At 36.7% G+C, this 1,017,500-nt stretch overlaps 42 protein-coding genes and 4 long non-coding RNA genes across 77 annotated transcripts in view; 21 read left to right on the forward strand and 25 right to left on the reverse strand.

Annotated features, from left to right (window-relative positions):
- Window positions 1–12,597, forward strand: part of nim1ka (NIM1 serine/threonine protein kinase a) — a 13,479-nt gene extending 882 nt beyond the window's left edge. Inside the window, exons 1-5 of one of the 3 annotated variants that reach the window (XM_048209589.1) lie at window positions 1,673–1,905; window positions 5,740–6,304; window positions 7,546–7,897; window positions 9,722–9,990; window positions 11,599–12,597. In XM_048209589.1, the coding sequence (XP_048065546.1) occupies window positions 7,606–7,897; window positions 9,722–9,990; window positions 11,599–12,354 (1,317 nt within the window). In that variant the 5' untranslated portion in view covers window positions 1,673–1,905; window positions 5,740–6,304; window positions 7,546–7,605 and the 3' untranslated portion in view covers window positions 12,355–12,597. Of the gene's footprint in view, window positions 1–1,672; window positions 1,906–5,739; window positions 6,305–7,545; window positions 7,898–9,721; window positions 9,991–11,598 lie in introns of those variants that run through there. The other 2 variants (XM_048209588.1, XM_048209587.1) reach the window with 2 other exon arrangements.
- Window positions 12,598–13,839: 1,242 nt separating this feature from the next.
- creb3l3l (cAMP responsive element binding protein 3-like 3 like) lies at window positions 13,840–19,714 on the forward strand. Its single transcript, XM_048209590.1, has 10 exons — window positions 13,840–13,996; window positions 14,682–14,813; window positions 14,977–15,316; window positions 15,425–15,522; window positions 15,721–15,813; window positions 15,909–16,015; window positions 16,402–16,470; window positions 16,576–16,660; window positions 16,821–16,911; window positions 18,490–19,714. Exons 1-10 carry the CDS (start codon window positions 13,871–13,873, stop codon window positions 18,864–18,866), a joined length of 1,518 nt encoding a protein of 505 aa, XP_048065547.1. The 5' UTR covers window positions 13,840–13,870; the 3' UTR covers window positions 18,867–19,714.
- A 3,875-nt stretch (window positions 19,715–23,589) lies between these two features.
- Window positions 23,590–25,231, forward strand: gadd45ga (growth arrest and DNA-damage-inducible, gamma a). The gene is made up of 4 exons (XM_048209591.1): window positions 23,590–23,744; window positions 23,846–23,947; window positions 24,181–24,391; window positions 24,502–25,231. The coding sequence occupies exons 1-4, from the start codon at window positions 23,692–23,694 to the stop codon at window positions 24,613–24,615; spliced, it is 480 nt and encodes a 159-aa protein (XP_048065548.1). The 5' UTR covers window positions 23,590–23,691; the 3' UTR covers window positions 24,616–25,231.
- A 31,070-nt stretch (window positions 25,232–56,301) lies between these two features.
- Window positions 56,302–67,148, reverse strand: LOC125280653. Its single transcript, XR_007187681.1, has 4 exons — window positions 66,906–67,148; window positions 65,454–65,580; window positions 61,497–61,540; window positions 56,302–56,473 (listed from the first exon to the last, which is right to left on the reverse strand). It is a non-coding gene; the product is annotated as an uncharacterized LOC125280653 (long non-coding RNA).
- Window positions 67,149–83,158: 16,010 nt separating this feature from the next.
- unm_hu7912 (un-named hu7912) lies at window positions 83,159–93,010 on the reverse strand. Of its 2 annotated transcripts, none has more exons than XM_048210441.1 (2): window positions 92,772–93,010; window positions 83,159–87,949 (listed from the first exon to the last, which is right to left on the reverse strand). In XM_048210441.1, the coding sequence occupies exons 1-2, from the start codon at window positions 92,778–92,780 to the stop codon at window positions 84,698–84,700; spliced, it is 3,261 nt and encodes a 1,086-aa protein (XP_048066398.1). In that variant the 5' UTR covers window positions 92,781–93,010; the 3' UTR covers window positions 83,159–84,697. The 2 variants fall into 2 exon arrangements, with proteins under 2 accessions (XP_048066398.1, XP_048066397.1); XM_048210440.1 differs by lacking the exon at window positions 92,772–93,010 and adding an exon at window positions 92,385–92,738.
- Window positions 93,011–106,630: 13,620 nt separating this feature from the next.
- On the forward strand, window positions 106,631–108,326 carry LOC125280050 (beta-1,4-galactosyltransferase galt-1-like). The gene has a single exon (XM_048210356.1). It carries the CDS (start codon window positions 106,837–106,839, stop codon window positions 108,133–108,135), a length of 1,299 nt encoding a protein of 432 aa, XP_048066313.1. The 5' UTR covers window positions 106,631–106,836; the 3' UTR covers window positions 108,136–108,326.
- Window positions 108,327–108,440: 114 nt separating this feature from the next.
- On the forward strand, window positions 108,441–131,382 carry LOC125280156 (beta-1,4-galactosyltransferase galt-1-like). The gene is made up of 3 exons (XM_048210493.1): window positions 108,441–108,667; window positions 110,547–110,746; window positions 130,048–131,382. Exons 2-3 carry the CDS (start codon window positions 110,561–110,563, stop codon window positions 131,173–131,175), a joined length of 1,314 nt encoding a protein of 437 aa, XP_048066450.1. The 5' UTR covers window positions 108,441–108,667; window positions 110,547–110,560; the 3' UTR covers window positions 131,176–131,382.
- A 7,403-nt stretch (window positions 131,383–138,785) lies between these two features.
- On the reverse strand, window positions 138,786–166,164 carry syn1 (synapsin I). 2 transcript variants are annotated; one of them, XM_048209601.1, is made up of 14 exons: window positions 165,770–166,164; window positions 165,150–165,672; window positions 163,754–163,811; window positions 162,180–162,271; window positions 161,425–161,581; window positions 160,719–160,808; window positions 159,660–159,722; window positions 159,326–159,468; window positions 159,154–159,228; window positions 156,991–157,093; window positions 156,769–156,900; window positions 147,223–147,295; window positions 144,096–144,690; window positions 138,786–141,592 (listed from the first exon to the last, which is right to left on the reverse strand). In XM_048209601.1, the coding sequence occupies exons 2-14, from the start codon at window positions 165,455–165,457 to the stop codon at window positions 141,451–141,453; spliced, it is 2,031 nt and encodes a 676-aa protein (XP_048065558.1). In that variant the 5' UTR covers window positions 165,458–165,672; window positions 165,770–166,164; the 3' UTR covers window positions 138,786–141,450. The 2 variants fall into 2 exon arrangements, with proteins under 2 accessions (XP_048065558.1, XP_048065557.1); XM_048209600.1 differs by lacking the exons at window positions 156,769–156,900; window positions 156,991–157,093; window positions 159,154–159,228; ... (6 more) ...; window positions 165,150–165,672; window positions 165,770–166,164 and adding exons at window positions 146,527–146,595; window positions 148,415–148,546; window positions 148,637–148,739; ... (2 more) ...; window positions 151,306–151,368; window positions 152,365–152,869.
- A 6,846-nt stretch (window positions 166,165–173,010) lies between these two features.
- vgll4l (vestigial like 4 like) lies at window positions 173,011–178,438 on the forward strand. The gene is made up of 5 exons (XM_048211228.1): window positions 173,011–173,232; window positions 175,358–175,481; window positions 175,585–175,822; window positions 177,364–177,439; window positions 177,541–178,438. Exons 1-5 carry the CDS (start codon window positions 173,166–173,168, stop codon window positions 177,846–177,848), a joined length of 813 nt encoding a protein of 270 aa, XP_048067185.1. The 5' UTR covers window positions 173,011–173,165; the 3' UTR covers window positions 177,849–178,438.
- Window positions 178,439–199,156: 20,718 nt separating this feature from the next.
- On the forward strand, window positions 199,157–209,172 carry slc20a1a (solute carrier family 20 member 1a). Its single transcript, XM_048209704.1, has 11 exons — window positions 199,157–199,313; window positions 200,557–201,190; window positions 201,533–201,673; window positions 202,072–202,157; window positions 202,292–202,388; window positions 203,488–203,607; window positions 205,014–205,229; window positions 205,368–205,857; window positions 207,581–207,766; window positions 208,122–208,206; window positions 208,308–209,172. Exons 2-11 carry the CDS (start codon window positions 200,842–200,844, stop codon window positions 208,470–208,472), a joined length of 1,935 nt encoding a protein of 644 aa, XP_048065661.1. The 5' UTR covers window positions 199,157–199,313; window positions 200,557–200,841; the 3' UTR covers window positions 208,473–209,172.
- Window positions 209,173–211,866: 2,694 nt separating this feature from the next.
- snrnp200 (small nuclear ribonucleoprotein 200 (U5)) lies at window positions 211,867–231,912 on the forward strand. The gene is made up of 45 exons (XM_048209622.1): window positions 211,867–212,217; window positions 212,528–212,691; window positions 212,778–212,949; window positions 214,542–214,734; window positions 214,820–214,875; window positions 214,963–215,058; window positions 215,193–215,345; window positions 215,439–215,538; window positions 216,351–216,487; window positions 216,596–216,673; window positions 216,764–216,937; window positions 217,441–217,578; window positions 217,754–217,909; window positions 218,098–218,268; window positions 218,348–218,541; window positions 218,635–218,758; window positions 218,862–219,011; window positions 220,109–220,219; window positions 220,311–220,442; window positions 220,533–220,721; window positions 221,372–221,569; window positions 221,762–221,914; window positions 222,042–222,122; window positions 222,209–222,292; window positions 222,395–222,501; window positions 222,592–222,710; window positions 222,806–222,960; window positions 223,090–223,279; window positions 223,520–223,690; window positions 223,776–223,936; window positions 224,063–224,290; window positions 224,411–224,602; window positions 224,714–224,892; window positions 225,007–225,158; window positions 226,436–226,544; window positions 226,646–226,754; window positions 226,878–227,067; window positions 227,264–227,428; window positions 227,678–227,799; window positions 227,901–228,044; window positions 229,744–229,920; window positions 230,013–230,173; window positions 230,304–230,385; window positions 231,427–231,519; window positions 231,633–231,912. The coding sequence occupies exons 1-45, from the start codon at window positions 212,173–212,175 to the stop codon at window positions 231,780–231,782; spliced, it is 6,405 nt and encodes a 2,134-aa protein (XP_048065579.1). The 5' UTR covers window positions 211,867–212,172; the 3' UTR covers window positions 231,783–231,912.
- A 3-nt stretch (window positions 231,913–231,915) lies between these two features.
- Window positions 231,916–242,436, reverse strand: odf2b (outer dense fiber of sperm tails 2b). 2 transcript variants are annotated; one of them, XM_048209624.1, is made up of 19 exons: window positions 242,343–242,436; window positions 241,955–242,122; window positions 241,768–241,866; window positions 240,411–240,581; window positions 240,130–240,323; window positions 238,422–238,551; window positions 238,201–238,332; window positions 238,014–238,088; window positions 237,400–237,471; window positions 237,093–237,209; window positions 236,817–237,002; window positions 236,475–236,584; window positions 235,162–235,297; window positions 234,962–235,072; window positions 234,616–234,879; window positions 234,407–234,507; window positions 233,348–233,510; window positions 233,133–233,258; window positions 231,916–232,185 (listed from the first exon to the last, which is right to left on the reverse strand). In XM_048209624.1, exons 2-19 carry the CDS (start codon window positions 242,048–242,050, stop codon window positions 232,021–232,023), a joined length of 2,448 nt encoding a protein of 815 aa, XP_048065581.1. In that variant the 5' UTR covers window positions 242,051–242,122; window positions 242,343–242,436; the 3' UTR covers window positions 231,916–232,020. The 2 variants fall into 2 exon arrangements, with proteins under 2 accessions (XP_048065581.1, XP_048065580.1); XM_048209623.1 differs by having other exon boundaries at window positions 241,768–241,869.
- A 337-nt stretch (window positions 242,437–242,773) lies between these two features.
- On the reverse strand, window positions 242,774–246,344 carry ptgesl (prostaglandin E synthase 2-like). Its single transcript, XM_048209625.1, has 7 exons — window positions 245,989–246,344; window positions 245,669–245,863; window positions 245,523–245,578; window positions 245,041–245,193; window positions 244,724–244,924; window positions 244,513–244,630; window positions 242,774–243,835 (listed from the first exon to the last, which is right to left on the reverse strand). The coding sequence occupies exons 1-7, from the start codon at window positions 246,280–246,282 to the stop codon at window positions 243,716–243,718; spliced, it is 1,137 nt and encodes a 378-aa protein (XP_048065582.1). The 5' UTR covers window positions 246,283–246,344; the 3' UTR covers window positions 242,774–243,715.
- Window positions 246,345–251,819: 5,475 nt separating this feature from the next.
- On the forward strand, window positions 251,820–283,041 carry ralgds (ral guanine nucleotide dissociation stimulator). 3 transcript variants are annotated; one of them, XM_048209628.1, is made up of 17 exons: window positions 251,820–251,999; window positions 271,313–271,617; window positions 271,704–271,778; window positions 271,891–272,084; window positions 272,167–272,291; window positions 272,658–272,873; window positions 273,525–273,628; window positions 273,914–273,998; window positions 276,414–276,491; window positions 276,678–276,764; window positions 276,874–276,906; window positions 278,226–278,347; window positions 278,461–278,731; window positions 279,005–279,079; window positions 279,172–279,450; window positions 279,549–279,663; window positions 281,232–283,041. In XM_048209628.1, the coding sequence occupies exons 1-17, from the start codon at window positions 251,820–251,822 to the stop codon at window positions 281,405–281,407; spliced, it is 2,520 nt and encodes an 839-aa protein (XP_048065585.1). In that variant the 3' UTR covers window positions 281,408–283,041. The 3 variants fall into 3 exon arrangements, with proteins under 3 accessions (XP_048065585.1, XP_048065583.1, XP_048065584.1); XM_048209626.1 differs by lacking the exon at window positions 251,820–251,999 and adding an exon at window positions 256,278–256,762; XM_048209627.1 differs by lacking the exon at window positions 251,820–251,999 and adding an exon at window positions 260,862–261,556.
- Window positions 283,042–284,902: 1,861 nt separating this feature from the next.
- Window positions 284,903–290,658, forward strand: smarcb1a (SWI/SNF related, matrix associated, actin dependent regulator of chromatin, subfamily b, member 1a). Of its 2 annotated transcripts, none has more exons than XM_048209763.1 (9): window positions 284,903–285,076; window positions 285,423–285,534; window positions 285,648–285,777; window positions 286,618–286,755; window positions 286,995–287,122; window positions 287,241–287,407; window positions 288,345–288,535; window positions 289,705–289,836; window positions 290,070–290,658. In XM_048209763.1, exons 1-9 carry the CDS (start codon window positions 284,951–284,953, stop codon window positions 290,107–290,109), a joined length of 1,164 nt encoding a protein of 387 aa, XP_048065720.1. In that variant the 5' UTR covers window positions 284,903–284,950; the 3' UTR covers window positions 290,110–290,658. The 2 variants fall into 2 exon arrangements, with proteins under 2 accessions (XP_048065720.1, XP_048065724.1); XM_048209767.1 differs by having other exon boundaries at window positions 285,669–285,777.
- On the reverse strand, window positions 290,569–295,101 carry derl3 (derlin 3). Its single transcript, XM_048209768.1, has 7 exons — window positions 294,666–295,101; window positions 294,109–294,174; window positions 293,938–294,011; window positions 293,665–293,758; window positions 292,067–292,262; window positions 291,602–291,692; window positions 290,569–291,499 (listed from the first exon to the last, which is right to left on the reverse strand). The coding sequence occupies exons 1-7, from the start codon at window positions 294,753–294,755 to the stop codon at window positions 291,355–291,357; spliced, it is 756 nt and encodes a 251-aa protein (XP_048065725.1). The 5' UTR covers window positions 294,756–295,101; the 3' UTR covers window positions 290,569–291,354.
- A 2,537-nt stretch (window positions 295,102–297,638) lies between these two features.
- Window positions 297,639–321,286, reverse strand: mmp11a (matrix metallopeptidase 11a). Its single transcript, XM_048210561.1, has 8 exons — window positions 321,004–321,286; window positions 310,361–310,620; window positions 307,088–307,231; window positions 304,484–304,617; window positions 303,633–303,850; window positions 302,769–302,973; window positions 301,338–301,601; window positions 297,639–298,617 (listed from the first exon to the last, which is right to left on the reverse strand). Exons 1-8 carry the CDS (start codon window positions 321,112–321,114, stop codon window positions 298,499–298,501), a joined length of 1,455 nt encoding a protein of 484 aa, XP_048066518.1. The 5' UTR covers window positions 321,115–321,286; the 3' UTR covers window positions 297,639–298,498.
- A 3,662-nt stretch (window positions 321,287–324,948) lies between these two features.
- LOC125279240 lies at window positions 324,949–332,006 on the reverse strand. Its single transcript, XR_007187358.1, has 4 exons — window positions 331,597–332,006; window positions 331,462–331,503; window positions 329,790–329,836; window positions 324,949–329,615 (listed from the first exon to the last, which is right to left on the reverse strand). It is a non-coding gene; the product is annotated as an uncharacterized LOC125279240 (long non-coding RNA).
- Window positions 332,007–333,042: 1,036 nt separating this feature from the next.
- On the forward strand, window positions 333,043–334,767 carry gstt1a (glutathione S-transferase theta 1a). The gene is made up of 5 exons (XM_048211254.1): window positions 333,043–333,202; window positions 333,453–333,540; window positions 333,853–334,003; window positions 334,206–334,382; window positions 334,459–334,767. Exons 1-5 carry the CDS (start codon window positions 333,091–333,093, stop codon window positions 334,657–334,659), a joined length of 729 nt encoding a protein of 242 aa, XP_048067211.1. The 5' UTR covers window positions 333,043–333,090; the 3' UTR covers window positions 334,660–334,767.
- A 576-nt stretch (window positions 334,768–335,343) lies between these two features.
- Window positions 335,344–336,782, reverse strand: LOC125280601 (taste receptor type 2 member 40-like). The gene has a single exon (XM_048211253.1). The coding sequence runs from the start codon at window positions 336,746–336,748 to the stop codon at window positions 335,783–335,785; it is 966 nt and encodes a 321-aa protein (XP_048067210.1). The 5' UTR covers window positions 336,749–336,782; the 3' UTR covers window positions 335,344–335,782.
- A 1,316-nt stretch (window positions 336,783–338,098) lies between these two features.
- Window positions 338,099–344,586, forward strand: p2rx7 (purinergic receptor P2X, ligand-gated ion channel, 7). The gene is made up of 13 exons (XM_048209630.1): window positions 338,099–338,300; window positions 338,485–338,632; window positions 338,773–338,844; window positions 339,009–339,081; window positions 339,291–339,384; window positions 339,614–339,694; window positions 339,853–339,994; window positions 340,474–340,610; window positions 340,696–340,786; window positions 340,872–340,937; window positions 341,019–341,123; window positions 341,240–341,347; window positions 343,710–344,586. The coding sequence occupies exons 1-13, from the start codon at window positions 338,182–338,184 to the stop codon at window positions 344,262–344,264; spliced, it is 1,791 nt and encodes a 596-aa protein (XP_048065587.1). The 5' UTR covers window positions 338,099–338,181; the 3' UTR covers window positions 344,265–344,586.
- Window positions 344,587–345,017: 431 nt separating this feature from the next.
- On the reverse strand, window positions 345,018–351,012 carry p2rx4b (purinergic receptor P2X, ligand-gated ion channel, 4b). The gene is made up of 12 exons (XM_048209632.1): window positions 349,349–351,012; window positions 348,412–348,559; window positions 348,243–348,314; window positions 347,298–347,370; window positions 347,118–347,214; window positions 346,951–347,031; window positions 346,632–346,773; window positions 345,781–345,917; window positions 345,596–345,689; window positions 345,435–345,500; window positions 345,244–345,351; window positions 345,018–345,167 (listed from the first exon to the last, which is right to left on the reverse strand). The coding sequence occupies exons 1-12, from the start codon at window positions 349,486–349,488 to the stop codon at window positions 345,132–345,134; spliced, it is 1,194 nt and encodes a 397-aa protein (XP_048065589.1). The 5' UTR covers window positions 349,489–351,012; the 3' UTR covers window positions 345,018–345,131.
- Window positions 351,013–351,159: 147 nt separating this feature from the next.
- snrpd3 (small nuclear ribonucleoprotein D3 polypeptide) lies at window positions 351,160–352,431 on the reverse strand. Of its 2 annotated transcripts, none has more exons than XM_048209635.1 (4): window positions 352,325–352,431; window positions 351,904–352,049; window positions 351,453–351,645; window positions 351,160–351,331 (listed from the first exon to the last, which is right to left on the reverse strand). In XM_048209635.1, exons 2-4 carry the CDS (start codon window positions 352,027–352,029, stop codon window positions 351,267–351,269), a joined length of 384 nt encoding a protein of 127 aa, XP_048065592.1. In that variant the 5' UTR covers window positions 352,030–352,049; window positions 352,325–352,431; the 3' UTR covers window positions 351,160–351,266. The 2 variants fall into 2 exon arrangements, with proteins under 2 accessions (XP_048065592.1, XP_048065593.1); XM_048209636.1 differs by having other exon boundaries at window positions 352,264–352,366.
- A 514-nt stretch (window positions 352,432–352,945) lies between these two features.
- Window positions 352,946–359,228, forward strand: gucd1 (guanylyl cyclase domain containing 1). Its single transcript, XM_048209634.1, has 6 exons — window positions 352,946–353,264; window positions 353,642–353,723; window positions 353,806–353,971; window positions 354,201–354,292; window positions 355,076–355,317; window positions 357,847–359,228. The coding sequence occupies exons 1-6, from the start codon at window positions 353,258–353,260 to the stop codon at window positions 357,936–357,938; spliced, it is 681 nt and encodes a 226-aa protein (XP_048065591.1). The 5' UTR covers window positions 352,946–353,257; the 3' UTR covers window positions 357,939–359,228.
- upb1 (ureidopropionase, beta) lies at window positions 359,147–382,218 on the reverse strand. Its single transcript, XM_048209633.1, has 10 exons — window positions 381,777–382,218; window positions 379,266–379,437; window positions 379,013–379,100; window positions 375,882–375,976; window positions 373,582–373,743; window positions 363,793–363,962; window positions 363,629–363,710; window positions 363,029–363,071; window positions 359,700–359,854; window positions 359,147–359,499 (listed from the first exon to the last, which is right to left on the reverse strand). Exons 1-10 carry the CDS (start codon window positions 381,878–381,880, stop codon window positions 359,416–359,418), a joined length of 1,155 nt encoding a protein of 384 aa, XP_048065590.1. The 5' UTR covers window positions 381,881–382,218; the 3' UTR covers window positions 359,147–359,415.
- Window positions 382,219–385,484: 3,266 nt separating this feature from the next.
- Window positions 385,485–388,527, reverse strand: LOC125280010 (uncharacterized protein C22orf15). The gene is made up of 5 exons (XM_048210308.1): window positions 387,536–388,527; window positions 386,958–387,044; window positions 386,256–386,378; window positions 386,093–386,164; window positions 385,485–385,831 (listed from the first exon to the last, which is right to left on the reverse strand). The coding sequence occupies exons 1-5, from the start codon at window positions 387,558–387,560 to the stop codon at window positions 385,695–385,697; spliced, it is 444 nt and encodes a 147-aa protein (XP_048066265.1). The 5' UTR covers window positions 387,561–388,527; the 3' UTR covers window positions 385,485–385,694.
- Window positions 388,528–393,562: 5,035 nt separating this feature from the next.
- On the reverse strand, window positions 393,563–398,252 carry adora2aa (adenosine A2a receptor a). The gene is made up of 2 exons (XM_048209641.1): window positions 397,701–398,252; window positions 393,563–394,778 (listed from the first exon to the last, which is right to left on the reverse strand). Exons 1-2 carry the CDS (start codon window positions 398,027–398,029, stop codon window positions 393,794–393,796), a joined length of 1,314 nt encoding a protein of 437 aa, XP_048065598.1. The 5' UTR covers window positions 398,030–398,252; the 3' UTR covers window positions 393,563–393,793.
- A 4,917-nt stretch (window positions 398,253–403,169) lies between these two features.
- specc1la (sperm antigen with calponin homology and coiled-coil domains 1-like a) lies at window positions 403,170–449,172 on the reverse strand. 4 transcript variants are annotated; one of them, XM_048209639.1, is made up of 18 exons: window positions 448,920–449,172; window positions 425,798–425,963; window positions 425,524–425,677; window positions 424,679–425,010; window positions 422,405–423,703; window positions 422,109–422,316; window positions 420,827–420,844; window positions 420,301–420,374; window positions 419,699–419,874; window positions 418,160–418,323; window positions 417,921–418,060; window positions 413,703–413,793; window positions 411,890–411,979; window positions 410,912–411,074; window positions 410,592–410,694; window positions 408,370–408,486; window positions 408,085–408,144; window positions 403,170–405,181 (listed from the first exon to the last, which is right to left on the reverse strand). In XM_048209639.1, the coding sequence occupies exons 2-18, from the start codon at window positions 425,924–425,926 to the stop codon at window positions 405,092–405,094; spliced, it is 3,408 nt and encodes a 1,135-aa protein (XP_048065596.1). In that variant the 5' UTR covers window positions 425,927–425,963; window positions 448,920–449,172; the 3' UTR covers window positions 403,170–405,091. The 4 variants fall into 4 exon arrangements, with proteins under 4 accessions (XP_048065596.1, XP_048065595.1, XP_048065594.1 ...); XM_048209638.1 differs by lacking the exon at window positions 420,827–420,844 and adding an exon at window positions 447,520–447,588 and having other exon boundaries at window positions 420,301–420,413; XM_048209637.1 differs by lacking the exon at window positions 420,827–420,844 and having other exon boundaries at window positions 420,301–420,413.
- Window positions 449,173–452,205: 3,033 nt separating this feature from the next.
- si:dkey-91m11.5 (PH_BCR_vertebrate and RhoGAP_Bcr domain-containing protein) lies at window positions 452,206–506,848 on the reverse strand. Of its 4 annotated transcripts, none has more exons than XM_048209645.1 (24): window positions 506,685–506,848; window positions 504,919–506,594; window positions 481,235–481,413; window positions 479,958–480,062; window positions 479,606–479,791; window positions 471,897–472,004; window positions 471,738–471,798; window positions 471,588–471,640; window positions 470,751–470,891; window positions 467,758–467,879; window positions 467,465–467,630; window positions 467,240–467,359; window positions 466,891–466,966; window positions 466,620–466,724; window positions 466,450–466,524; window positions 465,006–465,103; window positions 464,698–464,817; window positions 460,382–460,441; window positions 459,302–459,411; window positions 457,332–457,471; window positions 457,039–457,173; window positions 456,839–456,944; window positions 454,394–454,556; window positions 452,206–454,250 (listed from the first exon to the last, which is right to left on the reverse strand). In XM_048209645.1, the coding sequence occupies exons 2-24, from the start codon at window positions 506,279–506,281 to the stop codon at window positions 454,161–454,163; spliced, it is 3,882 nt and encodes a 1,293-aa protein (XP_048065602.1). In that variant the 5' UTR covers window positions 506,282–506,594; window positions 506,685–506,848; the 3' UTR covers window positions 452,206–454,160. The 4 variants fall into 4 exon arrangements, with proteins under 4 accessions (XP_048065602.1, XP_048065603.1, XP_048065599.1 ...); XM_048209646.1 differs by having other exon boundaries at window positions 504,919–506,301; window positions 506,685–506,844; XM_048209642.1 differs by having other exon boundaries at window positions 504,919–506,301; window positions 506,456–506,844.
- A 3,383-nt stretch (window positions 506,849–510,231) lies between these two features.
- Window positions 510,232–537,577, reverse strand: pgm5 (phosphoglucomutase 5). Its single transcript, XM_048209648.1, has 11 exons — window positions 537,003–537,577; window positions 534,370–534,532; window positions 533,046–533,192; window positions 532,816–532,941; window positions 532,550–532,740; window positions 531,559–531,713; window positions 522,561–522,676; window positions 518,026–518,161; window positions 517,462–517,645; window positions 513,400–513,537; window positions 510,232–512,379 (listed from the first exon to the last, which is right to left on the reverse strand). Exons 1-11 carry the CDS (start codon window positions 537,258–537,260, stop codon window positions 512,290–512,292), a joined length of 1,704 nt encoding a protein of 567 aa, XP_048065605.1. The 5' UTR covers window positions 537,261–537,577; the 3' UTR covers window positions 510,232–512,289.
- Window positions 514,232–522,567, forward strand: LOC125279697. 2 transcript variants are annotated; one of them, XR_007187432.1, is made up of 3 exons: window positions 514,232–514,291; window positions 515,543–515,749; window positions 522,415–522,567. It is a non-coding gene; the product is annotated as an uncharacterized LOC125279697 (long non-coding RNA). The 2 variants fall into 2 exon arrangements; XR_007187431.1 differs by having other exon boundaries at window positions 514,236–514,291; window positions 515,513–515,749.
- Window positions 537,578–538,873: 1,296 nt separating the features above from the next.
- Window positions 538,874–543,066, reverse strand: foxd5 (forkhead box D5). The gene has a single exon (XM_048209649.1). It carries the CDS (start codon window positions 540,718–540,720, stop codon window positions 539,755–539,757), a length of 966 nt encoding a protein of 321 aa, XP_048065606.1. The 5' UTR covers window positions 540,721–543,066; the 3' UTR covers window positions 538,874–539,754.
- Window positions 543,067–543,153: 87 nt separating this feature from the next.
- Window positions 543,154–564,023, reverse strand: cbwd (COBW domain containing). Of its 2 annotated transcripts, none has more exons than XM_048209659.1 (16): window positions 563,891–564,023; window positions 560,869–560,996; window positions 560,561–560,647; window positions 560,167–560,263; window positions 558,702–558,793; window positions 557,514–557,573; window positions 557,386–557,423; window positions 553,083–553,129; window positions 550,062–550,148; window positions 547,365–547,409; window positions 546,478–546,534; window positions 545,730–545,781; window positions 544,152–544,220; window positions 543,970–544,035; window positions 543,691–543,820; window positions 543,154–543,594 (listed from the first exon to the last, which is right to left on the reverse strand). In XM_048209659.1, exons 2-16 carry the CDS (start codon window positions 560,966–560,968, stop codon window positions 543,521–543,523), a joined length of 1,101 nt encoding a protein of 366 aa, XP_048065616.1. In that variant the 5' UTR covers window positions 560,969–560,996; window positions 563,891–564,023; the 3' UTR covers window positions 543,154–543,520. The 2 variants fall into 2 exon arrangements, with proteins under 2 accessions (XP_048065616.1, XP_048065615.1); XM_048209658.1 differs by lacking the exon at window positions 563,891–564,023 and adding an exon at window positions 561,279–561,437 and having other exon boundaries at window positions 543,155–543,594.
- Window positions 563,035–617,417, forward strand: dock8 (dedicator of cytokinesis 8). Of its 3 annotated transcripts, XM_048209650.1 has the most exons (48): window positions 563,035–563,208; window positions 575,418–575,523; window positions 578,964–579,139; window positions 579,871–579,942; window positions 580,100–580,205; window positions 583,057–583,269; window positions 583,413–583,498; window positions 583,730–583,796; window positions 584,771–584,920; window positions 585,522–585,599; window positions 585,996–586,152; window positions 586,255–586,379; window positions 586,836–586,926; window positions 587,020–587,182; window positions 587,811–587,928; window positions 589,467–589,537; window positions 589,628–589,772; window positions 591,048–591,149; window positions 591,312–591,407; window positions 593,336–593,570; window positions 593,758–593,922; window positions 594,070–594,242; window positions 595,548–595,637; window positions 595,731–595,826; window positions 595,967–596,116; window positions 596,268–596,381; window positions 597,306–597,461; window positions 597,579–597,715; window positions 597,833–597,996; window positions 598,162–598,313; window positions 598,940–599,122; window positions 599,273–599,399; window positions 600,637–600,724; window positions 600,894–600,990; window positions 601,071–601,205; window positions 603,047–603,199; window positions 607,128–607,286; window positions 607,410–607,510; window positions 607,797–607,989; window positions 608,152–608,295; window positions 609,444–609,575; window positions 610,014–610,148; window positions 610,352–610,441; window positions 610,669–610,905; window positions 611,019–611,162; window positions 613,278–613,384; window positions 614,199–614,369; window positions 616,304–617,417. In XM_048209650.1, exons 1-48 carry the CDS (start codon window positions 563,156–563,158, stop codon window positions 616,353–616,355), a joined length of 6,255 nt encoding a protein of 2,084 aa, XP_048065607.1. In that variant the 5' UTR covers window positions 563,035–563,155; the 3' UTR covers window positions 616,356–617,417. The 3 variants fall into 3 exon arrangements, with proteins under 3 accessions (XP_048065607.1, XP_048065608.1, XP_048065609.1); XM_048209651.1 differs by lacking the exons at window positions 563,035–563,208; window positions 575,418–575,523 and adding an exon at window positions 576,885–577,012; XM_048209652.1 differs by lacking the exons at window positions 563,035–563,208; window positions 575,418–575,523; window positions 578,964–579,139; ... (5 more) ...; window positions 584,771–584,920; window positions 585,522–585,599 and adding an exon at window positions 585,729–585,868.
- LOC125279703 lies at window positions 567,179–576,821 on the reverse strand. The gene is made up of 3 exons (XR_007187433.1): window positions 576,687–576,821; window positions 575,312–576,290; window positions 567,179–567,723 (listed from the first exon to the last, which is right to left on the reverse strand). It is a non-coding gene; the product is annotated as an uncharacterized LOC125279703 (long non-coding RNA).
- Window positions 617,418–617,575: 158 nt separating the features above from the next.
- On the forward strand, window positions 617,576–718,062 carry LOC125279700 (aminopeptidase O (putative)). 3 transcript variants are annotated; one of them, XM_048209654.1, is made up of 17 exons: window positions 617,576–617,657; window positions 620,088–620,987; window positions 623,415–623,581; window positions 623,681–623,825; window positions 624,326–624,592; window positions 643,367–643,556; window positions 644,452–644,558; window positions 652,459–652,561; window positions 652,657–652,764; window positions 654,561–654,604; window positions 659,033–659,093; window positions 666,585–666,647; window positions 667,192–667,275; window positions 694,653–694,769; window positions 708,085–708,171; window positions 709,260–709,415; window positions 709,887–710,754. In XM_048209654.1, exons 2-16 carry the CDS (start codon window positions 620,248–620,250, stop codon window positions 709,398–709,400), a joined length of 2,424 nt encoding a protein of 807 aa, XP_048065611.1. In that variant the 5' UTR covers window positions 617,576–617,657; window positions 620,088–620,247; the 3' UTR covers window positions 709,401–709,415; window positions 709,887–710,754. The 3 variants fall into 3 exon arrangements, with proteins under 3 accessions (XP_048065611.1, XP_048065612.1, XP_048065610.1); XM_048209653.1 differs by lacking the exon at window positions 709,887–710,754 and adding an exon at window positions 717,845–718,062 and having other exon boundaries at window positions 617,577–617,657; XM_048209655.1 differs by lacking the exons at window positions 666,585–666,647; window positions 667,192–667,275; window positions 709,887–710,754 and adding an exon at window positions 717,845–718,062.
- Window positions 718,063–718,946: 884 nt separating this feature from the next.
- Window positions 718,947–747,085, reverse strand: fancc (FA complementation group C). Its single transcript, XM_048209657.1, has 15 exons — window positions 746,810–747,085; window positions 744,156–744,321; window positions 738,868–738,955; window positions 738,109–738,203; window positions 734,070–734,177; window positions 733,287–733,351; window positions 732,958–733,122; window positions 732,484–732,640; window positions 728,199–728,254; window positions 727,290–727,389; window positions 726,938–727,013; window positions 722,101–722,194; window positions 721,146–721,320; window positions 720,822–721,028; window positions 718,947–719,325 (listed from the first exon to the last, which is right to left on the reverse strand). The coding sequence occupies exons 2-15, from the start codon at window positions 744,309–744,311 to the stop codon at window positions 719,185–719,187; spliced, it is 1,683 nt and encodes a 560-aa protein (XP_048065614.1). The 5' UTR covers window positions 744,312–744,321; window positions 746,810–747,085; the 3' UTR covers window positions 718,947–719,184.
- Window positions 747,086–775,002: 27,917 nt separating this feature from the next.
- ptch1 (patched 1) lies at window positions 775,003–841,079 on the reverse strand. Of its 2 annotated transcripts, XM_048209663.1 has the most exons (24): window positions 840,176–841,071; window positions 838,242–838,434; window positions 823,406–823,595; window positions 823,105–823,174; window positions 822,901–822,992; window positions 819,793–819,991; window positions 819,523–819,644; window positions 818,112–818,259; window positions 814,264–814,395; window positions 812,868–813,023; window positions 812,489–812,587; window positions 809,481–809,606; window positions 803,949–804,067; window positions 800,830–801,313; window positions 800,272–800,581; window positions 798,357–798,499; window positions 795,055–795,238; window positions 792,447–792,727; window positions 789,481–789,618; window positions 789,189–789,331; window positions 781,753–781,852; window positions 780,518–780,811; window positions 779,887–780,442; window positions 775,003–778,064 (listed from the first exon to the last, which is right to left on the reverse strand). In XM_048209663.1, the coding sequence occupies exons 1-23, from the start codon at window positions 840,341–840,343 to the stop codon at window positions 779,888–779,890; spliced, it is 4,446 nt and encodes a 1,481-aa protein (XP_048065620.1). In that variant the 5' UTR covers window positions 840,344–841,071; the 3' UTR covers window positions 775,003–778,064; window position 779,887. The 2 variants fall into 2 exon arrangements, with proteins under 2 accessions (XP_048065620.1, XP_048065619.1); XM_048209662.1 differs by having other exon boundaries at window positions 779,887–780,811; window positions 840,176–841,079.
- A 19,793-nt stretch (window positions 841,080–860,872) lies between these two features.
- ercc6l2 (excision repair cross-complementation group 6-like 2) lies at window positions 860,873–878,669 on the forward strand. 2 transcript variants are annotated; one of them, XM_048209837.1, is made up of 18 exons: window positions 860,873–861,076; window positions 861,547–861,955; window positions 862,047–862,157; window positions 862,275–862,468; window positions 864,593–864,754; window positions 864,871–865,078; window positions 865,190–865,447; window positions 865,943–866,062; window positions 866,878–866,949; window positions 868,418–868,563; window positions 868,686–868,781; window positions 869,456–869,555; window positions 869,768–869,920; window positions 871,007–871,078; window positions 873,276–874,002; window positions 874,629–874,783; window positions 875,629–875,801; window positions 876,648–877,378. In XM_048209837.1, exons 2-18 carry the CDS (start codon window positions 861,677–861,679, stop codon window positions 876,649–876,651), a joined length of 3,030 nt encoding a protein of 1,009 aa, XP_048065794.1. In that variant the 5' UTR covers window positions 860,873–861,076; window positions 861,547–861,676; the 3' UTR covers window positions 876,652–877,378. The 2 variants fall into 2 exon arrangements, with proteins under 2 accessions (XP_048065794.1, XP_048065793.1); XM_048209836.1 differs by lacking the exon at window positions 876,648–877,378 and adding an exon at window positions 877,404–878,669 and having other exon boundaries at window positions 860,874–861,076.
- Window positions 878,670–889,157: 10,488 nt separating this feature from the next.
- Window positions 889,158–908,259, reverse strand: hsd17b3 (hydroxysteroid (17-beta) dehydrogenase 3). Of its 3 annotated transcripts, none has more exons than XM_048210819.1 (11): window positions 907,596–908,258; window positions 903,040–903,086; window positions 897,557–897,569; window positions 897,296–897,403; window positions 897,139–897,206; window positions 896,756–896,800; window positions 895,180–895,214; window positions 894,790–894,871; window positions 894,498–894,563; window positions 894,223–894,372; window positions 889,158–891,309 (listed from the first exon to the last, which is right to left on the reverse strand). In XM_048210819.1, the coding sequence occupies exons 1-11, from the start codon at window positions 907,744–907,746 to the stop codon at window positions 891,133–891,135; spliced, it is 942 nt and encodes a 313-aa protein (XP_048066776.1). In that variant the 5' UTR covers window positions 907,747–908,258; the 3' UTR covers window positions 889,158–891,132. The 3 variants fall into 3 exon arrangements, with proteins under 3 accessions (XP_048066776.1, XP_048066775.1, XP_048066777.1); XM_048210818.1 differs by having other exon boundaries at window positions 897,494–897,569; window positions 907,596–908,256; XM_048210820.1 differs by lacking the exon at window positions 889,158–891,309 and adding an exon at window positions 893,644–893,697 and having other exon boundaries at window positions 894,275–894,372; window positions 897,494–897,569; window positions 907,596–908,259.
- Window positions 908,260–910,671: 2,412 nt separating this feature from the next.
- Window positions 910,672–954,636, forward strand: slc20a2 (solute carrier family 20 member 2). 5 transcript variants are annotated; one of them, XM_048209675.1, is made up of 11 exons: window positions 910,672–911,041; window positions 927,900–928,453; window positions 928,892–929,032; window positions 929,866–929,951; window positions 932,746–932,842; window positions 933,073–933,192; window positions 935,126–935,335; window positions 935,440–936,049; window positions 937,841–938,026; window positions 945,449–945,533; window positions 951,816–954,636. In XM_048209675.1, the coding sequence occupies exons 2-11, from the start codon at window positions 928,162–928,164 to the stop codon at window positions 951,978–951,980; spliced, it is 1,992 nt and encodes a 663-aa protein (XP_048065632.1). In that variant the 5' UTR covers window positions 910,672–911,041; window positions 927,900–928,161; the 3' UTR covers window positions 951,981–954,636. The 5 variants fall into 5 exon arrangements, with proteins under 5 accessions (XP_048065632.1, XP_048065635.1, XP_048065631.1 ...); XM_048209674.1 differs by lacking the exon at window positions 945,449–945,533 and adding an exon at window positions 942,784–942,868 and having other exon boundaries at window positions 910,683–911,041; XM_048209677.1 differs by lacking the exons at window positions 910,672–911,041; window positions 945,449–945,533 and adding exons at window positions 922,093–922,385; window positions 942,784–942,868.
- A 2,520-nt stretch (window positions 954,637–957,156) lies between these two features.
- Window positions 957,157–976,452, reverse strand: mapk4 (mitogen-activated protein kinase 4). 2 transcript variants are annotated; one of them, XM_048209673.1, is made up of 7 exons: window positions 976,147–976,452; window positions 973,735–973,807; window positions 972,778–973,358; window positions 965,144–965,288; window positions 963,862–964,023; window positions 963,582–963,783; window positions 957,157–958,854 (listed from the first exon to the last, which is right to left on the reverse strand). In XM_048209673.1, the coding sequence occupies exons 3-7, from the start codon at window positions 973,318–973,320 to the stop codon at window positions 957,873–957,875; spliced, it is 2,034 nt and encodes a 677-aa protein (XP_048065630.1). In that variant the 5' UTR covers window positions 973,321–973,358; window positions 973,735–973,807; window positions 976,147–976,452; the 3' UTR covers window positions 957,157–957,872. The 2 variants fall into 2 exon arrangements, with proteins under 2 accessions (XP_048065630.1, XP_048065629.1); XM_048209672.1 differs by lacking the exon at window positions 976,147–976,452 and adding an exon at window positions 975,992–976,140 and having other exon boundaries at window positions 973,735–973,808.
- A 1,291-nt stretch (window positions 976,453–977,743) lies between these two features.
- Window positions 977,744–984,191, reverse strand: tspan36 (tetraspanin 36). The gene is made up of 7 exons (XM_048209679.1): window positions 983,839–984,191; window positions 980,659–980,850; window positions 980,379–980,453; window positions 980,198–980,293; window positions 979,875–980,024; window positions 978,739–978,822; window positions 977,744–978,637 (listed from the first exon to the last, which is right to left on the reverse strand). Exons 1-7 carry the CDS (start codon window positions 983,896–983,898, stop codon window positions 978,563–978,565), a joined length of 732 nt encoding a protein of 243 aa, XP_048065636.1. The 5' UTR covers window positions 983,899–984,191; the 3' UTR covers window positions 977,744–978,562.
- A 5,832-nt stretch (window positions 984,192–990,023) lies between these two features.
- LOC125280686 (histone H1.3-like) lies at window positions 990,024–990,674 on the forward strand. Its single transcript, XM_048211401.1, has one exon. It carries the CDS (start codon window positions 990,094–990,096, stop codon window positions 990,586–990,588), a length of 495 nt encoding a protein of 164 aa, XP_048067358.1. The 5' UTR covers window positions 990,024–990,093; the 3' UTR covers window positions 990,589–990,674.
- A 4,205-nt stretch (window positions 990,675–994,879) lies between these two features.
- On the forward strand, window positions 994,880–997,740 carry LOC125279997 (macrophage-expressed gene 1 protein-like). The gene is made up of 2 exons (XM_048210292.1): window positions 994,880–995,387; window positions 995,672–997,740. The coding sequence occupies exons 1-2, from the start codon at window positions 994,935–994,937 to the stop codon at window positions 997,388–997,390; spliced, it is 2,172 nt and encodes a 723-aa protein (XP_048066249.1). The 5' UTR covers window positions 994,880–994,934; the 3' UTR covers window positions 997,391–997,740.
- Window positions 997,741–1,000,782: 3,042 nt separating this feature from the next.
- On the forward strand, window positions 1,000,783–1,006,341 carry prf1.5 (perforin 1.5). Of its 2 annotated transcripts, none has more exons than XM_048211282.1 (3): window positions 1,000,783–1,001,293; window positions 1,001,513–1,002,050; window positions 1,004,881–1,006,341. In XM_048211282.1, exons 2-3 carry the CDS (start codon window positions 1,001,521–1,001,523, stop codon window positions 1,005,902–1,005,904), a joined length of 1,554 nt encoding a protein of 517 aa, XP_048067239.1. In that variant the 5' UTR covers window positions 1,000,783–1,001,293; window positions 1,001,513–1,001,520; the 3' UTR covers window positions 1,005,905–1,006,341. The 2 variants fall into 2 exon arrangements, with proteins under 2 accessions (XP_048067239.1, XP_048067238.1); XM_048211281.1 differs by having other exon boundaries at window positions 1,000,783–1,001,288.
- The last annotated feature ends 11,159 nt before the right edge of the window (window positions 1,006,342–1,017,500 follow it).

A 1,017,500-nucleotide genomic window follows, 5' to 3' on the forward strand; every position in this document is an offset into this window, starting at 1 on the left:
TATATTTATTATTATTTGAATAAAAATATGTAATTGTATTTTACATTTTTACCAACGCTTATGACTGAACATTTACAAAGCTTGACAAACAGGTTTAAAATCCTCTAATCAAATTTGATTAACATGATTTTAGTCTTGCTTTTGGGAATTTGTGAGGGTCTACAGAGGGTCTCAGGTGTTAATATTAAAGCCACATTAGTGTTTGAACAGTACAGGTGTGTGAATCCCCAGGCCTGAATGAACAAAGCTGTTCCCATATAGCTACTGAATAGAAGTATTAATTTACTGAGAATATTGTAATTTATGATATCGAATGATCCTTTCTAGTTTCTCACGGATTGATGTCAACTTTTGTTCAGGCTCCTTTGATGACTCCTTAGTTGGATGACATGAAACATGGTTTTAGGTCTGAGATTAAAGCTGCTTTGATGGCTTGGGAATATATTAACAGGGCACAATGAAACGGAAACAGCCTTGTGGTTTCATCGCATAATCTGCATGTTTTTTCCCTCAAAGGTCTAAACATCAATTGAACTCCTTAATTATGTTCCTTATTTAAGGACTCATTAAAATGGACATATTCAGACATGTATCAAAATCTGAATACATGTTCTTAAAGCATGTGTGATGCTTGTGGTTACAATTAATAGCATTATTTAGAAATGGACGTAACCAGTTCATGTAGTGCATTCTCGAAATATGTTGTTTATAACATTTTATGAATATCATCCACAAACATTTTGTGGCTGATCTTATGTTTTATTTTTATTATTTTTAAAATGTCTTTATAAATTAAGTTTTTGCTGCTGTGACGCCTAGGTAAAGGCCCGTTCACACCAAGGATGATAACTATAACGATGGCACAGAGAAACAATATTGTTGGTATCACTTTTAGAACGTGTTTTTTTCTTTTTTTTTTTCAGCTGATGAAAGATAAAAACATTGACAGCCAATCAGAATTCATCCTGCTTTAAAGAGCTTGAGTATTTAAAATGGCAGAGGACAAACCTGCATCGCACACTTAAACAGAATAAACAGAAAAATATTGTCCGCTGGTGTGTGTATATATATATATATATATATCTCATTATAGTTACATTTATAGTTATTGTTCCTGGTGTGAATGTGCCTTAAATGCCCTCTTCACATGTGAAATGACATACAGTGCTTGGTTTGATGTTAGGTCCAATATAGCTTTGGAGTGCTTCGTTTCTCAATAAATGATTTGACATTTGGTAGTTAGCTACGTGATGGAAATTCCAGATTTCCACCTCTGGCCCCCTATTGTTCCTGTTCTTTTCACTACTGAGCTCTTTTTTTTCCCCTCTCTGGCCATGTGTCTCAATCAAAACACACACAGGGGAGCTTTGTGTAGCAGTGCCTATGAGTGTGTGTACACAGAAGCTGCTAATGAAATTGCATACTGAGTAGGTACTACATTTGATTTGGAACTTCATGACTGTTTAAAAAAGGGTTTTCTGTAGTATGAAATGTACTATGTTTGCTATGTTGTCAATGTCATGTAAATTGCGGTGTCAGTTGCATCGCTTCACTGCCATTCCCAAATCCTCCCCCATGAGCTCGTAGGATAGTAAAGTATCTAACGGATGTGCAATTCAGAATCAACATTTTTAATCGACAAATAGACTTCTTCTATTTTATGAATACTATGAATTTGCACATACTACATGTTTAACATAATGTTACTTTCTGTAGAATGAGTGCCTGCATTTGAGCCAAAGATTTTTCTAGCTGAGCCCTGTACATGCAACAAGGCTCAGGGGACACTGATATCCCATGTGGGGAGTGTTTATCTTATGTGTAGATCAGGGTCGGATCGGTAGAAATGGCCCCTGTGGACAGTGCTTCACGCTTAGTCAGTGCAAAGGGAGTCACACAGTTGATGTAAGTACCACATTCTAAATCCTACCTGTGAGACTCATGCTAATGGTGCCATGTTCCAGAGAGGAGCTAAATGATGAGCTTTTTTCTGTTTTTGATGAATTGATATAAAACCTGGTTTTATTCTAGGGGTCAGATAGAGGGTGGATAAGGGTGAGAGAGAGAGATCATAATGCAGACACATGCACATCCATGGACTTTAAAGGATTGTTTTAGAATTCCTGCTTGCTTTAGACTTTAAAAGAGAATTCTGTCAGCAGTTCAATCATGCAGCCCCTTCAGCAGCAGCAGCACACACACACACACATACAGGAAGGTGTTTGAAGCCTGAGGATTTGAGTATTCATTAGAAACATCATTTTGATTTTTGTGTGCTGTGCCTTGGTAAAGAGTGTGTGAAGTAGGGCTATCAGAATGATATAAAATTTTACAGCCCTCTGTTTGGCTATACATGCTACCATCCCATTGTTTATTTAATGATCAGTTTATCAGTCAGTATTGAGGTACACTACTGTTCAAAAGTTTGGGATATACACTTTTCATTCACAAAGATTAAACCTTAAATGCATGCCACGGGTCTTTAGTGACCCAGGATGTCATTCACTACCTCCTCTTCATTCATTTTTAAAGTTAGACATCAACCTTCTTAGTATTCCTCAATCAATTCATTATAAACAAAATAACAAAAAAAAAAAAAAAAAAAAATATAAAAAAAAAAAAAATATATATATATATAAAAATGCCTGTTTTCACATTCGTTTTTTGTAAAAAAAAAAATTGTATAGGGTTGCTAACGACCCAAGGTGTGTAACAGTGTAAGTAGATTTTTTTCTGCACAACAATAATTGAATCTTTGATGACTGAATAAGTGCAATTCACCTTTACTCCATAAGGTTGCAATGTCTGATACACAATGATGAAGTGACGTTTCACTCATAGTTACCGCAGGCAGAAAACAAACAAATAGGAAGTATCATCAGCAAAACTTGAAATGGCTCAGCGATTTACTGCACAGCACATATGGAATGCAATCAAATATTACTCACTGTCACTTGATGGTGGATCTGGTGACAAAGCTGTCAGTGATCAAAATGTTGAAAATTATAGTTTTGAGAATATGTTTGAGATCACGAATATGAGCCAGATGCTGAATATACTGGGAAATGAGCTCTGATGAGGACAGTGATGATGGTATAAAACATTTGCTCAAACTGAACCCTTCCAAGATCCAAAAGGTAACAAAATATGCTTTATTTTATTCTTTTGTAATTGTTACTCTAATATCAGGAGAGTTTTATATTATCGCGACAGGTAAAGATCCATCTGTGTTAGATATAGATCCGGGTTGCTAAAGACCCGAATAAGTAATAATGATTGGTGAAACATTCATTCATTTAGAGGTTAAAGGCATTTACACTGTTACAATATATATATATATATATATATATATATATATATATATATATATATATATATATATATATATATATATATATATTATTATTATTTTTATTTTTATTTTTATTATTTTTTTTTATTATTATTTTTTTTAATATTTATAAATGCTGTTCTTATGAACTTTCTATTCATCATAGAATCCTGAAAAAAATATCACGGTTTACATAAAAAATATTAAGCATCATAACGGTTTTCAACATTGATAATAATAAGAAATGTTTCTTGAGCAGCAAATCAGCACATCAGAATGATTTATGAAGGATCATGTGACACTGAAGACTGGAGCAATGATGATGAAAATTCAGCTTTGCCATCACAGGAATACATTACATTTTAAAATATATTAAAATAGAAAAAGTTTTAATAATATTTCACAAGATTACTATTTTTACTATATTTTGATCAAATAAATGTAGCCTTAGCGAGCATAAGATACATTTTTTAAAAACGTAATTCTCAACAACCTCAAACTTTCAAACAGTAGTGTATTTCTCGCTCAGGGTAGTTGAAGTAAACAAAATGTTGTTGTGCGAATGAACCTGTGGTCTTATTCTTTAAATGCTCAGTGCTGATGCCAGTAGAATTAATCTGTTTTGAGTGCGTGAATGAAGGGGGATTACTCTACTTCTCAGAAAGACCTGCTGGTTGCGTATAAGACTGTTTGGGTTCTTATTTGATTGTCAAATCACCGATCATTAATGGCAGTAACACAAACAAGTACGTAGACAGATATACAATATACACACACACAAAGATACATGACTAACACCTGATCAGCTTCAAAGCACTTTCTGCAGATCTGGTTGGTTTAGCTATAATTCCAAGATGCTGATGCTCAGGGAGTTAGAACAAAAGAAAACAGTTTGGGTCTATTACGTCAAAGAGCCCTGTTAAAAACCAAGCTCAGCAGCTTATATCAGCATCACCTCTTGTCTCCACCTGCAAAGAACACATTATCACACCTAAAGGTGTCTGTGCAGGTGCAATGCTCAATAGTCCTGTGAGGAGAAACAACACACCTGGTGTTCTTTGATCAAAGAGCATGTGCAAAACATGTCTCCATAAGTATTATGTTATGAACTATAATTGTACACTTTCTTAAAATTGATAGATATGGTCCCTTGAACATTTATCAAGTGAAAATAATCCATTCAATCTCATATCAGTCAACATTCTGAATGATTCAATACTTAAATGGTTTACCCAAAAATGAAATTTCTGTCATTATTTACTCACCCTCATGCCGTTCCACACATGTAAGACCTTCGTTCATCTTCGGAACAAAAATTAAGATATTTTTGATGAAATCTGAGAGCTCTCTGACCCCTCCGTAGACAATTAAATTACCACTTTCAAGGCTCAGAAAGGTAGTAAAAACATCGTTAAAATAGTCCATGTGACTACAGAGGTTCAACGTTAATGTTATGAAGCGACGAGAATACTTTTTGTGAGCAAAAACAAAGCAGAAACACTGTTCACGTAGTAAACAATGTGCAGCACTTCCAGGTTCTATGTCAGAACGGCGGCTGCGTCAGCATCACACGCATGCATCATGCTGCTCACGTGAACATCGTCGGCCATCGGCTTGAGCCCCTGCCCCTTTGATTGTGAAAGTGAAACTGCCCTTTGTGGTCACATTTCTCCCCCCAGAATGCGATTTCGCCCAAGGGAGAAACCCACAAACCGCCAACCACTTATTTTGATCAATTTTGAACAGTTGTGCTTCTTAAAATTTTTGTGGAAACCGTGATAGATTTTTTTTTCAAGATTCTTTGATGAATAGAAAGTTCAAAAGAACAGCATTTATTTAAAATATAAATGTTTTGTATCATTATAAATGACTTTGCTGTCATTTTTTATCAGTTTAATGCATCCTTGCTGAATGAAAAGTATTAATTTATTTTTAAAAATTTACTTCTGTAACTATTTTGCTGTCACTGCAATCAGATTAAGTGTAATCTGAATTGATATACTGTTATTGCCTCATACACCATAATATTTGTGGCATAATGGGTGTGTAGGGCTTGTTTTATGTGTGCTGTTAGTGTTCAGTGGCTCTAGGGCACTCTGTGTACTTATATTTTGCTCTTTAGGGACGTTGTTAAAGGAACCACATCAGCAAACTCATCCTAATTGCATCCTGAACCACACAAAATGCACACACTGATTTCAGTCACATTTGTAGTAAGACATTTAATTTATTTCAAATTTATCACACTGGTTTATTTCATAAAATCACACTGGTTTAGACAAACTAAATAAACGAAATAAAATAATTAATAAGCTAAGGGTTTAGCTAAAGGAAAGGTGAGTTAAGGACAGGGTAAAGGCCATGTCTTGGTCTTAATGTTTTCTTTGTCTCTCTCTCTTTCTTCCTAGGTAAACAGGAATTCTTTAGTCCCTACAGTTTACATTGGAGATTTAAGGACCACTAAAAAAGGCACGGATTAGGATCTCTGAGCACGCTAATCCCAGAAAGAAGACTGTAGAGTGAGTCAGAAGCACAGAAAAAAACACATGAGATGAACAAATGAGAGGGAGTGGCTGTTTTCCATGTGGTGCCCCCATTTCTGAATAACCAACCAGCCAAAGATGTTAAATGTGAGGAAGAGCCATACAAGAAACCAGGGCCACCGAGAGCAGTGTGGAGCCTTGTTATAGCAGCCAGGCAACAATCACAGCCCTCATCGTTCTCAACGCTGATCCCCAGTCTATTTTTATCTTTGAAACAACGCAACCAATTAAATCGGGTATATCTGATGAGGTTCGGGGAAACGCAGGACTGAGGGGAAGGAACAGCATTGTACACCTGGCTGCTTGGGTGAAGCAGACGACCCTAAATCTTCTCCTTTATACTTGGATATGTGTATAACCTTGAGCTGAGATGTAGCGATAATGAGCTAATTTTGGAAATTGAGACAGACATTCAGGACAACATGTGAAGGTAAGAAAGAACCATTCATTAATGTGCAGTGATGCTTTGTAATGAAAAAAAAAATCCTTAAATTGTTAATTTATTTTATTAAAATGTATTTATATACTTATATTATTAGTGTGTGTACATTTTTAATTCATTATGTATTACATTAATATATTTTATATATTTATTATTGTTATACATAATATTATATATATTTGTGAGCACTTAAGAATGTATGAATACACACATATATGTATATATGTATGTGTGTGTATATAGAAGTGATGTCTGGAATAGGAAAATTGATATCTTCACCCTTTATTTAAATTGTTAAAAATGTGTTAATGATTGCATGAAGCATATTGCATAGCTGCGCTTGGAGTCTGTTGTTTTATTTGTGATAACGCAATTTTTTTTTGGCGAGGCTGTCATACAAAGAAATTATGAACATGCAAAAACAAGACTAAAAAGAACTAAATATTACTCATGTTCAAAAGAACAGCATTTTATGTGAAATAGCAATTTTTTATAACAATGTAAAAGTTTTTACTTTCACTTTTCATGAATTTAATGCTAAATAAAACTAAATTTAGAAAATGTATAATTAAAATAATTTTAAAAAATCTTACTGACTGGCCCAAAGATTTTGATCAGCAGTGTATTCATAGTATTATTAGGCTAAGATGAATTAGATATAATGTTTTTTTTAATATTTTAATATTTTTTTTCATTTTAAGCATTAAATTTGTTTTTCTTCAAATTAATAATCATGCCAGAAACATGCCAGATTGTGCTCGCATAATTTTTGGCGAGGCTGTCATACAGAAAGAAAGAAATTATGAACATGCAGAAACAAGAGAGAACCATCTAAATATTAACTGCTTATGTTGATTTTGTTTTTCTATGTTTTTTTGCATAGTAGAATGAAATGTGTAGCTGTAGTTTACCCGTTTTACCAAATAATTTTGTCAGATAAATACCTTAACCAAGTTGAGCATTTTATTCTTCCCTATTTAAAATAAAAATAAATCCTTATATTTTAATGGTTTAATTGAACTTGTAGGGTCATTAAAAACAAATCCAAATATCAATTCAAAATCAAATATGTACATACTACAATAATGTTTAAAATATTTAAATAATGATTATCATACATTATATTATGTTGTTTGCTCCTTGATGAGCTCCTTGAGTTTATAGGTAGAGTAAATAAGCAAATTTCTCCTCCTCCTTGTTCCTCCTTGTGTGTCATTTCATACATTCAGGTGGTGCTTTAGTTCCAGGTCTCCTGCCATGAGCTAAGCCCCCCAGTGGCCTGTGGCAGGATGACTGCCGTCTATCCGTCTGGGGGGGGCTCCCTCGGGGTCTCAGCCGTGGGTCCCCAGCGTTATGCACGATGGAGTCGGCAAGACAGCTCCGACATCTGCACGGACGACGAGGGGACCCAGCCGCGCCGCCTCACCCCGCTGGAGAAGCTCAACCTGGACATGTGCCAAGATGAGAAGATGGTGCGAGAGCTCACCGTGGGCCGCCGCATCGGCTTCTACAAGATACGTGGCGAGATCGGCTGCGGAAACTTCTCTCACGTCAAGCTCGGCATCCACGCACTTACGAAAGGTAAGCAATTGTGTGTAATGGTACATATGCTTTGGCTTTCTTGAGAAGTTTTCCAGCAAGCTACAGTTGATGGTTGAAATATCGATATGTTCATTTTAGAACAGCCCACCGACACTGAAATTTCATGTAAAATGCCTGGAAATGTATATTTAGAGCCCTGTTTGTAGTTACATTGACCTCTTTAAAAATCTTTATCTCAGAACAGCTGTTTTACATTATAAAGGCTTATTAGGTTATGTTGATTTAGATATTTAGTCTTTTTGAATACTAAAATGTTCTTTTTTTAAGTACTAAATATTTTTAATATAATTAATATTAGAATAATTAATATTAATTTACTTTTTTTAATGTTGCTTGCAACATCACTAAACATATTAAGAATTGTGATAAAATGATATATATATTACAAGTCAAATATTCATTTAGAAGATAGCTACACCACTGTTCAAAAGTTTAGGGTCAGTAAAATGTTTAAATGTTTTTGAAAGAAGTGTCTTCTGCTCACCAAACTGCATATATTTGGTCAAAAATACAGTAAAAACTGTAATATTGGGAAATATTATTACAATTATTAATTATTGTTATTATTATTAATAATAATAATAATAGTATTTTATAATTAATTGTTCATTATTAATTATTAATTAAATAGGAAAAAAATAATCATTTATAATTTCTATTTTAATTAATAAAAAAGAATATTAATAACTATTCAAATGTATTTCTGTGATGGCAAAGCTGAATTTTCATCAGAGTTCAAAAGAACAGCATTTTTTTGTGAAATAGTAATTTTTTTATAACAATGTAAAAGTTTTTACTTTCACTTTTCATCAATTTAATGCGTCCTTGCTAAATAAAACAAAATTTTAAAAAATTAATAATAAAAATAATTTAAAAAATCTTACTGGCTGACTCCAAGCTTTTGATCAGCAGTATTATTAGGCTGAGATGAATTAGATGTTTTTTTATATATATTTTGAATAATAAAATGTTCATTTTTTAAGTATTAAATTTATTTATTATATTATATTATAATTAATTATTATTTATTTACTTGTTGCGTGTTGCAACATGTTGAAAATTGTGAAAAAAATATATATATATATATATATATATATATATATATGTTGTATGACTCAAATATTTAATAAAACATTATAAATATTATATATAAATATTATATATGGTATTAATATAAATATTTATATAATACAATATATATACATTCAAATAACATTTTCCTACCAAACTTATTGCTGTGATACAGTGCTGTTATATGCAGTTATAATCCATATTTAGTGAAAAATATGTATTATTTATTTATTAAGTGTTTTTGCTGTGTGCTTTATGGTAAGTGTTATTGTATGGATGAAAATGTGTCCTGACAGTCAAGTTTACATTGATAATGTGGGAAGCATGCCCTCGGTCAAAGTCAAGCTGAGACAAGTTGTGTGGTTCAGACAGAGATGGGTCGATTTGAGGTGTCACATTTCTGTCGAGACCTTTAGAATTGCTGTAGGCCTCATCAAAGATTGGTGTGTGTAAGGGATAGGAGGTCATGGTGTGCCGTTACAAAGCTATGTGAATTACATGCGCAGTGTATTTGTCGTGTCGCAGCAGATCTTGAAGAGAGGGTGTAGAATGACATTCCATATCGCATGGCACACCATATCTGATATCAAAACTGCTCAAAGGTTTTTCCTTTATTACAGTGGACATTTACTGCTGTTTTGACTAAACATTTCATTCTGTATATACCAAAGTACCAAAGACAAAAGAATATGAATATTTTCTGTAGCTGAAACTTTATGTTGTCATCCACAGACAAAGTAGCCATCAAGATCTTGGACAAGACCAAGCTTGATCAAAAGACCCAAAGGCTGCTCTCCCGGGAGATATCAAGCATGGAAAAGCTGCACCATCCAAATATCATCCGTCTGTACGAGGTGGTGGAGACACTGACCCGCCTGCACCTGGTCATGGAGTACGCAAGCGGAGGAGAGCTATACACCAAGATCAGCACAGAAGGAAAGCTCTCCGACATTGACAGCAAGATTGTCTTCTCTCAAGTTCTCTCAGCCGTGAAGCATATGGTGAGATGTACATGAAGCAAAGGAATAGAATTCAAGGAGGCAATTCATGATAATTGTGGGCTGAATGTTTAAATGGTGATGCTCTTTTGCTAGCTTCATGTTCTCAGTGCAGCTCCTTTTTTTTGTTTTTCCTGGCCTACATACATAGTTTGAGGGTCAGTGATGCCCATTTTATTTATTCAAAAATACAATACATTAAAAATGCAATTCATACACATTCATGACTTGAATAAACCTCTTCTATGATAAACCTGTTTTTAATGCCTGAATTTAAATTCATTTTAATATATTCATAGTATTGATCCCTGGTAATTAGATCCCTGGTTTGTAGTTGCATTGGCCTCTGTAAAAGTCTACCCAGTAAATTAGATAAAGTAAACTTTATCTTAGAACATCTGCATTATTAAAGTTATTAAAGTTTATTATATATTATATAAATATATAAAATATTTGAACATTATTATAATTATATTAATTATATTAATTATTATTAATTTTAAAGTAGTAAATATTTTGAACATAATTATTATTATGTTTACTTTTTTATATTACAACTAAACTATGTATATTACAAGTCAACATTTTAAGTTTTAATAGACTTGAATTTTGAATTTTAAAATATAAAATTTTAGAAGTATTATTTAAAAATATATAATTAATATAATAATAATAATAATAATAATAATAATTATTATTATTATTATTTACTCTTTAATATTTGTTTTGGATCAAATGTAGCAATCATCTAAATAAAATTAAAAATATAATTAATAAAATATTTAAAAAATAATAAAATATGAAGTATTTCTAATATTAAATATATATATATATATATATATATATATATATATATATATATATATATATATATATATATATATATATAATATTATAATAATTATTATTATTATTATTTATTTACTTTTTAATATTGCAACATTACTAAACATGTTAAAAATTGTGGGGGGAAAATATATATATTTTTTTTAAATATATAAAAAAAAAATTCTCTACAATTTTCAACATGTTTAGTGATGTTGCAGTATTAAAAAGTAAATAAATAATAATTGTTATTATATTAATTATATATTTTTATTTTTAATATTACAATATTTAATATATATATTTTCTAAAATATTTTATTAATTATATATTTTTATGTTTATTTAGATGATTGCTACATTTGATCCAAAACAGCTAGAAATGGTGTAGGTCATATATAAATAAAAATTAATACATAAAATGACAATAAATACATCTTTTCTAGATAAACATGTTTTTCATTTTTAGCATTTTATCAAATTTGAACATTTTTATATTTTTGGGGGGGCGGAGACGTACAAAGACGTAAAATGGCTGCTTAAACTGTTCTGATATCATAATGAAGAAAAAGCCATTAATCGAATTAAATTCTTGAAAAGAAAACTTTATTGAATAGTTTGGCACAATGATAATACTAATATTATTATATTAAACAAATAAATACACCCACATATGTACACCTAATACCCAGTTAATACCCAGTTACATCAATTTATCAACATTGTTATTCAAAAAAATATCTATATATTTAGTAGTTAATAGCAGTTTCTCTTTGTCATTTTGCAGCATGACAATAACATCATTCACAGAGACCTGAAAGCAGAGAATGTTTTTTACACGTGTAGCACCTGTGTTAAAGTGGGAGACTTTGGCTTCAGCACCGTCAGCCGTCGCGACGAGACCCTCAACACCTTCTGTGGTTCTCCCCCTTATGCCGCCCCTGAGCTCTTCAGAGACGAACACTACATAGGTGTTTGCGTGGACATCTGGGCACTCGGGGTCATGCTCTTCTTCATGGTGACCGGCACCATGCCCTTCCGTGCCGAAACGGTGGCCAAGCTGAAGCGCTACATCCTGGATGGGGCGTACACAGTGCCTACCTGGGTGCCTGAACCTTGCCAGAAACTGATCCGGGGCATCCTGCAACCCCAGCCGTCTGACCGCTACAGTGTAGAACAGATGATGGGCTGTGAGTGGCTGCTGCCGGTGGAGTTTCCCAAGGCCATGGAGCCCTTTAAACTGGACCCGCTCCATCTGGCAGAGTCTAAGCCAGGGGAGCTTGAAGAGCATGAGATAGAGGTGAGAAACGCCCTGGAGGCTCTCGGCATCTCCGCAGACCACATTCGTAACAACCAGGGCAAAGACTGCAGGAGCTCAATCACTGGAGTCTATCGAATCCTCTTACACCGCTCACATAAACGACAAGCAGTGGAGAGCATGCCAGTAGTTACTCATGTAGTGAATGGAACCGATGCTAAAAAGGAGCGTCTGAAGACATACAGGAGCCTGAGGCATACGTCCAAACTCTGCATCATTCTGTGATGCTCAGAAAACTTGTATAGAAATGATGGACAGCTCTCGGGAACTATAGTACAGCTAGTTATATTTGATATACCTCTTTTGCTATCTTTTTTCATTGAACGTGAGATCAGTGAATGCCTCTAATAAAGTAGTCTATATGAATGAATGGAAATTATGAGTGTTTGCAGGTGAGTGAAGCAAGACCTTTGTCTTAATGTCATGGATGTCACATGTCATAAATGTAATAAAGTGCTTTAGACTGCATTGTTTCGAACATTTCCTTTGCGATATGGAAAAACAGATATACAGTGCTGCTTGAAAGTTTGTGAACCCCTTGCAGAATCTGTGAAAATGTGAACAATTTTAACAAAATAACATACAATATGGATGTTATTTTTTATTTAGTACTGTCCTAAGACATTTTACATAAAAAATGTTTTCGTATGGTCCACAAGACAAAAAAATAGATGAATTTTTGTTTTGTTTGAAATTTTGTTAAATTATTCACATTTTCACAGATTCTGCAAGTGGTTCGCAAACTTTCAAGCAGCACTGTATTTTAGAGACAATATTTTACCACAAATGTTAGAAAACATTTTATTGTTGTGTAAATGAATGCGTACCAATGAATCATTTATATTTTAATATTATACCTCATGTTCTAGACCATCGGAGTGAGGACAGAGAGAGTAAAGTGAGGACATTTTGGCCTGTCCTCACTTTCTGAGACTCCTATTTGAGGGTCAAGACTTAGTTTTAGGGATAAGGTTGTAATAACGTTAAGTGTAGGTTTAGGCTAAGGGTTTGGGTTAGGCAGTTAGTTGTAATTAGTAGGGTAAGGAGCTAGAGACTGCATTGTGTCAATGAATTTCCTCACAAAGATCAATGTACAAGAATTGTGTGTGTGTGTGTGTGTGTGTGTGTGTGTGTGTGCGTGTGTGTGTGTGTGCGTGTGTGTGTGTGTGTGTGTGTGGGGTCCAGGTTTTCCCTATGGTCTGGGGACCAAATGTCCACGCAAGGATAGGTAAACCTGGAATTTATGTGGCATGACAAAAACAGCTTATAAATAATACTAAATTATTTATTTATTTATTTTATTTATTTTTAAAAATGCAGAATGTTCCTTGTAAATGTTAGTTTTAGCTAATACAATGTAAATTTATTTTGAACAGTATAAAAATCATGTCAGTTCAGAGTCCTCAAAAAAAAAACATAAAATACATGTATACAAAAAAAAAACGTGATTTATAAATATGCAATATATACACGATATGCATAGGCAGTATGCATAGTAGACTAGAATGGACACTAGAGGTGTTTTTGCACATTTAAGTTTCTATTTAACTTTTGTTTTTATAATCAAATAATTTTTCAAATGAAGTTTTTCTCAATTTAAACTTACAATAACATTTTCACATGTAAAGTTTTACAAAAGTACACAATCATAAATGGCTTATTAGAGGCATGATTTATTTACACTACAACTCCCAAGAAGCCTTTCAAGGAAGACGTGCACGTGCTGACGCGCTTTTACGTGATGACGCAATTTTTGCCTCGTTGGAGGGTGATTTCATCAGGAACAGCGTTTCAACACAAAGAGAGAAGGCACTTCCTATTTGTTGTATATGTCAACCTATCTTGTTACGGTACAACATCAACTGAGGTAAGAGTTTATTTTACAGCATTTTTAGATGGATGTGTCATGTCGACTTTGCCTTCCTCAGCAAAATTCAGATTTCCTCACAATTCAGTTATGGTAAAGCTGTCAAACGTCAGACCTACCAAATGCTTTATCAGATACTGTATTTGCGTGATATAATGTATTCCATTTATCCTAACATTTTTCACAATGGATTCTATTGTTCTATTCTATGATATTCTGTTCTATTATTATTAATTAATACATTTGAAAAATAAATGTAAAAATAAATATTTCGTCACATATTGTGTTGAACATATAGAAAATGATGTCATACAACCAAATCAGATTCAAATAATATCTGTCGTGGCACTAGTAACTAATTATTATTAGTTATTATCTGCACCAAGAGCTGTCATCGTGTTACAGTAGCATTTCCTGCAGGCTTTAACTGGGCTTAAAACTGTGTATCACACACACAACCGTTTTATGTTTGCACTTGTGACTTATGCGCTGGACTATCAATGCTGTGAAGTTGTTATGTTAGCTGTCATTTGTGTTGTTCCGTTTAAGACGGTATTTCCAGTCACATGATGAGTGGGCGGGGTCTGAACTTGATCGAGCTGCCTGTCACTGCGCAGTGTCACTGCGGACCTACCCTGTTTTTATATAGTCTCATTTGATTTCTACCTCTCTAAATCTCTTTTAGATGTCAGTAAGCGAGGATATGGAGAATGCAGACCTTCTTGGTCTAATATTCCCAGATGAAGACCCAGGATCCGGTGATCTGTTCCTCACAGAGGGGAATAACTTGCTGGATGATTTGCTTTCAGGGCATGATGTACGTAACCTTCATGTCATTGATCTAAACCTAAAAACAATTTCTATTTTCATGTTTTTCTCATGCAGAAGCTATAATATAAGCAATCATAGAGCTAGTCTGATGTGAAACTCATTGTATTTGATAGATAGATAGTTTTATTGCTTATCTTTTATTGTTGCAGATGCTGGATGGAATGGATACAGAGGACTTCCTCAGCAGTCTTCTGGGTGAGGGAGAGGATGGTCTGTCTGTCAACTACTTGTCTCAGTCTCCTCATGGCAGTGACAGTGGCATCTCTGAGGACACCACCCCCCCACACTGCCAAAGTCCACATGATGGCAGTGAGACAGACACCATCCCCAGTCCAGGCCTCGAACCCCTGCTTTATTCCGAGTGTGTGACGGAGAGCTACGAGGCGCAGGTGGTGCAGACAGACCACTGTTACACCCTCCCACAGGACACAAACGCCCTGCTGAGTGTCCGCTCAGAGAATCCCGAGTCCGATGTCTTAATAGATGTTGGTAAGATAATGCTCTGGTGGTGTGTAGGGGTGCATGAAATATTCTTGTTTTGTTTATTTGTTCAAATGGCTTAAGTGTCCCATCTTAAGTTTATTTTCTTCCCGTCAGATGATTTTGATGTCAGTATGGAAGACGACTTCTCCCCTGAGCCACCCTGCTCATATATGATTGAAGAATCCACACAGAATAGCAAACCAGACCACCAGGTACAATCCAAATGATCAGATTCCAGATGATTCAGACTGTCAGTCCAAATGTGATTTTTTTGTGTATTCGATTTAGATTTGTAAAAATTGTTTTTTGTTTTGTTTTTTTGCTGTACATACTTGTTAAAGATGATCGTATTGGATATACGCAAAAATCAGTCTGAACGAGTCTATAATGTGCATATATTTTGTCTCCAGTTCCAATTCAAGGAGATTGTTTTGACCGATGAGGAGAGGAGACTTCTGGCGAAAGAAGGTTCAACCATTCCAACTCACATGCCTCTTACAAAGGTAAGAGAAATGGTTTCTGATTTATGATGATTTTATATTGAAGTTTATATGAAATATAATATGATGGTGTTAGTTAAAATGCTGTGTTTCTTTAGGCAGAGGAACGGACCTTGAAGAGGGTGAGGAGAAAGATCCGGAACAAGCAGTCTGCTCAGGAGAGTCGCAAGAAGAAGAAAGTTTATGTTGATGGTCTAGAAAACAGGTTAGTGTGAAGATTTAATTGTTATCATGATCTATAATTAATTCCATTAATAAGGTTTCAGGAATGAATGATATATTTTGTGCATTTAAAACATTTGATTACAATTATTACTTATGCTCACCAAGGCTGAAAAAATAGTAATATTACAATTTAAAATAACTGTTTTCTATTTTAACATATTTTAAAATATAACTTATTCTTGTAAGGGGAAAACTGCATTTTCAGCAGCTAGTCTTCAGTGTCACATGATCCTTCAGAAATCATTCTAATATTCTGATTTGTTGCTCAAGGATTCTGTAATAAATAGAAAGTTCAAAAGATCAAATATTAATAATAAATAACTTTTTTGTTTAAGTAATTGAAATAAATGTTTTGTATGTCCATAGGGTGGCGATCTGCACTGCTCACAACCAGGAATTACAAAAGAAAGTTGAGATGCTGCAGAAACAAAACATGTACGTGTTCATCATATCAGAAAAACATTATTTTCTATTTAATTAATCTTAGTGAAGGTTATAATAATATCTAAATGCTATTAACTAGAATTTTTGTATCTTTAGGTCCCTCATTGAACAGCTAAGAAAACTGCAAGCTATGGTGAAAATGTCCACAATGAAAACCACCACGACCAGCACTTGTATTATGGTGAGTATTCACCACTGTGGCATTTGGATTGGTCTTAAAAGAAATATGACGTATGAGTGTAAACTTTCACCAGCATGTAATCTGAGCGTTCTGTCTTACATGAATACAATGGCAGTGTGATGCATTTCTTGACCTTCTCTCTCTGTCTTGACTTTTCTAGGTGTTCCTGCTTTCTTTTTGTCTGATCATCTTCCCCTCAGTCAATCCTTTTGGCAGCAGCAATCAGAAAGAGCTCTATACGTCATCTAAATGTGAGCACAATGTTTGTCATTGTTCCTGTAGGGTAGTGAGGAATGTTGTCCTGCTTGTTGTTCTGCTATGTTTTGGTCTACTTATAGAATATTGCCATTTCAGTAATCAGTGGTGTACCAGTGAAGTTTCACAATTCTCAATGCCAATTTCAACACTACAGCAATAACACATTTATTTAAAGTCGGCATGAAACAGAAGATAGCCTTTTCTTCCTTATTGTAACATATATCAGAGTGAAACAGCTTCTCAAACAAGAAAAAATGTCCTTAGGGAATTAATTGAATGGTTGTGTTTTGCTGTTGCTGTGATGTCATATTAGTGACAGGTTGTCCCGCCCTCACGCCAGTAAACACGTCATCAGAGAAGAGATGTCGCTGCAAGAGGGAGATAAAGTTATTTTGATTAAAGATTATGAAGGACATTAAGAAAATAAAAAAAAAATATGCATGAATAAATCATTTATTATAAATACTGCAATATTCCATAAAAATAAGAATTACCGTATTGTTCCGAATATAAGAAATACATCTGAAAAAAAAAAACCCAGGTTTGTCTTATATTCAGGGTCTAGACTTTTACGTCATTAATACATCCCCAACAATAGGTGGCGCCAAATACGTGTAAAACACGTGTGTCAGAGTGTAATGTTAATTAACTACATGTACTTACTATAGGGCTAGGCTAGGTTTAGGATTAGATGTAATTATGCATAATTTTTAGTTATTACTATAGTAAATACATGTAACATGTGTAACAAGGACACTGTAAAATAAAATGTTACCAAAGTCAGCCTTAAAAACTCTAAGTCAAAGAAAAGCTTACCATCTAAAAGAGTCGAGTGACTGTCATGTTTGCGTGCCTCGCTGACGGGACCAAATTTCTCCATACGCGATTTTAAAATGTAAGAAGTTACCCAGATTTCAAAACTACAATAAGATTTCACTTCTACCGTTAATTAAATTTTGGTAGGCTACGTGATTTTCACTATGAGATGGATAGCTTTATTTTTATGGTATGCCAAAAAAGTGTTTATTTTTAAATGCTGGTACATTTTACCAGTATTTACCATACTTTCAATACAAAAATTAAAATATGAAAAATATGCAATATTAAAATTATTTTTGAATAAAAGCATTTTCTTTATGAAAATTTTCTTTATAAAATACAAAAGGGGGGGGGGGGTCTTATATTCGGAACAATATGGTATCAATTTTGATTTCATGTTGACTTTATTTTTTTTTTTTAATTAATTTAAAAATATAATATAAATATTAACAAATTGCATAAGAATTAATAGCATACACCCAAAAAAAATAAACACTGATTAAAAGTTTTAAAAATAAATATTCTATTAATTCTGAATAATAAAATAAATATGCAAATTAATTACACAGCTTCATGTTTCTTAGCTATCTAGGAGCAAAATAAGGTTAAAAAATCAAAATAAAGAAATATAAAGCTATTTACATTACTATATTATAAGAAGAGCAGAAAGGGATTGGTGTTAAAATATTTTTATTTTAGCGTCAATTTTGCAACTAAGTAATTTAATAATTCGGGTTTCCTCTGCTTTCTAGCAATGTCCCGATCCCTGCGGTCTTTCCCAGCTATCATGAAAGAGGACTATGCTAAAGAGGTGCCGGATCAGGATGTCCTTCTACTGCCTGCTATAGAGAATAACCAGGTGCTGCAGTCCGGCGGTCAGAACCACACACCTGACTACCAGCGGGTGGAGCAGTCTGACTCTGAGTCTGGTGTCAACAGCAACTCCTCCTCGGACTTCCCCACCACTGCCCAGTCAGATCTCAAAGCGGACGGAGCTCTCTCAGAGTCTCACAGGAACTCCGCAGCGTCTCCGGTGATCTACGACGGGCAGAGCAAAACCAAGGAGAGCTGGATGGAGCAGAAACCCACGTCGGTTATAATACAACAGCACCGGTCAGATGAAATGTAGGAAAGCATCTAAAACGAACCTTGCTTTGTTTTAGATAAAAGATTCAGTCTAGCCATTTCTCTTCATTGTAGCATCACAGTCTGACCATTTTTTAATTTTTTTTAAAATTTTTTTACATGGATCTACTGTCATGCTATAATAGCACTTTTTCGATATCCAGCCATTATTGTTTATTTTCATCTGCACCAATGATGTTTCTTTTTCAATGGAAACGTGAAGGAGTTATATTGTATTGAACTCTGCATTGCGTCCCCATTGAGTTTTAGTACATTTAGGGAATGTATTCATTTGTCTGTATTACTTGAGACGTTTTAGGACATTTGGGCATCTAGTAAAATATTATTTTCCCTTTTTTAGTAAGGGAACCACATGCTTAAAGAGATTCCACTACTGAAAAATGATCAGTCATAGTGACATGGGAGTGTATTTAGAAAAGGGAAAAGAAATTTTTGATGTAAAGGTTGTTTTCTGCTTGTGCATTATTTGTGGCTTAGAACCCCTTCCGTTAAACCGCTGTAAATTTAGCTTTAAATGTACCTTTTAGAGGGGGTATAGTGTTGCACATATCCACACAATAATAATAAAGTGTTTATGTCTATATATGTATATACATATGAAACAAATGTCATGATCTGCTGTGTCAGAGAAGCATTTTTACGTCATTTTTGATGTTTATATTTTGTTTCGTCTCTTGAAAGACTTATTTTATTGCAGTCTTTTTTATTGATTTCTTTCAATCTTTGGTCATATGATGCACTGATGTGTCTATAAACTTGGAATGTTCATAAACTGTTTATTTCTGTCTTGATCATGTTATTATTAATTAAAAATGATCAGTTTACTATAAAGATGTGCATTTTTGTCATTCTTCACAATGAAATTTGATACAAAGAAATGACAACTAAAACAATAAAGACTTGTTTATAATTCTAGAAATGATGCATCCTCGGGGTGTGGAAACAGTATTAATTATTATTATAATAATAATGATAATTATTATTTTACTCTAATAGTAAAAAACTGTAAGACAATTACTATCTAAATATACCATTTTACATATCGGGCAGAAATCTTGTATCTCCATATTTTGTCTTTTTTTTTTTTCCATTAATAATCATTATTATTGTTCACCTTTTGTCTGTCTGGGTTTTACAAGAGCTTGTGACTAAACCTCGTAACTCCATTGGATCCTTACACGGTCGGTCTCATAACTCCACTCGCCTGTGCTTCACGCAGTTTGGATTTCTGCTTGTTTGCAATGCAAGTGTAAATAGAAAACTGGTTTGAATAAGTACAGCGTTTTATTTACTCAAGAAACACTTATAAGCCTATATAAAGGCTAATATTCTATGTATTTGAGGAGATGAGTATCTTAGTCTAGCATTTGTGCTAAGCTCTTCATCTTTTATAACATGCAATTTTGGCCAAATGCCAAGGAAAAAATGAGTGCCCACATAGCTACAATAAACTTTATAGCCTGTAAATTGATAAAAAAAAAAAAGTATAATATTGATGTACTTACTGCCTCAGATAGGGCCGTGACGTTCTTTTGCGTGTCACAATATTAAGTAAAAATCCGGCCCTGCATTAATTTCAAAACACCACAGAGATTCTTAGAAAGTGATCTACAAAAGTCTTACATTGAAACTAGGTCAATCTTCTGTACATGTCCCAGCATGTTATTACAACCAGATGTGTCCTCTTTTGGCTGCTAGAAGGAAATGCAAATTAACAAAAATTAACCACAGTTATCCTGTCTGACTTTAATGCAAATGCACTAACCAAAACTGAGATGCAAATCTGTACATAGTATATATATATATATATATATATATATATATATATATTTTACCGTCTCCAGCATACACAAAGTCATAACCTTAAAGGATTAGTCCACTTTCAAATTAAAATTCCCTGATAATTTACTCACCCCCATGTCATCCAAGATGTTCATGTCTTTCTTTCTTCAGTCGAAAAGAAATTAAGGTTTTTGATGAAAACATTCCAGGATTATTCTCCATATATTGAACTTCAATGGCCTCCAAATGGTTGAAGGTCAAAATTACAGTTTACAGCGATCCCAGACGAGGAATAAGGGTCTTATCTAGAGAAACCATTGCTCATTTTCTAAAAAAAATAAAAATTTTATATATTTTAACCATAAATGCTCATCATGAACTAGCTCTCTTCTTCTTATTCTCTATTAGAATTCCGGCAGTGTAGACACTGCTAAGTGTAGTACTGCCCTCCACAGGTCAAAGTTTGAACTAAATTGTCATATACACTAGGGCTGCACGATATATCGCATGAGATTGTCACGCGCATTTCGCCAGTAAAGCCAGTTCCCTGATTACCGCTAAATCGCCATCACCTGCTTTCAAATGGAGCGGCATTTAATAGACAGAACCGTAGTTCACTGACAAGCCACGCAATATCGCGTTCATTATCGAAGGCGATTCATCTGCGATATAAACGCGATATTGCGTGGCTTGTCAGTGATCTACGGCTTTACTGACGAAATGCGCGTGACAATCTCATGCGATATATCGTGCAGCCCTAATATACACTATGCTAGTGCAAGTATAAAACAATTAGTTCAAACTTTAACCTGTGGAGGGCAGTAATACACTTAGCAGTGTCTACACTGCCGGAATTCCAATAGAGAAGAAGAAGAAGAGAGCTAGTTCAAGATGAGCATTTATTGTTAAAATGTATATAATTTTTTTTATTTTTTAGAAAATGAGTGATGGTTTCTCTAGATAAGACCCTTATTCCTTGTCTGGTAAGTTATCATTTAAAGCTCTTCGAAGCTGCACTGAAACTAATTGTGATCTTCAACCATTTGGAGGCCATTGAAGTCCACTATATGGAGAAAAATCCTGTAATGTTTTCATCAAAAACCTTAATTTCTTTTCGACTGAAGAAAGTAGGACATGGACATCTTGGACGACATGGGGGTGAGTAAATTATCAGGAAATTGTAATTTGAAAGTGAACTAATCCTTTAAAAGAAGTACAAAATGTCATTGTTTACAATCTAAAATATGAGAACGCTCAAATATCCATGAGCAAGAATAAATTAGAAGATTTTAAGGGAAATTGAAATATCTTTGGAACGTTGATAAATCGGTGATGTAACTTCCTTGCTGTACCTGCAGATGGCGCCAGAACATCTCGCATCACTGCGCTATCATTGGTTCTGCAGAGAAGTAACAATAAATCTATTGACGTTATTCCACGTTCGATCATCATTTGTACAGCTTTACCGAGGTATCATGTATCAATACCCTGCAAGTTTCATTTCAGATGCATGAATTCATGTTGCGTTTAAAATGAGCAAATACTCATCCCTGCTATTTGAGCTGATGATAAGCAAATGTGTCTCTTTCATCTGTATAGCGTGACTCACTATAGGCCACACTGCGTGAAAGGTCGCGCTATATGCACAGCTCAACCGCTAGATGACGCCCTACACACACTTGGTTCAAATCTGCAAGACATACCACACATAACATAAGCCCCAAATCTTAATGGTTTAATGAGAGGTATACTAGTAATTACAGCGTTTGGTATATTAGGAGAGACGTCTTTAAAAGTTGCAAACAGACATAGATCAAGTCGTGCTCTTCCCTGCAGCAGTTTAAATCTGCAAAAAAGCTGGTATAATGGTCTTAGTTGTTCTCAGAAGATGGTCTTCAACAAGTCTACAATCCTGACTATCTCAAAAGTGCCTAAAACCCCTATAAAACCAGCTGAGACCAGTTAAAACCAGCAAACCAGCTTAGACTGGTCAGCAGGGTACTGCATAGAGCATTACAAAGAGCTTTCAATAGTCTTGATGTTGTAGTCTGATATGTGCAAGTGATGCTGTATCAAGATGGTGCTGAATAATTAATTAATTGTTAGTCTAATAACATTGCTCACCGTTTTACATGTGGTATTAAGAGCTAATGCGGGTTAAGGGTGGAGTGCTATTTTTATTTATGTATGCATTAAACTGACTCACTTCCAAAATGTAGGAACAAAAGTTTTGGCTCTTGATCTCACTGGGCACACTTTCTGCAGGGTGTAACAAAGCCAGGGGCAGGTGGGACATGGGGCTATTATTCCTGCTTTATGGCAAGCCAAGCAGGCACACGACAAAGACACATAAATTAGGATGACTCCTTTACAAATGCAAAAGAGTGGCGTGTGCCTCACTCACCAGTCTTTGTGTGCGTGTGTGTGTGTGTGTGTGTGTGTGGGTCTTGGGGGGTGGGGGTCATGTTTTGCTTACATTGTGGGTGGGGGGAAACGTCCCCACAAGGACAGTAACCCTGCTGAATACATAGCTAGCTGGTTTAAACTGGAGCAACAACAACAATCTGACACAACACCTGAATTCACCTACTTTGTAAAGACCCCTACAAGAAAAAAAAAAAAAATGCCAAATAAAGTCTTAATGAAAAACTAAATATGTTTGCAGTGAGTGTTATGATATATATATTCCGTCTTCTGAGATGGAAGATTAAAGAAAATGAACTCAACAAATTCACACAGTTTGTACTCAGAAAGAGCACGAGCCGTGCTTGCTTTGTGTTGTTGATGGAGTGATATTTGAACACCCACGTGGGCTGTTTACAGGCAAAGGCACTTGCATCAGAGTGATTTCCATACACCCGTGCCGCGAGCCAATCAGAACCGAGGATGAGCGGAATGTCCGCCCACTGCCGAGAAATTCAGCTGATCCCGTATAAAACACAGCGAGCGCTTAATACGGCATCACAAACTCACAGCTCACAGCAGAGAAAAGACACGCGAAACGCGACTTAACGTGGATTAAAACAATGACTTTTGAAGAATTTAGTGGACAAGATAACGCAGCTACTACTGGCGATAGGTGAGTGTCTTGTTCAGTTTACGCTGTTATCGTTATTTTGCGTTTTATCTATCAAATGCTACGTAAAGTACATGTACTAACAAGCCGGTTGTATTCTCCAGAATGCAGAGTGCAGGAACAGCATTAGAGGAGCTCCTGGTCTCCGCTAAAAAGCAGGACTGTCTTACCGTTGGGGTTTATGAGTCTGCACAAGTCATGAATGTGTAAGTATCTGGTTTTTATTACAGAAAATCTTTTTTTTTCTAAGTTAAAATGCTATTTGTAGTATTCATTAGGTCCTAACTAACTACTATATAGAATATCTATATGCCATATAGAAATGGCTTTTTCAATTAGTCCTCCCAATATGAATAGCAGGTTGCATCCTTATGCATATATGCAAGCAGAACATGTTGAACCGTTCCCTAATCAATATTTATCCTTTGTGCAACCTTAGTGACCCAGACAGCGTGGCTTTCTGCGTCCTGGCTACGGATGAGGAGTACGAATGTGACATCGCCTTGCAGATCCACTTCACTCTCATTCAAGCCTTCTGCTTTGACAACGACATCAACATTGTTCGTGTGAATGACATTGAACGTCTTGCTGACATCGTGGGTAGCGATCAGGATGAGGAACCTAAGGACGCACACTGCATACTTGTAACGGTGAGTAGACCACCTCCTTTCCATTGCATCTACACCTACAATTTATCAACACCTACATTTGCACGACATCTGCATGTGATATTAATATTGCTTCTTTTTTCCTTCCAAAGAGCCCCAATTCTGATTCTTGGAAAGATTCTGCTCTTGAGAAATTGGGCTTGTTCTGTGAGGAGAGCCGCAATGTCTACGAATGGGTGCCTACTATTACTCTGCCGGAACGTTGATGGGAGGTGCCTTTGGCATGTTCATGTGAATGAAACCAGAAACAAGTCGAATACATCCATCCTGAAGGGTACACCGGTGCAAAGCTAAAAAGCTTTGAGATATTGTCTGGATTACCCACAAAACGGGAAGATAAGTGGACTGACCCAGCGTACGGTTGGCCGTCCTGGAAAAGCTGAGGTTCAGATTTTTTTTTTGGGACGAGCATTGGAAAGTCAAGGCTCCTGTGCCACTCAAGTCTATTGTGGTGGTATCATGGAGACAATAGAAGAGAAAAGGACAGGTGGACTGTGAGAACACGTTTATGAAATTGACGGAGGTGGTGAGCCATGGAATTGGTGTGATGTGGATTTTAAAAGAGGAACTAAGTTTAAGTGATATTTTGAAGAATTTGAAGAATGGACACTTGGGATGTTATCTGAAAAATATTACATGGACACTAGTGTAACTTGTCTTTTGTGATATCCTGGGGGGAAAAAAGCTGGATTTCCCTACAGTATTTGGTGGTATTTAGAAATTGTGCTTTATTTTGTCAAATATTCACAATGCAATGTCAAATTGTGGCAAAGCCACCTTTTTTTGCAATAAATTTTTGAAATAAATACCTTAAAAATGCAATTATGGTATGTTTCTTTTCAAAGCTGTTGGCTTGCAGCAATGTGTTTTATTTTCACCCAGTAACATCAGAGTTCATGGCAGTTCAGTCTACATGAGGGAAAGAGAGGTTGCAATTGCACTAGAGAAACTGGCATCTCTCCAAGCGCTGCCTGACCTTTCACCACCCATGCACCAGCTGCTTTCTTTAAACCGCTTGCTCAACTGAAGGGCCCCCTTTGAAATGGGGGACTGACTTCTGTCATGTGTAGGTTTTGCACCATCCATTTGGAGCAGAGGCAGTGTACAGCCAGATCTGTTAGATGACTAATTGAGCTGAACTCACCAAACACAACAATAGAAATTCATCTGTTTTTACAGTAAAGGTCATAAATAAAGACAGTGTCAGTATTTAAAATGGAAACAACGGATTTTAAATCTAACATGCTCTGGTTTTTGCATTAAAAATTACAAAATATAAAACTAATTAAATGTAAAAATATTTAGCAAAAATGATAGTACATTAGTACCAAAAAGTTAATGGAAATCCTATTCCTTTTGCAGACTCTCTTTATTCACTCAATTTCAACACAATGATTTTGTACGTATGGTTTGTGGTTTTACAAGAGAAAGGGTGCTAAACTACCAGTAAGACAGATACTCATTTGTGGTTTGTTTGATCTAGATACGCTGTCCAGTTAGTTTTGCATCTCACAGACTCAAAAGTTACATCACTGGAAATTTTCTGAAAAGAACTGCATGTGTTTAACAGCAAATACTTGCACCAGGTGTTGTGTACCAATGGCCAAAGCGAAGTGTAAAAAAGCATTTCAGGTAGTCGCTGAAAAGTCTTTGTGCACTTGAAAGTCAACTGACAATGTATGCACAAAGCAACACACACCTGCTTTTGAAAACAAAGAACGGCAGAGAGCCGCTTCCCAAAAAGATTCATACACTCCCTCAGATAGTAATTGATCTTTGCAGTTAACTTAATTCAGCTAAGGCATTGAAGTCAAGAAACTGGGTCAATTACAATGGAGGTACCATGGAGATCCCCTTAAGGTCATTCTAGTAACAAACACCCACGGCCATTTTCTTTGAAAGGAGTATTCACACATGCCCAAAACAACTTTAGATATCACAGTTGTGACAAATGAGAATTTTAAATATGAGTTGGCATTCATTCTCAGTTCACTGTGTGTATATTTACATAAACCAGAGAGCAATTAAAAACCAATTAGACAGGCAGACAGACACTCTACAAGCAGAACACAAGGACAAGACAAAGACAACGGCTTGCTGTCTTTTTATCACAGCTGTCTAGGTCTTTGCGGAAAGAGACAACCATTTCAAGAAAACAATGTCTATAAAGGTGCAGTTAGCACTTTTTCAGAACTGCTTTTATAGTTAGGGAAGGGGACAGTGTCTAATCTACAGATTTCACACTTCTTTTTTTTTTTTTTTTAAATAAATGTTGTAATATGTCTGCCCTCCACTGTCTGGTCATTTTTTTTCCCCACGGTGAGATTGCATTCGCTGAATGACTTGAGCAACTCACACATCTGTCACCTGCTCAATGGAGAGTGCACTGCATGTGACTTGCGACGGGCCCTCACATGCTCTCAATACAAAACACAGTTCTCATCATATTTCCGCACGATGCGTAGTTTTTTTCTCAGAGACCAAAAGGCCTTCTGTGAATTGAATTTCCACAGAGTACTATTCAGGAAACGTGACTAAAAAGGTCACCAAACTTCCCTGTGCACTTCGTTGCATTTCACAGTTTCAGCATGAGACTACTCACCATAAACTGCACTGACTTGTTACTCCCCTCCGATTAAAACATTATGTGTCTTTTCATTTGTGTTCACAGGTGCACAAGGCTTCAAAACACCAAGGAAAAAAAAAAAACATTTTACCCTGAAAACCACTTTGCAGCTGGCGTGATGTCTGCATTGCACACATGTGCCCCTCCTTTGTAAGCCCTGCAGCTAGTGACTCAACTCAGACAGTAGTACTGGCATCTGTTAGCACTAATGCTCGCTCTGATCACAAGCCACAGAGTTCACAGTGTTCTCTGGGTCTAATGCAGGGGTGTCCAATCCTACCCCTGGAGGGCCACTGTCCTGCAGAGTTCAGCTCCAACCCCAATTAAACACACCTGAACTAGCTAATCAAGCTCTTACATACTAGAAACTTCCAGGCAGGTGTGTAGATATATATATATATATATATACAGTACAGTCCAAAAGTTTGGAACCACTAAGATTTTTAATGTTTTTAAAAGAAGTTTCGTCTGCTCACCAAGGCTACATTTATTTAATTAAAAATACAGTAAAAAACAGTAATATTGTGAAATATTATTACAATTTAAAATAACTGTGTACTATTTAAATATATTTGACAAAGTAATTTATTCCTGTGATGGCAAAGCTGAATTTTCAGCATCGTTACTCCAGTCTTCAGTGTCACATGATCCTTCAGAAATCATTCTAATATGCTGATCTGCTGCTCAAGAAACATTTAATGTGTACAATTGTACAAAATATTTGTGTACAATATTTTTTTTCAGGATTATTTGATGAATAGAAAGTTCAAAAGAACAGTGTTTATCTGAAATCTAATCTTTTGTAACATTATAAATGTCTTTACTGCCACTTTTGATTGATTTAATGCATCCTTGCTGAATAAAAGTATTCATTTCTTTAATTTCTTTTCAAAAAAATAAAAATAAAAATTCTTACTGACCCCAAACTTTTGAACGGTAGTGTATAATGCTACAGAAGCTTTGTATTTCAGATAAATGCTGTTCTTTTGAACTTTCTATTCATCAAGGAATCCTGAAAAAAAAAGTACACAACTGTTTTCAACATTGAAAATAATCATAAATGTTTATTGAGCAGCAAATCAGCATATTAGAATGATTTCTGAAGGATCATGTGACACTGAAGACTGGAGTAACGATGCTGAAAATTCAGCTTTGCATCACAGGAATAAATTACTTTGTCAAATATATTTAAATAGTACACAGTTATTTTAAATTGTAATAATATTTCACAATATTACTGTTTTTTACTGTATTTTTAATTAAATAAATGTAGCCTTGGTGAGCAGACGAAACTTCTTTTAAAAACATTAAAAATCTTAGTGGTTCCAAACTTTTGGACCGTACTGTATATATAGCTCCAATTATTAATATAAACCAATGTTGTAATGTAGAGTTCAATAGGGTGATGGTTGATGGGAAGAAGCTGGCCCTAAGCTTGCTAGTTCTAGTGCGGATGCTCATGTACCTCTTCCCAGACAGGAGCAATTTAAACAGTTTATGGTTGGGATGAGAGGATTCTCTTATGATTTTATTGAGGGTTGAGGCAAGTTGGAGCTAAACTCTGTAGGAGAGTTTGGACATCCCTGGTCTAATGACTCAGGAACAATGAGATGTGCAGATATGGGAGTTTGACATCAGCTTTTTCTGAAAGTGCTGTTTTAAACTACTTGGACTGTATAAAGATGTTCTTCAATGTTATATTTTCACACATATTATGATGGAAGACTAAATGTGCAGTCATGGCAAAATTTTGTGGGCAAAAACGTCAGTTGTCTATTATCAATAGTGTAGATCAGGGGTCTCCAAACTTGGCCCTGGAGGACCACTGTCCTGCAGAGTTTTACTCCAACCAGCTCCAACTCACCTGCTTGAAAGTTTCTTGTATGCGAGACATTGGTTAGCTGGTTCAGGTGTGTTTAATTGGGGTTGGAGCTAAACTTTGCAGGACAGCGGCACTACAGGACAGAGTTTGGAGACCTCTGGTGTAGATGTATGAAGCAGAGCTCACACATATATTCGCTTAGCAACAGTAAATATGATGGCACCTTAATGCCATGAATTCAATGCTTGTGCCCTTCCTATCAAAGCATGCTACACAACTCCTGGTCAAAGCTCTTGTGGACTGCTGTAATTCTCTCTTGGCAGGCCTTCCAGCATGCACTGTCAAACCTCTGCAAATGATCCAGAATGCAGCGAAAGTAGTCTTTAATGATCCGAAGAGAGCACATGTTGCATCTTTTTTCATCAATTTGCACTGGTTGCCAATTGCCACTTACATTAAATTCAAGGCAATGATGTTGAACAACCATTGGATCTGCACCCCTGTACCTAAACTCTCTACTTCAGACTTAGGTACCCCCCAGAAGCTTGCATTCTGCAAGTGAAGGGCGCCTTGTGGTGCCATCCCAAAGTTGTTCCCTGCTGGTGGAATGACCTGACTAACTCAACCCAAGCAGCCAAGTCTTTAGCCATTTTTAAGAAAGCGTTCCATTCTATTATTCTATTCTATATTTTAATTACTATCTATATGTACTGTGCTAGAATAACTGGGACTTGCCAGAGTACTTAGATATTGTTTCCCTATTGTTGATTTGATTGCCTCTATTGTCTTCCTCATTTTTAAGTCGCTTTGGATAAAAGTGTCTCCTAAATGATAAAATGTAAATGTAAATACTTCCAGATATAAAGTTGATAGTAATGATTAGAGCTCATCTTGGCTGTGCAAATCAGTCAAATCATGAAGCAAATAATGCATGCTTAAACAGTATCATGGAACAGATAAACAAACTCAATGTACTTGTAGAATAGGCAGTACCTTTTTCATTTCAAAGAAGTCTGTGATCTCCTGGATTACGATAGGCTGCTCTTTATGTAACCCGTTCTGATCTTAGAGTACATGAACTAACAGTCCCAGAATAGCATTGTAGTGCCTGGGTACAGACATTACATTCAGGTCAGAACTGTGTGGTATGAGTGCAGTGCAGCTCTAGGATCTTCATGGGTCACATGCTGCTCAGATTGTTCTGCATTCCTTTGCATTGATCTACTATTAAGGCAGTACTGCAGGGTGGAAGACAACGTCAGCATTCCTGACATTTTTAGGTTATCTTTTGTAGTCATGTGTCTATGCAATGCTGTCATTGTGGGAAAAGCATGGTGACAAATTTGGCAGCTCTGCTAATGTTTGAATATGATGCCTAAATATGTCGGTATAAGCATGTATGTGAGTTATTTCAGAATGCAGAGCCGACATTCATGAAATATCAGTATCAAATGCGGAACTGTACAGACACGATTTGTCCGTACAGACATGAAATGCAGTAGGTATGTTGCGATGTCGGCACTATGTGCCTCTCCACATGCCTGAGATATCTGAAAGTCTGTGGCAGATGCCGCTGCAGGTACAGCAGATTGCCAAATGTGAGCTACATATGGAGTAATGAAAAGAACTCTCACAAAGCTTTCATACAGAAATGCAAGAAATGTCTTCAGGATAATTGGGAGGCCAAGAAAGAGAAGTATGAGGTGAATTTCTTAAGGTATTATTAGAGGCAGAAACTGATTTCACCAAAAGCAACTTGTTCCTGGATCAACATTGTTGTTGATCCTGGAACAACATTCCGAACAACCAATCAGATTTGAGGGACAAACTTACAGTTTATGTCAGGTAACCAGGGTTAGGTGTTTCTACATCAGTGTTACTCACCTATCATTTCCCACTGATTTCAGGGATAACTTATGGGTAGAGTTATGTTTAGGGGTAGGGATACAGTTATAGGATTACATTTTCAGACAGGAATGTTGTTCCAGGATCAACAAAATATGTTGACACAGGAATGCGTCTAACTCTGCAAAATCAGGATGTGCGTTATTATAGTGACTAAAAAATTCTGACTGGCTTCTGGCACAATGTTTTTGTATAATCAATAATGGTGCAATCACATTAGCGATAATTGGGTGAAAGGCCATTGTCCATTGTAAATAGTGTAGCAAAGTATGAAGCACAGCTCAGACAGATGTTACTTTTAAACTAAGCAACTTTCTGTTGGTCAGTGCACCAAATTCGTGTGACCAACTTAACTTGCATAGGGAACTTTTTCACTTTCATGCGAAACTCCAGAATGTGCAGATTCCCATTTAAAGTCGCCATTTTCTTCCCTATTGTGACGTATACATGTATATGAGTGAAGCGTCAGTTTAGCGTTTAAAAACATGTTGTGTTTGAAAGTGTCTCTCATGGCTGAGCTGCTTTTTCACCGTCATCACTTTTATCCACAGTGTCAAGGGACTTATAGTTAAAGGTAGGGTAGGTGATTTGCCTCAAAAGCATTTTTTGTTATGCTGGTTGAAAGTCTCTTCACATCCCGATAGCAATCACTAAGTAATGTGGTCTAAATGTATTTATATGTATTTATATCATCTGTGGAAGGCGGAGCGGTTCGTGACTCGAATAGCGCTTCAATGGCAACACTATCAACGCCGAAATGAATCTGCAGCAGTCAGGTGGTACAGGTCAGTGCTCTTTGACTTGTTTACATTCATTGTTTTTGTAATGTTATGTGCTTTGAGACATGAGGTAGTTCAACGCCATCTCTCGTGACATAATTTTTGGATATTTGAGTCACATTTTTCACAGTGATAGCATCTCCATCCAGGCTGAAGCACTGTATTCTGATCGTTCCACTGTTCTAAGACAAAATTGTCGGCACACAGGAACAAGCCCAGTTTGTTTGATAAAGGGAATGTTTAAAGTGAACAATATTATAGTATCACTAACTGATTTCTAGTCTGCTTGATTCAGAGAAACAGATTAAAGGGCCTCTCCAATTCACTAGGGATAGTTCCCTAATCCAAAAGGATAAGATAGAACTGTCTCAGTACAAGAACCCCTAGAGTTTAACAGGATTACACAAGGGTATCAAAGGAGTCTAGAAGCCTCACTGACTCCAGAGATCTTTATGATGGTCTAAGCTCCATAAATGCACCTGCTTGTCATCAAAGACATTTGCTACATAACAAAGAAACAATAGAAAGACAAACACAGAGAAACCTTTTAACAGCTAGGCCATTACGGTGTGATCAACCAAATGACATGATTAATAGATCAAAAGAAAAAGACTTACAGGTGAGTTACATTCTCTTGATTTTATTCTGTACCTTTCGCACACAGGCAGGTGTACAGAGTAAAAGGCAAACAAATGAACTAAAATAGGTTGCAGAGAAAATATAAAGGGAAAATGACATTTTGAAGCTGCTCAGTGTGGGATGAAAAAAGTTTTGTCTTTCTGACAGATGGATCTGAAAGGTCAGGGTCACCAACTGATGCCCTTGACATGTCCAAACAAGCAATAGTAAACAGCAAGACACTCAAAGCATGTTCTCTCTCACTCAAATGCCTTCCCAACAACATCAGTCTGATATTGACATTGATCTAGTGTGGAGAGATTCCCCTCCCTTTAGTTAGTAGGTTATATTTGACATCCTTTGACTAGGGTCATATTTAATAACGTTATAAAATATTAATATTATAGAGAGATTATATGCTGTACAACAGGTAATGTTAAACAACTTGCAAGGCTATATGCTCACAACTATTAGCACTATTAATATTTTAATGTAACATTTTGCCATGGCCATTTTGATGAGCAATTCCCAGTTTGTCCAAAAACATTTAAATAAATAAATAAATAAATAAAATGCATTTAAATAATAAAATGAACAAGTAATACATTTTAAAAGTAATATCTTACAGGTTTAAAGATAACACACAAAATTATAAGGCTATGCACACAACTTACACAAATGAATAGCAATTTATTAAGATTTTAATGTAACTTTAAAAAAAAAAAAAATTAGCATTTTACCATGGCCATTTTGATTAGCTGTACCCAGCTGGTCTAAAATAATATGAATAAATAAAATAAAAATGTATTTAAATATTTAAAAAAATAATAATAATATTTGTTTACATATAAAATATAATACAATACATTAAAAATATATAAAGAATATATATATAAATATATATATATATATATATATTCTGTTAAAATAAGCTTTAAGCATTAAGAGCATTAAGAAAGTATATTCATTATATATTGCACCATCAAGTGCACAGGATGAAATTTGTTGGAATATTCACACAATTTACACAGATTTTATATGCACTTGCAGCCAGATACTTTTTCTAGTATGTTTGAATCATAATGTAGGCTATCTGATGCAACACCCTGCCTTCAGTAGTACATATTATATTTCACCCGATCTCATCATTCCTGCTTCCTCAAAGAACGCTGTAACCCTGGCAACAAGGATTCTCCCTATTACTTTCCTCTTCCCTTTATACAAGAATCTCATTCCACCAAATAGCAAAACACAGCCCACTGTTTATAAGAAGCTATGCTACTGCAGGAAAACAAAACTAAGCTTGCCTTGTTTTGATGATGTTGCTTAATCTGTGTGGATGTGAAAGAGTAGAGGGAGGGGCCACCAGCTGAGGCTCGTGGAGTTTTGACCAATCAGAAGCCTGGATCCATTGCCTTGCTGTTGTAGGGGTTGTTGCTGGTGGTAACAGAGCTCTAATTGGTTGTTGGAGGATTGCTCAACTGTGTCAAAGAGAAGGAGTTTTGAACAGAGTTATTATTGTTTTGATCAAAGAGGTGTTTTGATTAAGCTTGTTTTTTATTTGGCTCAAAATGGGTGAGCAGGGTTTACAACCCCTGTGATGATGTCACTTGTGTTTATCATCTACCTTTTGCATCCCAGTGATCAGGTCTACTTCCCACGTCAGATGAATCGCCTTTGATATCCTGGACAAACAGGGTCGTGTGCCACAGGTCAAACTGCGATATTGATTTTGGATATCTTTCTCATTCTCAGTCTTCAAAGGTGTCTCTACAATTCTCACTTCAAAAATATTTAACTTAGATTAATGTGTAACTGATTGTGTCTTTAGGGCACAAAAACGTACAGATGACAACAGTCCTGTCAGGGTTCAACATAGTTTCTTTGGCTGCCAAAGTTCAAGGCCGTTCAGTATATAAACTTAGTCTTGTTTTTTCTGAGGCGATGCACACTGAAGATGCTTGAATGGGATGTCTTTGTCCTGAGACACTGTTGCTTTGGAGACAGGCTAAGCTGTTAGCCAATCAGAGATTGACTGTAGGACTGTTGCAACTTTTATTGTACCCCTCTGAGAACAGATCCTGCAGTACTGTAGTAAACATATTTATCAGTGTTCTAAAAAAAAACACACAAATGCAGAGATAAGTAGAGGAAATTATACAGTAAACTGTACATTCTACTAATTTTTATCTTTTTTTCTGATATATATATATATATATATATATATATATATATATATATATATATATATATACACAAATTGTAAAATGTACAAAACATATACATTTTATTCTATTTATTCTAAATATATTGATATATAAATATACAATATTGTATATATATAATATATAGTATATATTAGTATTTTGTATATATAAAAGTATATTTATAGTCAATATAATTAATTAATTATTTATATATACACATACAATTTTTATTGTAAAATGTATAAAACATACATTTTATTCTATTCTATATAAAATCATACATATTTTTTATATATATATATATATATATATATATATATATATATATATATATATATAAATTATTGATGTAGAATTTTGATAATGATATTTATATCAATTGATATATCAAGAAATTATATATATATATATATATATATATATAATCAATATAATTTATTGATTATAAATATATATAGATTTTTATATAAATATAAAATATTGTAAATGTATATATATACATATATATAGTATATAAAGTATATATTAATATTTTGTATATAGAAATGTATATATATAATCAATATAATTTGTATATATATACACACACACACAAATGTATGAAACATATACATTCTATATTGAATACATACATATTTAATGTATGTATATATACTGTATATATATATATATATATATATATATATATATATATATATATATATAATATCAATATAATTTATTGATATATAAATAGATTTATATATATATGCATGTATATAGCAAATTATATATTTCTAATTTCTACCTATAACTATATATTATATATATATATATATATATATATATATATATATATATATATATCTTTCTAATTTCTAATTGGAACTTTTTTGTTGTTGTTGTTGGCATCTGCTATATTAGCTTCAGCTTAGAAGCATGTTTACAAAGTGGCATTATGAAAGCCTTACAGCAAAAGTGCCATGTGACTCACAGTCTGGAGTCCACAAGTGGGAAATCATTTTATAACTTTCCTTACACTTACACTTAGATAATGTACTTGACACTGAGTAAACTACAGGCTGTCATAATAATAATAATGCCAACAACAACAACACAGAAGTTGCAAAAAATATAATATTCCTTCAGTATATGTCAAGAATACACAACAGTGTTGTAAACATCCTACTGCTGCTCTGCAGTGCATGATGCTGTGCAGGCGCAGGTGCTGCCATGTGTGTGTGAACGGAGATGTGTGGCCACACATGCTGCCTGTGTAAACAGCGACGAGATGGCTAAAAGCACCAGGCTTTCAGACACACAGGATGCAGCTGGTAAAACTTGTGCAACACCGTGCAACTTAAAGCAACAGAAAGAGACAAAAGAGAGTAAATACAGACAGAATGCGAAAAAAAAAATGTTTAAGAGGAAGTGAAAAGGTGAACGAGCTGCACTGTGGTAATGAGATAGCCATCCGGGTTGCCGGGTAGAACTGAAAGTGTTTCATCAGCACACAGCTTGTAGTGGGGGGATATGCTCTTGAAGCAGAGATGGGTGGGTCAGGCTTCCCCTAGTCCTTCCTCCAAACCTAATGGAAGGAGCACAAAGGCTTTGCCTGTGCCTGAGGGTCTGCAGTGGGCTGTAATGTCTTCCAAATTAAAGAGCCTCTAGTGCCTCTGTGATGGAGGGGTGGGCTGAGAGGAATCCTCGGACTGTATTAGAGGACCGTTAATGTTTGTGGACGTGTCTGTAGACCGCAGTCTCTCATTTTGTGCAGAGGCTCTATCAGCTGGAATTGAACAAAAACAAAAGTCAGTTTTGTTACTGTTATCTCTTCATTATTCATACTATTTGAAACCGCAGAAATGTTTAAACTGCCTTCCCACAACATATTCTTGTATGATGACATTTTGCATAACCAGAAGGGCCTATACAGTATCGTTATAGTATTCAGTGATATGCACCCATTATTCTGATAATGTTTATATATATATATATATATATATATATATATATATATATATAAAATATTTTTTATATGCAGCCATAATGCACTCATATCTTCTGTTCTGCACAACTCTATTCATCTCAGGCTTAAAGGACCCTCCTCCCTTTGCACTCATTCACCTTCATCCCTTCCCTCCCTCTCTCCCTCCCTTCATGACATTTGGGGGTCCCTGGGAGAAGCAGATGGGAATGCGGTTCCACTAACGTTAGTCTGGAGCCCGGGGGAGAGAATCCCCATTCAGACCCACACAGACAGAGTCCACTGAACAAGGGCTCTTCAAAACAAAAAGAAAAAAACCTAACATAGCTTTTTGTTCTCCAGGAGGCACATCCAAAGCAAAGCATATCTCTATATCTCTACCCACTTACATTTCACCTGTTTTCACCCTAAACACACACACTTGAAAGCTGTGCTGAATTTGATGTGTTTTGACTGTTAGGTGCATGAATGAGATCAAGACATGCACAATGACTGATTTTATACCTCAATACACATGATTTACACTGCAACGAAACATGACTTTTAATGAGTATTTAATTGAATTGTTTTCTTATCTAGTAAAATATTTAAAACTTGGCAGTAGCACTGCATAAAATGTTGTCAAGATATTTACTTAAACTTTTCATTGTATCTTGAATATAAGTCTACTTTATCTTACTGCAATAGTAGTATTTTTTCGCTTATTTTAAGCAATTCTGCCAATGCAGTAATACAAAATACACTTGTATTAAAGATACATTGTCTGACAACAAGGATCTTATGCAGTGTTGCAAAAACATTCATCTTGTTTCATGGATTTCTTATTTAAACCATAAAATAAGATATAAATATATATATTTTTTTATCGTGTAGACCTCTAAATGAGGACAAACTGTGCACTTCTATTGTTTTAATATAAAGCTTATTATAATAGCTATCGACTAACCTAACCCAAACATTTTTTCACAAATAAGGACATCCCTCAATTCCCCAAAAAACGTTTTTTTTTCCAGATTCTGTTGTTCATTTAGACAATTTTGTCCCCAAACTATAGTTTAGTACAGATGCTTCAGTGCCAATGCTTGTTTCACATTGCTGATAAAGTCCACCCAGTCAGACATCTTTATGTTATCTTATACATCTTTTATCTCCCTTGACAGTCGAGACATGTTCAGTCTTTCTTTTTTGTGATTGCTGTAATGATATCCAGCTGGAGGCTACGGAAGCTTGTTTCTGCCACTAAATAAAAAAATAAGGTCCCACTTTATATTAAGTGGCCTTAACTACTATGTACTTACATCAAAAAATAAGTACAATGACCTTATTGGGTTCATATTGAATTGCAAAACACTTTTGCTGCTATTGAGGTGGGATACGGGTAAGGTTAGGAGAAGCTTTGGTGGTATGGGTAGGTTTAAGGGTAGGGGTAAGGTGTAAGGGTTGGGTCAACAGTGTAATTATAAATGTAATTACAGAAATTAATTACAGATCTAATTACATGCAGGTGTTTTTAAAATATAAGTACAATGTAAAAACATTATGTACACAATAAGTGCATTGTATCAAATGATTAATTTAAATGTAAGTACATAGTAGTTAAGGCCACTTAATATAAAGTGGGACCAAAAATAAAAAATGAAATTTTATCAGAATTGCGAGATTTAAACTCGTAATTGTGAGTTATATAGTCAGAATTGCATGTTAAAAACTTGCACTTGCAAGAAAAAAGTCTGAATTGACTTTATAACTCGCAATTCTGACTTTATATCTTGCAATTGTTAAAATCTCACAATTTTTTCTTGCAATTGCGAATTTGCATCACAATTCTGACTTTTCTCAGAATTGCGTGTTATAAAGTCTATTCTGACTTTTTTCTTGCAATTGCTAGTTTATAACACGCAATTCTGACTTTATTCTCAGAATTGTGAGATAAACTCAATTGCGATTGTTGTAAAGTCAGAACTGTGAGATATAAACTTGCAATTTTATTCTTTTTTCCTCATAATTAGACATTATAACACAATTGAAAGTTTATATCTCACAATTCTGAGAAAAAAAGTCAGAATTGCATGATATAAACTCGCAATTGCAAGAAAAAATTGAGAATTGTGAGTTTATATCTCGCAATTCTGACTTTTTCTGACTCGCAATTGCGAGAAAAAAAGTCAGAATTGTGTCACAATTAACTTTTTAATTATTATTTCATGTCAGAAACAAGCTTCCATAGGAGGCACTACCTCAGCAAAAGTTTAAAAGATAAAACATTTAAAATCAATTATGAAAACACTTGCACATAGTTGTCATGCAACAGATAATCATTGCAGTTATTGCTATAGCAAGTTGATCTTGTGCAGAAGGGACAATCTAGTGTCATACAATAGCATCATTACATGGATAAAGTACACCAATTTCCAAACCACGCGCTCCACCGTGCTCTTTAACCCAGCAGTGGTATAACAATATGTGTGGTTGGGTCTATCAGTGGCCTGCTTGATGGATGCATTTGAAGGTGTCATGTATCGCTGTAATGTGTGCTGCAAACTGTTGCTGAAAAAGTGGACATTAAAGTGAATTTGGGTCCAGTAAGGGGCCTCTTGAACCTTCAGCTCTTTTGTTCCAAATGAGTGGCAGATTGATGAAACTGACAGCTGTGCTCATTCTCTCTCTCTCTCTGATTCCCTCCTCCTCTCTCCTTTTCCTCGACAGCTGCCCTTGCCTCAGGCCTCGGTGGGTTTGGCTCAGAAAGATTACAGAGATGTTAGCACGCGTGCAGTGGCTCCAGAGACAATGCATAACCCCCCCTTCTTAATATTCATTCTTCAGAATGAGAGTTTTAATGTAAACTAATAAACTTAATTTGATGCACATTAGTCAGTCATACATAAATGAAACAGGTAAGATTTCTGTCACAGGTTCATGTATTTATCATCAATAAATCCAATTAGATTCAATCTGAAATAAATATGATTATTTAATTGAAATCAAATAATTATGCAAATAGCTAATAATAAACTATGGCATGATTTTTGTTGAGTGCTTTCAAAATATGACAAATATGCATCACATTATGTTTATTAGTTTGTTAAAACGGCATAATTCATATGGATGGAATTTTATATGCAATTCAAATACACACAACTTAAATTTAGGCCTTTTTTTTTTTTTTTTGAGCTCACCAGAGCAACAAAGATGTGCAGCCAGGCTTGTCCAGAGCAATTCTCCAGCCAGATACACATAAGAGGAAGGACAAAAGGAGCAAAAGCAGCAGCAGTCAGGGACGTTCAGAGAGAGAGATGTATCAAGCCTCTCTGTACGTGTACTGAAAGCTCTGGTGTGTGGCACAGTGGCAGCTGCTGCTCCTGCACAGGAAATCTGACTCTGCTTTCTTTCACTAACACATGGCTGGCCGGAGGAACAGGAGTGGATACAGTGGTTGAGGAGGGGGAGAGAAGTGTGCGTGGGTCTGCACCAGGAAAAAAGGGCACACTTTGGCCCAAATAGCTGCTTTGCAAATGAATAGAATGAGCTGGAGCACAGAATGAGACACTTTCACCCCTCAAAGAGAGGGGGGGGGAAACAATCATGTGACATCCATCTCCATTGACACTACACAAAAGAGGCTCAGTTGAGGGGTCTGCATCTGACATATTGATGTGACTTACAGTTTATAGTTGTGCTGATTTACCATAACAGGACAAATACAAAGCATAATTCACATTTAATGTACAGCCAGCTGGTCATTTTATATATATGTTTTACCGGCAATGTGTGCCACAAATATATATATTACATATATATAATATATATATTTGTGACATTATGTACGAAACTCTGCATAGTTTGTTGGGGTTAATATACTGCAGTTAGTAAACTGTACAGTAAAATGACAATCTATTTGTTGGCTTAATTTGATCTGACTATTAAAAGTAAATTTGCAATAACTGCCACATGCAGTGCTTGACTCTGTTCACTCGGTCGCTTTCTGCTTTGTGTAGTAATTAGAGGAGTTTACATTGTCAGACTGTGCAGTGATTAAATTACAATCACACCCTCTGTGGGGGCGTGTGCTGGGGCAGATGGTTTTGCATGACCCAGAATGATGGGGCCGTTGTGTGAGCTTCTGGGTCAGCCGTCATCTCAACAAAAGATTCATTTGGATGAAAACGAACATTCATCAGTCTTGCAAAATGTTGCCTATTATACGCTCTTTTGTTACAAAGTGTGTCCATTTTCACTGGGTGCTTATTGTAACACCGCAATGAGTGAAGGCCAAGTGTGATTAAACAGTTATTAAGAATGGTTTTTGAAACAAATCTATGCATCGGGTCATTTTGATTGTACTGGTTTTGTGCTGTTTTATTAGTTATTGCTAATTGTTTCTTATGTCAATAACTCAAATAAAATGTGTCTTAATTTTCAGAATTTTTCTTTGCTCTGAATGGTACCAAGTCCTTTTACTCTGAGGCATAATGCTGGTGTAAGTCCAGTCATGATGAGATCACTGCCTAACCCACAGTGACACAATCTGTCAGTCTGCCACATTTACAATTAATGACTCACTGCCACTGTTAAATGCTCCAGTAACTCAGCTGACAGTTGATTGTGGACTCCTGAAAAGCTTTCTTACAATATTCAGTCAAGAGTAATTAGAGGGAAAGGGTTAATTTGAATGTTTTAATGTCATTTTTAATATTCATTGAATTTCTTCAGCATTACAGTGCAATTTTGAGGCAATGCTTTACAAAACAAAGTGATGATGCTTCTAGTATACAGCTTTATTACACAGCTTTCTGGCATACTTGATTTTGATTGGTCAATAATTGCATTCTGTGGCCAAATATATAATTATTAAAATAATTGTCATAACCAGTGTTGGGGAAAATTACTTTTAAATGCATTACAATATTGTGTTACTCCTTAAAAAGTAACTAATCATGTTACTTGGGTACTTTTCATGGGAAGTAATGCGTTACGTTACTTTTGTATTACTTTTTCTCACCAGGGCTGGGCTTGCTTGTTTGTTTTTTAACAAAGTTCTATTTTTGTCAAATGTAAAGGCCCCTTCACACCAAAAGTGAAGTAAATAAGCCTCAGGCTGAAGGAAACACATATTTACACCTGTACAGTAGAGGGCGCAGCTCAAACAAACCTTTCAGCTGTGCTGCCAGGCACCCTAAACGCTCTTCCAGTCCCCACTTTCATGACGTAACGTCGTTTTGACTGTCGGGAGACTGGCTGAATCCCAAAATGGCACACTTCTATGCACTTTCGGTCTTGTGGACTTACAATGGCTGCCACGTGCACGTGTCTGTTAAGACCGTTGGGTGTCCCATTCATCATTTTAGGTTTCAGAAGGGTGCTCGCGAGCACCCCCTTTGCGGCTGCTATGCACCCTCAATGCACACTTCAGCAGAGCACGCAAGTCTGCGTGCTACGCAGAGGACTTTACCCGGCAGTCAAAGCTCCATTACGTCACGAAAGTGCAGACTTGTAGGAAGACCGCGAGTGTTTAGGGTGCCATTTGGGATTCAGCCGAAGTCTGCTGTGGAGCTCACTTCAATGCAGGCTCAGCAAAAGTGCACATCGAGGGCACATATTGACCAAAATACCCTTCTGAAACCTAAAATGAAAAATGGGATATCCTACGGTCTCATGGACTTAACGGACACGCAGCAGCCATTGTAAGTCCATAAGTGCATATGAAGTGTGCCAATAAAGACGGAAAAAAAGGAAACAAATGTGATGTCAGAAGCAAAGTCATTGGTTAATAAAGTGAGATTAAATACATAAAGTATATTTGTGTTATTTAACCACAAAACCAGTCATAAGTCGCACGGGTATATTTGCAGCAATAGCCAACAATACATTGTATGGGTCAAAATTATCGATTTTTCTTTTATACCACGAATCATTAGGATATTAAGTAAAGATCATGTTCCATGAAGATATTTTGTAAATTTCCTACCGTAAATATATCAAAACTTTATTTTTGTGAGTGGATATGCGTTGCTAAGGACTTTATTTGGACAACTTTAAAGGTGATTTTCTCAATATTTCGATTTTTTTTTTTTTTTTTGCACTCTCAGATTCCAGATTTTCAAATAGTTGTATCTCGGCCAAATATTGTCCTATTGACTTGCTTTGTGGTCCAGGGTCACATATTTAATTATTGCAGGTTTGTGTAATATAACTAATAATTGTGTAATTGTTCCAGATAATTTATTTTCTCCAATTAAATCAACACTTATTTATTCATTATTCACAATTTATTCATTTGGAAAGGAGCCACATAATTAGTGCATAGTCAGCTGTTCATTATCACAAAATAATGACTGGGTGACTGTACACTATTCATTACATCTTAATACCTAATAACTTTTTTGCTCACCAGCTGTGGCTAGTGGTTTTCCAAAGTTACTAACTACTCAGCATTTTCACTGGCCACAATTTTACATCGATACCATGGGGAAAAACTGCCCTATAGATATTTTTAATATTATCTCATAATTTGGCAGCAGCTATATTAGACCACTGTCAGTTTAAGATCTGATGCACGGATCCATTATACTGTTAACACATGCGTTTTCGTTCTCAACTGTTTACTTTCACTGTTTACGTGAATACCTGCCAAGACTGGCATTTTGACATTATTGTGTATTTGACTGTTTAAGCGTAATAGACAGTGAAAAAGAACTCCGTTTAGTACTGAGAGGCAGCTTTATGTGCGCACACTTTGACAAAATCTGCGGGAATGAGTAGAATTATGTGCAATACACGCAATCCCACACTGAAATTCAAGCCCTGTAACACCAACAAATATTCATCCAGAGAAAATGAAATGAGTGGTGAGGGGAGGTGGGTTTGAGTGTTAACTCGCTGTCAGAGAGATGGGAGAGCGAGAAAGCGCAGCTGGTATCGTGTATCTATTGGAAGTAAAAGTATTGGAAGCGTTTATGATATTTCAGTGCGACAAAAAAGACTACAACTGAAAAACGTATAAAAACAGTATGTATGTAAAATGTATATATTATATATAAAATGAAACCTGCCAAAGTAGCTAGTAGGAGTGACTGCTTTACGCGTCGCTGCTTAAATCTACCCGCGTTTGGCGAGTAGGCGGTTGTTAATGTCAAGCCCTGATCCCATATACTTTTTATATTTAGCTCAGTAGGAGTACAAAACCCTATGAACCCTATGACTCAAACCTGAAAAGCGAATAGATCCAATCTCCATGTTGACATAAGCTCATTTCAATTAATAAGGGGAACTCTCTCAAGTTCCTCAAGAAGGATATCAAAGCACGAATTAGAGAAGTTAAGCTTATAGGAAATATTCAAGTGTTTGATGTTACAGTTAATCCAGAGTTTGAAGCTCCCTCAAGTAACATAAGTGGTAATTTCCTTCTTGCTGTTCAGAGAAAACCTGTTTACTTTTACGCCCAGCACCTGCATGGGGCTGTACAGAGCTCAAGCAGCCTGCGGTTACTCACTGAGAGAGGGACTTCACTGCCAAGTTTCAACAGAAACAGTCATGTATTCGCTACACCTGTGGAAACACCTCTAAACTGTGTCATAAAACGCTGAGATCTTCAGAAAAAATCTGCAGGCTGCAGCAGTAACAAACAGGGGTTGTTTGGTGAATACTATCACTGGGAATTTCTGCTATCAAATCAGAGATAAGCAAGTCTAGTTTCTGCTCATCAGTGAGCGGCTGAGTGTAAATGATTACATCATCTTTTGTGTCTCTCTTTAGCTGGAATGTGGCTAAAGGTCCTCAGCCGACCCTAAGATAATCAAGATGGGATGGGATTCAGATAGTAATACTAAAGGACCGCTCACTTACTGCTATGTTCCTTATCCAGGATTGTTAATTTAATCAATTTGTAATTTAGCCAAAAAAAAAAAAAAAAAAAAGTATAACGTAAGAACAATTAGTCAAATGCTCACAAAAGAGTTTTTTTTTTCTTCTTAAAATATAAAAATATTAATAGTAATAATAGTAATATAGTAATAGTGAATAATAGGTCAAGGACAAGGTCACTCACTTTGAAAGACTTACGCCGACTTAGACCAGCAAGACTTTACATGCTGGTGGACCAGCATAGCTGTGCTTTTCACCAACAAAAAGGTCAACCGGTAGTCTATTTGTTGAAACTGGTTTAGCAAGAAGGCCTTGTTTGTTAAACTAGTTAAAAACCCTGGTTAGTTCACCAGCATCCAAGCACGGGATAGTGTTATTGTACTGGTGTTGTGTTATGCTGGTTTGTTCAATCAAGCATGCATGTGAACATGCACTTAACAGCACCGCTCATTCTACATCAGGACAGTTTGTCCTCTAGCAGCTGTCAGAGATGGAGATAAGTACAGCTGGACTGTGACCTGTCACAAAAACATCAAGGTGTTTCATTGCCCTCCTTGTGCAGCAACCTGCTGTTTACCTGTGACACATGCTGCAGATTTTTATCAGTGTTCCATGACAGATGCATTAAGCTGGTGACAAAGGGCACACTTCTGACATCCCAAACAAAGACAATTTGTTGAACGGAGTGACTGTTGATTGTCTGCTCTGTTTATACTCATAACAGCAAACAGCACTCTATGATTGATTGGGATCAGAACGAGTATCTACGTGCCTGTATATCTGATGAAGTCTGGAAGGCTACCGCTTTCATTTGGCACATTGAAAGCACAATGGTGCTGTGTGTGCATATACACTGAAAAACATGCAGGGACTGCGTAAAAAATGTTCTGTCCCACCCAATTTGTGTTGAAGATGGCGATCAGAACAAACATTTTAAAAGTGTGTCTGTAATAAACAGCAAAAAAAAAAAAAAAATTGAAATAAATATATTTTATATTTAATATATATTTAAACTTTAAATTTAAATACAAAATTGTGACATGGGGATAATAGTAAAAATATAAATCTATCTTCTCAATATTTATTTATTTATTATGTTGTTTATTATCAATGTTTAGTACAATTAAAGGTGGGATCAGTAGATTTTGATATACGCTGTTGTGCATTGTTACAATGCATTGAAATCAACCCAAACAAACCCACCCCTCTCTTCATTGCTCTGCCTCCAAAAGTCACACTCCAATCCTAACCACCCTGAACCCCGGCCCATCCGCTGCAGGCATGCGAGGTGAATGCACTATCAATGACACTAAACACTGCATTCTCTAGCGGCCGTCAGTGTGCAGTGGATTACCTGCACAACTCGAGAGTGGATGTCTGTTTATCACAGCTGACGCGCAACAAAATGCTTCACGAAAAAGAAAGCGCAGCTGATGAACGAATGACAAGGAAGCACAAAAAATGAATGCACAGTACACAAGAGTAAATACAATGTTTTCATTGTTAGTCGCCAACAGCACAGCAGCTCCAGGCAATCAAAACCCAGTGTTACTCACAAGTGAAGGAATCAAAGCAGCCTCCACGTCTGTTTTCAGGCCTTCCGGCGCTGGAAAGCTTTTCTAATATTAACGTGGGTCCTAAAGCGCTTGCCCAGTCATAAACCTTCATTCCAGTGATAGTCTTTTGAGCTCTTTTGTATTGTGTCCCATCTCTCGGTCTGCATTTTTTTTTCTTCTTTTTTTCAAATCCCCCTCTTGCTCGTTCTGTCTCCTCATATGCCCCCTAATGCTGATTGGTTAGACGTTTGTTATTGGTGTCAGCCCGACTAACGTCCAAACAGTGTTTTTCGAAATCTACTGAGTCTCCCTTTAACTGGTTCAATCAACCCGATCTCACGGCAATTCGTACGTATTTTACGAGGTGGTTAATTCGTACGAATTCGTACCACCTCACTTGTATGAATTTTTACGTTTTTTGCTAAATCGTATGTATTTTATGAATTGCCAAACCCCGCCTCTAAACATACCTGTCACTGGGGTTTAGACAAATCGTATGAATTCTGCGAGTAAGGTCGTACGTATTCGTACAAATTAGCCACCTCGTAAAATTCGTACAAATTGGTCGTGAGATAGCGTTGGTTCAATTAATTTTATGGTTTCTTCAAATGTATATATATATATATATATATATATATATATATATATATATATTACATCTGATAATGGTGCTTGCATTGTCAGAAGATATATATATAAAAATGAATAAAACAATTTTAAAAATAATTTTGAAGTAAAACAAATGATCAATTAATTAACTTAAAAAATGGTCATACCATACAGCATCAGAAGATATACCACATGAGACTACTTTTTTCTTTTTGAGCTTGACAGTCCACAGAAGATAAAAAATCAATAGGTTAACAAAAAAGATGGGTTAATAAATGATGACAATTCCATTTAAGCGGGGTAATTTTGGTAATCCAAACATTAAAGGAGTCAATGACCATTGAGCCAAAGTAACCTGTTCTATTTACTGTCTTTCATCTGCGTTCCTTGACAGCAACCTGTGATTAATGTTTCAAACAATATCTACTTTTCTCATACAGTTATTAGGTCATCCAGAGAGACTTATCATCTCTTCTGTCAGCATGCACCCTCAGATTGTGTCATTCCTGAATATTTAGCTCTAAAAGTGCAGGTCGACCTTCTTTCCACATCTACCCGCTCGCAAGTGCACGTGAAAGACAGTGAGACCACGGTGTGGCATAATCTCTCAGTGGGCTGATAACACACGCACCTCTCCGTCCAATGTTTGGACTGCTCAGCATGGCACGAGGTGAATTCAGAGAGAGGTGCGAGGCACAGCGAGTCGGGGACAGAGAAAATTTGCCCCTGTGTGTCAACAGTGAACTGCAGGTGACGGTTAATGAGTGATAGACGCTTGACGGGAAGTGCTGCCTGTTTCTGCACAGCGCTCGAGTATCACAGCAGTGTTAGGAAAGTCCAGCGCTCTTAAAGGGAGCTGACTCACCATGCTGTCATAGCATTACACAAAGAGAGAGAGTGAGCGAGATAAAGAGAGGGAAAGAAAAGAGAAAGAAAGGATGATGGTGGGCAGAAACATAAAAAGAGCAGAAACTAAGCATGAATGAGGCTACTATTAGTCTGTCTTTAGTGTTTGTCTACAGCGTTGAATGTCTATACATCAGTCCTTTATTTTCAGACAGAACCGTTGTAAGACATCGCTCTTTGAAGTCTTTGGAGAAGAAAAGACAACTTAACATCCACCAAAATCTCTTTGATCGCAGTTTTGAAGAACTTTTCTTTGTGATGAGATGATTGAGGTGCTTGAACCACCGATCCAATGTAATTATTGTCAATGGTACAGCTTTGTTTAAAAGCTCTTGTGGCTGTAATCTCTAGCGCGCACGAGTGTCAGTTTCAAACGCAACGAGCCTCTTTTTGATATCAGTGGCAATATGACTCAATACGCAGATTATTAAGACAGTCTTGACTCATATGAAGATCACATAAACATTTACACACAAAATACTATTATATAATATTATATATCTTGTGTGTGTTGAATAAAAAAGTAGATTAAAAATTGGTTACCGTTAATTGGTTTGCTGTTTTTTACTATATACAGTATAAAATATTCAGTAATTATCTGTAAAATAAATAATTGATTAAATATTTGAGAATAAATAGAAAAAAAAAACATGTGTTATCTTATTTACTATTACTATTTACATTCTTTTTACAGGCAATGTGTATACTTATATGGTAAAATGTTGTTAAAATTATGCTTTTAAGCAAAAGGTATAAAGTTCAAACTGTTTATATATTATATTATTCATCATTTATTCATATATACAGTTAGGAACTGTAAAACAATAACCAAAATGCCATTGCATAAAGCCTTAAAATTCTCACCATATTTACAAGACCGCATTTTCCACATGAATAATAATAAAGTAATTAAAATTATGAAATAATGTAAATGGAAGAGGCCTACATGAATTAGTAGCCAAAAATGTTAACAAAAAGCCAAGACTAATATTTTAGCTTCTTTAAAGCCATCCTTCTTCTAATTCATTAAAAAAAAGTCATCATTGTTTTGTTTTTGTTAAAAAATCCATATGTACAGTAGGCATAATTTATAACTATTTCAATCAGCTAAATATAGCTAATTTCAATCATTTAAGCATAAGCATATTAACTTCATGAAACACATAAATTCAGTCAAGTGTGCTCATATTTTGGCTGGTAGAGTATTTATGATTAAAAATCTGACCTCTCTCTGCAGACATGTTGTGGCATGTTATCGGACCACTGACCCACTGTAAGCGTCAGCACCTCTGTCGTTCCTCAGCCAGCTTGACGTGATTAGACATATGTTAACCATCCCAGAGGACTGTTAGTGTGGCTGATGACCGTTTCTTACAGTCTGCCCTTGCCCGTATCTTTTGCTTTAAGAGCCCTGGCAGCTGCCTTGTGTGCATGAAATTTGAAATGGACAGGTAGCGCCACATGTTTGGGACTGGAGTCAGCTCTCCTGTTACCAGCTGCACGCGACAGCTGCTGTAAAAGTGCTCCAGTTTCATGTGGGTTTATCACAGTTTATGATGAACGTGCTGGACTCCACACTTGGCCCCTGTTCTGGGTATTTACGAAAGACAATTAAAATGCCAACCACCAAGGCCGCAGGACAGAACAGTGACTGTTGAGCATTTTCTGGTTTATGTAAAAAAAAAATTAAAAAAAAAATTGATCAACTCAAAGTTAAGAAACGTAACAGTAAACAAAACACAAAGACTCTTTTACTCTTTGAAGGGTCAGACTTGACTAGGGTTTGTTGTACGTAAAGATAGACATCTTATCAAATGCTTAAATATCTTATCAGATGCTATAAGGATGTTTTGAGGAATTTATATACAGTGGTTTATTCATTCACGTTAAACAGTACAACCGGTAGAGCCTGAAGACTGGAGACAATGAATAAAGCACAGTTGTTACATACTGTACAGCCAAACAACAGACTCCATACATAAACCAAGATCTAGCCGATATGGTAAACTGCTTATATCTACAATACTTTCACCTAACACTGCCTTTTCTGAATGTATAACTGAAAATATACACTTCTGTTCATACATTTGGGGTCAGTAAGATTTTTTTTTTAATTTACAATAGTACTGTCTTTGCAAAATATTAATATTGTAATAATATTATTACTATATATTTAAAATAACTATTTTCAATTTAAAAATATTTTAAAATACGTTTTATTCCTATGCAAAGCTGATTATTTTAGTATTTTTAGACCATTCAGTCTTCAGTGTCACATGATCCATCAGAAATCATTCTAATATGCAGTTTTGGTGCTCAAGCAACATTTCTTCTTAATATTAATGTTGTTGTGCTGCTTAATATGTTTGCTGAAACCATGATACATCTTTTCAGGAATTCTTGGATGAATGGAAAGTTCAAAAGAGCAGCATTTCATTAAAATAGAAATCTTTTGTAACATTATAAATGTTTTTACTGTCACTTTTGATCAATTTAACCCTGGTGCTGTTCGTGTGTTGGTCAAAAATGACTGATTTTTTAAAAAATTATTATTTCAATTAAATGATTGTACTATATTTTAGTTCGATAATGTTTTTTTATTTAATATTTTGTATTTTTAGGGGATTTTGTTGTACTAAATTATATTGATGCAGTAGTTATAATCCATTTATTAACTTTTTGAGCATGGACCTGAAAATGACATTTCCAACTTAAAGGTGCCCTAGAACTTCTTTTTTAAAGATGTAATATAAGTCTAAGGTGTCCCCTGAATGTGTCTGTGAAGTTTCAGCTCAAAATACCCCATTGATTTTTTTAATTCATTTTTTTAACTGCCTATTTTGGGGCATCATTAACTATGCACCGATATATAGGTAGCGGCCCCTTTAATTCTCGTGCTCCCCTCCCCCGGAGCTCGCGCTTGCCTTGAACAGCATAAACACAGTTTAAACAGCTAATATAACCCTCAAAATGGATCTTTACAAGATGTTCATCATGCATGCTGCATGCATACATCGGATCATGTGAGTATAGTATTTATTTGGATGTATTACATTTGATTCTGAATGAGTTTGAGGCTATGCTGCGTGGCTAAAGCTAACATTAAACACTGTTGGAGAGTTTATAAAGAATGAAGTTGTGTTTATGAATTATACAGACTGCAAGTGTTTAAAAATGAAAATAGCGACGGCTCTCTTGTCTCCGTGAATACATTAAGAAACGATGGTAACTTTAACCACATTTAACAGTACATTAGCAACATGCTAACGAAACATTTAGAAAGACAATTCACAAATATCACTAAAAATATCATGTTATCATGGATCATGTCAGTTATTATTGCCATCTGCCATTTTTCGCTATTGTTCTTGCTTGCTTACCTAGTCTGATGATTCTGCTGTGCACAGATCCAGACGTCCTGCCCTTGTGTAATGGCTTGATCATGGGCTGGCATATGCAAATAATGGGGGCGTACACCCCGACTGTTACGTAACAGTCGGTATTATGTTGAGATTCGCCTGTTCTTTGTAGGTCTTTTAAACAAATGAGATTTATATAAGAAGGAGGAAACAATGGAGTTTGAAACTCAGTGTATGTCTTTTCCATGTACTGAACTCTTGTTATTCAACTATGCCAATATAAACTCAATATTTAATTCTAGGGCACCTTTAAACTGTCATAAATCTTAAGTTTTGGAGCACAGACTTAAGTTTAGTCTCTTTTTAAAGACGACACAATTATTGCTTGAAGGATTAGTTCACTTTCAAATGAAAATTACCCCAAGCTTTACTCACCTTCAAGCCATCCTAGATGTATATAACTTTCTTATTTCTGACAAAGACAATCGGAGAAATATTAATAAATATCCTGATGCATCCGAGCATTATAATGGCTGTATGCGTTACCAAACGAGTATGAGTTAAAGAAAGTGTCTCTACATCCACATCCATCCATCATAAAACATATTCCACACAGCTCTGGAGGGTTAATAAATGTCTTCTGAAGTGAAGCAATGTGTTTGTGTAAAAAAATATCCATATTTAACAAGTTATAAAATAAAATATGTAGCTTTCGCCAGACTGCCTTCCGTATTCAAATTACGGAAAAAATGGAACTGGTGTCACGTTAGTTCCATAAGTTGAATAGGAAAGCCGTAGGATGAACAGCGTAAGCAATACGGAAGGCGGTCTGGCAGAAGCTAGATACTTTACTTCATAACTTGTATAAATATGGATTTTTTTTTTACACAAACGCATCGCTTCAGAACGACCTCACTTCGCTTTATTAACCCTCCAGAGCCTAAAAATGCATAAAAATGGAATTTTAAATGAGATATATTTATATTATAACACTTTTTACTCTAAAACTGTAAGAAAATCAAAGGCATAAATATAAACAAGCTGTGTTCCAAATTTGAGGTTGATATCTCAAAAAATTAGCTTTCAGTAAGAATTTTACTACCAGTACCAACGTTAGTACCAAACGTTTCCAATAGATGAAATTCATCTCTCATTCATTTCCAATGTGGTCATTTTTGAACATATTTTTTAGGACCATTTAACCTTTTTGAATCATGTCCATGATTTTTATTTATTTATTTTTGTAATCACACAGCAAGTGCCAAAACCTACCAAGTTTTGTACCATTCCAATTAAGTAAAAAAAGAAAAAGAAAAAAGGAAAAAAATTTGGTAAAAAATGGCTGAATTGCACCAGAGGGCTAATGTGCCCTTGCTGTGTAAAAGTATATATATATTTTTTTTTTCTGACCTCAAAGCTTTGACTGGTAGTGTAGGAATGAAAGAAATGAAAAACAATGAACACATCTCTCAATTTTTTTTTTTTTTTTTTTTAAATATTCCAAATGGTTTAGCCTCTCAATATCATTTTATATAGCAAAATATGTCCACTACACTATATGAACAACAATGGAAATAATATAACAGTGTCCCACTTCACCAAGTGTCCTAGTTGTATGCACCTATAATGGTGCACTAAACATCTTTTAGGGGCTTTGAAAGTCTACTTACTTTCCACCCCCTCAGCGTCTTTCATGTCATGACCTCTGGTCTCTCCCCACCTGACGGCCATCTGAAGTCATGTTGTATAAGCAGAGTTACAAAAGTGGTGCAGGCAGCAGTTCCTGAAAAGGTCCTCTGCCACTTCGCTCAGCCGGAAATATGATCCAGTACATGTTGTTTACACTTGAGAACGTTAAAAGGAGAATGATGGTAAAGGAAGATGTAATTATTGATGACTAATAATGAATCCTCCATAACAAGCTCAGCCTTTTAAGCAGAAGAATGAGTATAATCTCCAGTATACGCCAAAGTACAACAATGTTTTATAGATCCTGTTACAGTTTTAGATTTATTACTTATATTATTAGTATTTTTTTTTTTACGTCATATGGCCATGCAGAAGTATCCATGGCTTCCACAGTATACTTTTTTCCCTATATTTGAAAGCTGAGTGCCTTAGTCATGAATATCAATATGTATTTATCTCATTTATCAACTAGGATAAACAATCCCACTCTATACCTCTAACATTACCTCACACCATCAGTTAATCATGTATCAAGCACCATGGTTGAATCATGTATCAAGCTATTTTTATCTGCTCATAAAGTGCCTTGGCCTTGCTCTGGTTATGGTTAAATTAGAGAAGGTTTTAGCAAAATAGAGCCGTGGGAAGCAAACTATTTCAAGATTTCAATAAATATATTACCTTGGTTATGGGAACTATTATTCTTTGGAACCTGTTGATAGGAAAAAGAAAGATGACAGTAAGTAGGGAACAGCACAGTCTTTATTTTTAGGAAGGAAAATGAGTTTTCGTAATTCTACGTAAATGTCCAATTTACTTCTCAATTATGATTTAATGTTCTATCAGCGAGCACTTTAAACAGAAAAAAGTCACAGAGGCTTCATAATTATATGGGTGGTAGAGAGTGCATCTACTTTTAGATTCGCACTCACAGTTACATGGAGTTCAAAAAGATTCAGCTCAACAACAGAGAACATGTTCAAAGATTTCACAAAATGTAACTCTAAAAGCCAATTTGCCTGTTCCCAATTCAGCATGTTAAACATAAGTGGAATTTGAACAGAGTGAACTTTCTGAATAATATATACGTATCTGACATTCAGTCTTTGAATTAAAAATGTCTTCATTTAGTATTCATTCGGAAGTATCTTTTAATTCAGTAAAATATATCTAAACATATATGGCCCTAAAGTGACGTTTGCAGGGAAAAAAGTGAAACATTGGCTGCATCCGAAAACTTAGGCACCTGACTTGTTGCCTCACTGCCCTATCAGGCAATGACTTTGTAGGGAGCATTTGTGCACTAAGGTACCTAATGAAACTGATTTTTGGACAAACTTCTGAGCCAATGTAATGGTTTAATGATCTACAGCAAAAAAAGAGCAAGCTTTGGTGAGAACTAAGCAAATATTTAATGACCACAATAGTAAATTCTTGCTAGAAATGATATCAGAAGTGAAAGACATTGGTGAAATTGTACATTTAAACACAAACTAACCACCAACTTTCAGACGCCATCTTTGTTTTTTAGCTCAACTGTCACAGAATGGAAAGCATTCTCCCTCTTCTCCTGTACACCAACGACTGCACCTCTAAAGACCCCTCTGTCAAGCTCCTGAAGTTTGCGGATGACACCACACTGATCGGCCTCATCCAGGTGGCTGTCTGGTGCAGTCTTAACAACCTGGAGCTCAACACGCTCAAGACAGGAGATGACCGTGGACTTCAGGAGAAACCCCCCTGCTCTCCCCCCACTCACCATCATGAACAGCACTGTGGCAGCAGTGGAGTCATTCAGGTTCCTGGGCACCACAATCTCCCAGGACCTGAAGTGGGACAACAACATCGAGTCCATTGTGAAAAAGGCCCAGCAGAGGTTGTACTTCCTTCGCCAGCTGAGGAAGTTCAACCTACCACAGGAGCTGCTGAAACAGTTTTACTCTGCCATCATCGAATCCATCCTTTGCACTTCAATTACCGTCTGGTTCAGCTCAGCTACCAAATCTGACCTCAGAAGACTACAGAGGGTAGTCCGGTCTGCTGAGCGAATCATTGGTACAACCCTCCCCACTCTCCAAGAACTGTACTTAGCCAGAGTGAGAAAAAGGGCAAAGAAGATCACTCTGGACCCCTCACATCCAGCACACTCCCTCTTTGAACTGTTGCCATCTGGTCGACGCTACAGAGCCCTGAGCACCAGAACGACCAGACACAGGAACAGTTTCTTCCCTCAAGCAATCATGAACACTTGACAAACACAGAACACACAACACTATTACACATTATTTACTTAAAACACTTATTTATATCTCAATTTGCACACATAACTGTACATACAATTGTCTATATTATATATTGTTTTTTGCTTTTTTTGCACTTTGTCTATCTTGTAAATTTGTATATTATTATTTTATTCTTTTTATTATGCGTCTTGTCTTGTCGCTGTCACTCTGTTGCACTGTGGAGCTTCTGTCACTAAAACAATAAACTTGTAATAATAAACTCAATAAAGCTCTTTCTGATTCTGATTCTGAAGCACAGGGTTCAAAAATTGATCAGATTTTTTTATTTATTTATTTTTTCTGCAAATGTCACTTTAGAGGTTTAGAGGCAAATGTTTTCCAGTGGGCATGGAGAAATGTTGTCATTCGCATGTGCAGTTTTCATCTTGTGCACATAGAAGTTTATCATGCGTGGGTTAAATTTTTCAAAAGTCTCTGAGTTTCTTCTGCAAATATCAGTTGAGGGAGTCTCGAATTATGATTCTTGCATAAAACATGTTTTAAGATCTTAAATTTAATTTGTTTTCCTTACCCCATTGGCATTTTTTCCCTTCTTTTAAGCATAAATTTGAACAAATGTAGTTATTATACTTTAAATAAGACAATTTGCCAGTGAGGTAAGAAAAATAAACTCAATTCAAGATACATCAAAATAAGTCTTAACACATTAGTATCTTACCACTTGTTATACAAATGTTCAGATATTTTACTTGGAAAACAAGACAAAAAATTTATTTTGAAAAGAAAAAAAAAGAATTTCTGCAATGTGTACAGTGTTTGTATGAGTGAGAGCAAGAAAGCATAATCAAACACTTATTTGTCAGAGAAAAGAATCTGCTACAGGGCCATGAAACAAATATTCCTCTGTTTCAGCCTCATGCCTCATTCATTGAGAAGCCCAAATAGCATCTTCACTGTTTGTGCTGCAGGCTCTCTTGACGTAAAAAAGTCAGTATTAATGAAGCAGAGTGGGCTATGAGTGGACCTTTTCATGTCCACTGGGTATTCTTCTGTAGACGCATTCAGGGGGTGCAATTTTTGTTATGTGTGGAAATGAGAGGCATTTCGGATAACCTCGTTCTCATGTACGCAAAAGAGCCAACAGTGACGGAGATGTGCCCACACACAGATACACACTCATGTAGAGAAGGGAACCCTTTAGCTGTGTGACTACCTTGCTTGGATAATTCATGTTATTGATTTTTGTTTTTCAATAACACAATGACTTGTTTTTTGCGTTCTCTTTGCCTGATGTCACTACTACCACTACCATTACTACTAATCACCTCGAAGGGGAACATACGCTTACGTTTGTTTTCCTACCATTGTGGAGACTTTCCATTAACACTTATTTGTTTTAATACTGAACTAATGATATTTTCAATCTATAATCCAAAATGAAATCCTTTTAGATTTTTATGAACACATTATTTAGTATATTTATTTAGCCATTTGTTCTCCACAATGTCTGACCAACATCAGAGAAACCTGTTAAGTTGAACTAGTCTTCTAGGTGTATATGACTAGAAAAAACAAAGCTAAATGCAAAACATAAAACTCAACTATTCAATCAACACAGACCCTATTGGTACAGTGTTTGGTACAGAAAGACCTCAGGATGTTTTTCCCGATCCTCCATCAGCAACCTCAAGGATTCCATGAGGATTATTTGCATTAAGCATCCCCATTATGTTGTTGCCAAGGAGAATCTGTCATAATCCTAAACTACCCTCCTATAGTGAGAGCCATCCATAAAGCTGGCTATCACAAGCTGCCACAAATTAAATAACATAAGTAGGACTTGCCTGTTTTGATTCTCTCTCTCGCTTTCTGACCGGGTTACCCCCTGCCCCATCCAGGTGGATGATAGTAGCATCCAGCTGTGGAGATTAAATCACAGAACACTGCATCAACAGCTGCTAATCTGTCATCTGGATTATGAGTTACAATCTGGAAAGGTTAACAAACACAAAACACAAAGAAAAGACAAAGGTTTTCTGCCCTTCTCCCCTCAATCCAACCCAGCAAAATCAGGAGACAATTAACGTGCCCTGAAATGAATCAAATCACTTTGTCATTTAAATAATATACACATCTTCTCGCAATAAAAGTAGTATTCTCACCTGATGTGTACACAAACTAACATTGTAATAATGATATTACTGATAATACAAATGTTACTGACATTTTACAAGAAAATTGACTTTTTTGTTATAAAGTATGTTCTCTACACACTCTAACTAAAGTGATTTAACTCTAGATAAAAGGTTCACAAAATCTGTGTTAGCAAGTGACAAACCATTTGAAAGGATTTTGTGTTTGGCTTTGTCCTGTGTTTGGAGCCCCTCTGGTTACTGTAATTGTTATAAGTGGACTGTTGATTTAAAAACTGATTGTGTGTTTCCGACAATGCTCTGTTGGTGAATGAAAACATGAATTATTGATTTAGAACTTAATATGTAATTAAATGGATGATGTGTATTCAATGTGAAAGATCTAGACCCTCAGGGAAACAGTGTTTGGTCTCCTGTGATGTTTGATTGCTCTCATTAGATACAGATCAGGCTTGTTGTAACACAGGATAATAAAGACTGAAGGAGCATAAAGTGGACTTATGAAATTTAAATGATCTAGCATAACGTTTGAGGCAAAGTAGTATGAGAGTGTCCAACTTTCCACTGACCCCATCACAAAAAATTCTAAATTTTTATTTTTATTATTATTTATACTGATTTTTATATACTGATGTTTTAGAACGTCTCTTATGCTCACCAGGGCTGCATTTATTTAATGAAAAATACAGTAAAAATGCTATGAAATATTACAATTTAAAATAGCTCTTTTCTGTTTTAATATACTACTCCAACCTTACTGACCCCAAACTTTTGAATGTTTGTAGTATATAGATATACTACAAAGACTGAAGTATAAATGTATATATGGTTCCATCAGCTGGCCCTGGGCTATTAGGCCATCCTTATTGTTGAGTCCTGGACTAGTTCAAATCAATCTCACACACACTAAAAGCCTCAATCCTCAGGATTTAAAGTTCAAGATCAAGAACAATGGAGCTCTGTTCATGTTGTGGTACAGGATGCTCAGAATATGTTTTTCAGCCTAGAGACAAAACAAGAGAGCAGTAAATTCCCTGATGTAAACAAATGATGATGCTCATACATAAACTCTTCCATTTATAAATTACAACATTCAATAATGAAAAGAAATTAATACTAATGTGTAGAAGTGAGGAAGGCAAATTTGTTATAAAATTTTTTTTTATAAAATCTGAACAGCTGTGGTGAAAACGTTGATTCATTGTGGATTTTTTTCTTTGATCCAGTTTTGAAACATTAATAGTTTTGGTGGCAGAGAGATGGGTAAAGCCCACAGGGTATTCCCCTGGCCCGGTCAGTTCCAGTGTCGGTGCTGCTCAGTTAGGAGGCATGAGAGGAATGCTTTCCGATCCCTGAGCCGGAGGCTGAGGGCCTACTTAAATTCCAGCATGGAGCTGTCAGAATGCTGAACATCAATGATGGAACAAATAAAGCATGCTGCTTATTAATGCTGCCTGCTGTGTCATATATCATCACTTTGAACTAGTTCTGGAATATTATACCTGGCTTTTATGAGCTAGTCTTACTACTGACTGTTAGGATGGACTAGAAACTGACAACGCAGGGATTTTATCTCTCTCTCATCTCCTACTCCATGTATTAACAAGGGCGTTGGCCCAACACAAAGCCTGCATCTTTCTGAGGGATTTACATATCAGGTGGAATCGAACACAACAAGTTAACAAATGAAACAGAGGTTTTAAAATTGCAGTTAATCCTTTTCAATGAAAACAACTGTGAAGGGATTAACAGCTTACAGCAAATCAAAAACAGATAAAGCTATTTGCTAATCTTGACAACGAACGCTTTCTCCCAAAAAAAAAAGTCTCAAAGACTCAAAGTCTTTTCCAAGCTTGTCACTGCACACTCTTAGAAGAAAGGGTTCTGTATTGAACCTTAAAAGGTTCTGTCAGGCGCTTCATATATAGAACCTTTTAGGGGGAACATTGTATGGATTTAGTTCTACACTGTAAAAAATGACCGTGATTTTAACAGTAAAAGACTGTAAAAATGCTGCGGTGAAAAACTGTCACTTGGTTTACAGAAAGTTTCCGTACTATATACGGTGAATAACCGTAATAGATCTAACAGTACATTTAATGTAATTTTACGGTAAAATACCGTTAAATTCACAGTTTTTGGAAGTGAAAAATAACAATTCATTGTAAAATTTACAGTGAAAAACCGTAAATTGACATTCCCACAATTCCCTGCATGACACTTCACATTTGATATATTTTCGTTGAAATAACTCTGTTTCTTCTTAGTTTTTCTCATTTTTTTCTAATCAATCATTAGGGTTTTATGTTACATCTAATGTTGTTAAATTAATGTTTATTGCATTTTTAAAATTTCATGCATGTTACCATGATGGTGTTTAGTGTGTGTGTGAATGACACTGTGTGCACCTTCTATATATTATTATTGTCCTCCTCAGCTTGTGGAAAAGCTGCTTGTGATGAACTTTGATTAATCATGTGACTCTCATCACCACTGTGTTTGGTGACTGTTAGTGTATTATAAAGGTACAAAACAGATATTAGTACTTCATTAGGTTGGTAAATTAACATTATATCAGTTAATGAAATACATTATTTTACCGTAAATTTAACAGATTTTTTTTTTACGTTGATACTGTATTTTTTACTGTAAAGTTCTGGCAACCACAGCTGCCATTTTTTTACCGTAAATTTTACTGGGATTTTTTTTACAGTGTATATTCTAAGAGTGATGTGCAAAACAAAGGGAGCAAAAGGGGGCACATGTCAGATTTACTGTATTTAAGTGTCCAGAGCTGAATACTGTTTTACTACACTCCTGTTTGCACAAATGTACACTATCTTCGTAAAGAGCTATGAAAGCAGTGCCCCCGTTACACACTCAATGGGAAGAGTGATTACAGAACACACATGAACACATACACTAGGATAAATAGAGGGAGCAGCTGTGCTTTCACCTGTTCTATAGGCCTAGATAAGGTGATCTCTAATGTTTTAAACAGAAGGCTACTCTGGTGGTCTCCAGTGTGACACACTGACCTACATTCAGACTGCATCCAAATATTGAGAGCAAAAATGGGAAAATAAAATAAATAAATAAAAAAAACCTTATGTTTGCCATATATTTGGTGAGGATCAAAAACATAAACTGAAAAATCAGCAAAAATAGCTATATAAATATAATGGAGAGCAGAGAAAGTGAGTGAAACAATTAACTGGTATACAAAAGACGCATATCCTACTGTCAAGAAGAAGAAAAAAAAACATCTAAAACCAGCACTTGTTGAATTTTCAAAAATCACTGATGATTTTCATATTCATATTGGCCTACCAAAAGGCAATACACGGTCTGTCCAAAAACTCACAGTACTGTAGCTTGTAGAGATATGATTATTTTGTTTGAAAAAAAAAAAAAGCCTTTACCCAAGCGATTTACATTTAGCTGTAAATGCAGGTGTTAATCTTAAGAAAGATCCTTTTCGTCTCTAGCAAATGTTAGTTTTCAAATGACTATAGGCAAACATTAGAAGATTCGTGAAGCCGTGTTTTGAATTCGCCCATCACTAGATATTGTTGAATAAAGTCGTTATTTGTTTTTAGGTGCACAAAAAGTATTCTCATCGCTTTATAACATTAAGGTTGAACGACTGTAGCACATGAACTGTTTTAAATATGTCTTTAGTAGCTTTCTGGGCATTGAAAGTGTTAATTGTCTTGCTGGCGATGCAGGCCTCACTGAGCCATCGGATTTTATCAAAAATATCTTAATTTGTGTTCCGAAGATGAACGAAGATCTTACGGGTGTGGAACGACATGAGGGTGAGTAATTAATGACAGAATTTTCATTTTTGGCTGAACTAACCCTTTAACTTAGAACTAATATGCCACGGCGGCATTTTATAAGGGACCATGTAATGACATGATTACAATGTAACATAAAAGCATGTCTTAAAGTTGTCTATTCACATTAAGCTGAGTTTCAAGTATTTTAAAAATGGGGGGAAAAAAATAAAAAATTTGAGCTGCATTCTTATTTGATAAAGCCAGAGATATCAAACAACAACAAAAATATAAGAAAATCAAAGCAATTGTTGTGTTTTCAGTTTCATTTTGGATTGTCAAAGCAGTTGTGCTGATTGTTAAAGATCTGTTTGTACTTTACACTGAACTGTCTCTTTCTATTTCTCTCATTCTGGTGCCACAGCTGTCTGGTTACCCACCATCTCACACCCTACTATTTCCAGGCAGGGTCTCTTCTGCGTGGTGTATCTTCGTTGTCTGCGATGTGTTTGCTGTGTAAGCAGTGTGCAGAGGCCTGAGGCCATTCAACAGCATATGGGAGACAGAGTGGGAGGAGATGTGAAAGGGCAGATGTGAGGGGGAGAGAGTTTAATGCGTTTAGCTGGGAGGACTGAAACACAGACAGCGTGTATCACCTGGTCTGTTTGAAGTGGTTGACGTATAGACCAAAGAACAATATTTCTTTAAAGTTTCAACAAGCCACAAAAGACAGGGAGGACACCGCCAAAGAAACTTGATGCACCGAATAGGGGTGGGGAGTGAAAGATAGGACTTCCTTCTTTATGTGATAGACAGACTGTCTTAGTTTTTATTTACAGCTGCAGGACTTTTTAAAGCTAAAAAAGGAATCAGTGACAGTGTTTCTCTTTCCTTGCTGGCCTTTTTAGACTAGCACAAAAGAGATGTACAACACCCCTCCTACAACACCTTTACATAGTTATGGGGTTAATTAATGAGCCCTAACATTCATCTACTGTCATTTAGAGTACCTTTAGAGCTGCAAATCCAGGAAGCCTTGGTAAACAAGTCCCACCTAGACAAAGATAGAAAAGGATTGTGCAAATATGTTAATGGCTCTAAATTGGCTTGTGACAAGATCTCCACCTTTTGCAAATGTTAGTTCATCAGAAACTCGTAATGTGTTTTAAGCTCAAGTTGATTGGATATAAATATAATGGTTCATGGAACGCAATCATTTGTTCTAAATTAAGCAATTAAAGTGGAACAATCAATGCATGCCAGAACTGCGAGCACATCAAGAATCTAATCGTGAATTGCCTTTTTCATCTCGGTTCAGACAAGTTGTTTTCCAGGCTATTTGCATGCAAATATCAATAATAATGTAATGTAAAGGAGCCCTAGGCATATAGACACAAATGAGACACATGCATTAGATTCAATTAGAGAGGGGTTTGATGCCAGAAAATGCAGAGAATAAAGTGGACAGAATAAAAAGGAAAAGAAATCTGTGATCTACTTTTGTGTTTGCTGAGGATTTCAGCACAGAGCATCTACGCTGCTCTCTGCACATTCACAGTGACGAAGGGGAATTTGTCACGTAAGCTAAATTATCCAAAGCAGGCCAAATGTAGGTGAATGAGTATTTATACCAAGAGGATATTTTAGCCAGCTCTGCTTTATTTTTAGACAAAGCCATCTGAGCAACAATCACATGCCGTTGACACAGTCACACATATTGTTTAGAAACACAAGCATTTTGTAGAAATGACGTCGACGTTGCCTTAAAAGGGAGGTTTCCAGATTTAGAGCTCAATCTGCTCAACAACTTTAGGTGTGAATTGAATTTTAATGCTTGATGAATAATGCTGAAAATGTTGTGGAACACATTGTTCTTGCACTGCATTATTATACTATCAGAACCAGCATTAATTTCAGCATTCATGGTCTGTTGGATCGGACCACACGGGCCGAAAATGCACCAGCCATAAATATTTCATACCAGCCATGAAACTGTAGATTACATTATTAGATTTAGAAAATTTTCCTTAAAGGTGATGTTGTTCTTCATATTTTCTTTTTGGTGGCTTAATTTTGGGTCACCTTAAACTAATGGAGAGGAAACAAAATTGACATGAGATAAACATCTGATGCTACTTTGGAGGTAAAAGTTGTTAGAATTGTTTACGTCACTTACATATGGAAGTGTTATCAGACTGTCATCCTTACTATATTCTAGGGTCAAATGATCATTTTTAGTATTATGTTGCAGTCGCCAGCTAACTGGCAAATAACCAAAGTCCCTATTAAGGCTAGTCATTCCACTTGGCGGTCATCTGGTAACACACTTGAGAAACTATTTCCAGTCGTAGTAGCTTGAATAGGAATCAATCAAAATCTTGTCTCTTTTCATCAAGATTATGTCAACACATAACATGTTTAAAATCAGAATAAAATTTGACATAAATTCTATAATATTGTGCTTCTTTCAGTGTTATTTTAGTATTATATACCATTATAGTATCTCTTTTCATCTTTTATTTTGTGGTTTTGTCATAAAAAAAAAATCTACTTCTAATTTATTTTTAATATAAACTTTAACATAAACTTATTTCAGTTAATTGCCATGACAGCATATCTTTTTTTTTTTTTTTTTTTTTTTTTTTTTTACATTTATACATTTTTCATCTAATATTCACATTTTAATTTATTTCAGCTTTATTTCAATTACCGAAATGATTTATAATAATTTTAGTTTAGTTTTAGTTTTAGTTAACAATACAGTATAACCAGTAAAATAAAAATGATTTTTCAAACAGGTAATTGGCTGGACTTTCTAACATCCGTCTGTGCATATCGCTTCCTCAAGCAAACTATACTTACTACATATACTATATTTAGCATTACGAAACAGTATACGAATAAATGTACATGAGTGACCGATCTTCTCCCCTCATAGTGTCTCTGCATGTAACACAGCACTTATTTACTTGTCAAAGCCAATAAAATCTCATATTTGGCACTAGTGAGGTTATTGGATGCTCGTCAGAACTTGAGTGATAAGTTTTACTCTGTCTGAGTAGCTTTAACTTTTGCACATTGTGCAGTTTTATATATACATGATGGAAATCGGTGAAAGTTTATTGTAAGTGGATTAGGAAAGCCCATGGATGTGTTTCAACATATTCTCTCTCTCTCTCTCTGAACGCACAGATGAGATTAAACTGTGCTTTAGAGTTACTGGAAGGAGCTGAACATGGATTTGCACATCATGTTCCCTTTTTAAAACTTGTTCAGAAGAGCTTGTGTTGCAACCTACTGTGTTGGATAATCATTCACACATTGATTTTTTTCTGCTCTTTTTGTCAATTTAATTTCAAATTTAGAAACCAAAGTCCATATCATAGACAGTTCAACCGTCCTTCGTTTAGTCTTGCAGCACAGCAATCACAACAGATGAGTATAAAGTTGAATTAATATCAGGTCAAATTTCTTCTGAAATACTTCCACTTAATGAAGTCTTCCCATTGCAAACACGTGCAGACAATGAGCATGAAAAGCCAATCCATGTCACTAGGCCACAGTTAAGATCTTGCAAAGAAGACAGGTTTGTGAATTAGCTCATATCTGTTGTATCCTTACGTTGCAAAACTGCAGAGCTTACATGCACTCTGCAACATTGATCATTGGAGATAATTAGATATTTAATTGTGCATGCTCATTTCCACCATTTTTACATTTAGATGATCTACACCACCATTCAAAAATTAAAAATTAATATGTTTATGCAGGGATGCATTAAATTGGTCAAAAGTGACAGTAAAGGCATTTATAATGTTACAAAGGATTTATGCTTCAAATAAATGCAGTTCTATTGAACGTTCTATTCATCAAAGAATCCTGAATAAAATGTCAGTATCAGTTTATAGTTGGGAATTTGTTGAGTTGCGTCACGCTACATCCAGTGTAGATAGCATCGCAATCTTTAACTGTACATTATAATGTTGTGATTCCTAAATTCACTCGTAAACACTTAAAACAATTGTTTACAACTAGTTTAGAATTAATATCAGAGATTTGGTTATAGGTCATAATTATCATCTTATTGGTATCGGCAATGCAGAAATGTATTATCGGTGCATTCATTACCAGTGTTGGGGAAAATTACTTTTAAAAGTAATGCATTACAATATTGCGTTACTCCCTAATAAAGTAACTAATTGAGTTACTTAGTTACTTTTTATGGAAAGTAATGTGTTACATTACTTTTGCATGAATTTTTCTCACCTGGGCTGGGCTTGCTTGTTTGTTTTTTAATAACAGTGAAAATGAATTTTATTTTTGGTAAATGTTAAGGCTCTTTCACACCAAAAGTGAAATGAATAAGCCTCAGGCTGATCATAAATGTGATGTTTTCTTATTAGTATGGTTGAATTGGATCATCCAAGGTCAGCAGCAAAGACATTGATTAAAAAAATGAGATTAAATACATAAAGTATATTTGTTTAATGTATTTAATTATTGCAGGTTTGTGCAATAGTCTGATATTGCATTTCACTGTTTTTATTCATTTTGAGGAATACTGACTATTTGTGCAAGTGAGAAGAGTAAATGTTCACATTTAGTCTACAACTAGATTAACCGTCATCTTCACACAGTGCACACAGCGCCTCTGCACTTACGATTTTTCTCAACATGGGGACAGGAGAGGTGTCAGTCAATACATGGGAAAGCAAATTAACTTGCGTTACTTCTTTGAAAAAGTAACTCAGGTATTTTGTTGTAAATTTAAAAGTAATGCGTTACTTTACTAGTTACTTGAAAAAAGCAATCTGATTACGTACTTGTAATGCTTTATCCCCAACACTATTCATTACACAAACATAAATCCTATGATTTATTTCTGCTAAATCCATGTACTGTCTGTTTACTGTTCCAACTACACACAATAGGGCACAAAACTGCACAAAAAAACATCTTGAAGTTACCTTAGGCACCTGGATTTCACAATTTAGGTTAGAGATGTGTTGTTTTGCTGTACACAGCAAACTGAGGCTGAATGAAAAAGTGACGGGCCCACATTCATCAGAGGATGCTCCCATTTTTGTTGTGTCCCTTGAGATGACAAAAGAACAGATAGAAAAGATAGAATAGGTTATGTAAGTGGGTCAACACATAGCCGTTGCAATGCATAACCTGGTACCAATAACCTCTTTCAATGTTATGCTGCGTAAGAAGTGTCCCACTTTTAGGGACACTAGAGCGTGCTTGTCACATGTTGAGAAGACTAGGTTATTAAGACCAGAGACAAAGAAAGAATGAAGGGTGGAAGATTATGTTCACATCCACATCTTTATTATTTTTGCTTTTTTAATATAAAAAGACCCTATAAAAAGAGCATATTTAGTAACTGTTTTTAATGACTTGAAACATGTCTGTCATCAATGTCGTTCCAATCCCAAATGACTTTCGTTCATCTTCGGAGCACAAATAAATCTGAGAGATATCTGTCCCTCTATTGAAAGTCTATTTCTAATCCAAGTCTTCTGAAAAGACATTATCATTTTATATATATTGCTTTAAATAGATTTAATTTGGGCTTTTATTCACATATAAACAGTAACCAGTGAACATACATGCAAATATGGTAAACGGAAGCTCAACCGTTCTTGCATGATGTGCAAGAACAAACCTCACTGGTTCTTGCAGTAGCTCAAACGTGCCACGTAAAATGCGAGAATGAACCTCATTGGTTCTCATGCATCAAGCAAACATGTTTGAGCTTCCGTTTATGTTCGCTAATCAATGTAACATTTGAACTCAGAGTTTTGGGTGAATGCAATTTGTGCTCTGAAGATGAATGAAAGTCTTTTGGGTGAACTAACCCTTTAAGAAGTGTTTTCCATGACTTTTTAATTAATTCTGTAATTTTAATTATCATGGCCACAATACATATCTATAGGAAATGAAAGGTCAAGTTGAGCACATTGCATTATGGAATAAACTATTCCAGTCATTGCTCATTCACACTGTCTGAAAATGCTTAAATTATCTTACTGTGCATGCTTAAAACAACATAAAAGCTCATAAGATGATACCAAGAGAGTAGACATAATAAAGTATTATTTTTCTGGCACGATCATTTTATTATAGGCCTAGCAAAATATCCCACCACTTACTGTTGCGTCCAGGTTGCACTTAAAATTGTGTGCATGGTCTAAAACGCAACTGTCAGCATGTTTTGCCACATGACAGCAATTGTGAGTAAAATTTCTGTCATTTTTGCAGGAATGCAATATAAATATTCTACACAGGAACATTTCTCTTTAGCAACGCTATGAAAGTAAATAGCAGGCACAACTATGCCAGTATAACCGAACTCTGTGGGCAGCCTACAATTTGTGTCACATGACTAAACATGCGTTATCGTTTTTGAATACCTCCATTTTCACAGTCCACAATACAAAGCGAATTTATCCACTTGGGAGAGCGTTTTCAAAAAGCTCCGTCTTCATTGACATAAATGCCGTCTCAGTGTGGACGGAAGGTCAAAATAGAGAGAAAAATATGCATTTTCAAAGGAAAACGTCTTAGTGTGGGCAAGGCCTCGGTAAACTCTGTTATGCTCAGGGACGTGCACAGGGGGGTTGCTCAGGTACGTTGCCCGGGCAACTGCCCATATGCCCTTCTCGACTCACGTTGCCCTTCCGAGGTGGAAAAAAATAAATAAAAAATCGTACAATGGATGCAGAATTTCACGTAGGCCTACATAAAATAAAATAAAAAATCGCAAAGCCTCATTCACTTCCATATTCGGGCACCCGTCCGAAAGTGAAAGTCAGTAGGGGAAGGGCAAACTCTGTTTACTTGGCTGCAGCCAAAGGCGATTCATCTGCGATAATGAACGCGATATTGCGTGGCTCGTCAGTGATCTACGGCTCTGTCTATTAAATGCCGCTCCATTTGAAAGCAGGTGATGGCGATTTAGCGGTAATCAGGGAACCGGCTTTACTGGCGAAATGCGCGTGACAATCGCATGCGATATAGCGCCCAGCCCTAGTGAGAAGTATTAGACAAAAGTCTCTATTTTCTCTCCATTTAATCTCATTGCTGTCTAGGTGAAGTTGAGATCTCATTTGTGACTTTCTTTTCTATAGAGATTAGCTCTGATTTTGAATTAAGAAGACGATTCGTACTACAACTTAGCTGAAAATTTCCACTGAAAACGAATGAATGAAATAAGTGAGATGACGTAGATAAATACATTTTTTTCACAGTGGCATAAAATGATAAAAATGGTCAATACTTTTTATTTTTAATACTATAGAAATAATTTAATGGTAAAATTAGCAAGTTAAAAATGGCTGGTTTTATCTACTTGAAACTAGATTTTTTTTTTATGCTGGTATGAAATTAATCAGCCCCTTTTCACAAACTGAACAGAGCTTAAATATTGCCCCCTGAGGAGAAGTGTGGCCTATTTTGCCAGTTTGAATGATAGAAATACAGAAAAAAATAGAAATAAAGTGTTTCTCTGGTTACTGCATAAAATAACTTTTCCATGACCTTGCTTAACATACTCAAAGAAGATGCCAAAGCAAGAATTCTTGTTTTCAAAGTGTGCTCTTGCAGTTGCTAGGCATCTATTGAACTGAGTTTGGCTGGGATCTGAGAGAACAGGTGTAGGCCTCATCTCTGCTATGAGTTGCTGCCTTATTGAAGCAACTGCCTGAACCACAGAAACACACTCCTACTGCCCGTCAAGAAGATGAAATCAAACGTCTACTATTTCAAAGGATTAAAGTGCTCAAAAGGCACACTTACTCACACAAAAGGGACTACGGGGAATTCTGGGGCATTATTTTAAAGATGACTCTTTAATGAGCACAGCTGTCTCTGTCTACTCCTGATAAACCAGTGGAAGACATTTGTGAGGGGCATTATGTCCTCGTCACAGCTGTGCAGCTGCAGCATGGAGCACGATAGGCATTCCAGGAATGGTTGGAATATTTAGTGGTTTTATTCTGGAGCCTTGAGTCAATCTCAGTGACTTTGTCATTGGCTCGAAAACATTTGTTATAATTCATCACTGCGTGAGCTGCAGAACATGACGTCATGCGAGCTTGTATGCAGCTATTTATCTGACATGTGATGAACCCTTTCAAACACTGTTAAAATTAGCTGTTATGTTACATTTTAAAGGCCATTATACAGTATAATTATTTGGGCTATGCCAGTGGTAGTGAGATTAACGCGTGCTTGATGAAGCCAAGCTACAATCGCATTATCTGGATCTGTTAGTCCTTTGACTTAAGACCTTTGGTTCTTAAAATGTTCTCTTTACCGCAATCATTACTTTCAAAGATGTTTTTAAGTATATTTTGCAAGGCAAAAAGTTTTTTTATTTGAAATCATGAATTGTTAATTCACAAATATAATGACATTTTTGGGGAGTTGAGAGACTTATTGACTATCTGTCCGTGATATCACTGTTTTGTCCTGTTTTTGCATGTTGGTTGGACCAAACGACTTTTATTTGGTGGATAAATGTTTTTCAAATATTAATAAGCAGTGTAGCAGCTTGATTTTTTTATAAGAATTAATAATAAAAATTATTTCAAACTCCTTAATAAGGTTTTCATTTCAAGATTTCAAGGGATCAGTACAGTTTTATCACCCTGTCATTTTTTACTTTATAAATTAATGTATGTATTCAAATCATTTATGTCTGAATTGCATTGCATTTTAAATAAATTAATAAATAGCACAAAAAATAAGCATCATGTCTGACGTTTAAATTGCATGTAAAGATATTTTCAGTAAAGCATAGTATTATTAAATGCAGTAACTGTCCACTTTAAATATAACCACTTAGTATCACTGGGATGCCCCATTTCTAAAAATACACTGAATAAAAGTAAACTGTATTTTGGTCCCGTCATGTGGTCAGTAGCGTTCTGGAATGGACCATTGAAGGCTGATGAGGATTATGGGAGTTTCCTACCACTCTGATCACTACCTTTTCACATGCAGGTTACAGACAGGTTTAGTATAATGAGATAAAGGGCTATTTTTAGTACCCTTATATCTGTTTAAAGGACAGACTGCACTATTTTTAGTAAATCTTTATCTTGTGATTTCTATTTTTAACTCGTTCAGTTTCCAAATGCAGGAACATTCCAGCCTGAAATATTTGTTCATGTCCCAAGTGTACACACCACAGTGTTTATTTTAGCATCAAAGTGAGAAACAACCATATGGTCAGTGTTCATAAGCTGCCCTGAGGAAAACCGTCTTTTAGAAGCAGCTTGCATGTTTTTCTGCACATTTCCTGTGTAGAAGGAAGTATTTTTGTATCATCTTCATGTTTTATTTGTTTGTCTGGTGCAATCGATAATTCAATAATTCTGAATTGCAAAATAAAACTGTGAAAATACATATCACAGCAACTAAAAATTTGATATTTCACAAAGATTCCCATTCTCTGTGAGTTTTGCAGCACTAGCTGCATTTTGCAAATCTGACTGAGAGGAAGCTCTGCATGAGCTACAGAAAACGGTTCAGCTCTGCTGAAGGTGGTGCTGTGGTTTGGATGAGTTTGAAGGGGAAGCACATCATACTAATAGCAGCCACAGCTGAAGCTGTGTCATATCACACTCTTGATGCTGACAATCACAAATGTCAGCTGAACTACTTTCAATATATGAGCAATATCCACAAACCTCACAAACCCTGATATAAACCAAGAAGGAGCACTGCATGTAAATAACTACTCAGTGCTCAGCAATAAAGTGTACCAAATGGTGCAGATAAGTGATAAAAGAATTAGATATCTGCCATTTTGACAAGCGGTGCAAGTCATGCATGGTTTGAGGTCAGGTTGAGGACAGGGAAGTTTAACAGCGAAGGATCTAGGTTGCAAAAGTTGCAGGCTAAATCCCACATAGCACTTAACCTCAAATTACTTCAGGAGGCTGTCCATGCTATCAGTGTCAATCACTTGGGATAAAAGCTCAGAAACAGTTGCTAATTTAGCAAATGGACACTTAAATAACTAAACTTAAATGTTTTATTGCTAAAACAGCTAACTTGTTTATTTCATTGACAATAAGTCCAGAGTTTTTTGTATATGTACAAATAAACTGGTTAGCCTATAATTTATTATAAAGTCTTAAAATGAATCTTAATGAGCAAATTTAAGGTCTCAGGGAAAAGATAAATCATTTTCACTATTAGCAGTGACACTACATGCCCTAATTGAAAGGGTTGGGTGAGGTGAAATTGGGAGAGGATTGAGTGGCCTTGTTGTCAAACTACAAGGACCTTATGGCTCAGACAGGCTCCTACTTAGTAAAAAGTAAGGCCTTTGCTCTTATTAACAAAGATTTAATTTCATTAAGTGCAGCAGATGCCTAGATGGCAGTGTCATCAACAAACTCCTTTGAAAAGTTCCGCTGTGACCGACAGATGTCAGTGCCCGCAGCATTGCAAATAGGTCATATGTCCCGATGGGTCATCAAAGGGGACTTGTTTGCTTTGTTTTGCTGGCACATAATTCTCACTTTTATTTTATTTTTACAATATTTTATTCAACAGCAAATTATGTGTGGTGTAAAAAGAAAAAACCCTGCTTGAATGTACATAAAATAAAGCATAAGTTTAGATGCTGCATCCTTCCAGATTTTAGTAAAGTTGGGTATACCTCACCACAGAAATGTTAGTAAACAAACTTCTCTTGTACAAGGTGACATTTACAGGACAAATGTTAGAGTTTGCTGAAGTTTAGCACATCAGCCTGAGAGATAATATCTAACCACTCTTGACATACAATCTTGGGGTCAGGTAGTTTTTTGTTTTTTTTTTCTAATGATTTTATTCAGCATCAAATATGACAGTAAAGGCATTTATAATTTTATAGGTTTTTTATGTTTTATGTCTTTTATGTTTCTTTTGAACTTTCTATTCTTAAAAGAATCCTAAAAAAAAATCAGTCTGTACAAAAATATTAACTGTTTTCACCATTGATAATAATAAGAAATGTTCCAAATTAGCATATTAGAATGGTTTCTGAAGGATCATGTGACACTAAAGACTGAAGTAATGGCTGCTGAAAATGCATGAATAAATTGCAGTGAGTTTTAAGATCGCTGCAGTATTCACTTGCAGACATTTGTGATTAGGCCTATTTCTCATTTCACAATGGGCATATACTTTATCTTTTACATTAAGAGTTAGATCATCACATTTCTTTGACATAGTTCTGTGATGAATTTTCATGTATTAATCACTTTTTTATTGTTTATGTGTAAACAACTTGTATAGAAAAACTAAAAAATTGCACCTTCCCCAACTATTAAATTTAAAAAAAAAAAAAAAAAACATAAATGCCTAATAGCATTTGTTATTACTTTTGATGATAATGAAAAGAAAATGCTTCTTGCTTCAAGAAAAGTGAATGTTGTAATGTTACTATACATGCACAACTGACTGTTTTGATCTTGCTCCAGGTACAAAGGAAATATGTAGCTGATTTAGTATTGTACAAACCCGATTCCAAAAAAGTTGGGACACTGTACAAATTGTGAATAAAAAAGGAATGCAATAATTTACAAATCTCATAAACTTATATTTTATTCACAATAGAATATAGATAACATATCAAATGTTGAAAGTGAGACATTTTGAAATGTCATGCCAAATATTGGCTCATTTTGGATTTCTTGAGAGCTACACATTCCAAAAAAGTTGGGACAGGTAGCAATAAGAGGCCAGAAAAGTTAAATGTACATATAAGGAACAGCCGGAGGACCAATTTGCAACTTATTAGGTTAATTGGCAACATGATTGGGTATAAAAAGAGCCTCTCAGAGTGGCAGTGTCTCTCAGAAGTCAAGATGGGCAGAGGATTGCTCCAATAGTGGAGCAATATCAGAAAGGAGTTTCTCAGAGAAAAATTGCAAAGAGTTTGAAGTTTTCATCATCTACAGTGCATAATATCATCCAAAGATTCAGAGAATCTGGAACAATCTCTGTGCGTAAGGGTCAAGGCCGGAAAACCATACTGGATGCCCGTGATCTGCGGCCCTTAGACGGCACTGCATCACATACAGGAATACTTCCAGAAAACATTGTCGGTGAACACAATCCACCGTGCCATTTGCCGTTGCCAGCTTAAACTCTATAGGTCAAAAAAGAAGCCATATCTAAACATGATCCAGAAGCGCAGGTGTTTTCTCTGGGCCAAGGCTCATTTAAAATGGACTGTGGCAAAGTGGAAAACTGTTCTGTGGTCAGACGAATCAAAATTTGAAGTTCTTTTTGGAAAACTGGGACACCATGTCATCCGGACTAAAGAGGACAAGGACAACCCAAGTTGTTATCAGCGCTCAGTTCAGAAGCCTGCATCTCTGATGGTATGGGGTTGCATGAGTGCGTGTGGCATGGGCAGCTTACACATCTGGAAAGGCACCATCAATGCTGAAAGGTATATCCAAGTTCTAGAACAACATATGCTCCCATCCAGACGTCGTCTCTTTCACGGAAGACCTTGCATTTTCCAACATGACAATGCCAGACCACATACTGCATCAATTACAACATCATGGCTGCGTAGAAGAAGGATCCGGGTACTGAAATGGCCAGCCTGCAGTCCAGATCTTTCACCCATAGAAAACATTTGGCGCATCATAAAGAGTAAGATGCGACAAAGAAGACTTAAGACAGTTGAGCAACTAGAAGCCTGTATTAGACAAGAATGGGACAACATTCCTATTCCTAAACTTGTCTCCTCAGTCCCCAGACATTTGCAGACTGTTATAAAAAGAAGAGGGGATGCCACACAGTGGTAAACATGGCCTTGTCCCAACTTTTCTGAGATGTGTTGATGCCATGAAATTTAAAATCAACTTATTTTTCCCTTAAAATGATACATTTTCTCAGTTTAAACATTTGATATTTTTCGGAATTAAAATTAAATTTGAAACTTCCACATCATTGCATTCTGTTTTTATTCACAATTTGTACAGTGTCCCAACTTTTTTGGAATCAGGTTTGTAATTTTATTTGACATTTTATGTATTTAAATTAAATGCAACTAGGATGTTTCCACAGATGCTTCTTTAGTTGTGAAGGTCATGAGTCAATAAATGCCATCTACTGTACAAATTTGATTTCTATACTTAGACCACAAGTCTGTGCGGTCTAACCAAAACCTTTATACATCAGTGAATCATCAGACATGACAGTATGTATGATATTAATGGTTAAAGTCTGCCACCTGCACCACCACCCACGGTCATGTACAGTATGAGAGTATACAGGTACAAGTATACAGCATGCAGACACTCATTTTTTGTGCTATGTGAAAGTTGGAGGGATGTTTAGGTGTATCAATTACAGTGCACCTATTTTGGTCAAATGCACAACTGCTGTACTGAAAAGGCTGGACATTCTTCAGATACTGTTGTGCATCAATAATAGTGCATAGTACTCTCTGACATTTGCAAAAGCGAAGGCAGATCAGTTGGCGGCACCTGGGAGAATGTACTTTCGGGACTATAATGACTCATCATAGTAAGATGAGTTAGCAGTAAGAGCAACACAAGACCTGATCATATTACCTTGTTCAAACAGTAATGGCAGTGCAGCAACTGTAATGACACAGAGTGCTGTATCATAGCTGGACTGATCAAGAGATGAGTATAGAGATTCAGTTTATCAAATTCAAAGTTTTGTGATTCAATTTTGCTGAAATACCACTCTTCGGCCCATCTCTTTCTTTGATGAACTTAATACATATGACTACATATGTTATGTACAATGTTAGTGTGGAATTACCCAATGAAAACATACAAAAAATTAAAAGAAAAAGGCTAGATATTGTTCCTCCCAAAGATACTTCCTAATTTTGATCTAATTTTTATTTTTTTATTTTAAACAGAATCTTTAATATGACAAATGAAATGAATATCAAATGAATTTTAATATGATCAAAATTTGACATTGCTTTTGAGCCAAGCAGGTGTATTAACCAAATTTCTTTGATGTGTACACTTCACATGTAGAACATTTATTTTGCATTTAGCAGATGCCATTTAGATATCCAAGATGATCTATTAAAACGATCTATTATGATTTAACTTTTTTAACTTAGTGTGTAATGTTGCTGTTTTGAGCATAAACAACAGCGCTCAAAGTTCAGTGCAAAGGGAGATGTTTTCTTTTAAAGAATTCTGCTTAAGGACTACAACAAACAGCTAGTAGGGACTACAACGAGCTTCTTCCCAGGTTAGTGACATCACTAACCCTAAAATTTACATAAACCCTGCCCCCGAGAACACACAACAAAAGGTGCGAGGCCATGTTGGGCTGATTTAGAGAAGAGGAAGAGTTGTTGTTGTAGAGTGTTGTTGCCATGCCGTCATTTTACGCCGGACTGCTTCACAAACGAGGGTCAATTCAATGCTGAATTTGCACAAAAGATTAACATGGTGGCACATGCTAGTCTATGAGTTGAATCAACTCCACAGCAACTACATAAATTTACCCACTAACCATTCAGAAATGTCCAGATGCATTCTAAAAGTTGTAATTTCTTCCTGAGTCTCTCCATCAGTGTCCGACTCTGGTTTGAACAATGTAAGGCTGAACACTGTTACATTTTGGCTGTCTGAGATTTTCCAGCTTTGTTGTTGTTGAGCAACTGAAGCGCCGGCTGTTAAAACTCCGCCCTCTTCTGGAGCAGCAGCTGATTTGCATTTAAAGGGACACACACAAAAACGCTGTGTTTTTGCTCACACCCAAATAGGGGCAAATTTGACAAGCTATAATAAATGATCTGTGGAGTATTTTGAGCTGAAACTTCACAGACACATTCTGGGGACACCAGAGACTTAAAAGGAGCATTATAGGATCTCTTTAAAGGGATAGTTCACCCAAAAATTAAAATTCTGTCATAAGTTACTGTATTTGCATTAATTTAAAAGAAGATATTTTAAAAAATGTCAGTAACCAAACAGTTGTTGGGCCCCACTGACTTCTATTTTTTTTTTTTTTTTTTTTTTCCGTACTATGGAAGTCAATTGGGTTGTCCATCAACTGTTTGGAATAAAGAACCTTAATTTTTCAATAGTGTAGGCATTCTTTCACCATTGTCCAGAACGCATCAGGATGGATCAGTATTTACACAATTCATTTTAATGTGTTTTTAATTATACCTCAAATATGGTTTGAGTGATATGATCACAAAAGACACTTGTGTATGCCTAGATATAGTGCTGTCCACTAGGGGCATTACACACAGTAATTGTTCCACATATATGTGTTGCACATATAACCAAGGTGCTTTCATCTAGTTAGTGACCTGTGCTAGTAAGTAACACAATGGACTTTTTCAAGAGCAGCTAATAGGCCCTTCATGACATGGCACATGCTGGCCTGCCATAAGAGCTGACAGATCAGTGGTCAAAGTCAGTGGAGGGTTAATGAGTAGGTTGAGGTTAAGTTTAGGGTTGATCTAAGGATTTGGTCAATCTGCCCCTTGAACACCTCATGCCATAAAGAGCTAATGCATCTATTAGCCCTTTGCCCAAGGGTTATTTGACCTGACCTTGTAGATGTCTAAGAATAAGCCTGAAGGGGGTAAAAAAGTCATTTTTGCAGTGATCACAGAATGACATAAAATAACATTTACAAAAAATATATTTCAACTGAAAAGTAGAACATGACAGAATGACTCAGAGATGCTAAGCCTGTATGTTAATGAGAGAGTGTGTATGTTGAGGAAGGGGTCTTTTCTGTGTCAGGGTTCCCCTTATCATCATGGTTTCCTGTGTGTGCTGAAATCAAGCAGCTTTCTATACCACATAGTATGTTTTCCAGGAAAACACAAACCTGTTAAATTCTCGTTTCTCACTGTGATCAGAAATGGCCCTGAGCTGAGAAATGAATCCACTACAGCCTGGGAAACCATACAGCGATCAATATCTATTAGGGAATGGAAAAGTACAGACATTATCATCCCATTTGCCTGTAACAGTAAACGGCTGTAGGACATGTTTTGGAATCACAATACAAGAGTGAGATTAATGCAGTCATTATCACTTGTTAGATATTTTCTAATTTGCTGAATGCACATAAATGCATTCACATGATCCGGTCTAATGATCTTAGCATACATGAAAACATAAAAATATCATGAAAGAGGCTTAAAATGTAGCAAAATATATTTATATCACTGGTTAAATTTATATTACAAGCTGAATGTGAACAAGAAACAAAAAGCAGACACTTTTGTCAAAAAATCAATAAAAATGTTGGTAAGTAGACAATAATTATGATAATTATAAAAAGGTGATGTTTTACTCTCAGAACGCAATGTCTTTATGTGCTTCTCAGAAACAAACAAAACATGTTCTTTTTATTTTTACACTTATTGAAATATTATCAATTTGGGTATCTGCACAACAGGAAGGACACGATGCGCTTTTACAGTCTGCTTTCATTCTATATGTGTTTTGCAGGTGGATTACCGTTGTTTAGATGTACAGAACTAATGCACTGGTTATGGTCAAATGACATTACAGCATACTTCCCTTAGGTCATTGCCACCATTATCTGTGGTAAATATAAGGGATTACTGATGCTAATGTAATGATGTTTACCACTGATCATGAGGTTTCTTTATGGACAATACAATGCACTCTTCCGGCTCCATGGTAACAAAACCCAACACCGGCACAAGGGTTCCTCAGATTAACTCATTCTCAAATGACCATGCGCATGTTTTCGGAGAGCAAAGTCACACTGCACTCTTTTTGTCCCTTTCATGGTGACTCATCAGACAGTCAGCAGACTATTGGGATGTTTTAAAAGAACAATAACGTTACAACATGCAGTTGTCATATGCACCACATTTTGTTTGAATGCATTATTGGTTGTAGTGATAAAGTCTATGCATAATGCAGCTGTAGCAACAACACTGTCCTCTTCTAAACAGAATTCAGTAAACAAAGGACGGCGTGGTTGACTCTGAGTCATCCTTACTCCTACACAGGATGGAGGGTGGGGAAAGTACCCATCTTAGGGGATTCAAATGTCTATAACTTGTTGACCAAGCAGGGATCCAGCTGACATCTTTTGATTTACTCATGCAGAACTAAATCTGTATAAGGCCAGGGACTTCAAACTTTTTTTAGGCCAGTGACCCTTGGTGGACACAGAATAAAGCCCTTAGTCACATACTATGTCAAATTTAGTGTTGCAATTTAAGCCTATAATGTGTATAATTCCATATTGCTGTAATGTTTACAGAATTTATGATGCCTCCATTGCAAAACACTACTCAAACTTGCATCAATATGAAATTGTATTAGCTAACACCTGAGGAAGGTATAGCTACTGACCAAAACGTTGCAAACAGAATTTCATACTGATGCAAGTGTGAGGGATTTACACATTTTTTTCCAACTTAATTCAATAGGAAAATTAGCTGAACTTAGGATAATATTTGTTTTTGCTTAATGCATATTTTAATTTTGTCACCAGCAGGACTTTCAAAACCCCTGTTGAAGGCAAATGGCACAAAGTATTAAATGTCATAGCATGAGAGACCCCCATGCTAAAGGGAACATATTTGCATGTATATTTAGAAGCATATTTAAACTATTCTACTGGTATATTTGTGCATTACTGGCCCACATTAGCCCAACCTCCCACAAGCTGTCCCAGAGGAGCTGCTTTACAGCAACACTGCCCAGCATTTTCAACAATTTATGTAAGCTGTCTCTGCTACAGAGAGAAGGAAATTATCGACTTAGACATTAAGAGGAAGCGTGTGAATTGCTGGAAAGGATATCGGCTTCATGAAATGACACTATGATATGCACAAAACGTGTCATTTAATGGTAGTTGTGCAGCAAAAAAAGCTTATTACACTTTCCAGAATACAAGTGATTATGGATTTCAAATGGTTCTCAAAAACTTTTGTCAGTTTCTATGTAATGCATATATTGTAGGTATTTGAAGGTGACAAAACAGGAAACATTAACAGAGCCGTTTTTTTCCGACATATAGGCATACGATTAAGAGTGATTGTGAATAGCATTTGCAAATGAGTTCAAATGCATTAGTTTACAAAAAAATCTAGTTCTTTTACTATTTTTCTTTCTGTTTCTTCAGTGTCCTGCATGGTACAGCAGGTTGATCTTGGTATTTTTCCCTATCACATATTTTAGCAATCATTATTGCATTCCATTGACATTTCTTTACAATGGAAACAGTACTTTAAAACCTTTTAGCAGGTGCAATTTTTGTGATATCAACTTCAAATTTGGAACACAACTTTGATTTTTTTTTTTTTTTTTTGTAAAATATATATTTTTTTGTATAGAATATTTATTTATTGCATTAACTTCTGCAATCCTTTCTTAAAAATAAAAAGAAAGAGAAAAAAAATTCTAGGCATGGTTTTTTAATTTATTTTTTTCTTCAGTGTTTGATTTTGCAATGTATAAATGACAAAATATGTTCCCCTCACTAAAATAACTGAAGAGTGACAAAGCATATATCTATGATATAATCTTGCATTGCAAGTAAATTATGTTATAGGGCAGTGTAAAATCCAGAACTTCATAAATGACTACTGTAGCACTGATATGGTTATCTTTTGTCACCAAAGTTGTGGGATGACTTGTGCTCAGCTTTGGCCATGCTTACAGCACCTGGTGATCATGTGGGCTGGGATGTGTTTGGGCATGTGGTGCTTACAAAGACAACAGCAGCTCATCTCCCCCTTACAGCAGATGAATCATTTATGACTCATTCTGACTCATACCAAGAGTGTCTGTCTACCACCCTCTACTGGGGGTAATGAGAACCAGCATATGGGCTGATAACAAATGAAGCTCAGACATTTGAAAGTATTTTTCTCTCTTATCATCAACTTATGATGCTGTTCTCTCTCTCCCTCACTTTTTATAAACTTAAAATATAGTATGCTGTGGATTGTCTTGAAAGGTAAATGCATTCACTCTGCACTGACTGCATGAAACATGGGAATGTGGTGCCATCTAGTGAAATAACTGTCATGTGATGCAACTCTGCAAACTATGACATGATATAAATTATTGATGAATATGGTTTTTATGTGAGCATGTTTTCAAGGACATTAAGATTTTCAGCCATGCCAAATAATTTCACTGGAAAGCAATTGCTGTTCAGATAAAGATGAAGCATTCCCGTTTATGTGGAGTTCTTCCTGAAGGCTGGCGTATCATTTCACCATTCACATGCTTTCCCAGCAGCCCCCATTTATCACCCTGCCCACAGTCTGAAGTGCCTGGATGTTCACTTAGCTTCCTGTTTCCCGGCAACAAGCATCTCAGTTCTGAGCCTCCACCTTTCTGCCTCCAGGAATGTTTCTTCTTTTTTTCTCAAACACAGAGCATATTACATAATGAAATATGCTGATTTACTAATTTATATGCCTCAAGTGCCTTATGCATTACTGCTTGCCTTACTAACAGGACTTTTATTGGATCATGTCATGATTAAGACATTTAACAGATTAGTCCAAAACTATGGAGAAAAAAAACATCAACAAAACCCTTAAAGGTGCCCTAGAATGTTTTTTCACAAGATGTGATATAAGTCTAAGGTGTCCCCTGAATGTGTCTGTGAAGTTTCAGCTCAAAATACCCCATAGATTTTTTTAATTAATTTTTTTAACTGCCTATTTTGGGGCATCATTAACTATGCACCGATTCAGGCTGCGGCCTCTTTAAATCTCGCGCTCCCTGCCCCCCGAGCTCTCGATTATAATACAGTGCATAAACAAAGTTCACACAGCTAATATAACTCTCAAATGGATCTTTATAAGATGTTCATCATGCATACTGCATGCATTCTTCGGATCATGTGAGTATAGTATTTATTTGGATGTTTACTTTTGATTCTGAATAAGTTTGATAGTGCTCCGTGGCTAAAGCTAACATTACACACTGTTGGAGAGATTTATAAAGAATGAAGTTGTGTTTATGAATTATACAGACTGCAAGTGTTTAAAAATGAAAATAGTGACGGCTCTCTTGTCTCTGTGAGCACAGTAAGAAACGATGGTAACTTTAACCACATTTAACAGTACATTAGCAACATGCTAACGAAACATTTAGAAAGACAAGTTACAAATATCACTAAAAATATCATGATATCATGAATCATGTCAGTTATTATCGCTCCATCTGCCATTTTTCACGGATGTCCTTGCTTGCTTACCTAGTCTGATGATTCAGCTGTGATCCAGACGTTAATACTGGCTTGTGTAATACCTTGAACATGGGCTGGCATATGCAAATATTGGGGGCGTACATATTAATGATCCCGACTGTTACGTAACAGTTGGTGTTATGTTGAGATTCACCTGTTCTTCGGAGGTCTTTTAAACAAATGAGATTTACATAAGAAGGAGGAAGCAAAAAATGCTGGGTTAAATATGGACAATCCCAGGGTTTGGGTTGTTTTCACCCAGACATATTTTCAACCAATTTTGGATTTATTTTTTTAGCCAGCAATATAGTAATATAGTAAAAGGCATGTTTATGCTCACCCCCAAATAGGGGCAAATTTGTGGGGTATTTTAAGATGAAACTTGACCAGACCAGAGACTTATATTACATCTTGTGAAAGAGGGCATAATAGGTGCCCTTTAACCCAACCTGCTGGGTTTGTCCATATTTAACCCAACCTGGGTTGTTTTTAACCCAGCATTTTTTAGAGTGAATGGAGTTTGAAACTCAATGTATGTGTTTTCCATGTACTGAATATGTGGCCATGAAGAAATCTATTAATGCATTTTTGTGATAAAAAAAAAAATAATAATAATAAAAATAAAAGTAAAAAACCTCAATGAAACCCAATCCTTACCCAAGCAAAATGCATGCAATTCATAACTTGGTGAGGGAAACAGGGGGAATATGTGATGCCCTGCATAACATGTAGCCTATTTAAGGGGCAATGGAAAAAAACTTTTAATGCATATTTTACAGTCTAGAAAGGTTCTGCTTCAATATCCAATGGGATAATAGAAACATTTTTGCTTGCTTTCACATGAACACAATAGATTTCGAGATCCACGAGATCACGTTGGAAGTGTAGCATAAAAAGGAAGACAATCGTCTATGTTTTGAGAAAAGACTCTTTTGATAGTCCCTCGTATCGAGCGCATTCAACGGCATTTGTCAGTTTAAATAGCCTATACATGTTATAACTAATCTGCTTATTTTTTCTTGAAATAAATATCTTTGAATTTAATGTAAAATACATACACAGTGTTCCGAATTGTGGGCCTATAGCCCTACTGCTAGTAGCTAAACACCACGTCATTTTCAGTCACGCATTAAATGTAATGTTTCTGCTACTATCAGTAGCCTACGTTTTGCACTCACATGGGCATGAGTCGTTTTTCTACTATCACGTTACTGGTGATTACACAAAAATGCGTCAATAACTGAAAATGACGTCTAATGATCGTGCACGCCTTAGTATCATGTGCTAAGTTATATTAACCAGCAGATGTCGCTGCAGTAATATTTGTTGGGATAGGCCATAGACTAAAAAAAAAGTCCTATTCTTTTCATGCCATGTAGGAATTTATTAGAGGCATTTATTCTATAGGCTAACACTTTTCCAGCTGTTAGATAGGTCTCCATGTTTAGTGTTACCCTTAAAGGATTAGTTCACTTCAGAATTAATATTTCCTGATAATTTACTCACCCCCATGTTATCCAAGATGTTCATGTCTTTCTAGGATTTTTCTCCATATAGTGGACTTTAAGAGTTACCAACAGTCTAAATTGCAGTTTAAATGCAGCTTCAAAGGGCTCTATGCGATCCCAGCAAAGAAGTAGGCCTAAGGGTCTTATCTAGTGAAACGATCAGTCATTTTCTAAAAAAAAATATACAAATTTATATACACAGTTTCACTTAAAAGTCTTTAAAAGTCCATTTTATCATGCTTATTGCCTACCTTTGCATAATTTTCATGCTTGGTAAAGGCAGCAGTCAGCCATACTAAACAAAATCATTAAGAAGATCATCACTGAAAAAAATAACTGCTCGGTCTATATTTTAAAAAACAAAATGCAATTTTTTTTTTTTACGTCTTTTTTTTTTTTTGTACAAGCATGCCCTTGAATTACCAAAACTACAAAATACAAATAACATGATGCCTGTGTTATCATTTTTCAGTCATGACAACTCTCAGGATAGTTTGTAAAACATTTTATTAATGTAAATAGAATGTACATAGGTTTGGTCTTGGCAGACCAGATCTGCTATGCTGCTGCTGAAGTTATGCTTGCCGCTACAGCTGCAAAGCAAGTATACTTGCTTCTGTTAAATGCTCGGAACATAAAATTAAAGTAAACATGTTGCTGCTACTAGAGAGAGGGAGACCCGTTACAGATCTAGGCAGGTGGTGTTGGGGAGGCGTAGGGCTAGAATGATCATTTGCATAGTGTGCAGAGATGTGCATTTGTTTGGATGCCATGTGGTTATATAGGGAAATGGTTATGGATACGTGAAATTGATTGGCTGGGAACATTACATTGAAGAAACCAATCAGAACGCTAATAGAGTTTCATGGCTGAACTATTCATGTATTATTTATTATTATGAGTCAAATGCATGAGACATTAAGTACTTTTGGGTGTTTCATTTATTGACCATAATACAGGAATAAAGCAGCACTCATCAACAGAACACAACAGGTAATGAGCAGTGTAAATAAATAAATAATGCATGGCTTAAAATGGCAACAGAAATAAACACCGTAACACTATTTTTAAATTACTGTAAGGTTTGTTGTGTGCATGCTGTTGATTACATTATCTAAATGGTCTGTTTATAAATATTTTGTACCCTCAGCAGTTTATTAAAGTGCTAAATCTAACAATCTTGCATACAATGGTGTTATACACCGTTGCTTAAATCTTTTTCAAATTTTAAATTTTCTATTGAAATATTAAATTTCAAATATAGGCATCTAAGTTTTGTCAGTCATTATAAATGATTAAAATACGAATATCATATTTTATATACATGTTTAAATTTTTCACACAGCAATATTTCAATGGATGTTTCAATAGAAACATCATTTCAGAACTTCACAATACCATGAAAAATGTAAAACAGAATATAATTAATAATCTTTCATGTCAGATGAATAAATTAGCAATAAATAAATAAGTAATCTTATTTTTATAAAAATGGAAATGTGGATAACTCAAAGATAAATGTTTTCCTGTCATGTAAAGTTAGAGGTTGTTAACAATTTAAGCTGATTTAACCATGTGAATAGATATAGTACTCCATAAATACAATACAGAAAGCAGTTGCCATGTACAATACAGTGAAATCTTCCAAGCAGTTTATTTGAAAAAATGTACCTGACATATGTTCTTGTCTGCCATATTGATCATCTGTGAGTGTAATTTATTTTAAAGAAATTATAAATCATCACAAAATGTAAAGTGAATTTGCATTTTCCTTGCCAGCATGCAGTCTCCATGCAAGTGCATTTTTATCCTCTCAAGGGGCGAAAGACAATGGTTTTTAGACACTATTGTATTGCAAGAGAAAAAGAAACTTTCTCCAGAGGTTCTCCAATGAAATCCTAGTTGTTATATCCTCACTGCAACATACTAGCACAAGAAATACAATCATAAGCAGGCCCACAAATAATCCACAGAAATTCAACAATTTCCACAGAATTGGAACTACTAGTGCACATCCCCCCAACCATTGTGTGTTTATTAAATATTTAGACTAATTTGAGCTTTGCTTATGAGAGTATACAAACTCTAAGCTCTATTTAACAGATTTAAATCTATTCTGCAGAAAAATTTTGCCCCAAATATACGTGCAGAAAATGCAAAAAAAAAAAAAAAAAGATTAAAATTAATTAATAAAAAAACCTTCTGATTCTGTTTGGGCCAATGAAATATATAGTAGTTGCTAAAAGGAAACATATTTTAAGACAAAACATATGCTCATATATCTTCTAATAAATACTGTACATAGCTTTTTATCCCATAAGCAACTTGTATTAATTCTAGTTTTTAGTGCCATACACAAAAACAGCAAATATAGTCTCACTATTAAAATACATATCTAAAAACATTAGTCATTTAAGTCTTATTTTATACAGCAAAAGCTTCATAATACTGGATGCATAGGATTATATAATGTCATCTAGAAGGTGTGGTGCACCAACCCAATCAAGCATCCTTGGTTCAGACGCTGCCATGATCATACACATGAACTGCTTTCCGGTTCTCTTATCAATGGGATAAATTGTGGTGGGGGTGAACCTTTTGTTGCTCTCCACAAACTCACAAAGCTGGTTGTATATTTGTGGGAACTCGTGGCGAAGGAATACACCTCTGGTACGAAGCTCCCTTTGGATGTTAATGAAACAAATCTCTCTTGCTTTTCTGCCCTCTTGGCCATCCTTGTCGATGTCAGATGTCCCAGGAGGAGGGGTGAGAATCAGAGTCTCCATTTCACATTCTTTCTTAAAGATTTTCTTATCTGGGCTTGAGGAGGCCAATGAGACCTTGGCATACTTGCGAACTGTTGGTGTTTGTAATTTGGGTGAAGGAAGTTTAGGCACTAGGTCTCCAACAGCAATGGATACATTCAGGAGGAAACATTCAGTGGGGTCATATTCCTTGCCTGCATTCTGCAACTCTTTGCAGTATTGCCCAAGGTTGTCTTTGAAACTGTCTAACTCTCGAAGGGACAGATATGTTGGAGAGATTGTAAGGCTGTCAAGACCAACTTGAAGAAAGTTATCTGCACACCCGGGGTTTGGAAAACCCAGGAACAGAACTCCTCTCCCGCGGGACAGGTACCCTACCCTAGCAATGCGTGAAAAAGCTTTATGAATGTCAGAGTTCTCTCTACAGTGTTTTAGTATGTGCCTACAAACACTACTAATACGGCCATAAAGACAGTTCTCTTTATGCGTGTCCCAGTCTTCTCGCCTACAGTTTCTTGAACAGTAGTAGGTATAACAACTGTGGCAGGACTTGAAGTACAAGCAAGCATTGAATGTAGTGTCTTTGCGTAAGCATTTCCTGTTGGAGCACACCATAGTGTCATCTTCGGCTGCAATTTGGTTCAAAGCAATGTCCTCAACACTCCGCTGAAAACCCTCACAACCACTGTCATGGTCTTTAAATGTGTCTGGGCTGGTCTTTGAAGAGTCTGATTGTGTGTTCAAAAGTCCTGAATCCTCTTGATCTATATCCCTCTTCCCTTCTTTGGTCCCGTCATCTTGAATCAATTGTTTGAGTTGGTCTATCAGATCCTTGCTTGGTCTCCTGCTATTTTGAGGTTTGTAATCAATGACTAGGTCGGCTAGCAGCTCATCAAGCTGTTCAAGGCTTTGCTGCAAGGAGTAATTATTGTTCTTCCTCTCTGTGGATTCTGGTGGGTTTGCTGGTCTCTGTAAATTATGCATGTTTGCCGTTTGACATCGGCCTGTATTTTGGGTATTCCAGCTGCTAGTTCCCCCATCTCTATTGTTGCTCTTTGCTGCACGGATGTCATTGTCAGTAATTGTAATCTCTGGAGTTACAAACCATTGCCCCCTTGCACTGTTTTGTCTGTCACCAGCACACTTTTCTAGACAGTTTTCAGAGAGAGACAAGGCAGCATAACGTCTCGGCGAACTAGAAAGGTTTACAATAACCGGTTGTTGGCTATTATTCGAAGGAACTCCTGGTCTTCCTTGATGGAGAAGGTTCTCGTAACTCCTGCCTCTTGAAACGCCATGTTCTCTGTCCATATGAGGGATTAGAATGTTGTCCCAGGATTTTGAGTAATTTCGGACATCTGCTCCTAAACGACTTGGCTCTGTAAAGTCATTGGGATACCACGGGCTTATCGATGGCACTCGCTGAGGAGTGGCCTGTGAGGATGCGTACTGACTGGAATATGTAGCAATGCTTGACCGGTGCCAGTCATCTGAAAAGACCTGGGACATACGTGGCCGCCGTCGTCCCTCTGTATGATATCCTCTCATAGGAATGTTTAATTCTGCTGGGTAATGGCAAGGCCGTGTATAGAACATCTTTGAGGGATCAGAGGGAAATGCATATGCTCTTGGATCCTCCTGAAAGTATGTTTCACTCTGAGGAGTAGATATGAAGTATGGCCCTGGCTCACTCACTGAATATGGTCTACCATAAAATGGATCCAAGGGTTCACGATGGGAATCTGCATAGTACGAACGCACAGGCAAAGTATGAACCCAGCGAGTCCTTGGGTCAAGTACATACTGACTACTAACAGAGGGATTTTGGCTGTTGCTGCTGTTAATACTGTATTGGTCATCCTGATAATATGTCCTACTTGGTGGGTGAACTGGATACCTGCAGGGATCGTCCGTGTAGAAGAACTTGGTTGGGATGTTAGGATTAGACAAGGTCCTGTACTCCCTTGGGTCTCTAGGAGAAGTCCTTCCGAAAGGGATCTCTCCAGACTGAATGTAACTACCGGACAAGCTGTTGGGATATTGATATGCTTGCCTATATTCCATGTTGTAACACTCACTGGGAGTAGGTGTTCTAGAGGTGGATGTCTGACTTGGAAAAGAGACGTTCCTGATCCCTGATGTTGAGGAAAGCTGCCAGGGAACATTACTTCTGTGAGTAGGCATTTTCCGTGCAGTGTGCTGGAGAACTGAGGCATCTGGCTTAATATCAACACGACACCTTACGTGGGGAGTGTTAGTTTGTTTCTCCTGTCTGCTCTCCTCAAAGCAATCAGAAACATAGAGGGGTGCATGGGGTTGTAACTTGATTGGATGAACTTCATTAACTAAAGCCCTGTTTAAATGAGAGGCTTCTCGATTTGGCAAACCTTCAGATCTCTTCTGGGGGTCCACTGGAGACCGACGCCTCATGGTTGCAGGTGGCGAGACTGTGATGGGTACAGGGGTCAGGGTGGCTCGAACTCTCGGAGCACTTTTTGAGCGAGGCTTACCATGAACACTAGTCTTTGCTGCCTCATTGCTTTTGTCTGTGCTGATTTGTTGATGGGAGAGTCTCGAGTTGAACAGATCTGGTGAGGAAAAACGTAAGTGTCCCTGCTGTCCAATGCCATTCCAGACTGCATCCTTACTTACTGTCTGCTGATCAGATCTGTAAGGATACTCCATGGACGAGGAAAAGTCCTTTGGGTCATCCAGTGACTCAATGAAGTCAAAGCTACGGCAATGTCTCTTGTTAATAGTTTCGAAGTTTTGATCCAGTGGGCCAACCATTTGGGAATCACATTGCTTAGAAGATCCAGAATACTTTGAGAGCCCAGAGTTAGGGCCAATATTTATGTCTTGATACAAAGTTGATGTTAATATGTCAGGGGGATCCGTACGTGTCATCTTAAATGGACCCCCGTTATTTCTCCCCTCAGTTGATGTCTCCTAAAGAGAATCAAAAACAGTCTTATTAGATACACATTTTCTTTAATTCAACCATTTAAATATCTAAATAATATGGATAACGGATCCCATTTGAAGTCAGATCTCTGAAAATGACCTACTTATGCTTAGAAAAGAACATAATACATTAAAAAGAAGATGAAAGAGAGAATTTCATGACTTATCTTTGGATTTGCAAGATACCTCACAAGGCATTCATTTAAAAATGATCTTGCTTCACAACACATACATTGGACCACTATTATGTACTATTATGTACAAATGCCTGCACAGTAAGTTATAGGCATCATTCACATATTTGCCAAATTAAATGAAAAAAAAAGAATGAATATGAAATGTAATATGAATTAAAAGAATTTAAAACTATTCAAATGATTTCTTATTCAGATGCCTTTTTTACAACAACAAAATAACATATACAGTTTTACCACATCCTACTGCAACAGCCCTACTCCTGCCCATTAATAATAGTGCCACTCTGGTCTTTGGGGAAATAAAAATGAATAGAGTGGAAATAAGGTTAAAAAAGGAGAGCATATAAACTGGTAAATATCAGATGGTAGTTTTACATAGATGGTAGATATGTTGCACATTGCTCATTTAAAATGCAGAAGATCAGTTCTGATCCCAGAATTCAGTTCCAGCTGCACATAGAAACACACAAGAACCATGAAAGTGATGCACACATCTGTGCACATGGTCTATATTTATGTTTGCTCTGATTTTCACTGTTCCTCATGACTTTGCTTTCTTGAGACTATCTTCTTTTGTCCTATTAAATATTTGCATTTCAAAACAAAGGGTCGTTTTGTTTGTGCTTGTCTCTACACCCTGCCTCTGTGTGTGTGACAATTATGGGTTTTTTTTGTTTTTTTTTACTGAATGTTGAACTTAAATAAGAATAAGATTTTATTTATCTACTATAAATGTTATTGTATTTGGTTGCTTTTTTATCCTGGGATACAGCAGAATGGCTGTGTGGCATTTACAAAAGGATTAGGAGCTAATTTCGAGGTTATTTACAATGTTTGGCTTTTCAGGGATTTTTTAAATGACAGTAGGAGCTACGGAGCCCCACTTACTGGCTACCTCCTTTCAGCCAAGCCTGAAAACCATCTGTTCATCCTGCTGAGAAAGGACCGATGAGCAGTCTACACACACATACACACACACTCACACCTTCACTCTTTCACTGGATTCATCTAAAACAGTACTAGAATTTCAGCTTTTCAACATATTATTACATTGTGAATGTTTTTTTGCACTAACAGTACTAAAACAAATTCTTCATACATTGCAGGCCAAAGTGAAAGCACAGTATCATGAAAATGTTTTTTTATTTAATATCAAATGATATCTAGATGGTCTCCAAAAATAAATAACATAAACTGACATGAGTATTTTTGTGCATCCTAAGGGATGGACTAACAGACACATTGTCAGTGGCAACTCCTCATTAAAAAAAACTCAGGTTGACATTATCACTTGGACATAAAGAGTAATAAAACTCCACCTGGGCTAAGATCAGATCTGATGCGGTTCTGTGATTGATGCAGCTGGGACTGGATGACTTCCATGACTAGTGTATTACATGTCTGCTGGGAACAATTTTCGGCACAAACAAAAATTGCACTTTAAAGTGCACTAAGCACTTCATCTACTTTTAGAAGCATTTGCTCTAGTGTCTCTGCAGCCAGAGGTCTCACGTGATTAGCGGATAACCCATAACTATTTTGTGTCTAAAAATGTTGAATGCCGTCTGGGCCTCTCCAAATTGTTAAAGAGAGCTGAATCGCACATTTTAAAAGCTATTTATAAAACAGTGTCACTCATGGTAAATGCTTACGAATCAGGTTACTTTGGGCTGCCATTTTCACTGGTTCTGATTCTAGCTGACTAAGGGTATAAATGTCCTCTTGGTGGGCTAATATCATCTCGCATTGCCCGTCTCCTTCGCTCTTAACACTGTAGGTCACAAAAAGATGGAGAAGTAACATAAAAGCTGAGAAAAGCATGCAAATTATATTCACATATCACATAATTAAATAAAATATTACTGTATCACCCCGAGTTGATCCACCTCTGCGTACAGTATTAGATTACACTGAAACACTGAGAATAAAAATACATTTTCCTTTGGTCAGCTAATGCTTTTTGCCCATCTAACCAGCATTTAGCAATAATTTAGAAGGATGCAATTATTTAAAAGGAAAGTTCCACAAATAGAAATATAATGAGGACAAAAAAATAGAGCATGACAGAGAGTTTTTGAGGGCATTGTCATTAATCTTTTTTTGGATTAAAACATTAAAAAGCAAAACGTCCATCTTGGGCAAAGTAGATGTTAATAATTCCCTTCTTCCTTTCTGCAAGGTGGCTGATCAGCATGCATTTTCACAGCTAGCAGAGCCAGTACTTGTGACTGAGACCTGACTGCCCTCACAGAGTAAATCACCACCTGTCTGACACTTCCATCACAGTCTGCCAAAACTAGCTTCCTTTCACTTCTTAACCATCATTCATTCTTGAAAACAACCACTTTTAGGAAGTACAAAGTATGCACGTACACTTGCAGGAGAAGGCATGTGAGTTCACCGGGATTTCTGAATAAACTGGTCATAAAATATGACAATCGTCAGCTAAGTCCCAAAAGAATCAGTTCTGGAGTGAATCGTTCGTCATCATGGGTTCACTGAACGAGTCAGTTACAGACATTGTGAGTAATGAAAAATTCCTTTAAGCTACAGTCTTGACTCCAAGAAACCATGACAGCAGAAAGTGTTAGCAGCAGCAGTTAATCTCACATGATGCCTATCTCCTTAAATACACAACCCATTCCTCAAACGAGCTTGCAGAGTGGGTTTTTTTTTTTTTTGGCCGGATATGAGGCAAAGAGTCTATATTTGGACACAATGGATAATGGGAAAGATGCATCTGAGTCTCTCAGTGAAAGCAGCCCAGCTGGATAATTCTGTAGAGATTCTGTAGATTTGGAGGTGAAATTTCTTTTCTTTTCCAACAAGAAAGCTCAAAGGATTTTTAGTGGAACTGAAAGTCCAAACGATTATACCAACCTATGAATCTCAAATATCTTTAGTCTATAAGTCTCACAAAAGTCTTTAGTTTATAAGGTTATGATAGAAACAAGTGGAAACTTCAGTTTCTTTGTTTTCCCAGCTTTCTTTTCAACTGCAAACATAATGTCTTTATTCAGCACATTTATGTTCTTCTTAAACTGCACATTTCGTTTCCTCTTCAATTGCACAACAAAACTAGATCACTGCCATTACAATCAAAGCTGCATTGCATTTTTGCCACTAGCTAATTCAGTAGTTTATGAGAAGAAATTAATTATAGATAAAACATAAAAAAGACAATATTAAAGGGATAGTTCACCCAAAAATGAAAATTGTGTCATAATTTACTCAGATCTCACCCCCCATTGACTACCATATATTTTTCCCCCTACTATGGTAGAGATCTGCTTGGTTACAATCATTCTTCCAAATGTCTTCCTTTGTGTTCAGCAGAACAAATTTAATATCTCCACCATTTAATATCTACTGTTCTAGGTCGTAAGAGACTGTTTTACTTTGTTCATGTACTAATTGATTTAGACAATAGCACTCAATAAGAATAAGACTCAATAACACTTTTTGCATAAAAGTGGTCAAAGTGGTACAATAATATTGTAAAATCTTTTTTTTCTTCATCTTGTTTTCCAAGCAATTGCATGTATTCAGAACAACAGGTGCAACATACCCTATTACGACTGCTGCATTGCACAAACTGTCTTTTTAATGGGTTTCAGTATTTATGGCCTGTTAAAATAAATATAGCAAAAACAAGATAAGCATTTCTCTCTCTCTCTCTCTCTCTCTCTCTCTCCCTCCCTCTTTCTAACCCTCTCTTTGATTCCAAGCAGAGTATAATTTTAATAGTAAAGTCTTGTATTGTTGATTATCCATTGAAACATCTGTGCGCATGCTCACGGTCCTTTTTTTCAAAATATTAGGTAAAAGGCGAAAGTTAAAGTGCCATTTCTTTTATGTTTTTTACTTTTGTAATCACAAGCTCATTTAAAATGGTATTAAAGCACACACAAAAATACATATGGCTTCTCAATTAATATGAGATGATAAAATGGTAGGTTGCCTAACAATTATAACATTAGAAATAGTTTTAAATGAAATATAACATGTGAAACCTCAGCACTTGTCAACTTCCCAAAAGTATTTATGTCAAATGTCCTACTGTTAAATGTAGGCTATGTCACATTTATCCATACATTGTACTAAACTTACTCCTCCCTAAACCTTCTCTGGACAAACACATACTGTACCACATGTTCTGTCGCCTGGATACCTAGCAAAACCACAAAGTCCACTATGTACAATTTACTGACTTGCAAACCAACCTGATTTACAAGGTCGCCATAAAGCGTAGCGTATATCAACATCCTCCGTCCTCAGTCTTTGATAAGGCTTGTTAATGAATCTGACGAAGCTGATTAACATGTCGTGGTTTTACAGTCCTTCGAAAGTGCATTGCGAAAATGAAACCTTTGCCCATCGCACCAAAATGTAACACAAAAGCACACTTTGTTCTCATTTATTGCTGCGGCATGAGCCCCGCACTATCGAGCATCTCTCGTAAAATGACCTAATGTCTTTCGGCGCAAAACACATCAGTGATACCCAAAACCACTGCAACCTTATCGGTCTTACTAAGATAATTCTTGAAGTCATAAGTTTTGTTTTTCCAGTGTATTTCAAGCTTTTAGTAGTGTACGCATTTATCTTACCGTCTTCATCCATAGTTAAGCTCCTGAAGGTGCAGATAATCTGTGGATTTATGTATCAGTCACGGATCATTTAGAGATTATGTAGTCTCCATATCATATTAGATGCTGTAGGGTGGGCTGCATCAAACTCCTTAAGTATTGTTGTTCGCCCACGGGTCTCGGGGGCGTACTGAGACAAGACGAGGGGGTGTGACCGCATCCCTCATGCGTTGCGTTTCTTGTTTGAGATGCGCAGTGACTGCGCATGCGTGCGACGTTGGATGCGCGCTTGAACCCTGCCTGCGCGCGTGCGTGTGTGTGTGTGTGTGTGTAATGCACACGAATCTCATGCTGGATAGACATATGCGATGGCACAGCTTTGAGACATGATTTTAATTATGAAGGTGTCATATCTTGCTGATAGGCTGATTGCTGATTCAAGAACAAAGATGAATTTTAATATTTTTATTTATGAATTCCAAGTATCTATCTATCTATCTATCTATCTATCTATCTATCTATCTATCTATCTATCTATCTATCTATCTATCTATCTATCTATCTATCTATCTATCTATCTATCTATCTATCTGTCTGTCTGTCTGTCTGTCTGTCTGTCTGTCTATCTGTCTGTCTGTCTATATGTCTGTCTGTCTGTCTGTCTGTCTATTCCTTCAGGTTAAGCATATGTGCAAATAATAATAATAATAATAATTCATATAAAGCATGTTTGATAGAATGGTTGTTAGTTTAGAAAAATAAAATAGCAGACCAATATTGGGAAAAAAAAGTTGTGGCAAGGTTCAAAGTTCAAACCTGATTTTCCACTGCATTAAAAAAAATTATGAATTTATTTTAATATTTTTTTACTCAGTCAAATGTGTCATTGGTGTTATATTGTTTAATATTTATTTGAAAACAAAATAAAGATTTAATCATATAACGTCTTGGTTTTAATCAGATCAGTGGTGTGTTTTGAAATGCTATTGATGTTAAATTCATGTTTAATAAGAATTTGTGATATGTACTAATAATGTTTTTATGTATGAAAACTGAACTGAAAAATTTTACATTTAAATCTGCATTTTTTTTTTTTTTTTTTTTTTTTTTTAAATGATCCATCTGGAAATGATTTTATTGGGCAACCATAACCTTAGCATTTCCTGCCTTTCTAATAATAGAACTTTATTGTACTGTTGCACCTGCCTGTTTATTCAAATAGCTGAAAACGGCTGATTTTGTGGGCTATTTAATCAAACATGACAAAAAAAGTGTCTGTACCCTATAGCACACTGAATACAGACACCATCTTATAGAATCATGAGTAAAATGCACATGTATTTGCAGTTTGAGCCATGGGAGCTGCCCATACAAGACCAGGCTTGTTGGTCAATTGAATAGCATTATTGTAGCTGTAATCCAGCCGCTTGTTTCCCTCTGAGTGAAACTTTTATTGCTTTATATCTTGCTTTTGTGCATCCTACAACTTTAAAGTAACTGGCAGACTTGTAATTTAGTGAACTATCCCACTGGAGCCATTGCATTCCTTCTTAATGCAGTGAAAAAGAACAACAATGTTTTTGATAAACACTATTTTCCCAGTCTGTCATAGCCATTACAGTGCAAAACACCGCTGGCAGCTGACATTTGATTGTTTTGTTTCTTATTATCTATTTTCTTCCTGCTCTCTATAGGGCTTGTGTGCTGAGGTGTGACTCAGCTTCTATTCTGTCTCAAGGCAGCTTTCTTCTATTTCTTTGCTTTTGTCATACTAAAAGACAGCTCTGGTTTAAAGGGTTAGTTCAACCAAAAATGAAATTACTGTCATTAATTACTCACCTTCATTTCGTTCCACACCTGTAAGACATTCGTTCATCTTCTGAACACAAATTAAGATATTTTTCATGAAATCCGAGAGGTATATGACTCGTCCATAGACAGCAATATAATCAACACTTTGAAGGTCCAGAAAGGTACTAAAGACATTGTTAAAACCGTTGACGTTACTGCAGTGGCTCAACCTTCATTTTATGAAGCGACGAGAATACTTTTTGAGCACAAAAACTAAACAAAAATAATGACTTTATTCAACCATCTCTTCTCTTCTGTGTCATTCTCATGTTGTTTACGTCCAGTGCTTCTACATCAAAATGGTGACTCATTATTGGGACGCTCCTGCGTCAGCATCACATTCATGCATCGAAGCCTTCACTGTGCTTACTGTGTCAAATACGTAAGGATAATCATGTCGACTGTTTTAACAATGTCTTTAATACCTTTCTGAACCCTGAAAGTGGTGATTATATTGCTGTCTATGTCTATATACCTCTCGGATTTCATCAAAAATATCTTAATTTGTGTTCTGAAGATGAATGAAGGTCTTACCGGTGTGGAACGACATGAGGGTGAGTAATTAATGACAGAATTTTCATTTTTGGGTGAACTAACCCTTTAATCTATCTTTCCATACACAGTATAAAAATATTCAAGATAATGCATATCTGTAAAATATTGTAGAACATGTTTTTCAGAAGTAAAAATTATAAATTATTTTGATGGAATTTGTTTTTCTTCAAGGCTATACATTTAATTCTATTTTTTATAACTAAGAATTGCCTTATAATTTATAAAGAGAGGGCAATTCCCTGTGTAAACCTTCTCTTTTGTTTAGAATTTATTTTAGAAATATTTTCTTCTTTTTTAAGTTTTAAAACTTTTTTGTTGAGTTTTATGTTGTGTTAATAAGTTAGTGTTCATATACATTATTTTAGTGTCATGAGTGTGTCTGAGTGTTTTGTGTTTGTGTGCGGTTACACATCGCAGATTGGCTTGTATCTTTCCACAGTGTAATTCAGACTTCTGCAAAGAGGCTGTCTTTGAAGGATAGGGCAATTATAAACTATATTTGCAACCTGTAAATAATGACACAACAACTGGGAATAAGATCACACAGGTTCTGCTTATCAGTCCTGCCAGGAAACAAGGCCATGTTAACAAGGTACCAAGTAGATATAATAAGCTAATCACTGGATTTTCCAGGATTTGCAAGATTAACGGCATCAAATCTTTGAAAGAGTTTTGCTGAGGCACTTAGATAGATTTTGCACAGCTATGACCTAATATCACAATGTCTGTTTTCTGTGTCCTGCAGCGTATATAGAAAAGCTTGTCCTTGTGTTTTTCAGTTTTGCTTGTTCATTTCTTCTCCAGTCTGCAGGGCCATAACTGAGTGAGATATATAACTCATAATATCGCTGCTTCAGTCATCTGAATGATAACACTCTTAGCTGATGACCCCTCAGCTGTTCTGAGAATAATCAAGGCCATAACTACACCTGATCCCCCCTCTCTCTCTGCCTTATCTCTCTGTCTGGCCTGAATTTATGGTTCTGCCCTGCTGATAGCAAACTCATTACAGTGTCACCAGTAAGATCACACGGCAGTGTCTGTGGTAGAGGTATCTTTAGAGAAGCACAGGGGAAATGAATTAGCAGAGACAAGACTGCTGAGCTAAGGGCTGCCATTGTTCATCATATCTTATAGCCTGAAAGATAGTCGAAAAGGGCACAGAGGATATAAGGGCTTTTAGTAGTCTGAAGGTGACTATGACAAGTTTATCAGGATATAGTCGATTTAAGCAATATGCCTGTGTTTTACAGGCTTATAGGTAAGTGGTGTTCTTAAGCACAACGCAAGCAAAATCCAGAGACCACAGTGTTACCAGCTTAGTTCAAATGGTTTACTGTCCACATAATATTGAACAGCAGACTATTTTTATTTGAGTTAAAATCCCTAAAGATGATTCATTTTTAGTGATAACATATCGATTGTTAAGCATTGATAGATAGTTCTGTAGAAGACTGATAGGTGAATTCCTGCTGAAGAACTACACTACCCATAATTCTGCATTAGAAGTCGGCATTTCTATGCAAAAGAAAAAGATGGAGAAAAGAACTTCCATAAATCCGCACGTTTGATATAACTGAATGAATTTCCTCAAACTACTTATATATTTGTTTACAATAGTTAGTCATGATCCTCGAATTTGATTGGTCGAGTGGTCGACTTTTCACTGTTTGTTTCTTTTATCACTCCTTGTCCATGTTTGAGCTTTCAGTCATTGCATTTGTGTTGAGAATTTGGCGACAATGATATACTCTTTGTATGTAACATTGTTATGCCAGTAGGTGGTGGCAAGTTTTTTGAGTGAGTCAGAGTGATTCACTTAATTCATATGTTCAAACAAATTGATTCATTCAGGAACGAAACGAGTGACCATTGCTGAATTCAGATCCGCATACTATACTACTCATACTTCTTTTACCACATTTTCTATGGCAGAAATAGTAAGAGTAGTATGCGGTTCATAATTCAGCACATCTTTATGAGTGAACCATTGAATCATTCACATGGATTCATCAACCAATTCGAAAGCACTCACTGAGACATTCACATTTGTACTTACATGAAATCATGTTCACTGACACATTCAGGAACGAAATACGTTGATGAATATTTTACAATAAACTGAAAGTATGCTGTTTTATGCTTACAATAAATGATTATAGACCTATGTCAGTAGTATCGTACCATTATTTGAATTAGGTTACGTAATTCCTGCTGCTTTATGGCGTATTTCTTTTTCCTTTTTCAAATACTTTTTTGCCTCAAATGAAAGTTTGTAATATTGTGTTCATCTTGGTTTAAAGGTGCTACAGAGGATCTTTTCGTCGACTGAGAAACCAAAGACTGTTAGTGAGTTTTTTAAATGAGCGCATGCGTAAGAACAACCCCCCTCCTTCACAGCTCATTTCGAGGGAACGCCTCCCAAAACTAGTATTGGAACACGAGTGTTTACCACCGGCATTCGCTGTGTTGTGTTAGTGGATTCATTATGTCGGACTCACCGCAGGTAACTCATAACCTGCAGTTGTTACTCCTGTCTTCTGACAAAAAACATTGCATGCGGCGCCTGTGGAGTGTGGAAAGTTACTGGAGCGCGCAGCCGCACACGTCTCTCACAAGGAAAGTCATGGCAGTGATTGACAAGCCAGAGGGCCAATCGTTAACGCGATGATCGCGTAAACGATTGGCTGATGTTTTTAAGGCCCTACCTTGTGCACAGATGATGTATATTAATATTATTCCTTTCAGTGCACCTAATAAATAGTCTTTTATCAGTTAGTAAAGACAGTTTCAAGTAATATTGCAAAAATGTATAAAACAAAACATCCTCTTTAGCACCTTTAATGCTCAGAGCTCTTACTGAATATTTTTAAAAACCCTTATGAAGAAGGAAAATGAAGGAAAAATATTTACTGAGGCTAGCCGCTGAGTAAGTGGGCGGCAGCAGTTGCACTCTTAACACAAATTCTTCACATTTTACATGCAGTAATAAAATACAATATTCATACTGTAGGCTACTGTGCCTCTGTCCTTCTCTGTTAGTGAGAACTCATCACTGTTATTGGCATGGCAACCCAGCTTCCCGTTGGTTTAGCCTGCCCACCATCTGTCTGCTCCCATATGGGTTTGAAATGATGCAGCATGACAGGAGCCGTTCCCACAATGCAAAGGTGTGAGGACCCAGGGCCCTGCCACAGATCCATGAAGAGAAGCTCAGCTACAGGCTTTGATCTTTCAAGGCATGAATGATGCAACTCCTTCCAAGGAGCACGCAGGCATTAGAGGCCGTCCATCAGCTGCATGCTAGCAGGTGTCTCAGCTGCTCCAGAGACTCTTAGGAGGAAGAGGAAGATCAATGTCCTGGCTGCAAATCCTGCTCTTGTTGATAAGAGGCCTGTACTACAGAGGATCAATCAGGTTTACACCATTAGAGTGTTCAAAACAAAGTCTACGGCTGTTTGAACAGCTCCTAACTGACTGATGCATAATCCTTATGTGTTATCAAGATATCTTATGGTAGCATGATTCATTCAAACACGGCAAATGAGGCATACCAATTTGGTAGCTGGTCCATTTATTTTAATCAAAAATATATTAAAAATGTAATTCATACCTTTAATGATTTTAACACACCGCTTCTATGATTAACCTATTTAAAATTGGATTGATAATTTATTCGTATACATCATTATTTGTTTAAAATTCATATCCTCTTTTAACCTTTAATCAAAATAACTTCCCCTCCCTCTTGCAGCGACATCTCTTCTCTGATGACATATTTACTGGTGCGAGGGCGGGACAACCTGTCACTCGCATGACATCACAGCAACAGCAAAACACCACCATCCAAAGGACAAAATCAAGTCCCGTCCTACATTTTTTTCTTCTTGTTTGAGAAGCTGTTTCACTCGGACATGTCACAAAGAAAAGACTTTCGCAACTTCTGTTTCATGCCAACTTTAAAAGGTACAAAAAGAACATTTCGATTTTTTAACTGATGATAAAGATGTGTACACTAAATCGTTCTCAAAAACAAAATTGATATGATTTATGTTTTTTTTTTTAATGTGGACACTCTTACATCTCGTTGAACCTGGGGCTTTTTGATTACGATGCTATTTTATATAGCCTATACATAAGTATGAATGCAAGTTAAGTAGTGTTCAGTCATATTTACTCCCACGTTTGAGCAACCTTAACGTGATTTAATAACAAAGGATCCACATTCCATACACAGTAATTTAATAATCAGACTGCAACTCCGTCCTTCTGACAAGAACAGTAATTACTGCCATTTACTCATTTCACAAGCAGTCACTTAATCACCTTACAGCTGTACAAGCAAAATCAAAACTAAGATCAGATGATCTGGAATTATAATGTACTGCTAGTGAAGAACAGCCAGTGATGCCTTGAGGGGGTTTGGCATATATTGATTTTTCATCCTCCTCATGCTGAGTCATGTTGTTCAAGCTTGTTGATCTGTTCATCTGATTATGAAGTACACTTAAACCAGATTCCCACCTGTTGAGGTCACTAACCTTTCTCAGTAACACTTTAGAGTAGGCTAGGCCTAATGGTCTGTCATTAATAAGTAACTATGCAAGGAAGTAATGCAGGACAAATGAGTAGTATTACATTAACACTTCAGCTAACAAAAGCCGGGTGCACATTGTGTGATTTATAATAGTCCTTTACGATTGTTGCTTGTCAGACTGTACGAACATGATCCTCATGTCACACTGTGGGATCTCAGCTGTCCTATACGTCAGACTGTATGACAGTCAAAATGCGTTAAAAACGGACCCGTGTTCGAAAACTTTCCGGAGTTTAACATCATCAATCCACACACATTTGTGACCTGATCCAGCAAAATGAGTCACAGTGACCCAAATTTCAAAATTGAGATTTTGGTATCAATGGAAAGATGAGAAAATAAGCTTTAAAATGATATCCTAGTCAAAGTCATACCTTGAATGGTTTTAAAGATATACCCATTTGAATTATGGTCGTCTGCCCTCTTTTTCCAATTGAAAACCTGAGAAAATCGCTTTTAAAGTTCTTTGCCTGTTTTTTTGTTGATATCTTTCAAAATCCATTGCATTTAAAGGGATAAACTATTTATTTTACAGCTTAATTTCACCAAAGACATTTTTTTATATATAAATGCTATTAAACCAGGCTGAAGCTCAAATGATTTATTTGAACTAATATTTTATAAGGCACTTTTACAAAGATTTACTAAAATCAGAAAGATTGAACAGAAAGATTGTGTGTGTGTGTGTGTGTGTGTGTGTGTGTGTGTGAGAGAGAGAGAGAGAGAGAGAGAGAGAGAGAGAGAGAGAGAGAGAGAGAGAGAAAGTGAGAGAGGCAGAGAGACAAGCAAAGAGAGAACAAATAATGCTAGCCTATGCAATCATAACTTTGTGTAGGCTAGTTGACAATAACAGTGTAACAAATTCATAACGGAGATACCAACAGTTAAATATTGGGTTAAAATAAATCAGAACTAACTTACACACAGTATACTACACTATACTATACAGTACTGAACTTGAATCTTTCTGAGGAGATCTGCTAGCTTGTTTACACAGAGCGCGCGCTAGTCTGACAGGAGGATGGCTGGACCAATCGCGTGCCTGTCAGTCGAAACGGGGCTTTCCATTGATAAAAATCAGCGTTTATGTCAGTGTGTTTACATTTCTAAGCTTTTTGATTGGTTCTATACAACGTGTAACACCATATTTGGAGAGCAGAGATAGTGACGTTTCAGGGGATACCGGGAAATGCTCATAAGTGAGGAGAGGAGTTGAGAAGTTCATTTCCAGCGAATTTAGTAAAACCATGTCAAATTAATAGCCATTTAAATACCTTTAATCAATTATCTGAACTACGAAACTTTGGGAGATTATTTTTTAAAGTCTGTTCTTTGAAATTAGCTTAAAAAAATAGATTTTTTTCATTGTTTTTCCACATTATCGGCCCATATCTTAAAATAGAACATTGCGACTTCCGACTCATTTCGCCAGAGCGAGTCACATTTACACGCGGGACTGAAATGGTGGCTAACAAATAAATCTCTACCGTTCATTTTGATCACAACTTATCTTGAAAAACTAAGACAATTTGACGTTTGTCGAAGGAGAAGTTCAAATTTGATCGCAACGGTCATTAAAGGTGATAGAGAGGATTTTTTCGTCGACTGAGAATCCAAAGACTGTTACTGAGTTTTTCAAATGAGCATGCGTAAGAACAGCCCCCCTCCTTCACAGCTCACTTCAAAGGAACGCCTCCCAAAACTCGTGCACGAGTATTGGAACACGAGTGTTTACCACCGGCATTCACTGTGTCGTGTTTTTTGGATTCATTATGTCGGACTCACCGCAGGTAACTCATAATCTGCAGTTGTTACTCCTGTCTCCTGACAAAAACATAGCATGCGGCGCCTGTGGAGTGTGGAAAGTTACTGGAGCGCGCAGCCGCGCTCGTCTCTCACAAGGAACGTCACGGCAGTGATTGACAAGCCAGAGGGCCAATCGTTAACGTGATGATCGCGTAAACGATTGGCTGATGTTTTTAAGGCCCTACCTCGTGCACAGATTATGTATATTAATATTATTCCTTTCAGTGCACCTAATAAATAGTCTTTTATCCGTTAGTAAAGACAGTTTCAAGTAATATTGCAAAAATGTATAAAACAAAACATCCTCTTTAGCACCTTTAATCGGCTGTCGATGAACATGTCAAACTAACGATCAAAGACTACACATTTTATAACAGGAATCTTTTAGGATTCTCAAAATTTGTCTCAGATGACCAAAATGTGGCACAGTGTGAACCCGCCTTAAGATAGAAACAAGCTTAACTAATCAGTAATCAAATTTAGGACTAAAGGCGGGTGCACACTGTGTGATTTTGTCCAGTGTGCACCCGGCTTAAGATAGTTCCTTACTGATCAATAATTACTGAATGAGATTGGCATCAATAAAAACTAATAGGTAACTATGACAAATTATAAAGAATTACTAATTAATTACTAATCACAACATTAACGTGTCTGAGAAATGTTCACTTCCAAAGGATGAGGCCGTGAAGAATCAGTGGTTAAAGATGGGACAGTACCCACTTTATTACCCACTTTTTTATTGCACCGCAATAAATTAAAAATATAGGCTACACATTGGTTTGTTGATGGACATACACTTGTTAATGCAGATGTATAGAGCTATTGCAGTTGCAACATCTCATATTGTATGTCAAACTGAGTAGCGCATCATCACTGAGAAACGTCCAGCTCAAGTCGTCCTTGTGATGGAGGTTCGGGTTGAATAAGTAGTTCTTCCAATATTTCATCATCGGACTCACGCTCAGATATGGTAAAATCAATCCCATCGATTCTGTCTTTACAGTGTGTACAATCACTGAGCTTTAGGAAGCCTCTGGAGCTGAATCAGGGTAATGTGAGTTTGTTTCCGAATTTCGCTGTAAGCGGTAGACCAATCACAACAGACTGGGCCGTCTGGCCAATCAGAGCAGAGTAGGCTGTTGGAAAGGAGGGATTTAGAGAGACTCATTCATCTGACGAGTCGTTTGAGAATCATTGAAAAATTGGTGATGTGCAATGTATATTAGAAGAAAATGAAAGTGTTTTTTGACCTTTGCTGCATGTAAACCTGTTGTAGGAGACCTCCTAAACAGAATTAGGAACCTTTCGAATAGCATAACAGGGGCACTTTAAGAGGAGCTCTTGCTTGGTGCAGACATCACAAGGGCATTTGCTAATGACTACCTTGTGTAAAAGCAAGGTGCATTAAGGTAGTAAAAAAAGACTAGAGCTGACAAGTTTCCACTTTTTTTTTTAGCTGATGGTTTTCTGCATGACATCTTATATGAGATTATATTACACACCAATATAATGTTATAAAACTGTGCATAATAACCTAATTGACTATTCGTGCTGAATGAGAACAGCATGCTGTATATACATGTTTTATTTAAATTTGATACTTTTTTCTATCCACAGCTGCAACACCATTATGGAAGAGAAGGAACAGCGAAAGTGCATTAGAGTGGGATAACAGAAAGCAGAATGTGTTTGAGTAAAGGTTAGGTACTGCGCTAAAATGAAGGGACCCACTGGGGATGCAGCATTTCATTAGCATATACTGTATTTTTACACTCTTCTTGGCAACCTTTGCACAGCAAGTTAAATAAAGTAAAAATGTAATTAAAAATAATCAAAGCATGTTCGTCACTGTTTGAACACAAAGAAGAATCATATTTGTTGAGTTTACCAAATGACCACAAAGATTAATTGTATTTAATTACTCCTTTTTACACCAATATATCAGTATACATAATAATAAAAAAAACAATATTTAGTGATTTTTTTTATTAAAACATTTGAATACATTAAAAATACTGTACTGTGAACATCGATAAGTGGTCATTTTGAATCAGTTCATTGCAATGGACAGTCTAACATTGAAGCTCTTTTTCTTTTTGTTGTTGTCAGGAAATTTAGTTAATCAGTGAGCCTTTGCTAAAAGCATAAAGACTTACTGAAGCCTCAAACTTAGAATATGCAGCAGTAATGAAAGCAACCTCTGTCCATGGTGATGCATGGTGATGTCTGGTGAAATATCTTGCCAGGATGACTTGGCACATGGACAGAGGGTGGGATTGTGTTTCCTATTCCTTCTTCCTTTTACCCAAATGTCAGTGATGGTGAGAGTCCTTCTCTTGGTCATGTGTTTTTGGCATCTTGCTCTTACTAGAGTCAGAAATGCAGATGGTGAAGGGAACGCTAAAATTCAATTAAGCTTTTCCTCAACCATGTCTAAATGATCTTTAAGTGTAAGGAACATTCAAATGAATGTATGAAATCCAGACAAAGCACAATCGAACAGAAATCTCCTACCTTTTGATGAAAAATGGCCATAGTATCCATGGTTACCTCGACTACGCAAAAGCCAAAAATTGCAATGTAGATAGGGTTTTTTCCAAGGCTGAGAAATGGCATGCTGAGGGCAGCTCTCCATGGAGACCGAGTAAACTGACGTTATGAACTTAAGATGAATGGAAGGTGGTGGTAGCTTGACAGTACAGAGAGTTCTGTGTTCATTTAAATCCATGGAAATGCTGTCAGACCCCTCTGCCTGTCAGAGAGAGAAGAATCTCCATCTATCTCCTCCACTCACACTCTCTCCCACACTTCAAATCATGGAGGGCAAAATGAGGCTGGCTGGCACTAACTGGATTTATGAACCTAAGTAATGTTGCTGAAAGTAATAGAGAACTGCAAAAATCACTGTGAACCCCTGCATTGTAAACCACCCACTTCACCTGTAATGTGCAGGCACACTAATAAGAAATCCAGGAGAGATGGATCTAAATGAAGGTTTATGTTAATAATGAAGGTAACAACCAAGGAACACAAGGATACATGGAGATGAAACTGAAAACTACTACACACGAGATCCACAGAAGGACAACAACCGACAATGAAACATAGGAAACCGTAACTGTAGTGGTTGCCGCCACCTTGGAAGAGGCAGGGGATCAGTAAACACAAGATTGCGGTTGCCATCACGGAAAGCATAGCCGATGGTGAAAGGACCTCTGAGAGTACTGGACTTTGGACCACTGGACTTGGGACCGCCGGGCTTGAGGGCACTGGGACCAACATCAGTGGAGGATCCGCCACACTGGATGCCAGTCTCATCCGCCATGAGATGGATTCAGTGGCTGAGATGGTGCTGGCCAATGAATCCAGTGGTGAACAAAATAACTAACACTAATATATTAAACTTGTACATTCAAAATACAGCTCTTCAAAGGTAATGAATAAATAAATACATAAACAAAATTACTCACTTGTATATGAACGCACTCTGTAACAACGACAACAGCGGGATGTTAGCAAAGTCTTTATCTGTGCATTTTGAACTGTGTACTGTTAATACTGAATGTTAATACTAGTGTCTTAAAGGGATAGTTCATACAAAAATTAAAATTCTGTCATCATTTACTCCCCCTCGAGTTGTTTCAAACATAAATTTCTTTGTTCTGTTGAACACAAAGGAAGATATTTGGAAGAATGTTTGCAGATCTCGCCCCACATTGACTACCATAGTATTATTTTTTCCTACTATGGTAGTCAGGTGGGGGCGAGATCTGCAACTCATACAGGTTTGGAACAACTTGAGGGGGAGTAAATGATGACAGAATTTTCATTTTTGGGTGAACTATCCCTTTAAGACACATTAGTATTAATATTCTGTATTAACAGTATGCAGTTCAGTGCTCACGGATAAAGACTTTGCTAACGTCCCGCTGTTGTTGTTACAGAGTGCATTCATATACAAGTGAGTAACGTTGTGTATGTTTTATTCATTACTTTTGAAGAGCTGTATTTTGAATGTACAAGTTTGATGTATTAGTGTTAGTTACTTTGTTTACCACTGGATTCACTGGCCAGCACTATCTCAGCCACTGGGGCTAATGTCTCTATATATGTATAGCGGGCCTTTTGCAGAGTAAATGATTTACATTTTACAACAGTTCATCTGAGGAGCATGAGTGATATGATTATGGTTTTACATAATTGTGGGTGTGGGTGTAGGTGTGCTTCAGAAAACACCCTTCCAGATTCTTTCTATGGAGGTCAAAGAATTACATGCCATATTCCGTTCCTGCTACCACAGGTATCCTTCTGTTTTCGATCTGTTTTTTTCTTTTTTAATTTTCCAGATAAAATTATATATACCTGTCCTGTCAGCCAATGATTTTGATTATATTGTGACAAAAGGTATGTATCTATTTATTATCTTATTTTACAGTGGTGGATAATAATAAAAGCAACCATAATCTCTTATAGCTCTTTGGGATTTCTTAAATGTGCTAAATTGTCAGGAGTGCCATGAACAGCTGTTGAGTCCAACGTCTAATTGTTCTGTTCTGTCGGTTTCATGCCGGCCATATGTCACTATTGCTAAATCACTAACATATTTCAACTGACTTCTTTGGTGTAAACCAAACAGTAAGTTACATTTTTTGGATAATATGCAGTTGTGTCTGTAAGCATAAATGGCCATAAAAGGAACAAGGTAAGAACTGACGCCGTTCCACATTCAAAAACTGGTTTATGATTAACCCATGTTACACATTTATATAGAAATGACTAAGATGATGCCAGTGAACAAGTTAAAGGAATATTCTAATTTCAATTCAACTTAAAATAACAGCATCTGTGGTAATCAATCAGACTACCAGATGTGTTCACGGCATGGTGGTTTAGAACTGAATCATTTAGAACTGAATTTAAAAGCCTTTTTATATTCCATATCAATTCCAGAATTGGAATTGAGGTAGCAGAAAGTATGCAGAATTACAATTAGAATTTGAATGTAAATAAGTATAATCAAAATGGACTGTAGTTGAAAATATATAAGTTCATATAACTGTAATTTTAATTTGAAAAGTCAAACTGTCAAGGAAACTTTGAATATTGGCTTCACAAAGCCTGGTTTGAAAGTTTTAAAGAAAAGTTTAAATTGCTTTTTAAAAGCCTCAAATTTGAAGGTTTATATGCCTTATAGACAGAATTCATAGACGGAACAGCAGTTTGCACATTTTCTGACATTCATCTTTTTTTTACTCTACAGGAACTAAAGGGCAGATGGATAAAAGAACATTTAAAACATTTTTTGCTCTATCATGTACTATCACTATTATTTTCACACTGATTTTGACATATACAAGCAATTATTCTCTTTCCCAATATGTGGTTCCATTCTATAATGTGCCAAAAATCTCAGAGGCTTTCAATTCAATAACGCCCATCAAAGACTCGGAGCATTTCATGGTGTCTGCGTTTATTGACCACAGACTGGACGGGGTCATTCGAATCATTAGCATAATCAAGAGAAACAATCTTCAGCCACTTTACTGTGTTTACTGCATCACTGTACATGACTGCAAAACTGTTCAGGCAGATGTCCAGATACACAGTGACCATTTTGGCTTCCCATTTCATGTCTCAGATGTGATTTGTAAAGGCAAGCACATGGAAAATGCAACACACGTCCTCATATCAACTAAAGATTCAGACAACAATAATACGGAGTATCTGCCAATAAAAAATCGTGTCAGTACAAATACTTTCAAGTTTAACTTCACCGTTTGCATCTCCAGCCTTTTTGGCGAATACAACAATGTACTGCAGTTTGCTCAAACTATGGAGATGTACAAGCTTCTGGGTGTACAGCACGTGGTCATCTATAAAACTAGTTGTGGACCAGACCTGGAAAAGCTCTTAAAACATTATGAAACAGAGGGGATACTGGAGATTGTTTCTTGGCCTATCGACAAGTTTCTGAACCCATCCCCGGGCTGGAACTTCCAGGAACACAAGGGCGATCTCCATTATTACGGTCAGTTAGTAACACTCAACGAGTGCATTTACAGACACATGTATCAATCCAGGTACGTTCTCCTGAATGATATTGACGAGATCATCATGCCGTACAAACACACCAATTTATTATCTCTTTTGGAGGATCTCCAGTCTGCTCATCCCAGTGTAAATGTATTCATTTTTGAGAGCCACATATTCCCCACAACACAGTTTGAGGACAGTGGGAAGTTCAAACGAGCAGAGTGGAATAATATTCCTGGTGTCAATATCATGGAGCACATTTACAGAGAACCTGATCGAAAATATGTTTTCAATCCTGCAAAGATGATTGTCAACCCAAGGAAAGTGAAGCAAACATCAGTACATTCCTCCTTGAAATACTATGGAGATATTTATCATGTTAAATTTGATGTGTCTAGGATGGTACATGTGAGAGAACCAATGCAGGCGAATCTTACAAAAGACCAACTGTTTGTAGACAAAAGAGTCTGGGACTTTGAGCAAAAACTGATACAGAATGTTGACCAAGCGCTGAAACTTTCAGGTTTGCTGCAAATGTGAGAAATTTAAAATCTGAATTTTTGCTTAGAAAAAATAGGATGCCTTTTGAGAACTATTTTCTCAGCTAAAGTTATGGCAAAATTGATTTATACCAAGGTCAAGTTAAAAAGGTAAAGAGTTTTGTACAAAACATACTGATGAAGTTTTCGTTACTTATTTTTCTTTTAATACAACAAAGCGGTTTTTTTCTCTTAACATGCATTGATTATGTACAATAAAATAACAACATGTAGAGACTATTAATATAATAAATAGGTTCAAGTTTAATTTAGTGCCATCTTTAAAATACTTTGTTTTAATTTTTTTCTTCTGGTGCTCTGAGTCTGATAAACTTCCTGTCTTACTCCTCACGGGACCGGAAGTTTACTGTTTCCTTTAACGTCACAGTTTCTGAGCGAAGGCTAATAGCACAACCCTCGCAAGATGAAACAGCAAACTTGATTACAACAAGAATTATAAATACATACATGTTTAATTAAGAAAAGTTCAACTTATGCTTTGGAATTGGCTGTTCCTGTTATTGTTACCAAAGGTAGTGTTTTCGATCTGTTTTCTTCTTTTTTCATTTTCCAGATAGATTCCAATGATGTTTATATTGTGACAAAAGGTACTGTATATATTTTCATGGTAACACTTTGGTATAGGGAGCACATATTCACTATTAACTATAACTTTTGCCTCAATAAACTCTTAATTTACAGCATATTAATAGTTAGTAAGGTAGTTCCTGTAGCGTTTAAGTTTAGGGACGTAGAATATGGTCATGCATAATAAGGCATTAATATGTGCTTTATAAGTAAAAAACAGCCAATATGCAAGCAAATAAGCCTCTAGTTAAAAGTGAGAATTGTTCCCCATACTATTGTTACAATTTTCATCTTATCTTACAATTTTCTGTTTGGGGAATCATAAAAGCAACCATAATCTCTTATGGCTCTTTGTTGAATTAGTTGTTTATGTGGAAAGTGTAGGATTATATATATATCAGTGGTGAGTAGCTGTTGTACACATGCATGTTCTGTGATCATCTGACTAAATAGACCGGGTAAATTATGTGCTGGCCCTATAATAATATATCTACATACTTCAGTTAAAACTAATAACCAATGTAGCACTTGTTCGTGTAACTTTTGCAGTATACAAACTCAATGAACTAGTAACAAGTTACTTGTTACTGGCAGCACAGTTATAGCTCATTGAGAGCAACTTACAACATAGTTTCACTTCATTTCCTGTAGTCACCCGCAGCGTGATGCAAAGCTCTCTTCAGCACAATAGTATAGCCACAAAAATGTCAAACATAAATTTCAAACATAACTGAACAATAAACGTTAACAGGTCTTTCCATTTACTAAAAAACAAAACATACACACACACACACACACACACACACACACACTCACACACATTAAATAGCACTTCAACATGACGGGCCTGTCCTAATAACCACATTTGCAGTTTTTGCACTTGAGTCTACTTGCATAATGTATTTCCGGAGTTCAGCCAAAGAGTTCAAGTATAGGATTGAAAACTGCAAGTGTTTTAAGATTTTTGTTTACTCAATGAGTCTCACTGAGTGCTTCATTATCAAATGTTTTACAAAATCTTTGCAGTCTCTGCACCAATAAAATGTGCAACACTTTATATTTTTATGCAACATCTAATTAATTTGATTAGCACAGTAAAGTTTTCCTAGACATGACGCAAAATCGGGGCATGTAAGTTCCTGAATGCAATGAATGACTGCGCTTTGGCATTTTTCAGACTGCAGAGACAGTGCACATGCTCTCAAGTGGCCAAGTCTGTATGTGTGGGTATTTGGACAGGGCCTTACTCTCCTGATCCAGCCTTATGCAAAGCATGCTGGGAAGTAGAAATCTACTCCACTGTTTCAATCAATGCAACAAAGATGATTCACATAATCTTAACACAAATGGATTAAGTTAACTTAACATTTTACAAATTTCATTTGACATAATAAAATTGAGTACAAATAAGTAAAACAATTCAAGTTTTGTGTTACTTTTGTTTGTTTTAGCTCATTTTAATTAGGTAAACTGAGTAAACAGCTGAAATCTTTAGCTAGATTCTTTTTTTCTTTTTTTTTTTTTTGAGTAAAGCCTTTTTAAATTTCAAATCAATTCCAGAAACTGAACTGAGGTAGCAGAATGCAGAATTACAATTTGAATTGGAATGTAAATAAATATTATTAAAATGATTTGTATATAATTCAATATAATTCATAAAACTGTAATTTTAACTAGAATAGCAAAACTGTCAAGGTAACATTGAATACTGGTTTCTCAAAGTCTGGTTTTAAAAGCCTCAAGTTTGAACATTTAAAGGCCTTATGTACAGAGAGTACAACAACAGTTTGCACATTTTCTGACATTCTTTTTTTTACTCTACAGGAACTAAAGGGCAGATGGATAAAAGCACATTTAAAAAGTTTATTGCTCTGTCATGTACTATCACTATTATTTTCACACTGATTTTGGCATACACAAGCAATTATTCTCTTTCCCAATATATGGCTCCAGTCTATAATGTACCAAAAATCCCAGAGGCTTTAAATTCAATAAAGCCCATCAAAGACTCGGAGCATTTCATGGTGTCTGCGTTTATCGACCACAGACTGGACGGGGTCATTCGAGTCATTAGCATAATCAAGAGAAACAATCTTCAGCCACTTTACTGTGTTTACTGCATCACTGTACATGACTGCAAAACTGTTCAGGCAGATGTCCAGATACACAGTGACCATTTTGGCTTCCCATTTCATGTCTCAGATGTGATTTGTAAAGGCAAGCACATGGAAAATTCAGCACACGTCCTCATATCAACTAAAGATTCAGTCAACAATAATACGGAGTATCTGCCAATAAAAAATCGTGTCAGTACAAATACTTTCAAGTTTGACTTCACCATTTGCATCTCCAGCCTTTTTGGCAAATACAACAATGTACTGCAGTTTGCTCAAACTATGGAGATGTACAAGCTTCTGGGTGTACAGCACGTGGTCATCTATAACACTAGTTGTGGACCAGACCTGGAAAAGCTCTTAAAACATTATGAAACAGAGGGGATACTGGAGATTGTTTCTTGGCCTATCAACAAGTTTCTGAACCCATCCCCGGGCTGGAACTTCCAGGAACACAAGGGCGATCTCCATTATTACGGTCAGTTAGTAACACTCAACGAGTGCATTTACAGACACATGTATCAATCCAGGTACGTTCTCCTGAATGATATTGATGAGATCATCATGCCATACAAACACAGCAATTTACCATCTCTTATGGAGGATCTCCAGTCTGCTCATCCTAGTGTAGGGGTGTTCCGCATAGGGAACCATATATTCCCCAAAACACAGTTTGAGGACAGTGGGAAGTTCAAACGAGCAGAGTGGAATAATATTCCTGGTGTCAATATCATGGAGCACATTTACAGAGAACCTGATCAAAAATATGTTTACAATCCTGCAAAGATGATTGTCAACCCAAGGATGGTGGAGCAAACATCAGTGCATTCCATTTTAAAAGAATTTGGAGGTTCTTACAATGTACCGTTTGATGTATGTAGGATTGTACATGTGAGAGATCCACTGCAGGGGCATCTTACCAAAGACCAACTGTTTTTAGACAAAAGAGTCTGGGACTTTGAGCAAGAACTGATCCCGAATGTGAACCAGACATTGATTTTTTCAGGTTTGTTAAGGCCTTAGAGTTGATAACAATTATGCAAATGTGATAAATTTAAAATCTGAAATTTTGCTATAAATGCCTTTTGAGAAATACAATCTCAGCCAACTGATATAGAGCAAGTTAAAGTCAAAAAGGTAAATCTTTTTGTACTTAAATACTGCACTGTACAGCTAATGTGCTGATTGTCTTGCATATGTCTTTGGCCCTTTCATTTTCTGAATTCATTTGAACCCAGTGAATAAATTTCCTGTTAACTGCCTCTTTCCTTTTGGCCTCTTTGTTCCCAATCAGAAAAGGTATATTTTTGTTAAGATAAGATTACTGTAAATTTATCATTGCATTTATAAATACATTGTTTTATATACATTTTGCATTATTTTATGTACTTGATATTAATTTACATGCAATATGTGTCAATTACCATTTGTGTACCATTTAGTTCATTACCTTTGTTCAGTTTCCATTTTCCTTTGTTACTCATTGATTTATTGATTAGTCCCACCTGTTCCTTTTTATCCCTCATTCATCATGTGGATTTATTCACTCTGTTTAGATAAGTTCTTTGCCTGTTCTCATCTATGTAAAGTTTGGTTTGCTGCATTCCCATGGTCAAGAGAGGTTTTGGTTTGTGTAGCGTTGTCCGCTGGACTGTTAATGTATGCCAGTACAATTTTGCTATCAGTGTAGTATTTCACTGAATTTAGATCAATGTCCATTTCACTGGTTATCAATTCTGCAAACTCAACTGCTAAAACAGCTGCACATAAATCCAAACAATGGCACCGTATGGGCTGATTTTGGAGCCAGTTTTGATTTGCCCATAATAAAGCTTACATGACACTGGCCATTATTCTCTACAGTCTTGAGGTATGCTACAGTAGCTATTGCCACAGTAGAAGCATCAGAAAACATACATACCTTTCTGAACAGTAGAAGTCAGTGACACTGATATGTAAGGTCTGGTAACACTAAATGTTTCAAGATGAAGTAAATCATCAGTCCACACTCTCTACTGAATTTCTCTGTGTGCTGAGAGTGGTGTGTCCCAATCACATTGGTCTACAGAAATGTATCGCTCTAATGCCTTACCTTGTATGGTTATGGGGGCTGTGAATCCTAGCGGATCATACAGACCGTAAGATTCCTCTTCGTGTGAATGGCTTCACTTCTTTTGACACCTGAATTGTGAACAGTAGATTCCAGCTTACACCTAGACTGTGTTGAAGAGGTAAAGGATCAACACTTAGTACTAGATCCTTGTACTAATGCCTCCATAACTGAACTTCTGTTTAATGCCAGTTTATGCAGTCTCAGGTTTGATTCTGCTAACATTTCTCTAGTTCTTTGCAAGAGACGGTCTGCTTCAGCTTCAGAAGACACTGAGGTGAGTCCATTGTCCACGTAAAAGTTTCTCATGATAAACTGTTTTGCATACTCTTTCTCTCCTTGATCAGCTGTTTGTTTTAGGCCAGAGATAGCTATTGCTCGAGACGGACTGTTTCCGAAAATAGGTACTTTCATTCTGAACTCTGCAATGTGCTTACTGGCAGGGCCCTGAGCTGATTTTCAAAAGGGGCCTCCACTACCTACAGTTTCACCTAACCAGCACCCCAGAGTATAGTTCCTAGCCATATTGGCCTAGAAAATCACAACTTTTCATTTTACGTCGGCCTTAGTACACGATGCAACTACAGAAGAGTCAAGTTTTAAATAGGAAACTTTTTGGTCATTTTTGAGTGAGATGCTAACGGTCTAATCAGATTCAATAAACTATGCTAAGCTATGCTAAAAGTGGTACCGCCAGACCCGGAGATCAGCTGAATGGATTCGAAAACGGTAAAACTGTTTAACTCTAGGGGAGTTGGAAAATGAGCCTATTTTCAAAAAAGTGGAGTGTTCCTTTAACCTCGCGCATGAGCAGATCCATTTCTTCACTAGAGAAGCGTTCAGTTTTTCCACTTGCAAATTTTGCCATGTAAATAGTGAATCTGCCATGGCGCGATTGCAACTGGTTCTAAAGGGAATGGGAGATGAGACGTTTACTGCACGTTACGGCAAAAACACCCATTACTCATTAATAGAATAGGGACAACCTTTTTAGACCATGCGCCGACAATTTTTCCTGTCGTTAAACTAGCGATAGTGGATTCAGACACGCCCTAAGTGCACCTGCATCGCGCGCTTTAGACCGTGCGCTTAGATCGTTAAAATAGGGCCCATAGAGTGTAAGAAGTTCTACCTGAGTTTTCCCATAGATGGATTGAACTGTGAAGCCAGATGCTCTGCGTCCTATTATCTCCATAGTACCCAAGTATGTTTTTAGGGTATATAAGAATGACTCTCCTGTGATGCCAAAAACATCAAAGAACTTTGATTTGGCTAATGATCGATTACTTTGATCATAAATACTGCATACATCCTCACAGCACTGTCAGGTTTGTTACAAGGATATGCTGTCACCAAGCAGATTTTAGAACACAATCTGGGCTTTGTCATGTTCCCACAGATTTCTAAACACTTGGATACAATGCTCCCCACCCTGCGGGCTCTCTCCCGCAGGCGATTCTGTAAGCCAGGGAGCTGAACCCGGATGTAGTGCTGTGGTGGGCTTCTCAATGTTACACTCTTTACACTTTATAGTATGTTGACTTTACAGTCCTTAGCAACATGCAGATAAGATGTACAACATCTAAAACAAATGTTGTTTTCTTTCAGATACCTTTTGCGATCATCTGTGTCTACATCTGAACTCACAACACTTTGCCAATGGATGAGGTTTATTTTGGATTGGACACTGACTGTGTGGTTTAATCAATTTCTTTTCAGAGCTTTTCACTTGAAGGGGTGTATGCACAGTTGACATGCCTCTTACTGACTAATACAAATGATCGGCTGCTGTAATTTGCTACAGACAGAAGTCTGGTTACTGGTCGTTGAGAATGTGAAACTTGGATCATTCTTGATCTTCGCTTGATTATCAATGAATCTTGCGAAACTGAATGGTGGAAAGGAAACACGGAAATCTTCCTTGTTCTTGGAGCCTTTTGAGCAATCCACTTATCTGGAGCCTTGTGCAATCCACTTTTGTTGCAAACTGTATGGCAGCTTTTTGATGATTGATTTAACTCCATGGGCGTTGTCTAGATAAGCTAGTCCTGGTAAGTGGCCTCCTAACTTTGCTGCATCAATTTCTAACACAAGGTCTCCAAGCTTTCTCAACTTTACCTTGTCTTTATTAGAAATTTTAGGGAAATTCTTCAATTTCTTTAACAGTGTTACGGTATACAGGAGACAGACACAGATATCACAGGTAATGGATGTTTATTTGACCACAGTAGAGCAGGTGAACACACACAGGTGAGTGAAATCGAGTGCAGCGTTAGTTCAGGAAGGCCACGTAGGCATAGTGCTGCGACCAGCTGACGCGGTCAGCTGTCAAATCGCTCCAATCATTACCATTCTCCTATTAGACACGGGACATATATACGTGGCATTGCTGCTCGGTAAGTATGCTCAAACTGCTCGCAAGCTTTGCGGTACCTGCCGCTTCCACCGGGGTGCCTTTTTTTGCCCCCAGCAGCTGCTATTTCTCCCCAACTGCGCGCTCAAATCCTGTCAGGTAATGACATTAAACTGTTTAAAATATTGCTATGCGCAGAACTAACGAAAGAGGTTGTGGGGACATTTCTGTCATTCTTTAAGATAACGATCCAAGGCTCACCAGAAGTTTAACCATGGCAGAATTTAACGTTGCTTTCACCGTGTTTAGAGACATTATCCATGAAGTGTATCCAGACAGGAGAAAGGATTTAGATACCTATCTACCATTATTTCGGATCTCGCAATGTCTTACGGAGGTACTCTTTTCTACAAATACCACAAATCATTTTCATCTAAAGCAGCAATGTACTTTCAACTATTTTTGCTGCGCTGCTAACGCTCAATTAAGTGAAAGTACACCTTTAATGTACAAATAAATATGATTTCACACAAAAGTGCTCAAAATGCACAGATAAGCATATCTAGTGTGTTTTAACAAGAATTGAAGCATGTCATGAAAGAAAATCAATATTAAATATTTATATAGATTTACTCATTTAAACTTGTGTTTAATTATTCAGTTTGGGCTAAAGTATGGTATATTATAGAAAACTCAACTAAACTAGCCAGAAAATATGATATATTAACATTATTTTCGTTATTACACAGACAGCAATATAGGCTTTTGCATACCCAAATCAAACCCGAGTTTGCTGTCTTTTTCGCCGAGTTTGCAGTGTTGTAAACATGTCATGCGTCAGATGATGTAAAACACAAAGCTTACCTCATTCGTGTGCAGCAATGGATGACACGAGGCTTTTATTTATTTATTTTTATTTAGGCTTATGTTTATATGTGAGTGTTGTACACCTTGCATGTTAACAACTTCCATGCCTATCAAGTTTAACAATGACCAACTATAAAAACAAATTTATAGCTGTCTTTGTAAAGAAATGCTCACTTTATATGTAGCTTCGAGCCGCTGCTGTGACGCTGTACAAACGCTTCCAGTGTGAATACTCGCGCGTCTCTGCAGCTGCAGTTCACGCTCACGCGCTGCTTCCGCTCTGCTGCCGCTTGCGGCGTAAACCCGGCGTAACGCGCTGCTTCCGCTCTGCTGCCGCTTGCGGTGTAAACCCGGCGTAACGCGCTGCTTCCGCTCTGCTGCCGCTCGCGGTGTAAACCCGGTGTAACGTACTGCTTCCGCTCTGCTGCCGCTTGCGGTGTAAACCCGGCGTAACTTACTGCTTCCGCTCTGCTGCCGCTTGCGGTGTAAACCTGGCGTAACGCGCTGCTTCCACTCTGCTGCCGCTTGCGGTGTAAACCTGGCGTAACGCGCTGCTTCCACTCTGCTGCCGCTTGCGGTGTAAACCTGGCGTAACGCGCTGCTTCCACTCTGCTGCCGCTTGCGGTGTAAACCTGGCGTAACGCACTGCTTCCGCTCTGCTGCCGCTTGCGGTGTAAACCCGGCGTAACGCGCTGCTTCCGCTCTGCTGCCGCTTGCGGTGTGAACCCAGCGTAACGCGCTGCTTCCGCTCTGCAAAAACCCCTCTTGCCATAATTCAACGAGAATGTTTGTACTCCTAATAACTAAATATTTTCATGCTTGCAGCTATTGCGGGAACAATCACCCTAAGTTTTCTTGTCCACACTGCTCAAAATCAATGTTCGCATGCTGCTCTCCTACCCCTCATGCCAGTCTCAGGGGGACATGCTGCTTTGTGCTTCTCCCGCTGGAGAGTCACCACTGCTGTATATTGGGGCCAGCAGCAGCCAGTACTGCTGAAAAAAAAAAAAAAAAAAAAAAGGGACTGCTGTCCTTTTGCTGCTATATTTGAAGGGGTCTGCTGTTCATCCCTCAGCGAGGGAAGAACACCTCTCGCAAAAAAAAAAAAAAAAGGGGACTGCTGTTTTCTCCCGCTGGAGAGAACACCCTTTGCTGCTGTAACTGCAGGGGCCTGCTGTTCATTCCCCAGCAGGGGATGAACACCCCTCGCTACTTAAATTAAAAGAGGGGCCTGCTATTCTCTCCCTCCTTTTAGAGGGGAGAATACCCCTCTGATAGTCAGTAGGCTACATTAAGGATATCTTAATAACATTGTCTTTCTCTTTTGCAGGAATGGAACAAGTATGGTTTTGGGGGGTTCTACTTCGGGCAAGTAATCCTTCTCATTATGTTTGGGGGGGTTAATGTTAAAGCTCTTGTATGTTCAATTAATTTTGGAGCAAGAACCCCCATAAGGAACCATACCGCCAAAGATAATTGTGTTCAATAAACTCAAGTAACTTGCCAAAGTGGTCCTGTCTGAAATCGAGTGCAGCATTAGTTCAGGAAGGCCACGTAGGCATAGTGCTGCGACCAGCTGACGCGGTCAGCTGTCAAATCGCTCCAATCATTACCATTCTCCTATTAGACACGGGACATATATACGTGGCATTGCTGCTCGGTAAGTATGCTCAAACTGCTCGCAACCCTCCCTCCCTCCCCATTATAAGCATGAGCATATTACTGTGCACCTTCTGGTTGTCATCATCTTTTGTTTCAGATCACTACCTTTAAAGTCCATAAGGCTTCAAGTCCCGGCTGGCATGGACCTCACTGCTGAGAGACACTCATCCTCATAACCAAGCTACAGTATAGACGGCCCACATATCTACACGATACCACGTTCGCTCTTAAAGACATTACTAGTGTCTTAATTGTCTCTGTATTTCCAAGCTGATGGTTCCAGGGGGTTAATGTTAAAGCTCTTGTATGTTCAATTAATTTTGGAGCAAGAACCCCCATAAGGAACCATACCGCCAAAGATAATTGTGTTCAATAAACTCAAGTAACTTGCCAAAGTGGTCCTGTCTGAACTGGTTATATTGGAGTTTAAGCAGGTGGTATGAGGAATAGTTACTGTCCTTTCTCTTTGCAGGTTGATGTAAGTTGGAGCTTGGTGATCGCTGGAGCACAGAGGAGATCGCTGGAGAACTGAGGAGCTGACGGAAACACACCCACACAGCAGACGAGGCACACAGAGGGGAGGAGACACGCTGGAGACAGGTGAGTATTCGAAGAGGAGTCCTTGAGGTAAGCATAACATGGGTATATGCGAACGAGACCGGACATGGAGTGCTGTGTGCGTGTGGGTTAAATAGTGCTGGTGAAGAGTGCGATGGTGAGGTGCAGGTGGCGGTGATCAGTATTCTGGTGATGGCGTGAGTTGTGATTGGAGGTTGGAACCTGACGTGTCTGTGACAGTACCCCCCCCCTCCACGGCCCGCTCCAGAGGGCCGAGGACCCCGACGCCGTGGTGGTCGTCCTCTTCCCCGCGGTGCCGGTCTTTCAGGGTGACTGTCGTGGAATGTTTGGAGTAAGTTGGGGTCTAAGATGACGTTCCTTGGGACCCAGGAGCGTTCCTCGGGGCCATATCCTTCCCAATCCACAAGGTATTCTAGCTGACCACCACGATGTCGGGAGTCCAAGATTTCCCGAACCTCATATGCAGCTCCGTCCTCCAGGATGAGTGGAAGGGGGGTTCGGCAGGAGCCATGTCAGGTCCTGTGGGAAGAACAGAAGGGTGGTGAGCTTTCAGGAGTGACACGTGGAAAGTGGGGTGTATACGATACCCTTGTGGAAGACGGAGTTGATAGGTGACCGGGTTGACCTGCTCCTGCGTCTGCACAGGGCTCGTTGCAGTTGATGGTGTGCTGAGTCCCAGACCCTCTCGCTCTCTCGGAACCAGTAATCCACTGCCGGAACGTTGGAAGATTCCCCATCCCAGGGAAACAGTGGGGGTTGGTAGCCGAGTACGCACTGGAAGGGTGTGAGTCCTGTTGTAGACTGTCGGAGGGAGTTTTGGGCGTACTCGGCCCAACCCAGGAACTGGTTCCAAGAGTCCTGGTGGTTATGACAGAAGGTATGGAGGAAGCGGCCGATCTCCTGCACCTTCCTTTCTGTCTGCCCGTTCGATTGCGGGTGGTATCCAGATGTCAGGCTAACGGCCACACCTAGGAGGGAGTTGAACGATTTCCATACCCTGGATATGAATTGGGGCCCTCGGTCGGAGACAATGTCCTCGGGTATTCCAAAGTATCTGAAGACTTGGTTGAAGAGGATCTCGGCTGTTTCCATGGCAGTGGGTAATCCAGGAAGTGGGATTAGGCGGCATGGTTTGGAGAAGCGGTCCACAACAACTAGGATGGTGGTATTTCCGTCAGAGACAGGGAGATCTGTAATGAAATCCACTCCTAGGTGTGACCATGGGCGATCTGGAACGGGCAGCGGAAGGAGTTTCCCAGCTGGCAGATGACGAGGAGATTTGGAGATGGCACACTCCCTACAGCCCTGCACGTACCTTCTGACATCCGATGCCATCCCTGGCCACCAGAAGCGTTCTTTTAGCAACGAGAGGGTTTCATTGACCCCCGGGTGACCAGTGCCAAGTGACGTGTGAGCTGAGTGGATGGTGGGAGTGCGTCGTGCCCGTGGAATGTAGAGCAAGCCGGGTGGACAGCCCAGCGGAGGGTTCGTGGAGGCATTGGAGGAGGGTATGGTCTCTTCTGACCAGGTAATAGGACTTACGATGAGAGAGCTCGGGATGATGGGTTCTGGTTCCTCGGTTTGTTCGTCAGGAGCATGAAGACGGGAGAGAGCGTCGGCTTTTACATTCTTGGTGCCTGGGCGGTATGAGATGGTATAATTGAAGCGGGAGAAAAACATTGCCCAACGGGCTTGCCTGGGTCTCTTAGCTGATCGAAGGTATTCAAGATTTTTATGGTCAGTCAGCACCAGGAACGCGTGTTTGGCTCCCTCCAGCCAATGCCTCCACTCTTCCAAGGCAAGCTTAACAGCAAGAAGTTCCCTGTCACCGATGGAGTAGTTGACTTCCGCCGGGCTGAGCTTGCGGGAGAAGAAGGCGCATGGATGGAGTCTACTTGGCGTCCCCTGCTGCTGCGACAACACCGCTCCCACTCCAGTTGTTGAGGCGTCCACTTCTACGACGAACTGTTTCTCTGGGTCTGGATGTACGAGTACGGGAGCGGTGGTGAAGGCTTCTTTGAGCTGGTTGAAGGCGTTGGTGGCTGCCGGGGTCCAGGACAGAGACTTGGGCTGATGACGGAGCAGGCTGGTGAGTGGATGGGCTATGGTACTGTAATCTTTGATGAAACGTCTGTAGAAATTGGAGAATCCGAGGAAGCGCTGGAGTTCTTTTATGGTGGTGGGTTCTGGCCAGTTGGTAATGGATTCCACCTTCCTCTCGTCCATCCGGATGCCACTGTGGTCGATGTTGTAGCCCAGAAATGAGACGGAAGGTTGGTGAAATGAACATTTCTCTGCCTTGAGGAACAGGTTGTACTGGCGAAGCTTGGTGAGGACCTCCGCAACGTGTCGGCGATGTTCGGCCTGGCTCCGGGAGTATATGAGTATGTCGTCGATGTAGACTAGGACAAAGCGGTGGAGAAACTCCCGGAGCACCTCATGAATGAAATCCTGGAATACGGAGGGGGCGTTGACCAGTCCATACGGCATTACAAGGTACTCGTAGTGGCCAGTAGGGGTGATGAAGGCGGTCTTCCACTCGTCCCCCTCACGTATCCGGATGAGGTTGTACGCGCTGCGGAGGTCCAGCTTTGTAAACACAGTGGCACCACGGAGATGTTCCAGGGCTGCTGGGACGAGAGGAAGGGGATACCGGAATTTGACAGTTATTTTGTTGAGGGAGTGATAATCAATGCAGGGCCGCAAGCCTCCGTCCTTTTTAGCCACAAACAAGAAACTGGAAGCAGCAGGGGAAGTAGACGGCCTGATGTAACCTTGGGCGAGGGCCTCCTTGATGTAATCCTCCATGGCCTTCTCCTCCGGGATGGAAAGTGGGTATATCTTACCCTTTGGCACTGGTTCACCCGGAAGCAGGTCGATGGCACAGTCCCATGGCCGGTGTGGAGGCAGCTTGGAAGCCCGCTGCGGGCAGAAGACATCGCTGAAGGGGGCGTAACACTTGGGGATGTCGACGGAGCGTTGTTCGACTGGACTTTCGATGGATGTGGCGCAGAGAGCGAGGTCAGGCGAGGAAGATGGTGGAACAGGAAGTTCAGTCAGGCAGTGAGAGAAGCAAGTGTCGCCCCACTTCAGGATTTCGCCCGTTTTCCAGGAGATGATAGGATTATGCTGCTCCAACCATGGGTGCCCCAGAACCACGTCAGCAGTTGAGTCCTCCAGAACCAGCATGTGAGCCTCTTCCCGGTGTAGTAAACCAACTTGAATGGTCACTGGTCCAGCCACGGTGCGGACGCGCTTATGACTCAGGGGTCTGCCGGTTAGTGAGTTGAGCGTGAAGATGGTAGGAGACGGAGTGGTCTTGATACGAAGGAGGCTGACCCCGAGTCGATGAGCGCGACCACTGTAAGGGAGACATTGGCGGCAGTAAGATTGACGACAGTAGTGAGTGGTTTCAACTTATGAGTAGCAGGAATAATGGCACTCACCAGGGGTCGCGGCGGTCATGTGGGGCATGCAGCAATAGCGTGCCCGGGTTCACCACAATAGAGGCAGAGACGGAGGGTCAGCCGGCGGCGGCGTTCTTCAGAAGACAGACAAGAGTGTTCAACATCTATAGGTGTTTGGGCTGGTTCTGGGGTGCTGACGGGTTCGGACCGGCAGAGGAGCACGTTGGAGAGGGACTGGTCCTGGTGCTCTTGGATGCACGCTTGCATGCGAGTGGCGCAGCGAATGGAGAGCTGGATGAACTTTTCGAGGCCGATGGAGTCCTCACATGCAGCGAGATGCAGCCGCACCCGAGGTTCCAAACCTTGGCGATACGTTGTTATTAGAGCTCGTTCATTCCATCCGCTGAGTGCTGCAAGCGTTCTGAATTGCAAAGCATAGTCGTAAACAGACAGAGATCCTTGTTTCAAATTATAAAGTTTCTCACCAGCTGAAGAGTCCGTGATCGGTTTCCCGAACACTTCCCGGAAGTGGGAAATAAACGCCGAGTAGGATTGGGTTACAGCGCCCCGCTGGGACCAGATGGAGTCGGCCCACTTTAATGCTTTGCCACTGAGCTGAGATATGATGAACGCTATTTTGGAGGTGTCACTCGGGTACAGGTGCGGCTGCATCTCCAGGACCAGTGTGCATTGCAGCAGGAAGCCGCTGCAATCCTCCGCCGATCCTGAGTAGGGCGCCGGTTTGGCCATGGGACTGGCGTACGGCGGCAGTGAAGAAGGAGTGTTGACATGGCTGGTGGTGTTCGCTGGTGCAGGTGAAGGGACAGTAACTGGAGATGGCGGTGGATGATGAGTGGATAACGTGCGCTGAAGCGCATCCACGAGTTCCTGGAACGGATCTGGCTGGCTCATACTGGGTCTGCAGTATTGGTCCGGTCTTCTGTTACGGTATACAGGAGACAGACACAGATATCACAGGTAATGGATGTTTATTTGACCACAGTAGAGCAGGTGAACACACACAGGTGAGTGAACTGGTTATATTGGAGTTTAAGCAGGTGGTATGAGGAATAGTTACTGTCCTTTCTCTTTGCAGGTTGATGTAAGTTGGAGCTTGGTGATCGCTGGAGCACAGAGGAGATCGCTGGAGAACTGAGGAGCTGACGGAAACACACCCACACAGCAGACGAGGCACACAGAGGGGAGGAGACACACTGGAGACAGGTGAGTATTCGAAGAGGAGTCCTTGAGGTAAGCATAACATGGGTATATGCGAACGAGACTGGACGTGGAGTGCTGTGTGCGTGTGGGTTAAATAGTGCTGGTGAAGAGTGCGATGATGAGGTGCAGGTGGCGGTGATCAGTATTCTGGTGATGGCGTGCGTTGTGATTGGAGGTTGGAACCTGACGTGTCTGTGACAAACAGAGCATCCTCAGTGCTTCCATAGATTTCTTCTAATCTCTGTCATGCCATTTGAACACCTAGTGCTGCATTATGGACATGTACTGACCTTATGTACTGATGATTCTGGCCTGAGCCACTTAACGAGCAGGTCTAACTCCTCTCTGGCAGTTAAATTGAGATCTCTTATATCACACTCTGAAATTATGTCCTCCACGCCCAATAATTTTCTGGGCAGCCATCAAATGTCATTAACCTAGTAGGCTACTCACTAACTGTCGTTGTGTCAGATGTTAGGTCAGTAGTCTCTAAAGGTCTCAATGGATAGTCTCTGAGAGAGGATTCATGGGAGTTTGCATAGCATGTGGGATGCTGTGGAGCACTGTAGCCTCCACTGTTCTCTTATTCTCTGACTCTTGAGTCAGAGAATGATTCTCCACATACTCACTGGTGCTTTGTGCTGAATCTTGAATAGCTAATTCTGTGAAGCGGATCTTCCGGTTCTACTGTGGCTTCATAAACTGCTGCCCTCTGATTTTGTTGCACATGTAAATTTCTAATTCTGCTTTGCATCTCGCCGCTTTTGCTTCCAATTCTGCTTTCTCTTTCATAATTTTGCCTCTTTTTCAGAATAAAAAACCTTTGAGCATGCTGCTTCGGCTTTTGCTCTAGCACAAATTGCTGAACTTGCGGATGATCTACTCGAGCGTGAAAAAAAAAATCTGGAGCCAGATTCTTGAGATCACCTCTCTAAAGCTTGCTGCCGTTTCAGCAGGCAGTCAGTTTCATTTATTGTTACAGAACTTCTTGAGATCACGATGAAATAATATGAATGGGATTTTTTTGTGATTATAAAGGGAGCTCTCTAAGATATCGGCATCTGCAAAAAAAAAACAATGGGTCGACCACTAAAACACACACAAAGCAGTTTATCCTTTCCAGAATGTTTACTTCTGTGATCCTTTTTTTTTGTAAAATCTGAAATATAACATAGAAGAAATTAAATTACAAATTGTACATTAATTTCTTGTGCGCTGCAATCTGCACATGCGTACCATGTAGAACTTTATTACATCATATTATAGCCTATCAATCACACACTTTGCTTTCAAGAAGTAATTTTGTTACCACATAACACTCTTAAAGATCGCTTACAAATAGCAAATAAACCTACAGGCGTTTCTTTTTCCAAGGCAAAGGCTGTTTGCGCACTGAATTGAAACTGATGCTACACGTTGACTGTTGGTTAGTATTGCTTATGTAGGCCTACGGAAGAATAACAAACTGCAATACTGAAAATGGCCACTAGGAGTTTATATACATGACCAGATAATGGGCAGAACACCCAAAACACAACTAGCCTAAATAAAATGCTTAATTCAAAATACAAAACACCTTTGAAAATCAATATGGAATATTTCTATACAGTGGGCTCTATTTTTACAGTCTTTCCTTTACTTTGCTATGTATGTGCGTCGATCAATGTTCTGGATGCATCGTTCTTGCTTAAGACTCTGGCTCGAAGGACCATTTGTGGGGGAGACTAGTGTGGGTGCTGGTGGATATTGAGCAGACATAAGTCGTCCGTTGAGAGACAAAGTACACTTTAATGGCTTGAGGCTTGTAGAAGCATTTACAGTCGTAGTATTTGGTTGAGTGAACAAATGTAGTACAAGTAGCATGGGGTATGGCAGAGTAGTTTAGAATGTGCCACTGTATGAATAGTTCTAAACAAAAATAAATAACAATACTCAGTAAATAAACAGGAAAAACAAAAATGAACTCAATCTGTCACTTATGCACAAAAATCAATCGATTCATATGTAGGAACGAGATTAGTCATGTATAACATGAACAATCTCACTTATACAGTAAATGACTCACAATTTACAATATTATACACAAATATCACTATTTAACAGTCTTTCATATGCTTTCATCTGCACTGTATATGCATGACACAGTACACAATGCACATAGCGCACATACACAATTAGCAATTTGCTGATACATCAAACTTACACATTCAAAATACAGCTCTTCAAAGGTAATGAATAAAAACGAAGTCACTCACTTGTATACAGTGGTAGTAACTGATTACATGTAATCTGGATTACATAATGAGATTCCAAAAATTAAGTACTTATAATTAGATTATATTACAAACTCATAATCTGCCTACTACAGTTACTTTTTTATTGATTACATTACATGTTATTCTCACAATGGCAATAAATTATTCATAATTCATTCTTTGTTATATTTTACATTTTCCGTTTTATAAAAGTCTACTGCTTATATACATTCAGAAGATTTTCCAGGTTTGTGGAATTGCACACACTGACCAGCCACTAGTCATGTGCCTATTACTGAAAACTCAGTCCCAAAGCATTTGATCACTTTTTTTGGTTTATAGAAATCAGTTCACTTTTTAAAAAAAAGTATTTACTTATTGCAGCATTGCATATTGCAACAAACACTCTATTATTTGTATTATTACTCAGTGAGTCATTTAACCTTGTATCACTGTCTCTGGAAGGCATTTGTCTTTCAAACACATTAAAGGGGTGGTACATTATGATTTCATTTTTTAACTTTAGTTAGTGTGTAATGTTGCTGTTAGAGCACAAACTACATCTGCAAAGTTACGACGCTCAAAGTTCAAAGCAAAGGGAGATAATTTCTTTTAAAGAATTCACCGTTTAAGGACTACAACAAACGGCTGGTAGGGACTACAACAAGCTTCTTCCCGGGTTGGTGACATCAATAACCCTACAATTTACATGAACCCTGCCGCCGAGAACACACAACAAAGGGGTGAGGCCATGTTATCGTAATACAGTACGTAACACAAATGCAATGGCATGTCATAAAAGCAAGATGCCAACATAAGTTATAACCATAATTAAACTAAAGTATACCTGTTCTATCTTCATACAGCATATATTCTCTGGCTCTGTAGGCATCTTACAACAGTTCCCACACAAGCGATTTATAGAATATCATGACAGAATATGCTAATCAATGACTTTAAGATATCCCACATCAGCTACATAAGTTAAGCAACTAACCATTCAGAAACGTCCTGTTGCATTCTACATGTTGTCTCTTCTTCTTGAGTCTCTCCATCATTGTCCGACTTCGGTTTAAACAAAAAAGGCTGAACAGTTTCTGATATTTTCAGTGAGTCTTTATGAGGTAGCCTAATTGGCGCTGCTAACACTATGTGCTAACATGAGCTCTTGAATCCCCGCCCTCTGCTTAGGAGCAGCAGATCATTTGCATTTAAAGGGACACACACAAAAACGAAGCGTTTTTGCCCCAAAATTTAACATGCTATAATAAATTATCTGTGGGGTATTTTGAGCTAAAACTTCACATACACACTTTGGGGACATCAGAGACTTATTTTACATCTTGTAAAAATGGCATTATACCACCCCTTTAAAATGTCTCATTATTTACATGCAATGCATGGATTCATCAAACTTTTTTGTCAGCTGAAGCTCTTTGCCCATATGTTTACTTGATGTAAGCCCTTAGATTTACATTAATAAGTTAGGTCAATAATAAAATTAAGCCAATAATAATAATAAATAAATAAATAATAATAAATTGAAGTTCACAGTACTCTGATGTCGGTCAATGGTCACGTGACATGCAGGTAAATGTTTTTTTTAAAAATCTTTTTAGTAAATGTTTTATTTTTATTTTGCTTTTATTTTTAAATTATTTATTTTCATTTTATGATTTAATTACTTAATAGCTTTTCATTACCCCAGTCTTTAGAAACCCTGATGTAATGATGCACTTCATGTTGTTGATAACAAGAATGGAATATATATTTTTTTCTCTTTGTATTTTTATATCAATATCGTACAAGATTATCCTATTCAAAATCAATGTGATAAACGAGTAAGATCAAAAGTAATCTAAAAAGTAGCCTAGTCGTAATACATTACCTAGAATGAGTAATCATTACATTACTAACGACAATTTTTGTCATGTAATCTGAAACTAGTAACTGACAATTTGTAAATTATGGCGCCTACCCAGAATTGCTTGTATATGAACGCACTCTGTAACAACAACAACAGCGGGACGTTAATCGTGCGCTCTGAACTGCGTCCTGTTAGCATTTCCCTATACGCTTCGGTAAGCTGAGTAGCGTAATGTGCCTTAAAGTCACAAGGGGGCGCTAATGTCTCTCTCTCTATATATTCATAGCGGGCCTTTTCTACAGTAAATGATTAACAGTTCACCTGAGGAGCATGAGTGATATGATAATGGTTAGTTGAGAGTGTGGGTGTGCCTAAGACAGCACCCTTCCAAATCGTTTCTTTTGAGGTCAAAGAATTACATGGCCTATCTATCCAGTTCTTGCTACCACCGATTCTTCAATCTCTCTCTCTCTCTCTCTCTCTCTCTCTCTCTTTTCTTTCTTTTTTAATTTTCCAGATAGAATTAGGCCTATATACATGTCCTGTAAGGCAATGATGTTGATTATATTGTGACAAAAGGTACGTATCTATTTTAATCTTGTTTTACAATTTTTATTTGAAGATAATTATAAAAGCAACCATAATCTCTTATTGCTCTTTGTTGAATTAGCTGCTTTTGTGGCAAGAATAGGATTTCTTTAATGTGCTAAATCGTCAGGAGCTCCATGGGAACAGCTGTTGAATCCAGTGTTTAATTGCTCTGTTGTGATGATTCTGACTTTAACAGTGATCATATTTAAATTTTGATTTATATTTTCATGTCAGTTTCATGCCGGCCATATGTCACTATTGCTAAATCACTAACATATTTCAACAAAAGCTTCATTAGAGCAGCACAACTAACTAACTGTCTTCTTGGGTGTAAACCATACATTAAGTACGATTTTTTTTTTGTTTTGGTTATTGTGATAATGTTGTGTACATTCGATAATTCCTGTAAGCATAAATGGCCATAAAAAGAACAAGGAATTAACTGACGCCCTTCCACATTCAAAAACTGGTTTATGATTAACCCATGTTAGACATTTAAAATGCACATGGACTAAGATGATGTAAGTGAACAAGTTAAAGGAATATTCTAATTTCAATTCAACTTAAAATAACAGCATCTGTGGTAACCAGTCAGACTACCAGAAGTGTTCACAGCATGGTGGTTTAGAACTGGATTTAAAAGCCTGTTTATATTCCATATCAATTCTAGAATTTGAATTGAGGTAGCAGTAAGTATGCAGAATTACAATTTGAATTTTTATGTAAAAAAAAACCAAAAAGTATAATTAAAATGGACAGTAGTTCAGAGAAATTCAGAAACTGTTATTTTAAATAAAAGTCAAACTGTCAAGGCAACTTTGAATATTGGCTTTACAAAGCCTGGTTTTAAAGTTTTAAAAGTATAAGTATACAAGTATATTTATGTGTGCACGTATATATATATATATATATATATATATATATATATATATATAATGTATGTCTGTGAGCAAAAGCACATGTATGTACAGTACAGTCCAAAGGTTTGGAACCACTAAGATTTTTAATGTTTTTAAAAGAAGTTTCGTCTGCTCACCAAGGCTACATTTATTTAATTAAAAATACAGTAAAAAACAGTAATATTGTGAAATATTATTCAATTTAAAATAACTGTGTACTATTTAAATATATTTGACAAAGTAATTTATTCCTGTGATGCAAAGCTGAATTTTCAGCATCGTTACTCCAGTCTTCAGTGTCACATGATCCTTCAGAAATCATTCTAATATGCTGATTTGCTGCTCAATAAACATTTATGATTATTTTCAATGTTGAAAACAGTTGTGTACTTTTTTTTTCAGGATTCCTTGATGAATAGAAAGTTCAAAAGAACAGCATTTATCTGAAATACAAAGCTTCTGTAGCATTATACACTACCGTTCAAAAGTTTGGGGTCAGTAAGAATTTTTATTTTTATTTTTTTGAAAAGAAATTAAAGAAATGAATACTTTTATTCAGCAAGGATGCATTAAATCAATCAAAAGTGGCAGTAAAGACATTTATAATGTTATATACAAAAGATTAGTTTTCAGATAAACACTGTTCTTTTGAACTTTCTATTCATCAAATAATCCTGAAAAAAAATATTGTACACAAATATTTTGTACAATTGTACACATTAAATGTTTCTTGAGCAGCAGATCAGCATATTAGAATGATTTCTGAAGGATCATGTGACACTGAAGACTGGAGTAACGATGCTGAAAATTCAGCTTTGCCATCACAGGAATAAATTACTTTGTGAAATATATTCAAATAGAAAATAGTTATTTTAAATTGTAATAATATTTCACAATATTACTGTTTTTACTGTATTTTTAATTAAATAAATTTAGCCTTGGTGAGCAAACGAAACTTCTTTTAAAAACATTAAAAATCTTAGTGGTTCCAAACTTTTGGACTGTACTGTATGTATGTATGTATGTTTTTCCTAACTTTGAAAATAATTAAAATAATTAAAAGCCTCAAGCTTATAGGCCTTACGGACAGAGAGAATTCATAGACAGAACAACAGTTTGCACATTTTCTGAAATTCATCTTTTTTTTTTACTCTACAGGAACTAAAGAGCAGATGGATAAAAGCACATTAAAAAAGCTTCTTGCTCTATCATGTACTATCACTATTATTTTCACAATGATTTTGGCATACACAAGCAATTATTCTCTTTCCCAATATATGGCTCCTTTCTATAATATGCAAAAAACCGTAGAGGCTTCGATGCAAAAAGTCACAGAGGCTTCGATGCAAGAAGTCAAAGAGGCTTCAATAACGCCCATCAAAGACTCGGAGCATTTCATGGTGTCTGCGTTTATCGACCACAGACTGGACGGGGTCATTCGAGTCATTAGCATAATCAAGAGAAACAATCTTCAGCCACTTTACTGTGTTTACTGCATCACTGTACATGACTGCAAAACTGTTCAGGCAGATGTCCAGATACACAGTGACCATTTTGGCTTCCCATTTCATGTCTCAGATGTGATTTGTAAAGGCAAGCACATGGAAAATGCAAAACAAGTCCTCATATCAACTAAAGATTCAGACAACAATAATACAGAGTATCTGCCAATAAAAAATCATGTCAGTACAAATACTTTCAAGTTTGACTTCACCATTTGCATCTCCAGCCTTTTTGGCAAATACAACAATGTACTGCAGTTTGCTCAAACTATGGAGATGTACAAGCTTCTGGGTGTACAGCACGTGGTCATCTATAACACTAGTTGTGGACCAGACCTGGAAAAGCTCTTAAAACATTATGAAACAGAGGGGATACTGGAGATTGTTTCTTGGCCTATCGACAAGTTTCTGAACCCATCCCCGGGCTGGAACTTCCAGGAACACAAGGGCGATCTCCATTATTACGGTCAGTTAGTAACACTCAACGAGTGCATTTACAGACACATGTATCAATCCAGGTACGTTCTCCTGAATGATATTGATGAGATCATCATGCCATACAAACACAGCAATTTACCATCTCTTATGGAGGATCTCCAGTCTGCTCATCCTAGTGTAGGGGTGTTCCGCATAGAGAACCATATATTCCCCAAAACACAGTTTGAGGACAGTGGGAAGTTCAAACGAGCAGAGTGGAATAATATTCCTGGTGTCAATATCATGGAGCACATTTACAGAGAACCTGATCGAAAAAATGTTTACAATCCTGCAAAGATGATTGTCAACCCAAGGATGGTGGAGCAAACATCAGTGCATTCCATTTTAAAAGAGTTCGGAGGTTCTTACAATGTACCGTTTGATGTATGTAGGATTGTACATGTGAGAGACCCACTGCAGGGGCATCTTACCAAAGACCAACTGTTTGTAGACAAAAGAGTCTGGGACTTTGAGCAAGAACTGATCCCATATGTGAACCAGACATTGATTTCTTCAGGTTTTTTAAAGCCTTGCAATGTGAGAAATTAAGCAAATGTGAGAAATTTGAATTTTTGCTTAAAAAAATTATGCCAATTGTGAAATACAATCTCAGCCAACTGATGTAGACCAAGTTAAAGTTAAAAAGATGAAGCTTTTTGTACTGTAGTGTACAGCTGATGTGCTGATTGTCTTTGGCCCTTTCATTTTATGACTTCATTTGCACCCAGTTGTTCCAATCAGAAAATGTATATTTTCATTAAGCTAAAATTACTGTCAATTTATCTTTGCAGTTATAAATATTTTTTATTAATTTTGCATTATTTTATGTACTTGATATTAATTACAAAATTGTTTTAATACTTTAGAGTTGTATTTCCATTACATGCAATATGTGCCAATTATCATTTATGTATTGTGTATCATTCGAATGTGTACATATAATTAGGCATAAAGTTTCTACAATAATGGTGCTTTAAAATTTCACAAATATGCAACTCCGTAAGGTTAAACAGTTGAATATAGGAGATTTGTGTGAGCGTGTGCTAAAGGAGTGCATCCAATTCTCTCTTCCTCCTCCTCTTCTATTGGCAGGTTTAAATCTGCTTCAGTAGTCTGGTCTGAATAAATGACAGTCACATATTGCATGTTACATAAAGGCAGTCACAAGTAGCTACTTATGATCTATGAACACACCAACTGTCTCTCAATATGGAATAATTCACTGTGCAGAATCTGCAGATGCAATCCGATTCTGATCTACCAAAGCAATCAGCCCCTCATAATAATCTACATCACAACCGCAATCACACTGCATGTGTTAATCTTCGGCATTAACATTTAATATGTCTTAGAAATCCAAATTATGTCCTTTTTTCAGGCATTTTTAATAACTTTCAGCAACTTGACAAGATATAATTTCAATTTCTATGTTTGCTGGTTGTGGCAAGCAGGGAGAGACCGAGAGCAAATAAAAACAGATAATGACTTTATTCAACAATATCTAATGATGGGCGATTTCAAAACACTAGCTTCAAAGCTTTATGAATCTTTTGTTTCGAATCAGTGGTTTGGAGCCTGTATCAAACTGCCAAAGTCACGTGATTTCAGTAAATGAAGCTTTGTTAAATCATAAGTGTTTCGAAATTTCAATGGTTCACCCACTGATTCTAAACAAAAGATTTGTTAAGCTTTGAAGCTTCATGAAATCGCCCATCAATAAAGTCGTTATTTGATTTTTTTGCACACAAAAAGTATTCTCATCGCTTTATAACATTAAGGTTGAACCTATAGTCACATGAACTGTTTTAAATATGTCTTTAGTAGCATTGAAAGTGTTAATTGTCTTGCTGGCAATGCAGACCTCACTAATCTATTTTATCTAATCTCTTAATTTGAGTTCCGAAGATGAATGACATGAGGATGAGTAATAATTGACAAAAATGTTCATTTTTTGGTGAATTAACCCTTTAAATCTTTTCATCATATAAAGTAGTCTTCAGAAGACTTGGATTGATCATGTCATATTAATTCACTGATTTATGTAAACTATGTACATTTTAAAGGTGCGCTAGAATTAAATATTGAATTCAACTTGGCATAGTTGAATAACAAGAGTTCAGTACATTCACTGAATTTCAAACTCCATTGTTTCCTCCTTCTTATGTAAATCTCATTTGTTTAAAAGACGCCCCCAATATTTGCATATGCCAGCTCATGTTCAAGCCATTAGACAAGGGCAGAACGTCTGGATCTGCACAGCAGAATCATCAGACTAGGTAAGCAAGTAAGAACAATAGCGAAAAATGGCAGACGGAGCGATAATAACTGACATGATCCATGATAACATGATATTTTTAGTGATATTTGTAAATTGTCTTTCTAAATGTTTCGTCATCGTTTCTTACTGTATTCACGGAGACAAGAACCGTCGCTATTTTCATAATTAAACACTCGCAGTCTGTATAATTCATAAACATAACTTCATTCTTTATAAATCTCTCCAACAGTGTGTAATGTTAGCTTTAGCACTATCAAACTCATTCAGAATCAAACGTAAACATCCAAATAAATACAATACTTATGCGATTAGACATGCTGCATGACGAACACTTCGTAAAGATCCGTTTTGAGGGTTATATTAGCAGTGTGAACTGTGTTTATGCTGTTCAAGGCAAGCGCGAGCTCCGGGGGCGGGGGAGCACGAGAATTAAAGGGGCCGCAGCCTATATATCGGTGCATAGTTAAAGGTCCTCTAAGCGATGTCACGTGTTTTTAGGCCAAAACATTTTTTGTCACATACAGCAAACATCAACTCACTAGGGAGGGTCTAGCTAGGCTCTGTTTTGTTTGACAACACTTCAAACGTCAACAGGAAGTTTCTCCACCCAGGATCGCTTAGAGGACCTTTAATGATGTCCCAAAATAGGCAGTTAAAAAAATGAATTTAAAAAAAAAAATCTATGGGGTATTTTGAGCTGAAACTTCACAGACACATTCAGGGGACACCTTAGACTTATATTACATCTTTTAAAAAGACGTTCTAGGGCAGCTTTAAATAAAAATATAAACACATGAGCCTAATATTTTGATATGTTGTATAAAAAAAGAACATTTTTAAATGTCAGTGGAAGAATTCTGCAACAGCCATAACTAAAGGTCATTTTGGACACTAGACTTTCTCTAATATGGCATCATTGCAACCAGTCAAATGAAATTTGCTTTGGTGCATTCTTCCAGTCTTTTTTATTTAGCACCAAGAGTTTTTAAAAACACTTTTTTTTATTACACAGTGGGGAAAAAAACATATCATGAAACAAGGAAAAGGGGCTAATCGAACAGCAGTGAGATTTCTAGCAGGAGCTCTGATAGTAGCTTTCAACACTAATATAAGCAGCTTTATCATAATTATAGCAGAAAAACTTTGGGAATATACACAAACGTGCAGAGAGCCACTGCTCTACAGCTCCAGAGATAAGGAAATGGCCTTATCTCATCGTATAACATTAACCTCCTGCTTTAAGAAAATTGAGGGACAAAGTCTGCAATATGACTTTTAAAAGGTTTAATTCATAGTCTAGATGAATGGAAAGGGAAACAGAAACAAAAATTGATCTGCCTTCTAATTAAAATCGACCTCTTCCACCTCCCACTTCCAGGAGCACAGTTAGTTTTCTTGTCATTTATGAGACTCAGAATTGAGCAAGACTATTGGCTGTTTGGGATTTACAATAATAGCTGGGCTGCTTTCTGACTTGCTGTTGTGAACAACAGTTTCTTTTAATTGGAGTTTGAGAGGTAGTCATTTGTTTAAGTGAAATACATGAGAACAGATACCACTGATGTTTACCGTAGTCAAGGAAGGTTGTGACCTTTGGCTTTGAGGAATGTAATTTTGAGCTCATAGCTCACTGCAGTGAGTGTGACAGTACTCCTGTGGTGCTCAGTTTCCTATTTTCAAAGGAGACGGTGCCTGTGAGACAACAGCACAGATGTGCTACCAGCACTGTTTGCAGGGTCTAGTAAAGCCTTGCATGCTAAAAACACAGTATCACACAGTTGAAATACTCTTATCTTCTTTTATCACTGCAAATTATTATGCATAACATCAATATCTCCCTTGTCGGAGGCGTATTCTGATAGCACGAACAGTACTGTATGTGACAGTTGCATGCATAATGGCGTTTGGTAGTCCAGAATGGGAGAGATGTCTCTGCTTGATTGCATTACATGATTTGTGCTTAAATATATAAAGAGACTTCCAGCAATAAAGATTGAGCTGTAGTTCAATATGAATTAACAAATGTCACAGACCAATAAAAATAATTATATGACACCAAAGCCCAATCAATGCCTTGTTTATGAGAAGATTGTATAAGAGAAAACAAAAGAATTGCAGCTTGCTGAGTAGAAGCTTTGTTAGAACCTGGGGGGGGGGGGGGGGACTGAGAACTGGGGGCAGGGTAAAAATGGCTTTTAAATCATGAATGGTTCTTAATAAATGTAGCTATATCATGTTTTGACATCAGTGTTGTACTGAAAGCTCCTCTGTTCTATAGATGCATTCACCAACATAAGCAGAGCTCCCTCTTCTTTTGGAGACTGACATTTATAACACAATAAATTATATAAACTGTCACGAACCACCAAACCGAAATGTACCTCATTGGTGCACAAGAATCGCATGTTTGTTTACATTTATGCTAAAATATGAAGTTAGGACTGCAAATTATTCATCTGTTGTTTATTAATACAGCATTGTGCAGTTAGACAGCAGGGGCCTGTACCATGAAGCTGGATTAGCTGGCTAGCCAGGTGAGTTTTAGATTAGTTTGCGCCAATCCTGGGTTTTAGGTACCATGAAAGTAACTTGGCTTTTAGTGGTGTTCATCGCCATAGTAACTTACGCTCCATGGCTAACCTGCTCCGGGGCAGGTTATGTTCTGGGTTAGAGATTTCAAACTGAAATTGGACCAGTCAGATGTAAGCTAAGTGACACTGACACACTCAACACAATAAAGTCACACCCCCAGTTTCTCTTCCTCCAAATTAATGGTCATTATATAGTAAAAACAAATATTTAACAATGAAATTGTCTGGTTTTAATGATAATATAATTTAGATGATTTGTATAATTATATGATCTATATTTTTATTAATCCATTACACACACGCAAGTTTAGTGTAACTAAATAAGGAGTAAATATACTCTTTAAAAATTACTACATGTGACCTTGTATGTTTAAGTCTCTATCGCTATATATTATCAACTATATAAACTAACTTCACAACTTTCACTTGCACTGATAGAGAAAGATCATTTCTTTTATTTGTCCTCTTTCACAGACAAGTATTTTCCATTAGTGTAAATGCATTTCAATTCTTCATTTTCAGCGAAAGAGTTTTGAACGCTGGCTCTCTCGCGAGAAGTGAATCACAGTTTATTTCTGTTGCAAGGCATGTGATTGGCTGTTTGCCACTGATGTTACGGATTCATGTGCACACGCTCCACAAACTCAGGATCAAAGCCTGAGTTGATAGAGAAAGTTGATGATCAGCATCATGGTACCAACCAGGGGCGATTCTAGGGTCAGAGCTTTAGGGGTGCTGAGCACCCAATGAGCCCCACTTCCACCACCCACCCTCTTTTCACACAAAAACAAAAAATATGTCTATTGAAAAACAACTTTATCATTTTAACATTGATTCAACTAACTCCAAAATCCAGTTTTTGTTTTTTCTTTTTTCTTTTTTTGAGACCATTTCAGAACACCAGCTTAATTGTGAGAGTTCACACAGACAGCCCCCTGTAACAAACACAAAACCTTCTTCACTCAGCTGGTTTTCCTGACCGTTAACTCCATGTGCCTCCTTTTGTATCAACAGTCATCAGATTGGTTAGATTAGATTCAACTTTATTGTCATTGAACAAAGTAACTGCATGCGTTTTGCGGAAGAACATTGTAACCGGCGCTACTTCTCTCCGTTTATGACTATGGACGAGTCACCCAGGTCCTGTGCTACTCCACAGCGGCGGCGACCCGCTGGACTAAAATAGTCCGAAAATAAACACTTATTCTAGGCAGGGTGCGATTTGTGAAAAAAAAAAAAAAAACAGAGGGGGGGATGTTTTGAAAAGTTTTTTTTTTTTTTTTTTTTTTTTAATTTGTTAAAAACCACAGCGGAGCTATATACTATTTTTGGCAGCTGTTAGCCTACATAAACATTTTTACAAAAAATCTTCTGATTTAACCTTGAGATTTGAAGTATTAGATAGCTTGATATTTGCGCCACTACAATGACACTAATCATTCTTAATTAAAAGATTTATATTTTTGGTATTTTATATGCTCTGTTGGTGGTTTGAGGAGTAGCATCACCCAGGGGGGATATTTTTTTATACTGACTCCAGTACTCACCGATATGGTTTCGGAATCGGAACAACTCTAGGTAAAAGGAAATAAGTGTGAGACACAGCTTTGGAGCAACTAAGTTGATTCACAACACGGGTTCTCACTCTTCGTGTGTTTCGCGCTGGATGACGGTCGTGCTGAGCGGTGCAGGTACAGAGGAGGATGACACCATTTGCTAAGAGGGGGATGTTTTCATTTTCATCCTTAACACATAGGCCTACATTTTAAACCACAAACTACGGAGTATGTTTTGGACATTATTTAACCTTTTAAAAGACGAACAAAAATTTTAGAATAACAACATTTCTTACTCCAAGTTTTAGGGGTGCCTAAAAAGGGGCTAGCCTCGCCCATGGTACCAACAAAGCCGGACTGGAGTGGTTTGGTTTTGTCAACTCGAAACTAATCCTATAACCCTGAGTTTGTTCATCTACCATCATGGTACAGGCCCCAGGTCTCATTGCTTTAAAATAGATTACAAATGAAGCTCAAAAATGTTGTCGGCTTGTGCCACACTGTGGTCATAGCGAGTAAAGGCTTCTCGTGCTCTTGCAAGTGCTTGAGACAGGGCTGGTTAGATCGATCGGATGTTACTGGATTGAGTATATAGACCTACTCTGTTGTACTTTGCGATGTGATTATAATTGAAATCTACATTTCTCGAACTGGATTCGGAGCAAAATAGCCTACCGATAAACACTTGTGTCAATGTAGTAGATAGGCTAATATACGAGGCTTACCTTGAAGACACGACAGACGGTACTGGTTCAGCTCGGTTCAGCTCCGCACTCTTGTCATTGCTGCGCGACTCCATTACAGCAGTGTCGTGAGAATTTATCATAAAGTATCATATAACTTAACAACTAACAAAAATATGTTCTAGGAATGTTTTGCTAACGTTTTTTTCTTGGTGCCATTTTTATATTGGTCTTTTGGGTCGATTTTGGCACCTTTGGATCTGTCAAGTGACAAATTGCTGGGAACAACTGGGAAACATTGCTTCACCATAAAAAATGTAACCTTTTATTAATAGTAGGACCTAATGAAACATTATTTTCAAATGTTTTACGTTTTACGAGAAAAAAAACTTTCATGAATGAAGTATAAATAATGTTTTAGTGCAAATGTGAGCTTCCGGAAGTGGTTTGATCTCGTGCGTCATTCAGGGCTCGGTTGCGTGTCTTCCCGCTCAATTCATATGGATTAGTTTTACCATCTCTTATGAACTTTTTCGATTTGTCAAAGTTCAAGTTGTGAAGGTAGTATATGGAGGGACAGAATGCTGTCAGATTTAATAAAAAAATATCTTAATTTGTGTTCCAAAGATGAACAAAAGTCTTACAGGTTTGTAATGACATGGGGGTGAGTAATGCCTTCACGTGCTCTCGGAATTATCCTAAATACGAGTTTCCTTGGTAAAAATCTGCACATGAATGCCCTCCCATTTCGAAACTTGAATGCGATGAGCTCAAAATCATGACTAAATTAGTTGGAATTAGCATATTTTCCATATAGCACACAAAGGCAGCATTAATGACAGAATTTTCATTTTTAGGTAAACTAACCCTTTAATATTATCATTAATATCTTATCAAATATTTTATCAAAATACTCACTGGTGTATTTTGTTGCTTTAATGGAACTCAACAAGTATGTTACCCTTTAAAATCAGTTTAATGCACTGCCTGCATCACTTATTGCTTTATGATTATTTTTCAAAACAGCTGCCAACAGGGAAATGGATGCATATTTATTTGATAGACTTTATTGATTATGTGCACATTTTAGCATAGTAATTTGACACCATTATTAAGCTACATTGAAGATCACATCAAAGTTGCATCTGTTTGTGTAATACTACACAATGTTTAACAATATTTCTCATTTTAATAGTATTTAAGACTATAATTCTATGTATTTGTGACTTTAATTTTATATCTTCCTTTCTTTATACAATTGGCAGGCATGAATAGACAATAAAATTCACTAAGATTCAAACAGTCAGAACAGGATAAACCTATTTAGAAATTATGATCCATTTGAATACATTTTCTGTAAAATGAGATAATTCCTCTGTATATATATATAAAAGAAAGTACACAAAAGTAAATATGCCAAAAAAACAAAAACCAACTTGTGAAGTACAAACCTCAGGCATGGGTTCCGTAAGTACTGCAACATTTAAATAAATTACTGAAATTCCATTTGCCTCCAAACTTGATTGCATCAGTGATACAGTTATGCATTCAGTAAAGCCATCATATAACATACTTATCTATCCTAATTTGTAAAAACATGAACCACATAGAAGAGCACTGAAAGTTTGCCTGAGCCACAATAATATCATGGTGGACCATCTAGATTACCACATATGTGAACAAATCAAGTCACTTACAATCATATCAATGGGCACACTGAAGATGGCTTTTAACAACTGCAACTGTAACAAAATGGGTAAAATAAAGAACACACACCTGTTAGGTTTAGTTAATAGAGGAAATATTGCACAACCTAAATCACATCTGATTGAAGTAAAATCCTGTCATACACAAGACCCACAACGATGACCTTTTGAGGATCAAATCAAATACAGGACGTTTGCATCGATTGTTGAGTTTAAGATCTGTACAACACTTCTATTTGGTTTAGACAGTTTACGGTACAACATTACATTATACATATATATACACATTAACGCACCATTTGTCACAAAAGGATCACTATGAATACACAACAGGCTGGTGAGCGGGAAGCAGGGGAGGTTTCGGGATGGGTCAGGACTCCTGGAATGGCCTTGACTGAATATATTGCCTAAAACACACCAGTTCTGGGATGTTTTATCCTCACTTGTGGAAGACGCTGCCGGTTCAGCTCTAAACTCCTCGGGTATTGTGAGAAGTTTCAGGAGTAGTTGGTTTAAGGATCCACATTGTGTAGCTGGGATCACACTGGGACATACTATATGCATTTTAGTCTAAAACCCAACATGAGACGAGTATCTCCTCTAAAGATGATCTTTTTGTGAAGACATTTGCTGCTGATGGCATCCTTGGCTTTTGTATTTTGGCTTTGTGTTTTCATAGGGCCCAAGTGTGATGAACAAGTAGCTCCCAACACCTACATGCTCTCCTTTGCTCATCCAGGCATGCAAAAATACCTTCTCTTAATGCAACAAACCTTCCTGAGCTTTCACTCACCTCATATGTTCTCAAGTGTTACAGTATTAGTGTGCAAACATGTTTATGTAGCAAACAAATACATTCGACAGATTCCTCCCTTTACTGGCCTTCGCAATCAGTAACTCTCTACAGTAATGGGCTGGAAGACCTGATCAATGACGCTAGGTCATTGCGTCTTTCTCTTCAGGACATCCCTGAGACATGTGATTGCACAAAACCAGTCTCTTTACTTATTCCTATCTGGCTAAGGCATATTAAACATATTGAAGGGTGTGCCATTGTGCGTGTGTGTGTGTGCGTGTGTGTGTGTTTTGTTTTGTTTTTTTTTTGTCAGGAAGAGGGACGTAGGGGAAGCAGCGACAGCTTGCTCACGAAAATGAAACAACGTTTTCACTACAACTACCTTATCTAGGTGCAACGACACAACACAAAGCAAGACCACCCACATTGTGCGACTACGTTCTCCTTAAGTGACATGCAGTTTCAAAGAAGCGCTAACAGCTGCGGGGGTTAGTTTCGACGATGGAAGCCTGTGCAAAATTTTAACAACATCACAATGGGCATCATTGCAAAATCCAAATCTTGCTCAAGCGTGTAAATTACATAACGACTAACCATTCGGTTACATTACAATGTGGCGCACAGGTTAAAATCATTAAATGGTGCCCCTTATTGTAACCGAACATGCTTCAGACAATTAGCAGACATGTTTCAGATATCATATATCTGAGATAGAGTGGTAGTAGATGATTTTGCAACAAAATGTCCACCAAAATTTTCATTTTCAAAAAGAATCGATTGATTATCAGTGATAAGTTAATCATAGGAGACTGGAATGAATAGGCAAGTATTAGCACATGTAGGTCCAGTCACTGTGTAGGTAGTGTAAAAGGGTGTGTGCGAGTGTTTCTGTGTGTGTTGTTTTCACACCTCCCTCCATCAGTTGGACTCAAAAAAACTGGGAATGTGTCTTAAGAATTCAGTTGTGTTATAAGATTTAACTGCAATAATGCTGTGTTATCTCACTTCATATTGCAATCTTTAGCAGTGCAGGCAGTGTTTTATCAATGTCGCATTGCAAATTGACGTGCACAGATCTGATGTGCACTGCAAAGTGCGATATAATTGGTCCTTTCTGTTTATATTTGACGAGAGTGTCTGTGTTTGTGTGTTTTTCAGAAAGACTTTGTAACCTCTCTGTCTGTGTATGTGTTTGTGTGTCTGTGTGTGTGTGTTTATTCCACGGAGAAGAGGCTTGCAAAGGATTTCCGAAGGTTGCGGATGGTCTCAGCCTTGGCTTCGTCCTGACTAGGACTTTGGTGCTGGGCGGCCGGCGTTTCTGGAATGTTGAATGTATTGGTAAGAGACTGGGATTTGCTACAAAGAGAAGAAGTGGCAATAAAGGAGAGGAAGAGGCTATTAAAGTCATGCAGCAAACCCATGGAGATGGCTTTAAAGAGGTATGGCAGAGAAAAATAAAAAAGCTGTGAGAGAAATAGAGAGAATGAAATTCGTGTGCTTTCATTTGTGTCATTCATTTAAGCAATCATGACTTCAGTGCAATGTTTACATCAGCCCTTGGATTTATGGGAAATGGCATCTCTGGATGTAGAGACATGCACTTTATTCTGCGTCATTGTTTATTCTGGGCCACTATTCCTAAACGAAGAACCAGGTGCAGAGGCACGTCTCAGTAACATAACATTTTGGAAGAACCTGCATTATATCGTATATTAGTCACCTTAGAACTTAATTGAGGAATAGTGGGGAAAAGATGATCACATTCATACTTGCTGACAACTGCTTGACAGTGAAAATAGATCAAATGCACATTTCCATTCAGAGAAATGCAATTTTCACAATCAAGTGCATGAATGGTTTGGGTGTAAGACTGAAGAAAGCCATCTTTTTTGGCATGCAAAATACCAGATCATCTAGAGTGCATACTTCTGTATCTCCATTGTTTTAATTATGCGTCTGCCTATATGTATAAGCCACATCATTATTGTCAAATGTCATTTTCATTATCATCACCAAAATTTGAATATTTTAAGTCATCATAGTATGCTTTGCAGAATCTGTTCAGGAGCTTTTGGACGTGTTTATCCATTCATTTAATGCGCATCTGGGTTGCAGCCTTGATAGTAGCCGCACACCCATGATTATTAGGGAGTTTTTGAAAAACAATTGCTTTGGCTAAATAAATAAAGCTAATTATATAATTCATTTCAGAGTATTTTTAATTTTGCATTTTGGCTGTGTGAATTAGTTTAATCTACAAGGGGTATAATGGCATTGTAAATGGCAGGCAAGTCAAGGAAGGACCTATCAGATCAATAATCTCCACCCAGTCTCTTATATAAAGAATAAACGCAGATAAATAACATATAGAATTCAAGGGTAGATCTGTGAGATCACTGTGTAAAAATATTGTTTTCTAATTAATAGCACGCTTCATTTGAGCAATCCCAATACCGCATGAAAATCTACTTGTACAGTGCTTCCTGTCCTGCAGGTGACGCTGTGTTCTAACTAATGCACTTAGCTGCATATTTTGGGCCTTGCTTTTTTAAAAATGAATATGTTCATACATACACTGCAACCAGTATAGCCTGATACATGTACAAATGTCTTATTTTTAATGAATAGTTCAGTAATTATCGAAATAGACACCTTGTGAGTCTAAGTCTGTTTTCATACCCAATCTAGATATTTACTGTTTTTTCTTTGAAAAACCAGAGATCCTTATTTTAAAAGTGAGAGTTACTAAAATTGTAAAATAAAACCATCTCGAGATTAAAGTTGTTAAATTTTGAGAAAAAACTTGTTACATTTTGAGAAAAAAGTCGAAATAAAAAGTTGAGAATTAACTCATTAAATTACGAGAAAAAATTCGTAATTTAACGAATTTGTTCTCGTAATTTAATGATTTTTTTTCTCAGAATTTAATGAGTTTATTCTCAACATTTTATCTCGACTTTTTTCTCGAAATTTAATGACATTTTTCTCATAATTTAACGAATTTGTTCTCATAATTTAACAACTTTTTTCTCGTAATTTAATGACTTTATTCTCAACATTTTATCTCAACTTTTTTCTCGAAATTTAACGAGTTTTTTTCTCGTAATTTAACAAGTTTATTCTCAACATTTTATCTCGACTTTTTTCTAGAAATTTACCGAGTTTTTTCTCGTAATTTAATGTTTATTCTCAACATTTTATCTCGACCTTTTTCTCGAAATTTAACAAGTTTTTTCTCGTAATTTAACAAGTTTATTCTCAACATTTTATCTCGACCTTTTTCTCGAAATTTAACAAGTTTTTTCTCGTAATTTAACGAGTTTATTCTCAACATTTTATTTCGACTTTTTTCTCGAAATTTGACGAGTTTTTTCTCGAAATTTAACAACTTTAATCTCGAGATGGTTTTATTTTTTTATTATTGCTTGGCCCTAATCCTCTTCCGTAGTAAAACCCAATGGGCATCTTTGAAAAGAATATACAATTCTCTAGTAATACCAAGCTTTAAAATATTTTATTGGGTAGAAATTTAATTATATTTTTTGGGGAGGGGGCATTATTGTATATTGTTGTGGACAATGGGGGACCAAAAAGGTTGAGAACAACTGCTTTACCCTAATTCACACAGTCGTTGTCAATCATGCCATCAGTACCATCAACTTGTCATGTGATTTGTGAATCTTATGACGTAGGAAAAGAGAATGCCACCATCTGGTGTAGTCACTTGCATGGGGGATGAAACATCATCAATAAATGGATAAACATGTCCAGATGCTTATGAATAATCAAAACCTTCACATCCAGTCAAATGAACTTAGAATTTTCAAGCAAATATGACAGAGGACAAAAAACATCTTACTTAAGCTGCGGCGATCCACTCAGGGCCGGGTGATCAGGACTCGGTTTCTGTGGAGGTTGGGGTTTCTGCTGCAAGGGAGGTCGTGCACCTCCTGGGCCTCCCTGGCCCTGTGCAGTAGGCCGTGGTTGCTGAGTGGTAGGAGGGCGAGGACCGCCCTGCTGTTGCGGGGCTGGTTGTGGGGCGTCCTGGGTTGGCTGTGGGCCACCCTGGGTGGGCTGCCTGGTTGGCTGGCCTTGTCTTGGCTGCTGTGGCCTCTGTTGGGTCTGACCAGCTGGCTTGGGACCCTGGCTACCAGTTTGAGGCCTCTGCGGCTGCTGTTGGGGACCACCTTCCTTGGTCCTCTGTGACTGAGGAGAGCCACCCGGGCCACGTTGGGCTGGACCCTGCGCAGGCCTCTGCTGACCTGCAGACCCTTGACTTGCTTGTCGCTGTGGGGGCTGATTGGGCCGGGTTTGTTGAGCAGGGGGGTTCTGAGCATTAGGGCTGGTCACAGACTGGGTTTGGGCAGGGGGCTGGCCCTGGGGAGAGGGCCGCTGCTGCGGCGGAGCTCCTTGACGGGCAGGAGTAGTGCTAGCAGCTGCTTGTTGTGGACCTCCTAAAAACAAAGCTCATTTTTTACATTGTAAACATGTTTGGAATATCTAGCTTATTTTGCAATGCGGAAATAAGCATACATTTTCTTTGAATGTGCGAACCTTCTGATTCAAGACATTTATAATGTTACAAAAGATTTCTGTTTCAAATCAATATTCAAATATAGAATATATATTTAAATATATTATATTCAAATATAAATATTGATATTCTGATTCATTAGTCACTATAGGTAAATAACTAGAAGAATAGTAAAGTGCAGTAAACAGTAAAACTATGTGCTAGAAACTAATGTGTTTATGATTATGATAATGAATTTAAGTAATACGATAACAAATACCAGTTTGCAGTTTTTCTGTTTTTGTATAGGTAAAATAATTGGAAGCGGCTGACAGCGGAAGCCTTGCACATTGAAGTTACCAATGGCTGTACAAACTTTATGTTGTGTAGGTGAATAACCACATACTATTAAAATATACAATTATCAGATATCTTTTGATATTCAGAAATATCTGTCTTCTTTTATTCACCCTGTCATCCCAAACCTGTATGACCTTATTCTGTAGGCTGAATGTCTGAAATGTTTGTCTCGTATACAAAGTAATAAGTAATTTGTGATTTGTACAATAAAGGCCTGTTCACACTAAGAAGGAAGCTAACATTTTAATTTGAACCAGTGGCTGTCAATGCATCTGTTCAGACCGACACAAACATTTGCATGCCATCAGTGTGACCATTTTGTTAATAGAAAGGTGTTCTAATCTATAAGTCTAATGCACTACAAAGAAAATTGGCCAAACTATTTCATGCTTTTGGTCACATGCTCAGAGCCAATTGTGGTACATAAAACTATGCTTTTTGGAGTATTTTGCTGAGTAGCTAATAATGAATAGTAGAGATGGATATTGAGCAGCTCTCGTCTTTTGGTGTTGCTTGATAAATGAAATGAAATACAAAAATAGGATTAAGTTTGTATGTAATGAAAATTACCTATAAAAAAACCCTATTTACTTTATTGCTGCACATTACTTGTCTTGTGGTGAACAATTAATTAATTTAAGGGTGCGTTCACACTTGTAGTTCGGTTCGTTTGGTTCATTTGGTCCGGACCAAAGAAGAAAAAAAACCATTTAGTCCTGGTCCGGTTAGCGTTCACATTGGCAATTTTATCACCGAACCAAAAGATACCGAACTTTAAGGCATAGGGATACATTCACAACGTGACTGGTCGGATTTTATGACGTACTGCCTATTTTGAGACGGAACTTACCGAACATCAAAAACAGTGCTGTTTGCTGAGGTAAATGCGCTCGTTGTGTGTGCGTAGCCTGCATGTGATGGTATTTTGGCCAGCTGGGAACTCGTGAAGAGCTTATAAAATGTGTAAAGTAGTCAAAACACCGGCGGGAATCCATCCGTCACACACACAAACGATCTGCTTGGAGACGCGCGTCTGACGCCTGTGATGGGCAAACTATGACGAGAAAAAACGACATGCGTGAGGATTCTGTCCTTTTTAGGGTCTCGTCTTCCTGTTTTTGGTTCGGTTACATGTCTTTGGTCCGTGTTGCGTTCATATGTCATTCGAACCGCACCAGAGTTCGTTTGGAAGCGGACCGAGACCCATCTTTTCAGCGGTCTCGGTCCGCTTGTTTGGTGCGCACCAGGGTTCGGATGGCAGCGTTCACATATGTTCAAATGAACCGCACTAACCGAGCAATCGCACCAGGGTTCGTTTTAATCGAACCAAACATGACAAGTGTGAACGCACCCTAAGTTTATCTTCATAATCTTTGGAAAAAAACTGAAAATTTGCTTTCCCTCTGGAATGGTGTACCTTCTCTGATGACGTCAGTTTGAACATCCTTAACCATTTCCCTCCAACCGTCAGTCTGCTGTTCGCCCTCTATTCAATATTCCATTGTACACAGAAATGGAAGTTAGCCACAACTTCTTGTTCACACAGACTTTAAATAGGTTAAACAGTTATCAGAGAGTGAAACTGAGTTCTCATTTGGCCCATCTGCCATTTTTTTCCACATTGTTCTGAACAGAAAAGTTGCATGTGAATATGTTTACAAATTTTTGTGTTTAACAGGCCCTAAAACATTTTTAAAAGTACCATAAGTTGTCCATTTCATGAACAGATCAAATTTAAGTCCTTATTCATTGAAAATGTTCCCCACTGAGATCAGGTACCAATTATATCTGGCATCGAACCTGTTGCGATGTGTCAAATTCTTCATTTGAAAATGCAAATGTGATTATGAGTTGAATGTACTACATATATAAGTTATGGTGCACTTATGACCTTTTTAGAGTTTAGAAGTAAATAAATCACTGTCCACATTCATATTATGTAAAACTGCAGCTTAAACATTCTTTAGAATTTCGTCTTATGTGTTTAATGCAAGAAAGAAAGTCATACAGGTTTGGAATGACACAAAGGCAAGTAAATAATGTCTGAATATTCATTTTTGATAAACTATCTTTGTAAGGTTGGCTTCATTATTGCAATATTGTAATCCCTTACCCTGTGGAGGAGGGCGCTGTTGTGCCTGTGGGACTTTAGGCTGAGAGATGGGTTGAGGTGAAACAGCTGGGGCCTAGAATATAAAACAGACATAGGAAGGGAGATAGAAGAGCATCAGATATTACCATTCAAAACACACAGAAACAGAATTCTGGCCCCCACAAGTTTTCAGTGCACGTTTTAGTATTTTTAGGAACACTTTTAGCTACTTTCATTAAAAAAATGTGAAGGTTCTGTCTCAAATAAGACCTTTAAACAGCTGTAACTTTAAACATCATGCACTCTTGAAACATAAAAAAATGGCTGATGCCAACAAAACATACAGTCATTAATCTTCAGGCAGTCAGTTTAGCACAAATGTGGAGGGAATTAAACCAAGCGATTTGATGCAGAGCGGTGATGAGAGATGTTGTTTGAGTCCCTAGCTTATGCATTAAAGCCATTTCTCACTCTTATTCTCTCCCATCTGTGTGGCTATGAATCATTACAATCACAGCTTCGGGAATAATGGAGAAAAGCAGTCTCTGCACTGCAATCAAAAAGAATCTCAAACTCATGCTGTGACTACAAGTTTTGCATCCATATTTATATATCTAAATTGACAATAATACTGACCGGTGTGTGGAAACTACACCGTTTTAATGTATTATTCAGCAGAATTGCACTGCTTTATGCTGCATAACCAAAAACGTACGTTTTTGTATGCATGTTTTAGGTCAGATTTATGCTATTAAGCAATAGCAATATTTAGAGCCACCAACTGAACCAACCACATTAAAATTTAGAGTTTGGTTTTGCATGGAGCAGAGCCTTTTCAAAATCTCACATGAGAATATACTAGTTTTATTCCTTTTTACACAAATGATGATTATAGGGGCAGATTTTTCATTAATAAATGCTTATTTTTTCGAAGTTACTTGCATAATAATATGTTGTGAAATAAAAACACTTTTACTATAGTGCCTTTTTTGTAAACTAATACAACTTGATGTTTTTATCACATAACTAGCTCCATATGTATGGCTAACCTAGTATAGCATTGCAGTTGTGGAACGTGGGTCTGCAAGTCCTTTGAAACATGAGTCACGATAAAAGAGCTGAAAGACTTGTTGAAGAAAGCTAAAATAGCATGGTTGCTGGAGCAAACACTTTTTGAGAATATATGAGGATGCTTTGAAGCGAATGTGTTAACCTGAGAACGGACTGGAGTGGGAGATGAAGTGCGTGGCATGGTCTGGTTCATTTTAGCCAAAACAAGATCAGCCATCAGAGCCCGGTCCTCATCCTGCTGGTCTCCTATGAGAGGCATTGAGCAGCCCACCACCTGATAGACACACACAGAGATCGTTTTCCCAGGATACTAAGGATATTTTATAAATTTATTTTGAAAGCTGCCTGTTTTTACAGATGTTACCTCTATGATGTAATCTCGACCATCTTTACCATGCAATGCTTCTACAGCACATATATCAAGACCCCCGAAAACCTCAGAGCATACGTCCACCCACATACGGTACCTGCAGGGGAAAAAGTGCAAATGATGACCTTGTGCATTCCATTAAAAGCATCCACCCACACTGACAACACACTGCCCAGAGTAAACAAGGGATTCAGGATTACTGCAGTGCAAGACATTAATATTTGGCTTGGTATCATCAACTGTTTTGATTGAAAAGGCTCTTACAGCAAATTAAACTCTGATTTTTGTTTTTTTTAAAAGTCAGTTTCAAAAAATTGTGTGATACTTGTTCAGTGTAAGCTTTTGAAAAAGAAATATGAATCCCTCATAATTTGTGTATGTAAATGACTTTTACATCACTATGATAATTAGGGCTGGATGATTAATTGAAATAAAGCGAAATCGTGATATGACTTGAATGATTATCAACTCACAAAGGCGCAGCCTTTAATTTAATTTTTAATTAAATAAATATATGAGCTGCATGTTTCAGAGTGAAGCACAGCACTGTGTTCTTTTACACTCAAGCATCTCATGATCTGGTGATTTCAGTGTCTCAGAGAGGCTTGGTTTGCAGTAAATGCTGCCCCACACGAACACATCTCTGCATTTGTCCTGCAGAGTTTAGCTCAAACCCTCCCTGTAGCCTTAGCAAAGCCACTTGAAGGCAAGCCTGCAACCTTAGCCAAAAAAGCGTAATGCCTGCTAATGCTGCAGTACACAGGGAGCAGATATGATTCAGTTCTCATTCATTTCTGTGTGATTGACTGTTGCAGAACTCTGTAAAGTCAATGACGTCAAGGCTGTAATGTGATTGGCTATCAAGGCACACATGATCCAAGTTAGCAGTTATGCTTTCTCCAATAGAGCCACGGACCCTCGTATCTCCCAAAAATTATACCATGGCAACTTCCTGTCTCATGAGATGCCTTCATCTAAACGATTTTTTAAAGGCAGCATAGATATATCCTTTGCTGCCTTTGATATCCCACAATCCTGTGCTTTCCATTCTGTGACAGTTGAAAGGTGCATCTGAAAGTTGCAGCTGGTGGTGAGTTTGTGTGTAAATGTACATTTTTGATCATTGTTTTCCACTTTTGATGTCATTTCTAGCGAGAAATTACTATTGTAATACTTAAATATTTGCTTAGTTGTCACCAAAGCTCGCGCTATTTTGCTGAAGATCATTAAACAATTACGCTGCCTCAGAAGTCTGTCCAAAATCAGTTTCGTGAGTTGCCTTCATGCGCAAACGCTGCCTGCAAAGCCATTGCCTGATAGGACAGCAAGGCAACAAGTAAGTCAGCTTCCTAGGTTTTCGGATGCAGCCCATCTCTGGCCTTAGTAATCCTGAAGACATTAATTAGCTTGTTCAGGTGTGTTTGATTAGGGTTGGAGCTAAACTCTGCAGGACAGCAGCACTTCTGATTTTTCTTTTTTTTTTTTGCAGTGAAATATTATCATTTTGTTTAATATTTTTATATAATAATAATAATCATAAAAAATATATAGTCATATTTATATACAATCCCAAGTTTTGGCCAAATTGTGCATCCCTGCAAACAAGGAGATTTTTTTTATTATTATTTTTGCATTTTAAATCGCTATAATTTTTTTTTCCCCCAAATCGTGCAGCATGGACTGTTGCCTTCTGCATCCTAACTAAATGGACAATCATTAGTGGCTTATTTGGAACACTTTACATAGGAAGCATCTAGTGTTAAAAGCACAGGAGACATCGATGTACAATTGATTTCAATAAAGGCAATGTAATTTTCAGTAATGAATGAAATATTAATGAATTCATGAGTATATTATTATTATATTCAACATTTCTCTTGCTTCATTCGCCGTCTTGAATGAAAATGCAATGCTGCCTAAAATGAGGTATCTTACCATTTAATGTCTCATAATGTTATCTAGGGAGGCAGCTGAATGGGTTTTGGAGAAGAGCTATTAGCATATGATATGCATAATACATAATATGTTAAATTATGCAAAATATGTCATTTTTAGACAAGCAAACATCTAATAAGGTTATCTGATGTCATGTTATAAGAGAGCTGTATAATATGCCAAATATCACGGCAGAAAAAACATCCTGTAAGAATTGCGTACCTGTCAGACATGGCCACTTGCTCTAACATGGCTGATCCTGTGTTGGTCTTCCAGTTGCCAGATATAGATGTCCTCCTGTCCAATTACACAACAGCAGGTATGATACAGTGTTTTAAAATCAGTTCCTATGATACTGACGCTGAGAACAAATACTGTGTTTGTAATCTCTTACATGTAGGCCTTGTAATTGTCACCGATTTTCTGGATTCGGACATCGTACTTGGCATCGATAAAAGGTTCAGATGTGGCATATGTCTTTGTCAAAGCTACAACACTAGCAATGTCTTGGAAATCATATTGATTGTCCACTTTGACCTGTACAGAGAATTTTAATTGCACTGATACAGCTGTAACCACAAAAAGACCAAACAAGCCATACAATAATATAGATAGTTTAGGTTTTCTAAGTAATTAAAGTACAAATACAATTGAATGAATTACATTTTTATCATATATTTAAAAAATAGCAAATGACAGGAATGTCTAAGAAAGGGTTTCAGTCATACCTTTCCCATACCAGAGTGAGCATGACCCATCTTCACTACCACAGGAAAGCCAGGTGTAGTGATCTAATGACAAGAGAGATATATGAAGATTCATTTAAAGAAAATAATACTTGTATTCTTTGAAGATGCATTAAAGGTGCTCTAAGTGATCCTGGGTGGATGTAACTTCCTGTTGACGTTCGAAGTGTTGTCAAACAAAACAGAGACTAACTAGACCCTCCCTCCTCCTCCTCCTCCCCTCCCCTCCGTGCTTCCTGAAACAGTCATGAACGCGCATTTAAAATCATTCTTGTCGGTTATTGGCTGGAGCATGTTTATTATGTTTTGTGGTCCAGGCTGCACCAGTTTGTTTTTATTGCCGTTTTCGAAGCTTGTGGCGACTACAGAGACTACAGTGTGTTCAGGGGACAGGCAGCTAGCGGATAGCGGTGAGGAGATGTTTGCTGTATGTGACAAAAAATGTTTTGGCCTAAAAATGCGTGACATCACTTAGAGCACCTTTAATAGAAGAACATGTTGTATTTGCAGTCTCAGTGGTGCTTGATAGGCGTCTTCTTTATACTGCTGCAGAAATGCAAGAGCAAAATCTTCCTGCTCAGGCACAAAAAAAGCCCACAAAATTGTCTAAGTCTGCTGTGCTTTATCTTAGAAAAAGGCCAGTGAGAGAGGAAAACATTCTGGCAGAGATTGTGTCTGGGATCATTTGTGTGTAAAGATGCCTGCAGTGCAGGAATAGGAGGAGGTGGTGGCACTGCAGCAAGCCTCCCTCTCCTATTAAAACCTGAACTACGTCTATAAGAACCATGATGTACCACACATTTATACTAGTCTGAGGTTTATGAAATTTCCAGTCTAGACGGGGCTAAGTTGAGTGGAGCAATGCTGAACTGGGGCACTGAATATGCATGAGCTCTGTATATTTTACTGTTTACTGCATCCAGGCACCGCTGTCCCTGCCACAGATGGGAGCTTTGTACTGGGTCCAGTGGGACTGTCTAGAGGCCTATAGCTCAAGGTTTACTGGTGAGAAGGGACAGGGACAGATGGTTAAACACTCACCATCTCCTTGTGGTTGGGGTAATAAACCTGGTCGATCAGTGGGAACTCCTCTGGACCCAACTGCTTGTACAATCTGGACAACTGAGCGAACTGATAGATGCATGGCGACCCGCATACAGACATACATACATACACATGGAGACAAATATTATGCAGCAATAGATAAGGACATTCAATAGTAAAATTATACGAATGCCATTTTGATAATGCTCTATTTCTAACTGAAAACATGAAGGATATTTATCTGCAGGGTTCCTATACTTTTTGACCAATGATTTTTCCATGACCTTTTCAGTTGTTAAAAATTAACTTGATTGATTGTTAAAAATCAATTTGATTCTATCCGATTAGTGAACCAGCTTGGCCCAATTCATTGTAAATAACTAAATAAAGAAAATGATTTATATATTTTTCACTAAACAAGAGAGGTATAAAGCCAATTAACTTTTTAGAGCAGAGCATCTACTCAAGAGAAATGTATATTCACTATATACATTTCCAGGACTTTAAACATTTTATTCATTTCCATGACTCTTCTAAGTCTGGAAAACATTATTTTGCAAGACCATGAGAATTCCATATCTGAAAATGTTTAATTTTCTAATGAATGGCATTATCGTGGATATACTGGTACATCTTTGCCTGTTGGACAAATTGCATCTTATCGCAGCGTTCTTAATCATGGGAAGGCGATTCCAACTGTTACATCGAAAAATATGATAAAATACAAATCATCAAAACTATTGAGGAAATTTTCTGGATACTTGCTTGTTACGCTGTTGCTTGCGGGGGATGTGCATCTGAATCCCGGGCCATGTGCGGATGAGGTGGGTCTGGAATCCCGGGCCATGCATCCCGGGCCATGTGCGGATGAGATGGGCCTAAATCGGTACCATCTAACGGCATTTGCGGGGAATGTGTGTCAGCGTTCGTCTTCAGAGGACACTACTTTGGTATGTAGTCATTCTATTGACGGCGATTCGCTTACTGTGGATGCTGGCCAACTGGGTGAGTCTTTCATTGATTCGATGCCAGTGACTACATTTCAGACTGTTCCATCGGTTACATCGAATCATGTGCAGAGGGCTACTTTAACGTCACTGAATAAATCAACGCACAAGATAAATTCGGCGATTGTAAAGCATCGGAGTTTTAAACTTTTTAGAACAGTAAATCATGCTCGCATACTCTGGGATCTTCAATCGAAACCAAGTGGAATACTAGGTGGACATCTAAATATTCGAAGTGTCATTCCTAAAAATGATCAAATACAACATCTTTTATATGAGTCAAATTTAGACTTTTTATGTTTATCAGAAACATGGTTGCATGAAAATTCCCCTGTTGATATGTTAAATGTGTGTGGTTATAAAATGTATAGACGAGATAGAATTGATGGTAGGGGTGGAGGTGTGTTATTTTATGTTAAGGACAGTATAAGATGTGAGCAAATTCAGTGGTCATGTATAAATGAGTTAGAATGTATTTGTCTTAAACTAATATTGTCTGAGCAAATGTCATTTACTGTAATTGGAATCTATAGACCACCATCTGCTAAGGCTGTATTTTATGAAAAATTGGATGCTCTTATCAAAGAATGTGATACAAACAAGGAGATTATCTTATTAGGAGATTTTAACATAAATTGGAATGATGAAGTACAAAGGAAGAAGTTACAAATTACAACTGGGCATTATGATTTTAGACAGATTATTGAAGGGCCAACTAGGTTAACTAGGTCCTCAGAAACGTGTATTGATCTGGCTTTTACTAATAGACCAGAAAGGATAAAGAAGTGTTATAATCTGGTAACTGGACTATCTGATCACAATATGATCTTGATAGTAAGAAAGCTCACTAAAAGCAGATTTAATCTAACACCTGATAAGAAGGTAGAAAAATATAAAATACCTAAAAGTCAGTTGGATAATTTAAAAAAAACATTAAATGAAATAGACTGGGATGATTATTTGACATCTGAGAGTGTAGACCAAAACTGTAATTTTTTTATGACTGAAATTCAAAAAATTATAAACTGTCATATAAGGAAAGTGAAACCTAAACCAGGAAAAAAAGAATATTTACCTTGGCTAAATGAAACAATTCGATTACTTATGAAACAAAGGGATCATGCTCTTAAGTTAGCACTTAAGTCTAAAACAGAACATGATAGGCGTCTATTTGTTATATTAAGAAATAAGGTTGTAAAGGAACTTAGAAAAGCAAAAGCTACTTTTTTTATTAAGGTTATTAGTGAAGCTAAAGGAAATACTAAAGAAATATGGCAGAACTTAAAGAAATTAACTGGAACATATAAGATACATAAATCAATAGAATTAAATACAGATGGGAACATGATTAATGACTCAAGAAAGGTTGCAGAAGTATTTAATGATTATTTTATAGATTCTACAAAAACATTGATTAAAAATGACACTGGTTCAGGTGATTTAGTTTTATCTATGAATTGTAATGCTCCAATTTTGAATTTTAAAGAATTGACAAATACCAAAGTACACACAATTATTTCTTCTCTTAATAGTTCAAGGGCAAAGGATGTGTATGGAATGGACACAATATTTTTAAAAACTTATAAAGAGGCACTTATTATTCCAATTTTAAAAATTATTAATTGGTCTATAAAAGAAGGAGTGTTTCCGAATACTTGGAAAACTGCAGTAATTACACCAGTGTTTAAATCTGGTGATAATATGTTAGTTAGTAATTATAGACCCATTAGTATTCTCCCAGTAGTTTCAAAAATTGCAGAAAAATGGATCTCCGAGCAGATAGTATCACATTTGAATAATACTCCATTCTCATTGCATCCGATGCAGTTTGGTTTCCGAAAGTATCATTCAACAGAAACTGCGAATTGTCTTCTTTTAGAAAATATTAAATTAAAATTGGATAAAGGTGGTGTGGTGGGAGCTGTTTTTCTGGATTTAAGTAAAGCATTTGACACAGTAAATCATGAGATTTTAATTAATAAATTATTAAATTATAATTTTTCAATAAAAGTAATTAAATGGATAAGATCATATTTAACCGATAGACAACAGTGTGTTCGAGTAGATAATACAATTTCACAATTGCTTACTAATTCAGTTGGTGTACCTCAAGGTTCCATATTAGGTCCTTTGCTATTCAGTTTGTACATTAATGACTTGCCTGATGTTTGTTCACCTACTGTAAACTGCCAGATGTATGCTGATGATACAATCATATATTTGCATGCTAAAAGTAAGAAGCAAGCTGCAGAAGAATTATCAGCAGAAATGGATAAAATTACTAAATGGTTAAATAACTCTTGTTTACATCTAAATGTTAGTAAAACTGTATGTATGTTTTTTTCGAAGTCTGCAAATAGAGATCCGGACCCTGATGTTACAGTAGCAGGTAGAAGGTTATCAGTGGTTCATGAGTATAAATATTTAGGTATAGTACTTGATTCACAACTCACATTTAAAAAACAAGTTAAAAAAGTTGGAAATAGAATTAAATTCAATTTGGTAAATTTTAGACATATTAGGAATAATTTAACCACTGAGGCTTCAAAGTTATATATTAATGTTATGATTTTATCACACATGAATTACTGTTTGACCAGTTGGACACAAACAAGTGGGACTACTCTGCAATCATTAGAAAGACTCTATAAGCAGGCTTTGAAAATATTGGACAAAAGGTCTAATTCATATCACCATTGTAAAATTTTAACTAAATATGGGTTTTTAAGTTGGGAAAATATGATTAAATTTGCAGATATCCTACTTGTGTATAAAATTTTGCATGGTATGGCCCCACCTCCACTTAATGAATTTATTAAACAAAATTTTAACTTATCTACTAGAGCCACTACTAGAGGGGACTGTATAATACCTCATAGAAGAAGTGCTTTTGGGCAGTCAGTATTTTCTTATAGAGCAGTACATACTTGGAATACTATACCCATAGAACTAAGAAATATTACATATCTTTCTTCTTTCTCTAAAATGATAAAAGGGTGGTTATTGGATAATCAAATATGTATTCATAAATAGTGGTTCTTTGTTTGTTTTTTGGTCTTGTATGTATTTTTTTGCTTTTGTGTGTGTGTTTACCATCAACCTGCCAGGGACTGCAGATGAAAATTAGCCAGAATGGCTAAATCTGGCACATTTACATAAGAGACTTGTTTCTTGTGTTAATTAATGTGCATTGTCCTCTTTTAAAAATAAATAAATAAAAAATAAAAAAAAAAATATAGCATTGCAGTTGTGGAACGTGGGTCTGCAAGTCCTTTGAAACATGAGTCACGATAAAAGAGCTGAAAGACTTGTTGAAGAAAGCTAAAATAGCATGGTTGCTGGAGCAAACACTTTTTGAGAATATATGAGGATGCTTTGAAGCGAATGTGTTAACCTGAGAACGGACTGGAGTGGGAGATGAAGTGCGTGGCATGGTCTGGTTCATTTTAGCCAAAACAAGATCAGCCATCAGAGCCCGGTCCTCATCCTGCTGGTCTCCTATGAGAGGCATTGAGCAGCCCACCACCTGATAGACACACACAGAGATCGTTTTCCCAGGATACTAAGGATATTTTATAAATTTATTTTGAAAGCTGCCTGTTTTTACAGATGTTACCTCTATGATGTAATCTCGACCATCTTTACCATGCAATGCTTCTACAGCACATATATCAAGACCCCCGAAAACCTCAGAGCATACGTCCACCCACATACGGTACCTGCAGGGGAAAAAGTGCAAATGATGACCTTGTGCATTCCATTAAAAGCATCCACCCACACTGACAACACACTGCCCAGAGTAAACAAGGGATTCAGGATTACTGCAGTGCAAGACATTAATATTTGGCTTGGTATCATCAACTGTTTTGATTGAAAAGGCTCTTACAGCAAATTAAACTCTGATTTTTGTTTTTTTTAAAAGTCAGTTTCAAAAAATTGTGTGATACTTGTTCAGTGTAAGCTTTTGAAAAAGAAATATGAATCCCTCATAATTTGTGTATGTAAATGACTTTTACATCACTATGATAATTAGGGCTGGATGATTAATTGAAATAAAGCGAAATCGTGATATGACTTGAATGATTATCAACTCACAAAGGCGCAGCCTTTAATTTAATTTTTAATTAAATAAATATATGAGCTGCATGTTTCAGAGTGAAGCACAGCACTGTGTTCTTTTACACTCAAGCATCTCATGATCTGGTGATTTCAGTGTCTCAGAGAGGCTTGGTTTGCAGTAAATGCTGCCCCACACGAACACATCTCTGCATTTGTCCTGCAGAGTTTAGCTCAAACCCTCCCTGTAGCCTTAGCAAAGCCACTTGAAGGCAAGCCTGCAACCTTAGCCAAAAAAGCGTAATGCCTGCTAATGCTGCAGTACACAGGGAGCAGATATGATTCAGTTCTCATTCATTTCTGTGTGATTGACTGTTGCAGAACTCTGTAAAGTCAATGACGTCAAGGCTGTAATGTGATTGGCTATCAAGGCACACATGATCCAAGTTAGCAGTTATGCTTTCTCCAATAGAGCCACGGACCCTCGTATCTCCCAAAAATTATACCATGGCAACTTCCTGTCTCATGAGATGCCTTCATCTAAACGATTTTTTAAAGGCAGCATAGATATATCCTTTGCTGCCTTTGATATCCCACAATCCTGTGCTTTCCATTCTGTGACAGTTGAAAGGTGCATCTGAAAGTTGCAGCTGGTGGTGAGTTTGTGTGTAAATGTACATTTTTGATCATTGTTTTCCACTTTTGATGTCATTTCTAGCGAGAAATTACTATTGTAATACTTAAATATTTGCTTAGTTGTCACCAAAGCTCGCGCTATTTTGCTGAAGATCATTAAACAATTACGCTGCCTCAGAAGTCTGTCCAAAATCAGTTTCGTGAGTTGCCTTCATGCGCAAACGCTGCCTGCAAAGCCATTGCCTGATAGGACAGCAAGGCAACAAGTAAGTCAGCTTCCTAGGTTTTCGGATGCAGCCCATCTCTGGCCTTAGTAATCCTGAAGACATTAATTAGCTTGTTCAGGTGTGTTTGATTAGGGTTGGAGCTAAACTCTGCAGGACAGCAGCACTTCTGATTTTTCTTTTTTTTTTTTGCAGTGAAATATTATCATTTTGTTTAATATTTTTATATAATAATAATAATCATAAAAAATATATAGTCATATTTATATACAATCCCAAGTTTTGGCCAAATTGTGCATCCCTGCAAACAAGGAGATTTTTTTTATTATTATTTTTGCATTTTAAATCGCTATAATTTTTTTTTCCCCCAAATCGTGCAGCATGGACTGTTGCCTTCTGCATCCTAACTAAATGGACAATCATTAGTGGCTTATTTGGAACACTTTACATAGGAAGCATCTAGTGTTAAAAGCACAGGAGACATCGATGTACAATTGATTTCAATAAAGGCAATGTAATTTTCAGTAATGAATGAAATATTAATGAATTCATGAGTATATTATTATTATATTCAACATTTCTCTTGCTTCATTCGCCGTCTTGAATGAAAATGCAATGCTGCCTAAAATGAGGTATCTTACCATTTAATGTCTCATAATGTTATCTAGGGAGGCAGCTGAATGGGTTTTGGAGAAGAGCTATTAGCATATGATATGCATAATACATAATATGTTAAATTATGCAAAATATGTCATTTTTAGACAAGCAAACATCTAATAAGGTTATCTGATGTCATGTTATAAGAGAGCTGTATAATATGCCAAATATCACGGCAGAAAAAACATCCTGTAAGAATTGCGTACCTGTCAGACATGGCCACTTGCTCTAACATGGCTGATCCTGTGTTGGTCTTCCAGTTGCCAGATATAGATGTCCTCCTGTCCAATTACACAACAGCAGGTATGATACAGTGTTTTAAAATCAGTTCCTATGATACTGACGCTGAGAACAAATACTGTGTTTGTAATCTCTTACATGTAGGCCTTGTAATTGTCACCGATTTTCTGGATTCGGACATCGTACTTGGCATCGATAAAAGGTTCAGATGTGGCATATGTCTTTGTCAAAGCTACAACACTAGCAATGTCTTGGAAATCATATTGATTGTCCACTTTGACCTGTACAGAGAATTTTAATTGCACTGATACAGCTGTAACCACAAAAAGACCAAACAAGCCATACAATAATATAGATAGTTTAGGTTTTCTAAGTAATTAAAGTACAAATACAATTGAATGAATTACATTTTTATCATATATTTAAAAAATAGCAAATGACAGGAATGTCTAAGAAAGGGTTTCAGTCATACCTTTCCCATACCAGAGTGAGCATGACCCATCTTCACTACCACAGGAAAGCCAGGTGTAGTGATCTAATGACAAGAGAGATATATGAAGATTCATTTAAAGAAAATAATACTTGTATTCTTTGAAGATGCATTAAAGGTGCTCTAAGTGATCCTGGGTGGATGTAACTTCCTGTTGACGTTCGAAGTGTTGTCAAACAAAACAGAGACTAACTAGACCCTCCCTCCTCCTCCTCCTCCCCTCCCCTCCGTGCTTCCTGAAACAGTCATGAACGCGCATTTAAAATCATTCTTGTCGGTTATTGGCTGGAGCATGTTTATTATGTTTTGTGGTCCAGGCTGCACCAGTTTGTTTTTATTGCCGTTTTCGAAGCTTGTGGCGACTACAGAGACTACAGTGTGTTCAGGGGACAGGCAGCTAGCGGATAGCGGTGAGGAGATGTTTGCTGTATGTGACAAAAAATGTTTTGGCCTAAAAATGCGTGACATCACTTAGAGCACCTTTAATAGAAGAACATGTTGTATTTGCAGTCTCAGTGGTGCTTGATAGGCGTCTTCTTTATACTGCTGCAGAAATGCAAGAGCAAAATCTTCCTGCTCAGGCACAAAAAAAGCCCACAAAATTGTCTAAGTCTGCTGTGCTTTATCTTAGAAAAAGGCCAGTGAGAGAGGAAAACATTCTGGCAGAGATTGTGTCTGGGATCATTTGTGTGTAAAGATGCCTGCAGTGCAGGAATAGGAGGAGGTGGTGGCACTGCAGCAAGCCTCCCTCTCCTATTAAAACCTGAACTACGTCTATAAGAACCATGATGTACCACACATTTATACTAGTCTGAGGTTTATGAAATTTCCAGTCTAGACGGGGCTAAGTTGAGTGGAGCAATGCTGAACTGGGGCACTGAATATGCATGAGCTCTGTATATTTTACTGTTTACTGCATCCAGGCACCGCTGTCCCTGCCACAGATGGGAGCTTTGTACTGGGTCCAGTGGGACTGTCTAGAGGCCTATAGCTCAAGGTTTACTGGTGAGAAGGGACAGGGACAGATGGTTAAACACTCACCATCTCCTTGTGGTTGGGGTAATAAACCTGGTCGATCAGTGGGAACTCCTCTGGACCCAACTGCTTGTACAATCTGGACAACTGAGCGAACTGATAGATGCATGGCGACCCGCATACAGACATACATACATACACATGGAGACAAATATTATGCAGCAATAGATAAGGACATTCAATAGTAAAATTATACGAATGCCATTTTGATAATGCTCTATTTCTAACTGAAAACATGAAGGATATTTATCTGCAGGGTTCCTATACTTTTTGACCAATGATTTTTCCATGACCTTTTCAGTTGTTAAAAATTAACTTGATTGATTGTTAAAAATCAATTTGATTCTATCCGATTAGTGAACCAGCTTGGCCCAATTCATTGTAAATAACTAAATAAAGAAAATGATTTATATATTTTTCACTAAACAAGAGAGGTATAAAGCCAATTAACTTTTTAGAGCAGAGCATCTACTCAAGAGAAATGTATATTCACTATATACATTTCCAGGACTTTAAACATTTTATTCATTTCCATGACTCTTCTAAGTCTGGAAAACATTATTTTGCAAGACCATGAGAATTCCATATCTGAAAATGTTTAATTTTCTAATGAATGGCAACCTTTTCAAAACACATGAATATATCCCATTTTGGATACATAAGATCATCTTTAATTGGCTGATCAGTATGGACTGATGTGTGTAGTGCTCACCACCCATGGTTTGTCACAGAAGTTGTAGACAGAGTGAAGGGAATTGACACTGGGCAGACCAGCATACTGAAGTCCAATCACAATGTTCCTGTGGTCACCATTCTTGGCCATGCTGAAAGCATGCTGTCGCACCAGCACAAAATCTGGCTTGAAACACCTAAATGACCACAGAAATGTTGGTAATTTTTATCAGTCAATTACTATGTTTAAAGGGATAGTTCAAGCAAAAATGAAAATTCATCATCATCATTTACTGACCCTCAAGTAGATCCAAACCTGTATGAACTTCTTTGTTCTGCTGAACACAAAGGAAGATATCTGTAACAATGTCAGTAACCAAACAGATTCAACCCCCCATTTACTACAACAGTAGGAAAAATAAATACTATGGTAGTCAATGCGGGGGGGAGTTCTTTGTTCAGCAGAACAAAGAAATTCATACAGGTTTGGAACAACTTGAGGGGGAGTAAATAATGACAGAAATTTCATTTTTGGGTGAACTATCCCTTTAATCTAACTATACAGTAATATGTAAAGAAAATATAGGCCTAGTTTCTTCAACTAATCATCTTGATTGCTGCTCCAAATATTCCTAACATACATTAATTATTCTCATACATTTTCTATAATTGTATGCAAACTGAATTAGACAAAGTAAAATCCACTGAATTACATGGCTTTCAATGCAATAAAGAAAACTTTCTGGAATTTTTTTCTGGAATTCCCATTCTGGAAAAGCTCTAAAACAAACCTACTTTGTGATTTTGTTGCCATTGCGGATGGCCTCAATGTCCACGCTATAGCTTCCCGTTGCGTGAGCCACCAGATTAACCTCAGAGAATTCAGCCTTGAAAATCAATGGAAATCACCAGATGGAATAAATGGATCAATGCATGTCATCAGTAAAGTGATGTTGTCAAAGCTTATACACTAAAACAGCACCTGAGGCCTGTGATGGGTTGCCAGTGTGGTTATTTTAAAACTAGAAAAAGGGCTTTTTAAAGCATACCATGCATATTTCTTTATAACACAAGGTTTTTGACTGATATATCATTAAAAAATCAAAACACAAATGTGGAATTGTTAAAAAGGCGTTTTGTATTTCTGTGTCTGGTATTTCAGAATGTTGTCAAAGTCTTAAATAAATCCCTAGATTATTGTGTACTAATTAATAGTATTACATATAAAAATCTAATCAAACATAAATGCAAGCAGTTGTTCAATAAAAAAAATGTTTCTTCTGGTAGAAATTACTTTTGGCTTATTCTAAAGCTGCTACCAAATCTGTCTCGTCCATGACTAATTATTTTAAAGGATATTCATTGACAGAAAGATTAATTTTCTTTTATCCTCCTCTAATAGATTAGATCTTGGATTTCATTAGGGACTGATTTGATATTGTCACATGTTTGTTCTGTTTTGGCTAAGGGGTCGTTTACAAGACACCATTTTTAACTAAAAATGGAAATTTTATGCGTTTTGGCCTTTTTATTTACACGACAATGGCGCTTTGGGGGCATGAAAATGCAAACTTTTGAAAAAAGGGTTTCAAAGTGCACGTTTTTGAAAACTATACTTTTATCATGTCCGTGTAAACTACAAAAATGCGAATTTGTGAAAACAGTGACGTCATGCACTTGCATTTTATGTGTACAGTCTATAGGCGTGTAGTATTTCTTTACAAAGTGACATCGCCAACTACTGGCCTGGCAGTACAATACAACGTTTTTAATTGTTTTCATGGATGTGTAAATGGGGATCGTTTTGACAACCTTGTTGTCTGTTCACGAAAATTGTAAAGGGAAACGTTTTCGATTTAGTACATATTTGTTGTGTAAACGTACCCTTAGTTCTAGTTCTTTGCATCAGTTTCCTTTGTTCCCATTTTCCCACCACTAGTTAGTTTCCTTGGTTACTGATTAGTTCTTAGTCCTGTTCTCTGTTCTGTTAATTACTTCACTCTGTGTATTTAAGCTCTTTGTGTTTCTCAGTTCTTTGTTCCTTCTCATTTCTGTTATATTGGTTGTGAGTGTTTTCCTAGATTGTCTCCTGCGTGTTCCCTTTGGATTGTTTTTATAAGACAATTTTGAATTCTCCATGGCCGTGCACTTCATTACAGCCACTCAGCTGTGATAGATTTATTCTCCTGTCCCATTTCAAAAACACAAACAAATGTCACTGAAGAAAGATAAAGGCCCTGTATTGCAATTCAGACTGATAATAATCTAAATCCAGTTAATGTGTTTTGGCAACATCTAATTCATTACACAAGCACACTGTTGAGTTGTACAGCTCTGGTGATTTGGAAGAATTAAAAAAAACTCCCCACCTGTTCTACTTTGATGTCAAATTCTCCATGCACCTTCTTGCCTCTGAATACCTTTGCCCTGAAGGAAGAAAGATCAAAAAAGAAAGAACATGTTTATACTATTGTGAGTCATAGTTAACAAAAACACTTAAACTGTGTCCAAACTAAATTATGCAACAGTGAAATGGTGTGAAAATCGTGTATTTCAAACATTCAACAAGCATGAATTCTTTAAAGAAGGGGAGGCTGGGGAGTTTTGTTTCAATGTCAGTAACTATGTGATTTTGTGTTGTGTGTCTCGAACTGTCGTAACATTCCTATATTTATATGCTAATTGTATATTTTTTCTTAGGTTAAAATGATTATTGTCCTGTAAATCCTGTATGTTTTTACACCGAGACATACAATTTCACATCAGTGTAGTGGTGGTCATAAGAAATAACACATTTTTAATTAAAATAATTACCCTGTGTTAAAATATTTCATGCAGCATTGTTTTCAGTCACTAAATAAACAGATGGATGGATGGATGGATGGATGGATGGATGGAAATGTTGGTTCCACTAAAACGTTTCTAAAATGCATATGAAATTAAGTTTTGGATTATGTTGGTTTTAATATTCTAGTAAATGAGTCACTAGCCCTCATAGGAAAACAGTGAGAGAAACATCAATCTCATTAAATTTGTAAAGATACTTTCAGCACCACGTGGGGTTCCTTAGATTGCCATACGAGAAGAAACCTCTCGAGAACCTCCAGGCATCCTTGCAAAAAAGGACAGTTCTCTGAGGAACCCATAAGTTCTTACAAGAACTCTAAAGACTGTCAATCCATTAACCCCAATATAAAGGAAAGGCTGGCACTTGACATATATATATTTCTTGAAATAGATTTAGTTCCTTGAGTATAAAATAAAACATTTGATCCACCCTGACAAGGGTTCCTAGAAGTTCTCCAGTTGGTTTAATATGTGAAAACTCCAAAAGTGCCTCAATTACCTTGTTATTTTCAAAGACTTTGTGTTAACATTACTTTTTTTTCCCCAAGCAGAGCCAGTCTACTCTGAAAACCAACAACACAGGACCTTTTAATCTAGACTCAACAGCTAATGTAATTTACTCTACCGTAAGGTCTCGCTTCTTCTCCATTAACCGGCCCAGACTGAATAGTGAAATGCGCACAAACACACGCGCGGGCACACCCACAACTACACGGTCGCTCGTGCCAAAAAGGCCCATAGACTAATGAGTCACGACATTTGGATAGTGACTCCTTTTGGCCTGTATTAGCACGAGCTACACCTCAGGTGCGAGTATGAATCACACACCTCTGATACTCTCAAATAATCCGTTCATAAACTCCAAGCCATTACGTTGTTTACAAAACGCTGAGATTTCCTTAGAATCACGCGTCTTACCAGTCTGTCTGCTGGTCATCAATGACCAGGAGGATCTTAGCGTTGCTCGAGCCGATTCCTCTCTCGGTGGCCTCGTTAAAGGTGGCAGCGGCGGCGGCGGTGGTCTGTTTGACGGCGTTGGAAAGGGAGGAAAAGAAGCCGGCGCCTGTAGCCTGGCTGGGGGGTTGACGCCTCTCTTGAGAGCCGGGCGAGAGCACCGGGGCTGGGCTCTGCTGCGGCGGATCGGGCCGCTGTAAATCGCCCATATAGCCATTGGGCAAGTTGGACATAAAATTACTGTCCGAGAGTCGACGTCGCAGGTAATTCATAGTGAAGATGAAAAGGGATGCGACGGTAAATTATCCCCCTGTAGGTTCTGCACGGCAAAAAAAATCCAAGACGAATAGAAAACCGATTAACTATCTGATATCTAGGATGCAACCGAGTGTTTCAGTTTAAAACGAGACGTGAAAATGAGTCGATACGCAATTCTCCAGGGTGCACCTCAAAGCAAAGGTCGTGCTTCACAACAGGCAAGGCTGCACTGCAACAAATGAAAGAAACCAAATCAACGCTTTAGTGAGATCACGATTAAATATGCATAAATAAATGCTTGTAATAATTGTGGTTGATTGACTTACATCACTGAGAAGCTAGTTCAACAATTGGCATTACGATATCAAGCTCCTTCCATTTATGTTGATGATGTTTAGGTCCTAATCCACGGGCGTGGAGAAAAACAATCCTAACGAAGAGGCACTTGTTAAAAGTGTGCTGCTCGCTCGGTGAAGGTAGTAATTGTCATAAATGAAACTCGGGAGAGGCAAAATCTCCGGTCAGATTCTCAGTGATCCGTTTGGGGCTTCGGAGGATGCAGGGATTGCATCACTCGTGCCATCCAATCCTTGTAATCCGCCCAGTGTTTTCCCCCTCGTCACTTTTTCTGACCCATCATCGGTTTCTCCCGTTGCGCACGTTCTTTACGCACGGGACAGGTCCGGGATGTAATTGTTTAGATGCGAATAGTGATGAATGGGAAGGAAAGACGGTTTTGTCATGTGCTTGTGTTCATTTTAAGGAAGCGAGAGATATCGATTGAACATCATTGGCAGTGGGTGGTGCTGCCTAGTGATTAAACAGCTTGTAACAAAAGGGTTGTATGTTCAAACTCTGCAGGTGAAGATCCTTGAACTGTCACCATGGTGCCCTTGAGCAACACACCTAAACCCAGGTTGTTCCCTCAGGACTGTCCTTGTACATTATAGGGCTGCTGTATAAGTGGCTTTGAAAAAATCCTCAGATAATTGACAATTAATTAAAGGACTGTTTGTCTTGAATTTATTTTACAGACATTTACTTATGCAAAATAATGTAGTTAAAGGATGATCTTGGAGCAGTGTCAGAAATTAACTTTTTTATTAAAGGGCTCTTTTTGCACCTTGAAATTGATTTTAAGGGACACTTGGGAATATAATATAATATGTAAAAGATGACATAAAACAACTGAGGAATTCACTTCAGGTCATTTTGTGTCTATTCTGTACAGCTGCATTTTTTGCTTCTTTTTTTGCTCCGAACCCTGCATGGTTAATTTGTGACCCTGATGCCAACTTATTATTTAATATCTGGAGACTCAATGAAAACTTGTAAAATCATGAAAGTATAAATTGTTATTTTAAGGTATATAACTAGGTATATTTTTAATATACTAATTGTACACTCTAAAAAATGCTGGGTTAAAAACAACCCATGTTGGGTTGAAAATGGACAAACCCAGCGATTGGGCCAGTGGTTGGGTTAAATGTTTGTGCAATGTGCTGGGCAGTTTTTATTTAAGTTTTATCGCTGGCTTAAAATGAATTCAAAATATGTTGGAAATTAACAATCAGACACATAATTACTAGAGGCAACAATAAAAATCAAATGGTGAACATTTATTAATAATCTATTTAAAAAGGTGTATTGTTCAATTATTATTCATTACACTTATTAATAAATGTTCATTTAGTAAACATATTAATAAATGTTCATTTCCAACATACTTTAGTTTCATTTTAAACAAGCAATACAGTCATTTTTAAACAATCGTTGAATTAAATAAAACTACCCAGCAGGTTGGGCAAACATTTAACCCAACTGCTGGGTTAAAACAACCCAATTTGCTGGGTTTGTCCATTTTCAACCCAACTTTGGTTGTTTTTAACCCAGTATTTTTTTAGTGTTTGGTATAGTTTTGCATATGATTATTTTTTATTTTACTGTAGACTTTTCTAAAGGAATTTTCATCTTTGAAAAGAAGGATGGGTTTTCAGTACTCTGGACAGTTCCTGTGGAAATACTCCTCCCCGTCTGTGATTTCAGCACCACGGACAGTGAATCTATATGTTGCTGTTAATGAGGCCGGGGCTAGTTGTCACACTTTTTGCTACAGGGAATATTTCATTTTGAAAGTCAGTTTATGTATAGTCACATACTTAAAAGTCAGTATGAAGTGAAATTTAATTTCTTTTGCAGTCTGTGTGACTGACTTTCGAATGCAGAAACATAATGTTTACAGGCTCCACCCATTGCAACACAATATAGTTACAACACATTACTGGCATGTTATAAATCTTAATGTTTAATTTTTTATGTTTAATCAATGTCAACTTGATTTCTGGTGACATATGCCGGACTTCTCTGCATAAACTCTGCCCCTTTTTTACAATTGACTGCCAGCAGCTTGCATTCAGATCTGCCTTCAGCCAATCATTAACTGATGGACAGAACCATGTTCCCACCCTACTTTTCTCTTTTTTTCTTTTTTGATAAACCCTTACACATGAATGAATGTCAAAATAAGGGAAAAAAGGTCTCTTGCTACTTGTTTCATCACAACTTTAAAATAAGTTTTTTTTAAACTATTACATTTTTCCACTGTCATTGACAAGAAAGGAAATGTATTTAACTAACTGTTCTGTAGCAACATGCACCAAAAGTGAAATTAAGTGAAATTAAAACAGTAACATTTATGAAGAACTAAACATTTAATGCAAGAGCAAAACTCCAGAATATAAAAAAAAAAACATTTATGATTATTATTAATAAATGAAATTAATATTGTACTAGGATAGTCACAAACATTATTTTTAGACTGTGTTGAACTAAGCGTTTGAAACAAACATGCAATATCACTTCCAGCAAAAACAATCATTTATGTAAATAATTGGATGTTTGACGCAAAAGTTACTGAAATACAGTCTGTCACACATAGACTGACTTTCAAATGGAGAAACATAATGTTTAGAGGCCCCACCCTTTGCAACAAAATACATTAAGAACACATTTACTGCCTTTGTGTTCATGTGATTCTAAAGGTGTGTGTTCTCCATTTTAATTTCTACCATTTCGTATTCAGACACTTTGTTGCTTGACCGGGTTCTTAAACGTAACCTTCCTGATTTCTATGGCCATGTCTGTTTGATAATGCAATAGGACCTTGCATAGACAGACAGTCCCTATCAATAAACAAAGCATCGTTTACATGCTTTACTTGAGTGGTGAATCAGTTACACCCACATTAGCACAAAATGGTGGTGTGGGCAGCAGCAGACACCTTCAGGCACACAATGCAATCTGAGATGTGAGTTTACGAGAGCTATTTTACACCAGAGCTTTACAGGAGAACTGCAGCCTTAATGCCTAGGTCTTTCTCCTCCCATCTGATCAAGATCTATGTCTGGAATGAAGGAAAATTGTTTTCTTTTTTTCCCACACATTAAAGGCATAATGCAAACTATATGTAAGTAATAGAAGCTTCCTGAAGCAGTGTTTTGAAATCGGCCATCACTATACAAGTCGTTATTTTGTTTTTTGGCACACCAAAAATATTCTCGTCGCTTTATGATATTAATATTGAACCACTGTACTCACATGAAGTGATTTAAATATGTTTTTAGTACCTTTATGGATCTTGAGAGAGAGGAAATGTCATTGCTGGCTATGTCTTATATATATAATATCTTAATTTGTGTTCCGAGGATGAACGAAGGTCTTACAGGTGTGGAACGGCATGAGGGTGAGTAATTAATGACATTATTTTCATTTTGGGTGAACTAACCCTTTAATGCATCCTTGCTGAATAAAAGTATTATTTTCTTTGAAAAAAATGTACTATTTTATTATTGTTGCAGCTCATTGTGCTAGATGTAGAACATTTGGTATGTACATTGTGGTTGGATTATTTATTGTTGCTTTTCTCAGACTAGTTCCCAGTTCATTGTAGCACTATAAGCACACACAAAATGAGTACACACTGCAGTGGAATACAGTAATGCTCAATTATTCTACACCACATCCTTGTTAAAACCCCTTGTTAGTGGATTCACAAAGAGTTGTTTTACAGAAAAAAGGGACCCTTTCCCTTGAGAAAATAGTTGTTATCCTCCATTTGGAACCAGTTGCTCAAGTCTGTCCATACAGTGCACAGTATGCATGAAATGAATTGAAGTGAATTGTCACTTCTGGTGTTGACCCTAATTCTGAGCCATTACATTAACAAAGGAAGCTTATACCCACCTTCACAAAGCTGTTCCATTAATGAATGAGCAAAAGTATTCATAAACAACACATGAATGGTTCAGACAGTCTGTGCCATTCAAAACAACAGACGCCATTTACACCTATACACATGGAAAACAGCCATCAAGCAGCAAGTATTTGACTATTTGTTGAAACAATGCATTTTTTGTAAAGGCTGTGTGGGTTTATGTAAATATGAGAATGTATTTAAAAGAATAACCTAAAAGTAAAAAAAAAAAAAATAACTATACACAAAATTAACTAAAAAAAATAATAATATCCCTGCAGAATGAAAAAGACAGTTTCTTGAAAATATAACAAAGTGTTAGATTAATAGTAGGCCTAATTTGAATACTCTGACTGAAATACACGATGAAAGTCTGAAATCATGCTGCAATTCAAACAAATGCATAGGCCTAATTGAAAAATGATAATAATGTGGTATAGTTATATATGAGAATAGATATTTGCTGTTAAATAAATATCGTTGGATGTAATGTAACTTTGCAACTGCTAAGAACAATCAAATTTCATTGTGACTTCACCTCAAACAGCCAAGTCAACCGACAGTAGGTCTACTTGCTTCACTTTTTACTCTGCGATGAAACGACACCAATCTCAAGCCAAAATTACAAATAAAAAAAAAAGCTTGAGTAAATTACCCGTTCTGTTGGCATTTCTTCTTTTCTCTTTAGTTCATCCAAAGGAGCATAAAAACAAAAACTGAAACAATGTTGTGTATATCTAGTTTAGACCGTTTAGACAGGATGAATTCAGAGTCGTTTGTTTCCCTGTATTCTCGCGGTAACACAAGAATGCCTGAATTATTGCTATTTTTGATTTCTACCGCAAGAGGTCGCTGCTTCCCACGTGATGCGCCACGAGGCAACAGATTAAATAGTGCTGGGTAAAGATTGTCAAAAGTATAACCTTGGTCTGACTGACACTATAGGCCCATTTTCAGAAATATACACAACCTTCCATAAACAGCTAAACAATGATCTGTTTAACCAACCTGGAATTTTCAGCGCTTGAATGATTGTGAGAAATTTTTCTCACTGGTCTCTAGAGAATAGAGATGCATATCTGTGTGTGGCATCCTGGGAAAATCAGTTATAAAATAGATGGCAATCCAATAATGATAGGGAGTAAGTAGAGTAAATATTTATAGTAGTTCAATGCAGTGTTAATTTGCAGGTAGCATACTGTGAGAGGCAATCAATCACAGTACAGTCACAGGGAATGTTACAAAATAAACGACATATGAGTAAGAGTTTTGAGAAAGCATTGCACTGTTCAAATGGTTTTCTTTCGGGAAGTAAATTACCTGTATAACCTCTTTTATTTATTTAATAAAAAAAAAAAAAAAAAAAAACAACGAAAAAAAAACAGATATGTTTAAAGGCTGACCTTATGGAGAGCAACAGCACTATGGTGGTTTGATTGTAATGCAAATGGGGTTAACTCTGTGTCCAGAGGGAGTGTGTTTCAGTCATGTATGTAAGCATTTGTGGCTTTAGCATGCTCAGGCAGGATCTCGCTGTACAAAGCTCTCTTCAGCACTCTGAAGTCTTTGTCTTTCTGCCAAAAAAGAAATAGGAGAAACAGATCTGTGGAAAGAAAAGGCCCAGTGCATAAAGGTTGGGAACTCACAACATAACTGCATGTATGGGCAAGATGGTGGAATGACTGCAGCTCAGGTGGGCTAAACACTCTGAAAAATGCAGTCGGGTGAGATTTTAGATTAGGGCAGGGGAGGGACTGTCGACAGGTGCTGACTCCTAGAGAGGAAACAAAAGACAGAGCAAGACTTGTTTGTGGATTCTAAAAGGATCCAGGGAAGGAAAAGTGGGATGGTGAAGTTCCAAAAGGATTTACAGTTGGGTTCAAAAGTCTAGCGATTTTGAATTTAGTTTGTTTGCATTTTTATTAGTGTTTTTATTCTTCATTGCTTATGATATTACCAGCATAATAATTTGAGTGAAAATGTTGAATTTGAAAAATAGTTGTATGCTTTAATGATCACAGCATTTGAGCTCTGTAAGTTTGTGTAAAACCTGATGATCATGTTCTCCAGCATCTTAAAATTCGATGGAAACAAATTTGCTTTCATTTTGATTTCATTAGGTCAATTTTTAAATGTTTCTGTTTCTCTTGTGTTACACCATTTAAAATATTTTCAAAATCCTAAAACTTTATGAAATTTCAGATCAGAAACCCATACCAAAATATATACTATACTTTTATATAATATACTTTTCCCCCCCCAAATACTCTTATTCAGCAAATAAGGATGCATTACAGTAATTACATTTATAATGTTACAAAACATTTCTATTTCAAATAAACGCTGTTCTTCTGAACTTTCTATTCAGCTAAGAATACTGAAAAAATTTATCTCAGTTTCCAAAAATAAATAAATAAGCAGCACAATAGTTTTCAACATTGATAATAATAATAATAAATGTTTCTCAACATATTACATTGATTTCTGAAGGATCATGTGCTGAAAATTCAGCTTTTCAGAAATAAATATATTCATAATAATATTAATAAATGAATATTATTATTCATAACAATGTTAAAATATATTAAAATAGAAAACCATTATTTCAAATTGTAGTTTAAGCTCACAATTTCACTGTATTGTTGATCACTTAAACGCAGCCTTAGTGAGCATTGACTATTGATTATATTATATTATATTATATTATATTATATTATATTATATTATATTATATTATATTATAATTCAAGTTAATCATTTTCTGTGCAATTGCACATTCTTACTGTATGTAAATGTAGTCTAACAAAGTAGCCTATTTTAATATAATAGCAAGGTTTTAAGTTTATAACGGCAGGAAATGTGTTTCTCAAGAACAGTGATAGTATAACAAGGAAACCATTCATCTCTCTGCCCGGCTGCACTGGCGTGTTGATACACGGAGAAAAGGGTAGATCCACATTACGACCTGATGTTTTATTTTGAGCTGCCTGTCTGCCCGAGTAATTCAATTAGACATGTAAAGTCTCTGTGATACACATCTTTATGAAATCTAAACACCTCATGCCAGCTTAGATTTGTTTTTTTCACCAACATTGTTGTGTTTCACCATAAATTAATTTAATAAACATTTTTATTCATTTTATTTGCAATTTGATTTCAACTGTCAGATTTAGCCCATGTTGGAGGTGGTATGGTGGGGTGGGGGTGATAGACAGCAAGCAATTCACAGTTTTTTGCCCCCTCCCATAAGGCACCTGTGGTGGTAGGTCGTCTCATGCAGACAAAGACAGAAGGAGGGGGTTGGCCTTCAACCAGCCAATAAGAAGGAAGAGAGGCATGTTCATGGAAAACACAGATCACTTGAGCTCAGTGAGCTCAACAATTCAAAGCTGAGTGAGGAACGATTCTGGCGCTCACAACTCAACTTGTTAAGGAGCATTGCACGGCTTAGAAAACGCTGAAGATTAGGAATGGCGGTCACTAATTTCCACTACATTACCCGGATGAGCAGTGGCTTCAAAGTTTACATCTTAGAGGGTAATTATCACATTTTATCTCTTAATATGTGTTTAAAAGAATTACATGATGTGTGCATGTTATAAGTGCATTAGTAGAAGAAAGAAAATGCACTGTACAACTGGAATTTATAATGTTGACTATCTAGTCATTTTAATGTGCAAACTTAAAAATAATGGTTACAAAAAGCGGTGATACCATAGAAGCACCATTTTTGGTTCCCAAGAGAACCTTTCAGTGAACAGTTCTAAAACGAATCATTGTTGTTCTTAGTGTAAAGAACATTTTAATAATCGAAAGAACCTTTTTCCACTTTAAAGAAACTTTTGTGCAATGGAAAGCTTCCATGGATGTTTACGGTTCTTCATGGAAAACTTTATGTTTAAGAGTGCATATTCTTCAGTGTTCAGTTTATTCATGTAGCTTATTCGTATTTAAACATCTAAATGTATTAAATTCACATACACATATTCAAAGGGTTTCAAATAAGAAAAGAGGCTGGAAAAACCACTGACAAAAATTGTGATGCCCTGTTATTTTGAAGGCTAGTTGAGGAGAGTTGAGATGAAGACATGTTTGATATGTGTTTGAGGCTGCAAATGAAAGAGATAAGAAAAAGGATGTGGGTCTGTTATTTTGTCTTTAATCTCCCCTAGAAAAATATCCCTCCCTGAGGCACTAAAAATCAGTCATCAGTCAAGGTTTAAGGTGTGGTTTACACCCAATCCCCCATCCACTGACATGTAAAGTCAACCTGCCTTGTCACAGTCCACTGCTTAGGAGATTTTTGAGTGTGTGTAAGTGAAAGAGGGTTCTGCCAACAATGCCCCCTCATCATCCAAGCCATTTGAGCATTTAGTAAACGTTATCCGCTTGAAGTCCGATAGCGCCTAACGCTACACTTCATTCATGCAATGGTAAAATACCTCAGATGTTAATCACCAATCAAATCAACACAGGTCCCGACTGGTCTAATATGTGGTTGATTTGATATCCACAGCCCATGATCTTGTTTTTACTATACTTCTACAATATTTAGCAACAGTCAAATGATTGGCCATACAAGCTTAACTGATTGTGGTAATGATACATTAGAGTTGCTTTAAGTTATAGGTTGCACAAAGTCTCTAAAATTATTCTGCAGTGAATCAAGAGGATGTTGTGAAATCCTATTTCTCAAGAGCCAATATTAATGGTCAAAAGCAGTTTGAATGTTAACATGTTCCATACAATGCTATGGGCAGGTATACCTAACCTGGTTCAAAACAGGACCTAAACTTTGTAAATTTAAAAAAAAAGAAGTGGTTTTTATAATTATTATTCATTATCAGTTGAGTATTTATTTAATTTTTTTTTTTTTTTTTAACTAGGATTTTTTTTTTTTTTTGTCTGGAGATGTACAGTACATAGGCATACATGCATGCATTCCATACTTTCAGTATAGCCAATCTGTTTTAGTGAGTGAAAAGTACTGTTTCACTGTTTATCTTTTAATAAAAAAAATAAATAAAAAAAAACTGCAAAACTGTTCATTTTGAGACTATAAATTGTTAATGAGCTTTTAATGAGCTTTAAACCATTATCAGTTGCAGCATGTTTAATGACAACACCTTGGCATGACACTGTTGCTGATATTAGCATGTGAATGGTGATGTGTATTTCAGTTTGGATTAGTCTGTTACTATCATTATGTTGGGTAAACATTCAGTGAGCCACATGCTTTAACCTACGAAGCCTGTTTTGCCCCTCAAAGCAGTATGAACAACAAGCCAGCGAGATATTCATTTGTTCGCTGATGTCGTTTTTTTTTTTTTTTTGGCTCAAATGTTTTCCAACATTTGAATGACATTTACCGTTAGTGGTGAATCAGCTGGGTAGTTCTACAGTAGTACTCACAGAGCCAGTTGATCTTGCTCTGCCACTTAACGGAGTTTACATTTAACGGTGGCCCAACAACGTTTTTTCCCACAATTAAGATACACACGCAGTGATGCAATTCCAAGGATTAAGAGTCAGTTGTTTACTTGTTTGCCACACCTTTTCACAAGTAAGGGAATCGGTGACTGGCAATGACCGTGTGAGCACCCTGCAGCGATGTCATTTATCATATCTGAAGTCACACCGGTTTGTGTTCATCTTTTCACAGGACAGCCCAATCTGAGGAGTGAAGACAGATTTCGCCACATGACGAGCGACAGGGTGCGGATGCGCCCTGCGCATCCAATAAAGCGCAAACACAGTGCAGAGAGAGGACGGACACTTGAAGAGAGGTAATCAACCTTGTACCTTCCAACATGGAAGCAATAACCAGTAGAATAAGAGGGACTGAAGAGGAGTTAGTTTGGTCATTTATTTTTGAACTTTCTGTTTCAGAAGAGAGAGGGCCCTCAGCAAGAGCCTGTCCAGCGGTTCCCGCAGATCATCTGGGTTCAGTATTCCTGAAAGCCCTACATCCACATGGAGCCCAACGGCCAGCCCTACTCACCTGATCCCCAGCCCAGTGTACTCCACCCCAGTCATGGACGAGCCTCTTGCCCTGATCAAGAAACCACGCCCAGAACCAGAGAAAGCAGAAAGCCAAAACAAAGCCACAACAGTCAGACAAATACAGGTGCTTATTACTACTGTTAAATTATTATGGCATGTTTTTATGTTAAAATGTAGTGTTAATAGTGTTAGTAATAAAATGTGTTAATATACATAACAATATATAGCCTTAATATAAGCAACAAAATATAACCTTTAATTATAATCAGGGATTGATATTAACACCCGCCAAATGCAGGTGGATTTAAGTGCCAGATGCCTTTCTATGTTTTAAGTGAATGTAAACAGTTGAGAAAGAAACCGCATGTGAAACAGTCTTAAAGTGACAGCAGCCTAATATACCTGCTGCTAAATTATGTGGCTGGTGAGCAAAAAAAGTTGATGTATATACTTTTTTAACGAATATTTAAATATATCGATATTATCAACATTATCTGGGAAGTAATACTGTAGCATTTAAAAATAATTGTTAAAAAACATAATTGATTAAAAATAATATTAATAATATTGTGCATATATATATATTAAATGTGTGTATATATGTGTATATATACATTAAAAAGTATAACATTTTATATATATATATATATATATATATATATATATATACACACATTTAAATGTATCATACAACTAATATTGAAATATGTTTAAACACACCACCATTGTCTGTGAAATGGTATTGTACCATTTAAATGTAATTATTAATAAACATTAGAAAACATTAGTAATACAAATTGTTAACATTCATTAAATATAAATAATAATAATACATCAAATAAATATATAATATAGTTTTTAATATTTTAAAATAATATATATATATATATATTATTTTAACAATAAAAAAAATAATTAATTAAAAATAATTAAATATATATATATATATATATATATATATATATATATATATATATATATATATATATATATATATATATTTAAATCCTATCCTGTGTATCAGTATCTACATTATCTATGTAATAATATTGTAGTTAAGTCTGTAAATATTACCAGTCGTAAGTACTGTGTATACCAGACATTAGCCAAATAGTGTTCAAAGCTACATGCTAATCCATAAATAAAAGACCAATTTTGTGCTTGTTCCATCCTCTCATCCCCTTCTTCAGCTGTACATGCTGACTGAACACGTTCGGTGCATTATACCATCCACCTCTTAGAGTCTATCCTGAGGCCACCGCAGTCTGTTCATCCTCACTCACTGTCTGTGAGACACAACATAATGCAGGAAGGCACTTTTGTGTTCCTGAGAGAGTGGCTCTTTAGAGTGTGGACAGGCCTCTGCCTGTCTCAGATATGCAATCCAGCCGGATTCAGGGAGAAAATGTGAGCAATGGGTGGAGGAATGTTGTCAACAAGTCTCAACACACCAGTGCTGTTGTTGACCTGATAGTGGCATTAGGGCTGAGGGAAAACCAGTCTAGAACAACCAACATAATTGTCCATCTTTTCCTTTTAGTTTCCCATCTTTCCATCAATTTTATTCATTAGCTATTCCAAAAGCTCCAATATAGATGGGTAAAAAAAAAAAAAAAAAAAGCTGTGTGGCTACAAGGATTTGCTGACCTTTGCTGTCTTTTTCAGATACGGCCATCTGTCATCACTTGCGTTTCCTCTGCAACAAGGTCAACCAAGAAAGACTGCTGTGATCACTCCACTAGTAAGTAAAAAGATGCAAATGATCTTGGCATGCTTCCTTTAACATGTCCGTGCAGATTTTTGAGCATCATCATCTGATTTATCTCCACTTTGTCTCTACAGTTGTTACCCAGCACAGTTATGATCACGTCGAAGAGCATTTTCAGAGGAGTCTCGGGATGAATTACCACAGAGCCGCCTCCATCAGCGTGTCTGTAGATGACCACTTTGCCAAAGCGCTGGGTGATAAATGGCTCCAGCTCAAAGCTTCATCCTCCTCCTGCCATTCCTCCTCTTCTTCGTCTTCTTCATCTCCACCCTGCAGTCCAACCTTCATCCACTCACCCGGCAACAGCCAGAGTCCCAAAAGGGCCCGCAAAGATTCAGTCAGTCCTTCCACAACCACACCCAACTTATGGTCTGAGAAATGAAGAAGAGGAAGAAATGAGATGTACATATGACAAAACGGACTTAAAATGCATGTGTAGGCCCATGTGTTTCTGCTGTAAAAAGCCAAAGGGAGACTGTGCGATTGTGAGTTGTTGCAACTGTTGTTAACACTCGATGAACAAATGAGGAATTGTTCAATTGTCTTTTAAAGGGAGATACTCAATGTTTGACCATTTTTGGATCGTTTCATTGTAGCTAAGCATTGTTGGAGATGGCTTTGTCATTGGTTTTTTTGGTTGCCACTGGTTTTTATTTGTTGACTGTGATTGCACTGATTGTTGCTAATAACATTTCATAGTCTGTTGGAAGCTTTCTTCCGATAATATGTGCATATTTATATTGGACAGTGTACCAAGATCTTGTAACCTAACAGGAGCACTGAGCAAAACAGACCAAAATTACTTGGTTAGAAAGTTTCATGTTTTTGTAGAAAACAAATGCTTGAAAAAAAAGAGGTGGGTAACTGTTTGGCATCTCTATATGGGCTATTGCTGTTCATTTCAATCCATGTGTAAATTTCAAGCTTTTATACTATTGTACATATTTGTAATAAACACATTTTTTAAATGCATTCATTGTAGATTTTTATATATATTTAGTTAAAAATCGATCCCAAAATGCAGTCTTGTCGTATATGAATAATCAGCATTGAGGTCTAAAGGACACATTCAATTTGACATTGTTACGAAATATTTCGATTTTAAATAAATGCTGATCATTTGAACTTTTTATTCATCAAAGAATACTGAAAAATGTAACCACAAAAATATTAAGCACAACATTGATAATAATAAGGAATGATTCTTGAGCATCAAATCAACATATTAGAATATTTTTTGACGGATTATGTGACACTGAAGACTAAATATATAAAAATGATATTTTAAATTGTAATAATATTTCACAATATTACTATTTTTACTGTATTTGATCACATAAATGCAGCCTTGGTGACTGAGCATAAGACTCTTTTTTCAAAACCACCCCCCAAATTTAACGGTAGTGTATGTTATTCCAGAGAAAATTATATTTGTCTTTGTAATCTTTCATCAAACTTCAGGTAATAACTTGCTCTGCCACTTTTCACTTTTAATCACTTCATGATGGTTAAACTGTACATCATTTCATTACCGCACAGAAAATAATTTAAACTCTTTAAATATGTTAAAAGCAAGCAAAAATACACAGTTATGCTCTGTGCATTAAGTGGACAACATTATGGGTCAAACTATTTTCTAATTAACATCTGTATTTTACTTGGAATATTTCTTCCAAGGGGTTTAAAGGGATTTAATGAAGTAGACTGAGATTCAGTCATCAATAGGTTTTTAAGGTCTTATCTTGCTAAATGCTTGTGCACATGCTAGGGTCACACAGTAGTTGATTTTTTTTTTCTCCAGCAGAAATCAATAAATCAAAATGTTGTGTGTTTATGTAAATGATCGTTATGGGAGGGTAAAATTAGTCAGGGCATTATAAAAAAAAAACTTGTGTCATCATTTTAGAGGCCAGATTCAAGTTGTGTTTACCAGTACTTATACATAAGCATACCTTGCCAGCAGCCAAACTGCAAATTTGACCTTCTTAGATTGTTTATGATAAATAGGAAATAGTTGGAAAACAACTTCCATGCTTGCTAAAAAAAACAAAAAAAACATATCAACTGCCAGTTAGTTCAGATGCAAAACTTGTCAATCACAAGATCAGGTTCAAGAAGCTGAGAAACAGGTTTGAATGAAGATTTTCTGGCACAAAGGTACTGTAAAAGCCATTGAACAGAGTTCAAAGAAGTCCTGTTGCCAAAAGCCCTGCCTTCTATACTCTTTTGCAGGCTTGACTGGCCTTATACAGGGGAGAGTCTAGTGTTTCTCAGAGAACAAAATGACTCATGCTCAGTGGCTCAGATCTTAAGGTGTTGCAGTAACATGATGTCCTTCTGGAATGTGGACACCTCAAGGCAGCTTTAAGTCACATGAAAAGTTAGTATAGATGACATCATTGTCTAGCAGAGGAGATCTGCACAAAATGTAACCAGCAAGATTAACAATACTATCAACATCATGTTACTTTGATTTGATTGCTTCATACCTTTGCATTATTTTATGCCACCTAAGTACAAACGTTAGCAATATGGGAAACACTTTGCAATAATGTCCTATTAGTCAACGTTTGTTATTGTATTAACTATCATTAACAATGAGCAATACGTTTATACAGTAATTATTCATCTTTGCTATTGTTAATAATTTTTAAACTATTTAAGAACATTTAACTATTTATGATTATTGTTAACTATGTAATAAAAATAGTTCATTGTTAGTTCATATTAGCTTAAGTCCATTAAATAATATTAACAGTTTTTATTAGACACCCCATGTGAATAGGGTAAGAAAAAAACTAATAGATATCACCATACTTAGATGATTGATTACAAGTTTTCTGAAATGTTATATTTAAATTTGCAAATGAGATGTTATCTAATTAAAGCTGCAGTCCATAAGTTTTGCCTCTTTGTCACCATCTCTGTTTAAATCCTGTAATTGCAGTTATTTGTGGAATTATCATCTTTACGTGGGTTGTGCATCAGCTCCTCATGTTTTCTGTCAGTCATGCGATGATCGCGTAAACGATTGGCTGATGTTTTTAAGGCCCTACCTCGTGCACAGATGATGTATATTAATATTATTCCTTTCAGTGCACCTAATAAATCGTCTTTTATCAGTTAGTAAAGACAGTTTTAAGTAATATTGCAAAAATGTATAAAACAAAACATCCTCTTTAGCACCTTTAAATCTAACAATCACTTAGCTTTGATCACATCAAACCATGCAAATTATTGTTATACTTTATTTTCTAATTGTTAATGTTAACAACATCAGCATTGCGTGACCATGTATTTAGTGTTTATTAGCATTACCTGTAGATTTCAATTTCTGTTGCCACTCTGCAGCACTTTTGCTTTTGAATATGGGTGGAGATTCAGTTGTCACTGATGATTACCATTTGGACTTTTCTGGATTACAATCCGCAATCAAAATGATAAGTTTAATTATTGCAGCTGCTGTGAGAAAAGTCTATAAATGATCCGCCGTCTGTAGCATCCTCCACATGCCATATTATCTACTAGCTGGGACTCCTTCTCTAAGTAATGATGCAAAGACGAATGGTAGCATGCTCGAATTTCCCACGAAAACCCACCAGTACCACCAGAATTAGAAAACATTATTACAAGCTTACTGTTGTGAATCGGGCTAAGGTAAGGAGATAGTTTTGAACACTGGCTGGTTATGTACTTGCTCAAAAAATTATTTTGAATCATTTTTAACCAAAAAAAGTTATGGACTGCAGCTTGCACTAATTTGCATACATTTATAGAACAAAAATCTGAAAATTGGATGAAGTCAGGTTCAAAATTCTTATTTAATTTGACATATTAGTGTCAAAGGTTTTTACAGAGGGATTTTCGGATATCTCTTTTTATAACTCAGCCAGAAAAAAATAATTTTTCTTCCTTTTTTTAGTAATAAAATGTTGTATAACATCAGGAAAAGTATACAACAAACCCCTCTGTAAAAACCTTCAGAATATAGATAGGAATAAAACTGTAAAGTTTGGTGTATGTAAGTGTTACTGAGATTTCTGCCTCAATGTAGGAGAAAAAACTCATTTTGAGAAAACGGCTTTTAAAGATATATACTGTAATCAAAATATACAGACGCAAATAAAGTGCTATAAAAAAACACATAAAAGTGTGTTTTAGATGTTTTCTTTCCACTAATCTGAAAAAAACACTTTATGACAATCCAAAAAGCCCAAAATCTCAAAACTGACAGATGCATGAAACATGCAAAAAAAAATAAAAAATTGCCTGTAAATGCTATTTTTTATTGTTCATGTTAACTGATGTAGTTACGTTTACAGAAAATTATTATAGCATTAGAAGAACATTTTATTGTGCTTTTATAGTTCGGGAGACTTAATGGAGATTATTTATGTTTCCTATTATCTATTTTGTTTCAGATGTCGTTGCTAAATAATCCATTAGGAGAAATAAAAATAGAAACTTAGACAACTGTTGACAGACAGTAAAATAATGTTGTTAGAATTTTGTGGTCTGATATTTTGATGAAAAATTAGAAATTTTATGGGTTGATATTGAAATCTTTGACTTCTGATTTCATACTTCTGAGCACAATGTGAGACATTATTGACATATCTTCTAAAACTCTATACATGTGACATTACTGTCAGCAATGTTTTAACCTCATTACAGTTTAGGAGAAACAAATGATGTTTTATTAACAAAATTCGGGAGGAGCAAGTTCAGATAATTAACCTAATTAGCACAGGTGGAGAGCATTCAGTTAATCAACTCAACCAATGTCAAAAGGTATAAATTCAGCAGACTGACTTCTGTTCATCTGAGAGTTTATCAGCATCCCTCCTCCACCCCATCTCCTCACTTATAGTTCTATCTACTTTTACCACACCGGGGGGAGTACTCTGGGTTCGGGCCAAAATTCTCTCCCTGGACAGCACGCCAAATACGCAAAACTTTACTACATTTAATTATATGGATATGTGAACTCGTGAATTGACACATTAAAGAGTTTTCTTTCGTTATACGAAGTGTGCAATGTGTCAAAAATGTGAATGTGAATGAGAATTAAGCCTAAAATCATTCACTCATATTGTGAATAACGCATTAACTCCAATGTTAATAATTCATCTCATAATTATTAAATACATTTATAAAGCTAATTTTTTTCACTGTAAGTAACATCACCATTCTCTTTCTGTAGTTGAAGCTCTAAACATTCATTTTTGCTCTGTTATCATGCATGTCAGCTCTGCTGTAATGGAGCCCCATCCCTCAGGCTACACATACTGTGGCTTGTTGTGGAGTGTACTTTTAAGTCAAAGGGAGGGGGTCTGCGTAGGAGGCTCTGAAATCAGAATATCATCCTTCAAGAATAATCACGGTTTGAATCAGCATTTAAAATGGATCAAATGTTTTCATGAGGTTTTCAGAGGAGAAGCAGATTTTTAAAAGGCCGCACCCTCCTATCCATGTCAAAGCATGTGTTGAAACAGATCCCTTTTGACATCAGTCATTGCCTTACATTTTATATTCATTTCAGGACTAGGGTGGTACTCTAAACAAGAGTACTAAAATAGCAAAGAAATAATTCACATTTTCCAATGCAATGCAAAATGTAATTGTATACAAATGTTAGTTCTGGCCCTCCAATTGGATGGACCCTTTCACATTTCGAGGGGTTCTTATTTCCTCCAAAATCACAAGAAAAAAAGTCCACGATAGTTTTTCCAAGACTTTACAAAATAGGGGGAAAAAAATAGAGAGATTTATTATGTAAAATGTCAAATTTACCTCAGCCATTGTTTTAGAAACACCCTTGCAACAGTGATATAAAACATTACACTCTTAAAAATAAAATAAAAGTTCCAAAAACGGGTTTTCATAGTGATGCCAAATAAGGACCGTTTTTGGTTCCCCAAAGAACCTTTCAGTGAACAGTTCTTACAGGAAACTTTTGTTTTCTTAAGGTGATGATACACCTTAAAGGGCATATTGCAGGTTAGAGCTTTAGTGATTCAATGTGTAGAAAAATAATGTATGAAATAGATTTTCTTGAAAAAACACGCATAAATACGCTACATAGGCTTCTGGAGTCGTTTTTTGTGAGAGAATTTTACTTCCGCATCTGAAAAATGCCAAATCGGACGTGACGTCACTGAAGGGAACACGATCAATATAAACTATACACAAATCCGCCGCGAACTCTATGGGCGCCGCCATCTTGCCTGCCGCCATTACTGCGTGCCTGCGAAGTGTGACGGTGTGACACTTGCCGGTGCCCTCTAATGACATTTCAATTAAAGTTCATCCTGCTCATTAAAGAAAATGTCTGGTGAAAGGGAACATGGGTAGATTATGTCAGGCAGTGGCCAAAACTTACCGATAAAGGTAATTTATTGACAACATAATGTAAAAATGTAATGTAATGTAATTAAGAAGTGTATTAATTGATGACAACAATAAAACCGAACGCTGTCATTACTAGCTGTGTTGCTAATATGTTCACAAGCTTAAGTTTCAAATAATTATTAGGCCATCCTTAAAAATATTCTTGTTTGCCATAACCCGATAGCCTGGTAATACCAGACTCCGCTACTTCACTTTGCTTCGTAGACAGAGTCTGGAATGGCATAATAGAGAAGTGTTTTCTCTCTCGCTAGGGGACGCTTGTCTGAAGTTTAAAATCATTGGTTACCCGTAAGCCAATCAGATACGTTTAGTTATGACGTATGTTATCCGCCTGTACAGCCGCATCGAAGCACAGACATCATGCATCTAACTCAAATCTATGATTGAACTTCCACTGTAAACCTGTTGTAAACACATGATGATGTGAGCGAAATACCGGAGTGAACATGGCTGTAAACGACTTTTGCAGATTATGCGAAGTTAATGCATCCCGAAGTTTGCATCCCGTGTCTCGTTTCCCATTTCCGCGGTCGTTTCGGTTTTCGATTTCTCTAACCTACAATATAAAACTCGGCGCTTAGCATCTACGTCACGGCTCTCAGCCCGCCCTCTGTTCGTTGATTGGCCCGGCTGTTTCCAGACCGGTGGCAAACACAAAGCTATAGGTGCGTTCACGCGGCCTTGTAATTCCTGTAGTTACGAGATTCTAGCTTGTAAAAAGCATTCACGTCCTCGTAGAGATCGTAGTTACAGCTTGTAAGCTGGGAGTTTTCTGAAAGCTCCCAGATGTACCACGTGGGCGCTTGTACCACCTGACCACTGTAGATTCATTTAGGCGTTGATAGTGGTGCCATGGAAACGCATAATTCCCAGTCCAAGGACCAAAAGGACGTGAACAGCTCCGAATATAACGTCACGTGTTGTCATTTCAAGATTCCGGTAAATACGAGGTGACGTGAACGCAGCATATGACGCTGTATCAGACTGAGTACAGAAGCGAAATGAAATTGAGCGGAAGTAGGAAGTCTGACGTAGTCAGGCTAATAACCCGACCGACCCTGTCAATTTAGGACCGACCCAATTAATTATTTTTCCCCTTTTAGTCCGACCGACTTGCCGATTGTAATTGCGTTAAGACCCACGGATTTTTTTTTACTCTTCAAACAGCTAATACAAATGCAATAAAATGTGAGACACACGCAATTGACGCTTTTCACACGCTCTCACGCTACACATCCATTTTCTCACGCACATAAAAATCGCGAAGAGGACACAGAGACCGACAGACTAGACAGAGCAGGTTACTTATGATAGAAAAAAATCTCAGCTCTCAGATTCTGTCAATTTTATTACGAAATTCAAACAATAAATACCGTTTGGTGCTTGTAAATGTGACATGCTAGAAATACAGATTAAAAAATATTACAACATCAAACGACGTATAATGTTATGTTCTTGTAAACATGTTTTTCAAAATGGATTTATGTATTCACACTTACCTTCGTTTGAGGTAAATCTCTCAGAAATGACCGAACGCTGTCAGCTAGCACCCCCTCACACAGAACCTGTTTTGGCTGATATGTGTACTGTATTACATCTTTATTATATTTTTACTTATATCATTAAATAAAGTTGTTATTATAATAAAAAATGCATTATATTTAAATTGTTATTTTTAAATAATACTGCCAGCTGATAGGGCTCTCTGTATGTTTACAGCATTAAGTTAGGTGAGTTGTTTTTTTCTTGAGAAAAATTAATGCCAACCTTGTGTAGTCTAGCTAATATTTATCCAAATGAGTCAATATTAAATCAAATCACAATAATAATTAAATAATAATAATTGAATAAAAATAATAAAAAAGTGTAGCTTACCAGAAATTGTAGCCTACCATGTAAACATTGTAACATGTCACTAAACCTAATAAAATTCAGCTTAGTTACTAAAATGTTTTGACAATCACAATACACTTAATGTGATGCAATAACAATTTTTTTTTTACATTTTTTACGACCTACCGACCATTTTTTATTTTTTTGGCTGTTACGGCAAACCAAAATATTTTTAAGGATGGCCTTAGCCACGACCAGTTGTAGCAATAAAATACATGTTCTTATAGGTATTCAAGATTATTTTATTAATCATCTGGCATGCGATGAGCCATCTCGGTTATGTGTTTCATCCACTTTTGACGCACATCTTGGTCCTCCGCTCGACCAGGAACTCTGTGCAATCCGTATGGCCGTAAACATGGGCAGTCAATGTGCAACAAAGCTTCGTGGATTACACAAGCGGTTTTATTCCAGGCCTGTAGTTTTGTGCTGTTGTTAAAACAACCAACCACACAACACGTTCTGCCCGGCATCACTGGACAGCATAGGTACTAAAAAAACTATATAGCTAACATCTGCTACAGCCTACGGGACCAACCATAGACAGTAAAAGAGGGACCAACACGCTACTTCTGCTACTTCCTTAGCAGCAAGGCACGCAGTAATGGCGGCGCTGCTTTACTTCCGTGTTTCGCCGGATTTGTCTATAGGAAAACAATGGATCGCAATGACAGTTCGGATGCTGAGGAAATTGTAAATGCTTATTTATACTCGTATAACTAATCACAGCCATACAATTAGCCTACTATGTGGTCAAGAGAGCAGGGACAGGCCAGAATTAGACAGAATAACGGTCAAAAGAGACAAATTGAGCTGTTGTGTGAGGAGAAGCAGTGGAGAACAGGACAGGGACCGGTGTTAGCTTATAGATATAACGTTAACGACATGTGCTCAGATCACAATATTGTACAGATTATTATCATGAATCAGGCAATAGCAAAGCTATTGGTCATCTAGGAGTAGGCCTAACTGATTACTAATAACAGAAACGAATAAACTTTGATCAAGCGTATGTCACACGCGTTAATATCCGTCCACACTAACGTTACGTGATATAGCCGTTTCTCATCACGACTGATTTGGTAGTTAGCAAATGTAATAATCAAACACAAAACTTAAAATGTGCACCGTAAGTCTTCATCGAGCTGCATCTCTGACGGATCCGTGATCATGTCTCCCGCCGGCGGCCAAACATATAGTGTTAACTTACTGTATGTATTTCATGTTATCCTTTATTCATTAATTCTGTGTTATGAGTTTATTCCGTGCCCATTCCCTGATTGTGTGAGGATGTATGACGCCGTGATTATGTAGTTGTGTGAACTTGAATGTATATATAAGTTTACATACATGGCATGCATGAAATTGGAGTATTTACATTACCAGCACATCATTCAAAACTGTTTTGTGTGAGTGTGAGACTGTATGCATGTGTACATAATTTGTATTCATCAGTGTTGAAATTGATTCAAGTAAAAACGGTGAAGAAGCATAGCGTGTGTAAGTTTATTCATTTAATATAATCATTTACAGAAGTATTACAATGTTGAACTCCATCATATCGCCGGGATGATAATCCTCCAGTCTAAAATGAACGCGTTTTTCGACGCAGATGCAGAAGTGAAGTCCCGTCTCTTCACCTGCACAAAACAAACCCCGGCACAGAAGATAGCAGCGTAGTTTTTCTTGTTAGTAAACCTCTGTACTCGATGTCCTGACAGGCTGAAGTTTGTGCAACCTCCACAAACACAATAATTTACCATTACGATGATAAATAGAATACAAAAACTACCGAAAACACACTGATTCACGGCCGCTGTTGCTAAATACCAATATATTCTGCACTGAATCAACACAGAGCTCTGCGAACATCTCCCTGTAGTGACGTAAAATGACGCGACGCTGAAAAAAAAGCGGTTTTTACAGAGACCGTCACTTTATCTACTAAATTAATGCCCTTATGTCTCGCAAAACATTTTTAAACCCTGCAGTACCTTTTTATATGGTATTTTTGTACAAGGTTATATATTCATCTCGAAAAAAATGTTAAACCTGCAATATGCACTTTAAGATATCCAGAGAGAAATTTGTTGCCTATTCTCAATGGGAAAGTGCCCAAGCAACATTGAAGTGACATGTGGCCAAGTATGGTGACCCATACTCGGAATTTGTGCTCTGCATTTAACCCATCCAAGTGCACACACACATCCGGAGTAGTGGGCAGCCAATGCTGGGGAGCAGTTGGGGGTACGGTGCCTTGCTCAAGGGTTTCACCTCAGTATTTGAGGGTGGAGAGAGTGCTGGATATTCACTCCCCTCACAACCATCCCTGCCAGACCTGAGACTCAAACCCATGACCTTTGGGTTGCAAGTCTGACTCTCTATCCATTAGGCCACGACTGCCCGGCAACATTGCTCAAAAAGTTGCCCCATGCATCATCACCTTTAGGCCCTGTTTACACTAGTGCGTTTTTGTTTTAAAATGGTGTCTTAAATTGAAAACAATCCTCATCTACACTGGTGTTTCCACAGCGTTCCAGAAACAATCTCTGTCTACACTACACAGCCGAAAACGCATGTCACGTGACTGTTCATGCACACTGGGCATGCGCGTACAAGTGTAAACAGTTGCCTCTTGCGCATGTAGGCAGCTCCAGTATTTAAAAAAGAAAACTGCTTATTTTATCTGGACAATGGCAGCTAAAAAGTACAACAATGCCATCGTAGATTGCAGTTCAGTCTCCATGTTATTGTTTACACGGTCATCTAGGATACCCAGAGCTAATGTGGGCAGCCACACCATCGTTTTCAAAAGTCTCCGTTTTGGTCCATTTATACTAAAACACAACCCCGCCGTTTTCAATCTAAAACAGGCTCTGCAGCGTTTTTGAAAGTCTCCGTTTTCAAGGTTCGAAAATGCTGGCATAGTGTAAACGACAGGCATAACTGTAGCAAAACTTTTATTTTGTGATGCGATGGTTCTTTATGGAACCGTCAATGACAATAAAGAACCATTATTTTTAAAAGTGTATAATATTAATTAACTGACATTTTTGACCAAATTTCATTGGTTTCATTGGCTTATTGGTTTGTTGACTGAAGTAAGGCTTTAAATACATAGACAGTATTAGAGATTCTTTGAATAAGAAACCTAAAGATATTAAACATAAACAAATCAGCCCAGCCAACACAGCCAACAAAAGTTTGTGAGCTTTACAAAGAATTTATTTGATATTTGTATACCCGATTGTAAACATATTCTGATTTTAGATTATTACCCCCCGAAACTTTCATTTATTTTTTATTGTTCTTTTTTCTTCTTGTGTTTTATTTTTGTATGCAGATGATGATAAGTGAGTATTTTTATGATTGAGTCATTGAATCATTCATGCAACCCATTCATTCAAACACACTGATTAATTGATTGCTCAGAGATGTTCAACTCTTCTGTGGCTTCGTTTGAAACTCTTTTCGATGACGGATCAAATGTAATTGTGTGTCTAAAATGTAAGTTACACTATCTTCTTGTTTATTAAACTGTTGTGAAAAAGCAAATCTAGCAACCAGGCCTATACCATGATGGTAGTTGACTAAACTCATGAACAGCATGCCTTGAAACATAAAGAAACTGTGATTCACTTCTCACAAGAAAGTCAGCGTGATTCAATTCTCTCTTCTAACGAAGATTAAGAGAGTGAAGAATATGAAGTATATAAATGTATTTACGCAGCAAGAAGAAAATATCTAGCTATATCAGTGCAGGTGAAAGTTGTGAAGTTAGTTTATGTAATTGATAAATATATATATATATATATATACGAGACTCGAACATGTAAGCATAAATGTAGTGATTTTTTATAGTGATTATCTATTGATTATAAATCTTATTTATATTACATCATCACAGGTTCTCTCTGTTTTAAGAAATGTGATTGGCTGTTCGCGGCTGATGTCACACTTTTATGTGCACAAAGCCTGAGTTGACAGAAAAACTTGATGATCAGCATCATGGTACCAACAAAGCCTTATTGGATTGGTTTAGTTTTGTCAACTCAAAACTAATAACCCTGAGTTTGTTCAACTAACATCATGGTACTGGCCCCAGGTTAGCCATGGAGCACAAGTTACTATGGTGAACATAGCTAAAAGCTAAGCCACTTTCATGGTGCCTAAAACCCAGGGTTGGCACTAAAACATACTTGGCTATCCACCTAAACCAGCTTCATGGTATAGGCCCCTGTTTACATTCAAATGTCGTTAGAGTTGTGGGTGATATTTTTATTTATTTATATTATGTAGACAGTTTGCGAGTTATAATGTCAAAATTGCAAAATATAAACTCACAATTGCAAGAAAAAAGCCAGAATTGTGAGTTTATGTCTCGCTTTTTTTCTCAGAATTGTGAGATGTAACATATAATTAATATAATTAAGTATATGTAAAGGGATCGTTCATTCAAAAATGAAAATTCTGTCATCATTTACTCCCACTCAAGTAGTTCCAAACCTGTATACATTTCTGTATAAATCTCCTGTATGAGTTTCTTTGTTCTGCTGAACACAAAAGAAGATATTTGGAAGAATGTTTGTAACCAAGCAGCTTTCGCCCCCATTTACTACCATAGTAGGAAAAATAAATACTATGGTAGTCAATGGGGGTGAGATCTGTTTGGCTACAAACATTCTTCCAAATATCTTCTTTTGTGTTCAGCAGAACAAAGAAACTCATACAGGTTTGTAACAATTTAAGGGTGAGTAAATGATGACAGAATTTTTATTATTGGGTGAACTATCCCTTTAATTATAAAGTCCAAAATTCGAGATATAATTTTGCAATTCTGATAGTAAAGTCTGAATTTTAAATTAGCACACCAAAACGTGACTTATTAGACTTGTGTGTCCAAACTTACTTAGCAAATGCAAGCATGTCCTTAGCTATTTTTATTTACCGTTTGGAAAGAAGCTTCATATAGTCAAAATCTTCTGAGTGATGCAGACTCGACCTTTATGTGTTCTTGAGCACTCCCTGCATTATTCCAGTAATGAAGTATTCATGCTACTGACTCACTTCCGTAGGATTACAGTTCAAAAAGACATTCAACCAAACCTTCACATTCCCACCTTCACAGGTCTGACAGACAGGTAAGTCAGCACCATCATAGTCTGTGACACATCAACTGTCTGCACCTCTTCTCCCTGCTCCTCAGGCTTGGCTGCGTTATTAGGGAGGCCAGGCAACATCTGCGATTTATTCGCATTAGGAGGACGTTGGTGGACTAGTCATTTCGCTGCTTTCTGTTTCTCGCATCTTTCTTTTCATTTTCTTCCCTAAAGGCACTTAAGTCAGGGCAGCAAAAGCCAAGGCTTAAGTCAGGGATTTTTTTGGGGGGAAGAAACCTCACCATGCAGGCCACAGCAAGTCTTTTGGGTCACACACACACAACATATGCACACATACACATGCAGACATTCCTCACTTCTGAGAAAATTGCATTGAGTGATCCTACCAATCCTGTTTGGCAAGGGAATGGAGGGAGGGAAGGGGTGGATGAAGGAGCGACAGATGGAGGAAAAAATGAGGAGAGATGTACTGATAGACAACATGTTCCTTGTGAACTACTTTTAAGGGGTTTATTTGCATGTTGAATCAGGTTTAACTGTTACAGTTAAGGTTTTTTTTTTTTTTTTTTTTTTTTTTTTTTTTACCATGGGAATAATCTCTATTATGCTGTTAGTTATTTTGAGAATCTAATGAGGAAATAGTGGGAGAAAAACAAGTCTATGGAAATGCATATACAAAGTTCACTCTTTGCTTGTTTTTTAGGTGCTATATAGCAAATAGTTTGCTATAATTTGCAAAATATTTTCACATGAAAATAGTGAGACCTAATGTATTCTGTTTATTAATTAATGGGATTTGAAGCCGATTACAAAGATATGGATCAAGTTCAGAGAGCATATAAACTTTGAACATAGATTACCTCCCTATATGACTAAATTATTGAGTTTATAAATATCAGTATAGGTAATTGCATAGAGATTATGGACAATATAAAATGATATTTTAGTTTCTATTTTTTTTTCTCCTTTGTTTTATTGATTATGTAAGATTGAATATTAAAAACATCATTCAAATGTAATATAACTTCTTTTCTTTTGTTGTGTGCACAATAAATGGTTTGATTATGAGATCTAAATCTAGAACAAATTATCACCAAACACACACATTTGTTTTATTATTATGTTGGGGACTTCCCATTATATTGTTTTTATACTGAACTAATGATATTTCTATCACTAACCCATAAACCTAACCCTCACATAAACCTTTTTAATATTTAGATTTTATTCTCCTCATAAGGACACTTGCTGATCGCCACAGCGTAGGTTATTTTAGGTTTTACTGACCTTATGGGGCACTTGCCCCACCTCTGCTTTAAAAATAGCGTATGTGGGTAGATTCAAAGCAGAGGTGAAATAATTAATGATGAATTTGTGTTTTACTGGCATCTAGTGGCCATTATTTCAATTGATTTGTGTTCATGCGTTTTCACTGAAAGCTGATAACCAAAGAGATAAACAGCTGGGAATTCGTTTTTTTTTTTTTTTATTTCAAGTGAGTGGCGTAGTGGTTAAAAATCTGGTGTAGTAACCAAATGTTGTAGGTTGTGCATCCACAAAGAATGACCTATAAACCATCACCATTTTGTCAAAGCAATGTGTGCAATATAGGGCTAAATGTCTGTCACTAGAAAACTGATATCGGTCCATCATGACTAAAGATTTAGTTCATAAACTGTCATCTGCTTTTTGCTGAACCAAAGCCAGAGCATTGCACCTATACTACTTATGGAAAAAAAAAACTAAACTGGCGCCGCGTTCGTTCCGTAAGTTGTAGGACATACAGCATAAGCGTTTTGAAGAATGCGGAAAACGGAAGCACGTGCAAGGCGATAATTTGTGTTTATAAAGCATATACAGTTGTATTTTTTTAGAAAATGACCGATCTTTTCGCTAGATAAGACCCTTATTCATCGTCTTGTATCGTTTTAAGCCCTTTGAAGCTGCACTGAAACTGTAATTTTGACTTTCAACCGTCTGGAGGCCATTGAAGTCCACTATAAGGAGAATAATCCTGGAATGTTTTCATCAAAAACCGTAATTTCTTTTCGACTGACGAAAGAAAGACATAAACATCTTGGATGACATGGTGGTGAGTAAATTATCAGGAAACTATTATTTGAAAGTGGACTTATCCTTTAAGTGTGTCATATGCATCAGACAGTCAGCCAACGGTTTGACTTCGGCTGAGACTATCCAATGCCCAGCTAACAAAAAATGTTTTGAAAGAAGGTTTTGCTAACATTCCCATTAAGTAAAAATGTTGGCTGTGCTCGAAATCACCTCCTAAAGCCCCATTCATTATACTATTCCCTTCATTAGTCCACTAATATTGTTCACTTGAAATAGTGACTGAAAACGAGTGAGCGAATTCTGACACTTTTGCATAGTTTGTGCTTGCTGTTTAAAAATCTTTTGACACTTGCAATCTGGCATTTCCAGTGATGAAATTATTTATCTTGAACTCTGTCTTGGAAAAAACTATGTATAAACCTTAATTAAACAATTTATTAATCAATTAAAAAGGAATTTATAGCTGATATTACACTGTACCCACATTGGACCAGCAATTTGGAAAATGTATAGGTGGATGATTCAACTGCGGGCGCCATCTTCTGTTGAAACGCAGGAATTCATTTAGTGTGACCTTCCCTCATAGTGCATTATGGGTATTCTCTAGCTGCTTCTCATTTTTTATTTGTGCATCCTTGTTTCCATTCCTCATGTCTTAGCTCCACCCGCTTAGGATGCAAGGGAAGGACACACCTGTGCATCCTCGCTCATGATTCCTCAGGAAGCTTCCTCACTCCTCGTTCCCAGAGTGTTCATCGGTTGTACACTCATTATTGCAGTGCATTATGGGATTGAATGAGTACATCTGTTCCCTCAAATAGGACTCTGCTTAAGGGCTTAAGGGTATAGGGTGTGATTTCGAACACAGTCCTAATTCCTAAATGTTCTGTGAACATTCATATGGAGCCCCTAAAGGGACATGGTAAAGGAAAAAAAAATATGGTAAAGGGACATGGTAAGGAAAATTTTTTTTAGGGGGAACAAGTGAATGCAAAGTTTCTCAGGGGAACACAAAACATTTGTGAGAGAATGCGAAAGCATTGAAATATATTTTTTCCTCCCATCATATATTTTTTACATCACCATTTCCTTTTAGGGGCACCTTTGGTTCATGTTTTGAATGTTTTAAAAACTTTTTTTCTTAGTTATGCGAACGTTAAGGGAACATTCCATTTTATCATTTTGCAAACAAAATGGAACCGTTAATCTCTGAACATTCCGAAACAAATAGTAACATTTAAAAAACTTAGTCGAACATCCAACTAAATGTTTCAGGTAAAGATGTATAAATCAATGTATAAATAATGTTTTTGTGCTTACTTTTTGAGAGCATTATTAAAGATAACTTTGAACAAATATTTATTAACGTAAACAAAAAAACATTTGTGCATAACTTTGAGAGAACCTTGCCACAACATTAGCTAAAGTTCTGAGAATGTTAGCTGGGTGGCTTGTGACAGTATCTTACTTTTACGTATGAGAGCTCAACAAATGTTTTAAATTGCAGGATTATCTTTCAGTAGATAAGAAAATATGAACATGAAATGACACTGAGCCAATTACAGAATTTTAAATAAATAATTTCAAATGTTTTTATTATGCCAGTCCTTCTGCTGTGTAAATATTACTGCTTTCAATGGCTTGACTGCTATGAGTGTCCCTGTTTGAAAAGGTTTCTGAATAGATTTGTTGATGGGAGATGTTGGCAGCAAGAAACTCTAGGGAACTGGGTTGCTTTGCCTCAGGCAAGCACTAACATGTTTTTGGATTATGATTGCAAACCTGTGTAAACTGTTGTTAAAATTGACTTGTTTATGTGCGGGAAAAAATCTGCCCACCGTTCTTTTCACTGTTATTGTCTTATCTTAATGAAATGATGTCTAGGCAGTACTGGCTGTTTCGGTCTTTCTTAATTGAGTGTCTCCAGATTCATGTTAACAAGATGTCAAGGTAAAAGAACATATGAAAAAACAACTAACACCATCTATTTAGCTGTCATTGTGAAATGAAAAAGACTAAGCAATTAAACTAAACAGCACCAAGTACATAAATAAACAAAACCTCACACTGTATTGAGTAAATTGTCATTGTACCCTATAATGCAGCGATTGATTTAGGTAGACGCCAATGAGTTATTCTCTTTGTGTTTATAGTTCAGGTCTCCCACAGCTCTTCACATGTCATTATCTGTTATTTCATAAGTGATGTTTTCAGTAGAGGCGGAAAGTATTTCAAATAATCTCTTATTTACCCTTTCACGTGATATTTAACATTTCTCATTCATTTTTAGCTACCCATTGTGCACTTTATCTCTATAATTAAAGTATCAGGCTTTGCAAAATTGCATGTAATTGGTGGTTATTTTGGGTGTGGTGATTTGTTCAGTCAGTCTATCAATGCTGTTTTGGCCCATTGCTTTGTGTCAATAATCAGGCTTCATGAGTCACATTCAAACCTCCTGTACAACACTCTTATCACTTTGCATGTGTATTTCTTAAAAACATAGTAAAAAAAAAAAAAAAAAAAAAAAATATATATATATATATATATATATATATATATATATATATATATATATATATATATATATATATATATATATATATATATGCCAAGTTCTGTCTTGAAACTCTAGATGGCGCAGACTGATAGGTCCTTAACTCAATTTGGTAGCCTATATATCTATTTTATGAGTGAAAAAAAAAAATCCCTATCTTGGTATTTGGGGATTTATGTAGTGTGGTGCAGAGCAGACTGGGCTTCAGAGAACTATGTCACTCAGTTCAGAGCCTTCAACGGACCAGGAAGAAAACAGCTTATTTTAGCGTCTTCCTGCACTGCGTCAGTGTGCTAACCTATTAGTGGAACGGCTGAGCAGCCTGCAGACACATGTGGGTGAGACACATGGCAAAACCAAACTATTTAGTCTGAAGATTCTTTTCCTGTTTTCCTACGCGTCGAGTTTAAATACAGGTTTAAGCACGCGGTTTGGGGAAAAACAGAGCTGCCACTGTGCGCCTGAGAGGTGAAGATCATTTTTAATTTTACCGTATGTTCCCAGAGAGAGTTTAAATGAGCAGGTTATCTGTTTTGTAAAACCAGAGGCAAATATAATGTTTGAAAACTACTTCGTAGGAGTAAGTTCAAAATGTCAAGGCTTATTTCACAAGACTAACCAGCAGGTTAGATGTTAAGCAACATCTGCCAGTCTCTGAATTACAAAGAAGAGTGAAAAACCTGCCATTTCAGACAAATACAACAACAGGCTTGTTTAATTTTGGTCTGGCCTTGATCCAGACCCTTCTGCATTTCACATGAAGCTGCCTGTGGTCTGGACTGAGGTCAGGGTTTGTGTGGAAGCAAAAAATCCTGTAGGGAAAATTCCTCACTCCCCCGTGACTGAACCAAGATGCACATGAAGTGTACAAAACATGATGCTTATATATCCATATTCATACAGTACACACTTCAGAAATTTGGTTTTATTTATTTATTATTATTATTTTTTTTTTTTTAAAGAAATTTGAACTTTTTTCATCAAGGATGCATTAAATTGATCAAAAGAGACTGTAAAGATTGATATATTGTTACAAATATGTTCTGTTTCAAATAAATACTATTCTTTTGAGCTTTCTATTAGTCAAAGAATCCTGGAAATTGAAAATTCAGCCTTGCCATCACAGGAATAAATTACTTTTTAAAACATTAAAATAGAAAACAGTTGTTTTTAATTGTAATGATGTTTCACAATATTACAGTTTTTACTGTATTTTTTTACTGTACATTTTAAAAATCTTATAATTTCCAATCTTTTGAGCAGTAGTTTCTTTCTTGATAGCAGAAATGACGTCCTCGGGTTCAGCATCATCATACAGTATCTGCACTCAGATGTCCATGACAAAACTAATGTAAGCCTTTAATAGCCATATTTTAATGAAGATGCTTCACCTTGAACTCTTTTCCCCCTTTTTGTCACATTGAAATTCTGTTTGAAAAGAGACTATAGCAATATTAAGTAGGCCTACTGTATTGAAGATAAATTCCTCTTTAAGAAGTGCTGTGCAGACTGTGGGTCACTGACATGGAAGTAATCTCAATGGCATTATGTGTTGACAGACCGTCAGTCCAGGCCCCTCCGGCCTTCCCAAATGGGGTTCAAAGTTTGATCCAAAAATATCTGCCTCTTTCCTTATTTGAGCTGAGAAGGCATTTTCCATATCAAACATACCATCCATCACTTTAAAACGGTAAATAATTACACAAAGAAAGATGTCAGCAGTCCAGTGTTCATCGTAGCATTTCGGTCCTGGCAGAGTTGCTGACGGCCATAGATGTGTTTCTGTGACACATGGAAAAAACGGATGTTCATTAGTCACTGATAACGGAAAAAGACCTGTTCATAAGTATTGTGCACTAATAAATGATTAGAGATTGGTAGTTGTATCATGATCTATCCTGTTCTGAGTTTAAAACTGTTTTCCATTATCTAAGCAATTTTTCAAAAAGAATGAGGGCCCGTTAATAAGAACAATTATGTGCAACATATACAATAACAGTATAATTTTACACAATTATTTTTTTTTAGTTTATTCTAAAGTTATTTTTAAGCCCTCTAAAAGCTATAAAATCTGGTAAAACTTTATTTCGATGGTCCACTTTATACATTCTATTCACTATAAGTAACTTTGCAACTACGTGTCAACTCTTAGTCATTAGAGTATTAGTAGACTGTCTGCTTAATATCTGCTATGACTTTATTTTGATGCTCCCCAGCAGACATTCTTGAAACTTTCCAACTACATGTCATCTTATTTACTTATCTATACACTCAAAAAAATGAACTTTCACTGTTGTTAGTTTCACTCAAACCACCCTTGTTCACATTACTTAAAAAACTCATTTAACTACATGAACATAATTTAACTGCGTTGTTTCTACTAAAATTGAGTATTGTCAGCTTTACTAAGCAAGTATTTGTTCAGTCAACCTAACATTGCTTAGTGAAACGCTCACATTATTGTTGACATAACTAACTGTGCAGTGGATCCGTAGTTCCCAGCATGCTTTGCAAGGGACTGCATTAGGAGAGTAAATTTAGGGATTAAAGTGTTATTTTATGTGTTTTTCAGTAAAGGGAAAGATGTTGTTAGTTTATGTTAGTGTTTAATGTTCAGTTATGTTGGACATTTAGAGTAGTTTCTGTAATGTTTTTGAATGGTTACCATCATGCAGAAGAGTGTCGCCTGTGTTTAGGCTGTGCGCACTCAAATACATGTGTTTATAGGATGAAATTCCTGCTCTCAATTCAATTCGGTTTGTTCAATCTGTATTTTTTGAGTGCATTTTGATATGTTGTATCCTTTTTATTTAAATGATTATTCAAAAAAACAAATGTGTTCACCTTACATAATCAACATAACATAATTAAGTAAACTGCACATAAATATTATGTAACAGTGACATTCAAATGATTTGTATTTACTCAAAGAAATTTTGTCAGCTTTACTTGAATTTCTTTTGTTCATTCAACTAAATAGTTTTTTGTACAAATTACTCAATATTGTTGCATGGAACCACTTGACACTTATTTTTTAAGTAAATCCAACAATTTTTGAGTGTACTTATCTACTAACCCTAATCCTAACCTAACAGTCTACTACAATCTACTAATACTAATGATATGATTGAGGGCCTGTTAATAAGGACAGTTATTGAGATTTATTTGACATGTAGTTGCTAAGTTAATTATAGTTAGTAGAATGTCTAAAGTTGAACTTTGTGTAACCTAATAAACCACAAATTGGTTTATAGTTGGTTTATAAATTGGTTTATAGTGTAACCTAATATCTTTTTTTCTCTTCTTCTTCTTCTTTTTAGATTTTTGTAACAACTTTCTCTTTCCAGACCTGGCATATTAACAGAAGTTTGTAAATGAGCTCTTGTAAAACAAAGTTATGTAATTTTTCACAGCCCATTGCTTTAATATTATACACAATTATGTGGTCATGTTTCATATAGAGAAAAACGTAGGCATGTGTGTACATGAAGGCACACATGATGAAATATTAAGTATAACTGGTGAGCAAACCTCTGGCTAAACATTAAAAGTCTTTGGCTTTCACAGAACTCGCAGTCTCATGATTCTCTGGAGGTGTGGTTTTCTTCACTTTCCCCTCCTTCTCTAGTAATTATATATAACAGGCCAGACTGATCTACAGTTAGTTGAGTCGTGGAGTTAAAGTCTAAGAAGGTTTTCAGGGTCATATTTACTTTGTGTGTTTTACACAGGAACTGAGCGTGCATTTATCGATTTACACAGCTGTTTAAGCAGAAGTCATTCAACGCATTTGGTGAGTATTCTGTTTAGTTACTTTTAGGTTACATCTGAGAGTTTTTTTAAGGGTTGCAAAAGTTGTGTATTTAAACTTGATATGATTTTAGTAATTTTGGATAGTAATACATCGTTAATTTACATTCATATCCTTAACAGCAACTCAGAATAGCATGATGAACTGCACAGTGTTGGTCATCTTACATCAATTGTCTTTTCACAACTATCTGTGTTTAATATGACCCAGACTTGGTGCTTACATAATTAGAATGTTGACAAATTCTGACAATTCTTGAGCATGTATTCTTGTGTGGTCAGGGAACATCATAATGATTTGGGAGGCAGATCTTCTGTACAAAGTCAAATCAAACACCTGTTTTCATAGAACAATAAGTCATTCAACAAGTCATTCATCTACTTCTCTTAAGAAGCACGTGCTCAAGCCTTTGTAAAGTGTTGTAAAGTCTCTAAATCCTCTGATGTCTGAAGGCACTTATGCAATAGTCTGTGTTATATCAAAACTTGCAATCATAAGGTTACAAGTTGCCATCAAAATATCAAAAGTATTTTCAGGCTCATAATCAAATAGCATGCTTAATGAAGCATTATTAAGCCTCTTTTATCCAAATGAATATGGCACTTTGTTTTGGAAATTCCTTACTTGACTACTTACACTGGCACACAGTAGATCTTAATGTCCCTCAAAGGTTTTTTGGAAAAAAAATGGTGGATAAATAATATGCTATGCTAACAGATTTAAGGAGAGAGAGAGAGAGTAAGTAATATGCTTATAAATAATTAAATGCATTAAAATCATTATCCCTTTGTTTGACACCATGTGTCTTTGTTGTTTACCACCCCAGCCACGTGATAAAGGTAAAACTACTATATAAAATAGTAAGATATTGCTGCAAATATGAAATGTTATCAGTAGCATATTGTGCTTTGCATTGGTTTTAAACCGAATTATTACAGTCTGAGCTGAAAAATGACTTTATTTTAAAGACTGTATGGCCAAAGTTTCATTGTCAACATGTTTTAAACGTGTGTACCCATTGTTTATTTTGCTTATGTAGTTATGTGGACTAGGTTAGGCTATTTTGCACCCACAAATCCGACTCTGTACCATCCCCCCCAAAAATAACTAAATCAAAGCATATAAAAGCAGTGTGGTTTACTTTAATTGTGTGTTTCTGTTTTGTGCGTTTTTATTGTCTGGTCTTAAAGTCTCTAATTCATCCAAATGGCTCTTTCTTTTCCAGAATGTACCGTCGATCACTACTAGGATCTTGTCCACAATGGATGTCTCTGTCTGTGTAGCCACCCAAAGCCAATGCAAAGATTTGACTGATATTAGTATATGTAGCTAACAGTTGCTTTTTACCTCCTGCTACTTTTCATTTGTGGAGATAGACAGGGTGTAGATTGATTTTCTGACTCATCTCCTTTATTACTTTGGATATTTATTTATTTATTAAGAAGAAATACCTCAATAGTCTGACTCAGTTTGATTCACAATAGCCCAATAGTGCAGTTACTCTCCAGCAATGGAATCCACTACACTAGCATCCCTTGCAACTGTTACCATGCTAACGGCGGCCACACAAACAGACATGTCTGGTGTTCTCTGGCTGCTGATCCTGGGCTTTGTCATCGCTTTTATCCTGGCGTTCTCTGTGGGCGCCAATGATGTGGCCAATTCCTTTGGTACAGCAGTGGGTTCTGGGGTCGTGACTCTGCGCCAGGCCTGCGTCCTGGCCACCATCTTTGAGACAGTGGGTGCCATCCTTTTAGGGGCCAAGGTCAGTGAGACCATCCGTTCGGGTATCATCGATGTTCACATGTACAATGGCTCAGAGGCTGTGCTGATGGCTGGCTCTATCAGCGCCATGTTTGGTGAGTACATACTTAATTTTAAGATAGTTAAGTCAACGAAGAAAATTCTGTCATCATTTTCTCACCCTCATGTCATTCTGAACCTGACTTTAGTTCTGTTGTGAAATGCAAAAGAAGATATTTGTGAATCACCCCATTGACTTCCACTGCTCTCTCTTTCACTCAAAGCCAATACATATTTAAACACCCTCAAAATGTCCATCATAGTGTGTTTCACAGGGGAATGATATTCAGCTGAATCCAGTAAATTGCGAGAATATCACCTAGGTGGAACTTTCTCATATTGTCATGACTTGTGTTGGTCACGTCACAACCGTATGTTTGTTTTTTGCACTGTTACAGGATCTGCTGTTTGGCAGCTCGTAGCTTCGTTCTTGAAACTCCCCATCTCTGGAACGCACTGCATTGTGGGTGCTACAATCGGCTTTTCCATGGTTGCTAGGGGTCATCAGGGGGTCAAATGGCTGGAATTGCTTCGCATTGGTATGTGAAATTGAGTATTTTTGAGATTTTGCGTAAACGTGCTTAGTCAGATTAAATGAAGAATGAGTCAGTTAATGAAAAGAGAATATTTTCCCATGTGACCCCAGAAATAGTAAGTGGTAAGACCACCCCATCATGATTTAATGCAGATCTCTTAGTTTTATTGTTCTTTTCACATGACCCAAATGAGATCTATTTATGGAACAGAACATTTTGGACTATACAGACAGGAAACACAGTCACATGCTTACCCCTGGTGACTTACTGGGTGTTTGTTGATACTCGGCATACAGCCCTGAGAAATCTTGGGCCATATAATTTTTAGATAACAGAATAGCATCCCTGTTTGGATGTTACATTATGCACATTTGTGTAACTCATTGATATATGTGTTCCAGTTGCCTCTTGGTTTCTTTCTCCTCTTCTCTCCGGCATAATGTCTGCCATTCTCTTCTACTTTGTCCGCAAGTTCATCTTGAATAAGGTAAAAGGCAAATCTGAACTCACCTGTTACATAATGTGCCAGTGTCTGTTTTGGCACTTCGTAATCTCTTGTTGTTGTCAATAAAGAAAGAACATACTTTTTTTTTTTTTACCATATATATCCATGTGCTCTAGGAGGATCCGGTGCCCAATGGTTTAAGAGCATTACCAGTTTTCTATGCTGTTACCATGGGAATCAATCTGTTCTCCATCATGTTTACCGGAGCACCAAGTAAGCTTTTTTCTTCTCTAAATAAATAGTTTTGCATTTTTTAATTTGATTAAAAGATTTTTTATTTGTATCCCATGTCTCCAAATGTCACTAAAGAGAGGGGGGGGGGGTGTCATATTTATTTGAGTAACATTTTGTTCTCAAATTGTCAATAAGATTGTACTTTGATATGATGCATGATTTGAACACATATACAACATGCTGAGGTCATGATCACGTGTATTCATACATTACCCCTCCCTCATCGGTCTTTAATTAACTTACCTTTAATTTACTTTCACATTCACACATACATAGGCTGGTGGGTTAAACACAGTATACTATATATTGCTAATGAATATATGTGCTATATGAAAATATGTGGCTGTTTGTCCAGTTTGTTGATTGAATAATTAAATTATGAAACATAATTTTGGCCCAAGTTCAGCAATCTGTACTTTTAAGCAAACTTCAGGGAGTACATGATGTACTGAAGAAAAAAAGGCCTCTGAGAACCAACTGTTGTCCTAGGATCTGTGTACTAATCAGTGGACCACAGGGCCGCCCTCTTCCTGGTTATCTATTGAGCCATGCACATGACCCTATTTGATACTGATTCTTCTCATTCAGAGGAACTGAAAAGTAACTTAGCCATAAGTTATAATGATAAAAAGGACACTTTCACTGGAAAGTGCCCTATTTCAACCTGATTTGAAACAGAAGTTGTATAACCGTTTGCTTATCTCACTGCAGTGTTTTGTCAACACACAACAGGCTTACAGTAATTCTGAAGGAAAAACGTGCTTTCATTGTTTAGAAAAGAAAAAAGATGATTTTTTTTCACTACACAATTTTTATTCCTCCATTTAAAAAAAAGTGTTTTTTTAAGATTATTTGTATTTCAGGTTGATTTATCCACACAGTTTTGCTATTAATCAGAATTTGAAGTTATGCTAATGCTAATGCTAATTTGCTAATAGAGAAACCCAAGAACTTTTCATGAGGAATGTTAGACTTGGAGTGTTCTTGTTGATTTTCAGTATGAAAGTGTAGAATATGTAGCACTGTTTAACACTAAAACATGTTAGGTTTACATCTCTTTCTTTTCTTTATTCTACAGTGTTGGGATTCGATAGGGTACCATGGTGGGGCACTCTGCTGATCTCACTGGGCTGTGCCATGCTTACTGCTGTGGTGGTCTGGTTCATTGTGTGTCCACAGTTAAAGAAGAAGATCAAAAGTAAATATTTATATTATCATGTCTGTAATTTTATGAGTATATTTAATTTAAAATACTCAAAGTATGAAATTCTTAGAAAAAGTATGGAAGGTTGTTTTTGCAACTCTATTGAAACATTCAAACGTTTTATAAAAAGTTCTGAAAGATTAAAAAAAAAAAAGAAGAAATTAGTACTTTTATTCAACAAGAATAACACCATTAACAAATCTTATCAACCTCAAACTTTTGAATATATCACAATGGCAATGTTATTTCTTGCAGTTGTGACTTAAAGGTGCCCAAGAATGCTTTTTCACAAGATGTAATATAAGTCTAAGGTGTCTCCTGAATGTGTCTGTGAAGTTTCAGCTCAAAATACCCCATAGATTGTTTTAAATTTATTTTTTTAACTGCCTATTTTGGGGCATCTTTAACAATGCACTGATTTACACTCGGCGCCGCCCCCTTAAATCGCGTGCTCCCTGCCACACGAGCTGTTGACTATATTACAGCGCATTTATAAAGTTCACACAGCTAATATAACCCTCAAATGGATCTTTACAAGATGTTCGTCATGCATGCTGTATGCATGCTTCGAATTATGTGAGTAAAGTATTTATTTGGATGTTAACGTTTTATTCTGAGTGAATTTGAGGCTGTGCTCCGTGGCTAACGGCTAATGCTACACTGTTGGAGAGATTTATAAAGAATGAAGTTGTGTTTATGCATTATACAGACTGCAAGTGTTTAAAAAATGAAAATAGCGACGGCTCTTGTCTCAGTGAATACAGTAAGAAACGATGGTAATTTTAACCTCATTTAACAGTACATTAGCAACATGCTAACGAAACATTTAGAAAGACAATTTACAAATATCAGTAAAAATATCATGCTATCATGGATTATGTCAGTTATTATTGCTCCATCTGCCATTTTTCGCTGTTGTTCTTGCTTACCTAGTCTGATGATTCGGCTGTGTGCAGCTCCAGACGTTAATACTGGCTTGTGTAATCCCTTGATCATGGGCTGGCATTATGCAAATAATGGGGGCGTACACCCCGATTGTTACGTAACAGTCGGTGTTATGTTGAGATTCGCCTGTTCTTCGGAGGTCGTTTAAACAAATGAGATTTATATAAGAAGGAGGAAACAATGGAGTTTGAGACTCACTGTATGTCTTTTCCATGTACTGAACTCTTGTTACTTAACTATGCCATGGTAAATTCAATTTTTGAATCTAGGGCACCTTTAATGTCTCACATTGTGACTTTATTTCGTATTTTAAAGCCTTTTCAAGAAACCTATGGCAACATGACGAAATAAAATATCTTTGTAAATGTTTCTAATAAACTGCCACATTGACTTTGCATGCATTTGGATCCCTCCTCTTAATATAATTATTTCTGTAATTGTTTCCACCTTTTCAGGTCAGAATATTGCCGACACTAGTGGGACACAACTGATTGAGAAGAAGCCATCCTCAAATGGCCTTGTGGACCATCCCGTCCCACCTCGAAGCTACTCTCCTGTTCCACAGACACCCCCTGCTGACAGCAACAAAGTGGCCTTTGACATCGGAGGCTCAGCGGAAACCGACCTGGACAACAAAGATTTTGACACCAAAGATTTGGATTGCACTCATGGTCAGCCTCTTGAAATGATAAACACACTAAATTAATTTTACAGAAGATTGTGTTTTGATTAACTGATTAAGCTTTAATTTCTCTCTTTTGACTATATTACTCATTCTTTATTCAAAATGTTTCGTTCATCCATTCTAGCTTTAAATGGCAGTGCCGGAATTGCTGTCCCAGACTTGAGCCAGTTCCACACCGTACACAAAGATTCTGGAATCTACAAGGATCTACTGCACAAACTTCACCTGGCCAAAGTGGGCGAATGTATGGGAGAGACCGGAGAAAAACCCATGCGCCGCAACAACAGTTATACTTCTTACACCATGGCCATCTATGGAATACATGGGTCATTGAAGGAGGGCGAGGGAAGCCGGACCGGACTGGATGGAGAGAAAAGGCGCTCGCGGTACGACAGCTATAACAGTTACTGTACTGCAGTGGCTGATGGAGAAGTTGCTGAAGGAGATGGAGCTCTGGCAGTGGAGATGGCAGACGAGACCGTCAGAAGAGACTCGCTGGAAGAGGAAATAGATGAGCTTGAAATTGACAAGCCGGAGGTGTCCACGCTCTTCCAGTTCCTGCAGATCCTCACCGCGTGCTTCGGATCGTTTGCGCATGGGGGAAATGATGTTAGGTATGAGAGACATAAGAAACCTTTCATATTTTGTCCAAAATCAAAAGAAAGTCCCGCACACTATCAGAGATTACAAAAGTGTCAAAAAAAATTATTTCATTTTTGATAAAATAATTAAATTAAAAAATGTGATACTTTTGTAAGCTCTGATAGTGTGTGGGACTTTTTTTATTTTGATTTTTGATTTTTTTTGTCAAAATCTTTAGAAAATGTGAACATTAATTAACAAATAATATTTATTGTTTAAATTGTTACTGCCTTTAATTATTTTGGAATGAATGTAAAAATGCGCAAAAACACCACCTTGATGAAATGTATACTTGGTTTTATAAATAGAACATAACATAGTTATTACAAAAAATACAAAATAGAGTTGTATTTGGTCTCTCTATTTTAAGTAATGCTTATTTAACCAGGAAAATTCATAATAACAAACATAAATTTACATTTGATATACAGTAGCGGTGCAACCGATCACAAAACTCGTAGTTCAGATCATATTACGGTTTTTGAGTCACGGATAGGATCATTTTTTAGATCAGCAAAAAAAAAAAAGAAGAAATAAATAAAGAACAAATAAAAATGTGAGGTTTTAAGACAAATGTAGCTTTTCTTCCCATTCATTACTTAAGGAACACTTTAAGTAGGCTACTTTGATACCACAGCAATGACTCCTAATAAAGTTCAAACATTGACAAGTGAGAACACACAGTAAAAATAAGAATACACAAATTAAAACAGATAAATACTATAGAACTGTTAGGTCTAACAGTAGTACTATACAGAAATAATATGCATATAAATATTGTAATAACACTGCATGCATAGCGTTCACTGCATAAATTAAGTTGTTAAAGTTGTTTTGTTGTTTGACAATTAATGACAGCAGTTATTTTTAGGCTACTGTCACTAAATGCACAGACCCAATGTACGAATGCACGACCGAATGCACGGAACCAATATGATGAAACATCCCTTTTTTTCAAGTTATCTTAACTGTTTAGGTTCACTGCAGACTTTATAACCGACTATATACAAGAATACTTGTCGAGGCGGGGATTTTGTGAGTGTATTTGTCCGTTCAAGCTCAAGGAGTCACGAAACAGAGCTCGATTATGTGTTTGCTCGGCATCTAAAAGGCACCTCTGATTGTGTGTGTGCGCACAGAAAATAGCGAATCGAGATCTGTTTAGCCTCGTCTTGCATTTGAATTGTTTAGAAACGCTTGAGTGTTTTAAATTGGTAAGAAACATTGTTTAAAATAAATGCTGTTAATTGAACTTACTATTCATCTACGAATCCTGAAAAAAATCACAGTTTCCACAAAAATATTAACCAGCTATTTTCAGCATTGATAATAATAAGAAATGTTACTTCAAATCAGCATATTAGAATGATTTCTGAAGGATCATGTAACACTGAAGAATGGAGTAATGATGCTGAAAATTCAGCTTTGCATCACAGGAAAATAAATTACATACAAATAGAAAACAGCTATTTTAACAATATCTTTCCTTTACTGTATTTTTATCAAAAAATAAATAAAAAAATGCAGCATTGGAGAGCATAAGATACTTTAAAAACATTTTAAAAATCTCACCAACCCTAAACTTTTAAACGGTAATGTATTTCATGCATTTCTACCCTATTTCTCACATTGTTTTATAATGAGCACAGTATTCATCTCTAAATGTTAACATTACCCATCATTCCTCTCTTACAGTAATGCGATTGGCCCCCTCGTTGCTCTCTGGCTGATTTATGACACCGCTTCTGTAGCACCCAATGCACCGACACCAATTTGGTTGCTCCTGTATGGTGGAGTAGGAATCTGTACAGGACTCTGGATTTGGGGTCGAAGGGTCATACAAACCATGGGCAAAGACCTGACTCCCATCACTCCCTCCAGGTAACAAGCTGCTTATGCCTTCATACCTCCACTGAGCAGAAACCGATGATAAGAGCGCTTATTTGTGGGATCAGGCTTTATAGTTCAGTTTTTATCACCGTGGTTCTCATGGGGCTTAAGGGCCGGTTCCCACTTTCTTATCTCTGTTGACTTTGCAGTGTAAACAAACAGTTTAACAACAGTCCTTGTCTCATGGAAATTCCCTCAAGCACCACAGAAGTAAAGAAAATTTGTCTTGTCTTTAGTATTATGACATTTTGACAATGCCGCGGTACTTTTTTTCCATTCAAACGGTCCTGTGATGTGTGTAAAGATGCTTATAGTGCTTATTATAATCATCATGTCTGTCTCGCAGTGGGTTTAGCATTGAGCTCGCCTCTGCTGTAACTGTGGTTGTCGCTTCCAACATTGGACTACCAGTCAGCACTACTCATTGCAAGGTGAGTCGCTTACTAGTAGATTAAATCCCTACACTTGTACAATTTGTAGTATTAAACATCCAATTTTATTATCTTATATTTATTTGTGTGTGCATGGACAGGTTGGATCAGTGGTGTCAGTTGGCTGGCTCCGCTCCAGGAAGGCCGTTGATTGGCATCTGTTCCGGAATATCTTTATCGCTTGGTTTGTGACCGTGCCAATTTCTGGTCTCATCAGTGCTGCTATAATGGCACTCTTCTATTATGTTATACTGCCTCTGACCTAATGTATGTTAAACCATTTACTCCTTGTAAATACTTACTTTTGAGCAAAAATGGGCCTCAACTATGAAATGCCCCTTCAACTTGTCTCATCATATGTACTGTACATAGCAAATCAAAGACTGTGTTTGTTTGCACATCACACTCTTACTCTGTGATTTTTTTAGCTGTAAAATGTGTGAGATATGTGGAATGAAAATGTTTATTTAGGTTTACTTGGGGCCTCACATATTTTTTTAAAATATTAAGTTGGTCTAAAATTCTGTTTCAACTTTTGGCATTTTTACTCTGAGCTGTAAGGCAATATTTTATTTATAATTCTATATACTTGCATGACATTTGAAATAAATGATGTTTCTGCTGACATATGCATGCTTATTTCCACCTGTAAATAAACTACAGTTTTTACAAAACATTATAAATTATGCTTTCTTGTTATCTTAAACTGTGAAAGACCTGTTTTTAATACATAATAAATACATATTTATTAATAGTATGTATATTTTAGAAAAGTGTATAAAATGGAGATTGCTAAAGATGATTCTATAAATCTTTCAAAGATCTTTGAAATCCTATCAAACAAAACAAAGTTTATTATATTTGACAAGACACGTAAATTATTACAAGAATATTCAATCTGTGGACATGCACTTCAATCTTTCACTGTTACAATTTCAAATAAATAAAAAGACTGGAACCCCATAATCGTTGTGATACTGTAGATTATAACTCTTTTGTTGTTGGTGATTGCTTAACAAACTTTGAAATGGTTCATGTGCAATGCATTTCAATGAATTAGAATTTGCAGTCTATTATATTCCCTTTGATATGCTTAACATATTAAAATTGAATATTCAACACAAATTAAATGCTTTATTTAAAAACAATTTCACTAGTGTTTCTCATTTACAAACGTATAAGTCTTCTTGTTTTCCATTCTTTTGCCCTCTATGGGACTAATCATGAAATCACAGCTAGACAAAAATAAATGCCTTTATATTTTACATATATTTAAGGCTAAAATATTTTTCCAAAATTAGTTTTATACATCTGACCTTTGAAAAAAAAAATTTCTAGGGCGCCATCATTAATAACTGACTTTGTCCCACTGGGGTAAATTATTTTTGGCAAATTGTCTGAAAGTTCACACACATTCAAATGCATTTTCACTATGTAAAAAATAGTGAAAAAGTCTTAGTGTTTCAAAAACATTAAAAAGCTTTATTAACAATCCATTTCATTGTGTGCTACTATATTTCACCTGGAACTCACATGTGAAAATGACAAAAACTTAACACAAATTCAGATGCAACTTCACTGCCTGGAAAGTAGTGAAACCATGTCTTAGTGTTTCTTGGAATTCTAAATCAATGATTGTAGCACAAGTGAAAATCAACAAGACGCTTCTTTTTCAGTGTAGCCCACACTTTCCACAGGCAAATTAATTTTGACCTGTGATCATATTTGGAGCATCCCTGCTTGTCAGTGTAGTGAGGCCAGTAGGCAATGGCATCAGATCTTTGGTTTGTAGTATGGATCACATTTTCCATGCAAACTGGCATAAGATAATGTACCAAAATGCCTGAATTCCACAATCTATGACTTATATTTTTCATCTCTACCCTCACTCTCACTGCTTCTATCCACCTTGATCTTCAGCTTCTTTCTTTCTTACTATGAACTTATTTTCTGATGCACTTCAGTCACTCTCAATACTTTCTGGAAAAGGTACAGCTTTTCCTCTCTGTCTTCTATAAAACTTACTAACATCAACCTAAAACACAGGCAAAAAGACTTTTGCACTGCCTGCCGGTACTGAAAAATAGTGCCAGCTACACAGAAAATATGTATGCCCTAAAAGAACTTTGTCATTCACGCATAACGCACAGATTTTTTTGGTCTTTGAGTTACTGATTTTTACAAAATGTGCATTAAAAATTACCAAAAACATGGATGTAAAATATTTTTTTTTTAAAGTTGAATTTATATACAGTACAGTCCAAAAGTTTGGAACCACTAAGATTTTTAATGTTTTTAAAAGAAGTTTCGTCTGCTCACCAAGGCTACATTTATTTAATTAAAAATACAGTAAAAAACAGTAATATTGTAAAATATTATTACAATTTAAAATAACTGTGTACTATTTAAATATATTTGATAAAGTAATTTATTCCTGTGATGCAAAGCTGAATTTTCAGCATCGTTACTCCAGTCTTCAGTGTCACATGATCCTTCAGAAATCATTCTAATATGATGATTTGATGCTCAATAAACATTTATGATTATTTTCAATGTTGAAAACAGTTGTGTACTTTTTTTCCAGGATTCCTTGATGAATAGAAAGTTCAAAAGAACAGCATTTATCTGAAATACAAAGCTTCTGTAGCATTATACACTACCGTTCAAAAGTTTGGGGTCAGTAAGAATTTTTATTTTTATTTTTTTGAAAAGAAATTAAAGAAATGAATACTTTTATTCAGCAAGGATGCATTAAATCAATCAAAAGTGGCAGTAAAGACATTTATAATGTTATATACAAAAGATTAGTTTTCAGATAAACACTGTTCTTTTGAACTTTCTATTCATCAAATAATCCTGAAAAAAAATATTGTACACAAATATTTTGTACAATTGTACACATTAAATGTTTCTTGAGCAGCAGATCAGCATATTAGAATGATTTCTGAAGGATCATGTGACACTGAAGACTGGAGTAATGATGCTGAAAATTCAGCTTTGCCATCACAGGAATAAATTACTTTGTGAAATATATTCAAATAGAAAACAGTTATTTTAAATTGTAATAATATTTCACAATATTACTGTTTTTACTGTATTTTTAATTAAATAAATGTAGCCTTGGTGAGCAGACGAAACTTCTTTTAAAAACATTAAAAATCTTAGTGGTTCCAAACTTTTGGACTGTACTGTATATATATATATATATATATATATATATATATATATATATATATATATATATACTAGTGAAAAATGTGAGTGTGCTAAAGTATCCTTTGCTTCCTTGTTGCAAAAAATGTCAAGAACATGGTACATAGATTTTAATTTTATTGGCTGAAGGGGATGTCATGTGATAATAGTAAACATTTTTTGGTTGAAAATTATTAATGTATTTTAAATGCAATTTCTTTGCGTAATTTATAAATGACAATGTCGCATGTCCCCATAGAGGGTAAATGAGCTCTTCTCATTTGTAAGGGGGGAATCTGTGTAACATTACATTCACACTGTGTTTTCAAAGGTTTTTCATTTTTTTTCCAGCACCTCAGTCTCAGACAGGCTTATGTTGCCTTTTCAACAAAACCAGTGTAAATCCTAAGTGTAATTGCCTCAAATAAGTGCCATTCCTATCCAGAAGAGGCAGCATTTCTTAAATAATAAACTCTGGAGTGAGCGAACCCGGAAGCGGAAATTACACCAAACTGCGTTTTGAAACCGTCGTGCGTGTTTCGGACGTATGGTGCATTTGCGAATAAAAGAAAAGAGACTTAACTTTTCAGAGTGTGTTGTTATTGTCGTGTGCACACTAAGCTTTTTTATTATTATTTCTTTATTATTATTTTTGCATAACTAGGGACATACATGAGTGCTGTGTAGTTAAGTTAGTCTGTCTCCGCTAGCACCGTGTGTGCTAGTTGATAAAGAAGAGTTTCATTTTGAGCGCATTTACAGTAATAAGAAGTCATGGCGGATGTTACTGCCCGTAGTTTGCAGTATGAATACAAAGCGGTAAGTACCATAAGATAATTGACATCCCTTTTGAACGAATTTAATATGTTTCGTTGCGAAATTTCATTATTTAGCGCACTAATGCTGTTTGTTTTGGTGTGCGCGAGCTTGAACACACTGGTTGAGTTTTAAAACCTAGCTAGCTATCTGTAACTTGTACAGTTAATTTTTGATCAGTGTGTGGTAAATTTTTAATTTAGCTTTGAATTAAATAGTCCTTTAGCAAGACATAAGCGCACGCAGCATGTTTGTACTTGTGATGTTTACAAATGATACACAGTAATTGAACCGATTCGTGTTTCCTCCGCAGAACTCCAACTTGGTGTTGCAAGCGGACAGATCTCTGATCGACCGCACCCGCAGAGATGAGCCCACCGGAGAGGTGCTGTCTCTGGTCGGCAAACTGGAGGGGACAAAGATGGGAGACAGGAGCCAGAGAACCAAACCTCAGATGCAGGAGGAGAAGAGAACAAAGTCAGTCTGATCAGAAACTCACAGTGTTTGCTTGCATTCATTGCGTGAAAGTCTTCTAAACAAAATTTGTTTATTGTGTGATGCAGGAGGAGAAAGAGAGATGAGGACAGACATGACATCAACAAGATGAAGGGCTTCACACTGCTGTCTGAGGGGATTGATGAGATGGTAGGAATTGTGTACAAGCCCAAGACCAAAGAGACCAGAGAAACATATGAAATCCTTCTCAGCTTCATTCAGGCAGCCCTTGGAGATCAGGTAAGATCACTGATTCTGTTTACACATGTTGTGAACATGTATTTCAAAGGTGATTACTGTGGGATCTACTACGGATGTTCCTGCACAGTTATTAATATTCTTTCTGATAGTTATTTTCATGTTATGTAGGGATTCACTGATCATGATTTTTCATGGTCGATTCTTTAACCAAATTTATTTATTTTTTTGCTCTATTACAGGTCATACTGGCCTTACAAAATATCTGTAGCCATTTGTTATTGGAGACAACCCCTGTCTTTTAATTACGATCCAAACAAAGATATTAATGGGGATGCTTTCATTTAACATTTTGAATGGAACTTTTATTGGGGGGATTATAGGGAATATGTTTATTTTATTCAACATTCATGCTTTTTTTATTGTTAATTGAAAGTACGATTTAAAGTTCTACTCACAAATAAATTAGTCAATTTTTTTTTTTTTTTTTTTTTTTTTGTGTTATGCATGTCTGCTTATGACCAAACAAAATGTTTTATTCCTGTTTGTATATGATACAGTTTGTATAAATTACCTCAAATTTCCAGTTAATTCCTGTATATTCTTAAGTTTCCAACTTGGCGTATTTCCAAAATTCCTCAGCTTAACTTCCCATGGAAAGTTTTTCCGCCCCTTTGCAACCCTAGATGTTACACACATGTAGCATTAGCAGTTGTTTTTGAATTTAGAAAAGATTGCATAATTTCAAGATTTAAAGCAAAAAAACGAATGGTCTGTTTTTAGCTTTGTGAAATTATGCAACATAAAACATACCTGCACAAAACAAAAACAGCAGACGGACTGAATGAAAATGTAAAATCACACTCTGACATTGGATGGCAATTATGTAACAGTGGCGGTATAGCTTTCTTTGGTTACCGCTGTACACAAATTTATGCTTATAAACACTATTTTAATAAGCATTATACAGAGGTAAGAAGAAAAGAAAATGACAATACTAAAGACTAAAAAGAAACACTAAACTTAAAACAATCATTTTAAATGCTACGAGTGACTTTAGGCATTTATTATAACATAGAGTATGAAAAATGGATATTCATTTAGAGATTATCAAATTAGTGTTTTTAAATAATTAAGTCAATGTTAGATAATGACAAATGACATTTACACTACCGTTCAAAAGTTTGAGGTCCGTAAGATTTTTTTTTTTTTTTGACAAAAAAGTAGTACTTTTATTAATCAAAGATGCATTAAATTGATGAAGTGACAGTAAAGACAATTATAATATTACAAAAGTTTTTTATTTCAAATAAATGCTGTTCTTTTGAACTTTCTATTCATCAAACTATCCTGAAAAAATGTATCGGTTTCCACAAAAATGCACTAGAACTGTTTTCAACATTGATAGAAAGGAGTGATATTTCTTCAAATCAGCATATTAGATCATGTGATGCTGAAGACTGGAGTAAAGGCTACTGAAAAATTCAGCTTTGCCATTGCAGGGAAAAAAGCCCATTTTACAATATATCAATTATAGTATTTAAAATGTAACAATGTTAATATTAATGGATGTAAACAGTGGACATTGAGTTAATGTACCACATCATAAATTGCTGTTCTTTTTCTCCACTAAGCCAAGAGATATCCTGTGTGGAGCTGCAGACGAGGTGTTGGCTGTGCTGAAGAATGACAAGATGAGAGACAAAGAGAGGAGGAGGGAGGTGGAGCAGTTGCTGGGGCCTACGGACGACACACGCTACCACGTCCTGGTAAACCTGGGAAAGAAGATCTCTGACTATGGTGGAGACAAAGAGCTCCAGAATATGGGTAAATGTTTAGGTCTAACCTGAGTCCAAACTTTCCTCATCGTGATGTTCAGCCAGGTCACGCTTCATCTTTTCTCTTTTTGCAGATGACAACATTGATGAAACCTATGGAGTCAATGTGCAATTCGAGTCAGATGAGGAGGTGAGCTTCTACGTGCTGGTTGTTTATGGTCAGATTGTGCTTTTTGGCTCTTGAGGTGACATTAATGTGCATTTTGTTCAATTGCAGGAGGGCGATGAGGATCAGTACGGAGAGGTTCGGGATGAAGGCTCTGATGACAGCGAGGGAGAGGAGGCAGATGAAAGCAGCACCCTGACTGCTAATGTAAGTCACATGTCTTGTGTGTTTCTGTACATGTCGTCATAGAGCAGGGGTTCTCAATCAAGGGACACACTAAGGACCCTCAGCAATATTATATAGAGTTAAACAAGCAGCCTAACATGCTCTTTTCTCCATAGCTGGGCAACACGGGCGACGTAATGATGACCAAAAAGAAAGATCTTCACCCGCGAGACATCGATGCCTTCTGGCTTCAGCGTCAGCTCAGCCGCTTCTACAACGATGCTATAGTTTCCCAGAAGAAAGCAGATGAAGTCTTGGAGATCCTTAAAGTAAGGAATGCTTGGGAATGCTCATGTGTTTGGAGACTAAGGATTGTGTGTTTATGTCTTCGTTTGTGTCTGATTCATTCTTCCTTTGTTTAGACTGCCAGTGATGACAGAGAGTGTGAGAACCAGTTGGTGCTGCTTTTGGGCTTCAACACATTCGACTTCATCAAGGTCCTCCGGCAGCACAGACGAATGAGTAAGTAGATCATAGGGCTGCGCGATTAATCGGACGTTTAGAAAAAAAACATTGAAATTGCACTTAAACGATTTGGCTTAGTGTGATTATGAAATCGCAAAGCAGCTTTTTTTTTTTTTTTTTTTTTATGCGTGGCTTGTCAATGAACTATGGCTCCAAATGCTAATCCGTCTGAAAGCACTGAGAGTTTGAATTGCTTATAATGTGCATTTGAAAAAACAACACGCGTCAAAACATCTTTCCAGACATGAGAAGCATTTATTAACATCTTGTCCAATGAAAGACAACATTTAATAACATGTTTTTACTCCAAACTCACTTCATAACGACAGTTGAGCGTCCTTCTGTGAGATGATGTGGCTTCTTCCACAGAATAAGGCAGTCGTGTGTTTATTATCAAAATGTTTCAGTCATGTTTAATCAATCAAAACGTTTCAATCTTCTGTTTATTCAGCTACAGCGATAGTATGGGATTTCCTGGAATGGACACGTGTTCTACTTCGGCAGCAGGGCATATTTGCAGTTTCTGCACGAGCGCATTCTGGCTTTCAGATGAAGAAGCATTTACTACTGATCACAGAACTGTACAGCTCTGACAAGCTGCGCATAAAATAATCGCAGCTTTTGCCAAATCGCGTACGATAAATCGTGCAGCCCTAGTAGATCACAATAGTTAGGACTCTGTCGGATTAAATTGATTGTGATTTCTGAGAATATGTCAGCAGTATGACTTACTGTGAACAGTTTAAAGATTTACAAGATTTTTAAAAGTGTTGTTTCACATTGCTCTTTTTATTTCTTGCCCTTTCCAGTCCTCTACTGCACCATGTTGGCCAGTGCTCAAAGTGAGGCTGAGAAGGAAAAGATCATGAATAAAATGGAAGCTGATCAGGATCTTTCCAAAGTTCTTTACCAGCTGCAGGAGACTGAGAAAGAGGACATCATCAGGGTCAGAACTTCCCCTCTTTTTTTTTAGTTGGTTTAGCTGAGTGTAAGATTTTAGCTGTTTAAAGAAGAATATCCATCTGTAGGCTTATGATCTTCTGTTTCCTTGCAGGAGGAGCGATCTCGCCGTGAGAGAGTGAGAAAGTCTCGTGTGGATGATCTGGAGTCTATGGACATTGATCATGGAGAGGTAAATGCCACTTGAAGCTACATCTACTGCTTCAAACCAGAATTTACAGTGTTCTTGCAATTTAAATTTTCCTGTGATCTTTGTCTCTAGCCTGTGGCCTCAAAGCAACTACTAGATCTGGAAGATCTGGCCTTCTCTCAGGGCAGTCACTTCATGGCCAACAAGCGCTGCCAGCTGCCTGACGGCTCCTTCCGCAAACAGAGGAAGGGCTACGAGGAGGTTCATGTGCCTGCTCTCAAACCCAAACCCTTTGGTGATGATGAGGTATTTATTTATTTATTGCTTGGACCTTTTTTTCAAGTGGGACTAAATTGTTTGTTCTGGAAGGGATGTCTGGTTGTTTGGTTATTACATGAAATTGCCACATGAGAAAACACTACCGTTCAATGTTTTGGGTTTTGTAAGATTTATAAAAAATAAACAAAAATTAAAAGAAGTCTCTTATGCTCATTAATGCTGCATTTATATTTGATTAAAAATACAGTAATGACATGAACATAGTGAAATACTAAGTTTAAGTGAAATACTAAGTTCATAGTGAAAGTTCAAAAGAGCAACATTTATTTTTCTTTTGTAACATTGTAAATGTCTTTACTTTCACTTCTGATCAATGTAATGCATCCTTGCTGAATACAAGCATTTATTTCTTAAAAAAAAAAAAAAAAAACATCTTACTGACTCCAGTCTTTTGAACAGCATTTATTTATTTTTTATTTGCCCTATGTATTTTCACTTGTCTCACAAGTTTTCTCTCATTTCTCTCACAGACATTGGTGGCTATTGAGAAGCTGCCCAAATATGCTCAAGCTGGATTTGAAGGATTCAAAACCCTGAATCGCATACAGAGTAAACTCTTCAAAACTACCATGGAGACAGATGAGAACCTACTGGTTTGCGCTCCAACGGTTAGTCTACTGAAAAAGGCGCAACAGTCCAGGCGCTGACTTAAAATAAACATTACAGTTAAAAATATAATGACATAAATATGATGCAATATAGAACTTAACAAACTTCAGTTTTATATTTAACTTAGATATTTTTCCTTAAGGACTTTTTGTTTTTCATCTCTTTGACCTCTAGGGTGCTGGAAAAACTAATGTTGCTCTCATGGCAATGCTCAGAGAAATTGGAAAGCATATTAACATGGATGGCACCATCAATGTTGATGATTTTAAAATCATCTACATCGCTCCCATGCGCTCGTTGGTACAGGAGATGGTGGGCAGTTTTGGCAAGGTAGGAGTACCTAACATGATGGAGAGAAAAAAATAACCATTTTCCCCATCAGTCCTGTAATTTCTCTGCTTAATCTTATTTTCAATGGCAATAGGAAAAAACTGAAATGTATTACTAAATATAGAATTACAAATATATATTTGTTTAAAATTGTGATGAAGTATTAACATTTGTTGCTCCGTCTGCAGCGCTTGGCTAGTTATGGCATCACTGTTTCTGAGCTGACCGGAGACCATCAGCTGTGTAAGGAGGAAATAAACGCCACTCAGATTATAGTGTGCACCCCAGAGAAATGGGACATCATCACCCGGAAAGGAGGGGAGCGCACATATACACAGCTTGTGCGCCTTATGATTATTGTAAGTAATGTAGTAGTCCCAGATTCCCTTTTTCACAGATTTTTCATGTTTTTCCAAGTTAACTCGTTCTGTCATGCAGGATGAGATCCACTTGCTGCATGACGACCGTGGCCCCGTCCTAGAGTCCCTGATTGCTCGAACCATCCGCAATGTGGAGCTGACACAGGAAGATGTGAGGCTAATTGGCCTCAGCGCCACACTGCCTAACTACGAGGATGTGGCGAACTGCCTTCGTGTCGATTCATCCAAGGGACTCTTCTATTTCGACAACAGGTGAGAAATGAGGCTGCTGTGGAGAAATGGGAAATAATCTTCAGTTTATAATAATAATAAAGTACATATGTTGGGCTTTTGTTTTTTTTTAAGTTTCCGACCTGTGCCTCTGGAACAAACCTATGTAGGAATTACAGAGAAGAAGGCCATCAAGCGCTTTCAGATTATGAATGAGATCGTCTATGAGAAGATTATGGAACATGCTGGAAAGAATCAGGTGAACACGAGCACAATAAATGGACTAGTTCTTTCTCCTGAAATGTATTGTACAGTTTGTTCAGTCATCTTGTCCTTATCATTTATTTCTCTCTTTTTCCCAGGTGTTGGTGTTTGTGCATTCAAGAAAGGAGACAGGAAAGACAGCCCGTGCGATCAGGGACATGTGTTTGGAGAAGGACACTCTGGGGTTGTTCCTGAGAGAGGGTTCGGCCTCCACTGAGGTTTTGAGGACTGAAGCCGAACAGTGCAAGGTCAGCTCACAACTACCATAAAAGTGCTGTACATAAGATACAACCTCAAACTGATATACACTTGAAATAAGACCCACACAGAATCTGAACATGTCATTCACAGCAAAATCTGCTTATTTGTTTATTAAATGTTTATTAGTTCATTAAACATCTAGTGGAACTAGTGGTACCAAACTGAATATGACAATAAATTATTATAGTTTAATTATAACAAAAATAAATAATCATTTATAATATTATAAATTGTAATCAATTGTGGTTTAAATTATAAATTGGTATAGTAAATAAATTATAATTATACTTGCAAAAATTACCATTTTTAATTATGTAATTAGAATAATAATTACCAGTTTCAAATATTCCTCTTGTCTGCCATTATTTGATAAACTGCTAGTCCCACCCCAAGATCGTACCATTGTTTGAGCTAATATTATGTCCAGCAGCTAGTAGTGCAGAAAAAATTTTCACCAAATTTGTTTTGTAGATTTTTCCTAAAATTTGTGCAATTTAAAGTCCCCAGATTCCCTCACGTCCTGGTTGTCAGGCTGCATTTACATTACATGGTTCAAGTGACCCAATTCCCCCTCTCCCCCCATGTGGCACAGATCAAACTCACAAATGGTTAAGCAGGAAAAAAAGCACATGAATATATTATGATATTCTCAGATTGGTTTCAGGCCTTACTCGTATGTGGAAATAAATCTGATATGAATTGGATACATGCATTTGCCATGTAAGTGGACAGATTGGATATTCTCCTCTCACTGCAAGTCGTATGTCATTGAAAAGCTACTGTGGCGAATGACGTCAACTCAGGTGGACACGGCTCAATACAATATTTTGCTGACCTTTAAAGATGGTGTGGAAATCGCACTGTTTTTACTTTCTCTTTGGCCCAGGTTTTTCCGTATCAGTACGTCTACCTCGTGTTGTTTTGTCAAGTATATAGTGTAAATGCAGATATGGGTCACTTTTTTAAAAGATTGTGTAAGCTGGTCATCGAAAAAATTGGATATAGTCAACAAATTGGAATTGGGCATCAAGACCTGCAGTGTAAATGCGGCCTAACTGAGCTGTTTGTTTTGTTTTTTTGACAGAACCTGGAGCTGAAGGATCTATTGCCTTACGGTTTTGCTATTCACCATGCTGGAATGACCAGAGTGGACAGAACACTTGTAGAGGATCTATTTGCTGACCGCCACATCCAGGTTAGTGCATAACATTCAGGAATGTCAAGAACATTTTGGTTTATTTCATATTCTAAAATACAGAAGACTGAACAATGAATGTGTTTCGTAGGTATTGGTGTCCACAGCCACTCTGGCCTGGGGTGTGAACTTGCCAGCACACACTGTCATAATTAAAGGCACACAGGTGTACAGCCCAGAGAAAGGCAGATGGACGGAGCTGGGAGCACTGGACATCCTACAGGTCAGTAGTATGTCCACACACACTTTGTGATTCGATAGGTTGTTACTTGAGGTCTATTTAACTTGACTCCCACTCAACTTTATGACTTAGATGCTGGGTCGTGCTGGCAGGCCGCAGTATGACTCTAAAGGAGAGGGTATTCTGATCACTTCTCATGGAGAGCTGCAGTATTACCTGTCCCTGCTCAATCAGCAGCTGCCAATTGAGAGCCAGATGGTGGCCAAACTACCGGACATGCTCAATGCAGAGGTTGTGTTGGGCAACGTGCAGAATGTCAAGGTGAGTCTGAATGTACTGGTGTAAGTTCATTAGTCAGCCAAATTGTTTTTTATTGGTGGTCCATTTAAGGAGATTTAACCTGGGTTTTCAAACATTTTGATGAAAAGGACCCTAAAAATATGATGATCTGCAAGTGAGGGACCCTTTTCTAAAATATAGAATATATAAACCCTTATTATACAGTGTAGAATGAATATTAAATGTGATGATATAAAGACAACAATATTACACTAAATTAAAAAAAGCTTTTATATTGTCATTTTTATTGAAGCATATTTGAAGTTAATTTGTTTTATTACGTAGTTTTTATTACTTTATTGCACATCCTAATATTAGTATTCGTTTGTAGAATTTTAAAAAAGGCTTTTACTTTGCTTATTTACTTATAAGCATATTGATAAAATATTTATATTTTATTATACTGAAAATATGTAGATTTGCACATGCCTAATAGCATTTTTTTTTTTTACCCAAAAGTAATTTTTTTTTTTTTTTTACATTTTACTGAATCCTATCATTAAAATAAGCTTTTTATTAAGTTTTGTTACTTTGAAATTACATAGTTTTGAACATGACTAGCCTAATGTTAGTATTCCTCTGTAAGCTCAGCATCTGTTGCAGGGTTTGATCTGATTTGTTAATGTTTTTAGGATGCTGTAAATTGGCTGGGTTACACATACCTGTATGTACGGATGTTGCGAAACCCCACTCTATATGGCGTCTCCCATGACGACCGCAACATTGACCCACTGCTGGAGCGACGCAGGATGGACCTGGTGCACACAGCAGCCACTGTCCTGGAGAAGAACAACCTGGTCAAATATGACAAGAGATCTGGCAGCTTTCAGGTACACACAATTTGTCATATTAACCCCCCTTTCTAAACATCTCTGGGCACTTCCAGATGATTTATATGCATGATCAATGCTGAGATTGTACCAGCTAGAAATCCCCAATCCAATTAAACATCCACATCAATTAAACTTTTAAATGACAGCAACAGATGTGGTTTAAATTATGTCTAATATGTTCTGTTGTAGGTGACAGACCTGGGCCGCATCGCAAGTCATTTTTACATCACCCACGAGTCCATAATGACCTACAACCAGCTGCTGAAGCCCACACTGAGTGAGATCGAGCTCTTCAGGGTGTTCTCACTGTCCTCTGAGTTCAGAAACATTAATGTCAGAGAGGTATGTGACTTGTCTAAACAAACCAACTCAAACATCTGAACAAACTTCTACCTCTTGAATCCTAAAGACAGTATAAAGTGGAGAATAACGGCATTAACAAACATGATTGTTATGCTCTGATTGACAGGAAGAAAAACTTGAGCTTCAGAAACTGCTCGAGAGAGTCCCTATTCCAGTGAAGGAAAGCATTGAAGAGCCCAGCGCAAAGGTAAGTGTGTGTGTAGAAGAAATGTTATATTACAGAATATTCAATCGTATGATTTTCTCTTAAATTCAATGTTATGTCTTTCTCAGATTAATGTGCTGCTGCAAGCATACATCTCTCAGCTCAAACTGGAGGGCTTCGCTCTCATGGCTGACATGGTCTATGTGACACAGGTGAGTGTTTAGGAAAATCAATGTTTTGTAAAATTCTCCTGTGTTATATAAAGGAAATTTCAATTTAAAATCACAGATTTAACATTCTGTTTGATCCTACAGAGCGCTGGCAGGCTGATGAGGGCCATCTTTGAGATTGTTTTGAGCAGAGGCTGGGCCCAACTTACAGACAAAACTTTGAACCTCTGCAAGATGATCGACAAAAGGATGTGAGTTGTCATGATACTTATTTTGCCACGCATAAATGAGTTATTTATCTTGCAGTGTGATATTTATGCTATTGGCTTTTTTCCATCAAGGTGGCAGTCGATGTCTCCCTTGCGTCAGTTCCGCAAGCTTCCCGAGGAGGTCATCAAAAAGATTGAAAAGAAAAACTTCCCCTTCGAGCGCCTCTATGACCTGAACCACAATGAAATTGGTGAATAGTGATTAATATGCTGTAATACATTGTCGTTATATCCAAATGCCATTTTATATCATTTTCTCATGATCTGAGCTTCTTAACTGTTTCAGGTGAGTTGATTCGCATGCCAAAGATGGGGAAAACCATTCATAAGTATGTCCATCAGTTCCCTAAACTGGACCTGGCAGTTCATCTGCAGCCTATCACACGCTCCACTCTGAAAGTGGAACTCACAATCACACCAGATTTCCAGTGGGATGACAAGGTCAGTCCAAAAAAAGATCAGTAAATGACTAAATACTGATATTATTATTGTTATTATTACATGAATAAATAGTTACATATAGATTAATATTAATATAAATAACAGTTGTTGATATAATGTGTATTCCAGATACATGGCTCATCTGAGGCCTTCTGGATCTTAGTGGAGGATGTGGACAGTGAGGTCGTCCTTCACCATGAGTACTTCCTCCTGAAGGCCAAGTATGCTCAGGATGAACATCTTGTGACTTTCTTTGTTCCCGTGTTTGAGCCGCTGCCACCACAGTACTTCATTCGGATAGCTTCAGACCGCTGGCTATGTAAGTTTTTATTTATTATTTTTATTAATACTTGCTACTGAATTTACTTCTGACGACAACAACTTAATACTGCATAAAATATTACTAAACCATACTGAATATTTAAAATGCTAATTTACAGTTACTAATTGATGTAGCGACCATAGTTCAGTGTGTCGTGTTGGAGTCATTACAGTAGTCCATAATATTTCTCCCACAGTTAATTTTTTTTTTTTTCTCTCTCTCTCTCTTTTTCTCAAGCATGTGAGACGCAGCTGCCAGTTTCATTTCGTCACCTAATCCTGCCTGAGAAATATCCTCCTCCTACTGAGCTGCTGGACCTGCAGCCTTTGCCCGTGTCCGCTCTGAGAAATGCAGCCTTCGAGAGCCTCTACCAGCAGTTTCCCTTTTTCAACCCAATCCAGACCCAAGGTACCTGTCCTCGTAGACCCTCCAAGACTCTGTTATACTTGATTGAGAACTTCCTTCTAAATGAAACTGTTCTTGTTTTTCTCAGTGTTCAATGCGGTGTACAACAGCGACGACAACGTCTTTGTTGGTGCCCCCACGGGCAGCGGGAAGACCATATGTGCGGAGTTTGCCATTCTTAGGATGCTCCTACACAACTCAGAGGGCCGCTGTGTCTACATTACACCCATGGAGGCTCTGGCTGAACAGGTATAGCCTTTATGGAAATAAATGTAATTATGTAAAAGTGTCTGTAGTTCAACTTGAGATAAATTCAAGAAATTGATGAAACAAGGATGTGAATGTCATGATTCACACATTATTATTTTTGTACAGGTCTTTGTTGACTGGCACCAGAAGTTCCAGGATACTTTGAATAAGAAGGTTGTCTTACTCACCGGTGAGACAAGCACTGACCTAAAGCTGCTGGGTAAAGGCGACATCATCGTCAGCACCCCAGACAAGTGGGACATCCTTTCCCGACGCTGGAAACAGAGGAAGAACGTGCAAAACGTTAGCCTCTTCATAATAGACGAGGTTCATCTCATCGGAGGTGACAACGGAGTAAGTGTTTGTTTTTATTTTCTAATTTCTAAGCACCAAGAATGAGCTGTTAGTTCCTCAGAGATCACTGTTTTTTGTTGTTTGAATCCTTTATTTCTTATTTCTGTGTATCTCTTGTAGCCTGTGTTGGAGGTGATTTGCTCCAGAATGAGGTACATTTCCTCTCAGATTGAACGGCCCATCCGTATCGTGGCTCTCAGCTCCTCTCTGTCCAATGCTAAAGATGTGGCCCACTGGCTCGGCTGCAGTACCACAGCCACCTTCAACTTCCACCCCAATGTCAGGCCGGTTCCTCTGGAGCTTCACATTCAGGTCAGTCTGAAGCTCTCGTAACTTCATTTCATATACATGCACAATCTTTACCCTGTTCTTCTGTTTACATTTGAAGTTTTAATCCTCTTGACTACTTTTCCCCTTCCTCAGGGCTTCAACGTGAGTCACACACAGACTCGTCTGCTGTCCATGGCAAAACCTGTGTATCACGCCATAATGAAACACTCCCCATCCAAGCCAGTGCTGGTGTTTGTGCCATCAAGACGCCAGACTCGTCTCACCGCTATTGATATCCTCACCTTCTGTGCTGCTGACGTGGTGCCACAAAGGTGCTGGAAGAAGATCTATATCACATTCAGACATTAAATACACTCTTATTTGGTCAGCTTTAGTCCTGAGTCCCATCAGGAATCTTATATCCAGCCTTCTTTTTGTCCTTGCAGGTTCCTTCACTCAACTGAGAAGGATCTGGCTCCATTTATGGAGAATCTCTCTGATGCTACACTGAAGGAGACCCTCTCTAACGGGGTGGGGTACCTTCATGAGGGCCTTTCACCTACAGAGCGCAGAATTGTGGAGCATCTCTTCATTTCTGGTATGACGCATGAAACCTAGGCCCGGTTTCACAATTAGGGCTTAGACTAAGCCAGAATTAGGCCTTAGTTCAGTTAGGGTATTTAAGTAGCTTTTATAAATGTACCCTAGGAAAAAACATTACTTGTGTGCATCTTGAGTTGAGATAAAACAATGGCTCTGACATATTTTGAGAGATGTCATTGCAAGTTATTTTCAGTTAAAACGGCTCACTCATGCATTTTAGTGTAGGACTAGCTTAAGCCTTGTCTGTGAAACCAGGGGCTAATGTTTTAGTTTACAGTCATAATGTGTTCAGGCCAGTTTTGACCTAGAAGAGATGCATAAACTTCTAAAAAAAAAAAAGAAAATGCAAAATTTTTAGTATGGTTGTTTTTTGTTTTTAGAGAGAACCATTTTAAAAAGTTACACCTTTTGTTCATTACAGATGTTTTTTTGTTTTGTTTTTTGTTTTCCGTCTATGAGTTTGACTCGATACTTGTATAAAATAATTTTACTTGTTTCTCATCTCACACACACATTTGGGACTGAATTCTGGTTATAAACATGAATATGCACACCTACTAATTAACTAATTGAGCATAAAAAATTGATCCTCTTTTTCATCTTAAAGTGAAAGCTTAGGCTAGTAAAAATGAATACATTTTGTTTGATAACATTTGAGTAATATTGAAGATTTGTTAGAAAATAAATATGTAGGTTTTTAAAATTTGGGCTGTTTGAGCAGTCATGAGCTATAAAGAAATTCAATTAAATCCAATTAAGAGTTAAATGGTTAGTTCACCCAAAAATTTAAATTCTGTCAATAATTACTTGCCCTCATGTCGTTCCAAACCGGTACCAAATTACCACTTTCAAGGCCCAGAAAGACATTGTTAAAATAGTCCATGTGACTACATTGGTTCAACCTAAATGTTATGAAGCGACTTTTTGTGCACAAAACTCAAAAATAATGACTTTATTCAACAGAAATTTTGGTAAAACTATCACCATAACATACATACACAGAAATGCAAAAGGTCTTCTCCTGACAGTAAAATAAGCAACTATAAACTTATATAAAGGTCCAGTCATGAAAATAAAAAATGAAGTGTTATACAGAAAATCTTAAAACATACCATGTTACAAATGTTTTGGTCATACCGCCCAGCACTACTCACATTCCACTGGGTACAACTGGACCCAGGATTTTGAATGCTTTATGAGGTTAATCGAACAATTGATTAAAGTGTGTCTGAGCTAAAAGAAGTGTTGCCCCCCTCTGCTCTCTCATGCCAGGTGCCATTCAGGTGATGGTGGCATCTCGCTCTCTCTGCTGGGGCACTAACATTTCTGCCCACCTGGTGATTGTCATGGACACGCAGTACTACAACGGTAAAATCCATGCGTAAGTAGTTTTTCATCCTTAGTGGCCTCAAACAACTGATGTCATCACCAATTGTTACACTGTGCTTGTGGGTTGCTCATGAATGCCTTTCTCTGATTTAGATACGTGGACTACCCAATCTATGATGTGCTCCAGATGGTAGGAAAGGCAAACCGTCCTCTCCAGGATGACGAGGGTCGCTGTGTCATCATGTGTCAAGGGTCCAAAAAGGTAAAGCGTACCCTAAACCGCACATTTTCTTGATTTCTTCATTTTCTTAAGTTTGGTTAGTCTCTTGTCGGCTTCACCATTGTTGATTGCCTCTTAATAATTTTAAACATCCTTGTTCTTTAGGACTTCTTCAAGAAGTTCCTTTACGAACCTCTGCCTGTCGAGTCTCATCTGGACCACTGTCTTCATGACCATTTTAACGCTGAAATTGTGACCAAGACGGTGGAGAACAAACAGGATGCCGTGGACTACCTGACATGGACGTTTCTGTACCGCCGCATGACCCAAAACCCCAACTACTACAATCTGCAGGGTGAGGAAACGCAGTACCTTTAAAATGCCTACAGATCTTCACTAAAGCAGGACAAATTACTTGACATTCAAAATCTAAACCTCATGCTGCAGAATTTACTATTTGTGACATCAGTAGCACATGCAAAAATAGTCGATTTCAGTGTATTTGAGGTACTTTTTTATGCATCGGAGAATAAAATCTTTTCATGTTCCAGGAATGTCTCATCGTCACCTGTCGGATCATCTCTCTGAGCTGGTGGAAAACACCTTGCAGGATCTGGAGCAGTCCAAGTGCATCAGCATCGAGGATGAGATGGATGTGGCACCTCTGAATCTGGGCATGATCGCAGCCTACTATTACATCAACTACACAACCATCGGTGAGGACTCACTCAGTTTAACACACTTCTTTGAGGTCGTGATGAAACTGAAGTAGCAACATATCTTTTCTTCTGTATAAGAATCAATATTGGTTCATCAAAGTGAAGGTCAAGAAATCAATTCCGACTTTCTAAAACCATTTTGGCCAAAAATTGTTTTTTTGTTTTTTTTTCTTCTGGGGATGCTGAAATGTGCTGCTTGATTGTCTTGTCTCTGATACATCTCTTATCTGTTTGTCTTCTCTCCAGAGCTGTTCAGTATGTCCCTAAATGCCAAGACAAAGGTCCGTGGCCTCATCGAGATCATCTCCAATGCTGCGGAGTATAAAAACATTCCCATCAGGCATCACGAAGACACCCTGCTGCGGCAGGTAAAAAAACAAAACTTTCCATTATTGACTGAGTCTAATGTGAACTCTTAGAATAAGCAGACTGCGTCAGATCTCTGGTAACCGCTCTTTGACTTTTGCAGCTGGCTCAGAAAGTGCCTCATAAGCTGAACAACCCCAAGTTCAACGACCCTCATGTGAAGACCAACCTGCTGCTCCAGGCCCATTTGTCCCGCATGCAGCTGAGCGCAGAGCTCCAGTCAGATACTGAAGATATCCTCAGCAAGGTGAGGGAAAACTCTCTGAGCACACAGTGAATCTGGTTCACAGCTCAAAAAGGACAGCATATACAAATTAAAATTCATAATTGAATGCATCATGTATTTATATTTTTATTTTTTTAATTGCATGTTTATTTTGTTTTTTGCATACGCTAACAGTCAAAAGTTTAGAATAATGTTTTAGAAAGAAATCTCATGCTCAACAAGGCTGGATTTATTTGATTAAAAATACAGTAAAAACTATTTGTTTTTATTGTGAAATACTATTACAAATTAAAACAACTGTTTTCTATTTGAATATATTTAAAAAATATAATTTTTTTCTGTGATGCAAAGCTGAATTTTCAGCAGTCATTACTCCAGTCTTCAGTATCACTAGTCTGGGTAAACCCAGCCTGATCTGCCGGCGATTTGATTTCGCTCGGCAACTCAGTCTGGAAACCCGTGCATTCATTTCTGCTGCGCTGTTACACTTTTGTGGGAACCAATCACAGACCGGCTTATCCACCTTGCTCGCTATTGGCGGGTATAACACGATGACGATAGAGAAGCGACGGCAAGCAGTTTTCAAACTCTATCTGATCTACCCGTCTCTCCAAAATAACAATGCACAATCACAGTGATGCCGATTGTGTTAAGCATTTACCTTATCTGAGAGAAATGTAGCAGAGCGTTTATCCGATAGTCTCTTCATAGGAAGATTACAAACGGCGATTGATGACACACAATGATTCTGCTGTTCTTTTGGTGGTTTGCTTCACGATGTGAGTACAGGACTATTTTACTTCGATGCCCCTTGATGGTAGACAATATTTTTATTATTTGCTCTATACGTTTCGTCTCCCTGCTTCTTGAATCTCGCGCCTCCTGAGCTGACTGGAATTCTTTTTGGTTGTCATGACAATGACGTAGTTTAGGACACTGAACCAGAACAGAGTCAGAGTCGCCTTTTAAACTCTCAACGATGCTGAATGACTTCTTTAGTTAGCAAACAAATTGCTCGAGTGGGTGTAAATACCAATCACTTTCATGTTTTTTTGCACAACCTGCAAAAATCCTGCGTCTCAATCAGCTCCCTAGTTCCCTAGGTCGTGAATCAGTATATCATGAAAGTGAATGTGGCTGATTCCCTGATCAGTGCCCTGACTATTGAACTGGGGAGCTGATTGAGACACACCGTAAACCTGTCTGGGGTTTTCGCATCGCTCTGCAAAGTACGTCACCCGGATCGTTGATCTGATTGGTTGAAGGACTATCCAATTGCGTGACTAATGCTCTTTGATCACGCCTCTTGTGCAGTAGGAAATACATAGCAAACTCCCCAGACCAATGTTCAATTTTAAATTGAGCTTGGTCTGGTGATAGCCAGACTACAGTATCACATGATCCTTCAGAAATCATTATCATCAAAGTTATCTATTATTAATATTACTATTAGTGCTCAATTATTAAAAATGGTTATCAATGTTGTAAACAGTTTTTGCTGCTTTTTTTTTTTTTTTTTTTTGTGGAAACGGTGACATTTTTTTACATTTTTTTTTTTTTCAGGGTTCTTTGATATTTATTCCAAACATTTGACAAGTAGTGTTTATATATGTATATTTTTCATTAAATTATTATATATTCAAATAGGACATAAGTGCTCATTTTGTTAATTTCAAATATAAAGTTTCATAAGTAGTTCTTCTCTTGCCTGTATTTTTAGGCGGTACGGCTGATCCAAGCGTGTGTGGATGTGCTCTCCAGTAACGGCTGGTTGAGTCCAGCTTTGGCTGCCATGGAGCTGGCTCAGATGGTCACACAAGCCATGTGGTCCAAAGACTCTTACCTCAAACAACTACCCCACTTCACTTCTGAACACATCAAGCGCTGCACGGACAAGGTGAGATTTGGATCTGAGTGGGTTGGGGATCATCTAAACAATGAACATTGTCATTTGGTTGTCTGTCTTAACTCTTTTGTTGATGCATTTAGGGTGTGGAGAGCATCTTTGACATCATGGAGATGGAAGATGAGGACCGCACTGGTCTTCTGCAGCTTTCAGATGTACAAATGGCCGACGTGGCACGTTTCTGTAACCGCTATCCCAACATTGAGCTCTCGTACGAAGTGGTTGACAAGGAAGACATCAAGAGGTATGAGCTGAAATCAAATCCAAAGGGCTTCAATTGAAAAACTTTACACCTTGTGTGGGTGTACAAACCCAGCCATTCTTACCATTAATCTCTTTTCTGAAGATATTCATTTATTTTCTTGTGCTCACAGTGGAAGTCCAGTGGTCGTCCAAGTGCAGTTGGAACGAGAAGAGGAAGTCACAGGGCCTGTCATTGCTCCTCTGTTCCCACAGGTGAGTGTCTATTGACAAACCCTAGGGCTGTGCGATTTAATTGTAATTGATTTGGTATCAGTTTCGGCTTCCAACGATTATGAAAACAAAAATAATCAACATAAAATAATTATTGTGCTGCTGCTGCACAGCCGTGCACTTTCGTTTCTTCCTAAGCCAAACTTAACATCCAAATCAGTCTACTGTTACTGAACTGTGGGTAGTGCTTGATATTAAACAGTGTTATTAAAAGCGCATTAAGCCGCAAAAGAAACACTGTTCACCAGGCGGCCTCCTGTGTGCACACTATTAGACAGGGCGGAACGTGCATAAGCAAAGTATACTGTGGCCATTGGATACGTGCCTGAATGGTCAAATAGCATACACACAAATGCCTTTGATCACTTTGACCCACCAATAATTGGGATTTCAGTATTGCCCTAAATAATCATAATTATGATATTTGCCATAATTGAGCAACCCTAATAATCCCTATAAATCACTACCCTTGAAAAGTTTGGGGTTGGTAGGATTTGTTTTTTTGTTTTTAAAGTTTGTTCAACCAAGGCTGCATTTATTACATTAAAATAACATTTTAACTTTTTAATAAAATATTACATTATAAAATAACTTATCTATTTTAATATACTTTTAAAATGTAATTTTTCCTGTGATGGCAAAGCTGAATTTTCAGCATCATTACTCCAGTCTTCAGTGTCACATGATCCTTCAGAAATCATTCTTATATGATAATTTGGTGCTCAAGAAACATTACATATTATTGTAAATGTTGAAAACAGTTTGTTGTGCTGTTTAATATTTTTGTGGAAGCTGATGTTTTTTAAGGATTCTAGAAATTTCAAAAGAACAGCATTTGTTTGAAATTTTTGAAACGTTGCTTTTGATTTAATTTGTAGGCATGTTTGCTGAATAAAAGTATCAGTTTTTCAAAAAAAAGATCCCAAATTAAGCGATTTATGTAACATCTTAACCACTTACAAATAGTTGATCTTGTTTTGAGTTTTGGACCTGCAGTATTCACTTTATTTTATGTTTGTGCAGAAACGTGAAGAAGGCTGGTGGGTTGTTATTGGAGACCCCAAGTCGAACAGCCTCATTTCTATCAAGAGACTAACTCTTCAACAGAAGGCCAAGGTGAGTCCTGCTTTGATGTCAAAGGCAGTAGTACATTATTCCAGTCTTTGTAGTGGAAGTCTTGTGAGAACTCTGTTAGTGACAGTGTTCTTTTTTTTTTTTTCTTCCCACAGGTAAAACTTGACTTTGTGGCACCTGCTGTTGGTGTGCACAACTACACGCTATACTTCATGAGCGATGCCTACATGGGCTGTGACCAGGAATACAAGTTCAGTACGGACGTTAAGGAGGCAGACAGCGAGGGAGACAGTGACAGCGATTAATCCGAGATTAGTCGTACTGGACTGTTATACTGTCATGTTAAAGCAGCTTAAGTGTTTTTATAGATATTTTTGAGGATTATTGTGACTGTTTAATGCATTGTGATTTAAATAAATAAACATGTACATTGGAGACTTTTGTTTTGCACTGTTTTATTAAAATGTCATCAGATGAAACTAAGTCATGGAGGTATATTAAGAAAAACTGCATTAAATAAATGGCTTTATTCATGGTCTGGGTTTAGATATGGGGATTCAGTGAGCTTGTTAGAACAGAGTCTCCAAACACATTGGTGTATGAAGCCTTAAGGTAGTGGACGTAGTTCTGCAGGCTGCGGTTGGCGCTGTTCACCTGTTCCAACTGGTTCTTCATGTCTTGAAGTTTGCACTGAAGTCGCTTCTCCATCTGAAAAATTAAAACCCAAATGGTTTCTAAAAGGTGCATCCATGAATATTTGACAAGGAAAATTCCAGATTGAAGATAAACATCTGTAGCACAAAACATTGACTCATCTCAGTTTTTGACATGAACTTCTATGATCTCTCGAGTGGATCATGATTACTGGATTTTTAACATTGTATAGAGATTGATAGGGTCTGTATCTGTATATCAAGATTGAGTTAGGTGTACGTATTGGCGATGTTTATCTGAATAGTCAACGCGACATTATCAGTTTCACTACAAAGAGTTATATGTAGCTGCTTAAATATTCATTTTTAAAGAAAAAATTACAGAGCTCTGTGATTATTTTTTTTTTTTTTAAGATTGTCTTGATTTCCAGGTTTGAAATTCAGCTTTCCCTTGAAATATCCAGGAGTAAAGCCAGTAAAAAAAAAACTAAAAACTTCCCCCATAGACTTCCATTGTATGTTTCTACAGAGCCTCTAAAGGGACATGAAGATGGAAATGAATGACATGGAAGGAAAACTTATATTTCGCTCTCAAAAACATTGATCGTTTTTCCTTCCACACCACTGATTTTGATGGCAAAATGCAAAGTTTCTCAGAGGAACAAAACTTTTTCTAGTGAACAGAAAAGAGTTGCAAGCGAATGCAAAGATTTTGGGGGGAACACAAAAGCATTTACATATAATTTTTCCTCCCATCTAATTTTTGTCCACTCGCAATGTCCTTTGAGAGCTCCATATGTTTCTGACAACATGCTGTTTTTTTTGGCTGTGGTCAAACAAGCACAGCTCAATTTTATTGTGTTGCAAAATTGTATTCAATCCAAAACATTCACTGAGAATTTTACAGTATAATCCTTTGATGATTCATAATATTTTTCAACTGTAATCTTGTTGTGAAACTTTAGTATTGTGTAATGGAAAGTTTCAGCTGAGAACACTTACGTCATCTTTGCTGCGGCGTATCTGACCCAGCTCATTTTTAGCCAGGCTCAGCTGGGTCTCTAAATCCAGCTTTTTGGACTGAGCTGAGCGTTCCTTGGACAGCACCCGCTCTAGGCTCTGCTCCACCTGTGAACAAAGACCCAACTTGAAAAGCATGTACACACTAACCCCACAAAGGTGCAACAAAATGAGATTCCTGTGAACTGTTCTGTGACCTGTCTTTGCGCCTCCTCCCTGGCCTGCTCCACCTGTCGGTAGAGGGAGTCACACTCTCGGCTCCTCTCCTCCAGACGCAGCTGCGTGGTGTGGATGGTCTCTTCACGCTTGGCGATATCCTGAAGCAGATCCCTGTTCTGAGTGCTCACATCCTCCATTTTCCTGTGTGCCAAAAAGAGAGAATGATACAGAAATATGACGAGGCTTAAATACTGTTAGGAAATTAACTAGAAAAGGGTTTAGCTTCAGCTTTCTTTTTGTCAATGGGTTTATGTTAGACCCAGTTAAATTATATTAATTTAGTAGTTTAGTAATTAATTTAGTATTAATTTTAATATAAATTTATTTTAATTTTATAAGGCCTTTTAAAATTATATTACATTATAGCAGAAGATAATGTCATTAATATATTTTTGTTCATTATATAGTAAATTTAAATATATATAAAAAAATATTCACAATTTTAATATAACAATCATGTAAATTATTAAAAAAAACTTTATTAATAAAAGAAATTAAAGAGGAAAAGTTCCAATCATACTGCAATCAAAAAAAAAATTTGAAGAAAAAAAAAAGCTGTTAAAAAGGGAAATTATATATTAAATTTAATTAAATAAATACATTTATACCATTTAAAATTCGATATTTGCTAGCCAGTGGCAGAAAAGCAGAAAATGTTTTAATTAAATTTTGGTTTAATTAATATATAAGAAGGAATAAAGAACATTAAATCATTTTGATTTCATAATCCTTTTAATATTATGTTATATTATAGCAGAAGATAAAGTCATCAATATATTTTGGCTTATTTCATAGAAGGAAATTTAAATATAAATTATTCATAATTTTGATGTTATAAGGTCTTTTAAATATTCTATTCTATTCTATTCTATTATTATATTATATTAATTATATTATATTATATTATATTAATTATATTATATTATATTATATTATATTATATTATATTATATTATATTATATTATATTATATTATATTAATTATATTATATTATATTAATTATATTATATTATATTATATTAAATGTGTAGCAGACCTATCAATGCTTTCCATAGAGCGTTTCAGCTGCATATTTTCTTCAAGTAGAAATAAGTTCTTCTCCTGGAGGTTCTCTATTTTACAACTCTGCTGCTCCATCTACATACAAACAGGAAAATAAGTCATGAAATTAAAAACCCATCTGACTTCACCTTAATATCTGTGGTGTAAATATGAATGCACATGCGTGGTCTCCATAAACATCACCTTGATTCTGAGCTCAGACAGAGTGTTGTTCTGCTCTGTATTTCTTCTCTCCTGGAAGTGCATGTTCTCTCTGGCCTCCCTGAGCTCATCCTCCAAGCGCTTCAGAACTTCCCGCAGCATCTCCATTTCCTTCACTCGGGCCTGGAGTTGTTTGCGGCCTTGTTCCACTTCTCTTTCCACCTCTGCGCGGTCACTCTGTGCTTCCTTCTCCGCCATCTCCAGCCTCAAAGAGTATTCCTCAGATTCCAAACGTGTCTTATGCAACTGCAAGAAATTTGAAGGATTAATGTACTGACTAAATGCTGATGGATTGTAATGCGCTACGAGGAAGGTACGTTGAAAGCACCTGACTCTTGTAACCCTCTACCAGATTCTCAAACTCTTTGAGAGAGATCTTCAGCTGATGGACCTCTGACTGAGACAAAGACAGCCTGTCCTCTGTGGCTGACAGAGTGCTCTAATAGAGACACAAAAATCACAATGAAAATCAGAGCTTAGATGGTTTTGTGCGAAAGAGAAAAGTCTTTATCGAGTCTGAGTTGTTGCCTTGAGTCTCTGGTTCTCCAGTTTGGTAGCCGTGTTCTCTGAGGTGAGGGAGTGCAGACGGCTGAGAAGCCCCTCTCTCTCAGCGCAGGACTTCTCCTCACAACTGCGCAGCTGTTCTCTTAAATCAGTGAGACGACTGCAAAGAGAAAAGTCGACAATCACTAAATATACATATATAAATATAGCAATCTGGTAAAAATCGTGTCAAGAACATCTCAATCATATTACAATCAAAAATCAAAAAAGTTTTGCAGAAAGAGAAAAAAAAATTAGTTCAGAATTTTTTCCCCCTCAATTCTTATTACCATAATGAAAGAAAAGACTTATTCTTAGTCTCATTATTGCAATGTAAAAATATAAATTATAAAGTATTTATAGACAATTGTTCTAAGATATAAAAAACAAATACTTTTATTTAGCACGGACATTAAATTGATCAAAAGTGACAGTTAAGACATGTTACAAAAGAATATGCTGTTGAACTTCCTATTTATCATAGAATTATGAAGAAAAATGTATCATGGTTTCCACAAAAAATATTATGCAACTGTTTGCAACATTGATAATAATAAGAAATGTTTCTTGAGAAGCAAATCAGCATATTAGAGTAATTTCTGAAGGATCATGTGACACTAAAGAGTGGAGTAATGATGCTGAAAATTCAGCTTTGACATCAAAGGAATAAATAACATTTTAAAATATATTAATATAGAAAACATATTTTCAATTGTAATCATTTTTCACAATATTACTGTATTGTACTGTATTTTGTTCAAATAAATGCAGCGTTGGTGAGCATTATAGACTTTTTTTCATTCAAAAACATTTTAAAAATCTTACTGACCCCAAACATTTGAATGGTAGTATAAATCAGAACATCACTGAATAAATGTGTTTTAATGTAATATGATAAAAAATACTTTATTAAGCTAATACAATCATCATTAAAAATAATAGGGATCATAAATCTAAAATGCCAGGACACATTATGGTAATGAGAAATGGGTGGTAAAATATATTTAATTTTCTTGTAAATAATGTCACATTGCAAATCTTATCTTAATGTGAACTTTATTTTGAAATGAAATTACATTTTATTGACAGGCTTTGTGAGATTCACCCAACAAAACATACTTGTTTTTTGTTTGTTTTTTACAAAGGAATTAAGTTGAAAGAGAATTTCAGAAACTCAAAGCTCACTGATGTATAGCAAGCATCATAAATTACATCATAAAATTCATAAATTATAGATGTGAAGACAAGACTGAGCCACAGTGAGCACTAAAGGCAAGTGAACAAAGAGAATCACTGACTTATTTAAGGTGGTGATCTCCAATTCCAGCTGGCTTTTCTCTCTGCTCTGTTTGGAGTAACGCTGCTGAAGCGCCTCAGCATTGGAGAGAGCCTCTGCTAACTGAGCCTCCTGAAGAGACGACAGAAACACATCAGTCAAAGTCTGCGCTGCATGGGTCACACAAACTTTTAAAATGTGAGCGAGTTCCCAGTGAAGTAAATATATATGGGCCAGCACAAGGATGTAATATAAAGGATGTTTGGAGAATTATGTCATCAATTAGCACTTTGTAAACCATTAAGGTCAACAGAAACTTTATGAAACCCTGATGCACATTTAACATTGTTCTTCTGTACAGTACCTTGTCTAAGAGTTGTGCAGAGAGCTGTGCAGCTGTATTCACACTTTGTTCAGCCCGCTTCCTCTGGTCCTCCAAGACCTGTTTGTGGATGTCTCGGTCTCCTTCACAGTGCTGCTTCAGCTCTCTCATCTGCTCCAGAAGGCCTTGAACCTCCTCCTGCTGATGCTGCAGTGTCCCTTCCAGCCTCTGTGGCACAGTACAGTACGATCTCTATGAGATATATCACTGTATGCATGTCAATGAAAACCATGAATCCTGAGTAAAAAGTTGGCTTACTTGGATCTGAGCCTCCAGGAGGTTATTTTCAGCTTCTTGCTTGTGCAGCTGGTTCTGCAAGCGACTGCGAGTGGATTCAAGAACTTTGGACAGGCTTCCTGAGGTCCTAAGATGCTCCTGTCATCACAAAACACCTTCTTAAAAATACTTCCTGTTTTAAAAACAGCAGCACAGGAGCAACCTTGATGCAAATGCACTATTTTCAAGTATTTAGAAATGCAAAAGAGGTGTTAAAACATGCCACAGAAGAATGTTATGCAAATGCACAGGAAAAATGAGAGAAATAGTGAGTGGAAATTACTATTACCTGTTCAGTTTCCAAATTCTTTGCTATCTGTTTGGCCTCTCTTTCCATGTTGTTGAGTTTAGACTCAAGTTTCTACAAGAGAAAGTGAATATAACTAGTAATACTATTAACAAAATATTTATTTTGCTCTACATTGTAGCAATAACTACCATTCAAAAGAATATTGTAAAATAATATTACAGTTTAAAATAATTGGTTTTTATTTTAATATATTTTAAAATGTAATTTATTTCTGTCATTTTAAGCATCATTACTCCAGTGTCACATGATCCTTCAGAAATCATTCTAATATGCTGATATGGTGCTCGAGTAATATTTCTTATTATTACCAATTTTGAAAACAATTGTGCTGCTTAATATTTTTGTGGAAACCCTGAATAAAAAGTTCTGAAGAATAGCATTTATTTAAAATAAAAAAATTTTTTTGCAACAAGTCTTGTCACTTTATACATTTGATGCATCATTGTGGTATGAAAGTATCAATGTATCAAGCTCACAATGATGTTACAATCATAAATCTTATCAATACCCCCCAAAAATATAAAAACGTATATAAAAATAAAAAAGTATATAAAAGCAAAAAAAAGAAAAAAAGTAGGAGTTAGATTACAAACCCTTTTCTCAGCCTCAGAATCAGCTAGTTTTCTCATTAGCATCTCCCTCTCATCACACATCCTCAGAGCATCTGTCTGTGGTGAAAAGTTTATTTATTTTTTTTAATAACTGCATATACACAATACTGCAGAATCAATTGCCAACCCAAAAATGAGACCGGTTTAGTTTACAGGAAGTTTTTTGTACCTCCCGCCCATGCTGCTCCCTCAAAAGTCGTCTGAGAGTGCGATTTGTGTCCAAAAATGTGTCCAACTTCTGCTCCAGTAGCTCATGTTGACGGCCCAACTGATCAGAGTGTGTCTTTGACTGTTTTTTGTCCTGAATACACAAAGTGCATGTTTTTTTTTTATTCACATAAAAAGATTTTAGAGGTAATTGCAGAGTTTGGAGTTTGACCACCTTCTTACCTTCTTAAGTTTGCCCACGGTTTCCCTCAGAACTTCCACTTGTTTAGCTGCAGCCTGACCATCTATCTCAGCTTCCACCAGTTTCCTCAGCAGTGTTTCCATCTCCTGGTGAGGAGGTCCTGTATCTGATCTAAATCACACATTTTAAAGTCAGCATGATGTGACATATATCCGAGTGAAATGGCTTCTCAAACAAGAAAAAAAATGTAGGGCGGGACTTGATTTTGTCCATCGAGAACTGACTGTATGGTTGTGATTTGCTATTGCTGTGATGTCATGTGAGTGACAGGTTGTCCCGCCCTCATGGCAGCAAACATGTCATCAGAGAAGAGATGTTGTTGCAAGGGAGGGGCAGTTATTATGTTGGCTTGAAAAAGCCAACTTACTGTTATGCTATTTTCTTCTGAGACTAAAATTTCCAACTCTAACTCCTCCTAGAGCTTTAACTCTACATACTCCAAACTCGGGTCAGATCTTCAGACTGTTCTGACTTAGTGTGCTATATCTTTTCTACTCAAGTGCCATTCTATGTACTATTTCTAATCCATTGAAACTCAAACTCTCAAACTCATAAACTCTCTATCTATCTATCTATCTATCTATCTATCTATCTATTAGGGCTGGGCGATATATCGCATGCGATTCTCACGCGCATTTCGTCAGTAAAGCCGGTTCCCTGATTAACGGTAAATCTCCATCACCTGCTTTCAAATGGAGCGCCATTTAACAGACAGAGCCGTAGTTCACTGATAAGCCACGCAAATATCGCGTTCATTATCGAAGGCGATTCATCTGCGATATGAACGTGATATTGCGTGGCTTATCAGTGAACTACGGCTCTGTCTGTTAAATGGCGCTCCATTTGAAAGCAGGTGATGGAGATTTACCGTTAATCAGGGAACCGGCTTTACTGACGAAATGCGCGTGAGAATCGCATGCGATATATCGCCCAGCCCTACTATCTATCTATCTATCTATCTATCTATCTATCAAACTAAATCTAGCAACACCCTATCAACCACCCCGAGTACCCTAGCAACCGCATAGCAACACCTTAGCGACCACCCTGAGTACCTAGCAACCACATAGCAACACCATAGCGACCACCCCGAGTACCCAAGCAACCACATAGCAACACCATAGCGACCACCCTGAGTACCTTAGCAATCGCATAGCAACACCCTAGCGACCACCCCCGAGTACCTTAGCAACCACATAGCAACACCCTAGCAACTGCGTAGCAACACCCTAGCAACCACCCAGAATACCTTAGCAACCATCCCGAGTACCCTAGCACCTGCATAGCAACACCCTAGCAACCACCCTGAGTACCCTAGCAACCACATAGCAACATCTTAGCAACCACTCAGAGTACCCTAGCAACCACATAGCAACACCTTAGCAACCACACAGAGCACCCTACTACTCTATCAAAATGACTAAACTAAAACTGAAACTTTCAAACTGAAAACTTTTAAAACTGTTTCAAACTTTCTGGACCGGCTTTTTCAAGCCAACTTAAAGTTTGTCTCGACAAACTTTTTTTATCTAGTTTTGATCTAAGATCACACCGATAACTTACTTAAAATAACACTGCAATATTCCTTAAAAAAAAATAAGAATTGTCAATTTTGACTTCATGGACAGTTTAAGCATTCAGGCCACAACCTAAAAGCTAACGTGACAAATAAATCTGGAAGAACCATACCTCATTTGTCCAGGCTCATCCTGCGTCCCCGTCTCCTCAACAGTGCTACGCAGATCAGTATTTTCACACTTTGACCTCCTCAAGTCCTTACTGGCTTCCTCAAGTCTTTCCTCATGTTGGTCAATCAAACATTGACAGGCACTCAACTGCTGTGATTGATGCTTAAGGTGGTCCTCTGTCTGCCGTAACTTTACCTGTGGAGATTTTAACAGTCAAATCCACAACGTCGTCCAACCAACTGTGAAATCCATCTTATTGTCAAGATTATTCACAATCCATACCTCACTTTTTATGCGGTCAACCTCTGACATTAGGCTTTCAATTTTTTTTTCATATTTGCCAATTACTCCTCTTGCATCGTCCTCTTCACTGGACAGGTCAGTGAGCCGCAAAGGAGGTGAAGAAGGGTCAGTGGCCCTTCCCGGGGTGATCTCTAAGCAGCGAGAAGCCCCCTGATGAGAAATTTTGTTATTAAAGTCACCATGAAATCAAATTTAAAGGGATAGTTCACCCAAAAATGAAAATTTGATGTTTATCTGCTTACCCCCAGCACATCCAAGATGTAGGTGACTTTGTTTCTTCAGTAGAACACAAATGATGATTTTTAACTCCAGCCGTTGCAGTCTGTCAGTCAAATAATGCGAGTGAATGGAAATTCTATCAATAAGAGTAAAAAAAACTTACATAGACAAATCCAAATTAAACCCTGCGGCTCGTGACGACACATTGATGTCCTAAGACACGAAACGATCGGTTTGTGCGAGAAACCGAACAGTATTTATATTATTTTTTACCTCTAAAACACCACAATGTCCAACTGCGTTCAGCATTCGCATAGTGAGGTCTGATCGCGCTCTGACAACGGCAGTGATGTCTCACGCTTATACTTCAATGAGAGCGAGACATCACTGTCGTTGTCAGAGCGCGATCAGACCTCACTAACCGAGTGCTGAACGCAGTTGAACATTGTGGTGTTTTAGAGGTAAAAAATAATATAAATACTGTTCGGTTTCTCGCACAAACCGATCGTTTCGTGTCTTAGGACATCAATGTGTCATCACGAGCCGCAGGGTTTAGCTTGGACTTGTCTATGCAAGTTTTTTCAACTCTTATAGATGGAGTTCCCATTCACTCGCATTATTTGACTGACAGACGGCAACGGTTGGAGTTAAAAATCATCATTTGTGTTCTACTGAAGAAACAAAGTCACCTATATCTTGGAAGATAAAGCAGATAAACATCAAATTTTTATTTTTGGGTGAACTATCCCTTTAACAATTCAATTTTAATGGAATATTTATTATAAATGATTTATCCGTGCACATCGTTTTTTTTTTTTAGCCTAATGTCCCCTTGAAATATTTAATCAAAATAACTTCCACTCCCTCTCGCATCTCTTCTCTGATGACGTGTTTACTGGCATGAGGGAGGGAAAACCTGTCACTCACATGACATCACAGCATTCGCAAACTACAATGATCCAACCACCCGACGGACAAAATCAAGTCCCGCCCTACATTTTTTCTTGTTCGTGAAGCTGTTTTACGCTACATATGTCACAATAGAGAGAAAAATGACTCATTATGTTATGCTGTTAAATAGGCCTAAAGGTCATGAATTAAGTTGAATTAAACAAACCTCCCATTTGTATTCTCTCCGTCTTGGAGCCTTTCCAGGAGGAACCCAGGGAGCTCGGACCTTCACACTGGCAGTGGTTCGTAAATTGCTCACTTTACCCTGCTGAAGATAGAGTTGTGATGAGTGATTTCACTGTCTCAGTAAACAGCTGATTTAAACTGGAAGAGCAAAAGGCATTCAGTCTGACCTGGCTCTTCTGTGGACTCTTCTTTAGGTGGACATGCACAGATGTTGAGTCTGGGACATGAACATGGACGGGCGGAGAGGACGACCGTGTTTTCATCCCTTCAGTTCAGTAGGGCGGTTTTTATTTGTCTTAAGAGTATATAAAAGTTCTCCAGAAGTTTATCATAGACTTGTGAGAAAAATAAAATAGAAGTGTTATGAATCATACATGTGTATTTGTTAAACAAGAAGACTATTTGACCTCAGTCAAGTCAGTTTGTGCTCCTAATCCTTCTGTTCATGCACTGCCCATTTATGCGGTCACTTAAATCCTCATGATCAAAAATACGTTTAAAATGTATTTATGTACTTTAAAAAGTTAAAGTGATACGAATAAAATCGCCACTAACCTCAATGCAACGTTGCGTCCCCTGAGTAATGTTGTTTGCAGTACCCGGTAGACTCTCGCATGGACAACAATAGCCGCCAATCAGAGACGCGTCTGGCGCTCTAAGTCCCGCCCTTAACGTCCTCTATTGCATCTGATTGGCTGGTTCGAAACTTCAGCGACAAAGATTTGAGAAGTGTGTTTAACGCCCAATGAACCGAAGCTTATTGGGCTTCTATGACAACGACGCGTTGCTATGTGCAGGCACCTCCTTCTCTGGCATTTGTCTATAAAATTTTTAATAAAAACATCGGCATAAACAGTATGATGTGGTGACATTTGAATGAATAGTTTGTGTATTTCAAGTTTTAGGCGTTTTTTAACTGACATGCATTCTCTTTGTTTCGATTTTAAAAACATGACAGGCTACAGACAAGCAAGCTGACAACCATCTGCTTGAGATTTTTAATTTATTTCCTTGACAAATATTTATCACTTTTGACAAATCAAAAGATGATGCATAGACAAATGTTCTTGGTTAAATGGACCCTCCAAATGTCCATAACTTTCACATAACCATTAATCAGTAAGATCACATTTTAAGTTAAACCCCTTGAGAACCCAAGGTTGAGAAATATTAATATGAACATTCAGTAAACCATAGATCTGAAGGTCACTGCAACCTCAAGATTGGATGTTTATGAACCAGAGAACAGTAAGCCAAACGGAGGTAGACAGAAGCATCGATCTATCAGGGCTGAGCTCATCTGCTTAGGTAACCTAAATACCACCTGATGAGAGTGGCAGCACTTCAGCTTTACAAAAGGAACAAAACCGCACTTCAGAAGAAGAAGAAAGAGCAACATATGCTAAAATTAACCGTTATCTGGTGATCTGGTCCATTTTTCAACATATTATACATTTGTTGACAACCTGTTATTTAAGCCCATAAAGATGGAGAAAAATGGATGGTTTCAGAACAATCCCTCTATATCCCATTCACAATGTCTGTAGATCATTTGAGGTTGTTTTACTTTAAACAACTTTTGGCTCATGTTGCACTTTGCTTTCCAAAGTAAAAGGAATACAAAAAATCAGTCAAGTAGTAAAGCAAACCATGGAGAGAGAGGGAGAGAAAACAACAACAGGAAAAGCATTTTATGCTATTTTGGGCATGTTTTTGTTGATCTCTTCAAATGAAATAAATTATTAGCTTGGTGGTTATAGTCCAAGCAAAGGAAGAATGGAAGCCAGTTTAATTACTTGAAAAAAATAGTCTTTTAAGATTTGCATAACCATTACGGTACCAACAGATGGCATCAAGCTTGTTTTTTTTTTAAGTTGTGCAGGTATCAAGTGCTTCAAGTTGTTGTAGTGATGACAGATGCTTTGATTTTATGACGCATGTTGTGTGACCTTCTGCATACGCCGGTACCAGTTCTTCACCTTGGTATGTTCCATCATATCATCAAATGACTGAAGGCCTTCCATAACCCTCAGAACACCAAACACGGCCTGAAAACACAAGGTACAAGGTACACCACAGATAATTAAATAATGCCAATAATAAAAAAAAGCACAAACAATCCCATTCACATTCCCCTTGCAATTGCGACACTGGGAAAAATATGCACTACTGTACACTAACGTTTGGGGTCAGTAAGACTTTTTTTTTTAAAGAAATTAATACTTTTATTCAGCAAGAATGCATTAAATTGTGACAGTAAAGACATTTATAATGCTACAAAATATTTATATTTCAAATAAATGCTAAACTTTCTATTCATCAAAGTGAAAAAAAAAATATATATCATGGTGTCAACAGAAATATTAAGCAGCACAACTGTCTTTAACATTGATAATAAGAAATGTTTCTTGAGCACCAAATCAGCATATTAGTGATTTTTTGAAGGATCATTTGACTGAAGACTGGAGTAATGATGCTGAAAATTCAGCTTTACCATCACAGGAATAAATTACATTTTAAAATATATTCAAATAGATAACAGTTATGTTAAATTATAATAATATTTCACAATATTACTGTTTTTACTGTATTTAAATGCAGCCCTTGTGAGCATAAGACATCTATCAAAAACATTTTAAAAAAATCTTACCAACCCCAAACTTTAGAACGGTAGTGTATTTTATTTATCATTAATAAAGTTTTAGACTGAGAGAGAAATGCATACCAGATCTGCAAGGTTGGGCTGATCACCTCCCATGAATTTCTTATTTTTTCCAATGGCTGCCACCCAATCATTGACGGCCTTGTAGAGATCTTTCCTCACATCATCTTGCAGATGGTGTCTGTGCAGTAATGATGATGTTAAAACTTTAATATCAAAACATTTTTGACAAATATCTTCATTATTTACTAACCCACTGCCCCCAAAAACATACTTATTTTTCAATCTCTTTGAAATGATCCACATGGCAGCAGCTCCGAAATACTTAGCAAAGAAGCCCTCAAAGGTGCCAAATTTGCCTTCTCGTACAATGTAGTCAAAGGAAGCGAGGGCTTCGGTCGGCGTGCGGTAAACGTTTGGGGAAATTAGGTGCACCAGCCAATCGTCTGCCCACTGCCGCCATTTAATCTCCTCTCTGAGCAAAAAGTGTAAGTGAGATATGAATCAAGCTTCTTGAGGTTAATACAAACAAAATCATGTTTGGCAGTAAATTCAAGAAAAGAAGACTAATAACACAATCAATATCTTTACTTTCTGGTCTCTTTTTCAGGATATAGATGATCAGCATCCGCGTCACGCACCATTACCCAGTACTTATTGCCAAACTCTATCACGTCTTTCCCCCTGTCATTCTTTGCCTTCATCTCAGGATAAAAAGTGAGAATCTCAGATATTGTTTTCTCCCTAAAAGAAGCAGAGAATAGACGACAAAATTTGCATTTATATTTACATGTATTTGCCTAACAATTTATCAGCAAAGCAACTAGCACAAAAGTGAAAACAGTGCTGAAAGGTTCAGCCTCAAACAATGGCAATCCCCTACATATTTAAGCTAAAAATCAAATGTCAAATCAATAATAATCAAACTTTGTTTACTGTCACAATTTGAAAACCCCTTTTTTAAATGAATATAAAACAGAAATTTATGTTAATGTTAAATACATAGTCATGATAAAATAAATTCTATCAACAACATCCATGTAAACATAAGCAGAAGAGCAGAAGATACTCACTTGCTGACCAGGTATGTCTTCAATGCACTAATAATTACAGAGGAGTCATTGAGTTGCTGTTGAAGAAATAACAAAGAGAGGGACTTGATGATCTGAAGCATCTATCCTTAATAACCAGGAAATACAATATCCGAGTATCTACATACCACCGTCTCGTTCACCATCAGGATGGGAACTTTTCTGTAAGTGGACCACTTGATCTCCTGTCGCATAACGGGATTGACCTCCACAATTTCATATGGCAGACCATGATAATCCAGGAAGGCTCGCACCTTGCTGCAAAACGGACAGGTCTTATACTGATACAGAGTCAACTTAAGATCTGTCCCCAGCTCAGGTGCCTAATCAAAACAAGTCAACAAAACCAAGGTGAGCAAAATAACCCAAAAATGACATTCACTTTCTATAGTTGCATGTCAAAAAAGTGCAGGACATCCAGGAATATTGCACACAGCTGAATATTTACATTTGCTTTTTCCTCTGCAAGGTGACGCTGAAGCGTGAGTTTGATGGTTTGGTACAAGCCGAAACCACCACCGAGCAAGAAGGCGCATCCCAGGACTCTTCCACTGCCACGCACCGGCGCAGCGAGCAAAAGTCTGGATCTAAACCCCGCACCGCCGGTACCGTAAGCTCTTCCTTGGCATCTCATGGTCATTCTCGGCACTAATGCTACGGTGTTTGATACACGGCATTTCGGCGTGTCTAAAACTAACCGACCGACCTTACTAAGTGTTCTCGCACAGGCCGCCGCCATCATGGTTTTACATAAACTCCCACAAATCTACGGCAAGCGCAATGACAGCTGAACATTATAGGAAAATGCTACAAGCTAATGTAGCTAAAGTTTACTTCCTCCAGGGGGCGCGTGGGGCTCAAAAACAGAATCCCCCATTGAGCGGCATTAAATCTCAGAACATTTTTTGTCTTTTTAGAGATATTTGTTTATATAATATATACGAGTTTATATATCCATTTAATTGTAATACAAATAAAAATCTCCTTTAATAATCTCAGGGATCATGCACTCTATCGCCACTGCTGACCGGTAGCAACCCAAAAGCCTTGCTGATTCAGAGATACTCTGACCCAGTCGCCTCACCGTAACAATTTGGCCCTTATCAAAGTTGCTCAGATCTTAATTCCTGCCTATTTCTCCTGCATCCAACACATTGATTGTGAGAACTGATTGTTTGTTTAATATGTGGCCTTGATAAGAGATAATCAACGATATTCACTTAATCTGTGACTGGTCATAATATTTTGGCTCATCATATATATATAGTAGCCTACTGTGCAAAAGTCTTAGGCCAACATTAGATGTTGTTTTAGCAATGGTATAATGATATATATAATTATTTCTCAGTCTCTTTATTAGAATATAATGAGAAAATACAAGAAATGTGTATGCAGTAGGCCTATTAAAAACCAAAAAACCCAAAGTATTTAGTGACCCCCCTTACACTTGAGCAGTAGCAGGAACTGGCTCTCTTAAACAAAATGGAAACGGACTGGAAGGCCAAGAGAAATGTGAAAATATGAGAAGTTTCTCAGATTTTCTTCTTTGAGAAAATGGAAGAAGTCCAGGAGGTCGCACTAAATACTGATTTTTGCTTAAAGAAAACATTTTGTTCTGATTTATTTTTTTGTTTTTTACATTTTGTGTATATATTTCCTGTATTTTCTGTTTGTATCGTAATAAAGACTAAAAAAAGAAATATGGATGGTCATTAAAACAATGCTAAAACAACAACGCTGATGGTGGCCTAAGACTTTTGCATAGTACTGTATATATATATATATATATATATATATTTTTTTTTTTACTCTTTTTGGGCCAACAGAAGTATGCAATTTGTAATCTGCCCTATTTGCTTATAGTGAGACTTATTTGAGTTCCAGTCCCACAGAATTCACTAGCAACTATTCTGTAATGTGAAAACAGACAGAGAAAAGTAGCCGATTCACGATATTAAGAACCCTATTAACCAGAATCAGACACATCTACTGTAATATAACTAAAGATAGCACTATATATGTTTGCTTTCAAAAATATTTCACCAGAATATACAGATATTCTTGAATTGCTGTCAACACATGCACTGATGTAGTTATAGTATCTACCAACAGGGACTTACTAGGCCATGCTAACCAGCCAAGACATTGACCCACAGGCATAGTAACCATTTTAAAGGTGCCCAAGAACGTTCTTTCACAAAATGTAATATAAGTCGAAGGTGTCTCCTGAATGTGTCTGTAAAGTTTCAGCTCAAAATACCCCATAGATTTTTTTAAATTAATTTTGGGGCATCATTAACAATGCACAGATTTACACTCGGCGCCGCCCCCTTAAATCGCGTGCTCCCTGCCACACCAGCTGTCGACTATATTACAGCGCATTTACAAAGTTCACACAGCTAATATAACCCTCAAATGGATCTTTACAAGATGTTCGTCATGCATGCTGCATGCATGCTTCGAATTATGTGAGTAAAGTATTTATTTGGATGTTAAAGTTTTATTCTGAGTGAATTTGAGGCTGTCCTCCGTGGCTAATGGCTAATGCTACACTGTTGGAGAGATTTATAAAGAATGAAGTTGTGTTTATGCATTATACAGACTGCAAGTGTTTAAAAAATGAAAATAGCGACGGCTCTTGTCTCCGTGAATACAGTAAGAAACGATGGTAACTTTAACCTCATTTAACAGTACATTAGCAACATGCTAACTAAACTTTTAGAAAGACAATTTACAAATATCAGTAAAAATATCATGCTATCATGGATTATGTCAGTTATTATTGCTCCATCTGCCATTTTTCGCTGTTGTTCTTGGTTACCTAGTCTGATGATTCGGCTGTGTGCAGCTCCAGACGTTAACTGGCTGCCCTTGTCTAATGCCTTTTATAATGTTGGGAACATCATGGGCTGGCATTATGCAAATATTGGGGCGTACACCCCCGACTGTTACGTAACAGTCGGTGTTATGTTGAGATTCGCCTGTTCTTCGGAGGTCGTTTAAACAAATGAGATTTATATAAGGAGGAAACAATGGGGTTTGAGACTCACTATATGTCTTTTCCATGTACTGAACTCTTGTTATTTAACTATGCCAAGGTAAATTCAATTTTTGAATCAAGGGCACCTTTAACAGTTCTTTTCAGGGTGTAAATTATTGATTTTGAAGAATACGTCACATGTCAGCACAGCTTTCACTCAGTCTTTTTTTTTCTTTTCCTATTTCTCAATAACTCTGTTTCCTCATTCTGTGTGTGTGTGTGTGTTCTGTAATGAAATGGAAACAGGCAAAAGGAAAATGTACTGCGTCAGAAAAGGGGGGACACAGCATTGTTTAACTTATGTTATAAACAAAGGAAAAGCTTTTAAGAATGTGCAGACAGTTGTTTACGGCATATTATAATCGATGAGTCATTACACAATAAAGAGGATGCAGAATTCTTGTGGCATCCTCTTTAGCAATAGGATGTATATCATGTCACTGCATGTCTCACTGGTCTTCCAGTTATAGGTCTAATAGTTATTGCTGATGTACCACATAACAGATTTATCTTGCAAGACTTGTGGCAGTAACTTTTGGATGTCTAGAAATTATAGATTTCTTAACAGCAGAGGAGCTGTGTTCATGCTGCTAGAACAGTCTGCTTAAACATGTGGTTGTTAAGGTACAGCCCTTGGAAAATTTATCTCGACAGAGAAGTTTCCCATCTACGTGTAACTTTTCTTCAGGATTCCATTGCCAGTGTCCTGACGCCGAGTGGAACATTAAAGTGAACAGTTCCAACAGTTCCTCTCCAACACCACCCTGTCCTGCCTTTGTGTGGAATTGGATCTCTGAGGTTATTCAGACAGAAACTGTGCTTCCTTCCTTGCCCGTTCAGTTACCTCTCAATCTGCCCAACACAGTTCTTTTCAGTTAGACAGTGTTTTTTTGTTTTATTTAGTTTTTTAAAAAAGCAGGGGTCCTTAAAAGGGGGTCTGCAACTATACTGCAGTGGGTCCAGATATTGTTTAGTGATCTTACTCATTTTTGTGAGAAAGTGAAATTATGCCTTAAACAAAAATGCAATATTCAGTTAAGCTAAATGCTTCATAGTTTATGTTAAAATGTAAATGATTCTGTGCATGGCTCAGTAATACTTATTTTAATCGATTTGCTCCGTTAGCATCATAAAACATCATATAAATTAGAGATGCACTATAATACACTGTATTAGAGAATTGGTTGCACTTTATTATATAGTACATGCACTTATGTGTACTTACAGTGTACTTACCTAAGAAAGTACTGGGTAATATAAGGTAACTACTGTAAATGGTTTAAGTTTAGGGGTAGGTTCAGGGTTAGTACCTAGTTATTACCCAGTTATTGCAATTACTATAATACGGTAAATACTTAGTATGTACATGGGGAACAGGACTGTAAAATAAAGTGCTTTTTTTTTAAATCCATCCATATTGAACAGTATTGTACCGTTCAAAAGTACAATGTTAAAATATTTTTGAAAGAAGTCTCATGCTCAGGGCTGCATTTATTTGATTAAATATACAGTAATATTGTGAAATATTATTACTGTTTATAATAACTGTTTTCTATTGTAAAATATTTTAAAATTCATTTATTAATGTGATGGCAAAGCTGAATTTTCAGCATTACTACTCCAGTCTGCAGTGTCACATGATCCTTCAGAAATCATTCTAATATGCTGATTTGATCAGGATTATTTGGTGAATATAGAGTTCAGAAGAACAGATAAGGATTCTTTATCGGCACTTTTATGCATCCTTGCTGAATTAAAGTATTCATTTCTTTAAAAAAAAATCATTTCAATATTGTATAAAATTGAGTGTTGTATTTTAACATTTTAAAATGTTTTACATTTCCATGTTCTGTCTCTATATCCAGTAAATGTGTCCTTGAACCGTTGAAGCCACCATATGAGAAAAGTAGTTTTTCAGCATCCAAGTTGTTCTCAAGAACTTGCACATGTCTGGACGTGAATGGAATGAGGCAAATATAGGCAAGACATGTTAGTGCATATTCATACTGAATTTTAAATGTCACGCAGACTACGGAATGCAGCTGAAGTGGGGAAATAAGTATTAATCGGAGGCATATTTTAAATAGAAACTGCTTTTGTGCACACATCTTTGTGGTGAGGTATGGTGCTCTTGTGCAAATAAGTCAGCCATACAGTCTCTGTGGGCTTTATTGCAGTTCCTCTAGGCATCTCTTTTCAAAGGTTGAGCGTTTGCTGTCTCTATGGCAACCACATCGCTCTATGGCTGCGTAGGATATCCTCTGCATTTCAAAACAGTTCCCACAGTCTGTGCTTTCATAATGGAGTACCACCTCCCCTTGGTCCTCAACTATGTCTGCCGTTAGATAATCATCACATGCAACCCTCTGATATTGAACCGTGTGCTATTCGGGTTTATGCTTTTTCATCCTGTTGCTTGAACAGATCCAGCATTTGTACACATACCTTAACTCACTCAGAGCAGAAGAGAAATGTCTCATATACTGTTTGAGTATAGGACAGCTCTTTGTGGATGAAAAGCTTTGTGACCTAGATTTAATGATAGAATGTTTTTCAACTCTTTAATGGATCTGAGTGTATGTCTGCCATTTGTGTGTGTGTGGTAGGATCGAGACTCCCAGCTGCACAGGTCACTGGGCAGACTGGTCACGCGAGCGAGAACACACTTTTTTTGGTGCTCGTGCAAAATGGACAGAGCACATGAGCCAGAGAGCACTTTTCCACTGCCGAACCGCTCTCAGATACACAAACAGAAGGTCTCTGAGGGGCACGCCTGGGGAAAAGCACAGCAGAAGGCAGAAAAACACCCGGCCCTATATCTTCTTGAGCTGGAAAACAGGAGTGTGAACACTGGACTGAATGTGATGCACAGCTGGCTTGAGTGGGAGGCACTGCAATTTAAAGCGTGATGTACCTGCATACCTACGTCGCATCTATGGGTGTGGGTGTTTACATGGCTAGGAGATTGTTAGAGAGAGAGACAACGTGCGAAAGGAAGCACTGGGAGGAGGCCGAGTTCTTCAGATTTCTTACCGTCTTCTGAGGCGAGCGAAGTAGATGGCAACAGAGTGTTAGTGACAGCGGCAGCAAGTTCCTGTTTGTGCTGTGTGTAACTCGTACAGAGAAATACAGAGAGAGGCGAAAGAGAGCGAGAGTGCCTGTGCACTCACTCTGGAAAGGGAACGATTGAAAGGGAGAGCGTGAGAGAGGGAGGGAGGGAGGGAGGGAGTTGTGTATCAATGAGAGCAGACAAGGGGGAGCAGCATTCCCCTAATATGAAGCAGGCGCCTGGACAGCAGCCTGCGCTCTCTCCATCGGGTAAGATGGAGCCCAAATCTCTGTTCAGCCTGCAAAAAGCCCTGGCTCAGCCTGTGAAGATGTGCATGTTTGATTTTCCTGTCTCCATCCTGGATGATCTGGTAAGAGAGGGACTGCAGTCATTTCGTTCTGATTCACCTGGTGTGTGAGTTGGTGTCTGTGTGCATGTGTTTTTATTTAGTCGAAGTATGTACTCACCCTTTGGCTGTATTTTGCTGTTTTCATGCATGTTGGCTTAGAGCCAGAGGACTTTAACTGACAGTCCTCTATGGAACGGGGTTTTCATGGTAAAAGCACGTCAGTTCACACTGTTCCTTGTCGTTAAACGGGTTACAACTAATCGATAACGGCGTCTGGAGTTAGTTGTGAATGTCTTGCGCTCAGTAGTGAGTTCTACTATTGGCATGCGGAACAGGATGTTGTTGCTATGCTGCCCGTGGCTATCTGGCTTTTTTTTTTTTTTTTTTTTTTTTAAATTTTGGTGGCACATTTTTTGGCCAGAGATGTTCAAGGCTGATGTGCTACTTTTGCTAAGTAGCAGATGTTTTTGTGTGTCAGCACTTTTGCAGGTGTGAGTATGTGTCTAGGTTGCCGAGGCTTCCTTTATTGCATATTATATGGTCCACTTCAATACTGCACTGCAACTCCTTCAAGTTTTATGAGTCATCTTGAAACGAATGTTATCCACTGCTGGTCCTGTGGCTTTTGTTTTGGATCTTTTTGAATAAATGTGAATGAAAAGTTATAAAAAGCAATTGGGTTAATAAAAAAATTATGATTTTTTGTTGTTGTTGTTGTTGACATCTCTTAATTTATTCAAAAATGTGTTAAAAGTGCAGTTCATTCTACGGTGATATGAATACAACTGTTCTGGCAAGTTCATTTTGATATTTTTTTATATTCATTTTTTATATATTTTTATTTTTTATATTCATTTGATAGTTGGAGGACAGAAAGTAAAAAAAAATGTCTGGGTGATACAACTGTAAATTCTGAAATACTTCTGAAACTTTTGAAAACAAAACCTTATCAAGTAGTTATAGGTATATTTTATTATTATTTCTTATAAAAAATATAATACAAACACAAAACTGCTTTACTGCTTATTTTTATATATCTAAAAAACTTTGCCAAACCAAGGAAAAAAAACATAATGAAGGAAATTATGTCATAGAGGGGACCCCTGCAGACTCTCATAGGTGTGTCAAGGTCAAAAAGTCTCTTAAAATATGAGATAATTTGTCATAATACTTTTTTAAGACAAGGCAAGGTTAGTTCAGGTTGTAAAATATCATATGTGCGACTCCCCAAAACGTATTTTATAATTTTATCATTTTTGAATTAATAAACCATGATGCTTGTAAAAATAGCCTATTTACTCACATTATTATTTTTTAATTATTATTTATGTTTTTTAAAATATTTATATGTGTACACACATCTATTCATAGTATAAGGAAAATATCACTTTTTTTGTTATTGAATTCATTTGAATTAAACTGAAACTTTTCTCAAATGGTATAAAAGTTTTTCAGAATCACCTGAAACCAACATGAAAGGGTTAGTTCACCCAAAAATGAAATTTCTGTCATTAATTACTCACCCTCATGTCGTTCCAAACCCATAAGACCTTCGTTCATCTTCAGAACACAAATTAAGATATTTTTGATGACATGCGAGAGGTATATGACTCATCCAAACAGCATGCAATCAACACTTTCAAAGTCCAGAAAAGTAGAAAAATACATAGTTAAAACCGTCGATGTGACTGCAGTGGTTCAACCTTAATTTTATGAAATCGACAAGAAAACTTTTTGTGCGCAAAAACAAAACAAAAATAATAACTTTATTCAACAATCTCTTCTTTCCCTGTCATTATTTTTACGCAGGTAACACAGTAAGCCCTGTTCCATGTTTATGTTCGAATGCAGGCTCAGTATTGGCCAAAGTTGCACACGTGAGCAGCACGACGCATGCGTGTGATGCTGACGCAGGAGCCGGCCAATAATGAGTCGCCGTTCTGATGTAGAACCTGGAAGCGCTGGACGTAAACAACATATGAGAATGACACAGAAGAGAAGATATTGTTTAATAAAGTCATTATTTTTGTTGTGTTTTTGCACACAAAAAGTATTCTTGTCGCTTCATAACATTAAGGTTGAACCACTGCAGTCACATCGATGGTTTTAACAATGTCTTTACTGGGCCTTGAAAGTGTTGATTATATTGCTGTCTATATAGACGAGTCATATTCCTCTCGGATTTCATCAAAATATCTTAATTTGTGTTCCGAAGATGAACAAAGGTTTTACGAGTGTGGAACAGCATGAGGGTGAGTAATTAATGACAGAAGTTTCATTTTTGGGTGAACTAACCCTTGAATACAAAGTATATTTCTAAGAACTTTGCCCATGTGTTTTCAACCTGAAGTTTTTTTTTCTTTATCATGGATGTTCAATTCTTAAGTCATACTTTATTGAACAACTTCAATCTTCATCAGTATCTGATTTTATAAACTCACTGCACTAAAGATTCATTCACATCAATACACTTGGTACACTTTTCAGCAGTTTGGCAACCCTGGTATCGGATCGGCGTGTATCCGTGTCTCAGCCAGTGACTGTCCGTATTCATTGACTGGACAGGGCTTGTGATATAGTTTCTCTTTTGGCCCCAGTCGTGAGGAGAAAGCACTTTTAAATGCCAAGTTCTGAGTGTCAAAGCGCCTTAGAATTGTAATTGAGCTCCAGAGAATAAAGCGGGGTAATAAATTGAGCTACAGAATGGTGTTTCTGTGGCACTCAAGAAAGGAAAGTATGTGAGCTCTCTCTGTGAAAAAGAATCAGGGATTTACATACTATATTAGTTTTTGACCTATTTTTGAAAGGAAGTTAGGTGTCTTCAATACATAAAGCTGTTATTGGATTGCACTTCCTTATACTGAGAGCTGTTTCACATTGGCCTGTTATAACAGCATCATTGTTTTAAGCCACATAGGCCACGTACACACTGTAAGTTTCAAGAGTGACAACCGCATTTAAATGCGGGAGTGAATCCCCTAAATTATCGTTACGTGTGTGTACGGAACAGGACTCACTCTCGAAACTGCGATGATTGACAGTTTGGAAACCATAGCGACGTTCTGGCGTCTCTCATGTTTGGTATCCGTTATCGTGACCAAAGTAATATTAAAGTGACAAAACACTAGTTATTTTCAGCAATTTAAACACACTAACACTGTCGACGGAGGCGTCGTGTTTTATGCTTGGACAGCCTGTTTCACACGGCGCGCGCTCTTTCTGTGTTGCCATGGTCACTCACTATAAGCGTTTTTGGGCTTGTTGTTTAAGCTCGTCTCATAAAGCAAACGGGTTTATGGAGTTTTTAAAGTGAGCAAACATGAATCGCGATTTTCAGCATAAAGCATTTGCATAGGCTTGTGCTTCGTGATTCGCCGCGCATACACGAGAGACACACGTTGCCGGTGCTCGTAAACGTCATTAACAACTAGTTGTTCAGTTCGGTTCCGTACACACTGCATAGAATTTCTGTAAATGCGGTTGTCACTACCTGTATTTTTCGGGAGTTAATACGGTTGTAGAATGCGGTTGTCACTCTCGTATTTTACTGAACTGTGTGTGTTATCTATATTAAGCACTAAAAGGTGAACTGACAACCGAATTTAGCTGTAGTGTGTACGTGCCCATAGACATGCATTGACAAGGTCTGGCCTCTTTAACATCAGTATCCACCTGTTTGTGGGTCAGGTTTTGTCTAGTCTCACATAGCCAGACTTTTGACGGTCCATACTGCAGCTTATTCTAGCCAAGAACTGCCCATTTAAATAATGCCGTGGCAGTATCTGAAAATGATTGTAGAAAATACACAGAAAAACGTGTAAAGACTATAGGCTACAATAAGTATAGAATATTTCATAATTAGCAGAATAAATACTCTGAATATCTTCCAAAAACTTCATGTCACTAACCTGACAAACTGTGTCAAATCCAGTGATTATTTCTTTCTTATCAATCCGGTACCTTGACTTTGTTTGACTATGTTTTTGCTCCTTGAAGTTGAGCCCATCGGAAAATTTGCAGAACTATACATCAGACAGTTATAGGTAACAGAATGTTTTGCCTAGATTGTTGAGACCAAACACACCCACAAGGATAGTAAAAACTGATTTTTACCTAGATTGTGGGGGCATTCTATAAAAAAAAATAGTTTGACTCTAAAATAAGTAGTATTTTTGTCACTGGGTAAAGAAACATAGTTTGGTGGGGCTAGTATAGAAGGATAACCATGAGTAAAAGTGTTTTATAGCGACATGATGTGAACATTTGCTCCCCCACATGGTTTGATGTTCTCTTGATGGAACAGAAAGTAGTCACACAGGTTATAGTTTTGTTTGATTGCTTCACTTGCACTTTCCGTTTTGTGTGGGAATTTCTGGGAAGTCTTAGAAAGGCTTGTGCTTTACAAATGATTCCTTAGTAACCCTGAAGGTGTTAATAGTAGAGCTTATAAGAAAAGCTTCAGTCGATGTTGTGGATTTCAGTGTGAGAGAGTTAGTGTGTTACCGTGTTCCCTGTGTATTGATACAGCTGTTTGAGTCCACACGTGTCGGACAGGGACAGTGTTTTAGGGTCAGCGAATGGGGAAGGAGAAATTTGCACTTTGTATCTGTCACAAGATTGACAGATCTTGCATTTTATGCTTCAAAGACTCAATTGAGAAGGTGATGTGCTGGAAAGACAGAATTGATCAACTTGTTCAACTGATACGCTGGTGTGGCTTTGGTTGTATGTACGTGAATGATGATCTGTTCTGTGATTTGGAATGTTTAGAGGAAAGAAAACAGGTAAGAAGAACCACTTATTTGCTCTCTAATAGTCTGCAAATGTATCTAGTTAGTCTAGCTATCAGCTGATCTTATTGTCCTATTAATGTAGTCAAAATATGATTATATGTTTTATGATTACTGTGTTTATTCATATTTCATGTTGCCTCTAGTGCTATTCGTTGAGTTGGCAGGTTAATAATTTCTGGGATTACACACAAAGGCATTATAAAAAATATATTCAAAATCAGTTGATGGAGCATGCAAAGAGATTTCATTTGAAGATGGTGGGCCGTTTCTAGAGAAATCTGTTCAAATCTGTGCAATCTACAGTTTGACATCTCCCTAAGGCGGAGGTGTGTGTGGGTGTGAATGGATACCAATGAGTGACAAGTTGCTTCCTGCACCTTTTAAAATATTCTTGGCTGTGATAGTATCTTTCAGGTGTTTTCCACAGCCTGAGAAGTGTGTACCTTATCCTCTTCTGGGTCTTTCTTTATTTGGATGAAGTAAACAAAGGGAGAAAGAAAGAAAACAACATCTAGAAGTCAAATTTTCAATACATTTCAAGTAATCACTCAGAATTGATCTGATATTAAATCTTTTTGGAGTTGTGCACCTCAAAATTAAAAAAAAAAAAAAAAAAAAAAAAAAAATTGATTCCTTTCCTTTGAAATGATGAAACTGGGTTGTGTAATATTGAAATGATGAGTAAACAATGAAAAAAAAAAAATAGTATATACAAGATCACTTTGCTCACAGTCTCATTACATTTGTCCCCATTTGAAGTTGTGTACTCTCAAAGTACATGTGTCCTTTCTCAGGTTGACACTGGCTTGTTAGGAGAGGAGACTGGGTTCAGGGTGAACATTGTTTGCTAACATTTATATGCGAGCTCTGATGGCCTTCATTCCCGATGGTAGGAAGGATTATAGAACAATTCTCCTAGATCCTATAATCACCTGGTTTTTGACTGTGTGTGTCTGGGCAAAAGGACAAAAGAGATAAAATGAAGCTTCTCCAAAGAATTATAAACCATGCTGGTGCTGTAAGAGAACAACAAGCTGTTATCTATCAATCTCAGCAGAGAGCAGCGCAAACAGAGGTTGTGCAATTGAGTTCCAGCTGCGGCAGAGATAGCCTTAGACTAAGTATACATGTTACAGCAATCCCAAACTTTTGGTGCCATGGGTCATCTCTGTTAAAGAAAAACACTGCATGGACATTTAGGCCCAGATATATATATATATATATATATATATATATATATATATATATATATATATATATATATATATAAATTACTATGTTTTTTTAACATTAATAATATTAAGAAATGAGCATCAAATCAAATCAGCATATTAGAATGATTTCTGAAGGATCACGTGACACCAGAATGATCAGTAATGATGCTGAAAATTCTGCTTTGCCATCACAGGAATAAGTTATAAAATATATTCAAATAGAAAACAGTTATTTCAAACTGTAATAATATTTCACAATATTACTATTTTTACTGCATTTTTTATCAAAAAAATACAGCCATGTTGAGCATAAGACACTTCTTTCAAAAAAAAAAATCTTATCGACCCCAAACTTTTGAATGGTAGTGTGTATTGATTAATACAATATATATTTATATATTTCAATACAGTAATATTGTGAAATATTACAATTTAAACTGTTTTCTATTTGAATATATTTTAAAATGTAATTTATTCCTGTGATAGAATAAATTACTCCAGTCTTCAGTGTAACATGATCCTTTAGAAAACATTTTATGCTGATTTGATGCTCAAGTTTACAGAGCACATGAATACATGAATTATGACAGCCTCATCAGGTTTTTCCCTATGTGTCTTTATTTCTCTTAGGGCATGAAAAATGAGATTTGATTTTTTTTTTTTTTTACACATTTTTCAAAGAGATTTTCAGATGTCCACTTGAGTGGACAGACAGTATGCATTTTTGGTTTAAACTGAAGAGATACTATATTAAACATAGTACAGTAATAACACAGCAATACTGTGTATTTACCAAACCAATAAATTAAATAATATAAAATTATGTGAAAACTAAAATATATACAAAAATTCTAAACGCAAAATCGCAATCTCATCAGAAATGAGAAGTGTTGGGGGTAACGCATTACAAGTAACAAGCATTACGTAATCAGATTACTTTTTTGATGTAAATGCAAATTACATTCTAACACAAATACATTTATTTACAGCCAAAAAAGTTACTGCAGATGAAGAATTTTTAGAAACAACAGTAACAGTATGAATTGTAGCTCAAATATAGCTAGTGATGCATGATGACCAATTTAGTGGACAGATGATTCATCAGAATTTCCTTCCAATCTAATATCAATACTTGGAAATCATATGACTACTTAGATGTTGCTTGATGCTAAAACATTATTTTACTGGCAAGACTCTCATAGGATAGAAGGAATGGATGGATATTCCAGAGCAACTTGGCATTTCTGACTGGCCGTCAGCCATCTTAGTTTGGAGAAAAAAACAATTGACATACAACGGCTTGCAGTATATAGGATGATGCACTAGTGTCCAATGTAAAGGTTGATGTCCAACTGTGCCATCAAAATCCATGCATATGCAAGAAAATGCTTTTTGAATAGCTGTGACCTCAATGTGTGAAAAAAAAAGGGAGTTTATGTGGATTTTGTGTTCTTGATGCAAGATTTATTTGGGTGGTGATTTAGACCGAAGAGTTCACAGATAACTTACAGCATAATAACTCTGTGTGATCTCTCTGCGTGGCAGCCAAGCATAACTAACAGCTGTTTCAATTCAGAGAGTCCAGGGTTATTCACATTCAGTTCAGTGTGTGCTGCCTTGAATTATGGCCACACATTTATTAGCAGAAGTGGTCAGAGAAATATTAGCAAAAGCTTATGTGAATTCTGAATAAATCTAAGTATAATTAATGTATTACTGAGTTTAGAGTTGCACACATTTTTTACATTTAGCTGGCTCTTATTCATCCCAATAGTACCAGGGATTTTGGACTTTATACTGACACCTGTTGGCCTGGTTGCAGTATATGGATATGGAGTTTGTTATATTGTTTGCTTTGTTTCAGTAAGGTGCTACTTTTATTTTTATGCTTTGAAAAGCGCCTAGAGTACTGGCTATACATATTATAATTTGTTGTTATTATAATCACTAGTAAACAATTGCATGGCATGCTGGTCAATATGACGGAGTAAATAAAATAAAACAGCTTTTTCTAGAAGAACTAGAGGTCTTTCTTTCTGGGTTCTTAATCTAATGTGGGTTTAAATCATTTAATACATTTTTTTTTTTTGATACATTTTTTTTAATTTGCTTATATATATATAATTTTTAGGGCATCTTAGCTAAGAGTGAAGTAGCCTAATATTAAAGCATCTCCACAGCTCTTATAGCACAAAGTCTGCTTTTCAAACAGTTATCTTGTCAGATTTCACTATATCATCATAATGGTTACCTCAGGGAAAATTCTGGATGGGAAAACACCATCAATCCAAAGCAGGTGCCTCACACAGCTGCTGCTTTTCTCGCAAAACACTATTCCACTGGAGGGTTTGAGTTTCCTTTTCACTGGAGCTTTGCGTCAGTGTTGCAGTCATCCCTGAAGAGTAAGTTACCAGTATTTTCCAACAGAGGGCGCTATTAGTATGTATTAAAGTCAGGGTCATGGCGTTGGTAAGATAATGCTGGGGTTGTGTGTTGTTGTGGTAACTAGGCTTACAGCTCAACAAATATTTTGAGGTTGGAACATGAATAGCCTACAGTTTAGGTTATTTATATACAGTGTGCCTGGTTGACAAGTCCACTTCATTCCTATTTAACTATTAAGCACATCTTTATTTTAGTGGCACAGTATAAGCATTAAACATGGGCCCTCCTTGTACCCTTAGAGTACACTGGGACTAAATTTTAGAAAAAAAAAAAAAAAAAAAAAAAAAAAAAAAAAATATATATATATATATATATATATATATATATATATATTAGTCAAATTTGATTAATAATCAAAACAAAGCTGTACAATATGCTGAAAGCCCATATGTGTTTTTTAAGTGCTTTTATTGTTTTGTCACAATTCCAAAACTTATGTGAAATCTAGAGTCAATAGAATGGTTAAATGCACATTATTATTATTATTATTTTTTTGTTTCATTTATTCAATTTGATACATGGGCAGATCGTCTTATTTATACACAAATGCCCTTTATATTTAGACCTAAGCTTGATAATGAGTCATATAATAGCTTAATTAATGCCATATAATTATTTCAGTTGCACCCATCTATTTATGGCCTGTGAATTTATAATCAAGCAATTAAAAATGATATTTTTAGTAGCTCACAACAGAGTTTCCCGGAACCTGACATCACAATTAGTCATACAAGGGGCGGGGCAACATGCGCTCTCGGGGAGGAAGGCCGGATGACTGAAGCGCGAGGGGCGGGGCCTAGCGGCTCAGGGTATTCCCTTCTGTACTTCACCCGAACCCTTACAGACCAGCGCACAGCAGAAGTCTGAGTGACAGAATATGGAGTTCGTTGTAAAATAATACATCGTAAACAGAGGTGACAGTCTTTTAGTAATGGTCTACATTACTGGGATACAGTCGGACGCTCTGGGTGTCAAACCCACGTCCCTGGATGAGCTGTTTGAGTCCAGCACTTGGAGAATTAAAAACATTTGGGATGGGGTGAAGCTGGAGATCGCGGCCGGAGATGGATGTCCGGTCGTCTTAAATAGTTTTACGCATTTGGACCCTGATCTGCCTATGCTGGAGGTAGTACACAGATTTAAACTAACATTTCTATAGGCTACAACTCTTGTATGTATGTATGTTTTAAAAATTGTATGTATGTACTATATATATATATATATATATATATATATATATATATATATATATATATATATATATATATATGTGTGTGTGTGTGTGTGTGTGTGTGTGTCTGTGTATATATATATATATATATATATACACATATACATGTTTAAAGTTAAAAATGTTATTTCATTTAGCTTTGTTATTGGTAACATCTTGTCTGTATTCTTGCTATGATATATTAGTTTTTTGTCAATTTTAGGTTTCTTCCCATTTTTCTAGGCATTTTTATGCAGATTGTGTCGTTGTATGTATATATATATATATATATATATATATATATATATATATATATATATATATATATATATATATATGTGTTGCTGAGCTAGTGTTTTTGTTCTACTTCGTCCTTGTTTCTGTCTTTTATGGAAAACTTTGAATTAGAGCAGGTTAGAGTAAACTTCTTCAAATACTCATCTAACTCAGTTACAATTCATACTGGCTTTATATGATCTTTGTCTTGTAAAAGTCTTAGGCCATCTTTAAACTGCAAAGGCAGCACAGAAGCTGCATCTGAAGTGGCATATATTCCACAAAAAAGACAGCATAAATGCATTTACACAAATCTCTTGTGCTTGTAGGCACATATGAAGTAAACCAAAACTGAATCTTCACCATAATCTTGGCAAGAGCAGCCTACTCTGTTTCCCTTTTCCTCCAACTTTCCCTTCTCTAAACTCTCCCCAAAAAGGGCCATGGAAATAAAGCAGTCAAATGAGATTTACGTTCCCTTCAGGTATTAAATGAAAACACAGTCTCCCCTCAAGATGATTAAGCTAAGGACACGGAAAGAAATGCTAAAATATGATTAATACAATCAGATGTTATGCTATTTTGAGAGTTTAACAAGGGCTGTTTGTTATGATGAGTTTGCCCACATAGTGCAGATATGTCAGCTGAGAATGGATGATTATATTTGAGAACCTCTTATATAATAGGCTACATGACAGCACAATTTACTTGTCAGATGTGATAAAAGACTTTCATTATTGATTTTCTATTCGTGACTTCTCAAACTCTCCAGCTCGAAATGTTTTCTAGGTTGTTTTTGAAGACGAGTAGCCTAAATTATTTTATTACCATGGCGGTCACACATTTCACAGTTGCTAGGTTGTTATGCTAAACTTGAGTTATCTGTCTGTGTTGTGTGAACAACATGTTCCTTTTTTATCTTGCATTTTAATGCCAACAGCACATTGTTGTGACTTAAACAGCAGTTCACACCAAAACTTGTTTACGACGTTGCAGCTTTGCTCTGGTCACGCATAAAAAGAAGGTTCTAGTGTGTCACCAGCTGCTAACCTTCCCTGGACTAAATCTAATCTGCTCTCATTACACACTTAGTGATGGTTAAATCTTCCATTCCACCCAGCACAGCACTAGAGCCCTTCTTCTTTGTGGCCGCATTTGCTTCAACTTGTGGAGATTTGCTGCAAAAAGTTGGCCTTTGGGTAACCATTGATGGATGGAGTTGCAATGGTCAAGTAACTTTGCTATAAATCCCTCTCTCTTATCTATAGCTCTCTCATCCTCTCTTATGGGATGGCTTGTAAAAGAAAAAGGGCACTGCAGGCACTTATCTCTGCTTTTTCAAGCCTACAGATGGCTTGGCAAAAGCTCAGAATTGGTCAGCCCTGAAGATCTAAACCAAATCATCCAGATGTAAAAGTACCCTCATTACAAGCCTAGTACATAAATCAGCTGATCTCTTAACGTAACAGCTGCCATAAAGGATCCAGTTTAAAATCTTGTGTAAGAGCACTTTAATGCTGTGGTATTGTCGTAAATGGACTTCTTATACCAACCAATTGGGATCAGTAAGATTTTTTGAAAAATAAGTCTCTTATGCTCACCAAAGCTGCATTTATTTGACAAAAATGACAGTAATTTTTTGAAATATTATTACAATTTAAAATAAATGTTTTCTATTTTAATATAATTTAAAATGTAATTTATTCCTGTGACAGCAAAGGTGAATTTTCAGCATCATTACGTCTTCAGTGTCACATGATCCTTCGGAAATCACTATAATACGCTGATTTGGTGCTCAAGAATAATTTCTTATTATTATCAATACTGCTTAATATTTTTGTGAAAACCTTGATACTTTTTTCTCAGGAGACTTTCATGAATATAAAGTTCAAAAAAACATCATTTATTTGAAATAGAAATCTTTTCTAACATTATTTACTGTCACTTTCAACCAATAATAAATCTCACTGAGCCCCAACTTGGGCACTGGGAACACTGGGTTATCGCTATAATACTTTTTGTCATTGTTCTGCTGTGTTTGTTAAAAGTGTTTACAAATTCTCCATTCTTCTTAAAGAGGCTTTTGTGTGATAGATTGAACTCGAAACGTCATAATGGGGACAGCGGAGCTGAGCTTTGTATAATGAGGAGAACAGACAGGGGTTACATTGACACATACAGAGGCGCTTTTGTCGTGAAAGATCTCTTGAATGGAAAGAGAGGGGTGAGAGGGAGGAACAGTGGGATGGTGATGAAGAGAAAACATGGATGTGAGAGGCAGGAAAGGGGAAAGTGGCAGAGTGAAGAGGCAGGAATATGTAGGTGAGCGTTGATGTAATTAAACAATTATATAATAATAACAAATACTCAATACACCACTGTTAAATCAGGTTTGTTAGGTTACATTTAGAAAAGCAGCTAGTGGAACCTGGGTGCTATCAATGCCAAGGTCATACTGATAAAATGCACTGTAAAACACTTTGAATAAATGGTTTGCTAAATGAATATTTCAGTGTAAAAGTGACTGAACAAAATATAATAGAATATCATACTGCTAGAGTTTTAAAATGAATGGTTCATCAAAAATGAAAATTCTTTCATCATTTATTCACCCTCATTTAGTTTCAAACCTGTATGACTTTACATGGGACATGATATGAAGTGAATTTTTAAACAATATTCAGTCTGTTCTTGGTCCCACTTTATATAAAGTGGCCTTAACTACTATGTACTTACATCACAAAATAAGTACAATGTACTTATTGGGTTCATATTGAATTGCAAAACACTTTTGCTGCTATTGAGGTGGGATAGGGGTAAGGTTAGGGGAAGCTTTGGTGGTATGGGTTGGTTTAGGGGTAGGGGTAGGGGTAAGGTGTAAGGGATGGGTCAACAGTGTAATTATAAATGTAATTACAGAAATGAATTACAGATGTAATTACATGCAGGTGTTTTTAAAATACAAGTACAATGTAAAAATATGTATGTACACAATAAGTGCATTGTAACAAATGATTAATTTAATTGTAAGTACATAGTAGTTAAGGCCACTTAATATAAAGTGGGTCCCTGTTCTTTTCTATAAAATGAAAGTCAGTGGTGACTGTGCACTGTAAAAAAAAATTCTGTAGTTTTTACAAAATAATTTTTGGCAGCTGTGGTTGCCAGAATAATTTTGTGAAAAATACAGAAAAACTGTAAACACATTTACAGAACAAACTGTAAATTTTACAGTATAAAACTGTAATTTAAGAAAATTTGAATGTAAACCAATAAATTCAACAATGCATGCTACTACTAAAATCTGTTTTGTACCTTTAACATATACTGACAACCACCATAATAATGCAGGTGGTAAAAGAGAAAGCCACATGAAGAATCAGAGTTCATCACAAGTAGCTTTTCCACTAGCTGAAGTATTTACTATTATAAAGAAGGTGCAAAGAGTCATTCACACAAACGCAAAACACCATCATACTTAAATAATGAAATAAACTTTCATTAAACAACAGAAGATGTAACATAAAACCCTAATGAACATAACTGATAACAAAAAACTATTAAGAAACATGATTATTTAAACAAAATACTTTCAAATGTGGAGTGTCACACAGGGAATTGTGGGAACATCAGTTTACAGATTTTGACTGTAAATTACACATTGATTTTGTCTTTTTTACTTATAAAAATCGTAAAATTTACAGCATTTTACTGTGAAAATTGATGAATGAATGTCTGGTTAGAGCTTTTATAGTTTTTCCCTGTATATAATACGGGAACTTACTGTTAACCTATTTACAATTTTTTTCCATAGCGTTTTTACAATATTTTACCGTTAAAATCACATTAATTTTTTACAGTGTGGTTGTCAAACTCCAAAATGAGAAAAAAGCACCATTGAAGTTTCCATCCTCATTTGCTATTTTCTAAGACTTATTAAGACAGCCAACATCAATGAATTCTGGTCATCAGACACGTGGGGACAACTTTTATTTTATTTTTTCATACTGAAAATTGACGGATCCAGTCCCCATTTACGTACGTTACATGAAAAAAAAAAAAGAAGCCACTACATACTTTAAAATATCATGTTTTTGTGATCCATGCACAAAATAATTCTGACCAAAATGATACATTGATTGTGTTTTTTCATGTAGAATGTTGGCAAATACAAATACAATTCTCTAATGTGCAGAAATGACCTGCTTTCATGCAGAATTACACCATGCATACATTCCTTATTTCTACATCTGCTCTATTCTGGAGCCAGACAGCAACCACACACAGCAGTTCTGAGCTGCACTCAGGCAGAGTCGGATAAATCTTTTTCCATGGCTTATATTGGAGAATTCCTTCCTTGGTTCTGCTAATCTCATTCCAAAATGCTGGAGCAGATTTCGTGAAAACCTTGGCACAACCAAAACACAGGCAAAAAAACATCCAGTTATTATTAATAACATCCAGGCCAGAAAAATACTGATAAAGCCATTTATCAAATAACGGTATGCAAACAATAGAGAAAAGCTTATCAGAGGTTAATGATTGCAGCTCGGTGATGTTTTACCCAATGTTTTGGTGAAAGTGGATGCTCAGTAAAACAGTTATGTGAAATATTATTACAATTTAAAATAACAATTTTCTAATTTAATATATTGTAATTTATTGCCATGGTGGCAAATCTAAAATTTACTCCAATTTTACAAAATTCATCCAGTCTTCAGTGTCACATGATCCTTCAGAAATCATTCTGATATGCTGATTTGGTGCTTGAGAAACATTTGTTATCAATGCTAAAAAGAGTTGCTATTTATAGAAACTATTATTCATTTTTTTCAGGATTCTTTGATTAATAGAAAGTTTAAATGAACAGCATTTATTTGAAATAGAAATTTTGATAAACAATGTAAAAGTCTTTACAGGTACTTCAATGCATCCTTGCTGAATAAAAGTATTAATTTCTTTCCAAAAAAAAAAACAATCCTACTGACCCCAAACTTTTAAAGATGCCCTAGAATTAAAAATTGAATTTACCTTGGCATAGTTAAATAACAAGAGTTCAGTACATGGAAAAGACAGACAGTGAGTCTCAAACTCCATTGTTTCCTCCTTCTTATATAAATCTCATTTGTTTAAAAGACCTCCGAAGAACAGGCGAATCTCAACATGACACAGACTGTTACATAACAGTCGGGATCATTAATATGACCCCAACATTTGCATATACCAGCTTATGTTCAAGGCATTACACAAGGGCAGAACGTCTGGATGTGCACATCTGAATCATCAGACTAGGGAAGCAAGCAAGAACAATAGCGAAAAATGGCAGATGGAGCAATAATAACTGACATGATCCATGATATCATGATATTTTTAGTGATATTTGTAAATTGTCTTTCTAAATGTTTCGTTAGCATGTTGCTAATGTACTGTTAAATGTGGTTAAAGTTACCAGCATTTCTTACTGTGTTCACGGAGACAAGACTGTCATTATTTTCATTTTTTAAACACTTGCAGTCTGTATAATTCATAAACACAACTTCATTCTTCATAAATCTCTCCAACAGTGTGTAATGTTAGCTTTAGCCATGAAGCACAGCCTCAAACTCATTCAGAATCAAATGTAAACATCCAAATAAATACCATACTTAAGCAAATTAGACATGCTGCATGACGAACACTTTGTAAAGATTCATTTTGAGGGTTATATTAGCTGTGTGAACTTTGTTTATGCTGTTTAAGGCAAGCGCGAACTCCGGGGACGGGGAGCACGAGAATTTAAAGGGGCCGCAGGCTGAATCGGTGCATAGTTAATGATGCCCCAAAATAGGCAGTTAAAAAAATGAATTAAAAAAAATCTATGGGGTATTTTGAGCTGAAACTTCACAGACACACTCAGGGGACACCTTAGACTTATATTACATCTTTTAGAAAGACGTTCTATGGCACCTTTAAACAGTAGTGTAGTTGATGAAGAAATCTGGAGTATCAGTATTCCAAGCTGCATGGCATTTTTTATGCCGACTCTTGTCATTGTGTCACTCTCATACTTTGAACACTAAGCCTGGTTAGAAGTCAAAAGAAGTCAGTGGATGATAGAAAAAAAAAGAAGAGTATGGAAACTTCCAGAATAAGGTGGATAAGACGAGAAATCACCTTTTCACCTTTCTCTGCCTTTTTTTCCACTGTAGATGTTTGCAGCAGTGAATCTGGCCATCACTCTTTGCTGAGGTTTTAATGTGCTATAACCGAATGTGCTGAAAAACCTACTGGCCAATGCCAAAATACACAGACTGCAGCTTCGCTCGACATATCCCATCTCTCTCTAGGTTAATAATTGTGCAGGACCATGAATCTCGAGAGAACATATGAAATGTAACCCAAATCCATAACTCTCATGACACAAAACAAATAAGCATTGTTTTGCTTCTGGCTATTACTAACAGAAAAGAGATTTGGTCACGGCTTACAGTGGCTTAAGCAGTGATCTGTTTAGGGCATTTATAGATATTGTATTCTAAGAGACAGTATTTTTCACAGCTATGCGTCATATGCAGCCAAGGCGATAAAAGCAAACATGCTTAGGTATTTAGACAATGTTATGACACATTATGAAGAATATGAATGAATGTTAGCCTTTTGAAGCCAGGCTTATTAATGATCAACAGGAGGACACCCGACGCAGAGCACAAGCAGATTGATCACTGCTGCTTCAAATTCCTTTCACCTGACCTCATTCATTTACTTTCTCACTTTGTTTTTACAGCTGCAAGGCTGTTCATATATGAAGTGTTCTTGCATTTCAGCTGTAAACACACCAGATAGTCTTTGTCCATTGCGACAGGTCTCTGTGGTTTTTTAGCATTTCACACCATGAGCAGCGCAGTCACACAACACGTTCACATAAAAACAGCTAGTTTTGCTTTCAAAAATAGGCACTTTTAGAACTACTTTTAACTTGACAAGTGTATTAAAAAGACTTGTGTGAAAAGTCCTGCCATGTCAAATTAATGTTTTTGAATGCAAACACACGGCCTGTTGATATTAAAGTCTATTTTTAAAATATCTTGTTTTTCTTCATTGTTTTGTAATGTTAATATGTTAAAGAGGACACATAATAGGGCTTGTCCTCTAACATCTTTGGACTCCTCCCTGATTTTGACAGCAGGAATTCTGCATTGTTTTTATGTTCTAAGAGTTGTTTGTGAAGGATGCATCTGTCAAGGAAGCTGTTACGCAGCAACTTTTCAGTGGTCTTTGTCTTTTCACAGGAAACCCTGTGGCTTTAGTGGATCAGAGGCAGTCGAGGGGTTCACAGCATGTAGCAGAGTTTGAGGAGTGTTTAATGCATTTTGTCATTGGCTGGGCTTTTTGTGACTTTGATCACCTTATACATTTTAAGTAAATGTATTTAGGTAAAAAGCAAGCCTGTAATTTGTGCTAAACATTCTTTCACCAAACAAAAGTGAAAGAATACGCTTTCTCTGGCGGTCGGTAGTTTTGAGGTAAATTTTCCCTTAGAAAGTACAGATAGGTGGTGTTTCTGTTTTGAAATGTCACATGTCAAAGATGGTCCTATACAGTGCTCTTGTGTTGTGTCAGGACTTTTTTTTTCAGGTCTCTGTGGTCAATCCTGCTACTACCCAAAATGAGTCAGAGGGGTTTCCCAGAGTCTGCATTGATTATTTTGTTTGGTGAAGTGGTCTACTTCCCCATTTCTCTTCATTTCTTTATTCACTTACACCAAGTTCATCTTTATATAATAATATAATATATATACCCTTAGATCTCCATGACTATCATTGTGATCATCAGAAGGAAATCAGTCTCAGCATACAGACATCAAGCATCTCGTGTGTTTTACAAGTTTGTGCAACATTTCAGCTTGAAAGCGATAGTAACTTTGTTCCTTTTTTGCCCATTGATGCACTTCCAAATAAATCACAGAAACAGTATTTCAAAGAAACTGTTGTGTGGCATGCATGTTTGTGTTTGTTACCATAGCTACTCCTGGGCAGAGAGCTGGGGTTGGGTTATCTGTTTAACCAATCTCCTGTAGAGAAAGCTGTTCTAATGACCATGCTCTGACTCACACCCACACTTACACAGGATACACCCTCACACGATTGGCTCTTTGCCTAAGGCAAAGCTTACGGTCACTTCCCACAGTTCCCTGGAAGTTCCTTCTTACTTTCCATAATGACGTCAGGTGCAGTACTTGAGTTAGTATGGCTGCAGGCTTTCTTAACTTAGCTTTATGTATGATATACCTACTGAATTAAAGGATTAATTGATTTTAAAATGAAAATTGCCCCAAGCTTTACTCACACTCAAGTGCAAATCTCTTTCTTATACAGAAGCCGGTCTGGCAGAAGATAGTTAGTTTATAACTTGTTAAATATGGATATTTTTCTTACACAAATGCATCGCTTCACTTCAGTACTGGAGTACGTTAATAATGAATGAATGCACTTTCTTGAGCTTCATACTCATTGGTCCCATTCACAGCCATCATAAAGCTTGGATGTGTCAGGATATTTATTATTATAACTCCGATTGTGTTCATCAGAAAGAAGAAAGTCATATACACCTGGGATGGCTTGAGGATGAGTAAAGCTTGGTGTAATTTTCAATTTTGCGGTGAACTAATCCTTTAAACCATTTATATTCTTAGATATGTTTTTATGATAATTTATGACAGACTTTGTTGGTTGTGGAGAGAATTTAAGTTTTAGACCTATTGTTGCTGAATAAATCAATCACAGGTGGCATATATTCTTGTAATGACACTGGTGACCAAAACCGTTTGCATCATGCTTCATCCATGCCAGTAGGCGTCAATATAAAGTCCGAGATCTCTGTCTTATTGGGCAGATAAACTTAACTGCTTAGTGCACATTTAAGACGTGGAGTTAAAGGGCTGGGTAAGCCATGTGACAGTGCCCGATAAAGAGCCACACTCTTGGTCTTGTGCACTTGGTGTTAAGGCTGTGTGTGGATTAGTAAGGAAATGAGCAGTAATCCCAGACTCACCCTTAAAGCCCCTGCTGTGCTAGAACTGTATGACCTTGCAAATTCACCAAAAAATGCAGTCAGAAGAATAGTACTTGTTTGATTAATAATCAGTTTTCTTTTTCTTTTGATCACATAATCAAATAATTTCAACTCAAATCAATATTTAATTTCATTATTTTATTACATTCATTTTGTAAGTAGCTGTGTAATAAGTAAGAAAAAGTACAAAAAGCTGGCCATGATCAAAAAACTGACTCTGTCTGGATGATACTCATCAGATCTCGTCATTGATATTTTATTTTTTGTGATAATGACTTGTACATTGTTTCTTAAATATATATGAAAATATAGAATATTCAATCCTTCTTCCCTCTTTGTCTGTAGAGCTCAGTTCAGGAGATCGGAGAAGAGGTAGAGGACGGAGCCATCTATACCATCACGCTCCGAAAGGTTCAGCTCCACCAGACGGCCAGTAAGGGGCAGCGATGGCTGGGCGTGGAGACAGACTCCGCCCTCAGTTTGTACGAGACCTGCAAGGGTCGGACCATTAAGGCTGGCACGCTGGAGAAACTGGTGGAGTACATGGTTTCGGCTTTCAAAGGGAAGGACTATACATATGTCACTATTTTCCTCTGCACTTACCGAGCTTTCGCCACCACCAAACAAGTGCTGGACCTGCTGCTTAACAGGTAAACGGATCATCAATCCCTAGTGCTTTTGGAAATATTAAATCAGAAACTACAAAATACCTAAAACGCATTCTCATCTATCTTAGGTATGCCAAACTGCACGATCAGCCAGTCTCAGGCAAGCCAAAACTCTCCTCAGAGGACCACACGGAACTTAAAAAGTATGTTACGATATTTAACTGTTATCTGTCATTACATGAAAATAATAATCGGTTTATCTGTATTGCCCATAAATTTAATATCGGTGCATCTTTATTTTTATGTTCATGGCAGTACTGTCTCATCTATCCTGGGTGCATGGCTGGATCAGTATTCTGAGGATTTCTGGAACCCTCCAGACCACGGATGCCTGCAGAGCCTCATATCCTACTTGCAACTTAACTTCTCTGGATCAGACTTGGAGAGACGAGCCCATAACCTGCTGGAACACTTCCAGCATCGGCAGCAGTCAGAGGTTGAGCTTGAAGGTACAATTTCACTAAAGATGTAAACAACTGACTCTCTGAACAACTGAAAATGGCATTTCAAACTGACCCTTATTTTTTGCAGGTGATCTATGTACCTGCCCCTTTGCCACACCAGAGGAGAGCAGCTTGGAGGATGAATTCTCACCCTCACACTTCATGTCCTTCAGTCCTGCCCTAGTCGCTGAGCAGTTAACAGTCATGGATGCGGTAAGACATCAAGATTTTGTCTAAAAAGTCTAAGTAATCTATTGGTTGAGGATCTGAGCTGGCAGAGACAAGGTTCGAGACTAATTTGGTTGCAAATGAGTAGGGAAACTGAAGAGAGAACAAGGACAGTCCTGCACCACAACCTTTGAACAAGGAGCTCAACCCCATGTTGTTTTATGGGGCCTATTTGTGCACAAAGTATATGCTAGTCAGCAGGTTTTGGTAGATTTGAAGCATTTAAAGATTATGGTCAGCTGAGAGAATTAAACCATGAAATAAGTCATGAAATACCAAAAATGAAAATAAAGTTTCATTTTCAAATCGAATTAAACTGGTGAATGCGACTGAACTCAATGTTTTTCACAGGAGCTGTTTAAGAGGGTTGTTCCCTACCATTGTTTGGGCGGCATATGGTCCCAGCGGGATAAGAAGGGCAAAGAGCACCTGGCACCCACCATCCGTGCCACTGTTGCTCAGTTCAACAGCGTGACCAACTGTGTGATTGCAACCTGCTTGGATAACAGGTCTCTCAGACCCTTTCAAAGAGCGAAGCGCATTGAACACTGGATAGAAGTGGCTAGGGTGAGGCACTGCTTTTACTGTTGTTTGTCATGTGATATTGTCAGAGGTGCAAAAATGCAACACAGACTCATTGAAAAAAAACATGCCTCTATTTAAATTTCCAAAAACATACCTATACATACATTCACTGCAGTTTTTAGATGAAATGAACACTAGTGGCAGTAAAACACAAACAACTTTTATTCCTTTCCAAATTATGATTACGGAGGCAGATTATTGATCAATAAAGATTATTTTTGCCCTGTTCCTTGCACAATACCTCATGTTATGATTATATATAATGTTATGACCTCAAAACACTTTTATAATGCATGATTTGTAAAACAATAGACGGTTTTATCACATAACCAGCTCCATATGTATGTGACATAGTAAACTTGCTTAGTAGCTCACCTGGTACAGTATTGCACTTGCCATGTGAAGCGCATGAATAAATGCTCTAAAAACACGTTGAATGCATAGCAACAACGTGGCAACCACCCATGGCAACATAGCATTGTGGCAACAAGTTTTGCATGGGCTTGGGCCAATAGTTTTGCTGTATTATAGGAACACAAGACTTGCTGTTGTTTATACAGGGCATAATTTTAGTATTCTCAAGCAGTCCTTCAAGTGTTGTAGTTCATCAACATCTGTTTGTCTTGCCATCAGAAATGTCGTATCCTGAAGAGCTTCTCCTCTCTAAAAGCCATCCTGTCCGCCTTGCAGAGTAATGCCATCCACAGACTGAGGAGGACCTGGGATGATGTGTCCCGGTAAGAATCTGACTCTGGATTTCTGTCAGCAATGATTAGCCACAGTTAACAATACATTAGCATTAGTATTAGCCACTGATTATTAGTAGCGTTTCTAGTTTATGCTAGCTTCTTATATGTTCAGTCATTCAGACCTCTCGTTAAACAGCTTTATGAAAGACTCGGTTTATAGTAGGGCATTTGGAGACAGAGGAGCAGAGGAGATTTAATGCTAGTTAATTACAGTGTTTGGATTTCACATAGATGTAACAGATTATGACTCAAGCTGTTTTCTTCTGCTTACAGGGAAAGCTATCGCACTTTCCAAGAGCTGTCTGAAATCTTCTCAGATGACAATAATTACTCCCTCAGCAGAGAGCTTCTCATTAAGGTGAGTTAAAAGCTTGTTTAAGGGTTCTGCATGTGTTTTGCACATGTACGTCTGCTGTCAAAATGCAGTGATTCCCACACATGCTTCTTATCTTAGAACACCCAGATATGAATAAATTAAGGCTTTACAATAAAGTCCTATTAGTTAACATTAGCTAATAAATTAACTAACAATGAGAAATACATTTTAAACAGTATTAATGTCAAATATTAGTTAATAAAAATACAATTATTTATTGATAGTTCATATTAGTTCAGTTCATTAATATAAATAGATACATTTAATTTTAATAATTTACTAGTAAATGTTGAAATTAATATTAACTAAGATTAATAGATTCATTTTTTTATTGATAGTTCATGAATGTTAATTAATGTAATTAATGTTAACAAAACGGATCCTTATTGTAAAGTGTTGCCAATAAATAAACAATTATGCTTTAAACAATTACATTTGCTCAAAATGAGCCTAAAATTCAAAATAATAAGCCTAATAAGGGATAGTATAGATCCAAAAGCACAAGCATAAAATAACATTTGAAAACATTTTTTAAAAAAGTTGTAATTACTATATAAAGTATATTCACAGTTTGTAAATTAGAAAATGATTTAATTTTTCATTTTTGTAAAATCATAATTTTTATAATATAATACTGTTTTGATCTATTTTACTATTTACTATTTTTCATAGTGAGAAATAATAAACCAGTTAGGGACATCATAATTATTATAATAAATTTATAATTATAATAATAGTACATGGAACTCAACACACAACATTTTTTTTTTTTATGGATAATACCAATTGATATTTCAATGATATTTTGACCACTGAACTAGAAAATGTCCCTGGTTTTCTTTTTAAAAATCTAGTCACCTTTTACGTTAGCAGTCACATGTTCAAACAGCATTTTTCAAATTTCTAAAAGTGCACTGTAAGCCACCAACGTTTGCTGTATCTGTTGCTAGGGGAAGACAGGATGTGGTTATATCAGACTGTCATCCATATGAAAGCTTAGAGACTTACCAGTCCTTTCAGCGCCTGTAAAACCATGTTTCTATAGCAACCACAGGGTAAACAGAAAAGCCATATTCAATTGCACAATATATGCAGCCTGCTGCTCATCGCTCGGCTCTATATGGCCTGCTGAGTTTTGAGACGCCTTTGTTGCACTTTTCACTAGTGGGCATGCTTCTACATTTGATAGACATCTTGAAAAGAATCCATTAGTGTTAAAAGCATTATGCAACTTTAAAAAGAGTAATTTTGTCCTCAGAAAGAAAATGTATCATAATGTATTCTCCTAAAGACAATGCATTAGACACCCAATCCGTTTTCTGAAGGATTGTGTGACACTGAAGACTGTAAAGGCAACATAAAATAAAATAAAATAAAATAAAAAGGCTGCTGAAAAATAAAAACAGGTGTATTAAATTGTAATAATATTTGGTATCTTGGTAAGCATAGGAGACTTTTTTTCAAAAACTTACCCTAAAATTCTAAATGTTAACATTCTCCGAAAAAAGTTTTAGCTTGCACAATTGTGCTTCTCAAGTAATTGTATCTTGTTTCAAGGATGTTTTATTTTTTACTGAACAAACAAGACAAAAGTAGACCTTGTTGTGGCAACCTGACTGACATTCCATGACACACAAATGTGACTAAGAAAGCGTGGGGATTAAAAATAGTTTGAGTTGTGCTGATGTTATCTCGATATCTCCTCCGCAGAAGTAACTTTCATAACTTGCCTTGAAAATAGCTGACCTCAATAGAAAGAAACCAAGCATGACGAAAGCTTTCCTTTCCGTACATTCAAACATTAGAGAACTAGAGCACGTCCGAAAGCATCCTTGGTATGTGTGCTGGGGCTGAGAAACTAGCAGTTGCTACCGTTCATTATGAGGGAATTCCTGGGATGAGGTCACAGTCCTTATGTACGGCCAGATAAACGCCCCTCCTTAATACCAAAGGTCTTCCCCAGGGTGTTGACTTGCACTATCTCTAAACGCCATACAGTTAAACTCCACGTCCATTCTACGTCATGGTATATCTTGGCAATGCAGTCTTAAGATTCCACTTTGACATCCTTATCTGCCTTCAGGTTATACTGCTTGCTAATATTGCGTCAGTGCATATGCTTTCCCTTTTGAAACTCAAAATGTTTAGAGATAGTTTCTTGATACATTTATATATTCTATTTCATTTGATTTTTCATTTGATTTGCTTTTTATTCTGTCTTTATCTCTTTATTTGTTTTAAATTCCTTTGTATTAATTGGTTGATATATATTGTTTATGTCTTTGTGATATTGTGAAGCACTTTGGGCAATTGAAATTGCAGTAAAATGTGCTATATAAATGAATAAAGTTGAAGTTGAAAACTCAAAATGATGATGTGAAACTAATATCTTCACAGGAAGGCACCTCCAAATCTGCCATCGTCGAGATTAACCACAAAGGAACCCAGAGAAGACACCAGCAACAAAGAGACATGGTATGTACAGGTATAAATGTCACATAATGTCAGTTGAAATATATTTATTAAGCAACAGCGCCCTCTAATGGTTAAAACTGGTCAGATATTTAGTTTGTAGAGCTCGCGGGAAACTGTTCTGAATAGAATGTAAACGGAATGTTTATTGATTTATTTAGCGTATCTCTTTTTCTCGCTGATGTTTAGGGTGTCGTGCAAGGAACTATTCCATATCTTGGCACTTTTCTGACCGACCTAGTTATGTTGGATACTGCAATGAAAGACCAACTTGAGGTGAGGTGGACAGAGATCAAGAAATGGAGCTCTGTAATATAATTGTAATTAGAAAATATTCTAATTTCTGTTTTTTTTTTTTTTTTTTTTTTTTTTTTTTTTTTTCCAGGTTGGGCTGATCAACTTTGAGAAGAGAAGAAAGGTGAGCCTTTGTGCACAGAAATTATATTTTATAAAATGTATAATTCCATCCCTGGGTGCTGATTGGTCAATACAGTGTTCCAGCTATGCTAACTAAACTGTAACGATAACTGTAATAATAGCTGTGAAACACCTAGACATATTATTGTTTACATATAAAGGACTATATCTTATTGCGGAAGGATGAATTTGCTATAATATTTTCTATAAAAATGTATGTCCTCAATATTTTAAATGTGTAGTAATTGTTTTTAAAGCAGTATATTGTAAATAAAGGCATAGCTAAAGGTCATTGTTATATCTACAGCCTCTTAAATGTTATTGGTAAAGCAAAGGCTGGACTAAAAGCCCATTCACACCAAAGACAATAACTATAACAATGACTATGACAATAATGTTTTAAAAATCATTCTAATTCTATGAGAATAGGGAAGTTCACACTACAACTATAAGGATAACAACACAGAAGAACTATATTGTTGGAATTACTTTCAGAACGATTTTGCTAGCTGATGAATGATAAAAACATTGACAGCCAATCAGAATCCACCCAAGTTTAATGATCTTGGTGAATTAAAGCTGCAGACAACATAACTGCACCACACATTAATAATAAACAGGATGTTATCATCTGTTGGTGTGGATGATAATATAGTTAGTTATGCTTAATGTTGTCAGTGTTAACGGGTCTTACGTGAAACAGTTTTATTAAACAATAATAATAAAAAAATAAATACATACATGCAGTGTTGGGTGTAATGCATTACTAAATAAATAATCACTGTAATTTGATTACTTTTCCCTTGAAAAAGTAAGGGATTACTTTTAATTTTTTTAGTAATTTAATTACAGTTACTTCTGATGTAATTGCATTAAATACTGTATAGACTTTAGAATAATTATATATAAAACTGTAACTTTTCAATGTATCCTTGTTAAAATTTTAATGTAAAAATTTTAATTTAACCTTCTCCCTTTGAATACTTTGGTCAGTTAAGAATATTTTATGCAATTTTATATTATTTATTTGAAAGAATTAAAAAAGCAGTTCATGTCTATCCTTGTATTGTTCCACTAGCCGAGGTTGATATGGGATTTAGAAGTTAATTTGTAATAAGTAATGCAGTACTTTTTAGAGAGAGTAATTAATACAGTAATCTAATTACATTGTTGAAGATGTAATTAGTTACTAGTAATTAATTACTTTTTTAGAGTTACTCAACACTGTATAAATGCATGCATAACTAAAATGCATTCATCATTAAATAAAATGAATAAAAATAAATAAATAAAGTACATTATTTTTGTTTATTTGTTTAGGAATTTGAAGTGATCGCTCAGATCAAGTTGTTGCAGCTGACCTGCAATTATTACAACTTCACCAGAAACCAGCGCTTTACTGACTGGTTCAAGAGAGTGGAGAAACTTACAGAGACTGAGAGGTAAGTAAGAAAAAAATAAATATGAAGGATATGAAAACAAACAAAGATTTGAGAGAGACAATGAAAGTGAGAATTTTAGATATTTAATATCTTTGGTGTCTTTTCTGTTTCAGCTACTCTATGTCCTGTGATATCGAGCCGCCTTCTGAGTCAGTGTGCAAGAAGAACGGGGGCATCATTAAACGCATGAGCGAGGAGTCGGGTTACAGCAGCGCAGGGACGTCCCACTCAAAGTCCTTTGAGCAACCACGATTAAGCCAGTTCAAAGACAGCTTCAAAGATGGAGCAGATTCCCTCAGCCTCACCTCAGTGGGATCCAGCGGCTCAGACGCAGAGGAGACGAGTCTCAGTCTGCTGAACTCCCCAGAATCAGGGAATCAGAGAGTAAGGCCATATTGTTTATTTACAGTCTAGATGAAGATTTAGATATAGAAAATTCTACAATTGTTGGCAGTAATGCACAATATAGCAGTACCAAAACAATTAGCAATCAAAACTAAAGTGTTTTTTTTTTTTATTATTATTATTATTATTTAACGGTGTCGTCCGATGTTGGATATTGAATTGCGAATGCTCATTTCCCTTATTTTTACATTTTACACTTATTTTAATTAATTAATATATAAGTATTAACCTGACTATTGAATCTCTCTCCAGGCATCCACACCAACTGTGAAACATTCTACATCAACTTCAGATACAGGGGAGCTTACGTCTGATTCCTCTTCCAAGGTATTTGCACTTTCCTGAGCATTTTTTATCATTTAAACTGAATTATTATATTTGATTTTATTAACTTGTTTACTTATTTGTATATTTTCCAGCTCTGGGAGTCGTCCACCCCTTCATCTTTGGAGGCTTCTGTATCAGGCTTGGCTTTGGAGTCTGGCTGCAGCAGCTCCACCTCATCTTCTTCTTCCTCTTCCTCATCCTCAGTGTCCTCCTCCTCTGGGCAGGCCTTCCACTTCCACAAACGGTCGGTCTCTGGTGTCTCTGACTACTCGTCTCTCTCCCTGCCGCTGTACAACCAGCAGGTGAACGACTGCTGCATCATCAGAGTCAGCCTTGACACGGACAACGGCAACATGTACAAGAGTATCCTGGTGAGTGAGAGACATGGACGGGAGATGGACAGAGATATGTGATTAAGGCATGTTGGGGATGTAGTAGTGAAATTAATCTTGATGATCATGTTTTTCAGGTCACTAGCCAGGACAAAACCCCTGGTGTCATTAGGAAAGCCATGGCCAAGCACAACCTGGACAATGACAAGTCAGAAGACTATGAACTATTACAGAGGGTCTCAAAACATAAAGGTAAAAACTTGAGAGAGGAAGTTGGGGTGGGAAATATTGAAGGGCTTGTTTTTTTAGGGATATATCAGTACATTATCAGTTAGAATTGGTATCTGATGAAGCAAATTTCCCATGTTTAAATAACCTTAGCCATCATCTAACGCTCTCTTAAAGTTATCTTTAGCCCTATTCGGACGGGACTAGTTTCACAGGGGGACGTTAGAGAAATTTCTGTTTCACAGACGTACTTTGAGATTTTAATCCCGTCCGAATCTGCCATGTCTGTCTTTTTCTCACACGACCTCTGTAAAAATTCCAGAGCAAATTACCTACTGTTTTTCGTCAAACTCGGCGGTCCTCAGAGAAATCTAATCCCGTCCGAATGCGAATGTCTGTGATTTCCGAAAATGTTTTTTCCAAAACGCTTTTTCTTGTGTGTTTTGATCAACGTGAACTACCGTACAATCTCTCGCTATCGCGCCGGTATTCAAGTTTCTGCTTTTTGCGCACCGATAATGGATGTAGATGTGTTTGGTACACTGCGAAGAAATAAAAAAAAAAATCAACAAGAAGAGCCAAATCACGTAAACTGTTAAGACTGGCTACTGTAATATCAGTTTCAGGTAAGATTACTTTCATTTCTGCACTTAATTACATAACGTGTAAATTATATAAATTAAAACTTTTTATTCCAGTGGGTTTATTATAAGAACCCAGTTCTATTAAATCATGATGATAAATGTATGTTTAGTTCATATGACCATACGCAATCCACGCATTCTGAACACGTGATCTTCTGAAATGCCCACATGTAAAACACAGACACTCCTACCTCGGTAATAAACACGGAGATGTTAGTCCCGTCCGAATCCGTACATAAAATCACAGACGTAGGTTGATAAGAATTGTTACTCAAACGTCGTTTGGAAAACTAGTCCCGTCCGAATAGGGCTTTTAAAAACAACAATAATTTAATAACACTGTAAAATTTGAGATTTAGCAAATCTCAAAATTAATATCAATTTTTCACACTATATATTATAATGTTATGATGCTTTAAATTCACTAGTAGTTATTAAAATGATTAACTTTTATTATTTAAAATAAAATTATTTTAAATAATTTAAAATTATTTTATATTTAAAAAATAAAATTATTATAAATTATTTATATTATATTTTTATTTATATTATATAAAATTAAATGTTAATATTTGAATATTAGCCATTTATTGGTTATCAGCCATAAAATTAAAATAATTATCGGCTAATCCATATTGGACAGAATTTTAATATCAGTACTTTCTCTCATTCTAAAGAGCATTTTATTTGACAAAAAATTGTCAAAAAATGTTAGATGTCGATATTTTTGTCCAATTTCCCGGAAAAGAAAGCCTGTAGTTTTAAATGTGTATATCTGCTAAAGGTTTAGTCATCTTTTAGGAGTACATTAGCATTTAAATAGTCTCAAATCTAACGCACATTGACTAAAAGCTGTAAAACTCCAATTCTGATTCTGATGAGATTTTCAATGTCCAAATTAAGCTTGCAGACATTTCTAACCATCTTTTCTTTTTTTTTACCCCACAGAACTCAGAATCCCAGATAATGGAAACGTTTTCTACGCCATGAACTCAACTGCCAACTACGACTTCTTGCTGAGGAAGCGCGGTGCCCCCAAAACCTGCCGCTCGAAGAGCTCCCCGAGCCTGACTCTACCACGCATGAAGCAGAAGGGGTTCAAAATACCCAAGGGCTTCTTCTGAAAGCCTGAAACTGTTGGATATTATCAAGAGTCACTTTATTAACCCCCCACAGTATTATCTGGATCTTTTATCCAATGGACTTGTTGCGTTATTGAGCTGCTTGTTTCTTACAGGAAGCTATCCCTGTGTTTCCTGTCCCTACAGACTATGCTACAGGCACAAGAGGAACACTGTGGTTCTTACAAGGTTTGCCTTAAGACTGCACATGAGAGCCACACTATGTGTGAGAAGCATTTACCAAATGCAGTCATTCATGCATGAGCACACTAAACAAAACATTTCGAGCACTTTAGAACGGTCCTTAAAGCAAGAGATTTGTGGAGAGCTGATGTGGTCCTTGGTCCTTTTCAAATTCAGAATGGGTTTTCTTGAAACAGGCTCTCCCTTCGGACTCCATAGCAAAATTTGCTATCACAGTCTCTCAGAAATTAGGACTGCTCATGGTATGACTACAGTATTACATGTACAGTACAAACTATGTAAAGTGTATAGTTTTTTCTTTGCTTTTTGCTCTTTTACATAACAGTTTTGACTGTTGCTGCTGCCAGTTTAGCTCGTCTGTTTTCCCAGAGCTGATTACAGCCCGAAATTAACCTTTCAGGCAATATTCCCATCACTCGAGACTGAAGGATTCTCTATTGACTGCCAAGTGACTTGGTTGCCTTCATGAGGAGGGTATCACATAGTCACAACTGAGCATGAGGAGATGACAGATTTGAGGTGCAGGATTCACGATGTCATTTATGGTTATTTAATAATAACCATACATAATATTATTAATGCTTAATGCATATAGAATGCAAATGTTGTCATCCATGTCTATATATCAATGCCAAAGCCGTTCTCTTTTATTTGCAGCTGGCCTCTCTCTGTGTTTCACATAATAGAAAGCTGTAACTTTACAGAAAGGCTTTTTTTGTACCAAACACTGTGAGTGGCTTCACCCTGCTAAGCCTTTTTTGCATTGTGAACAATATCCGTGAGTGCTTTCTTACCATGTGGTCTCGTATGATGAGCAGAAAATGTGAGGGGATTTTGTTCCCATCGGGAGAGATTTTCAGATGTGTTTACTCAGCCAGAGGTGAATGTTAGTGTGAGTGTGTGCATTTTGAGAGGAATTTATATTGTAATATGATGAAAGAAGTTCACCAAGTGTTTCTGCTACTATGCCAACTATATAACTGGAACAAAAGATAGATTGTGCTTAATATATGATTTATGAAAAGATCAAAATGCATGGAGAACATATATGCCAATAGTGTGAATTCCACTGTTATAAATATCTCCTTGTCAAACATGCTGTTAGGAAGCTACGAACATGAAGTAAAATGTTACTGCCTGCGGCTTGTCACTCAACACATGTGCCATATCCAGACTTGATTTTGTATTTGGTTTTGTCCCCTTTTTTACCCTCTTTGTATGTCTAAATCATTGTATGTCAAAGTTTGAATGTTGAATTCCAGTTTGTGCTTTTGCCCCATTTTTATTTATTTATATGTTTATAATTGTTTTATTTATAATTTTACTGTTGTGAAGATAAATTAATAAATGCACATTTGTATGTACAATAAAGCACTACATTTTTTTAAGAACTTACAAATAAATGTGGGGCCGCTGAGACCCCAGTACTTGAAGTTTATGTTTTGTTTTTATTTCACCCACATAAGCCACGTCTCATATACAGACATTCTTATATGTGGGATCCAAAGTCTGAGACCACTAGTAATGTAATATATATACATTACTAGTGTGTGTGTGTGTGTGTGTGTATATATATATATATATATATATATATATATATATACAAGAGTTTATATGATCAAAATCACAAATTAGCTTCTTTGATTAGTGTCCTACAAACTGCAAATCATTATAGGAAACAACCTTGCTGTAAAAAAACTTTTCCAATGAAATTTAGTTTCTTTAACTAAAGAAAATATGTCAGATCAATAAAGAAATTAAATATCAATAAAGATATGAATTACTTATGAATAAATACAGGTTACTCCAAAATGGTAAATCACATAATAAATAAAATAAAACAGAATAGATTGAAAGGTGGAAATAGTCATAAATGAATTTTGCTATGGATATTTTGAATTACAGTTTCAATGGATTTGGCTTGGCATTTCTCTGAGGTTGTGATCTTTTTTTTGATAGACCTTTAAATATCATAAAAGCTTGTGGTCTTGCTAGATCTTTAAATATAACAAAAGCTTTAAATGACATTTTCATAGGATTTGAATCAAGAGAAGCATATAGAATTCATCTGCTGTTTCATTTTTATTAAATAAACAACATTATACGTGCACTTTTGTTCAAATGCAAATAATGAACATTATACGATTATGCATACAAAAATAAAAACAGTTAAAAAATAAAACTATAATAAAAAGTACTGTTATTTTGATTCATTATTATTATAAATGTACAATTTGGTATAAAAATATCTTTATAGTTTATAATCTTTATAGCTTTTTATTCAAAGGGTATCTAATTGCCTACAGTCTATGTACAATCCTACTACCCCCATAGTAAACAACCATAAAATTGGATTTTTTATCAGTAGCCTAAACTTGCATTCAAGAATCTGAAAATTGGTCAAAAATACAGCTAAATTAATTAAATAAAAGCACTTTTCATCCACTTAAGAATATTCACTGCAGCCAAAGTACATTTTACAATAAAAATGAGAGGTATTGAGCACTAAATATTTTAATATTTTTTTTAAAAGTGTTAACAAAAATATTTCAAATTTACAAAACAAATTGGCATACAACTTACATTCAAATACATCAATGTAGACTTAACATAGAATACAAAAAAACAAAAACATTTTTTTTAAAAAATCATCCATATTAATAAATGTAGATTAAATACAGGGGATAAAATGAAAACATTATAATAAATTATATTTATCCAATAAATCTAACAAAATTCCAACTATTTTTATTTTTTGTTTTTAACAAAGTTTTTGAGTATTGTCTCAAATAATTCTTAAATACTGTAAACAAGGGGGGATTTAAAAAATCTACATGTGTGAATACATTTTTTAGCTAACAAAAGTAAAATATTAATCAAAAAACCTTTTTTGCCATCTTCTTCATAGTTTCCATACTTAGTATCTATAAAGGACAGGTTCAGTTCAACCACATTTCCCTCTTTTAACCATAATTGCACTTTTTCCCAGAAGACACTAGAATATTTGCAAGCAACAACAACAACAAAAAAATGCTCTGTATTATCTGGAGATGAGTTAAAAAAAATTAACATAATATTATTTCAGAATTAAATCTAACCCTTAGAAACTCTCCATATCATATAAGATTTTAAAGTGAGTTTCTTTAATTTTGGGGTGAACTGGGGTGAATTTAAAAATTTTAAATAGGAGATTCTAATATGTTTAAGCATTTGTTTGTCAAAGAAAATACCCAAATTATTTCTTGCAGACCTGTAAATTTTTAATAGATAAATTCCTGTATTTCCACACTGAGTCGCATACGTCATTTTCCTGCGCCACACAGGTCGGCGCTCGCTATACTCATGTTTAGCGGAACGAGTCGCGCTAATGTTCTATGGTTCAACATGGCTCTAAGCAAAACATACGGACAAAAACCTATTAAATTCCAACTGGAAGAGGATGGAGAATTTTACATGATTGGATCAGAGGTTTGTAATTAAACGCACTAATCATTTTAACAAGGATTTAAGTATGTGAACCGTATATTGTTTTGCATTGGGCGCTAATACGTTAGCTAGCTGGCTAAGGTTGTTTTCGTTTGTAATAAGATCGATAACTGGTTAAATAGTTGGTGATTCCTTGAACTGAATCAGTCCCAGAGATTTTACACATCAAATACTGATGTATTCTTTGCGGTGTAGTTTTAACGTTATACACAATACTAGATTACCAGAGCCCAGAGATGAACAGTAACGCTGCAGTCACTGACAGAACTGGTTATGGTTATTTATTTAGTCAATCTTAAATTATTTACCGATATGTGTCTGTATTTAGGTGGGAAATTACCTGCGTATGTTCAGAGGGTCTTTATATAAGCGCTACCCGTCACTCTCAAGAAGACTAGCGACAGTAGAGGAGAGAAAGAAGATAGTAGCATCATCTCACGGTAAGTGTTGAAATCACTGTTAACATTTGATAAGAGATCTGAGGGCTAGGTTAAAAGTAAGCTGGAAATGGCACTTTCTATCTTACAGTATAAGCAATGTTTTGTTGTGTTAGATCACGGTTACACCACTTTAGCCACCAGTGTGACGCTGCTGAAGGCCTCAGAAGTAGAAGAGATATTTGAGGGACATGACGAGAAGTACAAGGCTGTGTCAATCAGCACTGAACCTCCAGCCTATCTCAGGTAAACCATTCCTCGCCTTTGATAATGCAATGGCAGTTGCACTTGCTTCATGTTCGAACTTGCTCATTTCAGAGGTTTCTTCTTCATAATACAATTTACAACAATTACATTTGTCATAATTGATCATTTTTATACTCTTATTGCATTATATAGGTGGAACCAATCATTTATTAAAGGGTTAGTTCACCCAAAAATGAAAATTCTGTCATCAATTCCTCACTCTCATGTTGTTCCAAACCCATAAGACTTTTGTGTTTATTTGAAACACAAATGAAGATATTTTTATTGAAATCTGATTTCTGTCCCTCCGTTGAAAATGTATTTTCACCCAAAACTTCTATTTTTTGTGAACATCAGAGTTTTGGGTGAATAGAATTTCAATGGACAGACTTTTCATTTTTGGGTGAACTATGCCAAGAACTTTAGCTTCTTCCTTCCTGCATTGTTGCTGGAGATATAAATTATATTTATATAAATATCTCAATTTATGGATGAGTTTTTTTGTTGTTGTTGTTTTTTCATTTCAACAAACAGCCCAAAATGAGAATCGTATTTAATCATGTTTATGCACCAGTATTTCAATGCATAAACATAAATATTAGCCTTATACGTTTTTAACTAAAACATTTTAATAAGAAAATGCCACAGAGACCTGTGAATATTTTTGTGTGATGATGAAATTAGTCTAATGATTGTAGACTTAGTGACCAAATAAAAAGTGCATTAAATCATCATGGTAATTTTGTCACCCACAAATTCATTATTAATATTTGTTTTGTCCAGCCCTAGTTGTTGCATGACAGCACATCTGCTTTTTTTAACCTACGGTTTTCTTCACAGGGAGCAGAAAGCCAAGAGAAACAGTCAGTGGGTTCCCACTCTTCCCAACAGTTCCCATCACTTAGATGCTGTGCCTTGCTCCACTACGATTAACCGCAACCGACTGGGCCGTGACAAAAAGAGGACATTCCCTCTCTGGTGAGACTTCATTTAAAAAAAAAAAAAAAAAAAATCTTTCAATCTCACATTGTTGAGCAGTGCTTCACAGTTCATTAAGTAACTCAATTTTTCATCCATGTTTTAATTTAAAGTCAGCATGAAAATGATATCTGGGAAAAAAATAAAAACAGATTTCATAGGGTTTGCTTACTCATTTATATAATTTAGCTGGTTTCATTTTCTTACTGTGTTTGACCTCTGGATATGTGCTATTACAGCTTTGATGATCACGACCCTGCTGTCATTCATGAGAATGCCACCCAGCCTGAGATCCTGGTGCCCATCCGACTGGACATGGAAATTGACGGGCAGAAACTGCGTGATGCTTTCACATGGAACATGAATGGTAGATTGTCCTTTGCACAGTTCCTGAGCAGCATTAGTTGTCAAGTTAATGTGTTTTGTTTTGTTTTTCACGCATTACACAATATCCTGAACTCTCATGTTTTTTCCTGGCCCGATAGAAAAGCTAATGACTCCAGAGATGTTTGCTGAAATCCTTTGTGACGATCTGGACCTGAGCCCACTGACCTTTGTTCCAGCCATTGCCTCGGCCATCAGACAGCAGATAGAGTCCTACCCCACAGACAGCATACTGGATGAGCAGATGGACCAGAGAGTCATCATCAAGGTACATGCGTCATTCTGTCCAGTCACCTTGATTTCTGTAATCCCATCTTATAATGTCAGATCTCATTATTCTATTATTTTGGCGAATCTGGTGTTTCATGGAAATATAAGATTGAAAATAAAAATTATTTTAATAAAAATATTCTTATTTATGTGATTCTTTGGTTCATGCATAGATAAATGTGATATATTTATTTAAAGGTGCACTATGTAACTTTTTTGTTGTTGTTTTTTGTTGTTAAAGTTGTTACACCATTAATCATTCTTCCAAATTGTGTTTTTGTCTTACCCTGATTCACCCTCTTATAAGGGTGGAAATTGCGTACTTGCGTCACTCGCCCATGCGTGTCTCATCATATCTGTCGATGGAGTTGCTTTGGCTACTTTGAAGCAAGTATTCATTCATCCACAGAGTCAAAGCACAACCAAAACAATGTTACTCTGCAAAATGCATGCAGTTTTGTTTTTTAACCACTAGAGTGCCAAAAGTTACATAGTGTACTTTTAGAAAAAAAAATAATTGTATGTGTGTTATTTGTGTGTGTAAAATGTAATTCATTCTTGATCCTTCGGAAATATTCCAATATGCTGATTTGGTGCTCAAGAAACATTTATTATTATTATCAGTGTTGAAAATGGTTTAATAACTGTTTTAGTAGGTGTTTAATATTTTTTTGGACATTGTGATTCTTGATGAATACAAAATTCAAAAGAACAGTATTTTTTGAAATAGAAATTTCATTATGAATGTCTTTATTTTTAATAAATGGAAAAAAAAATGTTACAAACCCCAAACTTTTAAGTGGTGTATATATAAGTATTATTAAAAATGTTACAAACCCCAAATCTTTAAGTGGTGTATATATAAGTATTATATATTTCGATTTGCATAAAAACAGGTTATGTACTTGGTTTTTGATTGCTGTTGTTTTCTGTAGTTAAACATCCATGTTGGGAACATATCTCTGGTGGACCAGTTTGAATGGGACATGTCTGAGAAGGAGAACTCTCCTGAGAAGTTTGCTCTGAAGCTGTGCTCTGAACTGGGCCTGGGCGGAGAGTTTGTCACCACTATTGCATACAGCATACGTGGCCAGCTCAGCTGGCATCAGAGGACCTACGCTTTCAGGTACAGACTGGCACACAAATCTACTTTATCACATTCCTGGCTATGTATGAATCACTGCATATGATAAAATGTGGTAAAAAGTAAAGTGTTAGTATGTTGATAAAATACAAAGTAACATCCCCACATTATTACAGAGAATTTTAAAGGTCCCGTTTTTCGTGGTTTTTTGAAGCTTTGATTGTGTTTATAGTGTGCAATATAACATGTGTTCATGTTTCGCGTGTAAAAAAACACAGTATTTTTCACATAATTTACTTATCTGTATACCGCTGTTTCCACTGTCATAAAAACGGGCTGATGACTTCCTTGTTCTATGAAGTCCCTCCTTCAGAAATACGTAACGAGTTCTGATTGTGCCAGCGGTTCCTGTGTTGTGATTCGACAGCAGCTTAGCGCACCTTGACCGGAAAGGTCACGCCTCTTACCATAACGTGGAGATGCACGCGCTCAGTGTTATTGTAAACGTCTTTAATTTTACCCTATCAATTTGAGCCGGAATCAGACCCGGTGATTGGACTGCGGGATGAAAATAACAGCGTTTCGGCGACATGGCGACAAACACACTCTACAAACGCAACTCTTGTGTATTCCTGTGGGCGGAGGTTAGTCAAAAAACAGTTTTAGTGACGTCATTAAAGAAGGAAGTAGAGGGATGTAGTCCAAACTGGCCGTTCGATGTAGGCGACTTCTGTTAAATAAAATATCTCGCTTGGCATTGAACTTTGAGCTTTAAAATTTTACAGATTTTATTTATACTCTAACAACAACATTACACACTAACTAAAGTTTGAAACATGGGATCACGAAGAATGGGACCTTTAAGTTTGACTTTAAAATGTTGCTCCATTTATATGATAAAGAGCATAGGAGAGTTTTCACAATTTGCCAATGTGAACTTTTTCCCAAGTTGGACATGTTTTCAGACTGTCTCATGTCTGTGACATTACAAAACTCATTAGAAGGGTCATGTTTTTCCTTTGGGTGGAAGACATAATGTTTTGTACTAATAATTTTAAGGTTCTGATCCAGTGATGGGAGGATGATTCATTTAAATTATAAGATCGCTCGGCCCAGTTTTGTGAACCTATTTAATTGGAAAATATCCGACTCAAAAGTACAAGTTGGCTCTGAACTTTGGATTTAAGCTGCTGTGTTTGGTCTTTTTATAGTGAGAACCCTCTCCCCACGGTGGAGATTGCCATCCGAAACACAGGCGATGCTGACCAGTGGTGTCCACTGCTGGAGACGCTGACAGATGCTGAGATGGAGAAAAAGATCAGAGACCAGGACAGAAACACAAGGTAAGTAAATTAACTGCCTCACTTAAGATACCATTTTTGCCCCATAGTAGATGTGTACCAACTACAGAGGCAAGCCATATATCAATGACAAACTATTATTGCTCTAAGACCAATAATATTTTCTGTGTAATATTTCAGCACAGAAATAAGTATAAAGTAGTCATAATTTGGAGATATGGGAGATGTTTGTGACCACTCCAGAACTCATATCAAACTTTTTCTGTGTATTTCAGGCGAATGAGACGACTCGCAAACACAGCCCCAGCATGGTGAAGATAGCAACCCTCTCCCACAACTATGTAAATCTGAAGAGGAAATACCAATAGAACTACAACCCAGCATTACTGACATAAAAACATAGAGACATTCCATTGGCCAGTCCAGATCCAGTCCCTCCAGATCAGAGTAACTTAATGTAAACTAAAGCAACATCTGCTCCAGTCTGGCCTTGTCAAAGCCCATGTCGTCACCTTCCCCTAAACCCAATATCTGTCTGCTCAGAGACAGACGGTCTCTGTCTTGAAATGTTGAAAGTATTTTATGGTATCTTTATTTGTCTTGTTTTGTGTTTGTGTATAGATGCCATTTTGTAAACATAATGTGATTTTAAATAAAATTAAGATAAAAAATCTTCTGAACTAGCAAACTAGTTACTCAAGTGCTTTAGATATGGATATAGAAATAATATGAGCCATATTCTTTCTTTTTAAAGCAGAAAATCCAACAAACAGATGGCAAATATGAAAACTTTATTCATCAGCCTTCACACAAACAAGTGTTTGTATTCATATTTAAATAAACAAAAGTCTTCTTGCACATCTACACATGGTTTTTAAGAAGTATAATTGTTTTCTGAAGCACAAACTCTTCTGGACAGTTTGTTTCACCACACAAAGCCTTTTGTATTTTGCAATGGTGCTGTGCTCACAAAGACCAAAGGCTTGAAAATGCATAGTCTGCAGTTCAATTTGGCATTTCAGATAGTCGGCACATTTGTGAATGTGTCCACCTGCATCACTGCTCACTGTGTTGTGGGAAAAGAGAGATGCCACAGTATTGTACCCAAGAAAATACCCTCTTGTGGCATCCGCTCTCCCTCCAAAATGATGGATTATAGTTCGGGAGGTTGAATGGCTTCTCTTTAAACTCCAATGTTGCCAGCCACCACTACTTTGTAATATTCATGAAACAGAATTTGACGAGAAAACGGCAATTGTTTCAAACCGTGTGGTGTGAAGTAAAACAGAAAGGCATTGTTCTTCCGGAACAAAATAACAAAGGAAAACTTGTTTTGTGATGTGCATGGCACTGAATGCAAAATTTGGATCCATTTATTTTGTACACAAAGGCACTACGGTGACCGCAGACTCCGTCTTTCCTGGATCGTGTCGTCCCTTTCACAAGGAGTGTTTTCAAAATATTCTGACTTACAGAACTTAGACAAATTTTCCTAACTAAAACAAGTAGGACTTAAAAAGCATGACAACATTTATTGCTGTCATAGTGGTACTGAATCCTTCAGTCGTCTTCTCTTTCTGGATCCTCCTCATTTTGACCTTGGCCAGTATCTTCTGCACCTTGTCCATTCCGGGATATCTCACTCTGATCTTCTGGAAGGGGGGCGTAATTCGGATCTTCTTGAGGTGTGTCAAACAGAACTCGACTGCAAAACATGAATGAATATTTCCGATTTAGTTTGTTTCTTGTGTTGAAGCCAAATAATTGATAAAAAGAAAAAAATTAGAATATTTATAGTCATACTTACAAAATTCCAGGAGTGGCAAGAAGCTTTCTGCCTCCAGGCTGGTTAGGAAATACATCCTCCAGGAAATAGTAGATGTGTCCTACACCAATCCCTACACACAAACACATTATGCTCGGCCAGTATACAAAAGTAAATATGTACGTTTATAATGTTACACAAGATTTCTATTTCAAATAAATGCTGCTCTTTTGAACTTTCTATTCATCAAAGAATCCTGACAACAGTATCATAGTTTCCAAAAAATGTTAACATGTGACACTGAAGATTGGAGTAATGATGTTGAAATTTTAGCTTTGCCGTCACAGAAATACATTACATTTAAAATATATTCAAATTAAAATCAGTTATTTTAAATTGTAAGAACATTTTACAACATGTCTTGGTGAGCATTTTTTGGAAGAGATTTAAAGTGCATTATTTCACATGAAAAGTCATTTCAGCATTTCAGGACAAAAGTTAACATACCCAGGAGATCAATAACAATGGAGTTGCCCAATAACAATGAGAATCCCATGAGCACCCAAGGAAGGAATGGGGCCTGGAAGTTGAGAAGGCCAAAGAAGTTCATGCGGATGTAAGGGTTTCTTCTACTCCAGACATAAACCAGCATGATAGTGAAAGCCTGTCCTAAAAAGAACAGGTTAGCAAAAAGGCCAAAGAGCTACAGATACTGAAGTTAAAGAAATTAGAACGATGAAAGACTAAACTTCATTCATTACTACAAATAAATAACACGAAAATATAAAATGTTCCTTAAGAATAAACTTTATATTTACATGTCTTCAACGTTTCTCCAAAATAAGAAAAAAATGGTCACATTTATGACATAAAAAAATCATAATCACACAAAAAAAGAGTCATAATTTACAAAAAAAGTTACAATTATGAAATAAAATTTTTTAATTATGACAAAAGTTGAAATTATGAGTCATAATTATGAGTCAATTGACAAAAAGTCAAATTTATAAGATAAAAATTCAGTTATAAAAATTCGTAATTGAGTCAATTATGAGATCAAATGTATTTTTTCATGACTATTTGTGACAGTTATGACTTTTTAAAAAATAAATAACACAAAGCACCATAAAGCATCACAAAAGTGGTCCATGCAATTAATCTACTTTTGTGTTTCAAAAGAGGAAAGAAATACACTTCAGTTCTAATGTTTGGGTCAGTAAGATTTTTTTTTTTAAGAAATTATACTTTTATTCAGCAAGGATATTAAATTGACAGTAAATACATTTATAACATTTCTATTTCAAATAAATGCTGTTCTTTTGAACTTTCTATTCATCAAAAAATCCTCAAGAAAATGTATCATGGCTTCCACAAAAAGTGGCAAAGTCATGTGACCAATTGAAATTTCGAAACACTTATGACGTAACAAAGCCTCGTTTACTGAAATCATGTGACTTTGGCAGTTTGAGATCGTTTGATACACGCTCCGAACCACTGATTTGAAACAAAAGATTCATAAAGCTTCAAAGCTTTGTGAAGCGGTGTTTTAAAACCTTCAGTAGATATTGTTGAATGTTACTTTGTTTTTTTGGAGCAACAAAAAGTATTCTCGCTTCATAACATTAAGGTTGAACCACTGTAGTCACATGAACATATCTTTAGTACCCTTCTGGGCGTTTGAAAGTCTAAATTAACTTGCTGTCAATGCAGGCCTCACTGAGTCATCGGATTTTATCAAAAATATCTTAATTTGTGTTTCGAAGATGAATGCAGGTCTTACAGGTGTAGAACGACATGAGGGTGAGTAATTTTTGGGTGAAATAACCCTTTAACTATTAATAAGCAGTAATTATGAGTTTATTGAGGAAAACGTCATAGTTAATAGTTAGTTAATACTGAGAATTGGACCCCTAAAGTGTGACCAAACTTCTTTCAAAAATATTTTAAAAATCTCACCGAACCCAAACTTTTGAATGGCAGTGTACATATAACTTTCAAAAGAAATGAGGTAATAATCATTGAACTTCATTCAACCTACATGACATATGATTTGGTAAAGAGATGCATGCTTGGCTGTTCTTAATGAGATAAATGTTAAAGGATACGGTCATAAGAACACCACCGAACAGGAACATGTAGACAAAGTCTGCCGTTCGTCCACGGAAGGAGCCTTCTTCCAGCATTCGGCAGTAACGATATCTGCTCAGTCAAGGACGTAAACTCAGAAGACCTACAGCACAGCTGCACAGGAGCCAAACGGCTGTTATGCAAAGCAAACATACTGTGAAACTGTGAATATGTGTTTTTGTGTACACACTTCCTGAACATTTCACAGACAACCAACAGAGAGAAATGTTCATATGGATCAAAAAGGATACAGAAAAATCATGTTGAACAAGAAACTGAATCCAAGAGGTCCAAAAAACAAGAAGTTTGTGATCAGTCGCCATATCTACACAAGGGAAGAAAGGAAAGATACATGAATATCAAAACAAAAAACAGGTGTCGTCATAAATGCAGCAATATTTCAATGATATTTGGGAACTAACCTGGTATTTCTTTAATATCAGGTCAGGGTTAAAATAGAGTTGAAATGGTGTGATGAACTCCAGTTGCTGTAATACACAAAATAATGTCAAGCATGTTAGTGGCCATGAAAAATTAATTTTGGACTGTTCATATGACTCTTAATTTGTGTGATTTTTGGGTAGTTGACAGTGTGACAAGCTATCCTTCACATAAAAACACACATTTATAATTATTGGATATAATGCATAATACAAAAACAATATTACACAAGTGAAGTTACTGCACCTAAAATACACAGCACACACACAAAAAATAATTATATAAAGTGTAATACAAACAAAATATAAATATTTATTTACATTATATATTAAAATAAATGCATATATATATATATATATATATATATATATATATAAACCGCACACACAAACAAAATATTTTTCATAAGTGTGTTGGTTCTTTAAGCATTTACACTGACACTGAATCTTTATGTGGGGAAGACAACGATTTTGAAGACATATTGACTTACTGTCATCAGTATGTGATGCTACAGTTGTACAGAAATGTGGTTACTTACCACAGCTGCAGTTGTCAGGACGCATGCAGTGGTATATGCTCGCGTCACGGCCGGGATCTGCATGTACTCTTGAGTGACGCTGTTTGCCATAATGTTTCTCCGGCGTATCTATACTCCTCTGCACACTTTCACCGTGTATCCGTATGGTCAGCTATCTCGCATCACATTTCAATACACTGACGCTAACAAACAATAGATCGGCTCAGTGTGGATAGGCTATATGCCTCGATAGATCCATGTCCTCGTTTAGTGTTTGCTTTACCTGTTTGTTTTTAAATGGTTCATAATGTTTGCGTTTGGATATGAGTGTTTTAACAGGGGCGGAGTGAGACATCCAGGCTTCAGCACCTCCACGTGTTTATAAGCAAAACTCTCTTGTTCTTCCGTGGACCAATGAGATTGCACGGTTTCACTGACGCCATGCAATGGATATTGGCTTATAGGATTATAGTTCACTTCAAATGAAAGTTACCTCAGGCTTTACTCACCCTCAAGCCATCCTAGGTGTATATGACTTTCTTCTTTCAGATGAACACAATCGGAGTTATATTAATAAATATCCTGAGGCATCTAAGCTATGGCAAGCCGTTTTAACATTTAAAAGTTAAGTTCGACTATCCGGAATTAACGTTGTAGATATCACCAACGTCTTTCTGACTAGTCGTAATTACATTTTGGATAGTTGGAATTGTCATTCGAGATATCTGTAATGTAATTGTGACTAGTCGAAACGACAGATAGAGATATCTGTAATGCAGTTTTGACTAGGCAAAACTGAATTACAGATATCTGCAATGACGTCATTGAAAACGACATTCAACTCATCACACATCTTAAATGACAATTGCAGATATCTGTAATTCAGTTTTGCCTAGGCAGAATGAAGGTTAAAGATATCTCAAATGTCATTATGACTCATGGGCGTCGGAACCATTGTATGTGGGTGGGACAAGACCCACCCACTTTTTAAGACCATTGATATTGGACCCACTCACTTTTACCGTCTCTAATTCAGCATTTGTCTAATCCCCCCCAGGTGATGCTACTCCACAAACCACCAACAGAGCATAAAAAATACCAAAAATAAAAATATTTTTTAAAACATCGCCAAGTAAAACGCTGCGTTTATATAGAACGGTCTCTTTACGACCACAACAAACGGGACACTTTTCAGACGCGCATTCCGACTTCGCTTCAGCGCCAGGCGCAAGTCAAACGAGCGTGGAAAAGGTAGCCTAGATGACGACGAGGTAGCTTCAGCTGAACAACAGTGAACTTTGGTCAGATGAGATGTTGTCAGGCTTTGTCAGTAAATCTCCAATCAGCCGTTAGGCTATAGCCTACTGTGCTCAAAGCGTGAACTCACGAATTGCTCGAGCAAATGCGCCGGCGCGCACTGCATATTACTTTATGATTGCTTAACTAAAGCGCAAAAGAAACTACGGGCATGCACTGTCGTTATTCTGTTGTAAATAAAGTCATGAAATTACCAAACATGCGATTAAAGCTGCCTCAAAACTGTGCATGCATGTATGTATTTGTTGACATGGTTTTAAAGCTATTGTTATCCAATTTGTTGGACTTAAAACGTCTTAAAATGCATATATGTACACCAAGGAAATCAAAAATTTTCCCCTAGCATAATACATTTTGTGACCTCGATAAATATAAAACCCTGCGTACAGCCCTGCTTCTTTTCTATCTAACGAAATCAAAGGTAATCGTGTATTTGTCCAGCAGTTGTGCGCACTTTGGGACTAAACTTTGTATGCACTGTGTGATCAATGTGTGAAAATAAATGGGAGCAAAAACGCGATTGAATGTAAAGGTTTGTGTCTCGTTCTATTAAAAAAAATTGATCTTGGCATTTTATCTATCTATCTATCTATCTATCTATCTCTCTCTCTATATATATATATATATATAATTGCATAAAAAAAATTTTGAAGGGAGGACCCACCCACATTTTTTTTGCTTCCGACACCCATGTTATGACTAGTGATTATGGCATGGTGCCAATCAGTGCTAATTACGAGTTAACAGGTGCGATTTGAATGATTAGAACAACAACACGCTCTGCTCCCGCCTTAATGTGCCGGCCTAATTTGCATAAAGATATCTGCAACGTCATTTCGCCTAGTCAAAACTCTAATTCGAGATATCTGCAATTACATTTTGACTAGGCGGAATGAAAGTTACAGATATCTCAAATTTCAGATATCTCTAATCAAAATTCATTTCAAGATATCCATAACTTGATAATAGATATCTACAATTAAATTATGACTATCCCTAACTCCAGTTTGAGATATCTACAACGCCATTTTGACTAGTCATAATTCCGGTTACAGATATTTACAACGTCATTTCGCCTAGTCAAAACTTAATTTGAGATATCTGAAAAGGAACAAGTAGATATCTTGAATTGAGTTGAATTAAAGATATCTTGAACTGGAGTTGTGACTAGTCAGAATCAAATTGTAGATATCTCAAATTGGAATTACAGATATCTACAATTCAGTTACAGATATCCGTAATTCACATAGTGGATATCTGCAACTGAATTGTAGATATCTTTAATGATAAACCCCATACAAATGAATGGCAAAAGTGACGTCATTTGTCCTAGGAAGAATGTCTTTGTGGATATCTGAAATGACAATTATGGATAGGAAGAATGTAGTTGCGGAGATCCGAAATGTTCTTTTCGGCGAGGCAAAACTGAAATACAGATATCCGCAACACATATCCAGTCTAGCTGTTAAATGTTAAAACGGCTTGCCATACTAAGCTTTATAATGGCAGTGAACAGGACCAGGCATGTGCACATATGGTCATAAAAGGGGTCAAGCACCTGCCTGAGAGAAAGGTTTTTTTTTTTTTTTTTTGGATAAATATAATTGCAAATAAAACTATAAGTACAATTATGAATAATACTACAATTATAAATGATTGGATCAAATTTCGGACAAATAAGTGGTCTGGGAATATTTTAATTGTACCAAAATACAACACACATTTTATATAAAAGTATTTACACAGTAAATATGAAAAGCAGAAGAAAATAGTGTAAAAGCTACAATTAAAAAAAAAAAAAAAAAAGGCTAGAGAAAATATAGGGAAAAAATGTACACAGATGATGAAAAAAAAAAAATTCCAGGCTAGTATATATTTATATATAAAAAAAAGATTTAAAACATTGTCAGTGTCCTGCACTGAAGAGTGCTAGTTTGTCTGTTGATATATTTGCATACAGTCTCAACATCATAAACAAATGCTTGTGTCAAGATTTTGTGTTCTTACCAAAATATTACCAAACACAAAACACTGTTCATCTTTCACCTTTTCTCTCATTTAAAAATCATTTTGAATGAGAGAAACTTTATGTCTAATTAAGTTTTACTTGTGTTATTTAATCAATACAAACTGCACAGTTTAAGATACAGTAAAACTTGCAAAGAATTGTAAAAACTTCGAGATAAGAGTTATGGACATTGCAACTGGTGCAAAGATCCCTGACAAATGTTTTAGCACCTTATTTAGCACCTCACCAACAGGGTATTTATGTCTTCTTACACAGTGGTTGCTTGATATACAACAAATACAGACATAGCTGCTCGTGGTTCATAAAGCTCAGATGTGCAAGATTTCCTGAGAAGAAATTAGATTAATCAGACATTTTTGAGGTGAAGGGAAGAGAAATGCCCAGGCGAACAAGTACTTAGGTTACATAGTACAATTCGTCATCATGAAAATGCTTGGAAATTTACACTGTATGCTTCAAACCAGAGTGTGAGAACACGGTGAAAGAGACAGAAAAGATTCCTGAGGGTTTATGGCATGCTACATCCAAAGAAGTCTGCACCAATGTAGCGCGGGAAACCTTCCAAAACCTTACGATGCTCTGGGTCAAACTTCCAGTACTGTCGGCGACTGATGAAGACGGCAAAGCCTGTGGGGTATACAACAATTTTACATGATCTCATGTAAGAAAAAGTATTAATGAGAAACTTTTTTTGCATTTATAAACCAATGTATTTATACTTTGCATTTATAAATTGTAAACATGAGGGTGCACAAGTAGTATGTGATAGAACAAAACAACTGACACCGACTGTTGCTGCTGAAACATCGCCCTCTTCTGTCAGATGTCTATCACCCTTACCAATTAAAGGTGCTGTAGAACGTCTTTTTAAAAAATGTAATATAAGTCTATGGTGTCCCCTGAATGCATCTGTGAAGCTTCAGCCCAAAATACCCCATAGATTTTTTTTTATTCATTTTTTTAATTGTCTATTTTGGGGCATCATTAAATATATGCCGATTCAGGCTGCGCGACCCCTTTAAATCTCGTGCTCCCCTCCCCCGGAGCTCGCGCTTGCCTTAACCAGCATAAACAAAGTTCACACAGCTAATATAACCCTCAAAATGGATCTTTACAAAGTGTTCGTCATGCAGCATGTCTAATTGCGTAAGTATGGTATTTACTTGGATGTTTACATTTGATTCTGAATGAGTTTGATAGTGCTCCGTGGATAAAGCTAACATTACACACTGTTGGAGAGATTTATAAAGAATGAAGTTGTGTTTATGAATTATATAGACTGCAAGTGTTTAAAAAATGAAAATAACGACAGTCTTGTCTCCGTGAATACAGTAAGAAACGATGGTAACTTTAACCACATTTAACAGTACATTAGCAACATGCTAACAAAACATTTAGAAAGGCAATTTACAAATATCACTAAAAATATCATGATCATGGATCATGTCAGTTAATATTGCTCCATCTGCCATTTTTCGCTATTGTTCTTGCTTGCTTACCTAGTCTGATGATTCAGCTGTGCACATCCAGACGTTAATACTGGCTTGTCTAATGTCTTGAACATGGGCTGGCATATGCAAATATTGGGGTCATACATATTAATGATCCCGACAGTTACGTAACAGTCGGTGTTATGTTGAAATTCGCCTGTTTTTCGCAGGTCTTTTAAACAAATGAGATTTATATAAGAAGGAGGAAACAATGGAGTTTGAGACTCACTGTATGTCATTTCCATGTACTGAACTCTTGTTATTTAACTATGCCAAGATAAATTCAATTTTTAATTCTAGGGCACCTTTAAAACTGGCAGAGAAGTAACAAATCAAATGACTGCTTATGACATTTCTCTCCAATTCCCACTCCTGGATTAAACTTGAAGCACTATAATTTGGCAGCAAATCAATGTGAAGCTCACCAAAATAAGAAAATGACCACAGTACAATTGTACACAATCATATTATACTGAATTAAGAAGGTATTTATGAGTCACTTTACTCCAGTTTTATCCACTAAAAGTCTGTTTAGTATAATGTAGAAAATGTTTGTTTATTTCTGGGTCAAAGTGACTCAAAATGATGAAGTCATTTAAGTAATTTTGTTCATATGTCACACATGTTCATGTGCAGCAGTTACAAATAGATTTAGATTCCATATGACTGTTCTGAGATTAAGGATGTCCAATAGTGACAAAAAAAAAAAAAAGATTTTTTAAAATTTAAAAAAAAAAAGTATTGTGTTAATGATTACTGTAAGGAATGAGGCTGGTCTCCATTCAGCAGACCACCAGAGGGAGCCCTCTCCTGTAGCCATGAACTGTTCCTTATATGGTTACTTCCTGTTATTATAGCCATGCCTTACCAACAGACAAAGTATTGCCTGTCATTTCACTGCCTTATTGAGCAGTTTTCTATTGCCTGTTTCGTTGTTTTGTCGTTATGACCATTGTACCTTTCTTATTGGATTACTGTTTTTGCTCTGTTTGCTTGGTTGGATTGATTACTTGTCACTGATTACCTTGCCTACTTCATTGAATACATCTCTGTTTTGGAATTGTTTACTGAGTTTATTAAACTTGGGTTAAACTTGGGTAAACTTGCGTTTGGGTTCTACCTTCACCTCCATGTCTAGTCCTTCACAATAACATTCATACTCTCATATATGCCAACATTTTCAAGTTCTTCGTATTCTGTCCAGTGGTTAGTTTGCAGCAGTGACAGAATTAATTTTTCCATTGAGCGGGGTTAACTTTTACGTATAAAGGTAAATTAACTGTTACCTTTATAAGACCATTTTTTTCTAACCTTAGTAGATGTATCCATTTTCTTTTATGTCCATTCTTCCATTTAATTAACAAATTCAATCAAATCAATAAGACACAGTCAGGCTGTAACCAATCAAATTAATTCAGTATCAACAAAATCCATCTCTGAATTACAGAGGTGGCACAGACTCTGCATCTGAAATGGCATTTAGATGTATTTACACAGACTGTTTAATGCAGCTCATGTAGTTACTACAGCATATACTGTTTTATTAATGTTTTAAGACATTTAGAATATTTAAATATGAAATTATTTGAAAACTGAAATTATACTTTTAATATGAACCGAAAACTGCCAGTAGGTGGGGGCAAGTCATTGAATCATTCATTCAAACGGTTGGTTCAAAACAGCTGATTCATTCAGAAATGAAGCAAGTGATTTATAAATGGGTCATTGAATAAGTCACTCGATTCATTCAAAAACGCAATTCAGCAAACTTTCTTAACTTAATTATGTGACCTGATTTCTTTCATGTTAATATTAACATTCACTGATATGTATTAAAAAAGGCTGAGCTGGAAGTACCATTGGCATCCTGGAAGGCAGCATCAATCTCATCAGGGATGCCCCACCAGTCCTGCTGAATTCTGCGTGCGAAGGCCGTGTCCACTCTGTTCTCTTGGGGATCCAAACGCCAGTAGTTTCCTGACTTGAAGAAGTACGTATGGTGGCCGTAGTGCTCCTTTAAGCGCAGTGCAGCCTGAATGTGTGTGACAGGGAGGCCTAGAGTCTCCAGAGGTTTCGGTCCTATTATCTTGTGCTCTGCATCAAACACCCAGTAGTTGGAACCTTACAGAGGACACAAGAGAAATGGTGTGTTATAAATATGACTGCATTAATGAATGATTTTAATTCAGTGTAACTATATTTCATTTTAGCATTATATGTTTGCTTATCTGCAAATTCACTGCACTTTGATAATGGCAAAGGCAAATGATAAGACTCAATAATTTAAAGAACTACAGAATTTTTCTCCAATTACACAATTTAATAATATACAGTATTAAATATTTGTCTACTGTAAAAAATAAATAAATAAATAATAATAATATGATATGTATTAGGCTATCTGCATGTTGAAATTCGGAATGAAATGGAAATTCACTATCCATTTTCTAAATCTATATTTTTATATTTTTTTCAAAAATATCAAAATAGTGAGGATTAAACAATGCATCTATATGTTCAGTATGTGATTAGGGCTGATTTTTTTTTTTTTTTTGTAATTGCTCGAAAAAAAAAAAAAAAAAAATAAGGGCTAGGTGATAATCCTGATTATTTTTAGCCTTTTGAATGATATTCAATATTCTATGATGGCTTAAGAAGATGTTCTTTCAACTGTGGTTAGATAAATCAGTATAAAAATGTACTCTATAGCCCTCTAAAGCTCTAAAAGTACAGAATCTCAATAGATTAGATTTTTTATTGACCTTAATTTATGAAAAAGTGAATTTGGGACTTTAAATGGGATCCACAAACACCTTTTGTCTATAAAATTGTCTTGAGTCACTATCACAGGTGCTCCCTCTAGTGGTGATGAAGTACATTTACAGCAATACAATGTACCCCATGTTTGAACCTATGCTAGTCTAAATGAACTGAATTTCAACCAAATTTTCAATCTTGAAAAATTACATTTAATTTCATTCACTGAAAATTAATTCAGATAAAGTACCATCTCAGCTACAGCAACCACATATAAGTGTACAATTCTGTTCAGATACTGTACAGCACAACACTTGTGTATTTATCTGTTGTTAGTAGCACATGTTCAACATGGTCATGTTTTATCATGCCCTGTATTAGAGGCACAATTCAGGATGCTTCATATATGGGTCAAGGGGAAGTACCGCACCACCCGTCACCATGTGTAGATATGAATATAACCAGGCCTGTCTGATCCTGTCTTCCAACCACAAATCACCACAGTCAGCTACCAGTGCTGAACTCACCCACCTTCAAAGAACCAGATATTGCCCTTTTTGTCTTCATAGGCGGCGTCTATTTTCTCTGGAATGCCCCTCCAGTGTCGGGAGGCCAGGGCAGGGTATCCCGCCTGCAGACGGCCCTCCCTGATGCGCCAGGCATAGCTGGCCTTGAAGAAGAACAATTCCCCACGGATTATAGACACAGCGTCAAAATCTGTGTGACAAGCGTTAGGCTACAGGCAGTGACAGTGGGAGAAGAGGAGATGGAATAACGGGAGTGAAAAAAGCCACTTGGTTTAATACAATAATCATTGTAATACAATAATAATAATAATAACATTGAAAATATTTAACAAAAAATATTTATGAACTGTCCCTGGTTTTCTTTAAAAAAAAAGAGGTTAAAGTGAATAACCTCTTGTATAAGTGAGTAACCACTTGTATAATTGTTGTATTATATTCTAGTATTATTTGAGCTGTAAAGCGGTTTAAATCGTCTTGTTTAGGTCATTTTAGGGTTTAAGGTTTTAATTTGTAAAACTGGATATAATTTCATAAATAAAAGGTTAGTAAGTGTTTTTTTACACTAAAATGTTATACGCCTATACTATTGAAACAGTAAGTATTTCAATGTTAACAGATTGGCCCCATTCACTTCTATTTTAAGTGCCTCACCGTAAGCTCATATATATATATATATATATATATATATATATATATATATATATATATATATATATATATATATATATATATATATATATATATAAATAAACTTTATACTGTTGATGTTGCTGCTGACATTCCTTCAATGTTAATAATAATAATAATATCTCAAGTGTAATTGATCGCAGATGAACTGTGAAGTGGGATGATGTGTTCAGCGACTCACTGCACTGGTGATAATATCATTGGTTTCCACAGGAATTTGGGGCGGGGCTTGCGGACGGGGGCCATAGAGGTATTGGATCCCTTTCTTGTCATCCTCACTGAGCTGGAGGGGATAGGAGAAGCTGTAAAATGGGGACATTATGGCTCCAGGCTCCAGAGAATGCTGTAGACCCAGGACATGGCCAAACTCATGTGCTGCCACCTGAAGAAGATCTGTTCCTGTAGGATGATAAATGAAATTATAATTATAATTTCCACAGAAAAATAATTTGGTTTTCAAATGTGATCTTAAGGAATGATTGTCATTTTGTTTTTCTTATCTTTTCTGATCCGTCAATATCTGGTGCTTCTGCATCGGTTTCTGTAGTAATGATGCAAGTGTTAACAGGATGCCAAGAGACTTACTTTTACAACAGCTGAGTGTTGCTGTCAGTGTGGAATGAGAGATGTAAAACTAGAAATTTTGCTTCTGCTCATGTGTCATGACATCTCACTAAAAATGTTACACAATAACACAAACTTGTATGATGTCACACACAAGTCACACCTCAAATGATTAAAAAAAATATCAGATTTTAATCAGATCCCATCAAATCAAATCCCATATGGATGTGGATCGTGTTTGAGATGTGTCAGATATGCAAAAAAAAAAAAGAAAAAAAAAAAGAAAGAAAGAACGTATCAGAAATTATCAGGAACTTTTTTACTGAAAACAGAATCTATGATACATTTACTGATTCGTTACCAAGAAGGTGTGTTATTTGTATCAGGGATTTGTTATTATATTTATTATATTTAAGTGAGTAGCAGGCAGTGAAGCAGTAAGATGAGGATTCTATCTTTACAACTTACCGAGGTCATTGCCCACTGTCCAGGACTCATCATAGTCAAAATGAATATCTCCCTCTCGATGCGTCCTTGGGAAAAAAGCATGAGCCAGGATCCCACCAGGGCCATCAAAGGGCAAATTATCACCATGCCAGTACCTAATATAGGACATGTAGCAATACTTTAAAGTTTTTCCATATATTAATTTATTTAGTTTTATAACTAAAGACATAAATAAGATATTAAAAATTAATATCAGTGGTCAAGAAAAAGCTATTTTATTCTAGATGAGGATGGTCACCCCTCATTATCACTGCTATCTTGAGATCACATGTCTAGCAGAATGCTACTATACTATACTATATTGTACTGTAGTATACCACTCCACCATTTGGGTCAGTGATTTATTCAGCAAGAATGCATTATCAGAAGTTGACAATAAAGGCATTTATAATTTTACAAAAGTTTTCTATTTCAAATTAATGCTGTTCTGTCATGACAACTCTTGGAGAGATTTTCATGGTAATGGATATGGCAATGTAATGTATTTAATCTTGGCGGAATAGATCTGCTACGCTGCTGCTGCTGTCGATTATTGCTGCTGCTTCTGCAGAGCATGTACAGAGACTTGCTACTGCCAATACATTCACAGACATTGCTGTGAGCATGTAAGACATGCTGCTGCTGCTGCACATGTAACATACATGAAATTAACCCAGTAGCAGATCTATACAGGTGGAGCTGGGGAAGGTGAAGGGTTTCTGAAAGTGCGCTGCAGACTGCTAACAGCAAACAATACCAAGTATTTGAATGATTGAGCAGCAAGCTCATTGGCCACTGACACCACAGCAACCAATCAGTTGTGCTATGTAGATAATGATGTGATCACTACCAATGATTTAAGGACCTATCAGCCAGCACCATCTAGAGTTTCATGCCAGAACTTTGTATTTCTTTTAAACTTTCTATTCATCATAGAATTCTAAAAAAAAAAACTATCACAGTTTCCACACAAAAAAATATGCAGCACAACTGTTTGCAACATTCATAATAATAAGACATTTTTCTTGAGCAGCAAATCAGCATATTAGACTGATTTCTGAAGGATCATGTGACATAAATACAGGAATGGCATTTTATATATTATAACATATGTATTATTATTATTATTATAACATATATTTAATATTATATTTAATATAATATAACATATATTTAAATAGAAAACAGATAGAGAATGAGACTTTTTCAAAATAATACTGTTTGTCTGTATTTTTGATCAAATAAATGCAGCCTGAAAAGCGTAATTTTCCCATGTCGGTTATTTCGGTTTTTTAATCCTGTTAATACTTCCCCCTTAAAAACATAACTGCGTGTGTAGCCACGTGACTCCGCCCAGTCCAGTCAGTGGCATAAAAGCAAAACACGGAGGTGAACGCCGGTTCAACACATAGTGATGGCGCGCGAGCGGTGAGCCTTGCGTCTTGACTAAACTTTGTCAGTTGTATTTGTTTTATGGTTTGGACATTCAAGCGATTAGACGATCGGATGTGTATTATTATATCGATCTACCGCGCTCGCATAGATATATACATATATCTATGCCGCGCTCGCGCAGCTGCATGTGGCACGAACACTCATACAAACAGCTGCGCAAAACGTGAAGATCGCGCGCACACAGAGGAACGCAGAAACTTGTTGTCAGTTTATTCATTTATCACTAAAATAGCTTAGAAACTCAAAAGTTATAGCATCTATTTTTTCTACTTTTGAAGGAACTATTTACAACCCACAGCTTCACAATTAATAGAGAGACGGTATGACTAACTCACACACGCAATCACTACTGGTACTGTGCTAATTTATCTTTATCTGATTTACAACGAGCAGAAATCTGTAAGAAATGTTACAAACCATAGATAAAATAACTGCTGATAGTGAGCTATGATGTCAGATCACTCTTTCAACAGGAAAAAAAATATCCCACCTTAATAGTCAATCATAGGCTATTTACAGTACAAACCTTGTCAGTGAACTATGAGGGCAAAAAAAAAAAAAAAAAAAATCAGAAATAAAATAATCGTTCATTAATCGTAATCGAGGTAAAATGTTCAATTAATCGAGGTTTTGATTTTAGGCCATAATCGTCCAGCCCTACTTGGTGAGCATAATGGACTTCTTTAAAAAATATAAAAATTATTACAGTTCCCAAACTTTTAAACAGTAGTGTACATAGTACTCTATTGTAGCATATTGTACTGCACTGTACTATATTGTATTGTATGTACTATACTTTTCTGTTCAATAATATCATGCAATATTATAGCTATACTGAATACCATACTAATACTCACTTTACCTTGCAACCATATTGTATTATGGACACTTTGCAGGATGAATTAATCAAGGATGACAAATAAACCTGTGATGAGGGTATTTCAGAAATAAGTTCAACCAAGAACACGATTTGAGAGCTTGGCATTTATGCCAACAGATGTCAGGATGAAGTCTTATTAGTTGTTTAGGAAGATGAAGATGAGCTGAAGGCCTAAAAATTACAAAATCCCCAATCCTTCACTTTGTTACACCTAAGCATAGTGAAACATTTTTTTTTTTTATTATTGTTACCTTGTGAAGTCAATGACTATGTCAGCCTCTTGGTTGATAATCTCAGTAAAGGTGAGGGGTGTGACATCACTCCAGACCTTCAGAGCTTCCTTTAAAACTCGCCTCACTTTATCCTCGCTCATTTGCCACGGGAAGCGCTGGATTCTGAACACAGAAAGAAACCGTCATGCTCAAAGTTTATCAACAAAAACATGTGATCACTTTTGCTCCTGCATAAACACATTGTGTTACAGACCACCAGCCTTTCAGTGCTGGACCACCAACCGACACAAACCCACATCAGAGGCCACCAGTGATTCATTTTTACTATTCATCACCATAGGCATCTGTCTGGGGAGCATGTCACATGATCTCATAATGTGTTCTGATTGGTTATTTTATGAGCATAATGAAACTGTGTTTGTGGTGGTATTATTTGAGCAGCTTTATAACCCAGTTCTCTGACAGGAGCAGAACTCAAGAGGAATCATGTAACCTCAAACAAACACTGTATCATATGTTCTAAATCTTCACTTACAGCTTGGGCATAATTATCTTTTTATTATAGTCATTTACACAAATATGAGCACTTAAGCATTCTTCAAATTTTTTTTGTTGAACAGCAGTGTATCTCAAGTTAAAAACAACTTATAAAAGCTGTTTCTACTTGTATCAGAAATGATTTAAAAATGCACATTTTAATAAAGGAAGCCAAGCTTTATCAGAGGGCGCACACACCTGTCTGTGTCATGGAATGTGTCTCGATTCAGCCCCTCCAGCTTAGCTTTTCTGATACAATTTTTAATGCTTGTGTAACGGACGTAGGCCGGTAAGAGCTGTGAGTGTAAACCTCACTCCCCTGAACTTTAGCTTCCTTGTTAGAGCACCTGACTCCTATGCCGGCGGACCTGGGTTTGAGTCCCACTTAGAGTGGACGGGCTCTCTTGGCGATCCGATCCAGCTCTCGCCATACTTTCCGGTCTTCCGCTTTCTTTTTCAGCTGTTCTATGCCTAAGCCAGCCACTTTTGATGGTGTCAAGCCAACGTGTTTTTTGGTGGCCTCTTTTATTTTTTCTGCTAACCATGCTGAGCATCATTGCATTTTCTAGTGAAGCCGTTCGCATCACATGGCCAAAGTAGGTGAGCCGCAGTTTGGTATTTTTCCCTCAAGTGACATCTCTGGTTTGATGTGCTTCAGGACCTCTGTTGGAAACCCTCTCTGTCCATGGTATCCTTAGGAGCCTTCTCCAACACCATAATTCAAAGGCGTCAATCCTTCTACGGTCAGTTTTTTTCAGAGTCCAGCTTTCACGTCCATATATTGATACAATTGCCTGGACTAACCTGCATTTGGTTGAGATTGATGTCTTTGCTTCTCCAGATTTGGTGCATGCTTAGCATTGCATTTGTGTGTGTGTGTGTGTGTGTGTGTGTGTATGTATGTATATATATATATATATATATATATATATGGTAACACTTTACTTGAAGGGGTGTGCATAAGACTGACATGACACCTTCATAATCATGACATGACACATGTCATGAATATGAAGGAGGTTTTATGCATGTTTATGACAACTGTCATTAAGTGTCATTCGCTCAATTATGTCATTTTTAATGCAAAGATGACTTTGTTTGAGATGTCTTTGTTACGACAACTTGACATAAACCAACACATCATAACCTGTCAGTGTCTTTGTCATGACAACTTGACATCATTTAGCTTTATGGGTTAACATTGCATTAAACTGTCATGTAGTTGGTTTTGACATTGGCTGTCATGAGGCCATTATAATAGTGTCATAAATATGTATCTTGAGCTCAAGTACAGTGGTACAAATTGAACTTGTCATTAAATTGTCATTAAGTGACAATACTCTGACAAATAATTTTATAACAGCATCATGACTATTTTTTTTTTTTAAGTTTCCACCAACAGAAGGTCAGATAATAGACAATTTCAAATTTCGTAAAAAAGATGACACTGTTATAAAATAATGGTAACACTTTATTTTAGGGTCTTTTAACTAATTGCTTATTACTATTAGCATTCATATGGCTAAAATATTGGCTATTTATTAATACTTATAAAGCACATATTAATGCCTTATTCTGCATGATCTTATTCTACATTCTTAATCCTACCCAATACCTAAACCTAACAATTAACTATAATAAGCAGTAAATTAAGAGTTCATTGAGGGAAAAGTCATAGTTAATCGTTTATAAATGTGTTCCCTATACTGAAATGTTACCAAAATAATGTAATGTAATGTTAACCCATAAAGCTAAGTAGTTTTTTTAAGTTTGATAATTAATCTGCTATGTCATGTTTATGACAGGTTATGATGTTTTGCTAATGTCAAGTTGTCATGACAAAGACACTGACAGGTTATGATGTGTTGGTTTATGTCAAGTTGTCGTAACAAAGACATCTCAAACAATGTCATCTTTGCATTAAAAATGACATAATTGAGCGAATGACATTTAATGACAGTTGTCATAAAAATGCATAAAACCTCCTTCATATTCATGACAAGTGTCATGTCAAGATTATGAATGTGTCATGTCAGTCTTATGCACACCCCTTCAAGTAAAGTGTTACCATATAGGTATATATAATGTAAGCATCTAGTTTTTCTTATAATGTCCCATTCTAATCCACATTGTAAATACCCCTCTACTATTCAGCCATAAAAATGCTACACAAAGAAAAATCCAGAGCAACACGACCATACAAAGAAAAGAGTGTATCCTTCATCTTCCACCGGATGCATACACATGTGCTGCCTGTGAATAGATTCTTGTACAAATGTTGCTGATTGCTTTCTTTTTCAAAGACGGGCCTTTTCTCCCTCACAGGTCTGACTATAATGCCCCTGCATTCCTCCACATAAACTGCCTGCTAAAGTATGATCATAACAGAGATAGAAAGTACTATCAGCACACAAACATTACCATTCATTCAGATATAGAAAAACAATGGGGGAAAGGACCATTTTGTTGAAAACAAAAAGGCTTTGAATCACTGAAAAGATCTGGGCCTTGTTTTAGTTCACTTCTGATCATTTGTTACTATTTTGCTTAGTGTGAATGGAATAACATGAGGCAGGACAAAAGCACCTACTGAATACTAATGAAATCATACAATTAATATTCATGATGTTTTATAATTGTTCCCCCCACCCCCTCCAGTTTTTAGTGGATTTATATGCTAATATAATTAATATATTATGTATTACTTATAATTTTATAGTATTTTTATAATATACTTTTTTTTTTTGTACTTACTTGTAAGTGAGGTCAGTTTTTGGCCAGCGTCCTCCAAAAATCACAAAGCGTTTCTGTCGGGGGTGCTTGCTGAGATGCACCTCTCTCTGGTCGGGGTAGTCTGGGACGCCACAGCGCAGTGGACCTGCACCCCCGGAGCTGTTCCTGAGTTGGGTGTTGAGCTGTGGCTCACCCTTTGCTTGAGGTTTAAAGGTGTCCTGAGGGTGGAGGACCCTGTCTCTCCTCTTCTCAGAGTGCAAATGAGGAATCTGTGACAAACCCTGTCATGGAAAGATGGAAGACCTGCATGAACTTAATGATGGTTAGCTAGTTAGCACTGCTGGTAGATGCCATAATTACAAGGCATTTAAAAGTAGTTGTGTATTGGAGAAATCAAGAAATTCCTTCCGTGAGGCATTTGACTCATAACTTTTAATGGGGGGAAAAAAACATCTAATTTTACTATTGTTTCACTCTGTGACTTTCATCTCTGCTCTAGCCTGTTACACTCTAAAAACTGCTGGGTTAAATATGGACAAACCCAGGGATTGGGTTGTTTTCACCCAGCCATTTTTTTCAACCAATTTTGGATTTATTTTTTTAGCCAGCAAAATAGTAATATAGTAAAAGGCATGTTTTTGCTCACCCCCAAATAGGGGCAAATTTGTGGGGTATTATAAGCTGAAACTTGACCAGACCAGAGACTTATAATACATCTTGTGAAAGAGGGCATAATAGGTGCCTTTTAACCCAACCTGCTAGGTTTGTCCATATTTAACAGTTTTGAAACTTCATTGTGTCACTTTCATGTCATTGCCTCCCATTGGATGAATCGCTTACAGTATGTTGTTATGCTCTTGTGAGTGTAAGTGAAGTTTAATGCAAGCTCCATAAACTGGACACTGGCATTCAAAAGTTTGGGGTTAAAGTAAGATTTTTTTTTTCTTTTAAGAAATGAATACTTTCATTCAGCAAGGATGCATTAAATTGATCAAAAGTAACATTAAAAACATTTAGGGCCCTATAATACACCCGGCGCAATGCGACGCAAGGCGCAGCGCAAGTGTGTTTGCTAGTGTGCGTCCGGCGCCGTTCGCGTTTTCCCGTTCAGCGCCACGTCCTTAAATTAGTAAATGCATTTGCGCCAGTTAGTGCGCCCATGGGCGTGCTGGTCTAAAAAAGAGGTGTGTTCAGGCGCATTGCCGGCGCATTGCTATTTTAAGGAGCTGAAAATAGACTGCGCCATAGACCAACTCAAACCTGGTCTAAAGTCTAAATTCAATGGCGCAATATTTTTTTGTTAGAGCGCGTTGGTAGAAACTGCGCCTCTGGGCGCGTCCACAGTGCGCGTTGACTTTGCTTATTACACACAGGGATGCGCATCACACAAACATGCCAAACATTAAAAACAAAAGGATTACAGTGTAAAAGAATATTATTGTGTAGGCTACATAAATATAAAAAAGTAATGATGAATAGTCATTAAGTGTATTAGAATTAGGCTATCTATTTTCAATTCAGCCTATTACTACTTATAATGATGAACGAAATTGGCTAATTAATTGAACAATCGTGCCAATACACACATATATATATTAACTGATTTATCGCGTGTACGCCATGTAAATAGCAATCCGCCATGGCGCGAGCGCATCTCGCTCTTAAAGGGAATGGGAGATGACACTCTGATTGGTTTATTGAATGTTACGCCCATTACTCATTAAGAGAATAGGGACAACCCATTTCAAAAATGCGCCCCGGCGCACGGACCGTTTTTCCGTCGTTAAAATAGCAAAAGTGGATTTGGACACGCCCTGAGTGCACCTGCGCCGTGCGCTTTACACTTTGCGTTTAGATCGTTAAAATAGGGCCCTTAAAATGTTACAAAAGAACAGATTATTTCTTAAGAATCATGTGACAATCATTCACAGGAATAAATTACATAGTAAAATATATTAAAATAGAAAAAAATTGTAATAATATTTCAAAATGCAGCCTTCATAAACATAAGAGACTATTTTCAAAAACATTGAAAAATCTTACCGACCCTAATCCGTTGAACGGTATTGTACTGTATATCAAAGTAAACAGAGTAATTGTTCATGACATATTTATTTATCTGAAGTCTGTTGTCTCAAATATGATCAACTGGCATTAGATTAAAAAAAAAGGTTTGATATAATGACCCCTTTGGCAAGGCAACAGTTCATGATAATGAACATAAATATGTTCAGGAACATTAAATAAAAACAAACAAGCCAAACCGACATAATCTGATACAAAAAGCCAAATCATGTATTTTCCGTGGTTGATGCTGTTTACTTACTGTGAGATATAATTGCGGATGGACTGCTTAGTGTCTCTAAACATTCTTTGGAGGAAATGGCTGTTCATTAACATGGGCGTTAAAGACAGAGAAAAATGCCGTGGGCAGCACTGTGGTGCTTTTAGGCAGAATTTTGAGCCATTTATAGAGGCTTTAAACTTCAGGATGCTTCAGCTTTCATGTAAAGTCTTACCTTTTACCCACTTTTACCAACCCCAGATGTCTAAATACTTAATTTACATGAATCATCATCAGAACCAAAATTTATTTCAAAAAGTGAAATGTTACAATTTAAAGAATTTAAGTTTTTACAATGCTAATTTTTATGTTGGGACTAGGAGAAAAGCACAGTTATGACAAGACTATTGATACCCTTGTTTTTTTCCTTACTGGTTTACAAATGTATTATAAAATGTTTAGGACTTTTGCAAAGAAACAGCAAACAGGCTAAACGTTTTCCCCTCTGTGACCCCGTGTCTCTCTACCAGGGACGGAGGCTCAGCGGTGACTCCTCATGCGTGAGGCAGAGCTGCTATATTGGAGACAATGCCCAGCAGGAACTATGGAATGTGCCCTGTTCTCTGAGAGAGACTTTCTACCAGCATGCTGATTTCAACACATTCATTATCCTATTTGTGTTTTGAATTAAGTTACAGGTATTGCTTACTGTATACTTGATAGTTAATTCATTCAATGACAAATAACGGAGTCCACAATAAAGAAAGTTCTATATATATTGCATTTCAGGACCATTTATATTCACAGAAATATTCATTAAAAGTGTATGGCATCATCTTTTGTTCATTTAAAATATTTACACTAAGCACTTACACTATAGAGCTCAATCAAATGTCATGGTCCAAACTGATTACAAAGTGAAATTCAAACCAGATGCTTGATTAAATTTTGTATTTTCTCATTTGTTTATCTCATCATAACATCTAACTGTATTATGACTCCTGACCTATCAGTGGGAGAGATCGGCCATTACCATGGAATAACACACACATTCCACATCTGGCATATACAAAGATGAGGTGCTTTTTGCATTGTTCATTTACAATGAAAAAGTTTTTAGAACTCCAGTTCAAAGTGTATTTGTGTATGACCCATTTCTCAAAAATCGAGGGCAAGTTACGACCCATTTGGCTATACTATGCAGGGGGGAATGAAGTCAACACAATAGGTCGCTTTTTCGTGTGTGTAATCTAAAGAGAAAGCATTGCCCAAGGTGCCCTGATGTTCTGCCAAGACGCAATCCCCAAAGTTTAAGCAGTTTATTCCATTAAATGTCTGAGAAGATTAAAGCAACAAAATCACACTAAAATGGAAACCAAGGTAGTGGCATGAGACAGGAATGCTATGGGTTTACTGCAGTTACTGGAAGTAAGATCAGACTGAATTTTGAAATATGTGTGAGAATGTAGCTGTTCACTTTTTTCAACATTGTGTAAATGAACCGTCTGACACTAGACTAGAGCTACTGAAAATACCTTTTAGAGTGGGATCAAAATTCTGGGTCAGTGGTTAATAGGTTCACAGACATCAGACAGGGAGAGAAAAAATTGTCTCAGAGTTTGAAAGCTAGCCAACAATGCTTTCTGATTCATTTTTTCAATGCTGGAGATATTGAGTCAGCGTTTTTCCCGTATAGTTTGACTTAATTTATGTTTCAGATAAAGCCAAGCTATAAATGCTGCTGTGTCCTTTCATGTGTGGTTAAATATGCCAGTGGAGGTCTATGCTAGAGCCTTACTCCCATAGAACACTGACTGTCTATGCCTAAAGCTCCCACATCCCCCTGCCTCACTCTTGTGTTCACACAGGCTTTCAGCAGAGAGGAAATCCTGATAAGAGGTCCTGGCATGGTGCATCTGAGGGGTTTGTTTGCCCCTATGTCCTAGATTTCTGCAAAACACCAGCAGAGATCCAGAATCACAAAATTCAGGTTAATCACATCTGAACTGTACAGAAACCGGAGGAAGATTGATAAAGCTTGATATTGTGTGAATATGGGACCATTATGTTGCAAAAAATGTCAGGTACTCGTGTAGCATAATGGATGAATTGATAGGATTTTTCTCATTGCTTTCAACTAACTCAGATGAGAGTACAAGCCACTTTCAGTAGCAAAACAGTGATTTAAAGGGTTAGTTCAAGCAAAAATGAAAATTCTGTCATTAATTACTCACCCTCATGTCATTCCACACCCGTAAAACCTTAGTTCATCTTCGGAACACAAATTAAGATATTTTTGATGAAATACGAGAGGTATATGACTCATCCATAGACAGCAATATAATCAACACTTTCAAAGTCCAGAAAGGTACTAAAGACATTGTTAAAACAGTTGACGTGACTGCAGTGGTTCAACCTTAATGTTATGAAGCGACGAGAATACTTTTTGTGCACAAAACCAAAACAAAAATAAATTTATTCAACAATTCCTTCTCTTCTGTGTCATTCTCATATGTTGTTTACGTCCAGCGCTCTCAGGTTCTACGTCAGAATGCCAACTCATTATCGGCTTGCTCCTGCGTCATCATGATCACATGAACAGCGTCTCCCAATACTGAGCCAGTATTCAGATGTAAGCCTTCACGGTGCTTACTGTGTCAACTGTGTAAGGATAATGACGGGGAATAAAAGAGATTGTTGAATAAAGTTGTTTTGGCGCACAAAAAGTATTCTCGTCGCTTCATAAAATTAAAGTTGAACCACTGCAGCCACATTTACCGTTTTAATGATGTCTTTAGTAACTTTCTGGACCTTGAAAGTGTTGATTATACCGCTGTCTTTGGACGAGCCGATACCGCTCGGATTTCATCAAAAAAAAAAAAAAAAATCTTAATTTGTGTTCTGAAGATGAACGAAGGTCTTACGGGTTTGGAACGACATGAGGGTGAGTAGTTGACAAATTTCATTTTTGGGTGAACTAACCCTTTAAAGCTTACATGTGTAAGTTTACTTTCTATCCTATATGACAATACAGAGTCGGCTGCAAGTAAACCAATTTGCAGGTTGATTTTTCATAAAAATATAAACGGTAATTCTGTGGTGTTAAAGCATTTCTTAAAGCATTTATCAGTTTTCTCCAAGGAATATTCTGGGTTCAGTACATGTTATGCTCAATGGACAGCAATTGTGGCTTACTGTTGATTACCACAAATTTACATTTCCCTCCTTTTCTTTTTTAAAAAAATAAATAAATAAATATTACAATGGAAGTGAATGAGACCAATATGTAAACATTAAAATATTCACTCACTGTCTCGAGCGAAATTGCATTCTCTCTGATGTCACAGAACACAGACTCAGGAGAACGGTAAGTACAATGATGAAACAGGGTGAAATTATAAAGCAAATGAAGCAAATCACAGCAACCAGAGTGGATGAGGATAAAAACCTTCCAGACAGGTAAGGGCACCACACACACCTTGATCATTGCTGCTGATGATAATAATAATGTCTCATATCTTTGTAGGAGTTGAGCAGACAATAATGGAGGAAATGGGAATCCAGGGAAGCAGGAACAGATGAATGGAGCACAGGCAGAGAATACAGGTAAGTAGATCCAGGTGAGTAGCATACTCCCGGTAGGCATGTCCTCACGCCATAGATGGAACAACCGGGGAGGGGGGCGGGCATCCTGGAGGCTTGACAGGGCGGGGCCGGCAACTCCGCCGCGGGGCCGGCAACTCCGCCACGGGGCCGGCAACTCCGCCACGGGGCCGGCAACTCCGCCACGGGGCCGGCAACTCCGCCACGGGGCCGGCAACTCCGCCGCGGGGCCAGATCAAGGACTGAAGGGGAATTTAGAGCGGACTCAAAGGTGGGTGTGGCCTCTGGAGCAGACGTGTGTAAGAGCAGGCTCAGGGGTTAGTACGGGCTTGATACTGGACTCAGGGGCTAGAGTAGGGCTGACCGATATATCACATGCGATTGTCACGTGCATTTCGTCAGTAAAGCCGGTTCCCTGATTACCGCGAAATCGCCATCACCTGCTTTCAAATGGAGTGCCATTTAATAGACAGAACCGTAGATCACTGACAAGCTACGCAATATCGCGGTCATATCGCAGATGAATCGCCTTCGATAATGAACGCGATATTGCATGTGACAATCGCATGCGATATATCGGTCAGCCCTAGGCTAGAGCAGACTATGGAGAAGACTCCAGGGCTGGAGCAGACACTGGAGTGGACTCAGGGGCTGGAGCCTTATCTGGGCCCCAAAGACATCCCCTCATACTCCACCAAAACTCCTAAGGGCACATGCATGTTTGCCATGATGGGACGAGGCTCAGGCATGGTGGCCATGATGGGACGAGGCTCAGGCATGGCGGCCATCTTGGGACGAGGCTCAGGCATGCCGGCCATCTTGGGACGAGGCTCAGGCATGCCGGCCATCTTACGGGCTCTAGGGAATACTGGAGACTTTGGTTTGGAGATTTTATGGTTAGGATTGGACTTTGGGACTGGAGTGGGCTTGATGGAATAAACCGCCTGTGCCAGAAGGGCTGGAGTGGGTTGGGGTGGCAGCAACTGAGTTTTGCTGGCGGCAACAGTAAGAGGATGAACCACTCAAGCACATGATCTATGTATCGTGCTAAAGTACTTGGGGTAGCACATGCTGGTACTTGGAGAAACAGCTGGTCATCTAGACCACTCTAGAAGACTGTTTTCATTGTTTCATTATTCCAAGGTGCCTGGTGCAAGCTGAAGGAACTCTTTAACAGAACTCGATCAGGCAGCCATCTTGGGTTATGGAGAGAAGGAGAGTGACAGGATCAAATGAAATGGAGCTCATGGTTGTTGTGCCCTGTTATTGTCTGGTCTTCTGTGACAGAACAGACTCAGGAGAACGGTAAGTACAATGATGAAACAGTTTATTATCCAACAGGGTGAAATTATAAAGCAAAAATCACAACAACCAAAGTGGATGAAGATAGAAACTTTCCAGACAGGTAAGGGCACCACACACACCTTGATGATTGCTGCTGATGATAATGTCTCTTATCTTTGTAGGAGTTGAGCAGACAATAATGGAGGAGATGGGAATCCAGAACAAATGAATGAATGGAGCACAGGGAGAGAATAGAGGTAAGTAAATCCAGGTGAGTAGTGGGCAACAATATACATAGTCCAAGTTAGTGAGAGCGAGACCAGACAAGGCCTGTGTGTGTGGTGCTGGCTTTTATGGAGAGCTGATGAGGATGATGGCAGACAGGTGTGTGATTGGGTAGTGCATGCAGGTGATTATCAGGGAGGATTGTGGGAAATGTAGTGCACAAGAGGAAACAGGCATGGTGACTGGTGATCCTGACATCTGAATAGGTGCTTTTTTTAATGAGTAATTACTGCGACTGTTAAAAAGTATGCTCTATATATAGTATGAATGTGTGAAGCATGAATGCAACCCAGACTTACTGCATTCGTCATTTTGTCTTGTAATGTGACTGGATGTGCACTTTAGAATCTCGCCAGCAGTGGTAAGTCATCCGGATACTTTTTGCACATTGTTTTATATATATATGAGTTTAGACACAACTCTTTTCACAAAATGTTTTTCGCCTACTATAGAGTAGTATGCATATTTGTATACAGCCACTGTTTCAAAAGACTGTTTTAGTGAAAAGAAATTGCTGACTAACCTTTACAGTGTACATACATAACTCAGTTTTCAATTTTGTTTCATGACAAACATAACGGTGGAAAGCCCTCAAATGACCGTAAAATTAAGAACTTTACAGTTCAAACAGGTTTTAGGAGAAATCATTTTAATCACCATTATGTCACAAATGCTGATAATAGAGTTCAACTTGATCTGAACCCATAAGCATCCAATCTAGTCCAACACAGCAACACTGGATCAACCAATGGTGTGAGTTTGGGGGTGGGGCTGGAGCTATCTGTTTATCCAACCACTGGAAAACGTGGGAGACATGTTTGGAAACAATCATTATTTTTCTCAGTTTGATGAATAGTGATGCAGAAATCACAATGCACCTTTAAGAAACAAACATCTAAATCATAACTCATTAAGCAAGATTATTTCAGGGCCAACGGAGTCAAGCTCTCCTTAAAAGGTTACTACTTTAAGTAAAAAATTAAGGTAAAAGGATCATGGTGTATGTTGGAATATTGTATGATTTAGTATGATAGTTGTCAGCCCCTCCTCTTTACACATTTATCAAGAGTACTTAAATGAGTCTTTTGACCATATAAATACCTTTTGGATGGTTAGAGTGCAGGATGAAAGATCAGGGTCACTGTCCAATCTGGTTTACAGACATCAGACAGGGAGAGAAAAAAGAAAAGCTAATCCTTACACCAACATATCACAACTTTTCATGGCAAGATAAATGAAGCTTTAAAGGATTACCATTTGAAAAAATATTCACAGGTAAATCCCCTAGAAGCTGCAACTGACTTTGGGAGTGATGAGTGTTCCAGTGCAGGACTAAAGAAGACTTTCAAGTAGCTTTCAGTGATAAGCTCCCAGATAGTGTTTATGCACCAGTGCTCATGTTAAACTTTATCCACAGCAGCTCAGTCCTCTATCTACCAGCTGTAGTAAATGTTTCAAAGTTTGGATCAATCCTTGAAGGATTTTGGCACCTGGCTTATTCACATAAACCTACTTTCTCCCTCTCCCACACACACATATTCCTCCTGTGGCACATTCAGGAAGTCATGAAACTGATATCATACTTTCCTTGAATGACCCTGTCAAAATCACAGCAGGGGCATTTTCCCAATAAGTTAAGATGAGTGAGACACCTGACCTTGACTAATATACGTAAACCACAATGTTGCTTTTGAAATGCTGTTTGATTTGCAGGCGAATTAACTTATACATCAGAGGCTGTGTTACAGAAACTTTTAAATGTACAATATGTAACTTTTTGCCCTCTACAGGTTTTTTTATGTAATTTTTTGAGTTTCGCTTTGGCTCTGCTATTCTATGCGGATGATGGTTTGTGGTGTACCCTTTGTTACAGATGATCATTTTATGAGAGCGAAAGTCATATTGTGACATCAAAACTCCCTCTTTCCTCAAATAAATAAATAAATATAAGGAAAAAAACGGGAAAAAAGTATAGGAAATTGAAAAGCATTATAGGACCCGGACCAGTCAAATCTTTTCTTAAATCTTAAATTAAAAAAGGCAAATTGCCTAAGTATACAATTTCCCATGTAGTCTTAAGTTAAGATGCAACAATCTAAAAGAGATCATCTCAAGATTACCAAACAGATAAGGTTCTGAGTTACATTTCTGTATTACACAGTATCTTAAGCACACATAATTTGATCATACATACAATTTTTAAATGTAATAATAAGTTGCCCCAAATTAGGGCTTTATTTTTGCAAATAGGACTGAATAGGACTGGGATGTGAAAATAATAATAATAAACAAAGCATTTTGAATGCCACGGCTGACAAACTACACTACACTCTATTCTCTTTCAGCAGGCGACGTGCATGGGAGCATGGGGCCAAAATAATCGTAACAGGAACAAGGACAGTGCGGTTTCTGTGAGCAGACTATCACATTCCCTAAATTCTCTCTACAGTAGGCTATGCATCCGTGTGTGCGTGAGAGAGGGAGTGTGTGTCCCTCCAGATGGCACAGAAACACAAACTTGCCCATGCCTGCACAATCCCTCGCTCTTTTGTCATTGCTGGGGGAACAAACTGACAGCATTATATATAAGTTTTACACCTGAGTCATTACAGACACAACACTAAAAAGCCATTCTTCAGTACTCATATTATGATCACAGTTTGACGACTATGTCATTTTAATAAGCAAACAAATACATCAAATATGGGGCATAAACAGAAAGCCATAAAGAAAGCTGTAAGCTTCTGAGTATATTTTAAATTGATGAAAAATACTTCTAAAGCATTTAATGGCAGTTAAAAAGTTAAATGAGATAAACTTGCTCTCATAAGCATTCTTTACTAATCCTAATCATAAAACGTTAACAAACCCAGATGAAACTGACAGGTTCTGGCTCGTAATGTAGAGGATTCAGACGCCGTTTTACAATGATTGATGATGATTATGTATGACCCAGTATAATGTGAGTCTGGTAACAAGCCAAAACTCAACAAATCTAGCTTTGTTCATATTGCTCTATTTGTCATGTTGCATGAAAGTAAAATAAAAAGCATTTTATTAAACCTTTTAAAATAAATCTCAAATTTTAAACTTTTGAAAAAAAAAAAAATGTATAAGAACTAAACAGCAGCCTACCGGTTTTTAAGAGCTGGAACGAAACAATGCATTCAAATGTATGAAATAAGAGTACTGGTATTAATAAACTCACCGGGGGCTCTTTGTGCTTCATCACTCCTCGCCCCCCATGCAAAGGCATGCATCTCACGGTCAGGAACACATGCAGAGCGAAAGCGCCTGACAGAAGCCCGGAGACCCGCATCCTCCTCCTGTATCCTCGAGCACCGCTGCTGGAAGTGGAAATGCGTGAGAATAGCGGTGCAAACACCTCGCGCAATGCCTGTGCGACTGCTGCTGCGGAGACTGCAGCAATTTATGTGCAATGATTTCTTTGTTCTCTTTCCTCAAATACACCGGCTTTTTTTTTTTTTTTTTTTTCTTATGGGCCGGAGTGACAATATTGCCCTGTCTCACCACGTGATTTTAACTCTTCAGCCTCTGAAAAGAGCTGATCAACTGAGCTTTATGTGCCACTCATTATACATAGCCTAATCTAGTGCATACAAAACGCCCTAATTTTGTCAGATTTGGAAAACTTCTAAATGTAATTTCCACTAGACCTTATTTAATCACTAATTTGCATGTTCTCTAAATGTTTAACATTTTAGGTCAAGCCTAATATTTTTAGGTAGATATCTACAGGGGAAGAAACTGCAGAATAATATTTGGTTAGTAGGCTATATTTTAAAGAATATTTATATATTTATATATTATATATTTTTATAAATAGCCTACACAGGGTACAGAGCTAATGCCAAGTTTACACTACAGGGCTATTTCATGCATTCTGACTTATTTACACTGTTAAAGAGTTGCATTCTCATGCTAAACATGGCCAAAGTTTCAAAACACCAGCTGGACGTATGACGGAGTATTTCTGAGTCAAATCCACTACTTCTTCCGGTTTCGGTACAGGATTCTGAGAGTTATTTTTTTTTTAATGTGTCCTGTATGACGTCAAAAGAGAGCGAAATTCTTGTATAGGCACTTCTCCCTGATAACACATCACCCAGAGCAAGAGCAAGAGCATGCCCATGAATGCGTTTCATTAGGGATACAGAAGCTGAGAGATTTTTCAACAATGGCTGTGTCCCAATTCAGGGGCTGCACCCTTTAAAGGCTGCATACATCATTGAGGCATTCTCATTTAAGAAAATTACCCGTTAGATTGCAACGTAAGAAAGAAATTAGTCAAGTCAAGTCAAGTCAAATTTATTTATATAGCGCTTTTACAATTGGTAATTGTTTCAAAGCAGCTTTACATATTAGAAGCACAGAAAAAAGGGAAGTGGTTAAAAATGAGCTGTACAAACAAGCGTGGTAATATGTAACATATACAAGATGGTGCTACATTAAGCCAATGTCGGCTGACTCCCAGGGGTGGAAAAAAACCCTAGGAGAAAAACCCAGCGTGCTAACACTGGGAAAAAAGTCCTAGGAGGGAAAAAACCCCTTGGAAGATATATATAATATATGTAAATGGATATGGAGATCAAAATCTGAATTATACATTTTTATTATAGAGATTAAAAATAGATGATATATAAATATATGTTAGCGGATACAGGGATTAAAAATCTGAATTATAGATGCAGCCAGAACTGGATCTGTAGGCCCATTGTCTCCTGGGCTACGTTGTAGTCAGGTCCAGACACAGGTTCTCCATCTGATCTGGATACGGCCTGGATCCAGCACCCGGAAAACCTCAGGATAAGCAGAGAGACAGATATTAGCGTAGATGCCATTCTTATTCTGATGTACAGGTATATCTAGTGTTATAGGAAATGTTCTCGGTTCCGGCCGACCTAATTATTGCAGCGTAACAATCCTTTAACGGATTTGAAAAATGTAAATGTATTGATAATGTGTTATGTGTATGCAAGAGCAAAGAGATGTGTTTTTAGTCTAGATTTAAACTGACAGAGTGTGTCTGCTTCCCGAAAATGCTAGGAAGATTGTTCCAGAGTTTAGGTGCTAAATAGGAAAAGGATCTGCCGCCTTCAGTTGATTTTGATATTCTGGGTATTATCAACTGGCCTGAATTCTGAGATCACAATAAACGTGAAGGACTATAATGCATTAAGAGCTCACTTAGGTACTGGGGAGCTAAACCATTTAGAGCTTTATAAGTAAGTAGCAAGATTTTAAAATCTATACGATGTTTAATAGGGAGCCAATGTAATGTTGACAGAACTGGGCTAATATGGTCATACTTTCTGGTTCTAGTAAGAACTCTAGCTGCTGCATTTTGGACCAACTGTAGTCTGTTTAAAAGCCGAGCAGAACAACCACCCAGTAGAGCGTTACAATAATCTAGTCTTGAGGTCATGAATGCATGAACCAACTGTTCCGCATTTGTCATTGAGAGCATATGTCGTAATTTAGATATATTTTTTAGATGGAAGAAGGCGGTTTTACAGATACTAGAAACATGACTTTCAAATGAAAGATTGGTATCGAAGAGCACACCCAAGTTCTTAACTGAGGACGAAGGTTTAATGTAGCACCCGTCAAGTGTTAGAGAGTATTCAAGGTTTTTTCGTGAGGAAGTTTTTGGTCCAAAGATTAGAATATCAGTTTTTTTCTGAATTTAATAATAAGAAATTTCTTGTCATCCAGTTTTTAATGTCAGCTATGCATTCTGTTAGTTTTGTGAATTTGTAGGTTTCGTCAGGGCGCGAGGAAATATAGAGCTGAGTATCGTCAGCGTAGCAGTGAAAACTAACACCATGCTTCCTAATTATCTCTCCTAAGGGCAGCATGTACAGAGTGAAAAGCAACGGTCCTAGTACTGAGCCTTGTGGTACTCCATATTGAACCTGTGATCGATACGACATCTCTTCATTAACTACTACAGACTGATAACGGTCAGATAAGTACGATTTGAACCATGCCAAAGCAATTCCACTAATGCCAATATAGTTTTCAAGTCTTTTTAAAAGAATGTTGTGATCGATAGTGTCAAAAGCAGCACTGAGATCTAATAACACTAATAGAGAAATACAGCCACGATCGGATGATAGGAGTAGATCGTTTGTAACTCTAACGAGAGCAGTCTCAGTACTATGGTATGGTCTAAATCCTGACTGGAAATCCTCACAGATTCCATTTCTTTCTAAAAAGGAGCACAGTTGTGTTGAAACTGCCTTTTCTAGTATCTTTGACAGAAAAGGTAGATTCGAGATTGGCCTGTAATTTACTAAATCTCTCGGATCTAGTTGAGGTTTTTTAATAAGAGGTTTAATAATAGCCTGCTTAAAGGTTTTTGGCACGTATCCTAGTGTTAAAGATGAATTAATTATATCAAGAAGTGGACCTATGACCTCTGGAAGCATTTCTTTCAGTAGTTTAGTCGGCATTGGGGCTAACATACATGTCGTTGATTTTGATGATTTGATAAGTTTAGATAATTCTTCCTCTCCTATAGCGGCGAATGATTCTAGTTTTACCTCAGGGACACTACAGTGCACTGTCTGAAGCGAAACTGTAGACGGTTGCATGTTTTTAATTTTCTCTCTAATATTATCAATCTTGCAAGTAAAGAAGTTCATAAAGTCATTACTGCTGTGCTCTATGGAAACGTCAGCAGTTGAATCTCTGTTTCTAGTTAATTTAGCCACTGTGTCAAATAAATACCTAGGATTATGTTTGTTTTCTATTAAGAGATTTGAAAAATAAGTAGATCTAGCATTTCTTATAGCCGTTCTGTACTCAATAATTTTTTCTTTCCACGAAAGGCGAAAAACTTCTAGTTTTGTTTTCTTCCAACTACGTTCAGCTTTTCTAACAGCTCGTTTTAGAGCCCGAGTGTGCTCATCATACCACGGCGTTGGATTAGTTTCCTTAATCTTCTTTAGACGTAAAGGAGCGACTGCATCTAATGTGCTGGAAAAGAGAGAGCCAATAGTTTCTGTTGCAGCATCGAGTTCTTCTAAGTTGTCAGGTATACTAAGGCGATGAAACTGCTCGGGGAGATTATTTATAAAGCAATCTTTAGTGGTAGACGTGATGGTTCTACAATATTTATGGCTGGGTGGTGGTTACAGTATTTTACAGGCTGGGTGGTAATTACAGTATTTTACACCTCACAATGAATATTAGTCAATTTTATTACACTTACTTTTATTAGTAATTACTATGCATCCTCCAGGGGTCGCCTTCAAATGCGACCCCCGGAGGATGCAGCCTCCAAAATGAGACGCAGCTCCTGTCACAAAGGAGTGTGTTTTTGGTTGTGAGGGAAAGATTACCCTTTTCAGCTTGCCAAATAACCCAGCATTAAGGGAACAGTGGATGAAATTTGTTTTTCTGGGGCAACAACAGTTGTGCATGTATGTTTGTTTTTTCCCAGGAATTCGGTGACGAATACTTTGTAAACAAGTCCCAGTTCGGCACTGGATTTGCAGATTGGGGTCAGTGAGTAAAGCTGCATTAGATGTCTATGTTTGTTGGCAATCATGACTCTTTAGTTCAGCCGGAAGAAACGCCTCCAGGATCTCGGCTTTTTTCGGAAAGACTTGGTTTAGCGTATCTATCTTTTATAAATATGACAAAACTAAAGACCTTTCGGATATATGAAGGATGCATTGTTACTCTAGATGTACTCAAGATTAACATGAGATTGGCAGAAACTCTGTGTGGCAGAAATTATAGGCTATTTGAATGGATTGTTATTGCTGCTTCTATAGACATCAGTGTATATTTCATTGGATGTCTCGCCGCGACACGTGACACCACAGGATATCGAGTTGGCCAACAGCTCCAAATTTTTAGCACACTAGATATTTGTCTGGCGACAGTGAGATGTCGGTGATGTGTCAGTGAGCCTTATTTCATAATTGTAAGTGTTTCTGCAGAATAAAATGATGATAAGGGAATTAAACTGTGAAGGGCAATTCAGCGTGTGGCATCCTTTACATCAAAACCCATGATGGTCACACACTCCAACCACATAGGTTAAGTATCTGACCTATAACAGGGCAAGGAGCTGACTCAAGGGTAACACACTCATAACGAGAAACCACAGATGAACTAGTAACAGCATCACTGGTACTTATTACAATATACACACCTGCAAGTGTTAACGCGTGCAAGCACCAAACTGATGAATAAACAAATGACATCTGTTGCTAATATAAAGTGACAAATCAGGCACAAGTTACAGTCGAGAACAGCTCAAGCCCTTTGCTGAGGACCAGAATAAATGCTCCAATCAAAGCAACTGAGCTACTGCATCAGAACAGAGCTCGGTACTGGACTTAGTTGAAACCACTCAACTCACAGAGAAGGGAGTTGCAAATAGTCAAAACATGAGGTGCAAAAGAGGGAATCTCATGCTGTGTAAATCTAGCACAGGTGTTCTGAGAACACCAACCTGCCACCAAACAAATGTCCTGAATCAACATCCCTTTATTCAAAGCCCACAAAAAAGCCATACTCCTAGTAGAATGAGCACAAACCCCAACGGGACACATCTCATTTTTAGAATCGCAACCTCTGAAACAGACAAAAAGCTGCTTTGACAGTCTAAAATGCGCAAAGCACAAATAGGGCATAAAATATGTGGTGCAGACGTGGTCTCCTGAGGAGCACTTGCAGCGTTATAACCTGTGCTCCAAATGGTGTAAAGAACACTTTGGGCACATATCCATGTCTGGGTGTCAGTCTGACCATACAGTCATTTCTACCAAACTCCATACAAGTCATATCAGTAGACATAGCATGTAAATCACCCACTCTCTTCCCACACGCTCTCGCTTCCACAATCATATCCAATACACTTTACGGCACATTCACTGCCTGCCCCTCGCACTGAGCTGCCAGACATGTAGGTCCCATAGCTCTGGCCTGGGGTGCCATATAGTGCCCATCGCTTGAGACAGCAGGTCCCTCCGTAACAGAATCGACCATGGGGAGCCACTAGAAGTTCCACCAGTTCTGGAAACCACAGCTGATTGGGCCAGTTCTGCGCAACCAGCAACATGGCCTCCTGTTCCTCCCTGATCTTGTGCAGCACCAGCAGCATGATATTGACTGGTGGAAAGGCATATTTACGCTTCTTTGGCCAGCGACTTGATAATGCATCCCCTTTTATGGGAGTAACAAATCATCTGGCTGTCTAAGGATGTAGCCTCCATTCTCAGTGAACTGTGCCACCTCTGGACAGCATGTATGCACCGCAATTCAGACAGCCAGGAACATGGACTGCCTGTATTGATAGGAGGTTCCTGTCCACTCCCAAAAGGAAATGTTCCACAAACCTTTGAAGTGTTGTCCATGTGAACTGGGACATGACTGTCCTTCACAAACAGAAGGAAGTGCTGCAAAGCTAAAGATACTACCTTCAGCTCTAGGCAGTTATATGCCATTTTGACTGCGCACTCATCCAAATGCCACAAGCCAGCCTGCCATTGCTAAGGGCTCCACAGCCCATCAATGACGCATCCGTCATTACGACTTTACATAGTTCTGTTGAGCCAAGGGGTCATCGTGCCCATACAGCCACGAGTCACTAAAACACAGAGCATGGCACACAGGCTTTTCAGCCAAAGCTGAAGGAGGGATGGAGCATCCTCTTCCGCATGTTGATAGACAGCCCTAGGCACTGCAAATGATCCAGAAGCTGTTTCCTGTGGCTTTCTAGCACATCTTGAGACTGGGCTATCATCCAAGTACTTCAGAATGTGCATTCCACTCTGCCTGAGAGGAGAAAGAACTGCATTCACACACTTTGTAAAAGTTCTTGGAGACAAAGCTAGCCCGAAAGGAAGAACTTTGAACTGATATGCGGTGTCCTCAGAAAGCGCCTGTGACGAGGGCCTAACTGGATATGAAAATACATGTCTTTCAAATCCACAGACCCAAACCAGTCCCCAGGTTGAATATGTACAAGGATCGCTATACACCAATAATTTTGAACGGGTGCTTTGCCAGCATATGATTCAGCTGTCTTAGATCCAAAATGGGGTGAAGACCCTCGTCCTTCTTGGGCACTAGAAAATAGCGACCTGTGTTTTGTGTGGCGGCACCACTTCTATTGCCTATTTTGCTAGGAGAGAATGAATCTCTGCTGAAGTGACATAGTATGAATGCATGGCATGGCTTCGATGAAAACAATGACAACGGCTTCCACATACGAGTGGTTGGGTACAGGTGAGCTGCAACAGCCTCCTCGACGGACAGCGGTTTGGTGTATCCCAAGCAGTCGGCTCTGTCAACAGAAGCGAGGAGATGCGATCCTGCGGTCTGGGCTTGGGCCAAGTAAGGGGAGAGCTATCTCATCGTGGGCATTTGGAAAGAATGGAGCGTGTCTCTGGGAGGTGACGACATGGCAACCCTTCTCCAGAAACCACATATCCATCTTGTTCCTCTGGAGGTGACCAGTCAAGGCCCAAGTCCCCAACAGCTCCTCATCAATAGCCACTGGAGGCTTTTCAGTCACTTCATTATGAAGTGAAGACTCCTGACAGAACCAATCACTGGAGTCTGAGGTTGCAGTCAACATGACATCTTCATCATCGACGTCATCCTCACCAGTGGTGCCAAAAGAGACCAGGTCGCTGGCTTCATCAGAAGGGCAAAATCTGCTCTTTTGGCGTACAATATAAGAGACCCCAAAATAAGAGTACACTGGACTGCTTCGGGGTGCGGACATCTAAGAGGCCTACTGCACGTGGCTGCCTCAGCCTGTCCTTCCGTGGCTCAATGGCAATGGGAGGTGCACAGTTCAAGATGGTAGAAATCCTGGCACGGAGGGTGCTGACCGTCATTTCCTCACAGAAAGAACAGTCAGACCTATCCAACATGGCCTCTGCATGAGCACAGCCCAAGCAGAAGATACATGCATCATGTGCATCAGGGAGCTCAATTGATCAAATGCACGCCTGACACTCCTTGAGAGGCGTAGCCTCTTAAAGCATCTTCAACAGTGAGAAATAATCCAATGCTTGTAATGCTTGCTTCTTGAAGAAGAAAGATAACACTGAGCTATATAGTGAATAACTCCGCCCCTCACTTATGTGCTCAAACACCATTGCCTAGTCATTTTTACTGGTGTGATGCAACCAGGCAACCCCATATCGTTAGCATGCAATGTTGAGAGACTGAGTCGAAAGGGAACTTTCAAAAGATAATGGGGAGATGTCGCTCTGACTTTGAAAAACCCACTCTTAGCTGCAGGCAAAATCAAACTCTGCTTCCATTCATTTTTTTTCTAACATACTTAATTTTACATCTAACTACTAACTACAAAAACAATTAAGCTCTTCTTTTAGTCAACTCTGGCTTTTTGAATTCTGTTTACAGAAACATTGAAAGCACCACAGATCTTTGCAAATTCTACATATGGTTTTTGTCTTTGTCTGTACTGACTAAAATACCACACTTATTGTGCTTCTATGATCAGGTTGCAGCACAATGCAATAAACACATATGATATGATAAAGAACATTTTCAGTCAATCTTTCAAATCAGTCATTATAGACTAATTTGTTTCATTATGAAGTGCACTTATGTATATCCAAGTTAGTGTTTCAATTGCCTTTTTAACTCTGCATGTGGCTGTACCAAAGATGCAGGTGCAGGAGAGCACAAAAACTAATGAGGCTTCACTTACTTTTGAAGCCCCACCATGAGCTTCAGATGTTGTTTTTCCCTCCCCTGCTAAGCCTCATGGAGGGTTCATAGCTTTGTCACTGCGTCAACCTACAATGTTTATTTAAGCACAACATTATCATCTTTGTTAAAGAAAGCTGGAAAATGTATTCACTTACTCATATGCCCACATGAATGATACGTCCTGCACGCACATAGATATATGATATGGTTATTTTAGATGCAAAGGTCATGGGTGTATGGGTTAACTCCAAGAAGGTTCACCTGCATAGATGGAGATGAGCTCATAGCAGAGAATTTCCCCAATGAGCCTAGGAGAGGAAAACAGAAGGTCTCAACTTGCATCCCATTACCTCACCTGATCAAAATCTGACAACAAGTTAATATAAAAACCAATGGGATGATGCTGGAATTTTTTGCCAATTAGATTAATATCAGTTGTTTAGTTTAAATACAAACAGTATATAACATTAACAAAGATTAACAAATACTGTAACAAATGTATTGTTCATTTAATTCTATAGGCTAAACAACTCATTAGTTGATTCATTAACTAACAATAACTGATAGGACCTTATTGTGAAGTATACCTACTTATGTCTCATGGGAGGGTTTATTTTTTATTCATATTTAGAAAAATTCTGAGGCTCATTAAGATGAATGCACTATAATCAAATCATAATTTTTCATTCAAGTTTCATCAAATTATAAAATTATATCAAAATAAAGAAGCAATATGCTACTTCTTTTCGAATTATATTTCTTTTCTTGCTATCTCCTATTAAGAATTCTAACAAACAAAAATTACAATCCATCAAGGTAGAGATATAAAATGTGATTTTCTTTGTGTTTTGTTAGAAAAAACATATTTATTGTTACCAAATCTATCACAAACATTGCTTGTCTCTTAAAAAGAAAGAAGTGAATATGAAGTATTCCATTAATAGTAGAACATGGAGAACAATCTCAGCCACAGACCTTTTGGTTCTTATCTATGTAGCTGCTATAATCCGAAACCACATGCCTCTTTAAATTCAAACCAGACTTTTGAGTGAAGTCTTGCTGGGAGCCTCAGCAGGAAAAACCCACTGGCCTCACTAGAACCATTATATTGGTTATTCCAAACCACAACCGTTCTTTGTTTACTTCTCTTTGGAGTTTGATGGGGCTGTGGTGGATGATCTAACACTTAAACAGATTGCGATACAAAGACAAGTTAAATACGGTAATAATAGGCTATCTGAGATTTGAGTTTGTGATTTAGCTAAGAATAAATCTAGGCGGTGTAATATGATGTAAAGGTGTGTCAGTGAGTGTATCATCAAAGCCCGGTGTATGCATCTCATTATTGTACTTTTCCTCTGAAATACAACACAGAACCAACAAGAACCCACCCTTGTAAAATTCAGACTGCACACTCAAACCATGACCTCACTGAAGGTCAACTCCAAGCACTCTTTTATGTTTGAGGAAAGGACGTGCAACACAAAGTCATTTCAGATGAATCTCCATAATGATTTTAGGAAGCTGCTTGGATATGTTTATCATTTCTGATAAGTTTGTCTGGGACACCCGGTTTGTGATTTAATTTGTATCTGATAAGTAAGAATCCCCTATAGTCCCCAACAAGTAGCCTAACATCCTCCTTTGATGATAGAGCAGACCCGGTTCTACAGGGGTGCTTGAGGGTGCTCTAAGCACCATCAAACTAATGCAAGAGTAGGCTACCCTCTGCTGATACTGTAATAATATCATATTGACCAAACAGATCTGACAAACGCCAGCGCGTATTTGTGTTTGCACTCTGGAGCACGTCAAGTCAAGTTACAGCGTGTTTTTGCAGCGGTGTGCAATGTAGCCAATCACAGACATGTTTGTTGATCTCTGGAACGCAATGGCCAATCAGAGGTGTTTAATTTAGTCAAAATTCACTCACCGCTCAACGCTGGAGTTCTTGTTCAGCAGTGAGTTCTGTACGCTGTAAATACGAGATTCATTGTGCAGTGTAGACAACTTGATTGATTATAACGAACATTTGTGAATTTAATTATAAATATAAGTAATGACTTACAAATAATCTGAAATGTTTCACTATATGCATTGCAATTCTTGCTATGGTGGAGCCGTTTGCTTACACATGACACGTACAAGAGCAGCCTTAATTTCTGAAGCACCCTCAGTGATTTGATTCTGGAACCGGTCCTGTGCTAGAGATTGAGAAATTTAAATAGACTAAATATTCATCATAACTCTCTGTCCAAGAAGAAAGAAAGAAAGAAAGAAAGCCTACAGGTTTAGAACAATATATTAATTCATTCTTTTGGGTCCATTTTTAGAAGTGTTTTTGCGCCATCATGTGGCAACATTTTTCAATTAAAAATGAAACTTTTAATACGTTTTCATTTCTTTCTGACCTGGCATTAAAGGTGCACATGAGTCATGACACTTTAAACCAAGAGGGGTTTTATAAAATATACAAATTTCTAAAACAGAAAAAAATCTTAACTTAGTAAAAGTAAATGTGTCCAGCTACACAGAAACATGTTTATGTTCTCTATATAGCAGATAACATCAAGTCACATAGATTGAATTTTCCTTTTATGTGAAGCAGATTTTGATGCTGGGAAGATAGACCTATCTCAAAAAGAAAAAGAACACTAAGCATGAAAGAGTTGCATATGGATTTTCATATGCATTGCTGAAATTACAGTAATAGGAGAAAATTCTAGCAGTGGGAGTAAAAAGATGATTGAATTACTTCAAGCTCTTTAGGAATTCATGCACAAAAAAGGAAAGAAATCTAAACTATAAACGGGTTTTGCTCATAAAATTAAGTCTAATTAAATCTATTTTCCAGCCTTCTATAATAATACTTTTAAAATATGCAAATGCCAATGCAAACGCAAAGTACTATTTTGATGACTAATATTTTTAGTGATTAAGAATTAACTTATGAAACTGCACACGAGTGACAAGAGTTGTTATGGATGGGGTGAATGTGATTGGACTTTGGCCTATTACAGCAATCCTTCTTGACACACACACACACACACACACACACACACACACACACACACACACACACACACACACACACACCCCAAACGCACAACGAGTTAACCATTACATTTGGGGGGAAAGTGCACGTGTTAGCAATATTTGAAACTTCAACTTACTTTGAATCTTGTATAATTGTATAACTTGTATAACTAATAAAAAGTTGAAAATATAGATAAAATAATGTAAAAATATATGCTGTCATGACTTATTGATTAAATATTTTACAGTGCAGTTTTTCACAGTACAGTATCTTATCCCTTCACCATATCTCAGGCAAATTCCTCATGACATGCTAGTTTTACTCAGCTCCTGCCATTTTTCTTTGATCATAACATCAATAGCACGCAATTAGATAATCAAAGCGGACAGCCACAACATTGTAACCTAACTGTAGGTGTCGCAAGAACATTGTACTACTGACCCCTGGAAGGCGGAGCATAAACACAGAACATATGAGGATGAGAAGTTGGAGAATCGCTCTAATCTTGGACACTTCCCAGCCAAAATGCCACTGGAGCTGTATCTCGATCTGCATTCCCAGCCATGCCGCTCAGTCTTCCTATTTGCCAAGATAAATAAAATTCCCTTTGAATACAAAGCCGTGGATTTATCTGCAGGTGATTTATTTTTGTTTTAATCTAGCTGTTTTATGGAGTTGTGCACAGGAATCTTGATGTAAACTGTTTTACCTGATCTATCTAACCCTTAAATGTAGTTTTATTGTTTTAACAAAATGTATTTTGGTTGATACAGTGAATATTTTTTTAAAAAAAGCATAGTTTATATAAAGCATATTCTGCATTATATAGGCATCACTGCAATATCTTGTTTTTTTTTTTTTTTTTTTTTTTTTTTTTGTGCACAAAGGTGAACAGTATGGAGATGAATTTGGCAAGGTCAGCATCATAAGGAAAGTTCCTGTTCTCAAAGATGGAGATTTTATTCTCACAGAGAGGTATGCTGTTACCTTGATTTTTTTTTTTTTTTTTACTACATTTGATACATGTTTAGATTTCCTAATACTAAGTAAGCCTATATATACTTTCGGTTGCACTTTATTTTACAGTAAATGCACTTACACTTACAGTGTACTTACCCAAGAAAGTACTAGTAATATAAGGTAACTACATGGGTTAAGGTTAGGCTCATGGTTAGTTATTTTAAGGTTAGTTATATTACCCCATTATTGTAATTACTATAATAAGTACATAGTATATACATGGGGAACAGGACTGTAAAATAAAATGCTACCATACTTTCTATATAGTACAGCTATACTGCAGTACTTGGCAGCAAAACATCACACTCCTGACCACTGGTATCCAGCTGAACTGCAGAAGCGTGCACAAGTTGATGAGTTTCTCTCCTGGCAGCACACAAACATCAGAACTCATGGGTCAAAGGTCTTCTGGTTCAGGGTAAGATTCGCTGTTTAAACATTAGATCACTGGTTGTGTCTGAGTGTATTGAGTAACCTCTTTTTTTTGCTGTTTACTTACTATCTTTAATGCATACATTATCTAGTTATCAAGTATGCAACTGTCTCTATATGTCATATTTGACAAAATGCTTTTCCTAATCAGATGTTGGGCTGTAACTGACATTTTACAACAATTCTAGGGGGTCTTGCCTGCGGTCACAGGTGCCCCGGTGCCCAAGGAGAAGATGGATGCTGCCGTGGAGGACCTCAATGTGTCTCTGAAGACCTTTGAGGACAAGTTTCTGCAGAGCAGACCTTTTATAATTGGAGAGAAAATATCTCTGGCTGATCTTGTGGCCATTGTGGAGATGATGCAGGTACATTCTGTATTTGATTTCCTAATGCTTCACCTTAACATGACATATTGACCAAATTTGTTTGTGTGTTTTGAAGCCGGTCGGTACAGGTCTAGATGTGTTTCAAGGCAGATCTGCTCTGAGTGCCTGGAGAGACAGAGTGAAGAAGGAGATCGGTGTGGAAGTCTTCGATGAAGCCCATAATGTTATAATGAATGTTGATACGCTGCCACAAACCTTTGAAAACAAGGGTTTACCTGAGTTTCTCAAGATAAGGATACAGAAAATGTTTAACTGAGTCTGTTTTGGATGGTCTAATAGTTTAGATTTATGGTTAAACTTTTATTTTCCATCAGACCAAATATGAAATCACTGTATTCAAAATAAAAATGCTATATTAAAATGATGCCTACATGTATACATTTATACAATCTGAAGTGCGTTTATACGTTTATCAGTGTGTTTTCCCTTGGAGTCAAACCCATGACCTTTGGCACTGGTACAGTGCCATGCTAAAATCCCTCTCAAGGAAAGTCATTTCACACTATGGCCATATTTGCAACACCTCTAGGAAGCTATTTTGGGCATACAATGCCAACTTGTATCTACTTGAATGAGGAAGTACCGGAAAAAAAACTGCTTGCCAAACTCACATTTAAATAACACATTTCAAATCAATAAGCCAATGCGCATATGCAATCCCAATCTTCTAACAGCAGTTGCATTATATGTGAAATATGAGTGGAACATGTCTGTATATATAGTCTTTCCACTGTTCAGGAACAGTATTCATATGAATAATCCATAAAATATTTATTGATATTTTTCACAACTACATTTAAATCACCAAGACAAAAATGTCATTACTCTAGTCTACACAATATCACTAGAACAGTTTATATATTAAATAAATTGTAACTTGTTTCTAGTTATTACAACCCAGTTTCATGGGAAAATGTATATATTTTATGAGGTTGTACATTCAAATGAATTAAAGTCCATTCACACCAAGGATGATATAACAATAACGCTAAAGATATATACTACTTTTTGTTGTCCATTTTTCTATAAATTGTATTACGTTTAAAAGAATAGCAGAGTCCACTCCACAACTAAAACGATAATGACACAGAGGAACAATATCATTGGAATCACTTTCAAAATGAAGTTCCAGCTGATGAATGATAAAAAAAACATTGACAACCAATCAGAATTCATCTAGCTTTACAGAGGGTGAGCATTTAAAGTGGCAGATGACAAAACTGCAGTGTCTGCTTATAATAAACAGAATTGGTTTTGACGCTAATGTAGATAATAATATGCTATTATCCAAAGTGACTTCGGTATTCATCTAAATCAGAAAAATATTCCAGTAAGTGCTGTTTATAAATGAAGTCACCTGGTAAGCAGCCCTCATCATATTAAACATCCCCTGTCTCAACTGTCTGGCTTTTGCTAGATTGTTCCTTCACCTTCCTACAACAGAACAGACTCCAGAGCTTGTCTTTTAGATGCCTGTTTGAAGCTGTCAGAAGTAAAGAAGTCATGCCGCCGTAAAAACTAAAGGCACTGGCTAAAGTGTGGTAGGTGATAAACTGCCCTATTAATCTTATAATGATGAACAAAAACACAATACACAGAGTAGACAGATAAATTCCCACTAGGGAGATGGTGAGTTTGCACACCAGGAGGTACGAGTCAGAACCCTTCACATGGGTCTCGTTCTTCTGGAGTGCCAGTGTGTGGGCGCACAGATGGACGACCATTCTGACAGAGGTCGGCAACATGATCATCAAAGGGATTGGGCAGAGGAGACAAATGATAGCAGCTGCGTATGCCTTTGGGTCCATCTGTAAAGAAAAAGAGGGCTGTGGACAGGTCATGTTAGCGTTGTCATTCACGTTGTAATTTTTATCCGTTGAAATTGCTAACTCAAGTGAGAACATAGGAGTGAAAAACAAGGATGAGAACAAGCAGCTCAGCAGCACGGCAGCGTTGATCACAGGAGAGATGTTCTTCTTCAGTGTTTGGAAGCACTCGGAGGAGAAACTCACGACTTTGATACAGTAGAAGAGACTCAGCCATGCAATGGCCCAGAAGCTGTTGAAGCTGCAAGTCATCATTAGATATACTTCAGTGCGGATAGATAAAGGATATGGTGTGACACACCAAATTTGGGGATTCTGAAAAACATCCATCACCAATGAGAAGGTGGCGACTACTAAGATAATGTTGTTGATGGAGATGACGTTTAGGATCAAACCCACAGTCTGAATGGTCCTGGTCTTCACTTGCTGTTGTATAGTAAAAATCAGGTTAAATATGTTTCCAGAAACACCAACAAACACAAGTCCAACAAAAAAAACAACGTGCCCAATGAAGGTCATGATGTTCTGTTCAGAGAGGGAAGCACTCAAACCAGAGTCCTGCACTGATATGAGATCTGGTGAGATGCGCATTGTCTTACACAGAAATGGGGAATGAATCTCATATGCAAAGTGGCTTTGCGTGAGTGAATCAGAGCAGGCTGTGTTCAAAGATGAAAACACAAATGAGGTAAAATGAGAGAAATGCACCATGATCATTACAGTTCAACTTACACAAACCAAAATTAAATCAACAGAATTTATTATATTGTCTTCACTGGTGGTAAATATACACAACTCATGCATGTCAAGTTCACACTGAGACTACATTTGTTTTCACATGTATATGCAACAATCATTATTGAATGTTCATGTTATTAGTGTTCAAAATTTGCCTATTCAAATATCTGTTTGTTTGCTATTTAGACATACTTAGGAATATGTTGGATATAATGGATTTTGTATAATTTTACTATTCAAATATCTTACAAGATAATGGGACAATGGCTCGATAGGAGAAAAAGCATTTTGGTAAAGCTGTAATGTAACAACATAAAAGAAACCTTAGATTTTTCTATGTATGGTGTTAAATAAGCTAAACTGGATTTGATCTGTAATGTCATAGGAGGTTCAGTGACATTCATATAGGCCTATGTTCATTTTTTTAAAGATTTTTTAAAGAAATTATTCAACAAAGGTGCATTAAATTGATGTGACAGTAAAAACATAATGTTATGAAAGATTTCTATTTCAAATAAAACTTTCTATTCATAAAACAATCTGTAAAAATTACTGTGGAGGATTCCATAAAAATATCATGCAGCACAACATTGACGATAATAATAAAAATGTTTCTTGAACATTAAATCATCATATTAGAATGATTCTTAAGGATCATGTGACACTGAAGACTGAAGTAATGATGCTGAAAATTCAGCTTTGTCATTACAGGAATAAGTTGCATTTTAAAATATATTAAAATAGAAAAAAATAGAAAATTTCAAATTTCACAATATTACTGTTTATATATATATACGACCAGTATAATGTAACAATAATGTTTTATTTTTATTTTTAGGGCCACTGTGAATGGTAAAGTGAGATGAAAATGTAACAAAAAATATATATTAAAATATAAAATAAATGTTTTGTTTAAGTTAAAATGTTTGAATGTGAGAATGAAATTGCATAACAGGAAATAAAAATATTTATTGAGAATGTATTTAAATTATCTTTTTTTCTTTAAAGACTGAGGCATATTCCGAAATGAAAATAGATATTAATATGTAATCATGTTGAATACATTTGTCTCAGTTAAAATTCTTTCTCCGTCCTAAGAAAGAGTGTATATAACTGTCTTCCAGAAGACCATGTGACCTACTTCTTCTGCGCGAGCTCAGCAGCATAGCTGCACTCCGCAGTCATTCTTCCCCAGTGTTTACTAAATCACCGCCATGCCTTGCATATTGCTGAACCTCTGTGAATATGATACACAAAAACTCGTCAAAATCAAGAGCGTCAGACTTGGGTCGCTGAAATGGACCTTAAACGCAGTGATCTTGATGTTTATTTGGTAAGTGTTTCTGAGTAGTTTGTCTCCGCTGTTTTTCATGCATTTCGCCCCCGCATCATTTAACAAGAGCTCATTCATGCGATAGTTTGTGTCATTTACACTTGTTATGCTGTGTTTAGATGTACTGATGAAACTAGATTCTTCATTCAGAGACCCAATTCAGTCTTATGTCTTTACTTTCCAGTATCATGATGTTATGGAATAAAGAATATCAAGAGTATGATCTAGTGGTCAGTTCTGTCACCACAAAGGTTAAGGGAGTGGCAGAGATATCTATACCAGACATTGGAAAAGTTGTGTGGGATGTGGTGGATTACAGTGGACCATCTCAGGTAACACTACCACCATTTATTATTATTTTTCTTACCACAAACAATAAGCTAGTTCGTAAGCAGATTTGGGCTTGTATTCCAATAACACTTGAAAACAAGGTGACAAGTTATGAAATGTTGTTCTTGTTTTATTTCGGCAGGGAAAAAACTCATTCTTTGTTGCGACGAATGTCATAGTCACAAAGAACCAAAAACAAGGTAACTGCCCAGAGGTAAGTGTTATTTTGATTTCTGTTGCAGTGAAATATGAAATATATCTTAAGTCTTGAAGATTTATTTGCATTGTGGCCCATGGTATTAAGTGATGATTCGCTCTCCACTGTCCTTATAAGCCAAATATAATCCATTCAACAGATGTTTGTATGTTCTACTTCAGGTCCCACCACATGGGAAGCTGTGTCGAACAGATAAAGACTGCGAGAAAGGATTCTTTGACCAACATAGCCATGGTAATGTTATATGAAGATGCAATTTGTGTCCTGGCTGCAGATTTGTTATCTAGCTTAAGAGGAGACATTTAAATGCCAGACCATTCAATCAATCATTTGTTTAAATATTTGAATAATACTACCCAAGCTGCATTTTTTTCAACAAAAGCCTAAACCATTATCCTAAGTCTTTCCATGATCTGAGGTCTGTTCCTGTGTTCGCCTCTAAGGTGTTCAAACAGGTGCCTGTGTGAAGTTGGACGTACTAAGGAAAACATGTGAAGTTACAACTTGGTGCCCCATTGAGAACAAGAAGAATCCCAGGTGCTGTAATGTGCAGTGTTACTTTATAATAAACTTGCTGTGATGCTTCACAAGTTACAAAATGAGCAAAAGAGTTGACGCTGCAGTTTAGACTTGCCAGTGCTGCCATAGGGATGTTTGAGGAACCTATTTGAGGAACATGCACTTTTATTTAGCACTTTTTTAATAAACTGAGATTCTGTATACGGATGTTTACTTATGTCAGGCTTTTTCATTTCTGTTTCCCCAGACCTGCTCTTTTAGCATCTGCAGAAAATTTCACTGTGATGATCAAGAATAACATCAGATTTCCGGCTTTTAGTTACATAAGGTAGTACATAAGTTGCAAATGCTATGTCATTTACAGCACAAATTAACATTCGTATTAGCAGTATTTGAAGTAAATGCTAGCCAGAAGGATGCCAAGGGTAATATTCATTTTTTAAAAACTAATAATATAGATAATATCCATTTATCCTTTTTTCTTAGAAGAAACATCCTGCCTGAAATGAAGGACACTGACCTTAAAGGTTGCATCTATAACCACTACAAAAATCCATACTGCCCCATTTTCCGTTTGGGAGACATTGTGAGTCAGGCCAAGGAGAACTTTTCAGAGATGGCAGTGGAGGTAAATGCCTTTCTTTCCAAGCACACTAAAACGTACACTATTCTTATATATTTTATTTTATTTTATTTCAGTTAATGTTAGTTTTGGTTAGCGATAATAACCCTGGTCACATGATCCTTCAGAAATCATTCTAATATGCTGATTTTGTGCTCAAGAAAATTATTTTGTACTCTTATTATTATTAATGTTCAAAATGGATGTGCTGCTTATTATTTTTATGGAAACTGTGATACAATTTTTAAGATTTTCTGATGAATAAGAAGTATTTGAAATAGAAATCTTTTGTAACATTATAAAAGTCTTTACTGTCAATTTTGATCAATTTAATGCATCCGTACTGATTAAAAGTATTAATTTCTTTAAAACAATATCATACTGACCTCAAACGTATGGACGGTAGTGTATTTGTGTAATTTAGTTATAAAGCACGCCAGTATAGCCTTGTCCATTTTTCATTGCTGGTAGTGTCTGCTTCACAGGGTGGTGTGATTGGGATCCAGATCAACTGGGACTGTGACCTGAACCGCATCTTTCACAGCTGTCTGCCCAAATACTCGTTCCGTCGCTTGGACGAAAAAGAAAGCAACCGAACCCTGTACCCTGGGCTCAACTTCAGGTGTGAGCAACTGAAATCATACTGAAAAGTATGTGAACTCTTAAAAACAGAAACAGTCCTTTCTTAAAGATATTATCTTTTGTAGGTTTGCGAGATACTCTACAGTGAATGGTGTGGAGCAGAGAACGCTCTTTAAAATGTATGGCATTAGGTTTGATGTGATGGTGTTTGGGAAGGTAAGATCATATCCTATATCGTCATAACTTTGCCTGTTCGATTTAGATTTTAAGACACATAAAAAGTTCTCTATATTCTTCACAGGCTGGAAAGTTCAGCATCATTCAGCTAATCATCTACATTGGATCCACGCTCTCGTATTATGCTATCGTAAGTAACCTTTAAGCCCTCAGATGGCAATTCGGAAAACAGTTTGAAGTAACTCAATGGTAATTATTTCTTTTTCTTTAGACAACAATATTCCTGGACTGGCTTATTGGGACCGGCTGTTACTCAAAAGAGGCAAAGCAGAGCTACACAGAGAGGAAGTTTGAGGCCATTCAGGACCGGGAAGAGGTGAATACGCATTAAAAACACTGACTCAGTTTGTTGTGTGGCAGAGTTTTGACACTGTTAATGCTTTACACAATCTGTATGTATGAATTTAGCTTGTAGTAACGTGTCTGTTGCAGTGCTTCCTTTGTGTGTCATTTGTGGATGAGGACAAGTTAAGGGTGGTGAAAAAATCCAGAAAGAAAAGACTACAGGAGACAAAACCCCTTTCCGTACACCAGCGCAAAGTAAGATCCTCATATTATATTGTCACACATTTGCCAGTAAATTCATGCTTGTTGTTAAATCATTAATAAAGCATTATCTTAGTTTTATAAAACTATACTAAAAGATTAGTTAACCCAAAAAAAGAAAGTTCTGTCATCATTTACTCATTCTCATGTCATTACAAGCCTGTATGACTTACTTTCTTTCACAGAACAAAATGAACGCAATACAATGGCAACTACATTCTGACTCACTTTAACACTAATAAAACACCCAGAAGTGTCAGCAAGGACTCCATTATTTCCCAGGTGCTGTTACCAAGAACTGGAAAAATTGTAAATTGTAAAATCCTGTGCACCATCTATGAATTGTTTACATTGGCTTGCCATCATTATTTCCCTGCTAAATTTGTGAAAATGGTGTTTAAATACTGTGAAAATATCACAGTATCAGCATGTATAATATTGCTGACCAGCTTTAGTGATTTTATGAGTCGATATGTACTGATATTGTATTGAATTCGTTAATTTATCTAGGTTTTTGTTTTTTTAAAGAAATAAGTCAAACTGGTTTATAATAGTGTTTGGGTAAGTAAATGATGACTTTCATTATTAAGCAATTTAAAATTTTTGGTTGGATTAATTTATTATTTGGCATTCCATTATCACAAAATCAATCAGTAAAATACTATTCATTTTTATTAAAGGTGCCCTCGAATGAAAAATTTAATTTATCTTGGCATAGTCAAATAACAAGAGTTCAGTACATGGAAATGACATACAGTGAGTCTCAAACTCCATTGTTTCCTCCTTCTTATATAAATCTCATTTGTTTAAAAGACCTCCGAAGAACAGGCGAATCTCAACATAACACCGACTGTTACGTAACAGTCGGGGTGTACGCCCCCAATATTTGGATATGCCAGCCCATGTTCCCAACATTATGAAAGGCATTAGACAAGGGCAGCCAGTATTAACGTCTGGATGTGCACAGCTGAATCAACAAACTAGGTAAGCAAGCAAGAACAATAGCGAAAAATGGCAGATGGAGCAATAATAACTGACATGATCCATGATATCATGATATTTTTAGTGATATTTGTAAATTGTCTTTCTAAATGTTTCGTTAGCATGTTGCTAATGTACTGTTAAATGTGGTTAAAGTTACCATCGTTTCTTACTGTATTCACGGAGACAAGAGAGCCGTCGCTATTTTCATTATTAAACACTTGCAGTCTGTATAATGCATAAACACAACTTCATTCTTTATAAATCTCTCCAACAGTGTAGCATTAGCCATTAGCCACGGAGCACAGCCTCAAATTCATTCAGAATCAAATTTAAATAATATAACAGTATACAATACTCACATAATCCGACGCATGCATGCCACATGCATGACGAACACTTTGTAAAGATCCATTTTGAGGGTTATATTAGCTGTGTGAACTTTGTTTATGCACTGTTCAAGGCAAGCGCGAGAATTAAAGGGCCAGTAGCCCTGAATCGGCTCATTTATAATGATGCCCCAAAATAGGCAGATAAAAAAATGAATAAAAAAAAAATCTATGGGTATTTTGAGCTGAAACTTCACAGACACATTCAGGAGACACCTTAGACTTATATTACATCTTTTTTTAAAAAGTTCTAGGGCACCTTTAATATTTTGAAGTAGTTTTTTTATTTATTTATTTATTTATTCCATTTTCATTTATTTCGTTTGTTAGTTTCAGAAATGTTGTCATTTTTTTATTAGAATTAGTTTTTTAATGTCTGTATAGTTTATATTAATTTTATTTCAGTTTTAGTTTATTTTATTAGAAGTTAAAACTAAATTAAAATGAGAAATGTTGCCTCAACCATTAGCTGAAATAAAATAAATGTTTTTTATATTTTATGTCAGTTAATACTGTTAATGTTTTTTTTTATTGTTTTCATTTCAGTGGCCGTTTACACGACACAGTTTTCAGCTAAAAACCGAAAACTTTGTATGTGTTTTGGCAGTTTACACAACAATGGTGTGAAAATCCAAACTTTTGAAAATGGGTTTCAAAGTGCAAGTTTTTGAAAACTATACCGTTATCGTCACCGTGTAAACTACAAAAACGCAAATTTGTAAAAACTGTGATGTCATGCGCATGCATATGACATGTTCAGACTGTAGGCACATAGTTTTTCTTGACAAAGTGACATCGCCAACTACTGGGCTGGTATGCATAATACTGCATTTTAAATCGTTTTTGTGGATCCATGTGAACGGGGATCATTTTGACAACATTGTCATCTGTACGTGAAAAACGCATAGGAAAAAAACGTTTCCATTTTTAGTACATCTCTGTCGTGTAAATGTACCCTTAACAGACCTGGTCTGTTCTCTTATCAGAATGATTTGGCGAGCATGAAGACTCTGATGAGTGTTCTGCAGTGTAGCCAAAGCAGAAGTGAGCCTGTACAGAATGGCCAGAGCGGTGGACTTATGGTAGACGAAAACCTTCCCAGAAGGCACAGCAGCGGACAGAGCACAAATACACCATTATTGGAGACGTCACAGTCTGGGTGTCCGGCCTGGTGTCAGTGTGGCTGCTGTCGGCCTTCTGACATCTTGCAAGAGCAGCTGTGCTGTAGATCAGGAAAAGGGCGCTGCATAACCTCCTCCCCGCTCTTTTCAACACTGGTTGTCGGTCGCTCCGTCCTGGAGACTGCTTTGTTCTATGTGGATCCCCTAGCAGAGCTGCATGAGGGGGCTCAGCTGCGCCATTGGGCTTATGCTCAATTCATTAGATGGCGGTTTGGTGACAGCACACCCAGAGATGCCATTCCAGTAATACCCAGTTGCTGTATATGGAGGATAAGAGCAGAATATCCAAGCACTGATGGGAAATACAGTGGCCTTAGACTCTATCCGGCCATACCATCTCAGACACAGTTCAATAGATAACAGACTTTATTCATTTTTAGAAATTCAATCAGAATGACAATGCCTTATGATTATGCATAAAAGGGAATGATACTAACTACAATCAAAAATACAGAACATCATGGGTCATTTTTACAATTTTAACCTGCAAAGCAAACGATGTATCATATTAACCACAAAAAAATCCTGAAGAAACATAAACATGTCATTAAGTTTTTACTAACACAAAAAATTGAATCCAGAGGTCAAGCATGTACAGCCAAACTGGTTTACTAATGATTTACACTGATACACTCATAAACTGTAATAAACTGTAATAAAATAAGTTATAGTATATTAATAAGATGTGATGGATCAAATTTAGTATACACTACCGTTCAAATGTTTGCGGTCAGTAAGATTTTTTTTAAAGAAATTAATACTTTTATTCAGCTATTTGATTGATATTTCACAAAATTTCACAAAAATATTAAGCGGCACAACTGTTTTCAACACTAATAATAATAAGAAATTGAGCACCAAATCAGCATATCAGAATCATTTCTGAAGGATCATGTGACACTGAAGACTGAAGTAATGATGCTGAAAATTCAACTTTGCCATCACAGGAACAAGTGACATTTTAACACACATCAAAATAGAACAGTTATTTTAAATTATACTTCAGAATATTATAGTTTTTCTGTATTTCAGATCAAATAAATGCACCATTGGTGACTTCTTTCAAAAAAAAAAAAAAAAATAATATATATATATATATATATATATATAATAAAAATAAAAAAACCTTACCAACCCCAAATTTTTGAATGGTAGTGTATGTAAAATACAAGGACATATTTGATGTTGATGGTTTTAAGTGCACTGAAAGTGTCCAGTCCAATTCCATCATGGAGTCCCATATGAGGTGGTCTCCATGGAGCTCTATAACATATAAAATTACTTAATTTTGCAAAACAATAAATAAATCACTCAGAAAAATTTAAGTGATTTTACTCACCAGTGGCACACAGTCACCTTTTTTGTTCAGGTGAATAAATTTATGTTTGGAATAGTAGTCACTGTCCTTCATAAAAGTAAGCATGAACCAGTCACAAACCGCATTCACCTGGGAGAAGTTCAGGAACACTATGAAAATACTTGATTCAAAGACTATTCACTCAAATGGGTGATTAAAAAACTAGTGCTTACCAAGCTAAGAAAAGAAAGAGTGGACCCAAGATTCACAATAGTGGGCACAATATGGAATTTACCAGCCTATAGAGACAAAACAATACAGAGTAAACAAATCTGAATGTTGACTAAATAGATGCCGATTATTATGTCATACTCTTAGAGACTAGCAGACAAACCGTCCCAAACACTATCACGTCAAAGCGGATTCCAAAGGCCTTTATCAATGTCCGTGTTTCAATGCTTTCATTGTTTTTATAATATTTAGCGTATCTGTGGGGAAGAACAAAATTGTTACCCAACAAAAATAAAGATAGCTTTAGATACAAAATGTTACAATCAAAAATCTAATTTTTCAATATACCGGAAATTGTAGCCAGGGGCAACGTTATTTTCAGGATTTTTGTTGTCCAGTCTGCTGAAAGAATACTTGGGAATGCAGAAGCGTTCTGAGAAGTCCAAGTCACAACTCCAGTCAATGAAAATCCCTATAATACCACCCTTTAACATTAAAACACACTGTCAATTACAATAAATAACTCATAGACCTTTCACTAATATATAAGTAAAATGAATTCTTTGATGAATAGAATTTTTTGATGATTAGAAATTTCAAAAGAAATACAAAGTTCTGTCATGAAACTCTAGATGGCGCAGGCTAATAGGTCTTTAACTCAATTTGCTTGCAATCACATCCTTATCTATAGGGCACAGCTGATTGGTTCCTGCTGTCTTAGTGGCCAATGAGCTTGCATGCTCAACCTTCAAATACTTGGTCAGCATTTGCTATAGCAGTGCAGCACGCTTTCAGAAACCCTCCCCCTTCCCCAGCTCCGCCTGTATAGATCTGCTATGGGTAATTCATGTATGAATTGTACTGCAGCAGCAGCATTTCTTACTTGCTCAAAGCAGCTTGTCGTGTATGTATTAGCAGTAGCAAGTAACGTACTCAGATCAGCAGCGTAGCAGATCTATTCTGCCAAGACCAAACATTGTCTTATTCATTACATGCTAAACATGACAGAACAGCATTTATTTGAAATAGAAATCTTTTGTAACATGTCTTTATGGTCACTTGTGACCAATATAATGTATCCTTGCTAAGTAAAAGCAAGGATACATTATATTTTATCCCAAAATTGTTCTATCCTTAAACTTTTGAACAGTAGTGTATATAAAGTAATACAGATATATAGCATTATTGAAGATACAGACTTTAAGAGCAATGACGCTGAAGTCTTCTCCGGCCTCGGTTACAATGTCCCCCAGACGGAAGATGGGACAGTGTGGGTCAGTTTTTTTATTGAACGTGCAGTTTTTTAAGTATGTGGAGTTGATGTGATGCAGAATGTTTCGTCTAGAAATAACACAAAACATGACTTTGAAAGGATCAAATTAATTTACATTTGAATGTAAAATAATGTTTCTCTCTCAACCAGTCATCATTGAACACCTTAGATTCAATTGATCACCATAATGGTGTTTCTGTTTATCGTAAGAGTGAAATGCATGACCTACAAATGAATAAACTTACTTTCTGAAGCTGAACTTTGGATATTGTATGTTGTTTTTGATGAGCACTGTGAAGTCCTCTGCTGCACCAAGAAGAGCAGGTCTGCACGATCACAAACTATATTAATATCCCCAGTTTCAGTTGTGCAAATGGCATCAAACTTGTTAACTTTTACTAAAGACACTCACTTTGGAATGACGGTGTCATTTTCAAGTGGACACCATGATATCACCTCACAGGTTTTGATCGCATCAGAGTATTGTACACATCGGCCAGTCTGAACACCTGCGAGGAGGATCACAGAGTTTGCTTTGTGGCATTGACTTGTGTCTTACATTGCAAACGTTATGCAGAACACGAAAACTCACCATTGCCACGGATTTCATTGAATCCCTCTTTGCAATCACTGTCTGATTCACAGTTAGTGAATTCACTTGGAATCTGTAAAAAGAAATCATTCATAATGCAATGTCCAACAGTCCCTTCATGTTTGAGAGTGGACACAACATATGTTAAAGGGATAGTTCACCCAAAAATGAAAATTTGATGTTTATCTGCTTAACCCCAGCGCATCCAAGATGTAGGTGACTTTGTTTCTTCAGTAGAACACAAATGATGATTTTTAACTCCAACCGCTGCCGTCTGTCAGTCAAATAATTGCAGTAGATGGGAACTTCATCTATAAGAGTAAATAAAGCTTGCTTAGACAAATCCAAATTAAACCCTGCGGCTCGTGACGACACATTAATGTCCTAAGACACGAAACGATCGGTTTGTGTGAGAAACTGAACAGTATTTATATCATTTTTTACCTCTAATACACCACTATGTCCAACTCCGTTCATGACTCCTTTAGTGATGTCTGATCGCGCTCTGACAGCGGCAGTGATGTCTGACACTCATTGAAGTATATGCGCGAGACATCACTTCCGTTGTCAGAGCGCGATCAGACATCACTAAAGGAGTCATGAACGGAGTTGGACATAGTGGTGTTTTAGAGGTAAAAAATGATATAAATACTGTTCGGTTTCTCACAAACCGATCGTTTCGTGTCTTAGGACATTAATGTGTCGTCACGAGCCGCAGGGTTTAATTTGGATTTGTCTAAGCAAGCTTTATTTACTCTTATAGATGAAGTTCCCATCTACTGCAGTTATTTGACTGACAGACGGCAGCGGTTGGAGTTAAAAATCATCATTTGTGTTCTACTGAAGAAAAATGTCACCTACATCTTGGATGCGCTGGGGGTAAGCAGATAAACATCAAATTTTCATTTTTGGGTGAACTATCCCTTTAACCCTGTTTTATCGTACCTCAGGACAGCTGCTCTGTGTCTGGCCAGGAGTGACAATCATATTTGTTAACACAAAGAAAGTGTTTTCTCCCTACAAAAAAAAATTGTAGAATATGTCAGTTGGACAAACAAAATAACTCAGAGAAACCATTGTATTTCCTCTGCAATGGGTTTTATGTAAAAGATACCTGGGGTGGGATGACATATTCAGATACATCCCAAACATGAACTCCCTCAGTGGATGAATTGGTCAAAATGTTTCCTTTCACCTTTGTACTGACAGAGCTGATGACTGAGTCTTGGTCCTGATAAGCGTGTTGCTGCCAGCAGACATATCTTTAAGTATAATAAAGATGTAGAGTTAAACCGAACAGTTAAGACTGCATTGAATTTCACTGAGAATGTGGGAGTAATATATAGAAATCATAACTTTAAATTCAGTCCCTAATAAACAAACCATTTCTCCATTTCTATACCCATGGGAATACAAAAATGAGGATATTTATTTAGCCAAGACCAGTGGTTCCCAACCCTAATCCTGGAGTACCCCCAGCACTGCACATTTTAGATGTCTCCCTTATCAAACACACCTACTTCAACTCATCAGATCACTAGTAAAGACTCCAAGACCTCAGATTGGTGTGTAAGATAAGAGAGACATCAAAAATGTGTGGTGTTGGAGGTACTCCAGCAGGATCAAGGTTGGGAACCACTGAAATAGACAACTATAGGCTTCTCAGGGGTGTCCAAACCTGCTCCTGGAGGACCATTGTTCTGCAGAGTTTAGCTCCAAAACTAATTAAACACACCTGAGCTAATCAGGGTCATCAGACTTACTAGAAACGTCCAGGGGTGCCTTTCCCAAAAGCATCGTTAGCCAACTATGGTCCTAAGTCCCATTGAACTCTATTGATAACGACGGAACTTGCGACCATAGTTCGCTTTGGGAAACGTACCAATGGTAAGCGTGTTGGAGCTAAACTCTGCAGGATGTTGGCCTTCCAGGATTGGACTCCCCTGCGCTACATAAATCATATTACACTCTTATTCAAAGTGACATTAAAAAAAAGAATAAAAGTAGATGTAATCAATACGTCTTTTAAAATTATCTAAAAATGTACTCACATGGCAACATAGGCGATGATCAATAACTGTATTAGTCTGAAGAGGGCTCCAACTCTTTTGCTACTAATAACCAGCGTTACAGGTGTTTCATAATCAAAAAAACAGTGGAAGCAAGCACTGCAGCAGTCCTTACAACCCATTGCTGATGAAATGTCCACTATAAAACCACAGTACTTGATGTAAGGTCAGAACACTGTGTCCTCCTGTAGCCTTACATCTACCACACTTCTCAACAGAATTTACACATGCTTTGAATGTAATTTCTTATCATACAGGAATAATGGAAGTGTTAAGATATGCATTGATAGCCACCTGCATGTATTTGGTTAAACGCCCGTTAGATATCCAGTAGCATTTGCACTCAGCACATTTGCAAGCCAGTGTCTATAACCGTGTAAAACCCATGTAAATCAAGTGGTTAAATCCTCTCCGCCATGCATGACCAACAGCTCCTGAACACCTTATATGCTGTAATTATAACAGAAAATACACAAATATGTCCTTACTGTGGTATGTCTTTTAGTTCATTTAATGTGACCGATAAACAGTGTTGGGTTCGAGTCCACCAGTCGAGTCAGAGTCATGTCCGAGTCTAAAAGGGGCAAAGTCCGAGTCGAGTCTAACTAAACAAAACTGCATTTCATTAAGTCAACATCTTTTCTTATTTTTTTTAAACCTTAACTTATAAAAAAAACAAAAATTTAAAGGTAACAAAAGCAAACCTCTATTGCATCTTGCCATTTTCATTTCACATCATTAGTATTCTGCTCAGCAAACTTAAAGTCATGTAATGGATAATGGGAGTTATGACTGACTTTCTGTATTGTGACATTTCTGAGTGAAACAGCTTTTTGAATGTAAAAAGCTATAGGGTGGGACTTGACTTATTCATCAATACAGATGTATAAATTCAAGGCTGGGGTGGTAATCGGGGTAGCTTAATGAATGGGAACAGCCTATTGGGACCTAATAGCTGAAAATGCAGTGGTAAGGGGATAGAAGAAGGGACAGAAGTACAGTCTTTACAATGGCATGCACTGTATAAAGGTCCTACATGTAATTTCCATAGCTCAGGGCCAACACAAAACTGTTTCATTTTTGAATGCATTTATGACATATGAACAAATTACATTATTGGAAGTTTACTGTGTGGATGAGCCATACCTGCATATAATTACTCTATATTTCCATATTTACCATAGTTAAAAGCTATAGTATTAAAAATTAGGGATTTTCCGTTGTTTCTGAATTTTGACCCATGTAAACTACTGCTTCAAAGATCTTAGAAATATCCTTTTGCTTTGAAATTAGAAGCTGCCACCATGTTTGTTTTTTAAAAAGTAATTTCATTACAACAGAAAAAAAACTATTAGCCTAAATCATGCAAGTAAAATGTTCAAGCAAAAGAACAAATATATCAAAAATACAATTGAATAAACTGTTTCATGTAGGTCTATAGTATAGGCTACTACAGAAATAACCTACTAGACACTTAACCCAATCTTCACACTATCCATGAAATATAAATGCTCATTGTTTAAAGTTACTCAGCCAAGAGCAGTGAATAATTTTTCTTTTGTTGTTTGATTATCATTAAGGACATAGACGGCAGCAGATTTATTAGTTTACTTTCACTTTAAGATCTAACGCACAGATCTAATATACTGACATCCGATTTTCTCCCTACTGTTTACGTTCACTTATACTCGAGTCAGAGTATCCCCAACTCTACCGATGAACAGAGTATACAAGATTATAAACATTTTAACAAAAAAAGACCACCTCAGAAAGACTCACAGAATCAAAACAAATAGCAAAAATCACCCATTTATTATCCAAAGCATAAAAAGAACAATATAAAATAGATCAAACCAAAATGCTGGTAAAATTATTAAAAAAAAGGGGTATCAATATAAAACTAGCGTCTCTTCTGGAATATGTTCCCTCGTCCTGGTCCACCACGTCCACGTCCTCTGGCAGCCACTGCAAAAACATTAATGCAAACAAAGTTTGTCATTTTATAACACAAAATATAAATGTCTCATTAATTCTATTAAGAAAAAAAAGTTTCTGATGGAAGATGTGTTCAAGAAGCTGTATATACCTTGGGCTTTGAGAATAGCTGCTTTTCCTCGACCTGCACCAGCTGCCTGATTTTTGTTCTTCATACTCTTTAACATAGGAGCATTTTTCAGCATGTCGGGCAGGATGAGAAACCTGATTTTACTGCCACGAATATACACCTGTTCCAACTGAGATACACGGCCATCCCTGTATGTGACTGTGATATTTGCCATCTGGAGGAAATTGAAGATAGAAAGTAAAGGATAAGGTAAACTTTCTAACAAGACAACAGATAGAGGTGTGCTTTCATTTTGTGCAAACCTTATTATGAATTAAAAGAATAATATCCAACGCAAAGACTGATAGAACTAACGTTACAAACTAAACTCTACTTATAGAATCAAATCTAGAGGGGGAAATAAAGCATCTTTTAGATGATATGCATTTAATTTCACGCATTAAATTTAGTTTGCAATAGAAATACCAAGTACCTGGCAGTTCATGTTGTCCTCAGCCTCGATTAGTTTGCCCCTGTAAACCTCGCCAGTGTTGGTTTCACAGGTCACTATGTGTCCCTCTGCTTCATGAAGAACTTTGATGGGCACTCCAATCGACATCTTAACAAGTTATCTGTGAACTGTAAAAGAGAAAATAAGACACTGCAGAACATTTGGCAGATGAGAAATAAATTCGACAAAAGGTAAATCTTTGTATTACAAGGAGGAGAACGCTAATGGAAGTTGAATAGACTAAATGAATGACACAAGATCTTGAGGTTTCTCATAAACAAGCAAGAAAAAAAAAACACACACAACTAGTTAATTATTGAACATAAATGTACAAATAATTACCGACAAACGCGTTCCAGTTTTCTTTCTTATTTTTTTCTCAAAGAAATGAATAAAAACTCACCCAAACGTACACCAAACGTCCACAAACAGTTTTGTCTTCGGCGTTCAGTAGAATTTCCGGAGATTCTATTGTACTGGAGACACGCACTGCCACCTACTGGACTGAATGACGAAACAAACGTTTCTTATTACCAAACTTTAATTTCGCTTTTTGGGGGTAACCAAAGATTAAAATACATGTATTCACTCAACTTTTGTTTAATTTGACATGCTTATAAGTTCCTTAAAATAGAATATAATTATATAATTTAAATCAATTAAGTTTAGAAGTTCTGTAAATATCCTGGTTCGTCTTTTTATTTATGTTGACAAGAAATACATACGCACATAAACCTGTATAGTATTCACTCAGTGGGTGAATTTCAATGGCGAGCTGTTCAAAATAGTATTTCCATCTTTTATCAACATAATAGCCTCCAAACGCTATGCAAATTTCATACAAAATAGTGGGATTTTCTGCATGTTTAAGATATAAAATAGAAATACGTCCCCAAATAGGGTCCCCTTCCACCATTGTATAAACATAAGGCATATAAGCATAATATAAATACATTTTAGTTTGAAGGCGGCGTCTTGCTGTCATTTCTCGTCTTTCCAGCAGAGGACGCAGTTCTCCCTATTCTCAATGCGCCGACGCTCACTTGCATTTGGGTTGACAGGAAGTGAAACATTCATCCCTGGGAATGACCACAAGGCGTGGGTTAAACAAGTCGAGTTTGTAGCTGTTTTACCGCTTTTCTCCGACAGCCTCTCAGCATCTTTCATCGAGCTGAAGATGGACAGATTTCAGCGTGTCTGATGTAGAGGACAGGAGGGCAACGGCTGTCCGGCTAACCCTGCTAGCAGACAGTCTTCATGAATCAAGTCCTGATATTAAACATCACTGAAACACAACAACAGAGATAAAGAGACACTCACACAGACATACTGCATCATGAACGGTGAGTTTGTGTTAAATTACATTCAAATGCTGCGTCTTAGATGGCTGGTAACTGTTTAACCCAACTAGCATTATAATCAATCATGATCCTTCTCTGACATACAATACTGGACGAAATACACAACCCGGATATATTACATTACAATGAACAGTTCATGTATTGAGCTGCTTGTGTTTAACTTTAAGTTGTTATTCACTCTCATTTACCTGTTTTTAAAAAAGAGTTTGTTTTACATGAATAAAATGAGTGGCTGGATATAATTCAGTTCACAACCAAAACTAATTTGTCCTCAAACTTATGACAATGTGAATAGATCAAAACCTGCTCATTGTGGCACAGTGACATTGCCAACTTCTTTTCTGACCTTGTTCTGCCAGATGATGTGATGCTAAACGTACCGGTCATCCGGCAGCTGTATCACTGGGATTGTGGCTTGGCCTGTTCGAGAATGGTCCTAGAGTAAGTATGAATCCTAAGTGATGCATTATCCTGCAACAATTACCCTAATGATAAATATTTAAACTCTTCTTTGTGTGTGCAGGTATTTACATCCAGTAAGTGAGGAGGAATTTCAGAGAGCGTGTTTGGACTTGGAGTTCACAGAGAGTGTGTGGACTATTGACTTGGCTTATCTCATGTGTAAGCTGGGGGTCAGACACTGCTTCTGCACACAGACTCTCGGCGTGGACAAGGGCTTCAGGAACCAGGTGTGTTACAGTCATGATCACTGAGGATAGAGTGCAAGCTTTGTGTCAAATAATGGGTGTTTCAGTTAATTTTTTCAAAAAAAAAAAAAAAAAAAAGACAATGTTAAAGCATTAGTTTTTATGATTGAGGAGCTGTAATTTGTCAAAGGATCAGTCTTGACTCAGATGTTATAACTGATCACCTTGGCATCTGAATAATTTTTCTGTTTCCTGTGTTCTCCTGCTTCAGTCTTTCTACAAAAAGCATTTTGAAAAGGAGGAGGACAGAGTGAATGAACTCTTTATGAAGGCTGAAAGCAAAGGAGTCCTCGTAAAGAAATGGTGAGGTTTTTCCACATTTGTCACAATTTTTTTTTTTTTTTTGTTCTGTGGAGCATGCTGTCATTTTGTGCTTGATATACAGGATTACCACCATCATGGAAAACCTAGAAATATCAGGAATTTTTTTCTAGGTGTGAAAAAATTGTGGAAATTTAATATAATTGTTAAAAAAACAAAACAAATTTATATTATTTCTAGTTTGTCAAGTTATGTTCAGCTTTAAAACATTTGTTCCAGCTGATACAATCTCTATAATGCGAATATAAAACAATGTTTGTAATCAAACATGACTGGAAAACTCCTTGCAAATCATTGTTCAAAAAATAGCCATGCACAATATATCAGTTATTGGACCGTATCGTAGACTATTTTTAATATATTGCTATCAGTGATATTGTGTTTAATTATGCATTTAATCATGAACATTTCCTCTTATTTTATACTAAAGCGACTCACTCACATTGCATCAAAGGCTTTTTTTTTCTCCGTTCATGCTTTCACCTGGGAATCAAACCCATTCCCCATGGCATTGTTTGTCATGTTCTACAGATGTAGCAATGGGAATGCTTAAAATCAATTGAAAACATTTGATTTTAATTCCTTTTAGACAAAATAGTATCAAATTTCAGACATTTGTCCTTGTGTATATATATTTCCTGTTCCATCGTATCTGAAATTTACAAGATTTCATTACAAGATTTTATCAAAGCATATGTCAGCTGAAACTAAGCTGAAACTCCTGTGCAGTGCATGAAGAAATCTGATCACATCTGTCTCTTGTAGCTCTGTTACAGTTCAAGAGATTCAGAGCCACCTGGAGCAGGGTCATGTGGCCATTGTGCTGGTCAATGCAGTGGTGCTGGTGTGTGAGCTGTGCTCTACGCCTGTCAAATACTGCTGTTTCCTCCCTGTGGGTCAGAAGTGCTTCTGCAGGAAGCCAGATTACCAGGGCCACTTCGTGGTGGTGTGTGGATTTAACCGCAATACCGGCAGCATCTTCTACAACAATCCCGCCTACTCAGACCGTATGTATTGAGAAGTTTGGATAAGTCTTAATACTAGTTTTGCTTTTGAAACTGATGAGAGCTTTTAAACCAATTGAATTAGCAAAAAAATCAAACCAAGTGGCATTATTTTTAAAGGTGCCCTCGAATGGAAAATTGAATTTATCTTGGCATAGTTAAATAACAAGAGTTCAGTACATGGAAATGACATACAGTGAGTCTCAAACTCTATTGTTTCCTCCTTCTTATATAAATCTCATTTGTTTAAAAGACCTCAGAAGAACAGGCGAATCTCAACATAACACCGACTGTTACGTAACAGTCGGGGTGTACGCCCCCAATATTTGCATATGCCAGCCCATGTTCCCAACATTATGAAAGGCATTAGACAAGGGCAGCCAGTATTAACATCTGGATGTGCACAACCGAATCATCAGACTAGGTAAGCAAGCAAGGACAATAGTGAAAAATGGCAGATGGAGCAATAATAACTGACATGATCCATGATTACATGATATTTTTAGTGATATTTGTAAATTGTCTTTCCAAATGTTTCGTTAGCATGTTGCTAATGTACTGTTAAATGTGGTTAAAGTTACCATCGTTTCTTACTGTATTCACGGAGACAAGAGCCGTCGCTATTTTCATTTTTAAACACTTGCAGTCTGTATAATTCATAAACACAACTTCATTCTTTATAAATCTCTCCAACAGTGTAGCATTAGCCACGGAGCACAGCCTCAAATTCATTCAGAATCAAATGTAAATAATATAACAGTATACAATACTCACATAATCCGACACATGCATGACGAACACTTTGTAAAGATCCATTTGAGGGTTATATTAGCTGTGTAAACTTTGTTTAGGCACTGTTTAAGGCAAGTGCGAGCTCCGTGGGCGGAGAGCACGAGATTTAAAGGGGGCCGCACAGCATAAATCGGCTCATATTTAATGATGCCCCAAAATAGGCAGTTAAAAAAAATAATTAAAAAAATCTATGGGGTATTTTGATCTGAAACTTCACAGACACATTCAGGGGACACCTTAGACTTACATTACATCTTGTAAAAAAACGTTCGATGGCACCTTTAAGAACAGCACAAGTGTGTGTATATTATTTGTATATACACAACTCTGATAAGGGCCAAGTTGTTATGGCAAATGACAAGGCTTGTATGTTGCTCCCGGTCAGCAGTGGTGAGAATTTACCAAGTGGTCCGAAAGGGAAAACCACAAACCGGCAGAGTGTTGGGCACCAAAGGCTCATTGATCATTGATGGTCTGAGCCAACAGAAGGTCTACTATATATATATATATGTATATGTACTGTTGGTCCTGAAGGTGTCCTGTAGTATCCGGACCAAGACATTAGCAGCAGATCTTTCAAGTCCTGTAGGTTGCGAGGTGGAGCCTCCATGGATCGAACTTGTTTGTTCAGCACATCCCACAGATGCTCAGTTGGATTGAGATCTGTGTAATTTGGAAGCCAGAGCAGCACCTTAAACTCTTCATCATGTTTCTTAAACAATTTCTGAGCGATGTGTGGCAGGGTGAATTATCCTGCTGAAAGAGGACCAACACCCTGTTGCTTTGTGGTTTGTCCCTCTCAGACCACTGTTGGTAAATTCTCACCACTGCTGACTGGGAGCAACCCACAAGCCTTGCTTTTTCAGAGATACTCTAACCCAGGCGAATTGCCATAACAATTTGGCCCTTATCAGAGTCGCTCAGATCTTAATTCCTGCCCATTTCTCCTGCATCCAACATGTTGTTTATATGAACTGATTGTTTGTTTACCATCTAATCTAACCAGACCATAAAGGGATAGTTCACCCAAAAATGGAAAATTCTGTCATTTATTACTCACCCTCATGTCATTCCACACGTATTCCCCATAGACAGCAATTTAACCACCAATTTCAAGGTCCAGAAAGCTACTAAAGACGTCGTTAAAATAGTCAACGTAACTGCAGTGGTTCAACCTTAATTTTATGAAGTGACGAGAATACTTTTTGTGTGCAAAAATAAAAATAATCACTTCATTCAACAATATCTTATCTTCTGTGTCATTCTCCTATGTTGTTTATGTTATGCTTCCAGGTTCTACATCAGAACGATGGCTCACTATTGGCTAATGCTGTTCACGTGAGCAGCACGATGCATGCGTGTGATGCTGACGCAGGAGCCGAACACTAAGCCGCCGTTCTGACGTAGAACCTGGAAGCGCTGAACATAAACAACGTAGGTCTTACAGGTTTGAAACGAAATGAGGGTGAGTAAATGACAGAATTTTCATTCTAAACCTATAAAATATATACTTGCAGATTGTCAAACGACCTTGAATTTGTTTGCAGATGCCTTTTTGATGTTTAATACTTCATTATCTAATGCAATTTATACATTTCTAAGATTTCAAATGCTTTTTTGAGGCCACTTACATCTTAGAACCATCCGCCTCGTTTATTATAGTTTATTATGGTTATTTTTATAACCATTGCAGGAACATTAAAACTTTGTCTCATGTATGGCCCTCTCTTTGATTGACAGGTGTGTGCTGCACTAGCTTTAGCAATTTTGAGGAGGCCAGAAGAAGCTACGGAACTGACGAGGACATTCTGTTCATCTACAAAGATGACTGAGTCTTTACCGCTTTTGAATGAACACGCATTTAACACACCTTTAGCATCCACTGTGGTTGGCTGGGTAGCGTTTTTGCCAACAGGTACCAGCGCTGATGGCCAATAGCAGGTAGTATGTGTCACCTCCGGCTATGGTCCTCATAAAAGCTATAGCGTCGCACAAAACATTACTATGGTGCTACATCGGCCACAGAATGAAATATTCACACAGAAAGGAAAGGGAGATGCTATGTATATGTAACTCATCATTATTGTGATGTGGACTTTTATCTCTATAAATCAAATTATCTAGCACATTTGATTTATAGAGTCTCTGCCACTGTAAGAGGTAGAGAAGGAGTGTACATAATGTTTTTCATTCATGTAAAGATAGAGATTTTGTGATCAGGGTAACCTTGCAAAATCATGGGGTTGTGATGATTTTCTTACTTTATTTTTCCTCTTGGAAGCCACTTAATTGAGCATACAGTGAATGATTTTAATTATTGTGAAAGAGGAAAGAGGTTGTTTTTTTAAAAAACTCAGGTAAGATATGATAAATCCAGTATGCTAAATTATATCCCACTGTCAGGAAAGAAATGTTTCATAGGTGCAATACATGTGGATTCACTTACTCCAGGGGGTTTCCTCAAAAACAAAATCACCTGGACGTCCGTCATAACCTCATGTAGAGTAGCAAGAGAGAGTTTGGCTGCTTTGTGGGTGACTCTCAACTGTGAACCTTGTCCATAAAGTACATTTTAAACTCACTCAGCATTAGTACAGTATTAGACCCATTTCTGTGTAAATGACAATATTTTGTTGTTAAATTCTCATTATTATAATGTGTTGGTGTAATTCCACTATGTTAATTCCTCAGAGAGAGAACAGGAACACTACGTTTAGAGGTTTACGTCAGTTGTTTTGTGGAATAGAGTCGTGCACCGTTTAAAAATGGTCTGAACACAGTGTTGTGAATGCTTTGCTGTTCGCTTGTAAACACACTATGCCTGCTCAGTGGTCCAGATGGTTCAATCGTGACAAAATGGCAGACGAATGAAATGCTTGCACTATGGTGTTCCACCAGCCATAATTCTGTTATTTAATCTTTGACATTCATGTTAAAATGTTATTTTTGTGATTTTTGAGACATCAGGTATCTGATTACATCAGCTTGTGCTTTTCTTTTCTTTCTTTTTTCTTTTTTTAAAGAACTTAAGGAATGTTGATATGGTATGATATGGCAAACTTTATTTTTATGAAATATATAGTTGCATTTAGGAAATGAATAAAATTGGATTTGTATTTTAATCAAATGCATTCCATTATTTACCTTAAAAATAAACTGATAAATTATATAAATTATGTTGTTATTTTGTGAAATTCAAAATAACAGATCCCTAATACATAATGTGGTTCTTCTGCATCTGCAGCGATTGGCTTTCAGCAGAAAGCACAGTTCCTCAGGGCTTTTGGCACTCCTGTTTTCCTCATAAGATCACTCTTTAACAATGTTGGGTTTGAAGTCATGCTGGACGGCTTTTTTCAGCTCCTCTGCGTACATTTCATACCTCCCAGTCATCTGGGGAGAGATTCACATGTGTGAATGGCACAAAGACACTACTAGAGACTGTCCTATTTCAATATCAATAGGATATGATTAGTCCTGGAAGGACATGTGTCAAAGGGAATAAACCTCCCTCTGATGATGATGATCACAATAAGATATCTTGCTGAAAGAAATGTATTGTTGAACATATACTGTAGTGATTTTTATCCCACCTTGAAGTTCCATTTGTCTGCAACTTGGCGATTTAGGTTCAAGTCCAGCTCTGTCACCAGAAGTCCGTCACGGGTTCTGGATAATCCTGGGGATCTGCTGCCGTCAGGTGCAGCTACATAGCTGGAGCCATAAAAGTGGCCAAAGTCATGGTGTGCTACGGGTGAGGCAAAAGCTTGGATTCAGTAATGTGTGTATATATATATATTTTTAGTGATTTTAAAATTAGTCTCTTCTGCTCACCAAGGCTACATTTATTTGAACAAAAACACAGTAAAAACAGTAATATTGTGAAATATTATTACAATTTAAAATAACAGTTTTCTATTTTAATATATTTTATAAATGTAATTTATTCCTGTGATGCAAAGCTGAATTTTCAGCAGCCATTACTCCAGTCTTCAGTGTCACATGATCCTTTAGAAATCACTAATATGCTGATTTGATGCTCAAGAAACACTCTTACCAATGTTGGAAATATGTTCTTAAATATTTTTGTAGATACTGATAATTTTTTTAGTATTCTTTGATAAATAGAAAGTTCAAAAGAACAGCATTCAATTGAAATAGAAATCTTTTGCAATATTATAAATGTCTTTGTCACTTTTGGTCAGTTTAATGTGTCCTTGCAACCCCAAACCTATGAATGGAAGTGTAAGTTCATTAATTACATACAAATCAACATTTGATCCTAAATAACCCAATCTTTTATTTTGCATTTTGTCTATCAATTTTTATATTTATTTGTTTATTAACTCAGCTACACATCAGTTTAAACTGTATTTACTCGTGTCTCAAATTTTGCTAACAGGGTTGCAAAACGTGCAAATCTCATAGAAAATGAATGGAAAATAAAACCGCTCATACAATATCTAGTTTCATCTCCTGAGGCTGATGTTCAGCATTTTCTGAAGGTTAAGCATCTCATTTCACTGATCATGTTGGGAAAGAAAAAATAGTTTATTATTCAATAGTTTTAGGCTTTACTTTGTACCCTATTCATGGAAAACTGCCCCTCGTGTATATGTTTGCGGTTTATGTCTGTGTGACCCTGGTCATGTTACATGGAGGCTGTACATGCATGTAAAACAGCAGAGGGGGATTTTTTTGTTCAGGTTGTAGGCTTATGCAACAGTAATGAGGGCTGAAAGTGAGAACAGAGCCTGACAGTCCAGAGCTTTAGGAACACGACACCTTTGAACAAGGTCCCTTGTCCTCAGCCCGTCACTGACAGAGATGCTAGATTGACAGACAGATACGCAGATCCTTTATACGCTGACACACAGCGACACTAAGCTATGAGAAAGAGCCAGCTGTACTCACATTGTATACTGACAAGAATGATCTTTAGTGTTTGACCCAAATTGAATTACTAGGCTAAGAGTGCCATCTATGAGTGACTTATGAGAAATGCACTTGATCTCACTAAATGTCTTCATTACACTCAGACAGATTTTAGGTTCATTAAAAGTGAAATGTTTAATTTTCTGGAAGATAAAATATGCATCTTAATATGCAAAGACAACTATAAGTAAGCTATTTGTAAATGAAATTGTTTGACCAATAGAAGACAAGGAATACACTACCGTTCAAAAGTTTGGGGTCAGTAACGCTTTTCAAAGATGTCTCTTATGCTCACCACGGCTGCATTTTTTTAAATCAAAAACAGAAACGGTGATATTGTGAAAAATTATTACAATATAAAATAACTTTTAGGCCTGGTTTCACAGACAGGGCTTAGGTTAAACCAGGAAAGGCCTTGCTCAATTAGAACATTTTTGCAATATTACTTGAAACTGTCTTTACTAACTGATAAAAGACTATTTATTAGGTGCACTGAAAGGAATAATATTAATATACATCATCTGTGCACGAGGTAGGGCCTTAAAAACATCAGCCGTACGATCATCGCGTAAACGATTGGCCCTCTGGCTTGTCAATCACTGCCGTGACGTTCCTTGTGAGAGACGCTCGGCTGCGCGCTCCAGTAACTTTCCACACTCCACAGGCGCCGCATGCAATGTTTTTGTCAGGAGACAGGAGTAACAACTGCAGATTATGAGTTACCTGCGGTGAGTCCGACATAATGAATCCACTAACACGACACAGCAAATGCCGGTGGTAAACACTCGTGTTCCAATACTCGTGCACGAGTTTTGAGAGGCGTTCCCTCGAATTGAGCTGTGAAGGAGGGGGGTTGTTCTTACGCATGCGCTCATTTCAAAACTCACTAGCAGTCTTTGGTTTCTCAGTCAACGGAAACATCCTCTTTAGCACCTTTAAAGGCAAAGTTCACCCAAAAATGAACATTTATCTTTTTTCAGACCAACACAATCAGATATATATTTAAAAATATCCTGGCTCTTCCAAGTTTTATAATGGTAGTGAACAGGGGCGTGTTTTGAAGCCCCCCAAAAATGCATCCATCCATCATAAATATAATCCATACGGCTCCAGGGGGTTAATAAAGGCCTTCTGAAGCGAAGCGATGGGTTTTTATAAGAAAAATATCCATATTTAAAACTTTATTAACTATAATAACTAGCTTCCGGCATACGACATGAACTTATTGCGCAAGTCAACTTGCGGCAAATGGGTAACCTCTGAAGTGATGTATAATGCAGGATGTAGGAGTATCGTAAGCCTCTCGCGGTTTAAACAAATAGGACTGTGTGACAAACTCAAGCTCCTCTTATATCGAAAATTTCTCGGTTTAGACTTCTAATTCGTGATTAGTGTTTTGTTTTGCTTCCTCTGAGTTCTTCCGCCGCAAATTGATGTGTATGTCCATCTGCTGGAAGCTAGTTTTTATAGTTAATAAAACAATAATTGTTAATAACAATGGAGCCGTATGGATTATATTTGTGATGGATGGATGCGCTTTTTTTTGGGCTTCAAAACAGGCCCTCCGTTCACTACCATTATAAAGCTTGATAGAGCCAGGATATTTTTAAATATATCTCTGATTGTGTTCGTCTGAAAGAAGATAGTCATATACATCTAGGATGGCTTGAGGGTGAGTAAATCATGGGATAATTTTTATTTTTGTGTGAACTATCCCTTTAAGTAGCTTTTATAAACATGCCTTAGAAAAAAAACATTACTGGTGTGCATCTTGTGATAAAACAATTTTAAAATATGTCAGTGCAAGTTACTTTCAGTTAAAACAGCTCAAACATTCATTTTAACCTGGGACTAGGCTTAAACTTAGTCTTAAATTTAGGCTTGACTTTGTGTACGTCACAAGCAAGGGTTAAGCAAAAAATACACACAATAAAAGAAACACGCCTACATACGCAGATACATGCTCATGCATAAACTAAATGGATACCTTTCTTTCCATCTCCAGATGTGAACTCATTCTTGAAATACTCCTGGAAAAGAGAGATCTATATCAAGACTCAAAGGCTCAGGTCACGTATGCACAGAAAACAGCAGTAGAGGGCAGCAGAAAACACATATCTGAACGCTTTTATATATGTGAGGCGCTGCATAACAGACTGTGCAAATAACTTCCATTTAAACCAATTTAAAGATAATTGGTTTACTGTATCTAACTCTGAGAATAAAAGTCATCCCTCTAAGACATTATAACCACTAACAGAGACCAGACTCCACAGAGCCACAGGAAAAAAAGGCACCGCTCAACTTGTTTTTTCATCTGTGTAACATTATTTGAAGTTTGTCTTATAATCCTGTTTAAATTATTAGCATGTGCTTATCTAATCATATTAGAATATATATGGTTTACTTCAGTTGTGGTTGTGATATTATCACAGTATAAACAGCACATAGTTAGGGCAAACAGGACATTTCCTGGCAATTACTGTGTATATTTTAGACTCAAGAGCATCAACTGGGTCATTATATAAATTTTATGATAGTTTAAACAATTTTTTGGCACAGTTATTGGACAACAGGTGGCACGTACCGTTCCCACACGGTTGATGGCACAGGTGAAGCAGTGGTTTGCGATGGCTGCATTTCTGGCCTCAATCGACCACATTGGTTCACTGTAACACAAAACCTGCATCAGCATGAGGGAATACGGGCTCTGTGTCATTCCCATGAGAAGACAGCGGTACAACACGATACCTGAGCGATCCAACTGTGGCCGAGGGGTTAAAGATGATCTCAGCCCCATGTATGCTGTACATTAACCAGTTGAGAGGGTGGTGTCGGCCGTAACAGATGTTAACAGCGATCTTTCCAAATTGTGTCTGGAATACAGAGTGGCCGGTGTTGCCTTCCATGTAATATGTCGACTAGAAGAAGAATGAAAAAGAGCCAGTTTAGCAGATGATTTATGGAAAAGCAACACTTCATACATTAGTATCATTCGTTTATATTTCTTTAACTCTTTGATGCATAAAAATTGGCATGAAACTGAAGTTGCGATGGTGTTTACTTCCTTGTGTGACGTACTGTACAGCTGAGTGAAACGGCTTCTCGAACAAGAAAAAATGTAGGGCTGGATTTCAGTTTGTCAGACGGAATTGATTTGATGGTTGGATTTTTTTTTATTTTTTTATTTTTTTTTATTTATTTTTTTTTATTGAAGGTAACATTGGGTACAAACGTGTAAAACCATCAATATACAAACAAATATTTATACAGACATACCATACCAGAAACAAAGAACAACAACAAAAAAATAAAGAAATTAAAAAAAAAAAAAACATACATACATAGAGGTGGAAAAAAGAGAATATTAAGAGGATTCGGGAAATAGGTCATAATATTTATACAAAAGTTTTCCATTCTTCTTGTTCTTTACAAGCTTGTGTGATTTAAGAAGCAAATTAAGTTCCAAAATATAATGTTTAAAACATAAGGAAGACTTATTAAATTTCTGCTTATGTATAAAGAACTTAGCATATAAGATTATAAAATTTAATACAAACTCCAGGGTGCCATCTTGTGGGAAACAAAAGTAACAAATAATATCTTTCAGGGTGAATGAGTGAGTTATATTTTGAGATTGGAGAAAGTGAGTACCCAAATCTTCCCAAAACCTTTTGGTAACTGGACAATTAAAGAATAAATGAGGAATGGTTTCAGTGTCCTGTTTACAAAAGCTGCAGCATGTGTCAATGTCTCGAAACTTAGCAACAAAACAATTTGTAGGGTAAATGTTATGTAAAAGTTTAAAGTGGACCTCTTTAGCTTTATTAGAGATACAGTATTTGTGAGGAATCAACCATGTTTTTTTCCAATTTATTTCACTTAAGGAATTCCAATAAAACATACCCCTTGGAGCAATGGAGTTACTCTTTTGCAAATGTCGGCGAATATGCTTATTGTTACATTTTTTATCAGACAGTTCTACACCATCCAACATAAGTGAAGGCTGTCTGATATCTTTGTTTCCATAGCTCAGATGATTTTTAATTAATTGTCTAATTCCGCTAGGGATGGCATCAGTGATAGCTTTAAAGTCTTTAAAAGGTATTGGGAAATCATGAGCTTCCATAAACTGTTCATAAGAGAGCATGGTGATTTGATGGTTGGATCATTGTGGTTTGCTATTGCTGTGATGTCATGTGAGTGACAGGTTGTCCCGCCCTCACGCCATTAAACATGTCATCAGAGAAGAGATGTTGTTGCAGGAGGCAGGGGAAGTTATTTTGATTAAAGGTTATGAGGGCACATGAATTTAAAAAAAATAAATAAGGATGTGCACAGATAAATCATTTATAATAAATACTGTAATATTCCATAAAAAATAAGAATTGTCTGTTCTTATTTCATGGTGATTTGAAGAATAAAGAAAACTATTTTCAAAAATGTAATCATTTTTAATCTATTTTAATCTCTCTCTCTCTCTCTCTCTCTCTCTCTCTATTATATAACCCTCTGGGGTTCTTCATTTAGGAGTCACACTCAGGACCTTCGCGGTCAAAAGTGACCGGACCCCTGAAATCAAATATTTTTCCCCCAGTAAAATCAATGTAATATATTTTTATTCAATAATATTTTTTTTATGCTAATAGAGAGACTGTGTTTGTCTGTTTTGCACTCTTGATGTTTTAGAGATTCACCCCTTTACTGTTGTGTACTTTTTTTAGGCATCGTGGCTGATTTGTAGATCGTACGCACAAAAATTACACATTTTTCAGTTTTACTCAAATTAGGGTGATGCAAAAATGAGTACACCCCACAACAAAAACTACTACATCTAGTACTTTGTATGGCCTCCATGATTTTTAATGACAGCACCAAGTCTTCTAGGCATGGAATGAACAAGTTGGCGACATTTTGCAATTTCTATCTTTTTCCATTCTTCAAGAATGACCTCTTTTAGAGACTGGATGCTGGATGGAGAGCGATGCTCAATTTGTCTCTTCAGAATTCCCCATAGGTGTTCGATTGGGTTCAGATCAGGAGCCACTGAATCACTTTCACCCTGTTCTTCTTCAGAAATTCAACAGTGGCCTTAGATGTGTGTTTAGGATCACTGTCATGTTGGAAAAGTGCACAACACAGTGATGGTAGCATCTTCTCTTTCAGTATAGAGCAGTACATCTGTGAATTCATGATGCCATCAATGAAATGCAGCTCCCCGACACCAGCAGCACTCATGCAGCCCCACATAAGGACACTGTTTCACTGCAGGCACCATGCATTTTTCTTTGTATTCCTCACCTTTGTGACACCATACAGTTCTGAAGCCATCAATTCCAAAAACATTTATCTTGGTCTCATCACTCCAGAGTATAGAGTCCCAGTAGTCTTCATCTTTGTCAGCATGGTCCCTGGCAAACTCTAGGCGGGCTTTTTTGTGCCTGGGCTTTAGGAGAGGCTTCTTTCATGGACGGCACCCATGCATGCCATTCCTCTGCAGTGTACGCCGTATTGTTAACGGGAAATCGTCTAACCAGTTTGGCTTTCTACTTCTTTAGATAACTGCAGTGAACTTGCATGCCGATTTTCTTCAATCCTTCTCATCAGAAGACGCTCCTGTCAAGGTGTTAACTTCCATGGATGACCTGGATGTCTCTGTGAGATGGTTGCAGTTCCATCTTTTTTAAATGTTTGTACCACTTTTGCTACAGTATTCTGACTGATAAGTAAAGCTTTGCTGATCTTCTTGTAGCCTTCACCTTTCTGGTGTAAAGAAATTATTTTCTTTCTTAGGTCTTGTGACATTTCTCTTCCATGTGGTGCCATTGCTGACAGCATGAAATGGGAAGGGGTTTTAACACCCTTTTATAGTCAACTGTCTGCTGGACACCTGTGTAATGAATAATTAGACTCACCTGTGGCTGAATTCTTGTTAAATTAGACATTTGTAGTCTAAAATTTTGCTTTGCTCCACTCGCATATGAAAGTTATATTATTAACTTTCATGTTATAATTTAAACAGATATGATATAAAACTTAGTCTTGTCAGAGTTTTCATATATTTATTTTATTTTAAGAGAGTTACAGATCTGTACCCTGTACATTTTTTTTACATATTATATAGCACTTTGGCTCATTTATATCATTTAAATATGCTATATAAATAAATGTTTTTGTATAAAATTACTAGGTATTAAAGACCTTTCCTCTGTAGTGGACATTATGCATCAAAAGGTTAATGTCCTAAAAAGTCACCAGTATTTGCCATGTGAACAGATCCAAAAAGGATAATCTTTATTTATAATACCTGTACATCTGTTAGGCAGAGATGAAGATGTCATGAATGTAGGTTTTTCAGTGGTATTTTAAGCCAGTAGGTGGCAATAAAGTGACTGTTTTATGAGTGAGTCATTGAATCATTTACTAAGCTGATCCTTTCAAACTGATTTTTTCAGTAATGAAATTGATTGGCTGCTTCCGAAATCACATACTCTCTGAGAAGGTAGTTCTTTTGAACAATTACTTTGCGACCATTAAAAAAGTATGTTGTATATGTACACGTGTAGCTACAGGTATATAATCTGGACAACTACATTCATTATGTTGTCATTGTCATGTGACCTACCAATGTCAGTTGCGTCGCTTCACTGCCATTCAATAATCCTCTCCCATGGCCTCATGGGGATAGTAAAATGTCCATTGAATACACACTTCAGAATCTCACTGGCAGTAGTAAGTCATTTGGGTACTGTTCGCATAACCTTTTGATTCATACTGATTTATGAATACTGTTTAGAAATACTACTGTTTTCATCTACTGTTTTTTGCCTACTATTTTTTTTAGTTTAGTTTAGTTTAGTTTATTTGAACATGTAAATAAAAAAATATATATACAAACATGCATACATATATAAAATTAAATTAAAATAGCAGCTGAATTTAAATCATATACTTCTCAACACAATCTTCCAAAAATATTATAGAAATTCCCATGTTCAAAAAGGAGTAGGAAGAAGTTCGTAACAAACTTTTCAAGTCCTACCCCATTTCTCTATTTTTATCCTTTAGTTAAATACAAAACAATTTGATACTTCTCTTATACATACATCTTTACATACACCATATATCTACCTACCTTATATTCACATAAACCCATACATTCACATAGATACAGATGCATACACACACATTCCCTTTTTTTTTTTTTTTTTTTTTTTTCTTTTTCTTTTTTTTTTACTAGACTTAACATATAAACCAATGAACCTGTATACACTCCTATCACCTCGAGTCCTTTTCATATTCATTTAATATATTCTGTTTAAATAATCTTTTAAAGTTACTCATTGTTGTACATGATTTTATCTCTTCACTGCAGCTGTTCCATACAGTAACTCCCTTGGTTGAGATGCAGTGATATTTAGAATTTGTTCTTATAAATTTCTTTTTAAATACAAATGTTCCTCTTAAGTGATGTTTGCTCTCTCTCATTTGAAACAACCCTTGAATACTATTCGATAGCTGTTGATTATTTATTTTATACATGATTTGTGCAATTTTAAAGTCAACCATATCTCTGAATTTTAGTGCTTTTAATTTAATAAACAGTGGAGTAGTTGGTGCTCTAAAGGTAGTTTTATTTACAATTCTTAAGGCTCTCTTTTGAAGGATAAATATTGGTTCAGTATTAGTTTTATAAGTGTTTCCCCATACCTCCAAACAGTAAGTGATGTATGGAAGTATGAAGGAACAATACAACATGTACAATGTTTGTTGATTTAATAGATAATTAATTTTATACAATATAGCAATTGATTTAGATATTTTAGCCTTGATATAATGTATATGTGGCTTCCAACATAATTTTTCATCAATTATTACTCCCAAAAATTTAAATTCTTTTACTCTTTCTATCTCAATATCATTTATCATAAGCTTTTTGTTTAAAATTATAGCTCGATTACCAAAAATTATAAATTTAGTTTTACTTAAATTCAGTGTTAGTTTATTTGCATCAAACCAGCTCTTCAGCTTTTGTAATTCATTTTCCACTGTATCCAAGAGTTGTTCCATATTTTCTCCAGAACAGATTAAATTAGTATCATCAGCAAACAAAATGGTTTTCAGTGTTTTTGACACCTCACATACATTATTAATATACAAGTTAAACAACAATGGTCCCAACACTGACCCCTGGGGGACCCCACAAGTAATTTTCTTTGACTTTGAAATATGGTTTTGCAGTTCAACATATTGTTGTCGATTATGTAAGTAGCTATTTAACCAAGAAAGTGCAGTCCCCCTAATTCCATATTTGTGTAATTTCATAATCAAAAAATTGTGGTCTACTGTATCAAATGCTTTCTTAAGATCCAAGAATATCCCTACTGCATATTTTTTTTGTTCTATTGCTGTTGTTATTTCTTCCACAAATTGAATAAGTGCATGTGAGGTTGTCCTATTAGTCCTGAAACCATATTGCTGATCACACAGTATATTATGTTTAGTAATGAAATTATCGAGCCTTTTAGAAAATATTTTTTCTAATATTTTTGAAAATTGGGAGAGCAGTGAAACAGGTCTATAGTTTGAGAGTGTATGTTTTTCACCAGCCTTATATATTGGTATCACTTTTGCCATTTTCATTTTTTCTGGAAAAACTCCAGTTTTCAAAGATTGATTACATACATGCGTTAAAGGTTTAACAACACAACCAATAATACTTTTTATCATAAACATGTCAATACCATTCCAGTCAGTTGACTTTTTACTCTTAAATGTTTTAACAATCTCTATAATTTCTTTTTCATCAGTTTCCTTAACAAACATAGATTCGTTAATATTTACATTGTTGCTTAACACATCATCTATACTGCCGGTCCTTGCAAACCCCTCAGCCAAACCTGGACCAACTCCAACAAAAAAATCATTAAATTCATTTGCAGCCATTGTCATATCCTTAACTTCTATATTATCTTTTGTCAGAAAATAATTATTAACTTCCGTTTTACCTTTTTTATTCTTAATCATTTCATTCAACACTTTCCAAGTATTTCTTAAATTACTTCTATTGTCCTCCAGTAGTTTACTATAATACTTCTTTTTATTGCTTCTCATGATTCTGATTAGTTTGTTTTTATATATCTTATATTTATTTTCTGCTTCTTTTGTCCTCTTCTTTAAAAATTCATTATATAATACATTTTTCTTCTTACATGCATTTAATATTCCATTAGTTAACCATGGTTTTTCATCAGATTTCGGTTTTACTACTTTCTTTACTACAGGAAAGTTTTTTTCATAAAGTGATATTACAACATTCAAAAATGAATCATAGGCTTCATTCACGTTATCTACATACACTTTTCCCCAGTCTTGTTTCATTAAATCCTCTTTGAATATATTAATGTTTTCTTGGGTTCTATGTCGAGTCATTATATATATTTTGTTGTCTTTCCTGGTCCTTGTATAGCTATGTATGTTTGCAAAAACTGGCAGATGGTCACTGACATCGTTTATTATTAGACCACTTTCAACTTTATAGTCAATAACGTTGGTAAATATGTTATCAATTAATGTGGCACTATTTATTGTAATCCTGGTTGGTCGAGTGATTGAGGGATACAAACCGGTACTATACATCAAATTAATAAACTCTGTAATTTTGTTGTGTTCTTGTGGGTTGAGCAAATCAATATTGAAGTCTCCGCAAATGAAAACCATTTTTTTATTATTGCTATTACTAAATATTTCTGTTATTTGTTCGATTAAACATGTCAATATTTGATCCCGGTTTCCTATAAATGCAACTAATTAAAATGTTTTTAGATTTTTCCATTTCAATTTGTACTGTAATGCATTCCATGATTGTATCTAAAGCAAAAGACATTTTATTAACAATTTTACATTGATATCTTTGGTCAATATATAATGCAACCCCCCCACCTATTGATTGTTTCCTATTGATGATAAACAGTTTGTATCCCTCAATCTCAACCAAATCATGATGTTCTTCTGTGAGCCAAGTTTCTGTTATTGCTATTACTGTGAATTTATTTTCCACTTGTTTTAGGCACTGTTTAATTTTTGAAAAGTTTGCAATAAGGCTCCTACTATTAAAATGTATAATTGATATTGTGCCATCCATTTTTATGTATTTTTTAAACTGCTCAACTGTGTAATATTCACACAGGTTGTGAGTACCAATGTAAAAGTTATTATCTGGGTCAATATCATTTTCAATATCTTGTGGTTTATGTTCTGTATATTTAAAAGTTTCCAAGTTCAGTTGTTCATATTTAACAGATAAGTTTCTGTCCAAGTTTGTCATGGTCATTGTGTTTGATAAGTTCAGATCAGTTTGTATTCAGTTACCTTATATAGGCCTATGTTGCTCTCAAATTCATTCCTTCTTCAAACTTATCCAGCTCAGTGATATCACTAATGAAAAGCACTTTCGCTGCCTCAGGTGTCGACCCATGTAGTTTAATAAATATTTTACAATTTCTTGCCCATGTTGCTTGGATCTTGTTTTGTTTTCTGAGTATGCGTGCTTTCCTGGCGATATCAGCGTTTTTCTTGGTGAGGTGTTCGTTGATATAAACTTCGGTACCTTTTAATTTCCTTCCCTGTCACTCATAAAACAGTCTATATAGGGAAGTATAAATATTTAGACGCAGTCACTGCCTTTATGAGTAAAGTACCGATTTGTTCAAAAACTGATTCATTCAGGGGGGAAAAAAACAAATCTATTACTGTGTATTTCTTAGAGATGCACAGTTGATTCTCTTGTGCATTTTTTTGAAGGCGTAGAAAAATACATAATTTAACTTTAAATAGTGTGTCTGAAAAGTAAATTAGTCTACTCAATATTATGTCTTTTTTACTGAACTGTTGTATAAAAACAATATCAGCAGGAATATCTACAGCACAGTCTCGAATTGCCATTGAAAATGTTCTTTTGTAATAAATAATTGTTTTATAATTATTTATGCTGATCAGTCCTAGAAAATCTATTGTTTTTCTTTCAGACATATGGCTGGTCTTTTGCTGTATTTGTATATATTCATAAAGTCACTATTTATTCATTTTACCATGATTAAGCAGGATAATGGCTGATTCGCAAAGAAGTTTTGTGTGACTGCCACTAGGGGGCAAAAGTAGCAATCGTATGAGAATGTCAGAAATAATGGAAAGGCGGCTATAGATTATCACAAAATAATGCCACACATTTTTTAAACTTCATGCTATTGATGGCATGTGTTAGGACATGTGTAAAACTATGTCAGCAACTATGTAAAGATAGCATGAAAGATAATCTTATGTGTTAACAGTAATTGTCAGTGCATGTGATATCTGTGCAAACCGCTTATGAAAAGACCACAGCTTACAAAAAAAAAAGCTTTATGTTGTATTTTGGATTGTAGCCACCGTTTGTGATGCTAGTGTAAATTAATGCAGATGATTCAGGATGAAAATCCATGCAGGCTTAAGCAGGACTTCCTAGAAGAGTTTACGTGTAAACCTTTTAAAACGTATCTGATGTTGACCAGCATGCCATCAAAATTCTCATTAATTTTACTGAAAACAATAGAATAGAGCTGTCTCTGCCATCTGGTTCCTACAGGTTCAGTTGTGTTCCAGGAAAAGAGAGTGGGCACATTTCCTGTATTGAGCATTATCAGTGTGGAACGGATCAAAGGAAAAACATGGAACAACTGATAAACAGCACAGCAGGGGAGAAATCAACCACTCTCAACCACTTAAAGTGCCACAGATCATGTAGTGCAGATACACACGCACACAAACTAGTTTAACCTGGAGGTGAAAAATGACACCCAACATGCTGGAACAAATCTCTGAAAAGAAGAATTTCTATAGTGGCTAGCTGTATTGAACAACTTTTCAGTTATCCAATACGATTTAGACATACATTACCCATGCAGCAGCACAAAATACTGATAACTGGATGTACAGTAAAGGTCTGAAAATCTGGGATTTTTTAATCAGTTAAAACTGGAAATAAAAAGAGCATAGGAATTCAAAAATTATAAATAATGAAATGTTACAACATAAAATAAATAAGAGATTCTTCACTATTTATAGGTTACTAATTAAATAAGTAATTTTGTGACATCTTTGTGCAGATGATCAGATGTTCTTTCTATTGAATCTCAAGATGCTCTTTGGATCATTCTCAAGAATGTTGGAGAACATGATCTTCAGGTTTTACACAAACTTGTGGAATTCATGCATGCCGCTTAAAACAAATATATCTTCTGATATTTTCCTTTTACTATATTTTAATACAATAACAATATTATTTGTATTTTTTTTTATTTAAATAAATTCTAAAAATGCAAAAAGAAGCATTTCCACTAATGGTCTTTTGGACCGCACTGCATTTATATTTAATTTACAGCCTAATTAACCCATGTTAGCTTAATGTGATGACACTCTATTGATCTAAATATAGAGTGTCACTGTAGCTGTGTTGTGTCACACTGACAGTTGTTTGACTGTTATGCAGAGGGTGACACCGACCTCGTTGAAGTCTCCCACACGGGGAATGTGATTCTTCCGTGATTTGCCCAGAACATTGCCATTATTGGACACCACCACTGCCGTGTTCCACAAAGTTCCGCCGTGGATCTCATCTCTCTCCAAAATGGGAGACACCACCACCATGTTGTATTTTTTGGCCAGCTACAAAATGAAAATCAGGCACAAATAATTTTAGCATTAGAGTGATCGCATGACATTTTCCCACATGAAATCACTTTGTCTTATCCTAAAAATGTCAAAGTATCTGATATTTTAAGAGACTTATTGTCATCTCTGCGTGTTTCTGCATGCTGGTCACACCACATGACTTTGATTTGGGTGAATATTAAGAAAATATTAGGAAAATGTTAAAATATTTTAATATTTCATATTTTAGTATAAAAATTAAACATTACTTAATATAATATATTTTTCTTTTTATAAGAATTTCATTATTTTAATGAGGCTTTTTTCTTCAATATGATATCAGGACAGTTGTATTACCTTGCTGAAATTAATTAACAAAATTAATTTAATAGAGAAATTAAAAACATACATTACTGTTGAAGAGTTTCAATATTGTTTATTTAATATTAATCCAATTCATTTTATTTTTAAAATTAAGAAATTAAAAACATTCTCATTGTAGAAGAGAGAGTCATTTTATGATCAAACTGTATTTTTAAAGGTGCCCTCGAATGAAAAATTGAATTTATCTTGGCATAGTTAAATAACAAGAGTTCAGTACATGGAAATGACACACAGTGAGTCTCAAACTCCATTGTTTCCTCCTTCTTGTATAAATCTCATTTGTTTAAAAGACCTCAGAAGAACATGCGAATCTCAACATAACACCGACTGTTACGTAACAGTCGGGGTGTACGCCCCCAATATTTGCATAATGCCAGCCCACGTTCCCAACATTATAAAAGGCATTAGACAAGGGCAGCCAGTATTAACGTCTGGATGTGCACAACCAAATCATCAGACTAGGTAAGCAAGCAAGAACAATAGCGAAAAATGGCAGATGGAGCAATAATAACTGACATGATCCATGATTACATGATATTTTTAGTGATATTTGTAAATTGTCTTTCTAAATGTTTCGTTAGCATGTTTTTAATGTACTGTTAAATGTGGTTAAAGTTACCATTGGTTATTACTGTATTCACGGAGACAAGAGAGCCGTCGCTATTTTCATTTTTAAACACTTGCAGTCTGTATAATGCATAAACACAACTTCATTCTTTATAAATCTCTCCAACAGTGTAGCATTAGCCGTTAGCCACGGAGCACTATCAAACTCATTCAAAATCAGAAGTAAACAATATAACAGTATACAATACTCACATAATCCGACGCATGTATGCCGCATGCATGACGAACACTTTGTAAAGATCCATTTTGAGGGTTATATTAGCTGTGTAAACTTTGTTAAGGCACTGTTCAAGGCAAGCGCGAGCTCTGTGGGCGTGGACCACGGGATTTAAAGGGGCCGCAGCATAAAATCGGCACGTTTATAATGATGCCCCAAAATAGGCAGTTAAAAAAATTAATTAAAAAAAAATCTATGGGGTATTTTGATCTGAAACTTCACAGACACATTCAGGGGGCACCTTAGACTTATATTACATCTTTTAAAAACATAATCTAGGGCACCTTTAATGTATTTTTTAATAAATTCATAAACCCGGACAAAAATCTTTCTCAATTTTTGCCATAACCACTAGTGATCTTGAAGAATCTGCATGATGAAAAAATCCAATTGAACAATATTATCAGGAAAGTGTACAAAAAGACCAAAAAAATACTTATAATAACACAGCACTGAATGGTGCTAGAAATGTCATCTTAGGACATATTTGCGAATGGATAGATGCGGTTCCTCTGTAAACAGTCAAAGGCCACTTCATTCCTCAGAGTTCAGTGTCAGAAGATTCCACAGTTACGTGCGGCAGTGCTCATCGTCTGTGGCTCTTGCTGTGGTCAGTACGTCCCCATCCCCTCTGTGGGTTTAACCTCCTGCTACTTCCATTAACAAATCACCAGCCTCAAAGCAGCTGCACAGCACCATACCAGTAAAAAAAAAAACATGCCCTATATAAAACTAACTCCCTTCGCAATTGGCACAAGGGAATAAAAGGATTCAGTCCATGCTTATAGAAATACAGCCTCGTCTTGAGTTTGAGGAGTGAACAAATAATCAGCTTGGGGACTGAGGTTAAATATTTGACTGTATAGCTAAAGATCAAGATGAGTGTAACTTTTTACATGAAGACATCCATTTATTCAATTCTTACCTGAATACAAAAGCGTGTGGTGAGCCCGTCCTCTGCCGATTCGGCAAACTCTGTCCAGGGCTCCCTCTCTCGTGTGCAAAACGCAAAAGGCATTGCTATGGGTGGAGAGGAGACAGGAGAGAAAATGATGCTTTTTTTCCCCCCTAAAAGATTTCATTATTACGAGGAATGATTTTTATTTATGAGAGTTTAATCTGTTGGAATTAACTCTCCTTGGTGTCCAATAAAATTTTGTTTTTCTTGCAAAGAGGGAGGATAAGAAGTACAGTGGACAAATTTATGGTCTTGTTTTTCATTGTTGTTTTGTTTAGAGCAGGATGAAATGATCATTGTTTACATGGCATTTTTAAATGACTACTAACAAAGCAAACATACTTCATAGATTTGCATGGAAACACAGGAAATCAGAGCCCAGGGGTCAAAGGTTTACATGGGGTGGTGGTTAAGGGGGTTCAAACCTGGGCAACGGGACCTATTAGGACCCAAAGGGACTGAATGACCTTTGGGATGCCTAGAAAGTTTATAATTGGAGCATGAGACTCCCTTTCATCAGCATGCATCCCTACAGCACGCCACGGCCAACACAAACAGACAAACTGTGAGCGCAGCTTAAACCTCGTCACTACGGCCCTGCTGCGCTCTGCTGATGTAAACCAGATTCTGCTGATGTCTTCACGGGCATGTTACATCACTGAAGGTCAAGAAGCCTTCCGATCCTATACGCTCTGTTCATTAATAAGCCCAGTAAATTGCCTTGAGGACAACAGGAAATGGTTTATAGATAGCAATAGAATAAAAAAATGTATATTTCTGACTGAACCTGGATAGTTGGTCATGTGTCGAATAGTATCCTGCAGTGTGACAACGTATATTTCATCTAAAATTATTTGTAAAATAGTTTTAAATTAATTTATTAACTATCATACATGTAGATTTTATCATCTTAAACTTAAACATCGATTGAAAGACTACATGGAATTTTTGTATTTTTAAAAAATGATTACTATTGAAGTGTACTCCAAAAAGCTGAAAGATTAATAATGATTATTAATTATAATTAATTATTATTAATAAATATGATATATATATATATATATATATATATATATATATATATATATATATATTATACATTTTGGTTTGACTGTATATTATATACAGGTACATCTCAATAAATTAGAATGTAATGGAAAAGTTCATTTATTTCAGTACTCAACTCAAATTTTGGAACTCGTGTATTAAATAAATTCAGTGCACACAGACTGAAGTACTTTAAGTCTTTGGTTCTTTTAATTGTGATGATTTTGGCTCACATTTAACAAAAACCCACCAATTCACTATCTCAATAAATTAGAATACTTCATAAGATCAATAAAAAAGGAGGATATTTTAAACAGAAATGTCAGGCTTCTGAAAAGTATGTTCATTTCTATGCGCTCAATACTTGGTAGGGCCTCCTTTTGCATGAATTACTGCATCAATGCGGCGTGGAATGGAGGCGATCAGCCTGTGGCACTGCTCAGGTGTAATTGAAGCCCAGGTTGCTTTGATAGCGGCCTTCAGGTCATCTGCATTGCTGGGTCTGGTGTCTCTCATCTTCCTCTTGACAATAGTCTAGGTTCGGGTCAGGCAAGTTTGCTGGCCAATCAAGCACAGTAACACCGTGGTGATTGAACCAGCTTTTGGTACCTTTGGCAGTGTGGGCAGGTGCCAAGTCCTGTTGGAAAATGAAATCAGCATCTCCATAAAGCTTGTCAGCAGAAGGAAGCATGAAGTGCTCTAAAATTTCCTGGTAGATGGCTGCGTTGAAACTTCAGAAAACACGGTGGACCAACATCAGCAGATGACATGGCAGCCCAAATTATCACTGACTGTGGAAACTTCACACTGGACTTCAAGCAACATGGTTTCTGTGCCTCTCCACTCTAAGACGCTTCTGACGTTGTTTTTGGTTCAGAAGTGGCTTGGTACATAAAATGTGACAGTCGTAGCCCATTTCCTGAAGAAGTCTGTGAGTGGTGGCTCTTGATGCACTGACTCCAGCTTCAGTCCACTCCTTTTGAAGCTCTCCTAAGTTCTTTAATCGGCTTCGCCTGACAATCTTCTCAAGCCTGCGGTCATTCCTTTCACTTGTACACCTTTTCCTACCACACTTTTTCCTTCCAGTCAACTTTCCATGAATATGTTTTGGCAAAGCACTCTGCGAACAGCCAGCTCTTTCAGCAATGACCCTCTGTGGCTTACCCTCATTGTAGAGGGTCTTGATGATCGTCTTCTGGACAACTGTCAAGTCAGCAGACTTCCCCATGACTGCTGTTGTGATTACTGACCTAATCCCAGTATTTATACCCTGAGAATGGTAATTTAATAGAACTTGAAATTAAATAGTCTAATAATTTGAGATACAGATTTTTTGATTTTGAAATGAAAACAAAAAAGTCTGGAAATATTATACTTTATGTCTAATAAATCTAGAATATATTTAAGTTTTTTTATTTATATATTTTTTTAATTAAATTACAGAAAAAAAACACTTTTTCATGATATTCAAATTTATTGAGATGCATATATATATATATATATATATATATATATATATATATATATATATATATATATATATATATATATATATATATATATATATATATATTGAAATGTATACATTTAAATATAAATAATAATATACTGTACATTCAAACCTAAAATGAGGTTTTAAAAAAAGTCATTTTTTGTCAACTATGAATGTGTTTCAGCGTGTTTTTGAAATTACTTTATTGCTGATTTAAGAAGTAGTGAAGTAAAAGAAGCAAAATACATTCCAGCAATTAGAAAATATAAAAATATATTGTGAAATATGTCTTATTTATTAATATTGTACAAAGTGTTGTCTGATTAATTAACAACAGTAATCCGCAATAGCAAATTTGGCCAAAAAAACAACAACAAATAAATATAAATGTATTTAACAAAAAAGATGCCATATATTTCACATGACACCTGTGAGCAGTACATATTCCAACTGCATCTTTGAGACAGTCGTGGATTCAACAGAAAGGGAGGTAGTTGTCCGTGTATGTGTGTGTGTGTGTGTGTGTGTGTGTGTGTGTGTTGTGCGTTTGTGTACTCACTCCAGGCTTCCTGGAAGCATACGATATTGACCCCACACATGGCCGCCACCTCTACCATCTCCCCCACACGCTTGTGCAGAGCTGTGATCTGTGAAAGCAGAATAAGAATACAAAGCCTGGGGTGTGACAAATTCAAATTAATAATGATAGATTAACTTTGTTGTAGCCTGTAATTGATTTTGGCAGGGGCTGCCAAAGCCAAAATGTGCCACCTCTCTGGCCATTATATGTAGTGTGTACTTCATTCTCTCACCTGCTCAAGCACAGGAGCATCAGTGGGAAGCACTATCTTGTTCTGAATGAGTCCCACGCGGACAGTTCTGGGTGGTCTGAGCTGTTCTGGAGAAGCCTCAAACACATAACCCTTCAGATCAAAATCTTGCTCCGCTGCAGCTTCTATTGCACTCTGGGGAAGGCTGAGCTTCCTGAAATGCATTTATTACAAGGCTGATTAACTGCTACACATTATGAAAATTCAAAGAAAAGGGAAGAGCAGATATGGTTGTAATGGTCAATAAATGCATGATACATTTTGCACTGTGGTCCTCTGTCCTTCAAAAGATGTTTTTCTTTTCAATATGAAAATGAGGGACCAAAGTGTGGAGAATGTGCAAAGAGCCACCAAACAATTATGGTGCAATGTAGATTTTAAACTGTATTTCTCTTATTTGTTAAATATCAAATTTTACAAGATTTTGGAGAAACTTTCTTTTAACCCATTTTAGCCCACCGGCAACTATAGTTGCCACAGAGTATTGTTGTCATTTTCCTTTTTTTTAATATTTTTCTAGATGTTTTCCATGTTTTATGTCTCAATGACATGCAAGAAAACTACCAAATAAAGGATTTCAAGAAAGGAAGCATAGTGAAGGCAAACCCTCCCAAAGAAAAGTAATTTTCATGTTAATATGAAGTATTTTTTGTTGACATATATATATCTATAATTATGAGGGTCTCTAGAATCATCCAAACAAAACAAATCTTCAAGAGATCTATAGTTTTTTGTATACTTAGTCAAAAGTCCAAGCGGCAACTATAGTTACACATATATTATGGGGAAATGGGGTATACTGTGTTTAATGGGTTAATAAATCAAGGTTACTGGTCTTGTTTAGTGCCTTTTGCTTTCATAATATTGTATATTGTTATATATTATATATTGTTATTTGTTTATTTATTTATTTTTTAATTTATTTATTTTTTGTTTGTTTGTTATATGTGACCCTAGACTACAAAACCAGTCATAAGGGTAAATTTTTTTTAAATTGAGATTTATACATCATCTGAAAGCTGAATATATAGAAGCTTTCCACTGATGTATGGTTTGTTAGGATAGGACATTTGGCCAAGATACAACTATTTGAAAATTTGGAATCTGAAGGTGAAAAAAGTCAAAATATTGAGAAAATCGCCTTTAAAGTTGTCCAAATGAAGTCCTTAACAATGTATATCCACTCACAAAAATAATTTTTTATACATTTACAATAGAAAATGTACAAAATATCTTCATGGAACATGATCTTTACTTAATATCCTAATGATTTTTGCCATAAAAGAAAAAAAAAAATCTGTAATTTTGACTCATACAATGTATTGTTGGCTATAGCTACAAATATACCCGTGCAGCTTCTGACTGGGTTTGTGGTCCAGGGTCACATATAGGAGTCATTTTTTCTAATGAACAATGTAAATTAACTTTTTTGATTCACGGTGCTCTGTTGGAGCAACTTAATGGCTGCACTTTGTTCTGCACTATGTTCTACCACTTTAAGACAAACAGATTTGTTGTTTGATGTGTTTTCATATTCAAGAGATTATAAGCCAAATGCAGCTTTTTGGGGTTCACATAGAATGTTCTTCAACTTTGATTGATCTCTTGATCTGTTGAAAGTGGTTATTTTGAGTTAGATGCATAATTTTATCCTCCTATTCAAATTTTACATTGAGGGGTGCATAGGCCTACAACATATTTGCCCACCGGCAACTATAGTTGCTGCACATTCAAACACGTTTTTTAAGAAAAATAAAAACAAAAACCTGGGGAAAATAAATGCAGAACATGTTCACATATGATACTATTAATAGGACAATATGCATGAATTCATTTAGAAAAATTTGGGCACAAATGGGTTAATTCATGAGCAAAAACCTAAACGTTTCACAGTTACACAATACGGAAAATACTAATTTGTTAGCTGGAACAAACAAACTATGTGTAGGCCTAATGTTCAACATTATTAGGCTATGTCAAAATGGTTTTTTTATTATTTATTTATTTAATGCGAAAATGAAACATCTGAAAACGTTAAACATAGTTTCACTTTATAGTAGGCCACATCTCTGAGAGCGCCAAAGTCAGATAAAATCAGAGCATGTCAGAGTTTACGTCAAATTCATATCGATGGCGTCATCGTCAAGCCCCGAGACCCTTTTTTGTGGCCAAAGTCCACCATGAATCATTTACTCAGTTTCAACCTTTACTCACTGTATGAACATCTAGTGTAGAACCAACGACACTAAAAAAAAACAACAACTTTTAGCTTTCGCTCTTTGGCATTAACTTCTAGACGAGAGCATCTTACATTTGGACACATGCTCTGAGTGTTTGAACCGGTTTATCTAACGTTTTTCAGATGAAGGCTAGTTTCATTATACAGTAGGCTAGGTATATCCATATAAAATTAAAGTCAGCCGTCATCGCACGTCAACTGAATTCTGGGACGTGTAGTCTGCGTTTAGTAGTGAAAGTGCGTTTGTGACTTACTTCAGCTCTCTTCCGAACAGCAGTGTTCTGACGTTTCTGAGTTCTGCCTCAGGTACATGTGCCTCCAAAATCTTCTCTAGCGATTCAAAGTCATTTCCAGACATTTTGAGCTGTCGTCCTCGTGCTCAGTTTGCAGAGAGTGTGAATTCACCTCGCTTTACATTACTATTTAACTAGCCCATGTCCAGCTCTTATGCAACCGGTTCACGGCAGAGGGTCCAGGTCAGAGGCGTCATGCCCTTTTAAACCGAGGGTACGTGCCCCCTCAGATTTTTGAGCCAAATGGATTTTGAATGCAGCTTCCAAAAGATGAAAATTATTAATATTTCTTTTACATTCGATAAGACTCAAAGGTGTGATTAGAATGTTCTGTGCGGCACGTCATCAACTGCTAAATTCAGATCTGCGCTCGCGCTTTGGCTGGCGGCGCTGAAACAAAGACTGACGCGCGCTCACCTGTCATGAATCACAACCATAGATCACAAGCCCCTGACGTGTATGCATTATTAGTTTCAAGCAATTTCTGCAGCTGTGCTGACATGCTACAGCCCTAATTCTTTAACCCTTGTGCAAACTTATGGACATTTTTGTCCATTTCAGTTTTGTTTTAAGTGTGCCTTTGTTAATGCCAACTACATGAATTTTGGCTCAGGTGTTTATTTTTATTGAAATTTTAATATTTTACCCTCATTTCCTTCAAAAAATCAATTTTACCCTCCGTACAAAAAATGCTCACACTCAGGACCTTAAGGACAAAAATGTCCACATTGAAACCCATTAAAACTGCAATTGTTTAACCCAGGGCCATTTGACAATAAAATGATACAATATTTGCAAATAGGCATTCATTCTATCGGCAAGGCTTCAAATTTTACATCTTTACCATTTTTTACTAGATTGTCCCATATTTTCAAATTTGGCATATAAAAGACTTGCTTTATTTGTGTTTTCTGCTTATAGAGTCAATTGGAAAAATAATACAGCTATAATTGTGTGGGTATGTTGGTAAGGATGTCAGAGTGTAGTTTGCATGTGTTTACTGAAAATTTAATGTGTGTAATTAGTTTGAAATAAATTATATTGTACTGGCAATCAAAAATCCCACTCCATGTATGAGTCACACCCTTGGCAGGGTCATAGGGCCATGTGAAAACTATGAAAAAGGTCAAAGAAGGTTAATGAGCTTTGAGGTTTTTCTTTTCGACCAAACACGCATCTTAACACTTGATTGCACTTTTTCACTTGTTATTGTTTTTGTACAGAGATAAAAGGTATGCTTGAAGTTCAGAAGCCCCTAAACACATTGTTTTAGTTTTCACCACAAGAAAATGCAGATTGTTTAGTCTGGTAGATTTTATACAAAGTTTGAGTTCACACAGGTGTCCTCACAGCCAAACCTATAAATATGTGGTGCTTGAGGGGTTGATCATTTCATTGTTTGCAAGATGAAGAGACGTTACTCAGCAGAGGAAGCTCTGAAGCTAGTGTTGCCCACTAACGGTGAGCACACAGGTGCATTAGAAGCTGAGGATGTAAAGAAACCGATTTGTAAAGCGTTAAAATTCTGAAAATGAATGAATGTTTGGTAATTATGAATAGAAGAGATGCTGATAAAAAAAAAACAGTCAGTGAAAGTGGAAAAAAATATGAATATATAATATTTCTATGATAATATTTTTTAATCAAAATTTAATTAATATTTTTTGGCATAGACATTTTTGTCCATTATGGACCTAAGTGTTAGTTTTTGTAAAAAATCTGACACTACATAAAAAATATAAATGCCTCAAAATTAATGTTGTTGTTCTTCATTGACACACCCAAGAATCTAATAAGCAAAGAAAAAAAAATTCTGCTTAGCATATAGTTTATGAAAATAAACTATTTTTAATTTTTTCATAAAAAACACCTATGGCATTATGTAAACAAACCAGCATTTAAAGGGTTACAGTTCTTAAAATTAATTAATGTTTGGTATCTATGGATAGATCAGATGCTGGTTAAAAAATTGCCATCAGTGAAAGTGGAAAATAATATTAATAAATCATATTTTTATGACACTTTTTCGACATGGACATTTTTGTCCATTTTGCACCTATGTATAACTTTTTTTTGATGCACAAGGGTTAAAACTATATCCTCCTGGGACCCAGGAATAGATTTTTGACATCTGTAGTGAACATTATATTTTAGTGATTTTAGTGATCATATGTCATAGTTTTAACTCAGGAGGCCTGTAAAGAGCACGTTCAGGGCATTGCAGAGATATCAAATTTTTGGAGGTTTCACCATGACATCTTCTCCTTGGTCTTTAAAAATGACTGACATTAATTTAATGATCAAAACTTAGCACTCTTATGGAAATATCATTATCATTTGATATAAATCAACATCTCAGGAAAATATTATGGGGTATCTAATCAAAATATGACTTTCTTTTACAAAACAGGGCATTGATTTCATACATGTCCACTGTAGAGGACACTAAATCATGTTTATCAGGCATTTTGGGAGACACAACAAGTGAGTAGTGAAAGAAATTATATATCAATATATTCCTATTAATTATTAGATATGATTATGAAAATGTTGCCACTTATTACTCCCATCATTACACTTCTTTTTTCATTACATGTTGCTCCAAGAACACATTAATATGCAAAGTTAGATACAGTGTAGATATATTGCATTGAATGGGAAAACCCATGTATGGCTATTTTACCCACATATTGCATTAAGTAAAATGGTATATCAATTAATTCCATTATATCTTTCATAACATAGTTGAGAATCATCTTTAAACAAAGTTTGGTTTAAAAAATCCTGAAGCCTAAAAAATTATTGGTGAATAATATTAATAATAATAAAAATCCCATTGTTTTCCCTTAGTCCTGGTGTCTACTACAAAGGACACAGCATAACATATGAATAAAATATAATTTTTCAAAAATGTTTTTTTTCTTAATTTGTTTCTTATGCTCTAAACAATGTAATGACGTGAAAAAATACTAAATTCAAAAAACTTTTTTTCTGGGTCCCAGGAGGACATTTATTAGAATTTATTACAAATTATTACATTAAGAGATTACGTTGAAATTGTATAAACCTTTTTTTTTTTTTTTTTTTTTAAAGTCACATGATCAATTAAAATAAAACGATGCTGAAAAAGAAATGGTGAGCACTTAAAGGACTTTTTTAACATAAACAAATCTGTAGCTATATCCAATTAAGGTATAAAATTACAAATACAATAAATGTAATGTATACACTGAAATGACTATAATTTTTAAATATTTTAAAATTTATTCCTGTGATGGCAAAGCTGAATTTTCGAGACCAGGATTGCTGCGGGTCGTATATGGGCCTGCCAAAAGGTACAAAATGCTACAACAGAAACTAACCCCTAACCTTATACCCCATACCCTAACAGGCAGCTTTCGCGACCAATTGTAAAAAAAACCTTTTAGCACGCCCATTTTTCGGACCTGTAGATACCCATTCAGTCTTCAGTGTCACATGATCCTTCAGAAATGACTCTGATATGCTGATTTGGTGTTCAAGAATCATTTTTTATTATCATCAATGTTGAAAACAGTGCTGCTTAATATTTTTGTGGAAACGGTGAGACGTTTTTTCAGGATTCTTTGATGAATAGAACAGCATTTATTTAAAATAGAAATCTTTTGTAACATTATAAATGTCCTTCTGTCACTTTTGATCACTTTGCCAAATAAAAGTAATAATTTCTTTAAAAAAAAAACTTACTGACTCCAAACTTTTGAACAATTTTTGAATATGAATATTGTTTTGAATATACACAAACAAAATGTATTCTTCATACTGATAGAAATGATATAACAGAAGAGTAGCACAATATATTTAAGTAAAATTTTGACAACAGTGTAAAAGATCACTGTTTCAGCTCCGAGGTGTTGTGATGGCTTTCTTAAAGTTGATAGCAGCTTTGATGCGGTTTTGACTGACTCCTCCCCTTTTAGATGCTCCACCCTTTCTGTCCCTCTCCTTTGAAGGATTCGACAGTTTTCTCAGAATCTCTAAATTTAGCAGAAAGAAAGATTACATTGCACAGAGAGCCAACAAGTACAAAATAAAGACATTTTGTCTAATATCCCTAACAAAAATGTACCATGTTAACAGTAACAATATTTCAACACGTTGTGAAAACTGCTGCGATTAGTAAACGTCAATTTTGTTGGAACAACCCAAAGGAAAGAGGAAGCAATTAGTGTTTTTCTTGATATTAAATTCTCCATACACCATTATACTAAATTAGATGAATGAAATAGAAGCATTGCCTGCTAGCTCAGGGTAACTTGTGCCAAAGTCATACACTGCAGAATACTTAGGACCTTCACCGCTTTCACCTCCTGCACAAGAGAACATACAGTGTTTTGACTGATTTTTCTCACAGTTGTTTTGGTATCTGATGTACTTGAAGTGGTATAAGGGGAAACTCACTTGACACACGTAATGGAATATAGCTCTCTCTCTCCTTCAGCAAACTGCTGACGAGGTCTGTGCTCTGCGCTCTCTCTGCCAAGTTCACCAGCTCTCCCGTCCTGTCCATCAAGTCCACAGTCTCTACAGAGAACAGTTCTTTTTTAGATCTCCTACACAGATGAGTCTGTTTATCTTCAAATCAACAGTTAGTAAGCTTTTCGAGCGAGTTTCTGATTTTTAGTGTTGCTTGGAGTGTTGCCGAATAAAACTTCACTTGTTTTTTTAGGCCAGAAAGCAACCAATCAGAACACACTAGAAACTGCATATCTAAAGGCCAACTAACACTGTATCAACAGATGCAGACTAACGCTGACAATCACCAGATTACAGTACGTCACTTCTCATGCATTCCATGACCTGACAAACGGCAACAGGGAGAACACACTGATCCGACAAAACCCAACAAAGTGTCTGTTGCCACTGGATGGAGTCCGTCAATGCAGTGCGAATTAGCCTTAACAACCACTAGGGATACCTTAGCAACCCCCTTGGATCATGGTAGTGGGTTTTACACTGGCAGACACAACTTATATATACTTCAAAACATGTAAGAATCTAATTTAAGCTTTGAAATTGTTCTCACACTAAACTTTAAAGTACCTGAATTCATCTTCCCTGTCAACTCATTTTTGACCAAAGCTGAAGCGTACTTTGATTTACCTTGGGGATCCAGATTGCATTTTTCTTTTATACAGTGGATGAAGTTTATAATCTTGCAATTTAGGTTCAATATCTCTTCTCTTCCCTCTGTAAGAAATATATATTTGAAAACATTCAAACTATAATATATAGCAAGGATGCATTAAATTGACCAAAAGTGACAGTAAAGACATTTGTAATGTTACAAGTGATTTCTATTTCAAATAAATGCTTTCTATTGGTTAATAAAGAATCTGTACAGAAAAATGTAACATGGTTTCCAAAAATGTTAAGCAGCACAACAGTTTTCCACATTGATAACAATAAGAAATGTTCCTTAAGCACCAAATCAGTGATTTCTGATGGATCATGTGACACTGAAGAAAATTCTGCTTTACCATCACAGGCAAAAATATATTTAAAATAGAAAACAATTATTTTACATTTTAATAATATTTCATATTCCCGTTTTCCTGTATTTTTTATTATTAAATAAATGCAGCCTAGGTGAACATGAGACTTCTTTCAAAAATATGGGAGAAAAAAAAAAAAATATTAATGAAATATATATAAATGCTGCATATAAATCCTGCACTTACCACCAAATATGACGGTAATGAACATCTCGGTCTTAAGATGTGAAGTGCTAAACTGCTCACTACTCTTTCAGGCTGCATAATGAACGTGTCTGTTCTCACAGTAGGAAAATAAAAGACAGTTAAATGTTGTTGACTACAGCCATACCTAGAGACAAAGCCCTGGTTTATGAGGAATGCTGAAGAGTTCTAAAGTACTGAATATAATGGGCAGACTAGACTCAATTTGATCAGAATTTTATCCTGCTGTGCCACCACTGAACTATGGATGAACTCCCCTCCTGGCCTAGAATCTGCATTACATAAACAGCACCATATTACCCGGTTACATTATTCACTCTATACTCACTCTCTTTTTCTGCCTCTCTCTCTCTCTCTCTCTCTCTCTCTCACCCCCTTGAAGGGAGAAGAGAGAAAGGGTTCTTTTTATGAAGCAGACCAGTCTGATTTGTCTCCATGGAGTTAGTACACAGACAGACAGGTTCTTTGATTCTTTGAAGTACTTCTCCGGGACATGTCTAGTTGAGTGTGGAGTAGATCTATAGTCTTTTTCCCATGACTTTAAACATAACAGTAACAGAACAACACAGTTCTATTTCGGTATTAACTTGGGAAAAAAGTTATGCCATAAGAAATGAGTCTTGAAGGACCAATAGGTTAGCAAACTTCATTAATTTAAATGTCTATTGCAATTTTGTTCATGTACTCTAACTGCATGAACCTTGAGTGCAACTGTGTGATGTGAGATGATCCAAAAAAAACAATCTGATTGTTTTACTTGTGTTCTCAATTATCTCTGAAAAAAAAAAAAAGTCTGGTTGTGTTGTCATGAGTGGTCATGATTCACATACAATGACAGGATTGGTGCTTTCTTCATCATGATATAGTTATTTGATGTCTAAAAGAACACATTATTAAATAAGAGGAAATTTCTAAATGGAATTAATAACACATTATTAAATGAAAGTCATTTTCTGTATAGACAGACCTATATGCCTTCACAAAAGAAAATAAATTCAATTAAATGCTGTTCTTTTGAACATTCTATTCATCAACGAATCCTGAAAAATGTAGGCTATCACGGTTTCCACAAAAATATTAAGTTTCCATAAAAATATGAAACTGTTTTGAGCATCAAATCAGGATATTAGAATGATTTCTGAAGGATCATGTGACAAGACTGAAGTAATGATGCTTAAAATTAAGCTTTGCATCACAGGAATAATAAATAACATACTAAAATATATTAAAATAGAAAACAGTTTTTTCACAATTTCACAGTATTACCGTTTTTGCTGTATTATTGTTCAAATAAATGTAGCCATGGTGAGCATAAAAGACTTTTTTTAAAACCTTTTAAAAATCATACTGATCCCCAAATTTGTGAATGGTAGGCTATTCATTATTATTATTATTATTATTATTAAAAAAAAAATTCCCAATGGCATTTTACAGTTTTATTAGTTTACATAACTTTTTTTTTTCCCTTTGAAGTTTGCTGAGGCCCCCTAGTGGGCCCCAGGCCCCTGGTTGAGAACCACTGTTTTATAACACCATTGCTGATACACAATCCAGAATCTCTGGCCAGAATAACAGCCGTTGAGACACAAACAGCAACTTCTCCATGACAACATAAGCTTAAGCAGTCATAAGCTCAGATTCCAGTTATACCCAACACTGCTTTTCAGGAAAAAAAATGTTATCGGTGTGTAAACATTATCAGCTTCATTAACAGGTATTTTCCACAACTTTAGATGGGATATGAAGCCCTCTACGAGCTTTATGTCAAAGATTAGACCAATCATCCTGTTTGCTTAGCTCAATAAAAGCTAAATGTATGCCAAAGGTTATCATGTTTTTATATATATATATATTCACTCACTGCACTCCTACAGTATTCCAAATTGAGGCATATAGAGCAGATATAGTTACTGCAGCACAAATAGTGTATGTCTGAGGAACAAACTGCTATTGTTGATAGGAAGATCCAAAAGCTCCACTGGCAGAAATGGAGTCGAGCTCAGGAGTCATAATCAGAGTTTATTAGGAGGATGGGTGTGAATACTGCATTTTCAGATGAGGAACACGGTTCATTTAACATCCTTTAGTGTCAGCACACAATGAGCTTTTGTTTGCAGTAACTCGAGCTGGACTACTGTAAACGTATTTCTGTGTAAAATCTGTCAGGAGTGACAGCAGTTTTTGAGTGCCTGATGAACGATGCCGTGATTCAGTTCAAATCGAATGAGTAAAACAGTAGTCTGCCTGCAAATGATTCGATCTGAATCAGATAAGCTTGAAGTAAAGCCACCATTGTTTTTTTTTTTTTTTTTTTTTATCCATAACAGTATTTCTGTCTGCGTTTGGTTTGACACTGTTCCTAGATCTATATGTGATATCTACATATATGTTGAGCTCAGTTCAGAAAAATACTACACTACTCTAGAAATCTCTTGAGATAAACTAGTGCAGCCTTTTAACCTGGAATCTCTTGGGACTTGGGAAGCAGGCTGGGAAAAATACAATGTTAGGATTCATATAAGCCCGCAGCGTGTGATCGAGCACAACAGCCCAAGAGGAGGAATCTCCCGGGATGAGCACTTCATGTCTGGAGACTCTTTGGAAGGAAAGCCGCAAATCATTTTATAGCTTGTTCTTTAAGCTATATCACACTTGGCCAAATAATTTACTGATTACATTAACTATTTAAATGTAAATGTAATATACCGTTTACATTAAATATTTAAGCAATATCAGACTAGCGAAGACTGCTGAATATACAATCGTTAAATATACATGTAGTTAATATTGAGCTCTTTTTTCACCTTTTTTTTTGCTCGCCAACGAAAATTGTTTAAAAAAGCCACAATGTCACGTGTCTCCGAGCAATACACAATAGCGGTGTTTTGTTCATGAATGAATCAGTGTTTGTGGATGAATTAATCGGTTGAGTGAATGATTCATTGACTCACTCATAAAGACCCACTTGTTTCCCCCTACTGGGCGTATCAATATAACCTGCAGAAAAATACTGGCTGACAAATATAAAATAAAATAATAGTCTATAAAATAAATTAAAAGTTTATAAAGTTATATAATGAGTTTTGTTCCTGCTCATATATGGTCTGGTCACTGCTGGTATTCCCTCATAACATTACTGGTTTGGTGTGACAAATTATGATTAGGCTGTAATCATATAGAACTCTGTTATCTCTGCAGTATTTATATGATGCAGGGAACTGCCTCAAATGGGTTATTTGACAACAGCCCTCAATATGCAATGGAGTAATTGTAATTTATTCGTGTGGTAGCGGAAAATGTGTCCACATTGCCGTTTCTGTGGCCCAATACTGTATGACCTGATCTATTATAGAAGAACACTATCACAAGGCAGCAAGTATTAGCGCATGGGTTGATGTGAAATCACGTTTCAGGAACATTGGCATTACAATATATTGTTGTTGCAACAGAATGATGTTCAAATCAGATTAAAAAAATCTTTTATGGAATTTTCCACAAACAGGAACAAAATAAGGCAGAAAAAGACATTTTAGTTTCTTTTCTTCAAATGGTCAGTGAAAGGAGGTGCTTAACTTACTGATTGTCATCCTAATGCAATTTTCTGTTCATTTTATATGAGTTCTGAATTCTTTGTAACCCTGTTACCAACTTTGGTACGTCTAAGCAACATTATTATGAAAAGTTGCAGTTGAGAAGGCCAAAATATTTTAAGTAGAACAGGCTTTTGATGTTTAATACTAGCTATTTTTATGCTAGGCTAAATGTGTGTTCCTTCAGTACATCTTTCGAGGTGCAAGTTAAAGGAATGAACTTTGTAAAGACAGAGTATAACTACACACTCACTTAAGTATTTTTATTATTACCAATGTTTCAGCAGACAAGCAGTCTTTGTCAAGGTATAAATGTATGTACTATAGCGACTACAGCAAAACTTTCGACTGCGTTGAACATGACAAGCTCTGGGTGGCTCTGCATGACCTCGGTGTCCCAGTTCATTTGATCAAGCTTATTAGATCACTGTACAGCAATCAGGAAGAAACTGTACGAGCACTCTAGGGTGATACAGATTGGTTCAGGATCAGCAAGGGTGTGAGACAGGGCTGTAGTTTGTCCTCATTTCTTTTCAATCTCTACACTGAGGTGATTGTGAGCGATTTAGACCTGGACTAGTCCAAAATTGGAGTGAGGATCAGGGGAAGAACCATCAACAATTTGAGATATGCGAACGATACAACCTTACTGACTGAAAGGGAAAAGGACGTGATACATTTAATTTTGAAAATCAAGAAAGAAAGTGAAAAAAATGGGGCTGCACCTTAATAGTTCACCTAGATAATTCACCCAAAAATGAAAATTCTGTCATCATTTACTCACCCTCATTTTGTTCCAAATGAGTTTCTTTCTTCTGCTGAACACAAAAGAAGATATTTTAAAGAATGTTGGTAGGTAGCCATTGACTTCCATAGTATTTTTTTTCCTACTTTGGAAAACAGTGGCTACCATCAACTGTCTGGCTACCAATATTCTTTAAAATATCTCTTTGGTGTTCAACAGAAGAAAGAAACTCATACAAGTTTGTAACAACTTGAGGGTGAGTAAATAATGACAAAATTTTCATAATTTTTGGGTGAACTATCCCTTTAATATAAATAAATCAAAGATCATGACGACAGCAGCTGTAGTGGAGAAGTTAAGTTTAAAAGAAATGACGAAGAAATTGAATCAATTCAGTTCAGAATTTCATCTTCCTTGGATCAAAAATTGACCAAGATGGAAGATCCACCCCTGAAATCAAGCATGATGGTATGAATAAGATCTGGATGAGCAAAGATATCACTCAAAGTACCAAAAGCAGATAAGTCAGAACCATCATCTTTCCAATGACATTGTATGGGTGCAAGAGTTGGATATTAAGCAAGGCCGACAGAAGGAAAATCGATGCATTCGAAATGTGGTGCTGGTGGAAACCGTTACGAATACTATGGATAGCCAGGAAAACCAATAGTACTGGATCACATAAAATCAGGCATGTCACTAGAAGCTGAAACACTACACTATGACTGACTTATTTTGGCCATGTTATGCGAGCAAACTCACAAGAGAAGTCAGTAATGTTGGGAATGGTCAGTGGAATCAGAAGAAGGGGACGGCAAAGTTGTATTGACACCAAAACGGATACAACTGAAAGTATAGATCAGGAAATTTATGTTAGATTTAATATATCTAATAGTTCTCACAAAAAAAGCATGTGATTTGTTTTCCTAATGATTTAAAAACAAAAATAACTGGACTCCATAAATGTATCCTATATGTGGAACATGCACAGTCAAAGCGAAATACTTAAAATCTTCTTCAAAGCATACAAAACACATAGACAAACAACACGGCATGAGTTGCAATGCTGCATAAATACATGTTCTAGCTTATGGAATAGAGTCTTGCTGACTAACTTTCACTAACATGTTCTTCCAGTTCCCCGTTACAAATCACTGTGGACATTTGTGCATGTAGAACTTTGGGTTCATGTTTGTGTTGCAGTGCAGATGCAGAGGTTGTGCAGTGCAGATGCTGGGTTCAGCTGTCAGCCCGTCACAAGAAAAAGCTTGTGCTCCCTGTCTCAGGGTGTGAACCATTAAGAACCATTAAGAACTAATTCCTGAATTTGATTTGAGGAAGCAAACAGGATGTCAAATTGAAATTTACATTTGTATTTATGAATTAAAATGGAAGTGCAGTTTTTGAAACATATCATCCATAAACTAAAAATTAATATATTAAATGTATATTATATATATATATATATATATATATATATATATATATATATATATATATATATATATATATATATATATATATATATAATAGACCATGCATATATATATATATAATAGACAATTCAACATCCTGTGACTGGTTCAAATTCCAACTCATGAACTGAAAAGGAGACAACTTTTAAATTCAGAAAGTTTGAAAATTAAATCTGATGAAAAGAACTGATATTCATTATTGATGCCCATTTCAGTCAGCCATGTCTTGCTCTTTAATTTTTTTTACATTTGCATTAAAATCATTACAATGTCAAACTGTACACGCTCAGTTCTGAGTTGCTACTGGGTCCACATCAATGTCAAGTCCTTAAAGAAGCAAAAATACACTTTGTTCTTCATATTTTAGCCCATCGTTCTTTTGGAGCAGCAAATAAATAATTTGAATCCATCATTCAGAGAGCATTATTTATCAGGAAACCTCCGTGAGTTCAATACAGTTGGCTGTATGTAGGTACAGGGCTGATTTAATGTGAAGTGGTGAGGACAGATCCTTCCCATCCGTAACGTCAAATACAGCATGCTTCCTGCACACAATGCGCTCATTATTCCCAGTGAGCGGCGACTCTGGATGCTTCAGTGCCGGATGTCTGTGGGAATTAGTGAGTTCTATAGGCTGGTTGTCTAATATGGAGTTTTCCGTGGCAACAGGTCTGTGCGCGTGACCGGGTTCGGCACTTTCGCAGCTGCTGGTGGTGCTGCTCTGCTCGGTGTAGAGGTCTCGCACCAGGCCGTTGACTTTAATCCGAAGTGAGTCTGCCACGCTCGTTCGGGTTGAGGTTCGGGTGCTCCCGTTACAAGACAGAGGCTCCCGTCTGCCCAAGATGTGATAGCGTACTATCTTTCGGAAGGTGTATCTAAACTCACGTATGCGGTAGGCGTAGATGAAAGGGTTCACAACCGAATTTGCATGCGAAAGGATTATAGCCAGGTACATGATAAGAACAGGTGGACGTTCACAGTTCGGACAAAACAGAGTGAAACAGTTGATGATGTGCAGTGGCAACCAGCACACAGCGAACAGGCCAACGATAATGGCCAGAGACTTGGCGGCATGGACCTCTTTCTGCAGGGTGGAGCGGGACTTGAGCTCGCATGGCACGGCCTTGGACTCGATGCATTTTAGTTGGTGGCGTGCAGCCATGAAGATCCGCAGGTAAATGGCCAGCATGAGGAGCAAAGGCAGCAGCACACAGGCGAAGAAGTTGAAGTAGACCATGTAGTCCATGACCACCACCTTCTCGAACATACACTCCATCATGCCGGGCGGGCAGGTGCCGTTCTCTGAGCGGGCTTTGTGCCAGCCTAGCATGGGCGTTAGACCGATGATAACCGACAGAACCCAGCAGATCGCTATGATGCCTTTGGCACGCTGCCCGGTTACTAGGCTGTTGTATCTAGAAGAGAGAGAAAATCATGTTTTTCAAATTCCCAAGCCATAAATGTTTGTTCCAGATTGTCTAGACTGCACATCTAAAAGGTTCAAAGTACTAACAAAAGTAAGCAAATGACAGCATGGCTGTAAACCTAGACACCTCTTAAAAACTGTTTACATCATGCTGGAATTATGGGTCCCACTTTATGTTACGTGGCATTAACTACTGTGTACTTACATAAAAAAAATAAGTACAATGTACTTATTGTGTTCATATTGTATTGCAAAACACTTTTGCTGATAGTGAGGTGGGATAGGGGTGAGGTTAGGGACAGGTTTGGTGGTATGGGTAGGTTTAAGGGTAGGTTAAGGGATGGGTCAACATTGTAATTATAAATGTAATTACAGAAATTATATACAGATGTAATTACATGCAGGCATATTTTAAAAATAAGTACAATGTAAAAACAGGTATGTACACAATAAGTACATAGTAGTTAAGGAACCATGGAATAAAGGGGGACCAAATTATGTAATTATGAGCTTCCCAAGAGTAACAACCTTTTGAGTCTTTCTCAAACTTTATATCCCATAATTATGACTTTTCAGTTCTGAGTGTATATCTTACAATTGCGACTAGTTCTCATAATAGCGATTTTTTTAATCTCTCACAATTCTGACTTCATATCTCACAATTGCATCTTCATCTTGCAATGTAACTTTCTATATTCTGACTTTATATCACACAACTACAAGATTTTTAGTAATTGCGATTGGTTTTCAATTTCTCAATTTTTTTTCTCATAATTGAGACATGCCTCACAATCATGACTTTATTATCTCAATTGTGACTTCATTTCTCACAATGTAACTATTTCTATATTCTGACTTTATCTCACAGTTGTGATTTTATTTCTCATAATTATGCCTAGCTCTCATAATTGCAACTTATCTCACAGTGTAACTCTATTTCTTATTTTAAACTTTATCTCATAATTACATTTTAAAAAAAAATTATTTTAAGTCTGAAACTTCCAAGAATTCCAAACAGTATCTACACATATTTCTTATTTTTTATTTTATTATAGCCAGTGTTACCTAGTTTGCATTTTGCAAAAGAATACATTTGTGAATGTAGAGATTAAGACTTTTTTCTGTCATCAAAAGCAAAATCACACAGATACATTTATATAATAGAAATTTATATTAATATAGCTCAAAATAGAATCTCGTAATTATGGCATTTCCAACACAACGTGAAAAAGAGAATAAGAACAACCTTGAAGCTAACACAGTGCTAATGATCCTAGCATCCATTCACAGTATTTCCAGCAAACTATCCCATTGGAGCAATTAAGAAGAAAGAATGTGCTCAGAAATGTCAGTGTTTGGAACAGAAATCTATTTTCAGAGTCTTTTTTGGGCCAGTGTGGGAGAACAGCTGAGTTCCTTGGCCTCTATTTGTCTCATTCTCCAGATGTGGAAGTTCAGTGAGCCACACAGAGAAAACATCCCCGTCCCCCATCCAAAACCTGCTGACAGGACGTGGACATGCACGCGGTCTATCACACATCTCATTAAATACAGCAGAACTGACCATTCCAAAACAGAATGAGACACTATTATCCCAACATTTCATAAATCTCCATTAGCATGTTAGCTGTTCATTTTGAATAGTGCTAATTGGCTCATTATGAAGTATAAAGGGTTGGGAAAAAAATGACTTCTGATAAAAGACTGACTGACAAAAAACAGAAGTGGATACTTGCTGAGGAAATCTGTACAAACTATTAGCAAAAACATTCCAAAGTAAATCAGATTTACGAGAGGTTATGCTTAAGGACAGCCTTAAAATCAAGAGTTCAGACTTCAGACTTTGCTATGTTCTTAAATCATATTCACCCAAAAATAGCCAAGAATCTGATATTTGTTGGAAAGACACAATGTGTCCTATTACTGGAACCCTAAGGTTATTTCATATTAGTCATTTTGGCTTGTTTTAGGGTATGGCTTGCCCGACAAATGGGAACAGTGCCACGTGTGTTCATTTCCTGCAAAGACCATCTTAAACCAGCATGAATCTCCATACTGGTCCAGGCTGGATTCCCTGCTGAAAAAAACATCTTAACAGGCCAGTCTAAGTTGGTTTGCTGGACTTAGGTGGTCCCCCTGCCTGGTCAGGCTGGTTTTAGAGAGGTTTTGTTCAATATTTCGTTACCTTTTGGAACTTGGAAGGGTTCAGTTTGAGCAGATGTTTTCTACCATCATCAGAGCTCGTCAGAGCTCATTTCCCCAGTACATTCAGCATCTGGATCATATTCGCGATCTTAACCATATTCTTTTTCAGCGTCTTCAAAAACAATATTTTGATCGCTGACAGCGTCTTCACCAGATTCACCATCAAGTGACAGTGACATTAATATTTGATTGCGTTCAGTACTTGCTCTGCAGTAAATCGCTGAGCCATTTTGAGTTTTGCTGATTCTTTTGTTTTATGCCTGCCTACGCATTATGAGTGAAACTCATCAGAGATTCAATTATTGTTGAGCAGAAAACAAATATTCTAACACTATTACATACCTCGGGTCGCTAGTGACCCTATACATTTTTACAAAAAATTCACTAGAAAACAGACATTCTTTCATAATTTTTTTTCTTGTTATATTGTTGATAATGAATATATTGAGGAATACTAATAAGGTTGATGTCTAACTTTAAAAAGTGAATAACTGATGAAAAAGTAACGAATGATGTCCTGGGTCGATAAAGACCTGAGATATGCGTCTTGGTGGGGACTTTACCATTCAAAACGCATGCTGGTTGGTAGATAACTGGTAGAAAATGTAATAATAAACAGATCTAGCTGACAATACGAATAAAAAAAATCAACAAGTATGTTAAATGTACAAACATGAACGTTCTGAAAGCAACATCCTTAACTCACCTTAGTGGGATCTTGATGGCAATGTAGCGGTCAATGGCAATGGCCAGAAGACTAAATATGGAGCTCTGGGTCAGCACCAGGACGAAGCAGGCAATGAACAGACAACCATAGAAATTGGCACAGAAACCAGTGCTGATCACGATTGAGAAGGGGATGGCCAGCACACCCACTGCAATGTCCGCCACGGCCAGCGAAACAACAAAGAAGTTGGTGATGCTCTGGAGGTTGCTGTTGAGGACCACTGCCCAGCAGACCAACACGTTGCCCAGGATCGAGAGCAGGGCAATCAGCAGCTCCAGAATCATGTACAACAAGACATTGTTCTTCATGGTGAGGTTGCTGGGGAGAAAGGACGTTGCCTCACCTCAATGTCCATAGCTGCAGCTCAAGGAAACAGCCAACTCACCAAGGCCTAGTGTCAAGCCTTACCAGAAGACTGAGAAGAATAACTGAATGTTGCGTCCTTAAAAACGTTCCAGACTGTTGAATCGCTAATTAAAAATGAGCAATAAAAACTTTATAAACATAAGAATTTCACTTCAGCTCTTTAAAAAAATTGGGCATGAAATAAATAAAACTAATAAAAAATCTGTTTAAAATCCATTATGATCCCATGTAATGATGTTAGACGTGATGGTCCAGTTCTCGTTCCACGTGTTGCTTACCCTTCTTTCTATTACATTTAGTATTCAACTGCATTCCCTGGAGAAAGAAGAAATGAAATGATGTCATCAACAGGCAAACAAGGCTCTGAAGAGAAGGACTGGACAAAAAAGTAAGAATTTTAGACTTGTAATTACAATGATAATTGATAAATGCTTCATGCTCTATAAAATATTGCTAATTGTGATGCATTTTATCATATGATTTATGACAATAAGATTGATATATGATCTGACAAAAAAGAGATCGGTCAATCATTTTAACACGTTATTGTTGACATTGACAACAATATGTTTTTTTTATATAAAAAATACAGTGTAAAGCAGCAGCACATTGTGTAATTAAGATTAGTTTATCCCTTTTCCTAAAGCCTAACAATGAAATTCTGACACTTCATCAGGATTAACAAATAACAGAAGACTTATTGAGCTTTTCCAGAGTCAAAGCCCTTTCTTGTAAATACAAAAGGCAAGCTAACACCTTGCAAGATTAAGAAACATAGAACAAAAGAATCGTGAAGTGGATTTTTTTTTTTATCTTTGACTTTACATTTACCAGACACTCCAGTAGTGATAGCCAGAAGCTCTTTTCTTTGTTTTAATGTTTATGGGAAGTCACTCTGCAGCGCTTAACTGAGAGTCTGAGCTATTTACCCCGAAGTGTTCCTACACTGCCGCAGAAATGCTCCATGAGGTTATTCACCTCTGAAAGACATGAGAAAACAGCTGCTCTGCTAAATTTACTGCTGTTTTCAAATATGCATTACAAAAATTTAAAATGTAAATATAATATTTAAAAAAAAAAAAAAGCATTTATATATATATGCGGTACAATATCTTTTTAGAGGGAATACTAATGGTCCTCAATGGGGTTTTTTTTTTTTCAGAAGAGAAAGAATTTTTTTTACATTTTGTGAACTTTTAGGAATTCACTAGCATATAGACAACCTCAATGGACTAATATTTGCAATGCAATGCAATTAATCTCATGACATGCTGAATCACAGCTTCATTTCTTAAAACAAGATTCTGCCTGGAAAAAAGAACAAAAATGAAAAGAATGTGAATAGGTGACTGTCGTAGACAAGAACTGAAAGTGGGGGAGGTGAAAATGATTGTAACAGGTGAGAAAACACTCAACAAGAAGATCCTGACGCCCAACCTCACAGCCATTGATATGGATCTGTGAGAGTTTAGTGGCTGACAATGGGACAACAGAGAAGTGGGTCTCCATAACACCGAAATGAACCCTTTGATCAGTTTCCCAAAGAAGTCCTCTGGATTCAGTGCTTTGTGTTTACGATAAGACAGTGTTTAAGCTATACTAGACGGATTGTGGACCTCAACCTGTGCCAACACCAGACTCAACAGTGGACCCTTGTGGATGGATGATGGAAAAGTCTCCATCCATCCATCATTGAACAGTCACAAACTATATCTGGTTCAGAATCCAATTCATTCCTACCTAAACCAAATCCAAAATATCAGGGTTTGATAGCAAACCAATTCAAACATTTCAGATGAAACAGCAGGACTGGCTCAGAACAAACAGATGTACTTCAGCTGTGTGTGAATGTAGGTTTTATAGCTGTTTTACTTTCCTTTTACCTCAGCTGATTGATAGGATCATAAAATGAAAAATGATCATAAAATGCTCCATTTCTCAGTTGAAAATCTGTTTCGATTCTTACATTCAATGATTTATTTGCCGTTATGAAGTTAAAGGAAAAATGTGGGTCAAGTTAGATATATAAATTATGCTCCAATACAGCAAAAAACATGCTAAAATCACAACACTAACCCTTAAAGAAAAGCTTCCAGTTCTCCAGCATCAACAAATAAACCATTTATGGCAGATCAGTTGAAGCAAAATGTAAATTTCATGTTAATCTGGATCCATTTGACAAAACCACTGCAATGTTCCTTAAAATATATATATGTCCCAAGAGATACCAGTAGTTTATATTAAAAAATGTTAAAACTATATTATATTAAACATGGGGTGTGCATGTGTGTAATATATATATATATATATATATAAATATATATATATATATATATATATATATATACACATAAACCCCATGTTTAATATAATATAGTTTTAACATTTTTTAATATAAACTACTGGTATCTCTTGGGATGTTATTTTACCAATCAGTGATCAAATAGTGACTAGTATTTTTTTATTTATTATTATTTTATTTTTAATTTATTTTCTGGTAGCCACTATCCCAATTGTTACGGGTAACAAACTGTAATTGTCATACAAGATCTTATAGATTTTAACTATTAACTTCTGACTCATATGACTATGTATTAAAATATTTAATTAATTACTTATTTTGTAGTAATTAGAAACTATACAATAGTTATAGCATCTATTCCAGGTTTACTAGTGTTTATTTATTAGATAATAATACCTATTTATGAGACACCAGTATTCAGCATCTATACCAGTTGATATTGGTAACATACAAGAAACACACAATGCATAAAATAACAACAGAGTGATGAATCAACACAAAATTGTAGTTAAAGTTAACACTTCGGTGTGGGAAACTGTGGGTGTTAATTTTTGGACTGTTTTTCTGTGTACTTTATAGTTCAAATGATACTAGTAACAACTGGAATAAACAGAAGTCTATACACTGTAACAAATATTTTTCAAAGTGGTAAATAAAACAAAGATTCCTGGAGTACATTGTACAAGAAAATAGTATTTCAGTTTTTTCTGCTTCAAAATTTCACATTTAATAAATGTATTACTTGTCATTTCCTTGTAATTGTTTATTTACTAGCAAATTCTCATTGAAAATTGTTTATCAATTTTTTTTAAAGTGTAAAACAGGTATGTCTAAACTAGAATATGCACCTACTAGTAAATCTGGAATAGATACGAGTAACTAGTGACTAAACAAATGAAGCAGTGGTATGTAATAATGAATGGCAGAGGCTTATTTAATGTATATTAGTCACTGTTGAAATAAATAGTAACAAGCATCCAATTAAAAGTTAGTGGTGAAATTAAAAAAAGATGCCAATTCCTAGTGGAATACTTGGTAGCAAAAATTAAAAACACTAGTTTAAACAGTATGTACTACCAACAGAATACATAGGCTAATGGTTCATTTTAAGGAATACATGCTAAACCGGCTTGCCATACACTGCAGTTTCATTTACACTGCCAATTTGCGCTGAAACGCAAATCGGTTGTATATTAATTGTTTCAGTGAATTAGTTGGACAAGCTGTTTTCCATAGTTATTTGTAAATAACAGAGTTGGAATTGGGGTTGTTCCCGCTTTTTTGTTTTGAGGCTATAATACTTTGACGGCAGAACAGAACAGTATATAGCCTACCATTATTTATTTTTAACTATTAGAAACAATTTCACTTGAACGATTCACTTCAGTATTAAAAACGCAGTCAAGCTGTGCACGAATTCAAACATATGTACACAAATTCGATTCATTCGAGACTCCGCGGGCTCTAAACTTATTAGTTAACGTTAGTTATTGGTTTCAACTTACCATCAGGGCTGATAACTCCTGGAATGACTGAATAAGAAAAATAAAACAAAACACCCCATAAACAAAGACAAAAAGGCAAGCCCTCTGAAAAATGAGAAAAGCTAAAAACTTGGGAGTCCTCAATGGTTCATGATTCGTTAATTATTCAGTCTGCGCGTTCTGGCGTCAGCTGTGTGATCCGGTACAGTCGGAGTCGCGCGTCCTCATATCAGCACTGAGAGATGACAGACTATAGGAACCCTATGAGAGCCTGTGCTTGACCAATCCGGAGCCGGAGGCCTTTCCACACTGCTCGAGTGTTTAGATACTGATACCGCTCCTTCCTGCGATCAAGTATCAGTGAAACAACTGAACTGCGAGTGCCAGGTCTCTGGTGAGATTGAACAAAGGAAACTTAAAAGGCAGAAGTACAGTATTCAAATTGGTTGTTATTTTGTATTGACCATTTAATAGGTTTTATTGAGATTTGTCAATAATTTAAAGGGAAATATTTCTTTCAATAATAAAAAAAATATATATATATATATATATATATATATATATATATATATATATATATATATATATATATATATATATATAAACAGTTTCTCTGAGACTTTAAATTGCGTAAGACTCGCATAATTTCATATTAGTCCACTTAAATTATGGCAAAAATGTAATTTTGTTCTCTTTGAGAAGCAAGTCCCACAGTTAATCCAGACATATTTAGGTCAATCTGGGTTTCATTCACACATGTGACTGAAAAAAAATCAACTGTGGCAGACAATAGGGATCTGTGCAGGAAAGCAGGCCAATTATTTGGTCTCATTCAGGACAAAATGCAACCTTTTTCCCTATGTAATGACTGACGTCATATCTAATCTTAGAAATGCACTAATCATGCTGCACAACACCCATCCTTTATAACAATAAAGAGAAAACCCTAAAAAACACAAACACCCATCGTCTGCTCAGATCCCAGATCTTTTGCTGGTTTGTAAATGACCTGTTAAATGTGTTTAAGAGAAAGATTAGAAAAGCCTTCCAGTCAAACGGGAGGGCAACAACAAAGCATTACAATGTTACTTGAATTACCAGTCCGGAAAGGAAATATTGTTGTTATTTCAGTTGTTCACCTAGATTCATAAAGACTAATTAATCAATCTGTGAAAAATGCCAAAAAGGGATTTCTCTATACAGAACCTCAGAATTAAAAATCTAGATAAAAGCCAAATTAACAAAACTGCAAAGAAAACCGTAACTAAATCATAAACATATACACACCACCACCGATTCATTTAGAAGAAACAGCATACTGATTGCTCTTCACATTTATTTATAAAAAAGGAAAACATTTACCCATTTTTATTAAGATAATGCTCTCATTATGATAAAAAACCTAAACAAATGGAAGCAAAATAGCATTCAAGAACAGAAAATTTACTGGCGTAAAGTAACAATCTAAAAGGCAACAGAGCTGAAGAAGCCTTCTGCTGTATTACATTCATATTAATGTGATGAAAGCTGGACGAAGCACATCAAACAGACGCATAGTGAATGCAGGTCCATCTCAACGTGCCTCTATTTAGAAATCAAGCTGATATGAGGCTCCTGAACAAAACATTTGGTCAGGTTCAAACAAAGATCAATCTGTCATGAATAGGTGATGATGGTCCAAAGGTAAAGTGCAGTAACTTATACTGTTAAAACCAAAGACGCACATAATGAAAAAATGTAGCTTGGAATTAATCTCTAGTCTTTCTCCGTATTTCTGCTTAGTTACACTCACTGGAATTTGAATAGGTATTATTTCAACCAATTTGAAATGCTCCTCAGGAACGGAAAAATTAAATACTCTATTAAAAGAATCAAAGCGTTTAGAAGACATTAGAGACATACCTCAAATTTTTTTTAATGCACACATGGAAAATTCCTGTTATCATTATTGTTTTTATTTTAATGTCTTGTATTACCGTTAAAGTGTTATTAGCAGACAGGTGGGAAACGTCAAAGTCTTTCATACTCATGAAAAGAGAGCGATGCCTGAATTCAGCACAGCTGGAAAACAGGATATATGTGACAATTATGATTTTTCTCACTCACTCAGGCAGAAAATCTCCATATATCAATTCTATTCATCCATATTAATGCACTGGAATGTAGCTTCATTTACAACTTCAATTAGTGCACGCAAGATGATTTTTGTGCTTCGCAAACTATAAAATGTGCAGGTATTGGTGTGCATAACATATTATGAATCACATATGATTATTCGTTATGATAAATATCGATAAGACTTTCTTATCCTGAGAAAGAACATACCATTTGATTAGTACTGAAGGAAGTTAGCTTAACTGCATCACAAACAAAAAGACATTGTGACATATTTCATTTTTGGTATACTATTTCAGACTAATACACTGGACAGTACATGCACATGTGCTGCAAATCTGTTATAGTGTTTCCTACAGTATCTTACTGTTGGTGAGCAGCACTAATGTCATATGAAATGGCTCAACAGGTTACATAAGCTTATTGCTGTCCTCCCTATTTAATATGTAGTATTTCAAGCCAAGATCTGTCACAGTTGTAACATAAAGACGCCCACGATGAGCTTTCAAAACAATCCTGTAAAAAGTTAAACCACTGACTGTGCTATAGTGAATAACTCCTATTAGTGTACAATTTTCCTCTACTGAAGTGCTTCTCCAATGAAGTGTTTCAGTTAGGCACTGCTTTGTCTCGCTCTTTTACAACAAGTTAAATCGTTGCATGTTGTGAATTAAGGTGAAGAACTTGCTCCAAATGCCTGTCTGGACGCAAGAACTCGAGGTGGCGAAAGGCACGGGGTTGTAAGCGGGTCCACGCTGTTTCTCAAGACTGATTTCAAATCCACAGGCTCAAATCATCCACACCAAGAATTAGTAACAAGTTGTGAAGTCTGTAGTGTGTTAGGGTCTCCTGACAGTGAGTTGAAGCATTATTGCCAAGGAAAACTGATTCTGCATTAGCAGCTGAGTTCCACTGTAGAGGATTTCCTTGATATAATTAACGCATCATGTCATATCAGCATACGCTAATGGAATTGCCCTTGTGATCGGTGAAATATGACTTTGTGCTAGGGTTAGGCCTGGATGATACGGTGGGGTGTTGCACGCAGGTTAATTGCTGGAAATCTGTTGTATTGGTGTGACAATTTATAAAAGGACATGTACTCAGGTCTCAAAATACTTGTAGATAGCAGTGACGTAAGTCATAACACTCTGCCAGTCCGGTCTTTCTGTATGGACCATGTCATTGATGTCCTAAAAGAGAAAGAGAAAGAGAGAATGTGATTAAAAATGAGTGTATTTAAGAAAAGGCACATTATCTCACTTATTTCATCTTTTCAGCAGGAAGATATCAGTAAAATTCCATGAAGTTTCCATGACATTTATGATTTCATAAAAAAAATAAAAATAAATTCAACTCTCAGAGATAAAAACAGTAATATTATGAACTACTATTACAAGTGAAAATATTGGTTTTCTATTTTAATATATTTTAAAATGTACTTTATTCCTGTGACGGCAAAGCTGAATTTTAAGCATCATTACTCTGGTCTTCAGTGTCACACGATCCTTCAGAAATAATTCTAATATGCCGATTATAAAAATGATCAGAGTTGAAAACGTAATACTTTACAAAAAAGTTCCATTAGTTAATGGTAAATAATGCATTAACTAACATTAACTAACACTGAGCAGTGCATTTCTTACAGGATTTATTAAGATTTATTAACGCTGGATTAATAAAAATACAATCAATTGGTCATTGTTGGTTCATGTTAGCTCTGGTCCATATAATAATATTAACATGTGGGTGCTTCTCAATTCTTATTTGTGCATCCTCGTTTCCTTTCCTTCCTTCCTTTCCTCGCGTCTTAGCTCCACGCCTTCAGGATGCGATGGAAGGATGCAAGGAAAAGGCTCGAGGATGAAATGATATATCCTCGCTCCCTTTAGCGTCATCAACTGCGCTCGAGGGATCTGCCCTAGGGTTGGGCGATGTCCCCTAAATTGGCAGTTGACGATGTTTACAGTAAAACATCGTGATGGACGATGATATCGTCGGGGGGTGTATTTTAATTTTTCGTTATTATATAATTATTACTCATTATTACTTTATTACTTTATTTATCCCTTTGACACGTACGATCACACCGGTGTGATTAGAACGTTCAGTGCAGTGCATCACGTGATCAATTGCCAAATTCAAATGTGCGTGTGCGCTTTGGCTGGCGCTAAACCAGAGATGGACGCACGCAGCACTTTTCATATATCACAAATATGCAGTGTTTTCAACCACATAATGTTTATTTTAGGTTTTGGATGTTTAAATACATATAAGATGTTGTGAATCCAACAGAACCTGCGGCACAAACTAACATGGCGACGCCCATAACGTGTATAGCTCAACTAACGCAAGAAAGTTGTTTAAACAGCAAAACACATCCACTTTCACATATTTGACAATCGGAATATCAGATATTTCATGTTACAGTTAACAAATTAGTGAATATTTTGAATAAAAAAGGAAAACTGAAATAAAAGCAGATCATCAGTCATACAGCGCTGCGGTGTGTGACATGACAAGCAATGACGCGTCACCATGGAAACAATAAAGTGATACGTTCTAAATAACGGTCGCCTTGAAAAACTCACGCTGGGGGGGTCAACCAGAATATTTTAAACTTACGTGCGAAAGGGTTATTTTATTTCCCAACTAATGACTCATCCAGGCTTTCCAATAGGTTGCACGTGAGGGGAATAAAAGGGGCGGAGCGGGGCAGGGGCGTGGCATCACGATGGTGTCTCTCCATCGTGATGTCGGTCAGCCATCACGATGGACGATGGTGTGACGAGAAAGACTTCCGCAAAGGATGCACCTGTGTATCCTCGCTCATCACTCCTCGGGAAGCCTCCTCACTCCTCGATCCTCACCTCCTCGTGATGCAATTAGAGAATTGAGATGTCCTTCAAAATGGCTGAGCTTGATCGGTTTCCGGGTCATAGGATAGAGGACGGAGGAGCGAGGAAACGAGGAGGGATATTGAGAAGCACCCATACTGTACAACTTTTGATTTTAAAGGTGCAGTGTGTAAATTTTAGCGACATCTAGTGGTGAGATTGCGAATTGCAATATAGAGAAGCTACGGTGGCCAACACAGGACAAAGATGTGTCATCTGAGACAGCAGAGAGTAGCTAGTTAAGTAGAGCAGTTTGTCCACTTAGGACTACTGTAGAAACATGCCGGCACAAACAGGCGACTTAACATGTAAGGGAACCTGCGGTGTATGAGATAGAAATGGTTCATTCTAAGGTAAAAAAAAAAAACAGTTCATTATGTAAGGTCTTTATACATCAATGAAAACATAGTTATGTATATTATATTGCATTTCTGTCAATAGATCCACCTAAAATTTACACATTGCACCTTTAACAATGCATTAGTAAATGTTAAAATTAACGTAAGATTAACAAAGATGAATAAATGCTTTAGAAGTATTTTACACTTGTATTTCATATTAACTAATGTAGTTATCTAATGTTAACAAATGAAACCTTATTGTAAAGTATTACCTTGAAAACCCTTTCTATATTTTTGTGAAAACTATTATTCACTTTTTTTCTAATAATTTTAAAAGAACAGCGTTTATTAGACATTATAAATGTCTTTACTGTCAGTTTTAACCAATTGCATGTCCTTGCTGAATAAAAATATTTTTCTTTAAAAAAAACCTTTTGAACAGTAGTCTATGTTCAGTATATAAATTTGTATGACTTCTCCATGATTTAAAAAATTTGATTCATTTCTAGGACTTGCTTTAAGAGCTTCAATGCTGCTTTCAGTATGTGCATGCTGAATATATTGTTTAAGCAGTTTCCAATAAGGAAACAATTCCATATTGTGTGCTATAAGTAAACAGCGCTGGATGATAATTAAGTGTTTCCAGCTTTTCACCTGCTGTCAGCTTACAGGATGGGAGTGGATGACAGAAATGATGATTAATAGAGTGCCTTAGATCTGCATTAGGTCTTTGTGCACGTTGCTCCATTGCAAACTCTGACTACTGAACATGCCCATTTGTGTGCAAACTACAGACTTACTTGATCAGCTGGCCTGAATGAGCTGTTGTAATAAAGCTAAAGCAAAATACCTACTTACCAGAGTGGACTTGATGCCCACACTTTCTGCTGCTTGGAAGGCCAGGGTGAAATTTCGTCTCTGAAAACAAATAAGTAGTTGTGAGATTAACAACAAATAAAAAAACCAAGATTAACCTAAAAAATAACAAAGATCTGTTCTCAAATGCTCGAAAAATCTTGGTTTAATATTTGTTATTTTAAAGTGTGTTTTAACTGTCCAAATACTAGGGACACTGAATATGTATTATTCTCCCATTAGTGTCATTAGGCATAGTCATGATGCAGAACTCAGTAGTGGACTTGCCTTGTCCTGACTGTTGAGCTCTTGATAGGGAATATGAGCAGGCAGATATGTGTGAAGGACAGCGCAGAAGGCCAGTCCATCATTCCAGCTGCTGCTGAAGTTGGTAATGTCAATGTTCTGTGGAACAAAAAAAAACGTCATATAAGCCCCTGGACTTAACCCTAACTAAAAATGTGGGATTATGACATTTAAGATGCAGTACATTTAAAACCAGATTATAGAGGGTTTTAATATGATATGCCAGGTTAAAGCCATAAAATGCAAGCAATTCAGTGGCACACATTCAATGGAACATTTCCCCACATTGCAGTTTTCTCATCTTCCTGTGGTGTGAAGCAGATTTCCTGTTTCTCCCACATCCTCATTTGTGCTCTAAAGAGCAAAATAACAAGTTTCAAAACCATTTCTACAAATGTTTTCACCTGTAATGTGTGGCAGAAGAGCAGAGAGCCTTCAGCCTCTCTAGCTCATCTATTCACATTTGAACTGCAAGAACAACTGCTGAAGCATCAAGAACATTTCATGCAAAATTACTTATGCACAACTTGTCTAGGGATAACTAGGGAGTTCTGAAAGGAATAAAACAGCTAGATTATTTTATGTTTATATCTAATACAAAAGCATAATGCCATTCCTCTTCCGTTCCACTTTGATAATCATCAGGTTTCATCAGTTGTGATCACAACTCGTAGTTTCTCATGTGGGTAAAGTCTTGGTGGTTAACGTTGACTAACACAACCAGAAAAACATCTAAAAAAACTCATGTTTTCTCTACTTCTCTAAAATATATGAAAACAAGTGAGGTAACTGTAAGCTTTATTTGTTTATGATGTACTCACTTTTCAAACTTAGTAATGTGTAGTAGGAAACTACTAAAGACAATGAAATTTAAAAGTGAAGAAAAAAAAAAAAAAACATCTGTTCACAAACCAAAAAAATATTTATTGAAGATGTTGCAGAATAAAAATGTACTCGTTTAAAAATAAAAATGTCCAGATGATGCACATTCAACGAGTTTGTTCTCAGAAGTGCTGCTGACGACCTTGTTTTGCGTCAAGTGCCATTTAAAATGCCAGAGAAATCCAGCGGACTTCCTGGTGAGGATCTTGATAAACAGTGACTATGACAACCACACAAGCTTTTGTGGAAGAGAAAGACCTAGTTTAAGTAGGAAACAGCATTTCACTGAAATCTGACAAGAGGAAAAAAAAAAGGAAAAAAAAAGTATATAACGGATGAGAGACAGACCAGCATTAGGGCTATTATTCTGTGGACGAAGAAGACATCTGAGATTTGGCAACTAAGGATGATCATGATTAACTGGTTAACCAGTAGTAAGAATTTTGACCGATTAATACTATCAGTTTAAAATGCATTTCTTCGAAATATTGTTAAACGTTTGCTGCATGGTTAAAAAATATGCTACATATAAAACTGCATTTTTGAGAGAGAGAGAAAAAAAAAAGTCACATAAGTCACATATGAGGCTCATTTTATTATTACATTCAGAAATAATGCAAAATTATATGTAAATAAAACATATACAAACATTATAAACATAGCTATAGCCTATTTTAGTTCCCCTCACTCCACAACAAATACTTTCAATTTAACGGTATACAAAACAGAACAAGAATGAAAATTAGAACAAGCCAAAACATATTTATTTATAGCAAAACTGAAACAGAAACTGGTGTAGCGTTTTATGTTCGGTTGACTATTTCGATGTCAAGTTAGCAATGCTAGAACTGTATGTTGGGTGTGCGCCTGCACGATTTTTCCTTATAACAGTGGAAACAATTTAAAATACTTTGTCATTTATGGTCATACAGAGAAGAGTAAGACATCATTTGAGACTTTGTAAAATAAAGAAAACAAACAGGATGCCTTTTTCTGTCATCTCGGTTTCCTTGCTGTGAATGTCACAAAAATGAACCTAAACTCTACTATTTGTCATGTTTTTTTTTTCTTTCATTTTGTTAAGCTGTTAATTATGCAAGTAAAATATATATTTCACGTATAGGCCTATTTATTCCTTTTCTATATATTGTTTTATTGTATTTTTCTCCATTCACTGAAGCACTCCAGGTGCGTGGTGTGACAATGTGTGAATATATATATATATATATATATATATATATATATATATATATATATATATATATATATATATATATATATATATATAAATAATGTTGTGCTTTACATGTTAGGGAACCAACCTGATAGCCCTCGGTTTTCTTCTGACACCATCTCAGCAGTGCATTTCTTTTAGAACCACCATATTCACGAGCCAAAGCTGACAGAGGGTCTTTTCGCTCCTCTCTACATGGATAAACAAACCAATAATGACTGTTTTAGCAACCTTGTTATTATTCAGCTCAGAAGAAGTATTCCAGAAGTTTAGATTCATAGCACAGAATATTTTGAACTGGTCAAGGTGCATGTCCATTGATGGACATTACATTTATATGAGAAACGAAACAAAAGTGTGCATGATACAGCATGTGTGCAGGTTAGTCAGATCTAGGCAGGTGCGTACCGAAGGCGGCTGCGTGCTGTGGGGTTGACGGAGGCCGTGGGGGAGGAGGACGAAGACAGGGATAGAGGAGGTGCAGCAGAGCCCATGGCCATCAGAGAGGAAGCTGGGCCTCCATCAGGAGTACTAATATCTCTCTTCGCCTCTTCGCTGCTTCTCCGAGACACTAAACAGTGGAGACAGAAAAAGTTTGATCATCCTTTGGGTAACAGTAGTCCCTATTCTTTTGGTTTATACTAGTGGTATAAAATTCATTGTAATCCAATGTAACAATGTGAGTACTATGTGTTCATCTGCTCTTTTAATCTTTTACTAAAAATCAAATCTACTTCCTGCATGGATGCATTCATTTAATTGTCCCTCCAGTTACATCAGTGTCTTCAGAATATGAAAATAATTATGAATAGTGTCATTCTTGTCAGAGGAAATATTTTCGCCCCTAGTGAATGTAAACTACCTTTCAAAAATTTAGGATTGGTAAGATTTTTTAAAATGTTTTTGAAGGAAGTTTCTCACCAAGGCTGCACTTGTTTGATTAAAAATACAGTAACAACAGTAATATTGCGAAATATTATTACAATTTAAAGTAAATGTTTTCTATTTTAATATATTTTAAAATATAATTTATTCCTGTGATGGTAAAGCTGAATTTTCAGCAGCCATTACTCCAGTCTTCAGAGTCACATGATCCTTCAGAAATCATTCTAATATGCTGATTCTAATATCATAATTGTTTTCAGGATTCTTTAATGAATAAAAAGGTCAGAAGAACAGCATTTATTTGAAATAGAAATCTTTTTTAACTTATGGTTCAATTAATACATCCTTGCTGATAAATGTCTCACAAAACATACTGACCTCAAACACTTTTGAATTTATGAATAAGACATTACAGCACTGACTACATGAGTGCATTATTTGAGGGCTTATTATTAGCATTGTGTTTGTATAAGTTTGATTTTAAATGGCTTTGAGCTTCACCTGTGATGGTCTTTGATGTGTCCATATTTGAGACCCTCTGAAGAGCTGAAGTAGGACGACTGCCATTGGCTGCTCTGAGTAGATGCTCAGCTGAAGACAGAAAGACAGAGATATTGTCATAATCATGATTTTAATATTTGTTCATCTGGGAGCTAAGTATAACTCTGGAAATTCTAGGGGGAAAAAAACAAAATGAAAGAAAAGAATGAATGGTGCAGTCTACAAACACACAATACTAACTTGACATATTAACAATAAAATGTTATTGCACATTGAATCAATGACAATCAAATGCTATTACAAGTTTAATCAAAGAAATCAATCTATAAAATTGAAAGGAACATTAGAGAGAAAAAAACTAAAGTTGACAGCCAACAAATCTCAATAGCTGTAAAAGATCGGAGGGGCAACCAATTGGCCCCACATGAAACTCATCCCACCAATCATAACACTGTCATTTCCCCAGAGAGAGGATGTTAAGAGTTCCCTGTAAGCAGCCGAACATCTCAAAAACAAAACGGCTCTATGCCCTCTCTCGCACGTTCACAAACACACACTGCCGCTCTTTCCAGAATAATAATGGTGAAAATGAGTGGGGAGGGGGCATTGAAACCTGAGTATGTGTTTATACTTGGTGTATTTTCGCACGAGTTATCACATATGAGGTCACCATGAGTTCAGAGCTGCTTTTGCTAGGTCATAAACTTCTGGTGTTGGGAAGGAGACTGGAAACTACCTCACAGATCTAAATCCTAGGAAATTTACCAGATTATGACTTCAGGAAAATCTGGGTGATGTGATTCACATTATGCATGCAATTTTTGTTTTTGCAGTGGGTCATAAGTCATGAAATAGCAGTCATTTGTTCATTCACCAGGTCAGGGTAGAGCGGCACAACAAGCTTCCCACTCTTTCTGACAAACACATTTACTTTTTTTTTTATTATTATTATTATTATTATTAGTAAAGTGTTTAAAAAAAAACATTTTATAGACTGCACTCACAAAGAATAATTTATATTTTATATAATATTATATAATTTATATAATATTTTAGAGCTGTGTTTTTAACATAAAAAAATTTTATTCACTAATTTTAATTTTTTTTTTCCAGGTTTGATCAATTTCCATCACTCTTGCTTTACTGGAAATCACAATTTTAATGTACAAAATAATTCCTTGACTGATTAAGTTTTAGTAAAAGCTTGACAGATATTTATTATAATTATTTATTAGTTGTAGTTATATATAATTAATTATTAGTTGTGTAATTATTATATTGTATTGACCATATAATCCATTCATCTAAATAAAAGGTCATTAATAAATCTGATTTTTTTTTTTTTTTGCATGTATACATTTTTTGCACTAAAGCACCTATTTGGTGAAAAGTTTGTTTATGCATTTATATTTTTGTATTATGTGTTTTTATGTTTGAATATGTGTAATTTCTTTGTATTTTTTTGTTTATGTAGCAACATGGTGTCAATATAGTATACTTTGACTTTGATACTCTGTGACTGTGATTTGCACGTTTATAATGTATACAGCACATTAACAACACAATGAATACCCTTATTACCCTTTCATCACCTGAATTCGATGAAAAAATTAGATGTTTGAACATGTTAGAGCTGACAGACATTGGCTACTGAAATGAAAGGCCGACATGACTTAAATCAATAAATCATAAAGGTAATAAATCAATCAGTGTACTGAAAGAAACTGTCCTTAATGGTCATTATTTGTAGTTAATTTCAGTTTCAGTTTCCATTTGAAAGGACTGAAGGAGAAACTTTAAAAGTGTTTGTCACCTGGCATGCTGATGTCCGTGTAGCTGGGTCTTTTGTCTGTAAGCGAGGAGAGGGGCTTTGCAGCAGACATAGAGCCAGAGATGGAGTGTCTCTGTAGGTGATCAACATAAACGGTATTTAAATCATCTTATCAATATATTCAGCGTACATTAGGGCTGGGCGATATATATTGCATGCGACTGTCATGTGCATTTCGTCAGTAAAGCCGGTTCCCTGATTACCGCTAAATCGCCATCACCTGCTTTCAAATGGAGCGGCATTTAATAGACAGAGCCGTAGTTCACTGACAAGCTACGCAATATCGCGTTCATATCACAGATGAATCGCCTTCGATAATGAACGCGATATTGCGTAGCTTGTCAGTGAACTACGGTTCTGTCTATTAAATGCCGCTCCATTTGAAAGCAGGTGATGGCGATTTAGCGGTAATCAGGGAACCGGCTTTACTGACGAAATGCATGTGACAGTCGCATGCAATATATCGCCCAGCCCTAGCGTACATACATTATTTTTCATCAACTGGTCTGATCTGAAACAAAGATAGCATGGCTGAATAACGACAGCAGAGTCACTGCAGGTGAGATAAGATTATGAAAGGAAGTCATGAAAAGATAAATATCTCAAATAATCTACAGCACTACTGAGATTCATATCTACATTTCATTTGAGAGCTTCGCACGCGCTTTTCTGCACTTGAAAAAATGATGGTACTGTAGCTGTTATAAACCTTAGCATCTGATCCTCATAAAAGGCCTCCTTCCCTTCATGACTTCTGCTAGACAGGTTACACATTCACAGCTGGATTGTGGCCAGCTTCAGTTAAACCCGCTTTGCTCTTTTCCCCTAGAATGCTACTCGAATTCTACATCAATCAAAAGTGGCTGCAGACTGCAACTAACATCTCAGGAGGATATGACTTTAGATCTATTTCCTCTTTGTCTGCTGTCCTTACCTCACCTCCCACTACCTCAGTAATGCCCTGACAATCATCCTTATATAACTTCAGTGCTGAACATTTTTAAGGGTGTCACTTTGATATACGCGGTCAATATCAAAAACCGTTTGCGTCCACCAAGCATTACACTGAGGTGAGAAATGAGGTTGGGATCGTTTCATACACTGTGCATGGTTTGCGATGTAAGCTTTGGTTTTTTTGATAGTATGTTTGTAAAGCAGAGATCATATCCCCCCACAAAATCCTACTTTTAAAATACGTATTACTCACATTAAAGCTAAAATGTTTGGTCAAATGAATGGTCAAAATCTACCTTTCTTTTTACTGCTTTGTGTTTTTATTTACCCTTCAGTTAACAGACTAACAACTTAGCTACTAGCTTAACTGCTTAAAAAAGCTCTTCTTATTAGCTCTAACAAGATATCATGACAAATTAAACATTTCCCTTCCTTTGTTTTCCAATTAGCAAGCTAACACCTTAGCCTACTAGCTTCGCAAGTGTTTTAAATGCTCTTTTAAATGATAAGCTAAAAAAAGTCACCAAAAATTAAACATTTCCCTTTATTTGTGTTTTCAGTTAACCTTTGGTAACTAGACAAAGCGCTAACTAATTAAGAAGGGCTCTTCTGATTAACTAGTACAAGATATCATGACAAATTAATCCACCTTCCATTGTTTTCTGTTAACCTTTGGTTAGCAAACTAACAGCTTAGCTTACTAGCTTGGCATTGTGCTAACTGCTGAAAGCCCCTTTAATTAGCTAGAACCATATATGTGACCTGATCCAGCAAAATGAGTCACAGTGACCCAAATTTCAAAATTGAGATTTTGGTATCAATGGAAAGATGAGACAATAAGCTTTAAAATGATATCCTAGTCAAAGTCATACCTTGAATGGTTTTAAAGATATAACCATTTGAATTATGGTTGTCTGCCCTCTTTTTCAAATTGAAAACCTGAGAAAATCGCTTTTAAAGTTTTTTGCCCGTTTTTTTGTTGATATCTTTCAAAATCCATTGCATTAAAAGGAATAAACTATTTATTTTACAGCTTAATTTGACCAAAGACATTTTTATATATATAAATGCTAAACCAGGCTGAAGCTCAAATTATTTGAAAGTATTTATTTGAATTAACACTTTAAGACCTGAAGGCTTTTTTAGAGGGTTTTTTTTTTTTTTCTTTTTCTGAGCGACACACACAAAAGTAAAGACTCATAACTCCAAAACTCTAGCAAGGAGAGTCAAAAGGTAGGTATCATTTGATAGAAAACATTTAAAATTTTAAGAAAATATAAATTACATTTGGACATTTTCTTGCTGAGAAACAGCTGATAAAAGACAAAAATATATATAATTTTTAAAAAAATAATTTTTCTTTTTTTATTATTTGACATGGAATAACTCAGGAACACAATAAGATCGCTAAAAAAAAATATTTTTTGGTGATGCTCTCCTATATGTGAGATGCATCTGGTTCAAATTTCGTGGTGATAGCATAAAGAATAGTTTGAAAAATTGTTGTTCATTTTTCTCCTCAGCCAGGTGGCGCCAACGGGCGGTAAACTCCGGTTTAGAGGAGCTTCTCAGCACTCGTTAGGAGTTTTACAAAATGGTTAGATGCATTAAAAAGATGAGATTCTAAGCTTTAAAATGATATCTATTTTGTGTTATTCCACGTTGGAAAACGAACATGGATGGGTCCGGGAACATTGGATACACACTGCATCCCGGAGAGATGAGAGACATGTTTTTAGCCAAGTATGTTAAATCATTCCGTGAGTAATATCTTGTGATCAACGCAATATATTATATTGATTTTGGATTCGTTTTAATCTTGAGAGTCTGCTTTAAATATTGATGTGCCATTTTTATGATCTGTGCATTTTTCATGAAGTTATGAGCACGTGAAATATACATACTTGTATTCAGTTAGCGGCTGTGCTGTTTTTGTTGTAAACGCATATTACTCAGACTCATTAGAGGATGAAAACAACGCAACAGAAGCATGTTGGAGGCTTGATATGAAAGTTTAAAGTCTTTGGTTTTGTATGCAAAAATAATTTTTGTGCTACCTATATGGATTCAGTTTTTATTGGCTTTTAAAGAGAGACGCAAATGGGAGTTTTATTTTATAAGGCGCGCTAGTCTGACAGTAGGATGGCTGGACCGATCGCGTGCCTGTCAGTCGAAACGGGGCTTCCCATTGTTAAAAATCAGCGTTTAGGTCAGTGTGTTTACATTTTAAAGCTTTTTGATTTATTCTATACAACGTGTAACACCATATTTGTAGAGCAGAGATAATGACGTTTCAGGCGATACTGGGAAATGCTCATAAGTGACGAGAGGAGTTGAGAAGTTAGGGGCGTCCAGCGAATTTAGTAAAACCATGTCAAATTTAATAGCCATTTAAATACCTTTACTCAATTATCTGAACCACGAAACTTTGGGAGATTATTTTTGAAAGTCTGTTCTTTGAAATTAGCCTAAAAAAAAAAATTGATTTTTTCATTGTTTTTCCACATTATTGGCCCATATCTTAAAATAGAACTTTGCGACTTCCGACTCATTTCGCCAGATCGGGTCACATATTATGACAAATTAAACATTTCTCTTTTTGGTTTTCAGTTAGCCTTAAGTTAGCATGCTAACAACTTAACCTACCAACTTAGCATAGAGCTAAAATGTTAAGAAAGCTATTTTGACAAGCTAGAAAAAAAGTCACAAATAAAAAAACAAAAACAAATTCGTGTTTTTCAGTTAACTTAAAGAAAAAAAAATTAAACATTTCACTTTATTTGTATTTTCAGTTCTTTAGTTAGCAAGTTAACTGCATAGCTTACTAGCTTAACTTAGCACTAAGTGCATAAGAAAAGCTCTTTTGAAGAACTAGATGATAAAGTGCACCATTTTTATCAAGCACTGAGGAAAGGAGGACAGAGTCTTGCATTACTGGAACCGAAAAACTCGTTGGATGTTTGGCATCCAGAATGCATCAGAAGTGACGCCTGCACTAGAAATAAAACGTAAAGGAAACCAAACTATCCCACAGTGGAAATTCCATAGTTCTCATGAATGAGCCGATTGCTGCGAGAACTGTCAAGAGGCCCAGAGGAGGAGGAAGTGCTGCTATCTCAGAGGTTTCCGAGGTTCAACAAGCAGGAAAAGAGTCAGAATGCTACTGTTTGATGTTCACAGTGAAAATAACTCTCTCTGCAGCACTGCATAATATATTATGTGTCATTGTGTAACTCCTGTAGCTACCTGTATTGGTGAGACAGCAGCAGCAGGTGGTGTCTTCATAGGGCTGGGACTGAGGGGTGTGCGGGGTAAGGGGGCAGTCGTGGTTGTGCTTGTGGCAGCGGTGGCTGCAGCAGCAACTGCAGTAGCATTAGCTCCTGGACCTGTGGCCACACCAAAACAGACTAAATTAACCTTCTGTGAAAATTAAAGATGCCTCATTCACATGAAACTTTTAGCAATGCTCAACAAAGGTGTGATACCCTGTGAGGCACTGTCAAAGCTTTTGATGAGAGTTTTGACGGTGGGAGATGGCTCGGAAGTCGTGGAGGGGCGTCGACTCAGTCCCATGCCCTGCCTGAGTGCAGCCAGGTCCCTCTCAACGGCGTTCATGTAGTTATACACACGTCCACGCTCCTCGTCTTGCCTTTGACACAGCACAGAGTCACATTTTCAACATGGATACTCTGTCTGTTTGCAGACAGGAAACTCTTTATTAAATTTAAATGATTATGTGATCCTCATCTGCTACATCTAGGCCTTAATATAATTAACCCAAACACATGTGCTCACCGATAATTAATACAAGGCTGTTCTAAACAGCACGATATGTCGGTACTAGAAAGGCATCGCGATAACATACTTTAAGAATGACAGCTTGAGTGCTCAGCTTCTACTCTCATACACTGGCTGTAAAAAACTTTATATATCCGTGCAGGACAGCCTAAAGTTATTGACACGTTAGCGTGATAAAGAAACCTGCATGAATGAGGAAAACAAAGCATGGGACATGCTTGGTGTTAAAAACAGTTATTAAGCGCAATAAGCCTCAGAAAAAGGAGTCAATGCAATATTGCCGCGCTATCACACACTCAAAGTCTGTGCACAGAAAGCCGCCTCTCAGACAGCATGCAATCTTAAATTCAGATCTCTTTCGCGACGTATTGTGCTTGCACGGTCAAATACACACAATTATGTCAAAATGCCCATCTGGCAATCATTCACATAAACACAGTCTGTTATGACTGTGAAAATCAAATTAATGCATTAGGTCTTATAGTGACAGCAGCCTACTGTACATAACTGCTCCTGTTTAGATCTATAATGTTAATCAAAATAAATAAATAAAAATCACTCACTGCTCTTCTTCACTAAATGGATTTAGTACCTTTAATAAGAACCAAATTTTATTAAATACATACAATGAAGACTTTGCAGTGCTTTATTTTTACATTTTGATTTTTTAATTCAATTTCTGTATTATTTCTTACTTGAATGCTACTGTTAAAACAGACCTGCTGTACCTGAAAATATTAAATCACTGTTTAATTTGTGTCTTTGTTGTATTGTATTTGTCCTATTGTTTGTTACTTACGTCTTTGTTCTTATTATTAATAAAAAAGATAAAACAAAAAAAAAATAACTTTTGTGACAAGTGAACTTTCCAACAACATTCCAATCAACCAATCATATCTGAGGGACAAGTTTATAGTTTATGTTAAGTTAAGGCTTACAACCAGGGTTAGGTGCTTCTACATCAGTGTTATTCACCTATCAAGGGAGGAAATGCTCAAATAGCAGTGCAGGCACACACTGGTAAAGTGAGAGATTTCAGGTTTTTTATTTATTTAATTAGATTTTTTTTATTTAATTATATTGATTTTATGTAACAGAGTTTGAAGCAAGATATTAAAACAAATAACTTCAAGACCAAAAACAAAAGTATCAAATTTTGTCACTGAGTCACTGAATAATGCACAGTCTGAGCAGAATAACACTATGCCCCAGCCTTTAACACTTACTTGCGGTTTTTAACTTCATCTAGCTCTTTGCCCAACTTCTCGTTCTTCTCTTGGGCTTCTTGCAGACGGCGGCGCAAGTCACCAATCTCCTCCTGAGCTTCTGACTTGATGTCATTAGCAATGACCACAGCAGTCTGCAGATCCGCTTGGAACTGACGCCACTCTGCTGACTCTTCCTGAACATATATAAATGCACAAGCACAGAGGCACAAAATTAGTACGAATAATTTTAGACATGCACAGGCATTTTTTAAGAAAGTAAATTTATTTAAATGTAATGCAAAAAAAAAAAGTATATTTAAAATAAAATGTAAAATTTAAAATGCAAAAGAACTGCACAGTACATTCATATGAAAGGCCTGGACATCAGTGGGTTAAGTCAAACATTAATTAACAAAAAAAAAAAAAAAAGTGGGCTCATGAGTGTCCTCCAAGAATGTATGTTAGATGAATTTTCTCTAGTAAGAAATTAAGATTTTGCTGTGGTTTTATCCTAACATAACACTCAGAAGCTGAGGACACCCTTTCAAATAATGCCTGTCTGTGAAAGCCGGATGAATCCTCAGATGACCGCATGAACTGCCATCCTTGCCCTCACTCACCCTGAGTCTGCGGTGCAGTATCTTTATCTCTCTCTCCATGTCGTGCTTCTGATCCTGAAGCTTTTTCATCGAATCTGCCAGGAAACCGGAAGGAGAGCGAATGAGCATGTGAACTGAGGGCATACAGGGTTCATATGGGGGGAAAAAAGAAAATCACTGTTGCTACAGTGCAGAAATTATGTAATAAAAGCATTATGCATTCTAAATGTCACCACAAAGGATAAAAGGTGACAACTGAATAAAAGATATAATCTCTCCTTACAATTTCCACTGATATTTGTGAACTGTAGCAATCAAGTGATGTTAGAAAAACATCATTCATTTACTGTTGTTTCATACTACTAACAAAATAAGTGAACCATGTTCTTAAACGACTGGCACCACCATGTGGTGATATGAGGAAGATACAACAATTAGAGCCTCTCCTAGAGTTGAACATAGCATGCACCCAAACTTCCCACAATCATATTCATATTATCAGATCCATCTTGCACACAGAACTGAAAAGTATGTGCGAAAACACTACCTGACTGCAAAGAAGCTTCTTGGAGTCAGGATGGGCAGATTTTTAATCAGTCCGCAGGGAAACAAAATCATGTTTAATAGGTACCAGTGTTTCAGCAGGAAACTAGATATTCACAAGCAAAACTTGTTTTCTCTCTGTGAAATAATCAAGTACTTCTTAATTTTGAACAGATACAAATTCTGATCACTACAGCTATACATTTCCATCAATTTCTGCCGTTTTCTTTACAACTGCTCATGGACACTGTAACACCATATTTTATTTTTTTCCCTGTGCTACAAGTCTGGTATCATCCATTTTAGATTTAACTGTCCATAAATGGCAGGTAAAAAATAAACTGGTTGGTTGCTTTACATGTAATGAGTTTCCCAACCCTGTTCCTGGAGGCACCCCACTTCCTAATCAAACATGTGAATCAACTCATCAGCTTATTAGTAGATACTTCAAGACCTAAAATGGAAGAGACTGTCTGAGGCCACCTGGTATTAAGATGCATTTTGGTCGATCAGATCACAAATGGACGACGTTACATACAGGTGTAAACAGGCAGGGTGTTAAACGTTTTGAACTTGTCCACTTTTGACCACTTCCAGTGGTAGTCGAAATCGCATTCGACTGGATTGCTTTTGTAGTGGAAACACTTATGTGGTCAAATGTATTCCAACAGCCAGTAAAGACCACCTACTCTCCACCTACTGACCTAACATGTAAACATTACGGGAAGTGCGCTAACCATATGTGATTTAAACTTTGTCGACTGAAGACCAAAGTTTGGTTTGAAGACAAAATAAATGTACCAAGCACAATGTTCTCTCACCATTCGTGATTTCTAACATGCACTCACCGCGTTTGACCAGTCTTGGAAATGAAAACTCTTCGTATATGTTTTCTGTCGTCTCTGGGCGCGTTCAAATATAAATTGCGCAAGCTTATTTTGTCCATTAGATCAAAGATATCAGGAGAGAGTTGAAAGTGGACAAAAGGGACAAAAGATGGATTAAAATACCAGGTGGAAATGGGCGTGTCTCCCTCGTCCATTTGTGATCCGATCGACCAAAACGCATCTTAATGCCAGGTGGAAACAGGGTCTAAATCAGACCTAAAACACTGATTTAGACAGTCTCTTCTTGTGTAAGTGGGTGGTTCTTGGTCAGAATAAGCGGCAAAACAGATCAGTCCTTAAACTGCAAGACTATGCTGAACAGTTCAGCAAGCAATAAACTTGTTTAGGTCAGGAGAAGACCAAAATCAGCATGTGTAAGTCAAAATCTGTCAAACTCACTCTCCAGGTCACTGATGATGAGGTTGTCATGAAGTTTGACGGCTCTGTGCTGCTCCACTTCATCCTCCAGCTCAAAGATTGTCTCCTTCATGTCTCCAATTTCTGTCTCTTTTTCCTGCATGTCCTCACGTTGCTTCTCTAAAACCCTCTTTTGCTCGGCCAACTCTTTCTGCACCTCACTCTGGAAGTCCCTGTACTCAGCGTCCAGCTGAACCACCACAAGAGAAGAGATGGAGTAAGTACTCAAACAGGCTCCTAACAGTTCTTAAATCAACTGAACCAGTGCTCGTGCTCACCTTGTTGAGGGTGTCCTGCAGACATGCCACCTCATTGCGAGCGTGGCCCAAATCGTCCTGTAGTTTGGAGGCTTTGGCTTCAGCTTCCTCCTTGTCCAGCCTAACCCCCTCCAGGAGCTGGTGGATGTCACTCTTATCTCCACCATTGTGGATGGAGTAGAGCTCAGCGACCTTTTGCCTCTCCTGCTCCAGTAACGCCCGACAGCGGCTCAGCTCAGCCTGGTCATTGTTGACTGCAGCTTTACACTCCTCCAGCACTGCCGCCATGCCGGATCGCTCCTGCCTTTCCACATCTAGAAGTCGCTCCATGTGATGGTTGCGCTCCTTCAGCGCTGCAATCACACTCTGAGCATCAGCGTTATCCTGCTCGGCCATTTTTAGAGTATTGCTCAGATGTTGCTGCACGCCCAAGAGCTGCTCGCGCTCAAAGCGAGCATTTTCCGCAAGCTCCACATAGCGCTGCTCCAGCTCCAGGTATCGGCCACTCTTGATGTCTTCGTCTACCGAGTAAGCCACACCGTGCTCGTCCAGGAGAGAGCGGAAGTACTCGATCTGACGGCCACAGTGCTCCAGTTTGTCACTCTGTTGACAGAGTGAATCCATAAGTAGAACCTTTTCTTCTCCCAGGCGTTCATTTTCGCCATTTAGCTCCTGCGTGATTTGTTGCAGGTCGGCCAGTTCCTGTAGAGTGGCTTGGAGCTCCTCGGCCGTGCTGTGTTGGTTCTCCTCCATCTGGTGAATACGCTCTGTCAGGCATGCCACAGACACCTCACTGGTGTTGCCACTGCTCCCCTTACGAGAGGAATTGTGACATTCCGGGGCGCCACCTTCAGACTCAGAGGACGACGAGGAACCGCAGCCTGAGGGAGCATCCAAGGCATCGTCACTGGAGGTCACCGCTTGGTAGACCTCACTGGACTCGCTGTCTAGGTTGTCCGTTGAGCCACTTCGCTGGCCTCCAGTAAGGAGGTCCTCCATAGAGCCTGGTGCTGATCCCTCCACAGAGGAGGCCACAGTAGCACAGTCTCCATGACCTCCACCACCTCCAGAGGAGGAAAGTTCAGGACTGGTGGAGGGAAAGCCAAAGGTCTTCTCAGCCCCATCCAGTCTCTGCTCCAGGGAAAAGCCCAGAGCATTGAGGCGGTCCTTCAGCATACGATTTTCATTCTTAAGCAGGTTGAGCTCTCCACGAATGGCCTGGTTCTGCTCCTGCAGGAGCAGCAGCGTTGATTCCACATCTGCAGCTGTGATCACTGCAGCCGCCTCCCTCTCGGGTGGCCTCTCATCCTCCTCATCTTCCTAGGGGTATATTAACATCATGGTGAGGGCTTTTTTTGTCTGTTCTAAAGTCTTCACAATCAGTTCTGTCACATTACAGATGCACCAACACTACTCACTGGTACTTGTATCACCACATAAATACTATCTACATTCTAATATGATTATACAGCTGACCAAATATTTACCATATTTGTTAAAATCATAGAGATATCTTTTAATTGAGTCACTATAGAAGCCTTTTTTCCACCTCGCAGTAACAAAAAAGTGAATAAAAAAGTAACTATGACTTTATATCTCACAATGTGACTATATCTCACAATTGCAACCTAATGTCAATGTGACTTAATACTCAATACTGTCTCGTAATCACAACAGTATATCTCATAGCATGGCTTTACATCTCATACTTTTAAACTTTAGCTCACAATTACATTTTTAATTTTTTCTCTGAGGCAGGTGGAAAGTGAAACGCAACATGCTTCGGCTTGCCAAAAACAGAATTTTTTTTCTGATTGTGCCATTTGTTTTAGTAGATTTTGAAAATGAAAAACCATTTTATTTTTAAATTACAGTAGTACTGCATATAGGCTGGATCAGTTTTCCTTGGATTGCTATGCCGCTGCTGAATCTACAGTGCCACAGAACATTATGAAAATAAATTATATTTTACCTGAGTTGTGATACTGCAGTCTGAATTTAATGTGATAAGATAAAAAGATTGGGTACCACAAAATAATTCATAGACAATACATGAACTAGTTTACTGTGTTGCCTTTGCTGGCTACATGCATCTGACTCACTGGATCTTTAAATGAGAGTTAAACATCATTCCAATATGGACACATTCACAAAAGAGTTTTGTTGCAATAAAATTTTATTTTAATTCAAATAATACAATAAACTATGTTATAAACAGTCTTGTTTTGTTTAGTATGTAGTTAGGACCAAAAATCAAAATGATCATGCAGCAATATTATAAGAAGTTGATCTAACCTCAGGAAGTCCCAGCTGCACCCTCATGTCCCTCAGCTCACCCCGTAGCTGTAGGATTTCCACGTCTTTGCTCTTGGCCAGACCTAACAGATTTTTCACTTTGGCCTCCAGGGCCACTTTATCGCTTAGCTGACCGTCAGATTTTGATTTGCTCATGCGGCTCTCTGAGTCTGAGTTTTGGACCAGTCCGCGGGAATGTCTAGGCTGGGCTCGATCAGAAACTCCAGTGAATGACTGCTTCTTACTGTTGGAGTTTCTTGAGTTTCTTAAACGGTCTCGTGAGGTGTTTGACTCCTTGGAGGCCGTGGATGATGTCCGTTTGCCAGATGGGCCTTGTGAAGACAATGACAAATATGTGAACAAATGAACAAAACATTACACCTCACAATGCTGAAACTTCAACCATTCAAAATTAAGAATCATATTAACATAAAGGGGTTTTAACTGTTAATTTACCTACAAGTTTCATGTCTTTACTAAACTTTTACAGTTTATATATATAGAAAAATCAAAGCCACAAATCCAAACAAGTTGTGTTCCAAATGTAAGGTTGATATCTCCAAAAATGGGCTTTCAGTAAGATTTTGTTTGGATGCAGTACCAAACGTTTCCACTAGATTAAATTTGTTTCCCATTAATTTCCAATGCGGTCATTTTTTACCATGATTTTTTTCAGGACTATCTAACCTTTTTGAATCATGTCCATGAGTTTTTGTGTATGTGTGTGTGTGTGTTCACTTAGCAAGTGCCAAAACCTTTACCAAGATTTTTACCAGTCCAATGAAGTACAAAATAAAAAAAAAAATCTGTCAAAAATGACCGAAGAACACCAGAGGGTTAAATACCTGAGTTGGTCTTGGTCTTGGTGTCAGGGTTATTAGTGTTTGTTCCACAGGATGTTGAGTGAGTTGAGTTTGATTTCTTGCCCTTGGCAACACTGCTGTTTGTCCCTGCACTGCTCCCAGCCATAGCAGCTAGAAGATCGTCATCGCTTTTGACCTGTTGATCAAACATTAATGAATCACCAAAAACGTCACAATAAAAGAATGACCCAAATATTAGTATTAGTTTGAATATCTCAAATACAAGTTGTTGATTTGAGCAAGAAAGTGATGTTACCTTGGAGAGCGGAGCTGTGGTAGGGCTCTTAACAGCGCTTTTGCCAGCAGAGGTTCCGGCTGTCACTGTGTCACCTTTACCTCCTCCACTTGCTGCCTTATTCCCCACTGGCCTGCCTGCTTTCTTCATACTGTGCTCGCTCCTGGTGATGCATCTACCCCTCAGTCTATGCAGAGGGAGAGAGAGAATAGAAGTTACAATTTATAGATTTACTGTGACTAAGGGTGCTTTCACATTAGCACTTTTGGTTCGATTGACGCCAGAGTTTGGTACATTTGGATGATGTGAAAATTGTCTTCTGAACTCGGGTGCGGTTCGAGTCCGCTTAAAAAGGGTGGTCTGGGGTGCGGTTCAAGTGAACTCCAGTACGGTTTGCTTCTGATATGAATGCAAACGTACCAAATTGCGTGAGTGAACCACTATTAATACCATATTATTTGATAAAAATGCGTGTTTGTGTACGTGTTTCACTTTCCTGACGAGCGTGCAGGGGCGGACCCAGGGGGTGGCCACCCTTGGCCACCCCTTTGGCCACCCCGCTCACAATTGCTGTTTCTGTCTACTTTTTTTGTTGACAAGATTGCGTTATTAATTTAATTTATTAATTAATTTATTAATATGCCTGCAAGTGAGGAATGATTAAAAAAAAGAAGAAGAAAAAAAAGGTCAAATTCACTCAGCATTCCATGATCTCAATTACAATTTAAAAATTAACTGGATTCAGTTGTGTTGTAGGCACAGTCCAGTATAATCAGACTAATTTTTACATTTAAATAATGAAGATTTCTGTGCCACCCCTGACTGGTTGCTGGCCCCTGCCTGGCCACCCCTACGAAAAAATCCTGGCTCCGCCACTGCGAGCGTGACTGACATGCTGCAAGCAGAGAGCTGTAGTGTCTCATTTCCACTCGCCTTCAGTGCTCTACATTCGCGGCAGATAGACGCAAGTGCTGTAATGAACAAAACCAACGGTTCAAAAACAAAAATATAAAAGTGAGGAGAGCAACGTTGCATTTTGTCACCTTCTCCTGCGCCGTCGTTACTAAGCAATGGAGTAAACAGCTGCTGGTTTGATGACGCAAACGAACCGCGGTTCGGACCCAAATAATATAATGTGAACACAGTCCAGTGGGGGCAGGGGGAGGGGAGAGCAATCGAACTCGGGTTCGGTCCAGGCAATCGAACCAAGTGTGAAAGCACCCTAAGCTTGCTAAATGGAAAGGATTAGAAATAAAAGGCTGAGATTCTTTAAAGTAGTTTGGCATATGAATAAGAGGCAGAGAAGAAGTTTAGTTTTCAAGTATTACTAACATTTGAAAAATCAATTTAGCTAAAAATAACCAACATGAAGAAAGCAAATAAAAGAAGATCTCATGACTGTGTCTCATGGTCAGCGAGTCTCTTAAAAATAAAATCATTTGCTTTCACATGTGAAACCACATTACTTGAGGGAAATGTTATAAACTTGTGCTATTTGTAAAAATATATTTTTACATCCAAAAATGTTTAAAAATAGGCCTATTACAATTAAAAAATAAAAAGTATATATATAAAACTTTTGTTAAAAATTGTATGTATGTTTTTCAATATTAAAAAAGGATTTAAAAATCTTTGGAATATGGTTAAAAATTTATGTTTGAAATTATACATTTCAAAACTTGCTGAGAATTCTATAAATGATTTGCAATTCATATGATACACATTGATACATACATGATACAGGCTAAATAAAATTAATTAAAAAAAATACTTGGCATCTGGCACATTTTAAACTAGTCATTTTACCTATAAAATGTTTTGTTTTTCTTTATTATTTTTATTGCACAGAAAAAAAAAAGACTCGTTTGAAAGTCTTGATACAGAGGTTCAAAAGGAAATATCTGTTTACTTCCACCAGGGGGCAGAAGGGACTAAAATAGCAGCTGAAGAGCACCACTGGGTTAAAGGCTGAAAGCATAGATCACATCTTTCTCAAGGCTAGTTTATCAGAAACAGTCTTTTGGCAAATTAAGCATGATGCTGACTGTTGCTGAAGGTCTGATTGGTTCTAATGACATGGTCGGGCTCACATGTGTTCTTTGTGTGGTAAAGCACCAAGGCAAACTAGGCGTATAAGCACAGCTTGTCATCAGCTGTGCTTGAGGCCTCACTATGAGTTCATAGAAGAGCCTGCTGTCTGTCTGCTGGGGTGTTGCTCTCTACTGTATATGCTGCTGAAAAACAGTGCCTTAAAAGGCAGCAAAATCCTGGGTGTGCTCAGAACAGATCAACATAATACCAGAGCTGCCCATCTGCACAACGGGAAAACCTTCAACTTATTCACTTTATTTTTATAGACAAATTCCTACTGAAGAGTGAAAGCGTGATCTCAGACCCATGTGGTTCAAAGAAACAGATTTCAAGTAATGAGAGGGCAGCAAGCTAGGGTAATTATTCTGGGCATCACACACTAATAGTGCCTAGAGATCAGAGCTATTAGATTCTATCGCGGAAAGAACATCTGAAGAGCATTATTGGAGACTCATTATATCACTATTCAGCTTCAAAGCTAACCACACTACAAACAATTCACTCATATAGATCACAGCACAACAAAGAACACAATGTTAATAAAATTTAAAGGTCCCATTCTTCGTGATCCCATGTTTCCAACTTTAGTTAGTGTGTAATGTTGTTGTTAGAGTATAAATAAAATCTGTAAAATTTTAAAGCTCAAAGTTCAATGCCAAGCGAGATATTTTATTTAACAGAAGTCGCCTACATCGAACGGCCAGTTTGGACTACATCCCTCTACTTCCTTCTTTAATGACGTCACTAAAACTGTGTTTTGACTAACCTCCGCCCACAGGAATACACAAAAAAGGGGGCGTGGTCTTGTTGCGCTCCCACGGAGAAGAGCAAGAGTTGCGTTTGTAAAGTGTGTTTGTCGCCATGTCGTCGAAACGCTGTTATTTTCATCCCGCAGTCCAATCACCTTTGTTTGGCCTTCCCAGGGACGCTGTACTTAGAAATCAGTGGTTACAATTTATGTTTAACTCGGTTCCCGAAAATTATAATCCACATGTTAAACTATGTGCAGCACATTTTACTGAGGACAGCTTCCTCAATCTCAGTCAGTTTAATGCCGGATTCGCACAAAGATTATTTTTGAAAGATGGAGCAGTTCCCTCTTTGTCTGGAGAAGGCGTTGTTTGTGGACCACAACCGGTAAGTGCATTTTATTATTTACGTTGGTGCGTTTAACAGTTTCTGTAACTTATCACACAAAGGGCAACGCTGTTTAGCTTTGTTAACTAGATGGCAATTGAAACTTATCCGACCAAAACTTTTAAAAAGTGTAGTAATTCAACCGGACACCATCGATTGTTGGTGTTTGTTATGATCAGTTTAAATTATTTGTTGATTATATCTGTTATTTACTGTTTAACCACATGCTGGTTTAGCTGCAGCCACGCGAATCATTGTTCTATGTTTAGGCCTATGTAACGTTACCTACTGTAAATAAACAGCTTACCATTGTGACACATCCTGTAAAAGACGTGTTTGCACAGGTTCTACTCGATCCTCTTCATCTATGTTCTCCGGGTCTGATTCCGGCTCAACACTGAGCGCATGCATCTCCCCATTATGGTTATAGGCGTGACCTTTCCGGGCAAGGAGCGCTAAGCTGTTGTCGAATCACAACACAGGAACCGCTGGCACAATCAGAACTTGTTACGTATTTCTGAAGGAGGGACTTCATAGAACAAGGAAGTCATCAGCCCGTTTTTATGACAGTGGAAACAGCGGTATACAGATAAGTAAATTATGTGAAAAAAAACTGTGTTTTTTTACACGCGAAACATGAACACATGTTATATTGCACACTATAAACACAATCAAAGCTTCAAAAAACCACGAAGAACGGGACCTTTAAAGTAAAGTTCAAATTCTGTTATTTATTAACCCTCATGTATATTCAAATCTATGGCTTCATTATGTGGAGCACAAAAATAAGAAACTGTGAAGACTGTCCTAACTGCTCTTTTCCAAGCAATTATAATTGAGCTATTAAAAAACAAACACATACACAAGAGTACCTTAAAAGTACCATAAAAGTGGTGCATATATCTTGTGTGCTATATGCTTCTAAAGCCAAAAGACAACTTTATGAATGAATCATTCGTCAGACATTTTCAATGAACCAGTTGATTTGATTCTCGAGCGCACTGATTTGATTCATTGAGCGGAAAGGCTACATTCAAAATTGGGCAAGTTGTGTGCTTGCTTCAGAACAAAGCAGATAAAACAGATAATATATTTTTAATAATTCTTTATTTTTTAAATAAGGTGTTGCAATGTGCGTGGCTGCTTTCCATTAAAAAGTGGCTACTGTGATATCATCAATCAAAATGTTAAATAATATTGTGATATAAACTGATTATGATATATAATATGATATTGCTTTAAATATAAGCAAGATTTTAGAAAGGCTACATAAAAGTAGCCTTAAAGGTCCCGTTTTTCGTGTTTTTTTGAAGCTTTGATTGTGTTTATAGTGTGCAATATAACATGTGTTCATGTTTCGCGTGTAAAAAACCACAGTATTTTTCACATAATTTACTTAGATGCACGCGCTCAGTGTTATTGTAAACATGTCTTTAATTTTACCCTATCAATTTGAGCCGGAATCAGACCCGGTGATTGGACTGCGGGATGAAAATAACAGCGTTTCGACGACATGGCGACAAACACACTCTACAAACGCAACTCTTGTGTATTCCTGTGGGCGGAGGTTAGTCAAAAAACTGCTTTAGTGACGTCATTAAAGAAGGAAGTAGAGGGATGTAGTCCAAACTGGCTGTTCGATGTAGGCGACTTCTGTTAAATAAAATATCTTGCTTGGCATTGAACTTTGAGCTTTAAAATTTTACAGATTTTATTTATACTCTAACAACAACATTACACACTAACTAAAGTTTGAAACATGGGATCACGAAGAACGGGATCTTTAAAAACAATGACAATTCAGTAAACCAGTGAATAACATGAAACAAAAATTCTGTGAATCAGTGAATAACTTTAAGTCTGCTTATCACACGTAGCCTTCATATAGCTTCAAAAGATTTGGAATATAATAGAGGACTTTTATGATGCTTTTTCATTCTTTATGAGAATGAAATGCTTCAGTCCTTATTTACTGTAATTGCATGAAAAAGTGCAGCCAGTATAGTCTTCAAAACATCTTTTGCGTACTGCAGGGTTAGAACAACAGGTGAGTGTGAGTAAATGTTGAGAGAACTTTTATTTTTAGGTGAACTATCACTTTAATACAATCATGCAAATTACTATAACAAACATTTTTGTCATTATGAGAGACCACTGAAAAAGTGAAAAATTGTTTCTGTTCTGCAACTTAGCCAGTAGTTTCCAAGATGTTTTTGGAAAGACAGCATGAATCACAACTTCAATTTTCCAACCCAGTCCTCTGCACTTGTTATTGGACGATGCAGATCTTTCCAGATTGTTCATTTAATGGATCCCCATTGTCCTCTCAAGCCTGATCATAGCAAGGCAAAGAGCCTGTTCCTCTTGTCTCTCAATGGAAGAGAAAATAAGGCCTAATATGTTACAGCTGTTGCGAGGCAGGGGGTGGGGGAAGTGGGAGAACGTTCACTCATTTCCAATTTACAGACCCCCCAATGGAAAATGGCTTCAGCACGCATTCCCTTAAAGGGAGAGGTTTGGAACACAACTTCTGGCTACATTTTTTCAGAACTACCCTGAAAGAAATGCTGAGTCAGACTTCCAGAAATTAAAACTGAACTCTCCAATATAAATCGCTTATTTATTTATCAATTTAAAAACTCTATCTAGACTATATAATGATTAAGTGTGAATTGTTATATTTATTAGTAAATATGCCCAAAAGTATATTTTGACACGTATGCCTCAGGTGTTCAAATGAAACATTACATTAACAGTAGTGTTCATTTCTGTAACAAAATCTATAACAAAAAATGTTTGTCAATGACACCAACGACATTAAAGGGGTCATGAATTGAGAAATCAACTTTTCCTTGAGTTTTTGATATATGAACAAAGAACGCTCCCTTTGCAATTGCTGGAGCTGTCAATCAAACAGCGCGAGTTTATCAGTGATAAAAAACTCTGTATTATTCGTTTTATTCAATGAATCATGTTTGCATTGTTAGTTATGATGAAAGCATTCGTTAGTGGGCACAAATTGAGTTGCAATGACGAGATCACTGCTTTCATGCGCTCAACAACATGTCTGTGATCGGCTACAATGTTCATCACTGCAACCTTTCATGCCACGATCTAAATATAATGCCACAGATCTAAATGTATTGTTATAATTAGGGCTGTCAAAATAACGCGTCAATTTCGATTAATTAATCTGAGAAAAAATAACACGTTAAAAAAAATAACGCAGATTAATCCATTCCGTATTGACCTTTGAACCTGGAGCCGTTCTAGCCATAGATATACATAATAAAGGCCTTTATTATGTATATCTATGGTTCTAGCCACCATTCGACTGTAAAATGAAGGAGGGAGACGACTGCTGCGCTGATGGACAGAATAAGCAGAGCTCCTCCCTCGTGCGCGCGAGCTCTCTCTCTCTTCAAAGTAAGCACCATCTTTGCACTCTCTCTACCTCACACATAATAATCTAAAATCAACTGACACAATGCTAAAAGTTTGTAAGACCGAATCCGCATTTGGAGAATGTTTTTCCTGAATAACCGTTGGGTGTGAATAGTGCTCAAAAGAAAGTCACCTCATCTTCTCTGACAGGAGCCCTGCACGTGCAGCTGACATAAACCACACTTTCAGTAAACAAAAAGAAAATCCTATCCAGTGGTGAAGTGTTTTCTGTGTTGACAAATCTTTTGCGATGTCCTAATAACAGTCGCGATTCGCACGCAACGCGTCAACGTCCGCTAATGTCCAATTCGCGACCTAATGACTCATTTGAACAGATTAATTTTAATGAATCATGACAACAACTGATCTGTCCACATAGTCTATAATGAATCATTTACTCAAACAACTCTGAAATGAGAACATAAGTGTGCTTACCCCATTTAGCAAGAATGGTTAGTAAAATTAGCCTTAATAATCCACAATATTTTCAGGTTATTTAAATGACAATGTATAGTAAATTAGGCCTACCTATAAAATCAATTAGTTTAGACTGGAGTGAGGTGAAACCAGAACAAAGCAAGTTGTTGTTAGCTAGGTGCATTCAATTGTATATGGTAGAAAATTATATTATTAGTTAATATAACTTCTAAATGCTACTTTTTAATACTTTCAGGTTTAGCAAAAAAGCATCTTCTCTTACAAATGCTATAAAATCACAATTATGTATGCGATTAATTTTGATTAATTAATCAGAGTATGTAATTAATTAGATTAAAATTTTTAAATCGATTGACAGCCCTAGTTATAATCAACGCTTTTACAATTAGTTAGCCTTGAGAGCTGTAATAGGGAAAATGTGCTAAACGTTTTCAAGAGAGTAGTATATTAACATTATAAACACTGAATTAATACCAACATATGAAATTAAATTAATGACATGCATCAGAAAAATTGGGAATGTTGGACAATATATGAATATAACAGCTTGATTTTGCAGTGTTGTCTAATGTCCATTAAAGCAAAAGTGTCCAAAAGTGGGAATTATGTGATAACGAACACAGCAATGTATCATGTATTATAAGATTGTTGTTTGTAGTGTGACCCATTAAAACGTACAATATAGCCTATTTCAATTCAGACCAAGTGGAGTGATACTATATTATTACTATTACTCCACTAGGTCTGAAATATATTGTTCATTGCAAACATGATGATCTTAAATGTATTAATTATTAATTTACTATTAATTAATGCGTAAAGTTGCATAAAATGGATATACTCAAAGTAGGCTAACTACACAACATTATAAAATTTACTGATTTTATTTGAAAAATGTTCTTTTGCGCTTCTGATTTGGCAGTGAAATTTGCAGATTTTAGGTGTGTAAGATGTGAAGGATTCTATGGTCCAGTTAGTATTTTCACCCCATAATGGCGGCCGCGCTACTGGAGCGCCATCTAGTGGCTGTTGCCCTAAAAGGATCAGAGTGTTGGCTCTTGGGTTCTATACTCTTTGGCTGGAGCTAAACTCTCCAGGACCAAATTTGGACACCCCTGCCTTAGACCATCCATAACACATGTGACCTGTCACACCCTTAACATGACAACAAGATTAAGCACTTAGCTGTTCTCACACCCAACTTCTACTACAGAACAGTAGAATCCCACCCAGTCTTCAGGCACTGACTCAAGACTCACTACTTTTAACAATACCTGGATTAATCGTGACTAAGGAAAATGCTGTGTCAGCTTATTTATTTGTATTAGCTTGTCCTTCATTTAGGACAAAAGATAACTTTCTGAATTTCATGCTTGCCATCTGTTGACCATGATGGCTGTTTAACATGTGAAACTAATGCAAAGTAAGCATCTACCACCAGCCAAATGTGGGTAGTACTTTTTATATGTATAAATAATTTAGGGGTGAAAAAAAAACGACACAACACAATATTGTGATATTTTGCGAAGGGATATTGTATTGATACATGAATGAGATATCAATCATTCGAAATTGTAAAGGGTTTACTTTTATTTGTGTAAACTCACAATAACAAGGAAACATTGTGTCTTTGTAAAATAAAGAAAACAAACAGGATGCGCTTTCTGCAGTCTCAGCCTCTGTGAACTTGAGCGCGTCAAAAAAGTAAACTAAAATTCAGTGTATACTTGCCTCACATACATAATAAATATTTCTATAGAAAGCTTGAAATGTCAAGCGATTGTCAACCAATTCAAGTGGAAAACAAATATTATGTAATCCATATGAAACGCGCATCCACATATAGGCACATCCACTGCTGCGGACAGAGCGGAGATGACGACTCAGCAGTGTCAACTTAATCTCTCCAGCCGAAAACACAGCAAACATTATCAATAAATTATTAGAATGTTTAGATAGGCTACTTGCTGTTTTTTCATGACACATTTATAATCATTACTTTTGCCGGTGCGCTGTGGCAAGCTTTATGTTTGCGCTTGAGTGTTGATTAGGCTATGTATTATATATAGGCAATTAAAAACTCATTATGTAAGCAATTAGGTACGAGAGGCTGTGCTGTATTAGGGCTGGGCGATATATCGCATGCGATTCTCACGCGCATTTCGTCAGTAAAGCCGGTTCCCTGATTACCGCTAAATCGCCATGCTTTCAAATGGAGCGCCATTTAAGAGACAGAGCCGTAGTTCACTGATAAGCCACGCAATATCACGTTCATATCGCAGATGAATTGCCTTCGATAATGAACGCGATATTTGCGTGGCTTATCAGTGAACTACGGCTCTGTCTGTTAAATGGCGCACCATTTGAAAGCAGGTGATGGCGATTTAGCGGTAATCAGGGAACCGGCTTTACTGACGAAATGCGCGTGAGAATCGCATGCGATATATCGCCCAGCCCTATGCTGTATTGTGAATAAGTCACGGCTGAAGGGCATTGTTAGGCACGACGCAAAGCGGATCATTACCACACAATACAAATATTAAATAAATAATAACTCGGTCACTCGATCTCTTTCTCACAATACTCTTCTACATGATACAGTAAGCTTCAATGAACAATATCAATTGAGAACATACAGTTTACGTTGCTAAGAGTGGTTGCTAAGGGTGTTGTGTAGTGCTACAGAGAACCGTTGGGTGAAGCGGTCATAGCAATGTTTTATCGTGAATAAAACACAGCTATTGAGCAATCAGAATTAAGGACAGGAACTAACAGTTTTATAATGTGATTTACATGGCTTATTAATATACAAGTGCAATTAGTCAACTAATCGCTTAAATGAACGACTACTAGTCGACTAGAAAAATCTTTAGTCAAGGGCAGCCCTAATAATGTCACCTTTGACTTGTTCGTTAGGGTGCTTGTTAATATTAAAACCTCTTAAAATAATATTTACTGTCAAAACAAATACATTGCATTGAGCGTGCAAACATTTCTATTAAAACATGTCAAAATACGAAGAAAAGAAAATATTGAACAAGGAAGGGATGAAGGAGAAACATGGACAAAGTTCTTTTGTGAACATTTGCAGGTTAAAAAAAAGGTAATAAATCACAATGTGTTATGATGTTTGAAAATCGCAATAATATCATATGGGAATTTTGTTTTGGGCTTCTGATGATATAATATGGTGATATAGCTATATAATAAAATAAATATAAAAATATTATGTAATCATTAAAACGTTTTGTGTTCGATAAGATTTAATGATTTTGAAAGAAGTCTCTTATGCTCACCAAGGCTGTATTTATTTGATCGAAAATACAGGAAAAACAGTAATATTGTGAAATATTACAATTTTCTATTTGATTTTTTTTGTTTTTTTTTTAAAGAAGGAAAGAATTTATCTGAAAAAGAAATATTTTGTAACATTATAAACATCTTTCCTGTCCCTTTTGATCAATTTAATGTGTCTTTGCTGAATAAAAGTATTATGTCTGGTAAAAAAAAAAATCTTGGTGACTGGTAAAATTGGTCATCCACCAGCCACACTGACTGGTAGGCAAAAATGTTTCATTTCTTACTTGAGCCCCATCCTAAGATAATACCGTCAGCCAAATGATTTACTGTAAACATAAATGTAAAACAAAAAACAAAGGCAAAAATCAGTGTTATGAGTAAGTACAGTGCGGCTCCCGGATTTGACCTCAAGCTGGCCCCTGCTATGGAGTGAGCATTAAGAGGTGCTGACAGAGACTCAACACTAAAACAACCCGCCAATCCCTCAAATATGAGTCATGGCTGAGACGTTTGCACACATACAGAGAAACAGATGAATGGTTTAACACTCCTCTGCAGAGTGTATCACATACTGATAGCTAAATACATCCATTACCTAGTAGGCCAAGGTTTCAAGGCCTGAACGAAATAAAAGGAAGCATATGTGGGACTAGAGTTTTTTTCTATGGTCTCTTTACCTTTTGACCATGACATTGCTTGCTGTCAGGACCGTGCAGGATGAGGTCACATTATGAGGTGTGCGCTGCATGTGTAACGCTCACATATGGATTATTACTACAGTGAGGTCATCATAACACTGTGGACCCTGCCTAATAAAAAGACACACGTGACATGAACTGAGGCTACTCGCTCTTCAGAATAATAACTTGTTCTTGATTCCTAACTTGGATAACGGCATTTGTTCCGATTCACAATAATAATTGTTTTGGCCTTTCAGTAACTAGGCAATCACAGCCAAAATGGCCAAAAAAAAGGTGTCAATGTGCTGAGAATTGACTCCTGTGTCTATTTTTGTTAGGACTCTTTGTTCTTTCTCTTTGGAAATGTGTGTCTCAGTGGAGTTAGTTACAGGAGCAATGGGATGGCACTATTTGTTTAGACCTCTTCATCTGAGCGTGATGGAGATCTTGGAATCCTGCCTGGTGTGGTCAGACCGTTTGTGTTTGGGTAGCCTTGTGGAAACAGAGAGTGGGAATACGCTGTGGTGTTTACTGTGACAAAAATGTAAAATAATAAACAATATTTTTATTCTGTGAGTCAGTGATGCTATATTTCAAAGCAGAACACACTTTTGGTGCGTAAAAAGTCCACCGCGCAAACTTATTGGATCAAAATCCTGCTCCTCATGAATATTAAACATGGATGAGGAGAGGTTCATTGGACGTTATATGAAAAATCCCTCAAAGTCCCCCAGTAGTCAATAATTTTATCTCTTAAAACTCATCTTTGATCAACAAAATGATATTTGATAAAACGATAAAACAATATTTAAACTTTTTTTTTCAATAAAAACAATTTCTTTATGCCTTAAAGGGCACCTATTATGCCCCTTTTTACAAGATGTAATATTGGTCTTGGGTGTCCCCAGAATGTATTTGTGAAGTTTCAGCACAAAATACCCCACAGTTAATTTATTATAACCATTTGAAAATGTCATTTTTGGGGCCTGTTTTAAAAAGAGCTGTTTTGGTGTGTACCACCTTAAATATAAATGAGCTGCATATCCCCGCCCTGCCTTTGGATGAGGGCGTAACTTGCATACCTATGGCAATAAACAGTCGGTAGAAGCAGAATGGCTGAGAGTGAGAGACCCACTGTTTTGTATGGCATTCAGCCGTACATGTTTGAACCGGAATCAGACCCAGATGATGAAGAGACTCCGGCAGAAGAAACACAATTGAGAATGGAGCAGGACGTCTCTGAATGGTTATTTGATACATTTATGTACTTATAGAGTTTTAATCGCGCCCCCATTGCAATTATGGATGTGCAACACACACACACACTGTGATAACGTTCGTGCAATTTTTTGAAACTACAAACATAAATACTGTGATAACGTTTGCTAAGTAAACATACACAGTTTTTAATACAATATCTTTAAAAAAAAAAATATATATATATATATACGTGTGGATACACACTATACAAACAAGGTTTAAATTATATACACAGACATTCTACGACGACGACAACAACTTTAGACGCATTTGTTATTGAATTGGCTGACATCGACTGAAATGACTATTTGCTCAAAAAACATTAAATACACTTACTTCTTCTGGAGGTGACGTTGGATCGCGAACAGTAGGCAACGATCCACACTTGAGGATTAACTTTGAAGCAAGACCTGCTTTGAATTGACCCTCGTTCTCAAAACAGTCAGTCAAAAAATGATTTGCGCAAACATAAACGTATTTTGGAATTTTGAGTGGCGCCTTTCTTTCGTAAATAAAATCCATCCACTGCGTTTTCAGTGGCTCTGATGTCGGAAGTAAGTGAAAACTACTATGTTCATTATTACATCCCACAACAGAACACTTATGTTTCTTAGGAGACATTACCGGCTGTCGTTGAAACAATGGAGGATGGTTGACAGATCACCGAGGTCGGGGTCTATGCCAAAACCAGATTGTCAATCAAACCACGTGGGTGGGGCTTAGCGCAATTCTACGTCACAGTGAGAGCAATCTTAGAACAGGGCGTTCTGAGACAGTGCTTATGAATTATTGAGATTGTAAAAAAAACACTGGGTGGATTTTTCTCATTCTAGGGTGGTTTTGCTCACACACTGCCAACACACATTTATGGTCAAACACCATGTAAAAGTGAATTTTGCATAATAGGTGCCCTTTAAAATAGCTTGAATGTAATGCTACACACTTGCCTCATTTAATGCGCGGATTAATAAATATTAGGGGTGTGACGAGACGGGTATCTCACGAGACGAGACGAGACGAGACGAGAGATTGAGTTCACGAGACGAGACGAGACAAGATTTTTACACACTATTTTTAAGAAATCCTCAATGGCGAAATACATGACTAGAAAAAATATTCTGCAGGTGTATTTGAAATGTTTTAACTAATCATCTTAATGAATGTCATTCAGTTCTACTTTCTGAGTATGAATTATCATATGCAGTAAAAGACAACAATACTCAAGTACTGTAAAAGGTTTTGCCACTAACTCAACTGACTGACTTCTCTTCTGTATGATTTCAGTCTCTTCAGACCTTACTGTACATGATTTATGAGCTTCTACAACTTTTGACCTCCTAACTGAACTCCTTTCCACAAACTGATCATAAAAAAAGTATAAATAAAAATGGTAACACTTTACAATAAGGTCTCATTTATTAACATCAACATATTAACAAACATCAACTAACAATGAGCAATATATTTGCTACAGTATTTATTAATCTTTGTTTATGTTAGTTAATAAAAATAGTCACTCATTGTTAGTTCATGATAGTTCACAATGCATAAACTAATGTTAACAAATGAAACCTTACTGTTTGTGCTTAATAAGATTAAGAGAAAACTGTTATTCATTTTTATGGTAACACTTTACAAGTTGAAACCATAATCGCACCCTCTCAATATTCAAAGTGCAAATAAGACCAACTTTTTCTTTGATACAGAGCTAAGAGATGGTTACAACTACACTGCCCAGCCTAAAATAGCTTTCATATTGAGAGATATTTGCATTCATCAGGGAGCCGCTTTCAAAATGCGGGGTATTGAAATCGCGTTTGAATGCGCGCGCGCGTTTACTTTCACTTTCAGCGATCGCGCGCACTCTTTAAATATGGAGCGGCAGCGACCATTATCCAACTTAATTAATATGGCGTTATTTTACTGTCAATTGTCGAGAGCATATCAATGTAATGCGCGAGCGCAAATCTGTCCGCTCGCGCGCGGATTTCCTCTGCTCTCGCGCAAATCTGTCCGCTCGCGCGCGGATTTCCTTTGCTCTCGCGCAAATCTGGACGCGCGCGCTCAAATATACAGTGCTCTCTTATGAACTGCCTCTCCTCTCGCTCAGATATTGCGTGTGCACGCTCAAACTGTTTCCTGCGTGCTCAAACGTGTCCTGCGCGCTCAAACTGCACATGTGCGCTCACGAATCTCTCCGTGCTCTTGCAGAAATTAATTTGCTTTTGGATTAAACGCTGTCAAAAGTTATAAACCAATCAGAAGAGACGACTGATCCATGAAAATGCTACGTGGAATCTTATTGGCTGAGAGTGAACTGCGCCTGGAATTCTTTCGACAAAGATATGTATTTTATTTATTCACAATTTAATAATATTTATCAAATGTAACCTAGTCTAACTGCATCACATTACAGGTCAAACCCCTATTTATCTAAACAAACAAACAAAAAATGTTTCTTAAAGTTATTGTGGTCATACGTTTTGTGTTGAATTTTTTTTTTTTTTTTTAAATAGGTAACATTTTACAATAAGGTTTTTATTTGTTAACATTAGTTAATGTATTATCTAACATGAACTAACAATGTGCAATACATTACTGTAATTATTAATCTTTGTTAACGTTAAAAATACAGCTGTTTGTTGGTTGTTTACTTCACAGTGCATTTAATAATGTTAACAAATACAACATTTGATTATAATAACGTATTAGTAAATGTTGAAATTAACATTAACAAATATTAATAAATGCTGAAGAAGAGCAATTCATTATTAGTTAATGTTAACTAATGCAGTTAAATAATGTTAACACAACCTTATTGTAAAGTATTACCAACAAACATCTTCTGATTTAAGACCGAACAAGATCAGGGTCAAATCGTCATTCCCTTAATACTTAATGTGGAGATCACATACCACCATAGTCAATTTCTTTTGAGGTCTGGTATAAAACATGACATACAAAAATACCTAAGCTCTTGTGTATGCACGATTAAGCAAAAGAACGCGATCTTATTCCTAAATGACAACGATTCGGTTATGTCTATTAAACCTTTTGAAATTACAATCATACCAGAATATTTAAACCTGCTTTTGCATTGCTGCTGAAAGCAGTGGTCATGTAAGCTATATGTTTTAAACAGCTTCACAAAGTGTTTTCAACAACATACTATTGCTACATCTGTGTTGCAAACATTAAATAATAATGCAAGTATTGCAATAACAATTTATAGTCTGAATATACACTGATTTCAGCAATTAAAATAAGTAGCTAAATGAATGTTGAAACTAATGTTGTTACACTGTTCTGCCAGTAGGTGGTGACCAGTGACTGTTAAAATGTATTTGATGTATCAGAATCATTAATTCCAGACCTCAAAAGAAATTGACTATGGTGGTATGTGATCTCCACATTAAGTATTAAGGGAATGACGATTTGACCCTGATCTTGTTCGGTCTTAAATCAGAAGATGTTTGTTGGTAATACTTTACAATAAGGTTGCGTTAACATTATTTAACTGCATTAGTTAACATTAACTAATAATGAATTGCTCTTCTTCAGCATTTATTAATATTTGTTAATGTTAATTTCAACATTTACTAATACGTTATTAAAATCAAATGTTGTATTTGTTAACATTATTAAATGCACTGTGAAGTGAACAACCAACAAACAGCTGTATTTTTAACGTTAACAAAGATTAATAATTACAGTAATGTATTGCACATTGTTAGTTCATGTTAGATAATACATTAACTAATGTTAACAAATAAAAACCTTATTGTAAAATGTTACCTTTTTTTTTTTTTTTTTAAATTTCAACACAAAACGTATGACCACAATAACTTTAAGAAACATTTTTTGTTTGTTTGTTTAGATAAATAGGGGTTTGACCTGTAATGTGATGCAGTTAGACTAGGTTACATTTGATAAATATTATTAAATTGTGAATAAATAAAATACATATCTTTGTCGAAAGAATTCCAGGCACAGTTCACTCTCAGCCAATAAGATTCCATGTAGCATTTTCATGGATCAGTCGTCTCTTCTGATTGGTTTATAACTTTTGACGGCGTTTAATCCAAAAGCAAATTAATTTCTGCAAGAGCACGGAGAGATTCGTGAGCGCACATGTGCAGTTTGAGCGCGCAGGACACGTTTGAGCACGCAGGAAACAGTTTGAGCGTGCACACGCAATATCTGAGCGAGAGGAGAGGCAGTTCATAAGAGAGCACTGTATATTTGAGCGCGCGCGTCCAGATTTGCGCGAGAGCAAAGGAAATCCGTGCGCGAGCGGACAGATTTGCGCGAGAGCAGAGGAAATCCGCGCGCGAGTGGACAGATTTGCGCTCGCGCATTACATTGATATGCTCTCGCGTCACAATAATGTGCTCTCGACAATTGACAGTAAAATAACGCCATAAATTAAATGTTTTTTATTTAAACACAAAGCAAAAGGACAGTGGAGGCGTAATGTAAACGTAGCGGTGGCATATTCTTTCCTAATCATCCTAACACTCTGTCATGGCAACATCACGAGACTACTTTTCTCCACGACGAGAAATCTCGTCACACCCCTAATAAATATGCAAATTAGCCCCGCCTCCACTCGCTCACACCAGCTCAGAGATCCACTCACTCAACTTACTGAGGTAAATGCTGCACATTGGTATCGCTCTTTACAACATATGATTAGCCTTTCACTTGACTATGTTATCAAACAGCTAATAATGTGTTGCTAATGTTTCTTAAACCATGTTCCCGTACGCCATGTCAGAGTCAGACAGCTGCCTTCTAACAATCAGTCTCCTTACAAACGCTTTGAACAACTCAGAACATCGGTGGAGAAAGGCATTTAGTTCATCATAACATCGTAATCGGTGTTGGGTGTAATATGTTACTGTAATTAAAAGTAAAGTAAGGGATTACTGTTCATTTTTAGGTAATTTAATAGCAGTTACTTATAATGTACTTGCGTTACATACTGTAAATTAGTTCAACAGTTCTGTTTAAATCAATATTGAATTTAAAATCTAAATTTGTCATCTAAAGGTAAAAGTGAACTCTGCCTCTTTAAAGTCGTTAGCTGTAGTGCAGTTGCACTTGAGTTCGCAACTTCGAACCAGTTGTCTGAAGATGTCGGCAGAAGGGAGTGGCTGTTTTGCAGAATGGAAATATTCCAATTACTTCACTTTTTTGACACAAGTAGGCAAGAACATTACGGTAAAATGTAAGCTATATATGTCCTAGGGAGAAAAAACAGTGTGCGCGCTCTGAGAGACAGTATTCAGTCAGTGCGCTCTAGACCAAAGCGCGCACACATAGACGCTTCTCGCGAGTGTCAGATTTTCACGGGTTATTTCACTTAAACGTTCAAATACACACACGGTTATGTCAAAATGCCCGTCTTGGAGTATATTCGCGTTGGTTATGTGAATGTGAACAGCATGTGTAACATCATATTGTCTCCGTCTATTAGGACTTAGTGACAGCAGCCTTTAAATCATGCCACTGTCTATTGGCTGTCTGTATTATAAATGATAATCAAACAACAAAAGAAAAGCTTTAATAAGGATTAATTTATATTTAATTTATACAGTTATGATTATGCAGAGTTATTTTATATTTGATTATTCAATTTCTGTGGTATTTTTACTAACTACTATTAGACCTACCTGAAAAAATATATACCATCGTTTTTTTTTTGTATCTTTAAATATTTTTAATTTGGTATCGAGTATTGTGCACCTTTGGTGGTATCGGTACCGACTACTAGATTTTTTGTATTGTGACATCCCTATTTGTTACTAAAAAAAATGTAAGTATGTGTTTTAATAAAGCTAAAATGTTTTTAAAAAAGCTATAAAAGGCTAAACTATTCCATGTTTGACTCATATTTAATTATTAAAAGAGTTTCCTTTCTATTGTCTATCTGGTCAAGTAACACTTTCTGGGGCTAGCAGTTCAAATTCACTTCCTTTTTAGCGTTATTACTCCAGTCTGCAGTGTCACATGATCCTTCAGAAATCATTCTAATATGCTGATTTGCTGCTCAAGAAACATTATTATAAATGTTGAAAAAAGTTGTGCTGCTGCTTTATATTTCTGTGGAAATTGAGATACATTTTCTTAAGAATAGAAAGTTCAAAAGAAAAACGTTTATTTGAAACAGAAATCGTTTGTAACATTATAAATGTGTTTACAGTAAATTTTGATCAATTTAATATATGTCCTTGTATAAAATAAATAAAATAATGTATTAATTTCCTGCCAACAAACAAGTTACTGCCCACAAACCTTTGGAGTAGGTTAAAAAAGCAGACACTGATCACAGTTCAGTTCCTGAAATCCCTATATTCCACGTCATCTTTTATCTGAAACGCTACCAGTTGCACAAGAACTTCAAACACTGTGAAATGCCTGAACAACATCTTGCTCCATCAAAACCGCCAAAAACACATCTGTTGCCAATCTTCAAACGCAATAAAATTAGTGAGCCCTTCCTCTAGTTGCGGAAGCATCCAACACCACATCTTCTCAAAACACCAATCATTTTAAATTCATACTCACAGATATTTGGAAAAATATTTGCCTTTATACACAAACATAAACCACCATTGAACTTGACAAATACAGAAGGGTTATGATGCTCAGTAAGAATGAAATGAGGGGCATCTTTTTCCCACACACACTTTGAAACATCTCAGCAGGCGTTCAGTTTTCCTATATGTGAACCTATACACACATTGCAACAGAAACCCTCCCACTGCTTCAGCTCCAGGAATGTGTTTTGTTTGGAGGCCTTTTTGGTGGTTTATTAGATCTTAAGAGGATGGCCTCCAAGAACTCCAACATTTTCACTTGGGATGACTGTCCTGCTGAAGCCAAGGATCGAGAGCGGCCCAAACAGGCTGTAATTCTTGTTGCATAAGTCTCTTTCCCTGGACACAATTGCAGTTGTGATAAATAGTTTGAGAAGAAGACATTTTTCCACAAACGGAAAGGGGAGAAAGCGAAGGAAAATGTCTTGCTCTGCATCAAAAATCACTGAGGTAGTGTTAATTTCGTTAACAAAGTCTATGACGAAAAATGTTCATTGACTACATTTTTTTCCATGACTAAGACAAGATGATGACGAGACGACACCAACCTCATTAAACGATAACTGATAATAATCGACACTCAATATCATATCAGATTTAGCACTTACTCACATGAAGAATAATATAGACACAGATAGTGGATTGATATCGATTTAAGACTCAAACTTTCTTCGATACAAAAACATACCTTGTGTGAGTTCTTGTATTTAATGTTGATAACGAGCAAGAATGCAATTGTTCCCAAATATCCACATGACTGCAAACATGACAATTATTATTATTATTATACAACAGGTCAAAACATACATTTTAAACACAGTACTGTCAGTATTTACTCTATTTTGCAATGGAAAAATATTTCTAACGAAACCCACAGCAGAACTACAACACACGAATGCGGCTTTGAACGAATCGTGAGTCAATGATTCAATGATTCATTCACAGCCACTTGCTTCGTTACTGAATGAATGACTCGATGACTCACTCATGAAAACAGTGACTTGCTGCCACCTACTGGCGGTTTTAGTTTAATATTTAAAAGTATCACTTCGTATTACCATCATTGCATTTCTCTACTGAACATTTTTTATTTAAAACATTATTTATTTTATAAAGTTATTCATAAAGGTAAAAGTACGCACTGGAAAATCGATTTAGGGGGCAAATATTGTCCCTTAATGGAAAAGGTGTGAAACTCCATTGTTTCCTCCTTCTTGTTTAAATCTCATTTGTTTAAAAGACCTCCGAAGAACAGGCGAATCTCAACATAACATCGACTGTTACGTAACAGTCGGGATCATTAATATGTACGCCCCCAATATTTGCATATGCCAGCTCATGTTCAAGGCATTACACAAGGGCAGCCAGTATTAACGTCTGGATCTGTGCACAGCTGAATCATCAGACTAGGTAAGCAAGCAAGGACAACCGCGAAAAATGGTAGATGGAGCAATAATACCTGACATGATCCATGATATCATGATATTTTAGTGATATTTGTAAATTGTCTTTCTAAATGTTTCATTAGCATGTTGCTAATGTACTATTAAATGTGGTTAAAGTTACCATCGTTTCTTACTGTATTCACGGAGACAAGACTGTCATTATTTTCATTTTTTTAAACACTTGCAGTCTGTATAATTCATAAATAACTTCATTCTTTACAAATCTCTCGAACAGTGTGTAATGTTAGCTTTAGCCACGGAGCACCATCAAAATAATTCAGAATCAAATGTAAACATCCAAATAAACACTGTACTTACGCAATTAGACATGCTGCATGACGAACACTTCGTAAAGATCCATTTTGAGGTTTATATTAGCTGTTTGAACTTTGTTTATGCTGTTTAAGGCAAGCGCGAGCTCCGCGGGCGGGGAGCACGAGAATTTAAAGGGGCCGCAGCCCAAAAAAATCTATGGGGTATTTTGAGCTAAAACTTCACAGACACATTCAGGGGACACCTTAGACTTATATTACATCTTTTGAAAACACGTTTTACGGCACCTTTAAAACACCAAAAACACTGACAAACAAGTAAGCTGGAGTTCAGCAATCTCCATTTGAGATATTCTGCTTAAATGAAAGTTTTACACCCATAGACGCTACACTGAATTTAACGCAGATGAAAACAAGGCTGTGAAGGATAGACTTAGTCTTTACAAAGACTTAACAGTCTTTACAGGTCCTAGATCATGTAATTTTCACAACTCACAACTTTTAAAACTGTTTCATGGAGTTTTTGTCAATTTTTTTTTTGCGGAAAGACGTTTCGTCAGCTGGACAATCAGTATGTTGTTAAACAACAGTACAGTCCATTGAATGCACTGTATTCTATTCCTCACAGCCTCGTTTTCATTCCTGTCAAACATTAAATAGGGTGCTACCCTGACTAAGGTCTACAGGAAATTAAAGGGAAATCCAAAAATACAGAGCAATTTTTTTTTTTAATAATTTACAAATTAGCCCCAATGTAATAGTCCTTGACGTCCAAATGCAAAACTAATTATGTCTGGAAATACTCTCATAAGCAATTAGGGAATAGAAAGCCCAAATATATATATATATATATATATATATATATATATATATATATATTAAAAATACATTATTGAAACAAAATATAGTACATTAATTTCATTAAAAAATGTTAACTTATTGTTTTTAGTCTGTTTTGACCCACCAAAGATCATATTCAAAGGCACAATATGTAAAATGTTTAAATGTTTAAATGATTAAATATCCAAAAACCACTAGAACAATGTTATATATTATGTTGACTTGTGTACTTACATTATCCCAAATGTTTCCAAGAATTTAAATCCAGAGAAATAACCAGGGCACGGAGCGTCTGTGCGTCGCCTAACAATGACATCATACCCACATTACCCTCTGTTTATTTTGTAGAAACCATGGAAACACCAAAGGCGTTCTAATATATTATGTGTTTTATTAGACAGGTGAGCAACTGTTTGGATGGAAACATTCATCGACAGAAAACTAATCATGTTATATAGCTCAACACAGTAAGTCTTATTGTTTAAATCTTGTTTTCTTGATTAACAGTGAGTACCATGTTTTACCATGCCTAATATCGATCTAGCTTACTGCAATGTGCATTAAGTGTCTCATAGTAGCCGCCAAGCGAATGCAGAGTAGCACTATAACAACTTTCAACATGCAAATGTATCAAAATATGATAAACAGTGCTGCTTTACCCCACAAACTCTTGACAAGAAGAAGCGGAAGCAGTCGTCTGCAGCATAATAAAAGTTCTGCTGCTCTCGAGACGTGTGTCGCACTCGTCTCTCATTAGCAATCGGTCTAGCGGCCTCATTTCTGCTCACACAGCACTCGGTCCTGCTCTGCTTCATTCTACAGTAACGTTAATAATCTCATTCATGAACATGATTTCCTGATTCTTTTTCACCGGCTGTAGACGTAAAGACAACACCTTCCATGATTCCGTGAAATTAAGGCATCATCAAGCTACGTCTTTGTTTTGAAAGGCTTTGAAGCGACCTCTAGTGGCGAACATTTACATATTTTGCCTTTAAAGATACCCGTTATAATCTGAACATTTGAAGGAATCTGACATTCATAATAATTTGTTTCAACTGTTGTTCCACAGGCACCATCCCTAATTAATCTACCAAACCCATAAAAAAAAAAAATCATGAACTTTATTTGAAATTTGACTCTGACACTATCTATGATAGGCTGCCAACTTAGCATTTTTGACCATCACAGACAAACGTTTCTGAGTAGCAAAATGCTCCCTAGGTAGGCAGCTTACTAGGTTTTGAAACACTGTTTATTCATTACATTGAATGAATGTTTTAAATTAGATGAAATTTAGAAAAAAAAAAAAAGTATACACAATTCAGAGAACCGTTAGCTAAAAACCGTTGTTTTTTTTTTCTCCTCAAATAAATCTGACAGATAACAGATAATCATTGCCATGACCCAACAGGGTTTGACTATACGGTTAGCGAACTAGGAACCATCCCTACAAACGTGACATGCTTCACAACAGCCCGAGAAACACAAAATCTGTCTAAATACAAAAATATGCATCACTGCAGCCCCGTGTTTGTCACGGTGTGGTTGTGAGTTTACAGGCTAACCGCTAATGCTAACAGGATGTGCTACTTGAAGAGGATGCGAGGTGAAATAAATGTCTTGTTTATTACCTTGGCTCCCTCCTTTCGGTCTGTATAAGCGCCCGTCAGGGTAGATGATCTTCTTTGTAGTGTTCGAGGGTAGATGATAAAGGGTATTCCGGAGTTTTAGTTGTGGCATCGTTTCTGAGAGGCAGATAGCCGTTTCATGCTACACTGACGGCCACTGCAAACACAGCGCGACTGACAGACGGTAGACAAACACACAGTAGATCAGATCACCACACACTCACTCTGCGCCCGCCTACCACATGTGTTTCAATATTACAGCTGTGCAGCATGAAATATTCATTTTGTTAGCTGAAAACAACCAACTTTTGTTTTAAAATTTCAAAATAAATTGTGTTTTTTAAAAATTGTACTGTGAGTTATAATATTACAAAAAACTTTTAAAACTACCTGTATTAACTTGTCATACTAAATCATATATCTATAAATCTGCAGTAGTAGCTTTTGAGTTATGCACAGAGATATGTACGATATTACTGCTGCCCCCCTCCCCCCAATCTTTCATCTTTACTAATCTGATTTATTTCTTCTTAATCTGCCAATCATTTACTTGATTCTTTGTATTTTATGAGTCATTGCAGCTAATCATTTGTGCAACTCAAGATACAGCAGCATTAGTCATAATACACTTTGACACCATTGAAACAAAGTACACACCAGTGATATGGGCGTATGCTACTGTTCTGCTGTCCAAAGCACATAAAATGATGTTTAAATCAGACTTTAAAACTTTAAAAAGTCTTTCTGGAACTTTACAGGTCTGAATGTGAAATTGATATGATAACTCAGTCTTTCCACGTATAAGGTAGAAAATGAAGTAGGAAACCCAAAACTCTTCAAAATATTGCATTTTCTTTTTCAACAAAGCCAAAAAAAGCCACTGAAGCAGGTTCAAAAGTTTGGGGTCAGTAGGATACTTTACAATAAAATAATATTTTAATTTAAAGGTGCAGTGTGTAAATTTTAGAGGTATCTAGCGGTCCTCCCTTTCGAAGCAATATAGAGAAGATACGGTGGCCGTCTGGCCGACACAAGTCAATCATCGGTGTGTTCCAAATGGATATCGCCCTTTGAAGGGCACTTCGGAGTGAAAACAATCATGGCCGCCACATTGAAGGGTCATTCCAAACCGAAGTGCTCAAAACTGGCCACTTCAAAGGGCCCTTCAGAATGAAGGATTTCGAAGGGTACAACTGATGGACACTTCGGGCCCCCATGATCCTTTGCACAGGGAAGTTGTTTGATGTCACAGAATAGGTACAGGAGGTTAGGAGTTCGATTTTACCTATAAATGTATAGTATTTTTCTATACTACTGTAATATTTATACAAGTTAGATTTGGTACATTATTATGGTCAAAATGACATTGCACTTCAACAAAAGTACTTTACAGCTCCCTTTATCAGTCCATTCAAATGTTTTAAATACATAGACACAATATATTTAACATAAAAGACCAGCATAATGTTACTACAGTAAATGAATGTGTATTAATACAAAGAGTAAACTAGGGGGAAAAAGACGAAGGCGCCTTCTTGATTGTCTCATTAAGATGACGCTGAAGTGCGTTCCAAACGTTTTTTGACCCCTGCACCCTTCATCCCTTCGAAGCTCTCACTCCGGAGGGTAAACCCTTTGAAGGGATTAGGGCATAGGGATGAGCCCTTCCGAATGGAACGCAGGGGATGTCGTCGTCTGAGACAGCAGAAAGTACGTTAGCCAGTCAATCAATGAGGTTTCTTCTTACTTCTAACAAAGAACGGTCAAATAAACCAGACGACTACTACTGCTACTACTTCCTGCGTATTCAACATAGTGACGATGCAAGCTGCCTCTAAAAACACGAACCATTTAGAAGAACAACAGTGACGAAACGCACTCTGTAGAGCAGTTGTCCATTTAGGGCTGCTGTAGAAACATGCCGGCCCAAAATGATGACTTGACATGGAGGGGGGGACCCGTGGTGTATGTGTCTGAGTGTGTCTGTGAAGTTTCAGCTCAAAATACCCCATTTATTCATTTTTTTAACTGCCTATTTTGGGGCATCATTAACTATGCACCGATTCAGGCTGCGGCCCCTTTAAATCCTCGCGCTCCCCGCCCCCCCGAGCTCTCGACTGCCTTAAACAGCATAAACAAAGTTCACACAGCTAATATAACCCTCAAAATGGATCTTTACGAAGTGTTCGTCATGCAGCATGTCTAATCGCGTAAGTATGATATTTATTTGGATGTTTACATTTGATTCTGAATGAGTTTGATAGTATGCTCTGTGGCTAAAGCTAACATTACACACTGTTGGAGAGATTTATAAAAAATGAAGTTGTGTTTATGAATTATACAGACTGCAAGTGTTTAAAAAATGAAAATAACGACAGTCTTGTCTCCATGAATACAGTAAGAAACGATGGTAACTTTAACCACATTTAACAGTACATTAGCAACATGCTAACGAAACATTTAGAAAGACAATTTAACAAATATCACTAAAAATATGTGAGCTACGCAGAGGACTTTACCCGGCAGTCAAAGCGGCATTACATCGTAAAAGTGCAGACTCAGAGGAAGACCGTGAGGGTTTAGGGTGCCATTTGGGACAGGGCCATAGAAATGGCTCATTATGAAGTAATAAAAACATAATGGACACACACACATATATATATATATATATATATATATATATATATATACATATATATATATACATATATATATATATATATATATATATATATATATATATATATATATATATATATATATATACATATATATATATATACATATATATATATACATATATATATATATATATATATATATATATATATATATATATATATAAAACATTTTATCAAATAAATGCAACATTTTTCATTATGAGATTTTTTTTTTTAAATCGTGCTGACCCTAAATCTTACCTTTTGAAAACTTTAATCACCAGGATCATCAAACTGAATATTATATTAAATGTTTCTTTTCCATTTATTTTCTATGAAGCAATTTTGTTACCAATGTCTAAATACAACCCTTATTTGTATGATTTAACCATTTTCTAGCATTAAATGTACAAAAATAAAAAATAAAATATTTTGAATGAATATTTTAGAGGGGAGCAAATTTAGCCTAAATTAAGCTGCCACTTACTAGGTACATTTATGTTTCCAAAAAATTAAAAGTAACATTTGTTGTATTTAAAAAAATCTATCTATTTTTAATGCTAGGTTATTATTTTATGTTAGTTAATTGTTTATAAAAACCTATCACAAAAACATGGGCTTTGCAATTATCATTTTAACCAACTTCATGTTTATTATTCATCTACTTTGTACAGAATCACATTATGACCACACTTGAACAGGTCTGCCATACAAGTGTAGTATTGTGCAGTTTGAGTATTGTCCAGTAAAAACAATAAACAAAGACTATCGTTTCAGCAACAGACAGTGCTCCAGAAGAGGAAGGAATGCTGAAAGCAAACCACTGTCCTAATGTCTTCTGGGGAGTAATGCTATCTCTTTTTGAGTAACGTTTAATGTACTTGGCCATCGGTCAGATAAACACACAGAACAGTCAACGGCTCTGTGGAAACAAGAGGATGAAGCAGTTTATTGTGATCCATCTCCTTAATCCACACTGTGCAATACTTATCCATATACAGAACATTTCCTCATCATGGAGGCTGGGTTGTGAAATGGCAGCCAGGAATATCTTCATCAGTACAGTGTGTAATGGACCAAATAAAAGAGAGAAAAACGAGGAATGGCTATAGTTGTAATTCCAGTAGGACTTTGATAAAGGAAGTGCAGATTCCAGAATATACAATGGAATAAGAACAAAGAAAGGCAATGATCTTCAACACAATTACAGGAATGTCTCGTTTTTCCTTACTCTAAAGGAAATACACAAGCTTAAAGACTCTGTGTCGTACAATAACTAAAAAGTAATCTCTATAGGAAAATAAGTCATAAACAAATCAACATGCCTGCATGTTACATGACATTCTAACAATACACAACCTCTCCTTTGTTCTGAACAACATAATACAGATATATGCATATTAGCCATGATAAACTAAACAATTTACATACACAATTAACAGGGCAAGGTATTGGCACTGTTCAGGATCGCAAAGTGCTTGCAAGTTTTGTGAACAGCAAAAAAAAAAAAAGAAAATATAATGATCCCAAACCATTAAACAAGAAAGATTTACAGTGTTTGAATTAAATTAATTTTTGCTCAGTAATAGGAGTTTAATAGCAGTGATATATTCAGATGGAGAACTCCTATATTCATTTAATTAGGTCCATCAGTTACGGTTAAGCATGTAAGCATAACATGCGATAGTCCTTATATTACATAAAGATTTAAAATTAATTTACTGTTTTGTTTTCTAAGTTATGTAAGGTTTCCATTTTGAAAAGCACTGAAAAAATTCAGTGTTCTAGTCCTATGTCATGTGATATTACCCATGTGTACTGTATTGTTTTAATATAGGCTCAGTAATCCAATATTAAGTGGATTTATGTGACATAAAACAGAAATGTTTTCATAAAACAAACGTAATGTATTTTCTTGGGAATCTTGGGAGTGGTAGAAACTATAATTGTGTCATACTGTATAGTTCTTTTTGGTCATGAACCATTAAGACAGCTACTATGTTGACCATAGTCAAACACTGGTTAAAGAATCTCACATTTTAATTCTCTGTGTTGTGTTTTATCCATCAGAAATGGGCCATATAAATGTATTCCTCTCCACGATTTCAGTGTTCAGATGTTCCGTAGCCTTCGCCACGGGAAGACATAAATCATAGGTGAGTAAAATGTCAGATCAAATAAAACGGTCATGGAAAAATGGAATGTGTAATTCTTTATAAACCCACAGTGCTGAAAGGAACAAGACAAAATGTCAGAATAACATTCCCCATCCAATAACCTATGAGAAGCTTGGCACTCGCCATTCAGTCGGAAATGTTACAGTGGATGACAGAGAAAATAACATCACCTGCTTGTTGAATGTAACTCTAAGTGCTTGTAACAGTGAGTCCATTAGAAGATATCAGACTGACTTGTCATTCTTCACTGTAAATTTCTCCAGAAGTATCGACAGAATGCTAGTGATGCAGTTGGGAATTCACTCCGCTTGGAAGATTTCAGTAGGTTGTTGGTGCCCTCCATTGGTCACATGCTGAATCACTTCATTCCAAGGGCATTTCACACCATAATGCACCTGAGCTTCTTCTCAAACCTCTGTGGAGAAGAGCATACTCTGACGTTTACTATCTGGAGTAGGGATCGTCTCCAGCTGCAGGAAGTACAGTAATACCTGGACCTATAGAGATAAAGAGGAACAACTGACCAACAGATCCAACCAATATATCAACAGAAACATTATTTTGTACATGACTCATTTAAATGCTTTCAGACCACAAAACCAGAAATCTAGTACTCTAGAATGTAGTGTACATGTGTTACCTGAGACATAACCTCAAGAGACCAGCTGTCACTCATAGAGATGGGCTGTGTGGGATTGGCTGGAATTTTACTGTCCTTCTCAGAGGGGCGGAGAAGGGTTGGCCCGAACACTGTGGCGAGATTGTGGAAGGACATCTTGTTGAAGCTCTCATTCTCAGCAACCCTGAGGGAAATAAAGAAGAACGTTTCAGTCAACGTAGGTCTTAAACAAATCTGACTCTTGGAAATTATTCAAAGAATCCAAGTAAAACTGAAGAAAATGTGCTTGCTTGCCCATAAAAAAAACTTGTCTTCACAAAAAAATATCAAAGTTAACTTAAGCCAGGTTCATACTGTTTGATTTTGGCCATGATTTGGCTGTCTGAGACAAATCTTATACTAAGCCAAAATCTGAAGTCTTTGGTCGCTAGTTTGACATGTTTACCGACAGCCGATCAATGACCATTGCGATCAAATTTTACCTCAGAAAAAATTCTGGCAGTGTCAGAAGATTTGAGGCACCGTCGTGCAGTGTGGCTTCTCCTACGACAACTGTCAAGTCAAAAAACCAATGGCAGAACCCGATGACGCAATTAGTGAGACGACAACAAACCACCACTTGCTCTACTCACATGTCTTCGCCACCGTTTCTATTCCGCATGTAAATGCAGCTCAGTCACTGAAAGTGTTACGGATTGATGATGTAAAACCCTGGACGAGTCTTCTTGCATGCGTTCCTTTTTAACGTGCCTTACTGTCATACAGTCTGACATTAATGACAGCTGAGATCTTACAGTGTGACATGGCTTACAGCAGGGATCATGTTCGTACAGTCTGACAAGCAACGGTCGTAAAGGACTATTAAAAATCGTACTAGGGCTGTGACAATAAATCGATGTTTCTTGAGTCTTGGATCGATTGGAGATTCTCTCTCCAATCGATTCTGAGCTTAGTTTTTAACAGCAAATGCTCACTAAGAAGAGCGCTCGTGCATTCAGCCGAGTCTGAGAATGTACTCGCACCTCAATGCTTTTATGACGTGACATTAATGTTAACAGCCCACTGCAAACACCACTGTAATTCGCTTCAACCTTTTCAAACTTTATGAATGTTTATTTTATAGAAGGTGATGCATCTATTTATTTTCCCAGCCTTAAAATCGTACAGTGTGCACCCGGCTTTAAGAAAAAAACAAACAAACATGTATTTAATTTATTTACACAGTTTGATCTTTCCTTTTGCTTATTAAAGACTGGTATAAATTATTAGATTAATTGTGATTATTATACTCTGTTGACAGCCCTAATTTGCATATAGTTTTGAAGAAAAAAAAAAAAAACCTTTCCAGTGCACTGCTATGCGGTAGATAGTTTTTTTTTTTTTGTTAAAGGTGCCCAAGAATGCTTTTTCACAAGATGTAATATAAGTCTAAGGTGTCTCCTGAATGTGTCTGTGAAGTTTCAGCTCAAAATACCCCATAGATTTTTTTTAATTAATTTTTTTAACTGCCTATTTTGGGGCATCATTAACTATACACTGATTTTGGCAGCGCCGCCCCTTTAAATCGCGTGCTCCCTGCCACACGAGCTCTCGACTATATTACAGCGCATTTACAAAGTTCACACAGCTAATATAACCCTCAAATGGATCTTTACAAGATGTTCGTCATGCATGCTGTATGAATGCTTCGAATTATGTGAGTAAAGTATTTATTTTGATGTTTACGTTTGATTCTGTATGAGTTTGAGGCTATATGCTCTGTGGCTAACGGCTAATGCTACACTGTTGGAGAGATTTATAAAGAATGAAGTTGTGTTTATGCATTATACAGACTGCACGTTTACAAATGAAAATAGCGACGGCTCTCTTGTCTCCGTGAATACATTAAGAAACGATGGTAACTTTAACCACATTTAACAGTACATTAGCAACATGCTAATGAAACATTTAGAAAGACAATTTACAAATATCACTAAAAATATCATGCTATCATGGATCATGTCAATTATTAATGCTCCATCTGCCATTTTTCGCTGTTGTTCTTGCTGGCTTACCTTGTCTGTGCACAGATCCAGACGTTAATACTGCCTTTCCTTGTCTAATGCCTTGAACATGGGCTGGCATATATGCAAATATTGGGGTCATACATATTAATGATCCCGACTGTTGCGTAACAGTCGGTGTTATGTTGAGATCTGCGTGTTTTCCGGAAGTCTTTTAAACAAATTAGATTTATATAAGAAGGAGGAAACAATGGGGTTTGAAACTCAATGTATGTCTTCTCCATGTACTGAACTCTTGTTATTTAACTATGCCAATATAAATTCAATATTTAATTCTAGGGCACCTTTAAGTGGTTTCTATGACATTTTGGTTCCTAGATGGGGATCAGGTTTTCATAAGCACTAGTTCAAATCTGCATATTTAATCATATTATTAAAAATTGATTGACGGGACAATCTTCACCTTTTCAGATGGTCCAGCAGAAACAGGAAGGTCAGCAGGTTGGGTTCAGGTAGTGAGAGCAACAAGTTGAGCATACAGCTTTCTTTTGCTACACTGTCTGACAACGCTGAAGGAAATAAAAAAAAACAAGAATAAATTATTCATGTGAACTGTTTTATATGAACTATTAATCATCATAACTTGAAAAACTCTCAACTGACCAATGCCTTCAGTGAAATTTGCATAGAGTTCATCGGTGAAGAGGGGCTCAGGAAGCTCTCGGAAGTAAAGCTTCAGTGTTCCAGCAATGGCATTCACGTCCATCTCGCTCATCATAACTGAAACATCTTTATTGTCTGTTAAGTCACAAAACATACTCATTTTTAGCCATATCAAAAATGCATATAATATTAAATATATAATAAAATAGATTTATTAATTGTATTTTAATTAAAAATAATTTAATTTCATTTAATCTGTAGGTTGTAGGTGCAAGAAGTACTAGAGTACTCACTGGCATCAAATGCAGCTTTCAGGGCTTGGATGTCTGTGGCCACACCAGAGACACGATAGATGCCCACTTCCTCCATCCCTCTGCGCTCAATCTCTTCTACGCACTGTCTCACAATGAGAGGCACTTTGGAGTGCTCCCGTCTGAGAGGAACAAACACACATGAATCAACAACGAGGGTCTGGAAAATACATTTCAGCTGAATATAGTTTTTCAGTATTAAAGCCGTAAATTCTACGACCACAAAAAATTATGGGAAATCTTTTGGCACATTTCTGCGACGTATAAAAATAACCAGTATATTCAAAGAGCTTGTTTATTTGTTCACTATGAAAGGAAAAATTACTTTGTGGTATCAATGTTCTCACAGCCTATATTTAAACCGACATCTGCATTATCCTGACAGAGCATTCCAATATCCCAAAATCAACATCATAATAAGACCACCTAAGAAAATGAACATTTTGTCCAGCATAAATCCATCCCAAAACTGTCATGTTTTTTTTATTTTTTTTTTTAAAACAACTATTATTAGAGGGCAATATTTCACCCTTATGCATTGCTGTTAAACTATGAAAAATGCATATCTAATTCCTAAATCCACAGTCCTGTTTTTATTGCAGTCCTCTGAGGGAAGCCCTTGGCAAACCCTTGCCTTTAATAATACTTTCTTCCTGTTTCTCAGGAAGTCCATAATGGGGTTGCTTTCTGTTTTCCTTTCTGCTTTTAAGATCCCTTCTGACGGAGACCACCTTTCCTCAGCTTTATTAAAAGGAAGTGTCCCCCTCCTTAGTTTTTATGAGCCCTCATTTGAGTCATGTGGGCCTATGAAAACACTGAGAAGGGTCCCTGTGTCCTCTAAACAATGGGAAACATGGCTGACGTCTGACTGGTGTTGCTCTTAGAGTGAGAGATGTGCGAGTGAAACGTGACTGCTTTTATTATTGAATCACGATTGACTTTTACAATACAATATAACTTTATTAATCCTTAAAGGCGCACTCGCTAGCCTTTTTGGCAGTCAGCTTGGTCTTAAACTGACATGTAGTGTTGTGAATGCAGCATTACTCAAAAACAAAAGTTTTCAGTTATGAAATTATACAAAAATAGAGAGGTTATGGAGTAAAAATTAAGGATTAGTCCACTTTTAAATACACTTTTCCTGATAAATTTACTCACCCCCATGTCATCCAAGATGTTCATGTCTTTCTTTCGTCAGTCGAAAATAAATGAAGGTTTTTGAGGAAAACATTCCAGGATTATTCTCCTTACAGTGTATTTCAATGGCTACCAACAGATTGAAGGTCAAAATTACAGTTTCAGTGCAGCTTCAAGGGCTTTAAATGATACCAGATGAGTAATAAGGGTCTTATCTAGCGAATCGATCGGTCATTTTCGAAAAAAATACAACCGTTTATGCTTTATAAACAAAATATCGCCTTAAACGTACTTTCCGCTTCCGCATTCTTCATAACACGGCGGAACGAACGCAGCGCCAGTTTCGTTTTTTTCCGTAACTTGAATAGGAAAGGCGTAGGACATTCAGCGTAAGCGTTTTGAAGAATGCGGAAGCGGAAAGTACGTTCAAGGCGATATTTTTTTTTATAAAGCATAAACGGTTGTATTTTTTTCGAAAATGACTGATCGATTCGCTAGATAAGACCCTTATTACTCATCTTTAAACTCTTTAAACTCATCGTTTAAAGCCCTTGAAGCTGCACTGAAACTGTAATTTTGACCTTCAACCTGTTGGTAGCCATTGAAATCCACTGTAAGGAGAATAATCGTGGAATGTTTTCCTCAAAAACTATTTGAGGCTACGCTATTATTAGGCTACTGATATGACTGGAATAATCTAATGTGAATGGACAATTTAAATGTTTTATTAATTTCTTAAATGAGGGAAAAATGATATTGTATCTATTATATTAATACTGTTTACACTCGATAGATTGATTTGTAGGTTGACTCACTTCGTGACAGCCCCGATTTTGACCCCAAACACTCCGGACTGTTTCCTGGAGGGCATCCTCTTCAGACTGAACTCTCTGCTGGTAAACCGCATAGACAGCTTGACCTCAATCTGGAAAGAGTGATGAATGTACACAACTTTTTTTACAAAAACATCTCACTGATGAGAACAAAAGAGCTCTGCACCTATCAAATAATCAAGAATTAAATCACTGTAAGCTTTGGCCATCAGCTTAATATCAAGCCACATGACCAAGGTAATCCATCATTGCTTCATACTGATAAAACTTGATGGTAGACAAATGATTGTTATCTATTGACTGGAGGATGTAAGTGGATATGAATGGTAGTGTGTATGTGTCATTTATATTATATTATATTATATTATATTATATTATATTATATTATATTATATTATATTATATTATAGTGAATAAAAGTCCTGAATAAAAGTGAATAAAAGTATTAATTTCTTAAGATTTTAAACACTTTTTAAACAATTGTAATGTGTGTTTATATATATATATATATATATATATATATATATATATATATATAAAAAAACACATTACAATTGTTTAAAAAGTGTTTAAAATCTTAAGAAATTAATACTTTTATTCAGCAAGGATGCATTAAATTGATCAAAAGTGACAGTAAAGACTTGTCATGAGATTTCTATTTGAAATAAATGCTGCGCACCTGAACTTTCTAAAAAATGTATCACAGTTTCCACAAAAATATTAAGCAGCACAACTGTTTTCAACATTAATAATAATAAGAAATGTTTCTTGAGCAGCAAATCAGCACATTATATGTAGCTTTAGGGAATAATAAAAGCAAAAACAATTCCTATGCAATCTAATTTAAATATCTTGCAAAATCTGCAATGGTTAAATCATCATATATTTCACAGTTTTCTGCAATGATGCAGCAACATCAATTATTCACTTCCCAGATATATACAGATGATCTTAACCGAGTGTACTGGCCTATTAAAATGGACTTTTGAACATTTAATAAAGTGATTGCTCCTATTATTAGTAAAGGTGTTATTATTATTGTGCAGGATGAGCCACACTGACCCCATTCATGCTGATTACTGTCCTCTGCCAGTCTTTACCCTGCAGCGATTGAGGATCCAGCTGTGAAAATAGGGACAAATGTCAATCAAGAGGATAATCCTTATCTGAGTGTGATCCAAACAGAGTCACCTGCTAAAAATGGCAGCTCAGTGAACATACTACTAGAAAGTATCTACTTTTCACCAAAAAAATAAACAATAGAGCTGAGCTCATCACAAGTATGTAAATGATGATTAATGCACAATGTACTCTTTAAACTTAAAAAAAAATTAATGGAAATGCACAACCCAAAGAATCTTATGATCCAAATGCTTTCCATTCTTTATGATATGCCCATCTTCCCTAGTCTAATGCCCAGTATTACATAACGTCCTCGTAGTCGGTTGTCAGTATCAATTCAGTGTCTCTCAGTTTGTATTTATTGTGTTCTGTTATGGGTGTTGTGACAACATAATTTACCAGCTTGCTGCCAAAGGAAAGAACTGTATTGATTGGTTGTTTTTACTCATGCCAACAAATCTGATTTATCTCATTTGAGAGGCGACTGGTACACTAGAACATGGTGAAATTACAGCAACAATCAATGCCATATTCTGTACACAGATGTTCAGGGAACATCCAAAGTGTTCAGACAGGACATGCATCTTTTGTAGACATCATACATGAGTACTATTTTCAACATTGATAATAATAAAAAATGTTTCTTGAGCACCAAATCAGCATATTAGAATGATTTCTGAAGGATCATGTGACTCTGAAGACTGGAGTAATGGCTGCTGAAAATTCAGCTTTGCATCACAGGAATAAATTACATTTTAAAATATATTCAAATAGAAAGCAGTTATTTTCAATTGTAATAATTTTTCACAATATTACAGTTTTTATTTGATTTTTTGATCAAATAAATTCAGTCCTGGTGAGCATTTCTTTTAAAAATATTAAATAAGCTTACTGACCCTAAACTTTTGAAAGGTATACTGCAACAGAAAATTATGAAATGTGTTATTATATAGAGAACAATTGTTTCTAAAATTGTCATTGTATTAAAGAAAACTCTTATTATTATTATTGACAACATATCCAAGACAGTTAGTTCCAGTCCTTGATGTTGATTAGTCAATAGCTATGCTTATTCACGATAAAGCACGACTATGACCGCTTCACCCAACGGTTCTGTGTATCGCTGTGCTCAAAGGTGTTCTTTAGCGACATAAATATTGAAAGAACTAAAAGGCCAACATGTTTGAAGTAAATTTTGATCTATTAGGCAGCATGAAAATTGATGAGTGGTTTGCAAAACAATTTGGAGAGACTTCTGAAAAAATTAACCATCATGCTCTAGTGCTGAAAAATAATTGATGAAAAATGGTAACATTCGAGACAGCTCGTAATGAAAAAAAATACCATGCAGCCTTCAGCCATGACTAACTCACAATACAGCACAGCCTCTCGTTCCTTATATATATATATCCAACAAAACTAAATACAGATTTAATATCTTAATTATATCTTATGTTAACTATGACAGTCCTAAAAATACATTTTAACCCCCAGCAGCCCCTTGCAGCCCCCTGGAGGTAAGAAAGCCCCGCTGTACACCAGGATGACTCAACATTTGCAGTCTTATGCACTCATTCTCAAGCCTTAATAGTTTTCAATTCACAATTTCTGCTGTATATTTTTACCAAAACAATGCACACCCTACTGCTTTACCGATACCACAAAATACAGACCAAAGAAAAATGTTCTTGCAGTGATTGATGGTAAAATCCACATCAAACACTTCACAATCTTAATTCCCAACCATCCTGCTTAATAATAATCATCTCAAAGAAAGTTAATGAACTAAGTTTCTCATTTCCAAAAATTCCTCACACGAGGGAGTGAGGCTCTCGTTACCTTCTGCCTGAGCAGCGTGTTGCGAACTCTACCCCAGAGTCGAGCCCCGGTGCTGGGACCCCTCCTGAGGCCAGAATCTACCTCCTCATCCTCCTCCTGTTTCTCCTCTTCCTCCACGGCACAGCTGCTAATGAACTCTTCCTTCATCAGTTTACTGCTCACAGCCTTCATTCTACCATAATGCTCTTCACCATTCTGAATCTGGTCCTTATTGCCCATCTTACTCAGGTTCCTCAGAGGAAGCTACCGTTATTGACAAGCAGCAGCAGGATACAGGAACACGCTCACAGAAGCACAGTCAATTTCAGATGTTCTAGCACAACGGCCGACTGATGTTTCATGTCATCCTGAAGCAGTGCGTGTTTTGGTATAACCGTTCTCATGCTGGTCTGGATGAACCTGTTGTTGTGAATATCTTGTCTGATATATTCTTGAGTACACACACACACACACACACAGCGCTCCCCTGACAGAGCGGTTCCGCAGATGGAGCACTGGGATTAACTACTGAATCTCCACCCACCCTGATGATTACAGTGTGGCAGCTGACCTACCAATAACATATTCAAGACAATTTCAAGTGTTTCGAATGGTGTTTTTCTGGTTACAGCACTGAAATGTGGCACTTCCAAAGTTTAGGACAATATTATGTTCTTTCAATCATTATATATCCTGTCATAACCATTTGAGAAGAAACTGAAGCATTTAACTCTATGCAAACAGGTATAAAGGATCTTGCTTGGAGAGTTTGGAGTAAACAACTGACAACTATACAGTCTGTTGCTACAAAGGAAATGCTTACAGTTGCCATGGCAACAAAGGGTCACGTGATTAAGACAAAAGCTTTCATTTGCTGATGCAGACTCTTCATTCTCTCATCCGTAACTTTGCACCTGCCCCATTGGGACTCTGTCAGCGTGTCATGTCCCACTTTCTCTCTGGAGCGCTTCCAAACAACTCTGACAACAATCCATAGTACAGTCCCTCTAATCCTTCTCTAGCACAGCACCTAAGCATTTCCCTAGGGCTGCCCCTCTGCCGTTTTCTCTGGTGACACAACCACACCACCACATATGGTAGGATTATCTACCTGAACAACTTAGCGGCTTTGTTCTGTTCACTGCATTAGGCATTAAAAACGTAAATGCTTAGTCACTATGTGTAAGCAGATTATACACAGCCTTGTTTTATCCTGGGATGTATGACTAATCGATAATGAAAATAATCGACAATTTCATTGCTGATTACTTGAATTTGTGTACATCACTTTACAGTAGAAAAACATAGTTCTATGGGGAAAAAACATTTGAGGCCAAAAAGCTAAGTTTCATGTTGGCATGACCTTATTTTATATACTTTATTTTTAATTCAATATAACATAATTTAACTTAATATTTAATTTAATACATAATTTAACTTAATATTTAATTTAATTTGTTCTTAATTTGTCCTTCTGCTTTTTAAACTGGACATTAAATAAAACTTTTACCTGATAAAATAATTAATCAACAGATTAATCAATTAATAAATATATTTTAATTGCAGTAGGGCTGCAACGATTAATCACGATTAATCGTTTGCGAAATAAAAGTCTGTGTTTACGTAATATATATGTGTGTGTTCTGTGTATAATAATTATGTATATATAAATACACACATACAGGTATAAAGTTTAGAAATATATGCATGTACTATAAATATATATATATATATTTATATATATTTTATATTACATATAAACAAATTTTTTATATATAAATATAACATTTTTCTTAAATATATACATGAATGTGTATGTATTTATATATACATAATTATTATACACAGAACACACACATATATATTACGTAAACACAGACTTTTATTTCGCAAACGATTAATTGCGATTAATCGTTGCAGCCCTAAATTGCAGACCTACTAAAATGTACTACTGTTACAAAAGAGTACTGTGAAAGAAAATCCAAGAAATTCCAAAATCTAAACAACATTTTACAATATAACATATATAGTGTTCAAAAATTATTTGTGGTGCTGTTAACTGTCTGGTGTTTGTCGGTGCCGATAGCCTCGTGGGCAGCACATTGACAAGTGGCGCCTTCGCGCTTTGGGCGACCCGAGTTTAAGTCCCGGCTTGCGGTTCTTTCCTGATCCTGTCTCCCCCTCTCACTCCCACTTTGCTTCCTGTCTACATACTGTCCTATCACAATAAAGGCAAAATGCCAAAAAAAAACAAAAAAAAAAACAAAAAAAACTGTCTGGTGTTTGTTGGTGAGGTCATCCCTGGGGTCTGTGATTACTGTGAGGAACCACTTCTGAAATTATATGAGCAGTTCACCATCTCAAAGCACGCTAATGCATGCAGGTATCATTTAAAGGTATCCCTGAATGTGATGAGTGGACATACTGAGCAAGCATACCTGAATCTGTCCCTTGGCCATGATGCGATCCATGTTCTCCCCATCATCCCTGCACTGTTTGACCTTACTGTAACATAGCAGTCTGAGGGTCTGAGAGCCCTCCAGCTCAATCTCAAACTCCTGTGAAAAGAGAGTCCAACCTCCATTTAATCACACCATTCAACTTGCATTATAATGTCTTATTATTTCTTCTCAACTAGTGGCACCAAAAGTAACATAATTACTAACATTATATCACTATATAGGTTTCTTTATCATTTAATGTTTTTGAAGGTAACTACATGCTGACAATGGGCTGCAGTTCTGACCTCATTCCAGTTTGGCTCTGTGGTGTCTCTGTACACACGAGTCTTTGCTTTGTTCACAAAGTAGCCGAAAGAGTCCACTTCTAGCGTACAGTACAGATCTGAGGTGATAGAGGGAACAGATAACAAGCTGGTTACATATAAAACCATTTTTAAATATGAAAAAAAAAAAACCCTGAAAATTAAAGTTTATTTTACACACAGTATCTTTTCCAATTGAAGTTAAAGGTAAAAGTATTAGGAGAGGGCAGTAAGACCAAAATCACAATATCTATAGCTTAGACATCAAGTAGATTCCATGAAAGTTATTTTATATATTTTTTAAAATTTATTTTATATTTTTATTTTTTTGTATAATTTACTGAATAAAATGCTTTATAAATAAAATTGAAGAAAAAAAGTTAGACCATACGGCTCCAGGGGGTTAATAAAGGCCTTCTGAAGCGAAGCGATGCGTTTTTTAAGAAACATATCCATATTTATAACTTTATAAACTAGAATCACTGGCTTCTGTGACGCATGACGTATTGACGAACGTGTAAGTGCAGAGGATAGAGCAAAACAAAACACCGGTCACGAATTGGAAGTCTAAAACGAGAATTTTTAAAGAGAAATGTCAGAGGAGCTTGAGTTTGTTGCCCAGCCCTATTTGTTTGAACGTCAAGAAGCGTCTACTCTCACCTAAGATTACGCTACTCCTACATCCTACTACATACGCTGGAACTCAACTCTCCCGTGAATGCGCGGAAGGACGTTACCGGAGCGATTATAGTCTATAACGTTATAAAAATGGACATTTTCCTTACAAAAATGCATCACTTTAAAGAGCCAGAATATTTTTAATATAACTAATTGTCAAAGTCAAAGTCATATACACCTAGGATGGCTTGAGGGTGAGTAAATTATGGGATAATTTTCATTTTTGGGTGAATTAACCCTTTAACACTCTAGATTATCTATTAAACATTGGTTTCAAATCATGCCTAAGAACAGCCTTCACTGTAACACAGCCTCTCTAAAGGCTTTTTTCTTAAATTGCCCACTGCACGTGAAGCGTTTTTGGTTTATACAGTCATGCCACTCAACCCTACACTGCATTAAAGAAGATTCTATTGAGGACACAGGCTATAAGAAAGCAGAAACAATGAATGAGTGAGAACAAAGAGAGACGGAAATTAATGATAGAGAGTTAGATTTAAGAAGGAACGCAGTGTTCCCTGTTAATCCACCCGTTCCACAGCTGCTCATAGAGAAAACTCTGCCCAACAACAGCAGGGAGCATGTCAGGTGTTTTCATGCATGTGCGCACATATTAGGGAGGCATTCAATAATTTAATGATTACTGTGAGCCGGATTTCACTCCATCTAATTGAAACCACTGAAAAAAAAAAACCACACTGCTGCAGTCTCATAAACTAGGTGAGACATTCTGTACCAGACAACTTACTCAAGCTCTGTTTCAGCCCTGTCGCAGAATGAACAATCACATTCAGGAAGCCATACAGCCCCGTGGATTCATCATCTATTAGGGGAAAAAACAATTAAAGTTTAGATACACTGGAAAGAAATAAAATGCAAAACAGATCTTAATGAAACAAACAAACAAAAAACAATCACCTTCTTTATTGATTGTCAGAGGAACATTGTGAACCGTCTGTAGCTTCACGCAGGAGTTGGTGAGCATCTGCAACTCCAGCGAAGTTAAAGAAAAACTCTTGAAACCTAGGAGAGAACATTCGGAAATCAAGAGAGACTTGGTCAGTGAAGCCACCAACATCTGAATTTAACTAATAAGTCATGCTCTCTGAAGGAAAAGAGCAGTTTATGGAGTCCTGTTGGGATTTTCTTGGAAGTTAGGAAGGTTTTTGTGCAGAACAGCAGTGCTTACACTTTTTCTGCTGCTCCCGAATGATCTCCCTCCATTCTTCGCGTTCGTAATCAGACGAAATAAGGAATGTATAGCCCTGAAATAAAGAAATAAAACACACAAGAAATGAGAACTTTTGCAAATGGCTAGTTTAAATTGTCAGTTTTAACCTTGGTGTTTTAGTATGTTTTTAAGTTTATTATTGACAATATAGTATAGAATTCTAACATTGACATTAAAACAGAAAATGATTTTTGGGTAAACTATCCCTTTAAGTGTTAAACGTCTTAGCAAAAAACATTTTAGCAAATGCAAACACAGATATCTAAGAAAAAATTTAGTTTTATGAGATTTTCTGGTATTGATTCACCTTGCCATTTCTGTTACTGACTCTGAAGGCCATGCATGGAGACATGAGCAGCAGCAGTGATTCCTGTTCGCACAGTTTCTTCCTGAGGCGATCAAGGACTTTACCTCCTTTACACACTCTCTAAACACATGGGAGAATGAAAGCAAGAAGAGATGGGGCACAGTTAACACCAAACTTATTGTTTGCTGCTGTAGAAGAGCATTTCTGATTAATACATTCATCTACCTTTTCTCTCTGGATCTCGTTCTTGATCTGGGAGATCCTGACCTTCAAACAATCTATCTCTTCCTCCGGTATCTGGGGGACCGGTGAGGACTCCGATTCATCAATGGTCTGAAAGGTGACATCAGCTAGCGGGATATACCACTTACAGTCATACTGCTGCCCCTTCCTAAACATGGGGAGACACAGAAACCAGTGGTCACATATGTGACAATGAAGATGAGATGAAACAAAACAAAACATGAACTCTGAAATGTGGAATGTTTCTACAATAGAAAAAAAGTTGATTGACTTGCCCTCCAGTTTGTTTCTTCAATTTGGCGCAGAGCAGCAGGTCGGTAAAGAGGAAGACATGTCGAAGTTTCCGTGCCCCTTCTACTACCTCCACCATAAACTGGTCTCTGAGAAGCTGCCGATTCTTTAAAGACATTAGGATGACGTTAATATGCACGACAATATATTTAAAGCAATAACTATGTGTTTTTTATGTTATATTTCTATATAATTCCAGACAATAATCATCATAATAACACAAGTACTAAAAGACCATTTTCACAGGCTTTGGTGACATGTTTTCACACAGGAAATCTTTTTCCATTTTATGCACACTCATAACACTATGCTTTGTGTTATATCACCTTTGCATTAAATTACAGAAAAATAGTTACTAATGTAATGAGTGTTTCTAATAAAAGGGAGTGATGACAAATTTGACATTTTTCTCTTCTGACCAATGTAATCTCTCTATGTTTTTTCCTCATTTAGGTCATTTCCTCATAAAGTCTCAGAAATACTGTGGTTGGAATTTGCTATTGGAGCAAATTTGTAATCTGTGGTAGTTTCTGTTTATCACTATGAAAGTTTACCCAATTATGATGACTTCTGCTTCTGAAGACTCTGGGAATGTGAAAAGTGTCCGTCAGAATTTTTTTGCAAACCAAAAATAACCTTGACACACTTAGTTTCATCTGTTCATCAATAGGGGGCACTCATGTATTGTTTACTGCCCCATGAATCAGTGGAAGTCACTAGTTTGCCTGAGGCAGAAGGTCATTTAAAGTAGGTGAGGAGGAAAAGCAGCCAATGAGAGGCTCAGACTCATTCACTGAAATGGAGGCATGACACACTTAAGAAACTGCGCTATTGTGGGTGAGTCACAGGAGCTATTTTCATGATAATGATGGCAGCCTCAGGGGGTTTCAACCTCGGACAAGCATGGCTAGATGGGATTAAAAAAAAAGTGTGCTGGATGAGATGAGATGATTCACAAAAGGTAGATATGACGGTAATTACCTACTGTAAATTGCATTAGAGAAAAAATGTAACCTTAAATGAACTGAACAACAATATATTTTACTAAAAACAACAACAACAAAAACATAAATAGCTCATTTTGTCCTTAAAATAACAGTGATTTCAAAAAAGCTCCGTACGAGATGTTCCCAAAGATGTCCATCTCAGGTCATTCTTTATAAGTGGGTGTGCATTTGCACACTTGAGTGACCGAATCCTCAGTAATTGAAGGGTGTGTAACATATGTGAAAGACATCTGCTCTTTTCATGGCTTGAACGTCTCTGTGTGTGTAGATGCATTCAAATCATTGGCTCTGACCTGTGACCCTGGCTTCAGTGAGTGTGTGTTTATCCCTTATGTTTAAACCTGCATTTTTTTTTACATCAGAATTTGGCCCACATGATATATGGGTACAGTATTGACTTTGGCCGCATTCAGAGACATCTGCTAAAACAGCCTAAGATGAGAAGCAACACATGGCCATGAACTGGAAATCCATCATCTCGCAGACAATAATTACTCAGGACATGGACCAAGATGTCCTGTCATAAAGAAAATCCAATATTTTCTTTCTGAACAGCCATTGTCAGAGCTCTGAATGAAAATGTAAACACGCAATTAAATTTATCATATGTTTTTGGTGATATTTTACCACAAAATCAATTAAATTAGATTTGGATGCACAAAATATATAAGCTACTTTTGTGCATTTGAGTCATTGTTGAAGCTTGAAAGCTTCAGTTATAATTCACTGAAATTGGAAAATGGATCAACAGTCTTTAAAGTTCCTCTTTTTGTTCTATAAAAAAAAAAAAAAAATTATATTCCTTTAATACAAAATTGTTAGTTGGATCCCAATGGAGATACAAAGAGATATTTTGGGTCTCTGGCGATGAGTCACAGTAATGATTAATGTTGAAAAAGAATATTCTATGATGAATACTTTCTCGTAGGATTGTATAATGATGTTTTTATTATAACTTTCTTGTAAAGTGATAAAAAAATTTCTTCATTTTAGTACAAATCTTTACTGGAAGAATGATTAATTGTATTGTTCTCCAGCTTATCTGTCAGACATTCTTTTAATCATTCAAATAATAAATTATCTCTATCTTTGAATTGAATCTCTGTATTTTCTGTAATAAAAATGCCTGGCATGTCCACAATCCTACAATCAGAGAGTCACTTCCCACACAGTTTTCCAGTAATCTATGGGGAAGTCTAGTACAAAGTCAAATGATTCACAGTTCAAAGGGGTCGGGACAGTATGCAAGAGTGTGTTTGTGTTCATTCTGAATCTGGGAAGGGTGTTGAGACACTTCTCATTTCGCAAAACTGACCTTTGGTAAACGAGGAAGGGGAACAGGAAGGCGGGAGATGATTATATTGTTGACGGGACCATTGTAGGATTACGCAACCAGAACGTGCCAATGAATTTTTGTACACTTGTGACAATATTCTTAAGAATTACAGTACAAGAGAATAACAGTAAGGATTTTCCTTCTGGCCTGGTCACCTTGAACACATGTGAGTGTACACATCTTTTAAATATTTTTTATATTTTATATTTTTCAAGCTAAAAGTATTTTTACAAATATCATGATGATATTATCATTTAACAAGTTTTTGAGGAGTTGCACCACATGACTTTTCAAACCTTGCAGGCCTGATTTAGTCTGTTTATCTTATATTTATCTGATATTTTACCTTGACACAGTCATTAAGGTCCTCATATGATATCACTTTTTTTTTTCCCCCAGCATGTTGGTCACACCACATAACTTTGATAAGATGGACAAAAGTTTTTCAACTATTAATAAAAATGTAGTAATGAAATATTATTCTAATTAATTTATTAAATAACTATTAAAGAGTTTATTATGATTTCAGGACAGTTTTATCACCCATCCCCCCATTGCATAATAAACTGATAGATGCAGTCACGCCATTGACCCGTAATACAAACTGGCCATATTACAGTTGGGCAACACTCACCTCTCCTTTCTTTACTGTCATAGACTGACGACGGGGTGTGATCTCCTCATTAATGCTGGACAGGAAGTTCTGGGAAATGCGGAGGGCGTCCTGCAGGAGAGGGTGATCTGGATGACTGGATGGGGTGTGCTTCAGCAGGTCCTAAATTTAAAGAAACACAAAAACTAATCTAAGGCCCTGTTTACTCCTGGTATTAAAATGTGTTTTGGTCGATCGGATCACAAGCGGATGACGCAAAATATTTATAACTTTATAGACTATAATAACTGGCTTCCAGTAACGGCTGTATGCGAGTCTAGTTCCGGTCGAAGAGTGACCTTTGACCCGATGCATGACGCATTAACGAACACGGAAGCACAGAGAATAGAGCAAAACAAAACACCAGTCACGAATTCTAAGTCTAAAACGAGAATTTTTAAGGAGAAATGTCAGAGGAGCGTGAGCTTATGCTAAGCTCTCACCTAAGCTTATGCTACGCCTACATCCTACACCGGAACTCGAATTTCTTGTGAACGTGCAGATGGCCGTTACCGGAAGCTAGCGATTACAGTTTATGAAGTTATAATTATGGAAATTTTTCTTACAAAAACACATCACTTCGCTTTCAAAGGCCTTTATTAACCCCCTGGAGTCATATGGATTATATTTATGATGGATGGATGCGCTTTAATAACAGGTCTAAACAGGGCCTAATAGTGCAAAACACTCAATTGATTAAATGTGTAAATCAATACAGCCCACACACTTTCAAATAAAACATGTTGTGCTACTAAGCCCTAAACATTTTCACTTGAGAAAAACGTATGATTAGGCGTATGCTCTTTCAGTTTCACTCACATGGAGCACTAGGGTGCTGCGAGTGACACGATCCACTGGTTTATACAGCAGAGCTGAAGAATGAGAACAGCAAAGAAGTGATTAGAATACTAAGTGGTGAAAAAAGAGAGTAAATGTGGAAAAATTAATGAATGAATCATGATCTCTTACTTTCCAAAGAGTTCTTGGCATTCTGATCTTTACCCTCTTTAGCACTCTTGACTTTCAGATTCTGAAGGTAAAAAGGGAAACAAATACATAAAATATACAAAGAGGCAAAGATATCATCTATTGTTTTGACAGTATAATGCAAGCGCCCTTAAAACTGACCTCTGAAATCTCAGCAAACTGAGAATTGGCTTGACAACACTTTTCGGCAGTTTCCACGGCAACCTTATAGTTGTCCACAAAAGCCCTGTACACGCCGAGCTGGCTGGCCTGTGTGGGAAGATAAAACGACACGAGAGAGTGAGAGTGAGAGAGAAGGTAGTTTAAACATAAAAGTCAGTGCTAGAGGCAGATTACTCATGCATGTTACATCGGCTTAATTCTGCTTACTAAGGTAGAACAGGCAGTTTTACAATGGCCTGTTTTGGCATGGTTGACAAGCTTCTGATATTTAAAGACAAGCAAATAACAGCCTGACCCAACAAAGACAACAGCACTCAACACAACAGACACATTATGACAATGACATAATTGGTTGAACTATAAAGAAAAATAATTATCAAAAACTATTGCTCTCTAAAAACATAGTTAAATTAACACTAACAACCATTTCAATATATATATATATATTGTGACAAAATGATTGATATAAGTTCATCAAAAATTACAACCGTTCCACAGCTGGGGCATCAATTTCACCACATCAAACTAATAATGTTTTTTTGTATAGTTTGCATGTGATTTGTGAAGAAAACCAATAAAAACCAAGGTAAATGTCACTTACAAGAGAAAGACAAAAAGAACCTTTAATAATTTCCTTCTTTAAACATGCAATAACACTTTTTCCAGAGAGTGTCTAAAAAGGCCATATTAAGAGAGTGAATGCATACTGAAACAAAGAAGAAGTTACTTGGGGTAAACGAAGCCAAAATGTTCCGGTGAATGAGCGTTTGTGTCATGAAGAAAAAACACCATTCAAAAGACAACAACTGTGAAATGGGCACATAACAAGCATTTTCCATGGTAACATCTCGAGTGCTGCCAACACTGGGGTAAATAAGAGAAGGACTTGTGATGGGGCTTGTCATGAGACAGAGAGGTTAAGCACTTCCTTCAACACAGCTATTATACTGCAACTGGGGAAACTTGTGAAAGATCCAGAATATGAGCATCATTACCCAGAGATCAGAAAAAAGACGGATTACATTGTGCTGTTAGCTCCGCTCACTGATAAAAGATGAATACTCATTAAAAGAGTGAAAAGAACCATTAAAATGAAAGGAAGCACTTTCTAAAGACTCTACTCTAGTGAAGTGTTCTGAGGACACATCTTCAGCGCCACGGCAAAAAGAGTTATATTTTATTTGAGCTGTAAATGTGAGTTCTCAGTTCGTGATAAATATGATGCAATAAAAACACTTGAAATAAGGTAATACCATGAAATAATGTCAGGAAAAGTCTTTTGATTGAGTTTGATTGAGTAAACACTACCAGTGTTTACTGGTTCACAAATGAGCTGGTTCATTTTAGTGAGTCAAAACTTACAGCAGTGTATCCCTATTCACGAACAGTGTTGGGCATGTTACTTTAAAAAAGTAATTAGTTATAGTTACTAGTTACTTCTCACAAATAGTAACTAAGTTACATCATTATAAAAGTAACTAATTACCAGGGAAAGTAACTATTGCGTTACTACTTAAAAAAAAAAAAAAAGTCAATTAATTTGGATGCCCCCAATATTAAATATAAGACTAAAAATAAATTATTTAAGTAGGCCTATGTTATGTTTTAAATTCATCTATTTGATAATGAAAAGTGAACAACATGAGTAAGAAAGGATACATCATAAGATGCGCAATATATTGGGAGACATAGAGTGTGTCAGACATGATTTTGACCACTTCATTAAGTTTTGTTTTGTAGAAAGCCTTTCTTTAAAGTGAATTTCGATTTGTAAAAAGTTTATCTTAATTTTAATCAATATTTCATCAACCAATTGCCTGGATTTAATAAATAAGAAGCAAATATAGCAGAGAATATAATCATGGCATGGAGGCGCCGGCGCGATCACTGGCGCGTGAACTGGAGCGCGTCTTATAGGCTAAATGAACCGTAACTCAGCGTATAGGCTGCTTGCCTCAGAGACATGAGAAATATATCTATAGAAAGCATGAAATATCTACTTTTAAATGAAATAATTTAAAACGAAAAGAAATAGGCTACTCTGATTAAGTAATCCGAATGAAATGTGCATTTTATATTACGTAAATGTCAACTTCCTCTCTTCCTCTCTCTCAAGGCCTATGTTATGTTTTAAATTCATCTATTTGATAATGAAAAGTGAACAACATGAGTAAGATAGGATACATCATAAGATGCGCAATATATCGGGAGACAGAGTGTGTCAGACATGATTTTGACCACTTCATTAAGTTTTGTTTTGTAGAAAGCCTTTCTTTAAAGTGAATTTCGATTTGTAAAAATTGTATCTTAATTTTAATCAATATTTCATCAACCAATTGCCTGGATTTAATAAATAAGAAGCAAATATAGCAGACAATACAATCATGGCATGGAGGCACCGGCGCGATCACTTGCACGTGAACTGGAGCGCGTCTTATAGGCTAAATGAACCGTAACTCAGCGTATAGGCTGCTTGCCTCACAGGCATGAGAAATATATCTATAGAAAGCTTGAAATGTCTACTTTTAAATGAAATAATTTAAAACGAAAAGAAATAGGCTACTCTGATTATGTAATCCGAATGAAATGTGCATTTTATATTACGTAAACATCAACTTCCTCTCTTCCTCTCTCAAGGCCTATGTTATGTTTTAAATTCATCTATTTGATAATGAAAAGTGAACAACTTGAGTAAGATAGGATACATCATAAGATGCGCAATATATCGGGAGACAGAGTGTGTCAGACATGATTTTGACCACTTCATTAAGTTTTATTTTGTAGAAAGCCTTTCTTTAAAGTGAATTTCGATTTGTAAAAATTGTATCTTAATTTTAATCTATATATTTTATCAACCAATTGCCTGGATTTAATAAATAAGAAGCAAATATAGCAGACAATATAATCATGGCATGGAGGCGCCGGCGCGATCACTTGCACGTGAACTGGAACGCGTCTTATAGGCCAAATGAACCGTAACTCAGCGTATAGGCTGCTTGCCTCACAGACATGAGAAATATATCTATAGAAAGCATGAAATATCTACTTTTAAATGAAATAAGGAAAAGAAATAGGCTATGTATATATGTAATCCGAATTAAATGTGCATTTTATATTACGTAAACGCTCATTATTATGGTTTATTCTCTCCAGTATTTAAGAAATCTAATTAATATAAATGTGATTAGTCAACTAATGGCTTAAATTGAACAACTACTAGACGACTAGAAAAACCTTATTTCACATATTTTCAATCCAGCATGTCACAAAGGGTATTCTGCTTTGAGCTCACGCTCCGCTCGCATGCTCTGACACACACACACCCCCACACACATGGAGCATTGAACATTATAATCAGTTTAAATTTATATTTGTGTATGACTAACCTGTACTATTTCTTTACAACAAAATGCTTTGCAGTCACAGACCAATCGTCATCAGTTAGCATGTGTCCCACCCCAACACACACCAGAGAAAAACCTTTGCAGGTCCTATGGCTGAGAGAGAGCCTACTTGGATGAAAACCGCTTCAGTGAGCTCAATTATAGTAACGCGACATGTTTTGTCAGTAACGGCATTATAACGGGGGAAAAAGTAATTTGTTTGATTACTCGTTACTGAAAAAAAGTAACGCCGTTAGTAACGCTGTTTATTTATAATGCCGTTATTCCCATCACTGTTCATGAACAGACTCTTATGAGTCTGTTCATTTGAGTGAGTCAAAAACATACAGCATGACCATTGTCTCCTGATTTATGAACAAATGACTCTTATGAACAGGTTCATTTTAGTAAGTCAGAAACTTACAGCTTAACCAGCCCATCTCGATTCATGAACAAATGACTCTCATGAGCCAGTTCATTTTAATGAGGCAAAAACTTACAGCATGAAAATTATATGCTGATTCATGAACAAATGACTCTTATGAGCCAGTTTATTTTAGTGAGTCATAAAACTTGACCAGTCTATTCCGATTCGCAAAAATAAATAAATAAATAAATAAATTTAACTGACAACTGAACAGAGTGGTTACTTTATCACTGCAAGTTATTAGTATAAGTTAGTATATAAATGTAGTGAAGGGTGGACTGAATTCTGTAGGAAACACTGGCCTTATCCATTACAGTATGAAAACAACATCTGAGCCCATTTTTTGGACTTAACTAGTCTGAGGAGTCAGGGGTGAGTAAATCCCATGCTGTGAGAGTTGGCGGTCCACAGGGAGAGGGAGAGGGCAAGGGAATGCCCAGTGGGTGGATTTCCAGGGCAGACACATGCCCTACACTATGACATAATGCTTTCTGGGAAACGGAGCAGACTCTGGACTCACTGTCCTCTGAAAAACTCTGTGTGACCATGTCTCCCTGTGGGATTTCCTGTTTATTTACCCCTCTCTGTGTAAAACACACACACCCTGAAAGAGAACTATGCCATTTCTCTCTCTCTCTCACACACACACACACCCACCCCCAAGGTAAGGAACATGGCATATTCCCCCAAATATTTGTCCTTTAGATTTACTCCCCCATGTAAACACATCTAAATGCACAAAGATAAAAGAACAAGCTACAAAAATGCTCAACTCTACACGTCCACACGCCTCAAATAACGACCACAGGTATTTGCAGCTAACAATATAATCCCTGTGGATTTAACAATCAAAATAACAGCTGAATGAATTCAGGCTTCGGCCACACTTCCTCAACCCCAATGCCTTTATATTTCAAAGAAGAGATTTATGTCAAACAACACCTAAATTCACAGCTACAACCCTGGCCGTGGATCCCAGAGGGGATGGTAATACGTTTCAAACCCTGTGGAAACGTCAGAATTTATGAGTGGAGCAGCAGTTCACTTCATAGCATTAATTTACAGTTTTCAACACTGTATGTTTTGTTTTATAATATCATAAATGTCTGGGCACAAGATATAATGAAATTAGTTTTCACAACATCTAAATTTCACATTATTTTCACACAACTTTTTCATACAGTTGCAAAGGTGATGTATGTAAAATAACTATTTTCCATTTTTATATATAATAAAATATCATTTATTCCTGTGACGCAAAGCTGAATTTCTAAGATCATTACTCCAGTCTCCAGTGTCATATGATCCTTCAGAAATTATTTTAATATGCTGATTTGGTGCTCAAGAAATATTTCTTATTCTTATCAATGTTGAAAATAGTTGTGCTGTAGTCCTCGTCATTATGAACAAACATTTATTTATTCAAGCTCCAAAAATGGATCAGTTTGATATTGCGGGATCTGATCTGTGATGTCACAAGACATTGACGAAGAGTTACACATCATCACACATTAGGCCCCGCCTTCTGGCATTCAGTCGCTTAACTGGAGAGCATTGCATCGAAAGTAAGAACCCATCATAATCATTGACGCGGTCTACACTGGATACATTATACTGATGTGCGTTCTGTTTCTGACATAAACTTGACACAAACTTGAATCTGTCAACAACAGGACAAATGGAAGAGTGAAAGAACGTTCGCTTTGACGCGTCCAGTTTAAGCAGCTCGTTTGCACATCTGTACAAACTTCAGAAGGATCCCTGTGTCGGAAACAAAATGATTTTTTACTTTAATGTTGTCCCGGATCATGTCAGAGGATTATATGTGTGTTCAGAGCATTTTGATGGCACAGTAAATGACATTTTATATGGACAATGTTTTCAAATCACTTATAACTCACATGCAATAGCAAGTGGCCGTTGATACGGTTTCCTATGCAATGACTTTAGCCATCATGGCCATTTGCTGACAAGCCTTAAATGGGCCACCCCCTTAAAAATGGATAATTTCAGACAGATGCTCATAATGAAGGTTGAAAATAATCATTTTTCTGCATATAAATTTTTTTCTGCAACATTTTTTATTAACATTATGAGTGAACCTCAAAGAACATATTAAAATAATAAAAAATCCATGACATGACCCCTTTAATACTGCAAAGAAACGTTCAAGTTTGCAGTGAGATCTGCACCCCCCAGCTATAACACCCTACTACCTTTCAACCCCAGCATTTTTGACCGCAGCCCCACCGATATAAGAGCAAGACCCCCTAGCTGCTTTACATGCAGTCATGTGGCTCTGAATGCTTTCATGTGCACAAACATAAAGTCCTGCGGGCGTCTATAAAGATTGGGGTAAAGTTTCAGTTTCCACAGCTAATTGCGCAGAGTGGAATGATGTGGCTGTTGCTCGTGAAGCTCACTAAACCGGTTATCAAAGGAAATTTTCCTTAGGGAGGACTGGAGAGACATGCTTTGATGATGACTGCGTTTATAAACCGTCTCAAAAGATGTCTCTCGGGTGGTCTGACAGAAACATCATGTATGGATTACCCAAATTAGACACGTGCATGTGGCATCGAGTTACACCACAATTCAGTTGCTACAATGAGTAACAGTAACATTGGCATATTATTAGATGATAATACATTATGAACCAGTGATTTCAATAATATAGCATTTGGTAGGCAGTATGACCAAAATCTTATATTATGATACAATTTTATATAATATAGCAGTTTATATCATTATATACTTATTTTGCTGGAAACTCAATAATTTAATACAAAATTCAATTAAAAAAAAAGATTTCAGAATTTATCAGTATCATATGGGTTATTGTTTGATATTAAAGATTTCTTAATTTATTATTATTTAATTGTGCATGCTCTTTTTTTCCATTTTTACTTTTAGATTACCTATGTCATCAAATGTTCACTGTGTTAATATTAAATAACACTAATAATTTAGGAACATTGTCAAATATAATCTTTAGCAAGTCTCATAATAAATTTAAATTTTCATACTGTAAGTTTTCATGTACAATGTTGTGATATCTAAGTAAACAACATTTAAAAATGACTGAGATTGTCAGTTGAAAATCATTTTTCTGTATATGTTTTTTTGGTGCAACATTTTTTATTAAAGGGTTAGTTCACACAAAAATTAAAATAATGTAATTTATTATTCACCCTCATGTCAGTCTACACCCGTAAGACCTTCGTTCATCTTTAGAACACAAATTAAGATATTTTTGATTAAATCCGATGGCTCAGTGAGGCCTGCATAGACAGCAATGGTACTTCCTCTCTCAAGATCCATAAATGTACTAAAAACATATTTAAATCAGTTCATGTGAGTTCAGTGGTTCTATCTTAATATTATAAAGTGATGAGAACATTGTTTGTGCGCCAAAAAAAACATAAAATGACTTTTTAACAATATCTAGTGATAGCCGATTTCAAAACACTGCTTATCACCGCGTATCAAACCGCCAAACTGCTGAAATCATGTGACTTTGGCACTCCGATCCACTGATTTTATTCGTAAGCTTCAAAGCTTCAAGAAGCAGTGTTATGAAATCGGCCATCACTAGATATTGTTAAAAAGTCGTTATTTTGTTTTTTTGGCGCACAAAAAATATTCTCATCGCTTTATAATATTAAGGTAGAACCACTGAACTCACATGAACTGATTTAAATATGTTTTAGTACCTTTATGGATCTTGAGAGAGGAAGTGTCCATTGCTGTCTATGCAGACCTCGCTGAGCCATCGGATTTAATCAAAGATATTATTTTGACATTATTTTCATTTTTGGGTAAACTAACCCTTTATAAATTCCGCTTTGTATTAAACAATATAATAAAGCACTGCTCACCAGTTTCTGGAAAAGGTCACCCACACATTGATGGTGGCTCCACTGCTGCACTCTGGGTAAAAGGCCATCATAAAAGTCCTTGTGGATCTCATGGAGCTCAGGCACTTTGAAGAAAATGGTTTCTATCTGCTGGAGGGTTAACATGGGCTGCGAAGTGGTGGCAGCAGCTTTCAGGGGCTTCATAGGCTGTGATTAAAAACAGGGGGTCAAAGGGGGGTCCATGTGCTCCCATTTGTAACCATCTGGGTGCAGTGCAATGTGCAAAGCTCAGCATCACTTTAACGGTGATCTTTGACCCTCTTTAGTGAGTAAGCATGCAGTAAATCAGACCTAGCAAAACTCTATTACTCACCAGTAAGAGCGCCTCCAAGTGGCTGAGATAGGCCTCCTCACTAGCCAGAATCCCTGATAAGACCCATTTCCTCATCTCCAGCCCTTTTTCGACATCCAGCTCCGACTTGGAATGTCCAGGGTGAGAGTGGAAAGAATGAAGAAAGTCCCCATTACAAAAACACATTTAGAGTTCAGCCAAAAACACACATTCCAGTCTAAAGGCCATAGGAATTCCTTAGCAGGGTAATCCTCATAAAAACCTAAATCCTATCCCATACTGATTTACAGTGGTCAACTATAGACCACATAATCCCATATACTGATATGAAACATCCATAAACAAGATAAAGGATGCAGAGGTCAAAAGTTCAGCACATACACACATTTGCATTACCACGAATGTTAAAAGACCCTTAAACCTGAAGTAGAAGAACCAATATTAAAATTTAGGCTGATAATTATTTTCATGTTTTTGCTAACAGTTGATAAATGGATGATATTAAAATATAAACTTTCAGTATTTTGTCTAAATAAATTAAAAATAAAACACAAAAGAACAAAAATCAATTGTTTTAATTGCTACAGGTGAATTTAGGCAATTTACAGTATGAAAAAATGGACATTCATTTTGAGATTTAATAAAGATTACATTGTGTTAATAAATTATTAATGTTATTAAATTTAGATAATTAGATAACAGCAAATGTAATCTATATGTAAAAATATGGGCAATGAGCATGTATAATTAAAGGGACAGTTCACCCAAAAATGAAAATTCTGTCATCATTTACTCACTCTCAAGTTGTTCCAAACCTGTATGAATTTCTTTGTTCTGCTGAACAAAAAAGAAGATATTTTGAAGAATGTCAGTAACCAATCAGATCTCACCCTCTATTGACTGCCATAGTATTTATTTTTCCTACTATGGTAGTAAATAGGGAGCGAGATCTGTTTGGTTACAAACATTCTTCAAAATATCTTCTTTTGTGTTCAGCAGAACAAAGAAATTCATACAGGTTTGGAACTACTTGAGATTGAGTAAATGATGACAGAATTTTCATTTTTGGGTGAACTATCCCTTTAAATATCCAATATCTAATATTGGCCAATGACCAATACGGAAACAATATAAAATGCATCCCTAATGATAATAATCTTACAAAAAAAAAAAAACAAAACAAAAAAAAAAAACACAACTGAACTTTTTTTAATGGCAAAAGAAACTTGGGAGAGGTGTGTAAACACCACGATTTCATGAAGGCAAAGGCTAGTTGTCTTTATATCAATGTCCCTTACTGATTTAGTGGACTCCAGGGACCCTGAGGTCTCTCTAATGCTCCGACCCTTCGGGTGAAGGCGCGGAGAGGAGAGGGAGTCATCCGTGTAGGATGCAACATCAGGCTGCATACGCTGGTCCTCCCCTCGATCGCCATCATAAACGTATGCTGGAGGTGGGGTCCCGCTAAACGGGATATCTGCAAACAGAGACGAGAGAGGTCAGGGTGTCATACGATGTAACATACGATTTTATTCACTTCTAAATTATATCAGTAATTCAAAATACATGTAATATACAGTATAAAAACAATATAACATTAGTACATGATTTAATCTCCATTGCCAATAAGTGGCAAGCACCCAAATATGGGTTCTCAAGTCAAGCTTTCCATCTTAATTTTGAGTGCCTAAAATAATCAATACATCCTTCACCAGCCAGAGAGTGTCTCATACATCTCTTATCTCTTAATGTAATCCACACAGAGGACTGAAACCTTAGCCCAAAAGACTTACCGCCTGAGCTTTTTCCTCTTTGCAATAAAGACCTTGACGTATAATTGAAAGCAACAGATAAAGCCTGCCAAGCGAAGACAACCAAAGCCTTTAGGAATTCATTACGCATTTCACATTTATTCTTGGAAACATTATCAACCATCTCTCTAAATCACAGCCTCAATTAAGCCCCCTGTTCATAATTAATGCATGACGCTACAACTGAATTATTAAAAATGTGTGTAGTAAAATGCAGCGATTCAATTGTAAATTTTCCCTCTGACAATCTGAAGATGAATTGGATGTTTTACTTTCAAAAAACATATTTCTTTATAAGTCCACCATAATGTACTGTTTGATGTAATAAAACAGAATTAATTGCTTTTGTTTTTTAAGGACTAGAAGAGTTTATTATAAGTTTGAGCTAACATTTCATATGATATAGTTGCTGCTGTGACAGACTGAGTATTTGTTCCACACCTCCAGGGAATACCACTGATACTAACCAAGAAAAACAGCAACAAGTCAAGTCAGTTCTTTGTTATTCCTCAAGCCTGACACAATTATTGAACAATGAAAGACTAGAGGACTCCAATCACGACTCTGTCCTGACGGAGACCCTTTTACTGCCACTGAAAGGACGGTATGTAAGTTAGAAACATGACAACTCACTGTCGGAAATGTGAAACTGAAGTCAAAGCAGTCCATTTAGGAGAAGACTGACAAGACCCCATTGAGCGGAAACTAAAACCTCTTAATCACTCAAATAACAATGAATAATTCAACACCATTGTTCTTGTTTTAATTACCATTGATGAGGATTAAGGGCTACATGGATGAATAGCTGCATTAGTGATGCCATTTTAATGTACCGAGCATGTTTAGATTTAAAAATGAGGAACAGCTGCTGAGCTGAAACCAAACGAACGCACTTCATACTGCCTAAATACACAACACTACTGTGCTTAAAGGAACAGTTCACCAAAAAATGAAATCGCTTTTCCATACAAGAAACGCATATAGCAAAATTAACCAAGAAAAAATTACAATATAATGTGCATATGACGTGTAATATATATACGGCGGTTATCAGTCACATCAGCTGTGATTCATAGACTGCAGTGACTTGAGACATGATGAATCCTCATAGACTGTCCTGACAGTTGAGTTATCCCTCTGTCTGTATTTGTAGAGTAAGTTGTCTAAAAGCAGTCATTCATTTCCTGCAGTCTGTGAACAGCTCAGCACCTGTGAGACATCCAGACGCAAGCGTATTGACTATGTGACTGTCTTATCTGGCGTCCTGATCAGCTCAAATAAGACAAAGTCTAACGCTACAGTCAAGAGCTCTGTAGATGTACACAAAACACGTGTGCACACACACACAGCGAGCCAGGATATCAATAGTGAAATCCACTCTCATTGATCCCTCACAGTTCTTGCTCTGTACATAGCGTGTTTAAACTAGAGTTGTCACAATGCTAAAACTTCAGTAGCCAGAAGCAAAACCACTGAAATTTCAATAATTTCAATACCACAGCAAAAACAAATATGTTAATGAACAAAGTCCTTTAAAATGTTAGCCTTTAAAAATGGTATTTGTTAATAGTATGAATATTATATTATATTAATAATTAACTTGGTAACATCTTTAAATAAGGCTCAATAGGTATACAATAATTTTTTATTTTATAGATTGGTTAATGTTAATTTATAAATACACTGAAGTTCATTTCTAATACTTTAATGTAAATTGTTACAATTTATTAGAATATTAAGAAATTAACATTAACTAAGAAGAATAAAATGCTGTATAAGTATCAATGAACTGAACCTCATAAGTGTTACCAAGTTATTTATTAATATTATCAAAGGATTAGTTCACTTCAGAATTAAAATTGCCTGATAATTTACTCACCCCCATGTCATCCAAGATGTTCATGTCTTTCTTTTTTCAGTCAAAAAGAAATTTTTTGAGGAAAACATTCCAGGATTTTTCTCCATATAGTGGACTTTAATGGGGTTCAATGGTTTTAATGTCCAAATTGCAGTTTAAATGCAGCTTCAAAGGACTCTACATGATCACAGCTGAGGAATAAGGGTCTTATCTAGCGAAACGATTGGTCATTTTCTAAAAAAAATAAAACTGTGTGACCTTTCCAACGTGACTACGCAATGTGTTAAGTCATGGATACGCACTGCAGAGCTAATGCAAGACGAGCATTTGTGGTTAAAAAGTATATATAGCGTTATTTTTTTAAGAAAATGGCGACTTTCACTAGACAAGACACTTATTCCCTGGCTGGGATCGTGTAGAGCCCTTTGAAGCTGCATTTAAACTGCAATTTGGACCTTAAACCCGTTGAACCCCAGTGAAGTCCACTATATGAAGAAAAATCCTGGAACATTAATTACGTTAAAACCCTTAATTTCTTTTTGACTAAAGAGAAAGAAAGACATGAACATCTTAGATGACATGGGGGAGTGTAAATTATCATGAAATTTTAATTCTGAAGTGAAAAAATCCTTTAATACCATAATTCTAACATTTGATATTAATATTATTGTTAACAAATGTTAAAATTTTAATTTAAATTATGCATTTCCTCTAGATCTTTCACTCACACTGTTATTATTCTCATTATATTTTTCATATAGCGTTAAAACAAAGCAAAGCCTCAATGTTGCAGTCACTGTCAATGTCGCATAAAGTTGTAAAGAGGGAGAAGATGAGGCTTTGAATTTCACACTACCTAGTTTCCACTCCCTGACACCTACAGGACAAGTCTGTCCACTCAAAAGCCATCAAGCACAACACTGTAAAACAACCAGTTATTACACAAACAGTGTGATTTACATAAAAAGCCCAAAAGACTGTAGAAATTGGGTGTTGGCTTTGTAGTAAACAATAGAGAAAATGGGTTTTGATGGAAAGATAAAACATCAGCAGCATTGCTGTTTGAGTCAGAGCTCCGCAGTATAACAAGTGTCCCATATCTAGATTCACTGGGCTTACTTGGAACATACCGACATTAAGAGTGGGCAAAAATGGGAGAACTGGGAGTTGAATCACCTCACTGTGAGAGAAACAGGAAAGAGAGGACTCCGGAAACACAGAGACACAGAGAGAGAGCCCTGCTGAGTGGCCTGGCATGTAGCCTGCTTAAAAAGAGAGAATAATAGACAGCCTGAACAAATAGAGAGCAGGAGAAGAGAGGTAGAGGGTTACAAAAAGAGATAGCGAGAGAGAGAGATAAAGAGAGAGAGAGAGAGAGAGAGAGGGGTCTTTGCTGTCTGAATGTAGAAGGAAGGGCCATGCCAAAGGGCAGCGTGTGTTACTATGTGATTAGCAACTATCATTGAGCTTACGAGCAAAACAATTCCTGTGGCTAACACCAAGGCCACATAGACTGTGAAAATGGATGTTTCGTACGGGTGAATCCATACAAATGTCCTGATGTCATTTCTGTTATTCACAGTTTTCACAAAAATATTAAGCCTCACAACATTGATAAAAATAAGATGTTTTTTGAGTAGGCAGTGACGGTATCAAATTTCCATGTTGCGATAATATCTGAAGCTTTTATCACGGTATAATGTATTATCACGATATTGAAATAAGTTGCAAAAAAAGTGTTGTCATACTATAACAGGTTTAAGAACTCTTTTTCTTATAACAAAAAGAACTCTGAACATTTTAATATAATTACGCAAATACACCAAAAAATATAAAGTAAAATGTTTCAAACAGATTAAACTGCAGAAGAATTATAAAGAACAACAGGTAGCACTTTACAATAAGGTCTCATTATTTAATGTTATTTAATGCATTAACTAAGATTAAGAATGAGCAATAGCTACATTTGTTACAAAAGGTATTATTCTTTGTTAATGTTATTTAAAAAATACAATGGGTCATTGTTAGTTTTAGCTCAATTATCATTAAATAATAATAATAATCACAACCTTTGATTTAGTAATGTTATTAAACATGAACTAAGATTAATAAATGCTTTTCATTGTCAGTAATGAATTAACATGTTAACTAATGAAGCCTCATGTCACTTAGTGTTACTGAACAATAACAAATAATCAGAACATGTTCAATCATTATAGGGCATGTTGTAGTCCAGATTAAAATATAAAAAAATTTTTAAGTTTGAAAATAAATAGCCTATTAAATCTTTAAGTATTAAGTATTTGGTGCTGAGATGAAGGACATTGCGAATACAAAAAAAAAAAATGAACGGCTGTTTGAAGCATTTTAAATACTGTTAGCACAGCTGCTTTGTTTATGGGGTTTCCGGGGTAACCGCAGCATTTCTGCAGTTCCATCAGCACCTTCTGCTGTCAGAGAGTGAACGTGCACTTTCGTTCAGTGCATCCTTCACTTGTTCCGCCATGTGCTTCTAATGCAGGATGGGCTTGTTTACGTCAGTGCGCGTGTCTTTTTGATGCCGCATACAGCCGTGTTGTGCATTTTATATGATTGATGGGAAAAGTATCCTTAAAATGTATTATAAAAATTTGAATAATTCATAATAAATAATTATTCACGGTATTTTTAAGTACCCACGATAACAATATCGTGCATATTCATTATCGTGATATATCGTTTTACCGAATATCGGCACGTCTAGTACCAAATCAGTAGTCTGGGTAAACCCAGCCTGATCTGCCGGCGATTTGATTTCGCTCGGCAACTCAGTCTGGAAACCCGTGCATTCATTTCTGCTGCGCTGTTACACTTTTGCGGGAACCAATAACAGACTGGCTAACCAATCACAGACTGGGTATAACACGATGGCGATAGAGAAGCGACGGCAAGCAGCTTTCAAACTCTATCTGATCTACCCGTCTCTCGCACGACCGTCACTCCAAAATAACAATGCACAATCACAGTGACGCCGATTGTGTTAAGCATTTACCTTATCTGAGAGAAATATAGCGTTGATCTGACAGTCTCTTCATAGGAAGATTACAAACGGCGATTGATGACACACAACGATTCTTTGCTGTTATTTTGGTGGTTTGCTTCACGATGTGAGTACAGGACTCTTTTACTTCAATGCCCCTTGATGGTAGACAATATTTTTTTATTATTTGCTCTATATGTTTCGTCTCCTGCTTCTTGAATCTCGCGCCGCCTGAGCTGACTGGAATTCTTTTTGGTTGTCATGACAATGACGTAGTTTAGGGCGGCTATATTCCGCGTTCATTTACACTGAACCAGAACAGTATCAGAGTCGCCTTTTAACCTCTTGACGATGCTGAATGACTTCTTTAGTTAGCAAACAAATCGCTCGAGTGGGTGTAAATACCGATCACTTTCATGTTTTTTGCACAACCTGCAAAAATCGCTCGATGCCATTGCTGCTTCTGCAAACCGCAGATCAATGCTACAAACCAATACAAACTAAACCTGCATCTCAATCAGCTCCCTATTTCCCTAGGTCGTGAATCAGTATATCATGAAAGTGAATGTGGCTGATTCCCTGATCAGTGCCCTGACTACTGAACTAGAGAGCTGATTGAGACACATGGTAAACCTGTCTGGAGTTTTCGCATCGCTCTGCAAAGTACATCACCCGGATCGTTGATCTGATTGGTTGAAGGACTATCCAATTGCGTGACTAATGCTCGTTGATCACGCCTCTTGTGCAGTAGGAAATACATAGCAAACTCCCCAGACCAATGTTCAATTTTAAATTGAGCTTGGTCTGGTGATAGCCAGACTACCAAATCAGCATATTATAATGATTTCTGAAGGATCGTGTGACACTGAAGACTGGAGTAATGACTGCTAAAAATTCAGCTTTGCATCACAGGAATAAATTACTTTTAAAATAGAAAACAGTTATTTTTTGTGATAATATTTCACAATATTACTGTTTTTACCATATTTTTGATCAAATAAATGCAGCTTTATTGAAGAGAAGAGACTTAAAAGGATTAAAAAAGACCCCAAACTTTTGAATGGTAGTATAGTTTTGTAAGAGAAAATAAATTTTAAATATAATATAAGGGAAAATCCACAGCTAGGTGTGCATTATACAATGCATTATTAAGCAAAGCCTCCGCAAAGTGCATTAAAATTTTGTAATGCACACCTAGCCATGGATTATTCCACTTATACTATGGTTTGCAGCACAAATAAACCACAGATTTGAGCTTTAAACAACTACATTCTCACCTGAAAAACTCTTAAAACAACATTTCTTGACACAATAGTGTAACAGTAGTAATTTTAAAATGATGCATGGTTTTATCCTGCGCGATTGACGCTTGCTAGTTGGCACGAGATGAATTCTGGGATACCTGGCTGTCTCAAGTTTGCACAAGTCACCGATGTATCCTCGATAAAAGGGGTAGAGCAAGAACACATCCATTTTAACTGTACTTGGCTAGATGTGAACTTTGAATTGGAACAGTACTTGGGCAGCAACTGATGACGTTTCACAAGTCCACAAGAATACAAGTACAAACAAGAACGCATATTGAGAAAGGGCTCTTGATTAGCTAGTTCAGGTGTATTTGATTAGAGTTGGAGCACCAACTCTTTCTGTTGGAAAGTGGACCTCGAGGCCAAGGTTGAGAACCCCTTGTTTAAACAGTCGCCACAAAAACACATTGTCTTTAAATTGGGCGTTTAAAAACGGCAATCTTCCGATGGAATTAGTGTGTGGAACAGACCAACTGGTCACCGTGACGGTGAATCAGCCATTAAGGAAGTGTGAAGGGATGTCTGACCACGACACTCAACTTTCCACAGGAAACACAAGTTTGAAGCAAGGTCATCTTTCCAACAAAAACACACATTCACACAAACATCCAAACATGCTAAAACACCTAAACTAAGAGGAAAGTGAAATGATTATAATAAATGACATAAACGGTATAATATTTGTGTTTACAGATCAATAAATAGAAAAAAAGTCAAGATGGAATAAAGGAACTGTGTGAAATATTGAAAAACTTGATTGCAAAATAGATTGCTGTGCACTGTAGGTCAGTTACAGTCTTATGTTCAATGATATGGAAATAAAAAAAACAATATTTTGATGTCTACTCAGTGATATTAATGGGGTTTTTATGTGTGACTATGCGAAATATGCCATTAAATACTTAACCTAAATCAACTGTCAACATAATAAAGTTCACCAGTCAAAAGCTTAGAAAGTAAAGAATTCCTTGGAGCCCTTTCATGTCTGCACTTGTCCATCCGCAGTAGTTCTCATGTCACACTGTTGAACAGCCTCACAGATTCAACCAGGAAGTCTTAAAAAGGCCTTCGGTGGAACCAAGTAGTAAAAACGACCTACATTTCCTTGGAAGGAAACATTGATAAATGAGAATTTGTTTCTGAAATGACAAAGACTCAAAGCTATTATATAACTATTTAAATTCACAAATAAGAGGGCAAAGATACTAACAGAGAGCTTTGACTCCTGAACTTAAAAATCTCAACCCTTCAGTTAGCAATGAACAGGGCAACCGAGCGCAGCTGGTTTGTCCCTCTGGAGATAATACATACGCGTCACACAGTTCAACGAGAGGCAGATTAAACTCATGACGCAATATCAGCATTTCTATCCTGCGATAATACCAAAAAAAAAAAAAAAAAAGCCACCCCACTCTTAGTCTTTTTTCTTGCACCAATATGTGCATACACACACACTCACAAAACCACAGACAGATCAGCCTAATCCGTGTGTTTGAATATGATCCCAAAGGGGGTGGAAAGCACCAGATGTGTAAGGCCAGGAACAATCCATCTCCGGATCAGATTCACTGATCTACTCTAACATAACCAGCTGCTCATAACTATCTTTTTTAACTTGAGGATCAAAGTTTTTCCAAAGCCTCATTAGATGATCTGAAAATTCTATAGTTGTGGTAGGTCAAGTGTAATCTGTCATAAATATAGGCAAAAATAAATAAATAATATAGCCGTAAAGTGTTAGTTCAATTCTGTCATTAATTACTCACCCTCATGTCGTTCCACACCCGTAAGACCTTCATTCATCTTCAGAACACAAATTAAGATATTTCTCATAAAATCCGATGGCTCAGTGAGGCCTGCATTGCCAGCAAGACAATTAACACTTTCAATGCCAAGAAAGCTACTAAAGACATATTTAAAACGTAAGCTTCATGAAGCTTTTGTTGAATCTTTTGTTTCAAATCAGTGGTCCGGAGTGGGTATCAAACTGCCAAAGTCACGCCCCCCCGGTGGTGAACCATTGAAATTTCAAAACACTTATCACGTAACGAAGCCTCGTTTACTGAAATCACGTGACTTTGGCAGTTTGATACACGCTCTGAAACACTGATTCGAAACAAAAAATTCGTAAAGCTTCGAAGCTTCACTAAGCAGTGTTTTGAAATCGCCCATCACTAGATATTGTTGAATAAAGTCATTATTTTGTTTTTTTGCCACGCAAAAACTATTTTCTTCGCTTTATAACATTAAGGTTGAACCACTGTAGTCACATGAACTGTTTTAAATACGTCTTTAGTACCTTTCTTGGCACTGAAAGTGTAAATTAACTTGCTGTCAATGCAGGCCTCACTGAGTCATTGGATTTTATGAAAAATATCTTAATTTGTGTTCCGAAGAAGAATGAAGGTCTTGCGGGTATGGAACGATATGAGGGTGAGTAATTAATGACAGAATTTTCATTTTTGGGTGAACTAACCCTTTAAGGGGCCAAGCACAATGAAGGCATGATAAGTCATGTCAGCATGGCTGAGAGCATCAGTCCAACTGCAACAATGAGCAATTAAGAAAAAACAAATGTAAGAAAAAATAAATAATTTATATTAACAAAAATTTATACTTAAAAAAATAAATCATTATAAATTATATATATATATTTTTATGTTCATTATGCAATAAAATTAAATCAACTGCGCTCCAAAACAATTAAAGGATTAGTCCACTTTTAAATAAACTTTTCTTGATAATTTACTCACCCCCATGTCATCCAAGATGTTCATGTCTTTCTTTCATCAGTCGAAAATAAATTAAGGTTTTTGATGAAAACATTCCAGGATTTTTCTCCATATAGTGGATTGAAGGTGGAAGGTCCAAATTGCAGTTTCAGTGCAGCTTCAGAGGGCTTTAAACGATAACAGACGAGGAATAAGGGAAACAATCGGTCATTTAAAAAAAAAAATACAACCGTTTATGCTTTATAAACACAAAATATCACCTTGAACGTACTTCCCGTTTCCGCATTCTTCAAAACGCTTACGCTGAATGTCCTACGCCTTCCCTATTCTACTTACGGAAAAAAACGAAACTGGCGCCCCGTTCGATCCGTAAGTAGAATAGGGAAGGCGTAGAACATTCAGCGTAAGTGTTTTGAAGAATGCGGAAACGGGAAGTACGTTCAAGGCGATATTTTGTGTTTATAACGCATAAACGGTTGTATTTTTTTCGAAAATGACCGATTGTTTCTCTAGATAAGACCCTTATTCCTCATCTGTTATCGTTTAAAGCCCTTTGAAGCTGCACTGAAACTGCAATTTGGACCTTGAACCTGTTGGTAGCCGTTGAAATCCACTATATGGAGAAAAACAGACGAAAGAAAGACAAACATCTTGGCTGACATGGGGGTGAGTAACTTATCAGGAAAAGTTTATTTAAAAGTGGACTAATCCGTTAAGCATGACACATCTTGGTAATGTTTTTTCAAAAAATACCCTAATTATATCACAAAGATTTCACAATTATGATGTCAGCAGTGTGACGAACATGAAGATGGACACAGATAAAAAGATCATGCTGTGATGTACCTCTATATGTGTGCCCCTTAGAGGAAACAGAAGGTCAACAGGACATTTCTGTTGTGTGATATATCATTTTTGGCAGGTTTACATGTAAATTCACCTTATGAAACAAAGGATGTGGCCTACATATAAAGCCTGTCGATACAGTCGTTTTATCTGGAACATGTGGTTATTGTGTCTCAAATTTCCCTAACACCTCAAAGACAAACCGGTGGGCCGTTTTCCCTTCAGAAGGGAGACGATGTAAATATAGCAGGCAGGAAAAAGCTCTTCAGTGCACTGACAGCCATTCAACTGTTACTATTTTGGATAAAGCAACTTCCTGTTTATGACACACCGTCTACAACGTCACATCAACACCAAAGCAACATTACAGATAAGATACCACTAGATGAAATACAGTACTTTTTCCAAGTCTAAATTTAGTTTTTGCTATTTAGGGTTCCTAAAGTTGATAAAACACTTTGTCTTCCCGCAAACGAAACAACAGAAAAGGAACAAGATGTTTACACAGAGGAACCAAGTCATATATGTATGATACTCTTCTTCCTCCCTAGTCTGAAGTGTGGACCTGAATCCGAAACGTCAGTGGGAACCTATGAAATAAGTTCCCCTACAAACGAAAAAATGATCCCCAATTAAAGTTAGTGGCAGCATCCAAAGTCAATAGAAAACAAACTTCTCTAAGCTCAGGGAGATGTTTGTTTAGTTATTACCATTTGAACCAACAGTATTTGGTTACATTTACTGGAACTACAGTATATCCACTTCAGCTCACCATCGTTTTTCATTTTAACGTGTCCAGCCTCCTCTCGAAAAACACAGAACTGACACAGAGGGAAGTGAGGGCAATGACAGAAACAGGTATTTCTTAATATATTTCACAAGTTCTATTTAAAGCCTTGTAGGAATGAAGACATCCCATTCATTTTAACATGACCTTCACATTCCTGGACACTCTCAATCTTCATTTTCCCCATTATGATATAAAAAGGCAGTGCCAGGTAAATGTGGGAGGACAGAACACATTTATTCAGATTGACTTAACCCATCAGTCTGTGAAGTAGATTCCATGATGACAGGCCTCTGGGAACGCACCCCCCTTCATGTCTTTCTTTGTAAGCTGGAATTGTAAACATCTCCAAACTTCACTCACTGACTCAGACTAAAAGTCTGGACTTGCTCAATGTAGTTGTTTTCATAACTGCCGTAAGATTTGAAAAACAATAGTAGAAGGTAGCATATGGTGCCGGAATAAAACAATAAGTAATTTTCTAAAATGGATGATGGGAAATGTTTTAGAAAAAAAATCTAAAATTACATTTTAGAAAAGAATGTTTTCAGTCACTGTACAACAAAAGATAGTTGATCATTCATCGAATCAATTCCAAAATTGTCTGGTTATTCTCTATTTTTGACATAAACATATTCATTGCACTGCATACAATGCTTAAAATGAAGTAAAGGTGTTTATATGAGAAGTTAAATCAAGATAATAAAAATGTGCCAAACGGGTATTGCTTAAACTGCTTATGAATTTTACCCAATAAATGAACACAGTTAAGGCATTTACATGACCTATGTCAGGTTATTAGGCATAATTGGTGTACAATTGTATATGTAAATACACTCACTTTTGTGTTTAAGTACTTTTAATTGGAGTGTAAGGTCACTGCAGAGATCTTCTGAAGAACTTGTTTGATGCTTTGAAATTGGATTGGAAAATTGGAATTGGAAAAAAATCCAATTGCTAAATTCATCTATCTATAAGTATTGGCCTGATGAAGACCTAGGTGAGGGATATTTTAAAGCTATTTATCAACAAATCAAACCAAAAATCTAGTACTCTCAATTTTCATGAACTCTCCTAAACTACTCATCTTCACTCTTACTGCCACTCAAAACTTTTTTGGATTTCAAAATATCCAAATATTTGGTTCCTGTTTCCTACTGGCAAAAACACTTGCCAAGCAGATAAAGTGAGTGTGATATCTATATTCAGACATATAGCACCTGATCGGGACGGGTTAACGATGGGGCTGCTGGCCTTCACTCAACACACACATCGATTTCAGGAGATGCCTCTGAGAGTAAGGAGAAAAGTGGCGTGGTGTTAAAAGGATTTGCTTCTTCAGTAAATCAATGGAGCTCTCGACAGCACGGTCACTAGGGAGGCGGGCGGTCATGCGGCTGAGAGTGGAAATGGATTTTACCAGAAAGTCACGCAGACACATTTGCATGGCTACAAGAGGCAACTAAAAAATATCCTCCGTCAAAGGCAATTCACTTAGGACAGCCAGTTGAGGAGTCAATACAAGATTTGTTTAGATTTATTCTGAAGAAAAATAGCAGCTGGTCGATAAATGGGATGCCATGTGTACTGTATATAGCATCAAAACAGGACAATGTCCAATCTGGTTTGCTTTTTCCTAGCATAAAAAGCTATTAGTAATTCTGTGTCACCCAAATGTCTGGCTTGAGACAATTTAGGGAGTGGAAAAGCATAGCTGGGTCTAATATTCATAAAAAGGAATTAATATAGCAATGGCTTTCTGCAACACTATTAATACACTCTATCTCTCTGTCCTCTGAAGAAGCAGCACATACACTAAACATGAAATAGTGTTTTCTTGTAAAACGTACTCCAATATTTGTTTTATTTACAACTTCGAAAAATAATTTTTTTACAGCGTAGCCCTAACAAACGCAGTCTGTTGGCAACGTTTAACTCTACAACACATCTTATAGTAACTTCAAAACATTTTTTCAGTGCAGTGACGCCATCACAATAGAAGAAAACAATTAGTCTGACCAACATTTTAATATCTAAACCGACCATCTAAGCAATTAAGCATTGGTAAGGCCGTAAAACCAGGGGTTGGCATGGCAACTAAAGACTCTGCGGTATTCAAGCTTAAGCCTTCAATAAATCAGCAGTAAAACGTTTCTGCTTATTTCGCACTGTGGAAAGGGATAGTGTACCGGCCAAATTTACTCTCAATTGTTTGGAGTTCCCAAACAGACTTTATAAGCAAATCCCATCCACATACTGAATCAAAATAAAAACTCAGGGCCTGGGAAAGGGTGGCACTTCTGCTGGACCAGAGGAGGGCATTTGTTGAACCACACACCGCCTGCTGGTTTGGCTGATGGCCAGTTCCCTCATGCTTCATCAAAACACTTCCATCATCTGCTTTCATCATGAAGGAGGATGATTCAAAGTGACCACACCATAGTCATTAAATTCTCTTTATTTATCAGATAGGTTGAGAAGAGCTAATGAGAATCAGGGTGGGACTACCAAACATACTCATTAAAGATGCTTAAATAGATCTGAGTGGGAACAGGGTATATCAAAGCTTAATAAATGAATAAGTGTAAACACTACCATTCAAACAATTAACTATCGACTCGACTCAATCGCCATTGGTTTCCTCGAGATTTTCCTATAGGTTTTATAATGGCATAACTTGATGATACTTAAATGTTTTGTTCTACAAAGTAAACTGCACACACTCATACATCAAACGTTCTTTTTTAGAACCTTTAGAAAATTTAAAAATAACAGCTTCAAAATTCACGTTTTCGATATGGGTCTGTGTAATTTACGTTGTAGAGTATCAACGTTCAAGTATCATCAAGTTATGTTTACCACAGACCTTATTTTTATCATAATTGAAAACCCCCATTATAAAACCAAATATAAAAATCTTTACTCGCCCTCAAACCATCCTAGGTGTATATGACTTTCTTCTTTCTGATGAACACAATCAAAGTTATATTAATAAATATCTTTACGTGTCCAAGCTTTATAATGACGGTGAACGGGGCCAACAAGTTTGAATCTCAAGAAAGTGCATCCATCCATCATAAACGACAGATATTTTTCTTACACAAATGCATTGCTTCGCTTCAGAAGGCCTTTATTTACCCACACAGCTCCGGGGGTAAGTAAAGGCCTTCTGAAGTGAAGCGATGTGTTTGTGTATGAAAAATATCAATATTTAACCAGATATAAAGTAAAATATCTAGCTTCCGCCTTCCATATTCAACTTATGGAGTGTAACGCCTCTCGCAGTTCAAAATGTTTACGGTACGTCCTACGCCTTCCGTATTCAACTTACGAAAAAAAGCGTAACTGACACGTCGTCAGAATATTTATTAATATAACTCCAATTGTGTTCATCAGAAAGAAGAAAGTCATGTACACCCATGATGGCTTGAGGGTGAGTAAATCTTGGGGTAATTTTCATTTTAATGTGAACTAATCCTTTAAAAATGACAGTGAAAATGCTAAGTGAACCAAGACTAAATGTATCATTTTCTTTTTTTTTTTTGTGGTCTAGGCCAAAAGAACCAAGAGAACCGAACTGCAAGTGTGAACCCACCCTAATATTGACAAGGCACAAACACAATAGTAACGCTAGACTAACACTACAGTAACTGCATCAAATTGGAACAAATTTATACCAAAGTCAACCAGAAAATCACAATCATATAAATCTTAAATTGTCATAGTCTATGTACTAAAACATCCTTTATCTCTACACACAGCAGTTAAAAGCTTAAGTAAGAAGCTATGTATGCACTCAATGAACTGAAGTGTTGCTGAACAACCAGCTTTATCAAGTGATATGGTAATTGTCATCTAAAAAGTAGTCTGGCTCCTAAATTTTTCATGATATGATTTTATTTTTTTGTTCTGGAGCCCTGCACATCCATATAGTACATACACAGAGGGTATCAGCAGTAACCTCTAAAGGTGGTAAATCACAATCTGAGGTTTAACATAAGACACTTTTTCGATAACACTGCAGAAGATTATACTAAATCTTATAGGTGACATGTCTGACCTCCAGGCTGCACTTTACACAGACCACTTTCCACACACATGACTGCGCAACAGCCCCCAGTGGTCAGTGCCTGTGCTTGTGGGCCACTTTACATTTCATTAGCTGTGTATTTACCACACTTCTCAAGCAGCTGAGACATTCCATAAACACTTTAGGGAACGAGCACAGAAGGCCCTTTCAGTCCCACCAGGGAGGCTGGGTAAGCCCCTGAGGGGGTTCAGGGCACACAGCAGAGGAACAGTTGAAAAAGAAGTTTAACTTTGTATTTTTACTCATCTGCTTGATATTATTACTGGCTGTAGAGTTAATTTGTTGTTGCTTTTAAATTACATTTTTAAATTTTAATTTACTTGTTTAAGTTTGCTAATTTTATTAAACTTATAATAAATACAAAAGTCTTGCATTAGTACCCTTGCATCCTAAACAAAAACAGTAGCCTACTACTAAACTAAAGCTTATACTGTATTTTAAAGAAATATTAAAAATATTAATATAAAGATATGATTTAAAAAAAAGTTTGCATGTTTTTTTTGTTTTTTTATTTGTATCTTTATAACAGTATAGCAGACTATAGGGGGGCAAAACATATAATGCCATGAAATAGAATGATGATTGAAAGACGTACAAATAAACGCTCCTCAAAGCCTGTTGTATCATATTTGATGGATAATCAAGTTGCTTCACTCCAGTAAGTGATTGGGTAATTTTTAGAATTATACAAAAAGAGTTTTTAGTTGCTAAAAAAAAAAAAAAAAAAAAAAAAAAAAAAAAAGTATAAACTGTCAATCAGACGACAGAAAGCATGTACTGTATATTGTGTACAACAGGTTTTTCAACAAAGATTTGATCATGTTGATAATCTAGAGGCCTTAGAAATGCGCATATTAAATGATACAGCAGGCTTTATAGGGTTAACATCAATTGGAGGCAGTCGAGGGTTATGATGTTACTGTGAATCACAGGGGATCTGACAGAACAGAAAGACAAAGAAAAAAAAATTAGGTCGGATAGGTTACGCTGCTGGGGGAAATGTAGGGGAGGGGTGGTCCTGTAGCAGACAAGACTCAAGAGGGACTGGTGCAAAATTAGGACGAGAGGTGACATGGCTGAGTAAGAGGAGAACCACACAACGTACAGAACACTAAAATAACAAGACTGCACTGTACCAAAGATCTCAGGGGAAACACAACACTGTCAAGATTCAGTGATTGTGCTAAATATCATGAATAAGAAACGCAGGAATGGAAAACTACATTAGTTCAGAAAAATGATGCACGATATTATTAGTAACATATTAGTTGTTGGCTGATATTAGAGATTTGGAGATAAAATATTTTTATTATTATCAGTAGCCATGTTTCCATCCAAAGTTGCCAATTTAACTTATGTGTAACATTGGAACACTGCATAAAACATTTGCAAATAAAGCACTGTTTTTGTGCATCCAGATGCTGGTGTTTGGGAACGCAATCGTGTGATATGAACCAAATAATCTCTTTAGCTCAGTAATTTCATAATGACTAAACCAATATTTCAGATGTTGTGCAATGAAACTGTTCCACTGGTTAGTCCAGTTATCCAATCTGTGAATTTTGTTGAGCATCAAAGGATTTATTCGGTAAATATGTCTGCATCGTAGTTTTTCATAATGGATAAAATATTTATCCACCTCAATTGAGCGCATACATTTTTTTAATGCACATTTTTAGTATTTATTCACATCATGGTGTTTCCATCTAGGGCTGTGACGGTGGGAAATTTTTACTACCGCGGTGGTAAATCAACAACCGCCGGTGTTGAATAATATATATAACCAAAACTTGCGTTTCGCCGTCATTTTGCGTTTCGCCGTCATTTTGATGGACAGGATCGTAAAAAAATCCATCATAGTCAATAATTACCCGTCATTTGCATTTTTATATTTTATTAAGACATTTAATAGCTTCTGATTTCGTCCACATTTTCATTTTTATTCACGAACTTACAGGATAAGCAAATAGGAATAGCTATGCATTTATTTATATTATGAAATAAAGTTAAAGACTGCGTCACTTCCCAGTTTTCATCTTGAACACTTGTAACGGATTGTGAGTGAAAGCGATCATCCTTTCCTCTTTACTACACAGAACGAAATAAACATGAATTAAAATAAAAAAATATGCTGAAAGATACAGTAGCTTACCGAAATCTGTATCACGTCAGTTCAATCAGTGTTGTAAACAATGTCACGTAACGTTATACCTCAGAAAAGCCATTCGTTGACCATAAACTTATAATCAGCAGGAAAAATAACAAAACTTAATTAAGTAAGCATGCATAAGTAACTTTATTATTATAAACCTGACTTAAACTGGGTGCTCGTCTTTGTGTAATCAAGCGTATCGTTTTCATTTTATTCTGGAGACTGAACTCGCGCTCTGCTGCCACACTGGAGCACACTCACCACCTACTGGACAGGGGTGGGAATTACTGTCAAAATTACGGGCGGGCTGCAGAGTTTTTCCGTCACTTCTAAAAAAAATTCCATCAATGACGGAAAATTTTCGATTAACGCGAAATTAACCTCTGAGATTATATGTAATATAATATAATATAATATAATATAATATAATATAATATAATATAATATAATATAATATAATATAACGCCGGTGTCAACTTCACCACCGCGGTGGCGCGGCTGTCATACCTGTTGTCACAGCCCTATTTCTATCCGGCGTTTTTTTTTTTTTAAGCAGTTTCCCAAAATGAACATAACAATAGGTGGATGGAAGTTCAGAAGAACAGCATATTTGAAACAGAATTCTTTTGTATTTTTATAAATGACATCACTTTAATGACATCAATTTAATGCGTCCTTGCGGAATAAAAGTAGTCTATTAATTTCTTTAAAAAACATACTGACCCCAAATTCTTGAATGGTAGTTTATTTTCATGTCGAACATCCCGTTTCATCTGAAATTATGAAATTGGAAAGGGTAGGGAATGACTTTAAAACTCATTAAAATGTCAACAGAATCCACAGGAAGCCAGAAAAACACTGACCACAAACCCCAGAAAAAACAGTTCTTCAGTGTCCATTTGAAGCAACACCACCACTGGAATAGTTTCATGATGATGCTGTTTACTCTTGCCAACAGGGCCCCACTGCAACTATTTCCATCATTGACATCGTCCTCTGTAATCAAGAGACTATTCTGCTTCTGTGACATAAGCAAACAATTGTGTGAAAAGGAAGAGACTTTTTCGGTGGCACACTGACTGCAAGACTTCTGTCTGTTACATCTGTTTAAGAATTGTTGAGATTTTTTTCCCCTTTTGTCAGGTGTTCCTCTTAACAGTATAATTATCATTGTAAAGCTGACACTCAAAATGAATAAAATAAAAGTATAGGACAAGTTTCAATATTTCCTTCCCAAACATATCTTCCTATATATGTACTGTATTTACATCTGTACTATATAAAATAACACACAATTGTGTTTGTGATTCTGTGAGAGAAACTCCTCCCAATAAATGACAGTGAGAAAGATCTGCTCTTTCCCCTGCAGCTGGTGATGGTGGTGCAGGGCTCTCTGAGGCCCGTGCCAGCTGGACCCACGCCAGCCTGGCCTCAGCTCTGCCCCCGTTTACACAGTCCAACCCCCAGGACAACAGGTGACACGCAAACAGTCACACATACAAAAAGGCCCAGTTAGTGTGTCTTAGGGCATCGGTAGTGCAAAATTACAGCTTAACTCACCACATAAGTAGACTGTTTGAAAAGAAGCAAATTACATGCAGCGGTCGCTACTGCTGTCAGGCTTTATGCGCACATGGTGCACGTTTGATGTTGTATGAGCCGTATTTCTGATGTTGAGGCTTTCGTTGGATTTATGGGCTCTGGCAGATGATAAAACGGAAAAACAACAAGAGGGATAAGAGCCATCAAATACCTCTCGCAATTCCCAAAGCCTTACTGAACGCAGACCACAGATTCTTTTTGCAAAGTTGAAATGTTTTCAAAATAATAAATTATTTTCTAAAAATAATGTTAAGCCAAAGATAAAATGTACTACCACCTGTTACCCTTTCATGCAGAAGGGTTGTGCACCATTCAGAAGTGAATTGAGAATGCCTTTTAAATATCAACTTAATTTCTGAAATTGAACTAAGGTAAAAAAGAGGATAAAGAATTTCAATTTCAATTTGAATGCAAGGAGGTAAAATTACAATTAACTGAAATTCGCTCCAGATGATAGACAGACAGACAGACAGACAGACAGAGAGGCAATAGATAGATAGATAGACAGGCGACAGACAGACAACAGACAGACAGACAACAGACAGACAACAGACAGACAGACAATAGATAGATAGATAGATAGATAGACAGACAACAGACAGACGACAGACAGACGACAGACAGACAGACGACAGACAGACAGACAGACAGACAATAGATAGATAGATAGATAGATAGATAAACAGAGAGGTGACAGACAGACACAGACAGACAGACAGGCAATAGATAGACAGATAGACAGACAGACAGACGACAGACAGATGACAGACAGACGACAGACAGACAGACGACAGACAGACAGACAGACAGACAATAAATAGATAGATAGATAGATAGATAGATAAACAGAGAGGTGACAGACAGACACAGACAGACAGACAGGCAATAGATAGACAGATAGACAGACAGACAGATAGACAGACAGATAGACAGACAGACAGACAGACAGACAGGCAGACAGGCAGACAGGCGACAGACAGACACAGACAGACAGACAAGCAATAGATAGACAGGCAGACAGACAGGCAATAGATAGATAGACAGGCAATAGATAGATAGACAGACAGACTGGCGACAGACAGACAGGCAATAGATAGATAGAGAGACAGACAGGCGACAGACAGACAGACAGACAGACAGATAGATAGATAGACTGGCAATAGATAGATAGATAGATAGATAGACAGACAGGCAGACAGGCAACAGATAGATAGATAGACAGACACAGACAGAGACAGGCGATACATAGATAGATAGATAGATAGATAGATAGATGGATAGATAGACAGGCGACAGACAGACAGACAGACAGATAGATAATTCCTCAATTGTGAATTTTTCCAACCCTGCCATGCAAAATCCACAAGACTAAAAAAAATCTTCTAAACAAACTTTTTTTTTTTTTTGCTCAAGCCAGCATGCATGGTGGAACTCAAGAGTCTGTGAGGAGGACTTTAACAAAGGACTGTTTATTTTAATAATACAGGCAGGATTAGGTTGTCTGCCAGGACTGGTCTGTTCCTAAGCAGTGACTTTTAACACCTAGTCGACAAAAGGGAAACCTCCCAGATTTTGCTTCCTAAGAAAAATGGCACACAGTAAAACTCTAAGAACCACCTGATCTCATTCACTGGCTGGTTCTGTCAGCATAATGCCCACAAAGTGAAAAGTAACTTGTTTTACCACAGAAGAGAGTACATTTTTATTATTGGTTTTACCTCAAGGGATTTCCATGATGCCTTTTCCTTGTTGCGAAATAACCTCTGGCATGCAACCGCTACTTTTTTGACTATAGACAATGCATGGCGCTTACATAAGTACCTTTAATTTCATAGTAAATTCATATGAAATCCTTGAGGATTTTCACAAATGTCAGGGCAGTCACCAAAGACTGTGGCACAGCATGTGCTTGTTTGACAAACGCACGTGGCTGCACTGTCCGCTGATGTTTACACGAGGGAGGGGCTCTAGGTGAGCGCGACTGAGATTTTCGAGGACTAAAATCTGTGCATCATGTTCTCTGATCTCTCTCTCAGAGTAACGGATCTAACAGAGGCAGTTTAAAACAATCTTGCAAGACTCGACCGTGCAGTTTATGAACAGCTTGAGGGCATTAGATTAAGATTAGAGAAAAGAATTTGGAAAAAGTTTAGAGACAGACTGAAGAATGGCTACACTTCCCAGTGGTGTAAATCACGATCTTGTCATTAAAATGCAACTTTACACTGATCATTTGCAATTTGTTTGTGGCATGCTGAGTTTGCAGCTCTGCGCTGTCTGCCTGCTTATGTAACTGCAGCTTGGACTGAGCTGATGAGCTCTTTTCTGCTTGAAAGGAGAGAAATCTGCTCTTGGCTCTTAGGTCTTCTATTGGTTTCTGTCATTTAGATAAAGATATAAAATGTAACTACTGTCTTATCTATATTATATATCATCATCATCATCATCATCATCATCACATATTATAAGACAGTAAGACTCCAATTGTAGGCAAAGTGGGAAGTAAAGTCATAATAAAACTAAAAGATGTGAATCAACTTGTGAAGCAACAATGATGTATTCTGCTTGATCTAGATTTTATCATTATTGTGCTCTTGCTTAATCATTTAACACTAATTTTCTGTTTATGTTTTCTGTTTGAGAGTCTAAGGCTCAGTTAATGTCTTGCTATAGCATATCTATAAACAAAAATTATAAACAAAACTTGAAAAGATGCTTAAAATGTTAACTATGAGAACATGTTACATATATTTGCTTTTAAAAGTTTGAGGTTGGTAAGATTTGATGCTTTTGAAAGAACCCTCAAATGCTCACCAAGACTGCATTTATTTGAAATACTGTAAAAACAGTAATTTATTGACATATTATTACAATTTAAAATAACTGTAATTTATTCACGTAATGGCAAAACTGAATTTTCAGTAGCCATTACTTTAGTCTTTAGTGTCACATGATCATTCAGAAATCATTCTAATATGCTGATTTGGTGTTTACAGAGTGCAAATGAATGTGAAAATGAAATTATTAAAAATAAAACCATTTCTAAATGCCAGATTGCTTCACACAGACACTTTGCTTCAAAGAACCTCTTCTTTGCACTGCAGTGACCCTCAATTCATCAGGAAAACAATACTGAATATTAGCTAATGTAAAGCTACCATTCAAATGCATTACAGCTAACATTCACAATGAAGAACCATTCCTTGTCTGTTTCAATTCAAACCAATAAAACCACAGATGTCTGATCGTTTGGTCCAATTGACATTCTGTATCTTCAGTCCTTCTCTTAATTTGTTTCTTGTAATTAGTCTTTCACCCCTCCCCCAACAAAAAGCCTTGCTAAATTCACCATACTAGATGACCCCTTTAGGTTAATTAGCCCTCGGCAGGACAACAACACTAATGTGAACTGATGCATAAACACTCTGGGTGGACAGAGAGGAGCGACTGCACTGCCTCAGGCCACTTTTGGCCTCAAACACTGCAGATCAGACCAGTCGTATCATGACAGCGAGATAAGGAACGGGAGAAACCACATTGAGAGAGCTTACACAAAGAAGAAATAGTAGAGGGTTGGTACTGTTGTTAGAAAACTATAAACAATAAATGGATTTTTCTCATTATCTGTCTGATAGTCCAGGGGGTTTTAAATTGAGGGGTGCTTGAGGACAGTGGGGAAATTTGAGAGAGAGAAAAAACATTAAGCTTTTATAAAATGCATTTTTAGGTCAACGTTAATTAAAAAATTTAAATGAAATAAATAATAAATATAACGTTTATAACACATTTACCTAATCTGATGATATTACCGTTTCATTCTGCTTTCTACAATCATTTTTTTGTCAGATTGTTTTTTTCAGTATTAATATTTAAAATATTTAAAAAATATATACCATCCAATTAATGAAAAGTACATATTTTCTAAATAATATTTTAATAATTTACTTTAAATTTAGTTCAGTGACAACATAAAAGCCAAATCTTAAACTTTGGAAACTAGGGATGCACCAAATTTTGGCCGATACCGATAATTCTTAATATTTGAAAGCCGATAACCGATATATTGGCCGATAAATCTAAATCCAAATTTTTTTTATAATTTTTGAGAGCCTGATTACAAAAACAAGTTTCACCATTAAAAGCCATGTCCCAAGCACACAATTATAATGTTCTCATTATAATTTTATGTAGCATATATGACAGACTTGCACTGCACTTAATTGTATTTTCCTTTTTGAAGTGACTCCAATCATATTTCAAGCAATTCAAAACCATCATGGTGAACAGTGCACATCTGAAGGAAATAATCCATTATTTAATATATCAGCCCAATTTTCTTTTTTGGCCGATAACGATAACATTAAAAATGAACATATAACTGCCGATACCAACATGGTGGTCGATATATCATGCATCCCCATTGGAAACAATTCTTTGTGAGTTTCCCTCACACAATATAGTGAGTCTTTATGAATGAATATTTATATACATTCAATTATATTTTAGGAAGGGCATGCTTCACAAGGGGGTCATCATAAGTGGCATCAGAATTTGAAAATTTGAAACCCCCCTGTGATACATGATACATGATAGTAGGGTTGCACAACAGAAACCTCTTAAAAGACAAATATCAAGCATAAAATGTCATTATAATGGATCTTGGTGCCTTTTCTTCTTAATATGTTCCCACTGTGAGAAAGTGGAATCCTATGAAAGGCCCACCAAACAGACACTACAGGACAGTAAGTAAAGTAAACACTACAAGAATGTTGTCTTACCCAAATCTCCATGGAAACTGTTGCTGAAGTTGTTGGAGCTTCCGTCAGTGGGCCAGTTCTTGCGGACACCAACAACATTGGCCTCGGAGAGCGCTAGCTGTTGCTTGAGACGCTTTTGGGACTGTGGGGTAGGAGGGCTGCCGCTCTCAAACGACTGCTGGGAGTGCTGGGATGGAGAGCGACTCTTCTCTCGGTACATTCGGTAGGCGGTGGGGCTCGGGGACACATGGCTGGACTGCCCTGAGGAGAAGTCTTCTTCGCTGGAAGTCAGGTTTTCATTGGAGCTGCAATCTGGCGTGTATCCATCCTCAAAACTCCCAGGTGAGTAAGACCGCCTGGGCCATGTCAAGTGTAGATCCTCTCCATCTCCCATAATGCCCCCTACGTAAACGGTCGTATAGGGTTGACAGTCCGACTGCTGCCAGTTCTGCTGAGGTGCTTTTCTTCCATTAAGTCTAATTAAATTGTCCTTGAGGAACCCAGGGTTCAGGTCAGGTTCCTCGTACTCACAGTTGTAGCCGCTCTCGGTTGCTCTTTCATGCGAGCGCTCTGGTTTACGGACGTCCCCGAAAGCAGTGGACAAATTACCCGGGACAGAATGCAAAGACCTCTTGCGCTCCATCTGCATAGCTTGACTGCCCAAAGTACTTATCTTCTCTGAGACTTCTCTATCATTGACCCGAACAAGACCTTTTTCATGGTGGTACTCCATATTGACATAGTAAGGCTTCTCGCTTTTCCCATCGCTAGATGTTTGAGAATTGGCTCTCCTGATGCGTTCAAAGTTTGACCGAAGTGCAGCGACTCCCAACCCCGTGGTGACCTTTTCCTTCGGTGGAGACTCTGAAACGCAATCCGTCTCATGGTGTGCAGGTCCACGTCCAGCAATGGGTCTGAGTGGAGCTTCAACACTCCTTTTTTTGTATGGAGACATCCAGTCAGTCTCTCCATCTCTGTTTTTCTGCTTGTCAAGGTCTGAGATATCACATCCCACCACCTCAACACACGGCTGAGACTCACGACTCTCCTCTGCAGCGGTCGTGTGCTTCAGTTTGGCTGGGAGACACCTGCTTCCATCAGCTTTCTGAAGATGGACGTCCGTTGGCTTATGCTCACCTTGCGAGACCTTACTGAAGCCCCAACGCTGAGAGTCATGGCTTCTCCGCTCTTTGGCAAGGAGAGTTTGCAGGTAGATCATTCGAAAGCGCTCCTTGTTCACTTCCATCTCCAGGCGCCTAATAGAGTTTCGGCATTTCTCCAGCTCCTGCTCAATATCTCCAACAGAGTTCAAAGACATCTCAGGAGGCTCTGAGTCAGGAAACTGAGCTTTCCATGCTTCCACGAACCCAACAGGTTCTACCATGATTGCTTACGGCTGGTTTACTTTTTTAGTGGAAAAAAATGACACATTAAAATCCACTTGTTTGTAAGAATACACCCAAAGCCATGGTGATTTATAACTTCATATCCTACAGCTGAATTATAACTTGTCCTGCGTACATGCATAGCATCATCTCAATATCTAATAAACACTTACTCAGCTGATCTCGGACAGACGCACAATTTTCTCCATAAACACAACATGCAGAGAAGTAGCCTAACATCCATGTGCACTTCAAACATCTATTGACATCCGCGTTTCATTCCATTTATATGGCAAACGATGACTGAAAATCCTTTATAAACACAGTTTCGCGTACAAAATTCACTTCTCAGTCATGTTAGATGCTGAAATTTCATTTCAATTATGTATCCAAAGAAGTTACCGGAAAATAGCGTTGTTATTCTCTCATACGTCGATATTTCTCAGAGATGCGCTGTACTCTTGCAGGGTTACCGCTGGCATCGCTGTCCGACTCTCCATATGATCAGACTGTTTCTGCTCTGTCTCTCTCTCTCGCACTCAGTGCTGCTGCAGGAAGAGGTGGGACTAGACGAGTACATGATTAATAGTGACTACACAGACAAATCTCAGTTTAAAGACACAGACTCGGTTATTCAGCAACAAAGATAAAGAAAACGTGCAAAAATCGTTTGCAATCCTTAAACAGAGGGTTATATTCCACTTCACTCGTTACTGCAACCGCCAAAACGAATTTAAAGAAACATCCGTCATCATGTAGGATTTATCGCATTTGATAGTTTTATCATTTCAATTGTTAACCAGATATTAGTTACCTCACATTATCAGGTCCAGGTTAATATATCAGACCAGGTCAATATATTTGGGGGAAAAAAAAAAAAAATGTTTGAACTTATTCTAATATACACCTGACAGTATGATTGTAAACTGTGAAATTTTCTAGTGGATGTCATGTGAACTTGTCTCCATCTAGCGTTAACAGCAATTAAACATTTTGATTATATAGGCCTAGGCTACTACACAAGTTTTCTTCATCTTGGTCACATTTTGCCATATCACCTTTCAAAAGAAATAATGAATTTATATGTGTCTGTCAGTGCGTTTTATTAGATGGAACTAGACTGAAGTTTCTATTTCACTTAAAGGATTAGTTCACTTTCAAATAAAATTTTCCTCATAATTTACTCACCACCATGTCATCCAAGATGTTCATGTATTTCTTTCTTCAGTCGAAAAGAAATTAAAGTTTTTGATGAAAACATTCCAGGATTTTTCTTCATATAGTGGACTTCAATGGCCTCCAAACGGTTGAAGGTCAAAATTACGGTTTCATTGCAGCTTCAAAGCGTTCTACGTGATCCCAGACGAGAAATAAGGGTCTTATCTAGAGAAACCATCACTCATTTTCTAAAAAAAAAAACAAAAAAAACTTTGAACTAAAGTTTGAACTAAATTATACAAATATGCAAGTATATAACAACTAGTTCAAACTTTGACCTGTGGAGGGCAGTAATACACTTAAGCAGCATTTACACTGTCTGAATTCTAATAGAGAAGAAGAAGAGAGCTAGTTCAAGATGAGCATTTACGGTTAAAACGTAAAACAATTTAAAACAATTTTTAGAAAATGAGCGATGATTTCTCTAGATAAGACCCTTATTTCTTATCTGGGATCGTGTAAAATGCTTTGAAGCTGCACTGAAACTATAATTTTGACCATCATCTGTTTGGGGTCCATTGAAGTCCACTATATGGAGAAAAATCATGGAATGTTTTCATCAAAAGCTTTCATTTCTTTTCGACTGAAGAAGGAAGGACATGAACATCTTGGATGACATGGGGGTGAGTAAATTATCAGGAAATTTTCATTTGAAAGTGAACTACTCCTTTAATCCTGTTTGACTTTGCAGGAAAAATACTATCCCACAGATGATGCTTAAGCTAGTCCCAGGCTAAAATGCATGTTTGAGCCATTGTAACTGAAAGCAACTTGCACTGACATATCTTAAAATATGTCAGTGTCATTGTTTTGTCTCAAGATGCACACCAGTAATGTGTTTTTATAGTGAAAGTTTATAAAAGCTGCTTAAATGCCTTAATTGAACGAAGACCTAATCCTGGCTTAGGCTAAGCCCTGTCTGTGAAACCGAGCCAATATATTGTATTTCTCACCTATTAACATTTGAATTCAAACGAATGAATTCAAACATTGACACTTAGAAATAGAAAATGCTTTTTTACAAACATAAACCAGACACAGAGGCCTACACATGAGCTCTTTCTGCTAATATCATATTTAGTTATTTTTACTCCCACCCTCCAGCTAATAGTTGAGATGTGAATTGCAGTCTTCAGCAGATTTTCCTCAGCTTCATCTGTGTTGAACTTGGGCCCATGTAAATTTGCCATGAACAAAAACAAACACCTATTGTTTGCAGTCCGTCTCATTCTGCCCTTGCTTTGTTTCACTTTTATTTGTGCAGGAGTCAAGTCACTCAGAAGTCTTTCTTTTTACACTTTCACTTTCCCGGGTTTTTTATTTTATTTTTCTTGTTTGCTGGTAAAATATAAGAAATGTTCTTTTCTGAAGTATAAACCTCTCTTGATTGAAAATACTTTTTTTGATTAAATTTAAAATAAATCCATCCATTTTTTAAAAATTGCTTGAGCTACACTCAAAAATAAATGTTCTTTATTGGCATCCCCATGAGGAACCTTTAAAGGGATAGTTCACCCAAAAATTAAAATTTGATGTTTATCTGCTTACCCCCAGGGGTAGAACACAAATTATGATTTTTAACTGCAACCGCTGCCGTCTGTCAGTGGTATAATGCAAGTCAGTGGGAACTTGGACTATAAGAGTAAATAAAACACGACAGACAAATCCAAATGAAACCCTGCGGCTCGTGACGACACACTGATGTCTTAAGACACGAAACGATCGGTTTGTGTGAGAAACCGAACAGTATTTATATCATTTTTTACCTCTAATACACCACTATGTCCAACGGCATTCATCACTCGATTCGTTTGGTCTGATCGCGCTCTGACAGCGGCAGTGATGTCTCTTATATACTTCAATGAGAGCGAGACATCACTGCCGTTGTGTATTAGAGGTAAAAAATGATATAAATACTGTTCGGTTTCTTGCACAAACCGATCGTTTCTTGTCTTAGGACATCAATGTGTCGTCACGAGATGCAGGGTTTAATTTGGACTTGTCTAAGCAAGTTTTATTTACTCTTATTGTAGAAGTTCCCATCCACTAGCATTATTTGACAGACAGACAGCAACGGTTGGAGTTAAAAATCATCATTTGTGTTCTAGTGAAGAAACAAAGTCACCTACATCTTGGATGCGCTGGTGGTAAGCAGATACATACATAAAATTTTAATTTTTGGGTGAACTTTCCCTTTAACTTCCTTCGAACCTTTACATTAAACTCTAATAATATTTCTCAATATTACTGTTTTTATAGCATTTTTAATCAGATAAATAAGGAGATTCTTCTTAAAAAACATTTACAAAATCTTACAAAATTTTTGAATGGCAATGCATATGTTTAAACCTAAAAAAAGAACAAGGAATGTGAGACACATTTATGCCTATAGGGCAGAGGTCTTCAACTCTGCTCCTGGGGACCCACTGTCCTGCAAAATTTATTTCCAACCTGTTTCAGCATACCTGCCTGTGATTTTCAAGTGATCCTGAAGAGCTTGATTAGCTGGTTCAGGTGTGTTTGATTAGGGTTGGAGATAAACTCTGCAGGACAGTGGGTCCCCAGGAGCAGGGTTGAAGACCTCTGCTATAGAGAATAGTCAGTTTTAAATTATGTTTTGCCAGTATAATTTTATTGTTTTATTGTTATTGTCTGAAATGAGTAAGATGGACAGCAAGAACATGTGTGAGTCTTTGACCTCAGTGATTGTGTGACAATAACAAGAAGCCAGTACACACAAAAGATAAAGTTTATTTATGCACGTTTTAGGATACAAAATTAATTACAGCTAGGCCCATTGTATTTATTTACTTTTTTCTATCATCCATCGAAATAATATTTAAAAGTTAGCATTTGTTTTCACCTTGGAGTCGTCGTAATTTGTAAAGGGTTTTTAAGGGAACAACAATTTTTCGAAAATCCTCACAAATATCTTAAAAACTGATAAATGTCTTGGCTCAAAGAAATTTATTTTAAATGCATAAGTGTTATATAATAATAATAAAAATAAACTTAGAGGCATGTTTCTCATCACACTATGGAATGCACATAATCCATCTGACACACAAACAACTGATTCATGCAGGGTTTTAAAATGAAATATCAACAAAATAATAGTAACTACTAAGCATAATTTAAGCTGAACAATTCATAGCCAAACTTTCCTTTACTTTGATTCACACCACAAAGTTCATCTGGCGGACATTTCAGAAAGTGGTCAGAAAATTGCAAATCAATACCAGTGTTAGCAGATTACAAGATTGGACGTAGAATTATAGCACAACCGTTCTTCAAGACAATCTTTATGATTATTATTTTAGTCGTTCATTGTTGGACATAAGGGGCCTCATTTATAAAAACATCCATACACACATAATTAATCTTATAAGGGCCGTTTACACCAAGGATGTAACCATATCTTGAATATTGGGGGGGATAATTAAACGGTTAAAAGGGATTGAAATAAATAAGACCGGTATAAACTTCTAGGTCTAATTGTAGCTTAGTTGTGAATGTGAAGTAATCCATTTAAACTCTTTGCAAATAATATTTTATTTAAAAATATGCACACGTTCACTCTTGTTTGTATGTCTAATATGTCAAAAACGCAAAACATTTCTTGTCTTGTCACATTCAGTTATGAATGACATGGATCATGTAAATTATAGCATATTTTCAATTCAAAATGGTGCAAAAAATCTCATTAAAAATATCAGTAGTTTATATCACCGTGTATTACTGTTTGAACATTTTTATTGTAAAACAGTTGTCAAAAATTAAATGTTTTGTTTAGATATTTATTCTTATTACACAATCTTTCACTGTAAAAACTAGAGTTGCGTTTTCGTTGCATTCACGGAGGGGGGGGGGGACTTTTTTATGCTTTTTTGGCCATTCATTTACACGACAAACGCGTTTTGGGGGCCTGAAAGCGTTAGTTTTCCTTGTGACAGAGTCGGAGTACGGCAGGTATTTGGAAATCTAAGCAATTCTTGCCGTTCGACATTCTCAACTACAGGATATGGACCATGACTGTTGCTCTTTTATATGCAAATTACATTAATTGGAGGGGGTGTTTACAAGGCGGAGATCTGAAACTATTCAGCTGTGCACATTTCAAGATCATTTGTGTTTTATAGATTTCACATCTGGAAGAGAGGCGTACACACGTTTTTTGTTAGTTCGTTCTCTGAATCACATGTACGCACTTTTCAGAAATGAACGTTTCTACACAACATTTTATAAATGAGGCCCCAGCTCTACAGATTATGATGTGTTTCTAATGTGAATTCCACAGAAATAAGTAAATATTGAACAGCATTGCTCCCTCGTTTCATTGATTGCATTGAAAACATTTCTTTGTAACAGCTACATTGTAAACAAAAGCATACAGTTACACCAATTTCACAAGGTTTAAGGTTTAGACCCCATGCAGCTGATTTAAAACCAAAGTGGTCTACATATGTTCTGTTTCTAACCTCATTCTCGTTGAATTAAACACAGGAAAGGAGTCTTTGCGTGAGCATGAAGAAAATGCTTTGCTCCCTTTGGATTTGTTTAGTGGTTTACATGAGTTTATAAATGTGCAAAAGAAGAGAAAACCATACAGGGGCCCTTGTAATGACAAATGAGAGGGAAGAAAGGAAAACAAGGAGAGAAATGATAAAAGAGCAGCAAAATGAATAGTTGGCACATTCTTTGTGGCGTTGAGGGTAAAAGGCACAAATGAAAACGGATCAGTGAGTGAGGAAAGTGAATTTGGCCCCTGGTGTGTGCTGCTGGATTGGTCTCAGGTGATCACATTGGGGCCTTTGCGTCCAGTTCGTTCGTGGATGTTGGAGATTTTTAGAGCGATAGCAATGAGAGGTCCCAGCACAACCTAAAACGGTCAAAGGAAGTGCAGATTAAACAGACTGCCGGTATCATGAGACTACTTTAATGCAGTGGCAAACTGCATTAAAGGAACATTCTGGGTTTAGCAGAATCGACAGCATTTGTGGCATCCATGTTGATTATCTTTTTTTTTTTTTTTTTAAAAAGAAAGCAAAAAAAAATTATAGGGAGTCACTTACAATGAAAGTGAAAGGGGTCAATCCATAAACATTAATGCTCACTATTTCAATAATGCAGCCAGAATACATATACAATATGCATGTTAACATGATTTTAGTGTGAAAGAAATACTTAATAACCTTTTCTCTGTAAAGTTACATTCAATTTTGCAATTTGTTGCAATGACAACACCTAAAACTACTATAAAAATGATTTATACAGCTTTACATTTCAAACAATACACTAGTTTTAACAGAAGAATATAAGTATATAAGTATATAAGTATAAGCATATATAAGCATAAATATAAGCATAAGCTTCACATTTATGCTTTTAAAACATACAAAATTTGGCCCCATTCACTTCTATTGTAAGTGCCTCATTGTAACTGCAGTGTCCCTTTTATGCTATTTTAAAGGTTCCTGATTTTGTTTTGGAGGTATCCTATGAGTTTACATGCATCCAAGGTAAAAAACAAAACAAAAAAAAACACTTTATTATTCTCATGATATACATTGCAGCATCACATCTTTTCTCACAGTGCCTGAAACAGTTTCACAAATGGTTTGAGCTCTCTCGACAGCTTATACTCTGCTCTGATTGGTCAAATGGCGGTTATAGATTAACTTTTCCACATAGGCCTACAGTAGATGATATTTCACTTATTTCACTTATATCTCTTCTTAATAAGTGTGATATCTATTTAGGCTGTTGTTATCATTGCATAATTAAATTGTAACTGTGTACTGGTTCATAAGCACAATTCACTAGTGCTGAGTTTTTACACCAGTGATGCTGTGACTGATGCAGTGTTGAAAGAGCAGGAAAACTAGAATAAAGTTTTCACCTGAGTCTCTCTGTTATGTCTCTCTGGGTCTCTCTCATAGCTCTCAGCGTAGATGCGGATGGTGGCCCCTGTTCCAGCGCTAGAACCACTGAGCCGGAAGATGATTCGGGATGAGTCTGTGAAGACGATCCTTAGGCCCTGCAGGACAAGTGCAGAAATTGAATTCCAGCTCATTATAGTGCTAACAATTCTGATTAATCATACATTTGCTTGTTGACCCTACAATATTCAGTTACCAGCCAGAATCATTAAAGATGGCTCAGCGAGGCCTGCATAGACAGCAATGGTACTTCCTCTCTCAAGATTCATAAAGGTACTAAAAACATATTTAAATCAGTTCATGTGAGTTCAGTGGTTCTATCTTAATATTATAAAGCGACGAGAATACTTTTTGTGCAGCAAAAAAAAAAAAAAAAAAAAAAAAAAAAAGACTTTTTAACAATATCTAGTGATGGCCGATTTCAAAACACTGCTTCAGAGCGTTATGAATCTTTTGAGTCGAATCAGTGATTCGGATCAGGTATCAAACCGCCAAACCGCTGAAATCACGTGACTTTGGCGCTCCGGTCCACTGATTTGATTCGTAAAGCAAAGCTTCAAGAAGCAGTGTTATGAAATCGGCCATCACTAGATATTGTTAAAAAGTCGTTATTTTGTTTTTTTGGCGCACAAAAATATTCTCATCGCTTTATAATATTAAGATAGAACCACTGTTCTCACATGAACTGATTCAAATATGTTTTTAGTACCTTTAGGGATCTTGAGAGAGGAAATACCATTACCATTGCTGGCAATGCAGGCTTCGCTGAGCCATCGGATTTAATAAAAAAAAAAATCTCAATTTGAGTTCCGAAGATGAATGAAGGTCTTATGGGTGTGGAACAACATGAGGGTGAGTAATTAATGACAATATTTTCATTTTTGGGTGAATTAACCCTTTAACTAGTATGCTATATCACAATGTCATTTCAAAAAGCACACATAAAATGTCAAACATTCATTGTGTCACATTCACATTCCTCATTAGCTCTTTTAAAATGTGAGTAGTATAAGCTCTACTACTTGGTTTTCCCAAACAGCAACCTTTGTAGTTCATAATAATGTCCACTAGATGACAGGAAAAACTCTTTTCTGAGCCAGATCCAACTGGAAAACTGCTCAGCACTAGAGTGATGTGACAATAACTACACAGAGACAGCAAGTGAGATGAAGAGTGAATGAGATTTCATTCTTATTAGATGAAAAGTAAAAAAAAAAAATCCAATTTTTTGTTGTTGTTGATGTCAAATGTTGTTCATCCAATCAATATTGTTTGACTGGATTATTAATCTACCAATTGAAAGCAGTAAACAACCAAATTAGAAAGATGTGACCGATATGCACTCATCCTCAACAATCTTGAACATAAATGATTAGACAGACAGACAGATAGATGATTTTAAAGACCCCCTGTGCTGAAAATCAAGTTTTTCATGTTGTTTGTATGTCTATGTGGTGTTTTTAATATGCTTTAAGACAAACTATGTGCAAATTCATAGGTCAACAACATTGCTGAGTATTTTCTCCTTAAAACTGCAGTGAACCAAAGACCTTGTCTGCATCCGAAATTGCATACTCTCTTGAGTGGGTACTTATTTTGAAGTAGTGGATACTACATGTTGCCCTTATCATGTGACCAGTTGCGTAGTTTCACCACCATTCACAAATCCTTTCCCTAGGCCTCATGGCGATATTAAAGTGTCCATCATATGCACACTTCAGAATCTCGTAGGAAGAAGTAGGCCATTCGGGTACTTTTTGCCTACTCTTTTATGAGTACTGTGAATACTTATTTTGTCACATACTGTTTTTCACCTACTTTATAGTAGAGGGAAGTATGCGATTTCAGATGCAGCCAGTCTCAAAAACACGGTTTGAAATTGGCCTTGTTCTCTACGTCACATTTTGGTGAGCAAAAGATGAGTTTTAAGGGATAACATCATTGACTACAGGGGGACTTTAAGGATGTCCAATGTTGATGTCCAATATAAAATCCCAAACCAAAACCAGAACCTCTTATTTATATAATATTTGTGTTGGTATGTGTGTCTGCGTATGTCATGGTCTCCGACAGCTGAGTTTCTCTTCGGTGGCCCCCCCACAGACCAGCAGAGAGAGGACCAGAACAGCTGACACAATCCGGCACTGGGAGGAATGTCTGTTGTAATAATACACACTCAGCTGTGGAGACGCCGGCCGGATGACTGAAGTGACTGTGCCACTACGGTCAACGGGAGACCACTGAATGAACGACAGGCCATGACCCCATGTCACCAGTGTGAAATCACACCAGATCATAAGGTTACATCAGGTGTGTTAAATTCACATTTTATCAAAAAATACAGTAATATTGTGAAACATTATTCAAATGGCTGTTTTCTATTTTAATACATTTTAATTTTAAGCAGCCATTACTCCAGTATTTAGTGTCACATGATCCTTCAGAAATCATTCTAATATGCTGATTTGAACCCCTCTGGATTCTTTGATGAACAGAAAGTTCAAAAGAACAGCATTTATTTGAAATAGAAATATTTTGTAACATTATAAATGTATTTACTGTCACTTTTGAGCAATTGAATGCAGTTTTAAAAAAGTTATTTCTTCCCCCCAAAAATAAAAAAAAATCTGACCCCAAAATTTTGAAAAGCAGTGTATACCAATGATATACCAAGGATATAAATGAGATGAGAAGCAGATGAGGTGTCGAAAGGCAAAGGGTGAATGCTAATGTCAAAAGGTCAAGGTTTGGCATCTAGTTAGCCCCTGCTGGTAGATGCTGTAACTACATTCTTTTTTGTGTTTTGGAGAGGGAGAAGGTGGTTTCCACACATTCCTGGTCAGAACAGTGTGAGTCAGCTGGGTAAACTTCAAACACACGTGTGTGTGACACAGACCACTAAAGGGCTCTGCGTCTTGGTACAGCAAATCCAGGCCAGATAAAGATAAAGCATCTATTGAAACATCCTTCTCTTGTTACTATCAAGCACATGTGCGCCTCCGTGTGCTTTAGCACATCCTCCAAAAAAGGAGTGAGAGAGAGCAGCTGAATGAAAATTTTAACAGAGTCTCGGCACTTGTGTATTGTTCATTTCAACCAGGCCGTGTACACCGTACACGCATAAGCAGCTAGGTGTGAATGTAGATGCCCAAACAAGGAATCCCACTCTAGCCAGTGTTCATTGGGTGGTCAGTGTGCGCAATAGGGCGCGTGCCACACTAAATAGCATATAATTGCTGAACATAAAACCTTAATACTCAACAAACCCCTGGCAGCTCTTTATACGAGCGACTAAGCTGCAAAATCTCTGACATTTCCCCATTATCTCAGATGAATAAGGTGCACTATGGGACTGATGTGCACATTTGTTTTTATCTCCAAATTACAAGTATTTATAATGGTTGAGTTCAAATTAATTAAACACACATGTTGTAAAGATTCCTTTACTTTTGTTCGGTCAGTTTAAAGCATGATCATGTTTGCAGTTTGGATCTCATCACTGTAATACATTTCGTTATTTTTTTCATTAAGATGTCCTTTGCCATCATCAAGTCCTCACTTAAAGTTCATTTTCTAAAAATATTTATGATTTAATAACACTGTTAAATGTAAATCTCAAAATGACCATCCATTTCTCAGACTGCACATTATAAAGTTGTGATTGTGTGTTTTATTTTTACATTTACATTACCATTCAAATGTTTGGGGTTGGTAAGATTTTTTTTTTTTAAACATTAATACATATACACAATTTCACAATATTACTATTTTTACTGTATTTGTATCATACAAATAAGCCTTGGTGAGCATCTTTCAAAAACGATACATGCTGAACTCACATTGAAAATGCATTGTAAACCTATTTAGCAACACAATATTTTGCCAAATAAACAACATAAAATAAAAAAAGTGATTTCTGTCTCCTGTGTTTGCATGTGTACGACTGGAAGTAAATAAAACGCAAAGTTTAGTGTGACTGTAACTTGACGATCTCTCATGTTATCTCAAGGTGTTGAACTGACCTGTTTCCTTGACACACTGCCATCCACTGGGTCGATGTACTCAAAATTATCAGCTTTCTCCACACTGTAGACGTTACTGCCCACAGAAAACTTTTGAGTGGTAAAAGCTTTATCAATGATAACAGCCTCCAAATCTCTCATGAGGTAATACGCTGCCCTGCCGTCCACTCCTTCATAGTCAAACCTGGCAGATATAAAGAAATAAATCCGACTAACACTATAGTACATCAATGTAAAAGAAAGACTACAAATGTAACCCAGTAATAAAATACTTGTTTCATGACCATTTGGGAGCTCCCAAGATTTTCACATGACATCTACAAGTAGAGCTAAATATGGTGAGAATGTGGGAAACATGTATGGGAAAGGGAAAAACAGTCCAGGCACACATTAAAGAGATGCTGCCTACTCAGTCTCAAAGGAAAGGCCATTTAGAGGGTGGGTACTGTATGTATACACAAAGAAATATCCTAAAAAGTCCCCAGAGACCTGTAGATTGATGTTAGAAGTAAAGTTTGGGAAGGAACTTTTGCTTGGGAAGATGCTTATTTGGGTTCAGCTCACCTGCAGAAGTAGTTGCGTCCCATTTTGGCCCAGTGATCCCTCACTATTTCCTCCACCCCCTGCTTACGCACTGCCATTATGGACAACCACACCAGAACTGACCACAGCCCGTCTTTATCTCGGATGTGGTCTGAACCTGAAAGAGACATAAAAAGAGATTCATATTTTTGATATTCCATCTACAATACCGTTCAAAAGTTTGTGGTCTGTAAGATTTTTTAAATGCTTTTGAAAGAAGTCTCTTATGGTAACCAAGGCTGCATTTACTTAATAAAAATACAGTAAAAACAGCAATCTAGTGAACTGTTTTATATTTGAATACATTTTATATGTAATTTATTTCTGTGATGGCAAAGCTGAATTTTCAGTAGCCATCACATCAGTATTCAATGTCAAATGATCATTCAGAAATCATAATAAGCTGATTTGGTGCTCAAGAATTTCTTATTATTATCAATGTTGAAAACAGTTGTGCTGCTTAATTTTTTTGTGGAAACCACTATTTTTTTCAGAGCAGATACAGATCTTTTGTAACACGTATATACTGTCACTTTTGAACAATATGATGCATCCTTACTGAATAAAAGTTTTTATTTATTTAAAAAAAAAAAAAAAAATTCTCAGGCTGATGTAACGGAGGCCAGCTAGTAAAGAGCTGTGCAGGTAAACCTCACTCCCATGAAACACCGGTTCAAATCCTTTGGGGTTAAGTTGGTGCCGTGACCCGGATGGGAGTGAGGTTTAGAGGGGTGAGGGTAACAGAGGCCTGTGCAGGTAAACCTCATTCCCCTGGCCTCAAGAAGTGCACTATCGACTGACACTAGTGGGTGCGGTCTTTACCGTCCTTGTTAGCGCACCTGCCTCCCATGCTGGAAACACCGGTTTGAATCCTGCTCGGTGCGATGTGAGTAGAATTGGAGGGGTTATGTTGGTGCTGTGACCCAGATGGGAGTGAGGTTTAGAGGGGTGTGGGTAACAGAGGCCAGCTAGTTAAAAGCTGTGCAGGTAAACCTCATTCCCCTGGCCTCAAGAAGCGCACTAGCGACTGACACTAGTGGATGCGGTCTTTGTTAGGGCACCTGCTGGAAACACCAGTTTGAATCCCGCTCAGAGCGATGTCAGTAGAACTGGAGGGGTTATGTTGGTGCCGTGACCCAGATGGGAGTGAGGTTTAGGGGTAAGAGTTTAACGGAGGCCAGCTAGTTAAAAGCTGTGCAGGTAAACCTCACTCCCATGAAACACCGGTTCAAATCCTTTGGGGTTAAGTTGGTGCCATGACCCGGATGGGAGTGAGGTTTAGAGGGGTGAGGGTAACAGAGGCCAGCTAGTTAAAAGCTGTGCAGGTAAACCTCACTCCCATGAAACACTGGTTCAAATCCTTTGGGGTTAAGTTGGTGCCATGACCCGGATGGGAGTGAGGTTTAGAGGGGTGAGGGTAACAGAGGCCAGCTAGTTAAAAGCTGTGCAGGTAAACCTCATTCCCCTGGCCTCAAGAAGCGCACTAGCGACTGACACTAGTGGGTGCGGTCTTTACCGTCCTTGTTAGGGCACCTGCCTCCCATGCTGAAAACAACGGTTTGAATCCTGCTCGGTGCGATGTGAGTAGAATTGGAGGGGTTATGTTGGTGCCGTGACCCAGATGGGAGTGAGGTTTAGAGGGGTGTGGGTAACAGAGGCCGGCTAGTTAAAAGCTGTGCAGGTAAACCTCATTCCCCTGGCCTCAAGAAGCGCACTATCAACTGAAACTAGTGGGTGCGGTCTGTACTGTCCTTGTTAGCGCACCTGCCTCCCATGCTGGAAACACCGGTTTGAATCCCGCTCAGAGCGTTGTCAGTAGAATTGGAGGGGTTATGTTGGCGCCGTGACCCAGATGGGAGTGAGGTTTAGGGGTAAGAGTTTAATGGAGGCCAGCTAGTTAAAAGCTGTGCAGGTAAACCTCATTCTCAGGTGCGCTAGCGACTGACGCTAGTGGCTGCAGTCTTTACCGTCCATGTTAGCGAATCTGCTTCCCATGCTAGAAACGGTTCGAATGCTTCTCAGAGCAATGTCAGTAGGGGTTACAACTGGAGGGGTTACATTGGTGCCGTGACCTGGTTAGGAGTGAGGTTTGGGGGGGGGGTGTAACGGAGGCCAACTAGTAAAGAGCTGTGCAGGTTGGTTTCGTTCTTTAGCGTCCTTGTTAGCCCACCCTCCTCCCATTCCGGAAACATCTATTCAAATCCCGCTCGTCGTTGTGCGAGTAGAACAGGAGAGTTTACACTGAGATAGATTTACATCAGGAGATGATAATGACAAAATGAAAGTCATCACTAACTGCACTTGTCAACTCTTCATCTGCTTCATTTATGCTCGACATCTTCTCTATGACTTTTGCTCTTTGATCTGGTTTATTTCATGTAATCATATGTCAGAAGAAGTGTATCCGACATCTGTTCTCTGTGTGTGACTAATGCTGAAGTACTAAAAAATGCTCAGGCCTACCGCATATCACATTAGCAGCCAAAAACGCTTGTAAGCCAATGTAACATTGTTGTACAATTAGTTTTGACCCCTAATCATTAAAACACGATAAAGTTCACTTCAAAAAGCATATTTTAAAATCTATCAACTTGTCCGACTATTATCTGTTAACTTTCCCTCAGCTCACAAAACAATAAGTGTGACACAGAAAAAACCTGGTTCACAGCCAAAAGGGAAATTTGCTAATATTCCATAAACACACTCAATTTGTACCAGATACCTGCCTCAACAGAATAAAAACATATAATGATGTATGTATATCTAACATAGTAGAGAGAGTTTAGTAAAATTCAACTGACAGGAAGGAAAAAATAAAATGCTATACAGAGTGACCCATGACAGCACTACAATCCCGCAGCAAAGTCAAAACATGGTGAATAATGAGCGGGCTGCTCTTTTGACACCTACAGACAATGCCTCGTGTCTCACTCAAGGTCTTCGTGATGGTGTAAAACCCCAAAGGCTTTACAGATCGACCCTGCCGCCCACGGGGCCAAGCGTCTGTCTGCCCAGCAACATCATTCACCGCCAGTTGCTTATTCCACATTCAGATGCCAACCAAAACACAACCATTCAATACTAGACAGGGGCTCCCCTTCACATATGGGAGTTATAGGCACTTTTGGCCTAGTGGACTTAAAGAGGTTATTAAATAATAATAAAAAAACAACAACTGTGAAACAAGGGGTTTGAAATGATATGAGGGTGAGTAAATGGCCGAATTTTTGTGGGAACTATTCCTTTAAGAAAATAAAATTGCTTATATCACTGAATTGTTTTTTTGTTGTTGTTTTTTACTGAACCAACAAATGTCATATCCACAATTTTTTGGGGATAATATTCTATGGTGGAAATTATGATTTTGGATTTTTTTTTTTCTTCCTTTTTTATGGCCAACAATTTACCTTGATTTTTTTAAGCATCATGTTTCATATTTTATTAAAGCTCTTCATTTGGCAACCCCCAGAAAAAAAAATCAATATTGAAAAAATAACATTTTTGATTTTCTGTCTGTTTGGATTATCTTAGTTTTAAAATATTTTTTTAATGCTGAAAGTATGGTTCTGAGATGAGAGTAAAAACTAAAATCTATAAATAAAAGTCATTTGAAAAGAAGCAAATATGGTTGGATTATCAGTTTTAAAATAATAATATTTTTATGGAAAATTTTCATATTTTAAGATTGTTCTGAGATGAGAGTAAAAAAAAATAAAATCTATACATAAAAGTAATTTAAAAAAATGTACATGCTTTGTAAGAAAGAGCTGGATAATAATAAAAAAACATTTAAATTATGAATGCACGGTAATACATTTCCAAAACAGTTTCAATGTTAGTTGAAATGTTAGTAGTTCAAAAAGTTGTTCAAAAAGTTAGTAGTTAAAGTTAGTTTTTGTTACTTTTAATAAAATCAAACCCCCTGAGACATGAAAAAAGTGCCTGTCATTAAAAAAAATATGTCTGGTTGTTCAGGCATTGTATGACATGCAGTGTTTCTGATGGTGCACATATGTAAACTGCATCTTGACCAGATGAAGGTTTTGAAAGAGAACTAGAGAACTAAAACCGCTACAATCCTATAAATCTCTTTTCACTCCTTTACCTTCTTCTTCTGTGCCCCCCCAACCCTGTGTGCTTGTGTGAGAAAAGCAGAGGAGTAGTAGTTTGCTTTTGCCAACAGAGACCACTCTCACTTTCTCACTATTTCAGATGATTCGCCAGCCTGTCTTCCTTTTATAGCAGAACACTGATAAAGATCTACATTTTGGATGTGGTCAAAATGTCAGACATGTACTAACAAAAACTACCTCCAAAAATGTCAATAACATAAAACGATTCTTTAAACATGCTTTCTTTTGTGTTTCACAGAAAAATAACATCCTATGGGTTTGGAACAACATAAGGAGAAGTATATAATCACAAAACATTCATGATGACTTTTCAACTCTAAAAGCTTGAGAAGGGCTTTTATATGCTCTTAGAGAAGTGCACAGTCGGATACTGATGGCACCCACCTGTTCCAAAGCTCTCCTCTCCACAGAACGAACACCTCCCAGAATCCATCAGGTTTCCAAAGAATCTCCAGCCTGTGGGAGTTTCATAAAGCGCCACCTTCATAGCCTTAGCAACCCTGCAAACAAACAGGAAGCATGAGTACTCCAGTGCAATCGTACTCAGAGTTTATTTCGACAAGATCAAATCTGAAATAAAGACCATATCTCAGGGGCTAACAGCATAATTTCTTTATCAAAGTATCTTTACAATTATGCAATTACTATATAGCTACATGGCACTGCAATGTTAAGGCCTGTTCACACCAAGAACGATAACTATAAAGATAACTATATTAGCATCCACACCAGTGGATGATAACATTCTGTTTATTATAAGTGTGCACTTCGGTTATGTCATCTTTCACTTTAAATGCTCAAGATCTTTAAAGCAGGATGGATTCTGATTTGGATTCTGTCCATTTTTCAGCTGAAAAAATAAAAATAAAAAATTCGTTCTGAAAGTGATTACAATGATATTGTTCCTCTGTGTCATCATTATTGGACTGCTATTTTTTTTTTTTAAGAATGATTTTTTTAAACTATATCTTTATTGTTGTCTTTATAGTTATCGTCGTTAGTGTGAACAGGCCTTTACACTATAAAAAGTGTAAATGTGCCATTGTTACCTTTGGAAACAGTTTATATTTGACCTGAAGTCATTTTTTACCACATGGACCACATTTTAGGAAACCTAATAATACAGCATTATACATTATACATGGCCACAGTTCTTCTGGATTTAGTTTGTCTCAGTTTCATCTGTTTCTTCATGTAATCACAGACAGATTCGATAATGGTGAGATCAGATCTCCGTGTGGAGCACCGGCTGTTGTCAGACTCCTTGTGCATACAAAAATTATGAATGATTACAATTAATGGCAAAAGGAATGTTTGGAAATGTAAACTGATTTTTTCCTACTGACACACTACAGCAAAATATATAAATAACCAGCTTAAAACCATTTTTGGGGGGGTGAAATACTAATGTGCTTAAGACTTTTGCACAATAGTGTATATTTTTAAGGGATATATGTATATGATAGACTGTGAAAGAAGATGGATGTCGAGGTAATGATCATTTGATATAAGAATTGCCATTCATCTTTCTACACATTCTTTGGTAGAACATTTAGTATCTGTCGTTTGGACTGATTCATTAATCAAACTGCATATTTCGTCTTCTCGATCCAGTGTCTTTATAAGGCAAAATGCAGAACGAAACCATGCTGACATTTTGGCTGACATTTATTTTGAGATTCAGCCATGTGCCTGGAGGAGCAAACAGCACTTTAATCATCGGTGTGTAGTCTACACCTGTTTAACTTGCTTATTCTGTCAAACTCCCGCGAGCTGTGACAGAAACTGAAAATATAGGCCTACTTTTGAACAAATATTGTCATACTACATTATTGTTAAGACAGCAAGTTTTGTGTTTGGGAACTGTAATCATGACTTTGAAAATGAAAGAGATCGAGAAAACAAGAGGAGGAACGCAATTACAAGTCTCCTTCTCTGTTTGTTGATCTTGGATAGTTGGCTAGATTCATAACTATTTTCAGACACTGCAATCTGGCATTATGGGTAATGAGTTGCTGAGATCCCATCAGATGAAGGGACAGATGACAGGGAACCGATGTAAATGAGGAGAGTTATGATGCAGCTGTTTACTCATGGGTGGAATTACTAAATATGGGAAAACAAGTGTTATTGACTCAAGGGACACGGAGTAGAATGGAAAGCCTGGCACAGGGACAGCAAACTGGAATCTTTGACCTGTTGACTTGTTTTCGATGATTTATTCTCATATTTGTGGCCAACACAAGCAGCGCTATCTCTAACCTTGCATTGGAAATATTTTGCATGCATATGTGTTCATTAGGGTGTGACTGGATGTCTATTAAAAATGAAAAAAATGTGGAAAATAACATGCTCAGCTGAGTTTTAAAGTCAGCAGCAGTTTCATAAACTAAATCTGGCAATAAATCCTAATTATCAACTTGCATAATGTCATCATGAGTTGACAGGCAGTCTAATTAAGCTGGTAAACTACCCCAGTTGTACTAAAATGATTTCCATTTACATTCCTTACTCCAAGGTATATTAAAATATTTTTGTTGTGAAAAGTGAACCTTTGAATACCAATTACTGTAGTTCTTGAAATTGCTTTATTAAAATATAAACAAATAGTTTAAGGACTTGACTAACTTATAAAGTCTAATCTAGTGAGTTGCATTACACACAGGCAACAAATACTGAAAGAATACCTTAATATTAAGCTTATACAAATAATGCGCTGTTTATGCATATTTCAGTTCAATATATAATTTCATATCAAGCATGCAATTTTTGCATCACTAGCATCACCAAATGGAACTGCGAAAATTGGCAGAGCAAAAACACCCTGACTGGTGTTTTATTCCTGAATTAATCAGTGTTGTTGAACGAATCAGTTCAAAGAATAGTTTAATGACTCATTCATAAAGAAAGTCGCTTATTTTGTTCCTGAATGAATCAGTGTTGTTGAACGAAACGGTTCAGTGAATAATGCAATGACTTATAAAGACAGTTGCTTTTTTGGCCCTGAATAAATCAGTGTTGCTAAACGAATCAGTTCAGTGAATGATTCAATGATTCATTTATAAAGACAGTTGCTTATTTTGCTCCTGAATGCATCAATGCTGTTGAACAAATCAGTTCAGTGAATTACGCAATGACTTACTCTTAAAAACAGTCCCTTTTCACCACCTACTGGTTTAACGATTGCCTGCAGAAAGAGTCACATAAAATCCCAACCATTAACGTACAGACTGACAGCTTGTCTGAATGTGCAAACACGGGAAGCAGAGTGATACAAACAGTGAAAAGTCCCAGGATGTAACATACAGATCATTAAATGAGTTTAAAATATGGTTACAGCAAACACACTGGACTGCAATTACAGTTTGACTGGATTTTCTCATGTGCAATTTCCCCATATTTCAGCAGTTCATCCTCAGTGCATGGACATTCTCTCTTCCTCTTCCCACGTGTAGGGAGCACGGCAGATGTTTCCTTTCCATCCTTACATCCTTAAACACAGTCATTCACACACACATACAGTTAAAGACAGAGAGCAGCAAACACACAGCAGACCTACAGCACACACATGCTCCAGTAGATTATCTCCACTGCCACTTAACAAACACACACTCCTGAGAGGTCCATAGTATAAACACAGCCACAGCCTAGAGCTCGCTTGTCGCCTAAAAAGGTTTACAGCAGCAGAGACGCCTCGCTCCAACAACTCACACCCCAGGAGACATTCATGCCTCAGAAAAACAGTTCAGATTAGTTGGACAGAATGATACAGATTCATGAACAGACACTTAGGGATACAGTTATTCTCTATGACCAGATCCAGCACTACGAAATCTGACTTTTAAGGACTCACAATAGAAAAATGCCTTGATTATGGTTGATTTCAACAGCTTATTAAATAAGGTCAGTTCCTTTTCTGACTTGACTTTCTTTCCTAGTGGTGTTGTGAATTAAAATGTATGGTGTGAACATTTAAACAGTATGTTTATCCTTATTAGCAGTTGTGCAGATAAAGAATTGGATAGTATCTTTGAAATATATGTTCATGTACATATACTGTAAATCAAACTGTTGTTTCAACTTAAAAAAAAAAGTAAGTGTTCGTGTTGTCTTATAATTTTAAGTTTAGCCAACTTGAACTTGAAGTGACAACTTGGATATTTGAGTTGACTAAACATTTTAAGGCGGCACGAACACTTACTTATGGTGTGAACATTTAAACAGTATGTTTAGCCTAATAAAACAGGGCTCAACATTTAGGCAATTTCTAGTTGTCCTGCCAACATTTTTAATATAATAAAATATAATAATAATAATTAAATATAATAAAATATATACATTTTATTAATTTAAATTTCTAATTTTATATTTACATTCAATTTCTAATTTTAAATGTATAATTTATAAAAATGTGTACACTGTTACAAGCAATAAATTCATAAACATCTTTGCTGTAGAATGATATGATGATGGCGTACATGGCAAAACATTACTGATTGGTTTCTAATTTTCTAAACATTCTTATCAAGTACATATCACATTTCTACAATGGCATCGCATTTGTTTTTGTGTGATGCTACATCCATAAAATTAGATGTCAGTATAAAGACTAAACTTCAGCTTTGAAGCATGTAGTCGGTTTGTGACTACTCCAATATTGGTCAGAAGTCTTTTTGCCATAAAAATTTGCAGTCCATCCATCGCTTATCCGGGACCGGGTGCACCAAACCTGAACTTTAGTATGCAACAAAAACCAAAACTATTGCACATATCCTGCGGTTTCAATGCTGCCACACTCACATGCGATCAAATGGAAGTCAATGTAACAAAGTGACCACACCTTTAGCCTGGAAGGCAACGGCTCAAATTTGGAAGGTGACTTCAATGTAAGAGAGAATGAGAAAGGAAACAATCTAGAACTGTTTCTAGGCTGGGAGCACCCATTCTTACTTAACTATCATTTACAGAATGGAAAATATGACACTCTGCTTAGCTATGGCTATACTTCAAGGTACAAACTCAGGCCAAATGCAGACTCAACCTCTCTTTCTTTATCTTAGCCCCACCAGTAGTTAAAGTCTCATTGACAGTGTGTTACTGACATTGAATCAACCTCGCAAAGCCTCCAGGAAGTGAATAATGAGTCACAGAACAAAAACAATATTGATGGGAGGAAATCACGCTTAATTCTGGTGTTATGACACAATAAGCACTTTCTGGCTGTTTTTAATAACTGATTAGCTGAATAGCACTAAATAACATCACTTCCTATATGACTGCCAGCATTACAGGGATAGTTCACCCAAAAATGAAAATCTGTCATCATTTACTCATTCTTATGTCACTCCAAACTGCATGCTATTCTTTCTTCAGTGAAACACAAAAGAATATATTTTGAAGAATGCTAGTAACCAAAACATTAAGGTTACCATTGACTTCCATTGTATGGACAAGAAAAAAAAGTCTGAGACATTTCTCAAAACATCTTCTTTTGAGTCATACAGGTTTGGAACGACATGAAGGTGAGTAAATGATGACAGAATTTTCCATTTTTTAGTGAACTATCCCTTTAACAATGCAATTTCATATTAATCAAGTTCACGTTATTGCTGAAAGTTGCACACTTAATGCATAGAAGTGAAGTGTACCAGTAAAGAGGGTTTAGGTTTGTCAGTTTTTGTTATTTTTAAAACAAATTTGAAGGCTGAAGTATGTAGGCTAAATGTCAAACAGAACTGAAAAAAAATATAGAACTGTATTCAGACAGGTTTTCTGAACACTCCCTGTTCCCCATTGGTCAGCAAAACAGATAACCTGACCCCCAACTGACACCATTGGTTGAGCTGTTGCTGTGTCAGACTGGGCAATGTTTTGAAAGCGCCACAGAGCCACAAAATACTCCACAAACTACGTAGGATAGGAAAAAATATTTTAACACCCCCAGAATTATACTTTACATTTAACCAATATCATCTAATTGTATGAAATCGCTATTAATTTCCCATAGCACAAGATCCTGTCTCAAAGCAGGCAGGTCTTTAGCATGATGCACCCTGAAAGTTATTTTTAGTGGGGTGAATGGTGTCTGCAGGAGCGCAGGGTTGAGCTAACACTGTTATTCTTAGGGAGTGAGTCTCTACACCGTAACCTCTGGCCCCATCACTAATGCTTTTACCGTTCAGTGTCTTGCACAAGAAAACTAACTGAGATAATGCAAAGATCCTGATGGATGATGTCCTCCCTGATCATCAGCTTATCAATTATTTTGAGAGTTGACTGGCCTTTCTTTAAATAGCTCTGAACTCTTGCAGTATATTAAGGGATAATGTCACTGTCTCTTAATTTGACAATAAAATGTGAAAGTCAAGAAAGGAAATGGTTGCAAGGCATGTGAAATCATTTTAAAAACTAAGAACCGACCAATGAGCTGTTGGCAATGAGCTGAATAAAAATGCAAGCAAGCAAATTAGTTGTAATTATTATTCATGTTCCTAATTAATATTCATGATGCTGTACAACAGTCATGCTGAATTTAAAGTCAGCAGTTAGAGCTCAACATGTGGTTTTGTAGTATGTCCTTAACCACTCTTTTTGGTGATGACAGGTAAAATAATTGATGTGTTAAAGGGTTAGTGCACCCAAAAATGAAATTTCTGTCATTAATTATTCACCCTCATGTCGTTCCAAACCGTTAGGACCTTCATTCATCTTCGGAACACAAATTAAGATATTTTTGATGAAATCCGTGAGCTTTCTGGCCTCCGATAGACTGCAACGTTATTACCACTTTCAAAGCCCAGAAAGGTAGTAAAGACATTGTGAAAATAGTTGATGTGACAGCAGTAGTTCAACCTTAATTTTATGAAGTGACGAGAATACTTTTTTTTTTTTGGCAAAAAAACAAACAAAAATAAGGACTTTATTCAACAATTTCTTCTCTTCCATGTCAGTCTCCTACGCTGTTGACGTAGTAAACACAGTGCTGCACTTCCGGGTTCTACGTCAAAACGCTGACGCTGTTCATGTGAGCACCACGACGTCCTGAGCCGGCGTTCTGATGTAGAACCTGGAAGCGCTGCACTGTGTTTACTACGTCAACAGCATAGGATAGGGCTGCATGATATTGGAAATATTTTGTTTTTCTGCGATATATATATATAGTAATATGAAAAAATTCACCAGATGACTTGAATAGCTCTATTTGGAAAGAATTAATCATTCTAGGATGATTGGGGTGATTTTCTAGGTGAGTGAATACACATAGAAAATAATGAAAAACATACAAGCATAGATAAATATAATAGAACAAAGATACAAATTAAAAAATAGTGCTTAATATTTTCCAGGTAAGTCTAACAGTATTCAGGTACAGAAATATCCAATATAGTGTTACACATCCGGTTCTCTTTCTCAATTGTTTCATTCACCTAAGCCATAATCAGTTGTGTTTACAAGGATAGGTGATCCTTTATGTGCATTTTGATTTTTTTTTTTTTTTTTTTTTTGCATGTATGTGTCCGTTCAGGCACAAATAGACACGAAAGAGAATGGCATTTGGTTTTCACGTGCATCTACGTGGCTCTGTATGTGTGCGTATGTGCGCACATAAAACAGTTGCGCGTTCAGAATTGAGTTCTCTTTTGCATCTTTGTGCGCTCAAATAGATTTTAAACTCTTGAATGTCTCTTGAAAGTCTCTTGAAGGCAGAGGATCACCAATTCCCCCAATGCTGCAGCGAAAAATAGTGGAGCAATATCAGAAAGGAGTTTCTCAGAGAAAAATTGCATAGAGTCTACACTATAATATTACAGTGCATAATATCACCCAAAGATTCAGAGAATCTGGAACAATCTCTGTGCGTAAGGGTCAAGGCCGGAAAACCCGTGATCTTCGGGCCCTTAGACGGCACTGCATCACATACAGGAATGCTACTGTAATGGAAATCACAACATGGGCTCAGGAATAGTTCCAGAAAACATTGTCGGTGAACACAATCCACCGTGCCATTCGCCGTTGCCGGCTAAATCTCTATAGGTCAAAAAAGAAGCGCAGGCGTTTTCTCTGGGCCAAGGCTCATTTAAAATGGAGTGTGGCAAAGTGGAAAACTGTTCTGTTGTCAGACGAATCAAAATTTGAAGTTGTTTTTGGAAAACTGGGATGCCATGTCATCCGGACTTAAGAGGACAAGGACAACCCAAGTTGTTATCAGCGCTCAGTTCAGAAGCCTGTATCTCTGATGGTATGGGGTTGCATGAGTGCGTGTGGCATGGGCAGCTTACACATCTGGAAAGGCACCATCAATGCTGAAAGGTATATCCAAGTTCTAGAACAACATGTGCTCCAATCCAGATGTTGTCTCTTTCAGGGAAGACCTTGCATTTTCAATGCCATGACAATGCCAGACCACATACTGCTTCAATTACAACATCATGGCTGCATAGAGGAAGGATCCGGGTACTGAAATGGCCAGCCTGCAGTCCAGATCTTTCACCCATAGAAAACATTTGGTGCATCATAAAGAGGAAGATGCGACAAAGAAGACCTAAGACAGTTGAGCAACTAGAAGACTGTGTTAGACAAGAATGGGACAACATTCCTATTCCTAAACTTGAACAACTTGTCTCCTCAGTCCCCAGACGTTTGCAGACTGTTATAAAAAGAAGAGGGGATGCCACACAGTGGTAAACATGGCCTTGTCCCAACTTTTTTGAGATGTGTTGATGCCATGAAATTTAAAATCAACTTATTTTTCCCTTAAAATGATACATTTTCTCATTTTAACATTTGATATGTCATCTATGTTGTATTCTGAATAAAATAATGAAATTTGAAACTTCCACATCATTGCATTTTGGAATTGGGTTTGTAGACACATCGCGATTTCGATGCCAAAATGATATATTGTGCAGCCCTAGCGTAGGAGACTGAATAAAGTTGTTATTTTTGTTTGTTTTTTGAGGAAAAAAATTATTCACGTCACTTCATAACATTAAGGTTGCACCACTGTAGTCACATGAACTATTTTAACAATGTCTTTACTACCTTTCTGGGCCTTGAAAGTGGCAATAAATTTGCAGTCTATCAGAGGTCAGAAAGCTCTCGGATTTAATCAAAAATATCTTAATTTGTGTTCCGAAGATGAACGAAGATATATGGGTTTGGAATAACATGAGGGTGAGTAATTAATGACAGAATTTTTATTTTTTTTAGGTTGAACTAACCCTTTAAATTTCAGGCATGTCTATGAATAACAGCTGTATCTTATGAGAGCATATTACAGGAGTCCTATCAAAAACATATAACACCTACATTTCTGTGAATGTTCTTTAGATAAAAATAGGTTTAAATGAGCGATTACAGTAAATTAGCAAGCCTTTCTTACCTGTCAATGGCTGTGCTGGTTGGCATACTGCGGGCAAATCCTCTGATTCCTCTTTGACTAAAGTAAGGGATGCAGGACAGGTTTGCAGCCATCACTGCCAGTGAATCCGACGGGCTCACAAAGAACCCATCTTGTCCCATAATCATGTAACGATCCTGTACAGAAGACAAACATAGCCATTATAGAACAATTAGTTCTGTCCCCTAATTTGATTGAACAAGCAACATCCTATTTTATCTAAAATGTAGGTTACTTGATCTTAATTTCTTGTTTATTTATCTGTTGTATAAAATAACCAGCCACTGCATCATTTGAAAATGATGAAGAATACATACACTACCATTTAACAGTTTGGGGTCAGTAAGACTTTTGGTAATACTTTACAATAAGATTTCATTTTTGTTAACATTATTTACCTAAAGTTTACAGTGAAGACTTACAAAATTTTTTGTCTCTTCGGCTTTTGTGTCAATAAACTCCTTATTACTGCTTATTAATAGTTAGTAAGGTAGTAGTGAAGTTTGTAGTGAAGGTATTGAGTAGGATTAAGGGATGTAGAATACAGTTATGCAGAATAAGGCATTAATATGTGCTTTCTAAGTACTAATAAACAGCCAATATCCTTGTAATATCCATGCTAATAAGCAACTAGTTAATAGTGAGAATTGGACGCTAATCTAAAGTGTTACTGAGACTTCCTTACCAACCCCAAACTTTTGAACAGTAGTGTATATGTGTTTTTCTTATTTCTTGTTTCTCACTTGTTTGCAATATTTAGAAATAAAGATAGCAAAAAATAAAATGGAATGAAAAGAGATATATCTGATAAATAATAATAATAAAGAACTGCAATCAATACAAGACCCTGACAAAAAGATGCTGGAAATAATCCATCAATAACTTTTCTTGATTATTATTCTTATGAAGTTTTTACATTTTTTTCCTGTTTGTGTAAGTGCTCTGTAAATGTCAGATGATAAGAAATAACCACCCCATCTCCATCAAAAGCAGCCCCAAAGCCAAACTCTCCCCCCTTCATGGAGTCCACCAGAGGTACAGCGAAAGCAGGGTTAGGGTTGGGGTGTTGGCCTCCAAAGTCCTCCAGAGGGACACAGTTAACAGCAGAATTAGCTGGAGCCCCCAACTCATCACATAGGATTCTTCTGACATATGGTCCCATAACTGAAACAGACAACATGAAGATTGACTCTACGTATATCGACATATATATGTATGCAACTGTCCAAAAGACTATACCTCCATTCATGGCATCTATTCGAATCTTCAGCTGTTTTGGACCTGTCAGCAAGCTCTTGATGGCACCGAAGTCAAAAATCGTCCGCAGCATGTTTAAATAAATCTCGACTGAATCCACAATCTCAACTGGAAAACAGAGAAAGAACATGTTTATGTTCAGTACATGAGTGTAAACATGAAGTTTGTGATAACAATAAAGGAAAACACTGGAGTAAGTTTCTACCGCCCACCTCTGAAGGGCTTGAACTTGTTCTCCAAGTCAAAGTCATGACGGCCAAGGCGGGACAGGTCGATGTGGAGGTCAGGGCAGATGGCGTATTCCTCTAGTGTGCGACTGACCTGATGGATCCTCTCCATCACTGTGTCTGGAGAAGGCCCTGGAAACAGGAAACAGTGGCAAATTTCACAAAAAATATCAAATATTTTACTCCAACAACAATAAGTTGGATGATTACTGTACTGTAAAGTTTTCTAAGAGTTGTATCTATATACTGTACATGTGTTGCCAGGGTGCAAAATAAACTAAATGAATGCTCTATATAGAAACTGCAACAAATTACATTGCTTACTTGACATGAATATTCCTAATGATAATCCACCAAAATATAATGCATCATGATGCATATTCACATATTTGTGATAGGTTTCACAGAGAGATGGAGAATGACACATCTTGAATATGATGCTAACATACAATACCATTCAAAAATGTGTCAGTAAATTTTGTTTTAAGAAATTAATACTTCATTAAACTCATCCAAAGTGACAGCAATGACATTTACAATATTAGAAAAATATTTCAAATAAATGATGTTCTTTTGAACTTTCCATTCATCAAATAATCCTTAAAAAAAAAAAAAAAAAAAAAAAAAAAAAAATCAGTTTCCACTACAATATTAAGCAGCACAACAGGTTTCAACACTGATAATAATCAGAAATGTTTCTTGAGCACCAAATCAGCATATTAGAATGATTTCTGAAGGATCATGTGACACTGAAAACTGGCTGCTGAAAATTCAGCTTTGCCATCACAGGAATAAATATATTCAGATAGACAATAGATATTTTAATTTGTAAAAATATTTCACAATATTACTGTTTTTACTGTATTTTTTATCAAATTAATGCAGCCTTAGTGAGCACAAGAGACTTCCGAAAACATAAAAAAAAATCTTACAGACCCCAACTTTTGAACTGTAGGCTAATATGCATTAATCACTAATATGCAATAAAAAAAAAAAAAAACCCATTATAAAAATTATGCAAGTCAAAGCAAAAATACATTTAAGGTAATCAATATATTTTAGGTAAATGTAGGTCCATAGATATGACAATACATGACCATAGAAAATATTTCCTCTTTGGTTTGTTTTCTGTAAATAGTTGTTCATGACAGCTTACAAAAAGGTAACATTAAGCTGAGGTCATGACTTCATTGGCACAGCAATTCCCTTAAAGGCTGATATTATATATTACACAATGAAAGTACAGTCGTCATTATTATTCAGAAGGTGCTCTCACGAAAGGTGTCTCTATGCATTGTAACGTTCTCACCTCCATTAGCGACACTGAATTTGATCCCAAAGTCTCCTCCTGGGCCTCCTGGACTGTGGCTTGCAGTGAGAATGATTCCACCAATGGCTTTTATCTTTCTGATGATGCAGGAGACTGCTGGGGTGGACAGGATCCCATTATGTCCAATGACTAGACGTCCTATCTGAAATCAAAGTTTTGGTTTTATTGGTGTGAAGTTTGATTTATCTCAGTTTTTTTTCCATACACTGAAAGTCAACGGAGTTCAGTGCTGTTTTGAACTCCACTGACTCTCATTGTAGGAAAAAAAGTTAAAACATTTTTGTAAAAATGTAAAAGTGCATATTTATACTTTAGATACTGGCCCTAAAATGTGCATATTAGTACCTTAGAGGTACTACGAACCTTCAAGCTAGGGGTAAATAAGGTACAAATATGTCCCTTTAAGGATACTATCCCAATAACAGGCTGTTGGACATCTAAAAATAACTCTTTTTTTTGCATTTTTTCCCACAAAATTAAGGCAAGTATTATATTTTAGGTTAATTTACGAAAGATGATATGTATATGTGTAAATGTAAAACTTTTTTCAATACATTGAAAGTCAGTGGAGTCCAATATTGTTTTGGACTCCAATGACTTTCATTGTAGGAACAAAAAAAGTTTAAACATTTTTCAAAAACACTTCTTTTGTGTTTCACAGAAGAACAAAAGCCATTCATTTTCAAAATGACAAGTGTAAAAGTGTACTTTAGATCCTGAATAGCCTCTTTGGTTCCAGACCTTCATTAGGGGTCATCATAACATTATGTGGTGGGCTTTAAACCTGCACCCTTTCAGAGGCGCCAGTCACGGCTACTGCTGCATACCAGATCAACAACTACATCTGTCTGGTAGCTCATTCCTGTGGGATTGACAAGCTGACTCAGGGACAAAACTAAACAGACGTGTGCAGGGTTCTTTACTTGCAATACAGGCTAATAATGCCAAAGTATTCAAAGCAGACCTGACATACAATCCTAGCTTCCATAAACTGCAACCTCATTTGTCAAGCGCTCTAAATATTGACAGATACTGCTTGTTTCCGTCTTTCTAGCTCACAAGACAGCAGTCCAGACATCTCAGCAACTTTGTGACTCATTAAGCTTTACAAGATCAGCCACTTTCTATTAATAGAGAGTTATTTGGCATCTCTTACTCAAGCATTTATAATGATGAGCAAGTGCGCTGACCCTAGTCTTTTTAGTAATATGCGAATTAAATACCTCACCGATGCTTTGCTTATCCCGCTGTTTTTACATGCATCTCTTAGTTGAAGCTCAGTGAGTGTGAACTGTATTCCAAGCACTCTTTGAACAGCTTATCCATATAAGGTGCTGCTTTTGGATACACAGCGTCTGTATATCATGTCTCTGAGAGCTACCGAGTTTGTATGGAGGAATGTCACTGATACAAAGAAAGACTTACGGAGGGAGGAATAATGTGGCTGTATTGTATAATATAAATAGGATAAAAGAATTTAGAGCATCAAAACAATGACTTCAGGCTTTATGCTCAGACTGAACTAAACATGATATCTTCATTAGAAGCACAATAAAATTTGGTTGATGAACAGAGTTGATGAAGCATCTTGGCTCATGGCCATATGTTTTGGGTTTCCCCGTAGTTCTGACATGGTCAAAACAAGGGAAGCAGTGAGTCTCCAGGAAGAGTGTGCAGGGGAGGGATGGCACAACAGATAACACAGGATACATTTGGAAAGAGATTTAGCTCTAAAACTTTCTCTCATAATGTGCTCACTTTGTTGCTTTTCAGGGTTTTACAACAAAATTCAAAGCTTTGGGATACCAAAATCCAGTAATAAGAACTCTTGAACATGATATAAACACAGATTTAACCATTTGAAGAATAAATCCATGTCATGTTATGCTGAATCATGACACTAAACATGCACACCATATTATATCATGTAACTAAAGTCACTTGAAATGATAATAATCAAAAATATAATAACAACAACAAGAATATTAATGAATATACCAATTGGTAAATAAATAAGTAAATTAATTTTTGATTATATAAATCAGAGAAATTATAATATTTAGAAATAAATAAATAAATGAGCTATCATTAATCTAACTGATATGTTACCTTTTTGATTATACAGATAAAAAATAACATGTAAAATATTAAATAAATAAATACATTTTATTAGACTACAGAATCTATAAAGTTTATTAGAAATAAATAAATAAGTAAAACAATACATTTTTATTATATAGACTAGAAAATCTATGACATTTATCAATAAATAAATAAATAGGCTTTAATTAAACTAACTGATATAATACATTTTTGATGATATAAATCAGAAACCTATAAATAAACAATGCATTTTTATATAGACTAAAACATAAATAAATAAAATAAAATAAACAAATATATAAATGCATTTTTAATTATATATAGGCTACTACAAAATCTATATCATATTAGGAAATAATAAATTATGCATTTTTATATAGCCTTAAAGATCTAGGCCTATAACATTTGTAAATAAATAAATAAATAAATAAAAAATAGTGAACTAGAAATACATGCAAGAGATTTTTATTTGACTTTGGAAAAAAATAATAATATAAACACCACCTTACCCCGTTGGCAGCTGCCATTTGAACGATGACTTCAGTTGCAGCCCGGCTGAAGTATCTTCCATCGCTGCCCACCACCATAGTGCATCCCTGACGGTCCCTCAAGTCGATGGAGGACAGCACACTTTGGATGTAATTTTGAAGATAGTTCTTTTTACTTTCGAAAACAGCTGTCTTCTTTCGCAGTCCATTTGTCCCTGGTCTCTGGTCGTCGAAGGGGGTCGTTTGGATAGTCAAAATGGGTATAGGGTTAGTCTCCATGATCTTCTGCAAAGCTCTGGGCTCGTAAAAAAATGAATGAGGTGTGAAACAATGTTCTAAATATCGTGAAAAGCAACAGAAGAAGTTGACGGAGGCAGCGAGCAGTGCGCTTCAGTCGGAGTGGATTATTTGAGACGCGTCCCGTGACGCTTCTTTGGAAAACTAGTGTACGACAGCTGTCTTCTCATCGCACCGGGACAAACCGTGGTTTAGTGGCACAAATCACAGAATAAACGGGTGAAAAGGCAAAGAAAGAGGTCTTGCGCTCACCTACACTCTTCTCCCGTGCTGTCACGCGCACGTTTGCTTGCCAAAAGGCAGGGAGGGTAGAAGAAAACTCTATATAATGAGCTAACGCACTGGCCAAAAATAGCCCATGATGTGGGGGAGCGAATAGTGACACTGTGTTGCTGTGTAATCGGACGCCTCTACTGTCCGTGGTGCAGACCTACTGGATCCACGTGAAGCGCAAAGATGGACAGCAGCTCTCACCTGACACACACTGGATCACAGGCAGAAATGTCATAACATTCATAAAATGTAACATTAAACAAGATGAGAGAAGTAATAAACTGAGTAAAGTTTCCAATGCCAAAAACAGATAAGGGAAAGCGGGGCTTGTTGTCACAAGAGCTGTTTCTCAGTAGGGTTTGAGTCAAAAGTCCAGTTAGGGTATGTGTGTTTTCTCTAACGATGTGTTTGTGGGTTGGTTTCAAACATCTAATTCAAAACCCTCTTAAATTACAATAATTTTGTGAAACCAGACTTAAGTCTTGTATCATATTTCATAATAGCTCAACAATGAAATATACTGAAGCAACAGTCAACTATGTAGCCTAAGTTTAAACTGTGTTCTGGGGACAAGGATATTTTTCATAAGTGTCAGGTTGGGGCAAGCTGTGTTTCATATGTTGCATTTTTAATTACATTTTTTGTTGTTGTTGCTGTTGGACAAAACAATGATTTCATATTTGTGTGTTCTAGCTTTTGCATTATTATTGTTTCATGAATTATTTTGTTTCATATTATTTTAACCTCCTGTATCCCTCTGTCCTCGTACGAGGACATTATATTAATGAATTTCTCTGACAACATACATGTCACAGTTTTAAGTCTGGATGTCCTGTAAAGAGCACATTCGGGGCTTTATACCAAATATTTGGAGGTTTCACTGGGACAACAACTTCTCTTTGGTCTTTAAAAATGACTGAATGATGGAAAATATGATACTATTTTGTAATTATTAGTTAAATCTGACTAATTTTCAAATTGTTTGTTATAAATCAGGAAATTGTTATGGGGTTTCTAATCAAAATATGACTTTGTTACAAAACAGGACATTGATTTCACATGTCAGATGAGGACACCGGGACTTAAATCATGTTCAGCAGGCATTTTAGGAGAAACAACAATAGGGAAAGAATTACTTATCAATATTCCTATGTGAAATATTACATATTATGAACATGTTGCCATCTATAACTTCCATTATTACACTTCTTTTTTTTCCATTACATGTTGCTCCAAATTAGATGGTGTATACATTGCATTGAATGGGAAATCCCATGTATGGGCATTTTACCCTCATATTGCATGAAGTAAAATGGTATATCAATTCATTGCATTTTATCTTTCATAACAGTTGAGAATCATCCTTAAACAAAGTTTGGTTAAAACATCCTAAAACCTGATTGGTCGATGAAAAAAACCCTATATGATTTTCCCACTGAGTCCTGAGTCCACTTACTAGTACATAGCATAACATATGAATAAAATATATATATATATAAAATCAATTTGTTTCTTATGCTCAGTCTAAACAATGTAATGACATGAAAAAAAAAAAAAAAAAACTAATTCTTAGGAGGTTAGGCATGTAGGCCTGTCCACGCAAGTGAAAATGCATTAAGTGACAGATTATAGCCAATAACATAGATTGTATAAAGTGATTAATATCCTTTATTTTTCAAGCAAAGCAAATCAATCGAAATAATCGATCAAGCACACGCGTCTCAACTCAAATCAATGCATTGAATGCGACCGATTTCACGAGCTTCAGTCTCCATCTAGTGGACATAAAATGATAGCAATTGTCTTGCTTGTATTGACAGAGGCAAATCTGTAGTAGGCTAATATGTACTGAATTGCAGTATAAAGGCATCATACCCTACTCAACGTTCAAAACTTTTTCCAAAAGCGATCTAAAAATAGCCAGGCTTTTGGCTTTATAAGACAAAGTTGAATGAGCAGAACCTGCTATTTGATTTAATTAGCTACTGAAAACTTTGACACGAGATAATTGCAACGAATAACGAGAACTCATAATTGAATTCTGACAATGATGGTTTATTTAAACAGGCATTTTAATACATCCACTTTCCAGGACTAGCAAATATATTACCATTTATTTATTTACATTAAAACTATCATATAAGAGCAATGACAGAACAATCCTATTTAAAATGACAAGAGTTTTTTTTTTTCCCCAGACAGTTCAACAGTGAGGATACACCATCCGCAGAGTTTCTGTGAAAGGAACAGTCTTGAGCAGAGGAGTCCTTGTTGGCACCGGTAACAAACTTGGAGTCACGCATGATGTTGGCCTGGGAAATACATAACTGTAGTCAGGTGTGAGATGATGAGAGTTTTTGTGAGGAGACACCGTTGATTTAGCCATGATACTGTCAATGCTGAACGAACACTTCTGAGTCTTGGGCTCAGGCCTTTGCTGGATTTCTGGAGCTTCGCTGATCTTAATGTTGAGAGTCTGATACTGGAAATATGGAGGGGGCACCATGATGCCATCCGGCACTGGCAAATATCCAATAGGATTAGCCTGGGCTGGCACCGGCCCAGAAACGCAGTAAGGTCGCCCATATGCTCGATAACTTAACGTTGGGTGGTAGAGCACCAGGTTGTCTTTGGTGAACTCGGGTTGGTTCCTCTTGAATCTTTTTCTTCTGCGTAGAAAGCTGCCGTTGTCAAACATGTCCTCAGACGCGGGGTCCAGGGACCAGTAGTTCCCTTTCCCCGGGTTTCCAGGTTCTCGCGGGATCTTTATGAAGCAGTCGTTGAGTGACAAGTTGTGTCTGATGGAGTTCTGCCACGCAGGGAACTTCTCCTTGTAGTAGGGAAACTTGTTGCTGATGAAGTCGCAGATGCCGCTGAGGGTCAGTTTCTTCATCGGGCTCTGGAGGATGGCCATGGTTATGAGAGCGATGTAGGAATACGGAGGCTTGACGGTGGAGGTGTGTTTTGGAGCGGACGTGGTGGAGAAGCTGCTCTCGCTCTCTCCTGAAGACTCGGACCCCGAGTGATCCACCTCCGTGGGGTCCCCGCAAGGCATGATGAAATACTCTCGGTCGCTATCGCTGTGGTCTCCTCCAACTGTGTTTATTTCATCGTCTTCAAACGAGACGGGGGTACGCTGCACTTCTTCGTAATCCTGGGTAAGGGTCATGGTTGGAGACCCCGAATGTGCTGGACGCGACTTGTGGTCGGTGAAGGTTGTGGTGGGTTTGCAGGACTCATGGAAATGAGGGCTATTTATGAGAGGCCACACGCATTCTGTCTTTGGTCCGCCGATGGTCAGACCAATGGGAGTGGAGTGTCACCGCAGGGATTCAGGATAGGCAGGCAGGTGTGGGGGGCTTTGACCTGCTTAAACAATTCGCATATGAGATGTGGATCCTAAACATCCCATTAGAACATCTGTATGGGCGCTATACTGATACTGTACTGCAATAAAAGTGTATTAGCCATATTTGATAATATTAGCTAATTACTTTTATAGGGTCAACTTTTTAAAGAGATTAAGACATTTTTATCCTTAATATTAAAAGCCATTTATCCTTTAGTATTGAAATAGCCTATTAAATGCATGTACGTCAACACATAACGCGCTACTAGGCTATTTTCTAAAATGTCACGTGTAAACAAACTATAATAAAAATAGAAAATAACGTAATTATTTTGAAACATAGGCTATGCACAATATATTTTTTTAGTATTAATGTTTTATTTTTAATAAGCCTATTTTTTTGTTACGTTATTTGAACCAAGTTTTAAGTTTATTTTATATAGTTACATTGTTACATGACACCAAAATGCTTTTCTTAGTTTTGCCACACTGGCTTTGTTTTTGAACTTTAATAATGTTTAAAATAAAACAAAAATATCAGTTCTTATTTTAATACATATGCCTAATGATTAAATATAGGCTAATTTCAGCCTGTTAATCTACAGACAGTTGAACCATTGACATAAATATGACAAAATTAATTGTAATTCAACAAATTAAATATATTTATTATACAAATTGTGTCTTTATTTTTTGGATCAATTGCATCTTTGATGTGTTTTAGATCCGGACCCCAAAAAAAAAAGAAAAAAAAAGTCACTTCATTGAATCTTTTATTACGACAGCTACGTTATTCGTCATCAATTCAGAAGCAGGTTTGCACAGTGGGAGCTGGGACGTGTGATGGTGAATTTTCACACCACGCCTAACTACCGCTTTAAAAGACTGATTTTTCCTCGATACCCCCTGGGTTTCGTTTGGTTTGTCACCTCAAGATGCCCGCAGGTGGTGTGACCATGAAAATGGCCATGGCCCGGCTCCCCGCATTGAAAGAAGAAAGCCGGTAAACGAGCCTATCAACATCAGAATCAAAAAGGAAACAGCGCAGCTTTAGGCTACAGGCCAGGAGCGAGTTTTATTGGAGGGCATGAATGAGCGCAGCAATCCTCAAAGCAAACCTTCTTGTGCGCGGATATGTGTTAAAACTGTTCACAGTCATCTCAATTGCAAATGAAAAGGCTGGAGCCCACCGTCCACTTCCTCAGCTGTGGATGGTGTGGAAGTGGATGCATGTAAATGTATGAGTACTTGAAAGTTGTGTAAACTAACTATTTACAGCACTCATTGATAAGAAATCCAAGGATCTTATAGTGTTTGTATTGAATGTTAAATAAATAATTAGTATTAAAATATTTCTCACAACAGTTGCTAGCACATCATTAAATTATGTTATAATATATAACATATTAGAGCAACATACAATAATGAAATTTGTGGCACATTTTGTGAACATTTTTTTTTTTTTTATGTAAAGAACTTACATTTACATTTATGCATTTTGAAGACACTTTTATCCAAAGCGGCTTGTTACAATCAGTGTATATATTTAAAAGTGAATTAAGCTTTCTTTTGCTTAGTTATCATAATGTATGTTCCACTAGAGACACTCAACAAAAAGTAAACTCTGCCAACCAATTTTCGTAGTGTTTGTTAAATAGCCATTTTTCGCCTCATCACAGAAAGTGTTAAGTGGGTGCTTATAAAGATTGGTTCTCACATTGAAAAAAGACAAATTTAACACGTTAGAAGAGTAAGCCAAGTAACTCAAGACTACATTTATTTTACTGGTTACTGTTATTTTACACTTTACACTGTGAAAAAGCCTAAGTAAAATGATTAGTAATTGATCACCCAAATTAATTGTTTAAATAACAACATACTCTTGATATAAAGACTATGGGGTTTTCGCTAGTTCCAAAATATAATGCATTCACAGACATGTAGTTGGAGAAAAAAAAAAAAATAATGTAAATATGAAATTAATTACAATTTGTGTTTAAGACATGTCAGTGAATTTTATTGGTTTGAAATGTGGCATAGAGATGCTTAAAGGGATAGTTCACCCAAAAATGAAAATTCTGTCATCATTTAATCACCCTAAAGTTGATCCAAAGCTGTATACATTTATTTGTTCAGCTGAACACAAAGGAAGATATTTGGAAGAATGTTGGTAACCAAGCAGCTCTCGCCCACCATTGACTGCCATAGTAGGAAAAAAATTACTAAACCAATCTGCTTGGTTACCAACATTCTTCAAAATATTTTCTTTTGTGCTCAACAGAAGAAAGAAACTCATACAGGTTTGGAACAACTTGAGAGTGAGTAAATGATGGCAAAATGTTCATTTTTGGGTCAACTATCCCCTTAAAGGATTTTTAGTACACACGTTTAAGAGAAATAGGTGTCAGATTTGACCACTTTTTTCATTTCAAACATTATGGAGCACGATAAGCACCTATGAAGCTGCTAAAGGATTTGCAAACTCTCTGTGGGTTGCAAACAGAAACAGCTGCATTTTCAGTGATTTTACAAATGTCTTATAAGATAGAGGTTGTTGGTGTTGTATGGTTTGTATACGTGGCCTGGTAGATTGTGCACAATTTCAGTCATCAGGCATCATCTACTCCACGCTGTCTTTATTTGACACGGCTGAAATGAACTCCTCCTTCAGAACCTCGCCATCAAGGTTTCGACCTGAATTAAGAAATTAATCATTTGGCCTTTTAAAGAGAGTTTTATATAGGCATTTATCTTAATATCTGGAAGCGCATGAAGACGTTCTGAACTCACCTATGAAGACGAGTCGGTTGAGTCTGGGCTCGTGATCTGACCAGAACTCTGGAGTCTCTTCCAGTTCATAAAGCTCATGGACCCCCTGCAACATCACCTTCTTTTGATTTTGCTGAATGGAGAAGATCCCCTGCCACAACACACATCATTTACACTGAGAACAGATTACAGTGCATGTACATGATATATTGTTGATATACAAAGGCAATGCTTCTTCAGAAGTCATGATTATTTGGCATCTGACATAATGAAAGAATATACAGATGATTGTATCCTCACCTTTAACCGGATAACTGTCATTGCCAATCCTGCTTTGTTTTTAAATATCTTCTCCCATAGGAGGTTCTGCAGAAAAATATGTTTTTTTTTTTTATTTCTCTAAAAAAAATATCCATTTTCAAGACATTTTGTAAAGGTGCAAATATGTGTAAAAATGTAATTAAAAAGAAAATATTTTGTACCTGAATGAATATATTTAATAGGTCTTCTGACACACTGCCAGGTACTTCAAATGTTACAGTCAGCATACTCTGAAATAAACCAAATCGGTTACCCAAACATAAAACAATTTGTCTGTAATTTCATGACCAAATACGAAGGGAGCATCACAAACATTTTCAAACGAGTCAAGCGACTTTACAAATGTACTGTTCACTATCATTCAAAAGTATGGAGTTGGTAAGATTTTTTTATATTTTTGAAAGACAACACCAAGTAAAAACAGTAATACTGTGAAATATTATTACAATTCAAAATAACTATTTTTATTTGAATACATTTTAAAATGTAATTTCTTCTTTTCAGCAGCCATTACTTCAGTATTCAGTGTCACATGATCCTTCAGATATCATTCTAATATGCTGATTTGCTGATTATTATCAATTTTAAAAACAGTTGTGCTATGGTGCATTTTTTTCAGGATTCTTTGATTAATAGAAAGTTCAAAAGAACAGCATTTATTCAAAATAGAAATCTTTTGTAACATTATTAATGTCACTTTTTTTTAATCATTCGTGAACCTGGACCACAAAACCAGTCATAAGTCGCACGGGTATATTTGTAGGAATAGCCAACGATACATTATATGGGTCAAAATTATCAAATTTTCTTTTATGCCAAAAATCATCAGGATGTTAAGTAAAGATCATGTTCCATGAAGATATTTTGTAAATTTCCTACTGTAAATATAATCAAAATCTATTTTTTCAGTAATACGCGTTGCTAAGGACTTCATTTGGACAACTTTAAAGGCGATTTTCTCAGTATTTTGATGTTTTTCTGCACCCTCAGATTCCAGATTTTCAAATAGTTGTATCTCAGCCAAATATTGTCATATCCTAACAAACCACACATCAATGGAAAACTTATTTCATTTCAAAATTGACCCTTATGACTGGTTTTGTGGTCCAGGGTCACATATTAACACATCCTTGCTGAGTAATGCTGCATTTGTTGTGCTATCAAGCAGATTTTATGCCACAAAAGGCAACAAAATCATCAATTTATAAGGGATTTTAATAATTTCTGTTAGTACACTAAAACATTTCTAATAAAGCCTCTATCTTTAAAAGCGTCAGTACAACACTTGAATGAATTTCCCCTTGGTGTTAAACACTTGCACTGTTTTAGCGCCCATTCTGCTGTAGTTCTCTGGGGCGTTACATGGGCCCTTTACAGATACTTAAACCATTGTTTGTCTGTGCTAAAAGTTACACACTTCCTTTTTTCCTTTGGAATAACAAGAGAAAACAGGGCTCTCATTTACATGAAAAGAGCAGTGAAGCTTGGCTCGGAAGGGGGAGGGTGGGACAGACTGGGTGGATGCGGGAAAGTGACCCATCTAATATTGAGAGCTCCTATGGAGAGTTTGGTTCAAGGATAGGGGAAGTTGAAGACTTTTAACATTTAATGAAGCTCCTAGTTTAAACAAACCCAGAGAAGATGATCATTGTAGAAAGAGAAGCTAGATTGTTTTTTCCTCAGATGTGAAAAATATTCAATATGCCAATTCAAAATGTCATAAAACCAGTCATCTTCACCTTGTCTAGATGTGGTTGACTTGTTTTTACCAGCTGCAGCTTTTCAGCCAACCTGCAGAACACAAGATTTCAAGACATTTAAATGTGAAACCAGCGCATTGATTGATGTCAAATACCTTCAATAAACAACATCCTCTTACATACACAAATGCATTAGACAGATGTACAGTCTTAGCTAAAACCTCTCAAAGGGTTTGACTACACTGACAGCCCCTAATCCCGGTGCTGGTGTGATGCAGAGGAGCTTTTGGGTTTAGTAACAGTAAGATTGAGCTTAATACAGAAAGAAAGAAGAAGAAAGCGCGTGAGGGAGTGGGAGAGCGGGCTCTGACCCCTCGGGGAGGGCAAACGTAGCTCTGTGGATTATTCGTCAGGCAGCAGACCAGAGGGGGGTCATCCCAGACAAGCAGCCTGTGCTGAGGGGGGCAAATGGGCCACAGTCGGGGCTGAAAGCCAGTCTGTGTGGATGTGCTTCTGTACCTTTACTGCAGACACCGGCTATAATCCTCTGCAGCTGGGCCGAGCCATTCACATTTACTCTGTCTCACTGTAATTACTCTTAAAAAGGGTGTTTCATTTTTTGTTTTTGTGTAAGTCATCAACATTAGCATGAGCTAATGGAGTGTTTGATCCTCGCCGGATGCACAAAATCCTCTGGGAAAAAATACCGGTGAACAGAATCGCCACTATACTTTCAGTAAGAATCAAGTACTGTAATTGTTGCAAGTATTCTTCCAAAAACACTTACCTTGTGCCATCTTTGGTATCAAAAGAATGTAAATCTAATACTTGAGACAGATCAACCCTAAGAGAAAGGAAAATACACGTCATTTGTATTTATATATAATTACTTTGTCTGTCTTTGATGTTATTAATAGGTAAAAAGATAAAGATCCTAATGGTAGGACAAGCCTAAAAACGGCTGAAAAATACAGTTTATGAAATAGACTGAACATAGACTACTGTTCTTTTAATAAACTAATTTTATTCAGCAAGATTCAATAAATTGATAAAATTTCAGTAAACAGCAATGTTTATATTGTTACAAAAACTATTTAAAATAAATGCTATTTCTTTGAACTTTCTATTCAAAGATTTTTTTCCACAAAAAAGCAGCGCAACTGTTTTCGACATTGATAATATTAAGAAGTGTTTCTTGAGCAGCAAATCAGCATATTAGAATGATTTCTGAAGGATCATGTGACACTGAAGACTGGAGTAATGATGCTGAAAATTCAGCTTTGCATCACAGGAATAAATTACATTTTAACATATATTCAAATAGAAAACAGTTATTTTAAATTGTAATAATATTTCACAATATTACTGTTTTTATGGTCATTTTCATCAAATTAATGCAGCCTAGATGAGCATTAGTACCTTATTTCAAAAACATTAAAAAACAAAATTACTGACCTTTTTTCTTTTTTTTTTTTTTTTTTACAGTAGCGTACACATCAGATTACAGGTTTTAAAATCTAACTGCTTTAAATATCTTGACAGTATGCATTTTATTTGATCAAAATTTTATGTAAAATGAAACGGCTTAAAAACATGTTACAATACACACACCGTGTACCATGGATCAGAATAAAGTGCATGTTTTGTGTTGGTGGTTTCTGCATATCACCTCACCTGGATTTTTGTGTCTCCAAAATCTTTACGAGCCCATTTATTGATCTACAATGAAGAAGACAGAGCGCATGTAAAACAAACTCAAAGACATCTATCAAGTTATCATTCCAACTAGATTTTTACAGTTTCTGATGCAAATCTGAGAAGCGCAAAGGTCAACATTACAATGCTAAGATGTTATGTTTGGTTGTCAGGACGTGGCTATGTGCTTGTCAAGGTGTTCTGTATGGTTTTTTACCTCAAGACTCTAAAATATTCTGGTACCTAGATATGAATCGGGTATCTTAAAAGCAAGTTTAAAGTGTTAGTTCACCCAAAAATGAATTACTCATCATTGATTACTCACCCTCATGTCGTTCCACACCCATAAGACTTTAATTCATCTTTGGAACACAAATTAAGATATTTTTGATGAAATCCGAGAGGTATCAGACTCCTCCACAGCAATTTAATTACCACTGTCAATGCCTAGAAAGGTACTAAAGACATCATTAAAATAGTCAATGTGACTACAGTGGTTCAACCTTAATGTTATGAAGTGACGAGAATACTTTTTGTGCGCAAAAAACAAAAAATACGACTTTATTCAACAATTTCTTCTCTTGCCTGTCAGTCTCCTACACTGTTGACGTAGTAAGCAGTGCAGCGCTTCCGTGTTTACATCAGAACCCTGGCTCGCTAATGGCTGACACTGTTCATGTGAGCAGCATGACGCATGCGTGTGATGCTGACGCAAGAGCCGGCCAATAATGAATCGGCATTCAGACGTAGAACTCAGACACGCTACACTGTGTTTTCAATGTAAACTGCGTAGACTGACTGGGATGGAAGAGAAGAAATTGTTAAATAAAGTCTAATTTTTGTTTTGTTTTTGCACACAAAAAGTATTCTTGTCACGTCATAACATTAAGGTTGAACCACTGTAGCCACGTGGACTGTTTTAACGATGCCTTTACTGGGCCTTGAAAGTGGCAATTAAATTGCTGTCTATGGAGGAGTCAGGAGTCAACAGAGTTCTTACAGGTTTAGAACGACATGAGGGTGAGTAATTAATGACAGAATTTTCATTTTTTTGGGTGAACTAACCCTTTAAGGTTTTTTTTGCCCATTTTATTGTTCACCATGCAAAAATCATAAGAAAATTGCTTAAAAAGTAATAGTACACTGCAAAGTTTAATACTTTGAGTTAGAGGGTTCACAAGTAAAAGTGATATGGCTAAGCAAGCACCACTTATAATTAATAAAAATGTTAATGTCTTTACCACAATACATTTTTGACATATTAAAGACAAACACCAGAATCTATTGGAAAGCATACACTGGTGGTAAAAAGTTTGGAATAAGTAGTCTCTTATGCTCAACAAAACTGAATTTATTTGATCAAAAATACAGTAAAAACAATATATTTTTTAAAAGTATTATTAAAATGTAATTGATCTATTTCTATTTGAATATATTTTATAAAATATAATTTATTCCTGTGATGGCAAAGCTGAATTTTCAGCATCATTAATCCAGTCTTAAGTGTCATATGATCCTTCAGAAATTAGTCTAATATTCTCATTTGGTGCTCAAAAACATTTCTTATGTTTATCAAGACCGAAAACAACTGTGGTACTTAATACTTTTGTGGAAACCATTTTTGAGGTCTTTTTAAAAAAAAATAGAAATTAATAATTTTTTTTTTCTTCAAGGATGCTTTAAATTGTTTCAAGTGACAGTAAAGACATTTATAATATTAGAAAAGATTTATATTTCAAATAATTGCTGTTTTTTAAAAGTGCTGTTCTATTAATCAATTTATCCTGGAAAAAAAATATTAAGCAGAAACTACTTTCAACATCAATTATAATAAGAACCATTATTAATAATTGAGCACTAAATTAGTATCAAAATGATTTCTGAAGGATCACGTGACACAACAAAGACTGATGATGCTGAAAATTCAGCTTTAGGAATAAATGACATTTTAAAATATATTAAAATAGAATGTTATTTTAAAATGTAATAATATTTCACAATAATACGGTTTTCCCTGTATTTTTATCAAATAGCAAATTGGTTTAAATCTTATTTAACAAATAGAAGTTTCTCTGTTAGATTAGGTAATTTTTCTTCATCACCTGCTCAACTCTCTTGTGGAGTACCGCAGGGTTCAATTCTTGCACCTAATCTTTTTTTCTCTGTATTTACTTCCCCTGGGAAGAAAACATGGTGTATAATTTCACTGCTATGCAGATGATACCCAAATCTATTTACACAAATGCTGCTCTGGAATCTCTTTTGTATGCCTACATGAAGTGAAAATGTGGTTCTTTCAAAAAAAATTTCGTCTTTGGCCCCCATCATAGCTCTAGGAGCAGAAGTATCGACCTGGACTACCTTGCTCTGTTTACCTCATCTTGCATTAAAAACGTAAGTGTATTTTGGGATCAGAACTTCACATTTGAAAAACAAATAAATTCTGTAATTAGTTCTTGCTTTTTTCAGCTACGTCTTCTCTCTAAGATTAGATCCTCGCTCTTGGAGAAAACACAAATTCACTTGTAGCATTTAAAATGAATGATTTTGGTTGTCAGTATGTTTTATAATTATTTAAACAATATAATTATTGTCAAAATCATTATCAGCCAGAATTTTAATATCAGTACATCCCTAATAAGAACATATAGGAATATAAAGGTTGACAGTTCTCACCTCACAGTATCTCTGAGCTGCACCAGCTCAGTCTCCTTCACTAGATCGGTCTTATTGATGATGGTCAGATCAGCAAGCGCTATCTGCCTAAAAAAAGAGAGCAGAATTCAGCACCATTCACAATCACCTGATAAATGCTGCCCATCTTTCCTAAACCTGTATGTGACAAAGGCAGACGACACCTCAGAGGGTCGCATATGGATTATTCGTCATAAAAAACAAATTGCTTCTATGTGCATCTACAGTTGCTGTACGCAAGTATGTGTGATTACAGTCGTATAATACATCAATAGAACAATACAGTACGAGAACAACTCATCCCATTCTCTCTCTCATTTGTCACTCTCTTTATTGCTCGTGTTCAATGTCCCACTCTCCCTTTGTATCTAAATGTGTGTGTGTGTGTAAGTGTGTAAACACTCTTTGTTGTGTTTCATCCACCCCCCTGCCTGTTGTTGAGTCGTGTGTGGGTGGCATGGTTCGTGCCATACTCAAAAGGCGCCACCATTTTGCGAGGTAGGAAAACATAAACAGAGAGCAGAAGCGGTTTTTATGGCCTCTGACACTTGTGAGCATTCCGACATGCCTCCGAACCCCAACAAAAACACCCTGACCGCAGCAGGTGAGGTGGAGGGAGCTGGGCTGGAATCGGATATGTTTTTGCACAAACATTAGCACCAGCTGTAATGTTTAATAGAGATAACAGTCACAAATAGTATTTTGAAAGACCACACAAGAGGTGCTCAAAAAAAGAAACTGAATGTGATTGGGGAAAAAATGGCTTCTGGATTCTTATAGAACTGTATGATGTATAAAGATTTATTTATTGTAACGATGAAGACTTCTAATTTTTTTTCTTCTAATATCGTATTTATATATCGTCCCGAGATCCAGAAAAACTTTTGTGAATTTAGTTTTATGTCATAGAAACATTTTTTGTTGCCTTTTTATAAATAAGATTTTTATTCATATTTTATGCTATGTCCCCTTTAGAGGACTGCGGAAGAGGATTAGGGCCAAGCAATAATAAAAAATTAAAACCATCTTGAGATTAAAGTTGTTAAATTTAGAGAAAAAAGTCGAAATAAAATGTTGAGAATAAACTCATTAAATTACGAGAAAAATGTTAAATTTTGAGAAAAAAGTAGAGATAAAATGTTGAGAATAAACTCGTTAAATTACAAAAAAAAGTCGTTAAATTACGAGAACAAATTTGTTAAATTATGAGAAAAATGTCATTAAATTTCGAGAAAAAAGTCGAGATAAAATGTTGAGAATAAAGTCATAATTTAATGAGTTTATTCTCAACATTTTATCTCGACTTTTTTCTCGAAATTGAATGAGTTTTTTTCTCGTAATTTGATTTTATTCTCAACATTTTATCTCAACTTTTTTCTCGAAATTTAACGACATTTTTCTCATAATTTAACGAATTTGTTCTCGTAATTTAACAACTTTTTTCACGTAATTTAATGAGTTTATTCTCAACATTTTATCTCGACTTTTTTCTCGAAATTTAACACTTTTTTTTCTCGAAATTTAACGAGTTTATTCTCAACATTTTATCTTGACATTTTTCTCAAAATTTAACGAGTTTTTTTCTCGTAATTTAATGAGTTTATTCTCAACATTTTATCTCGACATTTTTCTAAAAATTTAACGAGTTTTTTTTCTTGTAATTTAATGAGTTTATTCTCAACATTTTATCTCAACTTTTTCCTCGAAATTTAACAAGTTTTTTTCTTGAAATTTAACGAGTTTATTCTCATCATTTTATCTCGACATTTTTCTCAAAATTTAACAACGTTTTTTTCTCTAAATTTAATGAGTTTATTCTCAACATTTTATCTCGACATTTTTCTCGAAATTTAACAAGTTTTTTTCTCGAAATTTAATGAGTTTATTCTCAACATTTTATCTTGACATTTTTCTCAAAATTTAACGAGTTTTTTTTCTCGTAATTTAATCAGTTTATTCTCAACATTTTATCTCGACATTTTTCTCGAAATTTAACAAGTTTTTTTCTCAAAATTTAATGAGTTTATTCTCAACATTTTATCTCGACATTTTTCTAAAAATTTAAAGAGTTTTTTTTTCTCGTAATTTAATGAGTTTATTCTCAACATTTTATCTCGACATTTTTCTCGAAATTTAACAAGTTTTTTTCCCGAAATTTAACAAGTTTATTCTCAACATTTTATTTCGACTTTTTTCTCGAAATTTAACAAGTTTTTTCTCGAAATTTAACAACTTTAATCTCGAGATTATTGCTTGGCCCTAATCCTCTTCCGTAGAGGACACCAGGACTCAATTATTATGAAAATGTTTGCAAAAATAATGTTTGTTTTTATATTTAGGTTATTTTTTAACCAAACTTTGTATTAAGATTCTCAACTATGTTATGAAAGATTTAACAGGATGATTTAATATACTATTTTACTTTATACAATATATGTGTAAACATGGCCATAAATGGGTATTCCCATTCTATAATGTGTCTGTACATTGCATCTAATTTGCATATTAAAGTGTTCTCGGGCAGCATGAAATGAAAAAAGAAGTGTAATAATGGGAGTAATAACTAACCAACATTTTCATAAGAATATCTCATATTTCATATGAATACTTATATATAATTTCTTTCCCTATCATTTTGTTTCCCCAAAATGCCTGATAGACATGCTGCAAGTCCTGGTCCATGTATGAAATTGATGCCCTGTTTCGTAACAGAAAGTCATATTCTGATTTGAAACTCAATAACGTTTTCCTGAAATGTTCATTTGCAACAAACAAACGGAAAATTAGTCAGATTTAAATGATAATTAAAAAATATTCAGTCAATGTCAGTCATTTTAAAGACTAAGGAGAGAGAGTTGTCATGGTGAAACCTCCAAACATTTGGTATCTCTGAAAATCCCTGAATGTGCCCTTTAGAAATTCACTAAAATAATGTCCTCTACAGAGGACAAAAGTCTATGGCTGAGTCTCAGGAGGATATTAATGAATCAAATAAGATTTTACCTGGCAGCTTCATTGATAAGACCATCTGGCTTTTCTTCTGTTAGATGCTACAAGACAAGAAGATGACAGAATGATTACATAACACATACAAAACAACTATTACAACAACAAACTTCTTAAATCATACAAGTTTCTATAGTATACATACATTTTATTTTTATTATATTTCAGGGATGCACAACATATCCAAACCATACTGGTTCTCAGCTGAATATAATTATTTTTTAAAAATTATTTAATAACATTCTTAAATGCCATCTCCTTTATCAAATTTTAAAATGAATATCCATTTATCATAGTGCACATTATATTGTTTTGATGTCTAAATTCACTTGTAGCATTAAACGTTTTTTTAGTTTCTTTTTTAATTTCTAATTTATTTAGACAAAATAATATAGAATTTTAAAATCAGAAATGTACCGGTTATATAACAAAACAAAACAAAGCAAAAAAAGAAAAAAAAGTTTCCTTTCTGTACAGCTTCTTTCCTGACAATATGTCTTTAACATCAGAGCAGATGAGCAAACTGACAAGATGCAAACTCACTAAAAGAAATCCAATTTCCATGATATTATAACTTCTGAACAGTTATTGAACACAATCCAATTTATTTCATTCTACACGTTGCCAGTCGTCTCTGCAGACTGGAAGGAGGGATGTCTCATTGTCTGTGTTCAATATGTAATAACATTGAGCTCTGGGAGCAAGACAAGCCTCATCATCTGTCTGCACAAATTTCAAACCGACTGGCAGAGATCAAGGAAAACAAGGGCACCTGATGGGCACGTCTCTGCAAGTCAAACCCTGAGAGGAGACACCTCACCTGGGCCCCCCACACCCTAAAGTATCTCTTATATGGATGAATATATCAAGTGACAATGAAAGATCAGGACAAAGGGTGACAGGCCCATTAGAGTGATTTGCCTTGATATCCATTATTTCTTTGGTTTCTATCAAGCCCTCCCCTGTCTTCACCTCAACAGGCACTCACAGAACCCCAGAGGGCCGCAGTGCCGAGAGGTGCAACCTCTGCAATAAAAAGACTGACTTGCCAAGACTGACACCACTAAATAGCAGCCTATTATCCAGGTGTCAGTACCACTGTCCTGCTCCCGGCCTGAAGTGTGAAGAGGAACGGCAAGGGGGGAGACATTTCAGTGGGATACGATACTTGAAGATTAAATGTTTTTTTCTGTAGAGACCAAGCAAACATAATGCCTTCACATGGACCATTTAAAGCAAAGAGATAACATACTCTGTATACAGTCAAACCAAAAATTATTCAGACATTTTTGAAATATTTTTTACTAGTGCGTGCAGGGCACTATAGTTCATTTATGTAAGTGAGGATAGCAAAATAAAGTAAACTGTGACATATTATACCCAAAAATTCTTCATGCAGTGGACTACCAGTAAAACTGATAAAAATTTGGAACCAAATATTATTCAGACATTTTGACCTGACCATGTTCTGCTTAAGTATTGTCTGACATAATTAAGATTTTTTTTTTTTTCTGACAAGGTTTAACTCCGAGATCTTGTCATATTTTATTATCATTTTTTTAAACTATAGTGAAACTGTATTAATGAAATGTTCAAGGTGTCTGAATAAATTTTGGTTTGATTGTATATACAGTACAGTCCAAAAGTTTGGAACCACTAAGATTTTTAATGTTTTTAAAAGAAGTTTCGTCTGCTCACCAAGGCTACATTTATTTAATTAAAAATACAGTAAAAAACAGTCATATTGTGAAATATTATTACAATTTAAAATAACTGTTTTCTATTTGAATATATTTCACTAAGTAATTTATTCCTGTGATGGCAAAGCTGAATTTTCAGCATCATTACTCCAGTCTTCAGTGTCACATGATCCTTCAGAAATCATTCTAATATGCTGATCTGCTGCTCAAGAAACATTTAATGTGTACAATTGTACAAAATATTTGTGTACAACATTTTTTTTCAGGATTATTTGATGAATAGAAAGTTCAAAAGAACAGTGTTTATCTGAAATCTAATCTTTTGTAACATTATAAATGTCTTTACTGCCACTTTTAATTGATTTAATGCATCCTTGCTGAATAAAAGTATTCATTTCTTTAATTTCTTTTCAAAAAAATAAAAATAAAAATTCTTACTGACCCCAAACTTTTGAACGGTAGTGTATAATGCTACAGAAGCTTTGTATTTCAGATAAATGCTGTTCTTTTGAACTTTCTATTCATCAAGGAATCCTGAAAAAAAAAGTACACAACTGTTTTCAACATTGAAAATAATCATAAATGTTTATTGAGCAGCAAATCAGCATATTAGAATGATTTCTGAAGGATCATGTGACACTGAAGACTGGAGTAACGATGCTGAAAATTCAGCTTCGCATCACAGGAATAAATTACTTTGTCAAATATATTTAAATAGTACACAGTTATTTTAAATTGTAATAATATTTCACAATATTACTGTTTTTTACTGTATTTTTAATTAAATAAATGTAGCCTTGGTGAGCAGACGAAACTTCTTTTAAAAACATTAAAAATCTTAGTGGTTCCAAACTTTTGGACTGTACTGTATATATATATATATATATATATATATATATATATATATATATATATATATATATATATATATTACACAATGAACACACATTTATTCTTATACATTTATGCTTAGAGTTGTTTCCCAAAGTTGTTATTTTAGTCCAAATCATTTTAAAAACAAAAAAGTATCAAACTTTTAAATATTTAACATATCAAACCTTTTAAAGTGACTTCTTAACTGGATCATAATGTCTTTTATCATTTTTGATTTTACATTTGTAGTGCTGATACATTACTTTTGTGTTTATTAAAATATAAAATAAAATTAAAATAATTTTTAAAAAAAGGTTTTTATCTTATAATTTATCAATTTTTTATTTACCTATTTTTTTTTTTATTTACACTGTTTTTACTTGAAGCATTTTTTTTATTTTAGCTTTAAGTGTTTTCTAATTTATTTGGACAAAATAGTATAGAATTTTAATATCAGAAATCGGCCAAAACAAAACAAAACAAAACAAAACAAAAAATAAATAATAGTAACATTAATCAGCCAAAATTGTAAAAATAGTACATCCCTGTTATATTTATCATCTTATAAACAAAAGTACAAACATAAAAGGTTTGTTACATCTTCAAACAAAGCGTGATATACTTTCTTGGACTAATTAAGACCTCTTTAACCAAATTAAAATTGAGTGGATTTTAGAAGGTATAATAAATGATATAACAATGTGCAGTAAAATAGTTAACTATAGAAATTATTAATCAGAACAAATAATTCTTAAAGGCATAGTTCACCCAAAAATGAAAATTCTGTCCCGTATGACTTTCGTTCATCTTCTGAACTAAAATGAAGATATTTTTAATGAAATCTGAGAGCTTTCTGTCTCTCCATTGACAGACTTTGCAACTTCCACTTTGACGCTTCAAAAAGTTAGAGATCATAAAACTAATCCACGAATCGAGCAGTTTATCCAAATTTTCTGAAAATACATATTCTCTTTTTATGATGAACAGATTGAATTTAGGGTTTGGAAAGAGATGAAGGCGAGTAATTAAAGGTGCTAAAGAGGATGTTTTGTTTTAAACATTTTTGCAATATTACTTGAAACTGTCTTTACTAACTGATAAAAGACTATTTATTAGGTGCACTGAAAGGAATAATATTAATATACACATCATCTGTGCACGAGGTAGGGCCTTAAAAACATCAGCCAATCGTTTACGCGATGACTGGCCCTCTGGCTTGTCAATCACTGCCATTACGTTCCTTGTGAAAGACGTGCGCGGATTGGCCCTCTGGCTTGTCAATTACTGCCATGACGTTCCTTGTGTGAGACGTGCGCGGCTGCGCGCTCCAGTAACTTTCCACACTCTACAGGCGCCGCATGCAATGTTTGTCAGAAGACAGGAGTAACAACTGCAGATTATGAGTTACCTGCGGTGAGTCCGTCATAATGAATCCACTAACACGACACAGCGAATGCCGGTGGTAAACACTCGTGTTCCAATACTCGAGCACAAGATTTGGGAGGCGTTCCCTCGAAATACGCATGCGCTCATTTCAAAAACTCACTAACAGTCTTTGGTTTCTCAGTCGACGAAAAGATCCTCTTTAGCACCTTTAATGACAGAATTTTCATTTTTGGATGAACTATCCCTTTAATCTGTGAAATAGCTCTCTAGCGTTAGCTGAAAGCAACACAAGTTGATGCATAGAATCCAAGTGTGCATTAATGTGTGGATCAGCTACTTACCTGCATCCCATATTTAGCATCTATAACCGTTACAATACCTATGTGGGAGATGAGGAAACTGCATTATATTGACATGCACACCATTAATGACTTCTAATGATGCAGCATTCATCAGTTTGGGTTCTTACCATCCAGGTAGACATCACTCCCTAATTCTGCATCAACCCAGAACATGGAAGCAACTGCTCCTGGTTTGGAAAACATAAATAAATCAATTGTACAAAATCACATTTATTTATTTTATATAATTATAATTGTTTCCCTATTCGCTGTAAATATACATTACAATGGAAAACCCCATAATTCTACTAACATTTTTTTAAATAAAAATAAAGCAAAATTTAATTTCATGGAACTCATCATTGAAAAGATATATATTATATGCTTTATTTTATTTTAGCATAGGTTCAACACTTTCTTGCCTTAAAACTCACAACTTAAACGGGTTGCGGGTGTAGGTATGCGGCTATGCGCATTAAAATGCATAACTAAATTTTATGGATGACTTAAAATTTTTCAACTACAAGGTAAGTTTTGTTTGTTTCCATGTTTTCCAACTTTTCCTGTAAAAGTTATTTCACAGTTTCATGTTACAATTTGAGGCCATCTTGTTCACATAATGGAGTTTTGTCAAACTGTCAAGGTAGAATAAGAAAGCACTATAAATATTTGATAGAAGTGTAATGAAGGCAATGTTCTTGAAAGACATCAGAAACATAACCCATTCAGCCCACAAGCATCTTCTGAGGAAGGGGAGGGGCTTATCCCCCTGAGGCCCCCAGGAGTGACAGGTCTGTCTCAGCCAATGACAGTGCAGAGCAGTGAAGAGGGGCTTGTGTCTGAGCTCTGAGGGTCCTGCATGCCACTGGCCATTGACATCTGTCACTCATGTACACAGGCTGGCTGCAGAGATGCTGACCCTTCCTGCCTTTGCATTGCTCTCGGCTTCACTCTCAATTGTTTTATAGTGCTTTTTGCTATGTATGAGAAAAATCCCTATTCACAAAGATGTCTAAATAGTCTTGCAAAGTAAAAAAAAAAAGAAGAAGTTACATTTAAAAGCTAATTGCTAGTGAGGACTAAGACAAGGTAGTCTAGTAATCAACTTCTTAAAAATGTAATTTAATTCAATCTAAGCCATAAAATATTGCATAATCTAAGAATCTGTGTAAACATGGAAGTAACATATAGAAGTCTCCCATACAAAAGATAACAGATGACAACATTTGAGCAAGCTGGCCAAAGAATCCATTAGCTATCACAATAAGGATATTTGTTGTGTTACAAAGAAGTGTCTGCTAGCGCACATGAAATACCTGGATCTGCCAATCCAGTTGTCTCTAGAAGGATGTAGTCAAACTTTCCTTTCTTCTCCATTAGATTTTCAATAGCTTTTAAACCATTGTCTCTGTAAAAGCAAGGGGTGATAATGTATTATTTGACATAAATTAATATATGCAAGTAGTACCAAGTACCATACAAAAGTACAATTTAAATTTTTAAAATTTAATTTGATTTTAATATATTGTAAAATGCTTCAGAAATCATTCTAATATGTCGGTTTGAAGCCCAAGTATTATCTATGTTGCAAACAGTTGTGCTGCCTAATATTTTTGTGGAAACCGTGATTTTTTCCCCCCAGGATTGATTTATGAATAGAAAGTTTATTTATTCTATAACATTTATTTGAAATACAAATATTTTGTAACATTATAAATGTCAATTTAAAGTGTCCTTGCTGAATACAAGTCTTGCTTTATTTCTTCATTCATTCATAAATTAAAAAAAAAAAAAAAAAAAGTCTTACTGACCCTCAACCTTTGAATGGTAGTGTACATGTTAATTATTTTCTATTACACAGCAGTAGTTATTATATAATGTTTTCATAATGGTATACAAATGATTTGTAATTAGAACCAGAATTATGTTCGAGTTCTGGATAAAATTCTTATGTTGCAGATCAAACTGACCTTAATTGGATTCAATACACTTAATGAAAAAAAAAAAAAATCATACTATGAAAAAGAATCAGGTAAAAACAGTAAATTTTTAATATTAATACTTCTTACACATTACAACAAAACTAAACATGAGAACAAATTATTTTATAAAACTGTATTCAACTATCTTTTAACCATTTTTTTTTTAAATAAATATTATAAACAGTATTGTAACTATTTTTTTAAATTATTTTTTTATTTCAAATGTTTTTGTTTTATTTTTGTGTCCTTTCCTAAAGCTCAAACATCAGAGCATGGTGCTAGCAAAGCCAAATTCATGCGTTCGATTCCCAGCAAAATTAACAGTCTTAAACTGAAAAAAATGTACACTTTCAAAGCAATGTGCACATTTATTTGGATAAAAGTGTCTGCCAGTAGCATAAATGTAAATATAAAAGCCCTCAGAGGGCTTTAAAAAATAATTTTTTTATTTTTATTTTGTACCTGCATTTCAGAAGACCTAAGAGTGTCAAAAATTTGCAAGTATATTCATGACCCTACATGAGAAAGTCACAAAATTAAAAAAAAAAAAAATACCCTAGGTTAACCAGTATTATGAGTAGTTACAACAAGGACAAAAGTTTAGTCACTGGAATGTAATGGGCAAGCAGATATAGTGGGTTTACATTTAATCCATCTTAAAAGTCCAACAATAGTCGTGTGGTCCAGATGGAACTATATTTATTCTTCACACAGCTACTGGAAACACACACACTACATTCACCCATATACTTTATAGACAGTTTGACCCAATATTTGGAGGTATTCTGAATGGCCGTACTTTACAGAGCAGCACAGGCAGCCGTTCCTCAGCTCCAACCACTCCTCATAAAGCTCTCCTGCTTGACTCACAGCTAGAGACTTCTCCAGAGCACTGCCTGCAGGAGAGATTTAACCATGTACCTGTCTAACTTCTGTGCAAAAAATATATGGCAAAATATTTATGAAACATCCAAAGAGATAAACATGTTAAAGTAATCAAATCACAATGAAAATATGGGTGCTTGACAAGCATTAAGATCCTACTACTCTACTGCACTGATTGAGGAAATAGGGAATAAATTTGCTGCCCTCTTCTGGTCATGATCCAGAGAGACGGATAAAAAAATTCTAGGCATAAGAACTACACTAGAGGTCTTTTGATTGCTTATTTGTTTGCTCATTTTATAACTTACCTTCACCAAATTCATTAAGTATGACAGCTATTCGTTTATTATGTTGCTCTGTTAATATGTAGTTCAACAGTGTTGTCTTCCCTGCACCTGTATATGGAAAAAAGAGAAATAAAGTAAAGCCACTGGGAGTAAAATTATAGCTTCTTCTATGCAAAGGATATAATAACCTGTATTTGCAGTATATTTTACTTTAATACTATACATAATTCATATTTTTAAGTTAAAAAAAGGTTTTTGTATGCTTTATCTATGCACTTATAATAGTGGAGTGATATAGACATAGACATGGTCACTGCTTAAAAGCTGACCCAAGTATCCAGTGATGATGGTAACAGGTATCTGAGCTGTGGGTCCGGTGGGCTTCTCCTTGATGGGAACTAACTCCGGACATTCATCCTCATCCTCCATTACTGAGATCTTTTGAACTAATGAGAATCTAGAAACACACAAATTGGAGTTCAGATTAAATGAGTTTATATATAAATGCATATGATATGACATTCATTCTTCAGTGATGAGATTACTCAAGGTAGGTCATGAACATAAATCATCTGACATATATTATATTTCACCATGTTTGACAGATAAGAACTCTGATCTTAGAGACACATGTGCTGTCATTTTGGCTGTCAATACAGTGCGGTTTGGCACCGCTAGACATCTACAAGCGCCATGCATTCATTTCGAAGCTTATAAACATAAATAAAAGACAACTTACACTTTACGAAATACGAGCTCTTAGATGGAGTATTTGACTTGCTGAGGGCGATCTGTCGTCCAGTTTGTAATAAAAAACGCAATATTTCATTGAGGGTCGATATGCTGTGTGTGTCTGTAATCACGGTCCGACCTGCGCATTGACTTGCAGTGAGAGTTCCTATATAAAAACGGATTGAATGTTACTTGATGTCAATGGGAAAACTTGTGTTGTGAACTGTTGTGAACATTTAATGTATTTTATATTAATATACAAACAATTCAATAAAATAAAGCATAAAATTAAATATGGTGATAATTAACATCAAGTGTACCCTGATTTATATAAAGACCAGAACAGCAGTTTAGCAAACTATTCATGGATCAAACACTTAATTTACACAAAATAAGTACAGCATTTTTATTGAATTTTTGTAAAATATAAGCTGATCAATAAATACTTTTTAATAAAAAAAACGTTCTTAATTATTTTGAAAAATGGAAAATGGAAATGAAAATACATTAAAAATAAACAAACAAATGACAAAAACACATAACAAACTTTTTAAATTTTAAACTAAAATTAAAATGAAACAAACAAACAAACAAACAAACAAACAAAAATTTAAAGGGTTAGTTCACCCAAAAATGAAAATAATGTCATTAGACCTTCATTCATCTTCGGAACACAAATTAAGATATTTTTGTTGAAATCCGATGGCTCAGTGAGGCCTGCATAGACAGCAATGGTACTTCCTCTCTAAAGATCCATAAAGGTACTAAAAACATATTTAAATCAGTTCATGTGAGTACAGTGGTTCAATCTTAATATTATAAAGCGACGAGAATATTTTTTGTGTGCCAAAAAACAAAATAACGACTTTTTAACAATAATATCTAGTGATGGCCGATTTCAAAACACTGCTTCGGAGCGTTATGAATGTTTTGAGTCGAATCAGTAATTCAGATCGCTTGTCAAACTGCGGAAATCACGTGACTTTGGTGCTCCGAACCACTGATTCGATTCGTAAAGCTCCGAAGCTTCATGAAGCAGTGTTTTGAAATCGATTTAAATGCTTTTAGTACCTTTATGGATCTTGAGAGAGGAAGTACCATTGCTGGCGATGCAGGCCTCACTGAGCCATCGGATATCGAAAAAATATCTTAATTTGTGTTCCGAAGATGAACAAAGGCATTACGGGTGTGGAACGACATGAGGGTGAGTAATAAATGACATTATTTTCATTTATAGGTGAACTAACCCTTTAAAATAAAAAAAATAAAACTAATTCAAAATAATAACTGCATTTAACAAGAAATGTATTGTTGCAGCGCAATTTTCGGTCGATAGGGGTCGCAGCTGTCCTATTTCACATCTTTCTGACTACAATACAGCAACTTGACCAGTGTCAAGGGTCTGGCTGTAGGCTTGCACTTATTCGTCAGATATCGCAAAACAATAATAATAAAATTATTTTAACAATAATATTTTATTAAACATATTTTTATAAATTTAATATATATTTACTATATTGAACTGACGATAAAACAGATATCTAGTCATCATGGGTTATTAATACATTCACGTAAACCGGCACTTGTGTTTATAATGTCCTGCTATCTGTCGTCACCCATTTAAACCATTTTGTTTATCAAGCAAGCTCAGTCTTAATCTTCATTACATCGTTCAGTAGCCTCTCTCTCTCTCTCTCTCTCTCTCTCTCTCCTCTCTCTCTCTCTCTCTCGTAAATCCACTCTGTTTGGGTTGAAGTTAAAATGCGGAAGTTTCCGCCCAGCAAAACCACTGATACCGCGAAGATGAGGCTTGCGATGCCATCAGCGATCATCCCCGCTCCGTCCTGCTTTCCGCGGCTCTGCGTGGACTGATATCAGACTCGCATGGCTTCACTGCCAGCGTCAGAGCGAAGAGCATTCGCTCTCAAAATCAACAGGTAATGTTAATTTCCTTTGGCTGGACCTCATAGCACGTGCACTGACTGATCCCAGGGAAGCTGAGCTGACTTTTGGAGCTGTCTATTTGTCTGTCTGCAGTCAGTGTTAAATCTACAGGGAGTTTGGGTGAATTCCGGAACAGGCAGCTACACGTTTGGGATAAGCTACAAGTCTGACACCAATAGACTTGATAGTCTTGTGAGTCTTATCAATTATTGCTATGTGATGTTAAAGAGAAGTTCATGAGTTACAGCGTTTATACAGCATTCAGCAGCATATTTAATGTTTTCTTTAGTATGGAAATCTCATACACTCTTGAAAAGACACTCTTAGAAAATATCTACAAAATCTCATACACTCTTCTCCTTTTAAATAAATCATTTTCAATGTACAAAATGTTCTTTTTAGTGGAAAAATGTTCTTTAGATTATAAAATGTTCTTCACACTAAGAAGAAAAGCTATTCTTTTAACAACTTTTCACTGAAAGGTTCTTTGGGAAAGCCAAAATGTTTCTTCTGTGGCATCGCTGTAAAAACCCCCTTTTGGATCCTTCATTTTTAAGATTGTATCAAATAGGTTTTGAACTGGAGTATTAATAGCAACCTGTCACTTTCAGTACGCAGATGGTCTACATTCAGATACATCTGAGCTGTAAAAGTTATTGAAGTTTATATGCTTACCACATACCCCCTTCAGGCTAAAAGAAAGTACGAATGAAAGAAAGACTACGGCGACGCATTTCAGAGCAATTTTCATTCATTTCCGTGTAATTCTAAAATTGGAGCTCCTGTCTATTCGATCATTTCCCCTTCTCTCATCTGCTTATTACAGCTCAGCATTGACCTGTTAGCTGTCAAGTTAAAGTGGAAGTTTGTATTGTTCCTGTTTTATCGCACAACAGGTGGGGAGGAAATGAATTTAAAGGCATGGTGGAAGAAGGGAGTCCGGTATTAAAACAAAGGGAACAAAGCACTCATATACAGGGTAATGATCCGTATTCTGTCTTGTGAGTTTATGTCACACAGGCACACAAAGGTTCATTCATAGCACAACTGTCATATGCCACACTCAATTTGTTTCTGCAGATTATGGGAATCACGCAGTGGAGTCAGTCCTTATGCATTTGTGATATTAATAAGCTGATTAATTTTTGCTTTTAGTCACATTGTGACCAACAGATTTTGTGTTTTCTCAGTTGTAAGTAGGCTAGCATTCAATGGTGGTTGAAGCATATTGGTTGAGGCTTTGGAGTGGTATCACAGATACTGCAGGTGTGATCTATTTTACACCAAAATTACATTGCGATTGTGCACTAAATCCAAGGCTGCTGTCTGTGCAGTATGTGTATGTTTTGACTGAAAAATGTCACAAATAATAAATATTCTGTATACATTGCCCCCAATGAGCACTCAATGGCTTTGTCAAAGCTGAAAAACAGTGTTGCATGCCCAGTAGCATCCTGTATCAGCACAATTGTTATTGTGCTGGATTGGCATTGTATTTGGAATCAGATGGAAAGCAGAGAAAGTACATGAAAAGATTGTAGGGTATGCACAATATATAATTGGATATTTAATTGTGCAGCTCATTATTTTTGCATTTAGATTACCTTTGCCATCATCTAAAAGTAACTTCTTTACACTAATAATTTAATAACAGTCAGTGTTAAATAAAATCTTTAGCAAATATCAAATGAATATCCATTTATTAAACATTTTTAATATACATTATAATACTGTATGAATTCAACACACTTCATTACTGAAGTGTTAGTGTTTTTTTGTTTTGTTTACAAAATCTAATAGAATTTTAATATCAACCATTTTTTGATTATTTACCATAACATGATTTAAAAGGTTAGTTCACCCAAAAATGAAAATTACCCCAAGCTTTACTCACCCTCAAGCCATCCTAGGTGTATTATGACTTTATTATTTCAGATGAATACAATCGGAGTTATATTAAATAATGTCCAGGGTCTTCCAAGCTTTATAATGGCAGTGAATAGAGGATGAGATTTTGAAGCCTAAAAAAGTGCATCCATCATAAAAGAATGAAAAATACATTGCAGAGCAAAGAGGAAACTGACAACACGTCGACAGACAAGACAAAGCAGGTTACTTATGATATTAAACAAAGTCCCAGCTTTCAAACTGTGTAGTTTTTTTAAGAAATTCAAACAATAAAATCCGTTTTGTGGCTCTTTAATGTGTCATGACAGATTGCTGTAGCGCCTCAGCTCAAGAGGCTCGTAAACCGTTCATCTCTTCCTAGTAGTCCATTTATAGCATCAAATAAACATGAATGAACATGAGAATGAATGTTGTTTCAAACGCGGAAAGACGTCACTATACAATTTTTTTTAAGTTTAACTCCACCGAGGTTAATCTTCTATCTAACTCCTGCCTGCTTGTCGGACAAGATGGCGGATTCTTCGTTCTGATTGGTTAGATCGCTTGTCAGGATGCTGAATGACTTCTTTAGTTTAGCAAACAAATCGCTTGAGTGGGTGTAAATACCACTCACTTTCATGTTTTTTTTTGCACAACCTGCAAAAATCGCTCGATGCCATTGCTACTTCTGCAAACCGCTGATCAATGCTACAAACCAATACAAACTAAACCTGTCTGGAGTTTTTGCGTCGCTCTGCAAAGTACGTCACCCGGATCGTTGATCTGATTGGTTGAAGGACTATCCAATTGCATGAATAATGCTCGTTGATCACGCCTCTTGTGCGCTAGAAAATACATACAGACTCTCCAGACCAATGTTCAATTTGAAATTGAGCTTGGTCTGGTGATAGCCAGACAATATCCACACAGCTCCAAGGGGTAAATAAAGGCCTTCTGAAGCAAAGCAATGCGTTTGTGTAAAAAAAAGTCTATATTTAAAATTTTAAAAACTAAAATAGCTAGTTTTGGACAGACGGCAGTGTGCATCGATTTGTGGTGAAAGAGTAAACTCTGACCCAACGAGTGACGTATTGACGAACGCGGAAGCACAGATGAGAGAGCAAAACAAAACACCGGTCACGAATTAGAAGTCTAAAATGAGAATTTTTAAAGAGAAATGTCGATTTTGATATGAGAGAAGAGGAGCTTGAGTTTGTTGCCCAGCCCTATTTGTTTGAACCGAGCGTCAAAGCTTACGCTTCTCCTACATCGCGTCAGGACTCAGGGGTTACTCTTTTGGCCTAAGTCGACTTGTGTATGGCCATCTAACGGAAGCTAGTTAATTTAATTTTTAAAGTTTTAATATGGATATTTTTCTTACACAATCACATCACTTCAGTTCAGAAGGCCTTTATTAACCCCTTGGAGCCTTGTGGATATCTTTTATGATGGATGGATGCCCTTTTTTGGGCTTCAAAATCTCATCCTCTATTCATTGCCATTATGAAGCTTGGAAGATCTAGGACATTATTTAACATAACTGATTGTGTTCGTCAGAAAGAAGAAAATCATATACACCTAGGATTGTTTAAGGGTGAGTAAATCATGGGGTAATTTTCATTTTTGAGAAAAAATTTTGATCTAAACCTTTCAAGAAGAAATTAGTAGATATAACCTAGAGCGCACTATTTTGTGCTTTAGGTTTATATCTGTTGTCACAGCAGTATTGGGTAACTATGATTAAGTAATTAACAGTCACCATTTCACTTCCTCTTTGTAATAGGAAATTCCAAATGACTCACTGATGGTAAAGAGATTATAGACAGTAATAGAGAATATAGATCTTAGTGTCTCTAATACAAAACCAAGCAAGCACTAAAAATCCCTGAGCTGGTCAGCCAACAGAATGATTCCCAGATTTTCCTTCAAGTGCAACCTAACCAGTGCAATCCACAGGGGGCTTGATACTTGCTGTGGAGGCAGCTGCTGTATTGCACAAGCTGAACTCGTGCTGTCTCGTGCAGACAGCTTTGAAAAGGAGAAAATGTCAGCACATACGCTGCAGATTTCTCCTGGCTCATGCAACACCCTCCATGTCCCTTCTCATTTTCAGTGACCACACATTTATTTGCATGAATGATGCATTCACACATGAAAAGTCCTCTGAGCACAGCTGTGTTTTGTTATGAAGAAGGGTGCCCTGGGGGTTTTATTCCGTCGTCCTTTTCATAATCCTTTGATTTTTCTAGGCGCATTTCACTATGAGAAGTGACATTAAATGTTTAAGGACAGACAATGTGATGAAAACAGAATGTAATGAGACGTGGCAGACAATAAACGAAAGCCCTCAGTCAGCAGAAAGGCTGTAGTTGAAGGAAACGCTTGCCATATCACGAGAATAGTTCTTTAATTTCAGCTATCTTCAGCTGATGTTGACCTTCAAGGGAAGTTCCACACTAAAGCAGTGCTCTTGCACAATACTGTTATGAGGCTCCCTGACCCACAATCATACTTGGCTGAGACAACTAAGACAAACAATCATAGTCCGCTCTCTTTGGAATGTGGCTGACGCTGTCATGGCTGTAATTGTGTTTTACAGCGGGTTTGTCATTGTGGTCCATCTGTAATGGGGAAAAATAAGAACAAATGTTGATTTCTGTTTGTTTTGTTTTTTTCGGGAAGATTTCACTGTTGGTTATTGACAACTGCGTGTCCTATGGAATTCCTTCTGAATGTGTATTTTATCTACATTACATTGAATTGAAAGTTTAATTAGAATTAAGTCAATATAATGCACCACAGTTTAAAAGTTTGGGGTCAGTAAGATTTTTTTTTTATGTTTTGACGGAAAATTAATACTCTTCAGTCTTCATAATTTTCAGCAAGAATGCATTAAATTGACCAAAAGACAGTAAAGACATGTATAATGTTAAAGGGTTAGTTCACTCAAAATTGAAAATTCTGTCATTAATTACTCACCCTCATTTTGTTCCACACCTGTAAGACCTTTGTTCATCTTCGGAACACAAATTGAGATATTTTTGATAAAATCCGATGGCTCAGTGAGGCCTCCATTGACAGCAAGACAATTAACACTTTCAATGCCCAGAAAGCTACTAAAGACTAATTTAAAACAGTTTGTGTGACTGCAGTGGTTCAATCTTAACGTTATGAAGCAACGAGAATACTTTTTGTGCACCAAAAAAACTAAATAAGGACTTTATGACAATATCTAGTGATGGGCGATTTCAAAACACCACTTTATGAAGCTTTACGAATCTTTTGTTTCGAATCAGGGGTTCGGAGCACCAAAGTCACATGATTTCAGTAAACGAGGCTTCGTTACGTGGTAAGTGTTTCGATATTTCAATGGTTCACCACTTGGGGGCATGACTTTGGCAGTTTGACACGTGCTCCAAACCACAAAAGATTCGTAAAGCTTCGAAGTTTCATGAAGCAGTGTTTTGAAATCGCCCATCACTAGATATTGTCATAAGGCCGTTATTTTGTTTTTTTGGCGCACAAAAAGTATATTCTCGTCGCTTCATAACATTAAGGTTGAACCACTGTTTTAAATACATCTTTAGTAGCTTTCTTGGCATTGAAAGTATTAATTGTCTTGCTGGCAATGCAGGCCTCACTGAGCCATCGGATTTTATGAAAAATATCTCGGTAACACTTTAGAATAATGGTCTGTCACTAATAAGTAACTATGCAGGAAGTAATGCAGGACTAATGAGTAGTACTACATTAACACTTCAGCTACTATTATTAACTAATATAGAAACAAGCTTAACTAATCAGATTTAACTAATCAATTTTAGAAGATAGTTCCTTATTAGCTAATCAATAATTACCATCATTAATAACTAACTAACTGACAAATTGTAAAGAACATTATCGTGTGTCTGAGACGTAATCAGTCATCATTTTTACTCTGAATATAGTCATAAAATGCATCATCAATTACTCAAGTGTTACCTAGTCACTATGCAGGGACTACTAGTAATCTCGATTAATGCTAATTAATGCTTTATAAGTATTTTTCATTGTCAGTTTGGTAATAATGAATTAACATGTTAACTAATGAAGCCGTATGTCACATTTCTAATCATTAGGGCATGTTGTAGTCCAGAATATGGAAAAAATATAAAAATGTTTAAGTATGAAAATAAATGGCCTATTAAGTCTTTAAGTATTAAGTATTTGGTGCTGTGATGAACAACACTGAGATTACAAAAAATGAATGGCTGTTTGAAACATTTAAAAAATAAAAACTTCACTAGCGCAGTTGCTTTGTTTACGGGGTTTCCGGGGTAACCGCTGCATTCTGCATTCTCATGCACATTGAGCTTGTTTACATCTGAGCGCATGTCCCTTTGACGCAGAGCGGTGTTGTGCATTTTATATGGTTGATGGGGAAAGTATTCTTAAATGCATTATAAAAATTGTAATAATTGGTAATAAATTATTATTTACGGTATTTTGAAGCACCCACGATAACAATATCGCGCATATTCATTATCGTGATATATCGCATTACCAAATATCGGCACGTCTACTTTCTATTCATCAAAGAATCATGAAAAACAGTTTCCACAAAAATACGAAGCATCACAAATGTTACATACTACATTAATAATAATGACGATGCTGAAAATTCAGCTTTGATATCACAGGAATAAATTACATTTTAAAATATATTCAAATAGAAAACAAGTTATTTAAAAATTGTAATAATATTTCACAGTATTCCTGTTTTTATTGCATTTCTGATCAAATAAATGCAGCCTGCATAAAAATATTTAAAAAATTGTAATGACCCCATACTTTTGAACGATAGTATTTACACTAGAAAAGGACATGATCTGATATTAGATATTTATTTGATTTCATCTGTTTTAATATTTAGATGATCATTTAGCACTAAGTTAAAGGGATATCGATACATTATGGCAAAGATTAAACCCTTGTATAGCTCACCACAACTCTATTATGTTGGTAATCTAACAGTTTTGGTTACCATTGACATTTTTCCTGTTTGAGTGAAGTGTCCCTTTAAGGGCGCAATTTCAATATTGGTGCATCCTTGATTAAAAAAACATACAGATGTATTTTAAATTGATGTGGTGAGATGCTGGAAAAACAAGACTAAATAACCAAAGGCGTCTGTTTGACGTGTGACCAGCAATTTAAAAAGCAGCACAGACAGAACTTGCTCCAACACTTCCCCTTCACTCTTCAGAAGTACTTCAGTACCTGTTTAAGTAATCAGTCGAGTAGTCAAAATGACCCAAATGTCTGTAGAATACAAACAATTACCATAAGATTGCATTACAAAAGATTTATGATCATTAAAATCATCATCAAAAAGTCTATAAAAATTCCAGGAGAGAGACGGATGTTCATAAAGTGTGAGCTCTTTGCATGTTGTGTGTGTTTGTTTGCGTGAAATGTTCCCTATAATCACAGCTCCTGTCAAAGTTGATGGAGAAGGAGGGTCAAATTGAGACTCGTCTCTCTGCACCCTATGTCATTAACTCCAGTGCTGAGAGCAGTCCATGATAACACAGAATTTTATTGTGATGAATATTCCAGTCATACTAAGACTGTAACATTTTTGTGGATAAGAACGGTAGCTCCCACCCATCATAGCCTTTCATGTTTAATTGTTTTTTCTTCAACACTTACCACTGCAACTGAATGCTTGGTTATTCTATAAAAGATCTAATGTTATTGCAATAAATGAGTGAAACAGCATTCCGTCTTTGATTTTATAGACAAATGTGATTTTTGCTTTTAATCTTGCATAAGGTTTTACAGGAGTTTCGGTGAGAGATTACACCAGTTTGACCTTTGTTCTGTAAGGACGTGCACTATTATGAACAAATGGTGAACATGTTGTGTGTGTTAAATACTCTCTGCAGTATTCTGTGATCTAGGCTGCATGCTATAATTCATTCACGCCTGTTTGTCTTTGCGGTTTCGACCATTTGCATGCTGTCCTCTGTCTTGCCCCAGACTTGACTTTTAAAATAGTTAAATGAAGTCTGTGGCTGATGTTGTGGATCTAGTGACAAATGAAAATCTATTTAATAATTCAACAAAATCTCCTTTAGTTTTTAAAAACTAGCTATTCAAGTAGATTTTTTTGTATTGGCACAATTTACTGAGCAGAGTCCTGAAAAACAAGAACAACAGCTACAGCATTTTTGACTTAACGGATGAATTTTGTAATGTTGTGTTTGAGGTAAAGCATTTTTACCTCAAACATGTTGAATGTAAAGTGCAAATGATTACAGAAAGCCCTTTATCCCACAACAGACAATCCGTGGAAATGAGTTTGGGGGGGAAACATAACAGCGTTATGAATGGTGACCCATTTTTGGGGGCTTTTTAAAAGCGGGTGCACAATGGCACTCTGTTGTATTGCAGCCCGGAAGGCTGGCTGCCAAATTCAATACCTCTCCGCTTCTCAGGCGAATCCTTCTGCTAATATCAATGGAAGTTCGGAGGAAAAACAGGCTGCGTTGTATGAATTGTTGGCTGAGACACTGTGGGAATGTGACTGAAGTCACATTCAGTCACATTGAATCAGAGTTTAATTCATTTCTAGGCTAGCCTGGAGTATGTGTTCTAAATTCAGAGTAAATGTCAGTCATGCTGTGTCATTTTTACACTGTGAATTTCAATTTAATCAGTGATGCTGCAGCACGACAGGGAAATCTGGGACACTGTCTGCCTGATTTTTTTCTTTTTTTCTTTTTCTACTTTGCCTGAAGTGGTTAGGAGGCACAGGTGCACAGCTGCGCTCACACTCATCATTAGCGCACCCTATCCAGTGATGGGGGAACATCTCATTAAGAGTGTCTAAATCATTTACACTTTATTTGGGAATGTCACAGCGTGCTTCTCAAAAGCTGATTACTGCATGTTACAGAAGGGTTTGTTGTTGTGCTCGACTCTCAGCCAAAAGTTTACAAATGAGTCTCTGATATCACAATCTACTTCGTCAATATTTGAAGAGACAATAAAATGTCAACAGCATTGATAATGATGTAAGTATGACCTTAAGTATACTGTAACAAAAAGAATCTTGGGAAGCTTTGGGATGATGGTTAAGAAGATAGGCCGATAAGGCAAATGTTTTGGATTCAAATGGGTTGATTGATATGGATATTTTAAGTTACTGATAACTGGAAAGCGAAGTAGAATATTGTTGTAATATTTCTTAAAGGGGGGGATCTAATGCTACTTCATGCATTCTGACTTATTTACTCTGTTGGATTCTCATGCTAAACATGGCCAGAACACGAGTTGGATGTATGACGGAGTATTGTGCCAAATATACAACTTCTGGTTGTGGACATGTTTCGCCATTTTTTTTTTTCCGAGTATGGCCCTTTATCATGTAATAAAAGGCGGAATTCCTTGTATGGGCACTTCTGCCTGATAAGCGTGCGCACACACATCACCCAGAGCAAGAGCAAGAGCACGCCCATCAACGCTCTTTGTTTGGGCTACTGAAGCCGAGAGATTTTTCAACAATGGCTGTGTCCCAATTCAGGGGCTGCACCCTTCAAAGGCTGCATACATCATCGAGGCAGTCTCATTTAAGAAAAGTAACCATTAGATTGCAAAGTAAGAAAGAAATGACAGTATTTTACACAATGAATATCTGTCAATTTATTACGGTTACTTCTTAAATAAGACATCATTGATGACGTATGCAGCCTTCAAATGCGACCTCCGGAGGACACAGCCTCCGAAATAAGACGCAGCTCCTGTCACCGAAGGAGTGTGTTTTGGTTGTGAGGGAAAGATTAACTTTTTCTGCTTTTTCAAAGGTTTTCACACAGTGATGCCATAGAAGCACTGTTAGACTGTTGGAGTTACAAGTAACACAAGTTATGTAATCGGATTACTTTGAAGTAAAGGAACTTAAAATAAGTTACAAATAAGTAACGCAAGTAACGCTGTGCAAACATGATGTATTTCTATGTAGTATTGTAGTTCTAGACTAAATATTAGCAGGCACTCATCTCACTTGTAAAAAAACAGATTCAGTATTCCTCAAAATGAATAAAAACAGTGAAATGCAAACTCAGAATATTATGCAAACATGCAATAATTAAATGTTAAATAACACAAATATACTTTGTGTTTAATCTCACTTTAGTAACTAATTAATTATTAATCAGTGTTTTGCTGTTGACCTTTGATGATCCGATTCAACCATACAAATAACCAAAAATGACTTTAGTTAAACACCACATACGTGTTTCTTTTTTATTGTTGTTTTTATTGCTGAAGTAACACGACTGCTTTTTTAGGGAGTAAAGCAATATTGTAATGCATTACTTTTAAAAGTAACTTTCCCCAACTGCATAGAAAACCTTTCAGTGAATAGTTCTTAAAAAAATCTTAGTGTGAAGAGCATTTTAATTATCTAAAAGGTTTTTTTCCCCTATAAAGAACCTTTTGTGCAACGGAAAGGTTCCATTAACCTTAGGGTGCGTTCACACTTGTCATGTTTGGTTCGATTAAAACGAACCCTGGTGCGATTGCTCGGATAGTGTGGTTCATTTGAACATATGTGAACGCTACCATCCGAACCCTGGTGCGCACCAAACAAGCAGACCGAGACCGCTGAAAAGATGGGTCTCGGTCCGCTTCCAAACGAACTCTGGTGCGGTTCGAATGATATATGAACGCAACATGGACCAAAGACATGTAACCGAACCAAAAACAGGAAGACGAGACCCTAAAATGGACAGAATCCTCACGCATGTCGGTTTTTCTTGTCATAGTCGCGAGTTTGCTCATCACCGGCATCAGACGCGCGTCTCCACGCAGCAGATCATTTGTGTGTGTGACGGATGGATTCCCGCCGGTGTTTTGACTACTTTACACATTTTATAAGCTCTTCACGAGTTCCCAGCTGGCCAAAATACCATCACATGCAGGCTACGCACACACAACGAGCGCATTTACCTCAGCAAACAGCACTGTTTTGGATGTTCCGTAAGTTCCGTCTCAAAATAGGCAATACGTCATAAAATCCGACCAATCACGTTGTGAATGTATCCATGTGCCTTTAGGTTCGGTATCTTTTGGTTCGGTGATAAAATTGCCAATCTGAACGCTAACCGGACCAGGACTAAATGTTTTTTTTTCTTCTTTGGTCCGAACCAAATGAACCAAACGAACCGAACTACAAGTGTGAACGCACCCTTAAAGATTCATCATTTAGCCACTGATGCCAATAAAGATTTTTTAAAAGTGTATGAAATAAGCTAATACTGTTTATTATTATTTTTTTTTTATTTAAAGCAGTTGATATGTACAACTATACAGTGAAATGTAACTCTTTTTTTTTAATTTTTTTTACATATTTAATTAGCTCACTAAAAATATCTGAAAATGATAAAAGTCTGTTTTCACCACAGTTTTTTTACTCTACTATATATCTCAATTTTATATCTCACAATTGTGACTGCTTTCTCAGAAATGTGACTTTATATTTCTGTTGTAACTTTATTTCTCACAAATTTGACTTTCTCGTAATTGAATTGTGACTATATCTCATAATTATAACATTTTTCTACTTGAAATTTCGATTTATATTTCACAATTGCAACTTTGTATTTTACAATTATGACTGTTTATCCCACAATTGAGACATTTTAATAATTGTGACTTTCATAATTGTGATATGTGCATTTAAATGCCACCTTTTTAATTTTTGTACAACGTCATGAAGCTCAAACTGTAGAACATGACGCTAACAATGCTAAAGTCATGGGTTTGATTCTGAGGTAATTAATGTAAAAATGCAAAGGAAAAAAAGCTTGCATTGCTTTAAAGGTATTTTACACTGAGGTTGAAACAGTTTTCAGTAGGGAGTAGAAATTGTGGCAATGGTTCTACAATCTACTTAAGCTTATGATGCTTTTAGGAATTGCAGCCCTGGGCGATTGTATTGGTGTATTATTCATATATAGGTGGAGATGATCATGATCTACACAGTTACGGAGCTCTCTGGTTTATTAATTTAACCTAAGCAAGTCACTTAACTTCAGGTTGCTGAGGGGGACTGAGTTTAATGAGGAGTAATGTATGAGCTAATTGATGGGGAGGTTCATATAGTGTGTGTAACTTTGCGTCTCACACACACATTTATACAGAAAGGAGTGTCTAAACAAGCACCTGGTGTCTGCACAATTCCCCCCCGTTGGAGAATAATCCAGTGTTGCAGCTCTCTTTTCTGTTTCCTCTCTACCCTCTTCATCCTTGTCTCTCTCTCTTGTCCCAGGCACTCTTCGGCAGAGATCCGGAGACACTTCAGTGGGATTAGCCATGGTTCCCTGCCGCACCACCGGCACAGTTACAGCGCCTCTGGCTCTTTCTGCTTCAACATAGTGAGTCATGCACTTTCAATGATTGATACTTCAATAGATTGAGTTACACAATTGAGTTACTTCACAGAAACAAACCCATTCTCTGCATACTAAGAGGTCATTCGTACATTATACATGGATCTATGTTTATGAACAGTTTATTCTGGATGTGATAATGGGTGTATGTAAATGTCTGTGACATCACTGTCTAATGCAGTTTGATTGTTGATGATTATATTTGTTACACTTCTCTCTGGATTACTGCACTCTGATTGGTCAGTCATGGCATTGAGCATTCAAAAGATTTTGTATATAATATATAATATAAATGTTTAAAACAATTGACTCAGAGCACAACTATGCAATATGCTTACAAAATCACATTTTTAATAATATTTGAATAAAGAGTGAAGATGATTTTCCTAGGCCGGACATCACTTTTGGCCAGTACTGTGTATAAATGTAAAAAGTTTCTTTCTTATATTTCCTTAAGAACATTAGAAATGAATGGTAAGTCCCACAAATGTGTGGATGTGAATATGTTTGTGGTTGAGCTGGTTAACCTGCGTGTGCTTCCTGTCTGCTGAAAATGGGTCAGAGCCCAACCTACCAGACCACTGCAGCTGGTGCCTTCCAGCTTATACACACACACACACGCACACACACACATATATATATACACACACACTCTCTCTCATCTTTAATATCCATGGATTTTAGAAGCTGTTGTCTTCATATTCACATAATCTTCCCTGTGATGTTTTCCCATTTTTCACATTATAGACAGACTGCAATGAAAGGCAAATGAAACTGTTATAGTAATGATATAGTATATATATAGTAATGAAAAATTCTTGGGATTAAAAACTGATTATATTTCAGTAATAATGCTTTAAAATGATTGATAAGTAGTTATAATTTTGATATTTGAGAAATTCAGTGGGTTACGCATTATAAGCGCCCTGTTGTGTACACTGTTTTCTTTACAGCATGATAAACCCATAAATTTATCTTTCATTATTAGTTATTGTAAAACAGTTACATTTTTAACCAATAGCATGGCACAATTTAACAAGTTAAGTATTTTATTATGGTTTACCATCTGCATTCTTACTAGTGATCTCACCGCCAACACATTTGAAAGCTCTTAAGCACTGTAAACATACAATAATGTTCCACAATACCTTTCACTTTTTGACAGTGATCATCTAATTCCTTCAAAGTTTCTTAAAGTGGAGATCAGAACTTTGGCATTGACCCATAATTTGATTTTAAGTTAACCGGCGTTTGCTTTTGACTCGATTATGAGTGCTTATGTGCCCCAGCTATTTCACCATAGCTAGTAAGGGAAGTGGTTGTGATGTCACATCCTGCTTTTGGAAGCCCCAAAAGATAGAGAGCTTCATGCTGCTCAAACCTATTAAGGAAGAGTTGCTGAAACAAGTCGTTTTTATTTCCGGGCAACGCCATCTTGTCAGTTGCCCCGTAGTTTGTTCGCAAGCAGAATTTGGTGAGTATTTTCTTTCATCCATTTCAGATGCACTTGTTCTGTCTGATGTATGTTGGTTGCATTCAATTGGTAGATGCAGAATTGAAACTCTAGGCTAAATTTACACAATGCACGCAGACTGGGTGGGTTGTATTAAGCTTGATGGTGCCGAATAAAGACCAGGAACTGTTTTGTGGTTGTTTCAAAGAATCACAAGTAGGCCTCTGGATGAAAAACTTACTTTTAAACCTGTGTATTGTATAATGCAGATATATGAAACAGTCAGTTTTTGTAAATATTTGTTTCTCTTCACTGGTTTAGAGTGAATGGGGTTAGATGATCTACAGAAATAACATAGACCACATAGTATATCACTGTTTATCAGCAGTTACACTGCTCCTCCCCTGTCAACTGCTGATGTACACAGACCACACAGCAAGAAAAAGTTTGAACAGTTGATATATTTAAATTCAGAGCTTTTTCACAGTCATTAATACAAGCTTTGTTCCCTGTACTACCTAAGGAAGCATTTGCTACAGCCTATTTCCATAATAGACGTTACTCATTATTCACTATTGTGACTTTATTTCTCACAGCTGCAGCTTTATTTTTACATACTGCAACTTTATATCTCAGTTATTTCAAATTAATACTCACTTGTGACTTTCTCACTATTGAAACTATTTCTCACTATTGTGACTTTATACCTCAAATTTGTTTTGTTTGTTTTTGATAATTGTACATTTATATCTCTCTATTGCATCCTTATACTGTACTTCAGGATCTTCAGTATTTTGCGATATTTCATATTTTTCAATGTTATCTCTTGTGTCTTGCAAAAAGTATAAAGTTCTCTCTCAGTTACCTTTTTTATGTTTTACTCTGCTTAAGCTTCCATAGAGTTCAGATCAGTGTTTCTTCTGAAATAAACGCTAAATGCTTCAGACATCATTTTCATTGTGTCGCAAACGTATCTAAACTGGTTGTTTATTGATTTCTCCTGTGATGGTATTCGTTGTCTACACCTTTAAATGCTTTTCAAGGTGTGTCAGAGTGATACTTGGTTTTGAAAGTGTTTTATCAGAATTGTTCTAGTAAGACCTTTTGTTATAGGGGCATGTTTCAGATAACTGATAGTGTTGTTGTACAAGATAAGAGAGAGGCCCTCACTAGACCTCAAGTGTGTTTGAGACATTACATAACCAGTTTTAGGGTTATCAAAGTTGCGCTTTATTAAATTCTTTATTTGACATGCTTTTGTTTCTTTCTGCAGGCTAGCATTAGTTTGATGATATTTATGTCCAATAGTGTTCTGATTAATCCATCTCTATGAAACATCTCATGAGATCACAACCTTGTTTTGTTGATGACCTTAAGCAGTTTTGCAGTTTGGTTGATGATTTTCAGCAGGTCTGGATCTGTCTGCCTCGAGTCATGACAGAATGCTCTCTGTTCCAGTCGAGCTTTTTACTAACTGAGAAATACAACTGTAGGCAGTGCATTTTTTTACTGCTATGGTCTGAACATGTCATCAGCAATGATTTATTGCTTCTAGCCTCCTTCTTTGTTTCATTTTTTTTTTATAGAGGTCATAAAGCGTTCTAGTTCTCTCTGTGTGTGTGTGTTTTTTATATTTAGGCCTTTCATTAGTTGTTATAGAAGGAGATTAAAAGCATGTCTTATTTGGTGGACAACTAATATTGTATTAGATTGAATGCTTTAGTGCCAGGAGAAGTACAGCAGTGATGCATTCATCTTTGATGATGGTCTCTGGCCTCTGTTTGCTGCCACTATTTTTGATAGTATACTTTATTGACTTTTTTATTTTATTAATAAAGTAAAAAACAAACAAACAAAAACAGAGGGGTTTCATAATGCCTAATGTGTCCAAACCACCAAAGAGCTCATTCTATGATCATTATTATTATTATAATATATTTTTTTTGATTGTATGTCCTGGTTTTCTTTATAGCCTCAGTCATATGAAGCAGTTGAGCCGGTGGACCTGGATGAGTTCCTGATGTCACAGCTGCGCAGTGGAGATGCTGAGCTCATGCAGGAGCTGGGGGAGTTTCCTGACGATGACCTGGAAGTGGAGCTGGTGGAGAGGGAATGCAGGACAGTCCGCCCCTCTGTCGCTGAGGAAGGGTAGGTGCTGCTTGATGCTCCCTGTCGGGGTTGAGAAGGTCATCTAGAGTTGTGGCCTAATACAGTGGCATGAAAAAGTATGTGAACCCCTTGCAGAATCTGTGAAAATGAGAATTATTTTAATAAAATAAGAGGGATAATAAAAAATGCATGTTATTTTTTGTTTAGTACTGTCCTGAGTAAGATATTTTACATAAAAGATGTTTGCATTTAGTTCACAAGACAAAACAATAGCTGAATTTATTAAAATAACCCCATTCATAAGTATGTGAACCACTGATTCTCAATACTGTGTGTGGTTACCTGATGATCTACGACTGTTTTTTTGTTTTGTGATGGTTGTTCATGAGTCTCTTGTTTGTCCTGAGCAGTTAAACTGAGCTCTGTTCTTCAGAAAATTCCTCCAGCTCCTGCAGATTCATCAGTTTTCAAGCATTTTTGCATATTTGAACCCTTTCCAGCAGTGACTGTATGATTTTGAGATTCATCTTTTCACACTGAAAAGATAATTAGTGATGGCCGATTTCAAAACACTGCTTCATGAAGCATCGGAGCATAAATGAATCAGTGTGTCGAATCATGATTCAGATCGCGTGTCAAACTGCCAACGGCTGAAATCACGTGACTTTGGTGCTCCGAACAGCAGATTCGGAGCACCAAACAGCAGATTCAGAAATAGTATTCCTTATTTCATGACTTCATGGATAATGTGTATATTTGTGTGTCTCCAGAGTGGAACTGGATCCCCATGTGAGGGATTGCGTTCAGAGTTACACGCAGCCCTGGCTGATGGTTAGCAGAAGGTAAACTCCCAGACTTTATTTCTTGTCACTCCTCAGGGCTTAATTTTAAATGTTCAATTTAAATATTCAAAAACCATAACTTAAAGAAATTACATCAGACACACAGGTACTATAATAATTTTGTGTTTTGTTTTGTTTTTGTGTTTCTTATTCACAGAACTCAGGGTTATGGATGGATTGCCTACTCTGAGAGGAGTAATTACAAAGTATTACAGAGACAGACGTTTGAGTCTGACGTTCAGCCTGACAAACAAGAGCAATCAGTAAGCAGAGTTTATAAAACTTTTCCTCTTATATACATGCTATTTTATAACAACAAAGCAGCTAATTGGGATTTCTGTACACATTGTTATTGGTGTCACTCAAGTACACCACCCAACCCTATGTGCACTTATCTTCCCAATTTTTTTTTGTGTTATTATTATTATATTAAAGGATAGTTCACCCAAAAAATGAAAATTCTGTGATCATTTACTCACCCTCAGGTTGTTCCAAAACTGTATACATGTATTTGTTCTGTTATACACAAAAGAAGATATTTTGAAGAATGTGGGAAACTGAAAAGTTCTGGGGCACCATTGACTTCCATAGTATTTTTTTTCCTACTATGGAAGTCAATGGTACCCCAAAGCGGCCTGGTTACAAACTTTCTTCAAAATTTTTTTCATTTGTGTTCAGCAGAACAAATACATTTAACAGGTTTGGAACAACTTGAGGGGGAGTAAATGATCACAGAATTTTAATTTTTGGGTGAACTATCCCTTTAAAGCCTCTAAAGTTTGTCACCACCCATCCCATTATGTGTTCAATCCCATACAAAACAAATAAATTTCCTCTTAATTCAACATAAAGAAATAAACAGATGAGAAGAATGAGGATAAACTAAGCACAATCTTTCTCTCAGGTATTTTTTTCTGTTTGCCACCATGACCACCATCTTGGCTCCATCCCACCCTTGTTTGTCAGGGTCCAGGGACATAATGAGGCACGAATATTCATTCTGTCCCCACTTCTTCCGTCCCAGTGCAACTTTGCCAAGATTTAATTATCCAGACAACAAAGATTTGTTTCACTCCATGTATTTTTCATGAATTTAGATTGAGAGTCTGTGGGAACACCAAGATCCTCTCTTAGTTTTGGATCCTTTAAAGGGCCTCCGCATTCACTGCAGGGGTTATTAGCAATCCAGAGGAGTACCAAAGGCCCCGCTAGCCAGCTCTCTTCTGTGATGTGTGTCTTTAAGCAAGTAGATTAAGAATACAAATGTTACGGGAAGGTCTATTCCACAGGCTAGACGCAATGCATCATGGGAACCCTGCATGATGCCCACTATCAGAGCTAGTGCATATGGTTCTTATATTTGGCGATTAATTGAAATCTCTCCTAGGGTTTTGAGAATTCATCCATCTCAAAGGCTTATGATCTTCCTGGAAAAAGGCATTAGTCTCAGAACTATACAGAGCTCCTCTGCTCTTACTCACATGCAGCTATGTGGCATTGCTAGTTCAGTCAGTAATCAAAAGACATAAGATCGGAAAATAGTTCATTCTATGTGCTTCTTTGTTTTTCATTGTACTTTTGACATTGACATTGTTTTTCATCTGGTCCTTTTTAGCTTGTATATGCAATATATGCTCTTAAAGGGGTCATGACATGAGAAGTCAAATTTGCCTTGATTTTTGACATAAGAGGTCTTTATACTAGTAAAACATCCTGCAAGTTTCATAGCTTAAAACATTATCCTTTCATTCATTCTTCAAACATTCTCGCGGGATCTGTGGCATCACATGGGCAAACACATTTGCATATGACTGCCTTTAGAGCAAGACATTGACAAATAGTTATTCATCATCATCACCATAGGCCCCACCCATTTGCATTTAGTCACTTAAAGGGATAGTTCATCCAAAAATGAAAATTCTGTCATCATTTACTCAGCCTCAAGTAGTTCCAAACCTGTATGAATTTCTTTCTTCTGTTGAACACAAAAGATATTTGGAAGAATGTCCAAATATTCTCTTCCAAATATCTTTCTTTGTGTACAGCAGAACAAAGAAACTCAGGTTTGGAACTTCTTGTTCCAAAGGGGGGGGGGGGTAAATGATGACAGAATTTGCATTTTTGGGTGAACTATCCCTTTAAAGGCATTTGCCTACACTGGATGTGAGTGTCGCTTCAAAAGCAAATAAAACCCATTATAATCACTGATGCTGTCTACACTGGATACAGAATGCAGATGTGCGTTCAGTTTCTGACATATACACTTGAGTCTGTTGACTACAGGACAAATGGAAGAGTGAAAGAATGTTGACTTTGACTCGCTTTTAAACAGCTCTTTTGCGTCTCTGTACAATGATTTTTCAAACTTTTTTGGTTCCAAGGACCTCCAAATATGATTTCCTTCCTAAATTACCCTGTTATATACCCAAATTCTATGGGGAAAAAACAATAAACAGGTATTATAAAGACAATGTTGATATTGAATCAATCAAATTTGATAAACATTTCTTATTTTATTGTAATTTTTTTTACAATTTTATTTTATATATAAACTTTTTAAATTGATAAATATAAACTACTTTGTTATTATTCATTATTTTGTATTTTATTTTGAATTTCTAAATTATTTATGTTGTATATAAACTTTTCCTAAAATTCGCCAGAGGAGATCTGGCCCCCCGACTAAGCCTGGTTTCTCCCAAGGTTTTTTTCTCCATTTTAACACCTATTTGCCACTTGTTTGCCACCTGATGTCACCTGATGGAGTTTGGGTTCCTTGCTGCTGTCGCCTTTGGCTTGCTTAGTTGGGGACACTTGACATTTGACTTGACATTTGATATTCAGCAGTATTCTTGACATTTATTCAACAGTGCTTCTGATCTGCATGCATTGACACTATTCTTCAAGAGCTGCTGTGCAGCCAAAATTTATGTACCAGTTATCAATGTAAAGCTGCTTTGACACAATCTGCATTGTAAAAAGCGCTATATAAATAAAGGTGACTTGACCTTAAACCTCCTAGCACCCTCTTTTGGCCCCCTGTGCTTCCCCAGGTCCATTTTGAAAACCATGATATCTAAATGTCGCTCCATATATTCTCTCCTGTCCCCTCAGGAAAAGTCTCCGTCCCTGTCGGCACTATGCGATGATTCAACTCGGACCACCCTCACATCCTCAGACTTCAACTTACGGGCACTGCAGCCGGACCGTCGTGTGGACAGCCTCTTGCGCTTCAGCAGCCCGGAGGAACTGGATCGCTTCAACCAGGAGGCCAGACAGAGCAACCGCTACGGCGAGCTCTTTGGCCTTTACCCGCCTATGGATGAGGTGCAGCACTTGCTTTAAATACAGGCTTAAATGTTAAACTGTGTTCTTTACAGGATATTCTAGAGTGCTTCTTTTTTGTGAACACAAGTAAGATTCAATTAGAAACTAAATATTATCTTCAATCTACTCCTGAATGTGTGCAGGAGGATGCAGTAGCAATTCGGCCCATTCCTGACTGTCCCAAGGAGCACTTTGGGCAGAGGATACTAGTGCGATGCCAGAACATCAAGTAATACTTCTTCACTGTTCACTATTATTGATTATTTTCTCTGAATGGTTGGTCTCACTGTATGACTGAAGTTTAAACTTGAGACCTTAATTTCTTCTATTTGTAACTTTGTATCTGTTTCTTATTTTAAAACATTATATCTCACAATTGCCCATTTTATTTTTTACTTTGAGGTTGAAATGATCTCCATAGTTTGAATGTTGTTTTGAGAGAATATTTTTACTTCTACAGATTTGAGATTGAAATTGAGCCTCTCTTTGCAACCATGGCCCTCTATGACCTAAAGGAGAAAAAGAAGGTCAGTTTATGATGGTTATCTTAAAAGCTATGAATAAAAAACTAAAATATGTGGTATATTTTTGCATTTTGACCCTTTTGCTTAAATTCCTTTGCTTAAGCTGGGGAGACATAATTAATAAATATTCTTCCTGTCTGTGTTCTTCCTGTTAGTCCTCCCACATTCCTCGACTTCTGTCTGAACAAAGCTGGACTTTAATGAGACATTTTCATTATTCACTGCCATTAACATTGTTTTGTCAAAAGTTAAATTAACATCCTTGATATTTAATTTCTTTGTTTCTTTCTTAGTGTGTATAAATGTCTAAAACAACTTGATTATAAAGTAAAAAATGGGTCATAAAATATAGTCTATAAAACCAGTGAACATGAAACTTTACAACAAATTTAAGAATGTCTTGGACTGACAGTCATGGATCTTAGGGAATAAGTGAGTTATGATGTCAACTGTAAATGCAGTGGCATGTGTATTTCCATATTAAATGGACAGACAGCAGATATATTTGGGAGGAATATCCTGAAGTATTACATTAATCCTCTTTAGCTTTGACTGAAGAAGGTTAATACACGAGACAGACCAGATGATTCATGCTAAATAGGGACTTTATGCAGCATGGGTTTTTTTCCATGGTTTGGTGTAGAGAGTGTTTTGGATGGGAGGAATTACCATTACCATTACCATGTTAAGAGAGAAAAAACATCATTTAAAATTCCTGATATGCCCGAGTAAGGCTTTCTTTGATTTATCACAATGTTGAAGATGACTTGTCAGATTGAGTGAGATTCAGAGATCATTTAGGGGGAACTGTGAGGTGTCTTTCAGTTCTGATTGGTTCACTCTGCATGAAGTATAAGGAAGTGTTTTCGTTCATTTTGCACCACAATTTCTCTTCTGTTTCTTTAGCGGTTTTTAAAAGCATTAGCAGGCTGGTTGTTTCAGGCTGTCCATTGCGAATCATGTTTTTTTTCCTTCAGATTTCAGAGAACTTCCACTTTGACCTGAACTCAGATCAGATGAAGGGTTTCCTGCGACCCCATACTCCCCACATTGACACCTCCACTATGGCCAGATCTGCTATTTTCTCCATCTCCTACCCCTCTCCAGACATATATCTGGTCATTAAGGTAGTCTTGAGTAAATGTCTAGGTCATTTTAGATATTATTATAATGCGTAGCCTGATTATTTTGATATTACTTTATCACCTTGGTTTTGAATATACATTTTAGCAACAAGTGATAAATCAATATATTAGCCAGTCTGATTAATCCACAGATGTTTGGCCATTTTGAGACTATCAATTAATAATAAACATATATATATATATATATATATATATATATATATATATATATATATATATATATATATATATATATATATATATATATATATATATATATAATATGCATAATAAAATATCTAAAATGTAATTTAAAGCTGTAATTTTCTCCAGTCTTCAGTGTCACATGATCCTTCATAAATACTGACTTGGTGCTGAAGAAGCATTTCTTCTTATTATTTATGATGAAACACATAGTAGTGTATATGTATCTTTGTGTTTTTGTCAGTGACCTGCTCTGTAGATATCAGTCCATATCAGGACCACTAGTATCGATAGTGATGATTCCTCATAATATTGGAAATTATTATGGAGATGATGATGGATGGCAGAGTTGTGTAACAAAAGTGTTATTAATAGTGTGTTTGGTGTTGTGTATGTGTAGATTGAGAAGGTTCTTCAGCAGGGAGAGATCGGGGATTGTGCTGAACCATATATGTTACTGAAGGAGAGTGATGCTAAGGTAACCACTGAAAAGGTCTCTTTCTCTCATTGTTAAAGTACACAACATGGCCAAAAGTATGTTGACACCCCCTTCTAATCATCGGGTTTGGCTAGGGTCGTGACAATGCCCCTGTCTGGTGGGGAAGAACACCTTCAAAACTCTACATCCATGTGCCAACATCTAATGAAAAGCTTTCCCAGAAGAGTAGAAGCATGGATTTGAAATTAAATGTTCAACAAACACACAAGAGTTGGTTGTTAAGGTGTCCATTTACTTATGGCCATAAAGTGTGTATAATTTAATCAATTCTTTCTCAAATTATAATAATCTACATTATTTCACTAATGCCAAATGTTATGATAAATAAAACCACTATGTTTTTATGAAGTTCCATCCTTTTTCTGTGTCCTTTAGAACAGAGAGAAGCTGGAGAAGTTGAGGAATCAGGCGGAGGGGTTTTGTCACAGACTGGGCCGCTACAGGATGCCATTTGCCTTCGCCACGGTCAACATCATGAGTGCCATCAACTCCACACTGGAACGAGACACAAGTGACACAGACAGTATAAATGGTAGGATATTGAATAGATGAATACCAGTGGTCTTTTAATATAATGTATCACCCTGCAAAAATTTGAATCCATAATCATGTACAATTTTGAATTTCGGCACAGGCAGGGGTAGTATGGAAAAGAAAGGATTGCCCAGACGTAACTCTGACAGATTCAGCATGATGGAGGACAACTATATCCTGTCTGGCTTCAAACCAGCTGTCACCACGTGCAGCTTCATCAAGCAGGTATTGCTTGCACAATTCAGAGTGAATAGAATAGGGTCCCCTGTAAAAATCATGTTCCGGGGGTAAAATCTGCATTTTTGGCAGGGTTTCCCTGATATAAATAAAAACGATGATTTGTTCACAATAATACCAAGAACAGGTACTAAAGGAGATATGATCAATTTAAAATTTTTCAACAGTTGCGTATTTCAGAACAGTGCTTTACTGTTGAACAAAATCCAACCTCGTTGAATTAGCATTAGCAAAAAATGCTGAAATGATTTGAATTTTAGTTGGTCACCTTGAGTGCATTTTTCCATTCTTCAGATTAATTGGCGCCTGCATTCTTCAGCTAGCTCTATCTAATATCACACTGCATTTTTGCAACATTTATCATCTGAACCATTCTGTTCTTCTCCATAAAATAATCCAGACCCATTTGAAAAGATGTTTAATATGTGAAATATGTGCCGGCAGGAAGGAGAGCGTCTGAGCGATGAGGACCTGTTCAAGTTCCTGTCAGAAATCAAGAGGTCGTCCAGTCAGCGACGTGTAAAAGTCATACCTGGTGAGCAGATGTCTTAAGTGTGCCTTTTTGCTGCCCACTTTTTCACGGAAAATCGTTCTACATCATTCATCATACATACGTGTTGTTTGATAGGCTATCTGAAACTGGAAGTGTCTCCAGTGCCGGAGACGGTGACTGGGTGTCTATCCCCTGAACTGATTCCAGTGAAGCCCGTGTCTGAGAAAAATCAACGGCCGGTTAAAGAGGTGCTAGAGTTCCCTGCCAGTGAAGTCTATGTGCCTCACAGTATATACCGGTAATCCCTCTCTCTCTTATACACACACGCACACGCACACATGAATTGTCAAGCTGAGATCCGTAATCGGTCCATAAATCAGTAACCTTGAATGAATCTTAGTAGCAATGTTTGTCAGAATTTGGAGGGCAGAACTGTGGTTGATATGATTAGTCACTCATTGACTATGAAACAAATAGGTTGAGCGCTTGAAAAACTGTGTGCAAATCAGTGTTGCCAGAACTCATACGAAAAACAAGCAATCTGGTCTTACAAAACAAGCCCAAAATAAGAAACTTGCCTCACCTACAAAAGCAGCCATGTTTTTTTTTTTTTTTTTGAGGGATAGGAGGATTGTTTAGATTATGAATTTTGGATAGATTATGGAAAAAGTAAAATTGTTTAATTTATTTGATTAATTGTAGGATAAACTTGCATTAAAAACAACTGCTATATGGCAGTAAACCAGATAAAAGGTTTACAACAGGAAGTCTCATATTTATAATCAATTTTAGGAAGCATGCTAGTTTTAGCTAGTTTGGTAGTTGAAATCAGTGCTGAACTCTGGGTGGTCTGCGCCATCTAGTGGTCAGTTCTTGTTTTTACACCCAATTCTGGACTTCAAATGTTAACTTTGTTTATGTTACAGGAACCTGCTGTACTTGTATCCTCTGAGGTTGAATCTTACTAATCGTTTGACTTCAGCCAGAAACATTACGGTTAAAATCCAGTTCATGAGTGGTGAGGATTCCAGCTGTGCCATGCCTGTGAGTGCAAAACCACATATATGTGTCTATATGTGTGTCAGAAATATACAATTGCATTTACATTGTAATATAATTAATATTATATTATAATTATAGTGTATTTTATTTATTATAATTACAGTAAATTAATACTAATAATATATTGTTTTATTGTAACATAATAATAGAAATTTAACAGAAATATATAACCATTGCATTTACATTGAAATATAAATAATATTATATTATAATTATAATGCATTTTATTTTTATTTTTATAATTACAATAAATTAATAATAATAATAATACATATTGTTTTATTATAACATAATAAAATTGAAATATAACAAACAATATAACCATTGCATTTACATTGTAATATAAATAATATTACAATTGTTTTGATTTATTATAATTACAATAAATTAATAATAATAATAATAATAATAATAATAATAATACAAGTTGTATTATTATTAAATAATATAATAGAAATATAACAAAAATATATAACCATTTAATTTACATTGTAATGTAAATATTATATTAGAATTAAAATGTTTTTTATTTATTATAATAACAATACATTAATAATAATAATAATAATAATAATAATACATATTGTTTTATTATAATATAATATCATAGAAATAATATATACAAAAATATATTACTATTGCATTTACATTGTAATATAAATAATATTATATTAGAATTATAATGTATTTTATTTATTACAATTACAATAAATTAATAATAATACGTTTTGTTTTATTATAACATAATATAACAAAAATATATTACTATTGCTTTTACATTGTAATATAAACAATATTTTAATAGAATTATAATGTTTTTTTATTTATTACAATTACAATAAATTAATAATAATAATATGTTTTGTTTTATTATAACATAATATAACAGAAATATAACAAAAATATATTACTATTGCTTTTACATTGTAATATAAACAATATTTTATTAGAATTATAATGTTTTTTATTTATTATAATTACAATAAATTATTAATAATAATAATAATAATAATAATAATTTTATTATAACATAATAATATAATATATATAAAATAAAAATCAGGTTAGCTGGGTTCCAAAAAATATCAGTAAGATTTGAAAGTAGAAAGGGGTTTGAAAAGAACAAAAGGAATTTAAACATTTGTAAATATATTTATTATTTTATATTTAATTACTGTTTATCTTACAGTGTAGATATTTGTTAACAAAGCCATAAAGAAAATAATATATAATATAAACTTTATTAATTTAGTATTTATTTATAATAATTTTATTGTATGATTCTAAGTTTATTGTGAATAATAATGAGGTACAAAATGTATAAACTCTTACATTCTAAGTGGCAAACAATTAAGTCACAAATCATAAATATTTGTATAAAAATGATCAGCCATGCTTGTGAATGTGTAACTAGTGTGTGTAGAGCATATTTAAAAATGTCCTCATATTGCATACATTTCTGCTCTTATGCAAATGGTGACCTCACTCACCTGTATTTTCCTCTGTATTTCCTTCAAAAGGTAATCTATGGAAAATCAAGCGGCCCTGAGTTTCTTCAAGAGGTCTACACTCCAGTCACATACCACAACAGGTAATCACGGTCTCTTACAACAATTCCTGTGTTCAGTGTATCAAGCAAATGTAAGGGTGGTGTCAGAGGCTGTTTCCATGTCCTCCGCAGGTCTCCTGATTTCTATGACGAGCTAAAGATTCGTCTTCCAGCCCGTTTAACAGAGAAACACCACTTGCTGTTCACTTTCTACCATATCAGCTGCCAGCAGAAACAGAACCAGACTGGAAGTATAGAGACTCTCATTGGATATTCAGTGAGTGACTGAACAGATTGTGTGTATAAACAATACAGTTCAAAAGTTTCGCGTCAGTAAGATTGAAAAAAGAAGAAAATTAATACTTTTATTCAGCAAGGATGCAATATTTTAATCAAAAGTGATAATAAAGACTTTTATAATGTTGCAATAGATTTCTGCTTCAAATAAATGCTGTTCTTTTGAACTTTCTCAATTCATTAAAGAAAAAAATATATACAGTACAGTCCAAAAGTTTGGAACCACTAAGATTTTTAATGTTTTTAAAAGAAGTTTCGTCTGCTCACCAAGGCTACATTTATTTAATTAAAAATACAGTAAAAAACAGTAATATTGTGAAATATTATTACAATTTAAAATAACTGTTTTCTATTTGAATATATTTCACAAAGTAATTTATTCCTGTGATGGCAAAGCTGAATTTTCAGCATCATTACTCCAGTCTTCAGTGTCACATGATCCTTCAGAAATCATTCTAATATGCTGATCTGCTGCTCAAGAAACATTTAATGTGTACAATTGTACAAAATATTTGTGTACAATATTTTTTTCAGGATTATTTGATGAATAGAAAGTTCAAAAGAACAGTGTTTATCTGAAATCTAATCTTTTGTAACATTATAAATGTCTTTACTGCCACTTTTGATTGATTTAATGCATCCTTGCTGAATAAAAGTATTCATTTCTTTAATTTCTTTTCAAAAAAATAAAAATAAAAATTCTTACTGACCCCAAACTTTTGAACGGTAGTGTATAATGCTACAGAAGCTTTGTATTTCAGATAAATGCTGTTCTTTTGAACTTTCTATTCATCAAGGAATCCTGAAAAAAAAGTACACAACTGTTTTCAACATTGAAAATAATCATAAATGTTTATTGAGCAGCAAATCAGCATATTAGAATGATTTCTGAAGGATCATGTGACACTGAAGACTGGAGTAATGATGCTGAAAATTCAGCTTTGCATCACAGGAATAAATTACTTTGTCAAATATATTTAAATAGTACACAGTTATTTTAAATTGTAATAATATTTCACAATATTACTGTTTTTTACTGTATTTTTAATTAAATAAATGTAGCCTTGGTGAGCAGACGAAACTTATTTTAAAAACATTAAAAATCTTAGTGGTTCCAAACTTTTGGACTGTACTGTATATACAGTGTATATACATATAGACACACAAACACACACTAGAGAGAGTTTCAGTGACATCTACGCAAACAAGCAGAGACATAAATGTAAGTGTTATGACTTGAGTTCCTTCCCTGCAGTGGTTACCCATGCTGAACAATGACAGGCTGCAGACTGGACAGCAGTGCCTGCCAATCGTTCTGGACAAGCTTCCTGTGAACTATTCCCTGCATTTCCCAGAGGTACAGTCAACCATTTCACATCTGCCTTTTTTGGATGCCAGTCATTTAATTTTGTAATCTTACATTAATGTCTTATTTAAGCACAAAATCTATGACTCTTTTGTGGCTGTGTGTATTCATTTGTTTGTAGATTGTGTAAATTTGGGTTTTTTATGCTTTTAGAAACTGCCAGCTCAGGTACCTCCAATTAAGTGGCTGGAGAATCATAAGGGACTGTTCAACCTTGAGCTACAAGTTGTGTCCTCAGTCCAAGCACAGGTGTGTAACACTTTCAGAACTCACTTCCCAGCTGGGAAGACCAACTTGTGTTGTGCTTCGAATGCTAGTGTGCTGACGTTAACTATTAAGATCGATCAGTGTCACGTGAAAGACCATGCTGTTCGGCCACTAACAAACCTTTTCAGCAGAATTTCATGTATTAAAAATATACTAGTGTTGTGCAAAGGAAATGGAATGACAAGAAGAAGAATGAATTACAATTTAAGAAAAAATTAGTATTAGTTATATTAGTGTTGTTATTGTTAACTGAAACTAAAATTATTAAAAGTCATTTTAATTAATTGTAATAAATCTGAACTGAAAACAAAAATTAGAAATGTTTAAAAAAAAATAAAACAAGCATGTTGCAAAATTACTAAACCTAAAATTAAAATGAAAACTGAAAATATAAAAGTAAAAGCCCATTCAAAATATTTAAACTTTAATAGTTTATAAATAATACCAAAATAACACTTAAATAACACAATTATATTATATTATATTATATTATATTATATTATAATATATTATATTATATGAAACCTACTATAAATTAAATACTGGATTATATAGGTGACATTTCAAACTTTTTTAATAGTATTATGCAATGAAAAACTGAAAAAATCTAAATCTCTTTAATAGTTTATAAATAACACTTAACATTATCATGTTATTAGGGCCCGAGCACCGATGGTGTGAGGACCCTATTGGAATTGCTCAGCCAATTATTCCTCTTCTCCAAAATGAATCGCATTTTTGAGGGCCTAAACGTTCTCAAAAACTCATGAAACTTTGCAGATGCATCAGAAGTGGTGAAAATTTACGTCTGATATTGGTTTCAGAATTAAGTGTGGCAAAATGGCTCGATAGCGCCACCTAAAAAATTTCAACGAAGTGCCCCTGACACTACGTTTCACGTACAGGTATGAAATTTGGTACACACATCTAACAGCCCAATACCTACAAAAAAGTATCTTGGAGTGAAATCTGAAAACCAACAGGAAGTCAGATATTTTGAATTTTCTTTGCAAAATTTGTGCAGTTTTTGCCATTTCCAGACGTTGTACTTTAATGAACTCCTCCTAGAGCTTTAATCAGATCAACATCATATTTGGTCAGTCTAATCTAAAGGCCTTTGAGACGTTAAATTGCGAAGATCTAGAGTTTTCGCTGAAGGGTGTGTCCGTGGCGGCCTGGCAAAGTTCGATGTTTCGCCATGAAACAGGAAGTTGTTGTAACTCGGGCATACAATGTCTGATCTGCCCCAAACTTCACATGTTTTATTAGAGTCCTGACCTGAAGACATCTATATGACAATATTCAGTTACAGTCATAGCGCCACCTGGGGGCAACAGGAAATGACATGTTTTACACTGTGATTAACTCCTCATAGAGATTAAACCAGAAGCACATCATATATGACCAGTCTAATCTTAAGGCCTGTGAGATGTTAAATATCAAAGGTCTTGAGTTTTCGCTGTAGGGCGTGTCCGTGGCGGCCTGACAAAGTCTGATGTTTCGCCATGAAAGAGGAAGCTGTTGTAACTCAGGCATAATATGTCTGATCTGCTCCAAACTTCACATGAGTGATAAAAGTCCTGGCCTAAAGACATCTATATGACAATATTCAGTTAGCTATAGCGCCACCTGTTGGCAGCAGGAAGTGTGGCACTTTTACATGATTTTGCCATAATTCTCCTGTATTTACTCGCTCACATGCATGTCGCCCGCTGTTCGCTGTTTTCCTGAGGCCAACGGGTGGCGGTGAGCCCGGGTGCGAGGGCCCTTTCATCGCTGCTTGCAGCTTTAATATTATTTTGAAATTATATTATATTTAAACATTTTTAATAATATTATGCAATGTTTTGTAATGGAACATTCATTTAAGAAGCTGTTGGTTGTTACCAAATCTTTTTATTTAATCACAGGACAGTCATTTGGAACGTTTCTTTACTCTGTGTCACGCCCTGGAGGGCAAGACCACGTTCCCCATCCGAGTTGGAGACGAGAAGATTTCTGAAAACATGTTTGAGCACGAGCTGAAGCTCAGCATCATCTCGCTGTCCTCCTCCGGCCTGGAGCCGCTGGTGCTTTTTCTCCATCAGGTCCTCGACAAGCTCTTCCGGCTCATCATGCAGCCCATGGTCATCGCTGGACAGACTGGTGCGTTTCAGATAGAAAGAGCGTTTGTCTTTTGAATTACACAAAAAGTCATGTTTTCATCATAAAACTACATTCTCTTCGGACATCATACTCATTTGACGTATTGATTTTTGCATGTTCTGTAAGCAAGTATGCTTGTTCAGGGGTGTCAGTTGACTTCACAGGGTTTTAATCTTGTTTTGTGCAGCAAATCTGGCCCAGATTGCCTTTGAGTCAGTGGTGTCAGTTGTCAACAGCCTTCACAACAGTCAAGAGCTTGCGAAGGACCATCAGGGCAGGAACTGTCTCCTAGCAACATACCTGTACTTTGTGTTCCGCTTGCCAGACACACAACATGAAATCCATACAACAGGTACAGTAGAGCTGTGGTATCATCTAGACCACCAATGATCCAAATCCAAAGCAATACGTTTTTATGTGTGGAACAGACTGAGTTTTTAGTGGCTTTGGGGTTTACTCCGTTGTTGTCTGTCACTGAGCTGAGGCTTATGTTCAACAGGCACAGGAGGCCTGATGGCTCACCCGGAGAGCCGATACAGCACTCTGACTCGCACCACAGCTAACACGGTCGGCTTCATGCTGCTTCAGTCACGGATTCGTTCCAGCAGCAACCCTGATATACCAGCACCACAGAGCCCAGAGGACACAGAGGTCAATAACATTCTAGCAAAGGTACATAAATACAAATGCAACATCAACATACCAATTCAGGAAATTTGAAAAGGAATATGCTATATTACAGTTCAATGAACTGTATTTAATTTATTAATAATAAAAAATTAGCAAACCAATTTATACCAGTGTTATTTTAGTATTATTTATATATTATAGTATTTATTAGAACTGCATTATTAATCATTAAAAGATCACAATCTGGATTCTAACACTCACATAATCTTATTCTTAAATGACAACGATTCTCCTCTGTCTATTTAACCTTTGACAAAATCACACTGGAACATTAAAATCTGCCGTGGCACTGCCGCTGAGGCACAGAGAGTAGTTGTCATGTATAAGTATGAAACAGCTTCTTTTCAACCACAGTATCATTATTTCTGTGTTACAAATTATTCAGATTATCACAGAAGTACTGGGATAAAATATTATAGCTGGTATATAAACACTGATGTCTACGGTAGCAATCAAAATAGAGTGAATCACCTTTTGAAAGTACCTTGGCACTTATTGCTATGTATTAATTACATCGTTACACCACTAGGTGGCGACAAGTGACCGTTAAAAATGTATTTGTCATTGAATCATTCAAGAGATTCGTTCAAAAATGCTGATTCATCCAGTAATTAAACAAGTGATTGAATCATTCATTCAAACAGATTTTTTTTCAATAATTCATTGGTTAAACATTTTTAAATAGACTGAAGCGATTAACATTTTGTCAGATCTTCTAGTACGCTGTTATTTTGTTTAGTTGTCCGTTCAGAATCGTGGAAGAATCACAATCTCTATTTGAAAGAAAAAAATAGTGATTCTCAATTTATGCAGAATCATGCGGCTCTAGTATTTATAAATTTGAATTAGTGTTTGTTAATATTTTCATTTTTTTTTTTAATTTTAGTTTTTTTTTTTTTTTTTTTTTTGTTAAATGAATTTTTCAAATAAAAAATTCTTCTTTAAATATATCTATTTATTTTCATTTCATTTCATTAGTTTTGGTCATTTTTGCACTTACACTTTATTTTAGTTTTGCTGCCAAGGCAACATTTTACATTTTTAAGTTTTAGTTTAGTTAGTTTAGTTTAATTTAATATTTATATTTTATTTTATTTCAGCTTTAAAATGTTTTTTTTTTAATGAATTTTTAATAGTTTTAGGTTTAGTTAACAACACCAACAACAATACAATTCCTTAAATTAAAATTTAAATACAATTTTTTAAAAGGTATTTTTAGTTTTATATGGAATGGTACCCAACACTTGGCATATTTTCTTATTGCTCCCACATTTTGGTTCCTACCAGGGTTTACCAGGCAGTCGTGCGTCAGCAGCTGCAAATGTCTCCAATACTTCACAGAGCTCCACAGCAGGCACACGGCCCACAAACAAAAAGGTGACTATATGCCTTGCCACCTCATTACCTAAGCTGTCTGTCATTTCAGCAGATGTTGTGTTTCTAAATAAGCAGATTGATCTGTCTTTGTAGTTGTTCCACGAGGAGCTGGCTCTTCAGATGGTGGTCAGCACTGGAGTCTGCAGAGAGAATGTCTACAAATACGCCTGGTTCTTTTTTGAACTTCTTGTAAGATGGTGGTGATTAAATATGCATATACATGTTGCAAAGCAAACCAACATTGACTGTCTTTGAAATTTCAAATGCAAGATGTTCTGTAGATGTTTTTTTTTTTTCTTGTTGTCATTGTCCATGTGTACTCACTCCAGGTGAAGAGCATGAGTCAGCACGTGTCTCAGCTGGATAAGAAGGCAGTCCTTCGTAGGAATCGATTTTCGGACCGCTTCAAAGATGACATCACAACTATTGTCAACGTCGTGACTGCTGAGATTGGGAACATTTTAGTAAAACAGCAAAAGGTGATTGAATCCATCTGAACAGATCAAGATCTGACTGTTTAGTGACTCAGTAAACATGGAGCAGTTGAGAAAAACAAGAGGTCCGATCTTTTGGAGGAATGTTATTTGTCAGTGATAATGAGAAGAGATGTGTGTGTTTATTTGTCCTCAGGAGTTGGAGCAGGCAGAGAAGGTTAATGTCAGCCTGGCTTTCTTCCTGTATGACCTGATGTCTCTGATGGACCGAGGCTTTGTGTTTCAGCTTGTGAAGAATTACTGCAACCAGGTACTGCAGCTCATCTCATTTTCTAATCGTTATCTTAATAGCAAGAAATCATTCACAACTGCTCGGTTCAGTGAACATCACAAGCATGTCCGGCATGAATCTTTCAGGCGTGACTTTTGAAGTAAAGCAGTGCAGAACAATATTTTAATGTGAATACAGAAAGAGTTGAAAAAGAAAATAATTTATACAGAAAGATACACTACCGGTCAAAAGAATATTACTGGTTTTGCTGTATTTTGGATCAAATAAATGAAGCCTTGGTGAGCAGAAGAGACTTCTTTTAAAAACATTAAAAAATCTTAACGTTCAAAAACTTTCGACCGATAGATAGATAGATATGAAACAGCTTCACAAACAATCTTTTCAATCACACACTATCATTATTTCTGTGTTACAAATATTCATATTATACAGAAGAACTTGGATACAAGTTTATAGTTTGGATATAACACTGATATCAACGGAAGTGATCAAAATAGAGTGACCTTTTGAAAGTAACCTGACACTTCAAATAACAATAGTATCGTTACATCATTACGCCACCAGATGGCGACAAGTGACTGTTAAAAATGTATTTGTCATTGAAACATTCAAGAGATTCGTTTAAAAATGCTGATTCATCCAGTAATAAAACAAGTGAAGTGAGTCATTGAATCATTCATTTTTTAAATAATTCATTCGGATTCATTAAACATTTTAAATAGACTGCAGCAATTAACATTTGTCAGAACCTCTCATAAATTACGTTATTTTGTTTATTTGTCTGTTCAGAATCATGGAAGAATCGCAATATATATACATTTATATTTATATTTTTGCTTTGCTAGACAAATTTTAGGAGTTTAAGGGGAAATGTGATGAGACTGGACCCCACTAATTAATATCTTTAGCATTAATATGTAACGAATTGTCTCTTTTTCACAGATGGCAGCAAAGAGTGTGAACATGGCGACTTTGATCAGTATGAGATTGGAGTTTTTGAGGATCCTGTGCAGTCATGAGCACTACCTCAACCTCAGCCTGTTCTTCAGCAGCCCCGCCTCCGCCCCCGCCTCCCCGTCGCCTTCCATCTCCTCACAGGTCAGTAAAAAAAACAACATTATTCTGCTGTGTTGTGTCTCTGTTATGACTGATCTAATACTCGCAGTGTTTGGAAACAATGAGTATGCAAATAAAATCATCCGTCTCTGTCACCAGACCTCCAGCTCGTGCAGTTTTCAGGACAATAAGATCTCAGCCATGTTTGACCTGTCGCAGGACTTTAAGCAACGGCACTACTTGACCGGACTGCTGCTGACCGAACTCAGTACTGCACTGGACATGGAGTCAGAGGGGTAGGTCACATTTAATGTGTGGCACAAAAGTGGCAACAACTGTTTAGTGGTTTTTATTTTTTTTTTTTCAAGAGTGCATTTAACAAGCTAATAATTATGCTTTATGTATGTGTGTAGAGGGAGAGTTCAACAAAAGGCCATTAATGCCACATACAGCTTATTGTGCGCTCACGATCTGGACCAGCGCTGCTCAAGGCCAGAGGTCAAGTCCAAGATTGCTGCTCTCTACCTCCCTCTAGTGGGCATCATCATTGACTCCATCAATTATCTTGATTTCACAGGTACTGCCTTATACAAGTCTAGCTGTTAATCTCACTTAGACTTAATAGTTGCTTTTAGGCAGTGGGCCAGAGAGCTACATTATGGTGGTGCATGATGGAAGTTTAAAATGGATTATTCTTTTCAGACCTGTGGTTTATATGTGAGCGTATGTGTTGTCTTCACAGTATCTGACTCTCGTGGCAGTAAAGGCAAGTCCGGTGGACCTGAGGAGGACCCTGACAGTGTCACTCCCATCAATCAGTCTGTTGCCATGGCAATCGCTGGAAATCCTTTCAACACCTTGTCAAGAAATGCACTGGCTTCTGTGACCTCTGTGGTATGAACTAGGTTTTATTATATTATATTACATTATTATATTAATATAAAATTAATAACATAATTGACATTATGTTATTAATTATTTCCATAAATGGAAATAATTTTATTATATGAGAAGTATGTGGAGTGATCAGTGTTTTATGTATTATTTATATGCTAGTATTTATAAAAATTTTTAAATGGCTTTTATTTTTTCAGATTTCACTTTAATTTTAGTTTACATTTTAGTAAATTTATGTGCCTTTGTCATTTTTATTACATTTGTTTTATATTTGTATTTTCTATTTAGTTTTAATTTATTTTTTGTTCCAGTTTTAATAATTTTAGATCTTCAACTTTTCTAATTTTCTTTCAAGTTTGTTTATAATATTTATATTTTAATTTATTTCAGCTTTAGTTCAATTAAGGAAAATCATTTTTAATAGTTTTAGTTTAAAACAATATAGTATATAACAATAGGAGTGATATGAGAGTTAACTTTTAGCATTCAAAATATTTTCCTGTGATTGACCAATCAGAATTAAATATTCCAAAGAGCCGTATACTATGTATGGATATTTGTCTATTTATCCAAGAAACAGTATTTCCCATTTGAATATTCTTTGACAATCTCTCTTTGTCCAGACGGGAAAAACTAGCAACATGTTGACAGCAGAGACCAGCCGTAATCTGCTCATGTGCTTCCTGTGGATTATCAAGAATGCAGACCAGAATCTGATCCAACGCTGGACTGTGGACATGCCTTCTTCTCAGCTGAGCCGTCTGCTGGAACTCCTCGCCATCTGCATCTCCTGCTTTGAGTACAGGGTAAAAACACATTAGTCACTGCAGAATCATTATGTGACCTTCTAGAATCATTTACCCAGAGTGACAGGATGTACTTAGATTTGAACAGGAAGGTATCTTTTGGATGGCCTTTCTGATGTCTTTTTCACGTGATGTATTGTTTGTGTGTAGGGGAAGCAGAGTTCTGATAAGGTGAGCACACAGGCCCTGCAGAAGTCTCAGCAGGCTAAGGCGCGTCTGGAGGAGGTTCTGCTGGGAGGGTATGGAGCCAGAGGAGAAATGATGAAAAGGGTGGGAGGTGAGCTGCATCTCATGTTTTACTTTCTTTCTTAGCCTTTATAGGGATAGTTCACCCAAAAATGGAAATTCATCATTTACTCTCTCACATTTCACCCCAAACCTGTGTGACTTTCTTTCTTCCATGGAACACAAAATGTTTTTTTCAATGAGACTGTCAAGCGCCATACAAAATTACATATACACACTGTGTTCCAAATTATTATGCGAGTGACAAATCAGTAGGATTTTAGTACAATAAACATTCAGATTTTAGTTTTTCAAAGAAAGTGCTTGTTTGTTTTATTTTTCATATCAATCTCAGACAGGTTTGATTGCCAGTAGTTTGCCAGGTCTTCTTGGGTAAATGGAAACCCTACTTAAAGAGGTTGTTCCACATTATTAAGCAAGTAACACTTCTCATGCAATATGGGGAGGAAGAAAGATCTTACTGAATCTGAAAAGCATGAAATGGTGCAATATTGTGCAAAAGGCATGAAAACAACTAATATTTTGCAAAAAACTGAATAGAGATTGTTGAACTGTCAAAAGGAACAGAAGAACCCAGCTTGTTAATGGAAGTTTCTGTCCAACAAATTAATTGTATTAAAAGGGCAGTTATAAAAAAAGCCACTGTTGAGCAGCAAACAGGTATTTGAAGCTGCTAGTGTGTCTGTTTGTGAGCTTTGGTTCAGGGAAATGCACAACTGCCAGCCTGCATGGAAAGGTTCATGAGACTCCAGAGACATTTACATAAATTAATTTATTTAATTTAAATGTATTTATTAATTTAAATAAATCTACTTATTTTTTTTATTCATAACTAAATGAATATGTAAATATAAATACATACAAAAAAAGAAACCATACGGTAACTTTGTATTTGTATACTTTGTATTTATTTAGTTACTGTAGTACTGTAAATCTGGCCCCATTCTCAATTCACTTTCATTATATGTTGCAGGATATTTATAAAAAAAGTTCCCTTTTGTTCTCTAGCATAAAGAAAGTCATTCGGGTTTTTGAAAGCACATGCAGATGAATAAATAATGACAGAAATATTCCTTTAACTGCAGTGGGGACAGTTACCGTTGGCCCAATGAATAATATATTATTTGTTTTCCACAATGCACTAAAATAATTTTTCACTTCACGTAAAATGCTGTCTAATTTTACATGTTTACAGTCCGCAGACTTCCTTTGTTTAGATATTTTCTAAATATGTCCCGTCTTGGTGTGTTGGCTGTGTGTTGTGCAAGGTAACGACCGGACGCTGGGTCAGAGAGAGAACCTACGCTGGAGGAAAGACCTTACACAGTGGCGCCAGACAAACGACAGGCAGGACAAGTGAGCGTAAAATAGTACCATCATTTCACGGTTCACATCTGTTTAACCTGCAGCACTTCTCTTTCATTGTTGGTTCTAGCTCTCCATGGCCCTAATCTACTACTAAAACTAACTACTAAAATCTACTACTTTTGTTTTGGTTACTGTCTTGTTATTGTTGTTTCCTCAGATCCAAAGCAGAGCTGGATCAGGAGGCCATAATCAGTGGTAACCTGGCAACTGAGACCACCCTCATAGTCCTTGACCTACTGGAGATGATTTTACAGGTAACAGAGAACTCTCACAATGGACCCAAAACATATTTGGACATTTTAGCATGAATAAATGTTTTACATTCTACTTTCAGGCAGTTCCTCTGGCTGACTGTAAGGATAATGTGGTTGGTGGAGTGCTAAGAGTTCTGCTGCACTCTCTCACCTGTAATCAAAGCACCACCTTCCTGTCGCACTGTTTCAGCACCCTACGGGCTCTTATTGTAAAGGTACTGTCCTGTGCGATTGTGTCAGCTGACAGTACAGACCAATTCTTTTTCATATGTGCTGATATTGAATTTGTTTTCATTCATAACTATATAAGAGCATTTTCTTGTGGTTTATTTTAGTGTAACTCATTCTATATCATATATCATAGATTGGGGTTGGTTGTCTACAGAGTTAATTTCATAATTGAGATGAATGAGAATTGAATGCCAAGTTGAAGAAAACTTTTTTTTTTTTTCTGTCAAAACAAAAAATAGCCCCCCCCCCACACACACACACGCACAGCAAAAATGCGAAAATAAGATATTTAAAATATGAGGTCTAACCAGGGAACCAGTTATTTTTTATATAGTTTTAAAAGACTGTGATAAATTATGGTGCTGACATCATTTATGAAAAGAGTGTGCGTGTGTATGAACTTTTACCTCTACATATATAGATTCACATTTAACAAGTATGTTAAAAGCATTATAGATGATGAGGGGAGAAATGCATCTTCCTCAATATTCAGTTTGGCAGTCAATCAATCCTTATTGGTCCAATCTAGGGCTGCAACGATTAATCGCGATTAATCGTTTGCAAAATAAAAGTCTGTGTTTACGTAATATATATGTGTATAATAATTATGTATATATAAATACACACACATTCATGTATATATTTAAGAAAAATGTTATATTTATATATAAAATATTTATGTTTATATGTAATATAAAATATATATAAATATATATATTTATAATACATGCATATATTTCTAAACTTTATACCTGTATGTGTGTATTTATATATACATAATTATAATACACAGAACACACACATATATATTACGTAAACACAGACTTTTATGTTGCAGCCCTAGAATCCAGTCCTTATTTTTCAGTAGATGGTTATTAAAATATTACATTTGGGACCATCCAGTCTTGTGGATGATACAAAATAAAATAATATAATAATAATAATAATAATAATAATTTTGATATACAATGATAATTGTGATTTTACTACAAGTATTTAATAATTTTAGTAATTAATTAAATAAAAAGACAACAAATTGAGCAGATAAGATTAAGCAAAAACTAAAAAAGTCAGACTGTTTAAGTGATTAAAGTATAAAAACTATTTTAAATTAATCACACTACTGTTCAAAAGTTTAGGGTCAGTAAGAATTTTATAAATAACATTTTAAAATATATTAAAATAGAAAACAAAATTGTAATAATATTTCACAGTAGTACTGTTTTTGGTTACACTTTATTTTAAATTGTCCTTTTTGCAGTGTAATTATACTGAGTAAAAAAGTACTGAGTAATATTAATTAACTACATATACTTACTGTAGGGATAGAGGTTGGATTAGGTTTGGTTTAGGGTTAGTTGCATGTAATTATGCATAATTTAATTTATAACTATAATTACTATATGTAGCATGTATTAAAGACACTAAAAAAAAGTGTTACCTTGTTTTTACTGTGTTTTTGATCAGATAAACACAGCCTTAATTGGTGAGCATAAGAGACAAACTTTTAAACGGTAGTGTAAACAGTATCACAATCATATTAATTGTAAAAATAACTATAAAAGACTTTTTTTTTTAGTTTGTTAACTCCCTCCTGTATTAGAGTTGGCTGGCAAAATTGCATAAATTTAGTCATAAATTAACAAAATGTGATTATCTAATGTCTTTTATCCAAGAACCTAAGCTTTCAGTTGCACCTAAATTTAAAGTTTGTTCCACTAGAGATATTCACCATAGTACCAACCAACCCATCTCTCCTTCCTGTAATCATGTAATATATGTTATATTGAATATATCCCTGATACAGTAATGTTTTTTTTTCCAGTTTGGTGACCTGTTGTTTGAGGAGGAAGCCGAGCAGTGTGCAGACCTGTGTCAGAAGGTTCTTCATTACTGCAGCAGCTGTGTGGACGGCAACAGGAGTCAAGCTTGTGCTACGCTCTACCTGATCATGAGATACAGCTACAGCTCTGCTAGTGTAAGTCGCCATATAACAGACCACTCAATACCTCCCCCTGATGAAAAATCTTGCATTGCTTGTATGTTTTGTATACTGGGACCAGCATGTGATGGTCCCCAGCAAGGAAAGCAGGAGTGCTGGTGCGTCAGCTCAGTTTTGCTTGAGAACAGCATGACTGTGCTGGTCCACCAGCTAGACCAGCACTATAACCAACACAAACCACTCTGGACCACTCTGGATTTTTCAGCAGGGTCTATTGCCAAATAAATAAAACCACTTCCACCTTGTCTTTTCTTTGTTAAAATGATGCAGACGTAACATTGACAACGCTCTCTGAAATGTTATTCTTCTCTATGTCTGTCTGTCGGCTGATAACACGAGCCTGTCGCTGCTGGTTGGCCGTCTCTCTGTATGCACCAGGCTGATGGCTGGAGTATTTCCTCTGTTTACTCAATTTCTCACCCCCCCTCAGCCCTCCCCTACCAGATGGCCATGTTGTTTGCCATCTCATTCATCTTTAATGGGGAAAGGATGGATTTCTCTCCCTGTCTGTCTGTTTGTTTGCTTGTTTGGTTTGTAAAAGGCTCCAGCAGTCGTTCCTGTCATTAGTGTAACCTTGAATAAGTCATGTTGATTCCTTTTAGCGACAGGCTGTCTTTTCCCCCTCTCTGCTTTGTGTTTTTATGTTTCCTAAGGCCTTTTCTCACATTAGATTAAATGGTGAAAACAGTGAAGTCAGGTTTCAGGACAAATTCAGAATTAATCTTCTTAGCAGTGCCGATGTTGAGTCGTTCTTCACGGCGAAACTGACCTAGATGCGATATTGGCGACATCCAGAGATGCCTCACGCATACGCTCAATTTAACATAATGGTGCCATTGAAATGATCCATTGGCAATTATACAGGGGTTAATGGGGGATCATTTTGCAGTTTCCTGATGCTAAGCAAGATGGATGGAGCATTTTCAGCCCCTGGCTCAAGCCTCCCTTGGAATCAATGATCTGAGACTACGACAGCAATGGCCGACCGCGCCTGGCAGTGTGGCGTTTCCTTTCACAGCCTAACACCTGTATCTGACAATGTAACCTTCAATAACCTCAGCAGGGCCAACCCAGATAAATGACATGGCTCTGGTTGACAGGAACTGCTGGGGGAAGGGCTGTTTTCTAAATGGTAAACCTCAGGCAGTAATCAGACCTCTGTTGTCATGATGCTTTGGACATTCATACATTGGAACAAGACTTAAAATGAAAGGGATAGTTCACCCAAAAATACTTAGCCTCGTGTCTGTCCAAACCCATATGACTTCTGTGGAAAACAAAAGGTGATGTTAGACAGGATGTTCATGCTGCTTTTTTGCATATAATGTGAAAAAGGAAGGGTGCTGTCGAGCTCCAAAAAAAAAAAGGCACAAAAGTACATACAAATATCGTAAAAGTGGTCCATGCACTGTATTCCACATTCTCTGAAGAATATGATAGTTTTGCATGGAGAAAAGACCTTAATTTAAGTTGAGAACCATATGAAAACCTGGCATTATTAAATATATATAAATGCAAATGAGATTTGAAAGTTATGGTGGAGATTGCCAGTTAATAACATATTTCATTTTAAATAATTAAAATTTATTTGGTTAACTAATCCTTTAAAGGCCACTTCACACTGACAGACGGCAACAGACACTTTCGTCGGGTTTTTTCGGATCAGTGTGTTACCCCTGTGTGAGAAGTGACGTGCTGTAATCTAGTGACTGTCGGCGTTGGTCTGTGTCTGTCGGTGCATTGTGAACTGGCCTTAAGAAATCAATATTTTTGCCACAGAGAAAGCTGTTGGCATTCTCATCCATCTCAATAGAGTGTGACTGTGAGGTTCTGAAAGTAAAAATGGGTATATGCTTTTGTTGAAGACATCAGCACACATTATTTATTTAATTTTTTATGCATATTTTGCAATAAACATTGTTTATATATTGACCATTTAATCAATTTATATCTCCATCATTTTTAATTTAATTGTCATTTGCAATACTTATGGGAATTGTAGTACATTCCCTCATTAAAGCTGTTATGCACACTCTCTGTAATTTTTGTCAGATTTTCAAATGTTTTTTTTTTTTAATTCAAATCAAAGTTTGTAATGTGACTCACCTAGTAGTTTGTTGGTTTTGTTCGTGGCTTATAACACTTTAACAAAAAGTTAAAGGTGCACTAGAACCCCTTTTCAAAAGATGTAATATAAGTCTAAGGTGTCCCCTGAACGTGTCTGTGAAGTTTCAGCTCAAAATACCCCATAGATTTTTTTAAATTAATTTTTTAACTGCCTATTTTGAGCCATAATTACATAAGCAACGATTAAGCGCGCGGCCCCTTTAAATCTCCCGCTCCCCGCCCCTCGAGCTCTCGACAGCCTTAAACAGCAAACACAAAGTTCACACAGCTAATATAACCCTCAAAATGGATCTTTACAAAGTGTTAGTCATGCATACATCGATTCCTGTGAGTATAGTATTTATTTGGATGTTTACATTTGATTCTGAATGAGTTTGAGGCTGTGCTCCGTGGCTAAAGCTAACATTACACACTGTTGGAGAGATTTATAAAGAATGAAGTTGTGTTTATGAATTATACAGACTGCAAATGTTTAAAAATGAAAATAGAGACGGCTCTTGTCTCCGTGAATACAGTAATAAACGATGGGAACTTTAACCACATTTAACAGTACATTAGCAACATGCTAATGAAACATTTAGAAAGACAATTTACAAATATCACTAAAAATATCATGATATCATGGATCATGTCAGTTATTATTGCTCCATCTGCCATTTTTCGCTATTATCCTTGCTTGCTTACCTAGTCTGATGATTCTGCACATCCAGACGTTTTGCCCTTGTCTAATGCCTAGAACATGGGCTGGCATATGCAAATATTGGGGCGTACACCCCGACTGTTACATAACAGCTGGTGTTATGTTGAGATTCGCCTGTTCTTCGGTGGTCTTTTAAACAAATGAGATTTATATAAGAAGAAGGAAACAATGGAGTTTGAGACTCACTGTATGTCATTTCCATGTACTGAACTCTTGTTATTCATCTATGCCAAGGTAAATTCAATTTTTCATTCGATGGCACCTTTAAAATTCCTGATTGGGGCAAAAATATTTTCCGAACCAAGGCAGCCGAAACGGTGAGCAGGTGCTGTTGTACTCATGCCCTTTTGCTAGCACAGGTCCCAAGTATGTGACCTGCATGCTGCCGTCGTTGCATATGGAGCATATACAGAATTTTTTGAGCCTGGATTGAGTTCTCCCAAAGACTATAGATATAGAAAGATGAATGGGAGAAACTGCAACACGCAATATGGCGGAGTACATCCCTCCTTCTAAGTAAAAGAGCCAATCGCTGATTGCCACTGCAGCTGCCGTTAGAAGCTCCGGTTCCCATAGAAACCCGAGACTCGCGCTTAGGACTGCACATGCGCATTGGCTTGTCTAGCTTGAAAAATAAGCTTTTCTAACGCTATTTGTGCATAAGAAACAATATTTATGGGACAGTTCATGTCAGATTTTGTTGCTGATTTGAAATGTTATTTAATTGTGAGCCCAGCAACTAGTTTTTGAGATTTCGGGATTCCCCCATTCAAATATATAGGACTTGGTCTTGGATGCCTGAAATAGCTGCCCGGAGGCGTTGCACATATGGCCGCCGAGTGAACAGACTTTCCTTGAAAGGGACTTTGGTTCTCCAGAGTAGTTAGTCAATTAGTCTTTATACATTTTGAATAGCTGTCAAAGAACATCAAATATTATTGTACCATAATTATATCATACATTTTGTATTTTATTTATTTTTGCTGCTAGACTTTGTAGTTACAGCATTGACCAGCAGGGGCTAGCTGTATTAGGGTAATTAACCAAATCTTGACCTCTTGTTTTTCGCCCTTGCAGAATTTCTCCAGAGTCAAAATGCAGGTGACAATGTCTTTGGCCTCGTTGGTCGGCAAGTCTTCAGACATCCACGAGGAGTACCTACGCCGCTCTTTCAGAACTATCCTTGCATATGCGGAAGAGGACGTGGAAATGCAATCTACACAGCTGCCCTCACAGGTAAAACTTTGGCTTAAATTTTAGACCTTTAGACATCCAGCCTATCACATAATCAATATGTATACTAAACATTTTTAGATCATCTGTTGTAATGAATTACTTTATTGGTTTCTGTCTCCACAGGTGGATGAACTCTTGAGGAACCTAAACAGTATTCTCTCAGATACAGTAAAAATGAAGGAGTACCAAAAAGATCCTGAGATGCTCATGGACCTCATGTATAGGTACACATTTTCTTCTGCAGCTAAAACCAAGTCTGCATCTGCCTTTGGGATCCCAGGCCTGTGTTTTTTTTCTCTCTCTCTGCTTCCCATTTTGCTGTGGTTTGTACTGTTTGTCTACTGTTTTTGGACTTACCATAGTAACCAAGTGGCACATTTGAGCCCTGCAGTGTGCCTCACATGTGTAATAACTTGAGCGAAAATGCCAGTCCACACTTTTCTTTGATATTATGAACAAAATTGTATTTATTTCCTCAGAGCATTAACGTACGGTTTGCTTTGGCTACAGAATCGCAAAGGGTTACCAGACCTCTCCAGACCTGCGTCTAACCTGGCTCCAAAACATGGCAGAGAAGCACAACGGCAGGAAGTGTTTTACAGAGTCAGCCATGTGTCTGATCCATGCCGCTGCCCTGGTGGCTGAATATCTCAGCATGCTGGAGGATCACAAATACTTGCCTGTGGGCAGCGTCACCTTTCAAGTGAGTTATTATCGTGAGTAGGAAACGCTTGAATCGGCTCCCTTTCCGAAAAACAACAGTAGGCGTGAATTATGTCTCGGCTGCTCTTCGAACCCTCACACAAGGCTCGGTCTGAATGAGATCCATGTCCGACTGTGGTAAATAATTGTCTCTCCCCACCAGAACATCTCTCCTAATGTGCTGGAGGAGTCTGCAGTCTCAGACGACATATTGTCTCCAGACGAGGATGGGGTTTGCTCGGGACGCTACTTCACAGAAAATGGCCTAGTTGGGCTTCTGGAACAGGCTGCTGAGCTATTCAGCAATGTGAGTTATCCCTGGAGCGAGGCGCCAACGACATAATCCAAATTAGCAGCCCATTTTCTTTTATGCTACTCCATATTTTTTCTGTACTATGTTTCTGTACTATATTTATAATAATAATCATTGAAAGATAAAAAATACATAAACTATATTAATAGATTTAATTTAATTGTGTGTGTGTAATATAATATATATATAGATGTATATCTAATATATATACACTACCAGTCTCTTATGCTCATTAAGGCTGCATTTATTTCATAATAAATACAGAAAAAATTGATAATATTGTGAAATATTATTACAATTTAAAATTATGGTTTTCTATTTGAATATACTTTAAAATATAATTTATTTCTGTGATGCAAAGCTCAATTTTCAGCATCATTACTCCAGTCTTCAGTGTCACATGATCCTTCAGAAATCATTCTAATATGCTGATTTGATACTCCGTTATTATCAGTGTTGAAAACAGTTGTGTTGCTTAATATTTTTTGGAACCTGTGATACTTTTTTCAGAATTCATTGATAAATAAAAGGTTAAAGAACAGCATTTATTCTAAATATAAATCTTTTCTAACAATATAAATCTGTACTATCACTTTTTATCATTTTAACACATCCGTGTTATAAAATAATATTAAGCAACACAACGGTTTCCAACATTGATAATAAATCAATAAAGGAAAGGAAATAAAGGATAATAAAGGAAAGACTGGAGTAATGATGCTGACAATTCATGTTTGCATCACAGAAATAAATTATATTTTAAAGTATATTAAAATAGAAAACCATAATTTTAAATTGTAATAATATTTCACAATATTATATTTTTTTTTCTGTATTTATTATGAAATAAATGCAGCCTTAATGAGCATAAGAGACTTTATTCAAAAACATTAAAAATAGTAATGTTTCCAAACTTTTGACTGGTAGTGTGTGTGTGTGTGTGTGTGTGTGTGTGTATGTATGTATATATGTATGTATGTATGTATGTATGTATGTATGTATGTATGTATGTATATATATATAAAATACTAATTTAATTTATAATATTTATTTACTTGATTAAATATGATTACTTATTAACTATTTTTAAAATCTTATAATATATATACTGTTCATTACTGCTTACTATTGTTCACTTACAGGGCGGGTTGTACGAGGCAGTTAATGAGGTGTACAAAGTAATCGTGCCTATACTTGAGGCCCACAGAGATTTCCGGAAGCTCGCTTCCACACATGACAAGCTCCAAAGGGCTTTTGAGAACATCATTCAAAAGGTAAAGCATACAAATGACATGTCCTCCTACATGAGTCTGCCAGGCAGGAAGAAGCTGTCTAATGTGATCATGATCTATAAGTATGTGGGCAGTTGGGTAGAAATAGGGAAGTTGATGTTTTGTGTTGTGACATGCTGTACTTGATCTAAAACAGGATTTAGCTGTTATTTAATAGTTACTGTACATTTAGTTTTCATGAGTACATATTATTGAAACATATAGAGTATGTGTACTTTTAATTTTGAAGAAAGAATACTGAATTAGTATTTTCTTGTAAACTTTGTTCCAATAATCTTTGTTTTATTTACATCTTCGAAAAATAATTTTTTTCAGTGTGAAGACAAAAAGTCATTTAAAAGTAGTGGAAAAACGTACATAAAATGATCATCAAAAATCAAATACTAGCTTTTATCTAAATGCTTATTTTTACTTTTTCAGGGTCACAAGAGGATGTTTGGAACCTACTTCCGCGTAGGATTTTATGGCTCTAAATTTGGAGACCTGGATGAGCAAGAATTTATCTACAAAGAGCCAGGAATCACCCATTTACCAGAGATATCCCACCGGCTCGAGGTGAAATTTCTCTGGAACCCTCTGAAGTTCTGAAATGCATTTGTGATAAAGATGAATTTGAAGTTTTTCTTAAGGTTTCAATTAGAGGTTTTGATGCTTTTAGGCAGTACTGTAATGGTCTGAAATTTGCTCTGACATTATGTGCACGTTTTGTTTGATCAGGAGCAACTTAGTAGTTAACTCTTTATCTTCTAATTTTCCAGAACTTCTACAGTGAGTGTTTTGGAGATGAAGTTTTGGAAATGATTAAAGATTCAACACCAGTAGACAGAAACAAGCTGAATCCCAACAAGGTACTTCTCATCAAATGTGGTGCCAGTGTAAATACGATTACAATCAAAGGTTTTCTTCACTATGACTTGTGTGGCACCCTCATTAGCTTGAAAGGCCGTCGACTGCCTCTACAGTCAAATCTCAATTGCCTCATTCAACTAATGTTACCCTCAATGATTTATGTTTCCTTTAAGTGCCATTGAGATTTCCTTAAACGTAGTGTGTTGATTTTCACATTTCACATCAGGCATACATACAGATTACCTTTGTGGAGCCTTTCTTTGATGACTATGAGATGAAAGACCGCCTCACCAACTTTGAAAAGAACTTCAACCTTCGGCGCTTCATGTACACTACGCCATTCACAAAAAGTGGGCGGCCGCGGGGGGAACTCAATGAGCAATACAAGAGGAAAACCATCCTGACCACCATGCATGCCTTCCCCTACATCAAGACACGGATCAATGTCATTCAGAAGGAGGAGGTAATGACAACACCCCCCCCCCCCCCCCCTTCTTCATCTGCAGTGGTAGTTTGATAAAAGCATCTAAAAGACTACTTGCTCAATCAATCCCCAACTCTTTTTTATGTTTTCAGTTTGACCTCACGCCCATCGAGGTGGCCATTGAGGACATGCAAAAGAAGACCAGAGAGCTGGCTGAAGCCACGCACAGAGAAAAGCCAGATGCTGTGATGCTTCAGATGGTTCTGCAGGGATCCGTCACAGCCACTGTCAATCAGGTCAGAAACTATAATGCGCCCTTGTACCCTTCACTACCAGTGTTGGGGGTAACGCATTACAAGTAACTTGGGTTACGTAATCAGATTACTTTTTCAAGTAACTAGTAAAGTAACTCCTTACTTTTTCAGTTTACAACATAATATCTCTGTTACATTTTCAAACAAGTAACGCAAGTTACTTTTTCACATTTATTGACTGACAGCTCTCTTGTCTCCATGTTGAGAGAAATAAAGTGCACAGGTGTTGTGTTCGCCGTGTAAACATGATGGTTATTGTAGTTCTAGACAAAATGTGAAGATGCATTTACTCATCTCACTTGCATGAAAACATTCAGTATTCTTCAAAATGAATAAAAACAGTGAAATGCAAACTCAGAATATTATGCAAACCTGTAATAATTATCTATATTAAATTACACAAATATACTTTATTTAATCTCACTTTATTAACCAGTGTCTCTGCTGCTGACCTTCAATGATTCAATTCATCTATACTAATAAGCAAAAATTACTTTAGAATAGATTTAGAGATAAGAGTGTTGAACTACTTTCTCCTATACTAACGCTATTAGTTACTTTTTTTAGGGAATAATGCAATATTGCAATGCATTACTTTTAAAAATAACTTTCCCCAACACTGTTCAATACTAACTGAGCTGTGTAGAGAGCCCTCTAAAACAAACGCTTGGGTAAAACATCTATTAATGAATATTATGCGGGAGTGAGTCTCATAAATTATCCTTCCATGTGTGTACGGAGCTCGACTCACTCCCGAAACTGCGATGATGGACACCATGGTAACCATGTTCTGACATCTTGCGCGTTTGGGATGCGCTATTCTGACCAAAGAAATATTACAGCGACAAAAGACTCGTTATGTTCAGCAATTTTATCTAAAACACAGTTGATGGAGGTGTTGTATTTTGCTTATGCTTGGAAAGGCTGCTTCACAGAGCGCGTGTTGCCATGTCCTCTTATTATAAGCAGTTTTGGGGATCAAGTTTATGGAGTATTAAAGTGAGCAGGTGTGATATTTTGGTCTTATTTTCAGCATAAAGTATTTGGTATTGTTTTGGTTTATTGTGGGCTTGTTCTTGCTTTTCTTGCAAAGTCTGGCAACACGAATGAGTCAAGGCTTGTATTGCTTTCCCTGTGATTTCTTTCACCGCACATAAAGAAGAGAGACACATCTCTGATGCACAATAAAATATGTCATTAACAAATAGTTGTTCATTTTGGTACTGTACAATATACATATAATTTTCGTAAATGCGGGTGTCTCTACCTGCATTTTTTGGGAGTTAATTCGGTTGTAGATTGCGATTGTCACTCTTGTAAATTACTAAATTTTGTGTGTATAGAATGGGATTAAGCACTAAAAGGTGAATTGACAAACAAATTTCTTTGCAGTGTGTACATGGCGTATATATATATATATATATATATATATATATATATATATATATATATATAAAATATGTAATATGTAATATGTAATATTTTATATCAAAATAATAAGAAATTGTAGAAATGTAAATTATTTAGAAAAATGAAAAATGCTGATTTAAAATGACCATCAGTGGGGAAAGATGCTTTTTGGGGTTTCAGATGATGTAGTGACTGCATCTACCAGCAGGGGCTAATGAACCCATGCTAACCAACCACAGTCACTTTTCCAGTCACCCAGTCTCCTTCCATGCCTGTTCAACTGCAGATGTGGTTTTATACAGTATAGAAGAGTAATGTAAATTTTAGGGTTGCAGGGATTCATACTGATGCTCCCGGCGTCTCTATATTTATAGTGATGTCTGAAGCTCCAGAGTGACAGTTTACAACACTAATCAAGTTTAAAACATATCTAAATCCTGTGCATATGGCTGCGGTTACGTGATAAATGCCCTTTGGAGAAACAACATACAAAGAGCGAAGCAATGCCTCTGCTCCTGGCTCCACGGTGACATCACTCACACAAAGACTTATTCATGATCTTTCCCTTATGTGTTGACTTTACCTTGTGGCCTCCAATGGATGAAGCATTCATTTTCTCCGTTAGCGCCGTGGGAGAGAGAGGGGGGGGCCTTTTCTTCCCTTTTCTCACTCTGTGTGTCTCTGCAGGGTCCATTGGAGGTGGCCCAGGTCTTCTTGAATGAAATCCCAGCAGACCCCAAGCTCTTCCGTCATCACAACAAACTGCGTTTGTGTTTCAAAGAGTTCATACTGCGGTGAGTGGCTGTGTCCAGTGGAAAAGAGATAATGCATGTAATCTTTTCAGCGACGTACGATCGAATGAAGCAAGTTTTCCATCGTAGGATCAAAGCAAATATGGAAGCGTCTTTATTTTATAGTGATTGGTTTGTTTAAAGTTCTTTATTTGAAAGTTCGCTGAAATACGTGGACGTAAGACACCCGAGGGGCTTTTCCGCAAGCGGAGAAAACCCATCTTAATGTCCCCCAGCTGCATTTGTTTTGCATAATCATCATAATGTTTAAACCAAGACTCGAAACGAATTAAGATTTTCAATACAGTGATTTTTTTTCCAGGATGTATACAGTTTGTATGAAAATATTACATATTGCTTTTTACAGACAGAATAGTTCATGTTGGATTCTGGGCCTTGATTGCTGCCAGCATGCAGACAAATATTTACTGTAATTTAAAATTTGTTTATTTTTCTTCATAATCCATCCAAGTTAGCACAGTCCTTCTCTAGCCAAGTTACTGTTACTTATGCCAAGAGGTTATAGCATTTTAATTCTCTAAGAAGACCATTTAAGACATATTTTGAAAGGTATAGAGCCATTTAAAATCGATTTTAAAAAAAGATCTAGAGCACATTTTCTTGTTCCTCAGTGTTCCCTTTGTAACTTTTTTTTTTTACTTTGAGGAAGATTTTTGGGGAATAAAACTTGTTGATTGTTGATTCTCCTCATTAGTCTATTTCTGTCTAAATGCAGATAACTGCAGCAATTATTCATCGCCTGGTGCTCTGCTGTGCTTGTTGTGTTGCTAATGCTGTTGTGATTGCATATTTGCAGGTGTGGAGAGGCTGTTGAGAAGAACAAGCAACTCATCACTCCTGATCAGAAGGAGTACCAGCAGGAGATGAAGAAAAACTACAACAAACTGCGAGAGAACCTGAGGCCAATGCTGGAGAGAAAGATCCCTGAGCTCTACAAGCCCATCATCAAACCTCGCATCGAGAATAGGTACACCCACTAGTAGTATACTTGATCTTTGACTCCGCAATCAGTGAATGGTGGAAATATTCTCTTGTGTTCAGTAGTATTTCCATAATTTGTGCTAAAGGAATCACCCCAAAAAATTAAGATTTTTAACTATTTTTATGGTGCTTTTATAGTGATATTTTAGAGACTGTTGTATGGAAAAGGTATATGCAAAGATTCTTTAAAACATATTTTAGTCACACTTTAGTTTGGGGAACACATTTTCACTATTAACTACGACTTTTGTCTCAATAAACTCCTAATTTACTGCATATTAAAGGTGCCCAAGAACGTTCTTTCACAAGATGTAATATAAGTCTAAGGTGTCTCCTGAATGTGTCTGTGAAGTTTCAGCTCAAAATACCCCATAGATTTTTTTTAATTAATTTTTTTAACTGCCTATTTTGTGGCATCATTAACAATGCACTGATTTACACTCGGCGCCGCCCCCTTAAATCGCGTGCTCCCTGCCACACCAGCTGTCGACTATATTACAGCGCATTTACAAAGTTCACACAGCTAATATAACCCTCAAATGGATCGTTACAAGATGTTCGTCATGCATGCTGCATGCATGCTTCGAATTATGTGAGTAAAGTATTTATTTGGATGTTAAAGTTTTATTCTGAGTGAATTTGAGGCTGTCCTCCGTGGCTAACGGCTATTGCTACACTGTTGGAGAGATTTATAAAGAATGAAGTTGTGTTTATGCATTATACAGACTGCAAGTGTTTAAAAAATGAAAATAGCGACGGCTCTTGTCTCCGTGAATACAGTAAGAAACGATGGTAACTTTAACCTCATTTAACAGTACATTAGCAACATGCTAACGAAACTTTTAGAAAGACAATTTACAAATATCAGTAAAAATATCATGTATCATGGATCATGTCAGTTATTATCCTCCATCTGCCATTTTTCGCTATTGTTCTTGCTTTCCTAGTCTGATGATTCGGCTGTGTGCAGCTCCAGACGTTAACTGGCTGCCTTTGTCTAATGCCTTTTATAATGTTGGGAACATGGGCTGGCATTATGCAAATATTGGGGGCGTACACCCCCGACTGTTACGTAACAGTCGGTGTTATGTTGCGATTCGCCTGTTCTTCGGAGGTCGTTTAAACAAATGAGATTTATATAAGAAGGAGGAAACAATGGGGTTTGAGACTCACTGTATGTCTTTTCCATGTACTGAACTCTTGTTATTTAACTATGCCAAGGTAAATTCAATTTTTGAATCAAGGGCACCTTTAATAGTTTACTGTAGGTATGGGGTAGGATTAAGGGATGTAGAATATTGTTATGCAGAATAAGGCATTAATATGTGCTTTATAAGTACCAATATGCTAGTAATATGCAAGCTAATAAGCAACTAGTTAATAATGAGAATTGGTTCCCAAACTAAAGTGTTACCCAAATTTTTTGCATTCCTCTGAAAAAATAACTGGGTTTGGAAAACAAGAGGCTGGGGTATCCTTTCAAGTGTGGTTTTTTGGAGTGAGTCGGTTCACACAGCAGTAGAATACAGTTGTCAGTCCTGTTTGAAGTACTAAATGTGGTTTTCAAGTTTTAAGTTTCCCTACGTACGCACTGTTTAAATGCAACTGATGTGCAGTAATATTGTGTTGTGGAATTTTTTGACTTTTCATAGCAGTATCTGGGTCTATTCTTGCATTATAAACTATAATTCAGTGGCTTTGTTAGCCATTTTCTGTATATGTAGGAAAATCCTTATGAGATCCAGCTCTATAGGCTTTATATACAGGAGAATTTGCACTATGCACTATGCAAACATTGACTGTGTGAACGTGGCCAATGCGAGCACTCGTATTGCACAGTGCAGCTCTTTTTTTGGAGCCATTTCTTTCTAACATTGCAGTCAATGCTTAAGCTCCTGTTCCCTCTTGTGTTTGTAACAGAGATTCCTTCAAGCGGCACAGCCTCCGTCGGACACAAGATGAAAACTCATGATGTCAAGAGAGCATCTCTAGAGGATATCAAGGGAAGGATGTTTCAGTGTGCCAGGAAACAAGAGCTTCGTCAGCTGATAATTAGATGACTCGAGCAAAGTTTCATGCACAGTGTTAAAACCCCCTGAAAATATCCTAGATTGTTGTATTCTGTATACTGTATATATTGAACTGATTTTTAGGGATCTAGAACTTGCGTATTATTTGTTTATAATTGTTTTTAGAACAAAAACCTTAGCCAGTCACTCTTTTTTTTTTTTTTCTTGTTTTCTGGTTATGGTTTTAATCTTCCTTAGTATGTTACAGCATATTGTATTTTGAGCTAATACAATACTTAGACATGTTACATGTTAAGAAAAAACCTACAACCTTAAATGAACTGCTTCAAGAAAGAAAGCCTGATCGATATTTAAAAGCCACAGTGTCAAATGTGTAAAAACGGACAGTTAAGATGCAATAATGGTATAAAACTGATCACCTCTTCGTTTGTACGTTTACATATTGCTTTAATCATGATCACTCGTTTCCTTTGTTTTATTCAATGTATATTGTAATTGTAAGATTTATGATACAGTTTTGTATATATAGTTATATTTTATTTATAGAGAATATTTAGTTAATATTCAATTATTAAAATGTGACCATATCAAATCAGAATAAAAATAAGTCAGGTTTACAGTGAGGGAAGAACAGCATCAGTTAAAAGTGCAGAGAATGAGCACATCAGATGTTTACTTTTTACTTTTCTTTTTCCAAATGTTAAATAAATAACTGTAAAAATTAATTTCTTCGGTTCAGTGATAAAATATACCAGTGAACAATTAATGAGTCATTTATTCTTCTCAAACTGTTTTTTTTTCTCGATTTACACGTGCACTGCACATAAGCTCTGCTGTTTTTGTTGTTTTGTTTCATTCCTTCTGTTACACATTAAAACTGAGAACTTTATGTTGGTTTTAATAGGTCATTTCAATTTTAACTTGGTTTATTTCTGTCTAAAAGCACAAATAAATATACATATTTTTGTCAATGAAACTTCCTAATAAAAGCTACATGCTTATAACCTGTTGTGCGCTAAGAATATGTTGTGAAATATTATTTTGACTTTTGATAGCAGTATCTGGGTTTATTCTTGCATTATAAACTAATTAATTGGCGTGGTGCGTCAATTTCGAGCAGACAGATAAGTTAACAGGTAGATCCTTATGAGATCCAGCTCAGCTTCCTGGCGCTGCTTGATGACGTACATCACATGAGACCGCGGTTCAGTAAAGCGTTGTAGAACTGTCACAGGGAGGAACAGGTTCGTGAAACACTCAGTATTTATAAAATGACTTTTAGGTTTTGTTGCTGCCGTACAAACCAGCTATTGCGGGTTATTGTCAGTTGCATATTTTTTGTGAGAAAATCTGAAGAATCATAAAACAAGGAATCTCACTTCAGTAGCTGAGATCGTTTTATTACAGTTGATTTGTTGAGAAGTTTTGAACCCTTCGATTGCATTCGATTCAGGCGTCTACCGTAGAATCTCACGCGCTTTAAAGCCGTATGGAAGTCATACTGTAAACAGTGCCCAGTTCTGGTCCTGACGTCCTCTAGCTCTGCACAGCTTGGATATTTCCCTTTTGCTTTTTACTGAACCACACGTTCTGGTTTTGAAACTTCTGTTAATAACTACTAAGTTACGTGTTATAAAGGTGCGTTGAATGGAGCCGTTCAATCGAATTCTCTCCACACTTTCCAGTACTATAGACTTTTTTTCCCTACAGTTACACACAGTAATATCTTAAAGTCACAATGAAATCAAAATTGACCATTCCTGTTTTTTCGTTTTGTTTAAAACTTATTCTAAACTTATTCTTATCAGTGTTCTATCAGCTTTGACATATTTAAATCTGTTACATATTTGTGATATTTACCCCCAAGGCATTTTTTTATTTATTTTTTTTTTTTTACCTTCCCTAATCTTATTAAAAGTAAGCTTCATATTTAATTTTAAAATCTTAAATTTGATCAATAAATTAAATTAGAATAATAAGACAGTATAGGGAAGTTCCCAAATTAAATCATTCACATTGAAAAATTACAACTGCATTAAATAATGCTGCATTATTTTTTTTTTTAAATGAATATACAAATAAGAAATGTTAGAAAGAATGATACTTTTAAACATGAAACTAAACCGCCAGTAGGTGGCTTCAGGTGACCGTCTTAATAAGTGAGTCATTGAGTCATTCATTCAAACGATTCGTTCAAACAGCTGATTCATTCAAGTAAGAGGCAGTTATTTATGAATGGGTCACTGAATCTTTGACTCAACCAATTCCTTCAAAATGCTGAATCATTCAGTAATGAAAACACAGCTGTTTCTGTGACGTGCGCTATGTTCTGCTGTGATATTTGTTTGGAACTATTTTCACTTTTTTCAACAAAGGGGGATGCCATCCCCCCGCATTCCCCCTCACATCAAGCCCTGCTTATTTTACATACTTATTTCACATTATGGAATAAAAGAATTTTCACAACTGTCATTTCAACCCGACTTGAAACAGGAATTCTGAAGTCAATGTGTTTTAACCGTAAAATGTAAGTTGCTTAAATTGCTGTATTTGGACAACTGTATGTTGTGTGATTTATAAAGCACAACACATCCTTTTAATATACAGTGTAGAAGAAAACATAAAAGTAATGTTAAGTAATATCTACAGAATATTACTCGATATAAATCAAAATCGTCCATTATAAAAACCCACAGAAAATTGCAGATGGTATGACTCAAAAACCTTCCAGATTTTAGGACTACAATCTGAAAAGCTCTAAGGAAGATATCCAGAATGTGCAGTGTTACTCCAACTTCTATGAAAGAATGAATATGAATGGATTGTCTAGTCATCAACAAGGGAGTAGTATTTATCTTAAGGGTTATTTACAGTGTTTGCTTTAAGCACCACTTACAGTATTAAATTTCCCCTTTGCACTGAAAGAGAACACAAGTGTACACTTCAAAAGTCTGAGGGTAGCTTACTCTTTAAATTTCAGCTTAGTTGCAAGACAATGAAATATTAAAACATTCCCCTTGTTCTTAGTAAAAACATTTATTTTGGTAGTTCAAAATAGCATAGAAATGTAGACATTTTTTTTTACCTGTCATCAAGGTTTTAGTTTAAGTTATGTATATGTCTGTTTGTTTTAAGTAACAGTATTTTTAATCACAGTAAATTCTGTCATGATCATTTTTTGTCCACAAAATGGAAGTAAATGGTCACCAAAATGATTTGATTACCAGCATTTTTCAAAATATCTTCTTTTATGTTCCTCGAAAGAAAGAGATTTGGAATGACTTGAAAGTTACTTCTGGCAGAATTTTTTATGTGATCTATCCCTTTAAATAATCCTGTGAAGGTCAATTAAATGTTCTTTTAAAAATGTTCATTATTCAATATTCCAGTTAATATGAGGTTATAAAAACTGCATGCATTATAATAATTATGTAAAAAATATTGTTCAAAACAGTTTTAAAAGTATAGCATGTCACTGCTTGAGATTTCATGTCAACTACCCATGTAATTATTTAGGATAGTACTGAATAACAGAATGTACGATGGCCTAGGGATGTTTATGCTATTCAAGAGGTCTGTCTTAAGTATTATGATTGCCGTTTAATGGTGAGATTGTATATTTACCTTAAATAGATTCATTTAAGTAATATTTTCTTCAACATTTATAATTACAGGCTATTGAATGCCTCAGGACCAGATGCAGACTCAATAACGAGTGGAATTTTTGTGAGAGCCGAATTATTTTTACAAATGACATTCCGTTTACTTTATTCCTAATGATATTTCAGTCTGGTTTCAAGATCTGTTCCTGCCTAAAGAACATCCCCATCAGACATGGAAAGTAACCCTGATGTTGATCTGGATCCCAATAAGGATGACCTGCCCCTGCGGGCTAACACCAACCATATGCTCGTCCGACACTATGTGCTTGACCTCACTGTTCACTTTCAAAGGAAGGTCATTGGTGGCAGCATTGTTCTGTTTCTGGCACCCGGTATTGGTTCCTGCAAACAAGGTGAACCGGGATCTGGATCAAACACAGAGGCGCAAAACATATCTCAGGTGTCATGTAAACATGACGTAAGTTCTCCCATCACACCCGAGTCAAATGAGGTGACACCTATTGAGGAATCATCACGTTTGAGTGGAGGAAATTATGTCAGTAATGTCTTTTGGGGTGATGAGAGTGAAGAATTCACCTTGGTGCTGGATTGTTGTGACTTGATGGTGTCAAAAGTGGAAGAGGTGGATGTAACTGCAGTACCTAATTTAAATAAACTTGACATTGACCATGGGTATGCAAATGCGGATCATCCGTCATCCAGTCTGGTACAGAGGCTGGTCTCTATGCCTTCAGTCTGCTGGAGATCGCAGCATGAGCTATACCTTCAGTGCAGCCGTTCCCCTACCATCCTAAATGCACAACCTCTCCGGTTTCACACGGACCGGTGGAGTCTTCAGATCAGGAAGGAAGGGGTTTGCTCCCCTCATGATTTCCCATCTGCTGTCCGAATCTGGTATGAAACTAAGCCCACAGGTGGTTCTGTGAGGTGGACAAAAGACCAGGATGGCAGGTACCAACCATGTTTAGATATTTACATGCACCTACAACTAGGGGTGGTGATTCGTACAGATTTGAAGATTAGAGCAAATTCATTTGGACAAATATATACGTCCATTTTGCAGCTTCAGCTAATGCTGTAAATTGTACACTCCTAAAAATAAAGGTTTTTATTGGTATTTATAACATATATTTATAACAAAATTCCATCAATGAAAGTAATAATAAAAATGTTTAACTGCTGTGACGTTTCAGTGAGTCAGTGATTTGTCAGATTGATTCAAACGAAAAACTCCAAAGTTCATGAATTTTTTCAATTAATGATTAAAGGGTTAGTTCACTTTAAAATGAAAATTACCCCATGATTTACTCACCCTCAAGCCATCCTAGGTGTATATGATTTTCTTATTTCAGACGAATACAATCAGAGTTATATTAATAATCACCCTGATGCTCCTATAAGCTTTATATTGGCAGTGCACAGAAACCACCTGTTTGAAACTGAAAAAAGTGCATCCATCCAACATAAACGTACTCCACACGGCTCCGGGGGTTAATAAAGACCTTCTGAAGCAAAGCGATGCATTTTTGTAAGAAAAATATCCATATTTAACACGTTATAAAGTAAAATAACAAGCTTAAGCCAGATCACCTTCCGTATTGAACTTAAGAAGAAATGTAATGCCTCCCCCCAATTGCTACTCAAAACTAGCCCAAAACAAGCCCACTCGCGCTTCATGGGGGCTCCCCTGTAAAAATTGAGTTCCGGGTGGTAAAATCTGTGTTTTTTTCAAGGGTTCTCCTGGTAAAATTCGCATTCCATAGGCTAAATATTATGTTATTTGGGGTCGCTTCAACCCGCGGACTTGGCAACACTACTTGCAGTTCAAAATGCTTACGCTACATCCTACGCCTTATTCAACTTACTAAACAAGCGTAAATGACGCAACGTCAGTTACGCTTTTTTTTTTAACGCTTTTTTTTTAAGCTAGTTCCTTGACTACACCAAAGACTATAAAATAACAAGTTGTCATTCAAATTGTTTTGAATGGGAGAAAGTGCAACGCGCAATATGGCGGAATAAGTCCCGCCTTCTAAATAAGAGTCAATCGCCAAATGGTAAAGTCATTGCGTCACTGCAGTGGCCGTTAGAAGCTCCGGTTCCTATAGAAACAGTCAGATGCACGCCTCCGAAATGAGACACAAGAGACGTGCATTTAGGATTGCGCATGCGCATTAGCTTGATCCATCCTGAAAAATACCCTTTTTTTGTCATGATTTGAGCGTTTAGAAACAACATTTACGAGACAGTTGTGGTTAGATTTCATTGGTGATTTCAAATATGAAATTTAATCGAAACCTTGGCAAGCTTTGGATAATTTGATGTTTCCCCATTCAAAGAGATAGGAGCTGCGCTTGAATGCCCGAGAGGCGTTTCAAAGATGGCCGCCGAGTGAAATGTCTTGTCTTAAAGACCCGCTGAAGTGTCTTTGAACTGGCAGCATTATTCAATGTGTTGACGTAATTTTAATTGAAACAGGAAGACAGGGCAATATATCGATCAGCCAAGAGCGGCCAAGAGCCCAGGGACAGAGCAAACTGTGCTTGCGCTGCGGCAGTTCACGTGATACTAACGCGAAAACGGACTTCATTTGCATCAATGGAAAGTATATTTACTATCGTTCCCTATCCTCTTTATATTGCACTATGTGCTATTCACCATACAGAAACTAGTAAATGTGTGAACAAATTACCGATTTCAGCCTCAGCTTCAGTGTCTGTTGATAGTGTAGGAGGAGGCGGGACTTTATTTTTCTCTATAGAGCATTTGATTGGACAGAAGATTTGACGAGAAGCTGAAGTGTGATGTGATGTCATGAAAATCCGTGATCCATTTTAGCGGAAGTGAATGCTTATATCTCCTAAATGCGAATTTTGTTATTGTTTTGGAACACACCGGCTTATTCATAACCTTAAGGCTAACATATTCATACTAAAAGCTAAAAAACGTAAATTTTGATTTCAGGGGGACTTAAAATGGACTGACTACTGGTTGCGCTGATTTTGGTTCACTAAAAAGAACCGTTTAAAAGAGTTACTTGTTCGTGAATCAGACAGGGCTATACGGCGTGGTGCAACCCGCGAAAGTGTTTTCTTGGTAAAATTTTGTCGTAACAATCTTTTTTATCTTCTCACATTCAATTCGGACTGCAAATGTGGGCAATATATGGCTACTTTTGCCGTGAGACTTTAGATTCAGCACTTTGGAAAGCATTGTAGGAAACACTGGCATAGAGTAAAAGATCGATCGTGGGATTTTAAGAATTGACCTTGTTCAAATGAAGGTTGCGATTAATCAGAAAGTCTGTATTTTTACCCATCCCTACCCACACACAACCATATCCAAGATATGCTGTTATGCCACATCTTTATCGTTTAGATGCTGTGTATATACCATGGGCTCGCCCATCAACAACAGAGCCCTCTTCCCGTGCCAGGAGCCACCTGTTGCCATGTCAACGTGGCAAGCATGCGTGAGAGCTCCGTGCAATTACACTGTTCTAATGAGTGGTGAAAATCAAGCCTTTCCTAAGCCTGCGGAGACAGGTACAGTTAAACCCTAACTCAGCAGTAATCACAGAGGTATAATTTAATGCAATAATTTTACTATGGAAAATGCTGAAGTCTTTTCTCTACTCCGTTCAGGTTTTTTACAGTGGGATTATTATGTTACGATGCCAATGCCAGCCTCTACCTTTACCATAGCAGTAGGCCAATGGCAAGAGGCTCGAGTAAACATTCCCAACTTTGAGGTTGAAAAGACAGACGAAACTTGTGTTAAAGTACCCAGGTATGTTGTTCATGTGACTAAGTGTAAGTCTGGATAAAAATACTGAATTTTCAGACCTCATTGAAACATTGGTGTATTGTTTATTTTGTTTTGACAAATTTGACCGTTTTTAAGATTTGAAAATCTCCAAGAACAAGAGGTATTACATAGTCACATTATTAACAAGTAAACATTTCTATCATACACTCGGTTTTCAGGTAATATAGGTTTGTAAATACTTCCAAAATAATCCTGAGTAAAAAACAATGATAAAACAAATGCAGAATTGTTTCTAAGTAGTGATAACTTTGATTAAATGTCACAATATTTGCATATTGCATTGCTAAATCATACTGAATTGTGATTGCTCTTTTGTGGTTTCTTGCATATATGTACCTTTACAGTACGCAGTGACTCTGTGTTGATTCTTGTTCACTGCATGCTGCTGAATCAAAGCCTACAACTAATGTTATTGTTTAGTGTATTTTGCGTTAATATTTGCATATTTCTCTGTATTGCAGTCTTTCTTTGGATAGTGCTGATCAGCAATATGTTTGCTCCCACATGGATTATCCCTGTCGCTTCATGCTCAGCGATGCTAGGGCACAGACCGTTATTCCTCACCGGGTATTTGCCTCACCCTGCCACCTGCAAAAGGCAAAAGACATGGTTCTACCTCTACTGCCTCTCTGTCTGACTGCAGCCCACTCTGTTCTTGGTGTCCATCCATTCTCACGCCTAGATGTGCTTATTGTTCCCTCAGGGTTCTCCAGTCTGGGCATGGCCAGGTAAATGCTGCATTTCTCTCAAATATGATTCTGGAATAATAATATTTTGTTTGACCTGTAGTGTGCAGCAATCATAAATAATGTGTAGCGGTAGAACTCAACTGATCCATTTTATCCCTAGTTTGGCTACTTAAAGGAATGTCATGATTTACAAATCCCATATCACTTACTTTCATCCTTGGAATGCAAAAGGAGAATGTTTTCTTTTTTTGTGCAATTACAATGAATAAGGACTGAAACTTTCAAAACCTCAAAAAGGACAAACTGCTCTATAAATCATATATCATAAATGTGGTCCATAATATTCATGGATTTTATTCCAAGTCTTTTTGGTGCATTGTATTCTTTTCATAATTATTGCATGGAAAACAGTGACCAGGACATTTTTCAAAATTTCTCCTTATGTGTTTCATGGAAAAAAGAAAGTCATACAGATTTGAAACAAAATGAGAATAATTAAATGATCAGTTTTGACTGAATTGTTTGTTTAAAACATGTTTTCACCACATCTTTTCAGATATTTTTCAGTGAAAACTGAACTTGCATTGGTTTTTGCCAGTTTTTGCACACTCCCTCTCAGTTTCAAGTTAGTTAACACTGCATATGATTATGTATCAGTATCTCATCAACAGGTAAACTAAAACACTAATCTGTCTTATTTAGTCTGCAAAGCAGAGGTTTTTAGAAGTGAAGCGCTCTGTGGGTATCAAGCCATTGCTTTTGCAGCTGTTCCCACTAATTCCTTTTGGGCATTGCCCTCCAGGATGCCCCAGTTTTTATGAATTGAGCAATTTAAATGCTCTTTTTGGCTAACCATGCTGTTTGTTTAGTAGTCTGGGTGGCTTTGGGTGGTGAGAACCTGTTGGATCTGTTTAAATGGCTGCAGTGAAACTCACTTTCCTTACACTGCTCAGGAAGGTCACCCCTCAGGAAATGCTCAATGAATTGTGTGTGCGCACTGTGTTTTGTTTGGGTTTACAGTATACCAAGCTTTATTCTTAAAATCAGTGCTTAACTAGAATTCGAAATCGAATTTCAGGCACTGTGCAATTTCCAGTGAAGTAGTCGCTTTGGATAAGCTAACACTAGTAAGAAAGTAATTTGGCTGTAACTTAAATAAACGTACTCAGGATGACCACAGGTCTTCCCGTATATCCCACCAGCTCTCTATCCAGGAATAAGTATTCCACAGGATATGAGGTCATTACCCAGTGCCCCAGGCTGGTTCCAACCATTCACAGAGAGAAAATGTCACATTCTAATTAGCACTGGGCATGCATCTTAACAGCGGTCACTCCTCTGTTTTTCTTTTCCTGAATTAGGCACTCCCTTTCTGCTTGAGCTAATGTGAAGCACAGGACTCAGGATTGCAGTTTTTTTTTTTTTTTTTGGTCTGGAGAGTATTTAGTTGCCTTGCCATTTATTACAGCATGATTTTATTAGCCTCCCTGCAAAAACTGCCAGTGGATGACAGAAATATGTCTGTGTGCGAGAGAAACTGACTCTCATTAGAACTCCCTGTCCTTTGCCCTGTACGGATCACAGCAGGAGACAGCCGGCCGCCCCTTCTCTAGGGAATGGTATGGTCCTCCAGGCCTTTCTTGAAGCCCAAATCAGAGCGAAAAAGAGTGATCAACAAAGTACATTTGGGGCCAGGAGAGGGGCACTTTGAGATGCCGATCCCCCAGGATGTGGGAGAGGATGTGTGGATTATTTCCAGCAACAAAAGCCATTCGCTCCTGGAACCACTTCAGAGACAGGAGCTGTTTAATCTGAAAATTGGGAAGTATGTGGGCCCAAATCCTTGGGGCCAAGCCAATATCTGCTTTTATATCATGCTTGTTCAATTGCAGCTGGGGCTTTGGACATAGAAGTGGTGCTGCTGGTGGTTCTCTGGAGGGAAGGAAGTAAAGATTAAGGAGTCAAGAAAGGCCAGGCCTGATAGTGTGCGCTGTGCTTCCTCCCAAATAGCCGAATGACTGCTGTCCCAGTGCAAAAAAACCCAGCAATCCCACCAGGACGTTATTCTTGGCTCGATTCCTCTGAATCTGATTTGTGAAGTCCTAGAATCTGATGACAGGCTTTTTGAAGCTTGAGGAAATATCACTGAGAGGAACATCATCACACTTCCATCCTGTGGATTGCTGACTGATCACGTAGGGAAGTTTCTAGGCTGTGGCGGCTACGAGGTAATGACGTAAACGCAAGATGCTCGTATCTTCAGATCTTCAGAGGAAGGGCACAGCACTTTCCTCAACTTTGAAGGCGGTCACTTTCTGTCCCTTAACACCTCTTTTACGCCACAGCAGGACATAGTTGGAATACTTCATGTGCCAGATGTGCAAATATGGGCATCGGCTGCTTTTCTGTGAGACTGAGGGCTTCTACAGCTTGGAGAAAACTGATTTCATTGTGTTTTCCCACGCTATGTCAATGATGTAAGGTGTTTAGTGACAGTAGGTGGGTAATAGCTTTATTTACTGATGTCTTTTATGTAGAATCCAAAGCTGTATTGTTGCAGCTGCCAAAGAATGCATTAAGTCATCATTGGATTGTTGCTGTATGTTAAGACAAGCATACCACCAGTCCAGTAGTGCTTTTGGGAGAGATTCAAATATGTCCACATAAATAATTTGTATAGAGACAGGTTAAGGAATTCTGGGATGTTCCTGCTCATTATTATGCATCCAGACGTTCTCATTAGTAATTGCTAACCCACTTGAAGTGCATTTTGTGTACTTTTACACTGTATAAATAGCTCATCTCGGTCAATTACTTAGCAATTACTCTGCTGCTGAGACTAGCATTTGACCTTATATAGCCAGTTAGATCTGTCTGAACTCTGAGGCAGTCTGGACCGGCACCCGAGGAGAGTGAATGGGGAGGAGGAGAAATATGCAGAAACATGCCTTAAAAATCTCCCTTGCTCTTCATAGTTTAAAGAAGTATTCCAGGTTCAATACAACTTAAGCTCAATTTACAGGGCGTATTGATGTTATACCACAAAAATTCATTTCAACCTGCATTTCAACCTTTTTGAGGCTCTCACAATGGAAGTGAATGGGGCCATGAACATTAAAACACTTACTGTTTTATCCACAAGACATAAATGATATGTGTTAACATGAATTTAGTGTGGGGAAAATGGCTTACCTTTTTTGTGTAAAGTTATATCCAATTTTACAACTTTGTTGCCATGATGTAAACCTTACAAACCTAAAACAACTGTAGAAATTCTGATTTCAACAGCTTTACAGCTCAAATAATAGTTTTAACAGAAGAATTAATGCACACTGTAAACCCTAAAGCTCAAAATAATTAATTGGTTTGAGTAGGACAAACTTAAATTAAACAAACTTTTATGAGTTCACAGAACTGATATATTTTAAGTAAACTGAACTGTTTTGTTTTTTAAGTTTTACTGAAACTGGGGAGGGATTTCTATTTCCCAGCATGCTTTGCCCATGGCACTCAAAAGGGAGAGTTAATGCTAAAATTGTTATATAATGTTTTTTGTGCAAGATTAATGTTAAGTGGGAAATTTAGTAGTGATTAATGTTTTGTTATGCTAATTTAGAAGAGTTTCTGTTAATGTGGGTTTTTGGAGAGTTACCATCATGGTTGACAAGTGGTGCATGCGGCTTAGTTTGAGAGCAATGTTAAATGCTTTATATTGCTGAACTCATTCAGCAAGTTTTATACCATGCTATTGTTAATATGTTAGCAAATTAGCAAGTTAGCATTTTCTGAATTAGCTTGTTATAGCTAAGTTTACAGTAATAAAAATGTTCATATTGAGGTTAATTAAATTAACAAATAAGTGTACTCAAACATTTCAAGTTAAGAACAATTAAAATGTCCAAGTACAAAAAAACAAACAAAAAACTGCCAGTTCTGCTTACTTAAACTTTGAATTTCTTAACTTAAAAAGTGACTGATTGCCTCAATTTTTTTTGAGTTTTGCCAACTTATATGAATAACCTTTACTGTTATTAACTATATATTTTGCTTTTAGGTCCTCAAAAAATTGTCTCCATTCACTTCCACTGTAAGTGCCTCAGATTAGCCTTTCTCTTTTAAAGAGAATGACAGACACATTGAAATTATTTATGTAATCAACTTTATGCCACAAATGCTGTTCTTTGAGCTTTGCTTGTATTGAACCTGAAGTAATCCTAAAAAAGTAAAAAAATCAACACACATCTGTCATCCTACTGTGTATGAATTATGCGCTCCATCTGGATTTGAGCAGTTTTGGGGGCAAAAATGCTTTTCAGATTGACTCTTCTGAAAAAAAAAAAGAGCAGGTGGTATGTTCTGCCCTGAGAGTTGGAGACCTTCAGCCTAGGGGCGACCTACTCTTCATATTTCGCCACCTGAACAGGTAGTCAGCAATTGCACTGAAGGAATAAAAAAGGAAATTTGGGTCTTTTTCCCAGAGGTGCTATGTTTGCTGTTCAAGAGCTGCTGAAGGTAGGGATATTCAAGGTAAATCAGAAGTTGCTTTTCGGTACATTTAGTATGCAGAGTAGGACGAAGTGATTTAGGACTTTAAAGTGATTTCGGTATTCAGTGCAGTTATGATTATGTAAACTCTCCAAAGATTAACAATATACAATTTTTACCAGTTTTAGAAATATGCACCACCCACATATGGCAGATATGGGATTCAAAATGTTTAAGGGCGAATTAATCATCCTTCTTATGTTCTGACTCACCAGAGTATGTTAGATTACAACACCATGAAATAAATTATTGGATTTTGGACTTCTGAATAAAACAGGCATTATGTAGACCGAGGGTAATGAAAAAGCAAAAACATTATTTAAATGTAGGCTCACATTTTAATATCGGCGAGTTTGTGGCTGCATGAAATGCTCTCATTATAATCAGGCTGCCTCTGCCTTTGGATGTCAAAATTGGTTTGAGCCTATTCAAATATTATGTTTTTCCTACCGAGAGGGAAGGTCTGATTAGATATTGTGATTGGGCCACAAATTAATGTCCCAAACAATGATGTAGTGCCACTTTTCAGCGTTACTTCAGTTTGTAATTGGAGACTCTGGCTCAGGTTTGTATGGTATTCTTGAGGTTTTATAGGTTTTTTAGTAGTTACAGGTAATATTATACTCATTGTAATATCTAATATCAAACTCATTTCTTTGCTGACGTGCTCTTACTTTAGCCTTAAAATGACCATATGGGGAAAGGAAAGTGGAGTCCCATGGGTGCGGACTCGGAGCATAATGTGGACGACGGATGTGAAGCTTTTGGAATGTGCTGGACTAGCCAAGGAGCTCGGAAGGCTGAGATAACACCACTTAAATAGCCCTTTCTCTCACTCTTTCTTTTCGCTCCCTCTCTCTCTCTCTCTCTCTCTCTCTCTCTCACTTTACTTTCTTGTTTCACTCCTCTCTGATTGCTGAGTAACCTAAGAAGTGTGTGACAGAGAACATCTTTCAGACCAGGGGGACTTTGGCACGAAAGATGGCTGTTAATCAAATTGTCAAGGATGAGATGTTTTTCTCCGCCGAGAGTCCATATGAGAGGGTTTTCTGTCCCTCCTTTGGCTGTGTGTGCAAAAAAGCCACTGTGAGCGAAAGAATTCAGAGCATGCCTGCACCTGGTGGACAGGGAAGCATGTTTAAAAGGCAGTCATATTTCTAGATTTTTGTCTTTATTAGGCTGTTTTGAATTCATTAGGTGCTTTTTCACTTTCCTGATCTCCCTGCCTGGATCCACAAGTGCCGCAAATCCCTTCGTCTTTTTTTAAAATATAAATAAGCAGCATCCGATTTAAAAAGCAGGTTGTTATTAGTACTAAATTCCTGCGTTGTTATCAGGGGCCCTTGCTTCCTTGCTTTATTGGTCTCATACTTTCTGGAAGTCCAGCCTGAGTCATACCCCTGTTTACCCGCCACGTCTTCACTGACGGGATGATTCCAAAAAACTGTCTTCGTTGGTGTGGATGGATCCTCTCGCTCCAGTTTCAGACTCATATTCACCACTGTAAATGGTGAGCTATATAAGAAAACAAATGGATATTGCTGTGTGGGACAGAACGTGCGTCTAAATGAATCAAATCTGTATGGCACAGAGAGAGTTTATTTGGCCCTGGGGCTGATTTAAAGCAGTAGGAGTGGCAGTAGAGGCTGGTAAACTAGAGCAAAGTGTGAGGTGGGGAGCCATTACCCAGCATCCCTGGAGGAGCATCTACCACACAAAAATCTAGAATGGATGAGCCCATTCAAAGACTGGGCAGATGTCCCTGCTATGTGTATACTGAATCACTTGATGACACCGTAATAGCGCCTGCCATTGCGTTTAATCTGATTCCCCGAGCCAAGAAAGCTGCCTTTCTTCCCCCAGACCTCCGACCAGACACAAATATAACAAATCTAAGCACAAAGAATCTTTAGAAGTCTGTTGCAGACTAGAAGAGGGTGTTATTGCTAGATTCGAGCTGTCATCCTACCAGTGGAGTCAGGATAAAAGCTGAAGCGAGATACGCAAAAGCACTCACAAACAAGACATTTTGACACTGTGGTTAACCAGCTAAAGTTATAATATAGACTTACTTTTATGTAGACACTGTACACATTTGAGAAAACACTAAAATATATTTGTATTATTTAATTCATTGATATATTGCATTAAAAAATACAAATACACTTTATGTATTTAATCTTACTTTATTTACTATTTTTTTGCTGTTGACCATTGTTGTTTAAGTCAAAAACAACTTTGCTTTAGTTGAATGTCTTATTTTTTTTATTTTGTGTTGAACATACATTCAGTGCTTCTGATAGTCAAATGGCAGAGCAGTTGAAATGTGCGTTCTTGTTGCACCATCTGTTGTACTGGTGGGAATTTGCATTATTTTCAACCCGAAAAACAATTGTTTTGCTGTTGGTGTGAATAGACCATTCGTTGATGATTTGTTTAGCTTTTTCACATCACATTTTCTTTGTGAAAGGGTCTAATAAAATTCCTGACAAAAAGAGGGATTTCTTTTAGCACTTCTACTGAAGGATTGTGTTGTTTTTTTTACTGCAAAAATCATTCACATTAACTTTTAAAAGGATTTTAGTTAACATTTATTTTATTTTATAATGCAATTTTACAAGATGTAAAATAATGTCCCCAGAGTGTGTATGTGAAGTTTTAGCTTTAAATACCCCACAGGTAATTTTTTATAGCATGTTAAATTTGTCACTTTTTGAGGGTGAGCCAAAACGCTCCGTTTTTGTGTGTGTCCCTTTAAATGCAAATGATCTGCTCCTCCTCCTAAGCAGAGGGCGGGGTTTCAAGAGCTCATGTTAGCACATAGTGTTAGCAGCGCCAATTACCTCATGAAGACTCACTGAAAATGTCAGAAACTGTTCAGCCTTTTATGTTTAAACCGAAGTCGGACAGTGATGGAGAGACTCAAGAAGAAGAGACAACATGTAGAATGCAACAGGACGTTTCTGAATGGTTAGTTGCTTAATTTATGAAGCTGATGTGGGATAGTGCTGGTCATTGAGTAGCATATTCTATCATGATAATCTATAAATCGCTTGTGTGGGAACTGTTGTAAGATGCCTACAGAGCCAGAGAATATATGCTGCATGAAGATAGAACAGGTATACTGTAGTTTAATTACGGTTATAACTTGTGTTGGCATCTTGCTTTTATGACATGCCATTGCATTTGTGTTATGTACTGCATTGCAATAACATGGCCTCACCCCTTTGTTCTCGGGGGCAGAGTTTGTGTAAATTTTAGGGTTAGTGATGTCACTAACCCAGGAAGAAGCTCGTTGTAGTCCCTACCAGCCGGTTGTTGTAGTCCTTAAGCAGAATTCTTAAAAAGAAATGATCTCCCTTTGCTTTGAACTTTGAGCGTCGTAACTTTGCAGATGTTGTTTGTGTTCTAACAAAATCAGGGTATCTTCCGTTCATTCATGTTTTGATTTGATATTGAAATAAAAAAATGAGAAAACCGCACTTTTTTTCGTTTTTCATTTTTAATGTTTTTCGTTCTGGGGTTGGAAACAAACAAGCAGTTTGAATATTCGATCTCTACATGTGGGCGGGAATGAAATGCCTCTTTCCGCTGATTGGTCAACCAGATGTCAAACCATGTCGTCATCAGTTGTTCATCGGTTCCGCTCAACAGAATAAAAGTCCCTCGCTCTACAGCTGTACGGATTCTTAACGCGTTTATTCTACATTTTATGTCTTTCTCACGAAATATTAATTTACTTTGCAGCTGCACACAATTGCCCCCATTCTACAACGTTGGCACAATGACTGTTTTATTGAAGTGACCAACTATAAAAATCTAGCGAAGCTGCTCAACGCACTGGGCAGCGAATGTATAGGCATACATTGAATTAAAAAAGTGCAAATCAGTAGCCGATGTAAATATGCAGCAGTCATAACTTTTGTTGTAGACAACACCCTGAGTTTTGGACATGGGATGAATTTGAAATATGACAGATATAAAAATATATTACATGTTATTAGTTCATCAAAGCGGTGCTATAGAGAGATGGACTTAAAATGCAAATTGGATGATTTGATGATGGAGGTGAACTCGTTTATGCCAATTTGAAATAGGCTTTCACACATTTAAAAAAAAGTAAAATAAATAAATAAAGGGAAAAATGTTAAAACAGTGTTAAAAATAACATTATAGTGCTCTCGTAAGAAGATATCAATTATATTTTATCAATATTAGGATATATATATCAAAACCCTGAAATAACACTAACAATAATGAGATAAAGAGTATTTTTATAGCCTATTTATTGCCATCTGTCTGTGTCAGAAATGAAATGTAATTAGTTGATTAACTGATTTACAGGGGATTTTAGGATTTTTTCCTTTAATCTTATTAAATATGTATGCTTTCTTTAATGTTAAGTTCTTAAATTTAGTAATTTAAATTACAATATTATGACGCTATGTTACCAATTAAATCAGTATCAACCAAAGGCTTGCAAAAGGTGGCAAAGAAGCACCACCTGAAGTTGCTTTTAGATTTATGAGTTGTTAGATTGCTCAGAGAGGGCAGTATATGTGTAGGAATTACAATTGCATAATGTAATGATAGGCCTATATTTCATAGCCTATCTATCATTTCAAATCCATCCCATGTTGTGTAAAACAAAAGACATTTTTACACTCAATGTATCGAAGTTGTAGGCTGGGGGTAGTTGTGTGCAGCTGCAAAGTAAATTAATATTTATGAGATAAACTAATATTTCACATGATGAATTAATGTCTACACAGAATTAAGCCCTGACTCTGCATCAGAGCGATTAGTGTCAAGCCATTCACTAGTCTATTTGATGAGAAAGAGATGAAATGTAGAATAAACGCGTTAAGAATCCGTACAGCTGTAGAGCGAGGGACTTTTATTTTGTTGAGTGGAACCGATGAACAACTGATGACGACATGGTTTGACGTCTGGTTGACCAATCAGCGGAAAGAGGCATTTCATTCCCGCCCACGTGTACAGATTGAATATTCAAACTGCTTATTTGTTTCCAACCCCAGAACGAAAAAAGAAAAATCAAGCCAGTTTTTTGTTTTTTCGTTTTCATTTTAAAAATGAAAAACGAAAAAAGGTGTGGTTTTCTCATTTTTCTGATTTCAATATCAAATCAAAACATGAATGAACGGAAGATACCCTGATTTAACAGCAACATTACACACTAACTAAAGTTAAAAAAGTGAAATCTTAATGAACCACCCCTTTAAAAAAAACATACTAAACGATGTTTTTTTTTAATTAAAAAAATGCAGACTATAGGGGTAGTGTAGGGGGATAGAATATACAGTTTGTACAGTATAAAAACCATTACGTCTGTGAGAGTCCCCGTAAACCACATATACAAATATGTGTGTGTGTGACATTTCTGGGTGAAACAAGATTTTAAACGAGAACAAAATATATAATGGTATAGTATAGAATCATATAAAATATAGAATCAGAGGATACAAATAAGAGGGATCGATGAAATCAGTTGAAAAGGAAAGTTGTTTCAGTGTTGTTAGTTATATTTTCAAGATTATTTTTTATTAAGAAAGTAAACGGGGTCAAGTTTGATTTCATGTTTTTTTTTTTCAGTGTCCTGCATTCCACACGTGCCAGAAATCTGCATTCTCAACCAATGACTTCACTCATAAGATAGCTTTGAACGTTGGAAGGAAGCTCGCATAATAGGGCCTTGCACACTGTAAGCTTTGCATAAACATCTGCTGCTGCTTCTCAGTCCGGATGGTCTTTCTGGCGCTGATGAGCGCCTCCGGCTCACTTTACGCACACTCTTCAGCAATCCTCTGTAACGTTAATGTGGAGCAATCAAGTTGAAATGGTGCCATGAGGCACTCGGCGATAAACATCGGCAGTGATGCGAGCGAGGGTCTATTTTCCAGATTTCCCGCCCGTATGGTAGGTAGAACGTCTACATGTGGATTGCATTGTTGTGGTGATCTGCAGCAGTCTGTGTGTGCTTCACGGAACGTATGCCGCAAATCCTGATAGTCTCGCCACTGCAGCGGCCTCTGTGTGTGGGTATTTATTCCTAGGATTTTCATGTTTGACACATGTGATCTGTCCTAAAAAGGCCTGGCATGCAAAAGGAGCCCCACAGGGCCTACAGAGAGAATCACACCTCATTTTGCAGCTCCACAACTTAATCTACAGTCTAGACAGGAATATCACCCATCAAAGCCTGAAAGCCAGGAAGAAAAGGGACTGTGGTCGATCAGGTTTGTTCTGCGAAGTTCTACCAGGGTTTTCCATCTAAAATAAGCTCATGCAATCAGACTGAGGAGAGTGGGAAATTAAATAAGAGAAAAGAGAAAGATTGAGCGCAGGCGGCACATTATGGAGCCACTTTGAGGAGACGGGGGGTGATGATAAAGATGGCTCTGAATGTCTGAAATGGCACTAGCTTTTACACTTCTCATTGGCAGCTGGTCATTGCCTAGTGGTTAATGATCTGAGTTCAGGGGCTGAACTACCCATTTGTTGGAGGCTAGTGCCCTTTAGGGCTTTTCTGTCACTGTGTGATGTACAGTAGTTCAAAAGTGTTCTTACCTTTTCGGCTTTTCAAAGTCTGAAGAACATTGAATACCAATGTCAGTTTTATGTCAGAAAGTATGTTTACATGTGCAGTTATAATTGAGCGACAGTGGGTTTTGCTCTCTTAAGTATACAGTAGGTAGTACAGTATTAAAGGTCCCGTTCTTCGTGATCCCATGTTTCAAACTTTAGTTAGTGTGTAATGTTGTTGTTGTTAGAGTATAAATAAAATCTGTAAAATTTTAAAGCTCAAAGTTCAATGCCAAGCGAGATATTTTATTTAACAGAAGTCGCCTACATCGAACGGCCAGTTCGGACTACATCCCTCTACTTCCTTCTTAATGACGTCACTAAAACAGTTTTTTGACTAACCTCCGCCCACAGGAATACACAAGAGTTGCGTTTGTAGAGTGTGTTTGTCGCCATGTCGTCGAAACGCTGTTATTTTCATCCCGCAGTCCGATCACCGGGTCTGATTCCGGCTCAAATTGATAGGGTAAAATTAAAGACATGTTTACAATAACACTGAGCGCGTGCATCTCCACGTTATGGTAAGAGGCGTGACCTTTCCGGGCAAGATGCGCTAAACTGCTGTCGAATCACAACACAGGAACCGCTGGCACAATCAGAACTCGTTACGTATTTCTGAAGGAGGGACTTCATAGAACAAGGAAGTCATCAGCCCGTTTTTATGACAGTGGAAACAGCGGTATACAGATAAGTAAATTATGTGAAAAATACGGTGTTTTTTTACACGCGAAACATCAACACATGTTATATTGCACACTATAAACACAATCAAAGCTTCAAAAAACCACGAAAAATGGGACCTTTAAGTATTAAATTTCACGTTCAATTCCAATGCCAATTTTAGTTCAGTCAACCTGTATTTATACATACAATTTTCACTCAGATATTGCTAGTAATTTTTATAAGTAACTACAAAGAAACATCAAGTAACAGTAAAGTAGATGTGAAATTTTGAAGGAAACATGCCAATTATCTTTGTTTTATTAATTTTTTTTTTTTTTTTTTACAGTGTACTCTACTGGACAAAGTGTCATTTTGTTATCTTAGCCATTTAGTCTGATTTCACAAAAACCAGATGTGTAATTTTTTAGACTAAAGTGTTTGTTTACATGAAATTCTTGCATTAGTATGACTGAAATTTAACTTTTTGAAGTGCTTAAATGATTAGTTCACTTCAGAATTAAAATTTCCTGATCATTTACTCACCCCCATGTCATCCAAGATGTTCATGTCTTTCTTTCTCCAGTCGAAAATAAATTAAGGTTTTTGAGGAAAACATTCTAGGATTTTTTTCCATATAATGGACTTCAACAGCTACCAATGGATTGAAGGTCCAAATTCCAGTTTCAATGCAGCTTCAAAGGACTCTAAATGATCCCAGCGAAGGAAAAAGGGTCTTGTCTAGCAAAACAATCTGTCATTTTCTAAAAAAAGTAAATAAATAAAATGTATATACTTTTTAACCACAAATGCTCATCTTGCACTAGCTGTGCGATACAGTCATCATGTTGGAAAGGTCACGCTTGATGCAGGCGGAAGTACCAAGCACGTGTTTACAAAGTGAATGTGCAAAGGCTAAGTCAAACAGCCTTTGCAAAAAAAAGGTTTTTCACCCTACTGCGTTACTTCCACCTATGTCAAGCGTGACTTTTCCAACGTGATTACGTAATGCGTGGCGCATCACAGAGCTAGTGCAAGATGAGCATTTGTGGTTTAAAAGTATATCTTTTTTTTCTTCTTCTTTTTTTAAGAAAATGCTAGATAAATCCTTATTCTTCAGCTGGGATTGTGTCCTTTCAAGCAGCATTGAAACTGCAATTTGGACCTTCATCCCGTTGGTAGCTGTTGAAGTCCACTATATGATCACATGCCTAGTTGTGTAACACCGTAGCTTGAGTAGGTTAATGGGTGTGCATTATTTGTTGTTAAAAACAATAGGGGTCAAAGTTAAAATTATGTTGCAGGCATTACCACTTCTGCTTATAGTTCTTGGAGGCCTTCCTCCAGTTCACAGAAGGAAGGATACGGGGCAGTTATGAGATCTTGCTTCAGCAACACTGCAAAATAGCTCCGAAGTACTGTATAGACAAACAATAGCTAGTACAGCTGTTGAAACACGTGCAGTAGTCATTGGTTACGTTATCTCATTTCCATGTATGACAGCTTTTGGCCCTCTGGTTTTGTCTTTCGTAAGGTCAGTGGAAAGATTAGACTTATCTTATAGGTCAGATGGATTCCCCTTCAACTAAACAAGTAAAAATGTTTAAAATTTTATAAGACTTGCTTTCAGAGAATATAGCTTGAATAAAGTGTATTTTAAATATTTTTGTTACATCTTTAAAATTGTTAAGTCTTTAAATTCTTAAAGTCAATATCTTATCTTAATAATATGAATATCTTCTGTGGAATTTTCTTATTCTTTTCTTCTGTTTTTTTTTTTTTTTTGGGTCAATTCAATGCACAATACAATGAAAGTCAGTCAGTAGAGTCCAATATTGTTTTTTTGTTTCACAGAAGAAAAAAAGTCATACAGGTTTGGAATGACATGAGGGTTCATTTATCTTTAAACTGTCCCTTTAGGCAATTTTGATTCTCAAGTAAGTTGATCTTATCTTGTATGTTTAGGTATTTCTACAGGAAAAAGAAAATGTAATTAGGCAGGGTACAAATAAACATGATGAGGCGTATTGTAGATGGGGAATAATTTGTTCCCACAAAGTTTTCCTCCTCCGTAACTCTGACATTCCATTTTGAGAATATGACGATGATTTTGCAATGTTTGAAATCTGAACCATTACATTCCATTTTCAGTGTTTCCTCTGGTAATTACAGGGCAGGTGGTGATATCCTGTTCTTGGATGAAAGGACACGATTCATCAATCGTTTAGGACGGGTATCTTCCCTGAATTTTTGGTTTATTGACTTACATGTGATTGCTTGTGTGGCATCAGTAAAAGAGTATCTATCTATCTATCTATCTATCTATCTATCTATCGTTCTATCGTTCTATCATCTATCTATCGTTCTATCATCTATCTATCGTTCTATCTATCGTTCTATCGATCGTTCTATCGTTCTATCTATCTGTTGTTATGTCTATCCTTCTGTCTGTCTGTCTTTTTATCCATCTCTGTCGTTCTGTCTATCCTTCTGTCTGTCTGACTTTTTACTCGTCTGTCTGTCTGTCTTTTTATCCATCTCTGTCGTTCTGTCTATCAGTCGTTCTGTCTAACTGTTGTTCTGTCTATCCTTCTCTTTGTCTGACTTTTTGTCTGTCTGTCTGTCTTTTTATCCATCTGTCGTTCTGTCATTCTGTCTATCTGTTGTTCTGTCTATCTGTTGTGTCTATCTGTCGTTCTGTCTATCTGTTGTTCTGTCTATCCTTCTCTCTGTCTGACTTTTTATCTGTCTGTCTGTCCGTCTGTCAGTCTGCTTTTTAATCTATCTGTCGGTCGTTCTGTCTATCCTTCTGTCTGTGTCTCTTTTTATCCCTCTGTCTGTCATTCTGTCTACCCTTCTCTGTCTGACTTTTTATCCATCTGTCTGTCTGTCTGTCTTTATCCATCTGTCGTTCTGTCTATCTGTCGTTCTGTCTATCCTTCTGTCTGTCTGACTTTTTACTCGTCTGTCTGTTTGTCTTTTTATCCATCTCTGTTGTTCTGTCATTCTGTCGTTCTGTCTATCTGTTGTCTATCTGTCGTTCTGTCTATCTGTTGTTCTGTCTATCCTTCTCTCTGTCTGACTTTTTATCTGTCTGTCTGTCCGTCTGTCAGTCTGTCTTTTTATCAATTTCTGTCGTTCTGTCTAACTGTCGTTCTGTCTATCTGTTGTTCTGTCTGTCCTTCTCTTTGTCTGAGTTTTTATCTGTCTGTCTGTCTTTTTATCCATCTGTCGTTCTGTCTATCTGTCGCTCTGTCTATCTGTCGCTCTGTCTATCCTTCTGTCTGTCTGACTTTTTACCCGTCTGTTTATCTGTCTTTTTATCAATCTCTGTTGTTCTGTCTATCTGTCGTTCTATCTATCTGTTGTGTCTATCTGTCGTTCTGTCTATCTGTTGTTGTGTCTATCCTTCTCTCTGTCTGACTTTTTATCTGTCTGTCTGTCTGTCTTTTTTATCCATCTCTGTCGTTCTGTCTATCTGTCGTTCTGTCTATCCTTCTGTCTATCTGACTTTTTACTCGTCTGTCTTTCTGTCTGTCTTTTTATCCATCTCTGTCATTCTGTCTATCTGTTGTTCTGTCTATCTGTTGTGTCTGTCTGTCGTTCTGTCTATCTGTCGCTCTGTCTATCTGTCGTTCTGTCTATCCTTCTGTCTGTCTGACTTTACTCGTCTGTCTGTCTGTCTTTTTATCCATCTCTGTTGTTCTGTCTATCTGTCGTTCTGTCTATCTGTTCTGTCTATCTGTCGTTCTGTCTATCTGTCGTTCTGTCTATCTGTTGTTCTGTCTATCCTTCTCTCTGTCTGACTTTTTATCTGTCTGTCTGTCCGTCTGTCAGTATGCTTTTTAATCTATCTGTCGGTCGTTCTGTCTATCCTTCTGTCTGTCTGTCTCTTTTTATCCCTCTGTCTGTCATTCTGTCTACCCTTCTGTCTGTCTGACTTTTTATCCATCTGTCTGTCTGTCTGTCTGTCTGTCTGTCTTTTTATCCATCTCTGTCGTTCTGTCTATCTGTCGTTCTGTCTATCTGTTGTTCTGTCTATCCTTCTCTTTGTCTGAGTTTTTATCTGTCTGTCTGTCTGTCTGTCTGTCTTTTTATCCATCTGTCGTTCTGTCTATCTGTCGCTCTGTCTATCTGTCGCTCTGTCTATCCTTCTGTCTGTCTGACTTTTTACTCGTCTGTCTTTTTATCCATCTCTGTTGTTCTGTTGTTCTGTCTATCTGTCGCTCTGTCTATCTGTCGCTCTGTCTATCCTTCTGTCTGTCTGACTTTTTACTCGTCTGTCTGTCTTTTTATCCATCTCTGTTGTTCTGTCTATCTGTCGCTCTGTCTATCTGTCGTTCTGTCTATCCTTCTGTCTGTCTGACTTTTTACTCGTCTGTCTGTCTGTCTATCCATCTCTGTTGTTTTGTCTATCTGTCGCTCTGTCTATCTGTCGCTCTGTCTATCCTTCTGTCTGTCTGACTTTTTACTCGTCTGTCTGTCTTTTTATCCATCTCTGTTGTTCTGTCTATCTGTCGCTCTGTCTATCTGTCGCTCTGTCTATCTGTCGTTCTGTCTATCCTTCTGTCTGTCTGACTTTTTACTCGTCTGTCTGTCTGTCTTTTTATCCATCTCTGTTGTTTTGTCTATCTGTCGCTCTGTCTATCTGTCGCTCTGTCTATCCTTCTGTCTGTCTGACTTTTTACTCGTCTGTCTGTCTGTCTTTTTATCCATCTCTGTTGTTCTGTCTATCTGTCGCTCTGTCTATCTGTCGTTCTGTCTATCCTTCTGTCTGTCTGACTTTTTACTCGTCCGTCTGTCTGTCTTTTTATCCATCTCTGTTGTTCTGTCTATCTGTCGTTCTGTCTATCTGTTGTTGTGTCTATCCTTCTCTCTGTCTGACTTTTTATCTGTCTGTCTTTTTATCTGTCTGTCTGTCTGTCTGTCTTTTTATCCATCTCTGTCGTTCTGTCTATCTGTCGTTCTGTCTATCCTTCTGTCTGTCTGACTTTTTACTCGTCTGTCTTTCTGTCTGTCTTTTTATCCATCTCTGTCATTCTGTCTATCTGTTGTTCTGTCTATCTGTTGTGTCTGTCTGTCGTTCTGTCTATCTGTTGTTCTGTCTATCCTTCTGTCTGTCTGTCTATTTTTATCCCTCTGTCTGTCATTCTGTCTACCCTTCTGTCTGTCTGACTATTTTTATCCCTCTGTCTGTCATTCTGTCTACCCTTCTGTCTGTCTGACTTTTTATCCATCTGTCTGTCTGTCTGTCTGTCTTTATCCATCTCTGTCATTCTGTCTATCTGTCGTTCTGTCTATCTGTCGTTTTGTCTGTCTGTCATTCTGTCTATCCTTCTGTCTGTCTGTCTTTATATCCGTCTGTCTGTCGTTCTGTCTATCTTTCATTCTATCTATCTTTCTGTCCATCTGTCTTATCCGTCTGTCTGTCTATCTTTCGTTCTATCTGTCGTTTTATTGAAATGTCTGTCTGATGTTCTCTTTGTCTGTCATTCTTTCTATATGTCTGTCTGTCTCCTGTCTATCCTGTCTGCTAGTCAATTTTAGGTAAATCCAGTGATTATTTAATAAGTTGTTGTGTCTACCTGATATTGTGTCAGCACGATTTAGTATCCAGACTGATTTAAAAAATAAATAAATAAAAGTGTTCCCCTTGCTCCTGGAAGTTGTGTAATGTTAACCAATCAAGTTACAGCTTTCTATATTGGTGAACTACTTTCCCGTTTTGTGAGAATTATGCATCATACGGTCAGTAAACAGACTCTAGTGCTCCACATGTGAAAGGGAGGTTCTGTATCTACTAAAGAAATCCCTTTTTCTGGCATTTGAACAGTGTTCACCTTTAAAGAACAAGCTTCTGTTGTTTACCACTTCTCTTTAACCGCTTTGGGCATTTTCTGTCATCTATATCCAGAAACTGGGCTTTTTTCAAAGTCCCTTAGCTCTACTTTAGAGAAAACTCTTTGGACACACAGAATCCTGCTAAAATAACATATCGATGACTTCAGGGAGCCATAACAGTGTGAATGAAAGGCATGCCTGCCACCTTCAACTCAAGAGTCAAGGCCAACCTTTTTTATTGATTTCCTGCTTGTCGCTGTGGTCATTGTGTAAAGAAAGCAACAGTGGGGAAGAAAAAACTCTTTCCAGACCCAGGCAAGGTGAGTGTCTGGCTGAGAAGGTAAAAAGGCATTCATAAAACTCTCAGATTATTTTATCAGGCTCATTTTGTGAGGGGCAAAAAAATGCTTGCGGCTATCTACGACAGTATGTGTCACATTTGAAAACCATTATGTGGCCAAGCCAAAGCCTTAGGACACAAAAGAAACGGGTTTGTTTTTCCTGACTCGTAGGAACTTTGTTTGGAACATGGTCTTGATAACAGCCCATTTGCTGTATGAAACACAAGGCTATCTGGTTGAAAAGGTCACTCAAGGTAATTTCGGGTGAGGAGGCAAACAGTACTATATTTCATTTGGTTTTATGTGTCTGAGGTTGTGTTTTTTTCTTACACAATTGAAAGAGCCTTATCTTACAGTGGACATTTTTTCCAGCTTACACTGTTGTCGTTCAGCACATTTCACAGTGGAACTTTTCCCAGTAACATCTGATGACGGTTATACGTCTTGTAATTTGCTGCTATTAGCAAATGCACCCGAATTGTTTGGTGAAGGGTGCGGCACGGGTGGCTATTCTAAAATCCACTGGCAGCGAACAGGCCTCATTTTGGCTGAGAGCTCCACCTCCTTAACGACAGTATGTCTAAGGCAGAGAAAATCCCACACTTTGATGTTCTTTCAGGGTGGCTGAGTTTTATAACATGTTTTAACTAGATCAGTGCTGAAGTCAGAACTCTGAGCTCTCAGCACCCGCAGTAAAATTATAACCAATGATTTGACCAAATACAGTACAACCATGGCGTCTAATCCTAGTCTGTTTTTTAAGCGTCTTTCCCTTTTAAATGCTAAAATAAATCAACGGGCTGTGATTTCTCTTGTTTTCTAGTCCACATATCATGTTCCTGTCTCAAAGCGTGCTAACGGGTGAGAGGAACCTCTGTGGGGCAAGATTGTGCCACGAAATTGCCCATTCCTGGTTCGGCCTGGCCATCGGAGCACGGGATTGGACGGAAGAATGGATCAGTGAGGGTTTTGCCACATATTTAGAGGATGTGTTCTGGAGCCACGTTCAGAAGGTATCACAATGAAGTTTTGAATCTTTGACAGTATATATGTGGCCAATCTAAGATTGAGTCTTGGGTCTTATTTCTCATCCATTTTTTCCCCCTTTCTCCCTTCAAAAAGCACAAAAAAAGAATCTTAAATGCCGCATGTTTACCAAAATTCATTACACACCTATTAGAGCACATGCTGACTAGTCAGAGTGAAAAATGAGTTTAAAATTAAATTGAATTTTCTGCATTAACTGGAAGACTTCACTTCCTGTAATGACTGAGATAGCTAATAATGAGGCACAAACTCAAGCTTGTGGAGTGTGATTGTGCGCCGCATCAACACAGCACTTCACTTCATTCAAAATGTATTTATAATATGCGTTTACCGGTTTTGAATTGAAAACTATTGTTGCGCTAATGGAATGTTTCCAGTACGTCTTTCAACAAGCAGCATTTAAAGCTGAAGTGTGTAATTTATTGATGTTTTCAATGACTTTCTCTTATCCCAGTTTAATATGCAGAGACTGCTATCAGTTGGTCATTCATAGATTGATTTCCCTGAAGACTATAAACGCTGCGGCTCTCTGGTGCTATCAAAACATTGCTCATTTGTTAGAGCATCCAGCCCGACAACAGATGCGCTGGCTTAACCAATGCTGTGAGTTAGGGGCAGGGCTATCTGTTTTTCTGACCAATGGCTGATGGGGGAGTATTTGAGAGAACTTGTTCCCTGAAAACAAACGCTAGTTCCATTTGATGATGCTAGTGGTGCAGAAATGACACACTTCACCTTTAAAATGAAACTTTCTCCACAGCATGATGTGCACAAGTGTGCTTTTTGTTCTTTAGTTTCCTTCATTTGTGTTTAGAATCACTTAGTTTGCTTTCTTTTGCTCTCTATTTCTCTCTTTCTCAGTTGGATTGTGGAGAGGCTGAGGAGCAGAGACAGTTAAAAGCTCTGCTGCGCTGGAGGAGACTGAGTGATGAGTTACAGAACTCTGAAGAAGAGCTTCAGGTCCTCAGGTATGATTGGCCATGTCTCTCTCTTTGCTTTCCTTCTCCTCTAATCTTCCAATCTCTAAGTTCATATACTCTCATTACTTCTCATCATCTGCACATACAACAGACCACAATGAAACAAGTTCACATTTAAATGCAGTTTTGGAACTAATACATTTCTTAGTTATAAAGTAGTCTTAAAGTAGTCTTTTGTAATTAAGTCTGATTACAACAGATTGCATTTACTGACATAATTTCAATCATGCATCTTTTGTTACTTGGTGCACATGTTTGTATTTATTATACTGTATACACTACCGTTCAAAAGTTTGAAGTCAGTAAGTACTGTTTCAAAATCCAACCTTAACAAGAAATGTTTTCAGACGAACATTTTCTTTCTTTGCCAAAAATGGGGGACTGCACCTCTTGTTGAACATTGTCAGTTATGTTTATATAGCCCAGTATCACTAATCACAATCCAAACAACATCCATCTGTTATGGTTGCGCACTTGAAAATACAGCTTCATTTTCCTGTCATCATCTAACTTGCTCAACTAGCTGAGGAAATGGCATAAAGGCAACTGCATAGAGATTATGGGAGTGTTCCCTTGGAAAATTATAAAGAACAGCAGGTTTGCTGGGCTTGTTTGTAGGACTGTACAATTTGGCCAAAAATGTTGTTTTTATGTATCAGAATTACTAATTATTATTATTATTATTATTATTATTATTATTACTAAATAAAAAAGAAATATTGCCATTGTAATAATAACATTATTTATAAATCATTAGAATGGTCTAAGTCTAAAAATCTGTGTCAGTAATTTTTTATTTTTTGTCAGGAAATCTTATGCATCCACTGACAGAATAAAACTCCTGTACACTGGAGAAAAACCTATGGGTTCGCATATGTTTACGTCCAGTAAGAGAAGTAATATTTTTTCCTATTTTTACCCAAAATAGGGTGATGTGAGCATTATTGAGTACACATATGTAATGTCTGTTTCATTCATACTCATAGCTGGATGGGCCCTCGTGCATAAAGTCCACAAATGAGACTCATAGAAGTAATAAAACTTATGACGGTTCAATCCCTTATATGAACAAAGGCACCCAGCTATCGCTGTAGCAGCAGAATAAAACCAAAGTCCCTTTAGTTTTTAGTAAAACACAGATAGAAGCATATTGACTGATGAAACATGAAGACAATAAACATATGACTGGGACAATATATGGTCTGTGTATATCTGTGTTCTTCTAGATACTGTATCTAGGGTATTTTCGTAAGAATAAAGTATATTTATAATGCTATGCTAATTGACATGGCCTTTATCACTGTCTAGAATACTATAAAATAATATAATTTCTGCCTCATTCTGTAATATAAAGCCACGTCAGATCACAAAAGGAAGTTATTTGAAACACTCGACTGACATTATGGAGTGAGTTTGGAGCAACAGGTTTGTAAATGCTTCTTATTACAAGTTTGGAAAGATGTTTGGCGTGTGTTGCAATCCAAACGATCTGCTCTGATCACAGTGCTGCACTTCATCATGAAAACACTTATTTAATTAAAAATCACAGCCTTTGCGATTACTTTGACTAAGCCAAATTGCAATTTTGGTTTAATTTCGGTTAATCATGCAGCCCTTGGCCTTTAACCTCAAATATATATATATATATATATATATATATATATATATATATATATATATAAAATAAAATATAGTCAAACCAAAAATTATTCAGACACTAGATATAATTTTTTTTATATATTTTTACTAGTGGGTGCAGGACACTATAGTTCATTTATGTAAGTGAGGATAGCAAAATAAAGTAAACTGTGACATATTATACCCAATAATTCTTCACACAGTAGACTACCAGTAAAATTGATAAAAATGTGGGACCAAAAATTATTCAGACACTTTGACCTGACCATGTTTTGCTTAAGTGTTATCTGACATAATTATGATTAATTTGTTCTGACACATTTTAACTCTGAGATCTTGTCATATTTTATTACCAACTATAGTGAATAAACTGTAATAATGAATTAAATGTTCAAGGTGTCTGAATAAATTTTGGCTTGATATATATGTATATATATGATTCTCATTTTTGTTGATGCCACAAATCTGTCACATGGTAATATGGCTAATACTTATTTATGACCAAGCATTGGTCAGCTAAATCAGTTTTTTTTTCTTCCTATTTTTAGTCTCATGTTAATTTTTTGTATTGTTGGACCTATAAAGTTCATGGTAATAAGCTGTGACATATGTGTAACTAATGTTCTGTTGGAAACATGGTGAAATACCATATTTGCACAATCAAATTTCCAGGTACGTTCAAGATTGATTTTAATGAGAGCTTGAAATAGTTGTGACATTTCATCTGCACAGAATATTTTCGAGCATGTCATATGAGATGTAATGTAATGTTCTCATATGAAGAACGCAGTATCACAAGGTTTGATGTAGGTTTGTGTTTGGAATGGATTACCCTGGCTAAACATTTAAGAATGAGAAAATGAGTGTGTGTGTGTGTGTGTGTGTGTGTGTGTGTGTGTGTGTGTGTGAGTGATAGAGCGATAGAGTTTGTCAGGAATTCAGCTGTCACAATACCAGCAGGTTTTGAGGATCCACCTGACAGCATGTGTCTGGCCCTTCCTCCGCTTTGAGGGGCCCACACCCACTATAATCTCAGGGATAAAATGTTCAGACAGTCTGGAAAAATGCCTGTCTTGTGAATAAAACATAGAAATGTCATGTAAACTATTCGGTAAGTAATGCAACGTCATTCAAATCCAGGGCATTTTCAAAGATTGGGTATGGCAGTTGCAATGCCAAGGTCGCGGGTTCAATTCTCAGGAAATACAAGAACAGATCAAACATATACCTTGAATGCAGTGTAAATCACTCTGGATAAAAGTAACTGCCAAGTACATAAATGCAAATGTAAGGCCGGAAACATTACGCACATAAAAAGTATGTGTAAGCAGTCGTGAATGCTTGGACAGTGGGTGTACTTGCCTTCAGTTATTAGCTTCCAGCCACGCAAGGTCATTGCAAAATGTGGCAGAACACAATTCATAACCGTAAGCAAGTATGTGCACTGTCCAATTGCTCCTGGCTGCGTTTCAGTATTGTTTCTGGCCTAAAGGCCTGTTCACACCAACAAAAATGTTCAGCATGTAATTTTTCAGTTAAAAGCATTAATGTTCTCTTTCTCATTCTCACTTGTTTGTTCAAAATGTCTGTCCTATCACTGCCATGTGTCAGCTGCGTTTCAGTACTTGTGTGAAATATGTTTTTGGCATAAAAGCCTGTTCACAATAATAAAAATGTTCAGCATGCGATTTTGTCTGTTCAGGCCAATGTGGAAAAAAACAGCAGATGGGCTTAATGAAAATGTAAATTCATTTTCTGACAGTAGGTGGCGCTTCCAGCGACAGTATTTACGTTTTCAAACAACCATTAAGATTTTTGTATTCACTATAGTGGTTATCAAACAATGCCAAATATAAGCAGTTCTGGATTCTTTGTCATTTGATTTGGTGTGAACAGGCCTTAATAAGAACCTATTATGCTTTTTACATTTTCAACTTTTTTTAGTATTTAAATGATTCCCACCCAAGGGATATGGAAAAAAAGAAAGAAAAAGGACTGAAGCATGGTTGAGTTGCGTTAATAGTGTGTTGAAACTCGCAGTTATGGTAAGGGCGTGACAATTTGAAATACACTCACAGCGGTTGACCAATCACAACACACTGGTCCAGACAGACAGACTGGGAAGAGAGGTGCTGCAACAATGTAATATATGCGAAAAATAATGTGTTCAAGCATGAAAATCTATTTTAATAACCATAAAAAACAAAATCAAGACTTTGTAAAAGGGAATAACTTTAATGGTTGCTGTTCATACATAGATTACCAAGAAACGAATGTCAAAATTAAAACTTACAGCCGATAGGGCTGCACGATATATTGCGATTTATCGCATGTATATTGGCAAATTTGGCAAAGGCTGCAATTATTTTATGCGCAGCTTGTCAGAGCTGTACGACTCTGTGATCAGTAGTAAATGCTTCTCCATCTGAAAGCCAAAAGGGGCTCTTGCGTAGAAACTCCCAATATGCCCTGCCGCAGAAGTAGAAAACATGCGTCATTCCAGGAAATCCCTATGGACATCATACTATTGCTGTAGCTAAATAAACAGAAGATTGAAAAGCTTTGATTGATTAAACATGACTAATAAACACACGACTGCATTATTCTGTATAAGAAGCCACATCATCTCACAGAAGGACGCTCAACTGTCGGTATGAAGTGAGTTTGAATAACATGTTATTAAATGTTGTCTTTTGTTGGACAAGATGTTAATAAATGCTTCTCATGTCTGAAAAGATGTTTGACGCATGTTGCTTTTTCAAATGTACATTATAAGCGACTCAAACTCACAGTGCTTTCAGATGGATTAGCATTTGGAGCCATAATTCATTTACAAGCTGCGAATAAAAAAAAATAATGGCAGCCTTTGCAAATTCATAATCGCACTAAGAATCGTGTTTAAGCGCGATTTCAATATAATTTGTATAAAAGTGCGATAAATCGTGCAGCCCAATAGCTGTTTCTGCTTTAGACTACAAACTGTGCTAGCATTATTCTCTGCCATGTTTTACAACTAAACCTTATTTCACCATAGTTGTAGTTGTACTGACACAAAAAATATTTCTTCAACTGTGAAAAAGACATCAGCCAAAAAGAGTGGACATAGGGGAGGTGCCAGTCATTCTCATTGATTTTGACACTCGAGAATCTCTGTTTATTTGTTCGTCCATCTATGCATCCGTCTGGAAAGGAAGACTGCCTGTTGTGTTTGATAAATACCTGTCACCCTTTTCATTGGGCACAAACACACATGTAAAAGCCTGTGTGACCAGGAGGAATAATACATGCCTTTTAAAGGAGCTCACCCTTATCACTCCCTCACATACAGTGAGAGAGAGAAAGGAAGGGAGGGAGACATTGCTCTTTATTTTTGGAGGGGAACCAAATGTAAGCATCAATAATGTACAAGCACAAGTGAGTGTCCCAAATACAGCAAGAAGGTAGCTGAAGCCATTTTGACTCCTTTAGACCTGTAACTAGATCCTGTAGAGGATCTGAAGCAGCAGGTTGATATGAACTCACAGATTGTTGATGTTTTATGTAAATTAGCAGCATGTTAATAATAATAATAATAATAATAATTTTCGGACTTATTGTTAATGTATTTAATGAATTATTTTGATTGGCAGACAATAAAAATGGGTAAATTAATTAGAATCTAAATATTATATTAATTTAATTATATTTATTTTTATATTTATTATATTTATTATATAAATCATTCGGAGTGGTGGTGGAGTAGATCTAGTTCTGTTACAGATTTTCTGAATAAGCTTTGCTGTTTAAAACTGTTAGTGAAAAACTGTTTTTTTTTTTGTTTTGGTTTTTTTTCCATCTCCATAGGCTAGATCTCCAAATATGGGAAAGCATCTATCCCTCTTCCCAGATCTTGCTTTATTTCTTTGTGGAATTTTACAGCGTAGACCTGCACTGGGGGCACACGCTCACAGAGATAAGGCATTAGAGCATGATCAATCATACTGCAGTTTATCAGGATCAAATCTGACACAAAGAAACAAACAAAAGCAGGTTATGATGGCTAGAAAAACACTGCACACATATAGCTATACGCCCATTTGTCTGCAAGAAAAAAGTAAAAAAAAAATTGCTGTTGTCTGTGTTAGCGGCGCCTGAGTATCGACCAAATCTTTACAAGAGCCTTTTATTGGCAAGACCAGTTAATCTCCTGAAGAAGATCAATAGTTTTTTAACTGAGGTCGTCATTACATGCAGAGATGGCCAGCACTCAAAGCTCTGTTTGTCTCTTGCAATCTACAGTACCTTTGGCTGTAGGAAGGAAACAATCTATCGGTCTGAGTTGTGAGAATGCAGTCTGTTTGATGCTTAAAGGTCCCGTTTTTCGTGGTTTTTTGAAGCTTTGATTGTGTTTATAGTGTGCAATATAACATGTGTTCATGTTTCGCGTGTAAAAAAACACAGTATTTTTCACATAATTTACTTATCTGTATACCGCTGTTTCCACTGTCATAAAAACGGGCTGATGACTTCCTTGTTCTATGAAGTCCCTCCTTCAGAAATACGTAACGAGTTCTGATTGTGCCAGCGGTTCCTGTGTTGTGATTCGACAGCAGCTTAGCGAACCTTGCCCGGAAAAGTCACGCCTCTTACCATAACGTGGAGATGAACGCGCTCAGTGTTATTGTAAACATGTCTTTAATTTTACCCTATCAATTTGAGCCGGAATCAGACCCGGTGATTGGACTGCGGGATGAAAATAACAGCGTTTCGACGACATGGCGACAAACACACTCTACAAACGCAACTCTTGTGTATTCCTGTGAGCGGAGGTTAGTCAAAAAACTGTTTTAGTGACGTCATTAAAGAAGGAAGTAGAGGGATGTAGTCCAAACTGGCCGTTCGATGTAGGCGACTTCTGTTAAATAAAATATCTCGCTTGGCATTGAACTTTGAGCTTTAAAATTTTACAGATTTTATTTATACTCTAACAACAACATTACACACTAACTAAAGTTTGAAACATGGGATCACGAAGAACGGGACCTTTAAAATGTCAGTGAGTGTCCTGAAGACCTTTAAATATCTAATATCTAAATTTGCCAGTTGTTAATCATGTTATGGTTAATTGGTTCTCGGATTTGATTGGCTTGTCTGTGTTTGCGTGTTCCAGACAGGCTTTACTGTGCATTAGTGGTGGGGAATTTGACTAGTGACTAGTGGCGACAAGTAACGGTCCTTATGAAGTCATTGAATCATTCATTCAACCAAATTGTTCAAAACACTGATTCATTCTGGAACTAAACCTGGGCTGTGTCTGAAATAGCATACTCTCTGAGTAGGTACTTGTTTTTAATAAATACTTACTTTGAGACTACTAAAAAGTGTGTTCTATATAATATGAATGACCTAGACCTAGACATACTACATTCGTCACAGTGTCATTGCCATCGTCAGTTGCATTGCTTCACTGCTATTCACAACTCTTCTCCTATGGACTCATGGGATAGTAAAGTGTCCTGTGGATGCACACTTTGCAGAAATTCGCCTGAAGTATTAGGTTATCCAGGTGCTTTTCACCGATACTATTTTATGAATTTGGACATACAGTACTATTTTCACAGACAGTTTTCGCCTACTATATAGTAGGAAAGTACGCACATCGGATGCAGCCAAGTTTTTGTAAGTGAGTCATTGAATCATTAATTCATCCGATTCCTTAAAAACACTGATTCATTCAGGAACTAAACGTGCAACATTAATCCGACTTTGGCTTGGTTTGGAACTATTTTCATTGACTGAGCAAAAATGCACAAAAAACTGGCAATATTGTGTCAAAAATCGAATTTACTCAATATTAGCTTATTTATTGAACTGTTATGTAAAAACTAATAAGGTAGTAAAAGAAGTAAAAGCATGCTTCCTGCTCAAGTGATATTGCTTAATATATGTTCAATGCATCTTTACTGTAAAAAAACCTCACCTATGTCTTGTGACTTGAATCATACAGTAATCTTAATGTGCACTTATGTAACGAAGAGCCATAAAATGCAGCATTACTGTAATCTATGGTTCTATAGAAAGAGAAGCTATCAGGGACGAAATGGTTTTATAAATGCAATTGTTTATACACTTAGTAAACTGTTAGGAGGTTTTAATGTATGCTGATGTAAGTATATTCCTATCCAGAGTGCTGTCGATGCAGCACTTTGCCTTATCAGACCACAGTCTGACTCATGTGGTGTTGTGTGTTTGCATATGTATTTGTTCACAGGCCCAATAAAGAGAACACAGGGGAAGTGAGTGAGTCTGGTGCTTCAGTAGTGAAACATGCCCTCAACCCAGAAAAACCCTTCATGCAGGTGCACTATCTGAAGGTACGTCTGATAGCTCAAAGCACAGACTCCTCTGGGACATGAAGCTTCAGGTTGTATAGAGTTGCTCTCGCTCTCTCTCTCTCTCTCTTTCTCAGGGCTACTTCCTCTTGAAGTTTCTGGCTGATCAGGTTGGCGAAGAAAAGTTTCTGCTCTTCTTCAAAGTGTTTGTGGGAAAATTCCACGGGCAGCTCATTCTGTCTCAGGTGAGTGTGTCCTTCATGGGAGCTATCTATTCATTTAGCCTGAATGCAAATGTATGGCTTTTTGACGGCATGTGCATATTTTGTCCATGTTTCAATTGTGTTTCAATCTCACTGTCATTCCATTAGCTTGTATCAGTGAAAGAATGCACCGATTCCCTTAAATTCCCTTAATTGTTGACTTGATTTGACACATAGCTGCATTCAGGATTCAAAATGAATACTCCCGATGCACCAAATAAGAGTTAAAATTGCCTTTGGAAAATATAGAAAAGAGTTAATAGATCTTTGACTAGTAACTTTATTAGGACCTGCAAAATAAACATGGAATAAATCAGATTATTTGCTCTCTAAGTGAATTAGTCAGTGACATGACTTGTTGAGGTGAAGCTGATTTAATCTAGCTAATAAAGTGTTTACATTGTATTTTATGTGAATATCTTCTTATGATTACAAAATTTACCCACCTCACGTGAGTGTATACATTTTCCTGCCATATTTCAAAGGTTGGATAAAAATACCTGTATGCAAAACCCAGCTATGTCTTGAAACAGCATGCATTCTTCTGTAAACTTGTAGTGGACAATTTGTCATCGGAAGCTTGGGTAACACTTTATTTTGATGGTCCCCTCAGACATTTTGTTGACTATAAGTAACATTGCACCTACATGTGAACTAACTCTTATTAGAATATTAGTAGACTGTCTGCTTAATATCTGCTTACACTTTATTTTGATGGTCCCCCAACAGACATACTATTGACTATAAATATCTTAGCAACTACATGGCTACTTATTCTACTAACCCCAACCCTAACCCGTACTCTAATGAGAGTTAGTTTACATGTAGTTGCAATGTTACTTATAGTCAACAAAATGTCTGAGGGGACCATCAAAATGAAGTGTAGCCGAAGCTTGTCAATGATATATAAAGGTTTTTTTTTCCCCTCCAGAACTCCATGTGGCAACACTTATATGGAGTATTCCTCATAATAAGCCACCACGATGAAAATATGATGAAAAAATATCAAAAATCGTCTACATATTTTTGTGGCACAAAGAGCTAATTAACTCATAAGTCACAAAAATAAAAAATACTTTTCTGTGGCCAGTAAATTTTCTCAATTTGCTTGCCACAGAATGCAACAGTGGCAGCCAACTTTTTCAGTGGCCTTGGTTCCAGAAGTATTTTTCCCTTTAATATTTTTCCTAAGTCTTCATTTAAAAAGTTAGAAGCCATGAACCAAACAACCAACCAACCAACTATGAGGTGAATCAAAACATTACAAACTAACTATTATTTAAAGCAAAAAACTACAAAAGATTGTTGTTAAAGAGCTACAATCCTATGAAGCACTGCGAATGACAATCGAAATAAATATAAAACTTGATTAAAAGATGTTGAATATATATATATATATATATATATATATATATATATATATACACACAACATATTTTATGTTCATTGCAAAAAATGCATATTATATACCTATATTTAAGTCGAGAGCTTATCACAGTAAGTTTCTCACAGTGAAATAGGTCTGTCTTTAAGGGTTTATAAGTTATTGTTAAAAATCAATTCCCCTGCGGAGAAAATTAATGGGATTTTTTTACTTCCGGAGGTCGACTGTTGTACTCGATTGGCAGGTGTGACAAAAAGTTCATTTTGTACCTTGGTAGGAGACTAGTGGAGAAATAAATTAAGAAATTTCAGTATTTTTAAACATTTTATGCTCTGCTTAAAGCTTTGATATTCACACACTGCTTTTCATTTATACTGTAGTCTGTCTCTTGTAGGATTTCCTGCAGATGCTCCTGGACACATTTCCAGAAATTAACAGGTATGATTAAATGGTGTCAACAATGGCTGTCCAAAACACATACTCAATGAACTCCTAAGCTGCTCTGCCATTATTATTAGTGTGGGGAACTTTCACTGTAGAGTTGGAGGTATTTAGCTAAATCAGACCCTGCAGGAATATTTCTTTTCCAGCTCTACCTCAAATGGTTTTTCCACTGGTTTTCTTGCCCAAACTCATCCATTGTATCATCAAATATTTATTTTCCTTTTTCACTGTTTCATCATTTACATGTTGACATAATGTTGTCACTAAAACTGCCCAAAAACGTATTATATAGAAGAAATATGAAGCGGCTACTTGCCCTTCATAATATTTTTGTGCTTTTTGGCCAGTGGGAAGTCTAGAGTAGGTCTGATAGGGTCTTTTTCAATGTGAATGACAGAAGTGCAGAATCCAAACTGCCATTGAGTCCTATAGCTGCTTCATGATTGTGAACTGTGCATATTCACTGCTATGCTAGCAGAAAAAAGAATGCATATCTTGGTGAGTTATTAATATAGTCAATTATGTCATGAATTTCAATAGGCGAGACAAAAAATTGTATATGTGTCAGAATATCAGATCTGTGCATTAGGCCTTGCTGTGTAAATTGAGCGGTGTCTTGTTAATGTTAATATTAGTCAAACAATAATATAATGCTCTTATTAAATAATCAATAAATAAAACCATTTTATTTAATAAGTAATTAAATTACAATTTAACTTAGTTAAAGGTGGTACAGAGGATGTTTTCGTCAACTGAGTTTTTGAAATGAGCTTTTTTTTCAAGTGAACGCCTCCCAAAACTCGTGCACGAGTGTTTGTTTACCACCGGCATTCGCTGTGTTATTAAGCCGGGCACACATTTAACGACTAGCTAAAACATTCTGACTATGCTCAACATACAGCGATTGTTTCCTGCTCCTGAAGCAGATTTATATACTTTCACATGGAATTTGAACACCGACTGTAATCGCAGACTGAACACAACTGACTCTGACTGGACGCGTTTGAGCGCGATCAGTCATAAGTATCAATTTACATTCCTAATCGGCCTTACAATCGTTAAGCCGCGCACACACTTAGTGGATTCATTATGTCGGACTCACCACAGGTAACTCATAATCTGCAGTTGTTACTCCTGTCTCCTGACAAAAACATTGCATGCGGAGTGTGGAAAGTTACTAGAGCGCGCAGCCGCGCATCTCTCACAAGGAACGTCATGGCAGTGATTGACAAGCCAGAGGGCCAATCATTTACGCAATGATTGCGTAAACGATTGGCTGATGTTTTTAAGGCCCTACCTCGTGCACAGATGATGTATATTAATAATATTCCTTTCAGTGCACCTAATAAATAGTGTTTTATCAGTTAGTAAAGACAGTTTCAAGTAATATTGCAAAAATGTATAAAACAAAACATCCTCTGTACCACCTTTAATATTTATTATAATATTTAACTTTTTAAATAAAGCACTTTGTTCAGTAGCATCATGAAATTTCAATGGTATTGGTTTCGACTTTAGAAATGTTGGTATCACGGCAAATTATAAAACAATCATCTCTCTTTCTTCTCTCTGCTACCTACAATCTTCATTTCTTCATCTCTCTTCGTCTATCCTCTCCTGTTTCATCCGTCGCTCTTTCAGTTTCACGTAGTCTCCATTTGCTCATTAAGGCCTAGCCACTGGCTGATGATTGATTAAGTTACATTAAACTGAAAGGTAAGGGCGTTCAATATTTGTGTCTGCTGCTCAGAAGTGTAAACATTCATGGCGGCACAACGCTGGAACAGCAGATTGATGTGGTGAAACAATCACAGATGGGCCTCCTTGTGCCAGATCAAAGACAAATCAATGCTTCCATGGCAAACCGTTCCTCCTACACCACCTCCCAGTTGAGGAAGTCCACGATAGCTTCTGTTAATGTTTGCCTGATTCAGTTTGGATATCTGTGCTTTACTTATCCCCTTTTTTAGTTTCTATTCATTTTCTTAGCAAATTAACATACAAATTTCCCTTGTCAAACTAAAAAATGGACTATGAATTCCTTAGACATACAGTACATTAAGAGAGTCACCTGAGCCATATGTACTGCCATATCTACTAGTATATGGTATAGGCTTGGAGTGAGTGGGCTCATTTCACTCAGGCCAGTAAACAACCACCTAGCAACCACTTAAAACACCCTAGCAACCAAACACAAACATAGCAACATGCTGGCAACCACCCACAACACCTTCATGGAAGCAACTTTTGCATGGGAAGTGTGTTTATAGTGCTAGCTCAGAATGCGCTTTTGGTTTCCTTCAGAAATTTTCCATGATTTTACTATAATCACACTACTATATAGTATAGTAACTATATTATTTTTAATCAATATGTTTCATTCTTATTTCAGCTGTGGCAGTGGTATTTATAGTTACTTTATATTGATCTGACCATATGAATGAGTAACTATCTTTGTATATCATAAATGATCTATGTTTACTATACTATGAACAGTTTTCATAAGGGTTTACAGTATTTGTGAGAAGACCATTACAAAAATGACCTCTAATATCCTTCAAAATACCAGCAGTTACTACAGTTATTTTTACTTCACTGTGTTAACACTACATTAGCTGTCATCAAAATAATACATGAAACAAAGAGACAAAATCATCTTGAAAGCTTTAAGAAGATTGCATATTTATGTGTAATGACTTCACCGTAGTAATATGTATTCATGGTATTTTGCCAGAAACTATGCCAGAAAGTACTATTATTGTTATGAATTTTTAAACGGGCATTGGGTAATCAATGGTATGCAATGCTTTCCATTTGAACTAAGTTTGAAGTTATTAATTGGACATTTACTATATTATGACCAGAACAGTGTTACATGCACTACTAAGAGTACTTCACAGGTTCTTTTAATTAGCATTCATGCTTCATTAAATCAATCTGAGCATGCATTTGAGTATTTGCTTCTAGAATGAGCCTCACTTTTACTCTGCAACAACATGCCTTGGCATGACAGCACTGTTATTTGGTAATCACAGTCTGGTAAGCTTAGTGATTTGCTCTGACACTGAGGGCTTTTCCCTCTTCGATGCTGAGATGGAAATTTCCATTCTCTTCTTTTGTCATCACCTAAATGTGCTCAACTGTTGTGTCAAAGGCCACAAGTGTTGGAGACACACTGTTCCTGTCAGAGACAGTCCATTTAGTTGATTATATGTGCTTTGTGTTTGTGTGTGTGCATGCGTGTGTCTGCGCTCTTGCACATTAACAAGATTGATTTGGAGTAAGTGGTGAATGGCTTCAATTACAGCCAGAGAAAAAATACTTTGAGGGGAAATGAAAAAAAAAAAAAAATCAAATCTGTACCCTGTGTTCACCGGGGTTGTGCACCATTCAGAGTTAAATTGAAAATCGCAATTCAGTTCCAGCTGAATTTGAATTGAGGCAGCAAACAGGATTGGAATTGGAATTGGAATTTAAAAAAGTTACATTAAAATGGAATAAAAATTCTAATAAATTCATTCAATGGCAAGTGTAGTTTTAATTATAATACTTTATAGCAAAAATTAGCTTCATTTTTACTCTGAATGTATGAATATGTTATTATCATGCACACAACAGTACTTGACATTTCCAGACACATTAGATTATCTACAAAAGATATAAGAATGCTATACATTTACTCAGTATTTTATATACTAATCGATTGAAATTTTGATGTTTTGGAGAAAAAAGTCATCTGGACATTTTGTGGCGCTGTATGGAAAAAAAATTAAAGTGTATTTAATGACTTTATTGTTAGTATTAAATATAGTTAAGGAAAATACATCTAATTATTCCTTCGGTCACACTTTAGATTAGGATCCAATGCTCACTATTAACTAACTATTAACTACGATTTTTGCCTCAATAAACTTAATTACTGCTTATTAATAGTTAGTAATGTAGTTGTTAAGTTTAGGTAATGGGTAGGATTAAGGGATGTAGAATATGGTAATGCAGAATAAGGCATTAATATCTGCTGTACTAATAAAAGTACTAATAAACAGTCAATATCCTAGTAATATGCATGCTAATAAGCAATAGTTAATAGTGAGAACTGGTGTTAATTTAAAAAGTTTAATTGTTTTTTGTTGCAAACTGTGTTGAATTGCAATTTAGTCATTCCTTTCCCTGTCATTCCAATTCAACATCCTGTGGCATGTGGTCAATTCAATTCAAATACCATACTCATGAATTGAAAGGGAGACAAATCTTAAATTCTGAACTTTTCCCAACCCAGGTCGTCACGCACATTGCATGTAGACTTCTTGTTAAGATTGCTTTTAATTTGAAGGATTTTCATGATTTTAAAGCACATGAAAGCAAAGCCAATGTCCTTGATCTCCTCCAACAATTACTGAGTGTATCACTTTTCTCTTTCAGTCGAGGCATCACACTTGAAACCATCTTTTCAGACTGGTTAGATACACCTGAAATGCCAGAGGTAAGAAGCAAAAAGCCAAGCTCTATTTTGAGATGTTTGGTTATTCAAGCCAGATTAAATACTCTATGATTATGCTAAAGGAATAAAAGCAGGCTTGTTACACAACATGTAAAAGATGCCTGTCACCCAGAATGTAAAACCGTTTTTAATCCATTTCCTCTTGAGCAATAGAACATAGAGCGCATGCATATATCTTTCCAGGACTGACACATGGCATGAATGAAGCAGCTTCCCTCTTGCTTTAAGATCCATTTAACCTCTCAAGCATTTCTAAACTGGGCTGCCACAAGCTCTTAAACAATTGATGACTAATATGAAGCCATAAATCTGTCTTTTTCCTTCAGCATTGGATACTGTTTATTATAGAATTTAGTCATTCTAATACAGTTTGGAAGGTGATTCACTTCCACTTTGAAGATATCATGTTTCCAGCTAGTACTGTGGAGCCTGTGTGTGTGTGTGAAATCTACTCTGCTGAATGAAGATTGGAAGTTCTTTTTTTATGTTTTTTTGTGTTTTTTTTTATAACAACCAGAGAAGACCACAAAAGCCTTTCCGTTCATCCATCCTGAGTCTACGTCTCAAAGAAAAGCATTCAAACGTTAATCTCTCTCCCTTCCTGCGCAGTTTGCCTCAGTTTTGTGCTCGATTTACCCTCATTCGCCAACCATACTAACATGCAGTGCCATTTTCATTGACGTCGCCATTGGATCTAATGACACATGGCTGCCAAAATCAGCACGGGAACAGTTTTACTTTTGGATAAAATCCTTGTTTTTTCCCCCCGTTTGGAGCTGTTACTTTGACTTTAAAAACATGTTCTTCTTTAACGTTCCTCTAAATAAATAATGGCAGGAAATATTCGAAACCCACAATAAACAATCACAGCCACATACACACACACATACAAAAGGGAGGGATGAGATGGGAACGGAGCTCTCTTTTTCATTGTGCTATTTTTAAGATGGCAAACATTTGAGCAGGCATAATAAGTTGCTATATCTGCATTTTGAGGTGGGTTTAAGGCTGGGACAATCTGAATCTCATGACCTCCCTTGACTCCACTCGCTGTGGGTTGATGCTGAAAGGATACGCTCAGAGCAGCCTACCAAATCCCAATCCTGACATTTACCTTTTGTACTGAAAAGCAAAGCAGCTTTCAGGTCATTAGCTGGGGTGCAATTGTATGGAAATAGCTGTGGTTCAAGACATTCGAATTTACAGTGGCAAATTTAAGCTGGTTTTACAAAACTAGAGCTCTGTTCAAAAACCTATGCCTGCATCCTTTTGCCTACATGGTGGGACACCGTCTTATGAGGCAGCATCCTGAATGTCATGGAAACTCATAAGTAAACCAGTATGAAAAGCGTAGAAACTCACAAGTAGCTCTCTGCACAGAACACATAACTTGCAGTTGATTTCAATAGAATATGATGCTAGCATGTTGCTAAGCTAACAGTGCAATGCTCTAAAAATATATTTCTCCACCATCTTCAAATTATGTTTTTCACTGAGCTCATCACAATAAATTTTGGTTTTGCCTTCTCCATGAAGGATACATGCAATTCTGCTTTGTTTTAAAAACAAGGTATCTTAGAGGGATAGTGCACTCATGTTGTTCCAAACCCATATGACTTTCTTCCAAAACAGCATTGGACCCCATTGACTTTTATTAAAGGGAACCTATAATGCCCCTTTTACAAGATGTAATATAAGTCTCTGGTATCCTCAGCATGTTTCTGTGAGGTTTCAGCTCAAAATACCCCACAAATCATTTATTATAGCTTGTCAAATTTGCCCCTATTTGGGTGAGAGCAATTTCCAGAAGAGGGCGGAGCTTTAAAAGCTTGCGCTTTGGTTGCTCAACAACAACAAAGCTGGAGAATCTCACGCAGCCAAAATGACGATTGTCAGTAACGGTGTTCAGCCTTACATTGTTCAAACTGGAGTCGGACACTGCTGAAGAGACTCAAGAAGAAGATACATCTTTTCTAATAGCGCTTTTCCACTGTGTGGTACTATTTGGCTTGGCTCGGCTCGCTTTACTTTCGGTTTGCTTTTCCATTGCAGTTAGTACAGCTTCAAAGTGGGTGGCATTATAGACTGATCGTTGTAGTTGCGCCGCCTCTACTGCCGTGGATCCGTTCCTCTGCTACCAACGAGAGGAACGTCTGCACCTCGTATACTGACCACGATACAGCCGTTTCTTTTTTCAAGTTGCATGCGACGGTCATTTAAAGCAAGTCATTTCGTAAACAAATGATACTGCGGTGGCTGTTAGGGACTATTTAAATCTAGTGGGTTTGGTGTCTCATGTTTCAAATCCATTGATGCTGGTAGTGATGATTCTCTCTGACCAATCAGTGATTTGCAGTGTTTACATGTCACATTTAGTATCGGTACGGTACTACTTATATGAGTCGAGCCGTACTGAACCATACCATGCAATGGAAAGGCGCCATAAAGCAGCTCAACATGGCCTTGCCCCTTTGTTGCGTTTTCCCAGGGGTAGGGTTTATGTAAATTTAGGGTTAGTGATGTCACTAATCCAGGAAGAAGCTTGTTGTAGTCCCTACCAGCCGTTTGTTGTAGTCCTTAAACAGCAAATTCTTCAAAAGAAAATATCTCCCTTTGCATTGAACTTTGAGCATCATAACTTTGCAGATGTTGTTTATGCTCAAACAGCAACATTACACACTAACTAAAGTTAAAAAAAGTGAAATCATAATCAACCACCCCTTTAAATGGACAAAATAACTTTTTTCAAAGTATCTTCGTTTGTTCCACAGAAGAATGAAAGTAATACAGGTTTGTAATGACATGAGGGTGAGTAAATGATTTTGGTTGAACTGTCACTTCAGAAGACTGTATAAGTTTCCTACCATCTGTGCATTGGTACTGTTGCCTAAATGTACTGCCTCTTTAAGCAGCTCACTAGGATTTAGAACACAGCATAGGTGGCATTTCCTCCAATATCAAGCCCACTGCCACTTCAATGAGCAGGTGCAAGTTCATTTCCAGTTATTTAGCACTTGAAAGGGATGAGTTTGAGAGTGTGTGAATGTGTATTTTTGTCCACTTACTGTTTGAGTGTGTAAGCATGTATACAACTAGAGCACAAATTCTAGCGTTGGGCAGCATCCTTTTTTTACTAAAAAGACAAAAAGATCTGCTTGAGGTAAAATCGTGTTTATGAGTGACAAACTCTCTAGCGAGTTGAACAACAGCTAATGAAATCCCATGTCTCAACTGCTGTCCATATTTTTCAGTGCAAACCTGTGTCAAGAATCCACACTTGTGTTGCTTTTGTGTATAACATCTTACTGAAAATTCAAAATTTGGGATCATAATTAGAGTTGGTGAGGAAGAAGATCTTGTAATTGACATGAGCAGTCGGCTGTTAGTTGTGTAAAGTGTGCATAAACACGACAGAAAACAATAAGCTCTGTCTTTAATTGTGTGCAGGGAAGCGACGACTTCAGATTTATAGCATGTGGTTGACCTAAAAGAATTTTTTTGATGAACGATTACAAAGATAATACATTTTTGTTTTGTTTTTTTCACCAATGAGTCATAAAGCATGATAAGACCAGGAGTATGTGTAAAGAAACTAAGAAGGATCAGATCATTTGACAGATAATACAGTATAAAAAAAACATCTCAAGTTTAGACAGAGAGCTGTGAGAGCAGTTAGCACGTCTGTCATCGTAAAAAGCAGCTGTCGCTGTTGTGCCGCCAACCCAAGGGCAGCATCCCACTGTTAACTGTTCAACACCAATTTAGTTCGGAGCACGCCGTTTTTAGGAGTTCATACAGACGTACTAATACAGAAATACTACATTTACCGTATATACAGTCAGCATGTGTGAGATGGGAGTTTGCGAGTGTGTGTTTGTGCGTACTTTACGAGTTTGGCTGCGAGAGGGGGCTGATTGCAGTGTCTTGCAGGCGCACAAAGGCCTGGCTGTGCCGGGAATGAACCAGGCAATCTGGGCCGTAAAACTGCTATGTGTGGTATCCAAGTTAACAATGGCAGTTTGCAGCCCGAGAGTCAAATTCTGCTCTGCCCACTCTCCTTTCCCGAAAGTGCACACAAGTCACAAAAACACACATACATAGACACGCACACACAACGCAGACTTTCTCTCTTCCCTGGGGTAACAAAAAATGTCTCTTAAAGTGGCTAATAAAGTCATGCACGCACATAAAGACACCTTTTTGAGGAGAGATGTGCTGCTTTTTCTAAGACTTAAAATTTTGGGAAAAATAAAATAGACGGAAAAACTTGAAAAATGAAAATTCTGTCATTTACTCACCCTCAAGTAGCTCCAAACCTGTATGAATTTCTTTGTTCTGCTGAACACAAAGAAAGATATTTGGAAGAATATTTGTAACCAAACAGATCTCGCCCCCCATTGACTAGCATAGTATTTATTTTTTCTACTAAGAGATCTGTTTGGTTGCTGACATTCTTCCAAATATTTTTCTTTGTGTACAGCAGAACAAAGAAATTCACACAGGTTTGGAACTACTTGAGGGTGAGTAAATGATGAGAGAATTTTCATTTTTGGGCCAACTATCCATTTAGGGACCAGGCTTTTTTTTTTTGAAGGTTGACTGTTCATTGTTAGACTGTGTCCTAACCAGATGCGACACGACATTTTCCATGTTAATCAGAGTTTTTGTTCTAATCGGCTGTGACAGCGGGATGTAATGTTCGAGTGATTGTGTTTTATATAATATTAAAATTGTTTAATTTGAGTTCTTACATCATCATGCATGACCTTAATAGCAGTAATGAAAGAACCAATGGATAATTTACTTCAGATCTTGAAAGTAAATGAACAGAAACAAGGACATTCAAACTGTGTGATTGAATAAGATTGTTTATCTACACAGAGTTCAAAGATCGAATCAATCACTGATTATGTATTTAGACTAGTGTGGCAAGATTTTTTTGGTTAACTGAAATAATGTATAACTGGATAAATGAAACTAAAATGATATTGTTTAACATACAAACTATACAGTAAAATACAAAAAATACAATAAATAAAAACACTTAACCATCACAGAATGACAACAAATTTAAATTAAAGCTGCAAGCAGCGATGAAAAGGCCCTTGCACCCTGAGCCACCGCTATCTGGTGGCCTTAGGAAAACAGTGTACAGTGGGTGGCATGCATGTAAGTGAGTAAATATAGGAGAAATATGGCAAAGTCATTTCGACATGCCACACTTCCTGCTGCCAACAGGTGATGCTTTGACTATAACTGAATATTGCCATGTAGATGTATTCGAGCCAGGACTATTATCAAACGTGAAGTATAGAGCAGATCGGACATCGTGTGCTTGAGTTACAACAACTTCCTTTTTCGTGGCGTTAATCGCATACATTAGCACTTAGCCAAGTGTCACATGATTTAATGTGTTTCTAGCATGTTTGGTACTTCTTGGCATATTTAAATGTGTTTCAGGGAGTGAATTACAGTGCAAAGCATGCCATTTCCTGTTGCCAACAGGTGGCGCTATGATTAACTAAATATTTGGCAAATAGTTGCCTCAGGCCAGGACTCTTATCAAACATGTGAAGTTTGGGGAAGATCCGACATTGTATGCCCTAGTTACAATAACTTCCTGTTTCATGGCGAAACATTGAACTTTGTCTGGCCGCCACGGACACACCCTTCAACAAAAACTCAAGATCTTCGCAATTTAACGTCGCGAAGAGCTTTAGATTAGACTGACCAAATATAATGTTGATCTGGTTAAATCTCTCCGAGAAGTTAATCACAGAGTAAAACACGTCATTTCCTGTTGCCCACAGGTGGCGCTATGACTGTAACTAAATATTTGCCTTGTAGATGTCTTCAGGCCAGGACTCCTATCAAACATGTGAAGTTTGGGGCAGATCCGACATTGTATGCCCTAGTTACAATAACTTCCTGTTTAATGGCGAAACATTGAAATTTGTCTGGCCGCCACGGACACACCCTTCAACAAAAACTCAAGATCTTCGCAATTTAATGTCGCAAAGAGCTTTAGATTAGACTGACCAAATATGATGTTTATCTGATAAAATCTGTAGGAGGAGTTTGTTAAATACAACGTCTGGAATTGGCAAAAACTACACTCAAACTACATTCAAAATATCTCACTTCCTGTTGGGTTTACAGATTTTGCACCCAGGGGCTTATTTGTAAGTATTGGGCTGTTACATGTGCGTACTGAATTTCATACCTGTACATGAAACGTAGTGTGAATGGCACTTAGTTGAAATTTTGTAGGTGGCGCTATCGAGCCATTTTGCCTCAACCAATCCTGAAAACCATATCGGATGTAAATTTTCACCACTTCTGACGCATATGCAAAGTTTCTTGAGTTTTCGAGCATGTTTAGGCCATCAAAAATGCGATTCATTTTGGAGAAGAAGAATTTCCCTATTACAAGAGGGTCTGAGTGGACAAACTGAAAAATAAATAAATGAAATTAAAACTAAAATAACCCTGGTTTAACCCTTGCTATAAGTTGGATAGACAGAAAAATCAGATTTTTGCTCTCTGTCTGAACAAGACTTTTAGGATATGGGCTCTTTTTTTTATCTGAGCAAATAAATAACCTCCTAGCAACCACTCAATCACATAGCAACACCTTGGCGACCACCCATAACACTGCACATTTTCTTCTGAAGTTGTAAAAATGTACTTGTTAACAAAAAAGTTCTGTGATATTATTTGAACAACCTTTGATGTGCCATGGTATATGAATATAGTAATACCTGATACTATCACTTGACTTTTTTGTAATACATAGGGGTCTGTTTTTTCTCCTCTTATCTCCCACATGTTTCCTATTACCTGTGAGAGGCTGTGTCAGCCTGTCTGTGAGATCCTTCTATACCTGCCTTTGTGTTTACACACCTCTATGCACACACGGCTCATCAGTTTTAAAGAGACAGTCCTCCTGAGAGCAGCGGCCCCGAGAGAAGTGTGTGTGCTCGCTTGCGTGTGTGCGACGGAGAGCGAGAGAGAGACAAACGGCCCCTCCTCTGGCTGCACAGGGAGTGAACACTGTTGATTACAATGAAGCTCCGCTCACAGACCTTTTACTGCCGCTACTGCCGTCTGCTCCCCCACACGCACACCTCATCTCTCTGCCTCCTCCTTTTCTCACTCGCTCCCCTCCTTTCTCTTTCCTCCCTCTCTCAGTGAGGGAAGGTATTCAGTGCGCCGACGGTGCGAGCTTTAATAAGGTTAAGTGCAGAGCGAGCTTGCGGAAGATCTCGCAGGAGACACAAGCACGGATCTTTAGAGGAGAACTCCTCCGTTTCAACTTAATGAGGGGATTTTGTCCTCTGTTTTATACTCGTGCTCCTGGTCGCAGAGCTTGCCGTGTCGAGTGGTTAGTTCCCATCAAGGAACAAGTGATTCTCTCTCTCTCTCTCTCTCTCTTTCCACTCAACATTCTACTGCTCTCTTCCTCTTGTTCAGTGGCTGAGGGACGCCTGCTCAGAATGGTTGCGGACTCCAGCGGTGCAAGAAGTCAAAGAAGAGGTAAAGCACTTTTTTAAGCTCCCATTGAACACCTGTTTATATCTTACTTCCCTTACAGATTAATAGTTCATTACTGTATGATCTGTAGCACTTCATTTACTCCATTCAAGAGCTTTTGGTAACTTTTATAACTGTGGATTTTCAGTTTTGAGAAAGTATTTGAGCATGTTTGTGGTTTGAATCATCTTTATTATGTAATTATGGATCGTATGTGCCGTTTCTTGTACCTGCAGCATCACTTAGTGGCTAAGAGAGGAAATCACAATGTTAAAAGGTGTATTTTGTGTTGAAAAGTGAAGGATTTTACCCTGATGCTCTTTATTTAGTGTCTTTGAGTCACTGTATCTATTTTTCCGATGTTTGAATGACGTCCTTCAGTGCAGAAACTGTTGAATTGAGCTAGTATGTGCTGAGTGCATCATATTTAACTATTTCATTACCGAGAAGTAGGTGAAAATGTGTTGCGGCAGGTATTTTACGATGTCTTTGTCTCTCTCACCTTCTCTATCTCTCTCTCTCCCGCCCTCCTCTGCCTCTTCCGCAGGTTGCAAAATGGATTCACTTCAGTGGCTCTGGTGGAAAGGGCAGCAAGCGGAAAAGAGCAGGGCCCAAGGTTAACTTCAAAGAGGTAAGACCCTGCAAGCAGGCTTTAAATAGATCTCATCCCACCCGTTTGTCTTCACTGCATCTCTCCCTAATTATTTCCTACTCTGTTCGGTCATTCCGGATTAGGAAACATCCATAGTTTTGGTTAACCATGCCTAATGATGTCCTCCAACTTATGCTCTTCTCAGATCGCCCATAGAGTTTGCACATAGATTTGTTGTGGAGCAGGGCTATCAGATTTTAGTACGCAGATGACGTACTGGAGGGCATTGAATGCTGGAGAAAGGTTCACGCATACACCCGTCTCATGTGTCCGCCCCTTGGCCACCCGACAACAGAAGATAGGTGGGGAAAAATCAAGGCACGACCTGAAATAGCTTGTGGCCGGCCTTTTTTTTTTTTTTTTTTTTTTGCCGTATCATGTGATGGAAATGAGTCACTCTTTTCGGTTTTAGCTTCAAAATGGCTGATCACCCGCCAAGGAAGATACCTGTTGCTCATTCGGCCTGTGAGTTTATGCGTGTGCATGAGCGTGATGTTTTTGTGTACTCTTTTTCTCTCTGTGTTTATCGAAACTTCGAAGTTATGCATACGTGTAAACAGAATCCTCCTCAAGTCTTTACCCAAATTGTCAAACAGATTTGTCTCGCTGAAACTCGCACACATGTGGAATCTGCACGCCGACTGGATGCACACCAAACAGTGCGGTCAAGCCTCTATTAAAGTATGTTCACAAATCAGACGGCAGAATTAGCATCATAAACTCCTGCGTGTGTGTGCTGGGTGTGTGTATTTTGTGTGCTATCTAGTGTGATTTAGGTTATGTCATCTTCAAGTTTCAGCACTGATGTAATGTCTGCCCCAAGATCCTGTTTTTGTCACTTCAGTGGTAGGTGTGTGTGTGTCAGTGGCTGAAGCTAAGAGAATATTCTGGAGTACTATAGCCTTCACTGTGTCTTAGTGAAAGGATATTCTTATGTGTCTCATTTTACAGCTGCTACCATTTGTCTCGATGAAGCTGTTAACCCTTACTAAAAGTATAACCAAGCTATAGTGATGATGTCAGATGGTATTTCAGTGGTATTTTGATATGTAGTGGGGTCCAAATGTCTGAGACCACTAATAAAATTATTTTGCTTTTTATTATTATTATTATTAATTTAATAAAATTAATAAATAATGGGGTCCAAATGTCTGAGACCACTAATAAAATTATTTTGCTTTTTATTATTGTTATTATTATTAGTTTAATAAAATTAATAAATAATGGGGTCCAAATGTCTGAGACCACTAATAAAATTATTTTGCTTTTATTATTATTATTTTTTTAATTTAACTAAATTATTAAATACATTTAAATATTAAAAACATGATATAATATAGTTTAATTTCATTTTTAGAATAATTGAATAATTTTAATATTATAGTAATAGAATCATTTTAATATTATAATTTTGAATAATTTAAAACAGAAAATTTAGGACAGAAAATAAATGATAGTGTTATACAATATTCTTCACTTTATATCATAATTTTTCTTTGTTTTAAATTATTCAAAAACCTAAACCTTGTTAGATTTAAATTAAATTATTATACATTTTAAGAAGTTACTTATAATAGAATTTTTGTTAGGATTTTTAAGACATGTTATTAAATAAAATTAAGAATATTATATTATATATTTTATCATACCTTTTGTTTTTAAACTTATTTAAATCCTAATCTTAAAGTTTTTTTCTTGGTTATATATATATATATATATATATATATATATATATATATATATATATATATATATATATATATATATATATATATATAAAGCCATCTAGATTTTCAGTGTTTTTTTGGACACCACTACATAGAATGTATTTAATTATTAACATATTCACTGCCAGGTTATTTACATGGTCAAACTCTGGTATATCAAGTGAAATTAACTCTCCTCACTGATTTGTCACATAAAACAAATTTTCATCATCATCATCCAGCTCAGGGTTTGATATTTTTTATATGTGATATTTTTGAAGATGTTTTACAGATGTTAGTTGTGAAACCTCCACACACCACACTTCTCTGAACGAGTAGAGAAGCCCAGTCTTTCTGGCACCTGGTGAATTGACACATTTGTTACATGTTACTTCAGAGAACAATGATAGGGGTGTACAGAAAGAGAGACAGGCCCATGAAAGAGAAGAAAGACCAATTACAGTCCAGTTGGCTCTGTACAATGACCAGGGTGGGGACAGAGAGAGAAAGAGAGAGAGAGAGAGAGCGATTGTTTGAAGTGGTGCCATAAAAGCCAACCTGAAAGGAAACACTGGTGACCCCTCCTCTCCTCATGCCCCCTTCCTCTCACCCCACCCCCTGCTCGTGTAAGGCGCTGGGAGCCCCTGGCTCTTTCCAGGTGTATTTTATATTGCACATTCATGCACTTCAAAAGCAGGCGCCCCATCCTCGGCTCGCCCATAAATCAAGCTTAGGTCGGGCCCTTAAAGCGACGGAGGGGCGAGAGGAGAGCATGTGGGCCCTACAGGCAGTGCAGCGAACACTCTTATAGGTAATTACATCATAGGTAATTGGCACTGTTCAGGTCCAGACACCCCCCGCTAACCCTAGACTGAGATCAGGGTCACTTTAATGTGAAATGAAAGTTTTGGGCCGGAAAAGAATGGGGGTTTTTATTGCCTCCAATTTGAGAGTGTGTGGGTGTGTATGTGTGTGTGTGTGTGTGTGTGTGTGTTTGGGGAGTTGCTGTACTATATTAGTTACGCTTTGTGATAATGAGCTTCATTTTGCTCCATTTTCATCTAAAGCCAAGCTAATGAGAGAGCCTGTCTGCACCGGCTAATCACAGAGACAGAGGGACCGGCCTCTATACGCTCTCATACATTATCTAGCCTCCCACATAGCTGCTAACCATTTAAATAAGGTGAAATATTGGCATTGAGCCACAGGTGTCCAGTTTGAAAGTTACTACTTTAGTAGAGACTTGAATCCAAAAAGATTTGCAGTACACTTATTTTATTTATTTCAGTGGCAAATACTTTTATCCCAAGTTATTTGCTCTGTTGACTTCTGTTAACACAAATGTGAATGGCGATGACTGAAAACGCAAGCTTACCTGGAGAAATATTGCTTTCGCTATGTATGAAAGTTTTGAATTTGCGAATTCATGTGATGAGAAAATGTGTGACCGTTAGAGGATCTAAATGCCACATTGACCTCTTGACTGAATTCAAAGAACACACAATTTTCAAAATCCTACGAATTTTGGGAGGTTTAAAGCTGCAATATGTAAGATTTTTGCTGTACAATATTCAAAAACCACTGGGTCAGTGTTATATATTTTATTCAGTTGAGTTTCCAACTATTTGTAAATCGTGAGAAAATTGCTTTTTTAACCAAGGATCCGGGATGTGTGAGTGAGTCACCTGTCAATGCCGTCATATCTGCGTTACCCTCGGTTTCCGGTTTTGTTTGTAGAAACCATGGAAACACCAAAGACGCTTTAGTATATTACTTGTTTTAATAGACAAGGGAACAACTGTTTTGATATATTTATAGACAGAAAACTAATTATTGTTATATAGCTCAACACGTTTAGTCTTATTGTTTAAATCTAATTTTCTAGATTTTCAGCAAGTACCGTGCTTTACCATGCCTCAGAAAAAAAAACACTATTTTGTCAAGTAGCTAACATAGACAGAAATACAGAATTTTCTCCATCATACAATGCGTTTTAAAATTAATTGCATGCCATTTATCAACACAGCCCATCCAGCATTAATGATATTCTAAAATCGATCTAGCATACTGCAGTGTGCAACAAGTGTCGCACAGAGTAATGTTATAACATCATTTTCAACACACTCAAATGTATCTAATATTATAAACAGTGCTGTGTTACCTCATACCATAGACTACTCATGACCGGGAAAGTGGAAGCGGCGCAGACAACTGTGGCATAATAAAAGTTACGCTGCTCTCGAGGCGTGTCGCGCTCGTCTCTCATTAACAATTGCTCTAGTGGCCTTGTTCAGCTCCAACAAGCTTGTCCTGCTCTGCTTCATGCTGCAGTAACGTTAATAATAACACCAATGAACGTGATTTCTGCCTGAGTCCTATCCCGATTCTTTTCTACCGGCTGTGAGGTGAAGACCACATGTCCCAAGATTCCTTGCTCAAACTTAGCGTCATCAAGCTACGCCTTTTGTTTTGAATAGGCGACCTCTAGCGGACAAAATACTACATATTGCACCTTTATATTTAATTATATTATTGTTAATTCCTTTCTTTTTTAAGCTATTAAAAAGTGGTTTATGTTTTTAATATTTTGAATGTATTATATTTTCTTAATTATTATATATGAAAAGCTGACCTAGAGACCTAGAGTGTGAAATCTTATGCTTTTTGTTGTGATGTCCAAAGAAATGTTTGCGTTCTCAAAATCTAGTGTGCTTTATAGAGCATTAAGCTGTACTTTTTATCATCACAGTACCATTCAAAAATTTGGGGTCTTATGTTCACAAAGCTGCATTAATTTGACCAAAAATAAAGTAAAAACAGTTATATTGTGAATTATTATTATTACAATTTTAAATATGTTTGTTTTATCTATTTAAGTATATGTTAAAATGTAATATATTCCTGTGATGGCAAAACAAGAAACATTTCTTATTATTGTTAATGTTGAAAACAGTTTTTCAAGATTCTGTGATAAATAGAAAGTTCAAAAGAAGTGCATTTAATTGAAACAGAAATAATTAACACTATAAAAGTCTTTACTGTCACTTTTGATCAATATTGAGCATTCTTGCTGAATAAAAGTATTAATTTCTTTCTCTCAAAAAAACAAACAAAAACATCGTACTGACCCCAAACTTTTGTATTGAATGGTCGTGTATGTGTTTTTGCTGATAGTGATTTTCCTTGATAGTACCATGAGCTACAGGAACAGTTCCTCTCGGGTATACCATGTGATTAAGTCTCTCAAAAGTAGCAGAATTGCTCCATTCATTCATTGTTCAAGCCACAATCTTTCAGCAACCAGTCCAGTTTTATTGTATTTTTTGGCCACTTGTATGTATAGGGATATTAAAGAAAGGATAGAAAGATATGAGGAAGTGAAAGGTAAATGAAATTTGAGCCAGACTCCAACTTGCATCACCCTCATTTTACCACTGCTCCACAACACCCCATCATACGAGCTAAGTCGTGACAGTTTAGACCTTATTGTTGGTTTAGGGAACAGGTAATCTTACGGCTAGGCACTATACGATGTTTCTTAATGCTCTAACATTTAGCTGTTGTGAAATCTCTCTTTGTATATACAGTGTCAAGGAAAGGAATGCTGGGTTGTCTGAAATTAAGGTCACATTCATGAGTAACATAATCCTTCCCTTAGACCGCAGCGCCTGAAACCATAGTGACACGCAGATACACCAAACTCCTAATCTTTATTCTTCACGGTCATTTCTTCAATTCCTTTTTTGGCATTTGTTTCATACAGTTGTGTGCTCCTTTGAACGTTTGCTGGAATGTAGATGAAAGCAGTTACTTGCGGGACGGTGTGTTTTTGAGCCTAATCCAAATTCCTGTTGTGTGCTGACATTACCGTTACTCTGCATATCCAAATGGATGTTCCTGTGGCCTGTTCGATATTTTTGCGGTAATGTACGCCACTCAAGTTTATCTTCGCAGGCCTCTGACAGCATAAACTGATTTTCATTTTTACTACCGTGCACTGCGATGTCCAGCAGAGCGCTTGATTGCCGTGACCTGTTTCCTTCTGTTCCTCAGAGTCTCAAACTCACTCTTTTCCTGAAGTTTTTTTCCATGCGCCGCATCCTGAACCCAAAGCTGATTTTTGGATTTAGAGGAAGAAGTAAAGGAAGTAGGCCCCTCAATCCAGATCCTCTCCAAAGACCTGAGCACAAAATGACAGACTGTAGGTCTAATGTCTGGAGTTGTGTGTGTGTGTGTGTGTGTGTGTGTGTGTGTGTGTGTGTGTGTGTGTGTGTGTGTGTGTGTGTGTGTGTGTGTGTGTGTGTGTGTGTGTGTGTGATAGAGAGGGGGATGTCTGCATTTAGTGAATATTTTGGCTCCAGACAGTGCACAATTCAATCCAAAAATGTGCGGTTATGTGCGACTGCCAGGGCTGGAATCTCATTCGCACTGTTATTAGAGACAAGCTCAGTTCGGCGAGATCCATGAAAAACAACAAACAGAAAAGATCCATAAACAAAAGCAAAACAAGCCTGACCTTTTCACTCTCTGCCCCTCCTTTGCCAGAAGTGAAGGGAAGAGGTGGGGAGGTCTCCTCCATTACTTCTGACTCATTCCTCACATGAACTAACTGCACATCAGGGAAAATGCAGGAATATAAAGGAGCTACTATTGAAATTGACAGGATAGTGCCTTACATACTGTACACACACACAGACAAATGCATATACACCATAAAGCTTCAAGATTAAGAAAACAGCCATGTTGTTGAGAAGATATTTAATTGACATTTAAGTGAGGTTTGTAAAGAACAAATAAATATAATTTTCTTAATCAGTATATTTTTTTATCAGTTAAAAAGTATTTAAATATTATTAAAACAAGATACATTTATTTGAGAAATGCGTTGGATAAATAGGTCTCATTGATAAAACGTTAAAAAAAAAAATAATGTAAAACAATTATCCATTGTGTAAAAAAAATTTATTCAAGAAATATTCTCTGATAACATAAGATTTGTAAAGGGGGGAAACATTACTCAGAAAATATGTCATTTTTTATTAAATAATAAACCAACATTTTCTTAAAACAGGATACATTTGTATGAGATAATATGTCTTGAATAAAAGAAATCTGATCGCATTGGTAAATAGGTTTTTGTTTTGTTAGATTTATGCTAAATACAAGTTAATTATCCAATGTGTAAAAATACATTTATTTTATAAATATTCTCTAAAACCATTCTCTTAATCAGTATTTGTCTTTTTCAGTAAAAATATTGCATTTATATTTGTTTTGAGAAATGAAATTAGAGGTAATATATCTTGAATTAAATTAATGATTGATTGATTGATTGATTGATTGATTTAAGTGTTAGATTTATACAAGATAAAAATAGTTTTCCAGTGAAGTAAGAAAAATCTTTTTAAAACGTTTGCTTCGCTAGATAATTTAAATTCTAATATATGGATGTTTGCGTATTTTTACTTGAAAACCAAACAAAAATGCTGAGATTTTTCTGTCATGTAGGAGTGTGTGTGGACGTAGGTGAGAAGAGAGAGATGTCACATGTGTCTCTTTTCTGCATGTGTGGGAATGATCCAGGGTCCATGTCCAATTGCAGAAGAGCAAGTGAAGGGCAGAGGCTGTGGAGAGGAACAAATGCTAGAGAGAATAAACCATGTCATGTGCTTTTTATTACACACACACACACACACACACATACACACACTATACTTCACATTCCTCACATCAGAGGGGTTTATACAACATGCAATCATTTGACCAGAAAAGTTATTTTAAGTTTGAATCTATTTAAACTTCAAAGTCAGATGTAGATCAGCTCAAAGCTGTAGCCAGTATTGCCAACTGAATGACTGACTTGCGTTATGAGAACCTAAACATCGCACATGTGCTGGTGTCTTTGAAGTGTGCAGGGCCTTGTTTGATACAAGGTTTTTGTGTTAAATTGAATTTGTTTAAAGAAAAATTAACATTGATTAAACGTCTTCTATAAAATAATGAAATTTTATCTATATGTTGCTTGCAAAAATAAATACAATGGCCGTCAATGTAGAAAGATGCTCTTTTCAGGCAGATGATATAGATTCGACATCTACCTGGTGAAAACCTTTGGCGTAAAGGCCCGTACTGGCAGTTTTAGTTCATTTTTCCTGTTATTGAGGCTGTGTGCCTGGTATGCGTGTGTATTAGCATTAGCCTGTGCACACATTTTTATTGTGAACTGCATGGCTGAGAATTTCCACAGTCTGCAGTGTACTATATGAGGATGCAATAAGCCATGTTCTCAAAAGAGCTCTATCGTCCAACTTCCTATGCAAGCCCATCATAATCAGCAAACCTCATATAGTTGATGGCTTTTATTTGATACGGTAATTGGGCACGCTCGCTCGCTAGAGAACAGCATAGAGGGTTGTAATGTAGACCCAAGGTCTTTAAAAGCCAGAGCATTATATGAACAGTATGTATATAAAAGGCTCTGCCACTCCTGGTGCATGAAAGCAGAACTCTGCGGTCTCTCCGGTTTTCCCTCCATCCAGCATAGAAGCACTTTAACATGTGTCTGGAGACCTCTGGGTCTTAATGTGGTGTTCAGCATAAGCTTAAAGGGATCGTTCATCCAAAAATGAAAATTTTGTCATAATTAACTCACTCTCATGTTGTTCCAAGTCTGTATGGCTTTCTTTCTTTCCAGTGTGTTTTGGACACCATTGTCAAAAACATTCTTCTAAATATCTTCTTTGGTGGAACATCATTTTCAGCATATTTAGTGGACTCTTTTGTCCCAATGACGGCCGCGGTGATGATGATGATGATGATAGTTATGGCCTGTAGTGTGATTTCTGAGTCAGGTGGAGAGTTTGGCTACAGCAACAACTATACAATAAGTTTGTTTCGACAGTTTCTTCAATGCAAGAGAGCAAATATCATCGTATCGTATGATTCAGATCATTACGTTTTTAATCTGCAAACACTGACTTTCCTCTCGAAAGCCTAAGCTGAAGTTTTCTCTGAGGAATAGGGCTCGAAGCTTTTAACGTGAGTGGTTTCCTCACCGAAAAATAGCTAGCAACATCTCTTGTGTCATTAAATACCATCTGTGTTTGTCTTTCCAGTGCACATGGAAAAGGCATCAGTTAGGAAATACACAGACACACATCGCTTTAACTGATTACGTATGGTCGCCCCTCACTATTTCCACAACCGTGACATTCAAGCTCCAATTGGATTTATGTCAAATACCAATTTGCGGATAAATTCGGCTTCTTAAATGAGAGGTAGCATATAGTGCTCAAACGAGCCCCGTGTTAAATGACTCCATGCATGTTTTGCCTCATGTTCCATGGGCCTCATTTGGTGGGAAATGAAATCAACGGTCACAAATAAAAAACGTAGTGAAGTGACTCGGGCATCACTTCATCTCATTTCTCACTGGTCGTAAGCGCCGCACTCCAACATCTGTCTGGTAGGGGAAAAGCAGTGTTTCGGTAATGAGCGAGGGAGACGGCGGGTCTCACGGACCGCTATGGTACTATTAGCCTCATTGAGTTTCCCCTCCCCTCCCACTCTTCCACTCTCTGAAGGTCTACAGAGCAGACTTGTAAAGCCCAAAGCATACATGGCAGACTCTTTAATGCAGGGGATTAATGCTGTTGGGCTCACAGGCACGGAGATTATCGAGGGAGACACATATGAATCCAATAACTGAGACTTTTAAAGGGGTTTATTTGTCGTTAGGTACACAGATCAATTGGGGCTGTTTTAGCCGAAGTGCTTCCGCCAAAGGAGAAAATCGAAATAAGACTTTAGGCTATGAATGCTGTAACTCTTCTGGTTGCATTTTCCCCCCCGTAAAGATTATGACAAGCTGTTGGTTTAGAGACACTCAAATGGACTATGAACTACAAAACTCAATTAGCTAAAGAAATCTACTTTATTAATGACTCAGTGACCCTAACCTAATGACATACTGTAGATATACACTGCAGAGTATCTAATTCAAGTGAAAACTTGATCTGATAACTAGTTCCAGTTCTAGTTCCATACTAGTTCCATATTTCATTACAAAATGTTGCTTTTATTGGAAAAAAAAAAAAGTTAGAAAGAAAGTGTAAACTGGCATGGCGTCAGTTAAGCTTTTTCCGTCAGTCGAATAGGGAAGGCGTAGGACGTAGCGTAAGCAAGAGTTTTACACTTTCTTTGTACGTTGAATACAGAAGGTGGTCTTGTAAACATAACTTGTTAAATATGGATATATTTTTTTACACAAACGTATTGCTTGAAACTGAGGCTACGTCCACACGAAGCCGGAGCTTACCCTAAACCGATATTTTTTTTTTCCTTGTCTCAAAAAATATCTGCGTCCACACGAAACCACTGAAACGACTCAAAACTATGTAGTATACATGCCAGACCATTATGTGGCGCTGTAATTCTGCCGCAGAAATGCACTTAAAGCAGCGAAGAAGACTTGGAGCATGCGCATAAACCTTGCGCGCTGAATACAAACTTTAGCAAAGCTTAGAAATAACACTTTATTTTGGTTCAGTAGCTTCTGCAGCATGAATGCAAGCATGTAGAGTCTGCTATTGCTGTTGTTGGTGCTGTTTTGTGGTGTTAGCGCGTCTGACTAGGGGTCGACACGTGGGGTGATGACATCATCGTTTCAGAAAATATACGGATTGCCCCGGATTTTTCCACTCTGGGACCTGGTTTCAAAAAATACCGGTTTCACCTTTCGAAAACGCCGGATCCGTGTGGACGAAACGCCTATCCGATAAAAAATTTGTGCGGTTTCACTGAAACGCGTCTCCGTGTGGACGGGGCCTGAACTAATCCTTTTTTGAAAGAAGTCTCGTATGCTCACCAAGGCAGCATTTATTCATTTAAAATTCAGTGAAAACAGTAATATTGTGAAATTGTTACAATTTACAATAACTGTTTTCTATTGTAATATATTTTATTCCCGTGGGAAAACTGAATTTTTAGCAGTCATTACCCCAGTCTTCAGTATCACATGATCCTTCAGAAATCATTTCTAATATGCTGATTTAGTGCTCAAGAAACATTTACTTAATATCATCAATGTTGAAAACAGTTGTGGAAACTGATACATTTTTCCGGCATTCTTTGATGAATAGAAAGTTAAAAAGAAGCATAAGAAATTATTTCAAATTTGAACATTTTATATCAATGCAAAAGTCTTTGATGAGTCTAATGCATCCTTGCTGAATGAAAAATTACTTTTTTTCTTTCTTTGTTAAAAAAAAATCAACTTTTGAATGGTAGTGTATATAGAAATAGCTATATATTGTATAAAATATTGCTCATATGTTTCATCCTTTAGAGGAGGCACAAAGCACTGTTATTAATCCACTCATATCTATTACGTTAACTTCCCCTCATAGTCTTAAATCTGAAGTACACATAATCTCTGTTAGGCAAAGAAAAACATCTGTTTTTTCTCAGAATTCCCACACCACCAAAAGCTTGTACCGAACATTAAAAATAAACAGAATAAAACCCCCCAACAAATCAAAATGCCGTTGGACTGATGCCAGTGTGAAATGGTTTCAGTGATTTTCTGGTTTGCTGGCAGTGGGCCAGGAAAAAGAGCCCTTATCAGATCCATTTGATGGCACTATATTTGGGTCTTGAATTGAAAGAGGCCAGAGAGTGAGTAGTAATGGTACAGACAGGAATAGCGGGCAGAAATAGCCGCCCGCCTGACTGGCACAATCAGTGGACTGCATGTTGGATGGCTTGCTGTAATCAGCGCTGCTAGGGCACAAAGGGAGGATGACTATAGCACATTAAAACGCACTTACCATCGCACTACATCCTTCTGTTGTGTTTGCTTCATTCTCTGTGGGGGTCTGCTCGACAATATGACACTCAAATTAAAAGATGTCCATATGTTAGCCCAGATTTTCATAGATATGTTTGCAGCCAAATTAATTTGTTGTATGTGTGTGGGTAGCATTTGTTGCTTCTTATACTAGTAAACATTCACTCCACCAGCTACTCTACATTCACCTGCCTTTGCATTGTTCTAATCCCTGCAGCCTATTATAACCTGAAACCCTAGATTGAGACCAGAACGTAGAAAGGTAAAAGAATCTACAGCATGTAGGGGTAGTGTTTTTGACCTCTCATTTTTAAGAGGTGATGAAAAGAAAATTTTGTTGCTTTTAAGAACAGTTTCCAAGCGTGAGATGTCTAGAAAGCTCCAAGAGTGACCTTTAGGAAGTGTCAAATCTCTGACCGTTCTGGAGCAAAAGCAAATATGAGTCACTGTTAATGAGTCAGGTGATCTTGACCTTTCAGTTTTGCTCATTTGGTAATTTTCAAATTAGTAAAGAATGTCTGAAGATCAATTGTGGCCTGTCTGCGCGGTTGTTTTTCTCGGACTGATGTGTGCATGCAAAACTGAGCGGAATCTAAAGCTGAATCTGAGTGTTAAAGCAGGTGGAGATGTTTAGAGCAGGTCTGTTTGCAGCCGCCTGGTGTGACACACTGCCACGTATTAGTCTCCATGTGTAAGGATGACTCATCCCGTGCTGCTTGTCAGGAGTCTTTAATCTTCTTAAAGGGCCATTGCCACAGTCTTCTGATGCTGCATGAAACGGTCCGTCTGTTGTCAGTTTTCATGTGTGTGAAACATTTTGTAGACGTTTTTAAAGAATCTCTTTACTTTTCAGAGTGAGTTTTGAGTATGTGCCCATCTGTGTGCATGAGGGCTCTAGACAGAGGAATCTCAGTGCCATGGTGTTTGCATGCACCATCAGTATTGGGAAAGCTTCTTTGAAGGCTGCCACACTCAGTAGTTATACTTATAACTTACTGACAAAAAAGGTCTATTTACATTGAAACTACTTAAGGGTGCAATACAACACACTTTCATGTCAAGTAATAATTTGTAGAAGATGACAAAATCATATGATATGGGTCGAAAACAAAATATCAGCATTTTGCAATTAAAAATATAGTATTTCAAGATGATATTTTATGCTTGGATTGTATGAAAATGTAGGGTTAGGTTTAGGGATTGGGTCTTTGTGGTTAGGTTGTATTTGGGTTGTATATTTTCTTACATTTTTCTCATCTCATACAAATTATTATGAATTACTCATGATATCAAGCTGGAGCAATATCTTTTTAAGCAACCATCTGATTATGTAGTTTATAATTTAATCAGAAAACATTTTGTCACAGCTCACTAAATACAGCAAAACAAACATAGTTGAAAATATAGTAACGAATATCAGCATTTGGCAAAACATTTAGCAATAAAAACACTCTAAAATGCCAAAATTATCCAATGCTGTGCAGGGAAATGAATTGGTTGCTCATATTTTTGTTCATTTTCTTGAACCATCCAAACTAAACAGTTATTTCCAATGCAATATACAAGTGCGAGAGAATAGTTTAGTTGAACTCATTTCATTAGAGGCTCAACTATATGGTTTTTTGAAAGTCTAGTCAAATTTATTTCTGTAGCGCTTTTCACAATATGCACCACTGTTATGTCAGTAATGCCTTAGTGTATTACCATAGAGCAAGGTTCAGGGCTGGGTGATGTGAATATACAAAGAGTTTTTTACATAGAGCAACATAATTTTTAAAAAAAAAAAAAGTAGTACTGTATACTTAATGAACTTAAACTATGCACTATACTACTTTAAAATTTAATATGTGAATTTTAGACAACTAGTGCGTCATCCAGCATAGGAGTCTGCTAGCTTGTGCTTGAAGTGTCGAACATTCCACACCTTGATTTTTCAGTTAAATAAGTGCATCATCCGGGTATTTGAAGTGCACTTTTTGCTGGAATTTTCAGTATAAACACACTAATTGCTGTATTTATACTATGCCATCACGTAGTGCACAAATATGCGAATTGGGATGAAATCCTACACTTAGTATTATAGCAGTTCATCAGGCTACACTGCTACTTGTTGGAAAAAGTAGCTTGTTACTGTTTTTAAAACATCTGAACTGCTATCTTGCTACTAAAATGTAGTTAAGTTAGTAGCATTGCTGCTTTAAATAAGTTACTCCCTGACACTGCACACCCTCTCTTTTTTCGTGTTTTGTTTGGGTCCAAAGCTCCAGTGGTGTGTGAAAGGAACGTCAGTTATTGAGAAAGATATCTGGGCTTAGTCTATCTGCGGACCCCCGTTAGCTCCGTGGTCTAATCTGAAGGTTAGCAGGGGGCTGTAAGCTGGCTTCAGCAGGCAGCCCATCTGCAGCTAGTCACCAGACCCCTGTCCAGCCCTGCAGACACGCTAACATTTCATTTTCATAACACATCCTGCCAGGGTCTCGCCAGGTGGCAGCTACTCTGCCAGCATGCGGGGAGATGAACCCGAGCAAGCTTTTAGCAGGAACCGATGCTATCTCACTAACATTTTCATTTATTTGTGAGGTTTGTTTTCCTCTCCCCCGTCTCGGACTCGTATGGAGGAAATTCATTTGACATGGGGAAACGTCTGCCTGGGTATGTGCAGTATGTATACTGACTGTATCATCTGATAAAAAGGATAAATGACCAATTATGGCATGCCAGCTGTAGGTTTATATTTAGTTATAGTGATGTCATCTATCTGTAAAACTCATATTCTCCATCTTCCTCTTGTTTTTTTAGCCTTTACATTTTCCTGCTAAAAGACAGATGACAAAACATCATATGCTCCCTTATATGCAGAATAATGTACATACAAAAACATATATCACAAAACATGCAGATATAAGCACGCCAAATGGCTTTTAAGCCCTTGGCTAGCTCATATAATGGCATATTCCAGGAGTCTGAGGAGTCTAATCAGATTTCCCATTTTGATTAAATTGTAACTCAATATGAACAAGGAGCTTATGTGGAGTGAGTCTGTGGAACAGGTGACCTATGAGATGGTAGCTGGTAAAAAAAAAAGAAAAAAAAAAAGGATCCTCAAATAGCATGTGCAGTCATCTTTAGGGGTCACTCAGAGGTAACTCTGCAATGACATCTGGATGACAAATCCAGAAATTCCTTAGGTCTAGACCACAACATGCATGCCAGTTGAGGCGTTGCTTTTCAAAGCCATCTTCTAGTTTGGATTGTGGTGTCAGGAGCTGTTTGTAGACAAACACAAAGGTCTCTTCATGCTTTGATGCCCTCTCAAACATGTATCATCAAAGTGTCTTTCAACAGGTGCTTTTATTAACAATAGATATTTTGCTTTGATCTTCCCTGTGGCGTCTCCCGTTGTTTACCAATCAGTCACCATATAGTAGACGCGGCTGTTGTGTCTGTGTGTGCTCACCGAGCACCTGCGATGATACAGGCCTGTTTCTCTAGGCTTTGAACACGTGCCCCCTTCCTCGCAGTGACCCCCTTTTCTGCTCAGCGTTTCACCCACAGCTGTTTGTTTTTGTCACCCAATTTGCAGATATTATGCACACAAGTAGACCTTTTGTTCTCGTTGTCAAAGCTGTCCTTTATGTGGCTATGCTACGGAGTGGGTTGAGGACATTTCCCTGTTTTCCTCATTTTTCTCCTTTTCTTTCACCCTCCCACATTGTAAAACATGTTTTGTCAGATAGCCTAATGTGGTAACAAGGCAAAATTTCTGATTTTCTGTTTTTTATTATTTATATTTTATTTTATTTCAGCTTTATTTTAATTGTTTTACCAGTTTTAGTATATTAAAATATTATATTACAGTAATATTGTCATTTATTATAATATTAACAATGTATTAGTATATGTAAAAATTAACATTAGCCAAGTTTAATTAATGCAGTAAAAGTATTGTTCACTGTTAGTTCATAATACCCAAAGGGTTAACTAATGTTAACCAGTGGAACCTTACTGTAGGCTAATTGATTTCATTGATTAAACCTCTAGATTTAGTGTATGCTAATATGGCAATAAGGCACTTTAAAATATGGTTAATAAGGCAACGTCCTCAAACTAGATGAGATGGTAGATGCGGATGCACAACTAGTGACACTTTGCTTTGGATGTCAGAATCACTAACAGATCACAGTGTCAACTGTATCACAATACCTATCAGCTTCTGGATATTCTCTGCATTCGAAGGGCAAGGTCAACGTAACCTTTCTTGTTAGGACAGCTGTAGGCAAACATAATAGACCTTTCAAGTGCATGGTATCTAGAGGCAGTACATCTATGGCTTGTTTGTTTTCTCAGCTGCTGGACACGAGAGGGAGGGAGGACTCGTGATTACACTGCGCCAACATACATTGAGCTCTATAGGTCCATAGGGATGGAGGTGTTACTGTAAAGGGGCTCTAGGAGGGATTTTATGAGCTGGTGAATGATCAATACATACAATACAAGGGTCAATACATTTGATATGTAAAGGTTTTCCTTTAGCAAACAGTAATTCCGCTTGGTGCTATTATTGGTGTAGAAATTACACACTTCATCTTGCAATGTTGCATTGTAGGAAACTGACATTATTACAAAGAGGCCTTTTTTTACTACATCTATCCAATAAAAGGCTCGAAACAACACTGTTGCACTTGGAGTCTTAAAGCTTGAATTGCTACAAATCAGTTTTGTTGCAGTGTAGGAAACTTAATTTGACATATTACAAAGAAGGTCTGGAAATTCATGGCCTTTCACATCATCTTTATGCATGCTTTTTCCATCTCCGTGACATATTCTTCTGTATTAACCCCACCGTGTCTCATGTTGAGATCTTTTTAGAACACAATGTAAAAACAGACGTATCTATTTCACTAAGTGATGTCTCGTCGACTTGCTGTCTGGTGCAGTCTGCTTGATTATGCACAGGTATGGATCTTCCGTACTCTCGTCTTATAAGGAACCAGACTCAGAATCTGAGATTAGAGACAAGGCCCGTGTCACAGAGTCAGTGCATCACCTTCAGCTGCCTGTTGAACAAGGGCAGGCGGATTTCTAAAAAGGGTGTTTATTGATTTTTAACCCAACGTCCTTTATCAGCATTGAAGTTGCTGTTAGAACTGTGAGGCAGTGGTTACCACACACACTCTAAACACATTGGAGCTACGGTGCTCAAACAGGTGACGCAGGTTCGAGTCCGGTCTGCAGTATCTCAGTCCTATTCCTCTGTACTTATTCCTTGTCTTTTTTTTTTCACTATATCTTTCCAATAAAAATGGCAGATCACTATTGCAAAATCAGTTTCTTAATCAGATTTTTTTTCCAGTACCGAAACATTTTTTTTCAGAAAAAAAATATAGTGAGCCTTAAATATATTTGGATGCTTAAATAAAAAATTTGAATGAATAAACAAAGTATTTGCATTAGCAAAATAATATAATATGATATACAATACAATATACAAAATATATACTATAGAAAAAGTATTGATTTATATACTATTTTGTTATTTAATGCAACTATTCTGTTAATATAAACAGTATATTCATAATTATTTCTAATTATATATATATATATATATATATATATATATATATATATATATATATATATATATATATATATATATATATATATATATATATATATATAAAATTTCGCTAATTTCGAGCTACAGGCAAAACAAGTGAAAAATGTTTCACAAAAATGAGTTCATTAAGCCCTCGTCTAGCAATCCCAGTGCTCCAAATAGCAAATAAACATCTAAAAGTAGCTTTATTTGTATGTTTTCTGAGAGGAGTACCTTTCCTTTGACCATGAAAAATACCGTTTTCTCTGCTCACTACTGCCGCTTCCCCTCAGAACAAGTTTGGTATCGTTGTAAAGCTCAGCATTCCAACTTTGTAATGAAACGTCTGTTTCATTAATGTTAATCAAACAATTGGGAATCATGGAAAAAAGTTTAATATATATATTTTCCTATAGATATGGGTTTTTGACTTGGTTTGTACCAAATTTGGTGTCATTACCAGGGATTTTAAGGTTTGGTTGCTAGGTGATTTTGTTTTGGAACCTTCAGAAAACTTTAACTCAATTTTTCTCAAAATTGACTTTGCAGACTCTATCGACTTCAAACAAGTGTATCATTTTTTTTGTCGGATTCCAACAAATTTGAATAGAGAATGTGAGAATATTTGCTCATTGCGACTCATTTTGCCAGCACGGGTCACATATATTTATTATATATCTTGTATCTGTCTGCAAAAAAAAAAAACATCTGGCATATATTTAGTATCTGATGTAAAGGCGTTAAATGTTTTTAATTGTTTTAATTTTTAGTGCAAACCACACAAATTTAGGTTAGATTAATGAAACAAAATCTTGTTTTAAGAATGTTTACATATTTCCGCTGGAAAATGAGACAAAATCCTGATTAAGACAATGTGTTTGGGTGTTTTTTTTTTTTTTTTTTTTTCAGTGTATTGGCTTTAGGAGCTGTTGACACAATCACAGTCAGTGCTGCTTTTATAAAGGGCAGACCCGCCCTCATATGATCTATAATTCACAAAAGTCTTGCCTTCCCCGTGGTGACGAGTGTACCCTAATGCTGCTGAAACTCAGAGGCTTACGTTACCTGAACTACAGAGCCAATGTGTGTTCACCGTCATGTGTCATCATTTATCGTCCTGCAATGGCAAAAATACCCTGAGATCTGCCGCATTCAAAGACAAAGGCCTTTAACTCTTTTGGAAGTGAACCCTGAGGCAGCTTCCCGGAGGGACAAAAAAGCCCAGATAAAGACAATAAGGGAGAGAAAGACACAGGGGGAAAAAAAGCAAGTGTAACCCAAGTACCACAGGCCGGGTGTTATGCCGTCTGTCAATGCCGGAGTGTGTTTTTATGAGGCTGTGGTCAGACAGCATAAAAAGCCCAGAAGCAGTAAAACTGCCACAGAAATCACACTTGGCATTTTAATAATGCCACTTAGGCACAGACTCATGTGCAAGAATAACAGGGAGTGAATGTTGTGCATTCTTACACACAAGACACTCCAGAGGGCAAAGGTTCGAGGGGACCCAACGCATGAGGTTTCAAAGAGGCAGAACATCTCCGTTTCCAAGGTTTTGCTTTATTGTGTCGGCAGATGAAAGTGAGTCTTTTGCGAACGCTTTGAGAAATTCACATCAGTTCACTAGGCTGTTTCCAGGTTTTTTGCATCCATTTGACTTTTATACGCTTTGTTTTGTCCTTCATCAATTCACTCACGTCCTTCAGCATTCTTAACCTTGTTTTAAGCTTGCTGAAGAAGTCTCAGTACTTCTGCTTAGTAATGCTGCATAATCTTTGAGATAATAATAATAATTATAAATAAAATTAAAGCTCGTTTCCAGATGTTCAGTCAAAGCCTGTGACGTTTTCCTGTAGTGAAGTCGGTCCAGTAGAAGACATAACCCTTGAATACGAATTGAACATTTACAGCTTCAGGTTCCTAATTTAATATTCCTACTGTTACCTTGGAAATGCATTAACAATGGCAGGATACAGGGGCTCCAAAGGGGAGAAGAGTGAGCACTTTTCACAAATAACATACAATTGTATACCAATACTTTTAAAAAGAAAAAAAGAATTAGAACCACAAATCCCATGTTTTTTGTAGTGAAAACGATTAGATACAGTTATGCTAAAAAAAAAATCAGTATTCTTTTTTTGGTAAATTAATACTATAATTGACCAAGGGTACGTTAACTTGATCAAAAGTGAGAGTAAAGACTTTCACATTACACAAGATTTCTATTTTAAATAAATGCTGTTCTTTTGAACTTTCTGTTCATCAAAGCATCCTGAATCAAACACATTAAATGTGTTAAATGTCTCTTAATGGTAACAAGACATCATTTGGACCCTTTACTGTTTGTGATGGAAAGACAAGTAAATCATCTCATTCTATGCTGTTAAAAAAGTTGCTATGCAACAAGTGAAATGTCAAGTAGAGGAGAGTCAATAAATCATTGTGTCTACATTTCTATGAACATAATTCTTTCACTAGCAATTTGTCGAATTGCTAATGTTTTTGGGTAGTAAAACAAATTGTCAAGCAGTGACAGTATGAACTGCGATTCGTCACTCTAAAACTATGTTAGAGCATTTTTCTGTATTTTTCTATATTATGCAAGATGTTGTTATGAATTGAGAAACTACATGGAACATTTGTGCTTTTAAAAATCTATTCATACAAAAGTAAACTGGAAAGAGGGTAAATGGTAATTAAAATGTTTTAAAACTGAAGCAAAAAGGTGACATTTACAGCATCTAAAAAAATAAATTTTTCCTAGGGTTTTACCTAAAACTTTGAGATGATAAAGTGAATGTCCATGTTGTTTTACAACTCCCCATTTATGTTAGATTAATTAATGGGTTCATTTTTTTGTCAGATAAAAAAAAAATTCTTCACAGAACCTGACTTATTTTAATTCATTTAATTTTAGACTCATATTCCAGACACGTTTGAAACACAGACGCACATCCAATGAACAAAAGGTGAAAGAACATTTGGCCTTTTTCCTGTGTTTGTGGAACATGTCACTGGTTTCCTATGTGATTTTACTACAAACTGTCACTCAGTCTGAATGAACATAAAGCTTTGTGTAAGAACATTGTTAGTGTAATTGAAGGGAATTTTCCTCTGTACATGATAACACACACTACCATATTGCAGTCCATGTTTGAACTGAATACCTTCATACATAAAAAGTACTTTTCCTTTCATTTGTTTCTTCTTTTTATGGTGTTTGCAAAGGCACTTAAAGCAAGAGTTCACCCATAAGTGAAAATTCTGTCATTAATTACTCATCCTCGTGTTGTCATTAACTTCTATGATTCTGTGAAACAAAAAAGGAGACATTTTGAATATTGCGCTTGGACTTGCTGCTTGTACTTTTTCATACAATTCTAATGACTGGGACTGAAGCTTTCAAGCCTCAAAAAGTACCCAAAGACACAGACAATAGACACAATAGAAGTAATCGTATGGTTTCAGAAGACTTGAAATATTGCGCATGAGTTGTATGAACTTCTTTTATGATGCTTTATGGTGCTTTTTGTCATTTTAGAGCTTGACAGCCCCAGTCTCCATTTACTTTCAATTAACTGAAAGAGATTTTCTGCAAAAATCCACCTTTTGTGTTCCACAAAAGAAAGTTATACAGGTTTGGAGCAACATGGGGGCGAGTAAATAATGACAGAACCTTCATTTTTGGCTGAACTTTCCCTTAAAACTATCCCTATAGATGCAAGCATTGGGTTGTCTGTAGCTTGTGTAGAAATAACGGTGGCAGGGTGTGTCTGTGTGTGTGTTCTTTCACTTTCCACAAACAGAAACATAATCTCTGTGCCTATGAGTCATGGTTCTTCTTTACCCACCACATCGTCCTCTTGCCTCTTGCTCACAGTCATTTTTCATTAAGCTCCTAGCTCTGTTTATTTGCACACTGCTAACTTTTCCATGGCTTTAATGGACACTGCATGAAAAGAGTCTTTCATGTGGAGAGAAATGAAAAAGGCAGCGGAAAACCAAACACACACCCGTCGGCCCAGAGTCACTGCATGTGTGGAGCTGTGCTCACGGAGGGAGTCTTATGGTGGAAGGGATGTCCGTATGGTTCACAGAGGCAAGTGTGTTAATGGCGAATGATGAATTTCAGGATTTTCTGTTTGATTTGGCCCAAATGACAAAATGATGAATTCAGGGTTGGAAAACATTTAGGCCTTGAGCAAGTGATGAATAATTGCTGACCTAATCACGCAAGTGTTTCTAGCTTGTGATCTCACAAATATCCACTTTGTCCTGTTCCATCGGTGTGTTTGTTCTTGGAGTGGAGATGTTCACCTCTGCTTCCTGCTGTCTGAGCTCAGGCACTCTTACTGTGTGTACAGTATTACAAGGGTGATTTTAGATTTAGTTTAACACACATCAAGTTCTTAAAAATGTATTACTTTATTATACTATGGTTTTGAAAACTGTTATACCAAGTTTTAATTCAACGACTCTAGATATCATGTGGTGAACATTTTTCTTACACCTTGATTACATATAGGTTTAAATCATGAATTATTAATTCATAAATATCATTATGTTTTGGTGTGTTGCATTTTGCAGTCTGATCTAACCTGTATGAATATATTATCTGAAAATATTATCTGATATTTTAAGATACTCACTGTCCTGGACACATAGTCATAAGGGTAAATGATATCATGGTATCATTTCCTGTTTTATGTTTTTTCCTGCATGTTAGTCACGCCACATGAATTTGGTGGACAGAAGGTTTTTGAATATCATTAAGCAGTGAAGCATATTTGTTAAAATACTGTTTCTAAGAAATAACAATAAAAGATTTTCATTATTTTTTTTAAATCTTCAAAATGTACGTAAAACAATAAAAACATGCGTTATAGAAAAGCTGTATTTAAGTCGTTGTATGAATGAATTGCATTTTAATGTTTTATCTTTTTTTAAACTAGTTAATCAGTAGGACGCAAAAAAATTGTCATTGACAAAAAAAAAAAAAAAAATCTCAACAGTCCAAGCAAAACAGTCTTCTTGACAACAAAATCCAGTCTTCAACTTCCTCCTTGGGTCAAACCAAGTAATGGAAAACCCCGTTTTGCTTTTTGCAGAATGATGTATTGTGGGAGGGTGTTTCCCCCAGATAGCTGATCACCTTGTTTTCTTTTCTGCCCTGTTTTTGACAAGATGAGTGGACTTGGGCACAGCAGGGCTGTTTGTTCCCCTGTGTGGAAAGGTTTTTACTGCCATCTCGAAACAATTGCCATTCCCTGAGGCAAATTGAGTGTGGAGGAGGGCTTTCGTCTCCCCTCTATCTTTTTATGACTTTAAATTCCTCTCGTCTTTCAAAGAGCGGCGGATCCGAGGATCTTGGGTGGGCCTGTGAATGCCTCTTAATGACAGAGCGGAGGCTGAGGCAGCGATGCACCCGCTTATCGGCCGAAAGTGAGAAGTCTTTGCTTTCCACCACATTAATTCTTCACAGCGGATTCGAGCGAGAAAAACAGTTGACCCTTGCCACTTACTCTTCAAAGCGCGATGACTTTATTGGGTTTCTCACGGTCAAATTACTATGATTTTGCTTTTGACAAAGTTATTTTGTCCTGGGTTCTGGTTCTTTTAAGGCCTTGAATGGCCGCAGAGCAGTCAAGAGTGAAATAGTTCCCTCTTTCAGTAATGTAGACAAATATAGTTCTTATTTTGGTTTGGTGGGTGCAGCATTACATTTCCTAACCATTTTAGGGAAGGATATTTCAACGGATCGAGACATTGATGAAGTTGCGTCCGTGAGTAGTGATTTGAAAATGCTAATGATAACGATCGTTGCTTACTTCGTTCACCATATTAAGGTGTAACTAATTTAATACAACAGGAGCTGCAGATGAGAGATGTCCCAGGCTGAGCAGCGGTGTGTGTGGTGGCTTGAGAGAGTGTGTGTGTGTGTGTGTGTGTGTGTGTGGGTTTGGCCGGACAGAGAAAGGGAAGTGGCACAGGAGGGAGGAGACTGTGCATCACTGCTCTACAGATCCTGATGTGATAATGGAGTAATAATAGCAGGCCTGCCACCACCCATCTCCTACCACATCAGTCTTTCTGCCAGCGCTCTCTCTCTCTCTCTCTCTCTCTCTCTCTCTCTCTCTCTCTCTCTCTCTTTCTGTCTACGTGTCCCTTGCTCACTTCACCATTTCCCTTTTCCTGCTTCTCTCTCCATCTCCAGCCTCAGTCTGCTCTCTCTCTCTCCAGAAATGCTACAGTAAAAACCGGTTAATTGGCTAACTAAGTTACTTTACCATCTAGCATATAGTGAAAATTGTATTAGATCTAATGGGACAGTCGATTTTTAATTCTCAGCAAAATCTTGTAGAAATAATGGTTTATATTTTTAAAGATTGCATTTTATATGTTATATATTCAACAATTATATTTAATAATATATTAACCTTGTGTATACACATGTATACACAAGACAACACATGTACGTTTAGTATGTTTACTAAATATATATGTGTAAAATATTTTATTTTAACTTGCTTGGTAACATAATGTTTAACACTCTGGGGTCGGCGGTCACCGCGTTTTTTTTCTAACCAGTGTGAAAGAGACTCATAATACTCTGTCAATGTTGCACATACAATTAAGAGTTATACACCATTTTAATCTGTGGAATATCTTCTTTTATTTGTATACACTCAGAGTAAAAACAAAATGTTGTGCTTTTTGTAAAATAAAGAAAACAAACATGATGCGTGATCTCTCGTCTCCCTCTGAACGAAGTCCAATCTGATAGTTCTCAGAAAATGAACTGTAACTTAGTGAATACTAATCACAAAAAAATTAGACTTATGTCTAAAAAAAACGCTGAAATGTCAGGTTTTAAATCGTGTAAGTCAAATCGAAAACAAATATTCTGTGTTTATGTAATCTGTATGAAAAGAGAGCCATGTCAGAAGTCCGTGATTCAGCTCATTATCCGCTAATGCGGCCACGGCCACGGAGCCAGCGCTATTCAGAGGCAAATTCTGAGTCAATACATGCATACATCGTCTCAATCGTGTATTTATTGTCTTGAAAAGTGTTTTGAATAGCCATAGTTAGTGATCTCTGGCCTCTGTTAGTTCAGTTATTTCCTGGATTGCCTATTCTTCTTTAGCATTGGCATTTGTGGACAAAAGGGGCAGAGCGCCCTCCAGCTACAAGTATGAATTGAAAACACAGTATCCAGCACTCATAGTAATGACAATAAATCCTGAATATTACTCCTCTGTATAGAAAATTGACAAACATATGATAATCCATCAATATTTCTCCAAATGTGCATGCTTTTAAGCTAAAAGCCTATATGAAATGCCATAGAGGTAACATAATTGTTCAGACACTTTGCATCACAGAAATACATTATATTTTAAAGAATATAATAGAATACCATTATTTTAAATTGTAATAATATTTCACAGTGTTGCTGTTTTTTCTGTATGTTTGATATACACCATGAGCTTGAGACATGAACAATGTCTCACAGGTTTTTTCACAGCCTACCTGACTGAAAGAGCTCATTATTATGCAAGTCATTTCAGGTCATTATTATGTGATTCTTTTGTCTTCTCAGGTGAGAATCACCCATTATTCATGATTATTCACGCCTCCACGCATACTGTGTTTCTTGACCAAAGATGTTTTAGAAAATGTAAATCTCTCTATTGTTTTATATGAACAAGCAGGCAGCATAATTTTTACCTCATTTTGAAGCAAAAACTCTAGTCTACAACCTCCAATAACCAGAAGTCTTGTGAACAAAGATTTAATATATATTTTTTGGCTTTATTTCAGTGACTTAAGTTTTTTGTTTTTTCAATAACCACGCATAAACCTTCAAAAACACAAACATGTACATACATGTTCCTCACATATTATTGTAGCCTAGTTTGTGCTGAATACAGTGTAATGACACTTTTTCCATTAATATGTTTATGAACAACTGAAAAAAGCACAAATGTCAGGGCATGTCAAAACTTCTCCAGGGCCCCAAAAATCCTCAGACCCCTGAGGGTTAAATTGTTAAAAATAAGGCAACACTTTAATATGGGGAACACATATTCACTAATAACTATGACCTTTCCCTCAATAAACTCCTAATTTACTGCTTATTAATACTTAGTAAGGTAGTTGTAGGTAGTTGTTAGGTTGTTAGAATATGGTCATGCAGAATAAGGCATTAATATGTGCTTTACAAGTACTAATAAGTAGCCAATATGCAGACTAGTTAAAAGTGATAATTGTTCCCCATACTGAAGTGTTACCAAAAATAAAAAACAAAACAGTAAAAAGATGTTCACAAAAGTTGCATTTTATTTAAATATTCAGGTTTCTTCTTACTTTTTATTATCATTTATGTACAGTTAGGTGTTTTATTTAACATTTTGTTGTTTAGTTCATGTTTACTGCATTATTTTGGTGTCATTTTATGGTAAGGCAAATTTTGATCAACTTTAATTCATTATGTGCTCTCCTATCTGTGTTTGTTGTTGCAGAATCAGTATATTTTAAGAGACAAAACATTTTTAATTTTACTAGTTCAGGTAGATATTAACATTCTATCAGTTAATTAATTATCTCATTATAAAGTGTAAAATATACAGGCACCAAAGTGGCATCCTGAAACAAATTCTGGCAATTACAGCTGCATTTTTAGCATAAATTTTGATAGGGTTTTTAACATGAGATAAAAGCAACAGGAGAGAATTTTCTTGCTCTGTCTTCCTCCTTATACGCACACACACACACACACACACACCAAATAATATAAGCATGCTGTCAGGTCAGCGATATTCTTGATTATTTCGCTCTGACTCATGTTGTGCCTTTATAAATGCTTGTCGGCATGTGTTATGAGGATGACTCATAATTTCTGTCATGGCTTTCAAAGGGCAGTACAATTTTTTGATAATATCATGGCAATGTACGGCAAATGGGGCTTTACATTTTTACCTGTCTGAGACTGTTGTGACTTGCTTCTTTGTACGATTCCTTACTTCTGGAATGTTGAGTTTTAACGAGTGAAAGATGGGTTAAAACAAGAGTAAGCAGGCTGAGAATTAAAAAAGAAACATAATCCCATGTAAATATAGCTATTTCATGCAATAATTGGTTTAGGTCTGATTTCCATACTGCAAGATGAGACTTTAAAGCATCTTTCCAGCACTCAAATCCCAAAGCATTCCTTCCCTCCATTAGCTGTCTATACTCTAGAAACCATTATGCAGACTTTGCTTTTTCGAGAAGTGAGAGAAATTTGATTTTCTTCTTATTCTGAAGATTATCAGAGGAGCTCTTTTAAGGGAGGGAGGTTTAATTATTTCCTCTCGCTCTCGTTCTACCTCGCTGGAATGCTCTTCCCACTCCGAGCTTGTGCTCGAAACGTGCTTCTCTTTTCCTGCTCGGCTCTCTGAAGCTCTTCCAAGACAGCATTGATGTCTTATTCGGCCTTCTGAAAATGCCATCATGGTTCATGGATGTTATTTTTGATGGCATTTGAAATCTGTAAATCGTTTTGTGGTGTGTTTTATCTGAGCCTTTGTCTACGTGTCAGATTGTGTCCAATGAAGTCTTACTTAAATTATGAATTAAAAAATAATACCACATTGAAAATCTAGGATTCGAAATAAAATTTAATCCTAAACAATATAAACAGAAAGTATCATAATTTCGAACATATGATTATGATTATTCACTCTTTCACTAATAACTAATCAAATAAATTTAGATTTTCTAAATGTATTATTTTTTTGGTCAACTTGACATTTCATTTCTTTTTAGCAATATTAAAATATTGTAAATATTAAAATACATTACAAATATAAAATAATAGTGTCAGTGTCACATGATCCTTCAGAAATCATTCTAATATGCTGATTTGGTGCTCACAAAACATTTATTATTATCAATGTTGGAAACAGCATTGTATGCTTAATGCTTTTGTGGAAATCATGATACTTTTTTCTTTTCTTTTTTTTTACTAAAGAATACAAAAGAACAGCACATTATAAATGTCTTTACTCTAAATTTTGTTCAATTTAATGCATCTTTGCTCTATAAAAGTTGTAACTTATATTCAAAAGTTTGGGGTCTATAGTTGTTGTTTTTTTGTTTTTGTTTTCTAAGTGCATGTTAGCTATATGAAATTATTCACAACCCTTTTGTTTTTCTGTTTCAGTTGAGTCCAGAGCAACTGGTGCTTCTGTTGGAGTTTCTTCTAGAGGAACCAAAACTGAGTTTGTCCATGCTAAGATGCCTTCAGACTACTTATAACCTACAGGCCCAGGATGCTGAGGTAATCAACACTCCTACATACATTTCCACCACACACTATTACACCACTACTGCTTATTCGTATGTATATTTATCTTCATGAGACCACAAAATAGTCAACAGTCTCAATAACTACATTGAATTCTTCGTTGAGACAATCGGGAAACTAAAAAGATTAAACACATCTGTTATTTGGCTTCAGTGCATTCACATTATATCATATTAGTGTCTTAGTAGTTCATAGTTGTTTTCCTTATAATCTTCAGTGTTAAAATAGTTTCTTCTATCCCAGTTTAACGTGCAGAGATAACTATAAGTAACCAACAACCATTATTTTTCATTATATTGAACAGGAAAAGTGTTTTTAATACGTTCTTTCTTTTGCTATTTCCTCTCCACACCTTTTTAAATATTGACTAGAGGCAGGCTGAACTCATTTGTCACGTCTCCACCAACATCTCTTATGTTCACAGCTGAAAAACCACACCAATCCATCAGTCTTATCATTTTATGTTGTTCTCGTTCTTGAGTTTGTATACTGTAACGCTAATACCGCTGACATTTACTCTTCTACCCAGGTGAATTAGTTGCTTGCATTTATTTGTAAGTAATCTCATCATTCTGTTTAAGATAGAGAGGTTTCGAAAATATCATGTCTACTTGAATTCCCTGAAACGTCCTCTCGCATGGCCGTATCAGACGAACGCAAGTGAAGCTATCTGATTTCTCCCAGATTATGTGGAGAGTTTTCTTCTTAAGACATACAGGGGTTTCGGGCCGCGCACTGCTCTCTTTGAGAAGCGCGCGCTAGCCAAACGCTAACCTCTGTGGTATTTGCCTCCTGATTCAATTACTGTCCCGGCAGCCAATTAGGCCACTTTGTGATTCTTAGTCAATTCAGAGGAGGCCAGCTTCTGTTTGGGAGCAAATTTTGGCAGGCCAGCAGTGACCTACCACAACGTTCTTTTGAAACGAAGCACTATTTGGCAGCATGAAAGATGTAAGATAATACGAAATGGTGACCACAGTAAGTCCCAGACTACCACAGTTCGTTTCAAACCGAGGCCCAATGGGAGGTTTTCATCAAGACCTTCCAGGAAAAACAAAAGGCCCTCTAAAAATAAATCAGGTTATTACTACCACGTGCCCCTCCCTCTGTCCCACCCGCTCTCTGGCTTCTTTTCTCTGCTGCTGCTCCCAGGCTTCGACGGTCATCTTTTCTTTCAGACAGATTTAATTCTCCTCCCCGCTATAGCCATTTTTTACCATCCTGAAGCACCGTCGCCATTTATCCTTCTTTTTCCTTTCGTGAATTGCTGCTGACACATAATTTTCATGTTTTAAAATAGACGTGAATCCTTATTAGCTGTGCATAATTATTAGCTCTGCATGAAGAACGCTTTAAGGTCACAATAAAGTTGAGAGGTGTGGTCGGCGCCACTCAGTCTATGTGGGTCACGACTGGGCGTTGTTCTCACATAAGAAATGAATCACTGGATATTTCATAATTGGTGGTACTTGCAAAGGCAAGCATGGCCATTAATATTGCTCACACTAAGGGTTAGGGATTTAAACAAACCCCTAACCCTGAGTATTAAACTCGTCATGACTCGTTTACAGACATGAATTATGCCTCAGATTGTGTGGCTTGTTGAAGAGAGGTGTGCTATTTACTTTTGTAAAGCGATCAAACTTGTAATTTTCACCTGGTGTACAGTAAAATGGGTGGAAACATCCTGTAGATTTACGATGATGGAGGGTTCTGAGGCATACCTACTGTAGAGACCAGAATATCATTGAGAACTGGGGTGGACTCTTTTGACTGGACCTGTAAGCAACCATCTAACAAACAGTCAGTGTAGCCTGGCAACCACCTACAACATTGTGGCAGTTTTGTATGCATTTAGGCCCCATTTACATTAGTGCGTTTTGTTTTAAAACGGCGTTTTAAAATGAAAACGATCCTCGTCTACACTGGCGTTTCCACAGCATTTCAGAAACGATCTTCGTCTACACTACACGACCGAAAACGCATGTCACATGACCGTTTATGCACACTGGGCATGGGCATACAAGTGTAAAGAGATGCCTCTTGGGCATGTAGGTATTAAAAAAAAATGCAGAGTTTAAAGGGTTAGTTCACCCAAAAATGAAAATTCTGTCATTAATTACTCACCCTCATGTCGTTCCACACCCGTAAGACCTTCGTTCTTCTTCGGAACACAAATTAAGATATTTGTCATAAAATCTGATGATTCAGTGAGGCCTGCTTTGCCAGCAAGACAATTAACACTTTCAATGCGATTTCAAAACACTGCATCATGAAGCTTCGAAGCTTAACAAATCTTTTGTTTCGAATCAGTGGTTCGAAGCGGGTATCAAACTGCCAAAGTCATGCCCCCCCAGTGGTGAACCATTGAAATTTCGAAACACTTATGACGTAACAAAGCCTCGTTTACTGAAATCATGTGACTTTGGCTGTTTGATATGCACTCTGAACGACTGATTCGAAACAAAAGATCCGTAAAGCTTCGAAGCTTCATGAAGATGTGTTTTGTTATCCCCCATCACTAGATATTGTTGAATAAAGTCGTTATTTTCTTTTTTTGGCGCACAAAATGTATTCTCTTGAACCACTGTAGTCACATGAACTGTTTTAAATACGTCTTTAGTAGGTTTCTGGGCATTGAAAGTCTTAATTGTCTTGCTGGCAATGCAGGCCTCCCTTTAAAGGGATAGTTCACCCAAAAATGAAAATTTGATGTTCATCTGCTTACCCCCAGCGCATCCAAGATGTAGGTGACTTTTTTTTCATCAGTAGAACACAAATGATGATTTTTAACTGCAACCGTTGCCGTCTGTCAGTCAAATAATGCGAGTGAATGGGAACACAATCAATAAGAGTCGAAAAAACTTGCATAGACAAATCCAAATTAAACCCTGCGGCTTGTGACGACACATTGATGTCCTAAGACATCGAAACGATCGGTTTGTACAAGAAACTGAATAGTATTTTTACCTCTAACACGCCACTATGTCCAACTGCGTTCAGCACTCGGTTAGTGAGGTCTGATCGCGCTCTGACAATGGCAGTGATGTCTAGCACTCATTGAAGTATAAGCGCGAGACATCACTGCCGTTGTCAGAGCGCTATCAGACCTCACTAAGTGAATGCTGAACGCAGTTGGACATAGTGGTGTATTAGAGGTAAAAATGATATAAATACTGTTCGGTTTTTCACACAAACCGATCGTTTCGTGTCTTAGGACATCAATGTGTCGTCACAAGGGTTTAATTTGGATTTGTCTATGCAAGTTTTTTCAACTCTTATTGATAGAGTTCCCATTCACTCCATTTTGGTCCGTTTACACTGAAATGCAACCCCGGCGTTGTCAAATTAAACGGGGTCTGCAGCGTGTTCGAAAATGCCGGCGTAGTGTAAGCGATAGGCGTAACCGTAGCAAAACTTATGCGTTTTAAAATGAAAACGCACTAGTATAAACGGGGCCTTAGTAAGGAACCATCTAGCAATGCCCTCACAATCAGCCAGTACCTAGCAACCACATAACTCAGAACACCTTACCAACTGCATAGTGATGCTTTGGCAACCACCTACAGCATCTTATTGTAGTAATTTTCCACAGGCAAGCACCACTAATTTTTTTGTTTTCATTGTGTTTTCTTAAGAAAATGTAATAATTTAGTTTTTAAAAATTAAATGTTTATCTTCAACAATCCAGCTGAAACTAACATTTGTGTGTTTGTGTTTGAGGATAGTTTGTTTATACTTGAATTATAAGGAAATAAGGAAACTATGATGCATTTAGAAGAAGGGTCAAATTTAGGACACGATTTAAGTTAATCTGCCTTCAGTACAGCCTTTATTCCATTACACAATATCGTACTTCAGAACCCTGCGTAGGAGTTTTTTAGGTGTTTGAACAGTATTTGGGATGGATTCCACTTAGATTAAGCATGCCAATCAGGAGAGAATAGCACCTCTCAGTCCTTGGCGCGTCATGTGTGCCGTGTATTTCGTGCGAGCTCAGGCAAAAGCGTGAGGGCTAAGCATTGTGGTATGCTGTTTCATGTGAGGACTCGTGCGCGTGAGTGCGAATACCATCTGTTGGTCAGGCACACAGAACGCATTGTATCACAGCTACTCTCAAAACCCGGTCACAAAGTTCACACGGACAACCAGCCAGGAAGAGAGCGATTGATAAAAGGCATATCAGAAGTTTTCTAGATGTGCTCTGCAATAGTGTGTGTGTGTGTGTGTGTGTGTGTGTGTGTGTGTGTGTGTGTGTGTGTGTGTGTGTGTGTGTGTGTGTGTGTGTGTGGTTCAGGATGCATTATGGGCACAAAATGTCCCCACAAAGATGGCAATATCCAAAATCCTTGACCTTGTGGGGACATTTTTTGGTCCTCACGTGGAATAAAGCTTATAAATCGTACTACTGTTTTTTTGTTGTTTTTTTTGTGAAATTGTAAAAATGCAGAAAGTTTTCTGTGATGGTAGGTTTAGGGGAATGGTTAGGGTTAGAATATACAGTTTATACAGTATAAAAATTATGTCTATGGAATGTCCACATAAAACATGAAAACCTAACGTGTGTGTGTGTGGCTGCTTGAGGAGAGGTCAGATGACACCCGTTCCATTTGAAAAGCATTTTATTGGAATCCAAACAATACGAAACAGTGACAACATAAAACAAGAATCTTTACCACACGTACTCAAAACCTGTGCGTGAATATTTTCACACAGAAATCATGATTCGTCAGTGGGTTTGCACTTAGGATATTTAGGATATAATTGTTGGCTTTAGAAACAGACAGACAGATAGATAGATAGATAGATAGATCATATTACTTACATATTACAAATCATATTACTTTGTGTTTTGCACGTTTCGTGACACTTTCACAAATGTGCTAAAAACGTGTTCAGTTTTATCCGAAATAGATGAATATGAATTTGTTTTATTATGTTGGCTGTTGTACGTATCACCGCAGTTCTAAATTGAAATGTCAGATAAATGTCATTTTATATGAAAAGTTCATTTCTGTTGGAAACTGCAGTGATTTGTATGTATTGTAAAAATGTAGGTGGAGGTACGTTTTTCCAATAAGCCAGTGTTGATTTTTTTGGAAACCGTGTTTCTGAACAAGTAGTTACAAGTGATTCTGAAAATGGCACACTTGGTTTTCCTCAAATATCTTGTTCTTCGTATATGAGAGCTCCTCTTTAGAGAGTGCGAGGATGCGTTTGCACCTGTATAGGCCTTTAAATGGTGATTTGGGCATGTATTGTGTTAATTACTGTGGGGGCGTGCTCTCGTTTAGAATAATCCTTTTTTCTCAACATTAGAGGGAGAATAATGTGTGTACGCACCTGGAAATTTTGCGTGGGAACTTTTTCTGTACTCAATAATTAATGAATGAGACCCAATGACTGTAACTCGTTTCACTACATTAAAACTACAAGAAAGCATTAACAAAATAACTTAAAATGCACATTAATTAAACTCCCAGATCAAACAGAGACTTCTGGGACGATCTCTTCCCAGGGTGAAGTGACCCACAACATTTAAAGGTTGCGCCCTTGACGTATTATGAAATATTGCATCACTGGTGATAAATGGCCTGAGGCTTTTGTATGGTTATGATTGAGCCTCTGTAGTCCTGCCATCTGCTGTATCAGGAAGTTCTTGTAAGGCTGGCATATCTCAGTGTGGGCATAATGTCACCATGTGTCCAACGTGGCTTAACCTACTCGGTTTAAAAGGCACGTATTGGTATATTAGCATGTGCATGTGACCGTTTGAAAATAAGCTTATGTATGGATGGCTATAGGTTGTCGTAATTGAAATTACGTGCATGTGTGTCGCTGTGCCCTCCTCTGTGCCCCGTATAGACCCGGCAGCTGCAGAGGGGATCAGAGTTGAGCTGCATTCCTGGGGAGACCCCTGAGGCAGGACAGCTGCAGTGTGCCTGCCTGCGTCTCTCTCTCTCCCTCTCTCCAGAGATGCAGTAATTACACGGGACATTCCACAATTTATTACTGCAAGTATACGTGTACATGCACACAGAAACGCTCCCACAGATGCAGAGTGTAATCAATGATGCTCATGGCATGTTACTTTAGCTGTGGACACACAGAGGTCAGCCAATAAGTGATCAGACATACTGACCTCACTTTAAAGGAACAGTGCACCCAAAAATGAATGAATGTCATCATCTACTCACAAAAAGTGAAATCTTACAGAATGCCCAGGCTGCTCTTTTCCATACAATCTCTGCATTCATTTATACGTACTTCCAAGCTACACAGTATGTAAAAAGCAACAAGTGAACAATACGTACTGCATCAGTTCTGAAGTGTGCAGATAGTCTTTGCTGTCCCATGAGGCCACTGGCCTTCTTAGATTTGAAAAGTTGACGACAAATATCTATAATTAAATGTATGCACAACTTTTCAAATGTTTGGGGTTGGTAAGATATTGTAATGTTTTTGAAAGAAGTCTCTTATGCTTAGCAAGGCTGCATTTATTTGATCAAAAATACAGTAAAAATAATTTAAAATAACCGTTTTCTGTTTAAATATTTCAAAATATGTCATTTATTTCTGTGATGGCAAAGCTGAATTTTCAGCATCCATTACTTCAGTCTTCAGTGTCACATGATCCTTTAGAAATCAACCTAATGTGCTGATTTGATAATTGATTTGTTGAAAATAGTTGCCTAATATTTTTGTGGAAACAGGATGAGTTTTTTCAGGATTCTTTGATGAATAGAAAGTTCAAAAGAACAACATTAATTGGAAATAGAAATCTTTTGTAAAGTGTCTTTACTGTCACTTTTGATTAATTTAATGCGTCCTTGCAGAATACAGATATTAAAGAGTTAGTTCACCCAAAAATGAAAATTCTGTCGTTGATTACTCACCCTTATGTCATCCCAAACCTGTAAGACCTTTGTTTGTCTTCAGAACACAATCCAAGGGTATCTGATCCACACATTGGCAGCAACGTCATTGTACCTTTTGAGGTCTAGAAAGGTAGAAAAGACATCGATAAAAGAGTCAACGTGACTACAGTGGTTCAACCTTAATGTTATGAAGCGACGAGAATACTTTTTTGCGCAAAAACAAAACAAACGAAGGTCTTGCGGGTTTGGGACAACATAAGGGTGAGTACTTAATGACAGAAATTTCAATTTTTGGGTGAACTAACCCTTTAATATCTTTGTTTAGGGTTGACCCCAAACATTTGAATGGTAGTGTATATAAATTTCTATAATTAAATTTGATATTATTTAATATAATTAAATATTGTATTATTTTACTTAAATCATCATATATTATATATTATAAAATGTGTTCAAATGCATTTAAATGTATTACCCAAAAACATCCATCCAGTAGTCCATACTGTTCATATGCTAGACTTAAAGCTTTATGCAAGAAATGGCAGTAATTGGATGAACTATCCCTTTAAGCCACCAGATCATCATTCAAGCAATTTTTCTCTCACATTCACTCTTAAATCCTTCTTCCCGTCAGTTTTAATGAGCTAGCTACCTGATGCTATGTGCGTATTAAGTTTATTGGATTCTTCAAGTGTCCTCAGGTTAGGTTAATGTAGGTCAGGCTGTCTGACTGAACAAAATGTCTTCCTGTTGTGGGAGTTTAGATCAGTGTTATCATTAACTCTACTGTTACCACACCCCAGGCGAGAGGAATCTTTATCCCATACACACAGGTCGCTTGCTGTTTGTGTCTAGACAGACGCACACTAGGCCTGCTATTGTGTGTGTGTGTATCTGAGGGATTTGCCTTACTGCTAATTACTGATGTGTGTTTCCTCTAGTATGTGGCTGTCGTCACTGTGGCTTCTGTGGGCTCCGGGAGGTTCTGTGACCCTGACGGGAAAGGATTTTGGTCTTATTCTGTTTGTGTGTGTGTGTGTGTTCTTGTACATGTGGTTTATGACGACGAAAATGTCTATAATGACATAAACATGGTTTGTGAGGATACTTCCTGTGTCCTTGTAAACCAAATGGCTTAAAAAAACATACTAAAATGTGTTTTGTTTTGTTTTTTAATTCAAAAAATGCCCAAAGTTTTCTGTGATAGGTAGGATTAGGGGTAATGTAGGAGGATAGAATATACAGTTTGTACAGTATAAAAACCATTACGTCTATGGAGAGTCGCCGTAAACCACATATATATGTGTGTGTGTGTGTGTGTGTGTGTGTGTGCTTGTGTGTGTGTGTGTGTGTGTGTGTGTGTGTGTGTGTGTGTGTGTGTGTGTGTGTTTCGCAAGTCTTTCACAAGTTAACAATTCCCAGCAAGTCAGTAGTTCAAATTTTTTACTTTTTGTAATTGTAACATTTTTGTGCCAGGGCAAACAAATGTTATATATATTTATTTGATTTCTCTTCTGAAATTTGTTGTGCGTCCCAAAACCTACAGTATATTTTCACATCAAAACCAAAAAATCAAAACATATTTTACAATGTTTTCATTTTTACCATTTTAAAGTTACATTTTCTTTTTTAAAAGTCCATGATAGCTATAAATTCAAAAATAGACAGCATACTGTGCAAAAGATATGGTTATAATTTAACACATTCTAACTTTCTAAATATTTGATTTATTTTTATTTAATTTTCTTTCTATAAAAGCTTAGTTGCTTTTCCGTATTCGATTAAAAGAGCACAAGCCACTCGCATCATCATAAATCAAGCCAGTCAAATATTACCAGTCACAAACATTTTGTTCCTCGTTAATTCACTTTGCTGGCTTACCAACGGAAAAAGTAAGGGAATATTTCTGATCTATGAATATGCTGCCACAGATTTCATATAGATGTCTGATGGTAAATTTTCCACTGAGGTAAAGGTTAGTAGATGTGTGACAGTGTGACAGGGCTTTTCTTTCCAGTAGAGCAATTGTGCTGTATCTTTTCATTGTATTCGCTTGTTATATTAAAATAAATTTTTTTTTTATTTATTGACTCGCTAAAGCACCTTTATTATTTGCATTTAGCACTTGGCGAGTGTTAATTTTGTGAAACTGACTGAACAGTGGAGACTGAAATCATGTCTGAGCACACTTTTGCATGAACAGCATTTGTTTAAAAAAAAGCATGACAGAACATCTGACACATGAAAGAGAAAGAACAAAACAAGAAACAAAAGTGATCAACTGAGATGATAAGGTTTGCAGGCAGGTAAGGACGAAAACCTCATTCCTTGTAAATGCATGGTGACATTTGAACGTGTTGCTTAAATAGATGGTGATTTGTGACCGGAAGGCTCTTTGCAGTGCCGCTGCTTCCTGTTGCTTTCCTGAGTCACTTCACACCTCGCCTTAAAGCAAACATTCTCACACACTTGTACACACACTCACACAATCTAACTTCATTAATCATTAAACTGCCTGCCACCTTCAAGCCCCGCGAGCTCCTACCCATTCAGCTTCAATTAAACCCCTACTGCGTGTGGGGGAGCGAAAGAGAGGAGTAAAGACATGAAAGACTTTGCTTAAGATCACTAACATGCTTGTTATGATGCAGAACTATCATGTCCAACCTCTGAATCAGGGGATTCACTTAGGCAAAATTGAAAGCATTGGAGGCATAATGTTAGTTACCACAAAAAAATGATCTGGCTTACAGTCCGGAGTTACAATGGAAGTGATTGGGGTCAAAGCATAAGCATTAAAGTACTCAATAGTTTAGACACAAAACGCAACTGTGTTAACATATGCATAAACATGATGTTAGAGAAAGAAATCACTTTACCGTTTTCTTTTTTTTTTTTTTTTTTTGTCTGAATTTACAACTGTTGGTATGACAAATTAACCCTAAAATGACTAAAAATGTTTGGTTTAAAAAACTTGACATTTTAATAGAAAAATAAATTGCTTTTTTAAAATTATAAGCTTCACATTTCTGCTTTTAAAAATTGGCCCCATTCACATTGTAACTGCCTCACTGTAACCTCGATTTTTACTTCTTTTTTTAACCCTCTGGTGCTCTTCGGTCATTTGAGCGAAAAATTTTATATTTAATTTTTTTATCATTTTTTTTACTTCATCGGAATGGTACGTAACTTGGTGAACACACATACACACACAAATCATGAACATGATTCGAAAAGGCCAAATGGTCCTGAAAAAAAAATAGTCACACTAGTGCTCCTCAGTCAAAAGTGACTGCTTTGGAAATGAATGGGAGACAAATTTCATCTAGTGAAAATTATTGGTGCTGCACCCAAACAAAATCTTACTGAAAGCCAATTTTTTGAGATATCAAGCTCAAATTTGGAACACATCTTGTTTAGATTTTCTTTGATTTTCTTGCAGTTTTAGAGTAAAACGTTTTTGAAAATATATATTTCACATATAAAAATTGAAAATAGTATTTTTTAAGCAATAATTTGCGAAGTATCCTTTTTAAAAAGAGACCAAAATTTAAAAAAAAAAGTTTCAGGTCCATGCTCAAAAATGGATTATAACTACAGTGTAAATATAATTTACTACAATAAAATTCCCTAAAAATAAAAAATATTAAATAAAAAACATTATCAAACTAAAATATAGTACATTCATTTCATTGAAATTAAAAAAAAAAAAAAAATCGGTCATTTTTGACCGACAACGAAGAGCACCAGATGGTTAAACCAAAAAAAAGAGGAACTTTTTGTAGTACACTCTTAAAATGAAGGTTCTATATTGGAATTGATGTTTCCCTTAACATCCATGGAACCTTTTCATTGCACAAAATATATTATCTTTTACCCCTTTTCCACCAAGGCAGTTTGAGTGCTGGTTCGGAGCCAGAGCCTAGTTTCAAATCAGTTCTTTGTCTTTCGACACACAAAGCACCAGTTCCGAACCAGGAAAAGTGGTTCTTAAAGGTCCCATTTTTCGTGGTTTTTTGAAGCTTTGATTGTGTTTATAGTGTGCAATATAACATGTGTTCATGTTTCGCGTGTAAAAAAAACACAGTATTTTTCACATAATTTACTTATCTGTATACCGCTGTTTCCACTGTCGGGCTGAAACGGGCTGATGACTTCCTTGTTCTATGAAGTCCCTCCTTCAGAAATACGTAACGAGTTCTGATTATGCCAGCGGTTCCTGTGTTGTGATTCGACAGCAGCTTAGCGCTCCTTGCCCGGAAAGGTCACGCCTCTTACCATAACGTGGAGATGCATGCGCTCAGTGTTATTGAAAACATGTCTTTAATTTTACCCTATCAATTTGAGCCGGAATCAGACCCGGTGATTGGACTGCGGGATGAAAATAACAGCGTTTCGACGACATGGCGACAAACACGCTCTACAAAAGCAACTCTTGTGTATTCCTGTGGGCGGAGGTCAGTGTTGCCAAGTCCGCTTATTATAAGCGACTTTGGGCTTGTTTTTCTGTAAAGTCGCTTACAAATATTGGTAGTCGCGGGTCGCGTTTTTTTGGGCTTGTTTCTAAAGTGTAGTTGCTTATTTTGGGCTTGATCCCAGCTCCATAATAGGTTGTCAAGCAGATATTTTCTATATGTTATTTAAATGTAGGAGTTTGTCTAGCCTGTTCTCTCTGTCCTCCCCTTTTCCCATACACACAGGAGAGTTTTTCCCCACCCACATCCTGCTTCTAATTGGCCCTTCGCAAAGACCCGCCCCCTTGGTTACTGTTGCTTTGTCCGACAAGCCGTGGCGCTGTCACGTCACACGCAGTGAAAAATACATCGTGGAGCAAAGAGGATACTGACAACACGTCGACAGACAAGACAGAGCAGGTTACTTACGATATTAAACAAAGTCCCAGCTTTCAAAAAAAAGAGAAAAAGTTCCGTAGAAAAAGTCGCTTGTTTTGGGCTTGTTTTCACAGGCCTGGTTGCTTATTTGTCTCATGAGATCTGGCAACACTGGCGGAGGTTAGTCAAAAAACTGTTTTAGTGACGTCATTAAAGAAGGAAGTAGAGGGATGTAGTCCAAACTGGCTGTTCGATGTAGGCGACTTCTGTTAAATAAAATATCTCGCTTGGCATTGAACTTTGAGCTTTAAAATTGTACAGATTTTATTTATACTCTAACAACAACATTACACACTAACTAAAGTTTGAAACATGGGATCACGAAGAATGGGACCTTTAAGTAGCACCAAAACATTGCTGGGCTAGAAGTAAGAACCGCTTGCGTCAGGGGCTGGGGGCGGGGTTACCGTGACCAACAAAAAACTTGAGACCGCCATTTTTGAAATAGCAGCTAATCGAGCTAACAGCAGCTCGATCGTAATCTTCGTCTATATACAAATGGATACAGGTTCGCAAAGCCATGAGCATCAACAGTAGTGAAACATTCGTGATTGTTAATGGAAGGCTTGTTCGAGATGCATCGGAGCAGCGCGGACCGATTCGGCGGGTGACATCGGAGTGCCGCAGGTCCACGGGTGTGTTTGTAAAGCATACGACTCCTTGTGCTTTTGGATCGTTCTCGCTGTGCTTTAATGTCATGCGCCGATCGCTCTGGGGGAAGCCGATGCATCTCAAACAAGCCTGGTGTGTTTGTGTTTGGCGCTGCAGCGCTAGCTTTGCTGTGAAATATGAGACGTATAGTGACGTAAATCCTGGCTCTGTGCTGGCTCTCTAGCCCGTGGAAAGGCAAACCGGTTCTTAGAAGGCTCATCGGTTGAACCAACTCCGAACTGGCACTAGTACTAGCTCTGAACTAGTACCCGGTTCATGCTGGTGGAAAGGGGGTATTTGTAGTGGAAAAGGGTTCTTGATTCTTCCATGGCATCACAGTAAAAAAAAACGTTTAAGCCACAAACGCTGCTGACTGAGCTTGTACTGAACCTGGAATATTCCTTTAAATACATTTGTCACTCCTAAAACTTTTGAGTGTGCCATTGATACAAAAATGTAATGAGATCTCCCAGGCGTGTATGAGGTCAGGCTTTGGGCCTTGCTCAGCGCTGCTGTTGTTAGGTCACTGTGAGGAAAGAGCTGAATGACAGCAAAGAACCAGAAGGGGAATGAGAACGAGGGAGAGACAGAGCCAGTCTGTGATCTCTCCGCTCTGCTGCGCTAACACAGCCTCCATTTATACACAAGAGAGAGAGAGAGAGAACATCAAGCATAAACAGAGCACTCACCTCCACTGACACACGACTGATAACAAAACTACAGAGTCATGTGCTCTGCTTTCCCAGATTTCCCCATATGTGTGTGATTCTTGCAGGTGGTGACGTCCAGTGAGCTCAGTGTTATTATTGAGCCGTTGGGCTACTTTCATCTTGTTTAATCGCTTTCTATCTGTCTCTTTCTTATTAGGTGAAACATCGCTGGTGTGAACTTGCGGTCAAGCATAAACACACAGAGGCATACCGAGACGTTGAGCTCTTTCTGATTCATGACCAGGTACATGAGTGGTTCTCTAGCGCTCTGTTCCCAAACCTAATGAGCTGTCTTTATAGGCAGCCTTTTAAGGCATGTTCATATCACACAGTCTGTTTCAGAAGCTATTTAACTTAGTTTTTTCTGTTTTTGATAAGTCAGTATCACATGTAGCCTTCACACAGAAGACAATCCCAGAAAACAGTGCACTGAGCTACAAAATAGATTATAAAGTGCAACAGTGCCCACTTTTTAAGCAGTTTTGGTTCCAGAAGTAAAAACAATCTTTGTTGAAGTGTTATAAGCCATGAACCAAGCCAACCAGCTACATGGTGAATCATAACATTACAAACATCTGGAAAAAGGTACAAGACTGCGTACTTAAGACTGGTTTGACTCTCTGATTGGTGGAATTTTCTGTACAACAACATTGGGTAATGCAGTTTTTCACCTCAATCTCCTTTATTAAAGGGATAGTTCACCCAAAAATGAAAATTTGATGTTTATCTGCTTACCCCCAGCGCATCCAAGATGTAGGTGACTTTGTTTCTTCAGTAGAACACAAATGATGATTTTTAACTCCAACCGTTGCGGTCTGTCAGTCCTATAATGCATGTCAATGGGAACTTCGTCTATAAGAGTAAAAATAAACATGCACAGACAAATCCAAATTAAACCCTGCGGCTCGTGACGACACATTGATGTCCTAAGACACGAAACGATCGGTTTGTGCGAGAAACTGAACAGTATTTCTATCATTTTTTACCTCTAATACAATGTCCAACTGCCTCGCGCATCCAGTTGGTGAGGTCTGAAAATGCGCTCTGATTTCGGAAGTGATCTCTCATGCGTGTACTTCAATCATTAAAAATCTCCCTATGGAGAAAATGAATTAAGTTTTTACTTCCAGAACCTGACTGTTGAACTCTATTGCTTATAAATATACTTATATTTACTTATAAATGTATATTATTATATTTCAGGAAGGGAACTGCCTGTGTAGGTAGTAGGCAGTAAGGGAGCTCACTAAGATTAGGAACAGAGTTTAGATGTCTTTCCCTCATAAAGAACACTTCTTGATTCTAGTGTGTGTATGTTTGTGTGTACGGCAGGCCATGGGTGTGTATTTGTACGGTGAGTTGATGCTCCAGGAAGATGCCCGGCAGCAAGCATTAGCACGGCATTGTCTATCCATCATTAAAGATGACATGGACCAATCAGCACGTGGCGTTGTGGAGGAAATGATCCTCTGAATTCACACGAATCAGGTAAGAGTGTCACGTCCCCTCTAAACTTTACTGTAGTTTGAAGTCAAAAACGATCAGCTCATTCTGGAAAAACGGTTCCACAGTCAGCTCATGCCGTCTCAACCTGCACCGTCAACAGATTTTAATGGCTGAGTAACAGCGTGTCCCATTACTTGGTTATTTTTGGACACGTTTAACAAAAAAGTCGTATATTATGTAAGAGTTGCTTTGAAAAAAAATCACTCAGTAGCCAGAGAGATTCAGAAGTCATAAAAAAGCTCTTTTGTTTTTACTCCCCTCATTAATAAAGATCCACTCCCCATGTCCTGGCCACCACCACATTCACATTCTTCCAGAAGCTCCCGCCTGCTTCTTCTTTTCCAGGAAGCCTGTCGAAATCTGTTTGTATTATGATGAATTCGGAATGTGCTCCTTAAACAATTCCCAAGCACCAGAAAAGAAACGGGTCAGCAGCTTTTTTTTTATTTTCAGAGCTTTAGGAGAGAGGTGGATCCCTGTGCCCTTACTACATGAAATTCCTGCCTCCGCAAGGGAGGGATTCCCTGGGTCCACATAATTTGTTGCTTCCTTAAAAGCTGTGGAGGACTGATATATGGTGGTAACCATGAACGGAAGAAAGGGTAATTGTCTGGCTTTGAAGCGGCCTCTCTCACCATCACAACAAGATATTATTCTGTTTAACCGAGCAGCACGGGCCGCTCGTCAGCCTATGGGAAAGAGACAACTCGTGGGCCCTGAGATAAATCCATTAGTTGTCTCGCTCCAGTGTTTTTGGTGAAGCTGTGGTGCTTTTAATCCTGACAAGACAGTTTTATTTGTTTGAGGACTCAGAGGAGACGGGCAGCTTTTCCAAGATGTTGTGGTTTATGTCACTTGACTTGGATGAATCACGCCGGTCAAAGCGATCATTCTGCAATTTGTGCAGCGCTAATGCAGCATTTTCATTCTCAGAGAGCCTGTTTGTCTTCAGAGGTCAGCGTCTAGCCGGTGTCAATAAATCTTCGGTACACATTGGGCGTCTGCCTTGCTCAGACGTGCCTTGAAACGTGGTAAATTCTGATAGCAGATTACACCTGTTGTTTTGAAGTACGCCAAACAGTGTCAGGAAAAGCTATTAGACCTGAATAATGGTTGTTGTGCTTAGGTTGTTTTAGTTTTTGGGTCAATGATGTTTCACTCGCCTAATAACTTATTAAAAAATACTTTAAAAATGCAGTTCATGCGTACAATTAGTTAATTACACCTTTTCTATGATAAGAATGTTTGTTTGTTTTTTAAATATAGGATTTTTAATGTTTTTAAAAGAAGTTTCATCTTCTCACCAAGGCTACATTTATTTAATTAAAAATACAGTAAAAAACAGTAATATTGTGAAATATTATTACAATTTAAAATAACTGTTTTCTATTTGAATATATTTCACAAAGTAATTTATTCCTGTGATGGCAAAGCTGAATTTTCAGCATCATTACTCCAGTCTTCAGTGTCACATGATCCTTCAGAAATCATTCTAATATGCTGATCTGCTGCTCAAGAAACATTTAATGTGTACAATTGTACAAAATATTTGTGTACAATATTTTTTTTCAGGATTATTTGATGAATAGAAAGTTCAAAAGAACAGTGTTTATCTGAAATCTAATCTTTTGTAACATTATAAATGTCTTTACTGCCACTTTTGATTGATTTAATGCATCCTTGCTGAATAAAAGTATTCATTTCTTTAATTTCTTTTAAAAAAAATACAAATAAAAATTCTTACTGACCCCAAACTTTTGAACGGTAGTGTATAATGCTACAGAAGCTTTGTATTTCAGATAAATGCTGTTCTTTTGAACTTTCTATTCATCAAGGAATCCTGAAAAAAAAAAAAAAAAAGTACACAACTGTTTTCAACATTGAAAATAATCATAAATGTTTATTGAGCAGCAAATCAGCATATTAGAATGATTTTGAAGGATCATGTGACACTGAAGACAGGAGTAGCGATGCTGAAAATTCAGCTTTGCATCACAGGAATAAATTACTTTGTCAAATATATTTAAATAGTACACAGTTATTTTAAATTGTAATAATATTTCACAATATTACTGTTTTTTTACTGTATTTTTAATTAAATAAATGTAGCCTTGGTGAGCAGACGAAACTTCTTTTAAAAACATTAAAAATCTTAAGTGGTTCCAAACTTTTGGACTGTACAGTATATTTAAAAAATTAAAAAATGTGATAAAAATGTCAAAATATTTTGATATGATGAGGAAAACATGTTTTAAAATTAAAGTAGTTTGAAAATCTTTTATTATTTTTTTGAAAAAATATTGTATCAATATTTTAATAAAACTTAATTGCTTAATATTTGAAAGTCAACCAACATGCATACAACTGTCAAAGAGAGGATAGAGCTAAAATATAAAAAAGCTCATTAAAAAAAAATTCAAAAATGTCTTTGAAAATAGTGCTATATATTAATATGTATCTGTAGACTATTTATAATACATGATATATTTAGGATATAAGGTAATATATATTTTTACTTGATGGTTATACCACATGACATTTTATTATTACATTTCATTTAATTGAAACTTTTCTTGAAAATGGTATAAATGTTTTTCAAAAAACATGAATTCAACATTAAAACACATTTGCTGCGGTGCATATTTTAAACTGGATTTTAATCGATTTTTTCTCTTCATATACACTCGTACACATCACTGGTTCTTTTTCTTTCTTCAGCTGCGTTTGAAAAAACCTCCAGACAGACAGTTTTCAAAATAAAGAATTCCCTTCATTCCTAGATGTTAAAAGCAGCCGTAGCTCATGGCTCAGTCTGCCAATTACAGTCGGTGTACTTCAGAAACAGTAAAAATATCCCACAAGTGTAAGAGAACTCTTGAGAAATGTGTCGGGGCTGAAATCTGAACGCTGGAGTCGGTGGAGTTTGGAGGCCTGTGAAATGCGTCTTGATGGGGATAATGAGGGACATATCCGCGGCCCAGCCAAGCGTGCTCAATCGCAGGAGAGCAAGAGGATCTGCAGGTTTTGCCTTTCATGTTGCTGGCTGTGTGGGTTCCTGGCGTGCTGATTTGTGACTTAAGATAAAAATCACATTGCCAGGGATTACCACACAACCGCCGCCCGGACGGCTGCTATGGCAACCAGAGGCACCATCTTAACGTAGCTTGAGAAAATAAAAATAAAAGAAGACATGGCTTTTCTCTGCGGGCCTCCGACAGGATGACAAGAAAATGCAGAGGAGGAACGCTTGCCTGCCGACGAGCGGCGTGGGTGAACGAGCGCGTACGCATGAGTGTCGAGGAGAGACTCTCAGAGCAGGTGCAGAGCTTAGCTGATTGGTGAACAGTGATTGAACTCTTTGTTCACAGTGGCTAAGTTCTGCACCTGATGAGAGGATGACAGACGGAGAGAGACCTCTGGGAATGGCTTTTCCCCTCTTTTCTTCAACCTGTTGCAGATGCGAAGTGCTAAAAGTGTAATAATGATTATACGTTCACACGTGAAACAAGTTAGAGAAATGGAAGACAACTTGAAAGAGTCTCTGGAGGGTGTCTGTAGTTTAGTTTGTATTGTAAGAATTTCTTCACGCCTGTCTTTACCAATGAGGTCTATAATACCTAGAGAAAGCCTTCTGTTAGCATTTCTTGGTTGGCACCAATCAGTCGTCAAGTGGCTGATCGCTCAAGAAAATTATATCAAGGTTAGGGATGTGCAAAGAGCATGCATCCTTTACATAGAAGGTCAGCAAATAATATACTACTGTTTAAAAGTTTGGGGTCAGTATGCTACTATCAAACTTGGAGTGTAGCATGCTATCACACAGTGTTTTAAAGGGTTAGTTTACCCAAAAATTTAAATTCTTTCATTAATTACTCACCGTCATGTCGTTCCACACTCGCAAGACTTTCGTTCATCTTCAGAACACAAATGAAGGTCTTTTTGATGAAATCTGAGAGCTTTCTGACTTCTCCATAGACAGCTACGCAACTGTAACTTTGACGCTTCAAAAAGTTCATAAAGAGATCGTAAAACTAATCCATGTGTATTGAGTGGTTTAGTCCGAATTTTCTTCAGAGACAATCACTTTTTATGATGAAAAGATTGAATTTAGGCTTTTACTCACATATAAACATTGATCAGCGAACATTAACAAAAGTTTAAACCACTCAATTCATATGGATTGGTTTTCTGATCTCTTTACAAACTTTTTGAAGTGTCACAGTCGCAGTTGCGTAGCTGTCTATGGAGGGACAGAAATCTCTCAGATTTCATCAAAAAGATCATTTGAGTTCCGAAGATGAACGAATGTTTTACATTTGGAACGACATGAGGCCAAAGTCCCTTTCAAGGAATGCCTGTTCACTCGGCGGCCATATTTGCGATGCCTCCGGGCAGCTATTTCTGGCATCCAAGACCAAGCCCTATCTATTTGAATTTGGGAATCCTTAAATCTCAAAAACTGCAAAAAACAGCGAACTCACCATTAAATAACATTTCAAATCAGCAACAAAATTTGACATGAACTGTCCCATAAATGTTGTTTCTTAAAGAGCATTAAAAAAAGCTTACTTTTCAGGCTAGGCGAGCCAATGCGCATGTGCAGTCCTAAGCGCGAGTCTCGGGTTTCTATGGGAACCGGAGCTTCTAACTGCAGCTGCAGTGACACAATGACTTTATCAATCAGCGATTGGCTCTTTTATTTAGAAGGTGGGACGTATTCCGCCATATTGCATGTTGCAGTTTCTCCCATTCATAACTAATAGGAGTGAACTTTCTTTCTATATCTAAAGTCTTTGATGAGGCTGAGTAATTAATGACAGAATTTTCAGTTTGGGGGGAACTAAACCTTTAAGGCTCTCTCCTCAAAGTTGTATCTCAATTTATCCTCTTTCAAGGACTGCAGCTAAAATATTAAAAAATAATAAACCTCCAGAATGCTAACAGTCCTAAGCCTTTCACTAGCTACTAAGGAAATCAGGCACTGCTAAATCACCTACTATGATGAATTCATTGCAATTTATGTTTTTTCTCTACTTTTTTGTCAGAATTACTTCTGTTTGACTGGTAATGGAGAAAGATGCTATTTGCAGCCTAGCAGGCAATGCTAACTTGCCAAAATTCGACCCCTGGTTTTCATACCCTAACATTTTCCAGCATACAGTTCTTTCAGATCCCTCCCATCAGACTGAGAATTCATATATCATTGTGCAAATGTTCTTTGAGGGTTTCTGGAGTAAAATGAAACTTTACTGTAGCAGTGCAGTACGATGCGGTTGCCTTCATAATGAGCTGATTGTGAGATCCTTCCACAACGAGCATAACAAACTCTTGCCGAGAGCGCTCGGGTTGGTATGACAGATGAAGAGTGAGTTTGAGATGGTGGAGATGGCTGTAATGAGGGCTGAAAAGAAAAAGACTGAGCTAATGGAGCCCACAGTGAGATGAGGAGCCCAGGAGTTATTGTCTTCCTCCTCCTCCTCCTCCTCCTCCTCCTCCATAGGCTCAAGCATCTTATAGCATCACTATGTACTTGAATGCGAAAAACAAAATCGTTTTTACTCTCTCCTACTGCCGGGCCACAAAATCCACATGAAATCCAGCAGAATTCTGGGAAATGTGGACAGGAGGAGGGATGGAGCAAGACCCGGCCACACAGACCAAAACATCTGCATCTCTGGACTGTAAAAACAGCTCCACTTTTAGCTTTGATGGGTGAAATATGAAAGACAGCAATTGAGACAGGAAGTTGTGCTTAAAAGGACCTCTGCAGATTGAGTTAGCGGACGGCCAGCGGCCAGCATGCCGTCTTCTAAGTCATGACAGATGTATGAGTTAAATATGAAGCTGAGGAGAAGCTGGCCATAAATGACTATATTTAGAAGCTGTTTAAAGATGCATTACCATCCAAGGCTAGTAAAAATGGAATTAGTTGCACGGTCCGTATTTAAAATGTCATTAGGAGATATTTTGTGGGAAATGAAGTGCTAAGCACCTTCAGCTGAAGCGTATTATCCCATATCTGATCCTTCCATCAAGTGGCCCATGCTGAATGTAAGTCATATGTGAGCGTGTGCGAGAGATAGATGGACCTGGCCTCCCGTGCCTACTGAGCTGATTACAGTCCTGTAGAAACACTGGCTCAGTTCAGCAGGAACAGGAGTCTGGTCCACAGACCCCCCCCACCTCCAGACAACTCGTCTCTCCTGCTTCAGCCTGTACTTGTAGGCTCATCCACACACATGTATCTCACTACATTTTAAGTGTGCCTACCTTAGGAGACACATTAGTGTTGTTATCGTTAACAAAATACTACATAGCAAAATTACTTACATGAAAAGCTATAGAGTACCTCAGGGATGACGTGTTTTTGTAGGCCAACCCGGAAGTTTGAAAGCCTATTGAAAGCCTATTCATTTTTCCCATAGACTTTTGGAAAAAATAAATAAAGTCGTCAGATATAAAAAGTTAACAGTAGGCTATAAACGGACTACAGCACACCATGGTCGCGGATCAACATTGTCACCATCACCAAGCTTCCTCAAACTGCATTTAAAAAACAACTCTATTTAAAAACATGCTCGCTGATTATGATCTGCGCTGTGTATGAATACTTAACAACTTTTTCATGAGCAATACTGTCCAAATGTCCTGTTTGTCATGATGACGTCTAAAGTCCCCGCCAAAGGAAGTAGTCCGTTTTAGCACTTTGTTAGCAACCGCCATTTTTAAGACACAGTAAAGGTTTAAAAAAAAATCACAAGCAGGTTATAACTGGTGTGTTTTCTGTCATAGATCAAAACGTGAAAATATTTAGAGGCTTTATTAATCACAGACCTTATTTCAGGCGATTTAGCAAAAACCCAAAAAACCCATTGAAATGATGGAACCGGAAGCCCTAAAATGCTAACTCGCTTCCGGGTTTTGCCTACAAAAATGCGTCATCCCTGAGGTACTCTATTCCCCATCGACTCCCCCAAAACTATTTTAAATAGCATTTTAGCCATTCTTTTAGTAAATTCTTTTATTATACATGCAGCTTTAATACCTTCATATTAATTGAGAAATACATTGAGTATTTAAATTTTTAAAAAATTAATTTGTTACACAGGGCCATTTAAAATGAACTACTGAAAAGATAGGAATTAAAAATAGTAAAAGGTTTACACGAAAGTGTATATTTTAATTAAAAATTTAATGTTTAATTTAAAATGTAATGTTTTATGTAAAAAAAAAAATAATAATAATTTAAAATTTTTACACCCAAATAAAAAGTAACAGGTTTAGAGTGTAGACTTAATAGATGCTGCTCATATTCTAAACAAGAATCTAGTAACTTTGCTGCATACATTACAATTTGGTTTGCATCTGTTTTTTGTTTTTGTTTTTGTTTTTTTGGTCACACTTTAGTTTAGGGTCCAATTCTCACTATTAACTAACTAACTATTAAAGGGTTAGTTCACTCAAAAATGAAAATTCTGTCATTAATTACTCACCCTCATGTCGTTCCACAGCCGTAAGACCTTTGTTCATCTTCAGAACACAAATTAAGATATTTTTAATGATATCCAAAAGTTTTTTTTTTTATCCTCAATAGAAAACAACGAATTACCACATTCAAGGTCCAAAAAAAGTCATAAAATTGTTAATGTGACTACAGTGGATGAACCTTAATGTTATGAGCAGCACGACTCCGGCCAATACTGAGCCGGCGTTCGGACATAAACAGGGAAGTGCTGAACTGCGTTCACTGCATCAACTGCGTACGAGGCTGACAGGCGAGAGAGACATATTTGTTGAATAAAGTCTTTTTTTTTTTTTGGCGCACAAAGTATCGTTGCTTCATAACATTAGGGTTGAACCACTGTAGTCATGTTGACTATTTTAACAATGTTTTTACTACTTTTCTGGACTATGAATGTGGTAATTTCATTGCTTTCTATAGAGGATAGATTAAAAAAGGTCTTACAGGTTTGAAACGACATGAGGGTGAGTAATTAGTGACAAAAATTAGATTTTTGGGTGAATGAAACCTTTAACTACAACTTTTGCCTCAAACTCCTAAGTACTGCTAATTAATAGTTAGTAAGGTAGTTGCTGAGTTTAGGTATTGGGATGTAGAATACAGTTATGCAGAATAAGGCATTGATATGTGCTTTATAAGTACTAATAAACAGCCAATATCCTAGTAATATGCATGCTAATAAGCAACTAGTTAATAGTTGGGAACTGGACCCTAATCTAAAGTGTTATCTTATTTCTTTTATACTTTAATGTAAAGCACTTTGAATTACCATTTTCTATGAAATGTGTTATATAAATAACTTGTCTTGCCTTGATACATTATTTATGATGTCTTGACCGTGAATCATCAGGTTTCATGTTGTAGTGATTCTGGCTCTTCTGTTTTGCAGGTTTCAGATCTGTCTGGTGTGCAGTCACATGTTCAACTCAGGGAAATCAAGCAGAATCCCACTGACACCTGCTCACTGTTGCTCAGAGAGAACAACGAATGGAATATGCACAAAAAACAATCTATCATTAGGGGGATTGTTTTCCATCATTGCACAATTGAAATAAAGTCCTACTTGTGTATTGTCAGAAAGAAATAAAAACAAATCCTGTACTCAAATGCGTGTGTCATTCTGAAGTATTAGCGGGTTGGGCTACCTGAACTGACCTGAACCACACCAAGCTACAGCTTGTTTTCGTGCACGTTGAAGACGACGTCAGCATTTTCTGAACCCGCTCACCTTGTGCCCACCACATCAAATCCCAGAGTTCCGATCAGATAGGAAGAAAATGTTTGTGGTTGAAATACGTGCAGATGACGCATGTTTGCACGCTAAACATGTCACCTTATCCACACTGTTGGTGTTTTTACAACACCTCACACATTCAGGTACATTTCTGTGGCTGACCACATTTTACACAAAATATTTTGTTAGAATTGTGGTCTCAAATACTAACCGTTTTATTTACAATATTAAGTAACTAGGAATATAATTATTACACTAGTATTAAATGTGACAATTCATCTACTTTAACAGTATTTCAAATGAAAGACATTAGTGACATTCTTATAGTTTAAACGAGGCCGTAAATTCAGTATGACCCAGTTTTGAGTGATAAACACATGCTTGAGAGGGTTGAATAGGGAAAACGCTCAGAGGAAATGGTCCTACAGGGAGACAGAGACCCACGGAGAAGCACTAGTGACGAAAGTAAAGTACAGAGACTAAACTATTCAGGAGGCCCTTCGCTGGGAGTTCACACACACGCAGATGTGAGCGTTCATGTGGCGAGAAGGACTCCGGCATGCTCTCCTGTCAAAAGTGTGTGTGGGAGGACAGTGAGGCAAGACAAACGGCGTGTTAGCTAGACGGAGCTCCGCAGTCAAACAACAAAGACACCAAGCCCAAACACTCACGAAATACAACCGCAGATCTGACAGCAGTCACATCGGTGGAAATTTACTTTCTCGGATCCGCGTTTGATGTCATCCAAACACACAGATAGAAATACATGTGTTCTTTTTATTTGGCTCAATACATCAAGTGCAGAGGCCCCTCTTGGGTTTAGAGGGAGAACACCCACTGCTTTTGAAGTTAAAAACGGCAGCTGGGCTTCTCTTCTATAAATGCCATATCGTCCCACCCAGCATTTCGGTGCGTAACTGAGCCACGCCAGGATTCCTTGTCCTAATAAATAGTTTCACCAAGCGCTCAAAGCTAGGAGTTTTTATGCGAGGCTCTTAGGTTTGGAGGAGGGTGTCCTGAAGCGTCCTCAGCCTGAAATGAACCCCGTCGTCCCGCGAGGGAGCACTGTTTAGTCTGCAGCGTATCGAAGCGAGGATCCACAGTGCCCTGCGCTTCACAGCGGCCTCAGTCAGCACCTGCCAGCATCACAAAACACACACGTTTGGGTAATCAGCCCTCACAATTTCCACTGGAACACAGAAATTATTGAGTGTGCATTAAAGTGTGTAATACTCAGTCATTAGCTGCAAAGCCCATATGCTACTATTTTTTCAATGGAACACAAAGAAAAAAAAAAATAGAGGTGCATTCAGTAGTTTGGTGTTGGTTTGATGGGATTAAGAAAAATGTTTTTTTAAGTCTAAAAACTTTCTATAAAAAGAGGATGTGAGCCGCACCATACACAATTAAAACACTGTGTATTTTGCAATGTTAAAATGACATGACTAGCTGAGTTTTACTAAACATCAGAGAATCCTCACACTCATTGGCCGCTGCCTCTAGATACGCTAGTAGCGCAGTGTTGTTTGGTGATGCGAGGAGCGAAAATTAAACAAAAAGAACACACTTATCGTGTTTTACCACCGAAGACAACAGAGAAACCAATACCTGTATGGCCGAAGAAACAGAAAAGGTCTGAAGCCAGAAGACAGACAGACCAAAAACAAGTGCAAACAAAGTCAAGGTGAAAAAAAAAATTATGGCAAAAATCCTACAGAAGCCATTTCAACAACATAATTATGACATAAAAAGTTAAAATTATGAGATACTAAGCCATAATTATGAAATAAAAGTCAAAATTATGAGATTAAAAGTGATTATGGCCTAAAACTTCAAAAATACAAGATAAAAAGTCATCATTTATGACAAAAACAATGATAAAAGTCAAAATTATGACGGTAAAACTTAAAATTATGACAAAATTAAAATAAGTCAATTTACATAAAAGGTTGAAAGTATGACAGTGTTATTAGATTGAAATTATTCGATAAAAAGTCAATTATGACCTAAAAAGACCACAGATCTATCAATGATTTCAGAAGACTGGTAGTATAAAGCACAAATCAGGTGAGCTACTTTTATGATAATTTTTGGTTTCTGTTTGTCAGATTTGACAGTTTGACAGCCCATGGTCACTTTGAACTTGTTTTATAGAAAACACCTGCATTAATATTGTTCAAAACATCACATTTTTGTATTATGATTTTGGTTGAAATATCCCTGTATGTAAACAAAGTTGAGGCCTCACCTTGCCATAAAAGAGCTGCTCTAAGCATTCAAGCAGTTGGGGGTAAACTTGTTTTTGTACTCTCTCTCTCTCTGTGTGTGTGTGTGTGTGTGTGTGTGTGTGTGTGTGTGTGTGTGTGTGTGTGTGTGTGTGTGTGTGTATGAAACGCTTCTGATTTTAAATGTGTCGTAAACAGCAGACAGCCTTTTTTTATTCTGTTGTTCTCTGCATACCACAAGAACTAGCGTAGGGTCAATAAAGGCACTGATGACAACTTAATTGGTCTGCGCACAGCCCTCGTCTAGTCTTGAATAGGCCACCGGGTTCGCATGAGTAAACCCTTGGCATTTGTGGACGTAAATGTAATTTCGCAATGTGCTGAAACTGAATCAGTGAAGACCTCACCTTGTCAGTTATTTCAGTGATAATGCTAACAGGTCCGTGGGAAAAGATGGCAAAGTTTGAAAACAGATGCAAGACGAGGTTTGTTGAAAGGGAGGAGGAGGAGGAGGAGGAGGACAGGAGCTCTTTCACAGCACTGAGGTGACTAGGAGGGGGAGGACGAGTGAGAAACAGCATCCTTAGATGAGTCCAGGCTTCTCTGGCCAATGCCTGAGATTAAAACAAAGAGGAGGAAGCCATCAGTAATTTTCCAGTCTGCTTCACTTTGCTGTTTTTAACTTGTGACGTAAGGTTGACTGACTTCAGTGCCATAATTAGATATCTTACGGTTTGTTGGGACCTCTGGTGCCCTCTGTTGGTGGGGTGGTGGAAGAACGTCAGGAGCCATAGCAGCGGTTCGGGATTCTCAGGCACTGCCGGAACAAGCAGCTCAACAGCTGTGTCCACCCAGTACCCACACTGCACCAGCAGGAACCAAGCCTCAAAAACAGCCTCATACGCCCTGGAAAATCACCATCCACCCAAACACACAACGGAAGAACATAACAGTTATTTACTGTTACATATGTGTTCTGAAGAGAAGTAGAGAGACAAGTTTAATATATATATATATTATATATAAAATCACTTTAAGCTGTCCATTTAATTGAATTTCAAACTTTAATTCAAACTTTAATTTGTTTGCTTTTTCATTAAAATGTTTTGTAACATTATACAGTAAATGTCTTTACTTTTGACTGATTTAATGCATCCTTGCTAAATAAAAGTATTCATTTCTTTTTAATTTCTTTCTTTTGAATGGTTGTGTGTGTGTGTGTGTGTATGGTATACAGTTATTCACACCAAACACCACAATAGGTCTATTCACATCAAGGATGAAACGAATATCCCATATGTCTGGCTAAATTAAAAACACATTTTATACTTATGTGCATATATTATATATGTACATATATTATAAAATAACTTTGAAGGGGTTGTCATGTCTGTAGTACAAAAAGTAATGTATTACAACCATTTTTTAAGTCTTTCAGGACATTCCACTTGGTGCGGATAGACCTTTTGGGTATTTTTCCAGGAAAAGCATTTGTCAAAAGCAGCTATTTACTTCATGTGAAAACCTATCACTGAATATCTGGTTATCTGTGTCCAAATACCCTCCTGTGTCAAGCTTGAGCTGGCCAAAAACATACAGGATTACTGTGTGGGAAATCTCTCCAGTAACAGCACAGCAGATGATAAGAAAGCAATGAAGTGTAGAGTGTCTTGAAGCTCATCTCACCTGACATCTTCTCCCGCCTCCTCGTTCTCTGTCACGCTCTGAAGTAAACTTCTGATCCAGCTCAGATGATCCAGCCAGGCTTCCCTGGGAACCTCTGAAACAGGGTGAAATGAGAAATGCAGAAATTAGACACTTTTGAAATTGATTTTGAGCTGGATACCAAACTTACCCACTGACAAATGGTTTCAACTGACCATTCGCTAGGCCTTAAATAGGCCTTCTTGATCAATTTTTCCATAGGAAATATAGCTATCTGCTATATTATTAGTCAAGGTTTTGCTCTTTATGAAGATACTGAAATATTTATTTTAAAGCAAGACACGACAGTCAAAAAACATGTTTTTTCATGCACTGGTCAGTTTTGAGATTTTGTGCTATTTGGCTTTTCATAAGGTGTTGGTTCAGACTAGTGGAAAACAAACGATGCACTTAATCTCTTTGCATCTGTAGATTTTAATTACAATACATATCTTTAAAGTCCGTTTTCTCAAAATCTCCACTTCAGTAGCACTTATATTAAACATTACAGCTTTATTCCAATCTATATTCTGAGGGGCTTGTTCATTTATCATCTGCTTGATTTTTATACATTTCAATCCTAAAAACATGGTGATTTTTCTTCTCTGTTTACAGTATTTTACAGTATTTTAGTAATAAAAATAGATGTCCAAAATGTAATATGTCAACAAGATGACTCAAATGTTCAGATTTCTCTTCTGGAAATGTATGAAAATTAGTGCATATTTAATAAGATAATGCCTCATATTTGACATAACATTTGTATATCCAAGCATAACATTTCATAAAACTTTTAATACAAAAATGTTTGCAATTCTTAATGTAATCAGTCAACGGAAGTATGGTGATACTTCAACTGTTTACCCTACTCACCTGGGGTGTTTTGCCCTAAAACATATTCAGCACTGTACATTTACTATTATTTTATGGACAAAAAAAAAAAAAAAAAAAGAGACATTCATCAAAATATATTCTTTTGTGTTCTGTCAGGTTTGGAACAACAAGAGGGTGAGTAAACAATGGCAAAATGTTCATTTTTGAATGAACTGTCCCTTTAAGTAACGCTACGTTCAAAGATCATGGCCTATCTTTAGCTCGATGAGGTAAATATCTAAGCTCCGGCATTCACACGTCTCCTTTCAGAGACGAAGGCCCCCTTCATGTCAATCATTCCATGTACAATGACAATTGAACCAGCGCAAACAAATAATCCTAAAAAAGAGCCCCTGGCGCAGCAGGCACCTGAGGTCTGCAGCTATTCTTCAGTTATGCTGGTTATAGAATAGGTGGCATTGTGAGGATATCCTCTGGAGTTCAGGAGGCACTGAAGAGCCCAGGGTCCTTTGGGAGCCGAGCCAGAGATGGATATCAGAGGACTGGACTGAAGCGGGCAGGGTGGGTACAGGAGGAAGGAGCCTGTTTGTTTGGGACTGCTCTGATGGAGGGAGGGAGATAAGGCCAGGCTTGGGAGACTTCAGATGGTGGAGGTTTAGGATGAATGATTCAAATGAAGCTCTAGCCACTCTACTGAGACAATACCGATCTTTTAGTCATGTTCAGTCAGTGGATGTGGTTACCAATTTGGATGAAGCGGTGTGGGTTGTGTATGAGTAAAAGAAAGAGATTTGATGTGTGTTGCAATTTGCTAGCGATCTGATATAATTAGACTATACTATGTAGCTGTGTCTCCCCTTACTGTAGGAAACATGCACAATTTTTGTCATAGGACCATATATTTAGAAATGGTCCTTCATATTCAGCTGCCTGTGACTGACATGCATGTGAGAAAAGTTATACGTTTTCATTCTAAAAACCCATTTAAAGCAAATTCATGTAAATTATATGGGAAGCAAATAAATTTGTCAAAGCAAACTGATCAAGGTCTACAAATATGCACTACCTTTTAAAAGTTTAGGTCAGTAAGATTTTTTAAGTGTTTTGAAAGTAGCCTCTTGTGCGCACCAAGGCCGATTTTATCAAAAATACATTAAAAAGGGTAATATAATATATATTTGAATATATAAAATGTATGGGTAACACATTACAATAAGGTTCGTTAGTTAATGTATCAACTAACATGAACTAACCATGAGCAATACATTTGTTACTGTATTTACTAATCTTCGTTAACGTTAGTTAATGAAAATTCAGTTGTTCATCGTTTGTTCATGTTAGTTCAAAGTGCATTAACTAATTTTAACAAGATTTTAATAATGTATTAGTAAATGTTGAAATTAACATCAACAAAGATTAATAAATTCTGTATAAGTGCAGTTCATTATTAGTTCATTTTAACTAATGTAGTTAACTAATGTTAAACTAATGAACCTTACTGTAAAAAGTGTTACCAATGTATGTATAAAATGTAATTTATTCCTGTGATGGCGAAGCTGAATTTTCAGCATCATTACTCTAGTATTCATTGTCACATGATCCTTCAGAAAACATTCTAATATGCTGATTTGGTTCTGAAGAAACATTATTTTTAGGGCCCGAGCACCGATGGTGTGAGGACCCTATTGTAATTGCTCAGTCAGTTATTCTTCTTCTCCGAAATGAATCGCATTTTTGAGGGCCTAAACATGAAAACTCATGAAACTTTGCATACGCATCAGAAGTGGAGAAAATTTACATCTGATATGGTTTTCAGGATTAGATGTGGCAAAATGGCTCGATAGCGCCACCTACAAAATTTCAATTAAGCGCCCTTCACACTACGTTTCACGTACAGGTATGAAATTCGGTACACACATGTAAAAGCCCAATACTTACAAATAAGCCCCTTGGTCCAAAATCTGTAAACTCAACAGGAAGTCAGATATTTAGAGTTTTCTTTGCAAAATTTTAGCATTTTTGCCATTTCCAGATGTTGTACTTTAACAAGCTCCTCCCAGAGCTTCAATCAGATCAACATATTTGGTCAGTCTAATCTAAAGGCCTTTGCGACGTTAAATTGCAAAGATCTTGAGTTTTCACTGAAGGGTGTGTCTGTGGTGGCCAGACAAAGTCTGATGTTTTGCCATGAAACAGGAAGTTGTTGTTTCCTTGGCCATACAATGTCTGATCTGCCCCAAACTTCACGTTTTATTAGAGGCCTAGACTGAAGACATCTACATGCCAATATTCAGTTACAGTCATAGCGCCACCTGTGGGCAACAAAAAATGTCATGTTTTACACTGTGATTACCTCCTCATAGAGTTTAACCAGAACCACATCATATTTGGTCAGTCTAATCTTAAGGCCTTAGCGATGTTAAATTGCGAAGATCTTGAGTTTTCGGTGAAGGGCGTGTCCGTGGTGACCAACAAAGTCTGATGTTTTGCCATGAAAGAGGAAGCTGTTGTAACTCAGGCATACAGTGTCGGATCTGCCCCAAACTTCACATGTGTGATAAGAGTCCTGGCCTGAAGACATCTATTTGATAATATTCAGTTAGTCATAGCCCCATCTGCTGGAAAATGTCATGCTTTACACTGTAATTCATTCCCAGAAACACATTTCCATATTCCACGAAGTGCCAAACATACTAGAAACACGTTAAATCATGCAACACTTGGCTAAGTGCTAATGTTTGCGAATAACGCCATGAAATAGGAAGTTGTTGTAACTCAGACATACAATGTCCAGTCTGCTCCAAACTTCACACGTTTGATAATAGTCCTTGCCTGAAGACATCTACATGGCAATATTCAGTTACAGTCAAAGTGCCACCTGTTGGCAGCAGCAAGTGAGGCATTTTGAAATGACTTTGCCATATTCCACTGTATTTACTTGCTTACATGCATGTCACCCACTGTTCACTGTTTTCCTAAGGCCAACGGGTGCCGGTGAGCCCAGGTGCGAGGGCCCTTTCATCGGTGCTTGCAGCTTTAATTATTATTATTATTATTATTATTATCATCATTAATAATCATCAGTGTTGTAAACAATTGTGCTGCATAATATTTTTGTGGAAACTGTGATTCAGGATTCTTTGATGAACTGAAAGTTCCAAAGAACAGTAACATGATACTGTACTTTTGTAACATGATGAATGTCTTAACTGACACTTTTGAATGCATCCTGGCCGAATAAAAGAAGTATTGATTTCCTTCAAAAAAAAAAAAAATAATAATAATATATATATATATATATATATATATATATATATATATATATATATATATATATATATATATATATCTTACTGACCCCACACTTTTGAATGGTACTGTATTTCATAAAATCGGGTGATTTTCAGGTTAAGGATCAGGCTTTTTTTTTTTTTTTAAGGTTTTACAAGGAATGGTGTAATTGTATAATTCTATAGTATTAATGTTTTTCATGTTCTTTTGTTTTCATTGTAATACATGTGATATATTGAAAAGGTCAATAAATCAAATAAAAAAATAATAATATTTTTCTCAAAATGATATCTGTGGTGTAAAGTGTGCCAGATGTACTGGTAAATTTTCCTGACTGGTTTATGGATATTTTTTCAAAAAATGTGAATAATACACACTAATCCCATTCAAAACATTTTTGGTGCACATTTTGTTGGTTCTGTATAACCTGCTAGCGTTCCACTGTACCACGCATGGTACATCAAGAGACCTTAGGAATGCTAAGAGGACAAACCGATTTTTATTTTATTCTTATTTGAAATGTAAATCATTTATAAATAATTCAACTTACAGTTTACCTCTAAAGAGAGATTTTGAAAATCAATTTTAGCTGATAGGATACACTCTGAAATAATTTGGGTAAAAAGTGACACAGCTTACCCACAAGCTTCAACACAAGAGCTTTCTCAGAGATTGTATGTATTGTATGCTGTACCTGATGGCGCTGTCAGTAAAGGAGAGAGTAAACTGGGCATCACGTTTGGGAAGAAGGCTCTGAGTGGTAGACGATCCTACAAATCATATATGCACATAGATATCACAACAAGTCGAAACTTGAAATATCTCTTTTGTGTCGTTTGAGAGCCACTAGTGGCACCAAACAGACCTGCCAATCACATGCAAACTCCACAGAGGCCATGCATTATTATTTCTCTGCCTTGTTTTCTTTTGTTTATGGCTTCTGTGGGATTTCGTATTTTTGGAAACAATCATTTTTTTGTCATTTCGGTTTGGTGCTGCTAGTGCCAGAGAAATTACACATTTACATTCATGAAGTCAGTTTGTACCTGTGGTTTCTGTCCAGTCAGTCTCTGGAGGAAGCAGGCAGTGAAAACCTGTATGAGGGATCTCACGGCCAGGTTCTCATCAATCTCTGTCAGCACATTCCTGCACACACACACACACACACACACACATAATTTCACACTGTTTCCAAAATGTTATTTACTGCCATTCATGTTCGTATTAGACACTATAATTTGTTGTGGTGTAGGTAAACAGCCTGATTTACTTTGTTTAACATTTTAAATGAATAATAATAACAACAAACATCATTCACACTAAAGCTTTAATCTATGCTTCGAATAGGAAAACATTGAATCATTATAAGAGATGAATAACAGTTTAGTATTCTTTGAAAGCTCCCAATAGCAGCCTAAATAAAAAAAAATGTCAATAATAAAAATAATATTGGCCAGTACTCAAATAATCACTGATAGAACCAACAAAATATTACTAACTGATTATGTTGTAGTCAATGGATGCTTTTTCCTGTGAGCTTTTTGTATTTTTATGCATAGTAAAATAAAACCTTTTTCCAAAAAAAAAAAAAAAAAATTGTCAGATAAATACCATAACCAAGTTTAGAGTTTTGTTCTTCCCTCATATTTAAAATATTTAAAAAAATATAAAATATTTTCTCATATTTTGATGGTTTAATCTAACTTGTAGGGTGATTAAAAACAAATATCCCCTCCGAACATCACTTTTGGCGACTACCGTGTATATTATATAATCACTTAATATATAATATATTGTATAATATACAGTATGAGCCAGACGGAATTTGAAGGGGTTTTTTTTAGCTGATTTTAGCAGAATGGATTTAAATATGGTCTGTGATGCATTTAATGATGTTTTGTGGACACAGATTCTGCGTACGACTAAATAAAATAAATACAAAAGCCAATATTCACCTGTAAATCTCGGTGACTGTGAGAAAGATGTGGCAGTAATGGGCTGAAGCTTGAGGCTGGTGGGGAAAGAAGAACATTGCAGTGCATTATTTAGGAACAATGTCCGGTTGTCAGCTCCTCTCTCAACCAGTAGGAGGCAATGCTGCAATAATAATGAGGACCCATTGGCATCGCCCACAGATCCTCTCCCATAATTCACTGCTGTGAGTTTAACAGCCAAGTTTCTTACCAACAAAATGAACATTGCTTTATTATACAGCAAATATCATCTGTTTTAAATTCATGTGAAAGAGTAAAAAAAAATAAAAAAATAAATCACATCTAAGCAGCTGTACATGCGTGTCTGGTGCAGCACGTAAACTTACATGCTCATATTTTAATAGAACAGGTTTCATTAATACACCCATAGTTCATATGGGCAAAGAATGCCATAAAAACATTTCACCCAGACCCAAAACATCAGTGCTCCATCAGAAAGCCCACATGTGCTCCTGCGGTCTTTGATCCTCAGAGCATTTGTCTCTGTGCATGTGTTTGTGTGTTTGTGTGTGTGTGTGTAGGCCACAGGGAGAAGCCTCATTATTCTCTCCTTCATTTGGGACCATTAAAACGTCTGCCCCACCCAGCCCACAGGCACCCTCATCTCCCTTCTGCACGCACACACGCACGATCCTCACACACCACCCCTTCCAAAGCCCCCCCCCCAAACCCCAAAGCATCTCAGATATTCCCGTAACCCCAGCTATTCAAAGCTTGCCAAAAGCCGCCAATTTGCTGCTCCAATAAAAAGAGACGCATTTCAGCAACAAACATTAGATGGTATGATCCCGTCTCAGAAACAGAAGATAGAGCAATAGAAACAAGAAAGAGAGAGATCACAGAAAGAATACGGAGTTCACCAACTTACAGCCAAAGTCATAAAACCAATGAACGAAACTGTATGACTGCAATCACAAGCAATTTTTCACACAATAATTCAGATGCACCTGGAGCCAAATTGTTAATATACAACATCATTCTTCACCTGATCTTCATAAATAAGCGATTCAGACACTCGTCATCAGACAATCATCATACACTACTGTTCAAAAGTTTGGGGTAAGTTTTTTTTTGTTTTTGTTTTTTGAAAGAAATTAATACTTTTACAAAAATGTTTCTATTTCAAATAAATGCTGTTCTTTTAAACTTTCTATTCTTCAAAGAATCCTGAAAAAAGTTTTTACTGTGTTTTGATGAAATAAAATGTAGCCCTTTTGAGCATAAAAACATTTAAAAATCTTACTAAACCCAAACTTTTTAACGGTAGTGTAGCTGATTCCAGTTTCTCTCCAATTCACAGGTGCCCTCCTGTCTAGGATCAAACCTACAGGATTTGCATTATCACCTAACCCTTTGGGGTAGCCTCAAAAAAGCATCTCTCCTTAAAGGATTAGTTCACTTTCAAATGAAAATTACCCCAATCTTCACTCACCCTCAAGCCATCCTATAACTCCGATTGTGTTCATCAGAAAGAAGAAAGTCATATACACCTAGGATGGCTTGAGGGTGAGTAAAGTTTGGGGAAATTTTTATTTGAAAGTGAACTAATCCTTTAAAGGGATAGTTTACCCCAAAGTTTAAAAGGTGCCCTAGAACGTTCTTTCACAAGATGTGAAGTCTAAGGTGTCCCCTGAACGTGTCTGTGAAGTTTCAGCTCAAAATACCCTATAGATTTTTTTAAATCAATTTTTTTAACTGCCTATTTTGGGGCATCATTAACTATGCACCGATTCAGGCTGCGGCCCCTTTAAATCCTCGCACTCCCAGCTCTCTACTATGATACAGTGCATAAACAAAGTTCACACAGCTAATATAACCCTCAAATGGATCTTTACAAGATGTTCATCATGCATACTGCATGCATGCATCGGATCAAGTGAGTATAGTATTTATTTGGATGTTTACATTTGATTCTGAATGAGTTTGAGGCTATGCTCCGTGGCTAACAGGCTAATGCTACACTGTTGGAGAGATTTATAAAGAATGAAGTTGAGTTTAAAAAATGAAAATAACAACAGTCTTGTCTCTGTGAATACAGTAAGAAACGATGGTAACTTTAACTACATTTATCAGTACATTAGCAACATGCTAACGAAACATTTAGAAAGACAGTTTACAAATATCACTAAAAATATCATGATATCATGGATCATGTCAGTTATTATTGCTCCATCTGCCATTTTTCGCTATTGTTCTTGCTTGCTTACCTAGTCTGATGATTCAGCTGTGCACAGATCCAGACGTTAATACTGCCTTGTCTAATGCCTCGATCATGGGCTGGCATATGCAAATGTTGGGGGCGTACATATTAATGATCCCAACTGTTACGTAACAGTCGGTGTTATGTTGAGATTCGCCTGTTTTTCGGAGGTCTTTTAAACAAATGAGATTTATACAAGGAGGAGGAAACAATGGAGTTTGAGACTCACTGTATGTCTTTTCCATATACTGAACTCTTGTTATTCAACTATGCCAAGGTACATTCAATTTTAAATTCTATGGCACCTTTAAAATTATGTAATAATTTACTCACCCTTATGTTGTTCCAAACCTGGGACGCATTTCCCAAAAGCATTGTGAGCCCAAGTTGATTGTGGAGACCATTTCCACCAGTGTTCTCTACGATCAACTTAGCTCAAGATGCTTTTGGGAAACGCAGCCCTGTATGACTTTCTATATTTCATTGGAACTGGAGCTGTCAGGAGCTACAGTGTAGGGGAAGATAATCTTTAAAAAAATTGGTTTGTAGACACAAATTTTAGACTTTGAATATAGTGCATGAGTAGTTTGTGTCACTTTTAGAACACTTTCATGATCATTTTTCTGACAATTTATGGTGGGGTTTTTTTGTGTCATTTTAGAGCTTGACATCCCCATTTACTTTCATTTATATAGAAAAGAGCGACCATGACATTCTTCATAAGTTCACCTTTTGTGTTTTACAGAAGAAATAATACAGGTTTGGAACAACATGAGGATGAATAAATTATTAATAATTTTCAAAAACAAAAATTGAGTCTCTAAAATCTCTAAAATTTAGAGATCACATTAGCAGAGGCATAGGAAAGGGCTGTCTGCTTTTATTTTTTATGAAGGCCGAAGCTTTCTCTCCCTAGTGAAAACAGATGGGCTTTCCGAACACTCATCCATACCTTCTCCTAACACTTCATGGAGGGTCAATTACAGCATGGCAAAAACATCCTCTTTCTGGCAATGGGATGCTGGAAGATGCTGTTTATTGTTATTGGAGCTAAGCTTTGAGGAAGGTGGATGAAAACAGAAATGTGAAACTAATTTCTGGTTTCCCCTTTTTGATTGCGGTTTAAACAACTTGTTCCTGCAACGTAAACATACCGCACAGTTCAATATGCTCTGAAGCACAAACAAATTCGAGTTGAATGCAGTTGCATTTGGGCCTCATTTTACCTGTCTGTACCGCTCAGAATGAGACGCTAAACAGATGATAACGAACCTCAAACATCAGCTACATGATGACTGTTTGACGTCCTTAGAAAGACATGTAAATAAGGTTTTGATTTCAGTCATTTTAAGTTTCTTTATGAAATAGCCTCATAAAGATGTGTATGGACCACGGGTCTGGTTCACGTCACACTGTTTGCGTCTGTTCTTAAAAAGAGGCCAGCGTACAGCTGTTAATCTTCATACACTGTGTACCATACGAACAACAGACCATCAAATTCCTTCTTTACTGCCATAGTTTTACTGTCAACACAGCAGCACCAAATTAATTAGCAACCGAAGCAAATATTATGACATGCGGTACTAGTTGCCATCAAACATAACAGTGTGAACTTGTTGCTAATAAACATGGTGATGGTCTGTTGTCCTAAGGTGCTGATATATCTGGCTGATTTTAAAAGTAAAGTCTATTAATATTTTGACAATATGCAACTTTACAACATTCGTTGTAATCAAAAAGTAACCATACAAAAGTAAGTAACCATTCAAAAAGTAAAAATTTGAATTAAAAAAAACTATATATATATATTAAATATAATTTAATTAGTGACTCGTTATCTTATTTAACATTATTTCCTTAAACAACACTAAAATAAAATTAATTAAATTAAATATATATAGTAAGTAAATAAATACATTGAACTAAAATTTGTTTATTTTCAGATTTAAATGACAGATTTTTAATGTGGTCTCAAACTTGAGACCCATCTAAAAAAAAATAAAAAATATCAGCATTTAATGCTAATATAGAAGAAATCAAGTTTACCAGTAATGAGTCATTAACATGTTTGTCCAGACTCTGTGTCATTGTTTCATGGTCAGACAGCACAGATTCCAGTAAGCTCACTACTGCCCCCTCCAGACAGGTGGGGCTAAGACACCACAGGTTCACCACAGCTTCATCCTCCAACACAAGCCTCTTACTGTGTAAAAGAGAAACACAGGAATATTTTAAGGTGTCCGTGTTACAGTGTAATTATATATTTATGGGTACTAACAGTAATAACAGTTAACTACATATACTTACTATAGGGTTAGGTTGAGGATTAGGGTTTGGTTTAGGGTTAGTCGCATGTAATTATGCATAATGTATAGTTATTACTACAGTAACTAAATGTAATGTGTGTAACAAGGACACTGTAAAATAAAGTGTTACCGGGAAAAACATACACAGGTTAAGAGTGGACATCATGTTGTTATTAAACACTGCATTACAACATTTCAGTATAATGAAACTCACCTAATCAAGGCATCACTGACTTCCTTAATAAACTCTTGATTCAGACAGGAAGAGCCACACAACATGGAATGCTTCAATAGAGCTCCAATGAGAGGAGCCATCTGAGGACATGTGACCAAGGCAATGCATGCCGTTGACATGGTGTGAATGTTCTCGTTTGAACATCTACAAAAAGCGATTACTGAGTGAGGACTATTTTATACTTATATACACACACACATATATACACACTATATATACATATGCATACACACAGAAGGCATTTGATAAATATCTGTTGTTACAGGCACTGTAAAGGTGAGTCCAGAGTGAGATTAAGCATTTATTACCTTGCTGATGTTTTTGGCAAGCCGTCACAGCTTTTAATGACCTCCTCTGTCATCAATGACACCACCTGAAAGTGACAGCAGGACACAACAGTTTGCCTATAATTTCACAAATGTAATGAAAATGCAATTTAAAAACTAGAGTGGAAAATAAATCCACGGCTGGGCAACATATTGAATATTCACAAGTGATATAAAATTACATTGTGAACATTGTGAATGATTTTAATAGGATTTTTATTTGTCCATTTCTAAACAGCACACTGCTATACTAGTTTTACAAGCCCTTCTACGGATGCAATATGTAAGAGAGTGTTAAGACATACAGAATCTCAATAGAATTAAACTTCATCAGTAAAAAAAGGCAGTTCAACATGTTTTTATGATTTGTTTGCATCATAACTCCAATTTTCATTCTTAAAAAACATTATTTAGTATGTATAGGTAAATATTGCTGTTTATTATTGCGTACTATTTTATTAGTGCAAATAAATGATTCAACATAAATGACTCAATATTCTACTTCTTGGTGTTCATATAGTGAATCAACTGCATTATTTAAACTTAACTTTTCACTGAATTTTACTTCTAGATTAAACCTTTTCAATCTACTTAGCTAATAGTGGCTGTTTACTATGATTGGGGGGGGGGGGGGGGGGGGATGAAATTGAAAATCATCAATAGACTGAAAAAAGAGAAATCTTTTAGCCTTAGGCCTCATTTCCCATCACACTACCATTCTATTATTAACGAACATGCCAAGGCTCTGAACAGTGTTTCCCAAACCTTCTGAAGAGCCTCTGAGTGGTATCGCTTCGGGCTTGATCCAGCATGTTTTACTGTAGCATGAGCTACACTGCCCTCCTCCTCCGAGATCAGATGACACAACATATTCTGTCCAGAACAGATACAGAACATAAAACAATGCAGACGACAGCTTTTAAACAAACACCCTCCGTTTATGGTGAAAATTTTATCACACACCATGAAACATCAATAACTGTGAATTATTTTGCTTTGTCTATAACTGGACAACTATTTGCTCATCATAAATACATCCCCATGTTGCACACAAATAAGAAAAAAAGAGAAAAAAAGACAATGGATCGGGTGGCAAGGCCGGTCTGTTTATGAAAGCACAGGGTTTAAGCCTTGACAGAAAACATGTCTGCTTGTGGTGGGGCCATGTGGTTTCTTTACGTTTACAGTATGCTAAGATGTCCTCCACAGACCCAAAGAGGCTCAATTACTACCATCTGAACAGCAAAAACACACTGCAGATCACACTTAAGTCTAAGCTGGGCTGCGGCTACAGCAAAGGCCAATGAAATGCAGCCTTTTTATATTCTATAGTTTTTTTTCTCTCTACCTTGAGGTGGAGAAACATGGCATCTGCCATGATGGGCGTTTTTTTTTTTTTGGTCTTCAAAGTGGTAATTTAGACAGTATAAACCACATGGATGCCAAGGCTAAATCAAAACAACTTGTACAATATTCCTAAAATGAAAAGAAAGAAAACAGAATGTTTGAGAGGAGCACATATTCACTTCTCAGATGTTTACTGATCAAGGCATCACATGACTCTTGCCTAAAGGTCTTGACTCAAGCCTAAATATCTTCAAAGAAACAAGCAAACAAAATACATTATTAAGTTATTAATGCTAAAAATGAAACATTTTCTTGATCTGGGTGGTTGCTATTTGTGTTGCTGTGTAGTTGCTAGGGCACTGTTCCAGACTTTGCTGGTCTAAGTCAAAAGATCAACAAGCCATATGATTTAAATGCATTCAGGTCTGTTCTGATGCAAGTTGTTTTAAGTTAAATGTATATGTTTTGTTTGAAAACATTTCACAGTAATGTTGATGTCGATTTGTTAGAAAATGAATATGAGTTTCCTAAATTTGGACTGAGTTTGAGCAGTCATGAGTTATGAGGAATTTTGAGGAGAAGGAGAACATTCTTATATCTAATACAAAGATATAAAAAAAATTGCATTTCTCATGAATATTGACAAAATAGATATTTTTCTTGCATAGCATTTTTTCTGTACTTGATATAAAATTTCAATTTTCAAAGAATTTCTTAATTTTTCATTGATTAAAAGGGGTACATGTAGTAATAACTTGATAATAACAAAGTAACTTTAAAAAAAAAATCTGCATTCAGTTTATGTTCCATGCAAATGCAGAATATCGTATGCAGATTTTGAATGCATGATAAGGATTTTTCATGTTGGGTCAGGGGCAAGTTTCATACTAAAGTTTAATCCTTATGGTTAGGGGTTTCAAACATAGGAGAAATGAAGGCACATCAAAAGACAAAGTGACAGAGATATTAAAGACGGGGTCATTCTGCTCAGCCTAAAATATTACGTGAATGAGTCTGCAGAGGTGAATGTACTTAAAGAGACCACACAAGTCTCCCTAAAGACTGTTCCAGACCCTCAGGAGCCCTGAAGGAGCAGAGGGGCCATCAGGCATGGTCTGGTCTCTGTGATGTGGAGAGAGCGAGCCAGGCTGGCGCTCCAAAGCAAAGGCTCAAAGTAGAATGGGCAACAGGCCCTTTAATAACAGACAAAAAAACTTCAGTCCGTGGCTCTGTGGAAGCATCGTCATTCTTCTTCATCTCTTCTTCTGGGCTAAACCACCCACATGAAGAACACGACCAAGCTGGCTTTGTGAATGACGGGACCATTTGTTTATTCATGTTGAGTGACTAAAGGAACACAGGCCATCACCGCCGTTGAGGCTCTTGGAGGGTCAGCTGGAATCATCCCAGATGAACCTCACATTGCAACCCATGCTGATCGACATGAAGGCTTTCTCAAATGGCTGAGCCTTCAAATGTTGACAGTGACAGTAAACAGCACTCGTAACAAACAAGGAATGGGGATAAACGGAAAAACACACAGTCCATTAGGACCGCAACAAACATGAGAATGGAAAAATAAGAGATCAACGGCTTGGAAGAGGCAAGACGTCAGACTGGGAGGAGAAGAAAGACCCCCGGGAAATTAACTCAAACCAAATCAATTTGCTGAAACACAACAAGAGAACAAATGAGAATGCGATCTGCCATTAAACAGAGGACACAAACTGGCACACTTCCTGACTCAAACCTGAAGAAAAGTTACAAAAATATGCCCCTTAAAGTCACCATGAAATCAAAATCGATTTGTAATCCCTTGTAATCTTTAATAAATTATCTTCACCACCTTTTACTTGATTATTCAATTGGTACTTCAAATGTCTGAAAAAGCATTAGATTACCATGGTGTAATTTTGACAATAAAATCATCAAAAGGGGACTGACAACCTTCTGGACCTTATCTGGACCATTATCTTTTGGAAACAATACAAATTGTATTCCTCTTCCATGTTTCATCTATCAAGTAAATGCTCATGCGCCTGTAATCTGTAACTTCCTCACACAAATAGAGTCCTGATCTGTTTTTGTTTTTTTTTGTCCCGTATCTTTTTCCAACAAACCATACGTACACACACTGCTGCTGCACTAGGGATTGTTTGCTAAGCAAATAAATAATGTAAGATTAAATACCGTGTCTCAACCCCTGACAGAGAACCCACACCTCCCTCTGACTCCACTTCCCTTCGTATAGGTCAAAAAACATCTGGCAAATTAAAAGTTTACTTTAAAAGCCCTGCTTTAATTAGCGCTATGTTTTATTAGATGAAAAAAATAATCAAACGAATACACACACAAAACGCAAGGGGTTCTGTATTGCTTATGGTAAACCATCTGTGTGAACTCAGTAAAAAGTTGAAAGTGTACAATTATTTTAGTTCTTTTTCATCACCCCGCTACTCTGATTACATCTATTTCAATATGAAAGTGTGCATTGGGAATTTCTAAAACACTTTTGGCAGATTGAAAACTGTAGCAAGTAGGGGTCTAGAACAGTATGACATTAGGTATATTACAAGCAAAAAAGGGCTCGAACATTCAAAGCATGTGCTTTTAAACTCTTATCAGTCAGATTTTTAATGACAATTTTAATAATATAATTAGGGCTGTCAGGCAATTAACATTTTTAATCCAATTAATTACACGATGTGCCAATTAATTAATCTAATCGCACACCAAATTTGGCTGAGAAATTACCCTTAAAAGATCATTTCATTATTGATAAAGTCCAGGGTGCGAACTATGAGGGTGCTGCTCCCTTAATAAGACATGGGCTCCCCTGAAAATGTGATTTGTGAAATTTTGGGGGGTCTCAAAAAACATTGATAATGTGTTATTTTGACATGCATTTTCAGTTTTGCAATTGTCCAGTTTTGTATTGCAAAAAATTATTATATTGTGAAAGTAAAGTGAGTACATATCAAATGATTTGTAACAGACAGAGTAGTGACACATGGTAAAAACATTGTTTCTCACATTTGTGTTGCAACATTACTGTCAGATCCAATATAGTCAGCACTGCATCATCTTTTATTTGATGTCTTTTTGAAAAGCTAGCTTTGAACTTCAAACTGTATCTTGTTTAAAAATGAAACCACAGTAAAGTGAAGCAAACAAACAAATGGTCTTACTAATGTGATATGGTACTTTTTTAAAAATAAAAGTTTTGAGTTTGATATATTTTTTTATAATACAATGACCTCTTATATGTCAAAAGATCAAGGAAAATTTGATTTCTCAATTCATGACCTCTTTCATTTTTTTTTTATCTTCACACTTTAAATTAAACAACTAATATATTCCACATTTTCAATTGTGTCTGTAAGGATATCAATTTGTAAAACTGCTTTGGCATTTATCTATTCATTAACCTTGAGGGGTGAAATGTTGTTGGCTTTACCTTGATCCACATGTTGGCTTTTCGCTCAACAGCGTTCAGTGGCTCAGCGCTGTACAGACAGCTCAAACACCGCAGCAGGAGTCTCTGGCTCCTCTCTGAGCATACATAAACAAGACCACAGGACAAAATGGCATTTATAAGATGTGAAAATGGCCACATTATTCATCTGTAATAGGGAACCTATAAACATGCATACACGCATGCATTTATAATAAGGCACAATATAGTCTAAACTCTGATACAACACTAAAAAACTAAGATGAAATATCAGATTTAAACTTTGAACAATTTTAAACAAAGACAGCATATGATGTAAATAAAAAATAAAATATGACAGATTTTGCATTATTTCAAGGTCACTCATCACAACTTTGAACAAAAAACTGATTTTTCAATGTAACTTTCACTCAAATTGTTATGCTGATAATATAACTTTATAATAAATATTTATAACTTTAAATCACATTCGTAATATATTTGTAACTGTATGATAGGGTAAAAAGTACAGTGATAGATCATTAAACTTTAAGTAATTTTTAAGGCTGCATTTGAAGAACAGGTCTGATAAAACATTTCAGGGAAGGGAAGTAGTGATAAGACAAAGAGAGAGGTGAAAGAGAGCCAAATAACAGAACAAATGCCTTGCAGGCCGCTACAGGGTTCATTGGAAAATTAGTGTAAATACCCAACCCATGCAGACACATTTCTTGGTCTCAAATGGGAAACACACCCCCAAGTGTAAAAGAGTCATAAATTTACCATCCGCAATAACACATGGGTTCCAACAAAGTCTTCCCAGGAACTGGCCCACAAAAGGAAACGTCTCCATGGCCTCACTAGTGGAACTCTGTTATAGAATAAACATACACACCTGAGACATCAATAGCAAAAATCTGAATCATGAAAAATAAACTGCAATTAAACTATACGATGCAGACTTTTACATCGCATACAGTACCTAGTAATAATACATGTGTGAATAATCCAATTGAACACATTTAATGGCTTTTTTTCCATTGTATAATATAGAGAAACTGGGAAATGATGAGGTTGAACAATATCGAAAAATTTTACAAGCAAGATTCAAACTTAAAGAGATAGTTCACCCAAAAATGAAAATTTGATGTTTATCTGCTTACCCCCAGCGCATCCAAGATGTAGGTGTCTTTGTTTCTTCAGTAGAACACAAATGATGATTTTTAACTCCAACCGCTGCCATCTGTCGGTGGTATAATGCAAGTCAGCGGGAACTTGGTCTATAAGAGTAAATAAAACACGACAGACAAATCCAAATTAAACCCGCTGTCAGAGCGCAATCAGACCTCACGAATCAAGTGATGAATGCCGTTGGACATAGTGGTGTATTAGAGGTAAAAAATGATATAAATACTGTTCGGTTTCTCGCACAAACCGATCGTTTCGTATCTTAAGACATCAATGTGTCGTCACGAGCCGCAGGGTTTAATTTGGATTTGTCTGTCGTGTTTTATTTACTCTTATAGTCCAAGTTCCCGCTGACTTGCATTATACCACTGACAGACGGCAGCGGTTGGAGTTAAAAATCATCATTTGTGTTCAACTGAAGAAACAAAGTCACCTACATCTTGGATGCTCTGGGGGTAAGCAGATAAACATCAAATTTTCATTTTTGGGTGAACTATCCCTTTAAATCACTTGCTTTAGCACTAAAGTTCAATGTACATAAAGAAGCATGTACCTGTATGCTCAGTTGAAAACTTGTTTTGACTTTGTTTTAACACCTCACTTTTCCAAATACATAGTACTCATCTCATAGATTATGTTAATGACACATCCTTTTTATAATTGAAAATTTGAGTCATATCTTATAGTGTGAAATTTGGCATCTGTGAACAAATCAAAATCAATCTGGTATTTCCGTGATGCTTCAACTCCCTGGTTACAGATCATACAACAACAAAGTCAGATGGCCGGATATAAAACGCACCTGATGGAGAGATAAGCTAGCAAGACAAAGATTGTTGTGTGATGATATTTTATTTTATATATTATTTTTTTTTTTTTTATTAAACTCAGTCATACCTTCTGGCATTCCACAAGGATATGTTCTAGGACCCTTTTCATTTCTTTTGCACTACCCGTTTCCCTGATGACCACATCAGCACTGGCTGCATGAAGATGCAGCACACTTCACTCTTGCACATCCACACAAATTTCATATATACTCTAAAATAGATGCCTCTCTTGCCACAATAGCTAATCACTTTGTTGTTGTTGTTTTTTTTTAATGTTTTTTACAACGGTCTCTGTAATTGCAACCATAAAGACTCACTTTAAAGAACTTTCTGTTTGAATTGTTTTTTGGTACATTAAGGAAGATCTGATAGTTACCAAGAAGAACTCAGCAGGAACAAATGTTCTCATGTCAGAACTGTATTGCTTAGAATTTTCCTCATCAAAATGAACTGTCAACACCAGATCCTGTCTCAACTCATGAGCTGTGGTCAATTTTTTTTTCTTAAGTAATACTGACAGTTTAAGTGCACAATGAAGGTCTGCCACTTGCCGAGTTAGTTCACATCACAAGTATGAACAATTATCTAATATGAAAAAAATTAATAATCATTTCCCAAAGAACTATTTGAGCCAAAAAAAAACCTTTTGATGGCCTTTTATAAAACTATTCCCACGCAGAGAGATGGAGAGAGTCACTGATCACTTCTTTAAAGTCAGTTACGTAATTAATGAAAACCAGCGTGCTAATGCAAAGGCATGTTGAGGATCACAGCTTTTTGCATCAGTTCAAGATGTGCCTTGCCAATTTACTGTACACTGGAAGCCATACAAAGGATCTGAGCCTTTTTACATTCCATAGGCACATATATTGTTGGATACTAAACGATTTCAGTGCACGCATGAGGAGAATGACACCATTCCTGTGGAACTTTAACACATAGAGAGAAAAGGACCTTGTAACAGCCAAATATATAATTAATACAAATACAGAGCACATGCTCAACTAATTATTGTAGATCTAGAACTGCCATTTGCATTCATAACATCTAAAGGAGATTTTTTTTTTTAACTTTTTGATGCCAAGGTCCCAATAACAGGATGATCACCTAGTGAAGGACCCCACTCCTAAAATGTGAGGGCAGCTCTACATTTTCATCTGTAAAAAACACTATATGATATTATAAAGACAACATGTTGTTCGTTAAATTAAATAATTGTTTTTTATATTGTTATTGTACTGAAGCCAAAACAAGTTATTAAAATATTATCTAGAAAATACTGACATTTGACAATGTATCATTTTATCACCACAATAAATGTTATATGTATAATCCTGAATTTTCAATTAAAAAAATTAATTAATGCTTTTCAAACCTAATATTATTCCAAAGCACTTTTATAGAAAATTAATTTTCATAAAAATAATTTTTTGTAATTTCTGCAGACTCCCTGGAAATCTTTTGGAGCTACCATGGCCGATTTCAAAACAGTGCTTCAGGAAGCATCGGAGCACAGATGAATCAGTGTATCGAATTTGCTGTTCGGAGCGTCAAAGTCATGTGATTTCAGCCGCTGGCAGTTTGACATGCAATCTGAATCATGATTCGATACACTGAATCATTTATGCTCTGAAGCTTCCTGAAGCACTGTTTTGAAATCGGCCATCACTAAATAAGTCCTTATTTTGTTTTTTTTGGCGCACCAAAAATCTTCTCGTCGCTTTATAATATTTACATTGAACCACTGTACTCACATGAACCGATTTAAATATGTTTTTAGTACCTTTATGGATCTTGAGAGAGGAAATGTCATTGCTCCCTATGAAGGCCTTACAGAGCCATCGGATTTCAACTAAAATATCTTAATTTGTGTTCCGAAGATTAACGAAGGTCTTATGGGTGTGGAACGGCATGAGGGTGAGTAATAAATGACAGAATTTTCATTTTTGGGTGAACTAACCCTTTAAACATTTTGATTAAATTTAAATTAATTACATTATAGAATTTTAAAGTATATCTAAAATATATAAAACATAAAATATCTATAAACTAAATTAAATTGCAGCTTTTTAATAATCTCACTATGCCATATCACAATATAAATTTTAATGCAACTAATTATGTTGCCCTAATGTAAACTCTTGAAAAACAGCTTGAAAAGACCATTCATTTGACCTCTCATAACCATCATGACATAATCCAGCTCCAGAAAGGGGTACAAGCAAATTTGTCATTGCATGTACCATCCCAGAGATGCTCTCTCGTGGGATTTAAAGGGCAAAAAGTCTTATGTACACATTCACAAGTCAGCAATTATCGAATGTGTTCACACACACGGATCTCTCAGTCTCCCCTTGAGCATGGGCGCATCGCCAACGGGCACCCAACTGTGCCAGGCTTAGGAAGAAAACTGTTTACGGGACCGTGAAACCTCCCCTTTCCAGCAGTCCCAAGCAGGGAGTGGGAAAACTGGTTCTGATGGAATGCAAATGAGGAAATTGATATAAACGAGACATTTTTCATCCCCAGGAGCGAGCCACGTCCTTAACTCATCCAAGCGCTGCTGTTCAGATCCGCTTCACTCGGGCCGTTTTACGAGGCTCTGCCGGGAATAAGGTTTTAGAGCCAATTAAGAAATCCCGATCCCATCACATTGCCGAATGCTGTCAGAGGGGCTGACGCATGTCGAGCATGATGGAAACGGAAGGTGTGATTGCATTTTGGCAGGGCGGCCATTGTAAGTTGAAATAAGAAAGCCTGCAAGATTTTGTTTTCTTTTCTGACACGCCAGGCACCAAACGGCACGATGTGCAGAGCCAACAGCAGATCTGCTGGTGCGAAAGGCTGCTGCAGGATGAATAAAGAGCTTCTTTCAAGGTGAGGAGAGTCAGTGGGAGGCAGAATTTTTCTTAACACTGGTCCTTCACAGAGTCGCCCAAACCCATGATACCTCGTCCAAATTTGCAACACTTGATGCAGGGATACATTAGGTTAACGCTGGCAGTCCCTGGGTGGCTATTAGCCCACTAAATCATCACAGCGCTGTGCCAACGTCCTGCCTTCATTCGCACAGAGCGGCTTCTGTTATGGGGTGCTAAAAGAGTTAGTTAAAGCACTATGACCTTAATATTAAAGAAGATTCTATGAACTCAGCAGAAGAAATATGCAAAACTACACATTTTCAAAATCGACTACATTTCTTAGTTCTTAGTTACTGGGAGACTTTTAGCACATTAAAGCACAACATGCTGTCAGCATTAAAACTCTTTCAAAGAAGTTGGATCTCTTCATTTATCTCTTCTAAAGCACCACAGTTAAAAATAATTAAAAAAAATTACAGTACTCAGTAATAAGGATGGGTCACTCGGCCAGGGCCAGTAAGAGAGAGTTTTATGCCAGTTGATTATGTAAATGTATTTTTATGCCTTTATTTTTAATTCAAACTTAAGTATTTGGTTTTCAGTGGCAATTGGTTGTGACTTCTGATTATTTAAACTTGATTGCTAGTTTAAATAAGTAAAAAAATTACAAACCAATCAGTAATGTTTTGCTATTCATGCCATCATTTTCAAGTGTTTATTCCATTCCTTGTAGTTTCCAGCGATTCTTGCAAATTTAAGAAAACTTAAGAGAAAAAAAGTTGTTAAAAATGAATACATATTAAATATACATTTAGATACATTTAAATTGTATAAATGCAAATATAAATGAATAAAATTGTAAAACCTATAATGTTTTTGGACAGTGAAAATGTTGAAAATAATCTTACTGTTGAGCCCTGTAATAAAACAAATAATTTAAAAATCATAAAGTTGTTGACCTCACAATTCAATTAGTCGGTTATTGGACAACTAACTTGACCATCCTGTAGATAGCGTAAACTCAAACATATCCAACATATCTGCTGGTGAAGATTGAAGAATATTGTTAGATCAACATTTGTTTACTGGATCCTAACGTTTAACAAGACAGCTGAGGACTATGCAAAATGTTTCACAAAATTCCAGACAAAAGCCCTGCTTAAGAAGCTCAACCTGTGTGTATTTTTCGTACCATTTGCTGCAACCCCAGCAGAACTTGCTGGAGAAAACTCCTCAGATATCCAAGGTGCCTGCTGGTGTCCAGAAGGGCAGAACATGACGTAGCCTCCCCCCAGTTCACTGCTTTGGCCATCCAGAACTGCACATCTGTCTCAGAAACAGCAGCCATCCTCTAAAGTCTGCAGACACACACACACACACACACACACACACACACACAAATAAATGCAACAATGCTTTTTTTTTTGGGCGGGGGGGACTATTCCTTGAAAGGCCAGCAGATCTACATATTTGGACCATGCAACTTCAAAAGTGTGTTTCTCATTCCAGAAAAAGTAGGAGAGTTAAGTCCATAATAATGATGCCTTTTGTACAGAGTCTGAGATGACAGGGGTTGTAATCAGGAAATGGGGAGTTGAAAATGTGTTACCCAATTGAGGGCTCTTAATTTGTCATCAGCCTGTATTTCATGAGCCGGCCAGTTTGAAAGAAGGGGGAAAAAAAGATAAAAGAGGCACTGGGTAGTGCAATAAAGTCTTCATGGACTTTATTTTAAACTTCCAGAACGCTCTTAAGTCAGCACTGAAGTATTTTTGACAAATAAACAAAACGGAACAAGGCTGAAGCCATCAATGGAGACATATCCTCATTCTGTGTCCTGCTGGGAGGCGAGGTTCTCACACTGCGACCACAGCGTAACGGGGTAGAAAAGACGCTCAAACAGCTTGTGTGTGCAGGAGCAGGAGTTTGTGGGTAATTGTTGTTCTTAGTCTTAATGACAGGTCTGTGAAAGACACAACAAGGGAGTGTTTTTATGATCTGCTCGTAACGGCGGAGTCGTTTAATGTCTTGCCATCACCCCTGCTGGAAAAATCCCTTGGGTGAGACAATGTAAATATATAATTAGCTTTGCTTTCCTTTTTTTCATCAAACCAAACTATGAACAAACGCTCCTTGTTGACTTGTCATCCCCGCACAGCTTTCACCAGTCCTTCGGGGGACATAGCCGCCTGGCCAATAAACTGCCACGGCCAAGATGGGTGTAATTTCCAACACAGAATATTGGTAGAGCGTTAGCTGAATTTGTGCAAGTGTAAATTATTTGGCTTATGCGCTGGAGAGTGTCAACATTGACGTGTACCAACACATACTAATATCCTGACTGTATGCCAAATAGAAAAAAACTTGTAGTATAGAAGTGACTACAAATATATAATTAGGCTCTTGACAAACAACAGTCAAGAGCAAATTAAAACAGGTTGGCCTTTCGATTGGTTGACTGGTTCAAACTAAAACTAGACAGACACTTAATATTCAGTAATATTATTGATTTGACTGCACCAACACTACTGGATCTGGACAAAACTCGAACCGATTCGAGCTGAATAACGACACTATTGTCTTCTGTAGAGCTGCTTTATAGGAGAACATGATGAAGTTTGCATCATTGATCATTATTTTCCAGTTTATTACTGTGAAGCTGCTTTGAAATAATCTGTATTGTATATAGCACTATAGACATGACTTATATAGGTGCCTTAACATGATAAAGGGGGAGCTGTTACTGAAGCTGATTTATCATGGTGCTAATGGCTTCGACATTCTCAGCTGGAGGGTAAACGCATTAATACACTCTACTCAACAATCTCAATCTGAGAGTTCCCAATAATAAGCTATCTCCACATCTTTTAATCTTGATGATCACGATGACCTTTAGGACTGATTCTGTGTGATGTCCACTCTTTCAGTCATGATACTGTCCATTCTAACGGCCCAATTAAAATCTCTATTTGTATTTTTCAGAATTTTTAAGCAACGGCACTACACACACTAAAAAGTAAAGGTTCTTTATTAGCATACGTTTCCATGAAGAACCTTTAACTTCCAATTGCACAAAAGGTTCTTTATAGTTAAAAAACATCAGCTGGTTGAAAAAGTGTATTTTGGATGTTTTATTTTCACTAGTCTGAAACAACATGTTATAAAAAGCCAAACGGGATACAATATATCAAAATTTAACTGTGCATGAAAAAAAATATGTTTTTGCCTGTAGTGACTTGTCTTAATTAGCAGAAAATACTAAAAGCAGCTTTTAATGTTAAGAATTCAAGGAGACATAAACCAGTACCACAATAGACCATAACTACACTGTAACTGGGGTTTATATGATTATGTCTGACATATCAAAAGCTTCCTCAAACTTTCCAGACTCTAAAATGATGCTATGATTTTGAAGAGCTAAGACATTTAGGAAGTATGTTTAACTGAGATTATGATATTTTACAAGGTAAGAGAAGGTCAACATTTTCATTTACCTTGGTTTTATATTGAACATAGTTTATATCATAATTGTCTGTACTCTTACTGTCTCCAACATAAGCCGACCACCGCAAGAAGCATTTCACTTCAGTCTGAGCACATACACGCCTCCAAACAAAAATTACAGTAAAGAGTAAAGTCATGAATATTTATTAGGTCTCGTAGACGTTCTTTAACACACTCCTGGTATATTATCACGTAGCTTAATTAATATTAATGAGTAAGCAGCAAGGTCATAGTATGATTCGCAAATTCGCATCCTGGTTCTGACAATCATAGATAAAATCACACACAGCCAGACCAAAGGCTTCATTTTATGTGAATAAACAAAGTAAACTCGGATGTTACCTTTAAATTTTGCAGGCTCAAGCGTGTCGATCAAATGAGGTGGCGGTCTGCGAAGACTGTTTGACAGCACGGTTGTGCAAGTTCTGCACTTTCAATGCGTCCTTATTTTGCTCAGGCTTTATGTTGACATACATGTACTGTCACACTTTTCCAATAATCTAAGCTAACTGTATAGAAGATTATTAACTGTAATGTGAAATTTTCGCGGCATAAGATGCTGTAAAAAAAATCTTTCTGAACTTCCCTCTCAGACACCTAAACCGGATGTTGTCATCTGCTATTGGCTGCGCGCCTCTTAAAGGGGAGGGGCAAAATCGCAGCATGGACTGAAGCAGCATACATTATTCAGGAAAATATTGTTTTGTTAAATCACGCAAAAAGTACATTTCCACACTCTCATTATCTAAATCAACAAATGTGTCAAATGTTTCCATCAGATGTCTGATAATATGCGTGAAATTACATTTTGAATAAAAATGAGAGACTGCTTTCCTGCTCTTCAGCTCTTCACCAACATAATAAATGACAAAACTATTAAAATTGTTTACTTTTTATTTCATTATTTGTATAAAATAACTTTAAACATGATATTTATTTTATAAATGATTTATTAAATTTGATTTTATGATCATTTAATTGTTTAAGACTAAGGCTGAAATAATTATTTGTAAAACAGCAATAAGTAGCAAAAAATAAATGTTATAGGCATGGTTAAAAAATGTTTCAGAACGTTTTAACATAAAGACAAAAAAAAATCTGTTTTAAATCGATCACCCAGGACAAAAAATCGCGTGAATCCACTCATTAATGTGCTTTCTGTTGCTTTAAATGGTATTTGTTACGTCATTTTTAAATATTTTTAAATATTTTGTGTATCTGCTTGATCTTTCTTCACATTCTCCTGCACGACTAGTGCAGCTGTTTTGCATTTGACCATTAGGTGGCACTGTATAAATTGTTATTGTTTCAACATCTTAGTACACTAAAGGACTTCGAGGCTCTGTCACAATTTTGTTAAATCTCCTGTAAAGTGGTTTAGATATCAGAGGCCTGTACACTTTTGTGTATTATTCACCAAATTCTCATATTACTGAAAAGTAATATTTTGTAAAGTTTTACAAACGTAATTCGTTAAAAAAAAGGACTAAGTGCATGTGTGCGGTTAGAGCCTATTCAGCATCAAGGTGCAATGAATGCAGGAAAAAGTACCACAAGCGTAGTGGAGGCAGGTTTATTTATGTATCTATTTTAAGCCTTTAATGAAAACATCTGTTATCCAGCATGACTTTGAATGCTAATGGCTTATGAGGGTGCTGTTCTCAGTAATTTTACTAGAATAACACTCTGATTTAGCATTTCTGATGTCAGGATATACGTTAAGAAGAGGAACTGACAAAGAAGAAATGGAATTTGATAATGATGTTATGCACATGTTTCATTTAGGAGGTGACTGGGCAGTCACAATGAGGTACACACTCTGAGCCTTATACAATGGGAAGACTGTTTAAGGTCAGCAGAGAGCAGGATCTGGAGTCTACCACATACCAGCAGCAAGAAGTCAGGGGTCTGTGCATGTGGCTGTCCCCGTGGAAGCGAAAACAAATGCATGGAGGTCCTAGGCTGTGTAACGGCATGATTTTAGGGAACAGAGCTTTCTCAAGGCCACCCCAGCAGATGCAGAGCAGACGAATTACAACAGTTGTTTAAACAGAGGTAATGGTACCACATTTGTGTGTGTGTGTGTGTGTGTGTGTGTGTGTGTAGGTATGTTACATATATGTTGTAATGTAATGTTAATAAAGAGGGATAGAGAGAAAGGCTGTGTGTTCTTGGGAAAGGTTGGTGTGAGGCAGAGGCTATAACTTGGGGAATGTGTTTAAAGTGGGCTAGTGGCTCCAGATTAGAGCTCACCACCCCTGTGGTTTTCTACACAGAAACTTGCATGTGTGTGCGCGTGCATGTGTGTGTTTTTCTTAGAGTTGGGTGGTGCCTCTGGCTCACTCACCAAATGGAAAGGCTGCACAGAAAAACCTCTATGCACACTACCAAGTCAAACAAATATTTATTGCAATAATTCATTTTAATCATTCATGTGTGAATGCATATAAAACGTTCAACAATAACACAATTACACTGGGCATTTTTCTTGGATTAATTATGATTTTGTTTTATCTTAATTCATCAGTTAATCTGGCCATCGATTCTCTGATAGTGATGCTCTAATTGCAAAGTAGTTGATTTAAAAATGAAATCACATACATGCATTTCTGACTGGACACACACGTAGTCACAGTATGTTTATTCTCCAGAAAGTAAATTTAGGTCAGTCGGGGCCAGATTCCTTTGGTCATTACATAAAAATACATCTGGTCTGAGCGGAACTTCTTTGGTCATCCAAATAGGAATAAAGAACACACAGAAAAATGTGGTTTAATGCCTGGGCTAGAAACCATGTGTGTTTTTCCCTGAGCTCAAAATGGTCGATCATGAGGTGGGGGATAAGAGAAACATGAATGTGGGGAAAAAAGGAGCCAATGTGAGAAAATAGCAAGGGCGGAGGGGGCCGAAATGATGGAGGGGATATTGGCAGAAGGCTGCCATGTCCAGCGCTGAGATCACTAAGTGGGTGGTAGGTGCAGAGCTTCCCCTTGGCCAAATCATGAGAAACACTCATATCTTCCAAGCAGTTTGACTGGAGTAGGATGTCAACCGCTGAAGCCTGTCTGCGAGCCAGAGACCGAGAGCTGCACAGATGGTAGTGCTGACAAATTAGTTCAGTTCAGATCCAGACCAGTTTCATTTCTGTACCTGGCAGCGAGTCTCTTAACCACTTCTTGCCCGACGGGGCTGGAATGATCGTTCTTTCCACTTTTTTCCGCTGAATGTTCTGTTTCCAAGCGAGGTCCCAAATCTGGGTTTGTAGTTTTACATGCGATGTGGTTAAATGTTGAATATATGACCGCCTGTACAAAACGGCAGAGTTCCCTCCAATCTCTTTATTTATATTGAATGAAAATGTGCTGGCTGCCTGCATTACTGCCGCCCACATGAACCAGAATCCAAGCCAGCTGGCTTCAGGCTGGATCCTAACTCACAGAGAACAGAAGCACACAGACAAGGTGTGGCCAGACCAACCTGGCTCTCCTTAGGTTACCATGCTTTGGAATGGACTTTCTCTGGCCACTAACCTTCCCATTGCCCTAAATGTAATGAAGTGCGGCATATAGCGATATTTGATTGCATCTAGATTGAGCTGTATGGTGTGAAAATGAGCATTGAGATCAAACGAGAATGTTTCTTCTTTGGAAACGGCACTATAATTGGCTCTTTATGGATTTAAAGTGTGTAACTTGTGCAAAAATATTGACTGTTTTCAAACAGGTTTCATTAAGACTCTCTAAGTTTTCCATTGGTCAGCACCCCAAACTGATTCCATTGGTGAAGGCAAATTTCAATCAAATTAGTGTTTTTGGATGGACTACTTTTCTCTTCGAGATGGACACTGGAATACGAGAAAGCATTCTAACATCGAAGAAGTTAAGGCTCATTCACACCAACAACAATTAAAATGATAACCATATCTATAAAGTTTAAATATCATTCTAATGGCATGTTCACACCAATGACGATAACTGTAATGATAATGATAAAGATATATTTCTAAAAATTGTTCTAATATAAAAGAATAGAAGAGTCTACCACAACTATAAATTAGGTCGCTCTAAATCCCTCTTTTCCACAAGCCTGCTCTGCTCTGATTGGTCAGATGGTCCAGTCTGTTGTGATTGGTCTTCTGCTTACAGCGGGTCGGAAACGAAATGCCCATCGCTATAACTGAATTTCAGCTCCAGAGGCTTCATAAATCCTCAACGATTGTACACACTGTAAAGATAGTAACAATTTACCATATAAATCAGAGCACGAGTCCAATGATGAAACATTGGAAGACATTATGAGATGTTACAAGTGTAATTCCTCTACAGTCAGCATTAAAAAGTGTATGTCCATCAACAATTTTATTGAGGTGCACATGTGGGAACTGTATCATTAACTGTATCAATAACGGTGCATACATTAGCTGAGCACAAAACGTGAATGACTGATGTAACATTAAAGTTTGTAAACCAAATCTCGCTCCCTCTTTTATCATTATCAGTGAGAACAACAGACAATCTGCATTAATTGACACAATTTTAGGCATAGTGGGCCCACAGCTGATTATCAGAACTATTTCAGTAAGACAGTAATTGCCGTTTAACTAGAGACCTACAGCTGCACTGGGTGTACATAATATAAAACACAAAACTATGAATTTTGAACACCCGGTAGAAAATACAGTATTGTGCAAAAGTCTTAGGCACGTTAGTATTTTCACCCCCCAAAAAATGGATTTAAGCCAGTTATTTATATATTTTGCTGTAGTGTGTCAGTAGGAAATATCAGTTTACATTTCCAAACATTCCTTTTGCCATTAATTGAAATAATCCAGTGAGATTTTTGAATGCACAAGGAGTCTGACAACAGCCGGTGCTCCACACGGAGATCTGATCTCACCATCATCAAGTCCATCTGGGTTTACATGAAGAAACAGAAAAAACTGAGACAAACTAAATCCAGAAGAACTGCAGCAACATCTCCAATATGCTTCAAATATTCAAAATACACAAAAAAACATAAAAATAAATAAATAAATATAAGGAAAAAAGAAAACAAATAATAATAATAATCAGCCAAATTTGTTACATAAACGAATTGCTTCAGGCACAAAAGTGAATTTATAACGATTTGTAGAACATCTAATTGTCCTTAAACGTCGCCCCAGAGGCATCCACTCAACGTCCGAATGCAACGGCTGTGTAATTCCAAAGAAAGATGGTGGTTTGGGCCCAATAATGGACCTATGTGCTCTAAACAAGCACTTAAGGAAGTACAAATTCAAGATGCTCACAATCGGGACTCTCACACGTTTAATCCACTGCGGCCATTGGTTCACCGCGGTCAATCGTTCTAATTCTATGAGAATCCAAACCACAGCTATAACGTTAATGTCACAAAATAATTATATCGTTAAAGAGCTATTTTTTTTCCAGCTGATGAATGATAAAAACACTGACACCCAATCAAAAATCCACCCGACTTTAAAATGCATTAGCATTTAATGCAACAGGCAACAATGCAGCATACACTTTTAATAAACAGAACATTATTGTCCATTGGTGTGGACACTAATATAGTTATAGTTATCTTTATAGTTATTGTTCTTGGTGTGGATGGGCCTCTACACATGTAAATAGATGGTTTTCAAATTGTGTGGTCATTAATACATATTTATGACACAATGCCCCAAAGGTGTGCCATAGATCACGCTTCTCAACTATAGCACACCTCCAGGCTGCAATTCTTCTTCTTCTTTTTTTTTCTTTCTTTTTTTTTGCAGCGATGCCATAGAAGAACCATTTTTGGTTTCCCAAAGAATCTTTCAGTGATCAGTACTTTAAAAGAACCATTTTCCACTATAAAGAACCTTTTGTGCAACTGAAAGTTTCCATGGATGTTAAAGGTTCTTCATGGAACCATTAATGCCAGTAAAGGACCTTAATTTTTAAGAGTGTCCAGCATGACTTGTGTAGTCCAGTTCACAAACAAATCATTCTTATGATTTGCTTCTTTAAATGAACTGTCACAAATGTAGGAGTTGCTGGTTTGAATTAGTCTGACGAATCAGAGCGGCTACTGAATCAACAAATGACTCACTAACCCAATATTCTGTTGTAAGAGCACACAATGCGTAGGCTAGTATGTTCATCTGATGACAAATTAGCATTGGAAGTGAAACAAATGTTTAATGGCTTTAAACATAAAAGTAATATCCAAGTTCAGCTTGAAAAGAGCAAAAGCAATTAGACAGTAAAAAATGGTATCAAGAGACTTGAACATCTTTAAGCTGGGAGATGAAAAAACAGATGTCCTGTCTTGCTCAGAATTCATAAATCTTGTGTGGAGGAATCTGCTGTCTGTTTCTGGGGGAGCAATCGACTGCACACTCCTCATTACTCAATAGTGTATCACGTGGGAAAGGGCTTTGTGTTAAAATCCATGCTCAGTATCCCATCATGAATAATTGGTGCTGGGAGATTGAAGAATGAGAGTCTGCTGAGGTTTATTTTAGCATTCTATTCAGTGCCTGATTAGAAATGGCAGACAATTGCAATCCTGAACATATGTTAATTAATGTCTTTTAAATTACATATTATATTATCCAAGCTAAAAAGCCTCAAAGTAAACATTTTCCTTGTTTTGGGCTGTCAGTTAGAAAGCTAACAGCTTAGACCACTTGCTTAGCATAGCGCTAAGTGGTTAAGAAAAGATAGATTGATTAGCTAGAACAACTTATCACGATAATGTGCTACATTTATGATCCCAAAGTGAAGTGCTTATAAGATGGTAACTTTTAAAATTGTATGTGTGTTCCATGTGTTTTATTATGTGATATGTGAATGTATAGTATTGTCTGATAAGACTTATTTTCTATGCCAGTGTTCAAAGGTGAATTTCTGAACTGACAATAAAGTTAAACTAACAAACTAAACTAAGGCAGAAACTGATCTGAAATTCAGTGTACACCAACTGAAAAGTATAAACTTTTTGTGCTAATAATTAAAAAAATCCAGCATTGATTATGAAAATGTAAAGAAAGATAGCCAATCAAAATTTGCATTTATATTATTATATTCACAAATGAGTACAAGACAGTGCTGTGCTTCTTATTAACCATAAAGGGATATTTGTGGACATTCTGTAGATGGACCAAGTTGATGCACTTGTTCACATTACTTGTGAATTTCTATCATGCACCCAAGGTCTATCTGTGGAAATTATATTTTTATGTAAAGCCTTTTTAACAACATTGTTAACATTTCACCCTAGATCTCATTTGATCTGTTTGTTGGGTTCATGAGAGCTGTGATCTCTAAGAGTGTAAATGAGATGGTCTTTATTCGCATACTCATGTAATGCCATCATCTGAGCTGAAAATTAAAAAGATGTGGTAGTTGTCTTTGTTGTTGGCTATGGAGTTAATTGCGCTCTTTGTCCTTCCTGACAAGATTGTCATTCTCAATGATCAGAGGGGGATTGTAGTTGAGGACTAATGGTTAGCACACCAAGATGAATAATGATCATCTGATTTTAATTTATATCTGCACCAAGGTCTTTATTAGTCCTTAGATTTGGGTTAATATGCATCATGTGAGTTTTTTTCCTCTGCCTTTCTCATACTCTCTTAATTCTATACTTGGGTACATGTTTAGATTATTATAAAATTCCCTCACACTACATTTTATTCCACATTCACTGCTTTGCAAAATTCAGGTCTTCTAGAAATTTGCTGATCTGTTCACAATGACATATTCTTTTTTTGGTCTTTTAGCTAACCCAAAACTTTAAAAGAAAAAGTGTGAAAAATCCACCTTTTTAGGAAAGCCATTTATGTCCTCATAAATGAATTTATGTTGACCTTCAAACTTTAAAGAGGCAGTTTGGTATAGTCTCCATGCTCTCTATGTGGTTGGCATCCTATTGTAAGTTAGTGAGAAAGCCTAGGTTTCATGACTAGAGATGGTCACCTTCTGAACCGCTTTACTGCAATTCCAAACATTTTTCAGCATAGTCCTTTATTGCTTGGTGAGGAAGTAAGGGATTCATTGGGGAAGAAGGGAATGCTCTGTGACCAATCTGAAACAGAGAATGCTTATGTTCTTGTTTACAAACCGAATACTACGTTTCTTTTTAACAGAGATTCATAGTGTGACTTTTTCATCAAAGTTTATCATATTCACTCAATAAACACAATTATAATTTTATGTTTGCCCATGCAAAACTTATCATCACAATGCTATGAATGGTTGCCAAGGCGTTGCTACAGTATGTGGTTATAAGGGTGTTCTGAGTGTTTTTTTTTTCTAATGTCATATTGTGGTTGCTAGATATGCCTCAGGTCTTTCCTGTAAGTTTATGGACAAACACTTGTTCTAAGAACAATTAAATGTGATAAATAATAATAATAATAATAATAAAAACACTAATATTTGGCTTATAGATGGTGCCACTTGTCTTCCATGATAAAAACCAAAAGAAAAGTAAAAAGCATAACTTTCTTCAACAATCCACTTGATTTGAGGTATCATTAATGACCTTGGTCATGCTAAAGTTTATAGTTGTGTTTGAAGTTTGTTAACTGTCACGGTTCATAATAAAGTCTGAGTTGAACCAAATTGAAAGGAGCTGTTCTGCATCTTGCACTGATCAGTCTTCTCATGTCCTATATAGGCTACTTGGGCTAAACATGCCTGTGTGTCTGATTGTGTGTGTTGGATGAGGGTGGATTATGGGGGGTGAGGGGGGATTTAATCAGCGAAGCTGGAGTGTACGCTCTTTGATTAAAGTAAACGTATTGGCCTAACACAAACAAGCATGGAGCGAGAGTCTATGCCAAAATACAGATGGACTGACAGAGCAATCAGAGAGAAACGGCTTGCAGTGCAGATCCTGATTCGTGACTGCACTCTCTCTCTCTCTAGAGCTGTCTCGCATGGCGCAGTCGCACTAAATTAGCAAAATCTGATACAAGTTTCCAAACACTTCAAACAAATAGCTTAACAGTTCAGTGACAAACAGTGCTGGAGAATATAGCCCTTCTTGGCACAGAGACATGTTCTCTTCTTTGAATGAGGCTGCTTATAAAAATTCTGCAATGAATAACTTGTGCTTATACTTCACTGATGTAAGTTATAACTGGGGCAGAAAGATCAAATATTCCTTATATATTTGTCACGATTCCTGTCACTTCCCAGACTCCAATTCCCATAATCCTCCCTGCCAGTCACCTGCACACACTCCACACTAATCACTAATCACCACACCCAGCTGCAGCACATTAACCGGACTATAAAAGACTCTCATTCACCACACATCATTGCGAAGTCTTGTTTACCTGTGTTGCAATTCCGAGTGTTATTATCCTGTCTGCCTGTCTGTTACCCATCCTGTCTGTTACCCATCCTGTCTGTTACCCATCCTGTCTGTTACCCATCCTGTCTGTTAACCATCCTGTCTGTTACCCATCCTGTCTGTTACCCATCCTGTCTGTTACCCGTTTACGATTCTCTGCCACCTACCTTTGGACTGTTTATTGTTACCTGGACCTGTGAGTGATATCTGCCTGCCTCGATCTACTGCCTGTATCCTGACCACGATTCTGCCTGTCGCTTGTTATACCTGTCTGCTCCTGTTTGACCCTGCCTGTACGACCACGCTCTTTTATAATAAAAGCTTGCAATTAGATCCCTGCCTGAGTCCCGCTTCGTTACAGAAGACTTCGCCCTACCAAGATCCAGCGGCTTCTATGAGCATTTCCAGCCTCAGGATGGACCCAGCAATACATCTTGTCCGCCTTCGGCAAGGTAATTGTACACCCGAGGACCATATTCAGAAGTTTCTGGATATTGCCTATTTATCTGACCTGCCTGACTGTGCTCTCATTGACTTCTTTGGTTATGGATTAAACAAACCACTAAAGGACTATTTACTCACTAATGGTCCCCGAGGGTCATTTGTGGAATTTCTGGACTTTGCCCTGCTCACAGTTGGTTCACTTTTTACTGTGGGTGTCGCGGAGAAATGCGACACCATGGTGAATCATGTAATGGCTGCCGCTAAAGTGAACACTCACAAAATGGCGGTCACAACAACAACACAAAGTCAAGCCACATTTGATCTCCCTGAGCCAAGTCAAGTCACAGCTGATCCTCATGAGCAAAGTCAAGTCACAGTTGATCTTCATGAGCTCAGTCAAGTCACAGTTGATCTTCATGAGCAAAGTCAAGTCACAGTTGATCTTCATAAGCAAAGTCAAGTCACAGTTGATCTTCCTGAATCACGTCTCCGCTGATCGTCCAGAGCCACGTCACATCTCCGCTGATCGCCCAGAGTCACGTCACGTCTCCGCTGATCGCCCAGAGTCACGTCACGTCTCCGCTGATCGCCCAGAGTCACGTCACGTCTCCGCAGATCGCCCAGAGTCACGTCACTTCTCCGCAGATCGGCCAGAGTCAGGTCACGTCTCCGCAGATCGCCCAGAGTCACGTCACGTCTCTGCCGACCGCTTCACACTCAAGCCCGCCAGCCGCTTCAGAGTCAGCTCCAGACTCCGCACCCGAGCTCTGATCCGCCATGGCCGCTTACGAACTCTGACCCATCATGGCCGCTTACGAACTCTGACCCGTCCTGGCCACACACGGCCTCTGACCCACCATGGCAGTCCCACTCTCCCGTGCTCCCGTGCTGCCATGGCTGCCCGACTCTTCTGACCCGCCTTGGTGTCCCAAGGCTCCCGTATTGCCATGGCTGCCCGACTCTCCTGACCCGCCTTGGCGTCCCAAGGTTCCCGAACTGCCACGTCTGCCCGAGGTACCTGACCTGCCGTGGCTGCCCGAGGCTCCCGACCCACCATGGCGCCTAGAGTCCCTGGACCTGCCCTGGAGACCTCCTTACCCGTCTGTACATCCACCCTCACCTGCCAGTAGGTCTTTAGGGCACCCACCCCCCATCCCCAGTTGTTCCATCCACGGCGCGAGGACGCGCCTTCCATGAGGGGGGCATTATGTCAGGATTCCTGTCACTTCCCGGACTCCAATTCCCATAATCCTCCCTGCCAGTCACCTGCACACACTCCACACTAATCACTAATCACCACACCCAGCTGCAGCACATTAACCGGACTATAAAAGACTCTCATTCACCACACATCATTGCGAAGTCTTGTTTACCTGTGTTGCAATTCCGAGCGTTATTATCCTGTCTGCCTGTCTGTTACCCATCCTGTCTGTTACTCGTTTACGATTCTCTGCCACCTGCCTTTGGACTGTTTATTGTTACCTGGACCTGTGAGTGATATCTGCCTGTAGATCTACTGCCTGTATCCTGACCACGATTCTGCCTGTCCCTTGTTATACCTGTCTGCTCCTGTTTGACCCTGCCTGTACGACCACGCTCTTTTAGAATAAAAGCTTGCAATTGGATCCCTGCCTGAGTCCCGCTTCGTTACAATATTCATAATGAATTTCCTGGTGATTTAAATCATATGAAAGTGTGAATACTGCAATGGTTTACTTCAGTGGTTCCTAACTGGTTTGTCCATGGGACCCACAGTTTCTCATGGTCATTAAGCCGTGACCCATTTTTAAGGAATATGACTAGTTCCTAAAAAGAAACAAATTATTTCACAGAAATGGTTGACATACACAGGTACCGTCCCACTTTGTTACTGTACTATCTCATTTGCATTCAAGTTCTGCTACAAGTTTGTATTTGCAGGTGCGTTCAGTGCGTTCAAGTCACTTTCATCGGCACAAGATGGTATTGTATTCTCTTCATTAACTATGTAAAAATGCAGCAAGGTTTTTGAAGTCTACTTCTAGAAAATGAAGAACAAAGAATATGCATCAGGTGTGTTTTGCTTTTTGATGTTTTTAATTCATTTATGAAGCCACTGTAAACTTTGTGCAAAGAATTAGCTTATTTTGTTGTAAATAAAGAAGCCTGACAGCTAAATATTGTGGTGTTCCGCAATGTTTCTTACTGACACGCCCCAACTCATAAAGATCGGGGCTTAAAGAAAATCCTAAGATTCCCACTGGTATTTACAGCTTTGTGGTGGCATTCATGTGCATTCAACTCGTAAATACGATCTTTTCGACATGACTTGAACACACCATGACTGCATATAGGCCTACTGAATCAGTAAAGCGACGAGCGCATTATAGCCTTCATGGACGGCAAAAATAAAATTAAATCGTGTGCATGACTTACTAATTCGTTCCCTCAACTTAATAAATCGTGTGCATGATTTACTAAAACATGTGCACGATTTACTATTTCGTTCCTTTGATTTATAAATCATGCGCATGGTTTATAAATCGAGGGAACGAAATAGTAAATAGTGTGCACGTTTTAGTAAATCGAGGGAACGAAATAGTAAATCGTGCATGTAAATCGTGCACACGATTTAGCCTACTATTTTTTTCCTGCATGTCATGGCTCCTAAAAATAGTAGGCTAAATCGTGTGGCTCATGTATAATCGAGAAGATATTCCTGCATGTCATGGCTCCATAGTCTTCAGTGTCACATGGTCCTTACATGTCATTATAATATGCTGATGTGGTGCTCAAGAAAAATATCTTATTATCATTAATGTTGGAAACTGCTGCTTAATATTTTTTGCGGAAACCGTGATACGTAGGCCTATACTTTGATTAATAAAAAGTTTAAAAGAACAGCACCAGTAAATATTTTACCAATTAAATCACTCTTGCTAAATAAAAATATTAATTTCTTTAAAATCTATTGTATTGTTGTGAATGGTAATAATCAGTGTTGGGGAAACTTACTTTTGTGTTACTTTTTCTCACCTGCTAGGCTTTCTTGTTTGTTTTTTAATAATTTTTGGCAAATGTAAAGGTCCTTTCACACCAAAAGTGAAAAGAATAAGCCTCCTCTAGGCTGAAGGTAATGCACATTCACACCTGTGCAGTAGAGGGCGCAGCTCAAACAAACCTTTCTGTGCTGCCATTCTGGATTGCAGAAGAGTAGGACGCAGGAGATGACAGTTTAACACTTTTACTTAAAAAATTAAAAATGAATCACAAATGTGATGTTAATCTAAAGTCATTTTTTATTATTAGCATGGTTGAACTGGATAATCAGCAGCAAAACGAAAAGTAACTGATATTTTGTTGTAAATTTAAAAGTAATGCTTTACTAAAAAAGTAATCTGATTACGTAACTCATGTTACTTGTAATACTGAAAATTATTCAATATCATGTTCTTTTAGTGAAAAAACAATCTAGAAAACACTCCCTGATTCTTAACTAGACATATTAGATTAAAAAAAATATATTTTGTTTTCGTTCTTAGATTTAATCATTCTTATGAATCAACATGGAAACAGTGGCAGCTTGGTTAAAATGGTGGTTACGTATTTTTAGTTGTTACTCTTTATGAGTCTTATGTTTAAGTTTGCTGTTCCTTTTGAGTTGCTGTCATAAATGTAATAATTCACCATCAGTTTTACTGCACATTTAAGGTGTTGGAGTGGGGAGGCACATGCTGATCTTTGTAGAATTGCCTGTGCACAACCCTTTAATAAGTGACCAAGACTTTGACTTGCATGTGTTTTCAATTAATTCCTAGGATTCAAAAAGAATTATGTGAAAGTGTTTAACACCCACTCTGAGCTCTACATCGCTGATGGAAGAACATTGATGGCAGACCGCTCAGTTGAATCATTCAGAGCTAATGCTGGATATTTGGCACCAATGCACTGTGGGTAAATGTCAGCATGTATATTAGGAACACTGTGGCCTCAGTGTGGTGTGGTCTCTCAGGTCCAAAGTTTCAAGCTGATTTCTCAGTAATTACTCTGTTCGCTTTTGGCATATAATCATGATGGCCGTTGCTGCTGTTTCCTCACAGTCATGTCGAGCCAAAGCGTTCCACATAACAGAGGGACAGAACCCAAGCTTTATAAGACAGGAGCATACTTACACTTCAGGGGCTGTATGATTGTACGATCGCATTTTGATGGTCTTTACAGTTTACTCCCATTATGCAATCAAACCAAGATCTGGTATTTGCTCTTCAGCATAGTGAACGGATTCAAACTATTGAAAAAATCAAGCACTTCTAATACACAGTGGCCCCAAAGTGTATTTGGACACTGAAGCCACACTTAAAAATGTATTAAATGTGCAATTACTTTTAACCAACTGGTCCCAAGGTTCTTTTTAGTGGATGAAGTCAGTTCCCCTCAGGTTCACACAGATGTCCTAGCAGAGTTACCACAGGTGTAGTTCATCACATTAACTATGAACATGTTCCACTAACATCTGACATCCAGAAAGTGTCTGAATACTTCTTGTCTTAAAGGGACAGTTCACCGAAAAATTTAAATCCTGTCGTCATTTACTCACGTCATCTTTTAAGACTACTGTGACAATTTTCTTAATCATTTTTTGTTTTTATTTTATTTATTTATTTATTTTGGAGCCCACTGAGGAAAAAAAAAAGAGTTGAAATTTTCTGCAAAACATCTTCTTTTGCGTTCCGCTGAAAAAGTCACATTTGGGATGACATGAGGGTGAATAAATGATGCCAGAATTTTCATTTTTGAGTGAACTATGCCTTTTTATTTTATTTTTACATTTTATATTATTTTATATTTACACTTGGTTTGATATGTTAGTGTTGTTTTAGTATTACTTACAATATTACGGAGCCCCGCACATGACATGCAAGAAAAAAAATTAAATCGTGCACACAATTTACTAATTCGCTCCCTTGATTTACTAAATCGTGTGCACAATTTAGCCTAATATTTTTTTCCTGCATGCCATGTCCGGGGCTCCGTACAGTACTTTTATAGTTATTAATAGTTTGAATTATTTATTTGTATATTTTTGTCATGCATTTGTCTTGCATTTTTATTAGTTTCTTTTGTTTCTATATAGCTTTAATTAATTATTTCAGTATTTCAGTATTTCAGTATTTAAGTGTCCAAATACTTTTGGAGGCCACTGTATAGGCACATATAGGGGACAAAATGAGAGTAAATCGAGGTGGAGTGTCACTCCCCCTTGACTCAGTGTGAGCTCTTCAACACCTGTTCCTCATTAGGTCTCTGTCCCTGTGCCAGAATCAATACGGCAGGATGCTAGAAAAAAATCTGACTGCCATTTGTGAATGGACAGAACATTAGCGAATTCCAAATTATTTACAAACACAGGCCTCTCCTCATTACTCTTCCTCCTGCCCGTTCAGTCTTGGGGCCCTCTGCATCTCAAGCTGAAAAAGCAAGTTTTTCCCTCCAACCATCCCAGCCTTGTGAAATCAGATGCCCTAATTTTATTTGGATTAGCAGAATATTGTGTTCACACAACACTTTCAAATACACATGAAAGCATTTAACTTTTTTTCCCCAAACCTTCACACTAATGTCTTTCTCTCTCGCCCTTTAGATGACGTATATGTTTCCATAGATTACTGCATATTTGCTGGCAAAGACAGACTAGTTAAACAAAAGATGGAAGCTTTCTTAGGGAGGGGACATCAGGGCTCTGCAGGGGTTGTAGAAACCTGGGAGAGAAAGGGAAAAAAATGTTGCGTGGCAATGTAGCGCAAGTTTGTCATCTTTATAATAAACACATCTACATCACAGCAGTGTAAACATGTGGTTGGGATTGGAAAACAGGGAAAGAGAAAGAGAATCGTTCGAGCGGAGTGAGTTCTGTATAAGCATTACGAGAGAACTTGGCCTTGGCTTGTGCTTCACAATCACTGGGGTAGAAATGTAAATACCGAAATAAATGATGCGAAATGAAATCAAAGTAAACAAAGTAATCATTCACATGCCATCCCCCCAACTGCCGAGCCCCTTTGTATACCTATATGTGCCAAAATAGTTAGCCTTACTTATAACAAAAGTGTTTATGGAGCATATTTAAATGAAAACATAAGTGAGTTTCGCTACTCCCTACATAGGGAGTTCCCTGCAAGAACAGCATTCAAAGAGCATTCAAAATCAGATTACAATGCTCAAACTGATTCATAATTGTTAGTGATTCACTAAAAATTAGCGACTCACAAGAGTCATTTGCACTGGAATTGGATTTCTAGTAAGGCATATGTTTTGATTCACAATGAACCAGCCCGTATGAGTCTTCTACTCAGAAATCGGACTGTTCACACCAGGGGCATAGACCCTTTTTGGGGGGTGGTGGATACCGCTGTGTCCCAATAAAATATTACTGATAAATCCTCATATCAGCTGTTTTGAATCAGAAATGCTGACTCGTGAATGAATCACTATTGACCTAATCTGTCAAATGGGTTTGCAAAAAAGTTTGTGGTTTGATTCATTTGGATAGTTAATTCATGCACTTAATCATTTGCAGCGGTTTCTCACACTGTAACGGGATACTTTATAAGACAGAAAACAAAAATTGCATTTATATTTACCTGCCTAGTCAACTGTATCTGAAACCAAGCTCACAAGTTCCTTCTCATTTGTGTGTCAGCGATGAAGCATCTTTTTTTTTGAGCATGCTACTTGTGAACGAACAACACACTCTAGAAACAGAAGCTGCGATACTTCTCTATTGTGACATATCTGAGTAAAATGGCTTCTCTAAGAAGAAAAATGTAGGATTTGATTTAATCATTGTGGTTTGCTGTTGCTGTGATCTCATGTGAGTGACAGGTTGTCCCGCCCTTATGCCAGTAAACACATCATCAGAGACAGAGGTGTATAAAGTACTCAAAAATGTTACTCAAGTGAAAGTACAAGTACTGAGTGAAAATTTTACTCAATTAAAAGTAAAAGTATCTGGCCAGAATCATACTTGAGTAAAAGCAAAGACTATAGAATCACACAAGACACGTTACTCGTATTGTTTTGAATGGGAGAAAGTGTAACGCGCAATATGGCGGAATAAGTCCCGCCTTCAAAATAAGAGCCAATCGCCGACTGGTAAAGTCATCGCGTCACTGCAGCGGCCGTTAGAAGCACTTGTTTCTATAGAAACAGTTAGACACGCGCCTCCAAAATGAGGCACAAGAGACGCGCATTTAGGTCTGCGCATGCGCATTAGCTTGATCCAGCCTGAAAAATACAGTTTTTTTTGTCATGATTCGAGCGTTAGGAAAAAAAAAATTATGAGACAGTTGTTGTCAGATTTCATTGGTGATTTCAAATATGAAATTTAATCGAAAGCTTGGCAAACAGCTTTGGAGAATTTGATGTTTCCCCATTCAAAGAGATAGGAGCTGCATGGATGGATGCCCACGATGCCAGAGAGGAAATGACTTGTCTTAAAGGTACTTTTGTAAAAGTAAAAAAGTATTAAAATTGTACTTGAGTATTAAAAAAAGTAAAAGTAACAGCAAGAATGAAAACTAGAGATTCTTGTTCAAGCTTTTAATTTCTAAAAACATGAAGTGAATGAACCACTGTTACAATCACGCCTTCCCGGACTCCAGTTCCCAGCATCCTCCTGTTCCACACACCTGTCTGCACTTCCCTCATCAGTCTTCCCGCCATCTCCCCGGATTCCCAGCACCTGTTTGTCCTTGTCAGCACTCCCTTTAATGCCAGTATGCAACATTCTACTCAAAGTTGCAAAACCTCAGATTTAACTTAAGCAGAAGCTGATTTTCAAAATTGTGAGTGTCAAGCCTAGATTTTTGGGGCTAAAAAGCAATCCTGCAGTGCCTGAAACACTGGTGTCTGAAACACAGGCCAGATATCCATCCAACTCTTTGCTGGCTTTATGTGTTGTCGATTTCAAAGAAGCGAAAAAATCTTCATCATCAGAAGAACTGTTGGCCACGGGTGCTCTTGTTGGCCACGGGTACTCTTGATCCTGTGGCTGATTTTGGACTGTGTTCGCAGCTGAATCACGTTCTTCCTCCATTTTCTTTCACTGATTGACTGTTATAATTTCTCTAATTTCCAGGTCAACAAAGAGTATAGAACCAAAGAGGTGACACTCTGATACTTTTTAGGCAACAGTCACTAAGTGGCACTCTGGTAGCGCGGCCGCCATTATGGGGTGAAAATACTAACTGGACCATAGAATCCTTCACATCTTACGAACCCAAAATCGGGGAATTTCATTGCCAAATCAGAAGCGCAAAAGAACATTTTTTTCAAATGAAATCATCAGTAAATTTTATGGCACCTACAGTAAATGTGTTTTATTTTACCAGTTGTGGAATCCAACCATTCATCTATCTGAGGTAACGTAGTTAGCCTACTTTAGTGAGTATTTCCATTTTATGCAACTTTGCACATTTATTGATAGTAAATTAATAATTAATACATTTAAGATCATTATATTTCAGACCTAGTGGAATAATAGTAAAAATAGTATCAAGGTCTGAATTTAAATAGACTATATTAGATGTTTTAAGGAACACACTACAGACATAATGATCTTATAATACATGATACATTGCTGTGTCCGTTATCGCATAATTCCCACTTTTGCTTTAACAGACATTAGACAACACTGCAAAATCAAGCTGTTATATTCATATATTTATAGTCCAACATTCCCAATTTTTCTGATGCATGTCCTTAATTTAATTTTATATGTTGGTATTAATTACAAATTACAAAGGAACAATGAACATGTCTGACCAATTTCATGGAATGTGAAAATTAAGATAATAACTAGATAAATTTAGGTAATAACTAGGTAATAACCAATCTTAGGTCATAACTAGGTAATAACCAATCTTAGGTAATAACTAGGAAATAACCAATACTTAGGTAATAACTAGGTTATAACCAATCTTAGGTAATAACTAGGTAATAACTAGGTAATAACCAATCTTAGGTATAACTATATAATAACTAGGTAATAACCAATCTTAGGTAATAACTAGGAAATAACCAATACTTAGGTAATAACTAGGTTATAACCAATCTTAGGTAATAACTAGGTAATAACCAATACTTAGGTAATAACTAGGTTATAACCAATCTTAGGTAATAACTAGGTAATAACTAGGTAATAACCAATCTTAGGTATAACTATATAATAACTAGGTAATAACCAATCTTAGGTAATAACTAGGAAATAACCAATACTTAGGTAATAACTAGGTTATAACCAATCTTAGGTAATAACTAGGTAATAACTAGGTAATAACCAATCTTAGGTAATAACTAGGTATTAACCAATCTTAGGTAATAACTAGGTAATAACTAATCTTAGGTAATAACTAGGTAATAACTAATCTTAGGTAATAACTAGATAATAACTAGGTAATAACCAATCTTAGGTAATAACTAGGTAATAACAATCTTAGGTAATAACCAATCTTAGGTAATAACTAGATAATAACTAGGTAATAACCAATCTTAGGTAATAACTAGGTATTAACCAATCTTAGGTAATAACTAGGTAATAACTAATCTTAGGTAATAACTAGGTAATAACTAATCTTAGGTAATAACTAGATAATAACTAGGTAATAACCAATCTTAGGTAATAACTAGGTAATAACTAGGTAATAACCAATCTTAGGTAATAACTAGGTATTAACCAATCTTAGGTAATAACTAGGTAATAACTAATCTTAGGTAATAACTAGATAATAACTAGGTAATAACCAATCTTAGGTAATAACTAGGTAATAACAATCTTAGGTAATAACCAATCTTAGGTAATAACTAGATAATAACTAGGTAAAAACTAATCTTATGTAATAACTAAATAATAACTATGTAATAACCAAAGATTAGTTATTACCTAGTTATTATCTAGCTATTATCTAGCTATTACCTAAGATTAGTTATTACCTAGTTATTACCTAAATTTGGTTATTACCTAGTTATTATATAGTTATTACCTAAGATTGGTTATTACCAAGTTATTATCTAGTTATTACCCAAGATTGGTTATTACCAAGTTATTATCTAGTTATTACCTAAGATTAGTTATTACATAGTTATTACCTAAGATTGGTTATTACCTAGTTATTACCTAAGATTAGTTATTACCTAGTTATTACCTAAGATTCGTTATTACCTAGCTGTATGTTTTGATTAATTAAAAAATCAGCCCATAAGAGCCTACTTTTGCTCGTAAATCTGACTTCATCAAAAAGAAGCGGCTCATAAGAGTAATTTGCTCAAGAATTTGCTTCACTAGTCCCACTGTATGCTCCGATTCACTAAAAAGGACCTGCCCTTAAGAGTCTTTTGAATTTGGAGTTCACTATTAGCGCTGTATGCTTAAGAGAAAGGGCTCATCATCGAGTCATTTGCTCAAGAACCAGACTTCACTGTTTGCAGTGTTTCACGCCAAATAGTAATTAAGGGAACACTTTTCTTTTTTTTAAATGGTATTCTGTCCACATTAGTTTTGTTAACTGAACATTCAAAAAAAAAAATTTTTTTTTTTTAAATGGGACCGTTTAAAGGTGCAATATGTAAGAATTTTGCAGTAAAATATCCAAAAACCACTAGGCCAGTGTTATTTTGTTCACTTGAATACTTACAATATCCCAAATGTTTGCAACTATTTATAAATCTTGAGAAAATTGCAATTTTAACCAAGGCTCCGGGACGTGTGAGGAGTCGCCTGTCAATTGCATCATATCCGCATTACCCTCGGTTTCCGGTTTTATTTTGTAGAAACCATGGAAACACCAAAGAAGCTTTAATATTTACATGTTTCAATAGGCAAGGGAACAACTGTTTTGATATATTTATAGACAGAAAATGAATTATTGTTATATAGCTCAATTGTTTATTGTCTTATTGTTTAAATCTAATTTTCTTGATTTTTTGCGAGTACCATGCTTTACCATGCCTCAGAGAAAAACACCATTTTGTGAAGTAGCTAACATAGCATAATCAGATGCAGCTTTATTTTAGTAATAGTACAGCATTTTCTCAATCATACAATACGTTTTAAACCAACTACTGCTGCCTAATAAGTCAATGAATGTATATAAAATTTGCATGAAGATACCTCCGACAGAAACAACAACATCTCACCTCATGATCTAGAAAAATATAAGAAAGCCTTAGAGACACCTGATAATAACTATATAATGTGTTTTTTTCAGTATAACATTTATTATTGTATTTTATTAATTAGTTTAATATAAATAAACATACACTATCATTCAAAAGTTTGGAGTTGTTCTCTTATGTTCACCAAGGCTGCATTTATTTGATCAAAAATACAGCAAAAATGTTGTTAAACATTATTACAACTTAAAAGATGTGATTCAGTCAGGAGCAGTTTCTCTTTTGTTGTTTGATTAACATTGAAAACACAAAGCAGCAGGTTTATTAGGCTGCTGTCACTTTAAGACCGAATGCACTGATCCAATATACTGATTCACATGCGCTTCAATACGTTCATTTAAGACATGACACAAAGATGGGTACACTCAAAAAAATAACTTGTTGGTCTAACTTAATTCAATTATGACACCTATTTCCACACAGTTGAACTGATTTATTTGAACTTAAGATAGGTTAATTGTACTGATGAGTAAAATTCATGCTAATTGAATGAGATCACACCAGTTTCATTTGACATATTCTGTGAATGTTTCCTGAACATAATTCATTCTTGTTGATCCAACCAGTGCTATTGCAATTCAGACTGGTGCCCTTGTGCAGTGTTGCTCAAGTTTTCTGCACTTTTAAGGAAATGGAAAGACCTGTTAGTGTTTAAGTGTTTAATGTTTAGTTATTTTGAACATTTAAAAGAGTTTGTAGCGTATATATATAAAACATTTTTTGTTACCATCATGGTGAAGATGTGCGCTTGTGCTTAGGTTGTGAATAGCTGTTGTACACAGACATACATGTTTCATGACCATTGAGAGGGATAAAGCTGATGACCATATGTAGACTATGTAAATTATGTGCTGGCCCTCAAACGAATTTATTTATATTGCTATAAAAACTAATCTAAAATATCACTTTTCATATGCTAAGTAACATTTATAGCATGCAAGTAATGATCAGGTAAAGAACTTCTCATCACTGGCTTTAGCACAATTAAAGCTTGTTGAGAACAACATAGAGTTATTTCATGCAGCCACCCATAGCCTAACCACAAGGTCTACACTTCAGCATAATGGTAACCTCAAAAAAATCGACATAACAAACTCTTTTAAATGTCAAATATAACTGAACATCAAACTTTAAAAGGTATTTCCCTTTACTAAAAACACATTAAACAGCACTTAAGTTCAACATTTACTGTCCTGATCTTTCCCTACGCAAAGCATGCTGGGAACTAGAAATCCACTGCCCAGTTTCAATCAATGCAACATAAATGATTCATGTCGTCCCAACACAAATGGTTTAGGTTAACCTAACAGTTTGCAAATTTAATTTCATTTAACATAATACAATTGAGTGCAAATGCCAATTAAGTAAAAAACTAAAGATGTGTGTTGGTTCAGCTTATTTTATTTAAATAAACTGAACAAGCAGCTAGAATCATTTTTTTGAGTGTATCTTGACATATAAGTGTGTGAATTTGACCATTCAAGCCCAATATGCTGGCAAAAACAACTCTGTTCAAGACTCACACGTTCTATGAGCAGCGGTTTTATGTGCGTGCGCCTCCCAGACGTGCAACAAGTGCAACATATTCAATCATTCCAATCAACCATTTAGATTTGAGGGACAAGTTTACAGTTTATGTCAAGTTTAAAATTAATTGCATGCCATTTATCAACACAGGCCATCCAGCATTTAATATGATAATCTAAAATTGATCTAGCTTTCTGCAGTGTGCAACAAATGTCTCACAGCAGCCACCGAGCGAACGCATAGAGTAACGTTATAACATCATTTTCAACACACTCAAACGTATCTAATAAGATAAACAGAGCTGCGTTACCTCATACTCATGACTGGAAAAGCGGAAGCAGCGCCAGCGACTGTGGCATAATAAAAGTTCTGCTGCTCGCAGCGTGTGTTGTGCAATCGCTCCAGTGGCCTCGTTCAGCTCCAACAACACTCTTCATACTACAGTAACGTTAATAATCGCATCCATGAACATGATTTCTTCCCGAGTCCTATCCCTATTCTTTTGCACCGGCCGTTGAGATGAAGACCACGTGTCCCAAGATTCCACGCTCAAACTTGCCGTCATCAAGCTACGCCTTTGTTTTGAATAGGCCTCTAGCGACCTCTAGCGGACAGAAAATATTACATATTGCACCTTTAAAGTCACTATAAAATCAAAATAGAATTTTTTTTCTATCCTCCTCTATACTGGTGTTACCACTGCGTTTCAGAAACGATCTCCGTCCACACTTCATGACCGAAAACACGTCACATGACCATTCATGCACACTGGGTCTGAGTGTACAAGTGTAAACAGTTGTAGGTAGCTGCAGTATTATAAAATGCAGAGTTTAACTGCACAATGGCTGCCAAAATGGCCTGCAAATGCATGCAGTTCCATCTCCATGTTGTTTACATAATTGTTGTGGCTAAGTTGATTGTAGAACAATTGCCACCAACGTTCTATACGATCAACTTAGGCTTACAATGCTTTTGGGAAACGCAGACCTGGTCTGTTATTGTCATCTTCCGATAGTGTAATGTGGGCAGCCACCCCTTCATTTTCGAAAGTATCAGTTTTGACCGTTTACACTGAAACGCAACACCAGAGTTTTCGATCTAAAATGCGGTCTGCAGCGTTTTCAAAAGTAGACAACAGGCATAACCGTAGCAAAAGTTATGCAATTTAAAGGTGCCGTAGAACGTCTTTTTAAAAGATGTAATATAAGTCTAAGGTGTCCCCTGAATGTGTCTGTGAAGTTTCAGCTCAAAATACCCCATAGATTTTATTTTTTTTTTAATTAATTTTTTTAACTGCCTATTTTGGGGCATCATTAAATATGAGCCGATTTAGGCTGCGGCCCCTTTAAATGCTCACGCTCCCTGCCCACGGAGCTCGCGCTTGCCTTTAACAGCATAAACAACGTTCACACAGCTAATATAACCCTCAAAATGGATCTTTACAAAGTGTTCGTCATGCAGCATACATTAGCAACATGCTAACGAAACATTTAGAAAGACAATTTACAAATATCACTAAAAATATCATGATATCATGGATCATGTCAGTTATTATTGCTCCATCTGCCATTTTTCGCTGTTGTCCTTGCTTGCTTACCTAGTCTGATGATTCAGCTGTGCACAGATCCAGACGTCCTGCCCTTGTCTAATGCTTGAACATGAGCTGGCATATGCAAATATTGGGGGCGTGCATATTAATGATCCCGACTGTTACGTAACAGTCAGTGTTATGATGAGATTCGCCTGTTCGTCGGAGGTCTTTTAAACAAATGAGATTTAGGAAACAACGGTGTTTGAGATTCACTGTATGTCATTTCCATGTTCTGAACTCTTGTTATTTAACTATGCCAAGATAAATTCAATTTTTAATTCTAGGGAACCTTTAAAACAAAAATGCACTAATGTAAAATGGGCCTCAGTTTCATGCCGACTTTTTTCCAGACACTAGTCTTGACTCTTGAGATGCTGAAATGCTTTAGTAAATGTCTTTATCACTGATTTTACTACCACAAGGTCCATATGTGCATAGTTACCACATATGTTTGCTGAAACAAATGAATTCATTTACTTGGTTTAATCGCCACCAGCATACATCATTACTACAATGGCTGTTTTGTCCTTCACCCCTGCAAGTTTTTCTTTGAGTCTAGCTGATTTTTGAGGATGTATGTTATTCCATCACTCTCTGGCACTGGATAACTGCACTTAAGCCTCCAAGCTGTGTTAGACTTGACTTTGCTCCGGGCTGATGGCAGCAGTCACTGAAACGTAACGCTCCTCTGGGTGTTAACATTGAAATGTCAGCCTGCCATTGCTGATCACTTGTTCAACAGCTTCCAACACTGGAAAATAAACACCTTTTTCATTTTCTTCTTCTACTGTCTGATTTTTTTTAGCCTTTTTTGGGGGTGGGAGGGGTGTTGAGATGTGTGATTTCAGGGCCTCTGAATTCCTCCATTAATAAATCCCAGCTTTCCAGCTCTGAGAGGCTGGAGAGAGGGACAGCTCTGATACTGATAGACTGCTATCAGACTGCTAAATGCTTCTCACACACAAACACAGACACTCTGCTGGGGTGGAGAACTAATATGGAGGTCAGCTTGATACAGCTTGCTGATTGTAACATTTTTACATATTATTGTAGGTTTACATATTAAGAAATGAAGAGTACTTTTGAAAGATACAATTATTTAAAATGATGTACATGAGATGATTCCAGTCGCATCAGTAGCCTAAAGGTTTTATTTCACCTTTATTTAGAACACTTCCGCTAACTGCAAATAGTTCATTTATATGATCAATTTTTAATAATTTTGAAAAACGTAGAATTTAAAAAATTTAAATATTTTTTTTTATTACAGTTAGCATTTTAGCACTTCCGGTTCTATCGTTCCAAAGTCAATGGGTTTTTTAATGTGATTTTGGTTAAATGGCTGAAATAAGGTCTGTGGTGAATACAAGCTCAAGACATTTTCATGTTGTATTCTACAGCATAAAATACATCAGTATTACCCCACTTGTGACTTTTTAAGTTACATGTCTTGAAAAAAGCAGTTGCTCAAGTGGCTAAATGGGACTACAAAGGCTGTCGGGGAGATTAAACTTCATCACGCCGAACAGGTAAACTCAATCCGCTTTTACAGCCTCGTTGTGCTTATAATTGTGCTCTTATAATCTATTCTAACTCAACCTTTGTGGCAAAATGTTTTTATATAAAAACTGAAAGAGTTGTCAGAAGCTTAGTGATGCCTACCTTTAGCTTTTTACTTCTGGTGACTGCATTTAGGCTTCAAAATTCATAAAAGCTGTGTTCATCTGTGAAAATTATCTTGATGGACAAAACGTGCAAGTATCATAAACTTTTGTTGATCACAGAGCTCGTTTTTTGCGATAATCCAAAAGCCTATGGAAAAATCCTATTGGGTTTTTGAAAAGGGTACCACTGAGATGCTAACTGCTGAAAGAAGAGAAGAGATGTCGCTGCAAGAGGGAGAGGAACTTATTTTAATGAAAGATTATAGGGCACATGAATTAAAATGTTGTGCATGGATAAATCATTTATAAATTCAGTGATATTATATATATAAGTGTGTGTATGCATGGATAAATCTTTATAATAAATAATGCAAGTTTCCATAAAAAATAAAACAATACTTTTTTCCCACAAGATCTCATTTATTCCCTCCAAAGAACACTTGTAATGATCGTGAAGGTCTCTTGCACTGGAAACAGTCATCATTCAGTTTTTCTCTAGTTGACCCAAAATGAAAATAATGTAATTTATTACTCACCCTCATGTCGTTCCACACCCGTAAGACCTTTGTTCATCTTCAGAACACAAATTAAGATATTGTTCATGAAATCTGATGGTTCAGTGAGGCCTCTGTTGAGAGCAAAGCCATTGAAACTCTCAAGGTCCATAAAGGTACTAAAAACATATTTGAAACAGTTCATGTGAGTACAGTGGTTCTATCTTAATATTATAAAGCGACAAGAATACTTTTTGTGCGCCAAAAAAACAAAATAATGACTTTTCAACAATATCCATATGGGCCGATTTCAAAACACTGCTTCAGGAAGCTTCGGAGCTTTACAAATCGAATCAGTGAATCGGAGCTCCAAAGTCACGTGATTTCAGTACTTTAGCCGTTTGATAGGAAATCCAAATCACTAATTCAAAACAAAAGATTCATAAAGCTCAGAAGCTTCATGAAACAGTGTTTTGAAATCGGCCCATCACTAGATATTGTTGAAAAGTCGTTATTTTGTTTTTTTGCTGCACAAAAGTATAGAACCACTGAACTCACATGAACTGTTTCAAATATGTTTTTAGTACCTTTATGGACCTTGAGAGTTTCAATGGCTTTGCTCTCAACAGAGGCCATCGGATTTCATCAACAATATCTTTATTTGTGTTCCAAAGATGAACGAAGGTCTTACGGGTGTGGAACGACATGAGGTTGAGCAATAAATGACATTATTTTCATTTTTGGGTGAACTAACCCTTTAAAACTAATGATTTCTGGAAAAACGAATATATGACGAAATTCGGGCAGCGTAACGGTTTAATGATCTACAGCAAAATAGTGTGAGCTTTGGTGACAACTAAGCAAATATTCAATTACTACAATATTAATTTCGCGCTAAAAATGACATCAAAAGTGGAAAACAATAGTCAAAAACGCACATTTGCACACAAATTTACCACCATCCGCAAATTTCAGACCCCATCTTTATTTTATTTGTTTTAGCTCTACTTTCACAGAATGGAAAGCACAGGATTGTGGGATATCAAAGGCAGCGAAGGATACATCTATAAGACAGGAAATTAAGCTATCTTTGGATTCGGACGTGCCTTGATGCCTTCCTACCTTGGAATGCGTCCTCCAAAGACAGGGCAGCATTTTTCAGTTTTCAGCCATGGAGATACAGTTTCTGCCCGATATTTTAAATTTAAATTTAGATAGTAAATGTCTTACAGTGTTTTACCATTAGAGTGACATAACAAAAAAGAATTTAAAAAATATATTACTTCTCCTCATTGTAGCCCCATATTACAATGTCCCATCCTTCAATAACAACCTCTTTGCAAAAATCAGATGATGTCACAAGGTCATTGATTTCATAATGAGCCATTTTTGCAGTTTATGGCAATAAAAGTTTTTTTTTTTTTTTTTTTTCATTTTTCTTTTTGGAATAATTCAAGGATTTATTTGAAATGAAGTCATTTCGCAATAATGTTAATTAACAAGTCCAGCGCCAAAATTCGATTTCTGAGCCTAGATCACATCACATGATTAGAATGTCAGTCCTGATTGGCTCTTAGGAAACAGCAATTAGACCGACCACAGTGTATTCAAGAGAGCAAGTCACTGCAGTGTATCAAAGGTTACAGTAGATTGAAACAAGCTTGGCAACTATAGAGTATGAATAATAAATGGCTGCCACCCATGCAGCAGAGTTAGAAGGGGGCAGCCTGAATCAGTTTCCATCACTCTGTTTTTAAGGCCATATGCCCCTTTTCATTACTTAGAGCACACCAGCTGTATTGTAACTACAACCAATTTCCTTGCAGTCTATAAAACTGTCAATCAGAATCATACAAGAGAGCCGAGCGCAGAGTAGAGTATGACTGCCTGAACGGGGGGAGACTGAATCTGTAGCCAGATGTCAGCAAGTTGAAATCCTGTGCGCGAGATAATGTTGTCGGACTTTCGTGACTTTAATGTAAAGTTCAGGCAAATTGATTAGGCCTTTTGATTGTACGTTTGAAATTTACAGAGGCTAGGTCAGGGAATTGTTTTTTTCTTTTCTTAGACTTGCACAGCATAACCAGCAACGGCTCGGATGGCTTGGTTAAATCAATCAGCTTTGTTAGTTTAAGACCCATATGTGAGGAAATTCATAATGACTGGGTGTTAGGTGATGAAAATGCTAATGCTCCATGCATCAGTCGACTGGTGAAGGTCACAAGGTTACGCTAAAGAAATAGTCATGGGTGTAGCTACATTTTGAAGAATCATTTATTAAATGTATAGCAAAGAGACAAATAAGTTATAATATTTTTATTTGTTAGAATTCTATCAGTGTTTGAACATTATTATTTAGAGAGCTAGTACATTTGTTCTACTTTCATGGCTAGCTTTTCACAAAACCCAAAAACAGTCTTCAGAATGGACTCACTCTCGTCTATATAACACTGTAACAGGGGAACCTTAGTTGTCAGAGAACAAGTTAGCAATGAAAGTGTGCATCTTAATGTCTTCTCAGTTATGTTCTCACAAAAACGGTAGCATTACATATAAACTCTTTAAAAATATACTTCTGTCAAATAACTTGACAACTACTATATACACTACAAAAATAAATTTTCATATAAATAAATTATATGGCATACATTTATCTTTGTAACTGAAAACGACATACATCCACGCCAAAACAAGGAAAAAAATGGCAGTCTGTAAAAAAAACAAAAACATTTTTTCCTTTTAAATTCCTCTAAGAGCTATGATGAATCTTTAAGGTAAATGTTATATACTCTTTTTTCCTATTTAACATTAGTAAGCACTTTATACAGATCAAAATCCATTAATGTAACAAAGAAACTGTAATAATAGTGTTTTCCGACAGACGTAGAAATCCCTGCATTGTTAAGAACTGGCATTATGACCATTATTGAACAAAACATCTTATTATACAAAAATATAAATATTGCAAAACAAATGTAAAAAAAAAAAAAAAAAAAAAAAAATAGAATATATATATTATATATATATATATATATATATATAAACATTACAATAGTTGCCAGCCATGATTTTCTCCCATTTCTGCCAATGTGACATGTAGGAGAACACAAACACAACAAACAAACAACACAGAACAGCTCTCAAAGTCTTTGTCAAGAACAAACATATGTTTGACAGGAAGTCAATCTGGATGAGGGGGTCGCAGCAAACACACAAACATACTCTTAAAGACACATATGCCAGCTTCAGAGCCATGGAGGAGTGGGGGCTCCACGACCCTTGACCCTTAAAGCACTCGCATGCACCATTTGGCAGTCGAGGGGGAACGTCCAATTAGTGTCACAGCGTTATGTTGTGGATTTTTATGAGGTGAGGTCAGCGCAGAGAACTGCTCGTGCTAAATTAGGGCCAGTAGTTGTGGTTTGTCATTGAGGAGGTCAACGAATTGACAAAAACCATCGTCATGATAGGCTGTTATGCGACGCACACCTTGAGATTGCTCGTTAGCTTAGCTTATTAAAACAAAAAATAAGACAAAAAAAAAGTTACATCACCAGAATCAGAGCGGATATTGTTTTAACAGTAATGTTTTAGCTTAAACCATGATCAAACAGAAATAATGCCGTACCATAAAAACAAACAAACAAACAAACAAAACGTTACAATGGAAACCCGAAAGAACCGTCACATTACATTACTTTAGTAATGCAAAGTTGGAGTCATGAGCAAATTTAGGGTGGCCACAAATGACCGTTTTACAGTAAATAACTGGAATATGAAGACACAAGAGACCAGAGAGAGTTCCAGTACAAAGGACAGAAAAAAAACAGAGGCACAGTCACCCAACAATCACTCATTTCCTTCTTCATTTCTGCTCAGCTAAATTCTCACGCATAGCGTGTTTCATTGTTAAACAGTATTTGTTTTTTTTTTCCAACTACCACAGGTTTGTGATAAGCAAATTAACATTAAAAAGCATAAACTCTAACGCTTCAATATACACAAAACGCAAACATCCGCACGCACGCTTAAACATCTGATGCTTGTCGGCAAACGACTGGATATTAATGTGAAGTTCTACATGTTCTAGCATATGTCTGAACAAATATAATTTCCCTGAATGTGTCCTCTGAAAGTGAAAGCATCTGTGCAGTTTTGTACTGGTGTTCTGAACAGAAGTGTACCGTAAGTGCAATGGAACTGCCACAAAATCATTCAACATATTTGTTAGGTCACTTAGTGTTTGTTCTTGTTAGTTAATATGCATCTGAGTCCCTGTTTCCACCTTGCATTAAGATGCGTTTTGCTCGATCGGATCACAAGTGGATGAGGAAGACACATTCCCGTTTACACCTGGTATTTTAATCCGCCACTTCTGTCCTGATTTCTTTGAGGTTTTGCATCAATGTAAGGGTTTTTTCAGATCTTTCAATCTAATGGACAAATTAAACTTGCGCGATTTACATATGAACGCTCCCAGAAACAACGGAAAAACATAACGAGAGCAGCATCTTTCGGTTCTGCTCTGACAGCCGCAAGACCACGCCGAACGCGGTCAGTGCGTGTTTAAAAATGAGGAATGGTGAGAGAACATTGTGCTTGGTATGTTTTTTGTCTTCAAATCGAACTTATTAACAAAGTTTAAATCCCGCCTGGCTAATGCGCTTTCCATAATGTTTACACATTCAGTAGGCGGACTTTAGTGGCCGTTCGAACACATTCGACCACATAAGCGTTTCAATTACGAAAGCAAAAAAGTGGACAAGCTCGAAACATTTTACACCTCATTTACACCTGTATTTAGCATCATCCACTTGTGATCCGATCGACCAAAACGCATCTCAATATCAGGTGGAAACAGGGGTCTAGGGGGCCTGACATGGACCAAAATATTCATGCATGCACACACACAACAACAAAAACTATACATTTTCAAACTCACACGCACAGTTCTATAAAATTAGAGAAAATAATTGCATAGCATTATACAAACATTACAACAATATCATAAGCAGCAACGACTGTATGCTGAAATGTTTGTCAAGAATGAAGTTTCCTTATGGCACAGATACCCAAATGATGGGTGGGCACTTGACGACCCCGGTCAAATTATAGCTACTCTCATTCATTATTTACATTTGTGTACACATAAATACTTAGAAATATCTAACAATAATACACCAGGGTTATACAGTAACAGAGTCAAGCACCGAAATGGCGCCGCTGGTCAAAGTGTCCCCGTCATGCAGCACCATGTTTCTGCCACGCTGGCAGACAGATGTCCCATCTTTGGCTGTTTGAGCTTCAACATTCAACCACTGTGAAGACAAAGTGAGGAAAAAACAGGGTTAATAGCGGTTAAAAATAGATTATAATTCATTCATAATAACAGATAAGATACCTGGTTAAAGAGTCCGAAATTTTCACACATTCAAAAATAAATACGACCTCACGTTGTGTCAATCACGTTTACGTACTGCCACCGACACTTTCATCCGTCGTAAAAAAAAATCGGATCGGATTCAATTTTCTGTGTTTTTTGCATCCACGGCAAGCATTTTGAGAGTTGTTTTGACAATTCAGAGCCTAATGGCGTCTGACAAGTTGATCCACTTCGTCTAACAGCACCAAGCCATGTATGACAAACAAAGTGCGGAATACAAAGAGACGGAATATAAAAGTTTCTATGACTGTGTAACACTAGTATTTCCTATACCTACAGTGATTATTTCAGTATAATCCCGCAGCTCCTTGAATCTCAGGATTGGATGTAACCAATATTTCCCCTTATTCTTCTTTTTTCTTTTTCTCTTTTTAAGAAGAGAAAACTTCCTCACTGCTTTAAGACTCCATTTTGTATTGTTTTGCGGAATTTTTTCGCAACGATTAATACGCATCGGACTCAGTGTGCAAGGTTTCTGTGCGTGACAAATTTTTAGGATGACGAATATGAAAAAATGCATACTAAAATTTTGGACTCAGTGTGCAAGGACATTAAGTCTACATAATTAAATCAGATAGAAAGGTGTTATTATTATTAGTTATCGTTTTATTAGGACTGTCAATTTAATTGGCTAATTCTATTATAAACAATTACGTGCTAAATAAGTAATTCAATTAAAAAATACATTTTGATTATATATTATATATTACATACATTATACGTAATTTCATTAACAAAAACAGTAAATATTTTTAATGCTTTCTGAAAGAAGTCTCCAATCCTCAGGGCTACATTTATTTGATCAAAAACACAGTAAAAACAGTAATATTGTGAAATATTATTACAATACACAATAACTTTTCTATTGTAATATATTTTAAAATGTAATTTATTCATGTGATGCCAAAGCTTAATTTTCAGCAACCATTACTCCAGTCATCAGTGTCACATGATCATTCAGAAATCATTCTAATATGCTGAAGAAACTTTTCTGATTATTATCAATGTTGAAAACATCTCTCTAATGCTTAACATCGGCTCTAATCTGCTAAATGCGACTATAAGGCAAGAAGATATTTAAATATAAACATTAAAGGTTCTCTAAGCGATCCTGGGTGGAGAAACTTCCTGTTGACGTTCGAAGTGTTGTCAAACAAAACAGAGGCTAGCTAGACCCACCCTCCGCCTCCTCCTCCCCTCCCATCCGTGCTTCATGAACGCGCATTTAAAATCATTCTTGTCAGTTATTGGCTGGAGCATGTTTATTATGTTTTTTGGTCCAGGCTGCACCAGTTTGTTTTTATTGCCGTTTTTGGAGCTTGTGGCGACTACAGAGACTGCGTTTTTTTACAGTGTGTTCAGGGGACAGGCAGCTAGCGGATAGTGAGATGTTTGCTGCATGTGACAAAAAACGTTTTGGCCTAAAAACGCATGACATCGCTTAGAGGACCTTTAACATGGCTTTATTAGACAAATAGAACTGACTTAATATTTTTGTGGAAACCATGATGAATAGAAAGTTCAAAAGAACAGTATTACTGAATAAAAGTATTCATTTCTTTTTTTATTAAATTTATGGATTTTAATTACATTTATTTTTAATTATTATGACAGCACTATTTATTCACAGAGTGCATACAACTGCTGATTTGATGTGGACAGTTTTACTTGAATTTATAAGAAGCTCTCAGACTAACCTCAGCTGGAGGGTCTTGTGTGGCAGACATTGGGAGTGTCATATTCTAGATCCTGCAGCTCCATGCCCTCCGCTTTTGAGCTGTCGTTGCTCTCGTCAAAGGGCACGTGAGGGTCGGAGAAGTGAGGGTCAGTGTAGACATCTTCTGAAGTGTGATAGCTGTCATTGGAGGGGTAGGACGGGTAGGCAGGGCTCTGGCCGGGCATCCCCGAATGAACGGCGACCGTCACCGAGGCTGAGGCCGTCACCGTTGTGATGGGCTGACAGTAGGGAGGGCCTGTGGACGGATGGGAAGGGTGAGAGTAGGGGTTGTGGGAACGGGGGCGATGGGTCCCCGAACGTTCCCGGTGGTTGGGGCCCGAACGGCCACCTGGCTCAGTAGCGGTTTCAAAAGCATCCATGCGCGGCCTGTGAGGGGGAGGCGGGTGTCCGCTCCCAAGGTCCCTCTTAGGGTCCCTGCTACAGTATCGCTTTGACGACTGAGGTCCAGCATCCTGAGAACTTGGAAGATGGGTAGACCTGTAATGCCGCTGCGGTTGCTGCTGTCTAGAGTCATCCTGTGGAAACCATTGTAACATTGTTAGTTCATTGTTTTTATGTAAAACATTTAGAGATATAAACGCTCTACTCACTGAGTGAGAAGGAAACATTGGCAGTTCAACTTGACGACTGCCTTGCCGCCCCCCTGTGGCAATCTGTACCTCCTCCAGTCTGGCTGATCGCCCCCTGTTGGGCTGGAGGTCATATTGCTGAAGCTCTTGGCTAATGCCAGACACAGTAGTGTTGGAACCGTATTCTGAGTCTGAGGAGTCTGCTGAACCTGCTCCAGGTGATGTGTGACTGGGCCGCGTGGTGAAGCGGACCACCTGTGGGGGAGGTTCTGGAGACGGGGTGGGCAGACGGCTTCGTCCATCCACTGGAGATACCTGAAAGTGTAATGGGCATAAAAATAAAAATCTGAGAAGTTGCTCTGTCTAAAATTTGTGGATGTCCTGTGATATTTGAAAGATTTAACATCTTCACATAGTCTTGAATATTTACAGTAGCTCTGAAAAACATTTGGACAGTTTAGCCCCAATTTTATTCAGAGGCTCACACTGAGCTAAAATATGCGATTTGGTGCAGTTGCTGATATTTATATGGCCAAAAAGTTTGAAATCCTGATAGTAATGTAAATCAATTAGATATTTATAGCAGTATAGCTCCGATTTTCAATAAAATGCATGTAAATATCAGTTTTCATTCTATATCTGCCAATGATATGTCTTAAAATGACACTAAATGCTTAGTTTTATGATTAAAGCTCTGTAGTTTTTATTATGGGGGACAAAATTGCAAATTGCACTGCAATACATATTTGACACATTTTAACATGGAAAAAAAAAAGATGAAAAATGATGATTTTCTAAAAAAAAAAGCATGGATAATTAAGTAAACCTATGTTTCTTCAGTCCCGTATATGCTCATCTTGAAATATTACTAATAATATAAAAGCTTCGGTTTAAAAATCAGTAAAATTTCACAGCAAAAAGACATGTACCACAACCTGAAGTGGGATGCTTTTAGAATTATACAAAAAGGCCTTTTACTTGCTAAAAAATGATAAACTATCAATCAGACAACAGTTTTTTCAGCAAACTGTTGATAATTTAGAGGGCTAATATCAAATATGATAGATTAGGTTTTTATAGGGTTAACTTTATGTGAGCATTAGATGACAGCAAAAATAATCTAAATGTCTAATATTGGTAACTAAATATTTTGGTCACTCTTTCAAATAAAGCTGAACAGGGTATAGCTCTCCATTGCACTATGTATGGATGGGAAGGTGTTTTGCAGGATAACTTAATGGGAGCAATCCTCTTACCTCAGGATAAGGGCCAAAGTAGGACAACAAGACTGGGAGCAGCACCAGTCCATTCAGGACCCCTAATACTGTTAGGATGGCCAAAACAGCAAAGAAATACCTGTAAATACACAGCAAAAAGCAGTCATTAGAATAAAAAGGAACTTTACTGCTATGATTCAAGCACAGAGCAAAAGTCACATTCTAACAAACATTCGCACACAAAAAGACTTTAGTCGGGTTTGGTTTTAAACAAAATTACCTTGTGCCAGAGAAAGTCTCCAAAGAGGTCTTTTAGAAAGCAGCACAGAGAAGCAGAGGACATAATTAGTTGGTTAATTCAAAAGCATGGAAAATAGGGAAGGAAAAAGAGTTTTTTTTCTCTTTTTTTCTAGGGGTGAGTGGAGTACAAGCAAACACAGGGAAAAGCAAAACGGGAAGGAATGTGGAGTACAGGCTTGCGAGAGAAGAGAGGCAAAGCACAAAGGGACAGGGGCCTCTCTCGCTCTTTAAAAAAAGAATGTAGAAGCAAACAAATGAAGTGAACGGTATAGAATTTAAACAATTTAGCCTAGGAGGAAGAGACGAGAGGAAAGACTACAGGCCCCTCTTGCCTGGCCTCAAGCACATTCACTTTTCCCTCTCTTTCTCTATCACTCTTTCTATGCTAAGCCCCTGTGAAATTTCCCTGCCTTTTACAATCCCCTGCTCTAATTAAATCTCTAGAGTATCAGGTAAGACCCCCCAATCTCCTCAACAAATCCCTCCCTCCTGTCCTTCTTCGCTCCCTTGCTCTTTCTCTCTTCTTCATTATGGCCAGCTTTCCTTCCTTCGCTACTCCAGCAATGCATCTGTGTAAATTTCTGTGGCTCAAATTGCAGCTGCCATCTTGTCCCTTAAAGTAACACTGGGACAAGAGGACAGATACTTTTTTCTTGATATTTTCTTTATAATTATTATTATTTTTTAAACATTGAATTTTCTTCTTTATATATATCCAAAAAAATACATTTTTGTTTAATTACCATTACAAAAAAATGTATTCACTGCAAAAAAAAAAAAATAAAAAAAAATCAGTATACCCCCCCCCCCTCTTAGCTTGGTGATGCTGAGATTGAGCATGGAATCATGGGAGTTGTCATTTTCACCTCACAGCCGGTGGAAAAGAATCCGGACAGGACTCGGGCAGAAACCATAATCATGGACGAGATTATTAACATTACTGTAGTATGAAGCAGAGCAGGGCTGAGTGATGTGACGGCTGAATGAGGCTGCTAGAGCAACTGCTAATAAGAGACGAGTGCGACACACATCTCGAGAGCAGCAAAACTTTTTTTATGCCACAGTCGCTGCTTCCGGTTTTATCATATTAGATACATTTGAGTGTATTGACAATTATGTTATAACGTTACTCTGTACGTTCGCTTGGCGGCTGCTATGAGACACTTGTTGCACAGTGCAGTAAGCTAGATCGATATTAGAATATCATATTAATAAATGCTGGATGGCTTGTGTTGATAAATGGCATGCAATTAATTGTAAAACATATTGTATGATGGAGAAAATGCTGTATTAGTGTTATTAAAAATAAAGCTGCCTCTGATTATGCTATGTTAGCCACTTGACAAAATTTTGTTTTTCTCTGGGACATGGTGAAAACATGCGGTCGCGGAAAATCAAGAAAACAAGTTGCAAACAATAAGACTAAACTAATTGTTGAGCTATACAACAATAATTAGTTTACTGACTATAAATGTATCCTAACAGTTGTTCCCTTGTCTAATAAAATGCATAATATATTAAAGCGTCTTTGGTGTTTCCATGGTTTCTACAAAATAAAACCGAAAACTGAGGGTAACACCGGTATGATGAAATTGACAGGCGACGCACAGACATGGTATATATGGTGTGTGTGTTATACATGGTGTGTGTGTGTGTGTTATATATATATATTTTATAATATATATTATATATATATATATTATATTATAAAATACATGTTTTAGTAAAATTTAAAGGTGCAGTAGAACGTCTTTTCAAAAGATGTAATATAAGTCTAAGGTGTCCCCTGAATGTGTCTGTGAAGTTTCAGCTCAAAATACCCCATAGATTTCTTTTAATAAATTTTTTTAACTGCCTATTTTGGGGCATCATTAACTATGCACCAATTCAGGCTGCAGCCCCTTTAAATCTCTCGCTCCCTGACCTCCCGAGCTCTCGACTATAAGTGCAGTTATACAGTGCATAAACAAAGTTCACACAGCTAATATAACCCTGTTATGTTCGTCATTCATGCTGCATGCATACATCGATTCCTGTGATTATAATATTTATTTGGATGTTTACATTTGATTCTGAATGAGTTTGAGGCTATGCTCCGTGGCTAACGGCTAATGCTACACTGTTGGAGAGATTTACAAAGAATGAAGTAGTGTTTATGAATTATACAGACTGCAAGTGTTTAAAAATGAAAATAACGACAGTCTTGTCTCCGCGAATACAGTAATAAACAATGGTAACTTTAACCACATTTAACAGTACATTAGCAACATGCTAACGAAACATTTAGAAAGACAATTTACAAATATCACTAAAAATATCATGTAATCATGTCAGTTATTATTGCTCCATCTGCCATTTTTCGCTATTGTTCTTGCTTGCTTACCTAGTCTGATGATTCAGCTGTGCACAGATCCAGACGTTAATACTGGCTGCCCTTGTCTAATGCCTTGAAACATGGGCTGGCATATGCAAATATTGGGGTCATACATATTAATGATCCCGACTGTTACGTAACAGTCTGTGTTATGTTGAGATTCGCCTGTTTTCCGGAGGTCTTTTAAACAAATGAGATTTATATAAGAAGGAGGAAGCAATGGAGTTTGAAACTCAACATATGTCTTTTCCATGTACTGAACTCTTGTTATTTAACTATGCCGAGGTAAATTAAATTTTTGATTCTAGGGCACCTTTAATGTAATATAACTTTTTAAAATATGTATATAAACACAGACAAAATGTTACATAAATCAAATAAATATATAAAATATTATTATATAACTTAATTTCTCATCATAAATGTATTCTCTAAAGACCACTCTTACTATCTTATATAACTTCAAGTAAATTCATCTTGTTAGAATATTTTTACTGGAAAAAAAACGTTTGCAGCGATAACTGGATGGGTGAAATGTGCATTTAAACCATACTTTATACGCGAATGAATATGTGAATGCATGTGTGGGAGAGACAGTGGGTACATTAGCAAACGCCCACCAGCTGGTATGCAGCACAGCTGCGCCTCAGACTAAACTCACAGACACATTTATAACTGATGCTGCTCTTGCTCGGCCTCCCCAGGTTTACAAGCAGCTCCTCAGACTAAAACAATGTCCTGTAATGTCCGAACAAGGTGGGCTTCTAACTAGAGAAACGCAGATCTGGGTGTCTCTCTAGGCACACTCACTTTATCCATGTCGTTCAGGAGATTTCGTAGGTCTGGTTCAAGGAAACAGCTACCACAGTGTTTAACCAAGCAGACGCCACTTGTTTGGGGAGAGAGTGGAGAGAGAAGCCAGCCTGGTATTATTTAGGCTTATGTTAGAAAAAAATTTTTGGATCTTTAGTCCATGTCTGTATTTCATCAAGCAAGTCTCCTTGAATTGCACTTTTGGGTTTGATTCCGGCTCTTGCTCTACCACACGAAAGACAGAACTCACAAGCAGAGAGATCAAACAGATCAATAGCTACAACTCAACAGACTATAAAAAATGAACATCGTCTTGGTCGAACTGCTCGGTAAGTCACAGACTCCAAACTAAACGTTCGTATTGACGAGTGATTTACTCCGGTGTGCTTTTCCACGGATGAGAGACTGGCTGAAGCAACAAAAGAGTTTTATGTTCTTCAACTTTGAACTTTGAGACATCGCGTGAAGTGTCCATGAACCAAGAGCTGTTCTCGAAAGCCACTTCTCCCTAGCGAAACCTCGCAGAGCAACACGTCCGATCTGTTTGGATTCAAAACATTAGCGGACCTGACAGAGCAAAGTCAGGGAAACATTTATTCCTGCAAGGCTATAAAAATACAGCCTGCGTTTTTGTTTTTTTCCATATCTTCGGAGGCCAGGGGGTTTTGTTTGATGAAAAAACAGTAGTTGCGTTTCAATGGGAGCCCATGAGAGGGACTGGGGCCCAATGTGGTCTGTGGAGAGAGTGTGTGATTGCTCTGAACTTGTGTGTGTATTATTTTTCTGGCATGCTACTTTAGATCCAGAGTGATTTGAGGGTGGAGGGCTGTGGTGGTTTTCCAGTCCTCTAATAAGAATGAGCTACTGCAGACATTTGTTCTTTCCCTCCTGAAGAAACAGCCGAGAAACTTACCACTCAAACACCCATGACTCAGTGTGATTTGAATTTCAGCACAACGATAGTCTCAATACCACTCCAAGAAACAGTAAATTACTCTATGTGTTTGGACTCCTCTGAGGACGGAAAGGACATAAAACATAAAGCAATTGCAAAGTTACTGATTTAGATCCTCTAAGTAGCAGTGTGTGTCACTCCTCATTTCCACCCCTCGACTTGCTGCAAAATAACCCCCGGGCCGTCTCTGCGCTCAGCTTGTAAATGTCTTTGCAGGGTTGTAGAGAAAAAAAAATGACAGAAAACACAGGAGAGCCTCAAGCTCTGTGAAGACAGACAGGAAAGATACGTGCTCATGTAGAACGTGAAGGGAGGTTGGTTAAGACTGAGAAGAGAGTTAGGAAAACACTTACTAACCAGGCGTGATGTGACAAAAGAGACAAGCGATAAAAGCAATCTTTTCTATGTTAATCAGTTTGTCAAACCAGCTGTGATGAGCAAAGAGCAGTACATTTTGTCATTCACTTGGTTTCTGTTTATACTTAAATATTTTGAGTCAGACATCTATGCCCTCACAGGAAATTCATTGGATCACAAGCATTCTCCTCATGAATGATAAACATATACTCCTCATGAATATTAAAATGTTTGTTCACCTGAAAATGAAAATTCTGTCAATTACCCACACTCGTGTCGTGTGTTCATCTTCAAAGTACAAGTGAAAATGTTTTTAATAAAGCCTGAGAGATTTCTATCACTCCACTGAAAGTGTATTCCACCAAAACTTCGATGCTTCATAAAATTCATAAGGAAATCGTAAAAGATATCCATATGAATTAAGGGGTTTAATCCATGTCTTCTGAAGATACATGATCATATATATGACGAACACATTAAATTTAGGCTTTCATTCACATATAAACATTTATCAAAACACATACTAACCAAATAACATGTATTATATTATAACTGTATATTACTGCCATATGGACATTACTTTGATACACTCATCTCCGATAACAGAATACTTCCTAAATTGTAACACTGAAACAAGAATTCCTGTAAAGCTACTTTGAAACAATATGTATTAGGAAAAGCGCTATATAAATAAACTTCAAGTGAATTAAATTAAACTATCCCTTTAAACAAGAATGCCATGACAATACAAGGTATATGTTTTTTTGTTTTGATTAACCGTAATTTTGTTTTCAGTGGGGACAGAAAATTTGCTGGAATTGTCACATCTTGTCCGGTTTGGACACATTATTGGAGACAAATATTGCACAAGAACAGCTATTGTGTATAAAAATGTAAGAAAAATTAAAATGATAGTATATTTGACCAGCATTACCTCGTGAGAGAGAAAAATGACCATTAAATCATTAAGGGGATAGTTCACCCAAAAATTTAATTGTGTCATCATTTACTCACCTTCATGTCGTTCAAAACCCGTGAGACTTTCATTTATCTTCGGAACACAAATGAAGATATTTTAATGAAATCTGAGAGATTTGTATCACTCCATTGACAGTCTACGCAACTACCACTTTTACGCTTTAAAAAGTTCATAAAGAGATCGTAAAACTCATCCATATGAATTGAGCGGTTTAGTCCAAATTTTCTGAAGAGACACAATCACTTTTTATGATGAAAAGATTTAATTTAGGCTTTTATTTATAAACATTCATTAACACATACATCAGATATGGTAAACGGATGCTCAATCATGCTTGCTTGATGTGCGAGAACCAATGGGGTTCATTTTCGGGTGTTAAGCAGCACATTTGAGCTTCCACAATAACCAATGAGGTTTGTTCTCATGTGTCAAGCAAGTGAGCTTCTGTTTGTTCGCTGATCAATGTATATATGTGAATAAAAGCCTAAATTCAATCTGTTCATCATATAAAGCAATCGTGTCTCTTCAGAAAAATTGGAATAAACAGCACGATTCATATGGATTCATTTTATGATCTTTTTATGAATTTTGTGAACTGTCAATGGAGCGATTTAATTGAAAATATCTTCATTTTTCAGGGTTTGGAATGACACAAGGATGAGTAATTGATGACAATTTTTTCATTTTTGGGTGAACTAACCCTTAACGCAACTATCCCATCTTAAAGCTGCAGTCCGGGAGTTTTGCTTCTTTGTTGCCATCTTTGTTTGAAACCTGCAATTGCATATATATGCGGAATTATTATTGTTACGTGCGTTGTGCATCGGCACGACTCCGTGCGGATGAATCTAACGTTTGGTGTCAGTCACCACATCGGTGTGGATACTGTACTTCAGAAACACAGATTCCGTGTCTTGGAAGTATGACCAAAATAAGAATTTTCACCGGAAAATGTAATCTGAACAAGTAAGTAACATGTCTGCCACTTTTGTTCTGACCAACTGAGGAAAAAAGCATTAGGCCTACAATAAATCGTGCTGCCAATGATGATTAAATCTAACGATTGCTTAGCTCGGATCATGCCAAACCGTGCAAATTATACTTTGTTCTCAAATTGTTAATGTTAACAACATCAGCATTGCGTGACTATGTGTATTTAGTGTGTATCAGCGTTACCTGTAGATTTCAATTTCTGTAGCCACTCCACAGTTCCAAAGTCTTTTGCTTTTGACTACGGGTGAATCTCTAGTTGTCACTAATGATTGTTATTTTGACCTTTCTGGATTACAATCCGCCATCAAAATTATAAGTTTAATTATTTCAGCTGTTGTGAGAAAAGGCTATAAATGATCCGCTACAAGCAGCATCCTCACGACATAGCTACTAGCTGGGACTGCTTCCTTTCTGTTTACAGACATGACGTAATGACGCAAAGATGAACAGCTGCATGCTCGAATTTCCCGTGGAAACCCACCAGTACCTCTCTTATTATAAAACATCATTACAAGCTTACCGTTGTGAATCAAGCTAAGGTAAGGAGATAGTTTTGAACATTGGCTGGTTATATACTTGCTCAAAAATTGATTTTAGATCATTTTTAACCCAAACAAGTTACGGACTGCAGCTTTAAAGTACATTAAATGTACTACAATCTATGCAGCAGAAAGGGATTCAAAATACAAGTCTGCAGTCTTTACCTGACTATGAAGTCGAACTCTGACCCTGCCAGCATCAAGACTCCTAACAGGGTGGAAAACGCTCCATCCAACACTGGGGCAAACATGTGCTCAAGTGCTAGAACAGCTCTTTTGTTCCTGTCCCCGATAGCTGTGAGGAACGCCTGAGAAAAAAAACAAAAACAAATGTGATGAATATGAATCACCCAGATTATTAAATTCTGAGTGCTTTAGCTATATATAGTTGTAATTGTGAGATAAAAATATGCAATTTTGAGAAACAGTCGCAATTATGACTAGCGCATTAACTCACCAGTGCCACGTGGACGGTGAACTCCACACCGATGCCAACAGAAGCGATGAGGATGACGACAGGCACGGCGCTGAGCTTGATGCCGATCAATCCCATCATGCCGAACAGCTCCACCGTCATCAAAGACAGCACCAACACCTGTTGGAGAAGACCGGCAAACATAAATCCATCATCCTAGTTCTTTCCTAAAACACAAGGAGCCATACTTTACATAGATTAAAGTAAAGTACATTTCGGGTTAGATGGGTCAGCTTAGATAAAGCGCTGTGGAATGTGGGAAAATATCTGCTCTTCAGACGGGCTCTTTTGCGACGCTTTCATATGGAGCTGAACTTGGGCTATGAACTGGTGAAGTAAATGCCATAATCAGCTGATGAGTCTTGGGTTACTGGGGGCCCCCGCTGCCTTTGAAGAGGGATGAAGAGGACAGAAAAAGGGCAAATGGAGGGGAGTTTGGGGGCTGGGAGGGTTGGCAAATGAAAGGGGGGGTCGAGCATTGCGGAAGTAGGAACGTATGGAGTTTAAGGGGGCCGCTGGTGGTCTGGAACAAAAGCGCAATGGTAAAAGCTAAAGCAGGGCTATAACTTTCCCTTTCAAGTGTCCAGTAAAGCAAAAGAATGAAGCCGCTATCCTGTCAGACAGAGTTGGATCAGTCAGATGGCTTAAACACTGCCCCTAATAAAACAGAAACCATCAAAAAGTGGCTGACAGAGTGTGGGAAAGAAAGTTAGGCATCACGAATGATATAAATGCTACATACGCGCACATTTCAACAGGAACAGCAGGTCTATTTTATATGTGGAGTGATATAGTTGCTGTGGTAACCTCTCATTTCCCCATTTATTTTAGAGAAATGTCTCAAAAAGCCTCATGTAGACTAAACAAACTCGCTCTGACAGTATAAGATAAACACAAAGAGCAGGGCTGTAAAAACACACATTCTCTTCAGCTATTCCTGCCTGCCCTCCCCTGTCTTGCTCTAAATTGTGCACATTTAATTACTTCCAAACCTCTTGTACATCACAGTTCTTCACAGAATAATGAAGAGGACGTGGTGAAAGCTTGTTTATACACTTGTGAATTCATATTTAATAAATTCAAAATAAATTAATTAAAAAAGATATCTCTCCTGTCTGCATTAAATTTGAGTAACACTGCAAGGTTTGTGAAACTAAATGTTTATTAGATATTCAAAGATTTGTTCAATGATATAAATGAGTATTTGCTGAATGCTGGTAAATAAGAACATATTATAGTGTTTGCCTTTCTGTTACTAATAATATAAAAGCAAACGCTATAAGGGCCGTTCACACAGAACACGTTTTTCTATTCTTTTTCATTGTTTTTCTATGTAAACACACACTAGACGGACAAGTATGACTGTTACGCATCGCGTCTCACGTCTTTTGCAGTGCCTCGCATGTGAGCGCAGCGTTTTTAAGATGCTGTGTCAAGTTAAAGAATTTCAACTTTTACACACAGCGCAGTGGAACAATCAGAAGAACTCGGAGGCGGGGCAAGCGTTGCAAGCTTCTGTTTACAAAAGCAAGTTGGCATGGCAACTGTTTTAATTGAACATGGCGGAGGAGGCCATAGCCAGTGCAAATACTTTCTTTTTTTCCATGTCAAAAATATTATCTATTCTGCTGTTTGCCTATTTCTATTATTTCCGTTATAGCATCACGTCTCAAAAACGCGTCTCAAGAACCTCGCGTTCTGCGCTGCGCTTTTTTAAAAACCATTCCTGCGTCTCGCGAGTCAAAGATGCATTCTGTGTGAATGAGCCCTAATACTTTTTCGTATACAGTTTACTTTGTTTACAGTTCTATTCAGTAACATATTAGACAGACTGTTAAACAGAGACTAATGAAGATGGAGAATGGGAGCACTGTGTGCTCAGGTGCTGCCGTTCTCAGGGCCGTCAAAATAAAAGTCCCGCTTCCAACACATCGGCCAAAAAGAAAAACTTGTCAACCGATGCCGATATTTAAAAAACAAATGGCAAATATCGGCCGATATATTGGCCTTAGTGATATATATGTGTCAACCACTACCTGTTTCCACCTCAGAGTAAAAAAAAAAAAAAGAAAAAGAAATTAAAGGTAATTGTGAGATTTGTCTTTTTATGAGATATAAACTAAAGTTGCAATTGCAAAAATATACTCAATTTTGAGACAACTAGGAGAAATATGTGCAATAGTGTTTTAAAGATGGTATTGAGAAAATAGTTCCAATTTTGAAATATAAAGGTCACAAGTATTAACTATAAAGTTGCCATTGTGAAATATAAAATGCACAATTGCAAAAAATAATCACAATTACCTTTCATTTTTGAAAAAAAAAAAAAAAAACTGAGTAAATAGATATTAATGGATGATAATTTATGAATATGAATAATTTTAAAAATTAGCATTAAATATAACCCTAAGATGCATGTACTGAATAACCGAAAAAAATATAAATATATAAAATATATAAAATATATATATATATATATATATATATATATATAATATAAAAAATATATATATAATATAAAAAAACCCACACATATGCAGCATGTAATGTTTTATTTAGTTATCTATATATTTATATCTGTATAAGACCTGTTCACACTAAGTCCAGTGTGACTAAATGCCACGAAAGTAAACAATATTTGCAAATATTTTTAATAGGTTTGTGCCAAAACTACTTACACTAAGTCTGACATCTCTAAAAAATGTTTAGATACATGAATTAATTTTTTCTGCATGCAAACAATTTTTAAAAAGCCTAACCCCAAACTCCACCTAAAAAAACAACAACAGATAATTGCAGTATGAAGGAGTTCATAGAAATGTTCTGTTTCATGCCAAAAATTCAGACTTGGGTTTTACAGGCCTTGAATGTACATACACAGATAGAGCCATGTCTGTGATGGATGCACGTGCACACAAAACCCTGACACATCTTAAGGAGAAACTTACTATGATTCCCGCAGTCCAGGGGTTGAGCAGGAAGACGGCGCACACTAGAAAGGTGCAGGCCAGCACGACGCTGATGGACAGCAGGAGCCAGTGACGCAGGCCTACGTACTGCTCCCAGAAGAGGAAGGGGTAGCCATTGGGGTAGCTGGGCAGGCCCTGACGGCTGTAGTTGCTGCAGATGGCGCGGACACTCTCGATGGCCTCCACGAACTGTGGCGTCTCACGAAGCCCGTTGAGGTAGAAGGGAAACTGTGCATATTCGATGGGCTCAGCAGCAGGAACTGCAGGTGAAAAGACAAAGAGGTCCATGCAAAAGAGAGAATTATTAGTACATTTTACAACAAGCCACATGATCTGCTACTCTTTCAGAGTCGTAGTTAGCATAAAGGATGTCTAGCGTTCTCAAAGTAACAGACTGCACCTATTAAACATGTCGATTTCTTCACCGCCCCAGGAGGAAAAGAGGGCTAAATTACCAGCTATCAAATCTCGACATGCAGCCGAGTGTCAATCCTGACGATGATCTGCTGTAATTATGTTGTCAAAAATCTGCACTGAAATATCCCACCGCTCCTCTCCGGAAAGAACACACACATGCGGGCGACCATCAAACGTTTGAGTATTGCCAAATTCATGCTGACAGTTATCACCTGTCATCAAAGCTTGTGCGCACTGCAGGGCTTTCAGCAGCAGGCCTGGAATGAGTCATCACTCCGGCTACTGGACTTGGATAAGCGGCAGTCTTAAAACCACAAATAAAATCAGAAGAATGTGACCCAGAATGACTAGCGCTCCGGAGGTGTGTGTGAGAGCGTCTGTGAAGGGCGTGTGGGTGGAAGGGAGGGAATATCTGAGTGTGTGTTCCTGTGCCTGAAGGGTCAGGCAGGACCACTTGCTAAACATGCTTTTGCCCCGTTATAATCTCCACTATAAATTTCCATCAGGACGGGAGTTGGATGTCTGCCAGCCTGCTGTGGGGGCTCCGACTCGGAGAGGCCGTTTCAGCTTGTTATCCAGTCACATTTCCCCTGAGCGCCCACTGTGTACTGCACACACACAATGTACGCAAGCTCACGCAGCCGCTGTTAACTTTAAAAATACGACTACAAATTGAATAAACCCACTTTCGCTGTCTGAACTTCATAGACGATACACAAGTCATTCATTGTGGAAAAGCTCAGTTGAACATTATCAACCAAATATCAAACTTCCTTTGTAACAGAATACATTTAATCATATACTCCTAGTCTTACTATCAACAATACAATGCATGTTTCAAATCTATTTATTTATTTTAACATTTTATATAGAATTGTTCTATACAGTATTTAATGCAATTACATCAGAAGTAACTGTAATTAAATTAGACAAAATTGTGTAATCCCTTACTTTATTTGTGACCAATGCTGGCAAAATGAGTCGCAAGGAGCAAATTATCAAAAATGAGTTAATATTATTTTCACATATATTATTATGATTTGTTGGAATCTGACCAAAAATGACTGAGCTACACCTGTTTGAAGTCAATAGAGTCAGCAAAGTGAGTTCCAAAACAAAATCACCTAGCAACCAAACCTTAAAATCCCTGGTAATGCCACCAAATTTGGCACAAACCAAGTCAAACCCCATATCTATAGGAAGAAATATATATTCAACTTTTTTTCCATAATTTCGCAATTGTTTGATTAACATTAATGAAACAGACAGCCTATAAGACCTACTGTTTCACACAGATCTAATATAATGTTACACATCAGATGTTTTTCCCCAACAGTTAACCAAACATTCACTTACGACATTACAGATAATGTTTGTGTTACTCGCCAAGTCAGATATTTTTGAAATACTGTAATTCTCTGTATTTGTGTATATTGGGATCATGCACTGTCTGAGGCGTCTTTGTGCGCGCGCTTCAGATCTGTCAATCAGTGCGAGTAAGATAATTTTGTTTACATCAGCATGAGTTTGAAAATCACATTTCATTGGTTCAGACTCATGCCGTAGGGAATTCGCTATGAATATTCATAAAGTAGGAATGCTGCGTTTAACAACGATACCAAACTTGTTCTGAGGGGAAGCACCAGTAGTAAGCAGAGAAAAACTGCATTTTTCATGATCAAAGAAAAGGTATTCCTCTCAGAAAACGTACAAATAAAGATACTTTTAGATGTTTAATTGCTATTTGGAGCATTGGGATCGCTAGACGAGGGCTTAATCCTATATTTAATTTTTGAATATCCTGTTTTACTATGAAATCGGTAACATTACAGAGGTAAAATGTGTTGTGAATACCATTTCATGTTGACTTTATCATTTAACACAAAAAATGTATATCCTAACAAATACGACCTGAATAAAGGAAAATCCACAAAATGACAGCAGGTTTATTCACAGGTTTAAGATGTCTAGTAACCAAGTAATGCATTAATGCCATCTGCTGCTGCTTGGGATGAAATTATTGTGCCCACAAAGCATAGATGCTAAGGAAAACAGGATAAGATCAACAAAATTTAGCATATTAAAATGCTGTCAACTAAGTTGGACACATCAACTAATTGTAATTATTTGGCACCTTGGACTGGTGATAAATGAATCAGAAAATACTCACTGTTGAGTCTGCTGACGGGAATGGAGTCTGTCCTGTCATGGAGCCACTCGGGAGGGTGAGGACGGATGTTGGCCTGGGATGCGGCATAGGCCACCGGGTCATTGCTCACCCAGGCAGATAAATAAATATAGAAGGCGTTTGGGTTGATGATTCCATCGGCACCCACCAACCGCTGTTTGGTTAGCTAGTGATTAAAAAAAAAAGAAAGAAAATGTAAAATTAGAAAATGTTCAATCAACATGGTTTGTCCGCTAACATTAAATATTTCTAAAAAAGCAGATACATCAATATATGTACTATATAATCGAGCATTGTGAATGCCCACCAGCACTGCTTCTCTGCTTCTCGCCTAGCGCTAAGCTAGCTACCTCCTGTGAAGGCAAAGTCATTATGGCATCACACTCCATGCCATACATGCTTCTCGAGAAAATAAATCTACAGTCTCCCAGTCAGGAGTTGGGGGTCAGTGTGTGTGTGTTTGGGGGGGTCAGGGTGTGTGGTGGAAATGAGAGTGAGTGAGAGAAAAATTGCTTGAGTTAGTGTAACAATAAAAAAATTGGCCGGAGTCCCTGAGCGCGTCTGTGTGCAGTTAACCTTGCTGTTAACACTGGAGGAAATGCCACCCAGCAAATGGAGGAGAGCTATAAAAATAACACAACATCTGTACAAATGTTGCAAACACTTGCTTCTCCTGACCCCTATGGATACCCACAATGCCTGGCGCCACAGAGGGCTCCTGCCATGAAGGCAAAATAGGGTTTTTGATAGCACAGTGAGCTACTCAACAAAAGTAAAAAATTTAAATCAAGTAAAACTGCCTGCAAGGAACAAAAAAACACATTAGATAAACCTGATATTGACGTGGAAGGATTGTGGATGCTCTCATTCTATAACCGTCCATTTAGAATTTAGTACTGCAAGAATCAATGGGGCTAAATTACATACTGTAATCTGTTGGAGTAATATAACCCGAACTTTAAAATGTTTTAAAGTGAATATTGTTAATTTGTGATCATTTGCTGCCATGGTTTGTTCATTTGTCACTTCTAATTTTGCTATCTATCTATCTATCTATCTATCTATCTATCTATCTATCTATCTATCTATCTATCTATCTATCTATCTATCTATCTATCTATCTATCTATCTATCTATCCATCCATCCATCCATCCATCCATCCATCCATCCATCCATCCATCCATCCATCCATCCATCCATCCATCCATCCATCCCCATTTTTATGTTATATCTTTGCTGTTACTATATCTCTGCAATTTCTCACAATAATCACAAATAAAAAACATAATCACAAAAAATATATATTAGATGAGGGGAAAAATGTTTGACAGTACTTTCAATTTAATAAGAAATTAAATGAAATGTAATTTAATTACAAAAAAAAATCTAAAATAAAAATGTAGACTAGTAAGAAAAACTGAGAGACAACTGAGTAATTTCAATTTAATAAAACACATATATAAAATAAAAAGTTAATTTTGTATTGATTTTCTGTTTAATATATTTTAAAATGAATAAATATAATAAAAAATATAATAATACATTTACTATCAGTTGAAAAAAAAAGGAAGTAGTACAAGTTAAGGTGACCAAAAGACAGGCAGCATGTGATTCCCACATCTGTATACACTGAAAGGGGACATGGCAGCACTTCCAAGAGAAAGGGAATAAGCGAGAGGCGGGAGAGAAAAAAGCGGACTTGGATTCCAAAGATCTGGATTGCATTAAGCAGCAGGATGCGCAACAACTGTATGTCTTCAAGCTGTCACGGGAAGCACACAGTGCAAAGCTGGCGGCCTCCTGGCCCACTGCCGTCCCTCTTCCCTCACAGGCAGAGGAAATGACATCACGGGGCCGCACACCAACACAGATCGGCTGGCTTTTCTTTCCCATTCAGCTGGCAATGGTTCAGCAAAATAATGACCACTTGAATACAACAAAAATGCAAATCATTTCTGGTCTTACGTGTGCATTGCCAATTACCCGACAAGATGACACACTCTCAAACACACACACTCTTGCTCGCAGCCGTCCGCTCCACACCTCCCCACCCTCTAGTCCCTCTGGCATGTGGTATGCTTTGTATTTTTCATATTTTTGCTCTCCTCTTGCCTGACATTTCATGCTGGGTAGCAACTGGAAACTGTTAATGTGTTAACCTGTTATATTTTTTTGCCGTTGTGTGTGTGTGTGTGTTTGTGTGTACGTGCAGTGGTTTCTTTCTTGACAAGGCCCCTCTGAAGGAGTCCTGAAAAGGTTGTATAGGCTGAGCTTTAGGCCTGCAGCAAGAAACTGGAACAAATGGTTTAAATGAAGACTTAATTGCTTTTTCAGAGGCAAGTTGCGGCCCCATCGAGAGCTTTAAATTCCTCTGCTTGGTAAAGCAATCAGAGAGAGAAAGAGAGAGAGAGAATGAGGACAGACACAGACGGACATTCAGAAGCCAGGTGTGGTTCCTATGCGTGGTTATATACCCTGACACTAAACGCATATCTAGCCAAGCACCTCCGTCATCTCCAAATTTACACACACAACCAGAGATTCACATAAACATGTTGATCATGTCAAACAGGAAGAAAAGGCCAGGCCACTTTACTGTATCAATATACTTTGAGAAAAAAAAAAAAAAAAAGGATGGGGATGATAGTTGTATAATAGTAAAAAATAATAATACTACAGTTTTTAGTATTATTATCAACAATAATTTCAGATGTATATGTACATGTATATAAATATAACATTAAGAATAAATATTAGAAATCTTATATTACACAATAAAATTAATAAGTAGATATTATTATTAATTATTGATATGATTACTTTCTATATTTATTATTATTATTACTTAATATGATAGATAGATCTCAACTTGAATAAAATAAAATAAAATAAAATAAAATAAAATAAAATAAAATAAAATAAAATAAAATAAAATAAAATAAAATAAAATAAAATAAAATAAAATAAAATAAAATAAAATAAAATAAAATGTCGCCAAGCTTATTTGGTAAGCCCATAAATAAAATAAGTTTGTTAGTTTTGGTTGTGAATTTAGTTAGTTCATTTAGGTTGTGAACTCCATTGGGTGACCTGCATAATCAGTCAATATGTTTCTTAGTAAACAGTAATGTGCTCTTCAGTAAGAGTGGATAATCTGGATCTAGGAGACTGGCTCCATCACCTCTCTGAGAATCATGGGATTCAATCTAAAAAACTGGAGATGCACTGAGATGTATCTGATCTTACTCAAGTGAGATGGACTCAAGTCTAGTTTATTTCTTACCAGGTTGATGTCGACTGGCTTATCCCTGCGGCCAGTCTGCACCAGGAGTTTGTAGGCCAGGACACCATCGTCAGAGCCGTTCCTGTAGTTCCCCTGAGTGATCCTACCGGCCTGCCAGTCCTTATCGAATGCCTCCTGCAGACCTGCCGGGACACACACATTATTTTGCGGCTCCTGTTGAATAGGTTATACATACATAAATCATATTAACCTCTCCTCTCAGTCATCCCTCAACCTCTTGTTCTCTCTCTCCCCTCAACGCCAGTGGTCCGTTTCTAGGGCACAATGTTTTCTCTCTCCCTCGCCTCACTGTCTGTGACCAATTTGTCGAGCCATTTCAAACCACAATATTAAAGACAGCTCTCTCCACCCTCTCAGGAGCAGCCTTTACTGAAGCCTATACGCACATACATACACCACAGTAAACGCACACATAGAGACGCTGCCCCTGCACCGAACAAAAAAAGTGTTCCAATGAGATCGATGAAAGGATTAAACAAAAGAAAGTAAATGAAAATGGCCAATGATGTTTGAGGTTCTGGTTGGCTGAACTGACAGCAACAAAGCAAGTCTATACATGCCACCCAAACTCCGTCTGGACAGAAGTCCTTTGGTATGCCTTTTTAAAAGAGGAGTTATGAGAGAGAAAGTGGGCAAAACAAGGTTTGCTTTTGAATTTGGCCCGCCCGGGATTAGATACGGCATTCCGAACACTCGACACATGGATTTCGTGGAAAGAAGCCACTGTGGAGGAGGCCACAAGGAGAAAGTTATTGCAGGGACATGCCCTTTATCTCCCAATCTTTTTTTTTTTTTTTTTACTCACCTTCACTGCATTTTTTTCCTCCCCAGACTTTGTCTTTTTCTTTTCTCTGTTTTTAATCTCTCAATTTAAACCTCATTCTCGGATCATAATCCGTCTTAAGAAATTAAATGTGTTACAGATTTGGAGGTTTAGCAGCGTGATTGATGTTTGTGAGAAACAGATGATCTGATGATGGTAAAATTGAGGTAAAACTAGTCTCTAACGAAGCAAGCCGCTGTCTGGAAAGCAAAACAGTCTGCAAAAATGAAACAGTATGTGAAACTCCAATGTTTTTTTTTTTAGAGAAAATGAAATTGTTTATTGGCAAATGGGATGTTGGAAATTTTTTCCCTTTTTAAAAATACACCACCATTTAAAAGTTTTGCGGTTTTAAGATTTTTTTCATGTAGCTAAAGGAAGTCTCATTTGCTCACGAAAGCTGCACTATTGTGAAATATTATTACAATTTACAATAACTGTTTTCTATTTTAATTTATTTTAAAGTAATTTATTACTGTGATGGCAAAGCTACATTTTCAGTTTTTTTGGCCAGAAATCATTCTAATATGCTGATTTTTCATCATCAATGTCGAAAACAGTTGTGCTGCCTAACATTTCTATGGAAACCATGATACAATACTTCAGGATTCTTTGATGAATAGAAAGTTCAAGAGTTATTTGTTATTAAAAGTTATTAGAAATAGAAATCTATTATAATATTATAAATGTCTTTATGGTCTCTTTTGATCAATTTAATGTTAATATGTCTTACAGAGAATTTAAGAGTATTAAATTCTTCAAAAAAAATAAAAAAAAATAAATAAATAAATAAATAAATAAATAAATAAATCCCCAACTTTTGAAAGTGTACATCTAACAAAAATTATAGAGGTTTATGCTGAAAACAAGAAGAAAAAACAAACAAACAAATGCATATGTTGGTCATTATGATCTCTTCCTGTCTAAATGGGCCGTTCTGGATCAGAATGAGCTGCCATGTGCAATATGACCAGACCTTTTGCAGCTTAGTCAAAGGTCTGGCCCTTGGGTTTGGCCTCCACCAGTGGTCTCTGACGCAAGACTGATCGATCACACATCTGAATGTATTACCTTGCAGCCAATCTCTGAAGTAATGCAGCCACATGTGTGGGAGCTGGCCGTTCTCCTCCCGCAGGACGTACTTCACAGTGCCGAAGCGTTGGTGCAGCTCATAGAGCTGAGGCTGGATCTGTGCGTAGTCCGCTCTCTGGGTAACCACATACATGTTGTAGAAGGAAAAGTAGCGGAATTGGGCACGGATGAAGTCGTATTCGCCCGTCTCTCTAGGCACAATGTCAGTCAGCTCTAAACCGTCCCGGACACGGGTGGTGCCGTACAGACTGACCCCGAGTAGTGCCAAGAAGAGCAAAATTACCACCACCTGATAGGAAACACACACAAAAAGAAAGATATGAGTCAGAGTTTGGCTATATATGAAGCTACTGCTGTTTTAGTGTCTTATGACGAAGTTCTGCCCTGTTTGAGGTGTTTGTGGTTTTCAGAAGGCCCTGACTCACAAAATAACACTTACAAAACTTAACTCCAGGAGATTAGCTCATTGCTGGCATCTGTAATCCCACTTCTAATCGGATGATGCGTACAGTGAGAAAAAAAGCATTTTACCCTCACCTTTGTTGTAGGCTGCAGTAAAAACGGTGCATAATGATTCTCAGCAAATGATGCAAATGTCCATCGTGAACACGGTGGTTCCAGGCAGCGTAAACTCGACTCCCCGAACTGAGATAGCAAGTCTCGTGTGGAGCTAGCGCCATCAGGACTCTGGCAGGACGCCGTATCAGAAGCCGCTCCTGGCCCTGCGCTGCTGTTGTTGCGGTTGTTGTTGTTATTGTTGTTGCGGTTGGGGTTGGGATTGGGATTTGGGGCAAAGGGTTGGACGGAGATGTGAGAATGGGGCTCGGCTGTGGTGTAGTAGGCTTGTGTTCTGGGGTCGTACTCGGTGCGCAGCTGTACAGTGGACTGCATGGTGATTTGGGTGTGCTGGGCAAAGCTGTGGCTGCTGTAGGAGGGCGGAGGGCTGTAGCGGCTCGAGTCGGCGGAGGAGTCGCCGTACGATGCCTGCGGCTCTAAATGGATCACCCGGTTAGCACAAGGGCTAAAGGAGAGAGAGAGAGAGAATGACAGAGAAATTCAGTAACACAAAAGCACCATGTAAAGGTTGATTCTGTGTGGAATTTCCTGCAATATCAATTTATATCACAATAACACAGGAAATGATACAGAAGAGCTGGATAAAGTTGGCATGTATAGACTAACATTCACCAAAAAAGGAAGTTTAAAAAGGGATCTTAATCACTCCTCCTTTTAAGATTGGTCCAAATTTTAAGTCAGCATCATATGTATCCTTAATGGAGAATCCAATCCCATAATGCCTGCTATAAGCTCAGTTGTGCTGTGACCTACTTATATTATGCACTAAAAAATGTAATCTTTTTGTGAAGAAAAAGTAGATCATTTTGAGTGTGTAGCAGAACAGTAGACAAGTTGTGGGACGTACATCATAATTGTGACTTTAATGGGTCGCACTGTCACCTGTCAGTCATTTTACCACAGTTAACATCCTCTTATACGCAGGATATTTCAGTTTATTTAATTTACGCTACTGAATCCGGATATCTTTGGGATACTCATTTCATCATACTAAGATTTGGGACACACTAATTTTTATATAATTCTAATTTCGAATACTATGCGAATCGGAACGCAGCAATAAATCCAGGATGGTGGACGACGCAAGACAAAGTCATTCAATACCGAAAAGTATCAATATGTAAAAAATTTGATTATTTTACCCAATATTTGTGTATGCTCTGTATTTTTATTATTATTAGAGTATAATGTTGTTAGTTTCACAACATGCTAATGTCAAACTCTACTGAAATCAATTGAAAGTTGAGTTTCCTGTATGGAGCGCCATTTGTGGCGAATCACTGCCTACGTAGCATGTTCCAAATCAGTTACTTATAAGGGTTCATGACAGTTAGTATGCTGGCTTAGAAGGCAAAAGAAGGGGGTTAACAAGATTTGTAAAAGAGTTTCTCCATGATTTTCTATATGAATGGAGATGTAGCAAGTGAGCTTGTGAAAGTCCTTCAGATTTGGCAACTCGTTACTCTTGAGCGCTCATGCAAATTAATGTAAATACGACCGCAATCAGGTTTCCAGTCGAGAGCAGTTAAAGCCGAGAGGCGAGTGAGTGCTGGTGACTAGAAAGCAAGCGTTTCAACCATGGTGAAAGTTTAGGCATCAGGTTTAATTTCCTGCTGGAGTTTGGGGGCATGACTAAGAAGGTAAAGTATGTGCCTATAGCTGACTCGCTTTCTCTCTCTCATCAGACACCAAGAATGTTGCAGAAAGCAGGAGAGGCAACAGCATGTCTTATTTAAAGGCCCGCGGCCACAGACAGAGATACACATCAACACACACACGTATGCACACAAAGCATAGATGTTAGAACAGGTTGATGCTTAATTGTGTTGTTGATACTGTACTCAGTATCATAAGTCATTGTATATATTATCTGAATTAATTTGTTTAGAATATTCAATAAATCATATCAGTGTGTCTGTCCGTCTCTGCCTGTTTCACTAATGTTGAAAACAACTGTGCTGCTTAATATTTTTGTGGAAACCATGAGATAAATCTTTTTTAACATTATAAATGTTTGTACTGTCAATTTTGATCAATTTAAAGCATACCTGCTGAATAAATGTATTAACGTCTTTCATAAAATGTACTGACCTTAAACTTTTAAATGGTAGTGAACTTAAATTGTTAGTTCACCCAAAAATTGTCATCATTTATTCACCCTCATGTCGTTCCAAACCCGTAAGACTTTCGTTCATCTTTGTAACACAAATAAAAACATTTTTATGAAATCTGAGAGATTTCTGTCCCTCCATTGATAGTCCATGCAATTACCACTTCATTGCTTCAAAAAGTTCATAAAGAGATTGTAAAATTAATCCATATAAATAGAGTGGTTTATTCCAATTTTTCTGAAGAGACTGGGTCGCTTTATATGATGAACAGATTGAATTTAGGCTTTTATTCACATATAAACATTCAGCAAACATAAACAGAAGCTCAACCGTACTTGCTTGACGTTCAAGAACAATCCTCATTGATTCTTGCTGAAGCTCAAACGAGCTGCGTAACACACGAGAATGAACCTCATTGGTTCTCGCGCGTCAAGCAAGCATGCCTGAGCTTCCGTATACCATATCTGATGTGTGATTAGATTAATGTTTAATAAGAATAAATGCCTAAATTAAATCTGCTCATCATAAAAGCAATCAAATCTCTTCAGAAAATTTAGAATAAACGGCTCAACTCATATGGATTTGTTTTACAATCTCTTTATGAACTTTTTGAAGTGGTAGTTGTGTAGACTGTCAATGGAGGAATTGTGTTTAGAAGATTAACAAAAGCCATTTTCATTTTGGGTGAACTAACCTTTTAAGGTCATCATGAGAACAAAAAGGTTTATATATAGGCCAAAAACGGAATGGTATGTTTACTTGGGGACAAAACCCCAGAAGTTAGCTAACTCTATTTAGTGACATCCTTCAAAGTAAAAATGCTGAAATTATGTTTTTTTCCTGAAATGCAAATGTTTTTTTTTTTCTATTAAGGGTAGAGTTAAGCTAAGTGTATTAAATAAAATTAGCTTTGAAAACAACAGCGGTTTATGATAAGTCTTCCTTTAGCCGGGTAAATGCGTACACTACCTAACAAAGCAGCAGAAAATGTCAAAGCGGCGGTCCTCTCGGCGGTACAGGTCCATGCTGAGGATGGCAGGAAAGATCAGCAGCACCATAGCGAAGTTAAACACCACAACCACTGCAGCCTGAGAGAAAAAGAGAAGTTGCTATTAAGCAGATATTCACACTCGCACAAAATATTCACTTATAGCAACACTCGCACATCTGCAGAGGGTCTTAAGCCAAAACCCACAATGATCCCAACAAATTCAATTTTAAGACAATTATTCTCTTCAGAACAGATGAATGACAACCAAATAAAAAACACAACCCTTGCCATTCCAAAACTGAATTTGGGCTCATCCAGCTTGAGTGAAACTCACTTAAATTTCTAAATGTAAATCACATTGTTATCAATTCTCAGAGTTGTGGCTCTTCTGACCTTGGGAAACAGCCACTTTCTTTCACAGCCGATATATCACACGGTTACTAAAAAGACTCCACCGGGCCAAGAGCTCCTTACCAGTGTGGGGAAACGAGCAAGTGATTTAAAACATTTAATCCTGATTAATTTGGTTGAAGCTCACAGAATAACTAGTGTGAGAAGAGAGAGTGGATGAAGAAAGGCGACATGACAATGAGAGTCAGAAAAAGAGAGAGAGAGAGGGCAGATCGAAGCATGCCTGCCCTAGTTAGGGTGTATTTTTTATGGGTGGAGGTTGGAGCCATGTCAGACTGCCAGACCACCCAGAGAGCAGCTCAGCCTGACAGAGCCAAGACACAATAAGACAGAGAGACTCATGGATACAAAATACATTGACTCCAAAAAGTATTTGGACACACTTGTCACTGCATTACACAACAACAAAATATCAAATCTATCAGCCCTAGAGAGGAACAAAGAGAGAACAAATGAGAGAATGCGTGTGAGTGATTCTCGAGTGAGATCTGTTAGGCTTGACATGTGCAGCCGGTTTTAGGCTGCCAAAGAAACAGATAAAAAGACAGAAAGAGAAGGAGGTGCCAAAGGAACAGTGCTAAACAGAGATGGAAAAATCGAAACACAATCTGACTCATAACAAGATATTAAGACTCGAATTCAACTATAAGTGGCAATTGCAACCTATTACTTATTACACAAAAATACATGTTGATAAAGTAAATTTGGCAAATTATATTTTAATGAAAAAATATGAAGAAACTATTTTTTCCTTTGGAATAATGTGCACCAGTGATTTGTTAAAACATGGAACACACACTACCATTTAAAAGTTTGGGGTTGGGAAGAATTTGTAATGTTTTGAAAGAAGTCTCATGCTCAGAAAGGCTGCATTTATTTGATAAAAATACAGTAAAACAGTAACACTGTGAAATATAATTACAATTTACAATAATTTACAATTTACTGTATTTTCAGCAGCCATAACTCCATTCTTTAGTGTCACATGATCCTTCAGAAATCATTCTAATATGCTGATTTGACGCTCAAAAAAACAAAACAAAACTAAAACATTATTATTACATTATTACATTATTATAAAACAGTTGTGTTGCTTATTATTTTTTGTTGAAAGTGTGATTCTGTTTATTTCAGGATTCTTTTATGAATAAAAAGTTCAAAAGTAAAGCATTTATTTGAAATAGAATGTCTTTACTGCCAATGTTTATCAATTTAATGAATCATTGTTAAATAGAAGTATTAATTTTTTGTTAAAAAACTCTTTTGAATGGTAGTATATAGTCAGTGTTGATTTTATGTTGACTTTAAAGACATATTTCATTCTCAATTCAATTCAATTCAATTCAATTCACATTTATTTGTATAGCGCTTTCCATACGACTCATGTTCTATATTCAAAGGTCTTCTGAAGCCATACAATAGCTTTGAGTGAGAAAAGACAAACATTTTAAGTCATTATTGACTGAAAAGTCTCCATTCATGAGTAGTGAATCATGAACGAATTATTAACAAATGATTCATATTGTTTATTTGATTCATTGAAAAGATCTGAATCAATTCAATTCAATTCACATTTATTTGTATAACGCTTTTCACGATACATATCATTTCAAAGCAGCTTTACAGAGAATGCATGTCAACATTCTCATTCTTGAGCATTTGATTGGGCATAAATCTGTGTAGTGCAGGATGAGTCATCAATATTTTGGGTGCATTTTCCCAGAATAGAAAGACTACAAATTTGTTTGTATAAGTAAATGTTATCTATAGATCTATAGGCTTGAAATGCATATGGCAGAATGTGGCAGAAAACAAAACAAAAACAATTATTTAGTAATTTTGAGGCATTTTGCCAAAAGTGGATAAGTTGAGCCAAAAAAAGTTGAAGAATATTAGACAAAAGTTGAAGTAAACACATTTGGACACAAATGATCACATTTGTAAAGAAAATCTGAAGTAAATGTTTGGACACAAAATCTTACGTAAACACACTACATCTGAAAAAAAGAGACTGTTACGGCAGGAAATAACACGTTCGCAAAAGCAGTATCTCTTAGCCGTGAATGTGTGTGTATGTGTGTACGTGTGTGTGTGTTAACAGTGGTTTTGAAGATGAGTGTTTTCAGGCACTGCTGAACAGGTGCCAGTTGGAGCGCGCTGCAGTGAAAAACAGCGTGTGTCTGACAGATGTGTGTGAGACATCAATCCACACATCCTAATACTAGATCTACAGCACCGTATGAGTGCGTGTGTGCGAGTTTAGGCGTGAGCCGCTTCTTGCGTGTGGTCGGGCAGGCTCATCCCGCACATCATATTCTGAAAATATGCAATCATTGAACAGACACAAACACAATATGAGTCTACACTTGCAGATATATAAAGAAATGGTGTATTTATGATTTAGGATCAAAGGATCCCGCAAAGGGGGAGGCTGTCAGTAGGGTTTAGGCTGAGATTTGTGTGAGTGTGTTTGTTAAACAGAACAAGGCATCAGTGTGTAAATCTCTGCGTCTGTCTCTGTGCAGCTGTGCAGGTTGTGTGGATGATGGCGAGGTTATTTCACCTAAAGTTCAAGGGTTAAGCAGCCCAAGTGCTGAATCAGTGTGAGTTTCATACGAGGGGGATGAAGCTTCGGACGTCCGATAGAGAAAATCTTTAAACTGAATTTAGTAAGACTGCTTAAGCAGGTTCAAACATAGGTATTCAGATTTCATAGGCAATTTAAAGGGATACTTCACCCAAAAATAAACTTCTGTCATAAATTATTACAAACTCATAATAGATACTTTTTTCAGTAGAAAATCAGTCATGCAATTACAATGAATAGGGACTGAAGCTTCAAAAAGGATGTGAAAGAAAAAAGTGCTCCATACAACTCATGTTCTATATTCAAAGGTCTTCTGAAGCCATACAATAGCTTTGAGTGAGAAAAGACAAACATTTTAAGTCATTATTGGCTGAAAAGTCTCCATTCATGAGTAGTGAATCATGAACGAATCATTAACAAATTATTCATATCGTTTATTTGATTCATTGAAAAGATCTGAATCAAAATGATTCATTCATGAATTGGACATCAATACTTGTCACTCAAACATGCTAAAGAGAGCTAGAGAGGATTATGGTCTTATTGTGTATGATTCGTCATAGGGACCACTTTTATTACACTTTAAAGGCCTGTTCACACCAAGACGAATGTTCGGTGAGAAAATTTAAATGGCTGTTAAAGCATCTGTTTAGTAGGGATGTGCCTGAAGACTAATTCCGAATTCGGAAAAGCACGGAAAATGAATAATGCATTCTACTGAGCCCCTAAAGGGACATGGTTAGGCTTGCTACAGTAGTCGGTTATACATTACAGTATATCTTCACGTGAAGATAGTAAGGAGAGATGACTGACAAGACGATGTCAGAGGATTTGGTGCACAACAGCTCCTGAGCGTCACTGACAAATATCTTATCTTGTAAAATCAGTAATACCGCTGCTCCCTATACACGAGTAGCGTGATCGCGAATGTGAAAGCAAAACGCGAGTGTCCATTCAAAAGCAATTTCAATACCCCGCATACTGATAGCAGCTCCCTGATGTCCACAAATTATATACAATACAGTGATTCTCACAGGTTTGAAATATACTTGAGGTGGCAGCCACGTGGAAAATCCTCCTATTACCCAAGGCGCAAAAATGGTCTGCTACATGTGACAGACAGCAAATTATGCGTGAATTTTAACAATTTTATTAACAATATTTTTAATTACATTTTTTTATATGTTTATTTAAATTCATTTTGATACAGATAATGTTGTGTTTTGGGGGATATGAAGTACTTTTTTACCTATTTATTGCAAAATTCCTCAACTACACCATTAGCATGCATATGAAATATTACATTTTTTGAAAGAAAAAAAACACTAATGAGGATTAAAATTAAATATGAGTTGTTTCTGGATATTGATCTAGGTGTTAGGGGCAGAATTCTGCCATCTGTTGGTTGTAGGAAATACAGTTTTAGAAAAAAAAGTGTAATTACTTAATGTAATTAATTAGTGTAAAATAGAGATCCATTCATTTTTCTGGATGTGGCTAACTGCTCTTATAAATGCAATGTGGAACGAACATGATCACACAAAATAATATAATATCCCAATATAATTTCCCAATTATATAATTGCGAGAGGATGTAAAATCATTAAAACCATGCCCCGTTATCGGCTTCGTAGAATGCGTAATTTCCTTTCCGAACACGGTATTCGGATTTGGGCACATCCCTACCTTTTAGACAGACACAAATATTCGTATGGCTTCAATGCAGTATTTCTGCTTTTTTATAAGTGCCATCTACTGTCAGGGAGTGAAATTACATTTTCATTCATTTTCCTTCAGCCTGATATTTTTTTATGCATTGGTCTGAACAGACAAATCGCACGCAAAAACTGAAAGAAAAAAAAAAATTAATGCAGAACATTTGAGTTGGTGTAAACAGGCCTTAAAAAAGGTGCTTTTTGAGCTTGAAATATCCAGTCAACAGTCTTCAGAATATCTCCTTTTCTTTCCCCACAAAAGAAAAAAAAGTTGGTATGGAACAACATGAGGGAGAGTAAATGATGACAGAATTTTCATTCGACAGTCTCTTTATCCTGATTTAAGTCAGGAACAGGTTGTGGGCAGATCTCCTGCTCAGCCTCTTTGCAATGTCACTTCCACAGCCTCGCGGTCATAAATAAACCGCAGATGTGTGGAACAACAACCAGCGCAACCCACCCCCACTCCCAGATTGAGTTACATGCCCACAATGTGCACACTTAGGGGGCCGTACCACTAATCACACGCCATAGGGGGGGTTATGGGCCATGCCAGCTCTCTCAACCTGTCACACGCTTGGTTTGATGAATGAAATCAATAAAAGTCGTGTGGAGAAATCTGGAGTCAATGAAGGTATGGAACACACACACATACACAAAGAAAGAGCAGGTATGGGACATGGGAAATTTCAGCAAACATCCACTGGTAATACAAGCAAACACACAATTGCAACAGACAAGCAATTTGAACTGCATTCCTATTCAAGGAGATGGAAAAAAAATATATACACACAAACCTGTAAGGAGAAAGCTCGGAGTGCTGGGATTGGAATAAGGGCAGCCATGAAAAATGCTGTGACATTACTGATGGAGGTCAAGGCTACACTAGCCCCAGTCCTCTTCAGACATTCACCAGTGCGGTCCTGAGGAAAAAAGACAGAAATAAACATCATGCAGTCATCAAATCCACAGCAAGAAAGAATTTTATTCTTCCCCCGGAGTCTACATATATATTAGTCAAGGTTTCTTGCACCCAAAATTTGTTGTGTATTAGCTTTTCATGTCTATTTTCCAACTTCTCTCTGACCCTGAGAATTAAACTAGCTGTTTTTGCTACTGTATCTCAGACTACTGTAAGTAAATAACCTCTGTTATGATTGGCATGTGAAATGAGTAACAATGTGATTGCCAAGTTGCTGAATACGCAATAATAAGTATACTTGAGGAGTATTATAATAATGTGTGCACAGTTTTGACATCAATATCATAGCGAGTACAGTTTTTGCAGCTAGTCCGATGTTGTTTAGTTTAGATTGCTAAAATAGGAAGATTGACATCTGGTCAGTGATAACTGCAATTCTTTATGTTTAGTGTATATTTATTCAAAACTGTCTTTGATATACTGCAAACTTTTAGTCACTTATTTTTCTTTCATCTAAATGTGGTGTTTTGAACAATTTTATTCGGATTTTGGTAGACTTATTTATTAGACTTATTAGTGTTAATAAACACTAATTTATTAATTTATGATAAATACATAAAAAATATACATTTTATTTTGTTATACAATTATCAAAAATGGGATAGGTGAAAGACAAAACTCCAATTAAAAATAACCAAATAAATAAATAAAAATAAAGCATCATTTGTCACTTTCAGGCCTTGGTTAGTCTGACAAAAATAATTCACCTTTAATAAATCACTGACTCACACATAACGACTTCTTGCATTTAAGCACACTGATATTTTGAAGAGAGCTGATGATCAAACAACCTGCCATGACAACTTAATGAGCTCAACTTCTGATGAAAAGCCTTCTTTTCTTGCCCCGCTATTATGTGGATTTTTTTTTTTTTTTTTTGGAGAGGAAAAAAAGCAAAAACAGATTCATTTCACTCCCTTCGCCTTATCCCTCACTCACACAGAAATATTTTTCATCAATATCATTTTAAACAAAGCAGCCCAGGGTGCAGAAACACGATTGGCTTGCTGTCTTGTTAGGATAAGCTCTCTCTCTTCGTTTCAAAACCATTCAGGGCGTGAGATGCAAAAGAAACAGTTCAAAACCACACCTCCATACACACAGAGGTAGAGATGAGGAGAAGGAAAGAAAGAGGGAAAGTTTTTTTGTGGTGTCTGAGGACGTGCAGGACCACACACAGAGAGCTTTAAGACAGGAGGGCTCTGCACTCTCTCTCCTCCCACAGGGGAACTGTTTACTTTCCACACAAAAGTGTCACTGCACGCTGTGCAATCTCACATAAACACAAGTAAATACATGCCTGAACTCAGCCGTTTGCATTAGAGCCATCTAAATCACCTCTCATACACGACCACGCGTACACGCACACGAAAGCTAAACAAAGATACCCCTGACAGATATATCGACGAAAACGAGTACACAAATCTACTAAAAAAACAGATGATGTACACATAAGATTGCCATCGCCCAATCGAGTCTCGCAGGCAAAACTAACAACTCGAATCCAACTCAAATAATGTCTGTGCTAGTAATGGCTATACTGATTAAAGATTTAGTAAAAAAGTACTGTGGCAGTACCATGGAAAAGTGATGGTATCAGATGATAATATCATGGTATTTTGAAAAACTAAAAGTATGTGTAAAAGTATGAAGTATAAAAAAAGACTACAGTATGCCAGCATAGACCAAATCATGAACAAATGATCTGGTTCTTTTAATGAATTGTTCAGAAATACTTTTAATCAATTTTTTTTAAATCATTTTAACAAATCTTTTAATATATATAGTTAAAAAATATTTTAAAAAATGTTTACATATTAAAACATATTATAGAGTATAATATAATATAATATTATAAAATATTCACTGACAAATCGCTTGAGACTTACTGATATAAAAATCATAATTAAACTTATTTGGAGTACTTCTTGTGTACAATGCACATTTTTTAATATAAGCCTATTTTTAATATAAGCCTAAAATGTGTTAATGTCAATATTGATAAGGATTGTATGAATTTTGAATAATATCAGTCTTTAAATGCAACATATTTAAAGTGTACCTAAAGCATACTTGCAATATATCCTTAGTTGGACCTCAGCAATACTCCCCAATAATCCCCAAAATTAAAGTGCATTGAGTCCAAAATTAGTTGACTTTAGCAGACTTTAAGTATAACAGTTTAGTATACAAAAAGTACAATTGCAGGGTATTTTTATTAAGTACATAAATATGTAAATGTATTTGTAATATACTAAGCATGAAACAAATGTATTTCAAATACATTTTAGTAAATGTATTTTTCACTAAGGTATTATATGAAAAAAATATGTAATGTTTATTAAATAAATATTAATATTTATTCCATGGTATTTATTTATTACTTCAAATTATGTTATAGAATACAATGGTATGAACATGGTGCCATATCTCCCAAAAAAACAAACAAACGAACAAACAATAGTAGTACAATGGTACAATTTTGTTTCTCAGTGAAACTTTTTATCAAGAAACTTCTTTAGTCACACATTGTTCAGTGGCCCTCAGCAGATCAAAGTGTGCCAGTGTTTTTGAAGTTACATCACAGGCCAGGGCAGGTACACACACATTCCTTTATGTAAGTGATAACATGAGGGTACGCTCTGATATACCCCCTTCCTCCTGATAACATACTAGCTCCCTCATTTCTGAACGGACGGCCTTTTCTTGACACTATCTTTGGATGTGTAGTCACTTTGTTTCTGAGGGTCTATCACAGGAGAAAACGGTTGTTGTTTAGTAGTGTTCCCTGTTTTTCAGGATGTGTGGAATGAGATAACACACCTCGAATGGAATCCTCTTGTTCTGGCCAGTCTCGCTGAAAGCATGAGCCAGGAGAAAGACATCGTCCACCCCTACACCAAGGGCCAGGAACGGCAACACCTTTACACACATGAAAACAAAAAAGTGTGCTACGTGTAAAGTACGCAGTTAGTACTGTAACATCTCGGGGCCGGTTCACACAGAACACAACAATTTTAATGCAAAAGAGGCTGGAGTGCCACATTTTTAGAATGCCGTGTCGTGCGCGAGACGCTGCAAAAGATGCGAGCGCAATGGTTAAAGATGTTCGTCAAGCATGTTTATATTGAAAAACAAAGGAAAAATAGCAAAGTGTTTTGTGTGAACAGCCCCTTAGTTTGCTCATGTTCATGCGATGTACCTGTGTGGTAGCGGCGTTAAAGGAGATGCCCAAAAGCGAGCAGAGTCCCAGTCCAGCGGCGACAGAAAGAGTGACCAGCAACACTCCGGCCAGCCCGACCGCCCCCTGAGACTTGGCGCAGTCCCACCGCAGCATGGTCAGACACGCATAGGCAAGCTGCACACAGATAACACAGCTATAGCGTTAATCTGACATTATCACGTTACCGCAGTGTCGTTCTCATGAGTGCGGTCACGGCACAGCAGGGTCAGGCATGCACTGGCAAGCTGCATGTAACATAACACTAGGCCTATACACACCAAGTCTGAATTTACAACATGAAAAACGTTCATGACAAGATTATTAAATGAACAAATGCATGTCGATATATTGTAATGATCAGTCGATCATTTGATTCTTAGCCAAGGTCAATTTTTTATAACATCTTTTGCCTTTTGACACTTTGACTGAACAGAAAATTATGTACAATTATGTACAGTGTCTGTAAATGTAGATTCAAACTCTCAGCGACTGCATAAGCAGCACAACGTGTGCAGTAACCTGCTTGGCAATGGCGCCGACCAGTTGATTAATTGGTATTTTAAAGAATTCCTGTACAATTTCTGCCTGTTTCAGGCTCATCTGACCATGACTGTACCAGTTTCTTTGGTGGCATTTACATTAAAACAACTAGATGGAGTTGCAACATAATGGAAAAGAATACAGGGGTCTCGAGATGCATTTTTAAAGGCCCACTGAAGTGTCTTGGAACTTGCAGCATTATTCAACGTGTTGATGTAATTTCAACCGAAAGAAGACAGGACGGGACATATCAACCTTAAGGCTAACATATTCATACTAAAAGCTAAAAAACTTTAATTTCTGTAATAATCACTCTTTTTGAAAGTATGCTAAATAGTACTTTTATTTCACATAACAGAAACACGGCACGCTCAAAGAACAGAGCAAGATGCGATACAATGTCCAAATATGTTCGTCTAAAAGTGAATGGCTATAGCAGTGATTAAAAGGGGATGAAATTAATAAATCCAACTTTTGTTTTGCAAGACGTTTTTTACCATATAAACAAATCTAACAGATGCATGCTGTTAGCATGCTAATTAAATCACTGTGTTTCTCAGATTTGGTGTCAATTTTTTTTTTTCATGATCAATGTTTTGTATTTTTGTGTTATTTAGTCACTCCAGTTTTGTGTGAATGGACCTTAAAATGACGTTAACATCGAAATGAGGCATTTTCCAGGGTTATACAAATACTCGGATGAGTCCTTAGTTTAAAATGTGTAAAGCAGAGTGTAGTGAATGAGGTTGTGCTTTAACTTGAACATAAAAGGAGAGGAAGTCTAGATAAAACTAAAGCTCTTCAGACAGAACTGGAGACGTGTGAGTGAGTTTACCATTAAGAGGTAGCCACTGGCGATACGGATCACGCTGACATCAGAGAAGGACTTAAGGATGTCTTCCAGGGTGGTGGTGGTGAACGTGAGAACTTTCTGAGACGAATTTACCGTCACACTCTGCTGGACGGCCTGAGGACACACAGGACGGAAGGAAGGGAAAAAATGTTGTTTACCTTCAATTCATTTAAACCATCACTATCATTTTCTCACTGCTCATCTTTTCTTTGTTTTATCTTGTCCCTCTGGCAAACGAAGCTAATTAAATAACATGGAAATCACAGTCCCACAAATGTTTCAACAGCACAATTATCCAAGAAATGAATATCACAGCCCCACCCCCTAAACCACACACACTCACATCCACAAACGCACACATGTTCCGCCCTGTACACACACGCACTAAAAGGAAACCCTATGCCAAGCGAAGGTCAGGGCTGACAAAACAGAGACCAGATGATGTCACACACAAGCCACCAATGGGACGGCAGCTGTGAAAGAGATTGTGCGCTGAGCGGGTTAATGTGTTCCAGACAGTCGTGTCAAACACACACACACAGATACCACACACATGCTAAAACACACACACACACACACACACACACACAGACACACAAGTGCTGGGGCCACCGTACCAAGAGGGGTTTATTCTGCAATGGACACCCACACTAGCAAAAACTGGCTGTTGTAATGCAGTCATTCCATATTAAATGAACAAATCTCTTATTAAAGCATGCTATAATGATTTGTAAATGTTAGTTAATGCATTAGATATCATGAACTTAAAATGAATACTTTGACAGCATTTAATGTTGCATAATGTTAGTTTTAAGTACATATAACATGTTAGACAAGTAAGAAGTTAACAATTATAAGTTGTTAATGTGAATTTATTATAAACAAGGGCTGTCAATAGATTAAACTTTTATGATGCTTAATGTTTACGATAAGTATGCGATTAATCGTGATTAATCGCACAAAAAAAGTGTGATTAATCGTATACTTATTGTGGAATAAAGCATACATTATTTATCTTGTTTAATATATTTATAAGCGTTTTCATTTTAGACATGTCAAGTTGCGATACTGAACAGAACCACATGGAGATGCCAAAAAAAAAAAAGTGTGGAATCAATGTGCATACTGAAATGTGTCTGTGCATAAATTCAATGTGCAATCAGTGCATCAAGAGCGCACATACACAGTTTATTGGCACATCAATAATAAGGGACTTATTTGAACAATAGCAGCAGAAACATTGTGAACAGCAAAATTGCCACTTTTGCTAAAACGCTCCAGAAAACGAGAATGCAGCAAATACAATTATTTTTGTCTGTCATACAGATAACTCAGACTGTTTAACTAAACCAGTTTTGTGACAAGTTAACATGTGGAACCTTTAGACATTTTGTTTTTTCCTTCCATACATTTAGCATTATTAATCAGCATATTAAGAGCATTTCATAATAAACAATGTTTTAATTATTTAGAGATGGCAAGGGAAGACAAAAATTTTTTTTTGAAATTACTAGTTAACACTGTTTTGTGCTCATGATGAGAGTTTTGATTATCAGATTATGTAAGTTGGTTGTTTTTAGTAGTTTATTACTTTGAGCAAAATATAAAAATGGTCCATAATTTTCTTAAAGGTGCCCTAGAATCAGAATTTGAATTTACCTCGGCATAGTTGAATAACAAGAGTTCAGTACATGGAAAAGACATACATTGAGTTTCAAACCCCATTGTTTCCTCCTTCATATGTAAATCTCATTTGTTTAAAAGACTTCCGGAAAACACTCGGATCTCAACATAACACCGACTGTTACGTAACAGTCGGGATCATTAATATGTATGACCCCAATATTTGCATAATGCCAGCCCATTCGACGCATTAGACAAGGAAAGGCAGTATTAACGGCTGGATCTGTGCACAGACAAGGTAAGTAAGCAAGAACAACAGCGAAAAATGGCAGATGGAGCAATAATAACTGACATGATCCATGATATCATGATATTTTTAGTGATATTTGTAAATTGTCTTTCTAAATGTTTCATTAGCATGTTGCTAATATACTGTTAAATGAGGTTAAAGTTACCATCATTTCTTACTGTATTCACGGAGACGAGAGTCGTTGCTATTTTCATTTTTAAACACTTGCAGTCTGTATAATGCATTAACATAACTTCATTCTTTATAAATGTCTCCAACAGTGTGTAATGTTAGCTTTAGCCACAGAGCATAGCCTCAAACTCACACAGAATCAAACGTAACCATCTAAATAAATACTTTACTCACATAATTCGAAGCATGCATACAGCATGCATGACGAACATCTTGTAAAGATCCATTTGAGGGTTATATTAGCTGTGTGAACTTTGTTTATGTGATGTATAGTCGAGAGCTCGTGGGGCAGAGAGAGCGCATCTCTTAAAGGGGCGGCGCGCTGAAAAAATCAGTGCATAGTTAATGATGCCCCAAAATAGGCAGCTAAAAAAATTTATAAAAAAAAAATCTATGGGGTATTTTGAGCTGAAACTTCACAGACACATTCAGGGGACACCTTGGACTTATATTACATCTTGTAAAAAAACAATCTAGGGCACCTTTAAGAGGTAAGAGGTGTACCCCCAATATGTTTAGACTATACAACAATTCTATATAAGACAACAGTGGATTGAACATCATTTTTTTTAATGTTAAAATGTATGTTTTTAATGTAACCTTCTCCCTTTACACACTTTGGTCAGTTCAACAATAGTTTATGCAATTGTATATTGTTCATTTGAAAGAATCAAACGTGCAGTTTTGTGTCTGTCCTTGTATTGTTCAACTGGTCGAGCTTGATATGGGATTTAGAAAGTAATTCGTAATAAGTAATCCAATACTTTTTAGAGAGAGTAATTAGTACAGTAGTCTAATTACACTGTTGAAGATGTAATTAGTAGCTAGTAATTAATTACTTTTTTAGAGTAACTTACCCAACACTGTGTAGGTGTCTAAATGTAAAATAATAATAATAATAATAATAGCCTGATAAAAAAAAAAAGCCTGTTACCTTTTTATATTCATATCCAGTTGGGAGAAATATTTACTTTTTTTTTTTGGTAAATATTGGTAAAAATTTCTTACACATCACTGCTTTGACTCTCAGGGACTCTTTAGGGTTTTTTTCTTTTACAAAGTACTATGGCTACCCCAATGGAAATGTATAAATGTTCCAAAAAAACTGTCTGGACCTCCAATGGGAAAGAAATATAGAGACCGGACCTCTTGGAACTTTAGTTGAATACCCCTGTTCTAGAAGATGTTTTCAATGTCATAACATAACGCATCAAATACATGTGAAGAGTTCAGTGTGCACATTTCTACAGTGTCCCATCGTGACCTGTCCTGACCTTACAGATGTGCCCCGTTTTTCCAAGTTCACACTTAACCTGAGCGTTTAAAGTATGAAGAAGGAAAAAAAGGAAGTCTATGCCTTTGAAGGACTGCACTTAAACACAGCTGGGTCCTAACCTCAAGAGACACAGCGCCTTTGGAATGTATGCATTACTTATGACTAAAGATGAATGCCTTCACACTGCATGAGTGCATGTATGTGAGAGTATGTTCCAGGAAACACAAAGTTGGACTGGAGGAATGAATCGCCATGGGCCCCCTAAACGGTTCACAACAAGATCCAGTTTTAGACTAAGTAAAACCTGATGAAAGAATGAATCACTAAAAATACTACAGCAGAAACAATCACTGTAAATGTCTCCACTGAAGTAGACTGCAGTCTGGACATCAACAGAGCATCTTTACATCCGTTCTGCGAGATGATCCGCAGTAAGAGATGTGCATGTACCTCAGAGTATCTCCTCTGCCAGGCCTCTAATATGGCAGCTGCTTTGTCCTCGTTCCAGTTGATGTGCGAAACTTCGTCGTAGCCCTTCAAGTGCTCGTACATCTGCTTTGGGGTCATGAGTTGGAACATGGTCTGAAGAGCCTGTGCACTTTGAGGAAGAGTGAAGAGAGAACAAAATGTTAAGCTGAATGTATGGTATAAACTGACCAAGTGTTTAATTACTAAAAAATGTTGGTGTCACTAAACATTCAGCACACAACTTTGTAGTGCATTATCCTTGATGCAACGCGTGGGCCCGATTTCCAAAAAAAACATATGATAGGCGTTTTTCTTTCCAAACAGTTGAATGATTGGAGAATCTCATTGGTCTGAATCATGAACTGAATCAACTCGAATGACTCAGTGAACCACAGTTTATAATGTCCAACTGAATGACTCACTCGCTCAGTGAACCACAGTTTATAATGTCCAACTCGAAACAATCCAATACGTACTTTTGGAAAGCAATATCAAAAATTCTAATTTGTAAGGTTATTTTAGAGTTTTGTTATTATAAATGTTTTAATAATAATAAAAAAAAAAATGTTAACTTTAACGTTACTGGTTATTATTTAGCATGCTGTTAATCTCAATTTCTTGGGGGGGAAAAATCCTACAGCAGAGCAAACATATACTTGACCTTGTCTGTCACTTCTTAAGGATAATAAAACCTTAAAAAGAAGCACTAACATGCTGAAATAAAGCGGTCTGTCACTTTGCTCCACAGACGAGCTCAGACTTCTCCAACTGTAGAGTACAGACTCCCTCAAGTGGACTGTCAACATGCTATTGTTCAATGAACACTTCTTGAAAGAAAAAAACCCTCGACTTTCTCTTTTCAGCAAACCACAACGGAGTGAAAAGATTCCTAGAAATCGTAGTGGACGATTCCAGAGCCACTTGAGAATATTTTCCGCCACCACCACTGTTGTGAATTAACTTTTCTGGGACTTACGACAACGTTCTTTCATAATGTGGATGCTGAATTCTGTCCCCACTCAGGCCTAAAGAGGTCTGGAGGGGGAAAAAACACGTTTCGCTCAAGGAGTAAAAGGTGTGGGCTTCCTTCAGTCTGTGGGAATGAATACTAATATGAAGTTTACTAATGATTACAATCTGCCAAGAAACAAAAAACAAACCTCACACTGTACATGTGAGAGGAAAAGACAAAGTGATCTTTTTTCCACTGCTATGCAAGTCCCAAAATTGGTCTGCTAACAAATTTTTTAACACACTTTTCACACTTTCTTTTTTCCTTCTGCACACCTCTATGGTTTTCACAATCGTTTCTCCCCTTTACAATTAAAATACATTAAGATTAATCAATTTCTTTAAATGCCATCAGTGTTTAAAGCCCAAAGTGTTCTCTTACCTCAGAAGTTTGCCGCTGTCATTCTTCTTGGTCCCACCTACGATAAGCTCCTCCTGCCAGTGCATGTACTTTTTGGAAAGCCCATAGCAGCCACCAGTCAGAACACGAGCCACGTCAAAAGGCTTAAGATGATGACAGATAATAAATCAGAGACACGCTCAAGATGCAAAACAACTTTGCTTTAATTACGAATCTTTAGCTGTAGCCTATGACTGGGAAAACAGAAAACAGACATCCAACATTGATTTTCAGCTATTGCTCTGAACTCACCCGTGTCATGTTCTTGTTGGGAGCGGACAATGGACAGTCAGGGTCTGCGGGATTCAGGCAGGGGCGGTCCATGTAGCCATGGCCCACATCTGCTTTGACCAGCATCTCCTCCCAGATGTCCACCGAATACTTCAGCATCTTCAGCTCAGCAATGAATCCCATCGGATCAAAGTTGGTCCACTGCACTGGGGGTTTGCCACTGTGTGAAAAAAAAAAGAAAAAGAAAACATTTTATTGATGTGGACCTAAGGGAGCATTCACACTCATATTATGGTACTCTCACATTACAGCCTTAAAGTGTGTTAGATGAAGTGCAACGGAATTGAATAGAAGGCGGGGTTATAGACACAGTAAGGCCGTGTGTCCACCAAAGCGTTTTTTCCAGCGGCTAGCGTACTTTGGAGTGCTGCGTTTTTTAATGCCAGGAGCGTAATGAGGCGCTGAGCTTCTTTTTCATGCTGAAGTGCTGAACGATCTGCGTTTTGTACCGGTCACCACGAGCTGAAGAGTGTTCAACTTTGAGTAAAACGCTGTGCTCATCACTGTCACTTTTTAGCCAGCCGTCCAATCAGATTGGAGGAGGGGCGGGACAAATACAACACCGACCAGGTGTCACAACATTCTTGCTGTACAACATCATCAAGAAGCAGAGAAAGGAACAAAATGGATGAGAAATTAATATTGCTGGTCTCTGAACATACACAGCAAGTATTCTACTACATTGCGTCGTCATTTTTAGTCTGAAACAAATTTTCTGTGAAATCAGTTACAAGTAACAGTGCCGCGGATGTTTCGTATCATAGCAACAAAGCATCTCAACTGAAAAAAACGCTGCGCTGCTGAAGCACTCTCAAGCTGGCTAAAAACGCTTTGGTTGGCACACGGCCTAACTCCCATAGACAGTTGCTAATTAATGTCTTTATTTAACAAGAATTCATTCATTAAACTGACCAAAAAGTGAGAGTAAAGTATTAATTTCTTTCAAAATAAAAAAAATATCTTACTGACCCCAATCTTTTAACCCTGCTTATGTGATGTTGGACGTGCTTAAAGTGGTATGGCATAACTATGGGGAGCGGAAGAAGGATGACTGGATGGAATTCCGAAGGTTTAGGGATTGATGGACGCTGCACGTCACAGTGGTGGCAGCACAAATGTAGTTGGGATTGGATTTCAGCCTGCCTCCATAATAACAGCTTTGAGAAAATGGAATCAATCCGCTCATCTGATCTTTATCCCCTCTAATTATACTGCCGTGCCGGGTGATCCCGCTCAGGGCCTGGCATCTCCCCACAACTAACAGCCCAACGCAGCAGTTTCACAAACCTCCCATACTTTGCTTGCCATTTCGTCTCAGTTGATTTTTTCAAGACCCTCCTTCTCTTGCTGTGTCTTCACCCGGACTCCCGTCCCGCCCGTACGTTTGACTCTATCCTCAGACGGCCTTCCTCGGACCGAGTTCACCCTCCCACTTTCCATCACCCATCCACTTCCACCGCTCCGCTGACTGACTCTCTAAGCCTCCCTCTGTCAAACCAGCTCCGCCTTTCTGTCCCTGCACCATCTTTCTCTCATTTCTCCCTCTTGCTTTCAATCTTTCCTTTTTTCTGTATGTGTTTCCTTCTGCTCGCCCCTCTGTCTTTCTCTTCTGGCAGGCCTGCAGTGGTTCAGACCACATTGTATGTGCCTAACCAGGCTTGAGTCATTATTCCAAGTCCCCCAACCAGAACACAGTAAAATCCTTATTTACATCCATGATGGAGGGAAAGAGGGAGGAGGGTAGAAAAACTTTTGCAGACTTGGTGGTTGTCTACTGAGTGTAACTGTTGCAAGAAGCCATTAGCAGCAGAAGCGTGAGGCCTCGAGCAGTTCAACATCACAATGAAGTCCTTTAGAAAACACCACTAGAGTCTGTGAAGCACCACTTAGGCTGTCATGCGATTCAAAATATAGTGATTAATTTAATCATTTTTTTAAAATATTCTTTATGCAACATCACTATGTGCTATTCTATTTCATGCAAAAATATAGATTATATAATTCTCAAACTGAATCAAACTGGAAATGCAATCATAGAACTTGATTCAAAAACAAAAAAAATCTTTCCTGCACTTCATGGACTTAATCTTACAAGCATATTGCAAATAGTTTTTGATGATTCTATGGTCTGCACATTAGTTTTCATATACATTTCTATGAATTATTGCATTTAACTTAGTATTGTCAAAAGTACTGACTTCAATACCAAGTCGATACTGACATTTTTTGAGTGCTGTTGAGCGCTGTTGAGAGGATTCGTAAACACCTCTGATTGGCCATTGTGTTCACGTGCTCATTACATATGTCTGTGATTGGCTACAATGAAATATGTTGTAAAAAGACATCAGTGATCTTCACAGAGCGCTTACACAGATACACAAGGAGCGTTTGAAAGCAGGCATCTATCAGTGGACCGGTCCGCTAAAGCAGGCATCTATCAGTGGACCGGTCCGCTGACAGACGCTTGCTTTCGAACACTCCGGCTCCTGCTTTCAAAACGCTTTCAAACGCTCCTGTGCGTGATTCATTATAGTCAATCACAGACATACATGTTGAGCGCGTGAACACAATGGCCAATCAGAGGTGTTTAACGAATCCACTCAACAGTGCTCAAAGCATCACATTTTTAAAATTTCAGTATCGGCTTGGTATCGAAGTCGGTACTTTTGACAACACTAATTTAACTTGTAGGTGTTATCTGACTTGTTGAGCTTCTCTGATTATTAAATTTCACCATACAAAGAGTGCAAATGACTACTCTCATTAAACGTCCTGTTTAGGTTTGATTTATAAATAAATTAACCGTAAAGAGGTAATTTATCAAATAAACATAGTAAAATCCACTTTTAAACACCTCTCTTGATAGGACTGGAAAACCTTTTCCTTTAAATTTAGTTTGCTTGTTTATTGGTTTTTAACATGGCTCTATTCACAGGAAGGATATGTCAGTGAAGTGTTTACTTTATGAAAATGGCCTTTTTGGCAAATCAACTTGATTTCAAGAGTCAGACGGGACAGACTCAAATATTACAAGCTCCAAGCAAATACAGAAAGGTGTGTGTAACTTACGGGAGGTAGACCGTTCCTGAATGTAGCTTAGCACCTTCCCAGAAGCAGTCCAGAGGAGTGATGATCAGACATGGGTGCAGTTTCTCTATAATCTGAAAAGGTACATGTGCTATTACTGTCACAAGCCTTTAGGTCCTCCTCTGAAGTTCAAATATTTCTACTAAAATGTCATTTTAAAAAGATATTGTAAACATTCTTCCTTACCTGGTCCACAAAATTGGTTTCTGTAATAAGTTCTCCTGATTTGTAGCATAAATGTTCCAATGTCCATTGCCTGAAAATTCAACAGTGGAAATTAGATATACTGCAATTTTTTTAACTACTATGAATGAAAGTAAAAAGAACATTTGAAAGAAATGGTGATCGGTTATAAGACTTTATACACATTGGAAAATATACACTTTTAAAAAAATTTCCCTAGAATCTAAATAAAAAAGTCCATGGACGTATTGTGCGTAAACTACCCAATAAAAAAATAACTGTACAGAGGCTGTTGTGCCATTACCTGTTGTACATGTAAACGTGCACTCTGCTGGCCTTTATGGCAGAGTCGAGGTGCTGCTTTAGCGCCTCTACGGTCAGAATGTTAGCACCTTCCTGTCGTGGCGTCTGTATCATGAGCTGAGGACTAAACATGGCCTCCTCTCCGATCTTCTGCCGTGTGTACTTGAGTTCCTGATTCACCCTGCCACCCACTAGGAAATAAAGATAAAAAGTGATGGAAAAGACGATTTTCTGATGAGGCTCTACATCCTTTTAGTACTATTATTTATAATTCTAGGAGCATGAAAATCATTTCACAGCTCAATGCGTCAGAAACTAATTAAACGTAATGTTACGCTGCTTTTTTGTTGTTGTTGTTTTTACACATTTCCGTCCACCCCCAAGTGACCAAACCCCCACAATTGGTCCAAATTTATTAGTAAATTAGTATGTAAATGTATTTTAGGTCAAACATGACAAAGTAATGATGTGGAGTTAAGCTGCTATCATGTGCTATCGGAAATTTGATAATTCCCACTTCTGAAGTCGTGATTACGAGCTCATCACATTCAAGTTGCAAAATTGGAGGGCGTTCATGTTACATTCTTACCTAGGAAACTTGTATACAATAATTCCGAGAGCACGTGAAGGCAGCATTAGAGTCAGATGCTAATTCGGATAGATTTAGTTAATTCAGTGAAATATCAATCAAATTGATTAAAATAATTAAAAACACTGACTCTGAGTCATTCGTTTATGACATTGGTTGTACAGTATGTTTTTGAATGTAACCAGTGAAGTATTTTCTCTCCATTATTTCCCAGTACAGTCTTTTTAGCTCATCACATTCAATTCATCAAGCTGACAACTCAAATGTGACATGGATTTATATGTTTAATACTTCAATTTAATCATTTATTTACTTGTTTATAAACTTATTACATCAGCAAGCAGTTGGAAAACCCACAAGAATCAGAGAAGCATGATAAAAAAGTCACTTTGCATTCTTCAGTGACAATATAACTTTTCATACATAACATAACTTTCACATAACTTTCACTGCCGTCACACAGGGTCAAGCACAGTCTCACTGTAATCAATCATATCCTTCAGCCTCGATGAAAGGAAAAGCTAACACATGTACAGGCTCCCATCTGTCCTGTTAACTTGACTTCAAAATGCCTTTTAGTATACCCTTTAACACCTGCAGTCTTCTTCACAGCCTTCAAATCCAGGCTTATGAATTATGAGTGTGTGCGCAAGTGCTTTTACGTGCGCACACGTGTGTGTAAGCGCCTTGGCTTCTTTATTGCATTGGGGCAGTGGAGTCGCTGTGTGGCACACCTAAGCTCCACACAGGAACAGCAAGCCCTCACAGCTACAAAAGCAGCCTTTCAAAGCGTCCTGCTGAACACCGTCCAAGTCCGCCTCTCAAAGCTGTCGATTCTTCACGCGCTCTCTACCTGACCTCCGAAAATAGAAGACTTCTCCATTTCCAGGATCAAGCACCCTAGAGAAGCAGGCAACACGGTTCACAAGGACTTCACAGTTACTCTGAACCAGGTAGTAATGCAGTCTCAGACAGGTAATCTGTCAATTCCTCTTAACGTAATCAAGCAAATCAACCACTGGTGTGATGTGTTTTGGACGGCAGGTTGCGTGATTCTGAAGCTCTTCTGAGATGTTGAAGCAGGGAGGAGGGTTCATTTATCGTCAACTATCATACTTTTAAGTAATGAAGGTAAATTCAACCATATTTAACAGACTTTTTCTGCCAGAGAAGATATTCTGAAGGCCAGCTTTTTGCTTGTGCATTACAAGGGCACAGTCAATTGACATGCGATGTTGCATTACTTTTTGCAGAATCAAAAAAGAAGCAATACTGTTACCTTCAAATGTATGTGCAATTAAAATGGACATGGTAGCTAACAATAAAGATGTCAACACTTTAACTAAATTCAACTAGCTAAGAAAGATTCCCCTGAAACTGTTGACACACCATGAGAGTAGCTCAACGGACCATAAAAGATGCAAATTTGTGATCATTTAATTCTATGGTTAGCACTGTTTTTAATAGAAGGAAAACAAATCTGCAAATAATTTATATTCGAGGGTCCTTGGCATCAAAAACTCCAGGGATAGTGTACGTTTTGAGTTTTTAAAGTTCAAATACACAAAAAAGCTAGAGTATAAAGGATATTAGATAATTTAATGAGACAATACTCATCGTTCTGCAGTACGATACCCACTGATAGCCTGCTGTTTTGAAACGCTCAGAGTTTGTGTAAGCACTCTGTGAAGAGCGTCAATGGTTATTATTTATGTTTTTTGCAACATTGAGCTTTGTAGCCAATCACAGACATATCTGTTGAGTGTGTGAACACAATGGCCAATTGGATGCATAATTAAAGTTAGTCATAAAAAGCTCAACACAGCTGAGTTTTTGTTCAGAGTTCTGCACACTCGTGAATCCTTTCATTATAACCAATGAAGTACAAACACAATATCAATAAGAGATTTATTACACAGCATAGACAGCTTCATTGATTATAATGTGAGTTTTTGCAAGAGTGCAGCTTTGCGTACCTCGAGTTATAATTGACAGTTTCAGTGCTTGCTTTCTGTATAGGTTATTGTGAGAGCCGTGGGAATGGAGCGAGGACGGTGGTGCGAGTGTTAATGAGTGTCACCTGCGTGCCACACCGGTCTCGAGTCTCACAGAGGAGCTCTGGAAGGATAAAAGAAGTGACGACAATGAAGGATGACAGAAGACCAGACCTGGACTTTATGTTGTTGTTTTATTATGTTTATATGCGGTAGGTGTCCGTGAGGGGCTGCCACTTTACTTTTGTTTTGTACTTTATGTTTATTTTATTATTAAAGTTATGTTGAATGTCCGCCTGTTCCCTCCTTATCATTTCATGAATATTTCATAATGAGCTAATATTACAAACTGTTTCTTTTCATTTATTTAATTTATTATGGATTTATTGTCAGTACTGGGCTTGCAGTTCACATGGGTAGGGTTCACTTTGTACTGTGTGTGTGGATGGTCTCGTTCATCCACCACCACCAAAGACCATTTTTGACCCATGAAAAACCCTGGACATGGACAAAGAAAAATGAAGTCAGAATCATATGTTAGTGATTACCAATGTTTTTCTTAAGAAGTTACACTAGCAGGTTTTAAACCAAGTCCTCTCCCACCTAGCGTGTGGCAACAAGACTTAGGCTCTTCACAATTTTTCCACACTCCGAACATATGTGAGAATGGTCTCAATTTCACGCAGCATAAGCAAGCATAAAACAACAAAAAATAAAACAAATCTGCAACCAATTCAACTCTTTTTGACTGTTTTGTTCCCCTCAAAACCACTAAAACTTCAAAAAAAAAAAAAAAAAAAAAAAAAAAAAAACCAGAAAACTATCATGCCTGGTAACTAAAGCAAAAAAAAAAAAAAAAATGTATTTTTCTCATTAACCTACTCCAGCTCTGGGGGAAGGGCTGTGTAAAGCAATCTGTAACAACTTATAAGCTCTAATCCAATTTAACAATGGTTTTCAATTCACGAGACAGACATACGTTGAATATTTTCAAACCGTTGTAATTGTATTAAAGTTGAAAATAGCCATGATTTCTTTCTAAGGGCAGACCACCCTGCCAGTGAAAAAGGCTGAGAAGGAGGGAAATGTCTAGAAGCATTCATTAGAAAGCAATGGATTTCTTTTTTCCTGGGCCCAAATGTACATCTGATCTTGTTTTGGGGGATTGTTTATAATATTCCTTATTAATTGCAGCTTCAAGCAAGCCTGAGCTTTACTTCAACATGATTATTGGGACCAGGTTGATTACATCCCAAACAAGCTTAGCATGTTCCTGATTTTGAGGCTCTGGGAACACCAACATGTTTTGGGGATGAAACAACCTCAGACGTCAGCTTTCAATCAGAAAAGTCTCCACTCTGGTTTACCACGAACTGGGTCACCTTCATGTCATGAATGGTTCCTCTGATGTACGTACTACAGAGGCAACAGGAAGGAACTAGAACAATGGATGTCGCTCACTTCACAGAGAAAGACTTCGATATTGCTGGAAACGTCATATTATGACCTGAACTCTGGAGAATTCAACACCCCTCCTGAGACGCACAGGTTCTGGGGTCACAAATGGCCTTGCCTCAGGTGTGAAATTAACACCAAAAGAAAATGTGAACGAGAAAGAATGACAGAGAACAAGAGATGAATTCATTCAAACATGACTGCAGGTGTGTTTTAAGGTCTTTCAAAAAACAGCATAATTGCCTAATCCTATGGATCAAATCTTGAGAAATAAGCCCATGAACTGCATCGACATGGACAGGTGTATACATTCTTGGCGGATTAAGGGCATTTTCACACCTGGCTCATTTGAAGCATTTGTTTTGGAACCTGATGCGTTTTCTCTCTAAGTTCGGTCCATTTAGGCCAGGGGTGTCCATACTCAGTCCTGAAAGGCCACTGTCCTGCAGAGTTTAGCTCCAACTTACCACAACACACCTGCCTGGAAGTTTCCTGTATGCCTAAAAACCTTGATTAGCTGGTTCAGTTGTGTTTAATTGGGGTTAGAGCTAAACTCTGCAGGACAGTGGCCCTCCAGGAGCAAGATTGGACACCCCTGGTTTAGGCATATATGAACATGGCAATCATGCTCGGATTTGCACCAAAACAATTGCTCCAAGATCACCTGAACGAGGTGGTCTTGACCTGATTGAAAACAAACTCTGGGGTGGTTCAGTTGAGGTGAGAAAGCAATCTGACCCAACGGTCCAAGCGGTATCATAATTTATAATGGGAAATGTGTTATAAAAAGAGCAGTGTCTAATTCTGTGAGTGAGCACATCAGTTATCTTAAAATGCACATTACTTCATCTTAAAATGTTGTGTAATTGCCCTTCTTGTGAACACAAAATTTTCTAGATCCCAATATTGAACAATATCGACTGCTGCAGATTCATTTATGTGTTGATAGTGTTGCCACAGAAACGCAAATCGGAGTCTTTGGCCGTGAACAGCTCCGAGTAGAATCCACCTTGTAATCACAGTAATTACGACAAAGCATGAACGCTATGCTTTAACCAGTTATTAAATACACTAAAACAGGGGTCATCAACTATATTTGTCCAAGGGCCAGAATTTTTCTCTGCAGACACTGTAAGGGCCAGATACTCGTAATATAAAATAAAATTCGAATTGTATCCTAATATGTTATTATTTGATATACTAATTCTAATTCCAAATTTCTTTTATTTTTTACATATTACCTGTACTGCAGCAAGCCACCAGGGGGCGATAGCGATATTTTAGGCTTCATATTTGTGAGGCTGTCAAGCTGTCCATCACTGTCACGCAATTGTGCGCTAATCCCAGGCAAGGAAAATTTTGACATTTGTGAAAAAATGAGCACGTGAAACAATAAAAGATGTTCAATGAGAGAACGTGTTTATCGTCATTCTTGACTGAAGGCAGGCTATGGCACAAGCTACTTTTCAGAAGGGTTTTTTTTTTCGTTAGATTTAAAAATAAATAAATATGGAACGGACCCGAATATTCAAATATTCGTTCGGTGGGTTGGTATTCGATTTGAAAATTTGACATTCGAATATTTTTTTATTTTTATTTTTTGCACACCTGGTATCCCCCGCGAAACGGTTCTCATTCCCCCTTGAATAAGGCCGGCGACACACTGGCTGCGTGAGCGTCTCAGCTGCGTGGCGTGTCCGTTTTTATTTCGGCTCCCATATTTAACAGGTTGGAGTTTGCACACTGAGACACGCGTCTCAGGCGTGCTCGAGCCACGCGGAAAACGCGTGCATGCCAGAAATAGAACCGACGCGTGTTCCAGCAACGGGAGTGTTCAGAACAGCGGAGTTTGTATGGACCGAAGTGCATGTCTGAGCTTGTGTTTTGTTGCTTTGACATTGTGGAAAATACAATAATAGAAACAAAATGTATTAGCATTTTTACTCGTTATTATCAATCTAAATTAATCTCGTTTTTAATTTAACTTAATTTCGTTTTTCTTTATTTAAATTTCATTTTTCTTTATTTAAATTTCGTTTTTTCTTTATTTAAATTTCGTTTTTGTTTATATAAATTTCGTTTTTTCTTTATTTAAATTTCGTTTTTTCTTTATTTAAATTTTGTTTTTCTTTATTTAAATCTACCCTTACTGTGCCAATTTGTTAGTCAGAAAAATATTAGACTACCTTAAAAGTATTGCTTAATTTAACAGACCTGTGTGTGTGCGTTTTATATCACTAGTGCAGTGTCCGTTCTCGGAGCATAAGCCCTGCCCGCGTGAGGTGCGCCGCTTCCCGCTCGCGCTGTTCTGACTGTAGTTTACTAAAAGTTTATTCATTCTGAATGTGTCGCATCTCGTGTGTCCATCTATATTGCACCAAATGCGACACTGCACTCCCTTGTGAAGTCGATTGGATGAACGGTTCTCGAAATAATAAAAATGCAAACGGATACAGACACAGATTCCTGCCTTTATTAGAGAGAAAAATATGTTCAGCCCCTCTCTCCGAAGAGTCGATGTTCATTACTACCGAAGCTTCGAAGCTCAAAAAATGGTATTCGGACCAGCCCTAAACTTTTTTCCTCTTACAAGGCTATTCCTGAATTCAGTATTATTCTGGGGGCCGGATGGAAATCTCTGGCGGGCCGGATTTGGCCCGCGGGCCGCCAGTTGACGTTGCATGCACTAAAATGTGCAGCAGCTGAGACGCCTATAATCAAATCAGATAATCAATTTCGCTAACTAATATGTAGCTACTTTAGACAGCAGAAAGGAAAACCATCCATATTCGTCTAACCCACAGGTATGTAAGGGGTGCAGGAGGGCAGCCAGAGAATCTGGTGTGCATGTCAGTGTGTGTTGGTGCCTCCGCTGGGCCCATTCAGTTTGTTGCATAACATTAACCCTTGAACCTCCCTTTCACGAACAGGGGGAGCTGCCATTGGAAGGACTCTCCCATTGCCCCGAGTTTTCAAGCGGCGCATTACCATTCTCGCCATTCAGCTGCAGAGTGGCTTTTGAGTGGCCCGTTTTTGAGGGGTGTGAGGGGTTTGGTACAAAAGAAACATCCCACCCACACCCCCCCTCCACCACAGCCAAAACCACTGCACCCAACCCCTTCAAGATCATGACATAACTCCACACTACTGCAAGCTCCCCTACCGCCCACCACTTCATCCCGCCGACTACGCCAATCACGCGGCTGGAGGGCCAGGAGGAATGGTTGCTGGGGTCGCTGCATGATGGGATGGTGTGGCTTATGGCAGCTTTTTTAGATGGGGTGGGGTGGGGGGGTGGGGGGCTGTGTGTGGCAATGCCGGCACAGGGAGGCACTTTTTATGACTGTGTTGCGGGCGGGATTAGCTGGATTAGACTCCAACTCAGAGAGACCCCCTGTGGTCGCACGGAAGTTTCTGCACAGGGTCATAGCGGCATGAACTCTTTCCCTCGTACAACCCGCACAAATCCAGGCACAAACCGTAGCGCACCACAAACGGCTCTGTCACCGATGCACCGGTTTTGACATGCCACTGACTGCCGGGCTCACATCTGAACCAGAAAGCTGCCTTTAAAGTCTTTATTACATTTCGTTTGGCTGAAGAAAAATAACATTGCCACTTCTACACGTCAATTTTAATAGCGATGCAAATAGGTAGCATATACGCAAATAGAGCAAAGCCCTGTAGTGGCTCATTACACTGACCTTCACCATGCACTTATCCGCCTTTCGCAGAGGAGATACGAAGGGTGGGAAAGAGGGAAAGTGAAAATGAGAGAAAAAGAAAAAGTGAGGGAGAGAGAGAGAGTCCCTGACCCGCAGCTGTAGCACAATGCCCCCAAGCAGTCTGTTCGACCCCTGACACAAATTTTACACCGCAGCTGCCATTTACTCCACACTGCATTACCATATGTATGGCCAGCTCTCCTCTAATTATGCTAATCACCTGTCCAGATCTGCTCCACGAAAAATGGATGTATTTAGCAGTCCGCTGCCTACAAATACAGCTTACTGCAATCCAGAGATGTACATTCAGAGGGGCCTGAATGGGTAGATTTTTCCACGTTGCTGGCTTCATTCAAGTCCCTTGCTTTAAGAAAAAACTATTCAAATGAACTGGATCGCACTGCAACAAAAAGCATGGGGAAAAGTGCGTGTGTGGGTTTGTGCACACTCGAGGTTGGGGGGGTGGATCAGTGTGCACACCTACCCAAATATTCGGTGAGCTCCAGCAAAATAAGATATCACTGGGACATTTCCAGTTAGCAAGGGTTTTAAAATAAATATCGCTTGTTATTACATGACTCTCTGGAATACTGGTGTCTGATTGGCTGATTACAGGTGTCTGCAGTAAAAAATTGATATAAAATCTGATAATCTAAGGTTGATAACATTATAATTTAAACTCAAATCAATATAATAAAATACAAAAAGCTGCAACAGATGCACTAATCACTTCTATTACGGTTTTACATTCACATGCAAAACAATTTAAATCAACCTAAAAACACTATACCAAGATTACAATTTCATTCTTAGATGCTGATAAAACAAAAGAGTGAACACTTCTTGCAGGTAAACCAAGCTTTAAAGGCATGTTTTAAACTTTCAATTCTCACTACAAGTTTACTAAACAGTTCCCAGAGAACTCGAAAGAAACCGGTCTAGATGTAGGCTGAACTTCATACCATCTTTGCCCATAGGTATGAAGCATTAACCGAAGCAGCAGATTGCAGAAAAACGGCCATTCTAGCCAAAACACAAATAACACTTCAGCTACTACGCTCCCCTCCCCCACTCGCTCTCTTTCGCTGAAATCCTCCGCCCCTCGGCCACAGAGAGATGGAGGGTGGAGAGGGGGAGGGCCAGACCACCCGGCATCCATGGCAGGACTCAGTGTTTACATTGCTGCGCTTCACTCTGTAATACATCTGGCATCCCAGGGATGGACTCCCAAGTGAAGGGGGAGGAGGGGGGTGTCAGTGTGAGGAGCAGAGAACGGGAGGGGGACTGAAGTGCAGTGAAAGCTTTTGGAAGAAAAGAGAGGGGAAAGGGAGTAGTAGAGAGCGAGAGACAGAGAGAGCATGAGTCTTTTCCGTCAATTCGGTGTCTCTGTTTTTTGAATAACACGGAGTGGAGGTATGCAGAATATAAACACAGGAATTGGAGGGCTGTCAGGATGCCGGTTGTGGATGGGAGTTGCTCAATTCATATCTGTCTTCCACACACTTGCGTCAGTTTTAAAACTGTTGAGGTTGCCGCTGAAGAAATCATGATTTATAGACAGTGTAAAATACGAACATCAAACGTGCATTAGAGAACTGCAAACAGTTTTAAATTTTGTTGTGTACCTTGTAGTGCACCATTTGTGCTATATGAATTGCACCTCAAATTGTGTGGAAAGTTTAGAAGAGGTGCACTTTTACATTTCAAAGTGATCAGCCTTCACTTGGTGGAGAAAATGGGCAAAAATCCCATAGTTGCAAAGGACCTGAGCCAAATAGGCACAGTCAAGTGCAAAAATACGATAATCAGATATGTTAAGGAACTTGTTGCATTTTAAACTGCTTTGTCATGTAAGTTGTCCTGCACTGTTTGTGCTACTGACATGAATAGGCCCCTCAAACTGTGTTAATTAGACAACGCAGTTTTGCTTTTCTAAGCAATTACAACTTTCACCTGGTGAAGAAAACAGGCAAAAATCTCAGTTACATTTGAGAACAGAGCCATTTCTCCAGACCAGAATATCACAGTATCCACCAAGCAACCGCAGAGCAACACCCTGGCTTGCACAGAACATAAATATCCAGTCCATCTAAATGTAATTTATATTAGCCATCACAGTTGTTTGTTACATAGTTAGATCATTAATTACATTGTATAAATAATTAGCAGAAATGTCCTGAGTAATACAATCAGGGCAGGCACAAGGAGCCCATTCTCCAAACATGAGTAAAGTGGTTCAATCTTCAAACCAGCTACAACCTCAAAGCCCTCAGCGCTCCACATACATCCCTTACAGTTCAGCCATGTGTGTCCAAGCCTTCCAGAGTACATCTAAACAGGGAGAATTCCACTAAATCCCGATCTCTTCACCACAATGCGGGAAGGCCACATTCTTCAGCCACTTCCTTTATATTAAAAGAGAACTTCTTCCTAACATGCACTGCAGGTTATATACTCCTCCAAACTGCTAACTCTTAATCGTCAAATTTTCACTGGACAACCAGGGGAGATTTGTCAATATGTCCACACCTGTTGAATGTAAAGGCATTCTTAGCCTACACTTCATGTCCAAGGAAAGAACTTCAGGAGTAAATATCTGAAAAGAGATGACTCATTTCACGAAACACTGAAAAACTTGATAAAGTTAACATAATAAAACTCTTTAAACGAGAATTAAATAAACCAAAGTTACATGTCTTCCATGATACCCAGATTTACTGCACATTGATCACTTATCTAATAAATTTACACTGCCCCCTGCTGGGTGTAAAAAACATCTTGCTGGTTAAATTAATCATTAAATGCCTTTAAATTGATCAAGCTCCTCTTCCACAGGAGGGCTAGCGTAGTAAACCTTCTCTCATCATCGTTGGCGTTAGCTGGAACCCCTCACTCTGCACCCGGGTCATGTAGCCAGTATCAGATGAGCTTTTAAATAGCGGAGTCTCTACTCAATGACCTCAGGTCCTAAGGGACAGGGCCTTGTGGCCCTGAGCCTCATGCTACTCCTCCTACCCCCCGCACGAGAGAATGGGACAACCCAAACCCTGATATTTCAATGATTTCACTGCAAGAGCAGTCCTTCTCGAAATTGGCCAGGAGGGGAAGGCATACAGGAAGGCGAATGTTTACGTGAAACTGTTTTAATTAAGTTCAGGCGGTGCTGGTATTTTCTTTAAAAAACTTGGAGCCTGTGATTTTGAAAAGCAAAAAAGATGGCTACTCATTTCGTCTGCAACTTTTTAAAGAAAAAATATTATAAAATATATATTACACACTTAAATATTTTTTCTCTCTTTCTGCACAAAATCTGACCTGAAGTATTAAGCTAGACGTCCACAAGTCTCCACAACATTAGTGTCCAAAACATCAAAGCTACATTCATATCAGATCAGTGAGAGGATACAGCCAGTGAATCGAAAAGCTATGACAACATTATCTACATCAATCATGTAACGCTGAAAATCTGAAGAGCAACCAAACAAATTATAATGGTTGGAGCGTAGCAGCCCTCAATGGCAAGTGATGAAAGCCAACATGAGATCACACTGAATCCCATTCAAGCTGAACTTAAGGGAGAGTAGGAGACACAGCTTCAACGAAGGGTCATTTGGAGGTCGCTAGCAAAAGTCTGTTCCAAACGAAACATAAACATGCATCCTAATGGACGCTGGGCCGACATCTCCCAGCGCAGAACCTGGCCAACCAGAACTAATCTATCCCTCAGCTGTGGAGTTTAATCTAAACAAACAGGTCTCAATGTTACTGCATCTGGAAGCTGTCATGTGCTTCGACATGGGAACAACTGAGGTGTGAGTGAGTGTGTGTCCAGCAACTGACTGTCATACTTCATCTGCAAACCTCCTGCACTTCTTGGAAAGGAAATATGGAAGTGAGCAACAAAGATAAAACTGCAGAGAGGATAAAGCTCTGGGTTAGCAAGGTGTTTGTGATAAGGCTCACAGTTGATTTAACAAAAATGACTTTAACGTTGAGAATATTACTAAGTCTGTGTAAAGGCGATTCAGAGATTTGTTTCTAAACACATTATAAATGTTAGAAATGTATTGCCGAAAACACATTACAAAGACTGTGAACTATGAACTGAATTGTGGAGAATTGTGGAGGACACAGACTCCACTAAAGTATTTACTTAAAATATTTAGCTGTACTGCAAACATTTTTCTATACCTGAGGGATAGACTGAGGTTTAAGGATCTAGGTTGCTACTCCAAAAGGTTCCAAGATGAGTCCCATGTAGGATTGACCAAAAATGTCTCAGAGATCCTGCACCTGCTCCATTACCATAGTAGCCACTAACTAAAAGCAATCACTTAAAGGGATAGTTCACCCCAAAATGAAAATTCTGTCATCATTTACTGCCCCTCAAGTTGTTCCAAACCTGTATAAATGTCTTTGTTCTGCTGTACACAAAGGAAGATATTTGGAAGAATGTTTGTAACCAAACAGATATCGCCCCTTATTGACTGCCATAGTATTTTTTTTTCCTACTATGGTAGTCAATGGGGGGGCGAGATCTGCTTGGTTACAAACATTCTTCAAAATATCTTCTTTTGTGTACAGCAGAATAAAGAAACTCATACAAATTTAGAACAACTTGAGGGGAAGTAAATGATGACAGAATTCATTTTTGGGAAAAAAAAATCCCTTTAAGCTGATCCAGGGGAACTGGAAGTGTAATATAAGTTGCACTGGACGGTATGAGGGAAGAACGAAACACTAACTTGGTCAAGGTATTTATCTGACAAAATTATTAGGCAAAAAAGGCACACTATAGCTACAGGTTTTATTTTACTATGCAAAAAAAAATGCATTAAAAAACAGCTCAAAGGAAACAGCATACATTGACTTAGCAACATAATTAGTTAACAGTGTTGGGGAAAGTTACTATTAAAAGTAATGAGTTACAATATTGCGTTACTCCCTAAAAATAAACAATTGCGTTACTTAGTTACTTTTTATGTCAAGTAACGCGTTACGTTACATTTGCGTTACTTTTTCTTACCTGGGCTTGACTTGCCTCTTTGTTTTTTAATTAAAAAAAAAAATGTAAATGTAAAAAATGTTTTGCAAATGCAAAGGCCCTGCTTGTGGATCACTGAAGGTCAGCAGCAAAGTTATAAATAAAGTGAGATTAAATACATAAAGTATATTTGTATTAACATATTTGATTACAACATTTCACTGTTTTTATTCATTTTGAGGAATGCTGAATGTTTTTGTGCAAGTGAAATGAGTAAATGAATGTTCACATTTAGTCTAGAACTACAATAACCATCATGTTTACACAGCGCACCTAACGCCTCTGTACTTACTTGTGATTTCTCTCAACATGGGGACAGGAGAGGTGTCAGTCAATAAATGGGAAAATTTGAAAAAAGTAATCTGATTACATAACTTCCATTACTTGTAATGCGTTACCCCCAACACTGGCTATTAATATTTTGTAATTTGTTGGTTCTCTTGCTTTTGCATGTGTTCATAATTTCTTTGTATGACAGCCTGGCCAAAAATTGTGTCCACACAATTTGGCATGTTCCATTGCATTATCACAAAGAAAACTCAACCTAGAATCAAATACGAGCAAAAGTGGAGTTGTGAACAATTTTTGCTATTTTTAGTTACAATTTAAAGTCATAAAGTGGCAATCAGACGTCCAGACCTCCAAGGGAGGCAGTGCCTCTCAAAAGAATTGATAAAAAAATTACAGTATAAAAACAATATATCATATATTATACTAAATATGAGATCAATTAGTGTAAAAATCACTCATTTCTATAAAGTAATGTTGATTCTCGAGGGCTAACTGAAAAATACTGGTAAAAAGTCACATGACAAGACATAACTTACTATGATCAGTCAATAATCGAAACAATGGCCCGCCAATCATGATAGGAACAGGTCTGCAAATAGGACTGAACTGGCCAAAATAATTACAGAATAAACAGCTCAGCCACTATTTTCGACTTGAAACAATCTACAACTAAAACCTAAAAATGCTTAAAAATGCAAAAGATTGTTAATATAAATACACAAATATTATAACACTAGCTGCTTGTTTACAGTGTAAGGTAAACAGTGTTTCATGTTTACATAGTGTTCGGTTTAAAGGCGCATCAAGTGGAAATGCAACAGGAATTTACACAGGACTGAATAAACACTGAGAGGCAACTGTCTAATTTCATAAATCTACTACACACCACTGACTTTAATATCAGTCCTGGATGGACAGAACATGGCATGTATTTACAGTCCAAAAACACAATGAAAGTCAACTTATCCAATTAAAATAACTTAATATAAAAATAATGACTGTAAAAGCAATTATAAGGTAAGCTCTAATATCATTTGTGGTCATATTAAAGGTTCTTTAAACTGCAGGAATGTAGATCAAAGCAGAAATGCCTATTTGCCCCTCCCCCCTTCCAAAAAAAATCACCACCCACACTACGGCCCCAACATCTCACAATTGGCTTATTCATAAAATAAAACAACTCTCTTTTAAACTTCCTTCAAACCGCCTATAAGCTGTAGTCTGTGTTGGGTCTGAGTGCACGTTTCTGCCTGTAGTTCGCTCGGTTCCTGCTGAAACTCTGAGACAAATCTTTTTGGAAAGTTGAACGCTGTCCAAAACAGGACCACACACAGGCTCTGTGAGCAGCGCGGATCAGATTCAACTGCTGGAGGCAGACACACACACACTTACTCGCACACACTCACAAAATGGCGGCTATTCGTGTTAAAAACACTCACATTGCTCTCTAAATCAAATATTCACTGATGTATCGAACTTGGAATCTATAGGCGGGCGCGCGCGTGCTACAGTGTTCCATAAACAAAATGCATCCGTGCGCGCAAGACAAATTCGAAGCGAAAAACATTCTTTTCACGTTTAATCTGGATTTCTGCCAGACCTCAATACAATAAACAATTCCTTCAGCTTACATGACAGACCCCCCACCCCACACCCACAGCTTCAGGTCTGCCTTTAGATTACACTTGAGGGGAAAACGTATTAGAAAGACTTAAAGTACAAGGAAAACAGCTTCTTACCTTCTACCCAGAGTTTCTCCACGTCCGTCTCCAGATTAGCTGCCCTTAGGCCAACAGCAAAAGCTCCGAATATTAAAAGGCCCACAACTAAAAACTTTCCGCAGTTCTTTTGTATGTAACAGCCAAGTTTAAACAAAAGTCTTTGAAACTTTGCTCTCAACCACAGCGGCGCTTTCCTCCCGGTCGCCTTCCCCTACAAGACAGGAGAGAGTAAATATTAAACTCTCATCACCTTGTTAAAAAGATAAACTAAATTCTGTCAATACATATTCATAGTTTTTTCAACTAAATGCAGTAAATAAGTTAAAATGGCACTTGGGGGGGGGGGCTTAAATAGGTGTAGTATCAGGAATAACCTTAAATAATTACTTAAGTAATTAGTTAAATTTTATTAAAAAATTAAAGTTATGTATACACAAAACCACTCATCAGGTCAAAAGTACCCCTTCGACACTTTCAAGCACTATTTCTATGGCAAGCCATTTTAACATTTATCCCTTAAAACTTCTATTTTTATGTAGCAAGCACTTAAGCCTATTGTTAATACTAGTTACTAGCTGCATCCTTTTTACTAGTAGTTTACTACTATTACTGGTAAATAATCCAGTAGTATCTTTTTCAGTGTCACCGGAAATAACTATTTATTAGATATTAGTAGTATTAGATACATATTCATTTACAACTAGTCACTATCCCAATAACTATTGTTGTTACTGGTAGGAAATTTGAATTCACTCATGTTGTTCAGATTTCAACTTCAGACTAGTATCTTTTCCAGTTTTACTTGGAATTATTCATTAGGTTATAAGATACTACTATCTATTTCAGTTTTCCTAGTACTAATTAAACACTAAAACCTATTTATTAGACACTAGCATGTATTTAAGTTGCTACTAGAATCATTCCTAATCTTACCAGTAAAAAAAAAATACTAATAATAATTGAAACACAAGTAATAAAAAAATTACAACTCATCTTATAATGTTATAAGAATTACATAGATTCAGGTGTCTTATAAATACGTGCTAGAAAAGCTGGTACATACCACATTAAAATAAGTGTTCATACTTGAACCACAGATCTTCAAAGAATTTGATGGCAAATATTCAATTTGCTACTAGTAACAACATAATTGTTATTAATATTATTGGGATTGTGACTAGTAGCAAAGGAATAAGAACTATTATCTAAGACATAGTTATTACTAATGAAACTGAAAAAGCATGACTAACAAATAATAATCATATAATAATAATATTTGGAAACAAAAACATAAATACTAGTTCTAATGAATAAATGTTAAAACAGCTTGCCATACTACTTGTACCATTCTGTCGGCTTTCAAAGAGCATAATTCAAATGAGTTATATTCCCACGTAATAACAAGACATTAAACTGAGTATGGCTGTAATGTGACACACTGCATCCTTTGGACATTGTACCAGGGAAACAGGTTACAGTGTCCAAAGTCGGAGATGCACGTGGGTCGCATAGCTGAAGGGACGCGATGTGATGCGATTTGGGAAGTGCTGCAGCCATCACAGAGGGAGTTACGACAATATTTGTGAACGGAAGAGGGCAGCCACATGGATCGTGCCTGAGCAGTACGGGACGAAAACTACTCCCTGTGTAGATCCTATCTGAGGGGGCTTCAATCAGTCGGCTAGGGCCAACATCACGAACGACACTTCGCTTCACTTTCAGACCTCAGCCTCACGTCTGACAGCTATGTTTACGATTAATGTATCGGGAGTGATGGACATAACGGTGAACAAATGCAGAGAGTCCCTCAAGCGGCTACAGGTTGCTTCACGCATAGACACCCCCATCGGCGCCGTGGCTATCCCGTTACCTAGCGACTTCACTAAAGTTGAGCACTTTGTCAAGAGATTCCCAACAAAGTCCAATTGCAAACAGGGCAAACATAAAAGCACCTCTGATATCTGCTCCAATGCAAAGGCAGCATCGCAATAGCTCGGCCGCTGCAAATACTCCAAATCCGCCGCGGCGGTCCGATAGTTGCCCCTATTTCTCCGCGTTAACCTCGGCCGATCGGGGTCTCTGTTTTCCTGCTCGGAGGAGACATTAACAGCCGAGGCCATGTTGCAAAGTCTGCGCTGAACGTCTCGTTATCCGCGCTAGTGTATTTCCCCGCGAGCGTTTAGTGATATCCGAAGAAAACCAAGTTTGTCTCTCGTTGATCCCAGATCCGCGAAGCACTTCATACTCCTGTTTGAGACGGCGAGTCAGAGTCTGCGCCTTCCATTCCAACATTTCGCGAATCTGGAGGTCTCCAACAATTCCCCACTTTCACGCCGTCCGCTGGAAAGTTCGCGATATCAGAAGGCGAAGTGGATGCTGTGGAAACGTCGATCCCTCGGTGGCTGAAGCATTCTGTGATCTATGTGGTCCCTCCTCAGGCCGCGCGACAAGGCGATCTCTGAGAGATTCAATAGATGTGAAAAAAGATCACTCTCCATTCGGAGAAGGGGAGGAGGGCGTGGCAAAACCACTCGAAATCCCGCCTCCGGGGCTGTCAGATGGCCGGGGTTCCTGGGCTCTGATTGGTTCCAGAAGGGCAAAAATTACTCAGCAAACACGACTATTATTAGCTGCTTAGCAACAGCTCACCAAAGTAGAGAGACCACCCAAGCCGCGAGCCCTCGTGTGTGCATCTCAAACTTCAGGGGAGTCTTAAAGAAGCAAAGCCCACTTTCTGCAGGATCCGAAGCGCTGGGTCCAGCTCGAGCGGAGACCAAACACATGAAGAAAACTGCAGGAGCAGGAGAGCACGGAGGAGCCCTTTCTAGTGGAGAAGCGACAGAACTTTCTTTCTTTCTTTCTTATTGTTTGTGTTTCATATTGTTTGTCTTTCTTATTGTTTGTTTGTCTTTTATTCATATTCTTTTCTTTCATATTGTTTGTCTTTCTTTCTTTATTTCTTTCTTTCGTTCATATTGTTTGTCTTTCTTTCTTTCTTTTTTCTTTCTTTCTTATTGTTTGTCTTTCATATTGTTTGTCTTTCTTATTGTTTGTTTGTCTTTTATTCATATTCCTTTTTTCTTTCTTGTTGTTTGTCTTTCTTTCATATTGTTTCTTTCTTGTTTGTCTTTCTTATTGTTCTTTCTTTCTTTCTTTTTATTGTTTGTCTTTCTTGTTTGTCTTATTGTTTGTTCTTTCCTTTTTATTGTTTGTCTTTCTTATTGTTTCTTTTATTCATAGTCCCTTCTTTCTTTTTTCCTTTCTTATTGTTTGTCTTTCTTTCTATCAATCTTTCTTTCTTATTGTTTGTTTGTCTTTTATTCATATTCTTTCTTTCTTTCTTTCTTTCTTTCTTTCTTTCTTTCTTTCTTTCTTATTGTTTGTTTGTCTTTATTATTGTTTTTTCTTTACTTTTGGTTCCTTGTTAATTTCTTTGATTTTTGTTTGTTTGATTGTCTTGTTTATTTCTTTCTTTCATGTTTTTTGTTTGTCTTATTGTTTCTTGACTTTTTTCTTCTTGTTTGTTTCTTTGATTTTTTTCTTTCTTGTTTGGTCTTTCTTTCTTTCTTTCTTTCTTTCTTTCTTTCTTTCTTTCTTTCTTTCTTTCTTTCTTGTTAATTCATTTTCTATAAGTTGTATTTGTAAGTATAGTGCCAGTTTTAGGCTCCAGGGCAAAGGAAAATGCAATTAATGAGGGTTGTCTTTTATTGTGCACAGGTGGATTATACAGTTTTGAACAAGTCTGTGCCAAAACATGGGAATTCCTTATCTTATTGCCCTTTTTTCCATCAAGAATTGTGCAAACATTACATAGGTTTTATACTATGAGATCACACATCCAAAAATAGTTTATGACTGTTGAGAATGAAAAATCTGACTTGTACCAGGCCGCAGTGATGCTCTGCAATACATCATGATTAGTTTTCTTTCACTTTATTGAATATATTACTAACACAAAGCACATTATTCAACACAAAATAATACAAATATATGCAGCTATATAGCACTATATAAACACTGAACAATGATTGGAGTGGTGATGTCACCAGTTTAGGAGACTATGGGAGGAAAGCCTTGACATTAGTACGAAAATGAGATACATCGTTATGAAGAATCCATTTCCTATCCCACCCCACCATCAGGAAATTATTACAGCCATATTATTTTTCTCCAGAAAGAAAAAAAAACTGGACCATTAGTCATTAACTTCCTCTGCTGGATTCTCTGAGCTATATGATCTGTCTTGAGCACTATGTTTCACTCAATCTCTCCCAACAGTTCTGTAGTTTGCCATGGTTCCCACTACAGTGATGTACCCATGACTTTTCCCATGTTTACTCTATAGCACAAGGTTGTGCTCAATCACACAGATGTGTTTGACAGCTCTGAGCACTTCTCTGCCAGTGTTTACACTCTCCAATTTCCTCTGCGATTGTGTGGCTCTTGTATAATCAGTGTGACACTAGAGAAAGGAGAGCACTTCATAAAAACTGGCTATTTACCTTTGCACGGAGGCTGGATGTTTTCAGTGGTCAAAATGTTTTATACTGCATTTTATGAGATTCAAATGTAATAATAACAAATGCTAGAGCTAATTTTTAGAGCTATTTCTTTAGAAATCTGTGGGTAAAATGCAGATTAAAATATCTTTTTGTGTGTAACTCTGTGGCCCGGTTTCACAGACAGGGCTTAGATTAAGTCAGGATTAGGCTTTAGTTCAATTAGGAAATGTAAGTAGTATCTGTCTGTCTGTCTGTTGCTCCATCCATCCATCCATCCACATTTAAAAGTTATTTTTCTACACACATCATCAAAGCAGTGTTCTGACATTCTGTTTTGTTTGTAGTATATTTGTAAATCCCTGCAGAGCGGTTGGGTCTCCAATGCCCAGATCCTGATCTATGCTTAGCCTACAGTTTTAGCAATCATAATTTTCAGGCTTAAGTTTGGACCCTTCCCATATTATTATTATTATTTTTTTTTAATTCTGAAGTATGCGCTGATTTTGTGTTTTGTTTTCATTCCATCACCATAGAAATCTACCATACACCCTTTCTGTTCCACCACTGCCAGTCCTCTGCAGTTTACAGAAATATAACACTCCTGTGAATGTAAGATTGGTTTTGTCCAAGTCTCCACCAAAAAAAAAAAGGAAAAAAAAAAGTAATCGTTCCATTCTCATTAGCAAGATGTGAGTAGCTCCCCAGTGTCCCGGCACACAAAAGGCCACACATATATTATCTAATCACACAATATCATTTCTATACCTCATGAGAGGTCTTTGGAAATCATGGTTGTCTTGCTTCACAGCTGTGTGATGTTTGTCCCGCTCTACAGACTCTCATTGAAAAATAAGGTCAAAACATATTAAAACCTGATTTGCTTCGGTATTCAAATTCATTTGCATAATATTCACTCTTAAAGGGTTAGTTCACCCAAAAATGAAATTTCTGTCATTAATTACTCATCCTCATGTCGTTCCAAATACGTAAGACCTTCATTCATCTTCAGAACACATAAGATATTTTGATGAAATCCAAGAGTTTTTTTTTTTTTTTATCCTTCATTGAAAGCAATGAAATGACCACATTCACTGTCCAGAAAAGTTGTAAAATCAACCATTGACGTGACTACAGTGGTTCAACCTTAAAGGTGCTACAGAGGATGTTTTGTTTTATACATTTTTGCAATATTACTTGAAACTGTCTTTACTAACTGATAAAAGACTATTTATTAGGTGCACTGAAAGGAATAATATTAATATACATCATCTGTGCACGAGGTAGGGCCTTAAAAACATCAGCCAATCGCGTAAACGACTGGCCCTCTGGCTTGTCAATCACTGCCATGACGTTCCTTGTGAGAGACAAGCACGGCTGCGCGCTCCAGTAACTTTCCACACTCTACAGGCGCCGCATGCAATGTTTTTGTCAGGAGACAGGAGTAACAACTGCAGATTATGAGTTACCTGCGGTGAGTCCGACATAATGAATCCAATAACACGACACAGCGAATGCCGGTGGTAAACACTCGTGTTCCAATACTCGTGCACAAGTTTTGGGAGGCGTTCCCTCGAAAAGATTTCAAAAACTCAGTCTTTGGTTTCTCAGTCGACGAAAAGATCCTCTGTAGCACCTTTAATGTTATGAAGTGTCAAGATACTTTTTGTGTGCAAAAACAAAACAAAAATAATACTTTATTCAACAATTTTTCCTCCTCTCTGTCTGTTATGCAGTTGGAGCAGTGCCGCGTTTCTGTGTTTGCGTCCAAACGCCGGCTCATTATTGGCCGGCTCCTGCGTCAACATCACACGCATGCCTCGTGCTGCTCACATGAACAACATCGGCCAATACTGAGCTGCCATTCTGATGTGGAAGCGCTGCAACGAAAATAGCATAGCAGAATGACAGGGGAGAGATGAATTTGTTGAATTAAGTCGTTATTTTTGTTTTGTTTTGTTTTTGTTTTTGCGCACAAAAAGTATTCTTGCCACTTCGTAACATTAGGGTTGAACCACTGTTGATTATTTTAATGATGTTTTTACTACTTTTCTGGACATTGAATGTGGTCATTTCGTTGATTTCAATGGAGGTTAAAAAAACCTCTCGGATGTTGACAAAAATATCTTAATTTGTGTTCTGGAGATCCAAAAGTCTGACGGGTTTAGAATGAAATGAGGGTGAGTAATTAATGACAGAAATTTCATTTTTTTGTGAACTAACCCTTCAAAAATAAAGGGTCCAAAGGGAGGTTTCCGAAGCAATGCTGCAGAGGAACCATTTTTGCTTCCACAAAGAACCTTAAAGGGTTAGTTCACCCAAAAATGAAAATTCTGTCATTAACACACAAGTTCCACATCCGTAAGACCTTCGTTCATCTTTAGAACACAAATTAAGATATTTTTGATGAAATCCGAGAGGTATATAACGCTATATAATTAACACTTTCAAGGTCCAGAAAGCTACTAAAGACATTGTTAAAACCGTCGATGTGACTGCAGTGGTCCAACCTTAATTTTATGAAGCAACGAGAATACTTTTTGTGCGCAAAACCAAAACCAAAACAATGACTTTATTCAACAATATCTTCTCTTGTGTCATTCTCAAAAGCTGTTTACCTCCAGCGCTTCCTGGTTCTACGTCAGAACGGCGACTCATTATTGGCCGGCTCCTGCGTCAGCATCACACGCATGCGTCGTGGTGTTCACGTGAACAGCTTTGGCCAATACTGAGACGGCATTCAGATTTAAACACAGAACCCTTTACTGTGCTTATTGCGTCACCTGTGTAAAGATAATAACAGGGAGGAGAAGAGATTGCTGAATAAAATCGTTATCTTTGTTTTGTTTTTGCACACAAAAAGTGTTCTCATTGCTTCATAAAATGAAGGTTGAATCACTGCAGTCATGTCAACGGTTTAAATAATGTCTTTAGTACCTTCTGGACCTTGAAAGTGGTGATTATGTAGGAGTCAGATACCTCTCGGATTTCATCAATAATATCATAATTTGTGTTCCAAAGATGAACGAAGGTCTTACGGGTGTGGAACGACATGACATGAGGGTGCGTAATTAATGACAGAATTTTCATTTTTGGGTGAACTTACCCTTTAAAGTGATCAGTTCTTAAAAGAACCTTTTTTAAATGTAAAGAGCATTTTAATAACCTAAAGAACCTTTTTTCACTATAAAGAACCTTCCATTTGTGCAATGGAAAGTTTCTATGGATGTTAATGGCTCTTCATGGAACCATAGATGCCAATAAAACCTTTATTTTTAAGTGTTGGACAGTAAAATCTGGCAAAAGATCTAACAAAGACTGTATTAAGCTTGCTGTAATTGATCAATCAGTTCTGAGTAAAATACTGTGGGTGTTTTCTGGTGAAAGCAAAATACTCTCCAAAAACAGAGTCATTTTGGAGTGAATTATATGATGACGTGGCTCTCCACCAGTACCTACAGCTTGCGCGCAACTCTATGGCTCCAAGCCCTAAAGGACCCTCTGTTCCTTGAAGCATTTTCAGATTGGCAATTATAAAGTAAACACAGCTGGCTGTAATATATGTGAATTCATTGGCTGCATCATGATTATTTAGGCAAAAAAGTATTACATATACAAAGCTCTGCAGCTGATTGAGCTTCTCAGCGGCATACTGTCTTTATAAAGAAGCCTCTATTTATTGTGAAATGGTGAATGTGGAATCTGCGCAGACAGGTTTGTATTGCAGTCTCTTGACAGAGATCTTTTCCTAACTAATTGTATTATTCTAAACTAAATCTCGCTCTCCGGACGCTGCCAATATGATGCGACATCATATATGGTTATGTACTTAATATGCACGCCAGCACCAAAAATTTAAGACGTGCGACTTGAAAGAGAGCTGTGTGCATCATTGGCATTTATGAGTGTGTGAGAATACGTCTATGTCCTCATGTTAAATCAAATCTGATGTTTTCAGGCTCTGACATATTATTCATCATGTTTACTATTACTTTTGACATATGACAGAGAGACATCTGTAGTCATTTACCACAGGCCATGCTTGGATTATACACTCTGAGACAAAGCATGAGCAAAATACCGCACTCCATTAGTTATTTAGATGTCTTTGCTGTGTGAACTCTATTCCTATCCTTTCATCACACCGTTTAATAAAACGTCAAGTATACAATGCAAACCTGCACTGGCTTTTCGAATGTGTGGTGTTTAGCTTTATTTGAGGTCCAATCAATGCCTGCTTTGTAGATTTACTGCCTTCTTTCTTCAGCGCACAATCGCTGGTGACTCTGAGAGCCTGTTAGCACTTATGAAATAATTTGGGGAAAACACATCATTTACTGATTGAGTGATTGGGTGAGAGATGGGAAGAGGTGTGGTGCAGATGTTGAGGTCCAGTTGCAGGTCTCCAGGGACCATGAACCTGCAGGGTGATATTTTGATGGGAGGGTGCTGACAATAAGACCATGCATGCTATACATATCACAAAGCATAAGAACAGGCTGTGTGTCCTATTAGTCAAATCCTATTCATTTTCAGACTAAAAGATGAATGCAAGACATGGGATAAATGTTGAAAGTATGTTTGGTGTGACTTAATATCTACCGATTTCTTTCTTTCTTTCTTTCTTTCTTTCTTTCTTTCTTTCTTTCTTTCTTTCTTTCTTTCTTTCTTTCTTTCTTTCTTTCTTTCTTTCTGCCTGCACTGACACCAAAAGTCAGCATAAAGTAATTTGCAGATTATCAAATAACATGCCATAACAAGGAAGGCAGATGAATGATCTTGTGCCCTAGGAGATCTTTTAGATATTGTTTTCATGTACAGTACAGTCCAAAAGTTTGGAACCACTAAGATTTTTAATGTTTTTAAAAGAAGTTTCGTCTGCTCACCAAGGCTACATTTATTTAATTAAAAATACAGTAAAAAAACAGTAATATTGTGAAATATTATTACAATTTAAAATAACTGTGTACTATTTATATATATTTGACAAAGTAATTTATTCCTGTGATGCAAAGCTGAATTTTCAGCATCGTTCCTCCAGTCTTCAGTGTCACATGATCCTTCAGAAATCATTCTAATATGCTGATTTGCTGCTCAATAAACATTTATGATTATTTTCAATGTTGAAAACAGTTGTGTACTTTTTTTTTCAGGATTCCTTGATGAATAGAAAGTTCAAAAGAACAGCATTTATCTGAAATACAAAGCTTCTGTAGCATTATACACTACCGTTCAAAAGTTTGGGGTCAGTAAGAATTTTTATTTTTATTTTTTTGAAAAGAAATTAAAGAAATGAATACTTTTATTCAGCAAGGATGCATTAAATCAATCAAAAGTGGCAGTAAAGACATTTATAATGTTACAAAAGATTAGATTTCAGATAAACACTGTTCTTTTGAACTTTCTATTCATCAAATAATCCTGAAAAAAAATATTGTACACAAATATTTTGTACAATTGTACACATTAAATGTTTCTTGAGCAGCAGATCAGCATATTAGAATGATTTCTGAAGGATCATGTGTCACTGAAGACTGGAGTAATAGTAATATAAACCACATTGCTATTATTGTGTAAATTATTATTAAATTACAATACATTTAATTACAACAATCCTTATCCTTATATTTCAAGCATGTTGTTTATGCACTTAATGTAATAAACATCATACTATAGTGAAATAGGTTATAATTACTCAAGACTCCACAAAAAAACAACTTTTGATCAAGCATTACTGCTTGGGTCCTAAAGGAGACCCGATTCCTGGGGGGGACTCGATTTCTCATGACACCGGATTGAGTCGCTGCTTCCGAAATGAAATACTTCCCTGCCTGAAAAGACTATCGCAATTTCCATTTCAGGTCTACTTTAACATTCACCTTGAAAAGTACGGGAAAAACTTTGTTTGGTGCAAAATCTTTCTGCTTTAAACCAGTACACTCAAGAATATCTAGATCAGTCATGCTATGCTGATGGGGAAATAATCCCAGCAGGTTTGTAGTGATTATTTTGCGTTGTCTTGTTATTTGGCATAAATAACAGCTATGGCAGCTATGATTATAGCTACTTTGATTGCCTCAGTCTCCATTTATTTTATGCAAAGTAGCACATTCTTTAAAATCTCTTCTTTTGTGTTCCATAGAAATAGAGAGTCTTGCCTTTGCATGAGAGGATGAGAGAAATGATGACAGAATTCATTTATTTATTTTTTTAAAAACTGTCCCGAATCAGACTGACACACTTTCTAGTTTCTTTGAATGTCATTCATCAGTAACTCTCACAGTTTCTCAGCATTGTCATTCACAATATTTCCTTGATATTGGGAGTAGCTCATTCCTAACCTCTGCTGTCATTTCTTATCTTTGTGGGAGTGAGATTTGAGAATATCTGATTGGTCTTTTTGGCATAGCAGGTAAATTAAGTGCAGCAGATGAACATCTCCTTTGAAAAATGGACAGAAATGGAAATACGTTTCTTCTCAAACTATCTTTAAAATAAACACCAGGTGTTAATCATATACAAGCATATTGATAATAATGAGCAATAAGACAGCTCAGAATGAATGAACTTCTTTTCATGTGTCTCAGATCGGGTTTATCTCCAATCTGGGATGCAGGACTGACACAGATTCAGTGGAACACCTGGAAAGCTTCACTGACGTACCTTTTGTCTTTTGGTCAGATAGCTTACACAGCGAGGGCCGGTGCCAGAACTTGTTTGTATTATGAAAGTGATTATTCCTAACTGTCAAACACAGCATTCAAGAAGACGTATGGCCACATGTGCTGCAGGGGTGTTTGCACGTGGCAGCGACCGAGGGGAAAATCTTGGGAAAATAAACACTTCATACATTTGTATTTGTTAAGCAGATGCCTGTCTTCTTTCAATTTGTAAGCACAATGAAAATCCTGATCGGGCCCCACAAAAAGAGCACTGGCAAGTTTTCAAGACTTCTGAGGTTTTTGATTATATATTACATTTATAATTGCATTTAGTTTGTAATTGGTTTCATATCATTTAGGAATTATGTCCCTGACAAGTTTAAAATGACTGGTTCGAGAGTAGAGTCTCCTCTTATGTGTTTAGTTCACGTCTGTAGCAAGCAGGTCTTTCCTAAAGTTGCGAGGATTGTTACTGACAGGCAATTTATACAAACACAACTCAGAATTACGGTCAGACTCTCTTGATTAACACAGACATGATTCAAGCGTGTGTTTGCATGTGTATCATACATATATATCCTGTTTGAATGCAACCTTTTTTTAGCATGTCTAGTCTCAAGAGTCAAAAGTTCTTTACAGTTCAAGTACATGTGGACATGCATACATGTGCTCATTAAAGGGATAATTCACCATTCTGTCATCATTTAAAATGCTTTCTTCTGAAAAAATGATTAAAAAAAAAAAAGAATGAACAACATTGGACCTCATTTTCACAATATCTTCTTCTGTGTTTCACAGAAGAAAGAAATGCAAACAGGTTTGGAACGACATGAGTAAATGATGACAGAATGTTCATTTTGGCATTGCAAATACATCATTGCATTGATTGTATGTAATACTGCTTAAAGCATGTATTTTAACATTTCAATGTGCATATGTGACTATAGCATAATGAGTTAAAAAGCCTCTATGACTGTTGTCAAAAATAAAACCTCAAATATTTCCCCCAAATCATTTCTTATGTAGACATGTCTGTGTTTGCATCGACATTTAACACAATAGAGACACGTGGTTTCTCTGCTAAAGACGAACATTCCTTTTATTGTGCTGGACTTTTTTCCCCTCTTGGAACCCAGGAGGAGCGCAAGCTCCCCGGAACAAGCCTGGGAGGTATAAGACCACACACCAAGAAGTATTTAGTTTAGCGCTCATAGGCAGAACGCCTCTGCGCTCAGCTTGCTATCTGGTATCAGTGCTTGAACGTGACCCGAAACATGAAGTGAACTTCTGAAAGACAGTATCAATGTATAATATTTGTTGCTTTATGACCACCCACATGAGTGTATTTATGTAGCCACAGGTCACTGATGCTGCCTTCAGTGGTGTTTATGTGTGTAACCAATGCCACTGTGACTGTATTAGAGTTTTACTGTTTCAGTTGGGTCACATGAAGGCAACTCTTTTGGATGTGGTGAACTGTAGTAGAGGCAGTGTGAACAACACAAAGAGGACACAGTTGATTGCTTGTTGTTTGCATTCCCCCTAGTGGCCAAACAGGATATGAAAATAAAGGCAAAATCTCATCCCTCAACCTTTTCTTTAGTACAACTACCAATCAAAAGTTTGGGATTATTTAGAAGGTTTATAGTCCTTTAGTCCTTTGTATATATATGTATATATATATATATATATATATATATATCTTCTTTTTTGGCAGTGATGCCATAGAAGAACCATCTTTATCTTCTATAAAGATCAATTTGTGGAATGGTAAGGTTATATGAATGTTAAATATAGAAATTTTGAGGTATATAAATATATGATCCTTATATATTGCCATATATCCATATATATATATATATATATATATATATATATATATATATATATATTATATATATTTTTTTTTTATATATATATTTTATTTATTATTTATTTTTTTTGAGGTATATATATGTGTGTGTGTGTGTGTGTGTGTGTGTGCACTTCCCTCATTATGCACTTGCATCATATGTATACATTTTCCCTCATACATTTAAATTATATATAAAAAAAATTGTCATAACATTTACATTGTTTATAGCTTGTGCTTATCATTTTATATTTTTTCACAATAATTTGCTGTGTAAGAAAAGGATTTATTTAAAGATGGGCCACACACAAAGAAAGAAGAAGAGATGAGAGAGAGAGACAGAGAGAGAGAGAGAGAGAGAGAGAGTATCATACCGTGAGTTACAAACAATTCCCTTATGTGGCAATGGTGTGAGAATCGGCTCTGAGAGGTCACTGAGGATGGTTATGTGTAGTGTGGTCTGATGCCAGGGACTCTACAGTCTCTTAATACATCTCATGAACATGATTACAATTTCCATTGTCACAGAACACCTGGGTGTTTCTGTAAGGGCACTGAAGTCCCCGTGGACTTTAAACTTAGGATATTAAACTAGCTTATTGGTTGATTTTTGAGCATTTCATGAGCATTTCCACCACATAAAACAGAGCCCCTAAAGGGACATTATGATGAAAAAAATATGAGATGGGAGGGGGAAAAAAAAACATTTCAGAGATTTTTGCATTCTCTCGCTAAAGTTTTGCGTTCCCCTGAGAAACTTTGCATTTGCTCGTAAAACCTTTGTGTTCTTTGAAAGCACATGCAATGTTTCTCAGAGGAACGCAAAAGTTTTGCGAGATTCTCAGATTTTTTCCACTACTGTGTCCCTTTAGAGCAGGGATGGACAACTCCGGTCCTGGAGGGCCAGTGTCCAGCAGAGTTTAGCTCCAACCCTAATCAAACACACCTGAACCAGCTAATCAAGGTCTTTAGGATTAGTAGAAAGTTATAGGCAAGTGAGTTTTTATCAGGGATGGAGATAAACTCTGCAGGACACTGGCCCTCCAGGACCGGAGTTGTCCATCCCTGCTTTAGAGGTTCTGTAGTTATAAGGTCATTTACAAGGTCAAATCTTTTTCAGAATGTAAATGTTTAATAACATTCTGTGGTGGAAATTACATTTTTGGACTCCTTTGTCTTGCGAAGGCTAATTTCATATCTACCATTTTGTAAAAAAAAACAAACGCTACTTGTGGAGGCTTGTTCCATAGCATTTCATAGGCTAAATAAGCACAATCACTTTTTTTCATTCCTTTTCCATAATTTGACAAAATTACAGTTTGATTACGAAATAACGCACAATAAAAATATGTACTTTGACTTTTCTTCGCACATCGCATGTTTCGTATTTAAAGGGGACCTATAATGCCCCTTTTACTAGATGTAATAGAAGTGTCTGGTGTCTCCAGAATGTTTCTGTGAAGTTTTAGCTTAAAATACCCTTTCCAGAAGAGGGTGGAGCTTTAACAGCTCGCGCTTTGGTTGCTCAACAACAACAAAGCTGGAGAATCTCACGCAGCCAAAATGACGATTGTCAGTTATGGTGTTCAGCCTTACATTGTTTAACTCTGTATGGTACGCACTATGTTCTAACCATGAAATATTTTTTTCGAGTACGTTTTTATTACATGAAATAGCTTCAATTATGCAAATCAAAAAAGATTTTTGAAAAAAAGATTTTTGGGGGCACTTAGGAAAACATTGCCATATGGCAAAGCTGTAACACAATGGAAAATGGTCAAAAAAAAATAGTTTTCTATAAAATTATGATTTTCTTTTCTATTTAAATACACATTTCTTTTAGAAATTGATAGATTCATATACTTGGAGCTCATGCAAACCAAAAATAAGTAGATCCCTATCATTCCCTATCATTTGGCTAACTCATCCTCACTCTCATCACTTGGAAGAGCTCTCTGAACTCTTCCTTGCCCTTTCCATAAAATATTGCTGTATTCAATTTCTGAAAAGAAGAAAATAATTTTGTTATTTATACATAAATACAACTATACTACAAAAAACACTTTAAAATAAATAAGTGCAATCATATTGTTGATGCTACTATCTAAAAAAAAAATCCCAATGGGGAAATACATACAGTGTTGCTATGGCAACATTGATATTTTCTCAGTTTACAGTAAAGCTATGTTAGACAAAGTTGATTTGTGAATAAAAATACCTAATTTACTCATCAAAGTTGCTGCCAAAAAAAAAAAAAAAAACCTTGAGAAGAGAGAAGAGCAATTTCTGGAACAATTCAGCAGGTGTCTTCCATGTAAGGGTGACAGTGGGAAAGAGAGTTTTGAGGGACATTCAAATGTCATGTGACTTAAAAACAGCACATCATTGGCAACCTTAAAGGTGCCATCGAATTGAAAATATAAATCTCATTTGTTTAAAAGACCTCCGAAAAACAGGCGAATCTCAACATAACACCGACTGTTACGTAACAGTCGGGCTCATTAATATGTATGACCCCAATATTTGCATATGCCAGCTCATGATCGAGGCATTACACAAGGGCAGCCAGTATTAACGTCTGGATCTGTGCACAGCAGAATCATCAGACTAGGTAAGCAAGCAAGGACAACAGCGAAAAATGGCAGATGGAGCAATAATAGCTGACATGATCCATGATAACATGATATTTTTAGTGATATTTGTAAATTGTCTTTCTAAATGTTTCGTTAGCATGTTGTTAATGTACTGTTAAATGTGGTTAAAGTTACCATTGTTTCTTACTGTATTAACGGAGACAAGAGCCATCGCTATTTTCATTTTTAAACACTTGCAGTCTGTATAATTCATAAACACAACTTCATTCTTTATAAATCTCTCCAACAGTGTAGCATTAGACGTTAGCCACGGAGCACTATCAAACTCATTCAGAATCAAATGTAAACATCCAAATAAATACCATACTTACGTGATTAGACATGCTGCATGACAAACACTTCGTAAAGATCCATTTTGAGGGTTATATTAGCTGTGTGAACTTTGTCTATGCAATGATAGAGTCGAGAGCTCGGGAGGGGGCGGAGAACGCAAACAATTAAAGGGGCCGCAGCCTGAATCGGCGCATTTCGAATTATGCCTCAAAATAGGCAGTTAAAAAAATGAATAAAAAAAAAATCTATGGGGTATTTTGAGCTGCAACTTCACAGACACATTCAGGGGACACCTTAGACTTATATTACATCTTGTAAAAAAACGTTTGATGGCACCTTTAAGGCCTGCCCTTTTAATTCCCGTAGTGCAATATATTGTATTTTTTTTCTGAATATCAATTAAGGAAATTAGAAGAATTTAATTGTTGCCATATGGCAATGCTGTACCATAGAGGGTTAAACTGGAGTCCAATACTGATGGAGAGACTCAGGAAGAAGCTACAACTTATAGAATGCAACTGGACATTTCTGAATGGTTGGTGGATAAATTTATGTAGTTGCTGTGGAGTTGATTCAACTCATCAACTAGCATGTGCCGTCATATTAATCTTTTGTGCAAATCCAGCGTTGAATTGACCCACGTTTGTAAAGCAGTCCAGCGTAAAATGATGGCAAACACAACACTCTACAACTCTTCCTCTTCTCTAAAGCAACCCAACATGGCCTTGCCACCTTTGTTGCATGTTCTCAGAGGCAGGATTTTTAAGTCTTAAAGGTAAAATAATAAAATCTATACATAAGTATTAAAAAGTAACACAAATAATTGATGAAGGAATAATAAAAAAGTATTATCATATAGAATTAGCCTATTCATTTTACAAAAATAAATGATACACCATTGTGTTTAAATTTGTATTTGGGCAAGTATAATCCCTTGGTTTAAAACGCTAAACAGAATAATTCTTCTGCACTGAAGTAGAACGATTTGTGGCCATACTGTACGTGCCAGGGACGTGGACACTGGGTTCTGCTGAGCTGGTACATTTTGTTTTTCTGTTCAGCAATGCATCACTGTTGGTCTGTGGTGGCACATAAAACCCATGCCACCGTGCCAGTGTCCAATGGTGGCAGGGGAACGTCTAGCTACAGGGATGAATAGGCGATTCCTACCAACTGTATCAGAGCACTCCAAAAATGCCAACACCAGCAGGTTTTTTCACTGGTCTTGCGTTTTGTTTGCTTATCAAATCAGTCTCAGACCAGTAAGAGGCCCATCGAGGCTTTTGATGATAGAACAGGGAGAGTTATATTGGATGCTTGATGTGTTTATTGTAGCTCAAGTCAACAAACAAAAGGGCCCTCTATGGGGTCCCGGCATAATGAGCGCCGCTTCAGTTGTAAGTATGGTTTTTTTTTTTTTTTTCATCCAGTCTTTCCATCTCAATACAGGACAAAAGAGACCAGCCCATCCAATTCAGGTCAGCCTGAATTTGGCGATGCAGCTCACTGAGTTAAATCATTTGTGCCACAAAGCCTCAAGAGGATGCCAGCAGATGATGGGAATGACGATAAATAAATAAATAGTGTACTTTGTGAAGTAGTTTTGTTATTTGCGCTCTTTCTGCAACTAGTTTCTGTGCCTTTCCATAATAGACCCCACTTCAAGACGATCAGTGTGTGCTTTTCAAGTGTGTGCTTGTGGTTGTATAATTGCCTGTGAGAGAGACAAAGGAAGAGGGATAAAGCGGCTGGATCTAGTTCAAGAAGCTTGGAGAATGTTCAAGTATACATCTACATTGAAACGCATGGCAGCACTCTATTTGTCGCTGTTTTGGATGAGGACAACATCTTTGATAGCAAGTACATTCAAAAATAATTTCTAAGTAACTACTATTGATGTGTGGACAGCTACATTTATATACAAATGAGGAAAAAACAGGTATAGAAGGAAGGAAAAAGAAAGAAAAGAGAAGCCCTTTCCACCCCAAAGGCATTAATATTCTGGGCCATGTGACATTTTAAATTAACAGTGAGAGTAAATAGCTGACAGAATGTGGCACACGTTGCCAAAGCCGGGTCCAAAGAAATCACAAAAGTTGTATGTACTCGTTCCAGAAATCTAGAATTATTTTGCAAGCATGAGGCGCTGGTGAATTCAACCACAAATCAGCCGCTTATGTCTCACCGAGACACGCTAGTAGTTTACATGAAAGTTTTAATTGTGTGCATCCCTACAGTTTTAATAGTAAGCAGTCCCTATATGTCACAGATCATGACAAATCTGCATGGGAAAGAAGACTGATGCCTTGTGGATGAAGGGCTGGGAAAAATATTACGGCTCTATCAGACACCTCATTCAGACTGTTTGAAAGATTCAGTGGTGTGTCTGTGATGTTGACCACACAAACAGAGACGTGGGGAAATGACGCAAAACTTCTGGAATCTGCTAGAGACAGACCTCACACACAGCTGAAATTTCCAGCTCGACAGAAAGGAGATTTTGTAAATCTTTACTGCTGATATGAAGAAATGCATTTGTGAGGAATATATTGAAGACTGAAGGAAAGGTAATGCAGAGGGCCTTATAATCACCCTGTTCATATAATGTTAAAGAAAAAAAATCTAGTAGTAGTAGATGGATTTCCAGGGTAGGCCACATATTTAATTTTTCGCGAATGAAAACAAGGTTAGGAGGGATAAGCGTATACAAGCGTACTGCTAGCATTAAAAATATGTCTATCCAAAAAATCCCTTGTGTCAAAAAAGTCTGCACAACATGCATTTGTTTAGAAAATTAGAAATGATGTGAGTAAAGACATTACAACCCACTGAGTGTCTTTACACTGTCTACACTTTACATTCATTGCATTGTGTTTTAGAAAATGGAAATGTCAGTAAAATTACTTGATAATAACCTGGTAATTTTCTGCTAGTACATTAACCATAACATTTTTTTTTTTTTTTTTTTTTTACAGTGTATTCTAAATGTCAACTATAAACAGTCTGTAAGCTGTTTATAGTTGATGGTTAGGGGAAGATTTATTTATTTATCCCCAGACCCCTATTTATTTATTTACTTCCCCTGGAATCCTCATTCAATTATTCCCCAGAACACTCTTTTGTTTGTTTGTTTGTTTGTTTGTTTGTTTGTTTTTTCTTTCATTTCCCCAAGAACCATATTTAATTATTTACTTATTTCTTTCCCCTGGAACCCTCATTCATTCCCCGAAACTCTTATTCATTCATTCATTCATTCATTCATTCATTCATTCATTCATTCATTCATTCATTCCCTGAACCCTCTTTCATTCATTCATTCATTCAGACCTGAAACCCTCTTTCATTCATTCATTCAGACCTGAAACCCTCTTTCTTTCATGCATTCCAGAAATTCTCATTCATTCATTCATTAATTCATTCATTCATTCCGGAAATCCTCTTTCATTCATTCATTCATTCATTCAGACCTGAAACATTCATTCATTCATTCATTCATTCATTCATTCATTCATTCATTCATTCATTCCGAAAATCCTCTTTCATTCATTCATTCAGACCTGAAACATTCATTCATTCATTCATTCATTCATTCATTCATTCATTCATTCATTCATTCCCTGAACCCTCTTTCACTCATTCATTCATTCAGACCTGAAACCCACTTTCTTTCATTCATTCCAGAAATCCTCATTCATTCATTCATTCATTCATTCAGACCTGAAATTCATTCATTCATTCATTCATTCATTCATTCATTCATTCATTCATTCCGAAAATCCTCTTTCATTCATTCATTCATTCAGACCTGAAACATTCATTCATTCATTCATTCATTCATTCCGAAAATCCTCTTTCATTCATTCATTCATTCAGACCTGAAACATTCATTCATTCATTCATTCATTCATTCATTCATTCCCTGAACCCTCTTTCATTCATTCATTCCAGAAATCCTCATTCATTCATTCATTCATTCATTCAGACCTGAAACATTCATTCATTCATTCATTCCCTGAAACCTCTTTCATTCATTCATCCATTCAGACCTGAAACCCTCTTTCTTTCATTCATTTCAGAAATCCTCATTCATTCATTCATTCCAGAAATCCTCATTCATTCATTCATTCATTCATTCAGACCTGAAACATTCATTCATTCATTCATTCATTCATTCCGAAAATCCTCTTTCATTCATTCATTCAGACCTGAAACATTCATTCATTCATTCATTCATTCATTCATTCATTCATTCATTCATTCATTCCCTGAACCCTCTTTCACTCATTCATTCATTCAGACCTGAAACCCTCTTTCTTTCATTCATTCCAGAAATCCTCATTCATTCATTCATTCATTCATTCATTCATTCATTCATTCATTCATTCCAGAAATCCTCTTTCATTCATTCATTCATTCATTCATTCATTCATTCATTCATTTCCCCAAGAACCCTTATATTTTTATTTATTTCCCCTTCATTCATTCATTAATTCCCTGAAACTATATTTTATTTATTTTTATTTGTTTGTTTGTTTGTGTTTATTTTTTTATTTTTTTATAAAGAATGTCTTTTAACAAGTCATCACAATCACAAAAATATTATTTCTGACAGCCATAGTTTTTATTTTATATATATAAAAATTGAGATAATATTTTATACAGTAGGGTTTTCATACATTAAAAACATATCTGTCTTTTTATTTTAGGAAGGGGGTCCCTCACAATAGGATCATCATATATGGGTTTGTGTCATCAACAAGTTCAAAAACCTCTGGTCTGGTGTGTTGCAGTTAGTGCCTAGTTCTGGTCTAGTTACTGCAAGCTAATACAGGAATGAAAACAATAACATCAACAAAATCCTTTTTTAAATTTCCATAATCAATTTTTATGAAGTTGAAACTGTCATTTTTGGCATAGCAGTAATTGGTTTTGGCTTTCTAAGTCTCTAAGTTTGAGTGACTCATGGGAGAAAGTCTGTGAAACACAGATGGAGAATTTCCTAAGCACAGGGAGAAGAGGACAAATCTCCCATTCAGCATCTGCAGTGAGGGGGAACTTCAGTGGTCTCTGCTGCCTGCCATCTCACACTGCTAATGAAAAATGCCCTTTACACTACCGTATGGGACAACATAATGTGCCTGGAGCTCAAAATTACAACACTGTGGCCTATTGTAGGAAAGTCATCTAAGGGCATTTATTGCTCAGGAAAAGCCTGATGTGTCTCCATTTGAACATTATTCCTCAGGAAACGTTTTACCTGAAAGACTGAGGATATTTGTGGTAGAAACAATCAAGAGGGCCTAATTGTGAATGAAAACCTAAGGAAACAGCTTGTCGTTATTGTTATCCAAGCTAAAGATGAGGAGGAAGCCTGTGTTGTCCGCTCGGCTATGGTACACTGCAAGACAAAAATGAAACTTTCTGTTCCTCCTCTCTCAACGCTGGGAATTTATTGGGCAGCTGCTGGAGATGTTCTTATAAAGAAGCCCAAACAGTCATGACAGATGGTTTACATAGCAGTAGGCATAGCACTGGGTCGAACACAACACTTGTTCTTCTACTGAAGTGCATGGGTCTGTTTGCCCCCCATGAAAAAACAGCCACCCAAGATGGGTGGTATGGTGAGGTCAGTCAGAATGAATGTGTTAAAGAGATATGGACCACCCTTGAGCAAAGCCATTAACTGCATTCGTTGACCATAAGTAGCAGATTTGGTGGCTCCCTGGAAAGAGGCTCATAATCTACTGAGAAGATATACATTAGGAGGATGTCAAACAAATGAGTGGAACTTTTCCAGTCTGAGCCTAGCTGCCAATGTAGGTCTATTGCTGTGCTAATTTGCACTGGTCTGGGGTGCGTTTCCCAAAAGCATAGTTAGCCAACTATTGTCACAAGTTCCGTTGAATTGAGTTAGAAATGACGGAAATTGCAACCATAGTTGGCTTCGGGAAACGCACCCCTGCTCTGGTTCCCAGACACAGCCTTCGATATTTAACTGCAATTAAAAATATTTTGATTTGTAGATTTGGTTGTCAGCATATGATTGATCCGGTGCTTAGGCAGAATATGTGCCTTTTTTGAACCAGGTAGAACAATAAAGCCTCAGTTTGCATAGATCAGGCATATCTGATTTTTATAGCATTATTTATCATATTATTTTTTTATTTATTATAGTATTTATTATTAAATAAATGAAAACTGAAAATATATAATTTTTTTTTTACTATATATATATATATATATATATATATATATATATATATATATATATATATATATATATATATATATATAATATTTTTATATCTTTTTATTTTAGATTTAGTTAGTTGCCAAGACAACATTTCTATGTTTTTTAAGTTTTAAGTTTAAGCTGTACATCTAATATTTATATTTTATTTCGGCTAACATATATTTTATTTTTTCCATTTAATTTATTTCAATTATTTTAATAGTTTTAGTTTTATTTAACAAAAACAACACTGATGTTAGCATTGGTGTAAACTGCCCTTTCAAGTGAAGACAGAAAAATTAACAGTTTTTAATATTAAGAGCTGAAATATAGGAAATATATTTGATCTGAGTTTATTAATTTCATCTTTAATTTATTACAATTATTAGCTTCGTTATTTTTTAATTTAATTGAATTTAGTAATTCATGTAGTTTCTCTCTTAGCGCTTGTACGGAAAGTGCTGCTCTCAACACACAGATAGGTAAATAAACGCGAATCTCTTCCTTGTGAAGCTGCATGCAGCATGTTGCTAAGTTGATGTGAACGAAATCAAAATAAATTGGACATGCAGAGGAATAACTACTTGTTTATCTCACAGTCAGGGCACTACAGGCACCAGAAACACATGATCATCCAAGAAACCAACGTTATATCGACACTAAAATGAATTCATGATGATGGTAAGACTCAACTGACTTCCACTGTAACGAATGAACTTAGAATAGCATTTAAAGAGATCTCAACGCCAAAAAATACTTATATCAAAACAAATAAATATTAAATCAAATACATAATTTTAGTGACATTATACCTGTCTATTTACGAACATTATTATAGTGATTTGATTCTTGTCAGACTGCTGAGCTTAGTTAAAGGGATAGTGCACCCTCCAAAAAATTGAAAGGAAAAATGTTCTTCCTAAACTGTGCGGCTTTCTTTTTATCTTCCTTCACAAAAGAAGGTGTTGGGACGACAGTCTCTGTCCCCATTCACTGTCATTGAATGAAAAAGAAAAATGCTGATGTTGATTTAATGATAATATTTTGGGCAGATATATACTTGAGCTTTACCTTTAACCGTTCAGCAAAGTTCTCAGTACCCAAATAATATGACTTGTATGGAATTTATTTATTTAGCCTCTGTTTTGCAGGTCAAACGTACAACTCCTACGCTGATCATCAAAATGATTTCATCATTTGTGCTGCTCCAAAGGAGAAGCCTGTCACAACTAAACGAGCCATTATCTAGTTAGCACCAGTATTGATGTGGACTCTGTCTTGATGGAGATGGAGGAGGAAGGCTCTTCTACTAAGGGCCGGAATGTCAGAACATCTAGTCCTCAGTTTGAGGATGAGCGGCCTCTCTTCCACAGTACCCAGACGCCTCCAGGTCCTTCTGAGCCATTTCTGCTGTCAGGAAGTGATGTAAAAGTTCCATACACCATCAATCGATATTTACGAGACTATCAGCGAGAGGGCATTAAATTCATCTATCATAGCTATGCCAAATCCAGAGGATGCATCTTGGGTGATGACATGGGTCTTGGAAAGACTGTTCAGGTAAATGCACGCAAATATACATATTACAATGTATAGATAGAATAAAGCCAGTAAGGACTACTAATTTTTCCTCTTTCCTTTGTTCTTTTAGGTCATCGGCTTCCTGGCTGCAGTTCTGCAGAAAACTGGTACATGGAAAGATGTTGAGAACAACAGGCCACAGTTTTTGCTGTCACAGAAGCCTTCAGAACAAGTTCAGAAGGTATCAGCTTTGTTATGCTTGTGAGATGTAATATTTCCTTACTGCATGATTTTCTTGTGTAATACTGCATTAAAAGCCCTTTAGTAGTTTTTTTGTGGTTTGTTTGTCTTTATTCAGGTGTTCCTCATTGTGGCTCCGCTCTCTGTCCTCTACAATTGGAAAGATGAGTTAGACACTTGGGGTCATTTTAGAGTTGTGGTGGTGCACGGTGTGAAGAAGGATGAAGAACTGGTGCGTGTGCAGAGAGGAAGATGTGAGATTGCTCTTACCACTTATGAGACCCTCAGAATCTGTTTGGTCGAGTTTAACAGGTATATTGTTGATACCGAGTTCAGTTTGTTTTATTGTTTTATGCAGCATGTTTTATTTTGTAGTTTACTGTGTCGTCACTTCATCATGTAAATATGCTGTTTGGGGGTCGGTAAGATAGACATATTTATTAGGGGTGTAACAGTTGCATAACCTGATTTTGCTGAGTTCAACATGTTCCTGGGTCATCATTTTTGTTGATCCTGGAACAGCATTCAAATCAACCAATCAGATTTGAGGGACAAGTTTACAGATTATGTCAAGTTTAGTCTTAAATTATGAATTGGTGCTTCTACATCATTGTAATTCATCTATCATTTCCCTCTGATTTTTGGGATAACTTATGGGTAGGATTAGGTTTAGGGGTAGGAATAGGTTTAAGACTAAATTTTCAGATTATAATTTTGTTCCAGGATCAACAAAATATGTTGACCCAGGAACGCATCTAACTCAGCAATATCAGGACGTGCGTAACGATTCACTCATTTTCTCGATGCATCGATTACAAATCCTGACGATGCATATGCATTGATCTTGAAACATGTTTTTTGAATCGTGAATTGTTAATTTCGGTCGATAATCAATTCTATAGCGATTCAGTGCTTTAAAATATATAAACATTAAATTACAACATGCGCAAATTGATGGGAGACGTTGTGCACGTGGCTTGGCTTATGTAAATTTCTACAAATGCCAATTTTTAGGCAATTAAAATAAAGTCGTTCTGAATTTGCAAAAATCGTTCTTGAATCGAATCGAACACCTATGAATCATGAATCGAATCGATTCGCTGTCTACCCAAAGATTCACAGCCCTAATATTTATACAAAAGAACAGTAAAAACACTAATATTGTAAAATATTATTACAATTTAAAGTAAATGTTTTCTGTTTTAATATGTTTGAAAATGTAGTTTATTCCTGTGATGGTAAAGCTGAATTTTCAGCATCATTACTCCAGTCTTCAGTGTCACATGATCCTTCGGAAATCATTCTAATATGCTGATTTGGTGCTTAAGAGACATTTCTTATTATTATTAATGTATCAACATGAAGACAGTTGTGCTGCTTAAAGGTCCCGTTTTTCGTGTTTTTTTGAAGCTTTGATTGTGTTTATAGTGTGCAATATAACATGTGTTCATGTTTCGCGTGTAAAAAAACACAGTATTTTTCACATAATTTACTTATCTGTATACCGCTGTTTCCACTGTCATAAAAACGGGCTGATGACTTCCTTGTTCTATGAAGTCCCTCCTTCAGAAATGCGTAATGAGTTCTGATTGTGCCAGCGGTTCCTGTGTTGTCATTCGACAGCAGTTTAGCGAACCTTGCCCGGAAAGGTCACGCCTCTTACCATAACGTGGAGATGCACGCGCTCAGTGTTATTGTAAACATGTCTTTAATTTTACCCTATCAATTTGAGCCGGAATCAGACCCGGTGATTGGACTGCGGGATGAAAATAACAGCGTTTCGACGACATGGCGACAAACACACTCTACAAACGCAACTCTTGTGTATTCCTGTGGGCGGAGGTTAGTCAAAAAACTGTTTTAGTGATGTCATTAAAGAAGGAAGTAGAGGGATGTAGTCCAAACTGGCCGTTCGATGTAGGCGACTTCTGTTAAATAAAATATCTCGCTTGGCATTGAACTTTGAGCTTTAAAATTTTACAGATTTTATTTATACTCTAACAACAACATTACACACTAACTAAAGTTTGAAACATGGGATCACGAAGAACGGGACCTTTAATATATAACATGATACTTTTTTTCAGGATTATTAGATGAATAGAAAGTTCAAAAGAACAGCATTTATTTTTGAAATAAAAATATTTTTTAACATTATCACAATTTTACCGTCACTTTAGATCACTTTAATGTGTCCTCGCAAATAAAAGAAAAAAAAAATCTTGCTGACCCACACTTTTGCATGGAATTATTCAGTTATATTGATTTATATTTCAAAATGGTTACTGGCCAAAATGATTATTTCTTATCATATTTAAACATTCATAGTACAAAGTTTTCAACATATTTCATTTTCTGCTTTTCTTTGTGATTATATCCAATTAATAGTGACTCATCTTTTTCACATCACACAATATAATGTTCGATTTTGTACAGTATTGATTGGGCTGCTGTTATCGTTGACGAAGCTCACAAAATAAAGAACCACAGGTCCCAGATCACTCAGGCCATGAAGGAGATGAGATGTAAAGTGAGGCTTGGACTGACAGGAACAATCCTTCAGAACAACCTTGAGGAGCTGTGGTGTGTTATGGACTGGTGAGACACTCAGACTTAGATGCTTTTGTAGACTGGGGTTTATAAAGTTGTATATTTTTGTCTTATGATAATGATCATTTCTTCATTCATTTGTTTGAAACCCTTTCATGTCATAGGGCCATTCCTGGATGCCTGGGTACTCTGGCGGGTTTTAAAAACAGGTTTTCAGACCCCATTGAGCAGGGGCAGAAGCACACTGTGACAAAAAGAGCTCTAGCAGAAGGCCGTAAAGCAGTCCAGGAACTTGCCAAAAAACTCTCTCACTGGTTCCTCAGGAGAACAAAGGCCCTTATCAGTGACCAGCTACCTAAGAAAGATGATCGAGTGAGTTAGTTCAAGTCAAGTCAAAGAAATCAACTGTTATAATATGAGTTCTCATAGTACAGGCGTAGTACAGTACTGATCTGAACTCCTTCATGTCTTGTCCCTCTCCAGGTTGTCTATTGCTCACTCACAGACTTCCAGCGGACGGTGTACCGAGCAGTGCTGGACACAGATGATGTGACCCTGCTGTTGCAGAGCTCAGTGAAGTGTCACTGTGGTAGTGGCCGTCCACGGAAGAAGTGTTGCTACAAACTGAACGCAGATGGTGTGCCGGTCAGACACTTATACTTCAGTTATCTGGCTATACTGAGAAAGGTTGCCAATCATGTTGCACTACTGCAGTCCAAAGAAGGAACCAGCAAAAAACAGGTTAGTAATCGGGTGTAGTGGGAACAGTGAAGGATTGTTGTCAGATACACTACTGTTCAAAAGTTTGGGGTCTGTAAGGTTTGTAATGTTTTTGAAAGATGTCTCTAATGCTCACAAAAGCTGCATTTATTTAATCAAAAATACAGTAAAAATAATAATAGTGTGAAATATTATTACAATTCAAAACTGTTTTCTGTTTTAATATAGTTTAAATTGTGATTTTATTCCTGTGATGGCAAAGCAGAGTTTTCGGCATCATTACTCCAGTCTTCAGTGTCACGTGATCCTTCAGAAATCATTCTAATATGATGATTTGCTGCTCAAAAAACATTTCTGATTATTATCAGTGTATATCTGTTCAAGCAGATTTGAGTTTTGATTGAATGTATCTTGCAGTAAATTTAGAATGGCTCAAATGGACTCTGTCCATCGAGAACAGATTGTCTTTATCATCATCATCCTCATTATGTTTCTGTAAATATTTTCCAACCACAGGAAAAATATGTGACAGCCATTTGCGAGCAAGTTTTTAGGAAATTTCCAGATTTCACAGAGAGGTGCAAACAAGCAGCCTTTGAAGCAATGTCTGACCCCATGTACAGCGGAAAAATGAAGGTGAGGCATTTTTCCTAATTATCAATTTTTATTTTTAACAATGCATTTTTATATTTGAAAATATTCCGTTCTCGTTAAATCTAAATATTTCATTTTGTTGTTATTTTCTCTACAAAATGCTGGAAATTACATAATTATAATGTAACTCTATAACTTCATTCACACACTTTTGCTGACCTGCATATGATGGAAAAAATTGTAATTTTTCAAGACATAAATAATAATGTATAAGATAAATATATCCCATTATCATTGTTGAACCCTGAGTGTAAAAGTATGTTTAGTTAAATATTACAGTTATTAGAATCAGGGGTGCCCACATCATCAAACAAACAGCCTAGAAAATTTGCCTCGCTACGATATCTTCATTTCCAGTCCATTCCGGATTTTTCCCTAGCAATATGGAGATTAATAAACCCTCTTGTGGCTAGCACTGGCCCTGAGCTGTCTTCCCTCAGAGGCTGTGGATACACTTCCTTGAGAAATAACAAGGACAGTATTTAACGTTTCTTCAGGCCTTCCTTTCAAAGGTTTCCCCCTCCCTTTAGCCGGAGCATCTTGAGGGTGCTGTTATTGGCAGATGCTGAGTTACTGGCATCCTCACAAGAATGGCGGCTGGTTTCTGAAACATCAGCAATAGAAAGAAAAGACACAGCCTGCTCTGTTAATCTCTACCCACTGGCCACTGACTGACGTGTTATTTCTCATTACAATTTAAATGAAAAACTTTGTGTGTTTTCTCGTTATGATAAGCAAGATGGTCTTTGCTTCATCATCATTTTGAAAAGCGTGTCCTGTTTTTCTTCCTGTTTCAGGTTCTGCAAAAGTTACTAAATCACTTTATCGTGAAGAAAGACAAAGTTCTACTCTTCTCTCTTTCCACCAAGGTGAGGAGGTTATAAAAAGTTTTTGTATGTGTTTATCACAATTTTTTATATTTTATATTATATATATATATATATATATATATACAGTACAGTCCAAAAGTTTGGAACCACTAAGATTTTTTATGTTTTTAAAAGAAGTTTCGTCTGCTCACCAAGGCTACATTTATTTAATTAAAAATACAGTAAAAAACAGTAATATTGTGAAATATTATTACAATTTAAAATAACTGTGTACTATTTAAATATATTTAACAAAGTAATTTATTCCTGTGATGCAAAGCTGAATTTTCAGCATCGTTACTCCAGTCTTCAGTGTCACATGATCCTTCAGAAATCATTCTAATATGCTGATTTGCTGCTCAATAAACATTTATGATTATTTTCAATGTTGAAAACAGTTGTGTACTTTTTTTTTCAGGATTCCTTGATGAATAGAAAGTTCAAAAGAACAGCATTTATCTGAAATACAAAGCTTCTGTAGCATTATACACTACCGTTCAAAAGTTTGGGGTCAGTAAGAATTTTTATTTTGATTTTTTTGAAAAGAAATTAAAGAAATGAATACTTTTATTCAGCAAGGATGCATTAAATCAATCAAAAGTGGCAGTAAAGACATTTATAATGTTACAAAAGATTAGATTTCAGATAAACACTGTTCTTTTGAACTTTCTATTCATCAAATAATCCTGAAAAAAAATGTTGGACACAAATATTTTGTACAATTGTACACATTAAATGTTTCTTGAGCAGCAGATCAGCATATTAGAATGATTTCTGAAGGATCATGTGACACTGAAGACTGGAGTAATGATGCTGAAAATTCAGCTTTGCCATCACAGGAATAAATTACTTTGTGAAATATATTCAAATAGAAAACAGTTATTTTAAATTGTAATAATATTTCACAAAATTACTGTTTTTACTGTATTTTTAATTAAATAAATGTAGCCTTGGTGAGCAGATGAAACATCTTTTAAAAACATTAAAAATCTTAATGGTTCCAAACTTTTGGACTGTGTATATATATATATATATATATATATATATATATATATATATATATATATATATATATATATATATATATATATATATATATATATATATATATATATACACATATATATATATATATATATATATATATATATATATATATATACACACATATATATATATATATATACACACATATATATATATATATTAGGGCTGTCAATAGATTAACATTTTTCTATTAATCGCACACCTTTGTTTACCATCTAATCTACTTAGACCTTAATATGTGCCCTTGTTAGGAGATGTTCAATGATATTCACTTCACCTGTGACTGGTCATAATGTTTTGGCTCATCAGTGTATATAATTGTTTTATAAATATGGAATTGCAATTTATTGTAAGTGATTGACAGTCCTAATTTTATTAAACATGAATCAGGTTAAACAAACCTTTCGTTATACTTTCACAGCTGTTAGATGTTCTGGAAAGCTATTGTATGGCCGAGGGTCTGGTGTACCACAGACTAGATGGAAACACTAAGTCTAAGGACCGAGTTAAGATAGTGAGAGAGTTCAACAGCTCTCGAGACGTCAACCTGTGTCTTGTGTCTACTTTGTGAGTGTGGCACCAAAAGTTATTATGTTTCGTTATGCCTATTAATTACGAGATCTCCCAAAATTTACGACAACATGAAAGTCTGATTCACAATGACTTTAATCTTCATGTTTCTTCTGTAGAGCTGGTGGGCTTGGTCTCAACTTCATCGGAGCGAATGTTGTTGTGTTGTTTGATCCAACATGGAATCCTGCCAATGATCTCCAGGCTATCGACAGGTGAGCAAACCTAGTTATGAAAGGAAATATTCATATAATTAGGTATTCGCATTTCACAGCAGCATGCCAGAATGATGGAAGACAGCATATTGAATATTGACAATCATTCTCAAAATTATTTACTACTAACGTTCAAGGTTTGAATTTTTTCCGCAATCACACACTAAACTGATCAAAAGTGACAGTAAAGAAATGTATAATGTTACACACAAAAGATTTATATTTCAAATAAAAGCTGTTCTTTTGAACTGTTTATTTATTAAAGATGCCTGAAAAAAAATGTATAACGGTTTCCACAAAACCATTAAGCAGCTGTTTTCTACATTGATAATAATAAATGTTTCTTGAGCATCAAATCAGCATATTACAACGATTTCTGAAGAATCATGTGACACTGACTAGAGTAATGATGCTGAAAATTCAGCTTTGTCATCACAGGAATAAAATATATTAAAATATCAAATTTAAATTTCTAAAATTTTTCACAATATTACTGTTTTTACTGTATTTTATGATTGTATAATGAGTATAAGAGACTTCTTTCAAAAACATGAAAAAATCTTACTGACTCCAAACTTTTGAACAGTAGTTTTACATTTTCAGGTTGTATGGAATTTATCAAGGACCCAATAAGACTTGTGTGGACCCGTAAATCTTTCTGTTTTAATTTACAGAGCGTATCGTATTGGCCAGTGCAGGGATGTGACGGTTTTTAGACTCATCTCTTTAGGAACGGTAGAGGAAATCATATACTTGCGCCAGATTTACAAACAGGTATGTTCGTAAAAAATTGACATAATACATTTCAGCAAAGGTATATGAAGATACCATACTATACAGATACTATACAGTTTAACAGTCATTTGTTGTTGTGTGCAGTTGTAGTTTAAGCTCCCTCATCATTACACCTAAATATATACGAATGCACTAAAATAATGTAAAATTTATTGAAATCTGTTTGTTTTCTCTTCTTTATTGCTTGACAGCAACTTCAGTCATCAGTGATTGGTCGGGAGAATGCTAGACGGTACTTTGAGGCTGTTCAGGGTACTGATGGCAAAGCAGGGGAGCTGTTTGGCACCCGAAACCTTTTCCGCCTACAGACTGATGGCACTTGTCTTACCCATTGCATTCTGGAGGTAAAAAGAAAAAAACATTGCAGTTGGCACATTCTCTAACTAACAACTCACACACCCAGCCCCAGCGTCTAAGTCCTGTGTTTATATATATATATATATATATTCAGTTGCAAGAAAAAGTATGTGAACCACTTGCAAAATCTGTGAAAATGTGAATAATTTTAACAAAATAAAGGAGATAATACAAAATGCATGTTATTTTTTATTTAGTACTCTCCTGAGTAAGATATTTTACAAAGATGAAAGATGTTTACATATAATCCACAAGACAAAAAAAGCTGAATTTATTAAAATAACCCCATTCAGAAGTATGTGAACCACTGATTCTTAATACTGTGTGTGGTTACCTGGATGATCCACGACTGTTTGTTTGTTTTGTGATGGTTCTTCATGAGTCTCTTGTTTGTCCTGAGCAATTAAACTGAGCTCTGTTCTTCAGAAATATTCTCCAGGTCCTGCAGATGTTTTCTTCTGGAGCATCAGTGAATGTTTGAACCTTTTTTAATAGTTGAGTTTGAGTCCCTCAGTTGTCATCAGTGTGAAAAGACGGATCTCAAAATCATTCAGTCACTGCTGTAAAGGGTTCAAATATGCAAAAGATGGTGGAAAACTGAAGAATCTGCAGGACCTGGAGAATTTTTCTGAAGAACAGAGCTCAGTTTAACAAAGTATTAAGAATCAGTGGTTCACATAATTATGAATGGGGTTATTTTAATAAATTCAGCTATTTTTTTGTCTTGTGTATTATATGTAAACATCATACATATGTAACATGCATTTTGTATTATCTCACTTATTTGTTAAAATTATATTTTTTATATATATATATTTGATATGTTATATTGATTTGTTATATTGTTCAGTTTTCAGCCCTAGTCTTGTGAAATCAATGTACATATTTAGGGCACATTGTGAATTTATAATTCAGAGGTTCTGATGAGCATGTGGAACCTATCTACAGGGTTTTACTGTCTGTAAGGGCCCAGCTGATCATACATATCCCTAATGACATCCCTTTACTGAACTGTTTATATGAAATGAATTCCTTCTCATTGACATGATGGGAATCGTGTATTTGGCTCACAGAGAGAGGGCCGAGTGGAGGTGGGGATCATGACAGCCAGAACTCAAGCACTGGACGAGAGGATGCAGGAGCCAGTGAGTACCCACCCTGTCACAGACCCGTGTCTGAAACGTTTCTCTTTCCCACCCATCCCTCCCCTCTTCTTTCCCATCATCTATCTGTTCCCACGGAATAACGGGCGAACACATGGTCGTAATCAACCCCCTCTGAAGCCCAATGGCGAAGACCACACAGAAACATACTATCTATATCACATTTATTTACTCAGCAGAGGCCTTATCTAATTGTTCTTCTGGAAAGAACCTCACACACTGAGTTCCTGAAGAGGATGGGCACTGACTGCAACGTCTCGGCTTGTTAGGGTGTTTTCACACCTATGGATCGCTTGTTTTGTTCCGAAACAGGGACTCAATTTGTTACAATGTTGCATTTTCTTCTTGGTTCGGTTCACTTTCACATGGCAACATTTCAAAGCGTACCAAAATGCGTTTAGGCAAGTCACATTCGAGTAAAACTGTCCTCTTATTGGTCAGAGTTTTCTCTGCGTCATCCATCAAAATAATGATTGACAAGTTCGCTCCATGAGATTATTGTGGCTTTATTTGTAACTGTCGAGACACACACTTTATAAATACAGCCGTCTTTCCCGCTGTTAAATTATATACTCATATTAATGCTGCGGCAAATTCAAACGCGCGCTCTTTCTCTCTCTCGGTCTGTCTCTGGTTTCCCAGCGCTGTGTAGTAGGCGACCTGTTGTCAGAGTGTCGAGAGAGACCATATACATTACATAATGAAGCAGAGCAGGAATAAGGCTTCGTCGGGACAGCATTCTCACACGGAGAAGTGCAATTGGCGCTCGTTGGTTTTCAGCTGTGGTAAATAATGTGCTCACTCACAGAATCAGACACTACCGCTTTTTATATCACATTTCCCGTTATGAATTATGATGTCATTTGGTTCGTTGGTCCGTTAACTGGGTCGGATTGCTTTCACATCTCAAGCGAACCACTCCAGAGTTCGTTTGAAAGCGTACCGAGACCACCTCTTCAAGCAGGTCTCGGTACGCTTGTTTGGTCCGCTTTTGGTGCGCACCCGAGTGCGATTGCTGCTTTCACACCTGCCCAAACGAACCGCACCAAAGGGGAAAACGAACTCTGGTACGATTCAACCGAACTAAATGAGGCAGGTGTGAAAGCACCCTTAGGGTACCAAACTCTTCAAGTTTGCTTGAAGAGGTGGTCTCGGTACGCTTTCAAACGAACTCTGGAGTGGTTCGCTTGAGATGTGAAAGCAATCCGACCCAGTTAACGGACCAACGAACCAAATGACATCATAATTCATAACGGAAAATGTGATATAAAAAGCGGTAGTGTCTGATTCTGTGAGTGAGCACATTATTTACCACAGATGTAAACCAACGAGCGCCTCTGTTGTGTAACTGCACTTCTCCGTGTGAGAATGCTGTCCCGACAAAGCCTTTTTCCTGCTCTGCTTCATTATAAAATGTAGTCTCTCTCGACACGCTGACAGGTCGCCTACTACACAGCGCTGGGAAACCAGAGACAGACCGAGAGAGAGAAAGAGCGCGCGTTTGAATTTGCCGCAGCATTAATATGAGTATATAATTTAACAGCGGGAAAGACGGCTACATTTATAAAGTGTTTGCGTGTGTCTCGACAGTTACAAATAAAGCCACAATAATCTCATGGAGCGAACTTGTCAATCGTTATTTTGATGGATGACGCAAAGAAAACTCTGACCAATAAGAGGGCAGTTTTACTCGCATGACTTGCCTAAACGCATTTTGGTACGCTTTGAAATGTTGCCATGTGAAAGCGAACCGAACCAAGAAGAAAATGCAACATTGTAACAAATTTAGTCCCTGTTTCGGAACAAAACAAGCGATCCATAGGAGTGAAAACACCCTTAAAGTCAGTGTTTTGCTTAAAACTGAATGTCGCTATCATTAAAGTGTGGTAAAGTTTAGTTTTAGATGTTATCCATTAAAAAAATGTCTACATTGTATTTAAAAAAAATTGATTATGGAGAAGTACAAATTGATGTAAAGTTTGATGTTTAAACAAAATTTCCAGATAAAAATAATCAAAAAACTTAGAATATAAAACTACAACAACTGTTTGAAGAACTCACTAAATCGTTTGTGTCCTTAATTTTCATATTTTTACACAAATAATAAAAGAAATATTCATAGTTAAAAAAACAAAACATTTTCTTCATAAAACTAATGAACCATCTTGATTTACCTCAGGATCCCCGGTCAGCAGATGCTGCTATTGAGCAAACAGGTGGATCAGCAGGCGCTGGGTTTAAACCCGCTGGGGTGTTGGACTTCAGCAGTGCAAGTGAGGATGAAGATCCCTGCTGCTCCAGGCCCTCAAAAACACACACAGGAGAGCAGATGGGAGCTGGTACTACCTGTATTGGCAATATGGGCCTGTATGGTGTGCTGCAGAGACAAATGGCTCAGAGAGGACAGCAGGAGACGGACAGTGATGAGGACTCTAGTAGCCATAGTCAGGATGAGGATAACTATGCAAAACCCACCATGAATAAGGGACAAGCATCCAAGACACAGGATTTGTCTAGTGAATCCAAGGAAGGAATGGAGGTAGTCACTGATGGTAAACAACAGAGAATATCAGAAGAGTCAGCAGACCTTGAGCTTCTTCTACCAAGATCACACAAACACAACAATTACAGCACAACTGGTGGCAAGAATCATTTGCACAAAAGGGTGAAGTTTGCAGAAGATGATATTGGAAGTTTTTCTTCATCAGATGATGAAGTGCCTCAGGAAGGCGTGAGATGTAAGAAGGGTCCTTCTCCACAGGAGAGTAGATCTGCTCACAGACTATCTTCTGGGATGGAGGACACTACTGAAAGATCTTTGGGCTTAAAGAGCCGGAACGCATTAGGATCTGACAAAACCCAATCCAGAGATGAAGGAAACACCGGAACACTGGACTCATTATTAGGTATAACTTTACCTGGATTTAACATAATCTTGTAAATTCAATATCTTTATTGTTTTTTGGCCAATTATCACAAACAGAATGTATAATTAAACAATCCAAAAATAGATTTAACCAAAAAAATACACATTTAAGAAAAACAACACACACATTCCATGTTTTATGGGGACTTTCCATAGACATAATGACTTTTATACTGTACAAACTGTATATTCTAGTCCCTAAACCTTTTAGATTTACATTTTCAAAAAACATTCTATAAGCTGTTTTCCTCATGGGGACAAAAATGTCCCCAAAAGGACAAGGATTTTGGATATTGTCATCTTTGTGGGGACATTTTGTCCACATAACGCAGGGTTTAGCAGGACCACACACACAAAATAAAAATAAATAAATAAATAACTGCACGCAACATTAATTTACAATAACTTAATAACAATTAATAACATTACAGTGCAATCAGATGTTGCTAAATGTAGTTTGTTTTACATATTCAGTCCTGTCATTTTATTCATTTCATATACAGAGTCAATAAAAAGTTTTGACATTTTGAGAAGATTGAAGTCATCTTGAGTTTGTTCCAGTGCTCTTTGTTCTAATATACTTGAGCATCTTGACTTCTCTGACAGGTGGACTTCAGCACGTGACCTACACCCACTCGAATCAGAAGGTAGTGGGCTCCAGCAGAGCAGAAGACCGCCTGAGCCGCGCTGCCGTACGAGATGTGTTTGAACGCAACAAGCACTCGCAGATTCCTGCAAACCAGCTTCTGGATTCATCAGAGGTTTCTACAAGTTTTATATTTATGCACTGCACACCAAGCTCACTAAGAATGAGTGTGTGGTACTTTTTTGTGTTTGTGCAACTAACAACAGTATCTTCAATATTCAAATTTAAATATAATTTATTAACAAAAAATGTTGAACTACATTCAAGCAACCAGTCAGTAACAAAACAGATTTTTTTTAGTCCTTAATTACACAAACCTTTTGCAGTCAGACATGATTGAATGTAAAAGCTTTTTTAGTGAGTGAATCAAATGTTGATTCAGTAACTGCCCCAATTCAATGCGTTCATTTGGTGAAAGATTATTCAGACTGATTGAGACATAACATTTTTTTTAAAGAGTGATTCATTAAAAGAACAGGCTCTTTTGTGAGTGGAATCAAGGCAATTTAACTGAAAGATGTATTGTTTTTGCATCGTATTTCTCATTACATGAAATTCAGAGAGGAAAATCACAATTTCTGTGAAATATTATTTCATTTGCTGTGTCATAGGAGATTTAGCTGCATGAGACAGAGCATTGGTTGATTATTTTCTTTAAGATGTTGTAAAATAAAGCCAGTTTGGCCATTTTGTCCTCGGCTGTTTAAAATGATACATTTTGTGGTATAAATCCACTCCATATACATATCTGCTACATAGCTTTTTTTCAGCATTATGTTTTGTCCTGCATTTGCTTTTCAATAATTATATAATAATTAATATGTAGTTTGAAATTCCAGACAGGATTTCTTGGGTGATCAATCCAGAATTATTTGGGAGAGAATCACGATTTTTGGGGAAAGATTTGTTAAATAATTTTAGAGTCCAATTCTAACACTCTGTGTATTTATTGTGTAATAGACTTCCACCCAGTCATCTGATCCCGTACTCGCAGATCACGACGATGGAGGTCAGACACCGCTAGCATATGGCAGACCTCACATGGAGCATCCGGTCACCCACACCATCAAAACCTCTTACCGCCAGAACAATGTCACTGTCATAGTGGGCGAAACACCCAGCAGCATGTGCAGGTAACACTATTCTCTGCTCCAGATCCCTTCACTTTTCTCCCCGCGCAAGATCCGATTAGCCGTCATCTCCACACAAAGCAAATAATTGTGTCAATTGGGTTAAAAACACAAACACTAGAACAGCAAGTCAGTGAGAGGAAATTCCTGGTAGCGCAGGGCCATGTGCCAGTTCTCCCCACAGCTATGGTGTGCTGCCCCCGCCTGGCCCCTGGGGCTGCAGGAGTGAGGGAAGACCACCCCGGAGCCCTCTCACCCACCCATTTCCCAAGTCTAGCCAAAGTCATGAGCAAAAACACCTCTTTATTCTGCTTTTCTCCTCAGTACAATCTCGCAAATGTACTGTTTGCTCATGTAATGGTGAAAACACACACACACAAGTATATATATTTTCTTTTTCTTGATGAACTGCTGTAATGGGATTCAACTCCACTCAGACACATACTTAAGGGTCTTGCTTCATAGATAGTTTTTGCTTTGAAACCACAAAGGGTGGCAACCATTAGAAGTTACGCCACAAGCAGCTTCTAAGCTCTTTCAGTTTCAAATTACTAAGTGGTTTTCCTTAAAGACCCTTACACTGAATTTTCAAGGTTGTTTTTTTTAATGTTTTATAATGGGGCTTTTAAAATGTGGAATTTGGGGTTTGTCATTTAATTCGTCTTAAAGGCATAGATCACCTCAAAATAATGAAAATGCTGTCATAATTTATGTACTCCCCTGCATGTCATTGAAAACCTGTATGACTTACTTCTGCAGAACACAAATTAAGATATTTGGAAGAGTGTTCCATTTTATAGACAAAAAAGGGGGGTAATTTCTTAAAATATCTTCTTTTATGTTACACAGATGAATGAAAGTCATACAGGTTTGCAACAACATGAGGGTGAGTAACTGATGACAGACTTCTCATTTTTGGGTGAACTGTCCCTTTAAGAGTGTGTTTCATGTCACGTGTTTTAGCATTAAGCAAATCCTCTGGTTCTTATTATGCTGTAACTTATGGGCTGTGGTCTTATGAGATAATATACAGACTGTCATAAACTTGCTCCCTGCCTGTATTTTGCAATGCATGGAGTATAAAACGATCTCTTAGAATTGTAAAGTTCACTCAATTTTAAACTAAACTGCTTATTAATATTTCAAGTTCCAAGTCGTGTGGTCTAACCAACTTGCAGAAACATTCAGAAAAAGAAGTCCCAAAACAAAACAGGAAATGATATATGTGGACCCCATATGAAGACCCTGCAGACCCTAATGACTGTGTGTCAAGGTCAATAAGTCTCTTAAAATATAAAAGATAATTTGACCTTTTTATGACATAGATAATAAACATCTCATGGTGCAACTCCCCAAAAACGTGATGTTTTTTTCAAACCATATGAAACCAACATGAATACAAAGAGTACATCTTTAAGAACTTTTGTTTTAAACTGAAGTTTTTAAAGATTTTTACTTTTCTTATTTATTATTGACCTAGTCTGAGTTACTACAGATAATTTAGCCAAATCAACACACTTAAAGCTTTAAAAATCATTTTGTAGATGGCTGTATCATTATAAGATGATTTGATTTGTTTCATTAAGATAATATTTGGTCTCACAGACAGCAGTTGGAAGAAATGGCTCAGTTCTTTGGATTTGACTCTGTGCAAGACTTTGCAGAAGACATTCTGAAGAACAATTCAGTGCAGAGACTGAGCCGATTGCGGAGCTTTTACAGCCAGAAGAGCCCTAAACTCAAGAACATCACCGAAAAGACCTTTCCTAAACCCAACGTCGAGCCAAAGCCACTCACCTCACCGCAACCTTCTACATCCAGACAAAGAACTACCTCAAAAAGAGCCCACCCAAACTACCCTCTTAAACCTCAAGTTGAGGTACCAACCCCTGAAGTTGAGGATCAAAGAAAACCGTTAAAGAAAAAGAGAGTGGGTCAACCAGAATCCTCTGAGGTTCACGTTCAGTGCAGTACAGACCTCACAAACAACAAAATGAAGATGTCCTCCACAGACAGATACTCATCATCAAAATCTGGACATCTTCCTCAAAGGTGCACTTCACCAGTAGAAGAAAATAAAACCAATATTACTAGTTCCTCACAACCCTTCAAGGACAAGGAGTACACTTCACGGTCACCATGTGTCTCTACAGATGATGTTTCTTCAAGCTCAACCCAGACCTGCAGCTCCTCCAAAATCACAGACCTTATAGGTGACACATCCATCCTGAACGATTTGTTCAAGTCAAAGAAGAAAACTGTAGACCAACCAAGGGATGTGAAAACATCTACATGCACACAAAGAGCAAAAAGTAAAGGAAAGGACTTCTGGGACATTTTGAATGAGGGGAATGAGGAGAGCATTAACAAACTCACAGATCTGACTGAGGTGGAGAAGATCTGTAACAGCGTTAGTGTCTCTGCAAAGTCTAGAAGTAATGAGAAAACAGAAAGCTTGCAACTTTGGAAAAAAAATGAGAAATTTCTCTGGAAACGCTAGTTTTAGGGTTCCTGTTTTTCTTCTTTTTTTAATGATTATTTACAATGTTATGTTTTTATTGCAAGGACAGGCTTTTTATTTATGTGCATTTGTTTTTATTTGTTTTTAATGTTGAATTTACTTGAAAAAAATGTATTTTACGTTTTTAGGATTCAGTACACTGTATAATTGACTGGCAATTTATGTAATTATTATTTTTTTTAATCTTTTTTTAATTGTATTAAAGTTTTAAAGAAGACACAAGGATGTAATTTAAAATAAACTGACAAAATATGGTTCATTGGTGGCAGATTTCAGAAATTCAAAAAACTAAGAATTGAATGTGTAATTTTAATATGTACATATTAAGATTAAAATATGATTAAAATTCACACATAGTGAGAAAATCATTGTCTGTAAAGAGCATGTGGAGTAGTTAAATGTTGAATGTAAATTGGTCATTTTTAGTTTTTCCCTGAAATATTTTACAGCATTTACATCAGAATTGGAAGCAGTGCAGTTTTTCTCCCCACTCAACTATGCCTCTCATTTGGTTCAGGCAGCTAAATCTCTTAAATAGTTGGTGGTCTTGGACCTCAGACCAAAAAGCGGTGTAAATAATTTTGAAGTGGTATAATTACTTTGACGAAGTGACATGGATCTCTCTCGCCGCAGTCTCTCTTTCATGGAAGCTTAAGGCCGCTGCTATTTGTTTAATCTCATCTGCCATGTGTCGCAGAGCTCAACACCTGTGACCCTGACGCTATCCTCAGTACAGCTGTATTTTCAGTCTTCAGTGCATTAGTGGTGGCACAATGAGAGATATGACATGTGTGACCTGCAGCTGTTGTCTGACATCGCTCAGCTGTTGCACCGAGGTAAACAGGAGGGAACGGGTAGGATTTTCACTCTTGGTCTTCTCTTAAATGCTGAAATTAGAAAGTGTTGATAGCATCAATACAAATGAAGACAAATTGGGGCTACAACAGAACACTCAAGACAGCCTCCAAACTTCTGGGAGGTTGAACAAGGATGGCGTATCGTCCTCACTAAACATGGTTGGTTCACAAAATAGCTTTCTCAGAGCTGTAGATTCTTATCTGTATAGGCCTGTCAAAAACCTTTGACATGTTTTTCCAAACTAGTCTTCAGTTCTTATATTCCTGAAGATCATCCATAGGTACTGAAAGAAACTTAGTTGTTTGTACTTGTAAGCCTTTTTAGTGTTTTTATATTGAATGTAGTTCTGGCATTCGGCTTTTCCATCATGGGTTCAACATCCATCCATCCGCCCAGCCCTCCATCCGCCCAGCCCTCCATCCATCCGCCCAGCCCTCCATCCGCCCAGCCCTCCATCCGCCCAGCCCTCCGCCCAGCCCTCCATCCCTCCATCCATCCATCTGCCCAGCCCTCCATCCATCCATCCGCCCGCCCAGCCCTCCAGCCCAGTCCAGCTCAGCTTGGGAAATAAGCTAAATACACTGTAAGAAAAAAAAAAATGTAAAAGGTACTGGTAATTTTCTGCCAGGATATTACCTGTTAATTTTACAGACATTTCCTTTAAACCTAAAACCCAAAACAATGCTATACGTAATTCAAAATATGGGTAAAACACCAATAAATTCAATACAATTCCTTCATATTAACACAATACATTGTGCCCTACGTTTATGACTTTTCTTAGAGTGTAACTAAATGTTTAAGAAGTACACTAGCACTCAAAAGTTTGGAGTTAGTAAGATTAATACTTTTTTTATTCATCAAGGATGCATTAAATGGAACAAAAGTGACATTAAAGACATTTACAGTGCTACAAAAGGTTTCTATTCCAAATAAATGTTTGTTCAAACTTTATGAATAAATAAAAAAAATTGATCAGTTCCCACAAAAATATTAAGCAGAACAACCATTTTCATCATGGAAAATAACAAGAAGTTTCTTGATCACCAAATCAGCATATTATTGACTTCTGAATTGGCAAAATAACATAACATTTTACACAAATCTTGTAATCATTACATTTATTATATTTTTAGACATGTTGGAAATTGTAGAACAAAACTTAAATAAATCTCGATGTACCTCAAATAAATAATTTAGTTCATAGGGGCTGGCAAAAAAGGAACGCCTGTTTTATTTGGTTTTGAATTAGTCTCTTGAAAATGAAACAGTTTCTGCTATATGCAAACTCAGGAATTGGACATCCTGTTATTGCTCCACGTTGGACAAAGAGATATTCAGAAATCACTCAATATTTGCTTGTTTTAGTAGCACCTCCATCAGCACAGCAGTTCAGTCTGGGGCAGGTAGAACAGGCTGTTTGCTTTTCCTGATACAATAACCAAGACTGTAGTCACGTATGAGATCGGCCTGCTGACTCTGATTTACTTTGCTTATTTTACAATGTCATTGTAACAGGCATTTTGATTTGATTTCTGAGTGTGCAAAATAGCCCAACCTCTGGGGCACCTTTCATTTCAATGTCATCTTTCTGATGAGGAAAAGTGTTGATTAAACCACCATACTCCAAGTGAGCACTTTTTCTTCAGAACCGATCTCATGTTCATTTAACACTTTCAGCCGGTCTACAAAAATCCCCCTACTTAATTTTATAAGGAAATTACAGGCGTGGTTATCATGATGGAGAGTCCACCATCATTAAGGTGAGCCCTCAAGCATCAGCTGCATTGGTTTTCTCCCACTAAGTGTAACATGAGTAACTTATTGAATATCACACCTCACAAAACCATTGGAAAATGTAGTATAACAATAAACTCCCACTCAGAATGAAGGTCTAAGAGTTCCCACATGCTCCTTCCTTACTTGACCTAATTTGAAGTGTTTCAGTACATACTGAAGTAAACAAACACAGCTGATCCTACTTCCCAGATAGTGTTATTAATGATGTTTTTAGATCTTGTCACGATAAACACCAAAAAAGCACACATTTGAGAGCAAAGAAGGGGAAAATGACACAAATAGACAGTAAAGAGGAATTTGGTTACAAAATGTTCATGTTATGTCTGTCCCAGGCACTGACAAATGGGACTTTTGATATATTAGGGTAAATATTTACCCATTGGGGAACAAGGCAGATTCTCTGTTTGATTGCCAGAGTTCAGTGTCATTTGATCTGTTGTTTAGAGAATTGAGAGCTTGGTAAACAATCAGTGCTCCTACATCTGCCTGCTGTTTATGTGTGTTGGGACTCGAAGCCCTTGAAGCTGGACCACACAAGCAAAGCTTATTGTGACTGCAGTCAGATGTAGAGTGATGACAAAGCAGTCCTCTCACTTTCATGTTCTTATTGCTGGTATAAACATGCATTGTGCTCGTTTATTTCAGCAGAAAATTTCCAACATGAAAACAAATTGTTGGCTCATGACTATGTGCAGCTGTTAAACGTTGCAAAATGTAGTAAACAAAAACAAAAGATTTTATAACATGATATGCCTTATTTATATTCATCTATTTTCTAAACTGTCCCAAATGCACCAAACTCATGTTTGTGGTGAGCAGTGGTTTATGTTTAGCTTGTTTTAGACACCCTTCACGGACAAGACAGTCCAACGTTAATGATAAACAAAAGCTTTGACCGCAATGCGACAAGCTGTAAACTATAAAAGTAATTTCTAAACCACCCTTGCGAAAAAGAAGTGTGCTTAATTGTATTGAATGTGCACTTTTAGTGTACTTTATTCAGTATACTTATAATATTAATTAAACAAAATGGCACTTAAAGGATTAGTTCACTTCTGAATTAAAATTTCCTGATAATTTACTCACCCCCATGTCATCCAAGATGTTCATGTCTTTCTTTCTTTAGTCAAAAAAAGGTTTTTGAGGAAAACATTCCAGGATCCTTATAGTGGACTTCAGTGGGGTTCAATGGGTTGAAGGTCCAAATTGCAGTTTCACTGCAGCTTCAAAAGACTCTACACGATCCCAGACGAGGAATAAGGGTCTTCTCTAGCGTAACGATCAGTCATTTTCTAAAGAAAATAAAAATGTTTATACTTTTTTAATCACAAATGCTCGCCTTGCACTGCCCTGCGATCTGCCACGCATGACGTAATCACGTAAGAAAGGACACACGACGTAATCACGTAAGAAAGGACACACGACGTAGGCGAAAGTACTGATCCACTGTCTACAAAGCGAACGTGCAAAAATTAAGCCAAACGCCCTTTACAAAAAAAGGTAAAACAACGATGTCAGATGATTTTGAAGTTGAGAAAAAAAAAGACAATGAAATGGAGTTTTTCACCCTTCCACAGTATTTCCGCCTACGTCATGCGTGACCTTTCTAACGTTATTACGTCATGCGTGACCTTTCTAACGTTATTACGTCATGCGTGGTGGATGGCAGAGCAGTGCAAGATGAGCAGTTTAAAGCGGTTGTGGTTAAAAAGTATATCAATTTCTGTTTATTTTTTTTTAGAAAATGAACGATCGTTTCACTAGATAAGACCCTTATTCCTCGGCTGGGATCATGCCATGTCCGTTAAAGTCCCCCTGAAATCAAAATTCAAGTTTTTTAGCTTTTAGTATGAATATGTTAGAATTAAAGGTTATGAATAAGCCGGTGTGTTCCAAAACAATGACAAAATTCGCATTTAGGAGATATAAGCATTCAAACTTAGTCTCTCATTTCCGCTAAAATGGATCACGGATTTTAATGACATCACATCGCACTTCAGCTTCTCATCAAATCTTATGTCCAATCAAATGCTCTCTAGAATCTGAAGTCCCGCCCCCTCCGACACTATAAACAGACACTAAAGCTGCTGTTAAAATGGGTCATTTGTTCACTCATTTACTAGTTTCTACATGGTGAATGGCACATAGTGCTCTATATAGAGAATAGGGAATGATTCAGACTGTGTAAGTATGCTTTTCATTGATGCGAATGAAGTCCGTTTTCGCGTTAGTATAACGTGAACCGCCGCAGTCTGCTCTGTCCCAGGGACATGAGAGCACAGAGCGGATCATATCCGCAAGTCGGCTCAGACCACGAAAGGTATCGGACCCCACAGAATTCTGTATTTTAAAGTGATATGGAGGAGATTAGGAGGATAAATGGTTAGATATTAAAAGGAAACAGAGGTTTTACTGAGTTTAACAGCTCTGGCCGAGCTGTGATATAAACGAAAAGGGGCAGGGCTGTTCGATATATGGCCCTGTCTTCCTGTTTCAGTTGAAATTGCGTCAACACATTGAATAATGGTGCGCGTTCCAAGACACTTCAGCGGGCCTTTAACCCTTAAATGCATGACTGTTTCGCCAATCATTCTTACATATTAGGGTCTTTATCGACCCGGATCTATATCTAACACGGAAGGATCTCTACCTGCCGGGATAGTATAAAACTCCTCTGATATAAGAGTGACAATTACAGAAGAATAAAATAAATCGTATTTTGTTACCTTTTGGAGCTGCAAATAATGGGCTAGTTTTATGTTTGAGGTCACGAATATGAGCCCATTCGCCATTCGTCACTTCAGCATTGTGTATCAGACATTGTCACCTTGTGGAATAAAGGTGAATTGCACTTATTCTGTCATCTAAGATTCAATTATTGTTGTGCAGAAAAAAATATACGTACATTCATACACACCTCGGGTCGTTTGCGACCCTATACAATTTTTACAAAAAATTCATACAAAAATAGGCATTCTTTTATAATTTTATTAATTTTTTCTTGTTATATTCTTTATAATGAATTGATTGAGGAATACCAAGAAGGTTGATGTCTAACTTTAAAAAATGAACGAGGAGGAGGGTAGTGAATGACGTCCCGGGTCACTAAAGACCCGAGGTATGTATTTAAGGGTTAAGTCCATGAGACCGTAGGGTGTCCCATTTGTCATTTTTGGATTCAGAAGGGTGCTCGCCAGAGGTGGGTAGAGTATCCAAAAACTGTACTCAAGTAAAAGTACAAGTACTTATAGAAATATTTACTCAAAGTAAAAGTGAAAGTAATAATCCTAATAGAGGATAGAGTAAAAAAGTATCCAATAAAAATCTTACTCAAGTAGCTCGTTACTAGTTACTTTTGTTATATTTATATATATATATATATATATATATATATATATATATATATATATATATACACACACACACAATAGCATGTTATTATTTAATGTTTATTATTTAAATAGATATTTAATGTATTATCATAATTAGATATCTTTGCAACAAACAAACATAGAAGAGACAAGCATTATTTCTAGCATCTGTAACCCGAATGTATCGTTACTATATTAATAACGTATACAGCTAACGTTACATTTTAAAGAAGAGAGAAAACTCTTTACATGTGCTCGCGCTCATATCTGAACTTGACACAAACAATGATCAAATACACATTGACGGATCTTCTTCGGTCTGTTCTCCAAAATGTAATCAAATGTATATTTCAGCAGGCGCGTATAACTGCTTAACTGTGTTAACGCAAAGCGTTCATTTTCAAGACGAACAGGTCGCTGGCGCCGCCATTGCGCAATAGTTTATGTATAAATTAATGTATTAAGATATATGCCCATAAAAACGGTAAAGAAATATACTTTTGTTATAGTGACGTAATAATCTGTTTGGTTGTAAAATGTCGGCTATTGGCTGTATCATGAAGTAAAATCAAATGAAATCGATAGGCCTACCTGTGGAATTGTTCACAGACAGCATACGCAGCTCAACTAATAAAGGTCTTCATCGCTGGCAAACAACTGTATGCATTTGCAGATTTGCTTACTGCCACTTCATCCAACGCTCCGAGTGAGAAACCGCTTCAGACGATTCAGCGCGTGCAGGAACTGAATAAATCATTCAAACTGATTCGCGAATCAATTTAGACAGCTTTACCAACTTGTTTGATCAAGTTTTTGAACAGAATCGACTCAAAAGAGTGATTCATTTGTGAATGGGGCATCGTTCATGAAAAAAGAGACAGCGCGCATGGAATAAACTACGCATTTCTTAACATTTACAGTATTGAATTAAAATAAAGTAACGAGAGGAACGTTGCCCATTGTAGCGAAGTAAAAGTACAGATTTTTCATTACAAATGTACTCAAGTTAAAGTAAAAGTACCCACATTTTAATCTACTCTAAAAAGTACACATTTTCCAAAAAACTACTCAAGTACATGAAACGAAGTAAATGTACTTCGTTACTACCCACCTCTGGTGCTCGCAATCACCCCCTTTCCAGTCGATGTGCGCCCTCGATGCACACTTTTGCAGAACCCACACTAAAGTGAACTCCACAGCAAACTTCCTTCTGACAGTCAAAGAGACTCATAGGAAGACCTCAAGTGTTTAGGGTGCCATTTGGGACAGGGCCTTTACACAGAAAACGTAACTGTATCGTTTTCAAAAACTTGCACTTTAAAACCCATTTTTTCAGGCTTTACACAGATCCATGACAACAGTTAAAAACCCATTCTGCTGCCAGGCCAGTAGTTGGCGAGGTCACTTTGAAAGAAACACTACGTGCCTATGAACTGAACACGTTATGCGCATGCGCATGATGTCACAGTTTCACAAAAATGTGTTTTTGTAATTTACATGGAGACAACAACAGTTTCATTTTCAAAAACTTCCACTTTGAAACCTGTTTTCAAAAGTTTAAAAAGTTTTCCGTTTTTAGTTGAAAACGTTGTCGGGTAAACGGCCCTTTAAAGAAGTAGGCTACTCTTATTTTGATGTGTTGATCATACTAAAGCATATGCAAAGTACTTGATAATTATAATTTTAACTGCAGTGTGTTGTTTGATATTACATTTTAAAGGTGCTCTAAGCGATCCTGGGTGGAGTTACTTCCTGTTGACGTTCGAAGTGTTGTCAAACAAAACAGAGGCTAGCTAGACCCTTCCTCCCCCTCCCCTCCGTGCTTCCTGAAACAGTCATGAATGCATGACTGTTTCGCCAATCATTCTTACATATTCGGGTCTTTATCGACCCAGATCTATATCTAACACGGAAGGATCTCTACCTGTCGTGATAATATAAAACTCTTCTGAAAATAGAGTAACAATTACAGAAGAATAAAATAAAGCATATTTTGTTACCTTTTGGAGCTTGAAAGGGCTCTGTTTGAGCAAATATTTTATGCCATCATCACTGTCCTCGTCAGAGCTCATTTCCCAGTAAATTCAGCAAATAATGGGCTAGTTTTATGTTTGAGGTCACGAATATGAGCCCATTCGCGATCTCAAACATATTCTCAAAACTATATAATTTTCAACATCTTCAAAATCAATATTCGATCGCTAACAGCTTCACCAGATCCATCCAGTGACAGTTACAGTCATATTTGATTGCGTTCAGTACTTGGTCTGCAGTAAATCGCTGAGCCATTTCATGTTTCTCTTATTATTTCATTTTTCGTCTAAATGAGTCGTCACTTCAGCATTGTGTATCAGACATTGCCACCTTGTGGAATAAAGGTGAATTGCACTTATTCCGTCATCTAAGATTCAATTATTTTTGTGCAGAAAAAATATACTTACACTCATACACACCTCGGGTTGTTTGCGACCCTATACAATTTTTACAAAAAATGAATACAAAAATAGACATTCTTTTATAATTGTATGATTTTTTTCTTGTCATATTTTTTATAATGAATTGATTGGAATACCAAGAAGGTTGATGTCTAACTTTAAAAAATGAACGAGGAGGAGGGTAGTGAATGATGTCCCGGGTCACTAAAGACCCGAGGTATGCATTTAAGGGTTAAAATCATTCTTGTCGGTTATTAGCTGGAGCATGTTTATTATGTTTCGTGGTTCAGGCTGCACCAGGTAGTTTTTATTGCCATTTTTGGAGCTTGTGGCGACTACAGAGACTGTGTTTTTTTTACAGTGTGTCAGGGGACAGGCAGCTAGGGGATAGTGAGGAGATGTTTGCTGCATGTGACAAAAAATGTTTTGGCCTAAAAATGCGTGACATCGCTTAGAGCACCTTTAAGTTAATATATATTTAAATGTTTAAATTGCAACTTCATCATTACTAGTGTGTAGGCTAATTACAAATATAGCCTATTTAAATACATGACATACAAGTTTTAATAGAAATTACAATATTTTAGTTACCATAATTGCTTGTCAGTACATACAGCAGAAGTCAATAGAAGTAATTATGTTACATACAAAGATGTACTTAAATAAAGGGGTTAAAAAAGCAGTCTTAATTTCAACTAATTGCATTTAATATAAATTTAAACGACAATTTATTTTCATTCATTTGTAAATTATATGCAATTAAGTGTCCGAAAATATTACATTCAGTTTGCAAGTATAGTTATTAGAGTCTATTATTACCCTTTTAAAAAACTATGCTAATGTGTACTTCATTTTCACAAGGGCAGCATTCTTCAAACTGGTCTGCAGAGCATTGGTGGTCTGTTAATGATCTGTTGACTTGCTGATCTAAACAGTAATAAAAAAAGACCTAAATAAAATACATGATAATTACCATCATTGAATGAACTGACTGAAACTCATGACGATGAAATAACTGATTGTGTTAATATTTAATTAACACCTAATCAGATTTGGCATATTAGGTAGTCTTTTATTTTACTTATCTGCCACTTTTTTAAAAACATTACATTTTCACAAATCACTGCTGCAGTCAAAGCAAGCACAGCTTACCCAGCTAGACATCATAAACACAATACATTTCCCAATGTTTTTTTTTTTTTAATTATTGGCTTAGCCTTATTCCACATAAATGTCTTTTCTGTTACAAGCAAGTAGCATTATAAATTATCAGTGGAAATTCCCTGTAGTAAAAACACAAACCCCTTTAATATGAGTGGAAACTGATAGTTATCCTGTCAACTGTATTTCAACCAAGACAGCTTGCTCAAGTGTGAACAGCTTTATTAAGAACTACATCTAAAATGGAAATCCCCCATCAGACTGCACTTGTCTGTGTCGTTTACCTGCTCAAACTCTTCAAGAGATCTTTGAAATCTGAATCCACACACTATGTTGCAGAAAATCTGCCCTCTGCTGGCCGAGTGTCACAGAAACAAAACTAGCAGCTCTTTTTGTAGTTAAAGGATTAGTTCACTTTCAAATTAAAATTTCCTGATAATTTACTCACCCCCATGTCATCCAAGATGTTCATGTATTTCTTTCTTCAGTCGAAAAGAAATTAAAGTTTTTGATGAAAACATTCCAGGATTTTTCTCCATATAGTGGACTTCAATGGAGCCCAAACAGTTGAAGGTCAAAATTACAGTTTCAGTGCAGCTTCAAATCATTCTACTCGATCCCAGACGAGGAATAAGGGTCTTATCTAGAGAAACCATCACTCGTTTTCTAAAAAAAAGAAAAAAAAAAAAAAAAAAATTATATATTTATATATATATATTATAAATAAAAGTTAACAATATGCTCATCTTGAACTAACTCTCTTCTTCTCTATTAGAATTCCGGCAGTGTAGACGCTGCTAAGTGTATTACTGCCCTCCACAGGTCAAAGTTTGAACTAATTGTTATATACTTGCACTAGCATATTGTATATGACAATTTAGTTCAAACTTTGACCTGTGGAGGGCAGTAATACACTTTACAGTGTATACACTGCCGGAATTCTAATAGAGAAGAAGAAGAAGAGAGCTAGATGAGCATTTATGGTTAAAACATAAAATTTAAAAAAAAAAATTGAAAATGAGCAATGGTTTCTCTAGATAAGGCACTTATTTCTCATCTGGGATCGCTGTAAACTGTAATTTTGACCTTCAACCGTTTGGGCTCCATTGAAGTCCACTATATGGAAAAAAATGGAATGTTTTCATCAAAAACCTTAATTTCTTTTTGACTGAAGAAAGAAAGACATGAACATCTTGGATGACATGGGGGTGAGTAAATTATCAGGAAATTTCAATTTGAAAGTGAACTAATCCTTTAACTGCAGTGACTGCTGCAGGAAGATCCATAAGTGTGTAGTGTGGTGAAGTGTGTAATGTCTGTTACTGGGGAAAATTATTTTTCGGTGAAATTGGTCATCTCCAATCCAAAGACTGACTCTGACTTTTGGCAGCGGTGACTTGTCCAAATCGGGACAAAAAGTCGTGTAGTGTATTCCAGCCTTAACATCTTGTATATTGCAAATATGTTATTATATCATAGTAGATGTTTTAAAAGTGCCCAATTATTTCTCAGAGGGTTCTTCAAATGCGAAATGAACTATTTTTTCCTCTCTGATGCCTCGTTTCTAATGGGTGGGGGATATTTACTTGTAACTGCTTTTAAAATTGTTCTAAAATATGTTATGTATATCCATATAAATAAAAAATGTGCGTTCTTGTAGTGCTATCCACATATCGTTGCAGCTACAGAGTGATTATTCACATAAAAGTCAAAATAATGGGATAATGACAACACAAAAAGCGCATTACATTCAAGCTTTAAAGATCACGTTAAAGTGCGTTTAACCACTATGTGGCGCCAAAAAACTGTTTAAGTGTGGATCTTTCAAAGGCTCTTTAAATAAGACCAAACATTTTCTAATCTTGTGAGACTGACCTTCTGTTAATGTTATCAAGGTCAGTTCTGCTCAACTATCTCCTGTCTACTGATATGATTATGATTAATAATTATTATATTCCATTGTCAACACTGATATGGCATATTTTGAAGGACTGTGGATGGAGGCCTGTCAGTTGTTTTGTCCTCTCACTTTCTTTTGCAGTCTAATATTTTTACATACAGTATTATCACAATTGACATAACAGTTGTGGTGTTTAAGTATCAAATGCTCAATACTGTACAGTCCTGGGCAAAAAAAGGGCCGAGTCAAAAATGCCAAAATATTTAGTGGTTTTTAAATAGTCTTAACGATATTAATTACAAAATCACTGGTCAGGAAATTAGCAAGAATTGCACAAATACTGTGGATAAAGTAACAGCATGGAATAGCCTTTCCCAACTTGCAGACAGCTTTTTACAGGAAGAGTCAGTGTTGTTCCACTCAATGTTAATGGCTTTAAACAGTTCGTGAGTGGCTGAAAATTTTCTCCCAGTTCATTTGAGTTTAATGCGAGACAAATACTCACTTTAGGGTTCAAATCTGGGATCTGACCAGGCCAAAACATGAGCCTGATAGACTTGTTCTGAAGCCACTTCTTGGTTGTCTTTGCAATTTAAGCATGACCATATTCTTCATCTGATCATTCCTCTTTATATAATAACTTTTGATTTGCGGAAAGCAAACCATTCTGCAATATTCTCCTGTTCTCCAAAGCATTAAATGACTTTTCACAGTGAATAGCTCACCAATACAAGCAGCTAAAAAGGATCCCCACACAATGACAGCTCTTCCTCCATGCTTCATGGTGATAGAGATGCATTTAAAATTATATTTCTCAGCAGATTATTGAAGACACTGCTCTGGAGCATCACTATGCAACTTGTGTTTTATTGTGATTCATTATTCCACCAAAAACTTCATTCTATCTTTGATGTTTTTTTGAGACAGTGATGGCTTTTTAAGTAGTGCATTTGCTTAAATTTTTGCTAATTTCCTGACCAATAATTTGTGGTTAAAGGGATAGTTCACCCAAAAATGAAAATTGTGTCATTATTTACTCACCTTCCTCATGTTGTTCCAAAAAATGTACGAGTGTCTTTCTTCTGTTGAACACAAAAGAAGATTTTTTGAACAATTTTAGTAACACGGTAGCCATTGACTTCCCTTTTTTTTTTTTTGCCTGCTATGGAAGTAAATGGCTACTGCTGTCAACTGTCTGGCTACCAACATTCTTCAAAATATCTTCTTTTGTGTTCAACAGCAGAAAGAAACTCGTACAGGTTTTGGGTGAACTCTCCCTTTAAGACAATTAAAAGCTTAGTGTTTGGCCATTTTTGGCTTGGCCCATTTTTTGCCCAGGAGTGTTTACATATTTAGAGAATGACAACTCCTGGCTTCTAACCCTTTCCTTCACATATTTCTTAAAGTAATGCTGAAACGATTCACTCTGCAGGACCCAGGTGGGAATGGACTGCACAATCCCGCCCTAAAGGAGAATTACACGTTGGTCAGAAACAATACATTTGGTACATGTACAGAAAATACACACTCTTAAAAATAAAGTTTCCAAAAAGAGGTTTTAACAGAGGTGCCATAGAAGAGCATTGAGTTCCCCAAAGAACCTTTCAGTACGCAGTTTTTAAAGGGTTAGTTCACCCAAAAATGAAAATTCTATTAATTACTCACCCTCATGTCGTTCCACACCTGTAAGACCTTCGTTCATCTTCAGAACACAAATTAAGATATTTTTGATGAAATCTGAGAGGCATATGACTTGTCCATAGAGAGCAATATAATCAACACTTTTAAGGTCCAGAAAGGTATTAAAGACATTGTTAAAACAGTAAATGTGGCTGCAGTGGTTCAGCCTTCATTTTATGAAGCGACAAAAATACTTTTTGTGCACAAAAACAAAACAAAAAGAATGACTTTATTCAACAATCTCTTCTCTTCCCTGCTTTTCTCCTTAGGCAGATAACGCAGAAAGCACAGTGAAGGCTTCTGTGTTTACGTCCGAATGCCGGCTCAGTATTGGCCAGTGTTAATTTTGTAAACTATGACGAAAAATGTTAATTGACGACCTTTTTTTCCATGACTAAGACTAGACGATGAGAGACGACACCAATATCATTAAACGATAACTATGACTAAATCAACACATGCAATATTGTTGACGAAATAAGACGAGACTGAAATGTGGCTAAAAGACTAAAAGCTTTACCAAAATCACTCTTGAAATCATTGTTTTTAATGTTGATTATACTATACGAGCAAGAATACAATGTTTCCCGAATATCCACACAATTTCAAATGTGACGATTTTATACAACAGTTCAAGAAACAAAAGGGTAATATTAAGTGATGTACATTTTAAATAGTATTGTATATTTTAATGTAATATTAAAAAGTATCACTTTGTTTTTATCATTGTATTTATTGATTTTTTTTTTATCTAAAGCATTATTTATTTTATAAAGGTATTTATAAAGGTAAAAAAAAAAAAATTCACTGGAAAAAAAAGACGATTTAAGAGGACAAATATTGTCTCTTAATTGAAAAGGTGTAACTGCAGTCTAAGTAGAAAAGAGAGGGTAGGCAGAATTAATTGATTGAGTACTTTATTTCGAGCCATAGAAATAAAAGTATTGTACACAGAAAAAATGAATATATTGTACAATATTATACCCACACTGGGTAAAGAAAAACAAACAAACAAAAGAAATAATCGGAATAACAGTATTTATAAATATATTTCAGACATGTTCACAGTTTATCTATTATTATAGCTCGAAAAGGAGTGGGAAGAAGACAAACTTATTTAACCCCACCCCCTATTCATCCTAATGAATGGTTACCAATATAAAGAACAATATAATTATATACAATATCTGACCTATGTCGTACATTATACCTTAATAATTACATCTAAGTATAGTACATTACACACATATGCAATGTAGATGTTTCTTTCTATGCTTATATTGGAGTTTACGATATATATGTTTCTATGCGTATAAGTTTCTATGCTTATACTGGATATTACTGAATAAAGTTGATATTTTGATTTGTTTTTGCGCACCAAAAGTATTCTCATTGCTTCATAAAATTAAGGTTGAACCACTGCAGTCACGTCAATGGTTTAAATAATGTCTTTAGTAACTTTCTGGACCTTGAAAGTGTTGATTATATTGCAGTCTATAGACAAGTCATATACCTCTCGGATTTCATCAAAAATATCTTAATTTGTGTTCCAAAGATGAACGAAGGTCTTACGGTTGTGGATTGACATGAGGGTGAGTAATTAAAGCTGCAGTCCGCGATTTTTCCTCTTTGTCGCCATCTCTGTTTGAAACCTGCAATTGCGGTCATATGCGAAACAGTTATCTGTACGTGCGTTGTTCAACGGCACAGCTCGTCAGCGCGGGTGAATCTAATGCTTGCTGTCAATCACTGCACCGGTGGATACTGAACTTCAGAATCACAGATTCTACGTCTTGAAAGTATGACCAATATAAGAATTTTCGCTGGAAAATATTGTCTGAACAAGTAAGTAACTTCTGCCACTTTTGTTCTGACCTACTGAGGAAAAAAGCATTAGGCCTACAATAAATCGCACTGCCAATGATGATTAAATCTAATGATCGCTTAGCTCGGATCATGTCAAACCGTGCAAATTATTACTGTGATATTGTTCTCAAATTGTTAATGTTAACAACATCAGCATTGCGTGACTGTGTATTTAGTGTGTATTAGCGTTACCTGTATATTTCAATTTCTGTAGTCACTCCACAGTCCAAAGTCTTTTGCTTTTTGACTTCGGGTGAATCTCCAGTTGTCACTGATGATTGTCATTTGGATCTTTCTGGATTACAATCTGCCATCAAAATGATAAGTTTAATTATTTCAGCTGCTGTGAGAACAGGCTATAAATGATCCGCTACAAGCAGCATCCTCACGTGATAAAAACGACTAGCTGGGACTCCATCCTTTCTGTTTACAGACGTGACGTAATGACACACAGAGGAACTGTTGCATGCTTGAATTTCCCGCGGAAATCCACCATGTCACTCTTATTATAAAACATTATTACAAGCTTGTGAATTGAGCTAAGATAATGAGATGCTCAAAAATTGATTTTGGATCATTTTTAACCAAAAAAAGTTACGGACTGCAGCTTTTCATTTTTGGTTGAACTAACCCTTTAAAAGAACCATTTTTTTTTTCTTAGTGCAAAGAACATTTTAATAATCTAATCAACCTTTTCCCACAATAATAAATCTTCTGTGCAATGGAAAGGTTCCATGGATGTTAAAGGTTTGTCATGGAACCACTGATGCCAATAAAGAACCTTTATTTTTAAGAGTGCAGATATGTATATATAATAAACAGATGTCATTACCAACATGGTATGAGTGACGCTGCCATATGTTTGATCACCAGCCTTCAGATACCTCAATGAGCTCCTCACAAACTCTCCAGCTGTGAATGTAACCATATCTGGCTTCTGATGTCCTGTCATTGATGTTGAAACCCCAAATGGAGCCACTGTCTGAGAAAAAAAAAAAAAAAACATTAGGGAATGAGGACATTGATATCTTACCCCTGATTAGCCGTATATGTAAAATTTGATACACAAAAACATTATTTAACTGTTATTAAAGTTTTTTATTCTACCTGAATAATAATTCCCTTGGATTTATATTCTGCTTGAAGACCTTGTGAAAATCTCTCAACAAAAACCTGAAAATATACATATACAGTATATGTTAAATAATATACACACATACTAATTTATATATATATATATATATATATATATATATATATATATATATATATATATATATATATATTTTTTTTACTTTATTAGCAATGTCAACATAGAGTACAGAATGGTAGTTAGAATTGCAGAAAAAGACAGAACTTTTCAACTTTGTATAGATGTTTTGTTCTTAACTAAATTTACCTTTGATGCTGCATACAAGGTGTAAATGGGGCAGGGTATTTTGGCTATGCCAGAAGACACATTCAGAATGACTCCTCTTCCTCTAAGGAAATACTTTTTGTCAGTGTGCTTGTCATATGTTAAAATATGGGCAACACTTTATTTTAATGGTCCCATTTACACATTCTGTTTACTATAAATAACACTGAACCTACATTTGAACCAACTCTCATTAGAGTATTAGTAGACTGTCTCTGTTTAATATCTACCAACAGACATACTACTGACTATAAGTAACTTTGCAACTACATGTCAACATATTCCACTAACCCTAAACCTACATCAAAATAGAGTGTAACCAAAATTTGAGAAAACAATTATGAGAAAACTATTCAACAGAGAAGGCCAAACCTTTGCTGCATTCCTGGTAGCACAATTCTGCACATCTAAATATGAAGGAAAAAAAAAAAAAAAAAAGTGTGAGCGCATTCTATTAAATATCTAAATATCACTAAACCAATGGTTCTCAACTGGCTTTTCTTTACGATTTTATGTTGGACGTCAAGTGGCCACTCAACATTGTTTAGCATCTAAATTTAACCAAAAAAAAAATAATAAAACATTAAAGGGTTAGTTCACCCAAAAATGAAAATTATGTCATTAATGACTCACCCTCATGTCGTTCCAAACCCGTAAGACCTCCTTTCATCTTCGGAACACAGTTTAAGATATTTTAGACTTAGTCCAAGAGCTTTCTGTCCCTCCATTGAAAATGTATGTGCAGTATACTGTCCATGTCCATAAAGGTAATAAAAACATCATCAAAGTAGTCCATGTGACATCAGTGGGTTAGTTAGAAGTTTTTGAAGCATCTAAAATACGTTTTGGTCCAAAAATAACAAAAACTACGACTTTATTCAGCATTGTATTCTCTTCTGGGTCTGTTGTTCATCCGGGTTCACGACTCGGGTTCAGTGAACCGCAGCGCACTGCTGACGTAAGACGCTGCTGACGTGTTATCTGGTGCGCCAGAGTTTGGTTTACAGTCTGAGGGAGACGCACGCTGTATTTAAGCTATTTTTTTTAAATGGTGTGTATTCAAGCTATTTTTTAAAATGGTGCGTAATTGTGCATGTCGCGGATGTCCTAATCGTCAAAAACAACGACGTAAAAGTGCATTACCAACGCCGACAGATGAAAGGATTCAATGGAATCAATTCAATGGAAAGGATTCCGGAAGAGAGTACAATGCTGAATAAAGTCGCATTTATTATTTTTGGACCAAAATCTATATAAGATGCTTCAAAAACTCACATGGACTACTTTGATGATGTTTTTATTACCTTTATGGACATGGACAGTATACTGCACATACATTTTCAATGGAGGGACTGAAAGCTCTCGGACTAAATCTAAAATATCTTAAACTGTGTTCCGAAGATGAACGGAGGTCTTACGGGTTTGGAATGACATGAGGGTGAGTCATTAATGACATAATTTTCATTTTTGGCTGAACTAACCATTTAAAATGTATTAGCTACTATTATAACGAACTAACTTATAACTATATCCAATTAATTCCCATGGACGAAATCAAGTCCCATCCAGTATTTTTTTTATTTTGCTGTTGGAGAAGCTGTTTCACTCAAATATATGTCACAATAGAGAAGAAAAGACTATCGTAACTTCAATTTTATGCTGAAAATTGTTCTAAATTTAAAAAGTTTATAAACATGTATTTTTGGTAATTATGCACAATTATATCAATAGTTGCATTTAATCAATTGTATTTTTTCCCCGTGCTTTCTGCAACCCTGTCAGAGCTCAGTTTTGGGTGTGACCACTGTGACCCACCTGCCTTATCCATTTGTACAGTATATGAGTGAGTGGTAAAGACCCAGTTACATTTACATGTATGCATTAAGCAGATGTTTTTAAAATAGAGCAACAGTATTCACAGTGTACAGTTCTGTTTGTGTTTACTCACCTTAACCATGGCTTTTACATTGCAGTTGATAACATCATGTATTCTCTAAGAGGCCACCACATGAAACATATAAACAACAGTATCTGAAATACTCTGTAATGGGTCTACCATTATATTTGTGATATTTTATTACAACATGCTTCCATGTACAGTAGTTTTACAGTGGGCATTTTTCTATTGCAAATATCTAAAATAATTCCTTCTACATTGTTAATGGGAGCTGATAGCAGCATGTACTATGGTTTTATGCCGACCTTAAGTAAAGGGAGACATTGAAAATGTACAATGATGAGAAGGATCTATGCAGGAACAGTTTGAAAACCATAATTATTTATAATGATAAATGTATGAACAATGACTGTATGAACAATAGGTGACCTTACTTCTTCCAAATCAGATATTTCAAGTAGCTTGCAGGGTATTTGGCTGGGCAGAATCCCAACGTTGTTCACTGTGTTTAAAGAAAAGTAACCGTAATGCTACTGTTTTTAACATAAATGCAGCTCATATTTGACACATTGAGATCTCTGATATACTGACCTAAAATACCAATATCCAGACCCTCAATGTTTTCTTTAATGCATCCATATATATCATCTTTGGTGAAGTCAGCAGCTATTACTTTGACTTTCCCTCCTGTAGTGAGCTCTGTCAGAACAAGAAAAGAAAGCTGGTTAAACTGAGCTCTAAGACTACAGACAAGCTAAGAAACTGAAATTTCAACAGTCAACACTTCACCGATCTTTCTGGCTGCTCTGTCAAGCTTCTCTTGATTTCTGCTGATGACAATCACGCCCATACCTAGTTTTGAAAGCTGCACAGAAAGACAGGAAATACTAAGATTGTAAAGTGTTATGGAAACAGCCTATACTATAGTGGATGAGCTGGTAATTTATTACTTTAATACTGTCACGGAACACAGACTAGGGAGATGGTAAGTATAAATGAAGACAGGCTTTATTGAACACAGTGGTAATTGCAATGGTGGATATGAAATGTGATTGCAGCAGGATGGACACAGAACAGGTGAGTAGCCACACACACACACACTCATTTAACAGTCACTGATGAATATAATCTGAGCACTTTCCTTTGTTTGTTTTTAGGACGAGGAGCTGAAGAACAGAGATGAAGGAGAATGGAGATGTGGAACAGGAGATGAACATCAGGTAAGGAGTCTTTAGGTGAGTCACAAAGGAGCACATCCAGTGGGTCGTAGACAAGACTAGACAATGAGTGTGTGTGTGGAGAGTCCTATAGAGGGTATGCAACGACGTCACTTTCCCGCCGAAAACGCGCTCTTCCAGCTGGACTGAGTGGCAAAAGAACCTGCTGCATGACTGGATTTAATAGGGGAAACTGCGAAAACGCGAGTAAAACAAACGAATTACACTAAAGGTTGGGCTCGAAAGTGTTCCTTACAACTTGTCAAATAAACCTAATACATGGATATTGACATGCAGCCAGGAATCGTGTTTCCTGACATTTATATGTGCCCGATTTCGACGCCGGGGAAATATATAAAGCAAATCTGCCTTATATAACTACAATATAGGTAGGTTTAAATCCGCGTAATCACTTATATCAATGTTATATCGTCATATTGTCCAGCCTTAAAACATATATAGTTTTATAGTAGTATAGTTTTTGTCAGTGTTGTTTATTTAAAAACACCCAATTATGCACAATATAAGATGGTAAATAATTAATTGATGAGTTGTCAACATAATATATAACAATACATACGGTATGATTTTACCTCAAAATCCAACAATTTGACACAAAATGATAACTGCAAATCCATGTTTCTCTGCTGGAGTCCAGCTGTTTCTGTGAATTGCAGTGATCCATTTGCTTCTTTTTCTGTTGCTTTCTGCAGTTTTTAAAAATATACCTCAGGTTTTGTGTCAAAGCTATTTGTACAGTCGATCACAAAGCTCTTTCCCGTTTTGGAAGTGTCTTGTGTGTTTTTCGCGACATTCACGCTGATAACCAATGCTGCCGCTCAGTCTTTTGCCACTCAGTGGGCGTGACCGCAGTCCTAACGGTCGACGGTGACGTCACGTGCATATCCTCTATAAACAGTGCAGCTGGTGGTGATCAGTGGTGATTGTTGATGGAGTGCAGGTGAGTAAAAGGAGGGATGATGGGAAATTAAGTTCTAAGTGGATGACAGGGTTGGTGACTGTGAGTGTGACAAATACAAAATGGGATCTTAACAAAGAATTTGGAGCAGACTAAACTTCAGATTAATTCTTGTTCCAAGTTGGTTATAGCAGGGCTACTTCACAGGTATACACATTTTTGTGGAAGAAAGCATTCTGAGATCACTTTTTTTGACCAAAAAACAAAACAAACAAACAAAAAGAGTTCTCCTAAATAGCAGTAAAAGTTCTTAGCTAAGAGTTTTCTCTTAAAACCTATTCACAAAGCTGCTGAGACAAACTTTTACTAAGGAATAGACTGAAGTCTTAAGCTAAGAGTAAGGGCGGGGTTGACCTCGTTGCTATGGAGTAAACACACAGTGATTGGCTGATGGGGGAGGAGTCAACGATTTAATCATAGAAATATTGTAGAATGAGGTGTCATGTTTCCATATTAAAATAAAGGTTTTAAAATACAAATGTTGCCCTATTCAAATAAATATTTTAATAAAAATGTTGCCATATTCAAATAAATATTTTTAATAAAAATGTTGCCATATTCAAATAAAGGTTTTTAAAATGTAGGCTAAGTGTCACTAATTAAAACTAATTAAAGTATATACAATTAATTGTCCGCCTCTTTGATGTCTGCATCTCAAGAGAATGCAAAATGCAAGCGACAAATGATGTTTTATAAACAAAGTTTGGGAGAAACACATTCAAACGGTCTTTCTAATCAGCTCGAGAGGAGGAATATATATACACAGACGAGAGTCGACTCGCCTATAGTTACTTCGACAGTTTTCTGCATCCCTCCTCCACCCCGCTCCTCACTCTCGTCTGGGGATATGAGGAGAACTCTGGGTTTGGGCTAAATTCTAGGCTCGGAGCCCTCGATCCCCTTGGACAGCACACCAAATGTGCTTATTTTATATATATATATATATATATATATATATATATATATATATATATATATATATATATATATATATATATACAGCTATGGAAAAAATTAAGAGACCACTCCAAGTTCAGAAATCAATGTTAAGTGGTCTCTTAATTTTTTCCATAGCTGTTTATATATATATATATTTTTTTTTTTCACTCTATTCAATCATTTGTAAGTGTGAACTCATGAAAACCATTGCCACAGGTAATCAGGTAATTCAAATCTATAAATCAAAATGTATTGCATTTATGAAGAAAAAGTTGAGCATCTAAGGCTCGATCGCTATTGCCTCAATGGTGTACAGTGTCTTTAGGTGGTTTAGGACTGTTTGTGATTTGGTCTTAGTGATTTAGGAGTCCTCTTGACTACTCCTAATGTTTCACAGATTTAGGAGCTAGTTCTAGCGCTAAAATGCTTAGTGAAATACTCTTAGAGCAAAAATTTAGGAGTCCTAAAATTAAGACTGACACGCCCATTATTTTTTAAGAGTTTTTTCCTAAATCTGCAATTTAGGAGCTACTTTTAGCCTTAAGATGTTTTGTGAATACGGCCCCTGGACACCATATTACTGAACATGATCAGTTCCCTATAGGAATCCTGCAGCATTATAGTGTAACTTTTCAGGGATCAATGGGTTGAGTAAAGATTTTATTCATTTATATATACACTAAAGGTTTAGGGTAGGTATGATTTTTTTTAATGTTTTTTTTTTTTTTTTAAAGTCTTTACCAAGGCTGCATTTATTTTACCAAAAATTTATAATTTTAAATAGCTGTTTTCTGTTTGAATATACTTTAAAATGTATTCCTGTAACGGCAAAGCTGAATTCAGTATCATTTCAGTCTTCAGTCACATGATCCTTCAGAAATCATTCTAGTGTGCTGATTTGGTGAATCAAAACTTATTTCTTATTATTATCCCCTATAATAATATTCTTCTTATTATATTATTCCCACATTTCAATCCCATGTTTATTTCCTGTTCCTGTAGTTCTTTGTTTACTCATTGGTTAATTGATTATGTTTACCTGAGTCTTGTTTGGTTCCTTATTTGGTTCCTTATTTAGCCATATATTTAAGCCCTCAGTTTGGTTCTCTTTGTCCTGTATTGTCTTTACATGTGTGAAGCTGTTACACAGATTTTTTGCCATCTTTGTTTTTGGTAAATAACTAAATCTGCTGCAATTGAGATCCTCTATTCCTTGCCTGCACTGTGGCAATATTATAGTGGAAACCATGATACATTATTATTTTTTCATTATTCTTTAATATATAGAAACTGCCATTTATTTAGTTCAGTTTAATGCATTGAAGAAAAAAAGTAGTAATTAGTATAGAGTATTTTTTGTTCATAATAAAGATAAGCATAAAAACATTTTACTGTTACCTTTTTATCCTTATACTTAATTATTGAACTAATCTAATATCAATATTAGATATAGTCAGGGCCGGATTAACATAAGGGCTAGGTGGGGCTTAAGCCCCAGGGCCCGCGGGAAGAGGGGGCCCGTGATTGGCTGGAGGAAATGAGATTGACAAGTCAAAGGTGGTTGATTTGTGTGTAATAAAATAATAAGAAAAAATGATTGGAAAATGTGCCTGACTGATAAATCACCATCCAATCAAAATCACTTTACAATTCGCGCCATGACATCGGGAAACGCCTCTTTGCCTTATGCAGAAAATGGGAAATTGACCTTTATTGCTTGTTCAGCCTCGCTGGTGTTCAAAATAATAAACAAAAGTGATAGTGGTGCGCAAAAAAGGAAAAATAAGCTTGAAAGGGAGAAAAGGGGTGATAATCTTACAGCAAAAATTCCCAAACTAACTAACTACTTCGGTTCACATAAAACATCCAAGCCAGCGGAAGACCCCGCGTGAAGCGGCAGCTCACAATTATCTTCACCCACCGACACCGTCGCCGATCTGCGTGCTTTACACGCTGAAGAAGGTGAGATAGCAGCTGCAGCAAGTTATTATTCTTATAACGAGTTAAGCCCTATTCTGATGGTAATTGTTTCTCATGAAAAGTAAGGTGTTTTCAACATTTACAGGGACGAGTCGAATGATTTTATTGCCGTTTGAATTCAGAATGTCAGTGTTTTTCTCTCTTCATCATCACCCGTGTAAATATCCCGAATTAACTTTCCTACTGTTTTTTGACGAACACCAATGTCGTGTGACTTGTCTCCACTATCTGCGTTTGAAGCACATTCTATCAGTTGCAGTTCTGGTGCCTCCATCCATACAACTCGACCTCGACACATTCACATCACATGTTAACACAGCGGTAGAGTTACTCATGGGACACTGCACTTATTCGCAATCACAAAAGTTCTTTATTTGCATGTGCTTTAAAGCCCTGCCAGTTAAACATGTCATTCGTGTGCTGTTCTGAGATGCGCTTTTTCTGACCCCATACACCCGAAGCGTGCACACACACTTAGCCTGTCAAACAGCACCTGACTACTGGACTTCATCTTTCGCGTCTGATTGCGCTATAATACTGTCAAATACACAAAAGGTTTAGATAAACACAGTTGGTTATGTCTGAAATGAGTTGAGAAAATCGGACGCGTGCAGGTCTTAAAGTGACAGCATCCTAATAGTTAGCATGTGGACCCTTGTCCTTAAAGGGATAGTTCACCCAAAAATTAAAATCCTGTCATCACATACTCCCTTTCAAGTTGTTTTAAACCTGAATGAGTTTCTTTCTTTTGAACACAAAAGAAAATATTTTGAAGAATGCTGGTCCCCATTAATTTTCATAGTAGGAAAAAAATATAATGTGGAAATCACTGGGGACCATCAACTGTTTGGTTACCCACATTCTTCAAAATAGTTTATTTTGTGTTAATTAGAGGAAAGAATTATTGTGTCAGCAATATATGCAATACAATTTTAAAATATGTTAAATATTTTATATGTTAAATATATTTTAAAATATGTTAAATAGCATGGAATATTTAGTGTGCTTGTGCTTATATAAAATGATTTGATAAAATGAAATTTGTAAAAATATAAAAATAATAACAATAAAAAAAAATTCTTGTGGTACAAGACACTGTGGCATGGCAATCAGATAAAAGGGGGCCCTTGGTGTTGCTATAGCCCCAGGGCCCAACGTGTTCTTAATCCGGGCCTGGATATAGTCATAGTAAAAGTTTTCACATAGGTGGTAGTCTTTACCTCTTCTGCATATGCTCTGCCTATTCCATCTGACCCTCCAGTGACCACTGAAACAGAGGAAATATTTAGTATTATTCTTGAAACCGAAAACGGTAAGAATAATAATTTGATATTCTGTCTCTAATTCACTGATGTGTCAGGTTACGTAATTCTGAACAAATGTGATCAACAACCTATTCAATTTGAGGAAAAAAAAAAAAAAAAACAATTTTTAATAATTTATACATAATTTAGGCCTATGTCTTTTATTACAGAAAATAAGCTCTGGAGCTCTCAAGCATATCCAGAACATGATAATCTATCTCCCATCACTCCCTCTGAGAATCTCATACGCTTCAGGCGATAGGCAGTCAGTGTCTGTTTGTTTTAACAGCATGTTCTTGAACAGACTGCGCGTACCCACCAGTTCAATAAACAAATAGGAAGCATGAGTGTTGCATATGTGTGAAAAATCATCTTCTCTGAAAGTCTGGAGCTGCATCTTCTCTCCACCTCTGACTATTAGTCCATCAGAGAAGTTCACATTGTAGGTGGTACAATGGAGTGGGAGGAAAAGGGGTGCTGGAGGGCCAGTGGGACCAGTGTATTGAGGAAATGATGTAAGATGTAATTACTGCCTTCATGCTTTCATTGCAGACTAGAAAGATTTGAACTGTCCATGTGCTGTCTTCTGCGTGGGAAAATGGCTTTATTGTGTCTTTCTTCCTTAAGTTGTTTCCCATGCTTTCATTCTTTCTTTGCACCAATGTTCTTGTGTACAAGATGTACAAGTAGTACTCTGCCCTCAGTGAGATCTCACGATAAGCTAAATGTCGAAATCTTTGTGAATCTTTGTGAATCATTCAATCTTCAGTTGGCTTGCTTCAGTTTTATAATTTATAATAAATTAATAAATGCAGTGCTACTTCAGTAAGGTTAACATGCGTTTCATCTGCAGGAAATTTACCACTCACTGGCTGGTGGGCATTGTCACTGGGTGTACAATCTTAGTCATTCTGTTCTCAGCAGCAATAAACCTCCTTGTCAAGTTACATCAGGGTGCAGTACTGGCAGATTGCACCCAACAGGTGCCCATCAGAGCATTCATGGATGACTTGACCATCACGGTAAGATCAGTACCCAAAGGGAGATGGACACTGTAGGACTTGGTGGAGCACGCCAATTGGACAAGGATGGCGTTCAAACCCATTTTCAAAAATCAGTTTCGCTTTAAGATCAAATGGCTCGTTTCCACAGAGTTGGTACAGTTCAGTTCAGTACAGTACGGTATGCAATTATTTACGTTTCCATTGTCAGAAGTTGTGAATGGTACCAAAATACCGTACCGTACCGTACCACTTTTTTAGGACCCTTCCTTTGGGGTACCGAGCACAATAGTACCGGTACCAAAAGGTACACTCACTGTAGAACGTTGATCGGTTGACAGAATCGTCACTTGCGCGTTCTACAAGGGGAATGACAACACAATACTGTTGCAAGACAATGTGTATTTTTCGGCTGTTTTTCAGCCTTTGTTCAAAAACAGCTGCTGTATGTCCTCCATTGTTGTTTACCGTCACTTTTTTCTTTACGCAAGAATGACTACTTTTCCGGCATAAACCACGCCTATCAAGTAAGGGTATTGTTGGCAGTGGAAACGCAAGCCGGATCAGGGTTTACCGTCCCAAATCACATTGTACTGCACTGAACTGAACTGTACCGCTTGGTGGAAACGATCCATAAGAGGACACTATTTCAACGGTCCAAGAAAACCCAGTGAAGAGTTTGGGGGAGTGGTACAGGGCAGACCTCAATGACAAGCACAGTGTAATGGAGCAGCTTACCTGGCAAGTATAAGGCCTGGGGATAACAGCATGGTGTCTCAAACTCATTGAGGTACCCATCTCTACTATGGAGAGGTTGGAAAGGAAGATGAACAACTATTTGAGGAGATTCCGAAAAAGCTTCTGCTCCATAGGCCTGTACAGCACAGGCAGCAAGCTGCCAATAACATCAGTGGTGGAGGAGTATAAGGTAACAAAAACATGGCAGGCTATGATGTTGCGAGAGAGATGTAAGAGCACGTCAGGTGGACATTGAGGTTAATACAGGTTCCAAGTGGGCTGGCAGAGCATTGAGGGAGGCGAAGGAGCGCCTGAATCATGCTGACATTGTCGGGTCAGTGGCCTGGGCATGGTAAGGGCTAGGTTGCTTGACCAGGGTAACCTGGAAGCGGACAAATACGAAGGACTGGCATGGCATGGTGCAGAGGGAGGTCTGTAAGACAGAGGAATGTCAACATGTTAAGTCTGAATAGGCAACTGAATAAGCAGGGCAACTGGACGAAGTGGGAGATTGTGTGGGAGAGGCAGGACATCTGGAGCATGGAAGAGTATTGGATTAAGTTTCTGTTGTATTCCATATACGATGTCCTACCTACTGCATCAAACCTCCAAAGATGGAGGACACAGCTGCACATTCTGCGGAAGGCCAGCTAATCTTGAGCACATCCTCTCTTTGTGCAGGTCAAGTTTGGTGGATGGAAAATTTCGGTGGCAAAATGACAAATTTGAACTCAGCTGGCAGGTGGGGGTGGGGCAGGCAAGAAAGAAAGAAGCCAAAACGACTTTTTAAGGGGCCTTAAAAGAGTAAAGGAATCCTGGCCATGGCAAACGACTGAGAGATGCGGGCAGACCTTAAATTCCCATAGGAAAAAATACATACTAGCCTTGGACCTGACATTGTGCTCTGGACAAAGGGTACCAAGCAGGTGGGTCTTAATGTGTTGACAGAACCCTGGGAAGAGAGGATGGAAGAAGAGCATAAGATTGGCTCTAGGAGTTTCACAGGGCAGTATCTTTGGAGGACCCTTGGACTGCTTGGGATTGACAGCCAAGCTAGGAAGCAGCTGGTAGCAAACATCACCAAACAGACAGAGCTAGCATCCTGGTGGATATGGATTAAAACAGAACCAACAAGATTAAGGGCTAAGAACATCTTGAGTTTGGAGGTGAAGAGCAGGGGTGGAACTAGGATGCTGATTCTCCCGTTGATAACCTGCAGAAGCCCTAAACTCAACCATTAGTTAACTACATTAGGTAACACTGCAAAATATTTCTAAAGCATGTTTTAATCTTAGTTGATGTTCAACATTTACTAATACATTGATAGAATCAAAAGTTGTATTTGTTAATATTATTTAACAGACCTGAGCTAATGTACTAACACTGAACATTTGTATTTGTATTAACTGATGTTAACAAATATTAATAAATATTATAATAATATAGGCCTTTTGGTCATTGTTAGTTAATGCATAAATTAACACTCACGTCTGGTACAGTGCTACCTTTTTTATATATATTAATGTGACTTACATTGACTTGAATTCAAGTTTATGTTCTCAGTTCAAGTAGTCCCAGGGAATATACTGCATATATAGACATTCAATCATGCACTCATACAGGCTGAACCAACTGTGACATTCTAGAATGTGCAGAACATCTTACAAAACTCTCTGCATGATTATATATTCAAAGTGAAAGGAATAGCAGATGTGTTATGTCTAAACATGCTAGAAAACACCCCCTGAGAAGGGACATTGTAATGCACACACACACACACACACACACACCAGGAAGAACTTTTCAAAGCCTTAAAGTGAAAGAATAGTTGCAGAAAGAAAGAAAACGTAATGTTAATTGGATTTCAAATGAACAGGAGCAACCATTCAAAGTCAAGAAATGAAAAGAGAAATAGCGTCCTGGAACATACTGTTCTAATTGCCTTTTGTTCTCTGTCACTCTCAGTGCCGGAATGGAATGGAAGGGAAGCTTGGGAAAAAGTGGCAGGAATTGTTGTTTTGTGTTGCTGAACTTGTATACACAGTATGATTTCAAGAAAGCCATAAGGAGGGTCCCTCTTTTTCCAACAATAAAATTCCTGTTTAGGGAAGCAAGACACTTTGTGAGTGACAATTTAAAGTGAGATGAGAAACTTGTTCCTGGGTCAAACAGTGGAACAAAACCAAGGTAGTGCTGGCTTGTAGGAGGGTGACATGGTTATTCCTTCACTATCACTGTTACAAGATACAAGAAACACTGCATTTTTAAAAAAATGCTTAAATCATGGCAACTAATAACATATATATAAACTAATCATCTATTAAGCATGGTTTAATGCAGTAACTTTAAATAATGTCAATGAAAGTTATTGTAAAGGGTTACCAATAAAATCTAGTTTTGTTTTTTTATGCTAAAAAAAAAAACTCTCTGGGTTACATGACAGTCTGGGTGGTAGTGGGGATTTTTGCAAAAAAAAAAATAAAAAATAAAAATAAGAATAAAAAAATAAAAATAAAAATTGATGATAGGGTCTGTTTATTTATATATATATAAATTATATAGAGATAGATTATCTGTTATATAAAACAGACCCTATCACCCTATCATCAATTTTTATTCATTTTTATTTTATTATTTTGCAAAAATCTTTTAAGTAATATTAAAACTAAACTTGACTGCTTGTTATATACAGAAAAATGCATGAAATAAAATAAACATTTTGGTGTATCTCACCTGCCCATTTCCCCAGAGAGGTGAAAAAAGACTCAGGAAGAGGACAGAAAAACTCTGGGGCAAGCATCATAAGAAGGCAGACTAGTTTTCGTCCAAAAACCAGGATGGTGCAAGTCCCGGTCAAGATGAAGATAATCTCAGTGAGTGTCATGATGGATTTTCTCAAGGCTTAAAGTGAGTCCTTCTTGCTATCTTGATCTGTCTTTTTACTGCCACGGTTCTCATTCTCTCATCTAATCTGACTACAAGCTTCAAAACTCAATGCTGACAGCCCCCTCAGCCAATCAGAATCTTCTCTGCCCATTCTGACCAGGGCATAATTCACATTCCTGATCTGTGTGTGTGTGTGTGTGTGTGTTGTGCCATTTAGTACAAGTAAGCTCACCTTTTGAAGTGAAGTGAATTTAAGTGACTTACCTTGTATTACAGAATGTAGATTCGTTCTGTACTAAGGAATCACATTTCGGCACTTAAATCCTTCACTGCTGTATTATAGAACAGATTTTAAGTGTCTTCATGGTGTTACCCCTGCATACCTTTAGCAATAATTGCTAATTATAGTCCTTCTAGATCAGGCATATCTTCTAAATACAGGCTGTTTGTTAAAAAGTGGATGTTTCCAAGCTGTTTAACTCTCTGACAAACTATGAACGAGTTCATTCACCTGGCACTTTTAGTACTCCCCCCACTCTCGTGTGGAAATTTACCTGAATCTTTTTTTTTTTAATATATATTCTTATTTGTGCATGTGCTTATTTATATGATCAGAAAATGTATAACTGTATTTTGTACTGTTTAAATGTGGTACAAATAAAGCTAACTATAATTAAGATATGACATTCTCACAGAGAAAGATGCTCATTAGTAAAAAAAAAAACCAGACAGATACCATTGGGAATGGCTTTAATGCACTGAAAATCTGCAAGCTTAATTTATTAGTATCATTAGGCCTTACCCTTTTTATGTATATTATCACATTCAGTTCAGTGTTATAATTAATGTAGAGATGGATTAGTAATATAAAAAATAAAGTTTTTTACTCAAAAAAGAAAAAAATATTTTGCTGTTTACACATTTAAACCTGGGTGATCATAAACTGAAGTTTGATATTGTATTAATAATTCATCAGTACGAACATCTAGACCCACCTTTTCTTTAGCCAAACTTGCCTTTTTCATAGGAAGACTGAAAGGTATGACTGAATATCAGCTTTAATATTAACTTGATTTACGTCATTTGTTGACATTTTGTTTTCACATTTATTGATCTTGTGAAGAAAAGTCAACAATCACTCTTTAATTCATCATCACACTAATTGCCCTTCTCTTGCTCTCATCAGCCCCGTCTAGCACATTTGTCTGGCACTGCAGTGTTGAACTCTGTTGCACTTCATTTAAGAAGCTCCACCGCCATCTAGTGGTTCAAAAAAATCACGCCCTACAGCCCAACTGCGTAATGACTTGTAATGACAGTAGTTTTCTATTTACTGTCCAAAACACATGCTAAATTATGCGAGCAGACTCAGAAATGAAACTCGCTCACTCTTCAGCTTAATAAGTCTCATAGAAGGGCTTTGTTTGGCTCTGCCAGGCACTGCCCACTCAGGAATAACTTGAACTGAATGGATGTCAAATGTTTTTTGCCTCATTGCTCCATCTCTAGTTACCAGTTTGTTATATGATTCATAAGGGAGATGTAGAAATGTGCAATCTTCACTGTAATGTTTTCTATTATTATTTAACGAGCACTTCTAGTCTTACTAAATCAACATTTGCATGTCGGGATGAAACAGCAGATGGCGCTGTTCGACAACTTTGGCATTTTTTTCTCGTCTTAAATGTGGACGAAAAATCTCAATATAATTATCAAGTTGATAGTTATATTGAGATTTTTCAAGTATCAAGCCCTATAATAATTTAATTTTAATTATGCAAACGGCCACTATATATAGGCTATAGGCCTATAGTTAATTATCGTATGGCTCTTAAATAATCTCTTATAGCAGCAATGAGTTTGGTATTTTTAATCTTCTTAAATGTAGGCTATAGTTGAATGTGCATTAGTATGTGGACGAAAAATGTCAATACAACTATTAATTTCTCGAATAATTTAATGCAAACGGCCATATGTAGAATATATAAGCATACAGAGCACTGAAGAAATAACTTGTCTTCTATTATTATTATTATTATTATTATTATTATTATAAACATATTGAAGCAACCCGATGGCACAAAATTCGGACTGATGCACATAATTAACAGAGGTGATGCTATATTCCTAAATGTTACCTTAATATCTGATGCTGTAAATCAACGTCTAGGATGAACTCAGTGAACTTGTGTTGCTCCTGAACTTGTCTCGTGTATGTTGATGAACAAATCATTCTACAGTTGAATCTATTCAAATGAATCTTTTGAATCACAACATTGGTCTGAACGAATTATTCAAGAAAATAATTTAGTAAAGTAAAATAATTAGGACACTTTTTGCCATTGAGATGAGTGGGGAAAATGTCCCAATTATCCTGATTTAACCCGGTTTAAAATATTAAAATGCATATGACGTGATATATTAGTATTGTTTAATATAATGCAAATATTTAGGTTCTAAATGACGTTTTTATGAGATGAATCACAAATGAAATTACAAACTTCCTTATTAATAAAACATATCTGTTGAACGTTAGGATGTAATGTGCACTATGTGATTATGAAATTACGTCTGAGCATAAAACAATCGCTGAATCGTTTTAAGTTTTTTTTTTTTTTTCAAAACGATTCATTATCAGAACCAATTCGCAGAAAGGACGGAGTCGGACTTCCCATAGTCTCGTGTGGCGCGCATGTGTTGAGAACGCGCGAATGCTGTTACGTAACAATACGAATACTCACAACTAACGTTATCTGCCCGCTTTCTGAGACATAAAATATTACTAATAATTAAGTATTGATACCTAGTGTATTCTTATCCCAATCATTATGGATAAGAATCGATCTCTCGTCACGTGATCCAGACATTACAATAAACCTCCTTTTCCTCAGAAAAACAATGACCTCGTGGCTCGTGCACCCACAAGGATACATTTCTAAAACAGCCATATCTAAAACAGCCCATAATAAACCTAATTAAAGCGCCCATTTGCTTGAATCCACTGCCATTCAGTTGATACTTCAGCTGAAGGGGGACAGGACTTTGCATTGGTTTGTCTCCACACGTTCTTTCCCGTTTTTCTCCGTACACGGAAAGCTCCTGCCCCCTGATCCCTCAAGCGCCCGGATGCACACCAGCAACAGTCAGTCAGTCAGTCAGGACAAACATGGTCGCCAGAGCTGAAGGAAGCGTTTAGGAATCTCCTCGCTGCAATTCTCTTCAGAAAGTGAAGGTTTTTAGACTGGTCGCTTACAGCACGTAAAGCCTCGCCGGAGGACTACATTTTCTTCTCGGTGAGTAAGAGCTGTGTCACTGACCGCTGTCAAGCCGTTGATAATTCGTCAATGGATTAGATTCACGCGACCGGGAATATTTTCAGAACCACGCGCTCAGGAATAGGAAAAGGCCCCCTTATTACTTTGTTTCTCGCGTGTGAAGCTACATATGGCTTTGAGACGCGGTGATATTGTCTCTAAAATGATTGTATATTAATGGGAGGGATTGCGGGATTTTTCTCAGGGTCAGATTTGTCCACTGGTATTTAATGCTATTAACCGCTTTGTATTAAGCATGGTGTTCGTTTGGTGGGTATGACAGAGCTTTTGATGAATTGTTTTTATGTGAATTTATATATTTGTTAGAGGTCGCACTAGTCAGGTAAGAGCCTGTCGAGACAGACAGAAACGGACAGGCTGCAGTGATTTGAGAAACGTTACACACGTGATTGTCTGTTGTAACATTTTCTTTAATGTAGAAGCACTATAAACTATTTTACACGACCCACAATAAAATATAACGCACAAATGTAGTTTATAGTTAAGCAGTGTCACACGAAAAGAATTGCCTCTTACCACATATAGTCACAGCTGTGCTTATTCACTATCTTGACAGACTGGGTCTGTGATATTGCTTTTTAGTAATTAATTACAAGTAACAAGTAATTAATTAAGGTGTAAAAGGCACAAGAAACCCCTGTGCGTTTTAAAATTCGGTTATCACATAATAAATATTTAAAAACAGCAATTTACATAAAAACATTGTTTTATTGTGAAGATTGTTGAAGTTTCATAAAGGAACGTTGCTATGCAACACAAATAACAAACTGCTATGTGAGCTGCGCAGTGATTAGTACCCGCCCGACATGTTTTTAGGCAGCCTATTTTGCCCAAACAGCTTCAAGGTGAATCACAACATTACAAGTTTAAGTTGAAGTAAAGAATTCAGTGCTTCCCACAGGTTTGAAATATACTTGTGGTAGCCGGGTGAAAAATCCTCCTATTACCAATAGCACAAAAATGGTCTACTACATGTGAACAAACAAATAATGTGTGATTTTTAACAGTATTTTTATTTATTGAAATTAATTTTAATTACATAGCATACTATTAATTACTTACTAATATTATGCATTATTATGCATTGTAAATTATGTAAAATTACAGCATTTAAATGGTTCTCCTTTTCCTATGTGCTCCTTGCTGTCATATAGTGTTTCTCTCAGTGAATGGGACACAGATTTTGCTAGTAAAATTTATATAATGAATAATATGTGTCAAATAATGTTCTTAGTCTTTTCTTCCTGAGTGGGAGACTACAGTAATTTACTGTGAATTAAATGGAAATCAAATTAAATACAATTTATTGTGTAACCAAAATACCAATAATGTCCAAAAGAAAAAGAAAAAAACGAAATACACCGGACTCTTATTTTGAAATGTCTGTACTATTGCAGGCGGATCCTTCAGATTCTTACAACCGTATAAAATATTATAAAGGCCATAAAGTAGACATTGTAATAATTCATCAACTTGAGTTCATTAGCAATCGCTTGGCATAAATCTGCGCCTTTCATTGATTGAGAAGCACTTTGAAGCAGTCTGAAGCGCTTTTGCGCGAGCTTGTAGACTTTGTGACTTTGCAAAATGCAGCGCCCGTGGGAAAGTTAGCGGGAGTAAACAGTTCTGACGCACACATGACGAGCAGGTACGAAACGACTAGTTAATCATTCGCGGATGGTTTCATTATCTTGGGCGGATATAAAAGTATAAGAGGATAAAAATAATAAAAGCAAAAATGTGTCTCCAAATATACTTGGGCGGCTGTTATTATACCTGGGTGTCCCGCCCAAGTAAAGTCTATGTGTGGGAAGCACTGGAATTGTTCAAAAATTGGACAAAAAGACAAAGGTACAAGAACGTGTACTTAACATCTTTAATGGGGGAAAGAACAATCACAAGAAGCATTGCCAGTGACCATATAAGTCATTCTTTTGGTACAATTTGGGATTTGTTTTGATTCTCTGATTGGAGATTTCTTTGCAGAATCATGGGTAATGTAGTTTTTCACCAGGAATTCCGCTGTTAAATATAGGTGCATTCTCGCCATGTCATAATTACTGTAACAACTTACTGTAGAACTTGTAATTACAACATGTAAACTTGTAATTTTCTGAGAGCTAAGACTTGTACCACATGGCCGCTATACCACCTGACCAGTGCGAATTAAGGTGTGTTTGACTTAAAGAGGCGCTGTGCAGACCGATTGGTGTATGACATCAAAGTACTGATTCGAAAGCATACATAACTTTGTTTACGGTAGTTATGACATGTAGTGAACGCAGCATATGATTATTTAAAAAAATATGTTGAAATAATTTGGGTTGATGGTTTCAAAAAGCATCTACCATTGATTAACAAACCTCACAGCTCACAGTAGGTCTGTCTTCAATGTTTTTTTTTTAATTATTGTTGAAAATCAATTCTTCTATAGCGAAAATAAATGGGATTTTTAGTTCTGGAACCTGACTATTGTACCATGTCCTTAAATATAACATGACTGCTACTGACCAGTCTAGAATCTAAACTATCCGTTATGTTATATTGAGTAACTTATGCTTCAGATAAAAATGGCCAGTTAATTCACTCAAATCTGAGGGCCATAATGGACAATAATATGTAAACATGTGAAATCAATGTGTCTAGACTACCTTCCTCATCTCTTACTGTATTGATATATTAGAGTGTACATTTTATAGATGGTGTTGTCTGATCTTGATAGGAATATGCTATGAAAGTATTTATATACTGGAAGCCTTGTATGCTTCCTCACAGCACATAACATCATTTGGTAGTATATCAGATTTATGTCCTTTTATGGACCTACAAAACAGACTTCACCTTCTGTTGAGGTCACACATTTCTCCACAGATTTGAAAGGGTAGAATGTCATATAATCACTGAATGCCTAAAAATTGATCATTAGATCATGTATTAAATGTGTATGCGAATGTGTGTTTTCTTTACACACACAAAGAGACTTTAAAAGCAGTATTAGAGCATCATGTGCAGCAGCACGTGCTTTGTGTACATTGTGATGGAATCAGACAGCAACAGCCTCTTAGTGTTTATGTATCCGGGCCTACATCTGATAAGTGTTTGCTGAGTTGTTGAACTTACTAAAAAAAGAAATGGCCAGGTTAAAGCCAAGTTGCCCATTTTTGGTCACAGCGATATACGAAAAAACGCATGCGAAAATTTCGGACTCAGTTTGCAAAGGCCTTAATGCCTTTCATAATGTTGGGAACATGGGCTGGCATATGCAAATATTGGGGGCGTACACCCCGACTGTTATGTAATAGTCGGTGTTATGTTGAAATTCGCCTGTTTTTCGGAGGTCTTTTAAACAAATGAGATTTATATAAGAAGGAGGAAACAATGGAGTTTTATTTTTTAAAACTTTAACCTCAATCAATGAAAAGCGAATAAACTGTTTGAAGCAAGTTAAATTGTACAGATGTATGGTCTTACCACATCAATCTTTTTATGCTAAAATTTCTAATTTCTTTCTAATGCTAAAGTAACACTGCAAAGGTGGCACAGGAACACTTCTGAAGTGGCATTTCAGAGACTGCTCAGAGTGAGGTGGCATAACTGATTTTACACAGCAGTTACAATTGTATACTGTGAGATAGTAGCTTTTATGCAAGCATTATGTCTTTACACTAAATTTTGGCAAAGTGCAGCCTTTAACTTAGCACCATAAAAGATTTCATTTGGGGAAAATTTTAGAATTTCTTTCAAATATTAAACTAATAATAAAGATTTAATTTTTTTTATTATTATATTATTTTTTACTACAGTCTAAAAAAATGCTGGGTTCAGAACAACCCAAGTTGGGTTGAAAATGGACAAACCCAGCGATTGGGTTGTTTTGACCCAGTGGTTGGGTTAAATGTTTGCTCAACGTGCTGGGCAGTTTTATTTAACCCAAAATATTGTTTAAAAATTACTATATGGTTGGCTTAAAATAAACCCAAAATAGGTTGGAAAATAAAAATCAGACACATAATTACTAGAGGCAATAATGATAATCAAAAGGTGAACATTTATTAATAAGCAATTTTTATTGTTCATTATTATTAATTAAACTGATTAATAAATGTTCATTTATTAAACATATTAATACATGTTAATTTCCAACATACTTTGGGTTCATTTTAAGCAAGCAATACAGTAAACTGCCCAGCAGATTGGGCAAACATTTAACCCAATCGCTGGGTTTGTCCAATTTCAACCCAAACTGGGTTGTTTTTACCCCAGCATTTTTTTTTTTTATAGTGTACTAGTTTATTTTTAATCTTTGCCACAGATATATCTTTTGATGCTGATAAAAAAATGAATAAATATATATAAGGTATACTATGATAGTGAGTTAATACCTTTAATTAAGGAATGTTTTCCACAATACAGGGAGTGAATTACCCATCTTCCATGTTCCCTGTTGCTGCTCTCACAATACTTTCCATACGCTCCCTCTGAGCTTTGAATGGCAGTACTCACAACACAGCCTTGTGTGTATCCCCGACAACATTTGGCTCTTCGCTTGGCATTCTCAAAGAAAGGCAAGTTGCCCATTTACCATGCCCATTGCGGCACTAAAGGGACAATAAGTCATTGATATGTCTGAGGAACTGCTGGGAGCTGCTCTTTAAACACAATGGCTAATTCTCTGTAAAGGGACATGACGGTGTTGTGAAGACGTCGGAACAGGTTATGGTACTTTTTGTAGCAGAGCAGTGTGACTGAATTCCCACCTAAGGGGGGGATTTAAACAAAAAAACATGACATAAGAAGAAGGAGAGGAGGTGACCACATTAGTTTGTCATTGTTTATGAAATAGTGACATTCTGAAATGCTTCTAAACAAAAATGTGGGACATTATGGCAAATACTTGGCTTCTCAAAGTGAAGTCGCTGACTCCATTAAGCTATCGTGAAGATGAATGGCTTTTTAAATGAAGTGCCGTGGCTCAATTTATGACCAGGTTAAGTGGTGTTAAGAGTTAGGTTGTTGTTACAAGAGCACAAAATGAAATACCTAAAATGCCCATGGTTGAGTCTTGTTTAGTTTTTGACTCCATTTACGCCCACCAATAAATTCGGTGGAGGAATCCACAGAGCCTCACCCTGAACTGGAGGAAGAACAGAAACACCCTGTACATGCCCTTCTCAACATCAAACAAGTTTGTGCTTTGCCAGTATATACAAGTTCAGTGTGTAAAGAACTGAAAAGGGTTTGTTTTCTCTTTTTGTCACATGGAAATACATGGCTGCTTCTTGTTGTCTTGCTGTCACTCCTCGGCAACTGGAACCAGTCCCAGATGACACTATGTAATGGGTGAAAATTTCGTGCATGTCATTAATAGTGCGCAGGTCTGTCATGTGTTTGTCATCACTGAATCTTTCAGTCACTAAATCAAGAGATTTAGAGACAGAATTGAGAAAAGAAAAAAGAAGAATCTGACTGATGATAAAATTTAAATCTGTGACCAAAGTAATTGTGACTGAAATTCAAATTTTTGTTGGCAGTTGGCATGTTAGGGTAATGTAGAAAGGCAGGTCGACAGTAGCCACGGGCTGCCTCTAGTGTACTAGATGTTGCTGTAGGCATACTGTCACCGAAACCTTACTACATAATTTTGGCAAATATGTCTCTGAAATGACTGGTATACTTGCAGATGTTTTAAAAGGAACTCTTTTCCTCCTTCAGGGTGCAAGCAAAAAATTATGAAATAAATCTCACACCAGAAGGAGCTGAAGGGGATAAAAACAGATAAATGTAATGTTATGGAGTTAAAGACATCATCAAATGAAAATGTAAGTTTTGTGGATTTTAGTCTGTGTGCCTGTTAACCTTAAGGTATATTTAAGATATATTGTACTTCTAAAAGATAAAAGATGTATTTTAAGTTTTTCTGTAAACAAAATATAGTATACGGTATTAATAATACTGTATAAATACTGTAATACTGTATAAATAAACTTTAAAAAGTACCATAAATATTGCTTGTATTATAATATACAATATTAATAATACTGTATAGTGTAATTTCTATTATATTATAACTTACTGACCTTGACACACAGTCATGTGGGTCTACTGTCAGTCATCTAGGAGATAAAATTTCACATTTTTTAAAAGAAATAATATATAGTTACTATGTCACTTGGATTAAAATGGATTTCAGCCTTTTAATGAGACTTTTTTTCTTTATTCAGTAGCATGTGTTTTGGTTTATGGCTGTGAAAGAAAAAGGGACAAGCCCTTTGCCTCACCTCTGATTCACCAGAAAACTGAACTTGTCAAAATTAGTAGTTATATTAGTAGCACGAGGTCTTTTCATCTGCATTTCTCAGCCATCCACAGGTCTTAATTTGGACATTTATCGCACTGCGAGCTGCGTGGTTGCATGACATTTAACAGTGTAACACCTAAGCTTTCCAACGCTTTCAAGCTGGGAACATGAATGGGAGCCTCTAAACTAATATTTTCCATAAACCATCCACCAAAGCACTTATTACTCCTGCCAACACCACACAGACAGCAGAGTGCCCATCTAAAAATATCAAATTACTGCTTGGCACTAGAGGAGGAGTGGTGTGCACTCAAGAGGGTGTCTGTGTGCAGTTTGTTCCTGTTCGTATTCCTGTGAGGGTGTTTTGTATGTATTACAGTTGATTATAGAATATGTACATGGACAGCTGGTTGCTCTTTTCTTTGAACTGCCTCATGTGTCATGACTATTTCCAGCACCCTAGGGTCAGTTTAGGAAGTGAGCACCCTGCTATCAGTGTAAAAGCAGCTATTGGCAGACATCTGAAACCATCAATGTCTGTGTGGGGGGTCATAATATTGTGGAGCTTCATTGTTGATTTTGAGTGCTTATTTGACGCAGGATTCCTGTCACGAACTTCATACAGACTGAAAAAGCAAAGAAAAACATCAGGGTTGTGAATCTTTGGGTTTGCAGTGAACTGATTTAATTTACAAATAATTGATTTTCAAGTGATTTTTTTATTTTTTTTCCCTAAATTCAGAACGATTACAATTTTAACAATGTCTTCTGTACGTCAATTCATAATTAATTTTATATAATAGTTCATTTTGTTATGGAAACTTGCCTTATATATTGGTATTTGGTGCCATATCAGTTATTATATAGCTGATATTTGATTTTTTTTTTTTTCATTTATATTAGCTTTGACATCATCTAATGCTTACATTTAACACTTTTAAATGTAATATTTACCAATACCAAATCTCAAAATGATTAATAATCATTGTACATACCGTGCGTTATAATGTTGTGATGCCTGAATTCACTTTTAGCATTAAAATGGTTGATTTTAGTTTTAAGTTTAAGTTTAGAATTTTCTATATCAGTGTCAGCCAGAATTTTAATATTAATACATTCCTAATGAAAAATGAAACCAGCCACTCATTTGTAATGTCGTCTCATCTGACACAATAGACACTTTAAAGGTGCCCTAGATTCAAAAATTGAATTTACCTTGGCATAGTTAAATAACAAGAGTTCAGTACATGGAAAAGTCATACAGTGAGTCTCAAACTCCATTGTTTCCTCCTTCTTATATAAATCTCATTTGTTTAAAAGACCTCCGAAGAACAGGCGAATCTCAACATAACACCGACTGTTATGTAACAGTCGGGGTGTACGCCCCCAATATTTGCATATGCCAGCCCATGTTCCCAATATTATGAAAGGCATTAAGGCCTTTGCACACTGAGTCCGAAATTTTCACATGCGTTTTTTCGTATTCGCAATCCTAAAAATTCGTCATGCACAGAGACCTTGCACACTGAGTCCGATGTGTATTAATGAATGCGTTGCGAAAAAAATCGATCGCAAAACAAATCGCAAAACGATACAAAATGAAGTCTTCAAGCAGTGAGCACGATTAGTTGTCTCCTCTCTTCTTAAAAAGAGAAAAAGAAAGAGGAAATATTGGGTCCATTCAATCCCGAGATTGCATAGAGAGAAAGGAGAATTCATCTCATCAAGGAGCTGCGGGATTAGCCGAGCGTTTCAAAGTTTATATCAGGATGACAGTGGCTCTGTTTGATGCTTTACTACTGGCACAATCTGTCTTTATATTCAGTCTCTTTGCATTCCTCACGTTGTTTGTCAGTCAGTGCTGCTGTTTTGTGCTGTAGACGACGTGAATCAACTTGTCAGATGACATTCTGGATTTTTGCTTTCGCGTACGGTGGCTCTGAATTGTCAAAATGTCACTCAAAATGCGTGCCACGGATGCGAAAAACGCAGAAAATCGAACCTGATCCGAATATTTTTTTTGACGGACGAAAGTTTCGGAGGCAGTGTGCAAACGCGATTGACATAACGTGAGGTCGAATTTATTTTTTAACGTGCAAAAGTTTCGCATGCGAATTTCGGACTCAGTGTGCAATGACCTTTAGACAAGGGCAGAACGTCTGGATGTGCACAGCCGAATCATCAGACTAGGTAAGCAAGCAAGGACAATAGCAAAAAATGGCAGATGGAGCAATAATAACTGACATGATCCATGATATCATGATATTTTTAGTGATATTTGTAAATTGTCTTTCTAAATGTTTCGTTAGCATATTGCTAATGTACTGTTAAATGTGGGTAAAGTTACCATTGGTTATTACTGTATTCACGGAGACAAGAGCGTCGCTATTTTCATTTTTAAGCACTTGCAGTCTGTATAATTCATAAACACAACTTCATTCTTTATAAATCTCTCCAACAGTGTAGCATTAGCCGTTAGCCACGGAGCACAGCCTCAAACTCATTCAGAATCAAATGTAAACATCAAAATAAACACTGTACTTACGCGATTAGACATGCTGCATGACGAACACTTTGTAAAGATCCATTTTGAGGGTTATATTTGCTGTTTGAACTTTTTTTATGTTGTTTAAGGCAAGCGCGAACTCTTGGGGCGTGGAGCACGAGATTTAAAGGGCCACACACCCTGAATCGGCTCATTTATAATTATGCCCCAAAAAAAATCTGTGGGGTATTTTGAGCTGAAACTTCACAGACACGTTCAGGGGACACCTTAGACTTATATTACATCTTTTAAAAAAAAGTTCCAGGGCACCTTTAAACATTGTAAACACAGTGGCTGTTATTCTGTGGTTTTCAGTCTCTTTCGTCAGCACAACAAAGGAAGAGAAGGAAGTTGTTAGATTGCATCCTGTGAATGTCATCTGTTTGTTTACGGATTTCTATTCACAAACCACCCATATATTATCTCCCATGATGCCAGAAACCGCACAGACTTGTTTAGAGTATCTCTGTGCCACAGGACAAGTCGATAAAAGTGTTGTGTTCTGAAACACTGCGTGATGGTATTGCGCTTAGTCTGTGAGTCAGGGTTGTGTAGATGTGAGAGCGATGAGGCCCAGAATTGCTTATGACAATGTCTGACAGCCTGTCATTCCCTTCTGATGATTCTTGTTGGAGAGAGTGTTCCAATAACTGCAGCTATCACCTATAGCTACAGTCCCAGCAGTGGATGAATGTTTGTTTCTGGAGGTTTGGCTATTTTAAGGACCGAGAGATGGATGACCTGAGGGTGAGTCGATCAGCACGGAGCTACAGACATCCCTCAAGTGTCAGCGACGCGGGGCAGTCTGTGATGTGCTGGAGAGGGTTAGTCGCTCGGCATGTTCTGCCTTTGTTTTTGTCTGAGTGTTCACTGTTCGGAGCAAGAGCGGTGGACTGTGAATGGGTGGGGGCACATGATAATGATATCATCATCCTGAAAGCACTGATTGTTCCAAACACTGCAAGAGACAAAGAAAGACAGAAAAACAAAAAGAAAGAAGGGAAGACAGAGAGTAAAAAACCTTCCAGTAAAGGTCTATCTATCTGTCTGTCTGTGTATAATTTTCAGGTATTGCACACATTCTTTGTAAAGAAAACACAAATATTTGCTAATTTTTATATTTTGATATTTATTTATAGATGTATATCAAACTATCTGACGTTTCATATATGTGTGAAACTGAAAAATGAATAATAAATATTTAAAAATAAATATTAAGGTCTGAAATATTTGTAAAATAAATATTACATATGGGGGTCATTGAAAATATTGACAGAGCATGTAAAAATCTGAACTTTTTTTCCAACCACTGTAGCAGAAATTCCTTACCGTTAAGTTTGGTTAGAGTTTAGAGTTGAATTTATCCAAATGACTGGAAATGTCATGCAAAAATAATGCAGAATCATTGGTCGAAAGGTGTGGGAGCCTTGCGTAATGAGATTATGAAACCAGATGCGATTTTATTGTTCCCTGTGGAGGAGATTAGTGTCAGTATATTACTGTCAGAAACATTCATAATTCAGTCCTTTCTTTCTTAAAACACAATAGCCTATCTAGGGACCTGAAATACAAATTAATGTGTGCAAAGATGGCTATGTACAACACACCTTTTTTATTAATACTTATTTGACAGTATTATGTAGTTTGGTTTTGTTTGCTTTCATCTTCTTTTATATATTTTTAAAATAAGTAATATATAATTGTTTTTCTAATATTACCCATGTTTTTCCCCACACAAATGACCTGTATACCATTGACTTCCTTTCATTTATTGTGCCATGATGGGTGTTTGCATATCCCATAATACTGAAATTGCCTGCTCCACTTTGGGGAGAGACCGTTTTGTGGTGCTTCATTAATTTTCGACTTGCGTTTGGTAATTTGTATTTATTTGATACTAAATGCCTTTAGAAAGACATAATGCAGATATTATGGTGCCAGCAGTCAGTGTATACAGCATTGAATGTCCTTGGTGCGACTGCATGCCTTTTCCTGACTGTCTTCTTCTCTATTCACTCTCATTGGCTTGATCTCCCTCGTCACTCCTTCTTCCCATGCTGCGTTAGCCAATCAGTTCCACCGCTCCCACTGAGCGTGTGTGTGATTGGCTGGCTGGCCTGTGATGCTGCTGCCTCTCTTTAAGAAGCAGTCTAGACTGCAGTGACAGGTTTTTCAATGAGAATCGCGCTGCTGTTGTCCTGCAACACGTCTGACTCTCCATCTGGCAATTCCTCATGCTACATTTTACACAACATTGTGATCTTTTCTTTGTCTGAATCCATTGACCAGTCTCATTGTTCCTGTTTTCCTGGCATAAGTCAGCGCATCAGTTTAGCATTTTCACATCATTTCATTCATGATCCCTCACGTTTAATCTGTCCATCTCTCATTTTTCAACCCTTTTTCTGACCCCACTTTCCAAAAAAGGGGGAAAACTCTGAGCACTGCATAGCCCAAAGGTGAGTACTCTTGATTAGAGTTTAGAGTGCTGCAGTCATTACAGACACATTTTTACTGCACTCTCTCCTTTCTTCTTGTGTCGTGTCTAATGCAACAGGTTCTGTATGTACCTCATATATTGGACAGGGCATGTCAGTGTCAAGGGGAATGCATTGTAAAAACTAGCCAGGGTGCATTATATTACTATTATTATGTATACAAAGAGCCCACACACTCTCTTCCTGTGTTTAACAATCAAAGTATAAGCTGAATGCTTTTAATATTTAGAATCAGATTGGTTAGTATAAGGTGATATTCTTCTCTCAGTGCTTGTTTTGTGTCTCCGGGATTAGTGTCGAATGTCCCAAGGTGTCATAACTTACATTTTATGGATTTTTTAAACAAAAATCTGTGTAAAGCTGTAAAATGCATCATAAATCGTTGAGCCTTGAGGGTTTGCAAGGGTTTGTGCACCCTATTAAATGTTTTTTGTGTTTGCATGTATGGGCCCTTAAAGGGATAGTTCACCCAAAAATGAAGATTCTGTCGTCATTTACTCACCCTCATGTCGATCCAAACTGGTATGACTGACTTTCTTTTGTGGAACATAAAAGAAGATATTTTGAGAAATGTCTCAGTGGGTTTTTTGTCCATACAATGAAAACAAACTAGCAGAAGAAGGAAAGTCATACAGGTTGGGAACTATATGAGGGCGAGTAAATGATGACAGAATTTTCTGTGTATGAGAATGACACAAAAGAGAAGATATTGTTGAATATGTCATTATTTTTGTTTTGTTTTGCGAACAAAAAGTAAGGTTGAACCATTGCAGTCACGTGGACTATTTTAGCAATGTCTTAAGTACCTTTCTGGACCTTGAAAGTGGTGGTTATATTGCTCTCTATGGAGGATTAAAAAAACCTCTCGGATTTCATCAAAAATATCTTAATTTGTGTTCCGAAGATGAACGAATGTCTTACAGGTGTGGAACGAGTAATTAAAGGTGCCTTAGATTCAAAAATTGAATTTACCTTGGCATAGTTAAATAACAAGAGTTCAGTACATGGAAAAGACATACAGTGAGTCTCAAACCCCATTGTTTCCTCCTTCTTACATAAATCTCATTTGTTTAAACGACCTCCGAAGAACAGGCGAATCTCAACATAACACCGACTGTTACGTAACAGTCGGGGTGTACGCCCCCAATATTTGCATAATGCCAGCCCATGTTCAAGGGATTACACAAGCCAGTATTAACGTCTGGAGCTGCACACAGCCGAATCATCAGACTAGGTAAGCAAGAATAACAGCGAAAAATGGCAGATGGAGCAATAACTGACATAATCCATGATAGCATGATATTTTTACTGATATTTGTAAATTGTCTTTCTAAATGTTTAGATAGCATGTTGCTAATGTACTGTTAAATGTTAAAGTTACCATCGTTTCTTACTGTATTCACAGAGACAAGAGCCGTCGCTATTTTCATTTTTTAAACACTTGCAGTCTGTATAATGCATAAACACAACTTCATTCTTTATAAATCGCTCCAACAGTGTAGCATTAGCCGTTAGCCACGGAGGACAGCCTCAAATTCACTCAGAATAAAACGTTGACATCCAAATAAATACTTCACTCACATAATTCGAAGCATGCATAGCATGCATGACGAACATCTTGTAAAGATCCATTTGAGGGTTCTATTAGCTGTGTGAACTTTGTAAATGTGCTGTAATATAGTCGACAGCTGGTGTGGCAGGGAGCACGTGATTTAAGGGGGCGGCGCCGAGTGTAAATCAGTGCATTGTTAATGATGCCCCAAAATAGGCAGTTAAAAAAATTAATTAAAAAAAATCTATAGGGTATTTTGAGCTGAAACTTCACAGACACATTCAGGAGACACCTTAGACTTGTATTACATCTTGTGAAAAAGCATTCTTGGGCACCTTTAATGACAGAATTTAAATTTTTGGGTGAACTAACCCTTTAAGTATGTCTTGAAATGTAAGTATAGTCCCAGACTGATTGTATTTCTCACATTTTAAACAAGGTCAACTTTGTGAACTGATAACAGCGTAGATTATTGTTGATATCCGTTTAATCTCTGAATAAGGTTGTTGTCTTCTCATAAAAAGAATCGGTTCAATAATGGTATGAAAAATAGGATTTGGCAGGTGCTGTCAGCAAATGAACTTCTAAAGCTGTTACACAGATTGCTAAAGAGCTGAAGGGCCAAAAAGAAATAGACCTCAAATTTCCAAGAGCAGCAGAAGAATCTAATTTCATCCAAATTGTCTCAACTCATCACCCTGTCCTGATGTCACATCGCGGTATCAGTGTTTTGGCATTGCATCAGTTTTCCAAAAATGTGTTGTAACCATTACTAGTTCTAAAATGCAGACCTGCTATTAGTATGCATTAGACATTTCTATCTCAAGAGTGCATATTTTTCTGAAAAACCCAACATATGCTGCTTGGATGTGTTATTATAACTCCTTTAGAAGTTCACTTACTACTAGCAGCTTTTGTACTTAATTGAACAGATATGCAATAAATGAATGGCTAAACATGTTATATATATATATATATATATATATATATATATATATATATATATATATATATATATATATATATATATATAATATAGGGCTGGGCGATATATCGCATGCGATTGTCATGCGCATTTCGTCAGTAAAGCCGGTTCCCTGATTGCCGATAAATCGGCATCACCTGCTTTCAGATGTAGCGCCATTTAATAGACAGAGCCGTAGATCACTGATAAGCCACGCAATATCGCATTCATATCGCAGATGAATCGCCTTCGATAATGAATGCGATATTGCGTGGCTTATCAGTGATCTACGGCTCTGTCTATTAAATGCCGCTCCATCTGTAAGCAGGTGATGGCGATTTAGCGGCAATCAGGGAACCGGCTTTACTGACGAAATGCACGTGACAATCGCATGCGATATATCGCCCAGCCCTATATATATATATATATATATATATATATATAAACATACACACAAACACAAATGTTTGGGGTTGGTATGATTTTTAAAAAAAAAATGTTTTTAAAAGTAGTCTCTTATGCTCGCCAAGGCTGCATTTATTTGATTAAAAACAGTAATATTGTAAAATATTATTACAAATTTAAATAACTGTTTTCTATTTGAATATATTTTTTAAATGTAATTTATTCCTGTGATGTCAGAGCTGGATTTTCAGCAGCCATTACACCAGTATTCAGTGTCACATGATCCTTCAGAAATCATTCTAATATGCCGATTCGAAATTCTATAGGACTCGATTTCCCCGCCCTGCAGAACGCGATTTTAACCGAGGACACTGTATCGGGTTCTTTTTATTTATAGGTAAATTTAGTGGTCTGCACTAAATCGAATTGCAAAAATAATGACAGTTTCAGACAGGTTTCTCGAACCTACTATTTCTGCCATCTCGGTGTTGACGACATCCATGGGTGACTAAAACATAACCGTAAATACTATACAGACCATCTTTTGTGATAACCATGTCAACAACCACGTGACGTTTGATACGTGAGGTGTTGCTGTTCACGTGACGCTTGCTCACAATCAGTAAATACCTTGAGCATGTATTAGTCTGGCTTTTTCACTGTTTACATTTAATTCCCTTTTAACAAAAGGCTTAGTGAAGTGGAAGAATGTGCCGTTGTCCCCCCTCAAGTTGACTTCAGTATCAGTTCTAAGCAGTGATTTTTCACCCTCTGCATTGCAGGTCTGGCCTGTGGTGAGAACGCTCTGTAATTTTACAGGTGTTGGTTTTGACGTCACTATATGATCGTATACTGTGTCTTTGTAATGCTTTAAAGTCCGTTCAGTCATCAGCTGTTGACTGATGGTCTAAATACCGTACTGTCCCCTTGCGGTGTGGGATCAGTCGTTCTGATAAACAGGACTGATCAGATTTCACCAAGCACATAGTGGCCCATTTACAGACCTGCCGTTTTCCAATGAATTTGACCCACTAAGATTCTTAGAGTGGGGAAAGCAGGAAGCGAGGAGGCTGTAAGCGGGTATTAGGGGTTGCGACTCCGCAGTGTTGCACAGTGCAGCTGGAGCACGACTCGCTGTACTGCTTCGCCTCAGTGGGAGACTCAAACCTGAATCGAAGCCAAGAAGCCGAGAGGAGGTGTGAAGCACGAGTGATTGTTTTGCAGTGCTTACTGCGCTGTTACATTCTGTTATGGACGTATACTGTGTTAGTCACATTGTGTCTTGGTCACATCTGAACGCTTCGCCCTTGGTGTCGTAGTGTAAGGTGGCCAGTTAATGTAAGTGATCAAGTACTTTTCTTTCTGTTTTACGTAATGCTATTTGATATCTTATTTTTAAAACCTTGCAATCCCATGTTTTTTGTTCAATAAATCCTTATTGTACTTACAAAAAATATAGCAAATTTTCATGATAACTTGATTTTAACATATGAGATGTCTGTATGGCACCTCCTAATGCATTGTAGTCAAAACAAATTTCTGATTATTAATCCTGTTACCACATGATTTTCCCTCTTATTCCAAACAATGTAGCAGTTCTCTACATTTTTATTTGGACTCTTTTTACAGCATGGCGGGAAGTGAGTTCTCATTTAATTAAATTATTACACACATTGTTCTGTTTTTAAGCTCACTCAGCCCTCATACTCAAGAAAAAATGACCAAACAAATATTTTTCTTAAATGTATGGAAAATAACTAGCTAGCCCGTTCTGAGTGGCAAATATTCAACCCTGTTATGCATTCTGGCATGTTTATTTATTTATTTATTTTTTAATTATGAATTTTGTCTTTTAAAATGTTTATTACTAGAAAAAAAAAACACTAGATCAGTGTTTTAAATGTATTTATATGTCCTTACTCCTAAAGGTTGAATTTTTTATGTTTATAGTAACCGTTTGCATAAGGATAAGCACCTCCTTTTTGACCATTTGTTGAAGTCTGATGTACTGATTCTAGTTCGCACTGTATATGTGAAACGTTATCAGACTTTTTGTGAAAATTATTAAACACATTTTTCTTTTATTTATGGAAAATAACTACAAACCAACATTTAGTTCCTATAGATAGCCCTTCCAGAGTGATAATTTTCCACCCTGTTACTCATTCTCATACTAATCTTTTATGAATTTCATTTTTATTTGATGTTTATTATCAGAAAAAACAATACAAAACTTGGATCATTGTTTTAAAGGTGTCGCAAAGTTTGATTTTTTTCTTTTTTCTTTTAATAATCAACTTTGTCTGAAGGATAAGCAGCACCGCTTTTTTCTGTCCATTTGTTGATGTTTCTGCCTCATTTTTGTACTTTATATGTGGAAAATTACCCTAATCCTATATTTAAATTTTTTTCATGTCCTATTTCTCACATTCCTTGATGTCCCCGAAAACTTTTCAATTTCCCATGTTTTTTGTTTTTTTTTGCTACATTATGCAGTCTATAAGGAAAGTGTGAATACTGTGTAATGATGTCCTTGTCTCTCTTGTTTTGACAGCTGAAGGCGTCTTTGTGGACAGGACACTTAGAGGGCCAAACAATGGAATGCTCTCTCCTGCCTACACTGCTCAGCACTCTACAGACTGAGGTTAAACGGCTTAGTTAGCAGTGTACCTCTCCCCCAAGAACACTTTTAGCCTGGGGAAAGTTGGGAGAAATAAAAACCAAGCGAAGGAGAATTTCCTTCATAGTACAGCACCTTACTCCAGTTCTTTGTAGTTGTTTGGGATTCATTTGTACGCTTTGCGTGAACAAAAGCCATGATGGAAACGGAAACGTACCTGTGGATGGTCGTGCTTGGCTTCATTATAGCCTTCATCCTGGCATTTTCAGTGGGGGCCAATGACGTGGCAAACTCGTTTGGCACAGCAGTCGGGTCAGGAGTGGTGACGCTACGTCAGGCCTGCATCCTGGCTTCCATATTTGAGACCCTGGGCTCCATGCTCCTCGGTGCCAAGGTCGGGGAAACCATTCGGAAGGGAATTATAGATGTCAGTTTATACAATGACACGGCGCCGATACTGATGGCGGGAGAGGTCAGCGCTATGGTTGGTAAGTAAGGGCTCATTTAAAGTTGAAACCTCAGTGTGTCATTTTGAAGATTAACGATGAAGAAGCTTAGTGAGGCATTTGTTTATTCTTTGTAGTCTGCCAGATTCTGGGAGTCATTACATATTGTATAGTGAGTTGTAATAGTGTCTTAGCCTGATGCTTTTATGGGAAAAATTTTAATCTAAAAATGTTAGTCTAGAAATGTAAAACTCAAAGTTAGAACATTGCGTAGATGATTTAAAAGAAGTTATGTAATGAAATCAAACATGTCTTTGGGAGGTTTTTTTAATGTCAGTTAATAATGAATAGCTATATTGTAATGTTTTTAATAGTAAACCCGTTTAGAGACTGTTTTGAAGCCAGAAGGGAAGAGAACATATGGCTGAAAGACTTTTTTTTTGTTGCTCCACCTCCCACTCATATTCCCGTCTTTTTCAGGGTCTGCGGTTTGGCAGCTCATTGCCTCTTTTCTGAGGTTGCCCATTTCTGGAACTCATTGCATTGTGGGATCTACTATTGGCTTCTCCATGGTTGCTATTGGCACAAAAGGAGTACAGTGGATGCAGTTAGTCAAAATTGGTAAAAAAAAAAAAAAAAATGCATAATGAACTTCATTATTTATCAAACTGTGGTAGTTATTTTCACGCCAGCAAACTTTTTTGTTCATTGCCTTGATGCAACTGAGTGCTTAATGTCAGCCTTTTGTTTCTGCTGTCTAATTCTTCTTTTATTGCACTGTTTACTATTTAATTCTACGCTTTGCTACTTTGTTCAAAAGTGTGGGGTTAGTAAGATTTTTTTTAAAAAGAAATACTTTAATTCAGCAAGGATGCATTAAATTGGTCTAAAATGGTAGTTAAGACATTTATAATTTTACAGATTTATATTTTTAATGTTCAAATAATGCTGTTCTTTTGAACTTTCTATTTATCAAACAATCGTGAAATTTTTATCATGGTTTCCACAAAAAATATTAAGCAGTACAACTGTTTTTAACATTGATAAAGTGTCTTCAGCATCAAATCAGCATATTAGAATGATTTCTGAAGATCATGTGACACTGAAGACTGAAGTAATGATGCTGAAAATTCAGCTTTGACATCACAGGAATAAATTAGATTTTAAAATACATTCAAATAGAAAACAGATGTAAATTGTAATATTTCACACTATTGATCAAATAAATGCAGCCTTCTTTAAAAAAAAGGGTAAAAACCTCACCAACCCCAAATGTTTGAATGGTAATGTATGCATTTATGTATTGTTTCTCTGGAGTAAATGATCTAAGTTTTGCTGTAACCGAGATATGTAATAGATGTAATGTCGCACGTTGGCCTTTGTGCCTTTAGCAGCGTAATGCATCATTATATTGGTATGCTATTGATTTAGTAATTGCTGTTTATTTGATGCAGTTGCCTCATGGTTCATCTCCCCTCTGCTGTCTGGCCTGATGTCTGGCCTGCTCTTCTTCATCATTAGATATTTCATTCTTAACAAGGTGAGTCATGGGTCGACTATTACACCTGTCTTACATCACTGTACTTTACTGATCTCGCTTTGACAAATTTGAAAAAAAAGAAGAAAAAAAAGATCAAAGTACTCAAAGTGTTTTTTTCTTTTTATTCACATATCCAATATAAACATTAAAGTGCAGTAGAGGTTTTCTCCCAGTCCTTTAGAGTAGGGCTACGAGATATATAGAAATATCACAAATGGCTTGCGATATCTGCATGATTTTAATACTCCAGAAGAATACAAAAAGTCCAAGTTTTGGGTTGATACAGAGAGTAGACTTGACTATTACATATATGTGACATGCTTAATGTTATTAAAAGCACTCGCGCGCCTCTAGGACAGTGCGTGTTCCTGTATTCAGTTCTCTTCCGCAGCTTATACGGCCAAAATGATGTCAAAATGCCTGTCTTGGTGAGTATTCACGTAAACACAGTCAGTTATGTCTTAAGTGGATTAAACAGTTGGGAAAGAAAGAATGCATGTAAAAAGATATTGGATTCGTGCAGCACTCTTTGTGCTTAATGTTAAACAAACAACAAAAGACAAAGAGAAAATCTTGCTGCTCTTGACTGAATAACTTTTGAAGTTTTAATAAGAATCCGTATATATTTAATTTATACAGTGAAGACTAAGCAGTGTTTTATTTTTTACATTTTATTATTCAATTTCTGTTGTTAAACCTTAATGTAGGACTACATAACCCTCAGGTTTATACTGACGTTAAAATGACACTTACTTTAATTGCTACAGTAAAACTGCTGTTCACTTTCAGAAGTTGTAGGGATGCTTTCTTCTCACAAAAGAATGTGAAACATATATGTTGGTTATATCGTTTTCAGTTTTTAAATATAATTTAATTTAATTTTACATGCTTAAAGCATTATTGTATCTAATTTCAAATATCACATTAAGTTATCGCATTTTTCTTCAACATTGTGCAGCCCTACTTCAGTGTTATATACTGGTTCATAACAAGTCCTTGTTAGACCTCATGTTTTCATTATATTTACTGATTAATGTGCATTCAGTTATATTTCCAAGTAACTGTGCCTGTGGCTGTTTAGATTGCTTTGCTTTGACAATAGCTCATCTGCGACGTCACAGCAACTGCTTTGCAGTCGACAGCAGTTCATCTTTTAAATGTGTGCCTGGTGTAGGCTCTGCTTCTGTAAACACTTAAATATTTAAGCCTTAAAGAGGTAGGAGCTGGGAAATGCATTCTTACCTGTGGCCACATAAGCACAGTGGTTTAAAGGAACAGATCACCTAAAAATGAAAATGTATCTTTTACTCGGCAGCCTATTGTTCCAAATATGTATGACTTTCTGCTTCTGTGAAAAATAAAAGGAGATGCTTAGTAGAATGTTCAGGCAGCTATTTTCTGTATAATGCAAGTAAAATGTGATATACTGTAATGCCAAGCTCCAAAAAAACAAGAAAATTCATAAGAACAAATTAAATTATTAAAGTTGTCCACAAGTAGTGCTATATTCAAAGCACTGAAAATAGAGCTAAATGATTCACCAGTAAAAGATCTCGATTCAAACACTCATGGATCTTATTCCTAAATGACGACCATTCGGCTGTGTCTGTTAAACCTTTGGCAAGTGCAATCACAGCGAACATTCAATCTGCATTTGCGCTGCTGCTGAGCCAGAGAGCAGGTGTTGTATAGGTATGAAACTTCTAAACAAGCAGTCTTTTCAACCACATAGTATCATTATATCTGTTACAATAATTCAAATGATCACAAGTACTGGGATAAAAGTTTAAAGTTCGAATATAAACACTGATGTCTATGGTAGTGATCAAAATCACCTTTTGAAAGTAATAAGAATTGAATCATTTACAAAGTAGTTGGCAACAAGTGACTGTTAAAAAAAAATGTATTTGCCATTGAATCATTCAAGAGATTTGTTCAAAAATGCTGAGTCATCCAGTAAACAAGTGAAATCTTTATGAGCAAGTAATTGAATCATTCTTGTTGATTAATTACATGTTATTTTGTTTAGTTGTCTATTCAGAGTCTTGGGAGAACGGTGGTCTCTATTTTAAACAAACAAACAAAAAAAATGAAAATGTTCTGCTCTTTTTTTCTTTCGTTTTGATGCTTAACCCAAGCTTCACCTTCATTTTATGGAAAAGAGCAGCTTGAACATTCTGCCTAATGTCTCATTTTGTGTTTCAAATAAAACAGGGTTGTTAAATAATCAAATATTCATTTTCTGGGTTAACTATCCCTTTAAGTGCATATTTAAATCAATGTTATGTTAACTAAAAAAATAAAAAAATATACATATAAGTATAGGAAATAAAATATACATATTAGATACAAAAAATAAATGAATAAAAATGAAAATTAAAAATATTGACTTGGCAGCTAACTAAAATAAGTTTAAGTTGAAATACTGAAATTATTAAACTAGAAATAAAAGTAAATTGAAGCTGAATAGAACAAATACTAATAATGACAAAATTACATAAAATGAAAATGAAAACTAAATATCTAAAAATAAAAGCTCATTGAAATTATTAATACTATAATACTAAATAAATAATACTAATATAACACTGATTTAAATTGTAACCAACAATGGAGTGGTTCTTTTAAGCTACGAAATAATGCAACTACGTTTATTAAAGAATCACAGTGACTTTAATGTATAAACAAAAGAAAGGTGCAATAAATGTAAAATTGGAAATGTTTTGTCCATATTCGTGACATCTGTGTGGTTTTATTCAGAGTTGATGTTCTTTCTGTGGTCTGTCCATTACAGGATGACCCTGTTCCCAATGGTCTCCGCGCTTTGCCCCTCTTCTACGCTTCGACCATCGGAATCAACACCTTCTCCATCATGTACACTGGAGCTCCCTGTAAGCCAATCTTGAAATGATAGCACATTCACCCAAGAGACGTCCTTGATCTGCCTTGAGTTTGTTTGTTGTCACTGAATAAGTGTCATTGAATAGGCCACATTGTTTTGATACAGTTTTGCATATAAAATGCCTTTACTTTTAAAATGTATTCACTTGATTGTTTTTAAATCTCGCAGCAAACTTTAATTATGTGTGTGCCCGTGTCACGCTCTCTCTTTATTGTGCAGTACTGGGATTGGAGATGCTCCCCGTCTGGGCTATTGCCCTCATTACCTTGGCTGGTGCTGTGGTATGCGCCGGTCTGGTCTGGTTTTTTGTTTGCCCCTGGATGAGAAGGAAAATAGCAAGTACGTACTGTCCTTTTCCTTTTCCCTCCCGCAGACTAGTGGTTTTAGGTGTTTTTAATGTCTGTCTTAGATCTCTGTACCATTTGCTCTAAATGTTCTTTATTTCTTTTTCCGATTAGGAATCAATTGTCTGAGGACAATTGTGATTGTATACTAACTACATTTGCAGAAATTGTTTGTGCACTTGACATCTGGCCATTAAGTTAGATGTTATTTCTAATCTAGCTTTGGAAAAAGTCAAAGATGTGACTCAGCATGAGGCATCTTCACCAGATCAGGAGGGGAAGGATTTGCCTAACATCTGCTTCTCTGCTGGGGCGATCTGTAATGTAAAGACTATCTTTTGTTGGCTCTGGCTTGTGGGCCCATGTTGCGTTTGACTGATGCTGAGAGAAATGAAAAGCAAATAAACTGAAGCTGTTTATTTGAGAACATCACCATTTTTTTTTCAGATGAGTCACATGGACATTGTGCAGTCGCTGTACCTTTTTCAATGCAAGATTGGCTGCCCACATGTTTTGATTGAGAGAAGAGCCTTAATGAAATGAATCACTAATGAAATTAAATGTTAAAGCACCGCTTTCACTCACGGATCTGTGTGTTGTTGAATTGTTGCATGCTTTATTACATTTGTTTTCAGATCAAGGGTCTATTTCATAGTGTGGTTTCCCATGTGAGATGTTGTAAAAATCTGATTTATTTATTTATTGGCTCTTAAGCTTTTGAGAAGGATCAATTCTATTAGTAAAGGTCAAATTAGCATTAAATATGAGAGGCACTAATTTAAAGTGCTTGTTGTTCATTATCCCTGCTCAATTTAAAAGGGCCAGTGGTAATCATACCGATATCACAGTTTTTTACGCATGGATTATCCATGTTTACTAGTGATTATGTTTGCTTGATTGTTGTTTTCACTGTAATCTTGTAAATGCTGCTTTTAATTTTCAGCTTTTCACCAGTTCACCATCCCCCCTTCTGTTCAGCAAAGAACTTTCTTTTGATTAGGGATGAACTGATCATAAAATTATGGCTGTATTAATTAAAATCTTTTATTAATTATGTATTAATAAAAGAAATTAACTTTTATTCAACAAGGATGCATTAAATTGATGAATAAAGTTTTATTTGATATAGAAATCTTTTGAAATATTATAAGTGTCTTTATAAGTGTTACTTTTTAAAGATCAAAGAATCCTGAAAGGTTATTATTGTTTTTAAAGATGACCGTATTTTCCAGAAAATAAGTCAAGTCTGACTATAAGTCACATCCGGTTAAAATTGCATTGTTGAGAGAAAAAAACCTCGCATACATTGCTGTATAATCCACATTTTATCATTACATTAAGAAATAATGTAAAATACCAGTAAATAAAACAAAGTGTTTTCAAACATTATGAACACTATATACATTTTAGTTCCCCTCACTCCACAACAAATAGACTAAATTTAATGGTATTCAGAAAACAAAAGGAATAAAAATATATAAGTATTAAACAAATAAATGAGACATTCATTATAATCAACATTTATTATAAATGACAAGCCTAAACTAATTTATTTAAATCAAAACTGCAACTACCAGTGTTTGGGAAGTGTGCTATACAAATAAACTTGTATACACACTCCAAATATGTGCACTTTGCTCATGTTTTAAGTTTATATAAATAAAGCTTGACGTGCATTATATAAGTTGCTTTGAAATATAAGTTGCAGCATGTTTCAGATGATAAACACAACTTATATCCTGGAAAATACGGTAACTTTCAGTGAGTTTTAAATGATTACAAAGGTAATGTAAAAATTAGGAAAATGAGCATGCAAAATTAAATATCCAATCTAATACTGGGTGTTAACCAATATGGTGCCAATATATTGTGCATCCCTATTTTTACCTTTCTTACCAATGATTTCCTACCTTTTTTCCACCAAACAGGTCGCCTGAAGAAAGCACATGCTCTTTCTCGCATCTCTGATGAGAGTTTGGATAAAATTCCGGAGGAGGAAGAGGAAGCTCCTGTGTTTAAAGAGCTTCCAGGTGCGAAGAGCAGCAACGATGCAGTGCTGCCCTTGACAGAGGAGTCCACAGGGGAGCTGAACAGCCTGGCTAATGGAGGCACCGTCCTGCCCAACGGCAGAGTCTATGGTACGTAAAAGGACATGGTTATCTTGTTTTTAATGGGTTCCATTTGAATAAAATGTCCTGCGCTGACCTGATGTGTTTGTTTTGTTTTTGTTTTTTTATGTTAGGTCGTACCAACTCCATGACCAACGGCTGCCTCAAGTCACCTGTGTCCAATGGGGGATTCAGCTTTGACGGACACATGCGCAGCGACGGCCAGGTCTATCACACGGTTCACAAGGACTCTGGTCTTTACAAGGACCTCCTGCACAAGATCCACCTGGGCCGCCTGGAGGACGAGCGCAGCGGCTCACGTCCTGACAACAACTACCGTCACCTTCGCCGCAACAACAGCTACACGTGCTACACAGCGGCCATCTGCGGCATGCCGGTGCAGCCCCTGTTGCGGTCGGAGTCCAGCGCCCCTCCTCCAGAGGATAGCGAGAAGCTAGTGGGCGACAGCGTCTTCTATTCGAAGAAACGATTGCGCTATGACAGCTACTCCAGCTACTGTAACGCGGTTGCGGAGGCCGAGATTGAAGCAGAGGAAGGCGATGTGGATGTGAAGTTGGCAGCAGATAAAAGGGAGCCCCGGGTCCCTGCTGAAGGTGTGCTGGAGGACTGTGTTGATGAGGACAAGGAGGAGAAGGACAAGCCTCAAGTCTTCCTGCTCTTCCACTTTCTGCAAATCCTCACCGCCTGTTTCGGATCGTTTGCTCATGGGGGGAACGATGTCAGGTATGCCACTGGATGTATTTATAGGTTTCAAATCCAAGATTCGTTTTCCTACGACAGGTATTTCTTATGTTTCAGTGTGCTTTTGAGAAACTTTAGTATTTTCTTTTAGTATTTTTGCTTTTTAGTGTGAGATTAGCGAGGTCAGAATAAGACCTACTGTACTATTTGCATCATTTCTTCACATTCCACAGCATTAGTGTGTCCTGAGAACAAGCTCTCAGATGAATGCCACAGATCTGGTTCACGGCTCTACAGATGATTTGGCACATATCCAGACTGTTAAGAACGTGAGACGTGGCCATTAGTTTAGGCTAACTTCAGCTCCTTAAATGGTTGAAATCTTTAAATTGGTTTTATTGGTGACAGTTTGATTGTTGTATTTTTATTTAGTGTTAAGTTTAAACAAAATTCTCCCTATCATTTCCTGTCACTTTTCCATCGTAGTATTAAAATCACAAAAATAAAATATATTTATGAAATGTAGTACTAGTAATAGTTTATTAATATTTTTATAGTAAATTATATTTCTTTGTGCATTCAAATTATTTTAAATTATTACTGGTTTTGGGGGCAAATTCATTTATAAATAATAATCTAACAATTTCAATAGGTGCCTACGCACATTCTGTGCTTGGCCCCTAAAAAATGAACACTTCTGCTAGAACAAAATATTTAAGATGCTGTGCAAGACATTGAAATAATAGACACATTAAAGGGTTAGTTCACCCAAAAATGAAATTACTCACCCTCATGTCGTTCCACACCAGTAAGACCTTCGTTCATCTTCGGAACACAAATTTAAAAAAAGTTTTTTTTTATTTATTTTTTTTATCCTCCATAGACAGCAATTTAACTACCACTTTCAAGGTCCAGAAAGGTACTAAAGACATCGTCTTCAACATTCATTGGTTGAAGGTTCCAGGTTCTATGTTAGAACGCTGACTCATAATTGGCCAGCTCCTGCGTCAGCATCACACTCATGTGTCATGCTGCTCACCTGAACAGCGTCTGCAAATACTGAGCCAGCCGTAAAAAACGTTGGAGACGCTGGACATAAAAAGCGTAGGAGAATGACACAGAAGAGAAGATATTGTTGAATAAAGTTATTTTTGTTTCGTTTTTGCACACAAAAAGTATTCTCATTGCTTCATAAAATTAAGGTTGAACCACTGCAGCCACGTCGACTGTTTCGGTATGTCTTTGGTACCTTTCTGGACCTTGAAAGTGGTGGTTAAATTATTGTCTATTGAGGAATCAAGAGATCTCTCGGATTTCATCAAAAATATCTTAATTTGTGTTACGAAGATGAACATATTGACATGAGGGTAATTGATGACAGAATTTACATTTTTGGGTGAACTAACCCTTTAAATCACTTAAAAGTGACAGTGTTACAAAAGATTTCGATTTCAAATAAATGCTACTTTCTACTATATTTTAACTAACTTTTTACTGTATTTTTAATTAAAAACTGTTGTTTTATAATAATATTTCACAATATTACAGTTTTTGTTGTATTTTTGATCAAATAAATGCAGCCTTGGTTTGCAGCATAAGAGATTTTTTTTTTTTTTCAAAAACATTTAAAAAAAAAGTCTAACCAACCCAAACTTTTGAACAGTACTATAGTGTACTTGATTGTACTTGATGTTTGTCATTTCATAATCAAGAAAAATTTTGTGGCAGAGTTAAAGTAATATGCTGATTTAAAGACCACATGGCTTGATCTCCATATAATTTGTATCCTTGTTGTAGTAATTTTCCTCTGTGTTTGTTTTGTCTTTTCTGCAGTAATGCAATTGGTCCTTTGGTGGCCCTGTGGATGATATACGACCAGGGTGGGGTGATGCAGGAAGCGGCCACACCGGTCTGGCTGCTGCTCTATGGCGGCTTGGGAATCTGTGCTGGATTGTGGGTTTGGGGTCGACGTGTCATTCAAACGATGGGCAAAGACCTCACTCCAATCACCCCCTCCAGGTGAGATCAGTATTTTGGCAGAATGCATGATGTCTGTGCATGATGGTTGATGCGTGTGCTTCTGTTGCATGCAGATGTGGTGATTAATCCAGCAGTGTAAGAAGTCTCCTTAAGCCCCGTGTTCACTGTGCGATTTTGGCCATAATTTCACCCAGGATCTCATTGGGTTCATTTCATATAAAATCTAACAAGCAGTAATTAGCAAAGACAGAAAAATTGCAGTGTACAGCAGGCTTAATATAAGTGGCCTCCAACGGTACAGCCATGTCAAAAACACACCATTTTTCCATGTTTATTTATTTCTGACTATACAAAAGCTGTTTATCTTTTCCTGTAGCAAGTGGAAAATAGCAGAAATGGAGGACCAGTTTTGGTGTAAAAACCTGACAGAACTAAAACCTTCTTCGTGGTCCTAAAGCAGTGCTGAAGGTGTAATCGTAGTCTACAGAAACTGAGTGCTTTGACTGCAGGGTTTATCTGATATTGAAATCTTGCTAGATTAGTTCTGTATATCGGCTTTTCTCCTCTCTCGTTTGGGTACTTGCCCTCAATCCCTCTTTGTGTTGCCACCACAAATCCGGTTAAATTTCACCGCAGAATGACCGTAATTTACATTTTTAACACACTTTAGAATAAAGGCAGTTTAAAGAGGCCAGTCACTGTTTTGCACCCTCCGCTCAGAACTGCCTGGGTTTGCTAAATTTAGCAAGACACTTGTGCACATGGCCTCAGCGACCTTGCGTTCTCTTAGTAACAAGACAAACTGTCAAAAACAAATGAGCTCGAGTTGATAATGAGAACAAAAGATTTTACCCTATAAAAAGAAGTCTCATCATTGTTCTGAGAAAATGAGCTGCAGATCATTTTTATAAGGATGCTTGTCAAGAAACTGTGATTACTATACACTGATAAACTGAAATGCAACTTGATCGAAACAGAAACTTTCTGGACACACTCTGCCGAAAACCAAAGAAGATTATTTTAAATAAGCCTTCAAACTAGGCCAGTTATTTTAATTTAATAATATTTTTCTGTTGAACATGACTACAGTAACATCTAAGCTCCAAAACAGAGTATGATATGTTTAAAACATTCAATTTAGAAATTATATTAATTGTGCATTATTAGTTCTCCACGAGAATGCCGCTGCACTCAAACTGTGAACCCTGAACATGACTTTTTTTTTTAAACTGAAACTTTATAAACAAACTTATTTTATTTCAACTAGTTGCCAAGGAAATATTTCTCATTTTCATTTAGCTAATGTACCAAAAAATACTGGGGAAAAAAAAAAAAAAAAAATAAATATATATATATATATATATATATATATATATATATAAACTGTTTGGACATTTTTTAATAACAAAATTAAAAAAAACCCAATAAAAACGTTAGCATGGTTGCTAATTATGCAGCATTAATGTAGCATTGCTAATTAAAAAAAAAATTATAGTAACAATAAACTTTAAAGGTGCCCTAGATTCAAAATTTGAATTTACCTCAGCATAATTGAATAACAAGAGTTCAGTACATGGAAAAGACATACGTTGAGTTTCAAACTCCATTGCTTTCTCTTTCTTATGTAAATCTCATTTGTTTAAAAGACTTCCGGAAAACATGCGGATCTCAACATAACACCGACTGTTACGTAACAGTCGGGGTGTACGCCCCCAATATTTGCATATGCCAGCCCATGTTCCCAAAATTATGAAAGGCATTAGACAAGGGCAGCCAGTAACGTCTGGATCTGCACAGGTGAATCATCAGACTAAGTAAGCAAGAACAACAGCGAAAATGGCAGATGGAGCAATAATAACTGACATGATCCATGATAGCATGATATTTTTAGTGATATTTGTAAATTGTCTTTCTAAATATTTCGTTAACATGTTGCTAATGTACTGTTAAATGAGGTTAAAGTTACCATCGTTTCTTACTGTATTCAAGGAGACAAGAGTCGTCGCTATTTTCACTTTTAAACACTTGCAGTCTGTATAATTCATAAACACAACTTCATTCTTTATAAATCTCTCCAACAGTGTAGCATTAGCCGTTAGCCACGGAGCACAGCCTCAAACTCATAGAGAATCAAATATAAACATCAAAATAAATACTTTACTCACATAATTCAAAGCATGCATACAGCATGCATGACGAACATCTTGTAAAGATCCATTTGAGGGTTATATTAGCTTTGTGAAGTTTGTAAATGTGCTGTAATATAATCGAGAGCTCGTGTGGCAGGGAGCACGCGAATTAAAGGGGCGGCGCGCTGAAAAAATCAGTGCATAGTTAATGATTCCCCAAAATAGGCAGTTAAAAAAAATTAATTTAAAAAAATCTATGGGGTATTTTGAGCTGAAACTTCACAGACACATTCAGGGGACACCTTAGATTAAAGATTAAAATTAAAGATTGGAAAAACATTAGGTTTGTTATTAAAAAGTTAGTATTGTGTTATTATATATTAAATCATATTATTTGTAAATTATATTGATTTGCTCACAAATTAGCAGTTTATCAAAATACGTGTTAGTGATGGTAGAGGTTTCACATTGAAGGGTCACTCTATTATCCTGCTTGACAATCTGAGTGAGTGTGGATCAGGTGGCCATGTTCCCAGCCCTGTTCCCTCGCATAGCTCACAAAAATAACAATCGACATGACCTCAGCATCTGTCAGGTTGCTCTTTGGCTTTGATGTTTGTTGACAGGAAGGAGTTTTTTTTTTTTTTTTTTTTTTTAAGTGTCCCTATTATGCTATTTTAAAGGTTCCTAATTTTGTTTTGGAGGTCTCCTACAGTAGGTTTACATGTATCCAAAGTAAAAAAAAAAAAAATTCTCATAATATACATTGCAGCATCACCTCTTTTCTCATGGTGTCTGACACGGTTCAATAAAGGATTCGTACTCTCTAAACCTCTACTGTTCATGAGCCTACTCTGTTGTGATTGGTCAACCAAATACAGCACGTCAGAAACGCCCATTCCTATATCTGAATTTCAGCACTTGTATACACAGTGATACGGACAGTAACAGTTGCGTCGGTATTACCGTATCAATTCGAGCACGAGTTCGCATCCTTTGGAAGTACATACAAAGTGAATTTGCTTTTTCAGCACAGAAAACAGTGTCTTTTGATAACACAAACCAAGCCATTTCAGTTCTTAGGTACAACTAGCCAATGAAGACCACAGGCTGGCATTAAGCAAATTTGTTACAAACCTAAATCAATTCATGCAGGATTTAAGACTGAAATTACTGAAGACTCGTTTCAGTTAAGAATCAGTTCTTTCTTTTGGGAGACAATAGCTATGATTCCATCACCATTTTTATGCGCATTTTGAAGTAATGCAGTGATGGAAACGCCTAATTTCGGGGGGAACAAAATCCCTTAATTCCCAAAAAATGCTTATACGCTCGCTTGAGGTGGTTTTTAATTTGTGCGAAAAAGAGTTAATGCGAATAATGGGAGATGGAAATGCATCTGCAGATTAAATTCTGACTTGGCGAACAGTAAACCCACGTGACTAATCGGCTGTTTCTGCTGATGGTGTTTTATTTACTGTTTGTTACTAGGTTACCAATACCACTGTCATCCGCTCGAACAGCTTGATGGAAACGCACCTAAATCACGTTTGTTTGTTTTGTTTTTGCGAACTTTGAAAAGATTCACTTCATGTTTGCATGAAAAACCTTGCCTGGCAAGGCCAGAATGATATATCTTCTACAAGATATATCAGTCTGGTCAGTCCGCCCTCCGTTGCGATTCGAGTCAACTCCAACCCGTACCGTGCAATCAGATTCATTTATTTCAGTGACGCAAACAGCATCACTCTAGTGCGGCAAAAGTCCCTTCAATATCAACAAAGATTGCGCATGGGAGACCCGAGAGTTTGTTCTATTCAGCCATGAATTCAGTTTTAAATGACCAAAAACACATTCATTATTTACTTTTTTGCTGTTGACTCTCTTGTCGTTTTGCTAACGTCATATCCGCCCTTCTCTGATTGGTTTACTCCGCTTCCTGTTTGCTCGGATTTGCTCCGCCCTAGAAATCGAATTGATTCATTGGCTGACCAGACTCATCCGCTGGTACAGTGGTGAGGCTGGATTTTCCAGGCAATGAAAACCCAGCTAATAACTCCATTTATTTGTACTTTGATCTTTGAAACTTTGTAGACTTTTTACACTTGAACATGGCCATATTACACACTATAACAGGTAATTTCCGAAAGAGAATAATAGGAGCACTTTAACTTGGGGATAATGCAAGTATGCCTTATTTCAAAACTTGCAGATTAGATCGGTTTGCGTGATTTTGTGGATGGTTTGTCTGCTTGTTTGTGCACAGTGCATATCTTACCCACATGTTCCCGCTGTCTGTGTGTGTTTTAAGAGGCCACAGGAGAGTTTATCAGCACAATTTCAGCATATCCGTAATCACCACAAGGCTGCAGCTGTTTCCACCTGCATGCATGCACACACGTTTACTCTGTGATGCTCCCTCACACATATACACTGACACATTTTATAGGCAAAAACTGACAGAAAACCTGTCAACCCTGTTTTCTTTTTACTGCACCACCTTCATCTCCTCCTGGACTTCTTGCATGCCTGTTCAAATGTTTCCGCTCCTCCAGACCCGCATGCAGTACGTGTGTACCAACCTCTCTCCGTGGCATGCATTGTCATTACTGGTTTAACTGCAGGTGTAACTGTATAAAGTTATGTTCTGTTGCCCTCCCCCCGCAGTGGATTCACTATTGAGCTGGCCTCAGCGCTCACTGTTGTTTTGGCGTCCAATATCGGACTTCCAATCAGTACGACACACTGCAAGGTAAAGATTGGGTCAGACCCCAGCTGGCCCCCTCAGGTTATTGTGTCCACGTCACCCGGAGAGAGGAGGGAGCCGTCTGTTTTTACAGGGAACAAGAGCTGCCATAATCAGCTTTCAGCATATAATGCTGTTGTGAATCACAAAAAATGATGCACAGCAACACTTGACACCCTGTCCACAAATAGGGCGATGTCCTGCTACAATAAATGCACAAATGTACTTGCATGTACTTACAAAAAGAACTATTAGATAACATAAAATGTCTGACAATTATTTTATCCTGTCCTGACTGTAATCAATTAAAATCATACAATGATGCACTTTTATAATTAGAATTCATTGTAAAAAAAAAAATGCTTAGCTTTAATTACCACAAGCATAATGTTTAGATAAGTAAATAATCTCATTTAAATTTTCTGATTTTTTATTGTTGACTGCATTTGTCCAGCTCAACCATTGAACCCTGTTATTAAAGTTAAGGTACTGTAAGAAGAATTAGGTTGTAAGAAGAATTTGGTTCAGTACTTTTCTTTCATTTATGGCTGATCAATAACCAGCATTATTTAACTAAAACTATTACAAATTATTTTTGTTTACTGAAATAATGATGAAATAATGAATAATTTAGAAATCTTGCCTAGGTAATTAACTGATATAAAAACTAATAACTAATTAAACATATATAATATGTATGTATGTGTGTGTGTGTGTGTGTGTATATATATATATATATATATATATATATATATATATATATATATACACTACCATTCAAAAGTTTGTGATTGGTAAGATTTTTAATATTTTTTTGTCTGCTCACCAAGATTGCATTTATTTAATTAAAAATACAGTAAAAACAGTAATATTGTTATTTAAAATAACTGTTTTCTATTGGAATATAATATAAAATGTAATTTATTTCTGTGTTGGAAAAGCTGAATTTTCAGCATCATTACTCCAGTCTTCAGTGTCACATGATCCTTCAGAAATCATTTTAATATGATGATTTGCTGCTCAAGAAACATTTATTATTATTATCAATGTTTTTCAGGATTCCTTGATGAATAGAAAGTTCAAAAGAACAGCATTTATCTGAAATACAAAGCTTTTGTAACATTTTACACTACCATTCAAAAGTTTGGGGTCAGTAAGAATTTTTTTATTTATTTTTTTAAGAATTTAAAGAAATTAATATTTTTTTTTTCAGCAAGGATGCATTAAATCACTCAAAAGTGACAGTAAAGACATTTATAATGTTACAAAAGATTAGATTTCAAATAAATGCTGTTCTTTTGAACTTTCTATTCATCAAATAATCCTGAAAAAAAATATTGTACACAAATATTTTGTACAATTGTACACAGTAAATGTTTCTTGAGCAGCAAATCAGCATATTAGAATGATTTCTGAAGGATCATGTGACACTGAAGACTGGAGTAATGATGCTGAAAATTCAGCTTTGCCATCACAGGAATAAACTACATTTTCAAATGGAAAACAGTTATTTTAAATTGTAATAAAATTTCACAATATTACAGATTTTACTGTATTTTTAATTAAATAAATGCAGCCTTGGTGAGCAGACGAAACTTCTTTTAAAGACATTAAAAATTTTACTGATCCCAAACTTTTGAACGGTAGTGTATGTATATATAATTTTCTTATATGTATTTATTTTTGAACTAATAAAAAACAAAAGCTTATGATAAAATAACTAAAATTTAAACTAAAATTAAAATGAAAACTGAAAATATAAAAATAAAAGCCAATTCAAAAAAATAGTAAATGCTATAATAGTATATAAATAATACTAAAATAACTGTCAATATCTACCAACCAACATTTAGTCATTTTCTAAGGTGTTGTCAAATAATTATCAGTTTCAATTTATTTAAAATTTTATTTTTTATTGTTAGAAAATAAGGAAAATCATAATTCAGGTTTATGACTGCATTATTAGACATAATTTAGACAAAAATTACCAACATTTTTAGTAACGGGTTGAAAAAAATTCTCCAAAACGTGTATAACAAATATAAAATAAAGCATCTCTTATATTATGTTGCTTGACCTTCTAAAGAGGATGACAACATTTTCTGAAGGTTAAGCACCTCTTTTTCAGGTCATTTGAGGTATTTATTTTTAATCACGATTACTCTGGCAGGCATCCTAGGTTCTCTGATGTGAGTCATCCAGTTACTGATGTCATTGGCTCGGTTACTGTTTCTGATGGTTATAAATCAACTTTACATCACACTGATGTCAATCCTGGGACAATGAGCCCTCTCCTCAAGGCTAACACGGCTCTCTCAAACCCTTTAGAAATGAAGATGAGTTCTCCCTCCTCTTCTCTCAGAAGTGGCCTTGGTGCATACTGAATGAAATAACTCGGTCTTCTTTTCACAGATTTGTGTTTAAGTGATGCTTCACCACATCATCTCTTTGTGCCCTCCTCATCTCTCTCATGGCATGTTGCTGTGTATTTGTCCACCTGTGCTCATGCTACTGGTGTCTTGCTCCATGCTATGTGTGTCTTACGTTTTATCTGTCTTTGTCTTGTCATTTGTCGTCTTTTCACAGTGGATTTTGCATTGAAGTAATGAGCGCTCTAACAGTGCTTGTTGCCTCAAATGTGGGCGTTCCTATAAGCTCCACCCACTGCAAGGTATTGGTATAGTAGTGAAGCTTTGGTAGTGCTAAACTCCACCCCATAGCTTCACTAGCATAATCACCGAACAGCCAATCAGTGCTCACCTCTGCAAACATGTCACTCCATGATTGCAGCTTTGATTCACTTTTTTGATTCATTCTTTTTTTTTTTTATCTACTAAGTTGTTTTAAAAAGGCATTAATCAGAGTCTGTATTTTTTTTTTTTTTTAAAGGTACTGTGTAGTTCACATTGTAGTTGAGATGCTAAATGTGTTAACCACACCATGTCACTTGCAGTGATGCCATTTAAAAGTAGTTCATTTTTCCTCATTACCTTGACAGAAATGAGTCCAGCAACCTCACCTATAGTCAAAGATCAATACAAAAGCTTATTTACTTATTGTTGCTACAAATCCTTGGAGTGGAAATGAGCTGATCTCTTTGTATTCTCTATTCTTGCATGTGCTTTTTGTAGGGGATTGGGGATGCTTTGAATGCAAGGGCATTCAGAGGCTTTAAGCATATTTGGATTCATTGACCTCCATGACCTCTATTCAGATTTATAAGCATCTTGTAAAATGTTTCTAGTGCTTTAAAATCTGAATTAGGGCTGTCAAGTTAATGTTAATAGATGTAAATAGTTTGGATTAGGGCTGTCAATTTAACATTAACTCTTTCCCGATCAGCGTTTTTGAAAAAAGTTGCCAGCCAGCTGCAGCATTTTTGATAATTTTCAAGAAATTTTCATGGTCCCCAGAATATTTTGTTGTATGAATCTCTGAACATGCAATATATCAAAAGAAAAGAAAAGAAAAAAACACTTGTATGTGGCTAAGTTTCATTTAAAAAAAAAAAAAAGCTGTGAAAATCGCATTTTTGTAAAACACTACATCCGGATCGGATTCATAGCGATGATCAAAACACAGATGGAGTAGATCGAATTCATCAGCACCCCCAAAGCTTTGACAGACCTATACCATGACATTTCATTCGATAACGTTTGGCAGTTTTGAGGCTGTTTGATGATTGCGTTATTTGTGCATAAGCAATGCTTTTATTACTTGTTTCTGCATCTTTTTCGCCTGTGTTTTGATCATACTTTGGTATGGGGAACACATATTCACTATTAACTATGACTTTTGCCTCAATAAACTCTTAATTCACTGCTTTTTAATACTTAGTAAGATAAAGCAAAGTTGTTGTAGCAACTAGTTGTTGTTTAAGTTTAGGTATGGGGTAGGATTTATGGATGTAGAATTTGGTCATGCAGAATAAGGCATTAATATGTCCATTATAAGTACTAATAAACAGCCAATATGCAAGCTAATAAGCAACTAGCTAAAAGTGAGAATTGTTCCCCATACTAAAGTGTTACCTTCTGTACTCTTTCAGAAGATGTGTAATAGCGCTTCTTACTGTATAACGGTGAAAACGTGGATTGCCGGAAATTTCCATCAATGATAAAGAGTTGTCATAAATTATGGAAAATTCCATCAATGGTGGGGAAAGAGTTAATAGTTTGGTTTAGGGATGTCAGTTTAACATGTTAATTTGGTGCAATTTAAAAAGAATAACATAATTTTAAAAATGTATTTATTTTTTTGACTGTATCCAACTAGGGTTGGGAATCAAAAATCAATTCCAATTCTGGAATCATACTTGTAATAAAATTAAAACTTTGATTCTGCTTATCGATTCCTGTGTGCACATTTTAATGTGATTTCAAACCACTTTCAAGGGCAATAAGACGCGAAAGAGAACTCAATTCGGCACTCGCACAGAGAGCCACGTTTCTTGCACTTGAACGCACAATTACACAAGTGAACGTAAACAGTTGAGAGAGAAAACGCATGTGTAACAGTATATTGGATCCTACATGAGGTCTTAAAGTGACAGCAGCCTAATAAACCTGCTACAGTCTGTCATTAACATTAAAGGATTAGTCCACTTTTAAATAAACTTTTCCTGATAATTTACTCACCACCATGTCATCCAAGATGTTTATGTCTTTCTTTCTTCAGTAGAAAAGAAATTAAAGTTTTTGATGAAAACATTCCAGGAGTTTTTTCCATATAGTGGACTTCAATGGGCACCAAACAGTTGAAGGTCAAAATTAGTTTCACTGCAGCTTCAAATTGTTCTACACGATCCCAGATGAGAAATAAGGGTCTTATCTAGTGAAACAATCACTAATTTTCTAAAAAAAAAAAAAAAATTGTATACATATTAACCAGAAATGCTCATCATGAACTAGCTCTCTTCTTCTTCTCTATTTGAATTCCGACAGTGTAGGCACTGCTAAGTGTATTACTGCCCTCCACAGGCCAAAGTTTTGAACTAATTGTTATATACTATTGAACTAACACATTGAATATAAAAATTAGTTCAAACTTTGACCAACAAAAACAATTTCTTTCAGAAAATGAGCGATGGTTTCACTAGATAAGACCCTTATTTCTCATCTAGGATCGTGTAGAACAATTTGAAGCTGCAGTGAAACTAATTTTACCTTCAACTGTTTGGTGCCCATTGAAGTCCACTAAATGGAAAAAAATCCTGGAATGTTTTCATCAAAAACCTTAATTTCTTTTCGACTGAAGAAAGAAAGACATGGACATCTTGGATGACATGGGGGTGAGTAAATTATCAGGAAAAGTTTATTTAAAAGTGGACTAATCCTTTAATCAAAGAACAAAAGTAAAAGAAAATCACTCACTTATATTGACTGAATAACTTTCGTTACTTAAATAAGGATTAATCTATATTTTATTTATAAAAAGAAAACTATGCAGTTATTTCACATTTGATTAAAATTTATTGTAGCTGAACTCTGTTCAGTTGTTTATTTGTGCTATTTTTAGTTTATTTGTTTTTATTTTATTACTTGTCTATTAAATGTTTGAAAGTTATATTAGTTAGTTCAGTTGTTTTGTGGTATTTTTGTTAAAACCATAGGAAAATATTAGTGTGTTTTACGTTGATGATTTTTGTTCATGGAAAACAGCTGCAACAAAACGTTTTGCCAAAAGACACAGAATAAATATGTTTGATATAAATGTTTGACTAACATACTGGAATTGAAACTAGGAATCAATAAGCAGAATCGTAATCGCTAAAATTACATGACAGTTATATTCCAACAACTGTATGCAACGATTTAAATGCAGAATTTATGTGAAATATATAAACGACATTTGGTCCCGAGCTATCTAGCCCCGACTTTGACCAGTATTATTTTACTATTATTTATAAACTATTGTAGTATTTATTAATATTTTGAATTAGCTTATATTTTTATATTTTCAGTTTTCATTTTTTAGATTAAGTTTTAGTCATTTATATTTATATTTTTTTACTTTTAGAAATATTTAAGTTTTAAGATAATTTTTTTCATCTAATTTATATTTTATTTTATTGAAACTTTATTTCAATAATTAAATAAATTTTTAATAGTTTTAGTTTTAAGTTAACAATAACAACACCACTATTAACTGACTTAACAACCCTGTTACCCATTAAGGGGTTAACTTTTAATTATGGGCTTTTTGTGTCATAACATCCAAAATATTAATTGGCAGGCCGTTCATGTTCAGATTTGTCCAGTAAAACCACCTATATGGCATCATTTTGAAATTGGAACAAACCCATGGCAGCTGTGGAGGAGTCTCATCTTCATCAGGTGTTTATTGATTAGAGCCTCAATAAATAGCGTTGTTTGTTTGCTAAACAAATGATACCACCAAATTCACAGAAAGGTCACGATGCTTGTCTTGAATTCACAGATTAGTTGCGTGGCCCACAGGTCAAGCATCTTACATGAACTTTGGGGTTTAAGTCTTGAAGAAATTCATGGGAGAATTAAAGGCCTGAAGTCTTTTATTCTCCGTTGTTGACTTTGGGTTGACTTTTGCTCCAGATTTAGCCCCCTGTGACGGAGGCTTCGGTTACACTGACCGTATAAGAACAGCCAGATCGCTCTTGTATCTAGCACAACACCTGTCACCGGAACCCCTGAGTCACACAGCATGTATGGAAATGTTACTCCTCCCGCTGCCCTGTGGTAGGCAGGACATGACATGACTTTACCTTTCAAGCAAAAGGAGAACATGACTAATGCAGCGCAAGATAATGGCTTTGTTAAAAGCGCTGGACAGTAGGTCTTAATTGTAATTCAGTGAGGAATGACCCAGATTTTTTTTAAGAAAAAGAAAGCTTAATTTCGAATTTGTGTCCTCTAACTAACCACTGCCCCCAGGACTTTGCACAATTAATCAAATCCATGTATTTTGTTATTTCAGTGCATTCAGGAGACGCATATTAAGCACATGACCCTATGAAATCAAAATCAGAGTTTTGTGGCTTTTAGCTCATGTCTCTTAGTTTTGAAGCTGTGTACAGTATATGCTAGTTAGAGCTTTTGCACACATTTTTGTTTGGTAAAATGCTCTCTGTAATGTGTAAGTGTGCAATATATCAAATATTCCCTATATATTTATGGTGGCGATATAAAATTAAGCAACATGGTCAATATAGTAATGATTTTTTTTATAGGCTCATTCAGTTGTTTACCAAAGACTGTTATGAGATTTTGACATTTTGTAATCTGTTTTTCTTTGGAGACTTGCGAGAATGAGAGCATCAAAACAATAGTTCAGCCAAACAATGAAAATTCTGCCATCAGATTCAATTTAAGCTTTTATATGTAAAACCCAATTTAAATATAATTGAACAAACCAAATTTATATATGAATTAAAGGTGCCCTTGATTCAAAAATTGAATTTACCTTGGCATAGTTAAATAACAAGAGTTCAGTACATGGAAAAGACATACAGTGAGTCTCAAACTCCATTGTTTCCTCCTCCTTACATAAATCTCATTTGTTTAAATGACCTCCGAAGAACAGGCGAATCTCAACATAACACCGACTGTTACGTCGGGGTGTACGCCCCAATATTTGCATAATGCCAGCCCATGATGTTCCCAACATTATAAAAGGCATTAGACAAGGGCAGCCAGTTAACGTCTGGAGCTGCACACAGCCGAATCATCAGACTAGGTTAGCAAGAACAACAGCGAAAAATGGCAGATGGAGCAATAATAACTGACATAATCCATGATAGCATGATATTTTTACTGATATTTGTAAATTGTCTTTCTAAAAGTTTCGTTAGCATGTTGCTAATGTACTGTTAAATGAGGTTAAAGTTACCATCGTTTCTTACTGTATTCACGGAGACAAGACTGTCGTTATTTTCATTTTTTAAACACTTGCAGCCTGTATAATGCATAAACACAACTTCATTCTTTATAAATCTCTCCAACAGTGTAACAATAGCCGTTAGCCACGGAGGACAGCCTCAAATTCACTCAGAATAAAACTTTAACATCCAAATAAATACTTTACTCACATAATTCGAAGCATGCATGCAGCATGCATGACGAACATCTTGTAAAGATCCATTTGAGGGTTATATTAGCTGTGTGAACTTTGTAAATGCGCTGTAATATAGTCGACAGCTGGTGTGGCAGGGAGCACGCGATTTAAGGGGGCGGCGCCGAGTGTAAATCAGTGCATTGTTAATGATGCCCCAAAATATGCAGTTAAAAAAATTTATTTAAAAAAATCTATGGGGTATTTTGAGCTGAAACTTCAGACACATTCAGGAGACACCTTATGAAAGAACGTTCTTGGGCACCTTTAAACCCTAAATGTACCTCCAAAAGACGTGGATTAAACCGCTTGATTCAAATTGATTACTTTTATGATGTATTTTTATACTTTTTGATGTGTGGTTGGAGGGACAATCATGATGCGAGAATATTAAAAATATCTGCATTTGTGTTCCAAAGATGAATGAAAGTCTTACCGGTTTGGAATGACATGAGAGCGAGTAAATGATGACAGAATTTTCTGTTTTGGGTGAACTACTGTATGCCCTTTAAGGCTCTTAAATGGCATCTCTGATTTAAACATAATTTCAGTATAGTAAATATAGTAATATGTTAACAACAAGATGTATCTAAATTTCTAAGCTATGTTGCCCCCAGGGCTTTTGACCATAAAAAATAAATAAATAATGGGGTGAGCCTCAATCTAGCATCCTGATTCAACAGAAGATAGAAAACAGGACATAAACCTATGCTTGTGATTTCATGGGGTCTTTAAAAAGCCTTTATAGGAATAACAAAATACATTTCATGAAGATTGTATCCCTAGATGAAATCCATGTTTTATTGTTTTCATTTCATATTTGTGTATCGTGCTACTGCTGATTTTGTCTTTGCTGTGGGTGCAGGTGGGCTCAGTGGTGGCGGTAGGCTGGATCCGCTCAAAGAAGGCTGTGGACTGGCGTCTCTTCCGGAATATCTTCCTGGCCTGGTTTGTCACCGTCCCTGTAGCAGGCCTCTTCAGCGCTGCTGTCATGGCCCTGTTCGTCTACGGCATACTGCCTTTCGTCTGAGATGGAAAATGGGGAGGAGAGAGGGAGGTATAGAAGGGTAATGACAAAAAAATAAAATGGAGACAGAGACAGAAAAAAATTAAATATCATGATATAAGGGGACAGCCAGAGGGTGGGGAGAGTCTTCAAATGCTGCCTGGAAAAGCATCCAGAATCCTTTGACTTAAATATCCTTAATCTTGTCAAGAGTATTTATTTCCGTTTCATTTTTCCATTGTTTTGTTTGAAATGTTACCATAAACCGCAAGATCTTTGACTCAGTGATATGAAATGGTACATATTCAAAGTTCCAAAAAAAAAATAGTTCTCGTACATCTGTGGTCCTACATGTTCAAAGGAGTAGACAGAACTGGACAGATGTGCACATACTCAGTGCATTCGTAACCGTTACAATTGCCAATCTCGCATAAAATATCAGTATATGAAGAATGGGACTTTTATGGCACAATTCACAGTATATTGGCACAAAATATAGTTATTAACTACTCCTGGGCCTCTAAATGTAATGTTTTAAAAATATGCCATGTGTGGTGCGTTATAACTGCACCTTTAATGCCATTCGCTGAAACATCAAATTTCTGCGTAAATGACACTGAGAAGCATCCTGCTGTTCAAAACCTACATTAGCTGCATTGCTAAAATCATACCTCAGTCAACCCTCTATGCCACATAAAAGACAAGTGACAAAACTGTGCTATCTCATAATACATGAAATATTATAAGATGAATCATTTTTCTAGTGGATAATGTGCAAGAATTCCCTGTTCTTTTATTGTTGTATTTATTTTTAGATATGTTAGCATTCAGACCTTTTTTTTAAAAACAAAAAACAAAAAAACAACAACAAAGGTGTGAAGACAAAATCATGTTTTGAACTATGTATGCTACTATAATTTCTACTGTGTATATATTCAGCTTTGGATTTTAGATTTTTAGTTATGTCTTATTTCGAGGTCTTATATTGTTACATTTAAGGAGACTTTAGACCAGGTTTGGTAGTTGCATGAAACGTATGCTCTTCCAAGCATATGAAAATGATCAAATATTAAACATTTACTTTTCTTATGACAAGACGCTACATTCATAATCCTGTCAGGCTTTATCAAAAATAACTTCAAATTAACGATTTACAACTTTTTCTCCAATCGACTAACCTAAAAGATTCCCATGTCAATGAAAAAATAGGAATTCACCATCATTTGAAGATGTAAAAAAAGGAGCATATCTGAGGTATTAAATTGAAACTTTCAATAATTCAACTTTTTTTTAATCCATAAATATCAATAGGTGATTTAAACCCATTTGATTTTATTCCCTTTTTGGAAAAAGAATAGCCAAAGATTCTGATGGTCAAGTTTCATTGCCAATCTCTTTGACAGTGTTTGTAATTACAATCTAAACGATGTCCAGACAAAAGAGATCAGTTTGTCTTTGTATTGCAGAAAGTATATCAAGGATGCTAGTAGTTCAGTCTAGCCATAGTATATAATGTTCTTCGAGCCCAATGGATGATGCCAATATAAAATACCTATATGTGCCGAAACAGCCAAAATCCCCTGACGGGCACTTGGGTGACCCATAAAACCAGCACAAACACACAAACGTAGATTTACCCACTTCACATAGATGGTGTTTTGAGAGGCAGTATTAGATGCTGAGTCTGGCTATCAGTGAATCTCATATCAGCATCCAGCTACTTGATTCAGCCTCACTGATAAAGCCTTCAGTACTGATATCACATTGAGGTTTATTAGAACTGGAATTTGTTTAACATCAGGACAATATGTGATTCAGAGACACAAATGTGTCATAAAATGAAAGGTCAATATGTAACAACCTATTTGTGGCCCTGACACCACAAGAAACCAAAAAGTCTCACGATTTCCATCCAAAAATGACCACGCTATATCAGGTGAACTGAGCTTAGATGTTTGTCAGACACCATTGTAATCTGCCTCGGGATAGTCACCAGATTTGGAAACTGTACAAACGTGTGGCTTTGAACCAATGCAAAGTGTTGCTGTTTCTTTTTGTGTGTGTGCGTGCGCGTGTGTGTGTATTACTTTTGTTTTTATTTTTCATCAAGAACAAATCTATGCTTATATGGCCATTTGCCTTGTAATGTTGTGCTTTACTGTTTGTTGGATACAGTAACTTAAGTACTGTGGTGTTTACATTGTAATCATATTGTAGAATAACTCATTGCAGTTGCCTAAAAATGCCAATCAACTAACTATTAATCACAAATTAAATATGAAATAACCAGGCATAGTGCAAAGGTGTTTCATGTCATTTTGTGTTTTAGCAGTGTGAACCATCATGATCCTGTGTTACTCACACACTGCTACATGTAGTACAACTTTACATGGTGGATATGATTAAAAAAATAATAATAATAAAAAAAAATGAATAGATATATAAATTTCATTAAACTATATTTTTCTACATATATAAGTTTTACCTGGGTGGTGACTTCTTACATGGAGAGTAATCTGGGCTCCCGAGCAGCGATTATGTTGAAGTACCAGTAACTATTGTAAGAAAATTCAGTGCTGAATACCACTGAACATTTTCTTAAAGATGATTTTATCGCAAAAGAGTCAGAAAAGTTCCGACAGGGGTTAGTAATGTGGATTGGTTCCATATATCCATTGTTTTTTTCTTGCCCAGGGACGTCTCTCTCCCTTGCGTGAGAGAGAGAGAGAGTGTTTGTAAGTTGTTAAAATTCAACAGTTTTTCATGATTATGTTTTGAGAAGTAAGGTTGAATAACTTTGTAATTTTGTTTCCCTGAAATGCAATATTGAGCTGCCAGACTGTGGTCAATCGGCCCTTCACCAGCAGTGGCAATACCAACGTTGAGAGTCAGACAGGGGCACAGCAAAATCCAGTAAAATGTTTTACTAACCTGCATCCAATATTTTGCATCAAACTGGCGATATAATCAGCCTTTCTGCTATGATTTGGTTTGTTTTATAGCAGTACACCAGCAAAATCATTCACATGTGCAGTAAAAAAAAAAGGCCAGAAACATACTTTACGCAAGTACGCAAACGCAGACGCTCGGTGTTTGACCAGTTTTTAACAACCTTCAGCACTCAAGGAGGCGATTTAGTTACTTTCAAATGTATCTAACATTAAACTAAATGTGTTATTACTCAAGTAAGTTGCTATAAACATTGATTTTAACTAAATTTCTCAATTCGATTCTCTTCAGAATGTTGCGCTGTCAAGAAAGTAGTTTATCTGAAAGCAATTTACGATAAATCCCACTATAGTATGAAGCCACTAAAGCGATATGGTGATGGGAAAAATATATTCAATGTTTCTTGCGTTTCCCCAGGAAATTTTGCGTTCGCTCGCAAATAACTCAAGTTATGCGAGCGAATGCAAAATTTCTCGGGCTAATGCAAAAGCATTGACATAATTTTTCCATCACTATGTCCCTTTAGGGCAGGGGTGGGGAACGTTGATCCTCACCTGCCTGTAACTTTAGTAATCCTGAAGACCTCGATTAGCTTCAGGTGTGTTTAATTAGGGTTGGAGCTAAACTCTCCAGGATCAACGTTCCCCACCCCTGCTTTAGGGGCTCCATACTATAGCATCCCTTGCGGCAACATTGAGAATGCAATGCGCACTTGAGTCGGAATTGTCTGTGTTTAGATATTTGCGTAACTGAACATTGGGCTGCAGTAGCTTGGCCACAAGGATAGCTTTGAGTGACATATTCAAAGAATGGCATGTTAACCACTATTATGCTAGATCCAAAACTTCAGTGCCATTTTGTGCTTTTTTGATTGACATTTTATTATTGGAAAATTCAAAGAGATTACTATGTAAGTTTTGCGCAAACAAAATCATCCATATCCACAACCGGTGTGATGACAAAAGGTTTCATAACTGTTCTTGGCAGCCTGTAGTGACATTCTCCCGTAGTGTACTAATATCATTTAAGTTTCCATGTTCTTATCTGCACTTGAAAATAGAATGTAGCCCAATCCTCTGCTGGCCTGCTGATTGCCTGCTGTGTCATCTCTATTTCCATGATGATGTGAATGCTATGCTGTTAACTGTCTGGTACCATCTGAAGACAGGGCTTTAAATTTAATTTAACAAACCCCCCCTTATCTGCATATGTACTGTATTGCTGTTTTCTTTCTTTTTGGAACTTTTTTGTGAAAGTTGTCTGCATTTTAACTAATTAAATTATGGGAATTAAAATTACAAAGAATAATAACAATCTGCCGGCCTCCTGTTTTAATTTGTTGATTGATGTTTTAAAGTTGAAGTTTGTAATTTTTGTTAAAATGATTTATCACAACCCCAGCTTAATGTGGATATATAAGACATTTAAGCATCCTGACTTGGAAACCAATGGCAGGAATTTGGGGTGTGGTTATCTGTTTGGCCTACCAATGAAAAATGGGGGATTGTTCAGGAAAGCTATTTGGGGGAAAAAAAGATGGTTGGTGTCACTATTGGCATAGAAATTACACACAAGTTTAATTTTGTTGTTTTTTCTGACTCATTTAAGAGTCTTGAACTTTATACTGACACTGTGGATCCAATTGTTTTACCAATGGTATATATCCTATGCACAGGCATATTTGACAGCCATGATTAATTCTTCAACCAAAAGTGTCTGGTGATGGGGGGTTAGTAATAAAAAGGGTCTGACTGCTCTAATACCAAATTATCTTTCAAGTAAAGCCAGTTCACTTGGCGGCCATATTTGTAACAACTCTTGCAGCTATTTCAGACATGCAAGACCAACGCCAATCTACTTGAATGGGGAAATACTGAAATCTCGTGCTAAATACACATTCAAACATTTCAGCAATCAGCAACAAAATCTGATATTAACTGTCCCACAAATGTTATTTCTTATCCTCAAATGGCATTTAAAAATAAAAAAAGAAGCTATTTCAAGTTGGTCCAGCCAACGTGCATGTGCAGCGCCAAGCGAACCAGAGCTTCGAACGGCAGTGATGCAATGACTTTACCAAATGGCGATGGGCTCTTTTATTTAGAAGTACTTGCTCCACCATATTATGCGTAGCAGTTTCTCCCATTCATAGTAATGTGAGTGAACTGTCTTGGTATATATAGTCTTTGTCTAGACATGGTGGACAATAATGGGGAATACCTTATGTAGAATGAAACTTCTTTTTCTAGGCCACTGACTAGAGTCTTTATTTCATTGTAAGTGAAAACTTTAATATCAAAAGTGCCATTTTTTTAGATAACGGTTGACAAATTACTTCCATTACGCACTTATTTTAATAATTTAAGTGCAAATTAAAAATTATTCAGACCTAAGTTTGTGCTAGACAGAATTAACAGACAAATCCTTCAATCTTGCACAAAACTTTTAGTAACATTCAATAAAACATTTTAGTTTAAAATTTACAGAAGGGCCTAAAGAGGTATAGTTGTGGGGGAAAAAAATACTTTCATTTCCTAAGAAACTTAAAAAATTTATCTAACAAAATTAGTTCATATGCCTTAAATCAATTCACCAAAAAATATTGAAAAGTTGGAATAGTTTAAAGAGCATTGAAGTGTGGGAAATCAAATACGATAGCACGCAGATGTCTCTCATAAAAACATTTTCTTTAGAGACAGAACAGTTTCTTGAGGGAACAAATAAAAATGTTCACATCACCATGGTCCCTCAGGGCTCCATTCAATTCATATCTGAGTTCTCAGATGTTTTTGCCAGGTGATCCTCCTCCTAGAGGTAAATACTCAATCTCAGCATAATAAAACAACATTCTCAAAAATCTTCTGCTCCTCAAAAGGTCCTCGGTATTCACATTAATTCATGCCACCTTAAATAAGCTGTACTAATCAAAACACCTTTAAAATCATTAAATAAATAGTTGCATCTCTTCTACCAGTGTTCTTTATGGCACTCATGAGCCTTGACAATCTCAGGGGTTGGAGTTTGTGTTCTGGAGGGTCTGTGATCTGAGGTGTTATGAACGCGGCTAACGTTGCCTGGTTTGGGAGCATCCGCGTTCTCCGAGAGTACCTCGCTCTGACTACAAAGCCTCAGAGCCTGAGAGATAAACACATCTAGGTCAAAATGTTCCTCTCCGGAAGGATCCATCTGCGAGGGCTCTTCATCGTTTCCACAACAAATAGAGGAAGACGGATAATTGGATGAATCATGATGAGGAGAGGAAGGAGATGAGGGCAGCAGAGATGGAGGAGCGGAGAAGAATGGGGTGGGACTCCTCCTCCTGTCCTCATGGAGCTGGTGAGGGCTGGACAGTTGCAAAGGCGCTGGTATTTGAGTGTGAGAATGAGGCAGCAGTGTAGGAGACAGCGGTTGAGGAGGGGAACACGGAGAGGTAAGATGTTCTTGAGGAGAACCGGGCGAGTGGAGTCCAGACTGTGTGCTCGCCACCCAGCGCGAGATCTCCTGAAACAGATCTCCGGGCTCGGCAAGAAGCTTCTCCACGCTGCCACCTCTTGGAGCAGACATGCTGTTATGCCTCCAGTGAGACAGGTCCAGTATTAGCTTGGGTTCAGAGTAGTGCTGCGGCTTCCCTTCTCGCCACGCAATCTTATCCAGGTAGGACGGAGAGCCCACCTTGTAATCGCAGGATCGGCCACAGTCCAGCTCCGTGAATTGGCCGCAGACCCGCTCCAGAGACGAGTGGGACTGCTCCAGGAAGCGCTCTGCGGAGCTGCTGTGGGAGTATTTGCGAGGGTCTACCTGAGCCTCCTCGATGTGAGCCGTCGAGCTCGCTCGTGGATCTCTTTGAACTTCGTCGTCTTCTGCCTCTCCCAGCTCTGAGACGCTCTGCATGCACCCACACTGCTCCTGGGGCCGCCAATAAACGTCTGAAGACAGACTCCCATCATACCTGGAAAAATTATATAAACAGTTTTAGCATGCATATGAATATTTCTATAAAGTGGTGTATATTAGCAGCAAGTCACAGTATTATTTAAAGTATACAGTGCTGTTTAAAAGTTAGGGATATGAAGATTTTTAATACTTTTATTCAGTAAGGATGCAATAAATTGACCAAAAGTGACAGTAAAAACCTTAATAGATGTCTTTTTCAAATAAATATTATTTTGAACTTTCCATTCATCAAAGAATCCTGAAAAAAAAAATTAAGCAGCACAAACTGTTTTCAACATTGATAATTATAAGAAATGTTTCTTGAGCATAAAATCAGCATATTAGAATGATTTCTGAAGGATCATGTGACACTGAAGACTGCAGTAATGATGCTGAAAATTCAGCTTTGCCGTCACAGGAATAAATTGCATTTTAAAATATAGTTATTTTAAATTGTAATCATTTTTGTATCTGTATTTTTGATCACATTACACATGTTAACAGTTGACTAGTGCGATCAAATTAATCAGTAAACCTGTGTGTGCTGTCAAATACTCCTGTCCTGACCATTATAAGTATATTACTTTAACCACAAATTTTGTTTTCGCAAACAGAGAGAAGAGTCAAATGGTGGTAAAGACGACCATCTGTAGCATAGACAATTTCTTTTAACAGCAGCATTTTTACACTTTGTCAAAAATAATTGGATGTTTCAAAAGATCATTTCTGTTCCTGATCCAAGCTAACAAGCTTTTTCACCTCTCACTGTTGGCTCCGAACAGTAAAGGAAGAATTTGTGTCAGATGTGCCCATATGGCCACATAAAAGACAACAATGACATTTTTATTAAGTCTGCTATGAGATTTAATTATGCAGGGGTTTAATAAGTTTCTATATTTGAACAGCATTCTACGTCACTGGAAAGTCCTCTGGGCATTTCAGTACCCATCTGTGTAAATTGCCTTTTACGTGACCCTTGTTTTCACTCTTCCAGTGTGCATGTACCCACAAACTTTTAACAATCAAACTTTTATCATTAAAGAGCATGAAAGAACGACTGTAGACTTTAATTTGCTCTTCCAAAACTGAAATTCTTTTTTTTTCCTCCTCGGTTTCATTATGCTCTAGTAATCACAACTACTGCACTTTATTGGATCCACAAATCTCAGCTCAAACTGCTTTTGTTTGCTACATACTATTGTTAAAATAATGTTTCTGGCAACCCGCTATTGCATGATGTACCCGTAGGGTAACAAACCCATTTCTTTGCTTTGTAAGATGGTAAACTGCCAAATAATAAAGTTGCAACAAACCACTAAAAGCTTTATCTTGGTCATACTATGTCCTGGTAGTAAAATATTTGAAATATTTTTCTGGCTTTGTACTGTACATAGTTTGTAGGAAAAGGAGGAGTCCGTTTATAGAAAGAGACCTTTTTTCATTAGTGGCTAAACATCATTTCAAAGAATTCAGAGAGTCTCTTTAATTTGTTATTATTTCTATTTGTTATGAGAAATATATTTGTTCTATATTTCTAACTTCGATACAACACGATAATCAATACCATTTTTGATACCACAGGGAAAACTGCCATATCGACATTTTTATTATCTCATAATTTTTTGATCATTTGGGTAATTTTACTGCAATAGCTTACACACACTTTATTTGAAACTCTGAACTAAAAATACAAAAGAATGTGTTTTTAAGTGTTTCAGGTGCATCTAACAGTAGTATTTGGGTAAGAAATATACAGAAATTAAAAAGTAAAACAACATTAAATAGTCTTCATTGTAAAAATTAAATACAGATTAATGCTAACAATTTAAGTTACAAATTCAGTCAAGAGCAGTGCGTGAATTTCTGTCTTTTGTTCTCTGATTAACATGAGAGTCAGCAACAGGTTTATTAGACTGCTGTCACTTTAAGAGCTTATGCGTGGATCCAATATACTGTTACACAAATTTCTCAATTTACATTCCAAAACTGACTGTTTACATGAATACTTGCCAAGATGGACATTTTGCGAGAGCAAGAACCCACAGCAGGTATCGATACTGCAGAAAAGGAGTATTTGAAAAGTTTGATATTTTTTTAGTATCCATGCATATCGAAATATAGATATATTTTGACAACACTAGAAGCAACACTGTGTCACAGTGAAATGTATGCAATGAATGCAGACACTAGAGCATATATTGCCGTTATATACAGAAAATTCAGTTAATGCCATCACAGGAATAAATTACATTTTCAAATATATTAAAATAGAAAACAGTTATTTGGAATTGTAATAATATTTAACAAAATTACAGTTTTTATTTTATTTGTTGGCCAAATAATTGTAGACTTGGTGAGCATAAGAGACTTTTTTTAAAACATTAAAAAAAATCTTACTTTTGAAAGAAAGTGTAAATTTTTATATTAAAGGTGCCCTCGAATGAAAAATTGAATTTATCTTGGCATATTTAAATAACAAGAGTTCAGTACATGGAAATGACATACAGTGAGTCTCAAACTCCATTGTTTCCTCCTCCTTATATAAATCTCATTTGTTTAAAAGACCTCCGAAGAACAGGCGAATCTCAACACCGACTGTTACGTAACAGTCGGGGTGTACGCCCCCAATATTCGCATATGCCAGCCCACGTTTCCAACATTATAAAAGGCATTAGACAAGGGCAGCCAGTATTAACGTCTGGATGTGCACAACCAAATCATCAGACTAGGTAAGCAAGCAAGAACAATAGCGAAAAATGGCAGATGGAGCAATAATAACTGACATGATCCATGATAACATGATATTTTTAGTGATATTTGTAAACTGTCTTTCTAAATGTTTCGTTAACAATAGCACGTTGCTAATGTACTGTTAAATGTGGTTAAAAGTTACCATCGGTTATTACTGTATTCACGGAGACAAGAGAGCCGTCGCTTTTTTCATTTTTAATCACTTGCAGTCTGTATAATGCATAAAACACAACTCCATTCTTTATAAATCTCTCCAACAGCATTACCCATTGGCCACGGAGCACTATCAAACTCATTCAAAATCAGAAGTAAACAATATAACAGTATACAATACTCACATAATCCGACGCATGCATGCCGCATGCATGACGAACACTTTGTAAAGATCGATTTTGAGGGTTATATTAGCTGTGTAAACTTTGTTAAGGCACTGTTTAAGGCAAGCGTGAGCTCTGTGGGCGGAGAGCACGGGATTTAAAGGGGCCGCAGCATAAATTGGCGCGTTTATAATGATGCCCCAAAATAGGCAGTTAAAAAAATTAATAAAAAAAAAATCTATGGGGTATTTTGAGCTGAAACTTCACAGACACATTCAGGGGACACCTTAGACTTATATTACATCTTTTAAAAACATAATCTAGGGCACCTTTAAATTGTATTATGTATTAAGTTTTATTAAGTGTTAATGAGATTTTTTTTATAATCAATTAACATTGCTTTTGTCATGTTTTACAAGATGGACAAAATTTGTCGCCAAAAGTGTCAAAATTTCGGTTTTACCGAATGACACTTTTGGTTATACCGAATGACGATATTTTCAAAAATGCTAACAGGCTGATATCTAGTTGGTTAGCTTGCTAGCTAGCTAGCAAAAGGACAATCAAACATTTTATATTTAGCACAAGTTTTTAAAATATTACAATACTTTCCATGTTTTACAGTGGTTGTACCGAATTACCTGATGTTTCTGGACATGTGTATGAGCAACTGAAAACATGAATTTTTCAAATAGTTAAAAGAGAGTTAGTTAATTTGCTTCACGACCATGTGGTGCTTTGCAGGTGTCTGAATGATGTCACATGATACTGACAGCATTACTTGATCCAAAATGGTCCCTTTACATTGGTTACTCTGAATGACAATGAAATTATTTTTCCGGACATTCTTTCTCATAACAAAGCAATGACTTCTACACATAATTTTAATACCATTTTGCACTATGTTGATATTTGATGTAATAAAATCATGCCAGAATAAAAAATATACACATTTATTTCATTTTAAGATATTTTAACCACAAATGAAGTGGCTGTATTGGCCTTTGGATGGTTAAACTGAATGACATTTTGACACTTCAGAATCTTTAAAATACTTTTATATGTAGCAATATATAATTAAAACCTTTAGGATATATTTGACATACTCTGGATGTCATATCTTTGTTTTTTATTATTATTAAGGCCTTTGGACAAAAAAATGACCCATCACGTCATTGACCCATAAATTATATTAATTTATTAATTAAATATAGTATTTTATACTCTATTTAGTCTTGTGGCTGTTTTAGACTTCTGACATCAGCCAAGTCTTGATTAATTTCTTTCCATTGTCACATAGTGTTGTTTTCATTCAACATGCCTAAAATGAACCCTAAATTTATTATTTACTCTATTTAATATTACATTTATTATTTTTTTTTTATTAGTTTTTGATTTCAGTATAAGGTCCATGCAAGAAATACAACATGAATGAAACCTTTTTAAGGGAGGAATGTGGATTGTACTTTATTTGAAACTTTAAATTTAATTAATTTAATCAAACAATAATTCTTCTCAGCTATATAGATTTAACAACATTCTTTGTAAAAAAGCAAGAGTGTTTTTTTATATTGTCAGCAGCAGTGAACTGTGAGTGCCAGGAAAACTAACAAATGACACAACTCTGGGTGTTGATAAATCAGAGTGCCTCATGTGTGACATGTGAGCGGTGTACCTGTCCCAGTGGGAGCTGAGCGCATGACCATGCTCAGTGACCACACTGTCCTCTAGCTCGTCCTCTATGCGAAAAGGCTGCAGGGAAACAGGCTCATCCTGAGGACACGAGTATCTCTGCAGGTATGGATGAGACAAAGCTGCTTCTGCTGTCAGCCGGTCCATGGGATTAAAGGTGAGGATGCACTCCAGGAAATCAATGCCTGAAATGTGGATTCCGTGACTGAAACTGTTGATGTATCACTGTTGTTGATGTATAAAAATAAATATTCTCATCTTACCTTTGTCCTCCACCTCTGACAGTAGTTCTCTGAGTGACCTCTTGACCCCCCACCCTTGACCTACAAAAGAGGGCATGACCTTCAGCAGTTCCTGTCTGTCCTCCTCTCTAATAACAGGCACAGTGTCCAAAATCAGCTGCATCTGCTCCAGCTCATGAGCACCTTAGAGAAGAGAAACAAACAGAAGCATTGTAACTTTGTCTGACTGCACCAGAGCTATTTACATCAGGGTGCAAACAACCACTTAAAGGATTAGTTCACTTGAAAATGAAAACTACCCCATGATTTACTCACCCTCAAGCCATCCTTTCTTCTTTCAGATGAATACAATCAGAGTTATATTAATAATCACCCTGATGCTCCCAAGCTTTATAATGGCAGTGCATGGGAACCACCGGTTTGAAGCTCAAGAAAGTGCATCCATCCATCTTAAACGTACCCCACATGGCTCCGGGGGTTAATAAAGTCCTTCTGAAGTGAAGTGATGTGTTTGTGTAAGAAAAATATCCATATTTAACACATTATAAAGTAAAATAACTAGCTTCCACCAGACCGCCTTTTCATAAGTTGAACATGGAAGGCGGTCTGGCAGAAGCTAGATATTTTACTTTATAATGTGCTAAATATGGATATTTTTCTTACACAAATGCATCGCTTCACTGCAGAAAGCCTTTATTAACCCCCTGGAGGTGTGTGGAGTACATTTATGATAGATGGATGTGGTTTCCGTGCACTACCATTATAAAGCTTTGGCGCATCAGGGTGACTATTAATATCACCCTAACCTATGATGGCTTGACCTTATTTTTTAAATTAATACTTTTTTAATGGCAAAATTAAATGTATAACAATCATGCCAATATAAAAATATAGTTTAACACTAAATACTCTTTATGTATCATCTGTAACCATATTATTTGTTACTGCTATTCGTATTGTTTTACTTTACCTTATTTGAAATACAATTTTTGTCCCTATTCTTGTCATTCCTTTTGTTGCATGTATTGACACTCTGGCAATATTGTATTTATAAAAATCTTGCCAATGTAGTACTGTGAAATGAAAATGATAGAAATAGAAATGGATTGATATGTCAGGTCTAAACATCTCTTTTTACTTTGCTACGTACAGCCACTAGAGGATGCTCTAAGACCGAGTCCGGATAATGAAGATTGATGTTCTTGTTTCTCAAGTGAACCGCTAGATCTATACAAAACCAATAGAGCAACAGAAACACTAATGACGGCCCCTTGCTCATTACTGAGTGCTCTTCTGGCCTTACCTGCAAACAGCATGCGTCCAGTGAGCATCTCAGCCAGAATGCAGCCTGCGGCCCACATGTCAATTGCTTTAGTGTAGTTATTTGGAGACAGCAACAGTCTTGGTGAACGGTACCATTTAGTAACCATTCCCTCGGACAGGTATCCCTGCATAGCAAAGATAATGTTATATGCACAATTAAATGGTGTACTTCATAGGATAATTGTCATTTTTATTGTAGTTTCGAAGGTTGACAGGCTGAAAAAGAAACTCGGATTTGTACACCAAGTTACTTTGGATTAAAGAAAATGAATAAACCTATTTAAATATATGTAAATAAACATAAATATCTTTAATGCTTCTTTGCTAAATAAAAGTATTAATTTCTTCAAACAAACAGTAATGTTTGTGTGGTATAATATAAATAAATATATAAAAAAAAAACAGAGTAGGTTGTAAAAAAATGCCATGTGACTCAGCATCTGTGTTAAGTCTGATGAGAAGCAGCTGATATACAGTAACCCTATGACTCCCAATAAATCTCCTTCAGCTCATCCTTCCTGCCTTCCTTCATCCTTTCCTCTTCTTTCTCACCTCCCACTCTCCCCCAGGGCTCAGGTGATGAATTATTTGTGAGATTTTAGCAGGCAGCCTCAGTAGGGTGGTTCTGAAGGGTGATGGTGACACAAACGAGAATGATATTTACATATCCTGCTTAAACAGAGGGCCTTTGTCTTCTCACTGGAGCCGATTCAAACAGACCTTTGAAACTGTTCACAATCACAAGCAAGTGAGGCCAACAAAGACAGAAAGTGAGTAATAATAAGGAAAAAAATGTCAGGAATCGGGCATCTTGACCAACAAATGTCAGCAATGCTGATTTTGAGCTGTCAAGAACTGTCAGTGCAACTTACATAGAGACAGACTCGACATTTAGGATGTTTTCTGCTGCCAACATTTACACTGGCCAAAAATCCACAAATAGGATAAATAAATATTTTTAGAATGTGTAAGATAAATATTATTAGATTATTTATTTTCATATTTATTATATTTATCACAAAAAACCTATGTAATAATATAATATAATATAATATAATATAATATAATATAATATAATATAATATAATATAATATAATATAATATAATATAATATAATATAATATAATATAATATAATATAATATAATATAATATAATACAGTCCAAAAGTTTTGAACCACTAAGATTTTTAATGTTTTTAAAAGAAGTTTCATCTGATCAGGCTACATTTATTTAATTAAAAATACAGTAAAAAACAGTAATATTGTGAAATATTATTACAATTTAAAATAACTGTGTACTATTTAAATATATTTGATTTATTGTGATGCAAAGCTGAATTTTCAGCATCGTTACTCCAGTCTTCAGTGTCACATGATCCTTCAGAAATCATTCTAATATGCTGATTGCTGCTCAAGAAACATTTAATGTGTACAATTGTTACAAAATATTGTGTACTTTTTTTTTTTTTTTTTCAGGATTCCTTGATGAATAGAAAGTTCAAAAGAACAGTGTTTATCTGAAATACAAAGCTTCTGTAACATTATAATGTCTTTACTGCCACTTTTGATTGATTTAATGCATCCTTGCTGAATAAAAGGATTCATTTCTTTAATTTTTTTCAAAAAAATAAAAATGAAAATTCTTACTGACCCCAAACTTTTGAACGGTAGTGTATAATGTTACAGAAGATTAGATTTCAGATAAACACTGTTCTTTTGAACTTTCTATTCATCAAAGGAATCCTGAAAAAAATATTGTACACAAACTATTTTCAACATTGAAAATACATCATAAATGTTTCTTGAGCAGCAAGATCAGCATATTAGAATGATTTCTGAAGGATCATGTGACACTGAAGACTGGAGTAATGATGCTGAAAATTCAGATTTGCCATCACAGGAATAAATTACTTTGTGAAATATATTCAAATAGAAAACAGTTATTTTAAATTGTAATAATCTTTCACAATATTACTGTTTTTACTGTAATTTTAATTAAATAAATGTAGCCTTGGTGAGCAGACGAAACTTCTTTTAAAAACATTAAAAATCTTAGTGGTTCCAAACTTTTGGACTGTACTGTATATGATATGTAACCCTGTACAACAAAATTTTTTTAAATTTAGATTTATACATAATCTGAAAGCTGAATAAATAAGTTTTCCATTGATTTATGGTTTGTTAGGAAAGGACAATATTTGATACAACTATTTGAAAATCTGGAATCTGAGGGTGCAAAAAATCGAAATATTGAGAAAATCGCTTTTTAAAGTTGTCCAAATGAATCCACTAACAAAAATACATTTTTTATATATTTATGGTAGGAAATTTACAAAATATCTTCATTCAACATGATCTTTACTTAATATCCTGATGATTTTTGGCATAAAAGAAAAATTGATCATTTTGACCTATACAATGTATTGTTGGCTATTGCTACAAATATACCTGTGCGACTTATGACTGCGTTTGTGGTCCAGGGTCACATAATTAATATAATATAATCTCCATGACAGCTTTAAATTTATCTAAAGTGGATTGATTTATCAAGTTTCTGAAACAATCATAAGTCAAATCGGTTTCAAAGACAATCATAAGTTAAGAAAAATTATTAAGGAATAAGGAATTTTATATAGCTTACAGTATGTTTTTATCTTATTATTTATGGATATTTTTAAATTGCTGCTTACGCTGGTCAAGCCATCATAATTGAGCTACAGAACAGCTGAATTGGCCCACTGGTTCCTTATTCAAATTATAGATAAAGTTCAGTGTCCACATCATCTTTATTCTTCATGTTGTATTGAATGAGTATAACCATCTGGGGCCCTATCAGTCCCCTGCCTGCACTGCTAGCATATGTGGATCCAGATGCTGCTGTGAATCCATATTCCACTTATCTGTGGTCCTCTAGATTTGGGAACTGAATGTTCCCTCCATGCTGAGAGGGGAACAGACGCTCTCAGCACTGAGTGTCAGAGTTGCAGGCACTCGCTCAGTGAATGGGTGAAGGGAACTACTGCCCTTAATTCACTCAAGCTTAATGCACACTCAGAGGTACAATGACACACTAATATTTTAGAAGGGGAACACAGGTGGCAGTCCAGGCTCACTTGGTATCCTAGGGGTGATGAGACATGACCAAAGAAAAAGAAAAAAACTTTTGAGATGATTTGAGCTTTGTGACATTGTGCGTTATTCTGCTGGAAGCAGCCATCAGCTGATGGGTACACTGTGGTCATAAAGGGATGGACATGGACAGCAATGATAAACAATGCTCAATTGGTACTTAGGGGCCCAAAGTGTGCCAAGAACATATCCACCACATCATTATACCACCAGCACCAGCCTAAACTGATGATATGGATGGATCCATGCTTTTATGTTGTTTACGCCAAATTCTGACAAATTCTGAAAAAGAGACTCATCAGACCAGACAATGTTTTTCTAATCTTCTATTGTCAAATTTGGTAAGCCTGTGTGAATTGTAGCCTCAGTTTCCTGACAGCTGACAGGAGAGACACCCGGTGTGCTCTTCTGCTGCTGTAGTACAAGGTTCAATGTATTCTGCACTCAGAGATGATTTTCTGCATACCTCAGTTGTAACAAATGATTATTTGAGTTACTGTTGCCTTTCTATCAGCTCAAACCAGTCTGGCCATTCTCCTCTGACCTCTGGCATCAACGAGGCATTATCGCCCACAAAACTCCCACTCACTGGACATTTTCTCTTTTTCTCTTTTTTCCATTCTATGTAAACCCTAGAGATGGTTGTGCGTGAAAATCCCAGTTAATCTCAGACCAGCCCGTCTGGCACCAACAACCATGCCATGTTCAAAGTCACTTAAATCACCTCATCTTGACCATAGCTGTGTCCCAATTCACATACTATAAATCCTAAATAGTATTCGAAATTAGAATCAGTGTGTCCCATATCGTAGTATGATGAAATGAGTATTCCAAAGGTACCCAGATGGTCTACTTTTACCGTTAGAATCCAAAGTGCAGATCCGTGCACACTCTCGATTCGATTAGAACTACAAACACAAGACAGGTTTAGATAGGGGTTTGGGTGATTAATAATCAGTATCTAACCTGATGAAAAGATATTTATTCAATGTCATCCACATTATATTTCATCAGCAACAGCATTGTGAACGTTTCTAAAGATATGTTAATCATTAAAGGTGCCCTAGATTCAAAATTTGAATTTATCTTGGCATAGTTGAATAACAAGAGTTCAGTACATGGAAAAGACATACATTGAGTTTCATACTCCATTGCTTTCTCTTTCTTATGTAAATCTCATTTGTTTAAAAGACTTCCGGAAAACACGCAGATCTCAACATAACACCGACTGTTACGTAACAGTCGGGGTGTACGCCCCAATATTTGCATATGCCAGCCCATGTTCCCAACATTATGAAAAGCATTAGACAAGGACAGCCAGTAACGTCTGGATCTGCACAGGTGAATCAACAGACTAGGTAAGCAAGCAAGAACAACAGCGAAAATGGCAGATGGAGCAATAATAACTGACATGATCCATGATAGCATGATATTTTTAGTGATATTTGTAAATTGTCTATCTAAATGTTTCGTTAGCATGTTGCTAATGTACTGTTAAATGAGGTTAAAGTTACCATTGTTTCTTACTGAATTCACAGAGACAAGAGCTGTCGCTATTTTCATTTTTAAACATTTGCAGTCTGTATAATTCATAAACACACCTTCATTCTTTATAAATCTCTCCAACAGTGTAGCATTAGCCGTTAGCCACGGAGCACAGCCTCAAACTCATAGAGAATCAAATATAAACATCAAAATAAACACTTTACTCACATAATTCGAAGCATGCATACAGCATGCATGACGAACATCTTGTAAAGATCCATTTGAGGGTTATATTAGCTGTGTGAACTTTGTAAATGTGCTGTAATATAATCGAGAGCTCGTGTGGCAGGGAGCACGCGAATTAAAGGGGCGGCGCGCTGAAAAAAAAATCAGTGCATAGTTAATGATGCCCCAAAATAGGCAGTTAAAAAAATTTATTTAAAAAAATCTATGGGGTATTTTGAGCTAAAACTTCACAGACACATTCAGGGGACACTTTAGACTTATATTACATCTTGTGAAAAAGCATTCTTGGGCACCTTTAACTTTTAAATGCATCATTATGCAAATTGCAAACACATGAGAAGAGTTCCCCACATGAAAGACCCATGACTAATATCTGCTAAATACTTTTGAATACATTTTGCACAATATTATATTGTTTTAAAGTTAAACATACCAAAAATGTTTCTGTAAATGTCTTGCCACAAAGTGTAAAACTTTTGAAGCCACTGAAGACAGAGCAGCTTTGACATTTTGATAATACATAAATATTTCGAGTGACATGACAGCAGAGGGATGCTGTTCTTAAAGAGTCTGCAATCTCAGCTTCCTACTATCAGTGTACTATCAGAATTTTAAACAGGGCTCTTGCAATAATAGCCCTTCTATATTTTCCTGGGGAAGGCTGTTTTTATTTTGGCTGTTCTTTCCATCCCAAACTGTGACTATCCCCCTTTACTGATCATTCACCCCACCTTGTCCTGTCTCACACAAAGCTCTCCATTCATGTTGTTCTCCTGGTCTGCTAGTGTTACACAGTGAGCTCTGCTAAATAATACAGAAGCACAATGAGACAGTAGAGTGCCACATTAATCTTTCAGCTGCCATAACATCAAGGTAATTGTTCATAATTATTGTGTAATGCAATATGTCCAAATGTCAAAGTTTGAAAACATCCATCTATGTGAAATGCACAGAAATATGAAGCAACTATAGACAGACTGTAGTTGTTATATTAATAGGGTACCAGGATCAAATAAGCAAAAACAAAACACTGTGGCCAAAAATGCTTCAATAAACTCTCCAAACAACTATCCATTCTAAACAATCAATAGGTATTTTAACTAACTTTAGGAATATCAAATGAAGAGATGCATGAGAACTTTTTGTATGTAGCACAGCAGATACTGCTTAAATCTAATTTGTAGCTGCCAAGACTTATGATAATGAGAACCATCAAAAAGATTGAAAGCAGATAATCTAAAGTACTTCTGTTCCTAAGGATGTTATGTTGATGATAAAGCTGTAAATGGATTAATATGTCATTATCTTAATAGCCTGCAGCACATGATAATTGATAGGAAATGTGATTCTGCTAATCAAGGCCAGACTGTAACTGCAGGGTGAACCACACTGAAAGCTTGCAAGGCAGTACAAACTAACAGTATGACGGTACATACTACTAACATTTAAAAGTTCCCAAAAATGAACTAATATTTCCAGTTCTTTACAGTGTTATTCAGCATGAAGTGAACCACACCCTTAAAAAAAAAAAAAAGTACCATTGCACAGTAGCCGCATCAGACTGTAAGTGCTTTGATATATGTTAGGTTACCTGATAATTACCATGGTATTTACATAAACAATAACCTGGTACATGAACAAAAAACATATTATTGCCAAAAATATTCACCAAAACTCCACAGATAATGTAATCCAAGACTCCAAGAATTCATACTAGATAAACATCTTGATGAGCTTTGATACAATCAATATTTGACCAATACAATACAAATTATTTTCATATTTTCAATGTCCAATAATCAATATACAGAACAGATTTTTATTTTTTGTTATATTTCTGCTTTTTGATCAAATAATGTATAAATGATCATTAAAATACAACAATAAAAACATATTATGTATTGGTTATTTTTAAAATTATTATTATTATTTAAAAAAAAGTTAAAAATTGTCAAAAAAAAATCCATCCTTTGATCAATGTCTTATTGTTAAGCTAATTTATGAATTGGGATTATTATTATTATTATTGTAATTATTGCCATATTTCTTTTTTAATTAAATAATGTATAACTTAATGATAATTAAATGATAATTAAACAACTATATATAGTTCATTTATGTAAGTGAGGATAGCAAAATAAAGTAAACTGTGACATATTATACCCAAACATTCTCCACACAGTGGACTACCAGTAAAACTGATAAAGATTTGGGATCAAAAATTATTCAGACACTTTGATCTGACCATGTTTTGCTTAAGTGTTATCTGACATAATTATGTCATATTTTATTAATAAAAATTTAAACTGTAGTGAATAAACTGTATTAATGAATGAAATGTTCAATGTTTCTAAATAAATTTTGGTTTGACTGTGTGTGTGTATGTATATTATATATATATATATTTTTTTTTTTATATATATTTTTTAATTATTATTATTTATTTGTTTTTTGGCAAATGTCTAATTGTTATGCTACATTGAATGAATGAATGAATGTTAAAATGATACTTTACTGATGAATACAAGTGTAGGTACTCACAAAATGGTGCCATTTATCAGCAGATCTAATACTACAGCACTGATAACAAATTAAATTGGAATATTGATAAAGAAATATCAGTCAGATATCTCTATTAGAAATCATTGTAGTATTTCTACTAACAAAGACCTGTCTAGATAGAGGTTATTCTTTCTAGTGGGTGAAGCAGTTTGTGCTGAAGTCATTTCTGCCCTGCAACTGTGGCTCTTACCTTGTGCGAATAATGTGGGTCGACAATGCGAGCCAGACCGAAGTCTCCGATCTTCAGCAGCATTTGCTCCGTGTTGATAAAGATGTTCGCTGGCTTGAGGTCACGGTGCAGCACGTTGGCCGAGTGGATGAACTTGAGTCCACGAAGGAGCTGATAAAAGAGCAGGGTGGCGTGTTCGGCTGGCAACGGCCCTTGCTCGAGTAACCTTGCTAGGTCAGTTTCCATACACTCTTGCACGATGTATATTGCCGGCACATGAGTCAAGTCACGTGGTAAAGGGTGACCGGACGGCCCCAATACGTCATACACCCTAACCACGTTCTCATGCTGAAGGCGGCGGGTGATCTTCACCTCCCTCAGAGCGTGTTTTACACTGACGGCATCTCGCATTACCAGCTTCTTCACTGCCACACGAAGTCCACTGCGTCTGTCCACCGCAGAGAGTACGAGGCCCGATGCTCCCATGCCCAGAGGACGCAGATCCTGGTAATGTCCCCCCAGGTCAAAGCCATATCGGAATGGGGATGTATTTTGCCAGGCCATTGCTTAGAGAGGAGCAATAGGGCATTGCCTGTGAGAGGCTGGAGAGAGTGAGGAGAATGATAAATAACCAAATAATGCAATATTGCAATAATAACACTTCTTCTTCAAGAAAGAGATCTTAAATCACAGTTGCATACTATCAAAGCAATGGGGGCACAGTACTGGGTGGAATACAACTCAACACCCAGTACAGGGCAAGTGTTTCCATAGCAACATCCCACAGTCAGCCAGTGCCTGCTGCACACAGCAAACATTCTGTAACTCAGTCTCCCAGGATTCAGCCCTACCCCAAAAACACTCCATGTTATAATGAAACTGAATTACGCTCCTGCACTGGAGTTGGAGGTTCTCTGTGATGTTTGACTTTAACATTAACGGCAGGTACTTAAATCGTGGGTTAGAGCTTTCACTTGCCGTCTCCAGCTCCAGGCTGTCCTGTACCCTCCATTCTCCTCACGCAGCTATGTTTCACGCTCCTCATGCATTCCCTTCAGTGGAGAAAAAGAAAGAAAGAAAGAGCAGATATGTCGTTAGATTACAATTACAATAAACATATGGACAAATACGCTTTAGAAATATGATCAAATTAACATTTTTACGTTTCATAGTTTATAGAATCTCAGCTTGGTTGTTTCCTACGTTATTATATAAATAATGAGCAACAAAGCATCTAGTGTTATTCCTAACACTAGACTTAATAGTCTGATATCACTACAATACCATTTCTTGTTTTCCAACTCAGTTCTTAAAGGTGAACTCCGTAAGTTTTTGTTTACATTTAGCTGGCTCTTAATCACCTCAATAGAGTGCAACAGTTCACTTTTTCAGCTGCTTTGGTTGTGAAAGTATTTTTCCCATTCATTTATCCCATAGGGATTAAAAAAAAAAAAAAAAAAAAAAAAAACACTTGTTAAAGTGTAACAAGTCATGAAACAAATAATCCAGCTACAAGGTCAAAACATTAAACACTTTGATTTGTAGCAAAAAGTATTTGAAAATCGGACAAAAAGACAAAAGTACAGAGTGTGTACTTAACGGCTTTAATGAGGAAAAAACTAAAATCCCATAAAGCATTGTGAATGACAATGAAATTAAAACTGATGGATAAACTATTGATTTAAAGATGTTGATTGTGTACATAGCATATTTACGTTTACTGCAAAGCATGCATATATACACAAATATTAAAGTAGTTTGAAAGTGTAGGGAGACTCTCTCTGTTGCATCATTTGCAGGGATTCATGGGAATAGGCGGACGTAAAAGAGATCTTTTGGCACAATTTGCTGTTTTGTTTTCTGATTGGTGAATCATGGGTAGTTTTTCACCAGTAATTCCACAGATGAAGACGTGTATTGTAAAGAATAAGTTGAAATAATGCTGGCTGACAGCTTCAACAAAAGCAACAAACTTTTAGCTCACAGTAGGTCTGTCTTTAAGGTTTATTGATTTTTATCACTCAAAATCAATTCCCCTATATCGAAAAAGAATGTGATTTTCATTTCCGCAACCCGAATGTTGCACTCTATGCTACCAGTGGTTTTGGACATATTGACCTGAATGCACTTCTTTTTACCAACTGAAGCTACTCCACAACTGTTTATCTTCGGATTTGAATGTTTTTCTTAAAGGTATCTCATATACATATATGTATATATATATATAGATAGATAGATAGATAGATAGATAGATAGATAGATAGATAGATAGATAGATAGATAGATAGATAGATAGATAGATAGATAGATAGATAGATAGATAGATAGATAGATACACACACATTCATTTAATGGACATTGGTTTTAATTGTTTATGTGTTGTAAAGTGACTTAAACACTAGATAAAAAGTAACATTATTATTAGAAGTAGTAGTAACTCATCAATAGCGCGACACCACAGGTCATGTGATGTCAACATGGCGGCACCCATAAGGAGACGGACCCGTTCATGTAGAATAAAACAGAACACTGATACATTTAGAGTACTTATTTCATGTGATGATTTTTACTGAGATTTCTCAAAAATGCTGTTCCTTTCTTTGTGTAAAACTTTTTGAAAAAGAAAAAACAATTACCGAGTTCACAGAAGAATCTAGTATAAACCAATGGGACCACACTAGTGGGTGAGCCAAACTTTATAAATAATGCATATGACTATGGCGCTGACCGTGCAAGCGGATGCAATGTGTTGCTGAACGTTAGAACAAAATGTAAACATTGATTACGCTGAATGATTTTATTGTTCATATTTATGCACGTTAGGTACCGTAAATTAATAAAAACGGAGAACTTGTTAAGCCTGCACAAATGAAGCTGTGGGTCCAGCTGAACACACAATAGGCAGCGCTGCATTCATTCGCCTTTGTGTGACAACAGTAACGCCTGTATTTGGTTCTGAAATTGAACGGATACATATACACAACCCCGTCCGTAATATACAGAATAAGAATAGTTTCACTCGCAAGTCTACTCAGAAGTGACAAAAGAGCCTACAAACGTAAGAAATGGAGTACAGAATCAGATTTTGACAACACTGTCTTCTTATCTTCCGGCCCATCCGCGGAGAAAACTACAAAGGCAGCGATGCTCCTGGATCTCTTACCGTCGCCTGCCTTTGTCAGCTGCTTCACGGCTTTGCTCTGTTTGTGTTAGAAAAAAACACAAGTGAACATACCTTTCCATCGGGAAAGTGGTGTTTTCGTAGTTCAGAGTTTGTTATTGAATCTTGGCACTGGTGCAGTCCGGTAGATGGAGGTTTTAGTCTGTCAGTTTGCCGCTGCCGTGAGGAATTTTCCGTGTGTGTTATCAGAGAATAATATAAGATCTTACCCGCGATAGTGTCACCCGGAGAAACCGCTGAGAGAGCGTTCATTTGAGATACACCTCATTTGTTCTACTCCCGGTGTCCCTCTTCCACTGTGGAATGAATCTACAAGCTTTTCTTTGGCAAACTCGTTGGTGCCCCGTCGATGACGTCACGCCCTCCCTGTCCATCAGACGGTGATCCTGACACCTGCGCGCTTGTGCAGGACAATATATCCTGTACTTAAACGATGGGCCGTGGCATCAGGTCTGCTAAGTGGTCTTGACTGGTCAGGGCATCTGTTTTTTTACATGTAAAGTGCTTTACAGACACACTCACTGTTTATGTTAATTTACTGACTATCAAAGATACTAGATTAAGTTTTTTGGTGGTAATGTGACGTCTATGTACACTGCATTTATACACGCGCACACACACATAGAATTATAATTATATAGTTTAAAACTATTTGCATTTTATTACCTTACAGAAATACTGTGATGAAAAAAAAGATCAAATTATTGTTTTTAAACATTCAGCCTATTTATTTTTTTTCCTACAAATTAAACACGGTTAAATCTATTAAAAAGCATCATAGAGACAATGCCACCATTCCCAGAGAGCGATCCAACTACTTATTTTCTAGTTATATGCTAAGAAAAAAAGAAAAGAAGTTATGAGTTACTACTGCTAGCAATGATGTTTTCCATTCAGTGTGATCAGTGCTCATCATTTTTACAAGATAAAGTAAAGGTGTCAAGATTAGATGTCAAGGTGGTCTCCCAGAGCTTTGCTTCTCTGTTTTGTACTTGCACACACCCTCACTTCCCTCGCCCTCATTCTGTTTATGTGCCTTCAACTCAAAGTTTATTAATGCCCAAAGACCGAGTACAGCAGTTCCTGGAAATAAAACGAGCACCTCGGTTCCGGCAGTGCAGAGATGCAGTATCTTTGGATTCCTCAGCAGGAGAGAAAGTGTTTGGCTGCCCTCCAAACGCTTCATCCTGACTGAGGTCAGGTTACCGCACTGAGGAGTCAGTGGTGAAAGGAGGAAATTAGATAAATGAGGAGTTCGTCTACATTTCCTCTGTCCAAACACCAGTGTCAGCTCTGAGAGAGCGAGAGGGGGAAAAAAACGAAGAGTACAGATACACATGTAGCAGTGTAAGATGATAAACAAAGTGTTTTGTTTAGTTACTTCTACACTGCGTATGCTTATTATCACTGATAATGTATGTTGCTAGATTATACAGATGATTTTATGAAGTGAAATAATCTCAATATAGCCTACTTTATCTAATGTTGTCCTCTGAAAATTGACCACAGGGTTTTTAAAGCTTGCAGCGACCTCTAATGGATCAAATTGCAAACGACTTAGAATCAGATACTCATAATAGCACGATTTCTTTGTGTTACTTGGTGTTAACTGATATTTTTTCTTGCTATGCATTCACTCAGAACATTTTACAGTATTATAAACATTGAATTGTTTAATGATTACATTCAAATTAAAATCATGTATTTGAAAACACTTTTTAACAAAGTCAAGTGATGGTTTTCAAATGCAGTGATAGTGTCTGTACATTTTGTGTTATTTGCATCAAAAAGCAGGCCAACAGAGCATTTCTGATAATGACAGTTTATGGCTTACTTTCATGAGAAGTATCTTCACAAATGTGTCAGCACAAGACAGATAACTAAAGTTAACGCCTACAATTTATCTAAATTCACACGGGTATTTCCTCAGAAATGGTGTTGATAAACAACAGTCATTTGAGGATAATTATTAACATTCACTTTTGTAATCTTAAAAATTTCAGAAATACACTCACCAATTTATTTCCATAATTTAATTTAATATCTTTCTGTTAAGCTAAATCATATTAATAGATATAATACACATAGACGACTATAAAGACAGTTTGGATAGCAGCAAAAAAAGCAACAAAAAAAAAAAAACTGAACAATGTAGAACCTAAAGCACACAGAAACACATAAAATCCTTAAAAATGAAGTGCATCTATCAACTCTAAAGTTTGACCTAAATCTATACACACTTGGTGAAACGCTGCTATAGTAACATTTCCTAAAACTTTATGGAGTTGGGTAGGCATATATTTTATGGCATTTGGCAGAAAAACATTAACCGTCAAAAATACTACAAAATAATTTTTTGACCCCTCTGTGATAATTTGGTAATGTTCAGTTTTTTGGGTTTTTTTTGGCCACACACCTCTGTGGTTCCTGTCAGTATTTCTTGTTCAAATTGCATTTTTGCATTCTTCAAACGATAGGTATTAAAAAAAAAAAAAAAAATTGTACTGATTTTTTGGAATACTGGCACACCTTCAAACATCAGTTTATGGTGCCAGTGAGGCTGTGTTTAGCTGCACAGTATTGAGAACAGACTGTCCCAAGAGAGGGATTCAGGAGATTTTACTATCACGCATACAGAGGCTGATAGTCATTCTTCTTGCTTCTGCAGGTGATGACACAAATGCTGAGCATCCCAAAAAACTGAAAAAGAGGAAACACACACACACACACACACAAAAACTTTGTTAAATTCATTGTCCGATAAACAAGGATAATGATGAGGCTAAAATGAGCTTATGTACCTTTATGATGGCAAATCCCAGGATGACCAACATTGCATAACTAAGCACATCCTGAAGCATCTGCTCCAGTTTAGCTTCACATCCCTGTAGGAAAATCAGAATATGTTTTACCCCCACAAAAAATTGTTTAAAAACCAATTACATATTTTTGAGAAAACGGCTTGGGAATATGCTGATGCCAGTGTTGTTATTGTTAACTAAAATGAAAATTATTAAAAAAAGAATTTTCTTACTTAAGCTGGAATAAAATAAACATAAATATTAGATGAAACATTTCAATTAGAGATGCACCGATATATCGGCCAATAATCAGTATCGGCTGATAAATGCTAATTTTCACTCTACCGGCTATCGGCCGATAGTTTAAAACCATTTCCTGTCAATCAAAAGAGGGCAGGAAAATGCACTGCATTTTGGCTGTGTGTAAAGAAAATGCTAAGAAACCAGTTTGATGTTCAATATTAATAGTAATTATATTAATTAATTACATTCAGAAAGTTAAGAAATATTAATTTAATCTTCAGAATTTAGTTAATTTGTGTTAATAGTAATCTGAGTAATGTGTTTGTTTATTACTGATACCAGTTACTCTGAAACAAGTTGATGAAATGGAGAGAATAAAGTTTTTATGTGCAATTCTTTCAAAATATAATTAAAAATATAATGATTAATTATTAATTATTAATTATAATGAAATTATCATTAATTTAAAAGAAGGTATAAAAAGCAGATCCCACAGTATCTGGAAATATCACTGAATAATCGGTTATCGGTATCGGCAGATATCACTGAATAATCGGCATATATTACTCTGAATAATCGGTTATCAGTATCGGCAGATATCACTCTCACTCTGAATATTTGGTTATCGTAGATATCACTCTGAATAATCAGTTATCAGTAGAGAAATTTGGTAACGGTGCATCTCTAATTTAAATGCAAATATAAACTGAAATAAGTTTGAGGTTGAAGTACTAAAATTACTAAAACTGAAAAATTCTAAATAGAAAAAACAACAACTAAAACTTGAAATATAAAAATATAAATGAATAAATACTAAAATAGTATATAAATAATACTCAAATAACACTGTTCACTGAATACAATAATGCATAATATCAAATGAATGCTCAAACCTGTGTGTTCAGAAGATCTGGTTGGGTGAGTTGACCAGTGCATTGTGTAGCATTTGCTTTACAGCAGGAATGTGGCACAGAGTTGTTATGCTGGACAAACCATGGTGATGCAGTCCAGTCTGTGAAGTTATTCACCCCACAGCACTCCAGCTGAGAATGTGTAGGTGGAGAGTAAATGTAAAAAAAAAAAAAAAAAAAAAAGATCAGAGGGAGAATAAAGAGAATGAGACTGCTTCATGCATCCATTTCCTGTTCAGTTTGTCTGTCATTTCCTGTGCAACCAAAAATTATTCCAATGATATGAAGGAACCTTTCAGACTTACTTGAGTTTGCAAGATATCCACTGCATGGGTTTCAGAGTTCAGACCATCATACTTTTGGAAGACGTCTTTCATTGTCTTTTCTAGGTCACCCTTAATCTGTAAACATCACAGGGAAAGAGTTTCCAATGATTCATATCCCATTTTAAAAATGTTATTCATAAGTTATATGAGAATAACTTACTCTGCCCCTGTAGATGAAGCCAAACACAAAAGCGGTCACCTCGGCTGCGAAGACTATCATGATGATGATAAGAAACTAAATGAAAAATTCAGAGAAAGGCATAAAATATTAAACCCCCCTGAAAATCTACAGCATGATGAAAACAGTACTTACCCCAAAGGCTTTAAAAAAAGGAATAGAAACCACCACATGGACCCTACTCTCTATTTTCGATAAAATAAACTGAAACAAAAGCTTTGGGCACAAAAGGTGTACAAACAGACGAATGGCTCATACTTACAAAGCCTAAACCGACTTTGGACTCCCTCAGAGTTGCACAGCAGCCAACGGTCCCGATGACAAACATGACCACAGCCACGCCGATTATAATGGCTGCTGGGATGATGCTGTACTTATCAGAGACAAAGTCTTCAAAGCTGTTGTAGCTCTTTATCACATAAGAACCAACATATGCAAGGGCCACTCCAGCACCCTGAAAAACAAAACAAAAAAACAACATAACAGGTGGGTCAATACAATAGCATGAAACTTTACATTTAAGTGGTGCAACACAAAATTACAAATAAACATAGAGAGGACCCCTGTAGACTCCCATGACTCAAGGTCAATATAACCTAAAATCTCAGATAATTTTACCTTTTTATTATGGCAAGGTAGGTTAAGGTGAAATGTCATGTGGTAAGACTCTGCCCAAAATTAATAGTAAATATAATTTCATGATACACTCACATGTATTCAAGGTATAAGTAAAATATGTCATTACTTTTTACTTGATGGTTACACCACATGACATTTTAGAGCAGTGGTTTTCAACCAAGGGGCTGGGGCCCACTAAGCGGCCTAAAAAAACACTCTCATGACTTAAGAGTATTTAAATTATTATTGATATATTAAAATAATCAAATTAAAATCTAAATTAAAATGTTTTAAAAAAAAACACAATCAAGATGTCAACTGAAATTCTTTTTTTTTTTAATTTTTTTTATTTAAGGGTCATTAAATTTTAAACTTCTGCTGAAAATGGTAAAAAAAAAAATATATATATATATAATAATAATAATAATAATAATAAATAAAAAAAAAAAAAAAAAAAATATATATATATATATATATATATATATATATATATATATATATATATATATATATATATATATATATATATATATATATATACCACTAAGATTTTTAATGTTTTTAAAAGAAGTTTCATCTGCTCACCAAGGCTATATTTATTTAATTAAAAATACAGTAAAAACAGTAATATTGTGAAATATTATTACAATTTAAAATAACTGTTTTCTATTTGAATATATTTCACAAAGTAATTTATTCCTGTGATGGCAAAGCTGAATTTTCAGCATCATTACTCCAGTCACATGATCCTTCAGAAATCATTCTAATATGCTGATCTGCTGCTCAAGAAACATTTAATGTGTACAATTGTACAAAATATTTGTGTACAATATTTTTTTTCAGGATTATTTGATGAATAGAAAGTTCAAAAGAACAGTGTTTATCTGAAATCTAATCTTTTGTAACATTATAAATGTCTTTACTGCCACTTTTGATTGATTTAATGCATCCTTGCTGAATAAAAGTATTCATTTCTTTAATTTCTTTTCAAAAAAAATAAAAATAAAAATTCTTACTGACCCCAAACTTTTGAACGGTAGTGTATAATGCTACAGAAGCTTTGTATTTCAGATAAATGCTGTTCTTTTGAACTTTCTATTCATCAAGGAATCCTGAAAAAAAAAAAAGTACACAACTGTTTTCAACATTGAAAATAATCATAAATGTTTATTGAGCAGCAAATCAGCATATTAGAATGATTTCTGAAGGATCATGTGACACTGAAGACTGGAGTAACGATGCTGAAAATTCAGCTTTGCATCACAGGAATAAATTACTTTGTCAAATATATTTAAATAGTACACAGTTATTTTAAATTGTTTTTTACTGTATTTTTAATTAAATAAATGTAGCCTTGGTGAGCAGACGAAACTTCTTTTAAAAACATTAAAAATCTTAGTGGTTCCAAACTTTTGGACTGTACTGTGTGTGTGTATATATATATATATATATATATATATATATATATATATATATATATATATATATATATATATATATATATATATATATATATATATATATATATATATATATATATATATATTACACACCATTATTTACCATTTTCAACAGAAGTTTAAATATATTATGCCATCTGGTTTATGGTTTTGATTTTTTCTTTTACAATTTTCAACCAATATATTACACTTATTTAACTTCCCAGAATTTACATAGTTCAGTTCCATAATAAGAATACATTCATCATATCTCACATGATGTCATATGGTGTCATTTCATAACAAGTACACTTTGGAACTCAGGTTTATGTCTGACTCGCTAGCACATGATCTGTTTCTTCAGTAGTCAGTCACAATGCACAGTCACGAGACCATGAGTAACCTTTTCCTGCCCACTAATCTTTCCTGGAATCCTGGTCTTGTGCCTCAGCTTGAGCAGAAGCGGTAAAAGCAAAACAGAAACCCTTGAGGTCGAACAGTACACATGATAACAGCAATAAATCAGCTTTTCAGAAGACAAAGATGCTACGATGAGAACTTTCAGTTCTCAGATTTTCCAGTTTTGTTACTTATTGCACTGTTGTTGTTGGAGAAATTAGAAAATGTCTCGCATGCAGGCAGGACTGGGAAAGGGGAACAATGGGGCCCCTGAGGGTCTCAGCCCTAAAAAGTTTGTGTTTGCTTCTGTGAATTTTAGAAATGTCTCTGTGAGTAGGAAATTTTTAAAATGGCTGTACAGAAGATTTAGAAGTGTTGGTTTTCTACAGAACTCCCCTTTGTGCTCAGTGAAGCCAGAAAAGAGCACGCAACATTAAGCCGAGTCAGATGACTAGGCCTACATGATGGCACAGACAATACGGGCATAAAAAAAATCTTTATTTCCACTTAAATCAAGTTAGAAGCTCTGACAGTTACATCAACTCTGAAATAAACAAGTGTGAATACGTTTAAAGGCAGCATAGCAAAAGGCACAGAAGCCCTTTCATATGGTTGTCTTAAGTGTATAAACAAAGAGCAAACAAATGACTCACCCTAAATTAAATTACATTCTAGAGAAGAACTCGCTGTCAGAAGCAAGTAACTCTGACTAAACATTCATTTAGCGGTCTGGAGAAGGAGAAACAACCTCTGAATGAATACAAACTATTGTTATGCTTATAAAGGATCCTTCGTCCTATAAATATAGTTATCAGAAGGACCCTTCCTACAAATATAGTCATCAAACAACTGAAACCTAGAACATGGACAGCATAGGTTTGTAAACCTCATACAAGTAGCCTACGTCCAGCGCTTACATCTGATGATGGGCTATATTTAGGAAACAAAATGACAACAGAACTTATATTAAAAAGAAAAAAACTCACCCAAAATATTAAACTGAGAAGCAAAAGAACGCTTTTGGATGTTATAATTCCGCAATCCATGTCTGCTGCTGAGTGATGGGAATGGAAGCTGGGAATGTTTCGGATAGTTTGTGGCGTTCTCCTTTTTTCTTTTGAGTTTGTGACGTCTTCTTTCCTGGTGTTCTTTATAGTTCAGTCAGTCACATGCTCTCTCATACGCCAACAACGGAAACCCCCAGGTCCTAAATACCGTATACGTCCGGTGTTGCCTAGGTGACGTGACCAAAGAAGATAGAGGCTGTTTCTCAATTCCAAGAACGCAGAGAACGGACTTGCGTTCTCGTGGAGACCCGTCTTGCCAGGCGGCCTTGAAAGAACGAACTCGCGAGGACACGAAGACACAGAACGCATCATTTGAGAATGGACTATATGCACGGAGCGTTCTTTAGAACTTCCGCATTAATATAAGCCAGCTCGAAAACTTCCGGTGAGATGTCATTTGGTGGTGTGTTGAGCATCAGTAGTGTAATACTTAGTTTATAATCAGAATATAGTCACTAGTGTGGCATAGCATTAATTTAGTTATTCAAACGTAAGACAGCATAAAAATAAATAAAATAAAGACGTACCTCAATGTTCCTCCTTGGCTAAATTCAATTCGACCATCAGTTTTCACACTTTTATGTGGAAAAAAAGCTTCAAAAATTAAATATTTATTGTGCACTTTAGTTAGATTAATTTAATAAAATCTGTGTTTTCACAAGTGTGCTGAAATCATTGATCTTGCACTGCACTGACTGACAGCTGCTGTGATTACAAAGGGAGAGCACGGTGCTCGCTTTCTGTGTAATTCACAATAAAAGTTATTGTTTTTCATAAGATTTTGTGAGCATTTCATACTTCACATTGACAAAATGTATTTTAAACCTAGTTATTTTATAATGTTTAATATTTAGTCAAAAACGAAGTGAAAAACGTTTAGAGGAAATGGCTGGTATGTGCGCAAATAAATGCTACTTTGCCGCCACCTGCTGGTTAAAGTGCTAATTACTGTCTTTTTTATTTTTAAATAAGTGTTTTCTATCAAATGTTAAATTTCCTACATTTTTAAACGTTCGGTTTTACAATGGGGACAATCTCAGAAGGATGAACAAATAATGTTTGTGGTCATCACATTAAAAATAACATTTGAAGTGCTGGGGAAAAAAATGTGTGTGCGTGTCTAATTACAGACACGGCGTTTTTAAACAGTCCCAATAGCTTCGTCTTTATTGCAATCAATAAAACTGGTTTATTGGCAATTATAGGTAAATGTGATAACAGCATTAAAATATAAATACAACATTAAAAAGTCAACCATAGATGGTTTTGTCAATGTACAACGACTACAGAATGAACAGCTAACAGTTCACCGGAAGTGCTCGAGCTGTCTTAACGACAACCAGGAAGTAACCCGGAAGTCCATTGAGATGTGCTGCGATCTTGTTGCTCAACTGACCGTCCCAGCATATTATAAGTGGCTAATGCACAATAAATACAACATAACATCACAAACAAATGCCATAACCTATTAAGATTTTTTTTTCCACAATATTATAGATATATAGACATTGTTTTCATATCATTTTATATCTTTTTATTTCACCGCGTGTATTTATGAAAATGAGTACGTTAGCCTTTGTGTTACATGCTTGTAATTGTTAAGATTATATTTTATATTCCAATAAAAATACTGCAGGCTTTCTTCAGGTTATCACTTTATTAAAATTAAGCAAAACAAACGGTTTACTTTCACGAGCCGTCACGTATTTGTAGCGGGAACCTCATAAGTGAGAACGAGATGTTTCTCAATATGCGTTCTTCAGCGATCTTGCGTCCTTGTGTTCTTGCTCTACGTCATCATCAACCGTCGAAGTACAGTTATAGGCTGCGTCCGAAAACTGGAAAATGCTGCCTTCTGAGGACACATTTCAAGGTAGTAAGGCATCAAGGCACGTCCGAATCCAATGTTAGCTTCACTTCCTATCTCATGAGATACCTTCATCTGATCGATTTTTGAAGGAAGCATAGATGTATCCTTAGCTGCCTTTGATATCCCACAATCCTGTGCTTTCCATTTTGTGACAGTTGAGCTAGAAAAATAAAGATGGCGTCCGAAAGTTGCGTTTGCTGCTCAGTTTGTGTATAAATGTACGATTTTGACCAACATATTTCAATTTCGATATCATTTCTATCGAGAAATTACAACTGTAATAATTAAATATTTGTTTAGTTCTCACCAAAGCTCGCGCTATATTGCTGTAACGTTAGATCATTAAACTGTTACGCTGCCTCAGAAGTCTGTCCGAAATCAATTTCGTGAGGTGCCTTCATGCACAAACGCTGCCGTACAAGTCATTCTCTTATAAGACAGCCAAGCAGCAAGACAGCTACCTAGGTTTTCGGACGCAGCCATAGTTTCGTGATAGTGGACTGATAAAAGCTGTTTACTTTCAGCCTTTGAGTCCTTTTTATGATTCTACAACTCTTAACTTTAAGTGTAAATATTATAAGTATAATATAAATAAATATTATAAGTATAATATAAAAATATAAATAATAAATATAAATATTTTAAGACAAATTATTTAAAGTAGTATAACTTCTTTGTGAAAATGACAGACTTTTGGCATTGCATTTCACTAGATTTTTTAGATGAAGGACTGGATTTCTGTAATTTGAACAGTATTTTACTGTCATATGTACAGTACTATACTGTAACTGAAATACAGTACTGTACAAAATACTGTAATTGAAAAATACAGTAACAATACTGTAAAACATTTTACAGTAAATTACTGGCAATCTCTTTACAGTATATTTTATATAGTCTTTAAACAAAAGTCATTACAATTTTTCTCTTTAGACCAATTAATTTAAGCTTATGAAAATTTTGAATCAAGGTAACAGGCTGTATTGACATTGCACTCTTAGCAGTATCACTTCTGAAATTCTTTATCCTTTTCAGTGGTTCTCAAACTTTCTAGAGTGTTGTACCCCAAAGGATTTAACATCTCTTCTTTTCCAATTAAACTGCAGTTACACCTTTGCCTTTTAAACATATTTAAAACAGTTCATGTGAGTTTGGTGAAGAAAAAAAAAAGTTTTTTTCAGAAATATCATGAAATTAATCATTTATAATGAATAAAAAAATGATATACATTTTTGGGGAGTCGCCCCACACAACATTTTAAGTCAAATAATTTTACTGTTAACTTTGAAACAAATATTCTCACATTGTGTAAAACTCTGTGGTTTATTTGAGATTTATCAAAATTTTCATTAAGCCAATTATGTTTGTGTTGTTTGGCAAAGTTCGACATACAGTATACATACTGGGGCTTTTGCTTTCACAAGGGTATTGAGCATTAAAGGTAGTGTAGGCAATTTCAGAGAGGCTAGCAATAGCAAGCTAGCTTTAAAGGCATCAGATCCCACCCTCCCTTCAGAGTGCTCTCCAAAGCTACGCCTCCTCCAACACATATGAACGCACACAGTAGAGTCTGCAAAGTATCACGAGAGACTGCGTTGAATTATGTCTCAAAGCACATAATATTACAATAATAATGAAAAGAGCTCTTACTTGTACCACCTGACTGCTACAATTAATTTCTGCATTGATAGTCAGAGCTTTTCTGTTAAAAGAACACATTTTACTTAAAGGGTTAGTTCACCCAAAAATGAAAATAATGTCATTTATTACTCACCCTCATGTCGTTCTACACCCGTAAGACCTTTGTTCATCTTCGGAACACAAATTAAGATATTTTTGATTAAATCCGATGGCTCAGTGAGGCCTCTATAGACATCAATGCCATTGTAAATCTCAAGATCCTTAAAGCTCAAAACATTTAAAACAGTTAAAGAGAGTTTGGTGGTTAATATTATAAAGCAACGAGAATACTTTTTGTGTGCCAAAAAAACTAAATAACCAATTTTCAACAATATAGTGATGGGCTGTTTTCAAAACGCTGTTTCGGAGCTTTATGAATCGAATCAGTGATTCGGATCTCCTATCAAACTGCTGAAATCACGTGACTTTGGCACTCCGAACCGCTGATTCTATTTGTAAAGCTCCAAAGCAGTGTTTTGAAATCGGCCATCACGAGATATTGTTGAAAAGTCGTTATTTAGTTTTTCTGGTGCACAAAAAGTATTCTCGTTGCTTTATAATATTAACCACCAAACTCTCTTTAACTGTTTTAAATGTTTTGAGCTTTAAGGATCTTGAGATTTACAATGGCATTGATGTCTATAGAGGCCTCACTGAGCCATCGGATTTAATCAAAAATATCTTAATTTGTGTTCCGAAGATGAACAAAGGTCTTACGGGTGTAGAACGACATGAGGGTGAGTAATAAATGACATTATTTTCATTTTTGGGTGAACTAACCCTTTAAGTAAAATGTGTTCTTTTAACAGAAAAGCTCTGACTATCAATGCAGAAATTAATTGTAGCAGTCAGGTGGTACAAGTAAGAGCTCTTTTCATTATTATTGTAATATTATGTGCTTTGAGACATTCAACGCAGTCTCTCGTGATACTTTGCAGACTCTACTGTGTGCGTTCATATGTGTTGGAGGAGGCGTAGCTTTGGAGAGCACTCTGAAGGGAGGGTGGGATCTGATGCCTTTAAAGCTAGCTTGCTATTGCTAGCCTCTCTGAAATTGCCTACCCTACCTTTAATGCTCAATACCCTTGTGAAAGCAAAAGCCCCAGTATGTATACTGTATGTCGAACTTTGCCAAACAACACAAACATAATTGGCTTAATGAAAATTTTGATAAATCTCAAATAAACCACAGAGTTTTACACAATGTGAGAATATTTGTTTCAAAGTTAACAGTAAAATTATTTGACTTAAAATGTTGTGTGGGGCGACTCCCCAAAAATGTATATCATTTTTTTATTCATTATAAATGATTAATTTCATGATATTTCTGAAAAAAACTTTTTTTTTTTCTTCTTTTTTTTTGTCATTAAATATAATGATTTAGATAAGTGCACATGTATTCAAGATGAAAGAAAAATATGTGAACATTTTAGAGCACCGGTTCACAAACAAAACTTTCAAGGGGGCTGCAGGATGACTTAAAAGTATTTAAACTATTAAATTATTATTGATATAAAAAATTCATCTAGCTCAAATCTAAATTAAAATGCTAAAAACACATAAAATCATGATATAAAAATAAAATCATACAATCATAGTTACAGTTAACTATTGTTTTTGAACTAAGTACTCACAAAGTCAGCATGTTTGATTTAAAAGTAACAAAATCATCTATGCAAATGTAATCTTTTAATAAACTGCCAGAAAATTAAAAATTTGAAACAAGCAAAACAACCAAAAGGGTCCTTTTAGGTCATTTATCTACCAACTGACATGGCATCGAAGATAAGGTTTCAGCATCTAGGAGACACCCTTCTGCTGTAATAACTCCAGAAGATCAAACTGTAAGAATTTAACAGCTTTTATGAATTAAACTATAAGATTATTTTAGCACTGTAAAGCTATCAGCCAAATAAGCACAATGGACGTAATGGACATAATAGCCTCAGATCTCAAACAATCCCACCTGACAGATTGGTTGGTAACTAAAAAAAAAAAAAAGACTATATTAAAAATAATTTATCAGTGTTATTGCAGTATTAATTACATTTATTCAACGTCATTGTTTTTATAGGTCCATAACTGACTGAAACTGACAGAAAAAGAAAATGTGTTTTAGTACAGTGAAAATGTATTATTTGTTCAGAAACTCTGCAAAATATTCGCTTTATTCATTCATGAATATATTAAATATGGTCCACTCTCGCTGAATAATGAGACATAATATGTAAACAATGGTTTTAAAGCATGTAATTATACAAAGTGCAAAGATTGTTCAGTCTTAAAACGGCACGGCACATCGATTCTTCACATTTGCAAATAAAAAACAAATTATCACTGTATTGTTTGGATGCTACGTACAACTTAAATGTCCTTGTGGCACTTTCTTGATTTTCTGATGGACAATCCAGGTCGTTATATTATTTTAAAAAGCAAAAAACATACTCTTTCTATTAGTCGGAAAACACAAATTATTGCGGCTCATAAAAGGCGCTGAATTCATGACTACTAGAGTCTACACGGTTCTCATGGTGAGTATTTTAATTGCACGCACCCGCCCCTCAACTTACTCTCATCGGACATCTTCTTCCAGCTGATGTTCCAGCTCAAATAACCTGTCAGTCATGTCAGCTGCCACACCAGCCCCATCTTCTGCTACTAAAACGTCAAGACGAAGATCCAAGGCCAAGAAGTCAGGACCCAGTGTGTCTGATTTGATCCTCAAGGTCTTGTCATCTTCAGAGGAGCGTGGTGGCGTCTCTCTGGTCGCTCTGAAGAAAGCGCTGTCTGCCAGTGGTTATGATGTGGTAAGAAACAACTCGCGCATCAAGCTGGCAGTTAAGCGGCTGGTGGCCAGCGGTCGCCTGATTCAGACCAAAGGCACTGGAGCATCTGGATCATTTAAGATCGGCTCGAAAGCTGCTACAAAGCCTAAGAAGGCAAAGAGAAAGACGGCCAAGAAACCTGCCGGGGCAAAGAAATCCCCTAAGAAGAAAAGGAGAAATTTAAGAAGTTCTGGAAAGGCCAGCGAGACAGCTGCGGTCAAGAAGACCACAAGACCCAAGAGGGCCAAACGAAGAGCTTCCAAATCAAGCAAAGCAAAAACTGCCAAGAAATAACTTGTTTGTTCATACTTTTTAAAGGATATTGCTTCCTTTGTAAAAAAAAATAAATAAAATAAAACAATTCTTAATTAATGAAAATCTTTTTAGTCTCTTGGTGCATTGAATTTGGTGTATTGATAATATAATAATAATAATTATTATTATTATTTTACTATTTACAACAGACCAAAGTTCATATTAGCCTAATTCCCATATTTGGACAATAATACCATTTTATAGAGTTAATAGGTAACTCTATTATAGGTTATTTATAATTTTTTTGGCAAATAATACCAACGCATGATAAATGTTAAGAATTACATGACTGGTAGAGAGTTTTGTAGTGAAAAGTGTAATTATTACGCACGAGCTTTACAGTATACACGTTAATCCACTAGATGGTGTTCTCTGAAAAGCAGTGAGTCGTCCTTCGGGGTAGCCAACTCTGTTCCTGGAGGCCAACCTTCCTGCAGGCTTCAGTTCCAATTCTGCTACAACACACTTACCTGCTATGCCTTGAACACCTTGGTTAGTTAGTTCAGGTGTGTTTGATTTGGGTAACTTGGAGCTAAACTCTGCAGGATGGTAGACCTCGGGGAGCAGGGTTGGAGACCCCTTGGCCATTAGACATTGAACTGCTTTTCAGAGAACACCATATAGTGGAATAACGCGCATAAAGCTCGTGCGTAAATACACACGTCACTTATTCACGTATTCAGTTAAGAAATGCTCATCCAAGAGCGCAATTACTTTATACATCACCAATATGTTTGAACTTATAACAACAGTTAGAGAAAATTTGAAATTAATAAATGGCATTAGAGCGTTACAAGGTAAACTGGAAAAAGACGTAAGACGTCAAGTTATATAGCCTAGCCTATTTTCTTTTCTAAACTGGAAACATAGTTACAAAAATGTTTGTTTAAGTATAAATAAACTTTCCTGTAACTAGTGTGAATTAATATTAATATTTCTAATATTAATAATTTTCATATACTTATAAAAATATTAACATATTTAAATGAAAGCACACTCTTTTGATAACCATCATGAAAGTAAATCAATGTGTCTAAATGCTAGAAAAAAAGTACACATTGCTTGTAACATTAATAAATGATTATAATCATAACATGAATAATAATAATATTAATACATTTTGTTAACACATTCATCTCATATAAACCAAAAAGGAAAAGGCTAATACAATAAATACTTGGCAACTTGGCAATGTCTAATTAATTAATTAGGCTAATTAAAATAAGTATTGGATAAAAGTGTGCCAAATGGATAAATGTAAATTCCCAATCGAGTTAAAATGACCCAAGTCATACTTTTGAGAATGTTGTTCTTTGCCTGTAAAGTGATTGACTATCATGTCTCCCATCTGCTTATCTTTACACTCATACCAATAACAGAATGTGAAAATAAAAACACAACAACAGTATAAAAATAGCTAGCAACAAGCAGTAATACAGCAGTAAAATAATAGTTAAACATTAGTCTGCAAAATGCAGTGGTGCAATCCGGAAGAGAGTTATTATTTATGAGCTTTGGGAATTTCCTATGGGGTTTTTATTTTATTTTTTATTTTTATTTTTATAATGTGTTTTTTGTTGTTTTATGAGTAAAATACTATCTATAGTTAAGATTATGTTAACTATAGAATATGTACAATATATGTTCATCTTTTCTGAAACCGCTCATCATGTTTGCATCTATAGATTTTTTGTTTATGTCAGGTTTTTGCACAGTTGCATCAGTTGCGCCCATTCTCACGCAAACGTCTTGTATAATTTTGCACCCGCAGAGCGTCACTGGCAGATTTTCCGTGTCGTGTATTTTAATTGATCAAAAGTGCAAGTGGGCCAAACAAACCTCTCTTATGAGCACACTCACACTGTTGCAATCTGGGTATTTTAAACTTTTGATACATAATACATCAAACTTTGGCAAAGGAATTAGAGAAACTATAGTATAATAAAGCATAACATTTGTTAACCATAATATTTGCTGCCAACAAACTTCTGTATAGCCAAAGACAAAACATCATGTGATTTCATTGTGCTCTCCAGTGTTTACATTCATATAAAGGAGGTCAAGGGCGTGCAAACCAATCTTTGAGGAAGTGTTACTTTACACAATAGCCTTTGAGCATGCCATATATTATAAAGATAGATATGATATAATTTTCTAGAGATTATGTTTGTTGTAAATAATACATTTTATACATTCAAAATATTAAAATATAATACATATTTCACTTTCCCACATATTACAAACCATGTGAAGTTTAGATTTTTTTTCCTTTCTTTTTTTATTTTTTATTTGACAGATTGACATTTTATCCTCTATTGGTTATCTTTTTGCTATACAGACTTGCAGGTCATCAAACAAGAACTTTGGCCCAAATTAGAAGATGGAATTTCCTTTTGCACGTGCTTGTATGTATATATAGTGTGAACAAAAGTGAAAAGTGTAGTGTGACTGCAAGAAGACCAGGACAATCTTCAGAAGAACTGTAAGACAGTATTTTTTTTACTACTTAACCAGTATTTTTTATTTTATTTATTTATTTTGTAAATGTCTGTGTTATTTTGTAAATGTAAAAACATAGTTTATGTTCATGTCCACTGCCAGCAATGCTCTACATGGTTCAAAACAGTACCAGGTTAGGCTTCTTCAGCTTGTAACAGCAGCCAAATAGAAAGGCTCTTTATCATGCTATTTATATCTATCTTAAAAGATCCTATAGCCTCTATTAGGTTTTTACATTAATAAAAAACCAAGGCAAAAAAGACTTAATAAAAGCATATGCAAATGAATGTGCTGACTGAACTGTTCCTCATTAACACTAAGACAAAAACAGTAACATTGATAGCAGTTTTCTTTCATCTTGAAAACAAATCCTTCCAAGTTCCAAGTATCTGCACCATTTATCACTGTGTGTGTATTGTGGTGTAATGTATTTTCCATGAGATTTCTGGGTGAGACAGCATCTGCCTGGGAAGAAATACAAGATTGTGTTCAAAGTTACAGAGTTTCTTCCATTTGTTTAAGAAAATGTAATTAAAGAAGCAATTATTGAGAAACAGTATCTGCCATGGGCCTCAACATATGATGCATTGCAAATGCAATAGCTAGAGAGTAAAAAAAAACACATTGTGAAAAAGATGAGCTGTAAATAATAACCAATAACAAACTAAAATGAAAAATACAACAAAAATAGCAGCAAGCATAAAAACAGTAATTTGGATGTTTTTCCCCCTTATGGGTAAAAATAGATAATAATAAAAAATATTTGTCAACTGTAAAGGAAGTGCTTGAATGGATCCACCCATCGTGTTTCTAGAGTGTCCATTTTCATGATTTTCTCCCCACGTACCTGTCCTGACAAAATCAATTTGCCAACTATTAGATTGAACTTGATCTTAACATGTCACTGGATGTTTAAAAATAGTGATGCTAAATATAAAGTTGCTTCAAGTCTTGGTTCTTTATCAGTTTAACTCAGTTCTTTAAAAGGTCCTTTTAAGGTGCAGTCAGGCTTTGAGCATTCAAAAGTACTTTGGACAGTATCTTCTGCTAGATAGTTTGGTAATGGCTTGTAAATTTATTTTATGGCTTGTAAATTAATTTTCGTTCAACACAGAATGTAAACATCACATGCTGACCGCTTGGATAAATGCACAGAATACAAACCTCAAAGATGAAAAATGCAGTAGAATTCATTGTTATTTGTTATTTGGGATTTATTATTTGTTGAAAATGCCCTTAAGCTTGACATCAGGCCATTACTTTGACATAATAAAATATAGAACTGTGGCACCATATGGTACAAAAAGTGATGACAAACCCTGTTAGAGGCTTTCATGAGCTACACCCACAGCAGTTTTTGAATGTTTCTCATATTGAAGAGGATTTGAAAAGGCCTGCTAATGCCATATTCTTCTAAAACAAGAAGCAGCAAAAAATCTCAGTTCCTCTTGTTTAGAAACAAATGTTGAAAGAAAAAAAAAAAGCCTCCTACATGATCAAATATTATGGGACATTATGAAGACCCAGAAAAATGAGAATAACTGCATAGATCAATTTACCAAGGGATAAGCCATTATCCACAAGAAAAATATTTGTTTCATTCAGCCCATAAAACTTCAAATGAACATTTCAACAGGGGTTGAAGTTTCTTTTGTCTATTTGTGTCTTCAAGGTGGCCAATTCATGAAGAGGAAGTTCATTGTCTCATGACTTTAATTGTATGACGGATATGAAACAGAGAAGTGGCTTTATTAAGGAACTCAGCAAATTCTAAAATCTGCCACATATATTTTATTGAAGTAGTGTGAAACACGCATCTGGTGATCATGGAGTCAAGAGGTTTTTGTCTCCTGATGCTTTGCTGCTGTTTTATCAATGTCTGCAACCTTCATCCTCTCTATCGTCCCAGTAATGGACTTCGTGTGTGTCGTAAAAACTCAAGTTTGACAGCGCTGGAGGTTCTACCAGGTGGAGGCTGGGATAACCTGCGCAACATAGACATGGGACGGGTGATGAATCTGAGCTATTCCCAGTGTCAGACCACAGAAGATGGTGTCTATCTCATTCCAGATGAAGTCTTTGTCATTCCACAGAAAGTGAGCGGAGTGGAAACAAACTCTGAGATCATCATGTCATGGCTGGACCAAAAAAGCTCCACTTCAAGCTCCATTAATGCTGATGTTTCCTTCTATTCGGTGCTCAATGCAAAATTCTCCACAGAAAACCAGCGCATGAAAACCCACCAAGTGAAAGACAGTTCTGTAACAGCACGAGTTCAAGTAAGTACAAAAATAAAATAAAAAACATCATACTGAGTTGTATGGACTGTATGAACAGGGTTAGCAGGACGAATATAGAAGATTTTTTAATAAAAAGGAAAAAATGTAATTTTGATTAACCTATGGCAATATAAAATTATATAATATAAAACCATTCTAATACCAAAATAAATAACAAGTAGTATTGTAAATTTTATTAGCATCTAAAAAATAAAAAATGTGAAGATAAAATATGTAAATATGATGGAAAAATGTTCTCATATTATTAAATATTTGTTTCTCAGGTCCGTAACCATCTGTACACAGTAAAGGCATTTCCTGACTTCACTCTGGACTCCCGCTTTGCTCGACAGGCAGAGGAAATTGCAGACGCTATTGAGAACAATCAAACCCGTCAAGCAACTTACCTGTCAGAGAAACTCATACTTGATTATGGTACTCATGTCATCACAAGTATTGATGCAGGTGCTACTTTGGTGCAAGAGGACTATTTAAAAATGTCTTATGTCTCTAACAGTCAGTCAGACATGTCTTCTGTTTCTGCATCAGCAGGGTTTAACTTCTTTGACAAAGTAAAATTTGATATTGGTGCCAAAACATCTCAGGGAACCTCTGAAAACAGCGGTTATCAGGGTAACATCACATATTCTTTAATTCAGAGCCACGGTGGAGCTTTATTCTACCCAGGCATCACTCTGCAGAAGTGGCAAGAGAGTACGCTCAATAATCTGGTGGCTATTGACCGCTCTGGGCTGCCGCTGCACTATTTTCTTAATCCATCCACATTCCCAGACCTCCCAACACCGACAGTAAACAAAATGGCTTCATCAGTTCGTAAGGCTGCAGAGCGATACTATAAAATAAATACCATTCCAGGTTGTGTAAGTCCAGATTCCAAAAACTTCAACTTCCAGGCAAATGTAGATGATGCTTCCTGTGAGGGTCCAGTCACCAATCTTAGCTTTGGTGGCATTTACCAACGATGCACTCCATTGACATCAGATGGAAATACCATCTGTGATGAGACAGCACAGAAAAACCCAGCCACTGGTGATTATTCTTGCCCTGCAAAGTACAACACCACCCTATTATGCTCTGAGACAGTAGAAAAAGGTTATAATCATTATGAATGCCACAGCCACTGTCATTCATGTGGTTTCTTGTGGTTGTCTACTTGTTGCGACCAAACGTGTGGTGATGCTTACCGTGTCCGTCGCGCAAAAGTTGAAACTTACTGGTGTTCCTCAACTCAGAAAACCCCAGAGTACTCTGGATACCTTTTTGGAGGTTTATTTGGGCCAGGCATGCAAAACCCATTGACCAAATCTAACGGCTGTCCTCCAAACTACTTTACCCAACACTTTTTGTCTAATGGCATGATGGTTTGTCTGAGCAATGATTATGAGGCTGGAACAAGATTCTCTGTGCCTTTTGCTGGTTTCTTCAGCTGCCAGTCTGGCAACCCTCTCTCAAAGGGTCAATCTCGCTGTCCACCTCAGTTCAGCCAACATCTTGCTGCCATCAGTGATGGCTGTCAGGTATTGTATTGTGTCCAGTCCGGTGTGTTCACTGGTGGTCAGTTAAAGCCTATCCGCCTCCCACCATTCACAAGACCACCAATGGTCAGTATGATCGCCACAAACACTGTAGCTGTAATGACAGAAGGCGATCGTTCTTGGGTGAGAGTTGGACAAACTAAAATGTGGCGACTGGCAAAGCCTGGTGAGCTAAACAAAATGGCATCAATGTTTGATGCGTCTTCTTCTCAGATGTCCGGAGGAGAAAAGGCTGGAGTAACCATTGGTGTAATGGCTCTGGTTGCTCTTGTGGTCATAGGGATGGTGTTTATAATGAAAAGGAGAAAGAGGTTTTCTGCCATCGGGTTGAGCAAAGGCTATGAAGAGATTGATAGTGAGGTTCAAAGTGAGAGCAGTGTAGAGATTCAGAGAGAACAACAGAATGAGATTGCAAATGAAAACCCTAATCAATCCCTACTTTCATAATGTCTTTAAGATGACTGTTCAAATATTTACAGTAAAGCTTTATAATGCTATAATGCTACAGCAGCAGTAATAGGTACAGCAGTTATTTTACTAGTATTGATCTCAGTCAGTAACCATTCTCTAAAAATAACTTATATTCACATTTGTTTAACAACTAACAATCCAAGCATTGGAATAAATCTGAAAGAAAATGTTTCTGTTTGTGGAATGTCATAAAATATATACATTTAAAAATCTTTCAGTGTAAGGATATACTGTACAGCAAATGTTTCAGTACTTATAGCTTAACTAGTCTTATAGCGAGACTGTTGTGAAATAAGAATACTCTGCAATAAATTACATATACAGAATTATGGGCTTTATATAAAGTTATTTTCTACTGATTTATTATTTTTATTGATATATGTGTATATATCTAAGTTGTTGTGCTTTTGTGACTAATAAAGAGTTCTTAAAGAAAAGCTGAGCAAATGTCATTAACTTCACACCAGACATACTTACCTTAAATAAATATAAGGACATCTTGATGAAGTTATCAAATTATATGTCTCACTTACTTGTTGCTGGGGAGATTGCAATTGACCTTTCAAGGTGAAATCTACAAGATGTAGCAAATTATCCCAAAAAGAAATATGAATAGTTAATTATTACAACTAGTTATTGGCCTAATTAATTATAAATATTTAGATCAGCTCTAAAAATTAACTTGATGTAGCAAAATTAATACCACAATCAACTAACCTGTTGATCCAGTGAACACTCTGTATATTAATTCTAAGAAATGTTAATTTCCGGGGTGTGGGAAATAACTTTCATACTGTACAGTACTACTTAGAGCATGTAGCCAAAATCTGCATGATTAGGGACTCCAGTATATGAGCATGAACCACAAACAACTTTATGTGTGACACATTCAAGACTTTATTAAGTAGACCAAACACTTAAACAAATCTAACATACACACACATATATGCATATACAGTTTAGCAATGGAAAGAGAGCTGACGCAGAATCCAGAAAAGCAATAGCAAGTTATAGCATTATTTGAAGTTCAGCAGATCAACAGCCTTGAGCAAACCATCAGTTTCTAATACACCCTTCTTTAAAAGGGGTAAGAGAAACTATCGAATAATGACTCTAAGGGCTAGATTTACAAAACATGGCAAATTAGCGTGAGAGTTCAATTCCAAAAAAAAAAGCAGATAGGAATGGAAAGTTCTGCACGTGATCTGCTGACAAGCGCAAACCTTAGTAAATCACACACTATTATCCTCCCATACATAACTGTTTCCATGCCTTTTCAGTGCTAATTTTTCACTGCATGTCTTTAGTAAATCCTGACAATAGTTTTTTTACCGCCAAAAGAGGGTTTGTGCTGGTGCAAGCTGTTAGTAAATCTGGCCTTAAGTTTGATGCATGCCTTGACTGAATAAAATTGTCCTGATGCAATTTGTTGAGGCTCCACTTCATCTTTACTAAAGTTGTCTTGATGAGAGAGAACTAATTTGAGTCAGATATACATTAGATCTTGGTTAACTACAGTTTGCAATTCTGAACCATTCCTTAATAGAGTTTGAATTAATACATTTATGGTTACATAGGAAAATTGGATGATTGTACATATCTCAAGTTATTATATATAGCAGGTATAGGATTAGGATGAACTGTATAGAAAAAGGGTATTTGTCTGTTTCAAAGTGAATTTAGAGTAAAACTATATCTGAGTTGTAAACCAGTCTTGTCTTTGTAACCAGAGGCCTAGTGTTAGCTGCATTTGGGGTTTTAGATGCTCTTTGGGGGCAGTGCCTTAAAACTCTACCTCATGGTTTGTTTTGTTGGGTGAGGGGTATTGTAGATTATTTGAGAAATATAACAAATAATTGAGTGTCTGATATGTCCAGCCGCACAAAGACAAACACTGTAAACAACATTAGACTATTAATTTGTATAATTAATCTCCCAAAAAAAATCACAGTTACTTGTCTTCTTCTTAAATTCTGTTTCATCTCATCTTCTGAGAAATGTCTTTTTTCCCCCTGAAGACTCAAGATGGCACCAATTATCTTTTCTAACTTGCATTTGCATGACAAGTAAGAAAGCATACTGATACAGAGAAATTAAAGTAGCGCCATTATGTAAGACTGTTTGCCCAGATGAGCGATCAGTTAAACTGTTCAGTTAATCAGTTAAAGTGTTGCCCTGGAGTGCTGCCCTGGACACTGGTCATTATTCAAATAACCACCAACAAACAAAACAGGAATTAAGTTCATCTGGCATTTCCCCTATTTATTAACTACCTGTTTGAGATAATTGTTTCCCTTTAAAAGGTTACAGTATAATCTCATAAATCAGGAAACATGAATTTGCTAATATAGTGAACAATCAAAATTAGTAGGTAGAAATAAGTGTGTGTGTGTGTGTGTGTGTGTGTGTGTGTGTGTGTGTGTGTGTGTGTGTGTGTGTGTGTGTGTGTGTGTGTGTGTGTTTGGCAGTATTAAGGCCAACTGTCACTATTCCACTAACTCTGTGGCTTCTTTCTTTGTTTTATATATAATTTATTTTATATATATTATAATAAATATATTACATATATTACATTTAAACCAACATCTTTGTACACAGCAAGGCTAAATATCAGCATATTCCTTTTTTTGTGATTTGACACTACTGTTCTCTGTAGTACCAGGAAAACACAGGTGTATAATCAAACATACATTGTCAAGGAAAAGTTACACGTATTGAAAAGACAGCTACTTTGTCTATTTTTGCTCTGCTGATGGAAAGAGTTCCAAATGGAGCCATCATTGAATGTCTCTGAGCTACACCTAAGTTTTATTCCTTAATGAATCAGAATCAGTGTTTTTGAACAAATTGATTCATTGACTGCCCCACCCACCCAAACAAACAAAACAGGAATTAAGTTCATCTGTCATTTGCCCTATTTATCAACTACCTGTTTGAGATAATTGTTTCCATTTAAAAAGTTACAGTATAATCTCATAAATCAGAAAACATGAAAAACTGAGAGGATGCTCACTGCCAATAGGTGGAAGCTGATGTTCAGTTCCCCCTCTTTGGATGTAATGGGTGGAGCTTGAAGGTCCAGCAACACCCTAACCCTACCCATAGCCCTATCCCTAAACCTATTTAGGTCAAGCTCCGCCCATTATGTCCAGAGAGCTGGATGTCATTTGGTTCTGCAGTGAGCACAACTTGGAAAAATTCCAACCACCGACAGTCTGTCTGGAACGTGCAAACACACACAAATAGAGAGATAAAACCAAAATGGCCATGAAATTAATTTTAATTTTTGAGTTGAAGTGGCTTCTAATTACAGACTTTTTTTTTCAAATTGGTTTTTAATTGATGCTTATTTTTTCAGGCAATAAAATGGGCTGTTGTAATGTTAAATTTGGCATTTTTGTCCTCTATAATTTGCTACATCATAGACAAAAACAAAACATGACACAGTGTGTTTCCGCATATCCAGAAGAAAATATATATCATCATCCATCATCCTGCATGATTAAGCTTGACCTTGCACTTCATCCTCAATTCCCTTATGCCAGGTCTCATGAGAACCCTCCCCCACTGCACAGCTGGTATTCACTAAAAAAAAAAATCAAAACAAAACCAGTCAGCGGATGAAATCTTCCCTGCACAGAAGAAAGGGCTTGAAAGGAAGACACTCCCTTCCACAAATGCCACGGGATCAGGCTTTCACACAATGCTCCTTTTCAACATTAGCATTCCTGAAAGTGACTCTACAGCAGTAACATTTTATGAAGAAACTGTATTTTTGGAAGAACACAGAAAAAGACTTTTCTGAAGTAGGTCAATATGGTGGTGTAACACAGACTGTTGTATGAAAGCTACTTGGTGGATAACATTGAACTTGGTGAGGTGATTTTTTTTTTTTTTTTTTAACAGTTTGGATATTTTAGCAATGCCATTTCAGCATAAATAATACAAAACAAACTGCAATCAAGACTTTCATTATAATTTTACACCAATATTCTTAGTATTTTTCATTTCATTTTGCATGCATATTGCTTCATTAATGTTTTTTCCATTCTGGAAGAAATTAAATATTACATGAGAACCCTCTGTATTTCCCTGTAGACATCATTATGGAGACAAATCACTGTGTTTTCCATGTGTTTCTCTGCATTTCTCTGATAATGACACACTGGGACATGAGTTCAGCTTGCCACGCAGGCTCTCAGGCAGAATGTGAGAAAGCACCATTTGTGCCTGGTTACAACCTGGCAGGCGAAGGCTTTGACGTTGTCAGGATGCGGCGTAAAGGTGCATTTTTGATCAATGTCAAGTCACACATGGACAATGGCACTTGTACGGTCTGCAAGAACCGCTTTCAGGGAGGGCAGATGCAGAAACTTCCCTCAGCCATGCTGGACTGGCGTCCCTTCAGCCGCTGCAGCAAACAGCTTTCTACTGCTCTCCATCATTCTGTTGACTCCCTAATGAAGAGTTCAACATCACTCATCAACAACAACTGGGAAATGGACCTTAACCTTAATGACATTGGAAAGGCGATTTTGGGAGGGAGCCGTTCAGATATTGCTAAATTTGCCCATTCTCAGAATGCAATGGATAAGGCAACATTTGCCCTCCATGAAATCAGTTGTACATATTACAGGTAAGTTCATATGAGTTTATGACTTATTTAGCATTGTATTTTTACTGACTTTTTGTTTTAACTTGCCACAAAATGACAACAATTGGACTCAGTATCTTTGAACATGCACAAAACCTTGCTAAATGATTAGGATAACTGAGAAACCAATTACTAGGGGTGTAAATCGGACAGTTCATCACGATTCGATACAATATCGATTCTCATAGCCAGCGATTCGATATTTTCCGATACCTCAAAAAGTTCTGCGATACAATTACGATACGATTCGATTCGATTAATATTTCGATATTTTGAGCCTATTTTACACAACCAGTTTAATTTTTATTAACTCAACCAAAATATATAACAAACATTTATTTCAAAATTTCACATCCTGAACCCTGATTGGGACATCCACAAATAAAAATTCACACAGTAACTTAATGATTTTTAGTATTTTAGTTCTGTGCTAAAATGTGTAATGTCAAAAAACTGATAAACAAGGAATACATACACACACACACACACACACACACACACACACGCACACATTTTTAAATTCTTTCATTGTGCAAATTTATTATAAAGGCTCCAATACAGAGCGGCACAAAGAACTTATGCGCATCCCGTGTGCAGAATGATGTGCTTGAAGCAACACAGAGTAACAGCGCGTGGCGCTCTTATGCGGCAGTTTATTGACCATATTCTTTTAACAGTTTTAATTTCAGTTACTGTGTCTGTGAAGAACGATTCATAGCACTCTATTCTCCAGTGTTGTGATCTAACGGACACTGTTTGAGATGTGTGCGCACTGCTTTTTGCAAGGCTTTAAAGTGCATATTGCAGGTTAAACATTTTTTTCGAGATGAATATAACCTTGTACAAAAATACCACATAAAAGGGTACTGCAGGGTTTAAAAATGTTTTGCAGGACATAAGGGCATGAATTTAGTAGATAAAGTGACGATCTCTGTAAAAACCGCTTTTTTTCAGCGTCGCGTCATTTTACGTCACTCAAGGGAGTCGATCACCGAGCTCTGTGTTGACTCAGTGCAGAGTAGGCTGGTATTCAGTGACAGCGGTTGTGAATTAGTGTGTTTTCTGTAGTTTTTGTATTCTATTTATCATCGTCATGGTAAATTATTGTGTTTGTGGAGGTTGCACAAACCTCAGCCTGTTAGGACATCGAGTCCAGAGGTTTAATAACAAGAAAAAGGACGCTGCTATCTTATGTGCCGGGGTGTTTTGTGCAGGTGAAGAGAAGGGACTTCACTTCTGCATCTGCTTCGAAAAACGCGTTCATTATAGACCGGAGGATTATCATCCTGGCGATATGATGGAGTTCAACATTGTAATACTACTGTAAATAATGATATTAAATTAATAAACTTACACACACGCTGCTTCTTCACCGTTTTTACTTGAATCAATTTCAACACTGATGAATACAAATTATGTACACATGCATACAGTCTCACACTTACACAAAACAGTTTTGAATTATGTGCTGGTAATGTAAATACTCCAATTTCATTCATGCCATAATTACTGGTTTACTGGTATAGCTATATTTTAAATTTATATAGCAGTCTCATTCATACAATATGTATCACATCCAAGGTGGGCAAATTGAATAAGTCTTGAATATCATCTACATTAGTCTGTTAAGGCTAATACCTTCATTTTAAACTATTACAATATCAAAATGATATATGCTAATGATCGATGCTTTTTTGCAACTGTACATTTGGGAAATCTTTAGCCATTGTTGCATATGAGGTAGGCCTAAAGTGGTGGCCTCAAAATTATTTGAACACTTACAGTCAAACTATGTAACTTATTGTGATAAAAAAAATTATCAGAGCAAGCAATTAATGCTAAGCCTTTACAAAAGAATAATTTCCATAAGGCGACTTGGTGGATATGTTATGAAGTCAGTTCCCCTGAAACATTTCCTTTTGTTTTGCTTAAAATAAATGTCACTTGATTTGAAAAAAAAAAAGTAATATATTTTCATGTATTTTCATGAAGTTAAAGGGTTAGTTCAACCAAAAATGAAAATTATGTCATTAATGACTCACCCTCATGTCGTTCCACACCCGTAAGACCTCCGTTCATCTTCGGAACACAGTTTAAGATATTTTAGATTTAGTCCGAGAGCTTTCTGTCCCTCCATTGAAAATGTATGTATGGTATACTGTCCATGTCCAGAAAGGTAAAAACATCATCAAAGTAGTCCATGTGACATCAGTGGGTTAGTTAGATTTTTTTGAAGCATCGAAAATACGTTTTGGTGTAGTATACCGTACATACATTTTCAATGGAGGGACAGAAAGCTCTCGGACTAAATCTAAATTATCTTAAACTGTGTTCTGAAGATGAACGGAGGTCTTACGGGTTTGGAACGACATGAGGGTGAGTCATTAATGACATAATTTTCATTTTTGGGTGAACTAACCCTTTAACTCTTGTTGGCTGTTCAGAGACAGTCACCTAGTTAACACAACCTTTAAAAGCAAGCTGCAGTGCAAGTAAATTATTTGAATGTCAGTCTTCTTTTCCTTGAGAGATTATGTATTATGAGGAAGAGGCCTTATCTCAAGGATGTTTAGATTAGCATGTAATCCTCATCTGACAATTTAGTCATAATTAAATCACTTGAAAACCAAAAAGTCAGCCCAGTCACAGCATTATCTGAAAAACAAACCCTGAGCATGCTTTATTAAGTACTTTCTTATCAAGTCCCTTGACCAAATAACTGAAAAACACAACATCAGGCAAATGACAGTTTTATTTAGAAAACACACTCAAAATCTGCTGACAGTTGACTTCTTTTGTTGTTCATTTACAGTTACAGAGTTACAGATCACCCGGAGATCAGCAATGAATTTGCAAAACATCTCCAGCGACTTCCGACACAGTATGATGATGAAATAAAACCCCTGTACCGAAGAACTATAGATACGTACGGCACTCACTACATACGTCAGGTCCATCTGGGAGGGCGAGTGAGACGGGTCACGGCTTTTCGAACTTGTCTTGCAACCCTGAAGGGCTACTCTGAGACTGATATCAAGAACTGTCTGAATATTGAATTAAAGATGAATTTAGGGTTCTTGCCAGCTAATGTGACTCTCTCCAACAAATGCTCTCAAATCCTTAAAGATAACTTGAGCATGGGATTCTACCAGGGCTTCATGACCCACAAGATAGAGGTGCTGGGAGGTGAGAAATACTTTCCAGACCTTGTTTTAAACCAAAGCCCAGCTGAAGCGTACTCGAACTGGATGATGAGCTTGCATGACAACCCTGATGTTATATCATATGCAATTTTCCCTCTCCATCATCTGGTGGCTGATCCTGAGGTTAGTGCCAATCTGAAAAGTGCAATAACAGAGTATATTGAAGAGAACATGCTTTCTGTGGAGCACAAGGAGAATCAAGGATGTTCTCAGACACCAAATCTGGATTACAACTGCTGTCCTATGCGAGCCGCCCGTGGCATGTTGACAGTGTTGGTGCAGAGAGCCGCAGGCCTGAAAGCAGATCTCTTCACACGCACTGATGGCTATGTGAAAGTTTGGTACAACCTTATGTATGAGGAGACTGATGTGGTTATGGACAATAATGATCCTGAATGGAACATCACCTATGATTTTGGATCAATTGAGTTTGGTCATGAACTCATATTTGAGGTGTGGGACAGTGATGTCTTTTATAATGATATGGTGGGGAGATGTGTGGTCAGACCTGAACGTGGGACTCATTCACACAGCTGTAAATTAAAGCGTGGCATTCTTTATTTCACTTACAGTGCTTCTTGTGATGCTCACCTGACTGGACCCAGTTGTAGCAGATATTCACCAAAAACATAAGACCTTTTATTGGTATAGAACAAACTATAACTATAAAGAATATTACTGCATATTAATTTTTAGGGATGACACATCATATACACAGATCATATAGAAAAAAATAAGCACAAATAAAAAATAATCACATTTTCATTATTATTATTATTCTTTCAAATAAATTTCCAGTATTTTTAGTGTTCAAATGTAATGGCACATTTTGTTGTTCCTTGTTGAAAAAAGTGTAAGACTGCAATGTTTATTTCTAAGACTTGTAGAAGATTTGTTACTGAAACTCAGTAATATAACTCAATAGTTTTGCTTTCAGTGGTCTGATTCCTATGCGTGTCTGTGGTTGTATGTAACACAAAGTGAAATATGAGATCTTTTCATGCTCTGTAACAGATCATTCAATTAAACATGACTGTGCATTGCATGGCTCAATAAAGACCATACGCAATAAATAGACATTCTGTGCTGTGTTTACCACTCCAAGGTCATTGGTTCATTGCAAGTAAATGGGTCTTTCATACAACTATTGTTTATAAAAAAAAATTATAAAATTATTTTATTTTATTATTATCTTTAGTCTAAACTGGCAGTTTTATAGATGTACTATTTCGTGGTCATGAAAAGTTAAAGGGATAGTTTTTACACAAGTGTTTCTGCAACTACGGGCACTTTTGACATTCACAATTTAAAAAAAAAATCAACCTCTCTGAATTTCAATTTAAATCATCACAGTCTGTAATACATATAAAAATGTACACAAAATTGAATGTAGACGTTAAGATTTTAATCTTGTTTATTTTTTATGGTTTTCATCTCTTCTTCTTGCAACATTACAATAATGGTAATTTTATACACTTTTCTTTTTTAATTTCTATAAAAATTTAATACATTTACATAGTTACTTTGAAGATTTGTTCATTTTTGAAAATACAGATACTAAAAAATAATTTAAAATTAGGGGATTTTATGATATTCTTTATGCCATGGAAAAAATCGATGCTAACCTTAGATGCCAATTGTTTTAATACACGCCAAAGATAAAATATTTCACTTTTTATGACAAATATTGTCATTTTAATATGTAAATCATCTCTAGTGAAGGGTTAAAATAATTTTTGCAAACAACAGTCTGATTAATAATTAAAATAAGTCATTGCTGCAATAATGAGGACACAATATTAATGACGCATGTTAATAATGTAACCTTAACAATAGGTTACTGGTAAGCAAAGTTTCTCAATGCAAAAAGTTTTTCTTGAAGTAATTAAATCGATTTAAACAATGTATTGATTTTAACTGAATGCAGAAAAAAAAAATTGTCCGAATGTCTCACGTCTTTTTAAAATAAAAAAATAAAACAAAAAAAAAACAAGAAATGCTGTTGATATTTGAAATGACCAAAACAAACACACGTACCCAAAAGGATCACGCCCCTATCTTGATAACTCTGCCCTCAAATTACCGAACACATTATGCAGCACTGGAACTTCCCCCGCTCCATCACGAGTGTATACGCCCCTTACTGCTGATTGGATACTGCTGATTGAGCGCTTGTTCCGACTCCGATGCACTTTCAACAGCTTTTCTAAGAAATCGCCTACTGCACCTCTAGGCTTGGTCAAGAATCATATGTGAGGTAAGCTATATTATAAATATTATTATAAATATTAACATACTTTGCTGCAGCAGTTTATTTTATTTATTTATTTTTTTTTATTTTTTTTGAGAAAAACTATGAGTTAGAAAAACGTGTACCTGTTTATACTACCGGTTTATGAGTTTGAATTGAACAGGCGCGCAGATATGCTAAAGGCCGCACCCCTGCTGCCATACCACACTTGCACCCAATTAGGCTTGTTTGCATTGTTTGAGATGCGCCTAGCCTCGCCTGAAGTTCAGCCGAGAGTAGGCGGCTGCAGTGAGGGGAGGAGTGAAAAAAGTGCAGGCAAGGTGTTACAATATATTCGGTTCCTGAAATATTCTGTTCCACTGGGTGGCGCTTACGCAAATATTCATGATATTCTCATTTTGTGGGCGTGTCCTTGAGAGAACGCGCAAGCGAATGTAACTGAAAATATTAGTACACGCTTCTCAAATCGAATCGGTTTAATGGATTATTTCGAAAAGGTAATAAAATATTGTTTTGATGACAGTCTTCATGCCAGCAGCTACTTAAATAATGTTATTTTTGTTCAAAATATTATAATTATGATAGGAAATTATAGTTTAGTTTTAATATATTTAAAGTTTGACAAGGCAGGATATTGCAGCACAAAACCCTGAAATGTGTCAAACATAAGACATAGGCTACTCAAACAACCTTATGTAGGCCTACCTGATTTAAAACTATTTAAAAAGCAGTCAAATAAAATAATTCTGATAATAATAATATCATTTATTTCTGTGAGGTAATACAGCACAAATGCACAGAAAAAAATAAGCAGCTACTTTACAAGATGACGTTATACTTGTTATTATCACCAATGTCATATGGTTTTGTTTTGCTTTTGTGATGTTTCCACATCATACTCATCATCTTGTAAAGTCACTGTCTGTTTCGGATTGGATGTGAGAGCTGAAGTCTTGGATAGTTCTGGCAGTGTGTGATCCAGACATAATGAAGGCTGTTCCCGAGTGCCAAGGCCCTGTTTTAATATTTACCTCAGAACCTTTAGCATTTCTTCTTTTCACATATTGTTTTAAATGTCTTTTCAATTTGAGTTACATTCATAGAGTATTTACTTCTGTACTTGTTATAACATTTAATGTAGTATTTATATGATTTGTTGTTTAAAAAAAAAAAACACCAACAAAAGTCAATTTTCAGGATAATATTTTAAAGATTATTTTGTGCATTCCAAATAAGCTTTACAGATCTTTAGAAAGGGCTTTAACAATGTTTGTCATGTTTTTTTCAATTACTGCACATGCACCTACAGTATAGGTCATCAGTTACAATAAGTTAGAACACTAAAGAGACCTTTTTACTGACTCTGAAAAACACCAGAATAAAGAAGCCCAGGGTCTCTGATCACCTGTGTGAACGTGCCTAAGTCCTGCTGCAGGAGACATGAGGAATGCAGATGTGAACAGAGCAATAAACTGCAATGTCAGTAATGTAAGATGCCTGAGACAGTGCTAAAGGGAGACAGAAAGACAGCTGATTGTCCTTTCAGTGCCAAACCACATGTAACCATAAGTCCCCCCCAGACATGTTTGAGAATGTGAAATGCCTTGATGGAAGATTGGAGTAACATCTCACAGCAAGAGCTGCAAATCTGGTGCTGAGGATGAGATGCTCTGTAAAGCAGCTGGTGCCACATCAGACTTTCAAATACTCTGTCCATCAAATGTATGTGAAATTTGTTCAGTTTATGTCTCAGTTGTTGAATATTTTTGTTTGTACAAATATTTTTTTAAGAAATTTGTTGGGGGAAAAAAAAGGAAATTTGCTGAAAGTGAATAACTCAAAATGTTCGAAAAATTTTGTTGTTGCTTTGCAACAAAAATATGTGACAAATAACATCAAGTGTGCATTTACTTGTTTGACTTTAATGAAAATTTGTCATGATATCCAGTAAAGTATGACAAAACAGGAAATATTTGTAGTTTAGAGTTGATAAGGGTAGCCTTACTGTGGTGATAAACACTGAACATATCAAAATAATCAAGAAATTAAGGATGACAGAATATTCACACCAGTCTATAGCTTAATTTATTAGGCCACAGATACATTTGTAGAGGTTTATTTCAAGTTGTCAACACTATGCAGTAGCTAGTCACAGAATGACAACGAAGGAAGCAAACTAATCAAACTATTCAAAAACTTTTTAAAGCCTCACAAATAAAAACACTAAACAGAAAACACATCAGTGTAAAACAAGGTTATTCGTTCATATTTGCTTTGCTGTATCCTTCTGTTTATCTGAATGCCTGCACTCAATCAGGCAAAATATCTCAGACGATTGATCATATTATACAAACTATGTATTACGTTGAACATGTGAACTGTTGACTAACATTTTATATTTTATTACCTTTTCGAAATAATCCATTAAACCGATTCGATTTGAGAAGCGTGTACTAATATTTTCAGTTCCATTTGCTTTCGCGTTCTCTCAAGGACACGCCCACAAAATGAGGATATCATGAATATTCGCGTAAGCGCCACCCAGTGGAACAGAATAGGCTTGTTTGAGATGCGCCTAGCCTCGCCTGAAGTTCAGCCGAGAGTAGGCGGCTGCAGTGAGGGGAGGAGTGAAAATAGTGCAGGCAAGACGGACAATTCTCCGTTCTCGTAGTGCATCAGACACCTGCGAGATCAAAGGCGGATATCGCGGGATTCACACTTGTGCGCTGTGTTGCTGATAAACTGGATGTAATTTACGTTCTGTTGGTTTTAAATGAAAATAAACATAATGAACAATACACCCAAAGTACTTGTTATTTATTTCCATTCGAAGGATGTGTGTATCAATTATTTTTATTTTAATTACAGACATGTTTTTATATATTTTTATAAATATGATAACAATCACATAACCCATAGAGAGATCGCACTGTTAGAGACTTTTGGAATATTCACACATAATTTATATGCATAAAATCATGGTATTAGAGTTTTAAAATCAAACATTTTAAAAGAGATCAATACATCACGGTTGTTTAAACCAATTAAGCTGTGTCGTCAGCAAGTCGTTTCCCATCGCTCGACTGCAGAATCCGATGAAGCCGCCTTGCCCTCGCGAGAGGTTTTTGACACACGTCGGCCCACCCTCGGACACATTTCTAACCGCATGCATTTCGCGGTGATCACCGGTGATCGGTTCTGCGCAGAATTTGCTCATCTCAAACAAGCCTATTGTCAGGAGCAGGCATAATAATTTATCAGCTGAATTTATGAATTTAGTAAAAATGTTTGTATGCTTGAGGACACATAACACACCCAGAAATGCTTTTGAATTAGGAACTTATGAACTGACATTCCTCGATTAAATTCGAGTGCACGATTTAAAAAAAAAAAAAAAAGATCCTTGAATTACAATTTACCGCAATTTACTCGTGTCGATTAACCGGCAAATACCGGATCGTGACACATTCCATGGATGAGAATCCATGAACCGCATTATTACAGTTTTCCAAGGCTGCACGATAGAATTGACCCTTTGCTAAGCCACGCCCGAAAACCGCCACAGGCCAATCGTGGTTTAGCAACCGTTACTAGGCGCGGGAGGTCTGTCAAGCTTTCGAGCGAGGGAACATGCCGAAGCGTTGTGCTTATGGATTGTGTTAACCTGATACCCGGTATCCTAAAAGTTTGGACGGGGTGGTTGAATTTTTTTCCCCTTCCCGAAACCTAAAACCCAAGGGGAGAAATGCCGGTGTTCTGACAATTTGTGCTACCCTGTCAGATTTTGCTACCTCCCATTGAAACAGTGGGTAACGTTAGCAAAATCTGACAAAATCCGAAAAATGCTAACGTTACCTATCAGATTGTGCTTCCAGCATGATGGTTTATGGCTTTATTAACACACCTACCCAATATTAAACCTACCCTTACAATAATGCAAATACAGTAATTTTGTGTTATTTATCATGACAACAATGATGTAATATTGATGTATGCATATGCAGTAAGCCCGGGTAGGTCAATCTGACGGCTAGGTTAGCTAGCTAGCTAACTCAGCACATCATTGCTTGGAAATAATGACGGTTCTTTGTTCATAATTCATATATTTGGACGTGAAATAAAATGATTAAAGGCAAGACGGAGTTACGTTAGCCTGGCCTGCTAAAAATATAAGCGGGAGAATGTTATCATTGCAAAGTGGCCAGGCTAACATCTTGTGTTTATTCCACAAGACTTATGGTTATTATTAGGTTATTTTCACAAATTTCACTTAACCTGCTGTGGATGAACAAAGCTTTTCCTCAATAAATTGTGTGTTTCCCATTTGAAATGTCAGCGTATGAGGCAGCTGCTGCTCGCGCTGGGAGCTTTAGCTTCAATTTTGATCAAATTATTTTCTAATCGGTTGCATATTATGTCGTGGATATATCCCTCGAATGCATACTGCAGTCCCTTTTGTCTTGCTCTCTCAGATATTTCACCTGTTCGCCAAAAATGACTAATTATCTCCTTGAAAATGTCTGACACTGGTGCATACATACTGTAAATGACTTGCCAGGCTCGAAAGCTTGACAGGCGTAGCAACAGTAACTAAGGAGGGCGGGGCTTAGCGAAGGGTCCATTACTTAGGCCTACATACAGTACCATTCACGTGCAGGTCCATGTTCAAAGTTAGTAAAATAACATATGGCTATATTATAAAGTCTTCTTCATCCCACCTTTGGGGCTTGCTTAAGCCCCATTTTCACTATCCTTTTCCAAGAGGGTAGTTGCAAAATCCAGCATCCTCAGTGACAAAATGAAGTCACCCAGTCACTACCAATGACTAGATTATGCAAGCCTAACAAACCAGTTGCTGTGATGTCTGTCATTAATGTTAATCAAAGAACAAAGGTAACAGAGAAAAATGTAGCTTTAATAAGGAATTATCTATATTTAATTTATAATTTATGCAATGAAGACTGTAAAGTATAAAGTATTTCAGAACTGTTAGACAGGTATCACAATTAATTACAAAAAATGTGTGATTAATTAACTAATTTCTTTTTAATCAATCGACAGCACTAATATATGTATGTATTTTTTTAATATATTTTTTAATGATTAAATATTGTTGTTCTATATATAATTATTATTTACTATGATAATAATAATGACATAAAGTGGATATAAAATGTCTATACATAAAACAGCTGGTTTTGTGATGTAAAAAATGAAACAATGATAAATAATATAACTTTTACACCTTACATGTAAATATTACAACTTATGCACTGCCAATGAAAACCAAAGTGACACAATTCAGAAAAAGAAAAAAAAAAACAATCTAACTGCATAAGTGCACCCTTTTATAATTGTGTATGTGGCTGTGTTCAGAATGAACAAATCATCAAGCTCATGTGAAATAGTATAAACCTATCTTCACCTGAAGTGACTCTGATTAACTTCAAATAAATCTCAGTTGTTCACGAAAGATTTTTCTGACATTTTCTTGGTTGCATGCTATCACGAGCCATGGGCCACAAAAGCTTATGAAACATCAACAAGATCTCATTGTTGAAAGGTATCACTCTGGTGAGGGTTATAAAAAACTTCCAAGGAATTAGGAACACAGTAAAGATAGCCATCAACAAGTTTAGAAAGAATGGCACAACAGTGACATTACAAAGAACAGGGCATTCATACAAAATCGATGAGAAGACAAAGAGAAACTGGTCAGGGAAGCTGTCAAGAGGCTTAAAAGAGTTTCAGCTCTTTCTGGCAAGTACTGTTTGCCCCCTTTAAACTGACAATCTCCCTATTCTCCATCTCTGGGCTATGGGGCAGAATGGCAAGATGCAAGCTTTTTTTGACTAAACAAACAAACAAAAACATCCAAGCCTGGCTAAATTCTACAAAAAAATATATCCAGTCTCCCAAAACCATGTGGGAAAATGTGTTATGGTCTTATGAGACCATGATTTAACTTTTTGGCCAAAATTGTAAAAGGTATGTTATAACACAGCAAATCAGCAAAAGAACATACGGTGAAGCATGGTGTTGGCAGCATCATGCTTTGGGGCTGCTTTTCCTCAGCGGCTTCTGCAGCTTTAGTGAAGTTGGAGGGAATCACAAATAGCTCCAATTACCAGTCAATTTTGGCACAGAACCTTCTGGTGTCTGCTAGAAATCTGAAAATGAAGAGAACAATATGACAATGACTAAAAAACACACAACCTAAATCAACAAAAGAATGGCTTCTGTAAAGAAAGATTAATGTTTTGGAATGGCTCAGCCAAAGCCCAAACCTGAATCCTACAAATCTGTTATGTAACCCAAAGAGGGCCAAAACAGGAGATGCCCTTGCAATTGTAAATTTTACATTAAAAGCACAAAAGTTCTGATGATTTAACTACGAAGTGCAGCATCTTGTTCCCGCTTTATCAGGGAACAGGGTTACAGTCAAGTAACCCCACACGTTCCCTTTCAAAAGCTACACTCAATGCTGCGCCTTGCGCTATAGGAACGAGAATACCTGCGCCGCCGCACTGTGGTTGTCTGGACCCATCACAGTTGTGTAGTGTGTGTTTTCACAAGCACGCAAATGGTCTCAGATATGAGCTTGTAATGTTGACTCAAGGACGTGAGAGCCCAGAGTAACATGAACATCCAAACTATAACATCTTACACAATGAATGTGCGCAGAGAGGACCAGCTTGCCGCATCACATACTTGCTGCAAGGGGGCACCCCTTGCCAAAGCTTGGGAGGAAGCAACCCCCCTGGTGGAATGACCACGTGGCTAGTAGGCTAGAGAAATGACACCCCTCATCCAAGCAGAGCAGAGGATGCTTCCCCAGTGGCACCCCGTCAATCAAGGCGTGGCAAGCTGATAAAGAGGGCACATAAACCCGGAGATTGGTGGGGCATGTGCCTGCTAATAATTTCTCCTGCAGGAAGTCCAGAACAATCTGGCAGTTAACTGGATCTGCATTACATGGTGACTCAGAGAGAAGTAGAGGGGACATTGCTCTGTCTGTTTGGAGGCGAAGAGGTCCATCTCCATTTTATAAAATCTTAAGCAGATTTGATTCATTACCTCGGGGTGGAGTTTCTACTCCCCCATCAATATTCTCTGTCTGGACAGTAGAACTGCACCCACATTGAGATATCTGGGGATATACTGTGGGTACGGAAAGTATTCAGACCCCCTTAAATTTTTCACTCTTTGTTATATTGCAGCCATTTGCTAAAATCATTTAAGTTCATTTTTTCCCTCATTAATGTACACACAGCACCCCATATTGACAGAAAAACACAGAATTGTTTACATTTTTGCAGATTTATTAAAAAAGAAAAACTGAAATATCACATGGTCCTAAGTATTCAGACCCTTTGCTCAGTATTTAGTAGAAGCACCCTTTTGATCTGCCATTCCACCTTGCAGATCCTCTCCAGTTCTGTCAGGTTGGATGGTAAACGTTGGTGGACAGCCATTTTTAGGTCTCTCCAGAGATGCTCGATTGGGTTTAAGTCAGGGCTCTGCCTGGGCCATTCAAGAACAGTCACGGGGTTGTTGTGAAGCCACTCCTTCATTATTTTAGCTGTGTGCTTAGGGTCATTGTCTTGTTGGAAGGTAAACCTTCGGCCCAGTCTGAGGTCCTGAGCACTCTGGAGAAGGTCTTCATCCAGGATATCCCTGTACTTGGCCGCATTCATCTTTCCCTCGATTGCAACCAGTTGTCCTGTCCCCACACCCCCACAGCATGATGCTGCCACCACCATGCTTCACTATTGGGACTGTATTGGACAGGTGATGAACAGTGCCTGGTTTTCTGCACACATACTGCTTAGAATTAAGGCCAAGAAGTTCTATCTTGGTCTCATCAGACCAGAGAATCTTATTTCTCACCATCTTGGAGTCCTTCGGGTGTTTTTTAGCAAACTCCATGCGGGCTTTCATGTGTCTTGCACTGAGGAGAGGCTTCCGTTGGGCCACTCTGCCATAAAGCCCCGACTGGTGGAGGGCTGCAGTGATGGTTGACTTTCTACAACTTTCTCCCATCTCCCGACTGCATCTCTGGAGCTCAGCCACAGTGATCTTTGGGTTCTTCTTTACCTCTCTTACCAAGGCTCTTCTCACCTGATAGCTCAGCTCTAGGAAGGGTTCTGGTCGTCCCAAACGTCTTCCATTTAAGGATTATGGAGGCCACTGTACTCTTAGGAACCTTAAGTGCAGCAGAAAATTTTTTGTAACCTTGGCCAGATCTGTGCCTTGCCACAATTCTGTCTCTGAGCTCTTCAGGCAGTTCCTTTGACCTCATGATTCTCATTTGTTCTGACATGCACTGTGAGCTGTGTTCACATTCCATTCCAACAGAAAACAAGAGATTCAGTGTGCTCTGCCCGAGCCGAAGAAATGCTGGGGCACACTTCGGTAGTTAGGCAAAAGGACATTGTGATCTGGAAAGAGAGCAAGTGATAGGGATGGACCCGTCTCTCACTCTTCGGCCAGATCGTGCAAGCCCCACTACTCGCATTTCACAATGCTTGCACTCACCATGCTCAAATACAAGAGCAGCATGCTTTTCCCCCAAACACACAAGCAAAACTGGTGTGTGTCATATTCAGGCATAGGCCGTGAACATGGATACACACACCTCTACACCCTTTCAAGCGTGAGTTTAAAATATTCTAACTGACCCCCCAGAGTGCGTTTTTTTTTTTTTTTTTTTTTTTTAAGGCAACCATTATTTTAGAACGTTTGTCCTTAGTGTTTCCATGGCGACGTGTCATGCGTGTCACGTACGCTGAACGCAGCCACAGTAAGGGGCCGTTCACACAGAACGCGTTCTTCTATTCCAATGCGCTACTTTCCCATTGTTTTTCTATGTAAACACTCGCTTGACGGACATGCATGACCGTTACGCTCACGTCTTTTGCAGCGCCTCACACATGAGCACCGCATTTTTAAGACGCCGTGTCAAGTTAAAAGAATTTCAACTTTTACACGCAGCGCAGATCATCAATGTCAGTTCCAAAACAGTGGACCAATCAGAAGAACTTGGAGGCGGGGCAAGCGTTGTGAGTTGGCATGACAACTGTTTTATATAATGGCAACATGGCGGAGGAGGCGCTCGTTATTATCTTATTTTCTTTTTTCCGTGTCAAAACTTGTATCTGTAAATTCTGCAGTTTGCCTATTTCTGTTATTTCCGTTATTGTCGTTATTGCATCACGTCTCAAAGGCGCGTCTTGAGACTCTCGCGTTCTATGCTGCGCTTTTTTTAAAACCACTCCTGAGCGCTGCGTCTCGTGTTTTTAGACGCAAAGACGCGTTCTGTGTGAACGGCCCCTAACACTGTATGACAGATGGATCGCTATTATTTTGGTTTTCCTTTTTTATTTAAAATATTCACAAACTTACTTACCTTGTCATCAACTATCTGATATTCCGATTCTCAAATATCTGTAAGTGAGTGTGTTTTGTCATTTAAAAACCTTTATAAATTATCTTTATCTTGATCTATACACGAGATGGGCGCCACCATCTTAAGCCGGGCACACATTTAACGACTAGCTAAAACATTCTAAGACTGTGCTCAACATACAGATTGTTTCCTGCGACTGAAGCAGATTTATATACATGGAATTTGAACACCGACTGTAATAGCAGACTGAACGCAACTGGCTCTGACTGGACGCGTTTGAGCGCGATCAGTCATAAGTATCAATTTACATTCATAATCGGTCTTACAATCGTTAAGTGTGTGCGCGGCTTTAGTTTGCCTGTCAGTCGGATTTACAACACGTGAATTCATCAGTTTCTCCCAAAATATATGCAAGAAAGTGGCTGGTGAACTGGAAGAATAATAGAGTAAACTTTATAGTTACTTAGGTCCATTATGTGTGTCTGATATGAATAAATGTCGGCAAATTATATTTGAATGGATTGGATTGTTATTACTGCTTCCACTGATGTCTGACATCAGTGTGTATT

This window comes from Megalobrama amblycephala, linkage group LG12 (genome assembly GCF_018812025.1).
Source record: "Megalobrama amblycephala isolate DHTTF-2021 linkage group LG12, ASM1881202v1, whole genome shotgun sequence".
Taxonomy (NCBI): Eukaryota; Metazoa; Chordata; class Actinopteri; order Cypriniformes; family Xenocyprididae; genus Megalobrama; species Megalobrama amblycephala.

Bases quoted from the DNA above. Each gene is read 5' to 3' on its own strand.
- prf1.5 (XM_048211282.1), top strand. From the start codon at position 1,001,521: ATGGAGACAAATCACTGTGTTTTCCATGTGTTTCTCTGCATTTCTCTG. The intron at 1,002,051-1,004,880 runs GTAAGTTCATAT...GTTCATTTACAG, and splicing joins ATCAGTTGTACATATTACAG to TTACAGAGTTACAGATCACC.
- p2rx7 (XM_048209630.1), top strand. From the start codon at position 338,182: ATGCCTTGCATATTGCTGAACCTCTGTGAATATGATACACAAAAACTC. The intron at 339,385-339,613 runs GTGCTGTAATGT...CTGTTTCCCCAG, and splicing joins GAGAACAAGAAGAATCCCAG to ACCTGCTCTTTTAGCATCTG. The intron at 339,995-340,473 runs GTAAATGCCTTT...TCTGCTTCACAG, and splicing joins TTTCAGAGATGGCAGTGGAG to GGTGGTGTGATTGGGATCCA.
- LOC125280050 (XM_048210356.1), top strand. From the start codon at position 106,837: ATGGATAAAAGAACATTTAAAACATTTTTTGCTCTATCATGTACTATC.
- LOC125279700 (XM_048209654.1), top strand. From the start codon at position 620,248: ATGGAAAGTAACCCTGATGTTGATCTGGATCCCAATAAGGATGACCTG. The intron at 624,593-643,366 runs GTAAATGCTGCA...CTTGTTTTCTAG, and splicing joins TCCAGTCTGGGCATGGCCAG to TCCACATATCATGTTCCTGT. The intron at 644,559-652,458 runs GTATGATTGGCC...ATTTGTTCACAG, and splicing joins GAAGAGCTTCAGGTCCTCAG to GCCCAATAAAGAGAACACAG.
- upb1 (XM_048209633.1), bottom strand. From the start codon at position 381,880: ATGTCTGGAAATGACTTTGAATCGCTAGAGAAGATTTTGGAGGCACAT. The intron at 379,101-379,265 runs GTGAGAGAATGA...CTGCTTTCACAG, and splicing joins ATGCTCCTGTGCTTGAGCAG to ATCACAGCTCTGCACAAGCG. The intron at 363,963-373,581 runs GTCGGTGTCACC...TTCTTCTTCTAG, and splicing joins GTGTGGGAGACTTCAACGAG to TCGACATATTACATGGAAGG.
- gstt1a (XM_048211254.1), top strand. From the start codon at position 333,091: ATGCCACTGGAGCTGTATCTCGATCTGCATTCCCAGCCATGCCGCTCA. The intron at 333,203-333,452 runs GTGATTTATTTT...TTGTGCACAAAG, and splicing joins AGCCGTGGATTTATCTGCAG to GTGAACAGTATGGAGATGAA. The intron at 334,383-334,458 runs GTACATTCTGTA...TGTGTTTTGAAG, and splicing joins CCATTGTGGAGATGATGCAG to CCGGTCGGTACAGGTCTAGA.
- LOC125279997 (XM_048210292.1), top strand. From the start codon at position 994,935: ATGGAGTCAAGAGGTTTTTGTCTCCTGATGCTTTGCTGCTGTTTTATC. The intron at 995,388-995,671 runs GTAAGTACAAAA...TTTGTTTCTCAG, and splicing joins CTGTAACAGCACGAGTTCAA to GTCCGTAACCATCTGTACAC.
- adora2aa (XM_048209641.1), bottom strand. From the start codon at position 398,029: ATGAAGAACAATGTCTTGTTGTACATGATTCTGGAGCTGCTGATTGCC. The intron at 394,779-397,700 runs GTGAGTTAAGGA...TCTCTCTTCTAG, and splicing joins GCCATCAAGATCCCACTAAG to ATACAACAGCCTAGTAACCG.
- tspan36 (XM_048209679.1), bottom strand. From the start codon at position 983,898: ATGGATTGCGGAATTATAACATCCAAAAGCGTTCTTTTGCTTCTCAGT. The intron at 980,851-983,838 runs GTGAGTTTTTTT...TTTGTTTTTCAG, and splicing joins TTCTCAGTTTAATATTTTGG to GGTGCTGGAGTGGCCCTTGC. The intron at 980,454-980,658 runs GTAAGTATGAGC...TTTTTCATTTAG, and splicing joins CCAAAGTCGGTTTAGGCTTT to TTTCTTATCATCATCATGAT.
- slc20a2 (XM_048209675.1), top strand. From the start codon at position 928,162: ATGATGGAAACGGAAACGTACCTGTGGATGGTCGTGCTTGGCTTCATT. The intron at 928,454-928,891 runs GTAAGTAAGGGC...CGTCTTTTTCAG, and splicing joins AGAGGTCAGCGCTATGGTTG to GGTCTGCGGTTTGGCAGCTC. The intron at 938,027-945,448 runs GTGAGATCAGTA...GTCTTTTCACAG, and splicing joins ACTCCAATCACCCCCTCCAG to TGGATTTTGCATTGAAGTAA.
- smarcb1a (XM_048209763.1), top strand. From the start codon at position 284,951: ATGTTTAGCGGAACGAGTCGCGCTAATGTTCTATGGTTCAACATGGCT. The intron at 285,778-286,617 runs GTAAACCATTCC...TTTTCTTCACAG, and splicing joins GAACCTCCAGCCTATCTCAG to GGAGCAGAAAGCCAAGAGAA. The intron at 286,756-286,994 runs GTGAGACTTCAT...GTGCTATTACAG, and splicing joins AAGAGGACATTCCCTCTCTG to CTTTGATGATCACGACCCTG.
- snrpd3 (XM_048209635.1), bottom strand. From the start codon at position 352,029: ATGTCGATTGGAGTGCCCATCAAAGTTCTTCATGAAGCAGAGGGACAC. The intron at 351,646-351,903 runs GTACTTGGTATT...AATTTCCTCCAG, and splicing joins AGGACAACATGAACTGCCAG to ATGGCAAATATCACAGTCAC. The intron at 351,332-351,452 runs GTATATACAGCT...ATGTTTTTGCAG, and splicing joins AGCTATTCTCAAAGCCCAAG to TGGCTGCCAGAGGACGTGGA.
- LOC125280601 (XM_048211253.1), bottom strand. From the start codon at position 336,748: ATGACCTTCATTGGGCACGTTGTTTTTTTTGTTGGACTTGTGTTTGTT.
- derl3 (XM_048209768.1), bottom strand. From the start codon at position 294,755: ATGGCAAACAGCGTCACTCAAGAGTACATGCAGATCCCGGCCGTGACG. The intron at 293,759-293,937 runs GTATCCTTTTTG...TTGACTGAGCAG, and splicing joins TTGTTCAACATGATTTTTCT to ATATCGTTACTGCCGAATGC. The intron at 291,693-292,066 runs GTATGTTAACTT...GTTTGTGTGTAG, and splicing joins CATTGTTATTGATCTCCTGG to GGATTGGTGTAGGACACATC.
- slc20a1a (XM_048209704.1), top strand. From the start codon at position 200,842: ATGGAATCCACTACACTAGCATCCCTTGCAACTGTTACCATGCTAACG. The intron at 201,674-202,071 runs GTATGTGAAATT...TATGTGTTCCAG, and splicing joins GCTGGAATTGCTTCGCATTG to TTGCCTCTTGGTTTCTTTCT. The intron at 208,207-208,307 runs GTGAGTCGCTTA...GTGCATGGACAG, and splicing joins TCAGCACTACTCATTGCAAG to GTTGGATCAGTGGTGTCAGT.
- specc1la (XM_048209637.1), bottom strand. From the start codon at position 425,926: ATGAAGAAAGCAGGCAGGCCAGTGGGGAATAAGGCAGCAAGTGGAGGA. The intron at 420,414-422,108 runs GTGAGTTTGACA...GTATGCCCTCAG, and splicing joins CATCATCAGTGACCTGGAGA to TTCACATGCTCATTCGCTCT. The intron at 411,075-411,889 runs GTGAAGCTCAAA...TCCACTGTTTAG, and splicing joins CACATCAAAGACCATCACAG to TGTCTCGGAGAAGCAGCGAA.
- mmp11a (XM_048210561.1), bottom strand. From the start codon at position 321,114: ATGCGGGTCTCCGGGCTTCTGTCAGGCGCTTTCGCTCTGCATGTGTTC. The intron at 302,974-303,632 runs GTGAGTCGCTGA...CACTGCCTGTAG, and splicing joins ATGATATTATCACCAGTGCA to CCTAACGCTTGTCACACAGA. The intron at 301,602-302,768 runs GTGGGTGAGTTC...GTCCTCTGTAAG, and splicing joins CAATATCTGGTTCTTTGAAG to GTTCCAACTACTGGGTGTTT.
- ptch1 (XM_048209662.1), bottom strand. From the start codon at position 840,343: ATGGCCTCGGCTGTTAATGTCTCCTCCGAGCAGGAAAACAGAGACCCC. The intron at 812,588-812,867 runs GTACATCGCATG...ATGTGTGTAAAG, and splicing joins TTAACGCCGCTACCACACAG to GTGTTGCCGTTCCTGGCCCT. The intron at 792,728-795,054 runs GTGAGTATTTTC...TTTCACCTGCAG, and splicing joins TCCCGTCAGCAGACTCAACA to TTCCTGCTGCTGAGCCCATC.
- gucd1 (XM_048209634.1), top strand. The intron at 353,724-353,805 runs GTAAGTATGAAT...TTGTGTGTGCAG, and splicing joins TGTTCGAGAATGGTCCTAGA to GTATTTACATCCAGTAAGTG. The intron at 354,293-355,075 runs GTGAGGTTTTTC...TGTCTCTTGTAG, and splicing joins GGAGTCCTCGTAAAGAAATG to CTCTGTTACAGTTCAAGAGA.
- LOC125280010 (XM_048210308.1), bottom strand. From the start codon at position 387,560: ATGTTCATTACCGTCATATTTGGTG. The intron at 387,045-387,535 runs GTAAGTGCAGGA...TATTTCTTACAG, and splicing joins CATTACCGTCATATTTGGTG to AGGGAAGAGAAGAGATATTG. The intron at 386,379-386,957 runs GTAAATCAAAGT...TGTTCTCTGTAG, and splicing joins ATGCAATCTGGATCCCCAAG to AGACTGTGGACTTGATGGAC.
- fancc (XM_048209657.1), bottom strand. From the start codon at position 744,311: ATGGCTGCTGTTTCTGAGACAGATGTGCAGTTCTGGATGGCCAAAGCA. The intron at 728,255-732,483 runs GTAAACTTGATT...TTTCCCCACCAG, and splicing joins ATGTTAATGACTCATTACTG to CCTCAAGCTTCAGCCCATTA. The intron at 722,195-726,937 runs GTACAGCATACA...ACCCTGTTTCAG, and splicing joins TTTACTGACAGCGCCATCAG to AGGTTCCCAGGGAAGCCTGG.
- p2rx4b (XM_048209632.1), bottom strand. From the start codon at position 349,488: ATGGGTTGTAAGGACTGCTGCAGTGCTTGCTTCCACTGTTTTTTTGAT. The intron at 345,690-345,780 runs GTATATTGAAAA...TCTTCCCCACAG, and splicing joins GCCCCTGGCTACAATTTCCG to ATACGCTAAATATTATAAAA. The intron at 345,168-345,243 runs GTGAGTAAAATC...TATATGTTATAG, and splicing joins AAGGTGACTGTGTGCCACTG to AGCTCCATGGAGACCACCTC.
- ralgds (XM_048209626.1), top strand. From the start codon at position 256,556: ATGGGGAAGGAGAAATTTGCACTTTGTATCTGTCACAAGATTGACAGA. The intron at 271,618-271,703 runs GTAAACGGATCA...CATCTATCTTAG, and splicing joins CTGGACCTGCTGCTTAACAG to GTATGCCAAACTGCACGATC. The intron at 278,732-279,004 runs GTAAGGCCATAT...ATCTCTCTCCAG, and splicing joins CAGAATCAGGGAATCAGAGA to GCATCCACACCAACTGTGAA.
- odf2b (XM_048209623.1), bottom strand. From the start codon at position 242,050: ATGAAAACACGGTCGTCCTCTCCGCCCGTCCATGTTCATGTCCCAGAC. The intron at 233,511-234,406 runs GTCTGCTACACA...TTTGGCACACAG, and splicing joins TCTATGGAAAGCATTGATAG to GAAAATGGAGGATGTGAGCA. The intron at 233,259-233,347 runs GTCACAGAACAG...CTTTGTTCACAG, and splicing joins GGGAGGAGGCGCAAAGACAG to GTGGAGCAGAGCCTAGAGCG.
- vgll4l (XM_048211228.1), top strand. From the start codon at position 173,166: ATGGCGGTCACTAATTTCCACTACATTACCCGGATGAGCAGTGGCTTC. The intron at 173,233-175,357 runs GTAATTATCACA...ATCTTTTCACAG, and splicing joins CAAAGTTTACATCTTAGAGG to GACAGCCCAATCTGAGGAGT. The intron at 175,823-177,363 runs GTGCTTATTACT...TGTCTTTTTCAG, and splicing joins CAACAGTCAGACAAATACAG to ATACGGCCATCTGTCATCAC.
- LOC125280686 (XM_048211401.1), top strand. From the start codon at position 990,094: ATGTCAGCTGCCACACCAGCCCCATCTTCTGCTACTAAAACGTCAAGA.
- ercc6l2 (XM_048209836.1), top strand. From the start codon at position 861,677: ATGGAGATGGAGGAGGAAGGCTCTTCTACTAAGGGCCGGAATGTCAGA. The intron at 866,950-868,417 runs GTGAGGAGGTTA...ATACTTTCACAG, and splicing joins TCTTCTCTCTTTCCACCAAG to CTGTTAGATGTTCTGGAAAG. The intron at 869,556-869,767 runs GTATGTTCGTAA...ATTGCTTGACAG, and splicing joins TGCGCCAGATTTACAAACAG to CAACTTCAGTCATCAGTGAT.
- pgm5 (XM_048209648.1), bottom strand. From the start codon at position 537,260: ATGGAGACTAACCCTATACCCATTTTGACTATCCAAACGACCCCCTTC. The intron at 532,942-533,045 runs GTGGGCGGTAGA...TCTGTTTTCCAG, and splicing joins CAAGTTCAAGCCCTTCAGAG to TTGAGATTGTGGATTCAGTC. The intron at 513,538-517,461 runs GTCAGTTCAACA...CTTGTCCTGCAG, and splicing joins GCAGTGTGTCAAGGAAACAG to GGCCTAAGGATCGTCTTCAC.
- snrnp200 (XM_048209622.1), top strand. From the start codon at position 212,173: ATGGCGGATGTTACTGCCCGTAGTTTGCAGTATGAATACAAAGCG. The intron at 222,123-222,208 runs GTAAGTGTGTGT...TGTCTTTCTCAG, and splicing joins TTGAAGAGCCCAGCGCAAAG to ATTAATGTGCTGCTGCAAGC. The intron at 229,921-230,012 runs GTGAGATTTGGA...TGATGCATTTAG, and splicing joins TCAAGCGCTGCACGGACAAG to GGTGTGGAGAGCATCTTTGA.
- creb3l3l (XM_048209590.1), top strand. From the start codon at position 13,871: ATGACGCAATTTTTGCCTCGTTGGAGGGTGATTTCATCAGGAACAGCG. The intron at 15,317-15,424 runs GTAAGATAATGC...TCTTCCCGTCAG, and splicing joins CGATGTCTTAATAGATGTTG to ATGATTTTGATGTCAGTATG. The intron at 15,814-15,908 runs GTAAGAGAAATG...GTGTTTCTTTAG, and splicing joins CTCACATGCCTCTTACAAAG to GCAGAGGAACGGACCTTGAA.
- cbwd (XM_048209659.1), bottom strand. From the start codon at position 560,968: ATGGAGGATGAGGATGAATGTCCGGAGTTAGTTCCCATCAAGGAGAAG. The intron at 560,264-560,560 runs GTAAGTTATAAA...TCTCTCCTGCAG, and splicing joins ACTTAATGAATTTGGTGAAG to GCAGTGCTCTGGAGAAGTCT. The intron at 544,221-545,729 runs GTGAAGATGACT...GGTTTATTTCAG, and splicing joins GTCAACCACATCTAGACAAG to AGTATGCTGACTGTAACATT.
- si:dkey-91m11.5 (XM_048209645.1), bottom strand. From the start codon at position 506,281: ATGGTAGAACCTGTTGGGTTCGTGGAAGCATGGAAAGCTCAGTTTCCT. The intron at 472,005-479,605 runs GTGAGCAGTGCT...CTTCCCACACAG, and splicing joins GTGACCTTTTCCAGAAACTG to GCCAGCCAGCTCGGCGTGTA. The intron at 454,557-456,838 runs GTGAAGATTGTC...TATTTCCCTCAG, and splicing joins CTGCTGGACCATCTGAAAAG to GGTTGCTGAGAATGAGAGCT.
- ptgesl (XM_048209625.1), bottom strand. From the start codon at position 246,282: ATGATGGCGGCGGCCTGTGCGAGAACACTTAGTAAGGTCGGTCGGTTA. The intron at 244,631-244,723 runs GTATGTTTTTGG...ATTACTGCACAG, and splicing joins TCAAAGAGATTGAAAAATAA to ACACCATCTGCAAGATGATG. The intron at 243,836-244,512 runs GTATGCATTTCT...TTGTGTTTTCAG, and splicing joins AGCCCAACCTTGCAGATCTG to GCCGTGTTTGGTGTTCTGAG.
- gadd45ga (XM_048209591.1), top strand. From the start codon at position 23,692: ATGACTTTTGAAGAATTTAGTGGACAAGATAACGCAGCTACTACTGGC. The intron at 23,745-23,845 runs GTGAGTGTCTTG...TGTATTCTCCAG, and splicing joins GCAGCTACTACTGGCGATAG to AATGCAGAGTGCAGGAACAG. The intron at 24,392-24,501 runs GTGAGTAGACCA...TTCCTTCCAAAG, and splicing joins CACACTGCATACTTGTAACG to AGCCCCAATTCTGATTCTTG.
- mapk4 (XM_048209673.1), bottom strand. From the start codon at position 973,320: ATGGCCTGGCAAAATACATCCCCATTCCGATATGGCTTTGACCTGGGG. The intron at 963,784-963,861 runs GTAAGATGAGAA...TCCACATTTCAG, and splicing joins GTCAGAGGTGGAGGACAAAG to GCATTGATTTCCTGGAGTGC. The intron at 958,855-963,581 runs GTACACCGCTCA...TAATTTTTCCAG, and splicing joins CTCAGCTCCCACTGGGACAG to GTATGATGGGAGTCTGTCTT.
- LOC125280156 (XM_048210493.1), top strand. From the start codon at position 110,561: ATGGATAAAAGCACATTTAAAAAGTTTATTGCTCTGTCATGTACTATC. The intron at 110,747-130,047 runs GTGTCTGCGTTT...GAGCATTTCATG, and splicing joins AAGACTCGGAGCATTTCATG to GTGTCTGCGTTTATCGACCA.
- unm_hu7912 (XM_048210440.1), bottom strand. From the start codon at position 92,426: ATGTTGATATACGCTACGCTTTATGGCGACCTTGTAAATCAG. The intron at 87,950-92,384 runs GTTGGTTTGCAA...GATTCTCTTTAG, and splicing joins ATGGCGACCTTGTAAATCAG to GAGACATCAACTGAGGGGAG.
- foxd5 (XM_048209649.1), bottom strand. From the start codon at position 540,720: ATGACCCTTACCCAGGATTACGAAGAAGTGCAGCGTACCCCCGTCTCG.
- syn1 (XM_048209601.1), bottom strand. From the start codon at position 165,457: ATGAATTACCTGCGACGTCGACTCTCGGACAGTAATTTTATGTCCAAC. The intron at 161,582-162,179 runs GTAGGTTTGTTT...GTGGTCATTTAG, and splicing joins AATGGCAACAAAATCACAAA to GTGTTTCAAGCCAGATTTTG. The intron at 144,691-147,222 runs GTAAGGGATTAC...CTTTGTTTTTAG, and splicing joins ACAGCGCCCTCCTCCACAGG to GAGGTCCACAACAAGCAGCT.
- hsd17b3 (XM_048210818.1), bottom strand. From the start codon at position 907,746: ATGACACTCACTGAGATTATCTTCATCTTGACCGGGACTTGCACCATC. The intron at 903,087-907,595 runs GTGAGATACACC...CCTCTGTTTCAG, and splicing joins CTCTCTGGGGAAATGGGCAG to TGGTCACTGGAGGGTCAGAT. The intron at 897,207-897,295 runs GTCAGTATATCA...CTTTAAACACAG, and splicing joins TCTGGATATTGGTATTTTAG to TGAACAACGTTGGGATTCTG.
- dock8 (XM_048209650.1), top strand. From the start codon at position 563,156: ATGGCTTCACTGCCAGCGTCAGAGCGAAGAGCATTCGCTCTCAAAATC. The intron at 583,499-583,729 runs GTAATACTTCTT...TTACTTCTACAG, and splicing joins GTGCGATGCCAGAACATCAA to ATTTGAGATTGAAATTGAGC. The intron at 586,153-586,254 runs GTAGGATATTGA...ATTTCGGCACAG, and splicing joins TGACACAGACAGTATAAATG to GCAGGGGTAGTATGGAAAAG.